At 43.4% G+C, this 1,153,433-nt stretch overlaps 6 protein-coding genes, 2 long non-coding RNA genes and 3 pseudogenes across 15 annotated transcripts; 7 read left to right on the forward strand and 4 right to left on the reverse strand.

Moving 5' to 3' along the window:
* The first annotated feature begins 7,302 nt into the window (after positions 1 to 7,302).
* IL15 (interleukin 15) lies at positions 7,303 to 64,557 on the forward strand. 2 transcript variants are annotated; one of them, XM_036031840.1, is made up of 7 exons: positions 7,303 to 7,423; positions 54,788 to 54,886; positions 55,826 to 55,923; positions 57,332 to 57,416; positions 58,661 to 58,705; positions 61,128 to 61,265; positions 64,138 to 64,557. In XM_036031840.1, exons 2-7 carry the CDS (start codon positions 54,875 to 54,877, stop codon positions 64,252 to 64,254), a joined length of 495 nt encoding a protein of 164 aa, XP_035887733.1. In that variant the 5' UTR covers positions 7,303 to 7,423; positions 54,788 to 54,874; the 3' UTR covers positions 64,255 to 64,557. The 2 variants fall into 2 exon arrangements, with proteins under 2 accessions (XP_035887733.1, XP_028377043.1); XM_028521242.2 differs by lacking the exon at positions 7,303 to 7,423 and adding an exon at positions 7,621 to 7,907.
* A 111,127-nt stretch (positions 64,558 to 175,684) lies between these two features.
* Positions 175,685 to 693,297, reverse strand: INPP4B (inositol polyphosphate-4-phosphatase type II B). Of its 2 annotated transcripts, XM_028521080.1 has the most exons (26): positions 693,110 to 693,297; positions 608,066 to 608,128; positions 458,172 to 458,236; positions 446,861 to 447,072; positions 444,754 to 444,798; positions 423,136 to 423,254; positions 420,773 to 420,889; positions 354,490 to 354,540; positions 347,287 to 347,366; positions 328,153 to 328,264; positions 321,518 to 321,590; positions 309,508 to 309,655; positions 296,349 to 296,479; positions 295,877 to 295,981; positions 286,559 to 286,667; positions 268,914 to 269,091; positions 259,658 to 259,861; positions 246,641 to 246,797; positions 232,785 to 232,957; positions 231,480 to 231,603; positions 230,299 to 230,416; positions 227,178 to 227,318; positions 225,894 to 225,991; positions 221,099 to 221,211; positions 217,597 to 217,751; positions 178,040 to 179,406 (listed from the first exon to the last, which is right to left on the reverse strand). In XM_028521080.1, exons 4-26 carry the CDS (start codon positions 446,949 to 446,951, stop codon positions 179,232 to 179,234), a joined length of 2,817 nt encoding a protein of 938 aa, XP_028376881.1. In that variant the 5' UTR covers positions 446,952 to 447,072; positions 458,172 to 458,236; positions 608,066 to 608,128; positions 693,110 to 693,297; the 3' UTR covers positions 178,040 to 179,231. The 2 variants fall into 2 exon arrangements, with proteins under 2 accessions (XP_028376882.1, XP_028376881.1); XM_028521081.2 differs by lacking the exons at positions 178,040 to 179,406; positions 608,066 to 608,128; positions 693,110 to 693,297 and adding an exon at positions 175,685 to 178,000.
* On the forward strand, positions 549,912 to 551,020 carry LOC118501924. The gene is made up of 2 exons (XR_004904577.1): positions 549,912 to 550,122; positions 550,311 to 551,020. It is a non-coding gene; the product is annotated as an uncharacterized LOC118501924 (long non-coding RNA).
* Positions 593,123 to 598,303, forward strand: LOC114503578 (annotated as a pseudogene).
* On the reverse strand, positions 616,681 to 617,805 carry LOC114503579 (annotated as a pseudogene).
* Positions 629,243 to 642,405, forward strand: LOC118501925. The gene is made up of 3 exons (XR_004904578.1): positions 629,243 to 630,394; positions 639,443 to 639,448; positions 642,396 to 642,405. It is a non-coding gene; the product is annotated as an uncharacterized LOC118501925 (long non-coding RNA).
* Positions 693,298 to 806,557: 113,260 nt separating the features above from the next.
* Positions 806,558 to 833,737, forward strand: USP38 (ubiquitin specific peptidase 38). 2 transcript variants are annotated; one of them, XM_028520231.2, is made up of 10 exons: positions 806,558 to 807,863; positions 809,643 to 809,778; positions 815,205 to 815,334; positions 817,027 to 817,128; positions 821,074 to 821,232; positions 823,314 to 823,507; positions 826,220 to 826,313; positions 826,979 to 827,085; positions 828,214 to 829,573; positions 832,521 to 833,737. In XM_028520231.2, exons 1-10 carry the CDS (start codon positions 807,182 to 807,184, stop codon positions 832,680 to 832,682), a joined length of 3,126 nt encoding a protein of 1,041 aa, XP_028376032.1. In that variant the 5' UTR covers positions 806,558 to 807,181; the 3' UTR covers positions 832,683 to 833,737. The 2 variants fall into 2 exon arrangements, with proteins under 2 accessions (XP_028376032.1, XP_035887734.1); XM_036031841.1 differs by lacking the exons at positions 806,558 to 807,863; positions 809,643 to 809,778; positions 815,205 to 815,334; positions 817,027 to 817,128; positions 821,074 to 821,232 and adding an exon at positions 821,303 to 822,365.
* A 72,167-nt stretch (positions 833,738 to 905,904) lies between these two features.
* On the forward strand, positions 905,905 to 1,020,805 carry GAB1 (GRB2 associated binding protein 1). Of its 4 annotated transcripts, XM_036031842.1 has the most exons (13): positions 905,905 to 906,387; positions 906,688 to 906,945; positions 985,026 to 985,320; positions 995,605 to 995,827; positions 996,202 to 996,282; positions 999,663 to 1,000,264; positions 1,001,591 to 1,001,676; positions 1,001,873 to 1,002,176; positions 1,010,418 to 1,010,507; positions 1,012,217 to 1,012,310; positions 1,013,982 to 1,014,105; positions 1,016,549 to 1,016,671; positions 1,019,435 to 1,020,805. In XM_036031842.1, the coding sequence occupies exons 2-13, from the start codon at positions 906,874 to 906,876 to the stop codon at positions 1,019,591 to 1,019,593; spliced, it is 2,253 nt and encodes a 750-aa protein (XP_035887735.1). In that variant the 5' UTR covers positions 905,905 to 906,387; positions 906,688 to 906,873; the 3' UTR covers positions 1,019,594 to 1,020,805. The 4 variants fall into 4 exon arrangements, with proteins under 4 accessions (XP_035887735.1, XP_035887737.1, XP_035887736.1 ...); XM_036031844.1 differs by lacking the exon at positions 1,010,418 to 1,010,507 and having other exon boundaries at positions 905,963 to 906,387; XM_036031843.1 differs by lacking the exon at positions 996,202 to 996,282 and having other exon boundaries at positions 905,964 to 906,387.
* Positions 1,020,806 to 1,036,710: 15,905 nt separating this feature from the next.
* On the forward strand, positions 1,036,711 to 1,071,151 carry SMARCA5 (SWI/SNF related, matrix associated, actin dependent regulator of chromatin, subfamily a, member 5). 2 transcript variants are annotated; one of them, XM_036031845.1, is made up of 25 exons: positions 1,036,711 to 1,036,913; positions 1,037,047 to 1,037,312; positions 1,040,447 to 1,040,521; positions 1,044,219 to 1,044,385; positions 1,046,457 to 1,046,557; positions 1,047,821 to 1,047,921; positions 1,048,669 to 1,048,848; positions 1,049,982 to 1,050,137; positions 1,050,225 to 1,050,356; positions 1,051,806 to 1,051,874; positions 1,053,413 to 1,053,522; positions 1,055,736 to 1,055,962; positions 1,058,143 to 1,058,264; positions 1,058,346 to 1,058,498; positions 1,060,061 to 1,060,193; positions 1,063,005 to 1,063,153; positions 1,063,349 to 1,063,468; positions 1,064,287 to 1,064,397; positions 1,065,302 to 1,065,415; positions 1,065,610 to 1,065,732; positions 1,066,454 to 1,066,586; positions 1,067,187 to 1,067,305; positions 1,067,733 to 1,067,945; positions 1,069,626 to 1,069,733; positions 1,070,482 to 1,071,151. In XM_036031845.1, the coding sequence occupies exons 2-25, from the start codon at positions 1,037,136 to 1,037,138 to the stop codon at positions 1,070,545 to 1,070,547; spliced, it is 3,159 nt and encodes a 1,052-aa protein (XP_035887738.1). In that variant the 5' UTR covers positions 1,036,711 to 1,036,913; positions 1,037,047 to 1,037,135; the 3' UTR covers positions 1,070,548 to 1,071,151. The 2 variants fall into 2 exon arrangements, with proteins under 2 accessions (XP_035887738.1, XP_028374973.1); XM_028519172.2 differs by having other exon boundaries at positions 1,036,711 to 1,037,312.
* An 8,012-nt stretch (positions 1,071,152 to 1,079,163) lies between these two features.
* On the reverse strand, positions 1,079,164 to 1,086,375 carry GYPA (glycophorin A (MNS blood group)). The gene is made up of 5 exons (XM_036031846.1): positions 1,086,170 to 1,086,375; positions 1,084,404 to 1,084,442; positions 1,082,400 to 1,082,485; positions 1,081,327 to 1,081,405; positions 1,079,164 to 1,080,226 (listed from the first exon to the last, which is right to left on the reverse strand). Exons 1-5 carry the CDS (start codon positions 1,086,201 to 1,086,203, stop codon positions 1,080,201 to 1,080,203), a joined length of 264 nt encoding a protein of 87 aa, XP_035887739.1. The 5' UTR covers positions 1,086,204 to 1,086,375; the 3' UTR covers positions 1,079,164 to 1,080,200.
* A 64,283-nt stretch (positions 1,086,376 to 1,150,658) lies between these two features.
* Positions 1,150,659 to 1,151,130, reverse strand: LOC118502324 (annotated as a pseudogene).
* Between the last annotated feature and the right edge of the window lie 2,303 nt (positions 1,151,131 to 1,153,433).

Raw genomic sequence — 1,153,433 nt, forward strand, 5'->3', positions numbered from 1 at the left:
GTGGGTGAAAATACCTTTAAACACCATGCATAACTGTTTACAACACTTCTATTTTCACTATATTTGAACATAAAAGTTAACTTGGCAAGAATAAGATTTTGCTTTGCCTGTACTATGACTTTATTTCTTACTTATGTTTCAAACAGAAAAATATTGCCAACCCTCCCCTTTGAAAGCCATTTTTAAGGAAAATAAATAGCCATTCAATGTTTTTGTGGGTCGCTGACTTGATGCAATCAATAGTAAATTTTGAAGTGCTTTCTTGGAACACAGCGCCATTTTCTACATGCGATGAGGGGCAGGAATCCAAACAGGCACGATATTACACAGAGCTAACACTTGCTTTGCTGTTGCAACTGAACGGAGTGGTTAGTTCTGCTGTGGTTTGTTGAAGTAATAGTGTTTATTGACAATCCTTTCTTACTTACATTGGACTAATGCTGGCTTTTGACGAGTCCTTGTTGGAGATATTTTGAAATGCAATCATTATTCTCTATTTTAAGATGTACTGCTGAGGAAATTGAGTGATTGCATGGTCCCTTCCTACGGCGTCAGTACGGGGGGTCTGCCATTACTTGGATAGTTCATTAGCTACAAGCTGCCTAGTTTCTCGATGCCCCAGTTTCTTTCAAAATAAAGAGGAAACATAGGCTAAGGTTTCTTTGTAAGACTAAGGCCTCTTTCTGCAATGGCTTTCAGACTCCTCTGATCTGAGGACGTGCAATCTAAGTTTAAACTTGAGATTCTCCAGGCGAATTTTATATGAGGACTTGTTCACTTGAATAAAAAAATATGTCAAGCTGTAAATAATTATTAGTAGGTAAATAGTTAAGTTGGACAGTGATCACAAAATGTTGGCTTAAAATAACATTTAATGCCCTAGAGAAATGTGTGTGACTCCCAAACATTAAAAATACCGCACTAAATGGTAAGTGAATCACGTGTAGAAAGTATTCCACGACAGCAATAATTATTTGATGGTTACGGCTCTCCTCCCTCGATCTGCACTGATAATAAAGTTTATTCCAGAAGAAAGCAACGTGGCTTCAATAACACTTTGCAAGTGTGTGTTCTGAAATACAAGTTCTGCAAGCGACTTGTTGGCGTTCTGTAAAATGGTTCTTAGACTAATGAGTTTGAGAAATGAGCCAAATAATATCAAACAGGACTTTAAACTGCAGGATTCTCTGGAACTTTTAGGATGTTGGTACTCATTCTGGACTTTGAGAAAAATAGTTCATATTTTGATATAAATCCAATGCTATCACTTTTTTTCTATTCATAGTACTTTTTCTGTGTTCTGTCCAAGAAATCTTTACTTACCTCACGATTGTGAAGATTTCCTCCTGTGCTTTCTATAGAGTTTATTTTTTAATTTTTATACTTACTGTGTTAATTTTGATGAGTGATATGAGCTTGGGAATGGAAATTTTTTTTTCAACTAAAAACCAAGTTGTTTCTATATGATTTGTCAAATAGATTATTGTTTCACTTTTGCCTTAGCACAATTGCCAAGACAAACTAGCCATCTACCTGTGGGGGTTTTTTGCCTGACCTATTTATTCTGTTCCATTGCTTTTTGTGTGTATACTTGTGCCATTACTACATTACTCTATTGCTCTGGCCTTTTATAACTTAATATAATTAAGTCTTGATATCTGGTAGTTATAAATTCTCCCACATTGTTCTTTTAAAAAAGTGCTTAGCCTCTTTTAGCTTCCCCGGATTTGCATATCAATTTCACAATCAGCCCCTCCTGCTGCACCAGAAGGCCTGCCTGGATTGCTTGGAATGGATAGGTATGTGGTGGGTGGGGGGTGAGGGGACAGACATTTCGAGGTTAAATCTGCCAACTCATGAACATGGTATCTTTTGGAACACTTAGATGAAGAGTTGATAAACTTTTTCTGTGAAGGGCAAGGTCATAAATGTTGTTTAAGCTTCGATAAATTATATGGTCTCTTGGAACGTCTCAACTGCCAAAGCAGTAGTACCTAAAAGAAACACATGGGTGGGGCTGAGTTCTGAAAACCAAACAGGCCGGGAGCTGCAGGCCAGGGTTTGTCAGCCTTGGATCGAGATCTCTCTTCTCAAGCTTCTCCCCGCCGGGTTCTGTAGTTTGCAGAGGACGCGCCGTTAAATGTGCGCTTTCGCAAATTATATGAAAACATTTTGTAATTTCTAATGATTGATGTATAAAGCCTATAATTTATGTTCATAGATTTCTTGCATCCTGCTCCATTTGCTTTTATGACTAGGAATTTTACGGGTAGGTTCCTCAGGAACGGATTCTCTGCAAATAAAGACCTTTCAGCCATTTCTTTTCACTCTTTATGACTTTTTTTCCTTTTCCTACATTATTGCACTGTCCAGGCGCCCCACTGTCAGTTGAATGGCAGTGACGAAAGCAGACATCTTTGCTCAGAGCTGATTTTAGGGGTCAGACATTCATCATTCACTACCAAGTAAAGCAGTAGCTATAGAAGATTTTGTAGTTGCTCTTTACCAGGTTGAGAGAGTTTCCCTCCATCCCTCGTGTTCTGAGGGTTTCATCAGGGCTGCATGTTGAATTTGGTCAAATTCTTTTTCTCCTTTGTTCCATTACTACTGAGCATGACACTGATTGGCTCTTAAATGTTAAATCAGCTTTGCATTCATTACATGGATAATCCCCATTTGTTCTTGATGTATTATCCTTTTTACACATTAGATTAGATTGTTAATATTTTGTTAAGAATTTTTGTGCTCTGTTCAGAAAAATATGCTGCTGTAGATTTCTCCTCATGGAATATCATTGCTGGTTCTGCCAGAGTAATTATAAAATCATAAAATAAGTTGAGAAGTGTTCTTTCCCCCTATATTTTCTTGAAGAGTTTGTATAAGATTGGCACTACATTTCCTTAATTGTTTAATAGAATCTGCCAATGAATCCATTCTGGTCTGTAGTTTTATCTGTGGGAAGGATTTTAATTCTGAATTAAATTTCTATAATGGATATAGATGAATTTAAACATGCAATTTGTGTGTGTGTATGTATATATATCAGCCTTTGTAACTTGTGGCTTTCAAGGAGTTTGTCCCTTTAAGTGTCAAATTTATTGCCACCAAGTTGTTTGTTACAGTCTTTATTTTTTTGTCTATCGTGTATGTAGTGATGTCTCCTCTTTCAATGTTGATACTGGCAATTCTGTATTTTCTCTTCTTTTTCTTTGAGCAATTTAACTACAGATTTACCAGTTTTATTGATCTTTTCAAGTAAATAACTTGTTCTCATTGATTTTTTCTATTCCATTTCAGCTTTTTATCTATTGTTTCCTTCCTTTGTGTATAGTTTCCTCTTTTGTCCTAGTTTAAGGTGGAAGCTTACTCTATTAATTTTAACCTTTTTTATTTGTAATGTAAGTATTGACAACTGTACATTTTTCTCTAAGTTGCATCCTGTACATTTGGATACATTTTCTTTTCATTATCATTCATTTCAAAGTATTTCACAATTTCCTCTATGATTTCTTTCTTTGATACATGGTTGATTTCAAACTTTCTGTTTAATTTGGAGAACGGTCAGAACACACATTGGGAAACTATCAAACATGGCTGTTGTTTAAATTTAGTACATAAAGCACGGGCAGGAGACAGCCTGGGGAGTGAGTCAATACCACACTCTCATATGATATATATGCGTGGATATAGATTAGACAGGTACTGACATAGATACATGCACTCTCCTGTTACAGATCTAAGATAATTTGAACTGGACTTTGATTGACAAGGGCAGCCTTAAAAGACTGTTCAGAGCCGTACTGTCAGCACGACTTTATTTTATTTATTTTATTTAAACCGCTTCTTCCCCCTACTGAGTACTAAAACATTTAGGGTTCCATATACTTTTAAATACAATAAGAATTAAGTCTGATACTACATAATTGTTTTTCATTAATCTGGAGCTTGGAACTAGGTGTCCTTTCTCCTCTTTCTGTGAGTACACCTTTACACTTCAGTGCAGACAAAATCATCCATCTCTAACAGGACAGGGCGGGAGTCTGCCCAGTCCTCGTTCTACTGTTTTGGACCCTGCCAGCCTTTTGCCAGTCGGTCACCACATTCAGATAACCTGTTTGCATCAGGTCTGTGACACCCGGGCCAGTGTCATCACAGAAGCGCAGTGAGATCAAGAAGCATACATTCAAGGGAACTGACGAGTTTCCTCCCTGGTAGTGGCTGATATTACTCTGCAGCAGACAAAATTGGACTGAGGAGTACCATCTGCAAGGCTTTTTCCCTCAGGAACCTTCTGTGTGACAGGCAGGGGCTGTCAATTTAGAGGCCGCAGAGGGAGGGAATGTGTACTCAAGCCAGACTTGTGAGTTCCAATCCTTGCCGGCCACTGGGTTGCATGTCACTGCAGGCACGCCCTGCAATCTCTCTCCGGGCCTTGGTTTCTCCGCTTGTAACATGGAGAGAATAATAGTTCCTATCTCACAGCGTGGCTGTGAGGGTTTAATGAGTTAATATTTGTGCTTGACAAGCGCCTGGGGACACACCCTAGGGACAATAGAAGTATTAACCGGTACTGCCACAGCTCTGAAAAAGTAATAGTTTAAGAAGCGCTTGAAAATTTCAGTAATCTACCCCAGTGGCAGGACCACCAAGGAATCAGAGATGGGAGCAGTGTTGAGGTAAGGCTACTTTTCACAGGTGCTTTAACCGGAATAGAAGTTGGGAGTATCCTAGGCCGTGTTTTCCAAAGACCAGAAGATCAACTTGTTTTCTTGGCCTGCGGTTTGCTCTTCAGAAAATCATAAATAGAGTCGTAATCATGGACTTTGAACACCAAATCAGATGAGCTAATTTTAACTTTTTCCACGTAGCCTCAGAAGCTATAGGAAACATTTACTGGAAATTTATGTTAAAGGCAACTGTCCAATTGCCAAACATTGCCTTTGGGATGAAAAATTGGATACTAAAACTTATTAAACTGTAATGTTATTGTTAATTCTTTAACTTCAGATAAATATTATGGTCACTTCTGTGAGTTTAATTTCTGCTGCTTTGCACATTATAATTTATTAGTGCTCTTAAGGCAGTTTCAAATTATTTCATCAATCTTGGTCTTCGTGTTTAACTTATACAGTGGAATTTACTTGTTCACTGGTGTGAGTAATTTTCAATATCTTGCTAAACAGCCTGTGGCAACTGGAAAATAAGTTGCATACATTAGCCTCTTCTGTTTGTGCACCGTGCAGAAGGAATTTATGCTGAAAACCCAACGTTATTGAGATGCAGGCACTTACATAATTAATTCAAAAATACTTTTCTTTCTTTCTGTAATTGAGAAAACAATATTACATATTTGGGAGGCAGGCAGTAGAGCAAAGCATTTATTAGGCAATACTTGTTTTTTATTTCACTTTACTGTTATTTACATTATTTTATCTCCCCAATCCAACTAAATATTTTGTATATCAATTCTGACCATCTTGTTCCAGAACTTACATATATGAGAAGCCCAATCAATATTTATAGACCAATTTTATTAGCCTGTGTACTCAGATGGTGCTTGAACGCTTAGCTCTGTGAAGAAAATTCCCATTGGTTTCAGTGTGTTGTGAAAACTCCCCAGCAGCTCAGAACGTTCAAGGTGGCCACATATTAAAAGTATCCTGCCAGCCATGGATTCCCCTCAGCCCTGGGGACAGCTGATGAGATTCTGGAGTCTGCCAGCTACGGAACCCAGCTAAGACCAGATTCTTGAAGTTCCCCTGTGCAGCCCAGACAAAGCAGGATTTAGCACATGATGATGAGCCCTCCGGCAGCAGCCGTATCTGGCTCTACTCATTGGTGCTGACTGTGGCCAATAAGGTGCCTGCCTGTCTGGACATCTACTTCTGCCACCGGCTGCAGAGCACAGAGCGTCAAGAGAGGCCGGAAGAGGTTTGGAAGGAGCTCACTCTGCAGGAGCCCAAGAAGCTCTGCCGTTGTCCAAGTTGAGGCTGGGGACACAGGTCCATTTCTCGGTCCCTGATCTCTGTGTCCACATGGACAGGTACTTAATGTCCTTTTGTGGCTGCTGTAACTTTTGCAAAGAACTCCAGACCCGATGCAGGCTCTCCAGTGTTCTCATTCTGCTGATGAGAGCTTCAGTATGTTGCTATCTATGCAAGGTCTGAGTGATTTGAAATCATTGGCACCATCAGAAAAGAATGATTGTTTCATTTAATTATAATTTCTAACGATGGTAAAGTGTTGAATGGCTGTACAAAACTCCTTTCACACTTTTACATCTCGCTTATTTTGTTTTATGTGGAACTTTATGCCGTTTGACATTTAAATCACTTCTAATGTTTTTCTATTTTATTTTTAACATGTATGTAATACCAAAAAAAGCATAGATAAGTGTTTTACTAAACTCCACAGAGTTTTATCTTTTTTTCTCTATGACATAACTCTGAAAATTTTGGTGGAGTGTCTTCCATTAGGGACTTTAGGTGGCTCACAAATGCGCGAGGTTCTCCAAAGCGCTTCCACAATTGGGCACGAGGCCTTTGCTGATTCTGGCATGCCGATTACTCAGCCTCGACAGTAAAACACTGCAATAATACAAGTTCACGAGATGCCATTAAACGGGATCACGTGCAGTGTTTACACCCAACTACGCACCAGACTGGGAAATAGCTCAGTAGAAGGCTCATTCCTTCAAGTTCACCCTTCGTGCTAGGTGCCCTGGATAAAGTATTAGTTACCCAAAGTTTTCTCCATTAAGACTTCAGAGCCTGCCTTTTTCTAGCCTTCGCGGCGAGCCAAGGGTCTGGTCTGCAGGAGTCCATCCCAAGCCAACACATCAACACATCTTTCCCTTTTTTTTCTGGGGGCGGGCGGGGGGGGGGGCTCCCATACGCCCCGCGCCGCTCCGGGTCCCCGGTCCGGGCTTCGCTGGGGAGGCCTCCCGCCAGCGCCTTGCCTGGCTACGTGGACGCCGTAGGTGGGCTCCCCGTCATCTCCTCGCTCTCTCCCCGCAGGTGCACAGGGAGGTACAGGCCAAGGCCAGGGGCCAGCCCTCGGACCACCTGCCGCTAGTCCTCCAAGTCCTGCGCCCCCCGGGGTGGCAGTGGCAGAAACCTGACCTGCGTACCAAACCCAGGGGGGAGGGGGGCCGCGACACCAGGGGTCGTTACCTTTAGGACGCTGCCATCCCTCCCTCCCCCCAGTCGCCGGGACTGTTTATCTTCGCCTTTGCTCCTCACTCTTTCTCTTTCACTTTTCTTTTCGCTGGGGGGTTGGGACTCCCTGGGTTCAGAGCGCCCTGGGGAATCCCAGTTCCCTCGCGCCCTGTCGTCGTCGCAGCCCAATAGAAAAGGGAGCCGGGCGGCCGCGCCCCGGGCTGCGCCGCCCGCCGCCCCGACCCTGCAGCCGGCACTCGATGGAGGTACGGAGCTCCGTTTCTCCGCTTTGGGAGCCGGGGTGCTGGTTGAGAGGGCGATAGAATTTTGCCAGAAGAGTCTCCGCCTCGGGCCCCTCCCAACTCCAGCTGGACCCACCCGTTTCCCCCAACAGGCTGCCGGCCGGCTGCCCCGCCCTCTTATGGGCAACTTGACCGCAACTTCAGTTTTCGCTTGCGCTTCGTGCAGAGGTTTTCCACCTTCTGGCCCTTTATATCTCTCGTGCGCTGTACTCGCCATCCTCCACTTCCAGAGGAGCGCAGATCGCTGGTCCACCTGCGCATCCCGCGGGCTCCCCAGCGCGCTGCCCTCTGTGCGCGGTGCCAGCTGCCGGCGAGCCTCCAGGGCTGGCTGACAGCGGGGACGTGCGCCTGGCCACCCTCGCCAAGCCGCCGGTTCGGGAGAAGACGGGGTCTGGCAGCACAAAGCGCCGAGTTTCTCACCTAATTGAGCTCAGAAAGTTCAAGAAAGGTACCGCAGCTCCCTGCTTCTTCCCTGTTCCCTCTCCAACTCTTCGAGGGCCAGTGCAAGTGTGTGTGTGTGCGCCTGCGCGACTGTCTCTACCTTTGCTGACAAAATCAAGTTTGCGTCTTCTTCTTTAAGCAGGACCCCGGTTTTCCCAGGGAGAGGAATTTGCAGGAATGGTCCCTGTGTGGCAGTCAGCCTTGGGTCTATATTATTAGTTCCAACCCCGGACAAGAAGACCCTTGTCTCTTAGAAAAGCAGTATTAGGAACTTGGAAGAAATGCAGACTTGTACTGCAGTCCAATGCCCTGTTGGAGGTGGCTTTACCGTGTGGCAGCTTCTCAGTTCGACGCAGACCCATTCATTTAGTTCTGCCTCCCCCTCCCTTGCCTTTGGGGTCAAGTTCGTAAGTGTCCTCTCTGAACAAGGTCTGTAAGCTTAGTACCTATCTTTTCTTCTGCCTATTGTTTCAGATCCTATATTTGGGTCTTTGATCTATTTTGAATTAATTTTTGTGCATGGGGGCAAACTGTGCTTTAAATGCAAATCCAGTTATTTTTTTCTACTGTTATTAAAATGGCCTATTGCGAGTGTACACAATATATTTTAATTTAACCATGTAATTCCATGTGTGTAAGAGTTTGTTCACTTCAACATATGTCTAAAGTGAGGTTATTTTTCAGGAATGCTTCTGACAGATTGTTATGAGTCAGGAGTTTTGAAACTGGAAGTGAAGTGGTTCCCACTAGTTATTATTTTTCATTGTGTTTTTTAAAGCTACTTTTAAAAAAATTACTTTATTGGGGTGACATCGGTTAATAACATTTTATAGGTTTCAGGGGTACAATGCTATATAATACAGCTACTTTCTAATGTCATGCCATTGGCAGTGGCATCACCTGGCAGCTGGTGGGCACCTTCGTCTTGTTGGTGTGCCTAAAGAGACGGGATCGAACCAGTAAGTCAGGTCTCCTTGGTTACCGCATCCTTCCGTGCAGAGCCACAAGGGGAACCGTTCTACTGGAAGCATCAAGTGCAACGCTGATTAAATGTTAAACACCTGCCCTTTTATTGACAAGCAGTTTCAGCAGGCATGGCAGACAGAGGGGGGAGGTACTAAAGAGAGAATGTGAAAATATATAAAGGAAAGGACTATAAACAAAGCCACCGCCATTTAAGATTTTCAAAGTGATGAAAAATTTTAAATTTTACTTCATTCAGTTAAAAAGTCTCAAAAAGTTCTGAAGTTTTGTTACAGTAGTGCTTTAATGCCATATCTTTATCTTTCTCCTCCCTCTGTTTTATCCTTTCAAAGTGCTGGTTGTACTCAGAATGACCTTTCCTGAAGTAGTATCTGCTGAGGGACAGGGAGACGAAGGGGGATTGGGATGGCCCCTGGTGGGGAAGGTTTAATAGGCAGAGTGTTCCCATAATTCTGCTCAGCTTTTTAGGTGGGTCTTCGACCCCAAACAGTGTTTGAAACATTGGCATTCACTGCTCTGCTCATGGGAAGTGGGAAGTCCAGAATCTGATGTGAAGTTATAGTTCTGGAATTTGGAATTTTCCTACAGATTCCTGGTGGGTTTAGGAAAAGCAAGGGGATGCTTTTTGTTCTAATCTGTGGGATTAATATATAAATGTCAACAGCTGTATCACACACATAGTGAAATGCATGTTTATAAACATCTTTGGAGGGTGGGAAAAAACTGGCTTAAAGTCGATTGAAAGAATTTGATAGTTGAAGGATTTTAAACCCAAAAAGGCTTTCCATCTCACATTTGCTGGCTCCGAGCAGACCTAAGAAGGCTGGGAACAAAGCCCTGAAATTTGGGTATAACTGGATTTCTCTGAGGAAAATACCCATAATTCTAAGCAGTTTTTACCACTTTTGGGTCTCAAACCCAAAAACACTTTTTAAAAGTTTTTAAAATTCAGAAGACCATCCTTACTGTTAAATTTTGTTCATTATGTAACTATCCTTTTTTTAAAAAAAAAAAGATTGTATTTATTTATTTTTAGAGATGGGGGAGGGAGAAAGAGAAAGAGAAACATCAATGTGTGGATGCCTCTTGCACACCCCACACTGGGGACATGGCCCTCAACCCAGGCATGTGCCCTGACTGGGAATCGAACCAATGACTCTTTGGTTTGCAGGCCCACACTCAATCCACTTAGCCACACCAGCCAGGGACATAACTGTTCTTTTGAAGGTTAGGTAATGGGATAATACAGAGTACTGTCTTTGGGCCCACAACTTGAATTATAGGAAATAATACTAATCTGGTTAATTTTTTGAGTTCTTATTATATATCAGATGTGGTTCCAAGAATGTATTTTTAAAAATTGTCATAATAAACTTATGTGGTGGTAAGGAATATATTTTAGAGCCGAGGAAATGGAAGCATAGAGTAATTCCATAACTTTCCCAAGGTTATAGCTAGAAAATGGTAGAGCTGGGACTTGAACCAAGACAGATTTGATCAGGTATTTATGAAGGTTGATATTATTTCCATAGAAATACTTTCCACAATTTGACAACGACCATCAACCACTATTTTATTTTGATGCAGTTTTATAAGAATAGAACGTTAAGATTTAAAGCAATGCTTATATGGCGCTTAACATGGCTGACATTATTAAATATATATTTAAAGATCACCTTTATGGCCAAATAATATTCACATGAGTGTGTGTATGTGTTTGGTTCTTTGGAGAAGTTTCTTTTATGGTTTCTGAGTGAAAATATTTGTCTGATTTGTACTGTTTTTGCTGACAGAGCTTGACAAATGTGGTAGGCAAATGCGGATTGATCTATATGATCAATCTGTGTATGCATTTATCCATTGCAGCAGAAGGCGGGGGTTCATGGAGAGATCAGGACAGAAGACTTTCCCATTACTGTCACACCGGAGATGGGATAGTCAGCTACTCGGGGAATCCCCTTCCAGAAGGCTTTGTCAACCCTGGTGTCAGGGTTGACAAGAGGCCAGCTTCTTTCTTCAGCTCAATGATTGGCTCTTAGATGAATTTACCCAGTGATTAGAGATTCCTGCCTGAGACTATTGAGACTGAATGTTGCTGAGGTGCTTGCTGAGACCCTATTTGATGGATCGGTTGGAAAAATTCCATACGAGAGTGGAGAGAGCATTTGGGGTTGTAGCTGGTAGTACTGGGATGTGTTCTCTCCTAACTATTTAATGGTGAACTGTACTAGTAACTATTAAAACTATATAACTAGTATACCTATTATTTTGTTCATGCCAAGGGATGGTATCCTTTGTTTAAAAAGCTCCTTCGTGCTAGAATCAGAAATAGGGAAGAAGAGGCTCTTTGATCTCAGTTCAGTTCAATAATACTCTTTGTGCACATTTTATATCAGGAGGCAGGGCATTCGTGTGCTTATATGTTCCAGTGTTTTAACACACTTTATGTCTCCTGGTGTCTTGCCAGTTATTTTAGAAGGGTAGGGGACTGCGTATAAGCCACACAAAAATGGACAAAAAGTTCTGAGTCCCTGTTAGCTGGTCATATTTCTCCCACACATAGTTACTTCCTCTCCACACTACGGTTCCTCCAGGTGTGCAGACAGAGTCCAGGGAAGAGCAGGAGAGGGACAGAAGGTGTTTACTCAGATGAAGGCATTGCACAGTGGGTGGCAGGGGGAGCTCTACCTGTCACAGCAGCATGAGACGAGACCAGTGACAGAGTCAAAGATCCCTTGTGTCATCCCATTCTCTTCGCTGGGTCTCTTGCTCAGAGAACTTCTCATAGAAATTTGAGAGACAAACTACCACTTGAACATGGTTAGCCCTGACCTTTGAAATTATTCTTTAACGGAATATTTTACAGTTAGAAACTTTATAGTTTCTAACCCTTGCACACTGCTAGCTCTGACCCAGCAATTATTCTTTAACTGAACATTTTCCAGTTAGAGACTTGGTAGCATAGTTTCCCAGTTTCTTGGCTCTCCTCCCTCCTCAGCAACAAAAATGTGTAATTTAAATTTAATTTTTAAATAAATGCTTTTGTTGTTAAAAGTGATTCTTTATGTTTCTTTAAATATTAGTGTGTGATTAACCAAAATAACTCACTAACTTACAATAAGAAGTACTTAGGCATAAAACTAAACTGTGTGTAGAGGTAGATATGGATGGTATGACGTCAGCGCTCTCATCAGAGAAGGTTTCTCTGATGTCACTTTTTCGGATTGTCCTTTCATTTGGCACCCCGGAGAGGCAAGGCACAGGGTAAGGTTCTGGACAGGGAGAAAGATGCCTTCCTTTCACAAAATGAGAGCAGGGTGATTATGAAAGGGGAACAAGGAAAGGAGAACTTGCTAGAAATCTGCTTGCCTCAGGCACATTTCACGCATGTCCCTCATAAAAAGGGATAATAATTAACTGATGTAACTATATGAAAATAGCGGATCTGGAAGCTGGTGTCTCTGGAACTCTTTGTGCCCTCGCAGACCCTTTGCCCCCACACTTGGAAGATCTCTGATCCAGCTCACACTTACTGGCCACACCCCTCCCTTGGTTTCTGGATGACCACCGAGGTCAGGGCAGGGAGGCTGCCCGGTGAAAAGCAGAGCCCGGCAGCTATACGGGCTTCCTGTTTAGAGCAGGCAGGGCGGGGGGTCAGGTGGGAACAGGGTCCAACTGGGCTTGGGGGCCTGGCTTGCTTTTGTAGCCTAGTCTTGTCCAGCCTCAGCTCCAGACCCACTTCCCCGGTCTGTGCGCTGGACACACGGGCCACTCCTCGGTGTGCCCCGCCAGCCCTCCCCTGTCCTGCAGGAAATGTCCATCCCCCGTGACTTTGGCTGCTCCCTCTGCTACCCAGGCTGAACAATTTCTCCCGGATATGAATTTATCCGGTGCTGTCTACATTCCCCTCTATCAGCTTTTGTCTCTTTAAATTCATCTTTTTATGTGTTTGTCTCTACAGTCACGTGTTCAGTAAAAAGATAGGACAGCGGGCCCCATGTGCCCAGCCAGGAGCTGGCCGTGTAGTTACTCTGGACTGACTTCAGTGGGAGTGAGTCAGAGCATTCAATGGCCTTGACAGCTCGGCAGAGGAATGGAAAACATGTGGAAAACATAAGTCAATATGGCAATATAAGTAATACAGTAATAAAGACAATGTTAGCACGTTATAATAAATCAGCATTTAGGCAATTCCATCTGGGGCGGGCCTTATTGAAGAAATCACAGATCAGAAGTAAGAAAACCAGCCATACACATGGTAGTCTTTCTGGTGTGGAGTCTCCTGCCAATCATCTGCTCAAGGGCACAGCTCTCATAATTTACTCTTTCTTTCCACCATCACTAGTTTTCTCTCTCGCACGGGTCTTTCCCATCAGTATACAGCCACACTATATTTTTTTCCCATTTGAACAAGACCCAACTCTCTTGACCTCATGTTTCTCTCCAGCCACCACCTGGTTTTCTGTCCCCTTTTTATGGAAAACTTTCAAAGGCAACTCTATCCTCTGTCTCTAATTTCTCTCTTCTCTCTTGAACTGGTTGGCTCTGGCCGCGATGCCCGCAGCTCTGCTAAACGTGCATGTGTCAGAGGTCATACAGGTCAGGCTCGCTTCCCTTCCTGCGCATCGCCGGAGAGTTGTGGAGTTGGCTGGCTGGCCAGCCGCTCTTCTTATTTCCTCTGACCGCACCAGTACCTACTTGTGTCCTTTACTGGTTCTTCATTCCCACAACCTTTTAAGGTCTACTCTTCAGGTCTTTCCTCTATCTGCAGTCACACCCTGGGTGATCTCCTTCAGTCTCACGGCTTTTACTGTCTTCATGTACTGCTGGTTCCTAAATGTCTCTCTCCAATCATGCCCTCGCTGGACTGCAGACTCAGAAAGCCAACGTCTTTCAGCATCTCTGACTGGATGGCTAGTACTCACTGGACTCCTGACGTGCTAACACCAAAACTGCTTCTCCCGCCATCTTCCCCATCCCACTTGACTGGCAATTTCTTTCTTTTTTTTTTTTTGACCTGCAGAGGTTGTCTGTAACATCTCTCACACACCGCCTCAACCTTCCCCCAAAAGCGTTCAGCTGTGCCCTCACGGTTTCCCATACCTGACCTTCTCACCTCCCTCACAGAGCCACCCGAGGCCAAGCCACTGCCCCCAGGTCTCAGGGTGTCGTTGCAGCAGGTGGTCTCCCTGCTCCACGGGCCACCCCGCACGCAACCCCCTTCTCCTATGACACAGGGGCCAGGACGTCTTCCTTACCCTGTTTCCAGTTCCTGCCCTGCCTCCATTAAATAACAAAAACAAAAAGCAAACCCACCTAGGCAGACCAACAAAAAAAGCCCCTGACACCAGTGACTTAAGAAAACAGTCATTTTTTAACTGTCATTATCCTGCAACTGGGCTACCTTTGCTGGTCGGTTCCCCTTTGGTTGCTGGGGATGAAGCACTGAAGGTTCCGCCCCTCGTGGATCCCGCAGCTCACCTGGGCTGCCTGGGAAGGGAGAGCCTCCTCCTCGGATTCTTCCTCGGTCCAGGAGAGCTCGCGCTTGTTTGCAGTTGGGAAGGCTGCTTCCTGCTCCTAGGGAGTTAGCCATCTAGAGACAAGTCGTTAGAGACGACTCGTGTTCTCCCTTTTGTTTAGCCGGCGGTGCTTCTTGTAGTACAGTCTCCTTATAAACCTTGGGGGTTTCCCACACGTTTTATCGAGGTTCCTTCTCTTAGAAAAAGAGATACCCACAAAGCTCCTGAGAGAGGCTCCTCTTCCCTTCGGCTACAAGTCAGGATGCTGTTGGAAAAGCCCTTGGGATCTTCAGAGGTGCTCTGCTCTGGCTGACAGTCTCTTGAGGCGCCGCGTTTTCAGTCTTCCCGAGGTCTCAGTGAGGGATGTTTCCACCTACACACTGCACTTGCTCTTTAACCCGAGAGCACGTGGTACTTTTGGACCCTGAATTTGAACTTGGCCCTCAGACTATTTCTTTCTCTGAGAATCTTCTGCTGCCTGGACAGGCAAGCATGACACTAAGTTTTATTTTCCTGCCTAGCAAGCCCCAAGTGGAATGATTTCCTCTAAATTCTGCCTGAACATTTTAGTTCATCTTTTTTCTTTCTGTAATTAACCCCAGGCAGCTAGATGAAGTCACTTAATCACACTTGGACATCTTAACCAAGTCCAAAAGTTCATGAGACCCATTTCCTTAATTCTGTATTATTGCTGATGACACTATTGTTTGTTCCTACTACAGAACGTGAGCTCCCCTCTCTCCAGCCTCTGGTGATCATCCCACAAGTGCCTTTCTAGCTGGCACTGACTGTGCCCTTGCTCCTCTTCAGGTGCCTCCCCACCCCTGGTCTCCTATCAATTTCAGCATCAGTTCTTCATTGCTAACACATAAGCTGCCCCAGAATTTACTAGTGCACAATAGGAACCATTTCATTTGTTCCAGGTTCCCAGCTTAGAAATTTGGATGGAAAACTGGCAATGCCTTGTCCCCACTCCACGATGTCTGTGGTCTCAGCTGATGTGACTGCAAAGGCTGGCTGTCTGACATATCTCAAGACACGGGGTATTACATATGAGGCCCCAGTTCTGGCTGTTGGCCGACTCCTGCGTTCGCCTCCACTTGGCCCTTCCACCAGGGTAGACCAGGCTTTCTCGCAGCATGACGGCCTCACGGTTGTCGACGCTGTCCACAGTATCCAGCTACTGTGGCAAAGGAAGGGGGAGCTTCAGATGCTCTTAAGAGGCCTGGATGTGGAACTCACCGACTGCCATGTCTGTCCGATTCCATGGGGAAAGGCAGGCCCGAAGGTCCCCCCGGATTCAAGGGGCGAGGACGCTGACTGTCCCTGGATGGGTAGTGTGCCATGCTTGTTCACGGCGGGGAAACGTGGATGCATGGCAGCTATCTTTTAGAGATCTGCCACGCGTTGTGATCCTGTTGAAATATTAAGTCACATCACCTCTCTGTTCAAAACTCCCACTGCCTTCTCATTTCCCTTCGTTATAAGCCAGGTTCCATGAGAGTGGTGAATGGGGCCCTGAAGGATTTGTGCCTGTTATCTCAGCCGCCGTTTCTCTCTTAGCTCACTCGTTCAGTCCCATCGACAACCTTTCTGCTCCTCGCCGCACTGCTCTGTCCTTATCTAAAGGGTCTTTGAACTGGGTGTTCCCCCTGCCGAGAGTGCTGCTCTCTCAGATACATTGCATTCCCATGACTTAATTATGTGCAAGCGTAGTGCCTTTTGACATCCTTCATCCCTTTCACCTACCCCCAGCCCTGCTGCTGGCAACCACTGAGGTCTTCTCTGTATCTAGTAGCTCATTTTCTTTTGGCATGTCCATCTTTCATGAACCACTTCCTTATGAAGTTCTCCGGGCAAAACCCCAACTTCACCACCTCTCTGGCACCCTGAAAAAAATAGTGGGACCATATCCCTGTTCGTGTTCTCTCCACTTGATAGACACTTTTCTAATCCTATGCGCAGTATTTGACGCTGTTGACTTGTGCTCACACTGCCTCTCTGGAGTAAACCATACAGGCGGTACTAAGGATGGTGAGAATGGGTTGGTGGAGTTGGAAGGGCTGAAGTTTGAGAAACATCATGTCCTTGTGTGCTCAGTGCCTCGCCTAGCACATAGTAGGCCTTCAACAATATGATGTTTGTTGTCAGTAGTGATCGCATATTGCTGAGGGCTCAAGGGATAGAAGGCTCCGAGCAGAGGTGACTGACTAGGTTTGACCGGAAAGAAACCATCCGTGGTCACAGAGCTTTGGGAAACCATTCCCTCCATATTCAGAAAAGGAAAACAGAATTTCCTGAGGGCCAGGCCACAGTAGCACCCTCACTTTCATTATTAGGGTGAGGTTCATGAGCTCTTTAGATGAGCATGAATTTTATAGAACCAAAAAAGGACTGTTTAATATTGTGTGCCAGTTTGATCATTGAAGGGGTAATTGTATGAATTGCAAAATAAATCCCAGTAAAATGCAAGGAAATAGAAACAAGGCACACCCTATTCTCTAACTTCCTTCAAATCTAAATCTTTTCATTTTCTTAATTCTACATACCAAGTATTTTGAAAATAAGTCTCAGGAGACAAAATAGATGACAAAATAGATTACTACTATTTGTAAAAATAGTAGATATTCCATTTATTTAGTGCCTCTTCTCTCCAGCATTCAAGAGAACAAATATATAGTTATAACATTACTTTGTCAGTTCAAATTTTCCTGTAGCCCCAGGTGCCAGGTAAAAAAAAATTATAGTTTATGTCTTTAGAGTTAACTCCCAAAAGCAAGATTCTAGCTCTCACTGTTTTGTGAAGGACCTCTAAAACTTCAGGCAAGCGACTTTATGATGGCTTTTGGCCTTTTGGATTTGATATTGAAATATTTCTCTTCTCAAACCTTGACCTTTTAAAATTCAAGGCACATTACTCTCACTCTGCTTCTGAAGTTTATAAAATATTTGCTTCCAGCCTATGGGTTTGAATCCAGGCAAGCAAGCCACAGACCCTAAGGTCTCTTCAGCAATAGCAGCCTGAAGAGCTTATGCTATTGTTTTCTGGATTTAACAACTCCTTGACTGTCTACTCTTCCAATACATTGCTCCCCAAGGATCCTTCCCAGTCCTTTGCTCCGGGTACCCCATTGTCTGGTGGTGGTGATGGGATGAGCATTTCCTTGGGTCTGAGCTATAGACTTATGCAATTGTGTCACTAATGTTCAGGTTCTGTGTGCCCCACAACCCAGGCTCAGACAACAAGTACCAGTCAAGGTTAACACATGCAGTGAAACAGGCTTCTCCCAATCCTACCTTGCTGGGAAAATGAGTGTGGGAACAAGATACAGCAGCCAAAACCCTCCTCTTCATCTCTTCCTCCACTTCTGGGTCTCCACTGTCCAGCTCCGGGCTGCCAAACTGAGATGCAATTCCCTTCTCTCTCCCACGGGATTTTCACAGACAGGGCATCAGTTCCTGAGCATATCTGGGTGTTGTGCAAACTACCTTATTTCTCTGGAACCTACAGGGAAGACTTCCAAAGAGCCAGCTGCCCTTGCTATCACTTTATCTAAGTAGGAACTGAAATTATTGCCTTCCCGCCTCCCAACTGGTTCATACAAGAAACAGTTAGCTATGGAAATATATGATGATATTTGCCGCCATTATCATTAAGCCACGTTGGGCAAGGATCCCAAAGGTCCGAGTGTGAAAGCAAAAACATGGTGCCTTAGCTACAGCGAGAAAGAGATTGTGACACTTCCATCTTCTCATGTGTCCAAGGTAGAAGGCAGTGACTGCTGCAGTGACATAGGGCGAAGCAGAGTAGTTCGAGAGCAGCCGTGGACGGCATGATTTCTTTACTTGTTCTGACCCACAAAGTAACTCCATGGAGACTGGTGGAATCGAGTAGATTGTATTGTTGAGGTATTTTGCTGGTGGGGCTGGGGCTGGTACAGGATAGTTACATCTAAAACCTGAAATTAAAACAATTCAAAATCTACTAAAACAGCCCTTCAGTTATCGTCAAAACATATGGGCTTGTAGACTCCCTGTTGTAACCCTATATTTTAGGGGTAATTGGACCTCTTTTAAAATTGAAGCTAATATGGAGAGACAGCACATGCATCACACACGCCTTGTGCTCCCTGTTCACCGAGGGAACCACCAGTGAAGAATTAAATTGGGAAGCTGAGACAGATAGTCAGCCCCAATTTTACTTCTTTGTATAAAAGTACAACAACACATTGAGCTTCCTGGCACTAGAGGAATTCCCTCAGGGGTCAATTCTGGTGCTTTTGAGGTGTCACACAAGATAGACGAATTGGATCACATGCTGATAACCAATCTGTAACCTTCGTAGATGTACTGAGGCACCGGAAGGAACTTCAGACACGGTCCAACCTAGCCTCCTTATTTTAAAGATAAAGAAACTGAGGTTCAGAGACATGAAGTATCCTGCTAATGTCACATAGCTGTCAAAAGACAGAATCAGGACCAGAGCCCCAGTCTCCAGGATTCCAGGGCCCTCGAGGACTTGGTAAGATTAGGAAGGCCCCCAATGTCACCCAAGAGCCTTCAATCTCAATATCATGTGAACCCTCATTTCAGAAATTATGATGTGCTGCTGATGCATGACTAGAGAGATGGTAGTCTGCATGGAGTCCAGTAAGAGATGCTGACAGCACTGCCTTGTTTATACAACATGTCCAGAGAGAGAGATTCTGTGTTTATAGCAATGAATGTTTGTGGTCCAAGCACGTGACAGCAATGCCTTTAATGTTAGTTGCTAGGGGCTATGTTCCGTAACTGGACAGAGATAATTTTCTACATTGTATTCTAACCTAGATGATATATTCTACAAGACTTTCCAATGTTCTTGGTTCCCACTCCATGTTTGTCAAAGAATCTTATTAGCAGTTTGGCCATTTAAGCTAATAATGCAGCCTCAGTTATTCACGGTCGGCCCTGGTGCCAGAAGTGGTCCCTACACCTCTTCATGCCCCCTTCTAGAAAGCCCCCCAAAGTATACCCAATAAAAAGGGTCAAAATCTTAAAGATGGTAACACATGTGTAATCTTATGGAAGGAATGAGGCACATTGGGTGCTCAATGATGTTAAGCTAGTCCATGTTCTTTGCTCAAAAGCTGAGGAGCATGAAAGAGAAACCTGGAAAGCAAAGATTAGAAAGGAGAAAGGGATGGTAATCTATTCATAGTAGTAGTTTTGGGAACTCTCCTAACCTAGGGGCTGGCATTCTGTTAGCTGTGTCCCAGGTACTCAGACACAGTTTTGGGCAAGAAGAAAGCAGCAGCAAAGCTGTGAAAGACAGATAAGTCCTGCCATCCAGTCCAGGGGCAGAAGGCCAGCAACCACACGGACTGTACCGCACCTCAAGAGCCAAGCACTTGACCAGTTGGCAGACAAGCTACCTAAATGGAGACAGTATGCCTCTTAGCAGCTTTATAGGCACTATAGCCTTGCTATAGTCTACTTGTCAGGAAGCAGCCTGGCAAGCAGTGCTTTAGACACAAGACTTATGGGACTTTTAAAACAAATTTATGGCCACGGTGTTGATTCAGAGATCCAAAGTTCAGGATAAATCAGCTGCTACATTTCATACAAAGCCACGTGTTTAGCGTAGGAGATACCAGAAGCCTCATCAGCAGGCATAATGAGACACTGGAAGAGTGACAGCCAACTCCACTGCAACTTCAGGGTGCAGTGCGGTCTGAAGTGCGTCTGTGTTTAAGAGAGGACCAGCTTTGCCTTCGACTTTTTAACTCCACTGTGTGGTTTGTGAGGACTGCGGTGAACATACCTCTTTGCTTCTGTGAGGGATGCGTGAGAAGCAATGGAAATGGTCAAACCCAGTTATTTGCCAGCAGGGGATGTGTGATGGAATTAAGTCATCGCTTTCATCAATAGGCTCGTATCAGCAGGTAGTAAGAAATGTGCCTCGTTACAAATTGTCCTGTGACATCCCCTGCTGCACCAGATGAGCTGTGTCTCCCGTGGCAGCACCAGGCAGTCACACAGCGATTGGTGCCTTTGTGGTTGCTGTAAATCATACCATCCCCTTTAATAGCTAGACAATTATCTATAGTGGCTGTACTGGAAAATTGTTTGGTAATGATTGGCTGGTTTTTATGATGAAGAATAATTTTTTTGAAGATTTTATTTATTTATTTTTAGAGAGGGAAGGGAGGGAGAAAGAGAGAGAGAGAGAAACATCAATGTGTGGTTGCTGGGGGCCGTGGCCTGCAACCCAGGCATGTGCCCTGACTGGGAATCGAACCTGCGACACTTTGGTTCGCAGCCTGCGCTCAATCCACTGAGCTACGCCAGCCAGTAATGAAGAATAATTTTTATGCGGCTCTTTTTATATAAATACCTGAACAATTCAAAAGAAGAAAATTCATTTTAAACATATATATGTGGGGACATTTTATTGGTCATTTGTCTTTAACTGGAAATGTTTGAAAGGCCAGAAAGTCACCAAAGTAGCTTTCCATATCTATATAATTAGAGTTCAAAGTTATGCGTGTGCAGTATTCCTTTCACAAGAAGATGTTCTATATTCAGAGCAAAGAGGCAGCAACTGGTCGCTGCTAAATTTAGGCCTGCCTAGTTTTCCGTTGTGTGGAAGCCGCGTGTTCACAAAGGGGAAAGGAAAATGTTTCGTCTTGAGGGGCTAAAATGACACGGCTTCTTCGCCTTCTCTCATTTTTCCCTCCTCTTGGTATTGTTTCTTTTCCCACTTGTCTCTCTTCCCCATCATGATTTTATGTTCTTCTTAAGGTGGCTCCAATTTATCGTCCATAAAAACCTGACCTTGCCTGGACTGGCGGTCTCTTCTGCCCTGAATCTGCGGCACTTGGCTGTGCCCTTTTCCTGGCCCTTCGACGGCCTTTTTCTTCGTGAGACTTTAAAATTTTATCAAGAAGGGGAGCTTGCTAACTAGACCCAGGGGACTCAGCCCTCCTGTAGCCCAGATGTGGTGCCCTGTGACTTCTGGGTTTTCCCAAAACTAAAATCACCTTTGAAAGGGACGAGATTTCAGACTGTTGGTGACATTCAGGAAAAGAGATGGGGCAGTCGATGGTGACTCCAACAAAGGACTTTGCAGAGAGTTTTGAACAGTGGAAGAGACCCTGCGAGAACTGTGTGGGGCCCAAGATGCCCACTCTGAAGGGGACGGAGGTGTCATTGTCCTGTGTATAATGTTTCCTGTAATGTTGTATGTTCTTCAGTAGATGTCTCTACTTTTCATATTATATGGCCGGATACTTACTTCCTGGACAGACCTTGTTTATCTTCAGAAATATTTTAATGAACATCTTGGTTAAGAAAGAAAATGCCATTTGTCATAGACAATGTAAGACATTTTCTGAGGACAGAGAACATTGTATATATCAGAGGTAAGCAATTTTTTTTTCCCTGAAAAGAGCCAGATGGTAATATGTTAGGCTTTGTAAACCAAATAATCTGTCTTAACACACTCAACTCTGCCTTATTGCTGGAATGCAGCCCTGGACACGAATGGGTGTGGCTTTCTTCCAACAAAACTTTATTTGCAAACCAGCTGGCAGGTGAGGTTTCACCTGTGGGGCATAGTTCGCTGACCTGTGGCATGTGTGATGAAATTCTGCATCTCACTTTCTGCTGTTATTTAGGTGAATTGTAAAGGAACTCGAGTGAGTAAAATTAAATAATGTACTTGAACTATTCAGTTCCTGAATGATTTTTTTTCATCTTTTTTAAGATTTTATTTATTTATTTATAGAGGAGGAAAGGGAGGGAGAAAGAGAGGGAAATATCAGTGTGTGGTTGCCCATCACATGTCCCCAACTGGGGACCTGGCCTGCAACCCAGGCATGTGCCCTGACTGGGAATTGAACTAGTGACCCTTTGGTTCACAGGCCCTTGCTCAATCCAATGAGCTACACCAGCCAGGGCAAGTTTCTGGATGATTTTTACCAATATCAAGAAGTTAGAGAATAATGTGGATTAGATTTTTTGAATGGCTTATTGAAACTTCTGAAAAATATTTGGGAATAAAGTAAAATCAAGTTCAGCCCCAAGAACTAAACAAAACTACAAACATGGAAATCCAAAGAACTGGCTTTCTCTTGACAAAGTAAACACACAGATTTCATTTCTACTTTCAGTTATTTCAACTCATTCAGAGAAGATCTTGGACCATGTGAATAGATGAATGTAAACAGTTAAAGGCAGGAGTTTATGAAAAATGAAACTCTTTATAAGAAAACTAAGAGGAAAAAGGCAATTCCTGTCTTGGGTAATCATTTGTGGCATCAGGAAATAGGAAATATAAATAGAAAGAAAAAGTGTGAAGAACATGCTTTCTTTTTCTTATAATTATTAACAAGGTAAAACTTATCCTCTAGCTTCGTATTCTTCCTCGAAACTGCTCCGTTTCCCGGAATTGTTTTTAAGAATTCCCAAACTTAAGAAAGTTACTAACCGTCTCCCGGAGAAACACATAAGCCTTGTTGCTACCGTCGAGGGACCCAGCAACCCATTAAAGGAGCAATGAATCACAATAGAAGGGTTCCTCCCAGGAATGAAAAATGAGGAAGTCTTCAGAGTAACTCATCATATTAATTGATATAAGAGGGGGAAAAAAGCATGTGTTAATTTCTATAGATGCTGAATAGTCATTTGAAAAAATTCAACAACTCAATCATTGTTCTGGATGTTTAAAGAAAAAAGGACAGACAACTAAACAAAGCAAGTGTTAAATATTTTATAACCACGACAAACTGACAGACTGTTCACTAGCACATACACACACGCATCTGCAGCATTATAAATAATGTCAAAATCCCAGGTGCATTTCCGCTGTTCCTGCTCCAAATACCAATGAAATAAGGGTGCACAGTCCCCCCCACTACCAGTGATGCCTGGCCAGAGTTGTTAGCCAACACAGCTAGACAAGAGAAAGAAATTTGAAGATAAGATTTAAAAAGGTGAAAGTAAAACTGTTATTTGTAGATGACTTAATACTTAGAAAACCCAAAAGAATCTGAAAATTTTTTTATTATTCAATGTAGGCATCTAAAAGTGAAGAAAGATAAATCTGACTCATTTAAAAAAATCCTTTGGCTGGCAAAAACAAAATCAAAACAAAACAAAAAGCCCAACTCACTCTGGGGAAATTCTGAAGGAGAATGATAAACTGGGAGAAAATATTTGCCTGTCAAATCACCAAGATATTTTCTCTCTAATATCTTAGAAATTATGAGAGTGTGGGGGAGGAATACATAGCAATAGAATGATGGAAAAATATTATGAATGGACAGTTTGCAATTAAAAGAAATACCAATTGTGAAACTCAGAAAATCCTAGAAGAAAACATAGGCAGTAAATTCTCAGATATTTCTCAGAGCAGTATTTTGGACGATGTGTTTCCTAGGGCAAAAGAAGTAAAGGATAAAATAAACAAATGGGATACACATGGGACTACATCAAACTAAAAAAAACTCCCGCACAGCAAAAACAACCCTCAACAAAATGAAAAGAGAAACCACTGTTCTCTACCCATGATACATCTGATAAGATATTAACCTCCAAAATATATAAAGAGCTTATACAAATCAACACCAGGAAAACAAACAATCCAATTAAAAAATGGGCAAAGGACCGGAATAGACACTTCTCCAAAGAGGACATACAGATGGCCAAAAGACATACAAAAAAATCTTCAACTTCACTAATCATCAAAGAGATGCAAATAAAACCCACAAGGAGGTATCACCTCACACCCCCCAGCATGGCTGCCATCAATAAATCAGTAAGCAGCGAGTGCTGGTGAGGATGTGGACAAAAGGGAACCCTCATGAATGGTTGGTGGGAGTGCAGACTGGTGCAGCCGCTGGGCAAAATAGTATGCAGTTTCCTCAAAAAATTAAAAATGGATCTTCCTTTTGACTCAGCGATCCCGCTTCTGGAAACATATCCTAAGAATCCCCAAACACCAGTTGTAAAGAATACATGCACCCCTGTGTTCACAGCAGTGTTATTGATAACAGCCAAGATCTGGAAACAGCCCAAGTGCCCATCAGGAGGTGAGTGGATGGAAAAGCTGTGGTACATTTACACGTTGGAATACTACGTGGCCATGACATAAGGAGGAAACCTTACCTTTTACAACAGCGTGGATGGACCTGGAGATGATTAGGCCAAGTGAAGTGTGCCTGCCAGAGAGAGACAAGTACCATGTGATCTTACTCTTACGTGGAATCTGATGAACAAAATAGAAACAGAAACTTGGACACACGGAACGGACTGACAGCTGCCAGAGGGGAGGGGGGTGAGTGGAGCTGGATGAAAAAAGGTGAAAGGATTAGCCAATATAAATAAGTAAATATATATGTATATATTTATATTTATATTGTCTGTGGACACAGACAACAGTGTGGTGATGGCCAGAGGTAAGGGGGAGCAGGGCCTGGTAGGAAGAGGGCAAAGGTGGGGGAAGGGGACATCTGTAATAGTGTCAGCCATAAAAATAAAAGGAAACATAAAATAAAAGTGAAAGAAAGAAATACAAATAGTATTTCAACTCATAAAAATATTCACCCTCACGTAAAATGTGTTAGTTTATTTAAGGAATGTGGGAATATAAGCATATATTTCTAAATGTGCTTGCATTTTATAAGGACACTTTCAAGGACCCACAGGAACTAATAAGAACGGTTGTCTAAATGAAGCGAACGGGGTGGGGGTGGGGGGGTAGGGAGGGCCGGGGCAGCAGTCAAGACGTGATTTCTAAATGCATACCTCACACCGTTTTGTTCTTCAACCATGTGAATATACTACCTTTCCAGAAAAATATTATAAAATGTTTATATTTGCAAATTTTTTTAAAGAGAGAGGATATTTTAAAAGATTTTATTTATTTATTTTAGAGAGGGAAGGGGGGGAGAGAGAGAGAAAGAGAGAGAGAACATCAATGTGCAGTTGCTGGGGGTCATGGCCTGCAACCCAGGAATGTACCCTGGCTGGGAATCGAACCTGGGACACTTTGGTTCCCAGCCCCCGCTCAATCCACTGAGCTATGCCAGCCAGGGCTATATTTGCAAATTTTTAAAGTGATAAATTTTAGTTCCTATTCTTGATTTTTGCAGACATGGCATTTCTTAAAGTGTTTCTTCATATTTTCATTTTTTTAAATTAGCTTTGTAGTTCCTTATATTTAGGAGTATTTTTCTTTTTTGAAACCAAGTTTTACAATCCCTTACAATATAAGAAACCAGTACATTTTAACACATTTCACTCTTTTTAGTCTGTATATTCTATCATTTTCTGTACTATACATTAACTTACCCAGGCTTAATGATTTTTATTTTGTCAAATCTCTCAGTCTTAATTTTTTAAGCATTTAAACATCACCTTAAAGCCTGTCCAGCTCCCTGGCAGGGTTGCTCAGCTGGTTAGAGCATCATTCTGATACCCCAAGGTGTTGACAAATCCATGTTTCTCTCCCTTTCTCTCTCCCTCTTCCTTCCTCTCTAAAATCAATAAATTTAAAGCAAAAATTTCAAAAAGCCTATCCAGAATCAGATACTTACATATTTTTTCAAGATGTATTTTTTTAAAGCTGGAATGTGTCATATGATGTGAGATGAGTATTTTCTCCTGAGTAGCTAACCAATGACCTCTCAGAATCTTTGTCACAAATCAGGTTCCTTTACCTGCTGCTTCATGAATCCGTGTTTGATGTAGCCATCTATCCATGCTTCGGTGACAAGCTTATTTTCATTCTGTGGTAAATTTGAACACCTACTAGATCTAATTCCTCTTTATTACTTTTCCATCTCAGAATTACTTTCACCAGCAGATTTTTCCCTATCCACGTTAAGATCCTAGTATCCATTTAACTTTCTGTGTCAATTTTAGGTCCATTCTACTTCCAATTTTATTTCTTATAATTTAGAAAAACAGTATCTCTGTAATATACAGTGTTTCCCTCCAGGAGTAAAGTATGCTTCTCAAACTGTCTGGTTTTATTGGCTTTTTATATATTCAGCACCTTCCTTATCATATGCATTCCTAAATATTATATAATTTCGTCATCAGGGGCTATCAGGGCTGTCCAACCTTTGGCGCCTCTGGGCCGCACCGCAAGAAGAAGAGTTGTCTTGGGCCACACATTAAATACATTGTGACACATAGTCACAAAAAATATCATAATGTTTTAAATAACTTTACAATTTTGTGTTGGGCCACATTCACAGCCGTCCTGGCCTGCAGGTGGCCCGTGGGCTGCAGGTTGGATGCCCCGGTAGGTAAATTGTTCAACATATTGTTAAGATATAGAATGATGGATATGAATATTATTGGTTATGTAATTTTCATTTATCACTTATTTTGTTCCAAACCATCTCATAAAACTTGCTATTTTAGTTCTTACGATGCCTTATGTAATTTGCTTAGCTTTGTTAAGTAATTATAGAATATGCCGGTAGTGGTTTCATCCATGAGTAATCATAACTATTGTTTCTATTTCATGCCATTATTTGCATTAATTGGAAACCCCAAGAAAATGCCAAAGAATATCACCAGAGTATCTTCTTTTTATTCCTGAATGCAATGGGAATACCCATAGCGATTTGCTAGTAGGCTTGAAGTTGGTATTAGCATAAGGAAGATTTTATTATCTTAAGAAATTATTATTCTATTTCTTTAATGAAGAACTCATTATTTTTTAAAAAATGATAAGTGCTGACTTTTGTCAAGTACACTTTTAGGGCACAGTTGGTAGAGGGTCTAGGAGATTGGGCTGCCTGGAATTTGATGCTGGCAGTTTCATTACTTGTCAGAACAATGTCTAGGAATGGTTCCTGCCTCATCCAGGTTCTGTGAACAGCCTTTACCCTGTTATGCATGGCTCTTGGATGATGGTAGGCGTTTACTAAGCAATAACGATTATCACCATCTGTTCAGATGATGGCACGGTTTTCCTATGGGACAATTTAAGATGAAAGAATTTGAGCAAAGGCAGTCTTGCTCAAATCTCAGATAACAGTGGCTCATCTTGTTAAGAGCAAGTGCCTGTCTGTCCTGTATTCGAGCGCCTGTAGTTCAATTTATACCTTATATTTTCATTCTCGGTATGCCAGTCACTGTGAAAAAAAGAGTTTGCGTTGTCCATCCAGCAAGATTTAGAAATGACTTTGTTTTCTGCGTTTCAGAGCTCTGTTTATTTATGTATAGGAAGGATATGTGGTTTTGAAGCAAATACTAATTTTTGAAATTCTTTGGGCTTTTTTTTTAGTTATAATGAGAGAGAATATAGAGTCCATTGATTTTTTTGTCATGTGATGTGTATATACACACAAGCATGTTTTTGTTTTGTTTGTCTGGTTTTGAATTTTTTTTTTGAAAGGCCAGGGAAGAGAGGTGTCAAAGAGGAAGGAGGAGTGTGGCATGTCATGAGTTTGAACAATTGGGCAGGAACTAGATAGATTACGTATTGCCATGGAGTTGGTTCCAAGTATTGTTTTGAACTGAATCCCATGGGCAACCAGGAACCTCCAGAGGGTGTTTTAAGTGGGGAAAGACATGATACAATCCATGTTTTACCAGGATCTCTAGTCAGAGAAGAGCAAATTCAGGGGCGGGGTGCTCTTGGATAGTGTAGAGGGCAGTCCGAGAGAGGCTGGATGGCGGTTTAGACTAAGATCCAAGGAACGGTGTGGCAGGCTGAGAAGAGCCAGTGGAGACAGAATAAAATACTTAAAGCTACATATCATCGAAGTTAATAGGCCCAAGGACTACTGGGCACTACTGGGTACTCTGTGTCATTTGAGATGGCTCAAGCAGATCAATAGCCTTTGCTTTAGATAAGTTGCCCAGAAAACCTGGCTTACAGCTTCTCCTCTGCACAGTGCATCTGAAGTGACCGTTGACCTCCTGTACAAAGTTTGAAATGCAAGTCTGCTGCGGTCGAGGACAGGTGAACACTAGGCTAGGGGGGAATCACACTCCGTGGGCGGCTTGGGGCCCTGGCATGCAGGGGAGATAGCCCTTAATTTAACTGGTAACTTATTATGGGTTAAGACACCAGCTAACCAGACTTGCTGGGGAGATTTATAACGTAAAGACTTCTTGTGCATTGATTTGGTGATGTCTTTGTTGGTTGTTTGGGGGTTTTTTCATTGTTTTTAATTTTGCTTTTTCTTTGTACCCTTTGAGCCCCTCACCCACCTCTCCACCCCACCCCACACCTCCAGCACCCACCAGTCTCCTCTCTGCAGCCACAATGTCCCTTTCTGCCCCGTCCGGCCACTCGGCACAGTGTCCCCAAGGGCGGTGTGCATGTTTTGTCTCTACGTGGTATGTAGAACATTGCGAAGTGCCTGTGCGGGTTGGTCACATACACTATTGCCATCTGCCGTGAGTAAGGCTGATCCTCACTTCTAACTTTCTGATACAGTAGGTTATCTAAATAGTCTGTGGAGCCCTAACCTGACATTGTTGACATGCTTTATGGGACATGAAGCTTTGTCTGCTGTCACTAGTAGTAAAGTTCACTTTACAGAAGTGTAATTTGTGTATTAACGAAGTGTACAGGGTGTATGACTGCAGCTTATTAATGTGGTGGTTAAATTGCTTTACCATTTTATACAAAATTGTTAAGTGATGTCACAATAGAGATAACGTTTAATGCTGCATATGCTGGGAAAAAGCACAACCTTATTAAGCAATATTTTCTTTTTCTTTTTTTTTAAGATTTTATTTATTTATTTTTAGAGAGGGAAGGGAGGGAGATAGAGAGAGAAACATCAATACGTGGTTGCTGGGGGTCATGGCCTGCAACCCAGGCACGTGCCCTGACTGGGAATCGAACCAGCGACACTTTGGTTCACAGCCTGCGCTCAATCCACTGAGCTACGCCAGCCAGGGCTGCAATATTTCCTTTAGAAGGGAGGGCCTTTTGAAAGACAGGTGCTGGAGAGCCCCTGAGCCTCTGTCTACCTCACCTGGCCGTGCTTTCAAGGCGTCTCTGCTGTTCTGCATTTGGTTTGCTCCGCATCCCCTCACCACTGCCTCACCCATGCGAGCCTCTGGCTCCCTCTTCAGCCATCCTCTCGATTCCCTATGGGTTTGGGCAGGAACTTCTGGATTCCTTCCAGAGAGAAAGCTTGGGTGTATTCCCTCAATCCTTCTCTTTGCTTAACTGATGCCTGCCTTTGTTTTTCAGTCACCTTTGGCTGCCTCTTGAATGGGGCTCCCCTTCCTGTTGGTGTTTATCAGTAATCTTAAGGTGGGTGGGGGAAGGTAGGCAGCAAAACCAAGCCTGCCACCAGATGTCCTCTCAACCAGCTCCCCCGAGGGTATCAGCCCTTGCATGGAGGCGTTGTCACTCACGTGTCTTCTTCTACCTCTGTTTCTCTTAGCTTTCTCACGCTCCTGGCTGCAACATCTGCTCACACATCTTTTTGAACCTGAGGGCAGCCTGTCTTCCAGCCTGCCTAGACAGACAGTGTTTTCACTCCCTACTCTGGAAGCAACCCTACTGGCCAAGTTTCATTTTCAAGGTAGGAGCCTCCGACACACTGGGCAGTAGGGGTTTTCCAGGCAGGGGGTGGCATTGGTGTAATTCTGAGGAGTGTGGCAGAACGGTAGGAGCGTGGACGCCAGCCAGCTGCCTGGCGCCCGCTGCAGGGCTGCCACCTACTGCCTGTGTAACTCTGGGCAAGCCCCGAGATTCTCTGTTCCCCAGGTTTCTCACCTCGGAAATGAGGGTGACGACAAGACCTTTGTTACATAGTTGTTGTAGTGGAAAAATTAGTAGGTATGGAAATAGCTCCAACCAATAACTGCTAAGTAGCATTTGTTAGCAATGACTCTTTTACTATTACTACTAATAGTGAAAATTGTCTTTGTTTTATATATTTGAAGACAGAACATAAGTAGAATATGGTAAAGTGGTGAATATAAATATTTTTCTCTATAGAGTAGCTAACAGTTGTATTTTTTTGTATTTCAGTAATTGTTACTAGCAACTAATAATATGAAATGAGGTATAGTTTAAGGCCTTCCATATAGTTTATAGTAATTTATGAACCATTAGTTGTTTATAATTAAAGAAATATTGCAACAACTTCTAACCACGGCGTGGCCTCAAGGATCTGCCTGCGTGTATGAGAAAATGTACTAGTCTGAGAGTCCTAAGGTCTCATATTGATCATCACACTGTTTTCAGTGGATTCACAATAAGAAATAAACTGTTAATAGCTCTCACTTTTATCCCTTCATGGCAAAAAGTTAAATATATTTTCACTGTTTTTCTTTTATCTCAGTCTACAACAGAGGCTTAGAGAGCATAGCGTTGGGATGGGGAGTGACTTTGTTTTCTTTCTGGTTTAAGTCTGGTAGTGTGACCACACCCAGGCCCCGCTGCCTGCCCCAGCGGCAGACACACTCACGAGGGGGGTGCCGGTGAGAGGGAAAAAAGTTTATTCCATTGCCGGCCACCTGAGAAGACGAAGACTCTTGCCTCAGAGCCCATCTTAGCATCTCAGTGCAGGCAGAGGTTTTTTTTGAGGAGGGAGAGGGAAAGCGGAACGAAGAGACCAAGGGGAGGGGCTTGAGAAGGTCGCTGCAGGCAGACCGGCGCAGTCCGCTGTGACAAGGATCTCAAAACTGGCGGAGCCGTGTTCTGGGGTGCATCGTTCTGGTTGCATGTCATCCTGGTTTTATGGCGGCTGAAGGTCAGCAAATCTCCCAGAACTGGGGTGACTAAAGGTCGGAGTCTGTTACTTTTTAAGTTGGTTCCTAGAATTCTTATGCAAACATGCTATTTATCTTTAAGCTGCATGTTAGTCAGAATGAGCTTTTATAGAAACGGTGTCGGAAGAATTGTGGGGTGGGTACAGTCCTCCGTCATCCTAGTTGTTGCAATGCCATCGCTACCTAGTTAGTCTCCTTTCTTCCCAAGTGACCTCACTACGAAACACCACTTTGTGGCATTAATCCATCTTTGCTGAGTTGTGATCTCAGTAACTTATATGCCACTGAATCTTGAGGGTATGTATGACAAAACAGAAACACAAGCTTATCCCTTGTGCTCAAAATAAGGGATTTCAAACATTTGGGAGTAGCAAGAATTTTCTATTGACAAGCTTTCACAGGATGCAGAGTGAACAACAGACGTCATACACTCTTAACTGCTTCCAGTTTGATGCTGCCCCATTAAAAACAAACAAACAAACAAAAAAACCACACAGTGATGACAAAGGTAAAAATATTCCAGTTTGTAGACAATTACGTATGTCGATTGTAGTCTCTTAGCTGTCGGGAATGGCTTTCATTCCCTTGAAAATGATCACAGGCCTCAGTCTCCTGGCCGTTAGCTACGCCCGCTCTCAGCTCAGGACATTCCCCGCCCTCTTCTTTCAGGAAAGGCTGGGTGTCCTGTAGGTCCCAGCCTCTGTGCTACTTCCTCCAGAAAGTCTCACCTCTATTGCACTGTTTTCATAGCCCCCTCCTCGAATATGCTATGTCATAATTGCTGTGGGTTTTCTGTTTTCCCCATTGGACTGTGAGCTCCATGAGAACAGACATGACACTGGCCTTGACCACACGGCAGCTTCGCTTCATAGCACAGCACTTAGAGCGTTGCAGTGGGTGAGCAATATTTGTTGGACGAGTTAATTTGGAGTAGACTGGAATCACATTTTGTTTTTTCCTTGTATTCTTTATCTAATGAAAAACAAAATAGGGGTCTTTTTTTCTGGACCAGGACCCATAGTTGTTTGGCACCGAGTAAGAGAAAACATACAACAATCTGTTTTCAAGTATTCCCATGGTTTCTTGTTAAACGGTTGCTTTATATAATTGAGGACGTGATGATACTTGATTGACTTTGTGTTTGTTGGCCGTTCCTTTAGCACGTGGCTATGGGAGCCATGGTCACCCAAACCAGATTCCTCAATTTTGCCCTTCTGCATCACGGCACCTCCTGCTTTGACCAGATCTTTCTGCCTCCTGTAGCTTTTCAACAGCTCCCTTGGGGCCCCTGGCATGAGGATAACCTCACGGTCCCACTGTCCTCAGAGCTCTCGGTTAGAAATGGCAGCTTTTCCGTCAGGTCTGCCTCTTGTGACATAAATAAGAGATAATACGTTTATTATCATCCCACAATATATTTCAACTCCCATTCTGCGGTTCACCCCCTTCCCCTAAGTCTGGTTTGTTGATCTCCTATGTATAAAAACGCCTGCATCATCCTGATAGCAACCGCTGAGATTCACGCTTTAAGTTTACTATACAGGCTGTCTTCTCTCAGAACAAACACTCTACTTTTTTTTTATCCCATTTCTAATATTCCAACATAATTAACGACCTGCCCTTTTCTCTCAACCTACACTTGTAGTTACGTACCCGTGTGCTATTTAGACAGTCGAACAACGTAAGCAAATAGAATGTTCATACAGAACTGGATCTTTCCCATTTGGGTCCTAAATTCAGAAAGTTTTGCTGAAGTCAATGTTAGATTCACGTGCAGGTTTCAGGTAACTTTCCAGCTGCTCTTTATGCTAATGGAGAACCACAACCTGGAGCACCTGTGACCCTTGTTTCCTTATGAGGATCCTAATCCTTTCTAAGGATGTCTACTTTTTACTGTTTGTGGTGTTGTGTGCTCAACTGGGACAGCATGTTTAGAATGCAAGTGCAAATTAACCACTTCTTTTAACGTGTGTTTTGTGGAGTCACCTGGTCAATTTATTGTGATATCTTACATGAAACTTTATTTTGATTTCACGCATCTGTCTTAATTTCACAAACCCGCAAGTCCCTTCAAGGTATAGGGGAACCTAGGCAAAAATAATACCCAGACAATTTTGCAGGGTATATTCCCCAAAAGGTTGACTTATAAAATGTGTCATAAATCTCTGAAGTTTTGTAAAATAAAGTATTTAAAGGTACAGTAATTGCATCTCAGGTTCTTACTGCACGCTAAATACCATGCTGGGTGCATTGCACGCATCATCTCATTCTCCTTATCACAGCCCCTTCGGATCTGTATCAGCTCTGTTTTTCAGAAGCTCTAGAAGTCAAATAAATTGACCTATGTATTTGTTTTCTATCCGGTGCCATAAATCATCACAAACTTAGTGGCTTAACACATCACACCTACTAATTACATCCCAGTTCCTCAGATCAGTGGAACAGATACGCTTGACTGGGTATTCTGCTCAGGGGCTGACAGGTAATAATTAAGGTGTCTGCCAGGCTAGGTTCTTACCCGGAGGCTCTGGACAGAAGCTGCTGCCAAGCTTATTCAGGTTACTGGCAGAATCCAGTTCCTTGGAATTGCAGGAGTGAGGTCCTTGTGTCCCTGCTGGCTGTCAGCAGGGGACCCTCAGCACTCCTAGAGGCCGCCAGCATCCCTCTCACGTGGCTCTCTCTGCCTGCAGACCGGTGAACGCACGTGTCATCCTCCTCATGATATGAGTCTCTCTAGCTTCTCTTTCTGCCACCAGCCCGGAGAACGTTCTCTGCTTTTGAGGGCTCATGTGATTCCGTTAACCACTCCTCCCTCTCCCCTCCCCGAGAATCTCCCCACTGTGCCATAGGTGCCCTATAACATAGCACAAGCAAGGATGCTATGATGGTCACATTTAGGGTAGGATTTCTGCTTCCCACACCTTATTCCTCAAAATAGTAATTGACAGAGGTGAAGGCCAAGCCTAGGTCTGGTTGAACGACAGAGCTTGCTCCTATACCACACACATCAGACGGCCTGATTTTATCCATGGGCAGTAACTGTGGAAACCAGCCTGACTGCTCTCTAGCCAGACTGTGTTGGCACCAGAGTGCTCTAAAAAGTATTGCCTTGAAGCATTCCGATACAAGCTTTACATGCACATTGGTCCTGTGAAATACGGGGCCCAGATGGTCAAGAATGATGTGAATTAGGTTTTATCGTGCTCTATATACTTCCGTGAATTGTACTTAATGCCAGTTTAGTTTGCCCTATTTTATTTCAAGCTTTGATTTGTACTTTGTACGCTGTCTCTCCCTTTTGCTTATCTTGAAGAATACACTTGAAAAACTCGGTTAACTGAGAGCCATGCTCCTTTCAGTTTCTTTTGGAGATTGGTGTGCAATTGTAGTTTTTCTCCTTATTTAAACACTTTTCAGAGATCATTGACTTTAATTCTCACAGCAATGTGCTAAGGGAACTGCTAAAGATATAAAGTCAATCAAGAAAAATCCCATTCTTGATCACATAGAGCTACCATTAACTAGAGACCACAGGGACTTTTATGAAGCAGAATATTTGATCCAGTGCACACAAGGATGAAGAAATAGCCACGTGACATTTTGTTGATGTTAAATAACTTAAACACATATGTGACATATTTCTTAGGTTACTGAGTATATATTTCTTTGAAAGAACCATTGATTTTTTTGTTGTCACCTTTTGAATCTTCTTTTTTTATTCCTTCAAATAATGAGAGGAATCTTCTTTTTCCCAATGATTTACCAGGTCGCACAGAGCATCAAACCATAACCAGCTCAGGTGTATTAGGAACAGTGAGACAAAGCCAGACCTGGCTACCTCAGTAGCTAACTCATTTGGGACCAGTCACTACACGTCTATGAAACTCAGTGTCCCTGACTATATAATGAGCAGTTCCAAAATTCTATTATTATAAACATATATTTGAACACACTTTGGTCAGTTTCCAAGTTGCTGGAAATATTTAATTCATGTCAACTTCACTGCCTAGGAATTTGTTCATTAGATCTCATAAAGATATACGAAAGAAGTTCACAGTGTGCATGAATATTATAGTAAAATTGATTGGGATGTGCTGGGGCTGATCATACTTAATCAAGGTAAGGATTTTTTTGTCTTTAAAAAGAAAAATTCTTTCTTGGGTTCCAATTTTTTGTACACTCTGCTCTTCTTAAATATTTTTTTTTGTTTTTTTGCTTCGTTTTTCTCTTATTTCACCAGAAATATCTTCTACAGTATTTGAATGTTATTTGGTCACAATTTATGTGTCACTGTTGTTACTTTAATGAGACATTAACATTTCTCCTGTCTAAAATAAATCACCCAAATCCCGAAACGCCAACATCATGCGTGACAGCAGACCATAGCCAGAGTGGGGGCGCGTTGTCTTAGTGAAGTTGTGTTTTCTTTCTTTGTGAAATATGTTTGTATGAGGCACTGGTGTTGTCATTCTGATGGGTTTTCCTCAGAATTGATGGCCCAGTTGTGACAAGTCAAAGCATCCATATGATGTTTTAAAGTGTTAAAGAAAATTAAATGAACAGTTAAATTAGAAATGGGGTCTGAGCTACAACTTCTCTCCCTGGAAGGGAGGATATTATGGGCAACCTGCACATAGGGAATGATTTTCTTCTGGCAATAAAGTTGGGAAAATAGCAACCAGAACAGAGCAGAACTATTCATGATGCCGTTCAGTATGCAAAGAACAAAAGGAATGTTCACTATGCGAGAACCTCTACTACTAGACGTTTGCAATGATGCCTTTGTGCAAGGGGGAAACAGATGTTTATCTGTTTTTCTTTTGGTTTTATTTTCTCTTAACACTGCCATTCTGTCAGTACGTGGCTTCATAAAGCCGTAGGATTCTCATAGGAAAACCACTGAGGCCATGTGCTCTGGAAGCCGATGTGTTGATTTTCTAGCTGGGTAGCAATATTTTATTATAGCCGGAGGGAGTGTGTGACTAGGGGTGTTAGAGGCAGGAAGCCTAATACCACGAATACCGTGTCCGGAAGTGAGCTATCTCCTGTGTTTTATGTGCTTCATTCTACTGAATGAATATTGTATTACCGTTTTTATTCTTTTGTTGTTTGAATATCAGAGATTTGTCAGATGGCTCTGTTTCTTTCAAACCCTGGATGGGAACTTTTGTTGTAAAGCTACCTTCATGGAGATGACTTTAAGTCTTGGTGATAAAGAAAAAGCCCCATAAAACTTGATCGGAAGCTGTCGTTCTGAGTTGCCATCCTGTGTGCTATTAAGAGCTCAGAACTGGGGCGTTAGTTTGACCTCAGAGCTGTGCCTGCCAGGTGTATCTTTGGGGCATGCTCTTCATCTTAATGCTCTCTTTCTACAGAACAGCTCTCCCACCAACCTTCCCCCAGGGCCTCATTGGCCTTGTCCAACCCACCCCTGCTGTACCTTAGAACCGAGCTTTGTGGGGTATCTTCCTTGGCTATTTGCATCATCAACACCATATACCGTTAATATTCAGCCATTCACCTCTTTTAGTATTCTAGCCAGGGGTGTCCAACCTTTTGGCGTCTCTGGGCCACACTGGAAAAAAGAATTGTCTCGGGCCAGATTAAATACATCACAACATGTCATCACAAAAATCTCACAGTGTTTTAAGTAAATTTGCAATTTTGTGTCGGGCCACATTCACAGCCATCCTGGGCCTCACGTGGCTGGGGGGCTGCGGGTCAGATACCCCTGCTAGACATCGCTCCAAAGAAGTGTTTCCTGCCAGGGAGGCCTCTGTGAGTATTATTTGTACGTTTGGGGGAGATTTTTTCCTTCACTTTCATGTCCTTTCTTCCTCATTAAAACTTCTTTGTTTTCCACTTGCATGTTGTAGCCACGTCACCCCGGGTTTACATCTTTACTGGCTGGTGTCGCTGATACTCGGCTCAGCTGGTGCACAGCGACATTCTCCCTGTACCCTGTGACTAAGCAGAGTCCCATCCTGTGTCACTAAAGCAGAGCCTGAGGGAGTGCCTGTCCTCCACCATGGTGCATTTTCGTTCTTTCCCCAGCGCACGCGTGGATGTTACTCTGAACTCCTTTATGAGATGCACTGTGAAACAGGATTTCTTCCCTCCCTTATTTTTTCTCTTATCAGTTTCACTTAATTCACTTGAGTGAAAAGAAAGCAGAGAAGACCGTTTTTTCAAGATGGGGAATAGAAGTCATAGTATTTTTTTGGCTCTCCCTAGAAACAGGTAGCTCCTCATCCAAAGAGGAGTCTAAACTATATCGATATTTCTCCCCCTTTTCCTAGAGAAATAAGCAGAAGAAAGGGGAAAGGGCAGTCCTGTCCGGGCAGGCTGTCCGCCTGTGCCTTCATGGCTCGGATCTTGAAATGCTCTGAGTGGGGAAAGAATTTTCTTTCATTTTCTTTCCCGCTAATAGTGTTTATTTGATGTAAGTATTCAGTACTTAGCTTGACAATGGGTGTCCCAGGGACTCAAAGTGAAATAACAGGATTCTTAACATATTTTTCATTCCTGCTTAATTTATGTTCCATATCTTTGTACTGGAAACTGAAAAAATGTTTGTTTGCTTTTTTTCCTTCTCAAAAGGCAATCAGTCCACATGGCCTTATTACCCTATGAGAGGACCACCTTTTCAGATGATAACCCAGGGAATCTGGGCAGGTGCTCAAGTTCAGCCACTAACTGGTTTGACATCAGGGCTTGTTTGTTGCAGAAAGCGTGTTCTCTCCTTTGGTTGTACAGAACTCCCAGGCATTAAGCAGCCTGTTTTTTCTTTTTTGAGGCCAAGAATCATTATTTTCTTTAGGCATTCTACAGACTGCAGATTTCAATTTAATTCGCAAACTTACATCTAGTGTTGAACTAATTTCTGGTGAGAAGTGACTTTTTTTAGATAGTTGTTCACTTTTTTTTTTTTTTTGGTTAACAGTCAATGTTCGATGCAGCATCTGAATAGGTATCCTCCATTATCTATTACCAGTGTAAAACTTTGTTCTTCTAGATGATTTTTGTTCCTTCAGAAATAGTTTTTGCTGAACTGTAGGATGTTTTCAACATTTGTTCGGAGTTAACAACAAAGACACATTTCGCTTACTATCTTTGCACAGAAATGATTAATACCTATCCAGCTTTGTTCTCCTTATTGATACCCCCCTCTTCTTAAATGGAGATCTCTATTTGTGAAAAGAAAATGCGAACACTAAGAAAACTTTCCTTAACGATGACAACTCTGAATGTTGTGTGCTGAGTTTAACCGTGGAAAACACTGGTAGTGAAATTCCACAAACAAAATTAATTTTATCTAGTTACAGATTTTCCTCCTCTTGAACTTTTGAACAAAACTACTTCAAGTGGAAGATACTAGCTAGAACTTTCCATCAGAACACCAGTGCTACTTTACCTCTGCATGAGTAAACCCATGCACATAGTCTGTGGTCACATTGGAAATATGTAAGATCTCTAAGAGCAGAGATTGTTTTCTCTCATTCTCTGCAGTGGCAAACACATGTGTGCATGCGCATGCACACACACACACACACACACACACACACCAGAAAGCCAGCCCTGGGAAGTCGCTTGAGCAGTTGGGGAAGGAGACAATATGGCGTCACAGAAACAATACGGACTCGGCATCTCCTCTGGGTTGTTCTGCTGACTACGGGAATCTGGAATGGGTTACTTCATAGCTTCTGGCTCACTTTTATCTTGCCTGTATATTAAGACAACATTTGAAGTTTTCTTTTACATCAGTCAATGGTATGATACTTGTTTGAAAGTGGAGAAGGTGATAGTGGTGGGGAAGAATAAAGCTTTTAGGCTGGAGGGAGGGTGGTAGAGATGTTCTGGGGGGAAAAGCATCGGCCACTTTTCACTTTTATCTCTAGTTACAGTTCTGAAGGGGGCTGTACCCCAGCCTACTGTGAATGGGTTTATACAGAGACTGAATGATGACCAGCAGTACAGAAACAATATGAATATTTGCTAAAGCAAATTCGTAAAAAATACCGTTAAGGAAGCAATGGTAACAAATAGGGTCACAAGGCAGACAGAAGCTCCTACAGGACATGTGTGCTGGGCGGGCTGGGGAATTTCCCACGGACTCTCACCCACTTGCGACCCACCCTGTGCCTGTCCAGCTAAGAATGAACACGTGGGTTCCTCGTGCCATCAGCTGCGAGTTCTCCCTCTTGAAGAAGTGAGAATCTTTCCTTTCCTGTAACAGGGATTAGTGTTGATGACTAAGAATCATAAATTAAGTGATGAAAGTAGATGAATATTTAACAGATTAGAGGAATGGTTTGTCTAACAAGTAAACAACTGACCTGAGTGTTTATACTCGCTGCCGTTAAATAATCGTTGGTGACTTTTTCGTTTTGGTTATGCATTTTGCAAGTGCACCAGCACTCTCTAAGCATCCGGAATTGTATTTCATTTGCCCAGAAAATTAAATCAGATTCCTCAGCTTGACTGGGAAGGTCTCTTGTCATCCCGCTCCAGCCTGCCTCATCAAGTGCATTTCCTTTAAGTACTTTCAGTCTGTGGCGCCTCTTCGGGTTTCTCATACTCTGATCATGCTGTTTATGCTGGGTCTGTATTAGCTGGAACATCTCCCCGCTTCAGATTCAAATTTTATTCACTCTTTAGTATTAACCTCACTTGCTACCCTCTCCAGAGCCTTCTCCACGTGCCGTAGCATTTATGTCTTCTTCTTTATTATTCATTTATTCATGTAGTCACAATCACTGTGCAAATGTTTATTGATTACCTTCTGTGTTACAGGGATATCCTTCCCTAAACATGAGTTTTTATTGCTTGTATAGTCATATCGAAGTAGTTATAATGAGGCTGTACTTTAAGGTTTATTTCACCTCATCTATAAAAGTGAGCTCTCAATGACAATGATTATGGGTTGTCTGTTTGTTTTTATTAAGGAGAGATTCTGATAGTGTAAGACGTGACCAGGCAGGGAGCATGTGGCTGGTTCCGTGTCTCCTGTTGGCTGTAGCATCATTTGGGGGCACTTAAAATCAAGAAATGTATTAAACTTCTATTGTAGTGCTAGGCTGCATAGGAGACACACAGATAAACCTATTTCATGTGTGTTTGTTACTGACATGAGTTACAAAAATTATTTTATAGGGACAGGAATCTAGAAGAAGGGTCCTTAACCTGAGATCCTGAGACTTCTAGAGGGATGAACTTTTTAACTTCAGATGATTTTGTCTCAGTTGTTGGATATGCGTTTAGGTGCATTTTCTGAGGAACTGCTATACAGCTTTTAGATGTTAAAGGTGACATTAATCATTAAAGAATGTTAAAAAGCTCCCGATCTCACTATGTATAAAGCAAGTAGCCCACGAAAGAACAAGAGCCACAGAAGAGCAATAACACCCTAAGCTGGGGTGGGGAAAAGGTTAAATGGTATCTGACTGTGGTCCTTAAGGAAAGTTTTCCTTTAAAAAAGGTGGCTTTGGAGTAGGTGCCATGAATCTTTTCACTTCAGCATCCTCACAGAAAAAGAAGATAAATTATAGGACCTCAGTGATTTCTTTCTTTTTGATTAGATCACCAAATGCCTGTCAACATGCCAGTCACATTGTGGGCATTCAGAAAACATCTGTTCATTACTCCTGGAATGAAACTTTTAAAATGTATTGTCCCCAAAATATCCACTGTCTTGAGTTAAGTTTTTCTTAAAGATTTTATTTATTTCTTTTTAGAGAGGGAAGGGAGGGAGAAAGAGAGAGAGAGAGAGAGAGAGAGAGAGAGAGAGAGACATCAATGTGTGGTTGCTGGGAGCCATGGCCTGCAACCCAGGCATGTGCCCTGACTGGGAATCGACCCTGCAACACTTTGGTTCGCAGCCTGCGCTCAATCCACTGGTTGGATTGCACTCAATCCACTCAACTCACAGGTTGAGTTAAGTTTTTAGAACATGATAGCGTGAATTCCCCAATGTTCTTCGAATGAAAGGAAGGCTTATCAGATGTTTATATGTCATTGCTCACACTCTTTTCCTTGGCAGATCAGAATGTTTAATGCACTATTTCTGCTTTATTGGTTCATAGCATTTTCAATACCTTTATATTTGATGATGCATTTTGGGTCTCTTCACTTGTCTTTATGGTTTGTGAGCGTAGGAACTGTCTCAGATCCACCCAATGTTACCCAGCACCAAAGAGGAGCTTGGGTAAATGTTGAATGACAAGTGAAGGATGCATCCCAAAGTACATCAAAATAACCCGTAAATGGCCTATTTTCGTGTAGCCCAGAAGGCAGGTTCAAACCTCAACACTGCCCTGTCCTCTGTGAGTTACTGTTGGCGAGTTTCTTAAGCTCTTTGCCCTCAATGTCCTCACCTGCAAAGTAGAATAACGACAGCATGGACCTCATACATTCACCTGATTAGATCAGTTAGGTTAGTAAGAGTTAACTGAGTGAGGAATCAGGTTTGTGGGGCCGCAAGTTCGTATGGTGTTCGACTCTCTTTATGAAAAAAGAATGTTAAATTATAAATACAAAATTTGTCATCTAGAACATTTTTAAGGCTTTATTTAGATAGGAAGAAAACTGAAAAATACCACAAACATCACAAAATATTAACATCATGATTTACAAACCTCTGAATCATCTTTGTACCCTTCATTTCCTACAAAGTTGTACCTGCAGACACCTATATTTCCTCTTTCATATGATAATGACTTTTAATGTTTTCAATACAGAGAATCAAAATGAAATATGTTCTTTTCTCTACCAAAGTACGTTGAAATTTGTCAGTGTTATTATTGATGGTTGAGGAAATATTCATTGACCACAACGGCATTACTGGAAATAGCACGTTGCAAACGTCCCCCATAGCTTCTTGCATGGGCAGCTCTCCTCTGGAGGGCAGGCTGGGAGAAGTCCAGCTGTTGGGTGTCACTCGGCAAGACCTCAGAGAGGCCTGTGCCCCCGAAGGGACCCCAGCGTGGCCAGGTCTCTCTCGACTCCCCAACCTCCCTGCCACTTCCGGGAGGCCTTGTTGTGAGAGCTGGAGGGAGGGAGGGTCAAGTGGCTGAGAGTCTGGGACATAGTGGCCCTGAGGCATTGTATCCACATCCCCAGAGTCACACGGATAAGGTCCAGACACTCCATGAGGTCTTTGGGGGGTGAGATTGTGCTTGGAATCCAAATAGATGGAAGGAATGCTGGCAGCCTGCCTGTCCACAGCACCTGCTGCAAACCCAGGCTGACTTGTAGGAGGTAGAAGGTGACCACCCTCAGGGGCTGCCCCCCATGTCCCCCCCACCTCCCCAGGGCCAGGGCTGTTCTCACTACAGGCATTGCAAAAAGGCATTGAAGCCCCACTGACTTTGTGCTAAATCTGCCTCTCACTCTAAATGCTCCATAAGTCAGCACTTAGCACCGATGTTCGACTCTGTCATTGTCCGAGCAGTTTTTAGTAAATCCTTAGGAACTACGCAGTGAATACCTTTTGTGATGTTATGTACTTTTTTTTAATTTTTAGGAATAATTCTTTCTCTCCCTCCATTGTATATCAATCAGGGTAGGAGTTCAGATGACCTGAACTTGTACTAAATTGGATCTTTAAATAGGTTGTGCCAGACAAAATTTGTGTTTAATACTTCATGATGATGTCACTATCAAATCCTATTGAGATAAAATGCTGTATTTCCTTCATTCTTAAATATCATTGATAGTGAATGCCATGCCACAGCCACATTCTCCCTCGGGAATGAAAACCCTGTGGTCTCCGATACCGAAAGTGCTGCTTGCGAGTTTTCAGCTGACAGTCCTCTCTGGGAAAAACTGTCCTTTCAAAGGTCACACCCTCTCCCCAGGGGCAGCGTCCATCCAGTGTTCTTTGAGGGGAGGGGAGCGTTAGAAAGGCCTTGTGTCCCCAGCTGGTACAACGGTGGGGGCCCACCCCAGCTGCGGAGCTCCACGAAGCCCGGGCAGTGCCTGTGGAGTGGCCTGCGTTCTTCCTCTGCCCAGTTCAGCCTTCTCGCCTTCCCCCGTGCACCTCCTGCACGTAAATCAGCCAGAATCTCCTTCCCAGAGAACCTGCCCTGAAACACCATCCATTTTTGGAGAAGCACACTCTATTTAATAACAGCTCTTCAGGGGATGAGGATAGAGATCATTTATAAGATGTGACCCAATTTCAGAAACGTTCAAATTGAACAAGAGGGCTCCTTACATTCTAGGGAGCGTGCTCCACGCAAGTGCTAGAATGGCTTGCTGCATGATCCTTTGGGCCTTGACCCATAACCTGAAGCACTTAGAAGACTTTCGCTGGAGCCGTTATCTAAAGGGAGGTTAAAGACTGTTGTTCTTTCCTTTTCTCACTGCAGTTTTCTCTCTCTGTGCTCTCCTAGCACGAGCTCCCCTGAACTCAAGGTTTTAAGCCAGTGAGTTCTATCTCCACCCCTGCCAGCTCTCGAACTCCTAATCTGCTGATCCCTCTGCCGTCCGGCACATTTCTTCGCTCTCCCACCAGCTTTCCAAACTTAAACACGTCTGGGTGAGTCATCTTCCCCTCACACTAGCCCTGTCTCGCGTCCAGTCTCAATTAGTGGCCCACAGCTTTGACCTTCCAAACCATGAAACCTGTTAGTCACCCTCGACTCTCCCCCCTCCCACGCCCTGCATACCCAGCCAGGCAGCCAGCAAGACCTGCCAATTTTGCTGGGAAGTAGTATTCCAATAAGCAACTCTATTACCGCATTTCAGTTCCTATTACGACTTCCTGAGTCTCGCTCCTTGTGTGGACAGCTACAATAATCATTGACACGTTTCCCTACCTTCAGTCTTGATTCCTTTCAAAACATCTCCGGCGCACTGGTCGAGATAATCTACATCCAACTCAGATTTGATCGTGCCCCTGCCCTCAGCAATGCCAGGAAAAGAAAATCCCCCAGTCCAGCAAGGCACTGTCCGGGACTCCAGCCATTTTTCACTTATCACACCGCTCCCACGCCCGTTCTCCAGCTGGACGGGCTGGCAAAACTGGAGTGCTGGAGTGCATGTGCCGCTTCCTATTGCTTCACGCCCCTGTGCCTTTGCCCATCAGTTCCCCTCAGCCTGCAAAGCCCTTTCTCTTTTCTTAGACTGCTAACTGTCATTGTCCTCTAAGGTAATTTAGCTTTGTCATCTCCTCTAGGATGTTTTCTCTCAATATCCGAATTTGGAGACCCAAACTGTCTTGGCGTTGCTTGGCGTTCGTCACATAACGAACGTATGAATGCGTTTCTGTCCTTTCCTGAAGGATAGGGACTACGGTTATTCACCTTTGCAGCCCGAGGGCCAGGCACACAGAAGGTACTCACTCAGTAGATGTCTGCTGAGCAGACTGAACAGTGGAGAAAGGAGGCCCCTGGTTTTCTTGGCTGAGTCATGGCTTATGCAGTGTATTATCAATATTCCATGATTCTTCGAGGATCTCTGTCCTGAAATCCGTTTCTCTCTCCATCTCCGGATACAATTGGCTAGTAATCATGAAATAGATTGCTTTCAAAATTCAACTCCAGAATTGAATTCAACTCCTGCTGCTCTTGCAGCCTGTCTCATTTTCATTGTGGGCAGTGGCATGCTGGAGCCGGCCCTCACGGACTTGTGAGAGCCTGTGGTGAACGATTCAGGCATTTTGTGAACTAATGGTTAAACCGTTGGCTTGGAATCAGTGTGAAAGGGTATTTACATAACAGGAATTGGCAAATGTTATAAATCAATGTGTTTTTCTTGAAAGCCAGCTTACTCGCTTACCACAGACCATAGCCCTACTCATTTTTAAGTATAATTTTCTGAAAAATGTTTTAAGATCTTTACTAACTCCTTATTTTTCTTCTATATAGTTTGATTTGAAGCTATATTATTAGATGCATGAAGATTCATGATTATTATACCTTGTTGTAGGTTGTAATTTTTATCCGTGTGTGTTATCCTTTGTATTGCTTAGTCCTTATCATTTGAAGCGTAATTATTCTAGTATTGTTATTACTGTACCTATATTTGCTTAACATACCTTTCTGTTCTTGCATTTCAAGCTTTTTGTAGCATTTCTTCATTTGTTTTTTATCCTCACCCAAGGACATGCTTTTTGATTTTAGAGAAAGGGGAAGGGAGGGAGAGAGAGGGGGAGAAACATTGATGTGAGAGAGAAACATCGATTGGTTGCCTCTCTCACGTGCCCCAGCCAGGCACTGAACCTGCACCCTACACCCTAGGATGTGCCTTGTCAGGGAATCAAACCCATGACCTTTCAGTTTACGGGACGATGCTCCAGCCAACTAAGCCACACCAGCCAGAGCATTCCTTTACAAAAATTATTAAATTTATTGAGGTGACAGGTAATCAAATTATATAGGTTTCTAATGTACGATTCTATGATCCATCTTCTGTGTACTGCATTGTGTGCCAGCACCCAAAGTCAGGTCTTCCATCACCGTGTGTTTGCCTCCTTTTACTCTTTACCTCCCTCACCCCCACCCCCCTTCCCTTTGGTAACCGCCGTACTGGTGTCTATACCATTTTACTTTTTGTTCCGTTTTTTATAAATAGCATGATTTAAAATGTTTTATCTCTTTGTCTTTCTGCCTCTCTATTTTTAAAACACAATCTGGGTGTCCATCTTTTAGTAAGCAGATAGAGTTTTTGTCACATCTCTGCATGTGTGGGTGGATGTACTTGCATGTTGAGACTGACTCCTAACACATTATGTTTTATGGGTATTTTTTTTACTGGGCTTCCTTTTTTTTTCTTTTCTACCTACAACTGCCCAACTGCCTTCCATTAGATAGCTTAAGTGTTCCTTTGTTTGTTCATTTGTCTGACAATTGTAATAATATATATAGGGTTTTCTTTTCCTGTAGTAAACTTTTTACTTGATTTTTGCAGCTAATTGTCACAACTGTGTTGCACATTTTCCCAAGGAAATGATAGTCTTAACGTGAGTTTTCTTCTTTTTTCCCCCCCACATCACTTCCCATATGCATATGACTCAACATCTTTTCTTCCACATTGCTAGTTGGAAAAGCACATTTGAGGTCAGCCCCTGGTGGTGGGAGTTGGGAATGGAGCGACTGCAAGTTGGCATGAGAGAAATTTGATGATAGGTATTTTTTTATACCCATGGTTGTGGTGGTGGTTTCACTGATGTGTACACTTGTCAAAGTTCTGCATGTCGTATACCTAAAGTGGGTGTGCTGTATTATCTTGACATTATTCCTCAATCAAGTTGATATTAAAAGCATGGTGGAGAACGTCAGAAAGAGCAAGGCTGCAGGGTGTAGAAAAGGCCCATTAGAGGCTGCGTTTCAAAAATTATAGCGGCACATTTCTTGTGTGCAATACTTTGTAGCTTGGAATTTGAAACTGGCCAACTAAAAGTAGCAGAAAGACAGAATGTGGGGGAAATTTAGGGTGCTGTTTAGGGCCAATTTCAGGGACTGATGGGGATACCCGCTGGGTAGGTAGGCGAGTGCAGTGAAGAGGCCGAAAGTTGTGAGAATGAGGACAGGGTAGTTGTCAACAAGTTAAAAATCAAATCCAACAAACATGTCATAATACATGTATGTATCATGGATGCTTTCATGCATTGGAGCTATAGGACTGAACAAGATAGACAGTTTCTGACCACAAAAATCTCACATTTTTTAAAAAATAAATGAGTGAATGAGGTAAAAAATGGTACTTAAAAATATTGTCATTAGTTATTTAGACCCAAATATAAATGTTAACTCTTTTTATGTCCTGTATTTCCTTAATTATCACATTTTTTTCTTTTTTTTGATAACATTTTTTTTCCTGGAACGCATTTTCACATAATTTTTTCACAGACATTCTGTGGAGCCTACATTTTCTAAGGTCCGTTATGAAAGAATGCTCTTTTCCCTCTTTCTCTGATACTAACAGCTTTCTAGGTTTAAGTTCGTGTCCCCTTGGACTCTGAAAATTTGTCCTATCAATTGTCAGCGCCATGGTCGGATTCATCCTGATTCTTGTCCTTGAGTGCTTACGTTCTCTCCGTGGGCGCTATCGGCATGGTTTTCTCTGGGGACTAAGAAATTTACTTAGAAACTACCATGGTTTATATTCATTTATTTCCCTTGTATCCCTTTATTTCCCTTCAGTATGACAGCTAGTGCTTTATTCCACCTTTACGAATTTTTTAAAATCATTTCTGTGATGATTTCCCCCTCTCTGTTCTCTTTGCTCTTTCGGGAGTTCCTTTCCAGGACTATGTTGGAATCTCTAAACCTGTCTCATAATCTTCAGCCCTTTGTCACTTTGTAAACACTGTGGTTGGAAGGAACCGCTTCAGCTTTCCCAAGTCTTTTGAAGGCAGCGCTTCGGGAGCGGGCCGTTCCTGGACGGCAGCAGGCTCAGCATCACAGCGGTGCTGCCCTGGGGAAGCCGTCCACACGACCTGCCGTAGAGAACTGTGCTCACTAGCGTTTCCCAAAACCACACAAAACCTTTTCAGGAATGTTTGCCCCTAACGATAAAAAAACAAACGAACATGGGAACACATTGCTGCATAGAACTAAGATCAGCGAGACGCCCTCTAGCTGTGCATATGCATCTTCATTGTCTATCTTACATGACAAACTTCCTGAGGTGTTTCGACCTTCACCCTTTATAATACCATCTATTTAATGCTTTCTGACTAGCCAGGGTAACTAAGGCACCCAAGTTTTGTCATGGCCTTTGCTCTTGGCAGTATAGATATTTAAATGTTTACAGTTTGCTTTGGAAGCATTTCAATATAACTGAGCAATTGGTATTGTTTTAAGCATTCCCAAGAACTTAAATGTTTTATTGAAAATATGTATTTTATTGCTGTAGACTTCCAGTCAAGGTGGAGGCATAGGTAGACACTCATCACCTCCTCGCACAACCACAGAGAGAATTACAGCCAGACCTCAAAACAAACATCATATTTTGCTATGTGTAATTTGTACCCACATTTTTGGCCCGAACTTTCAGGAAAAAAAATCTTTTGTTTTAATTTTTTAAATTCAATTATTTATTGATTTGTATTTAGATACTTGTTTTTCTTGTATTATTAAGGAGTTTCAGCATCTATTTTTGAATGTGTTATGAGACAAGAAATTTTATGTGACAAGTAATTACAAAACACTAAAACAGATACAAATTATGAGAAATATTATGCACCAGCAACAAATTAGTACTACCCATGTATATTGAGCATCTTTATTTTTCCCTCAAAAATTTTGGCAAAAAAGATGTGCTTTATGCATGGCAAAGATACAGTAACGGCCAGAACTATCAGAATATCGAGCTGTATAGAAGTCCAACAAGTAAGGATTTAAAGAAGCCACATTCATTCGGACAGGCAGGAGGGGTGGAGTTATAGAGACCCTTGTACCATGGAGAGGTGGCAGTGGTGGTGGCAGAGTGGGCAGCCCCACATTCACAGGTGGTGGATAAAAATCAGGAGGGGTACCTTGGGAGTGAGTGAACCCCAGCCCCAGGCCAAACTGCACAACCCTGGGTCCCAGCTTCAGGAAAATAAATCCCCATAACTGCTGGCTATAGAATCCACTGGAGTTTTGGATGGAGAAAGAAACTGCCAGATTTTTTAGGAGAGTTTATTTAAAGGGCCCACACAGACCTAGAATATATGCAAACCGACCCACTCTTGGAATCACCACCAGGGCAACAGCTGGAAGGGCACCAGTCACAGACAAGAAGTGGGTGAAGTGACTGGAAATGGGGTGAGTGTAGGGCATACCTCCAGAAGCCAGGCAGTGGCACTGACCCTTCTCTTAGCCCTCCTCCTACACAGAGCCACAAAGAGGTGAAGCATGTTGCCCCACTCTGGCTATTACCTAAGGCTCCACCCCACGCAATTTATTGGTGCCCTTTACAGGGAATCAAAGCAGCTCTACCTAATACACAGAAACAAACACAGGGAGGCTGCCAAATTGAGGAGACAAAGACATATGGCCCAAATAAAGAACAGACAAACCTGCAGTTTAGAAAACGAACTAAACAAAACAGAGATAACCAACCTATCAGATGGAGTTCAAAACACTGGTGATCAGGATGCTCAAAGAACTCACTGAGTATGGCGAAAACATAAGGGAAGAAATGAAGGTTACACTAAGTGAAATAAAGAAAAAATCTACAGGAAACCAATAGTGGAGAGGATGAAGCCAAGAATCAGACAAATTATTTGGAACACAAGGAAGGAAAAAGAACTCAGGAGGAGAGCAGGAGGAAAAAAGAATGAAAAAAACTGAGGATAGCCTTAGGAACATCTGGGACAACTTTTAACATATGAACATCTGCATCATAGGGGTGGCAGAAGGAGAAGAAGAAAAGCAAGAAATTGAAAACTTATTTGAAAAAACAATGAAAGAAAACTTCCCTAATTTGGCCAAAGAAATAGACATACTGTCCAGAAAGCACAGAGAGTCTCAAACAAGTTGTACTCCAAGAGGAACACACCAAGATGCATCATAATTAAAATGCCAAAGGTTAAAGATAAAGAGAGAGTCTTATAAGCAGCAAGAGAAAAGCAGAGAGTTACCTACAAAGGAGTTCCCATAAGACTGTCAGCTGATTTCTCCAAAGCCTCTGTGGGCAAGAAGGGACTGTGAGGAAATATTGAAAGTGATGAAAAGCAAAGACCTGTAACCTACATTATTCTGTCCAGCAAAGCTATCATTTAGAATAGAAAGGCAGATAAAATGCTTCCCAGACAAGGTATAGCTAAAGGAGTTCATCATCACCAAGCCATTATTACATGATATGTTAAACAGACTTATTTAAGAAAAAGAACATCAAAATTGTGAAGGCAACAAATTCACAACTATCAACAACTGAATCTAAAAAAACAAACTAAGCAAACAACTAGAACAGGAATAGAATCATAGACACGGAGATCATTTGGAGGGTTATCCGCTGGGAGCAGGAAGGGGGAGTACAGGGGAAAAGGTGCAGGGATTAAGAAGTATAATTTGTAGGGACAAAATAGACAGGGGGATATTGAGAACAGTATATGAAATGGAATAGCCAAGGAACTTATATGCACAAACCATGGACGTGAACTAAGGAGGGAATTACTGGAGGGAAGGGGGGATAACAGGCAGAGGGGAGCAAAGGGGGAAAATTGTGACAACTGTAATAGCATATTCAATAAAATATATTAAATAAAAATAATAAAAATATGTATTTAAAATGTATATATTTTATAAACTTTGTACAAAATGGTATTTGTAAAACAGGAAAATCCCACCTAGTCACCTATGTTTGTCGTTTCAATAAACTGAGATTTATAGTCCCTATTAAACATGTTGTATGGACTTATAAGAGCAGTAAACATCAACTTTAGATATTATATTTGTATGAATTAATTTTAAAAAATCACGGTAGGAACCATGGTAACATAGTTCATCATGCACACAGACTGTTTCATGGAACTTTATATTTGACATTTTCATAATATGGGTGCCAATTGAAAGCAATTACTGCAAAATACTAGTTCCCAAATGACAGGAAAATTTGAGACTTTAAAGATACCAGTTTCTCAGCTGTACTCGGATGAGACTGATTAGCCGGTCCTCGGGCGTCATGGGTCCACAAACTGAACTGAGGGTCAAATTCACCAAATGTCTGTTCTGACCAATGAAGTCATGTTGGCACACAGCCAGCCCCGTTCGTTCCTGCATTGTCCAAGGCTGTGTTCTCATGGTAACGGCAGCGTTATGTCATCATGACAGACCCTGCAAGACCTATGCAGCCTGATGTACTATCTGGCCCTTTGGAGAAAGTGCTTACCAACTCCTGCTTTCCACAATGGCCACTGTTCTGTCCCCTCTCACCTGCTACTGCTTCCCTGCTGTTATCAAATGACTCAGCACTTCTCCCTGAATACACCCTGTGCTTGTCCCTGTGTGTTCTTGCTCAGCTCTTTCCTCCGCCTCCAATGTTACTGCCTTCTACTCAACTGTAAAACCTGCCCTCCTTTGAGGTGCGATTCCAGTACCACTTTCTCCATGAAGTTTTATAATAAAAAGAAAATAAAATTCCCTGGATATAGCTCCCTTAGGCTCCCTGACATATACTCCACAATCCCCTGCCTGTCTCTTGCTTGCCCCTGCAGGCACACACCACCATGAGCAAGTTTTCTACCTATTCCCGGCCAGCCTACTCCTTGCAGCTTAATGTAGCTGGAGGAAACACACACGGGCGTGCCGACCAGCCTTACCTTCTGGCCATTCATGACCGTGGACTTCCAGGAGGCATGGCTGTCATCCTGTACTTACATTAGTTCATTCTCCTTCTTACCTGGATGGCTATTTCTTTTATTCTTTTCTGTCCTCAACCCCTAACACCTCCTCTTTGTCCTCCCTCTCTGCTGATGGCATCTAGTCTTAATGAAAGACTAGTGAGAAAATCAAAGCAGTAGTCAAGTACGTACAGCACCACGTCGACCTCCCTCCTGATCAAGGACAGCTGTGTTCTCTTTCTTTCTACTCTACACTCAACCTTGGTTTGCCCTTATTTGTAGTGTTTTTGAGTGAATAGATAAACGGCATTACTGCACAAACCAATACTCATAACTCTTCTTTAGTTGCTAAGTCTATTAAAATTTATATTACATGTGTGACTAGGCAAGTAAATAATTACATGGAGTAAAACAAAAGAGCAGTGTGCTAGGTTATGTTTTCTCACTGGGATAAAATACAGTATTGGCGTAGAATAGAACATATTTACAGTTCTTTTCACGAGTCACTGTGTGTTAATGTGCCTGCCCACTCTTCCAGATGTGTTACCCCTGGGCAATGACACCCTGCCAGGCTAGCAGTGCTGGTCAGCACCAGGTCTGCGGGCCAGCCAGCACCTGCAGCAACACCCTGTCACGGAATTCCAAAAAATCCCTGTTTGAGCCCTGTGGACTCTCTGCGGGTCGGGCTGAGAGGCAGTCTTCTTTATTCCAAGATGCAGGCGTCCAGGTGAATGAAGGCCAGACCAAAGATGCTGATCGCGAGGGCATTTTATGACCACATGCCATTCGTGTGTCAGGGTTAAACACTGCTTTTGCAGTTCTCCAGAAGTATCTCAGAGCAGGGAGGGGACGGTGTACACCATCCCTGTATTTGCCTCTCATAAAGTGATTCCCCTGGTGTCAGCCGTTCCTCTCCGACAGAGTTTGGTGAGAGTCAGATGAGATAATGCACGTGAAGAGCTCGAGTTCTGTTTTGCATCAGAACAGTTTCAAAGTCTCGTTTTTAAACTCCCAGAGAGCAGTGGATTTTTATTTTTCGCCTGTGGTGGGCGGGGTGGGCCAGGTACTTCCTACAGTCAGGGGCCTCCGCTTCTCAACCACAGGACTTGAAATTCCTTGTTTCCCCCTCCCTTTGCCCAACCTGGGTCATGAGATAATTTTTTTATGGCTACATGTACGACTTTTACCTGAAGCAAACCACTTAACCTCTCAGAACCTCAAGTTCTTCACAACAAAATAAGAGTGATATCTCTCACATAACGATATTGTCAGGATAGAACTTGATAATGTACACGAAATAATTTTGTAAACCTGAAAGCACTAGGTAAGCAATACTTAGTCTAATTAATATCACTACCGTGATAGTTATTTTATTAATAGTGCACAGTGAGTCCTGGCCAAAGAGAAAGGAGTAGAATAGTTTTCTTTTTCAGGTGTTTTTGACCAACATGGATCACACACACACACACAGACACACACACACACACACTTTTAGTAAAATCATTCCACAGGGAGATTCCACACGAAGGAAGTGGAGGGTGAAGGCTCCCAAACCTGCTGTGAAATCCTGACTCTTCACTGTCAGCCCAGAAAACCACCCCACTTCTTTGACCACATGACGAGCTGTAAAAGTTTCCTTTTTGGCCACACTGGCCTCCACGTCGTCAGCATTCTGAAGAAGGGCCTCAGTTGTCCTTGACACCCACGGGCTGGAGGGAGCGGAGCGGGCAGTGCAGGTGCGCTGTGACGTGGGTGAGGACTGAGCACCCGAGTGTCTGAGACTCACGCTGCTGCAGAAACCCGGCTCTGGGAACGCCGTCGCTCATTCGTTCACTCCAGCGGCTTCCCAAGGCCTTGTTAGCACCCTCAGTACTCAGTACTCAGTACTGCAGTACTGAGCAGCCCTCAGTACTGCTCAGTCACACGGTGATAAATGCTGTTTCTGAACAACATGGAGTTTGGGATACCGCAACTAAAAAGGAGGCAGGGGATTTAAGAGATCTTGGGTGAAATGACAAAGATAATTTTGAAGTTTTATTAAACACATTTTTGTAGCTCTGAGGTAATATAGACAGAGAACTGTTATGGGAGTAAAAAGAAGAATATGCTTTAATGAAACCACTTGATGGATGACTTCTATCATAGGTAACAGAAGGGTTAGATTTAATATGTTGGGGAAAAAGAGTCCTGCTGGATATACTTTTATAGTAGCTTGCTTAATGCCTAGATAAGTGCTGGTTTTTCCAGTTAAGAGTTACATACTTTAAGGGCAATCATTTTTATATTTCTGAAACACCTGAAAAATAAAATTATTTATTTGAGTTTACAGAATTTAATTGCAGTAAATACTTATGTCAAGGAATGCAGTAGATTTTGATTTTTGCTGTGGGGGGGATCCACGAATACATAAAATGAGAGAAAAAAATCATTGTTTATATTCTATATGTTTTGGGTTTTAATTTCTTAATAAAATGACGTTGGATATGGAAAAGTGTAATCCTATTCTCCACCTCTTTGTGTGAGAAAAAAATATAATCTTGTTACTTATAAAATTCTCAAGTGATGATGCAGTTAACAGTGACTTATTCTGTTAAAGAACAAAATTCAACCGAGTCAACGTGAAGCTCTGCTTGGCCTTATTAAGTAGTTCATGAGCTGGGCAGTATCCCGCCAGGGGGCAAAAGAGCAAGGGCGCATTTAGACCAGGCCCTCTGTTTTCGGTGGAAGGAAGGCAGGCTGGCTCTTTTTTTCTGTGGAAGGTGCAGAGGCCCCGCACGACAGTTACCTCCTTGTCACCCAGAAAACGTCACACTGGTTGACTAAGACTATGTGCCTGATGTCTGGGAGAGTCTGAAACAGAGATGGAGTCGGGTGTTAAGTCCAAGTTTATTATCATGGACTTGAGCACAAACGATGTCATTTGGGGCCTGAGGTCTTCTCTTTCACAATTTCAAAGACTGAAAACCTCTACTCATTTCTGTAGAAGTGGCTCCTTCTGTTGAAAATTAAATATCTAGGAAGCCGGGTGTTTGGTTGCTTCTATTTTCCACTAACGATTGTAGAATTTGCCAGTTTAGGGCCCGAACATAGCGGGAAGGGACTGGGCTTTATAATCAGACCTGGGCTCAAACCCTGGCAGCCGTATGCTTGCTGTGCAGGCGGGGCTGCTGACTGAGTGCCGCCGAGCCTACCTCACAGGACTGTGGAGGGGATTGAATGTGGTGCACTTATTCAGTGACTGTTGGGGTGCCCACGAAACAGTAGGTGCCCAGTAAACACTGACTGCCTTCCCTTTCTTCCTCCCAACCCCCGCTAGGTCACTTGTGTTTTTAATGCATCGCCCTTTCCCCCTGGCTTGTGTTGTAGGAAGTTTTCTGGATGGACGGCTTGTGGGAACCCATCGTCATAGCCAGCTCTTCTTCAATGTGTAAGGATTCACCCGGGCATTGAGTAATGAGAATTTCGGTAAGAATACTTAGATAAAGGTAGTGTATGGACTGTCCTCAAATGTCACTTAAATCTCAGCTACTTTATGATGTGACTCTTCTCTAAAGATCTTGGGATGTAACAGAGGCCCATTCACACCTGGATTGTCCTTATCTGGGAAGTAAGTATAGTAAATATTTACACTCTATGAACCACCTTGGTAGGTTGGCTCTTCATGTCCTGTAAATGTATTATTTCTGGTACCTCGCCCTGTTGTTCTTTAAACTCCTCGCTCCTCAGTGCCATGCACAGTTTGAGGACAAGGTCTGCTTGTTCCTTGTCCTTTAGGCATAGAGTGAAGGAATCACAGATTTTTAGTGGTTCAGGTGACAGCCCACACTCCTATCTGAAATGCTACAGCTTCGGCAACAGGAAGGAGGCAGACTTCCCAAAACTCTGGGAAGTCCTAAGATAAGTGATATTTCTAAATCACTAAGAAACATGATTATATGGTGGCTCTTGGGATAGCATAGAGTGTCTTCAGTTGGCTCCCTTGCTATCTAATTTTTCTCTAGATGACAGTAATTCATAATTTTCATATAGTTACATGAAATTACTATAGAACTATAAACCTATATTAATAATTTATGTTAAAATCTGCATGGCATAAAATATGTTGAACTATTAAAAATGAAAAGAGGAGAGGGAGATTAAGGATAATAGAAAAAAATAGTGGTATGATTAGTAAATATGTACATTTTCTTGAAATCAATGTGTATTAAAAATGTATTAAAAAATGTTGCCCACAAACAAAAGAGCTGGAGGGGAGGGAGCAAAATAGATACAGTCTAATTTTATTAATTCTGATAAGGAGCATTAATTTTTAAATTTCAATCTGAAGAAATGATAAACCATTCATTTAAATATCACTTCATACCCAGAAGATGTAACCATTTGCTCTATGATTCTGTCTTTCAGAAACCACGTTTGAGAAGTACGTCCATCCAGTGCTATTTGTGTTTACTCCTGAACAGTCATTTTTTAACTGAGGCTGGCATTCATATCTTCATTCTGGGGTAAGTTTATCTTTAGGCATAAATACCATCATGCTAACAGCCTTGGCCGTTTTTCTTCCATATTTTCTCTGTTGAATTGGTGTGTGTTCAGTTTGCAGTCAGTTTTGGGGGTACGGTAGAGGGCAGACTATGAAGGCTCAGGAGGTGTGGTGAACACTGGGCATTTCCGTGTTCCAGCAGTAGAGAAAGGAGTGTTAACATCCTGCGGATGAGGTGGACCTCCTGGTCTACAGCTACATGTAGAAGTGCATGCCTGATTAATATCCTACCTGATTTTCACTCAAGTAAAAAATACACCTTGGTGTATGTGACCATACCTAGAAGTACTTTCCTTATTAATAACCTGCATGATTTTCATCGCAGTAAAAAAAAACATAGTTAAGGCTCACTCATGTTATTTTTTCAATCTCTTTCTTGGCACTGACTTCTTCTATCCTTGGAGTCCTATCCTAGTTCATTTGGAAGAATTTCTTTCTTTCTTTAGACCTTTCATTTTTCCTCCTAATAAGCATTCATATTTCCCACGCCTATTAACTTGTTTTTTTCTAAGATGAAGCTAGCACACTGCCCTGCTTGGCCGAAGAACCCAACCCATAGTTGTGTAACCTGACTCAGTGCACGTTCCGTTTTCTTTTTTACTCCACGGAGTGGGGGAACATAACTTTGTGCAGATAAATCTTCCTCGCAAGAAAGATTAGCGTTGGTTCTCGGGCTTCTGTAAAAATCCATCAGGGCACAGTTATTTTTCATGAAAACTTGAAGAATCATTCCCTAGTCACTTGGTCTGTGTATGTGTCTTTTGTCCAGATATTAAATTTCTGTTCTACCAGGAGGAGTAAGTGTATGAGTAAGTACATCCCCCTAGACCGGGCTAACGCCTGTAATGTTCATGGGCAAGGCTGCTGCACACGGAGCGCTCATGTGAGCAGCATGCAAGGGGCACGTTTAGTCCACTGCGAAGAACGTTTAGAATCAAAACCATCCTATGAGAATGGTTATTGCTTATTTTAGGACTTTTACCTGTATATTAGACTTAAGAGTCCGATGGGACTTCTACCGAAAGAAAATTAGTAATTCATTCAAAAGCATTTAGTGAGCATTACCGCACACCAGGTACTATTTTTATTTCATTGTAAGAAAATGCGCCCAGTTTTATGTTATCCCTTGAAATTAGGCGTTTCTCTCATCTGGGCTGCTCAGTCCCCGAGTTAGCTTCAAGTGCCAAGGTTGTCCCGTGTGACTGCTGTTTCCGTTCACCTACAAGGCTGTTGAACACACAAAGGCAAGGGTTACACTCATCTTTTCGCCTGTCAGAATAAAAAATGCTGGCTTGCTCTTTTGCCTTTCGTATTCATCAAGATAGTATTACGTTCATTCAAAATGCTATCCTTCTTGGTTTTGCTTTCAGCTGTACCAGTGCGAGCCTTCCTAAAACAGAGGCAAACTGGAATGATGTAATGAGTGATTTAAACGCAATTAAAAATCTTATTCAAGTAAGTACTTACGTTCCCATGAACAGTCTGGTGTCATTGCTGAGGTGTGTGGCTTTTCCTGTGTTTGGATGTCAGTCTTAATGCAATCTCACTGGAACAATAGTACTTTTGTAAAAGCATGTGAGCCTTGTAAAGCCGCAAGGGAAACCTTTTACTCACAGTTTTCAGATCCCAGTCATCTTTCAGCTCGGTTTATAAGTGACCCAGCTTGAATAGCCTATCGCCACACGCCAGAGATTCACTGCTTGTGCTCCAGAAACCAGATACCTTCTGGCACTTGCAAGGGGAACAGGCTGACCCAGGGAAAGGCTTGGGCTTGAGATTCCCTGTCCACCCCAGTCCCCCACTGGCCTGGAGGAACCTACAGGGGGCCGGGGACAGAGACTATGAGCCACTGACAACTGTGTTTAAGGAAGTGTCTTCTGCCCCCATGGGTGACACGACAATGCCCAGGGGAGTCCCAGGGGCAGGAAGTGAGCCACCCTTCCACACTGGCACCACAGAAATCCTGCAAACTGAGCTGTCCTTAGAGGCCCACGTCAGAACCTGAGTGCCACACCTAATCAGGGTGGCTGCAGGCTGCCGTAGAAGACTTGGATAGGCCCAGGGTCTCCTAATGCAACAGCCCAAATACTGGACTGCAACTGAAAATCACTCCTTGTATAGAGAAGCAGGACAATCGCAGCCAGAATGAGGAGAGATCGGCAGACTCTGAAGCCGACGTGGATTTGGTTTTTTGGAATTATTAGACAAAGATTCTAATGCAGCCACTACAAAAATGCACACGCATTTTTGCAAACAGCCTTGAAACAACCGAAGAAATCAGAAAGTCGCAGCAGAGCAATACAATATGTAAAAGGGACCAAATGGAAATTACAGAAAAGAAAAAAAATACAATAACTGAAATGTAGAACCACTGATAAAACTGCATAAAACTACACACACACACACACACACACACACACACACACACACTCTTTAGTGGGCATACAACTGGTGAGATGCGAACAAGGCGGGTAGATTGTAACATGTAATTTTCCAGTTGTAATTTTTGTGCTTGGCGATGCAGGATTGGGGGAAAACGGTGAGGGGACTCGCTGTAATTTCTCTCACAATTGCACATGAGTCTAAAATCATCTCAGAGAATTTAATTTTAAAAGTTTAATTTAATATCGTCAGTGGGTTGTTCTCGTATCTAAAATAACACATAATGTTTCACATTTGCTCATTTTGTTCTCTTGTAGTCTATACACATTGATGCCACTCTGTATACTGAAAGTGATGCCCATGTGAGTATAGTTTCTTCCAAAATTGCTGTATTTTCCAGTTTTGAAAGTCTAAGAAGTATATGTTTATAAATTTACTGAAATATGTATAGTTTTAAAATGTAAAATTGAGTGCGTTCTTATAACATATGATCAATGAATCTTGATAAGTAATTGTCGAGATTATGTGATTTGGGGACAAAGAGGTACACAGGTACTATTTTTATAAAGTATATAAAAGCCTTTTCTGTTAAGGTCAAAGAAAATACGTTATATAATTTGGGGATGCAATTGGATCCCGATGCACTTAAATGCAAGAATCATGTTAACTGATTCCATTTAAAATGATCCAGAATGTCAGTAGTTTCCAGGGTGGTAGTTTATTACCCTCTTTAACCATGCTTTCTACAAACTGCTCGCCTGCATTTATAGTCCGCACTTGGCATGAGTCTTCACAAGTGTCAGAAAAGGGTTCTGGCTGTTCACTCTGTCTGTGAGAAGAGAAACATGCACAATCCAGAAAACCTATCCAATTCAAAACTAATCTTGAACTTGTGACATGAATACAATGGCATTGCGGAAGCCACGTACGATTTCCGTCATGTTGCTGGTCCTTTGCCTCTGAGCTGGTTGCTAAAACTCAGGAAACAAATTCCTGACTTTCTCACCTCTTGCACACAAACTCCGTGTTATGTACATTTGGAACAGGGAGTCCTCTCTGCTATCCCTCAGTTAGAACATCCCAGAAAGAGAAGGACTTTCTAAACATTGGGAGGCAGCCACAGCCAGACTCTAGGAAGAACAGACGTTCACCAACCACCTGGGATTAGTGCTGCGCACACGGAAATTGCCTCTCTCCTTCGGCTTCAGCATGCTTTTTATTTTTCTTTGCATTTTTTTCTAAGTAGAAAGCAGTCAGCCACCAACACTCAGCATCCCGAGATTGCTTTTTTTTTTTTTTTTTTGCATAGAAGATAACCTAGCAACTCATAGGTTGTAGAAAGAAGCTGAGATTGAAATTGAGATTTAAATCCTGACTCAGCCACTTCTTAGCTGTATTACCTTGGAAGTTACTACACGTTTCTGAACCTCAGATTTATTATTTATTTTATGATTTTCTTTTATTTATTATTTCTCTTATTATCAACTTGGTGATCATGTTTGCCCTTTTGCTCCTGAGTAGCTGCTGTGGGGAAAAAGGAATGCGTTAGTCCCCCCCTTATCCATGGGGGATACGATATGTTTCTAGAACCCCAGTGGATCCTTGAAACCATGGATAGTACTGACCTCTGTATATACCATGTTTTTTTCCCCATGCATACCTAAATACACATGAGAAAGTTATTTTATAAATTAGGCCCAGTAAGAGATGAACAACAAACAAGTAACAACAAAATAGAACAATTACAACAATATATTGGTCTCTTTCAAAACACCTTATTGCACTGTCCTCACACTCCTCGTGATGGTGTGAGACGTGCCCATGTGATCGGATAGAGTGGGTGAAAGGTGTAGCCACTGTAACACAGTGGTAAGCTACTGTTGACCTTCTGGCAATGCATCAGGAGGGTCAGAGAGCCATGCCCTGTGAATTGTTCCTGGAATTTTCCATTTAATAGTATCAGACTGTGGCTGAGCACAGGTAACTGAAACCCCGGAAAGCAAAACCACAGGTAGAGGAGGGGCTGCTGGATTGCCAGACAGGATCACAGGGCACAGGAGCGTGCCCCTTCTTTCATCCCCCGGCAGCAGGCACACGCTCAGTGCCTTCAGGAAGCTGCACTGTGCCAGGTGTGCAGAACACAAACTCAAGCGAGGCATGGGTGGGCGAATGCCCAGATGGTCATGAAATGCGTCTTTCCTTTCAGCTTAGGCTTTTGTTGAGGTTAACCCTTGTGGAAAATGTATTTTTGTGGTACCTGGAAGGAAAGCTTCTGATCTGGCCAACCACCAGGCACTACTCCTCCTCTGACTTTTTCTAACACATTTCTTGGAGTCACACCTGCCTCTGGAACTTTGGAACTTGCAGGTGTAACTTGATTGGCAGTTACTGCTGTTTAACGTGTTAATAGCACAACCTGACTCTAGAAATTCTCCCACTATCAGTATTAGCATTTTCCAAGTCTGAGGCCAGGATCATTACCCTTTTACACAGAGGAGATGTGCTCAGTAAGTAAAGGTCGCCTATGATTTCCACGTTTTCGAGTTTCATGTTTTTTTCTACTGCACATATGACCATCCTTCTTGATTGCTGCTTTCAGTTTGTTTTGGTTTCGATTTCAAAGGCTAAAAAAAAAATAAAACTGCTTTTATGTAAAACTTTTTAGGGGTGTTGTGTCTCTTTAAAAATATTTGGAGTCACTTTTTAATGTGAAAATCTATGTGAAAATGGGTACTGGGAAAATAATTCATTTTTCAAAATGGTTCTCTGTAACTCTATTTTCAGCCCAGTTGCAAAGTCACGGCGATGAAGTGCTTTCTCTTGGAGTTACGCGTTATCTTTCAGGAGACGAACAATAAGGATATTAGACAAGCGATAGATAACCTTATCTTCCTAGCAAACAACAGTTTACCTTCTGATGGGGTGAGTTCTCCAATAGTCACAGAGTCATAGCAGATGTTTTTGGCTTGACTGGGAGAAGTCATGAGCTGGAAGGCAAGCGGACCCTCCCAAGGGAAAGGGAGTGAGTTCCTTTCAGTGGAATGGCATTCCGAAGAGTCTGCGTCACGATCCTAAACAGCTCACTGGCTCATTCATTCACAAACGTGTGCTGCAGCGTGCCAGGCAGTGAGCGTGCTTGGTGCTGCAGCGCCCGTGATCAGCCAGTCAGGTCACTGACCTCATAATGTTTATCACCAGGTGCAGTGGATAGACATTAATCTCACTGCATGATTAAGGGTTTGGCGTGGGTAATAGTAGTCCTTATTTATCGAGAGTTATGCTGTGCCAGACACGTTCTTAGTTCTTCATGGGTTGAACGGCAATCCACTGAGTCCTCACCAAAACTCTGGGAGGTAGTTACCCTTGACTGTTTGCTAGGCGGAAGGTGCTGAGCTCCGAGAGCTCTAGCGCACACAGCTGGGGAAATGGGGAGGCTGGATTCAGGACCAGGCAGTTTCACTTATCTATTCCTTATCTACTGAGTCCATCTCCTTATCTACCGAAAGGCTAAATGCTGCAAAAGGGTAATAATAAAAATATGAATAACTCGAGTGTTAGTTATTAATAATTTAGACGATGGCAGGCAACATGAGCAATACGGGGTTCCGGGAGGGCAAGTCCTGGGAACTCCCACAATAGGCTGGGGGATCAGCTATGCACAAAGGCCCCGTGGCATAAGGGATATGGCTTTCAGGGCAAAACACTGGTGGCCAAAGCGCAGTGGATACAAAGAAGTTTTCTAAACAAAGAAGGCATAATAATAATTTATTAATTCAACAAATACTTTTTAAAGATTTCATTTATTTTTAGAGAGAGGGGAAAGGAGGGAAAAAGAGAGGGAGAAAACATCATTGTGTGGTTGCCTCTCACGCGCCCCCTACAAGTAGGGCAACCCTTTGCTTCACAGTTCAGTGTTTCATCCACAGAGCCATGCCAGTCAGGGCTAACTTCACAAACACTTTTTGGGCCTTATAGTAGGTCCTCAAGGAAAAGAGAAATGGGAAAAAAAAAACAACCCAACACAGATGGTTTCTGCTCTTTAGAAGGAGGAAGCCTAAATAAACCAATCAATAAGCAAATGAATATCAGTCAGTTATTTGCTAAATCCAGTGGCCCCAAAGAAGGCTGGCAAACGTGCTGGGATGCTACTTAGGAAAAGGTTCACCTACTAAGCTGACCTTCGGTGAAGACGTGAGGGTATGTGCCTTACTTCTGGGAAGTGTGCTCAAGTGTCAGCAACTCCCAGTGCAGGGCCCCTGAGCTAGTGTGGCTGGACGCTGGGATTTTCCCCTAAAATTTCCAGGCTTCTTGAAGCCTTTGCTTAAATGTCACCTTCTCAGTGATGTCACACAGTTGCAGTCCTGTGTCCATGTCAGCATGCCCACTACCTGATAGACTACATATTTTACATAGTGAACGTTTGCTGGTTTTCCCTAGTACAGGGTCAGCTTCAAAGGGGAAGGCTTAAAAAAATGTTTCTTTCAGGGCTGTATCCCAACTCCCAGAACAATGCCTGGCCTAAACTAGGTCCTTGACTTATTTATGACATGAATATATTCATGTGTAAAATACTCTCGTGATCTGTTATCTCTATCTTACTAATAATTCATAACAGTATCAATGGTGAACTCTTATGCAAAGCTCACAGTCACTTTCAACGTCATGACACGGGGCGGTGCATGGAGAGGGAAGAGCGGCCAGGACTGCGCAGTCAGAGCCCCCGGACGTGGAGAGTTTCATTGATCGTGTCAGCTGCGATGAGTCTTTTCATGTCTCTGCTCTCCTGTCTGACATGATCATTTTCAGGATCCAATAAGGCAGCGTTGTATAGAGTGTGACCAGCGCCTGGTGTAGAATCTGTGCTTGACAAATATTGCTGAGTCTGAATGTCAGATGCTTAATGGATATAAAATCTAATTTTGATTTTTCCCGGTACAGCTTTTCCTGGTTCAGATGAGCCCTAAAAAATGTATTTATGGCTGCCACACTTAGAATATTCTAGTTATCCACAAAACTGTGCTGGGCTTACAGCACTTCGTGGTCTCCACCTAAGTAGTTGGATTCAGCCTGTCGTGATCGTGTGAATACCGCGTGCAAAGCCCTATGCCGAATGCTAGGGAAGCAAACATACACGGCCTTGCTCTCCTGAAAGAATTTAGAGGACAGTGGTATGGAAAGCATAAACATCCATACCATCAGTGTAATGTGTGCCATGAGGGCGAATCTAACCTGGGGATCGTGAGAGTGTAGCCCAATGGCACACTTAGCCTGATCGCAGGAACTCACAGGTTCAGGAAAGATCCTCGTGGAGACAGCAGCTGAGTCATCATGAGTGTGAGCAGCAGTAGCTGAAACAGGAAGTGTTGGACAGTCTGAGGGACACGTGATGGCAGGGCGGTGTCTAATGGCATGGCCTGTGCGTGGGGGCAAAGGCACGAGCTCTGGGTTTCTAGGGCATAATGAGTGCGGCAGTGAGGGAAGTGCAAGACACAGGTAAGGGACAGCTCTCGGAGGGCCCATGTGACTTCATTCTAGGGTGGATGACCAGGAACCCTGGGCTCTAAGCGGAAAGTCCATAGTCTAATAATAGACACGGCATACTTTCCAGTGTCCTCAATCCATTGTAAGAAAAACAAGCCCACATCCAATCTCCTGGTTCTTCCTAATAGGCTATTAACTTGCCCAAGTTTTCACGTCTCAAGACCTCACTCACCATATGGTTCAATAGATGTGATATTCCCGGGAGAGAAATATGCCAGACTCCCCACTCTCATCCTTTTCTTTTCATTGGCAGAACGTAACTGAATCTGGATGCAGAGAATGTGAGGAGCTGGAGGAAAAAAGCGTTAAAGACTTTTTGGGGAGTTTTACGCACATCGTGCAAATGTTCATCAACACCCCATCGCAATGATCCTCCGCAGTGCTTCCACCGCTTGCAAACATCTCGCCGTTGCTCAGAGGCCACGGAGCACTTTGCATGGCCAATACGCCGCCTGAACAAGTGTTTTTTAATCGAGAAGATCATAGGGACCGAGAGTGAGATGAACTCTTTGAAACGAAAGCAGAAAAACGGCATTGAGGAACGTGGTGCCTATGAACTGCCTGCAGATGTGTTTTGTTCATTTATGTTTAACTTATTATTGGAATTGTACATATCTGTAGCATAATATTAAATGTCGAATAAAACCCTGTACATATTTTATCCTTTGAAATTGCCCTGATGTTTTGCTTCTTGTAAGAAAAAAGGGACATTTGTTCGAGGATGATAGTCAAAGTATTTAACAATGACTGGGGCTAGGACCCCTGGTTCCATAGGTGGTAGGTTCCACCCAGTGTGCGGCCACTGCCTGCCAGCCTGCATTTACCTCTCCACCAGGTGTGGCGCCCAGAGGAAGAGCTGGCTGACTACCAATGAGACAGGAGGAGTGAGGTGTGAAACCAGGGCTTCCCTCCGTCATTCGGTTATTGACGTCAAAAGAGCTCTTAATAAAGAAAGAAACTGCAACAGCCTGGCACATAACGTACATCAATAAATCTTAGGTGGGGGTGGCAATAAAACCTTCCCTGAGAAGTGGACTTACCTATGGAATACTAAAGTACAATGATGTTTATATTTCATGTTTTCCCAAGTACAGGTACTTTATTTTCACTTTTGGGGGGCCACATTTGTATAATTAACTACTAGATTTGTGAGCGCCAACACTTTCTGACATAAAATAATTGCTTATATATTTTTGCAATATACTGTCTAAAATTTGCAAGCTTAATTTTAGTGAACTACGCCTCAAATGAAATATTCTTGTTTCATCACAAATTTGCGGGCTGCGCTGTGAGATGGACTGTGGGGGTGGGGGGGAGAGGGTCTGTGGGTTTGTCCTCTCTCCATTTCGCAGGGCAAACTGCTTCTCTGTTGGAACATTCTCTTACCCCCCAGGGCCCCCTCCGTGCTCACACATCTCATTGTTCTAATCGATGTATGCTTCAAAATTTCCTTGAAGATAATTTTGGAGAAATCGGTGTCCTGTTTGACTTTCAAAGGGTCATGTGTTGGCTCTCAGTTCGCTTTCTGATCTCCATCCAGACACACAGAATTTGGTAGCCACACCTCTACATTTAGGGATTAGGATAGTGGCAATTGTGTTTGCTTGTTTTTGTGTGTGTTTTAAAATTTTATCTGAGATGGAATTTTTAAAATGCATGTATCTATTCCCTCCCCCCTTAGTTTTCTATTGCTGAAAAGTAGGGAAACGTTACCATTTTGAACTGTAGTATTTCAATCCAACCCTTAGACAAAAGTTAGCCCTCCCACCCCACCCCCGCAGTGTTTGTTGGGATGGGGAAGAAAAATGATAACGGCGGTCACCTCAGCAATAATATTTTATGGTGACCGATTACCCATTCTGGCCGTAGAGCCACACCAGCGGGTTTAAGACTCGGCATGCGCAGCTCTCAAAATCCGAATCCCTCCCTCATCAGTTATTTCGCGTGAATCACTTCGGTCGGTCTTAAGAACACTCTTCGCTAACCTTAGAGTCAAGGGATGATGTAAAACACTACATTTAATGTTTCATTCCTGTATTCTTAATGAAATCAGTCTTTCATTTTTGTTTCAGAGTTTTCCCTTCTTGATCTGCCCTCCATAATTCAGCAGCCCCATACCATTTGTCCGGACCAGTGATTTTTCAACGGGTGCACCGCAAGGGTTTTTAACACATGCAAAAACCTGGCCGTTCAGGCAGAGGCCCTGACCTCTTTTCCCTTAGATTGTCAAATTTTAAAAAAATGACAGCAGCCAACACAACAATAGCCACCTGGTGTGAATGAGTTGAAATTATACCTACTTTTTGTCAGCTTGGCAAAAAAAAATATATAATTTTTGCTGGGCTGCATAACTTGACTAATTAGTTTATGTGTGCCATGAGGTTAAAAAGGTTGAAAAGTGCTGGCCTAGACCAAGACTCTGTGTTTATGTCTCACCTACTGCCCTCAATGCTAAACATGGTCGCCATATATCATACAATAAAACACAAATCCGTGTAGGCTTAGAACCTCAAATAGTAAAGGTAAAGCTAATAAAAATCAGGTTTACAGTCCGAAGTCCTACTGTTATCTTCATTTCAGATACAGAAAACGGTGCACAGAAAATATTATTTCTCACCTGCCCCACAAGAAGCACAAAGGACCAGAAGGCAGAGGACGTGGAGATGCAGACAGGTACAAGACAACCTGGCGAGCCCAGAGATTTGTAAAGCCCAGGCACAGGTCTAGTTTTATATACTCTCGTGCTTTATCTTAGAGCAGAGAATCGGCACGGGATTATTTTGTTTCGCTGTCGTTGTGAGAGAAGCTTCTGTGTTAATGTGTTACTGTGTACGGCCATCAAACTCAAGGACTCATAAGGAGAAAGGGACGTATGCAATATGAAAATCAAGCAATATTTTTAAAATCAAGTAATATTCTCTCCCTCCAGAAAGAAGTACTAGGGAATGCATGTTTGTTCCTCCATCTGTGTTCTATCAGGCTTCCTGTAAGCTTTCTGCAGTCACATGTGAGTCATGGTTGGCACATGTATGTCATGTGTAAATACTTTCCCCAGAGGAGATCCCATTTCCATAGATATCTGGTTCAATGCTTCTGAGTGTGTCTGATGGCTGACTTTTGTTTTCAAAAAGAATAAGTATGCAAGGTAAACTTTAGCTTCATGGAAAAGTTCCCTAGTTGTGTAATCTATCTGATGCAACACAGGAGAAAAATTAATGAATCATTAATGAAGAGCTGTGATATTTTATGTCTTCAATGCTGGATTTCAAAATAAGTTAACTCTGAAAAGAACTGAAGAGGAAATTTTTTACACAGAAGCAGAGTTGAAAATTATACATTCAGTTTTTACAAACTTGTCAACATTTTCAGAATTTTATCTTTATTGTTACCCTACAGGTGGCTCATCTTCATCATCATCACTGTGTTATGTCAGGTAAGAATTATCTGGTCTGATGGGCTCTGGTAAGGATTTTGCTTTATACTCCAAAAGAAAGAGACTCTTATTCTCATATGTATAAAAATAAAAATACAGGAGGCATTGCTTGTAGTGTCCAGAGAAGAGTTGAAGTCAACATCTCCTTCCCACTAAACCCCAGGATAATAAAATTGTTTCTAACGATGTCATCTTGCATGGGCCTCATTATTGCAGTCATTGAATGAACTCCTTGCAACACCTAATGGAGGTCAGCTTCAGCGAGTGTTTGATTATTTGCTCACTGTCATTAACAATAAACCTGCTTACCATACATGTGACGTGAGAGACAGAAGGTAACGGGCATGAACATGTAAGCCCACCTGTAGGTTCTGAGTTTCACTGGTGGGAAATGAGTTCTTGTGGTATCACGAGGGAAAGAATTTCCTGAGACTCACACGGGAGGATGAGACTCTGTGGTAAACCTTATCGATGACATAAAATGGAGGTCCCCCTCCTGATTTCCCAATGTCCCATCTCCATCCCCCCACCATGGAAAAGGGCCAACCTTGTCTCCAGAAGGGCCAGAATAAAGGCCGCTGCCCAGAGTTCCTGCTCCATGTTCAAGTTCAGTCCAGGCCAGCATCCGCCTGGCTTGGCAGGTGTTTCCAGCTGCAGTCCGTTGCTGTGCTGCGGTGTTCAGGCTCCCCCCCTGGAGCCTGCATGCAGAGACCGCATGGCTGTGGGCCATGCAGCTGCTGAGGGCTCCTGGCTATGGAGTGGGGGGTGCATGAGTGCACAGTGAGAGTGCAGGTTTCAGGGTGGGGGTGGGGAGAGAGAGAGAGAGAGAGAGAGAGAGCGAGAGAACACTTCTTTGTTCCCCTGTGATTATATTAGCTTGAGCTTGGAATGGACCAGGTGCTTTTTCAAAATGACCAATTTCCCAAACTCTTGTAAGCTTTGGATGGGTCCACTCCCCCTGGTCAGACCGACGGGCCTCTTTGGTCAGGTACCTGCCCCTATGCCTCCCACCAATCCGATACTAGAAGAGGGAAGGGAGGAGTGTTTATCTTCTTGGTGGAGTGCTGCCCTGGTCCCCTGGAGCATGGGCCTGCAGCTTCCTGATGGAGCAAACAAGCTCACGCTCCGCAGTTTATTAAACTCAACGTCTAAGTCCCTTTGCTCCCCTCTCTCATCAGTAATTAGCTAAATGCCAACAGTAATGTGAGGACACTCAGAATGGGGCTGCGGTCAACATCTTAACTCAGGGAAGCCTTCTTGAAAGGGACTTTTAAAATCCCTTTTTAATGAGAACTATTAGATATGATGGAGGCCAACCCTTCTGATCCAGAAAAGGAGGGCAGAGGAAGGCACTGGCTGGCTGTGGACAGAGTGCAGCTAGAACAGGAAGTGGAGAGGGGAAAGGCGGGTGTGACACGGTGGAGAGAGAGATAGCACAGTTACACAGAATCGGGGACGCTGGGGTTAGGCTGTACAGTGGCTCAGAGGAGACAGAAGCTGATGTGTTTAAGGACAGGGTAACGAAGGGGCAATATTTCTGAGTAAGTGACAGCTAAGCGCCTACAGGTGAGACTAGAATGCCAGCGCAGTGATGGTTCCACGTGATGAGCACTATCTTTTCCGTGGCTTTAAAGATCATGATCATCAGCCTGGTTCAGTTTCCCGAGTTGATTTAATAACGCCAAAGCTCCCAGGGTGGCTCTCTGAGGACACACCGGGCTGATGGAAATAATAATCCTCTTACACTTTTATGGTTCTTTAAAGTTCACAAAGCACTTTTACCTGTATTATTTTATTTTATAAGAGTTTCCGTCCCCCGTGGGTACAGACGAGAAGAGATGCAGAGCCCATAAAACATTTTGCTTATGTTACTGATGTGTAAAACACAAAAAAGGAAGCAATCACCTGAAATTTTGTTCCACTCAGCTGTGTATTTATTTACTCTATGCCCTATTGCCTTTTATATTTTCTTTCAAACAGTCATGGGCATAATAGTTGAGGTGGAAAATTATTCGTAGTTAAAGAAACAAAAACAGAGTTTAAGCACATATTTTTATTCCATATTTTGATTATTTTTTCTTCGTACAGTTCTATTCTGGTGCTTTGTTTGCTTTTGTCCAGATGGCAAATGTACCGTTCAGTTTAGCCAGCCTGAATTAATTATCTTTTTATAGTAAAAGAAAACACTTTCCTTTTGACAACTAAGATGTTTGTGCTGTATTTATGAATAAATAAAAGCAGTTGTTGTACACAGCATTATTAATAGCATTGCTTGAAACATCGCAGCTAAAAAGAAGTCCACTCTTCAATGTAAGGTAGGCTCTTGGTGTCCAAGAGCTTATTAAACAGCGAGGAGCACAGGCCTATTCTCCATACTACAGCGTAATAAGAAAAATATTACACTTTCCGTAGGAGAGGCATTCAGTTCACAAGTGAAGACATAGGCAGCACTCTTGTAAGTAGTCGTTGCCTTTGCTAGTCATTTGACTGATTTTTCAGAGCTTCACAGGCTAAGAGTGTGGAGGCCGGCAAAGTGGCTTTCTCTGGATGCAAAGCAAACAGGCAGCTACAGACGAACGTTACTGAAACGGCCCCAACGATGCTATTACCTGCGTTTCAGCTGAACGGCTTGTTGATGGGTGACGTGGCCATTGGAGAAGGGATTTTTCCTCTGGTAAGGGAGAGGAGGTTTGTAAGCAGAGGAAGTCTTTATGCTCGGGAAGAAGACCCTTGAACTCTGAATCAGAAAAGGGAAGATAAAGGATAACCCTTGTCACCACCATGACATTGTTTTCCTTGGGGACGTCTGTTTGGCCTTCAGACTTTCCCTGTTTGAAGGAACTTGATTTGCTATGAAGTCACACTCTTTCTCAGCAGAGCTGACGTGTCCCTGAGGATTGATTTCATTCCTTAACTAAGGAATGAAATAAGATGTGCCCGAAGGAATGAGCATTTGCAAACAGCCCTGCGCTGAGCCCCGAGGGCTGGCTGGGGGAGCTGCGGGCTTCGAGGACGGACATTGCCCGCAGAGAACTGGAAAGCAATCATGGGATGGTACACGCGAAACCTGTGTGATTTTAGTAATTGATGCCACTCCAACAAATATAAGAAATGTAAGAAAGCTGACTGAAAGTCTGTCTGCCTTTATGGTCACCGCGTGCCAGTGAGTCTGACGATGCCAGTGCTAAAATACAGACAGTCCTGACTTATAATGGTTTGACGTAATGATGTTTTGTCTTTATGATACGCATCCAAGTAGAAACCACGCTTCCAATTTTAAATTCAGATCCTTTCCCAGGCCACCAATATGTACTACAATACTATCTCATGAGGCTGGGCAGTGGCAAATTCTGTGCTTTTCAAACTCTATGCTGCTTTGATTTCTCTGTCACTTTAATCACCATTCAAAGGCATGTTTAGCCTGGGGTTGACGGTAACGAAGCTGTCCAGGCACAGTTTCAGGAGATCTCCGACCCTCAGGAAGAAAACGTGAGTGTGTGTGTGACAGTGTGCGTATACTGTTTCTCCGGAGAGGGTCCACAGTTTTCATCAGAGTCTCCGTGTGTTCCGTGAATCAAAAAGATTAAGGAATACCTCTCTGGAAACACCCTCTCTTCTCCATGAAGTTGAAGGGCCAGTCAGTATTGTGTCATGTGACGTTCGCATGGTGCTTGAATGCATGTCTCAGGGCGAGAGCGTGTGGTGCTGTTAGTCTGTGGGTCACGTGTTGAGCCGCAAGACTGTGCAACTCACAGTTTGACAGCAGACAGTTTGGCCTCTGAGCCATTCCAGGAGGCTGCAGCCAGCACTGAGCAGACTCCCCAGAGACAGGAAGCCAGAGGTGGTCTCAGCCATCTGATCCCGGGCAACGCGCCCAGCCACTCCGAGCCTGTTCCCTTATCTCTAAAAAGGCACTCACTTGATTCCATCCGCCCGTCAGGATCTGCTGAGTTAAATCAGATGCTGACTGCCGTTCTTCGTACAGAGTAGGTACTGCGTATCTTGCTTCCTTCCCCTGGGCACTTTTTCGCTTCCTTTTGCTCTAGTGAGGTGACTGCTTAAGAGTTATAATCAGCAAAACTGAGGATAGCCCCAGGTTGAAACAAGTACTGTACTTTACAGGCTCAGAATTTTCTTGTGAAAGTTCTATTTTAATACCTTCTGGTCTGAAGAGAAATAGCGTGCTAGCCTTTTTTACCCATCAAATGTCACCAGCCAACTGCCAAAATAAATGATCTATTTGCTGGGCTTTTCAGCTTAGCAGCAGGTTGCCCTGGGAAACGCTGCCTTGAAGCCAGTCTGACCACTGCCTTCTCTCACGCTTACTCCAACGTCAACACTCAGTCGCACCCGTTATATTGGTTAACTCTCACCCGCTACAGTGAACACTGCAATATCCCAAATTCTTAACCTCCGTCCCAACTCACTTCCAAGCCATTCCGTCTGCTAGATGTCACCGACCTCATTACACCCAAAACCTGCTGTGTTACCTTCTTACTGCCACTGAACGTAATAACTTAATTACATTAGTGATATTAATTATTGATTTGATTTATGACCTTGTTTACTCACCTTCTTAACTTGTGTCCTTCTCAGACTGTCTAGGTTGTATTACATCCCAACTCCCGGGTCAGGTGAAGCTGGGGGTTTGCATGTCTTGGAATAGGTCATGGTTATTTCTTCTTATAGTTCAGATGATGGCCCTTGCTAATGAAGGATTTCATGCTCTCGCCAGGATGATTTGGTCACTTCTTTCTTTATTGGCAAAGTGTCAAGGTTGCGATTAACATGGAACCTACATTAATTTGACCTACTATCAAATTCTCATCATTGGAAAATTCTCTGAGCAGATAGTAGTGAAAAAAGGTGGTAGAAAACAGAAGTCCAAATCTATAATTTTTCAGGGTTTGAGGTTGCCACTTGTAAAAAGTGATTACAGTGTAAAACCAATGGAGCGCAAGGAAGACTTGTGTTATTCTTGAAGACTATTAGGCTCAAGGTTACAGCCAAGCATAATTCTTGTTTAATTGTCCCATTACCACCTCATCCTGTTTATGTCAGGAACGCCTTTAATAGAATGTCACTTCAAATCACTGCGCTACAAAGACAGGTACTTTCATTTACATTAGCTTCGAAATGAATACCCTTTCCACAGGGACCCCCGAACCAGCAAGTGAATCAGAGATCATACACGCTGCCTCTGTGATCTCTCTGGAAGCCACGGCCATTAACATGACGAATACCACCTGCTTGGGACTTGGGTCAATGCGCTCTCCTCCCCTTCCTGAAGGGGGTCTTGGGTGCCCGTCTAGGAAAAACAAAGATCTGTGGTTTCTAACACTATTGTTTCATTTTAGAGTCTCTGTCTCAAAAGGGAGGATTCACATAACCATTCAATTCCTGGGTGTGTGTTAGTTCTTCAGTCTGGGTTGTTTTGGTGTCTCCAAGGGCCTATGGCTGTCTTCGGGGAGTAGTGTGACCTCATGAGAACTCCCTGATGCTTGGCTGTCCAGATACGGTTGAAGAATCTGTGCTAGTATCAGTGACATTGCACTTGCCCATATGTATGTGTGTGTGTTTGTGTGTGTATAGTTATATTATATATATGTATATAACCATATACATATGGGGAGAGCCAGAGAGGGAGAGAGAAGCCATGTATGGCCATTGACAGCTAGAGACGAGAAATGCAACAGTAAAATTCATTCAGAGAACGTCAAAGAGACAATTTGAAGAGCAAATCTCTAGGAATGAAACTCCTTGTAGAAATATCATATGATTTTTCAGAAACTCAGTTATTTCATCAATAAAACTAGGATATAAATCAATGCCTCTGCCATTTGGGGATAAGAACAAACCTGATGATTGTTCTCAGGCAAAAATTGGGCAATAGAATGTTCTTCAATTTTGAAAGTAATTGAAATTTATGGAAATCCTTGTTAGGAAAGCTAATAGGATTTGTTGCGTGGTAACTTGCCACTGGACAGACTTTGCGAATGCCAAGCCTCAGCGTTTCCCCTTTGGCTCTGCAATGTGCATTGCAGAACTTGGGAGCTGTAACTCAGGGTTTTCCACCTTTCTGAGCTAAATTACCCAGACCTGAAGGAGGACGGGTTTGGGGAAAGGAGGTGGAGTCACACTCCCGTCTTCTCTGACTCAGCAGTGCACTGCATGGAAGCCTACTAGTAGATACATTCTTAGAAGTGTTCCAGGAACTCAGGAGTCTTGAAAGGAGCCTGCTGGAGGTTCAAGTGTGTCTCTTGGGAGAGCTAACATCAAACACTTCAGGGACGAGTAGAAGTTCACCAAAGAGGGGGTTGGAAGCAGCCCTTCCGGTACCTTTGCCCTGATCTCAGGGTTTTCTCCGAGGCCGCTTTGCCCTCCTCACTCTCACCTGCTCTGCACTCCCTGCTGCCCGGGGACTGTCCCAGTCCCCTCACTCATATGGAGATGCGCACATGTCTCATTCCTGGCTCACTTTGAAGTAAAGTTTTTGCAATGTTTTGACCTTCAGTGTTTCCATGGGTTGTTTTCTGTTAGAACAAGGATGATATTGTGTTTTATTTTCTACCCACCATCCCTTTCCCCCGGGACTAAGAATTTGATCTTTTCTGTACACATTTTCCCCAAATAGCTTCAGGAAAAAACTGTTACTCTGGAGCAGCAGTTTTCAAACTTTTTCATTGCATGGCATGCATAGACTAATTACCAAAATTCTGTGGCATGCCAAAATATATATATTTTTGCCAATCTGACAAAAATAGGTATAATTTTGAATCATTCACACCGGGTAGCTATTGTTGTGTTGGCTGTTGTCAATTTTTTTATCTGACCACCTAAGGGAAAAGAGGTCAGTGCCCCCGACAAAATAGTCAGGTATGGCGTGTTTTAAACATTCTTGCGGCACGTGGGTTGAAAATCGCCGCTCTGGAGGATCTTGCTTGAATTTCCTAGCCCTCACTCACAGAAAAAGTAATCAACCCAAAATGCTGCTCGGTGTTTGGAAAAGGAGGCCGTTTCTACGGAGGATCAGGGCCAGAACCATCGCCAGAGAGTTCTGATGGCTCGTTCCACGTGGAGGCTGCTGTGTTCCAGGGCAAGTTATTGAGGGCGTGAACCCTGGCTTTTCTAATAACCGTTGAGACTGGCTTAGATCTCCTTTTGTGTCATTGACATTTCAGATGTTCCGGTGACTTTTTGAGGGCGCTTTGTGCTTTTATGTAATTCGCAGCTTAGTCCCATGTCTCTCAACCAACGGCATAGGCTGCCTGTAGTCAGGGGTCCCTCTCCCCCAGCCTGGTCTGCACATCTGTACAACTCTGTGCTCTCTGCAGCCGTTTGGCTGGACAACTATGGAAAGACCGGGACACTTCGGTTTTGCATTAAGGTGTCATCTCAGAAACCCTGGACAGGGAGCACAAATTCGGGCTGCCAGCCACCTCCTCCAGAGAGGTTTCTGAGGAAGCTGTATGTACATAAAAAGAAGGCAGACGGCAACTTGCATTAGCAGCCATCGCTACTTTAAGTTTTGGTACCTCCAAGTCCCCACATGGAACCTTTGTCATTCATGCTGGATGATAGTACTACGGTCCCTCTGGACTTGGACACTGTATGCTTGCCTCCTGAATCTCAGTGCTCAGCACCAAGGTCAAGAGAGTTTAAAAAATATCAGTAAGGAAAAATAAAGAATGGAATGTTTTTTTAATCCTTAGATAGAGGAAGGTTAGCCTGAGTGACTGCATAGCCCGTGAGAGGAGGAAAGTCCCCAGAGAAAAGGAGGGTCAGAAGGACATCCCCCCCCAAACACACACTCACGCACGGACTCAGACCTTTAACCCCTTCCCCATCACACAGACTCTACAGTGTTCTTTAGCACAATGGTCCAACAGAACACCTTGGAGCCGAGCCATACTGTGTCATTGAATGTATAGAATGCTTCTGAGGGACCGGTGTGGCTGAAGAGAGGTGCTGAGAGCTCACCTGGCACAGAGGTCTTGGAGAAGATCTTGTTGGTTGGGGCTGATAGTGCCTGGGAATGGTAAAACGGGAACAGAGCATCCTTGAGGCCCCTTGAAGCACCCAACAGTGGGTGCCATAGGAAAGTTGTGGGAGATTAACTGAATTATTGGGACCAGTTCAAAAACTTCTCTCAATTTTTGAAGCTCTGTACAAATGTTTCTGTCTGGATTCTGAAACATTCCATCAAACGAGCCCACTTAAATTTCCCATCTCATCTCTCTATTCCCCTGAAGTTTGCCCTCCCCTCAACCTCATCGGTTGTGCCATCCTGGAATAACTAAGACCTTCCTTCCTGCGCGTCTCCATCCTATACACTCTAAGGCTCAGGGTAAGCAGCACTTTCTCCTAAACTCTTTTCCCAAGACAGCCTAAGGCATTTCCATCCGCCACCTTTTCATAATCCTCAGTAAAAACCTATGTATCACGCCGCAGTATCGTATTATCTGGTGAGTGTAATCAACCTATTTTCAAGCAGGTAGGCTTTGTTTCTCAAAGCAAGCATCGAGCTGACAGCAAGTTTCTCTCGGGAGAAATCTCATTCTGTTTTGCATTCCCCGGGCACTGGTGAATGACGCGTTCATTCTGCTCGCCCACGTGTGCGACCGGACGGGTAGATGAGCAAGCCTGCCTGCCTCCCAAATCAGCCCACCTGCCAGCGACAGTGAACGATGCAGGGTCAAAAAGGAAGGGATAAAGCTGATGACACTCAGTACTTCAGAAGAAAGCCATTGGAGGGAGACTGACAACAATTCCTAACAGGAGGCCCACGTGCAGCTTTTTGAGTCCGTTACTGACTGAGTAGGTGGGAAGCAGCTCCTGCGTAAGCAAGACACTGACCTCATTTTTTAAGTCCTGACACAACCCCACCTTTCATCGTGGCTGACCCAATCAGCTGTTGTTCTCACGTTGATGGTTTAGAGTTATGTACGTCCTACGTGCTTGTTATGGGGAGATTTGATAATTCAGGTTTTAACAGAGAAACAAATTAAACCTCACGTCCTGCATAGTATTGTCACTTAGAAATAATCACCGTAAACAATTATTTTTAAAATAATTCGATCCTCTACTTTCAGTGAATTATTTTCCCCCAAAGTTAATCAATTGCATTTTATTAAATGATTACTCTTCCACATATACATACTCAAATACTTTCCTAGACTCTCTTTACTGTTTTATCTTCATCTTCCAGTTAATCTTATTATTTAAGCAGACCAAAACATCCTGCGGGTACTGGCAATATTTAACAACTAAAAATGTGGAAAAATAAAAGGAAAGGTTAGATTTGGAAGGAAACGCAAAGGAAAAGTTTTACCTTGCAGAGAATGACCAATTTAAAGTTTGGCAGAGTCTTTTAAAAGAGGCCCCGTGTGGAGTACAACGGCACGGACAGAGTTAACAGAACCACTGAATGGAAAGACTGTGTCCAGGATAAGAAGCTTTGGCCACGAACGGAACAAAGATAAGACAGTGTCCAGAGGCCACACGCCAGGGGGAAGCCCTGTGTCCGCTCCCTGGAAACAGGGCCCCCTGGCCCACGAGCTGAATTCCTCATTGCCAGAGAGAGCTGCCTTCCCCTCACAGGGCCGTGTGTCCCAGCCTCTTGGAGCCGGACCTTCCCCGAAGGTATGATTTGGCTTGTTCCCCTTCCCTCTGACTTGCTGCTGGGTGAGTAATCGCTGAATACCAGATGACTTTTGGCTGGACTCCCTGTCGGCTTGCTGACCGGGAGAGAAGGTGCCGGCCGGAGGAGGCACGTGTCTGACCCCTCGGCAGTTATCCGTCTCACTGTAAAGGTTTAAATTTCCATCTTTATTGGAGTTTGTTTGTGTTGGTATCGCTGAGATTTGGGTCTCACATTCAAAAGCCGCATAATGAGTGCAAGACAGTTTTTCTCTGAGCGGATCTAACGAGACAGGTGATAACTACATATTCAACTCTAGTCTCACCTGAACCAAACAATCAAGATACCTGAAAGTACAATTTCTGTACAAGGGGAGACCCCCAAAACCCGGAATTTATTTATAAACAATTGTGTATTTATTCCTACACATTTAAACTGCAATCACCGTCAAAGTAGCGGTTCTCTCCATTTGATGCGATAGGCCTATTGAGACATTTTTTTCTGTTGCTCAAAACAGTTTTTGAACTTGTCAATTTTGATGCCTTTTAATGCCTCCACTGTTTTTTTTGTTTGTTTGTTTCACCTCTTCCACATCAGCAAAGTGTTTCCCTTTGCGGACTTCTTTCATCCAGGGAAACAAAACAAAACAAAAACGTCACTCAGGGTGAGATGGTGTGAAGAGGAGGGTGGGGCAAGAGGGCCTTGTTGTTTTTGGTCAAAAACTACCAGACACTCAGCGTGGTGTGGGCAGGTGCACTCATGAATCACTCATCATGAAATGGGCAAATGCATTGAAAGAAAAATTCACTGAAGCTGAATGCAGCCTCTCACAACAGCGCCAGCTGGTGCACTGGTACAGATGGGTTCCTAGAACACTCAGCTAGCAGGGGAAGCCTGTACTACAAGAGGCCTGTCCTCCCTGAGGCAATTCTGAGTTTTTCTGGGTCCCCCCATATTTCCATAAATTAATGTTCACTCCCATTTTTTTCTATTTTCAATAGGAAGAAAACAGGGTCTCTGAGCCCCTCATTTTAATGCCAAATGATTTTAAGGGAGATTTAAGAGCTTACACATATTATTTGCCCCAAGAAAGCACACTCACGTTAAAGACATATTAACTCCTCTTAGAAAGGGCACAGGCTGATATAAGAGTCAGAAACCCTGAGCATCCCATATGCAGCTCAACCTACACTGCCGGCCAGCCTCCCAGCACAGGACCTCACGGAGCGCTCACCAGAGATACCGGTGGCAAGGCAGAACTGGAAGGCCCTGCTGGGGGCAAGTGTCCCGGCCTGCTGCAGTCTGAGGGCAGAGCAAAAGTACCGCGGAGGGAAACCCTCCCGCACTCCAGGCCTTGTGCTGACTGGGCAATGGCAGTAGCCTTTGACTGCAGATAGGACAGGATGGCTGAGAGAGACCCTTCTGAGGTGCGCACGGAAGGGGCATGTCTACCTGTGATGGCAGGAATGGGATCCGAGAGCGACGTCACAAGAACTGCCAGCCTCCCACCCCCCAGCGCTGTGTGATGGCTGTCAATCACTGGAAGAAGACTAAGAGCTGAGAGAAACCCCTCACACAGGCGCAAAGGCACTGTGGTTGAGGAGGAAAACTGAGGTGAACCCCTAGCACCCCAGGTCTTGCACTGGCGACCAGGCAGTCTCCCCTGAGGAATCTGCAAACAGACCTGCCTATATAGGTCAAATGGTTTCAAACAAGGATATCAGAGCAATTCAATAGACCAAAATCTCACAATAAGTAGTGCTTGAAGAACTGGATACAAAAAGAAAAAAAATTCACACCATACTCGAGAAATAATTTGAAATGAATTGTGGTCTTAGACCTAAAGCTAAACGTACACAGTTTCTATGAGATAACAGGAGAATCTTTACTACTTTGATTTAGGCAAATATTTATTAGAGCAGACTCAGCAATATTAACCATAAAGAAATATTGAGGTCCTGGCTAGTATAGTTCAGTGGATTGAGCGCAGGCTGCGAACCAAAGTGTTGCGGGTTCAATTCCCAGTCAGGGCACACGCCTGGGTTGCAGGCCATGACCCCCCGCAATGCACATTGATGTTTCTCTCTCTCTCTCTTTCTCCCTCCCTTCCCTCTCTAAAAAATAAATAAGTAAAATCTTAAAAAAAGAGAAATATTGATAGACTGCAGGTCATCAAAATTAAAACCTGTGCTCATGAAAATTTGCCATTAAGAAAACAAATATGGGTGCCTCAGACTAGAGAAAGTGTTCTTAACACAAAATCTGACCAAGGATCATTTTCCAGAATATATAAGTAACTCTTAAATTTAATAAAAAGACAAAGAACCCGACATGTAAAAGACTTGACACGTAGCTCTCCAGAGAGGATGAGCCAATGGCCAGTAAGAACAAGAAAGTACGCTCAACATCATTGGCCATTAGGGAAATGCAATTCCAAACGCCGGTGAGAATGCGCTACGCACTGACTGGAATGACTGCCATGGAAAAGACTAATAACACCAAACATTGGAGAGAGATGCGGGGCCATGTTCATTGCTTCGGAATGTGCTGGAATGTATAACAGCTTTGGAAAACAGTTTGGCAATTTCTTAAGTGGACAAGCATAGACAACACCCAAGTGTACTCCTAGAGATAAAAAAAATTTATGGCACTTGAATTCATAATTGTCCTCAGTTGGAAACAGCACCAGTGTCCACCAAAAAGAGAATGGATTAATAAAATGGGATATACAACTGAATACTAAGCAACAATAAAAAGGAACAAGTTGCTAAAATATGCAACAATATGGGGGAATCCTGAGATTCATGGTTATAAAATTCACCAAAACTGTTATGCTAAAAAAAAGAAGAGAGGGCAACAAAGGACCTAGTGTAAGATTCCATTTATTTGAAGTTCTAGAACAGGCAAAACCTATGTATGGCGTTTGCTTCAGGAGCACTTTTAACGGGAAAGTGATTGGGGACTCAAGAGTTGGAAAATTTTTATTTTAAGGTGAATAGTTAACAAGCCTAGTAGACAATGCGTATGTTAAAGTTATCATTTCAGGAATGGCAGGTATGGCGGCAGGTATGGCGGCAGGTATGGCCCACCACTTCTGGGAGAGAAAGCCAACCTCCCGGGCCACAGCTGGAGACCCCCACCTGGGGCACAGCTGGAGACCACCACTCGGGGCACAGCTGGATACATCCCAGCCACTGTGTTCCAGAGAGGGACAGACACCACTGGCCAGCGCCCTGGGGGACAGCTAACTGCCCAGGGCAAGAATGCTGAAGTTTTTAAATCTAATTTTCCCTGAATTTCAAAACCCCTCACCACAGTTTATGTTCTGTTATAAAAAGGCTGTCTTAGAAGGAACCATAAAGCTGTCTGTTAGGGTGTGAACCTGCCGTCTTCTCAGATCGTCGTCCATCTGCATAAAGTGTCCATAGAGATTCAGCCCCTGTCTCTGTCTATTGGGTTTGGTGTGTGACAGGCAGCACGAACTCGGCTCTTCCAGTTTCACGTTGACATAGGAAACTTCTTGTGTTGATGAAAACATCCTGTGCCCTGATGGAGGGATGGATTATACAAATGTACGCACTTGTCACAATCCTTGACATGTACACTAAAGATTTCAGTATTTCACTGTATGTAAATTATATTCGACAAAAAATTTGTAAACTTTCCAATCTTACTTTTAGTCAAATACACATGGCCTGAGACATTTCTCCCTCTGTGGGGTTAACTTAATATAGTCAGATTTGATCTCTTTTTTAAAAAATTTTAAAGAATATCTTTTTCCTCCTAAGACTTATACATAATTCATGTTCACAGATCTGAACCAACCTTAAATTGAACTAAGCGCACTGAGTGAGTGAAGTTCATTCCCTAGCAGGTGTAAGGCGGCTGCTCGGTGGGGAAGTCAGAGTACTACAAGCAGCCTGACTAATGGGTTCATTATCGCATGGAGCTTGATTTTCCAGTGCAGCAGTTGTGTTAAAATGTTCCAGCCAGGGGACTTAGTCCCTATTTTGCTTTGATGTCTTAAACAATGGAATCTTCTAAAATGTTTAGTCATACACTCACTAAGAATTCACCGAAGACACAGTCCTTCCCAGAGCTGTTTTTCAAATACCAATAGCATGCTGAGACTGATTTGTGAGCCAGCACACCAGTCTCATTGATCTCAGGCAGGGCTGCCCTTGAAGGTCCTTGGGCCTAGGTCCTCATCTAAATGAGAATCTTTCTGCTCAAAACTTTAAGAGCTAATTTTTTAAATCACAGGAAATTTTATTACAGATTTTTTTAAAAGATTTTTTTTTATTTTTATATTTTTTTTAGAGAAGGAAGGGAGGGAGAAAGAGAGAGAGAGAAACATCAATGTGCGGTTGCTGGGGGCCATGGCCTGCAACCCAGGTATGTGCCCTGACTGGGAATCGAACCTGCGATGCTTTGGCTCACAGCCCACACTCAATCCACTGAGCTACGCCAGCCAGGGCCTACAGATTTCTTAAAATTGGCTTAATCATATTCCCTATTCAAATATAGTTCTAAATTGCACTGGATTGTTATTTTTTAAAATTCTACCCTTAAAAGATGGTGCTTTGCAGCCATTAAGAACATTTAAGGGCTCCATTTGTAGGTCCTACTGTGATTTCTAAAAACTACCTCTTTCGTTGAAAAATATTAAAGGAGGACTTTCAAGATAATTGGCATTGTGATGTGTGCCAACAAGACAATATGAAAAATATATAGCTGCTACCTACTCTTGCTCCAATCCTCAAGAGACTCAGAAACACCCTGAAGAGGACAAAATTCTGCCACATTGAAGCTGCTTTGGGGGTTAATGATTTTAAGCTGTCTATTAAGAAACAAAAGACCCAACTCAGAAAGGGGCTTTGACCCTCCTCCCTTTCCTGCCCTTGAGATGCAGAGGGAGGAACCTGTTTCAGGAAGGAGGTTTCAGGATGCTGCCTTACCCTAATTCAAATTAAGTAGAGTACACAAGAGAGCTTCAGGCAGGCGCCTGTGAGCTAGACACCCAAGGTGTCCCATTGTCTCTGAGTCAGCTAGCAAGGATTTCCTGGCTTTGTGTGTTCCACCCTTCTTCAACCACCTGTAAATCAACCACTCCCCTTCTGAAATCTAATACCCCGCTCCCCGCTCTTCTCCTTTATCCTAAAACATCTTCTAGACCCAGTGGATAGAAATTTTCACTGTCTTTGGAATTTTCATGGCTGGATCATATCTATGTGAATTCCCCGTGCCCATGTGTTTAGCTTTGATCTTCTCTTGTTTATCTGTCTCTGTTAATTTGCTTACTAGCCCAGCCAGAAGAACTCAGAAGGTGGGAGGAAAAGTATGAAAATTTTTTAGCCCCCACAACCTCCTGGAAATACGATTTTGTAAGTCCTGGCTAGAATTATGGAAAAACAGCTATGTGGTCAGTTGGAGGAGTAAATAACTTCATGGAAGCTAAGCTTCAGAGAAGGAACATGAGCGCGGTAGGCAAACAAGTAGGAAATCGTGTCCTCAATAGAAAGGACAGCTTGTGTGATAGTGTGAAGACGCAGGGTCAAGGAAGGTAGGCTATGTTTAAAGGGTTGCAAATACTCCAAAAGCACAGAGCACAGAAAAGCCATTAGGGCATCATGATGAGCAAGGTCTTGTAGGGAAGCTGGAAAAGCCTGCATTTCCCAAATGTCTCTCCCTGGACCATAATGGCTCAGGTACCATCTTGATTGCTTTCAGTCCTCCTGGGGCACAAAGGTGGAATTATTGTGGTCTCCTTGTAACAGGGTGCAGCCAGGGAACCCCCAGAGAGGGATTTGTAATGGGGTCCACAACTCGGGGTCTCTAGGAATTATGAAAATATAGGATATCCTCACCCTCACAAGTCTGAACTGGGATGGGACACATGGAGCAGGGCCATTGAGAGTTATTTTGCATATCGGAAGTCAGACAGCTCCATATCTGATTGCAAAAATGGTTATTTTGCATATCTACAACAGTTGGCTAGCTTCATGAATAAATTAAGTAGCTGTGGCCATGCTTTGAGCCAGAGAGATGGGAGTGACTTTGACCCATGATATAAATGGGAGGCAGCTTCCCCTGGTCACAGCAATTGTGTGAGAGCTTGGAGATGGTTTGCTTTACGCCACAGGGCCACACCTGCCCGGACTAACTATGGCAGCCCAGGGAGGCTGGAAAGATATGGAAGTGCTGGCAGGTGTAGCCAATTGTGGGAGGAGCCCAAAGTGGGGCTGCGGAAGAAGATTTGCGCTGGGATTTAAACACAGGTGTGGCTGCCATGGGGGTGGGGAACCACATGGTTTTTGGGGGAGCTATGTGGTTTGGGGGCTCCCTTTACTACGTGGCTTAGAATGCAGGAGAGACAATGTAGGACTAGGGACAGGGACAATTCGAGACCTTGCAGGGAAGGAAAGGGGTGAAAGGACTCTTGTTTGTGGGGCTGAGAAGGTGCCATGTGGGTTTGAATCAAGAACTGGAGATTCCGGCGACACAGCTGCTGGTGATGAGAACCACGGGAGGCCTGCCCGCTGAGCACAGATGACCGAGAGGAACCTGGAAAAGTGAGCCGTGGACTCTATTTTTTCCCCTGAGATGTGGTCCCCAAGACTGGCCTGCCAGGGCAAAGGGGGAAGGAAGAACTGTGTGTGTTTGTGGGTGTTTTAAGGGACTTTGAGTATTTAATGGCACCCTTAAGTCATTACTCTAAATCTGTATAACTTTTGAATAAACAGTTCCTTTCGTTTTCACCAAACTCTGGCACTGAGAGCCATAATTCCAATTCCCTGGTGGCGGGAAAAGAATCTGCAGTGACAGAGGGACCCTATAATGCCCGGGTCCATTCTGTAACACCCTGGAGTCAGAGGAGGCCATACCTTCAGTACCGGACACAATCTTTTTAGCAGCATTAGCTACCAAGCTGATAAACTATTACCTAAAACTAAAGTCTCCCAACTCTTAAGTTCCCCCCATCCGTAGGACATGTTAGAAGTTTTAGTTTTATCCTATCGAATAAGTACAGAAATCAAAGATTCTTGAACAGGGAACTAATATATTCATATTTGTATTTCAGAAAGATTCCTTTGCTGCCCATGACCAAGGTCTTAAAGTCTATTTTTGGATTGAATGAATGGTAGATAGATTCCTGGAAATACGTTTTGGAAGAGAGCTCCATGGATTCCCTGGAGCACCAGAAAGATGAACAAGTGGTTCTGGAGCAAATCCTAAACATCACTGGAGGCAAAAATGATAAAACAGAAGCTGCCCTACTTTGGGCACATCATGAGAAGGTAGAGTCCTCTCTAAAAGACAGTGATGCCAGGAAAAATAGAAAGGGACAAGAGGGGAAGAAGACCAAACGTGAGGTGGGCTGCTTCCATAAAAGAAGCCGTAGACATGAACGTGGAGGAGCTGGGCGGGACTGTTGAGGACAGGACACTGTGGACGTGGGATTGCCAGGAGTCGGCGCCGACTCAATGGGATGGCGAGAAACATGTATAAGTTCCTGTCCTCCCTTTTCTTAGAGTACTTACTTTAGAAAACGTATAACTGCAAATTCTTTCTCTGTTCCTATAAAATGTATATAAATCTCGCTAAAATCCTCTTGCCGATTTACAACCTGGGGAATACCTTTCTCAAGGACCTAGGAGCTGTCCCTTTGAAATGTAAGCACCCAGAAAGATCACTCCCCTATCTGCCAGTCTCTGTGGGAGGTAGAAACCTAACTGCTTTGAGCTACTACCTTGAGCTACTTGATCCAAGTTGTAGAACTACTTCGTGTCATGAAGATAGGAGAGAGGTTACTTTTTACTTGGGTAAGGTCAACTGGCAAACATAGGAGTCATACAATTCCTCCAGCCCAAGCTCTTAAAGGTTCTCCAGCTTTTCATTTTAGCAGAGTTCAGTCTCTCTTTCCTATTGCAATAGTCTGGAGCAAAGTCTTCCTCACCTGTTGAAGTGTGTCCAGTGCAATTTTTTACGTTGACCCTGGTGTGGACAATGGTTTTACAGCTAAGAGGGGAGGCGCACTGAGTGTGCGGGTGATTAATTCTGAATATCATATGCAGCCAGAGCTGTTGAGATTTCATGAAGAAATCAGAAGAGGAAGAGGCAGAAATAATACATATTTAGAGAGCAGAATCTATGGGATTTGTTGACTATGGGGTTTTTTAGATCATAAATGAAGAATGCTTCTCAAGGGGTTTTTTAGAATTCTTTTAACAAGAATCAAACCTTTTGATCGGGCGAATGATGCTAAGACTTCTTGGTGAAAAGCCCTTAAAAATTCATATACAAAAATAATGATGGTTAAGTCCATTCTCCTCAATCCAGCTTTCTGTGTTGGTGTTTGGGGGCCTGCAGGACCTCTGTACCCCAGACAAGGTTCACCCCGTGTGCTGAAGGCACAGTTGGCAGGGAGAAGCCTGTGGTAGCAGGGGAGGTCGGCAGGGGAGGGGAATTCTCTCCCAGTTCTTCCTTTCCATGCCCGCCAGGAGCTCTTGTAAATACGTTGCTGGTCGCTGAGGACTGTTAGGAGACAAGCATCTTGCACCTGACCTCTAAATCCATCACGGCGATCTCATCACTTCCCTTATTTGATTAGATTTAGTGCTGGATAAAGAAAAAGAGCCCACTTGAGAGAGACTGGCTAATAATAGCATCGAGCAGATTCAGATTTTCTGCATATTTTCAACCAGAACATAAAACTCTGTCTCGAGGGCCACTCTTTACGTTTCATCAACAGACGGTGTCACAGTCGATGACAGCACTCTTGTACCAGTGCATAAAATCTGAAACTGCTATCCAAGGGCGCATTAAATATCAAACGCCTGAGTCATTCTGTCTTACAAGGAAACATATGAGAACCTTTGCTTCCTAATAAAGAAAACAATGGGGGTGGAGACAGTAGCCAGGGATTAATCTGAATCATAGAGCTTCCACACTCAGCAGATAGCCTGAAATATGCAACAGTTTTAGACTGTTAAGTTTCAAGTATAATGGAATTTTAGAGGGGGGGAGTATTCATTTCCCAAAATTTCCAATACACTCACTCAATCCCTCCTTGAGCCCCCAAAGCCCAATTTCTCCCAATATCATCCCAGCCTACTCTCAGATTTTAACCCTCTTCCCAGCAAGAAAAATCCAGAATGAACAAGCTTACTCTCATCTTTCCATTTGAAACTTTGAAGAGTCAGCCTGCTGGGGGTGAGGCCCTTTGGCTCCATTACTGAACGGTTTAGTGCTTGGAGTGAGGACAGAAACGCAAGAACAAAGAGCAGGTGCTTTGGAGCAGGGGTGACTCTGCAAGTGCAGAAGTTCCGCCTTTGCCTTAGGGACTGCCGAACTGGCAGCTGCATGTTGCACGGAACTGGAATTGGACAGCGGCACGAGGAGCTACGCTGCTCCTCCGTGGGAAAGTGCAGAGAAGAGGGAGGACACCTTTGCCTGGCCGGGTGTAACCCTGTGAAAGCGCGTCCTCCGTGCCAGTTCTGTGAACATATGCACGCTCAATACTAACCCCATGGGTTAGAGAAGGAAGCTGCTTCGTGCATGCTGACCCTCTTCCCTTTCCTCTCTTTCCCCTTCCTCCCTTCTCTCCTTTTGTCTGTCCTTTTTCTTTCCATCCCTCCTCTCTGGGTGGTTAGAGACCACTGGGCATCCTCCCGCTGCTTGATGCTGTTGGTGCATCACCGAGGCAGGTAAAACAGTTCCAATTTAACGGCCCCAAAATTTCATTTCTCACTAACACCAAGCTAACACTTGAAGGCTTCCTGTAGAAATGCCCTATCTTTGAAAGTCTAGGCATAAATCATATGAATCATATTATTTAGTGTATTCTAGTTCTAAAGTATTGAGAAACAGTTTATTTTCATGCCAATAGTCATATAACCAGTGGGTTCTAATGGTACAGAAAATTCATATTCTTTCTTCCACTGTTCGGTGTCCTGCTTCAAAATAACAGGACTCCAAGCCCTGGCTGGTGTAGCTCAGTGGATTGAGCGCAGACTGCGAACCAAAGTGTTGCAGGTTCGATTCCCAGTCAGGGTGCATGCCTGGGTTGCAGGCCATGACCCCCAGCAACTGCACATTGATATTTCTCTCTCTCTATTTCCCTCCCTTCCCTCTCTAAAAATAAATAAATAAATAAAATCTTAAAAAAAGTAAAAAAAAATCCTCTTCTTAAAAAAAATAAATAAATAACAGGACTCCAAACCACTGGGCCTCAAGCACATATTTAGGCAGAAAGAATGTGCAGTTCTAAGTTGGGGTATAGAAATCATTAGCTAATGTTAAAGTGCAATTTTAAATAAAAATTTTCAAACAATTTATTTTGAACAATAAAAGCAAAAACATAATGAGTGAGAATTTTTCTTTCGCACAGCCTTCCTGCCCTCGCTCCCCTTCTCTGCCTTTCTGAGGGGCCCTTCCTTTCGCACGGACCCCTTTCCCTTCCGGCAGCCATCAGCAAGGAGGTCAGACGCCCTCCTGACCAGGCTTCTGGAGACACACCCAAGGGAGTGCCCCTGTATCTCCCGGAGTCTCCGTGCTCTGTGGGGACGAGGATGCAGAGCTTCTGGGATGGCCCTTGCACTTACTTCTTCCACAGCAAACCTCCGGGCATTACATTTATAGAAATCTCGTGTTAGCAAAATGCTTGATGTTTTCTTTTTCCTCAGGTAACAAGGACAGAGTATTCCAGCCGTTCAGCGATGGGAAGGATGTGGGGCCTGCTTATGCAGAATTTTTATAATATTTTCTCCAGTGAATGCATTTTCAGTCGGTTTTCTATGAATTATTACTGCCTCCTAATCTGACTTCTATCTCCGTTTTTTAAGGTTATATTTTAATTTTCTTTAATTAAGAAAACTATACAAATGTTCGTAAACTGAACTTGTTATCGATGACTAAGATGACTATTTTCTTTTAGAATTTCTTTTCAGTGTGATTTTTCCCTCCTCTGAAATTGACTTTTGCAAATCCAGGGTTTATTTCTTTTCTAAGTGAAACCGTACAGCGAGTATAATTTGAGTTAATTCCAATAAGCCAGAAAATGATTACTAAGTACCCAAGTTAGCAATCTGGTCCTCTTTTGCAGCCTTATTTCCAAATTGCTCCCTTTTCAGCTTTATGCCCCTGGGTATGGTGTTGTGATGTCACTCTTACCACTCACAGCCCTGGGCTCCAGGGGCTCAGGCATGTTTTCCCAAATGATTTCCGAACTCAATCCATCCTTCAGTAATTACATTTGTAGATAATGGAAAAGAAACCATTAACGTAGAGTGCTTCTAAATCATAATTAATTGCACATGCAAATGCACTGCTAAATTTGGATGCTCAATTAGACAGCTAATTGCATCGAAAATGAAAGTGTGCCCTTAAATTGACGACGTGGGCCCTGGCCCGCCACGTGCATCCTCACACTTAAATAAGCAACAGTCCCCTTTCTCGATGCAATTGTAGGGATGGAAAGGGAAAGAACGTGCCACCTGCGGAAGGTGGGAGATGCAGCCAATCACAACTGCCCCACGACGGACATCCATCATACAGATGGTCTACGGTCTATTTTAAACCACATCCCCTGAAGATGAGGCACCCTGGAGATGCCAGGAGTTCCAGGGCTCTCTGAAAACGTTTACCCGTGAAGCAAATGCTGTTCTTATGTAATAGCTCATTCTTTATAAATGCAGGAGACATTTTCCCACAGGCCTTTAGCTCCTATAACGTTTAGTGTCTTGAAGCTCTGTGATAAGGAACTAGGAGTTAAATTGGAATGCTTAAATTCTTATAACCAACATTAGTGCTCATAGCTACATTGTCTCATATTTGTATGGCAATGAGAATTAATATTTGAATATGTAGTTGCTCATCGCATTGTAATTCCATGAGGTGAGTAGAAAATGCAAAATTGTCTACACCTTATGAGCAGGAAACCGCCATTCAAAGGACTGATGTGGTTCCCCTCAGAAAGTCAGCAGTAGAAAAGCAACTCCAGTTTCCATCTTAAAACTCGGTCCTGGGGCATTCCATGCAGCCAGCGGTGAATACTAAAATTATGCTGTGCGAAATAAGTGAGCCTAAAATCTCTAGCACTCTAAGATAAATTCACAAAAAATGGAAATGACTTTGCTACTTGAATGAGAAACCGCTTTCAGAGTAAATAAAGGCAGTATGTCAGGCAGAATACTGACCCCCAGAGATGCCTGTGTGCTAATCCCCACAGCTGGGAATATGTTAGGTTGTATCACAAAGGGGAATGATAGCTAGTTATCGGCTGACCTTAAAAAGGGATCTTGACACTATATGAGTGGGCCCAGTGTAATCACAAGAGTCCTCAGAGCGGCCAAGGGAGACGGAAGAAGAGTCTGAGGCAGCTGGGGCTGCAGCAGGAAGGCACAGACGGATTCAGCATTGCAGATTTGAAGATGGAGAAAGGAAGCCATGACCCAAGGAATGGGGATGACCTCTAGAAGCTGGTAAAGGCCAGCGCCTGTGGTCTCCCCAGAGACACAGAAAGGAACACAGCTCTGCTGACACCCGGATGGTGGCCCAGTGAGACCCGTGTCAGGCTCCTGACCTCCAGAACGGGAAGATACAAGTTTTGTGTTGTGCCAAGCCACTGAGCTTGTGGTGGTGATCAGTTATGGCAGCCAGTTGCAGGGTAACACAAATTGTGCCTAAAATGGACACTGCTGAACTGTAAACTAATGCCGGTAAAAGAAACGAAAGATGTCTCCTCAATGTTGCGTCTGTATCAAGGTGACATAATGACATGTGGCACTGGCGACACGGCCCATCTCTCTCCATGAGAGCTCAAAACCCATTCCTGACCCTTTTCTGAGAGTTTATGCACATTGACCGAGATTGCCGGATTCGCCAGGCCTTGCTGCGCAGGCGGTTGTGATTTTCCTTTTGCCCACACGAGCCTCCTCGGGCTCTGTCGGTGGGGCCCACACTGCTGTGAACCACTTTGATTGCTGACTCTCTTTTGGACATCAGTCTTAGTGTTTTGAATCGATTTCTCTCTTATTCCTGGGAGAGCCTAGACATAATACAACAGAAGAGTGGCTCGAAGGTGCGAGAAGTGAGGTGAAAGAAGCCGGATTTGGATTTAGCTCGAGTGAAGTGCACCTTGAAATTAACCAAGTTGTGTCCCGGACAACCACCACGAGAGTAAAAACTTGGCCAGTGATAGAATTTCATTGACTCCAAGACAGTCAGGCTTTCACACTTTAGGGCGTAGAAGTCAACATTCGTTGTAGAACTGATGACATTTTACCACCAGCCCCAGACAGACAGCTGTGCACAACGTAGCCATCACTGTCCTTCATTTTGCCACTTCTTGACATTTCTCTTTGCTTGCTACGATGTGCATGATTCTGACGCAGGTCAAGTCTAATTGGCAATGACTGAATCGTTGGTATGTAAGCAAAAAAGGCCCAAAAACTCCAGCAGGGCATACATTTGCTCTTAGTGAGACAATCATTTGTTGCTGGCGGAATAAGTAAACATACATTTCTTTTCTTTTGGCAAAGCAAAGGATTAAAGAAAGAAAATACTGACAAATAAGTAATGAAGCTATATTATACTTTCTTAATGATATATATACAGAAACATGGCTTTTTAGATTCCAGACAATGCCACTGAAGGCAGGAGAAATTGACCAGTTCCTCCAGGGAGATGTAAAAAAATTCAAGGCAGTGAGAGTCTAGTATGACTAATTCATGAATTATGCAGGACATTCATTAAAGCATTGATTCACAACTTAATCAGCAGCAGCATTCTTTCCTAGTAGTACCGTCATTGATATCACAGATTAGAGAAACAGTGATGAGAAGTAGAGAAATGGAGGAACAAGATGGATGGTTTAGTTTATATATTGCTCCTATAGCATGATACAGAGACAAGGGTAATAGCATAGGGAAACATTTCAAATCATTACAAATTGGGTTTTAGTCCTTAGCTTTATTCCATAAAACTAGAGCAAGGTAACTTCTCCGAACCTGTATTCTGACGTATAAAAAGAAATGATATTTACTAAGTGCTGTGATGCAAGGATTAGATTAGCTTCTCCTCTGCTTCTCTTCCCCTGTAGTCCAAAGGAATGCTTGTGGGTCAATTGCCGGAAATTTCCAAAGATCTGGAATCAGAGGCGGGAGCTCAGTTCCTGGCCCTGCCTCTCGCAGTGCGACCTCACCCTTGTCAGCTGACTACTCAGATCCAGAGGTGGTCGGCCTCTGGCATGGCCCTCAATGGGCCCTTGTGTAATCCACTCCCTCCCTGGACAGGGTTTCATCGGTGTGACCAGTGTGTCTGGCAGAAATGATGGGAGGTCACCTTTGAGTTTAAGTGAGAGAGACTGCAGTTTCTGTCTCAGGCAGCACGTGCTTTGGGGGAAGCCGGCTGCCTCGTCCTGAGGTTGCTCAGGCAACCCTGGGGAGAGGCCCACATGGAAGGGACTGAGACTTCAGACAAACAGCCAGCAGGGAGCAGCGGGCTCCAGCCAGGAGCCATTACCGCGAGTCTTCCCAGAAGCAGAGCCTGGAATGGCAGTCAAGGCTTTCCAATGTAGCGCAGCCCCAGGTAATTTCACCCCGTGGGAGGCCCGGAGCCTCAGTCACCCGCTCTGGGACTCCAGACTCAGAAATTGCGAGGTGGGGTCTTGTTTGCTGTTTTAGTCCAGTAAGTTTTGAGGTCATTTTTTCCATAATAATAAAAATGAATACAGTCTCCTATCTAAAAAAATGAGTGTAATATTCACTTTATAGAGTTTTGGAAGGATCAAAAGATAGCATGTGGTAAAATATCAATACAAATGTAATTACGTGATCTTACAGGTCCATTTAACACGTCTCAGATAATCTTGTTGCTCTTAGACTTCCCCTTAACTCTGCATAAGCCACTAAGAGGTATTTCATCAGGGACCCCAACTCCATCCTCAGGTTTAAGGATTTGCTAGAAGGATTCACAGGACTCTCATAAGCTGGTATACTCATGGTTATGATTTATTACAGTGAAAGCAGACAGATTAAAATCAGCAGAGTTAGAAGGGGCCTAAGGCAGAGTCCAGGAGTGGCCAGACACAAATTTCTGGTTGTTCTCTCCCAGTGGGGCTGTATGGGCAGCACTTAATTCGCCCACTAACAATGCGTAGCAACACCTACAGGGCATTGTCAATCAGAGAAGCTCACCTGGATCTTGGTGTTCAGAGTTTTGATTGGAGATCATCACCTTGGCACAGAGCACCCATGTGGATGATCTTACTCCCCCCTCAGCGTCTTCAGAGATCAAACTGATATAGTGTGACTCAGGACCCGCCGCCTCCACCCCCCATACATATGACAGGGTTAGCATGGACTCTCCAGTGTGGCCCGAGGCCCATACAAAGACACTGTTATAATGGAGGCTATTCCAAGGACTTTGAGATTCTCTCCCAGGACCTGGCAAAGGCCACTTTTATTTGGAATGTGCAGGATTTGAGCTCCCCGACCCTGCTGAGTTAACCTTTTACCGCATAGGTGTGGTCCTACAGATGCACAGGTTTGCACTTATTCCTCCACCCGTGAAACACCCTCAGTGGGCACTCTGGGCTACCTCTTATTTCCAGTCACGAGAGGGCTATGTCGGAGCCATGCTATTCTCACACATTACGGGAACACCTGGGTGGCTCTGGTATGCCATACAATTAAACTGCAAAGATTCCCATCTTTTTCCGAGAACCAGTCGGAAAAGCCCCAGATGTCCTTACTGGGACGGCGCCTCAGGAACGCGCTGGGTGCTGAGCTGGCTTCCGGAGCCGGACAGAAGACAGGGGAGCTTACTGCAGCGAGGGAGCGGCAAACATCCAAGTCAGCACTTGGTGTTCTTGTCTTCCTTCTCCCTAGTCGTATAAATTTCTCTGTGGCTTTGTTTGAAAATTAATCATGGTTGCAAATTAAAAAAATAAAAATTTGCTCCACATGTATTGGGTGTAATGAATGGTTTTTGGTGGGAAGGAAAAAAGGGTGCATGCTAGTTTCAATATTTTTCTGAGAAACTGGAGAGAAATCGTTGCAGATTTCTGAGTCGGGGCACGGCATGATTAGAGTTGACCTGGGACGGGAGTAGGCTGTGGAATGGACTGGAGGTGGGAGAAAGTGGGAAAGCCAAACTGGTAGGTCAGACTCATTGACTGAGGTTGCGCCAGTGAAGAAGGGGGCAGGAACAGATTTGGGGTAAGCGTCCACCAGCCCGGTGAGTCTCCCTGCGAAATCGTGAGGTGAGCGGTTTAGCAGTCCTAGTCCAGGAAATGCCGAACGATTCAGAGGCTCCGCACTTAATCAGTGCCCTGTGGCACGTTGAAGTTGTCATTAGACATTATTAAGAAAACACACAGTGTTCTCCAAGGAAGGGGAGCCTCCTCATGACCCCCACTTTAGCCTAAATTATTCATTGGAGCTCAGTGTTTTCAGTTGACTGTGTTTAGCTTCCAACCTGTCTTGTCAGCTCTTAGCCTTGCTGTGCATTCTATCCATTTTTATCCTCCCCTTTCTATTTGGACTTTATATTCAACATTGTTATTGTCCTGGCTCTTCTCAACAATTATTCCATGTTTCTCCACTGTCTATAGTGTTTGCTGCACCCTTAGGTTCTCATGACATGTGAGTACATGAGAACTTTGATTTATACCAAACTATAGAGGGGCATAACCTTAAATCTCAGGACAATCAACGTTGTATCTGAAGCTCTTTCCGTCCTCCGTCCCCGCTGGGTGACCTCTCCTGCCTGCAGGTGCATTTCTATGGAGGACTTGATTAGGGAGAGGAAACGGGCTTGTAACCAGCGGCTCTACATGGCCCCACATAAAACTCATTTATGGAGGAGAATCAGTGTTCATGTTCCCAATTCATGCTGCACAAGCCTAGCCTTTATATCGCAGAGTTTAGCCTCTAGCCCCAAAATCCCTTTTATCCGCTACAAAAGATCACACGGTGATCCCCATAAACCAGACTTATGGCTGTAGAAGGGATGAAGTCCAAGTTCAGCCTGAATGAAATAAAAGGAGCAGGTTGCTAGGGTAGGCAAGCTGCTCCCCAGCCAGTGGAGTTCAAGGCCTGCAGCGCCGCACGCCTGGCAGAGGTCCTCCTTCCACCATTTACTCCGGCAGCCTCTCCCTGTCCGGGCAGAGCGTGAATGCCTTCTGGTGTTTTGGTTCAAGAAAATTTAAAGCAATTGTGGCGGTTTTCACGGATGAGCAGTCACAAAATCAGAGTCTTTCGATGACTTAAAACTAAATAAACATAGCATCATCTGTTCAAAGGTGTGGCCACTTCGAGCTTCTGGAACTCCCTTGAGTATCCACCTTTCAGAGGTCAGCTCATCTTCCCTGGCTGCGTGCTTTGTCTTAAGTTGTCCCTTTAGCTGCTGGGTCACTGTTTCAGACTTGGGCACATCTGATAACGTGCCCTCTCTGATACCCCTAAAGTTATTAGTACAACAACCCTTAAACTTCCAAGTGATTTAATGTTTCATTTGAGGTACAACAAGGAAGCTGGGAGAATAGACTCTACCTGCCTCACCTTTGAAGGGAGCAATGGCAAGAAATAAACGGCAAAGCTAAATCACCAAAGCTGTAGTGGGGGTGTCCAACCTTTTGGCGTCTCTAGGACACACTGGAAGAAGAGTTGTCTTGGGCCACATATTAAATACATTGCAACACATAATCACAAAAAAATCTCATAATGTTTTAAGTAAATTTATGATTTTGTGTTGAGCCATATTCACAGCCGTCCTGGGCTGCATGCGGCCTGAAGGCTGTGGGTTGGACACCCCTGCTAGTAAGGAAAGCTCTGGATGCTTGAGAAGGAAGAAACAAGTGACAGAAAGATAGTTATGGGGCTTGATTGGAGTGAGCACATGTTCTGGTTTGCTTGGAGCAGAATTTGTTTATAAATATTGCCCTGGAATGATTGTTAAAAGCAGCGGTTTTACTCCAAAAAGTATCCTGGTTTGGATGGTAAGTCAGAGGGCGGCCCTAACCCTAACTGGCAGGCGGCCCACATGGTCACACCCAGAGAAATGAAAGGCAAGCCAAGCAGAGCAAGCACTCTGAGGCCTAATGAGGTGGGTGAGCCAGAAGCCCCCTAGTGTCCCAGGATGAGGGATGGGCAAGCGTGGTCCTTATCGCAGGAAAGGTGAGAATTCTGGCTGGGAAGACAGGAGTAAAGGGGGTGAGCAGGAGCTCCCTGGTGATGTCCAGGGAGCAGCTTCTGAGCGTTTCTGAGGCAAAGGCTGCAACTTCAGTGGAAATGGAGGGTCTGCAGTGGCCCTGTTATGAAAATGTGGTGGTTTGAAGAAGGAAAGGCATACAAAGGGGGCATGCATATAAGTGAGCTGATCCTAAAAAAAGATTGACATTTAAAAGGCTCTTAAACATATGGAAAAATGCTCAGCGTGAAAAGGTAATTGAAATTAGAACGGTGCCATGTTGGCCATGGTGCACAGGAAGAGGCTTTCCCTCTCCCTGCTGCGGTGTGTAACTCACTACAATCCGAATGGAGAGCGGCTTGGCAATTCGAACGGATGTACAAGATGCATGTTCTGTGTGGCCTAGACATTTCTGCTTTCAGAGGCTCCTCCAGATCTCCTTGCATGAGCATAGAATGACTTTATATGAGATATTTACTATCAAATTATTTGTAATATCAAAATATTGGAAATGACCTAATGCCTTCCAATAGGCAACCGGACAAATGTTAGCAGAAAAGTGTCAAGTGCTTAGTATGTAACAGGCATCATTTTAAGTGTTTTATTTGCATAGACTATTTTATTTTCTCTAAACCTGTGAGGGGAGGTGACAATTACTCTCCTTTTATAAATGAGGAAACTGAGGCACAGAGCAGTAAGAAACTTGCCCAGGGGAATATAACTATTAAATGGGAGATTTGGGATTTGAATTCAGAACCTGGTCTCCTAACCATTGGCATAAACATCTCTTGTTCTACAAATAAATGAGGCCTTTTATTGTTTGTATTTTTAAAAATGAGTTACAACTTATGTGTACTTACATGGCATGATCTCTGAGACACCATTTTAAGTGAAAAGAAAATAGTGAAAAACACTGTATATTATATACTATCACTCAAGTGAAAAAAATGTATTTCTGCCATCCGTGCAGAGACCCCCTCGGGAAGACCGCACAAGAAGCAGGGGTCGTCTCCAAGGGGTCATTTGGTGGCTGCAAGATAGAGGTCAGAGGTAGGGAAGACATGTGATACTGTACATGCTTTTGTGTCTTTTGGATTTTATACCGTGCATTTCTATTACTTTTTAAAATAAGTTTTTAAAAATTAAAGCATAGTTGATATAATATATTGGTTTGAGGTGTGCAACACAGCGATTTGACGTTTATATACCTTACAGAGTGATCATCGTGTTAAGTCTAAGAACCGTCTGTCACCGTACCAAGTTATTACCACGCTATTATTCACTGTAGTCCCTATGCTGTACATTATACCACCACGGCTTATTTATTTTATAACCGGGTATTTGTGGCTCTTAATTCTCGTCACCTTTTTTACCTATCACCCCACTTCCCTCCCTTCTGGCAACCACCAGGTTGTTCTCTGTATCTATGCGTCTGCCTCTATTTTGTCCTGTTTGTTCATTTGTTGTGTTTTTTACATAAAATTAATTTGTTAGAAGTAAAAAGAAAATGCAGGTGATACAAAAACAGTAAGAATACAATATAAGTAATAACGACAAAATCAGACGGTGATTGGCCAAACCTGGGCTGGAGGCAGGTGAAAGGCTCAGATGACCGGATGCTGGGCTAGCACATGGGCTTAGAGAGAAGGAAACTGCCGGGGGAACAGGAGGCTTTACAAAAGTTCCACCACGTGTTCTTTATTGGTTAAAACACATGTAAGATGAGATCTTAACAAATTTCAACTATACAGTATAATATTGTCACCTATGTGCATAATTTTGTACAGCAGATTTCTAGAACTTCCTCACCTGGCATGACTGAAACTCAACACCCGTTGGTATCAGTCAGCTCAAGCTTCCATAACAAACTGCATTAGACAGGATGGCTTAAGTAACAGACACTTATTTTCTCACAGCTGTGGAGGCTGGGGGTCTGGAATCAGGAAGCAAGCAACTTGGGCTTCTTGTGAGGTCTCTTTTCTTGGCCTACAGGTGGCTGCCTTCTTGCTATGTGTTCACGTGACTTCTTGGGGGTGGGGTGGAGAGAGAGAGAGAGAGAGAGAGAGAGAGAGAGAGAGAGCGCACAAGCTCCAGAAGCTCTAGTGTTTCTTCTTCCAGGGCACTAATCCCATTGGACCAGGGCTCTATTCTAGTGACTGTATCCTATCTCTGTGTAGCCACATAAGGGTTAGAGCTTCAACATAAGAATTTGAGGAGGACACAGGTCAGTTCCCAGCACCGTGGGAAAATCCCTCTGCACTTCCCTTTCCTCTCCACCCCTGGCAACCCCATTCTACTTTCTGCTTCTGTAAATTTGACTACTGTAGACATCCCACACAGGAGGACTCATGCAGTATTTGTTCTGTGACTGGCTTATGTCACTTAATATCACGTCCTCCAGGTTCATCCATGTTGTAGCATATGATGGGATTTCTTTCTTTTTAAAGGCTGAATAATATCCCAATATTTGTATAGATCATGTTTATTTATCCAATCACCTGTCTATGGACATTTTGGTGGTTTCCGCACCTTGGCTGTTGCGAATAACGCTGTAGTGAAAATGGACATGATTCCTTTGCCCTGAGGTTGTAAATTCCCAACCAGAGGGGTTTGCTGATGTTTTTTCAGGAGCTCATAATTACTTCATCCCTCTGGTGTCTGTCTAAAATGCTGCAGTTATAGTATTACAGGTTTCTTTATTTGTCTACATCAGTGATTTTCAACTGGTGCGCTGCAAGGATTTTGAAACATGCAATACCTGACTATTTAGTCAGGGGCACTGACCTCTTTTCCTTTAGATTGTCAAATTAAAAAAAAAATGACAACAGCCTACACAACGATAGCTGTCTGGTAGGAATGAATCAAAATTATACCCATTTTTGTCAGATCAGCAAAAAATATGTATTTCTGATGTGCCATAGAATTTAGTTTATGTGTGTCATGAGATGAAAAAGGTTGCAAAGTGCTGGTCTAGAAATTTACCTTTAGTGCAGGTTTTCTGGAGATGCTGCAAACCATCCAGCTCTCTTTTGTTCTCTGTGGTCCCAGCTTCTGGAGTATGCTGGTTCCATCAGCTCTTTGAGTTGGGAGAGTCAGAGGTTAGTCCTTCCGGCACTCTCCTGCAAAGCCAGAACATTTGAGCCACGTTGCCACTCTTTTCCTACCCAGGGAGAAGCTGGGAGCTGGGCTTTCCTCCTGTTGTTCCGTGGTGATCCAGGGAGAGGAGCCACAGTGAGTGAGTGCTGTTAGTCCAAACCTTCGCCTTTGTTCTCAGCAGCTTCCTACCTGATGCCCTTTCCTGTGAGTGCTTAGAAAGCTTTGAGCAAAACAGAAACCGTTTCCTTGGGCAGCCCCCTGGGAAGTGTGGCAAATATTTCAGTCTTGTGTTTCCCTCGCCACGGAGAGACCAGGAGCTGGGAGTTGTTTCCCAACTGCACCACGCCTAGTGTGGGGGAGGGACTATAGCGAGTGGGTGCCACAACTTTTCCCACTGGAGTCGATGGGGCCTGTTTCATGCTCAAGTGGGGTGCAGGATTTCTTACAATGGAATCGATCCATGTATTATAACTGAGTGGGTGTCTCTCTGGGAGGGCTTGGGGCTTCCTACCCTGCCATCTCACTAATGTCACTCTGACACCATACAACAGGCAAAAGTTGCGATGAAATGAGTGCACATCCTAATGTGAATGACACAGAATTTTGAAGAGCTCAGTCCACGAGACCTGCTGCAAGAAAATTTGGAAAATGCTCAGTGTGACATGAAATGGTCACCAAAGAAAGACCTCGTCTTCTGAAAAATTTTACAGCCTTGCCTTACTGTCTCAGGAAGAGGAAAAGAACTCAGCCTGGGAACTGACAGTTCTATTCCAACAACAACACAGCCCTGAGGACTGACCCAGTAAATGGGCCATTAGCTGTGGCTGCTTTCATGCAGATTGGGACCACTGTGGTCCTGTGGTGGTGATTGCTGTATAGTGTATATATTTTCTCTTAAATGTTGTTTGGGATCTCATTGCTTCTTTTTAAGCTTGTGGCCAAAAATTCTCAAAAGAAGTTGAGATAAATCCAAAATTACCAACAAGGTCTGACTGCTCCAATCCTGGCTTTTGCACAAGGAGACTCTGTAATAACAGTAAGGGTGTTCTGAAGTTGAAGAGAGAAGTTGTGAGTCAAAGGAAGCAGAACAAACAACCGAGAATAGCAAATGAGAACAAGGGGTTTTCCCTTCTCTTAACCTTTTGATGCATAAGAATTGGGGTGGGGAGAATGTCCATTTCAAAATGTTTTTAGAGTTTAAAGAGAAAAGTGATTTTCTCCAACGTTGTTCTAGTCAATGTGTCCCATTAGCACAGGGCTTCCAGAGAGCTCAGAGCAAGGGGCCATGGGGTGTATTTAAGGGAGCAAGGACAAAGTCAACAAAAAAAGAAGAAAATGGTGATCATTAGGAATGAGATCACCCAAAGCCAAAGTAACTGTGGGGAAGCTCCCCGGGGCGTTGTCCATTGCACATGGATTAGAGGCTAGAGGCTGGGCAAGAGTTGAAAGGGTTGCAGAGTTGAAGATCATTTAAACATGTGTGTAAAATTCAGTAATCCCGAGGGACCCATTTAAAATAGTGCCACTCAAGGGTTTACGATCCAGGTGTTCACTTCTTAGTCCTTAAGATTTATTGGGCTTTGGTCATGGTGATGGTGATGGGGCAAGCTGACAAAAACTTTAAAATGTATTTGTTTTCGCCAAAAGTAGGAATAATATGCAAGAACTCTTTGACTTGTTTCGGAATTAAAATTGGTCTTTGTCATCCTCTGCCTTCTCAGTCAAGGATGTCTCCCGGCCCCTTGACAGTGCAGCTGCCTTCCCTGCAGTCATCCCCAGGGTCCTAGAGCCGGCTCCGAGAGTGGACCGTGCTCCTTTCATCATGCCAGGCTTTCGAATCTCACAGAACTATGATAAGTTTCCTGGTAAAATTGTTATCTATAAGAGGAATATGACCACGTTATAGAAATCCTGAAAAACAGGAAACACTACTTCCGATCCATTCCTAATCTACCATCTTAAGGATCAGTGATATAATTTTGGTATATTTTTTCTGGACATTCATATTCTTATATATTTAGATTATATAGTAAATTTAGTTTTGTACTTTGCTTTTTTATGTAGTAACTTAGAGCCATCATTTTCCATTTTTGCGTAACATCACCATTATTTACTGACCGTTAAGAGTTCTTTAGGGTTACCCATCATTATCAATTTTTCACTTCTGTTTATATCACCACTGAGTATCTTTGTACATATGACTTTTTCTATGTGTTAGATTATTTCTCCAGGGCAGTGTCTCAAATGTGAATTATCGTGTTTAAAAAGTATAAATATAATGTTATTTCCATTCCTATTAGTGATTTTACTGAACACTTTAGGTACATTTTAAAAAATACCATCTCTATTTCTGAGGTCGGTGTTTTGACCTCATATCTGGGTAAGAAATCTGAGTTTAGAGAGGTGAAGTCACTTACTCAAGATCACACAGCTGCCAGATGGGCGAACGGGATAGGAACCCAACGCAGTGGACCAGAAACGAGAAGTGAAAACCTTGTACAAGCTGCAACCCAGTCAAGGAGATGGATGTGGAGTTCACTGTTGAGATCTGCTCTGCAAAGGGACAAATCAGCCTTTTGACTCCAGTGATTTTGCTCTGTATAAGGAACCCAATGGACTCTACATGCCCTTACCAACCAAAGAATACTATCAAAGCGTTCACTGTATCAGTCATTCCTTTGAACTAAGGAAAGATTGTACAGAATGTTGACAGCTAAAATACATCCACTAAGCATTAAGGTGGCTTTGATTATTGGTTCAATAGATAACCATATATATCAAACCAAAAGCCTTAAGAATTGCATTTCTGACTCGCTTAATTCACTGATACCCTTTTTAATCATGGGTATTTTCAGAATGTAATTCCTTTTAGAATTAATCTTCTGTCAATAAACTGAACTAAATAATGACCACTGATTTCAACCATAGATTCCAACCAGTGTAAACCTTAAAATGCCATGGTTAAATTAAGTTAAAATACTCAATGATGTGGTCTAAAAAATAACATATCTGTTTTTAAATGGGGGCTTCAACAAATGACTGTGAAGAGGTAAATCAAAATTGCAGAAGTGTGTTATGGATAATGAGCAAAGGTACTCAGGATTTTTTTCAATAGAAACTGTTGTCTGTACTTTAGTTACAAAGCGGAGTCAACTCTTGCCCAAGACTCTGTTTGGCTCTTTTTACTCTCTAATCAGTATTCTGTACCTTGCTGATAAGTCCAAAAATATGATCTGAAACCAAGGCTGTAGACTTCTGCTGTCTTTTCTTGTGATTTCTCAGAAGGATTCACCAGAAACAAAATGAAATTCATTCTTATGAAAAGAATTTTAGAAGCTTCTACAGTGAACTGACATGATATGGGAAGAATGAAAAAAAATAAATTATTTACCAAAAAAAGAAAGAACAGGCTTTTAAAATCCTAACAAGAAAATATTCCGCTGCTACCTCAGACATGGATCATTAAGCTATGTCCCACTATGTGGCAAAGTTATCCCTTCATCTTTCTGTAACACACGTTATAGAATTCTTTGTTTCTTTATCAGACCTGATATAATCCTGTTCAAGTCTGGAAGAGACTGAGCTTTCTCCCTCACTGTTGTTTGCTGGCTTCTTTCTCCAGGTGCTTCTACATCAGTGTCCTCACCTGAGATTTCTATAAGATTGTAAATGAAACATTAAGGAACAAAATTTAATGAGAAGGAATCTATAATGCTCCCAAATATTTAAATAAAATATATATCCTGTACCAGATACAACAAAAAACTTTGCTATTTAAAGTGCATACGCAGCAAATGTCCTTTTTGTGTATAAAGGACCCATGGACAAAGCCAAAGGGGGAGTAGAATAAAGGTCAGAGGTGGGGGTGGGTGGGGCAGGGGAAAGTGGTGGCGGGAAAATGGAGACAACTGTACTCGAACAATAATTTTAAAAATAAAATAAAATGAAAGTGTTTTACAAAATGCTTTTCCAGTGCCTTGAACTCATATTTATCCGAACTGGCCAAACACTGTGGGTTTGACTCTGTCGTTTCACAGCCATACTTGGAAGTACGGAAGTACAGCTGGTGATGAAAAACGGGTCAGACCGGTTTGCATAGCTGGAGTGGTACATTGCTGGAGTGAATGAATGGCAAGGCCTACAAGTTCCTGAAAGAAGGGTGAGAATCAAGCGGACTATAAGCCAGGCCCCAGAAAAGTGGGCAAAGTAATCCGAGTGGGAAGTTCTCCCATCTAACATACAGGACTGGGACTGGAGAAGCGTGGCCGTAAGAAATAATGAGGACTGACGGTCAATGTGAAATTGTTTATTTGAGGTTGATTTGACCTGTTGGTGCAATGTCTTGATTTTTAGTGATTAAAAGAACTAGGTTCATATGATACATATCCAGGTATAAACCATGCTAAAAACACGCAAGATCCTCTATCAGATTCAAAACCAAGTCCCTCTGAGCCAACAATAACAGTCATAGAAATCATTTCTGTCATGGTAAATGTAGGTAACATTCAAAGCCTCACGTCAGGAGCCGGATGCATTTGAAAGACAGATCCCTTTCCTTTTCTCTGCATTCAGTCTAATCACCGGAGAACCCTCACCACTTACTGATCATCGGGCTGGGTAAAGTGCACACCAATCCATAATCCCAAAGTTATTGTACGCCATTGCACTGTTAGTGGTAGACGCCAATGACGTGTTCTTGCTTGAACGCATAGTTATTTCTGTGAAAATTTTATATAGAGGAGATTCTGTGTTAAGCTATGTATCAATTAATATTGATATTACTTAAATTTTACTGAAACGGGGAAGGGAAGCAGAGAATACACTTTATTTTATTGAGATACTCTCCCAAGTGTAGGGTTAATTTTTATCCCATGTGCCAATTCTTGATTTCCGGGAATAAGATCCTGAAGACAGAATTAGAAAGTCAAGAGGTTGATTGGGAAAACATCTGGGAAACCTGTAAGGGAGAAAGGGGACTGAGAGAGAACAGAAGTAGGCCGAGAGTACCTTCAGGTGACATTCAGGCAGGAGGCTTGTTGAAGGGGAGAGAAAGAAGGGAAGACTGGGTAAGAAGAGTGTCAAACCACAGTGCGTCTCTGGGAAAGCTTACGTCAGGCCAGCGAGGAGCCGCAGGGGGAAGGTTGCTCCTTGGAAGAGCCTCTCATTGAGTAAAAACTGTCTGGTTCCACTGTCCTAGCCATACTCATCCATTAGCTCAGAGCAGCCAGGAAGCTCATGGCCCCATTGGATCCCAAAGTGGTCACAGATGGGTCACTCCTGAAAAAAGACCCTGTGTACCTCCATAACCACCAAACCATTTCCATCACCCTGAACTAAAAATTCACCTCCCTCTATCTATTTCCCAAACCTGGCCAAAATTGATAGTCAAGGTTTCCTTGAAGACATCACTAATCAACCAGCGTAATCTTTCCTGCTAATCTCAGACCACAGACACAAGATTCTTCTTAACAGTTCTCTAGGAAACCACTACACTATATTTGGCATGTGAGATAAAACCCAACTGCTACTTGTGGTTAAGTCTCTGATCTTTTTATATGGACAGAGCCCTGATATAGGTCAGCATAACACGGTACAAAAGTGAAATTTGGGCTTTCACATAGGCGGGTCTGCAGAACATCAACAGTGTCTCTATATATAATGACTTGTTTCAAAATATTTATACAATATGCTAAATATACATGTATATGTATATGTAAACATTTATACATATGAGGTGTGTATATGTAGCTATATTTATATCTTTGTGTGTATCTCTTTCTGTCTATATAGATATATATATATGAATATATATATGATAGCTTTTTAATCAAGGAAACCAAATTTATAATTATTTCATACTTGAAGTATACCTGTACCCATTTGGTAGACAATCTCTCCAACCTCCAAGTGACAGTTTTTATTCATACATACATGGTTTCTGTATTTTGGGGTGGGACCCAGCTACCTGTTTCTTCAGACCGCCAGCCCCAGCGCTGTGCTGACACCGCACCTCTCCACACGTCACTGTGTGCGTGCCATCCTGAGCACGGCTGGGAGCGAGTCAGAGATGGCTGCCTCAAGGTCTGTATCTTTTCATGGGGCACTTGGCATAATCTTCACATTACAGATATGATTCTTTAATGCAAAAATGGGATAATACCGTTACAGTGGGGATCATATTGGGTTTTGCCTATCCACTTCGAACATCTCTTTGAAAATTTTCATTTCCTCAAGTTTCCCCTGGTTGTGTGGGGAGAGAAAAAAGTCCCTGGAGCATGGGCTCTCTAAGGAGTTGTGCTTATGTATTAAATTCTTGCCACTGGGCAAATCTCCTGACCCAGAAAGATTTATTCTAAAACTTTTATAAATAATTCCATCCCTTTTCATAGGCTTCTCCCTGCATTCTAATTACGTTTTTGAGGAAGGCAAGAACAAATTTGATTGCCACTATTCTCATAAGGGAGGATGCTAGTTTAACCGGAGCCGAGTGCGGCCCCATTGCCCCTCTCAATACTTTCCCCCCAAATCTTTATCAATGTGTCGAGCAGAAGTTATTTGTCCTGATTTGATTGGATTTTTGAAAGCAAGAGGATTTAGAAATGCTGAATGACTCATTTGTGACTCAGTGGGGGGTTATTCTGAAACTACACGCTGGGTCAGGCAGATCCAGGGGTGTGAGCTGAACCCCAAATTCAATTGGGTTGTCTGAGAAGGGACGTTGCCCCCTGTCCCCCCACCCCCCACCACAATCAGAGGCCCTTAAAATTGGCACGTGACTGTGTACTAAAACCTTAACAAATTCAGGCTTGACCAAGGAGTGAGGCAGAAAAGAGGCAACGGAAAATGATGGGCATTGTTAGAACGCAGTGCAGCTGCTGGGCTGAAGCTCGTCACGACAGGGGGGCGCTGAGACACACAGGATCGGGGCCGCACCTGCTCGATTCATTGCATCTAAACTGATCGAATTGCTGTGTCTCACAAGAACGTTTACAGTACAGATGCCCAGTACACATCCAGGCTTCCCGAGGGCATGTTTAAGGAAGTGCAAGGGGGCCGGGGGCGGCAGTAGTTACATTGAGAGGAGTTAGGTAAAGCCCCTCACTGTCCAACACGTCCCCATCGGGTGTGCAGTGACCCTCTGCTGTGGCCGGCCCAGCGCCCTTTGTATTCACCTGGGTTCGTGGATGACACGGAAAGCAGAGAGGCTCCCACGATGGGGAAAAACATCTGAGATCCGGATTCGGCTTTAGACTAGGCTTTAAACAGACAAACACACACCTTAAATGTTTGGTTAAGGGACATCCTTGTCCAATTGCCAAAGGTGCCTCAGAGTGAGAGAGCAGAGGGCCTTGGGCGCAAAGCTGAAGGAACACCAGGTGACCAGAAGGAACATCAGATAAGCTGACCGCAAGAATGCAACCACCCCACCGCTTCTTAGAAGAAATGCAGAAGTAGTTATTTTTACCTCCCTTCTAACCACTTATCTCCTTGCAGATGTTCAAACCCCTGCTCCACAGAGGCGGTCGGTCCAGCTTTGGCTGCTATGCAACCTTCCTGGGTGGCAGCAGTGAGCTGTCCACTCCTTTGGCCCTCGCTGTGCAGGGGTGAAGACAGTTGCTAAGCAACCTGACAGGAGGAGTAAATAGCTTGACTTTGACACGGAAAATTCCACTCTCCGCTCTTACCTTGCACAAACCTGCCCTGTCCCCAGTTTATAAAAGCAGCCAAGCAGAAAGCCTGAGAAGGCCTTCCCTTCCTCTGTGCTGCCTCCCTGATGCTAGAGCATAGGCTTAATACAACTTGTCTTAACATTTCTCTGGTGGCTCCTCTGGATGTCTATCTTGGGGAACCCAAGGACCCCAATGCCAGTAATGAGAGGACCCCAAGAAAGCAGCCTCCACAGAGGATAACAGGTTATAGGCAGGGCCAGCCCCTCTCACGGGTCTAATCTGGGGTAGGCAGGTGGGTGCCACCCATGTGTGGCCGGTGCTGCAACCCAGCCAGCTTCTTGGGCACAAAATCTGTGCGGCCACACAGGAAACCACGCCCAGAAAGCTCCACACTTCATTTAGTGCTCTGCTGTCACTGCATCAAATATTTGAACAAGAGACTCTGCATTTGCATATTGCACTGAGCCCCACAAATCACGGGCGTGCAGTCTGTTCCGACAGCAACTCTTTCTCCACTTCTTCCCAGTGTCTATCCATTGAAACAGTCCTTCACTGAACTGGTTCCTCCCCAAGAGGAAATGCTGTCCGGTGGCGGTAGGGTTGAATCTTGACTCTTACTAACTTATTGCGTCCCAGAACTCAGTCAGAAAAAGGAAAATTGCTCAGGGTTTGGAGGAAGAAGTGATTGAATTACTATTGGATTACCTTCTTGGTCTTTCAGAAGAAAAATGATACAATTACAAATAATAACAATTTTCTCACCAGATTATGCTGACCAGGAGAAAAAGAACCACTTTTCATTTTAAATTAAGGAAGACAATTAAATTCTCAAAAGTACCTTCTCCAGCACAAGAATGTCCCACTTCTTACACTGAGCCTAGTATGTCTTTTTGATCTCCATTTCCAAGAGGAGGAAAATGTAATAATCTGCTAATATAGAATACAAAAGGAGGTTTGAGAATTCTGAGCTGGGCCTACATTTGGACAAAGTATGAAAAGAAATCTAATCTTCAGATCCTCAGTGGGAGACGCGGCCAGTGAAAGGAGGTTTCAAGTAAATGTCTAGACAGCTGACACCTCACAGTCAGTGTGAGCCTGGAGTTCCAGTTTTTATAGACACGCAGTTTGCCCTCACTTTTCAAAAGTTTGCATTATGCCACTTTGCTTTTGGGAATGACCTACATTAGTACCACTTTTCACTAAATCAAAGAAAAACCCAAGGATGATTTTCCCTTTTAGGAAAAAAGGTGATAAGCAAAGTCAGAGCTCAGCATTTGCTTTGCAGGGAGCATGATAAAGGCAGCAGCACCTGAAGCAGCCAGACAGGCCCCCCAAGCTCCTTCCCCGGAAACTGCACGCAGCATCAAGCCCCAAAGCTTCAAACGGTGTCTCTGAGCATCTGCGCTGCATCTCAATGCATCTTTGTGCATCTGTTAGCAGGATATGTCCTAAAGTATCAGAAAAACCTAAGAAAACTCATAAGGGTGTTCATCCTTATCCTAAAACTGGACCAAATAACTAAGTGTATTTAGTATGATTTGGTAGGTTACTTTGGAGGCCCTTGAAAAGCTAGACAAATTGTCATATAAATGAGTGGGAATTGCTTTTTCACTTTGTGCAGTTTCAGCTTAGGAAAGGTTTCGCAGGGATGCCGTGCTTTCAGACGGGGAGGGCGGGGCAGAGCCTGTGGTCGGTCCAGGCTTAGGTCACGTCTGGTCAACGTCCGCACACATTGCCTTAGCTGGCAGCAGCCCAGCTGTCTCTGTGGTTTTCCAACAATCTTTGTTCGGCTTTGGGAAGGCAAGGGCTGCCTAAAGGGCTCGGTTTTCTACACATATTCCAACACCAGAGATAAACCTGAAGTGACGTGAATCCATCTCCCTCCTCACTTCAGATTTTACTTTTAATAATTACAGGGACAGTTACGAAAGGAATAGACACACGTCTTTCATAAGGTTGCAAATACTGTTTTAGTATGTCTTTGTAATAGTAAGCCTAATGAATATTTTCCTCAAAGTTTTCAGGGGAAGGATTTCACACACGAAGGGTGTCGCGTGCAATAGTCTGAAACGAAGTATTTCTTTTGAAGGAAAGCTGTTGTTGAGAACGTGGGAGGAAGTCAAAGGGATTCCCCCCAAAATGCTGCCAGGCTCTCAAGGGAAACTGCACTCACGTGACTGGTCACGTGGATCACGATCCTCTCTGCACGAACTCCATCTTTAAAAATCACAAAATAATGTAAAGATTAAATCTCTCACATTGTTTAATGAGCGGACGCTCCTTTCATACCTTGACTTCGAATGAATAGCTGAGCATGTGAAAATTTGAAACTGTGGAAGAGCTATGTAAAATGTTGTTTCTTCTTTCATTGCTGGAGACAAGAGACCAACAAAAGCAAGATACTTTAACTATGAATCAGAAGCTTATTTAGAACAGCGAGGTTAAAGTCTCCATTGGACTGAGAAAGTACCTACAGAGGCGTGTTGAAAGTTTCCTCCAAATTATCTTCTGCTTTTTCAAAGCTGATGAGGTAGGAATGGAGATCACTCGAACAATTTGCAGAAACGCATTCCTAAATCCTTTCTCTTGGCTTCTGTGCTCCCCAGGGAGAAGTTCTTGTGTTGGAGAGGGTATTTCAGGGAATTTAATTGTGTTCCTTATCATAAAATCAGACCTGTCTGCGAAACTTCAAAGCAATTAGCAAACTGTCATCTGTTTTGTTCTTTTTAAGCACTGGCCACCAGGGAAAAATGGAAACCCGTCACAGTGGTAATTGCAGGTATTCTTTTTCCTTTACCTTTTCCCACTGAGTCCTGATCCAAGCCTCATGCAAACACGGTTTGAGGGTTTATAGAAGAAGAGCAAAACTTAGCCTTGAACTTATTTTCTGGCTCCATGGTTTCCTCCCTCTTGATAACTTCACAAGGGAGCTGACTTCCATTTCATATGCCTGAGAAGGAGCATTAGAGCATCATTGCAAAGGACTAAATTAGCTCCCATCATCCCTGGGGTTGGCCCGTTGAAATTTATCCTTGCTCATCTTAGAGATGGAACTGCCTGCGTACCGGGAAGCCAAGCAGTGAACCAACAGATGCCTAGTATTTCTCCAAAGAACTGTAAAAATGACTATCACTAAGGTCCCTGTAAGAAGTCATTTCATGCAAAATAACATTAGCAATGTGATTGGAATCTTTTAAAATTAGTTGCTATTTCTGAAAGCAAATGTGCTTGAGAGAGGTCAATGCCCCTCACTTTTTAGCTCTCATCAGTAGGCGTAGCTCTAGACTCGAAGGCCTTGGGGAAATAGCTCAGTAAGTATCGCCTCCAAGTGTTACTTCGAGGAGCTCGCTTATCTTTTTCCTTTCCCTACAATTTTCAGTCTTTCTGTCTAGGTTCTGTTTGGGCCAATGTCAGGCACCGGAGTGGGAAGTGGTGTTATTTTCAAGCTACCACTGTGTGCAGAGTTAACGTAGCAGGTCTGAGCCTGCTACCCTTTGGATAGCAAGTTTAACCTGCTTGCAAGGCTGGCCCTTGGCTGATGTCTGGGACCTTGGATTTCAGAAGGGTTCTCACCATTCCAGGAACTGATAAAACTGATTCACTGTGCCTAAAGGGTTTGCACAAATAACGTGGTCTATGTTGAACACCTGTTTTCCTTCTGGGCATCTGGAGTTTTGGCATGTGCTAGGCAGAGGGTGAATAAGTGACTAGTCCCCAAGAAAAGCCTTGGCATTGAATCTGTAATGCGCTTCATGTAGACAATACCAGCAAATGAACAGGTATTGCTAGAAGAAGTAAGTGCACCCCACATGAATATGCTGGGGGGGGGGGAGTCTAGGAAGATTGTGTCCGGTTACCTCCAGAGCTCTCCCCATGCGCCTTATCCTTTGGTGACTTTGCTTTGTGTCTTTCACTGCAACAGGACACAGCCATGACTACAACGACCTGCTGGGCCCTGTGAGCCTTCCTCATGAGCCATCAAACCTGGGGGCGGTCTTGGGGACCGATGAACACACAAGGTAGAATAAAGAGAATGCTTGCCCCACTTTTCACCCAGACATTTAAAATTATAGTCTCATGATGCATCTTTTTATTATTTGCTATCAGTTTAGAGAGCCTCTAAAAGAACTCAAACACAGCATTGCGTGATTTCTGATAAGCTTCCATACAAGCTATAATCTTGGAAATAAGGCAGTATTATAGATTCTATATTTAAATTAGTTATTTCCATAATATCGTACTGTCTTCTACTCAGGTTGAATACTGTGGCAGCTTTCATTTTTAAAGAAGTTATCTTATGAAAAAATTATTTCCTCAGTAATAATGCCGGCTGTTTCCGCAATGCTACACTAAAAAGACTAGGGGTTTTGATTGCGTTCGTGTCCCTGGAGAAGAACTTGGAGTTGAATTTTCTGAGAAGTGGAAATAAAAATACGGTATCTGGGAAAATATATTAGAGACCAGAAACGATAACACTCTCAGGATATTTTCTGTGTTGTCTGAAAGAAAGAACTATAGCTTTGGGTGGTTGTATTAAACACTGCATTAGATTATGTCAAAGTCCTTCAGAAATTCTTCAGATGGCCATGGATATTACCTAAATTTTTGATAAAATTTAAGCCCAATAGGATGGGTGAGGAATATTACATTAAGCTGGTTACACAGCAAGTGCGGAGCAAAAGTGGGAAAATGAGACTCCTCCTAAGAATAGTCCACTACCCACATCTTCTCCACTTGCAGGCATCTTGTATTCAATATCAGTGGTCTCTGTGGAGGCAGAGGCTCTGGTGTGTATAAATGTAAACTTAAGAGCATTTCGCTGATTCATAGTGCTAGGATAAAAGTCTGTTTCTACAAAACTGACTCCTCCAGAGTGAGAATAGATTGCTTCTGCTATATGTAAACAATAGTATGCTTCAGTCTGCATTCCCACCAACAGTGCACTAGGGTTCCGTTTTCTCTGAATCCTCTCCACACTTGTTTGTTGATTTGTTTATGATGGCCATTCTGACTGGTGTGAGGTGGTATCTCACTATGGTTTTAATTTACATCTCTCTGATGGCTAATGACGCTGAGCAGCTTTTCATATGTCTCTGGGCCCTCTGTATGTCCTCCTTGGAGAAGTGTCTATTCAAGTCTTTTGCCCATTTTTTAACTGGGTTTTTTGGCTTCCTGGAGTGGAGTCGTGTGAGTTCTTTACATATTTTGGAGATCAAATCCTTGTCTGAGATATCGTTGGCAAATATGTTTCCCATATAGTTGGTTCTCTTTTCATTTTAATACTGTTTTCTCTAGCCATGCAGAAGCTTTTTAATTTGATGAGGTCCCATTTGTTTCTTCTTTCCTATGCCCCTTGCTTTAGGGGACATATCAGTGAAGATGTTGCTGCATGGAATGTCTGAGATTTTCCTGCCAATGTTCTCCTCTAGGACTTTTATGGTGTCACGACTTATATTTAAGTCTTTCAACCATCCTTGAATTTACTTTTGTGTATGGCATAAGTTGGTGATCGAGTTTCATTTTTTTTGCATGCAGCTGTCCAGTTCTCCCAACACCATTTGTTGAAGAGGCTATTTTTACTCCATTTTATGCTTCTTCCCCCTTTGTCAAATGTTAATTGACTGTAAAGACTTGTGGAAAACAGTGTAGAATTTCCTCAGAAAACTAAAAATGGAACTCCCTTTTGACCCGACAATTCCACCACTGGGATTATATCCTAAGAACCCTGAAACACCAATCCAAAAGAACCTATGCACCTCAATGTTCATAGCAGCACAATTTACAATAGCCAACTGCTGGAAGCAACCTATGTGTCCATCAGTAAATGAATGGATCAAAAACCTGTGGTACATTTACACAATGGAATTCTATGCAGCAGAGAGAAAGAAGGAGCTCCTACCCTTCGCAACAGCATGGATGGAACTAGAGAACCTTATACTAAGTGAAATAAACCACATGGTGAGGGACAAATACCATATGATTTCACCTTTAACTGGAACATAATCAACAAAAGAAAAAAGGAAACAAAATATAACAAGGGACATTGAAATCAACAACAATCTAACAAATAGCCAGAGGGGAGAGGGAGGGACAGTGGGGAGAAGGGTTTTCAGGAACTACTATAAATGACATGTGGACAAAACCAAGGGGGAGGGTGGAAGCGGGGAGAGAGGTAGATTTGACTGGGGTGGAGGGCACTGATGAGGAGAAAATGCAGACAACTGTAACGAACAACAATAAAGTAATTTTAAAAAATTAAAAAAGAAAAGAAAAAAATAATATGCTTCAACCTTTATTTAAACAGAACGCTATCTAGATTATTTACGAGAATTAATGTGCTTTAATCTTGGGATTCAGGGCCAAATACTGGATCTGCTTACTAATCAAAGGATGGGGCTTTGGTCACATTGTTAATTTTTAAAGTCTTGCTTGTATAATCTATAAAACTGGAATAACACCACCTAATGCACAGGCTGTAGGAATACCCAGATGAAAGATCAGTGTGTAAGTACAGGACCTACAGGCTGTGCCTGGAACACTGTGGTAGGCATTAAATAAGTGGTAGAAATTCTGGCTTATCCTTTGTTCTGTGGGAGAACCATAACCTTTGACAGACAGATGGTGAAGGAAGCATAAATAAATAAAATACATTTCTTTTTTTTATTTTATTCATCCATTTTTAGGGAGGGAAGGGGGGAGAGAGGGGGAGAGAGAGAGAGAGAGAGAGAGAGAGAGAGAGAGAGAGAAACATCAACGTGCAGTTGCTGGGGGTTATGGCCTGCAACCCAGGAATGTACCCTGGCTGGGAATCAAACCTGGGACACTTTAGTTCCCAGCCCGCGCTCAATCCACTGAGCTACGCCAGCCAGGGCTATAAAATACATTTCTATTCAACTCACTCTAGAACTATTAATTAAGTTTTCCCATGTAAGATGTGGTTTGGTTGAAAAATCAGTTTGGATTTCAAAGCATTTGCTCTCTTGATTTGTGAAGACTGTTTGACTACACAGCATTTTAACACCGTGGCACATTTCTCCTGATTAATAATCACATGGACCTCCATTAAACCTTATTTTAGTGCGAAGAGGAAAGCCTACTTCTTCATGATCGTCACCTACTCGTTATTGGATATGATAACGACAGACGCTGATGCTTGCTCCTCTCCCTGTCTCTAACTAATGTGTTGACAGTGCAAATGTCTTTAGGTGTCACTGGCACTCAAGAACAATGTGGTCCAGCATATGGATTTAAAAAGCGCTTCTGAAACTTTCTATTATACAAAAATGTTTGGAGACAGAAAGTTTACAAAATAAGGCAAGCCTTAGATAATGGAATTAGAGCAAGGAAGGGTGAAGAAGTAAAGGAAAAGGATTGTGGGGGAGCTGGAGAGCTAATGGGAAGTCAGAGAAAATGTTTCATAGCACTAACATGGGAATATGAAAGAAAAAGGCCAGAGGGACCTGAAACCACAGAGAAAGGGCAGGTTTGCTTTTGGGAGTGATGCCATGAAGTTCGCCGGACATGGAGTAATCCGGACTTCCTGCCTCTCATGGGCCTCCTGTACCCTTGCCATACCGAACGTGTGGCATCCTTGATACACCATGTTGGCATCGCCAAGCTATTGATCATGCTGCTTCCTTCACCTGTGGGTCTGATCACCCGAGATGTGCTCAGCATTGAAGACTCAATTCATGCATCGCTCTGTCTATGAAGACTTTCTGAGCCCAATCCAGATAAAACTGATCAGTTATTCCTTTGGATCACCTCTGTACTAATAATCACTTGGATCAAATACCTATAGCACACTCTTGCATTGGTTCACATGGTTCTTTTCTTTTTTTTTGTTTTTTAAAGATTTTTTAAATTTATTTTTAGAGAGGGGGGAAGGAAGGGAGCAAGACGGGAAGGGAAACATCAATGTAAGACAAGAATATCAATATAGGACAGAAACATTGATCGGCTGCCTCCTATGCACACCCTGACCAGGGACCAAACCCACAACCCAGGCTTGTGTCCAGGCTGGTAATTGAATCAGTTACTTTTTGCTTTGTAGGGCAATGCCCAACCAACACAGCCACACCAGCCAGGGCCACATAGCATTTTTCTTCTTGATTATAATTTTCTTCTTCTAGATTATAATCTCCTTATGGGCTAAGAAACTAATTCATCTTTGTATGTGTCTGACACAAAAACATATTTTAGATTAATGGCAACTTGCAAGAATAAACACAAGAAGAGAGGGGGAAAACAAGAAATAAAATAAGGAATGCAAAAGACTTTATAAATTGAATACAATGGTAGAAAAGTAGTACTTTTCTTAACCTAGGTGTACCAAAGCTATGGAGACAAAAGTTGCTCCTCTGAGGCCAGTGTTCAAAGGTGACTGATTACAAAAAAATTCAAAAACATTTAAAAAACAAAATCTAAACCTTTAAACAATTAAAAAGTTATGAAATTTAAATACAAACATAAATTTAAATTAAAAATTAAAAAAACTAAAGCCAAAGCCTGGAATTCACATTTTTTAACAGCAAAAACTTTTTGAAAATGAAGGTAGTTCTCTGACATTGCAGTTGAAAAGCCCAGAGCCAGGTGAGCACAGACGCTGAGGTTCAGAGACATTTTCCTGCCTGCAAGGCTGTGAGCAGCTCCCAGAATTTTACCTTAGCGTTGTCAACCTCTTTCACCTGTCTGCTTTCCCACTTGGAGTTGTACTTGGAGCACCAGTGATTGTCCACGATGTGAAAGCACGGGCTGGGCAGCCATGGTTCCCGAGGCCGGCAGAACTCTGCATTCCAGCGTCGGTCACGTGGGAAGTTCACTGGCACCAAAGTGCTTTATCGTTATGCAACACCCAAGAGCGAATGCTTCTTAATGAATCTGAGCCAGGGCTGGCGGTGTTAGTCTTGAAGCAAACAGTAAACTTTCAGTGGCTTCTTTCTATATAATCATCAACTTTAAAGTTATAGTATGAAGGCCTACCATTGGATATAAGCAAGTACATGGATTCGCTAGCTGCCGAGACTCTGTAGGTTTTGATACCCAGCCATCATCACCTGCCCTTATTAGACAGTCCTCCTGATCAACCTGTCATTTAGCTCTTTGTGAAGCTGTCAAACTCTGGTGTTCTACAGTAAAACGTGAACAAAGTATTTTATGTTTACAGCATTTCTTAATTTACCACTCAAGTATACATTACATATAACTGAACTAGAAAAGGGAGATGAAATGCGTATTTATTCAGTTCAAACATACCCATATTAAATAACTATTAAGTGTCAGAAGGTATACTGAGAACTTAAGGCAATATAAGAATGACTCTCACCCTGTTTCTGCTCCAACAAACATGCAAACAGTGGGCGAGGAAGAGAAAGATAGCAGCATATAGCTAAAGCACGAAGGAAAATGATACCTTTAGAATTAAAACTATTTTATAGGGGTTCAGAAGAATAGAAATTCTCATCACTCTGGGGATGAAGGTGGAGGATGAAAGTAAGCAAACAGTCCGTGCAAAATGCGAGAGGGGTGTTGAGGGAGAAAAGAGATTTGAAAAAAAAAACAAAGGATGACTTCAAAAACAGCACCGAGTGAGCACGAGGTTCACTTTGGCTGAAGCAAGGGAAACTGAAGACTGAAGGAAGAAAAGATGGGAAAGGCGGACTTAATCAAGTTCATCACATCAAGTTCAAACCAGAGGAAGCTGTACTTACTTTAGTTTCTCAAGGGGATTCATTGGAGGTTTTTGAGACAGCTAATAACATGTAATGACATGATCAGAGTTGCATTTAGAATGATTAATCTAAAATTTGGATGGATGGACAGTAAAGGCGATTGATTGGAAAAGTCAAAATAAAACAAAATAAAAGCCTGAACTTTGCACTTGAAAGTACAATTGGACAGGAGAACATTCCCCTACATGGCAGTAGAGGACTCTAATATTTGTGAAATGATTGGATGTAGGTATTGAGAATAAGAAAAGAATCAACAATCAATTCAAGATCTTTTCTCTTACCTAACAATTGTAACATCAACAGAAGTAGGGCAGGGGAATTCTGGGGACAGAGAATGGGATAGATGTGATGTTAGATTAGGTTTTGAATGTGTTAATTTTAAGATAATATTTGATAATTCAGGCAGATAGAAGTCTATAAAAGTTTATAAGATATGTGGGTAAAGTTTTTAAAAAAACACGTAGGCCTAGAAATGAAAAGGATCTGGGTTCACTGGCCAACCAGTGATAAAACTACAGGAACTGATAAATTCACCAAGGGAAAGAGTGTAGGGAAGGAAACAGGGAATTTTGGAAAAGCAGGCAATGGGAATGAAGAGATGTAGACATAAAAGTGGAAACTAAGGAAAATCAAAAGGAAATGCTAGAAATGAAATGAACATACCTTTGTAAACAGAAATGAAAACACCTGATGCACATCAGTAGATAAGATGTAGCAGAGGAAAGAATGGGAGAGCTTGAAGATGGGTCTGTAGAAACTTCCCATAATAAATGCAAAGAGAAAAGAGGAACAAACAAACAAACAAACATACCCCAAACCAAGACAGAACATCCAAAAACTGTGGGGCAACTTCAAAAGGCATAATCTCCTTGTGCGTAAGTATCCTCACCTATAAAATGGGAATAAATATGAACACTTCTCTCATACAAGCGTTGGCTAATGGGCTAATACAAAAGACTACTTAGAATGTTGTCTCGCACAGACAATTCATCAACACTGTCATCAAATAAGTTATAAAATGCAAATTTGAACATGACTGTATCACATGTGCCACCTTCCCTGGGGTCCTTTAAAGTGAGAGATGGTTTCCCTAACCCCTCGGGCTTCTATTAAGCACTTTCCACAGCCCATACAAGAGGGCTGTATTTAAGCTGTGAGGCATGAGCCAAAATGGGCAGGTTGTGATGTCTGCTGTTCCTCTGTCCAGTCACTGCCACACTTTTCTTCTGCTGCTATGTCTAAGGGAAAGAAGACAACCGTGTATAGTGTAAGTAAGCTTCAGGTTGGGCTAAAGCATCAAGGGACAAAAGGTATCCTTCTGACAGTAACAAAAGGTGATGTGAATCTTTACTTGCATTTTTTCTCCCTGCTCTCAGACAGGGACAAAGCTTAAAAGGACATTTTGTTATCCAGGGCATGATAGCTCTTCTCCAAAGATGAGTTATTAGTGTGACATCCTTTTCTGGTTGTCAGTTTTCTTTGTGTCATCTCTGCACAAGCTGACAGAATCGCTTAAACCATTCAGGGCAAACATTCAATCATTGAATTAGGTAACACTAAGGTGTCTTCCAGTTCTGAGATTCTATGATTTCAACCAATGAAGGTAATGTTGGGAAAGAGTTGATTAACTCTTACGTTTCTGGGATAGTAACTGGGGTCATTTTTCAGACAATGATAATTAAGGTTTTTCCTAATTAATTAGGAAAACAAATCCTTATATCCATTAATAAAGGGGTCTAATATTCTGAGGTTTCATTTAATATTTTCTTTTTGTGTTAATGACTTTTCTAAATGTAAGAGAAATATATGATCCTTGAAGGAGAAAAAGTTTTGCAGAGCAATTGGTAATTTTGAAGGTTTAAATACAAAATATAAATATATGCATACATATGTAGCTATGTGTAATATTAGAATTAAGTGGAACAACAAGCAATAATACATTTTTAATCATTATTATTTATCTTACAATGAGAATGATGATTGTTTGTTTTTCCTCAATGAGTCCAGGACCAGAGGAAGTAATTATGGACAAACCATTGGAGATTTGGATTTAGTACCTGAAAAGATCTTCTGGAAGACGAAAGATGTTGGAGTGCATGCCAATGTACAGACAATTTTCCGCACAGATAACCCGCTAGTGGAGTGGGTGTGCTGCTGATCAGGTGTTTCCCGTGTGATCAGATGGGAGTTTAGGAGAGGGGCTGCCTGTCCCATCCACAACTGCAGACTTACTCAAATACCTAGCAACATCCAAATTGAAATCTTTTATAAATTAAAGCTGATATAAATAAAACAAACACAGTTTAGGTTAAACACAATGCTACATGCAAACATTTTATGATTTTTTAACTTATTATTTCCACTGTCACCATGTAAGTATGCAAAATACAAATATATTTATTTCAAAGCTTATTGTTAATTCTATGTGATTTTTTCTACTTGATTATCCAGTTAACATCTATTGATCCCTCTATACAGTTTTAAATACTTATAATAGAAAAAAGAAACATGTGCTATCAATTTGCTAATATTTATTTTTAGTCTTAGAAAATGAATACTGTAGTGAACCCGAAGAAAAATTTTAAGAAAGCTAATAGAGCAAGAGCTGTGATTTATGAAAACAAAAATGTCATTTGAACTAGAATATAATTATAGAGGAAACATCAAATGGAAGGAATCAACAACCTAAACGACGGGAAGAGCTTTTCTCTGCATCTTTCTCTTACTCAGGAAATTGATTTCACTTCTCTTTCCCCCTCAGTGTCAGCTCTATCTGCTCTCCACGACAGGGTCTGCTGCCACACAGAAGGTGGGTGCCCCGCCATGACAAAGAGAGGCCAACGTGGGAGGTTAACGGCACCCAACCACAGCGCACCCTCGGGTCCCAGGGGGAATCACTCCCTGTGAGAGTTTAATTTGCCCACACGATGCCTCATTTTTACAGGAAAAAAATAAAATTGGGGGGAATTGGCTGTTATTAAACACGGGCACTCAGAAGGATAGGCACCGAGCATCCTAGTAAAGGAAGTCCTGACCTACACCCTCTTCCTCTAGCCTCTGCCAGTAACGCGCTCTTATCTCGTCACTGAGCAAGCTTCTGAGACTCCCCAGAGAGCAGGCCTCTTATTGGAGGGACTTAAGAAAGAAGCTAGCTTGGATTTATGTATCTTTGGTTTGTGTTAAATATAAACCCTGGCAGACTTCTTTATTTTCTACCCTGCTAATGTGTGACATGGTTCACTGTCTCTGACATCCCCCTGGCACCCTGGTTATGGTGATATGAACGTTCCCTCATGCCACCATTCGTAAGTGTCCTGTTCTGTGTTGGATCCAAATGTCAGAAACAGTTTCACATTGTTAACTGGGGCGGGGGGAATGTATATGTACACACTTATGTATATGTGTATATGTATTATGCATATGTGTATACGTATATGTGTGTATGTGTATGTACATATGTATGGATATGCATGTGTATATAAATAAAACGGTGTGCTCCGACCTGGAACGAGTGGGGACTACAGCACCAGCAGTTAATTGTTCTTTGCCCACACTAAGGGAACCCGGGAAGAATTCTTCTCCCCGCTCCCCTCTCCTGACAGTCTGGGGTTATTTAGGGTAACAGGTGTTCCAGCTCCTTGCTTCCAGACTTGCTTATCACTAAAAGTCATCTAAGTGCTGGTTAAAAATACAGATTCCTGAATCTTTCTCGAGAGCTTCCAGCTGGGGTGGTCTGGGATACAGCCTAGCATCCCATATTTTTCACGAGCGCCCCCAAGGTGACTTTTACCATTGGACATATTTGGGAAACACTCCTTTGCCTATTTCCAAGGTCTAACAAGTTTAAACCATGTGTACACAGTCTCTTGAGACTGTTTTTGCATGACTTATCTGATTTTATCAATTACTCCAACAGAAGAAGATGGGGTTCATTAACCTGCCATAGTGACTTAGTGCACCCCTCTTCCTTAACCACCCCAAGCCTCGTTTCTAAAGCTGAAATATGGAGACAATATTAACCATATTATCCACATGCAAAGGATTTTTAAAGAATATAATAAACTAGTGCCTATGAAACATTTAGCATAAGACTTAGAACAGAGTAAGCCTGCAATAATGTTAGCTGTGATTTTTATTATTTGATAGAACTACCTTTCGCTTGTCTAATGTAATAGATTATTTAGAAAAATGTTGCCATTATTCTCCGTCCTGTCCTAAATGTCTATACAATGTGACTTTGCTGTAACTCCCTTTAGGAGATGGAGCTTATTTTCCCTACACTGAAAGCCAAAATTCTTGCCCATTGTTCTGACCACTTGAGTGCAGTGGCAGAGTGAAGTTCTGCTGGTCTGAGCCTGGGCTGCAAGGGGCCTGCGTACTTCCCTTCTATGAACTAGCCCAGACTAGCCTGCTGGAGGCTGAGCAGCTGTGTGGACCAGCCCAGTCGGCCAGGTGGCTCAGCCTAGCCCCACAGGTGTATGGAGCCCAGTCAAGATCAGCAAATTGCTACCCAACCTACAGCCAACGGGAGGCAAATAAGCCAGTCCAGTGGGGGTTGTTTTAAGTACAGTGTTTGGGGATGAGTTCTTACACAGGCACAGATAGCTGATATACCTGCTATACGCCCATTACCAGCAAATGCAGACACAGAGGAGATGGGTGAGGTGCAGCATAGATCTGGAGAGACAGACAGGGAGCTTCCGCACGGCTGCTGCTCTACAGAATGCACTGCTGAGGTTCTCCATCATTTGCTCTGTCCTGGCTGCCTGGGAAAGCAGCTCATCTACCAAGGCCCAATTCAAGAACCCTTCTTCATCTTCTCTGTGCACCAGAAGGCTGACCTCTGAGGACTGCGCCATCCCAACGGGGGCTGATTGAACTTGACCAAGGAAACACACAAGGTAGAGATTAGAGTGCGGAAGGCAGAGATAAATCTGGGCAAAAATTCTCCTGGCTTCCTCCTTGCAAGGCCATGAGCAAATAATGGTTGCATCCCTCTACAGAGACCCCATCTGCTGGGCAGTCCTCCCTCAGCTATATCAAAACCACAGTTCTCTGTATATTGTATTACAGAATTATACACATGAAACCTATAAAATTATTAAACAATGTCACCCCAATAAATTCAATGAAAAACTGTCACTCTCTCATCCTGTGTGCTTAGTCACCCTGTGTGCTCAGTCATCCTGTGTACTCAGTCACCCTGTGTACTCAATCACCCTGTGTACTCAGTCACCCTGTGTGCCCAGTCACCCTGTGTGCTCAGTCATCCCCACTGAAATTCCTTTACTCTGCCCCCAGAGTTGGAAATAATGGCCTCCTCCAATTTCCCTCTCCCTTTTTTATGGAAAGGAATAACTGATTTATTGAAATATTATTTACATATATAAAATTCACTCATTTAAAGTATGTGATTCAATCATTTGTAATGTTTTCACAGAGTTGTGAGACAATTACCACAATCAATTTCAGAATATTTTGATCAACCCCCCAAAAACCTTGTATCACTTAACAGTCATCTCCTCATTTCCTCCCCCCAGTCCAGGCCGAAGAAACCGCTAATCTGTTTTCTATCTGCATGGTTGCACTTAATGTGGACATTTTATATAAATGAATCACTACATTGTTGTCCATGTCCATGAGTCCTTTTTCCTTTTTGCTCAATCCCTCCACCCCCACCCTCTCTCCCTTAGCTGTAAGTCTGATCTCTAGCTACGAGTCTGTCTCTATTCACTTGTTCAGTTCGTTCATTAGATTCCACATATGAGTGAAGTCATTTCCTTTTTTGAAACAATAAATAAAACAAAGTGATAGGCCTCAGAGAGTTCACATTCTTGTTGTGAAGACAGGCAATCTATCTACTTACAAAATTGTAGACCAGAAAAAGAAAACTGTGCTTGGGGGCCTCTCCACAAACCTATCAGCTTCAGAAGCAGCCTTGCCATCGATCTAAGACGTGAAGAGAAGACGAGGTTGGGAAAAGGAGCATCATATCCTCCCTTTACAATGGTGAGCACGTTACTATTTTGTATTGACCACATGCCAAGTGAAACAGAGCAGTTCTCTTTTCAACTCGTTCCTCTGAGCTGATGAATTATGAATATGAAGTGAGGAGCCTGTCTGAGGATATTAATGCTCTACGTCAAGGAAGCAAGAGAAAAAGCTCTGACCTTTAGGAACACAATGAATTTACAGGGAACCAGTTCTCCGGGCGCCCATCCCGAAAAGTGCATTCTTATCGAAACACTGCAGAAACGAGGTACCCTCTTAACTCAAATAATAGCTGTGTCTCCCTCCTGAAAACTGTGGAACTGTGCTTGGACTATAAAAGAATCCAACTGTGCAAAGAACTACACAGGTATTTGTACCCTGCAAGTAGAGAGATATTTTTCCTGAGTGCAAATGGAACATCAAGCAGGCACATTTTAAGTATGCAGGATGTTGGCGGTTGCAGAATCTGGTTCTGGGTGTGCTTGTCCTTAAATTATGTATAATCGCTTGATTAAAGTGAGTCAGTTTGAACTCAGAGACTTTAGTTATTTTTACCAGTTTCTACTAAGTTCACTCTGTGGAATATTTTTTATACTCCCGGATTAAAATTCATGTATATTCCACAGCATTCACAATCACTCTGAGATGATAAAATCCCCCTTTTCTTGGGTCCTAGAAAGTCCTGTCAGGTTAACTCCTACGTACATCATCTAGTGTTATCTTTTTTAAAAAAGATTTTATTTATGTATTTTTAGAGAGGGAAGGGAGGGAGAAAGAGAGAGAGAGAGGGAAACATCAATGTACGGTTGCTGGGGGTCATGGCCTGCAACCCAGGCATGTGCCCTGGCTGGGAATCGAACCTGCGATGCTTTGGTTCACAGCCCGCACTCAATCCACTGAGCTATGCCAGCCAGGGCCATCTAGTATTATCTTACTTGGCCATTTATCACAATTTCAATGCTCGCCTCACTTGTGCTTCAGCATTCCATGATCTCCTCCAAGTTGTTTTTTTCTGCCTTCTAATAAATAATTTACTGATTTTATGTATTCTCTGTCTTCCTTCACTGGGAAGTTCCTTGAGACCCTCAAGGACTCTCGTTTCTCTGCATGTGCGGGTATTGTTTACTGATGGATTCCTTCAACCTAAACCAGTAGTGAGCTCGTATTTGTTGAAAGGGAAAATGAAAGGCAACTACCATATGATCTCACCTATGAGTGGAACCTCATCAACAAAACAAACAAGCAAGCAAAACAGAGCCAGAGACATGGAAATTAATAACAAACTGATGGTACCCAGAGGGGAGGGGGAGGGGGTAATGGAGGAAAAGGGGAATGGTCGTCAAGGAACATGAATAAAGGATGCATGGACAAAGTCAAAGAAGGGGGCAGGATGGAGGATGGGAGGTGGGGATGGCTGGGGTGGGGGGAGTGGTGGTGGGGAAAATGGAGACAACTATGCTTGAACAACAATAAAAAAAGAGAGAAATCCAAATTCTCATTCAATTTAAAGTTTGTTTCCTTTCCTGGGATGGGGGCTCCCCTTAAGTGGGATGCTGTGATGGACAAGGAAGTTGGGGGCAGCCTCTCTGTTCCTCACTCCCTGACTTGCCCCCCCACTAATCAGCAGCTACTTGTGGCTGCCAGAGGCAGGGCAGGAGATCAGGCAACACAAAATTTCCCATGGGTGTACTTGGTCGTTGGACACAATACTCACAATGGTGACAGACACACAGTTGGCTAACACTTTTCCTTGTGGCATGGTTGGAGGGTCCTTAAGAGATGTCACATTGTGGACGTGCTCTCGCCTGCATGACACAGGTGATGCCTGCATCAGTACGTGGACTCCTTGTGACGTTACTTAGCTTCTGCTTCCAATGTTTTATTTTCTGTGCTTCAAAGTACGGTAATATGAGCTCGCTATAACAAGCACAATATTTATATATCATAAAGGTTTCTATAGGGGAAACAACCCTTCCCTTTACCCCCCAAAGAAGCCAAATCAATGTTAATAACCCTTTTCTAGAATTTGTTCTTTGTTTATATATATATATATATGCACAAGCATACATGCAAATATGGAATTTTTATGTGTGTATTTATTTTCACTTAAAACTATTCTCTGCTCATTACACTGATAAATTGTACCTAGAGTGGTTCAACCATTTTTTTCTAATGTCTTTATTCAGATAAAGCCAGCATGCTGAACAAGCATGTGAATGACATAATCAAACAAACTTCGCTTTTTGTCTCCTATCACCCCTTTTTATCGGTTGCTTAGGGTGTTTGATCTTTCCTTGCCCCTGGATGAAAACTAAGGTCACTTCAAGTCTCAAATATAGATTCAATGAGATAAATATAATGTTCATTCCTAGATATTAATCAGATATTCAGAGTTCAGTTAACATTAAAAATTTTCTTCATTTTCCCTGTTTGGATTTATCTTATTACTTAATCTTAGCATAAGTTTTGAATCTAGATGGAATGACTGCCTCTCATGCGAGCACGCTGCCAAGCAGCAGCTCCCATGGGGTAGCACCTGGGGACAGGTGATAACAAGTTGGAGCCATAGGAACAGGCTTCTACACGGCAGGCAGGTGAGGGAATCTAGGTTTCCTAGGGACTGGCTTATTCGCGTAATCACACAGTTTCTAGAGCGTGGCAGCTGGACCCACTTGTTGGGTACCTGGTCCGGGGGTAGTTGAGCTGGGTGCCCCACAGCTGGTAGCATGGAGGCCTCATCAGGGAAGCGGTTGTGGTGGGGGGTTAGCAAACTCCCTGCACAGGAGAATTGGGAGTACCGGCTACAACGTCAATACTGGGTCATGACAGCTCTTGCGAACGATTCTATTGCCAGAAACGTCAGCTTTCCAACACAGCAGTGACAGGTGCGAGTGGAAGATTTCAGGGTCAGCCGTGGGCGTGCCTGCCCCTCGGCAGAGTGAGCAGGGCTGTCGCTGGGGGAGGCCAGTGGTGTCATGTTGGAGTCAGACGGTGCGTCCCGTAAACGGGATTCTCTGGGCCTCCTACAGAATCTCCCGGAGAAATAGGGCACGCTCATGCAGTGAGGGAGGCTGGCAGGGTCCACCATCTGCAGGATGAGTCAGCAAGGTAGAGACCCGGGAGAGGCCGTGGCCTGCTTCCAGTCTGCGTCCAAAGGCCTGATAACCCTGGGAGCCAGAGCGACGGTTATCTAGTCTGCAAGTCAGCAGGCTCAAGACCTAGGAAGAGCGACGTTTCAGTTGAGTCTGAAAGCAGATGGGGGCAGGGGGAAAAACCGACAATGTTCCAGCTCAAAGGCCCTCAGGCAGAAAGGATTCTTTCCTACTTGGGAAACAGCCAGCCTTTTTTTCTATTCAGACCTCCGACCGACTTGGTGAGGTGCACTGCCCTAGTAAGGGCAGTCGGCCTTACTCAGGATGCCGATGTCACAGTTAATTTTGACCAGGAACACCCTCATCAAATCGCCCAGATAATGTCTGACCAGACACGTGGACCCAATGATCCCACCAGGTTGGCACATTAAGTTAATCATCACACATCTTATCGATGTATTTAGTTCCTATTTACTGGAGTAGCTTTTGTAAATTCTTTTGATTTTTTACTTAAAATCTTAACGGATACAGGCACTATTTGTGATTTCATATTTAATGTTTCATCTGCAATAATGCAAGTTTAAATTTAAGTTAATAATTTAACAGGATGTATGTATCTGAGAAGAGCTTTTGATATGTCCAATATTGTTAACCATTTCTCCTTTTTATTATTTTTAGATAGATTGCCCTTTTAAAGGTAAATTCCTCTTTGATTCATCTACTATTTCAAAGTTAATTTCATAATTTTTAGGTCAGGAAAGTTTCTCCCTAAGCCTTATGTCTAGTTAAGATTAGAGGACTGGTCTGTTAGATTTTTGAATTTAAGGGTTTTTTTTGTGTGTAAGTTGGTAAACAGAATTTTTAGAAGCTCAGTGAACATAAACTTTCTATTCAAGTTATTTAAAGTTCTATATAATATCACTAGAAAGTTTGACAGTTGAGTATTATTACTCATTTCTCATTTATAATACTGGTCCTATGTTTAAAGAAATATATTGAAATCTATTGTTTTTAATAAGGTCTTTTTGCTTTTTAAATGACTTTTATATATTTATGGGGTTTATTCAAATGTATGATTTTTTAATAAATTTTACATTTTAATATCTCTATTCTGGTAAGTGAATTTAATCTTAAATCCTCCCCATATATTAATATTGCCATTTCTCTTTTTTTCAGTGATTACAACTGCATTTGAATAGTATCTCTTCAATCCAAATTACTACTTTATTCCCTAAAAATATTATTTTAAAACATAAATATTAATTTTCCCCTTAAAAGGAGCTACCGTGTTAATTAATTTACGTGATTTTATTTCTGACATGTTACTTTGTAAGTGTTATTGTTTTACTTTTTTTCCCCTTATCTTCAGTGGTTTCATCAGTTCACACCTAATCTCCTTTTTTCTTCTCCTTTATGTAAGAGTTACACTGCACTTTTCCATTCCATCCAAGTTTATATTTTTTCTCATATTCATACAAATGTCTCTAGTGTTATATAAAAAGAATAACACTAATAATTCCACACAGGATGCGTTACCTTTCCCATCTCCTCCCTGTTCTATCTCTCCACTCTCTTTTTTCTGCTCAATATTCCCTAATTTCAAAGTTTTACTGAGCTAGCTCTGCACCTTGAGGTTCAGACCTTCAAAACAATTCTCTTGAAATGTCTCACAGCTATTTTAAGAGTTCATATTTAAACCATTAATATTTTGCACTTCATTTGGGTGATATTGAAACCAAAATATTTCACCGCATTTTCGCAAAGGCCAGGGCCAGAGGTGTCGTCGGTATAGAAGTCAGAGAAGTCGTTAAGATCAAAAGCATGTGATTCCTGCAGAACTCAGGCTGCACCGACCAGACACGGACCTACAACTCGGAGAGGCCCCCAAGATCCAACGGGAGCGAGCTGCTCTAGCTGTCCTTAAGCCAAACACTTCTCGCGTAGTTCCACCCGGCTTCCGGAGGGGAGACGGAGGGGGTTTCTGATGGATCCTGGCCGTGGGCTGTACAGGCGGGAGCACGGCATTCATCGTCACATCGATTTGGTCTCAAAGAACGCCTCTACTACTTCTTAGCAGGAGACACAGGCAGTCGCTGCTGGCCGCTGCAGCCTCAGTTTCCTGTCTGTGAAAAAGAAATAGTAAAAACCATCTCACCGATTGCTATGAACACATATGTGACCACAGCCCTGTGAGATAAGTGCTATCAGACATTCCAGTAACACTGGGTCTGTGTCTTTCCCCTTGGCCACAGCTGACACCTGTCTCCAGACAGTAAAACTAATTTGAAATTCATTTCCCCGCCGGGAAGAGGAGTGATGGGAACAACAGCACCTCTCCCCTCCAGCCAAGAATGTCTATCTCCATGTTTGTATTCGTTTTCTGTCTCTGTCCAGACAACTCTGTATAGAGTTGGCAGTACCTCGAACTGGCAGGTTTGTGTCTTGCAAAAATATTCTTTTTGGCTTTGACAGGCAGGTACTTTTTGGCGTACCTCTTTCTGGTAAGAGGTGTTCATAAATCACTGGAGTTTTTGATTTGAACCCAAGATCCAGTCAACTACACAGTAAAACAAAAACTCAAGGTAGCCGAGGGACAACACTAAATTTTGACTAATCCGGTATCTTAGAGTGTCTCTAGGCAACACTAACCGCCTCACAAAATGATTTATTGCCTGACATGTCGGCTTGGGAAACATACCTGTTTTCCGCTGAAAGGGGCTTTTCCCCATCCCAGGCCCACGCTCTGCCTCCAGGCACAGAGGTTTGTCACATGCCACCACCTAAGTCCTCTCTTCTCCTGCCCCCACCCCCACCAGTTTAAAAAATATTTTTTTCTGGACATATATTAAATAAAAGGCTTATTTCACAAGTAATTCATCCAGGAGCCTTTAGTTCAACTCATCTAACTGGTTATCCACTGAAACACTCTCCCCATCAAAAGGAAATACAGTGGATTATGGTTAAGTGTACGGCACATGCATTTGTAATGAAATATAAACTATTTGGGTTCTGTTTAAGCTTTTCAGCACATGGCATTGTATTAGGCTCATCTCCTCCAGTGGTTAGCTGTGAGGTTTTGTCCTCGGTATGTAATGTGGGGAACTCCACGTAAGGAAATAGTGGTCTTCAAATTATGGTCCCCAGATAGGCATTAACAGAAGCTTATGGGAAATGAACATTTCCAGACCTCACCACAGAATGTATTGAGCTAGAAATTTCAAGCTCAATCCATGATTTCAAAAGCCCCCCAGGTGACTGTAATACATAGGAAAGTTTGGGAACCAGTGGGTCAGTGGACCAATCGTCACACCTCTGGGTTTATCACAGAATCGAGGAAATATGCAGTGCATGCAAAGCAACACGTGGAACTGTGGCACACGGTGGGTACACTGAAATGCCAGGCAGCAGGATTGCCATGGACAGTCCTCCAGAGACCCTCCTGGGCTCCTTTTACATATTCTAGGTTGAGAAGCAGGGGTTTAAGCCAACAAGGTGGAAAGCGTTAGCCATTATGTCACACATTACTTTGTTAAGTGTCCATCACACCAACTGCAGGGATGCAGGGGTCCTTGTGAGGAAAAGAACAGAGCGTAAGGCAGAAATTCCAGTCACTGCCAGAAGCAGATGCCCAAATTCTGGAACTCAGGTTCCCTGGCCCCTCTGCCTAGGACGTCATCCCTTTGGGGAATCACCCAGAATCCTCTTTGTGAGTGGACTCTTCCGGTGGTTCTCAGACTCAAGTGTGAATAAAATGTCATTTGAAAAGCACATTCCTGGATCTTCCCCCTTCTTAACCAAACACTGAGAAAATACAGAGGAGGGCCCTAAATCATATTTTGATAAATGTTACTAAATCCACCCCTCTCTGCCCATTTTCCCTGTAACACCAGAGCATTCACACTCCAGTGAGAACCTGGCCACGCCAGCCTCCACCAAAAAAACAGCTGATAATGTCTCACTACCTTGAAGAACAAAGCCCAGGTTTTTAGCAAGCAACAGTACCCATCTTTGTAGAGGTATGGATGCTTACCTGATATTTTCCCAGAAAGTGTTTAAAGTAAATTACAATAGCATATATGCTGTAGGAAAAGAAAGACATGGCACAAGCGTGGAAATCTTTACAGAGAAAAATAAAAGTGGGAAAAATAAGATGAAGGCAGGAGTGAGAGCACTAACCCGGATGGGGTACACCCAGGGAGGCCCTGTGCAGGTGCTCTGAGCGGGCCCCCGTGGTTCAACAGGTCTAGCAGAAAATGCAGGGACATACAGGATTGGATGCATAAGTCATAGATTCCGGAAGTGAAACGTATATCTAACTAACGAGAAGTATGACTTGTCTTGATACTGAGGCCAGAGAGAATGTGTTTTCGTGGGGCTTGAGAAAGTGGGTGCCTCGCAATATAATGAGCACTGTCCTTACACTAAATACAGCAATAGGTTCCTAGGGCGATCTCATACATTCTCACACCGGACCAGTGGCACGCCGCCAGACATGAAGCGTTGAAGGGATGGGGTGTTCACACCTCCGTTGCAATCGAAGGATGGATTTTAAGGTATCTAGAGGACAGCTCTACAAATTTCACTAGGAGTGGGGTGTGAGTTAAACTCAATATTAAATTTTAATCTAGCAGCTATAAACATTACCTCCCTACACTGAGCTTTAGTTAAATATTAAGCAGCAAAAAAAAATCCAGGTTGTACTCAGAAAAATACCTGAAGCACAGCCCTTGGTACCATGTTGTTGAAGTTTATGTAGACGTACTGAACAGACTTCGGTAATGGGCCTAAGCAGCTAAGGTGAGTTTGCAACACCATCTCAGTCAGAGCCTTTCCTGAGCTTCCCAGATGGGTGCATTCTGTTTCTGCTCCACATTTCCATCTTGTTTGTATCCTGTTAAAGGGATGACTACAACTTATCTTGCATTACAGCAAAGCTTCCTGGCCTTTTAATACTTCAAATCTATCAATGTCATGAAGACTTTGATGACCTTATTAAAGATAATTTTTAAAAATTTAAAAATATAAGCCCTGGCTGGCATAGGTCAGTGGATTGAGTGTCGGCTGAGAACCAAAGTGTCACAGGTTCGATTCCCAGTCAGGGTACATGCCTGGGTTGCAGGCCATGGCCCCCAGCAACCGCACATTGATGTTTCTCTCCCTCTCTCTCTCTCTCTCTTTCTCCCTCCCTTCCCTCTCTAAAAATAAATAAGTAAAATTTTTTAAGAACTAAAAATATAATACAATATTACATATGCTTTTAAAACCTTTATACATTATTACTACTCTCAACATATTCTGTTATACTTTCATGTGAGATATTGTTTATCTAACTTTAGATTCCCTGCTAGACAGACAGACACACAAAAACACTCATACACACACACTACAATAACATATTTTTCTGACAAATTTTCTCAAAACAAGTTTTGAGCCCCTGTGAGATGCCTTATTCAGGCATGTACAGCCCATGGCTAGAAATGAGACTTATATACAGAAGACAGGCAATAAATAAATGAATAAATGACAGAAATAACATGTGAGCATACATTCTGTGCCACTGGACTCTTCCAGTCAAGGCACAAAGAAATGATTCCTACAAAAGGCAGCTAGAGCAGACTCAATGAAACAACTTATCCTTGGTTTGCTTTCCTTTGTGGCCAATTGGGATCTTTGCAACACAGTTTACATGCATCCATCTTAGCCAAATTTTCTGGATCCATCTAGAATTTGCAGCATTACCCATTTTGTAAACCTAAACCCTGGCTGAAGATGAAATTGATATCCTACTGCAATTTAGTTTGTTGCTGGTGGAAGGGGGGCTCTGGTACAGGATGGAGAGACAGGCATTTCACTGGCCCACGCACAGGAGACCTCAGTGTGGCAAGTTTTAGTCAGGTGGATCCTGTGTTCCATCCGCCTGTCCAACTGTGGAAGAAGTCCAACTGTGACTTCAGTGTGGCTGGAGCAAATTCCAGAGTCGTTGCGTCATTTTAAAGCTCGGTCCTTTGGAGCCTGCAGGCAGCGGCTAAGCGGTGTCAGTCCCCATCTAGGTACCTTAGTGCTGTTACTGTGCCTGAGCTCCTGCTTGGACCCTGCATTTGGAGTCTGCACAGCTGTTGGCTGCAAGGCGCTAAGGCCACAAGGCTATGGAGAGAGAATGTGCAAGCATGTGGGGCGAGTGCAGGTCACAGAGAGAGAGAGAGAGAGAGAGAGAGAGATATTCTTTTTTTCCTTAGAGTACATTATCTTGGGAATCCAGGCCAGGAGCTTTTTCAAAAGAACCAATCAACTTCCCAAGCTTTTGTGGGCTTCTAAAGGGTCAACCCCCTAGTGAGACTGACAGGCCTCTTTGCTCAAGCACCTCTGCTGTGCCATTTAACTTCCGTTGCACATGTGCTTCCCTCCCCTGGTCCCACAACAATCCCGCACTACAGAGCGGGAAAGGGAGCGGTGTTAGCTCTCGGCCAGGTGATGATGTGATCCCCTGGAGTGGGTAAAGCCCTAGCTTCCTGGCTAAGCAAACAGGCTTATGCCTCCTGAGTGATTATGCTCAACAATGTCCAATTCTCTTTGCTCTCTTCCTTGTTAATAAGTAGCTATCTACAGTAAGAGTTTTAGTATGCCATTTGTAAGTCATAAAAGCTTTACGGCCAATATGCTCGCTGTCTAGCTATTATCCAGGCAATCAGGTCTAGTGCAGGCAATGAGAAGGTAAAGAAAAGCATCTGACGCCATGAGATTTATAACGTAGGAGGTTGCGGTGAGTGCAAAGAAGAAGAAGGGGAAAGAATAGTGGGTCAAAAGCAGTACCTTAGTTGGATGATTAAAATCTTAAAATACCTCAGATAAGCAACAAGAGTGAGGTCAGTGAGGGAGCTGCTATACACGAAATGGCTTTGCACCTTCGCTATCTTAAAAAAGCCCGGTGTTCCGACTGCATCCTAAAAAAAAAAATTGTATCAGAGCTTCAGAGACCCAGGCATCAATGTTAGTTTTTAACTCCTAAGATGATTTCAAAGTACAGCAAAGGCTTCACCCCGGCTATCACTGAAATCGACCTAAATGCAAAAGCCTGGATCTGGAGAAAAGCCCGTGTTGGGGGTGGGCAGCAGGCTAGATGGCTTTGATATCATTCATCGGGAGGGGGCGTGTTCCTCAGAGCCCACACGTGGGTTATGACAGCAGCTACTTCCAAAGCCCTATTCATGGTGAATGTTTATACTAGAGAATTTATCTGGTTTAGGATGAAAACAGTGACCTGGTTCAGGAAGCAAGGGAATAATGCATGAAAGTTGATGTCTCAGCAGGCAGGATGGTCCCCTTCCCCTTGGGCTGGGAAGAGGGAGGCTTTCTTCCAGACGCCCAGGTAGCACAAAAAACACAGCAGGTGCGTTTGCATTGAGTAAAGATCACAGATTCGTTTTAATCACCACCTTTCCTTTTTATGGAGTGTAAAATATGTCAGCTTCATCATTTGTAATCAGAGCCCGGAACAGATGCTGAAGGTTTAGTTTAAAATGATATGTGTCTCTTATAACAACCTGCAATATGCTCCCCAAGGACTGTTTACCTTCCCCCTTCCGTGAGCTCAGCAACAAACAGGAAGCTTCATCTTCACAGCATTCGAGGAAAATTCAGCCCAATGAATGTGACTTTCTTTAGAGGTAACATTCAGTGGGGTTATTACATAAATATATAGGGCTTGCTGTGTCTGCATTGAGTGGGCATTTGCCTGAATGACTTGGTTTCACAAGCTTTTATTTCCTGGCTGATGTGATGGAAAGCGCTGGTACGACTATTGGTCATATGAGCTTTGCTACCAACACGTGGCAATCGCGGTTTGACTTTCTCAATATTTAAACACGTCAACAGCTTCGTATCAGCTATAGGCAATGACAATCAAGTAGTAAGTCATAATAAAATGACAATGAAATATGAAATATTTAAAATCAACCATTATAGGAACTGTACAGCACACAAGAAAAACAACCTTAAAATGTTACGGAGTACATAGAGAGTCCTTTACAACACGTACCATATTTCTTGGTGGCAAAACGATATTTCAAAGAAATAAATTGATCCCAAGTTAGTATTTTGGTTTAATGTAATTCTAATCAAATCTTTGCTAGATTTATTTAGACTTTAACACAATAACCATTGTTGTTAGAATAAATAAGCAAGAAAGGCTAGGAAAAAAAAGAGAGCCTAGTATTAGAAAGACTTAAAATACAACTGTATAAAACTGGTTAAAAAATCAACAGAGCAACACAACAAAATAGATAACCCCATCATTCATAGTTATTTTGTTTGTGATAATGGAAACAACAACTTTTAGAGAGTGGAGGACTATTCGTTGAATGGTTTCAGGCAATAGGTGATGATTTAGAAAATTACAACATTTTCTTTTTAGTTCATTCCATATGTCAAAATAAATTCGAGACATACTAAAAAGTTTATGTCAAACATATTATAAAACCCTACATGCATAATTGATATAAACATTTTTCTGATATCTGAATAGAGGATTTCATAAATATACAAGATATGTTTTTTAAAAGTATAAAGAAAATTTCCCATATGTTCTACATAAAAATAAAACATTTTTGTTCATGAAAACATTGATGAAATAATAAGACATTTTTCCAGGACAACATTTGGTATGAAATAATGGATATGGTTTCTATCCTTAATCATGTAATGGAGATGTTATTTCTGCCCCTATTAATTTTTATTCGTTTTAAAACGAACTGGTTGGTTCATTTTGATTGGTAGCATTTCATTCACCTAAATACTCAGCTGCAAATCTTAAAGCCCTAGAGAGTAAAAGGGAAATACCTGTAGAAAAAGGGTATGTGCTCTCCTTTTGGCCCAAGGAGTGGTGGGGATGGCAAAGAAGATACAAGTAAAGAAGGAAGACTTGTGACATATCAATCACTGTCTCCCTCCCTAGCCCCACATCCCTGAGTCTGCTTCCTGAAGAGCAGATTTAAAACATTCGAAAAGTTATGGAGTAGACTGTGTGGCGAGTGGCTTGCCATACACTAGGAGAAGAATTACAGGTGGCCACTTCCATCACGGTACTGGAGCGATGCTCAGAGGTGACATTAGACAGCGAGACAGACACTCAGGGAGTGCTTCCCACGCCCACCGGCTTGTGCACATCAGCAAGGGTCAAGGAGGTGTCCGTGTGCCTATTGAGAAAGTAGAAAGGTACTTGGGCAAGGGTTTACAAACCAACAACAAATGGCCAGAATCAGGGACTCCCGTGAAGGGTGCCAGAACATTAAGCTCAAACTACTCAATGGAACCCAGTCCCATCTGAGGGACAACCAGCCCAGCCACTGCTCAGTGGAGAGTGGGGAGGAGCCTGAGAAGTCAGGAGCAGCCTGGGGACTCATCTCTGAGGCTATGAGGTCACAGAAGGTAGAGGTGGTCGAAAGCCCAAAAGGAAACTCACGTGTGAAGATGAAAGTCTTTGTAGGTAACATAAGGGGTTTACGATGGCTTCCTATGTCTGTAACACGAGCAAATTTCTGGTTTAATTACATGTATGTATTTCCAAAGACAAAAGCATTAGTCTCCTGGGAGGTGAATCACTGAGCGTCTGAAGAGAGGCTAGACCCTTAGGATCACCTTCTTCTCCCTTTACTGCTCTCTCTTTCCTTTCTACCTTTCGTCCCAGAAGGGAAGCATCCTCCATTCTCTCAGCCATATCTCCCTATGCTATGGCAGCAAGCCCCTGGGTTAGCTCTCATATGGAGGGGGAAGGTGAGAATTCTCTCTGAAGTCTGTGGAGTAAATACATCTTTCTACATCTTCCACATACCTAACTGGGAGCTATGGAGTCTGATAAGGAAGTAGGGATCTTTGAGAACAAAAATGATTTGATTTACTAGCTTCTAAATATTATCTCCTTTAAAAATAGCCTTAAAGAACCCATGCTAAGTGATAAGAATCCCCCCAAGGAAAATCAGAAGAAGCTGAGCAAGAAATTTTCAAAAGAAGAAATAAGTATGTTAAATCACATTTAAGTTGACAAGTAATCAAAGATATACACAATTTAAAAGCACAAAACCTTATTAAACGGACAATTAAAAGAGGCTAGTCCTCAATGTTGGAGTGAATGTTCTGAAACAGGATTTTTATATAATGCTGCCATCAGTATTCATTTGCTTAACATGTCTTCAAAGAAACGTGGTGACAAATGTTTGCATTCTCCAAATTATCTCCTAAGACGGTTAGAAAAATAAATGTGCTTTTAAATAGAGCTAAGTAACTCTCCCCGGCAGCAACCAGTGTTGGCTGTCACTGGTGAGTCTCCTACTTAGTGTTTCATATTGTCCTTAATGCAGCCACCAGGCACTTGTGTCGGTAACAGGTGACAGGAGGCCAGTGACAGAGAGGTCGTGCTAACAGTTTTAACAAACTATAGAAATGAAGGTAGATTCTTTGCACCAAGAGTTTCCAGGGGCTCTAGTTTGTCCACTTCAGCTGAAATTCTGTCCATTTTTTTCAGACCTATGTAAACAGTCACACAGAACAAAGCAAAGCAAGCACTGAGTTAAAAATAAGAATAGTAAAATTATTCCTCAAAGCATATTCAAACTTAGCAAGTCGATGAATGGTAACCCATGGATGGAATCTTTCTCTTAAAGACCTAGCAATGTGTTGGTCGTATCACAGTTCATGAAACAGATTTTGTAAAAAGAACCTAACAACAGTGACATGAAAATTTATCAGAATGAAGATGAAATCTGAGATTAAGTTGGCAAATGTTGAAGTGAATCACCATCTCCTCTGACAGGTAGCTTCCTAGGGACGGCATTAGCATTTTAGAGAAACCACCCAGCACCTCTCCTTTCTTTAATTCCATGATGCTGTTTTCACTGGGGAATTAGTACAAAGTTATCATCGTACGCACAAAGAAGAAGGGATTCAGAAAGCCTGAGCAGAGCCAGAAAAATACTATCTTCATACCTTTAACCTTTCTCCAGGAAATTTGATCTATATCTATATCGACTTTCTAAAATTAAAATTGTGAAAAGATGTTTGTCCCGGGCTCTTATATGAAGCTAATAAAAAGGGCCCTATAAAAAGAAGTGTATATTATCTGCTTCATAAAATGTGACCAAGAGAACTCTTGTTCAAAGCTGGATGCCTTTAAGTGAAATGAAAAAGTGCTTTTTTTCTTTGGTTCTATGTTTTTCTATAAAACATTAAAACCTTTGGTTCCCTAGTGTAGGATTTTATAGAAGTCGAGAGTGAGACTGAAACAACCTTTTATTGTCAAACTTAAGAAATGTTTATTATGAAGCCCTTATGCCCAGCATTAGCAGCACAGAATGCTAGGGATACTGTAAATGCCTTTATTTTGCCAGCGAGAGCCCAGAGGCTCAGAAAGCACAAGCCACATTTGGGAGGTAATATAGCTCCTCAGTGCCAAGGCAAGGTCTCACCAGGGCTTGTGACTGTGGCTGGTTCAGCTGAATCTCCAGCCTGGGAATATATACTATGGAAGAATGATGTGTTTTCTTTCTCAGGCTGCGAGGCAATGATGTACTGGTGGTGTGTGAGACTTCAAGATGGGTCTAATGGAGGGGAGAATGCACCTTAGGGTTTCAGGCACTAAGCTGGTCTTCCCCACATTCTCCGTGTCTCTGTCCTAAGACTTGCCATGGGGTCTGTTACTTGAAGAATCTGACCCTGGTTGTAACTTTATATCTTATACAAGCTGCTTCTTGTGTAATTCCACAGAACAGGATTTTTTTTTTGCAGAAATACAATTTTAAATGAACTTAAATATTTCTGTGACTTTGTCTCAACTCATCACTTAATATCTATTATTACATGAGATGGTACAAACAAAAGGGCTTACTTCGGTGCCTATTGAACAGATATAAAACTAGCTGATGGATGGAGCATTTATTTTAGAACTCTGATTCTTCTAGTAGTCCTGGGACCTTGCAATCTCCCATGGTGTTAATAACCTAGACCAGGAAGTTCCCACAGTATAACCCTTAACATTGCAGGAGGGTGGAGTGGTTATTTTATTTTTCGCCGACGCATCCTAAGCACCTACAGCAGCACCTGGCGCAGTGCAGACGCTCAAGATGCAATTCCCGGTGAACACAGGGACGAGCGGGTGCAGAGGAAGGAGGCCACGACATGCACCTCGAGTCCAGCTCTGCTGCTTGAAGCCTGAGCTCACAGGCAAAGCAGCCGCCCAGGCTGGGGGATGGAACTTACTGTTTTGGGGGCAGGAGGTCTGATTAAGGAACCCAGCTTGTGAGCGGTGTGTCCTCTCACAGGGTCAGAGGAATGGAGGAAGATGGGAGAGGTCAGTGAGGTTGCCTACGGCATGGCTCCAATCGTGAGAGTTTTTCAGATTAATTCCTATTTCAGTCAAGGGGATTTCTTATATTTTGGACAGAATTTTTTCATGTAAGTTATTTTGAGAAGAATTGAACGGCACTGGCCTCAAATCCAGCAACACACTGGGTACAGTTTCCTTTACTTGAAACTCCCGGATCTTAGATAATGTCTTCATTGGTCAGCCGAATTTCATCTGTCTTTTTCTTTTTTAAACACTATTTTAGAGGATGTCCTCAAGGAACAAAGGTATATAAATTTTTTAACGATTTTATTTATTTATTTTTAGAGAGGGAAGGGAGGGAGAAAGAGAGAGAGAGAGAAACATCAATGTGCGGTTGCTGGGGGCCATGGCCTGCAACCCAGGCATGTACCCTGACTGGGAATCAAACCTGCGACACTTTGGTTCACAGCCCGCGCTCAATCCACTGAGCTATGCCAGCCAGGGCTACAAAGGTATATTTTTTAAAAGATAGTATGTAATTTACCAATGTGACTCAGATTATTTAGAAATGAACTTTAATGAGAACAGTCTACAAACTTGCCTTAAGATAATGTAAAAAGGAATGACCAGATTTACTAAGTTAATTTGAATTCCTTGAGCTAATGAAATGCCTGTTATTAACTGATATTATTAGGGAGGTATTTCTAATTTTAGTAAATGATTCCAGGCATTAGCTTGGGATTCAGCCCAAACCCATGAGATTACTATAAAATGGCGAGGGTGTCATCTGTGTTACCGATTTTTATAAACAGTAATGTGGTGCAGAGAAGGGCTGCACATGCAAATACAGTGTGAGCTACAAATACCATTATTCAATTTTCCATTGCCTAGCTAGGAGCTACATTGAAAAAGATGAAATTAATTTAATACATATTTAACCCAGATCTGCTAAATATTACTTTTTCACTAGGTAATCCATATAAAAATCTATTTGTCTTAGTCTGCTCAGGCTGCTGGAACAAAAGACCACAGACCGAGTGGCTTATAAACAACATAAATGGACCCTTCCCAGTTCTGGAGGCTGGACACCCAGCACTGGAGGTTGCTAGCACGGTCACGCGGGAAGCCAGGCTGCAGACTTCTCATTGGACCTCACCTGGAGGAGAGAGCGAGGAAGCTCTGCCCTGTGGGGTCTCTTTTATAAGGGTGCATGTCCTGATCATGAGGTTCCACACCCATGCCCTGAGCAACCCCCACAGGTCCCGCCTTCAAATGCCATCCCATGGGGTACTAGGGTTCCAACATATGAATTTGGGGGGGCATGAATATTCAGACCATAGCACTATGAATGAGCTATTTCTCATTTTTTTTGTGCTAAGTCTTCACATTATCACTTTAGACAGTCACATTTCAGGTACCCAAAGGCCACCTGGGACTGGTGGCTACTGTCACGGACAGCACAGGTCGAGAGGCTGAGAGTTTGGAGCGGGGCAGTTCTGCATGCATTCCCTGGGGCAACCATTTACTAACTGAGACACTAAGGAAATTTAAACTTTCCAAGTGCTCATTCCAGCAACTCTAAAATGGGAATAATTTATTGCTCCACCATTTCTGTGAAGATTAGAAGTAATGTATATATATTATTGCATCTACTACGGTGTTGGGAACTCAGGAGCCATAGCTTCCTGAGGAAACTCAAGTTTCAGTGCTTGAAAGATGATTTCTATTAAATGCAGCTGTGATAACTATCATCACTTTATCTGTTTGAAATTGCAGCAAAAGTCTCTTAGCTAACTTTCTTCACTGAGAAGCCAATACTGCATAGATATGTGAAAGGGGGCTCTCAGTAGGGGAACACCTGAAAGGTGACCTCATTAGCACACCAAACAGAGATAATACCGTGGTCACTGTCAAATATGCATTTATCACGAGGCAGCTCACTTTTCCCACTGTAGCTCACAAGGCAAGTGACCTGTGACATATTCATTTTGGGAGGTATTCTGTGTTATCTTTATTAAAAGTCACCCATTGTCTTGGTAACATAACACAGTTCATTCTGAAATAAGTTAAAATGTTTCTATGCACTCTGAAAATTCATTGCCTTTTGTTTCAATTCACATTCACACCTCAATCAGTTCAGTCCAGATTAATAAGCTTGATTTCTTCTCGTCACCATTCTTAATAATACCCTCAAAAGACCAATTCTGGGTAGTTCTCAAGGAAGAGTGTGAATCTATACTTCCAGAAAGGATATGAGGAGACTCTGGAGGGAAAGACAGAAGATTTAGTTTTAAAACATAATGGCAAAAGACAGCACATTTGCTAGTTATCTGAGTACCAGTTGGCTTGGTCTTTATCACGGAATGCTAACACGGGCCGTGCAATCAGAGTTCCTATAATACTGTTACAGGGTGCAGCCAAGAGGGGGAACCCCAAATAGGCATTTGAAATGGGGTCCAGAACTCAAGGTGTCCAGGAGATTTTAAGGTGTCTTCACCCCTTCCCCCACAGGTATGAGTTGGGGGAAGGGGCACACAGAGCAAGAACATGCAGGGCAGCTTTGCAGCTAATCCATGGCATGGTCATTTAGCATACCTATAGCCTTTGGCTGGTCACTTAGATATGCTAAATAGCTATGGCCATGCTCAAGGCCAGGGGGATGGAAAGGGACCTTCCCCCCAAGATGGGACCTGGGAGGCAGGTCCCCTGAGTTACAGCGCCTGCGTGGGAGCTGGGAGAAGATTGGCTCCATGACATGGGGTGACACCTGCCCAGACCCACGATGGCGACCAGAAAAGCTGGAGAAGACAGCAGATTGAGGGCAAGTGTGCCCAAGTGTAGGAGGAGTCGGAAATGGGGCTGCAGAAGAAGATTGGCGCGGGGGATTTAAACACGGACACGGCAGCCATTGGGAGAGAAACCACGCGGCCTTGACGGAGTGGAGACTCCTGCAGCCCTGAGAGAGGGAGAACCACGCGGCAGCCCTGGAGGAGAGAACCATGCAGTTTTGGCAGAGTGGGGACTCTCCCTTCCTGCAGCCCTGAGAGAGAGAGGACCACATGCCTGGCAGAGTGGGGACCCCCACAGCTTTAGAAGGGGGAACCACCACCTGGTTTTAGCAGAGATCCTGGTGACTCAGCCGAGGGTGCCGGGAATCCAGGGAGGTCTCCCAGTCGAGATGGAGTTCTAACTGGGAAGAACCAGAAGACTGCCTAAGTCATGGACTTCTATATCCTTTCCTGAGATACGGTACTCTGGACTGGGCAAAGGGGGAAGGAAGGAAGGACTGTGTGTTTGTGGGTGTTTTTAGGGACTTTAGGATTTTTTGGTAAAGACATTAGGTCACTACTTTAAGTTAGTATAGCATTAAATAAACATTTTCTTTCCTTTTCACGAATCTCTGGCATTGAGAGACATCTTTCCTAGGGCGGCGGACATAACGGACTGGGGCCTTCTTTTAATAATAGTATATGGTCCCAGGCCCCCCCTTGTGTGTTCTGTAACAATACTTTCTAAACCTTGCAAAGTTCTTCTCATGCGAATGATATCACTTAATCAGAAAATGTTTATCTACGGATAAACGTTAAGTGAATTCTGGTAAACTTGCTTGTTTAGTTTGCAATACCCAGATAACTAGACCTATACAGAAGGGAAATCTTTTTCTATGAGAATGCAAAGGCGGATGACAGATTTTTGAAAAGCCGACCATTGTTATACAATGACAATTCAGAAGAAAATAGATTTTTCCTTCCAGTGTGTTTTGTTCAGATTCAGATTAAGGGGGTTTAATGTAAACGACCCAGGTTTTCAAGTGGAGACCTCTACTTCGGATGCTTCATTGAAACTTACACTTAGGAGATTTCTCTTTAAAAGGACAAAATAGAACCATAAAAGTAGTCACAGGTCCTAGAGATGACCATCTTCCTCACTTTATGGGTGCCATCCAGGAAAACGGAGTGAGTTATCCGGAAGCAAAGTGACAGCTGGGGACAGTGGGACAGTGTGGACCCAAGCAGTGAGACTCTCCATCCAGGCCTCCTCTTGCAGAAAGGGGCCGCTAGGCAGGGAGACAGTGCACACAGGCTGTGGCGGGAGACAGTTGAGCAGAAAACAATGGGAGATTTCTTGTCATTTTATCCCTGGGCTTAATGTGCTCACACATAAAATTAAAAAAAAAATGTAATTAAATACTTTATTCTCAGGCACTAGAAAGCAGAATTATGGAAATTATGTGGGTTTTGTTTTTTTTTTGGTGGAGGAGAGTTGTGATTTATTCAAATGGTTATTTCAAAGCTGTGCTTTATTTTGACTGGAGATGCCATTGTAATGTATTCGGCCTTACTTTCACTTTCAATTGTTCTGTTATTCACGGATCACGAGCAGAGGGAGACAAGCGTTGCTACTGAAGCATCTCTCGGAAATTCTTCTGGGCAATTAGGCAACCATTTCCTCCCTCCATCATGAATCACCGCAAAGCTGCAATGCTTCAGTCATGGATTAGGTGAACACGCTAAGAAAATCACTAGCTGGCCTCCTGGCCTTGTCAGTGATATGTCCTCTCCGTGTTGATACTTCGCTGGGGGATTCACAGGTTCATGCGTGCCTTGAGAAGGCACCGCAGAAGCCAGTGTGCCCACCTTGCTCTCGGAGGTAAGGACTCAGCTGGTCTGGCTGCAGAGACCTGACACTCTTGTCCTCTCACTATCTGTGGCCCCACTGTGCTCCCTGTGGCCCCACTGTGCTCCCTGTACACAGGAGGCACCAAAATGATAAGAAACTTATTTTCCCAAAGCAAATGATAAGTTAATGTAGAAAACTGTGCCTTAAAGCTAAGAAATAGAGTAAATTTAAAACGAAGATAAAAATGCGTATGTGCTTAAAAGTACAAAAGGGAAAAGTTACAGAAAACGGTTAGTTAACTCTTGAGGCCGACAGAATGAAATGGAAGACTAAGTCTGATTTCAGCTGTGGCTTCGCAGTGCTGAGAGCAAAACCAAGTCCGATGTGGCTAGCCCAAGTAGAAGAAATGCCCATAATGTAACCAGCGTTGTTCATCCTCACTGGGAAAATGAGCAAAGGTGAGACTTTTAGGCTGGAGAAGAAATTTCTCCTTATTTTCACAAGAGGACAGTGTTGACCAAATTTAAATGTTCTCATGCAATGGCATTGTCTCTCTAAGCAGTCACTTCCCTTATTATTGTTGTACCTTTTGTTATGGACATGTCTCCCTGCCTATACTGTCTGTCGTCCTCTTCTTCAGCAAAGCTTACTTGATCCCTCTCTAGGCTCTCTAGGCCACCCGCCATTCACATCCTTTGGATCAGTAGAATTAGTGTCGGTCAAAGTTGAATTTTATTACATGCAATATTCTTCTATGACATTCACCTTTTTAAGCTATAAAACTTGGTCACCAAGCCTTCTTGTGGATTAGTCCTTCCCAAGATTCTGGGATTCTTCTTGCCTGAAGAGAAAGAAGAAATATAAGAATACCAAAGTCAAGAGCCCTTCAGAGTCAGTTCCCTACCAAGCCTTCCTAATTCCTTCTCCAGCTGCAGGTCCACATTGTGGTTGAATAACGGCTGACCACTTAGCAGAGCCCTGCTTCCCACTTCCTGGGCATAGTCGCATTCCGCATTACCTCTGGCATAGCCAGTGCTCCATTTCCCAGCTGGCTTCAGCCAGGCCCCTGAGGTCTGGCCAGAGGAGTGTGATTGAAGTTGGTGTGTCGCTTCTCTACAGCCCATGACAATCTCTTACTCATGCTCCCTTCACGCAGCTCCTCTTCTCTCGGCTGCTGTGTGCAGATGGGCATGACAACCTTGATGTTGTCATGGGCATGACAACCCTTGGGATGAAACTGACAGCCTTAAGATGGAAACTGCATGGTTTTCCGAATCACCGCTTGAAGGAGAGATACTCATCAATCAGAAATATTGAAAACTTAAGTGGAAAACAAAATTCCCTGATTAAAAAAGCCCCACTAAACATTTGATTCTTTATATATTACACTAGCTATAATTACCTTATGAAAGCCAAGATACATGTTCCCGTAATAAATTCTAGTCCTAATAAATCGGTCCCTGTTTACTGGCCCTGAATCTCAGTTGCTGTATGGGACCTTGCCCTCTCTCTCAGTCCTTCCAGAAGCTGAGCTCTGCGCTAGGACACCTGATCCGTGTGACGGGCAGCGGGCAGTGCATTGACCTCCCGGTGTGAGGATCAGACAAGCACTTTGTGCTCTCTTGCTACCCAGACACAGTTTGGGAACGCCATCTGGTCTCTCACGGTTCTGCCGCACACCGCTCTCCGGATTCCTTCTTCCACGTGCTGACTGTAGACAGTGTAGCATCCTCAGCTCTGGTTATGAGCATCTCCTTGTGGTCATAGAAACATTTCGCGTCTATAAAGTTTCCCTGCTGTGGAAAAAATGAATTCTATGTTGTGCTTTAAACTTTCATTGGCAGAATTATTTCTTTAAATAAAAGAAAGAACACCTACAAGGAAGAAAGTCTTTTGCATGGTTTTCAAAATGAAAAAAAAATTACCATCATTTAAACTTATTGAATAAATTGTGATCCTTTGAATGAAATCATAACCATCACTTAATTATCATAAGATGGGTGAAGAGATTTCAGCTTGCTATGATAAGCAATTACAAATTTTGGTGAACAAATGCATTTCTTTCTAATAAACACCCTAATAAATGAAATTTCCTATAACAAACAGCCATTTTTTCTCCATGACAGGTGTGGCTAACCACTCCACACCCAGGGTACCCAGACTCTAGGAACAGGTATCCTAGCTGGCCCCACCTCCACTGGATCTGGACTGGTCCTGCATACTCTGTAGAATGCAATGGAGATGATGCCTCATGACTTCCAAGTCTAGGTCAGTAAAAGCCTTCCAGTGCCTGCCTAGTTCTCTTGAAACATGTATAAAGGGAGAAGCCAATCATGAATAAGAAGTCCACCTACCATGAGACCCCCCCCCCTTTTCCTCTTTGTGAGGAAGTCCCCCTAGCCATGCGGGAGGACCCCTCGGACAAAGAGAGCTGATCTTGCCACCACAGCTGAGGCGCCAGCCTTCTGAGTCATTTTACCATCTAGCCCCAGCCACCCCACGACTACAACCGAATGGGAAATGCTAGATACGACCTGCCCAGCTGAGCCCAGTCAAGGCAAAGAATCATGATCAATAATAATCAGTCATTTCAAACCACTTAATTTTGAGGTTGTTTGTTATACAGAAGTAGATAACTGGATAGCACTAATAATTCCTTTAAAATATAAAAGAAACTTACGACTATAGCAAAGTTCTTTATTATTTAGTAAATGCTGGTGTTTTATTGTCCTCTTCTCTATATAAGTTCTAAGTAAATTGGACAAAGTGTGTAGCGAATGGAGGCCAGTATATTACTTTCTTTATTAATAAAGGCTCAGGGGGAGGCTGCATGGGAGGCAAGTGAGTTTCAGGATATTTAACAGCTTCATAATCACAGTTATCCACCCTGTGACAGGCAACCGGACTAGGACAACCATTCCCACCTGGAGGGGATTTCCTGAGTAAGTTTCATGGAACAGAAAAAAAGAGAATGGGTAGGCAGATTTGCTTTCAACAGGAACCAAGAGCAATTTGTGTTTTCGAAGTTACCAATCAGATAAGTCCCTACCTCACCCAAGGTACAAACAGGCAGAGAGAGTCCACGGGTTGCACCGGTCACCTGGAAGGACAACTGGTGGGTGGGGAGGGAAATTTCCCTCTTACTGTCAACAGATCTGACAAAGAGCCCACAGCTGTGAGTAAGCATCATCGTAACCGAGCGTTTTGACATAAAAGGATATAAATATTTCCTTATTGTCTCCATCTTCTCTTTCAGCAACGTAAGTGCTAATTCAGTGCTTCACACTGTCAAAATTACTTGTGACAATTTCTTCACTCAAATTTTCTAATTAAATACCTTTGGAACTTGTGCCTATGGTTTTATTTATGATTTTATCCAGTGCAACACCCAGGATCTGAGCTCATAATTTATTCTTCATCGCTTACCCCTAAGTGCGAATAGGGTATAACAAAGGCATAATAAGTTACACAGTCTCTGAATATTTCTAGCCACCTTCGATTGGTTTATGACTTCAGTGTACTCAATCTTGATATCATAAACACAATTTCAGAAAGTCCAAACAAGCAGGGAAAATGGGAGACTCTAAGGTTCTGTCTAGGCTAAAATAATGAATATACCTTAGGGTGCCATGAGTAGAAGATAAGAGAGTAAGAACAATTTTGCTCGGAGAATGAGTTTTCCTAGGGCTGACGGGCATGTGAAATGGACCTAGGTGGCCATTAGAAGTGCACAGGCAGAAATGATTGGCTGGACTCATTTAAGACATTGAGACTTAGTGCACAGCTATGCTGAGGTTGTACACTTTTAAAAAATACATGAAAATAAGAATTCTATGTCACTAATGACTGATCCAAAATGCAAATGATACACTAGACAACAGTGCCCACCATCTTTGTGGAGGAAGAAAGGTAAGAATGAGAAGAGGTGTGGCTAGGATGTCCACAGTCCGGGAAGATGAAACTGGGACAATTTTCATCTTACATTTGCCCGTGATTACCATGCATTTAAAGGAAGTGTGCCCTCTTTGCTCTGGATCCTTTTATATGAGAAATTTACCCTTGATTTTCCTCAGCATTACAGATTCAATCTGCTCTTTACATTAACAAGCAAACCTCTTTCGAGCTGTAGCTTTATTTAGCACACTGTAGGTTTATTTAACTTCCCACAGCTGTATTTTACTCACAATACACTCATATTTCATCACACAAATGACTGCTCTGATAGTTCTCACTCCCTCGTGGCCAACAGAAAATGTAACGTTACTGACATGGTTTGTAGTTAGAAAGGATAGTTAAGGACCAACTACTTAACAGCTTGAGTGTTGCTTTTACTGCTCCCAGGCCAAGCATAAAGACTGAGCAGCAAGAGCTTCTTCAGTAGTATTTTGAAAGAAAGAAAGAAAGAAAGGGGGCAGGGAGGGAGGGAGAAAGGAAGGAGAAGTGAAGAGATAGAAAGGGGGGAGGGGAGAGGAGGGGAGGAGAAGAGAGGGGAAGGGAGGGGAGAGAAGAAGAAAAGGAAAGAGGAAAGAGGCTGAGCTGGTATGCCTGGACAGCACTGGCATCTGGGGGCAGGTATGAGGATGACTGCCTAGACCTTGGAACCACCGAGGATGAGATACTATGACAATAAATACCTTAGACGCGGTAAGACAGACAAAGATGCAAACTCTAGCCGTAGAACAGTAATTGATCTTTGAGCCCTGGGTCCCAGAGGACGCGCAGAGTTACAACAAAGCATTCGTGAATTCTCACGTGTACTAAACATTTTCTGTATGCTAATTAGAATGAGACATGCATGCATTTGCTTTAAAAAATGTAGATCTTACTTGGATTAATAAATACATTTGTACCTTTTTACAGCTTTTAAAATTTATAATACCTTTTATATTACATTTTTCCTCAATCAAGGAATTCTAAAATCTAGCTGTGACGAATGAGAATCTGAAACTGTCTAATGCAAGACAGAATGAAACAGAGTCTCCATAGGCAAAGCTATTTATATACTTTTTCTTGCTAACTTTTAGCACGCTCTTCATCCCCGACACAACAGGTGAGTGAGCACCCTCTGCAACACAGGCATATTTTTCTGGAGGGAGAATGGGGACTCGAGGAGAGCACCATTAAGCTGGAAATGAAGCTCTAAGGTATAACAAAAAAAAAAGAAAGAAAGAAAGAAATTCTCTTTACAATTCCAAGCCAACCATGAACCAGCCAGTGCTATTGCACTCAGGTCTGCAGAAATCTGTGTGTCCGGGACAACCTGGGGACAGGGACAAAGTGCATGCAGACTTCCAAGAGACCCGCAAGGAGGGACTGTCTCTCTTGGCTGCATATTAGAATTGCCTGGGGAGGTTTTCCAACGCAGGATGCTCAGCTTGCACACTAGGTCAATTAAATCCGAAGCAGGGGGCTGGGGAGAGAGAGGCTGGGAACCAGACATCAGTCATTTTTACAGCTTCCAAGTAGTTTCAGGGGGCTCCCGAGGCTGGAGTTGGCTGCTGGGGGGCCTTACCGGCTGGGGGACCCATCACATTACACCGTGCCTGATGAGCTCCTCAAAGGGATAACAGCTTAAAGATTTCACATCTGCAGCCTGTTACTCAATCATGCAGGCTCTCAAGAGACGGGATAACAGGATTTGTTGATTTGGCAAGAGGAGTCGTTATGGCCTCTTAGGAAATATTAAGCATATCTTACTATGTTTCCATAATCACTTTGCCTAGGCCTGACTCCAAACACGTCCCATTGTTTCACCTGACAGCAGGTACGGCGCACCAGAGCCTGAGCGCAAGCTGCTGCTTCAGGGAACGTCGTTTTACGTTTAAATCTCCCGTAACAACCTTATCGAACCATGGCGTGACCTTTGTGTGAAATGACCTCACCGCGTATATCTGGAGTGTTGTTTCTCTCCAGTTTTCTGGAGTGATTTCTTTGGAGTTCAACCCCCATTTCCTGGAAACGTTTTCATTTGCTAGGATCTTAATATCAGTAAGTATTCCATGAGGGCTCACTCTATGCGGAGTGGGCTGCTCTGCGCACATTATAAAAACTAGAATTGAGACGACAAGACTCTTCCTCTTCAGGAGGTCACGCTGTAATGGGAATGGCCAAAGAGCAAGACGTGTAAGACAAGGAACACACGTCGGAAGGACTTCTCATTAGTTTTATGAAGACATTCCGTGAAAAGAAGAGGATAACCTATGTGCAGACAACGACACGATGTATGGTGATAATTGAGCTTGGTCTTTTTCACAGTGTAACTTTTTCCTGATTAATGAATTTACACAGAAAAGAACTGGAAGTATAAAAATGTATAGAGAAGATAGTAAGTATGACTAGGAACTCCATATTGTATCACATACACATACATCACGCATTGGTATATGTGTATAGCTATACATACATGTACACATATTGATACATAGTATATTTGAACACACAGTTTTGTGTGTTATATATACATATGTACTTATGTACATGCATGCGAAACAGTGTATTGCACAGGCACATAGCACGCTAGCACCAAGAGGCACTGAGTGACACTCCTCCTCGCTGCCCATGTTCTGACTCGGTTGGGAAACAAAGAGTGGAAGAGGGAGGTTATAATAACAATGTCTTCATTACTGATAAAGACTCAGTGGGAGAACATAGCTTTGAGTGAGTCACCGAAGAGTCAGCTAAGTTCAGAGTTACACACTAACGCCCACCCTCCCAACCACGGACGATCCTGGTCGCCGGGAGACCCAGCTCCACTAGGGGGTGGCTCAGCCCTGGAGGAGCAGAGCGGAGTTTAAGCTCTTTGGCAGCAGGATGGTTCCCAAAGAAAAGTACGAGTCACATTTAGTCTTTGCAAATTTACATACAATTTATATGTAATAACATTACATGTACATAATTCCAAATATGTATGATGTAGACATTCAACATAGTATTCCAATCTTCAAACCAAAGCATAACTATGTCTAGCCAGGTTGTTCTATATGGAATATCAGAAGTATTTCAATAAAAATCAGATGGCATACTCTGATACTCCAATCATTAAATGCATAAAGCCTTTCTATACGTAAAATTCCAAGAATGAAGATGTCCTAATTTCATCTTGAAGCCCTCTGCCAATTTGAAACTTCTAGGGAAAAACTAAAGTTCAAAGAATATATATGTGTACTCTTGCAAGTTAAATTCAAGTGATACAAATGCCAAAATGAAATTGCTTTGACTTTTAAAAGTAAATTCAAAAGTCATCCTTTCCTACTTGCATTCTTGCTTAGTTCAATAAGGGGAGTTCACCTCTCCGGGACAGAGTAGGATGTTTTGCCAGAAGCTGCAGCCTGGGAAGCACAAGGGTGCTTTAGGGCCTCAGAAATTCTTAGTTCAGTGCCAAGACTCTTCAGTCCCATACCAAACGGAACTCTAAAACAGGACTCAGAGAGTAGGCCTAACCCCACACCCACCAAATTTTGCATACAAGCCGAGCCCCAGCCCCTAGAGCAGTGACCCATGGTGATACTCCTGTCCCTGCATGCTGTGCTGTCCGAGGACATCCTACTGGGTGGGGTCCGAGGAACCACGACAGATGGTACATGGTGGGTATCTTGACTTGCCTTTGGGCTGCCAGCCAGTCTACTTTTCTGGAATCCACATCCCATGAATTTCATTGGTAAGAACCACTCAGCAAAGGATGAATTCTGTCACTATGAATTTATTAATCTGTGGGTCCCCAGGGGATGAGGGAATCCAGAGTCCTCCTCTCTCCTCGGGGTGGTAGCCTTGACAATATTGACAACTCTGTCTGCAATGGCAGCAACCCTTCCCCTAAACCAGCTGTTATTGGAAAATTCTCTCTCACCCAACGTATTGGAAACCTTCTAGCTTCCACTTCCCTGTCAGCCCTTCCCTGCTGGGGAGGAGTTTTACTGTTAGTGCTGACTCCTAGGTCTCCTGGGAGGTGTTCTGTGCCGGTGTATAACGGCACACTTCCATTGCCTCTTGGTCTGGAAGTAATTCAGCCTAAAAATGCCCTGCCGTCCAGGAAAGGATTTCACCTGAAAGCTGAATTTGCTGCAGCTGGAAAAGTACCCTCAGCATTTCTGAATGGAAGCTGCCATTGAGGCTGTCGCAGGCTGGTGGAGGCAGGCGGCCCTGTGGTCTTAGCGACAGCCGCTGCCTCAGCCACAAGGTCCTCTAAAGTCTGAACTATCTTCCTCTTTCCCTTCTATAAATTCCTTGATGCCCACATGCCCGGCTACAATAATTATCACTTTGAAACTCAGCCAAACATTTTTTTTCTACTACATTCATTTTCTACGATTGAGCTTTTGGACTAGACACAAATTTAAGGTCAAGTGCTTCACAGTTTCAACCTGTGCCTTGAATACACAGTGGAGTGCCACTTACTACCTTTTGCCTGAGGCAAAAGACCTTGAGCCTTAGCCATAAGATATTTTAACATTTTGAAGCCAGAAGATCCCCAGTGCTGTGTGGCTCATGTGTGACCTTGCTGACTCACCAAAGATGTGCAGGTAATAATCTCAGTGTAGCCCAGCCAGTGGTGCCAGGCCAAGCCGTGCCTGCATCGCCTTGAACTCCAGCAGCCTGCCGAAACTTAGCGCCTGCCAAAAGCCACTACCTTGCTCTAGCCCTTGCCTTGCTCTACAAGGTCAAGCTCAAACTGCAACAGTCTAGACGGTCAAGCCATCTGTGCTGGCTAAAGGCCCAAGCGTTTGGCACCATCTCTACAAAAGTCTTTTAGGGTCAGAGCCAACCATGAGTTGCAACCACCTGACAAAGGCAAAAACACTTATTAACTAGTGCTTAAGGAGCCTGAGCTGGGTGTGGGCAGCTCAGAGCTAACTTTGCTGCTGGAAACTCCACCTGGCGTCACGTACACGCTGCGGGCCACCACTGTCAGAACTTCCCCGTAGTCACCAAATGCTAAGGTCGCTCAGTTCATTCCGCATGAACTTGGCTCTCTACATTCTTCTCGCCTCCTCTTTCAGTGCTCTCAGTGACTACACATCAGATTTAGTAAAAATAATATATATAATATACATACATGTTCAACTTAACAAAGTTTAATAAATAAAACAAGTCACCTGACATATAAAAGACAAGCATACCAAGTATTTATTTATGTTACTAAATTTCGATCAGACCATACAGAGTAATATGGATTCTGTATTCATATATTAAAAAGTATTTAAAAATCTTTCCTAAGGTTATACCAGTTTTAAAAAATTAAAATACTTACAGCACAATTCACCGTGACGCTGGTGCCATGCCACCCCGTGCGGGACAGCTTTATGAAAGGACACACGTTCTTCTCTTTCTCCAGTTCGACTGTCTAGAGGTGACCCCTTGGGATTCCGTTAGTGGATTCTTCTATTTATTTATGTTTTGAATTGAAATACGATTGACATAATGTTATATTAGTTTCAAGTATACAACATCATGGTGTAACACTTGTGTATATTGACCGTAAGAACACGTCTAGTTGACATCCATCGACACCCACAGTTATACTTTTTTTGAGGAGAACTGCTAAGATCTGCTCCCTTAGCTCCTCTAAACATGCAATTCAGTATCGACTGCATTCACCGTGCTGTATAACACATCCCCGGGACCTATTCATTTTGTAACTGGGAGTTTCTACTTTTTGACTCGTAGCTGATTGCTTAACTGAGTCTTTTGTTGTTCTTTCCGTCATCGCTAAATACTACCTTGCACTGCTGTTTTTTACTTATTCAATTTTAGGAGTTCTTTACTTCTTTGGCTCTATTCACCAACCTCCTGGTATAGTTAAATCGATATTTTAATTAAGTCAATAAACGAAGTGTAGTTTACTTAAAAATGTATTCTTTCGCAGCTTTTTCACTTACCAAGAGGTTCTTATTTTTTAACCCTCTTTGGCTCTTTATCCAAATATTATATTTCAATTGTTTATTGTATCATACCTTCTATGGGGTGTTTGTTCATTGGTTTTACTCTCTTTACCCGGGAATGCCCTGTCCCCCAACTGCCATCTGGACAAGTCCCTTCTGAGGACAGTTTCGAAGTTGTCATCCTAGCGCTTCTTCCCGGAACCAAGGCCTCCTTTCCTGGAACTTGGCTTTTTGTCTTTCTTGGATTACTACCTTGTATTTCTTGAGTTAACATTATGAGGGAAGTGACATTCCTACAAACTTGAAACTGTGTTCATTCCAAACATTTGACTGCAAACTTGGCTAGACTTAGAATTTTAGTCCGAAACCCATTTCTTTCAGATGTCTGGAGACGTTGTTCCATGACCATCTGACATCAGCATGACTGATGGGAAGGGTGGTTACCCAACTGATCATTCCTCTGGGGGGAGTCTATGTCTTTCTCTCTGGAAACTGTGAGAAACATGTCTTTATTTCTCTGGTTCTAAAATGACACAGATACTTGTCTAGGAATGGAACTTTTTCCATATGGAGATTTATATCCTTCGAGAGTGGACTCTGACACATTCTCTTGACTTTATTCTTTGATCTGTTACAACCTTCTGTTTTCTGTGCCTTCTCATGATGAATTGCGATTAATCAGATCTGTATTGATTATTTGTTATTCAATAAGCAATTTCCAAAACAAGGTACAAGTGCTTGGTTTGGATTGGTCATCTCGGGTCTGATAAAAATAAACTCTTAACAGTTCCTCCAGTGTTGAATCTTCAGACCTTCTTGTAGGCAAGGTCCCCAAACAAGTCGCTGAACTTCTCCCAGGGGTCAAAGGGAGACCAACCCTTTATTGTGCAGGTGCAGACACCTGGATAATTTACGTAAATTTGTCAAGGCCTTACAGCCAGTTAGTGGCAGAGCTGGGATTAGACTGGGATTAGACTCATTTCCTAGCTAGGTTCCTTTCCCATTGTGTAATGCTTCCCTAGTCTGTCACAACTCAGTGGAGCTGAAGCACACATTCACACACCTTCGTTCAAGCATCATGGGTACGGTATGCAAAGGGAATTGCAGGGACTGTTATGAAAACAAACAAACAAAAAGTGGAGAAGGGCCCCTGAGACCCCAGACACTGGAGACGTCCTTCAGGGTGTGGACTTCACACCTCCCTCTCTCCCCGTCAATCACTGTTAACTCCTGCAATGGCTCATGGAGCCAAATGCTTATGATGCACACTGGCCATCACATGTATTTAACATTTAAATATAACATTGCTCCCTGAAATATGATGATCAAAGAATTGTTTACGTTATATAAAGTTTTAAATGCACGTGGAACTTTGTTTTGTAGGAGAACAGGAGCCTTAGAATAAGCATTAAGACTGAACCATGGTGTTGAAGAAAACCCCAAATGGAGCCCCCGTTGGAGTTTCCTGCTAATCCCATACCCATGAGACCCAAGCTTACACTGTCCTGATTTCTGTGAAATCCTATTCTGGCTTTAAACAAAATACACACTTTCCTTACCTCAGCATCACCTTAACCTAACAGGAACGTACGTTTCTAGTGATCGATCACAGTGGAAAACAACGCACTTCCTTACTCTTGAGCTGTACTGCTGAGAAGTGAGCACTTTTCGTTTTGAAGTTTCGCTGTTGGCAAACACTTGGCTTCTTGCTCAATAAACTATGTACATCAAATAAAGCTTTCTGAATTCTCTCTTGACCATTTCTACCACACCTTCTCTGGATGTTAGTGTGGACAGGTTAGTTAAACTCTGCAACTTTCTTCATTAGTAAAATGTGGAAATAAGATTTATTGGAATAGTCTAAATATTAGGTGAAATTATGCATATGAATTAACTAGCACACTGACTGGTACATGGAATGCACTCATAAAATTTTGTTGACTCAATGAATGTTAGTTTGTGTTGCTGGTCATATGGGCTTCCCATCAGATTGCTCCTGCATGGAAGTAGCTAATGAATAGTATGTCTGCTAAACGTAAAGGGTCTGGAGAACTCTGTTCACGTTCAAAGTTGCTGACATGTAGTGTTATCTCAATTGACTTGTTTATAAGCAAGTAAAATAAAGCTGCAAAGGACTAATCCAAACCGAGAGAATAGTTGAGGGTACATGTCATTTTTTGCTTTTGTAAGTTTGGAACAGCTTGCACTAGGCCAGAGGGATGTTTTACCTGAATAAAAATATTTTCTCTCTAATTGGATATTCACAGAATTCTGGGGTGTATACGTACTCAAAACATATTATAATAATTGATCATCAGTGATAAAAGATTAAATGTTGAAATGTACAAATGTATAAATGCTCCATATATTCATTCATTCAAATGATTATTCATGCATATGGATATTCATTCATCTCATTTGTTCATTTATTTATTATATATTTATTGAGCTCTAAGTTAATAATGCTGAGGTTATGAAGAGGAAGTCTCTCTCCATTACCTGGTTCATTTGGGAAAACAAGGATCAATACAGGAAATCAGAACAGGAGCAGGCGGATTTTCCTCGCTGTTCCTGTGTACTTAGAGTAGTCTTTGCTTTTCAAAGAACTAAAGTCAAGAATACAAACCGGCACTGTCCAATAGAAATAAAAACCACATGTGTATGTTCGCATTTCCTAGTAACATTGAAAAAGGTTTTAAAAGGGTGGAATTAACTTTAGTGTCACATTTTCAAGATATTGCCAGTTCGACATGGGACTGATGTTATTAATGAGATAGTCCATATATTTGTTCACACTAAGTCTTTGAGACCTGGTGCAGAATTTGCACTTCAGACATTTCTCATTTTGGACTGGCCCTATCTCAAGTGCTCAGCAGGCACACGCTACTAGTGTTACCCTATTAACACAGACTACAGACAGACTAGAGGATGTTCACGTATCTTTCTGGAGGTCACCGTTCGACCCACTACATTCCCTTAGAACCTTTAGAAGGAATGCAGTTCGGCCAACACCTCGATTTTAACTTAGTGTAACCCATTTTGAATGTCTGACCTCCAATACTATAATATTAAATGTGTATTATTTTAACTAAGTTTATGGTAATTGGCTATAGTAACCATAAGAAACTACTAGCATTCATTTCAAATTGTGTTTTCTCCAACCAGTGTATTTTTGTCATTGAAATTATTGAATAAGAAGCACTTTAGCAACCTGCTAGCAGGAGAGACAAGCGAAGATATCCTGCTGACAAATGAAATCTGGTTTGGAACGTGAGAGCAAAGTCATAATTGACTCAGGAGCGGTAACGATCAGACCTTTGCAGTAAGAGTGACGGCGAGGCCGGGACCAAGTCGGCTGCCGGTGTATTTTGTCTTCTGATAGATTTTCGTATCCGGCTATTATCCTGTAGGAAATGGCCCCCAGCTGAGGCTTCTTAAAGGAGGCATCAATGAGTTTGTTTAAACAGGTGAATTACAAGGGATAGGAAAGAAGGATGGAAAGAAGGAAGGAAGAAAGAAAAGAGGGAAGGAAGGAAGGAGGGAAGGAAATGTTTACAGCATTTTCATATTGCTCTTCATTGGCTCTTCCCAACATACATTTTAAAAACTTCATAATATTAATATTAGAATGTCCAACTTCTTTTCCATTGATTACCAAAACTATATAAGCTTAACATGTACAGCACTGACAATTTTTCAAACTTAAGTATGTTTTAATCATAAACACAGAAGAGTATAAGATGAAGAGAATTTTTGTCCAATTACTTGTGGTAGAAATAAACTTTTGGACACAAAGTCTATAAAGAAGTATTACAATAGCATATAGTTGATGTTTATTTTGCTTTACACACATCAATATTCTTCAGCTGTGATTTTTGGAGATGTTTTCAATTTTGGAGGGTACACATGCTTTTTGGTAAGACTGATTCCAGAATATTCTACTTCTGCCACAACTCAGCCCTTTAAGCAAAGACAAATGCACTGAATTTATTTGCTCAACTGTTAGCATGCAATAACACAAAGAAGGCGGAAATGGACAATTTTGTCTCAGTCAATGGAGAAAAGTAAGTTGTGCACTGTTCACCTTTCTTTTCATATCAAGATCATTATATATTTTTCTGTTTTTTTTTGTTCCCATATCCTTAGATTTTTACCATTTTTTCTCCACTTCTAAAGGCATAAATTTATTCTAAGTCTTGGTATGTCCCTATTTGAACCACTGATGCCAACACTTACATGGTTTCTTCCTTTCTTCTGTGAATGTCGAATCATTCAGTTTTCAGATAACTGAGTGAGGTGGATATAACAATGGCTATTGACACAGTTTAGGTAGGGAAAAGCAACTTGCCTGAAATAGTAGGTAGGAATTTCAGTATTTGAATCCGCATCTACCTAGCTCCCAAGCTGTCTACTTTCTATTACACAAGGGCAATCTACCCCCGTCACACTCGCAGTGGCCAAAGTCTTAGACATGCTCCCTAGGAAAGATTACTTGGAGTTCCCGGTCACCCTTCTGCAGCAGAGGTGGGCAGAGGGCGGGAATATTTGTGTTTTGCCTTCCACTATGATACTTGTCTCATTAATTAAGCTTTGTTATTGAAAAACAAGCAAAAACAAAACCCCCAAACTTCAGTGTTGTTTGGAGGAGGCAGTGCATTCTAACTATGAATATATATGCCCTTGGCTTCTTATAACAAATGATGTTTAGATGGCAATGCTAATGTTGATTGAAGAGATTTACTGGCACCTCAAATATTTCAAAATTTCTGACCCTATTCTACAATTATATTTCATGGCTCTGATCGTCTCATATAGGGCCCACTGTCAAACTCAACACTTTATCCATTTTTTCTAGTCATTGAGAACCCGGAAGGGCCATCATGCTGCAGTGCCGTTCACAATCACCAAGGTCTGGAAACTGCCCAAGTGCCCATCAGGAGGGGAGTGGATAAAAAAGCTGTGGTATGTGTATACAATGGAATACTCTGCAGCCACGAAAAAGAAGAGAATTCTACCCTCTGCATGGATGAACCTGGAGAACGTTATGCTAAGTGACATAAGCCAGTCAGAGAAAGACAAATATCATACGATCTCACTCATATGTAGAATCCAATGAACAAACTGAACTAGCGAGGAAAATGGGGACAGACTCATAGATAGAAGCAGGGCGACAGCTCTGGGGAAGGGGGGTTGAGGAGGACTGAGCAAAAAAGAAAAAAAGGAGAAAGAAGTCGTGGGCACGAACCACAGTGTGGTGATGACGGGGGATGGGTGGGTGGAGGAGGAAGTGTGTATAGGGAAGGATAAATGATGGTGAGAAAAAAATAAATTAAATAACTACTTAAAAATGTGTTTTAAATGTGGCGAGAATGAATTACACTTTCATCATTTTGCAACTTCCATTGAGTCAGAAATTGGAAATGCTCGCACACTGTTTCATTTCTACTGAAGCCAATTATCTTGCCTTTCCAAATAAGTTATGACAATGTCAATACTTTAAGACACTTTCAACATTGTCATTAGCTTGCTTATTCATTTCTTGTCTTTTTTTAAAATCGTCTATAAATTGTGACAAGCTGCCTTCTCAGCTCTTTCAATTTAAAAGTTCACTAGCTCATGTAGGAAAATAAAAATATTCTTAATAAGGAAGCCAGTTCATTAGGTAAATCTTGCTATCTTGTTGTTGATATTCCACCCAAACTGGAAAACCAATGAAAACTGAACATTCATCTACTGTGGCCTAAAGGTAAGAGAACATTCTTTTGTCAAACTACAGTTCCTTAGTCTGTGCATGAATTCAGTCTCTTACCCTAAACTTGTTTCTGTGATTTAATATTTTGCCTTCTTAGTAATATGTTGGAACAAATAGCAGAGGAGATGCTTTCTGTTAAAATACTTTCATGAAAATAATTAAGCATAATTTGGAAAGGAAAGTGATCTATGTTGCTAAAAAGGCTGAGGTTGCTTTTGTACGATTACATGGTCTCCGCAACAAGGTTTAAATTGCAAAAAGATTTGTCAGAAAGTCAATATTCAGCATGCCGAACACTTCTGTTAACTCTGGTTGACACTATCAGCTACTTCAATGCAAATAAAAACAGCCTGTGCTTCCACGACACCACAAACAAAGAGACTTGTTCCACATAAAAGTCGTTTTGAATGCATTGGTGACTTAAAAATTGCATTTAAGCCCTGGCTGGTGTAGCTCAGTAGATTGAGCGTGGGCTGCGAACCAAAGTATCGCAGGTTCGATTCCCAGCCAGGGCACATGCCAGGGTTGCAGGCCACGGCCCTCAGCAACCGCACATTCATGTTTCTCTCTCTCTCTTTCTCCCTCCCTTCCCTCTCTAAATTTAAATAAATCCTTTAAAAATTGCATTTAAAAATTTGAAAATAATTAGGTTTAATTGATAAAAATGATTGTTATAATAAAAATGTGTCTAGAAACTAATGAAATAAGCTGAGCATTGTACAATTAACTACTTAACACACTTTTATTTGGTTAGTTAACTAATCAAATGAATTACAGAGATAATGAAATTGGCTTTAAAATTTTACATTAACAGGTGCCCTGAAACCTTTCTTAAAAGTCCATCATGGTATATAAAATATACCTACTGAATGGAGAGAGATTAAGTAGGCAACTTACCCTTTAGACTTGGTGGTGTTTGGTGAAAACAAAAATCTGTGACCTAGCAGTTCCCAGAGCCAGAGAGATTATGGAGTAGGAGACAATTCCAAAGTTAAAGATGGTAATAAATAAGTGACAGGCATATATTTTAGCAAATAAGTTGTCCCACACACTGCATGGCCACCCACTGAAGGTGCTGAAGAAGGGGGTGAAGTTCTCTGTAGCGTGAGCCCTGGTGCTGCCTAATAAAAACAATCAAGGGATTGGAATGACACTTGTTCTCATTTGTGTTCTGATTAAACTGGGCTGCAGAAGAGATGGAGCCACCGAGAACCCTGTGGCGTGGTGGCCCGCAGAGCAACCTGGGGGTCACCACAGGTCACATGTCAGTATGTGCATAGACAGCCAGGGGGCGCTGTTCTGAAAGCAAGCGAAGCAGTGGGCGGGATGTGGTGGGACACAGCCCGTGGGAAACGTACCCGGCCTGTGAAGGAGGAATACGGAAGAAGTCCAGATAATAAAATCATAGGGTAACATAATCGGCATGTTGGAACCTCTCATGATATTACGGATCCTGGTAAAATGATCACCTAAGACAATTAGGTGAGTGGTTGATAGTGAATATGAAAAACCGAGATGCAACACCTTTCTGAGATTCTCTGGCTTGCCAGGGAGAAAACAAGCAGTTTGCTGTGAAACAACGTTAGTCCAGCATTTAATGTACCCAACACCGAGGACCGATCCCACAGAAAACGTTCCCGATGCGAGGCGGTGCAGCACCCAACATTCCATAACACGCACACTCACCAGAAAAGTGGTTCCAACTTCTGGTTCGCAGGAACTACAGGGAGTGGAGGGAGAAGCCAGAGACAAAGAGACTTCAGAGCAGACGCACCGCAAAACTCCGGGCAGGGTCGGGCGGTGCCGCCTTACCTGTGCTCTTGGTGAACAGACCGATGAGGTTTCGAAGAGACTGACGTTACAGAACAATTAAACGGAAGTAAAGAGTTTCTCCGCAACCCATGTTAGCTCAACTCCCTCACTTTACAGATCATGAAAGTTAAGTTCAAAGGCCACCTATGATAGTAAGAACCAATCAGCGTTACCCTCCAGACCCTACATCCAGAGCTCCTCGTGTTCCCAGGGTTGCGATGGCGCCTCCCTGTGCAGTGTCCCCAGCGCTACAGACACGGTGGAGACGTCTGGAGGAAAGTTTAAATGATGGTACAGAGGAAACGAAATACTGAACTTGAACCTGGACTAGGCGAACACCCGTAAGGTGTTCTCTGAGTGATCCGCAGCTCGTCCAGCAGATGTTAGCTCAGTAATTCAGGAATCCCACCCCCATTTGTACCCCTGACTTTGCGTGTAGTCTTTGCAAGTGGATTAATTTGAAGAAAAACCTGACCACCATGGGCAATTTCATAAAATAGCAAACCTTTTGTAGCTTCCTAGGAATAGATACAGAAAGCATTGTTGTTTGTTTCTCATTACCTTCAGGTAATATTCACACAGAGAAATGCACTTCCATCCTGCTGTCAAGTTCAATTATGTAATCACTTCGTCCGCACTGCTTTTATGAGAAAAAAAGAGACATCATATTTAAAATATTTGAAACTGATCTAGAACATAGTAGCTACATATCCTGCTTACTTGAAAGATTTTTTTTTAAACTGTAAACTACAACATCGATATTCAGAATTATTTCATCCACTTCTATAGTGACCTTTGTAACTGCTCTGTACTAAAGCATGCCGGGGTAGCTCTAGCTGCCAAATGGAGTTAAAACAAAGAAAGCCCTGGAGTCAACGTTTTTCTCATTGGACTAATGAGAATCAGCAGCAAAGATGTGCCGTGTGCGAAGATACAAAACTGGTTGTAACAGAGCAGCTCACGGGCTTCCTCATGAGATTATTATTGCCATCAAACGCACACCGTTGTTGGGCACGGCCCTTTAAACCCTGCTGGTGAATCAATAGCCTAACAATTTTATTCTCTGTCTTTCGCTCCAAGGGTATTGAAGATCTGTCCACAGGAAAGGACTCAGAGAGGTGGTTCTTACATGCAGGGTAGAGGGGTGGAGTATTGATCTCTTTTTAAAGGAAAGGATAGTGCTTCAAAGCCTGGGAATGAGGCTACATTCTATTGTCTGCACCCAGCAGGTGCAGCAAACCGAAGGAAACGGGATTTAAAAAACCACAAACCGCAACCACACAGACAAACCCCTTATTTTCTGCATTAATTCTCTGTGTGTCCTTTTTTTGTTGTGACTGTAATTATAGTATATTTCTGATAGGTGAAATGCTAATAACAATGAAAACTTTTTTTTAAGAAGGAAACCTGGAAGAGAAAAGAAAAAAGTAAAAAAGAAAGGAAGAAAGAAAGGAAAGAAAGAAAGAAAGAAAGAAAGAAAGAAAGAAAGAAAGAGAGGGAGAAAGAGAGGGAGAAAGAAAGAAAGAAACCCAGGCACATGGGTATACTCCAGTCAGAGACTGACTCTCTAGTCAGCTTTTCTACCTGACTTCCCTTGATAAACCCGAGACACCCAAGTTCCACACTCAGAATGAAGAATAGGATTGGACTGTTAAGGTCCAATATTTTGAGTTGTAGGCCTTATGTTGCCACTTATTTAAGATACAAACACTAACAACTTACTTTATTTTTATTTTTTAGATGGCCCTGATAAGAAATATAATTCCTACAATAACTAGCCCGCAGTGCCCAGGCCGTGTTGCGGTCCCTCTCTCTGGCCCCCACTACCACTCCGTGACGTCATCGTCCCATTTCAGATGGAGACACGGGCTGTGCTCCTAATTCCCATGGCCAAGAAGTGGCCAATTGGGATTTGGCAGACTCAAAAGTTATGTTCTTTCCTCTTTCTCTTTCCACAGTCTTATTTCCTTAAGAAACTAGGTGAGATGCAATGAAAAAAAATGGGCTAGATTCTTACTCTGCTTTAACTCTTACAAAAGTGACAATATTGTTTTCTTTGGGATTTAAGTTCTCAGATTTCTATAAAGTAATTCTTTAGACTATACCTGAAATACATCTAGGAAGTGGACTAAATACGTTAGGTGGAATTTTAAATAAAAAAAATTTCTTCCAAATCTTGGACAACCATTTATACTTTAAAAATAGATTCCCATTTTAGTAATGTTAGTTTAATATTCTACTCTAAACTTTTAGGGATGAATCCCAATTCATGTGCAGAGAAAAGGTTTGCAAAATTTTGTCTGAATGAAAAACATCTGTAATTTTTTAGTTTCCCACTCCCATATACCACCTGGGAGGGATGCCTCGCTTCCAAGGTCGCATTTAACCAGTCTTCCAGTGTGCGAGGAAGTTTGGGTGTGGGCTGCAGGGTAGTTCAGAGCAAAGCCAGGTCTGGACTCACTCTCGAGGGTGAATGTTGCATATTCCTCCCACAGGTGTACCCGTCTCCCTCATGCAATCATTCTGGGGACTGAATGAGAGAACCACCATAAAGCCCTGAGTGCAAGGCCTGACACCTCGTAAATGATCTGTACTCGTTGATGATGAACAAATGTTCAAATTCCTTTAAAATCCCCCGTAACTATCTCCTAATTTTTCTATCTCATAGATGTGGGTTTTCACACAATTTGTTTCCTTATGGGTGCAGCTAAACCATATTGCCATCATTCACTCTTTACAGGGATGCGATTGCTCCAAGTGGCAGTGGGGCTGCTGTCGTACAGAGGGCGTAGGTCACAGACTCAGAAGTCTTCTGTGGGTGGTTGATGATGAACTGGGTTCCCGTTCTGAGCCTTATTTCCTCCCCTTCCAGTGTCGTTCTGAAAAAACACTGGTAATTTTTTAGAGGTAAAGTTAACAAAACACCTGTCATGGAGTCAGCAGACAATAGATGCTTAACAAATAGCAGTTGATTCTCCCCATCTAAAGTATATATTTCTGGTGTATGAAGGATGATTTGGATTTCTCCTTATCCTTATGTAGCTGGTCGATCTGCACACCCTTCGTGTCTGCCTAACAATCAAATAGTCTCAGACTTCACGAATAGAATGTATTTCCAACCTAATTTGACTGTGGGACCAAAGAGCTGAGTATGTGAATTTGATTGTTTTCTCACTGAAATGTCTGAAATGCTCTTCTGCATCTTATAACTTCAAAAAGGATGCTGCTTTCTTTGTTAACGACGTCCAAACACATACGATGTTAAAACTAAATGGCAGGGAAACACAGTGGGAAATGAAATTTACCAGGTGGAAGATCAAGAAGAATTAAGTGTCAGAGCTCCAGCCCACATGTCTGCAAAACTGATCTGACTTAACAAGTTTAATGCAAATGGAGTTGTATTGTTTGGGATGTGTGTGTACATACACACATCTTTAGCTGTGTGAACACGTCTTGCGGTTATCCTTTTAGAATTCTCATGAATAAATAAATATAAATAGGTTGTTTTCACTTTAAAGATTAGCCTTTTATCTGACGTTGAAAACCGACCATGTACTAGCATATGAACAGACAGACTTTAAAAACATGGTCAGTTGGGACATGCCCAAAGACAGCTCAGGATTACCGGGTTATTCTTTGTAAAAGAAGTGCTTAATCTCTTGCTTCATCTTCTTGATTAAACCTGTTTGTTTCTTACCCTTCCTGTAAATCGTTTTGCTGCAACCACCACCAGACTTAAAGCATGAAGCTGCTAGTAATCACACCAATTTTTCACTCCATAACATTGTTCGGTGATTTGGTACAAATATTCCAGTCTGTTCCCCTAGCTGGCCCTGTGTATCGTTCAGGATTTAACCGTGGCGTCCCTCTGCGAGATTTCCTTTATCCCTTCTTTCTGTCCAGGACTGGCACCCAACTTTCCTCTGCACTCTTAAATCCCTCCGTGTGATGTTAACACTGTAGCTTCCTGTTTGTCGTATCCACTACATTGTGAAAACCTCGTTTACTCTGGAATCCACTCCCCTCCCACAGTGCCCAGTGCACAGGACAGGCTCCGTAGCCATTGGTTGCACTAAACCGAATCTATTCTTGGACTTCTTCATGTATCTAAATTTATTCCACCAAAGTGATCCCTAAGTCTCCACTAGCCTGGGAAGACTGTTTCTTCACACATGACTTACCTGAAGGAGGCATCGATAGGGACTGTTGTGAAAGCAAATTCTGATTTGCGTGGCCGTGGTGGGTTTCCAGCTCCTCCCTCTGTTCCCCGGGAGGGTGACAGGCTCACCTCGCGAGAGCTGTAGCCTGCAGTTCGCCATGGGATGAGTTCAGAGAAGTGAGTGAGCTCCGTGGGCATGTGATAACTTCCGTTCTGTGTTTTTGGTTCTCTAATTTGCAAAGTAAAAAGAATGATTACTTTTTTGTATCCCACAGAAAGGACCTGGACACTTGCCCCGCCCAATCTGACAAATAAAAGATGGTTTTTAAGTTGATTACAGGTCTTCCTCTCCGAGAGGGTTCTTTCATTCACCCGATGGTCCCAATGATCAATATGGCAAATCTGCAAGACAAAGGTAGAAACAACAGATGACTTGAAGAACTGTGACCTGATAATGACGTGCAGTGTGACTGGGAGAAAAGAGAAGAGTGCCAGCAAATGTAAGATACAGCTCCTAGTTCACAGGTGGCAAACACAAGGCTCTTGGGCCAAATATGGTCCTCCACCTGGTTTTGTCTAGCCCGGCACCTTGTTTCCACCTGGCAGCAGTGCCAAGCTCTTGCCTAACTGTTAAGGAGCAGTTACATTTATACAGTCTTAAACTTACATTCGACCCTTTGAAGGCAACTGCGAGGCTGATGTGGCCCCCGGTGAGAATGAGTGTGACGCCCCTGTCCTAGTTAATAGATGTCCAATATTCAATACCATTTTACTCATTTAGGATTGTAGAAGTCTTAAGGACATTTCTAGTTATCTTGTAGAGCTAGAATAAGAAGATACATTTTTATTCCTTTATTGGGAAATTGAAAAATCAGAAAACAGTTTCACTCATCAGGTTGGTACAGATCTCAGCTACCAAAAATGCCATGCAAAAAAGAATTCCTAATGCAACTAATAATATGTTATCCATAAATGACACCCAAGATCCAAGGGTGCCAGATCTTTTAAAAATATTATAGTCTTTCAGGAAAACAGAAAATTTATGTGTGTTTTGGATAGGCAGTATTAACCCCTTAAAAGTGAAGAAAACTAAGCAAAAGAACTATTACCTTTTCTGACATAGGAATACTAAAGCCAAGGGAGAATTAACTGGCATTACATTGTTTCTACTAGTATCTCTGGATTCATGTCTCTAATACATTTATTTTGAAATTACACTCAGAACATAGAGTAGTTAGAGCAAAAATGGAATCCATTTTCAGTGGACCAATATCTTTTTCAAATAAAACAGACCTGTATCATTTTAGGCAGACGGCTGTCTATGCAAGACAAAATAAGCAAGCAAACTAATTAACTAATAACTAACTAACTAATAAATAAAAACCAGGAACCTCTGCAAACCTCACAGAGATTTTCTGTGCAATAATAAGCAGTACTCAACAGAAAAGGGTCTAGCAGTGTTAAAAACAAGACAACAGGCCCAAAATGGAGTTGCTTATGCTAAGCCCCACATCACCAAACTGAGACCTAACTTACTTATGATTTTGGCTCTCTTGGAAATGGAATTGCACACCAGTCGATCAGGAATCACCTGATCAGCACTAGTTAGGTCACCTGCCTCACAGAGCCCTGCCACCCGGCAGGGGTGTCCAACCCCAGGTCCATGGGCCACGTGCAGCCCAGGATGGCTATGAATGAGGCCCAACACAAAATCGTAAATTTACTTAAAACTGTTTTTTTTGCTTATCAATATTCATTAGTGTTTGTGTATTTAATGTGTAACCTAAGACAACCCTTCTCCTGCCAGTGTGGCCCAGAGACGCCCAAAGGTTGGACACCCCTGCAAGGACAGTGACTTTGCAATCGCCAACCTGCTTTTTGTCTAGTACAACCGCCTCATTCCCACTCCCTTCTGCTCCTTGAGCTCCTTTCTGCCCATTAGGTCAGGTGTTGCCTGATTCAGGAGTCATTGAATAAAGCTAATAAGATCTTCAAAATTCACTCAGGTCATTTTTTTTATTACCAGTTCCTTTATTTCCTTTTTCCCACAAAAGAAGAAGTACATTTTATTCCATACCTTAGCACTAACAGCCTTTTCTGATCAAAGGTCAATTCCACTCATTAAGCAGTTCTTGAATACCTATAGCTGATTAAAATTTGCATCCAAGTCCATGTTGGACCTTGTAGGTAGCTGCAAGTGTATTGTGTAAGGATGTAATCTCTCTCTGCTCGTCTCCCTGGTCTCCCTGCCTCCGGATTTAATGAGAGGAGCATCGCCATGGAAGAGCAGCAGGTGCCTGTCGGCTGCCTTGATGACCGACTCTGTCTCCTCCAGCTGTTTTGCTAGTGCTGCATCTGCAAGCAAAATCAACTGCATGGTTCAGGCAGGCTGTTCTCTTCCTCTCTCAGAAACTCACCATACATTTTCATATCGGGGAAAAGCTTTTTTTTTTTGATAGTATCTTATTGGTTTTGGGTCCCAAGGTATTTCGAGCCAGATAATGTGTTCACTCGCTTACATTTGTCTAAGTGCTTTCCCCCGCCCTCGTCCGGGACATTTTTAGTATTTGATCTAAGCTGATTTAAAGATTTAAAACCATTATATATGCAACATCCATGAAATTTGAATTAATTTATACAGAAAAGCTTTTTTCAAGTCTCTCAGTTATAAATGTTGAATGTTCATATTCTTTAAATGGAGAAATAGCCATGCTAAAAGACAGTAGTATATACAAAGGCAGGAAAAAAGAAATGTGTGTTTTTATCTTAAACACAGTGTTGAAAAGTATGAGGGATCTGCGTTATCCCTCAGGTCTAGAACAAAATCATACAATGTCCTTGCAATGTTCTTCCTCAAAAGGATATTCTAAGAACTATTAATTTCAAGAAATGCCTGAAAAATATAAAATTTTCTAATAGGCTGTATTCATACATCAAGAGTTTTTTAAATTATATTTAAACTATTCATTTTCTCTCAAGTCTTTATATATTATCTCTTTCTTTAGCCATTTTCTAAAGCAGTACGCTTAGAAAAGATATTTACTAAAGATATTTTCTAAAAGGAGAAATCATTCAAATAAAATTCTTACATTCAATTTTCCTAAGTGTTCTGACAATTTTTACAAAGATGATAAAGGTTGTGCTAGAAAACCATTTAGTCCATTAGCTTACTACATTACACAGTTATAAGATAATAAACCCCACCAAGATTATTTATTAAGGGAGATTTTAGAAAATTTGTTTCGAGTATCTCCTTTTCCTGCCACATCCTGAACGAATTAGCAGGCAGACAAAGTATAAGGCTACCAGAGATGAAGATATAGCATTTAAAAAAAATCTGAAATACTTTCAAACTTACCAGAGTAGTAAAGACGGTTCAGAGACTTCCTGTACAACTCTCCCTGGCTTCTCATCATGTCACTGTCTTACATGACCCGTGGTACAGTACCATGAACTAAACCGGAGACTGTATTTCGATTTCCCAGTAAGGCTCCCTTCCTGTCCCAGGACCCAATCCAGCATCCCACATTGCATGGGTTGTCACATGTCAGTGAGTGATATCCCAAAGTAGGGATGCACCGCAATTTCTTTATCCCTCATTGGTGGAAGGGAATTTGAATTGTTTCCAGGGTTTGGCAATTATAACTAAAGTCTCCATAAATCTCTGTGTAGAGCTTTCCCGATGAACACAGCTTCATTTCTCTTGGGTAAATCCCTGAGAGTAAGATGGTTGGCTTAGGCATTAAACACGTGTGAACACCCTAGGACCCTGTCCAACTGTCTTCCCAAGTGGCTGTGCCATTGTGCGTTCCCACCAGCAGCCATGTATGAGATTCTGCTTGTTTCCGTACCTTAGATAGCACCCAACTCCAAAAAACGCAACTTTACGCGAAAGTAATTTCTATCAAATCAGGCTGCTTCTATTATAACTTCACTCTTTATGGGAGAGCCCCCGAGGGGCCGCCCCCCGGTCTGTTCCTCCCGGTCCTCACCCCCCCGAAGACATGGCTGTCCGTTTCCCCCCCACCCCCCGTCTTTTCCTTGGGGGAGTTGCTCTTCCCTGTGCCTTATAAGGGGTCACTCTAAGTGCCCACTTCGCCCACCATGGAGGTTTAGAGGGGCCCAAACTGGTCCCCAAACAGAGCCCTTTGGGGGATTGATAGGATTGCCGGGAGAGAGAGGATGTCTTTTTTCTTTTAAGACATGAGCCCGAAGTACTAGGTTAGCCCAGGAGAGAAACTGAAACCATCCTTTAAACATTTACACGCCAGGCAGCAGACGTGCTAATAATGCTCAACCCCTGCTCTTTCTCCGTTTACGAGTCAAGAAATGGCCTTTTTGCTTAAGCTAGGCATTTCATCACTTGCGGCCAACACGTGCTGCCCACTGTTCTGTATTTTCATTCATTAACCCGTCCCGACAGCTTGCACTCCTCTATTCCCGCTTCGGGCCCTTCTCTGAGCCCACATTCGTCTCCATGATGAGAGCCGAGTTTCTGCTCGGGATGGACGACCGGAGCAGCGGAACCTCTCAGGTTCAAAGTCAAGCAATTGGTTAACCCTCAGACCTGTCCCTGCCAGTTTCTCCTGCATCTCAGAACGTCACTGCCACTTTACAGTCTCTCCGGTCAAAAATGAACCTCACCTTAATTACTTGCTACCCTTCACTCCCCCCACTGCCCACCCATCAGCACGCCCTGCAGCCCTTGCTCCCCAGATGTTACACGGAATCGCTCCGCTTCCCTTCGCCCCGGCTACCGCCCCCTCTCACTGTGCTGCGGTAGCTTTCTGACTGCCTCACCGCTTTCAGCTTTGATCCCCTGTAACGCAGCTTCTGCACAGTGACTGCAGTGACCCTTTAACAGTACAAACTAGGTCATGTTAGTCCTCTGCTTGGTACCTTGTAATTGCTTCTAATTGCACGCAGAACTTGAATTCCTTTTCCTGAAGCAAAAGGCCTGTGCTAACTCTGATCTCATCTCTCTCCCAGCTTCATGCTCCGTGGCCCATGCACTGCCTGCACCCAAACACTCACTGCCACTGTGGGCCCCTCCCTTCCTCTGCTGGACGATTCTTTTCCTTTACAGCTTAATCTAAATGACAGTGACACGTCGGAGGGATCATCCCTGTCCACCCATACAAAGTGAGAACCCTGACCTACACCATGACTGTCTGTCCAAAGTCCTAGATCATTCACTTGATACATGGCCATTAATTATTTACTTAGCTATTTTTTAAAAATATCTGCCTCCACCACTAGATTGGGCAGTGAACTCCTTGAAGAATCAAGCCTCTTGTCTACCTGTAAACATCATGTTTCTAACTGCCTGCCGGCTACACAGACACTCAATGGTACCTACAGAATGAATGAGAGAAGAAAAACTGAATGTATGAATGAATAAATTTTAGAGGATATAATGCACAAGAATTAGACTAGTAGAGGTTAATTCCATTTGGAGGGATATGGGAAGATTGCTTTGGAACAAGAAGCATATGAGTTCAATTTTGAGGGGTGGTGGCGGGCGGGGGAGAGAGAGAGAGAGAGAGGGAGAGAGAGAAAGAGAGAGAGAGAGAGAGAGAGAGAGAAGCACTGTGCATGCAGACCACTATCCTAGTATGGGCTCACGTGGAGGATACAACTGCAGGAGGAGGAAAATATGCCTTGTAGAGAAGGTAAGGCCAAATTGTGGGTTTTATTGCATACCAATCTTCATTTCGTTTGGGTGGAATGGTAGCTACGGGGGTAATAAAGGATGCACATGAAAGAAACAGCTATGGCAATGAGACAGGGGCAGGAGCAGATCTGAGGTGAGTGGGAGATAATGAACAGACCTAGTGACACATGAAATATTATACGTCGGCAGAGATGGAAGCGTTATAGCTGATTCAAGCTTGTGAACCTGTGTGACCAGGATGTGGGTTCCATTAACAGTGACAGGTAACCTGGGAGGGCTGTGTGTGAATTGCGAGGAAGGCAATGAAAATATGAATATCCTAAAGCATTCACATTCAAAAATAGCCAGTAGCTACTTGGAAAGGTGGCACTGGAACCCAGCTAAAATACCAAAGATTAGTTCATCGGCAACAACTGCCAAGATGAAATTTGTGCAGTATATAAGCTGAGGGCATCAGTCACGGTTCAGTGCAGGAACTAGACTTCTCCAGCTATTTCTAGCAGAAAACAATTTCGTACATGTAATGTGGGGGATTCGATGTTTACACAATCATTAAAAAGGCTGGAGAAACTTCACACCAAGACAGGACTCTTCTCAGGCTTGTTGTGGCTTCAGGCACCTCTGAACCAGTTGTCAAGACTACTATTGTCACTCACCGGCCAAAAAAATGCTGCTTCTGTGGCTCCCACGGCTGCAGTCACAGCCACCCACTAGGGAGCTGGGGCATAGGTATAGATACGGGACTCTGACCGCTGCCTGTCCAGTCCTGCCTGTCTGCCCACACAGGTGCAGAAGGGGCGAACACCTCATGCTCTTTGCCGTCTCCCTTCCAAATACGGCGTAGGCGGGTCTCCTGTGGGTGGAACCTGTATCTTGAACCGTCATAGTGAGTGTGCCAAGGACACGTAATGTTTAGTCTTCAAGCCCTTCAGTTCCAAGCAATGGGCCTTCGGGGGACGGAGCCACCGTGGGCATGGACGCTGAGTGCTGAGTGAGTCCTACAACACGGACACTGGGCAAAGGGCTATATGAACAATTTCTCATTTATTTTGCAGGAATATGTGTAGGGGCATTTGAGCGCAGGTGATAACTTTTCTATATAGCTATCTAGATGTGATTTTTTATAATTTATTATAACGGTTGATAGTAGAAGGCAATTCCCAAGGAATTTTAATTAGATCTTGTTGCAAAGAAATTCACCCAATGCAGCCCATGCTTACATTTCAAGAAAGGATAAAATGTTGCTATCTGGAGGCTTTCAAGAACATCTCTGATCCTACATCAAGAAACATTCCCCTTCTGTATTGTCATCATCAGTATGTGTTCATCCTAAAGTGTCTTTCTACCTCTAAGCAAGAACAGTGCTGCAGGCAGCCCTGTTGGGAGAGACTGGCACTCCCACTCAAAGTCAAGAAAATGTCTTCCGGGGCTACGCCCTGGTGTCTCCAGAGAGTAGAATCAGGAGGGTGGGTGGGTGTAGATGGAGCATGTCAAGCCAGCACTTATCCTGAGTAAGTCATACTATCAGCCTCATTTTACAAGCGAGAACGTGAAGGCGTAGAAACACGAAGTAACTCGACACCCACCTGCTTCTAACCAAGTGGGGGGACCAATACGTGCACCTGGCATTCTGACTCCAAAACTCACCTTTCTGAGCCCTGTCTCAGAGTCCTCTCATTAGAAACGATGGCTGAATACCTCGAAGGACAGCGTAGCAAATGAGAAAGGGAGAATGCTGAGTCTAAACTGTAGGGCTTTCTCTAAGTGGAAGAAGCAGGCAGAGGAAGCAGAGGCAGTAGCTGAGGCTAAGCAGTGTTGAGAAGGGAACTGGGGTGATAGGGCGCACACACGCACCATCAAAGGAAGTAAAGGGTCATCGAGCAGGTGGTGGTTTATAGTCAGTGGGTTTAAAAACAGAGAAGCTGTGACACTGAGCAAAAAGCAGATTGCTACCATCATTGCTATTATTTAATTCTGAAACCAAGGGCTATACTGGCAAAATCACGCCTACAAAAAGACAGAGGTAGCTTCTAATATTTGAGTACCACATTCCTAGTGTTCTACCCAAATATGCTTTTCCCTCTTCAGTTACTATTAATTTAAGAACTTGTTCTTGAGTCATCCTCATTCATCAAGACATTGAGAGAACAGACAACTCAGTGTTTGTTGTTACAAGGGACCACAGAATTATGTCCACTTTAGGATAAGCGCTGGCTTGGCACGCTCCAGCTACATCCACCCATCCTCCCGTTTCCACTGTCTGGAGACCCCAAGGTACAGCCCTGGAAGGAATGTTCTTGACTTTGAGCGGGAGTGTCAGGCTCTTACAACACTCAAGGAACTGCTGCATGGATGTTTAAGGTAACAGAGCACCACTCCCCTCAGGTTACTCTTCTAGCTTTACGGCAGGCAGCATTTTGCTCTAATTTATTATGCATTGCTTCACCACAGGGCTACCTACCGCATCGATCTTGCGTAGATGTGAAAGACGCATTAGTATGAACATATATTGATGATGATGATACAGAAGGGGAATGTTTCTTGCTATATAGGATCAGATATGTTCTTGAATTTCTCCAGATGGCAAAACTTCTTTCTTTAACTGCAAGCAGGGGTCTCATTTGGTTAATTCCTTTGTAAGAAAATCTAATTAAAACTTCTTGGGAAGTGCCTTGTACTATCAACTGTAATAATGAATTATATATAATCAGATCTGGGTAGCTGTATGGGAAAGCTGTCACCTGTGCTTAAAGGACTCTACATATATTCTTAACTATAAAGATCAGTTAGTGATTAGTCCAATGTTGAAGGATTGGCATCTTGTTCTTGGAACTTCTTAAAACTTGTGGTTGATCTTGGTCCCCTAGAATAGCAATCCCCAAAAGTGCATTCTGCTAAAGACTATGAGGCTAACCTTGTATCAATGCAAAGTTTGCATTGTAATCATGGTCCAGTGTAAAAGTAGTTTATTCTCTTTGAAATATTGTACACTCTACTCTTCTAATATTTTCATTAATTTTTGGACATTGCTATATTGATGAAAATGAAAAAATGCATATTAGGGAGAAAAAGACAGAAACATAAAAAATAAAAATCACATTTATTTAAACAAAAATATACACACAGTGTACAATGAATATGGTTTCCACAGAACAGTAAAACAAAATGATACTTCTCCAAATGCACATATAAAATGATCTAACCTACTTGTGCCTCATTTCCTAGGAATACACACATTATCGATTCATCTAGAATATATATGCAACATAAAAAGAAAACAAATGCCAACGTTTCAGATAAGTACCACAAGAATCTAAAAATTAGATGTTAGATTAAATAAAATAATAAAATATTCACACGAGAAGTATATGTGTACAATGAATTGCACCTGTGCACTGAAATGGGTGTCTTACACAGTTACAGACACATGGAGTTTGCCTTTTAAAAGTTCGGAAGTTCTTTAACATGAAATATTTTTAAATACTAATAGTGATATGAAAGCATCACAAAACTATACAGGTCATATAGCAATCTTGCCAAAATTTGAGCCCATGTTACTTACTGGTTAACAATACCTCACTGAGTCATCATTAAAGATGGACTGTTGGGTGGTGTCCTTCAGAAATATTTAGATCCTTTCAGGATGATTGTGGACGTATCCACACCGTGCGCATGAACACACGCAACGTCTTCTTAACTCCATTCACTCAAAGACCAGCAACTGTCTTGGTTGGTGTACCAGGCACTGTCACTTGTGTTAGGTTTTCTGTCCCTGATATTCACTCTCTCTGGGCACTACGCTTAACTGCGAACCTTGTTTTCCTCTCAGTAATTTAAAATGATAAATATTCATGTCATCTATAAAGATGCAAGTTCCGGAGAGCTGATTGCATGTACTTCTTGTTGGTTTTTATTGTCACACAAGGCTTTCCAATTTCCTCGTTACTAATAGGCAGGTGTGATTTGTTTCTTTGACATCAGAAGTGCTTCAGGCTTTCTCCTCCATGCTTAGAGTGCCTAATGTCACTCAGAAAATAAAAATCCAAATTTCCATCCCTGAACTCTACACCTAATTGCTTTGCAGTATGTTATCTAAAACATTAATTGTAGCCCTGGCTGGTATGGTTCAGTGGATTGAGTGCAAGTCTGTGAACCAAAGGATCACCAGTTCAATTCCCAGTCAGGGCACATGCCTGGGTTGTGGGCCAGGTCCCCAGCAGGGGGCACTCAAGAGGCAGCCACACATTGATGTTTCTCTCCCTCTCTTTCTCTCTCCCTTCCCCTCGCTAAAAACAAAAAAATAAATACAATCTTTTAAAAAATAAAACATTAATTTTATTTGCCTGTTCTGAAAGACAGTTTTTTTCTATAGGTCACATCTGTTTGGAAAGTTCTAATCTAAAACTGCCAAAGAAACAAAAGAGGAATATGCTGGAACTTGACACAACAATGAAGCATAGCTACGGGGGGAGCACAGGCTCTGCAGACTGCTGTTGGGCAAATGAATGCGAATTCACCCTACGATTGTGGGTCAGTGACACAGTTTTCAGCGTGTCATTCTCCAGCTCTTGAGGATGACTTGGGGTTCATGTCTGCTTCCCTTGTGATTGCTGATCACAGTTATCTCAGACCAGTGTCTTAAATCTGTGATAAAAGTTAATAGATTCCCTATGAGATTGCACAGGGCACCCTGTATACTGAACTTAACCACCGATAGACCACGCCATTTGGAAATCAAACACCTTAAACATCTGTGGTGGCTTAGCACAGTGCCAGGGTTAATTTGTTTAAACTAACAGTTTGTGTTTCAGTTGAGCTGCATTTATTAGAATCTGGGCACAGTATTATGCTACTGTGTGTTCCTGCGTTTAGCAAATGCTAAAATTATAAACTTAAAAACTAGTACCGAAGCACATTTTCACTGATACTCTAATTAGGCCAACATCTCCCTGAATTTAGCCTGGAGTTGTTACTGCTGACACTGAAGCTGCATTGCCAAGATTTCCCTGGCCAAACTCAGAGAGGGAAATGTTTTGAAAAGCATCCGTATGATGAAATAATTTAATTATTAATGAAATACAAATATCAAATGTTACTGATAGCCTAATTAGAGTCTTCAGAGAGGTTAAAAACTAAAACAAAATTTCGGCCACCTGAAGATGAGTGATTGTATTTAATACCATTTTAATAATTTTCTATGGCTTCCCATTATTTGTTTTCCAGAGATAAAGTGATGATGACATTCAGTTGTGTGCCAGGAAATCTGTAACAGCTGGCTGTCGGCAATGACAGACCGTGGTCCGTAGCATTTGGATATTGCTGTGGTGTAAATACTCCCACTGTGGTCAATTTCAAGCTCCCAACGTGATGTTACTATGTGTGGAGCCAGGAGATGCGCAGCGGCATTCGATAGAACGTTGGGGCTGTGCAGATGCAATCGATGTAAACAACCTCAAGGATAGAGATCAATGGAAGAATGCAATAGACTGATTAGGAAGTGGGAGCTTTGCTTATTATCTGCATTTTCAATAAAATGTATTCAGTTGTGTTTTCTAATTTCATAGTTAATGATGGCTGTGTTTAATAGCTAACTTCTAAAATTCCTGAAAATCGAATGGTCCGCTGTCACGAGTCTGCATTAGGCAGTTCCAGAGCCCCACTGGTGCGACCTCTCCTTGGCACGTATCAAACGTTACGCAGGGACAGGTTTGATTTGCTTGGGAAGAAAACTATCAGTTACACAAATATTTTCTTTTCCATCTCGAGTCTTATTTTATGCAAAATACCATTTTAGTTGAGAGAGAAAAGGGGCGTACCCTCCATGCAGAGGCTAGCTTTTAAGAACTCAGTTTTCAGAAGAAAAAGCGTTCCTCTTAAAAAGTGTGCCCTGCAGGCCAAGTACACGGTCTGCTGCTCTAAACGGGCATTTGGGACATGTTAGCGCCATGTGTCAGCTGCATCAAAGGACCACGCTGACTCACCAGATAACTGGACTGACCAAGTGTTTCCATCAGGGATTGTTTGGGCAGAGTGTAGTCACACTCATGGCAATAGTTACAAGAGAAAAAAAAAAACCAACTACACAAGAAATAAATGAATGGCTTCCCCGGAGGGTGGGGCTGCTTCAAACAAATACTTCCAACCTTCCCGGTCGGCCACTCTGTGAGAAAGCCCCTTCTTTTTTTTTTAAGATTTTATTTATTTACTTTTAGAGAGGGAAAGGAGATAGAGATAGAGAGACACAGAGAGAAACATCAATGTGCGGTTGCTGGGGGTTATAGCCTGCAACCCAGGCATGTACCCTGGCTGGGAATCGAACCTGCGACACTTTGGTTCGCAGCCCGCACTTAATCCACTGAGCTACACCAGCCAGGGTAGCCCCTTCTTTTTAACTATGCTTTCTGCAGGACTCTGGTCACAGGGAATACAACATTGATATCTACATTTGGTGATATCAGAGGGGAAATATTTTTGAGCAAAACAATGATCTTGTCTGGAAATGCCATTTTCTTGGTTCATGTTCTGGTTTGACACGATCTCCTAAAATCAGCCTGCTGGGGTGCACACCTTTTTAAACGAATGTGTGGACAGAAAGCATGGCTGAGCTGCATCTGTGCAAAGAAGGCTTTAAAACTTTTTGGCTTAACCTGGGCTCTTTGATTTCCACAGCCTTAATAACTAAGAAATAATGAAGTGGTTTTCCAAGGATACTTGGAATATCTCTTAGGAAAGGGTCGATATTTTTGCCTCTGTGAAAGGTGAATTTCTTTGATGAAATCCAGCTTTAAAAGTATGCACAAACATGGGCATCCTGCAGGGAAATGCGGATGGCCATGTTGATCATAAACAACAACTCAGATGCCTTTGTAGTTCAGGAATCGCTACCCTTTGAGGCATCTACATTGGTACTTATTGTAAAAGAAAACAAATCTTTAAAAAGTCTTCCAAAAATAAAAAAAAACTTTCTAGCTAAATATTTTTCTACATTTGAGTCAAGCATTCTCATTTTTACAAATGCAAACACAAATTCTTATGTATAAGAGCATTCCCATGAGGATAACCCGCTCAGGTTCTTGGCACCAGCTGCCACTAGGCATCCTGAAGGAGGGCTCACGGTTGTCCAGGGAAACCTCTCTCATCCCAGACTGTTCCCTTACATCCAATGGCACAGTGAAAATAACCACAAACCCTACCATTTCCAAATGGCACAGAACAGTTCAGAGATTATAGTTGATCCCTGACACGGAGAAGGAGGTATAAAACAGAACACCGAGATCACTTTCCCCATGAGCAGAGCCACAAAGGCGGTTGGTCGTTTGGCAACTGCCTCAAATATAATGCCTGCAGTCATGAGCGAAAATGACAGATGGATCATTCTAGTATGAAAATCCCCAGAGGGTCATCTACAATCTGCATGAATTTGAAAAAGCCCATGAATCTAGAGATCTGTTTGGAATCCTTATTTCAGTAAGTGTCTTCTGTCACATGCGCTATGGAAAGCCCGCAATACAACTCCGTTCAGTGTGGCCACAGCTAAGACACGTCTGAGTAACAGGCGTCTGGGGTTTCCAACTGAGAGGTGTGCTCTGAGTGCCACGCCCCTCTAGTGAGAGAAGAAAGACAATGCATTCCTGAAATTTGGAGAAAATAGGTTTCATTTGTTCAGAGTGTGGTCGCCATCTAAGTTTGAATTTCAGTCATAACTGCCGATTTCTGTTTCACTCACTAGCATTCTCCCACAATCGCCACGGATATGTGGCCCGGCAGCCAGGAGAGGAGTGAAGCCACAGGGGAGGAAGGCCACAGGAGGCTGTCGTCGCGGATCTAAAGTTGTCTAGCTGGGCGACTGGGGGCAGGGCTTCCCTGGGCTCCAGGGTAGCCATTTGTAAAGGTGTTACACTAGGTAATGTCTAAGGAAGCTTCTAATTTAAAATTCTGGACTGTTTATAGTGTTATTTTACTGGATAAGGACACATTGGGAATTCAGGTTAACAAATAATTGTTTTGGTCTGTCATCAGTTATGGCTGCATGTATTTTAGAAGGTTTATGCACATACACTATTTTATCCAGGCAATGCAGATTTGCACCATCTACAGTCTAACCAAGATGACTTTTGGAGAACATCTCAAAGACACACGGTTCACTGTCATGAACCCGACTACATGAAGTTCAGGCTGATGGAGATTTTCATTTGGGGCGTACTTGCAGTTTCTCGTTCCTCACCGTGTTTTGCCTGTTATCCTATTAAACTTCCTCTCGTGCCACTTGTACAACAGGGCTGCACAACCCAGGTCAGAGCTTTGCAAAGAAACCATGTTTTCGGAGAGTATTTTCACTGCTTTACTGACACTGTTCATCCACCTGTCCAGGAGGAGTGGTGGCATCTCAGCCGGACGACAAAGTCTTTCCAGGCACAGGGCACCATGTCCTGGAGTCCGATGGTGAGTCAATGTGACCTCATTTCAGCTCACTAGAAAACCGTGGCTAAACCTCAGAAACAGGCTCTAAGAGTACGTGTGAGAAAAGCTGTGAGATGATCTCGCAACGTCCCCCTCCCTCCACCCTCTCCCAGCTTCACTTTGGAGGGAGAGCCGCTGTCTGCATCGCCTCTCGGCCTCCGTGGACCTGCGTTCTCAGAATGCCTCCCATTAAAACACTCCATGAGTGAAAGCTACACGTTCCAAGCCGATCTCAGCCAGCGAGAGTCAACACCCAGAAGCTTAGAACTAGAAAGGACAATATTACGTAAGATTGTTTTAAAAATGGATTTCTCTCAGAGAAATGTGCTGATAACCAATTCAAGTAATTCTTAGACTTGGGCAAACATCCCTGGTCACGTCCCTCCACAAATTCAAGACAATAAAAAAAAAGGCAGAGATTATCCAACAGACGGGTGTTTGTGTCCCTGTTCATGTACACGTGGGCAGCCTTAGGTGTCGGCCTTTCCGTAAGTCCCCTCTGGAGGTCTGTAGTACTTGGGGAAAGCCATCAGCTGCAGCATGTTGAAAGCATACTTTCTGCATTTGATATTCTTCAGCACATTCTCTATGCGGCATCCTTCTCTGGTAAAAGGGGAAAAAGTACAACTTCGTGAAACAGAATAAATAAATATCCTTTATTTGTTCAATGCAGAGTTGCAGCAACAGTCCAAGTAAAAATAACAAAGGTTCAACTCTACATTTGTTTTTTTCACAAATGATGATACATCTTACAAAATTAAATCCTAGGCCAGGCCCAATACCATTATTGCCCTCGGAAAGAGATGATTAAAGTCTCTTTGCTCTTAACAGATCTTTAAGGTTTAATAAACTCTTTAAATATAATTTGCTCCACAATACAGCTTCGCTTGAATCTCATAAATATATCTGCCTTTTTATAACTCTTCCACAAATTAATTTCTTTAAAACACATTAAAATCTATATGTAGCCCTAAGGATACAGGTTCTAGGAATAAGGCATTTAATTTATTAAGTCTGGCCCTATAGATTTTTAAAGGAAAGTTCAATCTCTATTTTAGTTCATTATCTGAGCTGTGCAACGATGAGAAAAATGGCTTCCGGAACAGCCTGGTCCGAGTCTCCACTTTGTCAAGGAAGTGCTTGTGCACAGACGCTACAAAAGTCACGGGTGGGAAAAGGGGTCATCGAGACACAAATGAGACCTTGTTGAAAAGAATAGAAAAGTACTCTGAAAGCCAAGTCAACCCAAACAACCGTTACAAACAGGTTAATTTAATTACAAAACAGAAATAGCCATTCTCTCCATAGAGTTACTTGACAGAGACGGGTTAACGGCAGCAAAGAAATAACAAGACTACCAGGCGGAGGAATCAAACAGAACGTTCTATCAGCGGATGGCGACAGTGGTTTGAGCACAGTGGCAATAAAGTCTGGAACCTCCCCCATCTCTAGGATGTGTCTCAGAGTTTCAGTGTGTTGTGCAAATTCAGTCTTAATTTCTTTAATAGATTCAGTGGGAAGAGGAGCAGGAGGTGCAGACCTTCAAGCTTTCAGGATTCTGTTCTTTGTCTTATTCCAAAGATAGTAATTTAAAAATTCTTCTTGAGCTAGGGAACAGTGGGAAACACTTCTCCATGGACAAAAGAGCAAAATAATTCACTGAATGCATAGTACTTCCTTTTGTAGATTTTAGGAAAAAAACAAAAACAAAGAAGACACAATGCCAACATCTGTTAAATTCTCGGAATCTTAAAATGTAGAAATGTTACAGCATTGTCCCCATAATTTAAAGTCCGTTGTCCTTCGTAGAAAAGAAAGGAATACAACAGAAAACTTATTGGTATTTGGCTAAGAGTAACGCAAGACTTAAAATAAGCCACACAACCAGCAGGTGTGAGCTGACAAGCAGCAAGGCGACAGGATAGAAGTGTCGAGAAGTTGGCTTGTTATCAGAGAGACAGCCTGTTTCAGGATCATCGGATTCACTCAGGGCTCCCTGGGTCTGTCTGCTGTTAAACAGGGTGGGGGATTAGGGGAGGAAAGAAAATAGCATAGTGTTCACACGGTAAAGAAACTCAACCTTACACATGCTGCAGCAGAACACATTATCTTACACAACAAGGCTGTTTCAGAAGGACATTTTATGCTAAATAGCCCCAAATACATCCTGTGTATTTTTTTTTTGCATTGACAAATGTATTTCTCCCTGACAAACATTATTACAGGAGATTCCTTTTGCTTTTGGTGCAGGGAGGAAGGGAGAGGCACTCTGATGGTGTCCACACGGGCCGAAGCTGTATGTACAATGCAGCATCAAACAAGCACAATGGCACTAATAAACGAGACTCCAAGAATAAAACTAAAATATGAACCGGCCCACAAAAATTAATCTGATAAGTACATCTTTCGCAAATGAAATGAGAGACAGTATGTAGCGAAGCAAAAGAACGTGCCTGGTGTATTGAAGCGCACGCTATACGGGGACTGCACCCATATGATGTGCTTCACATCATGAAAGAAATTTATGGAAATGGCTTGGTATTTAAGATGAATGGAATACCTGACATGTCATCCTCGCCAGCCATAAGATTAGTTTAACGAAACCCCACTCGGTGTCATCCTGTTCCTTCAGCTCGTAAATCCCATTGTCCCCTGCACATCTTACTTAAATACCTATCTCCTGTGCACTCCTGGGCTTAAAAGAGATCCGTTTTTGCAGAACGACACTTTGAACTACAAAAGATTGTAAATTACCAGGTTGTGTATTTTCTGTGTGAGTAAAAAAGGGGGCATTTGTAATTGGGTTTTAAAGCAGCAACGATTATGGCAAATCTTAAATAGGCTATACTGATACACCTTGAAAATAAAAATTCGTTCCTATGGTATGTGTCATCAGTATTCAGGGTGTCACTCATACTTAGTGGTCCAACGGTGATGGGGTTGATCTCCATCAGCTCCCCCAGGTTTTGAGGCACAAAATGTGTCATTGTCCAGTCTCAGGAAAAATGCCGTGCAAAAATTCCCTCTAAGCAAACCCCATAGCTGCCGGGGCCCCCTCTCAACAGCTGCAGCCCCCACAGACCCCCTGGACAGGAAGTTTTTGACCAGGTGTTGACCATGGCAGTGGCCACGCTTGGACAAACAGTGGTCATCACTGTTTCAAACAGCAAATCGATCCTGTTGCGTGCGCTCCAGTGCTTCCCACTGCTTGGCAACACCTACGGGCCCTAGAGCCAATGACCACGTGAAGTCGAAGCTGATCTGGAAGACGAAAGATTTACTGAGCAAAAAAGAGGGTTATTTTGGACTTGCATAATTTTTATTGTCAATGATACAAGGAAGTTGGTGACTCATTGAACTTTCTATTGCACATTACGTAGGACACATGCAGTTGATTTTAAGGTATGTTTCCCTGTGAGTGTGAGTAAGAGTCCTTATCCTACATTATTTCTTCTATTGGGTGTCAGGGTGCTTGAAATCCCTATATCGCTCTGGCCAGGGAGATATTTTATTCAGTTGTTCAATCAATTATTACCAGGGTGTATCTCATTCTTTTACAATTTCTAGCTTTCATATATCCCATAGAGAATGTAATAAATTAGTATAGTAACACATGTAGAGGCAGCTGTGATATTTAGTCCATAATAGTATGGACTCAGAGGTCAGACCACTCGGCTTCAAGCTTGGTTCCACCATCTGCTAGTTAAGTAGCCCCGGGGCAAAGCATTTAACATTTAATGTCTCAATTTCCTTACCTTTAAATAGTGTTAATAATAATAATAATAATAATAATACCTACTTCATAGAGCTGCTATGAAGTGTTGTAAGTCAATACTTACCAAGAGCCTAGCACATACCAAGCACTCGATAATGGTTATGATTGTTACATCATTTGAAAATGAAGAAATACGCACACCTCGGTAGTGTAGCTAGAACCTTTCTCCCTGGTCGGGAAATGCGATCAAACGAGGTTGTGAGCCACCGATCCAGACCCTGGGGTTCGGGGGGGGGGGGGGGACGTGCTTCAGAGGTGGTGTGGAAGGCACAGAGGGCCAACCAGAGCAGCTCGCTTTCGTGGGTGTTACTGAGCTGGGCCTCCGCAAAGAAATCTGCCCGCGCACCACCTCACTGGCCACGTCGGACACAGAACAACCGTAACTATTTCAAAGAGACTGCAGAGCAACCTGAATTAGTTTTAAATACCCAATCAACCATGCTATGGTCTGGCTACAAAGAATGGTGGGAAATAATGAGTCTAACTCATGTCTGAACAATTCTGGGAATCAGGAAAAAAAAACCACCTCAAAGAAGTCCGTTACCATACACGGGTCGGCCACTGTGGAGGGGGTTTGGTCCAACATGTGAGCTGGCCAGGGGCCAGCGGAAGGGGTGGGGGGAAGCTGGATAAAGGGCCGAGGGAGGCCGGCTGGGTGACTGGAAGGCCCCCTTGGGTTTGCAGATGCACAAAGTGAAGAGAAAGGCCCTGAAGTGATGCTTGCCTTTTTCCTGCCCCCAATCCCGCGTCTACCAGCTACACAGACTTGAGCAAACACTCCACCTCTTTCTACTACAACCTCTCCATCCCCTCAGGGACAATGGGGTTGTTCAAAGGATGAAGGATGGTGACACATTAAAAAATGTCCCACAGTGCCTGGTGCAAAACGAGGCCTGGATAAATGTCAGCCATTGTCATTCCTGGTACCCCCAGTACCATCCTCACAAACACACCCTTCCGTCCGTTAGAAGGTGAAGGCAATCTGTAGTAAATCTTACGCGTTGTCAGAAGTACAAACTCCTATCTGTCTTCTATGTACCTGTGTATCTATGTATCTCTCCATCATCTCTCTCTTTATCTATCCAACTATTTACCCACCATCTACTTATAACAGTGCAAATGTTAGATTCTTATTACAGAGTCAGGTAAAATATGGCCACAGTCTACCAATACAATACTGCAGAAATACTCTTCTTCCCGGGAGGTCCACACCAAACAGGCTCTGGTCGGGAGGGTCTTACAACGTCCCTCCCCACAAATGCAGGAGATTCATTTATAGCAGATGGCTTTTTTCCCTGCAACTGCCAGAGCACATTTAACAGTTTCCAGTCTGCTTGTTATATATATGCCTTCTAAGCAAAAAGTACTATATTAAAAGGCTGTCTTTTTTTTTTTGAGGGGGCAGTTTTACCATGGAATTAATTTGCTGTTCACTGGCTTTAATCTCTGGAGAATATGACAACACATGGAAAACGTCTCCTGCCTACTCGTCCCCTGACTGAACTGGAATTGAAAGCAACAGCCCGTGAGGCCCCGGACTCTGTCACAGAGCAGACCCCAGCGCGCTGGGGGCCGTCTCCGGGCTTCCTGCGAGGAAGAGCACAAACGGTCGTTTCTTCGTGGGCACCAGGGAACTTTTAAGCACTCTGCAAGTGCCAACTGCAGAAGAGGTGCTAAGTGAGAGCATCCGTCATTTCCTCGCCAGCAACGGATGACCAATAATTAAGTAGTGGTGCTGCGCGGGGACCCTGATAGTCCTGTTGCTGGCTGCTGCCGTCCCTGGCCCGCAGGTTGCCATGGAGGCGCATCACAATGTTGTTTCCACTGCAGACGTGACATAATCAGACATTTCGGGGCAGTTACTGAATCTGCAGGAGAGAGCGTCATTTTGTGCTTCCTAGACCTGTCAAAGCAATCACTTAAAATAGAAACAAGGAAAGATCTCACTTTTAAACACATCCCTGCCTACACGAGGAGACATTTTCTTTACTAAAACCCGATGTCGGTGACTCAGTATTGGCTCACGCCTCCGCCCCCGCCCCGCCCCTCCCCTCCCTGCCCCTCCCCTCCTTCCATCAGTGAGGACTCCTGGACCAGAAGTGCTCCCTGCAGGCATCTGATCATCCCCTTGTGACCCCAGCCAGTCAGAGCTAGAGATGCCCTAGCTCCCCCTGCTGGGTAATCTTTCATTAATAGTTTTGCTAGTTGATATTTTATTCCTTTAGCCACTACAGCGCTTCGAGTTCCCCCAAAGGAAAATTACCAATGAAAACTGAACAGACAATAGAATACACTTCGGCCATAAGATGAAACACTGCCATTTGCGACCACATGGATGGACCTGGAGAATATCGTGCTGAGCTACATAAATCAGACAGAAAAATTTAAGAACCATATGATTTCACTCATATGTGGGATACGAAACAGAAAGCAACAGACAAATAAACAAGCTAAAAAAGCCTCATTGACATGGACAGCAGAAGAGGTTACCAGAGGGGAGATGGGGTGGGAGAAGTTGGAGAGGGTCAAGGGCATCAAATATGCAGTGACAGGAGACTGGACTTCGGGTGGTGAGCACACAGTGCAATATACAGATGAGGTAGCACGGCACTGTACATGCAAAACTTATATAATCTTATTACCCAATGTCACCCAATGATTACAAAAACTAAATAAAAAGTCTTTCCTTTTGACCCAAAAGCTCCCACACTAAAACAAGACTATTGCACATCTAATTACACCTGGCTTGGAGCTATAGACATCCCATCCTGAAATCATGAGCCGAGATTTCAGAATTAATATCGTCCAGAGCTGTATTGGACCCTACATTCATCTGATGAATCGATCTTAATAGAGCATCATTTTCTGGCCCTGGACCGTTGGATTGGGTCCATTTTTAAACCTGCAGATCTGTGTAAAAAAGAATACAGTGTAATGCTGGCACCATAGAATCATAGACTCTCAGAGGTAAAAGGGACTTTTCAAGAATCTCGTGTTGAATTACACATTTTATAGATGGTGAAATCAATCTCAAGGCTTTGCCTGCACTTCTACCACAGCAAGTTGCAAGAAAAGGACACGGTGAAGGCAGTGTCCCTGGGTCACAGTCAGCTGCTGTCACGGTCTGGTGAGAGAAGGGGGCGGGGCTTTCTGTTTTCGGGTTACATTAAGGTCCATGAAATTGAGCAACTGCAAATATTCTTAGATGACAAATTATCCACCCAAGCTTTTAAAAAATTCTATTTATAACTAGAATGTTAAAAGTCAATTTCCAGAGGTTTTTAAAACCTATGCAGTTATTTAACTGGAGGGGACACTTTAATAAAAGCATATTAAGTATGGGATCATTTCCAACAGCCTAGAAGCAAGATTAGCCTTTGTGGCCGCTGGCTCATGAGCCACCTTTAAAATGCCTCCTTTATTCTAACTGGACTTCAGGACCGAATTCAATTAAGTCAACCACATTAAAAAGCCCCTAAATGAAGAAGTTACTCGACAGACATAAGACCGTGTCCCTGCTTTGAGTGTCCGGGTAACAGAGTGTTTCTAATAATCCTGCACCCATTTGCTACATAAGAAAGAGCGGCATCCAGCAAACTGTGCACTCAGAGGAAGGGGGAGCCCTCCCCTCGGGGCACCTGTTCCTGGACCCGGCATTCTAAGGGGAGGGCTGCGTGGACTGGACAAGGCCGGAGCGTGGTAACCAGGAAGGTGGTGGTGGACTCGGGAACCTGGCGTATCAGAAAAGAAGGAAGACAATGAGAAAGAAAAGAATTCCACTGGTGTGGAGAAGAGGGAAATGTATGGTTAGAAGACTGTTGACTTCAACAGTCAAAGGTTCTGTAGTTGGAAGTCTGGGCCCCCTTGTAAAGCAACGGAAGTGTCCGACGTAAAGAAAGAGGTCTCCTGTGTACCCTGACCTGGCAGGTGAGAGCTCCTTCCTGCACAGCGTCTCACCCACTCCTGACAGAGGGCCGCAGGGTTGGTGGTGGTGTCTCCACAGGCTCAGGAGGGCTGCACGACTTGCTCGAAAAGCAGGCGAGAGGGTTCATCCCTGTCTGGCTAATGGGGAGCCCATCTTCCTTCTGCTTTCCGATTGGGGTCCTTGCAGCACAGGTTTCTCAGAAACTGCAGGTGTGACGTCTTGCCAGTTGTTAGATTAGACTATATGACCTGCAAGGCTGCCTGGCCGTGGCCCTTTGATCCTGAGACAGCGTAACTGCAGGACTCGGGAGATGCAGATTTTCTTCTGCTGACAGGTGACATTGCAGCAAGAAACAGTTGGGGCAGCTGCACAAACCAAAGGATGTGAAGCAGGTCAACATCTCATTTGGCCTCTCGAGTTGTTCCTGCTCACTCTTATCTATCTTCCTATTCTAGTTTCGGAATTAGAAAACAGCTCGACCCATTGATCTGCTTTTAATTCATCTCTTCGGTATCACCTTTTGTAGTCTTCTCCTCATGTCACTCTTTTAGCTTTAAAAGTACCTGAAAACTGGAAATATCTTTTTGTCAGGAAAAGCAAGGCTCCAGGAGTGACACTTGCAGATGGTATCCGAACGTTGCCTTGAGGAGAAAGAAAGTACGTAGGCCCAGAAAAACAACTCAGGGAAAGACGGGAAAGTGGCTGGGTGTCAAATGTGGATGTGTCCTCTAAAATTAAAGAAAAGGATAGGGAGAGAGACATAATGAGATGAAAGTTTAATTGCTTCCATCGGATCATTATCAGAGAACTGACTGCAGTTTTGATCTCTGGATTCTAGAAAGGAGAACATTTGGATGAGGTCCAGAGACAGATACCACGAATGATGAAAGAGCGGAAGAGCGCTGATGAGGAAGAGGCTAGGGGCTAACTTTGTTTGGATAAAGGAAGACTAATACGTGGTGTGATCACTGCATTTAAATGTAGACGAGACAGTGGTAAATACTTGTTGAGATATTAATTTGTGTTTTTCGCTCTTTTCTATTTTAGGCTGTGGTATGGCGCTTGTGCCCTGGTGACTTTAGTAGGGCCGAAAGCAAGAGCTGCCTGGGCAAAACAGACTGGCCCTCCTTTAATCTTGTGATGGAGTGAGGGAGAGAGAGGGAGAGGAGCAATGACTGGGGAGATGACAAAGGGACAAAGTGTGATGCCAGAAGGGTGGAGGAGCCTCGGGTATTGCTCTGAGTGGAGCCTGGTGAGGGAGGACCACCAGAGGGGGAGGCTGGCCCTGGATCTTGGGCCGGCTTCGCCAGAGTCCCTTGTTTTGATCTTGGCTTGGATGCGAGGAAATGAAGGGGCTTACAGGTACCATAAGGGACAGGAAATGAGCAGGTCCGTGGCGGAGGACTTGATACAGAGGTGCCTTCTAGCAGTCACGGTGCAAGATAAGGCCAGAGGGGAGCTCGAAATGCTAGAGGCTGACTTCCCATCAGCCTGGCTGACGGGAGCGGAAACGTGGAATAAAGCTTGTTTAACAGAATTCTTTAAAAAAAAAGAAGGAAACCCCAAACCAAAAACATGACATCTTATGTACCTTAGTTCGTGGGCAGGCAAAGAGGCCAGTTCTGCAAAGGAGGAAGTACACAGAGGTAGATACACACCCACAGCTCATTTTCTATTTCCCATACAATGTAAACTGTACAGGCGCGCCAGCAAGATGATTACATTTTAATGGCTTCAAAGTAGCAGTCAGAGAGTAGCAAGGAAGCTGGCTAGTCAGGAGAACATTCTGTGTTTGTCGCTCAAGGACTTAAAAATATCAACAGCCATTATCTCAGTGATCCGGTTGTCGTTCTCCTGGAGTTTGGCACACCTTTCATGTGCCAGTTAAGAGGAAATTAGCATGCAAAACTAAGACTTCTGAATCTGTTCTCTATCCACCCCAGACAGAGGATAATGAGGCAAAGCCACGGGCAGCTGGTTCCCTGGTGAAGCTGGGGCCCTGGCAGAGCCTGCCTGATGCCAGGGGCTGCTCATAAACTCCCAAAGAAAAACAGAATTCCACATGGACCCATGGGTATAGCCTGTGCTATTCGGCAAGCAGCCTGGGAATCGTAGCGGGCATCAGTAACGAGGCTAACTGTTTGGGTCTCTGTAACAGGAGAGAAAATCAGCCCAGCTACCTAGTATCTGTGCAGTGAGGTCTCAGCTTCTTCCCGTTAATAATGGAGGATGTTAACATCTAACCAGCAGGATTATTGTGAGATTCTGCCAATGTACCCGCAACCTTCTCGGTAGTAGAAATGAGTAAATAAATAAGCCCTTCCTACCGCTCCCCCTTGCTAAATCTCAGTGCTCGTGCGGGCAGTGAGTACCTTGAGCAGAGCGCAGTGGCTCAGCTCCAGCCCTTTCTCGTTCTCTCAAGCGCTGCACACTTCACCTTCCCGCAGTGTGTACGCTCTCTCTGGGTGACGGCCACCAGTCCCGCGACCTCCCTATCATGTCATGCAGATGCGTCTTAGGTGTCTCTCTCTAGTTGAGACCGCTTCTCTGAATTACAGATACATGTGCTGTATCTTCACTTGGGCATTACAATGCCAACAGGCATTGTAAGGTAGTGAAGGGTGGCCGAACAGGCCACCACAAAATACGCCACATTGGCATCGGGATTAGTTGAGCTAACGGCCCTTGAAAACAGCAGGGACAAGAGGTGCTCTGACCTCAGCTTTTCTTCCTGCAAGCAAGAGAGTAGAATCCCATGTGAAGGATGCCCCCCCATACCTGGAGGAAAGAAACGTTCTTATCACCAGAGACAAGGAGTCAATGCCAGGAGAATCCTGTACAAACGACTTTGTTAAAATAACTCTTATTTTCCCGCTCCTTGTTCAGACTAGTATAAAAGCATTTAGGTTTTGACAGTTAGAGTCTTTGTTTTCTTATAAAGATTTCCATGTGTGTATAAAATTTGTATGTTTTTTTCCCTATTTAAGTTTCAGGCCCAGCGGGAAACCTAACAGGGCGGAGGAACAGTTTGACCTTCCTGACAGTTTCAAGGTCAGATCATAACTTGAGTCCACGGCCACTGCCTCCTTTCCCAGTCCGCTGCTCCCTTCCTCTCCATCACAGACAAGGACACTCACCCGCTCTCACACACTCACATTAGCACCTCAGCTCTCCCTGATTCCTCTGCGTCTGTGCACCCACATCCAGCCATCAACCAATCAGGCCACTTCGTGCCGTCTCCACTGACGCAACCTGCCTGGGACCCACCGTCACCTGGCTCTCGTACTAACAGAAGCGGTGTCCCTGCCTCCACCGCTCTTGCCTCTGTTTCCCTAAATCCTCATGCATCCGTTTAGACACATGGCAAAGCAACGCAGGCACATTCTAGCTGCATTTTAAAACCATTTCCCAAAGAGCCGTTCTGGAATGAAAATTCAGCTGCTTCCAGCTGCCCACGGGGAACTGAGCTGTCAAAAGAGCAGTGGTGCTACCCCTCCAGAGGGAGACGGGAGATATTTTCAACCGCTCAGCACTGAGACCAAAGCTCCTGCATCTCAAGGAGGAAGTGCAGCTCCATCCTCTTGCTCCATGACCCTCCCCCAGGTTCTCAGTTCCTTGCACCACGGCCTTGTCTGTGGAGGAAGCTAGAGGAATTCTGCCAGCCTTTACAGAGACGGAATCCTGCTTGCTCCCAGACTTTTATGTTGAATCTGAAGTGGATGGAGTTGAGCATGAAGCTACTCCATAGGAGGTGCTCCATTCCCAGCGTTGGGCACTATCAAACATTCACTCCAGCCCCCTCGTGGAACAGGACCCTCTGAAGGAATCAATTTAGACACTTTGCCCTTGGAACTGTTAGAGTATTCATTCTTCTTGTTAGAGACAGGGTCTCTTTCTTTTTTCTGTTCTCCAATCTCTTCCCATTTCTGTCTTCCAGTTCTCTCTTTACACCCCCCACCCCCCATCCCTGGCAAACAGCATGATGCCACAGTCTGTGTTACCTACTTCTGGAACTAAGGCCTCTGAAAAATCCCGGGCCGAAAAGATACAGTCAAGAATTTTAGAGCTTAGATTTACAGACAAGTTCATGGCCAAAAACAATAGTTACACAGCTATGAAAAAGGCAGACTATACAATGTGAAATACACCAAGGAGGAATAACTCCAGGTTATAACTTAAAGTGCTTTATATATATTATCACTAATCTCTGCTATAGGAAATGTATCTCAGAGAAACAGACATTTGTGATGGTCAGGGAAGACTAAGCAGAATTTCAATGGCTTGAAGGCTTGAAATTGGGTGGGGTTGGGGCATGTAAATAACATAGAGAGGATGAAAACAGGAAAATATCAGATGCATTTGGAAATGACCCAGTTGGTTTGGGTTATAATAATGGGGCAGAGCAAGGAAATCAATGGAGGCAAAGAAAGTAAATGTTAGCATATTTTCTTTTTTGTTGCTTATTTATATGTTTTAGACATTTTCTAAAATAAACACATATTTTGCAGCAAGAAATTCACCGACATCATTTTAAAACGGGGCTGGACCATGTTACAAATGTTCGTGTTTGATGACACAAAAACTATCCCAAAAAACTTATTGCACACGTCTGATTGGTTACGTGCTGTTGGACAGCACCCCACTGCAGCAGGCAGGATGGCTTGAGCCAGAACCGCAACAGAAATGGAATGAACCAGAGACAGAGACCAATGGGGAGGTCATTGTGATAATCAAGGCAAAAAGTGGTGAAGGATTGAACTTGGAGTGACAGGGAGGATGAGGAAATTACCAAGGCTACAGGAGAATTAATCTGCAAAAACAAAAACAAAAACAAAAAAACCCAGAGTATATGTTAAGAGTTTAGATAGGTGATCAGGGAGAGAAAAAAAAAGTAAAAAAAAAAAAATGGTCAGGATTTAGGGGAGAATGCATCCTATTTAAGCACACTACGTTTGGTGTATATAATGGAAGGTAGGTCCAGAGAGACTCCATACCACACTCTATACCCTAACTTTGGAAGTTTCCTGCAGAACGTGGGTGAAGTCGTGCAGGGCAGGAGCACGTGCTGAGCAGAGATGAGAGCTAAGGGCAAAATGGGGGGGGGGGGTGCCTGCGTTTGTAAGGCCAATGAGGGAGGAAGCCAGTGAGGACTGGGGACCAGGGCAGAAAACAGTCACAAATGCAAAGAAAGTTGTTAACCAAAGTGACAGATGCTGCAGCAGGAGCAAGTACGATGCACAGTAAAGAAATGTCATTGGATTTCATTATGTGACTTGGAGCCTTCGACCTCCAGTAGGACTTTAGAAACAGAAATCAGTAACGAGCAACTGAAGAATAAGTGATGTTGCCCGGATGACGGCATCCTATTCTACCTCAGCGACTATGCGTCCAGACAGGGGACGGTGAAAGGAGAAATTCAGCATGGATCTCAGCGAGGCGGCAGGGTCGGTGAGACCGTTTGAGGACGAGAGCCGTACGCACGCTTGGAGGCACAGAGGAATGAGGGAATGGGGGAGATCGGAGCGTATGGGAGAGTTGGGCATCTGATTCTTTTCAGGAAAAACAAGTAGAGAGTCATGGGTTGAAGACTAGCTATAAGACAGGGAGCTTTTCCTGTTTATCAAAAAGACCTGACTAAGTGGCAATCCACTGACCTCAAAGCGTCCTGACTCATCTGGACGGGGAACTGAAGACGAAGGCGTTTCCAGGCTGGGATGCAGGGGACGTGGGAGAGTAATTAGAAGCTTACCCTCTTTGTATTTGGTGACACTGTCATAAGTTTTTGCAATAGATTCTCAGTGGTTTAGTAAGAAGATAAAGCCAAGACTGAGTCTCTGGTCACCGAACCATTAACATCACAGTAAATCAGAACATCTGTGGGGCTGCGGGTGTGTCTGGAGTAGCACCAGTGTGTATAACTTTGAAACCCGATGTCATTTGGATCCCGAGAGTGTCCACGTTACATTTACATACAACTCTCAAACCAGTGTGTATTTGTCTTCATCAATGCCTGTTCCATACGGCTGTTTGGATTGAACCCTTCCGATGACCCTATGAACATAAACTACTCCTTACTAGAAGCACACACTTTATCAGCACAACAAATGACTAGGCTAGAATTCATTGTTCTGCTTTCTTTGTAGTTTCTAATACAGCTAATGGTATTAATTATCTGACACTAGATTCTGTGTCCAACATGCCAACCCTGACCGTGGTCACGGGGAACGCCTGTTACTGACTTCCCAGAAGCAACTACTTGGGGTAAATCAATGATCTTGAAAAGATTCCCAGCTGTTTTCTCCCCACCAGATGGACATTTCCCTTTATTTTCCCGCTTAATGCTGAACATTTTCTTTTCTTTGTAAAAAATTAGAACGGTCTTCATATGTTAGAGTCAATTGACTATGGATGCTGATTAATTTCCCCTTTCGCTCTGTGCCTCTCTGCCCCTCCAAGGATAAAAACTACAACTCCATGAAAATAATAATTCCCAAACTATCTGTGATAAAGTAGGCTGGGGAAATGCTAGGCTAAAAAAAGCAAACTGGATTTTTTTTATTCACTTATTTGTTCAAGGAATAGTTTTACCTCTTTTGTGCCTTGAATCAGAGTAGGACTGAGTTAGAGTAACGAGAAAGGAGAGGGGCAATGGCACAGGAAAAATGGACAGCTCCTGAAATGACAGGAGCCCCGGCATTCCCGGGTGAGGACTTCAGCATTCCCCTCTGTGTAGTGGGGAGAGACACCATCACCTTTGTATAAAGTACCTTCATACAAGAGAGCAGGAGGCAAGAGAACGATTAAGAAACTACAACAGTGGACCAGGTGAAAAGTAATCAAGGTCTGGAATAAAACAAAAGAAACACAAACGAATGAGAGACGGGGATGGGGGGTGATTGGACGTCTTGGAGAAAATGTGTTATAAGAATCATAGGCAGAGGTGGTGATGACAAATTCTAAGACCCAGAAAACGGTATTTTATCTTCAATTTATTTTTTCCTCTCTGTCACTCTTTGTGACTACACTGATGCAGATAACCAGACCGAGTCTAACACGGCCAGCGTGTCTGACACTTGTTACAGTTTTCTGCCGTAATTCTTGAAATGGCCGTGTTGTTTGCCAAACAGATGGCTATCAAGACAAATTTGAAACATCACTCAGAGCCAACCGTGGTAATTGCTTAGAGTTAACTTTTTCGATTACAATAAAAAACGTGTCAGGAGTCTCATTCTAGTAGAACCAGGAGAATTCTGGGGGCACCCGAGTCTTTCTGCTGGTTTGGTTCGCGCTTTGCTGCACATCAGTCAGAAGCCACATTCCGTATCGACTCTCTTCTCCTCAATTTCATACTACCTACAGACACAGAACTTAGAGAACGGGCCCTGGCTGGTGTAGCTCAGTGGATTGAGCGCGGGCTGGGAACCAAGGTTCGATTCCCAGCCAGGGTACATGCCTGGGTTGCAGGCCATAACCCCCAGCAACCGCACATTGATGTTTCTCTCTCTCTCTCTCTCTTTCTCCCTCCCTTCCCTCTCTAAAAATAAGTAAATAAAACCTTTAAAAAAAAAAGAACTTAGAGAACAGGTATTTTCCTACTTTTCTCTTGTTTTGACAACTCAGCCGTTGCGTGGAGCTTTTCTTCAACTCAGATTGTTGGAGCTAGAAGGGACCCCTGGAGCTCACCAGGCCCGATCCCTTCATTTTTCGGATGAGGACGCTCGGGCCTCCAGAGGAGGACAGACGCAGAGCTGTGGCGTGGAGCTGGGATCACGTGCAGACCAGTGAGACTGATGCGGTTCTCCCCCCGACACCATGAAACGATCTCGCTCAGCCGCTCCCTGGCAGAGAGGAAGGAGCCGCTCTCTCACCCCGATGAGCTCTGTATCTGCTCACTGCACACCGTGAGGCCCTTTCTCGTGGGAAAATGTGCCTGGGGGTTTGGGAGGGAGCCGGGCTGGAGGCCGCACCCACGTGTCTGACTCATCACGATCTCTCTGTTCCTCAGCAGTCGCTGCTACAGCTTGTGGTCTGTCTTCCTGGTCAATCAGGATGTGAAAGTGGTCTTTCTGACCCTGCCTCGGTGGCTGCTGCTGCTGCTGCTGCTCCACCTTACAAACCACGGAGAATTCCAGGAAAGAACAAAAATGAAGGGATGGGTTCCTATGACACTCATTCATAAAGCATCAGCTAGGGTCATGGAAAGTCCAGATGAAAGTTTCCATTTATTGAGTGCTGACTATTTGTTTTAGTTACTGTCATATGTGGATAGAGAAAATTCTGAGACTTGGCCCCATGCAGGAGAATATGCACATTTGTTGTGAACTCCATGTGCTTTGACTATGTCTCCCAGCAATCCCAAGTCTGAGAACACACCCGAACAAACACCTCCAGCAATTCAGAATGCACGAAGTTATTCACTACAGCACTGGGTATAGTTGTGAGATATTGGCAGATAGCACAAGTGCCCAAATGCTGGTGATGAGCTGATTTCATAATTGCTTATCACTTCACCCCCATGATCTTCACCATGATCTTCACACCATGACTGTGAGGTAGCTACAAAGATTCTTTTAGCAAATGGGAAAACTCAGAGATATTAGGTAGAATCTCCAAGCTTACCTAGTAAGAAGAGATAGCAAATCTGGTTCCTTCTGAGTCCTAAGTCTATGCCTTTAACAACTGTGTGACACTTCCTTTTTCTATATTCTGCATTGCCCAAGAAACTATGTAGATCTAGTACCCACAGACCCGGCTCGTCATGCTCAGAATACTTAAAGAAAAACATGTAGCATGACCCTAAGTGAAATGAAGGTTTGGAATCTAGAGATTCCTCAGTGTGGATTTAGCCTTGGAGTTCGGCACAGCCTCGTTTGCCCCAGTTTCTGCCTATTGCCCCAGCAGGATTTAGGTGGCAGGCACCTAGGTAAAGGGGCACCATGTTATAAAGGAAATAAAAAGAAAGAAGACCGAGCACAGATCTGTGGTGTTGGCTGTAGTTGGTGCATGCCTGCTCTGTGAGTGCGTGGGGGCTGGTATTCATGTGGCAGAATGGCAAAGAGATGAGGGGGAGGCTGAAACAGAAGGCCCGCAGGGACAACCGGGTGAGAAGGACATGAAGTGACACCACAAAACCATATGGTTCTACATGATAGACTGGGTTTTAGAAAAACTAGTGTAGAAAAATACAGGGTGGGTTGAAAGAAGAGAGACTGGGAACAGAGAAGCCAGTGAGAAGAATATTGAAGCAATCAGGGCGTGAGGCAAATAGCATAGGACTCGGAGACAACCTGTCACCACGAGGGGAAGACACGGCAGAATTCCAGCCAACAGACAGGTCATTGAGACTTGCATCACTGTGTTTGCTTCCACTGGCCCCAGCTTCTCATGCCATTGTCACGGGCAGCAACAGAACAACAGAAGTTGGCTTAATGCACCCGTGAAGCTCTGGAGCTAAGGGGCAGGAGCCAAAAAGTGTTTATACTTGTTAAAAAGAAAGCGACAGGAGAACTGCATCATGTAGCACAGAAAGTACAGGCAAACTCAACTGTTGTGACAGGCAACTTCACTTGAGCAAAAGAGTACCATGTCACAGCGAATGCATTCTGCTACTCGAACTGTGTTGGTTTTGTTCTGTATAGTTTGTACATTTGGTTTGGCTTTATGGGTGTACAAGAGCTAGAGGCACAGGGAGCCTACGCCTGGTTTTACGTCTGGGTGTGCATAAGTAACATCATACTAAGAATAGTTTGTGTCAGAAAGGAACATATGCAATGATTATTTTCTTGAAGAGGTCAACATAGGACTCAAGTTGGAGAAACAGTCATCTATATAAATAAGATTGCTTTTTACATCGCTGGCTTTGACAAGGAGGCCGTTATGGTGATGCACAACTTAACAGTTGAAGTGGACTGGTGTATCGGAAATCACACGGCAAAGGGATAGGAAGAAAATGCGGGATTGAATAACAGCAGCAGTTGAGACCACATCAAGAAGTGTAGGCTATGCATGATGAATTATGGAGGGAGAACACAGAATGAAGAAATAAAAGTAATAAAACTAACCATATAGACTGTGATGGATGCTCATTACTTAGTATAATAGCTGCACTTGGCTAAAATATGAGCTTGCGGTTATGTGGTGGATGTAAAATACATTGCTGTCCAGAAAGATGAATATATCAATAGGTAGGAAGTGTTTTCTGGCCGGACTAATAAATGACAATTTTCCAGATGCATTTAAAGACAAAACATTAAGAAATATGGAAGACGATTCAGATGCCACATCTAATTATCCAAAACCACAAATCAATTAACAGATGGCCTGTGGGTCACAATCATGGACTTAAGGGGTTGATTTTAGACTCCTAGCAGGTTGCATTGTTGAGCTCCATAACCTCATGGCTCAAATATATACTCCCATTACTTTTTCTAAATAAAAATAAATAAATCATGGAAAATCAGTTGCAAAGAAGTTTGTTAGGGGATCACACAGAACTGGCTTTATCTAAGGAAATTCCAACATTAATCTAATAGTGATCTAAGACAGTCTTATGTAGCTCTATGAAGCTGAAATGCATTGGGGTGCTTCTCTTTTTGTTTCAAAGAAATGTATTCTAATGGATTTTAGTTTAGTAGCAGAGGAATTTATTGTCACTCACACGACCCTAAAATACTTGCAATTAGAGAAAGATTAATAAAAAGTCAACATTGATTAAAACCAAAATACACAAACTGTACTTGAACAATTAAAATTAAAAAAAGTTATAAAAAACCCCAAATACAAATGATTACGTTATAGTTTCCAATATCCTATGAATTATCAGTCTCTTAAAATAATTCTCAGTGGATCACACAATGTACTATATAAAGAGATTACCTGCCTATCTCTCTATCTATCTATCTATCCATCTATCTGGCACGGTGCTTCTGTACTAGAGAGTCAGAAAATCCTAGGTTTGAATCTAGTTTTGCCTCTTGCTACCTGTGTTACTTGGACAAGCTATATTATTTTGCTAAATTTTCATTCTGTCATTTTAAAAATGGGGATGATAATAGTATTGTCATACATAGGTTGATATGAAAGTTAAATACAAACACAAATCAGCATGCACCTAAATCGTATGTTTAGCATCCTGGATGTATTAAGTACTCAATAAGTGGTAACTATAATTATTAGTGTCATTACAAATGTCACTAAGTTTAGTTATTAAATAAATGGCAATGAAATAATCTACAAGGTCTCTGTGCTAATGACTAATGAATTTTGAAAAACAGACAATATAACATAGTCTCTGTAAAAGGTATAGTTCACAGGAATGGTTTCCAGGGAAGGGCATTGAGCTATTATTTCTAATAATACTTTGTCCTTATGATTTATCTATAGGAACAAATGCATACACATTACATTACTCTCTCTCTAAATATTTTTCTAAACTTTACAAGCACAAATTTGAGGGCTTGTAGAAAAGAGTTTGGGGTTTTTTAACCAGGAGATATTGAACTTGTTTGCATTTACAATTACACATTATGGAACTTCTCTTACATTCCTTCTCCGTGTCTAATTCAATCATATGCAAAGCAGAAGAACTGAGTCACTCAACCTTATAATTTACCTTAGTGTACCTGAAATAAGCATTTACCTTTGATTATGTTTTGCTGCAACAGCCTTAATCAAAAATTATTAATATATATTAGAATTTTTGTTCAAATATTTACACTATGAATAATTATAAGTATTTAATCTCTTATAATTGAGATGATTATTAGAGAGGTTGGATGCAGGCTGAATTATGAAAATGCTTAGAGGTTTCTGAAGAGAAAAGATGTTGCTCTTTTATTATTAAACTAGCTTATTTGTTCCCTAGGTATCACTTAAAATTTATCTTTGCAGTCATCGCTGCCTAATTACTTAAGCATAACTCCTGTTCTTCTGTTCACAAACAGAAACTGGAGCCATTTCACACAGATACAAATGAACACAAATACATAGGCTTCTTTCTCTTCCCTCCAGTGCTCCACAAACAGGCACACACTCACAAAATAACATTACTTCCTGGAAAAATTCCAGTCTAGCATACACGGAGTACTTTTATTTAACCTTGTTTTGAAAACAATGCCTTTATACTCTCCACTGCCCAAGTGTACGGCGTTTCAGTCGCCTGGTTTCCTAGGACCACAGTCTCCCAGACGGGGTTCCGGGCGGCATGGATGCACGTGCGGCGCTGGGGCAACAAAAGCTGGGTGTCTCTCTGGTGGAATCTTCCTAAGGCTTCAGGACGTAAAGGTGTTGGGGGCTTCTGGGAGCTGGCAACAGGCGATTTGTGCCCTTGGGCCGTGGTTTCTCAGGTATTCACTTTATAATTATTTGTAGAAATGTACACTTACGCCTGATTCACTCTAATATTAATATTACTACTCTAACGTCACGCACTGGGATATTCGGAGGGAATCAGTGCATTGATACACGGCAGTGCTCCCCCTCAGGCACACGCTGCGTGCATGCTGACATTCTGTGTGAGCAGAGTGGACACCCGTATGTGGCTGGACCCTAGTGATGTGGGTGCTGGCGCTGGTATTTTGTCTCTTATTCTTTGTCCCAACGGCAGGCCACCACATCTTGACAAACAAGAAAGTTAAAACTGTATCGCAGTCACGGCCCAGCTTATCAAAAATGCTTTAGATATACTTGAGTGTTTAATTCAGAATTTATCTGAATCCCTCAATTTCTCTCCAAGAAATCAGGGAAGAGAGAACCCAGACACTGCGAGAGGACAGGGAGCTACTAACTGCCCACGTCTCGACCCGAGAGCAAGAAGGTCACAGTAGGAACCCAAATGCGGGTCTTGCCTGCATCAGCTTTTACCAGGGCCATGGACTCCTGCACCCATTCTCTCGTTCCCTTGGGGCTTAACTCTTGAACGCCAGCCTGGAAATACGTAATTTGGCATAATCATGTATTCCTGTCTGTGGAACGCAATTGTGGACTTTAATAATAAAATACTGAATGACGCCTAGGATGAAACGAGTGTGTCTTCCTGAAAGCCCAGATGGCTTTAGAGAGTTACATGGGCACTGGAAAGATCTGTTGTTGATTTTCTTCTTGGAAATATTTTATGATTCTTATCAACCTACCACCTAGTGTATTTAGTTATACATTACCGTACATTACCAACCTTCGCCTCCCGCTATTTCTTCACATCACATCGCTGACCTTTCATGCATTCATTTAGAAACTCCTTATGGAAGTGTTCTATAGGTCATTTGAAAAACCCTCCGATCACCCTATATGCTGTTTTGTCACCCTCTGTTTTGCATGATATAAAATGCAGCAAAACCTGGCTGACGCCCCCGTGCTCCAGGTAATGACACGCCGAGCCACAGTGCTTTGTTTTCCTATCCGCTTCTGCAGAAGTGAGCGCCTTCTGAGCAGCAGCTGGAAACACCACTACTGTATCTGAACGCTTTTATGTGCGTGTATGAGATAATCACGGCTGCAAGTTCAAGTTCATTACAGCCTCATTTCAAGTTCCATCTGGGAATTAAACTTAAATTGAGACTGAAATGGGTTTTGTTATCCCTATTGCGCTGCTTAGAGGGAGACGGTGCACGCTGATGGGGAGAATGATTGCCTCCGGGGCTGAGAACAGGACGGGAAATAGTTCACAACACAGACACACACACATGCACACACACACACACACACACGCATACGTGAATCTAAAAAGCAGGTAATTCCAAAGATAGTCCACAGAGTCTTTTTTTTTTTCACTAGGAATTGATTTAATGGTGGGTATCCGCCTGCCTGGATTACGGATCTGCAACATTTCTTTTAATATTTTCTGATCCATTTCATTCCTAGTGCTGTGATTATAGGAGGCTGGATCATCACGAAGGATTCCTAACACATGCATACATATATCCACAGTGAGATAAGGACACTGGTGGGCACCAATAATTTAGGGGTGGTGATGATAATCAATGTAAAGGACACAAGCTTCATTACATATGGTCTGTAAAAGGGAATGGGTGAAGGTCTCTTTAACTGTGGTACCTTACTCAGAACAATCTGTTCTACTGAGCTGGTATGGATGCTTCAAATAAGCGAATTTAAACTATAATCATTAGCTGAAGATTGCTCACCAAGGCATTTCAGGACATAAGAGTGACTAAGTACGTGTGTGTATTTAAGACTTCATTCACTAGCTTGAGCCTTCCAGATTCTTGTCTTTGCCTCGTTAATTCAATAAACAGTTTTGGTGGGCCTACTCTGTGCATTTATAATTCCAACGTCATAGAAATCATGATGCTCTTATGCATCTGCTTTTAATAGCACAGTGGATTAAAGTTGCCTTGGTTAGTTAAATAGGCCACTATTAATATTAATACTGGCAATCCCTGATTTCTAAGAAGCACCTAACAAGACTTTCAAACACTGAATAGCTTCTTTCCACTTATAATGACACACAGATGGACTCTGAACTTTGTGTACAGTAGAGGCTGTAATGTATACAACCACCAACCCCAAATTCATAAAGCAAAGCAGGTTTTTGTCAAACAGCAAACTTACTTCCTGTCCTTTATCTGATTCTCGAGTATGTACTAAGACTAGATGAAATCATGCCCATTAAATTCTTAATGCTACAAAAAGGGAATTACCTTTTGAGTCACTGAAGAGACAGAGCTATGCACACAATACCCTGGGTCATCAGGGTTTGTCATTATACAGTCATCATTTTAAATTGTAAGTGTGGTTAATAGTATTTGTGCAATGTTGTAAAATCTTATTTAATTTTCTACAAAACTGTCTCTTTCTTACAGAAAGTTTTGTTCTGTGGAAAGTAATGTGAATCGTTTAACAAAAACTACAAAATAATTACTATTTCAATAGTTTATAAACTATTTGGAAGTTGGAAAGTTGGAAATCCTTTTTTTTAAATGAGAGAGGCATAAATTATAAACACTGCTAATGTAAGTGCACTTAATTTTAAAAATTCAAGCTATAGAAGATGTTACATGGTATCTCTCTTTTCCAAAATATAAATCTTTTGAAGAAACTCTGATTGTAAGTTGGATGCAATGGTCTGTGAAGCAGGTGATGTGGTCCCTATAAAAGTTCAGTTCCGCTAAGGAAGTGACAGGAAGATGAGGAAGGTCAGCAAGAAGGACTTTTGGGTCTCAGGACAGCCTGGCTCCAGGCCCCGGGAAGAAGATACTACTGGATGCTTTGGCTGGTACCAATCAAGGGTGAGTGGAGAGCAAGTTGGCCTAAAGGCACACAGGGAAATGGCCAGCCTCTAGTGTTAAATTGGCAAGTCTAAACCTGCAAGGCATTGGCAACATTAATATTTCATGTCCACAGTTATGTTAGGATACACTGATTCAGTTGGAAGTCTGCTGTCCTCTAGTCGCGTCTGCAAATCAGAACACGAGTGACAAGCCAAAATTAAGGAGACGTGCCAACCTCGGGCTGAATTCTGCAGCTCTGGTGCACCTTTTGTCTCATCCTGCTCACTTGGGAACCCTGAAGTTTTTCATCGGAGAAGCTCCTCACCCCTTGCCTGTCAACCACACAAATGATGGAGAAGTAAAAAAATTAAAAAATGTTAACAGGATGCAAGTTTTTCTTTGAAATGTTCTTATACTCTGTTATGTTAAGGCACCTATATTTGAAAATGACAGGTACCATGGAAATAACCAATGACAGATGGAGACCTGTGACTACATCATTGCATAACAAACCTACAGTTAGGAGACGCAGCAAGTTTCTTAGGAATATTTAAAATGATAAAAATACTCCATTTTAATACGAGGATGGTAAAATGTTAAAGAGCAATCATTAGCTTCCTTCTATCTGCATATTTCCACCCGTTGTTTCATTCTAAAGTTACAGAAACTTGGTTCTACAATTAAATTCTTCATTGGCTTCCACTTGTACAATTGTATCATTCTTCCTCTCCAGAACTGGTGAATGCTTGATGGTGAGAACTAATGCAAAACTTCATTCAAGCCGGTGGCTAAATTTATCTATTTCCACTCACAATTCAAAGCAGCAAAGTCTCAGAAGCTGTGTCATATGTAAAAGACGTTTCGACATGCACACTCCCAGGGTCGGACCGGACCGAAGAGGTCAGTCAGCACTGACGTGAACGTAACAAACCCCCTCACCACCAGAAGTCCATCTGCCTGGGCACAAAGACTATGGAAATGCTCGCATCCCCACAGGCAAAAGATTGAGGCATAAAATCCAGAACTGGTAATATTCCCTTTCCTTGAGCTACTGATGCATAAAATTATATCAAAATTTGCTTTCTTACTCCCTAAAACTTTCTGCAAATCCGTTCTCTCCGTGAAATGCTCTTTTTTGCTTCTTTTTGAACATTTCAAGAATCCACCATGCCTAAATTACAGTAAAAATAAAATGGATACACATACCGTCCAGTCCATTACTCCTCGAGACCCAACTCCAGTGCTGCAGACAGGGTGCACAGCAGAGGGTCCCAGCGCCCTGCGAGCACCGGGTCCTGCGAGCACCGGGTCCTGCGAGCACCAGGTCCTCTCCGGTCCCACCCGACACCCTTCACCGCAGGCGGCCCTGCATTTGTATCTGTGTGTGTCTTTTCCCTCTCGCCAGGCTGGAGTTCCCCTAGGGCAAGGGGCATATTTTACCTACCTCATGTGCCTTATACTAGTGAAAAGCACGTAAAAACGCACTTGAGTCAAGGTCCTCCTCGAGAGCCAGCGTCGCCCTCTCTGACGAGTGCGCTGCATGTGGGCCGTGCTGATGCTAGTCCATAACTAAATGTGTTTGGTTGAAATTGATCGCTGAGTCTTTAGCTTCAGTAAATGCCAGAAGCTTGTTAGCACAATACAGAGAATTTAGAGTGACGGTTATTTGTACACGGATTTGATACTTTCATCAGTTTGCACTAGCAAAAAGACTTTGGAAATGAGGATTAATTCTGATTTCATGGATTCACGCAAGTAAAGACAATCCTTCATTTTCACAAATGGTTTTAAAATGCACATCATGCTATCAATGGGCTTTTATTTTTTGGATAGTGACCTCTTTGTTTTTCTTTCCTTAGAGCATCTTTGAAGAAGCTACATGGGGGCCAATCTGTCATCTATCCTACCGGCAAACACTAGTTCAAGAGCACACTCTCCAGTTCGATATCACGTTCCAAGCACTGCAGAGAGGATGATTAGACCGTTCTCACCCAACAGTTATGAATAAGAAACTCAGAAGGAAAAGTCTGAGATTCAAAAAAAAAAAAAAAAAACAAACAGCAGAACTAAAACAAAATTCTATTTGACAGAAGTAATATTTTTAATACAGCTGAAACATTTGGCTCCTGTAGAGAAACACATGGGGAAGGTCCATGGACAGAGGTAGTGTATGACGGTCTGCTCACACGGGGACTAGCAGGCGGGCTGGAAATCGTAGGACACCGAGGTCTTTGTGCAAGGGTAAGGGCTTCAAAGCCTGGAGGGTCACACAAGTCCATTTCTGGTTTTTCTTAAGGGCATTGCTTTCTCAGAAATCATGACTCAATAAAATAATCTACTTGTAATGATTATTGTCAGTATGTCCCAATCTTAGGCCTCTAACAAAACATGCTGAAATTGCTAGAGTCATCCACTGCTTTTCAAAAACAATCAAGAGGCATCAAGGCCCTTGTGGGGGGAATATGTCCTTCCTTAACATCCCTGTCTCATAACAATACCAACTTAAAGGTTACCTTCTCTCTGTAGCCCTGACAGTGCCCCATAATCACCCCAACACCCCCAATAAATTAACTGTACCCTTATCTACATCTCCAAAATCCCTTTATACATAATATACTAAAAACTTAATCCCTCTTATGCAGATTACATTTGCATGTGATTCTCTCCCAAGAGGTTTCGCGCTTTTTGAGGACAAGGAACACCATACCCATGCACAACATCTTCCACGTGAAGCGTGATTCTTGGAAAGTCACAGGCACTCAAAGACTGCTTACTCCCTTGCCATGAGAGAGTATTCAGAGCCATCTACTCCTTATGGTAAATGGCTCCCACCCCAGTGGAAGAGTGACCTAGAATAAAATGAAGCAGTTTCTGTAGAAACAACTAACAGGGTTGTGGTGAGTCGGGATCAGCCTTGCCGACCCTGGGCCGGCTGCAGGAAGAAACGGAGCACAGACGCGGGTCCTCATCGTGCTGTGAATTGTCTTTCGTGGTGGTGCGTAGACCCACGAGGGGAACATTGCACCCCCGACCCCACCACAGAGCTAGTCCAAGGGCCTGATATTCACCTCCTGTGCCCACCCTGACAGGGGGGGTGGGCCTTCCCGAGGGCAAAGCACATCCTAGGTAACTGGGGCTCTTTACTGATATCCCATTCTCTCTGCCTGACCGTTCAGCTGGGAACTGGAGTGAACTTGAACCAATCTAAATCGTCTGATTCACCACTTTTCAAACTTGGCCAACACTTTGGGGTCTGGTTTGGCCTAAGAATCAACCACATACTGGTTCCAGAGAAGCTACGTGCTTTGTATACCTGACTAATTGTTGGTTGTGTACCTTCTATGATTTACTGATGTAGGTATCGCACCATACCCAAAGAAACTGCCCCATAAATTTTCCCTTTTAAACATTCATTTCTTTGCTTATTTATAGAATGTTTGTTTGAAGAGCCCTTAAATTATTTGTTAATCAGCTATTATGTAGAAGTATGTCCTATTGTAAAACTCAGTCCCATTTATTAAAGTACAGAGAATATAGGAGGGACACCAAAAAATGGAATTTATTTATAAAAAATTGTGTATTTATTCTTACATGTTTAAACTTCAGCCACTTTCAAAGTACTCTCTATTTCATGTAATACACCTATTGAGATATTTTCCACTATTCAAAAGTGTTTGAACTCGTAGATTTTTATGCCATTTAGTGCATCTGCCAATTTTTGTTTCACCTCTTCCACACCAGCAAAACAATTCCCTTTGAGGACTTTCTTCATCCAGGGAAACAAAAAAAGTCACTCAGGGCATGACTGGGTGAACAGGGAGGGTGAGACATGGGGTTTGTGCCATTTTTGGTCAAAAGCTGCTGAACACTCAGTGTGGTATGGGCAGGTGAACCTGTAAATCACCCATCATGAAATGGGCAAACCCACTGACAGAGTCTTCAGAAAAATTAACCGAAGCTGAACACAGCCTCTCACAACAACACCAGCTGGTACACTGACACAGATGGGTTCCTAGAACACTCACCTAGCGGGGGAAGCCTGGACCACAAGGGGCACACCCACCAGAAGATAATTCCTGATTTTGGGGGGGTCCCCCTTGTATATCACGTGGACATCACACTTATTCAGGCCACCATACTTAACTCAGGGCTAAAGGTGACCAGAACAAAAATATTCACATTTCTATTTCATTTTAAAATAGCAATTGCCCCAGTAGAGCTCAGGAGAAACCTTGTTAGACAGCAGTGTGCATGACAGTGGACTACATATTTCAATGTATTATGCAGTGAGATAAAGCTGTTTAACAGAGATCATGCACTTTAGGGGCCCAGGAACAAGGAAGTGAACAGAGATCATGAGAGGCAGCCCAGGCTGCGAGAAGCGGGACCTAGAATGAGGGCCTCACACCGCTTCCTCGCTGGGGTCTCGAGTAAGTCGTTTAACCCCTCTGTAGCTGCTTCCTCATTTTAAGACTTAATCTTTAGGATTAAAATAATGTTTAGGGGAGAAAATATTTATAAAGTACCTAGAAAAGTATTTGGCACATAGCCAGTGTTATATAATGAAAAGGGGGTAGGAAGGGAAGGAGGGAGGGGAGGGGAGGAAGGGGGAGAGAAGGAAGGGCAGGAGGGAGGGGAGGAAGGGGGAGGAAGGGCAGGAGGGAGGGAGAGAAGGAAGGAGGGAGGGAGGGAGGAGTGACATGCAGACCTTTCCCCTACTTTACTTTGTGTTCTGCATATTTAGAACATGACGCCCAATTTTGCTTTTATAAAGAATATTCAAAATGAAGAATGCATTGAGCGATGGTAGAAATATCTTTTAGGAAGGGCAGGAGTTGTATCTACCTTCACATCTTAAAGGGATTAAAACAATTAAGTAAGGCCCTGGCCCAGTAGCTCAGCTGATTAGCACATTGTCCCAATACCCCAAGGTTGCTGGTTTGATCCCTGGTCAGGAAACACAAGAATCAACCAATGAATGCATAGATAAGTGGAAGAGCAAAAGGAGAATTTCTCTCCCTCACTCTCTCTCCCCCTTCCTCTCTCTCTCTGTCTAAAATCAATAACTAAAAATAAAATTGAGACATTTAAGCAGAACACAGCAACCACCTTTAAACACTGGCAGGCTGACACAAAGGAAGAGATGCTGACATCCTCTCTCGGTCCAGACACACGAATGCACTAATGACCAGGAGCTACAGGGCGACAGATTTCAGCTTAACGTGAAAGTACATCTCCTAAACGTATAGCTGTCCAACCACGGGATGGCTGGTACATAAGCTCCCCACCACCGGACATGTGCAAGCAAAGGTTACCTGACAACCTGTCAGGGATGTTGTAGAAAGAATTCCTGCCTACGCTGGCAGGGTCGCGAGATAATCTTTAAGGTCCTCTCCAAATCCTACAGCCTTAAAATGCCATTAATATGAAAAGTCACAAGTGCATAGAATAGGAAGTAGCTCGGAAACTGACTTCTAGGAGAGGAACAATCAGGGCTTGAAACACAACAGTTTATTCTGTACCAAAAGCTTGTGGTCCTTCCCCAGCCCATAAAAATAATGAGCAAAGTTATCCATCAGGCATATTTGGGGACGTTGACATGTCAACTTACAGTTATTACTCTTTTCTCAGTTTGTCTCATTTTAATGAGGTAACACAAAGTTGGAATTTTCTTTCTGTTGTTTGGTTTTTCAATTTTTTTGCGGTTGTTCAATTCCAGTTGTCCCCATTTCTCCCCCACTACTCTCCTCTGCCCCACCCACGCCCCACCTCCCACATTCAGTCCTCCCCGCCTCCCTCTGCTGTGTCCGCCCATGCCTCTTTCATGCACCGTCCTTGACTTGACCCTTCCCCTTCTTCCCCCCCCCCCCGTTATCCCCTTCCCCCCTCCCCTCTGGTTAGAAAGAAAATTTCCATAGAAACAAAGGAATTTTCTTTCTTACCATTAAACTTAGTTGCCGAAACAGTAGTGTGAGAAAAAGTGTATCTCCCACAAGCCCAAAGGACGGGGTCCCCTGAATGAAAGTGTAAAGGACAAGGTCAAAGTAAGTCTAAGAAACACAAACATTAGAAGTATATATATATATATATATATGAGATATATATAATGTTTATATATGAGATATATTATATAAACAGACATATGTATAATTATATACATATTTTTTGCTTATTATCTATAACTTTGGCCTCCAAAGCAAGTCAGAGTAATGTTAAAAAGGTTCATCTTTCCACATCAGTGTCTTTATTTGGATCCCAGGTCTTGCAAGGCTGCCAGAGTTGTTTTGTCAAAAAAGAAAAAAAAAAAGAAAAAAGGTGGCTTTAGATCCTTTCCTCAAACACTGAGCCCTGCGTTGCCCCAGGAAGTCTGTGTAATTCTTGCTGTTGCTCAGAGATCTCTGGCTCAGGAAGGGGAGGCCCGGGCCCCTGCCCGCGGTGTGTGGGCTCATCGCCGCCGCCACCACCTTAGATTCAGGGGACAGTCTCTCCAGTTGGAAGACCTTCCTCAAGACCTAACTGAAGGGCTGTTGCAGCCTTAGGGGCAATATCCAGATTTCATAAGAATTACTAGACGTTGCCATAACAGACAGTGAGGCACTGGACTGGAAGATATCGAGCGCCCTTCCACCATTGATGCAACAGGAGAACATGTCTGTGAGCCCAGGGCTGCATCCTGATGGAAGTGAAGAAACGATGCTGTATTCTGTGATAACACTTTTATCTTAAATTGAGATACCGTATTTTGCCTTTAGGTATATCTTGGTACCAATGGAGGTATTAGGCCACAAAATGATAATGATGCAAAAGGTTTCTTTTATCTGTAGATAAGAATTTGGCTTCAACAGCTATTTTATTTTATTTTGCAGAGGCATGGCGAGCACATCAGATCTCCGAGCGTTTTTCCCAGGGGAGAAACCGACCTCCGTGGGGACTGCAGACGGCCTCCTGTGGAGCAGCTTCCTCTCTTATCTGCGGGGGGGAAATGTTCCGTCCAGACGACCTGTGCAAGCGGGAGGCTTGCGTCTGTCGTGGGGAGAGAGAGCCCCCACGCCAGGAGGACCTCCCCTTCCACTCGGGTCAAAGGGCCGCGAGAGTGAGTCAGTGATGGGAGTTCACACAGGCTTCACCTCGTCGAAACCCACGTTCATCAGAAAGCTTTGTCTCTCTGACCCTGTACACACACAGGTCCACATTGCATCAAGATTCTCTTGTGTTCTTCTTTTTTACTGATTGTGACAAAACTAGTTAAGTCAAAATCCTGCTTTCATACCTGATCAAACGCCAGGAGGAAATTGGTGTTCAACAACATCATATTGACAAAATGGGCTGACACTATTTGAATGCATAGCGGGTAAGAATATTCAAAAGACACTCACTTTCAAATCAAGTAAGAAAGTTTTAAAAGACATGTCCATAAATTCATTTTCATTAGTACTAACATTTTAGTATCCCAGAATTCTTAAGGCTTTTTAAAAGTATCAAATATTCTTTTTATCCTAGAATCTATTGGAAGAGTGTTACTGTATCCCACTTTTGTTTGGTCAAGAAAGGTGGGCAGAGGTGGCAGGATAGCCAGACACGTGCACCGTGAATCCATATAAAGCAGACCGTGAGGGCACATGGCTTTCCTTCACCTCATCACAAACAGGAATGGAACGCAGTCTCCAGTTTCCGTCCTGGTCTGAAACTATCACCTGGACAATATGAACTTTTAACTTATGAAAGGACTTCAAGGATTGCAATTTGGGGGAGGTTCTAACTGACTATGTGATATTCATCAAATCATACTATTTTCCAAAAGGAGATTCATTCAACCCCCAAATACAGCCCCGTGATGGAGAATTCATTTCTAGTCGTGTGCAGTATCTACTCCTGTGATCTGTTCAGGAACTACACGATTCGTTAACAACTTTAAAGTTACTAAAATGCACACTCAAACTGCATGTATACAGTGAAACCACAGAGGATCAGAGAAAAAACCCAGCGAGTGCTTGCTGGGATTGCGGCTTTCCGAAGGCCGCCAGCCAGGGCCGGTCTCGTCAGCTGCCTCGGCGGCCTTTCGACCTCACGGCCGGGGAATCCTTAATCACACACACACCTTGCACGTATGCAGTGAGGTTTTCGTCTTTGAGGAAAATAACTCTCTGTGGTGACTAGAGGTGGTAGAAGTTTTCAGTAAATGTACCTCTTTCAGGAGCAGCTGCGGTACCGTCAGCTCCATCTTGTAAAGAGAAAAGCATGTCCCCTCCTTTTCGGGCCAGAATGATATCTCTGGGCAGCTCTGATATGCCTTTTGCTCACTTTTGTTCCAGTTTCTCCAAGAGCCAAAAGTATTTATCGCAAAAATCAAATAAAACTATCTGCGTTATGTAAATCCCACCTTTGAATTTATGTCATGAAATTAAATTATGAAACAGAAACGGAGGAAAAGATGGTATCTAGCGTATTTCTATTTTCTAGAACAAAAAAGATCAGTCAAGGTGATTTGCAAACTCTGAAGCATATAAAAATATGCTTTTGTTTTCTCAAATAGTTGAGAAGATGGGTGTCATTGGAAAACACAGAAATTAAGATGTAAGCAACCAGATTTTTTTTTTTTGCATTTTGTGAAAACAGTAAACTGGTGTTACCCAACTTGGTTTGATGAGTGCTGAGAACAAATTTAGGGAGGGTCTTGGGCTTAGGAGAGTAGGAAGCTTCATGTAACTTTATTTTTAGTATTTAAATCCTGCCTTGGTTTAAAAAAGAATTTAAGGCAGTTTAAACGGATATGTAATATTCAGTAAGATATCGAAAAGGAAAAGTGAGTAACAGCAAATGCAAGGGTTATGTTATAAAACAGAACTGGAAATGAGGCTACTGCACTTAAAAACAGAAGCCCATTAGAGAATGCCGTACCCTCGAAGTAGATGGATCGCAGCACTGGCCCTATGCATTTTAATAGTCTCCACAAAAGGGAAAGTGTGTAATGAATGCGCCCACACATACACACAATCATACCCAGCTCCCCTCAACCCTACCCTGACTTATGCACGAATGCACTGGAGTTGTTCTGAGGAATTATATGTCTGAAGTTCTTGCTATAGTAACAAATGCAAACAATCTTCACAAAAAGGGAACTTGACAAGGTAGTGAAAATTGGCCCTGGCTGGTGTGGCTCAGTGGATTGAGTGCCAGCCTGAGAACCAAAAGGTTACAGGTTCAATTCCCGGTCAGGACACATGCCTGGGTTGCAGGCCAGGTCCCCAGTTGGGGGCATGTGAGAGGCAACCAATCGATATCTCTATCACACATTTATTATAAAAATTAAAAAAATAAAAAATAAAATTATCTGACAACATGGATGAACCTTGAACTATGCTAAATGAAAGAAGTCCTTCACAAAAGACCACACAGCACATGATTCTGTTTATACAAAATGCCCAGAACGGGCAGAGGTAAACAGTTGTCTCTGGCAGGGAGAGGGAGGTTGGAGAGACACTGTGAATGGATATGGGATTTCTTTTTGGGTTCTTCTAGAACAGGTTCTAACATTTGATTGTGTTGCTATCAGCACACCTCTGTGAATACACTGAAAACGATTGAATTGTGTACTTTAAAGGGGTGAAGTATATGGTATGGTATGTGTAAGTAACTTAGATCTCAATAAAACTATTAAGATGATGTGCATCATCTTAAAACTATTGATGATGATGTGCATCATCATCATCATCATCATCATCATCTGGAGAGCTCATTAAAGCACTGATCATTGGCCCCACTCCTAAAGTTTCTGATCCAGCAGGTCTGGGGTGAAGCCCGAGAACCTACAATTCTAGAAAGTTCATGGGTGATGATGCTGGTGCTGGCCTGAGGAACACTTTTTGAGAACTAGTGCATAGACAATGCTCAAATGGGCTCTTTCTTTGACTTTCTTAAAACTGTTTGAGGATGTCACTGCAGCACACAGTTTAGGAAGAACAATTCAATGAGAAGCCATTGTGACAAAGAAGGAAGCAGCAATGATTGCAGTAATGACAGTCGCCACTGCAGTGACATCAACAGCAGCCACGCGGCATTTCCTATTTACTGACCCTGGTGATGTAACAGGTCAAGGGCTTCCATGAGTGTTATTTCGTTTAATCCTCACGACCACAGCTCTGTGAGGTAAGGCAGTGATGCTGGTAAAATGACCACTTCACCCTTCCATATCCTGTTACCAACTTCCTTCCATACACAGTGTCACTTTGCAGACAAAGAACATAAGGGATCTTGGAATTTCATTCCCACTACTCAGAAGTGGAGAGTCAAGGTGGTCCTGACCACCTCCAACGTCCTTGCTCCTAACCCTCGCTCTGTACTCACTCAGCCTGCTCTCCACTGAGCTGGCTTACCTGTTAGATTTTAGAGGATTCAAAGCAGTGATTCCCCCGCCCCCAAACAGTGCTGTGATACTTGACAAAGGATTCGTTGCTAGTAATAAGCTACTACTTTTGCAAACAACATGCTTTAGAAATGAAACTCTTGATCCCTGTAATGATGTCATTCACGTGCACATGAATTCTGACTGGCTCAATGAATGGAAGGAAACAGGGTGTAATTGTGCATAATACATTTTTTTCCATAGGACTTGAGACCGTTATCCTTCCGGCATAAATGTATTATGCCGGACATTTGAACTTTTCTGTCATCTGTGATCTTCCAACTGGCAGAAAAGTTTGCAACATTTTAGCTGCTTTTCTACAAAAGCTATGACCTCCCAGGCCACGTTTCATTAAAGGATATTCTGTGGAGACTGGCGTGATGCAATTACAATTCAGTTTAGGAGGGTTGAGACCCTTCTATGACTGTGTTTATCAGAGGATAGAAGCACCCTTATGAAGGCAGACAGCACACTAACTCCGCATTGCATAGTGTTGGATTCATTTTCATGTGTGTCGAGACAAACACACCAGGCACCTCGAGTGCATGAGTCCTTGGTGCCTAACAAATAACGAACGGTTCACGTGTCACGTGGAAAACTCATTAGGTGGTTAAACGAATGGCTGAGATCTGGGAAGCATCCTTATACGGGGACTGGATGCCCAACCCAACTTGTAAACTTTTAAAGTAAGTGAGACTTGAGGTGGAACCTCGATATTCGTTTCACACGCCCAAGTTAACTCTGAGGTGCTTCTCTCTTTGAACACAGGAGGGCGTTCGGGGGTTCGCTTTGGTTCCTGTGTCTCAGCCTTCCAGGAACATAAGCAAACTTCCTAGGTTTGGGCGTGACCGCTCTGCATAGATGGTTCAAGCCCAGGCCACCTGCACCCCAGGCTTCTCCAGTAAGAACAAGCCCTTTGCAGGACTAGTTCCTGCTGCAACTCATTCCCCGAGTGCAAAGGCATCGGTCATCTCGCTAATGGCCCACAGGTTTTCGTTTATGTCTCAGGGGGAAGTCTCCTTCCTAAAACGGACCCCTGCCCCTCTTTCTGTCATAAAGGCTCGTATCACACCGCCAGCTCCTTGGAAACACCACACATTTCTCCATCCAAACCCAAGAGGCCCATAAGTTCTGTTGCAGCATGCTCCCACTTTAAAAAAACAAATAAACAAACCAAATAAAAGTATTTTTAGAAAACTACCATTCCTGAAACCCTCCTTTCTAGAACTTGACTTAAGCACAATAACCCAGTGCTGTATAAAGGCTAGAATCCTTTCTTAATTTGAAATGACACACAAACTCCCAAAATATAAAACATTCAAAATGGCCAATCAATCTTCAGAAAGGTATTAACAATCACTTATCATTGGGAAAATATAAACTTAACCAAATATCACTTTTTACCCGTTGGATTTGTAAGAACACTTACAGTGCAAATATTGGGGCACGTGGAAAAATAAGAACACAGGTATCTGGCTCATAGGATATAAATTAATATAGCTATTTTGAAGAACAGTCTGGTAGTGTCTAGTGATATTGAAAATATAAATACACTACCAACCATGCCACATGAGGAAACTCCCATACTTGTATTTGTGGGTATATCTCTGAGAATGCCTATTACATTATTGCTTATAATAGTGAGATATGAGAAACAGTGTCAAGTTCCACAGTGGAATAGATACATTGTATTCCATCCATGTAAGGGAATACTGTACAGCTGTTGAGAGGAGAGGGCTAGACTCCGTGTGTGAACATAGATCTCAAGAACATGGTATCAGCTGAACATGCTGTCAAACATGACCCGCACTCTGACGCCATTTAGGGAAACAGAACACTTTAAAAATGTCATGAATTAATAGATATCACTCTTAATCCCACCCATTTAGAAATTCCCAGTCAAGAACTCCCAACTCCGCCTTACTTCTCACTTCGGCCACCCTCAGCTCACACCCCACCTCCTCCAGTGCCACGTTTCCTTTCCTCGTCTGAACCACTCTAATCAATAGTATTTCTTACATGTGCGGCCTTCCCTATTTCAGACTAGCATTGTGGTAGCTAACAGAGGTTCCTCATACAGAATGTTTAAGGTAGTTTTAGTGCATAGCAAGAACTCATTGACCGTTAGCTGTTAGTGTGTTACCAAGTTATTTCTCCTTTTTTTGGCATGGTATTTTGCCTTGGTAAAGACCCAAGAAATGCTTACTTTTGACTACGACTATGACATTGGCATGTTTCTGCGAACGACCTACCTGCCCACGTGGTCTCCTGAGATGGGGTCCCTGGCTCCTCATTTACTCCTGGATACCCTAAGTTGCTGGCGAGGCTTGTGAGCGATCAGGAGTTGGGCCCCCACACATTTCACTACATGAGCGCTGGGACACTGTTATCAGAGGAGCACAGACAACCCCCCGTTCCAGGTCAGCTGCCCCTTGACCCCCAAACCTTCTCTGCCACAATCTTGGGGAGGTACACTAAGCCTTGCAGAAACCAAGTATCAGTCCTGGGACTTTTCTCCTGAGACCTTGAAGACCAGGGAAATCCCTCAATTTCAGGAGTTTCAGGGGAGGAACGTGCAGAGAAACGGGGGTAGGGAAGCACGCTCGGCAGAGACGGAGATGGGGAGGGCGTGCACAGCTAAGATGGTATTTATCAAGCAGAGCTCCCATGATGCCCTGGGCACAGAGACTTTAGACAAGTGGCCCCACTGAACAACACCCACAGGACGGGAAGACCCTGTTATCCCCAGTTGACAGATTAGGAAACTGAGGCCTGGAGATCGAGGAACTTGCTCACAGGTGCACAGATAACAGCGTCAGGGTGTGGACTCTGAACCCCAGGTCCTCCTGAGGCTAAACACCTGTGTTTGTGGCAGAAGTTAAATTGATTTTTTAACTAGCTGCATTTACATTTATATTTGACTTCATTTCATTGAATAAAAAATATATTCCATACACTTACACGTCTAGGCCCTCAGTGAATAATTCCAAGAAGTGAAAGAAGTGACTTACTCAGAATGGTGCGTATAAAGCAGGGAGCTGCTTTGGACGGCGTGCTCAATACGGGGTCTCAGGTTGCAAACACTTAGAAAACAAATGTATACCGAAAAACTTAGGAGGAAGAAATGGACCTCGAAACCACTACTTTTTGGTAATAAAATATAATCACACACGTAAATGTGTGAAGAAGAGTGCCTAAATTAGCACGCGCATTTTGTTCAAGGAAGTGAGAGTCTTTTCAAGGAGGCAGGTTATTTTGATCACGCCAGTAGGATCAGTTCTCTATCGGGGGCTCATCTGTGGGTATCTTAAGAGTTACTGGCTCCAACGTGATTTCTAGAGAAGTGTATTCTTTGCAGTATCTTTTACTGTATAGTCAGCTGAAGTAAAAAACATCCTAAATGGGGTGGTTTTCATGTAGTCATTAGCAACCCCACGATGACAGTGACTCCACTTGGACTTATTACCGTTATTTGTCACAGACAGCAGCTGAAGCGATGCAGCAAACACACCGCAAAGTCTCCAGGGAAGAGATAACAGCACTCGGTGACAATGGGAAAACTGCTCTCGCTTACGCTGTTCTGCACAAACACGTCCCTGCCAAAGAGTCGAGCAATAACTGAAAGCTTCCATTACCTATGCCTGCAATGCTTATTATTCACCTTAATATTTGAAGTAGGGGATAATATAAAAATATAGCAGTTCTTCTCTGTCTAGTGCCATCAAACAAAAGCGAAGAAAAATAAGCCAAAGTAGAAACAAGACTAGGGAGAGAAGGAAGACATTTTTCCATGTCAACACAAATGAACTACATAATTAAAAAGCCATGCCGACAAGGGAATAAGTCACGAGAAATAAATACAACCTTTCCTGTTATCAATTAATGAAAGGTCACTTACTCATAAAGCAGAATGTTTCATACATTATGCTCCCCGACGTAAAAATTTCAGGTGCAGCGGCAGGTGGAGAACGTGACATTCAATGAGATCATAAAACTCCATAAGGATGATGGGCCTTTTAGGGTCTCCCTATGAATTGCATGTTTACCAAAATAGAATGATTGAAACCCTGTATCTTAAGGGTGATAAATAGGTTGTAGGCTGAAACGTGCCTTGATTAATTTTACTGATGACCTATCAGCTCTCTTAATTTTAAGCAGCCACTGGGAGACGACAGATTGAAGAGTAACGTAGCATAAGGAAAATAAAAGTTACAGACAAATAAGTAATGGTGTCACCATGTTACACTGTATAAACACATGATGCCAGACTTCCTGTAAGGGAAATAATAGCGCACTGCCATGTTCATTTCAATGTATCTTTCCGAGGCAATTAAATTTCCCAACACGATGATTTTTTTTGATAAAACATGACGTTCCATAACCCAGTCAAAGTTTGTATTTTAATTCCAACCCTAATGATTTATTAATCAAATGGAAGGGTGAAATCCCTACCAAAAATGCTTCTGGAAGTGCACTAGGATAAGGTGGCATTCAATGGAGATTCCCTAACTGAAAACCAAGTACTGATACTGCATTGTCCCTTTCTTAAAAAAAAAAATCGGCTGGTTATGCAGCCACCATTTTGTAAATTTCTGCTGTCGAAGATCAAGGGAGAATTCGACAATACACATACACATCAAAACTCAAAGACAGAGTCTAAAGACTGGCTTGTAGTCTTACCACAAAGCCATCAAAATCAATTAGTGTGCCTCGTTTCAAAATCAATGCAGTGTGTCTGGTTTCAGGGAGGCAGACCCGAGTCGAGTGGTTTCAACCCTGGCTCCGTTCCAGAAGCCAGTCTGTGGTGGGACTCCTGCCATGGACCCTGACTGCCCCCCACCAGGGTTTCAAATGGGCCACGAGGGCTGAGAATCATTGTTCTGGTCTCACAATACAGGCGACTACTACGAGCTCCTTGCAGAGTCAGCTGTGCTCAGACCCCTTGCTAACTTTCCAATCTGAAGACGGTGTTCTTCCATTTCAGTCAGATTGTAACTAGAGGCTCGTGTTGGGAGTGCGCAGCTGCCAAAGCAAGCTGGAAATGTATTCATAGAATATTGACTGAGATCCCACTGTCACTGGGCATTGTTCCAGGTGCCGGTGTCATTGCAGTGAACGGAGACAAACAGAAATATCTATTCTCGTGCAGCTTATTCTGGTGTGGGGGTTCGTTAATAAGCACAGAGCTAAAGCCTTATTTGTTTCTTTTTACCAACAACGGTTTGCCCATCTATATATAATAATTTGAAACTCTTACAGAGATAAACACAATAAAATGGGAAAATTTAATATAGATAAGGGAACAATAAAAATAGGAAGGCAGTGATACCATAACCCCAGTGAACTTTACAAGAATCCAGACTAAATAGCCTGAAGGGTAGGTAGAATAATTCAAAGGTAAAATAAATTGCAGATGATATTAAATAAAATGTAAAAAAAGACTTCGATACATTCTAACACATCAAAACTAAACACCTTTAAAACAGTGATTCTGATGCGCATTTTAAAGGTACTGGATGGAGGGCCCCCCCAGAGCGTGGAGTGAGAGGCTCTGCAAATCCTCTCCTTCCCTAAAACCATGCACTGGAAAGTGTTGCCGGAAACAACCATTACCGCCACCGTAAACAAATAAGGAACAAGTTCGCCTTCCAGACAGCTTAGGTCGGTTGAATCAGTTCAGGCCTCTGGTCTATGTGGTCTCCAGCCCCTTTGTCCATCCACAGTGACACTTGCACCCTTTCTCTGCACGTTAGAAGACTTCACACTCTGACTCTGAATCCCCCCCACTAGTCCTGATAGGTTTTTGAAAAGAGAGATTACTTCTGAGAGGAGTTTTTTGCACCAACCAGATTGTTTTATATGGCTCAGATGTTCATGTCAGTCCTCTGAGACATCCTCGTACATCTATCAGAAAAGTGCGACAGAACTCCCCTGCACAATGGCGATGGCGAGACACATGCAAGGGGGTGACACAGAGGACCCAGGCCTCTCATCAGTGGGGAAACACACAGGCGCAGAAAGCGGCAGGGTCCCCCTTCCTTGAAAGACCGGAGCCGTTAAAAGGAAAGCGGAAGCCGATGGCGAGGCAGATGAGAAGCAGCCCCCTCCGCAGCAGCACAGGTCGCCCCTCCCTGGGAGCCGGGGGCCCGCCCCACGCGTCCCGGCGTGCGTCTGCGCCAGTCTTTGCGGCAAAGAGGCAATTTTGTTTAACTTTTTAATTAACGTGCGTCCTTGCTGACAGACATTGTGAATGGGGCACTTTTTCCTTCCCATTATGGCTTTGACTTTAGATTTAATTACTGTGGAAATGAACCAAGAAACATGACTTCAGGCGCTGCATTTTAAATGTCAGCAGAGTACCACTTCGAATTCCCTATCACCAGGGCCATCCCATCTTTGTGATGCGTGGTGTGAAAATAATTTTCGGAAGGAGGTTACCCACCTGGACCCCCTGCAACCCATGGGAAGATCACCTGTTAGTTGCAGTTTGGAACTCTGGGAAGTGACTTAGTTTTATTCTGTGCATATTCATAACCACTTAAAGACAAAAGACACTGTGCTCATCTAGTATGATATCTGAAAAGACCAGAGCCTGTTAACTTAGGTCTAAATGAGTTAACAAAACAGAATCTCCATGCATTGCATCAAGATCCAGCCACCTTCTCTTCTATTGCCTACAAGGAGTAGGAGGGATATTTCAAAGTATACTATCTTTCACGACCTGAATGAAAAGCTGTAAGCCATGGAAATGCAGTGAAGCTACTAAGTGGGGAGTCCTCCCGTACAATATGGGTTTGGGAAAGGCACAAACCAAGACAGCAAGCAGAAGTCTCGCGATGACTTTCACAGAGAGGAAGGAGACGAGCGGAATACCTCCTCATGCAGTCCAGGGCCCGAATGAAGAAGTCCTTGTGCAGCTGGTGCTCGTCTCTCAGGATGGAGCACTGCTCCAGCGTCACCGACATCGACGTCCTGTCTTTGGCACTTTTACAACAGGTAAAGCGAATGCCATTGAGTTTGCGACAGATCTGTAACACAGACGTATGCATCGCTGATTGATTGTTCACGTGCCGGTTACTCTTTATAAAGGGTGGGGCTCCTACACTCTTCTTGTCTAAGCACACCCCATGGAGGTTAGCTAGTCCATGATCGTCTGTTGATCCGACGTACCATACTGAATGCAGAAGCTGAAAGTACCTTTCATGCCAAAAGCTGGTGGAATACATTTTCTGTGGCTCTTTGTATGGTGTGAGGTGTGGGACTGCTGAAGCCGTGTGAGGGGGTAAATATTCAGCAGAGGCAGCCATGGTCCCTGGCAGGCAGGGCTCCTGAGCTGCAGGGGATAACCAGAAGGATCGTCACTTAGGAACAACACCTTCGTTGTGAAGGCAAAAACCATCTATGTATCCGGGATTAGACACTTGATTGGAATCCTGAATAATGAATACAACCTTTTCTAGTCTTGGTCTCACGTTATGAAATTTCAAACCTCCATATGGTATCAGCGTGGCAGGTGAGGGAACTACTAACCACTCATCGATACAGCTGCTAGGAATGAGGACTGAAGTCCCCCACCTATGGCCACTGCTAATTGCGCATCTACTGTGCACCAGGCCCCGTGCCAGTAAACTTCATATAGATTTGAAATTTAATTAACTGCACATGAACCCTGGAGGAAGGTATCATTATTCTCCATTACAGGTGGCGACCCTGAGGTTTGGATAGGTCAAGTAACTTGTGTACCACTGGGTAGAGCCAGGAGGCTAATGTGAGTCTACTCAGCTCCAAGAACCAAATCTGTAACTTCCATCCTATTTCATTTTTCTCTGTCATTCTTTCGTTCTGTTACTCTGACATAATCAGGAGAAGGTATAATCGCTTTTCTCATCACCTTATGGTTAACGAGTGAATCATTCCATTCCTTTCTCTTCCCTACCCCATGGTGTACCCTTGATATAAGATACCAATAGTTGACTTTAGCATCAACGATGCTAAGCACCATGCACTTACAATAAATCTAATGTGATATAATATAAGCCTGCTTTGTTATCTGCCACCAAGGAGGCCTGAACAGTTGCCTGCTTGGAGGAGAGGATATAATAATAATGCAGTGCATCAAGGGCTTAAACTGTATTTTAATAGTGATTCTTGTACTTAACTTAGGATTTACCTGCCCTTGTTATACCTTCGGCACATTCTCACTACTTCCAACAGAAGTGACTCAAGGCATGGAAGAGCATGATTTCACCATATGATCTTCTTCCATCTAGAGAACTCTCATCCTTTCCAATAAAACGCATTTTTAAGAATTTAATACAAAATAACAAAGACGGGGCTATAGCCATAGTAATAAAATATAAACCTCCACATCCACGTAGGAGATAGATTTTTAAAAAGAAGGGACATTTAAAACTATGTGGGCACTACTGCATGCAGGGGCGAGCCCACCGAGCAGACGGGCTGGGTGTGGTCTCTGCATTTCTTCCACTTTCCCAGAGTGTGGGAGCTTCGTTTAACACATCTGATCGGCGTTTGGTCTGTAGAGTCTCGTTTTTAGTTTTAAAAATTAGGGTAAAATAAAAATCAAATGGCTTTAGATTTTTCAATTAGCCTGTAAAACTTTATCAAAAGGAGCATTTTCATTAAGAGATTTCAAGAAGAGAGTAAGGAAACAGGCAGAAGTAAAAGCTTTCTGGAGAATGTCAAAGGGAATGTCTGTATTTCATCATTTTAGCAGCACTATCAGGGTCCTTGGTTTACAGGATATTGAAACTGAGCTATCAGCCTACAGATATGCTATTAATAATAAAGTCATGTTCCCACAGAAAGCCAATTTCCCACGCTGGGGTGCTGTGTATACCTCCAGGCAGGTACTCCCATGCAGCAAGGAGTGGTGAGTAAGCCATATTTGGTCGGTATATACATTTAAGAAACATATTTCCGAAACGAATGGAATTATGGGAAAACTTGTTTCTATTTTCAAATGCGAAAGTACATATGCTAAGACAAAATATACAACATGTTTGCATGGGAGCATCCTTCATTTTCCCATGTACACAATAACAATCTGTATGTTATAACATGTATCTGTCCCCACGTTGTCAGAGAGCATTGGTAAAGGATCAAACTTCCTTCGTGCTTTCGTGCTATTAGTGGAATAGCAAAACTAACTTCCGACCTGCCTTCAGGAGTTTTCTGTGAGAATTGCCAACTGTAGTAGTAGTGTGTGAAGCCACAGCAGCCATGATGGGGAAAGAGCTAATGAAAACAACCTTCACGCGACACAGTATGGTGCTGGATGGGACCAGCGTCAATGAGCTGCCGGAATACCACGTTTTGTACCATTACCTTTGATGCTCTTCCCTGGGGCTTCAAGGGGGCATGTAGAGGGAGTAAAGCAGCTTTCCTCTGCCTTGCTCTTGGTAAGTTATTTTATATCTAGACTCACGGCAATTTATCCATTCCTTTCCCACAGAATGGAGGAAATAGTATTGGATTATAGTTGAAGTCCTGGCAGTAGGGGGAAAGGCTGTTTTAGACATGACTTCTCATAGAGAATGAGAAGACTATGCTAGAACATGGGTTAACCTAACTCCAAATTCCGTGAGTAATGCTGAGAAGAAACCACAAATGTGGAATTCATCATTGAGATTTCCAGGCTGTGCCTTTCCTATGACAAGATCCATTCCTGAGGGTCTGAATGTTTAGCAAAATCCACAAGCTCATATGAACTATTTCTGAACGGTTGCCAGAGACAAGCTTACAAAACATGGGCAAGGTTCTTTTGCTCACTCTTGTAGAACTCTGTGGTGGAAAAACAGGACAATCTTTTATCCTGAGGGTGCCATTAAATGAGAAAGAACCATACCATACATAGCTCATTACCCCAAGAGCAACCCATCAGTAATGTATTCTATGCCAATATCTAAATTAACAAACACATTTACAAGCTCATTAATTGAACAATATGTCCAGGAGCCTTACTGAGGCTGTGAGTCAGAGATCTGATCGCCACACTCTGTTAAAATCCTAAGTCTCTAGAGCATGATATGGGCAATTGACATTGAAACATGCAACATCAAGAAAATTAAAGACACTTCCTTTTAACCTCAAAGTGTCAAACACATCCAGGATTTACGAGGAAAGCCAATGAATAGGTTAGGATTCTTTCTCACTGAGTTCATCTTCTCCCAATTTGTTTTCTATTCTATTCATAGCACTACCAATGACACGGAAAATGCTTCATCTCTTGGGTAATAGCAGGTGACACCTGGGGCTTCAGAGTGCGGAGGTTGGTCCCTGCCTCGGAGACACCCAGTAAGGCTCGCTGGTCCCTGTGGAGACAGGGAGTGAGGTCTGTCAGGACAGTGCTCACCGTTGCGGCCAGCCACATGATCTCCACATTCTTCCTTTTTTTGGCTTGGATATTCTGATGGAGGTTTTCTAGTAATCCCTTTAAATCATGCTGTTCTTGAAACTGTGAAATGTCTGAAAAGGAGAAAAAAACAGCATCAGTATTAAGTGCTCATGAAACGTTCCTCACTATATTTGCTAACATTGTTTGGAGCAGACCAGGTGAAGATAATCATACTTATGAATCCTCTAGTTTCATCCTTCACTGAGAAATATAATTTCGTTTCCCCCATTCCCTGTTCTGTGTGATTGTGGTCATATCAACTGGATATATAATACTACGACACTAGCAAGAAAAAGCATTCTTGATGATGATCACTGCTTCAGTCAAAGTGTGGCTTCACTCAAAGATGAGACAGGAGAGAGAACCTTCCATGTTTTACTACTGAATAGCCAGTCTGAATGGAGAGACTGCATGCAGCAAATATAAAAATTCTGCAAAGCACTGCGTTAGGGCAGCCTGATGTCCAAGACACTTAGGTGACTCCTTCACAAGGCTCATCGTCAGAGGCAGAGTCAAATCGAAAACCTGGTCTCCCAACACCAGGAATTTCCTCCAAGTCCTCGCTGGTGTCTTCCCAGTTAGCTGCGGGTCCCAAAGGACAGTTCCGGCATTAACACAATGGACCGGCTGCTTCCGAATTCTGAGACTCCGGAATAAAGCACCACAATTTTCTCAAAATAATTTAGTTTCATTGTTGACACAGAGAGCTTTTAATCAGCCATTTAAAACCAACTATCAAGCTCCTAAATAGAAATCAACTGGCCATTCTTTGCCCCAAAACTAGTGCTCCAGCACAGACAGGCGCCACACTCCTTAGTAATTTCGGCACCTGTCCCCAGGCGTGCCCTTGAGAAGGAAAGTATGTTGATGCACTTGAAGTTTTCAGGCTACCCTTCCTATTTCTCTAATGCTAAAACTCGCCTCATACAGAGCACACCCCTACCAATCCAATGCTCTGCTTGCTGCCATTTTTTTCGACCTGACAAAAATGTTGCAGGCCACAGAACTTCCTGAAAGAAGTATCGTAAGTAATGACTAGCTTGTGGATTAACAGGTGAGATTTCAAGGTATAATGATAGACCCCGTTATATCCCCTAAAAGTCATGGTCTACTTGGAACATGGATTGGTTTGAGTCTGAAAATCAGTCTATTCGAATGTAAATATTGCCAATAAATCTTGCTATTGCTAGTCAATCCCGCATTCCCCTAACAGCAAATTTAGACAGAGTGACGAATCTCTATGCCTGTCTCCACAGGAGCATTCTTTATTCAAATGGGCTTGAAGAAAGTAATTAAAAGGCAAAAGATATAAGAATGTTCATTGCTTTATTGTTTAATAGTAAACAAAAAAATTAAATTGCACAAAGAGAACAGTAAACTGTTATATAATGTTGCTATATAATATATAATAGGTAAGATTAGTAAATGCTCTATGTATCAACATGGATATATACTAAAAACTGTGTTGAGCAAAAATCGCAAACTATAAGAGGGTTTCTATAGGCAGTAATATAAAGTTAAATGTGCAGAACCGTACCATAGTTTCTCTGGTTACATACATTTGGAGTAAAAATCTGTATGAAAGGGCAAAACACCGAATTCAGGGGATTGATTTTCTCAGAGACATGAAGGTAAAAAGATGGCCACCGAAAGGGGATTCCCCTTTAACTGAAAATATTTCTTTCTTACAAAGTCTGTGAGACTGAGGGGTGAATTCCTGAGTATTATTTTAGGGTCCTTATTTTTCTGTTTGTTCGAAGCTTTAATAATTGTTTTTAAAGAAAGAATGGAACCAAAAGTTCCAGGAAAATGATTTCTGGTGCCAAATCTTCCCCTGCTTTTTGCGGTTTTCGGTGAGTTGCTTCACCCTCCATTCCTATTTCTTCGCTGCAAAATAAGGACAATAACCTTGTCAAGATTCATCGACTGGGGGGTGGAAAACAATGAATAACAGTCTTGGCAGAAGAGGCTACATTATAAAATTATGTGTCAACTCTGAAAAACAGAGGAAGATGTTAGTGGCTTTTAGAAGAGTTCATAGCCTCAGACAGGATGCCTGCTTTCTCCCGCAAAAGTCAGAATTTACCCAAAGTAGGAAATGTTCTCGTCCACACACGCAGGCACACACAAGGATCCGGATCACGGACGTTCACACACCCCGGGCCCGCCTCCCACCACTTCCCAGTGGAACAGAATAGCCACGTCCAGAGGCACTTTTGAGCACCCTCTGTCTCCTTGTTTTGTCAAACAGGGCCTCCTCGGCAAGAGTTCTGAATGTGACACGGACCTGAACCAAAGGCAGGGTGCTGATGGATGGATGGGAGCGGGCCTGTGAACGCTCAGCTGGTTGGACGGTAACACTCATGAGGCCAAGGCAATAGCTTCGTCACCTCGTGGCCAGTGACTAGGTTGCCAGAGTGCTCCAAGGTGAAATGGAAATGACAGCTGTCTTCTCAGCTCCTGCTCCGCCCATTTCCCGCCACGAGCAGGCCTAAAATCTACATGGGATCAATCACACGCTCGCTCTGAAGTCAATGGGTACAATCCCATCGCCCTTGAAATCAGGACCAGTTCAGGGATGTGCATGTAAATCTAAGCCGATCTAAACTTGACTCTGACCTTGACAATTGTTTCAGGGGTATGCAAGTGACCTGTGATATTCCAGCTGAGTAAAGCTCAGGACCCTGTGAAATGCAAGTGGGAAGAGAAGCTCTTTATCCCTTTGGTTGAGCATGGGCGTGGGTCATGCCAGCCACCACAAGTCACAAGGGGACCAGATGTAGGACAGGGTCAACACCAAGAGTAGCACAGCAATGCAATGGGATGGGGAGAGTCATTTGAATATCGTGGAACCACCAAACCAACTATACACTGGACAGGGATATGAAATATAGTAAAGCTAGGTTACAATAGTCTGCTTTTCCTTCTCAGCTCACAGGGCCAGACGGCTCCCCCTTACAATGCTGACATAGGAGTTGACAAATGGCAGCATTCCAATAGACCTGTGTGATGGTACCCTTCTCCTTTGTTGGTAAAAACGGCAAGACATGGGCATCATTACTGATGGAGCATAGAGAGATCTGGCATGATACAATAAGCTAATACATGGTTACTCCTCATTTAAAGGGTAGAGAAAGAAGCGTTTCACCTAATCAAACCACCATCAGTTTGCTCTGAATCATGCAGCACATGTGACGGAGACTGTAAAACATGGAACAGTTTGTGCTAGTGCTTTTGAAAGTGCTTTATTTTATTTTATTTGCTGACGCCAAATTTAAGTGTCTTAACGATCTAGGTGGACACAGAGGGTCCTTGCAAAGGTTTCAGAGATCGTGAAACCCAAAGGGAAGACGAGAGCAAGAAGAGAGAAGCTCTCGCACCTGCCCCCCTGGTTTCCCCCGCTGATCCGAGAGGCCGGGGAGCGGGTGAGGGGAAGCAGATCCTGATGATTAATGCGCCTTAGAGTCAAGGCAGCAGGGAGAACGACTGTTTGTGAGCTACACCATATTCAAGGGAAACGTGGAGGGAGACACCCACAGCACACAGCCCCTGGACAGAGCAAACAGACTTCACAGTCAAAATAGCTCGGTCTGACAGCCATTGCAGATACTTGCTCCCGGGTTCAGATGTCGGTCCAGCGAGGATTTACATACAGAAAAGGGTTTGCCCATCCTCGAGATCTCCTCGCTTGGCTTACATGAACCCTGTTCCCACTAATTACCAATGCAAACATAGTTTTGTTTATATTATTACATTTTCAAGTAATTACCAAATCTGAAATTCATAAGTACGCTGGCTGCCAAAAAACCTCCCTGTGCTTAATTTCATTTTGGCATTCAAGACATTTTATGTGAAATCAAGTAAAACAGCAGGTGACATGTTCTAGCTACACACACGTGGACATACACGTGCCACTACAAAATTTTGAGGCTGGGTTCACTGTGCTGTGCAAAGACCTACGCACTCTGCCACTCGGGATAATTCAAGCTAAGTGTCAGGTACATGTATCTCCAGAGCAATGGATACATTGCCAGCGATTCACTGACAGGTAGACGTTTATTACAGCTCTCGGTTAAAATAGTAAAATATTTCTCACGGAATTAAAATGTAGTGTCTTATCACTATGAATATCTCACCATTTCAACATATTTTATACCCGTTTTCAATGGACTCTGAAGACATTCCCGATTCTCTGAGTTTGGGCTGCTCAAAGGCTACGTGCTTAGTTTTGTGGGGAAAAAATTATAAAACTGACCAATGGCCAAAAAACAAATACCCAAAAGTATAAATCGAATTTCTGTAGGCTTGAAGGCTTTACCATTTCTCATGTAAATATTGCAGCAAGTATACGTGATCATTGGTTCCTTACTTTATATTCCCTATAGAACTTGCGTTCTACCGGGTTTTCTCCTTTGTATATGCATGCTGCGTCTGATGTAGCTTATCAGTCAGAAACCCACACCTTTCTTGAAGTCTCTGACATGGTTGAGAATGACATAAGAATTTCCACTGGACTCAATGGGGATTTTAACTTCTGGCATTTTTCTGATGGCAATGACATTGATGTCCTAACATGCGCAGGGCGTGGGCCCGGCCACCTTGGCAATCAGCCCTTTTTTTGGCTCCAATAATCTCAGAATTGCTCTCACGTGCCAGCACACGCTTCCCCTCCCATTGACCTCTATGTCCGACCCTTCTGAAGATTTACAATCAAGCAGTTATTATAGTTGTTTTCTGTAACTCGCACACTTACAATCAGGAGGCATCTTTTCCATAAATATCGTGCAGTATTCTTTTAGAAGTTCAAAATTTTCCTGATTAATACTTTCCTGCAAAGAAACATCTCCAAACCTAAAAATAGAAAAGGGAAACGGTTCTAGGTCATAAAGTAGCCCCTGAAAGGAACGCAATTCCTCTTTCCTTTGTGAACAGATGGCCATGGTTTCCTGCGGAGCCGCTCTCCTTTTTCAAGCAACGCTGCACAATGGTGACTTCGAACCCATCCCAGTCCCATGGGCCCTGATTTAAGTGCCCATCCCTTCTGACCCGCCAAAATATTCTTACAATCGCCAATAGAGACTTGAATGAGATACCAAGTCTAAGACACCAGCCCTTGCGCAGTGTCCGGAATTGATATTCATTGGATGTTAGCCTCCCCACGTCTGCAGGGCTGTAGCTCTGAGATATCAGATAAACCGCCCCCTCTCTTTTTACCCCTCCAAGCTTCCCCTTCACCCGCGGCAGCTGAGGAGGGGCCCGGAGACCAGGACCGGGCTGGGCTGCAGATAGGCTCACCCAACCGCCATGTGCTGTGGCACATGCCGAGCCCTCCAGCCTCCCGGGGGTATTTCCGCCAGTATTTTTCCTGTCCACGCTGTGAAGGCCTAAGCCCTCCGCCTAAAGCCTCTGCACGGGTGCTCCTTCCTCTGCCTCTTTCTCGGGATACACCTTTCTACCTGTATATCGCCGCTCTCGTGTCCTCATTAACCATTTTCTGGAGTAAAACTTAAATCCCACTTGTCTAGTATGGGTGCTATGTCAATGGCTTCCAATATGTGTGTTTTCAGCCAAATATCTCTATTCAAGTCTGTATTATCCAGATGCCAATTAAAAATTGAGTGTGACTTATCCGACCCCACTGCACATGTACATATGCACCCAAACCCTGAAACCACCTCCCTCTTTTCTTTAGAAAGAAACATATTTTGCCATTTACTTGGGTTCAAACTCTTGGCACCTGTTTAGATTTACCAAACCGGTAGTTACAAAACAGTCCCGGGAGTGTAAAGTACCCCACAGGGAATACAGGCAGGAATACTGTCTGTAATACTGTCATAACCATGTACGGTGCCCGGTGGGTACCGGACACATCGGGGGGAACACTTTGTAAAGTATAGGGTTGTCTCACCGCTATCCTGCACACCTGAAACTGGTACAAAATAACACTGAGTGCAAACTGTGCTTGAAAAAAATAATAAATTAAATAAATACATAACAAGACAACCTGAAGGGCCAATCTTCTACCCCCACAGCTTACCTCTCGGCAAGAGTTTGCTGCTCGTTGATCCCAACGTTAAAAAGCACGGGGTGCACGTGGAGCAGCTGGCCCTCTCTAACCGGCAGCGGCAGGGACTCAAACATCCTCGCTGGGAGCTTCACCTCCACCACGTAGTGCTCGCTGCGGGAAGCGGGGCACAGAGAGAAGCGTCGCTTACTTTGTTTGTTGTCACGTTGGACTCATTGGAAACAAACAAAAGCGAACAGTTGAAATACAGCGCTAATTTGGGTTTCTGGCTGCGGTCTGCTTCGTTTCTGTCATCCTAGTCATTCAATAATCGTTTTGTTCACTTCGCCATTAAATTACTTGGCACAAAGCGCTGTTTACATCTTTGATTTCTCTCCATTAGTCTGAGTTCCTTTAGGAAAGGAAGTATGTTTCAGGTCACTTCTGTGTCTCAGAGCCGTGTGTGCATAAAAGCCTCAGTATTTGTTTTCTTGATTTTGTTTCTTTTAAAACCCAACCAGGATCAAGAGCAACAAAGTAATTTAAGGATTTTTTTAATATAGTGAATCTAATGAGTCAAGTAATTTGTAATATTTTTATAACCATTGCCCAATTGTTATTGCTATTGATGGACCTCCCTTTTTGTGGTGGCCTGATGAAAATATAATAGTTTCATTATTGAAGGTTAACCTTTCGGAGTTCCTTGTCATTTTGCAACAGTAGCATACAATAGGTACATTTTTAGGAAATGGACATTTCCACTAAAACCTGCTTCTAGTGTTTAGTGTTGAAAACTTAAATTAGGATTCACAAATATGGCCAACAAGAATAGCCACTTGTGTGTTTTGAAACTTGACAGTGTGGGTTGACCATAGCAATGTAGAGAGTGTTGTCCAGAATTTGGGGAAGTCCGTGTGATTCCAGGACTGTATAGACAGCTGGAGTTGTAATGCATGTATTGTGTTACACGGGACAATGAAAGAATCTCTTTGTGAAACCTTTTAATGTCTCCTAGGCATGTAGATAACCAGTTGTCACAGCACCATTTTTTGAAAAGATTCTCCAGGTGATTTGTTTTGGCACCTTTGTTGAAATTGACCCAAAAGGTAAAAGTTTATTTCTGGATTCTATATTCTGTTCCACTGATCTAAATGTATATACGTATGCCAGTACTACATGGCCTTGATCATGGTAGTTTTTTAATAAGTTTGAAATCATGAAGTGTAAGTCCTCCAACTTTGTTATTCTTTTATAAAATTGTTTTCCGCATCATGGGCTCTTTGTATTTTCAGGTAAATTTTAGATTTAGCTTGCTGATTTCTGCAAAAAAATACAAATGATATTTACATGGTGATTACATTGAATCAATAGATGAACTTGTGGAGAACTGCCATCTACGCAATACTGAGAATTCTAATCTGTGAACATGGACCGTCTTTCCATTTATTCAGTGTTATTAATTTCCCTAAGCACTGTTTTTTGTGTCCTATGTTCAGTGCTCAGAGTACTTTGTTGAATTTAGTCCGATGTAATTATTCTTATTTTGATGTTTCCATGAATGAAATGATCTAAATTACCACCGTTTCTGACAGCTTCTCCGGAGCGTGCTTTCTTCTGCTTTCCCGCCCAGATCCAGTGAGCCCGCCCCCTCTGGAAGCCAAGCTGCCGGTTTTCCCGGGCTGCCTTTGCCGGCTCACGTGGTGCAGACACAGCCGGGGGTGACAGGGGCAACCCCCAGCAAAAAGGCCCAGCTGTCTTGCCCAATCGCACGAGTTTCCCGTGAATAAGCGCTTCTAAATAATGTGTGTGCATCGCCCCCTTAGTCCCGAGAGGACCGTCGTAGACAGTTCTGTGCGTTGGTGATGCTGCTTTCTGGAGGGCGGAGCTGCCAGGCTGCTCATTGGCCGGAATCCCAGAGGTCCCACTCTCACCTGCAAGCTACCTTTCAACTTAGACACGGCCCGAAGAGTCCCCTCAGAAACAGCATCCTGTCCTCCGCCCGTAGAAAATGGCCCGGTAAACGTCCCTCAAAAACTGTGATAAAAGTATCAGTTTCTCACTTTCATTCAGCGTTTACGCTTTTTAGAGTTTTTACAGTTTTTAGAGCAGCATTGTTTTCTGGGTGCATGTCATAAGCAGTTTTACTCCCCTTTCTTCCGATGAATGGCAAGTGAGGCACTCGGCAGATGCAGTATTTAGTTTTATGCGAATGTGGTTTTGCTTCATGCAGAAGCAGCAGCCACCTCTGAGTCCACCCCGTATCCAAATCATTCTTCGCGTGAAATTTAAAATAATTATCGGATATTTACTGTAGCCAAGAAAACGATTAATTTGAATTTACTTAGTCTCTCCTTCATCTCTCTCTAGCAGGAACAAACCCCTCTCTTTAGTTCGTTCACATTTATTCATTGTGGTCTGAGGATGTTCTCAAATATCACACGCCACCAGGAAGCCCTGAAAAGGGCTCACACCAGAAAGGGTTAAAATTTGGAGGCCTTCTGATTGAAGTGATTTACCATAGGGTATAATTCTTCCTTTGGAGGTCTATCCCACACACCATCATTTTTCTTAATTATTTCTGATATTCTGCTCATCACGGGCTGACCTGCGAAGCTATTTATTCAAAACCATTCTCGGAAATCTGGGCCTGGGAGTGAATTATCAAAAATAATTAAGAAAAATGGTGGTTATATGCCCCTGACATAGAAATACATCTTTTCTAAAATGTCCCTGCTTTTAACAGAAGATGAAGTCATCTCAAGAATTATGATGCTATTAACCAAATGATTTCAGCCGCAAAAGTAAAAATACCCAGACCTTTACACTAGATAGTCATAAAGAGAAAAGTGTTCTCATGCAAGCTGGTATTTTGAATTCTTCATATTTCATGGGGAAGCCACAGCACACTCACCTTGCACACTCATCGTACTGTGCAATCAGCCCCACTGTGTGCGTACAATTTATGTCATGAGACTTCTAGGTATTTTTTCAAGATCTTTCCCCGTCACATCACCCACACTTGTTTTTCACCAAAAGGGAAAACAGAACAAAGCAACAATGTCCAAAGTGAACCTTAGTTCTCCTTGGTTCCTTGGTCAGGAGCTAACACCAGCATCTAACAGAGCTTGGTCTGCGGGACACGGACACCACTCACCGTCTCCCTGTTATCACCGGCAAGACATCACTGGATTTGGCTTCGATGATTTTAAACGCGACTTTCTTCAGGTCGGAAATGCCCACCGCCATGTCCTCCAGCATTCCAATTTCATCACCTGCACAGGGGACGGAGCCTGGTTACAAGAACACTATCTGAGGAAAATGTCACTTGGTAGTGCACTTCACCGCCGGAATTTGTCCTCGCATTTTAGTTAACGAGGTCGCGAATGCAGCGGATCCCTTCCCAGTGCTTTTCCTCAGCGGCTGAAGGTTTTCACCCGTGAGATGAGAACCTTGCCAACGGACCCCAGCTGTTCCTGGACCCCTTGGAGGGGGTGGGGTGCAGAACACACACGTTTGCTGGGAGGCTGGAGAGACATTTTGACTGTTTTAGGAAACAAAGTGCTGAGTGGATCTCTTTCCACCGGCAGGACTGATATTTGATTTCTAGAAATAATAGCAATGGCTGAACTGAAGACCCTGCCTAGGAGGCTCAGGCTAGTTGTATACCTAAATATACTGATAAATAAAACCTAAGAGGGAATGATTAAGTACAATTCTAGATCAGCATGGTCCAGTAGAAACTGAATGCAAGCCACATATACAATTTTCAACTTTCTGGTAGTCACATTTTGAAAAGACTGAAATAAAAAGGTGAAATTAATTTTAATAATATATTTCACTTTAACTCAATATGTCTAAACTATCATTTCATTTATAAATCAATAGAAATGAATTATGAATGGAAGACTCTTTTCTGACCAGTCTTTGAGTCTGGTAGACACGTCAGGCACACAGTGTTTGGGCTAGGTCCGTTTCAAATGCGCAACAGCCACGCCCGGCGACAGGTTGAACGGTGCAGCTCTATACACTCGACGGCTGGACTTTAAAAATCCAGCCATGGAAACTGGGATGGCAAAGCGCCTTTAAGATTAAAAAAAGCAGACAGCTGCTAAGGTCTCTACTATGGAGTAATCTATAATTCGATTTTCATCACATAAGGGGGGTAAAGCCCAGTTACCAAGTGAACACAAAGAATGAAAAGTTACATTATTTCCGTAATGCTCGATGCAATGGAGTTGGACTTCCCATCTTTACGTTTAACAGAAGACCCCGAGGACCAAGCACCCTGTGCAGAGGGGCACGGCTCCCCCGTGCGCGGGCGCCGTCCGTACTCACTGTAGGTACTCAGCAGACCTTCGTACTGCGCCACCAGCCCCACTGTGTGCAGCTGCTGCAGGAAGCCGGGGTCGTGCAGACTGGTGTGTAATTTGATGATGAAACCACAAACCAATCCAGCAAGCTAGAAAAAAAAATTCATTGAAGAATTGATGGGGGTCAGCAAACTTTAATTTAAAAATATGAAAGTCTTCTGAGGCACCAGAGATTTAATTAATAAGCTTCCAGTGTGTGTAACAAGACTCTGTATTCTGTGCCGAAACGGGTCGACAGTCTTTGGTCGGGGTGGGGGGAGGGGGGAGGGGGCGGGGCCACATTGGGAAAGAGAGAAGAGGATGGCTCTGGGGTCAGGTCTACAGATCCTGTCTACAGATCCTGTCTCTGCCACGTCCAGCAGTAAAACCACAAAAAGTCACTTAACAGTTACCAATAGCGTTGTTATTTTAAGAAATACTTTTTGCACACGCAGAATGGAGACAAGGGTGCCCATTCCAGAGAGTCACAGAAAAGACTCTATGTAGAAAACGGCATCAGTCAGAGCCCAATGCCCGATAGGCAGCTCCGCCTGCCCCTGGGCCATCCACGAAACGGTGGAGGCTGGGACAGCCTGCTTGAAGTGCTCCCTTCGCCTGGGACATTTAGGAATAGAGGCCTCTGTCTCTCCCCCTCCTTGTGGCTGTCTATAAAACTCGATCCTGAGTAGAGGCAGGAGGGGAGAAAGGAGGCCCCCACATGGCCACAATGATGGGGGCCGGCCTTGGAGCCCTGAAATCGGGTTGGGTGGAGGTAGAGGAGATGGTCCTGTCCACCCTCCCGTCCAAGCCTTCCTGCTGGCAAGTTCATTTTAGACATAAAAGAAGAGACCATTACGAGGCCCACCCTGGGCTGCACACAGGAGATGTATGAATAGCCGGTTGCACACAGGCCCCTTTGCCAGTCCTAGCCGGCCACCTGCAGTGCAAGGCAGCTGTCCCTTTCCCCCTGCTGGGCCCTGCACGGAGACCCCAAGGCATCATGTGATGACAGCATGGGCGACCCTTCCCTTTCCAGCCTCTCTGCTCCGTGAAATAGAAGGTATGTTTCAGAGACTTGGCCGCCTCTGTGCAGAAATAATCATAAGCTCTTACAAGCCGTTTCCATGTAACTTTTGGTTCATAGTTGTTACGAATGAGAAAAACGAGGTGCCAAAACTGTAGGAAAGGACCCCTTTAAAAATGACCCTGCCCAGGGAGGACCTCTGTGCTGGCCAAGGAGAGCGCTGGACACCCAGCCCCGCGCCGTGCCCGCGACACAGGAGGCACCTACTGCTTGGCTGAAGACGACGTCCCTCCTCAGGGTGAGCATCAGACACTGGGGCAGGCTGTACGCCAGTTCCTGGAGGAGCACGAAGGTCAGGGACTGCTTGGCGCGGCTCACCACTTCCTCCATGCAGTCCTTCAGGGTCAGGATGAGGGGGTACAGCTGCTCATACCAGTCCTCTGGGAGGGGGAGGGGTGCGAAAACCGTGGCACAGGTGACAGAAGGTCTTGCAAGATAGAACCCATTTATTATTCTTTCAGCGAAGGTATACCCATCACTCAGGGCTCGCAAAGATGAGAATCGAAGATCTTCCACTGAAACCTCTCCTCTGAACGCCAGATGTCTATAAGCCGCCGCCTGGGCCACTCCACGCGGGGGCATTTAGCGTGTTGACCTTAGAGCCCCTCCCCCGTTGGCTCATTTCTAACCTGGGCACTGCCTTTTTCCCAGTGGGCGGCGCCACCCAACTCTTCCCGTGCTGGAAGCACAAGTGTTTCCGGACTTCTGCAGTCTTCACCGGGACTGGGGCGCCACTGTAGTGCTACCGCTGCAATAACCCATCAGACAGTCCCCTTGTCCTCGTCCTTGGCCTTCAGCTCTTACCACTCTCCCAGGATCCCTTGCTATCCCAGTCCCCGACTGATCTTTCTCCCTCCAGCCACACGCACTCAAATCAGTTTGAATTTCATCCCATCACTCACTCTCTGGCTTCCTCTCTTAAAATATTCTTTAGGTACTAAAGTATTTAGAATAAAGTCCAAGTGCGTAAAAGAGCCTCCGTTGTCTGACCTCTGCTACTGTCTACTCTCCTCTGTCAGAACTCCGTCACTTGCAGTCTGAGTCGCAGTGAGCTGAACACGGTTTCCCAAACCTGGGCTTCTCCTTCCCCTCAGGGGAAGGCTCTGCAAGTCTCGTCTCCAGCCCTGGATCCCCCTTCCGGTGCACCCCTTCCTGACCAGCACGCCTCTCCTCTGCGGGCTCCATTCAGCATTCCCCCTCCAAGGACTCCCCCCTCCCAAACTAGCATACGTAGCGTGACCCATTTACTGAAGTGTGGGTTGCGTTCATTTCTTCCCCTGCCCACAGCTCCCTTCTCTCTCTGTTCTAGAACTCCCTGTACCCTGTTGCTCAGCAGGAGACGGAGCTCACTGAGGACAAGGGGTTTATGTTTTAGTCGCCGGATTGCCAGGATTTAGCATTGCGTCTAATATACAACAGGTATTCAATCAGCTTTAACTGAATGGATAAAGTTACAAAAATATATAACCAAAGCCTTTTAAGATATAGACAAGCATGAGGAAATCGTATTTCTGACAGTATTTGAAATCTGAGTAGGTTTCTCTTGAAACCAAGATACAAAATTGGAACCCTCCGTACTTTGGGTATGCCTTGATTTCTAATGTGTTTCAATGATAAATGTATGACTTTGACACATGGTGTGGATGTGATTGTCAGTGCGTTAAAAAATCAAAGCCCTGACAAGTGTCAAACATTACCAGTTCTGGACTGTGTGACATTCCATTGAAATATGAGTAAATTAATAGCGTGACAGACAGATTTAAAGAAATGAGTGCAGGATGAAAATTAATTATGAATCAAGACCTGAAATAATACGCATCTCTCAGCACCGAAGGGTGCTTCATCACGAGGAGTATGAGTGGTCAATAGCCAGCTAAGGCCTGGGAAGAGTTATGGGGAACCATAAAAAGAATCACCATCATGGTTAGGCCATGTCCACTGTCACTCATTTACGTTGTGGTGTCATAAACCAAGTAAAATAAACCAAAATGGTTGGAAGGGTAATTCATGACCTCAATTTCATAAAAAGACATGCGTTTGCCCACACTCTCTGTCAATGCTTATGTGATGCTATGATGAAGGATACGTCAGGGACATCGGGGGCTATTTAAAGTATGGTAGAATTAAGTGCTATGCCATGAATAAAATATGCTAGAGAAAGGGGAGTTCGATGAAGGCCTATTACGTCTGTAATCATTTCATAAAGGACTCAACTTCTGGGCAGCCCGGGATAAAACATAAACAACAGCTCCATTTAAACCAGCACTGGTTACCTATTGATTCTAAAGTTCATCACGACATGCCAAAAGGCAAGTGGAGAATGCCACTTGCTTCCAGAATAAAAGACACATCAATAGAGACCAAGGAGGAATATTCTATATTCATGGGTTTTTCATATTTGTAGTCTTTTATGTCCCATTCTCTCTCCCACTTCTTATTTAATTATTGTCCTCAATATGAATGTATGAACTACACCGTGCACACACAAAGAAAGTAAATATTTCAGTGAACTGACCCAAATGTCCATCTTAAAAGACAGTGGACAACAAACCAATTTTGTGTGCAGAGGTCTGGAGAGATGAGTCTCTAGTAACAAATTCTTGGGCATAAACAAGCTCGAGCAGCAGGTGGCGCTGCTTTCTCAGGCTGCAGCGGGACCACTGGGTCACCGCATTCAAGAGATTGAACTTCTTTATAGGTCTGCTTAGTTCCCAAGCTTCTGCACCACCCAGCACCCTGCCCTGTGCCAGTGGTCAAGAACTTGGTCATGGTCATGAGTGCAATATGCTCTTTCCAGTTAGAAAACGGGAAACTGATGTGGGTTTAGGTTATTTTCCCCTTGTTAGGGACCAAGTGACAGCTCAGCTTCAACAATGCTGACTTTTTTTTAAAGTCTTTTCAAAGAGGATTGTCACAGATTTCTTCATTCCCATCAGAACAATTTCTTTATTCATTTCTTAACCTAGCCTCGTACTTATCATACTTAGTTGTTTCTTAATCATAAATTGCAATCAGGGAAAAAAGTCTAATTTCTAGTCCTACTGGAATAAAAGTGAAAACCTGGAATAAAGAAAATATGCTAATACTCTAAACCTAGGAGCATTGTCAGATACTTGTCTGATACTAACAGTAATGCAGTGCCTGCATTTTACCATGATTATATACATTTTTACGACTAAAATTTAAGGAAAATGATAATATAAAACATTAGTTATTAGTGATAAAATCATAAGTTATTGAACAAGGTGGGATGCCTTAAAGATAGTAATGAGCTTCTAACAGAGAAGCGTATGAGAGCTAAAAATGCTTTTCTCCAGCAGATAAAGAAAATGGCGGCAGCAACTGCAAATCGCAGCAACTCTGGCTTCGCTCCCTGTTAACATTCGCTCGGTGCGGGTCTCGGGCTCTGGAGTAAACGCGGTGCGGCCTGGCAGGCCACTGCAGGGCTGGAGTCAGCTCATAAATGGCCTTTTTGCTCCAATGAGCATCCAAATCACTCTCGTGAATGAACTGCAAAGGCTTTAGTTTTCTGCTGGAAAAAAACTTTGTGGAAAGGAAAAAGCTGCATTTTTTTTTACCATCTTGAGATTCAAGATGACAATTTTGATGCCCCTTCCCCTTTACCTCTGGGTCTCTCCATATGTCAAATCTGACACGGTGTTTACATTGTCCTCATGTTAAAGTTGTGCCCTAATAGGGATGAAGAGGGTATCCATTCTGCACTATTGAGTCAAAGTAGGAAATCCTGAAATGCACACCTCCGCTCTCCTGAGTTCAGTTTCTTCAAGAATCAGCTCAGAGCTTGCACACGCGCACACACACACACACACACACACACACAAGACGACACATCATCCAGTGAGGCCAGGTAGCTAAGGCGTCACCGCAATGTCATCACGGCACCAACACCTCTCCAGGAGTGAATCGGTCTAGTTGGCACCAAAGTGCCCATCTTTCTGATTCTATCCCCTGAGCTCTGTCCCATGACAGAGGGAAATACAGAAGGCACATTTCAGTGTCTGCATTGAAACTCGCCGGAACCCCTGACCCTGAGACCACCAGGCAGAGTGTATCCTCAGGAACTCAAAACGCGTGTGGCGGAGCTGAACTCTGGGAAGTGGGCTGGCAGCCGTCCAAGCAAAACCTGTTTTCCAGCCATTTACTGGTTTCTAGAACATTCAAGTGACACTTCCCGAGGGATTCAAAGAAGGCCTGCCGGGCGGCCCCCTCGCCGCCTCCACACACCCTCTGTTTCCTGTCCGGGACATCCGTGTCCTCTGAGCTCAATGGCACTTATGTTCCTCGAGAGAAACATAAAGGACCAAACACCAAGCGACTGTAGCAGGGTGTAACGCTTTCTTTCCCGTTTCTCAGCGGGTTTTCTTTCTTTGCAGGCGCCTGGTCTCCTTCGCTCCTTTGAAACAATCACCTTCACACACGCCTCTAGCCATTGTTATTTCCATTATCGCAACTTTTCAGACACAGAAAACAAAGAGGTGCTAAAACATCGCCCGCCCATTAAACTTGATGCAAAGTGATACGAGGAGAAATGAGCCCAGCTTTGGGGATTCACCTAAGTTAAGGAGATGATGGACTGTCACGCCCGGAAATTCCAACAGTCTTTAAGGAGAGGACAAAACTGCCAAGGCTGTGGGAAGAACAGACACCACACCCCCAGCCGACGGGCTTTCACAGAATGCCCAGAACCCACAGACGCAGGGCAGTGGGTTCACGGTTGGGGGCTGCGAGTGAGGAATGACGATATCCCTGCCCACAGAGTTTCCTTATGGCTTTTGAAGGACTTGTGTCCCCCATCAACCCAGATGTGGCAGCCTCCGTGGCCCCCTGAGAGAAGGCCCTGTCGTTCAAGTATGACTTTACGACGTGTGCACCATCACTGGAGGGGTTGGTTAAGGCTTCCAGACACCTTACAGCTAAACCCCCTTGTGTGAGTACAGTAAACGTGGCCACCTCTGGTCACAGAGCCTGCTTTCCGGGGAGCCTGCACATACCCAGATGTGTCCCGGGGTTACGGAGCAGGGACACCAGGCTGGTCCAGACACAGGGAGAGCGAACCCCTGCGGAGCCTTACCCCTGGCCGTCTTTGTCCTCCAGCTCCTGGCTTTGCTCCAGGAGCTACAAAATTAACCTGCATATATCTTCCGCTAACAAATGCTAACCTACCCTCCTTATATCACCTTTTCCCCCCTTTTCCACCATGAGAATCATCCCCATTTGTTAGACAAATAGAACCTCGTGGCTATGAGGTTCTGTGAGTGTATGTAATGCTTACAACTCACGGCCCCTGCCCTCAAGGAGGTTAAAATATAGAAGGGAGGGAAGAGGCATAAAGCAAGCCCTACAATGTCAGGGAGATGGTTAGTGCTGTAAAAGATGGGGCAGCGACGAAGCACGTTTACAAGAGTGAGGAGTTCAGAGACCAGACGGGACATCTCTGGTGAGAAGCCCATGTCCTGCCTTGGTCGTGTCCTTTACTGAACACTCCAAAATGTCCTGGGCACGGCAGGCAGGGGTGGGTGGGGGGTGAGGGAGGTTCAAGGAAGCTCAAGGCTGCAGGCGGTAAAGACCCAAAAGTGAGGCTCTGTAGAAACAGAGTCTGAAGGGGTGTCTCATTTGACATGCCAAATGCCACAGAAAGACAGGAGGGACCGCACTGGAAGGGCTGGGATGGCTCAAGGACTTGGAAAAGGCTGAATGACGTGGAAGTAGCTGTTGAGCCTGAAGCTATGGGGGGAAGAGAAACAGTGGAAAGTGCAGTGGGCGGTGGCCATAGCAGGGTGAGGGGACGGGCAGGTCAGGGTGGGAGAGAAGGAGGAAGGTGCAGAGTACACAGGAGCAGAGAGCGAAAAGCTAAGATGCAAGACCAAACCTAGAACAAACAGGTCTTGTGTAGGGCACACGAGGGAAGTTTTACGGCAACCCTGGGAGTTATGCTGCACCGTCCTTCCTTGGTCTCTCCCTCAGGGCAGTCTTAAAGGGCACACACATACCTTAAAATGCACTCATCCTCGAGTCTGCTGAGCTATGACCCAAGCTAAGTGACTGATCTGGGCACCTTCCACAGGTATTGGAAAATGAGCGCACGGTTGGACTCACAGACAAACGGCCGCAGGAAGAACAAAGGCCACCTTTTCTCCTGTCAGGGAGGCCTTGTTTGTTTAAACCCTGCCAGCCTGAGAGCATGGCGTCATAAAACTTCCCAGGCTTGCTCTTAGAAAAATAGCAAAGGAAATGCATCAACTGATATCCTGGCTAAACTCCTTGTCTCGTAGCGCAAAGTTGAAAGCCTTAAGTAAATTCTGCTAAGACAGTTTCCAGGAACTAAATCCATTAATCAAACAAGCTCCGTGTTTCGTGGAGCACAGGGCAGGGACGGGGGCTCATGCTGGGCCTGGAGGGGTCACCCGCTCACACACATGGGGCTCGTTTTGTCTTTCAGCCTTGAAAAACCCAACCTCGGGACTCTGGCCTACATATGTGCTGAGCATTTAAGAATAAGCCGCCTAGGTCATAGGTCACCGAGCAGCCCGAAATCACTAAGACATCTGCATCAGAGAGCTTGTCATTTAAATGTCGTCCAGCAACCAAGATTGAGGAGCGACAGGTACTGCTATGATACTGAGTTGATTTAAGCCTGCATGCAGAGGACGGTGGGCGAGATGTATTTTATCTTGAAGTGAACTAGTAAAGTTCAAGGTGAGTGAAATATAGGGCACCATTTTTTAAGAGAAATATTCCTACATATACGCCCAAGCCTCATGTCAAGAGGTGTAAGTGCTGTACACAGCACCATTTCTCTATTCCGTTCTGTCGTCATCTGCCCCAAAGTTCCCAGATGGGACATGCGAATCTCTTTTCTCCGTCCCAGTTTCTCTGTGGGCATGAACAGGGCAGTTATGAAAGAGTCAAGTAACTTTTCAAGTGTGATTGTGAATACATGGCAATACTTCTGCATAAGGCACAATTCCATAGCAAGCCTTTAAGAGGTATCTACAGGACTGATTTTCATGAAGTTATCTCATAAAAACAGCATTTTGTGTAAAAGGTAACAGCAAAAAGTTATCTGTAGAGAGAGAGATTAGAGGTGCTTTTTTCTGGAAGGAACAGAGCAGTGCAGCCGAGTGGTCAGGAGGGCAGGCTATCAGCTCAGACCCCGAGGGTCGGAGCCCGAGCTCTGCCACCAGCGAAGGCAGGACCGGGCACAGGTGAGTTCAACCCCCACTCCTTCATCCGTGAATGTGTATGATCACTCCTGTGAGTGTGGAAAGAATTAAGCAAAATGGGCAATATTTTAAAAAGTTTTTAGCACATATTAAACAACCCCCCCAAAGGGACCTACTATCTTAAAAAATTTGAAACAACCATAAGGAAATTTACATCACACAATCTCTCCCTACCCATCCGCATTTGTTTCTTCTGCGCATCCTTATCTCCTGGGGCATCTCCTGGGAGAAGCCCCATGAACTCCTGTGGCTGGACCCGCTGTCTGTAGACAGACCTCACCCTTGCACCCACTCCAGAGTATCACTCAAGCGATTCCCTCCCCTTCCTCCTACGTTACCGACATTCCCTTTGTTACTGGGTCACTCCCTTCGTTAGCACACACACATGACATCACCTCCCCATCTTTAAAGAGTAAAGGGTTACTCTTGACTCTTGACTCTCCTCTACAGCTTCCACCCTATTTCTCCGCTTCCTTTCACAGTGGACCTCATCAAGATTCGTCTCCACTTGCTGTCTCCACTTCCTTTTCTTCCTCCTCCTCAACCTGCCCCACTTGGGTGTTAGTCTCTTTCCACGCTAACGTCAGTGCTTCTCTCGTCAGTGCTACCGATGACCTCCACACAGCTCGGTCCGAAGCCACTCCTCAGCCCTCATCTCACGTGGCCTATCGGCAGCAGTAGGCATGTCGAGCATTCCCTCGTGGGATTCCTTCTAACCCTGGATTTCAGAATATCACACTCGCGAGGTGTCCTCCCACCTTACTGGCCGTGCCTTACCCAACGTTGTTGCTAGTTCCTACACTTCTCTCTGAGATACTAACACTGGGACGTCCCCAGCTGTGATATCGGTCATTTCCCTTTTCTCTGTGAAACTCAATCCTTTGTTGACACGTTCAGTTTCATGGCTTTAAGTAGCATCTATACATGGACAATTTCCCAGTTTTTATCTTTACCTGTACCTCTCTCTCCTGCATTCCAGATTCTTACATCTAACTGTACACTTGATATTTCCATGTAAATGTAACGTGTTCCCAAGGAGCTCCCACTCCTGAGCACAAAACCTGTTCCTTCCAGTGCCTTTCCTATGAGTCCATGGCCCCCCTTGCCCCTCCAGTGTTGCTCAGGCCAAAAATTCCATCATTCCTGACTCCACCTGTTCTCCCACATTCCCTTCAAAATCAGAAAACTGTTGGCACTGTCTCCAAAATGAGCACAGGGCACAAACATTTTTCACCATCTCCGCTGCCACCACCTTCTTAGTCCAAGCCACCATCACGTCTCACTCAGATCACTGCATCAGCTCTCTGACTGCTCTGTGCCTGCTTCTGCCCTTTACATCTGCAGCCTGCTCACCCCGTAACAGCCTAGGTGTTAAAACACACACCAAATAAGGTTAGTCACTGCTCAGAATGCTCCATTGGCTTCTCATTTTTCTCAGAGTAGAAGACAAAGTCAACATGAAAGACCTACATGGTCCTTCCCCCAGCTTCCCTCTTTAAATTCATCTTCTGCCCTCTGTCCTTCAGTTTATTGAAACTAAATAGGCTTCCTTGTTATTTCACGCTCATGGTGGGCGTGTGTCTGTCTCAGGGCCTTCACACTAGCTGTCTCCTGTGCCGTGGAAATCCCTCCCTCAGCATCCACAGGGTCACGTTCTTGCCTCCCGGTGTCTTCGCTCAAACATCAGCTTCTCAATGAAACTTCCATTGACCAGAACACTAAACGTCAACCCCCACCCTCTAACAATATTCCCAAGCCCTCTTACCTTGCTGTGTATTTTCCCACAGCACTTGTCACCACTACCGTATTACACAATGACCTTATTTCTCGTGTTATTTTTTAAATGTCTCTCTGCTGCAGGGAGATAAACTTTAGTGGGACAGCTGTTTTATCTGTCTTGTTCATTGCTGTATCCCCAGTGTTAGGAAGAGTGCCCAACACATAGTAGGTGCTCAATTAAAATGTGTCCAATGACAGACAGGAAAGAAAAAATTGCTTTTCCATAATGTGGCATCTTTATTATTATAACACTTTATAACTGGAAGCAGTTTTGACTTTTTTCAGATGATACCATTTTACCAACTAAAGTGAGGTCCAGAAAACCCATGGGGAGCTGCCAAGACCACGCAGCCAAATTAGTAAACTGTGGACTTGCCCAGTCAGCTCGGCCCTGAGTCAAGTGTTGTTTTGTTACATCATAATTCACTGCACGATTTTAAGGAAAACATTATTTCCCTGATAAGAGAAGACATTCAAAAATGTCATCATGTAAGTTATTATCGGAATTCTAATTTTACAATAAAGGTATCTGTGGTGTGTTTTGTTTACATTCTACTGAGTGTTTTTTAACTTGTAAATGTACTTTAAAAATTGCTTCACCTGCTAACCTATGCGTTTTAAAAAGCCTGATTTGTTCATGCTTCTTTCTCACAAAATTCTGAACATTAATGTATAGAAATTCATAGAATTCACAAATATTACTACTTTAAGTCCTTCGATGAAAATGACGCTCTGGCCCTGGCTGGCGTAGCTCAGTGGGTTGAGCGCGGGCTGCGAACCAAAGTGTCGCAGGTTCGATTTCCAGTCAGGGTATATGCCTGGGTTGCAGGCCATGGCCCCCAGCAACCGCACATTGATGTCTCTCTCTCTCTTTCTCCCTCCCTTCCCTCTCTAAAAATAAATAAATAAAATCTTTAAAAAAAAAAAAAGAAAAGAAAATGACGCTCTGTGCTTCAATCTTTGTACTTTACACATTAAAACAGATTTGTTATAAGGTATGAAACCACTAAAATAATTGTTTAATGTTGAGTATAAGTTTTGGAATATAATGATTTTCATGCAGGTATGTGAAGTTATTGAAGTTATTCACTTAATAATATCAGGAAAAGCCCATTAAAATAAAATAATAGGCCACAAAGATGAAATGTACAACACAGGAAATACAGGTAGTCATATTATAATAACTTTACATGGTGACAGATGGTTTTTAGACTTAGCATGGTGACCACAACATAAGGTATATAAAAGTTGAATTATTACGTCATACACCTGAAACTAATGTAATGTTGTACCCCAACTATACTTAAATTAAGAAAATCTGCCAAAGCATTTATCTCAGCGCTTATAGTTGGGTACATTAGGAAAAAGTATTCAATGACACAGGATGGATGTTTGGTCTTTCCACGGGGCATTTCATGATGTTCTTGTGAAGAAGAGAAATGCAGGGCGTGTAATAAGATGAATGGGTAAATACATAGATGGTTGGCCCCACCTTCCCAAAGAGTAGCGATCGGAAGGTGCATTTCAATGCATACAGTGCTTTTTAGTGCTGTTCCTCAAGGATCTGCTTTTACCCGTTTTCCCATCATTTTTATCCATTACCTTTGTGAACGGACAGAAAGCATTTATAAAATGCGAATAAAATAAACCTGGGTAGGACAATAGACGTGATGGATGAAAGAAACAGGCATTTATTCGAGTGCACTCAAAACTGTATTATACTGCAGTCATGGGTTTCAACATCAATCTTTTCAGAAGAATTGAGATAGACTGTGTCTTAATCTCCTTGTGCCCCTAATATCTCACAATTGCTAACCCACAACAGTGCTTAAATATTACTTGAACCTTGAGAAGCCTGAAAAATAGGTCAAATTTAGCAAGGTCTGGCGATATCACTGGAGCCCGCAGTACGATGCGGCTGTCCGGGGTGACTGATGCGAACTGAGACAGCACCATGGGCACAGCACCTGGGAGTGAGGAGGCGGGCAGTCATCCCGTGATCCTCTGCATTCCGAGCTACTCCTTTGAAAACGACCGAGAAAGTGGCAATTCAAAAATGGGTACGATGATTGCTTGCAGATGTGTTAGGTGATAATGTGGAAAAGGAAAGTAAATTTGCTAGGCCAAAGGATTAGATCTGGGCCAATGGCTAAAATGAAAGGAAACGCATTTCGATCAACAGCCAGGGCCTGCCACTCTAGAAGTAAAAACGGCTTCCTGTCAGTGGAGCTGTGTGTCACAGGTCAGGTGAAAATGGGCGGAGACACGGCGGGTAAGCTTCTCTGCACAATGTAGGTGGTTTAATTACAGAATCTCTAAGGGTATATCAAAATCTATGATTCTAATATTTCCTGATTGTATTCTTGAGTCCTCAACTTATTCTGAAATTGAAGGCATGTGGTGTTATGTATATAGTACATGCTTCCAAATACGTTTAAGTGTATGAAAAATAGGAGGACAACCTCATGCACAGAGAAAACACATAAATACATGTCAGTCATGAACATCTGGACCGGTTACTCTATTACTCGTGTTCAGAACAGTAGAGAAGGTTTGCTTCTCTCAGCGCTATTTGTATTAATCTTGAAAAGACGTTTATGAAGATATATTGTGAAACCCTAGATCTAAAACAAGCGACCTTCAAAACCACACATTAAAAACATTATGAAATACTCTATTAAAGGAAAGTCTGCAACTTGAAAAAAAAATGTCTGCAGGTTAGAGAGGAACATACACGAATGCTGGTAGACACATTCGGAAGACCACCTGTTTAGCCATGTGAGATCCACACCAGCAAAACAAGCACAAATTACAGCTGAAATGTAAAAATGGAGGGTGGTGATGGAGAAAGAAAAACTAACTTTCAAAGGGTTGACTTAACCTATGAGATTTCCAAATGTATCCCAATGTTAAACATAAATTGACAGAATAAAAACTCCAGAGGTTGACTGAAATATTTGCTGAGCTTAATATTTAAAGAGAAAAAAACTCATACAACATGAGGAAACAAGTCACTAATAAATGATGTTGCAACAAATGCCTGTTAGTATGTACCACATCATACATTCCAATAAATTATAGGTAATGCAAATTCTTCACTGACTCAGTTCACTAATTAATTGTAAAAAGAGAAAAATGAAATGCCTTTTCCATGCCAGTGATGGGCTGGAGATAAATTTGGGGCTATTGGAGAAATCAATTTTATTATCATAAATAACATCCTGAAATGAAATATTAAGTTATATAATGTCAAACTTCACAAATAACCAGAAATTACAAAACGATGGTTTCCATCCAAAGTAGTATGAAATCAGCGAAAATAAGAATGGCTGGGAAGCCTGCAGTTAAAAGGATGCTTGTTGGTACTGGTGGTGAGAGTACCTGTCATTAACAAGAGCCATCCAAATGTCCCTATCCACCTAAATGTCGGTTTCTACATGCTCGTTTCCAATATATGATACCAGGGTTCCTTGGAAATGGCTGAACCTAGGAACCGGGCAGGGGGAATACACATTTCGATTCATTTAGTTATGAAATTGGAGTAAGTTCATTAATAAAAGTGATGCCACTAAAAATGGAAATCCCCACAGGCAGGTAGCCCAAGCTGGTACGGACGTGAAGAACATTAGTGCAAACTCCCCACCTATGTCACTGCACCACAGAAGATGAGGGACACTGGCAATGAAAAGGGCTTTAGGAAGCCCCCGATTCCAAAGTGGTTTGGGAAATGGTTCTACCGTTACTCAAGTGATAAAAGATAGATGTTCCCATAATTAAACTCCCGATGAAAAATGTGAGTAATGAAAAGTCAGGAAAACAAGTTGGAAAAACATGAATTTAACTTCAGAAGTATCTGTATTTTCTTATAACTTATTTTCTTAAAATCAAAGGAAAAGCAGGCTGCGGAAGAAAAGGGCAGGACAACACTGTTTCTTCTCTCCAAAGACTTAGGATATATGGCAGAAGGGCTGGAGCAACTCTAATAGAAACTCTCCCTACCGTTAAAAAAAATGGTGCTAGTCTTGGTGTTTCTATCAAAACTAATCAAATTAGCAAACAGATTTTAACAACCAAAAAAAAGCCATTTAGAGGGACATAACTATAGTTAAATTTTGATGATCACATTTGCTGGTCAGTTGTGCTAAGCCATACCTATCGATTATTTATCTATATATCTCTCTGTCTATAGACACACACAGATATACTCACATGTATGTGCATATATATGCATGTGTGTATGAGTGTGTACATGTATCCGTGAAAATCTAGACTTCCTAATACATCTTTGGAATAATGCACAAATGTGTGATTCTTTTTATGTGAGTTTAATTTCTTTTTAGAGAGATGGGAAGGGAAGGGGACAGAGAGGGAGAGAAACGTCGATGGGCTGTCACTCACAAGCATGCTGACTGGGGCCTGAATGCACAACCCAGGCATGTGCATTGACCAGAAATCAAACCAGTGACCCTTCACTTCGCAGAATGACATCCAACCCACTGGTCAGGTTCGAGCCACACTGGTCAGGGCCAAACATAGTATTCTTACATGGAATCAAACCTTCTTAAATCCTTTGAAATAATTCACAAAAGATAATCCTCAGAATAAGGCAAAGAGCATTTTATCTGTCATACTGCATTCTTTTCAGGCCCCGTTCTGAGATATTGTATCCTGATATCTCTCGAAGTTTCTAAGAGATTTAAGATCAGATGCTTGCTTTTCTTCCTAATACAATTTTGGAGGAATGCATAAAAGTAGATTAAACTATGTCAGCTTCTTTAAAAGAAAACACTGTTCTTCTTTCGAGAAGGTTGTTATGTGGCAAAAGAAAAAAAAAAAAACACATGAGCATTTCAAGCCGTGCTGACAATGCAGCGGAGACGCAATTTGATAAAGAGCCTTCCATCATCCCAGCCAGGGCAGCAAAAGCACGCCATCAGCACTTTCATCAAAGGCACCACTGACTCCCTGTCTCTCTCTCATCTCATCATGACTTTGTCACGCTGTTTACTCCATCAGCGATCGGAGGAAGCGACTCCTTACCCCCTGGGTGAGTTACGATGGAGTCCACGACCGAAGGGTCCTTTTCCCCGTTCTTGCTGCCACCGCTGTCTTCACTGCCACCATCATTTTCGATCAGCTTGTCCACCATAGCGATGACGCAGTTCAGGCTCTTCCCCACGTTGGCCCACACCCTATCCTGAAAAGAGCGTGAGTATCAATACACATTTTTATGGCACAAAAAGAAAACCAACAACATAAGGGAACACCGGCTGAACCCACTCTAGAGAGGCGGAGGAGCGGTCATACGAGTGCGGGACGAGGGACTAGCCCCAGTTTTCCCGTCCATCTGGCCAGACCCTGGGCACACAGGAAACCCACTTTCTCTGGATGAAGTAAAATTTAAGTGTTTTAAGTCTTTTCATTTGGTTGCCTGTTTTCCTCTGTCATAAAGCAATGATAAACTACCCTACAATGTTAATCCATAATTGAGCCCAAAGCCGGAGATTTTAAACTGGATATATCTATTTTCCTTATTGATATTTAGTAAGAAAGAAAAGACACGCCAATGTTTTTAAAATATGTCCACCACTTGCATTAAAAACACTTTTGTTTTTGTTTTTAATTCTGACAGGATATACATACAGCTTACCATTTTAACAATTTTAAGTGTGCGGTTCTGGGCTATTAAGCACATTCATGTTGTTGAGTGACTATTGCCACCATTCAACTACAGAACATTTTCATCTCCCCCAGTGGAAGCTCTGTGCCCTTTAAACATGAACTCGCCCTTCCCTCTCTTGGCCCCTGGCAGCCGCCATTCTACTTCGTGTCTCTATGAACCTGACTACTCTGGGAGATGGAAATTCATAAGGTGTGGTCTCCAGCGAATGGGAATAAACTCTGCTATTGAGGAAAAAAGGGAGAGAGGGTTGCTCTTAATTTTCCAGATTAGCTTGTATGTAAGATGAATTTTCATCTCTCCTCTTATTGCTCAGGTGAGAGGAACTTTTGTTTTAATTAAAAAAAAACAAGCAGTATTGCACGCTGCCTTTCTTATGTAAAGGAGTACAAGGGATGGATCAACTGATCTGAATCACGTCTCTGAACAGCCTGCACAGAAGGCAGTTTAAAAGGATAATTTTACATTCTACGCCTATATATTACTCTTCTTCCTTTATTGGGACCTTGAGTTATAGGATTTCATTGATAGGAAAAGTAAATTTTGCAGCCACTAGAACGATCTTCCTTGAAACGAGGAGCAGAGTGAAGCATGTTTATTGACCGAGGTCAACAACCATATAGGAAGGGGCTATGTGGCAAACAGCAGGAAAACATTTAAACCATTGAATGCTTAGAGGACACATGAGCTGGGAGGGTGTTTGTTGGAGATGAGAAGTGGAGCAGTTCCTTATGTGGTACTAATACACAGTTCATGCACAATCAAGTATGTTATTGAAGCCACACTCAACAGCGCCCCCCGAGTGGACCCATTCTGTCCTTTACTTTTTGGGGAGGAGGTCCTGCCAAGCTGAGAGTGAGAGGACTCTGAACTTTGCCGGTCATGCTTCCTTCTCTTATAAGGTGTCGACAAAGTAGACGAAAGCTATCGATTTGATTTGCACTTCTGTCTCTAATACTAGACTATGAATTATCCGGGAGCTGTATCCTTAATATGCTGCACAGGGCCTGGAAGAAAGGCAGAGAGGGAGGGAGCCAGGGAGGGAGACAGAGATGACTCCAACTCAGAGATACATTGAGGGCTGCTATGTATATCACCCGGTATAGGAACATAGACTAATTTAACCTCAAACACCATCAAATAAGTTTAGTTTTAGATATAAAGAGACATCAGGTAGGAGATGTTGAATAACACTCAACATTAAATGGTACAACCAGACTATAAATTCCACTTGACTCCAAAGACTTGATTCTTAGCCCATGATTTCCCACAAAATTGCGGTACGTGGTGGGAATTCCTCTTTGTGGAAGAGCCAGAACTTGAGGAAGAGCTAGACAGAGGTCAGGAGACGGAGCCCAAGGTCAAGTATAGGAGTGTGTCACTCACAGGAGCAGGATTCAGCTCCAGTCGTCTAAAATTTAAAAGTGAGCCCAATGGCAGATTCTGCACTATGCCCCTACAAAAGGACAAGCTGGTCACAAATACACCCTTAAGTCTGAAATAAGGAGTGTCACATAACCGGAAATGGAGCAATCCCTTGGCTAAAGGGTCAGTCAGCTTGGATCGTGGGACATTAGTGGCCGATATTAACACAAGGCATGTCGGTATCAAGGCTCCAAATCCATTCATGTGACTGGGATATGAAACAGGGAGTGGATTCCAAAGGGGGAAGATGATGGTTCAATTCCTAGGAGACTGGGGTACAAGATGATTATTTTGGAACCGGGGAGCTAAAACAGGGTTGTCAGGATTCCTGAAGGGAGCCTTGAGTATCTGCTTTCCCTCCACTGTTTGTAATGTCTCTGTGGAAACATGCACACAAAGGAAAATAACGGCAAAAATATATTCTTGTTCTGATGATTATCACTCACAAGGTTGGTTCATGAGGAAATTCGTTTTGCTTAGATTGCTGGCATGGCTGGGGCCTACTCCACTTTCTCCCCTAACTAAGTCACACAATGTATTGCAGACCGTTCCCACGAAGAGGAAGAGGAAGGGCGGGTCAGCAGGGAGAAGACCGTGGAAGCATTAGGATGGACAACAGCATACGTGGTGCTACCAAGCCTTCCCCTCTCCGACCAGGGGAACAGCCTCCAGACGCCGTTCAGCTGCTCAGTCACACGAGATGTTCAGAATCAAAACAAAGCAATAAACCACAAGCACAACCTGTCAGAAAAACAGACTGCTGGGCCTTTTCAAAACAGCAGCCACTATTCTGCAGTGTCTCCTGCTGTACGAAAGGAATAATGGAAAGCCGGTAGGTTAAAAGACTAACCTTTATTAAATGGAGCCTAACTGGTGTCCTTGACCTTCATGGAGCCTTCAGACAGCCCAGCTTCTTAGAGATGAAGTAGCCGTAATCTTTTTCTTGGCAATGAGGGCATAAAGTCAGTGGGGGAACTAGCAGTCCATTCTGAGTCAGGTGCTGATCTCGGTTCTTATTTATTTCTGGGTTACAACCTAAGCTCAGATGAAGGTCAAGCTCAGTAGCAACAGATGCAAAAGCCTGACGGATGTAGCTGTGAGTGGTCAGGGGGACATCACACCTGGCGGAGGGAGCCCGGAGGGCAGAGGTCACGGTGCTTCCCCAGCATGCTACACGTTTATGATCTTGGTAACATAGGGAGAAATCTTGACTGTTTGAATCAGTAGTTAATTTTTTTAAAGTTCAGCATTGTTTAACTGATCAACTTTTTCATCAGCAAGAAGGTGAAGACTAAACCAGCACTGATACTGGTGTCTAAAGTAGCCCTGCCATACCTGCATCTCCTTGCACAGTTTCCCACTTGTCATTGCCAGTTCCAGAGGACTCTGATTAGAACTGGCCAGTGGATTAACAAGGCCAGTGCCGTCTTTAGAAAGAAGTTTCAATTGATCTTTGATTGAGCACGATTTGCACTATGCTGGCCTAGCTCAACATTGCAAGCCTTTGTTCTCTTAATGGCCTGGCAGCTCTTTTCCCTGACCCTGTGTTTACCAAGACTGTCAGATGAAAGGAGTTGCACTTAAAATACTCTATGGCACAAAGCAGCATATGTAGGGTCCATGCTATGTAATACACACACACCTATACACACACACACACACACACACATCCACTAGAAATAGCCAGACACGTGACATCCATCAGAGTTAAGTGAGGTTTCCAACCTTTGCTTCCTCTTGATCATCCTGCTGCACTCACCTATTTACACAGGTAAAAGTCCCCGACCTTCCTGTTCAATATCCACACTGCTGGCTTTATCTTGAAATTCAGCCCCTGGTCGCACTGTGGATTCAGATACTCAGCCATTGTTTCTCCCGTACTGACCTGTCCACGTGCCTCTGGTGTGGACCCAGGCCTACGTATCAGTTATCACACGAGCAGGTCTCTGCCCGAGTGCCACATTCATCCGCATCGGTCAGCACGCTCCTGTCCTCTCTCCTCCGATCACGTGCAGGCTAAGTACTGTGGCCTGTCCCCATTCTTCTCTCCGCCTAGAGGCGCCTCTCTCCTTGAATCAGCCTAGAACATTCTCTTTCTTTCTCATCAGCCTTCCAGATAAAACCTTCATCTGTGTTAGTCGTCTTGCTATCCTGGCAACAGGCTACTAAGTAGCTTAACATATATTTTCCAAGCCCCTGCTGCGTGCCTGCTTGTTGGTGAACACTGGAGGCATCAAAGAGAGCTTGGAGAAACTAGTATTTCCATCTGCTTTATACGCTTAGAATGCCTTCTTCCTTCTCTTCCATCAATCCAAACCCTGCCCCTTTCGAGTCCCACCCTCTGTTGGCACTACCCTTCCTCTGCTGAGAGCATTTTTCTTCTGATAGACCAAGGGCTTTGTGCAGGAGTGCCTATTATTTATTAATCCTTTTATTCTCAAGCCCTCAGGTGATAAACAAAAGAAAGAAAGAATGAGTGAATAAAAGAAGGAAAGGGTGTATATTTTTCATCTTCTCTAACTTTCTTAAAACTTCTCTCTGAACATTGCAACATTTTTTCTCTGTGTCACACAACCATGGCTACTTTGGGAATCACTTTCAATATCTCAGCTTGCTTTACGAGTGCTGGCCATTCCCTTGAGTTAGACGATATGGTTGTTGAGGTCAGAACAACCACGTTTTATATGTAATTTGTTTCCCTCCGAGGACCTACAGCGTTGCTGCACACCACTGATGCTTAATTAACATCTGACTGAGTAAGCTGCTCTTTGGGAGCAAAAACAAATTGAGATGCAACTATAAGGAGTATTACCACGTCTTCAAATAAAAGTTAGAACTAAGCTCAAACTCACAGGCTAAGTTCGCCCTAATAAATGCTACCTCATGCTAAAGATTTTGATTCAGTAAAAACATATTAAATAAAGCATCGTTTAATAACAGAACATTTCCATTGATTGACTAAGGCTTTTCATTTTAAATTGGTAATTGGGTGTTATCTGTACACCATTAGACAGTTACACAACTAGTTGAATTATAGGACATTATTAGTCAGTGTGCTACACACAACCAATTTGCAGGATCGATTTTGCATAAAACTGAAGGAACCCTGATATAACAACAGCCTGCCTGAATGCACCTAAGCATTTCTCTTAAACGTGAAATGAATTTTGGGGACTCGAAATTTTCTATTTCGGAAATGATGTCTGACTATTCACATTAAGATGTGTTAAAGTTTAAGGGCACTTGATTCCAATGTAATCATAAAATTTTAAAGTGTGTGCATGCAAGCTTTGCATATTTCCCATCACGGGCACTTCCAGACACCTGACATTGAGGCTGGCATCATAAGAGTCAGGAAAATACCCAAGGGAGGTGATGATACCCCACATAAAACCGAGGAGAAATCATCACTACATGGACAAAAGTGAAACATCTCTGTTAAAAACACTGGGTTGAGCTGAAGGATGAACTGCTGATTCAGCAAATCTATCCATTTGCTTATTCCCACAATCACTCCCTGCAAAAGCACACTGAGCTAGCGCGGGTGAAACACTACGTCAGGTGCCATAAAACGGGACTGAAGGTGAATGTGTTAACCGCGTGTGGCAAAATCTAGAATTTGGCAGGACTTCATGCATATGCATGCACATAAAGATCTCATTTGGGGTTTCTCTTCTTTAATGGAACATTTGTGCATTTTAATGGACAGTCATGAACTTTGCTTAATCACCTTTTGTGGACTTGAACATCAAATATGTATTCACAGCACATTTTTCTTGGGTGAAATGGGCCGGAGAAGTTCAGGAATGTTCCCATCCATCAAAAAAACAGATGATGGAACAATTCAGTTGTCACCCAGGGGGCTGGCCCAACTCTCCCTGTCTTTGCCTGCCCTTTCTGATGGCGAGAGCACATGCTTCTCGTGGCCCTTCTTCATTGAGAGGTGAACAAGACCCAGCAACCCCACTATGTGGGACTTAGGGAAGAAAAAAAGGCTGGGACAAGGGGGAAATGTTTGCTTCTACTCGTATTTGCTGAGAAAAATCTAAAATTATTGCTGTGTAACGAGGACCTTTGTAATGGGCATATGAATAATCAAAGGAAGTTAAAATCGCCAGCACTGGCTCTCTGGAAGTTTCTGGAGGCCTTCACGCACCATGTTCTTAGCCCTGGTCATCTCTGATGTTCTGTGTTTGTCTTGAATTTTACCGCTTTCTATGTTTGGTGATAATTTGGAGATGCCTTGAATAGTCACCTCCGAGCTGATTATGGAACTGGAAATAGGCACTAAGAAGAGAGAATATGACTGGGTGTTCTGACTGGGAGAGAGAAACAAGACCCTTAAAATAATTCATGGGTTCTAGTGTGGGAAAAGGCACCTGGCATAGTGCAGAGTTATCTTGAATTTAAATACTTTGTTTAAAATAAAAAGGTAAACAAGAATAGTAATTTGAGGGCAAATTTCGAAGTCATTTACTCTACAAGTGAGTAATGAGCACTCTTATGTGCAAGTTCTCTGCTAACTGGGTGGATACAATAGTGTAAATGACACTGTCTTTGCCCTTTAGGAGTTTATAAAGTTTATGAAAACATTTAAGAAGGAGACATATAAACAATTGATTATAATTCAGTGTTCATGAGGCTCAGCAATTATGTGATACAAGAATAATGCTTTCTAGCCCTGGCTGGCGTAGCTCAGTGGATTGAGCTCGGGCTGTGAACTAAAGTGTCACAGGTTCGATTCCCAGTCAGGGCACATACCTGGGTGGCAGGTCATGGCCCCCAGCAACCTCACATTGATGTTTCTCTCTCTCTCTCTTTCTCCCTCCCTTCCCTCTCTAAAAATAAATAAATAAAATCTTAAAAGAAAGAATAATGCTTTCTTATACAAAACGTTTTGTAGTTGAATCTCTCTCTCTATAATATATATTATATATCTACATAGAGAAACTATATATATGAATATACACATACATATATATTCTGTCTATTACACAAAACTTGGAAATAAATGATCATATTTTAGTGAACATTTTACTCATTTAGGTAACTAAACTATAAGGTGTTGCTTTAGAAATGTTAAATCATAGATTAGTATCCAGTTGTCTATAAGAACTAATTACCTCTGGAAACAAGAATGATTGATTTCCTTCTTATAAGAGCAGGTCCGTGGTTTCACAAAGTATTATTCTAGGCCGTCAGAGAACTGAACGGAATCTCTTTTGGAAACCAATTTGCATAGGCACCTCTGCGTCATGCACGGCCTAAATGATTCCCCTTAGCGGCCCCGTCTACGGTGGGGACAGAGCCGGCAAGAGATGCCGAGACCACAAATCACCGCACAGCGCTCGTGGAGGTGTCGGCAAGATGGGTTCGTCCTCATGGTCAGTAATATTTTGTAACTATCTGTGACCACTGCTACTAGTTATGGTAACATAAACAGCTCTATCAATACTTCTGTCAAGATTAAGCATTCATATTTGCTCCAGACATCATTAGAGAAAGGTGTGATACCAAACGGACAGTGAACTGTTCATAAAGAACCTATCAGAAACTGGTTTGTGTAAATCTTACCACAAAATGCAATCTTTGGGAATAATGAGTTATAGAGAAATCATATTTTTTCAGTTTATAAATATAATTTATTATTGGAATGCCCGACATAAATATCACTGTGAATCAGTGCTATTGTTTTCATAATCTATAAAATTATTGAAAAATTATTATGGATTAATGTGGATCATCTACTGTGTTCATGTGACATAAACATGTTATCTTAATAAGGTATAGCAAATGTTCTCCGAGCTTAAGAACGGAAATAGAATTTAAAATTTGATTTATATTTACAACACAAAGAAAGGAATGAGTTAGGTCACTTGAATGCTGAAATGTCTGATACAGAAATGTAGTTCAACTAAAAAATGGGTTTGCAATATGGCTAAGTAATAAGAATAGTTTTCCTATTCTGCTCTTTGCTAGAATGAAACAGAATATTAAGGCTCAGAAGTTTATTTTTCTTTAAACAAGTTTTTGAATGAGGGTAAGCAGATTTAGCCACAAACCCATCAGTGTGGTAATGCTGAAATTAAATTACGTGTTATAGAGAATAGTATAATTACTAGAAGCCACAAAACTGGGTCAACTTAGTGCTCGGGGTGGATGGCACGCTTTTGTATTTTGGACAAACTAATCTCAGAGCCCCAGCTGTTGGGAGCATCTGCCGCAGAAACGGAGAAAAGGAGAAGCGGCACGCCATCTTCAGCAGCCAAAGGAGAGGAGTGCTATATTAGCCTATTTCTTCGTACAGATTGTCATGAAGTCTCAATATTCCTTTGGAATTAAATTGTTTAGTAACGTTTCAGAAAAATCAACCTTTAAAGCACTCAATCATTGACAAGTAAAATCAAGCAAATAACAGACATTTTAGTGGCAATCTCTTCCATATTGACTAGATAATTATTATCTACACTCATGTCATCAATTTTGCCAACAAAACAAGTTGAAAAGAGGCAGCCTCACGCCGATTTAGAATTCATGGAGATTCTTTCTCATGACCTCAGAAAGAAAGATTTTCACATGCGTCAGCAGAGTAAAATGCAGGAGTTATTTACTAACAGGTATTTACTTTAAAAATATTTACTGTAAGAACCTCAATGCAGCTGTTCATGTTAGGCGATTATTAAAACCAAAGCCACTGTAAGAAATTAAATAAAACAAACAGATTTTTCAACATGAAGCTCCTGTCTGTATGTCTAAATCTAACCCAGTGTAAGTGGTCAGAGAATAATTTCATATGATATTACACAAACCCAATTAAATCAATTTAAAACATTGAATTAATTCAAGAAGTTGACTAGACTTGTCATCAGTGCTGAAACTTTTCTAACACCTGATCAACTAGAGAAGTAGCACACAAAATTGTTTCCAATCCATTAAATAGCACAATCTCCAAAGACATTTTCAGTTAGCTACCTTTTCTTTGCATTTCCACAACTTTTCAAAGCTAGTGAAAGCTTTGTAAATAATGTTAAGTGGTTACATCTTTGGCAAAGTTTTTAAAGGGATTTTCATCTCTTGATAAAGAAGTATTTCTAATAGAAAGTGGTTAATAAGAACAGCCTCTAACAATCAAATTTGGTCATTGCTGGCAAATACAGTAAAATTGTATTAGGAAGAGAGAGTTAGAACTAACTTTTCTGAGTGGGAAAGATTTTTCTTGTGATTAAATCTAGACAAAGCATTCATACACTTTCTAATAACAGTGGGTTCCAGAGGAAATTCAGAAATTATGTGAAAGGAGATGGAGAGATACATCTTCATTATTACCCTACTGTTTTGCCTTGGAAGAAAACCAGGACAACTTAAGAAACTGAGAATACGGTCCTGCATCCAGGGGGAGAGAAAATCAGGAAGCTTCCCTCCTAGCGGCAAGGCTACCAGGGTGCTTCTCAGGTAGCGACCAAGGGCGAGCCAACAACCGTGCAGCCCCTACTGCCAACTTGTCGGCTGGCTGTTCACAGGCACTGAATGATTCCTGATTTTTTCAAATCTTGCTAATAAGCTCCTCTACCCGTGTTCTTTGGTGCCCATTTGAAACTTTAACCATTCTCCTCAGCCCGTCTCCCTGTACCTTGGTCTTTGGACATGGTTCTACTTTAAGGACAGAAGAAAGTATCTAGGTTAATATCCAATAAATATACAAAGAACTCATACAACTCAACAGAAAAAATGTGCAGAGCATCTGAGTAGACATTTTTCAAAGAAAGATGTACAAATGGCCAACAGGTACACGAAAAGGTGTTCCATGTCACTAATAACCAGGGAAGTGCAAATCAAAACCACAACGTGATGTAGCCCTCCATCAGTAAGAACAGCTACCATCGGAAAGACGAGCGATAACCAGTGTCGTCAAGGATGTGCGAAAAAGAGACACTCGTGTGCTGACAGTGGGAATGCACCCGCCGCCGTGCGGAGCAGTCTGGAGGCTCCTCAAAACATGCAAAACAGAACTACCATATGAAACAGCAATCCCCTTGGAGTTATTTATCCAAAGAAAACAAAACACTAATTCAAAAAGATACATGCAGTCCCATGTTCATTGCAGCATTATTTACAAAAGCAGAGATATGAAAAAATCTAATTATTGACAGATGAATGGATAAAGAAATTGTGACACACACACACGTGCGCACACACACGCGCACACACACACTGGAATATTACTCAGCCATAAAAGGAAGAAAAGCTCACCATTTACAACAATATGGGTGAACCTTCAGGACATTATGCTAAGTGACATGAGTCAAAAAGACAACTGCCATATGATCCCACTTACATGGGGCATCGAAAACACCCCTTGGGGACAGAAACAGCTTGGAGTGTGCAGGGGTGGGGGTAGGGGCCGTGGGAAATGGTAAGGGTGGTCACAAATTACAAACTTCTAGTTATAAGATTCCAAAGTTCTGGGGACCTAATGTACAGCATCTATTGTGTATTTAAAATTGCTAAGCCAGTAGGTCTTAACAGTTCTCATTATTTAAAAAAAAAACTGTGTAACTATGTAGGGTGCTGAATGTTAACTAAATTTATTGTGGCAATCCTTTATATATATTCATGCACACACATATATGTATATACATATATATATGCACACACAATCAAATCATTATGTTGTACACCTTAAACTAATACAATTTGTCAATTATTGTCAATAAAACTGGAAAAATATTTTAAAGAAACACTCATAAAAGTGAAGTCCATCTTTCATCCTCCCTGAAGACAGTAGAAAACAATCTTCGCCTGGGACTCGGCCCTCCCCCACGCACTAGAACTGATTCTCTTCTCTGGTTTGTAAGGACCTCGCTCCATCAGTCATTGTCCCTCTGACTGTCACACGGCTTTTGCAGTACCAACAGGTTCAATGCTCAACACCTTAAAACAAAACAAGGAAACAACTAATAATAACCTCTACTTTTCCTCTCTGTCAGCTAATGTGTCCATGTCTAAAAGGCCACCTCAGACTCCTTCTTGAATACTTAAGAACGACGCACATTTCAATCTTCAGAATTCCCTCTGGAAATCCCACCACGACCACGGGACTCCTGCTTTATACCCCGTGAACAACCCTAAACTGCGCTGTAATCGCCACTTGTCTCTCCAGAGCCCGAACTGGGCTGTGGATTCCGTGAGGCCTGAGTGGTTCGCCTCTGTGTCCTTCTGGGAGGGGGATTTGGAGGCAGAGTGGCAGCCCAGGCCAGTGTCATAACCACCCACCAGCCAAAGGAAGGCCTGGAAGAGCTGCTTTTCCCACAGCCCTCGGGAGGAATGAGCCAGGCAGAACAGGGCATTGCTGTGTGGCAGGCAAAAGGCCAGGTGTGAGGGAGGATTTGCATAACACAGGGAGGCGAAAACTGTAAAAATAGGGTACTTAGTTCCAAAATCCCCACTTGATTTAACAGAAAATGGACATTGTTTGTGAAAAGGTTAACACTATGTTTAATTAAATGAAACAAAAGTTCTTTTCTACATCTACCCAAACTCTCAAAAGTCACAGTACGCATTTTGTGGTAGATGCAGTTTTCCAATTTATCTCACGGGATGGAACTGGTCCCCATAATAAGATAATATGATTTGCATATCCTCAAGAAAGCAAACCCAGAGACTACTAAAATGATCCAGTGCACTGGCCTAGGCCCTTCCAGATGATGGAGCATCACCACACAGGTAAGTCATGTATCTCACGGCCACCCTAAGCCAAACAGGTGCTGTTGTTTTCACTTTATGGTGGAGGAAATTGAACTTCAGAGAGGTTAAGAGGTGCAAACACCCTGGAGTTGTGAATAAATTGAAGAAGAAGGTGAGGTAAAAGGCAGAAATATTAGACTTGCTCTTTTGAAAATGCTTCAGAGGGAGAAAATGCAATCTTAATCAGCAACAACAAACACTTATCCAGCATTTACCTCTCCGAGCCCAGTGCTATTGTCCCTCTGATAGAAATTTTATCTCAAGAAAGAGCAAGCTTCACTTCACAGCCCTTCAGACGGCAATTTTTTGAGAGATCTGGGCCTTTCAAATAATGGACTCCCTGAACACCTTCAAATTCAAGTGGCAGGACAGGTCATTGTTAACTGCTTAACATCTAATCGGGCTAGTATACTATTTTCTTGGTTAAGTATATGACGCTGTAAAGAGTTTCCGTGTGTGTGTGTGTGCGCACGCGTGCACATGTGTGCGGAGGGATCTTGGATAATTCACAGGTGCTGATTCTGGAATAACACAGCCGCTCCCCCTCACCCAGCACCGTCGTGTCTCTCCTGTCTCATTCTGCCCACCTGGAGTTCCCACCCACCCACGCTGCCTTCTTGTGTTTTCTTGGCTTTCCTTTTTCTCAGGTGCTTTCATGTGGCCGTCCTTCTGCAGTTTTAGAGCACCTGGAGTAACATCTGCTTTTTAGCATAGAACTCTGAATGAGAGCGATTTAAGAGATTCTTATGTCTGCTGCCATTTAAATGCTAATCCTTTCTAAGGTGTGCCCAGAACTAAAACACTGGAGTGCAACATTGCAAATATTAATTGCATTCAAGTAGTGCATTGTCGATAATTTCTGACTCTTTTTTTGAAAAAACATTTTTAACGGTTTATATTGCCTCGTCGATAAATAAGAAAAAGGATTATAGAATCTGGCGATTGTGACACCTTGGCTTTGATGACATATTCTTGGTTATGTGTATATGATTTATTTGACAGCAAATAAATTTCATGTCAAAGAAATGGGATCAGGAATAAAAATTCCATTTATAATTTGCCTCTAAGGAACAATATGTCTCATTGATCCACAGTTTGTACCATGACTGCTTTCTACCTTGTTTTGATGAAAAGCAGCAATTCTTACCATTTGGACTTCATTTCTTAGGACTGCACGCCGGGAGGCAAGTGATGTGCAGGAGACTTACCCACTCTTCCTCGTCGTAGTCTGAGTGATGGGGTATGGAGTCCTGCCTTCGCATCGGTGAGGACGGACCCTGGGGACAGCTCTCCTCCACGCTGTTCTTAGGAGAGGGTGGCTTCGTAAGGACACCTCCTGGCCTGGCAGTGTAAAGTGCTAACAGGGCGCTTCTGACCAGCTGATCCTTGAAGGCGTGCACAAAAAGCTCTGTCTGGAAAGAAATGGACGAGGATTAGAAACACCATGGTAGCCCTCTCAGCATAGAGCCATGGAAAGGTCAACTGCAGATTTTGGGGGGACGTCAATGGTGTGGATGGTGGGAAAAGTACACACGACAAGGACAGAAAATGACTCCTAGTGATAAAAGAACATAGCTGAGTTTGAGAATGTTGCCAAGGCCTCGGGTCCTGCTCTAAAAATTAATGCCGAGGTTTTGTGTGCACCAGACACACCATCTGTCTCCTCTCTTTTAGTTCCACGTCCTGTCTTTGGAGATGAACTTCACGGGGGATAACCATGGAACACCATCCACCTTTCAAGAAACTCCAAATAGACCTTAAAAAGGCAATCAAACTATGGATATTCAATATTTTAAAGAGTTAAAGGCTAAACAAAGACATGCGTTGTACATACTAGAGGCAGGAGATGTTTTAGTGTTATGGACAGATTTCCAGAGTGGAGATGACTTAGGCAATCTTCCCCAGGAAATCATTTGGCTTTTATTCCTTATGATTGTCCCCTGACTGTCTCCTCCACCAAATGGCTTCAGTAATGCTCAGTATCAACAAGGTTACTGTAAAACCTGCCCCATGGTAGATTCTACGAGCTGATGGACAGGACCCAGTAAATACTGGAGTAATGACAGCTTCCCAGCAATAAAGAACTTCACAGCTGTACTTCTCAACTTCCTCATGAAATATTTAATAGCCTCACCCTGCAGTATAGTGGAGGGGGCACGAATTGAGTTTCTATATTATAGTATACTTAACACGCCCATGGTCTAACACTCTGTTCAAAGGGTAGAGAAGTAACTAAGCATTGACCCACATTGTAATCATGTGTACACTATGTAATCTCTTAGGAAGGGGTCCTTTAACTCACAGCAATGTTTTCGATAACAGTTGGTCTAATCACTATTCAGTGAGACACTCTTGGATGTGCAATGCTGACTTCACCACAGCTGTTACTCTGGGTGACCCTTCACTGGTGCACTCTCAACGTGCGCTCCACACCGCCATGCCTAACTGATGGTTACTAAATCATCTCTAACTCTCCCCCTTGCATCCAAGCAATAAAAAATAAGTTAAAAGATGTATAAAACAAGGGGTTAATGAGATGATGTCATTATCTGCATAGCTCTTCTTTGCAATGGAGGAGGAAATTCTAGAACTGAAAGGGACCTTCAAGTGGACCTGTTCATTAACAGACAAGGAAACCAAGGAACAAGCGTGGCAACCTGCCCAGGGCAGACTGCCTGTTGGCAGCACAAATGGAGCAGATCCAAAGTTTCGAACAAATTCAATAGCGTTCCCCCTTACTTCACACCACCGACCAGCCACCGTCAACCCACAGGTTTCTATCCACTTCCACTCCCTCCCAACCTGAACTTCCCAAGTGCTTCGGGCAGCTAGCAGCTCTCAGAAATTAATATGCCCACAACTGTCTACATAATGGTCTCCACTGCTCAACTTGACTGGATGTTTGAAACACTCCTTTAACCTACTAGTCACACTGAAGGCACTTTATAGGTAAGTAGAAAAGAAGTATCAAAAAAAGATTATATAAGAATAAAAGATTGGAAAATATTTTGATAATAAACTAGGAAATCAAAAATAAAAAACACCTTTTTATTTTAAAAAAACATGAAAAAAATGGCTTGACAGTATTCAAACAATTCAGTATAGTTGTAGCAAAACGGGGACATTTGTTTTCCATATAACATAGATGTGTGCACCAAAGTAAATGTAAATATTAAAAATGTGAATTCAGTTCCATTCAGTTTAAGGAAACTATTTCTCTGTTGATAATTTCAATAAAATCTTTTGATTTATTTTAGAGCAAAACAGCCTGCCTTCTTTGAATTCCTGCTACTATAGTTCTAGTCTCCAAAACTCTCACATAATTACCCTGTGGCTGAGTACCTATTCACATGCAGTGAAGTCTTGTTTGGGTCTTATAAATGCAACCATGTTCTTCCCATAGCAGGAACACACAGAGAATCCACTTCAGTTATTCAAGTCTCATTTGGGTTCATTTATCACGAAGGTGTGGGAGATAATACAGTACATTCTCACAGCTTTACAATCCCGAATTTTGGGGTTATAATATAATATAATATAATGTACAAAGTATAATATACACAAAATCTTAAGCAAATACAATAATAGCTGATCTTTAAATCTGTTTTTATAGTGAAAATTCTATCTGATTCTTGGGAAACTCTCTAGGTCACCAAGATCCTGTACATAGAATGGCATTCTGTTAGCAAATAGAAGATATTCTATCCACATTACCTGGACAAAATTGTAATTCTCTTGAGCAACATTACTTAGTAAAGGTAGACCAATGTAGACCCTGACGACTTACAGTCAAATCAATCAACTCGAAGAGATTAATACAGTCACTCTATCCCAACACGCCTGTATTTTGTTTTTCTTGCAACTGAGATGACACTAGGGAGCTAAAGTCATGGCTAGAAGGTGGCCATGTCTCTGAGTTGCGTGTTGACTTGGAGTTCTGAAAACCCTCTTCCTTTCCTGACTTAGCTCACACTACATTAAGTGAAAAAAAAAGAAAAAAGAAAACTTGTCTAAATGTTATCGCACAGGTAGGCAAAACAATTCATTTAAAATATCATTTTATTAAGATACTTAAAAAGTGTAAATTTAAGCAAAGGCAAACCTGTTTCATTTTGGTTGATATTAAAAAAGAAAAAAATGTTATTTGAAAAATCAAATGATTTTTTGCCTTACTGACATTTCTCCAATTCATATTCTTATATATATATATATATATATATATATATATATATATAGTGTGTGTGTGTGTGTGTATATATATACATATATAGTCTTCAAAGTTATTTACAGAATTATCCACAAGTATAAAACTACTAAAATTTACTTCTGGAAATGAACTTCCTAGTTTCCTGACTATTAAGGGCAGAGGACTAGTTAGGCCTCTTTTTAACTAGCGATCTCAACAAATTAATGGAAGTCCCATTCTATTTAGAATGATCTTATTGTTACTGAAAACACTCAAAGCTATGTGTGATCCCACCTGCAACATGGAGTTAGCCAATGGCACGAACAAGTGACTATCATTTGAGTTGCCATGTATATGGAAAGAAATCATCCTGTTTATGTTTAAATTTGGTACGCTTTCCTTGTTTCACAGGGCAATAGTCCTGTGTTCTGACATTAGTGCATTGATTGTGTTTACACGTATCACATAACATTTCTTAAAGGAAATAACCTTGAACTTTTAGCCAAGAGTGTTACCTGACATCTGGGCAGCCCATGTAAATGAGTCACTTGGCCTTGGGTAGATTACAAAACCACTTTTCTCCAGTTTGTACAACATAACAACGACTGCTTGTGAAACCCTACGGGAGTTCACTGTAAACTGTGAAGTGAACACTTCTATTTATGCTTCTTATCTTGACTGACTTTTTTCAGTTTTCTCTGTTGATTTATAATCCCCTGGCCGTTCAGTGAATCCTAAGGAACCTTAAACCACTTTCTTGACAGCTTTTCTTTCCAATTGGTGATGTAACTTCAACAATCACTTGTTTGCCAAGGTCTTTAACATCCGTCTCCACTCACCTCCTGAACCAGCACCATCAGCTGTTTCCACCTCAGAGTCTGTTGAGTTTCGAAGCCTGGTCTCAAGAGTTTTTTAAGAAATAAAAGCGTTCTCCATTTTTTCTATCTGAGTGATATCATTCCAATTCAGCAACTCAGAGTCCAAAGAGCTGGATCATTGTCATTAATATTTATCTTCTGGATTACTCACCACTTTCTATTAGTTATACCATTTTCATAAATTCAACGATTGACCTTTATTTTATATTCCGACAGCTAATCCCAGCTAAGATCCTGTCTACATTCCATGTGGATATTTTCCTTGGTTTCCTTACCAGTTGATTTACTTTAACTTTTTTTTTCTCAGGATGTTATTCAAGGCCATCAACATTAAAATGAAGGCTTCTAAGTCCCAGCTCAGAACCGATGAATCAGAATTTGTATTTTAGCAAGCTCCCCAAGAAGATGGCTGACACTCCGTGATTCTCAGTGATTCAAATCTCCTGTCTTAGCTCAGCCCATTTCTTGCTATTGAAAATGATCTTCACAAAGTCTGCCTCCCGTTTGTCCACACTCAACAGCCTTCTCAGTGTCTACAGAATAGGCTTTCTCTTGGGTAACTAGGATTGAGATCACTAGATCGTATTGCTTTTTTTTTTAGCTTTATGAGACAACTGTTGAAATGCTTTTTTTTTCATCATTAAGGACAGTAGAAGGCGTTGGGATATTGTGCTAATGTTGAAAGGATACAAGATTTAAAACGTGCGAGATTTTTCTCAAATATGCCGTGAGCACAGCCTCTAATGTTTGTGACAATATCCTTGTTGTTACTGTTGTTGTTGTTTACCACAGCACATTCCATTCTTTTCAATTCTTACGTTGTGAAGGTCCAGAACCATGTCTGTGTCGCACGTGTCCTACAGTGTCAGGTACCGCATCTCACACACTTAGGTGCTCAGTGTTGCTTTTTGACGAGCAGGATGATGACGATGACTATCGAAACCAGGTTTATTGGTCTCTGTGCAATGAAGACTGCAACGGGCATTTGAAACTGACATCACACATCTATCTTAACTATGACAGACAGTTCTACATTGCCTACATTTAGGCCCTTATTTTTTCAGTCTGAATTCTTTTATATTAGTTTTCTCTCTCTCTTTGTCCATATAGCATTGCATAATTTTAATCTAGGGAAAATGCATTTTTATTTCACTCAATTATTAACCTTTTGTATCTTATGTTAAAAATCTGGCCTATGCTTGTCTGTTGAAATGATTCATATAAACTCAGCTGTGTTTTGTTAGGATCCTATATCATAAGGAGCTGGCACAGGGACTTGGGTCCGGGCTCTATGATTCCAAGTGGTCAGCAAGCCAAGTGAAGACCTGGTGGCCAGGAGGAACGCCAGGTAAGTCGACAGCCAGAAAGCCACCCCCTCTCCACTCCCTACCCAAAAACAAGAGAGGCAGCTGGTTTCATCACCCTTCGTGCCGTCTGCTTCCTTGTAGATGCTGAAACTACTGACCCACATGGGCAGCTGACCAAGGCTTGCCCTCAACAGGCCCTCCCTAGAGTGGCAGTATAAGCAGTCTGCCATCTCACCCCCACTGCGCAGGCGCAGCTAGAAAACGAAGTCACCAGATCTTGAAATGAAAAATTCTGCAAGTCTGACGTTTCACAAAGCCCCCATTTTCCTGTACACCTGCGCTGTCCTCGGTTTCTAGAAGCGGCCAAGCAGAGCCAGCCCCTCAGCCAGCCCGGAGGCCCCTCGTCTCCTCTGGCTGCCTCCCGTGCGTTCCAGCACAGGCTCCATAAAGCCTGTCTGCAAATCCCTCGGGGGCTGCCTCTCGATCTCTATCTCGGGGAGCCCAAGCCTCCCAATCCCACCAACAAGATTAAATAATCTCTTTAATAGTTCCATAAACTAATAGGCAGCAAACAAACCCAGTTATACACCAGATAGTATACTAAGAATTAAAGTATTAGAACAATGTCATTGAGTTTGTGCACATTAGGACATAAAACATTTACAGACAGATTTTATTCTCACAAAACTTCACTTGTCCCCCCTGCCACCACTTCCCTGCTTGTTTCCTTAGGTCTATATGCTGTGTCTGTCTTAGCACACACGGGCCATTTGACATATACTACAATGGTAAGTTCACAGAACTGGGAGCCAGACATATTATAAGGCAAGTGATTTGGTGCTTATGTATATTTCTGTATCTCAATTTCCTCTATCGTATAAAATGAAGATATTAAAAGTACCTACTTCATGGATTAGGAAGATTAAATGTTAAAAATTTTAGTACCCACCTCATCACTTAATGAAAATTTAAGACCTTTTAGTAGTATATCAAAGTTAGTAAACTTCCAGACTAGCTATTACCATTATCCTCATGGGCAACATAACTATTACCATTAAGAAGCTTGATTGTCTTGGGAAGAACAGGCCTGCGTCTTAATCCAGGGACGCAGGGACAGTGACTGGAAGAGAGTACAAATTCAATAAATATTTTTAGTTTTTATAAACTGTGTGGTTTTTGTTTGTTTGTTTGTTTGTTTGTTTCTTCCACCGACAGACACTTAGAGGGATAGAATTCTCCTGGGAGCTGTGGTTCTGTGGCTTGGCCATCAGTAGCAGTAGAGATCATTTGCACTGCCTTTGGATCTACAAATAGCTCCTGCTCTGGGGCTCTCTGAATATGACCTGTTAGCCAGCTGGATTCTCTGTTGCCCCGTGCTTCCCCCCTACCTGACTCTGAGTATATACTGGGCTGATGCACCCATGGCTGTCATCTCCAGATGCATGTGTTTCCTAAGAGGAGAGATGCCGTCTCGTTACACAGTAACTGAATGCCTCCTGCCCCACCGCCCACGGACTTTCCCTCCGCCTTCCCCAGCGTCCCCAGTCTACCACAGGGAGCTCTTCCATGTTCGGCTGCTCAAAGGCTATACAACCTTTAGAGCTCTATGATAAGTGTGAACACAGGCAATCCCTGTTATGTATTAAACATCCTGTAGAAATGAGTTCCTAGGGAAACAACTCAAGTATTTATTTTTCCAAACATACCAGCTCAGATTCAATAAAAGAAACAAGGAACTATTGACAAAGAAAGGATTTTTATTCTCCAGCCCACACTTTGCAAGATCCTGACCTTAAAAACAAAATGTTTTAAGCTCAATTTTGCTAATATTAAATTATACTAAAATTTAAGATCGCAATAAAAACATTTATCTTCTATGCTAGATTTGTGGATCATACTTTATTCATTATTTTTTCCATTTTTAAAAAGTGTTTATCTGGCCATTGCTAGGGAAAAAAAACAGTCTCGGGGCATGGAGTCTGAACCACCAGCACCACGGCCAGAAAGACATGAATCACACTTCATTTTAAACCAGGAGATACCTACTGTCTTCATAGACTATGCAAAACTCTGTTAGCTTGGATAATTCTTTGAAATTCCAGCCATTCATTCTTCAAAAAAAAAAATGCATGGCTTGCAAACTTAAAAAGATCCTCCTGATTTTAAAGAGCTGACAGATTTATTAATAGATGAAGCTTGTCTACTCAGTAGGAAAATATAGAGGAAAAATCGGAGCGATGCTGAATTGAAGGAGGAGGAAATACCTGCCCTGTCTCCCCACCCAAATCACTGCAGCAGGTTGTAAATGATGCAGGAGATGACAAGCCCCTGCCCAGCGCACAGGAAGTGTATAAATTCTGCTCTGTGATCACCGCCCTGGTGTGCTCCTCACTGACATTCCCTGCTCAGGTGAATCCAGAAAGCCTCGCCTCTGCTGCAAATTCGAAAAAGAACTGAACCAAAACTGAAATCATATTATTTTACTCTACAGAATGCTCTCTTCATTTTTGCCCAGTTTTTGCTGGCCATAACTTATTATTGACTGTTAGATATATTTATTGACTATCAGAATACTTAAGTGTTGCAGAAGAGTTTGCCTCAAATTTCCTTTTAATTTAAAAAATGGATGTGTCAGGACCCATGTAGGACATAGGGGATACCAGACCGCTTCCTCCCTCCTTGGTTTCTGCCTCCTTGTGCCACAGCCCAGAAACTCCCTCCAGAAGTCAGCTGGTCACCCAAACTCGAACATGAACCTAGTTTGACTTGACTCTAGCTGCGTGGTTTTGCACATTTTTTTCACTTTTCAGAGTTTCATTCTTTGCCTCTGTGAAATGGAAATAATAGATATCCTCCACTTGAAGAGAAATAGTGTCAGTCTTAAATGAAATAGTGTCAGTCTTGAAGCCTCTAGCACAGTATTTGACAAAGTCAGTGCTTGTAAAATTTGGGTCCATTTTTCTTCGCTTGTCATGATGCAGGAGAGAAGGAAGGCTGCATTTTGAACCGGCACTCTTGGGTTTTGATATTTTACTTTTCAATTTATTAGATAATTCACTTGACCTTGCTGAATAGGTATTAGCTAATTTTAATAAACATAGATATTAGTTTTATCCTAGGAGAAAGTATATAATAATGCATACTTTAAATGAAAATGTATTATTATTACAAATTAGCATATCTAAATTAAAAAAATATATGGATAAGATCCAGGTTTCCATGAATTTATTCTTCAGAGATGTGAAGAACCACACTGCTATTTTACTGCAAAATGAAACCAGAGGGATTTTCTTTGGTCCATCCCTTCAAGGGCATATTTATTGAAAGTATCTCATAATAAATTGCAAGGTGTCCTCAGATTGCAGAGGCTAAGGATGGATGTATTGGAACTGGACATCAGGATACCCTGATTTTGCATTTAAAATCAAGCAACAATTTTGTCTTTTTTCTCCTGGTTCTCTGTGTCATCCTGGTGTCCTGATTAGTTATGGGAGCTGGTGGTGAGTGTCTGCCCAACACCAGACTGCCTTTCCTCTCTGCAGGTAAGGTGCTAAGTCACCTGTGGGAAAATTGGTCCCACTACACTTCAGACAGTAACTAGTATTTTGTATCTTCTCCTGGTAGACAGTGTTGAAAGGGAATCAGGCAGAGGAATGATCCCATGCCACTCTTAAGAATCCCCGTCAAACTCCTGCTTTCAAATGAAGTGACATTCCTATTCCAATGTATAGTTTCACAGGCATAAAACTTAGGTGGTCACCAGAGGAAAATAAAGCAATTTTCAAAGCCTAATATAATTCATTCTAGAAAACCATGAATAAAAGAAAATACAGGATGTCAAGGAAAAGGAAAAAAAATATATACCCACCAATAACAGGTTTCGTTTCCTACGAAAAAAAATAGCTCTCAGTAAGATTGGAAAAGAGCATGAGGCCGGTTCAGTTTGATCCTACGGCAACACTTGGCAGCTCACTTTTTAACATAGTCTGTTTTACATTTCCAGGTTCTATGAAAGGCCAGGTATGCATAAAGCGACAGCAATGGGGATTTGGGTATTTCATGTTCCCCACTGCAGGGATGATTTGGATCTTACTTTTTCAGAAAGCATCTTTAAGGAGTTCTTCAAGCTGTCTGGAGAACGCTGGCTTGCAGAATCAAGCAGGAGGTCTGCATGGGTTGCTATCAGAGGCTGGAGTTGATTGATGTTGCTGAGAACCTCCTTTGCTTTGGCTGTGTTTTCAGGTGAATAGTAAATAAACTGGTACCCAGTGCTGCAACACAAAGACAAAGGCAAGTTACGCACTGAGCAGAAAGAACGTTCAGCCCTTACCATCACGTGGGAAACGATAAACATAAGTCCACATATCATGAGTTCTTAGTGAACATATAAGAACTATTCTAAGAGATTCTTATGATGCCCCAAGGGATTTTTTAAGCAAAATGACCAACATATTTTTGAGACTCAGTAAAATAAATCCAGTCCTTATTCAACCACTAGGAATGTTCTTTATGATTACACGTGCCAAGTATTTAAAATCAAAATAAATTAGTATTAGGACTAATTTGTTGAGGTCACACAGTACAGAGGGAAAAGGCTGAGCCTTATATCCAAGGAAATCTGAATAAAAATTTGGGCTCTGGTACTTACTAGCTGGATGACCTTGAGCAGCCTTCTATTTCCTCATGAGGGAGGTGGCAATAATTATCCAAATAGTTATTTATAGTGATAAGAGGTGGGTAGGACCAGTGATCGTTCATGTGAAATGCCTAAAAGAGTGCTCAACAGAGAGCAAGCATCCAATGACGACTACCTGTATTCTCCCCCATGATACTTCGGGTGGGGGAAGCACATGTTAATAGCTGAGAAAGGAAATTAATGCCAAGTGGGCATATGGAGGATTTTATTGGCCAGGAAAAGGGCATTTCCAGCAGAAAAATGTCATTATGCTATTATCTCATCACCTTTTTTCCTGTTCCTTGTGGTTTTCAATTTGAGTTATGAAAAAAATCTAAAATTGATTGCGAGTTAAAGCATTGACCACTTGTATAACCATCATCTAGGAACCGTCAAGCATGGTATGGGGGTGAGGATTCCGTGGAGGGAAGAAATCTTCAGCCAGTTTCATTAGGAAAGAGAAAGGAGGCATTCCAGCAGGGAAAGGAATAAAATCGCCAAACAGCAGCCACCGAGAGAGAGAGAAGTCACTGTGGATACACCCACACACGTGGTGCAAAGCTCACTTACATCTCTCTACGTCCAGCGGTCGCAGCGCTTCTCACAATACCTTGCAAACGATGTTGAGTATTCGTGAATATTTTCTCATACCTTTACCAGCTAAGTTATTAAAACACCCATCATGCCATTTCTTCTTTTGAAACATTAGAATCCAATCAGAAAAATTCACAGTTAGGAAGCATTCTCTCCTTCCCTGGACACTAACAATTTTTGGGGGAAAGTATCCCTTTCTTCAGGGAGACAATATTCTTTTGCAAACACATGATGAATATTCCTCTGGTGCTCTTTATTTAATTTCTTCTTGCACAATGATTAAAAGGAATGTGTTTGGTTGCTTGAACTCTTCATGAGACAGGACAAGAAGTCAATGAGGAGTATAGGTTTATGAAGAAAACGCATTTCTAGTCTGTGACACGTAAGAGAATTTGCTCTCAATTTTGTAAGTGACTTAAATTGCAGAAGCAGAAGCTTAAACAGAAAACATGCCTTAACTACTTGGCATATGTATTTTAATGCAAATTAAGGCACTAGACAAATAACAATGGCAAAGAGGAGAAAGAAAACAATGTCCCTGCCAATTATCTAGGTCTCTTTCTGGCCCTTGGGATCTTAGGCAGGAGTGTGCCAAGGCCTTAAACAGAAATCAGGAACTGGGATGTCCCCCTGTTCATCTGTACTCGGACTAGATACAAGGTTTAATCCACCCAGCCTTCCAGCCTTCAGTAGACCAAACAATCCCACGTAGTCTTTGTAAAGACGAGGATTGCCTGAAGGTACTGACGGCCCCCAGGATGGGGTTGGTGTTTAAGGCCCAACAGCCCAGACAGCAGGGCGTGGGGCTTGACCACAGACCTGACCCGGAGAGCAGTGTAGTTGTAGCAGGTAGGCCACTCTCACCGATCTGCTCGTCTGTCATTGCAAGTTGCTCTATGATGTCATCTTCTGGGTCCTGGCAGGCCTCCCTAGGCTCAGCTCTTGCCTGGAAAGCCAGCCTTCTCAAGGCCGTGTGTGGTCTTCCACTTTCCTCTTTCCACACCTACTTCCGTTTTGCTGGCATCCTCCCTGGCCTCCCACACTCACTCCCACGCATCCTGTCCGAGTCCGGTCCCCACTGCCTTCTTTCTCTCCTCCTGCCGCGCTGTCCTGGCAGTCCACTGTCACTTGTTCCTGACATCATCTACTCGCATTATTGTCTCCTGCGTGTTTCTTACTCTCCCAGATCATCTCCTCTGCATTTGAACCTAACACACACACGTTCAAGATATATTTCTCACGTGTTCTTTTCTTCCATCCTAGTTCAGCTGTGCTCACTCGGGGATGAGGGTGGGCTCTGAGTGTTTATCTTTAAAAATGCAGATGCCCTGGCAATGCTGTCGTGGGCCATCCGCATAAGTCCCGGCCCTGCCCCTGAGACAGTCTCTGGTGGAAAGGACTTAGGTACCAGCCGTCCACTCTCCCGATTAGGTATTTTAATGATGCACGCCTTATCTAGTGAGGCTGAAAGATTCATTTTCCACAATAAAAGCCAAAGTCGGTGTCCAAGATGAAATAGTATGGTCTGGAAAAAAAATATCGCCACCACAAAATAACTTTAAGTCTACATAAATTTCATTTACCTATTCAGTGCCTTACTTCTTAAACATGTCATATATTTTAACCGTTATAGCTTCTTAAATGGAAAGTTATGAGTAAAATTTAATTATTGAGATAAAAAGAATATAGCTGAACTCTGTTTTATAGTGGTCTGAAATTTCAACCGAATGCAAACACTTGAATTAACTATCAATCAGAAGAAAACCAGCAGAAGAACAAAATATTTGCTTGGAGAAAAGAAATATTTTATAGGGTGTAAATAATATAGCAAAGCCTAGATAATGGAAAATTGAAATTGGTCCCATAATCATTTTCCACTGGTGAAACAACGGCTGTGTATATATGTGAATATATACATTTTAATTTAATTTATATTTATTCACATTCTTTAATATCACTTAATTAGAATACACACACCCTTACTCATCTGCGTGTGTGTGCAGGTTGTCACTGGGGTGTCACAGTTTGGAGATATAAAGAAAAATAGAGCACACAGTGAAACAACATTCATATTCATGTACTCAGATCGCCACCAAAACACAATGCAAACAAAGATGGCATGTTCTGGAGTCTGTGCACCATCGCAGGCTCTTTCTGCTGGTGCTCACTGAACCTCCTGGGTGGGCTCGCCCAGGGCTCAGCCCTTGGAGCTCTCTCTTTCCAATCCCTTTCTTCTTTTTTAAATCCTCATGTTCTTCCTAAAGAGTCTCATTTAATCCTGTGGTTTAAATCCCTCAGTTGTGCTAATGATCCCCAAAGTCACTTGTCTAACCTAGACCTTTTTCCTGAACTCCAATTAAAAAGAAAAGCACCCCCATGCCCCGGGCACCATGGAAGGCCCTGTGTGGGCAGAGAGGCCAGTCGAGAGGCATGTCCTACAAGACCCAGCACTTGCATGGCGGCAGCTGGCTGATGGAGCAGGCCGGCCTTTCTGAAGAAAATCCAAGGGTCATCATTCAGTCTGGACACCGTTTGGGACTATAACTGCATGGAAATGGGCAAGGTTCCATACAGCATAGCGGAGAAGCTTAAATATAGTGCAGTTATTTCTCGTGTGGAAATTACATTAGTCGCTGGCCTCACAGGGTTCAGCGATGTGCTTCAGGAACTTGTGGAAGAAAAAACAACTGTAAGAACTACACCCAAATTTTTCTGCTATTCCCCATGCAGCTTTCCTTATTTTATTTTATTTTATTTTATTTTATTTTACTTTATTGCTTAAAAAAAGCACTGGAGGAATAAAGTATTTGTTTTGTTTACCTCCTATGGATTCCACTCATATAATTAAATGAGTTCCATGTTCTAAGCTTAAACTGATGTTTATCTTTGAAACTACTCATTTAAAAAATATTGATTTCATGTTGACTTTAGAATCAGCATTTTTGAACAAGGCTTGATTTGGCCATTTTTTAGCTCTGTGACAAGTGGTGCCAATTAAGAGGGAAATCCTAAAATGCATTTCAGTTCACTGTGGCCTCCAGGGAAAATTGCCTACTGGCTCTGACCACAGGGCTCCTCCCGCCCTACGTTTTCACTTGTAAACGCCCACCTGCAGTTTCCTGACCAGTACGACCTCTTTGCTATGTATACATCCTTTCTTCAGCCCTGTCCTTGCCCTAAAAAAGTTTCCCAGGCACAGTTATATGACCTTTACATAAATAAAGCCTAATGTGTTTTCTTCACTTCCTTCCATTGCTCATTTCCACTTTATCCCCAAATTCACTTGCCCTGGTTTCCTTTGCCAACTTCCAAGGGGCTGGTCAGTTCTATTTCTCCCAGTCTGGGCACGGTTATTTTCATGCTCACTCCTGTAGGAGAATGTGACGGAGGAACACCCAGGCCAGGTCCTCCAATTGCTCCCATGTAAAATATTTCCCAGCTCCATCCTGGCCCGTATCCATTCAAGTGCCTAATCAAAGTATAAAGTATGATGAGGGGAACAACAGAAACCATTTCCAGATACATCGCAAAAACAAATGTTCCCTTTCTGGGGTGGTGGAAGTGGCACAAAACTGGATTGTGATGAGAACAGCATGGCTCTATCAATTTACTACAAATCACCGAATTGCACACTTAGAGGAGGTCAGGTGCATGGCGCAAATCACCACACTGCAAAAGCAGAGAACGGGACGGTGGCTGCCAGAGGGTGAGGGGAGAAAAACAGGGAGATTTGGTTAAAGGGCACAAAGTTTCAGTTATGGAAGATGTGTCAGTTCTGGGGGACTGATGTATGGCGTGGTGCCTATAGGTAACAACCCTGTATTGTGTGCTTGAAATTGGCTATTTTCAGGGTATTAAGAGGGTAGATCTTAAGTGTTCTCACCACAAAAACAAAGAGAGGTTAATTAACTTGATTATTTCACAGTGTGTACATGTACACGTATAAAATATCAAGTTATAGAACTTGAATATATAAAATTTTTATTTGTCAATTATATCTTAATAAGGCTGGTGAAAAATAAATGCGAATGTTCCCAGCCTATGATATTATAGTGCTGGTGATTATGGTTCTGGGAAGGGAATACAGAAAAACAGGAGGTGTAATGCGGGAGCCATTTTATTTTTTCCTCTGTCAAATCTGATAACGTTTTTTGAAAGGTCTCTAATAAAGCTAGTCATCCATACTGTAGAAAAGACTAATAATTCAAATCAATCTTTCTCTATCTCTCTCTCTCCTTTCTCACATTTTAATGGCTAATACTCACTGGGTCCGTACCACAGACCTAGCATCATGCTAAATTATTTTCAGGGATTAATCTCTGAAGAACAAATTTTATTCCATGACACAGATATGAACATTGAAGTCTGGTGGATTGAGTAACCTGGCCTGGACAGCATAGATGCTGAAACCAGGGTTCAAAACCAGGTCTTTACTATTACACGCCCAAACCCTTCATTATGTTTTACAACATCACGAACATGGCAGTGACCCATTTTAAATTTTGAAAAGTTATAACATGAACATGAACACAGGAAACATCTTTTCTTTAGTAACGTAATGGTAGAAACAGCCAATACATAGTAAAGTAATATATAATCTTAAAAGTGCTCATCTTATTCAAACAAGGCTCTTTAGAAAAGATGCATGATTCTGTATTACAACGCAGCTTTAACTAAAGTAAGGAGTTGAAGATCATCTCACAAGTAAGTTGCTCTCAACAAATAGCTCACAGCGGCTATGCGGCCGAGCACTGAGGGAAGCGAGAGGCCAAGCGGCGGCCGGCAAGGTGAGCAGCGGGTAAACCCAAGGACACTGTTCCACTACGGGCCACAGCGGGGCTGCTGGCAGAGGAGAAGGAGAAGGCAGAGACCTGGTTGGCCTCGCCACAACCCCCCAGGACCTTGCCAACCTAAGGCTCTATACCCTTGTGTGCACACATAGCCTTCAGGGCAGCCGTAGACGCGGGCCTTGCGTGCTAACCACGCAGCACTACAGCTCCTGACACTCCCAGCTCGGGCAGAGGTTTAAAAGTAGTAGCGAGAAAATGGAGACACTGTATCTGGACAACAATAAAAAATGTGCAAAAAAATAAAATAAAATAAAAGTAGTGTAAAAGGATGTCACATTGCATCCACCTTTTCTAGGCATTTGTAGTTGGAGATTTTTAAAATGTAACCTAGTTTCCCATAGTGGCTGGGAGTGGCAAAAGGGTTTCACAGAGCCATTGTTCTTGGTCTACAACTAGATGAAAAGGAGATAAAAAACAAAACCATCCTAAAAGAAATAGAGCTCTGTGCATATCTATCTGCCCCGCTCAAAAATAAACATATTATCCTTTTTTCTTCTGTAAACATATTATTCTTCCCTTGTTCACCTTCTTGACATTTAATTTTTCCTTTACACTTAATATGCTCTAACGGAAAATGATTCTACACTATAATAAATAGTTCCAATGACATGACACACGGGATCCCTTGCACGTGCAAGTGCGTGTGTGTGCAAATAGTAGTACAATCAGAGGGACTGCAAGGAAGTCTTCTGGAGAGGAACAACGGACTGACTCCCGTTTTTATCCTATAATCTCTCACAGTGAAAATTGGGGAGCCTGTCTAAAAGTCTCTTTGCACAGTATCTAAAAGTCTTCCTTCTTCTAGGTTCACTTTGTATCCTTAGATTCTCTGGGAGGATTCTCTAGGAAGGTTTTATTTGCATAAGTATCATTCATGGTAAATGGGTTCCTTTCATACCAGAGAAGCTGAATGGAGTTCTGGAAGCGAATGAGCAAAGACACGGTCCCCAAAGGGGGAACAGATTACACAGCACGACAATCTAAATAAAACAGTGTCTCGTTTCCACATTAGCAAACATATTATCGTTTCAGAAACATTCACCTATAAGTTTAGATTGATTTCCTCAGTGTACATTTAATGTCATGTAATCTTTCAGGCGCATGTTTTATGTACATCCCTACGTACTTCATAACCCACATGCTAATCAAAGTGACTACAGAGCGTTCTACTTGAGCGATGTAGAATATTTTGCTTATCTATTCATTCAAGTTGTTTCTGTAGTTTACTATTATGAATAGAACTAATAAACATCTTTGAAAATTTTACTGTTTTTCCTTTATTATTTTATTGTTGGTGTATCCCTAAACAAGTGGTTTCCCTGAGGTGTATTTGGGAGGGCTATGAACAAGGTTAAAGTCCTAGAAATATTTTTGCTGACTACTGGACACAGCAATTTTAGGCAGACGAAACTAGTAACAGGCCTGGGTGCAAATCGTCACATCGATTCGTGTTTTTCTTAATAGTACACACAAAGTAATTTACTTTTAAATTATATTCTTTAAAAAGCCCCAGAGAAACTGAATGGGGCAACTTTTGAAAACTTCTATCTGGTAGGTGGCAAAATCAATTCCTGGAAAGGTCATCTGTAACTAATATTATTCCGCAGAACTAACAGGGTCCATTCACGAAGAACACGGGTTCTGGGCGGAACACCTGCTGACGGTGGCAGGGAGAGCTGGTACAGGAGAACCGGAGAGGGAGAGAAGTGTGATTGTCCATCTCTGGCTCTTGTTATTGGTGTGGGCGATTCCATTTCTGAACCTCAGTGTTCTCATCGACAGAGATTCCACACTATTTCTAACATTTAGAACCTTCTTTATTGAGAAAAACATCACAGACTCATCCAAATGATTTTCTTGTTTCCCAAAACTTCTTATCGCCTTGAACATAGACAACCGGCTGTATTGACTAAGCAAGGAAAACAAATGATTTGTGACCTGTACTCCTTTCCCCGGTGGCCTTGGCATTTAGTCAGTTATAGAAAACAGAAGCCTGAGGCTCCTGCACCCGGCCTGGTCTCGCTCACGTCCTCGTCCAGCTGGATTTAATTCCTGTAAAGTTTCCTAAAAATCTTTAACTCAGTAGTCACTATTCCCTCTCCCCACCACTGTTATGACAGCCTAATTGTTTGCCCTTCTTAGGTTCTCTACACACTGTCACTCAAAATGCAAATCTGCCCTGACGGTGTGGCTCAGTGGGTTGGCTGTCCTCCTGTAAGCCAAAAGGGCGCTGGTTCAATTCTGGGTCGGGGCACACGCCTGGGCTGTGGGCCAGGTCCCTGGTTAGGGGCATGCAAGGGGCAGCCCATCGACGTTTCTCTCCCACTCTTCCGCCCTCCCTTTCCTTCTCTCTAAAAATAAGCAAATAAAATCTTTTTTTAAAAAATGAAAATCTGATCATGTTAGTCCTCAGACAAAACCCGTCAATGAGTCCCCTAAAGGGTGAGCTACCAGGCCTTGGGGTAGCAAACAAGTGTCCTTGAGGTCTGGCCCCTGTCTCCTTCCCAGCCTCAGACCCTCTCTCTCTTTCCCTTCCTCTTTCTCCTCATTGCTCTGCCAGCTGCTGTCTCCCCGGGGTGTCTGAGCCCAGGTTCGGTGAACGGCACCGCCACACCCAGGCACCCTGCAGAGAACCTGGCTGGGGGTCTTGGTCCCTCTGGAATTTTACCTCCCACTCAAGATGCACACACGACCCAAACAATTGCCAAGCCCTCCTAAACATCTCGTAGTCAATCTCTTTCGATCCATCTGTGCTGACAGCACCGCAGGCCAAGCCATCTTTCTTCTCCACAGGTTCAATCAATGCCACTAGTCACTCCTCGCTAACACAAGCCTCACGACAGGGAAGAGGACACAGCAATTGTTCAGGCACATTCCCATCTAACAAAGATTTTGCAACAGCGCCATTTTTTCTCATGTTACACAGGGCAATTGTATCATTTTTCCATGACACAGATCCCAAAGTTAGTCCCTTTACTATAATCTTGCAAAGAATGAGATCCTCTACAGTTAGCATCTACACTAAAAAAATACTGTATTTTTAAATTTTCTGAACAGCTATTTGTAGATGACTTTTTTCTTGCCATTCACTGCCTTTGGAATGATAGATATTAAGTATCTAAGCTAATAGCTGCAAACATAGTCTGGCAGTCAGTCACTCAGTGCTTGAACTGATCCCAGCCGTCACCCTTGGATTAAGGCCATACTAGTTGAGGTGATATGGCCGTGTCATGGTTTAACATCTTTTCTAGTTTAAGATGAAGGAGAAATGCAACTCCTGACTTACAGAAAATAATTCCTCAAACCATTGTACCTATTCATATTTAGGTTGGCTATTTTTATAAAAATCGCCACCTTTCTCCTTTCAGAACACACAATAGTATATTTTCCCTTCCTCCTGAGGCTCAGGTGAACACTATACGCTAGTACTTGACAAATGGCTGTTCTTAAACCCCACGAGAGACTTTCCACAGATGCCTCTATGTTTCCGTTCTCTAATTCCATGGCCACTCCCCGTGCTCCCTACAGAGTCCGGTCACGGCGATCTCTTCGGGCAGAGAGGAGACAGCCCCGGGTCGGGCAATCTTTTCACTTCTTTCATTCCCTCCCTTGCATTTGTTTAGCAAACACTTATCAGAGCTGTTCCTGGGGACACGGGGGTCCACCAGACGATGCCCCTCCCCTCCCAGCACGCACGATCTAAAGGGGAAGGCAGGCAGTTGGAGGGCAGACGTGGTCTAGCCCAGGAGCCAGAGACGGCTCGCAGGCAGAACCGAAACTGAGGAAGTTCTGTGAGGTTCACAGGGTGACAGGAGAGGAAGCTGGAGAAAAAAGCAGGGCTGGGGCACCCCTGCGTATATTACACACCTTAGACTTTATACTCCAGGTGCCAGGTGGCTAAGCAAAGTTTGAAATCGTGAAGTCACTAGGTTGTATTGGCCTTTTAGAACTATTACCCCAATCAAGGTGAGAAGAGATGGACTGGACGAGAGCCAGCCTGACGAAGAGAGTTGCAAGGAGACACGGAAAAGATGGGTGATTCTCTGAGTTAGGTTAATCCTAGGCCGTAGTTCATTGCCGAAATGAATGGCTTCCTGAGAAATAAGAAGGGAGAACTGATAGAATTGATTTTGGGGGGAGGTGGGGGAGGAGTGCAAGGGAAGAAAAGTAACCAAGAATTGCTCGTGTCTAAGCTGAACATGCTGGTGACTTTTATTGACACAAGGAGTCCTCAGGAGAAGCCTGAGGGTAAGGGGTGAGTGGTGACTCCCTCCATTGACTTGGAAGGGCTTGAGTGACACCATTAGTGGGAGGCTGTCCGCTAGACGGCTATAAATAGATGCCTGGGCCTCAGGAGCCACACCTGGGCTCAGTGCAGAGACGCCAGCTAAAGACCTGTGCTCAGAAGACGCGGCAGATGTGTGTCTTATGCACATAGATGCAAAGTTTTGCAGGGAGGATAGTATGGCAGCACCTCTAAAAGTCAACAACCTCAACCAAGCAATTCCACCTTTAAGAATTTATATAAAAGAAACACTCGTAAATTTTGAGAGAAATTTTGAGAATAAGAGTGTACCATACAAACGTAGTGGTTATAACAAAAATTAGAAATGGTGTAATGATCAGCAATATCATTTGTATTGGTTAGATAATTATTCTACATGCAATCAATACAAACCTACTTAGCTTTTAGAAAGCAGTACATCTACATGTTTTGAAATGGGACATGCTTAAGACATTTTGAGTGAAAATATACCTGTTTATGGCTTTTGCATATCGAATGGCTAAAATCATTAAGCCCTCATTATATGCTAGGGGGCGTTATACATTTTTTGCTGAGTGTGAAGTCATCAAATTTTGAGAACAACCCTGTAAGCGAAGAAGTATTTTTTTCATGCTGTGAATGAGGAAACAAAAGTACAGAGAGTGGAGGGACTTTGACTAAGGTCACAAAGCCTGTAGGTGCTCAAGCCAGGATTTAATTCATAGAGAAAGTAGAGTCTACTAATTACCTGTGATGAGAGCTTCTGCCCTGCCCCACACTGGGGGCCAGGACAACTAAACTTGAGTTATAGAAAAGTCAAGAACATTACGTCCCCATGACTGAATGTGTGACCTTGACTCCTAAATGCTGAAAACTCAGATAGCTGGATGCCTAGAAGAAAATGCATAGACAAATGCATTAAGCTGCTCCAATTGCTTTATTCTGGGAAGAGAGCATGAAAAGGTAGGCTATTCACATCACATGCTTCTTTCTTCTTGGAACTTGTGTGCTACAAGCACATTTTACTTGTATAGTTAAAATGAGAGGGAAGGAGCAAGCTGCATTACAAATTCATTTAGGATCATATGCAACTCAGCAAAAAATCCTTCCATTCCTCTGGAGCACATTCAGTTCAGTGCTTCGAGAGCCTCATCATTTAGCTGGCACAGTACGCCCGAGTCTGAACACAACCAGTTCACTGAAAAATTCTCTTCTCTCCACACTCCAGGTTACAGATGAATGAGATAAAACCCACTAATTCTTGAAGATCTGATGTTGTGTACAGGGGGCTGCCTACAGGGAAGTACACCTGGAGAATACCAGCCTAGTACACGGCATTGGCAGACCTCGCTGCCTATTTGCTCAAATATGAGCTGAATTGAGAGCTAAGAGTCGCTGAGGAGGGACTGACTCAAAGAAAGAAAAGAATATACCCCCAAGGAATCGAGTTGTAATCTACACAAAGGTTTAAATTCCCATCTCCTTGAAAATGACATATTGTCAGCTACTAGATACAGTTCAAAAGAAAAAGGAAAGGAATGCTGGGATTTTATTCATGCTTATTCTTATTTCCATTGGGCCTGTGTCATACTTTTTTTGTTATATAAAGTACTTTTTTTAAAGAAAAGAAAATGTATTTGAAAATGAATAGGACATGAATTTTAGCTATCACCTATAAGACTGATATTTTTGTACACAAGTTTTGGTGTATTAGGAATGACTTCCAAAAAATTGTAAACACATATTTTTAAGTGGAGGGCATTCAATTTATACAGGGTGGGGCAAAAGTAGGTTCCTAATCGTGAGTATACCAAACACAGTTTATTTTCACATTATTATGTATTAATTACTGTATTATTTTCGACACACACAACTGTAAACCTATTTTTGCGCAACTCTGTATACTTTGAAGAATTAGTCATTTTAAGTCATTTGGAATTTTTTAATTTATAACAAAAAATAAAAAACATTGTAAGTGGAAAAACAAACTAAAAAAGAGGGCACCCATGTGTTGCCGGTAAATGCATTGTTGAGAAAGAAGAATATGGGTGGTTTTAATCCCTTTCTTTTGGCTTTTTTACAGTTTCCAATAAACATATTTGCAAAATTGGAAAATTATCAATAGAAAGTTTTTATTAAAAATACATTATTGCATAATAGAAATATTTCTACTTCAAAGATAGATGACACGGTGGCAGACTGAACAACTCTGCCAAATTTCTGACAGGAGATCAGGCTAGAAGAGTTTTCAAGCAAATTCTTTGGCAGCAGCTGCCTAGTCTGCTCACGTGCTCCTGGAGAGAGTATAGAAGGGGGGTCGTTGCAAAAATTCTCCTACAGTTCTGCCGAGAGGCCTCAGCTCTACGCTACTCACAATAAAGGTTCATTGGTTTTATTTCCCCTAAATTAAGCAGTGGTTAGTGATTCCATCAGAAGAATGTATTTCAAAGATATTGCATCCAGTTCTCTCATTTCTGGTTTATTGGATGCTGGCTACACCTTAGGCTACAGAGAGGTCCCTGGTGCAGTATTTTCCTTTTTTCCTAAGAAGTCTCCTATTTATCACAGAGCATGAGGAAATATCTACTTTAGCGCTCCTTACAGTAGTAAGGAAACCGTTCCTCAGAGTTTTTGCCATGAGGTGGAGCAACCATTGATCTCATAAAAGGAAAGTCCGCTTTGTTTAACTCTTTGAATCACTGCTTCACTTTCCTTCGGAAAACTCCCCTAAATTCTAGTATAGACTCAAGTTGTTGTAGGTTCAAGGAGAGCCTACAATATTTCTATCGGTAACATTTTAGTTCGTTTTCCTTATGACTTTTCCAGATGATTACTTCCTTTCTTCCATGTGAAGTTGTGGGGTGGTAAAGGTTGATTATGATCATCTGGGACAGATGGGTGGGGACGAGCAACGGTACACGTTCAAGGTCGGCACATCACCTGTGTGCCATTAGGATCCTTTGCAGCGATTTCCCTCTGAGTTCATTGCAGATGAACAGGTAGATCACAGGGAATGAATATTCTCAGAAAGGAGTTAACAACATCCTTCACTGGCTTTGGGTTTTTTTTTTGTTTTTTTTTTACAAAGGCTCTTGGTTTTCATGAGATGTCTTTTCATCTTAATGAAAGAACTATGCCTTCAGGTCACGGTCCTACTGAGTGAAAATTCTGGCTGAATCTGAAGTTCCTGCTGAAATCAGAAATGATCAAAGCAGGAAAACAAGCGGTAAATCACTGCCTCCAGGATGTGTCGATGTTTGATGTGACGGGTGAATCAGAGGTTACAAACATCCTGGTCTTTAAAAAATATACGTGTGATTATGGTTTTCTTCTCTTAGAAAAACCTCATGTTTATAGCATGAAAACCTCTAGAATATGCCCGCTTTTATTTGATTGGATATTACTCGGTCCAAATGTTCACAGATCAAAATTCTTACAGCTTTCCTCCCATTTTGTCATTCCATTTGCAACTGTTGAATGAGTTTGGGATTCACTAAACAAAAATTTGTATTGAGCGGGTTGTCATACTTTTCTACATTTCAACAAATATTCCCTTACGTAGATTTTCTTTGCTTCTGATACATGCCAATTAAGGTTGGATACATTTCTCACGTTCACCTCACCTGTGTCACTATTCTCCTCTCTATTCTCCACACCCTTCACCTGTCCTCTCCCAGAACTATTCACTCACACCTATGGTAACCCTAGCTATACATGAGATGCACCTGGGAAGCTCTCACAGCGCACTGATGCCTGGGCTCCATTCCCAGGACTTGCGCCTAATCTGACTCGGGTGACATTATGGCATGCAAGAAATGTTTTTAAAGCTCCAAAGGTGATTCCATCGTGTGGCCACAAGTGAAAAATCCTCGGTGTCTCTATGGATCTGTTGTATTATGATTATTTGTGAAACCTCATTTCTCACTGGAATTTTTGGCATGTTAAATCAGAGACTATGCCCGATGCACTGGTGAATTCCAATGCCTGTTGAACTTGATCTATGGAACACATGTATGCTAAGTACCCTGTGGAACACCCCGGAAGACCCACAATTCAAGGGAGTGTCACCTTTTACTCAAAGACAGCACAAAGTGTTATGAAATTATCCAGTAAAGACAAATCTAACACACCATAATTGTGACCTAGTAAGACTATAAGAGAAATCAAAATAAAATATTGGGACACAGAGTCAAATCAACTTGAGAAATCAGGAAGGCATAATGGAGGGGGGGAAACATTAGGATCAATCATGTGTAGAATTTCGAATGGGGCTGTGTATGTAATTTTGACAGAAAGAAATGTAAATGGAGTGGAGACGAGAACAGAACAACTTCTAGGAGGAGAGAACAGAGTGAGGAGGAAGGAAGAGGTACGAAAGTGTGAAGCCCATTAAGGAAACGGTTTTAGAGCATTTAAGAAGCAACTACAGCAAGAAGGGTCACGGTGGTAGGAAGCTGGTGGGGTGAGTTCACGGAGGCTTCAAGGGCCCAGTGGATGAGACCGGCCTCCGTGAAGGTTTCTGAGCAGGGGAGTCATGTACCCAGATATCTGTGCTTTAAAAAAGTCAATCGGCCTAATGAATTATCTTGTAGCTTTTAAAATACATTTTTATGAAATATGAATTACATCATGGGAATACCATGAGCAGGTAAGGCCTTTTTCATGCTAAAACCCTGTTCATTATGTGGTCAATGTGTTCATCAAACAAGAGATCCCTGAGGGATCGGCACATAAATCACTGTACTCGGGTGACAATATTTCGTTGGCTTAGCGGAGAAAAATACATGAAGGTGAAGAAGTATGATGGCTATGGCAGTTCCCCTAAAAAACTGGACTAAAAGACTTTGGGGGGTATCAAAAGAAAAAAGAGGCAAAGAAAATGTTCTTCACTTAATGTAATTTTCTGCACTACCACACATAAGTGTGTAAGTTGAACTTAGGCATTTCATATAGTCACATTTACTTCCTCTCCACGATTGCTCTTGACTAGCAAATGCAATATCTGGGGCTGAGAAAACCTGCAGAAAAATAGCTTGCACGGTGTGATGTCACTTCAGGCCTAACGCCTTTCCCGGGCCAGCTCGCACCGGGGTGGCAGGCCATTCCCACGCTCACCTGTGCGCTGCCTCGCAGGCAGGTGAGATTGTTCATCCCCCACCACTGTGCTGGGGATAGCACTTTCCAGGTCTACACCAGGTTATCTGTCCCACTTCTTAAAAAATTCCATTGTATTGACCAACAAAGCAATAGGCTTTTTAACACACAAACAACCTAAATAAAGCAAGTCAAAGTTTGCAAGCATTGGACACAATTCTCTCATTTTAAATTCAATGCAACAGCTGTGTGTGTTTACATGTATGTGAACACTCCAGTGCGAAGTGAAGAATGCTGAGGAATTCGGATATCCATGAAGATATTTAAAACAAAATATATTGTTCAGAGTCTGACGACACAGCTCAGCATTTGTGTGCGCCAGCGGCATACAGCGATACTTAGTGAAATAATATGGAAGTTTCCACGGCTCATATACCGACGCTCTATAGGTTCAAACGGACCTGTGGATAGTTTTCAGTCCTCTAAGTATGTGATGCACTTTAAAATTGGATTGAGAAAAACAAATAAATTATTCTCAAGGTAGAGGTGTCCAGTTCCAGACAAGATGGAGTAAATACAATCTATTTCACTTCTCCTGCTAATCACAAAAAAGACTTTAGTCAAAACATCTAAGTCATTTATCAGAAGAGTCCGAGAGCAAAGGAGGAAGGACTGGCTGGGAGCCCCAGGAGCCAGAGAATGTCAGGGGAGTGAGTCTATAGGGTTATTTATTTATTTTTGTGTCCACTACACATCCCCAGGGTATTAGAGAAGTCCCCCATGCAGCTCAATGCCACCTCAACATAGAACCCAAGAACAAACAAAGGACAGGTAAAAGGGTGGTCCGATACAAAGGACACTTTTCACCATACCTGCCTATTCTGGGGGTGACTGTCACAAAAACAGCAATGTCGTTCCCCCTCCACTGGAAGGATGGCACGGCAGGGGGTCAATGAGAAACACCATCCCCGGGAGGAACCAGGGGCAGGAACCTATATTCCACCCCCATTCCTATTTGACTGATGAGATGGCACCCTTTCCCCCAAGGGGTCTGCAACTGAACTCACTTCCAGCTCTTACCTAATTCACGGGGCTTGCCCCTACCCCCACCCCAGAGCCCCTTGCTGGGATTCTGCCTTCCTCTCCCGGTTACAAGGATGAGGTGACAGGACTAGTTTCTGCAGCGGAAGGGACAACCTGCAGGATTTTCTCTGTGGCAATGGAACAGTTCTCTGTGGTGGCCACTCTCATGCACACCTGTAATACAATTTCACTGAACTATGTACCTCCCTCACCAAAAACAAAAACCCAAACCTGGAGACATCTGAACATTGCACACCTAATAATAAATGTATTGTGTGGCAAATGTGATAAAACTGGAAAAAAAAGGAAGGTGCTGGTTTTGCTACTCGGGTACATTTTCCAAATACTATCATTAAATCAATTATGATGGCAGATACTATTTCCCCTGACCTTTCAAAATTCAGGTTGTTATTCTAAGAGTGGCTACTTGAAAAGAAGAGTTACCGTTCACATCAGGGTCACACTCTATGGTTTCCGTAAGTGCAGTCAGAGCCAGAGAATGTCAGAAGATAAACTTAATAAACCACTGACACAATGTTTTAAAGTGGCCAAAGACACAAAAAATTGACAAAGTATATTATAAGCAACAGTAGTAATACTTTGGGTCTGGTACCATACCTTTTCCCTAAGGAATTGAACATTTTTCTCTTTTCATCTCATTATGTAACTGACCATGTTCTGTACTGATGTCTCTCTTTTCAAATGGCACAATTAAATGACAGGGCAGTGCACGTGCCTTGCCTCAGACCACATGGGAAACCACCCGTAGGGTGAGAGTCGGAAATCAGGACTCCCTCTCTGCCTGCAGCGTCTGGCTCTGTAGTTACACGAGACTGTGTTTGCAGCTGCATCCCTACCTGAACGTCATTCCACTGAATGAGCAATAGTCGATCCCAGGAAACGATCTATTTTTAGTAGCTTTGTTCACACAAAAATTTCCTGCCAGCAGAGCACTACGCAATAAGCCACATATTCAGGCTTATTAATTCTGATTTAATTTCTGCTCCAGTGTTTTTGTTTTGGAAACAAAACCCAACATCTTTAAGTTACGAAATGGTTTGAGATACAAGCACTATTCATTGTGATGGACCACGCTTCTTTATTCTAAATGTAGCATAAAGTGTATAAACTTCCCCAAAGGGAAGATAACACCATTCATGCATCTTGTCGTCACTTACTTTCTTCTTTCTGTTTCGAATCGGTGGAGTAGTTTCCGAAGACCGCCATTCTTAAATCCCTGAAAGTGGGCAGCTGGGGCTCCCACGGTGATAACATCGTAGAGAGCATCTGGAACAGGAATGGACAAGGAGATAGATGGACACTTGGCAAACATTTCTCTCCCGCACGCTGTTTGCACAGGAGCATACACACTGTCAGAAGTTTGAGGCGTTATTCTGTTTAATTTTGCAGAAATAACTCTGAACTCGCATCTCAAGGGGGCAAGAGGAGCTAATCCATCTTTCTAAAAGCCACCTGTGCACCTAAACAAGTTATAATATTTCCCTGATTTATGACTACATCTTAATTATATGCTACTGTGTAGAACAGTATGTTCTCTCATTCTTCTGTGTACTTACTGAGATAACATGCTAATTGGCCTTTTGTGTATTTTACTTTATTGAGTTTTGCATCATTTACTTCCAATCATACTGAAATTCAACAATAATGAATCTTATAAACGAAATTTACAGAGAAAAGAAGCATTTTGGTTCAAGGCCAGAACAGTACTAGTGCATTTTTTAAAAAATCTGTATAGAGTGGTTCCTGCCTGTGTCTACTAAATCTTACTCAATATTAATGCATGCTTTTGCAATTTCCTTCAGTGACACAGAAAGAATACACAAAATGTCTCTTGATCTATTTTCCAGCAAGATACTTCTTTTTTTTTAACAAAATATCCATACATTTAAAATTGAACCACAATCCTTTGATCTTGAAAGCCATCAAGTTTCATACATATTAAGTTCTGGGCTTCAAAACACACCATCATTTTTACAAATATTCCCATAAGAAGGAAGACTGAGTGAATGCCCCTTGTTAAACTACATTTTATTGAGAAACCTAGTTTCATAGTAGATCCTTCTCAAATTGATTTTGGTATTGATACATTGGCTGTTTTTCAGATCTCATTTACAGGGAAAATGTAAATTATTTTGTTAGCTTCAGGTAAACACCGTGACTTTTCCATAGTGGTTCGATCAAATGCACCTGTAATATTTTTCTTACTAAAAAAGTCTTCAAAATGCAAGGTCACAAAAAAACAGAATACAACCCAAATCCATCCAACAATAAGGCAAATACTGAACAGCCGCTTAATAGATTACTGGAGTGGTCATCTTTTGCCTTTTTAAAACATCCTTAATGAAGTAGAAGCCAGGTTATCTCAAAATAACAGAATATTAGACTTCTGTGAAATTTAAAGATTTTTTTTGTCCAGGGACTTTTAACCTAAGCCTAAGAAATGGGTTTCAGGTGTCCATGAATAAACACAAATTTTACAAGCGCTGCTGTTTTACTTCCTGGAAAGCGGTCACAGCTTTCTCTGATGGTCATGAGATCACCCCCAAAGTTAGCAACTCTGAATTTGAGTCCACCTTCGTGTATCTGCTCAGAGACCCGAGGGCCTTGAGACGTTGCCTGCTTTGTCTCAAGTCCCTGAGCCCGCAGACTCAAGATCTTCAGACCTCTGCCTCCAGGACGGAGAGTCAGTGGTTTAAGTGACTGTCACCTGGTCCTTGGCTCAGGATCCCAGCTCTGCCACCTGGAAGTGCTGTGGCATTGGGACAATTACTTAACCTCGCCAAGTTGCAGTTGCCTCAGCTAGAAACTGGAGCTGAAAGTAGTTCAAAGGGATAAGCATTCAGTATTACTTATGGTTATTGTTTCTGTATGAAGTAATCCCCACCAATCAAGCAAAGAAAGGTGATATTGGAACTTGGGCTTATTTTGCCACAGCTTTTCAATCTGAAAAAGAAAGTGATACTGAGATCACTCTTCCGAACACACTCAGTTCCCAGGTTAATGCAAACTAAATGCAGAAGGGGAAGTCCTCATGACGCTGCAATGAGCCATGCTGCATTGCTGCTAAACCTGGGTGACCAGCAATCCCAACTGCATGCAGAACTACCTAAAAGCTGCGTACGCATGTCCCATGAAGCCCAAACAAAATGCATGCCTAACTCAATGATTAAAAAAACACAAACTCCTGGCCGGTGTAGCTCAGTGGATTGAGCGCGGGCTACAAACCGAAGTGTCGCAGGTTCGATTCCCAGTCAGGACACATGCCTGGGTTGCAGGCCACAGCCCCCAGCAACCCCACATTGATGTTTCTCTCTCTCTCTCTTTCTCTCTCTTTCTCCCTCCCCTCTCTAAAAAAATAAATAAATAAAATCTTTAAAAAAACATAAACTGTAGACTCACTAGATCCAAAAAAGTTTGTTGCCCTTCCACCCCCACCCAGCAAGAAGGGAGGAATGAATGTGAGTGGAAAGAGAGAGCATTCTTGATGGAGGTTCACACTTCTTACTTTTGCAAAATTTTCAAACACATGTGACGACAGACATGCTGCTAGGGCCCACTGGGAGGTATCGTATGAGGCCCGGGCACATGAAGGGCCCTGGACTGAAGTCTTATTAGCTTCACGGTGAATCCGTGAGCTTCTGCAATTTCCAAAACTGCTTTCCAGGTGCAGCAGCCTTCTCTTCCTTCATCCACCCCAGTAATCACGGGATCCCGGTGACCTTGGGAGGAGCCAAGAAACTCTGAAGGGGCAGGTCAAGGATGAGGAGCAAGCTGCTCACACTCCATTCACAATACAGCTGTTTATTTATTTTTAAATCTAAATGAAGGAGTGTGTGTTTCTTGACTCCATCTACACTAAAAAGCTTGCAACGTTATGAACAACCTCTTTCCTATCCAAAGTTTTGACTTTTACTTATTTCCATTCTATTTTCCATGTATGAACTCATCCCTTTTGAGATTTTAACATTGCATTTGTACTAAAGCCTAACATATCTCCATTTCTGGCCAGCTGTGACCTCTTCACCGTCAGATAATCCAACTGCTAACTGCTTTATGCACACCCCTGAACGTCAGCCAGCTGCTAGGGTTAACCTGTTCTAACTCTTCCAGTCCACCCTTCCGCCCTGGTTTCCTGGGGCCAGTACAGATGCCACATTCCCTTCAGCCTTCCAGATCAAACTTCTCAAGGTCCCAAGATCATTTTAAATGACTTGCTTTCCCTTAACATTTTATCTGATACATTCCAACAACTCTGCTCCCCAGATAGTGTTCTCTCTAATCACTGTGAACTCCCTTTACTCTAATTCTAACCTTCCTCACTTCATGTCGGATCACGACAGCCTCTTCTGTCTCGGCTTCCCTGTATCCACAGCGTGGATGGCTTCTCCTGTGTGGTCGGGCATTGTCACCCTGCCCAAAACACAGGCTTCAGTTCCCCTCACATATGTCAAAGATTAGAAGGACATTCAAATGTCTCAATGTCATGCATACTGTAGGTGCTCAGTAATTGCGAATAAATAAATAAATAGTTGAGGCTGAATTCATTTTGTCTAATTTGTCTTTAGATTATATAGGGAATTACTATTCTTTTTTTTAAAGGATTTTATTTATTTATTTTTAGAGAGGGAAAGGAGGGAGAAAGAGAAAGCGAGAAACATCAATGTGCAGTTGCTGGGGGCCGTGGCCTGCAACCCAGGCATGTACCCTGACTGGGAATCTAACCTGCGACACTTTGGTTTGCAGCCCGCGCTCAATCCACTAAGCTACACCAGCCAGGGCTGGGAATTACTATTCTTCATTGACGAATAAAAAGTTTAAGCTCACTATCCAGAAGAAAAAAATATTGGAATCTGGAATATACAGATCTTGACGGGAATGAGACAACCATAAATCCCTCCATGAAACATATTCAGTAAAAGAACAAGGAGAGCTTATGATTACCTACATGCAAACAATTCCACTGAGACCCTTTGTGCACAAAGATCAACTCCAAGCAAATTAGAGCCTTCAACCTAAAACTGTAAAAGTTTAGACCTAAACTTTTAAGACTAAAACTGTAAAACTAAGATCTAAAACTGTAAAACTCCTAGAAAAAAATAGAGGGAAAATATTTCAGAATATCGGTCTTAACAATGATTTCACAGATGTCACACTAAAAGCACAAGTAACAGAAAAAAAAAGGTAACTGGGACTACATCAAACTAAAAAGCTGCTGCTAAGGAAAGAATGATGTAAAAAAGCAACATACTAAATAGGAGAAAATATTTGCAAACCATGTATCTGATAAGTGGTTGCTTTCCAAAATATGTAAGGTACTCCTACAACTCAACATAAGACTCCAGGAAATTCTAATATTTTGCAATTGTTATTTGCTAAATCGCCAGTTATCAATATCACTGTACTGAACCAGCTATCTATTTTGCCCCCTTCACCATTGAGTTTCACTTGCTATTAATTATTACAAAAACAGTAGCTAGATCTCTATGCACCATGGGACTTATTTCCAGGTTTCTGAGTTAATGAAGAATGATATACAGTCAAAGTACTGTGTTCGTTCTTGGTTGGAACAGACATGCTCCTTTAAGTTTAGTTAGAACTAACATCCACTGATTATTTCCTTTAGGAGGGAGCACATATATCAAAAATAATCAATAGAAATAAAATTCTATGATAATAATCTGATTAGTAATATTTGTCTCATTTACAAAGTTTCTTCACTTTATTCTGCTCTTTAAGGTATCTAAAGGTATGTGTGATATCCTCGTGATATGAATAGGTATCTTTGTGATAAGAATAGCCCTTAACCGTGTATAATAAAAGCTTTCCGATTTTGGGTACTAAGAAACAATTTTAAAAATTTAGGTAGGCATGTTATTTTACAGGAAATTTAAGCAAAAAATGTTAAAGGTCCTTTTCTCCTTTCATATAAAATATAACCTGTATGTCTTCTTTCTTCGATATTTCATACCTCAAAAATTGTCCTTGGCTTTGTGAAAATGTCATAGTGTGCATGATAATAGGGAAGTAAAATTCAAGTTGAAGCTCATCAAGCTAAAGATACTAAGTTGATTTGAAATTTAATAATAGGGCTGCCTCATAGCCTTTTAAAAGCCATTTAATAATAGAAATGAGATAATAAGTCTATTTTTCCCAGAAGATCTCTTTAAAATTCCTACAACTATAAAAATAGTGCTAATAAAAAAATGTAGACATGCTGATCTCATTTCAAAGAACAATTTAAGCATAATCCCTGACTCCAAAATGGCTCACAAAATGCCTTTGACATGAATCACAAAGCCACAGGGATTTTTAAGGGAAATCTGTTTCAAAATAGCCCAAGAAAGGTGGCCTCCTCACAAAACACGTCTAAAGGTAATTATGCTTCACTGATGAGGTGACACACGCAGACCTTGAAATGCGGAAGTCTGGGAGCTCCAAGCAGCTCCCGTCATTTGTGGTCCCCGTTAGTGCAGGGATTAGAAGTCCGAGAGCCTGGGGGGGACCGCTGCTTCTTCCACACTGCCAGTGTGACTACACTGACAGTTCTGGCGATGTCGAGCCTGATTCCAACGACAGCTTTAGGATATCGTGTACTAGGTTCTTTCTTTTACTGCTTTTCTTCCTTTACTTTTCTTTCTTTTTTATTTCTTTGCTATGTACTATAACATGCTATTGTATATCTTTAATGCACACTATAACTTAAACATATAATAATACCACAAGAGCCCATATTTTATACTATTCACACCTGCTTTTCCAAGAACATAAAATTTACCGAGGTATATTGGAGAAAGAAATGTTGTTTTTAATGTCAGGGTTTTGTGTTTGTTATTGTTGCCACCGCTGTGCAAGATCTCTATTGTAGCAGGTATTCTATGTGTTGCATTTAATTTAAGTAATGAATACGGATGAAAAAGTAACTTCATGGGTCTGGGGGCACCCAAAGTTAAATGGAGGCTATTTCATTTGTCAGTATGAGACATGGCGACATTAGTTCTGCTCCATTACTTGTGTTAAGAGCTAGACATTAGTCTCGTATTTGGTAAATCTGCCTGCTATTGTTTGTAAAGCTGCCTCTCCAAATAGAGCAGGCGTATTAATCAAAGGTGAATAGATGCAGTTGACTAACGGTAAGAATGAAAATAAATGTAGGCTATCTCCAAATAACTCACCAGTGAAATACCTGGGCTCGACCAATCTTATTTGCATCATTACCTGATAAAATGTTGTCTGTAATTCAGCTGAACATTTAAATCAGTAGCCGTGGATCTTAAATAAATGTAACTGCAATTCAAAATCTGCTAAATGCATATTATATGAGCAAGGAGAAAACTTGATTGACCACCATCTACAACTTTAAAGTGTTTTATTTTGCAAATAAGTAAAGCGAAGCTCAAAGGGGTTACTCGGTGAAAGACAAAGAAGTAAGTGGTAAGGGCCTAGAAATTCCATCATTTTCAATTTCTATTCTAACGTATAGTGATGATTTGGTCTATAAAGCACCTACTTTATGTGAATTCCAACTTCAAATAACTTTTAAACTTACTACAAAACTACAAAAAATTTAAGACATTCATTATTTAATGTTATACATATTACACAGATACAATATATACATAATATACTATAATTGTATTATACAATGGAATTCAACACCTTCACATTAATTCTTGGCTGTTAGGGTATCTCATCTTTTCCCATGTTTTCTCTTTAGGTCTTCCAAGGGAGGAGTCGGTCTTTCTGAAAACTACTATGTCAAAAACCCTCTAGTTTGTGAGCTGTACCTTAGTTCTTGCTTTCTTCCCTACTGCTTGATTTTTTAATCACAAATAAAAAATGCCTTCGTATATCCTGTTACAGATTAAATTGCATCCCCAAAGAAAGATGTCTTAGAACCTGGCCTTATTTGGAAATAGGGTCTTCACAGATGGAATGAAGTTAAAATGCAGCCGTTAGGGTGAGTGCTAATCCAATGTAACTGGTGTCCTTTCAAGGGAAATTTGGACACAGAGACAGACACACACAAAGATGATGTGAAGACAGAGGGTCCGTGTGATGCATCAAAAAAAATGAAAGATTGCCAGAAAAAAAAAAAAAAACAAGAAAGAAAACAAGGAAAAAAAAAGAGCCAGGATGAGGCAAGAAAGATTGGCCTACGGGTTCCAGAGGGAGCCTGGCTCTGCAGACGCCTTAATTTCTCACGTCTGACTTCGAGGCTGTGAGATGACCCATTTCTGTCATTTAAGCCACCCAGTTGGTGGGGCTGTGTTATGGCGGCCCCAGCAAACTGGCACATATTCCAGACCAGACTAACCAGAAGAAATTCCATTTGCCTTTCTAAATTTCTTTCTTTTAGTTTCCAGTTTCCTTCCAGGTTGGAGAAACAGAAACTAAAGGCATTGTACTCATCCTGGCTCACGCTGCTCTATTTTCCAGACAGTCTCTTGCAGGGGCAAAAGCATAATGTACAAGGTCCTGTCATTTTCAAGAAATAAATATGATGGAAAAGGCCACTTAGATAAGATAATCATTTCTCTTTTTTGGTGGGAGCGTTTTAAGGATCACCACCAAACATCTGAATGCATATTTAAGAATCAGTTCCCATGGATTCGGCCCCGACAAACCATTTGGTTTGATGACACTTCATCATCCATCCGTGGCTGTAGCCTCAGGCCACCCTCTCCTCCCATTTCTTCTTTCCATCAGTAATTAAGGATTTGTGTGTGACGATCTTTCCCAAATGCCTCTGCCTCTCTGAATCTTTCCTCTGAATCTGGCTACTTCCTTAGATTTATCACCTTTTAACTGATCACTTTAACAGCCATGATAAAACCAATGGATCTATTTTCTTCCAGTGGGAGCAGCAGCCACACATACCACAGACCCTCTGACCATTCATTCTGGGTGTCTCACATGCTCTAGGTCCCCGAGTCATGAAGAGGACGACACGGATCAGAAAGATTAACTAACAGACTTAAGGTCCTATATAAAAACCGGTGAAGCTGCAATTCTCTTCCATTTTGCTCCAAAATATATAAGCCTTTTACTATATCATAAAAGGCTCTTCCTATTGGCCATTAGAAAAAAATTATGTTGGTGGTCAGACAGTTTTTAAGTCCTTTGCTTCTTTATTACTTGTTGATACTCTGGTTTTGATGATTTAAAAAAAAAAAAAACCATTGCATGTTATGTTCAAACTACTGACAGACACTCAGTAATCAAAAGTTCCTATGAATCCCCCAGGCCAATCCATCCAATTTTTATTTCAGTTATTTCATTTGACATAATTCCTGGTTAAAAGGACCTAAGTTAAAATTTCAGATAGTTAGTAAGTGTTACCAAAGAAAATAAAATTATACATCAGCATGCTGCTTATAACTATACTTAAACTGGCATATTAACCAGTTGTACATACAGAATCAGTATTCCTAAGTTTAGGAAAATGTTTCATTTTTCTGATTATAAAACTTCAGATGAGTCTAAAGCAGAATAGAGATTTCATTTTAGTGCTTTAAAACTTCTGACCTATACATTGTGAGAATGGCTACAAACTAGGGTGCTAGAATGCAGCTCCAGATGGATCTGTGTGTGTTTGTTTACACGTGTTGACGCACTCATTATGGGGAATTTGATGCCCTGAAGTAACCTGGCTCCCTGGGAAGATGGGTACTAGCATTTATCACTCACACAGAGAGACTTCCTGGAGGGAAGGAGGTTATTAACAAGGGTGCTGGAACAACAGGTATAGTGCAGGACTTTGCTGGTAAATAGGGGCACATAGTCACCCTCAATATACATAAAATCGATATAGCCATAAGTTCAAGAAAACGTGAGGTGAGAAGAATATTAGAAAACATATATTATTGAGACATGGTAAGGAACCATGTAGAATGGCGATGAATACAATGCCTTATTGCTCACTCTGAACCCTATTCAGGTATATGTATATGCAAACCTGTACATTTTTCCTTGGAAAATGTTTCTTGCAGCTGAGTACATCAGGATACTCCATGAGCTTCTATCTGACAAACTGCCTTCTCATGGGGAAGGCAGCAACTCCGGGGAGAGGCCCACTGAGACAGAGGGACAGCGAGCGAGTCCAGGTCTGGGCTCTGACTTCTCAAGACAGGAACCCTGTGAACGAGTCTTGTTCTTCCTGTTTCTCCTTTTCTCATTCAGACAACAGCACAATTGCCAGCTATTAGCCATCGCTGCTACTACTTAAGGAAGCTAATACTCATTCTGCATACTCACCTGTAACTCAATTCAGACGGTGCACACGCAACGTACCACTCAGAAACACAGCAACAAAAATATAATAGCCCCTTTTGTAGTATTCAGGGCTGTTATCAGCTCCAGTGGTCTTATCTTCATCTTTACATAAATGCTTAAATTGCAAATTCTGCCAATAGCTGAGATTTTCAAGACACACAGTCCCATAATTTGCCCATTTGGAAAAGAACACTAGATGCTACCTTTCAGCTGAGGGCTGTGGACGTGCATTCTCTGCAGATGCAGATTGACCGGGACGAATTCCAGTGTTTTCTCTCCTTTGCTGCTGCTTGATTTGAAAGAGGACCCTAGGTGGGAAAAAGTACAATATTATTGGTAAATAAATAATAAGTGTGTGCATGCACACATGCTAAAAAGGCAAATCGACATAGAAAGCTGTTACAAAAGCTTCCGAAAGAAAAACGCAGTTGTATCATTTGCTTTTCTTCTCAGGAATTTAATTTTTTAACTCCTACTTGTGCTTATCATAATACCATGAGTGCTTTTTTCTTTGTTATTTTTCATACCAAGATGGAAGTGTTAGAAATAAATGGGCTTTTAAAAAAATCTTGGCCCTTTTGTGTTCATAACAATGTTTATTATTGTTTTTACATAACATGCCCTCATACATGAAATGTAACTCAGTTGGAAAAGGTAAAGTTACTACTTTCTCACCTGTTTCCTTGCTGAGCTCCGTCAGAATGTCTTGGTACATGTTCACCATTTGATCACAGTGAGTGAGGACGTTTTTCCGTAGATTGTCCCAGTGTGGAGAAAGTTCACCGAGTTCCTTCAGTTCCTGGTTTCTGTTAAGAATGGAAAAGAGAACAAAACAATTATTTTGCTCTTAAATCTATAGACACAAAGCGCTTTTGTCCCAGTGTGGAGAAAGTTCACCGAGTTCCTTCAGTTCCTGGTTTCTGTTAAGAATGGAAAAGAGAACAAAACAATTATTTTGCTCTTAAATCTATAGACACAAAGCGCTTCATCAGGGTTGTCAAACGCATCAGAAATCGATTCACTGTCCCTTTTGGAAAAGCTCTATGTGCTTTTTAGGGGGGAAGTAATCCTTTTAACCCAGAGAAAGATATAAATAGTTTAGGCCACAAAAACATCAAAAATTCTGTATGTAAAAGAGAAAAATACAGGTTAAATTCACAGATAAAAATTTCACAAAGATGGCAAAGGCTTTCTTTAATGTAGAGAGAAGCCATTCCGCTAAAAAACAAACACTGAATCTCAACAGAAAAATGGCTAAGTTCCAGGCTTCAACAATCCAAAATAAAATAATGGGGGACGGATTATCGAACTGTGTCTGAAGGAAACACAAGTTATTCAGGTAATCTAGTTTATACACAATAGAACTGTCATTTTTTTAAATCCTCAACAGAGGATATGTTTTTACTGAGTTTAGAGAGAATGGATGAGAGAGAGAGAGAGAGAGAGAGAGGAGCATCCACGTAAGAGAGAGATACTGATTGGTGGCCTCTCAATACGCACCCTGACTGGGGATCAAATCCACACCCTTTTGGGGTCCAGGATGATGCTCCAACCAACTAAACCACCTGGCCTGAGCTAGATGTAATTTTTTAAAAGCTCATGAATGGTATGATCAGGTATGATTTTACTGGCCTCCGTTTCTCCCAAGAGGTCAATGTAAGTAAATACTGCATGTGCTTTGTCCCTTCTTTATCCAAAGGAAAAGCTAATCACGCCATTTGGGTTTTAATTATTAACTTTTATCTAATTCTCTATCCTTTATCCAAGTGAATTTAAATAATCAGAATGCCTTTTTAAATTATAGTGATAAATGGTTTTAATATGCTGCTTTGTTAGATCTCTTATTCATTTCTGTAACCTTTTGCCAACAACATTTTCATGAGGCTAATTTAACCAGTAATAATGAAACTTCTTTGCTATTTTGGCTGTGAAATATGTTAAATACCAAGCTAATAAATTCAGAAGATGTAGCATCTTTAACATCCCGTTAAATGTAAGAGTAATGGATGGTGTGCAAAACTGTGACTTGGCTTCAAATGTTTGCAGCTGCCTTTGTCGTGTGTCAATAGGGATGCGATGTAGTTCTGCTATAACTTTCATCTGAGGTCTTTCCAACTTTTGTGAACAATAATTTCATTCTCAGCTGACCTGCAGATTACCTGTCATCACACAACATCCATGGGAGAAGAGGTAATTAATGAACAGACAGTGAGAACAAAGGAAGTGCATGACCGAAGAGTGGGTAGGAGGGAAGGTTGAATAATTGGGAAGGCAAGTTCTCGGTTTGCACTCACATGACAGGCTATTTGAATTCAAGACAAAACAACAGCGACAACCAAAGCAAACAAATAATTCCAAAAGCTGGAGATATCCAAGTCCAGAAGAAACTGGGCCATTCGGTTAAACCTGAGGTGGACGGCAAGCACGATGTGCCCATTTGATGTGTCAGGTTTCAGGCTGGAGTTCTAATAGATACTTATGACAGAGATATTACATATTCCCACTTAATCCTAATAGATGCACCAATAGATGTTTCATACCAATAGGTTTATCATTTGTTTTCTCTGAATCTTTATCAGCAATAGTAATTAAAACGGAGGTGGTGAAAGAGTAAAGAGAGGGTGATGGTGAAGACCTTCCTATAGTGCGGGACCCTGGCCTGGTGACAACTCCTTGCTGAAGAGAGGCCTGGCAAAGTGTGCTCCGAAACGTCTAGTGATCTGTGGGGAATGACTTGTGGTATACTGGAATTAGTCCATAAGCTTTTTGTTTAAATTTTATCATGCCCTTCCAATATGTCAAAATGTATACATAGGTATAATACAGAGAGCAATCTGGCGCTCACTGTTTAGTTGTTCTAGAAAATGGCACTGAAAAGGTACGTATCCTAAAAGAGACAACTAACCAACATAAGGTGTCTCTGCATTAAAAACAGTGCAACTATAAGGGAGTAAATGTATAATAAACAGAGTCAAGTAATCAAAGGTTGTAAACCAAAGTAGGGCAGAGTACGAAAGTAGCTCTAAGTTTAAAAAAGGAAAGAAACTCGTTACATGAATACACTGAGATAGACAGAGAGAGAAGAGAATTGGCTGCACCAGAATCAGAGCACTTTTCAATCAGGAATCCTGGGGATGTTTAGATCATGTTTTGATTTGTTACTTGGTGAACAAAACTTTGCAGTTGAAGGGTTCGGTTTTACATCTCAATCCAGGTTCTCTGGAAGGCAGGGCCTGAGACCCCGCAATCCCAGGTAAGCCTGGGGGAGGAAAGAAGAGAAGCGTTGCAGAGAAAAAGAGGAAGTGGACATAAGGTGGTATGTTACTGAGCCCGGCAGAACCTCACGAGGAAACGTGGCTGGTTGCTAGGTCACGTGGAGCAACTCCAGATGAGTCATATGGAATCTTTGCACCTCGGAGCAGCTTGCTAGATGGAGGAAGAGACGTCTCTATGCCACTCCCTCACCATCTTCCATATTCCACTGGTAACAGTTCAGCCTATGGGGACCTTAGTGCCTTTGCACTCAGTTACAAAATCTGTCTCCTTTGGAGAGCCGCTGGGGAAGCAATACCCAGTGGGGACAGAACTTTCCAGGGTCTGGCCTGATACAACACAGGGGCCAGAGTCACTCTGGATCTTCCCATGGTAGATGCCATTGGAGTCACGCCAATGCCCGGTCTTAATCTTCAGAGAGACTGATGCAGCTGACAGTGTCAGGAAATCAAGTGACAATATATGGGGCTCTCCACCGAATAAGTGGTCAGATAGGAAAGGCATGTGGGGGTTAAGCCAGTATAGAAAAGCACATAAAAATAAAACAGCTTAAACCACCGAAATAGGACATAGTAAACGTAGGAGAAAGTTTAGCCTCTATTTACAGCTTCTGTTTAAAACAGAGTCTACAAGCCTACTGATGGTGTATTCAAGAGGGGAATTCCAACAAGGGAAAATTTGCTCTGAGCCCGTGAGTGGCAGAGACTGGTGTTATTCATGCTTTTTGTCCTATCACCGTTCTCAGTCCATGGGAAATGTTTAATACAGGTTTGTTGACTGAACACACGAAACACTCGCTTGCAGATTCTTGTTCTTGGGTTTTCCTGATGTTTGACATAAACGCAGCACATGGAGTAGAATGCAGAACTCTCCCCCCGGCAGAATGGATACACACAACGTGTGTATAAATGAGCCACTGCTGAGCCCCTTGACCTTGTATGATCTGGGTCTATAACTCTGAATTGGTCAAGCCTTCCTTAGGAATAAAGAAAGCTTTGAAAATACACCTTCATGTGGAATTACTTACTGTGATGGTTAGTTTTGTGTGTCAGCTTGACTGGACCACAAGGTGGGTGGCTTCGATTTCACGGAGCGGTTGGGTGACACCATGAAACTGATCGAAGCTCACCTCGATGTCAGGTGGCAGAGCAGCTTCAGCCCACAACTCGAGCTGCCTGCCCTTTCACCCATGCGGGAATAGAAACTGCACCCGTAAATCAGAGCCTTTTTAAAAAACACCTTTTTGTACATGCCTGTGGAGTTAGCATTGTACCCCGGGAGCCACTATTTCACTGAGGAGTGACTGGAGTGGTCACTCACTCTGGTTTTCAGTTGACATTCAAGTAAGTGGATGTCGGACCGCGCCAGTGGCTGCCGAGTGCTCAAAGAGGTTCCGAGTCAGGTGCGAAGACTGAGCCGCGGAGAGCGGTGACTACAGGACTTACAGGGAGCACAGGAGCTCCTTGTGTTTGACAAAGAGCTACATTCAATCATTGCATTTTAGGTAACTACCTTAGAAACACATGAGGAATAATGAGGATGTCTCATTCCATCCTAAGAGTCTATTTGCTCTCCATGATAAAGGTGATTTGGTGTTTACCTCTAAATAACATCTTACTTAACCTTCGAAATTTGTTTTAACGTTATCCAACGTGGACAACGTCTATTTTTTTAATACCGTGAAGTTCAGTGTTCCCCTTATATCAAAACTGAGGGCACATTATATGAAGTTTCTCCTAAAGCCACACATATTAATGACATGCCTTTTCATTGGGGGCAGCATGGATATTACCCACTGCGCCTGGAAAGCTGGTAAAAGAAGTTAAGTATGCTAGAACGCTCATTCCCTTTTTGCGTTATTCCTGTCCTTACTTTTAGAAACCACCAACATTTCCGGACAGTTCACCTTCCGACTCCCGCCCCTGGACCTGGAGGGCAGATGTGAGCCAGTTCAGTTCCAAAGCAGAAGGAATGCAGGAGCCTGACAAAATGCCGGGCAGCGGTGCTTTTCAGTGGCCACATCAAGATTTTCCTGATAAGCAAGATTACTTTTGTATAGATTGTATAGAATGTCTTAATTCATTTTCTAAAAAATCCATAGAGATAATTCTATTGAGCTGGACTAAGCCAAATGAGAAAGTCAGTCACACCAGGCACATTTCAAGTGCTCAACAGCCACACAGCTATCACGTTAAACAGTGCAGTTCAGATATTTCCATCATGAAAACTTGCATTGAACAACCTTGCTCTAGACACATGAGAGGAATACAACTGAGAAGTGACGTGAGTTGTCTAATGCCGTACTGCTAGTAAGTGGCAGGAGCAAGACTTACACTCAGGTCTTGTGATTGCAAATCTATGGCTTTTTCTAAGTTAGAATCTCTAAAGAAGAGGACAAGGCTGGTACCTTCTCCCTGAGGACTCACCTGAATGTAACTTCCACCCAGGTCAGCATGGAGCTGGCTCAAGTATTTGGCTCAAGTATGTACTTACAGACAGCGTTGGCTACTGTTAACTGCTGGAAGTTCAAACAACAAAAAATTCTTATTTATTTTCTATTGATTTATCAACAAAAAATGGACACGCTCCTCCTTTCCTGAGGGCCTCCTAATCTGAAGCCTTCCATCCCAAAGTGTCTGTCTTAGCTCCAAGCAGCAGCTTTGTGGGAGAAGATACAGCCATTCAGCTTTTCTGCCCACTTGCAATTTGTGGTACCATGTAGTGAATATGCTTAGGAGGTGTGCTCAGTTAGTAAGCTAAAGATAAATTAAATTGTAGATTTTTTTTTGTCTGAAACACGATCAACTGTCAGCTAAGATGAAAAAGAACAACAAGAAGAGTTTTGATATATTGAGAGTCCAGTGTGGACAGGATTCTTTACATAAACGGTGTGAGTGGTTTCCATGTCTGAAAGGTCTGTGCACGTTTGCACCAGGGGTTTTCATCACCTCGTCAACAGCTCACTATAACCACGTGCACTTGTCATTCAATCCCTTCTTTACAGCTGAGGGAATGGGAGTGTGAGGCAGCTGGACAAACGGTGCCGTGTCACATGGCTGTGCAAGTGCAGATGGGGAGCCAGGTCCCAAACACAGAGCCGCACTCATACACACACACACACACACACACACACACACACACTAAGACAAAACCCTATAGTTCTAAGTGTTAGAATCTCATGATTGCCCATTCAATTACTATATTATCTCTGCAGGACGAATAATAATGTTATTACCTAAGAAATAAAAAAAAAACCCTGGAAATTGAGAGATTATATAATTTTTTCAAACACATGCAGGAAATATCAAATGGCAGGTTTTGAACTCAGGTCAATAACCACTCCCCTTCTGTGCTTTTATCATCACAACAATACAGTCTCCCCTGCTCATCTCACTAGAAATGAAGAATCTTGGCACAAGAGACAAAAATGCACTTCTCCCGAGTTTTGCCTCATCTGTTCCTATGGGGACACTGTAATACCCAAGCAGCAAAATCAAACACAGATGACTATCGCCAGCGTGGTGATGCTGAGCGCTCGACAGGACCTCTCATTACGTGATACCAAGAATCCGTAATGATGAACCTGACAGCACACAACATCTGCCTTTAATGGTAAGAGCTGGTAGGGCAAATGCACTTTTCACGATAAATAACATACCACACAGTATTCCAACTGCGCGACAACATCGCATGGAGAAAAATGGACGGAAGAAATCACACTAATCAGGTATGAGTCAACAGTAGAATCCTGATGGGACATCTTTATGCATCCTTTTTGGATTTATAGGAGGGAAGGGTTTTTCTCAGAGAGAGCATGAAGGAAAGGCAGAGAGAGAGGAACACCAGGACAAACAAAGTGGAAGAGACATAACACTTCAAAAACATGCGTGAGGTTCATCAGTTTGAACTCTATTTGGTATGCAGGAAATCTAAATAATAGCTGGGTCGCCATGACTTTCCCACTAATCAATGTTTCTTTAAGGTCAGTGAAGATTTTCAGGGTGCCTTTATTGTATCCAAGGATGCAAATGATAGTAGAGGCATCTTAAAAGGCATGCGTTTCCGCCGTGACAAAATAGACAAGGCAGAGGATGAGGCTGGAGACGTGGGTGGGCAGGAGGTCCTGCCTTGCCTTGTAACCCATGCGAAAGGGAAATCCTGCCTGGTGATACGTGCATCTTGAAAAGAGAATATAAATGACCTTTCAGAAGGCCAAACGATGTTAAATGGACAGGCGGGGTCACAATGTTGCAAAATCCTGCTGTATAGCTTCTGGTAGAGTGAAGATGTTTTTGAAATAGAATTTATCTAAATATATTCTAGTTCTAGTTTATAATCCCTAATATATACTTTCACCACTTTTAAAAAGGCATTCTTATAGTGCTACCAATTTGAAATAAAATGAGCCTTTTTTAATGATGGTCACAAAATGCGTTAAGGTAAGGTACAATGTCAGAAAATTTAGTATCTTCTGCATTTCTCTCAAACTACATACAGCGCCTAGAAAACCAAGTGGACAGCATTATGATACTATTTAAATAAACATGTAGAACGTGTCTCTGAAACATATATTTCTGGGAAGCAACTAGGTTTTCTGGGATTTTAAAATATTTACTGACCATCTTTTTCATGGAAAAGAATATACTATGTTCAAGAAATAGATTGATATGTAGGTATATAAACACCCTAAACAGAGTTCTATGATGCAGCTCTGAAAATATAGAATATAGAGTATTTGAAACATATAGTGTTGAACAAAAAAGTGTTTGCCTTCATTAATACAAAATATTTTATTGCCATGAATTTAGTATACATACATTTACAAACACCAATAGCTAAGAAAAAGCATTTACATCTTCTCAAAGAAGTGATAATAAAACTTTTAAAGTCTATATGTCCCAAACTCTATTTTATTTTTCCTATTTAAATGTTTTGCTTTAGATTTTTTAATTTTTTTATTTATAAGATTTTTCTCTCTATGATACACACATGTATTTATATGGTTTATATAAAAGCTAAGAAAGTCTCCAAGTTAATTGTTATGAAATATTCCAATCATTCTTCTAAACTCCTAACAGTAGTGGAAGAAAAATTTCTTTCTCCACCCCTGGGATCATGAAGAAAAATAGGTATAGGAAAGAGATGAAGAAGAAAAAAAAAAGAAAACTACATGATATAAATCAAACCAATGTTTTCCTAGGGAGTTTTATGGATCATGAGGATCATTTTTCCTGAAATACTTTATTTTTTTTTAAAAAAAAAACCTTTCATCCCATTTAGGTTTTCAAATATCACTTTATGCCATAGAAATGTATACCTTTTTAATAAAGCCAAACACCATACGGCCACCAGAGCCTCCCATCCAAACACATGCATGTGCATGCCTTGATTTAATGCTCCAAACATACACATATGCACACCATGATTTAATGCTCCAAACACTCGCATGTGCACATCATGATTTAATGCTCCAAACACTCGCATGTGCACATCATGATTTAACACTGTGTTTGTAGCTGTCACGGAGCACCAGTTCTATGGGTACCATTATTTTCCCTAGTGACTAACATATTTCAGTGTGGACTGAGCACAGCAAAACTTTGAAGCAGTGCACCGTCTGAAGAAAATACTCAACACAAACAAAACATGTGGCAACACTAAAACAAACTGTAAAAATTTTAAAGGCCGTAGTTCAGCAAAACCTACAGAACTTGTCCTCACGCAACCCAAGTTGAAGGACAGTAAAGCTTGAAACATTGTATACACAGGTAAAGACACACATAAACACACACACACACACACACACACACCTTCTATGTATTTAGGATCTTTGAGCTGTCTTCAGCATGCCACTCTCTCCTTTTCCTTCAGTGGTAATAGCCCCCTAATAAACCAGTTGCTACTTCCCCCAGCCTTCAAGTATTCCAGATAAAAGAGCTGGTCTGCCTTTCAATGTCAAATCGCTCACGTGTCATGACTGTGGAGCAATTCTGCAACCTTCTCAGAAGCAAGGTCTTATACCGAGCACTTTATAAGCAGAACCTCCCCCTTGTCGCTTCCAACACATAATTCTGCAACAGGATAGTTCTCAGAAGCTGAAATATCAAGGCTGCCTCCAGGAAGCTCCTCCTGGAAATCTGCACATTGTACCAGTTTCGGTCCGAGTGAGTGAGTCTGTGATGGGAGGAGTGGATTCGAAGGAAGCCAGGCCGTTGGCAGAGAAGTCACTGGGAGACTGTTGTCCTACCAGGCCAGAGATGATGGCAGCTGGGATTAGAGTAGATGAAATGAAAATGTGAAAAATAAATGGGTTTGAGAGAAATTGTCAGGTGGGAGGGAGGCTGAAGCAAGTAAAACACTTCCTGGGACCCGAGTCAGACGAGGGTTAGAAGAAGCGGAGGGGAGAACTTCTGAGTAAAGCTCTGCCCAGCCTAGCGGGTCCACCCAACCAAGGAAAGCGTTCCGAAGTCCTTTGCAAGACAACATCCCATTCTTACATTCTTAATTCAATGTATTATATTATATCATGTTAAATCTATAATTTATTTTTATATTACATTAATTTGTATTTATTTTAAATATAATTCTTAAATTACTTTCTCAGTTGATGGCATAGACCTTCAAATGGATTTTTCAATAAAATTATTTGGGTGACATTTTCTGAGCTCCTGCATAGTTAAGTATGTCATTTCCACGGCTTTCATTCATAAAAAATTCATAACCTGACCCTATATAATAAGAGGAGGTCACAGCCTTTTTCTTTCAAAAATTAGTAGCTGTCATTCCATGAGCTTCTACAAAGAAGTGTATGGTTATCCTGATTCTAGTGAGTAAAAGAAAAAACACAAAACTGCCTAAATGTTCACTGTTTTTCTTCTAAGCTTTTGCGTTAATTGTTCTTCCCCCAAGAACACTTCAAATTATTTGGCAGTTTCCAGCTTCGCGTCCTGAACATCTAACATCTTCTTTCTCATCACTTTAAACTTTTTTCACCTTTGTTTAGAGTTTATCATATTTGTCTTCCACATCACTGAGATGATTCCTCAGTGTCAGATCCGTTCTGCTGACTCTGTGGATTTCACCTGGCTGCTGCAATTTAAAATTTCTTTTTTTCCTACATTAGCCTTTTCTTCTTGGCGTGTTCACTAAAGGATAAGGGTTCTTTTCTTAAGGCTTTTTTATCCTATTTCATAACAAATTCGTATATTCTACTGAGATGGCCAGTTGATTTTCCTATAAATGTTTTCTGTTTCCCTTTGTAGTTCAGACTGACTTTTTCTCCATTCGACATTAAATGTTAAACATTCATTCTTAAAATTTTTCAAACACATTCTCATAATGGGAGATTGACACAGAAAAGTAGTTGGAGAAACCAAAACATATATATGGAACAGGCTGTGCATCACAGTACCTAGCGAATTTTCAGAATCTATCAGGTTTTTACATAGTTTCGTTTTGTAGGGTTAAAATGGGATTTTCTTCTCTGAGCTATTCCCAGTGTGGACGGATAACAGTTCCTCACTCTGCCCCTTGTGGGGGAACTTTATAATGTGGGGGCACTGCCTATAGCCCCTTCCATGTATTTATAATTTTTTTTGCTACCTATGCACAGCCAAAAGAGATAGAAAAATAAGAGAACGGGATGAGTGGAAGACGCTTGGTGTGTTAAAAAGTAATACAATAATAATTATAGTGGCTGTGCCGACTAAAATTCAGTACCTTAGTGCCCGCTTTCCCCTTGTCTCCTACCCATCCCTTCCTCCTGGGACTGACTGTCAGTGAAGGGAGAGAAGGAAGAGCAGGAAGAGAAGTCGGGGTGCGGGGGGAGCCGGAGAGCCCGCGGGGAGAACGCAGAAGGAGCAGAAGGTCAGCTGCTCCGCCCTTGTGGGGTCTCTAACCTGATGACAAGGGACAGATTGTGGCCTCAGGAGGGGTCCTGATCTTCGCTCGCTTTCTCACTAGCTTGCCGTATTTGTAGATGAAATAGCATTAGTGGTCTATCCACTAATATTTTCAACCCCAAAATATTACCCTAGTGATTAGTCATTACATTATATATAGAATTATGTTAACAGTAGAACCTAGTGTTTTGTGAAAGCTCATCACTTCCCACTGTGCGTCTTCATAGATGGCTCAGTGGGAGCTTAGAACTGGCTAAGTGAGGCACAGCTTCGAGTCCACTTTACAAGGTGAGGCTGAGCCTTAACTTCTCAACTCTGCTTTCTCAGGCAACTTCTCTTCTGTGGTTCTCTGCTGAAACAAAGGTGCCAGGTTCCCCCTGACCCCTCTACCTCAGCTTGTCTGCTGTCAGTCTCCCTTTTTCGGTGAGCCCTGTGAGGAGCATTTACTCTCTCCGTCCCTTCTGTACAAAATCTGACCTTTGCGTGACTCTAGCTGGAGTGTTTCTTAGTGTCTGAGAGTCTAGAACACGCCAATGTTGAGGATGACGGTTCTTGTATGACTTTGAAGATCCAAACTTCGTTCTCCTTGACTCTGACACATAAGCTTTCTCGTTCTTCCTGGGATTTGTTTTGTCCATCCGCTGCCCTTTGAGTGAGCTCTAGGTAGGAGCAGTATTGAATAATTTGGCTCATATTAATTCCTCCTTGCAGCCAGCTCCTGTAAGTAGCCTGCTTAGGTTCCCGTACATGTTACAGCCTCATGGGGCCTGAATCAGTGACCGTTGTCTGATTTCTGTGGCTTGCTCCTCCTCACTCTGCTGTTCTTCAAATACCCACCTCCTTGTCATACTTTCCATCTTTATTTCCCCAGATCCACATTTTTTTCTTATAATCCAGTTTGCTGTCTGATTTCCCCTAAAGCCCAGAACCTGTTTTCTTTTTTGTTTTTCACTACTTGGATATATAGTATTTGTACAGTCATTCCCACCATCACAAATACAGCTATGAACCGCTTAATGACAGGGATGCATTCTGAGAAATGTCTCATTGAGTGATTTGCTCATTGTGCAAACATCATATGTATTTACACAAACCTGAGTGGCATAACCTTCTACACACCTAGGTTCCTCGTCTAGCCTGTCGCTCCTGGGCCACAAGCCCGTGCAGCATGTTACTGCACAAAACAACACGAGATTACATAAAGCACAAGAGAATACGATGCAATTCAGAGACACAGTAAACAAGAGATGTACAAGGTTGCTTCTGGCATCATGTGGCATATACTGTTTTCCAGCAAAAAGAAATGTTAATGAGTAGGAAAAGTACAGTCTTAAAGTGAAAACAGAAAGCATAGTACAGCAAAGATATAAACTAGTAGCACAGTCATTTATTATCATTGTCAAGTATTATGGACTGGACATGATTTTCTGTGCCGCACTTTCACTGGAGGTGGATTAAACAGGTGGCGGCGCAGAGCACCTGTTGAAACCAGCATCACCACAGATGTGTGAACAATACCTTGTGCTGGTGTGACATTCTGGCTGCTGTGACGCCACTAGGTCACAGGAAGTTTTCAGCTGCATTGTCATTTTATGGGGCCCAGCTGTGCGTGAGGTCCCTCACTGACTGACACGTGCCAAGGCTCGTGATGACGTTGCCAGCACCACCAGCCGTGCCCTGCCTCCTCCACGGTGTGCTCACTGGTCTATGCCGGTATGGCGTCAGACTGTAGGGTCTACCAAGGGGATATGACACTCTAAAAGTACCTCAATGTACTAATGGGTGCATAAGGCAGAAATCCAAATTTTGGCCATTTCACACTCTGCTGTGTATTTCAGCAATTAAAAAAAAATGTTAACTACTAAAAATATTGCCTAATTTTCTGAGATTTAGGGCCTTAATAGTGTTTAGTATAATATAGTATTCAGCATTTTTAAAGTCACTAGAGGTATAAAAGGCAGAGAAACAAATTGATTAGTCACGGCTCAGAGAAATTCTCATCAACGGCCAGTTCTCACATCCCCGTTTTATTATGGTGATGGACTTAATGTTGTTGTACAAAAATACTGTCCATGCACAGAGCATACTTTATCAATCATCTCATAGAGTTTTTAGACCAAAAAATATGTGATAGCCCTTACAGATGAGTAATCCGAAGAAGAGTCGAGTAGGAATTTCTTACCAAAGCAGTTACCAAAAACAGATGAGGTAAAAGCACCGGAGTGATTAGTGAGGCCAAAGCTCAGATCATTGGCTAGACTTCAAGCTATTTAGCAAGAACATGATGCAAGCCACAAAGGAGAGCCCCATATGTTACTAAAATTTTTCTTGTAGTCATATTTAAAACATAAAAAAATAGCAGGTGGCATTAATAACATTCTTATTGAATCCCAGTTACGAAAGCAGTCTTTTTTTGTTTGTTTCTTTAGGTGCCAGGAACTCAAAGTCTGGGGCGTATTCAACACTTACACAACATCTCAAATTAGACTCGTTCCGTCTTTCGGTGATTAATAACCTCACAGGGCCAATGGCCACCACTCTGCACTGTGTAGGCCTGGTGTTTTTTCTTATCGTCACACTTGAAGAAAAAGTGGTTTATGGAAAAATACATAGCTCCTGTGAGAGGCGATCGGAAAGAGGTGATCGCTGTCCTCTCTCACCTGCACAGGTCTTCCTTTATGTGAAGGGAGATGAGCTCCTTGGGAACGTGGAAAGACAGCGCGCTCTCCGACATCTGCTCCCGGACTCGCATCCACTTATTGTCGGACGTGGGGAATCGGTACAGCTTGCACACCGGGTTCTTTAACACTGAGGGGGGAGCAGAGCCCAGGGGTTAGATGGCAAAGATACCCACAGGAGAGGAAGATCAACTGCAAAGTCATTAATCAGGGTACCTTCTAATTATTTATTCAATCAAAATGTTGTGTTTTTTTTTTATCATAATCCATTACTGTATTTGAATCCCTAAGTATTTTGTTCTTACCTCTTGTTTTTTTCAGTAGCTTCTAGGACATATAGTCTTTATTAAATTAAAAAAAAAACGAAAGGAAATTCATAAATATGACTACTGTTCTCCAATTTATCACATATTGATTCTTTTCTCTTCGACAAATTTCCTTAAAGCACATGTTTATATGAATATCGATAAAAACATATGTATTTTTATACAATACACACTTTGAAAAAATACATGTCTGAATTTCTTCCAATCACTCTGAGTCAACTTTATGCACTTATATAGTAGGTGACAAGTGACAAGAGGCGTTAAATAACTCTACTAGTAAAAATTATTTATTTCTTAAATATCAGGGAAGTTTATTCCTGGGCTTACAATCTATTAAAATTCAAACATCATGCATACTTTGGTGGCCATGGGTCCATAACACACTTTCCTGAAACCATGTTATCAGAAGCAAGACAAGGAGATGCTGAACAAACCGTGTACTCGTGGTGGGCGGGCAGTGATTAGGGGACAAGTGACAAGGTCATGCCATCAAGGGCTTTAAAGATTTAAAGCAAATATGCAGAGTCAGATACTCAGATAATACTTGACTCTATTTCTGTGTGAGGCCAGCAGTCCCACCACACCTGAAAGCTGTATATTTCAGGGCAGAATTTTATTTTCATTGCTGTTGGGCAATGAAAGTCTCATACATGAAAGCTTAATGCACGATAAACTATTTGGTCAATCAACAGTCAATTGCCTATGATTATATATCTCTAATTTACCAATAAAGCTGGTCAGAAACAGAATCTGGCATTGAAGTGAATGAAAGGCTGTAAACAGTACCGAGCACAGTATGTGAGCCAAGTCTCCTCAAGGTATGGGGTGAAAAGCCTTTCAAGGTTTTAGGGTTCTACAAAACCATATCTCATTCCCTACTTGGGTAAACACGCAGTATTTTTCTGAACATTAAAATGAGGACCTGTCCATCCATTTCTCTGCAACTATTCATTTTCAGACATACAGTTCTGGGAAATTATCATGATCGGTGCTGAAACTGCATCGGAAATCTTGCTTTCAAATATCCCATTCTTCAATGACCAGATTCAAAGCTTCCAGTGCCCTTACCTACTACCACCTACTAAGGATTAGCCCGAGTGTTTACTTTTCAAAAGTGCCAACAGAAGCCAGAAAACATTGAATAGAATGTTTCCAGTCTATTCAGAGGCAATACTTGACATCTAAAGTTGTATGATCACATTAAAAATCATATGACTATATTTAACATAAATATAGCATGTACGTTTTATCAGTTAGATTATATCTCAGGTCCATATATACAGTTAATTATATTTTGTTTCTTTTTATTGAAATGTAATTGATGTATACATTATATTAATTTCAAGCATACAATGTAGTGATTCAACGTTTAAATATATTGTGATATGATCACAACAAGTCTGGTTAACATTCATTGCTATACATAGTTACACAGTTTTTCCCTCATGATGATAACTTTTAAAATCTACTCTCTTAGCAGTTCTCAAACATATAATACAGTACTATTAATTATAGTCACCATGATGTACATTATATCCTCATGACTTATTTAATTATTGGATATTTGTACACTTTGACCCCCTTATCCCTTTACCCCCAACCCCTATCTCTGGCAACCATCAGTGTGTTCTTTGTGGCTATGAGTTCTCTTTTTTTCTTGTTTGTATTATTTCTGGGTTTGTTTTTTAGATTCCACATGTAAGTGAACTCACACGGTATTTGTCTTTCTCTGTCTGTTTCATGTCACTTAGCATAGTGACTTCAAGGTCCTGTTTTGTTACCAGTGGCAAGACTTCATTCTTTTCAACGATGAATAATATTTCATTGTATGTAAGTAAGTACCACATCTTCTTTATCCATTCAGCAATTGACGGACACCTGGGCTGTTTCCATGTCTTGGTGATTAAAAACCATGCTACAGTCAACATAGGGTGCATATATCTTTTTGAATTAATATTTTCATTTTCTTTTCATAAATATCCAGAAGTGGAATTGCTGAATCATATGAATCATATGGTAGTTCTATTTTTAATTTTTTGAGGAAACTCCACACTATTTTCTATAATGTCTGCGCTAACTTACATTCCCACCAATAGTGCACAAGGGTTCTCCATGTTCTTGCCAACACTTCTTATTTCTTGTGTTTTTGATAATAGCCATCCTAATAGATGTGAGGTGATATCCTATAGTGATTTTTTATTTATATTTCCCTGATGCTTAGTGATGCTTAGTATGATTTCATGCATCTGCTGGCCATCTGCATGTTTTACTGTATTTTTTTTAAAAGTCTATTAAGACACTCTATGCACTTTTTATTGGATTGTGTGTTTCTTTTGCTGATTGTTTAAGTTATTTATATATTTTGGATATTAGACCTTATCAGATATATTTTCTTTCATCCAAAACATAAAAATTTACAGCAAGTCAGTGAAAAACTGTATTTCATTCATTTTTAATGTGACAATGTTCCAAAGATATGAGAATTTTACTACATCTACTGTCATATCTCTAGAGTTGGAGAAGAAGAAAAGTATATATTGGATTCAACAAAGTGTCAGTTAGATTAAACCACTCACAAAATCTTATAAACTCCAATATAGTAAACATGATCAGGAGTATAAATGTATCCTTTCATAGTAAGACAAAAACTCCATCTCCAAAATGTTCAAATATGTTCTTACGAAGCTAAATACATATTCAACTTCTTGGCTTGTCTATACTCAGTACACGTGCTGCTCTCTTAACCTGTTTTTTAAGAGTAAACAAAATCACTGTTTCTTTCAAACCATGGTTAAAAATATTTGGATTTTTCTTCTGTTTTCTAAAACAATAATTACACTTAGAAAATTTATACTTTGAATTAACAAATTATAAAATTCTTTATTTTTGTTATCACAAAACTAGTGCTACAACTTTTGATTTTATTGGTTTTTTTGTTTGTGTTAATGCTCTTCATTGCATTCTCAATAGAAACCTTTGTTGAAGTAGCTTAAGTAGAAATCAAGAGCAATCTCATTAATGATCTCTGGAGCTCTCCTCTGGCCGTCCAGGACACAACCTCCAAGGATTCTATAGGAGCACAGCTGTTTTCACTAGAAACTCATGGGGTGAATAATTTAAAATATCAGACAACTTGATCATAAAGAAAATTCCCAATAATGTCTCCCGTCTGACTTGCATAATACAATTCTGATCTTTTGAAACACACAGGTCTCCAAATATTAGTACTCAATTTTATATATTTATCGAGATCTCAATAAAGGTAGAGTGTGATCCCCTTTAAACCTAATTTGGTCCAGCGGAATTTCTTATTGACCACCTACTATGTATCAAGTAATAATACCTACAGTACCATAGAATGGCATGTGACTTAAAAAATAAAAATACTCTGCCCTGACTTTTAACTCCCATGCACACGGTTGCACCAGGTACAAAAATGCCCAGATGAGATGTTCTCAGTTCAAAATTCTTGTTGAGTTGATAGTGGGGAGATTCTGTCCTCATTACACCAAAAAAAGGTATGGTCTTCCCACATCAAATATTGAACAGTGGGTCATAAATGATGAATTTTTTGGTTCTTTTTAACGCTTCTCCCCTGCAGCAGAGATGAAATTCTGACAGGCCTGCACGTACTCTCCAGCTGTGTAAACGAGTCTGTCATGTTCACCTCGGACTTCCCACAGACACCTCAAGTTGTTGCCAGAGTCTCCTAGACAAGAAAGAGCTAAAGGGGTTCATCACCACCAAACCGGTACAACATGAAATGTGAAAGGGCCTTCTTTAAGAAGAAGAAAAAAGAAGATTGAAAATATGAACAGTAAGATGGGAATAAATACATATCTATCAAAAGTTGAATCAAAAACAAAGCGAGCAAGCAGAACAGAAACAGACTCATGGGTATGGAGAACATTTTGGCAGTTGCCCGATGAGAGGAGGGTTGGGGGGATGGGTGAAAAAGGTGAAGGGAATAAAGGTAGTTACAAAATTGTCACAGGGATACAAAATACAGCCTAGGGGATATAGTCAACAATAGCCTAATAACCCTGCATGGCGTCAGATGGATAGAAGGCTTATTGGGATGATCATTTAGAAAGTTATATAATCTTTAATCACCAGGGTATACACCTGAAGCTAATATACTGTTGTATGTGAAATGTAATTGAAAAATAAAAAATAATGTTAAAAAAGATGGATTTCTTTCTTTTTTATTATTGTTTAATTATAGTTGTCCCCATTTTTCCTCCATTACTCTCCCCTGCCCTACCCACCCTCCACCTCCTACATTTAGTCTTCCTTTCCCCACTGTCTTTGTCCATGGGGACTTCATACATTTTCCTTGACTTGACCTTTCTTCCCCTTCTCTCCCCCATTATGCCCTCTCTCTTTCCTCCGGTCACTGTCAGTTTGTTCTTTATTTCTGCCATACAATAGGCTCGGCCCAGTAATAATATCTATTTAACATCTATTATAAGTTATTTTTAAAGAGAGCCCTGTGTGTATTCTCTTCATTTGTTTCACCGCTTTTGCTAAAATACTGACAAAAAATATCATGTGACCGATTCTACCAAGAGGAAAGCAGCAGAGCTGGTCTGGACCACATCGTGGCCTTGTGGTGCCTGAACAGGGTAAAGTTCTGAGCTGGAACGAAGAGCAACACATCCCCTTGCATCCAGCACAGAGGGCGAACAAACACAGGGACAGAGAGAAAATGACAGATTCACCCCAAATTGAAGCACAACTCAATTTTCTACCTTGTTGCTCCCAGACACAGTAACAAGATAACACGCCACCTGCTTTTTAATGGATTAAGCGGTTGTGCAAGCTCAGCCGCTCCAGTTCTGAATCACCAAAGTCAAGATGCCACGTGGACAAGACACACGAGGGAGGGGACTGCTTGAGTGGCCTGGGGCAGAAAGATACACCAGGGAGACACCATGGGGGTGATTTTCTCTGTGTGTCTCCGTTAGGGAAGTCAGTGGATCGGACAAAAAATTTTGGAAATCTGGAATCAGGTGCCAGGGGCCCACCCAACAACAGGTTGTCTTTAACACATTTCTCCAGAGGAAGCTCATCTGTGATTATCTTCATGTGCTTCCTTGCTTTCGGAAGGTGGTAGGAATCATGTATTAAAATGGAAACTGACTTTATTGGCTTCAAGCCTTACAAAATCATGATTTTAATGTACTTCAGGTCCTTGCAGGGATTCTATTCATTCTGTAGCTTTTAATTACGCAGTTGTTTAATAGCTCAATTATTCAGCTGAATGTACATACATTGCCTATTCTCCAAATGCTGCATTATTCTTACTACAGATAAGTCTGTGTAATCTAGTTAGATAATGATGCTCTTTTATTTGTACTTGAAACTATCTTAGATTTATATACATCTTAAATGTATAGATTGGGTCTTTTTACAATTGGGTGAGAACTGAAAAACCTAATAAAAATCACTAAAAGACCATCCTAAGCATGGTTAATAGAGAAAAGAGAGTAAGAAAACATAGTAAGAACTCTGAAAATACAGCAAAGAGATATCTCTTTAAAAACAATAAAAATGAGGGAGGGGTTGGTGTCTGAGTGAAAAGGTGAAGGGATTAAGCACAAACAAACAAACAAACAAAAACCCTCATAGACACAGGCAACAGTAGGGTGACTACCGAGGGAAAGAGGATGGGGGAGTGAGAAGAGGGTAAAGAGGGGATAAATGGTGACGACAAAAGACTTGAATTGGGTGGTAAATACAATACAATATTCATATACAGATGATGTATAACAGAAATATACACCTAAAATCTATGTAATTTTATTAAACAATGTCACTCCATTAATTCAATAAAAATTAAAAAGTAATAAAGATGAAATTCAGTGTTAATCAACCCCCAGGGAAATTTTAGTTACTATTCTATAGCTTTGTTATAAAATCTAAGTTGTTATTGTGTGTTGTTCTGTTGCAAATAAACAAAGAAAGAACAAAATCCAAAGAGAATAGGAATAGGATAAAAGATGGGTTGGACAAAGTGCCAGTCTAATTAAACTCATAAACTCTTGACCCTCCATCTTCAATTAAAGGCCAAGAATAAGAAAGACTATCATAGATATCAGAATAAAACATAAAAATAACATTTGTGAGACTCTGGTCTTCAACTGGTGGTAACTGGTGAGTTGAGAGTACAGCATTTAGATGTTAGATTTAGGTGGTCAAAGAAATGATTTGCTTCACTCTTTCTGATTTGACTTGTTCTATTTCATTCTAGTTCAGTTACTAAAATAAAGAAGAAAACTAGAGAAGGTAGAAGCTGGCTCATATTCTACCGAGCAGCCCAGAACACCGTGCAGCACACTGAGCTGACCTTGTTTCTTGCTAATTTGCCTCTGTTCACGGCATGCCCTGCAACTCAGGAAAGCATCCTGCACCTCTCTCAGTGCACAGTAAATGCAAACACTCCACAGAAATGAGCTTACACCTTGCAACCCAGACATTTCCCGGCATTCCTTTCCCCAAGAGGAGAAGAGCGAGAGCACCAACTGGTTACATGAAGATCGGGAAATGCGAGAGGAAGGGCGTAATGAAAACCTCACTGAAAGGGTCAGCACAAGCATCAGAATGAAGAAAGAATAAACCACAGCTGAAAGAAAGCCCTCCCCACACTTCTCCACAGAATACCAACTTTTTGACCATATCATCTCTTGTCTTTATTTTTCTTCTAGTTTACCTAAAATGGGCAGTGGAGGAGGTAATCTACTTAGAAGGACAGCGGAAGCATTTGAAGGTGTCTAACAGATGACTCCACTGATTGTGACATGGTGGAATTCACTCTCCACCGAAGCCACTTACCATCCTCAGTATATTAGCAGACGGTTATACAGGAGAATTCCGAAAGAGCAAGGTTAACGGACTCCATCGCATTTGTTAAAACAGCAAAGGGTAAAGAAATCCGGTGAGTAAGTATATAAGATCAAGGGCCATTGCCATAAGCCAAAGTGACTCCAAATTTTATATACCAGAGAGTTATAAATACAAGGGCAAAATCTATTTAAACTAATGTGGATGAAATACAGCAGAGATATCTTTGCTAATACAAAATGATGTCATCTAAGATTCGATAAAGTCGGAGATTTAGTACCTCATGAATGAAAAGAAAAAAAGAAGAAATCTGGGGCTGTGTTTTGCCTGGAGTTCATCAAGACTCAAGTAAGTATAGAGGGAAATTTTTGACAATCCCTTAAAATGCTGAGTCATGCAGAGCTTTTGATGGCAGTGTCATGAGAATGTAACCTTAATGTTTAGCTCAGTTGCATGATATTTTGAAAGGCAATTAAAATCTATGTTGTGATACGAGGCAGAAAACATTTCAAAATGAGAATTTGGTAGTGATCTTTAAGAAGAAGAATACATTACTTTATCTCACACTTAAATAATTACATTTGAACATCTTTCTCACGGAGAGAGCGACAGTGTGGTTTTTCGCTACCTGAAAAATAAATTCAAATGAGAAGATATGCCTGTTCTCAGCCATTTGACAAGCATTTGCCGAGTTCCTGTTGTATTCTGGCCCTTGAGAGACAGAAATAAATAAGCAGTGTTCCTTCTTCTTAAGTAGTTTACAATCTAGCATCTTCTGCAAAGCTACAGCAGTAGATGACTTAGCCTTATTTGGGGGGAAAAATCAAAGATACAGTGGCCTGTTGTGAGAAAAGGCACGGTTCATCTGTGAAGCTAGAAGTAAAAATACCACCAAGTTCTCCACGTAGGGAGAGGTGCGCAGTGTAGGACCGAGGGCGGGGTGGTCCCTCGTTCTGGTCGGGTTCCAGCCAACACAGTCATGGAAATCACGGCTGTCAGCCACACCCTTCGTGACTCCGAAGGACAGTGGACACGCTGATACACAGCATGAAAGTGGTCTTTAAAAAATATAAAGGATAATTTCATGACCCAAGAAGTATGGAATTCAACCAAGGAAGATGCTGTGTCAGATGTAATGCGTGCTGACAGGGGGAAACTCGCTCTAAATGTGAAGATAATAGATGTGAATGGCCTCTGGGACAGGGGCCATTCGCCCCATAGACTTGGCACAGTAACAGAGGGATACACGAGAGTACTTTTACAAGGAAAACTGGGAGAGTCAAGAAACCCAGACAGAATTGTCATCCTGACAAAAATTTAAAGAGGTATGCCTGTGGTTAGTCTTATTAAATAAATATCAGTAACTCCTGAGAAAGACATCTGTCCATGACAAAGAAGTGAAACGTGCCTCCATGTGAACCTGATGAAAATGAACACCTTTCTGAAAGACTGGTAAAAAGAGATAAAACGTAGCAAAAGCTAAACCAAGCTTTAGTTACTTCAATCATCTGAGAGCGAAAAAGGAAGTCAAAGGCTGTCCAGGTCGATCTGGTCATTTTTAAAACATTGATGTGCAGAGCGGCTGACCTGTCTGTCGAGGGCGCGCTGCTGGTTGGCTTTGACACCAGAGCTGACGGCTGTCCAGCGCTCCTACGTTACAACCACAAGAGCCCATTCGCTTCTGTTCTGCAGTGGACAGGGCGCCCAGGGCGATGTGACTCAGTGGCACAGAGGGGGGACCCAACCGTCTCGTACTTCCCTACGCTCAGAATTAACTCCGCCTACTCCCCCACCCGGCAACAAATAGATTCCAGTGTTACTACCACATTGCTTACATGAATAAGCAAATAACGAAAGAGGCAAACCTACCGTTTTAATAACTTTATTCTGTGAGTTATATAATTAGAAAGTCAAACTATTGTGAACAAGAGCTTTACGTTTCTAATGCTTCTTGTCTTCCAGTGTGCCATGTTTCGGAGGGTGTAAAATCCAGCAGCTGAGAGGAACTCGGTTTCCCATAGCATTAAGGTGCTTCTCTAGCTTTCTTACGGAATTGCAGATTCTGCCCTGCTCCTTCTCATCCCTTCTCTCCTCCTGCCCTCAATTCCCCAGACTCCCAACATCCACATTCAACTTGGAAGACAAAACAGAGCATGAAAGAAATGAGACCTTAGGGGGGAAGAGCTTTTTCTTTTTAGTCTTACAATAGATAACTGAATTTCCTGAATTATAAATGAAACCACTAGAGATATAAATAGACGAGGGAAGAGCTGCTGAAAGATATGACATTCTCTTCCTCTCACTCAATAAGTACTTCATAACTCGCTGGAGGCTGGCAACTTCCATGTGATACATTAATGCACAGACCTGAGAAGAACGTCAATAGCTCCTTTGCCAACAGATTAAAAAAACACCACGTGGGAATATAATGGACTCATTCTAACGTTACAGAGTTTAGATAGATAAATAAATAGAACAAAAGACCAAGGGACACACAGGCCAAGTTCATACATATTCTATACCTGCACAACATGCTTTCATATTTCAAGCGGAAACACTTCATGAAGAGTACTTAGTTGTAGTTTTAATTTTTAAAAAATCTAGCACACACAATGCAATATACAGATGATGTGTGATAGAATTGTGTACTTGAAACCTATATCATTTTATTAACCAGGGCCCTCCTAATACATTTAATTTTAAAAAGAAACAAAAAAACGCCAGCCTTTATAACATTTGACAGTCACTTAGTCTTCTCTTTGGCTAATAAAAGAAAATATGTGTGGCAAACGGCCAGGCTCTGAGTGCTCCTCTGGGCCGACTAGACTAAGATTGAACAATGTCATTGGAACTCAGTGCAGTATCACCACCAAGAGTGTCACCTCCGTGAAAAAGGAAAAGCAGCCGTCCATCACCTCTCCCCCACTGAGGAAGTACATTTGAATTGCAGGACGCATGCGCCCCCGTCAGCTCCGGGCGGCTGTCTTTGTCATGTTCCAGTGTACGTGTTAGGAAGAGCACACTGGTCATTTGAGGGACTTACTGCAGTTCCAGGACTCACGCCTCTCAGATGTTAGTGCACGAGTGGTAGAAGGAGCTGATTTATTTTTCACCGTGTTCCCTCTTCTCTGTCTCCTCAGGGAATATATTCTCTTACTTAGAAAGCCGTTTTTTCTTGTTTTCTCTTTGAAACTCACATTAAACCCACGAGTATTTTAAAATGACATTTCTTTTTGTGGGCATAAAAAAATTACCAAGTTCACCGGAGTGAGTCGCTAAAAAAAATGACAGTGTAGATGATTTTGTGGGTAACACGAATTGTTCCAACTCTATGGAAAATGAACTTATGCCCCACCCTCGATTTGAGTTCTCCAAACTGACATTTAGTAAGTGAAATGGATTACCTGGATATATTAAAATAGAGTAGTCAAGGTTTAGTCAACTTTCAGGTGGAAAAATCAATGAGAAGAGGACCCTTGGAGGATACATTGGTTCCCCCACACCGATCACTCATCAAGTACTTCTACAGGGCGTGGCTGGCCTCGCTGTCTGGCAGCCCTGCACTGGTCAACGAACAGCCCTCCAAAATTACATCCTTAATAAAAATAAAGAAAACAAAAAACACGTCCTTTGGTCTTAAGCTGAGAAACAGCAGCTCTTCTTGGGTGGAATCCCTCATTCCATATCAGTATGGTCAATGTTTTGTTGTTATCGTCAGATTTGACTGTGGGTTCCCTGTGGGTGCACACACAGTCACAACACTGTCTTCCCTCTCCCCTCCCCGTCCTCTGTTATTAGTGGCTTCCTTGGGGGAACACCTGTTAATAGTTTAGGGGTTGTGTATTAGCAAACCTTTGACGTATGGCATCGGTCATTAAGCTCATTATTGAAGCTATCTATGTCTTTGTTTAAATGTATAACATGGCAGGGTTAGAAAAACATTAAAGCTGATGCTCTTGTTACACCAACATGTTAATGAATGGCTTTTTAGTAATAGCACAGCCTAGTAATTATGAGCAAAGGCCATGGGATCAAAATTGGATTTAAATTCTGAACCTGCTGTTTGTTAAGTAGGTGACCTTAACCAGTGGTCCCGTCTGTCCCAAGGGCATAAGGATGACAGTGCCTTCTTCATAGCACAAATCAGATATCAGAAAGCAAGGTAAGACGGGCACATGAGGCATTAAGCATATTGCCTGGCATTGTAATAGTCGTTATTTACCGTTATTATTATTACTGGTATCGTAATTTACATTATTATGCAAATATTCGTTCCATATTTTACATATACATTTTATCACACATTTTTTAACTGGAGCATAAGTGTCAGTTTTATTTACAAGGTCATAATTTAGCACATTGCTAAGAGCCTTGTTGAAATTCAAATACATTACTATAAGTAATACAGCAGATGCATACACACCCCAGAATGCACAAACACGTGTGTGGATTTTCCCCACCAGGTCCATATATCTACTGTTTCAGCCGCTTTAATCCGAGTTCTATAATGAGGAAGTCACGCTAAATAAGAACTTCGCATTTCTAACACTTACTCTGTCTTCCAGTGTGTCTTGTTTCTGATAATACAAAATCCAACAGCTAACAGGCTTGATACATCCTTGTACAAAGATTTAGAAAGTTATCTATATGTCTTTCATAGAAACTAGTCACGCCTACCCCACTGGCACCTCACAATGACCGATTCGATCACTCAGTGTTCACAAATGACTCTGCGAGCCGGCCGCCCAGGCTCCGCAGTGATTTCACAGGAAATTAAAGTTCACGTTCAGGTGAAACTAAGGTTCCAGAGCTGAAGTACCCACCTGCGTTCAAAAAGGGTAAGCTGTCTTTTCTGCTCCCACTCTCTGGGGCTGTGCATTCACACACCAGTGCACACTAGGAAGAAATAAAAGAAACGGGGAAAGAAAACATGTTTGTCAATAATCAAAATAAGCAATGCTTTGACGTTGTTTGCAAAACACGAAGCTACGCACGTGGTTTCAAAAATTCTAAACCAGACATGTTGTACAACTATTTGCAGGTTTGGCTTTATGATGAAACTGGCTTATCTTGTGACTTTTTGAATATAACATGATTGTATTGTATAACGACAGAGTACATTTCAGTTCTGGTTAAAGATGACCCAGGAAAGAAAGTAAAAAGTGGGCAAGGAGTGTCCCCAGATGTTCCTACTACAGCAAATCACATGTGACAAGCTGAGGGATTTTGTTTTCCTAACAGCAGGGATGATTGTGAATCAATAAAAAGCAAGTTATTTTCTAGCCTTTAAGTAAGGGCGACTTTAAATACAAAATGAAATATGCTGTGACATCTAACTACAAAAGAAAAAGAAGAGTTTTGTCTCCAGCAAAACAATGCAAACACTCGCTCATGGAGCATTCGGGCAATTCATACCTAAGCTGACCCAGAGGTCACAGGCCCTGAGCCATGTGCAGAGCCCACGACTTTCTAGACAGGAAAGAAGAGAGACTCCGGGGAGGATGCTGCCATATTCCCAGGGAGTAACCACAAGTGAGAGACAATATCCCAGATAATCCGTTAGTAAGCGTGGGACTCTCCTTCAGCTTCCCATGAAATTGCAAGTAACAGGGGAAGCAAAAGTCTTCTGGCCCCTATTTTCACATTGGCACCAGCATGTGTTTCTTCAAATGAGTTTCCTTCTATCTCCAGCCAAAAAAACAAACAAACAAAACAAAAAAAAGCCAAAGGAAGGAAAAGAATGAATTTTCAAAGCAAATATGTCAAACACAAACAAATGAATGCAGATGAAAACAAAACAAAAACCCCAAATGTTCTTTTGGTGAGGAGTTCTGAGGGACACAGCCATTGTGGGGGGCTCACGGCTTTGCTCGAGGGGCCCCACGGACTCAGCCCAGCCTCCCTAGGACAGTGCATCAGAACTGCGGGGGCTGTTTCCTACCCACCCTGACCACGGGTCTCCCTCCACTCGCTCCCCCCCGGTCCTGGATGCCTGTGAGGGTCATGGCCACTGAGGTCACCGATGATGATCGAATACATATATCCTTCAAGCATTTCCAGATGTTCATTTAATCCTTGATTTAAATGTTACATTCTATAGTCTTACAGTCCACTACTTATTTTTTCTATCAGAACATTCATCACATTACTCAGAAAATTTCTCAAGTACTTATACTGAAGTCCTAGTTCATTGAAAGAATAGAGAACTGCAAACAGCTCTTAAAATTTGATGTTCTCTAAATTACGACCAACCAGAAGTCAGAAGAGGCCTCTGCATTTTTTTAATCCATAGCTATTTTGGAAATGCACTTTCTAAATCATAAGAGGAGTGCGCAGCGATGCTGAGACATCCTTAAAACCCTTTATCTCTACAATTTCCAATTATCTCCTCTCTCCTTCCAACCTACATAGGGCTGTTAAAATAATGTTTCACAAACACTACATTCATCATATCCATGTTCTGTTCTAGAACGCACAGTGGTTATTTACCGCCCCATCAAATCCTGTAACCTCGGACTGGACTTCACATCCTTCCCTGACTCATCTCTGCTATCCTTCCACCTGAGAACCAGGTATATAGCTACAGGCCGTCCTCCTGTCCAAAAGCAGATCATTATCTACAATGCAGCTTAGACAAGCAGTTTAGATGAAACCCTTTCAGTGAAGGAGTCCATTATTCACAGGGATCGGGCTGTCATCCTGAGAAGTTGCTCCCCAGCATGGAGACACCCTTGCTTTCGTGGAACCAAAGCCAACTTTCTGTTTCCTACCTGGAGGCCTGCGATATTGACAAATGGATACGGAAATATGATGTCATACATCCATAATCCCGTCCACACTGGGGGGGGGGTAGAAATTTAGGGTGATTTTAACCTAATAGCATTCTTACCTTGCAATTTTTGTATTGTATTGAAAGCTCCACTATTCACAAGGATCTCAAGATTCAAATTCATGAAACATAAACAGAAATTATCCCATAAATATTTACTAAGCTAATTAATATTGTCATACTTTGACTTGGCAATTATTTTCTTCAGTTGTTCCCCGAGTGCAGCTTACATCTCTCTTTAGATTGAAAGACTTTTTAAACAAAAAAATCAATTTCTTATTGCCTTAGCCCATTTTATTTTATATTGTTACAATTGACCCTAGAACCATTTTTACACGCTGCTAAGATGTTACAGAGAACGGAGACGCTAAAAGAAGATGTGGCATTTGTGCTGACGGAGGCTTAAGCTGCATCTGCCGTTCATTCTTATCACAGTGACGGGTATTCACAGCATCACACGCTTATACTGTGTGTGCTCACAGTGTAATGACTTCACTTTGTGACTCTGAGCAAGCATTGCGCACTTTTTGGACTATCTGTAGCTCCGTACACCTACTCATTTTGATGAATACTTTAAGAAGTGCCATTTAATGGTAATTGTGGCCAAGGAGAAGAAACAAGATATGTAAAATTCTTGGAGCTTAATGATTTTAAATGCCACGGAACGTATCAATTTGCTATTCACTGGGCTAGAAAATTAGCCAAATTGTAAGAACAATGATCATAAAGCTCTGCAGGAATCCCTCCAAGACCGATACTTCCTGGCAAAGCACTTTCATATCTGTTCGTTTATTCCTTAAATCATGGTTCTTTACATTTGGTCTCGAGTCTCCAGGAAGTCCCTGATAACATTTGTTTTTGCATCCTCTGTGGCGTCCAGCAGACTAATGTGGCCGGGTGGAAGTGGGCAAAAAAAACATGGAGTAGAGGGTGAGGGGAATGAAGTCACGGGGGCAGCGTGTGTGGGACTCGAAGTCAGGTCCCTGGAAGGATTTGGGGTCACAACCTCAGTGAGGTAAGAAGCCGCTGGAGGAATGGCATGGCATGTTCTGCATTCCATTTTAATAAGTGCTCTGCTGAGCACAGACTGGGGTGGGGTTGGCAGGAGGGAGAGGGACTCAGGGAGACATTTAAGAGACTATTGTGAAAACGTAAGTGACAGTCAGTGTTGGCAACAGTGAAGGGGTCAAAAGTCCTTGGATTCCGGATTCATTAAGAAGTCGGAATCAACAGGGTTTGCTGACATGTTCTCTGTGAATATGAGGAAAAGGAAGGAGTCAAAAATAACTCCAAAATGAAAACAAACGTTTGGATACCTCGTGCAATAATTCACCTAATATATTGGCTCTGTACAAGGACAAGGTTAGTATTTTTTTGCGAATTTTTCTTTCTACTGCTATGTCGTACAAACACTTTGTCTTCTATTCCCATGTATGCTTATATCAAACAAAAGTTGGAACTGGTGCAGAATGGTGAATGCCCCCCTGCTCCATCTTCCCTGGGCGAAAAATATACAGGGTGCAGCCAAAAGTAGGTTTACAGTGGTGAGTGTGCAAAAGAGTTTTGTATTCTTGTGTTACTATTTATTAATCATTATATTATTTTTCATGCAAACAACTATAAACCTAGTTTTGCCCTACCCTGTATATTAATAATATGATTTGAGGAAACAAGTAAGTTAATGGGTATGAGAGGAGTTTGTATTTTTTTATATTTTATTTCATGCTCTGAAGGCTACGTAAAATTCAAAATTAAAACGCGGTATTTTATATCAGAGGTATTGCTGAAAACTGAATTGTGTTCCTTAAAATTCACGTGTTGAAGTGCAAACACCCAATATGAATGTATCTGGAGACAGGACCTTTAGGGAGTTAATCAAGGTTAAATGAGGTCATTAGGATGGGGCCCTAATCCACTAGGGCTGGTGCTACAAGAAGAGAAGGAGACACCAGAGTACGTGCTCTCTCTCTCGCTCTCGCTCTGGCTCTCTCTCTCACTCTCACTATCACTCTCACTCTGCAATGTACCGAGGAAAGGCCACAGGCACACACAGCAAGGAGCCCACCTACCAGGGAGAGAGCTATAGCTAGGAACCGAATCATCTGGCATTCTGACACGGGACTTCCTAATTCTCCCCAACTGTGAGAAAATGAATTTCGGTGTTTAAGCTACTCAGTCTATGACATTTCATTACGGCAGCTGAGCCAATTAATAAAGTCACTAATCTTTTGTCTGCTTCAATGTGCATGGGGGACACCACGGGTCATTTGCCCTCATAACTACGGGTCTACGAGTAGCTCCATCTCTCTCTCCCCCGTTTGTGCACACCAGTGAGAGGGGTGCCCTTTCTTCCCGTGACTTCGTCTTTTCATATGCTTCAGTCCTTCGCTGACTTCAGGACTTAAATCTCCATTAGTAACAAATTGTGTTAATGCACTTCAGTGGTCTGGATTTAGTGAGTCAGCAGAAGGGTCTTTGCGCTGGCATTTCCAACAAACAGCCCGATGACTGACCACACTTTGAAAAACACAGAGATAAAGTCATTTCTACATGACTCTTCTGAATATCGTGCAGACTGGACTTACTCCACGTCCTGACTGAGTAATCACGAATACTCCCAGGGACCGCCAACAGAGTTTATAGCAATGTTATTAAAAACCTTGCAAAAGGTCAAAGTCTATGTCAGAATTCAGACGGGACAAAGGTAATGCCAGCAGAGCTGGGTGTGCTCACCATTTTTGTCACCTGTGACTCAGGCACAATTTGTGCTGACCGTGTCACCTCCTATTTCTGGAACTGCTTAATTGAGTCTCCCTTAAGTCCACATTTCTGGGCCAGAAACATAAAGTAGGACTTGGGCGGGGCACATGCCTGCACATCGGGCTCTCCAGTTACACAAAGAGCATGATTCCATTTGCGCTACCTCGTAACGGCGGCACAGTGAAGGATTCGCTGAGCGGGTGAGCTTTGAGGACAGAGCGGCCAGCAACAGACTCAAAGGCAGGGAAAGGAGCTCAACTCTGAAACGGGACATGTGTCTGCTCCTGGCCCTCCCCGGCTTGCAGCGACGGGTCCAGACACCTTATCTGCCTATTTCTGCTCCCAGTCCCCGCTTCCGCCCTAAGTCCTTTCTCCTTAACTTACATCCCAGCACCCACGCGGTGGTGACTGCAATGAGCTTATATAGAACTCTGAAGGACACGAGGATTGAATGAAGGGACCTGGCCCCCAAACAGGCATCTGGATTGCACAAATCCTCAGAGGACTGCTATGGAACTCCGCCACAACCCTGATGTCTGGCGTTTGGAAGAAATCTGATTCAGCCCTGGCTGGCGTAGCTCAGTGGATTGAGTGCGGGCTGCGAACCAAAGTGTCGCAGATTCGATTCCCAGTCAGGGTACATGCCTGGCTTGCAGGCCATGGCCCCCAGCAACCGCACATTGATGTTTCTCTCTCTCCCTCTTTCTATCTCCCTCCCTCCCCTCTCTAAAATAAATAAATAAATAAATAAATAAATAAATAAATGGAATCTGATTCAAACTTCGGGCCTCCTCGGAATATTTTCATGAACTACCATATGCTCCAAGGGAGAGGAAGGGAACAGAGAGGAACAAGGCTTGAGGCAGCAGATAAGACCCTGGCCTCCCCTGGGGCAAGAGCAGTATACTTTTGAAATGTAGTCTTAGATATATTTTGTATAATTAATAATTTTTAAGTGTTACATAAAATGCCATCTTCTGTGTAAATGTTTCCTTACTATAAGAATTCAAATGGTCCCAGATAAGAGACACTAAGCCAGAAATTAAGTCAGACTAGGTCTCATCATTTTTTTAAAAAAAATGTTCATTTACAAAAATGTAGGAATTATAACGTACACACAAACTCATTTTCCTGAAAAAAAACTATTAGCAGTTTTTAAGTCTGCCCCCTGTGCTTCAACACAGCGGGCAATTACATTCCTAAGATGGAACTTTAGGATAATACTAGATCTCAAGTTTCTCTTCCTTGGAAAAAAGGAAGTAGAAAGAAAGTTAAAGATCCCGGGCACATCTTGATACACATTGGCCTTCATCCTGGACTTTGAGGAAGCCGCTAGGCCCCCAGCACCCACGTTGCCCCTCCTGCAGAGCAGCCCCCCGGCTGGGTACCACTTCCTGCCTCTCTCTCTGCACTCACATGAGGCACAATGTTACTGAATCTGCCCCACCGCCGCCCCACGTGAAAATGAAATCCAGGTTCACAGTGCATCTTCTTCCAAAGAGCTTGCTTTTAGTGGCAGCCCTCCAGGAATTGTCTGGGCATCCCAGGAAGGGCTGGTTATGGGAAAACGCCACCCGGATCTGCACCTTGGTTCCCACTGAGAAGGGGCGGAGTCCACCCGGCAGGGAGCCAGGGGTGAGGAAGAAGGTGTCCCTGAGGGCGCCTGGCTCTGCAGAGTCCCTCTGTGAACGGCCTTCTGGTTCAGGGCATGAAACGCGCGCACGGTACTGCAGTTCCAGAGCTGATTCCTTCTCATTTAGCTCCTGAATAATGAGACTGCATGCCCCACAGGGCTGCCGGTGACTCGAGCATCTGGCAAAGATGATCGTTTCTCATTTAATTTGTGCGATGAGCTGGCTGAGACCCTACCTTTTGTCCCTGCACATCTGTCGTGATGTGGTCGGCTTCCCCGTCCTCAATCTCCCCCATCTTCACGACACTGACTTCTATGGTGCCAACGACTTTGCCACCATCGGAAGCTCTGCAACCAGAAATAAACAAAATGGAAAGGTAAGAACCTCGTCTTTCCTGAAATTACAGTTAGCCCCCCCTGACCAGCAGTCTCACTTCCTGCGATTTCAGTTACCTCCTATTAAGTGTGGGCCAAAAATATGAAGTAGAAGCATTCCAGAAATAAGCAATTCATGAGTTTTGAAAATGCATGCCGTTCTGAATGGCATGATAAAATCTCCCAGAGTCCTGCTCCACCTTGCCCAGCGCATGAATCATCCCTTTGTCTGGCATCTCCACCCAGGACATAGGACACAATAAAATATTCTGAGAGAAAAAGACCACATGCACATAACTTTGACTACAGCATAACGTTATAATTGTTCTACTTTATTATTCATATTGTTCATCTCTTGGTGTCCTTAGTTTATAAATTAAACTTTGTCATGGGTATGTGTGCATAGGGAAAACACACAGAGCAGAGTGTGTGGCACAGGGTCTGGCAAACCCGCAGTGTCAGGCATCCCCTGGGATTTCAAAATGTATCCCCGGTGGATAAGAAAGAAAGGACTATAGTATGTCCAAACATATTTGCTTCTGAAAACCACTAACACTGCTATTTCCTTCGTTGGTTTTAATTAAACAAATCTGCTTAAAACACGTCGGCGCATGTTAATGTTGGAGTTGTTTTTAATTTCACAAGAAAATCAATGATGTGTCTGTAAGGTAAGTGCAGGGATTGTCAATGACGACTTTGAGGGCGGGGGAGCTCCGCCGGGTTGTCGGAGCGGCCTCGGGAGCCTCCGGTGGGGCCCTGTTTGGCAGCCTCCACATCTTGGGATGCTGTGTACATCTGTCACAGAAAATGCAGCCGGATGCAACAGAGAAGAGAATCAACATCCCTGTATTCCTCTAGCACCAGGCCATTGGCTACTGAGTTTGATTTTGTGTCTTTGCCCGAACATCACGTTTACTTTCTAAGGGACTAGGTAACAAGGAGTGTCTCCGAGCAAACGCAAGAAAGTTAAGGTACATGCAGAGCAGAAATTAATCGTGGAGATCATTTAGTACAACCTATTGTTTTCTCAGATTGAAAAAAAACAGAGACTCAAAAAGATGGAAAGACTTGCTCCAGGTAAAGGATTCTTTCATTTTTTTCTCTGGACAAGAAAATATACAGAATAAATGATGCCATCGTACCATGGAAATATTGTCACAGTAATGCTATTTTTCCTTTGAACCTTTTTTTTTGAAAATAGGTAGCACATCACCCCGCTAGTTATAAGTGTTGTAGCTTCTAAGACTAATTGACTAATAGTAGTTACATGACAGTTTCCTTTATTTAGTCATGTTCTTTTCTGAAATTTGTTTTTAACTATAATCTGAATACCAACACTGTCTTTCTTTCAACCAATTCCTTCTAAATGTCACTATTTTATTATTGGGCATTTCAGAAAAGAGGCATGGGAAAATTAGTATAAGTAGTTTACCAAAAGGCTAATAAAAATAAGCTAAGTTAAGTAATGATTATGTTATTAGATCATGAATTATGCTTTTGAGAAAGCTGAAATAGAAAATTCTGTTGACATACACAGCTAATGTTATAATGTAATAAAATAAAGATTATGTACATAAAAAGTTATTTACTTATTAAATAGCATGTTAATATTTCTCACTAAAATGTAAAATGCTTCTTGGCAATTTTTAAATCAGCGTAAATCATAATATTGACTCAATTATTTACAATTCACACGGAAAATGTATTCATCACCGAGAGGCTGGGCACACGGATGGCAGCATCATCTGTGCCTGTGTGAAAAACTACACGAGCTTCAGTTCTGGGGTGGGTTTAAATAACTCACTATACCCTTTCCCCGTTGAAAATGACATAACAACTTGTCATAAGTTATGATATGACATAACCCTACAATTGTTCAGTACCACCTAATAGTTAAATAGTTCATTGATTAGAACCCTCATTGGTACCACTTATAATTTTTTCCTAAGGGACTTGTAAACTTTCTCCCCTAAAATGATCATTAATAATAATTAAAAATATCTATATCTTCTCAGAAGCACTGTTTAAATTTTTTTTTTGCTTGAACAAGCTGAGGTAGCTTAATGCAATGCCAATATATAATGTTCTAAACGCTTTCCTTGAACTGAAGCGAACCATGCACATCATGACTTGGAGTCGAAGGTAGACTTGCCACAGCCTAACCCAGGACCGGGCAATACCCCAATATGCACTACATCAGTTACAAGTGGGAACTCGGGCATTGGACTTATCTGCCAGCTGCGTGACCACGGGCAAGGAACTTGAGGACAAGAAACTTCCTTTGTAAAGTGCAGATGGTGATAACTTTGTTGTAAGGGTTGCATGCACTGACATGATTTTTGAGAAGTGCTCAAAACAATGCCTTCTATACAAACTAAGTGCTTCTCCCGTCTCCCCCACATCTTCACCCAGTAGTAGTAGCAGTGGCAACAGAATTAGTATGGTCATTAATGTGTTATATTATATTTAACTTGATTCTCTCCAGAAATGTGTTACTAAGATAGTCATCAAGTAGTATAGGAAAAGGTGATAGGATCTCATGTCATATATATTTCAACAGTGATGAAGTACTCATTAGAGATATAAAGCTTTAAGTAATAAAAGATGATGTTATAAAGCTTCCATGCTTAATAGGGCAAAGAATACATGTTTATAAATAATTTCAATGACAGCACGCATTTCAAAGTGGCAAAGTAAATGACTGAGCAGTGTATTGCAGGAGTAACCTTCTGAACCATAGTTCTCTGTATTCCTTTTTTAAAAAGTAGCTGGCTATTTTTGCAATAACTTTTATGCCCCTGGATTTCCCACTTGGCTTTATCCCGTAAGGCTTCCACTTAGTCCCAGAGCAAAGTCAAGGCAAGGCACTTGGTTAATCTAGTGACATTAGAGGGATTCTAGAATCAATATCTTTCTCCCAGACCATTTTAGATAGGATACCCTAAGTACCCTGAAGCATGCTTCTTCATCTGAGATTTGTGGGAGATGGAGTGGATGGAGAATACAGGTTATGAACTATGCATTGAACCCAAGATACCCAGAGCACGGTTCACCCTGCTGACGAGCCGGTACTTAAAATGCAGAGAAAGTTCTTACTTGTTCGGTATGAATTTTCTACACGCAGGGTATGGATATTAAACACTTCTTTCCAATCAGGAGAGTCATGACTGAAATATCTATTCCATGTCTCTAAAGACCATTTCATAGAATTTTAGAAAAAAAAATACATTCTTGAATGCTTAGTTATGCTTTCAACCCATCAAGTTGAGGAAGCTAGCTTAATAATAGCGTAATCATTATTCATCACAAAAAAAAAAATCTACTGAATTTTATGTAAAGAAATTCACCATATCTTTATAAGAGACATATTGAGAGGAATGCAGGACTTGGAATCAAGAAACCCAAGTACTGCTTCCAGCTCAGCTGCTAACTAGCTAGGTGACAAAGGACAATGTCACTTCAATTCTCTGGATTTTAGTTTCCTATACTGCAAATCAAAGAGTCAGTTTCTAGCAGCTGCTCTATAATACCAGCAGTCACACCCCCTGCACTAATTACGCCTAGGATTCCGTAGTATGACTCCGCCGTAGGTACCACAGGCCATCAGAGGCCGCTATATCCTTGGGGAAAATCTCAGACACATTCTAGCCTCTCATCCTCACCCCCCACCTTCCTGTCCAGCCTTCCCCCAAAACAAACCAAACAGACAAAATGCATGCTAAACCTGGGAAGACACTCAAAACGTATAGTCCAATAAAAGAGCTGGTTTTTCTTATTATATCCAATGCATACATATATATTTTGTTGGCATTATAGCGTCGCTTCTTGGTATTTTTATAAGGAAATAAATTTGACTGAACTGAGAAACACTTCTGTAAAAATGTATGTGGCAATAAGAACAGGCTGTAGTAATAGATAACTACCTCAATTTATGTGAAGAAAAAAAAAAGACTATGCTATTTCAAACAGTCTATTGCCAGGTCATTACCGCTAGTTAATGCAGAGAGCTGTAAGAGACACGAAAGATGGATAGTTCATGGCTGCTATAATACTTCGATCACAACATCAAGTTCTTATTTCCTTCAGCAGATACACTTAAATGTTTAACCACATCCACAAGATGAAAAAGTGGGGAATTTCAACAACACCAGTCTATACTCCCTTTTCACTTAGATTTCAACATACAGAATACATTAGTGATTAAGATTTTTTAAAATCTGCCTTTAAAATAACTCCCCTAATGTCTCCTAATGAAACATTCAATTTCCTGGGCTGAAACATGCCAACATTTTTAGAAGACTTGAAGAAGAGGGGAAGGGAGGCCTTCTTTCTAACGAAGGACAGCTGAATGGCATTCTTCCTCTAACCTTCTTCACAACCTACTATACCATGCTTAGCAGTGCGAAAAAAAATAGAACAACTACCTCCGGAAAGGTTAAACAGTAACATGTAAATAATTCCTCTACCCTGGAAAGGCCAGAGAGACACAAACCAACAAAGGACTCTGCGAACATCCAGAGGAAGCCCATCACGAGCGCGGCCAGTCCTCGTGAGTGTAAAGGGAGCCTGCTGCTGTGCACAGACCTCTTCGGCTGCAAGACGCGCCTTGCATTTAAACCACCTACACAAGTAACTGGGAGATGAAGACGTCACCTGGATGAAAATAAACAAAGGCCGTAAGTAAACAGACCGAGTGAGTGAGCGGGCCAGCGCACCCTGACGGTCTCCCTGGTGAATACATTTATCTGGCCGTGCTGGATTTACAGAAGGCTCACAAGAGGGAGGGTACTATTTCAATATGCATAACTAAACATATACCTCTATTCCAGCTGAAATACATACATGGGAGAAGCCCTGTAATACTTTCAAAGTAGACCTCAAATAAAACTCTTTAGTAGTTCTCACTATTAGACCTTAAACCCTCAGGCTCAGTCCTTGGTGTTTTCCTCTTTTCTCATTGTAAGCTGGCCTTCAGAAGTCCCACCCATGATCAGGAGATTCAGTTCTCTCTTCTATGAGACTCTCGCACAATTCTCCTACATTCCCTACTCCGTCCTGATTTCCTGATTTAGAACTCCAGTTTCCTTTTGTCCTGATACCATCATGCCACATTCTGTAAGCTTGAAACCTAGCATTTCCTTGCCCCCAACCCCAACTCACATTGGCAGCATACTATTCTCCAAAAACCAAAACCACAAGATAATCCACCTCTATTTCTGCCTTGCCCCTACCTTCCAGTGAGTCACCACATCCGACTGATTCTTTGTCTACAGAGTCTCTTTCATGTGTTCCTCTCCATTGGCAGGGTCCCAATTAGTTTCACTGCCTCTGTTATGTTACACCCGAACAGCCTACATTCCATCTTCCGGGAGCTTTATCTTCCATTCCATCCATGTAAGGGTTTCTTCCTAAAGCCCTGCTGCCTCTTTTTTTTAATTTCCCTTCCTGTGTTGAAAACTCTTAGATGTTGCCCAGGGCCAACCCAGAGACTCTGAAGTATAAGCCTGCCTTCAAATGCCTCATACCAGGACTCATCAAAAGTTCTAAACAGCTCCATAGCTTCCGTGCAAACTGGTCCATATCTTCTCACACCATTAAATAACACAGCGTGCTGAGCGGAAAGTGCCGTGAACTTTAACCAAGGTCTCAGTTCTGGCGTTGGCTCTCTCTTTGCAGTACGAGCTATGTGACCGTGAGCAGGCACTTCTATAAAACTGTTCTAGCTATAAACATGAAGGTTATAAACCATTCTACTTATCTCACAAGATTTGTGTGACCAAGAATAAAAGACCTTACATTTAATTATAAAAAGGCTTCAGGGTATGGCAGTGACTACTATACTCACGCAGCCTGGGGCACAAAGCTTCCAGAGCACATCCTAGGTAAGTTGATTGCCCACTTTTCAGATTGATTGGCTTGTAGAGTCCTTTCTAATGCTAAAAATGCTGCTGAAAAATTCCCCCAATAAAATTAGCTAAAGCAAATCTGCCCTTTATTGTGACCCTACTAAAAATATAGACATAGTTAAGTTAGATTTGAAACTTCTTGTTCCAACATTAAATATGAAATGCAAACCGTCTACTTGAATGTAAGAAACATCCTGACAGCTAGTGAGAAAACAAGACTGACATCATGAACATGCTTGTTTCAGGATTCACAGGTAACTGAGGTAACATTCAAGTTAACAGGACGCCATGATTCGCCCATTGGTAGATAAGCTGTTGCAGGTAAGAGGGAGTGAGCACCCTGCGCCCTGTCCCACCCGCGGCATGTGGCCATAAAACCTGGACAGAAGGCACACGGCCGCTCTTTGAGGACTCAAAACCACAGCATTGGTAGAACCCACTTCCTATGGCTGTATACCTGTCCCCCGCCATTTTTTCGCCAGCTATGGGATGGGATGACACCAGCTCCTCAGAACACCTCCAAGTTCTCACCAGGTGGCCTCTCTGTAGGCAGTCCACGAAAGGGCAGTTTGCTTCCCCAAGGCCAGAGGGAGAATTTCTCCAGTCTGCCAAGGTGGTATGAGTCTGATATCTCAGATACCCAGTGAAGAATGTGTTTTAAGGAGGGAGTTATCCACTGTGCAGATATGCCAAGAGAGAGGAGCACGGAGAATTGTCTACTGGGTTTAACAATACAGATGCCATTCATTCCTGATCATGACAAGAGCTATTAAGAGGAAGTAACAGGGATGAAGGCCTGGTGAGCATGGGTTCGACAGACCATCATCGAAGGCAAAGCAGAGACAGCTCATGTGATGGTTCTTCTATTAAGAAGAGCAGGGAGATGGAGCTGAAGTTACAAAGAGATGTGGGAGACTTGGCGGCATTTTTAATGCTAGTAGACACGGTCTAGTACAAAGGAAATCATCATGATACAAGATTAAACGGGGATAATTGTTGGCAGAATGTCTTGGAGAGGTGAGAAAAGATGCAATCTGAAAGACAAGTGGGGGGTTGACTTCACACGTGGAGCAGAGTTCATCTGCAGTAGCAGGATGCAGGGTGAGTAGGAGCTGATGGGTCGGTAAAGAAGGCATGGGAAATTGTCAAATTCCTCTTCTCAGTGAAACAGAAACTAGATTAATCCGCTGAGAATGAGGAAGAGGGGAGATATTTTGGAGGGCCTGGAACAAGGATGTGTAAAACAATGGTCAAGGAGAGCAGGAGGGCAAAAGGAGCAGGGAGACCTAGTAGGACGATAGACCGGTAGTGAGGGCACCCGCGAAGTTGGGGTCATGACCTCTCATGAAACCCAGAAGCACAGAGGTCAGAGTCTCCTAGCCTACTCAGCTGCGAGGATGCAAGTATGGAGAAAGGGAACAAAATGTTAGTTCTAAGGCACGAATTCTAGGATCAGTGACTTGGTAGAGTCAAGGAGCAACAAGGAGGCTACTGGAAAGATAGGAGATGGGACCCTGGCTGGCGTAGCTCAGTGGATTGAGCGCGGGCTGCGAACCAAAGTGTCGCAGGTTTGATTCCCAGTCAGAGCACATGCCTGGGTTGCAGGCCACGGCCCCCAGCAACCGCACATTGATGTTTCTCTCTCTCTCTCTCTCCCTCCCTCCCTTCCCTCTCTAAAAATAAATAAATAAAATCTAAACAAACAAAAAAAGAAAGATAGGAGAGGGGAATCGGAAAATAGGATACTTAAAAGTAAGACTTGGAGGGGTGAGATTAACGACAAAATCTGGGGAGTGACCAGGGGAGTGGGTTGCAAAGCAGGCAGAGAAAATTGCAAAAGCTCAGTGAACTGACAAAATCCATCCACAAGACGTATACGAGGTGCAGTGCTAAAGAGGGACACAGTGAACTGAGAAGTACAACCCTCATGACATGAGGGCAGGTGACAGCTTTAGGTCATCCCAGGAAGGGGAGAAATCCCATCATACATCTGAGGCCGCGAGCCTCGGTCCAGGAGAGTTTGCAGAGGAGGCCCACCCTGCGGCAGGTGTGACGGGCAGCGGTTTAGCAGGGCTGTGAGGGGGAGAGGGCCAGCTTCCAGGTAAATGGAGAAAAATGCCTGAGGGTAGGGGACGGGGCTGAGGAGGGGCCTCAGGCGTCAGAATAGGGTTGGGGAGCCGAGGGCACTAGGGCCAGAGTTAGAAGGGGACAAATGGGGAAAATGAGGCACGGCCATGTGGAAGAAGGGTTTCTGTGTGGGGACCCAAGAATGCGTGATGGTTTGCCACACTAAGGAGACTCAGTGTAGCTGGACAAAACCTACATGGACGGACAGGGCAGCACTCATTTTTAAACACCATAAAACCTGAAACAGCCTCTTCTCTAATTTAAGGTTGTTTTGCTACGCTGTCTTAATATTGTGTTACTAAATCACCTGGTAATTACTTTAGAGGTCAAAACGGGACTGATTCACAGTTAAAACAGTGTGGATAGAACAATAAAAATCCCTCTAGGCATTTTTGTTAAAAGGAAGGAAAGTAATGAAAGCAAAATTCAAGACTCACAGCAAGTTCAAGTACATGGAAAGTGAATGTCTTTTATTCATGCTAAACAGAATTGGAAAATCAGCAGAAATCAGTCAACTGTCCTGTACCAGTTTCTCAACATGAAGTGCATGAGAGAGCAATACTTTTTATCCAACTATCTCCCTTTTAAAGAGTGGCTTTACCTTTTTGGATTATAAGAGAGCATATCTATTAGTAGTTAAAAGGTGTTTTTCACATCTCTAAAAAAAATCCATGTAAGAAAAATAATGGGCCTGGGTATTTGGCAGGCTGAGGTTCTGTCAAAGGAAGTAGAAAGAGTAAAACTTCAGTCAAAGGATTGGAATTGTAGATTCAGGAGAGGTGCTTCTATATCCTTTTGTAAATTTTTGAGAGCTGAATTGAAGTTCCCGTGCCAAATAAAAGTTCCATGAGCTTGAAACAACCCTGAATGCAGCGGTTTTTCTCTTTCATTCTAAGACAAACTCCTGAAAGCTCAGTATTAAAACAGAATAAAATCAGAGAATGCTTGAGCAGAAAGTAACTCTAAGCCTCATCCACTACATTCTGGAGAAACTGAGGCCCGAAGAGGTTAAGGGAAAAAGGTGGAGAACCCCTCACAAGTCATCAGCAGTGCTGGGATTTGTCCGATCAGAAGGCTACATCTGATTTTTTAAAATTGGTTTATGAAAACCAAAAGATGAAATGATGGTTATTTCTTTATCTACTTATTTCTGGCTTCTTGGTCAAGAAGTAGTAAGGCAACCCAGAACTTCTGTCCGACTTGGCTACAAATCAGAGGTTCTTATGACCGTCTTCTTGGATTTGATCATTTGCTTGAACAGTTCACAGAGCTCAGAAAAGTACTCATGTTCACCAGTTTATGACGTTATAAACGGCACCATAAAGGGTGAAGACGCACAGCCAGATGGAGAGATGCATCTGGTGAGGTCTGGAAGGGCCTGTGTGTGGGAGCTTCGGTCCTGAGGATGCAAACACACCGCCCTCCCAGAGCACAAATGTGCTCACTGACCCAGAAGCTATTTGAGCCCCACACTTTGGACATTTCCCCAGAAGGTTGCTCACTTAGGCATGAAGGAGTGTGCATGCAATTTCCGGCCCCTCTCCCCTTGGAGGATAGGGTGTGGGGCTGAACGTTCCAAGCTTCTAATCATGTCTTGGGCTTTCTGGGACCGGCCTGCACCCAGGAACCCCGATGCCTTGTGCTTGGAGGGAAGACCAGGTAGCTCAGAAAGCAGGATTCTGAGGAGCTTTGGTGTGAGCTGTTGGGAGCTACACCGAACCATCACAAAATTGATGAAAATTTTTCAGAACAGGACACTAAATGTATTGGCTGATATTAAAGCACACACACAAAAATCTACTTCCTGGACACTTATGTCTAGTTAATGCTAGAATTTGGATCCTGGTTCTTTTCAGCGATGTGCCTTGGTTTCCAGTCCCAGCTACTATCCTAGGTCATCTGCATGGCCGTGCCACACAGCCTGCACTTGCACTTCACAAATCAGCCCCATGCACTGATTATTCACATGCATGACTCAGAACAGAGGGGAAACTCTTGCCCAGAATGAGTGATCGTCTGCACTTGTGAGACATTACTGGTTCTCCATTCCCGGCCTGTCCTCTAGCTGAAGAGCCCGGGGAGTCTATTCTTCAGATTAGTTCCAGAAGCAAACCCTCCTAACACGTGGAAGTTCGTCAGCCTTCCTTTCTGACCGTCCCTCTGTGCTCTGTCGGGAAGACATCAGGTGGAAAGTTTGTAACACTTTTATGGAGGAATGAACCCGTAGAGTATAAAAAAGGAAAAAAAACACTCTCCAGGAAATATATATATATATATATATTTTTTTTTTTCCTGGTATTTACTCACTTTAGCTCTGAAACTCAGAGAAATTGGGCTGCTTCATTTTATGTGCACGATTAGAATTTTGTTCTAAATCTGCACCCCCTCAACATTGACAGCTCGCCTCCTGTACGCACCCTGCTGACCAGGGATCAGACCTGCCATCGGGTCTGTGCCCTGACCGGCAGACTTCTGGTGTATGCGGTGATGCTCTAGCCAAGCAAGCCACCTGGCCAGGGCCACGAGTGGCGTTTCTGAACTCAAAGAATTTATAAAAACAATCTCTGAGAAAAAATGAATAATTTTATAACAAATATTATAAGGCCAACTACAAATATTTTTACTATTTTCCCTTCACTGAAGCCTTTGCATATCCTTTATTATCTCAATGTGTTTTTTTCAAATGAACTTGGCAGGGAAGGTCACCTTACTCCAATAGCACCTCCTTCAGGGCCTGGTGGGGTTCGAGGGGAAAAAAGGAGATGGCATGGGAAAGAAAGAACGGGGGGCAAGCTTTATTGTCTGTAAAAGTGTAAAGGAATCCTTTACTTCAGATCTGGCTTATGAACCCATACTTTAAGTTCATCTCAGCGGCATTATTACCATTAATAGACAGGTGGGAAGGCTTAAGCAAAGTCACTCCCTCCTGGTGACAGTACCGGAACCCCTGCCTTTCCAACGTCACAATCACAGGCTCACCCTCAACATGCTTGGAAGGCTCCGTGCCTCGGCCACAGGAGCAGCTCCCGGCCATGGGCCCTAGAGATAACGCTCAGTAGCTGGGAAATGGAGTGTTGGCTGGCCGTCTGCCGGGCAAACGAGTAAACCGGAGAATCCTGAGAAGCCGCCTCTCCTATTTACAGCGCAAACCCCTGGAAAAATCTCCCATTTGATTCTAGATAAGAGAAAAAATAATCTCCACTCTCTGCACCACTTCTAAATTGAGGATTGAAACTTTTAATCCTGCCTTGAATTACAGAGACTGCATCAATTTGGGGGAAGATAAAAATAAAATAAAGCTTCAGTTATCTGCCATGTCTTTGATGGATGGATGAGAATGAAACCAAGTTTATTACGGCACCTTAACTTTGTTTGTGTCGATATTATGTTTTAATTGAATGTGCTTCTTTACTTTCCAAGTGACATATGTGAACAGCAAACAGAAGTTACGTTCAGCATGTATCTCCAAGCGAATTTGATCATTTCATTTGCTCTTGTAATAAATAATATAATGTAGGCCCAGCAGCACTTAGGTTGGGTCCAATTAAACCTGCCTTCAATCATGTCAACTTTAAAAACTTGCTGTGCAATAAAATTGTCCCATAATATAAAAAACTCGTCAGTGCCACACAAATCCTTAGCTACCTAATATTTTCGATTGAATTCAACTAAGCTTAAGTACACTGACCGAGGGACCCAAGGATCACCCACAGTAAGGCTGGCCCCATTGCTAGAAGCCACACACCCCACCCCCTCCGCACCCCCATGGCAACACGGCCTTGGGGAAAACAATTTGCTCACATTGGTGCAAAGCGTCATAAAGTGGAGCAAAATAAACTTGCCTTTTCTCTTTTTCCTTCTCTCTTATCATTTTATCTTTGATCCCATCCTTCTCTTTTGCCTTCTAAAAACTGTTTATCATATTATTTTTGTGTATTTTCAGTCTCCCTACCTTCCGTTCATAACATAGCAGTCTTCTTCCTTTTCCTGACGCGATCCACTTATCTCACTGAAGTCTTATTGCAAGCGATCCCTTCCGAGTTTCAAGCACACGCTCGCCACGAGACAGCCACGCGGAGCCACAGCACGAGACATCCGTGAGTCTCACTTACTGGGTCAGGGTACAAACTCCCGGGACAGAGCATCCCCACAGGGAGCATACACTGTCAAGGGGAAGGTCATTTTCTATGTTTTTTCAGGCACCATACCTCCAGCACCGCTCACTCACGTGTATTAAGAAAAACTGACCACGTGTCAAGGGAAAAGCGAAGTCCAAGCTCATTGGAAACACAGTTAATAAATGGGGACCTGCTGGGGATCGTCAGCCTCTATTAGCTGCTGGGACAGGAATGATGAGCTCAGCCCTGCTTCTTCAAGCTCCCACTCGAAGGCCTGATGCTAGGAACACGGCCCTTTGGTGAAACCGAGGAGCTGATGACGAGCCACGGTGCGGGGTGGCGACCAGACCTTTCTATGACGTGCTGGGGGATGGCTGCCCCTCAGGTCTTAGTGAGAGTGAATGTGGACACCACCGGGGTCTCGTGGCCGCACTCACCCCTTGGGCAGGGCCTATCACAGACAGAGGGAGAATACCTCGAAGGCAGTGCGGCCAAGAATCTAAGTTGCGACACCAACACATAGACAGGTGTTGTGTTCTCCGGTTGCCCAAAGTTGAAACTGAGCTCAAAACCCTGAGAAGAAGGGCTTGTAGTTCGAGAAACACAGGCACTCCGACTCCACTTTCAGAAAGCGCCCAGGGCACAGAAGCCCCTACAAATGAGGGAGGAGGTGGCCAGAAGTGTGGAGAGTAACGAACGTGTGAGGCTACGGATGAGGCTGAAAAGCGGGTTTGCTGCCTTGTAGGTCTTGGCCGAGGTTTTCGCACAGGTTCATGTTCACGTTCCTGCTTGTCCAGGGGCGAGGGGGGAATACAAAGTTTAAAACAGGACAAGAGCGTGATCAGATAAGGACTTTAGAAAGGATGAGATCAAATGATGGTTCTTATCCTGGGTCAACCAGGAAAGAAAAAGGACCGACCTAAGGCAGAGCATTCCCAGGAAGCGCTCAGTGGGGGACACTTGTATTATTCGGTGACTGCGAATCTAAGAGTGTGTCTACTTATTCAAGCCTCATAAACTCTGTCAATGAACTTCAAAGGCTGTGCATGCATTATGTCACTCCTACCTCATACATTTTGGACAAACAGCACAAGTCAGTGTCTATATAGGACCTGGCTGAGTGCAGAGCAAAACGCCACACCGCTGGCAGCGCCTGCAGCCGTGCGATGGGGTGCGATGGGGCTCGGAAGAAACGGGGGAGTCACTGCGGGCGGGTGTGGCACACAGCAGGTGGGAGTGGAAGGGCCTGGTGCAGGAGCCAGTGCTCATTTGGGGGCAGACCACGTGCCTGCCTACAGATGTGTGTTAGAGAACATACTTCTGGGAGTAAAGAGTTGTTTTTATTTTCAACCCAAGTCTCCTAAATTACAGGGCTGTGCTCCTCGGGCCCTGGTGTGTGTTAACCTGCGAAGAGGCGTTCCATGAAGAAAGCTTCCTATGGCCAAACTGGTGTGGGAAAAGCTGCAGGTGGCATCCGTCCTCTGAGAGTCCCTGTGGGCCTCGAGGACTCACGAAGGCTCTGAGAGTCTTACAGCGAGGAAGCCCACCTCCCTTTTCTAAATGCAGTGTTTTCAAACTTATTTGATCATAAAACTTCATTCAATAAACGTTACACACATAACCGAAGGAGGCTGGCGTTCCGAACAGTCCTGTGTGGAAAAAGCTGATACAGTGTCCACAGCAGCAGAAACACAAGGGTGATAAGGACGAAAGTGACTTTGGTAAACACGGGCAAACACAATGTAACATTTTCGAGTCAAACATAATTCCCTGCAGGCCTAATCATCTTTGAAAATTATCTTCAAAGCTAAATTAGCTCTCAAACTTCCTAGGCAGGTAGGTCTTTGTGTACAGCTATTAACTCGATGTGATTTGCATTTTAAAAGAGGGAAGATTGCGGGCTCTTCTGAAGGAGTGGAGTTGCTATTGAAGTCCTCCAGATATGTGCTGTCTTTTCAGTGAAGGAAGACTCTACTTTGCAATTTGACAAATACGCCATCTTTTGAATAATGCAAACTAAGGAAGTGCTATTCGGTTTCCATGGTCATACCTACATAAAAACAGGTTAGAAACATAAAGAAAAATGGAGACTTTGTAACTGCAGAGCCATTTAAGTGATACGTGAAAGATGGTCCCGTTGAATGAGATAAAAAAATATTAACACTGATGATACTAATAATTTTAGTTGTAGGTAATGAGAATGATGAGCACCAGCTTTGCATCAGACACCATTTCAGGTACACAACACAGGTCGTGTACAATATGTTTCATTTATACCTGTAAACACCCACGTGCACACATGCACACACACACACAACTCTGTGAGGTGGGCACCACTGTTGTCCACATTTCACAGACTGGAAAACGTACACCCTCTACTTCTCTGTGTCCTAATCTGATAATATCTGTATACTTTGCATTCTCCTATAATAAACCAATGCAACTTTAACAGTTATGACAAATGGCTCATGCTAGAGCCTTTGATAATTTTAAGCAGTTGAGCCCCTAAAAGACATTAATGCAGTTACATAAAAGAATAAATTCGGTCCCAGAAGCCAACGCCCCTACGCCTGGGTGTGATGCCTCCCTCCGCTCTCACCGCCTGGTCCTGAGAGCTGCCTCTTGGATTGACTTCTGCAGACCGCTTTTGATATAGTCAGCAATAAAACGCATGAGTAAACTCTAAAAGCAGTTTAGACACCCTGTGTTGCAAGTATAAATTTCCGCTCTGATTTCAGTGCTGTGCTGCTAAAGTACGAAGTCAAAACCAATTTTATTTTTCCCCACGTCTGTGGGGATGCTGCCTGTTTTCGCCAAACAAACTGCTTTCCACAAGCCTCTTGCTGGTGTCTGCACCTAAGAAATCAATTCCCATGAGACAGGGATGAGAGCCAGCCTTTAGGCGTCAGGTAAGCATCCAGCCCTCAGATACTAGAAATGGCACGTCCAGATCAGAGGTTAAGTAGCCTCCTCTGCCCTTGACGAGCCTGGAGAACTGTGGGGAGAGAACCTCGGCAAACTAGGCAAGCAGACTGAGCAAGAAGCAAGGAAAGCAATCTCTGTAGAGGACTTTTTGTTAACGTGAGGAAGCGCACAGGACATCATTACATTTACTGGCTGCCCAGGATCACCCCACGGGGAGGTCATCACACCCCTGTGAACAGAGAGTAGAGAGCAGAGTCACGCGTGGGCGGCACGGCTATTGACGAGCTGGGGCTTGAACCCAAGTCTGGGGTGAAAGTCTGGTGCTCTATTGCACGGCGTTCCTTCCTGAGGCTGAAAACGAGAAAAGATGTACAGCTGGGCAGAGTGGCTGCCTTCAACTGTGAGCAGGGAAAAAGGGCATGAGACTTGTTTTACTTCAGGAAGGAGAGTAGAAGCTACCTCAAGGCGATGAAACGTAGGACACAGTGGGAATACTTTCCTCACAGGGGCTTGTTGGAAAATGGGAGAATGCACGGCCCCCTGAGTTCGAGTCCCTGCCACGGAACGTGTCCAAGAAGAAGCGAGGTACCAGGGTCTCTTCAGGACTCTGTGAGTATTTAAGTCTAAGATTCTAAGCGAAATATCTATTCTCTAGAAATCCTTGATATCAAGAACCCTTCTCTCCCAATCTCCACGTGGCCACCTGTCCCCGCTGTGGGACCTTACAAACTCAGTGTGCTTAGCAGGGAAACAGGAAGAGGATCACCTTCCAGGCATGGCTATTCGAAGATCAAACACGATGGCCTTTTAAATGTGTCCCCTCGTGAAGCTCAAAGAGTCTTAGTTACCTCCTCCTGCATGTCTCTGCGGTCCGAGCCAGTGTCACGGCCACTGGGGTCGCACCAGATACACGGGGGAGGGAGGCCTCCGGGATGCGAGGGCTCCCCGGAGACATGCATCTGGCTCGGTCACGGGCGTGCGTGTTGTTACAAATGCGTTCTACAGATATTGTTACAGAGCAGTCCATCACACACAGAATTTTAAAGAATGGATCTGGTGTTCAAAGTAAAAACACTTGCGTAACTTTTATGTATGTGCAGGAAACGAGTCGAGGTAGCAGATTAAAATTCTAAGCAAGTTTGATTCCATTTGAATAGAAAAAAAAAGAAATGTGCCATTTAAAACTGGATGGTCAGTCTATGGCCAAGGTGGGTGGGTCTCAGGTTGCTGTGGAGTTCAGACACGCTCATGGGAGTCTGAGACCCAGCGTAGCGGGACTCACTGCCCTGCGGCCTCTAGAACACGCCCGCATTTCCCACACGCGAGCGGCTAGTGGCTGCTTCGTCTGTCACGCTGAGTGCCCTTGTGGGGAGAGCCGTGTCCCAGCTTAAGGAGCCTTTTTGCAGCCTCACTTCAGCTCTCCAGTGAAGAACATGCCTTTGGGGCTGAGTTAAAAATACATGGTTTTTTCCTGTTGTTCTTTTATTTTTACCAACAACAAAACTGAAGTGTGTGTGTGCACTCATGCGCATGGATGGAGGGTAAATTCACAAAATTTCAAGAAATAAAAATGTAAAGATATCATAGTTTGGATCTTAACTTCTGCAAGCACAAATATCTGACAATCAAAAATCCATGTATTCATAGTTTGTGAGAAAGAAAAATAGCCCTGAAATCATGCAGTGAACACTCACATCCACAATCACACGTACATGCAGGAATATGTATGCCCACAAATGTTACATAAAATAGGGAAATTTTAAAAATGAACAGTAGAAGTCTAATGTTTATTACTTTAGTAGCCTTTCCCAGATATCTGTATACTGGAAAACACAACAATCTGAGAATTCTATCTCTTTAAAAGTGTCTGGCCTCTAAAAGGAACGGAAGTCAGATACAATCGGTGAGGAACAAACCAAGACAAACAGCCACAAACAGCCTCCTTATCCCGTGCTGAGGGTCCTACAGCGCAGCACCTCAGAGGCCAGGGAGGCAGCGGAGAGAAGGTAAATCAGGTCAGAAGTAAAACACACGAAGCCCCAGACATCAAAGGCGATGTACGTCTGTAATGTGTCTGGCTCACAGGGAGCAAAATCCCAACATGTGGCAGAGCACAAATGGGGAAAAATAACAACTTAGCCATTTCAAAATTGATTTTCAAAGTTGGGTTTTTTCCTAGAAAAACCCATTTGATGGGTTTTTGATGTTGTTAAACTTGTTTTTCTTATATACCATCAAACTCAAGTGAGTAGGAATTAGGAGCATTCAACCAAAGGTAAACATTTGCCTTGTAGCCTCTAAATCTGAGATTACCCTATTGCTGTTCTCTTCCAAGGGCCGTACTCTAAACTTGACCCTTCCGTTCCCCTCCTCCCTCAAAGGCAGTGCGTAAGTTCAACTGATTTTCACTTCACTAGGAATTCTGGTCCCCTGATTGCTGTCTCAAAGGCACTGTCTGAATGTTGTGTAGCATGCTGCTCTTAGTAACAGTTAGGATACAATCAAAACTGCAGCCTGTCACTCAGCAAAGGGAGGAGTAAAGCGTGAACATGTCTTATCTAGAAAACCCGTGGCCTCCTAGTACTTCTCAGTTAGCTCAGGGCACGACCTCTCTCGAACTCAGTGGCCCTGGGGGCAGATCTACCCCCCTGCTAGGCCGCTAATAGGTTATTTTCCAGGGTGTCAGTGATGTTGAAAGCTAGACTTTTCGGCTGGACCCTTACAACCTTCAAAATGAAAATAAATGCAACAAAACTTGATTGGGAATAACACCCGCAAACAATAACAATTTTTAAATGTCCTGTAAATAAAGTACAGCAACAAAAAGAAATGGCAGATGTTTAAGAAACAGCCTCCAGGCAGTCGGGGAAAAGACGGTGTTTTCATTGTAACCCACCCACGCTTATTTTTCTCCCTGAAAATAAATTGCTTTACATTATTCTGCACTATCTATTAAGGCAATATGCAAAACTGTACAAGTTAAGAAAAATCAGAAAAGGAGATAGCCAGTGGCAAAAATGCCAGCATAAGTCACTGCACTTTTACTAAAAAAAAAATTATTGGTTACAAATGGGTCCCTGGCAGCTGGGTCAGACAGCAGATACACTTAAGACAGTGTGTTTTCCTTGACACTGTGTCCAGCAAAAGACAAGCATTCTGAGTTCAAAAGTGGGGTTCTATACGGTCTCCATATTCATGGCTTCTATACAAACATCACAGGCAGTGTTCCCCATGTACAGAACGACAAGTTACTATACAGCTGGAAAACAACATTGTTGTTTCAAATTTAGTATAAAGCTAAAAAGAAATATTTTAACACTCTTCTTAGTATTAAAAAGCTGTGGAACTTCCTGAAGGTTACTTCATCTCCTATGTCAAAACAAATTGTACACACACTCAAAAGCAGCTCTTATCTATTGCCTGTTTCACGGTGAGGCTGTTTTAACTTCTGTTTTATATGCAGGAGTAGAGCAGCAAAATAAGATGTAAAAACAGAATAACCATTTCCCCTTCTAGTATCAAAAAAAAACCTGCCCTGTTGCCTCTAACCAATATATTTCAATCCTAGAAATGCACTCAATTTAAAAAGTAACATTCTAATAAGTAACAGAAATTACTTAATAACATGCTCGTTATTTCTATTGCTTCCTTACTTTCAAAACGTGTCATCACTTTAATGATAATGCAATATTATTTTCCTACGAGGGCTGATAACCTTTGACAATCTGAACCGTGAACTCGAACGTGAACTTAAATCATTGCTGTTTCAATGTAACTCGTTGCAGTGGAGAATTGCAAGCAGTTTGAGAACTGGCATCTAAACACGTGTAAGAACTGTGGCTCTCAGAGCCAGCCAGCCTTCAGTAAACGTCACTGAAGGCAATGAACTTGAACGGCATTACCGCGGACCGAGACCCACCTCAGCCTCAGGGCCAGCAGTCGCTCCTTCGACCTCAGCAGTTCCCCCACTTTGAAGCTGGCATAGCCCAGGAAGCTTCGCTGAAAATGAGAAAGAGAACAGTTTTCATTAACTTCGGAGGTTCCGAACATTGTTGCTGTCACACTGACCACACAAAATTCATCTCCAGAAAAAAATAAAACGTGAAATCTCTTAGCCTGACAAACATTTCACAGACTGAACTATAACCATCACCAGTACGTCCACCTCATGGGGTCAGTTCCAGGGCTACAAATGCATCCTTCTCACTAAAAACAAAGACAAGTATCCCGGAAAACAACAAAAGGTGTACTACAGAAGCCTTCCACTAGCTAATTTCCACCCCGTACGAAAGCTGGGGTGAAAGAAAAATGATAGACTTTCAATAGTTCCCAACACGGTCCCCTGTCTTACTTGAATTCCTCAAGTCCCTGGAAGCGATAAGGCTGTATTCCAGATATGAGCAAATCTGCTAGTTGGAGCTATTTTTATGTGGGACTCTGGACAAGTTATAAATAGAAATGCTATTTCTCCCCCATCGCAGCAATGCGTAAAAGCATTTGTTTCCTTTGTTATTCCTGCACTGGCATGGGACAATCTCATTCCGACACACAGAAAGAAATGGCACTTGTTCGGCTGCATTTTCTAAAATTGCTTTTTTAACTTATCATACGGAGTGTTGACTATGTATGAATATCTCCTTTCTCCACTCTTTGACTCATAAAGTAAAGAATAAGACTCTAAATTGGTTTCTCTTTCCCAAGATAAACATCTTTCATCTCTTTTTTAACATCCCTGGCTACTTCTGATTTAAAAGTCACAGGATCAGGGTAAACCACGAGTAGGATTTTTCATTCTCCCCTCGAGGTCAGGAAGTAAACCCCAAACTCTCAAACCCATATTCCTGCCTGGGCCTCTGCTGCCTAACACATTGTCAGGTGCTACCAGAGTCAACGCTGCATGCTCCAGAACATTCTCTCTCCCTAGGTCTGTTGCGGGCTGCACTAGAACGAGACTGGGGGCCAGAGGGGTCTTTTCGGAGGAAAGTGTGGCGATCACTCCACACATAAAAGGCTGCATCTACGCTGAGCGATTGCTGACACGGGGAAGAAAAGCTTCTGGGCAGAATTTTCCTCCCCCTTCTACAAGTTCTAACGTGGAAGAACCGCTCCAAAAGGTTCAAGGCCAACATTTGAAATAAACTGAGTTTCAAAGTTAGAGACGCTTATGTGTTAGTGATGATCAACCCAATTATTTAACTTGAATAAAGCAAAGAGCTGCTTTAGACACGGAGTCGCCGGTGCCGGAGGGTTGCGAGACCGTTCGGTGGGGGAGGTCAGGTGGACACGGAGGTTTGTGGCAACTGGCTCTGGTGCGGGGTCAACGAGAGACAGACGCCCGGGACCCGGGGCTGAGGGGGCTGTCCAGGAGCTACGTGGACCGAGCATACAGAAGTGTAGGGTGGCTTTCCAGGAAGGGGCAGAGGGCGCCGAGGAGAGATCCAGCTGAACAAGAGCATGTATGCGGCGTCATCAGAAATGCCATTGAGACCGTCCTTACAGGAAAGAGCATGGAGACTCTGCTGTTCTCCAGTCCCCGTCCTGTGGGGTTTTCCTCTGTTGTCACTTGCCACCACCACCGCACACATGCACACACACACACACACACACACCCTTGCTCACTTTGTACCTGTCCCCCAGATAACTGAGATCTGAGGCTCCACAAGGAGCTCTAGTTTGCTCTCCGATAGACTCCCGCTGCCTCGCACACAGTGGACACGTGGTAAATAGTTACTGACAGTGAATGAGTGAATGGCATGGGCATGAGCTGCAAGTTACCCTGTTTAGGTACAGGAGCACTATTTATTAGCTACTACAGTTGGCCAAATGTGGAAAATGAAAACAATTTTAGTGCGTAGACTGTGTACTACTGTAGGCTATGTTTCATTGAACCTTTGTATTTTAAAGAAGTCTCACTTTCTCTTTTACTGATATCAGCGTTTTTCATTTCAATTCCCACTGCACACTTCTTATCCTCACTCAAAAAAAAAAAAACTTTGAACTGATCATAAATTTCATAGTGCCTCAGCATTTGCCTTTTGAGATTTTGATGGCATAGATGGTTTTAGAATTAATTTTTTAAAAAAAAACCTACACATGGCATGAATGTTACTGTGGTCTGTTCAGCAAGTAAGAGAGCAAATGTCCCAGACTGGAATGGACCCAGACTGCAGGAAGAGACAGGTGGAGTCGCTATTTGCAGACACGGGCAACAGACGCGCCATAAGGCACAGCTGCGAGTAGAGACGGTGACCATAAGCCCTGGATGTCTCTCCTGTCGCCCGGGCCAGGAGCTCTGTGGAAGCAGGACCCTGGCTTGAGCGTCTGAGCCCAGCACAGCGCCCGGGACATGGGGGTGACACTGGGAGCACTCGTGTGGGCCTCCAATGCCCGTGGGCCGCTCTTCCCCAGCACAGCTGTCGGCCACCTGCTCGGTCTCACGGGATAATAGGCGACCTCACAGAGACAACACTACGTGTTAAAAACCAACCTGGGAAAGGGCATCGTAGCACTTTACATCAGGACGATGTATCAGACCAGAGGAGCTGTTATTTAGGTATGAACATTAGCAGATTTATTTTAAAAAATACCTACACCGAGACTACCTGTTGCATAAAACGCATGCATGAAATCCCCAAGTTCCATGACGACGTATAGTTGTGTCACATGGCAGCACCAACAACGGCGGTGCCTGCACATTTATTTTCTCGGAGGTTTTTATGTATGTGCTTTACTTCCGAATAATTAAAACTAGGACCCTCTGCAACCCACGAAATCGGAAAACACGCCATTCACTCGCGTGAATGTTCACTGGACTCCTGGTGAAAGGATGAACTAGAGGGAAGACAGTCTTCTCTGTGTTTGAGATCTGAGTTCCCACGAGGAAAATCGGCAGACGAGAACGTAAAATAAATAACTTTGTTCAGCCTAATGTAACAGAACCGAACATAAAGCCGTTTCATCTTTGTTGTCGCTGTAATCATAATCATAACATTCTTTTAATTTCTTTTATATTTCAAACAGTACTCAAGAAACAATGTTTTTCATCTCTCCTTCGGTATTGTTTTCAAACTCCTCACCTAGGAGGTTTTAAACTGGGGGTTCCGATGTCAGGGGAAAACAAAAAAGGAGAAACAAAAAACGTAAAGCTCAGGAGCTGCCGCTCAGAGGTCTGAAGTGGGGGCCTTAATCCATCACTCTGTTTAAAACCGAAATGCAGGCAAACAAATCCCTTCTCCCAGGCCCCAGGCTGGCTGTCCCCCGGCAGGATTGCCGAGCCTTCCCTGTCTTCTCTCTCGCAAACCTGGGGTCTCGGACAAGCTGCTCCCCCACTCTGGGCCTGCGTTTCCATACAAGGATGTTGCCTATGGTCACCATATATCTTTCCCACAGTTGGTTGTTAGAGTCAGAGCTGCCCAGGACAGGCACGTAGTCCACTGCTGAGGAGACGGGAAGCATCCTGTGAACATGAGCTTGCACAGTGGTGGGGGTGATCCACTCCGCAGCCAGGGACTCTGAAGTCTGATGAAGCTACCTTGTGTACTGTTTTAAAAAGTCAGAGTATTTATCTGGCTGGCATAGCTCAGTGGATTGAGCTTGGGCTGCGAACCAAAGTGTCGCAGGTTCGATTCCCAGTCAGGGCACATGCCTGAGTTGCAGGCCATGACCCCCAGCAACCGCACATTGATGTTTCTCTCTTTCTCTTTCTCCCTCCCTTCCCTCTCTAAAAATAAATAAATAAAATCTTTTAAAAAAGTCAGAGTATTTAAAAATATATGTTTCTCCTATGTTCTATGAGATATTCCTGCAATAAAATATGTGTGTATACATATATATATTTAAAAATAAAAATTAGATTCAGAAAAGTACATACATTTAAAAATTATAGATAAAAAGTGAAAAAATTAAGAAGCAAAGGGAATATGGTCCTATACAGCTATTGTCGTTGAGCACATGTTCCCTGTGACTCCTCACAGTTCAGGTTTTTACCAGACCACGTGGAATGCTCGTCGGGCCCAAGAAATGTGCACCCGGAACCTGAGAACGTTCAAGTGGGTTAAGTCTGTAGATGAAGAAACTGGGCCCAAAGGAGTGAGCTGGCTTACACTTGGTCACAGAACTAGTTAATACACAAAGAGGCCAAGTCCAAGTCCAGGTTTCTTGCTTCTCGGTGTGGCATTCTCTCATCCCCATCACGCGGTGCCCTGTTGCCGAGACAGGTGGTGATCCCCAATCCTTCTCACGGGCCCTCTGTCTGCACAGCACGCGGCTCCGACCTTCCTAGCCTGCTCATGACAGCGCCACGCACAATTATCCTTCTGGTCCACGCAGCCAAAGCAGATGACCATTAAATGGTCTGACGCACGATTTCAATCCCTCACCTGGCTGGAGAGTGTGATCTCAAGCAGGGTGGAAAAAAGGAAGGCACTGTCTCAATCCCCGCCTGCTCTCTGCAGGCAGCGTACAAATAAACAGTTTCTCTCTCCAGCCCTTGCAGGGACTCTGAGCAAGTCACAGATCTCCCGACCGCTCACCAGGGTTGCCCACCTCCCTGGAGCAGGTCCTCAACGGTCCGTCCCCTGGTCCAGCAGTGCTGCAGAGGGGGCCAGAGGAAGCTCCACCCCTCCACACAGCCATAGCTGGCCAGACCTCAATTGTGTCCGTGCATTTCCCAAAGCCTTTACTCAAGGTACAGGCTTCCTTTATGCTCGAATGTGCAGGGAGCTCCCAAGGTTGCCCAAGTACCTTCGAGAGCTGCACTGTCCAAAGTGTAGCCACTAGCTTAGCCCTAGCGTAAGCCCTACCTCTAAACTGAGATGTGGTCTAAGTGTAAAAGACACACCAAATTTCTAACACATGGCATGAAGACAGAGAAGTGTGATTCATGATTTATTAATAAGTAATTATATTGATCACATGTTGAAATGATTATATGTTGCACATAGTCTTGGGTTAAATGAAATGTTAAAATTAATCTCACCTGTTTCTCTGGACTTTTTTAAAAGCCCGGGATACTAGGAAGTTTAAAATTACATTGTGGTACACATCGTATTTCTGTTGAATAGGCTGGTTTCAAGGTTAAACGGACACAGCAATGATACTTGGAACTATTCTTATAAAACCCCACACAGGAGCTGCAAGGTAAGTTTCCAAAGGTCCTTGAGGAGCCGAAGGTGCTCTCCTGAGGCAGATCCCCGGCCTCTCCCCTCACGTAGCCCGCAGGACAGTCCTTTTTCCGAGCCCGGGGCCTTTTTCCCCCACTGTCACCGGAACAGTGACGGTCACATGGTTCCCTATGCCACGGGAAGGCAAAGTGGGTACGTGAACTACTCACACCACAGGTGTGCTCACAGGAGAGCCGGCATTCAATCACCTGCCACACTGAGGACTCTGACAGGCAGCGTTAGCCCGAGGAGCAGCAGAAGCAGCAGAAAGGAACGCTGCCCACCCCACCCATGGGCTAGCAGGGAGGACTCTCTCTCTCCGCTCTGCACAGCGCAGGCAACGAGGGGGGAGAGGGCCGGAGGTGTGAGGGGACCAGGTTCAGCTCCCCTTCCAACGCAAGTGCCAGCCTGTGTGTGTTGCGGGGGGGGCAGAAACCAGTGGTGAGAGCAGCTAGAAGAAAACAACTTAAAGCCAGAGAAGAGATTCAACTTTTAAAAGGAGTAAGATGTATTCCAATTATCTGAATGAGAAAAGGAAAACAACAGGTAACGGGGAAACTCACACCATGAGGTCACGATGTCTTTAAAGCTTCAAGCGAAAAGGACTGAACACAGAACAGTTGGGAGTGGGCGTGAGCAGTTAGAGAAGAAAAGTCAACCATCTCCTCTTGAACCTCAAAAAATAAATGGAATTCCTTATACAATAAATATTAATGTATTTATGGTTACCAGTTCCACAAGGTATTACATTGTTTGAAGGGCTTATAAAGGGTGTGATGACCTAGTCTGAGGGAAGGTGGTCTCCGGCAAAAGGTGTCCGACCTCAGCCCGGAGCAGGGAGGGGGGCATGAGGCCTGGGCAGCAAAGGCCTGAGGCTCTGGAGAAACTAAACGAAGGCCATGCAGTCTGGGCCCAGAGCCTGGCAGCGAAAGTGAGAGCAGCCCGAGAAGTGAAAGAGAAGGCGGAGACGGAGCACGGAGATTCCCATGAGTCTGAGGGATTCCACCTGCCCGCAAGAAGAAACCAGAAGCTTGTGGTGTGTTAGGCACGAGAGAGCACAAAGAACCCTTTCCTTCTATCCTTCCAGACACAGAGATGCCCAGCACGTTTCTCAGGCAATTCAACTTCGGTGCATATTTTTGGTGGGCTGCCTTGGCAGGTTCAGATGGCGGCTGTTGCCAAGGAGGAAATGAATGGTACCTGGTACAGGGCTCCCACACTGGCCTGGGCAGGGTTGACAATTGCCTGTAAGATTTCAGAGAGCTTCAATAGGCCTGCAGCTGCCCCCCACCCCCAGGGCTTCCCAGACCCAACATTTCTGGACTCTCTCCTCCTCTCCAAAAGCACAGAACCCTCTCAGCCTCTTAGACCATCTTTTCAGGGGCGACCACTGCCCACTCGGGTCTTGTGGATGCAAACATCACCTGCTACAATCTCGCTTCCCAACTTCTGAAAGCTGGAGGTGCAGTGATTCACCTGCAGCAGAAACCCCAGCAGGAATTTCCAGCGCTGGACTGCACGTAGGTGGCAGCTTCTGTTTTGACCTGCACTACTGATTCGACATGTTCTGGCAGGAGAAAACAGAAAACCTCACAGTCCTGTGGCTGGTGGGTTTGCTGCCTCCTTCCTGAAGAGGAAGCGCTCAGGTCTACAATTTTCCTGCTCTCCTGTCGGTCCAGGAGTGTTAGCTGGGAATCGCACCCCAGCTACCGTGGGGTGACGGCTAGCCCCGTCTCAAGCCAGCGGAAGTAAATACGGATTCATCGGAGGATGATTTCCAGGAGATAACCAATGAATGCCATGCAATCCAGCAACTATGTGACACAGCTTCCTTGCCTAGTCACACCCTGTTGATTGAACTCGGTTTCATCCATCAGCTACCAGGCAGGAGGCCAGGGAAAATCCAAATGATTAACTTAGACGTGATGTGTGCGCCTTCTGGGAACCAAAGAAACACTTACCCCGATCTCTGGCAGGGGATCCTTATGATCAGGCTGGACACTGGTTCGAACCTATGGAGAAAAACAAGTATGTTCCATAAGGCTCTGGAGTAGAAACCAGTGCAGACCCTTCACAGGCGCAGGCTTTTATTTTGCTTCATCTGACGTCAATTCAGGCCCTGTGGTTAATCATTATGGAAGGTTCTGTGTACCATTCCCGCTGCAGCATAAGGAAGCTGTCCTTTTATAGTTCCTGGATGTCCTGATTGTCCTCAGTACGCAGAGCTGCCTGGGTCCTCACCCCATCACCACTTGCCAATGACAGAAATACCTGGCCTTCAGGCGAATCACCTTTAGTTTCCTGAAAAAGCAATCCTCACTCAATATTCAAGGGAAAGGATAGAATTGGTGGGGAAGAAGTTATTCCGTGCACGCTCAGTAAGTTTTATTCTCTAAAGAAGCTCCCAAACCTTATAGGTTATCCCTCTCACTTCAGAATTCAAGGCCAAATTGTCAGATACCATTATCTGGATTCCGTTGAAGAAGAATTCTCAATTGGGGGAGAGGGAAAGAGTGTCAAATAATCAGTCATCTGGGTAGGCTTTTCACACGCTTGAAAAGCATGCCGAGTGACACAGCAACACACTCGATAATAAGCAGACATCAGCCTCCTCCTGCGCGGCGAGCCTTGCTCCTGGCTGTGCACAGGAATTACTGGGGACCTTTTCAAACTTTTAGTGATCTTTCCTGCCCCGGATATGGAATCTAATGTTCAGCTGTCGAGTCAATGGTTCTCTGTGTCAGTGAAAAAGGGTTCAGCCTAAGAAAAAGTCTTACAAGAGTGTCTCTGAGCCAAATCGACAGTTGCCGGGGAGCAAACTCCCAACGGACTGAGAAAACGCTGCGGAGAATGGCAGTTCTGCAGCTACTGCGCAAGCGGAGACGGTACATGGGGAACGAGAGGATGCGGTGGTGCCCGCTCCGCTGCCCGTGGTCGCACCTTTGACAGGTCCAAAAAAAATTGCTGATGTTTCAAAGGTGCGCTACCTTAGATGCTCAAGAACAATAGACAATTTCCAAGGTGAAGACTGACCTGTGTCTGGGAAGTAAAGGCCCAGGAAAGCATCAGCCACTGTGACCCGTGTCTAGTTAGCAAGTTTTACATTCAGGGCCCCCTGCGTGGTTACTGTCGGTCTCCGGGTTCAAAGGCGACTACATGGGCCTTACGGGTCTAGTATGTGGTCTCTTTCCCATCTCCGTTTATTTAAGACTAAAATATTTCACATGAATGACTGTCTTCCTCATTTAAGAAGGAGTTAGTAAAGGCAAGAGAAAACATACAGCCTAAATCTAGTATATCCTGGTTGAAGTTAAGGATGAGATAAACAAGCTAAAGAAATACAGACCAATATCCAAGCACACTCTGTTTAACTGGAGAGCAGAGGGCTGGGGTTTCCGGGGGGGGCGGGCAGTGCTGATGGGACAGCGGGACCCAGAACACGTGGACCAACACTGATCAAAACCCTTTTGGAGGGGCAGCACTGCCGACCACATTTTTCTTCGAATCCTTTGGACCCTGACACAGCTGACCCTACCAGGCCAACTCTCCCAGGCTGAAGGGATGCATACAATCACCCTCATGATGTCAAAACATGACCCGCTCAGTTTGAACACGGTTTCCGCTGCTTGAAAAAGCCCTCAGGCCGAGGTAAAACAGTCCATTTCAACGTCCAGCTTAACACTCTTTACAACAGATCAGTTGTTGTGACACAAAATTGCTCACCGGAGCACAGAATGAATGACAAGAGAAACGTAACAGAGCAGACAACGCACTCTGCAGAACACAGGGACTCAGGATTTCCGGACACGGCGCGCACTGGCTAAGAGCACCTGCAGTTTGGGGGCTGCATCGGTGTCCTTTAGTCCAGGATGCTCACCCGGACCATTCCGCCTCGTCACATGGGAACCGGTAGCTGGCCTCAAAGGATGAGGAAACTACATATTAATAGTAGCTGCAATGGGCCATGGAGCATGTGTATATATGGTGTGTGAGCCTTTCCCTCTCTCTCCATACGTGTAGGTATAGAATATATAGATGTATCATATATATGGACTATATACGGACAGGTACTATATAGTTATATAGTAGAAAGGGCTATACAGACAGTGAATAAATATTCGCACACTTGCAACACATAAACACATACATATGTGTGTGTATTTACATGCCACTTTAAGAAAATATTTAATGCCCAAATAACATTAACCGAAGGGATATGCTTGAATTTAGAAATAAAGTCAAAGAAGTCAGAAGCTAGTGAAGGTATATTTATGTAGGACCGCGTAAAGCAGATATACATAAACTATGTGACATAACGTTGGACAAAGTTAGAATTAATGCTGACAATGTCTGCACCATGGTCATTGAACTCCTAAATTTATATTGATTTTATCAGCAGAGCACTTATTCCTTATAAATATGAGTAAACTACGGAGGAAAAAAAGATTCGTAACTTGAAGTTGTATACAGTGAAAACAATACAAAGATATTCACAGACAAGACTGTCACATGCAACATGTGTGAGTGTGTGTGAAGAAGGGAGGGAGAGAGAAAATGTGTATTACTTTACTGAACAGAAGTATTTTTGAAAAGTACATGCATGTCACATTTTCCTAAATCAAGGCCTGTTTAAATCAGACTTCAAGCTTCTCCTGGTTTAGAAAAACTGGAAGACCAACCCTTTATACATTGATTTTAAATTGTATCAAGTTAGATTTTCATACGAAACATTTGTTTACACCAGCATATACGTACCACTGTAAAACATTCACATGTAAGGTCAGTACTACTGATATCATGACACATGGGTTACACATGCATGACACATTTCTTGTGTGACAGACATCCCTCATTACAGGAACACAAACTAGGTGGCAGCCATTGAATAAGGCCCCATTTTTTCTATTTGGGACTTCGGAGTCTGGTGGGTGAGACGGGTGTATGAATAACCCAGCCCAATGTAATAAATGCTCTAACGGAAAGACGAGCATTTTCCTGCAAGCCTCCAGGGTGAGTAGTAACCAATTCAGACTTCAAGTGTCAGGGGAGGTGGTGTGGGTTCTGAAGGATGAGTAGGAGCTTCAGGCAATGAAGGGTGTGACAGAACAGAGAGTGTTATATACAAGGCATGCATCGCAGAGTTACAAAAGCCTATTTATGTTTGAGAGCGAGTATTCTGCTAATGCTATAACAGGAGGACCTTCCTGGAAAGGGAAAGAAGTAACTATGTTTGAGGAGACGGGTTGGGGTCACGTGCTGTACGGGACCACCTACCATGGAGCTTTACGCACTCTACAAGGAATAAGAAATCGTGGAAAGCATTTGGGCAGAGGAGTGCCAGGCTCAGAGCCCCTGAGTCATCCCAACTCCGTTCCAAGTTGAAGAGGAGAATTATTTTACCTCTTTATGCCAGTCCCCTTGATGTCAGTTACCCCTGACATGGGGTTAGTAACAGGGTCTCATCAGTTGTCCTGTTATGTCTTTTCAGGACTCAGAGCAACTCCTGACACAGAGGGAGAGAGGAAGGAAGTGAGAGAGCAAGGGAAGGGGAAAGAGGAAATAAGGAAGGGAGGGAGAAGAAGAAAGAAGGAGAAGGGAAGAGAAGACAGAGGAAAGAAGGGAGGAAGGCTGACAGACAGGGAGGGAGGGAGGGAGGGAGGGAGGGAGGAAGGGAGGGAGGAGAAATATTTCACTAAAAAAGTTAAAGCCCTGGAGAGATGTAGAAGAGACCTCTTAATGAGGAAGGGATGAAGCAATGGCTGTCAATGACTGGTGGAACATTTCAGCTCATGGGTATCATCAGGCCTCCTGAGATTTACTGGCCTTCCTTAGGAATTCATTTCCCTTTTTTGGTCTCATCACCAGTTCTTATCCCTGTTTTTCTTCACTATACCCCACCCTGTCCCTTCCCAGAATATAAGAATATCTCTCAGAGTACACATTTAAAATCATATAACTTCCTTTTGTCTAGACTTTTAGGATATCAAATACAGCAAGACAGGTCCATTAAAAGGAGCGATCATGCAGATTATATATTCCATCTTGGATATTTCTTCAGGTTCATGTGAAATAACTTCATCTCCTGCTCTCAACTTCCTAAGTTCAAAATTCTACATACTAAATTGACCTTGACAAAAGAAAAATCAACAGGTAACCAGGTAGGTAGCACAGGGTGAGTTAGACTCACTGTTTCATCAAAACTCTACAGATGAGCTCATGAACTTGGATTGCTCCCAAGCAGGAAGCTGCTCGGGCTACCGCAACAGTGGCTGAACCCAGCAGTCCGATGCTGAAGTCCATGGACAAGAGCTCCCTAAACAAACCAACCTTGGTCTACCAGTGTGAGCGCGAGGCCCCCGAGGGAGGGAGGAGGGGGAGCATTGAGGCGGTTTTCACAGGGGAGTAACTGAGAACGAGGAAGGGGTGTTTCCTCATAACCTTGGACACCACCAGGTTCCCGGATCCAGAGAAGTGGTGGCCCTGTGGCCGTGACTCTGTGCAGCAGTGTCTGAGCCCGGGTCCCAGGCCAATCCATCTCCTCACTGCTCGGTGAGGACGGAGCAACCTTCCCTGGGCACACAGCAAGAAGGCAGATCAGAAGACATTGGCAATGGTAGGGGACACCCTCGGGACACAGAGAGAGCCCAGGTGCTCTTCTCAGATTGCTGTCACATCCGGGAAGGTCTCTGATAGTGAACATGTCATTGAAGCACATCCTTTTTTAGTAATTAAAATGTTACTCTAATTCTCTGTGTATCTCGACTTAGAAGCTATAATAATCTCACATTTACTTGGAACGAGACACAGAACTGCCTTAATATGTAAACACATAGAAACCTGCCTAGCTCCTGTTCCCCCTGGGAGAAAACCGCTCGGTCAGTGTTGGACTTCCTAGGGTGCCTTGTATTGACGAATAGTCAAAAAGATGTTTTTTCAAAAGTTAACCAAATCTCAGAGCTGGAAGAGGTCTTAGACATTATCCGACAATGTTTCTTAAACTCCTGTCTGCATTCTCATCACCTACCATCTGCAGCTGGTTGGAAGCTTGTTATAAAAATATAGTCTCAGGCTCACTCCAGACCTACTGAATCAGAGTCTTCATATTAACGAGCTTCCCAAGCAACCCATATGCACATTAAACTTTGAGAAGCTCTGACCTACAGGAGAGCTATGAGTGAAATGGGTCACAGATAAGAATGGTAGATACTCATTTGCACATAAACATGACTGGGATAAGGCATGGGCTTTATTCTTCTAGTTTTGAAGGTGTTCATTAACTTCTTTCTATGTTAGGCCTCTGCAAAAGCTCTAAACAATATTTTTGATCAGAGCAATGCAAGTCCGTCCCTTCAGCTACACATGAAAACCAAAGACTCTGCTGGGCTCTCTGCCTTCCAGCTGTGGAATCTTGCTACGCCGCCTTCTCTCCAGTGGGAACCTGTCAATACCATTCTGGTCCCTCGGGGTCTGAGGACTGTGTCTCCTGCTCGATTTCTGAGGCCCCTCGCCCTGAGGTAGGTGGGACAAGCAATGGCCCCCTTAAGCACTGGGGACCAGTGGGCGGTTTCCCCCTGCATTCTAGAAGCTGCCGGCCTGGCTCCTGAGCAGCCTGCGAAGCTCAGGTTGCAGCAAGTCTCTTCAGAGAGAAAAACAGGCATTGACTTGTGGCCCCTGGACTCACGACTCCTCATTCCATTCAACTGTCGCCTCCCAAGCCTTGCTGGTGCCCTTTCTCCGAGCAGCAACAGCCCTGGGTGCAGGCAGAGGCCTCTTCTTTGGATGGGCAAAGGCCCTCAGGGGAAATCCCACAGGCTCCCGTTGGCTGTGCTCCCACAAGTCCTTCATTCCCTGGAATGTCAGTTTCTCTCATCGTCACTATTCTCGCTGCTTGACGAGGTTTTCAAATGCGATTTCTGTAGCACGTGTGGCTGGTTTCTAGCTTGTGGTCAGGGGGCTTATTGCCTGCCCCACCTACCACATTCTGCTTAATGTAAACTTTTTTAATATATGAAAGTATTGGAAAGGTAAGAAATCTTCCAAGTGTGCTTAAGAGATGAAAGGTAGTATTTAACAGAGCCTAGTGAAATATGGTTAGAGCAGGGGAAAATCCCATTATGTGGTGGTCTGTCTATTGAGGTAAGTCTCGATGAACCAGTTACAAATGCGTAAGCGTAGGTAGTTCTCTTGGTAAAAACAGAGTTTACCCTGAAGCCTGGACACTATCCAGAAATAACCCGATAATTATTTAGTGTGACATGCTGTCTTGGTCTTTATTAGGTAAGTGCAATTATCTTTCACATGTCAAAACATATTATACAAAATTATGTACACAAGAACATTCCATAGACTCCCAGCCAAAAAGCGATACCAGGGAGACACACAGAAGCACTCTTTCAGCTTGGATACACCTGATCTTAGAGGGTTTCCATTTCTCGAAGGCTGTGGTGTTCATACCACAGCTCTCTCATCTCATGGGTCCCTCTGTGCTTAATTAGTGGCTCGTTAAGACTTCTAATTTTGCTATGCGAATGCACCATTATACTCGGTTCTACCAATCATACAGGAGTCACGTGGTTCTCCAGGTGAGCGATGATGGCAAATGTGGCCCCCGAGCCACATAACTCTGAGTATCCCTGCCATTCCCCACGTTTTATTCCGTTTCCCTGTCCCACCATTACAGAGATCGATGACAGGCAGGTGAAAAATTACCGAAACAGCAAAAATACCTTCAGACGTTCTCTTTCACTGTCAGGGCGGCTCTGAAAGATGCGGGCACTGCTCAGAACCAGAGAGGCTGGCCCTGAGCTCTGGTTTTCGTGGAGGTCAAGGGGGTTCTGAGAGCTCCCCGCTCTGCCTTTCAAACTCTGGAGCTCTGCAGCCCCCTTGAAGGGACACGAGGCTGAGGAAGGCGGTCCTGCTCAGATCCCACCAGCTTTCTTGTTCTACGTCTATAAGCCAAGGCCCCTCCTGGGCACTTCCCTAAAGCAAAAAGGCCCAACCTCTAAAGAGCTGAACAGTTTAAGACTGCAGACTTTTTTAAGTGTTAAGAGATGTTTAGGTGATTTTAAAAATGAAAATAAAGAACAAAGGAGCTCTTTGCATTGCAAAAACACAAGCTAAAAATGTGTTTCATAGGCACTGAAGCCATTAACTGATAATTTACTAAACAACTCTTCACTACAAGCCGAGTGCTCCATCCCTGCTGACTTCCAAAGCCCCACTGAGGAAATTATCAACATGTAAAATACATACAGGGCTCAAGTCAAATATGGTGCATGTATATTAACAGTTCTTGTATCCGGTCCAACCTCTATTACTGCTTCCATCTCCCTTCCCCTCCTTCTCCACTATCCCAAACCACAAACACAGTTGTGCCATCATTCAGAAAAGTGGAAAGAGCGTTGCTACAACTGATCCCTTGCTCCCAGCACTAGACCTGGAGTAGGTATGGAGTAGTCTAGAGGGAAATGTTATAAAGTTTGTCATTAATAAGTAAGGATGATGGAGTCAAAGGAAACAACAACTATACTTCCTTGACCTGTGGGTTAATTCTTCCAGTTACACGTATTAATTTTCTCACTTGTTACTGAGCTGCTTTATTCACGTTTTGTCCATTTTACAGATGAGGAAACACAGTTTCAGAAACCTGCAGGCATCGCCCTGGACCCCGTCCACAGCAGCAAGCTGCGGATCGGACAGGAAGCAGCCTGCCTCCGAAGCCCGCGCCCCGTCCCTGGCAGCGCGCCTCTCCTGGGCCCAGACTGATGGTGACTTTAATTGTCTTCCCTCCGGCAGCTTAATGAGAGTTTCACAAACCAAATATCTATTAGCCTTGGGGAATAGAAACAGACACAATTTATCACATTGCCAGACTCAAAACCACCATTCTTACGTAGCAACAGCCCTCAATTAAGACCACGGTCGTACGTTAATGAACAAGCTATTAGAGAGAGAACAGTAATATCAACACACACGCACGTCTATTAATCTGTTGCTCCCTGAAAGCTGTTAGTCCCAACACTACATGGCTAAATCATCTCTACGCAGCTTTAAAACAAAACAAAATCATTGCGATATTACTCAGTATTTTAAGGGACCATTTACAACCCAGGGTTTTATAACCCCGGTCAAAAGAAGATCGATCACCAAGCCCTGAGTAAAGATCAATCGACTTATATAATCAACCCACAAAGTACATTTCTTGATGAACAGGGAAAAAGTGGTGGATACAGGCATAAAGGGGAAGGGCTGTCGATGTAGCTGTCCAATGAAGTATTTGTCACCGGGCAAAAGGGGGACAACTACAATAGCTCTATTTTATGATCACACTAGTTTTCCTCTCTATGGAATTCTACCCGAGTATCTGATCATGTGATCAAAGGGGCTATGTGTTGGCCAAACACGAGAATCGTCTGGAGAAGCTTTAAAAAATGGGGATAGCAGGGCCCCACTGACTTATATTCCCTTAATTGACCCATTTCTAATCACTCAAAATTTCTCTTCCCATTTAATCTTCAGGACAACCTTATGAGGGAACGAAGGCTCAAACTTTAAGTAGCTTTCAAGGAAATAAACTCAAAGATAAGGAACCTCCTCCCCAGAGTATGTGACTAGGAAGTGAAGGAGCTAATGTTTCTACATGAATCTGCTTTATTGCAATGCTTTCAACCCTGTCTGCTGCATGCCGCGTGGGCTGAAATGATATTACATGTCCGCAGCACACAGACAAGGAAGGGAGCTTGAGGCCAAGCTCCTGGTTTCCTTGCAGAAGAGGGAAACGTGATCATGGCAGCTCAAACAGGAGCGAGGGATGCCTCTTCTTGAAGGAACACCGTGAGCCAGCGGCCAAGGGCCACTGCCGGGCTCACTCAGCGTTGTCTTAAAAGAGCAAAGGTGTTCAGTCAGATGTACTTGACACTTCCCAGGGCAAGAACAGCCAAACCCTGTAACCTGTGAGGAGCACATGGGACACAAAATGCCTACAATTCATGAAAGCCACAGATCTGTGGTCCAATCATAGGATCGACAAGGTCCTGCTATTTTCATAAGAGTTCTAAGGTGGCATTTCCCTTTTGTACACTTACTCTTTCACGAGCATACAGTGGAATTCTCCAGAGGCTACAAGAAATGTGTGTTTCACCAGACTGCATACAGAAGTAGACAGGACGATGCAGGTCTCTCCTATGAATCACACATTAAAGAGGCTCGCACAAATGTTCAATCATGCTACTCTCTCAGCATGTAGTATACAAATTAACCTAAGTGCCCATCAGTAAATGAGTGGACCAAAAAACTATGGTATATTTACAATATGGAATACTATACAGCAGAAAGAAAGAAGGAGCTCCTACCCTTCAACACAGCAGGGATGGAACTGGAGAGCATTATGCTAAGTGAAATAAGCCAGGTGGTGAAAGACAAGTACCATATGATCTCACCTACAAGTGGAACCTAATCAATAAAACAAATAATCAAGCAAAATATAACCAGAGACATTGAAAAACAGAACAAACTGACAGTAACTAGAGGGGAGGGGGAAGAAGATGACAGGGGGAAGAAGGGGAAGGGTCATCAAGGAGCGTGCATAAAGGACTCATGGACAAAGCCAAAAGGGGGTTAGGATTGAGGGTGGGAGGTGGGGATGGGTGGGAGGTGGGGAAAGTGGTGGCGGGAAAATGGAGACAACTGTGCTCAAACAATAATTAAATAAGTAAGTAAGTAAATTTCCTATGTGCATTTTTATTTTTCCAAAATAGAATACTTTAAAAAACACATATTAGTTCTGTTAACATATAATGGGTTTGTTATTTGCTATTTTAAATGAATTAACGGATGTTTTAAAATTCTCTGGTTTTTAATTTCTAACATGGCAAACATCATAGTTATTAAACTCCACACAAACGAGAGCCCTTTGGGATTCCTGATCATTTTTAAGACTGTAAAAGGGTCCAGAGGTCAAAAGTCTGAGTATCACTGTTTATAGGTGATCTTCAACATTTAGGACTTGTCTCTCATGCTTCCTGGGTCAATCCTGCCATTTTAAAGAAGAGTTTTTGTATAGAGTCTCCTTCGGTGGGGGGGGGGGGGTTACATTTCCCATGCACGCCCACTGCTCCTGCCTCTCTAAAGCACTATGGCAGCCTGAACTTGCCTCGCCCTCCTCTCCCTCCATGCCCTCTCATATGCTGATCTGTCATTGTAAGTGCAAAGGTTATGGTCACAATCACTTCATGGACTTAATTTCTAGCATCAGGAAGATATAGTAAATACCAAAATGAAATAAAATGGGGCAATTGAATAAAGTATTAATAGGGTGGGGGGATATTTGGTAAGAGTGGGTTCCTCTGCACAGGTGACTTTGATTATAATGTAGAGGACCCAGCTAAGAAAGAGAGAGTGAGAGAGTAGTATTCTAGACCCAGACAACTTCAAGTACAAAGGCCCTGAGGCTACCATGGCTGAAAGTGGTTGATTTAAAGAGAAAGACATGGGAAGTAGAGTCAAAAAAATCAGGGCTTAGTGATATATTCTATATTCTAATTACAATGGAAACTCTAGCATGGTTTAGAGCCAAGAACTGATATGATCTTTCTCATGCTTTAAAAATATGACTCTCGCTCTATCCAGAGAACAGACTACAGAAGGTCAAAAGTGGAAAGGATGAACAATTCAAGTCATTTGCACATTAGTTTTATTACCATTACTCTCCTTTTCCTGCATTCAAGATCAAGCTAAGTGTTTAGGTTTTATGGAGATAATCATTGGGCAGCCTTGAGTCATTTAATGGTTCTGAATATTTATGGAAAGCACTTTGATAGTGACAGAGAAATTAAGTTGCTATGTAAATTTCCTGTGTGTACAACTACATTAATCTGTGAGGATAATAATGCTCAACGGGTCACGAGAATATTTGTGGATGAATAATTACTGAAATAAATGTAGTGATAAATAAGAAATGTTGTGCTATTTATATCCTGCTTGCATTATGGAGATTAAAGAATAGCACTGCTGTCGACATACAAAAAATATTCAGAAGAAGCACTGTACCTTGGAGCATGAGGGAACTCAATTCCCCAGAAAAAAATGATCCACTAACCAAGTGATGATAACGGAATCAAATTACTAAAGAAAGCCTTATGAATAAGACTGGCTACAGATGCATTCAGCCTTCCGGCAGGTCCCTACACTGTAGTGTTCAGGAAGTATCTTCATTGTTACATCTTTGCATGTGAACTGTGTCGGCAAGCAATGATTTGAAGACTCATGAATAGCAAATGGTGATGCATGTCTGAGAGACTGTGGAAGGAAAAAGCAACACCTTTGATTTTTCAACCCAACTCTTTCTTTCCAGCACAAGAGTCCCACTAACAGGACTTCTGAACGGCATCTGTCCATGTGGACACGAGTTTGCGCATCATTTGGTCTGACTTAAAATACACCTTGGAAATCCAACTCTGGGCCTTTTAAGTTAAGGGCGTGGAATATTCAACACCTGCATTGGACCAGTAGATGCCTGTGAGGTGGCTCTTTGATTTTCTAATCAAAGTTTTTCTGTTTTCCAAAGTAAACTGGCAGCCAGAACCAAGTACACACACACACACACACACACACACTCACAAATGAACAGAAGTGTTCATTCAGTCAAGCAGTTCAGTGCCCTTAAACTCTAATCGTTCCATTAATGCCAAAATAGACCTAGTCCCTCAAAACATTCAAAGCTTTTAAAATACATCTTCATGGATGTCTAAAATCTTTACCGTTTCAAAGAAAACTATGAAACCTGGAATCTTGACACCTAAAATTCTTAACCAGTGGACCAACTCCATCGTTTATGATGCACGTATTGTACTTGGAGTCCCTACTTGGTGTTCTTGCTCAGAGTCCCATTGTTTGGCATCCCTCTCGGGGGTGGAAGAGGCAGGCAACGTTGGAGCTAATGGATTCAGACACTTGAGAGGAAACTATCTAAAACCACCTGCTCTAAGCAAAGCCCACGCACAGGGATAAGAGAAACAGGGGCATTATCAGATATTTTTCTTATTAAAAATTGTACTCCTACCTTTTGCACCTCTCCCCTTGATGTTATCAGGAGGAAACTTTCGCACGGTCTCAGATAAGGGCACTCGTTACTGCTCAGTCAACATGAGACCACCAGCAGGAAATGCAGGCACTTTAATCCAACCGTGCTGAGTGGGAGTCCGCCTTCAAGGACAGTGGTGTGCAGATAAACGTTTAACAGCTTCGGATGTAAAGCTCTGCTTTACAGAGCGGGCTGATTTCTGGGGTATCAAGACTCCCACCCTGGTCCATCTCAAACTACCGACTTCAGACGACTGACGGTGGAGTGGGGAGGAGGTGAGCAAGCCCCGCTCCCGAGCAGCACACCAGCACGAGGTGCGGTGCGGAAGTCGGGGCAGCAGACGGCCCCGGGACCTGACGTCCCAGGGAACAGTGAGCTTGGCTGAGGCTAGCCCAGGCATCCGAGAGAGCAGAGGGAACTCGGTGCGACACAGTTCTATTCCCAACAGGGTTTGAAAGCAGATCCACCTTCGGTGTCACATCTCAGGGGATGAGACCATCTCCCAAAAGCCGAGACTTTAATTAATGTTAATGTCGGCAGAACTCAAACGTCTGTGCAGGAGGTGGCCAGGACTACCTACTCAGTCAGATTCCCCAGAGCCGCTGAGACATTCTTTTCGAGTCAATGGAAACTTCGGTCATGGGAAAGATGCAGAAACACACGAAGAATCTGCCTCAGCAGAGCTGGTCCCATGACACCCCAGGGCCCCGGGGTCAGTTCTGAGTGCCCTGGCAGGGAGTGCTGGATGCTCCGAAATCTTCTCTGTCTTCAGAGCCTGTGGTCACGGTCTTTACCACCACAGACCATGAGACGCACCAGTGTTTGGAAAAGTACTTTTAATGGATGGACCACAAAGCTGAAAAAACCCTGAGGTTGTCAGTATATCCCCTGGTCCATAAATAAACTTATTTATAACCAGAACTTCTAGACTAGAGTCTAAACTCTTAGGATGTCTTCTACTAAGGAATTTTAAACACTGGCTCAAGCAAATTTCTTTAAAGGGAATTAATCATGCTGATGACGTTGCCTGATAAAGAGAAGCCAATTTTTAGAACGGTTGTCTTGCACGAGTTTTACTTCTCAGCTTATTCCCAACTAAGCTGTCTGACATGCTAGTTTGTGCTTATGTTACCATGTTTCAGGGACTTCATACAATTCTACATTTTAAAAGACATTATGACACTATGGCAAGACTTTATTCTTATTTTTTGTCCATTGTTTCAAATAAGACACAAAGGAAGTAAACATAGATGTTGGGTGTGGGTTTTGTGATCATAGAGTACTGGCTTTCGTAGACATGTTAATATTCATGAAAGGGACATTGGATCGGAAGGGTGTTACCTGTTCTTCTTAAGAAAAAGAGAAATATTCCTCACTGACTGTGGTACGTGGATATGCAAACTTACTGAAGAAAAGCACATGGAGTGAGAAAATTAAAAAGCAGACAGGAAAAGACACAGGATCCCACCCACCACCACGAGAACACCGTGAGAGTGTTCCACCATTTCTGAGTCAGGGGTGCTGCTGCAGAAGACACACTAGGAACAATTCAATCCAGCACTTTAAACATTTGCGAAATGAAAACGCTGGATCTTCAGCTACACTGAGGCATATCTGACAAATAAAAACTGTATAGAGTGAAGGTGTACCAAGTGACAATTTGATATTATGTAAAATGGGCACCACAATCAAGCTAATTAACACTGCCACCCTGTCACAGCAGCCAGCCTTTGATTGTGGTGAGAGCACTTAAGCACATCGACTCCGATGGCACCTCTCAAGCGTACTTAACACACAGTACTGTTCATTATGGTCTCCCTGCTGCACGCCAGAGCCCTGGGACTTCGTCTTCAGACTGGAATTAGGTACCTTTTGACCGCAGAGGCTCTCTCCCTGGTCTCACAGCTAGCTCACAGAATTAGGTCCAGACTCGGTGTTCTATGTATTCCTTTAAAAACATGTAAAACCATAGATGTGTACCTATGAGAAAACCTTGGAACACAAGACATTACATGGAAGAGCCCATTCCAGGTGCATCCTGATCACAGGTGTGAGGAGGGCACAGAGACTCGTCTGATTGGATTAGCAGGGACCTTACATTTGACCTCTGTGCTCTTTTCCCTCGGAGCCAGGTCCTTGGGTCAGCAGCTTTGGGATCTCCTGGGAACTCGTTAGCAAAGCAGAATCTTTGTGCTCGCTCCAGACTGCGAATTAGAATCTCAGGTCATCCTGGGGTCCTCAGGCGGGCCCCCGAAGTACGTTAGAGTTTGAAAAGTCCTGATACAGAGGATGCGTTCTTTCTAAATGAAGGGAGGTTTGCTAAATGACCAAATCTTTCCTTGATATCCTTGGTTTTTCCAAATTCAGTTTTGTAGAAATCAGGAGGAATGAAAATACTAATTCACTTAGTACTTTTAGTTCAAACATATAAAAATATTTTTTATGTTGCATCAAATAGGGTTCTCACATATAAGAAGGAAGGAAAACTTGTCCATCATCACCGTGTGATTCAGCAGCGTAACAACCGCACAGTCCGGTCATTATCACGGGCACTAAATTCACGTGTTTGCTGTCTTTTGTTGTTGTTTGATACATGCTGCATTATATGTTTCATACACATCTGACACTCAGGATTTAGAGTATTTATTAATACATAAATAATAGTCAGTATTTAGAGGTGAACTGCCTGCCACTAATGAAAAAAATTGTGTAGGGAGCAGCCACACCTGTAACAAACACCCTGAAATCTCTAGAATTTGGGCCTCCCCAGATCTCCCAGTGATGATGCCTGTAACCGAAGCAGGCTCCCCCATGCCCTGTCGCTACTTTCTGGGAAAAATGCAGAGGCAAAAAAGCCTGTTAAGGATCCAAGAATTCCCAAAGCAGCTGGAGGAGTTATAAAAAGAAAGGCATTTGTCCATTTCCCTGGGAGCTTCTTCCCTTCTCCCACTTGCTTTATTAATAGCAACTCTGATAAAAGCTTTCAACAGCACAGATAAATCCTCCAGGAAACTGGTTCCTGGCGTGTGCCTGGGGTCTAGGGTGAGGCTCCTCCCTGGCTGCAGCGCCAGGCCTGCGATTTTCCTAGTCCAAAATAACCAACTTGTGTTAACTTCTCACCCTACTCCCTCAACTTTTTTACTCTTGAGAATTTAGCCATGAAAAGCAGCACCAATTTCTTCTTCATAACCCCAAGCTTCTCATGAATGCCTGAAGGATGTCTTGGCTTTGCATACGGCAGAGGGAGAGAACATGGGAGCAAATCTAATGGATATATACTGTATAATCACATCTCTTGTTATGCTGTTCATGTAGAAACGCTCAACCGTCACATGCAATTTGAAATTTAAAAATAGTGGCTTTTGACACCCGTGGGAGACATGGAGAGTCCATCATAAACTGCAGAACATAAAGAATAGGGAATGAATTGACTTTTAAAAAGCTGTTAATCTATATTTATGCAGAAAGAAAACTGCATGATTATACATGTACAGTTTAATAAGTGCAAGCTATACACACACACACACACATGCACGCATACACACACAGTTTAATAAGTACGAGTTATCACCAGTGTAATCACCACCTGTGGAAGAAATAACTCAGCCAGCAACCTAGAAACCCTCCGTTTTGAGCCCTTCCCGCAATGCAGCCCCAGCCTTGTCTGCCAGAGACAACCATTGTCTCTCTGTAACGATCTCCTTTTTGCCCTTAGAGTGATCCCACCACGGAGTGCACCTGTGAACGGCAGTGCGGGCTTTCTTGTTGCCTGCCTTCTCACTTAACACACGTTCAGAAATACCGCGTTATTTTTTGTCTTACTTTGTTTACTCAATGTTATTTTTAGATCTATCCAAGTTGCGGCACATAGCTAAGATTCATTTATTTTCACAGCCAGATAGGAATTTCTTGTGTGCCTAGACCCCAACGTGTTTACCCCTATTGCTTCTGATGGATGTCTGAATTATTGCCACACATCCGCCAGATTGAACGAGAATGAGCTGCTGCTTTGAAATCCTTGCACGTGTGGCTGGGCCACATGGGCAAACCACTTTCTGGGGCAATTACCCAGGACAGGAAGTGCTGGATCTTTGGAGAGCACATCTTCAACTGGACTGGAATGCAAAATGGTTATATCTGTTACTTCCAATCATATGAAAATCACACTGCAACAGGGTGCAGCCAAGGGGGGGCCCAAATAGGGATTTGAAATGGGGTCCAGAACCCAAGGTGTCCAGGAAATATTAGGATGTCCTCACCCCCCCTCCACAGGTATGGGTTGGGGGAAGGGACACATGGAGCAGGGCCATTGAGAGCTGTTTTGCATAGCAACAGCTTTGCAGCTAACCTCTGGTGTGGTCATTTAACATATCTATAACCTTTAACTGGTTACATAGATATGTTAAATAGCTGTGGCCTGCTCTGAGCCAGGGGAATGGAAGTAACTTCCCCACCAACATGTAACTGGGGGCAGGTCCTCCGAGTTACAGGGCCTTCGTGGGAGCTTGGAGATGATTGGCTCCATGACATGGGGCCACACCTGCCCAGACTCACAACGGGAGCCCAGTAAAGCCGGAAGGATCGGACAGTGCTGGCAGGTGTAGGCAATTGTGGGAGGAGTTGGGAATGGGGCTGCAGAGGAAGATTGGTGCGGGGATTTAAACCCAGATGCGGCAGCCATTGGAGGGAAAACCACACAGTCTTTAGCAGAGTGGGGACTCCTGCAGCCATTGGAGAGAGAACCACGTGGCTTTGCCAGAATGGGGACCCCCACAGTTTTAGAAGGGGGAACCACCACCCAGCTTTAGCAGACATCCCAGTGACACAGCTGATGGTGCCGGGAACCGAGGGAGGCCTACCAGCCGAGACGGATTACTGGGAAGAACCAGGGGCTGCCTGAGCCACAGACTTCTATTTCTTTTCCTGAGATATGGTACCCTAGACTGGGCAAAGGGGGGAAGGAAGGATTGTGTGTGTTTGTGGGTGTTTTAAGGGACTTTGGGATTTTGATGAAGACATTAGGCCACTACTCTAAGTCTGTAGAGCATTAAATAAACATTTCCTTTCCTTTTCATGAATCTCTAGCATTGAGAGACCTCTTTCCTCTGGCGGCGGACATAATGAACCCAGGGGGTTCCTTTCGGTAATAGTATATTGCCTTTGGCCCCCCTGTTGTCCTGTAACAACACCCATCTTTGGGTCCTTCCAACTACTCAACTTTTTAATTGTGGTCAAAGGATGAAATGTCATTATATCTCATTTAACGTTTCTCTGACTGCTACTAATAAGGCTGATTCTCAAATGTGTACCAGTCCCTTGAATTTTCTTCCTGGTGAAGAGCTGGTTTAAGTAGTTCATCCTTCTTTCTACAGTTATTTGTCTTATTTTTGTCGATTTGTAGGGTGCTTTGTATATTTTATGTATAGAACGGATCATAGTCCCTTGTAATTTATACATGTGGCAAATGTCTTCCCCTACCTGATTTGCCTTCTCTGTCCTTTTATGGTTTCTTTGTCACCTGACTCTCTTAAGCATCCACTTGCAGAAGCACATGACAATGTGAAGGAAAAGAACTATACAATCAGACACCTCTACAAAACTTATCTCAGGGATGTATCCAATATCACTATCTCCAATTTTGCAGCCTAGACATGAACTATCAGCCCTCACATGCCTGCTTTCACCTGTATCCTCCCAACATGGCCTGCGTGCCGCTTTGCAAATGCTTCCAAGACTCTCCATGTGTCTCCCACAGAACCCTAACACCTCGATACTGACCTACATCTAACAAAGACTCTAATAAAAAACCCAGTTAATTGAGGGCCACGTGAGAGACTAGCTATCCAACTGTCCTCATAGTTTAGAATCAAAGAACACTTTGAAAGAAAATAACATATTCTCCATGGAGAAATCTGCTCATTTTCCTTGACATGGGCCCAACAAATACATGTTTTCCTGCCTTTCAAATTCAATGAAGCAAGGCTCTCAGAGTCTAAATGTCTCATAAGTATTAAGTATTTGTTATCTATTCTGATTATCACAAGCCATAAAAATAAAGCTTATATTTCAAATATTCTAATTTCCGTACGTTGGAATTTGTGCCAAATGTGTCCAACCCTATTTGCTCCTCTGGATCTTACACTCCACCATTTAATTTTTTTTTATTATTTATTGATTTTGAGAGAGAGAGAAACATTGTTTCGTTGTTCCACTTATTTTTGCATTCATGGCTGATTCTTGTATGTGCCCTGACCAGGGCTCGAACTTGCAATCCTGGCCTATGAGGATGATGCTCTAACCAGCTGAGCTACCCACCCTTTCCTTCACCTTCTGCCCCCTCCCCACCCCACCCCCAAGCTCTGTATACCACATCAAGGGCTTCCTTGTCCTCTGGCTTTCAATTGGGTTCGGATAGTAGGTGCTCTGGCAGCAATTTGGGGAGCCCAGAGGGGAGAGGAAGGTGGGGATATCCCTGCCCTTGGCTCCCTTCCTGCTGGATCGCTTCACCGGGCTGGCCTTCTTCATTCAAAGCGCCCTGTTTTCTGGACACCGTTCCTCCTCCTATCTTTCTGGCCTCGGAGTGGCAATGGCTCTCTCATTAATAAGCCAGGTGACTGCGCCAGTGGTTCTACTTTGCAAATAGTCCCTTTGTAAATAAACCCTCCCGGAATTATCCTCATTTACGACTGCCATCTGTTTCCTATTGGGACTGAGACTGATACAGGTTTAATAGGCATGTTTGTGAGCGAAGAAAGAGAGGCAACACAAAGCATTAAGGCAGATTACCATGAGTGCCGCTTTCCCGGGCTCACGGGCACAGCACACGGGTCCTCTTTTCTGCGGAGCTCACGGAAGAATCGGGGAGCCCGGAAATCGTGGGGGGCCCTGGGAGTATGACAAATAATGAAGAACAAAATATTCCCCCCCTTGGGAGGACGGGTTCTTCATACCAGGACTAAGTTGTAAGCCCTAATCATCGCCTGCCAGCTGGGTAGCTCTCAGGCGGTGGGTGGAAAGAGCATCCTTCTCACAACAATCCCGCGCACGCTCTTCCTTAGCTTATTTGTTCTCGCTGCCACATTTCCAGACTGACAGGGCGCATGATTTAGTGTGGGGAAGTGAATTATGTTTTCAGTGACCCCATGAATCCTGGCTGGGAACGTCATTCAGTGTTTTTTCTTGCTGTTTGTCTTTTTCTCTTTCCCTAAAGTAAAAAAGGCAGTTCTGTTGATGCTTATTTATCTATTCCTCGTTGTGCAGCTCTCTTATTTGCTCATACAGCAAATGCTTTGATACAGCATTCAATAACAAAGATTTCTCATCTTATGTGTAGTTCATGCAAAACTAAAAGGCAATTAAACTGGGAAAAAAAGGAACAAATTATAATTAGTTACATGAACAAATACCTCAGGATGCTACAGAGAAATGTTTTTCTTTTTCAGCTACAACACTGTTTCCTTAAGGAAAAGCCTTATTACTTACATACCATAGAAACGAAGGTCCCTCCAAACTAGGGTATAGTAATGACTGGAATCACTAACTGGAAATAATACATCAGGTGTATCTGATGAAGGACAAGCAGAGGGGGCCTCTGCCCACCTGCTCCCCACAGGGGAGGCACCCTCTTCCCTCCCCACCCCTGCAGGAAACAGACAGGGAGGCTTTGTTTCGGGATCCCTTGCTCCCCACCCTAGGAGGCGCTGCAGTGGGTGGCAGAGGAAGCAGTGGCTGTGACTGCCTGCCCCTCTCTCCCCTCTGAGTGAGGATCCTCCCCTTCCCTAGACACGTGAGCCCAGGCAGGGAGCCCCTGGTTGTCCCGCCGGCTGGTGCAAGCCTCTGGCTCTCCACTCCCCATCTGTCAGCAGTGGTGACAGGACTAAATGGAAGTGACCCGAAGGCCCCTGAAGCAGGCATAACAACATCACAGGGGAGCTCTTTCTAACAGGTCTTTAAATGCATCTGGAGAAAAAGAGAACTGCAGATCTTTTGCTTTTTTCATCTCCCGTCCTAAAAAAAGGGCCGTCAGCAGCTACAGCACCCAAGCTATAAGATGGAACCCTAGCACCTTTGAGTGCGGTTCATAGTGCACGTGCCATTGTTTCACTAGAGTCTGACAATAAAAATGAAGTGACACTTTGCAAACGGAGAAACACTACACAGGTTTCACTGTGCTTAGGAGCAAGCATGAAAATCTACCAATCTGATTGGAAAGGGAGCTTCCCTCTCTCCCGTGACCACGCTCATCACCGAAAGCAGCAGAGAGCCCCTTGACGGCCAGGCTGTTGGGTGTCTAGTTCAACACTGCTCTTCCGTGGGTCTGAACAGAAGTGAAAAAATACACATACCTTATTTTAAGGAGTAAATTAGGGTGAAGAAAGTCCCCAAATGTGGAAATGACATCAATTAAGTTATACTTTTAAAAAGCTACCAAGTACATGGAGACAGTAATCTTATGAAGTGTTTCATTTGTATCCAGTGTAGATGGGAAGGCATGGCAGTTCATATACGGGCACTGGAGTTGGAACACCCGACGGTGGCTTCGGCAGCAGCTGTGCGACCTTGGTTAACTCAGTGCACATGGCAGACAGACCTTGGGCTGGCTCTGGGGAGCCCTGCCCACTGGCGCCCCTGCCCTGTGTCAGCCCCTTGCCCTGGGTGTGGGCAAGCCCTGTGACTGACTTCTAATCTGGAATCTGGCAACAGTGGTAGAGTATTACTCTTGTGATTGTCATATCACATGGCAAAGGTATTGAGATGTCACCCTGTGATTATACTATGTTACACAAGACTATTTTTTTTAGCAGACTGGGGCCAGGCTTCCTCCTTGTATGAAGTAAATGGCCAAGTTGGAGAAGCTCCCAGGACACACATCTGAGGTCAGCCTCTAGGGCTTGAAGCAACCTCAGTCAAAAGCTGGCAAAGATCTAAGGCCCCTGGTCCCACAGCCACAAGGAACCGAATTCTGCCGAGACCTGGATAAACGGGGAAACAGGTCCTGCTCTACCTGGCAGTCTGGCCAAGACCCTGATTGCAGACCCTGGACACAGCTCAGCCCACCACCTAAGCCAGAGAATGATGCATTGTTTTCATGCTGAATGTGTGATGAGTTGTTACCCCTCCTCCAACCCTCAGACTCCCTGCAGGTAATATAGAAATGATCCAGCTTCTCGGAGTGTTACAACTGCAAATGCAATGCTGTTTCCAGCCTGCACTTCCCGAGACCTTGCTCACGGAAAGCTCTCAAAAATTGGCAGTAACACAATTACTGCTAGCATACTAGACCGTTAAATCTCAGAAGAGTGAATTTAAGATAAAGCCTTAGAAAGAGGTGAGGTCTTCTAATGTGAATAGCAAAGATACCATCAAAGAGTGTAGTGATTAACCAAGAACTTGACAAGTCTAATTATGTTACACGTCTTTTTGGAACAGTACTAAACAAAATTGAGAAACGAAAGACATTGATCTTGAGTGACCCCCCCTTATGTTTTCAAGCCCTCCCACCTTCTTCCTACACTCTCTCAGCTCTTAGTCCAAAGTTGCTCTTAGCAGTGGTACATGTTATGGAATAGAAAATCTATTGTAAGGTAAGGAATCTTACCATTGCTTATGCCACACCACAAACACAATGGCCTCTTCTGCCTGAATAGTATGAGAATTGCTGCATATTTGCACATGTTCAATTAAAGTTACAAGGAAATGTTTATAAGAATATGAACATTTTCATAACATATAAGGATTTTGAAATAGACCTCATACATTTTGTATAGAGAAATTTTGCCGAAAAGACATTCCTATTACTTCATGCCAGTCTGAACTGTTGTGCTTACTGCCTTGATCTCTGAAAGTGAACTTTATTTAATATTCTCATTTTGATTTCAGATCACTTTAATTACCAATAAAACGCAAGCACCAACACTGAATGGGTTATTACTTATGTGGTTGCTTTTAAAGCTAGAATAGTTAGTGGCCTCATTCCAAAGGTTCTATGAACCATTTCTATAAGTGAATGCTATCATAAAAAAAAATTTGGATTGAAACCCTATTATTAGTGGGCAAATGGAAAGCAAAGAATAACTGGTACTTTAAGAGTGTCAAGTACAAATCAACATCATTAACTTAAAAGTAAAAAATGTCATCCATCCTTCAGTTTCATTAGAAGAAATATCATCAGTGAAGAGATGAAGGATTTCATTTCTACCCTGGCCATTCAACCATCTGAATTAGAATAAATTTGAATATTAGCCGCACAGTAGCCAGCATGAAACAGTTTTGTGGTCTCGGTTTATTGCTACAGAGCAAGCAAGATGTTTTCCAATATAACCACTCGAACAGAAACCATGGAAATTGGTAACCGAACTGGTCAATTAACCAGGCACCTCAAGAACTGACTACATAGCCCATTCTAAAGGGTATACTTCCTATTTTGTAATGACAATGATATTGATATTCTGGAGATGAAGGGATAGACACATACAGGACATTTATTTATTGGATGCAAGAATATCCTTCGCTTCAGAGTTCACATAAATCCCTGTACCTGTGAAGGCTTTCAAAATACCTGAAGGTTTACAATAAATCAAACTAATATAAATTGGCCTTTCACTAAACTGGAGAATTGGAATTTTGCCTGCATCTTTTTAAAATGTGAATTCCAAAATCAGTGTTCCTAGCTGACTGGACAGAATAATGACTAATAGCTCCAAATCACCCTAAACACTTTTTATGTCCACTTTTATTTACCCTACATTCTGATTTATTTACCTCCTTATCAACCAAAATACTAAGTTCAAAAGTTAGTTATTAGCGATGGCTCATATCACTGCTTCATTGTAAATCCGGTCAAAGCACCTCATCTCTTCAACCCTTTGTTTGTCTCTAGTAAAAGAGAGGAACTCTCCTTTGCCCTTTGCCCTTGTTTAGGGACTCTGAAGAGATACATGCATGTGAAAACATCGCAAATGGTAGGGCACTATACAAATTTAACATAAATTACCATAAACACTAGTATTATATTTATGGCCCATGGATAGCTCACTGAGTATCACTTCTGCTAAGTCATAGCCTACAGCTTAATAACACTTATTAACAATGAGGTTTCCTGTTCTTTCACAATGCCACCATTGAGCTGTTTTTCATATTGAATATGCTTTGGTTATCTTTCTAATAATCACTGTAAATTAACTTGAATCCGTTCAAAGTTTCTAAAATAGCCCCCTCTCTTGTGAAGGATCATATGTATTAAAGAGAAGTAAACACAGACATAAAAGAAAACTTTGCAGGTAGAAAAAGAGCATTAGTCTTCTCAACCGTTAGATAATCTGGCCAGATCCTATCTGTAAAACAGAGAACCTAAGGGGGAGAGTGAAAAATACATATACTTACAAAATTGTACATAATGTGTATTTTTATGCAAAGAGTTGTACAGGCAGGGCCTTTACTCAAAATACAAGGCTTAGCGGCCCAAAGGATGGCGCCATAGTGGGCAAAGTAGGTGTGGTGAGTTTTCCTATGTCCACAAAGCCTGTTCCCAAGGAGCTCAGAACAAGCATGGAGTTTACAAGAGTATAGCTTCGACAAGGTGTGGATTTACAAGAATAGAACAAGGTGCCAGCTACAGCAAGAAAATCAACTCCTTTTTTCCAGCAATACACTCATCTGTCATCCAAGAAACAAGGATATAACTTTGCTTGACAAGATGATAAACACATCGCTAAGACATTGATAGCTTTTCTTTAAAACGTAAAGATGTGAAATAATCCTTATTTCCACATTTTCCCCCATTTTGTGTCATTTAGTCAGCACACAACACTATTTTCTCTAGGTGGAGTACTTTAAAATAAAACATTGTTCTCTGGGTATCTATCTTCTCATTTGATTTGCAAAGAAGTGTTTTATCAGCTCTCCTTAAATTATTCTAAGCTAACGTTGCTTGGTTGTGCCTATTTCCATGCAGTCTTAAATTCACAGCTTAATAACACTGAAGTGTATCTAAATCACTTATATTTGGGAAAATATGCACAATAATAAATTCTGTATGGCAGTATCTATGCATTACAAAATCACAGTATTATTCTTTAGCAGAAAAAGAGATATTACATAGCCACAGCCGTACTTATAACTAATTTGACTCTATTACAAGACATACTAAAGGTGACAAATCTCTTGAAAAAGAAGGCATTTCTTGGTGAGAAGAATCTGTATTCACTATCAGATAACTGTTTCCTAATTTTTAAAGATGCCAGAGTGAAAACTACACTTTTGGGGGCCATTTCTATAGTTCGTTAAAAATGCCAAAGTGTTCGAGGAGGGGGGGAATAATTGGTGGAAAATCCAGCATTTGAAAAATCGTGATGAAAATGTAGAGGGAAAACACATACCACACATTCATTCATGGAGGCGCGAGAGGAGGCAGGTGTGGGTAAAGGGACATGGCTACACCACTCAGTGTACACAGCCTTGTGCACCAGAAAGAGTAACATACACACAAACACACACACACGGGACATCACAGCATGAACCACATCAATTAGCAACCGTGGAGTCTGAGCAGAGACAGATAATTCACTTCCTTCAAGCCCAACTTCAACAGCCTCGTTCCGATAAGTTCCAGTGGTCTTCGTGAGAAAACAGAGTCACGGCGGTTCATACTTGATTCGATTTAGCGATGATCAAAAGAACCAGAATGATCAAAGAAAACACAGGCCTGTGCTTACATATACTTCAGGCTAATAACTGTCCACTTCCTCTGCAGTTGCTAATACTTCACCTTCCTCAGTGCCCCCTGGGTTAGCCAAAAAAGTGTGTTTCGTTTTTTCCATAAAATAAAAGATGCATTTTTCAATTTCACCAATGACTTTATTGATTTGGATATTGTGAGTATGCCGGCTACCTTCTGCTATTGACTTCTAGTGGGTAGAGGCCAAGGGTGCTGCTAAATCTCTTCCAGTGCATAAAACAGCCCCACAGCATAGAATTATTTGGCCAAAATGCCAATGGTACCAAGAATCTTCAAAACCACTTCTAACATGTTTGATCAGTCACGGAACCTTCTCCATACACTGCACAAATCTTTTTTTTTTTGGCATTTCAGTTGCATTTTTATCTTTCTTGAAATAATAAAGCATAATACACAAAAATATTGCATATCTTTTTCCATCTTCCATATTAAAATGGCTACACAAAAATTCACCAATTTTGGTAAGTTTTTTTGTCATACGCATATCACACGCTGATATGACAGCTATCCCAATACAATCTAACAAAATTGTTTCAAATGAAGTTAAAAACAACTAAGCTCTACCAGAGCCATCGGATGGAAAAAACTAAACACACTTTTTGACCAACCCAGTACCTAGACTAGCGCGTGAACTTTTGGACTAACAACTCCTAGATCTTTATTTTCTATGATGTGATTGTGGCATTTTGGGAAAACTGTTTTGCATATCAGCTGTCCACCTCAGTTTCTTGGTGTAAACATACGGTAGCAACTCGCTTAAGTCATGCACATAGTGTCACAACGACAAGGACATGGAATCGTAGAAAGACACGAACGACAGCGGAAGTAGTTCCAATTTGTCAGACAGCATTACCATCATCTCCCACGGTGCCGAGTCAGGGACTTAAGGCATGCTCCCTGCAGCCTGGGAACTTACGAACTAAAACATAAATAACACGCTCTGGTCCCTTTTCCAGAAGAACAGCGATCTGCCCTGGGGGCTTCCTAATTAAACCCGAACATTAGAACTCTTAAGATAAATTGGTCATTAGCTGTATTGCATTTCACTTTTCTGCTTTTTGACTCTTGCTGTCTGTCACTCCATAACTTAAAGAGACATTGGGAACACAAAGGCTGATAGAAGAGATTTTTTTTTAAAAAATCAAGTAACCTCCAATATTAGGTAGCATGGACAAGAAAGCCAAAATGAGACTCGAGAAAAAGTGGCATAGTAATGATGTGGGAAAGAATGAAAGGCTCTTTCATTAACCAAACTGGCAACCGGATAAGCAAAGGTGGTAAGAGAGATTATCTGGATGAACAAAGGTCATCGAAAACTGTAAATTAAAGCCAAGAACAAAAGACGAATAAAAACATATTTTTAAAGGAATGAAAAAGAGGGCTGGGAGCTGTTTAGCAAAACAAATTTTCCTAAATGGAATTATGGCTCCAGCAAGTCAGCAAAAAAGACCAAAGTATAACAGATATTAAATAACTTAAGCCTGTGCTATCTAAATAATTGAAGTATTTGGGCTAAATTGGAGTCTTTTAACATTTTTATGTGACAGGGCAGTGTTAAGCAGCCGTGGCGTGGAAGGGCTGAGGAATGACAGGGACGGAGCCAGCTCCCCAAAGGAAGGTCGCACGTTTGAAGTGAGACCACCATGGCACTGACCGGGTTCAGCGGCTTGACCGGCCCACGTGGAACAGGCAGAGGCGCCAGGCTCACTTCAGGCACAGAGCTACTTTGATTTTTCATCCTGCTCTGTGCAGGCAGAGCCAAGCCCTCCCTCAGAAGAACGCTGCAGCAACCTCTCCAGTAACAAACCGGTGGTCTTGAATTGCCCAACCAAGCAACCGCGTCTTTAAAATGTGAAGAAGAGGTGGGGTGGCAATACTTGATGTTATCACATTGAATGCCATTCCCTTTTATGGTAGATAATCTATTTTTCAAATTAACCAAATGAGTGTTTAAATAAAAGACTGATGTCATTTCAATTTCCACTTTAATAGATACTCAACAAATATCTACAGAATACCTACTGTATACCAGCCACTGGAATCAAAATTCTTCACCTAGCCCTGGCTGGTGTAGCTCAGTCGATTGAGTGCAGGCCTGTGAGCCAAAGGGTTGCTGGTTCAATTCCCAGTCAGGGCACAGGCCTGGATTGCAGGCCAGGTCCCCAGTTGAGGGTACACAAGAGGCAACCACACATTGATGTTTCTCTCCCGGTCTTTCTCCTTCCTTTCCCCTCTCTCTAAAATAAATAAATAAAATTTTAAAAAATTCTTCACCTAACTGCTTAATGGGATAACACTGAGAGTCTTAAAGAGTCAGGGCTAGTAGGTACTAGTTTTCATATGAAAATGCCACGTACATTACGGCTACCTGATCATTATGTGGCCAGTGCTCTGCGGGGAAGGCACAGCCCTTCTCCTTAGGAAACACTCAGTGTCACATGCTGGCTGACACCAAATGAAGGTCAGGGTAAGCCAAGTCAATGCAGGTTTGAGCACCTGCCACAGGGGTCGAAAAAGTCACAATAAAGTTAATTTATTGACGTTTAGCTGAATTAGCAAAATGCTATTAGGTTTATTTAGTTTCTGAATTGGAAAAATCAAAATAATTTTTAAATTAATAAACACAATATTACAAATAATATAATTAAAGTATCTGTGCAAATGCTTTCTGTGTGAACTTTTCTCCTGAGACCTCTCTGACACCATAACATAGAAGACTGAAATAGAACGTAAGAGCCTTGATGAAATGGAGTCCACCAGGTGAATATTCTGTTTTCCAGGGCTAGGTGCGTGTGTAACAGCAGAGGTGGCTCCAGACGTGGGGCGACCTCCCATAAAGAGCAGGGAGGCTGCCAGCCCTCCCGCCTCATGGAGAAATGTCCCCCCCTGAGTCACAGCAGTTTCCCGATACCCGAGGGAAAGAGAGGGGACTCAGGGGACGACAATGGTCAGAAACATGACAGAACATCTGGAAGGGACAATGGATAAACTCTGCTACATGATGATGAGACAAAGTCAGAGCTCTACTGTGTGACCGCATACACACCCCACGTTCTGACAAAATGCACATCAATAACAGAGATGAGCTGCTGGCTCCACCTGCGAATAACGGGGGAGGTGCGGCCAGGGCAGTGCTCTGAGGAGGAGGCGTAGCAACCGATCCCAGCCCCGCTACTGTACTGAAAAGAGGTCACCAAGGAAGAGCCTTTGTTTCCATTGGCCTCTCTATTAATTATTCCAACACCAGCTCTCCGGGATTAATAAGAGGGTAAGAAATGGGTGGACTATTGCAATTTTAATGAAGTTAAAACATTCGCCCTCCGGTCACTTCAATGTTTGGTCTCATTTTAGAACAATCTTTTCTTTCTGGAATATTTTTCTTAGAGGATGAATCATTAGCCAGTCAATTTTTTGGACCCAAACTGTGGACCTCAAATCAGGTTCAATCTGGAGCCCCAGTACCAGCCACGGGCCTTGCCATCTAAATCTTCCCCCACACAGAGAATTAAAGGAGACACTCGAACTCACTGGCTAGTGTGTGGGAGGCCCTTTTCCTGTCTTCTTTTTGTCATCCTCACGATTGACAGGTACAAACCTGGGCTATGAGGACATAAAAGAACATCCTTTTCAAGGTGAGCTTGGCGATAAGCTAAGACGTAAAGGAAAATAGCTCCAGGGGCTTCAAACTAGAACGGGCACCACCCAAGGCAAGGATTGTCCGAGGCATCCCTAGTGAGCAATCGAGCAATCGGAAGCAAGGGTCCTTGCCTCTGTGGCCACAGAAGACTGGCAGAGCAAAGCCGTGTCGGCCTAAGAGTCCTCCGTGTCCACTTCAGGGAGTGCTCGCTCCCAAGAGCTGCTCTGCCAGAGGGAAGATGGATTTCACACACTCGCAGCCAGCTCCGTGCAAGGAGCCAGGGGCTGCTGTTTACAGCTCAGCCTGGCCAGCAGCGATGAGGAATGCAGAGCAGATGGTATTTTCCTTGCGTTTTTACACTCCTTTGGAAAGAAAGGTGCCTGTCCCTCTTCCAAATGTAGGAGCCAAGATCGTTATGGTGATAGCCTTTTATTGACCATCTGAGCAAAAATAAACGAATTTGGGGACACTGTCAGCCACAATCCCAGTGCAGATAAAAATCTCTGACGTCACAGAAGATAATTCATTTTTAGTATACCCCTTTTTATGCCCCTTCAGAAAACGAGAACAACTGATGTACAGGAGATACAAGAAACATTTGCAAACCGCTTCCTAAATGAGGGTTACAAAGAAAGATGCCATAGAAGGGGAGCTGTTGTTTGTATTATCTGTTGGACTCCCTTGGCAAGTTACATTCCGGGGAAGAAAGATTTACTTTCTCACAGAAGCTTAGCACTAAATGATCCTTTAGGCGAATGCAAGTCCAACTCCTCTGTCAGCAAGTGCCCCACAAGCACAGGCTGGTCCAGACACCAGGACGATCTCATGGGTCAGGTTTTCCACTTTCTCAGAGGGGCACAAGAATATTATCGGTCTTAAAAATATAAAACACAGGCCTTCTTTAACATCAATAATGTGTGAAAATAAAATATGTTATAAAGATTATATATCAACACAATACTCTTTGAAGTAGAAACTTTTGTGAGAGAAAAAAAAAGAGTAACCACTCTATCCAAATGGACTCGAGAATTGTGCTCCATAAAAATCACATCATTAAACCCTCCTTCCACCCCCACCACCGAGGGATCAAGGGATCACACAACACACCTTGATTTTTCAGCTATACTTGAAAAACAGACAAATCAAGAGAATTTGGAGCTCAGATAATTCCAGGACTTTTTGAAATCAACATTGTCAAAGCAGTTGTAAAAATACAGCCATTAGCATCACTGTCTGACTAGAGTATCTGTTTATTTTTTTCCGTGTACAACAGAAATAAGAGTTGTGTTTTTTGAAGATGTTCAATGCACTCCAAAAATAATCACGCTCTAGGACACCCTCTGTTATCATTCCAATCAAAGCCACTTCTTGGGCTCTTAGCTGCAATAAGCCATCAAAAGACAATTACCAGGAGACGCGGGGCTGGAGAAGTTGGGTTATATGTTGCAACCCACTCAGAGCAGCCCACTCCATTAGCCGTTCTCTGAGCGCACAGGGATGGGCTACTTCCAGAACCTATGGTGCACCCTGGCTTTATTTAAGCAAAACAGTACAAGCAGAATAATTGTCCCATTCTTTGTTCAATAACCGGTGTCCGAGTTGCAATGGCCATTTCCCTAAGATAACAAAAGCACAAATCAGAGCGCATCATGCATAACATTCAATATCCCTCATCTTGGTGACCACTCTTTTATTTTCTTTAGCAAAACAAACAAAAACCTAAAACCGAAATCAGTTTCTCTTACACATCGCCAATGCTAATGCAATGCAATTTCTCACCCCACTTCCGCTCACCCCAGAATGACCTGGGTCTGCATGAACGCTCTCATTCTCTGTTATAGCAGAATAAGCCTGCAACTCAACTCAGAAGCCACCGAGTTTCAACCATAAGAAGGCCTCCTGTGGTATAAATATCAAGTACCCTGCTATTGGTAAGGTACATAATGATATAGAAGTCATTTAAGAATCTCTAAGCCACTATTATTTTTCAAGATGTCAAAGAGCAAAATAGGTTCATGATTCTGACATAAATTATAAAGTCTCCTTTTATACTGCGAAGCTGCCCTTTATACTTGTGTCTCCACCTTGCAGCAGCTTCACGTACCTCTGGACCAGGGGCTGCCTGGCAGCCACTAGCCTGTTGCCTCCACGCGGCCCTGTGATGTTGGGGCTGAGACTCTGGGAACCACACTGGCGTCTCCCCAGCTGGCTCTGTGTTAGGCTGGAGACGGAAAAGTCTGGAAGAGGAGGAAGAAACATATTTGCTCCTGGGGGCTAGCTGTCAGTCTCCTTGTGGTTCCTAAGGGCTTCGCCCTAGCTGCACTGCTTCGCCCAGGAGCGCAGGCCCAGGTAGTCTGCAGCACTCCCAACGTGTGCAGCCTTCTGGGCGAGGCAGGCTCTCGCCTGCCTGCGCGGCAGAGCGGGTCCCAGGCCCCGGGCACGTTTTGTCCCAGCTCATCAACAGTGAGCTAACTTTGAACTCTACTGGTCCTTTCCTCCAAGGTTCTAGGTTTGCATAGTTCCAAACCCTTCCCTTTCTTCCTCAAGCTTTAGAGGTGACAGCCACCTTTCATAGTCGCCATCTTTGTGGTCATTTTACTTAGCTGAAATGTTATGCCTACTAAGTTACTTATATGCAATATCTATGTCCAAGGAACTGGTGTGGCTTCTACCTCCTGACTGGGCCCTGATGGATTCGATAACCCTATGGGAGGCGGGGTGGGGGGAAGCATTATGGTTCCTGTTTCACAATTGTTCACAAAGTTATGTTTTCACCTTGGGAAAGTAGAACATGGGAAGTGAACTCAGTTTATTTGTTTGTTTTTAAGATTTTTTAAATTTATTTTTAGAGAGGGAAGGGAGAGAAAGAGAGAGAGAGAGAGAAACATCAATGTGCGGTTGCTCGGGGTCATGGCCTGCAACACAGGCATGTGCCTTGACTGGGAATCGAACCTGCGACACTTTGGTTCGCAACCCGTGCTCAATCCACTGAGCTACGCCAGCCAGGGGAAAGTGAATTCAGTTTTAAACTCCAATCCTCGCACTCTTTCCATAGAGACTGCTTCCATGTGCAACCTGATTAAAGTATATTTCTCCTGGATACTTTGCATGCGCAATTAAGCGGCGCAGGCGGAAAGCATATAATATAAGGTGACTCAGATAGGCATGGTTATTTAAAGTCAGATCTTTTGTATGGAGCCCCAGATTAATCTCTCCCTAAAAGTCCTTTCATTTCAATCCATTCCAGTAGTTTTCAGAGTCTGGGTTCAGATGCATTCTTATTCCTGTAGTAGAATAAACAGTCAGGACCCATTCAAGCTGAGCCCCCTAATGAACATCGAAACCAAACTCGCGAGCTCGTTATTTCCTACGGAGTTTTAAAAGCGGGGTTTTAAAAGGCAAAAGCAAAATGCCAAATAGAATGTAGCTGTCGGTATTGCATTCGCTTGTTGCCAGATATTCTATAAACATGAAAATAGATCTTGGGCGCTGCTGTTTAAGATGAAAGCAATAAAGATTTCCAGATGGGGCGCCCAGCAAGATCTTTCCAGACACGGGCTTCCTCACTCTTCTCGGCCAAACAGAATGTTTGTTCCTCCTGTCTGCTCAGTCAGTGCGTTTCTGAAGGCGGCTTTGCGTCCCTGCCCGTTACAGGAATTCCTATACGGCACGTGCCACCGGCAGGCCCGGCAGCGGAGCTGACCGCGGTGAAGTACCCCTCGGACACTTCCCACACGGCCTCCTCCACAGCGGGTGGCCGTCGGACTGACGACAACCAAAAAGTGAAAGCAGAAAATATGCAAGCAAATCCATTCACTCCTGTTCTTCTTCCCCCATGTCTTTCCGATCCTCAGGATGGAAATCCAGGAGAAACAGACTGCAGGTACAATCGTATCTGCAGTGCCGATGCTACATAACTATAGTAAAATACACATTCTGTAGACATCAAAACAAAAGTTTTACTCTTAAGCTATATACCTCTATCAAGAGCAAGAGAGAAAGAAAGATAAACCCAGATACTATTTTTCTACACCACACCACATTCCCAAGTAATATGTTCATATGTCTCACCAGGAATGAATCAAATTCACCTGCTAATTTAATAGCATTGGACTTCAATTCCCTTTTGGAGGCTTGTGGCACATTGCTAACAGAAGACAAAGTATAACAAGAAGTGAGAAAACAAAGGGAACCGTCCCACCTCTCTTAATTACTGCCTATTAATGAAACACCTGGGAAGGAGCCACCCCCACTCTGAGAGCCCGCCACCATCAGAATCTGCCATGGAAAAACTGATGGTAAATGACAGCATCTGAACATGGCCCACTGTGTGAGGGGCCAGAGCCTGCGACAGGATGTGCCAAATTAGCCGCGGAAGCCTGAGCGGAGGGCAAGTGGCCTGCTCAGTTACGAACAGAGTAGCCTGGAAGCAGAGTGTGGCATCTTTGCCACTCACCACTCAGACAACGAAAGCCTTGTGCACTTGACTTTGGAGGTCATCGGACACTTTGGATCACAGAACCTAAACATGCTCTCACAGAGCACAGTTTAAAAGGTGAAAAGTCACCACCTGTATATTTTTAAATGCCCATCATAAAAGAAACTGTACCTGTGTCTTCAATCTTTAACTGACGAGACGTAACTGAATCTTCGCCCTTCATTTAGTCAAAATTCATAGAGGTAGTGAATGGAGATCATGCTAACAGATGCATTAGCAAATGATCAAGACTTTTGAAAACACTGAGATCCTCACCCTGCAGTGTTTTACATTGTGTGTATAAATGTTAGCCTCTAGGGGGAACTCCAGGCTCTTTGCCTTAATTTTCCTGAAGGCTGTGTCAGGAAAAGAGGAGGAATCTCCATTTCTCTAAGGGGAATGCCCTCACTGATCAGATTCCAGAACACAGACTGGACCACATTTTGTAGGACTGGGTCTCTCAGGGGCGTTAAAAGTCAACATAAGCAACTACTTTCCTCTCCATACTCTATTCCTTCCACGCGGCAAGCTGGCTGAGTCACTGCCCTGGCAACCTCTGTTCTCTCTTTCTGTGTATCTATATACATATGCATGCACACACGTGCGCATGTGCATATTCAAACGTATCTGGGGTTATCTGATTACTGCCTTTGCTCAGCCATCCATGTCCATGTTCTTGAGGGCAGATATTATGCAAAGCAACATTTGGCATTCCTGATGCACCAGCCATAACCTCACGGCACACTAGGCCATTCTCTGATTTCCAACAGTGTGCAGGAGTAGCCTAGGGTGCTTATTTTTAAAGTGCACAGAGTAGCTTAACTAGTTTTGTGACTTTGGGCATGTTCCCTTGTTCTAGGGGTTTAGAAACATAAATGGTTTCTAAAGTGCTTTCTGGCTCCAAAATGTTCTGCCTTTTATCCCCATCAGGTTCTTTCCAATGGTCAGTAAAATGTCGTTCAACAACCCTTGGCAGTCTGAGTCATTCCCCCACTGGGTGCTTTCATTGACATAATGCCACTCAAGGTCATGGAGCGAAACCCAAAACACCCAGCAAAGCACAGAAGACCTCGAGTCAAGTGCGTATGACCGGTTGACTGCGGAGACTTGGAACACAGCAGCCGTAACCAGCCTCAACAGGCAAATATCAACAGCAAAGTCACAATCTGCCTTTCACCCAGCATATTGGGCGACATGTGCGATGAGGTTCGCAGAGTCCTAGGACCCGGGCTCAGCAAATGTGCTCGCTCACTCTTCCACCTAAAAGCTCAGTGGAGCGCACAGACGCTTTGCATAAATCACCCTCCTGGCTGGGCTAGTGGCTTTTCATCCCCCAACTGTGAAGCACTTCAGAACTGGTCTGGACGGGCACAGCCCACAGAGGAATGAGATTTTCCCAGGAAAAGCAGAGAAGGAGAATTCTTGTCCTCGGATAGACTTGGGGCTTATTGTGCATATTTCATCTATCTGGATACTCAAGGAATAAACTGGCCGGAACGATTCAGGCAGAGGGCAGAGAAAAAAGACAGAATCCTGAATTCCAGTTCTTCCAGAGAAGCCAACTGTCAAAATAAACTGGCATGGTGGAAGGCAACCGAAGGAGGATATTAAATGCATTTAATCCGATGTCCTTGTTTTACAAATTAGGAAACTGTAACTCAAAAGGGTCCAAGCCTTCACTGGAATAATTTCTACGTGGGGTTACCGAGAGGCTATTATGCAAATGGAAAATTCTGCTTGTGCACACTCCTGAGGTTAGAGAATCAAGTGAAATGTGCCCAGCTAACACAAGCCTCATATATCAGTCATCTACTTGTGTATAGCAAAGCATCTGCATATTTAGTGGCTTAAAACAGCAATAACGTCTTCTTCTTCGTGGTCTTGTGTGTTGACTAGACAGGTCTGTTCCTTTCATTTGGGCTCCCTCAGGGGGCCCGGTCCTCACGAGTCTCAGCCGAGGGGGCAGACACTCTAAAAGGCCTCACTCTCACGCCTGGGGCCCGGCTGGGATGGCTGGAACAGACAAAACTTCCAGCACTCTCTCTCCATGCAATCTTTTAACTGGGCTTTTCACGTAATGTTGGACATATTCCAACAGGACAAAAGTAAAAGTTGTAAGTCCCATTATGTCACTTTTGGTGCCTTCTGCAGGTCAAAGTCAGTCACAAGGACAGGTCCGATTCGAAAGGTGGGGGAGTAGACTCCACCCCTTTATAGGAGAGGCTTCAAAGAATCTAGGCATATGATATGGAAGCAAGCTAGGTGTCCATCCGTGAGTGAATGGACAAAGTAGACGTGGTATACATAAACAATGTTATATTACTTGGCCATAGAAAAGAATGAAATCTTGCCATTCGTGACAATTGGATGGACTTAGAAAGGTTATGCTACGTGAAATGTCAGAAAGAGACAAATGCTGTACCATTTCACTTACATGTGGAATCTAAAAAACAAAGCAAAAGAACAATCAGAACAAAACATGTATAGGTATATGTGTATATACCTCCATACTTATGTATCTCCATCTATGTCGTTGTTATTTTGTGTAGTTTTTGTGCAAGCACTATTTTTTGTGTACATTCTTCAGATGTCATCCTGATGCTTGCTCTCTACCGCAACCACGTCATCCTGTGGCTCTCTAAGTCTAGTTGTGTTCCAGGCACTCCTCTCCATTCTGCTGCTGGCATGCTGGTCCAGCCACCACTATCTGCTCTACGTGCTCAGCCCAACCCACTGAAGTGCATATTCCACACAATAGCTAGAGTGATCATTTAAAAATACAAATAGGATCATGCCTCTTCCCTACTCAAAGTCCTGCACTGGTTTCCTAAATTAGATAAAATTAAATTATTCTAAGTAAGGTAAGATTCAATTAAAATATCTCCAAGACCATACTTGTGTCACGAGGCTAATTCCTAACAGACGTCATGAATGGTTTCAGTAGGCGGATGGGCACTGCTATTTGCCCAACTCTTACCACTGTGGGATTTCTTCCTGACGGCCAGAGCCCCAATCTCATTAGGGTTAGCGATGTCCCCGGTTTTCCTCGGAGTTAGAGATGGCCACCAGACTTCCACTGATGAGATGTAAATGAATGAATATGCTGAGGGACTTCCTTCAAGTTTCCAGATGAACATCCGCTTCTCAAAGATGCTCTCCTAATTACCCTTGACAAAATTCAATTCTCTCCTATTAATTTCTGTCTTAGTGTCCTCTTTCCCTACAGCACTGGGTGCAATTTGTAGCTGGACGGTGCATGTGTCGGCTGGCTGCATCTCCCTGACTCCTCTGCCAAGATCTGGGAGAGTGATAAACATTTATGCGTGACTGACAGGTGTGCACTGTCACCTCTCACAGTAGTGGACAAGAGAGTTAATAAAATAATGAATCTTGTGAGTTTTTATCAACATTATATTATATCATAAACCCATTATGTCAAAAAACATTTGTCTCCTTTTATTTTGTTAAAGAATCATGCTCAGTGATGTGGGAAATATACCAGTAAATACAACATGCCACAAGAGATGCACAGGCTGGTGCAAAAGAACAAATGTACCCAAATAACCAGAAAGGGTGGCAGGCGATATAAACAGGGCAGAGATGCTACCGGAGCTCAGGGGAGAGAGAAATCCCTGATGACTGGAGTGCTGGGGACATATCCCGAGAGCAAGCTGACCGTGAAACTGAGCATCGTTTCCATGGTGGTCGAAGACGAGGGTATGTGGGTGAGCGCAAAAGTAGCTCAGAGAGAAGAAACTCCAGAGGCACTTCCAAGAAGTGCAGGTTGGTGTGAGGAGAGGCTCATCTAAAAATAGATGCAAAGCAAATGTATCTTTCCTGTCTGCCTCCTGTAACACTTGACTTGAGGGCGCACTTGGTAAGGACCCAGCTTGGTTTTAGGAACAGGATACTGCGCTTCAGTAAGGCAGATTTAAGGAAATTCACCACAGAGATGGAAGAAAGAGAGAGACACAGAACAGTAGCTGGTGTCCCACACGAATTCCATCAAAATCCTCAGTGGGGGTTGAGGGTATGTAAGAGGTTGGAGAAGTTAACACAAGAATTATGTATGTCCAAATTAGAATTAGTAAAGACAGAAAACAAGCCAGTTAGTTATAATTGTAAGAATGCTGATTATTAGACATTCAACAGAAACGTAAAACAAAAATAAAGTATAGCTTTAGAGTCAATTTTGGTTACACACACACGAAAATGTACATACATATGCACTCATGGCATATTTTTAAATTGTTACAGAATGCAATGCAATGAATTGTCTATATAAGTCCAATTGTGTTATGTGGTTAACAGTAATCGAAAGGATACGTGTATGAGGTTTGTTCAGAAAAAGTCCAGCCATTGTTAATATGATGAGAACAGTTTGTGTGACATCAATGGAACCTGGCAGACAAGGAGAGTGGACTGGAATGCGCATGCGTGAATGATGACAACTTCACTGTACTAGTCAGTGGGGGCGGTAGATGCTGTTGGGTGAGCGTGTGTACTGTGTGGCCGTCCATTCAAAGTGACTAAATGAGTAGAGCAATGAATCTGCATCCAATTTTGCATTAAGCCTAAACATTCTTCTGCAGAAACTGTTTGGATAATTCTGAAAGCCCATCTATGGGCAACTGGTGATTGGCAGCTTCATCATGACAATGTGCCTGCTCACGCATCCCATCTCATGCAGAGTTTTTTGGCAATACAACAAATCTCTTCGGTGACTCAGTCCCTGACAGCCCAGATTTGGTGCCCTGTGACTTCTGTCTTTTCCCAAAACTAAAATCACCTTTAAAAGGAAAGAGATTTCAGACCATCAATGAGATTCAGGAAAATACAATGGGGCAGCTGATGGCAATTGGGAGAGCTGTGTGAAGTCCCAAGGTGCCTACTTTGAAGGGTACTAAGGCGTCATTGTCCTATGTATAATGTTTCTTGTATCTTCTTCAATAAATGTCTCTATTTTTCATAGCACATGCCTGGATACCTTCTGAACAGACTTTGTACGTATGCATACTAAATTATATAAAGCTATATTATATATAATTGCACAGAGCTGTATTACTTCATATGTATCTATTCATACATAGCTATTCATATATTTCAACATACCTTGTAGGTCTACAGACTACTGTTAATTTAACTGTGGCGTTTTTGACCCTCCGAATGCCTCTGAGGGTAAATAATATTATTACTCTGCTGAACATTTTATAGACATGGAAGTCAATGTAAAGAGAGGATACAATTTGGCTAAAGACTTTGAGTCAGTGCTCGAAGTGAAGCAGGACCAGGATTTCAAAACTCACTGCGTCCAGGGACCTTTCCGTTGCAGCTAGAACAGCACACCACCACGGTGTCTTGTAGCGGGTGAGGGATGATGAAGGGGGTGTCTCATATGCAGTGCCACCCGAGATTTATACATCACGTTTCCCCCAGAGGCTTTTCAGATAATACCTCATCTGTCTTCCAACAGCACTGGAAGAGCAGTAGGGGCAGGCAGGTTCATCTGCACTCTCCAGGATGGATTACCTGCGGGAGGGCAGGGCTGCATCCCAGGGAACGGCTGAGCTCGCTCTGCACAGCCTTCAGAGCAGAATCAAAGCAGCTGTTTCCCTCCCTGAGCTCCTGGGTGGAGGCAGGGGAGGCGGGGGGACAGGGGAGTGGGGTTGGGGAGATTACAAAAAAGAGATGTAATTCTGTTATGTCACTGCTCCTCTTTCTAATACCTCTCTCTTGTGCCCCTGCCCAGAGAAATATGAAAGGGCAGGTAACAGGATCTTAAATGAGACTTTTCTTGTTGCTCCAAAATGGTGATTAATGCTTGCTTAATGCTAAGAATAAAAAGAATACAAGTACCCCATATTCTAAAGAGAACCACAAACAATAAGGGTCTCATCTTCAGAGACTCTGATGGTGAATGAACAGCCCTACGACCCCCAGACATTTACTCTAGTTTCCCGACTTCTTCCACCTGTCTATCAGAAAGAAATTGGGAAAGGAGAGAGCAAAGAGGTTATCAAAAGCCATAGATTCTTGGCCTAATAGGGAGTACACAAAATATCCTCCGAGCAAACAAGCTAATGAAGAGGGATCTGAGAGAATTCCTTAATAGAGATTGGGATTCTAATACCTCACTGGTGTCCTTCAGTTCAGAGCATTCCGGACCTTGCCTGGAGTGGCTAAGCAGAGGGAAAGGGGACTGACAGTAGACAAAAGGCAAAGAAAGGTGATTGCAGCATTGCAGCAGGTACTTCCAGGAATTGGTTCCCGTTGTCAAGTGCGTCTCTTGGGAGAGAGCCGAGCTGGAACCACCCTCCCAGCCCCCTCCAGAAAAGGACTGCTAGCCAGGTGCAGGGCCTCAGGTTTGGGAGACTGTGCAGAAGGGAAGCCCCCACAGAGCTCTCCAACAAACTCACGCACGCCCCACCACGAGAGAGCCTGCATGGCAATAGCAAGAGAGGGACAGCCTGGGAGACAGCAGCAATCAACAAGGAGGAAATGAGCAACTCCAGTCAGGTAGGAAACAACTTTTTTTTCCTTCCTGTCTCAGCACACAAGAAAGAGGGAGAGGAAAAATATCCGAAAGCCGGCCAGCCCATCCGCCCCTGAAGCTCCCAGGTGAACAACGAGTAGGAAGAGTAGACAAGCAAGACACACACCTCCCTGTGATGTTGGATTGGAGGGGCAGTTTTGTATAAAAAAATAAAAATAAAAATGAGATTGGAATTTTCAGCTGGCCAGAATCTGCAGAATGGGAAATGACTTGAGAGTTATGGCATCTGCCTAGGATGGCCTCGAGGGGTCTGCTCCCCAGCTGGGAAGGGGACTCGACATAACACAGCCGGGGAGCGGAGTCTGGTGACAAATAAAACCGCCCCACATGTTGCTCCCCACCGAGCACATGCAGATGCAAACATCAGCGGAGCCCATGAAGGCTTCGGCAGCGAACGAAGGATATTATTTATGCTTCTCTGCAGAGATGACTTACTAGGATAAAAACAACCCGTAAGGAACGGGCAGAAGAAGAAACACAAGGAAGGGAACGTTCGCAGCCCACAGTTTCAGCAGAACCTGCATCTTGCAGGTTCTCACCCTCACACTCAGAGGTGAGCCGTGGACAGCGAAGGAGCTCAGAAGGTTTCCACTTGACACTCCAGGGAACATTTATTTCAGGCATGCAGCTTCATCAATTAAATGCGATGAGTATTCAGAACATTACTCATTTCGCACGGCAGCTCATTGTGATGCCTGTGCCCTGCGAAAACAGCTGAGATTCAGTGAGGCATAAAACCACAAAGCCTCATTATAAATCATGCATCACTATTTTTAAAGAATATCAGATTTTCACAATGGTCTTCTCCAAACTACTAATACTGGTCAAAATAACCAGTTATTTTCCCACTTAGGGTAACTGCCATTTGACCTTCCATCCTGATGATATAAATTGATCCTATAATTGCCTTAATTCAACAATCACTTAATAAATTGTTTTCCCACTTTCGAATATTACAACCATAATTTTTGCACAAACTATTAGAGAATAAATGGCTCTAATAAAACAATATTAGAGGCAGCTATTTTTAATTTAAGAGACTCATTAATTAAGCTTCTGCATGAGAATAAGGTAAATCATATAAATAAAAGGGGAGAAATAAAACGTGATGTGGTTATAGAATAACTATTTAGTGCTATGGAGGCAAATTGTCACTCAATAATCCATGCACGGCTTAGCACTATTACTCATAATATCTGATGCAATACAAATAAGAATTCAATTCAGTTCAACTGAACAAAGATTTCCTTAATACATCCTGTGAGGGACACAATGTGTTGAGGGTTGACGTTGACTCAGAAATGCAAAGATAAATAAGACTTAGTCAACAAGGAGGAAAGAGTGGAAGGAATATAAATGACCCAGAACTTGAAAGGATCACCATCAGCTAAATGCTAAGTAATCATGTACTTCCCAACTAAAGCAAGTTGCATTTGCTGTATCGGTCAGAGCCGGGTAAGAAACAGATGGCCAACTCAAAATGTTTCAGCTGAAGAGGATTAAAGACCAGGACCACTTAGAGAGGTCAAGAGATCCAGGAAGATCCAGGAAAGCGTCTGGATATTGCGGACCCTGAGAAAGAAGATACCTACCCAGCAGGGCTCCCGGGGGCTAACTGGGCTCAAATTGAAGAACAGAGTCAGGCAGTCATTCTTACACAGGGGGCCTCTCCCACGAACTGCACTTCAGGGAGAAGCCTGCACTGAAGTAGCCACCTCTGCACTGAACTGCCCGTCTGCACGGTATTCCTGCCATTGGAACCAGCTCTTATAAAAGAATCTCTGGAATCCCATTTCAACCAATAGGGCTGAAGCTTTCCCCAACCAATCAGAGCTGCACAGCCATATCCTCAGCAGCATCCTCACTGACTAATCAGAGCAGCTCCATTCTGACCAACCAGAACAGTGCCTTCTGGACCGCTCAAACTGCAAGGATTTGAAGTCTTCATTTGCATGAGGAGGGACAAAACAGGGATAGAAACTTCTGTCTATACAAGTCAGTTCCCCTCTGGCTCTGAGAGTGCACTTTCTTTTTTCCACCAAAGACTGAAGACCACGTTTCCCAGGCTGGAGATGAAACGCGGAAGATGTCTCACTAGAGCTGAGCAGACCTGTGCTGGGCAGGGCAACCCTATGGAGCCACAGAGGGGCCACCTCGCCCCAGGACCTCCCAACACCTGTGCGGTTTTCACAGCCATGCTGTTTGCACTGAATCAAGTTTCCTTCTTCACAGCACCCCACACTGAGGATTCCTGTTGGTGTGGAATTCACACCTGCAGCTGGCATTCCACAGCCACAGCAGCTGGTCTTCCCCACCCCCAGTGGTGGGAAGGGATAAGGAAAGGACCACGGTGACTGGGGACCTGCTGAGAGAGGGGGCCAGAAGTACTGCTGCAGGACTGAATAGGAACGGTGGTGAGATAGGGAAAGAGCCAAGTCCAGGACCAAAGCAAGGGGATAGGAGAGGAATGGAGGCGGTAACTGTCAGATTTCTCTCTCCTTCTCCACCCTGATCACCAGCAGGGCCTCCCATTGGCTAGGCCGCATGGAGAGCTGAGAGCAACGGAGCTCAGGGTCCTGAGATGGGAGAGGCCACAGCAGCAAAGAGAAGTGTGGAGAATCATGGTGGGGGTGGGGGTGGGGGATGGGGGCAGGCACATGCAGAGCAAACCAAGTAACCAGCTTTTTTGTGTTAACACGGAATTTAAAATATAATAAACCAGACTTTCCTTAATCCATAGTTGGAGCTAGCTTTCAAAAACCTGTTTGGACAATGAGCGAGGCACAACATGGAGTATAGAAGACGTGCAGATTTCAAAAAAAATGCATTAAAATACTGCAGTCCTCCAGATACAACTGACATTCCCACAACTGAGTGTCCATATCACAAATCATAAGGTAAAAAATAAATGCCATACTGCATGAGCTTCCTTCTCCCGGCGCTGCTTGGAATGGGCTCTGTGGAGCTCTGGGCCTCTTAGGTACAAGGGGCATGTTCTCGTCCCTAAGTCAACGCTGACATCCAGACCTCCACCTTCCCTTGTTTTTAGAGAACAAAATTGTCACTTCACTGATGAATTATTCTACATACTTTTGGTAATTCGGGAAACATACAGAAGATAATACGGAGAGCTAGAAAATGTAAGGTATAATTCTGATTAAATAAGATATTGATATTAAGGACAAGAGGTGATTAGGGTATTTAGAATTAAGGAAATGAGAGTGAATCTTGAGAGCTGCCTGTTTCAGGCACAGAGGGATTTATCCCCATATTCACATCACCATAGCTTCCTGTTCAGGAAGATTTAGAGGGGGTGACGTGTTATGAGCTGTTTAATTGAAGGCCCAAAATGGGTTTTTTTATTAATACTTGGCTATGAACAGACCCTTCTCAATAAGTCTTGGCTTTTGTGATAACCATCGAGTCCCTCGGAACCGATATCCACAGGTCCTGTCATTGGTCAGCTTCTGGCTCCACCCATTTCTCGTCTCTCACAGCCTGTGATGCTCTCACCAGTGGGAAATGAACCAGGCCATGGTTCTCCTCCTGAACGAGCCGGGATACTAGAGGATAATAGGGAGGCATGTTACGGGCTTCCCTCTGAATACACTAGCTACACCTCTGTCCCACGGGAACAGAGAAGACAGGGGATCTTTCCAGTAATCTGCTGAGGATTCTCATCCTGCTGTCCGATCAAGCTGTATCCATTTCTGTCATGACGATTGAGTCTCTGGGGACAATGTGTATATGCCCCAAACCATAAAAGAGAGACACAGAACGATAATTACTCTGATACCTTCGTATTCGTTACAAACATTGCCTCTTCATTCTAGTGTAGACAGGTGAAGATAAGACAGATCTCTTTCTTTTAGGTGATTCAATTTAAATAGAAATCATCATAAAAATGCAAAATTCAAACATTAACTTGCCAGTTATATTGGAGGCCTTCATAATTAACAAGGCCTAATTGATGACTAGTTTGGCACAATGTCACAAAGACCTATGAATAAGCCAATAATTTACAATGGTAATGGATATTATATGATTACATTTTAAATCGAAAAGGTAGTCACTGGCATCATCTTGTAAAAGGTTGGGAGGCCAGGGGAGGACCTCTCATGATGATTTTTCATTATGAATAGATAGGTCCTCGATCCCTGTGTTGTAGGAGGCTGTCATTCAAAACCATGTTGTCTGCAACGTGTTGATGGACTACCTCTAGTTTCTAATTCAAAGAAGTACAACGGTATGAATGTACCAAGTGCCAATTAAATTGAAAAAATACTTTCGAACAATCCTTAAACCAACAACATATGTTAACACAAGGATTTCCATTTTCAGGTTTTCTCTCAGGGAAAATGCTGATTGGACAACTAATAACCTTCCTGAGAAAATTCTCTTTGCGCCATGCTTCCCTGGCCGTGGCTTCAATAGATGCTGTTAATTTCTTCTGGTACCACGTGAGAACCCAAGAGGAGATGTTATGTTGTATAACATCAAATAGAAGTATGTATATTTGGAATGCTTCTGAGTTGCTTCTCTAGGATGAACGTCCTATACGTTTTTATTAATTAACCTTTTAGATGAGTTTGTTCATCTATGTGAATATATATGTATATGCAGTCATTAAAGGATGTCTCATTTAACTGCATTAACTCCCTGCCCCACGCAGTTATTTCCATCTTTATCCAGACATGAGGGCTCAATAGCCCTGATATAGTTAACAACTGCATGATTTTTTCTACCTTGGGTCAAGCAGATTAGAAATGGAAAAGTGAACTTTCTTTGGCGCACAATTTTCTGGAACTTCCCCTGATTCTCTAACTCAAACTTTATGTACAGTTTCTAACAGATATTGTCCAACGTTGAACAGCAGTAACAAAAATAATCATATGTGTGGAACCTTGTGTACCAGGAACTCTGCCGAGGGCTCGAGATGACTAATACCCTTAACCTATGAGGAGGTTCTATTCCTGTCTCCATTTCACAGAAGAGGAAATGGAAGCTTTATTGATGTTAATGAACTTGCTCAAGGTCACATGATGAGTAACTAGCATTGCCAGGACTCAAACTCAAATCTGCTTGTCACCAGAATTTTTGTTCTTAATCTTACATTGTACTGTCCCCAATTAATGTATAAATTACAGACCTCACTAAGTCACTCTAGAGATGCTCGACCGACAGTTTCAGAATCTGTGCCAGGTTCACGGCTCTGCCACGACAATGGGACTAGAGATTTACCTTGGTATGCAACTGTATGCACTTTATGTGTTTGGCCAGAACCCTACCAGTTCCCTGAGGGTTCCCGTATGGTTTGGTCATCCATTATGAACTCAATCTTGGGTTGACAAGAGGAAAACTTGGTGACAGAAAATAGTTGGAATTACTGTATGTCCGTCCTCTCAAATGAATAAATAAGGAGAAGCTTATCACCCAGTGTATTCCCTGTCCCTCTCTATTAAGATACTCAAACATCCCCTGGCATAGCTCAGTGGATTGAACGTGGGCTGCGAACCAAAGTGTCGCAGGTTCGATTCCCAGTCAGGGCACATGCCTGGGTTGCAGGCCATGGCCCCCAGCAACCGCACATTGATATTTCTCTCTCTCTCTCTTTCTCCCTCCCTTCCCTCTCTAAAATAAATAAATAAATAAAATCTTTTAAAAAACAAGATACCCAAACACACCAAAGCCTCACCATTGTCTAAAACAACCCTTTTGTTCTGCCATGCTGCCTGCAACCACATCAGCTCACCAAGACTCAGCAACACAAGCCATTTACAAACAACTCATTAAAGAGAGATCCTTCTTCATGCTTTTGGAATTAAAACAGCTAAATTGTTTTCTCATATATCTGCCAATGAACACTGTAAGATAAAGTCATAATTATAATAATAAAAAAAATTCGCATCTCCAATTCCAAACATTGAGTTTTATTTGGGTATTTTTACCATTATCCATTTAAATTCATTGTCTTCAAACCCCCAAAGTAATTTCTTTCTTTTTTAATACTCAACATTTTTTACAATGACATCCCTCTTCCTTCAGCCATGAAATGTTAGTAATCAACATCTTTCACATTCGGTAAGCAAAACAAAGTTATGCTTAATTCATTTGTTTATTCAAAAACCATAGCATCTGAGAGACAGTAAAGCTGCAAAGGGGTAAGAAATACTACCTCTAATTCAAAAGGCATATAATCTGGTTAAGGACGCATGCAAAGAAGGAAAGTGTCCCAACTCCCTAAGTAATTGATGGGCTGTTTGTCTGTAGAAACTCTTAGGGGATCAGAGAAAATGGCGACCTACGTGGATTGAAGAGGACTTGGAGGAGTGCTTCCCAGAGGGACGGTACAGGACACAATGGGTAAGTGAGTGTAAAGAGAGAACTGGCGAATGGGAAAAGAGCAACTGCAAAGGCATGGAGGCATGTGGGATGCTCGGTAATCCAGGAAAAACAAGGCTGTCGGGGGAAATACAGGATTCCAGATGAGTGCCAGAGAGTAAAGGAGGGCATTTGCTGAGACAGTGAGCCTGGGCCAAGTCAAGAACGGTTTTGTGTGCCAAGCTAAGTAGCTGGGACACTTCTCCGTGGAAAAGACAGGAGGAGGAGATGGAGATAGAGGAGGGGGAAGGGCCAAAAGGAAGGAAGGAAGGCAGTGAAAAAGCATAAAAGGATAGAAGAAAGAAAAATTAGGGGGTCCTGAAATCTGCCCGCTCACCTGAAGTATCCGGGGGTTATTCTTATTCCAAAGCACAAGATCCTGCTACTAAAACAGCACATGAACTCGTGGGGGTCTATTCCCCCCTCTTTTGTCCACCTTCAAGCTTCTTCCCAAGAGACACCAACACTACTAAGAACCTCACTTTATATCCTAAAAAGGAGGGCTTCTTCTTTCAGTGTTTCCAGGAAACACAAAATCCTGGCAGGTCAGATAATGTCCCATTGGCCCGGCTTAGGTCACATGCCTAGGCAACTTAGGATATTACATACCGATACACCACTAGTAATAGACATACTGATTACTTAGACAATATAGGGGTTTACAGTCATGCTGTATCCATTTATATCCACATTTATAAATGAGAAAACTGCACACCCAGAATTAAATGCTCAAGGTCACTAACAGCCAATACCCCAACCCACGTCCGTTCATCCCAAATGGCCATGTTCCAGATATTTAGAAAAATGCCTACATTTTAGTCAATTACCAGTTTGAAACAATGTCCAGAAATATGCTTTGAAAAGTGACCCTCCCTCCTGAGGCACACCGACCCCTGCAGAATGAGTCCCTGTGGGCTTTGTCCGGAGCTCGAAGCTCCTTCAGATGCTCCTTAAATACAAGCTGCCTTGATGGAACTAGTTCAGACTGAATAGATTCCCCAGGTCTTTCATCTATATAATATAATTCTGTGCATTCAATAAAAGGAAAGCCTAAAACATGTAATGAAGGTAGAAAACATGGCTTCAATCTCATTGTTCAATGAACAAATGTAGAGAGGGTTGGAAGGCACGTCGGTGGTGGGCAGATGTCCTTCCCCAAGCGTTTCCTTCCTTCCCAGTCTGACTTCTGACAACTGGTACAAGTGGGTGCCCCTGCCTGAGCAGCTGGACACATTCCCAAGGACAAAAAATCATGGTTGAGGACATGTTTTCTCTCTTCCCTACTTTCCTACCCTGACTCTTGGTATCACCACAAAGAGGGTCTCACGCGATGGCTGAAGTCGATTCTGCCTCTGTCTCAGCCCCGAACTGAAGACTTAGTCTGTCTCCGTCTACAAATAAACACATAAATACAAGGGCACGCAGCACACTTCTCTCCCGGGCTTAAAATGTAGAGGGTTTTATGTGGAATCGTTTCTCCTCTTTGCCAACGCAGGGGTCAGTCTCGGATAGCTGCGGACTCTAACAATTACTGTCCCGAAGATCGGACTCTGTTATGCAGCGTAGAGGGAAGAGCTCTGATGGAAGAGCCAAGCCCTGTATGTGTCATAAATTCTACTTTTGCATCTATACTGAATAGATCGGTGCCCTTTCGTAAAGCAGAAAGTGTTTGCGAAGATGAATAGAGTAACAACAATTCACCTTTTCAAGTTCTAAAAACCTAAGATCGTAAATCTCAAATACTGAGAGCAAAAAAATACATCTTGGTGAAATTGTTAGAATTGCTCCCTTTGAGACCTAAAAATTTACAAGTAAAAACACCCTTGTGGGAAAGTATAATAAGCAATAAATATCAGTTACCATGTTATTTATGGCCAGCTAGGTCAGCTGGTTAGAGCGCCATCCTGATTTGTCAAGGTTGCAGGCTCCACCCCCAGTCAGGGCACAGGCAGGAGGCAACCAATGAATGTGTCAGCAAGTGGAACAACGAATCAATGTTTCTCTCTCTCTCTCTCTCTCTCTCTCTCTCTCTCTCTCTCCCCCTCTCTCTTCCTCTCTCTCTCAAATCAATTAATAAATTCAAAATTTTTAATATAATAAAAAAGCAGCAACTCTGGAGCTAGATGTCCTGGTTCATAGCCAAGCACTTCTACTTAGGAATTTTTTACCTCCTGTGCCCCAATTTTCTCATCTGGAAAATGGAGCCGATACCAATATTACCTAATCTTTGTATTTGTGAGAATTAAATGAGCAAATATGTGAAGCCTAGACAACAGTGTGTGGTACATATTAGTGCTATCAAGGAATTGTTGCTATTATGATAAGGCTGATGATTATTACACCTCAAAAATATAAATAAAACATGTTTAAACATAAAGATGTAAGGTAAAGAGTCACTTAAGAAATATTATCTTTTCCCATGTTCCTAGCTAGGAGTCTTCTGCAGTTATTGTTAAAGCAAAGAAAAAAGTAAAATGAAACAAAAATTTTCCAAAGTTCATTATGGTACTAGACTATAAATGTATCATCATCATCATGATATTAAGAACAGCAGCAAGAGTGACTAGCATGCAATGAGCCACCAGTATAAATCGGGCACTGTATTAGAAGACTTACAATAGCCACCTGATTCCATCCGCACAACCACCCTGTGTGGTAGTTTCTCTTATCCTCACCATGTTATTGCTCAGTGGACTGAGGCCCAGAAAGATTGAGTAACAGGCACGTGCTTACAGAATTAGTGAGCGAAGGAGCCTGGAGACAAGCCCTGGCTCAGATGACCTCAGCTCACAATTTTAAGTGCAATCTCAGAGACTGTCGTTCTAAACCAACGTGCATTTTTCAGTCTCATATTTTGCCTTATAGTTTCTTCCAATGATCTGGATTTCTTAGCAAACTCATTTAGGGAACACATATACCAGAGATTTCTCCCCGCCAAAAAAGGGGGAGACGGTTTCCGTCCTGCACTATCTTTGAGATGGTGTGGGGAAAGGACATTTCAGCCACAAATGGATGAAATGTCGTACCTCTTCTTTCTCCCATTTTTCCATGTGATTTTATTGTATCATGGACTCCTGCATCTTGTCAAACTAGTTATCATTTTTATTGATATTGTTATAAAGATGAAGAAATGATTCGGCAACACTTGTGTTACTCAAGAAAGACCCACATTCCCGGTGATCTTCACGTCACACCCTCCCTTTCCCGCCAGAACCTCCAGATACCTAAAACTGACTCTCAGTTCCCACTCGCTGCCCACGTGGGATAGCTTCAAGCCAAGCATTTCACGATTTCTCATTGGGTGAACTGATCCATGGAAGGGAACGTAACATAATCACCGCTTCAGAGGAAATGTTATAATTAAAAGAGGATACATGAGGAATATCTACTGACGGCAAGACCAATTACCAAGAAACCTGCAGCTCTGCTCTGGAACACCCACCACCCACTGCCCCAGAATTCCCGGAGACCCCTGCAGTTTGCTTAGGCGGCCTAGGTCTTCTCCGCGAGTGTGTTCAGATCTGCTCTAAAACAGTGTCTGTGTGTTCATGCACGCTCTTCCTCCAGTTTGCTCCCCAGCATTACAGCATTCACTTAGCTTTTACCCCAGGACCCCAGCTTCTCCTCAGCACCTCCCTGTTTCCTCCTGGTCAGAAATCATATGGTTGTGCTCATCTTCTTTGTAGATCTAGGCAACACTAACTTTCCTCTTCATCTCAAAGCTCTACCCTATTTTGGTTGCTAGGATACTACACTGCCTGGTTCCTGTCACGTCTTCCTTACTGCTTTTTATCTTTTATTTTCTATCGTATGCATTCAACACAAATTTGTTCAGGAACAAACTTTGGGTTAGAATCTGGGGATGCAAGGGCAAACAAGATGGCCCCTGTTCTAGAAGATCAAGGTCTGAATGGGAGCCAGACGCATAAAAAGAGGACTATGGTATTGATGAGTGACACTTCTTATGTGAGATCAGCGACTCCCCAAGTGTGACCCAGGGGACCAGCAGTAGCAGCAGCCCCTGGGAACTTGTGAGAAGCTCAGCTTTGTGGTCCCCCACCCAAACCTATCAAAGCAAAAAGCTGAGGTAGTTTTAATTGCAGTAAAACAGATAACATAAAATGTTCCATGTTAACCATTTTTAAGTGCACACTTCAGTAGCGGTAAGTATATTTGCATCATTGTGAAACAGCTCTCCAGAACATTTTTGTCTTGCAAAACTGAAACTCGATACTCATAAAACAATGACTTCCCTCCATGCACCCTCCTGAGCCCCTGGTAACCACCAGTCTACTTTCTGTTTCTATGAATTTGATTATTTTGGGTACATACGTGTGGAATTATACAGTCCTTGTCTTTTTTGTGACAGGCTTATCTGACATAGCAAATGCCCTCTAGGTTCATCCAGCTATGGCATGGGGCAGAATCTACTCCCTTTTTAAAGGCTAAATCATATTCTATTGTAGGTATACACCACATTTATCTACTCATCCCTTGATAGATATTTCGGTTGCTTTCACCTCTTGGTTATCATGAATAGTGGTAGGGATCCTGATGTCTCTGAGGTCCTGATTTCAATTTTTTGTATATATAACAAGAAATTGGATTAGTAGATCATATAATTTTACTTTCATTTTATTGAGGAACCTCATTACTGTTTTCCATGGAAGTTGTTCCATTTTGCATTTCTACCAACAGTGCACAAGGGTTCCCATTTCGCAAAATCCTAGTCATGGAGACCAACTTGTTATTTTCCATTTTCTTGAAAGTAGATATCTTAATGGAGGTGAAGTTGTTCCTTATCGTGTTACTGAAAGCTGATTATCTTTCATTCTCCATATGTCAATACTTCCAGAGGTTCTGACTTTAATCATTTTCTCCTATTTTTCTCTTTTGATTCTCTCATTTTCAAAGATCCCTTCTGTAAGGATGCTGTCCAAGTCTTTATTCCAAATCTTGTGGTTACTGGCCTAATTCAAAGTAATGCATTTCCAACTTGCTTCTTTTTTTTGACAATTCCAATATAGAAAGTTTGGAAGAAAAATAATACTTGTGTTATCAGCTTCCCTCACTATTATTGGTGACCACAGCACACAGTTCTAGCCAATGGGATGCAGGAAAAAGTCTGGGGCCAGTTTACTTCCGGAGTACAAGGGACAGAATCAGATGATACTACCCCTTTCCCCTTTGCTGAGCAGAAAAAATAAAGACAAATGTTTTAAGCTACTGTTTGAAAGAGGTTTCCAGACAATATAAATCTTATCGCTTTCCCTTAATTCCATGCACCAACTTCCAAACGACTGCTTAGATATTTCCACATGAATATCCCATCTGCATGTCGAATTTACCATAACAAAAATCAAATTGACATCGAAAAGAGCATGTATTCGTCTTATGTGTATCCTTTCTTTTTTTTTATCCTTACCTGAGGGCACTTTTTCAATGTTGTTAAAGAGAAAGGAAGCAGGGGGGGGGAGAGAGAGAGAGAAGCATTGATTGATTGCTTGCCCATACATGCCCCAAGCAGGGGGACTGAACCTGCAACCTAGGCATGCGCCCTGGCTGGGAAATGAACCCGCAGCCTTTCCCTTTATGGGACGATGCTCCAACCAGCTGAGCCCCACCAGCCAGGACCATGCTTTCTTAACACCTGCCACACTGTACACAGTAAGTATACAAATATTGAAGTGAATTAATCAATTGTGACATGACTAAACATGGTATAGCAAATAATCTCTAGGAACTTCCACTTGGAGGAAACAGCTCTTCTCCTCATTGACCATCTTTGTCTTGATCAGCATTCCAAGGTAAGATCTCATGACCTTGACAACGTGGCTTAGCTCCTCCAGAATGTCAGTTCATCAATACTGCAGTCTCCCGAGCTGAAACCCAGCTAACCTGAGACAGGTACCAAATAGCAGGAATGTATAAGTATCGCAGCTATTCCACAGAAAGCTAAAGTAGGCTTATCCAAATTAACATGAATGATCGAAAGGCCATCAGGGCATTTTAGCACCCAGGTGTAGGTGGATACGCCGACCCCATGAGTAAGGTGCGCTGCGGCAGCAACTCTGGGTGTCTCCGCAGAGCATTCAAAAGTAACGCTCCCACTTCTCCTTACAGAAGGTCAACTTAAAGAGACCACATTTACGAGTGTCACTATCTCCAGCGGTGGATTGATTGAAAGTCATCATCAAGCTGAAATTATTCACAAAGTTAGGAACATTAACATCGTTCCTGAGAAATCTCTGCAGTAGGATTCAATCTTAGACCAAGTTCTGGTCAGTATTTCAATATGACCTTGAATGAATTGATCAAATACACTTGCCAGCTCTCATGTGTCACAACAGGGATCCTGTGGAGATTACATGTGATATTGTGTGTACAGATTTTTCGTAACTATTAAAGATTTATGTCATTTATTTGCTCTTTGTTTTCTGTGATGTCCCAATACTTAGCACTTCTATAAAGGCTGACATATGTAACTATAAGGTAAAGTGATTCCCTTACTCACGTAAGGGACTCACCTTTGTACACCTTTGTACACCTTTGTACACCTGGACACTGGTCTGATGTGTAATCGATAACACTCAAGCCTTTTGTTCTACTTTACCTTTGGTGTTTCTGAGAGTCTAAACAGTTAGACCCCTTTCCCCATAGAAGAAAAACAAAAGGTTTTCTTTTCACAATTTTTAGGTGGCCACGGTCTTAGAAGTTTCTTCAGACAAACTCAACTAGTTAAGCATTCGGGAATCTCACGAGGTCAGCCTAGAGAAGACACATTCTGCTCATCTTGTAACAAATGCCCTTAGAAAGAGAGGGAAGACCACGAGGAAGATAAAATTCTTTATTCTATAAAGAATGGCTTTATAGAAGCCATTCGTTTGCGGCTGTCTGAACAATGTCTCAAAAATCAAACTGGATGATGTCTCAGAATTGGAAGAGAGGGAAAAGAGGGACAGGGTGACCCGCTGGTCAGCCCATCAGGCACAAAGAGGACCTGAAAAGGGAGTCTCCAGGAAGAGAGCTATTTCCTTCTCTTAGTCTTTGTCATGGGTGGCTTCAGGAGACGGGCATGCTGTCTGTTACCCCAGTCCGAAGAGAAGAATCAGGCAGCAGAGTGACTATTACAATGGGAAATGTGGACTTGCCTTCGCAGTCATCACCTTCTTCAGGTGTTTTCTCCCCTTCTGGAAAGCCACACTCGGGAAATGAATGTTGGAGTATCGGAATGCAGAGGACCAGATCAATGAGATACTCAAACAGAAAACAGCTTCGTGTGCACTGCGGTTCTCATGTTTCAAACCGCAGCATCTCCAGGGCCCTGGTACAGCCGCTGCACCTGGCCACAGATGACTCACAAGAACACACAGGAGATGTCCAGGCTGATGCATCCCCTGGAGACGTGGTCAGCCCTGAGGAGTCTGATACCACGAAGCCTCTCACCCATCTCTTGGAAACGTAGTGTTACCACTCAGCAAAGAACTTCCTGAGTCCCAGGATAGAACGTGCAGTAAAACGCTGACACCTGCGTTTCTATTGCATTCTCCATTGCCAGAGCACTGCTACGTGCGTTAGCCTGCTGTCCTTCTCCCAGGAGCACACAGAGCAGGTGCTACGGTCTCCATGTCAGAGCTGGGGAAACTGTGACCCCAAAACTGTGATTTGTTCCAAGTCATGCACCCAAGTGGCAGATCTGAGACTAAAGCTTCTGGTTCTAAACGTGTATGTTCTTTGTTCTCAATGTGGCTTCATGGTTGAGAAGGAATCCTTGGGGGGATCAAAGAGTGGTGTCCCTGATCCGGAGTTTGAAAATGTCCTCGCTACACTGTTTCCAGCGCTCTGTGTACCTGACTTTCCCACAGTGGCACTCAGAAGCCATTCTCACATTGGCTGGTGGGGGTTCCCATGCCTCATATGGTCGACTACAACAGTCTATCTCCAGGTCCGTATTGTCTTTTCCCAGGTACTTGTTCACGTTGCAAGTTCAAAGTCATAATGCCAAGGGAAGGCAATTTATGTACTCCAGATGTGTGCTGGGGAATGCACAATGGGAAAGGCAAGAACACTGAATCTGGACGTCGTGCCGCTGCCTTTCACCCTCCACTGACCGAAAAGGTGCTCTTGACCGAGAGAAGAAAATTTCTCTGAAGATTAACATTGCCCTCAAATGTCCTCAGTGTATTTCGGCTTTTGGAGGGCAACAAATGAACTTGACCTTGGAATTTAAAGTTTAAAGCCTTACTTAATGTACATATAGATACACATCTGTAACTATTATTCAGTGTGCACACTCGTATATGAAGCTCATATGTGTGTGCACACGTATGTGTGAATATGTAAGCACATGTATACAGTCCCTAACAGGAGGTTCCAGGTTCTGCTGCACAGTTTGCTGTGGCTTCACTGAGACTCGGGAATGAAAGGCTCAGATTCAGGGATAAAACGTGGCAGCTGTAACATATGCTTCAAATTCACTGCCTGGGGGTGGGCTGGGGTTGGAGGAGGTGGGTGGGCTCTTGTTTATGTTTAAATCCTAGCCAGTTAAGGTTTTCTTGGGAAACTGCTTTCACACATTCCAAAACGCCAGTGCAACCATCAGTGTCCTCTTCCAAAAAACCCAAATAGCAGTTGAAAAAATATCAGTATATTCTTTAAAATTGTAAATGTCCCTATTACCCCATGTGTGATTAAATGAATTTCTGGAATGCCTCCCAAAAGCTGCTTTCTCTACCATGGTTAAAACTTGTTTGCAGGAAAGACCAATATCTTTCGTAACTTCGCACACTGAATTCCCCAGGACGGGATATAAGGGACAGCTGCCACCCCAGCCTTCAGCCCCGCCCTCAGCGAGCACATCTTAAAACACAGTTGGAGTTAATGTCATGAAACTCAAGCAACCTGGCTTCTGGCAACATGAAACGAACATCTCTGTGATGTGGAAACAGATGTCCCTTCACATTTTTCAGTGTGACATCACCTCCCAACTCGGTATATGCGACTTGTCTCAGTCAGTTTAAAAATAAATTTTATGTGCGTTTAAATGCCAGCCCAGACCTGACTGTAATTATCATTCCATTCAAACAACTCAGAGGAAAGCCTGTGTTTCCGTAGAATGTCCTTTTGTTCCCGCTGTGCAGCGGCGTGCACACACTTATGGTAATTAAACGCTATTCCTAGCTGCAGCACGCTAACCTTTTAAATCACTGGTTTCTGCTCCTTTCTGAGCAGGAGAAATGTTTTGGCAACACATCACATTTCAGCTTTGCAAAACCAAGGGGGTATGGGAAGCCAGGCAGGGCTTGCGTCCTCAGTGCCCACGTGGGTCTGTCTGCGGGCTACCCCCCATCATGTTGGCGCTCACCAAGCTCCACCTGCACCTCCAGGTGTGCTAAGAATGCTGCCCCAGGAACTAGACCCAGACGTAGCTGGCCAGCCGGGCACTAAAGGCCTGAGCTGCTGGACAGCTGATAACCACTGGGAAATACTTGAGGACTGTAAGAATGAGGTAAACTCCCTGAATCAAGAGAAATAAGGCAAAGCAGAAATACCTCTCCGCTCAGGGTCCCAGTTAGAGCTCCCAAATCTCAGTAGTCAGTTCTCAGGTCACTTGACTGCTGTTAGCTGCTAAAGAGCCGTGGATCGGCCCTGCCTGAAGCGTGAATTCATGACCCGGTTTCCTGACATGAACCCAGCACAAGACGCTGCCACTAGCAGGGTCTCAGATCTTACTAGCGCATCCCCTGCGAGTTCCTCACAGTTATTTTTGGGGAGTTCCCAAGGGTTTCACCAAGTATTGCAAATGATTGCCATTTTCTTCCTCTTCCGTGTGGGGTGACTTTGGCAGGGGCTGCCTTCACTCACTGAAGGTGGGTCCCTCACTGACTGCGGGCACCGAAGCCCCTCCCTGCCCCACAGCCACCAGCAACCCCCGGGCTGTCCTCGCCCCCAGCTCCTGGTAGTTCCCTCCCTTCCAGGACCACTGACAGGCCCCCAGCATCAAATCAATACTTTGATTCAAATACTCCTCAAACAATGTGCCCAGTATTTCCATCCTTCTTCTAAACTTGGAAGAACTCTTTAAATATGCCAGAAATCAGTCCACAGTCTCTTGACTTGCCAGTTCTCCACATCTACATTTCCTCTCTTGTTTACACCACGTACACACATGCAAAGTGTGTAGATTTCCATCTAGTCAAACGCCAGCCTTCTCTTCAGTTTGCTTCAGAAAACTTCCCCAGCCCCACCCCCGCCTCTAGAGTGCACAGTCTCTTCCTCTATTTTACAAGAGGTTTAATGTAACGTAGCCTATCTAGTTAATGAATCCACTTGAAACCTATTTTTACAAGTGGGATATGATGAGATTATAACACTATTCTCTTCCAGATGGTCATTGAACCATCACTTTTTTGTATTAAATAATCCACTCTTTCACCTGCTGAGTTAAAACCATCCACAGATTAATTATCGTGCATCCTGGACTCCGCTTCGGGGTTGATATTCGGCTCATTTCTCTGTTTGTCACTCCTGTGATCAAACCACACAGATTTGATTGCAACTGGCTTTATGTTTTGTTTTGATGTTTTGATGCTTGAAAGTCTCACTCATTGCTTTTAAAAATGTCCTTGGCTATTCTTAGATATTGACTTTTTAAAATAAACTTTAAGATCATTTTAACCAACCCCAATATCCCTCTCCATAAAAAAACACATTTTTGATATTTTATTTGGAATTATATTCAATTTATAAATTGAATCTGAGGCAAGTTCTTTTTATGATAGTCTTTTCTTCCAACACAAGCATGTTTTCCCATTTGTAAGGATCTTATTCTATATTTTTCAATAAGATTTTATACCTTTCTATGAAATGTATGCTATAAAAGAAAGAAGAAATTGATTTTTAAATATATTTATCTTGTAACCAACCAACTTACCAAATTATCATATTTGGTTTTAGGCTTTCTAGATATTTAATCATATCAATAGAGAAAAAGTTTTGTTTTTTGCTTTCCAAATTTAATATGAGTAGCATAATTTTCCATTGTATTTTCTATAGCCTCCAAGAAAATGTTGAATAATAATAATGATAGCTATTAATTTGCTGTTTAGTTGAAATGGTTTTAGAATTTCATTGTTTAGAACATTTATATTATCTTATTAGGATAGATTTGCATTACATTCTAATAATACTATCTATTTTGTATTAGATATAGCAACTAGATTTATTAATACCTCTTCAGCATGCAATGACATAATGAGACAGTTTTCTCCTTCAGTTATTAGTAAAATGGATTGTGTTGGCACATGCATGTCTATTGAGCCACACTGCTTCTTTGAAATGAACTAACTCTACTTGGTTGGAGCAAGTTTTTTTCACCATAGGTAAATTCCACTGAATACTATGTGTAATTTTTGTACCTATGCTTTTTATTGAAATTTGATTATAGCTTTTCTTTTAAACGCTCATGAGGTTTTGGTATTGAGCTTATCTAGCTTTCATAAAATGGACTGGGGATCTTTCTACTTTTCCCCCACTGTTGCCAGGGTGTATTGTTTACGTACCACTGACTCAGAGATTTCTAGCACAATACCCAAAAAGGGCCCCTCGGGAGAACTAACTGCTCCCCACCTCGGCTGTGTTTCTGAGTCAAACTTAACTACCTAAATGTCTACTCCTTTATGATAAGGGGTCAGAGAGCTTTCTAAAACTTCTGGGCTGACACTCATCACATTACATTTATGTAGACATGACTAAATCCCAATCCCGGGAATCAACGGGCTCAAACTAGAATCATCTTACAACTCCCCCATCACCCTTCTCAATGATATCTCATGATGTTTCAAAATACAAGTGCTCACTGCTCAAAAACCTAAAGAGAGTAAAAAAATTAAAAGCCAGTGCTCAGTGTCCGGTGGAGGTAGGACTGAGAAGAACAAGAGTCCAGCATTCCATCAGAAATGCAGGGCGGATTAGGCTTCTCTCTGCTAGTGATTACTCAAGTTGCCAGCTTTGAAAAGAGAATGGGAAGTGTCTTTACCTAATCATTTCTGTTTTCAGTGGAAAAAGGCAAATTAATTCTAGATATTATTTTTTAGGCTCGGTTAAACAGTGCTTCCATAACGCCCACATCTGTAGACAGCGAAGGGCGGACATAATTGAAACTACGGCTCTGCTGACGTCCATGGATGCCAGGGGGGCTACCTCGCAGTCGAGCAGCTGCTCTGCTGTTGCCACAAAAATGGGAGGAAACTTGTCTGGCTTCGCGAGTAAACTCACTTTCTTATTTCGCTGTCACAGAGCCAGTCTTTTTTCCATGCAGACAGCATCATTTTCCTGGGGGAAGTGAGGCGGTATCCATGGCTACCTTTTCCTCTACGGTGGGAGCCCAAACAAAAACAAAAAGGAAAAGCTAACAAAATCCCTGAGTAGATGATACAGTACAAGTATCATCTTGTGAGTGTGGATGACACAAAGAAGGAACAGGAAGAGGCTAGAAAAGGGGAAAGAACAAGGTCAAGATCAGTATCGAGCGCAATGCTCTTGGTATGCAAACTACAGAAGAGGGGAAATAAAAGACAGAGATGGAAATGCAAATTTCTGCAGAGTGGCATATACGCTAAAGGGAAGAACTTGAGTGTGTAGCATGTCTGCTCTGGTTAAGATCATGCAAACACTGAGGGTGTCAATAAACCAAAAGGAATAAAGCCCAGGGAGTGACAGACCAGCCCTAGAGGAAGGAAGGCCCCTGCCTGGTATTCCTGGCTCCACAGAGACCTGCTGGACTTGTACTGAGTGTCCACGAGCACGTGGGCCCTGTGTCTGCATCTGACTCTGGGGCAGCTGCAGACACAGCATGTGTCTCACCCCTCCACCTACTCCCTCTCACCGCACTTCACACCGTGAAGGAGGGTATTTCAAGGTGCAGGAGAGCTGAGAGATTCACCCCGAGCGGCACGGGGCGGGAGAGCAGAGGTTGATTGGCCCGTGCAGTGGGCTGAACCTTGGGAGACAGAAAGTTGGTTTAAGATAGAAAAATGAATTAATGTAATTCACCACATTAATAGAATAAATAAGAAAAGTATTTAAACATGCCAAAAATTATTTGACTGGATTAAACACCATTCATGATTTTTTTAAAAAAAACTCTCAGAAAATTAGGAATAGAGGGAAATTCCTCAATCTGATACAAGGCATCCATGAAAAACCTAGAGTTCAGATCATATTTCATGGTGAACTATTAGACACTTTTCTCCTGAGTTTGGGGACAAAGCAGGACTTGCACTGTCCCCACTTCTACAAATACTGCCCTGCACATTCTCAGGACCTGAGCTGGTGCAGCAAGGAAAGAGAAAATGTACAATGACCGGGAAGGGAAACACAAATCTTTCCTTACTCACAGATAACATGATGGTATATTTACAAAATCCTGCATAATCTAAAAGATCCTTTAGAAGTAATGTGTGAGTAGCAGGGCAGCAGGATAATAAAAGGTCAATACACAAAAATAAATGTATTTTCATGTATTAGCAAACAAGTGTTGAAAACTGTTTTAAAAATTGTATGGTGACATAAAAAGATCAAATACACCTAGAAATAAGTCTAAAGAATATTATGGCCACACACAAGTGATCTGAGCACAAATATGTTGCTGATAAAATATAAAGATCTAAATAAGTGAAATTTTATATACCTACCATATTTACAGATCAATAGATTACTCATTGTTAATATGTCCATTCTCTCTAAATGGATCTATAGATTTAACATAACTCTAATAAAAAACTCTAACAGGCTTTCTGAAGAAATTGACAATCTGTTCAAAAATTTACAAGGAAAGACAAAGCCCCTAGAATAGACAAAACAAAAACAAACTAAAAAAAGTCTTGATAAAAGAACAAAGCTGGCAAAGATAGAGGACAGAAGGTATCTGATTTCAGGGCTTCTATGAAGCTACAATAATCATGTTATTGTCACAAAGCTAGACAAACAGATCAATGGGGCAGACAGCACATCCAGAAATAGACCCATGTGTATCAATAGGCACTTGATTTTCCAATCAAGGCACCAAATAAATTCAGTGGAGGAAAAAGTATTTTTAACAAGTGGTGCTATAATAACTAGATATCTACATAGTGAAAAATAATTTTGATCCCTACCTTATTGTTATCACAAATATTAATGTGAGATGCATTAATTGTAAATGTTAGAACTACAAAATGTTTTGAAGAAAGACATTGGAGAATATTCTACTGGTCTGAAGTAGAAAGACTTCTGAGGGCACTAAGAGCACGAACTGTGAATGAAAAAAACTCAATAAACTGGATTAATCATAGCTAAAAATTTCTGATAGAAAATATATCATTAAGGAAATTATAAGGCAAGCCAAAAACTAAAGCGCAAACAAAGCAAAACCAAAATAAACAAAACCTTGTAAAACATGTTCAACAAAGCACTTATGTCCACATACATAAATTCTTAGAATCAGTAATAAAAAAAACTTTTCTAGAGAATAAAAGACTTAGATAGACACTTCAAAAAGAAAAGATAAATGAAGAGCCAGTAAGCACAGAAAGGGTGCTTAACATGACCAGTCGTGATGAAAACTGGACGAAGACCACACGGTGAGACCCCACTTCACACCCACTAGAATGCCAACTGAGGAAAATCCACAATGTCATTGTCCGTGGCTTAAGTGGACAATAAAGTTATACAATAACTTTGAAGAACGGCTCAGCAGTTTCTAGAAAAGTTAAACACGCACCATAACTCCTCGCTGTTTATGCCCCAAAATAAAACAAAATAAAAGAGCCACACAAACACTTGTACTCAACTGCTCATTAACCCTTTATTCGCCATTGTCAAAACCTAGAAGCAATTAAACGTGTATCGATAAGACAATGAATATCACTGTGGTAAATCATGACAGCAGAATATGGTTCAGATATTTTTTTAAAAAGAGTACATTAAGGCTTGGCTGGCATAGCTCAGTGGATTGAGCACGGGCTGCGAACCAAAGTGTCGCAGGTTCGATTCCCAGCCAGGGTACATGCCTGAGTTGCAGGCCATGACCCCCAGCAACCGCACATTGATGTTTCTCTCTCTCTCTATCTCCCTCCCTTCCCTCTCTAAATAAATAAATAAATAAAATCTTTAAAAAATAAGTAAATAAAAAAATAAAAAGGGTACATTACTGTGTCACTCAGCAACATGAGTGAATTTCAAAGTCACTAAGTTGAGGAAAAGATTCCAGACCCAAGAAAGCATATATTATAAGACCTCATTCACATAAATCTCAACAAGCAAGGCAAATCTATGTTGGTGTATGTGAGAAAGTGCTTGCCTCTGGGTGTGTGGGGTAGCAATTGACTGGGAAGGGGCACAGGGGAACTTTCTGGAATGCTGGCAATGTTCTAGACCTTGCCTTGGGTCAAGGTTATGGGGTCATATGCCATCGTCAAACTCATCGACGTGAACACCTAAGATCCGTTTGTTTTATTGTATGTAAATTATACCTCGATGAAATATAAATGTGCTCCCAGGGGATATACACTACTTGCCAACAGGTAAACAAAGTGGAGTGACTTAGGAAGGGCAGCAATGCTTCCGAAGCCTGCGCTTCTGCTGCCTGAAATCAGGAGCTCCCCTGGACACTACGTCAGCGCACGGGCCAGAGCGCTCCGAAGGGCAAAGGCGGAGTGAATGAACAGGTCAAGAACACTGTGAAGTGCACACAAAGGACAGGGCACAGAAAACAAGGGCAGGGGGACAAACACGGATGTTTGAGGCACCAACTTAGCCATTTCACGACAGGTGATAACAGGTCTTTTTTTTTTTCATGAATAGTAGTTGGCCACTTCATTAAAAAATTTATTCAGCAATTAGTTACATGCTTAATTAAAGTACTTAAAATGTTTGGATATTAGCTTTCTTCCAAAAAATGCCAAATGGACATTGACACTTTTTTTCAAAGAATCCACTTTTTAAGCTACAAATTAGGAATGCTTTTAAAGCATCACTGAAGTAAAAACACCATACCACAGGAGTGGAAATGAGGAGAATCCTGGAAACAATGCATGCATCATAGCACAGCCTGGAAAAATAAAGGGCCTGTGACTTGGCCTCCTGAAGTTCTCAGAATCCCTATTGCTTCATCTTTAAATTGGACATCATAGTACTTCCCTCAAAGAACTTTTATGGAGATTAAAGAGAAAACTACAGCTAACATTAAACATGCTGCTTTGTATGTACTTAGTGATCAGCAACCTCAGCTTCTTTCTCTTTCCCATGGCACCATATCTTCTAGCCAGAGAAGGTCCGCTCGTAGAATCTGTACCTCAACAGGCTTAAACTTGTAAGAAGTCAATCGAGAAACTCAAGCCAAGTCCAAGTGTACTAAATGGAAATGATTTTATTTCCCACAGAAAACCATAAAAGTGAACCAGACACTCCTATGTAGGGAATTGTACTAGAATTAAACCACCTCGGGCGTATAACACACAGTGCAATAAATTCACACCCAATCTTGATGAGGTCACGTTTTCTGAAAGGCACATATCGGGAGTCGCTAGTAAATGGTAGTAAAGAATGTCCTAGAACATGTATCTTCGCCTGAGAAATGTTCAGTTTATCATTTCTCACGGGACTCTGACCTGTAAGCTGAGCGTCTAGAAGTTGGGGATATATTTACCCCAAGAGCAAAAGAAATGGACCCATGTGCACTCCTGCAGAACACATTAGAAATTCAAATGTCCGCCACGGGCAAAAACAATTCTGGGGACTGATCATGTTTTGCAGATGGATGGCGGTCTCAAGCTGGGCATTGCGAGAGCCTAGTTCACTCCCTCACGCGGGAAGAAGGGCAAAGAGAGACAAATGTTGATGGTGATGTTATGGATGTTTTCCTCCATAAATTTCTCCTTTTGAGTTTTTTTCTGTAACCTATTGGAGACTGAGCTCGATTCCATGGGCCTGAACACTGCAAATGATGTGCTAAAAACACTTCTGTCTATGCTGTGTCCGTTTCCAGGGGATTTAAAATAGAGGATACAACCACATACAGCCAGAAGACATCGACCTCAGAAGACATCGACCTCACTATTAAGAACGGGGGCCCCCTTATCCTAAAATTGGGCTCTAATTTCAACCTTTAAGTCCACACCAAAGAGCGGAATGATACAGCAGTCCACTTTTAGAAAATAAATGATTTCCTCATGGTGAGGAAAATGATACAAAAGTCACTCTGATTCTCATAATGACCCTATCGCCCCCATACTCCCCTTCCCCATACCACGAGGAGCGGGAAGGGTGACAGATGAAGTATGAGGAAGCAACAGTCCTTCTGAAGCAACCCTTGGACTCTCCTCATCCATTACAGTGATTAATTGCATTTCTACTAACCTCAGTAAAATAATCCATCTCAGGTCCAGTTGTATAGAGGAATACAAGAATAACTTAGATAATGGCTGTATCAGAGGCACACATGATGGTTTATCATTTCTCTTTTAAAGGTGTGTAGATGAATATGAAATGGCAAAGGAACACATGTATTTGACTGGTTAACTCCAAGTAATAACCATAAACCCAGTAGGAAAAGACAAGCAACTTAGTCATCTGACTCAACCAACTAGGATTCAACCATTAAATAAGACCTCACTGTCCTGGATCAGCCTAACAGGATCACTGGCGACTAGGATCCCATATTAAAGCCACTTTTAAACACATGCATACAATTCATTAATTTTCCAAAACACATAAATATGCATCATCTCACTCCTCAGGCCTTAAAAGTATTAGGATCTTAAAATACTTAGGTTATGAAGTGCTGGTCATTATAAACTGTACTTTAAACCCACTGCCTGCCTGCCCCTACCCCACCCACCTCCACCCCAAAGAAAAACTTCAGGAATGAGAGAAGAAGTGCCCGATGAAAAGTCCAAGTCCAGGGGGACTATTGGCATATTAACGAATGGTGTTCCTATTTACACTTCCACCACCGGAGCTGGCTGTTAGTTATTGTAAAGCAGAGGTTGTGCTTTAATTAACAGCCCTTGGTTAATGGAAGCTGGTTGCAATTCTCGAGTATGTTCAAATTTCACAAGTCCTGGTTCACAGCAGGGATTCCAGTTCATCCAGTCCTTTCGTGTGATAACACCATCAGAGGAAGTCAGTCTCCAAAAGACCCTAAATAATTAGTTTCCAAAAATAGAAACCAATAAAAAAACCGTCATGAATGAGTAAGCTGATTAACCCCGAAGCAATAAAGTGCACGCACTTTGCAAAGGAAGAAGGTTGCAGGGGATACAAACACCACTGGTATTTCATCTCTCCAACACTGATGTGTCTGAAGACGGATGGGTCCCAGGAGCTCAGGGGCAGCATTTTCACTCCCGCAGCAGAGCACTTCTCCAACTCTGTCCCTTCCACACCCTCTGTCCTGCCTGTGCCTGGGGCCTGGAGGGAGGATTGAACTGGATCGTGAGCTCAGAAGAACATAAAACCCCGCAGTTACTGCTTTGCTTTCCCTGCCATCCCGAGCGTTTCTCTGCTTATTGCTCCCTGCGCAGTAGTAGCGCCTCCTCCACCAGCCATTCGAGCCACCTCTCTCTCCTTCCCAGCTTTACGATTGTTCCCTGTTCTCTTCGTTTCTCTCTCTTCTCCAGGACAGCCATCAGCCTGCACGTGGCCGTGCGCACAATCCATCAAACCTAGTCCACGTCAGCCCTCTCCTTTTCCAGGTGCGCCTTCAAAAATCAAGGCAAATGGAAAGAAAGAAACAAAACTCCCAGGCAAATTTTTTTATAGTTGCCGATTGTAACTCTAATTTTGGGTGGCAAAATAGTTTTTATTTTCCCCTCTTCCTCAAGGAAGTCAGAAATAATAAATATATGCCACTTAAGAAAAAAACGAAGTAAATAAAGAAAAGACTTCAGTTGATCTCTTACTTGAGTTTTCCTATTGATGAGGGACTGCGGGGCAGCAGCCAGAACAACAACAAAAGCAACAACTTACACTTATTAGTTAATTCGTAACAGTTAGTCTTCTAAATATTTCACCTACGTTACCTTAACACTCACAACAACCCCACGCAGGAAATACTGTGAATACAGAAACAGAGGCACTGAGAATGAAGTCCCCCAGGGTCACAAAGCGAGTAAATATAACAGGAAGCCAGCCTGCATCATAGACAGGCCAGACCACAGAACTATTTCTATCAATATTTCATACGCATGCTGTGCGTGTCATTGGGCATTCCTTCCTCACTTCTAAAGAGATGGACTTCTGTGGGACCAAGATGTGTTGCAATTCCTTCTGCATAGAATACTTTTCTCTATTAAGCTCTCCCACGCTCCATCTATGTTACATACTTTGTGGTAAAGCATGGAGAGGAAAGAAAGCGTCAGGAGCAAGACAGAAATGCCCAAGCGAAGGCATAGTTTAAGGTGAGGATTCCCCCGGACGAGGGGAATTCTGTGTCCTAGCAGAATCCCTGAGCTTCATCCAGAATTCTCCTGGAACCCGCTGGCCCATCTGCTTTCTAAGCGTCTCCTGGTTTGTGCCTCAATGTGGACCATCAAGACCCCCTGCTGGAACACAGACTGAAATTCATGCTCAAGGGAGAGACTCAAAGGAGAAGGCTAATTGTAAATGTGCTCCTTGTCAGTGCCTACCCAATAATAGCATTCTCTCCTGTCCAGAAAATTTAAGAAAGGCCTCTCGAGATATAGCCTGGGTGCCTCACTGTCTGCCCAGGAGGCCTGGTTCAAGTGGAGGAAGTGTCGGACCAGGTAGAAGACGGAAGAATCTATTACCAAAAAAGAAAGCCATTGGAACTTTTCTATGACTTCCATGGAAAGAGGACAATTAAAGCTTCTGCCTAGTGCTTTCCATTACGTTTGTTTTGGTGCCAGGAAAAATACCAGGAGCTGCAGAGGGAATTTCTCTCCACACTTTCCTAGAAGAATAAATTGCAGAAGTAGAGCATTTTGTCAATCCCATTTTAGAGTGATTATAACATTCAGGCAGTTTTGAATTATTATTTAATTCTGCTATTTACATTCTAACCACGGTATTGCTCTTTCAGCTTCTTAAAAACAACAACAAAAATATAAACCAAGAGATTAAGCCAGCCTTCCTGAAAAAGAGAAAAATCAGTTCTGGAAGCTTTTGCTCTTACCTAATTGCCATTTTGGCGCTAAGCCAAATGAATTTTGGGGGGAAAAAAATCCAAGCAAATTATAAACACAAGATAAGCATCAACACAGCATAAATGCCCTCTTTGGAAAACAAACCAAAAAAATGCCCATTATGCTTTAAAAAAAATCCAAGAGTTTGGAAAACCATAACTTCTTTTCCCAAAGAAAGAAGGACTGAAATCACTTACAGTGTCATGGGACTTGTCCTTGACATCATAGACTGTGAGCTTTATTTTGGTCTCCTCATAAATGGGATACTCAGACGGGAAGGTGACACCGGTCAGGAACTGCGGGTCCCTTGTTCCCTGTAATGGCACAGGCAGACAACGTGGCTTCAATGAGGCAGCAACTGCAGTCAGTGGCAGGCAGTGGTGACACATGAGAATGCAGAAAGGGTGTCTGGGTCTGTTTGTTTTTCTAGGAAACAGTTCCATGAAGAGAGATCTGATTTACCAGGTGATGCTCACCAGCTACAACACGGCCCCTGGCCCCCTGCACTGATGCAGCTGTTGATAGTCAATGCCCTGCCTCCTCGTCAGAGCTGCTAACAGTCTTGGAAACCAATTTCTTCTTTTCATTAGGTGCAGAACCCCACTTGGGGGTCAGCCGTCAGTCCATTTAGAGTACATTTTCTGCATAGAACCTGTCACTTAGGCATACCAACTAAGATATTAACTGATCAAATTAAAATGAAGTCATTTTCTCATCAAGAACCATTGGGGCAGCGTATGCTGTCCATTTATTTCCTTTCTGTAATGATTCCAGGGGAAGCCATGCCCCAGTGATGCCCGTTTGTTGTCTGATGTTCAGCTCTGTGTTTTTCTCAGACCGATTAGGAAGCTAATGAAAGAAACTAATTATGATGGATCGGGGGCTATGAAATGACTAGCTCAGGACACAGTGCCTGGGATCTTTCAGTGTCTCAGAATTCATTTTTATGGCATCCAACATTAAATTTTATACTTTAACCATCTGTACAGGGTGGGGCAATCATAGGGTTGCAGGTGTTTGTATGGAAAACACAACAATTAATAAGTAATAATACAAGGATAAATTCTGTTTTGTGTCTTCATAACTGTAAACCTACTTTTGCCACACCATGCATTGCTGAATAGCATTGAGGTGTTTGCTAGAGTTTTATAAACCAGTTGACTTTGGAAGTTTCTGAAAGCACAAGTAATTCACTGACTCATTCATTTTTTTCTTCTCTTTATTCAATAAGTACTACTTCTATTCCTCACTGTTAGACACTTCAGAGCAGAAAGGGAATTTTAAAAGCCAGAAACAACTGCATATGTATTCAAATAGAAAAATTTGAATTGTGTCAAAACAAATCATCTCTTTTAAATTTTGACAATATCTTAAAACTAATTAACTTGGAATAATACTTGAAAATGTTTTCATCTACATGAACCATTGTGCAACTTCAGTCATGTTCTCTTGGTATGAATAAGACTGTTTGTGTTTGTTCACCTACAGCCTTCGTCACAAGTGATACCGGCGTGGAACCCGGAGTTTCCACAGGGCACACTCAGGGCTGTGCAGGATCTGGGCCGTTCCCATTAGAGAAATGAGAGGCATCCAGTCTGAATCATTCATTCCAGCATCTGCAAGAGGACGCCGGGCAGCGCTGAGCCAGCCGGGGCTGAGGCAGGTTCTCCAGGAGAAACTCCTTGTTCCAAACACTCAGGGCTGTCAGGTCTCAGAAACGCAGGCAAAGCCCAGGGGGTTGCGAGCGGACTTTCTTTAGTCCCAGAGGCTCCAGTCAGTTCCCTCTCATCCACTAATTTGCGAAATGGGCCTGATAAGAACTAAATAATCAAAAGGGAAACGCTTCCTCTTTTGAATCTGATCCAACACAATAACCAAGTTTCCTCTCGACACATACTGAATGTGGCGTTAATAACAATACATGTAAATAGGAAATCTCTCATCTGGTGAGTAATATTCACACCTTTTGCCTAGAAACATTATAGTTTCTCAATGTCATCCCGGACTTTTCTTTGAAAAACATTGTCCTGTAAAAAGACAGACCCAGACAGTGGAGCCTATAGTTTCCACAGGCAGACTGAAGAGTACAGGGAAAAATGAAAAGGGCAAAAAAGCATTTCACGAGTTTAAAACTTCTCCGGGCACTTCACGACTTTCTCCCCACCTCCCGCCCCAACAAACATTCATTTCAGTTAAAACCTGTATATATATTTTTTTCCTCCATTTGCTGTTCTACTGGAGGATTCAAAAGTAGGAATGTTTCTGTATGTTTACTAAATAAAAATAAGGTCTTCTTTGAAAAAGGCAAGTTGTTGCCTTGTTTGTTTATTCGGGGAAGTTACCAATGCATGCTTAATAACCTCAGGTATGCTTTCCTAAATGACAAAGGACAGGAACACAGCAAAGCTACAGGCCATGAGCTAACTTACTTCAGCTGTTGCTCACATCCAGGGGAAGAGAGAGAGAGGGAGAGGAAGGGAGGGGGGAGGGGGAGAGGGGGAGAGAGAGAGAGAGAGAAAGAGAGAGAGAGATGTCCCGAGCGAGTGCACAGCCTGCTCACCTCCACGATCTCCGTGCTGGAGTACCTTGTCAGCCCCTGCTCAGTGGGGTGGATGACCGAGATCTGCACCAGGGTATTCAGCTTCCGATCACGGACAGGAGCCACCAGATCCTTGCACGCTGGCAGCCGCAGAGGAAAGAGAAAAAAAAAAGAAACTGACACCGTATCTCAGGGAGAAACTTCTGTCCCGAGTTGGAAGTGAACTTCACCACGGCGGCGCTGAATGAACTCTCCGGGGACGCGGGCTGATTTTACAGAGGAAGTCCCTTGGAAGTACCTTACAGAAATAGGAAGTCACGTGCTGTGGAGCTGAATTGAGAGTTCATTTCCACTGACCACATTTGGAGCTCTTGCAAGTCTCCGTTGCCCCGGGATCCCAGCGCTAATGCGTGACTATGCACGCATAGCTCTGGGACTGGAGTAACTTGAAGTAGTCATTAAACCCTCGCCTTTAATTCACACTCTTAGACTGAGTAAACTGAGTCGGGCCACAGCCGGGAAACCCAGCTGTCCCGTATTGACACTGGCTGGATTCCTTCAAAGGTTGGAATGCACACCCGCTCCTTACCTAGCTACTCCCTAGAGCCAGCCAGCCAGCCTCCTACACTCAGTCATGCACAGGGACAGAAACTGGGCTGGGCCGAGAGGCCAGCCTACCGCAGCAGCAGCAGCAGCAGCAGCAGCAGCAGCAGCAGCAGCAGCGCACAAGCCACAGAGAAAAGGCGGAAAGGTGGAGGAAGCAGAGGAGGGGTTAAAAAAAAAAAAGCCCTCTGTCTGGGATTCCAGCCAAGTCTGGAAGGGAAAATGTGGAATAAAGACGGGTTAAATGCTTGCCCAGGGGCCACAACTGTAGGAACTTTCCCTTGAGACACCAGGCTCATATTACAGCCTCTCCTCACCTTACCATATTTCCTTGAATATTTTCTCCTCCCACATATCACTCTCACAATTTGGCCAAGAAAAATCCAAAAACGTATTCCTTTGCAGCAAGCCCAACACCTCCTCTCACTGTGTTTCCTCCTTTGGCTTTGAAATGGGGATTTTACTGCCCACAGCTGCACCTTTAAGTATACTGCAGAGTTTTCTCTCTGCAGGTCGAGCTCAGGGGCGGCGCCTTGATGCCGGCTGGAGCTGTGACGGGGACTCAGAGAACCAGCCCCGGTCCTAAGCTCACACGAAGAGTGCGCTAGGCTCCCAAGCATGCCTGCCCTAGCCCATGCCCCCACCCAGTGCAGGAAGAGGGAGGGTGTGTTTAAGCTACTGGGACAGAAGAACTAAGGCTTAACTCTGAAACTTGAAAGCAAAGGTCATTATCACCTTTCAATCGCTTCCAGAGCATCTCATTTTGCAGGCGCAGAGTGGGATAGCAGGAGCTTTGGAACACTGCAGGCCTGGTTTTCCTCCGGTTGTCCCAGCTAAGCAGTGACTCCTTCTTGCCGGACTTTGCTCCTGTGTGGTAGTTTCTCATCCTTTTTCCTGACTTAAACCACATGCTCTAGTGAAGGGAAGCATGTGGGAAAAAATGATAGCTACAGTTTATTTAACCCTCACTATTTTTGAAGCCTTTGGGTATTTATCTCTTTATTCCTTAAAATGGTGCTTTGAACTATTTCAAGTTGGCCTATTAGGGGCCAGTGGCTTAGAAATGCCAGGCGCTCAGGTCTGCGTCACGAGGGCTCCCCAGCCAGGGCGAACATTACGCACCGGCCGCCCGCTGCTTGCCTTGGCATCAAGAATTCCTCTCCCGCACCGCGGCACTGCTCTTCGGAAGACCGACGGCCAGGACTGTTTACTGCCCAACCCAGGACATCTACAGTTTTTATAAAGTACCGATGTGAGGTTTCAACCATGTCAACACATCACCGGAAGGGGAGAAAAAGTTAGATTTAGACTTGACTGTTCTTCGGTGGTTATTTTGATCACTTCCTCTACTTGCCTTATGAAGGTGTTCAATGTGATCACACAGTTGGTTTTCTGCCCAGTGTGCGGCTCTGCCTCCGTTTACTGGTGTTGAGCTGCCTCCGTGCTGGGGTGGTACAGCTGGGGCCCGTTCGTGGCAAACACGTGCATCGCGCCCACCTTCTGCTCACAGCCTCACAGCCTCATCGCTACCTCATGACACTTTTGCTCAAAATAAGTTACTCCTTTTCTGATTTCTTATCAGGCTTGAGGGTGGGCTGTGGTCATTTCTCAGAAGTGAGCAGCTGCTGTCCATTTGACCAGAGAAACTCTCAGACTCCCTTCTAGTCAAAACCAGAGAAAAGTTCCCTTCGACCGAAATATTCCGCCCAAACCAACGTACAGGTCCCCTGCTACAGATGGAAGTAAAAACCATAATAAGGACGCTCTGTGTGTCTTGATATTCTATAACTAAAACCAAAAAACAACAGCAGCTCAAGTCACAGCTTGGGGTACACATATTTCTTTTCTTCTCAGCAGCCTAGGGAATTGACTGTTCCCTCGTGCTTGTGCAGCAAGATCGGTCGGAATTCCTGACTATCCCAGATTTCCTGTGTCCTAGTTATGCAACATGAAGTCCCAAACTCTTAGACACTCAGCCCTGGCTGGCGTAGCTCAGTAGATTGAGCGCAGGCTGCGAACCAAAGGGTCGCAGGTTCGATTCCCAGTCAGGGCACATGTCTGGGTTGCAGGCCACGACCCCCAGCAAACGCACATTGATGTTTCCCTCTCTCTCTCTTTCTCCCTCTCTTCCCTCTCTAAAAAATAAATCAATAAAATCTTTAAAAAAAAACCCTCTTAGACACTCAATGTCCTCACCTGCCTACCTATTTCTCAGGGTGCAGGTGAGGAAGGAAGTATGGCCTTCTTATGAATACACTTCCTTTTCTACGCAAAATACAGTTTACTCCTACCATTATACTAATGTTTGCCAATACTAACACCAACATTGAGGAGTATTTAGTATTGCTATTCTGTAAACTAATTTGTATTGACTCGGTCATATGCAGACAGCCCCTTCAGCGTTCTCACCGGGCCCAACATTTCCTGGTAAGTACCAAACCCGGTACGAGTCACTGCATTTCATCCAGTGAAGCCCATACACGCCTCGGATCGACACATACTGAAACTGTCTCACTGGAGGAGTGATAAATGATGAGTGATCACGGAGACATTACTCATTCCGCCACATAAAGTCTAATCTGCACAGGAATTACTTCAGGAGCCAATAAGAAGCCGGAAAAGTCTGTTTGCAGAAATCAAAACTGTCCTATCGAGTCTGCCAGCCCTAGTTACCACGGCTCGTTGCCCAAGCAAAACTCTGCTGCAGAAGTGACCCTCGTAAGGGGCCCCCATCTCCCGTTGTTTTGTTTTGCTTTTTGTTTTGTTTTAACAGGCCCTGAAGCAAGTGGGTAGTGGCAAATAAAGGCCTCCCTGCAATCATTCATTCATCAATGGAGTTTTATTTTGATATTCACTTCTGCCTTTCTACTGGCTTTGTTTCGGACTAAGCTATTTCCAGGTGTTCGCAGAACCCGGAAGAGTTGAAACACACAAGAAGCTGCTAGGTGGGAATTCAAATGGGCTCCTGTCCACTAAATGGACCAGTTGTTGTTTTGTTGTAGCTGTTTTACTGAAAGGGGGAAAAATAACAATGTAGATGCACTAAGTAACTTTTTTTTCAAAAAATTATAACTTGAAACATTTCTTTAGGAAAACTAAAGGAGCTGTAACAGACTACTTTCCTGTTAACTCTGCTACAACGACTAGCAACGGCAAGGCCCACTTCCTATCAGGAGTGGCTGAAAGTGAGATGCCCACTGGCGTCTCCGGCCCAGATGCGGGCAGGAACCAGGAGGTCCTCACTCCGCGAGGAAGGACTCCTCCGTAGCAGTGCGACAATAAAAACAAACAGAGCTTCAGTATCGCGTGGGAGGTCTAGGCATTGAGCCAACCGGAAAGAAACGGCTGGATCCAAAGGGGAGACCTCTATTCAAATTCATTGCCTGAAAAAATGAAAGCCCGCTGTGGCTTGATTGGAGGATTTGTCATCCGAAGCTTGAAATCCCAGTCACTGTGTAGGCTAACGTGGTGGGAGTCACGCGGAACATGGCTGTGACTAGCCTCGGCCAGGGAACCAGTGGTTGCCAGCACCTGCTCCAGAACCAGAGCTCCTACTTGGATTCTTAGAAAGAGAACACGGGCCATCTTGTGCCCAGCAGTGTTTCGAAAAGCTGAGAGTCCAGAAGTGAAGGGGCAGGGTCTTCCAGCTCCTGATGGAGTTAATATTCTGTCTACATAGAAATTCTGCCTTTATGAAAGATCGGGCTTTGTTTCATCCAGCCGTCCTGTCTAAATCACACCAAGGCTGTGGAACCCATACAGTCCCTCTCTCTTTCGAGTCCACCTTGGCGGGGAGCCTGCCACTGTCTCTTGACTCCTCTATCAGAGGGCGGGATCCCAGCAATGAGGGTTTTGAAGCGGAACATAACTGCTTCAGGAGCCTTTGAATACAGCGGCACCGGCCAAATCGGAGGTAGGCCACGCCCCCCCCCCACGCCCCTGGATGTGCAGTACACAAATAGGTGACGGTGCCTGCCTCAGGCTTTCACTAGCAGTGCTGTGACCCCCGCCCCCCTCCCCCCAGGGCAGGGTGAGGTCCCTGTTGACTCCGAGCAACGGTGTCTTTCCCCTTAAGAGCTCTGTCCTCTGTGAAGTCAGGTTGTTTTTCTTGCCTCCGGTCATTTCATATGCCTTCTTGCCATTTGGGGTTAGCGGCATCTAACCAAGTTTATCGTCTTTCCTCCAGGACAAGGCAATGGCCACAGCAGAGATGAGGGCGGAGCACTTTTTATCTGCACATCTCTGCGATTCCGTTCTTTAATTAGCCAACGGAAAGCGAGGCTCCAAGGGGAAGCCACACAGGACAGCGATACAGGATAAAGGAATATTTTATTTTTGCTTGAGATCAAATTGTATTTGAAGCCTGGATCTAGCCTAAGGAGCTATATTAACCTTTGGATAAATGACCTTATTTCTTTGAGCCTCTGTTTTCTTATCTGTAAAATGAAGTGAAAGAACAAATTTCATAAATTTGTTGTAAATATATGAAATATGTGTAATGTAGACACCTAATACTCCCTTGAAGTTATTATTAACATGAATATGAACATAGCTGTGCATTAGCACAAAAATGTATTTTATCTATCTGATATTCTTGTACTAATTATGTGCTCAAGATATTCCAGATTGGTCCTGATTTTGCACAACTGTATTCTTTTTCAACAAAAGCACATATCCCTATCTGTGACCTTTTTGTACCTTCCTGGTTTCATATCAGTAAGGAGAAGAAATAGAAAAACCCTACACTGGGTTATTTGTTGAATTAAGGAATCACAGGTGTCATTCATGTATCGCCTTCTGTGCCACCAAACAGGCACCCTCACACTGGTTCATTTCACCGAATGAGACACCAAACGTGGCAGAAGGCTTTCTTTTCTGTCTGCTCTCAGAGGCGCTGCACGTGAGCGGTCAACCCGCCCTCTAAGCAGGGGTTTAGCTGGGAAGTGGTTACTTTCCTCGGAAGACAATGGCTCATAGGGAAGCATTATGTTAACAACCGAAGTCTCCTGTGGGTCATGGAAAGACTTGCCCCTTCACTCCGTATACTTCCTTCATCACAAAGGAAGACTGTTCGTTCTAATGGAGCTTCTTTTTCTTACAATTCAAAGGAGATGTTGCAGATAGATCCCGGCATCCCTTTTATTCTCTTTAAAGAATACTCCTAAGGAACAGGGAAGACTCCCTCTAGGACAGACAGGGCCCAGGTACAGAGGCCAGGAGACGGTGGGAACAGGAAGTGGCCTTATACAAACAGGGCTTTAGGGAAACAACCATCTGGCTCCCAGCTTCCTCAGCATGGCCATCCTTACCTCCCGCCACTGGGTTGGCCACTTCCCTAAGGCTGTGGTGCGGCTACGGCTCTTCCAGCCTAGAACACAGTTTTCTGTCTACTTTTCAAATTCTTTTTTAAAATATTTTATTTATTTATTTTTAGAGAGGGAAGGGAGGGAGATAGAGAGAGAGAGAGAGAAACATCAATGTGCGGTTGCTGGGGGTTATGGCCTGCAACCCAGGAATGTACCCTGGATGGGAATCGAACCTGCGACACTTTGGTTCCCAGCCCGCGCTCAATCCACTGAGCTATGCCAGCCAGGGGTTACTTTTCAAATTCTTAATGTTTGATCAGGTTTCTTTAAAAAATGTCACATATATATCCTGTTCCTTGTACGTCAGAAAATTAGACACCACTGATCAATTGGCATGCCCATTGGGTTATGTTTCCAGTCCAATACATCACTGGACTTCATTACATGGTTCCCCAGTTTCCATTCTGTACCAGTGATTACACCTGCATTAAACCAAGTCACATCACACAGAAAAAGATACATGTGGCAGTTAAAAAGTCTAATAGCCTCTCTTTCTACTTATTTTGCCATTATACAATGCTTTCCTTTTAAAAAATTTCTTCTGCCTTCTTGTGTTTTTTTTTTTTACTCTTTTTCCTTCTCAGGAATTGTAAGACCGCAATCTTCTGAAGAGTAGGGTCTCTGCCTCTACGGTTCAGAGCTCCTGATGGGTTCAGAAGACAATAATACTACGTCCATCTCAGGGTATCGTGTCCCGTAGTTACTCGGCTGTGTGTAGTTCATGACCGATTACACCGCCTCACACTACCTTCCACACAGTGAAAACACCCCAGGTGGTCAGAAACACTATTCACTCTTGGATATTTCCTTCCGGCTATTTCTTAGAAACACGGGGCTGTATGTCGTGCTGAGCTGATTTATACTCATTTACATATATCCTCCCACTTCATTCTGTATTCTCGGCAGAATCTTTAATAAGAGTCTCTCATTGATTGAGCGGTCACATCTTGCTCTCCATGTTCATTTTAGCTTATTTTCAACTGATCAAGCCTCTTTTCTCTCATTTTTCTGATTTGGTATTATCCCTCGGTGTCCTCTGCTATCTCAGACCTCCTCTCTGACATGCTTCTCGCCTCAGCCTGAGAGGTGAGGCTGTCGAAGTCGTCTCTTGCATATTCATGAGGCTGGGGACTATTAGAGTCAGGAGTACATCTTTCTTAACAAACCACAGCGTCTCCCTTCAGCTAAATCTCCATTTGTTAAGTCTTTATAGAAATAAAACAAAAATGTGTTATTTTCCCCCTTCACTGTTGAGTGGAAGATTTTAATTAAGACAGGCTTCCTGAAATAATATGTGAGCCATGCATCACTGCCCACACAAGCAATATTTTCTTTTGGGAAGAGGAAAATATATAAAAGGTGGTGCGGAAAAGGTGATTTTAAAATTTGGAATTATTTTTTTTCTTTTTTTTAAGGCACTGAATTCAAAATATTAATATTTCAAATGCAAAAAATAGGTTCTTTCAAGGAAAACAAATATACTCATATCACTTGAACAAACAGCATTAATTTTAGGTTTCCAGAAAGTCAGAGGGTAAAAAGTAATTCAGTATTTAATGTTCAAAGATAAGAAATTGACCCAAAGGCCCTGGCTGGTATGGCACACTGGACTGAGCACCAGACTGCGGAGCAAAACATCTCCGGTTCGATTCCCAGTCAGGGCACATGCCTGGGTTACAGGCCAGGTCCCTGGTAAGGGTCACATGACAGACAACCACACATTGACATTTCTCTCCCTCTCTTTCTCCCTCCCTTTTCCTCTCTCTATAAATAAATAAGTAAATAAATAAATAAATGATTTTTAAAAACCAACGCAAAGAATCGACATACACACACAGACACTCTCACACACAGAAAATGACTAAATAAAGAAAGCCATACTAACAAAAGAATCCCTTACACACACTAAAATACTGCTAGACTTTTTGCTCCTCTACTACCACGATGAAGTGCTAATATCACACAAATTTTAAATGACACGCGAAGCTCGCGAAGAATATGGGGGGGTGGGGAGCAGGGAGCCCAGTTTGCTGCACGCCTGCTACGTGCCAGGTGGCGGCAGGCTCCGCTTGCCCCGTGTGAGCTCTCGTGCAGGACCACGGTGTGCCAGCGGCCACCCCATTCTTCCATGAGCTCCCCATCCATGTTTGTAACTAATCAGTCCCATTGGTAGATCACAACATATGGCTCCATTTATCTATCTCTCTCTCCATCTATTTATTTATTTTACCGATAGCTCAGTATTAGGCAGCTCGAGTTAATGTTTCGTCAATAACATCATTCTGCTCAGTAGTGATTTCAGTGTGCAACAAAAATTTTACGACTCTCAACACTATAATAGAATTCAAATAGAACTTTGAGGAAAGGACGAGACGAATGCCACAGGGAGAAAGCCGATGACAGAGTTATGGAGGAAGACAGGCAATAATTGGCAAGAGGGAATTGAAGAGATTTTATTAGAGAAATACTGCTGTTCCAGAATTCTTGCTACATGGAGATCTGAGCACCACTGCTCCTAAATTTCCTTTCAATGGATTCGCGTATAAATTAAACGGATCTCTTTGACATAAAAAGCTGAATTCAGAAAAAGGGAAAAGGGCCCGGAAATAAAACGTGTTACTTTTCCCCCTATAACAATATAAAAGTATGCCACCACATTTCATATGCATCTGTGTGTGTTGAATAAAAACATGTTGGCCTCTTTTCAAAAAAACTGTCTAAGAAAATGACACTGGCGCCTTTAGTTGGGAACATTTTACATACTAAAATAAACTACCCGCCGAGTAGCATAGGTCAGTTTAAGTACCAATGAGGAATCCAGAGAGAGAGAGAGAGAAAGGGAACCCCGTGGAACAACGGTGCCCTCGGGAAATGCTCTGTGGTCTTCCCCGTCCCGGAGCGATGAAGATGTCAGCCGCGGAGAAGACAGTGTCTGTGTGCTTACGGAAAGAACACACTTGGCCGCACTCCCTGCTGTTAGTACCAGCTTGTACCCGTTCTCCAGCTTGTCAGGCCTCCCTCAGCTTCTCCCATGTTGAGCCTCAGAAAACTCTATTTTGTCTTATTTACATGAATATTCCCTAAGTGGCTGAGACTCCATCTTCGAGCCAATGAATGAAACCCGAGTCTGTGCTTGCGTCTCTTCTGGCCTGGCTGTCCCCCACTAAACACGGTAACCCCCAGAAAGGTCTGGCACCGCCGCCTCGCACTGCGTACACCCCGGGCTCTGCCTGTGTGTGTTCCAAGTGCACACGCCGCTTCCGAAGCGAGTGCTTGCAGCTTTCTGCTGTTCTTTTCAATAGGAGCATATGGGCTGCTTAAGAAAGAATGAAATGTTATTCCAGGAACGGGGCCTCTGAATGCTAAAAGAAATCCCTCGTGAGTCAGTACACGGAAATCTGTCGTGTCAGAAGCAGGACTGCAGCAGGGAGAGGAAGAAACAATCACTTTTCCCAGAATTACCAAGTCTGACATGAGAGGCGATAGGGTTCCCCTCCTGGACGAGCACAGCACTCACCAGGGGACCCAGCAGCGCGCGTGGGTTAGTGGGAAGAGGCTCCTCCCCAGGTTTACTTCCAAACATGAAGGGGAGGCCAGCGTGGCTGGAGGCACGCAGAAAAGTCAGGGCCCCAGTCACCAAGGGCGGATGGCTGAGAGACACGCGCTCAACTTTGTTGAACTCCAACTGAGGATGAGGTCTCGGGAGTGTGTGGGGGTGTGAGAAAGAATAAAGGAAATGAAGGAGCCTGGAATGTTGCCTTCAGGGCTTGACAGGCTGTGGAGGGAATGTGAGGTCCATCTGTCTGGGCAGGAAGCATCAGTAGTAAGCAACCCAGAAAGCAGTCATTCCGTCTGGATGAGTTCCTGCACAACACACTGGTTCAAGGTCTGGGTTTCACCCGGCCCTGGCTGATGCAGTTTTGAGACATGCTTTCTCAAACCAAGATGCTTTAGAAGAACTGCAACATATACTCGGAGCGTAAGAGCTTAAATTTGAGAAGATGGTTCTTACATTAAGGTTATTTTAAAAGTTTCAGCCATTTTTTCCTATAAATGTTTTGGGCTCAGGAATTGTATGTGGAATTATTAGTTGCTTTTTATGAAATTGCTTTCCCTCTAATGCCACATATTTTACAAGTCAACTGGAAGTATTACACCAAAGCTCTACAGAGAGTGGAAAATAAAGGGCAAGGGATGGACAAATGGGAGTAATTGATGGTTCTAAGAGGAGAATTATCCTCCCATTTTATTGTCTCCATCTAGAACATTCGCTGAGGGAGGACAGGTTTCGAAGAGCTTGAAAATGATAACTCCTGTTTTTCTCAAGTCTCTTGAGTCAATCACGTGTGTGATTTTCCTGTAGAAAAGAGAAAACTCTCAACATTCATGTTCGACCTAGGGCTTTAGGGGTGTCACTCCTTCCATCATAAGATGGTTGAGTCACAGGAAGTGAAACGAGGCTGGTACAGATAAGCTGAAGCTAGAGATGACCAGTGATCCAGGAGACGTGAGGCAAGAGGAAGAAGACAAGTGAGTCTGCAGAGGAGAAAACAAATGCGGGCTAGCTGTAGGGCACACGGAGTCTGACTTCAGAGCAAAAGCCACAAGTGTCACATTGTGTCGAAACAATGTGGCTCAGATAACTTGAAAGTGGGAGAGAGTGGTTCGAAGGGAACGAAGAGCAAGTCTCAGAGTATTCGGGATCTCCCAGGGGAGCAGTTTAAACCCAAAGCTCGGCAGACTGCCTGCTAGGTGAACGGAGAACGCTTCAGAGCCCTAGCTACACAGGAAGTTTCAGAACAAAGGGGAGGTGGATTCCACTACCCGCATTAAATGAAAGAAGAAACCCCTTCTCAGCTCGTCCAGGACCTGTGGTAGAGCAGCCAAGACAGGAATACACGGCACCTTCTATCTGAAGGTCCCCGTGGCGGTTCTTGCTTGCTCTGTGCAGTAAACACCCAAGGGGTCAGGGTCAGAGACGACACTCCTGACCGTGTGACTTCAGATTTGTGATGGTGTCTCAGTATTCCCCTTTGTGATCGGGAAATGGGAATCATAATTATAGTTATTCCCACTGAGTGCGTTTGAAGATCCAGTTAAATATGTGAGAAAAAAGCATGTATTTAATTCCTAATAATGCATTAATAAAGTACTTCTCACTATCATACATATTAGCTTCGACACCCGATGAAATAGTAATTATTATCCACAACTTACAGATAGGGAATCAGAGTCTGAGAGGGTATGGGATTGACCCAAGGTAAGAATTGGAAGAACACCATTCAGAGGTCCTGCACGTACCCAGCACCATTCTTTGTGCTTTAAGTGCACCACCTCACTCAATCCACGAAACCAGCCCGTAAAGAGAAATCGTTCAGAGTTGCACAAGTAGCCAGCAGCAGGATCGGGATTCAAACGCTCTCAGGATGGCAGCTCAGCACATGCTCTCCAACACGCCCTTGTACTGCCTTCTCTCAGGGCTACCCCCCCCTGGGCTGAAACGTGACCTCAGATCTCTGGACCCCAGTTCACCGCTATTTTAGTTATGGGCTGTGCTTCTTACTATCTGTACACATACTGTATTTTGCTTTGTATAATGTGCACCCACATTTTTGACCCAAACTATCAGGGCAAAATATATTTCACTTTAATTTTTTAATTCAATTTCATATTTACATACAGAACCAATTATTGTATTCCAGGGTATTATTTTGTATACGGGTATCATTATTGCTTTCTAGAGTTACACTTTTCATGCATAAGCATAAATAAAAGAATTAAAAACATTTATATAGATGCAGAATTAGTGCTACCCATGTATAATGCACCTCCTTATTTTTCCCTCAAAAATTTGGGCTAAAAGTATGCATTATACACTGCAAAAAAAGTTGTGTTCTTAAGAGCATCTCCATAACAAGACTGCTTGTGTCCTGATGCTGTTCTATCTAATACAAACATCTTACTTTGTACAGAATCGTGGGTGTAAAGTTCTACATGGCTTAGCAACCATCAGCTGTGCACTCGGGCTCCAGAACTCCTTCTTGGGCTCAGCCTATGCCTGGTTCTTCCTGCCAGTTCTCTCCAGGAGAACCCCAGGGCGGCAGGGCTCTATCCTTCCTGATGTAACTTACTCACAGCAAAGTATCAGTTAAATCATTGAATTCCTTGAGAGATTTAAAATAATTGCTTTGTACAAGTAACGGTATTAGTAATAATTACAAAACATTTCAAAGGTATATCTACATATATACATTTAGTTTATGAAGAAATGTGAGAAGAGCCCAGCAAAAACACCCACGCACGCACACAGTGCGTGAACATTCACTGACGGTCTAAACGCGCCCAGCACGACGCTAGGTGGCAGGTCCACAGCAGTGAGCAAGAGCACGGGTCCCCTATTTTATGGAGCTTATACTCTCGTGGGACATGAAGTTCAAAACAGTCATTTAGTGAACATTTTAAACAGGTGGCTAACTTGCGAACTTGAGGGGAGCGTGGATCAGGAAAAGCTTCTCTGATGAGGAAACTTTGAGCTGTGAGCTAAACGCGCCAAGGAGCCCGCTTGGGGGGCGGGGGTTGGAGGGAGGCAACAGGTGCAGAGCCTCAAAGGTGCAGCCTGTTTGAGAAGCGGAAAGACCAGTGGGGTGGCTGCATGGTGAGCCGGAAGATTTGTGGCACAGACAGGCACAGGCGAGGTGGCAATGGCGTGCTCGAGATCCTTGTAGAACGTGGAAAGGTATCTCAATGTTATTCTAAGGGGAAGGGAAGCCAGCCACTGGGGGGGGGGGGTTTAATTAGGGAAGTGAAGTAACCACATTTATATCTTTAAAAGATTGTTCTGAGCCCTGGATGGCGTAGGTCAGTGGATTGAGCGCAGGCTGAGAACCAAAGTGTCGCAGGTTCGATTCCCAGTCAGGGCACATGCCTGGGTTGCAGGCCACGGCCCCCAGCAACCGCACATTGATGTCTCTCTCTCTCTCTCTCTTTCTCCCTCCCTTCCCTCTCTAAAAATAAATAAAACCTTTTTTTAAAAAAGATTGTTCTGGCTCTTCTGGCAGGAAAGGACTATGCAGGGGCAGGAGCAGATGCCAGGAGACCCAAAGGGACGCCCCCAACTTGCCCGAATCGGCCCGGGTAAGAGCGGAGAGCAGCTTAGAACAGAACTAGAGCAGTGGCAGTAGGGAGAGGAGTTCCACTTCAGCACAGTTTCAACAGAGAAACGACAGGACAGGACGGATTCCATGTGAAGTTCGAGAAAAAAAAAAAGAACCAAGAAGGATTTATAGTTCGGGGATTTGCCTAACTGACTGAGCGGTGATGTGTTTTACAGAGATGGGCATCGAGGGGTAATAAAATGTTCTGAAGGACAGAAATGGAAATCAAAGAAATCAGGCTTTAACTTAACTTTAAATTTAAAATGCTTCCTAGACGAGCCAGGGGAGATCCCTGCCAGTCAGCTGGAAATGGGAGCGGGGAGCGCCGTGGACAAAAGGGAACAGGAGTTACAAATCTGGGAAACAAAGGCCCGTAAATGTCATTTAACATTTAAGTTTGAAATCGCTTAGAGCAGGAGCATGTTGAAGTTTTTTGAGTATTGAGATAAAACGTATGCTCCGAATTGGACATGTTTTGACCTGGGATGGCCTTCTTGCTCAAACTGACTCCTGCCACTCTGTCACTGGTAAAGCAGAGGGCACACAGGAGCCAGGGGCAGAGCACTTGAAAAGTCTGGGGCTTTCTCCTCCTAGGCAGGCACTTCACCCACAGGGGACTCACTTCACCTGCCCGAGAGCCAGTCTTCGCTGGGAAATGGAGACAGCACCCCCTTCGCCAGCTGCAAAAGCCAAAGCCCGGGTGAGACGCCTTTGGGAACAGACGTTTGGTACAACAGAAACGAGAAGGACTTCTCTGAAACCCTGGGCTCCCCTCCCTTAGGTCTCCTCTCTTCCCCACAGCACAGTTCCCAGGTGGCCTAGGTACACTCGGATGCCATCTGCTCGGCAAGAAGGCAGACTGACAAATGTCAGCCACGCAGACAGCAACGTCATAACCTCGGCGGCTTTTGACTTTACACAAAGCAAAGCCCCCTAATGAACAAAGCCCCTGGGTAGTCCTGAGTCCTCAGTTACCCGCCCGTGGCGACCGGTGCTGCAGAGGTGGACCCGACCCAGTGACCCGCCGCCATCAGTATAAGGAATCAGACAGCGGAGGGGAGAATGTGAGTAGGCAAATCCCACAGAATCTCGGTGGGGCATGTTGGTCGTGGGCGAGAGATACGTGAAGTTAGAAAGTGAACGTTAAAAAAAATAAATTCTAACAAATCATTTGTTAAACCTATGTGGAACAATCAGTTTAGCCCTATGAAGATAAACCTGGTCAAAGACCCCCTTTCATTACAGGCTTCTGTGATATATTACTCGAGAAGAAGTTTGACAAGCAGAAGAGATATGATTTATCAAGGAAGAATTCAGTGAAATGATACAGTAGTGGCAAAAAGGGAAGGAAGAAGAAGAGAAATTTGGTAGCTCATACACTTCTCATTTACTAGCTGATGGCTGGGACCTCAGCCTCCCGGAGCATCGCCAGGCCAGAAAGGAGACCAGGGTGAACAAGAACAGACTCTATTCCAATCTGCTGCACGCATTAAACCCCGAGTCCCCACAAACCACGACCCACACGGCAGACCTGTTAAGAAGCTCTAATTGTTTTATTTTCTCTTCTTTCAATGAAATCTCCAATTCTTCCAGCAGTACAAAAACAGTAGGCAGGTCTTACATAACTTTCAATTGCCTTCCCTTTCCCGTTCCTGTACTTTTAAAAACCAACCACTGAGAACATGGCCTTTGGAGTTAAAATCTGCATTCTTCTGCTTCCTCCCCGTAGGCCCTTGGGCAAGTGACTGAATCCACCTGGGAATCGTGAATCGTGGGAGGTCTGTTGTAGGAGCAGAGAGAAAGTGGGAAGGGGCGCAGCCTCAGGCCTGCTCACCAGTGACGGCAACCACTGGGCTCAAAGACACGGTGCCGAGCCCCTCCACTCCAGGAAGTACTCCCAGAGGGTGAGGAAGCGATTCGACCCACATTTTAGTCAAAACAATAAAGGCTGACCCATCATTAACAGCATGTCAGATAGCAGTTTAAGTGCTTTGCACATATTAACTCATTTAATCTTAGAAAGAACTTTGTTAAGTTAGACACGGATAGCCTTCCCCTTTAAAGATAAGAAAACAGAAATTCAGAGACACGGTGTCATTTTTCGGAAGCCACGCAGCTAGGTGGCAACAAAGACAGCATTCAAGTCCTAGGGGTCACCTTTGCCCTCCCATCTCTGGCTCGTGCCTCCCCAGATTGTAACTTCAGGTTGTAAACCGAAATCTGAGCATCAAATGCAAATACACTTCTATTAGTTGCCTACTATTCTTGTTGTTGTGTTGTGGATAAATGGTTGTTTTGAAAAATAACGTCTCAAAAGCACAGCCCGCGCTCCAGGATCAGCAGGTTTTGCATCTGTGGATTTAACCAACCTCAGACCAAAACAGGATTTTCCATCTGGGGCTGGGAATCTGTGGAAAGCCAATTACATGCATTGCTCTACCCCATTTCACATAAGGAATTGGAGCATCCATGGATTTTGGTATCCAAGGGGGTCCTGGAACCAATAGCCGGTGGATACCAAAAGACACCTTTGTTACCCGCTACTTAACCGATGCTGTCAAAACTGAGATAGCTCCAACACAGATATGTTGGGATGATTCTTGTGTGGGCAAACTGTGCATCGGTAGGCAGCTGTCGGGGGCACAGCATGACTACAGGGTCTGCAGCGTCCAGTCCAGCAAGGCCCGAGCTTCCTCTGAGTTTCATCTAGCACAGCCCTGGTGTCAGCAAAACTCAATGAATTCTTCCTCATACCTACGTACAATTTGTTAGCCATAAGACAATGCTTAAAAAGTGTGCTCAGTTAAAATTTTAAAACAAATTCCTGATATGTGTGCAACAATTATAAGATATTGCAAGAGGATTTCCAGAGACTTAATCTATTTTTAGAGTGGGATTAGCGGTAATGAAGAGGGAAATGCAAATGAGCATGAAATGCATCAATTTAGAAAATGAGACCGAGGATTTTGTTTCATGGATTTAGTTACACCCTTTGCTTGAATTGTCCCTCAACTCCTTCTGAAATCTTCTGAAACCCTGCTCACCCTCCCAAGCCTGGTCCAAAGGCCACCTCCTCGGAGACATTGTGTCTGACGCCACAGTTATATTGAATCACTGCTTAACCCATCCTTCCATAGCTCTGCGCATATGTCTTTGTTCTGCCCTGATCACAATCTGCCTGGTTTTGCAGCTTGTCTCAGCCCCTCCTGGGAAACCCTTGGGAAGCAGGGGTCAGTAAGGAGAGGGCGCTGCCCAAGGGTTAAAAGCAGGAGCCTGAGAATCGGACACAGCGCAGCTTGCACCCTCCCTGTCACTCCACTTGCATCAGGTCTCTGGAAAGGTAACCGTGAGGAATCTTAGATTTTTCCTCTCTCGAGTGCAGATAATGTGGGGGAGCATGCTCTGTGTTGAGATCTCCTGGTTCAAATTGGGGGTCTACCTATTCACGTCTAAGTTTCTTTTCCTGTAAAGCAAGGATGATAATAGAGCAAGTATCTCATCGTGAAAATTAAAGTAATTAATTTCTGTAAAAATTATATAGAATATTGTACGGTGGGCAAATGAGCTCTCAATACATCTCAGGTGTTGTTAACGCTATTATCCTGTAGAGCGTGGTGAGGAAAACATATTCTCCTGTTGGTCAGGCGGGAAGCATATACACATACAGTAAGACACTCCAAAAATGGAACTCTTGCCGCGCTATTTGTGCACCCTCCCAGTGCTTGACACGATGCGTTATCATCGTAAGAAGTTGTCCCCAAACCATTGTTAAGTGGAATGAAATATTTTGTAAGGCAAGTATCACACTCTAAAAATCAAGAAAACAGCAATAAATTTATAACAAGCCCACAAAACAGGGCCTTGTGTCACTCTTAGCAGCCGCTTCTCTGGTTGCTTGAGGATTATCTTGTATAAAGAAGTCATGTTTTGCCCTGGCTGGTGTAGCTCAGTGAATTGAGCTCGGACTGCGAACCAAATCATCACAGGTTCGATTCCCAGTCAGGGCACATGCATGGGTTGCAGGCGATAACCCCCAGCAACCGCACATTGATGTTTCTCTCTCTCTCTCTCTCTCCCTCCCTTCCCTCTCTAAACATAAATAAATAAAATCTTTAAAAAAAAGAAGTCATGTTTTTATCAATAGGTTAAACATGAAAATACACCTCTGCGCTTGGTATTCCCTCTAGCTGGCCCTACAGCCCATGCAGAGGGTAAACTGCTAAAGACGTTATCCTAAAACCCACTCTCCCGCTGAGGCTTTAAACTAGTCAGTGCTTTACAATCATTTATAGAACACAGACCAGCAGAAGGAGAAGTGTGAACACGGGAGAATTGGTGAGTTTGGCCTCCGAAGAGTTTTCTCTTTCGGAGAAACATATAAAACAGCGGCTGATTTACAGCAATTCATAAAGTCTAAACGGACCCGACACAGAGGTTAACGAAGGCTCCAGCGAGCTCTACAAGTTGTGACCGTAAGGAGATGAGACCAACTCTTTACAATTTACCACTTTGGGCACATTTTCATACCCGCTTTCAAATTCTGAAGACAGAACACTGATCACATGATTTACATGACCTTTTTTTTCTAACTGAGCCATTAGAAGTAAAGAGGTGGTCTGTACAAAATCCAAAACCAGCACACATAATCTAATATGAGGTCCAAGATAAGAGGAGAGTGCTTAGAATCAGCACTTTCCGGGACAAAGCCTTAGCAAGCGAGGAGGACAACCCCTCCTCATTTAACACCACTCTAATATTTGAAATAACCTCCCTAAGGACGTCTTGTCATTACACCATGACATATGGTGATAAAACTGAATTTTAATCGTTGAACTCCGGAGTGGTACACATCACATTAGTGCCTATAGTTTTGAATTTATGAGAGATGTGGTGTCCACATAAGATATGAAAACACGTTCTTATAAATATTCTATCGACTCTGAAGATAGTAAATGGAGGCACATGGCCACAAACATTATAAATGTAATCAGACGGATAAACTTGAGAAAGAGTTCATAGCAATTTCTTTTATATCACTGTCAATATTAGTCTTCTCGATCCGTTTTCAATAATAGTTTCAAGAAGGAAATGTGCCCAGATTTTAAGAAATGATTTCTCTTCTTAAATGCCAGCTTTGTTGAAATGAAAATAGGCATTCTCTGGGGGATTTAAGGATTTCTCCCTTTGTGAAAATAATCGGGTTTCAATACACACAAATGAAACAATGGAAGATACGTGGAGGCCAAGTGCAGTTGTAGGGTGAATTATGTAATTTAGATGCAGCCAACCGTGAGAAATGTAGTTGAAAATGGACCTAAGATACTCACTTTTTTAGTACATGCTTATCTTGGGATAGCAAGATATTTTTAGCCAATTAGCTTGCTCAATTGACTAAGCATCTCCTACCTCATTTAGTCAAATAAAGATTTAGCAGGGGAACGTGAGCAAGACAGTGATTTCACAGTGCCATACTGACAAGGCAGAAACCAATCCTCAATAGAAAATAACTTATCCAAAGCAATATTACACCTAGTAAAATTAGTGCTCGTTTTCTAAGTGGGAAAAGCAAAGCCAATGGACTTCTCAGCTTATCTGAATACTCAGATAAAGAGTATTCAAATACTCAAGTAAAGACTTGAGAATCAAATATCAAAATTTACTTGGAAAAATAAGTAGAACAAGCTCCTTACTTTGTTTATTCTATTTTTGCCAATTTTTTAAATTTTTGTTTTAAGACATTAAGGGTTTTTGCTAATAAAATAAATAAATGCACATTCTTCAACAATGATAGAAAGATTTAAGTAACTATTATTCCTCATGAAATGAAGTTAACTATATAATGGGTTACATGTTAAAGAATTTGTGGGAGTTAAAAACTTAAAGAAAAAAATTGACAAAAATATACAGTAAAACCTATAGGGTCCTTGAAAGAGTAGTTTTGATGTTTTCTCTTTTTCAAGAAATAGTCTCAAAGTGCTAAGAAACACAACAAAGAGTTTGGGGAATGTATCTTTTAAGATCCACAATTCAATTCCCTGAACCTATAAATAACTTTCTTCTGTTTAATTGATAGGCATTTCTTGCCCTGTGATAAGATAAAGTTATCTACTGTTAAGAGTAATGGGGGAGAAATGAGGACAACTGTAATTGAACAACAATAAAAAAATAAGCCCAAAAAGAACAAGTGTATTTTTTAATAAATATAAAAGCAGATATTTGAAGGGTTTTTTTTTTTTTTTCATGGAAAGACGATTATTCTGAATCAGTTCTTGCAGCTGCTAATCTCTCAGACCTGTGATCCAAAGCCAGAGATAAAAGCCACAACAGCATTGCTGCCGACCTGACCGGCTTTCCAAACAAACAGCGGAGCCAGGTCTTTGAACAAGGCAGGACGCTGTAATCAAAACCGAAGACCAGTATTTGGTCCAGACACGCTGTTTCTTGGAAGCCGACCACCAGGTTTCCCTGGTGTCCTCCACTCCAACCGCCTCTGCCTCCTTCAGGCTGCCCCTGTTCTCCAGGGAGCAGCTAAGCGGGCTTTATCTGCGCTTTGAGATGCACTCCAACCACTCAAACCAATCTTCACTTTTCAGGTGTCCTGTCAAAAGTGTTAAAAAAATTTTTTTTTCATTCAAAATGAAAGGTGGCTGGATGAAGACTCAAGGAGTAAGAGTTACAGTCAGGGAGTCAAGAGATGCTTAGGCCGCTTGCGCTCCTTAGCTCCCTTTCTGAAAGGGAGTTCTTTCTACGCCTGAGAACTCTAGGGAAAAAAGTATAACTTTATTGGTGTTATCACAGAAGTTTCTTGAGTTTCCACATATTTGTATCTCAAGAAAATGAAAGGAAAAAATCTAGAATCCTTAACTTACAACACCTATTAGCTACATACACAATAAAAATTAAATATTAAAAATAATCCCTGGCTGGCGTAGCTCAGTGGATTGAGCACAGGCTGCGAACCAAAGTGTTGCAGGTTCGATTCCCAGTCAGGCCACATACCTGAGTTGCAGGCCACAGCCCCCAGCAACCACATATTGATGTTTCTCTTTCTTTCTCCCTCCCTTCCCTCTCTAAAAATAAATAAATAAAATCTAAATAAATAAATAATACCAAAATCAGGAACATCGACCATTCCAACTGCTGGCGAGGCTGTGGAGTCATGGCAGCCCATACATTCCTAGGAATGTGAGATGGAATACAGCCGCTTTGGATGACAGTGTGACAATTTCCTACAAAACTAAGCACACCCGTACCATACGATCCACTAACTGAATCCCTTGGCCTTTACCCAAAGGTGCTGAAAGTTGTGTCTACACAGAAACTTGTGCAAAATGTACATCGCAGCTTTATTCATAGTTGCCAAGACTTGGAAGAGACCAAGATGCCCTTCAGTAGGCTAATGGGTAAATAAACTGTGGTATATCCAGAAAATGGAATATTATTCAGTACTGATAAGAAATGAGCTACCAAGGCATGAAAATAGACAGAGGGAACTTAAATGCAATAAAATTAAGTAAAAAAAAAAAGCCCATCTGAAAGGGCTACGTACTTTACCATTCTAACTAACGGACCTTCTGAAGAAGGTGACACTGTAGAGACAGTAAAAAGACCAGTGGGCACCAAGGATTCAGGGAGAAGGAGGGCTGACTGGGCGGAGCACAGAGGGTTTTGAAGGCAGTACAAATACTCCGTGTGCTGCTGTACTCTGTATGACGCTGTAATGATGGAAACTCATAGGATGTGCAGCACCAAAAGATAATCCAGTGTAACCTACGGATTTCGGGTGACGGTGACGTGTCAGTGCAGGCTCACCAACTCTGACCCAGGTGCCACTCTGGCAAGGGACGCTGACCACGAGGGCGGCTGTGCATGCGTGGAGGTGGGGGGTATACGGGAAGTCTCCACACCCTCTCATGATTTTGCAGTGAACCTAAAACCGCTCTTAAACAAAGTCTTTTATAAACAGAAAGCAAACTACTCAAACAAAAAAATATGGTTATTTTTCTCAATAAATTCTGTCTCAAAATGAAAGCATAATTCAATATTCAAGATGGAAGAGTAAAAGGATATTTTTGACCGAGCGAGACCAGTAGGGCAAGGACCTTGTAAGTCCCGTAAAGGAAAACAAAGAAAGACTCCATGTTGCATCAGCCTCCAGCCCAAGGAGTGAATAAGCAGACACGCAGGTTTCCGGAAATGCTGATTGGCAACAAACCCCAGTCACTGTACAAACGTGAGTTCTGGGCACCGCACCTTGGTCCCCAGACTTGGCTGACTAGCCCACCTTGGTCCCCACTGAACCCTGTGTCCTTGGGACACAGAAGTGACCTAGGCCTCAGCTCAGATGCTGTACGTAAAGATTCAGAAAACAGCACTTACCTTATAGGAAAAAGTGTTTTATGAAACAATGTTCATAAAAGGTTATAAAATATATAGTGATATAAATAATGTACTTTCAAAACTTCATATACAAATTATTATATTTATTGATATATAAAAAAGATGGGATTTCTTACCAAGGATGAATTCCAACTGTGGTTCACTGGGCGACTTCTGAATACCTATAAATAAGTGGTAAGAAATCAGGTTAAAGATATTTAACTCATTATCAAAAATACGCTACTGAATATTAGTATGTTTCACCCTGCCCAGAATACATTAACACACTTCATCCCTGGGCAGAGGAATAAACTCGGCTGACCAGATTCGTCCGCAGCAGGTTCTCATGGAAGGACACTCGTGTAGCAGAACGAGGTATCACTAAAGATTTGACTGATATGTCTCACTCCGTGGCCAGGAGGAACCTCAGAAATACTGCTTTTGTAAGCTGTGACAAATATAAAACATTTCTAATTGTGTGTTTCTTTTGGATGCGTGTAGGCAGAATGGAACCTTCCAAGAGGGATGCCCTCTCCATAGTACCCTTCCATATAGGGCATTTTTTTCAAACTACTCCAATCTGCTAGACATAGCAAATGATTCATTAAAGGGATATCTCTACTTATATATCATGCTGGTGGTTATACTACCATCAACTTACTGAGAGCTCAAATAAGCATTCTGTTAAATGCCTCTACTTCTTTTGCTGGAGATTTTTTAAAACATCCAATCACATGGTCAATGGCTTAGGATGAAGTGGAAGGAAAAGGCAGCCTGAGGACGAAGGGAAGGGAAGGGGAACATCCAACGGGTGAAGGTGGACAGGCCGTGTTGTGGGGAGGGACGATGGGGCAGGCGGGTGCCAAGGACCACAGGCAGTACACGGGCTTCCTCCATGGGAGTGGGGGGGGGGGGGGACTGGGACGCCGTTGGACCCCTCATGGGTGGCCAAAGAGACAACACTAAATTTATGGAAAAACAAACCATTGGGCAGTAAGTGTAAGCATTTTACACAAATCCTTTCCTTGTTTATTTTTACTGGTGGGTTCACCAGATACAATTTAAATTTAACAGCATCTGATCACTAATATATTGTTAGAGCCACCTCCTAGTGTAAAAATCATTCATTTTTTTATTTAAAGAGTTCACAGTGTTTGCATGGTAACCATCTTATTTTTTTTCTCCTGCTGACATTTAACAATGCTGTGGCTAACAATTTTACTCTTTTCCAAGAGAGGTTAGAATGACAATCACCAGGTTGGCCTTTGTGCATTCTGCACAGTATGGGTTTTTTAAAAGGTTATTAACAATTAACTCCGCTGTAAACTCTGACAACCAAATTTCTCAGAAAAAATGCATCCAACACCATTTTCTAAAGATTATTTTTATAATGTAAATTAAATGAGAGGTTAGGCATATATTTGCCAGTGTTAATAGCTGGGCAAAAGGAATCTTCTGAAATGAAAAGAAAAAGACACAATTCATGCTAAACAATAAATCCGAACTCTAGAATTTTAAAGACGAGAAACATACGATTCTTCCAGTAATTTTAATTTTGTGCAAAATACAAATCCCAATTGCCCTGTTCACATGTAAGCTGGGCCCAAATCTCCAAGCTCGCTCCACTGCTGGGACTTGGTGCTCACAGGTAGGACGGTGACAGCAACACAACCGTTTTTGCCCTAATGCTTTCCAGTGACATATCTTTGGTTTCAGAGAAAAAAATGTCAATGCTCCCAAAACATTTCACGTGACATTATACAAAAGCTCAATAGAAGGTGTGCTTAAAAAGTATTTGTTAGAGTCTTAATACATGATTCCACCATTTGATATTTAATGGTTTCCTGGACTACCATCCAACTCACAGAAGATGAGAAAAGATAAAGAAGCAGTGCTGGCCAGGTAGCTCAGGCGGTTAGAGCGTCCTCCCCATGCACCAAGCTCGTGGGTTCAATCCCTGGTCAGGGCACATACAAGAAGCCACCAATGATGCATCAATAAGTAGAACAAGTTGATCTCTCTCCCCCTCCCTCTTCCTTCCTCTCTGTAACATAAAAAAAAAAAAAAAAAAAAAAACATTTCATAGACTCACAACACCAAACTAAGTAGTGTAAAGGAAAAAGAGTGAGTCGATCTCACGCCATTTGTTAGAGCCCCAGTTTCTGTGATCACACACGCGTGTGTGTCTGGGCCACCCAGGGTGCACCGTCAGAGGGTCCCAAGGAGGAGCACGCACATACTTACTTGTCAACTGAAAGTCCCCAGTGTCATTTGCCTGGGGTGTGGGAAGAAAGTGCTGGCCTTCCTCCGACGCTCCTTCCTCTTTGATTTCCATGATTAACCTTCACCGTTGTATAATTTTCCAATGTTCTCTGCCCAAGGGTCCGTGCCAATGATTCCCGGTCTAATATCGACGTTATCTTCACACGAAAGACCTGATATCCCACTCTGAAACTCTGCATGTTGGAAACACCAAGAGCAAAAATACCAGTTACTTCAAAGTCCAGTCTAAAGCTAAGAATTTAAAAGGTGAGTAGGGATGATCATTCCTGCCTGCTTCTACTGCTTCTACATCCAAGGTCAATCCACCCAGTTAGTGGAACTCTGAGTTAAAGGGGTCTTTTCTCTGCAATTATTTTATGGTCATATCAGAAATTCTAAAGCCTGAAAGGTATAGTCTTTCTCTCCTTGTCCATTCTGTAAGAAAGCAGGCAGCTACAGGGGCTGCTAATTGAAATGCGCCCGATTTAGCAGCACGGACAGCTAGCATCTTGTCGAGGCGTTGTAATGTTTTGCCAAGGTGAATATTACTCTCACTCTTTCCATTAGAACTGCCCCGTGTGCTCATCTCTCCAGCCATCCTTGTTAGGACATTATTCATGGGCACATAAAGGTAATTTGGCAGGACACTCTTCTTCCGAGATGAGCCAGCAGGTTGGACAGGAGAGTTTCCAACCTCATCATTAGCCACAGAGTCTCTTACTGCTCTGCCTGATAAAAGTTTAATTGTTTAGTGATTTTGAGGTAGATGCTGAAAACCATGAATAATAATCCGTAACAGCTAAAGCTCGAGGGGAAATGCAAGGGACAGCAAAATGATGAAAATTAGCGTGGGGCAAAGAAAGCCCCTCCAAGAATGTAATACCCTGAGATGCAGTCAGCCTCAAAGGGTTTCAAATTCATTTTGATATTTAACATGATATGCATGACCAAGAACGAATTAGAAAAAAAAAATCAATGTAGTTTTAAATCAACTGACCAGCTGAATTAAAATGTATAAAAATCTTTAAATGTCTACCCGAAGCTTTTTAATGAGATAGCAGCAAAAGTGCGTGGGTTCGGAATACCAATTTGGTCTCCAACTGCACAAATCCACAGCCTTGCTCTTTGTTGTTCCGAACAAAGCGGCTTCATTTATAATGCATCTTTAGTTTGGAAGATAATCTGGCAAAAAATTAAATCCAGAAAGCATCTTGAATCTTTAGAAAACAACACAATAAATTTGCAGATAAATACACATTGGCTTCTAAAGATACAACCAGGAATGCCTGCCGGGGTAAAGGGCCACCGCACCATACTCCGTTGATTTGAACATCACATTTTGAATTAAGATAATGCTTTCCCATTGATTTTCCACTGTTGAAGTTCACAAGTCTTTCCGATGAGGACAGGCATGTATTAACTATGCCACATTCTCTCGAGAACCAATGACAAAATGCAAAATGCATGTAGGACTTAGACACAGGATTTGGGTGACTTCACTCTATTCCTGGATCCAAGGCTCAACCCTCACGCCTAATGAGTGACCTTAAAAATCGAAAAGGAAACTTATATATATATGTGTCCTTTGACTAAGCCCTTCACATTCTTTTAGCCAGGCCCCTAGTCTCAGTAACAACGATTTATCTTTATTTTATATCATTCAAAAATAATAGCAGAATGAAAACAAAGGTTGCAGGAAAAGGTTCCCTTTGATAAAAATGTCACAAACTGACAAATGTGATATTTTACCTGATAAAAAAATCAGGCATTTTTTTTAAGGTCAAGGTCCTCCTGGCTTCTCCTGAGGCCGCTGACTAGGCAGCCTGATAGACTAGCATTCGGGGCAGCGTCTCTGCCTGGGAAACACAACTGCATCACAGGCCGCCGGATTCCCCGGCCTTCGGGATGGTTTTGCTGCCAATGTTAAACTCAGTGCGGATCCGCTTTGTCACGGGAGAGGAAAGGTGAGAGTTGTCAGGGCTCCAGTTTGATCAAAAGTCCAGCTGCTGGGCCTCAGAATGGAACTAGCCAGCCACGCTCTTCTCATCTTTACCCTGAGAAAGCAGCCCTGATGGGAGCCAGCACAGTGGACCCGTGGATTTAGCAAAAGCAAACAGCACCAGTCCTTTAAGCCTTTGCCACTTAAAACAGGGTCCCAGTACCAGCGGCATCCACATTTCCGGGAAGCTCGTTAGAAATGCAGACCGCTGAGCCAGATCTACTACGTGAGCACAGGCATTGTAGCATAGGGATTCCTGCGTGCATTCGAACTCGAGAAGCAGCCCTCCGAGGCACAGAACACCCAGGTTCCAGGCTCATAAATGGGGAGCGGTGAAAAGGGAGTTCCAGCAGATAAAATGTCAATACAGGCTCAAGGTCCATGTCACTGAGCCTTACTTTCTAGGCTGATGCCAGGAGCTGTCACGGCTCCTGGCCTGGACTGCATTCTCTCCAGCCACTGACTCACATCCTACCTCCAGGGCTCCTTTCTTCCCAGGATCTCAGTGACCTGCCTGGGGCTCCTGACTCCCACCTATCCTCCCGCCCAGCTATCACTTGGCCTCTTTGTGATAGACTCTTGCCAGTGGCCAGTCTCACCCCAGCCTAGAGTCTGTCCTGACTTCCTTTATCTTGGCTCTCTCTAGCCTCAGCTCTGCTGCCTGCCTCTTGGCAGAGCATCCAGCTCTTGGCAGTCAAACCAGGTGCCTCTGAGGCTGCACAGAGCCAGGTCGTGGCATGCCACACTCTGAAAACTGCTGGAGCTTGGCGGCTCACAATAAGAGCTAGTCATCAACTCAGAACCATTGTCCAATGGTTCGCTGAAAATGTTTGCACTGTGGGTTTAGGGCACACAGTGGTTCAAAGTATTGTGACACACTGAGACAGAAGGGCAAGGGATGGTGACAAGAGAACCAATTTAAAAAATACAGCTGACCAGCATGCCACATTTCCCTTCCTTTCTTGCAAATACCAGGTCAAAGGAGCTCTGCTGATACCCATCCAGTCCTCACAGAGTTCCGTCTTCACCGCTGCTTCTGAGGTACATTTTTAGCCAAATTGTCTAAGGATCTATGTACCTATTCTGGGTATATGTTATGTGTCATGCTCCATGTCATCCCTTCCAGTGCATTAAATTAATGCTCATAACAAATTTACGATACGAGTGTTTAAGATAAGCTTCACCAGCTTTACAGGTGAAGAACTGAAGGTTAAAACGTAATTGGTCCCGGGACCCACTTGGTAATTACAGAATCAGGGATGGGAATTTGAGTGTCTGAGTTCAGAGCATTCTCTCTACTCTACTTACCATGTCTTTTAATTTTGCCCTACAAAAATTGACAAACTTTTATTATCCCTTAAGAAAGAAATCAGGGCAATGGAAAGAGAGAGAGAATGGAGGTCTAGAAAACATTGCTTTATGCTTTCATTTACATTTTTTCTTTCTTAAAAATAAAAGCCTCTGGGAAACGTATAGTCTATCAATGTAGCATTTAACACCTAAGTACCAAAACCCTCAGGAAAGAGAAAACCAGGTCATGACAGATATTTTTATGATTCTATTTGTAATGCCATTTCTGATTGAGACGTGCTCATCTCCAGTTCGTTTCCTTGGTCCTGGTGGGAATATATGTTCAATGGACAAGTCAGCATTTTAAAAAATCAAGAAAAAATTCTAAATAAGTAAAGTTGGAAGACAGAAACTAATGATTGACTATATCCGATTCTCCAGGTCCAGCATTCTGGTTGCTTAACAGAGGATAATATGTTCTTCCTTTGCTTCTTTGAATCCGGGGGCTACCTTTTGGAGAGCACGACCCAGTAAAGAAACGATCTCACATCACAGCAAGCATTAAATGACCCAGCACAATCGTGACGTTCAGAAGGAAAGACCCCAACTCAGTGAGGCAGAGAACTCCGTGCGTCGAGCAGAGGGACTATGCCTTTGGTTTGGTCTCAACCAGAGGACAGTCTGTCATTCTGCTGTTTGGAACGAGGCTAGGAACAGTGTTGGTCCCCACTGTACACCAAATAAAAGGGCGTCTCTGTTGACCGATCTCTGTGACAAGACACCCCCAACCCTGAGAATGCCCAGGGCTTTGCCCCAGCACCGCATCAGGTCAGAACCAGAGTTTAAAGTTTCCAACAGTGACCTGATGTCCTGTGGGGGCACCTGGGTCACTTTTGGGAATATAGTGAGTCAGCTGAGAGTGGTGTGCTTGAGAGTATTCTGAGCTAGTCACAAAGACGGCTGCATCCCGGAGAATTACAAACGAGGGCCTGAAACATGCTTGATCGAATCCCAATGATCGCTTGGCGACAGCTTGGTTACATGTGTGTACCTACCATCCCACTTTAGAATACCCGGCTACAATATTTTGAGAGAATACAAAATTGGAGAGACTTGGAGGAAGAAGGGGTCACCCCATGTAGGGCATGAGAGGACAGAGGCCCAGAGAGGGGACAGAGGAGCCCCCTGGGCCCAGCTGGCTAATGGCCACGTGCGGATGAAAGAGAAGGTCTTGTGTTCGGAGGCGGGCCTCTGCCCTTCTCTTCGGAGTGCGACCCTCTGGGTGCTTCTCACTGGTCATCCAAAAGATCGCTAGAGCTGGGTCTTTCAGAAAAGGCCGGCATCTCACAGAAACATCTTCTCTTATAAATACTTCATGAGATACCTTGGGCTTTGCTTACTTAACAAAAACTTGTAAAACCTGATCTGGAGCCCCCAATCTACTTTAAAAAAGAAAAATTACTATTACACAAGCAAAGGCTTTAAAAAATAGCACAGAAGAGTTATAGAGCACTTCACTAGACACTCAGGTGTTTTTTTAATGGCCTTGACTGTCATCTGAAGACAAAGTTAAGGGCAGTTTATTATCCACACTTAAGATAACTGAGTTGATTTTCCTAATACTTTTATTCAACAACAGCCTATTCTGGCTCCTCGCAGCCTGTCTCAGGCCCATGTCAAGAAGCAGAGATGGATAGAGACGATTTCAATTTGGCTGATGGTTTATTTTTTTTTCACTTTTACTAAATAAGAGGACTCAGAGAAGCGCCACCTCAGCATGTCAAATGTTTCAAAATCCTTAAACTCTGACACACACACACATACCCAGGCCCATGGAATACCATGTGCTCAAGCAAAGCTAAAACGGAAGCTGTGGTTACATCCTCGGGGCATGTCTAATACAGACGTCAGAAGTTATTAATTCCCAGACTGATTGAATCCCTTATGATGATACATTGCAGGTTGAAATTAGCATGAACTAAAATACCCATAGTTTCTGATGATTAATGGCTCATTTTCTGTTGAAATTTGAAATTTCAAAGTAAGACATAATGAATTTAATTAAAATTTTATCTTCTGCTTTTTATTATGACAGGCAAACATAAACGTATATATGTGATCATTCAGATTTCACTTTAGCTCTCCAGAGAAGTTCACGGAGTGCCTGAGGTTATCTCCGAGGAATATGATATGGCACAGCTAAGTTTTCTCATTCATATTGCCTACTACATACAGATAATGAATTTTAATTCTTTCATTACAAGCAGTTTCCTTACACTCCAATACGTACACAGTTACACATTGTATCTGAAAATATTATTCAATAACCTTGCACTACAATGCAAATTAAGAACAAATAATGTATAATAATAAAAAAGGAAAATTCAATTCCTAAATGTGAAATGGGCAGAATTTTGCTAAACGAGCAGTGAAATTCCAAGCCACCGTTCTACCCGCAAAGGCATCCGGCACTTCTCCAGTGCCCCTCACGGAACTGGAGAGCGGGGGTGGGTTTAACCAGGCCCTGCAACCCGGGCTCGTCTGCCATGGTCGTGTGGGGTATCAGAAGTGTTGCCACTGAGGCAGTGTGGTGTTCAAGCTCAGGCTTTACGTGAAAAGGCTGTCCGTAACTTATGCCCACATGCTGAATAAAACAACACGTGTGGACCTTCCGTCTTTGTTTTTCCTTTTCTCAGTCTCGGACTGTGGCTCTCCAGCCTTTAGAATTGCTTGATCCCACGTGGAAGGAGAAGAAAAGGAAACACCATAATCTTCAATTCATGGGACAGACGGTTACTGAGGTTTTACTGCATGGGACGTACTGTGGTCAATGAAAAGGCTTCCTTGTATACTCTGCCGGTGCCAAAATACTAGTTTTCAATTCTCAAAGAGCAAAACCTAGGTAACACCCACCTCTGCACCCTTCTCTCCCTCCTGCCTCCTCCCCTAACCCCCACCCCCACCCACACCAGTTTCAGCTTAACACTCCCCAGCTCTTTTCCCTCTAGTGAACTTACTTTGAGAGTTTCCTCACCAGTTTTTGCTCCCTTGTCTGGCAAGTTACTAAATGCGACTTCTTGTTGTTGCCCTGGGTCTCTTTCATGACTGACCTCTGTGTTGGCCTAGCAGGCACGTCTGGGTCCCGCTCATGCACAGGGACTCAGCGCGACAGAGGCTGCATGGCAAAGCGGTAAAGAGACCTGTTATGAATCCAGACCGACCAGGCTCCGGGACCTGGGCTATTTCCTTAGCCTTCCTGTCCCTTAGGTTCCTCATCATGAGTGGAGACTATGCTAATGCCTGTCTAACTAATTGTGGAGAGAAATTGATTCATACATGAAAAGCCTTTAGTCTTTCCATTTTCCGCAGAAGCGGAGCACGGCAACTGAACACTGCGTCTCCCATGGACTAGGGGTCCACACAAAAAGCAAGCAACCTGAGGCTTTTCAAAAACAAACAAAAGGAGGAAAATTGTGACAAGGGGCTAAAACTTGGAGGAATTTTAAACCACAGGAGGGCGAATTTTCCATTTTTCCCCTCTGTGTTTTTTTCTTGGGGTTTGGACCTGAAAGCAGTTCCTAATTTGTTTGTTTGTTTGTTTGTTTGACATGGGCCATAAAACTATGATACATTTGAAAGGATTAAAGTCATGTAAGTATGTTTTCAGAACATAATGGTAAATCTTAAATACATTACAGTAAGCGGAAGAAGCCAGACTCCAAGGGCTACATATGGTATGATTCAATCTGCATGGCATTATGGAAGCAGAAAACAGACCGGCGGTTTCTAATGGTGAGCACTGGGCAGACGGGCTGACCAGGAAGGGGCAGAGAGGGGGGGTTTGGAGGTGACGCAAGTGTTCTGAATCTTGGTTGTGATAGTGAGTATAGGACACTTTATATTGGTCAAAAATGTACATCAAAAGGCAGGAATTTTATGGCGTATATTTTAAACAGTAAATACAAAACAAAAAATGTTACAAGATACAGCAAGTTGTCAATACATATAACTAGCATTACTAATATTAATAGTATTGACGATTATTAGACGAGGCTAAGCAAGTGGGAAAGGGCCTAAGAGAGGTGCAACTGGACCGCTTCCATAGCAACTACTATGCACCAATCAGGAGGAATGCAGACACAGAAGGAAACAAAAAGAAATCTGTTTCATAAAAGACTCAGAGAAATAAATTGGGAAAGAAATATTAACGTAAAGGGGCTAAGAGTCCAAATTACTAAGATTTCATTGACAGACTCAAGTTTGCCCTGAACGGGCTTCCGTAAATAGGGGCTGCCTTGAGCTTAGGATCCGGGGGGGGACTGTGGGACAGGCCCCTGTAGAGGGGCCGTGCCCAGCGTTGCACGTCTACCCACATCGTCAGTCAGGGAAGGACCCACGGCGAGGGAGGGCCACGGGGAAAGGGAGGCGGGCAGGTGTCCTGGGAATCAGGGCACCTCGACCCCTGGCACAGGGCCAGGCTCCTGACTCCGAGGGACAGAGCGGCCGGAACTAAGGATGCACTCGGAAAGCCGACCGGTCTCAGACAATGGTGGGACTGCAGCCGGGAGCTGCTGGCCTGAATTCACGCCCCCAGTGACCCAGCCCCCAACGTCAGCAAAGGGGGCCAGATGTCCACATCCGTGGTGGGTCCTTTGGCAAAAGGGGAGAGGACGGAACAGAGCATCGAGGATACAAGGACGGAGCTGTGAACATACGGGGCTGGGCTTTCACTGGCTCGCTGTCAGGCTCGCAGATGGGGAACAGGAATAGCACACGAAAACAAAACAAAACAAAACAAAAGCCAAAAAAAAATCAAAGGAGGTCAGATAATCTCAGGAGATACCTGAGATTGCTTCATGGAGGAGAACATATCTGAGTGGACTGTTAGAGATCTGTACATCAAAAATGTGGGGATAGATTGAGGGAAGGGGAAGAAGAAGGGAGACAAAGAAGGAAGAATGAGGGACAACGGGGAAAAATACTGAAATGGAGGCACTGCGGGCAAAGACAAAACGGCCATGTGGAACAGGCATGAATAACAGGAAGTTAACGAATCTGATGGGAGCCCAGTGCAGGGAGAAGCAGCAGGAAGCGGGTGCGCTATCTCCGAGTGAAAGCATTTCTGCCTCAGATGTTAGGGAGTTTGTAAGCCAGGGATCAGCACAAGCTGGGTGATCCAACTTCCTGGCGCTATTAGTTCACAGCCTCACTCAATTAAACTAATATTAACCGTGCAACTCTCATGCCTAACAGCTTATAAAGTGCTGTAATTCAGACATAATATGTCACGATGCCCTTAAGTGGGGTTGACAATCTGGAGAGAGAATCCAAAATATCTACAAGAAAAAAGAATTGCTTGAGGAAAAGGATTTGAGTTTTTGCCTCCAGGGTACAGAATCAATAAGCATTCTCTGAATGTTTAGTATTTGCGATATGTATGCTAGCAATTACTATATATCCTCAAATGTACCTTTGTTCTCTTTTTACTTTGTTTTCTTCCTTTCTACAACTTAATAGATCTAGATCTGCTAGTGCGTACCAGTCCGTGTGTTAAGTCAAGAGATAAATAAGATATAAACCATGTTGCAAAATGGGATTTAGAAATTCCATTTTAGAGATGGGTAAACTGAGATTGAGAATACTTAGAAAATCTGTCCAGGGTCAGATAGGGAACAAGTGAGGGGCTGGGATTCAACTCAGGCCTCGAAACTTTACAACCATTGTTTTTACACTGAGCAAAGCACAATCCCTGAAAATAACAATGCTTACAGATTACGTCATTTGGTTGAGAGAACTCCTCCTGCAAGAGGGAACAGTAAAGTTCAGCTTCATGCTATGAAATAGCATGTTCCCGAGAGGCCACTCACGTTAACATAGGGGGTTACCCAATTTGGCCGGAATTTACCATTGCTATTTTTCTCCCTCTTTCTGTGTTTCCATGTTGACCTTCTTTCTTTCTTCTCCTTTTTTAAAATCCACTTTCAGTTAAGATTTCTAATTAGATTCCAAATTTGAGACACATCTTTCAAGAAAAGCAAACGGCAAAAATAGTAATTAAGGGACAGCTATCTCTTGTCTTTCTGAGGGTGAAATAAGTAACTTTTTGTTTCTAAGTTATGAAATCCTCTGGAATTTTTCATGATTTTTTTTCTTTCTTTTTTTTTAAATAATAGTTACCCAAATCGAAAGGTACTGAATTGATCTTAAAAAGTCAGTAGCCTTTCCGTCATAGATGCTAAGAATCTTGCTTCTGAAATAAGCACAGTTTAACTCTCATACTCTGGGCCTGGAAACTTTTATTGCTGCAAATACAAAATCTCCAAATTTATATTAAATCAAATCATTCTTCGGTGTTACAGTAGGCACTACCCCAAGTCATTTTTCTCACTTTAATGCTTTTTTTAAATTATGAGAATTTTACAAATCAAGAGGAATAAGTGTTTTCAGCGGAGAGAAATGATGCAGGGCAGCTGAGATGCAAACAGTATGTGGTGCTTTCCTTTGTTTGATTCAAGAGAACAAATAGTAGTAATATTGATATTGAAAATTACTTAGTAAGCTCTTGCTCCAGTGCTCCTTATTGGTACTAAAGGCCGTATTTTCACACGTAAAGTATAATCAGATTTTGAAGCAATTAGCCATATAATTCTGGTCAAGAAAACTCTTCTGCCTAACAAAGCAAAACCACTGAAGCAAACAGGTTTTTTTCTGGCTTGACTTATCTAGATTGCAGAAAATTATCTATTGTAATTTAATGTGCAGAGCCCTAAAATAAATCCGTTACTTAAAAGCAGGCCAGCCTCGGGAGTACAAGAAACCTCAAAATGCGTATTTCTGAGAAAGAAACTTTTGAAATACTTCCTAAGGCTAACCTGGAAATAACTTTGGGAACTATCAAGCTAATTCATGGTTCGCACACACCTACACATACACATATGTACACGTATGAACCTATAATATGTTCATGTGCATTTAAAGCTTCTGAGAGTGTTACAGTATCCAGAAATCTTCAAACTCTCTCGACCCCAAACTTGTTTCTGCCACACTTACGGAACCAGCATTCAGAACACCGAAGGCGTTTGAGAACCTCTTTGCTCTCGTAAGACGGGTGCGCTGGACTTTGGCAGGAGGTGAAGGAGGGCAGGCTTGGACAGTAGATTTAAAAGCACCTGTACTCTGGGGACCAGGGGAGGAGCCCGAAGGACATTACACAGAAATGCCAAGAGCGGGACGTGGCCAGGCACAGCTGGTTCAAAGGCGCCAGTGACTCCGCTCCAGCTGCTTTATCGCTTTCTTCCATCATTTCTTCATTCCTTGCTGTTCCGTCTGCTTATGACTCTGTTCCTCGCACTTCCACACTCAGTTCAATGTCATCTCCCAGAGAGATGCTCTCTGTTCAGCCATCCCACAGCGGTTCCCTCCCTGGCTGCTCAGTATTTCCCCCCACAGGACTCTGCTGTTTCTCTCCATGGCATCAATCCCAGCTTTTATTCACGTCCTGATGCTTATTTATTTCGTGCCACTGCACTGTGAGCACCGTCAAGCCAGGAGAGGGTGGTGCCAGTGAGTTTGGGTCAATTCTGTAAAGTTACCAACCGCCTCACAGAGGACCGTTTGCCATATAACAGGCCTTTAGTAAACATGTGTTGATTTAATAATAAATAAGAATGATGGCTTAATTATCTCACAGTGACACCTAGGCTTTGCCTAACTAAAATTGATCCATTGTATTCACAGAAATCAATGTGTCTACTCTCTCTGTCTCCCTCCCTTCCCCTCTCTCTAAAAATCAATCAGCAAGTCCTCAGGTGAGGATAAATCAATCAATCAATCAATCCCTTTTTAGGGTACAGTCAGCCAGCTCGAACAGGCGGTCCCACAAATCCTAAGACAACAAACTGGTAGTTCTGTGAAATGTTTTTTAAGTAATAGGGGCTATAACGTTGAATTAATCATCCATATAAATGAGCGTTATGTGCTAGTTACCGAGAATCACTCTCGTACCTGCTTCTTCGCTGTACTCCCCAAACAGCTCTGCTCTTTGATGCCGCGTTGCTGACTTCAGAGCCCTGTGAAGGACAAAAGGACAGTGTGTTACGACTGGTGTTTCACGGCGGTCTTCTCTTACTACAGCAAGCCCAGCTAAAAAAAATACTTCCTATGCTCTAAAATGCGCGTCATCCCAAACTTGAGGACATATGGCATCAACATCAGATCCGCAGAACAGAGCGATTTCGTCTTCGTATTCCAAATTAGTCTGTTTTATTCGACTCACACAGCTCCACTGGAAGGGTCGCAAGCTGACCCTTCTTTATTCGCCTCCGTGAGTCAGGCGCTATTCTAAGTTACGTGGATTAACTCATTTAGTCCTCACAGCCCCTGGGAAGGCCAGGGTGAGCCCAGCAGTTCTGAGTTAGGCAAACCCTGCACATTCCAAAGAAAGGCCTGTCTTCAGCTCCTAGAAGACACCCTCTGGAACCGTCTGCCTGACAGAGTGTTTGCACCCCTGAGGCCACGGCCTATGCTGCTTCCCTTGGACCAGGTATATGTATGGTGGACACCTGTTTCAGTTTGGGGGCAGTGGAGTCTGAAGGTCGGAATAGCTGAGGTCAGCTACCCAGTGCTGCAAGCTTATGTGACTGACTCTAATAAAACTACGTGACTGACCCGCAGCAAAACCCTAGAGCCCGAAGCTCAGGTGAGCTCCCCCGGTTGACCACACAGCTCGGACACGGCTGCTGGAAGACCTGAGCGCACGCCGTGTCACTTCCCTGGGAGGGGACACCTGAGAGCTGGCACCTGGGTTTCTACTTTCTGCACCGTGTCCCTTGGCTGGCTTCAGCCCGTGTTCTTTCACTCCAATAAACCATGAGTGTCAGTGTAACAGCTTTTATGAGTCTTGGGAACGCTTCCAGCAACTCATGCAGCTAAAGGTGTTCTTGAGGGTATCACTGGAGAGAGAAGGGTCTTTGAGGCATCACAGGAAAGAATTCAGGGGCACACAAGAGGAGGCCAAACAGCAGCGGCAAGATTTCTTAAAGCCAAAGTACATTCTAGGAGAGAGAGAGAGAGCAGGTAGGTGTGAAGTGCTGCAGTGCCACTCCCTTGGGTAATGCTCCTTGCCTCTCTCGGGCTGGGAAAACAGCAGGTTTATTTTGAGCTACCCAATCCTATCCTCTGCTTCCCTTTAAATGGTGTCCTGTCGCTTGGATTCTACCCACAATTCTTCAGATTTGCCCACAAGGAGGGGGTCAAAACCACAATACTGATTTATTATAAGGGTATGATTGAGGGGACCTTTCTTTTTAAGATTTTATATATTTATTTTTAGAGGGAGGGGAAGGGAAGGAGAAAGAGAGGGAGAGAAACATCAATGTGTGGTTACCTCTCATGCAACCCCTACTGGGGACCTGGTCCTAAACCCAGGCATGTGCCCTGACTGGGAATTGAACCGGCAATCCTTTGGTTAGCAGGCTGGCACTCAATCCACTGAACTACGCCAGCCAGGGCGAGGAGAGGCCACTTTGAAGTAACTTGTGTTATGAGTCTGTGCATGCACTAATAATGGAAATTTTCTTCTGCCTCTTCACCCCCCAAAATCTACTTTATATAAACACTGAGTACCAAAATATGGAAAGATATTTCACAGTGAAGAAATAACTTACTAACGAACATATGGAAAAATGTCCAACTTCATTAGTACTCAAGGAAATAACCATTAAAACAACGATCAACAATATTTCATCCAACCGATTGGCAAAGAAGAAAAAACATTCGTGCTTGATGCCATTTTGATTTTGCTCCAAGTGCCACTTTTCCAACTGCTGAGAGCTCTAAACGTGTTTCTACCCTGTCCCAGAAAGCCTAAGAGGCATTTTCACCGTTCATACTTTACACAAGATGCTCTTCTCGGGCACACCCTGTTCTGACACTTCCTGAGCCATGACGCCTTTTCGGTAAGTGACTGTTGGACATCCGTGGTGGCACCACAGGTCCCACACCCAGGACACAGGAGGAAGGCGGTAAATGTGTCGAGTGCACCAGTGCACTAGCGAGCTCATTTCTTCACTTTTAAAGTAAATAAAGTGCGGTGCTGGCTTCTCAGAAATATGTGTTCATTCCCTTTGATCTAGTAATGTCAATTCTGAGTTTCTATTCTAGGGAAGCAATGCTAACTTTTTAAAAAATTTGTATGTAAAGAATTACTACAATGCTACTTAAAATAGGAAAAATGTAGAAACAGACTAAATACAGTAGAGAAGTGTTTGAAACCATTGTTATAATAATTTGATGGACTATTATATCATGTTAAAAAGAAGAGTCAAAAGTTCAGATTTAAAAAGGTTCATCCCAAAATATTAAAGGTAAAAAGCAGGATTTAAAGTTGTGTACCTCAACATGCAACAGGTGTAGTAGAGCAGGTAAGGCGCAGCATAAAACCCCATCTTCCCCAATACTAAACTGTATCCCCCCGCCTCCTTAAGCCTCAGTTTCCTCATTTATAACCTGGAAAGTAGCAACAATATTACCTATCCCAAAATGCCATTTTAATTAAAAATAAAATTATATGACTCAAATAGTATTAAAAGTACCTATCACATAGTAAGTATTCAGCAATTGCAGTTTACATAGCTTACATTTGAACTATTAAATGAAAACAAAACCCATGCATTCCAGATAGTCTAAATATCAATATATCAATGTGTGGGCAGTAGTTTTGTGTGGTGGATTTTCAGCTGTTCAGTACTTTTGGAACATCCCCCCCATTTGGAAAATATCCCACCTTTCAAGTTTACACATGACCAGGATGGATGCCAGAAATCTACTTCTCAGACTTCATTACACGTTGAGTCTAAATTATCCCTAAAGTGATGCACGACAGGGTCTGTTCAGAAAGTATCCAGCCATGCAATATGGCAAATAGAGACATTTACTGAAGAAAATACAAGATACAAGAAACATTGTACATGGGACAATGATGTCTCAGTCCCCTTCAAAGTAGGCATCTTGGGACCTCACACAGTTCTCCCAGTCACCACCAGCTGTCCCATCTTATTTTCCTGAATCTCATCGACAGTCTGAAACCTCTTCCCTTTCAAAAGGTGATTATAGTTTGGGGAAAAGCTAGAAGTCACAGGGTGCCAAATATGGGCTGTAGGGAGGCTGAGTCATGTGGGTGATCGGATGTTTGGCCAAAAAACTCTTCATGAGACGTGATGCTTGAGCAATGCCTTGTCCTGATAAAGCTGCCAATCACCAGTTGCCCATAGCTGAGGCCATTTTCATTGTATTGCGTCTCTCAACCAACGAAGAACATCGAGGTAGTACTCCTTGTTAATTGTTTGGCCTGGAGGAACGTACTCATGATGGGCAACGCCTTCCCAATTGAAAAACACAGCTAATATGGTCTTGATATAGCTACAACTCTGCAGTGCCTTCCGGATCGTAGCCTTGGACCCACCATTCATCTCCTGCTATGACCTTCTTGAGGCTATCTGGTTCATTGGTAGCAGTTTGGATCAAGTCATTAGCAACTGCAGCACAATGCTCCTTCTGCTCTGGTAGCAGAAGCTGCAGAATGAATTTTGCCAGGACATACTTCATGCCAAGATCCTCTGCCAAAATCTCAGACACAGTGGTTTTTGGAATCCCCATATCAGCTTCCAATTCCTGCACTGCCAGTCAATGATTTTTGTTGACTGCAGCCCATACACGTTCAACATTCTCAGGTGTTCCGCTTGTTGCAGGCCTTCTAGGTCGTGGATCACTTTCCACAGATTCTTGACCATCTCTGAAGCATTTGTGCCACAGTTTTATTTGCACTGCACTCATTATATGATCCCTAAAAGCCTTCTGAATCATCTGAATAGTTTCTGTGGAAGAATGTTCAAGCTTAACACAAAATTTGATGTGGACCCGTTGCTTTACTGGCTCTGTCATTCTGAATGTGATGGCCACACAGTACACATGCTCACTCAATGGCGTCTACCACCCTCACTGCCTAGTACAGTGAAGTCATCATTATGCATACGTGTGCATTCCAGTCCACGCTCCTTGGCTGCCAGGTAACATCAATGTCCTGCAAGCCGTTCTTGTTTTATTAACAATGGTTGCACTTTTTCTGGGACAGACCTCTCATATGTTGAGAATGTTAGAATGGGAGTGTATGACCTAGACTTTTCTGATAAGATAACGTTGTACAAGGCTTTGATTCAGCAGCACATGCTTTGCAGAATCCATCTGACAATCCACTCTGAAAGCTGACATCTTCACTAGCTCCCAGAGGCATTCTGGGCACAGTAGGTGCCCTCGGGCCCATGTGTGGGCAGTGGAGCCTGTGGCAGCATCAGTAACCGGGGGTTTGTCCTGGAGTGGTGCTCATGTGTTTGTGGTTAAGCTTGGGGCTCCTGAGTGGGCAGCCTCTGAGCCTGAGCCTCTGTTTCTTTAAGATCTTAAGGGACCCTATGCACTTTTGCCTTCAGCAGACCTTTTTCCCATAACACACACACACATACACACACACACATGCACCAATATACATGTATGTGTATGTAATTAGACTTTATGACTATACTTCCATAAAGATAGATACAATAATAGTACATAATGAAATTTTTTCAACTATTTTTTCTTCCAATCTTAAAAAACATTAAAACATTTTTATAGACCCCCAAAAGCACTGTAGGTCATTGGCATCGTGTCTACTGGGCCTGATAGGAAAATTGGCCTGGCTGGTGTTTTCAGATGAACCCCTTTCCTCTGTAAACTAGCTTGAGTCTCTTCAGTGTTTGTAGCTATGAGACCTGATTATACAGGTGGCAAAACTATAGTGACATGTTTACTTTTTTCAACTTTTTGGAAGTTTTCAAATTCTTTAAAAAAAACATGCATTATTTACTAAAGGGAAGAACAGGTATTAAGAAAAAGGAGAAGAAAATCTGATCGATGTATCATCAGCAGTTTATAGCACTAAATGGCAAACTAAATTGCACTGGGTCACAGTGGTGAACGAAATTTGGATCCCAATACAGGAGGTAGATGTTAGCATTTTGGAAGGAAAACTCTTCTACTTCTTTGTTTTCCTTGAGGTGGCTAGCCAAAATGGAACAGTGAAAACTATACAAAACTGGGAGTCTGGAAATACAGATCCTAAGTATTCTAAGTCTTGATTCTGCTACAAAATCCTATGTAACCTATAAAATCCAGATTCTTCTGATCCATTACAGGTAATGCAGACCCAACATGTAAAGACTTGATTTCTAATGAAGTATCAGGTCCCTAAGCCAACAGCTATATGAAGAAGTAAAATTAAAATAAAACCGTTGGACAATGTAATTTCATTAAGTCTTTAAGATTTTCCTCTAACGAATGAACAAGAGAAGTATTAGTGGGATTTCAATCACAAGCACACCGCCACCAGTTATCCCTGATTCACGAGGTCGGCATCTTCTTCTGTGCATGGAAACCAGCAGGTCTGTATGTTTCACGCTCACAGATGCGGGTTTCCCTCGCCCCCTGACAAAACCCCTGTCTCCATTACCTGGGAGTCCTTTCCCTGATGCACTTGTTCAGATCATACTGGGTCCCCTTGTATGAGTTACGGCAATACTAGCTTTTGAAATAATTAACCAGGAAATCTCAGCCACTCGTTTAAATGATTGACTCACTGATCCAACTTTTGGCTGAGAGGGCAGGGAAGGAGTTCTGCTTTATGACCATGACAATGGTCATAAAGGAGTTCTGCTATTCTACATGGTCGTTTAGGAACCGGGCTGAGGGAAACGCCACTGTCTTGCCAGCAAGTGGCTCAGTCACCCTGAATATCGTCCAGCAAGGAGACCAGGGGGGAGGGAGAAGGAGGATGACAGGAGAGCCCTCTGTGGGGCAGGCCTGCAAATGTCACATGACCCTCTTGTGGACAAGGGGCTCCGAACAGCCATGACTCTGCACCTTGGACGGGGGCTAAGATCTCGGCCAGACAGCTAGCCCCTCCTTCACAGAACCTTTTAGTTTGTGAGACTCAATGAGTCCAAGGCAGGTTGTCCACATCTCAACACTGGACGCCTCAATGACGAAGGAGGTGAAATGATTTGGTCATAGGGTTTTGGTAAGAGTGGCATCAGAAGCAGGTGGAGACGAGAATAATCAGAAGAAGGTGATGATGACAAGCTGCAAGCACTTCTGGGAGGACAGACGGAACAGGGGTCCAGGAAAGATGTAATCCTGGACAGGAAGCACCAGAAGTATCTTCAGGGCCAAAGTCACGTAAGAAAAGGGAGTTTCTAGGGGTGCTATTGTCATGGTCACACAATAAAAGATGAAAACACTCCTCGGGCTGACCGTCAGGACATTTTACGGTCGGCGTCTTTCCTGTCCCCTTCGTCACTGGCTCTCCACGTGGGTTTGTCTCAGCCGTTTCCAAAGTGACCCTTGTTCTGAGCTTCTGCAAATTTCTTCTTTCCACCAGGAAGAATATTCCCCCCCTTGCTATTCCCATATTATTTATGTTATGGCAGCTTGTTACATGGTTATTTATTGTATGTCGTTATATGAATCTACTTATTTTAATAGTTTATTTTATTGTATTTTTCCATTATCATTTATCCCCCTTATACCCTTTTCCACGTCCAACCACCCCCCCAACAATCACACTTTTTAAACATTTGTTATACCATCATATCTTCTTTTACATAGCAAAAGATAAGGCGTTATTGAGTGAATGACTGGAAAAGTAACCAGATTTATACATTAAACTTGTGGTTTTTGAACATTCCACACAGCAGAATTCCTTGGGGACACAGGAGCCTCAGTCAGCGTAGCCAGGCTATCCTGGTCACACCGGGGTCCGTTTTCGAAACACACCTGATGGACCGATTTTGCCAGCTTCGGGAAAAATAGAAGACTAATTCTGCTGAGTCTGGGGTAAAACTGTTGAACCACATTTCAGACAAAAACACAGTGAGCTCCGTGGTTTAATTACCCACACATATGCTGACAGGCATACGATGGAGCACTGGGAAGTTTAGAGAGAACTGGGATCCATTTCTTAGATCAAGCAGTTAACATTGCTCAAGAAGGGAACATCTATTCCATTTGGTGTGGCCCACTGCATAGGAAGCAGTAAAAGAAATGACTGTGAGTGAGCCCCAAAGTCAAAATCATCATAATTGCATTACTTGCAGTACCCTCACGAGAGCGAGGAAACAAAAGAAATAGTTAAATGTTATGGAAAAAGGCATATGGCAGCAATATGTGGATACTAGTTAGGAAATCTTGTTACACTAAAATAGAGAAAGTCAATAGCCTACAAGAATTCCGGTGACTGTTTGCCAAATCCCTCAGTACAAGCCCAGGAAAAATGCCCGCTGCAGACGAGAACCACAGGCCTGGGGCATAAAGAGAAACAACGATGCCAGTGTACGGGAAAAGAACATAGCTTCACTTGTTTAAAGTTCAACCCCAGCTCTGTCAATTTTGAGCCAACACGGCTTTGACATTGTTGCTCTTTCGAGTAGTTGTATGCACAAGCAGTAAATAGTACCAGTCAAATGCCGCAAACTGTCACGTGCACAAATCACCTTTCCAAATGTGGAAAGATGGGCAGAATCAGATGACAGAGAAGCCTTCAAAATAGCCTCCAGACCAACCGTTATCTAGGAATAAGATGTTTTTTTTTTTTCAAAACAACTTACAAGATTACCTTTCAAGGAATGTCAGAGCAAATAAAAGTGAATGTTTTTCAACATATAAAAGGAAAGGGGGCAGTTGGAGACTCAGTGAACTGAGGACTATGGTCCAAAAAGAACACTTGGCGTGTAGGGCCCCCAGCCCCCAGAAAAACAGAAGAAGAAGGTCAAGAACTAAACAGACCACAGTGACTTCCCCCAAGGGAGATAGGATCTGGGTACGTATTGAGATATGTGTTCACGCCGCCTTCATCGTGTGCATAACAGGCAAACCACGCCTTGAAAGTCTAGGCAGCTCTAGAAAGAGATTTCAGAAACCGGGGTTCCAGTTGAGCGACAATGACTCAAAAATCAGTGTCAAAAACTCAGGCCACTGTGACAGTCCCCTGAAGCAGTGCTGTGCGGGAGCAGCTGGCCCAGCCCACGAGAGCCACGTCGCCCCCAAAGCCACAGTCGGGGCCATTGTCAGCAGCATGAGATCAGCCACAGTGGGAGTATTGACACCTGGGAAATGAGCAAACACAAAAAATCAGGACTTCCTGGGGTTTTGTTCTGTTTTGCTTTGTTTTGTTTTTTCAGGAGAGCCCGCTTGCCAGCACACCAGTGCCGTCAAGGTACATGTCAAGACCTTCATGAGCTACAACTCTAAAAGAAGGAACAATGTAGAGAGGACATACAGAAAACCCAAGGAGGGTAGTGACAGAGCCCCCCTGGGCCTGGGTTAGATGTATCTAACCAGGTGACAGAATACCTCTGTGATCACGTTATCCCATAAAAGAGGAGAAGATACATCAAATTCGTATGCCTGCTAGATGGTTTTGTTATATTCAGAAATGAATGACTTTATATCTCTCACTATAGTAAAAAAATTCAGAAGAGGATGTTAGAAAATCACATGCCTAGACCAAAATCAAAAAGGAAGAAGATTCTCAGATGTCGCTACATCTAGCTAGGAGCCCTTGAGATGTGCCGCGCGTTACTGAGAAACTGAATTTTTATCCATTTGATCTTAGTTATTTTGAACTTAAATAGCCACATGTGGCTAATGGCTACTGTATTGGACAATGCAGCTTTAGAAGTAAAAACCGCACTCCCCACCAAGGTACACAAAGGAGCAGCGTCGTTCTTAACTTTGTAAGTAAAGAGCAGGACTTCCGAGGAGCCAACGATGCCTTCTTCCTCCATGGCGGCCGGACTCAACTCTGGCGAACCACAGGAGAGTGAGGCTCCAAAAGGAGTGGTTGGGGTGGGGTGGAGGACTTCCACCCCGCAGAGCTCTCATTTCTAATAGAATCACACTAGAGCAGCACACCTGCCTTGTTCCTCCCTCCCCACTCACCTGAGCTTACAACCAGCCTGTTGTAAATTAGAAAAAACCGCATTCTGTTCTGCTTCCCACCTTGTGGTAAGCCTGTCAGAGTGGACCCTGTGCCATGCAGGAAGCCTGCGTCTGTCCGGCTCTGTCTGATTCAGTGGTCATGTTTAATTGCATCGTGAAATACTGAACGCTCCCCCTGCCATCGGGTGCGTCCTATCATCCAACCAAGGTTTTATCAGTAATAAAGCTGTTATTGAGAGCTCCGTCTGTCTGATTTCTGTGCCTACCAATCAGTTCCTTCCAAAATATGGAGGGACAAGAATAAGGATTGACTGACCACACCCTCCTCCTCAGAATTTCAACACTCAGCATTCTGATCACTTAATGGCTTCAAAAGTAAAAGGTAGAATTTGTCTTTGTGGTGAACTCAATTTGTTCTAAGAACAACTATCTGAATGACACTGGTAGGCACACATGAAAGCTATGTATGTATTCGCTATATCAAGGCCAGAGGAGTAAATCAGATAAAAGTGCTTTGTGCTGAGATGAAAGCCGTTCCTGACCTCCTTGCAGTGGTCCAGTCCTGGGTTATTTGCGTTCATAGCCTCTATTTCTTCTCTTTGTGACACATCATATCTTAATTTGTGCTATTCAGTAATGAATAGTGCATAATTCCCACCGGATTTTAAACTCTGGCTTCCTAAGAGAAAAGACTATGTGCATCTTTTGATCATCATTTTATTTCCAGCTCTTGGAAAAACAACTGGCACAGAAATGATGTGCTCAATGACTGAATAATGCACTAATTTATTTGATGACCTAAAAGATTAGTGTCAGCAGAGATTATGATGTAAATTTAATTTTTGGCTCCTTCTATGTATCATCCCTAGAAATAAGGGTCCTATAAAGGGAGAACTCTTGTTTGGAGCAACATAATAGTCTCCAGGAATAGAAAACTAATAACGATCCTAATGATAGGAACTAATAATGATGACTGAACTCATGTTAGGTTTTGCTTCCATTCCACAGGTCAATGTCAAGGGTCTCACAGTAGAGTTAGCTGATTATTCAAAGAACATAATCACGGTGCTCGGGCCAGAAAAACAGCCTCCATTTGTTGAGTGTCACTGTGTTCAGACACTGTGCTGAGCACTCCAGAAAACGTGACAGAGTGAGGAGAGGAGCAGTTTTGTGGGCCAGTTTTTTCTCTTCCACAGTTTGCCAAAACACCGCCTTGTCATGGCATTCTTTAGGTCCATTCATAGGGCTGAAGCCAACGAGACACCTCTGTGAGGAGAGATTACTAATGGACTTAGACCGAGATATCTGATACTCGGTTTTAGAGTTCCACTTTTGCATCATAGTTTCCTGAGGCCTCGGGTTTGCAAACTTGAGATCTTGTGCTTGATGGACTAAGGTAGAGCCCATGGATACAATATGCATCAAACTGGAAAGCTAGAAGATAGGACAGGGTGAGTACAACTATATGATTAGAGACAGGGAGAAAGACATCCGGCCTGCAGTGGTGGATGAGCAGCGACCAGACCAGATCCGTGGAATTCAAGAACACTCACTCAAGAGTCAAAAAAATTCTTGGGTTCCTTACCATTGTATAGAATGAGGCCTCAAGATTATCACTGCTTGGATATTAAACAAATATGTGATACTGAAAAGCGCACCTATCTCAAGAATCCGGGGCCCTAAACTAACTAGAAAGGGCCAGAATGGGCTGCAAGGGCTACAAATGAACTTTAGACTGCTGCTGGGAACGCAGACAGTTGTTAAGAACTAGAGCATGCCGGGCGTGGTGAGCGGGTTACAACACAAATATCAGAAAAGGCTTCCTGCCCTCAGACACCGTGTACAGTTCTTATCACTGTGACTTAGGAAGATCCAGAAAACAGCAGCTAAAACCATCAGCGGAATATGAAGTATGAGGCTGCCATAAGCAGATTAAAATGAAAAACTTTGCTAACTTGAAAACAGAAGCTGAAGAATAGAATCCACATAAAAATGAGCAGCTTAAAAGTCAAAACAACTTACAAATTTAATACAGATTTGTTCAACAAATTTCCATGTATTAAGGCAAAGGAATATGCTTTAAGGAAAGAAGATCATCAGCCTCTGTAACACCGGTCAGAAATACGCTCTGGAAATACACATACATCTGGCAAGAATCTGTGAAGTTTATTGAAAACTAAGCCATAAGCAGTCATTAAAAGAAACCTCAGATATGGCCTGTCTTTAAGGTTAAAGGCTACAAATCCCAATAACCATACCTTAAGGAATCCAATGGCAATCAAACACTAGAATTAGAAGGGTCTGAATGTATCACCAATTCAATTCCAGTATATTTAGAACAACACAAAAAGCAATTTAAATAAGAGCTAATATGAAATTTTTTTCAAAGGAAACATCTGTACAATAAGGAATTCCTCAGAAAAAGGTCTTTATTTCAGTATTATGAAAATAATTGGGGTCTTTAATTGTTGATTAATAATGATTTCTACTTTTAAACTATCTATGCAACCAAGAGGGAACTGAATATTATCAGAATGTTAATTTGTCACTGGGGGTTCTAAAACAGAGATACCAGGCTACTCAGCACAGAACCGTCGCTCTGTACGGGACTGCAGGAGATTAAGCCTGCTCCTTTCTGGGAATGGAAGCAGATTTCAGAGAAGACATGCACAGATATGAGTTTCCACCCCGGCACAAAGGGAGACCTAAAGTTACTTTGATAAAGGAAGCTTTGATCTTGGGCCAAAAAGCTGAGAAAAGAGAACAAAGCAATCAGAATCCAGGCCTGGTCTCAATCTTCATTTAAGTGTTTTTAGGACCACCTCATGGGAGTGGAAAGTGTCTCATTTAAAATAAAAATGAAAGAGAAAAACCTTATGTGTTTAGGTTTCAGATTAGCAGTCTATCTCTGAGCTACAAAAAACAAAACAACAGCAGATAATGATATTCAAACAGAGCTGTTCTATGGTTTATGTACACATCATATAAATCAATACTCCTTTGCCAGCTAAGAAATAAAATAATTTATTTTTCATAGCATAGTTCAGAGACACTATCTCATTTGATCTTCTCAACAGTGCTAGAGTGTATAAGAGCAAACATCATGATTTCTATTCCACAAAAGTAAAATCAATCTCTAAAAACTAGGAAATGTGTCAATAGCTGCCTATTTTACGTCTGCTGTGTGAACCGGTTTAATTAGAAGTTTGACTGGGTTGAGAAATTGTGATTTGAATGAATCCATCTAATTCCAAAGAAGTGAAGAGCCAAGTGGAGGGGTACAGAGTCCTTAAGTGGCCACACAGAAGGTCATTTCATACTCCCGCCAGCAAAACAGGAGAATTCCAGCTGCTTCACCTTCTCACCAGCACGCGGTGTTGCTAGTCTCACCAGGATTACACACACATTCAGTTCACCTGCAGTGGCAAGTGTGGCTTTAATTTGCTCTTCCTGACAACATCATTTTAAGCATTTTCCATATGTCTATCACTCATTTTTTACATGTGCATTTGAGGCTACCTAATCTTTTCTCCCTTTTAAATGGGAAGTTTATCTTTTTCTTATTGTGTGACAGCAGTGTTTATACTCTGGATACAATATTTTGTCAAGTATATTTTTGTTGGAACACATCTTTGTCGGGAATATTTTCTTCCTATCTGTCACTTGCCATTTTGCTTTTCCAATGGTGTCTTTCAAATAGAAATTGTACACATGTGTACACCCCAGTGATCGGTCTTCCTTCTTGTGGTTTGTGCTTTCTTACTGTATGTTAGAAACCCTTTTCTGCACAAGTTCATGAGAGTGGTCTACTTCTTGGCTTTTAAAAGGTTTATATCTTAGCACTTGCAATCTTGACTATAGTTCATCTAATGAGAGTAAGAGCTGATGTTCATTTGGTGACATAGATTCATCCAGTTCAAGCAACATCTGCAAAGAATGTCCTCAATGATTGCCTTGTGCCTATATCAAAAATCAATTGACCATTACATGTAGGTCTATTTCTGGACAGTATTTTGATGCAATGACCTATTTGTCTTTATTTATGCCACTACGTCACTGTTTGGATTAGAACAGCATTACAGTAACTTCCGTGCATTTGCATGTAATTTTAGTATTAGCTTGTCAATTTCTATCCTCTCCCCAAACACACTCTGTTGGGATTCTTTTTTTTTTAAGGTTTTATTTGTTCACTTCCAAATGGAGGGGAAAGGAGGGAGAAAGAGGGCTAGAGAAATATGGATGTGTGGTTGCCTCTTGCATGCCCCAAACGGGGGCACCTGGCCCACCACCCAGGCATGTGCCCTAACTGGGAATCGAACCTGTGACCCTTTGGTTCGCAGGCTTGCACTCAATCCACTGAGCCACACTAGCCAGAACTCTGCTGGGATTCTGATTTGTATTACATTAAATTTATAAATCAATGTTGGGAGATTGATATCTTAATAAAAGCGAGTGACTGAAGCCAAAAGTATGGATTAAAGATCTTCTTTAAAAATTCTAAACAAAATCTTATAATTTTCTTTGCAGAAGTCTTGCATGTAATTTATTAATCTCCTGGAGTATTTTATATTTGCATCTATAATGATGCAAATATAATAATGCATCTAAAATGAATTATCTAGTTGTTTTGCATGTATATGAAAATAGATTTATGTAAAATTAGTCTTGTGCACTGTGGCCTGTCCATATTCACTTAATTCTAGTAGTTGTATTTCAGATTTGTCAAGATTTCCTGCATACATATATCTTCCATGAACAATCACAGTTTTAATTATTCCTTTGACTTCTTAGGACTTTTATATCTTTTTCTTGCCTTTTTGGATTGACTAGGACCTCTAGTACAATGTTGAATAGTACTGGTATTTTGTCCTTTATCTTAGCCAGAAAATACTAAGAATTTCACCATTAGGAATGATGTTTGCTGTAGAGTTTTTATTATGAATGAGTGCTGAATTTTTCAAATGCTTACTCTGATGAATAAGCATTTGAGTTGACCATATAATTTCTTTCTTTCTTCTATAATGTGGCACAATATATGATTAATTCTTCAATGTGAAACCAATCTTGCATTCCTGGGATAAACTCCAAATGCTCATAATAAATTATCCCTTTTATATTTAATGGAATTGCTTTGCCAATATTTTGTTACGGCTTCTCATCTCTGTTCATGGGGGATAACAGAATGGATTTTCTTCTAATGTCTTTGGTTTGGGAATCATGATGTCTTTATTAAGTTGATTGGAAGTGCTCAGTGCCCTTTTGTTTTATGAAAGTTTCTATAAGATTGGGATATTTTGCTCCTTAAATTTACGGTAGTGTTAATCATTGAAGTTGCACTGGGCTGGAGCTTTTTCTATGGGAATATTTTAAATTACAAATTTAATTTGTTTACTAGATTGAAGACTGCTTACATCTTTTTCATGTGTCAGTTTTGATTAATTGTGATTTTAAAGGAAATTCACTTCATCTAAATTGTAGAAGTTATTGATCTAAAAGTGGTTCATTTTTCATAATATTCACCTATATTTCTCTTAATAACTTTGGGATATATACCATTATCACTCTTTCAAGTCCAATATTGGTAACTTATACTTTCTCTTTTCCTGGTCAGCTGTTCCAAGAGTTTATCCACTTCATCAATCTTTTAAAATAATTTCTATTCTTTTAACTTTTTGTGTTTTCCTATTGCGTGGATTTTTGTCTTGTGTTTCCTTCCTTTCTTCAACTTATTTTGGTTTTAATTTGCTCTTTCCTTTCTAGCTTCTTAATGTGAAAACTCAGGTCACTAATTTTAAGTATTCTTTTCTAACATACACACTTAAAAATGTTCGTGTGTTCCCAAACACTGCTCTTACAGCATCCCACCAGTTTTACTATGTTGCATTTTTATTATCATTTAGATCAAAGTATTTTCTAATTTTCCATGGGAATTCTTCCTTGACTCATGAGTTACTTAGACATGTATTACTTCATTCCCAAATTTTTGTGGGTTTCCAGATATACAGATATATGTACTTAAATTTAATTCTGCTGTACATACAGTGTTCAGAGAAACTACTCTATAACATGCCATTCTTTTGCAACCTGTTACAAGTTCTTTCATGGCCCAGCATATGGTCTATTGTGGTGAGTGCTCCAGAAGTATCACAGATGTGTGTGTGCCACAGATGTTGAGAACAGTATTCCACAAATGTAAAGTGCATCAATTTGATGGATGATGTTTTCAAGTTTTTAATAGGATCACTGTTTTTTTACTGTCAATTGCTGAGAGTGGGTGTTAAAATGATATGATTATTTGTGCATTCTCCCCTTAATTCTGCCAACTTGGGCTTTGTGTGCTTTAACTTTGGTTATTCAGCTGCATTCATATGTACAATAGTTGTCATCTAATATGTTGGTGCTTTTATTATTATGAAATATTTCTCCCTTTCAAGTAATAATCCTGGTCTTGAAGTTTGTCAGATTTATTATACCTACATCAGCCTTCTAATTTCTGATTGCTATTTGCATGTCCATTATTTTCCCTTCCTTTTACTTCAAAATACCTCATATACAGGTGTCTTTATATCGAGTTCAGCTCTTACAGATAGCGTATATTCTATTTTATTTCTTCTGTTGCCTTTTAAATTTTATCCTTCTTTGTATAATTTTTAAAGATAGCTCTAAAGATCCCAATTTATATCCTTAATTTATCACACTCTACTTCTACTTATTGTGGCATCACCTCAAGTAAAATGTAAGAATGTTAAATCAATAGCATAATCTCATTTTCTCACTTTTCCCTGTACTATTATTGTCATATCACATAAGCCCACTGGGAATATTACTGTTGTTCTAGCCAGCTTTCAGTTAAAGACAATAAAAATATAAAATATGGGCTTCCCTATTTACCAATATATTTACATTTATGATCTTAAGTGCTCTTCACTTTTTCTTGTTGATACAAGTCCTTGTCTGGTACCACTTCCCTTCAGCTGGCTTAACCTACTGGACACCTACCTGGGCACATTGCCAAAGAGAAGGATGCAAAGGATGTCTAATGCATGTCCCCCCACTACCCACATGCAACATGCAGAGAAAACTTTAAAAACACTTCAACATAAGCTCAAGTAGATGACTACTTGCAGTGGAGTGACCTGCCTCTTGAAGTGACTCTTCAAGGACCATAAAAAAGAACTACTCCATAAAACCATCCACTCTGTCCAGCAAGCTGGTCCTGGGGTTTGCTGCCACTCAGGAAAGCCCTGGTCCTTGCCCTGACTCATCCAGAAGCAAACAAGCCAGCATTCTGAAGGGGAAGATATTTAATAGAAACTTCAATCCTACAAAATCATAAGAAACAAATACTGGAGGACAAGGAGCTATTTTTAGTATATCCCACTTGATTTAAAGAGGGTTTAATCAAGAAACACAGTGAGTGAAATGATGCAAAATAAATGTTAAAATAAGTTTTAATTTTGTTGTTCTAAATGCATATATAACCTACAGTGTGTTTTGTTGAAAAACTCAAGGAGGCCAACTAAGGTTTCACTATGCTAACTCGGGTTATGAGATAATTTTTTTTCCTAGTGATTTTATCTACAAGCTGTGTTTTATCTCAGACATACTGCATAAGATTAGAAACTGCTTTTACCTGGAAACTGAATACACACCTGTTCAGGTTTTTCCTGGAATTAGTTATCCTGAGAAGGTTGTTACTACCACCCCACAGGGGTCACTGTTGCTGAAAGATTCCAATAACCAATTCCACAACCCTCCGAGTAACCTTCTCTCTAAAAAAGACCAAACCTGCAGGCTGCTAAGAAATTATTAAAATCTTAGTGTATGTTTAATGAGTAGTCTATATACTCCCTACTTCTACTTTTTTTCCCCCAGCCCTGCAACCTGACCAAAACCCTATTACTTCGTGGTATGACTTTCATTGAGATCACTAATGAGAGTCTGAAGGTGCAACCCCTCGCCTGGTCCCAGGCTTCCACACCATGCCCCTCTGTGGCCTTAGAAAATGTTATTCACTTGGAGAAGTAGACTGGATTCAGAAACATAGCAAAATAAACTCAGGAGCAACATTTTCTTCCACAACAAGCTCTAAGATTTCTGCCAATTCTGAGTCAAACCAATAGCTCACACTCTGGAAGCTGGGGAGGCCAAATGTGGGGGAATAATGCATGAGCTTTCTTCCTTAAAGGGTTGGGCTTGGCAAGATTGAAAGGAACTTCAATGAAGCCCATCGACAAAATGCAACATACTACACTTTTGCAAACAAACTTGGTACTCAAAAACTTATGCACTCCTTATCAGGGCAACTGAATGAACTCTGGTTTCTCCTGGACACTGCGGGGCAGAGAAAGTCCATCAAGGGTGTTGGGTCTCCCTGCTCTTGAGGTCAGCAGGCTACAGAGGGACTTGATACCTGAGTTGGGTTTCAAGAAGCGATTGAAACAATAAATTCTTGAATTTGCAAATGCATTCTCTACTTCTTTAACATATAAATCATCTCCCAGTCTCTGGCCAATTTTACAATGCAGGGATGTCCTTCTCAAGAACCTGGGAGCCGTCCCTTTGAAATAAAATCCTTAAGAGGGGAGTTGCAGAGCTGGGTGAAAAAGGCAAAGAGTTAAGCAAAAAGAAACCATAAAACAAACAAACAAACAAAAAACTCATAGACACAGACAACCATATGGTGATTATCAGATGGGGGGCAGGGGGAGGTGGAAGAAGCTATAAGTGGGGATAAAAGGTGATGGAAGGAGACTTAACTTAGGGTGGTGAATAATCAATACAATATACAGATGACTATTATAGATGATCTATTATAGAATTGTACATCTGAAACCTACATAGCTTTATTAACCAATGTCACCCCAATAAATACAATAAAGAAGTTTTAAAACAGAAAAGAACAGAAAGATAGTACCTAACTACTAAAAGCACTCGTTATTAAATGCAGATGGCTAAACACATTGCAATGGACCCACACCCCCACTAATGCCTCCAGTGCTTTTCCACTAGCTCATCATGGTACTTAACAATTCTTCTGCCTTTTGTTTCAGCGGAGTTGAGTTCACTCTCCCTCCCCACTGCTATAGCCTTGAGTAAAGGCTGCCTTGCCTGTTTAATATTGCCCAGTGCACTTTTCCTCTGACAACCACCGCAGAGCACGTCAACCATCATGTAGTGGTGGTAACAGCTGTAATGAATAAAATAGTCAATAAAATTTCTTGACCCTATAAACCCGTGATTCTCAACCAAAGGCAATTTTGCATAACAGGGGGCATTTGGTCAGGTCTAGACACATTCTTGGTTGTCAAAATTTGGTTTGCCCTTGGCATCCAGAGGGTAGAGGTCAGAGGTGCTGCTCAACATCTGCAATGCACAGGGTTGCCCCTGAAAACAAACAAACATAAAAATAGTGTGGTGCAAATGTTAATAATGCATGCTTGAGAAACCCCACTATGAACAATTAGGATCCTCGGAGCACACTTCCCCAGGTCTCACCTGACCAAGGGCATTAGGTTATACCGAAAGCCTGGACCATGAGAAGTTAGATCATAGTTCCTACAAGAACAAGAGCAGGCAACTGAAAAATAACTATAAATAGCTCTCAAGGAGCATATCACTGGGGGAAAAAGAGTGAGTAGAACCAGTAACATTGAGAGAAAATTAAATTATTACATTAATACCACATGGGCCCATATTTTGCATTAGAACAGAATACGGTTCTTCCGCGTCCTCACTGGGGGACGTGGGCCAGGCATCTCGCTCTCAGGCTCAGTGCTCTCAGGTGTGAGAGAGAGAAATAATGGCGTCAGCCTCACATGCCACTGCGAACTTTCAGCAAACGTGATGCATGTCCGCTGCTCGGCCTGGTGCCGGGCCTACGGCACGCTCTCAGTGTATGGTGATGAGTTTAACGCCGTGGTAAGAAGGAAAAACAGGGATCCCAGACTTGACTGCTTAATTAATAAATGAGGAAATAAGTGACATCTAATTAAATCCTAAGCTCATCATGTCATATACTTTGAGATCAAGCTAACTCTTCAAACACCATTATTTTCATGAGAATTTAAGATCTAGATAATGTAATTTGTGGGCTCACTGAGTCACTTTGGATTCATAATCACTTAAAGATCTTTCTTAGTAAGAATCTAATTAGATGTTTAATTAGTCTGCATAGGCTAATGAACTGCCACTCTGCCATGATCTCCTTTGAGGTTCATCTCAGTCAATTTATTTATGCAATAGTAACTATGATTTATCCAATATAGATTAATAGATTGATTGCCACCACCCATCACTATCTCACTGACTAAAGAATGGCTCTTCAGTTGGCCCACACCTCCCTTAGAAGAATTACTAAGTTTACAGATGTTCACTTAGTAGCTGGCAAGTTAACTTAGGTTACCTGGTTTCCTTTTTATTTCCTCAAAAAGCAGTTATTGTAGCAATAATAAAGAGCAAGCATCAAGTTAATTCACTTGTGACACATTGATCTCATTGAATTTGGCAAGGACACAATAAAAAAATTAAACACTCTTCCTCCTCACCTTTTGTATGCAGCTACAAAATTCATATCAAGGCAAACTGACTTAAAATCCTTCTGTGTAGTTCGAATGTAAATGAACTTGGCTTCTTGTAATGTAAGGATCTAGTGCATTCTCAACTACACACTGAGCAGTAGACTTCAGATATTCTTAATCTTATTTGTCCCACACTAAGAACTTCTATATTTATACTTGTCTTATGCCTACTTGGCAATATGCTAAAGATTATTTGAGTTTCCTCAAGAGCTGTATTTTAAATTTAGAAATGCATTAGTCTATGAGAAGTAAAAGCATGAAATCTTTTGTCTCCACTCAATAATTCATTACTAAATCAATATATAAACAACGGTTTTCAAACCACCAAACTAAAGGAAACACAGTTCAAAAACAATGGGTATCCCTCCCTGAAATCTTTTAGACCAGTTTTCCCTTCAGATTGACTTGTCAGCTCCAAAGTGAACATGACTTGGGTGTCTGAGGTCCTGCGAAATGAAGACTATCTTGCTTCATTTTCTATTCTATATAAAGCAGAGCTGTATTGAAAATTTTAAATTTCTTCCCCCTTTATGAGTTCCAGAGGGCATCTTGTGGTGAGTTCAATGTGCTTTTCCTACTTTAACTTTCTCATAAGCTCATTTTTCAATTTTATCCTAAAATGTTGAGTCAAAGAATAAAGTCTAAAAGTGTTAGTCCCTTCTAATGTACTTTTGAAAAGAGGAACATTATGTGTAACTTCAGTGAGGTACAGATCAGAACTTTTAAAAAATAATTATTTAGAGTGGCCAAGCTACAGAATTACCCTTTATAGTGACCCTAACAAGAAGATAAATGACCTGTTTGACATTCCATCTAGAAGGGAACATTTTTTCCATCTAGAAATCTTCCATGGACATTTTTTGGAAGGACTTTTTTTTTTCTATAAAACACTTAGTACCAGTTACGGATCCTGATCTAACTGAAGTCAGCATGTTAGTCTGTCTGGAAAACAAGACCACTGTGTACGTAGGTAAGTGAGCTAACAATTTCATCAGTGGCTCTCAACCTCACTTGCTAACACTCTCTGGAGCTTTGAAACACAGTCGGGATGCCCAGACCGCCCCCAGATCAATGAGATCAGAGTGTCTAGGATGGGAAAGAGGCACCGGTCTTTTTCAACGCGCTCCCCAGCGACCTCACCTATGCAGCCCACGCCGAGAATCAATGCTTTAAAGGAATGAAAGGTCTTGTTGCGATTGCCACTACAGCATTGAGTTAAAAGAAATATTTGAATGTATTTTCATAATGGAAAATATAATGGGTTAGAGTGGAAGAATGACCTCTCCACCCCCTGACAGAACCTTTGTAGTGAGGTTTAAAGCCGCTGCTGAGATGGGTTTCTAAATGTTTGTACTTTTTCTTATAATACTCCAGGAAACCATTGAGATCGTTTCTGTAGGTGCATATTTAGGTTGGTGCAATTCGGCTTGACAGAGCCCTTTATAAAACTCTAAAATATGAAAGCTAATATGGCCAACCCAGTCAACTGGCTCTAGGTGAAATACAAGGCTCAGTCACTGGTTAGGCAACTTTTCCCTCAAAAGCAGACCAGCAATATGAAATCTGGCATAAGAATATTGCAATAACACAGAAGAAATAACTTCTCTTAAATCTTGTTTAAAAGTACCATGATGAGCCCTGGCTGGCGTAGCTCAGTGGATTGAGCGCGGGCTGTGAACCAAAGCATCGCAGGTTCCATTCCCAGTCAGGGCACATGCCTGGGTTGCAGGCCACGGCCCCCAGCAACCCCACATTGATATTTCTCTCTCTCTCTCTCTCTCTCTTTCTTGCTCCCTTCCCTCTCTAAAAATAAATAAATAAAATCTTTTTAAAAAGTACCATGATGAGTATACTCACTTACTTAAAAATAGCCGAGTGCCTTTCAGGTGCACAGGGATGTACGGCATCTGAAAACGCAGGGCCCCTGTCCTCACCGACTGCTGCGCAGCCGGCTGACATGCAGGTCAGGCCGAAGACTTTGACCCCGTTTACACACCCACAACACACCCAAGATACCATTCAACATCAGCGCAGATCAAGTTCCAACTGTATTGCCATTTGGCCACGTAACACGGCATTGTCAAATCATCCTGTTTGATATTCTTTCTTTGTGCCCCGTCTTGTAAAACATCCAGAACAGACATAATGTAAGCATTGCCAGTTGAACCTGTATGGGCTTATGCAAAAAAAAAAAAAAGGTGTACAATTCTCCTATCTCCACTTTCCCCAAGTTTTCTGTTCCTTTCTTGCTTTCTCACTGTCCTTTCCATCCCATCATCATCATCATCATCATCATCATCATCACAATTATCTAGGCAGAGTCTCTCATATATAATTGTTAAATGTCTGAAAGCAAAACTGTGGCATTGGAAAATTATTGTTGATGTATTTGGAACTTTTTTTAGCTCTTGATTATTTTATATTTTCCTTGTAAAATAACTTGTGTTCATTACGCTATATGTAAGTACAGAGAAAATTCCTCCACCCCCACCACAGCAGTTATATCTCATACTGGACATCTTCATGTGCTTTTCTCTATGAAGTTTCCACAGTTCAAGTCCTACTAAATTTTAAATTCTGTAAGCAGCCTTTACACTTTCTTCATATTATGTCTTAAGAATTTTTAAACCTTATTAAGAACTTTTTATACTGTAAAACTAATTTGAAATGGTAAGTGCTGAATTCTTAATATTACAATGCACTTCTAGAGCTTCCAAATAGTGGTTTAACCAGCAGGCATTTATACATTCTCTTCTAGATTGTGAGGAAATAAGAAGACATGATTCTTTCTCTGTGGAGTTTATAGTCTAGTTGGGAGAAACAGACAATGAAAAATAAGCAAGTCAGATCATTTCAGATGGCGGTTCTGTTATAACAACCATGGGATCCTCATTCTGAGAAGGGGCTCGCTGGAGAGGAAAGGTGCCCAGGACCACGCCCACCTGCAGATGGACGGTGTTGGGTCTGGGGTCGGAATGACGAGCAGGAATCGGCCCCGTGAAATTATTAAGGGGTGTGCAGATGCGAGCAGAGTGGACTGATGCTGCTGCCTTCCTGGAAATTCCTGGTTACCTGGAACAGATCTTCATACAGGAACAGGCAAAGCGTGGGCAAGCCTTGAAAATGCCACTTCCTTGCCAGTGCTCATGTGTGTCCCCTGGAATCGGTCTCAACCTTTGTTCCTTTCCTCAGAAGCCACTTGGGTGCCAATTCCTTCGCTACAGCACAAATCAATCACCGGAGGAGTGATATGACAAAATTCACCCCTGAACTTCTAACCAAAGGTGCAATTAAAATTTATAATATAATCTAGTTAAAGTGTGTGTTGTCCTTTATTGTTACTATGAATTTACCATTTCTTGATATTTCAAATTTGTGTTGTTCTTACTGTTGTCAGTGTTGGAGCAGAAATGGGTCCAGCTTGCACACCTGGTTTAGTATTGCAGCCAACATTATGGACGTAGACAGATTCTAATTAGCAGTCGGACCTTACCAAAGCTGCTTCGCCAGCCCCAGTTTCCTCATCCCAATACTAACAACGTGAGTTTTAAAAGATATGGGGTAGAGAACTCAGCTTACAGGCTGACACACACAAGCCTTTAGAGGATAGGCAGGGTAGGCAGAGAGAGAGAGGGAGAGAAACAGCATACACACAAGTACATGCTCACACACCTTGAAATTATTTCAAATCCTGTATGAATAAAGACCTTAGTAGTAGCAAAAATAAGACTTACTTATGCCATATTACTCTGTGAGTGGCCTCCTGAAACTGTTGCTGAGAAGCCTGCAGTGGTGCGCTGACTAGGAAGGGCTATCCACCCGCTCCTGCTCGGGTTTGGAGACCTTGAAATCCCTCACGCCACTAGCTCTTGGTCACAGACATCACATCAAGTTTCACATGCATCATAACGGGGCATGAAAAGGCGATGCAAGGGGGTCCTCTCGATGTTCTTGTTTCCTTTCGTTCTCACAGCCCTCCTTAGGGGGCTTTCTCCCAACTCACACAAACATTTTCAGGGAAGGCCGTGGTGAGGCCCAGAACTCTGCATTTGGAATAAAACTCCAAACCACAGTGAGATGGCTCAGTCCTGCCCCAAAGACAGGGAGGGACCCCCTGGAGTGGTTTTCACACTGTCCCCCTCAGAAACCCAGCACCCCTCCATCGGAGTCACCTCAGAGCAGGGAAAAGAGGGCTGACCTGGCGGCCTTGACCCAGAAAGTCCACTTCCGTGGGACGCATGGATACATAAAGACGTGGTGTCCGAAGCGTTCCACGGCTAGCACAAAAGCTTCCGAACCAGAGCCAGTAAACGGGGAGGCCCTTTGCAAACAGTAAGTACTGCGGTTTACAGATGCCGGCGTAGGATCGCTGCTGCTGCTGCTGCTGCTGCTGCTTGGGTCCTGGGAAAATGTAAATGCCTCTTTCATTGGGAAATTGCTTAATTAGGTAATAAATCTCAACAAAAGGCACTGTTCCAAGTGAGCTTCACTTCATCTCTACCATTCCATGTGATAAGCACATTTAAAAAATTCCTAGAGGGATTCAGCCAGTGGAGGAAGCAGGAGCAGCTGACTCAACTTTTCTGTCGCCGCTGTAATTCCCACCCAGGGCTGACCCAGCCCGTCACCCTCCACAGCCAAGACACTCCCCGCCCTTCCTGGTTGTTAGGCGGAGCGTTCAGGAAACAGCCCGGCCTCCTGTGGTTGGAAGTGAGGGCTCTACGGATCCCAATGCAGTAATCACACCCTGGATATTTGATCCCCGGCTCTAGCCAAACACTAAGGGAATATGGAAAAATAGTAATAGCAGTCCAACTTAACTCGATGAGCAATATTTGTCCTGAAAGGAGCAACACAAATGCAGGATACTATATGGGGCTTAAGCAAATAATAATGCATTGCAGCCAGCGTTCGCTACGTACCAGGGACGGGCCTGCGTGCTTGGCACACATCAGTTTATTCACCCCTCACAGCAACATTATGGGCTCCGCACCATGATTTTCGTCTTTGACAGAGGAAGCTCAGAGACAGGAAGCCACCTCCTGCCCAAGGTCAGGGTTGGAGCTAGGATGCAAACCTAGGCAGTCAGGTTCTAGAGAATACCACACAATGTTTCAATTTTTACTTTCAGTGAAGTTAGGGAAAAGACTATATATTTTTATCTGAATTATGCCAATTATATGTATGCTTTTGTGTTTGGCATTTTCCCTTTGCACCTCCAGATCCACACCCCATGCTTTTCTACCTTGCTCTGTGCCCCGGAGCCTGCCCTATTTGGGCAGCACCCAATGGGCTTCCGGTTGGGTCTGGCAAGGGCTGGAGACAAGAGGTCAAAGGTAGAGTAAGGCCAGAGTATTTACTTCCCTGGTTTCCTCAGTCTGGCCAGCTGCACCCTTCTGTTGAATTGACAGTTCCTGTCAAAGGACTCACTTCTCTACTTGGTCCCTTCCTCTGCCCCTAACCACCTAGAGGTCACAACAGCTCTCCACTGTCACAAGTGTCGGGACACTGAGCCATCTTCATTATTGTCCATAACCCCCGACTACATCTTTGATTAAACTTTTATTACACTTTCCTCAAAGTACCCTTCCAAGACCCTGAGGAGAGAATTGATTTCTCCCTCTAGTTTACATACGACTGGACAAAAAAGGAAAAAAAAATCCAGCGTAACCCTCACTATCCCCACCTTCTAGCCTCTGCACAACAAGCACAGGAAATAAATGTTATAGCTGTCCAAAAGGAAGTCCATTACACTTATTAGAAGCATGTGTGAAAATTATTTTTATTTTTCTTTTTTGTTTTTTTGTAAAAATCCAAAAATTGAGGCCTCCAAACAGAATAGCATTTTTAAAAATTCTAATAACAGTCATAGGGTCTATGAAAGCATCCTGAGTGTCAAACAGCAGGACAGTAGTGGGCCTGTCCTCACTGGGTGTTAGTCTCTTGGAGGCGAGTGAACACAATGAAGCCTTCACTTCAGAGTCATAAATAGACACTCAGCCTCATTAAATACAAAGGTCTCTGATGCTATGCAGCTGATAATACCAGACAGCTGGCTTCCTGGAACCAGGCAGTAAAATATACCCAGGAAATGGGACTCCCTGGGGCAGAAAGGGACCAGGTGCATCCCTGTTTTCCCTTCAATCCAATGAGCCATTCATCAGGAACAGTGCATGCTTGTGACTGTGTCTCAAGCAAAGATGGCGGGCATCTGAACTGACCTTAACATCTCTTCTCAAAACATCTCAAGTTGAGCTGAGAATTTATTTTACAAGGCAACCAATGGCTGGGGCTGGATGCATAATATGTTGACCCGTCATAGCAATGAGTATTTAGGGAATCTCTTGAGGAACTTCTGGACTGGAAGGAAACAATGACTGTGACCAAGGACAGGAATCCTGAATCTTACTTCTCTCACTCTAGTTCTGCCACTGTGTTGATGTGTGACGACAGAGCTACCTGACTATAAAATGACAATGATCTGTATAAGCTGGCTCACAGTCTTTGGCAAGAACAAAAGTGATGCATGTATAAAACCATAATATCAAAAAAAACTTGTGCTACCTCACCTTGCAGAAATAAGTCAGAAATTAATTTAAGTGACTGAGATCCTCATTGTGCTTAAACAGTCAAAATATAGTGTTTCTTTCAAATTACACATGCTATTTCTTTTTCTCCCTGCATGGAGTAGCCAGCCTGTAATGGCCTCCTCCAGTGACCAGGACCTTCTGGTGGTCACACACTCCCATAATTCTCTCCCACGCTGACTGAGGCTAACCTGTTTATCCCAAAAGATACTACAGAAATGACAGTGTGTGACTTTCAAGGTTAATTCAAAGAAGCCATCTGGCTTCTGCCTTGTTCTCCTATCACTCAATCTGGGAGAAGCTGGTTGATCAATGGAACGGCCCACGTGATAAGGAACAGAGGCCTCCTACCGAAAGCCAGCACCAACCACCAGCCATAAGATTAAGCTGCCTTGGAAGTACATCTTTACACCCCAGTTAAGCCTTCAAATGAATGCGACTCCACCTGCCATCTTGATGGTAACCTCATGAGTGAGTCCAAGCCAGAATCACTCAGCTAAGCTACTCCTAAATTCCGCATCCACAGAAGCTGCATGAGATAATAAGTGTTTGCTGGCATACTCCATACAGTTGCGACATAGCGGGAGATAACTAAGATACTCCTCGTTCTGATTTTCTACTCTATACAAGGTGTATCTTGTATGCACCTATATCCTTCCCCCGACCATGACACACGCACATCCATATTCCAAGCAAGCCCTCCACACAGGAGTATAACAAAATGTCTAGTTTATGCACAAATTAAAGAATTGGTGCTCAGAGATACACATGTCCATAGTTGCCTAGTCCACGGTAACAACAATGAAGGTCTATCTGGAAAAATGCCTTCATCCAAGAAATTGTTTACAGAAGTAACACCACACATTTGATCTTCATGATGCATTAACTCTAATTCATTCGCCACACAGTAGATTGTTCTATTGTCTTAAGGTAGCACAAGTGGAAAACTGGTGATAGCATTTTATTAGCCAGCCAGTTAGAAGTAGCGAGTAAGTTAATGTCCTGCCATTAACTCCTTTGTTAGCTGCCGGAATTGAGTCCCATTAGACTGAAATAAGTGAGTTAGACGGTGAGAGGGACATCTGGCTGAAATACTGCAAAGGTCTAGTAGGGCCTTTAAACCAAGTATGACGTCTTCGGCTGCAGTAAACTGTTAAACGATTATTTGTTGCAGCTATGAGTCACGATGGCATTACACCGAGTGCCAGAATACTAGCACTGCCTGAGGCACCCGAAGCTGGGGAGGATTTCTTTCCCACCTGTGTGCTTCTTCCTATAGAGTCAATTTCTCACTAACAAATCGGATCAATTTTAATATATAAGAAATTAGAGAAGAAACACATTTATTGTTCATATCACTGGATTTCTAAGACTAAAATAACAAAACAGATAAAAATCACAATTGTAAAAACTTTTGGATAACTGTAGAATTTTTTAGTAAAACTGGAAAACTATTTTCAGTATGAGATTCAAGCATAATAATTGGCCCAAAAACACAGGTTACTTTCTTAGAAAAATAAGGATTCTAAATAAATCTAATGAATATTAAAGGTATTGAATTGTCCTTCAAATGTGATTTTACTCTATACAAACTCAGGATCTGTGAAGGGCAGGAATTTTCTTTTATAGGAGATCATAAAACATTTTAGAGCTGTAAAAATTGGAGCAAAAAAAATTTAAAAAGAATGACATTCAAATGTTTTATCCTTAAACAAACAGCACCAGAATTTTACTAAACAGAAAGTAATATAACAGGTAATGGTTATGGAATAAGAATGACAATGCGCTTTTCTGAAATACTCAGTCGAGGGTTAACTTATTAATTCTTGGTACTAGATCTTACATATCTAATGTTAACATTCTGTTTGATATTTACACTTTACACCTCTACTTAATACATTAATAAATTACCAAAAGGGTAGGAATGAAGGACGTTCACTCCTGTTATGAAGTTGGCTGAGAATGCCTTAGGCTTGGGGCAATAAAAAAATAAAGTATAAATCAACTAATTTTTGTTTAATCAATTTTATTGTTGCAGCAAAATTATATCCTTGTGAACCAAGGAATTTAAGATATACCTAGTATTTACATTCTTTAAATAAAATTGTGAATGGATTCACGCTTCATATCATTTCAAAAGGGTTGTTCTTTTACTCTGAGATATCATTGATTTAATTCTGAGGAATTTTATGCATTGGATTGTATCTACTTCCGATATGTTATAAAGCTGTTATTTTTCTTCAGGTATCTCATAGTATGTGTGGAAAGAGCTGAATAAATACATGGAGAAAGAAGTTCTCAGCAATTAGTTCTGGAAATGTTTTGTCATCAGTGTACTTCATTTGTTTGAAAACTACAGATATCGGGGCATTCATCTTTGTGTTCTTGCCTTTGCTTTTCAGTTACATATAGAATTGAGTGCAAGGACTCCTTCCACCCCTTCCTCGCCCTCAAAACCTGCATTGTGTATAATGAGCTGCACAATAATTTCTCAGAAAAATCAGGCTATTGCTTGTATGTCCATTACAGGCCTAGCTAAAGGGAATAGACTTAGTTTCTGACATTAAGGAGATGGAAGGAAATATAACCTAAGAAATCAAGTTAAATTATATGAAACAATTATGGACAATTAAGTGCTATGATGTATAACAGCATTTCCCAAAAGATCCATGAGACGTTAATAGATGTCTTATTAGAAAAAGAAAAGTCTCCCATGGTCAAATAAGTTTGGGAAATAGTTCTTAAGACATTATCCGCTTGGCAATTCACAACGTCCATTACCATAGTAATGGCTGAAAGGTTTTGCAGCAAAGAAAATCGTTGTACTTTGCTTAATCCAGAATATTCAAAATTTCTTTAGCCATGGAAGCCTGAGTTAAAATGTTCGATTTTTGGTCATGAAAATTTCATAAAGAGAAAAATAACACAAGTATTTGTCACATTATTTTAATAAGCATTAGCACTTTGCCCTATTTGGTTCAGATATTTAAATCTAAATAATCATAAAAGATTAGCTATACAATTTAGGCCACCCATTCCCCTTTCTTCCCTCCTTCCCCAGAGGTCACTATCACGCTAAAACCAGTACAAGTAGAAAACTGGTACTGTATTCTGGTGTTTATTCTTTCTGTACATATTTTTTACTTTCATTCATATATTGGTATCCACAGATAATACATAAGGTTTGTGTTTTAAATTTACAAACTAATATCGTTTTGTACACATTGTAGGGTATTAATTGTATTGAATATTATGTTTAAGAGGTAGATTTACAAAATGATGCCTACAGATTGAGCTCACCTGTTTTCATTGAGAAATTGTGTTCTTTGTATAAATACGCCTCAAAAATTAATTATTCAAAAGCCTATTAAAAACATGAGGCTTATTCCCAGTGGTTCCCCAGTACAAACACGTTGTGGCGAACATGGTTGTTTGTACGTCCCTGGATGTCCGATGCTCTCAGGTGCGCGCCCGGAAGTGGAACTGGTAAGTCAGCGGTGCCCACGCTGTTAACGTCAGCTGAAATCCAAACTTCTCTCCAAAGCAGCTGAGCAAGTCACGCACCAGCCGTCACACTGAGGAATCCCCAGGCACTGGCCTCTTCACAGACACTCGGACATGACTTTATACTAACCTGATGTGAGTGAATTTATACTGTGCTCGTGGATGATACTAATTTCCCTTATTGTGTTTGAGGACTGAACATATTTTCACAAATGCATCCTCCATCTGATTTGACTCCTTTGTGAATTGTGAAGGTTTGACAGAGTTGAGTATACACCCTTGTATTTCCTAAACTAATCTTTCATTGCTCAAATTCACTGCAAATAATTTCCCTGGTTTAAGACTTAATTTTTGTTTTGTTTATTATTTCTCGTGTTGTATTTTGAGAGGCTTTTATGTTTATCAATTTTACAAAGCATATACTTTGGTGTTATTTGTTTTGTTCTAAAATTTTCAAACTGTATTATTCATGTTGAGGGTTTTATGCCATCTGCTATTCATTGCATCGTACAGGCATTTCATAGTCTCGGTGACATTTCATGATTAACCTGTCCCTTCCACACTGATTTCGAATGCCACAGCATTCTATAGTAGAGCTCTGCACTCCAGAGGACATCATTGGTAGCTGAGACAAAGATGGTGGCTCACTATTGCACGAACATAACTCCGCACGAGGGACTGAATGAACGAAGGGGCTTTCGATAGGGTCAGCATACTGGATGGACATAAGGACACAGGTTTTGGTGTCAGACAGAACCTAATGTATATCTCTTCTGGAATACGCATTGCGAGTGAGTTCATCTTGCTGCAAATGAATTTCTTCTCTTATAAATGAATATGGTACAGATTACCTAATAGTTTTATTTAATGAGACACTATTTAACACCAGTTACAATATGGCCTTGCATATAGTAGGTGTTCAAAGTGTCTGGTAGCCATTGTAGTTCCCATTGTAGCTAGTAATAGTAGTAAGAGTGGTCTCGAGGCCTGATAAGGTGAGCAGCTGTCGATCTGAAAAGATGAAACAAATCTGAAAGAAAGGCCTAGGGAAAGAAAGCTAGCACTGGGGTACCATCTGACGGTAAAGAGGAGGACTAGAGCTGACTCTGAGCTGGGCTTTGGAGGGCACAATGTAAGAGGGATTGCAGATACCCTGTTAAGACAGAGATTCATAGCCGGTGGCTCCTGCAGCAGCAACTCTTGAAGACTTCCCTGTTAGGTGCACCAACTCAGGAGCCCAGGCCCACTCAGACTGTTGGACTGACCAGAGGCCTGGTAATCCATGTTTTAACAACCCCTCCGGCCCCTCCTTCCCTGGTAATTGTGAGCCAGGCTTGAGTTTGAGACCCGCCCATTTGGAACATGAGGAGCATGCGGGGATGCTCCGAAACCAGGTGAACAAGGTGCACGAGGCAACATCAGCGCTGAAGATGTAGGTTTCTCAGTTAAAGGGCTAAAACTCTCTTCTGATGCCTTTACTTGCTTCCAGTTATTGGTTTTATTTTACTGAATGGCTTCCCAGTCTCAGAATCATTAGTCAGCTTTCAAGTTCTCCTCCCAGCCCACCTACTCAGCAAAGCAACGCCAAGTTTGCGGTACTTAATCACTCTCCATCCTTCCCACAATCTTCCTCCTACCTTGTTCTCCTGCTTTGAGCTCAGAGGCTCCTCAGGGAAGGCAATTTGTCTGGCACAATTTCATCTAACATTAAATGTCATGTACATTACAGGGCTTTATAAATAATAGATGAGGGTAGTAATAGCCTAGAACCCAGCTTATAATAGTAGAAATCCCTGGCTATTAAATATAAAACAGTTACCAGGACTGTATGTATGTCTAGAGACCCTTCCCTGGTCCCTAAAAGACAGAAGTCTGCAAAGAACAGGCTGTTATCGGTACTATTTAAGAGCACTTTTCTTTCCAAAGCCAATTTCATCTTAAATCCAATAGGCGTAAGTATGAAAAAAGAGATGAGCAGTAGCCAGCCACAGAAAACGTTTATCTCTTTACAGATTTCTCCAAGGTGTTTTGGGGGGAGCTTTATTGATTCTTTGGTAGAAATGGAGGTGGAGAAATAATGAGAGACCTCATTATAATAGCCTCCCAGAGACTTGAGCAGCGTATTAATTTTGGCCATAATATGTCAATTCCGACTGCAAAAGAATCAGCTCCACCATGGTGACAGGAATCAATTGTGCAGACCTCTGAGATAAGCCAACCTACCACCGCATGCTCCAGAGCAGGGAGCCCGTGGGAGTACCACCTGCATTTTCAACTAGTGCTGACCACCTTGTAACGTCTGAGAAGCCATGGTGAGTAAAACAAAATCAATCTTCAGGGACTCGAAACATGGCACTCCTATTATTTATAAACAAGATAATTCTGATGTGTTTCTTCTTGTGGTTTTCCTCTTGTTCTATAATTTCTTTATCACGTGTATGCGTACCTGTTAACTTAAAATCTATAAACCCTTAGGAGAGCCTGTAAAAAGTACACCGATAAAATATGTCTTTTATCATTGCTTTAGGGAGGGAAAGGAGCAAACAAGCAATCAGGAAGAAGTCTCTACCCATCTTTCCAGTTGAAAAATTTTGCCATCAGAATGAATAGGTTTTCCCGGAAAATGAATTCCGTGACTTAGGGAAGTCCTTGGCTATCAGGCAGAAGAATGATGAATCTTACATAATCAAAACATGCTTATCTGGCATCAAAAACTTGAAATGGTGTTAGGCAAATCTGCCACATGTAGCTGCTTGTGCACAGTTGTGTAGCCTATGAGATGTAATTTCTTCTTTATGAGGCCAAGCTGAGGATGTAGCTTTGGACATTATTACAACATGATTTATTGTTATGTAACCCGCACATGAGTAAATGGCACTGTCCTCTGAACAGAATAAAATTTCTTTTGAGTAGATCTGTTAACAAGCCTGTATGAAGGTCACATTCACTGTCAATTTCACCATCTCGGGCTAAAGAGAAAGGCCGCAGCAAATGAACCGGGACACTAGTCAGGGGTGAGCCGTTTCTCCATAAGTAGCCAGATTTGCTCGTGCTGCCTACAAAGGCCAGTGCTCAGTTTCTTGTCCAAATACTGACATGAAAGCACTGATTCAGCCACATAGAACTGATAAGCACATACATAACCCATCCAGTGTTTAATGCATGAAAAATGTTTAATAAATATTATTTTTGTTTTAATTTACTTTTATATCAACAGCCAGACATTTCAAATCCTGAGTCAGGCTTCAGTAAGAACAAAAATCAGAAATGCTTCGATCCAGCAATCCCACTGTTGGGACTATTCCCTAAGAATCCTGAATCACCAATTCAAAAGAACCTATGCACCCCAATGCTCATAGCAGCATTATTTACAATAGCCAAGTGCTAGAAATAGCCTAAGTGTCCATCAGTAAACGAGTGGATAAAAAAAAACTACGGTACATTTACGCAATGGAATACCATGCAGCAGAAAGAAAAAAGGAACCCCTACTCTCCATGATAGCATGGAGGGAACTGGAGAGTATTATGCTAAGTGAAATAAGCCAGGCAGTGAAAGACAAACACCATATGATCTCACCTACAAATAGAACCTAATCAATAAAACAAACAAATGAGCAAAATAGAACCAGAGACTTGGAAATACAGAACAAATTGACAGTGACCGGAGGGGCAGGGGGCAGGGGATAAGGGGGAAAGTAGGGGAAGGGGCAAACCAAGAACACCAGTAGAGACCTCACGGGCACGGACAATGGGGGAGGGGGACTGATTGTGGTAGTGGGGGGTCAGGGCAGGGGAGAGCAATGGGGAAAAAGGCGGGACAACTGTAACAGAACAACAATAAAAAATAAATAAAATAATCAAATAAATAAAACAAAAAAGAAAATGTTGTTACAAATATCCAATTTCCATTTTGAGTTTATCACCATATTAGATTTATTTTCCAATCATTATTAAGACCTAGCTGCCTGTCCCCACGGCCGCCACCACCACCCTGGTCCACACTAGCCCAGGAGCAACAATAACGTCCCACCTGAGCTCCACCTTCATCCACCTGAGCTCGCCAAGCTCTTCTTTCTCCGAAGAGGAATCAGATGATCCTCGCCAAAACCCAACTTGTAGAATATTTTCCCTCCGCTTAAAAACTTTCTGCCCTGGCTGGTGTGGCTTGGTGGATTGAGTGTGGGCTGTGAACCAAAGGGTTGCCACTTTCATTCCCAATCAGGGTACATGCCTGGGGTGGGGGCCAGGTCTCCAGCAGGGGACACACAAGAGGCAACCACACATTGATATTTCTCTCCTTCACTTCCCCTCTCTCTAAAAACAAATAAATAAAATCTTTTTAAAAAAAACTTTCCAGGGCTCTCATGGTTCGTAGGATAATGCAAAACAGCTGCACGGGCAGACTGGCGCGTGCCTGCCACTGTCTCTCCATCCTCTTCTGTGGGAGAACCCTCCCGCCCTTCCTGCTCTTGGCTCTGCCTCTTCCCAGACCAGCCCTGCTGCCCCTGCCAAGACACTCTTCATTCCCACCCTCTCTTACTGCCCCTTGGCCCATCAGGTCTCTAGCCATTCCGCTTTACCTTTTCAGGGAACATACATTTCTCTGACCATCCCACTCCACCCCAAAGAGGTCAGCTCTCCCAGTTACATGCTCTAATCATCCCAGGTTCCTTCAGCTCCCAGTACTTTAGAAGATAGCCACTTTGAACTAATCTGTGCAATCATTTAATCAATGGCCGGCTCCCTCACCAGATGGTAGACTTCACAAGGGAGGGACGCATGTTAGTTGAAGCTCACCGGCCTGCCATAGAGGAAGACAGTCATGCGTAACTGGTGAACACCAAACGTTTATATAAATTATTTACGAGACAAAATAAAAAGAAACATTTAATAGAAATTAGAAGACCAACAGTGAAAATATCAACATATTCGAGTGAAATTGTAAGATATACTTAGACGTACAGAAATTTAAATAACTAGCCCTGGCTGGCGTAGCTCAGTGGATTGAGTGCGGGCTGCGAAGCAAAGGCATTTAAATAACTACGTGTACTTGTGAAATAGGTAACTAGAGGAAAAGAGGATCGGTCAATTCGGATCTTTTGACATTACTCAAAGGCCACTCACCTGTGGACCTGCTGCCTCTTGGGCTTTCAGAAGACTTAACCATAATGTTGCTTCGCTGTATGTTAGCCATTATAAATCATCATGGTATGGATTAGTTCTCATAGCGCTAAGAAAGAGATTCAGATGCCACTAACTAATGCGCTTGGAAAGCAAATGGAACACACACCGAAAAGAGAGCCTCAGGAATGAGTGAGTTGGAAAATCATTTCAGTGCTATGGTGCCCAAAATTACATCTAAAGAGAGATTGTGCCACTCACCCTTTTATCTTTGGAGGCCAATGTTCAAAATGTATGTAAAACATCATCAATCTCACAGTCTGAATGAGCTGTTTCAGCTGTATGAACATGTACACAAGACGAATGTTCTCCCTGCTCCATAGCCAGGCTCTGCTTAAAAGACAGCCTGCTTTTAAAACAGTGCGGGACAGGCTCGTGTACCCTTCCACAAGGACTGTTCATCGGATCTTTAAAGATTCAAAACAATAAGCTCACAACCATTTGCTTTGATTTTGAACAAATAGAAACCACTGTTGCAATGAGTTCTGAAATGTACCAAAATAGTTCTGCAAAAAAAAAAAAATCAAATAAAAATAATGTTGAGCCGTATTGTCCTAGTTGACCCAATAACTTCCTATGAACATAAGGAGAATTATTGTTGGCATATTTTAGAGGTAAATTCTTTGTAAATCTCTTAGCCCTATTCTCATATTACACTTCTTTAAAGGAAAGACTTAAACACCAGTTTGATTTTCAGGAACAAAGGGAGGTAAAGCATGGCAAGATGGCTATAAAAATTGCACCTTAACCTCATTAGCAAAGCACTTGAACAAAGGCAACAATGTGTTCATAAGAAGTGGCAGAAAGACGGTCCACTCTTAAAAGTGGCAAGGACAACTCACGAACACGCAGACCCCCTCATTTGCCTGTTTGAACACAAAGGTAGAACCGGGCTAGTGACCCAGTCACCGTGCCACTCACCAAATATTTTCTTTTTGTCTCCCTTCCTGTACGCGCAGTGGGATTGCACTTAATTAGGATGGCAGGGCCATGAACTTGCTCTGGCCAACAAAGTGAAGTTATAAGTATCACTTGGGGTGGGAGCTCTAACAGCTAGTGCACAGTGTGCAAGGCTCCATTCTCACCATCACTGCACTGCCATTGCTGCAGGTGGCAGACACGCCTTCATCCTGGGCTTCCCATGGTGACAACATGGGTTAGACCCCCGGCCCTCCCACTCTGCACATGTGCGGTAAGCGAGAAACGAGGCTTCATTCATTTACAACGTCAAAAGTTGAACTTGTTCATTTCTCTAGTATAACCTAGCCCATCCTGAACTATATATACTTACATACTCAAGTTGTCAAAAATAATTTCAAATCTATACTATGATACATTTTATATATTCACTTATTTATATGGATAATATGGGCATCACAGAATAAAAGAGACCCAGGGGTGCACGAATTGAAAAATGTCATCAGTTTTCAAATTCATTAACGTTCTTTATAGCTCTCTTAAATTTCCTTTTAAGCTTTTTAACCTGAGAGAGGAAAATTCTATGTATTTATGTAATTATCTACCAGAAAGTATAGCATTTGTTGTACATTATTCCACAGGTACAGCACAATTTACTGAAAGCAATGCCATTTGTTCTTTGAATATATTCCTTGGAGAAGTAAAGGTTCATTGTCTAATGTTTTCCAATCTAATCTCTTTGCTCATGCAAGCTTTTAACAGTTGAAGTTGTTCCTTTCTCTAGAATAACCTAGCCCTTTTAAATATTTAAAACATCTAAAAGAACATCAGTTTTCTTACATTATCAACAAGAGTACATATCATCTGGAAGGACTGTACAAATGACTATATTTATGCGTAATTCGTTCAGCATGGCCAAACATCAGGAACATTATGACTCAGTTGATGATTCAACAGAAGTCCCTGTGCACCTAGAGACGCATCTTTTGTCTGCAGTCCAGTGACGTCCCTTGAGTTAAGTAGCAACTCAGAGAGGGAGAAAGGCTGAAGGACAGTTTAGTTCATCCACCTACACAGAGAGGGGTAAATCTCTTTTTCTTGCTTCCAGATAAATGTCAACAATTTCCATGCCGTTCTAGCAAAAACAAAACTCCAAGCAGGGAATTCAGGCATGTCAGGCAATCTGCCACCTATTTCCGTGCGCGTGGCAGACCTGCAGTCTTCTCAGGAGGACCTGCACGTAAGTAACAGCAAACTACGTGGCAGTACAGCGGAAGTGAGCAGTGTGCTTTGCTGGGGCTGCTTGTCCTGATTTACTAGGAAGAAATACGAGAGAAGTAATTGAGCTATAGCGGTTCTCTGATCTGTACTCAAGGGCCAGTATGTCACTTACTTCAAGGACTGTGAGGAGACCAGGAGCTAATCCACGCAAATCGCCTGTCACACACTAGTGGTTCCATAAATTGTAATTGTTATTACGGTAATAATCATTATTATTTTCAAGGTTACTATTATTATCTAAATCAATAAATTATATGTGGGTATCTCTCAAGTTCCATTCTCAATCATCATCTTTTTTCCACTCCATGCTCTTTTTTTTTCCCCATGGAAATCTCATTTACTCTGTGGCTTCCAGTGTCAACTCTAAATTAAGATTCCTAATTACTTTTCTACATACTCACCCCTGATTTCCAGGCTAAGGTTTGCAGTTCCCCCTAGAACATTTTCAACTGGATGCCTCATCGTTTTCCAAACTCCTTCTGCCTACATCATGCATCACATCCTCAACCCAGGACTGGCCTTACACTTGGGTGAGGATGACCCTTGTCTTAGGGCCTGATTTTTGGGGGGAGGGCTTCTAGCCCTTCTCTCATTGCACCCCTCCCCACAGAGCAAGAAATCTGCAAAACAAAAAGGTCTCATTACTATATAGCAATATCATAACTGCCCTACTTTTTCAAGGGCAAGTAAAATCACTGACAAATTAACATAAAACTAAATTCCCCAATTATCTGTATAAAAAATAAAATAAAATAAACATTCGGCACTTGATTCTTGAAGTCTAACAAAGTCTTACACTTAACATTTCCATAAACAATGCTAGCTGATTGACTAGCTCTCGTCTCGGTGCATGCCGTGATAATTAGCTGCCCTCCTTCTCTCCATTCTCCACTCCAGAAATCATTCTGATTTAACTTCCAGAAATTGGAACTGAACTATGGCTAAGCAGGGAAAAGATAAATGACCGTTAATTCAACTGATAATTAACCACCTGAAAATCACAAAAGACTCTGTCATCATCATTTTCTGCCTTTCCACAGTTAAGGATTTTATGTCCCTCCAAGGGGAAAAATTATTTTCTCAAAGCAGAAGAAGTAGCAGCTGCACAGAGTGGCGTGCCCTGGCGTTGGCAGAGCTGACCTGGCCTCCTTCTGCGCTGCACCCAGCAGCTCCTGTCGAAACCGGCTGAATCTAGACGACACCACGAATGACGGGAAGGGGCTGTGTCAGGGCCTGGAAGGCCGGGACCATCCTTCCTGTCCTCGACAAACTTGACTCAGAGGAGGCAAAATCATCAAGGCCGGGGTGGCTGGCATTGACTTTCTTCTCTGCCTCCAAAAGGATACAGATGGTCAGTTGGGCAGGTGGCTTCAACTTTTTTAGAGTTCCCTTTCCTCCTCTCTCAAACGCATCAGTCTCTCACATACAAAACCCTGCTCCTGTGGAAGTCAGCTCTAACTTTGTGGTACCTGTAAACACGCTGCAGATCTGATTTTAAGAAATGAGTGTTCAGAAATGAAATGAAACTGCATGTGTGTTAGGGTTGGTAAGACCAGCTGATTTTGGAAAACACATGGATGGACCTTGAGAATATTGTGCTAAGTGAGATAAGTCAGGTGGAAAGGCAAGAACCGTAGGATGTCACTCTTATGTGGGATGTAAAAGTGAGAGCAACAAGTGAACAAATAAGAGAAACAAACAAAAACTGACAACATACGACGTTTATTAGAGGGGAACGCGGGCGGGAGGGAGGCAGCAAATCTATGGGGACGGAAGGAAATCTGACTCGAGTGGTGAGCACACAATGCAATGCACAGATGATGCGTTACAAGGTTGTATACTCTAAACCTACATAATTTTATTACCAATGCCATCCCAATAATTCAATGTCAAAGATGAAAAAGTAACAAGTGCACAATTTTTTCAAGAGACAGAAACAAAAGCAGCAGCTCCCCAGGTGAAGTCACTTGAGTGATGAGACGGAAGCTGTGCACCCCCGACCCCCTCACTGGCCAGGAGACAAGGAAGGAGAGCACTCGGCACCCCTGGGCCCTGGCCGCCCCCAGGGACATGCAGAAGCCTGCGTTTCCACTCGTGAGTGTGCCCTTCCAGGGCCACCTCATGCCCTTGCTCATCTACAACTTTCTAAACAGTCCGTTTCTTCAGAGTTGCCCCATTTGTCCAGAAAAGTCCCTATACCTACTGGAAGAGGTTGTTCACCTCCTTCTACAAGCCCACTCTGATCACTTCCAGGAAGGATTAAGTATCTGTATGATATCATGTATAATTATTGCTATGCCTGCTTATCCCGCTAGACTGTAATAATCTCTGTATTTTCAAACCTAACAATGTTGGAAATAATGACAGGACTTAATACAACTTAATAAATAATATTAAATTACTGTTAGTGAAAACATCTTTAAAATCTCTGGGTTGTTTTTTTTTTCCGGGCAGCCTGACCTACCATTGCTATTCCATGAAATTTCAAAAGGTGAACTTTTTATGTCACTTGTGCTGCAGTCATTATGAGTTGAAAACTGTTGCTGCCACAAAAAGTAAATAGCTGAGCATTGCTTCTATTTAATGTATTTGCAATGAACTACAGTTTTACTTTATGTATTTTCTATATTGGCCCAACTACCTAGTTAGCAGTCCAGCCACACCTGATGTTGCACACAAAACTTGCATCTCGCCTTGAATCTTCTGTTGATGTTAAAAACCAGATTATGGTACCTAAATGTAATGCTTAGGATTAAAACTAATGTTTATAGCATGCATTCTTTTAAATCATAGTAGTCAAAACTCAACATCTATGATATAAATTTTATAGATAAAGTTGAAGGTCCTGGAGAAAATTTACAGTCTGGAAAACCCACGGTGTTTTGTAAGTGATTAATTTTGGAAGCTTAACAAAGAGGACCATGCTATAAATGTCAACAGCCATTACCAGCTACCTAAAGATACATTTTTATTAAAACCAAAAGTACTGCTTTAGTGAAAATTTTAAGGTAAAGGCCGTGAGCCACTACCTCAGCACAGAAATGAATCTTTAAAAATACGACATTGGAATTCTTCTATGGCTCCTTGAACTTGGTTATGCTGAACTCCGGACAGAAGCGAGAGTGGAAGTGAAACGGCCTACGTCTCGCGCACGTGCTGCGGTCATCTCGGACTCGGCATGCGCGGTCAGCTCCCAGCACACCTCCACCTGAGGCTTGAGCGGCGCTGACTCGGGATGAGCGTGGCTACAGAAATCTGGCCCTCACTTAGTGAGACTTTCCATTTCTGCTTCCTACTCTTCCTCTGAAGCCACTCCAAAAAGTCCCAAATAATTTTCCAGGTGTTTAGTAGGCATGAGTTCCAGGAAACAGGAGATAATTATGGTAGTTGGGCTTAACGGGACAATAAGTGTGACTCGTGGATAGCAAGGGAAAACTTTCGAACTGAGCATATGGTGTATCTGCAAACGGAAAGCTCGTGAGTCCTTGGGCAATCGGTAGATACAGATTCCCAGAGATGGGAGTGGGGCGTGAGAGAAATAGGACCTAGGTCGGGCAGGAGAGTGGGCAGACAGGGTTCTTAAAGGGAAATCAAGGTATATGGCTTACATGGTGGCCGACGACAGAGGTCTAAGTGGACAAAATGGAAGGAAAACCCATTCTTAAAGAGCAGAGACTGTGCGCATGCGGATACACAGGTGCACATGGAGACAGAGGCAGGGAGGACAGATGGAAAATATCTCACCACATGCATGCCAGAAATATTTAATAAGTACTCCAAAGTTTACCCAGAATTTTTCAAATCCTGGTTTCAAAGGAGACACAATGGAAAACGGAAGTTAGCTAGAATTCAGGATGTATACATTTCTTATTTCAAGGAACTTATCATCTTCCATCTTTCTTAAGAACTTGCACCTAAAAAAAAAAACCCAACAACATAGCCCTCACCTGAACTTGGACATTCTGGGCAAGATCATCACCAACGACCTTCATGGGAGAGGCACCAAAAAGCACAGCTTGGCTGTGCTCGCCGATCATCCACCTAATCCTTATGCAAGTGGCTTCCCACACCCCTTCTCTGTAGGATTATACAGGGTCTGGCGCAAATACTCCCCTTTTTATTACAAAATCTTTCATTACAAAGTCATAAGCGCGTAACTCTGTAAATAACAGTATCACACGTGAGCACAACATATGACACTTTAGGTGAAATGCTCAGACTAAAACTATAAATTATTACCCTACCAACCACACTCAAGCAGGCATTACTCCTTCTGGACCCCATATTTTAAACACGAACATGTTCAACACCGACTGCTAAGCCGGTCAGCTCCCCAAGGCAAGGAGGGCCGCCAACAATCTGGTGTGTGTTAAAACGGCAAAATCTTAAAAATAACTTCTTGCAAACCCGTGACAGGGCAGAAGTTTATAGAAACAATGTTGACATTCTAACTGTGATCAACTAAACTCACTAGGCTTATATGTATGTGAGTATGTATACATATTCAAAAACAGATATAACAGGAATTTATATAACCCTGAAGCTAAATACTTGAGTTTGCTTGAAAGATTATAGCTCAAGGATTTAGCTTCATGGTTATATAAATTCCTGTTACATCTGTTTTTGAATATGTATACACTTTCAAGCAAACTCACATTTATTTTGTCTAAACATCTGTAATTCTGGGTATCACAGTCCTTTGTGACATCATAAAAGGATACCTTGAATGAATATGCCAGTTGAAGAAAATATGACTCATGCTCGGTCTAACCTTAAAGAATTTGAAGGACCCTCTTACAAACACCGAGAAGCATATAAATGGCATCTTGCTGAACGAGCCACTTTAGAATAATAACTATTTCCAAGATGAATGTTTATTTTCGTATCCATGTTGCAGGTAAGGGCATATAGGTTAAGCAAGGTAAAAATATACTTTCCCAGAATCATTTTAGCAAAGTAATTTCTCTACTAAAATAAGATTTCTTTCCACTTAGGTAATCCAGAAAGAACTTTAGAGTTATGAGCCACACATTCTTTTACCAATGAACAAAAAAAAAAAGAATCAGTTAAAGAAAGGGAGGGAGACAATGCTGAGGTTAGAAATTCTATAAGCTTCATCATACATTATATGAATTTGATCCTGGCTCTGTTCCAGCCTCTTTTTGCATAAATGGAAAAAAAACAAGCTACAATTCCCCCCCAACCATAACTCACTCACACTCACACACACACACACACACACACACACAAATACACACACCCACACCCCAAGGAGACACGCATTTGTTAATCACAGCACCAAGACAGCAGATGCAGACCAGAACTGTTCCTCCATTCTGAAAGCAACAAGCTTGGATGGTCTCCAGGCTGAGAAAACCAGCCCTGCTTCAGGCTGCTCCCGCCACCTGCTAGATGTTTGCTGTGCTGGGCACCCGGGTACCTGAGCGCCTGAGAAGCAGTAAAACAGCCAGAGGACATTTATTTTGCATATCTGCATGATAATGTAACAACAACCCAAAACTTACACTACTGAAGCAGAACCTGTTTCAAAGTATATTTCACTGAAGAATTTTACCAGACAGACTGCTTTCGATTTTAAAGATGTATCTGTTCATTTAGCAAATCTGTCCATGAGGTAAGCCATTTTCTTTTTTTTATTGACTGATTTTTTTAGAGAGGCAGAGGGAGAGAAACATTGATTTGTTGGTCCACTTATTTATGCATTCATCAGCTGCTTCTTGCGTGTGCCCTAACTGGGGATTGAACCTGCAACCTCGGTATATCAGGACAATGCTCTAACCAACTGAGCTACCCAGCCAGGGCATGAGGTAAATTCTAATGGCTAATATAGTCACTGGAAGACATAGTAGTTGAGTCAACTGCATTGACTGAATTCAATCAAAATATTTGATCAGTAGCCTGGAAAAGAACACAATCTCAATTATTGCTTCCTCCTTTCCCTCACCTTAATGTATTCTGTCTCACTCCATGTCTTGTTGACATGAGACCGGAACCTGTGTTATTTTACTGAGACCAGCGAGTCTCCAGGTTGCGTCCTGGTCTTCCCGGTGAGGTTGCCTGTCGGAGCCTGGTGAGTAGGAGACTGGCCAAACGGAATAAACTCCCACATCGTTCCCCAGCTCTGATGTGCAAATGTCCCTTTGTAATCTGTTTTATACTTTGTGCTTCTGTTTAGCAAATTTGATCAAAGAATTCCTTGGGAAAAAGGGGAACTGATAGGCAGAGGAGGGCTATATATTTATAATGACATGAATTAGTATACTTTGATGACTTTTAGAAATACTAACATAATATGTAACAGGAAAACACTTAATAAGTTTTTCATAAAATCACCAATGTCAAGGGGTAAAAGTACTGAACATAAAAATAAAATGTAGTGTCGTAGGTTAGATTCCCAGTCAGGGTACATGCCTGGGTTGCAGGCCATGACCCCCAGCAACCACACATTGATGTTTTTCTCTCTCTATCTCCCACCCTTCCCTCTCTAAAAATAAATAAATAAAAATCTTTAAAAAAATAAATAAAATAAATAAAATGTTACTTTGGCCCAGTAGCTCAGTTGGTTACAGCACCATCCCAATATGCCAAGGTTGCAGGTTTGATCCCCACTCAGGACACATACAAGAATCAACCAACAAATGCATAAATAAGTGGAACAACAAATCGATGTTTCTCTCTCTTTAAAATCAATCAATAAATCAATAAATTTTGAATGACTATGGTAGATACCGGATCCACTTCCATCCCCTTCCCCTGTTCTGCTCCTTGTCAGGATGGCAGGACACAGAAGGCAAAAATCTAGCCTTCTTAACTCCCTTGCTGTGAAGTCTTGGATACAATTTAGTTCTTGTCAAGGAGATGCCTCTTCCTGACATCTGGGACATGCAAGGGGGACAGTAACCCAGAAGCGGCAGATGGGCTCGCGCAGACCTGGTGTCGGAGGCAGCTGGACACCGTGTTCTCCACCTGCTCGCTGAGCCTGGTGAGGCTGCGACTGGGGCAGCCGTGTGGCTAGGGGAGCTGCGGCTCCTGACCACTGGGGCGGTGTCAGAGCTTTGACGTGAGAAGCTATAGGGTGGCCTCCTGACTCCCACTCCTCTAGCCTACTGAAGGTGTTGTAAGCACTTAATCGTTGTATTAAAGCCTCTTTTGCCTGAAGGACCTTGAGCTGTCACTGTTTTCTGTTTCCTGCACTGAATCCTAACTGAAAAAAAAATTGCCATTGTAGAGGGAAATAGTGTGTTCTGTGAAAGCATTTCTTATAATATTAAAATGTTTATAGAATGTGTCCCCGGGGTTAATGCCTCTATCCCCTTACTTTTGTCCTGTATCATTATGTTTATCTTTTGCCAAACAGATCTAAACTTTGCTTCAAATTCTTAAAAAGATCCCCCTCTCTCCCATTTCCTCCTCTTCTCCCTGTGCACACGCAACTCCAATCCTCCACTCTTTGGGTATTTCTGCTGAGACTTCTCCTCCTATATGTGTATAATTCTCGAAGGTTTCCTGCATTATGCCCTCACCTGGTGCTTTTTAGCCATATTCTATCTTCAGTCTTTTTTTAAGATTGTATTGATTTATTTTGAGAGGCGGAGGGGTAGAAGAGAGGGAGAGAAACATCAATGGGCAAGACATCGATCAGTTGCCTCTCACCTGCCCCCAACCCGGCACCTGGCCTGCAACCCAGGCATGCGCCCTGACCGGGAATTGGGAATCGAACCAGCGATCCTTCATTTTGTGGGATGACACTCAACTCACTGAGCTACGCCAGTCTCGGGGCTACCTTCAGTCTTCATCAGGCATCCTCATTCCTCTAATACCCAAACATCTTTGAATTTCAACGTTCTCTCTTCTCTACCATTCACAACAATTCAGCTGTCCCAGCTTCTACCCCTAATTTGAATCAGCAAGTTCATCTCAATAACCAGCCTTCTAACAAAGGCCAACCTTCTAACTTTGAAGGTATTTTATTGATTTCGTTCTTTTGTTTTTGCTTATTAGTACATGCCCGCCATCTTACTCTTTGTTTCACATAACTTTCCAAAATTTTTCTTTTAAGTAAGTGTAATTCCATTCCTACCTAAAGTGCTGTTGCAAAAACAGCCACAAAAATGCTCTTCTTCTACTTCATAGAAATGACTGCCCGACTCTTCAGCATTTGTTCTTCCCTTCACAGCAGACAGCTGATGGGAAGGAGTGCTTGGACAGGGGGACGTTTCCTGCTCCTATTTCATTTAGGTCGGCCTTGTAACAAATTTTGGCCAATGGGATGTAAGATGCAGTGATCTGTGGGCTAAGACGGTTACATACTAAGGTGCCTTCCGTACGTCCCCTTCTGTTTCTGAAGTCACCTTGAAGGCCACGTGTGGAAGATTAAAGCATTTCAAATCAAAGGAGGCAGCCATCCCTGAATGACTGTATGGAGCAGAGTTCTCACCATCCACACCTACCTGCTGCGTTAGTGACATAAACAAGCAATACACTTTTACTGTGTTAAGACAAGAACAGCTTTTAGTTTCAGTACCATAATTAACACGTATGCTTCTAGCCTTGACTAGATGGGCTGAGTCAACACTAATCAAAATGATGTTAGGAAAACACTGTTGAGAGAAAGAGATTATTGACTAAGGGGATTTGCTGAGGAAATTACCATCCTTTAATCAAAATAAGTTTTTTTTCTTCACAAATAAAACTTTTAAAATGTATTTCTTTCTATTAGATGTCTCAAAGTTTACAATGCTAATAGGTTATGTCAATCTACACAAAGCAAATGATCTTGAAAGTCTTACTGCCCGGAGCAATAAATAGTATCTAATGAATTAGTACACAATTTAGGAAATAAGGACCTTTCGCATTAGGCTGCACGCCGTGAGGTGTGCAGATCTCTCTAAAAGTGGGGAAACACGTCTTTAAACTAATGAGCATATGCATTAAAAAGCGATGTGGGTATTTTTATAGAGCAGGTTTTCTCAGTAGAAAAACGTGATATTCGGGCTGGATGGTTTGGGGCTGTGGGTGTTGTCATGCGCAGTAAAGGATGTTTAGCAGCGTGACTGGCCCCTGATAATACAATACTGACGCCTCCACAAGTCAGGACAGCCCCAAACACCTGCAGACTTTGCTCAACGTGCCCCGTCAGATCTGGGCACAGAATCACCTCCACCTGCGAACTGCTGTTCCAGAAGTTGAGCATTATTTTAAAACAAACAACAAACAATAGTTGGCATTTTTCTCATTTTTTGTCTCTCTTGATCATAGTTCCTGATAATGCAGCTATTCTTAATAGTTAAACTAAATTCAAATGTCTCAGCCGACCATACCCCATTCTGGTCATAACTTAAGTTACACTACACCTGGCCTAGCCCTGTTTAAAATTTTAATCAACAAATTGAATACAAACATAGACAGTAAGTTTCTTATATTTACAGGAAAAATCAAGTCTTATGAAACAGATAATGTATTACATGACTGAATCATGCATTCCAAAGATTTTAAAAGATAGTATGGTGGGGAATTTAACAACTAACATCCTAATTCATGCTTTGGTTCTAATATTCAATAGCATATGTGTGAGTAAGAAAGCAATTTATAAGAAAAAATGTGTAAGCATGAGTTCTACAAAGTTTCAATGAGCCAATATTTGAGGAAGCTACTGACAGTAACGGAGTAGTGGGACGTATTAATAAACACGTACTCATCAAATCACGGACTGTCAGTCTCATTTGAGTCACCCCAGTGATATCTGGAGTAATGGGTTTTCTCCAGTGACACAGATTTTCATGGAATGCTGGGAATGTAGAATTTGTGATCAAGGAGAATCATTAAGACCAAAAGGAATACAGGAATCATACTATATCTCATAGGAGGGCTTAGAGAATTACGTTGCCTCAGCAGGAAAGTTTTCAGGACAACACCAAAAGCCACCATAGCCTTGAATTTTTGTTTTATGAAAAAAGACCCAAGCATAAACAAAAAAGTTGGGAAAAATAAGATTTTTTTTCATGTTTAAAGCCCTCGACCCAGTCTTTCCCTCCAGCTGTGCCGGGAAAACTGAAAACATAGGTCTGTGCAGAGTGCCCTCCCTGGGATCCTTTGAGGTAGCAGGGTGCACGGGAATGCCCGCACTGTACTGGTGCAGGCATCACAGAGTGGAGGAGATTCCAAGGAACACCACGTCTAAGGAATCTACACAATTCCTTAGGAGGGAGGGAGAGGAGGAGGAAGTGAGGGAGTGAGGGAATGGGGGAGGGCAGAGAGACACCCAGTGCACGTGGTGTCCCCAGGGCCTGGCTCCTGTGGCACAGGTGCCTGGGAATGGCCTACCTGGCTGTGTCTCCGGGATCCAGTGCCTGAAGAACGCAATGGCCAGCATCACTCACTACCCAGAAGCTTCCCCTGGCATAGCTCTCACATCACTGGGGCCAGAGGAGTGCCTCTGGGGACACACTGCCCTGTACACAGAAGCTGACTCTCCCACACGATCCAGAGGGCACATTGCTGGCAAGTTTGGTCAGCATGGTACCATGGCAACTTCTCTGCCGTCTTGTCACCATGGCTTCCCCTGTTCCAACAAGATCTGGACTTCCGGCTCGGGGGCAGGAGGGAGGAAACCCTCCCTGGGCGCTCTGTCTCAGCTGGAGGGGAAGCGATTGCTCCTTGTAGCTGCTCTGTTCCTATCCGTTTCCCCAGTCCTCGGTTAGAGTTGGTGCTTCTTCCCATGAAACTTCTCTGTCCAAATTACAGTGTGGTTTTCTCTGCCTGATTAGACCTTCACTGGAAGAGTAACCAAAATCTTTCTTCCCCATTGTAAGAAAATGTAGCATTCTTTGTCAGAAAATGAGATGATTTCATACATGAAAACCATCTAACAAGGAAAACTAACAGATGTTAGTTTTATTTCAGTTTCTACAAACCTTGAAATAATCTTACTTGCCTTTGCCTAATACTCCTGAAGCAACTGTTGAGACTGGTACCTGAAACTTGATTTAGCACTCTGGAGTCAAACATTGAAGAGTTAAATTTTTTGAAATGCTTTTCCCTCCTTGGGTTACAAATGAATTTGACTTCCAGGGCTATATAGCTTTTGGATACTTGTTTTTTTTAATAAATAATTTCCTATGAAGCTCATTTCCCTCTCAAATTAGAAACATTATAAACCAATAAAGCCACTTTTCCAGATCAGTAACAGCTAGATTTTTTCTAATACATGTAATTCTGATAAAATAAGATACCGTGTATACCAACGAAAACTCACTGAATGAATTCATCTTTTACACAGAGTAAATACTGTAAATCCTCCTTGTTCACAATGAGTATCAATTGGTTTAATTGTATAATAAAAAGGTAGCAGATGTTCAGAGAAAAGGAAAAATGCATATTTTACATGCTCAAAACAGTATCTTTCTCATTATCATGGCAAAAAAAGAAAAGAAAACCCTCTCAAAATATCATACTTCCTGGGTCTAAAAATCACATTGCCAGGGAGTGGAAGCTCATTTCTCAAAGTACTGCTGTGTGGGCACAATCCCAAGTGCACCTTGTTGACACTGACCAGTTAATGTGTAAGATGCCTGCACTTAAGTGTAGAATCCCGACAGGAAAGCTCTCGTTGCCGTGGCTCCCGAGTTCTGTCCTCCCACTTGAATCCCCACGTGACCCCCGTTTCCAGTTCCGCTCCGAGGCGCACTCTGTTCTCCGATCTGACTCTGCCACCTCTGCCACCGTCACCAGTTCTCGGCTAACTGCAAATTGGGTCCATGTGAGCGCTCCTATTTTCAAGTAAATGAGTTTTATGCAAACTCATTTCCACTGTCACACGATTAATTCCCCTTTAGCATTATAATCTGTGATATTTTTGGATGATAGGCAGAAATGAAATGGAACTTTTCTTTCTGATGGAGCTAAATCCATTAGTGAAACTTCAAACAATGTAGTTAAAAGGTCATTTAATTCATTGTAATACAAGTGTTTTTTTTCTTAATCTTAGAATTCAATTGCAGTGTCAGCATTTGAAAGAGAGAGAGAGAGAGAGAAAGAATGAAAGAAAGAAAGAAAGAAAGAAAGAGAAAGAAAAAGAAAAACTCTCTTGCTGATGTGTCATTATGTTTGCTCTCTTATATTGCAGGGCCTTTTTCCACTATAAATCTTCAACTATTCCCCGAAGTTTAAATTGCATGAGCTTTTAGGTAGCCCTAACTATTTTTAAGTTGGAATCTTGAAAGATTGTATGTTCTATAAAATTCTAGAAATGCTTCTGAAACATTTGTAAACCCTACAAAAGTACTACCTATCCATTAAAAATGGATGTTAAACCGGATTGCAAGTGAGATGCCAAGATGCTAAAGATAATAGGCAGCAAAGGAAAGTGCGGGAGTGGCCACCAGGAGGGAGCCCAGGAAACACCCCGAGCCCCCGCAGCACGGCCACTGCAGCCCCCACTCCACGTGAAGGTCCAAAGCGAGGAAGAAGTGAAACGTGGTGGAGAAAGTCTCTGCGGAAGTTTGAGAAAGTTGTACCCGTCACTGAAGCCTAGCAAGGGGTTCTCAGGGGGTCCGCTCAGAGCATTTATGTGTGACTAGTGCAAGGGGTGTGTGTGTGTGTGTGTGTGTGTGTGCGTGCGCACGCAAGCAATGACTGACCGACCTGGCAGCACATCCAGAGCATTACTATTGTGTTGGAATCAACCTGGTTCTCAAAGTTCTTCAGAACAAACGTACACGTGTTTTCTGTGGACCAGATGTGGAAACCCACTGGGGGGAAGACAGGAGAATGACAGTGGAGCGAGGCCACGTGGAGGGGCCCACCACAAAACCCCCCGGCGGAGTGGGCCGCCACAGCTGGATAGGACAGCTTGGACGTTTTCTCCCGAGTTACAAAAACCGCCATCAAAGGAGATCTTCCAAAGAGCCCGTGGAAGCATCCACGGGAGAAAAAAATCTTTTAAACACCCCAACTAGGACAAGGAAGAACAAAGTAGATTATATCATCACCTAAGAAAGAACAATCTGCATGCCCCTCTATTCCCCTTTCCCGCCCTACTTTGACTCAGGGAGAGAAGGAGAGAAGGAGAGGCCAGGGTGAAGAGAAAGGGGGCGGGCCAGACTTGATTCCCAGCCCCCCAGACTCCCAGACTCCCGCAGGCAGGTGGCTCTCTGAACTCTGCCTCCGCTGGAGGAGGGAACCAAATGGAGGCTGAGCGTTGACCCGTATATTGGACTAGACAGCCCATTTTCTGAAACAAGACTGTATTTTGGAATAAAGTGACCTTAGGACTTTCTATTACCCAAGAGTAATGAACTTATTGACGTTTTCATCCAGTAATAGAGGAAAAATTTCTCCTACTGAATAAATTTTACATGGACACTGGAAGACACAATCAAATGGATTTTAGGGTTACGTTCCAGGATTTGTGGGGGCTTTTTCAGTCACATATATTACTTATACCAATCTGTATTTAAGTCTCAGGGCCCCTGACTATATTGATGTATAGAAAATAACTCAGAAATTATTGGTTTCTAGAAGTATATCTGTATGAATGCCCAAAGTGTTATGGGTATGCAATATTAGAATCCAGTATATCAAGGAAACAGCACCTATGTTCATTCAAGACACAGTAAGGTAAAGACTCAATGTAGTTGTAGTGCAGCAGTTTTATACCTGATGATGATGATGATGATAGCTAATATGGGCTAAGCACTTATTTTGCACCAATTAGGATCCTGAGGAGCCTATAGCTGGGAGCTTGCATAACACTCTCATCAATCCTAGAAGGTAGGCAGTCCTGTTATCCCCAATCTAAGGACAAGGGAAATGAGACACAAAGAAGATAACTGGGTGACTCAAGGTCACTGAGTAAGTACTAAGCAACAGAGAAGAAACTCAGCCAATCCGCCTGATAATCAAAGAGAAACAGAGGTCAAGAAGATGCTGTAAGTCTACCGTGGCCCCCAGCTCTGGCGGAAAGACAAGCCCATAACGGGACTTATCCATCCTTTAGTCCTCAGAGAGCCTCCTCTGCCCTCAGCTGCATCCGTCTTCACATACTATTTCATCGTCTGTGCAAAGAACGAGAGAGATCAGATCTAACAGAGAGACACAAAGTGGTCTGTCGTTCAAATAATTCAGGATGTAAATTTCAGGAAAAATGACTGAGACATTCACTTTTCAGAATCAGTTGTCTTTCTTGCATCTAATGTTTATTTGATAGGGTGAAATACTACCAATGGCGTCCATGGGACCAGGGCATAAGTGCCAAACTGAGAAACCTGGGAGGTGACACCATGACAGATGACAGATAATGCGCCACTGGTGAGCGGGGAATGGTACTGTTATGTTGTCACAATGACGTTTGAAGAGTCCTACTAGGTAGTAAAGGTGGAAGTACTTACAAGTTGTTTGGTAATACACTTTTAACCTATACTGTTAGCTAGGAATATGGGAATTCTCAAATGATGCCTTAAAGTTTTTTTTAAGATTTTATTTATTTATTTTTTAGAGAGGGAAAGGAGGGAGAAAGAGAGAGAGACAGACAGACAGACAGACAGACATCAATGTGCAGTTGCTGGGTGTCATAGCCTGCAACCCAGGCATGTACCCTGATGAAAATCAAACCTACAACACTTTGGTTCACAGCCCGCGCTCAATCCACTGAGCTATGCCAGCCAGGGCAAAGTTTTTATATTTTTTGTGAATCCCAAAACCAAGGCCACACCATTCAGCCTGGGCACTGCACCTTGGAAGTGAACACCCTTGAGGACACAGAAGCAGTCAAGGCGGGTGCTGAATTTCCAAAGCATTTCATTTTCCAGTTTATAAAAAATTGTACATACTTGGTAAATAACATTAAGATACTACAGATAAGTATAAAGACCATGGAAATCACCTTCATTTTACCATGCAGATGCAAACGCCATTAATATTGTATGCTCTTTTCCAAAATTAAAATCATATTACGTATCGTTTTGGTCAACTTAGTATTTCGAGCATCTGTTTGTTTCATTCACGATTATTCAAAATCATCATTTTATTCTCTGTATAGTTCCCATAATATAGCAATATACATGTTCTTTATTTCCCTCTTCCTGATCCCGTTGCTTTTTTTTTTTTTGTCCTTTTCTTGCCAAGGCAACCAGAAGAGTGCATAAGTTCAAAACGCTGAGCAGTTGCTTCCTGTGCATTCAAGAGCTATCTCCAAATCAATATTGTGCAAATAATATCTCCAGAGTCTTAGAAGTCTGAGAATGCTAGCCAGACCCTTTTTAATAAAAACCATCTGTCTAAATAGTGAGTATGCTCTACCCCTGCCTCCAAGGCTTGGGGACCTCTCAGATGTACCCGAGGACCCTTCAGCGGCTGAGCCCCCGGCCCCTTGGACAAGTGCCTGGGCAACAGAGAAACACTAACTAGTTACCGGTGCCTCCACCTCTGTGCAGTAGCTTTCTACAACCCCATTGGCAACACTTGGCAAAACCAAAGGGACCTTCACCCTGTGGATCACTGGCACGTCAAATAGGGAAAGAGCCAGATGGGCTATTGGAGGTCACCAGGTTCACCCCCATGTTATACCTCAGGAAAACCATAGACCACGATGGTTGAGTCACTTGGCTGCAGGGACACAGCGTGCTGGGCGAGACTCAAAGCCCAGCTGGCAGAAAAAGGCTGCTTTTGCCTTTCTTGAAAGAAAAATACCATTTCTAATTATATACATTGAAATACTTCCTCCCCACTTTTGACTGTAAATATTTCCATATCTGTGGAGAACCAATTTGGAATGTGATATATCATATCTGGCCTTTTTTTCTGAGACTAAAATATTTGGGGAGCCCATAATAAATCATTGGCTCTGCAAAATTCAGATAACAACAGCTCCGTCTCATGCACTTATCACCACTGTGTTTTATTTGAGAGCCTGAAAGCCTAAAGACTGAGAAAAAGACTAAAATCCTTCTGTGTTCTCAGGCAGCGATATAAGCTAAGGGGAAACAGACTCAGACTCAGGTCAATGGTGAACTTGGGGAGACGCCCTAAGGAACAGCTTGGGAAGGTAAAATACATCGCTCGAACGCCTCTCCAGTGGCTGTCAAGGGGTCTCCTCGGAGAGCTTCGATGGCAGAAGAGCCAAGTCACCAAGTACCTGTCACTCCAGAGCACTGTTCCCTTCACGGGCGAACCCGGACAGACTCACGAGCTTGCTGGCGAATGAGTGGAAATGGCGAGTAGCACTCTGAGCGTTTGAAGCTTTCTGTCAGTAAGGGGACAAGAGCCAGAACATTTCAAAGAATATAAACATCCACAGAGAAGCCAAAAAAAGTCATCAAAGAAAACGTCTGCTTCTGGAAGTGTAATGGATAAGATCCATACATGAATTAGCGGAAGAGGCTAACTCGGATGGCCCTGCCTCAAAGAGAAAAAACAACACGGGTTAACACGGTAACTTGAAAGTGCACGTGACTGGGGAAAGCAAACCAAATTGCCTCCCTAAAACCCATCCTAATTGTTTAATTTGGGAAATGTCCCTGGCATTGGCAGATGCTTTGGAACAACGCGGTTATTCTGATCGGATGCTTTAGGGATACACTAAAGCTTCATTCTACAGAATCCTCGAGACTTCAGCCATCCTGGACGGCGCACTCTCAGCCTAACAGAGGGGTTACCTTTCCGAGTCCCAAACACAGCACATACTTTTTTCATTTAACATTCCAACAGAAAATCATTCTAAAACGTATTAAACTTTGTAAGACCTTCCTTAAAAGTGCATGGGGCATAATGCAATTTTCTGTGATGGCCATCATTGTAAATATTTATTATGTCAAGTTATAATAACATCATGTCTGGGAGCCCCTCAGAAATGTAGGCTCGCTACTGCCCTTAAAACCAGAGCATGTCAGAATTAAGCAGGATGCAAGAGCTTGCCTGGCGTTCTCAGTTACAGACAGGGACACTAGTGTCAAGAGAGGGGTGACGTGACTGAACAACAGGGACCTAAACGGTGACCCCCCTGGGTCTCCCACGTTCTCATCCAGAGTCCTTTCAATGACCTCAAATCGCATACCACAGTCCACACTGGTCCTTCGTTCTCCTGCCTGTCTCTTCACAATTCTTCTCTCTCCTCCTATGCTCACCGTCCTCATCGTGCTGGTGATTCAGTCTCCCTGGCTCCGTGGCTGTGCAGCCGGTGCCGAGCCCTGCAAGCCTGACACTGTGGGTTGGGGTAGGAGCCCATGCTCACCAGAGCATGGCGGCTGCAAGTCACATTCCGGGGTGGTGGGGGGTGGGGGAGGCCAGGTCAATGTAGGAGGGTGATCTCAAATTTAGAGAATAAACTAAACTTGACCTCCATCAATGGGTCCGACCCCATGTTGGAGTCAAAGATACAGGCACAGCCAAAGAGGGGAAGGGACGCAGCACCCAAAAAGCCAGGCAGGAGGCACAGGAAGGAGTTAGCCATGGGAGGTGGTGTATGTGAATCCCGATGACAAAGGTCCCTTGTTCCATCCCTACTCCAGGGTGGTTGTATTTTGCAAACATATAAAGTGGGAAGAGAGGGAAGATGCTGGGCTCTTTGTTCTAGCCCCTCAACCAATTCTAATTTGAATGTGGCTTGGAAAAGAACCCATCCCCGGATGGTTAGACGTGGGCGTCGTAGAGCTCTGAGGGGGTACCCTGGGGAGTTGAACTAGGGATGCCAGGCACTGAAGGCCTGGGGCCTGGCTGGTCCAGCAGCTGGCTTCACTGGTGCACTTCCTGCAAACAGCTGTTCCTGGCTTTGTCCCAGAGCCTCTGAGGTTTCAGAACGATTAAAATTCCAGGTAGATGAGGTGTTGTTGATGCTGGGGCTTCCGTATCTGTAAACAGGTCAGGCAATAGTCCGACGCAGCAGGCCAAGGGGAAAGAGGCCTTGTAAAAGCCCGCCAGCCATATATGCTCCTGTCCTAGCAGGATGCTGAATCCTCACTCTCTGAATTTTGCCTAAAATTAAGTGACTGGGGTTCCTAGGGGGTAAATGACTTGTCCAAGGTGACACAATGGCAGAGCCACTGCCTCTGACTAAAAGCATCCATCAGGAGAGCCAGGGCCCCGAGTGGTGGTCACGGGTCAGGCTGTGACCGTATCGGAGGAAAACCCTCCCCGCGAGGCGCTTTCTTCCCCACTTTTTTCTGCTGCGGCAGAAGGGAGGTTTGCTTCGTTGCACGGCCGGGAAGACAAATTGGTATTCTCTGTAGAAACAGACAGGATGATTCATGCGATGTGGTCCATAATTAAGGTCTGTGAACTCGAAATGAGCAAACCAGAATGTTCGTAATCTTGGGTGAGGCGTGGCTCCAGAGGGCAGCCAGGCCTCATTCTTTATTTTAATGCCTTTGAGGGAGGAGAGGCAAAATCCTCAGAGATAAGGGAACTTTCCCCAGGACGGCCCTTTTCAAGCTTTTTCTCCCCAATCTCTTGATCTCTCACTTCTATCATGGAAAAAAAAAAATGCACGCAGCTCCATGAATCTTTTATTCCACGGCCTAGAAGCCAGGTTTTCCTCTCACCCCTTGTGCTTTGAAGTGTTCATTCAATCCGAACAATGAGGGGCCCACCGAGTGCTGGAGGACCCAGCACCAAACCCACCGATGCCAGCAATGCGGCTCCTGCTTTCACAGAAGCCCACGGTGCGGCTGGAGAGACGGAGATGCAAAGAAATTACCTGGCCCCGTTACTACGGCCAAAACACATAAATTCCATTATCCCAGTGAGTTCACGTGTCAAGTAATAATAGCACTCATCTTGCCAACGGGGTCATAAGTGTGAAAGAGTCGATGTGTAGAAATAACCAAGCAGCGTGCCTGGCACATTCGGTGCTTTGTCCCAAACAGTAAGTGACAACACAAACCAGCCACTGTCCCACCCGAAGAATGATAAACAGTAGGAACAGGGAGGAAGAGGCTCCTCTCCCCACAGTGGATGTGTGTTGCTTTCTGGTCGCTCAGCCAGCGTCTGTGAGTGAGCCCTCATCCCCTGCACTCCACCCAGAATGTCTGAGGATATGGACCCCACTTTTGGTGGCCAGGCCTGGCAAGTAGACTTTTCTCTTTTTTAAAAGATTTTATTTATTTATTTTTAGAGAGGGAAGGGAGGGAGACAGAGAGAGAGAGAGAGAGAGAGAGAGAGAGAGAGAGAGAAACATCAATATGAGGTTGCTGGGGGTCATGGCCTGCAACCCATGTGCCCTGACTGGGAATCGAACCTGTGACACTTTGGTTTGCAGCCCAGGCTCAATCCACTGAGCTACACCAGCCAGGTCGCAAGTAGACTTTTCAAAGCTTCAGCAGAGTCTGGGGTCCAGAGGAAGCCTAAACACTCAAGTCTAGTGCCATACAGAGTGAAAGGAATTACTGGGGTTTTCCTTCTGTGTTTTCCTGACTGCAGCTACAGGGAAAGGAGAGGGAGGGAGGAGGGGCGGATGGAGAGATGAGGCAGGAAGCTGGGTCCTAAACTGGGAAAATGCCTGAGGGGCGCTTCACAGCACGGACTGGCTAATTAATATCCTACCCCTAAGTCATCTGCGCTGAAGTGGTGTGATTCCTTCCCCACTCCTCGGGCCTGTTGTAACTCGTCCCAGACACAAGGGTCTTGGGAGGGCATTTCTGTTTATTTGGTGATCTGGAAAGCGCTGAGCTCTGGCTCTGCGTTGCAACAAGGTGGAAGTGTAGCATGGGAAGACTGGCACGCCAATCCTCAGACTAAACCAGCTCAGTTGAAGCAGAAGGTCGGAGTGGCCCGGAGGGCATCAGTCACCTGCAGACGACCTTCCTGGGGCATGGGATAGTGATACCGGCCAATGTTATTTACTTCTGAGGAAAGGAACACCCTCGCTGATGCTGGGGTTTTACTTAAAGTCCCGTTCAGGTTCATGCGGATGCAGATGCAAGAGTAGACAGCTGAAGTCCCGTGTCGAAATCCCTGGCCTGGTTCTGAACCAGAAGCGGACGATAACCCACTGCGGGGTGCCTGTTTCAGAGCAGTGGCGACTGACTCAGCGGCAGCCAACCAGGTCATGGGGTTTCTACCGTGAAGTCAAAGGGAAGTTGTGGCAAGTACTCTGAAATCGCTCTTACAGAATTCGGGTGAGGAACCTATTTGTGGGGGAATGCTTGTGGCAAAAGCACCAAGCATATGCAATGCTACAGGCTCTCAAATGCCTGAGTGTGGGACTGCATGTGAATCACCCAGAAATCTGCCAAATTGCAGATCCTGAGAGTAAATCTGGGGCAGAACCTGGGATTCTGCATTTCTAGCCAGCTCCTGGGGGCTGTGTGTCTGGGGTCCACACTGCAAGCAGCAAGGCTGAATTCCCTCAAGAAGTAATAAATAGAGGAACTGACATTTATAAAGTACATTAACATTGTATTAGTGATTTTTTTCTTTTGTGTTTCTCCTTGAAAACTGGAGTCTTTGGGGAGAAAAATGGAGATATTAACTGGAAACTTGCCCCCATCAGCACGGTGTCGGAGAAACTGGGTTCCCACAGCGGGCTGGTGATGAGACCGGCTTTTGAGACTCCGGTCGGCATCACATGCTACAAAACACTAGGAACCTTCTTGGAACATGGGACACCATGGGCTAGAGAGGATTTAGAAAAGGGACTACATTGCCCCTCGGAGAAATAAACAGAATATAACAAATAAAACAACTGCTACCATTTGTGTAATGTTTCCCATCTGTCAGGCACTGCTTTAAGCATCTTGTCAGTTCGTTCTTCATATCTCAGTAACCTGTGAGGTAGGAACAATTGTTATCTCTGCTTTAGAGACCAGGAAACTAAGACTCAGCGAGGGTGAGTTACTTGCCCAAGGTCACACAGCTACTCATTAGCAGGACAGGTGTGGGGCACAGGACGTGTCCGGCTCTAGAGTCCACACTCGCGACCACTGTGTGGTCTCCACCGTCTAGCTCCATTGCTCCGCCAACATAGTGGTTGCTATAGAGACCAGAAATCTCCATGATGCAAGGGACCCTTCTAGTCCTCTGAGGAGCAATGGAGAGCACAGAGCTCTCCTTCTTTCTCTGAGCATTATCTTCCCCTGGTTTTCAGGGCATAGACTCTCCTCGTGTCTACTCCATTTTTCTAGAATTCCTCTCAGTTTTCTTTTCAGTCTCCCTCTTCCCCATTGGACCATGGTACGTCGGGCTTCCTCGGGGCTGAGGCACAGTCTTTCCTGTTTTTCTAATAGACAGTATAGGCCACTTCTCTGGTTAGCACCTCTACCTGGATGACTCCAGGTCTCCTCCCTTTCCCCAAGTATAGACCCAAATATCCAACTTGATGTCTCTGTTTGCATGTCTGAAAGTTAGACCTAAGTTCCGATGGTGGCCTCCACCTCCCCCTCCACCTACCACCTCGTGGCAGAGGCTGCTGTCTGTGCCCCACCCGTCTCCCCGACTTCGAGCTTCCAGCCCTGAGCGCCTTGCCTGAAGGCCTCCCGCACACGGCAAGCAGGAAATGCTGGGGATCGAAGCCCACTAGTGGACTGATGATGAACAAGAGAGGAGCTGGGCAGAAGCGTCTCAGCTCCTTTTCGTTCAGCCGGGGTAACTCTGAGGCCAATGCTCCATCCAGCTTCTAGAGTTCCCCAACAGGCAGAAGCTCTTAGACGCCACAGCAAATTCCTCAGAAATGCACCTTTCATGGCCTGCCTTCCCTCTGCCTCACTTCCTCATGTCCCCACCAGGGTTCCCCTGGATCAGCGCCCAAACAAACCACTGTGCTTCCCACCTGTCTCGGCGTCCGCCTCTGGAAGAGGCCAGACCAAGACGCACCCGCCACCTGATTCCCTACGAGTCTCCCTATCCCACTGAAAGGATGCACCGTCAGCCTAATTCCACCGGCTGGAAACCCACTCACCCTTGACCTCTTCTGCCCATGTACCAACCTGGATCCACCACCATCAGTAAGTCCTACAAACTCCCTCCATTTCGTAGCTTCAAACTATCCATTCCTCCAACTCCTCCACCACCTTCTAGTCTGATTTCTATCATCTCTCCACCAAAATTTTTTTAAAAAACCAAAAAACAAAAAACCTTTAACTGTTTTTTCTCCCCACTCTTGACTCCCTCGAATCAGTTTGCAGCAAGAATATTATGCAAACCTACTCAGGCCCCGCGTCCCAAGTACCCCCTGTTTAAACACTTTGGTGGTTTTCTGAGGCTTTTAGGCAAATAAGCAAGCTGAACGAGAGGAAAAGACGTGTTGAGGGATTTGTTTTGCTTTTCCGTCCAGTCTCTTCTTGCACCAAACTGCTCCTCACACCCTGCGCTCCGTCCCGTCCAGACCTGAAGCCAGCGCTGCTGCACTTCCAACCTCACTAATGGATTTTAGTGGAGTGTGAAAACAATTTCGTTGGTCGAGATCAGCATTTTATTTTAATGAAATGGGAGACGAGAAACACATCAGGGTGTTATTTGTCAGAACTTCTTTTTTTCAATTATATGTGTGCTGCATCATGATGAGGACCCTATTTATAACCAAGCATCGCCGTCCTGAGGAGTTTGCAAAGTGACGCCTTAAACGTACCCTGTCCTCTCCTGCCTCTGAGCCTCAGCAGATGCTGTTCCCTCCACCTGGAAAGCTCCTCCCTCGCCTCTTTGCCCGGGAATCCCTAGTGTTCTTCTGAAAACAACTGCAGTTATGTTGGGGTCCTGGTAGCAGCACCGGGGTCAGAAAGACTGCCCCCACCCTGGCAGCACCACATGTAACTGAGGAGGACTCCACACCTCCAGCTGAGAAAGATGATAAATAAAGGCCACGAAGAATCCAGATATTAGGCTGCAGGGTGGGTACCGGCCATACCAAGCCCAAAGGTGTCTGTCAGGAGAGAGGGTAGGAAGGGAGCCTGCAAAAGGTCCCCAGGCCCTCAGAGTAGAGCAGGGCCTTTAGGCGACATTCCAGCACAGTGTGAAAGGCACGTTGGAGGTTGACACAATATGGCCACCATCTCACAGTTAGAAAGCTAGTTCAGCAGTCCCAGTGAGAGCCAGTAAGCATATTTGTAAAAGCTGTGGTTGCTGGGGGCGAGGGAGGAGGAAGGGGAGGGGGTCGGACGGACAAGCCTGAAAGATAAGGGGGGAGAATTCGTGTGACTTGGTTACAATGCCGTGTATCCCTGTATTGATTAGATCCTCCCTAATTGGACACGAGCGTTCTAAAGCTGATGCACACAGTCTCGGGAGCCGACTCTAATAGGGTGAGGACCCTGAGGCTGGCTGGGAAACAAAAAATGTTACAAGGCATTCCTACATTTTCGCCTACTGGTAGAAAATACGTGCGTTCACTTTCTTCCTCTTCAGTGAGAGCTCTTAGCTGTGGGTGACCTCTGGGGACATCCAGGCGGGATCATGGGGACGGAACAAATGGAAACATCATCAGTAGGCAAAGAAACAGAGGCGCCTTGCCTCCTCGTCTTACAGGCTCAGCGCCACAGCTGCGACCTGGAGCCAGCACCTCGGGCAGCCACGGGAAGGCTCTGTCCACTCTACCACACATGGTCAAGGCCAAGTCCTGGACAACACCTGGGGGGGGTCTCCTCTTTCCACACCAGCAAGAGCAAGAAACTGGCCCCAGCATGCCCTGCTCCCCCTGCCACCGAGGAGGGGCAGCAACACACAGCACCCCTGAGTCACCGAGACGGGCCTTGCTGGGGTCCCTGACTCCGGACGGGAGTTCAAAATGTGTGTGAGCGGGGAAAGGGCTATTAGCGTTTCACTGAGGATGCGGATTAAGATGATGGTAATTGAAATAGAAGAAAAAGGCAGCCCTGGCTGGTGTGGCTCAGTGGGTTGAGTGCTGGCTTACAAACCAAACGGTTGCCAGTTTGGTTCCCAGTCAGGGCACGTGCCTGGGTTGTAGGCCGGGCCCTCTGTAGGGGGCACACAAGGGGCAACCACACATTGATGTTTCTCTCCCTGTCTTTATCCCCCCCTTCCCCCTCTCTCTAAAAATAAATAAACAAAATCTTGTTTTTAAAAAAGGCAAATATTAGAGACAATTTGGGAAAAGGGTGAGAACTTTTTGTCTGACTGGGCATAAAGGATAAAGTGGGAAAAGGTACTCAGGAAGAAGCTAAGACTTGGAGCCTGGGACGGAAGCCGGTACCATTGGCCCGAACGGGTCCCACAGGGAGGACAGGCGTCCTGGGTCGCAGGGAGAAAGACCAAGAGCTCAGCCAGAGGCAACTTAACTTAGAGAAGGGGAGGGCAGAATATGCAGGTGGAGAGTTCCTGCTCTGTGTGGGCTAGAGGAAATGTTTCACACCACCTGAGACAGTTTTACTTCCACTGAGTCAGAAAGACGAACCTGGCAGTTACAGTGAGAAAGACAAGGGCCTGAGGAGGTGCATGCATCGTACAGGTGGCAGCTTTGATCATCTAAGCAGACACCTGGGCAACTTGATCTGTCGCTGTCCCCAAAGATTCAGGCCGGGGAAGAGAAGACAGGCCCAAAGGGGCTCTTTCTTCTCTCTTCTGATGTCCTGAAACGGAAATGGCACAAAGCCGCTGCTCAGCACTGCCCTGCTGTGACCCTCGGGCCCAGCCGCCAGCCTCAGCGATCCGGCCCAAGCGGGTTGTTCACAGGGTCGCTCTGCTCCACGGAGGGAGCATTCAAAGCAGCTGCCAGGAGGGGTGTGGGGTGCAGGAGGGGCGCCCTCAGAAGTACTCGCTGTGCCCACAGAGCCAGTGGGGGCGGCGGGGGGCGGGGAGGCTGTTGGCAGGAAACTGGGAGGAAGAGGCATGGAGAGGAGAACAGAAAGAATGGATAAACATCAGAGCTGAATTTAGGCCCAGGCGTCAAGATCAACGTTGACTGGTAAGAGGCGAAGAGGGGGAATGTGTCAAACTCCTCTAGTTCCCAGAAATGGAACTTCTGTGGAAGTCAGACTCGCCGCAGACAATTACTTCGCAGAACTGAGGAGACGCAGGGGCCTTGAAGTTCACCCAGTCCACCACCCCCACCTCCCACCGACGCACGGAAACCCCACGGCCTCCGCCCAGGAGGAAACTGAGCCAGGGAGGTCGCGTGACCTGCTGGTGGTGACAGACAGAGGCTGCTGTCAGGGACACACAGGGTAGGGACACAGGGTTGTGCGCACACCTTCCAGGTGTCCTCCTTGCCGCCCCACGTGTTACCCCAAAGCCTGTTACAGGTGTGGTCGTGGCAAACCCAAACATCCTGGGGAGTCCTTATGGGTGTCTGATAAATAGAAGAATAAACTGCAGAGGTAGTGAAAGGGAGTATCTGTGATGAAATGGAAGATGCAATCGAGGTAACTTCTATTCCGTACAAAATACAAAAAGGAATTGAGAGCCCAAAACTAGGCCGGCAGGCAGTGGCAGGGCAGCCCACGACTGTGAAGGCTACCACCAGCACCGGCAGAGCTTGCTTCCGCTCCGAGACCTGGTCCTGCCCCCTGAGCCACAGGAGACTCCAGAGAGGCAGTCCAGGGGCAGGGCACCGTGTGTCTAAGCTCTGTGCTTGGAGCTCAGCAGCCCGGGGCTGAGTGCCGGACCGCAGCACCCGGTTCCCCTGCCCCTGGGCTCACCTTCCTGGGCAGGCTCTCGACTCCCACCCCTGGCACCAGCCAAGACAACTGGACTTGCCCTTTTCAACCCTAAAATGCAGGTCCCAGTCTTTCCATCTGAATTCTACACACACCTGTCACCCCACAGATCTCTGGAAGAGCCCTGCAGCCTCTGACTCTGGCTTCCTTCCTCTGTCCGAGCCCTCTTCACAACCTTGACCCCAGATTCTGTGTCCAGCCTGTGCATTCGGGTGCTCGTGGCCTATTTTGTCTGTTGTGGCTGGAAGTCCAGCCGGACACTGCTCTGCCCTCTGGGTTCCTGGCGCTCATTTGTCCTGCACCCCCTTCCTCACACCCTCTTGATCTGCCAAATGTCATCATCGCGTCCCAGATAATACACTCACCACAACCTGGTTTTGGCAGCAGAAAATAGGAAAAGAAGAAAGACGAGAACTTAAAGGTGAGGAAGGAATGGGGTTTCTTTCAGAAACAGTTATTACTAATAGGCTTAAATGGGAGGTCTAAAAGGGAGAAAGTTCACCAACCCATAGAAATCACTCAAAGTCAGCTATGTTATGCGGCTGTCAACAGATTTACTCGGAAATCTCAGCGGATCACCACGAGAACGGCTTGTTTTCCAACCTGGTGTATAATCAGTGGGTGTTGGGGAGGGCGGGGTGGAGAATTTGCTCTATATAGAAACTAGGCTGAAGAAGTCTCAACTTCTGGAGGCTGTCAGGGCGGGAGCAAACCTCTTTGGTTTCCAGGTGATGAGAGACTGAGACACCAAGAGGGCAGCTTCCCAGCCCCAGCCAGGAATAACACCAATCACTTCCTCTCCCTGCTCATTAGCTAGAGGTGGGTAGAGAGTCCCGCCCGTCTGCAAAGGTGTGAGAAGCCCGGCTTCTGCGTGATGCCCGAAGGAGAGAAGGACGGAGGCCAGGGATGGGACGAACACTGGTGCACAGGGATCGGCTCCAGCCAACACAGCTCTAGAATGTTTGCAGTTGTTGCATCCGCTCAAGGGGCAACGCACCCAGAGTTGTGACAGCGCTTCTTATTTTTAGTGGACGATGAGCAAAGCAGTTTGCAGTAAGGTTGATAGAAAGGCAACGGCAGTGCACGTGTGAAAGGCCGAGAGAAGCTGAGGTATCGGGCCGTGGTTGTGCTGCTGCCATTGTATTTCTCTGTTCTGCTTTTGTTTGTTTCATTTTTGTGGCTGGAGAATTTGTTAACGTCCTTTCAAATGTGTCTCTTGTATTTAATGAACCAAGATTTAAGATGGAGCGTTCACCTCCCATTTTTTGTGGGTAATCATATATAATCTTCCAAAAGCATAAAACAGCAGAGATGTTCTGTTAAAAGCAACCTGCGAAGAGGATTTAAAATCATACGCATCCATTTTATCAATATTGTGATTTAATTCTAGAGTGTCACCTGCACTTCTAGACATATTCCAACATGCAGTCACAGCCCTTTACAGAAAACCCATGATAACACAACACTCGCATTAATCATGGCACTGGCTTACCCAGACTTGACATTAAAATACTATAAATTCTCGGTGCATAAATTGAAGATTTTGGCAAGAGTATGCTACAAATAATGAGAAAAATAAGCGGTTGAGTTACCCTCTCCTGTTACTTGCTCTTCTTCCTATGTTATATGTTGAAATGGTTTTGAGTTATGAAGTTGCATTTAGCTCATGGCCAGGGCTGTAGACGCTTCAACAGCCTGCCACAGGGTCAGGGCAGCTGTGGCTCTGTCCACCCAGCCTGCCTGGAGCCCCCTGAGCAGCGGGCCAGGACTGGGCTCTTTAAGGCCTCATCACATGTCCAGACATCCTATCAGAGAAGCAGCAGGAAGCACACAGAAACAAATAAATATTCCTCCTCTCCTTTCCCGAAACGGGGTTTACCGAGCAATGCTTCCTCTATTGCATTCGCCACAGAAGTAAAGTGTTTCAACAAGATCTAACCCTCAGCCCCAGAGGCCTTTGGTTGGTGAGACATCTTTGGAAAGATTCATTGGCCACAGCCTTTTCTAAGCACACCCAGGTCCCCATGAGAATGACCAGTCTGACCTGGTCCCCTCTCCCCTTCTGCAGCTGTGAGGGTGCAGGGACAAAAGGCAACCAGCCCTGGCTGAGGAACTTAAGATACTTCTTAATCCTGAAAGCTCGAAAACGCTAGTATTGATTGTTACAAAGCCAGTTTCACACAGGATGATAAAGCCTGTACTGTCATTTCGGTGATAACTGAAGTGACCCTTTTAATACTTTCTGTTTTTCTGCAGAAAATAATTGCCAAACCAGCATTATGAATTCCCACCAAAATATTTAATTGGACCACACTTTAACAGAATATCTATCTCCACAATGTTAGATCTTCACAATGTTAGAGCTAAACTCACTGATGGCATAAGCCATAAATTGGTAGGAGATTAGGACTTATTTTTTATCAGATGTGCTGGAAAACCAAGAAGTAACAATTTAAAAATTTTCTATTCACTGATTTTCTAGATATATTCTCTGGTAGGGAAGAATAAAATACAGCACTGCTTAAAAAAAGAGACTTGAGAGGAAATGAAAATATACTTTTGAAGCAGAAATCAATTCACAAAATTATTTCACTTGAGTAGATGCCGATTTTATAAATTTTTTAAAAAATGGAAGGAGAAAGATTCTATGACTTGCTCAACTTTCTAAAGGTGATTTATAAATGGAGCAAGAAATAGAATGTTTTCTCTTTAATTCAAACATCTGATCTGAGAATTTTTGGTTCTTCAAAAGATCTGTAATGACTGAAATGTCTATTTATAGGTACATTGTAATAAAGATTCTAACTGAAGTTTAAATAGCATCTTTTTTTTTTCAAAAAGCTTCTACACACATTTCAAGTCCCCCAACATTGTATCTACATCTCTCTCCCTCTCTCTCTCTCCTTCCCTCCCTCCCTCCCTCCCTCCCTCCCTCCATCCATCCCTCCCTCCTCTTTTTCCTTTAGCTCCTCACAGGAGGAGCGGGGAAAGGAAAGTGAGATTCTATCAGACAGTGCTGACCTAGAAAGAGAGAAAAAAATGACCTTTGACATAGAGAAAACTAAGACAGATCATTAAAGAAGAAAGTAGGGAGATGGTCCTGCATGATTTTACTTTAGATGGCTGGGGAGGAAAAGTTTCCAAGTTATGTGTTGCTTGAACAAGGACAGGGATTTTCTTATGAGGCTCTGAAAGGTTTTATAGTTGAAAAGTAATGTGAAAAACAATCACTTCTGCCACAGAGTGATTGTTATAAGGCTCAGCACCTTCAATAAAAAGATGCCACTGTTCAATTTCCAGTCACATCAAATTCTCATTACCAGCAGCTAAACCCCATCTCTCCATGAGCCACGCTGTATCAGAAGTAGCAGCTTTATGCATTAAGTTTTGTAACACACACTTACATCCCATGTATCCCAGGTCACAAAGCAAATGCGAGGACTTTTTCCCCTGGGTGCATGACCGGCTTGGATGCTACGGCTTCAATGAGACCAGGGACAGAGAAGCACTGGTCACCAAGGCACCTTGAAAGTGAGAAAGAAAATCCTGATGCTTCTGTGAACCACATTGCCAGTTCCCAACTGTTTGCATAAATCCACCTTTGTGTTAAAGAAAAATATTAGAGGTTGCCGAGAGTTTAATTCAGAATCCATGAGGAGGAAAATTAGAAAGGCAATAAGCCTCCCCCTCGCCGCCCCCCAAAAGAGTGCAGCGGTAGAAATGTCAAGAGCCTACTTAGTAATTCCCAGGCCATCCTCTCTTCTCATGTTATTTGCAAATATTAGATATTGCTAGAGTTCCTTCTAAGGTCTGGTGAGGAAATGAAATCCAATGCCAATGAGGTTCAAGTTCCCAGACTAACCGTGGCTATGAGAAGAGGCAGGTGAGGTATAACGAACGCTGGGGTGCGGAGCAGGGGCATAGAGTCAAAGCAGAACTCACCTCACCAGTAAAGAGGGCAGCGGACTTGACCTCAGACAGCTTTGCCCTTTAAAGAAAGCTCTTTCTGAGCAGTGAAGAGCCCCACAAGTAGGCAGAAAGATGGATATCGCTTTGAAAACAGAAAATAGGTCAACTGATATGACAGAATGAAAGCTGGAGGCTGTCCATTTTTTTTTGTACGGCAGTGAAGTTGAAAATGAAAGGTAAAAATCGAGGATATGAGAGTGGTAGGTCTTCCTACTGGCGACAGTGTCCACTGTCCTGCTCAGGGTCTGCAGTTTGCTGTGTATGGGAATGTCAGCTTCAGTTTAAGACTTGCCCAGATCCAAGTAATTACCTAAATGCTGCACACTTGTGTGTACTGCGCGTGGACAGGTACAAAGGGCACTTCAGGATAGGCCAATTGAAGACGCGTTAGGTGGCAGAGGTGGAAAAGAAACAGTAACATTTAGCAATGGAATGACTTGAAGATGAGGTGAAATAATGACATTCATAAGGCATGAGCGGTGATCGTGGTAACAAATTAGAATCCAGTTTATAGTTACAGTGTACAGGACAATTATAAGTTCACATACATTAGATCCATGGCACAGAGTGCAAAAATGGCCATAACACTTTGTAGCACCCCCAGTCAAAAAAAAACGTGGAGTCTCTGCTCATCCTCGAATGGGGGTCAGTGCGGCGACTGGCTTTGGCTGATGGCAAGTGGCAGAAACAACACTGTGCCATTTCTGAGAATAAGCCTCAAAGGACGTGCAGCTCCTCCCCCCCATCTCCTTCTCCCTCTCTTTCTCTATCAGACGCTGCCACCCCCATCTGAACAAGCCCCAGGCCCAGTGGGTCTAGCCCTCTGCGTGACAAGGGAGTCACCGCACAGCGGCCACCCTTGCCCCAGCCAACATCAGCCAGTCCCGGGAGCAGAGCCACCAAACCAACCGGCAGCTGACGACCAGCCCATGAGCGACCCCAGCTGTAGCACAGAAGAACTCCCTGGCTGACCCCAGACCAAAGTGCCAGCCCACCGACCCATGAGCTAAACAAGAAGCAGTTCCAAAATTTTGTGGTGAAATTTTTACACCACAAAAGAAAATGGACAGAATCTAAACACGTCTATATTCTACAAAGCTTCATGTCTATTATTAGCTCAATTTGCCAAACCTTTATGGACTTTTAACTGTGCGCCAGACATGCTGACCAAGCTCGGTAATAGCACCCTGGGGACAGCCACCCGTGTGCACAGTGCGTCCTGGGGATGCCAGCCAGGTGTGCAGATAAGGACACCTAATGAGGGCTTGAGTGGGCCAGGTGAAGTCAGGGGCAGAGGTATCTCAGAGAAAATGGAAAAGGTAAGTGGAAGCTAAACAGCCAGGTATAAGCAGGAAGGTACAGGAATTTATATCAGTAGAATGTAAAGTTTTAGGCAGGAAAGGGCAAGCAATGAAACTGGGGGAGTTTGGAAGACCCAGACCAAGAAAGGCATCGGACGCTCTCAGGCACCCATGGGAACAAAGCACGTGTATCGCCAGAGGCCCGGGCCAGCGGTTCTCAAACATTAGGGCCCCCGAAAACAGCCTGGTGGGGGTAAGAATAGAAATCTCTAGGGCTCTATCCATACACTCTGACCCAGCAACTGTGTGACGGAGGCCAGAGTGTGGGCTTCACATTCGTTAATTTTACCTTTTCACTGTGTAACCTGGGAGTGGACCACACGCTGAAAGGCATCCCCAGGCAATGCGAGGTCTCCTGCAGAGATTTTAAAGAGAGGGTAACTGGGGGCCATCTGTGTTGTTTTCAGGTTGGCATTTAAGGCTGGTTTTTCTGGGTGTGGTCTGGCTGGTAAGATGAAGGCACCGAGTGAACGAGGCAAGAACGAGGGAACCTTAACTAGGACCAGGGTAGGAAGAATGAGGACTGATGCGACATAGTTAGGGGGTTAAACTGCCAGGGATTTTGATGACTGGGGGGGTAGGGGGGGACGGGGAGGGGACGTGTCAAGAATGGCACCCGGATGAGGTTCGATTTTAGATATCTTACAAATGTGCAGGGGGCGCTGCTTTGGAAGTTAGAGGCACAGATTCAGAAGTCATCAGCATGCGGGTGTAAACCCGACCGTGGGAGTTGGGAAGAGGTTCCGGGAGAGGGAAGACACTGAGAAGGGACAGGCCGAGGACAGCACCCAGAGGCAGGTCAACACTTGAAGGACGCAGAGCAGCTCAGGAGGCTGAGAAGAACTGCCACGGGGTTCAGAGAAAAACGTGGCGACAGTGACCTTGCAGTCCCAGGTGCTGTGAACCAGCGCTGACTGTCCCCAGCTGACCATGATGGACGGTCACCCTACGTAACAGCGAAAACCTGTCATCCCAAGTCTCCTGTGACCATGGCCAGGTTCCTGTCACTAGAGTTTTGGGTGTAGGAAACTGAATAGAATGGCTAACCATTGTACACAGAATGACACTGACTAGCTAACTTGAGGCTAACTTGAGGCAAACATGAAAACAGAATCTATACAACTTTTTAAGAAATGATAAGGTATGCAGAAAATTATAAACAAAAATGTAAAAAAATATATGTACTTAAGCACTTGGGTGAACAACCTTGCAAAATCTATCTGTCCATATACAATTTTAAGTAAATAGTATCTTTCATTTTGTGCATATGTCCATTTACATTACAGTATATGTACTAAAAGTTGTCTTTTTCACTAAACAATATTGTCACCTGCATGTGAATAATCTATACCGAGGCTGGGAAACTTTTTCCGTAAAGGGCCAGATAGTAAGTATTTCAGGCTCTGGGAGCCACCTGGTCCTCCCTCGGCCCGGTCTGGGCACCGTGAGACGCGAGCATCCTCAGACAGGGCCTCGTGCAGATGCAGGGGCGACCGGCCCAGAGGCCGCAGTCTGCCAAATGCCGATCTGGAACGTAATTTTTAATGACTTCTCGCTGCTCATGGCTGCACCGTAAATGATTTAACCAGCCTCACTTCGAGAAACATGTCCCAAGGAGAGTTTCAGATGTTTGGAAATGTAGGTGCAAATATGCTGGCTGCTGAGTTACACACAGATCACGCTGGAAACACAGAGACCACGCCAAGGTCCATCAGAAAAAGATTGATTGGGTCGTTTCGGTATACACAATAATTCATTTCGAAATTCCTAAGTGGTAAAGTTAGAACACCAAGCACATTTTCATTTCCTTCCTGAATTATCTGGCCCCTAACTCAGATCAGTTTCTTCAGTTACAGAGATCTGAAATTTTTTTTCAGGATCAGTTACAATGTGGCTGGTCATGTTATTTTGACTTGACCATGACAGGAACATAAATATGTATAAAATTATAATATATAATATAGTATACACAATATGTAAAATTATAATATAACATAATATACATAATATAATATAGATATTATAATACAGATCTACAGAACTCACTCAAATTCTCCAACCGTCCCACTATTCTTTGTTCCCTCGGGCAGGATCCAATTCAAAATCACACTTTGCATTCAGTTGTCACGTGTCCTTGGTCACCTTTAATAGACGCAGGTTCTCAGTCTTTGTTTTCCCTGACCTTGACAACTTTCCAGACTGCTTGTGAGGCACTGTGATACCCCAGAACCACTGGAACTAATGCCCAAACCCTGGTTTCTAAATACCACAGTCTGGTAAAAGAAAACTGTGAGTTCTTGGAGGAACCACTGGGCCAGCGACAGCACAAGCACAGCCCGAAACCTAGTGGCGCCAGAAAATACAAAAGTGTTTAAGGGGGATGTCGGGGCGGGGCCTGTGCTAAAAAGATGCAAAGCCAACTTGCAGGCGAGTCACACAGGCCAAATCCAAGAAAAGTGGACAACGAAATAATGTCTGTGATAGATTAGAATCCAGGAAATAAAATAAGAATTCATTTGTTCATATTAATATAAAAAATTAACGAACAAATGAATGGATGAATGAATAAATAGAGTAAACTTTCTCTTACTATAAATTTCCAACTAGTATCTGTAGATTAAGGAAGGATTGAAACTAAAAAATCGCCATTTAGCAAACACCACAGTATTAAATATTTCCAGCAAGAATTGTCAATGGATGCCAAAATCAGTGGTAAATAACAAGATACTTAAATACTCTCAAATTAGTTCCCCATAAGACCTTTGTTCTGCACATAGAAATACAGTAAACCTCTCACTGGACAAACCCAGCACACACCATCTTCCCCAAGTGATCAGTGTTACCTTTTCACTCACGGAACAAAATCGACATCACAGGCCTTCTAATGTGATGTATTGAGAAAGTCAGAACCTCACTTTCCGGTATCTTTCCCAAAATGCAAAACCTAAAGTTAAAAATGAGGAAATACCAGAGAAAATGTATTGATGGTCAGGGCCCAGCCGACCTAGTATTAGACCCACCAGGGTATACCACGTGTGGGATGCACTTTCAGCCTGGCCTTTATTCAGTGCACAGAGGAGGCTATTTAAAGACGTTTAAGAAGAAAAATTATGGGAGCCGAGCCTGAAGAAGATTAAACTGGCAGCGAGGACCAGATACAAAATGAGGGGCTAAAAATGAAAGGCATCCGTGCCTATGAAGGAGCTGTTGCATGATTGCAGGCACGTTGTCATAATAATCTCAGCCGGGGTAATGGCTGTCGACATGGAGAAGAGGAGAGCAGGCGGAGAAATAATATGAAGAAGAATGGAAATGAGTTTCCGCTCGCTGGAGGGGAAGGGGCTGGAGGGGCATGAGGAAAGGACGTGCCTGTCTGTGAGCCTGAGCGGGCGGCAGGAGGAGTCAGTCGGCGGTCCGGGGCAGAGACAGAACTCGTAGGAAGGACTGCCTGTCCCATGAAGAAACTGAGTTTGAAGAGGACATGCCACTTGGGCAGCGTTGCAACGCCAGTAAGGGGCAGAACCGGGACTGAACCCAAACCTAAGTTCAGAAGTTTCTACAGCCAGTGTGAACCTCTGTGTCTGTTGAGACTTTCCAAGGGACTAAAAAGAAGGCAAACTTCTTGCCCTGGCTGGCATAGCTCAGTGGATTGAAGATTGAGCGCGGGCTGGGAACCAAAGTGTCCCAGGTTCGATTCCCAGTCAGGGCACATGCCTGGGTTGCAGGCCATAAGCCCCAGCAACCGCACATCGATGTTTCTCTCTCTCTCTCTCTCTATCTCCCTTCCTTCCCTCTCTAAAAATAAATAAATAAAATCTTTTTTTTAAAAAAAGAATGCAAACTTCTGTAACAGTCAGTTTCATAGTGCACAGACTCATGTGCAAAATTATGAGCAACTCATAAAAATGTAAAAGAATACATTCCCTTTTTATCTCTGGGTTGCACTGGGCTTTACAAAGAAGTGAGGACCATGTCCCCACCCCTAGGGCTTTCCACAGTCACCCGACTGACTGTCAGAGCCCAGAGGGCCTCAGTGGTCACCCACTACAATGCCGTCATTTTACAGATCTGGTATCTGATCCTGTACATTCAAATATTTATAAGCAAGTTCGATAGCAAGGCTATAGTGTGAGTCATTTGATTCACACCAGATCTCTCAGCCTATTTGAAGAGCAGACAGAAGTAGAGTTTTAGGTTTTACTTCCCTACATAAGTTGGCAAAAGTGTTGCACCCTGAACAACTCCGTTGGAGAAGAGCGTCCTCCTGGGAATACATTTGAATCCGTAAACAGCAGCAAAACCAAGGTCAGCTCTGAGACTGAGCGGAAGACCCATCATCGCTCAACCCACCACGCACAAGTCAGCCTCGACAGGAAATGCGGGCCGGGCAGAGGATGCTGCTCACCGGCTGTAACTACAACTAGTTAGTTCATTCCCAGCGGTTCACTCCTGGTGCCGAGAGGTGTGGAGGGGCCTGGAATGCCCTTCTCCAGCCTCTCCCTAAAGGGAGAAGACAAGGCCGGGAGAAGCAGCGTCCTCACTATCCCCACGGAAAATATACAACAAACAAGAAAAATCTCTTCATCTTAGTAACACGTTAAAAGGCTGAGTGAATATAGGCTGAAATAAGTCACTTCATTCTCACTAAATATTTTTCCTTATTTCCGATACCTATAATGGTGAAATACATGCCATCCCATTGGGGAAAACAGACATAAAAAGGCTCATCCCTTACAGAAACACGGCGCTTATCTTCAATTACCACAGCCAAGGCCATCACGGTTCTGAACCCTTGTCGGACCACAGCTCATTACATACTCTAAGGGAGGTTTTTCATTATGACCATTTATTTCTTTATGCTCCTGAGAAGGGAGAAAAAAACATTTCTACTTCAGACACTCTACCTTCTCGCAATTAAAACACAAATTTACTTAAGACACTGCTTCCCTAAAACAACCGTGTTTCCAAAAAAGAGACTCCAGGAAATTTGTTAGTAGCCATTGAATGCTTAAAGAGAGACAAAGCTTCCATTAGAAGAGTCCAGTTCCAGCTAATGGGGGAGAGCCTGCGGGCTCCGGCTAAAGGCTCTTTCCTCTGCATTCACTGCCTCTGATTTCAGGTTAGTGTTGATTATCCTTTTCCCCCTCCCCTTTTTCTTTTTCTCTTTGCTGTTGGACAGAATCATAAAGCATGGGGAGAAAAAGCAGTCTGATCTTACCGAAGAAGTTGTTTTTCTCAAGTCCTTTCTTTCATTTTCCGGTTGGTTCCCAGCCCAACCTTACCTGGCGAGACTGCACCTTCTTCCTGCCGGTGACTGGCCTGGGTCCGAAGTCTGCCACACCTCCACCTGCGTGCTCGACTCCCCCGGAAATCCGCTGACTCATGGGGCCTCGTCCCATTTTCCTCTCATATGAAAACGGGGTTTAGAAATGCTGAAGCAATAACCAGATGAGGAAACCAAGGGAGGACTGAGACCCCGGACTCCACTGCCACCATCAGTCGTCACCTCCTTCCTCCGTCTCCTCAGTGTCATGTGAAGTTTCAAGTGTCCCAAAGAAGTTAATGAGAACTAGCCACTTACGGTATTTTCCCAGAAATACCCAAATGTGACAACTCTCAAAAAACAATGGTCTCTTTCCCATCATTGATATATTTAGAGCAGGAGGAATGCTTTCATAACCTTGCTAGATAATAATGGATATAAGTAATAGTTACTAAAGATGATATTACTTGATGGGATAGACTTTAATACACAGAACTACATAGGATTGAGGCAGAGCTGCTTCTCAGATGGAAAAAATATCAAATAGTTATTTTTGAACTTCTCAGTAGGTAAAAATCCAGTGACTCCAGGAAACATTTTATAAGCATATAGAGTAATTTACTATGGTAATTGCAAAAGGATTATTAATACTTATAGGCCAGTGGTCTTGACCTTTTCAAATGTCACTGTTCTGCTGAAACTAGAACTTAAAAATTTATTTAAAAATAAAGTGTTGTGATATTTACCTTAGCTTTTTTAAGTGAATGAGATAGCAAATTCATAAATTATTTAAATATATCACCTACGTATTTAGTCTGTATATGGGCACGAAAAAGAAAACATTTTTTTTCATTGCAAGGGACAATACACACACATACAAATTCTGTCCCTGCGTCTCGTAAATTCTAGATGGCAACTGGATGGCAGAAAGGAAAGGGAAGACTACAGAATTTTCCTTTATTTATCTCAATTTTGACCTTACATTTGGAAAAGGTGAAGGATCATTCTGACCAGTGTTTCTTCAATTCTACAGCCTTCTGGAAGAGAGAATATCAATTTCATAGCGATGCCATAACCGTTTATTCCCAGCACAGCAGGGATGCTCGCCTGATGGAAACGTAATTGGAAAAAAGTCTTTCTTGTGTGGCATCGTGAACCATCTGCCATATTCAGGTTTTACAATAAATATGTAGCAAACTCAGAAAGAAAAAAAGTAGAAATAAAAGTTGCGGGGACAAAATCAGCTCCTAAGAGCTACAGAGAGATGACATTATTAGGGAAAGACACACAAAAATTAACAGCCTATTAACATGGAAAATACCACTGCAAAGAAGCATGAATTTTGATTGCTTTACAACAGTTGCTCTGTACTGGGAATCCAACCCACCAAGAAGTGATTTGCTTCCACTTATTTATTAACAACCCTATAGTGCTACGTGCCAAATCTGTTCTAAGTGCCTTATAAATATTAAATCCCTCCATTTGCATAACAGCCAACTTTGCAGGTGAGCACTGCTCCCACGCCTATTTTACAGTTGGAGAAACTGAGCCAAAGAGCCAGGATGGCAATTTCGGCAGCCGGTAACCAGAGCTCTACCCTCAGGGGACGTGGTGCTGGTGACTGTTTCCTTGCTCTGCTCTGGGGTCACCAAAGTTTCTCTAAAATGCAGCCAATGCGCAGAAAAGGAGGATCATATTCTAAGATTAACTTCAAAGTTAGCACTACTGTTCAGATTCCCATTCTGGCATTCTGTAGTTCGTGGAATGCGTGCTTCCTTCCCCAAAAAGCTTTCCTATCAAACACAGGTCCACATAAAGGATGAAAGTTGCTCTCATTTCACCAGTGATAAATAAATACAGTGATTCAGCCAACTAAAATATATATACGTATATATTTTATTTATATATACTTAACAAATGCCACCTCTCGTACATAAACTTTGTACACACAGGAAAATGCAAAAGTAGGAAAGTAAAATTCAACGTTATTTTTTTCCTCCCCTCCAAAAAAATGATGTGTTATTTTGCATGAGAACCTAGGTATAAGAATTAATAACACCCTCCCATCCACCCCGAAAAGTAGAAGAAAGTAGGGAATAAATAAAACTCAGAAAAAAAAATTAGTTTTCATCTCCCACAGGGAACTGCAATATGTACCAAAGAAGTCACGTTGTTTTTCAGTGTCTGTGAAAGAGGAAAGTAACCAACTAGCTTCCTTCTGTATTTCTTTCACACCAAATAATGAGCCAATTTTCAATGACATTAATGTGTTCCCTTGGTAAACAACCAGGTCCCAGGAGTACTTCTTCTCACTCTTTTTTTTTTTAAATCCCTGACTACTCATTTAAAAACTAACTTAGAGCTCTCATTACACTTGCTTCTTTATCCACTGAAAATTTTCAATGAATTATGAAAATTAAGTAATATTTTACTGCAAATATTTTTTCATTACTTTATTTATTAAAGGGTCATAATGGGGGGAGGTAAAATACAAGCTGAAAGTTTGGTGAAAAAATAGTAATTTTGAACTAGTTAGACTGGGGAAAAGACTCAATAATACCCTACAGTTGACTATAAGCTCCATGAAGACAGGATCTGCATCGATTCCTTAGTTGGCAGGAAACCTAACACCCAGAAGATGATCTAGGATTAAGCCATTTTAAACCCCATTTACAAGGAGAAGAAGAGGCATGTTAGCAATTTTTAAACGGTATGCCATTCTAACATTTCTGCATATAAATAAATGCTTTTGCAGACCTCAGACGAAGTTAATCGTAGATTATACTACCTGCTGCCTACACATAGCACACACACCTAACTGTTCATGAATGAAACTTCCTTCTTTCATTTCAGGCCTCACTCCTCCTTCCAACATCTCATTGTACACACCCCCACCCTGAGGAAAGACATATCGTCTTCCAACCTATAGCAATGCCAAGCTCCTCATCAGATCTTTCCTGTGATTCTAAAGTTGCACTCGATGATTACCCTCCTGTTTTCTCCCTGGCTCCCGTTAAAATTGATTCTGTAGCCCAGCCCCACCTACCCAAAGATTCCTGGATTCCTCACTCAGTCCTCTGCTGACTCCGAGACATGGAAGAGTGCAAAATGGGGCGGCCGGTGGGAAGGTGAAGATGAGGGGGCCAGGGCACCCCCAGCTGGAAAACTATTGTGCATCCAGAAAAGCTTCACATCCACCCAGCGCCTGCCGATCTGCCTCATTTTTTACCTTGTATTCCTCTCTCTCTGACTTTTCATTTTGACCCCACACCTTGACTTCTCGCCCCACCAGCTGGGGTAACCTGCATCAGGTTTGCTTTGGTTACATAAAAGAAGGCAGCTAACCAATATTCACATGTGCTGATTAGCCTTGATGTTTAAAGCAGTCCCAATAATTAAATATAATCATAAAATGTGTAAGAATCTTCATTGTGAGTCTTATTTAGTAACAACACTCCATTCTTGTCACATGTGTTCAGCCTTTATACATCCCTACATAAGTAGCATGATTATTTCCTCATAATTAAAAATCAAAGAAGTATTATTTCACACCCTTCTGGAGATTGAAAGCATGAACCTGTGGAAAAGTAAGTTTTATTAACAGCCATGGAATTAAATAAAATGACACTTTGATGGTTTTGGTAATGGGTATGACAAAGAGGTAATTCAAATCAAGTTACTCCCAAAGTTAAGAAAACACCAGTTAGCAAAAGAAAACATAGATCTATATTTTAGCCAAGCAATATTTTTAAATATTGCTATGTTGATGAAGAGTGTTTAATTGTGCCTGGTACGTAGAGAGCGTGCTGTAAATATTAACTAATTGAGTAAATGGGTACTATGGCCATGCTACCTTGGATGTGCCCGATCTCATCTGAATAAACATGTGAAGGAATTGCTTTTCTGGTTTATACCAGGCTGTTAAAATAAATTTGAGAATATTTAGCTATTTTCTACATTCTTCACTCCTTCACATTGGGTCAACAGTGAAGATTTTGTCTCCTTGGATTGTCAGTAGTAGGTCCCATTAATTTTATCTTCTTTCCAAAGCCCTTTCTGTCTTTGAAGATTGCCTGTCATACTGCCCCATTGTTGAATTCAATCAGATCTAAAAGGCACCATATCTCTGGCACGTAAAGTGATGGAATCCTGCTCAACCGCTGGAGTGGTGCGGAAAGGGTGCCGCCTCGTCTCCAGAGTGCTTCCAGGCACTGGCACACATGTGCCCCAGGAAGGCCTGAGAGCAGGATGTGCGTCACGGACCAGCCCCAAGCTAGCTGCACTCTGTCAGGTTCCTCCAGCGGAAAATGAGAAGTTACACTGATGCTGGTGTTGCGATGGGGTGCTGGGTCGCTCAGCCATACTGAGTTGGTGGGAAGTTGGAAAGGCATCAAAGTACCACATAGTCTCTCACAACTCCAACACTGTATTCCAGCGAAAGCATACGTCAGTGAGAAATTGGCACATGATTAGTATTCACAGATTAGGACTGTCTCTGCCCCTCTGCTTGCACAAATGGCTTCCTGAGTCTGTGTGGTCCCAGCTGGCCCACGCTGCCCCAGCCGGGCTTGGCCTTTCCGCCTTCAGAATCCTGGGCAGCAATTTTCTCCTCGTGCAGACGTGCTGGGCAGGCTCCCCTGGTGCTAGATGCTGTCCCCACAGTGACTCTCAGCCTTACCCTAAGAGTATCCCTGAGTTGCCACGTTCTCATATCACCCCCTGATGCACTGTCCCTGGGGACAGAAAATTGCCAATGGAGCAACAGAGTACTTTTCAAAATTGTCAGGATTCAACTTGAAAAGCATCTCCTCCATAAAGGCTTCCCTGACTCTTCTGAGTCAGAATTTAGGGAGCTTCCTCACACCGTCGTGATAACTGGTACATGCTGCTTACACGGCACTTACTACAGCATGCTGGGACATGGTGTGTTTGTTCACTTGTGCAGCGGTCTCCTGCCTTCAGCTGAGTAGCTCCCTGCACATAAGGGAAGTGACACTCATCGTGATCCACGATGGCACGGGCTCCAGACAGGCAGGACTCATTAAGTGCTACGTGGCTGGATGAATGAGATGAATAAATGAATGAATAAGTGGAAACACAGATTTAGTGGCAACCAGAACCCAGTTTCCCTGCATGGCATCGGGCAGGCTGGCCCTGAGAACCTTGAGCTATCCCACTAAAGCCTCGTTAATCCCTAATTTGGCTGAAAAACTCTTTCAACTCTGATAAGGGTCAAAAGAAGAGAAATTGACTGTGAAATATGGTTTCCCCTAGGAAGTGCTAGTCTCGTTATTTTGGCTCTCGGTTCAGCCCCAACTCCCACTTGACCCGCAGAATAGCAGAATCTTGATGAGAGGCCAAACCATAGGGGGAAATACAGAAAGGAAAGGAGAGAAGAGAAAACAAGAAGAATTTCCATTTGATGGGAACAATAGGTGGGTTCACTGAAGGGGAAAATCAAAATGAGAATTATAGCAACTTTATAAAAAAAAACCGCAGAGGATTTTGAAGACCTGCTCTAATGTAACAGAGTGGGCTGGGAGGCGACCGAGATTAATTAAGCGAAGCAAAGCTTTTTGCCAGCCATCCACGTGCTCCACAGTGCCTCACTGCCTTTCGGATCCATTTCTACGCTGCTATGTTATGAATTTAAAAGTTCCAAGGTAAAATCTTAATAACATAAACATATAATAAGATAAACTCTTCTGGGTCCCTATTTCCTCACCAGAAAGGTGGTATGACCACAATAACTCATTCATAGAGCCTTTGTCAGCATTAAACATACTTAAATGAGTGTAAAGTGCTTAGGACAGAGATGGCATATTGAAAACGCTCATAAATATTAGCACCAGCAACCATCATCTGCCTCACAGTCATGTCGACTCCCATGCAGATCTTCCAGGACAAGCTGCCGTGAACACAGAGCTGGTACAAACATCCCATATGCCGTGTCACCAAAAGGAAGCCGGTGAGAGCTACGCTGTACCATTACACCCTTAACCCCGTGGACACACTATTATGTATGTCAACTACCTAGTTGCTCCAATAATTCAAGTGCGGTATGCAAAAGCGCATAGTGTTTGTGCCCAGGTTACAATTAAGAAACTGAACCTCTGCCCGTGCCCTCTCACGGCTGTTACAGGTGCACTAAGTTGTAGAGGAAGAGTTCAAGGGCTTTTTAACTAGCCTGGACATCACTAATGGCTTCCTAATGGTCCACACGCAGCAGCTACATTTCCACTCCATTTTCAGCTAGGGGAAATTTTTTTTTATTTAACAAATTATTTATGGAGCTTCTTATAGGCACCAGGCATTGACTTGGTGCTAGGATTTAGCAGTGAACAAAGCAGGCTAATATCCCTGACATATTAGAACTACATTCTAGTGGAAGAACGATCCAGAATAGTAAAGGGCAGAAATGAAAGTGTGTAGCCTTTGGAAATGCCATCTACTGAAGCTCAAAGATAAGCTGCCCTTACGTTTGTAATGATGGGGTTTTTAATAAAAATTTTTCTTTTGCTTTGACATTGTGCAAGCTGTCTGGTGAGATCTTAGGGACGGCTTCTACATTATGACCAATTATTTTGCCTGCTATGCCTGTATCTTTCTTATTTGCACAAGGAATACCAAAATGAGAATGATATATCAAAAGAAATCATGTGAGAAAACTCTGGTGGCAATGAGGATACTAATTACAGATAATTTAAAGGAAAAATACCAAAGCTTTAAAAGGAATGCATACCTCATGTCACCGAGGAAAAGGAAAAGGCACAAAAGTCACTTTTAGGGTCCATTCACCGTACCCTCTAGCATGCCCGCTTTCCTCTCTGACTCAGGTGTCTCTGCTTAAATGTTTTTAGACTGAAAGCAGCAGTTGTGGTTCGGGATCCTACTCAAGGGTTGGCACTGCAAAATGTCACCTCCTCCCTCCACACCTGCTGCAACAGGAATAGCAAAGCCAAACCCAGACGCTTTAAATACAAGGAGCAATTTGAACAGAACACGCTTTATTTGAGAATCTGACTGTATGGTGTTTAATAGAACACTGCATATTTTGTTATTTGTAAAATCGTGCACCACCTTGACATCTGTCAGGTTTATAATAAATGTGTGCTTTTGTATCTATTTATGCACACAGGTACATACACAATATGCAGGGTCCACCACAAATAATACCCTTTTTATTACAAAATCATAAACATGTAATTCTGTAACATACCAATATTAGACTCAAGTACACCTTATGTCATTTTAGGTGAAATATTCAAATCAAAACTACCAATTATTACACCCATATTATGACCCTACCAACCACACTCAAGCAGGCGTCACTTCTGCTGGACCCTATAGACCAGGGGTGTCAAACTCATTTTCACAGGAGCCACATCAGCCTCACAGTTGCCTTCGAAGGGCCGAATGTAATTTTAGGACTGTATAAATGTAACCACTCCTTAATAGGTCAGTGAGAGCTCAGCACTGCCACTGGGTAGAAACAAGGTGCCAGGCCCCATAAAACAAGGTGGAGGGCCAGATTTGGCCCACAGGCCTTGTGTTTGCCACCTGTGCTGTCTACCATACATACGCACGTGTATATGTGTGTGGGAGGCTGAGCAGACATTGGTTGACCTTTATCAGAACACTGCTATTGGGAATAGAGAGGGCGATGCTAGTACAGGAAAGAAAAAGACAGGAGAAACCGCAATACAGCATCCTAAGCATCCCTTGGCGATGGAGGGGCTGGAATGGGATACCTAATCAAGCCTTAGACAAAAGAACGATCAGGGAAGATATCCCAGAAAAAGTACCACCTGAGCTAGTTTTGATGAAGGGCCAGAAGCTAGCCAAGAGAATGCCTGAGGGGGGATGTGCAAAGACAGATGAGATCAGGGAACGTGTGGTGCTGTGAAAAATTAGGAGTCATTCAGAACACCTCTAGGGGAGCAGGTATACAAGGCATAACAAGCAATGGGTCCCTTTCTATTTCTCTGCATTGTGGCCGGGGGCCACGCCTCACTTACTTGGTACGCATGCCACAGAGTACGTGACACAGGGCCTTGCCCATCACAGACATTTAATAAGTGCCCTGAGAAGTAAACAGCAGGTATGCAGGAACTCTTGGTCAAGTAAGAGTGAAATCTAATAATAAAAACTGCATTTAATACTTAGTGTTTACATTTTCTTACACTGTATTCCAATTTCTCACTGAAAAAAAATAAGAGAACAGAGTACAGACTAATTGCACACTTCTTATCCCTATTGATCATTAACTAGAAAGTCCTGCTAGATTTTGGAAGTCCAAGTGGTAACTTCACAGAATTGATCATTTCAATTACTTGTCCACTAACTAGACAACCCAATGAACTGACAGAACTAATTCAACTACCTCATCACAGGAACGCTAGGGTCACCTCCTAGAACTTCTTTGGGTCACTTTAGTTCAATTGTCCAAATTATAGTCAAGGATTGCCAATATTAATAAATTGCCTCAAAGACATTCATTTTCCCTGCAGGTTGGAAAACCAGGACTATACAAGCATTTAGATTTAAATAGGCTAAACACGTAAATGTAAACAGGGAAACGGCGATATAAAAAGGTCTCTCAGTACCCGGTGACACAGAAAGGAAGCCCGTTCAGGAGGCAGTGGCGGTTTCCAAAGAAGCCCCTCACAGTGGTATTTGTCATCCGGATGAAACCACGTCTTGACACTTAATGAACTCTGTATCTGCCTCTTAGGGGCTGACTCATAATCACTAAGTTTGGGAGCCTGGCGAGAACCAAAATGGTCATCTATTAACCTACAAGGAGAACTACAGTGGACACATGAACTGGGATAATAATAAAAACATGACTAACCCAATTTTTCCCAGTAATTAAACATCGATGTATGATAAATAATATTCAGGATGCTTCCTTATTTTTAACGAGAAATTGCTACCACGTGGCCTAGAACCCTTACCATCAGTTTAACCCATGAATTGTTTCCAACTAGGGAGGCCTATTTGCAAAACCAAGTGTGTTGGTTATCTGTTGCTGTGTGGCAGCGTTACCACAAACATAGTGACTTTAAAAAATACACATTTATTATCTCATGGTTTCTGTGGGTCAGGAGACTCAGAGCCCCCTAGCTGGGTCCTCTGTGTAGGGCCTCACAAGGCTGCAGCCACGGCGTGGGCCAGAGCCATGGTCCGGTGTGAGGCCTGACCGGGGAAGGACCCCCGTCCACGCTCACTCACGCTATTGGCAGCACTCAGCTCCCTGTGAAGTGAGCACCTCGGTGGAGGAGCGAGAGCTGGGCTGTCTTTTCGGCAGGTGGCCAGAGCCCATGTGCAGGTCCTTGCCACGTGGGGTCCTCCAACAGGCTGCTTACTTTCCCAAAGCTAGCCAGGAAGCACTAACAAGGGGGATGCGAAAATCTCAAGTCACATAAATACGGTGTCACGTAGCTTATCCCATACGTGTCCCAGTGTAGAACCTGCCACCTCTGCAGTGTTCTATTGGTCACAAACAAGACACGGGTCCCATGCAAGCTTTGGGGAAGGAGCTCTCACAAGGGCGTGAGCCCCAGGGCTTGAGAATCATGAGGGCCACCTGAAAAGTCTGCTTGCTGGACCACACAGTCCTGTCTGTCTAGTGAATGACACAGGAGTTGAACGCGCGACGGCCTGGGGCCAGGAAAGGCTGATGAATCCATCCGTCTCCTCTCCCTCCCGGACAGCCTTGCTGAAAGATGAGCACACACAGCATCCGTGGGCTCTCCTTCCGTGCGCCGCTGTCCGACAGTTGCCGACCAGCTTTGCCTTCGTGACTTCCCTCTGTCACGGCACGTCCAGCTTCCCTCTGATCCTCACACGCACATTCGTCCGCCAAGGCTACCCAATAAAATATCATCAACTGGGGGACTTAAACAACAGAAATGTATTCTCTCAGAGAGTTGAAGGCTAGCAAGTCCCAGATCAAGGTTCTGGCAGGTTCGGTTTCTCCTACGGCCTTCGTGCTTGGCTTGTGGACGGCTGACCTCGCCCTGCCTCCTCGCGCGGTCCTTCCTCTGTGCGCACGCTGTCCCTTAGAAACGCGGCGACATCCATCAGCTCACAATCGGCCCTCACCTGTCTGTAACCTCTTTAAAGTGATTTACCCGTCTTGACGGGGACCCATTAAGTTTTTATGTGAAACTTGAACTCTGGGAAAGAAAAGACATTTTTCTTAAGTTCCCAGAGAATTTGTGACTGTGGACTCCTAAAACTTGTGGTAGAAACAGGGCTACACACTAAACCTGACAAGTTCAGGTGAGGCCTGCACGGCAGCCTCACAAACTCAGACATTTACGGCAACCACGTGGGATGGTCTGAAATGAACACTTACTAACTACAAGCAAGTCACGGCGGGTGGTCATGTCCTAGGTTCGAATCTTCCTTGACAAAAAAAATCCATCTTTACCTTCATTGAGCCTGTCTGTTGTCTTTTTGCATCTACTATAATTACCTCTGGAATGTCAAATTTCCTTCCGCCCCCACTCCTCAAAGCACAAGCACCTCACCAGAGCAGAGACCACAAATCCTCCCATTGTTATTGCTACCACGTTAATGGCTGACTGTTAACTACTCTGGACCTACCTGGGTAAAAGCAGTATCTATCATTGTACTTTTTACCCAATAACGGAGGATTCTCCCACTTTCATTTCCCCCGCCTCCCTCATCTACCACCAATGGATTTCCTATAACTCACTTAAGTCTTCTTTTGTGCTTGTAATTTATAAAATAAGCTGCAGAACTGCCATTTTTCCCGGAGCATTTTCTCAACCCTTTGAGGTTTTGCTTTCCTGCAATTGTCATCAGTTTGGTTTAAATCAACTCATAAAAATTCTTACAGGTTTGGATGTTTCTTCTGTTGACAAACTGGAAAGTAAACGTGCCTGAGTTTCGAGATCTATCCCTCCCAGAAAGACAAACACACAATACCTGCAATGTTGCTAAACCCCAGGGCATTGTATCGAACATCTGCCTTAATTCATCCAGCACAACCTACTGAGTCCCTGGAAGGAAGTTACATCCCCTCTGCAGTCAGGCAGCCAACGTTTAAGTGGAAAACTCTGGGTGGCAGAGGCTGGGGAGGAGGGCAGATAATAAACAAGCATGCAGATAAAGACATATCACATTTGTAATATGAATACGATATAAAGGATAAATGCTGGGAAGGGGCTGTGAATGTGAGTGCTAATGAGGTGTGAATGCTGGTGGGTTGAGGGAAAGAAGAAATCTACTTTTTGTTGGGTGGGGAGGGCTGGGCTCTCAGAGATGGAGACTTCTCGCCTGAGGGCACAAGGGAAAGAAAGAGCTAACCAGGTATACAGGGAAGAGTGGTTCCTTCCAAACCAGGCACCAGCAAATGCAGAGGCCCACAGGGCCTGGCAGACTTTGGTGTGCTGGGGCCCTAAGGAGGCTACAGAAAGCAGTGGGGACAGGGAGTGAAGAATCCAGCTCTTGCTTACACTGTCTAGTGCCTGACACACAGAAGCATGGTGGCCAGGAAAGCAAAGGGCCTGGGCGTGGGTGAAACATTTGGGTTCCACTCCCAGCTCTGCTGCTTGCTGGCTGCATTAACTAAGATGCAACTTTCCGACTTCACAAGCAAGCAAGCAAGGGGTTGTTGCGTTTGCAGGTCTTTGCAAAAGACTACATGAGTGAAACAGTGTAAAGCACCTGGCGCCTGGCGCTTAGTCTGTGCTCAGCAAATATCAGCTATTTTTACATGAAACAGCCCAACATCCTATTTTCTTTCTTTGTGTTATTTCCTGTGTTAAACCTGCATCTGAAGAACTTCTGATACTACACAGTTGTTGGTTTTTTAAATTATTATTAAGGGTCTATTATTAAAAGATATATTTCATTCGGGGGAGACAAATTCAAAGGCTTTGTGGGACGGCTACAGTTAAAATCCCGATGTTAATTCTGTCAAGAAAAAAGATCCCAGTGTAGGTCACAAAGAATGCTTTAGGTAGTCCAGTTTTGTGTTCAAGTGTTGTATTAAAAGACAAAAACATGCACTGAATATTCAGTTTTCTCACTTTATTTCCCCCCTCCCCACACAAATGCCTGAAACACTTTGGCATGCTTAAAGAAGACAGAATCTATTCCACTTGATGGAATAAAGTTCAACCAGAGAGAGAGATACCATAAAGTTAGTCAAAATCATTTAATCCACCTTCCATAAAATTTCAATTTCTGGGGCACCTTAGAAGGTGCTGTTTCATAATTCAGCAGATCTGATACATCTATTGTTATGTAGGATTTTACTTTAGTATAGGGCAACTGGCCTAGCTTTGGGACATTTCCTAAATTACAATATGTATAGGACTCATCCTTACATCAAAGAGGAATTCAGGACCTTCTTTCACTTCCCTACTATGAGATTTCTGGAAAAATGTGTCTCACGTAAATGTCTAATATGGGCTAGAAGGGGCAGAGAGAGGCATGTCTTGTCATTATTTTGGGCATAAAGAAAAGAACCAAAGGAAAGAGAGCTGAGATAAATCTATCCGGCGTAGAAAAGACATACTTTTGTTTACTCTTTGAAAAAAAGCAGGTGGGATCTGGGAAAACAAAAATAACATTCTATATTCCTCGAAGAGCTTTAGGGACTTTTTCTCCGAGTTTTATGCTGCAGAAGGAACGCATAAGAGGATTTCCACCCAGCACTTGTCTCTCAGGCCCAGCCTCCCAAGTCCTGTTGGAAACCAAGGGCAAGCAAACACACTACCCAGCTTCCTGCCAGATGAAGAGGTTATTGATCAACACGGTATCTTCTGAATCACCAAGGTCAGCAAACAACAATTCTCCACCAGCTTTGGGTTACAAAAAAAAATAGTAATTCTGCTCTTTCTGAGGCAGAATAGTAAGAAGCTAGAAAAACTTCTTGGCAGGAGGATGGGGAAACTCTGACAGGTGACTTATCCAAACTGGCCTCACCCAGCACCCTGACTCGCTGCCTCCTTCTCGCCTGAATGACCACTCCCTTAAGCAGTAAGCCCTCAGGACAGTGAGATTCTGATCAGCATCAAATGATCTTCGGAACAAAGCCTCAGGTCTCTTGACCTCAGAGACAGAGTTTTGGTCAAGATAGAGGTAACACCTGGGCCTCAGTGGAGTTTCAGCTCCAGGCCCAGAAGAGCAGCCAGACCACACAAAGTGACGTCATGGCTGACATTAGGACCAGATGCAATGACCAGTGACGCCCCTACCCTAGCGCTGACCAATCAGTAGAGACCATGACCCTGACCTTAAGCACTCATTTTAATAAATCAGCATATTAGAAGACACACCTGGAAAGCTGGTGAATATTCTATTGAGACCCTCCCCTCAGACTTCCCCTAAAATTCCTGGCTTTAGAAAACAGATGCAAACCCTTAAGACAAAGATCCCAGTTTGCATTCTCTCCCTAGAGCGGTGCCTGCGCCTTCTTTCTTCAGGTGTACAGCTTTGCTTTGTTTCTCTTAAGCCATGAGGGTCCCCACGAGACTTGCAACCAGGGGAGCAGTGGACATTCTGGGTTCCCTTTTGCCTCTGCAACTTGTTTCCGGAGTGTGCACAGCCCCGCGGGCTCACTTCTGCCTCTGCGACTCTCTTTCCGAAAGGCCAAGGCAGCTCTCCGAGCAGCCTGCTCAAACCTCTGCTCCAAGTGCACTTTCGCTTTGCGTGCTAAATAAACTTCCTCTCGGGCTCCAGTTCCTGGCTCTGAATTCTTTCCTGGCCCAACTCAAGACCTGAAAGGCGACATCATGGGTAACATTTCCATAATAATTATTTCCAGGAATTCATCTTCCCTCTGATTACCTGATGAGAAAACACACCATTAGAATTCTTCCGAATTGGGCATCAGCGGAGGCATATTGTTCTTTGTAGGAGGCTACCCCAGAGTCCCACGACGATGGGATTCCTGCGCCAGCTGGTCCTGGATCGGCAGGGGTTGGCGATGGCGCAGTGCAGTAGAGGCTCCTACGTAGCTACCAGAGGTAACGGTTGATGTGAGAGACGCTCACCGTCTTTTGCCATTGGGTTGAAATGAAAGACTATTGCTCATACCGAGGAAAATGCCTCCTTTAAAAACATAAAAATACGTGCTACAGCTGTGCATGATGGGAGCCGGCAACTGCTGCACGTCCGGCGATTTGGCACGCGTGTGCGGTGCCTGCTGCGCCTCTCCCCCAACACGCTACCCTGCTGCTGCCACTGCGTCCGCACTGCAGAGGCTCCAGTGGCTGGGCACTCCTTCTCCGCGCACGTCCCTACATCTGCCGGAGACAGAAACACCTAATGGCTAAGAGATCCCCTCATGGAGAGCTGCAGGCTGTGCGCAGCAGACGTAAGAAACTTAGAATTCGTCGTGAAAGATCTGAGACTGGACCTAGAATTTGTATCCTACGTTTGTTAAAGCTGTCAAGTGAAACCACAAAAATAGAAGAGAAAGAAGCCCAAGAACTTTCGTGTGCTTCCCCTAGATCTGCTCGAGTGGGTAGAAAGAAACCCAGGTAACCAGAGGCCTGGGAAACTTTAGGTACTGTGCTCAAACAATATGTTGCCATGTGTGGGGGAGAAGCTGGGCAGAGAAGATGCAAATTGAAATGTATGTCACTCAGAACTAAAGATGTTCCAGAAAGAATTCGATGACTCCATAAAGGTGAGAGCACTAGTTATTAAGAGCAGCATAATGAATCCATAAAGATGATGGTCTGCCAAAGACAAGAGGAGTCTTTTGTAAAAAAAGCCTTTTTGGTAGGGAGTATGGCAAAAAAAAAAAAAAAAAAACCTCTTTATGAAATGGGCGTGGGCTGGCTCAGTTAGGGGAGGCCTCGGGCAGCTTTCCTACTTGGCACCCTTTATACTTGTTGATCCATGAATGCTAAGTAAAACTCAGGAAAAAAAATCAACTTCTCCCATAAATTCCCTATAAAACCGAAATGAACAATACAGCCTGCGTGATCACGTCACAGCACACCAAGAGTCTGGCAGGCAGTTCACTGTACATTTCGCTACTGACATTCAGTTGATGTACATTTTCTCCCAACCAGAGATGAATTACCATTTATATTGGATTATATATATATTCAGAGATTAAATGTCTAAAGTTGAGTCTCATTTTTACCAGTTTATTAGCCATGTGCCCTTAATCTGAACTTATCTAAGCCTCATTTTCTTTATCTGAATAAAAGGATATAAGAATAATATTGTACTCCTTACCTCCAAAAAGCAAATTAAATATATGTGTATCTCCAACTAGCCTCACCAACTTCCTACCCTGAATAGGGTCATATTTATTTTTAGGCCAAAATTACAATGATTCTGAGACCGTCCCTGCCTCTATCAATTATTTCTGAGAGTTCCAAAACAGGGCTTTATCCGCTCAGCCACTGTCCCTCTCCTCTCCTGCTCTACTGAGCCTTCCGGCTGCCCAAACGCTGCTCAGAGAAGGGGGCCCTACCCACCACCACCACCGCAGTTGTAAGAACATCTCTGTTCTGGGCCAAGTCGCCTACCGACGGATGCTTGCGAGCTGCCGGCCCTCCACGTGTGGAAGCAGTGCCGGAGTCCCTGCAGAGCCAGGAAGCACGGTCCTCTTCCCAGCGCAGTGAGGCACGCACAGTGCACCTGGGCCACGGACAGCCCAGCAGCTAGAAAACCTCACCCTTCTAGAATCCCACAGCCTCCAGCAGGAAGTCCCTGAGCTCTCCCTGTCCCTTCACCAGGGGACCGCCCAGTCCCAGGAACTGGGACTACAGTTCCTCACAGGAACTACACAGAGAAGAGATCCCTGTGCACCCTTCTAACCATTCCTCTCCTCCAACCCCTCACTCCCCACAAATCCTCTGTAAAGGTTTTCCAGATGCAGAGCCCCGAGCAAAGGCCTGAATGCAAAGGAAGGCTGGCGATGACTGTTGTAAGGTGGCTGGGATGGACCGACAGCACAGGATGCTCAGCTCGGTCCGCTGAAACACCTGTCTGTGCGGATGGATGCATTTATCCAGTAAGTATTTCCCTTAGCACGTTTACTGAACTAGCTGGATTTGCAGAGAGAAAACAAGATAGAATGTTATTTGTGTCATAAAGTAGCTTTCAAATCCACTCTTTTGGATTATTCCCCTGAACAATAGTCCCCCATAGCCTTCACCAAGTCCCCATAGCCTTTTCTGTTGTTTTCAGGTATTAAAACTCACACTATTAGGTGTTAAACAATTCTATTCTCATCAAGATGGCAACTTTCTTGGTCAGTTTCAAGTTTCTCTTCATCCCATACTTCCAGCGGTTACCTCAGTCCTCTTGGCTTTGACCTTATTCTTTATACCAAAAATGATGACAAGACACGTCTCTCTGCCCCTGCTGGTCCGTGTTCTTCACTCATTTCAGGCATGTTTCTCCCGGACAGTCCGACTTCAGGATTGAGGCACTTAATTTTGCCTCTCATTGACAAGTCACATGTTATAAAAGGCATTTAGATATTATCATTCTGGCAGGCAAAACAAAGGGAGCACTAATAAAATACTCTATCAAGATTGCTTCATTTTTATTTCTTTGACTCTTAGCTACAATGACTTCCCTGTGTTTTTGTTCTTGTTGTCAGTGTTTTGTGTTATTTGTGTACTCCTTTATGTGAAATGCCATTTTAGTTGTGTTTGTGCAATAATTAGTAAATAGTTACATTTTAAGCAGGAATATGTGAGATTTGCCACATTACCTAATTTATGGTGATAGGCAGATGAATACTAAATCTTTGATATCTTGGTGGTTTCTCCTCTCTCTGCCTAATTCTTTCCGATTCTGCTGTTGGGAGAAATTAGTCCCTGGACAGTTCCAAAGAAGCGTCTCACTCCCCAGGTACCTTTCTGCTAACAGTTCTCACGCCTGTAAACTAATACATCAGTGATCAAAGTCCCTGAGATAATGGATCGAATTTGCTTTCTCTGGCCACACCCCTCCGCCAAAGTGTCCACCGTATGGAAAGGTCAAAGGTTCATCATCAAAGTGATTTTTATCAGAGCATGACAGAATCTCACGGTACAAAGTGTGTAGCTGAACTACACTTAATGTAAATGTGAAATTTATTAGTCAAAGTTGGATATTTTAAGAGGGAGAGGGGTAGTTAATTTTTATTTCCACTCTGGGCCAGCAGACATAAACAAGACTATCCTAGCCAAACTTGGACATAAATCTCCCTAGTCATGGAAAACAATCGACTTCACAATGTACAAGTGATTAGACAGGCATTTGAGGGAGCCCTTTGCTTTCCCCATATTGGTCCAATACAGGCTACCTAGCATCATCTCCCTGGTCATAAAGCTACCTTACTGCTTATAAAATGCTGAGTTTGATTATTTTACTATTTTTTTCTTTTCTAAAATGGCCACAGCAGTGACTCCCATGCTTGTTAGCCATGTGATTCTGCCACTTATTCCATTAAGTAGTAGAATTCATTCCCCTTCCCCGCCTTCCTTGAGTTTGGACTGGTCAGGTGACTCACCTGGACCAATAGTCACATGCGGAGGAAGGGATGGTATGTGATGTCTGGGGCCTACGCCTGAAGAGACTTTGCAGCTTCCTTTTTTGCCCTCATGGGGTTGTGCCCTGAGAACACCTTCATGGGAAGAAACTCAGGAGGACAGTTTCAGCCGCTGGTCTGACCCACCCCGACAGGGGCCAGGCCTGGCTGAACCACCCCCCCCCCCCAAAATGACGGAGCCCGGACAAGACCAGCAGACGACCTTCCAGGCAGCCCACAGGAGGGTGAGAAATAACGGACCACGTGTTGTCGTAAACCAATACATTGTGGGTTGGTCTGTTACACAACAGAGGATAACAAATACTTAAATTATTTTGCCCTCCGGAGCTTTTAGACACTTAATAGTTTAATAATTATAGCAAAGCTACTTCGGATTTATCCAAGGCACTCAACTTTAAAAACTTTAAAAGCATGTTTTTTAAAACAACCACCACGACCAACAGCAAATGGCCTGGCTGCTCCCAGCTAAAGCAGCAAGTTTGCCCTGTTGCCTCTTCGGTATTAAGCAGAAACCAAGAAAAGAGGAGCTTTGTTTGTACCAAGTCAGGGATCCCTCCCAGTCATGCCCCTACTGGCTTCCCAATGGCACAGATTAGAGGGTATTTCTTTGGCTTTCTGCTCTAGCCTCCAAAATTGCTGGCATCTCAGTTACCCTTAAACAAGCCACACCTCTTCCTGCCTGGGCTCCAGAGTCCCTGTTCATTCATTAAAATCTGTTATTATGATGAGCCACATGTTGAGCTGGAGGAATTACATCATGTCATTCACGCCTCACAACCTCAACAGGTAGATGGCACTGGGGAAAAGAAATTCCTTGCTCCACTTTTGCCTAGGAGTAACCGAGGGGATGAGGACTCTAGGGCAAGGACTGCCTCATACAGGAACTGGTGGGACACTGCTCATTTGGATCTGCCTCACTGCCCACATTTAGTGCTCTGATTTCTTCAAGGGCCTTTCCCTGGGTCCTGCAGACTTCGTGGTTGCACACCCGGGGACATTTGTACAGCAACGGTGCCACCGTTCCCTGGAGTCCTAGATGGGCTCGCGTCAGTTCCGAAACAGGTCACAATAAATTTTATAAGCTTTTCAGATAATTTCAGAAGAAATTATAGTCGAAAAAAAGTGTCATTTACCCTGGCTGGGGTAGCTCAGTGGATTGAGCGTGGGCTGCGAACCAAAGTGTCGCAGGTTCGATTCCCAGTCAGGGCACGTGCCTGGGTTCTAAGCCATGGCCCCCAGCAACTGCACATTGATGTTTCTCTCTCTTTCTCCCTCCTTTCCCTCTCTAAAATAAATAAATAAATAAAAAGTGTCATTTAAGAACTAGTGATATTCATCAACAATTTGCATTCACCTTGGTAAAATATCTACTGTTTGTCTCTGAGGCAACAGGTGTCTTTTTCTGGATCACCAAGAGCCGTTAACAAGCAGCAGCCATGAAGTACCGCCAAGCTGGAAGGAACTCTCATTCGTCTACAAGAACCGACAGTTTGAGAAACAAATGCCTCTGACTCCACAGTGTATTTGTTCTAGAAATAAGTACTGTTCTAATTTAAAAAAAGAAAGAAACAAAAAGACCAAGACAGCCTTTCTGCATCCAAAAAAAGCTCAATTTAAAAAAAAATATTAGATTAAAACACAGCTGTTCAAATACATTATTTTCAAATATTTTGGATCTGAAGAATGTTTGCCTAAAGGAACTTTTCCATCTCCTCGCACACAACATTCCGTCTGGCCCCGAAGGTGCTGAAATTCCTCCAGGAAGCTGCTGGCAGGGTTTCTGTTTCGTTAGCAAAAGGGATTCTGAAATCCGCGTACCCTGAACTCAGGGCAACGTCCACAATGAGAAGTATGGAAAATGACAGTTACAGCTATTTACGGCAGATGTACAGATTTCAGGTGAAAACCAGAGGTAATTTTTTTAAATACAAAGTGATGATTCCAAATATTTTTAAATTCTAGTTTTGCTTTTCTTCTTCTTATAAGAGATTATATACCCAAGGTAGCAGAATTAGAAAACTAAAAAAATGTAAACAAGTGAACAAATCTAAAATATAAATAAAATAAAACTATATAATTGTATATTAAGATTAATACATTATATATTCAGTATTTTCATTTTTACATATATGATGTTATAATAAAAGTATATTATAACTTGATTTTTTTATTCAACATTTTGGCTTAAGTGATCCCATGTCCTTCAATAAAGGTTAAAAACTCAGTTGTTTAGAGCATTGCCCCAATACATCAAGGCTGTGGGTTCGATCCTTGGTGAGGGCACATACGAGAGTCAACCAATGAATGCATGAATAATTGGAGCAACTAATCCGTGTTTCTCTCTCTCTCTCTCTCTCCATGCTTCTCTCTCCCTCTCCTTCTTCCTCCTAACTCCTTCTCCCCCATTCTAAAATCTATAAATTAAAAAGAAATTAAAAACAAAAGGGAAAAACCACAAATTTTAATGCAGTGTAAATTCCACCTTATTGATATCCAAAAACACATTTAGTTATTCCTTCTCTTGGATAAATATTGTGGAAATATATAGAAAGCAGATAGCATTATATTTAAATGTAAAACTAGCTACCAATTTCAGCATATACGAGCCTAACTGTACTAAAGGCTATAGTGGTAGCGTATTTATTACTCCACACTCTGAGCACTGTCTACTTGGTTAATGTAAAGCATTTATAAATGTGATCCGTGTATTTGCACGTGTATGATGAAGCTTCACACACTTCCAAGGAGCTCCCGTCCTGGCTGACACTGAGCTTGACCCCAACACTGGTCTGGCCTTCCAGTCTCTTGATCTCCAGAGAGTGTGCACTGGATTCTCGCCTGCCGATCAGATCCAAAATAAAAGCTAGAAAACCTTGAGGCTGTTCTCCAGATGCCTATGAACAAAACAAGTTTACAACTCACACCACAGTACGCCTCGGTGTGCAGATTTACTTTCATTTTTATGTTTGCACATGACACTAGCCTTGTGCTAGGAAATGATTATACAGAAGACACACAAATTTACAGAGCAGATATACTTTTAAAAAAAGAACATATATTAGCTTTCAGAAGGGTTCAAGTCATACGACCTGCTAGGGACGAAAAGAAGTAGAGCCCCCTCTACTATTGCCCCCAGTTGTTGGAGAATCCGCTCTTCAACCCAGCTGCTTCTGTTTCTGCTCTAAGGTGCACAGGGCAACAGCCCCCTGTGCAAACCAGGACCCGTGGGGCATACCTAGGGCATCAGCCTCTCGCTTGGTTTGATGCTCCCCAGAAAGTTCCCACCAAACACTGCCCATACCTGACTGCTTCCTGCTGTGTCCTCAGGACACAAGGTGAGCACTTACAAAGTTGGGTGTGTTGGGGGATGGTGTTCTGATTTTTTTTGGATGAATGAATGACTCGTTGAGGGCCTGTTGCCCCCTGATTATAAAAAGCAGCAGTGGTTGCTACATCTGTCATTAGTGTCCAGTGACAACGCCTGACCATTGGAGTCCTAAAAATAAAAGCAGAGATTTCCCTTTCAAGTTCAAAGCCAGAATCACCAGGACTCCTTCCCTTCCTTGACCTCCTTGCATAAGGCAAGAGCCAACAGAGGGGTGGATTTTCATCCCTCACCTCCACGAAAATCCCTTGCCTTCAACATGACGTAGAGCTTGGAGAAAACAGAGATTGCAATCCAACAGAATGATATCAATGGATTTTAAAAAGAACCTCATTTTCTGACACCAGCGTTCCGGAGTATGAGGAATTTATAAGCCTCCTATACCTTCTAACTAGTTTTTCTGTCCTGAATACCCTGTCATCCTCCACCCATCGCTCTCAAACCAGCCTGGGAAATATGAGTGGACTTCTTGGGATACAGCAGTAGTAGCAGCCCCTGCTCCCCACTGTCACTCTCCATCCGTCTGATCCACCCTCCAGGATTCAGGGTCTTGGAAGCCCAGTTCAGTCGCACCCTCTCCAACCACAAATCAGCAGGGGCCGCCTGCGACCACAGCATCCAGAGGCAAAGCCCTCGCTTTCATGCTCTTCTCCCTCTTTGCTGCATCCCACCTCTCCGGCCGAGGCCACTATCACCAACTCCAACCTCACACTTTCTGGTCCCACCAAGCCTCTCCTGGCTGTCCCCAACCTCCACCTTTGCCAAGTGCAAGCACATTCTCACCTTCAGGACACGTCCTCACGGACTCCAAAGAGCCTACGTTTCTTCCTTCCTCTCAAAATCCCACCTATGCTTCAAAGGAAGTTCACATCTTGATTTGTGCAATATCTTTTCTTACTCCACATCGAGATTCCCTTTCTTGGAATTCATATGTCCTCTCGGCCTCATCCCTTTATTCTTCCTCTGTGGCTCACTTCTCCCGTTCCACCCCCCCACCAAAGCTTCTGACAGTTTCCTGATAGTGTCTTGATGTAATTAACATTAAGGCTGTGAGGCTGTGTGAAGGGTCAGAGATCCCCTAGGCTGCATACCAATTAGTAAGAGGCTAATTTAATTCACCATCCAGATCCTGTCTAAGGCACAGCTTTGCCATGAAAAAGTCATAAAAATGAAGCTGAGCGTTTCAGCTCCATCAGAACAGAGGTCTATGCGTGCAGGATTGCGTGTGCGTGAGTACATTTGTGCTTTTATCCTGAAAGACAGAACCCAGCTTTCTCCCCTGTTTCTCTCTGGTTACTTCTCTTTCCCTCTCTTCCAAAATATTATCACGCCTAACTTCATATTGTTAGATACCACATTCATTCAAAGTGTTTAAACTTCACTGAGAGGGACCTGAAATGAACATGGTCTCCAAAATGCTTTATTGCTGATAAAAATTGTGATCCAAGCTGCTTTCCCCCCAAAAGCTACCTAGGGTACCACCTATGAGTATCCATTGTGCTGATGACTTCCTAAAAACTATCATCTGCTTAGTTGTACTTATCGTCCTAATTTCACAGATACTCACTTCCTCCTGAATGAGACAAACATTTCTTAAAGAGTCGGTGGTTTCCTAAGCCCTGTTGATACTGCCTGCTTGTTCACTGCTCCTGGCATCCTCCCATGCACCCGGTGAGGCAAGGGGAACCATAATTCACCGATAAGGAAGGACTGTGATGGCCTTGGAACACAGCACTGGCCCCGCCTTGGGGAAAAAAAAAAAAGCAGCTCACAGCAGGGAGCCAGCCCCTTCCCACCAGATTGTCACACGGAGGGGCAGCTGAAGGGCCATCAGGAGAAATGAGTTTTAGCGACAGGATGAGGGAAGGCTCTGCCGCTAATTTCATCAAGTTTAGCCCGTGAAACAATAAACAAACAAGCTGACCCTCTTCCAGGCCCTGAGTGTCTGCTTCCCAAGCACCGTGTCTCCTGGAGTTCAAAGGAAACAGCACAGATGCAAGGTGGACTTGGCCCCAAATAAAGCATCTGTTAAAAGAGCCAGCCTCACACAAGTCTGATAGAAACTCAGGGTGCGGGAGACTCGGCTCTCCTTCGCCTTGCCTCCCCAAAGTAGCACAGCTCCCAGGGAGTGTGGTCAAGAGAGCAGCTGCGAAGTTGGCATTTCTCATGCCACTTGTCACTCCTCAGATTCCATCCTGCGTTGAAGGTGGGCCACCAGAAAATTATTAGAATGTATCCATCAAAGTATCACATGTAAGTAGCAAAATGCCATTGCAATGGAACCATAATTCAAATCACGCGCTCTAGCAGGAAGGGAAGAAAATGTAATCTTATATACTTTATGTGCTGGAGTAATCTTTCCAATGGGTAGATTAAGAAACAGATCATATGGGTAGATCATAAGAAAGGAAGGAAAAAATATAGAAACTCAAGAAAGGGCTCTTTCTGAAAAGTTTTTGGGTTCATTACGATTCGACACAGAATCGTAATTCTAGAATTTGAAACAAAGTAAGAATTGTAGGACTCATTTAGCTTAACCTCCTTGTTTTAAAGATGAAAAAACTGGGACTTAAAAAAGTTAACAATGTCCCCAAAATTACACAGAGTCAGGAAAAGAATTCAGGTCTTCAGATTTTGTTCAAGTTTTTAAGCTTTTTTTAAATAAACTTCTCATTTCTTCCTGTACCTCTAAATTTAACCTTTTTATTTATTTTTTTCTGGAGACTCATTTACAACATGACCTTTGAGGAGCTCTTTGGGTTGATGGAATCGCTCTGTATTCTGATTGCAGTAGTATTTACACAAGCCTTTACATGTATTAAAATGTATAGAACTGTACACCATAAAAAGTAAATTAAAAATATCTACAAATGACCTTCAATGTTATTGAAGGAGCTGAGTTGTTTTTTTTTTTGTCTAACATATCTGAATTTTTCTTGTTGTTTCCAATAGAACCAAGAAGAAAATGAAGGACATTTTCATCTCGTTGTCCATTATTCACGGATCCTGTTGTCCCAGGGGGCCTACTATTTCACTACATGTAGTTGTTCTATTATCAAATATAAATGTAAAATAAGGAAATAAGCGTGAAGTGTAAATATTCCCTGTTATTGACCAAATCCACCGAGAAATAGCTGCTGGAGAAATAGGAAATAATTATAACCACCCACCATTTGTGGAGTTCCTATGCATTAGACACTGTTAGAGAGGTGTCAGTTATACCTGGTACAGAAGGATCATTCAGGGGAAAAATGTATCTGTTTTATGTCAATCATCAGTATGTAATACACACATAGGGGATAAAGCCAGGAGATCAGGGCAGAGTGGAAAGGGCCTGGTTGCCTGAATCGCTCATTAAGATCCAAAAGGAAACTTCACTTTCTTTGTTACTCTGAGGCATTTGACAAGTTTTTTTTTTTTTTAACATCCCTGAGTTTTCGTTTTCTCACTGATAAATGGAAAAGCCTTCCCTATCTTGCTGGATAATTGTGTGAATTAAATATTACGATGTATGTAAATGACCACATTAAACATTTATTTAGTCGTGTAAGTTATCACCTGCAGAGAAGTGTGGAGACAGGCGCTGCTGTCCTCAGCTCACACAGAGGAAAACGGAGACACAGAAGGTAAGTGACTTACTGAAGGCCATGCACAGGGTCCGGCGGAAGTAACGCCTGTGCTTGCATGTGGTTGGTAGGGAGATAGTATCTGTGTAATGATTTATAGTGTTAACCCACGTGGCTCATCTAAAATACCATATGGCGTGCCTGAGTGTGATATTGCTATATTACAGAATGACACGCTTACGATTTTGTAATAATACAGGGGCGTTATTTGTGCCAGACCCTATAGTTAATAAGTTGAAAACTGGGACTGGGACCAAGCATTCCAGTTCCAGAGCCCATTTGCTTTGACAACATCACCATTACTGCCTTCCTACCGATGACTTGGCACAGAGCAGATGCTTAAATAATGTTTGCTGCTGCGACTGCAGCTTTCTAGTTTTTATTGCAAACTAATCTCGCTGGCCTCCCGGAAGCTCCAAGTGGGAAAGGGCTACAAATGTTAATGATGTAAATAAAGCCATTTTGCTAATACTGTGATACTTGTCATTACATTTCCCCTTCACCCAGGCGGTGAAGTCGGAGATTTCTTTTAAATGCTGATGTTAATCAAAAGTAAAGGCTTACTGAGAAGAAAACCAAAAAGCCCCCAGCCCTTACATTCTCTCCTAAATTCCGGACCCAGAGGGCCAGCAGTTGGGACGACAGGGAACCGGGGCAGACAAAGAGACGGGATGTGGTGTGGAAAACAGAGTGAAGTGTGCACCGCACAGTCCCGGTGACCGGGTGCCTTACTCGGAGCGGAGAGCCCGAGAGCTAGCCCGCGTGGAGAAGGAGAAGGGAACCCTTCCCTGGGCCAAGGGAGGAGAACAGCTAAGGGCATGCAGAGGAGAAACACCCACGAAGAGCAGTGGGGACCCAAGAGGAAGAACACAGTTGGCAAGCTGACCACAGCCTCTGCACAAAAATATAGTCTACCGTGGGACATGGGCACCGTCTCAGACTCTTATTTTTTTATTGAAAATTTCTGTAGTCATCCCATGCAAATTAGCTTCTGCTGAGAAGGACGCTTTGGCCCGTCAGACTCCTTCCTCTGCGGGCTCCTGAACCTGCCCTTTCATCCCGGATCCCCAGTCTGAGACGACCTGCGCGAATCCCCACTTCTCCTTCCGATTTCCTCAGCCAAGGTCAATCTCAGCCTCACAGGGTGAAATCTTCCGCATAGTCTCCACTCCTACTGAGCCTGTTCTGATGCAGGCTGACACTGTTTACGTCCAGGACTGCGTGGACACACCCTAAAAGTCAAGGGTGGGGCACGCACAGTGCCTGTCCTGCCTCTCCAAGCCCCTTCACTCCATCGTGAGGACCGTTCCATCTTGGTGGACTCTCGGCACCACGTGACTGGAGTTGGTACACAGGTTGACACCTTTTGGCTGTATCTTCCTGCCTTTCTCATCTATCCTTCTTACTTTGCCAGAGGCACCTCCTGACACAGAGGTCCGCTGTGGTGGCAGAATGCTCAGATGGCCTCCAGTGGTCCCACCCTCTGGTACGCACGGCTTACGTGGCCTCCTCCTTTGGACTCTGGATAGACCCATGAACATGATGGACCATAATCCTGTGATCAAGCTAATTATCAGTTGGCTGTTTTGTTTTGTTTTGTTTTGTTTTTAAGGCAAATCTCTAAAAGGAATCTGGCCCTTCCTAAAGTCAGAGAGAATCAATGTGAGAGATTCTCCAATGCTGGGCTTTGAAGACAGGGATGGTCACGTGGCAAAGATTGAGAGCAACTTCAAAAAGCTCAGAACAACCACCCCGAGGCAACAGCCAGGAAGAAATTAGGGACCTCCGTTCTACATCCACAAATAACCCAATGCTTCCAACAACTGTGAGAGCTCAGAAGAGGCCCCTGAGCTCCGGGCAGGACTTCAGCGCAGCCCACACTTTGCAGCCTCCTGGGACCCTGAACGGAGAACGCAGCCAGCCCATGTCAGTTCTGGCCCACAGAGCTGTGAACGAACAAAATGACTTTTTTTTAAGCCACTGAGTTTGTAGGACTTTGTTATACAGCAACAACAAAAAACACACACAGCAAACATACCCACCTTGTCTTTTTCCATTTGAGAAATATAACTGTTTCCCCAAAATGGCAGAATAAACCTAATCATTCTTAACAGTTAATGAAATTGCCTCTAATATTACTTGATGTAATAAGGTAAACATTTCTCCCACTCTGTAATATAATCCTCCATCCAAAATCACTCATAAAACTGTGTTTCCTCCATGTATCACTCATCCAAATGAAAACCCCACAAGACTAAGGTGTTTTATTTTTTTAAAAGATTTTATTGATTTATTTTTAGAGAGAAAGGCAGGGAAAAGGAGCGGGAGGGAAACATCAATCAGTTGCGTCTTGCACACCCCCAACCGGCAACCCAGGCCTGTGCCCTGACTGGGAATCCAACCAGCCACCTCTCGGTTTGCGGGATGATGCCCCCAGCCCACTGAGCCACACGGGTCAGGGCAGGACCAAGGTATTTTTAAAGGACTCTGCTTGGGTAACTTTTGCAAGTGGCTAAGCATCTCCTGCTGAAGGTTTTGATGTGCAGCCTCCTAGAACCAGAGCCCTTCCCAGTGACACTGGAACCTAAAGGTCTCTCCTCTGTCTCGGGGTCTCTGGGGCGTGTCAGCGCCCTCAGCCACCTGCACCACGCTCGGAGCGTCTCCAGCACCAGTTTCCTGCTGCGACGATTCCGTGGGTCCTCATGTTGTTTATACTTCCCATGATTCATCTTTTCGACTGGCATTTCTACGGTCCCCGTCTATGACGGAGTTGCTAATGCTTAGTGTCCTTGCAGAGAAAATAGATGCATTCTCTATAACAGGTGGGTTCTTCCCAAGGGGTTTCCCCCAACAAACGATAAACACGAATGAGAGCCCAGGCTGCCTGTCAGGGGAGATTCTACCAGCAGAACCTCAGACGGACGACACAAAACACAGCTTTCCCAAGAAATAACCTATTGCTCCCGAGTCCCGATGTGTCTATGAAAGGAAGTCTACCTCACTCACATTTTACTTATTAGTCCCTGTTTTCACCCACTTTCCTTCCTCGAGGGAGCCCGATAAGTCATCCTGAGACCTATTTCTCACCTTTCCGTGCAGTTATTTGCGGCCATGAGTCTCAATTTTGGCCAGTGAGATATGATTTTGCGACTTCTGTGCTCTCCACCCCCTCACACTCCTTTCCCACTTTTGGGAAAGCAGACGTGACCGCCAGGGTGGAGGGGTGTTTGGGAGCAGAAAGCGGGAGCCAGGTGTCAAGGCTGGCAGAACAGTAAACGAAAGACAAGGAATCTGGGTGGCTGCCCCTGGAGGTGTCCCGTCGGCTCTGGCCTGCTGGTCCGCACTGTTGCAAAAGACGAGAAGGAACTCCGTCTTCCAAGCCACCGCCACGCTGGTCTTTATTTCAGCGGTAGAGCCCATCCTAATGAATTCCGAAAACATTGGGGAAATTGCAAAGACGGAGGAGGGGAGGAATGGAGCTGGGACACACAGGCGGCTCAGCTGCGGGCAGCCGGTGACGCTGCAAACACGGGACGCTGATTTCCCCGAAGATTATGATTATGATAACTTTTACGGAAGCACAGGAAGAAGAGCTGTGTAGGAGAAGATGTGAGAACTAAATCCTCCACTTCCATGGAGAGAAGCTCGTAGACGATGCTTAAAACTAAATGTGTAAACAAGGATGTAGCTGTGTCAGCCTGTTACTGAGGGGTGGGGAGAGAGCACTGAAAGAAATGACTACAACAGTTGAGAGCATCTGCCTCAGGGAGTGGGATCAGGACCCCAGGAGTGGTGGGGCGGGGCCTGCCGCCTTTGGTTGTACTTGTAAGTACCTTTAGCTCTGTGCACGCCTTATTTCTTAAAATAAAGACAGTGAAAGTACAAAAGGCAGGTAATGCAGGGACGAAAACTCTATTCAGGTAACGCCTGACACCAACCCTTTCTGTTTTTACTGTACAAAGTGGACAGACAGAGGACCTGCAGGGAGAGACAAGGAGAGAAGTGGAAAGGTCGCAACTTGGGGTCAGGGGCCACAAACGCCTCTGGTACGATTCTGTGCGAAGCCTGCTGGATGGTGTGCGGAGAAACAGCTGCCGTCAGAGATGGTTTACTTCTTTGCCGGCCTCTGGTGCCTGGACCTCAGATGAAGTCCTGCTGACACCCCTCCAGGACAACCCCCTGGGGCACAGGGGAGCAGAGGGGGCATCTGAAGTCTAATCCTCCCTCTTTCCCTCATCACGCGAGTCACCTTGAGCAAATCTCTTCACCAGGCCTCAGTTCCCTCCCAAGTGCTGGGGAGCTGATAACATCATCACCCTGGACGGATGCACCAAATAAGACAGCAAACCCACAGCACGCAACTAAGCGCCCTGCCGAAGCAGGTGCTGGCACGTGCTACAGTTCTTGTCCTTCTTGTCTTACCGTTTTCCATCATTTGTGGCAGGTGACTTGTGGATGAGTAAACCCCAAATAAATATCTGCGCGTGGACTGTGTGCATGTAAACTTTCGCCCTCTCCTCCTGCTCTCCCTCGTCCCAGTTACAGTCAACTTTGAACTTCCAAATGCCTCAAAATTTGAAACAAGGTAGAATCTATTTTCTATAAAGGAACTCACTGAGGCTCTGCACCATCCCCTCTGTCAAAAGGCGTTTTCTCAGTTAGTCTGCCTAATGCACTGCTGCACTGTAACACTTGCGTCCACCGCAAGGCTCTGCAACCAAAGTGGCTCAGAATAGCAGCAAAATACATAAAATAAATTAGTGAACTGAGACCATAAAGGGCAATGTTCTCTTTGCTCTCTCTTCTACACAATTGCTTGCAAATTCGGTGATAATGAATAAATCTTGAGGGGATCCACAAACTCAGAACTATGAGAGAATTGTATCATTTCAAGGAATGTCCAAGGGCTTGTTGGATTATATTTTCTTGTCTCCTATTCCACATTCTTTTGGGCTTTCTCAAGTTCTTGTTTACAAAGCTGGATTTCCCACCTTCCCTGAACAGTCTTGCCCGTGTAACAGCACAAAGGAGAAGACAAGTCAGAGATACAACTTTATTTCCATTTGAAACCCAATTACTCAATTAAAGTCCAAAAAACTATTTTTGAAGACATTTTGGAAGAACTGTGGTCTACAATGAGGTGGATAAAATATTGAGTAAGGAAGAGACCTTGCTCTTAAAATAATATTCAGCCCTGGCTGGCATAGCTCAGTGGATTGAGCGCGGGCTGGGAACCAAAGTGTCCCAGGTTCGATTCCCAGCCAGGGTACATTCCTGGATTGCAGGCCATAACCCCCAGCAACCGCACGTTGATGTTTCTCTCTCTCTCTCTCCCCCCTCCCTCCCTCCCTCCCTAAAAATAAATAAATAAAATTTAAAAAAAATTTTTTAAAATATTCAAAAGCACAAAGTGATATAATCCAGTTAAGTACAATTCACAGCAGATCAACCCCAGCAACACGGTCAGGGAGGACCACTCTTAGAGTTTCCAAAAATAGATGCCATCATTGAAAGGTTCCTGAATCTGGTACCCAGATTCATTCTGGTACCAGTGACTTCCAGATACAGAACCTCCTTCCGTTCTCGGAGCAACCACATTTAGAATACCATGTTACACGTTTGGTCTAGAATTCAGGTTTTCTGTCTTCTAATCCGCTGCATCTCAGCATGGCTTCAGAAATTGCTGCTCTTTAAAACAACAACAACAACAATAAATTTTAAAAACCTCCTGTGAATCCTTTTATCATTGCTGCGCGGCATCAATTTTCCTGGTTAAAATGATACTTAGGAAAATGATCCCGCCTGGCGGTCCAACTCAGTAGGTGAGCTCCATCACCCCCACAGCACGACAGTTCTTGTCATTTTGCTCTCTAAACATCCATTTCGGGGAGGAGCAGATTAGCATTTTCTGTCCTCCGCGCACTCTCCTGCTGGCATGAAGCGGGCCTCGATTTCAGTGAACCACGCTCTTCCAGAGCCGGCCCCCATCCAAGCGAGAGGCTCCTCCATGTGCTCGTTTTTAACATCTGGCTTGAACATTATCTGACAAGTGCAGCTAATTTTGTACACCCAGGACGTTAAGTGCTTTAAGGCACCTGAATGAATTATGTTTCTAACAAAAAAAAAAGCCCAAAAACCTTTGCCTTACATTTTCCATAATTAACTAGCGTGAGGCTGTGGTTAAGTAACGACACTTAAAAGGATTCTGTAAAGTTAATGAGTACCACAGTTAATTATACAAGTTTAAAAACTGGAGTCGGTGGCAACATACTGCAGGTTATAAACTTAATTTAATTTGGTTTTTCTCATTGATGGGCATGGACATGCACAGGGAGGACAGGGGGAGCCCCCCAATATGGTAACCTACAGATACCTGCCCAGACCGCCCTCTTACCGGTTTCCTGCATTTGGGGGGGTTCCAAAGCAAGACATACTGCCAACTAGAAATCTAATACCATTCCTTAAACATTGACAGTGTTACAATGTATAGGATATTTGACTGATCAATTCCGAAATGCCAAAATACAGGTAAAACCAATACTGAAGATATAGGGCAAAATTAAATCATAATCCTGGGGAAGATTTCAAAACTATTCATGTGAGAATAAAAAATGCATGGGCAATGATGAAATAAAAGTCCGTATGCCGAAGATCATAACCAGCAATCGTTTCTATTCAGGGGGCACTAGCGCACGAGGCAATGAACTTCAGTATCACAGCCATGAAGACTCAGTCACTGTGTGAATTCCTGGCATTCAGCCCTTAACATGGGTATCAACAAGATGGCCAGAGGGGAGAGAAGAGGGAATTTCAGGGGAGAATGGGAAGGGTTTACAGGAACAAATTTAAAGGACAGATGGACAAAAACTAGGGGGAGGGTGGTAACTGTACTTGAACAATGATTAAAATTTTAAAAAATAGAAAAAAAAAGATGTAGTGGAATTTCAAAAATAGGTTACAATCCCAAGTTTGAGAGTCTTTCCAGTTGTAATTTTATATCTTTTGTGATTGTTAAACCACCGGGGGTTCTTAATAGAGCAATTCTTTTAGAGTTGAAAAAATACTTTAAAAATACGAGTAGATCTTTCTTTCATGCTGAGTCAGATCCTAAGGATGGTTATTTAAAAGAAGGAGTCTTTCAACTCCGCACCCCTGTGATATGTCAGCTACTGACGAGGAACTAGGGAGGCTGCATTTCCTCCATCTGAATTAACAGAAGCTGTGAGGCTGCCCGTTAAAGGAGACAGCCCAACCGAAGGTGTTAGTAGATGCATGGGCAGAGACAAGGTATTAGTAGGTGGGGCACAGAAAGTGCTGCCTGGGACTCAAGTCTTCCCGATGATCAGGTGGGCACGGAGGTGAACAGGATTCTGAAACATAACCAGCCGGAAGACTGGGGGAGGGGTAGCACAGATTGACCCTTTGCACACATGTGGTCATGCTCTTAAAAACGTCCCTGAACCATCCTGACACCCCTCATTATTAAACAGCATCCCACTGCGTGGCCTTTGCGGGAGCCGGCGTTGTAACCTTCTGGGGCAGGGACAGCTAACTCTCCACCAACACTCTGCCTCTTCATGGCCTAGCACGGGCAAATGCTGCCAGGCCGCTGCCTCATCAGAGATGTATATCAGGTTCATCCGCGGGACTAGTTCCCACCAAAGAAACGTGCCAAGAGGGGATCGAAAAGCTCCATTCTGAAGCCTTTAAGGAGGAGTTGGACCAGAAGTACAGAACTCAGGGCATGGTGGAACTGAAAGGCGGAAAGAGCCTGAGTTCCTTGAGTAAGCCCATCGAGAACAACCCCCGCTGACCAGGAGTGCCCTCACTGGACTCTTGCAGATAGGAGAAAGCACTTTCAAATGGTGTTTATTAATTGGAGCAGCTGGAGGAACCTTATAACTCTAAATCCTAGAGTGAAGTAAAATAAAAATATAGATATATAATTTTTAAAATGTCTGACTTTAGAAATGTCATATAAATAATTACAATCTTAAAACAGATGAATAAGTCTCAACATTAAAAAGCTGTAACAGATGAAAGGCATTTCATTACTCTAGAACATACTGACCATCAGCTTTTTAGTAAGGATGAAAACATTATTGGGACAGGTTAGGATCCCTTGTTGAGATAAATTACCAAAATTAAGGAAACGTTCACTTTGGTAACTGAGAAACTGGAAGAGATGGAAAACACACGCGGGGGTGAGCGTGTGACATGGCACAAAGGACCACGGGAGAAGCAGACACGATACTCCAGCTCCGCTTCATCCTTCTTGATATGTTGAGTATCCATCTCACTTCTGTTAAAATACCAAGTCAGATAAGAGGCATGACAGCACTTTAAAAACTGTCAAGCACTAAGAAAAATAAAGAAATGCCACTGCTAAAAAAAATTAATCAGAACAGCTTGGTAGATAAAAAAGATAATGAAATTATATTAAGTTCATTTATCTTTCAGATTAGATTTGGTAGTTCACGAAAATGTGGAATGACACAATTTAATATAGGAAATAGAAGTCTAGAAGTAAAATGAGAGTGAGGATTAAATGGGGAATATGTTCCAGAATAAGTAAATTGACATTTTAATGCAAAGAATATATTTTGTAGATAATAAGATTGTTTAGAAAATTAATTTTTTTTCAGTACAGTGAGGTCAGTTTAGAATACCTACTTAATTGTGTATTTTAAAATATCTATCTAATTTGCTGAAATGATTGTATTTAATATTTTATAATAAATGATTTATTATTCCATAAGCGAAAACTAATAGGTTTGAGATTTATATTCACATAAGTTGAAAGCTATTTTCATTTTTTTGATCTACTCCTAAGAATTTCTATAGTAACAGTCCCCAGATTTTTAGATAAAGCATTAAAAATTTTTTGAAACCTTTTAGTCAGTGAAAATTTTCTCTGATAAAATTAAAACATATGGAATACAGAAAGAGGGGGAAAAGATGTATTTCTTAATTGTTTGCGTAAGTGAACTAATTACCTTGAGAAACTATTTGCAGCTATTCCAAAAAGGTGACCAAGGACCCCTTTGTGTCAGAGAAAGGGCTGAGTGATTCGTGTGCTTTCAGGTAATTAGTGTAACGACTTCCCCGGCCAGTGTCAAGCCCGTAACTCTGCGGTCTGATGGCTGTAATTGTCCGTGACCACCAGGCTCACTCAGCAGCTTCCTCTGGGCCTGAACGGGAGGGCCCGAGGGCCCTCCTGCGCCAGAGGCCGCCTCAGCATCTGGTGGATTATCACCGCTCACCACCACCACCCGTGCCATCTGCGCCATCACTTGCAGGGTAGCAGGCTGAGCCGTGCCTCATAACATAAACACATGTTCGCCAAGGCTTCCGGAGCCTGGCTCATGACCGGTCACCTTAACTCCACTGGGCATGAGGTGCATCCCGCCGCTTGGTCCCGCCCAGGTCTCCCTGCTTCCACCCCAGGCGCTCTGCCTGGCTTGCTGGCCCCTGGATCTCTGCGACCTCTCACACGCAATAAAGTTGTATGTGACAGTCACACATGATGACAGAGGCATTGATAAGAAAGACAAAAGCAAAACACTCATAAGAATTTCCCTGGGTAACTCATTATAAGTGATTTTTTTAAAAATGTTCATAGCATATCTCCATACTTATATACAAATGTATCACTTTTATAATCAGACAAAATATTTTTAAATTTAAACTTGTGTCAGCTATTCAAACCAATCATTTTATGTAATAGCAAAGAGGTAGGACTGGAAGAGGGAAGTAAGAAAAAGGTAGCAAAACTAAGCTTTTCTTCTGTTTCTGTTAAACGAATTCACTAGCGTCATTGTTCACAATCTAGAAGCATGAAGCAAGATATTTTTAACAAATCAATCACATGCATTTCCCTTTCTAACATTTTTGAGACTGTTCTAAGATTCAGCCCTGGAGGTAAAATTTTTAAGATGAGACTGACAATGTGTGTGTGTGTGTGTGTGTGTGAGAGAGAGAGAGAGAGAGAGAGAGAGAGGCAGAGAGAGAGGGAGAGGGAGAGATTACTCTCCTTGCTGCTGAACACCTACAATTTATTAATGTCTAATGACACCACTAGCCATAACAAAGAAGTAAACGCATGTGCTATCAACCTTTTAATTTGCTAAAATCCCTTAATGAGGACTAATAACCCTAAATATGCACGTGCTTGATAAACAAGCTGTTTCAGAAGAATGGAAGGTCTACACAGCCTGAGGCTGTGTTATTCTGTTCTGTCTGGGTCCGGTGGCCGCTGGGGCTCAGCTGTGCTAATAGCACACAGAACACCCACCCGCTGAGCTCGAGGTGTTTGTCTCCACCTGACTCTGTGACCCGGGACTGACCATTTTAGCTCAGCACACAAAAGCCTCAATTCTGGGGCAATGCTGACCACAATGACTGCATACGGGGCTCAAGAACTGCTACCAGATGATGTCATCAGGAAGACTTCCTGCCTAAATGGATTGACAGGAGATGGCTTTCAGTCCCTGTGTGCCCGCCCAGCTTGAGCCCTTTTTCTCTGTCCCTGCCATGTTCGTCCAACCTTTGTGTTTTGGCTTTTTCTTGTTTCCTGCACTGTCCCCCATTTGTTCCCCCAGAGTCCTGACCCACTTGGCCAAGACCGTGATATCCACATACCGGGGAACAGACACTGATCACGATGCTGACAGCATTGGCCTCCCCAAAGCACAGATCCCCAAGTTCAATAACTATAATGCCCCCAAATGACTGGCCTTTTTAACCCGGGCATAGAGAGGGGAAGAGTGCAGGTTCTGGAGTCAGGCTCCCGGGTCCCACTCCTGTCTCGCCTGCTCGCTGACTACGTGAACAACAAGAGTGAGTCCTTGAGCTTCTCCGAGCCAGTGTCTCCTCCTGAGAAAATATCTCCCAGGGCTCACTCGGGAGTTCAGTGAAATTCCATACAATTGACCTAGGCCTACAGCCAGCACTTGGTAAGTGGACCTAGGAGCAGGCTGTCAGTGAATAATAAAAAAATATAAGGCCTTCCCCAGCAATAAAAAGACAGACAACAGCCGGCAGGCCCTTCTGTCCAAGCAGGAAGTCTCAGAGCAGATGATTAGGTAGCGATCACCAGGGACGGGAGCACAGTTCCGGAACTAACTGCCTGTTCAAGAAGTGCAGTAGATGAGGAAGAACTCTTGCCGTGTCAAGATCAAGCAATGGTGACAGTATGAATTTACATTTTCGGGAGAACTAAAAATAAAAAGGCAGATCATCGTGACATTATTTATTAGAAGACTGCTGAACCGAACCCACAAGGCAGGCCAACTGGCCGTTTGGACTAAAATAAGAAGTGAGTCACCGGAATGGTCAACCAGATCAGGCTTCCTCTAGCCCCGCGACACTGCTGGTTCCTGCCACATAATAAAGCCAATTCCGTTTTGCTAGAAGAAATATTTAATTCTAAGTGTCTGATCATTTTCGCACCAGTAGAGATTTCAGCTCCTCTTGGAAGAGGAATGTTTAGATGGTACGGAGTTCACGGTTGCACGTGTTTCTCATCAGACAACTAACTTTGTGTGTTATCCTGGGAAATGACACCTTTAGGTTTTGTCTCCATATTTTCAAAACTTAGATGTTTCAGATAGGTATTCTTTAGGTTTCTTCTGGCTCTAAAAGATGTTACTTTTATGATCCGCTGCTCCAAAAACAAAGACTAAATGTAAGAGAGATTTAACACCCAACAAAAGATGTAGAAAAAGGTCAGTGAAAGAAAAATTGTTTTTGTCACACACTTGCTCATGAGAGAAAATTCTAGTCTATATTTTGAACTGGAGGACATGTTAGAAAACCTGTCCTCAAATGGCTTTGTATTAAGCATGAGAAACTGATCTGAAGTTGGAGCAGGAAGTGGCACTTATTCGCTTCACCGCTCGAGGACGGATTACGTAACATCCCTGAGACGTCTTCCCAAGAGACAGCCACATGACTTCTCTTTCCATAGCCCGCACATTCCTTTCCATAGCAAGGCTGAGGGTTTTGTTCTATTGTTCTAGTTTTTTTTTTAAAAGAATCTTTAAGGAAGTCATTTCTTTACTAGTAAAAACATATTGCCTCTCATCTACTTCAGAATATTTCTAGGTTTCAGGCTGTCACTGAAACAAGCAGATAGGTACCCAGGCCCCCTGACCAGCGGTGATGCTCCCGGGACGGCCACGCGGAGGGCACAGTGGGAGAGAGCCGTTGTCTGTGTTGCATAGTATTTATTCATTACGCCTCTGCGTTTGGTTTCTTTGCAAAATAGGGTCCTGCTGCTTTGGCAAGTCAGAACAGCATCTGCCTAGAGTCCAACGACTTGGCGAGATGCCCCAAATACTTCCTTTAGAGCAGAGATCCTAACAGGGTCAGCACGGTCCCCTAAGAATGTCTTGGACACTAAATGGCATTGGAAACTGTGGAGCCCTTTTTGCCCTCTTGTAAAGTCCGACGTGAGTTTTTACCTATTGAAAGGCATTATGTTATGATAGCTTACTTTCCTTGTTATTTCTCCATTTATGACACTAGCTCAATTTTTTTTAAATTTCATATATACGTACATATATATATCATTATAACTGCAACCTACCTACATATGTATAATTTTAAAATTATATGTGTGTGTATTTATTTATTTGTATATTTATAGAGGCAGATTGCATTATTTCTCGATTTTACTCCAGGGGAGTAGAGCCTATATGCCGAACTAGTTGTTCCGGGAAGGTTGAAAAGCCTAATTACACTCAATACCATCGGGAGACCTGGGTGAGGGCACGTGCTAAGCACGGACAGTGCCTTAGCAGCCGGCAGCACCTCAGGCCCCTGCAGAGGTTTGAGTTCCAGAGGACGAAGAGTTGAAAAGTGCTCATCTAGCAGAAAACACTCTTCTGTGGGAGCACCTTCCAGGTTGTCTACACAGGCTCCCGGGCTTACCCAGAAAACGCCGGCCATCACCCTCACTGCACCAGGAGAGCACTCTCCTTGGTCAGTGACGCGGTCAGTACGTGCTGCGCACGTTTCGACCGTATTCCCTGTGTAAAAAAATGTTTTTAAAGAGACAGTATGGTCTAGTCTAGACATTAGAAACTTGAACCATTTCATTTAGAAATGAATAGCAGCTCTTAGTGAAGATGTAGCTTCTCTTCTATCCCATTTACTTTTGGGGGCAAGCTGGCTGGTTGCAGCTGGCTTTCCACTCCATCCACTCTGAGTCCTGGTTTGGCACTAAAACATCCCAATGCATAAACCTCATTACAGGTCTTAGCCCGTGAATTCAAACTAGACTTGATTATTTTCTTAGACTAATTTTAAAATGGCACTTTAATGTAATATACTAAAACTTCATATACTCCTATTAATTTGATTTCCTCACCTTGGGCCAGATACCCCAGCCAAGAAAGTAATAGGAAAGTGAATCAAAATAGTTCTCAGCTGCACTGCGTTCCAAAATGACCGACTCCATGCCAAATCTTATTGCCCATTCTCACCCGTCACGTCCCCCGAGGGAAGCTCTCCTACTAACATGATCATTTGTTTTAGGTTTGCTTCCAAATTAAAAAGGCATTTAGTTCCTCTTTTAAAGTACCCATTGCTAAACAACCTGAACCTTTTTTTATAGTTGGCTATTCATCTCCATATAACCATGAAAAATAAAGAGGGAAAATTGTAGAATCAAAGACTCTTGCTCGACAGGAAATAGTTTCAGCAAGTGCATAATTTAAGCCTCTTTAGTTAACAGATTACCTGCAAGCGAGTCAGGAATTGAAGTCACTAAAAAGAAAAGTACTGCCATGGCTGGTGTACCTCAGTGGATTGAGCTCGGGCTGCGAACCAAAGTGTCGCAGGTTCGATTCCCAGTCAGGGTACATGCCTGGGTTGCAGGCCATGACCCCCAGCAACCGCACATTGATGTTTCTCTCTCTCTCTCTATTTCCCTCCCTTCCCTCTCTAAAAATAAATAAATAAAATCTTTTTTTAAAAAGTGTCACTTTCTCAGATAAAAAATAAGAAAAAGAAAGTACCTTCTGCAGTAATCATTTTGACTGGTGAGGTGCCAGTTCACCAAATACAGTGCTGGAACTGGGCTGCTCATACTAGAAATGCCCTCTCAATGGTCTTATTTCCATTGCCTGGACAGCTCACATGGTTTTAGGTCTTGAACTTGGGAGACATTCTGGAACTACCAGGGCAAAGTAGAGCTGGCCTAGGGGCCATGGTTCTCCTCCCTCACTCAGGGTCTACCTTAGTACCCACAACCCAAAGGTGAGCCAGACCCTCTTCACAAACATTCACAAGAGTCAGAAAATCCAAGCGTCGTTGACTGTTCAGTTATTTTTCTCTTGAGCACATCCCTCCTCAGGAGCCGAAGGGGAATAACCCTGTCCAGCCTCAAGGCTCCACGTGTGCTGGACAGGCTACTGGATGGCTGAGTGCTCATTCCAGTCTATATACGATGGGTAAAATAACATGGTTGTTTCCGCTGCTTTCATAAAACCCCGCTCTCCTGTCATTTTGCTCAGTATACACGCATATTGACTGTAACTACATGGCCCTTTAAACAGTGAAAAAACACACATTTATGTTAGCTTCTTCTAAACTCGGTGTGGTCTTCTCATGAGCCACAGATCTGAAGTCAACATCCTTTCCCAGCACAGGCATTGCACCCCTGTTGTCACACAAAGAAGAGACACCTCCTACTCAGAGCAACAGATTTCACTTAACCCGGGACACCGGGCATGAGTGTCTTAGCCCTGGAAGAGCCCACTGAACTGAACCAGGCCTTAGGAAACCCCAAATGCACTTCAATGGGGAGATAAAAGGCTCTGCAACCAGCGGCAACTCTTTCTTCTCTGCTATGGTTGCTAATTAATCATCTGCCCTTGACTGCTGGGCAAAGCTGAAGGAAAAAGGAGATTAAATAGACAGGAAAGGTCAGGTGTCTAAAGCTCAAAATGAAAGAGTAAATTTGAAAGTGTCATTAATTTTGGCATTAAAGCAAACATCTGGATAATAGAAGGCAGAGAGAGAGAGAGAACAAAAGGCTTTTCAGGGGGCTGGATGTCTGCAAATGCCAAAGAAGTGAAGGCTGTTAATGATGAGAGAGAAATAAAAAACAATAATGAGAAGATTTATAGCGGACGGCGAAGGCAGTCAATTTGTTCTAATATCTTTTTTTTAATCTGCCCTGAAATTCCTTAAAATTCAACATAACAGATTGTATTGTGTGGCATTTTAATGCTGCATGTGCATTCAATCTTAATAAATACGACTGGTAGATATTACTGTCTATGCCGTACAATATTTCATCGTGTATAATTATTCCAAATCCATGCAGAAGCAACTCAAAAGTTCAGCCACAAAGAGCACTGTTTTTTTTTCCGCTGGGTGTGCAATGGAATCTTAATGCATGCCTTTGGGAGGTTTTGTATCCTCTGGTGTCCAGGTGCTCTGTGAGTTTTAGCTTCCTCCTTGAAGCCATATCTGCAATGAAACTATTGCATCTGCTCCTGAGATTTGAAAACAAATCTTCTAATGATGTGGAAAATGATCTTACAAGAAGTTAATTTTCAGGGTTGATTCCCAGTCAGGACACATGCCTGGGTTGCAGGCCATGGCCCCCAGCAACTGCACATTGATGTTTCTCTCTCTCTCTTTCTCCCTCCCTTCCCTCTCTAAAAATAAATAAATAAAATCTTTAAAAAAAAATTTAAAAAGAATTTTTTCTATCAATTTCCATGACTTTTCTAGTTTTTTGATAATTTTTTTCCCCAAAAAAGACTATTTAATGTAATTAACTTGGCAAAAGTCTCTCCCTCTCTTTTTCTTTCTCTCTCTCCCTCTCTTCCTGTTATAAACATACCTACCCAATTTAACCTTGAACAAAGATTATACCAAAAATGGCATCAGAAATCTGAAGTATTATCACATCCCTTTTTGAAGACTTTGTCATTCCCGTCAATGAAAAATAAACACTGGAAAAGGAGTGATATTTCTACAATATATAGCAGAAATAATGATCCTTAAGAGTCATTCAGTTATGCCTCTGATAAAATAATTATGATATTCTATTTGTCACTAAATTGTATCACTAATTCATCCATAGTAATTCCTACCTAAAACAGACAGTGTCAGTTTCGTACTGAGCTCATGTGCAGAGCAAGCCTCACACGAAGAATTGGGCACTAGTTAGTTGGGTTATTACCCTGACATCCTCATGCACATCACGGTTATAGAATAAAAACGTCCTTGTCTAACAGTTAGTATAGGTAGCTAGATTGTCAAAAAAGAGGAGGGAGCAAACCTGACTAAGCTTAATTAGGTAGGAAACTGTAGGTTCACACATTCAGGGGATAGCAGCATTACCCCACCCCCTCTCCAGGCCCCTCCCCGCTCCTGCAGAGAGGAAGAATGGGCTCTCCAAGCTCCCTGGCATACAACTGGCCCAACACCAGGATTTGGGGTGTGGGTAAGGAGGGGGTAATTCCTGCACCGGTGACGGTGCAAGGGAAGGTCCTGCTACTTTGAGGCATGAACAGTAGAAGCTAAGAGAGTGACCACAGGAAGGAAGTTTCTAGCCTGAGAAAAGGGTGGAACTGGATAAGAGGCACGGAACTCGCCAGAAGACCTAGGAAGTGGACTGGTTAGGAAGAGGGCCCAGCACAAGCCCACAAAGGATTGGGAAATGGATTGGTTAATTTGAAAGAGCCCCTGGTCCTTCCCAAACCCACAATAATATAACTGGAGCCTAACAAGGGCTCTCCCTCTCTCTCTCTCTCCCTCCCTCCCTCCCTCCCTCCCTCTCTCTCTCTCTCTCTGTCTCTGTCACTTGGTAACATGCGTTCGCTCACCTGTTCATTCCCACATTCCCTCTCCTTGACAGCCATGCTGGCCTGGCAGCCACGCCCTGGGCAGCAGCCTGGGCTCCGAGCAGGAGCTGGGTGCAGCCGGAGCACAGCTGGGAACAGGACTAGACTAGCCCCACGGGGACAGAGGCCCAACTGGACTGAGTTTGACATGGATTGAACCAAGGGCACGGAATTTCTGGACCCTGGCCTTTCCTCTGGGCTTGATGAGGACAAGGTTGCACGTCTTCCACAGTGGGACAGAGCTGCGCCCGGGACGGTCCGCTGTGTTGGCTCCAGCCCCCGTAAACCTGAGCACCACCCTGCATCCTCCCATGTGTGCTCCCCAAAATGCTTTGCTCACGACACGAGGACCCCGTTTCCACAGGCAACATAACTAACCAGGATTCAGTGGCACATGGGAACCAAACTTCGTAATCACTTACAGGACAAAATCAATAACTTATTTTATTAAATAGGATAAAGTTGTATTAACCAATATAAATAATAAAGCTTAATTAAGAAAATGAACACTAATTTTATGTTATAAGAGAAAGTCATATCAGCATATTGGATTCAGTATTTTTAATTATTTTATCTACAAATATATAAAAATCATTTTCGTTTATTCTCTCACAACCTTACTCAGACAAAATAACCAACTAGCCTTATCATGGAGTAGCTATTTTGGTTATGTGGGCAAAAAAAACAAGACTGGGGAGATGAAATAATTTCTTCACATACAGAAATATTATGCCAATGCATACTAAAATACTGTTTTCATGCAGTGCACGAAATACGAGGAAGAACAAGCTGATGATAATTTTATGGTAATTTTTAGTTGGAGAGGAAGTAATCAGACATGACATAAAAGAGAGCCTCATAACTCTGTGAACATTTTAAATATTTAGTATTTGTTTTAGAACAAGATGTACTGCTTGGCTTCTACATAAAGGGTACCTTCTCACACACCATTCTTCTGTGCACATTTACCCAGTACAACACTGGTTTTCCCTCCCGACGGCACCTAGTGTTTGCCATGCGCAGAAATGGCAATAAAAAGTTGTATGCCCAGCTACATTTTGAAGAAAATGTCAATATCCCGTATTTCCTAGAGCTACTTCATAATCGGTAATGAGAGGTTAAATTCTAGCTGTTCTTCAATCAAAGGTAGACATTTCCAGATAAACTCAGGTTCATCAACATTGAATCAATAAATCCTTACTCAAAAAATGCACCTCTCGCAGGTATAAAAAGTACTGTGACTATTAATATTTTCTCTGTTTGTCCCTCCATTTTTCTTAAAATGATTTTGAAGCCAGTTTAAGATTTTAAAGTGTTAATTTTATGCTTTTACCATTATTACTAAATATATCTGCAAGTGTCTCTCATGAAAACATCAAAAACTTAAGCATGAATCTGTGAATTATGCACAAGAATCACATTCCGTTAAGACCTAATCCTGACCACGGGGAGCTGTGGACGGCTTCGAGTTCAGTGCTGCACAACCCAGACGGACCACTTCTTACTAATTCATCAGGGCCGCTCTACATCTGATTGAATAAAACATACGCGGCTTCTTCAAACCCTCCCTGGCAGCCTTTGGCCTCCCCAGCGGGCATGGGCCCAAATCTAACATTAAACCAGCCCTGCACTTCGGACAGAGACTGCCCAGTCGCACCTCTCTCAAGAAGCCATGCTGCCGCTTCCTCCTAGTTTTTTTTTTCAGATTTTATTTATTTATTTTTAGAGAGGGAAGGGAGGGAGAAAGAGAGAGAGAAACATCAATGTGCGGTTGCTGGGGGCTGTGGCCAGGGCCTGCAACCCAGGCATGTGCCCTGACTGGGAATGGAACCTGCGATGCTTTGGTTCGCAGCCCGCGCTCAATCCACTGAGCTACACCAGCCAGAGCCCTCCCAGTTGTAAGAAAGCCGTCAATGCCCCTCCTGTGTGCAGAGAAGAGAGGGGTCTTTACGAGACAAGCGCCGTGCCGCTGTGTGAGATGCAATGTGTGCGGCAGGGAGAATACCTGAAGACACTGACTCACTGGGTGCAGCCAGACCCTCTGCCCCCATTGGGGCCCCTGCGGGGGGTGGGAGCAGGTCAGTGGCACTGTAACGTGGTTTGGAAGCACAAAGTAGGGCAAAAAAGAGGACTCCCCACATGCCCACCTTGACGCTGCTGTTGGTTTCCTTGCGTGTCTGTCTCCTTCAGCACCTTTTGTTTCATGATGGAAGCTGGGGCCGCATCTGTGAACGTGAGCACCAGGTGCTGATCGGCATTGGAACATGTTGCACCACGATGATTTATGCAGCGTTTGTATTTGGTTACTTTACTCTCTTAATCTTCACTCTGCCCTTGTGTTGTGCGCCGCTTCACGGATGTGAGAATTTCAAAATCATTTTAAGCTCATTAGAAGGGCTTTTAGCAGATGAGATCGGGACACGTAGTTAGCGAGGAAATTAAAAAGCCAATTTAAGGTAAGAACAAGAACAATATGTGCTGCTTTAAACATTCAGTCTTAACTGAAAATACAGACACACGCACATAATATTTGCCAGTCTGAGGTTGGAACAAGGCCTTTTCTCTGAGTACACCTCCTCCGATTGGCGAACCACACTGTCTTTCTTAAATAAAGTGCAACCATAAGGCAGCATTTCAGCGTGGGTGTCTCCAAAGGGAGGTCTGCCACACACGGCTAACTTACCAGACAGAGGGTACTCAACACCCCCACCCCACCCCCAGCCACCATTCCAAAGAAAGAGCTGGTTCTTAACAGGCTCCTGGGAAGTAACTCCAAGCCCTTAGGCTATCTTGTCTGATAAGACCAGGTTTGCATACCTGAGGGGTTGGGCCAAACAAATATTTTGTGCTAGCAACGTGATGAGTGGGACGCCTGTTTTGTCTGTTTCTATCACCTGGGGCGCTGGGCCAGCAAATCAGCGTGACACCAGACGGAGTAGTCAGGCCAGTCACATGGTCCCTCCACACCTACAGGAATGATTCCCCAGAGGAGTCCTGCATCAGGGCTCACGTGAGCTTCCCCGGCCAGCTATACACCATCCCTGCCACCCATCCGTCGTTGTCGCGTGTATGAAGTGCTGCCCACACACCTGCACTGTGAGAGGAAACTTGGAATTCGTGCCTGGTCTCTCCTAGACCCCGTCTCAAGTACCTTTTGCCTTGACTGATTTCAACCTGCTTCCTTTGGCTGTGATAAACTGTAGCTATGAGCATACCAGGTCTTCTGAGTCCTCCTATAGAGTCGTCAGACCCAAGGGTGGTCTCGAGGGTCCCAACACAGAAGTGAGAACTTACAGGTGGTTGTGAAACAATGCGATTTAGAGTAAACCTAGATTTTTAAAACTTTCTCTTGATTGAAGTTGTCTTCCCACACAAGGTTTGGAAGTTTCTGTGAACTCTTTTCAAAAGATTCAAAATGATTTTAATGTATTTAATTAATTTACGAGACAACCAATTCTCTTTCATTTTCTGTCCATATTTTACCAATTTTTAAAACTCTTAATTTGCTTGCTTAATGATTCTAAGAACCAGTTTCTAAATAACCAATCTCTTCCCCTACATGGGGATAAAAAATACCCCCACAGAGCACAGGTGTGTGAAGTTCCAAATGCCTCCCTCCTGGGCATTCTGGCCCTTGGACTCTGAAAGATGAAAAACTGGTGTCTGATGTTTCATTACCCAAAGGAACCGAGTTGTGTGAGTTCTGTTTTGGGAGTTTGATATTAGAATAATACTTAACAGAAAATAATGTTGATACCTATAAGATACCCATCAGTAGGATTGGAGGAAAAAGCCAAAACCAAAAGTATTTTAGCTTTTGGGGATGGCAAGAAAAGTGTGTTGTGAAATGTGCATATTTCAATAATTATATATTATGTATAGATGTACACATACTATGTGATAAATAAAATGCTTTTCTGAAGAGCTCATCTTTTGAAATTGGAGATAGATGGTTTTTCCAAAGGAGCGACGGTCAGCTGAATTTTTTCTCATCCCTGTTTTGGTTCTCTCACCGTGGTGCTCTTGAACTCCTGAGTCATTTTTAGCAGCATACATGCAGACTGCAGGAACAAGCAGTCCCAGCGCTTAAATGCTACAGCCCTGGAGGAAAAGGATGTCTCTTCTCGGTGCACTTTGTCGATGTGTCCGCTGAAAGAGGAGGGCCACCAGGAAAGTTGTTTTATCAAAGCTCTGTAGAGCACTGAGATCGGAACACAGGACTTCTGGGTGGAAGTGGGACAGGCCACAGGACCAGAGGGAGTGAACGGACTTCCCCCGCAGGGCGGCTCTGGAGGGACACCGGTGCACACAATGAGCACCGGGATTTAAACCGAACACGAGACCAGCCTCTGCATGGAGCAGAAAAGATGAAGCAAAGTGCATTGAGCTTTGGTGGCTTCTAAGCAGCATGGGTAGAACACACCGTAGAGGAGAAAAATGCTACCTACCACTGGGAAGCTCAGAGGATCGTAACAGGTTCAGAGGAGACAACCCATGACCACCAGCTTCGGGAAATGAGCCAGCCAAATGTCTTTTGGTCAAGTTATTGTGACCCTAAGTTTTGCTCTCCAGGCTGGGAAGAGATGGGGATATATGAATCACACCTCTAAACAAACCAGCAAACTTTAATATAATCTATTAAGTACTACAACAGGTCTAAGGAGAGGGTGATTTAAAATGGGGGTACCAATGCCAATCTGTGCTGAGGAAAGGGAGGGGAATTTGGGAAAACCTCACAGAGTAATTGAGTCAAGACACCTGAGAATACATTGGCCAGGCAGCAACAGGCTTGCGGGGCATTGCAGGCAAGGACAGAGAGGCGGAAGACAGCATGGTGCTCCCAGAGTGGCCTGATCTGGGGAGGCGACAGCACAGGGTACGTATAGAGATGACGTGATAATAAATAAATCCGGAAAGGTAACACTTGGATTTGTCCACTGAAAAACTCTCTTTCAGTTTACACGCGTGATAGAACTTTCCCTGGGATCTTTGTGGTTAGCATGCTTCCAGGTGGGGGCGTGGCCACTAGCCAACCCCGCTGCCCAGCGGATAGGTTTGCCAAGATTTCAGGTGGGTTTTGTGAAATACAAAATGGGACATTCTTAGAAGGCAATCTGGACCTCCGTGAATGGCTCTATCACGTAGGATTGCATACAGATGATCTCTTTGTGGGAACTTAAGATATTAACACCAAAAAAAGTTTCATATAACTTGTCCAAGAGCATATGATTGGCTGTCTGCAGAGCTATAAGTACGGCAATGTTCTCAGGCTGGAGATCAGGCTAAGTTAATAGTGTGAAGTCTAAAAATTCCTTCCCCTCCAGCCTCACGCCTACTTAGCAGCAGCACCTCCCAGAGAGCGCCACAGCCGCAAAGCTGAGAAAGGGCTGAGAATTTAGAAGGGTGGTAGGAAGCGGGGTTGACCACTGAAGACATTTTTAAAGCTGATCATTTAATTACGATTTAGCATATTGTCTTTAACATTTCATTGCATTTTCCCAAGTGTTCAGGGACATTATTTTTGAATGTCAGTTGGCCCTGACATTCAGCCACAGCCATTTCAGCTTGAAACGAAGAGCCAAAATGTGTCGCATTAAATGCACCTTGGCCACATTCTCCCTTCAAGAGAAAAACAGACACCTCCACATTCTTAGTTCCTTGGCAAAATTATAATTGGACTAAATTGGTCTAAAACTACCAAAAATCAGCCAGAGTGATTATCCAAACCTCCAAAGGTCAGTTTGAACACTACACACCGGTTGTATATTAATAAGAGGGAATACATCGAAGAACATATGTGTGACTTTGAACATTTTTAAAGTTTAACATATTTTAAACTGCTGACAGAAAAGTGGAGCCTTATTTTCTCTGACATGATTCCCTGATTCAAACTTAAGCATGTCTTCTATAATTCTGAAAGGCGTAACAGTCAGTAGTATATCAAAGCAATGCTGTAGCTTCAGATACGCCGCTTCCCAATTTTCCAAGCTGTAACAATATCACTCAGTAAGCAAAAGCTGACTTCTCCTTTTGCTTATATCTATGGTACTTTACATGAAAGAACATTGGAATATTTACCATTTTATAGATCTTCCCCGGCTACAGAGCAGATAAAAAAAGCCAATTGCACTTTAGAACAATCCTTCACTGGGGAGACGTTTTTAGGGAGTCATATTTCAAAGATTGCCCAAGGCTGAAAAAAAAATGTTTTATAAACAATATTTCAGTGACTTCCACGGTGAAAATTCTATAGCACAGTTTTCAATATGTGTACTGTCATTCCACAGAAATTCTGCTATCTGCACTCATTTCTCCAAATACAGTCAGGAGTTTCCCTGTAAGCTGAAGGAATCTTTAAATTCACACACCAAATAGTCTTTCTCAAATAGGTTTCTATGTGCAAATTTATCCATAGTATTTAAACGTATTTATTAAGTCAATTGACTTAAATTGGTAAGACTAAAAATTATCCGATGCTGGATAATAACAAAAGATTAACTGCATAGCACATATGAGCCATAAAGTGATATTTGATTTGAAAAGCTAGATTACTGGAGTTAGTAACAAACAACAAGGCACAGCTTCACAAATCCCAAAAGGCTTATTTTCAACATTAGAAGTGGATGTGCCCCTCCGCTATTGACCAGATTTTTCTGAACTCTAGAACCAGGTGGGACTCGAGGCTGGAAATGTTTCAAAAACACGGAGACTGTGGTTTCTACTCCCTAGACAGCCCATGAGGATTTATTACATTCTCCAGAATGCGAGGGTTTAAATGCTTACGTCGTATAGGCTAATATTCTAGTTCTCAGTTAACAGAGAGGGGACGTTGAAACAGGCGTAGGGAGGAAACGACACAGTCACCAACTGTAGGTTAAGAACCCTGAGTAGGGAGAAGGGCTGATTCTGGTAACCTTGGTTGTGAACTTGAATGAGCAATATATAGTTATGTCTTGGGTTGAAGCCAAGAAATAAAGTGCGAGTTGAGAAGCAGAGCAAGGGTCTGGCTGGCTCTCTGTATGAGCTGCCCTGACACTCGCTGGTTAGAATTCAGCGTTGAGGCTGGAGGGCGGGTAAGGTCAAAGCAATAAAACACAGGGCAACAGGTGCAACACGCCGTTTTCGTGCAACGGGCAGATCAGGGAGCCTCAAAAGACTGTTCACTTCTGACGATTCTGATCGGCCATTCCCAACTTTACTGTAGTACAAAATACATTTCACGGATAATGTAACATATCCCCAAAGCAACTTCAATTACAAATGCCAATCTTCATTTACTCCTGGGTTCCATATTTGACTTAACACTTGGAAAAATAAAGCTTTGTGAAAAGAAAATGATTCCAATGGAGAAAAGATTGTGTATGCCTTTATCTCCACTCTCTAGAAATTAGAAAGCAAGCTATCTCATCCAAATGAAACCGAAGAGTAGGAACTCTCCAATCTGTAAGAGATAGGGGATCATGACCAAGATTTGCTTAGAATCAAGTAGATGTAGAGAAGAAGAAAAAAGTTACATAGCAAGATTTTTTTCTTTGCTATTCACTGGAAACAGTGATGATTTCAGGGGGTGGGGATGTTAGGATTCTTGATAAAACTGGGAATAAACAAGTTTGCCACTAAGTAAAATGAAAGATTTTTTATTATTATTATTATTACTATTATTGAAAGCTATGAGCACTGAGAGTTACTAACAAAAGAACATCAGATGGAAGAAGATGTGAAACTGACTCACTAACAGGGAATCAAGAACACACTCCGAGGCGGAGAAAAACTGGAAGAATTATATGAGGTATGCGTGAGATTAGAAAGAATATCTGATTACTCATACTTATTAATTTTCATTTCAAAAGGGTTTCATAGGACTTACTACAATAACTACAATGCCAAAGTACAAAATACATCAATGAAAAAAAATCAAGAAAGAGAGAAAATAATCACTGAAAATCCAGTAAAGTTCTGTGGGGGTTTGTATGCAGAAACATACAGTATAAGGGCTCGCAGAGTTGCTCGAGCTGCGAGCTTTAATTTTACCAGGATCTGAAACAAAAGAGGCCTCAGGGGCAGTGAGGCTGCTAACTCTCTCCCTCATACAGTCGCCCTTCCTCAGGAAAACCCTCGAAGGAAACGCAGAAGCCTTGAGCTAGCCCAGCTAGCATGATCTGGGAGGGCTCCACAGGCCATGGCCAGGCCGGGACTGGGTACCAGAAACAGCAAGCAGCCGGGAGGCGCGCAGAACGCCGGGCCTGTTGGTTGTGACATGGAGATTGCAAGGAGCAGAAGACACAGTGGTGGGGACTGAATGACACAGAGGATATTTGCCGAGCCACTGCAGACAGAGTGGCATGCTGCAGGACTCCCAGTCACCATAAGCACACCCCAGGCATCACACTTTCGATCCTTGTGATGACCAGGCATCACTGCCAGGGTGACACTGTCCTCGTCCCCATTCCAATGTCTGCCCTATCTCCCTTACCTTTTATGTGTTTCCTGTCAGCCCTGTCCTTTCCACCCTCTCCTATGGAGCCCCTGTCCCACTGTGACAGCCTGGAAGGAACCACACTCTTCGCCTCGGAGAAACACCACCCAGTCTGACACCACCACCGGCTCCCTCATGGGCCCGAGACCCCGAGTCTGAGGACAGACGCCGAGCACAGCCACCCCCAGCCTTCTGCTCCAGGCGCCTGCCCCTTTCAGACCATTGCCCTTTCTCATTGTACACCTCGGTTTTTCAGAAAATTTTGTCTCCAGCACAGCGTCCTGATTCATGTTATCACCAGAACGAGCCGTGTGATCAATACTCAGTCATCCTCTTATTAGCGAACCGAAGGCCATGTCCTTGTCTCTTGCATCTCACATCTGCTGCAGGAAACAGAACTCGTTTCCTTTGGATACCGAAATGTCAGCGAGACACTGGGAGGAAACACGGCAGGGCCACGGAGGCTTCCCCTGGTGCGTTACGGTATTTCTTCCCTGCACAGCTCTACACACGTTATTCCCTGCTTTTCTAGAATGCCTTCTCGTAGCAGTTTTCTCTGGAAAATACTCCTCCTGCAGGATTCCCCCCACTTCTGCTGCAGGTCCAGAGCTGTTTCTGTGGGCCGCCGGCCCTCTTTTGTGTCCCTGCTGCACCCCATATATGTCCACTAATGCAAACAAACCTCTCGGAGCAATTAACTCACGTGTCTATTTGTAATGAGCCCTTAGGAGGGGGACTAGTGCCTGGACCAAGTGCAGGTCCTCAGCCCATTGGCAGACAATAAATCTTTGTGAAATGAATAAAATTTTCTGCAATTACATCTCTCACTCAAAAATATGTTGAGTGCTTTCAACAGGCATTGCCAAGCTGTCTGTCCACAAAACCTATTTGGTTAGGTCTAAAGCAAATAATTATGATTTCTTCAACAGAGCTGCCCAGACTCTTTGTTTCAAAGTCGTCTTGGAACAAAAAGGCTGCAGAATGTTTGAAGAGCTAGTGACACGTCTCTGTTCCATGAGGTTAATTCTCAAGACCTGTGATGTGAACCTTCTTAAAGAAGTAGGCCAAGCCGGTGGTATATAATAGAATGGACCACAATACAGTTCACATGGAAGCAAAGCCACACAGTTGCTGGAAATCAACACGTGGGAGTGAATAAATTCCGCCTGACATAAATGCCTGTGTTCATGGACCGCTGAGTAATTCTTCAGAAAATAATATTTATCTCCCCTCTTTACGGTAGAGATAAATTCTCAAGGAAGTACTAAGTTCTGGCTTCATATAATTTTAAAAGTTGAACAAACTTTCTTTATCTTGCAAAATACACAAGTAGGTAGGTAGGTAGATAGAGGCAGGTAGATAAATAGATGGCAACGACCATCTGCCTAACAAAATGAACTGACATTACACCTTTAATAGTATTCTCCACCGCACTAACCCGTGTCTATCACTTTAGTGTTTTGTTAAGGAAGCAAGTGACAACCTAACTACACCCATAGTTTGCTGGTAAGAGCTCCAGTCACCATCAGCACCATCTGGTTCTTAATATCCTTCTGAGACACACTAGGGCATCTTTTATTGATCCGTTCTTATATGACTCAGATGCGTGGCAAAGCACGCAGACACTGCCTGGGTGCTTGAGTCAACAAGGTCCCACGCAGGCAGACAAAGGATGCTCTGAGCATCTTGGCCTAAATGCAACACAGAGGAAAACATCTCAAAGGTAGCTTGTGTTCTTTTAGGCTAGAGAAAAATATTCACCATATAAACCAAGAGCGACAGAGAGGATGAAGGAAGGAACAGGCATATGAGCGAAGGACATATTTTAAAATAAACATAAAAACCTTTTATTTGGGCCCCTCCAGCCCCCGTGTTTGTCAGTGGCGGCACCTGCTGTCTCCCACCTCTGCATCAGCGCCCCGCAGGGGACGTGGCCGCCTTCAATGTCGTTGTCTTCTCTTAAAAAGACTAGGCTGGGGCTTACTGTGCTCTTGATTTCATGTCAATTTAACATCGAAACAATCTTGAAAGAGAGCCGGCTCTCCTGCAGGGAGCTGCTGGAGAATTGGCAGAAAGGACCAGGAAAGAAATTGTAAATGGTCCTCTCCCATTCTTCCAAGAGGGTCTCCCCAGCACCTCCAGCTTCGTTAGAAAAGCCAATTCAGACTTTCCAAATGGCTTCCAACACGGACTCCTCCATTCCAGTGAACAGTGAAGGTCACTGCAAAGCCTAGCAAGGGGTCACAAGCTGGACCAGAGGTCCCAGCGCCTCTCTTTCCACCCACCCCCAGACTGGGAATCACGGGAGTGGAAACTTTCCTGAAATCCATTTTTAGAAAAGCATCCCCAAAAGCTGCTTATAGCAAGAAACCAGTCTTTTTTTTTTTTGTTACCCTACTGTTTCATGTTCTGGATACAATTCTCAGTTTTCCTGAAGTGTACAATCCCGACTGCGTTCCCCTGCTGACCTGCAGGACTTAGCGGAACGAAGGACTCAGGGGGCACTCCATTTAAACCCACCCCCAGGAGATGAGGAAGCTCTAGGAGCCCCTCAGCCCTCCAATGGGTCTCATTTCCTTCTCGTCTCGACGTTATGTTTTGCTGTGACTGTCATCACACTTTCTAACAAACTCTGAAACCCCACTGAGAATACTCAGAGGGCGTTGACAGCCTGACACCAAGACCAGAATGTGACTTTGAAGCATTTGGGGAGGAAAAAGCAGTAGGTCTAAAAGGGCACCTTTTGTTGCTGCTGTTAATTTTAATTTCTCAGCAGCACATGATGTAACATATGCCGCGAGGTCCATGTTGGAAAACAGATGGATGGCACTGGGAAAATTCCCCCTGATTAATACTGTAATACTCGGTCTGTGCGTTTTAAGGTCAAACCATGAGATCCATTTATTAGACTTAGGCAGAGGCCGGAAGACCACTGAAGAAAATGTCCGGGGAGGTACCCTGTGTCTACAAACCATTACTAAGATCACACTGGTTTACCCATCCCCAATCCAGATTTAGAAACGAAACAATATTGGTGTTCTAGCTGCCTGATGCAGATAACCTCTGTTTATCCCGTGACTCCTGAGTCATCTGCTTTTGCTCTCTCTACTCGAACCTTCCTCAGGCAAACTCAGAGAACAGCTGGACACTTCCCAACTACAAAGTCCCTAAGCTACTGACCTCGGGTACAAAGAGCCCTTTGCTCGCGCCTCCCTTCCAGAAGCAGAGTGAAGAAACGCCGGGGAGAACCAGTGGGTGTGAGTCCCATTTCTGAGTCAGCCACTCGCCATAGTCGGGCAGGCCCTTCACTCTTGGGCCTCACTGTCTCCCCTAAATCAAAGGGGATTGATCAGATAACCTCAGAGACCCCTTTCAACTTAAAATTGATAAAGAATTACCCAGTGTTCTCAAAACAGATTAATACCGGTCCTTCACACACAAAAAAGACATGGGCCGTGAGAAAGGGTTTCTCGTCCCATGCGAGACTTCTACTCAGAAGCCACATGGGGCAGATCAGGCTGGCTTCTCACCTGGCCTCTCATTACTTCAAATAGATCAACATAACAAACAAAGAAAACATATTAAAAGGTAAATAAATATTGAAGGCAAAAACTATACAGAATATTAATAGGAGGTATCCCTCCCTCCATTTCATAATTCACTGGCTTCTATTGGACAAGATTTACAATGAAGCTAAAAATGTTCTCAGATTAAATTTAGCATATGATTCTATGATTAAATTACTTACCATTCCTGAAAAATATATTTGCTTTTATGTTATGTACAGGGATACCAGCTAAAGTGTCTCAGGAGAATTTTTTCCTCTAGCAAGAGCAAAAACTGAAGGAGCAACCAATTTCTTATTTAAAAACTGTGCTTCGCTATTGGCCCAGTTCTAACACAGGGTCTCTGTGGGTAGGAAAGGGAGGAGTAATTTGCAAAAACTGCAATTTATTGTACCTAGACCACCTTCTTAATCATCTATTTTTTTGAGTGTTAACATCTATGCCTGTGTGGTAAAAATAATAAAATTATCCATAAATGGTTCAAAGCATCACCCAGCAGAATAATCTCCTTTATGGGGACCTCAAAATCACTGACTCTGCTTCAGGCCTGCACGAAGATACGACGTTCTGAAATTGTGGTCCAACCATGAACGGAGAAAAGAAAGAGCCCCAAACATGTAGAGAATTCTCGAACAACTCCGTCAAAGTTGAAGCGTGTGTTCCATTAGCCAGGAAGCTCAAAACGAAGTACTCTGTTAAACCGAACAGCTATTTTGTTTCCCTAGAAATAAATTGTAAAAAATGAACACATCGAAATAAATTTTAATAATGCTGAAAATGTTCTTTCCCCTGCAAAAGATCTGAATGTCTTAGTTCTTAATGTGTTTTTTTTAAAGCAACGGATCAAGTATAATGCAGCTGTCACTTTCCTCATGCAATTATCTGTAAATGAGTAGTTTATTTTTAAAATAGTATGCCCAAGTCTATGATTGAAAATAACTGGTTGAAGGAAAAATAAGACGTTGTGTTGTGTGGTTAGCAGCATGCCTCGAAGGCGGGGACCTCTCCAACACGTGTGATTTCATAAACGGAGCAACAGAACGTGTCAGTCATGTAACGCTCATTAAGACAGCTGCAGCGCTGCATCCAGCAGAGCCGCAAGTCATCCAGTCACAGAGCCACGTGCAACCGAATCTTAACTAGCAGGCGTAGGTCTCAGCGGTCACATACATGTGCTTCACTCAAATGAAGGCAATGTTATTTAGTAGGATGCTGGATTGCAAGGGACAGGATGGGCCAGAAAAAAAAACACAAAACCTAGGCACTGTGGATCATGCCAGAGAGGTCAAGTTCAGGAGAGTGGGCTGGGACCCTGAGGATTAGACAAGTGGCCCAGGTCAAGCAGGAAAAGGCTAAGTGCCAGAGAGGCCCTCAGAGGATGACACGGTTAGAAAGATCCTAGACGTCTAGAGAGACTGTGTTTAGGGCCCAAGAAGTAAGAGGGTGACACTGGCAGAGAGGATCTAATGTTTACTCTTGTCTTAAAATGAGTCATTTCCTCTCTGTCCTCTACTGTGTCCCCTGATAAGTCAGAGAGAGTCCCTGAGCGTACCAGCACTCACTGGTGGTCCTGACGAGGCTGGAGAACCCCAAGGAAACTTCACAGAAGATCTTCACGCCACAACCAACCTCATTCCGTAACAGTGCCCAGCAGCTCGAGGAGACAAGTATAAAATGAGACGGCCACCCGCAAAGAGCCTAAAATCTAGCTGAGGGGGCAAAGTATATAGGTTTGCTTAAGGTCGGTGAGTTCTGTGACCAGAAGCAAAACAACATAGAGTGAAACCACCTTTACTGTGGGCTGATATTTGCAAGAGTGGAGTCCCTATGGCATCGCATAATGTTGTACCCAAATGGCATTATTACTCGAGGACACGTGGTGCACACGCATCGGTGCCAGTCAACAACGGACCCAAAACCTAACTCTGTGGCACAAACACTCCCTTTCCCCGCCGTGTCCTAATTCCGCCTCCGTCCGTGTCTACCCAACTTTGTCACTTACTTCGCTGCTCACACCCCGTGGAGCTTTCTCATCCTGGCACCTGCAATGCCAGCTCAAGGCCTGCCTCCCTCTGCCTACCATCAGCAGCTACTCACGCGGCTCTCTGCATGTTTCCAGGCCAGGCCCTACACAGCCGTCCTCTGCTGTGCCTCTCAACTCCCAGACGAGGTTGCAGCCAGCCGGCTGAGGGGTCTCGACGGGGAGCAAATTGGATAACAAGGATATCCGTGCAGAAGGAGACTCAGAGTTCTCCTCTTTTCTTGTAAAATTACTTATTATATGACTTTCCTTTGCCTGTTTTACTTGTTTTTATGAAAGTCCTTTCCTCCTGCAAAGACTCTGACAAAACCTCAGTGTGCAGCCCAGCACACCCATTGTCCGCATTTATTCTTGGAACCGTAAGTCCGAGAGACTGAAAGACTATGGGGGCACTGGTGAGCTTTCACTTCTAGTGGAAAAAAAAAAGTATGTCAGGTATAGAGTCCATTATACTAATAATGAATTTTTTAAAAGCTTCTTGGAATCACATCTTACACATGTTGACACCAGTGGTGAACAGCGTAAGCTCTGGTGTTGTGAAATGATTTGTTGTGCAATGCTTCATAATTTCCAGGAAAAGGAGCCGATTGAAATAACAGATTTCTAATCAAAAGTCATCTGTCACTGAACATAAGGCAACCCCAACACTGCCCCCTCCTCTGATACGGCCAAGCGTTCCCGCCCCACACGGATGCCATTGACCTCACTCCTAGAGACACTGCCTACATTTACAGAGTTGCCATGAATAAAAAAAGAAAGGATCTGGTGGTATCAACTGTGAGAGTAAATTATTATATTAGGTATTTATATTTATACTAGCATGTAAATCAAAATAATACTCTAACAAAATAGGGAAGTAGAGTTTATTGTTTCTCACAGGAGGTTTTAATCACCCAGTAAAGTTCTGTTCATCTTCTCTTAAAATATCTTATCCAATTAGATAAAATGGTCAATCAGTCTCAACTGGAAAGGTTTGAACAACATATTCTTAGGGAGCTTTTCTATACGATTAAATGACAACAGCGTATTGCTTTTCATAACTTTGTGTGATGAGAACACATACTGGGAACTTACAAGAAAAACAGGAAACAAAGGTGAGAGATATGTGAGGAGCGGAAGGAAATGAGGCCAGCAGAACTCCCCCGGATCGTGATCATGACGTAAGCAATCTCAGATCCCCAAACCGCTGGCGAGTATAAACCCCAGATCACTAGGCATGGGTAAAAGTCTGGTGCAAAGCTAAAACACTGCAAGTCACTTTCTAGGCATTGCCTCACTCAAATCCTTTTTTTCTCCTGCATTCACAGGTCAATTGTTATAACAATAATGTATCCTTACCCGATGCACTCAGAATTACAAAGACTCCATTCCGAATTTCAAATACCCAGAACACTGAACATTTAACAAAATAAAGGGCTATATAATTTAAGAGTAGGTTCTCAGAATGAAACACCTGCTTAAATTTACAAAGTAGGTAGTGCGTGATGAAACATTCTATTCTGTTAAAATTCTGGTCTGTTTACAAATACTTTATTGACCAGCCACTCCTCTCTCTCCCTCCCTCTACAGTAAAACATCTTGATAGATTTGCCTATACTCTTGGCCCTCAAATTGTCTTTTCCCTCTTCCTTGAAACCATTCCAATTGAACTTTTGCTTTCATTATTCTATCAAAATTCCTGTTGTCATTTTACCAATGACCTCTTTGATGCATAAACCAATAGTCCTGCAACCATGATCTCAGAGCACACAACCACACGGGTTCCAGCAACTGAATAGTGACATCTGCTTTTCTAGTTATGATAGGGTACAAAGGCCAGAGAATGGCTTTGGTCTATGGTCGTGGTGATACCAAGCAGTAACTTCTAAAGCCACAAAGGGTCTGGCAGAGGGTACAGAGATTAGGCTCAAGAAATGAGGAATGTTGGGAGGGAATTTCAGGAGAAAAGGGGAAGGGTTTGCAGGAACAAGTATAAAGGACACATGGACAATAACAAGGGGGTGGAAATGGGAGGGAGATGGGGAGGGCTTTGGGGTGGGTTGGGATGGCGGGGAGGCAGAAAACTATACTTGAACAACAATTAAAATAAAAATAATAAATAAATAAATGAGGAATGTGGCTTCAGTCCATGAGTATCTGTATCCAGGAGTGTCCAACCTGCAGCCCGCAGGCCACATGCAGCCCAGGATGGCTGTGAATGCAGCCCAACACAAAATCATAAATTTACTGAAAACGTGGGATCTGTGTGTGTGTGTGTGTGTGTGATTATGTGTCACACTGTTTTAGTGTGTGGCCCAAGACAACTCTTCTTCTTCTAGTGTGGTCCGGAGATGCCGAAAGGCTGGTCACCCTTGGAACCTTTGTTATTTAAAAGGGAGGTACTAAATTATGAGTTGTCATTTTCAACTTAAAAAGGCACTAGATAGAGAGACTGCATGATTTGTCTTTCCCATAAATACACAATACTGAGTTGGATACGTTTTAATAATTCATCTCCATGCTGTATACCTGGTATCCTTTTAACTCAATCCATAGGGAACCAGATCCTCAAAAACGGGACCAATCGGTCAGATTTCTACAGAACTGTATTTATGTAATTCTTCCCTTCGTGGGATAGAAAATTTCTTTTCTCCTTAAATATCTGTTCCAAATTCTATTAACCTCCATCATTACTTCTAGTGTCGGAAGTAACCTAAGTGCCCATCCGTAAATGAGTGGATTAAAAAAAAAAAAACCTCTGGTACATTTACACAATTGAATACTACACAGCAGAAAGAAAAAAGGAGCTCCTACCTTCACGACAGCATGGATGCAGCTGGGGAGCATTATGCTCAGTGAAATAAGCCAGGCAGTGAAAGACAGATACCACATGATCTCACCTATAAGTGGAACCTAATCAACAGAACAAACAAGCAAGCAAAATATAACCAGAGACATTGAAATAAAGCACAATCTGACATTAATTAGAGGGGAGTCCGGGGGGGGGATAATAGGGGGGTGGAGAGAGGGCGGTCAAGGCACATGAACAAAGGACGTATGGACAGAGCCAAAGGGGAGTAGGACTGAGGGTGGGCGGTGGGGGGGGGGGCAGGGGGAGTCGTAGGGGGAAAATGTAAACAACTATATTTGAACAACAATAATTTAAAAAGAAAAGAATCGAAGTGCAAAACAAAATTAGAGTATTGTTAAGAAAAATCTAGACGTTTCATACTTGTCTGATTTATTAATCTTTTGTTTTTGCCCTGGCTCATTCACTCCTATGAAACTAACACCTTCCATTCTCGCAGCAAGGGCTTTTTCCTACCTCAGATTACAATCTGTTCTCAGAATCGGGTCACATGACCTTTCTCTGAAATGACGTGTGGTTTTGTGGTTAAGATTCAGTGAAATGCCTTGAATTTATATTTTCTTGCCAATTTTCAATATAAAAACTATCTGGGCCAAGCATACTCAGTCAGTATGGTACCTCAAATATTGCAAAAGATTGGAACCCAGATGATTTACACATTTGTGAACTCAGAAAATGTTGAGATCATGTGTCAGCCGGAGTTACAAACTGAAAACACAGACGTTGGCCCTGGTGACCTTAAACCATAAGGGAACTCACTGGGAAGAGGCTGGAGGGCCAGTTTTGGAAAACTGGTCACAGAAAAAGTCACAGAGAAAGAACAATCTGGTCTGCGTGCTGTTGTTAGTACAGCCTGCACAGAGGACAGCCACGCTGTGTCTCAGTGACCCCACCCCCTGACTGCCACAAGACAAGGGGAGAGCAAATCACAGCCATTCCATCACCACAGTGGATTGTGGCCACCCCCTCCGACCCCGGTCTGCACAGTGTAAGGGCATGGAGTGGCCCAGAAATCATGAAGGTCAAGCCCAGGCCATCCCTGAAGGAATGCCACACAGATCCGGTAACGCTTGAGAGCAGCCACACTCTCATAGGTGTGATTAGGCCGAAAAAATCATCAGAAACATCCCCCAAATGAAAAATGCTAACATGGAGCATTGACTAACCAGGAAAAAGGTGAGATGTCAGGGGGGAAAAGTGGCTCCGCCTTCTCATTCACTAAGTATATACTGATATATGTGAAACTGTGGATCTGTTTTGAACGCTAGCTGCCAAGTTACCATTTCTCCCAGCAGATGCCTTCATGGACTACCGCATACATTCAGAGCTCCTGAAGGTCAGGGGCGGGTCCCTGTGCCCCGATGTGCAGAGAACACAGTTCACCACGGACAGCTGAAGGGGTGGCGCCGTGGGAGACAGGTCCTTCCACATGGCTACCATAACAAACACGTGGGTGGGTTGACCGTGAGTTTTCCAACTGGGAGCACGGACAAAGACTATCTAGATATTAGGCTAGCTCAACAGAAAATGAACTACACCGCATCAGCTAACCCCGCACTCACACTGAGAGCCTGCCCACAACAACCCCACCGCCAGAGCTGGAGGGCTCCGTCGGCAGCCTGGCCCATTCGAGGTTGCCCTGACCTGTAACTCCATGTATGGTCTGTCGCCCATGCTGCGCTGTCACAGCTTCGGGCCTCTTTAAGCTTTAGTTTCTCACTAAAATTATCTTTTTAAGTTCAAACTGTCTGTTACCGGTAGACATGAAAGACTCCAACTAGGCATTGGGTAGAATTCATTTCATGTGTGTGGTTCACAGAAATCTTATTGATGGGGCCGTCTTTCCAATAATCCATTCTTCTTTATACCCATCTTCGCCATAACACATAAAGCTAAGTTATTTATTTCAGACTGTATAAATAGAGACTATTTTCTCAACAAATGATTATATGAAAGCATGGCATTTAGGCTTACTTTGGGTTGACAAAATATAACATGTTTTTGGATAAAGATGGATATTTGCAAACACTTTTCTCCCCTGATTTGGCCCCACAAAATTACTGATCTTGCTGCTGGCTCCATGTACAGGTAGATGACACGGGAGAAGGTCTTTTTATAGAGAAGTGTTTACATTTCTACATAGTGGAGAAGACTAGTATACCTAGTGCACCTGCTTTGGAATCAAAACGTTGTGTGTTTAAGCCTGTTCATGTAACTGTGCAGAAAGTTCACGTCTTTAATAATGACTTTTCTCTTTTCTCTCCTTTTCATTCAAACTGGCCTCGCCCAGCACTCGGACTCGCCTGCCTCCTACTCCCTCTCACATCCACTCCTTTGATCATGAAGCCCTCAGGATATCAGATTCTGGTCGGCAGCACACTGTCTTAAAAACAAAGCCTCGGGCCTCTGAACCACAGAAACAGAGTTTCTGTGGAGCTAAAGAGAACATCTGGGCTTCGGTTGTGTTTCAGCCCCAGGCCCATGAAAGCAAGACAACTCCACAGACTGCACCCTCACAAAGCCAGGCTGACCCACGCCTTGGCCACCATCGGGACCCGACACCCTGATAACCACTCCCTGCCTGGCCGCCGGCTGATCAGTAGGGCCCACCACCCCAACTCCTTCAGTCACAACGACTAACGATTCTTCCCGTACATCATCCGTCCCTGCTTGGGCCAGCCGGGAGCCAGGGCTTGGGGCAGCGGCTCACCTGTGACTCTGGGCTTGGCACCGTTTCCTCAACTAATAAGCCCTTCCTTTCTTTGCTGCGAACTCCTGTTCGTGTTTGATCAGACTTTGAAGAGCGCAGGTGAACTGACCCTCTGAGTCCGGTAATGTGCAGAAGCTTGTTAGCTGTGTTATTCTGGACAAGTTCCTAACCCCTTTTAGCACCGATCCCCTTCCCGGCAGAAGGCAGGTTCAAAGGGAGAGCCCGTGAAAACACTCGGTACAGTACCTGTGACTCCCTTCCCTGCCTTTATTGGGAGCCCTTCAAAGGCATTTCCGTTCTTTAATTAACTCCACGGGTAGCTGTCATGTCCTCTGCTGCCAAAAAGTAGTGACAGAAGGGACAGCACCAGCTCCACATCCAGAGACGACGAGATTAAATCTAAGAGGTTCCGTTGAATATCTGTGCCACTGGCCCTTCCCAAAAAGCCACTTGCTCTCACGCAAATCCGTATCTGAAATCTCCGATTTCAAAATGATAAATGGTTTTCACCTTTTAAAAACATGAGCACATGCCTTACAATAACAACAGTATGCTGTGCAGTTAGTTGGGTTCAATGGTCAGGCCACGATACTCTCGGTGGCCAGATGTACTGTTCAGGAGACATCCTGAGGGGCAAAGATGACAGCATGGGCCTTAAACAGATTGCTGAGAAGGCCGGGGAGAACAAGAGCTTTAGGAGAAGAGAAGTAGAATGTGCCCCCATGAGCCGTGAGAGCAGTGAGCCCTGGTAAACGAAGCAGCGCCAGGCCCGGTGCACGGTGTCTTCTGTTCAAGGGCACAGTAAACACACAGCATGTGTTTGGGGCGGTTTGGTTTCCTACAGCATGTCCCATGACGCCTGAAGGAATGCGTGCCGCGGTCGTCAACGTCCCTGAGAACCAGTTCTGACAAAGAACGTGCTCCTCTCTGAGGGCAGAGTTCGCTGGTCCCGGACTCCAAAGCGCACGGGAGACGGGGAAGGTTCCAGCAGTGAAAGGAAGACACTCGGGGCTAGAAACTGAATCCTAACTCTGCCACTCACGGAGCGATCTTCCTAAGGAGAAACCTAGGGGAGTCGCTTCCCATATTAGAACCATTCCTTGGCACCTGTGTGTGCACGTGCCATGAAAGCCAAATCCATTAAGATGGTTCGCCAGATCATTCCTGACCTTGGCCTGTCACTCCCTCAGCCTTCCTGTTCAACCTTCATGCCTGTCCTCCATGTCATCATCACGGGTAATTTCCTTCAGTTTCCCCCACTCGACACCCACCCCCCAATCTCACACTCTCACATCTTCAAACTTTGCAAATGCAGTTCCCCTGCTTTGACCATCCCTCCCCACTTCTCCTTGCCTGGCTAATAGGACCAGGTCCTGGCATTCACGACGGCCATCGTCTTGGCTGTGAACACCCACAGCACCGCGGGACACACGGAGCAGGGCGCTGTTGTGCCTAATTGTTAACTTGTCTGTCTCTCCTTCTGGGTCTTAAGCTCTGTGAATGAGGCAGGGGAGCATGTGTGTGCCAATATATCTCATTTATCTTTGTAAAGCCGGAACCTAGCAGACTTCTTTCTTAACTCACGGTAGGTACTTGCTAACACTCCTGAGAGATTGCCTCAGCACATGGAGCAATGACCTAGGCTGCTGAAGGGCTTTACACACAGGGAAGAGACGCCCTGCCCTGCAATCATCTAGTCAGGCCAGGAGCGTGTGTTTATTTATAAACCTGCCTCCTAATGTTTTACCGACGCGAACCGTCACCCACAGGTCCGTCATCAGTGCTGGTTACCAGACCTTAAAAACCATGAGTTCGCTGAGCTGCAACCTCCCTCGGCGGAGGCTAAATAAGCAAGCCTACCTTTACTCCTTCTTTCAAAGGCAGGTCAGGGCCTTCCCAGGCCCCCAGGGGCCAGACCAGCATCTACGGGAGGGCCGTGGGTAAACGCATATCGTGTAACAGTGGGGACTGAGCTGAGAGGAGAAGCCTCAGACATTGCTCAGTTCCAGGGAATTATTCCCAGATCTTCAGACTGGTTTTTCCAACCTGGTAATCTCAAATTTGCACGTGAGACTACTCATTTTTAAATCTGTCTTATTAAAATAATAGAAAACAAATAAAAGATCGATGGGCCTTAACTATTCAATTCCAAGATCCAAGATCAACTCACGATCTTGGCTTTAAGCCAGGGAGAAAGAAGACAGACTTTGAGACTGCCGATGGGTAAGCATGAGGCCGTCACATCCATTGACGCCCTCACCTTGGATGGGCTCCTCCTACACAAGGACAACTCCTCACCTTCAGTGCTGTCCTCCTGCACCCTCCTCTCTCTCTCTCTCTCTCTCTCTCTCTCTCTCTCTCTCTCATTGTCAGCAAAACATCTTGACTCCTAATTCATGAAGAAAATCCACGGATCATAGTTAACCATCTCCTCATCTTCCCATCCTCAGTCAACAAATTTATTATGACTAGAGCCACCCAGCCTCAAAGGAGAAGGGACCTTTCTCCTTTTAAGGGCAATCTGCCTACTGTAGTCCCTAACACACCCCTCCGCTAATTAGCTCCTTCCCTCAGAGATCTTCACCTTCTCCTTGTTCACAACTCAGTCATGGTCCCATCTTGGTAGGGGTGACCTAATACCTACAGGCCCCTTATTTAAATTTTTTTAAAGTAAAGCCTACTTTCCCCACTGTCCTCTAAGCTTTACTATTACATTAGCATCGATTCATAGAACAAGAAAAAATCATTTTCATGGACATACACTAAGTTTTCTGACTTTCAAAAAAATATGTCACTTAATGCCATTTGTCTAAAATGTACAAAGTACTGCTCAAGAATAATTCGCCCCTGCTGGCGTAGCTCAATGGATTGAGTGCGGGCTGTGAACCAAAGCATTGCAGGTTCGATTCCCAGCCAGGGCACATGCCTGGGTTGCAGGCCATGGCCCCCAGCAATCACACATTGATGATTCTCTCTCTCTCTCCCTCTCTCCCTCCCTCCCTCCCTCTCCCTCTCTCTCTCTCTCTCTCTCTCTCTCTCTCTCTCTCTCTCTCTCCTTCCCTTCCCTCTCTGAAAATAAATAAATAAATCTTTTTTAAAAAAAAGAATAATCCATTCTATGTGGCAGCTGGGATGTCAAAGCTCCTGGCACAGTCAACACTCTGCCATGGGTCATAGATCCCCAGCTCACACGTCAGAGAGACAGCATCAATCAAAGTGGGCAATGAGCCCGTATCGCTCAGTTGGCCGGAAACACTCATCTGTGAGCACAGCCAAAGTGTTGGCTGCACACTGAGACTAAAATGATATTAGAATCGGTTGGAATTAGATATTCTGTTGATTTCCAACTTGTGACTATAAATGGAAGGGTAAAAATTCCATATGTAAGGGAGAGATCATGTTTCTGGAAGTTTCACCCCAAGCGCCAAGACAGCAACGGACAGGCACGTAGGGAGCGTGGGAAGTGGTGCTCAGGGACAATCTGTTATCGTGACTGCTGCCCAAAAGCATGTTTTCCTAATCATGAATGGGTTACAAAATCTATTTAGTGAATTGTGGCAAGCGTTTTAAAAAAAGAAGCTATATAGAAGAAAATGAAATATAGAATGCATGGCACGTACAAAAAGCAGTAATTACGTGATGAAAAAACAGCATATCGGGGGTTGTGTGTGTGTGTGTGCTCGCGAGTGCATGCACAGTGGCTCACAGTATAAAATATATTTCTTACTGTGGGTTGTGGTAAATACATAAATATATGAACCACTGGTCTGTGTTTATCAAGCTTCACGAATGAGTAATCTGCATTCTCTGCCTTCGTCTTCTCACTTCCCAGTGTCAATGCATTGCTCTGCTTCAGCAAACCCTCGAAGATTTCCCTGTGCGGTGCCGCTGATAGCCTTCCAGCGGTCGGATCAGATGTAGCCCCTCCAGGCACACTCAGGGCTGAATTCTCTGCAATATTGTGCGTTGATCCCTCCTTCTTAAAACTTGCACTGCTTTCGGTTTCTGGGGCATCATTTTTCTAGTGATTCTCCCACTCTCCTCCTGGTGACTTTCTCTAGGTTGTCATTTCTGGGTCCTCTCCCTCAGTCTTCCCCTGGAATCCTGGCATTTCTACGGAACAGAGCTCGGGCCCCACACATGCCACATAAACTAAGACTGAACTTTACCGCTGCCTCTCGTCACCTCCCTGGCCCTGTCCACTACCATCTCTTGCCTGAATTACTGCAATGGGCTCGAAGCTGGCCTCCCCTTCTGTCCATTATCAAGAGTGGTCATGGTGACCCTGAGAAAAGGAAAGTCAGTTCATCCCATTCCTTTGAACTCACTGGCTCTGTGACCTTCTTCAGGTCTTAACTCAAATAGATTGATGGGGACTGCCAGGCCTCCCTCTTTAAGGAAACAGTCCTACTGCCATTACAAGACGCCTGGTCTCCCTTTCTGCCTCACTTTTCTCCATAGCCCTTGTCTCGAGTACTATACAATCACGTGTTTTGTTTAGCGCCTGTCTCCTCTTCCTAGAACGTAAGCGCCAGCAGGGCAAGGATTTCTCTAGCAGACTACTATATCCCCAGCATCCAGAATTGGTAGCCCATACCAGGAGGCCAATAAAAATTATTGAAAAAATGCATGACTATTATCAATCACGTATTCTCCGTGTGATGAGGGTGGGCTTGAGCACGCAGCACTATGTAACTTCCACACTGCTACGCAGTTCTCTCCATGTGTAATATGATTTGGAAGAGGGCTTTTTTGGCTGTTAGGCAAAAAAAATAAGAGCTATTTCTGGGAAACTGGCTGAAACTCACAGCAGCCAGGTCTGAATCCTACGTTAGCAGCACTGCAGCTGCTGAACCCGACAAGAGGCGAACACCCGCTTACTGGCCTGGTTGAGCTAGATAATACAAATGGCTGAAAGATGCTGACAGCGCCCTCGGCGGTCCTGGGATCTGTCTCTTGCTTCAACAGGGTTTGGATGGAGCAGACCTAGGGACGCCCCTCCTTTCCAAGTCCCTTCCATCTTCTTTTTTTAGTCACCATCTTCGAAACCACTTCAGCCTTCCTCAGCCTCCAAGACCAGCCAGCACCATTTTTTCGACCTTAATTCTTCACTGCCGAACAACCCTGAGATCCAAAATTCGCCAGAATTATTCTACCGAGGTAGAGGCGGCGGTCAACCGCCTGGCCAACCTGCATCTGCGGGCCTCCTACCCCCACCTCTCTCTGGGCTTCTATTTCTACCCGGACGACGTGGCTCTGCAGGGCGTGGGCCACCTCTTCTGAGAGCTGGTGGAGGAGAAGTGTGAGGGCTCTGAGCATCTCTTAAAGCTGCAAAACCAGTGCGGTGGCTGCATTCTTCTCCAGGACGTCCAGAAGCCTTTCCACGATGAGTGGGGTAAAACTCAGGATGCCATGGAAGCAGCCTTGGCCTTGGAGAAGTCCCTGAACCAGGCCCTTTTAGATCTGCATGCCCTGGCTTCTACCCACACAGACCCTCACCTCTGTGACTTCCTGGAGAACCATTTGCAGAGGAGGAGGTGAAGCTCCTCAAGGAGATGGGCGACCAGCTGACTAACATCCGCAGGCTGGCGGCCCTCAGGCTGGGATGGGAGACTGTCTCTTCGAAAGGCTCACCCTCAAGCGTGACTAGGAACCTTTGGAGCCCAGAGGCCTTTGAGAGGCCCCTCTGCATTTCCCTGGTCTCTGGTTTTTGCCCGAGCCTGATAACCCTGAAACCCCACCCTGGAACCCTCTCCCATGCTTTGGACCAAATCGAAACAACAAAGCTCTTTGCAGAAAAAAAAGTCTTAAAGATGCTGTTTTTGGATCCTTCTTTTTCTTAGTCTACTTCAGCATACCCACAAATGCTTCCATTGGCCTAAAGGGTGATAAAGATGGATGAATGTCCTTTCTTATTTTCCTTTCAATAGCAGATAATTATGTAACAAAAGAAGAAAAAAATATTAATTATTTTCTCCATGAATTATAACAGATCACAACTTGTTTTTTTATTCACTACTATAGCACTTTAAAAGGTATTTGCTCCTGTAAAAACACTAACTAAACCATTAAGGCTTTCTCCCTAAAAATAAACAAGTACTCACCCCTCAATGAAGATACCAAAAAATAAAAATCAACTTAGTCCTCTTTCTGCTCCCCTAACTTCTTCCCATTGAATGTTCACAACTCAGAACAACTCTCTCACTTAGTATTACTATTTTCCCCATCGTACAAATGGGAAATTGAGGCAAAAGAGAACAGAAAGCTTGTTTAGGGCCACTCAGATGTCAAAGAGAAGAGCTAGGATTTAACTCTGGCACCTAAAGCGTGGGAGAGAGGGATTATGGGATAGGAAAGATGTCTTCAGAAATGCGATTGATTGCGAGGAGGTTTAAGGGAAAAAGGGGAATCAAGGATGATTGCCAGGTTCCTGGCTTCCATAAACTGAAACTTAGGAAGATGTCTTCTTCTAAAGACGATGTCCCTGAAGGTTATTTCGGGCCTGAGGACTTTGCTCAGAGATCAAACTCAGAACCATTTTAACTGCACCAGGTGTCATTCACATTTTCTTCCGTTCACCCCATGTTCGGCACTCTCGCACACAGTGACATTAATCGGGGCACAATCGCTTTTCATGGGAATGGACCATTGCTTGGAAATTTAAGCGTTGGCTTTCCCTTTTGTTCAACTGAATTCTATGAACTTCCTACTGGAAGCTGGGACAGGGTGCAGGGCGCCTGTTACTTCACAGTCCTGTGATCAACTACAACGAGGTAAGGCTGATGAATAAACGCGGTGATCATTGATATTATTTCCCTGGCCCTGTTTGTTTCTTTTTCCTTTATTGCTTGCAAGCTCAGTTGTTACAAGAAAAATCAATGAACAAGCTTTCAAGGAAACACACCCAGAGACAAGAAAGGCCCTTTCACCTTGAAGTTATTCCTTTCTTTTGTTAAGGGTGTGAAATCCGCTCCACAGCCAGAGTTCGCTTGCAAGTCAACAGAAGCCGGGTGTGCTTGCGAAGACTCTCTGCTGTGAGAACAGGGCCCCCAAGTATTTTCAGAGGGATGTCTTCTGTTAGTGGGATCATTTCAGTGAATCACATTGTTCAGAATGTCAGGCAGGACTGAAGAAAGGAAACTAATGTAGCCAAGAAAATACGCTATGGTCCACATGTCCAGGGGCTTGAAAAGGACAGAGGGGCCTGGGAAATGGACCTCCACTGTGGGCCGGGTAAAGGTCTCAGGTGCACCTCAGTGGCCAGTTGTTTCATCTCATTGCCTTTCCGCTTTCTCACAGGCAGAATGGAGATTCTCGTAGATGGATGGCAAAAACAATTCCAATACTCTCTGCTCCTGTATCCAACAATTGCAGTGGGATTTGCAGCTCCTTTCATGCAATGATGGAGTCTATTCCCTATCCCTTGATTCCAGGCCAGCCTGGAGATTTGCTTTGGTCAACAGAGTGTGGTAGAAGTGACTCCGTGCCAGTTCTAAACCGAGGCCTCAAGAACCCTTAAGCATTTCTGCTCCTTTGCTCCCAGAACTCTGATGCCATCAGGAGGACAAGTTCAGTTGAGATTGAGGGGGGAGGGAGAATCTGTAGAACAGCCAAGTCAGCCCATTTGTCCCAGCCAAAGGCATAGACACAGGAGCGTTCAGCAAGCTCAGCAAAAACAGCCCGTAGGGGACTTTGCAGCTGACTGCAGACAGAGGAGCAAACCCAGCTGAGTACCCAGCGGTGTAACCACACAGTCCATTTGCAGACCTGTGCCAACGGGTTTTGCTCACGGGGTGTTTGCTGCACAGCATGATCGTGACAAAACAGAAACAGAGATAACAGTGCAAACAAATTCTTCCTGCTGTGTTGAGAACAGTGCCTGGCATCAAATAAGTAATCAATCAATATTTTCTATTATTATCGGCCATCCTTTGCCCATTACCGCACAGAGGGTACAACTTCCTAAAGAAAGAAAGTTTCCCAAACGAAACTCCAAAAACAAAATGAAACATGTCTACCATGAGTGTCATGAAATCTAATGACAGAATATTGAGCTATTAAACTGACAGCAATTTTAATAAATTCATGAGAAAAATTAAACATTATTTCATAACGGGAAGCAAGGAAATTGTCACGACAGTAAATGACCCCCCAAGTCCTTCACGTGTCCTGTTAAGTATCTAATATCTAATCTATGGCCAACTGTCACACCACCAATTAGATCAGACACTCAGCTTCCTCCTTGCACAATGAGCAGAAACCTTTTATTTCATGATTAACTGACCAGATAATTTTGGAAGCTGCTGAATTTTATACCTTCCTTGTCGAGTTTTATGACGCACATTCAAATGTTAGTCCCTGGAAACCCTGCTGTAAAGAAACCTGTTTAACTTGGTTTAACCCAGCATTTCCTAAAATTAGTGAGCCGTGAAACCTTTCATACTTTAGTGTATATATTTTTTTGTAACACTCATGGAATTCAGGAGTATTAGGTGTCAGTGAAGCACGCTTGGTGAAGAGGCATTTGGGATGCAGCAGCGGAAAAGCGGTCTCTCAAAGTCAGGCCGAGGCCCTGGAGTTTCTGGAACAGTGCTGGGGGCACTGACCCTCTTTCCGTTTCCCTTTAAGCCGCGTCCCCGCACAGACCAGCGAATGTGGAAGAGAAACTCACTGGTGCGTGTGGAAGTGGGAGCTGAATCTCAGCGTGACGCTAAAACAGTCTGCTTAAAATTGGCATTGTCTCTAATTCAAAATAGTTCACAACATCTGTGTTATTTAACTATTTGGAAATGACAAAGAAAGGAACAGGCTAAAGACATATTTCTCGATTGCATCCCAGCCCTGACCCCCTGTAGGGGGTTAAGTACGGGAGGCGTGGAGTGGACTGTTATAGATCAAGCAAGCTGTGTGCTTCCTCACCAGGTTCAATGTTGAAAGTGCCTGAACTGAACATCTGGCTGATGATGAGCCTCCCCTTTATGAGCTGCACTCACGCAGCGCACCTGCTCCCCGAGAGGAGATTACATGGGTCAAGCATCTGCAGCATGATGCCAAAGGTTTGCCTCGTCACCTACACACACAACTCAGCCACACACAAGAGGAAATCTCATAAGTTATTTTTAGTAGCCGTTCTAAAATAGAAATGCACAAAAAAATACCTTAATGTAATACCGTGAAGTTCATAATGTTTTGAACTTCAGTATGAAATTATTTCTTTAGCCTATGTACCAGATGAGTTAGCTCCTTCCTTACTGCAGCAACTAAAATGATTTTTTTAAATCCTAAAAGCTGCCCTGGCTAGGGTGGCTCAGTGGATTGAGGGCCATTCTGCAAACCAAAGGTTTGCCAGTTCGATTCCCAGTCAGAGCACATACCTGGGCTGAGGGCCAGGTCTGCAGTAGGGGCACGCAAGAGGCAACCATACATTGATGTTTCTCTTTCTCTCTTTCCCCCTCCCTTCCCTTGTCTTTAAAAGTAAATAAATAAAATCTTTTTTAAAAAAATCTTAAAATCAAGAAGTGTATACAATTTACACTAGTATTTTCCTTGGTAAAACTGGTTTTAGGAAAGAACATGTTTTCCTAATTCTTTTTCCTCGCTTTTCCTAAGATATTCTTTCAGTTCATTGAAGGCAGAATTTTTCCAAGGGCGAGAAATGGGAACAAGTCTAACTTTTTAATAATTACTTTAAAATCCACTTGGTGCTTGGTCAGTTCATAGCCAAATCACCTGTGACTGAGTTCTAGCTGATGCTTAAAATCCAGCAGATTAGTCTGAATCTTCCTGCTAATGTGAATCTGATTTGACTGGATATTAACTACATTATTTGAAAATAACATTACTTGTTTGTTTGTTTGTTTGTTTGTTTTTAGAGAGGGGGAAGGGAAGGAGAAAGACAGGGAGAGAAACATCAATGTGTGGTTGCCTCTCTAGTGCCCCCTACTGGAGACCTGGCCCACAGCCTTGGCATGTGCCCTGACCAGGAATCGAACTGGCGACCCTTTGGTTCGCAGGCTGCCCCTCAATCCACTGAGCCACACCAGCCAGGAATAACATTACTAGTTTCCATTGAACATTGGCCAATACTATAATGTTCTCATTAATTTCTGGGGTAAAAAAGCATCTGAGATACTTTTACCTGATGTTTTAAGGAGTAAACAATTGCATGTATTATAATTCATGAAAACGTATCATTGTTTTCAATTTTTAGATTGTTTCCTTTATCAACTGGTGAGCAAGCAGCCATAACAATCCTTAGAATCTTTCAAAGTGTTCTGAGTATTTTGAAACAACAGAGCCCATACCCAGGAAAGTTCAGACATTTCTGAGTACACAGCGTATAGACGTGGATGGTAAAAAATTAATGCCACACCACCTTCTGATGGACTAGGTACCAAACATGCTTCTTCTACAAAAACAATGAAACCAACCCAAAGCACAAATACTCCTGCGGTCGTGGCATAAATGAATCATAAAGTACTGACACGGAAGGCTAGCGCTCTGGCCTCAGGTATAGTTTCTGACATATTCCTCAGCCCCATGCACGGTCCCCACGCCACATCATTGTTGGACAGAAACCTGGAAGTAAAAGTAACTTGCTACGTGTAAACAGAAACCCCAGTTTAGAAAACAGCTTCAAAATATTTTGTGCTTGTAATCTTCCTCCTCAGATCTCAGAAATACTTCTTATACTTTCAACATAAGTACTTCCCATTCTCAGATGAAGTGTTCTAATAAAGTAGCAATTGTTTTTTTGTTTTTACCAATTAAGGCCACAGGAACCCTAGGAGGTTGCTGCTGACATCTAGTGGCATCATTTTAAAAACACCAAATGCATTAAAATGTGGCTCCCCAGAGAGAGAAGGAAGGAACACACATATAGTACATGCGTTGACCAAGGCTACTGGACATCCCACGTCACAAATTATTTGCCTCTGCCCACACCACTCTGCCTCCAATGCCTTGCTTCCCCTTCCACAGCGCCTCTAGGAGAGCCAAGCTGGAGAAATGGGACTGGACACAAGGGCTAACGCCTTGGAAGAACCCATTCCCTGAGTCCTCAGTCCTCTACTAGCAATTGCCAGTTACCTGCGAGCCCCAATTCCCAAAGGCTCCGCCCCAGCCATCTAGTTCCAGTTTCATCTCAACTTCCCAAACCACCACAGTCCCTTCCCAACCTCCACACCTAAAGTTTAGGTACCTCCAGGGTCCTCGCCTAAAGAGACTCAACTATATAGAGTTGAGAATATGTAATGTCAGGCTTCGTATCCACAAACGTGTGAACATAGCCTACAAAACATTGCATTAGTGAATGAATGAATGAACAAATGCACAAGGGAGACAATCACAATGCACAATGCTTCTCCTATTGATTCTGACGGAAGATGTGCAATAGCTTCCCAAAGCAGCGTTTTCTCCCGGGCAAAGGGGCCTCGGCGGAGGAGCTCAGGTCAGATCGTCCTCCGGTGACATGCGCAGAGTGGCACCAAGCCAGTGGCTGAGACCATCGGGCCGTCTCCCTCTGGTTGAAGGGCGTGTGTTTCAACAGTTAAAAATTATTTGCTCTATAAATTAACATACTTGAATTTTGACTTTATTCTCCCTGAAAGATGTGAGCAAGGGAAGGAAGATTCCCAAGGTGGTCATAAAGAGTACAAACTATAGCTAAATTATAACTCTCATCGTACCAAGGAATCCGTTAGTCATTAGAATGTTCCTCCAGTGGAAACCCTAGAGCTAGAAGGAGCTCATTCATTTCAATTTCTCTACTTCACTCACAAGTGCGAGCAAACCAGGATGATAGAAAAAGGATCTTGACAATCATAGTGAAGGGGAAAAATCTTTCATCTGCATGTGTACCTTTGTACAATGAAATTATACATGTATATATATGTGCACATGCACACATGAAAACTATGACAGATCAACACATGCAAGTCAGTGCGGCAGGTACGGGGTGACCTGAGTGCACGTGGGTCAGGGAAGAGAAACTGATATGGAATAACGAGAACCTCAGGAGGTTCTGTCAAAAGACGTTTGCGGGTTATATCGGCTTTGGAATAAGGGGGAAGGAAGGCTGGCCAATCAGAGTGGAGTTTTCAGGATAAGGAAATGATAAGAACGTTCAAGGTCTGCAGTGGAGTTGGAGAAAAACAAGGTAAGAAACAAGTGGGGAACTAATGGAAAAACTTGAATATTAGCAGAAGGTGCTCGCAGATAATGCCACGGCTTGTAGTCTTAAGATTTTCTTTTTAAGATTTAAGAAAATCTTAAAAAGAATCTAATCTAACACAGAATCTAATACTCAGAAGAGTTAAGAATACAGAACACTTTTGCAAGTAGCAAAAATCACAAAAAACAGAAAGGCAAATTGATAAAAATTATTATAATAATACTCATGCAAATTCCTCTTTAAAAATTACTTTTTAATCACGTCTCCATGAGAATATTCAATGTTGTGTTCTCCAGCTTTCAGTTTAAATTCTCTTTGGGAGCATATTTTGCCTGATATTGTAGCCATATTTCTGTAAAGTACTGCATATAGTATCCATGGAATCTAATTCAGACAATGTGACAATTATATCACTCCTTTTATCGCATGCCGTAGAAATGTTTGTAATTCTCATTAAATTCATGGACATTAAGTTATGTATTAATCAACCTGCAAGTTATGATGCTTTACTTTCCATTGTTATTAGTAGGTACATAATAAATAATGTAAAATATAATTTGTGGTAAGCCCTTAAAATATCAGGTTTTTATCCTTTTAGATCTCAACAGGTATTATTACCATGACAACATTTTATCCAGCCAGTAATAATAAATCACAGTGAAACAAATCTCTAAACAATATCTTTATAACTTATGTTTAATGCTCTTGAACATAAGTAACCCCATACATTACCCTTATGACAATTTATTTTCAGTTCTCAAATTGTGATTATACTACATCTAGATTTCAACCTAGAGTACTTCAAAAAAATTGCTGAATTCCTAATATCAATTAAGGATTGATATTACAATTACAATTTCCTACAGAAAATGTCAGATATATGTGAGCATAAAACTTAATATTCCTACATAATAAAAATAAATTGCAGACATGACATTTTCTTAATTGAAACTCAATCTATTTCCAGGACATATAAACCTATATAAAAATGGAACAGAATAACCATCTCTATTTTTTAACGTAACCATACTGGACGTATAGAAGGATATTTTGACCTGACTGGTAAAAGTCGCCTCTCTCTGGATAACAAAATGAAGAATATTGGGACTAGTCAACATAAATAACTTCATATAACAGAACACTCTGTGAAGAGTTATTTAAGTGCATCTTTTAAAAGGGTCAGATGTAGAACTTTCAGGTACCTGTACACACCAAAGTGCCTGTTAATCCCATAGACGGCTCTCTGAGCTCCATGGCCAGAGTCAACCCTAGTCAGCACATGCAGCTGAGAAAGCTAATCAGTCCCCTTCATCTGAAAATGGCACCTTCACTAATATGTCTCAGTGGTGTACAATTTCAACAATGAAGTTTAAATGTATATGTTCCACCTGAGACAATAGAGACAGAGCATCAATACTACGCATTGACTTATTAACAGGAACGGTTTGTAAGATTGCAGACACCCTATTGCACGGAAGCCAAAGGACCAGTCTAGAGAGACAACAACATCGACACCCTTCCCCCCATCCCAAGTCTCTCCTACACACCCCACTCCTACTGTTCACACCGCCCACACATCCCAGAGCACAATCCCTCTGGGAGTTTTATCGGACCAAAGCCCCTGGATTCTGGCAAGATGCCGAACTGCTCCTTTATTCTCCTGTTGGGAGGAGACACAATTTTGACTCTGCGTACACAATGCTGGAAATCCCACCATGTCAATGGAAACATCCCACTTCCACCCCAACTCTCTCTGCCCTAAGCTCCATTCAAAGTGTTTCCAGATCCTAAGCAAAAAGCCTGATAAAACTGAACATGTTTGTATGCACATGCCTCTGAAATAATAATTTCACATAAACGCATCCTGGAGAGCCTGTGCTCCCCTTTCTCCTTGTATTCTAAAGGCCATGGGTCCTTGGTCCTTCCTCCTCATTGAATTCACCTCATTCAGTGTGTCTCTCTTTACTGTGTCATCATCCATCAATTCTCCCTCAACAAGCGCTTTCCTGTCACTCGTCCCCCCGTGTCTACATCACAGAGCTCGGTCCCAACGTCCCCCACACCGCGCAGGCATCACGCTCATTGCACTGTCTGTCTGTGGCGAGTCTCGGTTCACAGTTCTCTGCACAGTCGGCCCTCCGTTGGCATCGTTAAACATTTAAAACTATTTCATAGATTCGGTTAACATTTTAGTATGGACAAAACTTGAAGAGAGCGCCTACAATTCCAAATTGCCCTGAGGGGAAAGAGGCTGTTTCCTTAAGGGGTTTACGCCTCCTTTGAAGAATCAACTAAAATCAGAAATAAGTAGAAACACCCAATTTGTAATTTAACCTGACCGTTTATTTTTGCTCAACGGCAAATTCAAGTTCAGAAACAAGTTTTCTGCTGATGTCCATCAAATGTAAATGCTACCTTTGTTTCAAGGCTCATCTGTGCTTAGGGATTCAGTCATTTGTCAAAAGTGAAATCCAATCAGTTTCAATCACCATGCCATCTAGTACACATTTTCATAGATTTAGTGTAGGGATAAATACACACAGTAACATCATTTCTTATAGCTGTGTAAACAGGTAACCTTGAATAGATGGCTCCAGTTTCCGTCACAGTTCTAACCTTTTAGAAACTTCTCTGAAAAAGCTCTTTCAGATGGTACATTCATTCATGAAGTATGCACACATCGTATATCTGTATCTTACACTTTGTTTGCACATATACATCAAGATATTTGCATGAGTGTGCATAGTTTTAAGCCAAGATACGTAAGCAAATCACATAGAAATTTGAAAATGTAGCAACTATATCTACAACTGTGAAGCATAATCAGGCATGCTATTTAAAAACTCTATGATATAATCCAGTCTTTCCCAAGAAAACATGTTTTATACAACAGTATCTTCATAAAACTCAACAAAGTTTTAAAGGGATTTATACTGAAATTTGTTCTATATTCAAAAAATAACATGTAAAACCATCTGACCAATGTTTAAATAAAAGGAGATTCTTATGATTGCACCCTGACAAGAATCTAATTCTCTTATTGTCTGTCATTATACATACAATAAACTAATTGGAGTTATTTCCAAAGATAATACAATCTTCTAGTTGATATCCTATTCATATGTTAACCTAAATAAAAGGGTAGTCAAAAATTAACCATTATCCACAGTGTTGATAAGCTAAAATATATTTTAAGTTTTCCTGTTACTTCAAAAATATGGCAATCTTTATAACCATTCCCTCTACTTTTCAGATGATGATTCACTTTTTTGATGGGTCATTCAATAGCTAAAACCAGTAATCAAAGAAAGCCAGTAAGTTTAATGTTTTATGGTTAAACAGATGAAAAAAAGTATCAGTTCACAGTAAGTATTACCTTGGTCTGATTTTTCATAAAAACGTGCAGATCTCTTGCCAGGTGACACCATTTCTTTGGGTTCTGTGGGCAAGGAGAAAAGAGATGAATATAAACAACCTTTCTTTTTACTCTTGAAGTGCTTCCTAAGGAAGATTCCTTAGTAATAAAGGTCAGAAAAGAAAATCATTCAACAAAATATTCACCAGCTGCCTCAGGAACCACTTGTTTAAACGCCAAATAACTCCCCCACAGGTCCCCGCGCCCGTGCCACCGAGAACCTGGCTGGTGGGGGCAGCCACTCCGCCCAGGTCTCTTTGCTCCTCTCGCTTTTTCCCGTGGAAGCAAGACTCCCACCTGACCAAGGACAGGCATTAGCTTCCATCACACACAAAGATAAGATGAAGGCATGTTGGGGCAGAGCATTTCCTTGGAATACAACGAGCTGAAATGGAATTTGCAATTACCCAAACTTACTTTCCTCCCTCCACCAGTGAGTGTGGGTTTTAAAATATTCATGAAAGTTTGGCTGTTTTACTATTCTGTTTTTCCACAAAAGTGATAAAATGAGATATTGTGAGATGACTCTGTAAATAATTGCAGATTACCCTCCTCGTGAGATACAATTTTAGAGCTTTTCCATGCTGCAATGAGGAGAAAAGTACTTTATAGAAGTCAAAAGTTATGAAAACATATCTTATTCCCTCCCTTGGCATATAACAATCTTGAGGAGGATCCCATAAAAGATTTTATTGCATCATTATCTGAATGTGCAGATTGGAGGATAAGAAATTCAAGACCGAGCAATAGCTCTCCAGAAAGGACCGTCGCGTAGATAGGTGAGAAATTTAAATTCACCTTTTAAGAAAGTTATTTGAAGAAACATTAACAGTTAAAAGCAACATTGACTAATTGGCTATAACAGTCATTATAAGAATAGTCATAGAAATGCAATCACCGTATCTTACTAGCTGCGTGAACTTGAGCAAGTAAATTAAACTCTGTAAGCCTTCATTCTTCATCTGTAATATCAGACTGATAATTATTTCTACTCCACGGAGCTGATAGGATAAATAAATGAGATAAATACATATAAAGGACACAGAACTAATGAATGTTAGCTAATATAATTATCAACATCATTATTACTCCTGTTTACCGTCATTCTCCTTTTTAAAAAAACGCATGTGTGCATTGCATCGTGTGTTTGCCAGCGAAAGTCAAAGCTCCTGACACAGATTTGACCCCATTTCCCTTTACGTGAAACCTGTATAATTTTATTAACCAATATCACCCCCCAAAATTAAATGCTGGACCTAATTTGCCTATTGATTAACATGACTCCGATGACAAAGGACACAAAGTACTGAGTAAGTGGGGAAAAAAGACTGAGTAGTAGGAACCTGAGTAAGCTGCCAGCCAGTTCCCTGCAGTGTCTCCTGTTCATCTTGCTGAGGATTTTAGTTCAAAGACGCCTTCCAAGAAACTGTGGTCTGCTTCAAGAATCACTCAAAGCAACTGACCCTTTTCTACTTTTGTGAACATGCAGTCCAATTCAGAAAACACCTAGAGGCCCAGCACTGCAAGCCAGGGTCTGTAACAGACTTTAGAGAAAATGTAGTAAAGAAAAATGGCTCAAGAGAAAGAGTTCAGTGGAAAACACATCTGTAGCCAATTAAGTCAAGGAATTGGTGAAAATACCATCACTACACAATGTACAATCTGTTAAAGCAACTGAAAGTATTGAAAGAACATTATGCGGTCAGGAAAGGGGGATTTAAAAATTGTCTTTAAAAAATTAATCAGGACAGCTGACCTCATGCACACTGGCCTGACAATCAGTCTTGTCCGGTGCTAAAAAAATTCACTAGAGGAGGACTTGGAAAGACTAACTCTGACAGGCAGGCACGTAGGGATGGATCTTTGTAGGAAACCGGGAGAGTGCATCTGACGAACCGGAAGTGCACGAACACATGGAGACCAGATGGCCACAGGGCTGACCTGCGGTGCCCACCATGCTCCTTCTTGGTTCCCATTGAAATCACCAGCCTACGTTAAAAAAAGAAACACTGATAGCACCATTGGAGGAAACGGGACAAAATAAAAAGAGGCATCTCCAGGAGTTGCATCCCTAATAGAAATGATTGAGAAACGCTGCTTTAGACTCCAAACTCATGCTGTATGTTTGGAAAGAGCATGACATGTGACTAGAAATAAACTAGGAAGGGAGTTTGCTTCATACTAACAACAGCCCCTGACTCCAGGGTACAGACATCAAGCAGAATCGCATCTGTTGTGGGTTGAATTGTGTCCCTCATAAAACATGAAGTGCCACGCAGTACCTGTGAAGGTGATCTTATTGGGAAATAGTCTTTCCAGATGTAATGAAAAGGTGAGTTAACATGACATTCTATGGGGAAGGGTAGACTCTTAATCCAATACGATGTGTGTCCCTGTAAGATGAGATACAGATATAAACACCCACAGGAGACTGTCCCGTGAAGACAAAGACACAGAGGGAGATGCTGTGACCAGGGAGGCAGAGATGGGAGCAATGCATCACAAGCCAAGGACAGCGGCGACCCCAGAAGCGAAGGGGAAGTCCATGGAATAGATTATCTGCCAGAGCTTTCAGAGAGAACGTGGCCCTGTAGACACCTTAATTTCAGACGTTTAGCCTCCAGAACAGTGAGAAAACAAATGCCTCTTGTTCTAAGCCACTCCGTGGTCATTTGTTACAGCAGCTCCGGGAAATTAACGCAGCATCTGCTGAACCAATAAGAACAAGGCCTTTATCTAAATACCCTGATCAACTGGAACTTCAAAAAAATCTTATAATTACATTAAGTGACCAAACATAGTCTCAATTTAGAAATTAGAATACCCAGCTCCATATAAAAACTGATTTAAGGGTTAAATTATCTCCCTTCTGAGCTGGGCTCTGCTGCAAGCCAGTGAAGAGACTGAGAGCCAGTGAAGAGCACCCCATATTTCCCCCCAGGTCTTTCCTCTCCAGCCAGTGAACCCTAGTTCCAAGCCTCTGGAACACGGGAGCACAGTGACAGAGGGCAGGTCGGAAAAGAAGAAGTACTTGGAGAGGAATGTATGTAAAGCTGGTTCGCAGCCAGTGTTGGCTCCTCCTTCCCCAGTCACTGGGGACTTCCAGTCTGTACGGCCCTTCATACGAGTTGTATCGTCATCTCACTTTGTCCCTTACTGCAGCCACAGCTCCAGGGGACACCTCCAGCTCCCATCTGCTGAGACCAGTTGGGTCCCTGGGTGGCCTAGCGGGATAGGACTGCAACAGCCTTGTGACGGTGTCCTCACATGCAGGGTTCACAGCCGTGCCACAGGGAGCTCTCACAAACCACGGGGGAAAGAGGCGATGCCCAACACAGCATCTCTATGTCACTCTACTGTCAGCTGCTCACTGGCTCATCTCCTGGTCTCTAGATCTGCCAGGAGCCAGTCCAGTGTGTCAGACAACCACCTCCAAGCTTCAGGAGACACGCGTTCCATTCTCACCAAGTCTCCTCGAAGCACCTCTTTCTGGCAATGAGCAGGGGAAACACGCAGCACCCCACACCTGCCTCCTTGTGCATATTCCTAGCAGACCCTCAGTTCACCCCCAAAACTCTGTTTTAATCTCCAAATGTCCCACCCCTGCTGGACTATGAATGTAAAAGTTATCAAGCTCCTAATAGGGAATGTCTACAAGGTGATCTATTTCATAAATCACCTTGGTATCGAATAGCTCTTCCCTCAAGGGGTCAAACTTTGCCAATTTTACAACCTATAATATTAGTTTTTATAATTTGAGCTTTAAGAGACCCATGGGAGAAGCAGCTAGAAATTGTGCGGTATATCTACTGGATACACTGTTGTTGTTGTTTTTTTAAGCTTCCTGATCATTCCATGAATTTTACGTTGTTCCTCAGTACAATCTGTCCTACGGAGTCTGGCCGAGTGCTAACGGCTCCCATGTTGTCCCTCCCAGTTCCGGTCCCCTTGTCTGTTCCTCCTGCTTGCTGTTCAATTCCTTTCAACACCTTCCAAATTTACCACCCTGTCAAAGCTTTAATGCCAACTTCCGCACAAAGTGATCCCCAGGTTCTCTGGACCCGGTTGATTTATGACTCTCTGACCTTGTATAGCAATTACAGTAATGCCTATCATTTATATTGTCTTCTTAGGTAGCCTGAGGCTGTCGTGTCTCCCCAACTATATTTTAAGTTCCTCAAGGGCAGGTATTACATTTTTCACCTCTCACCTATCCCCTGCCCATTCAGGACTTGATTCAATGTTTAGCACATAGGAAGGAGGTTCCTAATAAGTACACACCCGCTTGCTATGTATTAAGTATCTATTAACAAAGATAGAGCTAACTCATGTGGCATAAATGTCTTGCCATGTTCTATGATGTTCTATGAAATTGCATAACAAGTCCTTATTGTCACATTTGAACAAACTAATATGTCAGCTAGGAAAAAGGCCGCAAAGAAATATGAGAAAGGAATGGCCCGTCCTATAGCAAGGATGCCAATATTTGGAAATATATCACATGCCTTTTTGCCGCAGGCAGCGCTTTCCTCGATGAAAAGACAGATAAATAAAATAGGAGGAGGAGGAGTCTAGAATTTGACATCCAGCAAGAAATCTGGATCCATATTGAGACAGTGGTCTTGAATATCAGGCCTTCCTTAGGGAGAAAGGGACTTTTAAAACCTCAAGCTTAGTTGCCATAACATAGTAGAAGTCAGACCTAGAGAATCAGGTCATGGAGTTTTGTGATTCCAAGAATGGAGAAAGCATAGGGGACAATGTAAAAAATACAAAAAACTACCTTGGGCTTAAAAGTTGCATGGATACGAAGACGGAGGAGGAAGAAGACACATATGAAGTCCTCATCTCCCTTCTCCTGAGTTAAACCCCCCAGTTGAACATGGGGGCGGAAACATCAGGACTGGCAGCCACTTTCAGGACAGAGATGGAAGAGAATTTCAGATTCTCTGAGAAAACACTACTCTCCCCCAAAATGAGATCCCATGAGGCCCACTGTCCCCACAGTCACAGTGCCATAAGGGGAAGAGTAGAAGAAAGGGGGAAAATTCCAATGCACAACCACTGACCCAAGAGTTGTCCGAGTCACCCGCCCCTGGGAAAACGGAACTAAAGCGTGTCTAGTCCACTGTCCGCATTTCCCAGACCAGGAAGCTGAAGACCAGACCGACAGACTCATTTACGTTAAGAGCATCAGGCAGTGAGGACACAGAAGAAGACAGAAGCCCAATATTTCTAGCACTTACTGAAGTAATAAGAATATACATTAATATTATTTAGTTAATATTTAAAAATAAAAATTCCAATAATTTTACATCCATTTCTTTTCATCAACAATGAAATGTATTTAAAAATGGACATAATGAAAAAGTATTCCACAGGATAATTATTCCTTTTATTATAAATCTAGTAAGGTTATTGAATTTGGGGTCATCATACAAAAATCAGTGGCATTACTATATAACAACAAATTAAAAATAGAAAATAGGCATTTAAAATTTAATTTAAAAATCCCAAGTACTCCGGAATAAATCTAACAAAAGATGTTCATGACCACTACACCAGAAATCTATAAAACTTTATTTAAACGGGGGGGGGGGGGGGGGGGGGGGGGGGGGGGGGAGCCAATAAATAAATGCAAAGCCAATAAATACATGAGGTATGTCATGCTCATGTTGGAAGATTCAATATTATAAAGATGTCAGTTCTCCTCAAATTGATTCATGTGTTCAGTGTAATCACAACTGAAATCCCAGCAGTTTGTTGTTAACAAGCTAACATTTACACTGAAATGCAAGCGGCCAAGAGGAGCCGAGGCGACATTAATGAAGAACAGAGCCGGAGGTCTTCAATTACCAGACATCAAAGTTATTATAAAGTTTCGTAATTAACACAGTGAGTAATCAGTACAAAAACAAACAAACAGATACGGAGTGAAGCATGGAATCCAGAACCAAACCCACGCAAATCGTGACAACTCATTACGCAGGTAAATTACAGCCAGTTGGACGATGCAGAGCAGTGGGGGTGGGGCAATCTCTCTGCTCCAGAGGGCTGTGTATCCAAATGTGGGCGGTAAGACAATAAGGCTCTTAGGAGGCACTATCTTTCCCTCTGGGGTAAGCAACGCTTTCTTAAACAGCATAGGAGAAGTAGAAACCATAAAGGGGAAAAATGGTAAGTTTGACCACATTTAAATTAAGGACTTCTGTTCATCAAAAGATGCCAAGTAGGGAATGAAAAACCACAGAGCGCAAGAAATTTGCAATATATATATATATATATATATATATATATATATATATATGATAATATTAGCATTCAGAATAATTAGCATATATATCGGATATATATGACAATAATTAGCATTCAGAATATTTAAGTAAACTCCTACAAATCAATAAAAACAAGACACACGACTCAATAGAAAAATGAGCAAAAGACATAAATAAAAATTTCACAAAAGAGGGCATTCAAATTTTCAATAAACTATTCAAGTTTCCTCAGCCTTATGAGTCCTTCGGAAATGCAAATGGAAACCACAATGAGACATCACTACCTGCAGACAAATGTGGCTAAAACAAAAAGCACACACACTACCAAGACGCTGTGCCGGGACACGGAGCAACGGTACCGTCATTCCCTGCTGGAGGGGGCAGGTGGTGGAAGTCGGTGGAACTTGAGCAAACAGTTTGGCAGTCTTAAGTTGGACATATGCACACCGTACGGCTGGGCAAATTCCATCCCTAGGGTTATAGCCACGATGTAGGCCTACAATGGTTGCCAACATGTACAAGAAATGTTCATAGTGGCATTCTTCACAGTAAAGATCAGCTAGAAACAGTCCCGATACCCATTCACAGTAGGCCTGATTAAAAAAGTAAGATCTATTCGGACAATAAAATACTATATGTTAATGAGGATGAACAAACCACAGTGTCATCAGCAACACGGATAAATACCACAAGCAATGTTTAGGGTAAAAGATCATAAGCAAAAAGTACATACTATCATATGTGACAGTATTTATATCAAATGGGGGGAGCTCTTGGTTGGTATAAGTGACCGGGAGAGGACATGAAGGGAGACTCTGAGGTACTAATACGATTCTTTCTTAAGCTTGGCACCTGGATCTTCAGGTAGGTGTGTTTGCTTTGCAAAAATTTATCAAGCTGTAAACTTTAGATTTGCTCATTTTTCCATGTGCCTGTTATACTTCCACAGTTAGCCTTTTTAAGTGGCATCGGGACCCCCACCCACCTGTTTGTACCACTTGAAAAAAAAACAAGCATGAATAGATTTCAAAGATAATCCCTGATTTCAGAAATAATCATGAGCAAATAAAACAGTGAATTTCAATCCGCAAATGCTGTTCCTCACCACCTACATGTGTGATGATTCAGAAAAGTATGTGCAGACAGAAGATGGGTATTTTCCCTAAACACGGCCATTTTCCATATTCTCAACATATAATATTTCTCCTCAAATTGCTTATTCATTGTTGGCTTTGTTTAATAAAAGGGGATCTTCCCTGGCTGGTGTGGCTCAGTGGATTGAAGGCCGCCTACCAACCAAAGTATCACAGGTTTGATTCCCAGTCAGGACACATGCCTGGGTTGTGGGCCAGGTCCCCAGTGGGGGGCTCAAGAGAGGCACCCACACATGGATGTTTCTGTCCCTCTCTTTCTCCCTGCCTTCCCCTCTCTACAAATAGATAAGTAAATAAACAAATAAATAAAATATTTTTAAAAAGAAAGAAAGAAGGCACATTAAAGCTTTAAAAAAGGGAATCTACCATAAAATGCATGTGTATTCTATTTTAAAGCATATTTGTATCTTTAACATACACACATTTGTATATTTGTATATATTAAGAAATTTTTCCTTTTTGAGCTACACTAGCCCGAAACATCATCAGCAAGCATTGGACCCGACTTTTGAAGTTATTTCCTTTTGCAAATACTAAAGCTGCTACCAGTTGGATTCCTTTTTACTTTTCCCTTGCTTATCTTATGAAACAATTATTTCAGAAAAGAAAAACACAAAACAAAGGTTTAGAAGTATAGGTTCTTATAATTGTCTGCATTTAAAGTTTGGAAAGAAAATATAAATGGAAAAAAAGAAACACAATAACCACCTATTTATCTTTGCACGCACAGTAAGACAGAAAGAACGCTTTCTTTTCTAAATTAGAATTATACCTACAGCAAGCATGAATAATGAAAAGTTACAAAGGTAATAATCAAAGCTCAGGCATTTTGAAATATACGCTAAACCTATGCCAGAGGAAAGGCAGACATAAAATAGCAACACCAAAGCCACAGGCCACGTTTAAAGCATATTAACAATTGCATACTAGGAATAATTAATTTCTACACATTTTTACTTATTTTTTTATTTGAAATCATACTACTGTTTATACCATAGTCACAATCAAATCGGCAAAACTGCTCCATGACAGACAGAACCGAGACCCGCCCTGCAAAGTAAAATAAGTGAGGGTTTTCACCAAGCTGGAGGGGAGCGACAACAGCACAGCGACACAGGGCCGGCGGAAGCCGTCTCAGACAGCAGCGCCCAGGTGCGTGAGTGGGTGGGGGCGGAGGGTGCTCCCGCTGTCTGCGGCCGGCAGATGGCAGCTGGTTCCAAAAAAGACTTTCCGAGTGTGCTCGGGGAAGCCGATCACTTGGAACAAGGTGTAGATGGAGCAGAGGAACTCTTCTGCAGAGCAAATTCTACAAATTCCTGGGCGGGGTCTCTAAGTCCTTGTGATACGTGGTTGCTGAATTAGGATTCTGCAAAGGCAATCCCGTACACGGACATCCAGGGAAATCTTACAGCCAGCGAAGATCTTAAGCCAAAACCATACACAACCGCACACGCCAAACCCACACACTGTGAACTAAAACGGTGCCACGCTGGGGCTTCTGAAAGCACCAGAGAGGAAAGATGGTTCAAAGAGAAGACCCTCATCCCCCTCTTCAGCCAGAAAATGGGCAGGCTCTGTCACCTCTCCAGCTGCCCTCCAGTGGTCCACGTGCCTCTCAGACTTTTCCTGGGGAATCTTTTTCTTCTCCTGTACTTTCGTTAACCTGTGCAACTCCTCTAGCTCCCTCTCATCCAGCTCTACGATGATGTGCGCGAGGGCACATTGGACCTGGGGAATGATGACACGTTCAATGGCACGGACACGCCTGAGGGTTATCTCGATAGCTTCACGCAGTAACAAAGGAAGTCTGCGATGAGGCTGGTTCCACCGGAAGCTCCCCTGCTGTGGCATAACCCCTCTTTCATTTAGCTGCAACCCCGTCAGATCATAACTCATTTCCTTCACTCCGGTGCGCAAATGCTGGCAGAGTAACAGCTGCTACCCTCTCTAACTCACTGGAATCTTCACTCGGGCTTTATTTGCATTCTGGATAACTGGCACTGAAGCCCCCTGCCGTGAACTTGGCCTCGGCAAGTGAAAAGGTAGCTTCTCTCATCACTTTACCCACCAATATTTTTAGGCTCTCTGACCTTCCTCAGGGTCTGTCGAAATCAAAGAGTGAAGGCTCAGGTTTTTTCTTCAGGAGGTCTCGATCTGTCTGTGCTCCTTCTCATGGAGCCATCATCAGACGGACGTGGTCTGTCCGTCTTTGCCGATGTTCTGGTGAGGGCCGCTGGGCAAGGGGGTTCCGGCCGGGGACCGTGGCTGCCATGCAGCCAGAGTCAGCTGGTCGTCTGCCCTTTTATTTTTTAATAATCAGACCTTTCACTTAGTCGATGAAAACTTTCTCATCTCAATAATAGACTCTAATTTCACCAGTAATTTTATTTCCTTAATCATGTGTTCAGTCTCTGTTGTTTTTTCATATAATCAAAGTACTTTCCTATAGACAATGTAGCCATAAAATAGACTCAAGTTCTACTTTTTTGCAAATAATTTTTTAATCTCTAAATTGAGTTGTCTTAGATATTATTGCAGTGATAAAAATAAACATTACTATTGCCAACTATGCATCAGATATTGTTCTGAGTTGCTGAGTCACACATTTAATACTTGTAAGAAACTTCCTCGCTGGGTGCACTATTGTCCCTGTTTATAGATGAGGAAACTGAAGCCCAGTGTGGTTATCAGAAGTCACCCGAGCCCCAGAGCCAGGCAGCAAAGGCAGAGTCTGAAGGTGAGCAGCTGCTCCCCAACCCCATTCCGGCAACTCTCCTGTGGCGTGAGAGTGCCTCTGCAGTCAGGTGAGGGAGTACCTGTCCCTCTGGCCCTCGTCTTTTTACTTAAACATAGTGCTCAACTCTTGCTGTGAAGTCCCCCATGTTGTTTCGAAAGCGTGTTTTATTGAAAACTTCCATTCTGTGTGTGTTTGTGCTATGTTCTATATTTTTATAGAAAAAATATAGAAAAACATAGTTCTAGTATTCACTAGAACTATGAACACACTATACTTTGAATTTAGAGTGGTAGTAGCTCCTGAGAGTGTAAAGCAAATTACACATATCATGCCATTTGCATTTAAACACACATACGCTTCCAGCACTATCCCCCGAGTTGAGTGTTAAATAGCTGACGGTACATTTTCTTGTCTTCTACCTCATTCTGTTGCCAAAGTCAGAGCCCAGACACTTTATTCTCAAAGGATGCTGCAGTCTATAAACCGGCAGCATCATCATGGCTTGGAAGGCTGTTAGGAATAGAGAATTCCAGCCCTGACCGGTGTGGCTCAGTTGGTTGAGCATCATGCCACAGAGCAAAAGGTGGTAGTTCAACTCCCGGAGAGGGCACGTGCCTGGGCTGCAGGCCGGCCCTGGTTGGGGCTTGTGCGAGAGATAACTGACCAATGTTTCTCTCTCACATCAACATCTCTCACTCTCTCTCTCTCCCTCCCTTCCCCTCCCACTAAAAAAAAATAAATAAAATCTTTTTTACTAAATACAGAATTCTAGGCACCATCCTAGACCAACAGAGTCAAAATCTTTATTTTAACATAAACCTCAGGGAATCTGTGGGGATATTACAGTTGAAGAAACCTGCCTTAATGATATAGTCACCTAAATGAAAGGCTTTCTTAATCCTTGCTTGACCTAATTCATTTCCATAGGTTCTCTAAAAGACATTCTTATCAATTTTACCAGTTTTCGTCTGTTACAATTATTATTGAGCGTTTCACTCTCTCTGTAAGGTTTACTGCCTATAGTGTTACTCAATTTTAGTGAATTAACTCTTGAGGACTTAAAACAGAAGCTCCCCTTCAGGGGCTGTTGGAAAAGTTACTTGCTTGCACGGTGCTACATCCTCCCCAAATGACGACAAATGCCACCACTTGGGAAACAACAGAGCCGCCCTGCTCTAGCTCTGGTGTGTAGCCTCGTAAATGCCTGTGAGAGTTACCAGGTCAAAAGATCAATAAGGGAGTAGCTGCTGTTTCCCCAAAACCCTGGGAGACTTCATTCTGTGTTAAAGTACAACTCTGATCTCAATTCCATTGTGAATTTCCGGATTTCTTAGTTCTCAGGTACTCACTTATAAGTGGCCCTAGGGTGTTTTGGCTTTTTATATAAGTTGACCTGAAAAGGCTCCCGAAGAATATTTTAGTAGGAATACAGGATTTTGCTTCTGGCTAAAACCACCAGTATCAACAACCACCAAAAAACAACCATAGGAACTAATAAAACCCTCAAACAAATAGAAGTATCCACGTTGAAAGTCATCACAACAAGATTCAAAAAAGTACATTAATGCAAAAGAAAATCAGTCTTGAAAATGTCAGAGAAAATTCTGTGCTGGTAAGTACTTTTTACTGGTTTAATGAAGTACTAGAACCCATATCTTAATAGGTCTGTCCAGAAAAAGCCCAGTCATGAATATAATGAGATGGTTTGTGGAACATCAATGTACCCTGACAGACAAGGAGAGTGGACTGGAATGCACATGTGTGAACAATGCTGAATTCGCTGTAGTAGTCAGTGGGGACAGTAGATGTCATTGAGTGAGCATGTGTATTGTGTGGCCATCACATTCAAAATGACTGAGTGAGTAGAGCAACGAATCTGCATCAGGTATTTCATTAAGCTTAAACATTCCTCTGTGGCACCTATTTAGATGATTCAGAAGGCTGCTATGGGCAAGTGGTGACTGGCAGCTTTGTCATGACAATGCACCTGTTCATGCATCATGTCTTGTGCAGAGATTTTTGGTGAAACATCAAATCTCCCAGGAGACTCAGTCCCCCTACAGTCCAAATTTGGTACACTGCGACTTCTGGCTTTTCCCAAAACTAAAATCACCTTTGAAAGGGAAGAGATTTCAGACCATCGACGAGAATCAGGAAAATACAACAGGGAAACTGATGGTGATTGCGAGAACTGTGTGAGGTCCCAAAGTGCCTACGTTGAAGGGGACCAAGGCATCATTGTCCTATCTATAATGTTTGCTGTAGATTGTGTCTTCTTCAATAAATGTCTCTATTTTTCATATTACATGGATGGATACTTTCTGGACATATTACATTCATATGTCATGTAATATGAAAAATGGAGGCATTTACTGAAGAAGACACAAGACACAAAGATGTACAAGAACACAGGCCTTCATAAAGGAGAGTCCAAGGAAGCAACAGATAACAGAACTAGACTGCCAACAACTTAAGACTTTGTCATTTTCAGACGCGCAATATAAAATAAAGATGCCATTTATAATATGTAAGTATATGAAAGAGGGAACTAAAAACCTAAGGAAAAGTAGGATATAAAAACCAACTGGAATTTTCAAAGATCAAAGGTAACTTATAGAAGAAAGAAAGAAATAACATGACCATCTTTGTAGATGCACTGAATAGAAAATTCAGTACCACTTCATAGTGAGTTAATAAACTGAGACACACTTGAACAATTACATGAAAGGTGTCTACGAAAGGAAAAGTAATGAAACACAACGAAGTGAAAGACAGAACGGAAGTTCTAACACGTGACCAGATTTCCTGAAGCAGACATAAGAGAGACCAGAGGAGAGGCCAAGGCCAGGCCTAGGGTGAGGGGAGCGAGCGGGCAGCAAGGGCAAAAAATCTAAGGAAATTAACTTTCCTTAAGTTATGCCACCTGGAAGAGGCAACAGCAAGACCACAATTGGCTAGCCAATCTTCCAGAACTGAAACTTGAGATACAGGAAACACAATGTTTTCCAAGTAGGGTGAATAAAACAAAACATACACCTCAGGACAAGAGTAAAGCTGTAGACTATATAAGACAAAGAGGCCTTTGAAGCAGCCAGAAATAGCTGATGGACTCCTTTAGTACCCACTTTGGTGCCCTTCCCATGCCATCTTTACCAGCCACTGCACCCAGATCAACCCTTCTCTTGATAATTGTCTTCAGTTACTGAAAATGTTTATCAATTCCTATATTCCCCCCTGGGGAGAATCCAGTGCCCTATCATAACTAATAAAAAGGATACCCGTGGTCAGTCCCCTTGCATCACAGAAGGACTTTTCTGGGGCACACTCAGGATGCAGAGCTTCCTTTGGTATCAGCTGCTCTTCCACTAAATCCACATTCTTGACTAGCTGCTTTTGCTATTCTATACTGCTTCCCTAATTTTGTTTTTCTGACTTCAACAAAGAAGACTGAAAATTTTGGGTTTGACTCTAGGAAGTGAAGTTACCAACAAGTAAATACGAGTAAATCAGCAGCAGTTTCTCAAAACGACGGATACCAGAAGACTGTTGAATAATGCATTCCAAGCATTGAGTAAAAGAACTGTCTGTTAAGACCTGTGTTCCCAAATTGTAATTTGAGGCAGAAGCGAAATAAATATCTATTTGGATGTATCAAAAGAGATTTTACCAAGAGGCACATACCACAAAAAAAAAGTTTTTTCAGAAAAGATTTTCGGCAAAAAGAAAAAGAAATCATACCAAATGGGAATTCTAAGACACAAAAGAAACTGGACAAAAAGAGTAATTAGTGACCATGTAGATAAATTGAATCAACAATAACTGTATTTAAAATAATATGAATAATAATGTTTAATTTAGTGAATAAAAATCAGGTTGAACTAAGCTATTTTATAGAAAAAGCAGGAAGGGGGTTGAATTTAAGTTTTAATATCTTGCATTATTAAAGAGGAGATGATAGAGATTAGCTAACTTTAGACTAAGTATGCAAGAAAAGATTTAGGGTCCATTTCTAAAAGATAGAAATCAGATATATTAACTTCAAATCAGAAAGGAAGAGAGAAAAACATAGAAAACCTTACTCAGAAAAGAAAACTTCTTCTTCTGGGTACAGTGGATTAACTGGTCCTGGATTAGTCCACTCACTATGGACAGCCATAAAGTTGGGTAAAATATATAAGGCAAATGCTCTGGGGGCATTATACAACATATAGCACAAAACTGCATTTTTGAGTAAAGGGGTAGCCCCCCCCAATTCCACCAACTCTCTCTTTAGAAATAATTTTCCAACTCCTGTAAAGCAAGCTGGCATCCAAGCAAAGCACATGGTCCTGCTGCACATAGAAGTCAAGATCAGAGTTCAAGGAAGTCACAGCAGACACAATGTGTGAGGCAAGGAGGCAGAAAGGAAGGAGCTGTGCAACAGGGAGGTCTCCAAAGTCTGAGCAGTATTCCCTGTACATGCAGAGCAAGAATACATAAGGCTTTTTAGCCTAATGTATTCTTTAGCCTAGGGAGCAGGCTCCCTAAAAGTAGCCTTTTTAGGGAGCCTGCTACTAGCTGAGAATGAAACAGAGCTATTAAAGGTCAAGTGTGACAAGACATTGTGGTTCATGCCAGTCAAAATGAAAGAGCTGTTTAACACCTCCTAATACTGTAGCTTTTTTACAATGTCAGAGTACACTGATTGTAAAGTGTACTAAGAAAACAGAAAATGTGACACATAAAAATAGAACACATCAAAATAAACTGATCTACAGAAGACACACGTCTTGCGGTTATCAGATAATGGCTCAACACAACTACAAAAATGTATTTAAAAAGGCAGGAAAATATGTTCAGAAAATTAAAGGAAAAATGTGGTTTTAATAAAAGAACAGATAATGAATCTCAGAAGAGAAAGGCAAGCTTTTCAGAAAGGCTAATAGAAATTCTAGAACTAAAAAGAAAAATAAATAAAATTTAAAATTCAGTGGATATATTTGATAGTAATTTTGAGATGGTAGAAGAAAGAATCAATGGAGCTGAAGAGAAATCAATAGAAATTAAGTAGTCTGAGGAAAAGAAAGATAAAATGTTAAAGAAAATGAGTAGAGTTCCAGAGATCTGTACGACAATATCAAATAATCAAATACTAAGGTAACAGGAGTCTCAAAAATAAGAGAGAATAGAACAAAAAGTATTAAAATAAATAATGGCTAAAAATATAATCAATTTGCTGAGGAAAAAAATAAATTTACAGAGGTAAGAATTAGAAGACACTCCCCCAAAAACATACAATTAAAGAAACCTACACCAACGCACATCATAGCCAAACTGCTGAAAACAAAGGATAAAGCAGTCAGAGTCAAGGGCAGACTACCACAGAAAACAATGAAAGAACAACAGCTGACTTCTCATCTAGACAAGGCAGTCCAGACAAAATGGAACAGCATCCTTGGCATTTTGAAAGAAAAAAAAGAAATATTATTTAAAAATTTGTATCTAGTAAAAGTATACTTCAAAAATAAGTTAAAATAAAGGTACTTTATTATGAAAATACTTGGAGCAAACATAAAATATAAGAAATGTTAAAGAAAGAAGGGAGATCATACCATGTAAAAAGGCAAATCTACTAGAATGAAAGACACTGAAAAAGTAAATAGTAGGTTATACAAGATTTCTCCTTATTTCTCTAAAAGATGACTATTTTTTAAAAAAGCAATCATAATAGCATTGTAAGGTAGAGTTTGTAAAACATGAAAAATCAAGGATGTGTGAACAACAATACAATAAATAAGGGACAAGTGAATGGGATTCTACTGTTGAAGGGTACAACATTTTGGAAGTGGGAAATAAAAACTAGAAGTGAGAAGCATACAAAACGAAGTGATACCATAGAGGATCTCTAAAGGAAAATTATTAGTCAGGTGTTAACATAATCATTTTGACCCTAAGTAGACTTTAATAAGTTAAGAGTAAGGTGATGTTAATCCAAAAGCAAACTCTACATAAATGTAAAAAAGCAAAAGAGCTAAGAAGCCAAGAAAGGCAATAAACAGAATGTTAAAAATACCCAATACAGCAAAGCAGTCAGTTAAGTAGCCCAAAGTAGTCAGGAAAGGAACAACAAAAACAAACAAAAGTAATAGAATAATGAAAAAAATAAGATGAAGGCAAACTTAAATAATATCAACTATTAAATTCAATGTAAACAGAGAAAAAGTAAAAAAAAAAAAAAAACTGACTAAACAAGCAGTTGAGAAACTATAACCCGCAGGCCAAATCTTACCCATTTGTTTTTAAAAACTTATTGAAAAATAGCCTTCTCTGTGCACTAACACATTGTCTGTGGCTGCTTTTGTGCCACCGTGGCAGGGGTGCAGTGGGTGCGACAGAGCCCAGGTGACTGACAAAGCCTAAAATGTTGACCATCTGGCCCTCAACAGAAGAAGTTTGCTGACCCTTGAGGTAAAATTTGCTGACTGGTTACACATACAGCCAATTTTGTGAGACTGAATTAAAGAGCCAGATCTAACTGTACACAACAAGACGCAATTTAAATTTAAAGAAAAAAATAACTTGAAAATAAAAAGGTGAGAGAAGTTATACAATGTAGACAGAAAGATAAGAAAGCTGGTGTGGTTATATTAATATGAGACAAAGTAGACTTAGAGACTAGACATATTCCAAGAAATAAAGATGGGTATTTCAAAATGACGAAAGGGCCACTTCATCAGGAAGATGTGGCAATCTTAAATATGCATGCACCTAATGACAGAGCTTCAAAGTTCATGAAGCCAGCACTCATAGAACCAGAGGGAGAACTAATCAAATCCATAATCACTGATGATTTTTAATACCCTCTCAGTAATTAATATAAATAAGAAGACAAAAAAAGTCAATAAAGAAAAAGATAAGCTTAACGTTTTACCCAACCTCCTTGACCTACCTGACAATTACGGAACACTACAAGGTAACAACTGCAGTACCCACAGTCTCTTCAAAAACGTGGAAGAGTCAACCTAATCTAGCCATAAAATGAACCTCATTATATTATAAAGACTGAAATCTCCTAGAATATGTTCTCTTCCCAAACTGAAAATACATTTAAAACCTGCAATTAGATATATCAGAAAATAAATCACTGAACATTAAATAACCCATTGTTAAATAACCCTTGGGCCTAAGAAATAAAATGAAAGGGGAGTGAGAAAATGTTTCAAACTGTATGACAATAAAACTAAACAGCAATATTATGGGATATTGCTACAGTGGAGATTTTGAAAGACATTAATAGTTTTAAATGCCTCTATTAGAAAATAAAAGGTCAGATTTTGATTTAAGAACCCGAAAAGGAGCACTGGCTGGCATAGTTCAGTGGATTGAGCTCAGGCTGCGAACCAAAGTGTCACAGGTTCAATTCCCAGTCAGGGTACATGCCTGGGTTGCAGGCCATGACCCCCAGCAACCGCACATTGATGTTTCTCTCTCTCTCTCTTTCTCCCTCCCTTCCCTCTCTAAAAATAAATAAAATTTAAAAATCTTAAAAAAAAAAAGAACCCAAAAAGGAAAGAGCAAATTAAACTCTAAGTAAGGAGAAGGAAAAATATATTAAAAATCAGAACAGAAAATAAGGAAACGTTAAATAGACAACAATAGAAAAAATTTTTTAAAAAACACAAATTGGTTCTTTGAAAAATTTAATGAAATTGATAAACTGCCTAGCAAACTACTCAGAAAAAAAGAGAAATTAAGAAAATTAGTAATGGAATAATAAATATTGCTAGAGATCCTAAAGACATTAAAGAAAAATGGAAAAATTATGCCAATTAATTCAATAACTTATATGAAATAGGCATATTCCTCGAACAACTCAACTTACCAAAACTGAATCAAGGAGAAAAATAAACTAAATGGTATTCCTCCTTCTATTAAACAATTTGAATTCATATTCATAAACTTTCCTACTAATGGAGAAAGCATAAAAGAGGAAAAAACAAACAGAAGAGGAAAAATACAAACAGAACGTGCAAAATAAAAGCAGTAGAAATTTCAAATGTATTATGAGAAACAATATATAAAAATAGACCTAAATGTCTCAATCAAAAAAACTAAGTGTCCAACCTGATAAAAAATTACCAAATAAATTTAATAGTATGGGCTTTAAAAGATACAAGTTTACACTGGAGCACTAGATATAAAAGGATGGGTGAAAAAAGTAAAAGCAGTTAAATGAAGGAAAAAAGAATGATGTAGCCACATTGCCACCTGATATCAGACAAAATGCATTTTAAGCCAAGAAAAATGACTGGGGACAAAGAGGTCTCTACCTAATGATAAAACATTCAATTCACCTGAAAATATAACAGTGGACAATTCTGAAATTGTGTTAGCAATGCTATATAAAATAAAAATTGATAGGACTTACGAGGACAAAATAAAATATTTCCCCTCACCCATTTTAATGGAAGATTTTAACACACTTATTTCAAGAATTTTTTGAGTTCTTAATATAACAAGGAAACAAAAATTAATGATATGCCAAATATTTGAATACAGAGTATAAAAATATATAACATATATTTAATAATATATAAATGATAAAATGATAGAATCCAGCAGCAAACAAAAAAAAGAAACATATTCTTCTTAAATATACATAAAATATTCATCAAAATTGACTAAATGTTGTCCTTTTTAGACAACTGCTCCAATTACAATAAAAATAACTTGGAGATCAATCACAAAGATATCCAAACAATTAAGGCAAGGTTTCAAAACAGATTTTGACCTGTGCACAATCTTTAATGCAAGTCATTTGACCATGCGATTGCCTGTAGGCACCACATTGCACTTTGTGCATGCACTGCAAATATTGATGGTAATGAGAGGTGCCACAGCGATGAGGAATGACAGGACAGGGGCAAAAAGACCAGAAAATTAAACCTAGAATGTGACTCAGGGCTGGATCTCATTCCAGAAGGGAAACATGCTTTAAAGGACATTATTGGGATAATGAATGAAATTGGAATAAGGACTGCAGATTAAACAAATTAATAATAAAGTTTCTGAATTTGGTGAGTGCCCTACAGATATATAACAGGATATCCTTGTTCTTACAAAATACTATTGCAGCGTTATGAAGTGAAGAACCATGACATATGCAACTTATTGTCAAATCGTTCAAAAGCTCAGCATGTTGTATGTGCTTGCACACACACGCACACACACACGTATATGATCTACTAGTTGGAGCGGTCCCACACTCCTACTCACAGATTCGAGGGGAAGTAACAGATTCCGCAGTCACTGTGTTAGTCGTGTGAGAAAAACATGTGGGATGATATTGGTGTGGGCAAAATGCAATCTGCCATGTACCCTGAATAAAGAAATGGAAATAGTCTCATAATTAATATATATACAAAAAGGATTACCAATGCTCTCAAAACTGTGAAAAATAAATAAAACTCTCTTTTTCTTGATCATTAAAAAGGACAATGAGTGGTTAAGAGCTTTGGCTTTGGAGTCCAACAGACGTGGGCAGGGTTGGAACAAATTACCTGGCATGGATCACGGGGGTAAGAATACCTACTCCACATGGTGGTCACAGAATAATAAGGGCTTGTGGTTACCATTATAAGTACTGACTGCAATGTTTTTGGAAAATACAGAAGTATGAGAAAAAGAACATTTGTCACTCATAATTGCACCACTCAAGAGTATCGAAACTCATTTCAACTGACACTGCCAAAACATAGTAAGAGTCCTGTTTTTTAAAAAAGAACACGATTCAATATAAAAAGGGTGTAAAAACAAGACAAAGATGTTGCTGTGTGTGTGCATCACCGTATGCTTCCAGTGGGCATGGCTGTGCAGGGCGGATGCAGAGCTGGGGCAGCCAGGCGTCCCACACGGCAGGCGACAGGGGAGGATGAAGCCCCCGAGGCGGGCCAGAGGGGGCCTCCCCGAGCAGGGGGTACGCAGAGCATGGGTGGGCCTCAGACCCATGGGGGGCAAAGGGAACAGGCCTGGGAGCAGCAGAGACACAGGGGACGGGCCGAGGGACCCATTCATGCAGGGCCTGGGGAGGTGGGTCGGAGCAGACTCCTGGGGCCTTTGGGGGAAAGCAGCGAATAAGGCGTAAGTCCTAGGTCAGATGATGAGCACGGATGCCAAATTAAGGAATATAATGTGAATAATTTTTCCATGTACTTTGAAAGTTCTTTTTTTTTATTCTTCCCAAAGCCTATCATATACCATACACCTCCCATTAGGAACTGAATGTCTGTGTTGCTCCAAAATTTATAGGTTGACATCGAATCCCCCAATGGGATGGTATTAGGAGGCAGGAGCTGTGGGAGGTCATTAGGTCATGAGGGTGGAACCCTCGTGAGTGGGATTAGTGCCCTTCTAAGAAGCCCAGAGAGCTAGCTCCCTCTCCTGGTGCCGAGTGAGGATACACTGTGAAGATCCAATGAGCAGTCGCCAGTCTGAAGCCGGAAGAGGGCCCTCCCTGGAACCCAGAACCCAGCCAGCTGGCATCCTGATCTCAGGCTCCCAGCCTCCAGAACCTCGAGGCATAAATGTCTTGTGTTTGTAAGCTCCCCCGTTGATGGTGCTTTGTTATAGCAGCCAAAACTCACAAAGACGTGCCTGCTTTTCAAAGAAAAAAAATTCCACTTTAAACTACTTAATGTTTTTTAGGATGTAGAAATTCTGTTTTATTCCTATCTAGGCGCCTGCTTTATAACATACTGTCTAATGCTAAAATACAAACACCACAAGCCTACTGACATCTAAGCTGAGGTTTCTCCTAAGACCTGCTTAGGAAAATAGACATTTTTCAGAGCTGTGGAATGAAAGCCAGCCACATCAGGCAGAGATCAGTGAATCACATCATATGCGGCTGAGAAAGAAAATGAAATTGTTCTGTGTGGAGAGCAGAGACTTAGGAGGCCCGAGCTGCCTGGAGGGGGAATGGTGGCTGGGCAAGGACACTCTGACCCAGGAGGCCGGCCCAGGCACCTCCTGAACATCGGCATTAACTCTCACTTACAGACAGTCCACATGCCATGTGCGTCCTCAGTTTCCCCATCTGTAGGTCTTTTCCAGCTGTTACTTGTCTGGATTCAAGGATCACAGCCAGATGCCTGCCCCAGCCCACCCCTGAGGCTTGGAGCAATCTGCCTTGCACGTGCCACATGCAAACACCCTGCTGGCCGCAGGAGGAAAAGGAGGCTTTGCCCTTCCGCAGCTGGAGCGTTGGATTTTAAGCCACGAGCTGGGGAAGTTCTGGACTTCACGAGTCCTTCTCCTGCCCTTGGAAAAGTCGCAGAATGCAGCTGTCAGGCACCAAGAGTTGCTCGGGGGTCTCACAGATCCTGCTCAGTCCCTTAGATAACATCGTGTTCTACATCATCAGTTACCGACTGCCTGACAGCCGAGACTCTTCCTCCTCTAAATCCCCCAGCAAAGGAGGACGGGATGTGTCATCTCTATTGGTCTGTACACGCTGAGAGGTCTTTGAAAACAAGCAAATTTTATCTTATTTTTTTCTACGAGAAAGGGAAGGAACAGCATGTATGGCTGGACAGTTACTAGAACCCAGTACGCAAGCACCTGTCTCCCTTGAGCCGGGCACTGAGCTCACTTCTTCAGATCTGGTTCAGGAGAGAGTAAAGGATTCCTGGCACACTGCAGCCCAGGGGACACAGCTCGGTGCAGAGGAGAGCTCAGAGCCTCAGGACATGCCGCCGAGCCTTCACCCTGGAAACGTCTGAATCAGGACTCCAGTCAGAAGAAATGTTTCACTGAGATGGGCTGGCTACCAAACGCCCACAGCGCCCCTCCTTAACAGCAGTCAGCCCTGGTCTAAATCAACTGTGTATATCTTGCTCTAAAAATGCGACACCAATTTTTATTTCAAATGTGTACTTTTTCCAAGGTTAAACGTCTAACTGTACGTTGGGGGCGGGCACGATGATGCAGTCCATCTTCGTCATTCTCTTTGTCAGGGCCAGTGTCATTTGGTGGCTGGCATGAGGCTGCCGGGCGACGTCCACTAGAGACCCACTTCCAAGCAAAGCCAAAATGGATTTGTTGTCAACCTGCTGATTATCATCCCGGCCTCAGCACTCCAGCCAGTGTGACGAAGACGAACACAGGTCAGCCCAGGACAACCTCTCAAGACAAATTTGCATATCGATTCCCATCTCTCCCTGTCTCTTTTTGATTATATTTGAGGCTTGCTGGGATCCAAGGACTCTTGGGAGTAGATATCTTTTCAAAGAGAGAAAAACCTCCCATCTTTCACAAATTTGTTTTCAGGATGAATTTTACTGTTGAAAGCTCATCCACAGCAGTATATGTCTCTCAAAGAGAAAATAAAACATTTTTCAATAAATTGTCCCCGCCCGGGGGACAAATGAAATGAGCTTTATGTCAATACGTCTATGACAAAGAAAATATATTTGTGAACTTGATCAGGATTATTTTCTGTTTGTGCAAATATCTACCAAAAATAAAAATATGAGATGCTTACTGGGTGAAATGTTAATGAAAAACCCTGAAGACGGCTTGTTACCACCTGGCTGGGATCCCAACTGTCCTCCGTCCTTGCCTTTCCTCCTTTTTTTCCACAAATGTTCAGCCCGGGTCTTACCGACTCCTAAGAAAACACTAGAAAGGCATTACCTTGGTGACTGATTGCCACCTTCAGCAACTGAAAAATAAGAAGAATAACAGCAGTCCGTTTCCAGGTAAGGTCATTGTTACTGGCACACGTGGCAACTGTGCTCGTTTCCAAACTAGCTGACCTGGAATGAATTTTTCATTCAGAATTGCCCTTTATACTTTTCGTAATTCCTCTGCATCTCTTCTCTTCTCAAAAATAACTCCAAAATATTATTAGCTAGGGGTTTCTTTTGCCTCCGATTTCTCAAGTAAATGAGTCATGCTGTTCTCTAGGACCTCTGTTACTAATGAGCTTCTTTATTTGGGCTGAAGCACTAGTGGCCCTGAGTGCTGACAAGCAGTAAAAATAATTGCTTGGAACTCAAACAGTGCCTTTGTGTGTGAATAAGCCAAGTGCCCTTTGAGCTACAGACCTGCTTTTTCCTTCCTTCTCCAACCCCTTCCTGTCCGCACCAATATTTATTATAACGTTGTATTTTTTTTCGGTTAAGCCATATCCATACTTTAAAATTATTGGAACAGTATTTTAAATTCAGTTCAACGTTAATCAGCAACATGTATCCTTTTCCAAAACCAAAAAAAAAAAAGTTAAACTTCAAAGTTATTGGAATGATCCAGAGGGGTTCCTCTATTACATATTGAAGATGTACATATATGTTTAACAACTTAAAAATATATGTATATCTGCGATATGAAAGGATGCAGTCTCAAGGTGAAGGGCTCGTGAATTTGATTTTGTAACTCTTTTCTGCTTCCCTGAATTTATTAAATACAATGAGGATTTGAGAACATGCATCCAATAAAATTGCTTAATAATGCTCATATAGCTAAACTCTGACCCATGCATGGGCTTTTGTACACTCACCCTAGAACTGGGGGGAGTTGGTATGCCCAACAGTGGACTGACGTGTGCAAAAAGAAAAAAAAAAAGACTAAAAATATCTTCTATTTGCCATGCACATTACAATTTCAAATGACATAACTCCGCATGATCAGACCTGCCTCAACTGCAACCGCCTCGGAGGGTTTGCCAGGATTCAGTGCAACAATGCAGGTGAATTCTTGACACATACACAGGCCACAGTAAATGGCAACTCTTGTTCTTGGTCCTGATTTCATTTCCTTCTGTGGATGGCGCACATTTCTGTTCCATATGTTCTCATAAATCTGTTACTCCTTCCTTCAAGTTAGCACTGAAATCAAGGAATAGCCACCGACTTTCTCTTAGCATTTTTTTCTGAAAGGTGCTGAGTAATTCATGGCGTATGAATTCCTCAGACTATTATTTTATGTCTATACCAATTTCTCTCACTTTCCTGAGTCTAGACTTCCCTGGGATCAATTAGAAATAATATTACAGTGACTTTGCATGAACTTTTCAAACAAATTTTCGTGTTTAATTATCCATCTCTTCGGAGATCACAGTATATGTTCTCTCCAGATAGTTTCTTCTCTGGCAGTGATCTCAATTAGTCCTTTTTTTTTTCCCCATTACTTCCCAATTGCAAGGCGATAATATTAACTTCTGAAAGAGCTGGTGTGAGACTGTCAGACGAAAGCAGAAAATTAGAAATGAAGGAGCTGGTGCATCTCGGAGCGGAAGGTCCTCCCTTCTCATCAAAACCAGAGCGTATGCCCATGAAGCCAGCAACACAACGAGGAGATGCATCTGGAGCCACGCGGAAATTATTTGAGGGAAAAAATGTGGCTTTAATGAACTTGCTTTAGAGAGAAATAAACTGTTACCCTGTGGTCAGCAGAAGAGTTTATCCCGTTACCTTTGCCCTGTAAAATGGTTCCTTGATCTTTAGTAGCCAGCCGCTATGCTCAGCATCTCCCAAGAACCTTCGGTAACGTTTTCAGTGGCGTCCCAGTAATATCTACTCTCTGAAGAAGAAAAGACCGTTGAATTCATAGTACAATGTACACTGGGAGAAGTTCCTGACACATGCCCTTTTCTTTGCTCACAGAATCCTAATTTCGTTCAGGTCTTCCTCATTAAACCCCAGCTTTCTCCAGGCATCGAGTGCTTCACTGGCTCCGAGGAAGGCAGCGAGTGTCTGGAGCCAGCCCCAGCCCTGGCCCTGGCGGTGAATCGGAATTTGTCCAGTCCCCCTTGCCAGGGACTGCCTTATGCTAGGCCACATGACTTAGCTCAGGCTGATCGAGAGGATGTTAAAAGGAGGATGCAGAAGACGGGGCTCCTCTTCTGCTCTTGGAGGTTGTCCCATCTGCAAGCGGTTATAAAACTGCGGCACCCGTCCTGGACCTTGTAGGGAATCAGCCTGAACAGAGCTGCTGGGGGTGGCAGGGTAGAAAGATAAACATGAGGTAGGATTTTGATGATACTAGGAAACTGTTGTTGGATGAACTAAACTCAGGATTGTCCTACCTCGGGAGGTTTTGCTATGTAAGATAATGAATCCCCTTGTTATTTAAGACATGTTAAGATACTTGCAGCCAAAATCAGCCTAACAAAGCTACAGCAATATCATTTTATGGGATGCCTGCCAAAAGCTAGACAATGTGCAGCACTTTAGGGCTGGGCCGGAGGCTCTGCTCTTATTACATAGCGTTCTAAGGCCTATTCTCTCTCGGCTTCCAACTTATAGGCATGTGTTATTACAACTTAGAAAGGGAAGGCGACGCAAAGCATTAGGCAAAACAACAAATATGTCAAACATGGAAAAGTGAGAGCATTTCATAATAGTCACCAAAAAACTCTAGTGATAAATAAAGGACAGGCCTGAATCTGAAACTCTCGTTGTACTTGTCATTCTGGAATGCCTACGCTGAGTGAATGAATCCTTAAAGGTTATCTGAATAAGGCATATGAGATTGAAAACAATATGGGATTCTATCAAATAGAATGAGAGCCAGAAACAGCCAAGGCTAGATGTAACAGGAATAATGTTAAGTCTTAGATCCAGGTCCTAGAAAATGCAGTGTACAAATAAATGTAGGAAAGGGCTGAAAAGAAGCCCTAGTGGTCTTCATGGTCCCCCAATTCGGTACATACAAGCAGTATGCAACCCCCATAAACCTTGCAAGATCTTCCTTTATCAATTGAGTATAGCGTCTAGAGATAGGTAATTTTCAGCCCCAATTAGGTATCAAAATCACCTGTGTCCTTTTAAAATACAAATATCTGGCTCACCTCCAAATACAGCGAATCAGAATACTACAGAGTTGGACCAGGCTTTGCACATTTTGTAAAATCCCACAGTCCACAGCCAACGAGCTGGTCTGCACTCCAGACCAGGCAAGATCAGCCGAGCTCAGCTCTAACAAATAAAGTGGGAAAATGCTGGAAGTTCTTGTGTCGTCATATTAAATCTGGAATATGCCATCATATTCAGAAACGCCCATACATCGTCTTAACAGCTTCTCTGCCGTGTTACACGTGAAAAAGACAATGTCTTTCAAGTCACAGAGGAGACACGCAGAGGAGAATGTATGATCAGAGAACTTGGTAGGAAAACACAGCTACATGTGTTACTATGAAAGGTTATTGCTTCGTACAAACTGGCCACGTGCACGAAGGCCCAGCAGTGTGCCTGAAGCTAGCGTCGACATCTATAAAAGCTTTCCCAGTCAGCTCCAGAGACGAAATGATGCCGAAGAGCTCAGATACCGTCGAGCAGCAATAAATTATGCAGAAAATGTTTTTAAACGACTGACTCAAAAAAAATGAGATAGTCATGCTATAAAGAAGCCCAATGTGCAATAACTGTTCATCATAAAACAATAAAAATGAATCTTAATCATTTTAATTATTCCAACTGTCCTTGTAATAATGTGGGTGCAAAAACCATTGAAAGTAAGTTTTTTACGAAAGAAAATGTTCCCTGACCACCACATGCTCTCTCTCCTGTCTTTGGCCAAACAAGGGTGCTGCCACATCGAGGGATGCCACTGCCCACCACCAAGAATGGGCCCCTCTCACAAGTCCCCACCGCTGCCCGAGCTGCGCCCATTCTCTGGGTTGCAGAGGACATGATCACCATTCAGAATTCTTCCCGAACAACCTGCCCAAAGCTGGGCTGACAGTTCCCGCAAAAATGAATACTCGCCCTCAGGCGCCTTGCAGGCCCCGGACACAGCATCGATCGTGCGGCCTTGTCCCGTCTCATTTATCTGCACTCGCCCCATCGTGCAACGTGTGCTCACACCCGCACACACTGGAAGCACCTCCTGGGCCGGCACACAGCAGCTAGCACCTTGTGAAAAACGCAGCACGGAAAAACTTATTTTTCACGAATGAATACACTATCACAAAAAAAAAGTGATTTTTTTTTTTGCCATTGGCTAAAAAACCACCCAAATCTTCTTGAACATTTTTCGTTGTATTCTGCAGCATTCCCTGTTTTATCTCCTGGCCCAGGGAGCAGGGTTCTCAGTCCTTGCACACGCTGAAAGCCTGATCGGAGTCCTGTGCGTAGGCCTCTTTGGATATTTCTGCATGTTGGTTTCCCACTTTGGAAACAGAGAACATGGATAATGTCATACACTGTGTTTGAAATCATGACCGTGAAAGCCTTTCCAAACAAACACATCGTGACAGCACCTGGTCAGGATGGAGAAACGTGTCCATTTCGGCACTCCTGACAATATTTGCAGGTGACCGGGTCATCTGTTTTCAATTACTTTTATATTTTAAAAAAAGGTTCCCATTGGATGTCACAGTAATCAGGATTGTAAGAGGTTTTTAATTTAAAGCCTCTTCCATCTTAGAAAAACTCACCTGAAAGTCTTTGTCAAGCCAAACACGTGTGGCGTTTGTTGTTTTCCTGTTTTTCACACATCGACAGAGGTGGAAAGATTACACGGCCCGTTTTGTCAGATATCAGGGTAAGTGAATTGCCTTACGGATGCCCTGTTACAATAGGACATTGGGGCAGCCCTGACTTTTTATCCTTTCAAATATGAATCAGACGGTTCAGAGAAGAAAACAGTCTTGGCCAAGGGTAGAGCATAAACCATTTCAAAATCTTTGAGAACATAACTAAGCCAACTGCGCAGACAGGGAGGCTGGCCAAAGGCAGCTTGTGAACCAAAAAATGACCATTTCTGATTGTCTAGAAACCCTAACACAACTGAATTTTAAACAAAAATGTGTCACACAACTTGAGCCCTTGAAGGGGGTGAGGGGTTAACGCCCTTTAGGGTTCCATGCAAAAAGCATGGTCTGGAACAACATGCAAAGTGCATACATGCATGCCCACATTTTCTTCATTTGTTTGTTCTGGTAGATCCCCTATTTCTGTGTTAGCTGCTCTGGCCCTCATTCTGCATCCCCTGTCTTTCTGGAAGCATTTTAGAGTCTGAAAACACTCTGGTTGGTGTTAGAGTGGAGCAAAAGAAACCCACAACCACACGCACTTCAGCTCTCCAGCTGTCTTCTCCCCATCCACCCACACATCTTCAAACATACACACACAGAGTTTATTCAAGTGCAGAAGAACCTTGAGAAGGTAGATCATCTTTGTGATTTAAAACCCCAGTGTTACTCTGAGAGACGCCCTAATTTTATGAGGTAGGTTTACTCAAGAATTAAATGACTTGCCCTGAGCTACCCCTCCTCTGGGTGAAGCTGGTGTATGGCACATCGCCAGTACTGAAGGGACCCTACAGAAGCATTTTGCGATAAGCCAGCCCAAATTTTTCCATCATTTTCCTTGTCTGGTTAGCCTAGACCTAATTCACTGCAGCAAACTGTTCTAAGACACAGGGAGAACAAGATGTTCTCTTTAATCACTCAAGTAGAATGCGGTGGCTATGGGGGAGGGGGAGGGCATGCATCTGAAGAGGTGTGAGCCAGAGGGAAGAACATCAGAACAAGAATATCTTAGCCTCTAGCTGTGTCCTCTCGGAGAAGTCATTCCAATTCTCTAAGCATACATTTCTACCTGCTTGCAGCTACATGCTTAATAGAAACTTACATAATACTGTGATTTTTTTGGTTAAAAGCTTATAATTAAATATATTCTAAGTCTTTTGCCAAATATATTAACTTGTCAGCAATGATGGAAGCCTTTCATAATTCTATAAAACTTACTAATACATTTTACTTATGAAATAAAAATGATAGATTTAACAGAAATTGTTAAATCTATAGGTTTTACGGAAATAGGTTTAACAGAAATTGTACCTCGGTATATATTAACTCCCCTCCTTTTTGGATTGAATCCTTAATAACAAGATGTACGCCAAGAAACAAACAACAGAATATATTACAAAGCACCAAGATAATGTCCTGGCAAACACAGGTGGAAGCCTTCCACCGAAGAAATTGACATGTGATTGCCAAGGGAAATTGAGCTTGAGAATTGCAGTGCACCATAATATCCCATCTTAAGGAAGAAGTCAGAAACCATAAATACATTTAACTTGACTCTTTGCTTTTTGAAAGGAAGAATAAAGACTATCATGAGGAAATGGGAAACTAGCAACCACAAATCAAAGTGCCAGCTATACCTCCAGAGTAAAAGTGGTGCCAGACCACTTTTAACTAAAATCCAATGGTTATGCTTACACTCTCTGCAGCTAGGAAACTTTCCAAAGACAATAACAAATTTTGCTCAGTAAAAGGAACATTCAAAAATGGGGGGGGCCGGAAATGAGGGGGGAAAAAGCAAATAGTCGAGACAGATAAAATTTTTCCAGCTCTTACAAGAGGAAGCAGAAATTTCTGGAGGAAATTAATGATTAAACGTATTCATTGACAGCTCCCTAAATGCTATAATCTGCTCTTTAAAATTCTTTGAGCTTGTCCAATTTTAAGATGCTTTATTTCAAGTTCAAAAAGTTAGGACAAATGCTAATTTTATTACTTAATTTATGAGAGAATAATTTTTCCTTAAAAAAAGCTTTATCATATCCTCAAGACATTTTCTTCCCCCATTTAATGTGTCAGACAAAATTATGCATGCGTATGCAATATGATATATCATTTACATCCAAACTATACACAGCATTTAATCTGCACTTCACAAATAAACACAAATAAACCAAAACCACAATAAAATCTCTTTTCTTACTAAAATCATTGTGCTCATTCTGACCCTTTTAAAATGGTTGTTGAAAGGTATATGAAAGAACACACACATCAAACAGATACTGAAACCCTCAAAGGTCATTTCTTGCTTTCCACAGTAATGAAAAATTCAAGGCAACTGTCAGAAAATAGCTGGTACAGCACCACACTGGGCAGACATCAAAGAAGCTGTTGATTTTATGGCTACCTTCAAACAAACAAAAAAACTAACTTAGCTGGTGCTCTGATGATGCTGGGATGCTGCTCTGTGAACATAACCATCTTATTTTGACAAGAACAGAGAGGAAGCAGCTATTCTCCTAGGAGCATATTAGAATCCAGAGGGCCATTGTTTTTTATGAAAGTTTCTTGGGAGACACCCCAGAGCTCTGAGGGTTTCTTTATGATGCAACCCCCAAAAAGCCAGACCCATCCTCTGTATCTCCACCTGGCCACCTCCCACCATGGACAATGATCAGAATAAAACTACTTGACCTAATAAGTGAATTAGGTAAAACAGTGTAATACAAAGTCAATATTCAGAAATCAGTGGTATTTTTTGTACACTAACAATGAAATATCAGAAACAGAAATTAGGAAAAAAATACCACTTACTATAGCAACAAGAAAAATAAAATACTTAGGGATAAACTTAACCAAGGAGGTAAAAGACCTGTACTCAGAAGACTACAGAACACTGAAGAAAGAAATTAAGGAAGACACAAACAAGTGGAAATATACACCGTGTTCACAGATTGGAAGAATCAACATCATTAAAATGTCTGACTACCCAAAGCAATCTGCAGATTCAACAAAATCTCTATCCAAATGCCAATGACATATTTCACAGATACAGAACAAATATTTCAAAAATTTATGTGGAACCATAAATAACCCCAAAGGGTCAAGCAATTTTGAGAAAGAAGAACAAAGTAGGAGGGATCACATTACCAGATATCAAACTATAGTACAAGGCCACTATAATCAAAACAGTCTGGTAACAGCATAAAAACGGACACATAGACCAATGGAACAGAATAGAGAGGACAAAAATAAACCCATATCACTATGGACAATTAATATTTGACAAAGGGGGCAGGAGCATAAAATGGAATAAAATTAGCCTCTTCAACAAATGGTATTGGGAGCTTTGGACAAGTACATGAAAAAAAAATGAAACTATACCACCAACTTACACCATAAACCAAAATAAACTCAAGATGGATAAAAGACTTAAATATAAGATGTGACACCATAAAAGTCCTAGAGGAGAACACAGGCAAGAAAATTTCAGATATTCCACAGAGTAATATTTTCCATGGTACAGGGCAAGGGATATAAAGGAAAGAATAAACAAATGGAACTACATCAAATTAAAAAGCTTCTGCGTGGCTAAACAAAACATCAATAAAATGAAAAGGGAACCAACCATATGGGAAAACATATTTGCCAACGATACCTCAGACAAGGGTTTGATCTCCAAAATATACAAAAAACTCACATGACTCCACTCCAGAAGACAACCCAATTAAAAAATGGGCAAAGGACCTGAACAGACACTTCTCCAAGGAGGACATACAGAGGGCCCAGAGACATATGAAAGGATGCTCAGCATCACTAGCCATCAGAGAGATGCAAACTAAAGCCACAGTGAGATACTACTTCACACTCGTCAGAATAACCACCATTAACAAATCAACAAACAACAAATGCTGGTGAGGTTGTGGAGAAAAGGGAGCCCTAGTGCACTGTTAGTTGGAATGAAGACTGGTACAGCCACTGTGGAAAACAGTATGGAATTTCCTCAAAAAACTGAAAATGGAACTGGCTTTTGGTTCAATGATTCCACTGCTGGGATTATATCCTAAGAACCCTGAAACACCAATTCAAAAGAACCTATGAACCCCTATGTTCGTAGCAGCATAATTTACAATAGCCAAGTGCTGGAAACAGCCTAAGTGCCCATCAGTAAATGAGTGGATCAAAAAAACTGGGACATGTACACAATGGAATACTATGCAACAGAAAGAAGGAGCTCCTACCCTTCATGACAGCATGGATGGAACTGGAGAGCATTATGCTAAGTGAAGTAAGGCTGGTGGCGAAAGACAAGTACCACACGATCTCACCTATAAGTGGAACTTAATCAACAAAACAAACAAGTGAGCAGAAAAGGACTGGAGACATGGAAATAAAGACCAAACTGACAGTCACCAGAGGGGAGGGGGGAAGAGGAAAATGGAAAAAGAAGGGGAAGGAGCGAGTCAAGGAACATGAACAGAGGACCCATGGGCAGGGACCACAGGGTGGGGATGGACTGTGGGAGCAGGGGGCAGTAGGGCAGGCCACCCGTGAGCAATAAGGAAAAAGGTGGGACAGCTGTCACTGAACAACAATAAAAAACAAAATTAAAATTTTAAAAAATACATTTTAAAAAAGGAATAGACTGTGAGACGAGAGCTCCTCGAGAAACTTAAGAAACTGGAGACCTTCGGGTACACGCGCAGGAGCGCGGAGGTCAGGACCAGAGCACAGAGCCTCTTGAACAGGAAGCTAAGACGTTACCCTTGGTCAGAAGGGCCACAGGGGACTATACTAACTCCGTAAAGCAAGGGAGGCATGTGCTCTCAGTAAAGCAGAGGAAGTCACCTACTCCAGCGGTGGGTGACTGATCAAGCATCTGAAAATAATAAAAAAGATTTGTTGCCATGACTCTCAGTAACATTCTAGAAAGTTATCATGTATAAATAGGAGTTTGAGCCACACTGAGAACATGGCTAAAGGGAGAGAACAGGATGCTACACAGACTTTAGAAGTTTCCATGGCTTTTTTCCTGCCGCAAAGCTTGGTTGCCTGATGGTAAAGAAAGCTGGTAATGGGTAACCCAACATTACAGATTAGCAAGAAAATGGAAATGCTGAAATGACTAGCCATGGGTCCTGAGGGACAAGCAAGGCAAGTGCAGTCTCCAAGGTGCTTATGAGCCAAGGTAATATAGGAGGAAGGGGACTGGAGCCTGGATCTGTAATGCTGTGAATTACAACATGAGTCACTGTCACCTAAGCATGTCCTGAGTTCGTAGGCACACTGAGTGGTGGCTTGCACCAAAACACTCCCTCCAAACACAGCACCGAATGTAAGGCTAGAACGATCCCTTTGACTGTATCTGGAGGAACAGCATCAGTAGACAGGTGGTGGAAGGCGGTCCTTGGGGTTGGAATAGATGGATCTCCTCACCCTCCTCCAAGCAATCACCGAGAGCCAGCATGGTTCAAAACAAAATTTTAAAAACCAATTTCTTTTGGTTACGTTTAGAAAGCTGTACTGGACTTTTATTGCTTATGCCATCAGAGCTCCTACAGTCCTGAAGAGACGCATGAGCTAAACCAGCACAACAGCACAGTGTGCCAACACCCTTCTTTTATTTGTGTGACCTGGGTTAAAATTGAGCATCGTTTTTTAATCACTATTATCTCTCTTTTGTAAGGTAGGATTTCAATTCCTAAAATGTGTACGGGACACTGCCAGTGAAAGGTATTGGTTCTATGAAAATGTAGTAAGACTGTGATATAAATCAAAACTACCATTCTTTTCCTGGTAACGAGGGCTCTATTGTTTTCAATAAATATTTAGTTCGTGGAAGTTGGTATGTTGGTTTTTTCCATCCCATTAGATTCTCACTTAACAAGACTTTTTCTCTAAAGAAAATAGAGGTATTAAATCAATATAGCATCCTATAGAGAAGTACAGAATAGTCTAACATCTGCATAGACATCCTAATTATAGACACTGGAATCAGCAACAGAAATATACGTTCACAGACATGGACAACAAGGTGGTGACTGCAGTGGGGAGAGGAGTATAAGGGGGATAAATGGGGATGGAAATATAATAAAATATAGAATGTGATATATTTTGAATACATATATATATGTTAATAACTATCCATTTAATTAACCATATTCCAAATGCTTTTAATTTTATTTATATTGTAGAGCAAACATTATTTAAGGGGGATAGCCCATCAGTCAATCATTTATATAAACCATTGCCATGGTTTAAAAAGATATTCAAACATGGAATAATAACATCATAAGATGGAAGTAAAATATATACATTTGCTTCTTCTCACTTGGCTAGTTAAACATCATCTGGACTCTTTATTAAACAACTCATTCATGGTGAGTCTGATACTTAGCAGAAGGCAGAAATTCTTTTCCCATAAAAAAAAAAATCTTAAGCAGAAAGAATTCAATGAGGGCTTCCTTACCTAAAATCATGGAAGGCTAGAGCTGGGATGGAATGTAGAAATCATGCTCATGGATTCTTAAACCTAGAAGGTCCACAGATAATGGCAGTCTTTGAAGTTGTGCGAAAAATCGTGGATTTGCTTGTGCATGTGCATTTGAAGGAGAAGAAGAAAGACAGTGGAGATATACAGAGATTTCAGCAGATTCTTAAGTGATTTACTGAACCTAAAAGAAAGTAGAAACATCCACTTCCTACTTACTTGACACATTAGATTTATTCTCTATGTTCCGCACATGTAGAATAAGCTCTGTTCTACACATCAGGTGACTGAGACCCAACCTGGAGAGTAGAGTCACTGAAAGTCAAAGTTATGGGACCAGTTGATGGTTTAGCTGACACTGGTCTCCCCAGCAATGATCTAATGCTCGTTCTTCTTCCCATGTTGCCCCCATTCAGAGGCCTCCACCATGGAATCTTAAAAATAGAGCTTTTAAGAATGGGAAGTTACGATGCTTTAATGTCTCCCGGTCATTCTTCTATCCTGTTCTTCCTCTGGAACAAACACTTTATAACTTAAAATTAGAAATGTATTTAGAGCAGGGAAATTCAAAGAAGTGATCTACCTTTGTGCTCTAAACCTGGAGGAGAAATATGAATTTTCATCTGTTAAACACAATGAGAGCAGGTAGCTTACGTCATGCAGTTGAAACCCCTATAGGTGTTATAATCTTTCTTTAGTATAAAGTGAGAGTGAAGAAAATGGGACAGACTGAGTTCAAACCCAGCCTCCCTCACTCTCCAGAGGTAAGACGTCACACAACATTTTTAGCCTTTCCTGTGCCTCTGTTTCTGATCCACTGGCGATAATACAAGTACATGTTCTAATTTCGGTTTCCCAAAAACAACCTGTGGGATCTTGTATGTAAACAGTGTACTTGGAAGCTGCCTCCTGAAGGAATGAGGCATGATAAGGATGAGACTGAGCAATGTTGGGGTAAAGTATCAAAGCTGCTTCTACAAGGGGCGGGGGAGCAGCCTGAGTCATCAGGACCTCTGGGAGGACACAGAAGAACTCTTCAGATGGCTGATGGGAAGGAGGGGAGGCTGGAGAATTAACACACCAGCTCTTGTGACCTCTGACCAAGCGTTGCCCTGAAAATATCAAATCTTCTTCACTCCTGTACACAGACTCACAGACGGATCCGGTGGCTTCCTACCGCTTTGGAGAAGGCCTGAGACAGAAAGCAGATGGACACACAGTGTGTTTGAGGTGAGACGCTCAGTGTGAGTCGGGGCTCGCACAAAACTATCTATCACCGCGGTGACTGATGAGGGTTGAGTCACTGAGGACAGTGACACAAGGCGCTAAAAGCACTGGCTCTATTATTTACCTCAAAACATTGCTGTGGAGATTTAATAAAAGCAAATTAAGTTAAAGTGGTTAGGACCAACCTAGCATTTACTAAGAGATCAATTCATTTAACTGTGATTATTATTCTTTTCATATTTATTGAGCGTCTACCAAATGCCGTGTACAATGTATCATGTGATACAAAACAAATAATAATAAATAGCACAGACTCAGCCCTCAATCTCTTCACAGTCTAACAGAGAGAGCAAAGGCTTGAGCATTTGTCAACAAGGCAACACATTTTACCATAAAAGTGCACATTGAGTCTAACTGCTCCACAAAGCAGGGAGAAATACACTCCGCCCAGAGATCTCAGCAGGCAGAAAGGTCTCACAGAGGATGTGACATTTGCACAGAATCCTGACAGGTCAGTAGGAATGGCCTCGGGCTGGGGGAGCATTTCAAGTAGTGAGAGCAACATATGCAGAAGCAGATCAAGGGTCAAGAAAACATGAGTTCTGAACGATAGCAAGGGGTTTGAGGGGGCCGGAACATGGAATCTCATGGGTGAATGTCAGGAGGCATAGCTGTATCCTGGAGAGACAAAGCATGATGGTCAAGGATAACGCATTTGCCTTAGTTTGGAACTCATTCTACAGGCAATGGGGAACCATGGAAGGATTCACATCTCAGGAACTGGTTGGAAGTGCCCAGGATGGATGGTTGGAGGAGGACAGCGCTGGGTACCGACAGGGCCAGGTGGGAGGCTACTTCATCTGATTTATCCGAGGTAAAGATGACGGAGGCCAAAGCTACTCTAGGAGAGTGGCTGGGAGGATAAAAGGAGGGGTGTATAACATGTTGGTGACTGGATACATGTGGAAATTGAGGAAAAATAATGTTTCTAAAATGACCTCCTTCTGGCTTAATTAATTAATAGTTTAGTAATGTTTGCAACCAGGACAGCAAATAAAGAAGAGACCACATCTCAGAGAAAGGGGAAAACATGAGTTCATTTTGGATCTGTTGACTCTAAGGGATCTACCAAGTTCACGCGTGTTTCCATGGTAACGTCGGCCAGAGGGACCAGCTGAAGTGAGAAGGCCAGAAAGGTCCCCGTGATGCTCTGCAGGGCACTCTGCAGTATTCCTCTGGGCCCCAAGCTGAAGCTACACCTTCATCAGTAACCCCGGTATTTCAGTAAACTACAAGCTGCGTATGACCATTTTTTAACTCCAGTAATTGCCTATATCATCACTAGAATACACATGAAGTGCATGATGGGTGTCTTAGAACATGACGCAGATAAACGTTGTGTCCAACATTCCACCACTGACGACTTCTCACTCTTAAGATACTGTTCTCTCTAGGAGTTTTTAATTGCAAAAGTGCAAATACTTTTCGATCCACATATTGAGGCATTATTACTCATGGCAAATCTATGTTTTGCTTCATTAATCTAGTTTTTTCAAGCACTAACGGAGGAGGGGCTTTGATGTGGGAGCCGAGGAATGGGTCACTTGCAGCACAGAAGGCGGGGATGGGAGGGGAAGGGACTAATTTATCTTTGGGATCACAAGGCGTCACAAAGGGGCCCAGCCGCTGTCTGGAGGGGAGGGGGGCTTGGGTTGAGGACGGGTTCACAGAACATGGAAAACAAATCAAGTCCAACGTCACAATTTTAGCTCTTTGGGCTCCACTTGCAAAATCTGGCACAGCTGCAGTGTCAGCAAACTACAGTGGGAACGCTGCAAACAGACCGACTCATGCTTACAGGATGATAATAACAGTGTTTGCTTGCTTGTTTGTTTGTTTGTTTGTTTGTTTGTTTGTTTTTACCAACTCAGATTGTTTCTTAATCATAAGGATTTGCCAGGGAACCTGAAGTACCTCCTTGGTTGGAAGAAGCCAGCCACCTAGGTCCAATAGCACTATTCAGTTTAGAATATGAAGTTACGTAAAGTAAAATTTTATAATAAAGATGGATCTGTATTTGATCACATTAACCTATGTGAAAAGGCTGTCCTTTGTGAGGAGCCTAAGCCAGTCTCTCAGCCCGCACAGTGGGTGAACTTTCTGACAGATCATTTCTTCAGTGAATGAATAGCATTGGTTTTCCTGCCTAATAAGCTGGTACCACGAGCATCAAATCTTCATCTCCTCTATTAAGTGAAACTATTCCCACTGCCCTCCTACCATATTCTTTCATTAGGCAAGTACCTTAGGTCAGAGTTTCTTTTACCAATTATAGGCCTCATCAATTCCCCAATCTGGGTTTTAAAAGGCTCTAATAGGGATTTAAGTTCCCTATAACGAACCAGCAATTCCGTTAGGAAAAACATCAGGGAAGAAAAAGTGGTTTCAGAAACCAAGAGAAAACACACGTGCTCATCCATTCGGTGCTGCCCTGTACCAAGTCCTCTGAGAGGCAGTGAGGAGATGAACACGGGCCCCCCTTCCAAGGGGCTTCCTGCAAAGGATAAGGAAAACAGCTGTGCGGTGCACAGAGAGCTACAAGATGGCAAAAACCCTCAGCTCCGGGAGAAGGAACCGACCACCTGGAGGACCAGGAAGGGGTTGCCAGCAAGATAGCATTAGTCCATCCGTCAGTTGGCCAGTGGACACCTGTTAAGGCAGGTGCTCTGTCAGGTGTTAAGGACCACACTCTAGTTGGGATGTGGAGGAACAAGAGTGTTCTGCATCAAGGAAGGGCTCGAGAGAACATGAAATCAGGAGAGAGGGTGCCTGAGGTGCTCATTCACCAAGGTGGGCACGGGAGGCTTCTTGGAGGGCCGGGAGAAAAACACACCATGCAAAGCTCCAAACTGAAACTTGCCATGGTTGAGGGACAGGAGGGAGTCGATCTCCCTGAAGCACAGTGAACAAAGGGGATAAAGAAGAAAAGTCACAGGTTCCTTAGGGATCAGAGTCTGCGGGCCTCTGGATAACGTGGTTAGAAAATGACATTTAATCGTAAGTGGGAGCCACCGGGGAGCCATAAGAGGGAATGATGTGGCTGCTGCAGGCCACGGGCAGTTCCGTCTGGAGCCCGGGTGACAACTGGTATGAGAGCTGCAGTAACAGTAGGCCAGGGGACTGCCGAGGACCCTGTGGCTGTAGTTCAGGTACGCATGATGTTGGCAGTAATCCAGGGAAGACGTGGTGGTGATGGGGCTACAGATATGAAGATGGTGACAATGACTGAGGTTGGGGATGTGTTTGGAGGTGAGCTGGCGGGATGCATGAATGAATCTGACCTGGACTGTGAGGAAAAGGGAACTCCAGGCCCCCTCTGAGGTTTGGTCTGAGCAGCACAGGAAATGGTACTTTCACTGAGGGGACTGCTCCTGTGAGAGGGGGAGAAAAAAATGGAGAGTTTCCTGGTCATGTTGAGTTTGAGATTCTACTTGGAAATCTAGCTGGGGCGAAGCAGATAATGGGGTACATGAGGGAAGAGAGGAGAAGGGGGGAGGTTCAGGCTGGGGAGAGAAATGAGTGAGCCCTCACATAATAGATGACTCTGACACTGTCTGAACACCCTGAGATGAATCATTCCACTCACATTCATGAGGCGTCTGCAATGTGGGCAGCAGATACTTGTCTTTGTGCCAGGATAAGTAGGACGGCTGTCTTTAAGGAGATTACGACAGAGTGTGTGTGTGTGTGTGTGTGTGTGTGTGTGTGTGTGTCTGGGGCAGGCGTGAGACATAAATCAGTGAAACATGCAACAGAAGGAAATAGCTACAAAAGAGACCCAAGCAAAGCGGAGTGGGAATACAGTGAAAGATGTGATTAATTCCAACTAAACCATCTGTTTTCAGAGGCTATGCCATTCTGGATGACTCTTAAATCATGTGTTGATACTCACAGGTGGATGAAGAGGCAAAGGGTCTAAGGTCAAGTGTGCGCAATAGCAGGGAGGGGCAAAAGCAAACACAAAACACCTTCGCAGAGCAGGAAGGGATGAACAAATAGACACGACACCGTCCCCAGCAGGAAAGGAGCGCAAGGCCTACGTAAGGAGAACTATGTGTACACAAATAATAAAAGGGGACAAACAAGGGGGTCAGAGAAGTGTGCGGATGAACTCTGAGAGCCAACTGACACCACGGAAGCTGATGCTTCAAAGACCCAGTCCAGCAATATAATTGCTCGTAGGGCCCCAATCCAGGGGATGGACACTCTTAGAAATAGGTGCTGTAGAGTGAACTAAGGGCCTCCTCCCAGACCAGACACAAGAAAGAGACGAACCGGACACACTAGGCTATTACACCTGCACATTCTCAATAAGAAACAGATCTGTGCTACCTCTTGCCCTTTGTCATGCACCATAACATTAATTTGACTATAACGAATATCAGCAAGGAAATCAGAACAATAGCGTGATTTGACGGTAGACATCAAATCCAAAGGTCAGGGCTTTCTACTAAAAAATCACCTTATTTGCATCTACTATTGCATGCAAACCATCGCTGAGGGCCACAGAGCCTACACATGACAGGCTGTCTACTCACCATGTACTCATACACCTGTACTGCAAGGTGGCAGAACGCTCTAACGGACTACATGTTGTTTAGTATTAAAAATCCCATCAGCTACACACATGTATGCCCGCAAGCATGCACTGTTACTCTCACTATATTAGATATACTGAGATACTTCATCATCTGAGATCTACTGACTAAACTATGTTTTTACAGGAAGAGCTGAAATTTGCCTGAGCTCTGATGTTTATACACTTGCTGGGCAGCAGACACGACAGAAGATACCCCCGTTTCGTATTCATTTCCAGATTCCTGAGGTTCCATCATCCTTAGAGCATCACAGAGCAGAGATGTGTGAAGAGGAAACACATGGGCAAGAAAATACTATTTTGCCAGTGGTGGCAGGAGGGCAGGCATCCAAATGTCTGCTTGTGCTACTTCCCCAGAAACCGAAATTGATCTCGGTTTCCAGAGGGTGAGAGGCATCTGGTCCTACGGATAACAGTCGTGGGTGCCTGCCCTGCAGAAGTTAATCCCACCCGCTGGGGTTGGCCTCACGCATCACGATACCAGACAGTATTTAAAACTGAGCTGATAATAGCTAGAAGAAAACCTGTGTGCGTTTTGGTGCATGTCTTCATTTTGGGTTTTTTTTAACGTTTTTAGTGTTTTGTGCTTTCTTTTTTACAAAGAGAGAAGAGTGCATGTGCACAGATACAATCTCAGAGGCTTTTCTTAAACCCATTCCTCACGGTGCTCGACAATCACTTCCCCCTTCCTGTCTGGAGTGTGTAATCCCAAGACGGTCAGAGAGAAACTCACCATCTGGACATCGTAAGAAAACAACCAGCTTCTGAGGCCTGCCTGCAGCCACCTGAACCTACACCTGAACCAACCTGTCGTCACTGCGTGCGAGATGAAGACGCCTCCCAGTTCATTCTCACCCCACTGTTCTTCACGGTGGCATTCCTTTAGCCTCTACGTGAAGGTCAGTGAGCAGTGCTCTGACCCCCCGCCCCAAGGGCAGGTTAGTCATATCTGGGGACTTTGAATAATCACGAAATTCTTCTTTTAATCTGAGTTGAAATCTGCTGCAGTGTAACTTGATCAGTTTGTTCGTGCTCGGCCACTGGGGACCACACTGGGCAGGATGCCTTTGAACTACTTGAGGGCAGGGATTGTAAGTACTCTAGTTACAACCTCTCCATAAGTGTGTATTCAATGATAAGTCCCTCATAACCACCACATTTTGCCATGCATAATGCACAATTTTTGCCCACATTTTTTTAGGGAAAAGTAAGGACATGCCTTATACATGGGTATAATGATTGCATGCTACAGGCATAATAATCCCATGTACAACATACACAGAAACATGGGTGCACATTACACACAGCAGAATACAGTACCCTTTATTTTTAATTAACCATTTCATCTATAACCTGGTTGCCAGTCACTCACAAATTTTGCCTTCTGCATTTTCTGTTTGTCTTTTTTAAAAAATAAACCCTTTATCTTACGTATCTGAGACTTGCAAACATAATGGTTTCTCCCCATTAGCAATAATGTTAACGATAGGGTTTTGCAGGTGTTCTTTATCAAGCGGAGCAAGTTCTCCCATTCGTAGTTTGGTTACAGTCTTTATCATCAATGAGTAGTGAATTTTGCCAAATGCTTTTCCTGCATCAGTTGATATGGGCCTACAATTTTTCTTCTTCAGCCTGTTGATGTGGTAGCTCCTGGTCTTTTAAACCGATGGTAACTCTTGTCCCTCCACACAGTGAATGATGTTAATATTACCTGGTCTACTAATATAAATAAAACATGTATTAACTTTCTAATTGGATTAGAAATTTTGTTTGATATCAACATAAGCCCCATGCTTATTTTCCCTCATGAATTATTCTTAATTTAGATATCTTCCATTACATTCCCAGAGTTGAGCTTTTATTCCTCACTATGTTACATTTATTATTAATTTTACTGTATATTCATTCAACAAGTATTTATTGAGTGCGTTCTGTGTGCCATTCAATTCTAAGGTGCTGGGAATTAAGCAAAATGGGCAATATCCTGGCTCTGGTGGAGCATGCATTCTGGTGGAGGGGACAAAGCACAAATAAATTGATCACAACATACAACCAATGCTAATAAGTACCATGGAAAAACAGAGCAAGGTCTGGCAATAAATAGGGGTAAGAGAGGTCACTGAGCATGGTTGAGGGGGGGCTCTCCCGTTTAATATGATACTTGAAGGATGAGAATTCAGTGTATTGAGATTTTTCCTTTGAATCCTGCCATCCAGCGTGTTTTCTCATTCCTTCACAGCTCTGTATTATTAAAAACAATTAACAGGGCAAGACCAAGAACCAAGCTTATTTGCTTAGAACTGTGTAGCTTCATCTAAGAGGGAACTACATTTCCCAGAATTCCTTTCTCTGATGGCTCTGAGCTAAGGCTGGTCAGAAGAAAAATTGAGGCAAGACTGAAAGGCATCAAGAAACAGCAGCCATGTTTACGCTGCAGAGGTTGGCATTGGGCCACGTGCTTCCAAGCGACTACACACAGATCAGTGGTGACTCTGCGGCTGACCTCTATGGCGCGTGGCACCTGGAAGAGCCACACTCCTTCAGCGTCTCCAGTGCCCACGTGAGGTGCAGCTTTGGGCCTCAGCTTCTCCTGCCAGATACTTGCGCGCCATCGGAACTGGACCCTTGGAGGCTGAAGCAGGATCCCGACCATCCTCGTTCCAGTTTGTCCCTGCGACCCCCCCTCACATCCTCCTCTCCCTGTGGGTGTTCTGCGGAGCTGACTTCAGCCCCAGCAAAAGCAGCAGCCTTACATAAACGCTTTAACCAGCCCCCACAATTACACAATCAGTCCCCTATTTCCTATTACTCCTGGGGGCTCCACTTTACAACTGAACCCTGATTGATGTAGGGACCCACCATCAACGCCTTTCCTCTCACTACTTGTGATTCAACTTGGAGGGGATCACCATTCGACCAACCATGCATTCATTTGGCCGTGCTGTTATCAATCACATTTCTGCATGTGGCCCGCAAGAATGTCATTAGAAGACATGGAAATACCTAAAATCAAGACCATCATACATACAGTTTTACCTGGGCCTCTCTGTCTTAGAAACACATTCTAAGAAAAAAAATAAAGTTAATTTAGTTAATTTGGCATGATTTCTGGTGATCGTCATTTTCTTTCTAAGAGGTGACAGGTCACCTGTTTAGCAATTCCTTCCAGAGTCTTGTAGGAAATTGCTGTCAGACTCACTACCCAGTAATGTTGAGAATTTATCTTTTTGTTTCTTTGAAAAGTAAGGCACCTCTCCGGTTCCCTGTGATTCTTCAGAGATTACTGTCAGAGCTTCTCTAATCACGGCTATAAATTTTTTCTGTGCCCCAAGGATATAATTTGTCTGACCCTGGAGACTTGTATTAATTTAAAGCGGTCTGACGTGCTCTTGCTGTTTTTTGTCAAGATTCTTACCAGCCGTGGGCTAAGGTCTATTACCCACTTGCTCGAGCCATAAAAATAAATAAATAAGTTTGGTGCAGGCCCTGGAAGAAGCAACACTGCTTGGTATGTGGTATATTGTCGTGCTTCTCAAACACTAGTGGGCTTATAAGTTACCCAGGATCTCGCTACAATGCAGGATTGTCTTCAGAAGGTGTGGGTGGGGCATGAGACTCTGCATTTTAACACGCTCCCTGAGGTGGTGCAGCTGCGGGCCCCTGGACCACTCGTTGACTAGTGAAAATACAGTGAGAAGCAGAGGCAGTTTTCTTGGGGAGCTAATGAAGCTTGAAGGCCATCGTTTGGTCCTTGAAGTTGCCAGGAGCCACAGAATACTCTAGCTGAAGGAGAGGAAATGAGGCTGCATCTAGAAAGCATTTCTATAGAGAAGTGTTTCTGGCAAAGTACTTAGAGGTCTCAGAAGAAAAGAGACCTGGATCTCTGAGGTGTGAGGGATGTGCTGTAACTTCTCTCATTCTAAATATTCAATGTGCGTCTAATGTTATAAATTATTATCTTGTATTGTCTTAATTCAAAGTGGGCCCCCCAAAATGCATACATGTCATAGCCAGTAGACCTGAATATATCCCAGGGAAGAGAAGTAAGTTCAAAGCCAACCAAACCAGATCTGCCAGTTAAGAGTGAGCTGGGGCAGACAGATTCTGGCCTGGGATTGGGGATGATCATGCACAATGACTGGAACTCAGTTTGAAGCTACTTTTAACCTGACTTATTCCTAAAGTATCAAAAAGCAGTGCAAAACATTGCTAGAAGTAATGAGATGGGGGATGAATGTCTACATTGCTTTCCTTATAGCCTGGTGGGCGTGCACTTAAAGCTTGGTGGCCTAGAAATCTGAGTGAAGCCAGAGGCCCACCTGGGCAGTGTTCTACAGCTGTGGACTTTTATATTGGGTGGGCAGACCCTACGATGACCCCAAATATTCCTCAGTTCCTCATGTTAAGGTCTTTGTGTAAATTGCTCCCCTTGTAACTTGCTTCTAGTCAATGGAATATGGCAAAGGTAACAGAATGCACTCCTGGGACTACAGTGATTACAGACAAACTCCCCCACTGGCCTTGAAGAAGAAGCCACATACGAACTGCCTACAGAGAGAGCCACATGTCACGGAATAGTGGGGCCTCTTGGAGGCCAAGTGTAGTAGTCTAGCCTCTAGGGCCTCAGTTCTACAACCCCGAGGAACGGAATTCTGCCAGCAACCACATGAGCTCAGAAGAGAACCCTGAGGTCCAGATGGGAACGCAGCCCCGCCAACTCCTTGACTGCACCTTGGTGACGATGAGCAGAGGACCCAACCCGAGCCATGCCCAGGTTCCTGACCCACAGAAACTACGTTATAATAATATGTGTTGACTTAATGCACTAAATCGTTAGTAATTTGTTACACAGCAACAGAAAACTGATATAAAGCATCAGGCTACACTGGCACCCAAAACGAGGCAACAACACTCCTTGGGAGGGAGGCATGCCCCCCAGGCCTAACACCCTGATTCCAGAACACAAAGTCCTCACCATCCAAGCCCTAGAGCTACCTCCCTCCCCTCTCAATCTGTCTTTCTGGGCCTCGGAGTCTTCGTGTATGTCTTTAGGGCCCTCCATGGGAGACACCAGCATAGCCTACAAGAGAGCCTGGCTATGTAATTCCTGAGATTTGGTGCAAAATGAAAAGGTGGGGCTCATTTCAAACTGTTTAAAGAATTAAGGATGGTGATAGTGGAGCATTAAACCAAGCATTGGGCACATCTAAGAACAGGATCCTGTGCTTAGCTGGGTCTCACCACTACATTAGACATGCCCTGAGCAAACTGTTTCAAGTGGGCCTCAGTGTGCTCATCTGCAGAAAATGGCATGCAGTCCTGGCAGCACCTAACAGTGTGAGGTGTGTGTATGTGGAAGATTCTGGTCTAGTTTAGGGACTCCATGAATTCTCACTATTTTTTAACCTTCCTTTGGGTCTGCTTATGATTGAACCATCAGCCTCAAACACACACACATACATCCTTCTTACTGTTTTTTTTTCTCTCTCTCTAAACACAGGGAATGTAGTAACTTTAGTTCTGCAAAGACACACTGGTCACAGGTAAAACCAACAGCCAATGATTTCTTCTGAGACTCGTTACTTGTTCTCAGATCTTTCTTCCTGCTTTATCATTTTTAAAAATTGGCAAGATACATAAAGACCTAGAGCACAGATTTGGAAACATGAACATTTTTAAAAATAGATCTTTGTCATCTCACTACCCTACTCTGACACTTCAGTAGTTAGAGAGCCTGCTCCCATCTAGGGTTCCCCAGCAATACGGTGCCCTCTGCCCCGTGTTAGAGACCTCACAATGGAGATTCTCAGTTGGGTTAAGCATCGGGGTGGAAGCAGGAGCTGTAAGAATTCAGGCAGGTAGGTAGACCGAAAAAGACTCTGGTGATTCTGACAAGGCAAGTATAAAACTCATCACCATCACTTGGTTCAGAATCTTATTTTAGAGAAAATTTCCATACCGTTTGCCTTCTAGGGATGGACAGGGTTATGCTTTTTTTGTATCATTTTTTATGAGTCTGCAGCTTTTCACAAATTGCAATTCTCTGACCTCTCCATCATGCAAATTTTCCTTCAGGCAACATATGACTTTAATATTGGATGAGAGATCTTTTCACACACACGGAAAGATGATGGAAGGCCTGAATTCAGAGCATTCACGCTTGCTCTCCCCCATGAGTGTGAGAACTAGTGCAGCCCCGGAGGAGTAAGCTGAATTGCCAACTTATTTTAGGTTATGTGAACAGGAAAGGTAACTTTCTATGTGCATAAGCAGAGTTAACATGCCCGATTTCCTGGTGACCACTGCAACAGCCCAGCCCTCCTCAGTCACTAACAGAATCACAGCCAACTGTCCCTGGCATCTTAAGATGAAATCCAGAATTCTTTCCCTGAGACAATTTTATTAATGCCACTTATCAAAATTGACATTATTGAAATTATAACTTAGATTTATTATAATGTGTTCAGTGGTATTTTGTGGGCTAACCTAGCACTACACATTGGAAAGTGTTTAATTTTTGTGAGGTCCCAAGCAAGTCGTTTACGAACAAACTTTTGGAATATGAATTCCACCTCATTTGGGGTCTACGTGAATCTGTAACATTTAAAAACACCAAGAATACAGACCAAAGAAGGTTGCAAAATAAGAAAATGGTGCCTTAGCGATATGTTTACTATCATAGCAGGAAACTTTTCTTTCTATTCTTATGCATCTGTGATTCCCAGCGATTACTATTATCATTTTGCACCAATACATCACACCAAGGTCAGTATCGGTATGTCATCCCTCCCCCTTTTCCTATGTTCCGTGTCCACAGAATAAAAAGTGGTGGCTGAAACCACAAGAGGTGGCTCCGTGTTCCATCTAAGAGATGAGGAGGCTATAGTTGGCTTGTGAAGAATCAAAGTAGACTTTGACTATAATGAGGTAAAAATGAAAAAACAAAGGAAAAGAAGGAAAGAAAGGTCTTGGCCAGGTGGCTCAGCGGGTGGAGCGAAGTCCATACATCAGAAGGTTGTGGGTTCGGTCCCTGGTCAGGGAACAAAACCTGGTTGGGGTGCATATGGCAACGGACCGATGTGTTCCTCTTTCTTCCTTCCCCTGTCTCTAAAATTAATAAACATATCCTTGGATGAGGATTTTTTTAATTTAAAGAAAGAAAGCAGAAAGTCTAAAAAGAAAGGTAAAACACCACTAAAACTATATGGTGCCATGGGTCCCGGGGGAAGAGAGCACCCATGGGAGCAAAGCAGAGGAGACGGGACCTGGGGGAGCAGAGCCAGACGCGCAGCCGGCAGCAGGTGCCCACTGCTCGCGGTGCTCCTCAGACAGAGCAGCTCCTGTTTATTAAATAAGACTCTTCATCTTTAGAGTCACAGCAGAGGAAGAAAGAAGAGGACAACTTCTGGCACCTCAGTGACAGCTTAAATAAGTTCGGGTTCAATTTAGAGAGAATTACATCTTTTCTCTAAGTGAACATTATTTTCACAGTTTATTAATGTCAATTCCACAGAGCTAAGTGTCTGCATCTTCTCATATGACAAAATCCAGTGCGGTTTCTCATCCTTGACCCTCAACGAAATTCCAGAAGAGTGATGATGACAGTTTCGAGGAAGGCTGAATATCAGGGGGAATTGAGAGACGGAGGTGGATCAGATACATTTTCGGGGTAAAATCAATGGGACATACACCAAACAGAAAATGGTGATGAAAATAGGGCCAAAAAGCAAAGTTACATTTGACTCGATATATGCTGAGGGCACATACATACATTTAGCACTAAGGAATTAAGGCACTGATAAGCTCAAAAAACAATTTTCCACTTAAACCCAAATTCGATTCTGTCTAGACTGAATCTGATCCTAATGTACTTCTCATAAAGGTGCCAGAAGCTGGACGACGGCTTCTTTTTTGGTTGTGAATATAAAATTAATGAGACTAGAGAGGGTGCCTATGAGCTCGTTTATCTCAAGACCTTAGAGGATTTAGAGAAATCAATCTCATAATTCTCGCTGAATTTGTGAGCTAAAAAGTGCTTTTAAAAATGCACAGTATCATTGCCGTGGTTCTTATGTGCATGTGAGGCAGTCTTAAAACTTGGCAGGTTTTCTTTTTTTATTGAATTTATTGGGGTGACACTGGTTAAGAAAATTATACAGTTTTCAGGTGCTTAATTCTATAACACGTCATCTGTATACTGTACTGTGTGTGCATCACCCATTCAAGGCTCTGTCCATCACCATTTATGCCCCACCCCCTCCTCCCCCTCCCCCCCCACAGGGCAGATTTTCAACAAGACAGTGGTGGGACTGGGTATTGGTGTAAGAGGGGCTGTTAGGGAAGCAGCAGGCGTTGAGGCTGTGTTTTCAGAGATTATCCTACAAGGGTGACTAGGTCAGCACTTCTGCCTCCAATCGTGAAAAAACGACCTGCACTCCGCCTGTCCCTCACGCGTCCCCTGCCGCAGAGGAGCCGTCCTGCTGCTGCTGATCCTATTCCCACGGGTAGGCGGGCCTCCTCACCACTGGTCGTCCTGCTGCGAACAGACCCTCGCTCTGCGTAGCTATGATCGGAGGCCACACCTCTCAGTCATCAGGTGAAGAAATCTGTACAGCCAGGGTCGTTCAACACGGACTGAGTCATCTTCCAAGACAGTGGTTTTCCTGCCTCCAGAAACACCCAGGATAAGATGCAAATAGGTAGTGCATGGCCGTGGTTAGATTAGATAAACACTTCCCATTTATGAGTTAATTACATTTGAGACGCATAAAGCAAATCAAAGATGAAAAAATCAGGTTGGATGGAAGACTTTGCAAAGGAGAAAAGATTCCATAGGTTCGGTGAGAATGAATCTTTATAAATTAGGATGTAAGTCTTCATTTAAGGTGCGTACCATGCACACCACAACTTTAAATGTAACAAATGGAACAATAAAAGAAAAGAAAACATCATGAAAATGGACTTTCCATGAGAAAATAAGCATTCACAATAAGAATTTAATATTGTTCTTTAAAGAAGTACTAAAGGAAGACCATACTTTACTTGCAAGTCAGTTTCAGCTGGAATGACATGTTTCTTCTCTTTGTCTTGCTAACCATTTTTAAAGCAACGGTATTTTAAATGAAGCTGGATATCCTCCATACGAGTAACATTCATGTCAGAGGGGGGACTGAAGCACCATGGAGAGACCATTTTCACTGACCCGGCTTCCTCTCCCCTATTCCCAGCTTTTCATTTCCAGTTTCATTTATTATGCCTCCCTTGTGGAAGTTTAATTTTTAGACACCATATTTTGCTACATTGGGATTATGATAAACAGAAATTTAGAATCCTCTGTATACTCTGAAAAACATGAAAGTAATAGAAAATATGCATTAGCAAGACTAGAAAGTGTAGCAAGTCACTGGCTTCCTCCCGAGCTTCCCTACCGTTTTCTCACTGAGGAGGTGGGCTCAGCACCGGCCCCTGAAGGTCTGGTTGGCAAAGAGTCAATGCGGAGTGCGGAGAGAGGAAGGGCATGATTGACAGCTGGACAAGGAGTATCATTGGACTATAAAGAATAAGGGGTAAGCCCTGGCTGGCGTAGCTCAGTGGATTGAGTGTGGGCTGCGAACCAAAGCATCGCAGGTTCAATTCCCAGTCAGGGCACATGCCTGGGTTGCAGGCCAAGGCCCCCAGCAACCGCACATTGGTGTTTCCTCTCTCTCTTTCTCCCTCCCTTCCCTCTCTAAAAATAAATAAATAAAATCTTTTAAAAAAAGAATAAGGGATAAATTGTTTTCTAAAAAAATAAGATTTTTTAAGATTTTAAGGCTACAAGGAATGCCAGAAACTTTGGTTTTACTTCCTGTATCTAAACAGCTAAGGAGTCGTGATACATAGGCTTAGAGCAAGAGAAAGCTTTAAAAACTAAAGATCAGCACCTATTCTTAGACCAGTTGGAGAAATGAGGTTGCAGGGCAAGTCACCACCCCGGAGTCTGCAAATGCAGAAAACCACAGCCAAGGACAGCCTACCTGGAGCAAAGCTGTGGGAGCCATAAACTGCTAAAAACACCCTAAGTGCACACACGAAGTGAAAGGTGCCGCCTGAAAAGGTTACATACTATGTGATTTCAATCATTTGATATTCTGGAAAAGGCAATACTAGAGATACTTTTAAAAATGAGTGGTTGTCAGGAGTTTGGAAGGGGACAGACGGGGACAAATAGGTAAAGCACATATGACTTTTAGGGTGATTGAACTATTCTGTATATTACTATAATAGTGGTTTATGACCTTACACATTTTCTAAAACCCATAAAACACAAAACAAATTTTTGAAAAAGAATCTATCATCAAACCACTTATTAATAGTGCTGTCACTTACCATTTAATCATTAAATAATATATTTCACATTTGTTCACTATGTATCCACACATACATTTCTGTTCCTATTGTATCAGCTTCATTCATAACCTGAACAACACCTTGACCCATCAGTATTATTTATTCATGGACGCAGAACATAAATATTTCACTGCCAAAATACGAGTAGTAATCTACTGAGATTAACCTTTCAGTTATGGGGCGACAGCTAATACGCACAACCGTGTTTTCAGCACTGTACCGTGGCTTCACAGAGTGAGCACAACTAACACGGACTGGAAGCACAAAGGGCTCTCCCCAGTACTCTCGCTCTGCTCGCGGTGTGCAGCTGACCAGCCACCTCGTAAGCTCTGCACTCGCACTGCAGGTGTGCTCGTGTGTGATTCTGCCACCAACACTGTGATCCCACAGTCACTATGGGAAGTGTCTAAGCCAAATCTTCTTGCTATCATTTGTGTCCTGTACATACACCCGACCCCCATTTCTCATGGCCCACAAGGAAAAAATATGCCTTCCATGCAAATTGTCACTCAACAGAGATACATTAGTCTAACGGTATTTTTTCCTGCTTTTACTAATTTTACAGACCCAGACAGAAGACAGTTCTTTTCTAGGAATTTAAAAGTTGACAGTATTATATAAGTACCAGTCTACAATGCTGACATTTTTCTGCACTGCTTGTTAAAATACTAATTCAACTGTTGAATTCTACATGTATCTCCTTATCAGGAGTCACCTAGCAACGCCGCCATGGAGAAGTGGCGGTGGAGGGTGGGACTGGGACCCGGTGCAGTGTGGGTGAATATGTGTCCCTGATAGCCACTGGCACGGCTGCCTCGTGCACCGCGGGGTGGCAGGACAGTGCAGTCACGGGCAATGGCTGTCACCACCTCAGAGCCGAACAACACAGACAGGGTGGGGGAGTGGACGGCGGGGCAGGCAGCCCCAGGGGAGAGGTTGTGGGCAGAGTGCTGACCCCGAGGCTCCCTGGTCCAGGCCCTGCGGGAATCACTGACAGCCACGAGCGTATCCTGCCCTGAACCAAGGCCATGGTGCCTGCTGCCCTCCCGCTGTGTGGCAGAGCTGGCGAGGGGGCCCTGGATAGGGAGAGGTCACTGGGAATGTCTGAGGTGATTCCCTGTGTCACCACTGAGAAAGGGGCATCATAGCTATCGACAGCCTCCTCCAACAAAACCTCGCATGGACACTATTTTAAAATCAACCAGTGATTTGGACGTTGTTGGGATGATTCGATGAGTTTAAATGACTTCACAACTTATCACACAAGCTGTCTCATGTGTGGTGACAAATATACACACACACTGCTTAATTCTGAGAAATAAACAACATGGATAATTAAAGGCTTAAACAATACCTAGCTGACCACAGAAGAAAAATAAAAACAATATGTTACCTCACAGGTGCCTTATTTATGCTTATTCATAGTAAAATGAGGTAGAAAAGACATCAGAACACCCAATTTTAGCAAAATCATTTGAGCAATAGAGACTTCTAGAACCCGTAGACCGTTTCCACCTTCCTCAGCCCCGTGGCCTTGGCAGGCGGCACAGGCAGAAGCTCGACAGCCCCATGTAAGCACTCGCATTAGAAGAACGCCCTTCTGGGACATCCCACCAGCCACAGAGGAAGGGTCTCACCCAGCCTTTAGATGCCGAAAATTAAAAGGCTTCCCTGGGACCGACACCAAACACACCCGCAACAGAAGGCACACCCAGGCGTTTAATGTCCCGCACCCTGCCTCAACTTCCCCTCAAGGGCGCGCGATCTAACTCCTCAAAATGCTGAAATTCCAAACCTGTCTCACTGCAGTGGGAGTTTCTTCCCCTCCGATCTGGTGCAACACACGCCTTTTTAATGACTCCAGCAAGGAGAATGAACACATGAACTGCTCACGTACCAAGACAGTAATGAGAAAAACTAATATCACAATCCCTTGAAACCTTTATCAACCCTTCGTAAACACTGTCATTTCAGAATGGAAATTAATGTCTTTTTCTGAACATTCTCACGGCAACCTGCTCTGCCATGCCTCACCTTTCCTTTGATACAAGATAAAGAAAAATGCCAACGGGGTCTTCTAGGAAAAACCTCTCCAGGCGAGTCATCACACGGGGCTACACTATCTCTGGATGAATGGGGCCCAGAGTTCACCCGGGGGGGGGGGGTCCGCTGGGTTAGTGCAGTGACTGTAACACAGTGTTTCTCTAGCAGCCGTTGTGTCACGTCTTTCCTTCACCCCCGTGTTACTAGGCGAGGTAATGGTGTTTTGTGTTACTCATTTGAGCTTTGCTCCATGCCTTGTCACTGGCAGTAAAAAGATAAAGAAATAAACAATAACACATAAAAGAAGCTGGCAGTGCTTTCTAGTTACATCGATTATAAATCCAAGCTAATAAAAAGTTTCATTTTAAAAGATTACAGTGGCAGCAGCAAAATAAATGAACACTAAGTCAGTATTTCACAATATATTGGTGCCCCATATGCAGTGAGAGCACGGAGGGACGGCAACTCTGCCTCCTATGTCTCCCGTCCTGTTATAATGCTGCGTTGTGTGTCTTTGGGCAGCATTTATATTACGGACTGCAATTCTAATACCAAATAAAACATAGTGGTAACCGCTTTAAAAATCATCATACCGATTTCTCTGTAAAGCCTAGAAAGACACTCTACTCCACGCCATCAGACTGTCTCCCAGTTGAAGTCGCTCCCCAAGAAGAAAAAGTCACCAAAGAAAATCTGAACCTTTCCCCGGTGAAGCCAGGTTGGACAGCGCTGCCCTCTCTGGCCTGAAGGGGCGCTGTGCGCCGGCCGTGGCTGGAGCAAGGGACAGCACCGCTGCCCTGGCGGAGGGCTCCCCCATCACCGTGCCAAGGACAGAAGGGGGAGAACGACAAGCAAGCAGGTTGCAGGAATAAATAAAGGCCACACATCCTCTTTCTCTGCGGAAGAGACCGCATTTTAAACACACTGGAGTCAAGCACAAGTAAACTGTCCGTGGAAGACTAGGGAATTGCGATGGGATGGGGGGGGGGGGGGGGGGGCGGGTTCCTTCCCCAACCACACCCCCAGGGTTTCCCCAACACTGAGAAGGTTAAAAAATGTCTTAAAGTATGAAGTAATTGGCAAACATATATTAACATAAACTGCAAAACATAAGTCTGTGTTTCTTGAGACCGCATAAACAGCCAGATGCTAAGACGAAAATGAAAACGAGGATAGAAAATAGCTGTCACTGTCTGGTCAAGCTACCCATGGCTGCCCTGGCCACGTAATCTGTCCTCCTCTCCGCAACTAGTTTACACGGTTACCGCAGGAAGAGAGAGAGAAATGTCATGGACTATTGTTAAAACTCCATGTGGCCGTCCGAAACACACATAGGACACAGAAGCCAATGGAGTTTCCAGTGGCCAAAGCTGGAACAATTTGAGAGACAAAATTCACAAAATAGTGTGGGATTATAATTCAAAGCATAAAGCAAATATTCATACCTTCGTACTAATATAAGTGAATAAATAAGTAAATAAATACAGAGAAGAGACAATTCTCCCATGAGGAAGGATTCCAGATAATGTATGTGGACACCCCGCCCTCAAGGAGGCGGAGCGTAGCCTCCACCCCCGGGACTCCAGGAGGGTGCGCTGCGCTGGGAGCTCCAGCCCGGGAGTACGGAGTACGGCGTGGAAAGCGTGGGTGGGAGTGGGAGTGGGGGTTGGAGTGCTCTGACTTTGCTGCAGAGCGCTCTGACAGATACCGCCTCACCCAGTGACCAGGGCTCACGCCCACGGGGACAACACGCGCACAGTGTGTGCTCCTGACACGGTGTGCTGGGAGTGGTCTAGTCTGCACCCCCCGCCCCCCCGAGAACCACAAACCCAGTCAAATCATGAGAAAATGTCAAATTCCCACAGAGCGGCATCCTACAGTGTCCTCATAGCTGTCCGGGTCATCAAAAACAGTCAGGTCCGAGAAAACCGTCATAGCCAAGAGGGGCCGCAGAGGACACGACAACTAAAATGTAATGCTGGGTAGGATCTCGGAACAGAACAAGAGCATTTGATTAAAGCTAAGAGAATCTGAGGAAAGTTTGGACTTAGTTACTAACAGTGAATCAACACTGGTCCATTAATCTTAGCCGAAGTATCATAATAATGTAAGATATTATTAAGACTGGAAACTGGGTGTGGCCCCCTGGAAATTCTGGGCTACCTCTTAATTTCTCTGTACATCCAAAAGTGTTCTAAAATAGAAAGTGTATTTTAATGATAGCTGTGCAAATACAAATCTTTTGTGCCACTCATAATTTTCAGTTTAACAACACAATTACCTTTCACGCTAGCATTGTATTAAACGTCAGCTGTGATGGAAAAATAAATGGCATCCCAAACTATGCCTTGGCAGGCATTTAGTCATCATTCAATGTTTAACTTTATAAAGACAAATGAAGTAAAAAGCTGGACAGAACATTAGCTTAATGCTATATATATTTATGTGCGTTAGCTTCATCCTCTGTGTATTTTTCTTTATTGCAAATCCGGTGTCTTGTTTGGAGACATATTTCAAAAATGTAGATGTCCTGCTTTCAAGGATAGGTGAAAACCTACTTCCCAAAACCCCTTTTTTCTCCCATAGGTAGGTATCAGTTTTCTCTTCACTTTTGTAAATTGCTGGCTTTGTACCCGAAACACGATGCTTTTTTTTTTCCCCTTCACAGTAGATCTTGTCCCCTTACTGTGTAAAGAAAGGAAAGTTCTACTTTCTATTGTGAAGTCAGAATGCTAAATTTGTGTCACCGTCACTGTTTCTATGGCAACAGCCCGACGGCAGAAAAGGGATCAGGACCACTCCAGGACAGAAGGAAACACGCATCTCCTGCCTCTGCTCGCGGTGGGAGCTCTCGGGGAGGCACCGCTTCCCCTGCACCCCTGGCCAAGTCCTTAGCCGCAGGTACCTTTTGGAGCTTCATTTGTTGCTCTCGACTCTTAGGGCTGTCACCTTTCAGCAAGAAAGATAATGCTCAGAAGAGATTACAGCGGGTTAAACTCCAAGTTCCCAATTTTTATTTCATAAGAAATTATTTCATCAGGAATGTGTCAATGATTTATTTATTTATTTATTTTTAGCCTTACCCAAGAATATTCTTTCCATTGCTTTTTTTTTTTAAAGAGAGAAGAACAGGCAGTGAAGGGGAGAAGAGAGAGGAGGAAAAACATTGATGTAAGAGAGAAGCATCAATCTATTGTGTCCTGTAAGCACCCTGACCAGGGATCGAACCCACGACCTAGGCATGTGCCCTGACCAGGAATCAAACCATGAACTTTCAGTTTACCAGACAACATGCCAACCAACCTAACCACACCAGCCAGGGCACAATGATACTTTTTAAATATGTGATTATGTGTTCATACTTTCCACACCCTTCTGTTAAATCAGCTGTTATAGGAGAAGTTAAGAGTCAGTGGAAGGAAAAGAATCTACTTAGTCATTTCCTACAGGCTTAAACTACTTTCTATCTTGAAAAGAGAGATAGTAATAATATTCCATGGTGCCTAAGTTCTTTAGAAAAAATCATATATAAAAAGATATATGCATCATATGTCTGTGTATTATATATATAGAAATGCTCCTAGGTACCATTTGAAATTGGGTTATGTCTTCCTTACAATACATTTGAGTGCTCAAAGTAAAAACCATCATTTTAGGCAACGACCATTTCTTAAACATCTACTGGGTTCCTATGTCACTGCAGACATACAGGGTCTGGCACAAAAAGCACCCCTTCTTTATTACAAAATCATTAGCACGTACTTCCGTAACATAACAATACCACCCCTCAAGCAAACCATATAACATTTAAGGTGAAATGTTCAAAATAAAACCATAAATTATTACACCCATACTATTACCCTACCAACCACACTCAGGCAGGTCTTACTTCTGCTGGACCCAGCATATAACCAGATCAGGTATAGCCATGTCTTTCAAATGTGACAGCAGAGGCAGAGATCAGACGACCCATCTATAGGTCAAGGAATGCCAAGGACGGCCAGCAACTCCCAGAAGCGGGGAGAGGGGCAAGGACGGGCCTGCCTTAGAGCCTCCAGAGAGAGACTGCCCTGCCAACACCGTGGTCTCCGACTTCCGGCCTCCAGGACTGTGCGAGGGTACACTTCCGTGGTTCTAAGTCACCAAGTTCATGGTGTTTTGTTGCAGCAGCCTGAGGAAACCAACACAGTGGGTGGGATAGATATACATTCAAACAAGAATTTCTACAAGAATCAATTCCGTGTAAATAACACCCTTTAAATACTATATGCACCAGGCCTTCCCCATCAAAACGGTTGTTCTGGCTGTAAAATTATAAGGCACAAACAATGAAGGTGGCGATCAGGGAAGAAACGGGATTTAATTATGTCCTCAGTTGTTAATGGGACTGTTCCAACACCTGGAATCGCACCCTTCATTCAGCGAGGTGGTTGATCCGTCTGATTACAGGGTCAGCGCCTTTAAGTGAGACCTCCAGCCGTGGCTAGCAAGCGACAGAAAACTAAAGAAAGGAAATTACCAGTCACAGCCCTGCTAGGCTTCCAAAACACAAGCGACCTGCCTCCTCCAAGCCCCTTTCTCCCCCTTGCCCCTCTTTGATAATTCAGCCTTTTCAGAGTCAAACTGCAGATGAAATGCTTTCCTCTTTGAACACACAGCTGCTTCAGACTTTCCGCAACCCCTTTACATTTTCATGTGTCCAATTCACCCCTGTTCCAATGGGCATGTCCAGGGAGGCGACAGGTGGACAGAATGCCTGGGCCCTTCATAGAGTGGTGACCAACAGACTGGATGTCTCACCATCGCACAGAGCCAGGAATGGAGACGCCTCTCTCACGCACCCCCCCCCCCCGCCCCGCACCCAGGGAGTCAGCCTTCCAGTAGAATTACATCCTTTTTAAGAAACATTAACATTGCCTGGGTCTCTTCTGTTATCATACTTGTGCCACTTTCTATTCCGGATGTGTTTGAGCTAAAAAAATAAACTAAAATAACATCTAAACCGACTTTATGACTGCTCTATACTGGCATGAAAAGGAAACCAAAATAACAACACAAGGACCAGGAAATGGAACCTTCTTAGATAAGCGGCTCTGGGTGGTTTTGGGGTTTCCTTCTACTAGAAATAGAAAAATAAACAGGCAGCTTTTCCATAATGGGAAAGGGAAAGGGGGCGGCAGAAAGAGAAAGAGGACTTAAGTAATAGGAAAGCAACAAGATGAGGGGGAGGAATCAAGTAGTCAAAATCATAAGAAAATGGAACTTTGACAATGTTAAAAAAAATGAGAAGACGGTAAGGAATCTGCTCCCCTTGGCATTTTGTGGAAAAGCAGGAGAAGCCCCTGGAAGTGCACAGAGCCAAGAGCCCACCCGAAGCCCCGCCCCTTGCCAGCGCTGACCCTCCTCTCTGCTCTCACACGCATTGCAAGACCGTCGCCCCTTCACTGAGCAAAGCCTGCTTTCCCAGGAATGCCAGGCCAGCTGATTCCATTATCGACATTTTTACCAAAGTAAAATTTCCATGGCTTTTCCTTGTCAGAAGCTATTTCAGGGTTTGATCTGTTTTTTTCAGACCAACTTGTAAAGGCTTGGACCCCTCGGAGTGCAGAACACAGGGTCTGGTTAGCATTTGAGTCACGCTCCAAGCAACAGGTTAAAAAACGAAGCAGACAAAGTGGGAGGTCTTAGAAGGGCAACTAGAAAATTCCAAGTGAGTCTCAGGGAGCTACGATACCAGAATTCTAAATGAACACATTCACCCACTTGATCTAAATTGACAGCCATCTTCCAATCTGGCTGAAACACCAGTGTAGTTTTTAGGCCACAAATTCCTTCTGCGTTCCTCCTCCCTCCAGCAAGGTATGCAGACAGGGCATTCCCTAAGGCCTCAATGCTGGTGAAAGTGAAATCCAAAGGTGTATTGGTAGAGGCTGTGCTAATTGATACCCGGTCGGCTTCCATCGACTGGGCCAGTGTCCGCAGGAGCCGCCTCACCACCTGCCCTTTATGCTCCACACACACACCCCGCACAAGCATGTGCACATGCGCGAACACACATTCAAACACATACAATACACACACAGCCGGCAGATAATAACTGACTGGCACCCTTGGGTAACAAGGTGTTCTGTCGTTCATGGCGCGGTTTATGCCTCCACAGTCCCTCCTTCCACCCCCACAGTGAACACACCCCCAGACAAGACTAGAATCTACCTGAAACCACATCCTGGCTGAGTCCTTCTCCCTTCCCCAGCCTGCATCACCTCTTCCCCTACAGCCTCTTCCTGCAGGGCATCCCCTCCGTAGCTGACGGCCCCCGAAGGCCTGTCTTAGGCTCCACTTCTGACACCCCGACATACAACAGTATGTGCATCCAGGTTGGGCTATTGACTCAAATTCCAAAATCTGAACAGCTTCAGTGAGATTAAGTTAGAACAAATCCTACCTGATTTGAAGGCCCCTTAACGTTAACAGATTCTAAGATTCGAGAACTAAAAAGATATGGAATGCAGAAGAAGAACCTTTCCTATTTCAGTTGACAAGCACCCCTTCCTGCTGGGACAGCACTGGGAGGGAGATGCTGGAGGCAAATGAATGTCAGGATGCACCACAACACCTTTCCCGTGGCCCCTTTTCCTCAGCCCCTTTTCCGCATGCATAGTGGTTGGGTTGCTCTTGCTGGGGGAATTGGTTTTAATCTGTTACTGTAGAAGAGTGGACTCCGAAGCTTAAAGAAAGCATTTATTTAGCCAGCTCAGAGTCCCTTTATTCTCATTCCAGCCTTTTGTTTTATGAAGCTGGCCTTGTGTGTTTGCTAAATTTTAAGAGGGCTCTATCTCATGGTTTCTATTATAACTTAATATTGGCTATACTCAGTTAAGAATTTAATCTGTCTCCTGCATTTTATTAGCAAACTGTGTGAATTATCTTCACAAGATGCAGGCTCGCTCCTGTCCGGTTGGTTATTTCTCTTAGGAATTATAAAGCCTCTTGAGAACTTGGTCAATTGCTTTTTTATTTTTAGTTTTCACTTTTTAGTAGCAGCATTATAAAATAAGCTTCAATGAAGATACAGTATTTATTACATTCTCTTGACCCTAAATTCTCTTGAGTACATTTATTTATTTGATTTAGAAAATACTTTCTCATGAAACAGATTTACATTTCAGTCAATTTTCTATTTTCACACATTATATTAAAAACTCACGCTGCCTTAATTAAAATGATACCACAATGTGGCTATACATTCTTTGGAGAGGAATGTTCTTTCTTTGTTGCTTAGTATAATCCAAGAACTTACAAATAAGCCTGATAAAAACACACATTTACTGCATTATACTATTGGCTTACCTGATTAATATTAATTTATTATTATTATTAATTTCCTTTTTCAAATTACCGTCAACTCTATCACCTTATTTAACATGGTTTTATTTTAGTTTATTCTGTGAGTTTCCAGTTATAACTACATATACAAATATTTTCCTATGTATTCAACAATCTCATTAACAAACAGGTAGAGGGATACATTTTTCCTTTTCTTAGTTTCTCAAATACGAAATGGAGACAGTAAAAATTGCCTCAGGGGATTTTGGAGAGGGCAGAGCCTGGCAGGTAGTGAGTGCTCACTGCGTGCCAGCCCGCCTGCCAGCAGTCCTGTCTGCAGGTCTACACAGACAGTGTGCGTCGGCCCCTGACCCACGAAGAAGTGAAGACACCTGGAAGTCTCACCACCTGAGCCCTGGTGAAAGGAAGCAGCACTGTTCTCCAGAAAGAAGATGAGATTCTGCTCTGAGTGACCACCAAGGCCAGGATTAGAACCCCCAGGTGGACGCTGTGGGGTGACAGACTCTGTCCCCATCTACGGGGGAACCTCTGCCTGTCCCAGAAGGTGGATGGGTCCCAGTCACTAGAAACTTCAACTCAAAGCAGGGTAGCAGCTTCTCAGAGATACTCTAAAAGTGATTCCTCCACTGGCTGGCAAGTGTGGCCAGGAGAACTCGAGACTCCTTACCACTGGAATAACAGAAAACAATCAAAACTAAAGCTCACTGCATGTTTATTATGTTCATCTTGGTTGACTTGGAGACCAGCTCCACCTCTCCCGACACACAATTTGGGCTGACGGAGCAGCCGCCGTATGAAAGATACCAGTGAGCACAGCAACGGGAATGTCGCTGATCACAATTAGTCTCGGGCCACCCTTGTGGGGCAGGGAGTGCAATCCTGCGACAGCTCCGGAGGCCCAACGCCAGAGGTGTTCTCGGGACAGGACGGAACTGATGGCAGCCACATTTTCCCTGCAAAGTGTGCAGCGTCCCTGCACTCAAAAGTCCTGATCTCTCCCGGCTTCTCAAAATATCTTTCCCAAACAGTCCATGCGACAGAGGAAACCTTCTTCGGTGGCACAGTATAGTGATGCCCTTCTCCCCTCTGTTTCCGTGTCTCTTTCGCAGTTTTCATGCCTCTTCTGGAACGGTTGGGTTTCTTTTAACGTGAATTAAAAAATAAGTAACATGCAAAATACTATGATAGCATCTATTCATTCCCACAACAATCCATGGAAGTAAACAGAATGACACAATTTTAATATGTGGGCTTTTAAAAGACACAGGCTGAATTTCTATCAATCTCAGTAATCTTAAGTGATCACGATGTATTTTCATTAAAATACTTTATTGTTGTTTACAGATCACAGAAGTCGCTAAATATGTTCTCTTTCAAATGACCTTCACTTTCAACACTCATCCACAAGAGACTCAGTGGGCTGGCTGTTGGCTGTCCCAGCCGGAGGGACGGCGTGTTGGTATAAAAGTTGTTGTTCTCTGACCTGGAATCTCCACGGAGAAAGCAAGGCTGCACCACGTAGGAGCAGCCGGTCCTCTGGGCTCTGTTCCTAAACCACCCTCTCCTCCCTCTAAACAATCCCCCCGCCTTTAGAACACCCTAGTCCAGGCGAGGGGTCGCCAGGTGCCAGGTGCTGTAGGGAACCCACTCAATGAAATGAGCGATCCCTTTGAAATTAACATGAAATGCACGGTAACTCCAACGCCAACAGCTCTGGTGGCGTTTCCGGTGTGAACCACCCCCTCGGAAGGCGCAGTCCGGAGCTTCCTCTCCGCAGTATCGGAGAGTTTCTTCACTGTGAGCTGTCATAGCCACCGCGCACTACTTCACCCTCCCCAGCCGGGCCCCTCCCTCACACACGGCTGCGCGACCCCTCCCTCTCCGACGAAACACGGTGTGATCACCTCGGTATTAGTCCGCTTCATACAAATGAAGTGCTATAAAGCAATGAGGACACTCTCCTCTAAAACATGTTCAGAACTAAAAAAATTACACCTTAATTCTTGTTTTAAAGATTTTATTTATTTATTTCTAGAGAGAGGGGAAAGGAGGGGAGAAAAAGTGGGAGAGAAACAGCATGTCAGAGAGAAACTTCAACTGGTTGAATCTCGTGCACTCCCAACCGGGGACCTGGCTGGCAACCCAGGCATGTGCCCTGACTGGGAATTGAACCGGCAGCTTTTTGGTCTGCAGGTCGGCGCTCAAGCCACTGAGCCACACGAGCCAGGGACCTTAATTCTAATGATATAAATTATTGACATAAAATGTTCAAAATGGAAACCTTTGTCTTTGGGTTTGGAAATACATTTCTTGACAAGGTGCTGGGGACTTTTTAAGAAGTCATTTCCATCTCAGCACCAGAGAAGTTAAAGCCGGGAAACACACTGCAGGGGCAACAACGCTGGCAGTTTGGGAAATAACTACAACCTTGTACGCTGATCTCTTTGGTGAGCTGAATAAAGCATACCTCGGACTCTTCTGGTAGCCATGCTCTTTTTGACGTATTTTAAAGGGCAAGTCGCTTGCATTTTGTAAATATAATAGGTCATTTTCTTTCTTCTGACTTCCAGAAGACTTAGGACTTTTCCAAGGGGGATGCGGTCACTAGAGGACTTGAATGGGAGTGGCCACGATCTCACTTCCCGTCACCTGCAAAGAAAGATGTCCACGAACGTTCCCGTTCACTTGTTTCAGACTCTAGATCACGCAGTTGGATATTTCCACTAAATTTATTACATGAATTTAAGTTTTTTACTGTCATTTTATCTGGCTGCTTTAACCTACCAGCAAATTGTTTTCTTTACCTAACTTGCAGTTCAGTATACAAATAGGAAGTGCCTATTTTTTGTGCTGTATATTACTGGGAGCACAACAGTAAAGCCCTAATCCTGAGCAGTTTATCATCTAGTGGATATATTAACGGTGGGCAGGTACACGAACAAGCAAAACACAAAGAAGCGTGTGGCAAGTGCCGCACCAGAACCACAGGTGTGTCGGCGTACCGCGCTGGCAGGGAAGGGGTCGCAGTCAGCCAGGGAGCTGGGGGAGAGCTTTGCAGGAGAGTGGCATCAATCCTGGCCTGGACCTTAAAGCCCAGGCAGGATTTTGAGAGACAACATGGAAAACGAAGCATACTCTGAAAAGAGAAAAGATGAAGAAGCAGGGAGCGTGCACTTGGGAAAACTGAAGTAGCCTCGCTTGGCTGTGAGCCGTAGCATGGAGCACAGCAAAGAAGGAACAGGGGGAAGTGCAAAGTGTAGATTCTCAGAGCCGTGTAACGCTCCAGCTAGAAGGAATCTCAGTGACCCTTTGTCCAATGTTTTATTTTTGCAGATGTAGAAAATAAAGCCCCTTTTTCATACATTTCATTGTTTACATACTCTGTTCCAGAAACATAACTTCTCTTTAATGTGATTATTTTGTCCACTTCCATCACCAGGCTCAAATGTCTATTCAATGCAGTAGTTTGAGAGAAAGATAATAAGTTCCTCTGTGAAATACACATATACCTGAGAAACAGCTATCACATCTTTCTGTTTCCAGGTCTGAAAGCCAAAAGTGAAGGATGACAAATCCCCTTCCCTAAGTTTCCGTTGGTTTATTTAACTAAGTTCATAAATGTATTTGGCCGCACGGAGGAACGAGGCTGAGATGCACTTAAACTTCATCAAACAAGGCCTCCCTCCTAAACATTCTCACATTTCGGGACAACGCCACAGAAGAACTAATAGCGGCAGTTCCAGCACATTCCCAAGAAGCTGCTGAGCTTTAGGTTTGCTCCTGGGGCATTTTGCCAGGTGTCCCCAAACCTCCAGTCCCAGTGGGCATGGCCCGTCCCCTTGTGCACTCTCCCGTGCTGAATCGTGTCCTTAAACTCCGACACACACAGACCAAGCAGAAAACTTCCTCCACGCTCATCACAGCGTCTCCGCCCCCACACAGGCTCTGCCGCTGACATGTTAGCTGCAGCGCCCTCCCCTGCAACGCTCTCTTTTCACCTATTGTTTCTCCGTGGACACACACAGACAGCTAAGCTTGTGCTGCTATTCCCTCGGACGAGGTCTCACACCGCTGTGGTCTTCACAAGCTCCCCTCTCCAGTTCCTGACATACAGGAAAAATGAATCACCCGGCAAGCTCCCTGAAATAGCCAGGATAAAGTACAATGACCATTTCATCTTTTCAAGTTCTTGGAAGCTTGTCACCGTGGTTGAAATAGCTTTTCCTTTGTAGCTACTGAAATTTGCAGCAGTATCTCTGTCCATGGGCCCACTGGTGACTCTCTGTAGCACCTATTACTCCGGAAGTCATTTCCCCCGCGGCTGTTTTCCAGGCCCACTCAGGAGCACAGATCGGGCCTTGCCTCACTGCCTCTAAGTACGCTGCCCCCTGCTTTCAAGGTGAGTCACCTCTTGTTCGGAAAAGCGAGAAGCTGTTTATTTTCAGGGTCCGTCTCTGGTTTGCCTCTACACAGCAGGAGCTTGTTTTCCATACTGTTCTTTGAGGAAAGAATCTTCTAGACATGAGCCAGCCCCATGCTGTTAGCATAAGAGCTGTGCAGTGTAAATGAAGACGGATTTCACCCTAGCCCTCCACCCCTCTGCACTTAAAGTGCTTTCCCTTATACTCAGGTGGTGTATGCCCTGAATATTAGCAGAAGTTAATTTCATTTTATCTGCTCTGCTTGAAGCGGAGTCTTCAAGCCCAACCGTCAAATTTAATAAAGTCACACGCAAATGAGGAGGTCCTCATATTAACCGGAAAAAATGCCAATAATAATTTGTTCCTATTCGCTAGGAGAGATGCAGTAGCAACGTACCTTCACATACATTATAGACATACATATTTCTAAGGGAGGGGTAAAAAATGCTTAACATTGCCTACAGCATGAAGTAGAGACAAATCCAAAGACATAGACATATTTCCTGAAGAGAAGTAGCAACTTCTAGGAATTAAAATGGAAGTATTTACCCAGTATGGTACCACTACTGTTCCAACCTCACCCACCTAGAGTACCACCAACCAACCAGCCTCTATCAAGACACAGTAAGAGTTCTTCCACTCACTCCTCCATTCAACAAATATGAACTGGACACTTTCCATGTACTAGATATTATGCTGAGCACTACTGGTAAAAAGTAATAAAATCCCTGCCTATATGGAGATTACAACAGCTGGTAAATTAAAATAATAATTGATTTCTTTTTTTTTAATCTTAAAATCCTTTTTTAAGATTTTATTTATTTATTTTTAGAGAGGGAAGGGAGGGAGGGAGAGAGAGAGAGAGAGAGAGAGAGGGAGAGAGAGAGAGAGAGAAAGATTCAATGTGCGGTTGCTGGGGGTTCTGGCCTGCAACCCAGGAATGTACCCTGGCTGGGAATCGAACCTGGGACACTTTGGTTCCCAGCCCGCACTCAATCCACTGAGCTACGCCAGCCAGGGCGTAATAATTGATTTCTACATCTAAGAGGATTCACAGGAAGAGGGAATTGGACACAACTCTATAGAGCTCGAACTTAAAGGAAAGGCCGGGAAATGACAGTGAGGAGGATGACAAGGCAAGACACGAAGTGAAAAACAGGAGAATTTGTGATCTGCCTTCACACCACAGTCCTAGATTTCTGATGCATTGCACTAACACATACAATGCTGAGTCCACAAGAAATTAAATGAAATCCCTCAATGACAAATGGAAATGAACAATAAATCAAGGCAGTGTAGGACAGATGTTAATAGCAGAGAACCAGACCCTGGGGAAGCCGAGGTCCCCTGTGAGAGAATAGGGGTTAAAATGAAGTCTTGCACCCAGGTCCCCAGAGGAGGATGACACGGGACCACGCAAGGGTAGCCCTGTCTGTCAGAGGCGGAGCTGGAAAGCTTCCACACATCAACAGTGGGGACAGGTGAGGAAACCTATCTCTCAGCTGGAAAACAACGAAAGTTATTCTTTCACAAGAGTCTGAGGTTTAAATGGCACTGCTTATACAGAGAAGGTTGTGGAGGGGCATGGTGTCTTGCAGGAATAAATGCAAATTCCCTTTGAAGAACAGGGTTATCAACTCAAGTCCCTTAAGAATCGCACAGATTAATTTTAGCCCAAAATGTGCTCGCATGAACCAATGAACGTGAACTCAAGAAAACAGGCCATTGTGGCAAGAGTCAGCAGGAACTATAGAACCTTAAGACCTAAGACAGCAGATCTAACAGATACAATATAAAGAGCAAAGCATGAAATAAAAGATGGGATTTAAATTTGAGGAAAGACCAAGAATGACCCAAAACGACCAAAACAAATTTGACCAAAGCAAATGACCAGAAAAAAGAAAACTAAATACAATTGTCTAAATATATTATGCTAAACCCTTTCCACCCTTTTCCACAAGGCTCTCATCCCTCTATTTTTATCTGGCCTGGGCTGTCATCATATCGATCACACCATGACCCATGGCTTCTGACTGAGTGTGGTCCATGCGGAGCACAGGCAGGAGAGAAAGAGAGAGGAGGAGAGAGAGTCTAAGTGTTCCTAACCTTGGCTCCGCCCCTCTCTGTCTCCAGGGCTGGCTGGGCCTCTTGTAAGAAGGTCACAGAAGGTCAGTGCTCTACCCAGCCATCACTTCTTCCAGTTCCCGGTAACCTGTCCCTCTTCCAGTTCCGTCCCTGTTATTGCAGAGTTTTTGTACTCTTTCTTTATCCTACCTAACCAGAAAGAAAAGATAGACCACTACAAAGAAACAGCTATTAAACTGACAGCACAATTCTCAATAGTAACAGGAGAGGCCAGAACACCGTGGAACAATGTCTTCTAGCGCTGAGAGAAAAACTGTCGCCTTGGAATTGCATAACACTGTTATTCAGTAGCAAGTCCACAACAAAGGCAGCTTCAGATAAACAGAAAGCAAGAGCGTTTAACAGCAATAAACTCTCAATTACAATAAACAGACTTATAAAATAGGAAAGCTACGAAAAAAATAGAATAAGAAAATACAGTAAAGTGGCTGATTATAAGATCAATACACTGAAATCAATATTTCTATACACCATTAACAAATAGGAAGAAAATGTAGTGTTAAAAGAGATACCATTTTTTTATAACTACGATAAAAACTGAGGTGCCAAGTAAAATTAGCATAGGATGTAGAAGCCCTTTATAGAGCAAATGTTTAAATTGTATTGAAAGACACTGAAGAAGGGAGAGATACATTGTTCATGGATACAAAGATTATAATCAACATCATAAGAGGTCAAATCTACCCCAATTGATCTGTAATTGAGTGTAATTCCAATCAAAGAGAGGAATAGGGTCAGGAGATGGGGCACAAGCATGTTCCATGATTTTTTTACTAATACGCAGACTATACACTATGTTTTTATCCAAGATGTTTTATATTCAAGAACTACATTTAAGAAAAGGAGATTTCAGTATCAAGAAAAATGAAGAATTTTTAGCAGAATAATCAACATGAGCTGATACTACCAGGTGGTCAAGTGAGAAAAAGACGGAGCTACCTGGAAAATGCACCACAAAGACACATCTTAGTGACAAAACTAACATGAACAGGAGGTTCATTGGAGCTGTGGGGTAGAGTCCAGGCCATAATGACATGGGAAAGTACTCACATAGGAAAGGCCGAAGGACGCCTCCAAAATGCCTGGCTCTCCCATGGAAGCAAAAGGGGGGTAGCTAGCGTAGAACATGCAGTAGAGAGGGTGTTTTCTCCTTTTTAACATGTGAACATTTTGAATGTGTTCACTGTTTATTGGAAGGAGGCAGAGGAGAAGCAAAGATATGGGAAATAAGGAACTACAGCCATACAGAGATCCCCGAGATTTCAGGAGCCCACGCAGGAAGGGAGCCGGGATGGGGACAAGGCGCATGAGTGTAGTAGACTGGTAGCTGATTGGCTATGAAGTGTAATGCTTTCATCATTTGGAAACTAAGAGGTAAGAGGGCCGAAGGATACATCCCTCCCTAGCACCATTTTCTAGTGCTGGTACAAGTAGTAACTTCACACAGATGAGCTGGGAAATCTCACTGCCTTCACAGAGACATTGATTCCACCAGATCTAGATCAGAAACTGCTGGGTGGTTCCGTGTAGCAGAGTCCTCAGGTGCAGACCAAGGACAGGGCTTTGCATGAGTGGCTCTATCTGACTCCACAGAAGTTTTTAGGAAGACGAGCTCTAAGGGAAAATAAAGCAGTACGACTGTGCAGCTCACAGTGCCATTGAGCAAAGGAATTGTGAGTTGCCTGCTTTTGCATATTAAAACATTAATCTCCCCACGGGGGAGCGGCTCCGTAATTTCTCTGCAAATGTCTTCTACAAGGATTCACCAGAGTGAAGAAAGACTCCTCACTATCCATTAATTTAAAGAACATGGTTCGTACAGATCCCCTCGTGCTTTCAGTGAATTATGATTAGGCTGAAAACACCAATTCCTCCAGCGTTTCTCAGAAAGCATTTTTTCCCTCTTCCCAAGACGAAGGCCTATGCTGGGTGATCTGCGAATGAACCTCCCATGGAGACCAGCAAACAAATCTGCAATGGTCACACAATGCTAGCTCGCAACACTAGTTTCCATTAGGAGACGGAGGATTCTTCAAAAAATGAGATTGAATGCATGCTTATCTTAACGAAGAGCTGTCACCCAAGATGGGCTCAATTTCTTCAAATATACACTGTTCTCAAGGGTGTGGGTAAAGTCCCACGGAGTCTGTAGTGGTGGCACAAATAAGCCTTGGCATCGTTGGCACCATACGGTGTAAACAAATCTTTCCTTAAAACAAAATATATTTTGTGCTCGAGATTTATCTCCTAAGACGGCAGGAGGGAAAAACAATCAAGCCTGTACAATGGTTTTTTTCTACATTTAGCTTCCAACCTCTACAGATGGCTTTAACCGGTGGATTTTACAGAGGCGAACATGTATTTCTACTTCTGTGGAATGTCCTGAGTAGAAAAATTTAGTGGCAGGTAAAATTTGTAAAAATTGTACATGTGCCCAATGCATGTACAATAACCGTGTAAATGAAGCATATCAGATTCCACGGCTCTCCTGAAAAACACGGCAGATGCGTCCTGCCACCTATGGGGTTTTTTTAGGCCACAAAAGGATCGGGCTAGAATGTTCAAAGTGCATAATCAAAGGATTGCTGGGCCGTTTTATGCTCATAATCATCATAAGGTCTCTAGATATTTTATGCAGATACAGAATATTGGCTCAGGATATATATTTTTTCCAACAGATTGATCCGACCAGAGCTAAATACCCAGTTTTCTCAACTTAAATCAGAACCGAATGCAAAGAGAAGGATCCTGCAGACACCTACGTGGTTCTCAGCCACCCTGCCTCCTGGATGGGAGTAATCACCTTCACCCTTCTCAACCACAACGGGGGGGGGGGGGGGGGGGACAGCACACCCTGCCCCTGGTTACCGTGGCTGCAGGCTGCCCCGTGAGTAGCAATCATTTTCCTTTCCCGTCTGCCAGAGCTCCAGCTAAGAACCCCCAAATGGGCCTGGCAGGCAGGAAAGGCTACTTCTCACTCCCACTGCTGTTATTCCCTGAGTCCAACCGTGAGAGCCGAGTCCCGCGTGGCAGCTGTGAGGAAGGACTTTGCTCAGAATCTCGGCTCCACTGTTTCCTGAATACGGAACTGGAGCATGGCACACTTCCTCTGTGTGCCTCAATTTTCTCACCTGTGAGATGGGGTAACATCAGCGCCTCCCTCATACAATTGGGAGGAGTTAAAAAATGTTAATATGAGTGAAAAATCTGGGTATTCAATCAATGCTAGCTATTGTTATTTTTTATCAGAATAGATCAGGTGAGTTCCCATGAGGACATATTTTCCCCCATTTACCTTTGATGGCTGGTGCTCATGGCTACGACAGGGGTGATAAGGAACTCTGCGAATCACTCAGCCTGCAGAGGACAGAAGTTGACCCCACAGCTCTACAAATAGTTTGTCATTGTTTCCCACGGTCTACCTGCCAAAGTGTGATAAACACTTCAGTGGGCATTTTTCAGCAGGCTCTGATGCAGCACAAATCCTCAGGAAGGGCGACCCACATTCAAGGCGAGGTGCTTGGCAGATACTTGACCTGCGGCAGACCCTCATCCATGCCCACCCCTGCCCCTTTCCTTCACCTTGCCCCTCACCAGCCCTCCTAGACCATGTGCACAAAGGAGCAGGCACGTGCGTGTGCAACACACACATGCACACACACATGCGTGCACACACTTTTAAAAGACCAGATCCTCCCGTTTTATCAAGAGCTTAACTAACAGATTAAAGTCCTTATAGACCTTCATCACGAAAGCACCATTTTCAGTTCAGTTACTTTCTTACACCATATTCTGTCCTTTCCAAGCTCTAACTCCTTTCCATACCAACTGCCCTTTAAAAACATACTGATTTTTCTCAGGTAAAATAGGACAACATTTTTGAGGCTTACCATGACAATGGGTCAAAAAGATAAACTGGAGATGACCCCCTTCCTTGAGAAATTTGCAGTCTAAGAGGAAAAAATCAGAAAACCTAATAAAGACCCCCACAAACTATCAAATAAACCAATACCAAACGAAGACACTAAATTAAAAACTAAGACACCAAATAAAACCAATTAAAAGTAAACTGTATGATGGGGCTGCCAGAATTGTCCAACTATTATCTATAAGCCCAGACGCTGCGGGGTGGGGCGAAAGGAGGTGTACAGTTGCTCGAGTGGAAAACAATGCAATGATTAATAAGCAACAACGCAAGAGTCAGCTCTGCATCTCTGCTCACAACTGCGGGTCTGCTTCTGGCCCGCCCTGTGTCTGTGCTCAGCACAGGGACCTTCTCGTTCCCACTGACTGACCTTGTCAATAAGTACGCTCTTTAAACGTGAACTTGCAAAATGCATCTAGACTCATAAAATATTGTTTCTATGTCTGCTTTACAAAATGGGATCCAATTTAAAATTCTACTGTCAAAAAGTTAGAAAACAGTATGTCTCATAAGTAATATCTCAATTCCTCATTCACTCATATAATAATAAAGGGTATTAATCACGGTGATAAAATAGCTTGAAGACTCGCTACTCATTGAACACTAGCTCTGGTCTGACATCCCTTATTACACTCAGTCCTCATAACAGCTTTGCAAAGTGGGCGTTAATGAACCAGCTCACCAATAAGGAGACGGGCCTAAAATTCATCAGAGGGGACTTGAACAATTCCTGGCTTTCCCCACAGATAACCCCCCCGGCCCTCCTCCACTGGGCAGTAGGAAACAACTATGGATTTGGACGAGAATCTGTCGGAGGTTCTTAAATTTCACAGAAGAGTGTCAAATCTATCATTCTGTTTTACTCATGTTTTAGGCCTTAGGAAGCCATGGAGCACATTCAAACAAAACCACAGCCAGGAAACATCACGTTGACATGTGTATTGCTCATCTCTTCCTGGAGGATAGTTTGAACCACAGGCAATACGCTTAGCTTTTCCAGTTTGGAAGACATGCGCTCCGACCCCTGCAAGGGCCAGGCGAGTGACACACGGAAGTGAAGTGGGCTGGTGGGAGGGGCGAGGCTGTCACCTGCAGAACAGACATACCTGTCTAGGGACAGGTAAACTCAACATTCTAATATGTTTTCCTGCTCGAGAGCAGTTTCAACTCAATCTTTAAAACATGCTATGGACTTGGCATCTATTCTAGAAACTCTGGGTGGATGCTATACAAAATGTAGCAATCTCACTTACGATTCTTGGGGAGTCAACTGAATGCATTTGCAATTCAAACTTTTAACAAACTTGAATATGTGTATCTCTCTATTAAATATATTTAGTCACCTACCCCATCTGCAAAGAATCTATATAGTTTTCTTGGTTATATTCAAAACTGTAACTATAGGAACAAACAGAATAATCATGGTATTAGTGATTGTCAATATTTATAATACTCTGCTTTTATAGTATAGTTGATAACTCATTTTTATATACAATCCCATGTAATTCTCACTACAAATCTATCGGGTAGTTATTATCTCTACTTAATAGATGTGAAAATGGGCTCAGGTAGATTATAATGGCTTTCCCAAGACCACAATAGTCTAGATTTGGAAAAACCAAGGTTTATAACAGTTGTTTTTTTTAAAAATAAATGCAAGTCTTTTCAATGCAACACAGTTGTGTCTCCTAACGCCCGACAGAGCGAACCCAGAGTCAAAAGCCTGCCTGCGAAAGAGAGCTGCCACCCCCGCCGCACGGGCCCGGAGGGCTTCTACACGGGTCCATCCCCACTGCTCACCCAGACTGTCGGGGTGGGGGGTAGGGGGGACCTGGCAACATCAAATACTACTCAAGTAACAGCTACAGTTTTATCCAAGATCGTGGGATTTGGGTAGTGACTTGAAATGTCCCAATGTATTTTTCTACCTACAGCACCTCAAATCTTGCACTGAGTAGTACCCATATAATCAAATGTAACTTCTAAGACACGCTACCCTGAGTCAAGCCCCTGAATGTATCCGGTATTATCACGGCACTGCTGCAAAGGCTCGGCACCCTTAGCTGCGGTCTTACTGTAAGCCATCGCAAATCCCTTTTAGAAGTAGGCAGGGGATAAATAATGAATAAATAAAAAGACACATAAATAAAAAATATCTGCTTTCTGCCAGCAAAGGACAACCAGCGTCCAAATGCTGTCACATCTCTGAGGCAGTTGTTATTTGTAGAATGTCCAAGTCACACTTTCATAGCCCAAAACTGTCTCTTCTTTCTACTGAGTCCGATAGATTATTTAAAAACTTTTACCCACCGCTTTCCCTGTACTTTTCAACGTGCTTTTGGAGACCAGGCGGCCAACCACCTCAATCGCCCGGGTTTCCCCTGGCTTTAGCACCAAGCTCCTCAGCCCTGGGCAAACCAGGAGGTCAGCCATCCTGATGTGGAGCCTGAAAATGAACTAGAAATCTCCAAAGAGGCCTTTCAGGACTAAGTCTGTGTTTAATTCAGAGGCCGTTTATTTGATCCATAAATACGGCATAGTCGTATTTGAGTTTTGTAAAATATCAAGTATAAATAAACTGAACCTGTAACAATACACAAAAACCGGCTTCTCACACAGGCGTACCAGGCAGTACAGCTGGAAACTGGAGTAAATTAACATTGTTTTACATCAATATACAGTGTCGGTTGATATTTAAAAACAAGTTTCAATGCATAGCACTTGATGCGTTTTGAATCTGTTTCAGTTAAGAGTATGCAAATGGTTCGATCTAGGCTAAAAATATTTCTTTTTTAACCAAAAATAAAGGCATAATATTTTTAAGTAGGTACTAACTCTACAAAACCACAGTATTTTAAACTATTAGATGATGCCTAGTGGACTCACAAAACGACACAGTGCTCTAAATCCCAAGGCATATGCATCAGAATCCCAAGGTGAACGGTGTGTGGTTTGGAACCCACCGCCGTTTCCTCGATGTGCACTGTCTACACGGGTCTGTCTTTTCCCTCTCACACACCTACTCCCAGCCTCGTACCACCAAGGGATTTTGACGGAGAAATCCAAACAAGTGGAAGAAAAACACTCTTGAGGCTTTCAGAAGACTTTCGTCTCTGCCAGGGCATTGCTGTTTCAAGCATTCAACTCAAAAGAAATATAGAAACCTACACATGAAAATTAGAAAATCTTCACAGAAACAAATTAGAAGCTTTTCACTTGTTTTCACGTGCTGTTGAGCTCAATTATCTAGCCTATAAAATGGAAAGTGATTGCAGGGGGCAGGGGAGGTGGAAGATGGTATAGAGGGGATACAGGGTAGTGGGAGGGAGGGAGGGGATACAGGGCTGTTAGTAGAATGTGACATTGGACCCATCCACAGGGAAGAACCTGGCTGTCCCTAGATTCTCTCTTGGACTTTCTCTCCCGCCCTCTCTTGGACAGGGAGATGAGTGTGGCTCCTACCTCACACCAGTGCCTGTAGCTCACATAAAACTTCCATGTACTACACAAAACAACTGCCCTTGAAAATACTGTAACTGGACTCGGAGGTACGGATGGGCAGGCCTGAAGAGCCCTGAGCACAATGCCTCTCCCCCTCTTCTGCTTACAGCTCCCTGAGCCAGGGCGTCAGCAAGGGTGGGCGCCAGCAGAGGCGGGCGCCTGCAGCCTGAAATGAGCAAGTCTCGGCTTCAAGGAAACTGGAGGACTCCTGGGCATGAAAGCAGAGCTGTCTCTTCTGCATGATTCCAACAAGCAAACTGGTTTGTATACCAGGGTCAATGGAAGAGAGTAGAGTACGTCATTGGGTAGCATTTACAAAAGATGCGAACAAATTTTGTGTATGAAAATATTCCCGGATTTTCACTTTTAAAATCTCTATAACTAGAACACAGACCCAAATAAATGAGTTATAGCTTCAGGCTAGTTTCCCAACCCTGCCACTCCATTCATTATGGTAATGGGCCCAAGTTGATGATAACACGTAATTTCATCAGATTTGACAACTGGAAACCAAATATCAAATGGAGCTGTTCGCTGCACTGTATTTTGTTGCTGTACAAAGTAATACATATTTTTGGACAATTTTATGACATCTCATTACTGAGCTGTTGAAGAAGTTGAACTGTTATATATATATATATATATATTAATGTTTTAAATATTTATATTAAATGTATCCTCTTAGACTGACTTAAGGAAAATAATTTAAAATGCATGTGTGTTTAGAGCAAGGCTGGAGCCCAGGGGTGGGAAACAGAAGCCCTCAGGCCGCTGCGCCCTCCCGGCCTGGACAGTGAGCGGCTGTCAGGCCACACCCGGGACACGCGGGAGCACAGCTAACGTGGGCCCGTGGACTCACGCCGCAGAGTTCCTTGGTCCCTTTGGAGAGGGAATCATGAACAAGGCAAATATGTAGACAAAAATGGTTGAAGTCTAACATAGGCCCTTAACGCATAGCGAGAAAAATTCCCAAAATCAAAAGTGCACTGAGAGATACGCCACATTCCTGGATAATAAGATTGAAACTTATAAAGCTGCCCATTCTCCTCAATTCTATTTATACACTCAATGAAATTTCAGTTAAAATACAAAAATATTTTGGGGTGGTTTTACCAAATTATTCTAAAAATGAGTCCGGAAGAAATATTAGTGAGAAAGTCTTAAGCCCTACACACGAACACGAAGAAAGTCAACGAGAAGCCGCTATCGGTCCCAATAGATATCAAGCAAACACCGGCATTCAATCCTGTGTGATACTCATGAAGGAACTGACAGAACAGAAGAAGGAATGAAATAAGTACACCAGGACCAGGAACCCCCCCTACAGGAGGGAGGAGGGGCAGGGAAAGAGAGAGAGAGAGAGAGAGAGAGAGAGAGAGAGAGAGGGAGGGAGAGGGAGAGGGAGAGGGAGAGGGAGAGAGAGAGAGAGTGTTTACCTCTAAAATAAAATATCCAATGACGGGACAGGGTTACAAACAGGTGGAAAGCTCCTGCATGACAGATGGCCTGTAGGAGGCGCTGTTGTTATTGATGATGATGATGGTGATATTATTCTTTGACGCTGTCACAATTATCTTCACTTGTCCAGCTAGCAAACATTTTTTTTTTAAGATAGTAGCCCTCTATTCTGGTGAGGGTGGAGTTGTGACTTACATACTCCCATGGAGAACTAGAATGAGGGCGATCTTTCTGGAAAGCCAATTGGTAACATGTTGAAGGAGTCTCTAAAAGGCTCATGCCTTGTATTCAGTATATGACTTCCAGGAATCACTCCTTAAAAAATGAAAAATATAGACAAGGAATATCGGCAAGTGGATTCATGCAAAAAATATTTATCACCATGTAATAACAGTAACAAATGCCAATCATGTAAAATTCGAAGTTGAGAGGATGGCTGAGCAAAAGGAAATGGTCCGTATACCCAATTACCAGACAGCCACAAACAAGGTGAGAGCAGTGTTCACATGCATGAAGGAAGTGATTTCCTTTTGTATTCACTTTTGCAGACCAGAGCAGAGCTTAGCACAGTACCTGGCACATAGTAGGTACTCAATCAGTATCTACACTGAACTGAACAACAGAATTCTGAGCAAAAACAAAATCAGAGCCTTCATTTTCACAAACACACACACACTTGCACATACTACACTCTCCATGTTTGTAAAAGAATCACAGGAAATCCTAGAAGGAAACATGATGAATGCTAACAATGTCATCTTTGGGTGATTTTTTTCTTCTTTGCTAGGTTTTTCTCCACTTGCCAACTTTTTTAATGAAGATTTATTACAGTTATGATTAGGAAAAATGAGTAGAAAAAAGAAATAATGAAAGAGATCAACTAGAAGGCAACTGGCTCCATTATTCCTCATTACACTGTGCCCAGCACGCACCATTCTTCACTCCCACCCAAAACACGAAATGGGAATGAGAGGGTGGGCTATGGGAATAAATCAGGGGGCAGTCTTCAAACCACAGCCCAGGGATGAAAACATTACAGTAAATTCCAAAAAAAACCCTCAAAATCCATGTGTCTAATATTGAGAAAATGATGCAGGTGCTTTGCTCCCTACATAATTTAGGCATATAAAAATGCGGTATGACATGAAACCTTTAGATAACAATTACTCATTTTCCTCTACAATTGAACTAGCCATCTTCTTGAGCACATACTACTACAAAGGTAGTATTGGTTACTGTCAATTTTTTGAAATCTAAAAAAAATTCTACTCATTCAAAATTTCAACTCGACACAAAATCTAAAAGGTCTACTTTAGGAGATGCATGATGTTCTCCAAGGGAAGGACCAAACAATTTCCCAGACCTCCAAGGTCTCAGACACTCTCACCAGGGATCATCAGCCCCAGAACAGGACGTGCCATGTCACCGGGAGCGGCAAATCTCCTGGAGGGGTGACCACTGGGCCGACCACTGGGACGACCACTGGGACGACCACTGGGCCGCTGCCTGGACTCCAGCCCTGAGAGGCCCGTTCCCAGGTTGGTGTGATTTAAGTTCACACCTCAACAAAACTACACATTGCTACATGTCATGTACCATTAAGACACATGGTGAAATCATGACTCAGTGCAAACTACATTCTTTTCTTAATATATTTTATTGATTATATTACAGTTGTCCCATTTCCCCCCCTTTATTCCCCTCCTCCCTCTACCCCGCTCCCACCATCATTCCCCCACCTTAGTTCATATCCATGGGTCATACATACAAGCTCATTGGCTTCTCTATTTCCCATACTATTCCTAACCTCCTCTTGTCTATTTTCTCCCTACCAGTTATGCTTCTTATTCCCTGTAATTTTTCTCCCATTCACCCCACTGCCCCCTCCCCACTGATAACCCTCCATGTGATCTCCATTTCTGTGAACCTGTTCCTGTTCTACTTGTTTGCTGAGTTCATTGTTGTTTTTGGTTTTGCTTTTTTAGGTTCGGTTGTTGATAGGTGTAAGTTTGTTGTCATTTTACTGTTCATAGTTTTGATCTTTTTTTTTTAGATAAGTCCCTTTAACATTTCATTAATAAGGGCTTGGTGATGATGAACTCCTCTAACTTGACCTTATCTGGGAAGCACTTTATCTGCCCTTCCATTCTAAATGATAGCTTCGCTGGATAGAGTAATCTTGGATGTAGGTCCTTGCCTTTCATGACTTTAAATATTTCTTTCCAGCCCCTTCTTGCCTGCAAGATTTCTTTTGAGAAATCAGCTGATAGTCATATGGGAACTCCTTTGAACTGCCTCCTGTTCTATTGCTGCTTTTAAGATTCTCTCTTTCTCTTTAATCTTGGGTAATGTAATTATGATGTGGCTTGGTGTGTGTGCCTCCTTGGGTACAACTTCTCTGGGACTCTCTGAGCTTCCTGGACTTCCTGGAAGTCTATTTCCTTTGCCAGATTGGGGAAGTTCTCCTTCATTATTTGTTCAAATAAGTTTTTGATTTCTTGCCCTTCCTCTTCTCCTTCTGGCACCCTTATGATTCGGATGTTGGAACATTCAGAGTTTTCCGAGAGGTGCCTAAGCTTCTTCTTATTTTTTTGAATTATTGTTTCTTCATTTTGTTCTGGTTAAAAGTTTATTTCTTCCTTCTGGTCCAAACTATTGATTTGAGTCTCAGTTTCCTTCTCATCACTGTTGGTTACCTGTACATTTTCCTTTATTTCACTTTTCAATGCTTTCACTTTCTCCTCTCTTTTGTGGTCTGTCTTGCTCCCCAGTTGTTCCTCCTGGTTTATCTGCACACAAATGTGGGACTGCCCAGTCCACCAGCCGCTGCCTTGTGACGAGTCCTCTCTGCCCAGCTGCCTATCTGGGCCCCCCCCTACTGGTTTAGATGAATGCTTCTTCTTTAACTCTTTCATTGTCAGAATTTTGTACAAGTTCAATTTTCTGGCAGTTCTGGTTATTTTTCCTTTTTAAATTTGCTGTTGTCCTTCTTGTGGTTGTGCAAGGAGGCAAAATGTATCTACCTATGCCTCCATCTTGGCCAGAAGTCTCTGGAATGCAAACTAAATTCTTGTACACCAAGGCCTGCTACATCTGCAACCTGTACCCCACAGGAGTCAAAGGTACATGAGACAGCTGTGGAGGTCAGGTATGCAGACAGTTGTATTTGTTTTCATCTAAGAAGCCTAATGCAGTCATTGGTTAAAAGAAGGTGCTAACTGCCTAATATATTTGATGCACACTTCTGTTGATTAAAACTCTATATATGACATAGAATATGAACTGAAATTCACAAACTGATTCATAAACTGATTTTCAGTTTATTTTCATAAACTGAAATTCACTCCTTAATTATATAAAGTCCGCCATTCAAGGGCTTCATTTCCCTAATGCCAAAATTCAAGTGCTTAATTTACCTAATGCCAAAATTTTTGACTTTTTAAATGAAATGTGCAGTGTTTATACTGTAATCATATTTTAAATTTTCCTTCATGCGATACCTATTTTTCTAGTAGCAGCTTCATAAGTGTATTTCCTTTGGTACAATTTCTAGGATTTTCTCCCAAATACTCCAGTGAGGGCGAAGTGACTACAGACACACAAACAACAGCCATGATCTGACAATTTTTCAAGTTGACAGACAAGTACATGAGAGTTCACTGTGCTATTCTGTATTTTTATTACTATGTTTGAAATTTTACACAGTAAAAAGTTCTTTTTTTAAGGAAGTGCTTTTCTCAATGAGGCCAGTTTACGTTGACTAACTCTTCACTTTGTTTCCATTCCCACAGCAGCCACATTCAGTGAACATGGCTGAGATGCCCGCCACATTGACCTTGAAGGGGGTGCCAATGACATGGCTAGACAAGGTGGAGCTCCCATTCTGGTGCACAGGTGACGGAATACATCCATTCACTCTTCCATGACCCATAGTTCAATCATCCTGCCCCAGCCAGGGATGCCTCCATCCAGACTAACCAAGAACAAATGGTGGAGGTAAGTGCAGCCGTCACAGTTACGGGTGCACGACGGCGCCACGTGGCTGATCCAGTTCGGTCACTGCGGTGGTGGTCAGGCTGTCACTAGGACAGGGGACCTCAGGGGATCTGTGGAAATGTCAGCGAGAGAAGCTGCACTTTCTTTTTCATTGTCCCAAGGGAAAGAGAGAGAGAAAAATTAACAATTCTAGCCTTCGACTCCTAGAAAGAAGTTACTAAACCCGTGTAATGACAGGATTAGGATTAAAACACAAATGGTTAACACAGTGTCCATTTTAGAATGGCCACATTCTTTTTCTATTGTCTTCATTTAATGTTCCCTTTCCCTTTCTCTTAACCCAGTCATCATCAAAATTTTGGCACATTTAATTCAATTAATTCCTAACAATTCCTCACATAAACAGATCCCACATAAAAGCAGAATATATTACATATTACAATCAAATCCTTAAAGTATAACAAACAAGCTCTTCTAAATATACTGCTAAGGATGTAGTTGCCTGTTGATTTTAATTTCATTAATTCACTTAGGATGTAAATAAATTGGGTTTAAAAGAAAAGCTTTACTGATGAATACATTGCAATTACAATGACCCACGGCTACTAAGTATTGCACACTGCCACCTAGTGCCCGGCGTCTCTCCGTCCAAAAGCACAACGGGCGTCTTCCTGAAAGTAGGACTCTTCGATTTTAAAGCAGTTTATCCAGAAAGACAGATCAGAAACATATCTACTTTTGTAATTGCTTCAATATAAGAAATCCATTAGAAATAAAAAATGTTTAAAGGGTGATTTTTTTTTTTAATACTGGGCATCAAGTATGCAAAACATTCTATTAGGAACGTGATGCATGCCGACGCTCTGAGCGGAATATGTGGTTGTCTAGCAAGTTTGGCATATGAAGATGCCAAACAGGATAGTAAATCATCACTAATGACACTTTCCAAGCTTTCTTCAGGGCTCAGCTAAAATCTCCCCCCATCTACAAGTTATACTTTCAATTTAAAATGCCACTCGCTTTCAGTTTGACTTTATTTTCCCGGGATGAATAATTTTTGTGTTTGAGTTTGTGCTAATCGCTAGAGCTCATCTCTGATCTTTTGGCTTTTAGAAAAATAAATCTCCATGAAAATGAAGTGAGACCCATTGGAAAGAGTGGATTAAGGAAGGGATTGACTTTGCTACTATTAGGGAGTACATTTTATTTGCACCATTGTATTCAGCCGGGTCTACTTAATACACTAGAACAACATATTTTAAGAACTAAGGCGAGAGATGACTCACATGTCTGTCAACTGAGTTTTTCATTGTGAAAAGTATTAAAAGGATTCCATTTAAATCATTGTTGTGTAACTTTTTAACCATCACACTCCCTTTTGAGAAACATACAAATCTCATGTCCTCCTTTTAAAGTATTCAAAACGTACAAATGATATATTAAAAACAAGTCATACATAAAAATGGTAATAATTATATTTTTATTTTGGTCTTGGATACTTTTCATTGTTGTAGGTGCTCCAGGAAGGCTGCTTGTACACCCCACAAACGTTTCCATCCTTGGGAATGTGGAAAAGAGAGAACATTGTTCAGCAATTTCAACATTAGGCCTGTTGCAGTGTTTCACTTTAATAACTGGAAAAGGCAAGTTAAAAATAGACAGACAGATGACAGACAAATGTATGGGAAGGAAGAAGGGAGAGAAGGAAGGGAGGGAGGGAGGGAAGTTGGTCTGTTGAGTTTGTTTCTCCTTTAAAGGAACGGTGGCCTCCATCCCCTTGAATTCATTAATTCAGATAATTCCCAGAGGAATCTCAAATCAAAGTCACATGATCTAGAAAACTTCTCAAGATTCCCTCTAATCAGCTTAACCAAATGATTACTGCCAAGTTGACTTCGCTTCGTTCTGCTGTTTTAAAGCCTCCGCCACACAATTAGGACGCCTGGTTGGCACGGCTGCCCAAGTCAGAAGGCAAACCTTACAATACTGCAATTTAAGAAACTCAGTTTGGGAAACATGATTTACAAACCCATGTTGTATTGAAAGGCAGCACTTTACCCCATGTTGGAATTACATCTATGATGATAGCTCAACATTCGGTCAAATTACAGTCAATGGTAAAAAACGTTTAAAGTTGTTACTCCTCGCTATTTCGTTGGCCTTATGGTATAACCATCTAAAACAAGAGAGTAAGAGAGTTCCAGTCAACAAGACAGTGATTACAACTGTGCCTTCTATAGGAAAAAAAACCACTGATATACAATGTAGCTATAATAATAAAATTCCATAAGAATTTTTAAAGTGCTCCCATTAATCTGTGCAATAATAAAAAAATGTATAAAGTAAATGAACAAACAAGTCTTGACTCAAATGAAAACTCTGCCTGAGACTCCGAAGATTCCTTAAAATTTTCTCACATATCTTAATGTGCTTTCTGGGTACATACGTCATTTAAAAGTTTTGGAAAACAAAGGCTGAGTTCCTCTTGCCCACCAAAGTGCAATCATAGCATCACTGGATCTATTTAAAAATAAATGTTTACACTGAAATTATTTGTCTAATAACCTCCTTTCTTAAGCCTGATTATAAAAGTATGGGTATTCATGAGGATGAGGACACCCTAAGAAGCTCTGTCATCAAGGGTTTCCAACTCAACATTGAAAAGTAGCAACAACAACTACCTGGCTGGTGTAGCTCAGTGGATTGAGCGCAGGCTGCGAACCAAAGCGTCGAAGGTTCGATTCCCAGTCAGGGCACATGCCTGGGTTGCAGGCCATGGCCCCCAGCAACTGCACATTGATGTTTCTCTCTCTCTCTCTCTTTCTCCTTCCCTTCCCTCTCTAAAAATAAATAAATAAAATCTTTAAAAAAAAAGTAGTAACAACAGAGCCCATGGAGCAGCTTGTCCAGGGCTGTTGAAAACTTAGGGCACAGAACACAGAAGAGACAAATGTGTAGAGCTTTCAACTGAACACTAACATTTAACTTGAGATTATTTAAAACAGCACATTTCTATCTATTAATAGCCCCCTGGTTATGAAAGACAAGGATTTTTTCCATACCAATTACAAAAAGTATGATACTTGTGTAAGCAGTATTAATTAGTCCTGGCTGGGGATTGTGCACTGTGAAATAAGAAAATGCAATAGATACTCGGTAGGCATTTTATTCACTAATAATGACTTTGCCATTTTTTTTTAACTTTGTATTCTCAGATGTCAGGTACTTACCTGGAAACTGACATCCATTTGGTTGCTAAGAGATCGAAGATTGGTTTGCAGGGGTTTTTTCTCTGTCTTTGGGAGAACTGCCCTCTTGGGTCTTGCCTCAAAGTACAGAAAGTTAATCGTTCTCCACATGGGGGGTTCTAGTCCTTGTACAGGAAGAAACTCCCAGGTTTCCAAAGAAAAATGAATTACTTTCAATGTGCACAATTTAGAACCGATATCTGGCTTTTCCCTAAACTTAATGATGTTCTATTGTCACACAATTAAAATATAATATCATTATTTTATAATCAGACTTAATGGATGAGCCTGTTATGAAAATTTTGCCAAAAATGTTATGAGAAATGAAGTCATTCGGTCCATGTGCATCCCCAAAGCGAAGTTCAAACCCAACATTTTGAAAGTATTTTATGCCTAAAACTTTGACCCTGTGCCTCTTCAAACAGCTGCTGCGGGAACTAGACAGAACTTGACCTACCTGGGTTTTGTTATACTTGGTCAAAGGATCAAAGGCAAAGTCCAGTTATAAATATGCACATCCTCAGTGCTCATCACAAATGTGACGCGTTTACCACCAATGTCCACAGCGATCTGCCTACTCAAAGAGAATGAGAACGTTCTGCTAAAATCAGAGCAGTATCTCCATCAGCACGTGCTTCCTGGTGGCACTGCGCACCGAGGCTGTCTTCCCGTGCACATTTCATAACCTTTCAAGGACAGCCTTCGAAATCCCACGCTAAAGAAGCGCGCTGAGGAGGCACCCGGTTGCAGTCGCGTGCCGTGGTACCCCAGACCCCAGCGGATGCACGTCTAACGCCTGCGCGCTTAGCCCAAAGCCACCCAACACGTGTTCCGATCTCACGCCAATGCTTCCTTGGAGTGTAGGGCCAAGGAACACAGGGGAATGCATTTCTCTGTCCACTAAGTGGGACGACGCCCACTTGTCCCGGTCTCTCTTCACTCAACTTCTTGCAGCTGCCCTACTGGCGATTCCCTGCTCTTTATATCCTGCCTTAGCGTCATGTCAGATTACTGCCAGTTCTGGCCCAGAGCCCACTAAGGAAACTCCTGTTACAAGCAAGGTCTTTGAACTGCAGTTGGACACCTATAAACGGGCTATCTGGGGCCCATCTTGAGGGGAAGAAGATGCATTTATGCTGTCTTCTAGGCTTTTACTTATTTTATAGAGTCACACCTTTTTAAACAAGTTCTGTCACACCGAGAGAAAGGAGATATGCAAAACGCAACACCTGGAGTCGTAAAACGTAATGACCTCAAACAACATCTCAGTAAACCTGTTCCCCAGAAGGAGAAACAGAGGCAAAGGAGCGAATCTGCATCATTAAACCAAGAGTAATAGAAAACCCTCCCGGGTGTTTCCGGTAAGTTTTTGCAGCAGCAGCAGAAACCTAATCAATAAGCAGATCCTCGCTCTTCCAAAACCTCCTGTCCCCACACAGAAGCTGCTGGTCCTTCTCCACGGGGAGGTGGGGGTTGGGGGTGGCGGCAGAAAGAATCACCCAAAAGGAGGCGATTGCACAGGCGTGGGGAGGGGCAAAAACGGTCTGTGCAATCGAGCACCCTCCTCTGGGTCCCAGCTACCAGCCTAAAAGTCGGCGCGGGAGCCAGCCCCTCCTCGACCTCCTGGGGCCTGGGCTCTCCTGCCAGAGGCGCCCCGAGGGCTGGCGGGGCTGGTGGGGCTGGCAGGGCAGTTTTCAGACTCCAAACACTGATTCAGCACCCCCGCCCCCCGCCGCCTCCCCACCTGCAGCCTCACTCCTAGGCCGGCGATTTCTGACCCTGTAGTGAGACCTGTTTCAGGTAGGACAAGTGATGCTCGGTGGCCAAGAAAGAGCAGACCTGCCTGGTTCCTTGGCTGGAACGGGTTGCTGGGGGCGGGGGTGGGGTGCTCTCGGAGAGGGGCTCTTTAGGAAAACCCAGGACTTGGGGCAAGTGAAAGCTCAACACCAGTGATCCTCACTCCCACTCCTACCCCCACCCCCACCCCCCACCTTCGCCTTCACGCCCAGGAGAGGCAGGGGGACAGGGGGAGGGCAGCGGCAGTTCTTCGGCCCGGATGGGGTTGAGAGCGAGCCCCGAGGCCACCGCAGGTGCTCCAAAGGGACCACACAGGTGGGCGCAGCCTTGGAAGGTCAGTGAGGCCAAAGCTCCGAGTTAGCGGGGCCCAGAGAGTGTGAGTGGGTAAGGGTGAGCACGCGCGCTGGCCCGGCCGAGGGGAGCTCGGAGAGAGGGTGGGAGCAGCCTCCGGGGTACCCCAGGCACCAGGGAGACACAGCCCACCCCACCCCTTCCTTAGGCGACAGGGCTGGAGGGGCTACGGGGGCTTCAAGGCTGAGAAACTTGATGCAAAACAGAAAGGCTCCCCACACCAGGACGTGCCCCTGCGCTCGCGGCCCCGCTCCATCGCCTCCCGAATCACCCCTCGTCGCCCACCGCACCCTGCAAGGCCCCCGCGAGCCCTCGGATCCCAGACGGGTAATTACCTCCCGGAGGCGGAGTGGGGGGCGGCGGCGGCGGCAGCAGCAGACACTTTGAGCCCGACTTTCCGGCGTTCGCGGGGTGCGTGTGCGCGCAGAGCAGAGCCGTGACCTGCTATTTATAGACGGGAGCCAGGCGCCCGAGGCTGCGAAGCCAGAGGCTGGGAGCAGCGGCGGCGGCGGCGGCGGCGGCGCAGGGCGCGGGCCGCGGCTCCCGAGGCTCCCGCCGCTCCCCGGGGCTCCCGCTCTCGCCGCGCTCTCCGCTGGCTCCCCTCCCAAGCCGCCGCGCGCGCCCCGGCGAAGTTGTCACCAGCGCGGCTGCCTCTCCGACTGCTCACACGCCCCCTGGCACAATTGCTACTTTCTCCCCCCCACCGCCACCCTCCCTGCTCCCCTTCCTCCTCTGCACGTTCCTAGCGGTCTCCTCCCAATGTCACCCGCGGCCGAATACAAGCAGCGGCGGCGGTGACAGTCGCGCAACTGGCGCAGCTCGCTCCCCGCTACTAAGGGAGTGGAGTTGGCGCCCGGGCCACCTAGCTGGAAATGACCAAAACACGTTTGCTCTGTGTGCTGACACCCCCGGCCCTGACCCTCTGCTAGGACCCTCTGCGAGCGGGGACCGTCGCCCAGCCCTGGCTGGGAGAGCACCGCTGCGGGGTGGTGATGGTGGCGAGGGGTGACCCGGGGCCGCCACTCTGCGGCCGGGGCGGGAGAAGCCACTGGAGGAGGGCACTGGCCGCGTCAGCCCAGACCCGGGGAGGGGTTTGGGGAGCGGGGAAAAGCGATTTCCCCTGCCCCTTGGTCTTCTGCCCGCCACCACCCTGGAACCTGTCCCTCTTGCCGCCCCCCTCCGCTGCTGCCGGAGTAGAGGTCTGGCGGGGAAGACCGGGGCATTGGCTCAGCGCAGCCTGCGGCCCCCCACCGCCATCCCCACGTTGTGGCTGATGACTGAAGCCGAGCCAATCCCAACAAGCGTGTGCTCCTTTGGCAGCCTGGGTGCGTGGGGACAAATCCGCACTCTGCGTGTTTCGAGTGTCAGGAAAACGGGGTACGTAATCACAGTCTGAACGGAGGCTCAAACTCCCCCACTTCCTCGCCAACAGCGCACAGGGGAAGGCAGGCAGCCTGGTTATTCCCGGCTGCAGGGTGGAGGGTAAAAGAGGGTCCCCCATCTGCGCCGTACAGGTGCCACCTGGCGGTTCTCTTAGAGAGGTTTTAACTGAGCTGCTCAAAGGTAACGCGGCGAGCCAGTCCACACCAGCATCCTCAGCCTCTTCCCTTCCCGAGGGCACCTGAATTTCTTATTTTAAATAAAAAGAGTGAGCTTGCTGCTATGCACGGGCTACCTAGGCCACGCAGAGAGAATGGGATCCCCAAATTAGGGCGGTGACTTGGGGCTCAGTCTTGACAGTTACACCAAGTGGGAAGCTGCAGCTGCCTCCAACTGTCACCCCTGCTGTCACTTCCTGCATCTAGGCCTCCGCTCGCTCTCTCGCAAACATCCACTGCCAGGAGGTGAGAGGCTTTACCAACCAGAGCAGAAACTTCGCTGCCTCTTGCTCTCCCATGGCTCTTCCTCGGGGACTGGAGCAAGGCCCAACATGCTGTAGTTTCAAAAAGCGTTTATAGGAGGAATTCACTGATGCTGTGGGCCAGAAGCCATGCTTGTTCCATTTTCTCCCCGGTTCCATTCTTTCTGCTCAAGCTCGTTCTGATGCGCTCAGCCACCTTCGCAGGCAGAGCTGGATGCACAGAAGGAGGAGGGTGAGTGACGGTCCAGGCAGGGCTGTGGGGGTGCAGACCCCACCTGAGGAGCCCCTTACACAGATGTCTCCTCCTCGGGGCAGCGCTGACATACCCATGCCGCAAATCACACGGTCATACTTGGGGCTTGACGCGAGGGATGCACCCTGTTTGTAGAAATCTACTAAGGAGATGATGCCGCTCTCCCACGGGGCAATAGCTCCAGCCTCTCCTTGCACTACAGTGAGACTGAGTGGGCATTAGATCATCACGGTGCCTGACCTTTGCACTACATGGAAAAGATGCTCAACACGCCTGTCCTCTAACTTTAAATGTGCATGTGTTTATGAAGACTGACCCAGTGCCTGAAGTAATGAAACATTCCTTAAAAAAAAAAAAAAAAAAAAAAAAACAGTTGAGCCCTGGCTGGCGTAGCTCAGTGGATTGAGCACGGGCTGCTAACCAAAGCATCTCAGGTTCGATTCCCAGTCAGGGTACAGGCCTGGGTTGCAGGCTGTGACCCCCACCCCAGCAACCACATATTGATGTTTCTCTCTGTCTTTCTCCCTCCGTTCCCTCTCTAAAAATGAATAAATAAAATCTTTTAAAATAAAAAAACAGTTGTAAAATAGATACATCGATACAGCTACTGTCTGTATGGAAATGGACGCTCAGTGTGAGATACCCAGAAAAAACTTTTAAAATTAAAATCCAAACATCTTGCTGACCAAGACGCCTTTTACAGGGCAGCCTGAGGAACACGGGCTGTGCCTGGGTGTGTGTCCTCCAGGAAGTTTAAATCCCGGGGCAGCGGAGGGAGACCACGAATCAGACACGGGTACCACATGGCATTTTAAGTTGGCAGAGCTTTCCTTGAATCAGGCTAGAGGATTCGGATGTTTCTATGGTTTATTAAACTCATTCAGCATCCATTTTTACAAACCTTGAACTTGTAGTCATCTGTGCCCCCAAAACTTAACTCCCAACCGCCAGTGAAGGACAACGTATTTTTCATTTCCTTCTGAAATATCTTTGCAGGGCCAGAGGCCAAAGGTGAATTCCCACCAGCTACCTGGCTGTCTGAAGCAATGAAGTCAAGCCAGGAAGTGCAGGGCTGGTGCCGCCACCGAGCCCCGCCCCCTTCCTAGGGAAGCAGCTCACACTCTCCAGTTGCACAAGTCCATTGTTCAGGGGGATCCGTGCGACACGTGGAGGACTGCACACTTCCGTGCTCCTTTGCTATTAAACATCTCCCCTAAAATATAGCTCCAAGTAAGACACGGGCATTTTTCATTCCACAGTTACATTAATGATATTTTTATATTGTTATAAATATTATAACAATATTTATATTAACGATAACTTTGTAAATCAAGTCATTGTCCTCATCCCAGTTTTGAAAAACTTAGTACTGGAAGAGTTCGGCTTTGATATTCGTACATTAAGATGATCTCATTTGTGCATGTGTGTGTCTGTGTATTTAAATTAATGGGGAATGTTCTCAGAAATAGAAGTTGCACCCAGCTTAAGGAAAAGGGGAAAACCATTGCAGAAGAACCTGGCTGTCCCTAGCACTCAAGAACAGGAATGCAGCTGGGCATCAGTGACAACTGGGAAACCAGGACATGCCATCGGGACGTCATCTCCCCGTTCTCCCCACTGTTCCGTTCTTTCTCACTCTCACCCCGAGCTCTCTCTCCCTCCAAAAGCAGACTTTTTCTACTTCCCTGGTGTGCACTAAGTTACATAGTTACCAATGGCTCTTGAACTTCATAATCTACGGGCCAGTTCCAAATTCTCAAAAAGGACCACGAGCTGTCGAACTCCTGTCCAGACACCCAAGGCTAGGGGATGGAGGCGAAGTTACATTCTCGCTGCAGCTCCTGTCTTCACCAGGTGGACAGTGGCCACACGCTGAAGCAGGAGGGAATGGATGAACATTCCCAGGAGGCAATGGGGCATATAGGGCATTGCTGGCCATTGTTACCTCTTAGTCCTTGTCATTCCATTAACACCAGCACAAAGGGCATGTGAGGGCGAGCGGGCGGAGAAACAGTGCAGCAATGATGGCTACATGCGTGAGCCCGCATGCATGTTTAAATGCCGACCGAGGTGGCCTGCCGCTGGCTGACGGTGGCATCTAAGACTTGCTTGTCCCAGTTGGGAGAGCAACGTGATTTTATGACCTTTCGACATGGGACTGGATGAGCACGAAGAGAGAATCCAACATTTCACAGACAGTTTCCTTTAGCTACTTTTTTTTAATGGCAAACTAAATGAGAATTTTTTTAATGAAGGAAATGAGTATGCTAGCATTTACATTTATTGAAGATAAACTTACTGTTTTCATTTACATAATATATTTCTAAAATGTACATAATTACATATTTGAAAATGAATCATGTTTCAAAAACAATAGGGTGGTGAATCTTAACATTTTTGTGATCATCGACCCCTCTGAGAATTTGAAGTAGACTGTGGACTCTCCCCGGGGCTGGAGGTGGAGGGAGATACAAGCAGATGCACCCCCATTTACGGTGGGATAATCAATCACATATTGACGGTCCTTGATATTATCTGGAACTTCAAACATCACGTTTCTTTTGTCTTCCTCCAACCACCCCCCTTTGAACAAGTGAAACCAAGTCTACAGATTGTCAAACAGAAGATTCAAAATGCCAAGTAGGGTGAAGCCAAACACACTGGTAGGGAGCATATGTGCGTCTAGGGAACGGGTTTCCCTCCCAGCACTCCTGCCCAGAAGAGTATGAACGAACTACGCATAAGAAGACAAAGCTCGTAGAAAGACAGGAGAAAATTGCAACTCGGGGAAGGATGCTGTATTTGTTTCTAGGGCTGTCATGTAAAACACCACAGCCTGGGTGGCACAGACAACAGAAACGCATTTCTCACAGCTCTGGAGGTTGGAAGTCCAAGATCAAGATGCTGGAGAGTCCGTTTCTCCTGAGCCCTCTCTTCTCAGCCTGAAGATGACGCCCTCTCTCTGTGTGCTCACATGAGCTTCCCTCTGTCTGTCTTCGTCCCCTCTTCTTAGAAGCACACCAGTCAGACCGGGGAAGAGCCCACCCTAACAGACTCCTTTTAATCTAATCATGTCTTTAAAGACCCTACCTCCAAATACAGTCGCATTCTCAGTACTGGGGTTAGAGGCTTCAACATAGAAATTTCAGGGACCCAACTCAGCTCTCAACGGACGTGCACTGCGTCAAACTCCAGAAAGAACCTGGGGGTGGAGGTGGGATATAGATTTCCCCTTTACGTTAAGAGGGCCCAGGATGAAGAAACCTGTATCCAGTTTTCCCACTGTATTTGGAAGAACTCTGTCTTCCTGGAAGAACCTAGGACACAGCCGTGTAGAGTGGGGACATAAACGGTAGCACGGCTAATCTGGACCCGCGAGGGCTGAGGACTACCGCCTGGCCAACCCTTGGGCTTTCCCAGGGTGCGGAAGCGGTGAGGAAGGGGTCCCTGTGAGCTGTGGGAGGTCTGGAAGTGGGTCAAGAAAGCCACCGAGACAGGAAAGAAGCCACCCAGGAGGGCCGCCAGATAAAACACTAAGACGCGTGTGGCCTGTTGACTGGCACGCAGAGAGGTGGCAGGGCGCACAGCTGGCCGGGCCCAAGGCAGTGACTTCAGAGCAGTCAGTCCGTGGCTGTGCGCCAGCGCAATGTCGTGCCTCAGTCTTGCCTCAACCGTAACTGAGGCCGAGTCACCTGTTCAGAAAATGAGAGAGGTCATCAACACCCAGACATGTCCCCCAGTGTCATGATCCTTCGTAAGTCCCATCTGGACCAGCACGATCCCCCAGAGGCAAGAGAGAAGGAAGACAAGAAGGAGCAACAGTACCTTAAACTACTTGAAGATACTACTGACTTGGTTTAGATGACCAGGTAAGACTAAGAAACTAAATTTTCTGTTTCTGCATACAAATGGGTTCTTATAAGTTAATTTTATTGCACAAAAATTATGTTCCACTTTTTGCACCTGAAATTTAAAGACTCTACAAACTTCTAAAAATATATCCTTTATACCTCACATTTTTAGTTCCTTTTCAAGACGTGCACAGAACCCCGGAATAGCGTCTATGAATTCACATTAAGAATATTTGCCTTAGGGGATCTGGTTCTTTAAATCTGGTTGTGCAAAGAATCTTTTTATCTGAGAAATACTTGCTAATATATATAATTTTCCACTAAGGTATTATTTGGCATTCTATTTTCTTAAAGATAGTGTCCATACGTTACAGCCCAATTCTTCACATGATGATGTTTAGTAAGTGCCAGAAGAAGAACAGAAGCATAAATGGAAAAATTATAGATAATCACTGGGTAAAGACAGCTATTGTCAAGGAAAGGTGACAGGATTATGCTGTTTCACTTCAAGTTATAGAAAACCTTTCTCTAAACAGAACTCTTCAAAAGCAAAAACATCTTGAATTGTTTTTCTTCCTGTCCCCATGTGGAGCCAAACACTTTTTTATTGCCTAATTGTGTCACTAGTGGCATGAAAGAAGAAGAAACTCACCGATCGGACACACCTGCAGAAAACCACTGGCACTGGGTGGAGCGAGCCGGGCTTTCCAGACGTTAGGCCCGCTTTCTCCGAGCATTTTGTTACATTTTGTTCATCAGTGTCTCTCTCTCGAGTTCCATACTTAACCATGCACATATATCCTGCTCACCCTATTTTCAAAAATGTATCTGCATCCAATCCTCCTGTCAACTGAACCTCCTGGGCCCCTTCTTCTGTGGTATAGCCAAGCTCCACCACCTCCTGGTGGCCCGGTTCGGGCTCCAATAGGCCAGTTTTGGTCACCACAGCAAGTTGGAGGTGTTGCGCCTAACTCCATCTCCCAGTTCAGCCCGTGTGTCTGAGACCCCGCGCCCCCCAGACTTCATCTGTTCATCACGACAAGCCCTGTGTTTCGGCAGCACACAGGTGAGGGCGCCCACCACGGTGCTTCCGCTCCCCAGCTGCACGGACCTGTGATGGGCACCCTCAAGTCTCAAGTCTGTTTCCTCGACTTGCAAAATGGGAATAATGGTGCCCACCTCGTAGAGTCAGTGTGAGGACCCCCGGAGACACTGGAAGGACATGACTTGAGTGGACATCCACCTATTGAGTATCCTGGTGCCCAGGCTGAAGACGATGGACATGCAAGGGGAAAATCCAAGGTTCATCATGCGGCTTTCTGATGGGCACATTTCAGGCTACCTAGGTCACCTTTACCTCTGACTCCTTGTCACAGAGATTGCTCAGCGCCTGTGAAAACTAACACAGTTCTGAAGAGCCTAAGGGCTGTGCCGTCTGAGAAGGGATCTTCCCGGAGAGTTTGGAGTGGAAGCTCTCCCAGACCCTCTTCCTCTGTCCCAGTCCGCTCTAACGAGCATCCACGGAGCACCTGCTGCTCGCCAGGAATCGTGCTAACATCTGGGATAAAAAAAGGTGAAGGCGGCACAAACGTGACCTTTAGAGACCACCTCATTTACAGTCCATTTTCCTAAACATATTGTTTATTATTTACTACTCCCTTTACTTCAACATTACACTCCGTGCGTGTCGAGGACACACGCGGTACAGGCACGCGGTGACACGGGGATAAGCATGTCACTTAGCTGAGAGGACAAGGCAAGTATACAAGCCGGTGCCGAACAAGGAGAGCTGCTAAGCCACAGTGCCGTGAAAGGTAGGAGACAGAAGAAATCAATCCTAGCGGGGAGGATCAGAAAAATCTGGGTGAAGGAGGTGATGTTTTTGTACATGGGAGGGGTTTCGGGGGACATGACTGGCATGAACCCCACATGGGGGCATTTTTCCTGGTGAGAACTCACCCTTCAAGGTCTGCTTCAAACACCACCTGCTCGGAGCAGACCGCCCATTTAGTTCTTCTCCACGCTTGCCCGGCCCCGGGCCCCGGGCTCAGCGGTATCACCGCAGCGGGTTTGTTCACTCATGCGCCCCCCTCACTGGGCTGCAAGGTCCTCCCGAGGGTAGAAATCATGTTTTATGCAGCTTTAGTAGCAGATGTGAAGGTTCCAGAAAACTCTGAGAACTTGGAGCCTAGGGAATTTTACATTTATTTCTTTTTGAATCAAATTATAGCCAACGTGTACCTTTCCCCACACTTGCTGAAAAGTCTGTCCATTGGGTCTTAAGGTCTGTGGTACCCCTTTGGGGCCTTCTGCTGGGATGGGGCCTGCCTCAGTCCTGAGGCATCTTCTGACCTAGGATTTTCTCAGCACTTCCTCCGGGGTCAGGAACTCTGCAGCCCCGTGTGGCACAGGAAGATCATGGAAGCCGTGGCCCATCCATCTAGAACCTTCCTCTGTCAATGCTCTCTAACAGGCTACCCCAGGCTAAATGTGGAACTTTTCCGAAACATGCCACATGCTTGGGGTTCTTTGGAAAGTATCTCAGTGTATCTACTCTCTCCCCTTTGCAAACCAACCTCTAGGGGGGAAGAGAGGTGACCACATCCTATTGCTGTTCTTCTCCCATGCCCTGCCTTTCTCCCCTCCCCATTGTCTACTTCCCTACCCTATCACCCAGGCTCCTACACACACCATACCCTCTTCTGTCTCAGGTGGCAGCTGAGCTTCCCTTCCTGGAGCCACAATGCCAGACAGCACACAGAGAAAGAATGTGAGTTACCACAAAGAGAAAATTCATCTAGGTTATTTCCAATGTATCTTCCCATGTTACACAAGCAGATGAATGAGCGCGTGTGCGCATGGGTAGATGGAATCATTAATTTCGTGAAGGCTTTTGAAATTCCGGAGGAATGTTTTTTAATATACACTCAAGTATTGATTTCTACACCATATCAAGAAAAATATAAAGTTACTGATATTTTTCTTTGTAAATAGAACATAAGCTTCTTGCGCGGAACGCATCGCAATGTTCTCTACGGTAAAAGCTAAAAAATCGTTATAGATAGCTCCGAAAGGCTCTTCCTCTGAAACACAGCACTTATGGGCAAATAGGATCATTTTAAACCTTAGGAAAAGGCTGAACAAAATTCGTCAATGTGAAAAGACAACCATTTTATTTGGTCTAAAATGAAGTAACGTTTTATAGGACTGAATTTCAGTTTCATGAACGTTATAATGAAAAGAAATGAGTGACTCATCTTATGCTTTCTATAATATAAAAATAAAACCCTCCCTATCTGAGTTCGCCTTTTCTGCTTTTGTAAGCGAAGGCTCCGAGAGCAGGCTCGAGTGTTTTGTTACCAACCTGGACAGAGCGTGTCCTCAGGGACGAGGGTGGCAGGGGCCCAGCGAACACTATTTTAAAACGGGCAACGTTTTTATCAAGTTCTCCAAATGTAGAATTAACTTGAACCATGTGGTCAGACTGATTTTTATTTTGGAAGAAAAAATGTGCCTTGGTGGGTTTTTGTAATGGTAAAGCCAAAAAGGATGTTTTCTACAATGGGATGTTCAAACTAACCGGGAAGCACATGGCTCTACGTGGAAGTGTAAACGGCTGTCTTCCCTCCAGACCCTGTTCAGCCTCTGAAGATGCTTATGTTTCCCGGGGGTGGGGTTTGAGTTGGGGGTTAAGAGCGGTGAAAGAGAGAGACACTGGATCTGCCTCTTGTTGGACCTCAAAAGCCACTGGGGCAACTGAACTCAAGGCAGGGAGCCCGTTCAAAGCTCTGTCTCTTTTAAGGATGCAAAATGCTTCTTGCATCATGTTGACAGACCAAGTGGCACTGCTGTCTACCCTTCTGTGTCCCTATCCCAACATCTCAGCAACCTCATAGAAGTCACCTGTTTTGTTTGCTTGTTCTTCCTTCATTGTTGCTCCCCTCTGCGCCCACGGCTCATTTGTGAAGTGTAGCTACACACACTAGCAGGATGTCAGCAGAGCCTTGGTGACTTGGGTCCCTCCCAGAGTGGATCAGGAGGGCCGCAACAGGGTGGAGAAGCCAGCTTGCAGTGCGACCCAGAGGATGATTGGTTGAGGGGACTCTCTAAACCAGAACAAATTGGTAGAACACATAAACATTCTTTGAATCAAAAAGCACTGGACTTCCAAAAATCAAGAGAGGCCAGCTCCAACTATTCTTTTGTTTTTTCAAATTTTATTTATTTATTTTTAGAGAGGGAAGGAAGGGAGAAGGAGAGAGAGAGAGAAACATCAATGTGTGGTTGCTGGGGGCCATGGCCTGCAACCCAGGTATGTGGCCTGACTGGGAATCGAACCTGCGATGCTTTGGTTCGCAGCCCGAGCTCAATCCACTGAGCTATGCCAGCCAGGGCCCAACTATTCTTAATTGTCAGTAGAGAGGAGGCCGGAAATGCCACGCACATCTGGTGCACAGTTACAAGGGACCAACATACAATGGGCAGACATGAAATACCAGGTATCTGGGGGCTTGGCTTAGCTAGTGGGGCCCCTCACTCTGTGTCTCTCATTGTTCTCTGTCACAGAAGCTGACAGCATTGCTGCTACAGGGGTCCTGGTCACCTTCTGTTGGAAAGCTGTGAGCAAAGGGATGAAGGACACATGGGGGACACAGCCATTCAGAACCACAGTTTGACTCTCTTCTGAATCCTTCCCTGTGATCACTAATATTTCTCAGCAAAATTCACTGTCTGTGCTTCTCTTTGGGGGTTCCCCTTTCTCCTCCTATCGCTGATGGAATGATCTCCTGCATTGTCCACAGTCCAAATCGCAAAGGATAGCATGAGACTGGCTGAGGCAATTAGTGCTTCCCTCGTAAGAGAGCCTCTTGCAGCAGGCTGTGCCAGGAGCTGTGCACCCACGTGTGGTTGGGCTAACCTCAGGCCAGGAGTCCGTGCTTCTAGAGAGAGTACAAAGGGCAGGTGGACACCTGAGAGCAGGGAACTCGGAGCTGGGGAGCTCAGCCTCAGAGGGATACTGGGCACTGGGCTAGGAAAGGTCCCTAATGACACAAATGCACATCCAAATATGTAAAACAGCAGCATCCGGTGAAAACAGACTCACATCCAGTGGAATATGTCTCCACTAAAGGTCACAAAAACAAAGAAAGAGGTTTAAGTACTTGTCTCCAGTAGACCACGCTTAAGGGCATGACAATAAGAAGGTCAAATCTCTTATACTATTCAAGTCAACTTCCTCATAAGCCATTCATTGTGGAGCCTCCTTGTCTTTCTAAAATAAGGAAAACACTGTCTCGTTTTGCTGTGCTCTTCATAATAAAGCAGGCACTTGTGGCTTTGACTGCTTCCAAAGCCAAGGCAGGCCACGTGAGATTGGAAAGCACGGCCTGATCGTCCCTCGGTAAGCTGTACCCCAGGGAGGCTGCCGTTTACTGGTCTCAGTGCTAACGAGGGGCTCATATTTTATCATGCACAAGCCAATTTAAACTGTCCTTAAAACGAATAAAGCACAAACGTCACCTCTGTTTACACAATTCCACAATTGCATGGTTTTCAGCAGCCTCTGACTGCTTCTCTCTTTGAAATTCCCTTGGCACACAGCTAGTTTTAGATTACCTACAGGTAGATCTGTTTTCCCTTGGAAAGAGGAATAAAATTAAAGTCAAATTCCGACTTACTCCCATCTCATGGTCAGGCAACACCCTCATTCAAACGGCTTGCTGGTGAAAAAGGCAGGGACTCCTCGTGGCTAGCACGGTACTCACGTTTCTACCGGACGCGCCGAGCCGCTCATGCAAGCGTGTTCGACCCAGACTCTCTGGCGACGGCACCCTAGGCAAAATCATCAACTGATCTAAAGTTATGCTTTTCTCTTTTTGGTCTGACACCCTGGGAATCCATTTCCACACATATTGCAGGCGTTTGCCATCGCAAATGAGCAAAAGAGGGTGATTCTTCTTGTTGCATAAATCTCTTCCCTCAGCTTCAACTCGGTGCCCCCACAGCACGTGCGGGGAACTGGTTCTCGTTGTGGCTGTGATGGCACCACCAGGGTGGGGAGCTGGGTCCTCCTGCCACCTCAATTTCCTCGGGGGGGTGGGGGGCAGTCATCACAAGGCCTTCTGCCAAGAAAGGAACGGCTTCATCGGAAACCAGTCTGTCTCTGCTTTCAAGGAATACTGGGTGGAAGCTGGGCTTGTAAGGTACTCCAAGACCTAGGAATCCACCCCATTCCCTCTCCCATCCCTTCCAGCAAAAGCCCTAGTGTTCCTCTAAGAGACGTGAACTCTATGGGTCAGTGCTCCACCGCAGTTCAGAAGCCTGGGGAATCAGGCTGTGGGTCTGTCTTCTGACTCCGTCAGTGCAGCAGCTACAGGAGGGTCCTGCGGGCAGCCACGGAAGTCCCCTCTCGGACCACACCTTAAATTGAACTCTTCAAATATCATTTTATCATTTGTCCTTTAAATTTTCTGGAGCAAATAGAAAAATCCACCCCGCATCCCCACCACAGTCCTTGCATTCCTCCTTGTGACCACCTGGGAGAGCCTTCTCATTCGGAACAACCCCAGGGGATGGTCTGAGGGGAGACCACACCAGGAGGTCCCACTGTCTGTTTTATTTTTGATACTAGCAGGATCTCAGCTGCCTTCAGGTCAAACTGGCGAGCTCACCAACCTCAGAATCTCATTTCTTTGAAAATCTGTTTGCTTACGACCAAGACAGCCAGTAACTACTCTGCGAAGGTTCAGTTATAGAGGAAAAACCCTGCCCTCGACTGAGTGAGCAGAAACGAATTTGTTTTCTGGGCTGTTACATGGCTCTTCAGTTTGTGCACAACTCATTAGTCATCCATAAACTGAAGAGGCTTTAGACTGATTTTCCAGCAGGAAAAAAAAAAAAATCGGAAGCCACAAGTGCTGCTGCCCTGGCTGTGACCGGGAAGCAGCCCGATGCGTCACGAAGTCACCACGACAGCTGCTGGCTGGGGATCAGAGCGCTCCCACTTTCATCCACGCCGGCAAACATCAGAGCCTCACACCACGTTTCCCTCCATTCTCCCGTCAGTTCCAGATCCAAGGCTTATGTAAAAGCATCTGGTTGGCAGAACAAAAATCATACCCAAAAATGTGAAAAAAAAAAAAAAAAAAACATAGATTTTAGGTCACCAGCCTCTACAGTGTAGGAAGTCACACTACAAGGAGGTGGGAATTGGTTTTGAGCTAGCCAGTCAACGATGTCCATCATAGTCCTCTTACCGGCTGGGGTGGGGTGGGGTGGGGGTTTTCCTGGGATGGAGCTCCGCTACCTCCCGGCAGGATTTCCCGAGGCTGACCTGCCTGTCTTATCACACGGTGTCCGCTGACAGAGACTAGATCGTCCATCTCCGTCTGTTAGACAAACTGCACGTCGCCCGAATTTCACACCCTCCATCTGTTAGACAAACTTCACACCCCCCATTTCACAGGAGGAGTTGGTATTAAAACTCCTCCTCCACATGCACTGCTCTCCAAGAGTGCCGTTCGTTCCCTCTCCTTGTCGTACTCTTTTTTTTTTAACATTTTATTTATTTATTTTTAGAGAGGGAAGGGAGGGAGACAGAGAGAAAGAGAGAGAAACATCAATGTGCGGTTGCTGGGGGTCATAGCCTGCCACCCAGGCATGTACCCTGACTGGGAATCGAACCTGTGATGCTTTGGTTCTCAGCCCACGCTCAATCCACTGAGCTATGCCAGCTGGGGCTGTTGTCTTCTTTACAGGCAGTTATTTTCTTTAGTAGGTGGGCCTTTTCCTACCGCCACTGCTGTCTTCCTCACAGTGTCTACTCCATGAAAAGGTCTGAGACCCGTCGGTCCAGCCAACCCCAATGCCATCTGCTTCTACACCCCACATCGGATCTCAGTGTGTGCTGATACAGGCCCTTGAATGGCTTGATCTAAATAGATTTCCGTTCCCAATTTTCAAAGAGATCCATATTGTCTCGTATAAACTTCCTAACAATATTATTATTGATCCAGTTCACATCAAAGAACTAAATGATATCTCGAATCTTCCTTTTAGCTCAGGTACACATACAAGACAGTATGATTTTTCTGATTCAAATATTTCCTCTCGTTCCCAAGAGAATATTAATTATCTGATCAGTCATCCTCCGTTAACTAGATTTACTCTAATTAGCTCTTTCTTTTCTTTCAAACTTCTTGACTCTAGAGGCTTTATGTTTGAACTTAAGATTTTTTTTGACGAATCTAGTAAAATGAATTATGCAGCTTCTTTCTGCACATAATTAGATATCATGAAGATTTTTTTCGATCTGTGAATCACATAAGGACAGCATTTACCCCACTACCCCATGACCTGTCTGTACGGATCATGGCAAAATCCAAAAGGAGCCCAGAGACAGTGGTAGCTTTGACCACCTACGTTGAATCTTCCTAATAACTGGTCCATTACAGCATTTTATTCCTGATCTTGTACATAGTTTATGTCTAGTTGAATATGGTATGGGGAGGGAGCTCTGTTTTATTTCTATTTGAGATTTTTTGCATTGTTAACATGTGCCACCAGTAAACAGGCATTTTGTACTAAAACCACCATTAGATACTTTTTGATTAGGTATTTGGCGTACAGTTAGTTTCAAGGTTTCTATCTTGGATGAGCTAAGAAATTGGTTTTGTGTAAATGTGTCTGACATGTCTCATTCTAAAAATATACTCTGGATCGTTCCTAGGTTAGTCTTCTGAAATTGCATAATTTTCACAAGTAATTAATATCACTCAGATTCCTCTTTCCATGCTGGTTTTAAAATCAACACATTGTCTCCCCCACTCTCACCACCCTCCCTAAGTCACCCTCTTTTCCGAAAGGAGTTCCTGACTCGGAAAGGCGTTAATCGATTCTGTCTTTCTGACCAGCGGTAATAAAAACTTTAGGCCCCTCACAAGCTTGACTCCCAAACCAGCCCCAGGTACTTTCCAACCTTTGAAAACAGACGTTTCTATCTGTTCTGAATTCCCCTTTTATACTGTTGCCACACTCTTTTTTAATGCAGAAGCAAATGACACAGCAGCCCCAATATTCCTCAGTGTCGACATCAGGTCTGCCCGTGGTTAACAAAGCGCAGCCACAGCAGGCATAATCGATGGCTCGGTTCTCTGCAACCTGTCTCCATGATCGATGGGTCATTGCAGCGGGGCTAATTATGCAGCAATTTCTATCGATTGTTTCGAGCAGCAGTGGTGAATCCTAGTGAGTAAACATGCCGTCGTAAGATTTGCTTCTTCTTGAGCTGTACAAACTCAGGATAATTCATGCTCCTCGTAAATTTACGTAATTTGTAGAGGTCCATAACTCCGTGTGATCCAAACAAGAGAGGGGACTTGGCTTTCTAAGCACTCACCTGTGGCTTTAACATGTGACTTAGGGACTCAGGTGGAAGCAACAAAATCCTTTCTTACCAATTTTCAATTATTATCCCATCTTTTTATCCTTTTAAAATAAAAGTAAGTGCAGAGATTATCCATGCACTTAATTTTATACATGTGCACGCTGGGTCAGCTGATATCCTTGTGCTTATAGAATTGACTTAGTATCAAATAGACATTAAGCCATTTTTTCCACACTTAAGCACTGAACGAGATGAAGCCCTAAGACTCTCATTATTTTACATTTAAGAGTCAATTTTTTAATGATTTCTCGGTTTTGAAGAATATGTCCTTTTCCTTGGAGGAGGAAGAATTTCACACGTGAGACTAGGGCCCTTTATGACTACAGTTCACTATGACTGCGTTGCACTTACACAGTGTGTGTGTGTGGTGCACCCAAATTGCCAACTAAAAGCCACTGATGTTTTACAGATAAGTACAATAGTTTTCTAAATGGAAAATGTTATAAAAGACTATTGACTGGCAAGTTGTAGGTAACTCCAGTAGCTCTCGAATTACTGAAAATAGGCAACGCTCCATTTGCTCTTTACCTAAAATAAATGAAGTCCTTCTGACTCATGAAAGCTGCAATAGGTCAAAGTCTTTTATTCCCATCTCAGGAACAATGTCGCCAAAAAGACACTATGCCCTTTGCCTTGACCGAGCAAAACAACTAAAGGGATAGCAATTCTTAATTGCAGGATACAAGGCTTTGCTAGCAACCTTGTGACTCTAGGACATTAAAAAGCTTGTCCAGTAACAAGATACAAAAATAGAAGAAACCTGAGTGAAAATGTCCATTTAAATGTTTCATACGCTTAATGGTGTATGAAGGAAAGAAAATGACTTGTATATCTTTTTCAAGAAAAATTTTATTTAAATATGTCTGACTTGCTTTTACATTCCTTATTTATGTTATATTTATCTAAATTATGTGAATGTGTAGTTTTTCTTTTTAGACAACTAAAATTGCTACTGGATTGGCCTGAGGTTTTGATAAAGTAATAGAAGCTAGAAGCATGAAATTTCTGTTACAGTGACAGAATAGGTATTCCACACACAAAGAAAGAGAAAATGTTTTTGCTCGTTGGGTCCCCCCTGGGATTCGAATTTCGGGATAACTGATCAGAGAAACAGAAGTACCCCATGCAGTAGAGTTCGCCATGGCATTATTTTGTGGTACTTTCCATCTTTTTTCTAATTATGAAAGTACTAACACTCATTGAGAAAATTCAGGAAAGCATGTTCAATTAAAAATGTCCATCGCAACCTACCCAGAGATATTTACTATCAATATTTTCATGAATATTTTTCCAGTATTAAATGGTCAAGAGCATGGGATCTAGAGCTAGTTCAAATTGCTACTCTGCCATTTACACACCTTGAGACTTTGTACAGTAGCTTAACTACTTTGTGACTCAGTTTGTATGTCAATAAAATGGGCATGATAAAGGACATAATTCATGAAGTCGCCGAGAAGTTTAAATGACCTGACACATATGAAGTGCTTAGGAACAGTCCCTGATACAAGGAAAGGGTATAATATATAGTAGCTTTTATTAACATTGATAATGTTCTCCCTTTTATATGTTTTGTTTTTTATATTGATGATTTATTATGTTTGGGAGGGTATCACTAACTTAAAAACAGATTCATAAGCCCTGGCTGGAGTGGCTCAGTGAATTGAGTTCAGGCCTGTGAACCCAAGGGTCACTGGTTCGATTCCCAGTCAGGGCACATGACTAGGTTGCAGGCCAGGTCCCCAGTAGGGGGCACTCGAGAGGCAACCACACATTAATGTTTCTCTACCTTCCCCTCTCTCTAAAAATAAATTCTTTAAAAAAAGATTCATGATTCATAAATCTTCTGGAAAATATAAACAAAAATTTTAAAACAAAATTACACATACTACATTATCAGGCATAACTACTATTCATATCAGGGTTTAAAGTTTTAAAATGATCTCTGAACATGACAGACTCCAAATACTTGGTTGAGATTTAAAATATATAGACTATATAGGAGGAATACATTTAACAAATCAGTGGCAGACTTGTACACTAAAACTTGCAAACACTGCTGAGGGCAATTAATTTCTAAACGATCACAAAGACATCCCATGTTCATGAGCTGGAATATTCAGTAGTGTCAGGACGGCAACTCTCCCCAGCTGCCTCTATAGATTCCGCACAATACCCATCACAGTTCCAGTAGGTGCTTTTTATTTTTGCAGAAATTGATGACATGATATGCATAAAGAATTGCAAAAGACCTAGAATGGCTAAACAATTTTGAAAAGAACAAAGTGGAAAGCTTTTGACTTCCAATTTCAAACTTAATAAAACTATAGTTATCAAGACAGTGTGGTACTGGCATAGGGACAGAAATATTCTTCTTTATATAGAAAAATCATTGTGTTTTCAACCAATGACTCTTGGACAGGGGGATATCTACATGCAAAAAACGTGAGTTGAGATATTTATCTCATGCCATACACATATATTAGCACAAAATGAGTCACACAGTTAAAGACCTAAAACAATAACATTTTAGAAGATAATGTTAAAAAAATATTTGAGAATCTGGGCTAGGTAAAGATTTCTTAAATACAACTCCAAAGAATCATGATCCATAAAAAATGTAATAAATTAGACTTCCTCAAAATTCAAAAATTTGCACTTCAAAACACACCGTTAGTAAAATGAAAAGACAAGGTATAGACAGAGAGGAAACATTTGCAAAACCCATATCTGATTTAAGAAAAAAAAAGTGTATCCAGAATACAAAGAACCCTTACCATTCAACCACAACAAACAATTCAATAAAAGCATGGACAAAGCTCTGAACAGGCATTTCACCAAAAATAATATATAAATGGTTGACAAGTCCATGAAAAGATGTTTCCCATCATTGTTAAGACCACAATGAGACACTATTTCATACACACTGGAAATACCATTATCAAAAAAACAGACAATAACAAGTGTCAGCTAGAACGTGAAGAATCAAGATGCTTCCTACACTGTGTAGGGAATATAAAATGGCATGTAGCCAATTTGAAAACAGCTTGGAAGTTTGATAATGTTAAATAAAAATTTACTATATAGCCCAGCAATTCTACTCTTAGGTATCTAACCCCCCACAAATATATATATATCCACAGATTTATTTTCACATGAATATTCTTAGCAGTATGATTCATAAGAGTCAAAAGTTGGAAACAACCTAAACATCCATCAACTGACAAGTGGATAGACAAGCGTAGTGCACCCGTGCAGCAGAATGCACTAAAAAGGATGAGCCACTGCCACATGCCATAACGTGGCCAGTCTGGGTCTTCTCATTCACTTACCATTGCATTTAGTTCTTAAACAACCAACTGTCAAACATTACACTAAGTTTAAAAAGCCAGACAAAAGAGAACACACGTTGTATAAGTCCTTTTTTCTTAAATGTTCAAAAATGTCAAATCTAGAAAGTAGATGAGTGGTAGCCGAGGGCAGGGTATGTAGACGGAAATCAAGATTAGCAGTAAATGGACATTGGCAATAAATGGGCAGACATTTATTATTATTAGGCTGATGGAAATGTTCTAAAACTGATTTATGGTGATGGTTGCACAACTTGGGAAATTTAATTTAAAAAATTACTGGATTGTATGCTTTAAATAGGTGAAGTACGTGATACATCAAATACCACTCAATAAAGTTATGTAAAAATACTCTGATGAATTCTGTCTTCACCAATGTATTTCTGCATCTCAAAAACAGTGCATAGCCTACATACTACTACACAGAACCATCTTTGGAGTTTTTCAAAATCACTTATTTCTGAGCCATTCACTGTGCGCCTGATAGGGAAGACATAAAAATCTATGTTTGCATCACTGTCCCACGTTACTAGTATTTAGTCAGTGCTTAGTCACACTGTGCCAGAGAACTACTGTGCTACAGTAATGTGGTGAATGGCATCGCTGGCCAGAGCAAAGCAAAGACCCAGATGGCAGGAGGTCCGTGAAACCAAAGGGCTGGTTCAGAAAAGTGAAGGCAGGCAAGGGCACACAGCCAGCCAGAAGACAGAACGCCTTGACGATGTGCGCCCCGAGCTCATAGCTGAAATGTATGAGAAGGAAATCAGGGGACAAGGGCATTTCAGGCCCACCAGCTGTTGGAACATGACAATTCGCTATGTTTTCAGAAGGTTCTATTCACCTTCCAGCTGCCGAGCGCACGATCTGCCCTGGGCCCACAGCTGTCTCCTGCAAGCACAGAGCCAGTCCATTGTGAGTGGAAATGTGTCTGATGAAGGTTGGGGGACCACCAGGAGTAGGAACCCTAACACTGCAAGAAGTTCTAACACCAATAAACCCAAGTGCGTATCAACACATGTAGATCTAGATTTCACTTGTTTTAATCACTCACTTATTTGTCAACAGATCTACGGAGGTGTGATTTACTTACTCTATAATCCACCCACTTAGGGTGTACAATTCAATAATTTTAGTGAGTTCTGCAACCATGATTATAATCTAATTTTAGAATATCTGTATCACATCAATAATATCCCTCATGCCTGTTAGCTATTAATCCCTGTCACCACCCCATGCCTCAGGACCCCAGCAGCCAGCAAGCTATTTTGTATCTATATATTTGTTTTTTCTGGATCACTTCATCCATACATACAACCACACATTTGGGTATGGCTTCTTCACTTAGCATAATGTCTATAGGACTCATCCATGTTGCATCATGTATCGGTATTTTATTACTCAATAGTACATACCATGGCACGAATAGGCCACATTGTCTTTACTCACCAGCTGAAGGGCACTGGCACTGTCTCCACTTTTTCAGCAATATTAGCAATAATTATGCCGGGAATATTTGCATGAGCTTTTTGAACATGGGTATATGCTTTCATTTATCTAAGGTAGATATCTAAGTGTGGGATTGCTGGAACCTGTCTTCAAGTTATGTTTCCTTTTACGAGAAACTGTCAAACTGTTTTCCAATTAGCCATACCCCTTCCCATTCTCACCAGCAATGTAGGAGGCTGGCTCCCCACGTCCTCAGCAACACCTGTGATCTGTCTTTTTGATTGTAGCCATTCTAGGGGGTACGAAATGGTATGCGCTGTGGTTTTAATTTGCGTTTCACTAGTGACTAATGATATTGAGAATATTTCCGTGTGCTTGTTAGCCATTTCTATATCTTCCTTGGTGAAATGTCTATTGAAATATTTTGCTTATGTTTAATCAGGTGGTTGTTTGGAGTTTTTATTATCAAGGTATAAGAGTTATTTGTATATTCTTTACACGCATCCAGATATGTGATTTGCAAACATTTTCTTCCTGTCTCTGGCCTGTCTTTTCACGTTCACAATGATGCCTTTCAAAGAACAAAACTTGTGAAATTTGATGAGGTCTAATTGATCCTTCTTTTCTTTTATGGATCATGTATTTGGTCTCACATCCAAGAAATGGTTGCCCTACCCAAGTTACCAAAAATCTTCTCCTATATTTTCTTGCAAAAGATTTTTTCAGCTCTTACATCTACACCTCTGATCCAATTTGAGTTAATTTTTGTGTATAGTGTGAGGCAAGGGCCTAACTCCATCTTTTTATAGATGTATACCCAATTGCCCCAGCATGCTTGATTACAAAGATTACCCTTTTCAAAATGCATTGCCTTGGCAACTATGTGAGATACCATTTTAACCAAAAGTCGTGTTTCATTCTTCTGTAAGTCTATTCTTACTCTAGTGCCACACCGTCTTCATGTCTGGACATCCATATTAAACTTTCCAGTCAGGGAGTCACCTTCCTTCTTCATTTGTTTAAACTGTTAGGCGTGTCTTCACTTATCATTGACATGTAGATTTGAAGCAGCCACATGCTTTTAAAGCTTCCCTTAGCTGTCAGTTGTTTAAGACAGGCACGTGCTACGCTGTTCACATAGAACAGAGAGGAGAAAACAAAAACTTTGTTTTTGAGGTGCGGCGACAGACTGGCAACTACAGGGGCCGGGCCACATAGAAAGGACTGTATGTGAACACAAAGCATTCAGTTTTGTAAAAAAGCATATACATTGGTACCGTGTCATTGAAAAAAAGTATAAAAACATTTCTGGTAAACACAGGAATATGAAATGTTAGGGCAGAAAGATCTGAATTTAGTTATTTCGTGGTTAATGTCTGATCTTTCTCATCGCACAGGGATGCTTTCCATATATTGTTGAAGATAACATTATAAAACAATCAACCGTGCAAGAAATCTTTGTCATAAGTACCAATTAATCCATCAAAACAAATTAAAATAGCTTTGCAAACTGTTATGATTGCTAGAAAGATGCAGTATTATCTCTTGGTAAATATGTTTCTTTTATGTTTGATACATTCTTTTAGGAAATATGCTAAGAAGGGGACAAAATTATAATAAAAATCGGCATGTGCTTCTTCACATGATAGATAATATTGAATGTTTACCACTTACTTATGAATACACTACCCAATAAATCTTTAATGACTTTTTTTTATAGGCAAGAAAAACAAAATGAACATAGCAATCTCAGCAGGCCAGAAATCTATAACCACTGAGAACAAGATAGCAATTTCTGGAATCAAATCTAGCCTCACGATTCTTAGGCAGAGGCTGCTTTTCAAACGATACGGACCACATAGAGACACAATCTTGTCAGTATCCTGCACCAGCTCTTTTAACCCCAAGCATCCTGAAGTGGTAGGAAACGTAGAAATTCCCCACACAACCGTGCACTAATGTTTACAATGCTGAATGGTGTTACTCGTTATGAGAAGTGACAGAAGATCTCCTTCCACATGGAGCTTCAAGGCAGGTCATAAGATGAGACTTTTGGTAAAATCTGTCAGTGGACGGTTCCTGAAATAGAAACCTTTAAACAGCACCACATCGCTCCTAGACTAGATTTTATTGGCTTCCACCTGGTTCCTCACTCCGGCAGGAACCAGGTGTAACGTGCCCTTTCTCGGCTCTGAATCACGCGCAGTGACAATAGAGAACACGCTTTGGGAGTTCGCTTTGAAATGTGTTTAAGGTCTTTATCTCGGATTCGGATTACTGCCCACTCTAGGGACACACAGGAAGCCCAACCGCCTGATCTCTCTTTCTCAGGTAGCTCAGACCTATATAAAGTCTTCTGTAATGTTAAGAAAAACTAACTTACAAAAGAAACAGCTTGACTTGACGTGTCAGAAAGCCATCTGGCAAAAGCCACCTGTTACTTCCCTTGCTTCCTACGTCCCTTCTCTCAGGCATGCTTTTTATGTTCAGTGACAAAGAAATAATAAACCTATTCACTGGCAGACATGTTAACTTCCTGAACGAAGTGCTTCTAAATCCACGTGTCCCTCAATCCTACACATATTCTGCTAACATTGGATCAGTTGGAAGCAAGTCCTTTCCTTCAATAATCAATCAACCAGAATGAGCAAAGTCAACCAAAGACAACGTCAACATAGCTGTTATTTTCTAGTCATGTGCAGGGGGAGGCACATAAGTGAGTTCTGGCAACCTGAGGAAGGGCTGTAGAATAGTGTTTCTCAAATTTTCATATGCTTGCAAATCACGCGGGATCTTGTTAAAGCGCAGATTCTGATTCGGGGAGCCTGGAGTGGCGTCTGCCGTTCTGTGTCTAACAAGCTCCGAGACGGATGACTGCGGGTCACCTGGTTGGTTTCGCAGCACATGCAACTCTGCTCGCTGTGCAGGTCCAACTAGCAGGTTTCGGGATGGAGGCTGGAGGTCCAGAGTGAAGGTCAATCAAATACAACCAGGTGTGTTAGAATGCAGCTATTTATAAAAGAAAATATTTTAATTTTAAAATATAAAAAAAACCTGAGGCAGACGGAAATCAGAGAGATTCCAGGGTAGCAGATAGCCTTCTAAGTAAAACTTTTAGATACAAAAGCAAGAGCCAACTCACTTCTAAGGGAGAAAATTAGGCTGACCTTAAAATGACTCAGAGCAGTGTTAATGCCAGCATATAGGGAAGTGCTTGACAAACTGCCATAGGAATAATGTGTAAGATTTTCATAAAGGCAAATGATTTCAAACATAAAGGACTTGAGGAATGCAGTGTCCATGAGCAGTTTCTAATAATACTACTTGATGATAAAGTCCAACCAAACCGGTGATGAATGGAGGAGCTGATGAAAAAGGCCTGGATAGGAACACTGAATTCATGGAACTACCCAGCAGTAAACAAAGCACAGCAGACAGTTTGTAAAAATAAGAGGTACAATACAAAATGAGCTGACATGAATTTGTGTGTATATATACACACACACATAGATACGTGTACATTGATATACATGTATCTATTTGGTGATTATGTGTGTATATTTATATCACATACACATATCACCAAAACTAACAAAAACAAAAACCATAGGACACAAGGAAAACAGAAACAAAATAGAAGGATTTTAAATTCCCCAGACCATGAGAAATCAAGGTGACAAAAAAAGTAAAAGTATGAAGAATCTAAGTAACAGTATGATTGCTCTAATAGATTATTCAACTATATTTGAGAAGTCCACACTCTCTTCTCAAATGCCCGTGGGTCTTATAAAACTGCACACCCGCTGAACCACAGAGAGAAAACCCACCCACAGAGCACGTGTTAAAAATGAGATCTGGATTAAGTGGAGGGCGCCCCCTATTGGAGCTGAAGGTAATGCTGCTGGCTAACGGGCCAGCTCTGAATAATAACGTCTTCCATCACCCTGGAGTCAGGGAGAAAACTAAAAGCAGTACTCCAGAATATATCACAGAAGAATTATGAGCTCAGCCCTACTCAAATAAATATGAAAACCTGGATGTAATAACTATCTTCTTAGGAAGTATATAAAGAGCCAAAAAGGATTCCAAAAGAGAGTAAATATAAACAGATTAACATGGATAAAATTATCATTAATGGCCTTTTAAAAATACATCTTTTTAAATGAACTGTTCCTTCAAGGAATTTGCAGATTTTGTAATCTGGTTTCAGGAATTTTCTCCTTTATTAAAAACAGTGAGATATAATTCACAAGTCATAGAATTCACCTTTTTAATTTGTGTCCAATTCAGTGATTTTTAGTATATTTAAAAAGTTGTGCAACCATCATCACATCTAATTCCAGATATATAATTCCAAATTCTCATCACTACAAAAAAAAATCCTGTATGTTAGTAGTTACTCCCCATCGTGCCCCAGTCCCAGCTCCTGGCAGCCACTAGCTTACTTCCTATCTCTGTGGATTTGCCCATTGTGGACATGTCATATCAGTGGAATCATACAATCTATGGCATTTCGTGTCTGCCTTATTTCACGGAGAATGATGCTTTTGAGTTCCAGCCGTGTTGTGGCATGTATCAGAAGCTCATTCCTTTCCATCCTCAAGATTCTGCTGTTTGGATATATCACATTTTGTTTATTCGTGTATCAGCTGGTGAACACTTGAGCTGTTTCCAGTCTTTGGCTGTTATGAACAATGTTGCTGGGAGCATTGGTGTATGAGTTTTTGGGCAGACATGTTTTCAGTTTTTGTGGACATGTAACTGGGAGCGGAACTGCTGGATAACTACGCTGAACGTTTTGAAGAACTGCCGAACTGTTTCCCAAAGCACCGCACCACCGCTGTGTTCACACCAGCGATGCAGGAGGGTTCCAATTGCTCTGCAGCCTCACCAACACTTAGGTGTTTTTTTTTATTATACTCACTACAGTGACTGTGAAGTGACCCTCTCAGTTTTCCAAAGTTCTTTTTATATTACAAAGATTAGCTCCTTTTCTCTAAACATGTGTTGTTAATGTTACCTCCCTGTTTATCATATTTTTAAATGTCATTAATAGTGTTTTGCCAGGCCAAACTTATGTATTTTTATGTAATGAAATTTATCCATCTTTTCTCTATTGCATCTAAATTTTGAAAGATAATTAGAAAGCCTCTCCCTATTACCAGATTATAGAGTAAATTATCCATGTTTCTCCTGTTACTGGTATACGGTTTCATTTTTTACACTTAGATGTCCCATTCATTTGGAGTTTTTCCTGTGTGAAATATGGATCAAACTTTATCTTTTCCCACTCAGGTGTTCATTCACTATGAACATTCAGTTGTTCAAGCACTATGTATTAAAAAGTCTGTCTTCACTCCAGTGACTTGAGATGACACCTTTGTCATTTATTTTATGTCCATGTGTGTTTGGGTCTCTATCTGTACTTTCTATTTGATTTTTCCGGGCTATGTATATGCCAGTAAGTTACTTTTTCAATTACAGAAGTTACGTGTAATGTATAGGAGGGTTAGCTCACATCGTTCATACCTTTTCAATTTGAGTATCTTAGACAGCCAAATACACAGTTTCAATCAGCTGGGGTTTTTATGTTGTTATTGTTCTGCTTTGTTTGGGTTTGTCTTCAAAATAGATGCACTCAATTAACTGTCAAAAATCAGATTCTCTGGCTACCCAAGATAAACGTTACTTAAAACGTGACTGAGCGGAGACCCCCCGACAGACACTCTGAGACGATGCTGGAATGCACCAGTCACGTTGTCCGGGAGGCCCGCAGTGTGAGGAAGTGACTCACACGCTGACAGATTGGTTGTTTTGAAATACTGAACTGATACGGTATTTTAATAAAAGTAGAAGTGGAACCAACTTTTTATTAAAGTTAGATGGTCTTAATATAATGATATCACTATCTGAAATCCATTTCATTCATCTTTCTGAAATGCCAGTAGCTCAAAATTAAACCTGTTTTTACTTTCATCGTGAAAGAGAGTCGACCAGGAAGTATATCAGATACAGAATCTCAAAGAAAGTTGCATAATTTAGAGTTAAAAATTTTTTTAAGATCATTGAAGCCGACTTTTCCATTTTGTAGAAACCAAGGTCCAGAATATTTGCACAGCATATCTGAGTTTACATAACTAAGCCCGTTTCATCTGAATCCAGATCAAGGCTTCTCCCTGTTCTCTCCAGTAAAGTCGTGCTTTATACTGTAGTCTCTCGTTCACTGCCTGGATGCTGGTCTCCTAGGAATGACAGTCCACATCTAAACGTTCAAAAAACATAGATTTCATCCTAGCACTCAGTCCAATTTATATTTGTATGAACCAAATGGTGCATGCAACCCCAGCTAAGTATGTGTAGAACTTCCCATTCACAACTGTTTATTTGTAGCCATATGCATTTCTGATATGGTTTTACACATCCCAAAAGTGCAAATTCAAACTTTTTCTTTATAGGCATCTAATTATAACATTCCCCTTTCGTTGGAAGACTCAATTGTTCAATAATTAACCTTGGCATCTGCTCATAATCTTTCTTACAATGAAATGTGCAGGGATTATTGGTTAATTAGATCCCATAATTGAAACAAATGAAAAATAAGCCAAGAATTCTAGAGTCAGCAAAGCTGTGATCTGTTTGTGTTTTTTTTTCCCTCAAAATATGCTATTGTTTTTTCAAAAAACTGTTTAGGAATAGCTCTTGAAAAGAAAATCTACATTTATGAAGTATAGATAGGTCATTCACCAAAAAACAGGCAAAGGGCACGTAAAGCAAAATACAAACCCAAGATGACTTTCTGAGGACCGGAGTTATTGTTGCAGACTTGAGCACGGTGCTAAGAGCCATTGTCTCTAACAAAGGAAAACGGAAACCACCTAAGCATGGGCATGCTGTTCCTCACTCGGTGCCTGCATTTTCACCCTTTGTCCTCTGATTATTATATAGTGCTCTGTGTTGTTCCAGTATTTTTTCTAAGACCCCCAATATATTACTTTTGCCTTTCTTCCACTTGAATTATCTTCTCAAAGATGCTACGTTCATTCTGCTCACCGCACATACTTCAAAAATGTCCTTTTTTCTTACAGAGCCATTGGTTAACATTCAACCTTTAAATGTAGGCATGTGTCTGTCTGTAAGCCAAAGCACTCCAGTTTTTCATATTTTCTATAGTTATCGGCTTTTGTAACTGCTTAAGCTCTGCTACCAATTTGCCTAAGTTTTACAAACTGCCAGCTACTTCCATGAGAATGTATTGCTTTAAGAGAGTCAAGTCACCGAGAGAAAAGGAGAGGGACAGAGGCAGAGAAAGTAGCCGTCAATGTTTTAATGAAATGGAAATAAAGGCTCTTTCCCTCACCATTGAGCAAGTCTGCTCGGCTAGTGAACTTTCTGATTCTTCTCTTATCCAGTGTAACTGCATGAATTGGTGCTCACTAGTTCAGTTTCAAAAATAAGGTAAAATGAAATAAATAAGTCAGCATGAAAGCTGCAGAAAGCAAGATAACATGAAAGCTGTATTTCTGTAGTTGATAGGAGATATTTATCTTTAGTTTACATTTTTAACCCATAGCACTTGAAGATGGTTAAGCACTTACCATGGTGAGTGATGAGGCAGAAGAACAATAGTAAGGTCTGACTACTATAAAAGACCTGCAATGCTTGAGCAGAGCCTTCGTTAGGCACCTACTTTTAAGGACCACCATGAATGAGGCAAAATCTCATACATCTTCTCAGTCTGTACTTCATTCTAGTCTAGATCCATAATAACAAAGCCAGGTGGGATGTTGAAAGAACTAGGTACATCAAGACACAATACTATCATGGCAATAAAAGAAGTTTCGAGAGGCTGAAATTTTCTACAGGAATTTAGATTCTCAACAAAAACTAAGTCATTTCTTAGCCATCCATTCTGAAGACATAAGCAGAGAAATGATCTGCTTGACTTTCAGCCAAAGATGTGCTTCCCCTTTGGGGATCTGTGTATCTTTGTGAGGAATTGTCATTTCTATAAAGGTAGAATAATCCATTAAAACCCAGTATCAAAATAAACTAAAATTAGACCAAACTTTTTTAATCACTATATCACAAAATTTTGACCTTGGCTTTCAAAAATGATAAAGTATATTTAACAATACAGAGTACACTAACATAGTATATCTAAGTATAAATATTAAAACATATGCACCATTAATGTAGTTATTTTTTAAATAATTTACTTTGCCTTTATTTTATCTTTTTTATTTTGTACTTTTGTGTAGGCTTTGAATGCACATAAAAGTTGGAAGAGCAGTGAATGGATATAATTTATCATTAATAGATAAGTATTCATAGTCAAGATTTTACTGAAAAGGGCATATGGTTAAAAGAATATGGAAACTATTTTTCTAATCCAAAGTTTCTCAATGTATGGTTTTCAAAATGCCCCTATGGTTTACCAAGTGATCTACAGGTGATCTGGTGATTTCAGAGGAAAAACCACTTTTTGTTGTATAAATTTTACAAAGATTAAATGCAATATTAGCTATGGATTCCAAGGGAATGCTATTAGGTTCTTACCAATCATTACATCACTAAGTGCACACATCCACTACACAGACGACACTGAACACGCACCAGCACTAATATCCCGTTAGCAGACGGCCATCCATCTCAGCTCACACGTTATTAGAATTTGTGTGCCTCTTGCTCACACTCGTTACATTGGGTGTTTATTGCTTCTACTGCACTTCATCATCGCTGTTGCCTAATGTCAACTTGCTAAGCCCCAAGAACACAGAATGTGGTTTGAAGCTGGTTTATTGAAGCATGATAGTACTAAAGAAAATATTAATTTAAATATTGTAACTAGGAATATCATCTCATTCCTCTGCAAAATGGGAAAAAAATCATAATGCCCTAAGGATACCGCATGAAGAGTAAAGAAGACAGCACTATGTGCATGGGAAAGTAATCTTAAAATACTGCTGATTTTTCCACATAATTTCTCAAGTCTTCACTCTACTTTGCCTAGAGAAATAAGATTGAAAAACTCAATCTCCTAAAAAGAGACGAACCTTTTATCTCACTCTCCAGAATTAAAATTAAGAAAGATCTGCATCATCAGAAATGATAATGTCAAGTAGATATAATCCATCATTCTTATAATATTTCGAGTGTCAAAAATAATCTCTTTGGCACCATTCCTAAAATCAGCCAGAAATGATAATGTCAAAACCACCACTGCACTTTCCATCACAGTGCACACTGTACTTCCAATATTGCCTTCATTTCAAGTTCTTATCAAATTACTGTGAATTACCACCAGCAGCATTCATATTCTCATGAATAAAAGTAAACACATTTCCCCACTATTTGATTAAAAGTAAAATATGACACCTTGAGACCTTTACAAGTACATAATAAAGTTCTTTTCCAAGCTTGAAAATATTACCCTTGTTGGCCAAAGTAAAACACATGTGCTTAATACCAATAATACCTCTAGAATATTTGTCCTTGCTTCGGTGCAGATCTTAATTGAAAAGGCTAACATAAATAAACAAGAGGTAAGCACACAAAAGTGAGTAAGGACTGGACAAGAGCACATAGTAAGAAAAATGAATTACCAGTGTCACAGTGAGCTTCCATAACACAAAATAGCACGTATTATGGACTTGCTCTGATCAAGAAACGTACCTCAGGTTATCAAATATCCATATCAAAATCCTAAACCAAATGAATCCATAAACCAACTTACAAATTCACCCCAAAATGAGCTCCCCGGAGCACTGAGGACTTATGGGCTCCAGCACATCATCTCATAATTCCCATTTGTCCCCGGAAGAGTTCCCTGTCGGCCTTCTTCACCATGGCCAAGACTTGCAAGCAGCCCAAGGGCCCATCAGCACAGGAGTGGACAAAACAGCTGTGGTGTTGTTACACAACCGAATACTACTAGGCCATAAAAAAGAAGAAAATGTTACCCTTTGAGACAGTATAGATGGACCTGGAGAACATTTTGCTAAGTGAAATAAGCCAGTCAGAGAAAGACAAATGCCATGCGTGGACTCTAATGAACAAACTGAATTAACAAGCCAATTACAGACAGACTCATACATAGAGAACGGGCTGGCAGCTCTTGGGGGAGGGGTGGGGGTGGCGGGATCTGGTAACAAAGAAAAAGAACTCATGGACCTGGACAACAGTGTGGTGATTTCAGAGGGGAGATTGGGGTGCAGGTAGACAAGGGGGTGATAAACGGTAATGAAAAAAAACAATAAAAAAGCATTTAAAATCAAATAATAAAATAAAAATGAAATCATAAAAAAAGAAGAATTGCCTACTGGATGTTTACCTTCAATATCTTATTTGAGGCTATGACAACAAATGACCACCCAGGATATCTCCCTTTCTTCCTCTAGTAATAAAAGCCAAAACACTTCGACATGCCATGCAACCACGCAGATAGCAGCTACATGTCCAGCCTTCGTGAGCGAGGAGTGGCTGGTGACGCTGGCCGACGAGACGGGAGCAGAAATGACACACATGCAATACCCAGGCCATCTCCCAAGAGTCAACACTGCTCGCCCTGCACTTCCCCTTGACCCTTTCTCGTGTTGCTAGAAAAGGGAGGTGACGGCAACAGTGCTGCGAGTCACAGGTGGAGTCGAGTGACAAGAGAAAACAAAAGCCTCTCGCTGTCCTTCCTGGTCAGGGGTGCAAGCAAGTGGGAAGGAGGCCAATGAGAATCCAGGTGAAGGAAGACAGCCACTACACATCATGGAGACCTATGCTAGCATTTTGGACACAGTTTATACGAAGGTCTCCGGATTTCCTGTCAACGTCAGAAAACCGCGCTTCTGCGAACACAACAGGCCATCATTTTCTCCAAGTTCTCGTTCATGTCTGACTTTCAACAGAATGCCAGGTACGGAGCACAATGAAATGTCATCTTCAACAACATGAAAAGATTTAAAATCCTACAGAATGCCTATGTGATGAATTAACCTTCACATCAAATCGCTTTTATATTTGTTCCTGCAAAGGACACATGGACAATAACAGGGCGGGGTGGAAACAGGGGAGGGAGGTGGTGAGGGCTGGGGTGGTAGGGAGGGGTGGGGGGGAAAGCAGAAAACTGTACTTAAACAACAATAAAAATAGAGCAAAAAATAAATAAAAATAAAAATCCCTTTTATAACAATATTCTATATGATGTATACCAGTGCATATTTTACACTCCACAAACAGTACAACACAGAAGCAGAAGCAAAAGTAACATCAGCAGTCAGATAAATAGTAAAAATATTGCCAAACACTAAATTTTTCTAGCAGTCATTAGCCTCCTTTATTAACAAAATCAACCCTAGAACCTCCGAGGCTAGGACTGGAAGAAGGTTACTTACGGAAGGATGGGCAGCTGGATCAGACCCCAATGCTGCTCTCCCTAAAATCGACTTCTTTTCTTCCTTATTTTCTTCCTTCACTGCCCTCCTGGGCTGTTACCCATTTAACTCTCTTGTCCAAACTACAACTGAAATCACAATGGAACCATTAAATAAAAATTTTATGAAAATCGAGGATCACAAATCTACCCAGAAAGTAACACTAAACTGAATATATATATACATATACGTGTGTGTGATGCCTATAATATTTTGAAAATAATGTAAGCATGTATTTTTAATTCCCTATGGCTCTCTCAGGCATTGAATAACGGGCTTTCATTGCTCTAGGGGAAAAAGTCCATAATACCTAGGAAAAGAGGAACTGCTCAGAGTTCATGTTAAATCAGATTTAAAGTTCATGGCTAGAAAACAGCCCTGAACGCCTGGTTTCCTTGACCAAGAGCATGTCGCCGCCCCACCCTCAACACCCACCCCCCGCCCCCCCTCCACACACACACCTTAATTTCTAAAAAGTTCTCTCTAAATATCAAGAAGTGAACTGTGTAGGATTTTCTACACAGAAAATCATCAAGCGGAGAAGAAAAGATAAGAACTATAGAAAATTCTCGCCCAACAGCTAAGCCTCTTTTCAAAGAAAAGGAAGAGGAGAGAGACAAGAGGGCAGGGTAAATAATTCCAAAGGAGCCTCCTGCCGACTCCCCCACCACGGGGGCCCACGCCCACCCCTGCAGAAAAAGCCCTTACATGAAGGGAGGGGGCCTGAAACATGCCCACCTGTTGGGGAGCGTCCCAGAGCAGGGGGTGTCTGGGCATCCCCTGGTACCTAAGCCTCTGGGAGAAGCCAATGTCCTCACGGTGACCCTCCCAACATGGCTGTAAAGCCAATGTATAGACACGGCCGAGGGCAGTGCCTGTCCAGCCCCCGTAGTGACGGTGGGGGGTGGGAGGGCGGGAGTGGAAGCAGGCGTTGCCACACCCCTAAGGAGGAGGGAAATCACTGCGAGCGCTAACCTGCACGCTTGCAGCAGGGCGCATGACTGGGGAATGGCCTTCTTTTGAAGAATAAACTCTCTATAGAGCAGACACCCAGGGCAGGCATCATGCTTCAGGGGGGTCAGCCACCGTGCAGGAGCAGAGAGGAGGCTCGGGCAGCAAGAGCGGAGTAGGAAGGCCCCTCGGTGGCCCGGCCACACACAGTCAGCTGGAGGGTTCAGCCTGCCGCCTCACTATCCTGAGAACACCCAAGCTGCCTCTCGTCTCGGGAAACAGAGGGGAAGAACACATTTGACAGGATGGAAGCGATCTTTTATAGGAACTTGAACTTTGAATCAAACAAATGTTCACCCAAAATAGGCTGTCACAAAATAGAAGACACTGGGTGAGCCTTTGGCTGGCAGATGCAAGGTGTCTGCCGTCCCCTACCTCACCGGGAGCGAGGGCTGGAGGGAAGCTGAGCTCAGATAAGGAAGCAAAGCTCCACTATGTGCACGCCCTTACCGTAACGGTTACATTTGACCCAGTGACATAAAGGACATGGCTTTACTAATTTTCATCTTACGTACTACAGAAAATGTGGCGATCTCCTCACAGCATGATGGGCGGTCCTTGGCTACCTCGACCTCTCTTTGACCTCTTCTGCCCTTCCAGCACAATGGTTAAGAGCATTGGTTTGGGAGTCGGGCTGACTTGGGTCCAAATTCTGGCTGTACCACTTACCAGCTGTTTGATTCTGAGTGATCTTAACTCACCCAAGCTTTAAATTCTTCATCTTTACAATGAGGATAATAATTGGGCTTTCCTCCCAGAATTGTTGTGAAGAGTAAGTTATTCAGTGAATTATACATGCAAAGTGCCTAACAGAACGTGTGTCATGCAGTAAGAGCTCAATGTTAGTGTGTGTGTACATTTCCCACAAAAAAAGGCCCTCAAACACTATCAAACTGTGCAGGATTTATATAGCCTTGCACTAAAAACCCCAACAGTTTCATGTTCCCTAGAAGGTGATCTCCTTTTAGTCTGGCAACTCCTCAAATACAGAGATGCACTCGAGGGTCATCGCCGGTCCCCACGCTCTGCACCCCACAGCTATGCCCTGTGTGGCTGGTGTTCAGCACGAGGTGGTGGCGTATTTGGGCACTGTGTGTGAACATCTACTACTATAAGGACTAGCAAAGGTTCAAACATACTAATTTCACCATGTGCTTCGTGCTATAAGTGTTCCACCTTATTAACTCATGTAATCCCACGACCCTCCCAGATGAAGATTATTTCATTGCCATTAGATGAGGAAATTGATGCAAAGAGAGAGTAAGCAATTTCTCCGAGGTCACAAAAGCTGCAATTGGGCACCTGGCGGTCTAGCTTAACACACGCACCTCACGTCCAGTTCACGCTTCTTCTCTCCACTTTGTGGCATCTTAACTCTTACCTGAGAGTCCTCACCACCTCTTCCAGGATTGCTTCTTCCTCCTCTCCCTTTTCCTTTTCTTTCCTAGCCTTGTTACACAGGAAGCACTGTCAGCCAATAAGAACATGGCTTCCATAAGTAAACCAACCAATCACATTCCATGTGCTTTCATTGTCTGGTCTGGGTCTTCTCAGCAATAAAGATGCATGTGCTCTGGCTTCTTCCAATGCTGCTGAGGTCACTGCTGCAGCAAGAGCTGAGCCAGCCAAGCATCTCCAACCCCGTTGCCCAGTGGGACTGACTCACAAGCAGGTCCAGGTGCACAGATAGATGAAACTTGATCCTGAAGCTCAGGGTGCTCAGCCTGTGGACGCGCGTGTGGCCCGGCAGCCTGGCCCGGGCTCCGACATGCGGGTCTCTGCAGTGCTGTCTGTACAGATGGCTCTGGCTCCGTTGCTGTCTGTTTGCAGAGCCGTCGCTGCAATCCGGTGGGCCTGGAGCTAAAACAGACTTGCCTCTCTGACCCTGAGGAGCCATAACAGTGCTATTTTACATATTAGCCCACCACCGAGTGTCTTATTTATTATCATTTATGGAGACATCATAGGCTGCGATTTGAATGCTTCAGTAGGTGTCTTTTCACAGTTTCAGCAGGCAATGATGCCTAGTCAGAATGGTTGACCTATGTCTTGGCCTTGGCCTTGACTTGTGTTCTGTGCCTGGATCCTGTAGGTAACTGAAAAAAAAAATAAAGATTAAAAAATGTAAGGCCATAACCTTTGAGAAAAAGTGAAGCCCACACTTAGATGGCTGAAACTAAGTATTCCGTATGGAAATGAAAGATTTTTCTTGATAATCTGAGTAATTACAGAGTCACTTTTCCTCTGAGAGCTACCTCCAGAGGGGTTAACTATTGACAGAAAATTCTGAGGGCCATTGCCTCATTTTATATTTTAAAAGAAAGAAAAAATCTTTGATGTGCCCAGAGATGAAGGAAAATGCAGTTCTCCATTTTCCACTGGAAACCAGACTAATGAATACTAATGAGGAAATGTCTATTTTCCTCATAAGGAAAGTCTACCAATGTAAAGGGCTAAGTATTTCCTATGTATAAAAGTGCTTTAAAAACTGAATATCTATAAATTCATTTTATGCTTTAATTTTTGAGACAAGGTAACTTCAAAGAATAATTCTATAAATATGAGCACTAAGATCTTATTAACACCACCATATTCCCCTAAGTGGCTTTTAATCCTTCCTTAAGTATTATGACTTTTATTACCACTAAAAAATGTTCACATTAAATATCTAACATATAATTATGATTTAAATAAACTATAAAATGTTTATTGTCATATTCTAAAATCAAATAAAATTCAAAATAGCTTAAATAAACCTATCGACAATATTTGTTCCCTAATAAAATACACAATTTATAGCAATAAAATATCTTTCAGGCAAAAGACCACACCTCGTACATCTTTTTAAGTAAAATCTCAATAAACCCCAGAGCAGGAGAGAGATACGGGAAGAGGGAGAAAACTGGGATTTGTGGGCATCCTGGCAGGGTCTGAAGCCCAAGGTGTCACTGAGAGTACCCAGAGGTGGCGCTGACAGCTACAGGACAGCTACAGAACCTGAGACACCAACCTGTGAAAAATAGGAAGAGGAGGAAGGAGGAGACTCCCAAAACCAAGCTGATAAGAAGTATTCAGAGCTCTGGAGGGAACGCCAAGAGGAAATGGTGCCTTTAGGGGAAGGAAATGGCTGAGGAGACAAGGACAAGGATATGGGATGGTGAGAAGGATCTTGATGGTGCTTAAAAGACAAAGAGTAGACAGGTTTTGTGTGGCTGCAGGTGAAACCCAGGTGGGTGGCTGAGAGAAGCTCAGTCGCCCCGCACTATGCGATGCTGGGTTGTGTGACTTAGTAGAGTGTGGGTGACTGGGCTAGGAAAGGCCCTGTTGGGTGTGTGCTGGAGCGGGCCGGCACCACCCTGGGGGAGGGGCAGGGCTCCCCACCCACGGTGACCGTCAGTCAGGAGACGAGAATTCCCATTACTGCTCCACAGCACAGTTCAGACCAGGCTGTGAGTTCTCGCAAGGCTTCACAGAGAGTGTGGGGATGGCCAAAGTCCAACACAGGGATGAATGTATAACTTCCCGATGTGGCTCCCCGGCGACATGCAAGCTGGGTTTCACAAGATGAAGATTTCTCACTGTCTCCACTTGGCAGGGGCATTGTGTGTGTGTGTGTGTGTGTGTGTGTGCGCGCGCGCGTGTGTGTATAGGAATCCGGGCCCAACTCTCACAGTCCCAGAGCTACGGAAGGGTCGTACCTGCTGTCCTGTCCACGGTTCACCTTCCCAGTAAAAGTGCTGCAATTCCTTGCAAAGATGGCTGCCCTTCTCCAGGAATTCTTTCCTAAAATGCACGGACCTAGTCTTGCACTCAGAGCACATGTACACTCAGGACACAACCACGAAAGCATCCTGAAGAGTATGGTGACCTTCTCTCCTGGCACTCCAGAGAGTGTGCGCGTGGATCCTGGCAGGCAGAAGTCTCCCAGCCCCCATCTCTCTGGCCTTCCCCTGGCCCTTGGTTCGGAACCAGGATGCAGAGTGGTGTCCTCTGCCAACCCTCACTTAGGTGGCATGGGCACAACTAGCCCCTCCCTCATCCCTTCCTTAATCACTGAGTTCATGCTGGCTTCTTCATTGCCTTTCCAGGGACACATTCACCTTGACCTACTCAAGAGGCCACTGTGACTTATCCGCATAGTCCCCATGCAGTTCCCCAAACCCTCTGAGGAAATGGCCATCTCCCTGATGGTAGCCAAGACAAAATCACGGCCATTTTCGTCTCATGCATACCTAAGAGCAATCTCAGAAACTGTTGCCTTTCAGTGTCAAGCACTGCCCCTCCAGAGTGGGATAAATGCTGAGAGCCGGTCCTAGAAATGCTGATCTGGAAGCCCAGGTGAGTCCTGCTGTGAGTCTTGTGGAGCGTCTCGCCACTGCTATCAAGGACACCCCCCTCCAGGGCACCAGGAAGATGGCTGTGGGGCTCCTGCAGATTAGCCTGTCCTGGAACCCCCCACTGGAGTGGGTCCCTGCCTCAGGCCACTTGAAAGTGCTTGATAAATGGTAATGGAAAAAATACAATAAAAAATGTAAAAAAAAAAAGACTACTTGCAGCATGTTGGAGTTTCAGGGGAGAAACCATAAATTAAAATTAATTTTAATAAATGCAACACTAGCCCTTGCTGGGGTAGCTCCATGGATTGAGCGCGGGCTGTGAACCAAAGGGGCGCTGGTTCAATTCCCAGTCAGGGCACATGCCTGGGTTGCAGGCCAGGTCCACAGTGGGGGTCACATGAGAGGCAACCACACATTGATGTTTCTCTCCCTCTCTTTCTCCCTTCCTTCCCCTTTCTCTAAAGATAAATAAATAAAAACCTTTAAAAAAGAACCCAGAGCCAAAAATAAAATAAAATCAATAAATGCGACACTAGAAAGAAGGAGGGAAATAGAACAATTGCTTCAAGTACAGACCCACTTTAGGGCAGAGGGTATTTCACCCATTTCTTCAGTCATTCTGTGAATGCACCCCAAGAATGTTCTGTGTCCCAGACACTGAGTCCGACACTCAGGGACCACCGTGAGCCACAGCAGATGCCTTAGTCCTCACAAGGCTAGATTCAGTCTAGGGTGGGGGGAAGGCAGACGGTAGTTAAGTACTCACTCAAATAATTAGAACATTTCAGTTGGTAGAAGTGCTGGAATGGCAGCTTCAAGCGTGCTAAGAGAGCATGTGACCACTGCTCCTGACCTCATCTGGGCATTCGGAGAAAGGTTCTCCAAGGAAGTGGTGCTTGAACTAAGATACAAAGGTTGGAGAGAAGAAGCGGAGGAACGGAAAAGAGAAGAAGGAGAGAACACAAAAGCCACAGATTGCTTGAAGAAAATAATTTCTAAGTCTGGATCTGGAGAGACATTTTATTATGACATGCATTTGTGTGTTATGATGGGTATAATTACCATATGTGTACCTGAAAATATACTCGCATATGGTGTATAAGCAGAAATACCTTGTTTTAAAAATCACCCATCGTGATTTTTGTGAATAGCTTAAGAAAGTAATTGGGAAGGGACAGGCTTCGTTAGGGCGAGGCCACTTGAAGTCAGGGCTCGGGCTGAAGGAGCCTGGGATGCGGCCCCTGAACGCTCCGGCGCCCCCACTGGCTCTCCTTGGATGAAACAGCCCCGAGCAAGCCCCTCAATGCTTTGGAGTCCCATGCCTCCCACGTGAAAACTGAGAACATTATAACAAGATAGTTACAACAAACCATTGTGAATGTTCTATTAAAATTACAAAACTCCATATTTCTGTCTGTAATTATTGCCTGTTAAGGTAAAGTAATTATCCAAAGAGTTCTGCAGCGTGAATTGCACTGTAAGATGGCTAGGGAAGGAATCAGTTCAATCTTCCTTGGGGTTAAGGATAGCTTAAATCTTAATTTGGCACCTTAAAAAGAAGTAGAATAGGAATAAAATCTTTCAGTAAGGTCTTTGTTAAAATGTTTCCATTTCGGGGAAGAGAGGATTCATCTTGAAAGCTGGGCAGAAATACATGCTGACGGAGTCAAAGATGGAAAACTCCCAGAGACATCTTGCAGCATTACAACTCATTAGGGTACTTACTAGACCGCAGAGGACAGCATCTGAGAAGCACGCGCGGCTCTGAACACTGTTTTCTCGATTAAATTCTCTATGTGATCCACCAAAAAATATATACCATAAAAATAAATAAATAAAAAGAAAATTCAAACCAGAACCATCCCTGGGAAATGCTGCTCTAAGCTTATTTGTCAACTGATAGGGTAGCTCAAGTTGTATAATCTTGATGGAGTGAAAAATATCATGAAAATGCCATAGGATCTCACCTATAAGAGGAATCTAGTGAACGAAATTAACTAACAAACAAAATAGAACCACAGGCGTGGAAACATGGAACAGACCAACAGAGACCGGAGGAGAGCGGGGGAGGGGTAATGGTGGAAAGAAGGGGAAGGGACTTGCTGGGGAGCATGTATGAGTAACCCATGGACATGGACAACAGTGTGGGGACTGACTGTGGGAGCAGGGGGTGGGATGTGCAGAGGAGGGCAAAGGGGGAAAATTGGGACAACTGTAGTAGAATAACAAGTTTTAAAATCTTTTAAAAATATAATGAGGAATTGGCACTAGTAGTTTTACAGGGCTGGAAGCTTGATTTTCACACACCGTGCTTTTTTGTTATTTAACCTTTGTTACTGTCAGCCCTGGCTGGTGTGGCTCAGTGGATTGAGTGCCAGCGTGTGAACCAAAGGGTCGCCAGTTCGGTTCCCAGTCAGGACACATGCCTGGGTTGTGGGTCAAGCCCCTGGTGGGGGGCATATGAGAGGTAACCACACATTGATGTTTCTTTCCCTCTTTTTCTCCCTCCCTTCCCCTCTGCTTAAAATTAAATAAATAAAACCTTTTTAAAAATCTTTGTTACTGTCATCATTCCTCTAGCTGTTGAGCTCAGCCTTTGCACAGCACAGACTGCAGGACGGCAGAGTGTGCTCGCGAACAGATGAGAAACATCACTGCCCCCGGTGATCCGCAGGGCCTGTCACTCCAGGGGAAGTTTTCATGAAATGGGGCCTCTGTTTTTGTTCATATGTTTTTAGGCCAATTTATAAACCACTGTCTAGGATTTTAGTTATATGACTGCTAATACTAAAGACAAAAAAAACTCCTGAAAGACTGAGTCTACACACAAAGTAGAAAATTATTTGCATAACCATAGAATCTGAGGACTGGATACATCTAGATTAATGTATCTCAAACATACTTGAAAATAAATACCTTATGGTTTTTTTTTAATTAAAAAGTGGGAAAAGATTATTGGGCTCCAACCCAGCAAAACTGAATTGGAATTCCTTGTGGGAAAATCTTTGACTAAATGGTTCCCAGCGCCTGATCTGGGAAAGGCTGTTCTGGGTCCAACTTTCTGTACAAAATTCAAATCTCAGCCTTGTATGGTTCTTAATATCTATGTACATGACAGTCACCTGGGGAATTGTTTTGTTTTCAATACAGAGTCCAGTACTTCCACAGGTATGCCTCCAGAATGGGATCTTACACCTGTTTTTGTTTGTTTGTTCTCAGTTTGGGAGAGGCAGGAATGGTTTTCGTTTGTTTGTGAATGTTCCCAGACGACACTGCTGCCCAGGCTGCTTTCATAACAGCTGCCCTGATGGGCTTCATCCTCTGTCCACTCAGACACCTCCAGGCCGAGAGCCCGAACCACTGCCACCCAAGGAAATTAGTTTGTTTGCTCCACCTGGGAAAACTCATATTGTTTCCACCTCCTTTTATGAACAGACACACTCCATTTGTGAAAGGAGGAAGATCATTGGATTCCTGCTATTAACACATTGACAGTGAGTTAGCTGGAAGGAAGGAAGGAAGTGTGAACGGTACGGCAACACCCCCTCCAGGGCAGACTGGGTGGGGAGGAAGGGGATGTGGGCAATTTAGGCAGAACCCTCATTTGGCAGCACACACACAAAAACCAGTTGACTGGCTAAGCTGTTCATGCAAACTGATAAATCCGTCAGGAATATGGCATTGTACATTGTGAACACTGTAAAACTCAGCTATTTAGAAATTGCTTTGAAGAAAATTACTGTTTGCTTAATGAGCACATTTCTTATTCTAAATTGATGTTTTGTATCTCACTAATATTATAAGAAACCACTAGAAATACACCAGACTAAATTTTTACTTCTTTTTTTTTTTCAACCAATGTACACCGAGGGCTTACTATGTTCTTGACATTGGGAGTGCAACCGGAAGCGAGCCCTTCAAAGGCCGTGCCCCCGTCACTCACATTTAGTAGAGACTCAGGAGGAAACAATCTACAACAATCTCTCTGTGTGTATACATGTGTGTGTGTGTGTATATATATATATATATATATACATATACATATACAGTAAAATATCTGACAAAGATAAGGCTGTAAAGAAAATAAATCGGGATAAGCAGATACAGCAAGACATTGACGGAATAGAGCATCCAGCACATCCCCATTAGCTGGCATGCATTAGTATGATTTACGGATGGGCATCCTCCTTCATGTATGATTATAATGATGATGGCAATATTACTTTCCTTATTTATGGGTATAGCTTTAAAAAAAAAAAGAAAAACCCTGCAAACTGCTCCACACAGACGGCTTCGCTGGCCAAGCCCTGCCTGCTGACTGCAGGCTCCAGCGCAGGGCCCGTCACCGTTCGCTGCTCTTCCCAGCGTCACAGGCGGCTCAGCACCTGGAATGCAAATGAGCAGCCTCCGTCTCACTGCCGTGTGCCATGCCTGCCCACAGACAATACCCCTCATTCATCACCGAGGGCCGCTCCCTCCGTGTCACATCGACACTTCTGATGGGCTTCTCAGGGGATGCCTAGATGGACGTTTCTCCATGCGTCTTGGTACAGAGCAGCTGCCGCGGGCCCTGCCGCCATCCGTCCTCCGCCAGCGCGCAGCCAAGCAGCGCCGCGCACACACAGCTTGGCCGTCTGCAGGCTGGCTGCTGTCCAGGGCAGCTGGGAACGGCTGGCGTGACAGGGTGTATTTATATAGCGATTATCACACTTATGGCGTGGCTACGGGCTGATCAAACAGTATGTCCACACCAAGCCAGGACAAATCCACTACCCCTCTTGACCTCTTTCTGAAGAGGAAAACAGGGAAGGCAAGTCACAAGTAGGCCATAGAAATGGCTCCTTTGTAAAAACAAAGAAATAGCAAGCTTAAGATAGCTTTGATAACACTCCTGCGGGTGCTGACCAACATGGAGAGAGAGACTGAGAGTCCTTGGCCAAGTTTGCTCCATATTTTCACCCGACGAATGAGCAACAGCCACCACATGTGACATATACCAACCACACCTTTTATCTTTATGGTGTGTTTAGGTCGGAAGCTCTTCTCTCTACATTATATTATTGTCTGTCCACTGGCTCCTCACTGGAAATATTTTTCAAAGGCACCATATAAATAAAATTGCCATGTGTTCAGAAAATTTCACTTTACTACCCAGAAGAGGCTGTGTCTACGGTTACTAGCTCATAATTAGCCATATCCATGGATGGGAGCGATGGAATCAAGTGTAGAGAATGCAAAGCAATCCAGAAGCCAGTTACACCACCGTTGTACCACAGGGTTCCGTGAACTGCGCCACTGTGTGTCAGATGCCCTCCTCACCCATTTCACAGCTGACTCTCACCTCCCTACCAGTTACTGCTGCCCTCTCTTCTTCTTGAAACTGTCCTCATCTATAACTTGCATGACACCACTCTGGGCCCTTCTTCCTACCTTGGATTAACTCCCTCTCTTCCTCCCTCCCTCTGTAGGCGCCCAGGTCCTGAGGGTCAGAGCACCATGCTTTGTGTCTACTCTTTGTATCTTCCCTGCATCTACCCCTGTCCCCCAAGATCTCATCCACCTTCACATTTTCAACTTTCACCTCTTGGTGGACTCAAAAATCTTCATCTTGGACATTAAGATGGGCATACATGGATTCCATATAGACTGTCCCATAAAGGGTATTAGAACAACTGACAATTCATTTGAAAAAATATATAGATCCTATCTTCACATCACATGCAAAATTCAATTCTGGATGGATTAAAAACATAAACATTAAAAAAATTCTACAGAAATACAGAGCAGTCATTAAGTTTGGATATATATATATATTTAAACACGAGGTCTGTCCAGAAGATATCCAGTCATGTAATATGAAAAATAGAGGCATTTATTGAAGAAGATACAAGATACAAGAAACACTGTACATAGGACAATGACACCTCAGTCCCATTCAAAGCAGGCACCTTGGGGCCTCACACAGTTCTCCCAATCGCCATCAGCTGCCCCGTCATATTTTTCTGAATCTCATCGATGGTCTGAGATCTCCTCCCTTTCAAAAGTGATTTTAGTTTTGAGAGAAGCCAGAAGTCGCAGGGCGCCAAATCTGAGCTGCAGTGGAACTTAGTCACCTGGGTGACTTGTTTCTCCAAAAAAACTCTGCGGGAAATGTGATGCATGAGTGGGTGCAGAGTCGGGATGAAGCTGCCAATCACCAGCTGCCGATAGCTGCCGCCTCCTGAATCATCCAAATGGTTTCCATGGAGCAATGTTCAGGCTAACTGCAAAATCTGGAGCAGATGCACTGACCTACTCAGTCATCTTGAAAGTGAGGGCCACACCATACACACGCTCACTCAACAGCGCATCAACCACCCCCACTGACTAGTACAGTGAAGTCGTCAATGTTCACACATTGTTCATACATGTGCATTCCTGTCCACTCTCCTTGGCTGCCAGGTTACACTGATGTCCCACAGACTATTCTTGTTATATTAACAATGGCTGGATGTTTTCCAGACAGACCTGATATGTATCTACTTAATATATTAATTTACATAATAAGTATATATCAAACATATTTTTATAATGTAATATAAAATAATGTAACTTTATTTACAAATTGAACCTCTTTGATGGCATCTTCTGACATACACTTAAGGCTCAGATTAATCCAGTGAAAATCAGAGACATAAATCAATGCATCACCGATCCACATGCAGGGACTTGTGAAAATCCCATGTTAAATGCACCACATCTGTTACAATTTTGCAGTGCACCGAACTACGCAGCCCTAATGACAGGCAGCACATCAAACCCATCCTAAGTGTCACTGAACATATTTATTGTAGCACAACACCAATAAGCTATGTACTGTGGATGTGTACTAATCTTTCAGAACTTCTGGTCATCCTGTTTAAGGAGAAAGTATATAATTATTTTATTTAAAATCAGGGGATTAAGGAAGGCCTTTCTACATATGTAATTAAATTCAAAAGCCAGAGAAATAAAATAATTATTTTTAAATGAGCTTTTAAAATGTCCCCAAAGAATGCCAAGTGTTAACAATGATTATCTTTAGTGAGTGGAAAGTTTTTATTTTCACTTTAAAATTTTAGATTATTTATATAAATTTTAAAACAATAAATATTGAAAGTTCTATACAATACCTAACTAAGCCACTAATAATCAATGTATTTCCTGGATTGATAAATTTCTCTGTCAACATACTCTTTAAAATTGCTGCTAAAAATACGAAATTGAACTTGCTTCGAATGTCATCAACTAATCAGGAATCAACATGCTGAGAAGAATAAATTTCCCTCCCTAAGTTTGCCAGCTCCAGAAGTCTATAAAAATGACAGAAATAAATACAACTCTTTGAATTACAAAAGTCAGGACAAGAAGTGATTCCAAAAAACAATGGGAAAATAAATTATGGATAAAAAATAGTTGCTTCCCAAACCTTTTCTCTTAGAACACTGGTATTTCAGACTATCAATGCTCTATCAGGGGAACAAACCCACATCCTTATCCAAACAGTTTGGAAGAAATGTAGGCAAAGCAGGAACCTATTTTTTAACTTCCAGACTTGACAAAGCTCTTCACATAGGTTCATGAATATGGTCAGTCACTCACAGAGAGAGCTAGTATCCAGCGTACCCCACATTGGTTTAATCACAAATCTTTTTTTCCATGATAGCTATTAACGGTTCATGGCATACAATAAGCCTGTCAACATGTCAAGGAACTTACTAGATTTAAAATAATTTGTTCCAAAAATAGAAATTACAAATTGTACCCCCAATTCCATAGCTAACCAAATAAATCAAGAGCACAGGTAGATTGCCCCGTGTATTTCCCTAGGCTAAATGACAGCAGGAAGTTTTAGGTATTCATGGGAAACAATAGCCTATCTGTTGTGCATCCTGACAAGTACTCCAGGTATTGGCATTCACATTCTATTTACCTCAGCTGCGTTTGGGCCTAGGCAGTGCTTTCCCCATCCCTCTTAGTCCTCTCTTACGATCTGCAATTAAAACATACATGTTTTAAATGATTGCTAAAGTTGTCCTCTTGATGTTTACAAACTTCAAATCAATAGCTTTTGAGTTCAGAACTTCACATATCCTTGATGTAATTATTCTAAAACACAGCACACCAAAAAAGTGTGTAGCACAATTCCCATGATTCAAGTTATTTACACTGATTAATAGTGTCTATATTCACAAATAAGTTAAATTAAATGTAAGTGCATTATAGTTAAATTCAAAAAGAAAGAATTAGTTCTTGATGCATTTATGCAAACTAAAAGTGTATGGAATACACATGGGAATTTGTATTGCACATTAACGCAAGCACAAACACAGGCACACACATATTTTTATGTATGAAGATGTGTATGCATTGGGGAATCTTATTTTCCTTTCTCTCCTCATTAAAAAATCTGTAAAAATCCTTATTGCTCCATGGACAAGAAATACTCTTATATTTCTTGTCATTCTTGCTGGGATTTCTTTTTCCTTTAAACTAGCCTGCCAACACTATGAGGTCAGGAAACAAACTTCCCCTTAAACATCCCTCCCTGTTGCAATGACTCAGAGGCTTACCATTTACATATTCCGTAAGAACGTGGGCTATACATATAGATTGCAGTAACGTTGGAACAATGCCTTAGAACGGGAGGCCAGGAAACTATAACTCTTGGGCCAGATCCAGCCAGCACCTGTTTCGTTAGTAAAATTTGATTGGAACACTGCCACAGCCCATATATTTAAATTTGTCTGTGATGATTTTCATGCCATAAAGGCAGAGGTGAGTACTTGTAACAGAAATTCCTTTACAGCCAATAAAGCCTAAGATATTTGCTATCTAGCTCTTTACAAAAAAAGATTGCCAACCCCTGGTATAGACTTCTAAACAGGCCAGTTCTCTTGTCATCAGTGTGACTGCTATTAAATCTGGGTTTGGAATTGTGTTTGTCCATATGTTTGAATAATGGAGTCTCTAACTTCCTGAGCATTCACAATTTTTACTAATGAAATTAAATCTCACTGAGGAATTTACGGAAGTTACATATTTTCTCAGTTTTGCCTCCTGGCTCAATTAATCCTTGGAGATTGATTTTAAAAAGTTCCAACTATATAGAGAATTACTGGTTCACTTCCTAGAGAAATAAACCTAATGAAAGATAGGCAACACTTCTATACAGAAATCTATAAAACAGTACCAAGACAGTTTTTTAAAGAGAAAGAGAGGGGCTCATTTTTTTAGTTATCAATTCCTTCCAGATTGTTCTATAAATTTAATGAAATACCAATAAAAATTCCACTAGAGATTTTTGTAGAATCTAAGAAGCTTACTCTATAATTTATATGATAATACAAAAAAAAAAAAGACCAGCTAAGACGAATAACAAATTTGGAGGATTTACTCCATCTACCCAGATACAAAGACATATTATAAACTTAAGTAATAAAAAGTGTGGTTTCGGCACATTAGGGATAAACAGTTTAATGAACAGAAGGCAGAAACTAGAAAAATAAGCAAACATATATATTCACTGGATGTGTGATAAATAAAATAAAAGTGAAAAACGAAGCTTAACCTCTATCTCACATAAAAATCAATCCCAAGTAAATTATGAGACTAAATGTAAACTAGTGAAATGTCAGGAAGATAACACTGAACACGCCCCCCGGTTGTGGGGCAAACCTCAGGGAGGTTCTCATGATTTCCATCCTCGGGGTTCACATCCCCCTTGTGTCAGATGGGACCTGAGATTTGATTCTAACCAACAGACTGTGGCAAAGGTGAAAGGACTGCAAATGTAATTAATTCTGAAATAAATTGATTTATAGTTGCATTAGACCCTTGAACAACAAGGGTTTGAACGGGGTGGGTCCGGTAAGTACAGTTGGCCCTTCACATCCCAGGGATTCACATCTGAGATTTCCACCAACTGCGGGTTGGAATCAGTATTTAAATCCACGGCTGGGAATGCACAAATGTGAAGGGCCAACTGCATGCATTGTTCCACACCATTTTATATAAAGGACTTGAGCATCCTTGAAATTTGATATCCATGGGGGGGAGGGTCCTGATTGTAGTTAAGTTTTGGGAGAGTCAAAAATTACAGGTGGATTTTCAACTCTAGGGGGGTGGGTGCCCCCAGCCCCAGCATCCTCCAAGGGTCAACTGTATTATCAAGAGAGAAATTATCCTCTTGGCTCTGACCTAATCAGCAAAAGCCACGAAGAGGGACCCAGGCCTCACTGGTAGAGGGATTTCCCTTGCAGGCCTGACGCAGAAGAAGCCACGTGGGAAGGGTCCATATAATGAACTGTAGGCAGCCTCCAGGAACCCACGCGGCCTCCAGGACCTCAGTATAGCCAGGAGCCATCGGCCTGCAAAAACACCAGCTCAGCAATCACACAGACGAGAATTAATTCTGCCAACAACCTGAATGATCTTTGAAGTACCGGTAGTTCTTCCCAGCTGAGTCCAAATGCTAACACGACCCAGCCAATGCCTTGATTCCAACCTATGAGATGCACATGAGTGCACCAGGTGGAACCATGCTCAGCCTTGGGACCACGGTGCCTCTGAAATAGTGCTATTTAAGATGGCGAGATTATAGTGTGCTGTTCAACAGCTATAGAAAATGAATATGATGACTCTGAGGTAGGCACTTGAAGGCACTATCAAGGGAAAGATGGATAAATCAGACTTCATTAAAATCACCATTAAGAGAGTAAAAAGGCAAGCTGTAAAGCATGAGAATATATTTGCAACCATATTTTCAAAGAAAGGACTCAATTTCATAACACTCCTATAAATCAAGAAGAAACATAGACAATTTGATTTAATAATGGGAAACAAGTTTTAAACAGGCACTTCCTATACAGGACATCAAATGGCTATAAACACGAATACATGTTTAACATCATCATTTTTCACAAAAATGAATATTAACACCATAATAAAAAAAATACTACATTTCTACCAGATAGCTAACAGTTTAAAAATAAAAAGCAAAGAAACTAAACCCAACAGCGAGCAGGATGCGGTATAGCTGGAACTCTCACACACTGGTAGCGGATGTGTGTGTGCACGCGACTTCTGCGGAAATGGGTTTGAAAGTGTCTACTGAAGCAGAACACGCACATCTTCAACGATCCTTCAATTCCACTTCAGGGCATATCCCGAACAGAAATTTATGTGCATGTACTAGACTATTCATATCCTTGAGTATTAACATTTGCCCCTATTAATAGTCAAAATCTGTAAGCAATTCAAATGTTAATCATTGGGTGGGTGAATAAATTGTCATATATTCACACAATACAATCTTATACAGTAATTACAATAAACACATGAAGGCTACACACGACACAGATGAAGAGCACAAACAGAAAGTTGAATGGAAGAATCCAAACAAAAGGATGTATATGATATGAATCCATTTACAAAAAGTTCAAAACAGTCGAAACCAACTCATGGTTATGATGTCAAAATGCCGGTTACTTGGGGGTAATGATGCAAAGGGAGGGCTTCTAGGCGCACTGCGAAATGTTTCATTTCTTGATCGGGGCCACAATCACACAGGTGCACCCCTTTTGTGAAAATTCATAGAGCAATCATTTAAGATTTGTGTACTTATCTATAGGCTATTCCTCAATAAAAACTAGCAAAGACCATAAAAATAAAAGGACTGATGAGGACAAATGATTGAACACATCAGAAGAGGACTGAGGGGTCAGTTTAGTGTGATTTGGGCACCAGGATGGACAGACGGAACAACGGAACAGAATAAACAGTCTAATGTCAGAAGCAGGGTTTTAGGGTCATGTGATTCATGCCGCTGATTTACGACTTGGAAATGTTCAGACCCCAAAGAAATAGAAGAAAAGATGTAGTTAAGTATCACATAAAATAGTTAACAGTTAAAAGATCCAGAGAAACTAAATTTAGATCAGTTTCATAGCACAGAAAGTGGATGTTCATTCAAAAAAGAACTAACTCTGGGGAAAGTGTCGTAAGGAAGTCTGTGGGCAGCAACACACAGAGCAGTCCCGGTTCCCTGGGGAATTGGCCATTTCCCTGACACTGGTCACAATGTCAAAATAAACTGTTATCTACCTGATTATATTGGTAGGCAGTGGGATAAAAATTTGAGATGTGAAAAGAATACGCTGCCCACTACTCTTCTGGCCATCTCTTGCTGAGTAACAAACTGAAATTTAGCAGCTTAAAGCAGCATGTGATTTATCAACTCTCATGATTTTGTAGCTTAGAAATTTAGGCCATCTCAGATGAGCATTTCTTACACTCCATAGGATGTGGATAGCTGTCACCTGGTGGTGACAGCTTGTGAGGGGGCTCACCGAAGGGTCCGAGAGAGCTTCACTTACATGGGTGACGCCTTCACTGCAAAGGCTGGAGGCTGCCCGGGCTCAGCGAAAACTCTTCACCAAAATGCTCACGTGTACTCTCTCCCCACAATGACAGTTGCAGAGTGGCTGAACTTCCCCGGACAGTGTTCCAGATGTGAAGGTCCCCAGAGGTCCAGGCAGGACTTCCTGTGGCTTAGCTTTGGAAGTTTCATAGCACTACTATCACCTTGTTCTGCCAGTCAAACAAGTCAAACTGGGCCAGTCCAGGTTCAAGACAAGGAGGGTGAAATAGCCTAATACATACCAAGGAAATCACATGGATGTACATGTAAGGAAGGAAAGGGTGCCAGCCATCTTGGAGCACGCTACCATACCCCATCACTCCCTTGTTCTTCCAAGACATTCTGCATGCTAAGTCAGTGGCACACATGGAGAGGAATTACAAAGTACACAAAGAACAAAAGGATCAAATGTTGGCCTGGCATAAAGATGGACACCAACAACAGATGCCAATGAGGACAATAACATCCGAAGACTAGACGTCCTGCCCCTCTGGCCTAGGCTCTGGAGAAAGCGCCTCAGGGAGAATGGAAAGTAGAAAATCCTGAATGGGTCAAGAAAGAGCTGAATTTGTGCCCCTAGGCAGAATGGGATGGAACAGAAATGAATTGCAGCTGTAGAAAAATAAAATCATATTTTTGAACTCCTAATTTTGTAGGCAATGCAACTACTACCTATGTAAATGCTTTAAGTTTTTGTTCCCATTTATTTGATCATCTTAATTATTTATTTAGCAGGACTGGCTAGCTCTAACTAGTAATTTTTCTGTCTACCTATTTCACATTTCCTGAAACCTCAATATTCTTCTTATATTCTATTAACAAAGAATGAACTGTCTATTATTTGCTTCAATTCCATAGTCTTGATGACTTTAAAATCTAATTTGTCTTAGACATAAAATATTTACCACTTTAAACACTTAGTTAACTTCTATTGACTCACGCTCTTCTAAATGTTTCTCTCCCCAGATGGTCTAGTCTATTATTCCTGGAATCGTCTCTAAAATTATACCTTCTCAAGTTCATTGTTATTTGTTTTGGGGGAAGCTTTTGTCCTTGACCACAGTTATGATACTTCTTCAGAGACACTTGGGCAAATATTCACTGAGATAAGCGACCAGATATAAGTGAAGCAACAAAAAGTACTTTTGAAGTACAGACAACACTTCAAAGAAGAGGATATCAAGGGGTAAAGACAAATTTGTATGTTTATTCACCATAAACAAACAAAAAGCTCGTGGGCTCAGCAAACGCTCACCAACCACTAAGGCAGACACAAACGCCATAGTCTTTCCCCAAAGGAAGTCTGAGTCATCGTTTCAGCTGTAGCTTCCCTCTCGGCCCATTCGACTCATACTACACCCAAAATTCTCGTGCCTTCCAGCCGTAAGGGTGCCGCTCTTTCGACAAAGGATCTTCCGACATACAACCTTGTTCCCCTTCAGTTTACTCCCAGCCAAGGGCCAGAGTGACCCTTGTCCAAACACGTCTCTGCTCCAACAGGAAAAATAACTCACGAGAATAAATCCCGAGGCCTTACGCAGCAGAGGAGGCCCCGGGAGGACCTGGGCCTCCGCCGCCTTTCTGCTCTCATCTACGAGTGTGAGCTTCCTCCGCTCACTGAGGGGTGTGCATCATGCCGGGCGCCTCTGCCTGAGCCGGCCTCACCCCCTGTTTGCACAGGCTTGATCCCTTACCTTCTGCAAAATCTGTGCTCAAATATTCTCTTCTTTTTTTAATTTTCAATTTTTATTTTACTTTAATTGTTGTTCAAGTAGTTTTCTGTCTTTTACTCCCATCCCAGCCCACCACCCCAGCCCTCCCCACCTCCTTTCCATTTCCGCCCCCGCTCTTGTTATTGTCGATGTGTCCTTTATACTTCTTGCTGTAAACCCTTCCCCTTTTCCCCTGAAATTCCCTCCCCTCTCCCCTCTGGTCACTGTCAGCCTGTTCCCTATTTCAGTGTCTTAGGTTATAGTTTGCTTATTTGTTTGTTTTGTTGATTAGGTTCCAGTGAAAGGTGAGATCATATGGTATTTGTCTTTCACCGCCTGGCTTGTTTCACTTAGCACAATGCTTTCCAGCTCCATCCATGCTGTTGCAAAGGGTAGGAGCTCCTTCTTTCTTTCTGCTGCATAGAATTCCATTGTGTAAATGTAGCACAGTTTTTTGATCCAAAGCAATTTACAGATTCAATGTAATATGTATTAAAGTACCAATGGCATATTTCACAGACATAGAACAAACACTTCAAAAATTTATATGGAACCATAAATGACCCCAAATATTCTCTTCTTAATAAGACTTTCCCTTTAAAATTTCACCCACCACATCCCTTATTTTTCTCCATAGCACTTATAACATATTAAATAATTGTCTATTTTCTTTATTTTCTGTCTCCACCCATCAAAATGTAAACTCTATGAGAAAATATTGTTTTCTTTTTGTACACCAAAGTACCACTAACACTTAGAACACTGTCTGGCACATAGTATGCCTTCAGTAAATATTTGTTGAATGATTAAATAATGGCATAGATTACAGGTATAACTATCCAATATGATAGGGATCAGTTATACTGTCTTTCTTTGATGTATCTCCTCCAGCCTTTTGAGAAACCAAAAAGGTAAGTGTTTTTAAAAACAGCTCTTTATACTATTTCAAGGGAGCATACAGAAATAGAACATGCAAGTGAAACTACCAGAAACACACAACCTCCCAGATATACCCTCTGTATTTTATCTTCACTGACCTGACACAGGAAAGGTGGTCCCTATTCCACACCCTTTCCCTAGGTGTATGTTCAGATGAGCTAGTGGGAGACTGTGGTGTTCATGGTGCTACGGTCCTCAAAAGGAGGCAAGTGGTTGGGAGCAGATTTGAGTAGTCCTGTATAATCTGGTAGTGAGCTAAAGAAAAATAGAAGTATACAAAGTCAAGAAGCCCATAAAGCAGAGTCCCTCTGGACCAGAGATGTAAGTCAGCTCTCTGTGGTCTTGCAACCAAGCAGTAAGTTCTACAAGAGCTTCCTGTTGGGAACCGCCCTGCCTGGTATCAGAAGCTGTAACCCCCGCCGAGGCTAAGGCTAAGGGAACGCCCTTGGAACCGTAAGCCAGCAAGGAGACAAAAGCTTATCTCCCTGGCAGGAATGTTGCTTCTGCTGCTTTATTCATAACTGAACCCCAAAAAGCTTGGTTGGTTAGCCAAAGACGGGTAAGATTCCCCAAGGGGGGAACGACCTAAGACAGGCACGATCACTTGGGAGGCCCCCCAAAAGAAGGACTTTGGGGCTGCAGCAAAAGGGGGTGATGGACCCTCGCTCCTCGGCTTTGACAGAGCCTGAGTTCTCATCACCTGAGAGAAAATCCCCTTATCTCTTGGTTGCCTTAGTTCCTGTGCTCCACCTAAGCCTGAAACAATGACAGGGTGGAGCAGCCCTGTGCTGAAAAGGGCGGATTCCCCGGGTGATCAGGCCTAAGAAAGAATATGTAAATTACTGTGAAAACTTCTTTGTTTATAATGTTTTCAGTTGAATGAGAGGGGTCCAAGGAGGAAGTTAGTTTGATTCTCAAAGTCTTACAGCTCTTTTACCCCGACTCAAAATAGACCCTCAGACTTCCTTGTTTTCTGTGGTTCCTTACTTCCCCCTAATGAGTATTGTACTTTACCTGAATTATTATGCAAAATGAGCCCAATAAAAGCAGGTATGGACGGCAAATCGGCGCGCTCCCCACTAGAGGGGGTGGTCATTTCATCCCTACTTCTCCACAGAAACTTGTCTGTCTCTGTGCATGTTTTTTCTCCCGTGTTTTTGACGAGCCATCCACAGCATTCCGTGATCACTGCTGGCCGGTGATCCACACATCAGCTTCCTGGGACAAAAAGAGGGTGGGTAGTGGGAGGACCATTTGCTCTTAAGTCCTGCAGTTCTCATGCCCATCATAATGGCTAAAATTAAAAAGACTGATAATACTAAATGTTGACAAGGATTTAGAGCAATTGCTGGTCTCATATATTATTAATAAGAATATAAAATAATATAAATACTTTGGAAAAGGTTTGACAGTTTCTTATAAAACTAAACAAATTCCTCCTACACCATGGCCTAGAAATTTTCCACTTTGAGATATTTACCTAACAGAAATGAAAACATATGTTTATAAAAAAACACTTGTATGAAAATATTCATGCCATTCTTATAATGATCGAAAAGTATAAAAGTCCAGAGTCCATCAATGGCAGAATAAATGTACAGTCCTTGGCTTATCCATATAATGGAATCTTACTCAGCAATAAGAAGGATTAAACTACTGATACATGCAACAACTTGGATGGATTTCAAAAGTATTATGTTAAGTAAAAAAAAAAAGGCAGACACAAAAGTCTACATATTGTGCTATTGTAATGCAATATTGACTTCTAGTTGATGATATGCATGTTGAAATATTTGGGGAGAAGTAATCTGCAATGTACTTTGAAATACATCAAGAAGAAAAAATACATTAAAGGATGGAAAAGGGATATATAAATATGCGACAAAGCACATATAGGACAATATAAATGATAGAATTAGTGTTGTGGTTATATATAGTGTGGTTTTCACTGTAAAATTCTTTCAACTTTACTGTATGTTTGAAAACTATCATAATAAAATGTTTTAAAACTCAGCATCTCAAAGCCCTGGCTGGCGTAGCTCAGTGGATTGAGCGCGGGCTGCAAACCAAAGTGTCACAGGTTCGATTCCCAGTCAGGCCACATACATGGGTTGCAGGCCACGGCCCCCAGCAACCACACATTGATGTTTCTCTCTCTCTCTCTCTCTCTCCCTCCCTCCCTTCCCTCTCTAAAAGTAAATAAATAAAATCTTTTTTAAAAATTACAGATTAACCTGAGTCCTGTTATAAGTGGTTTAGTCAGGTTGGGTTTTAATTTAAAAAAAACAAAAAACTCAGCACCTCAGCCTCCTGCCCCATCTAATAGGGTAAGCCCCTCTGGGCTGGCATCTTCTCTGGACAAATGAGCTCGAAGAAAGACTATAAGGCCCTGAAGGCTGCAGCCGGGTGCCCCAGAAGCTCCTGTTCCCATCCCTGACGACTTGTTGGAGGGTCAGCCTGGAGTCTGGTCACTGGCTCCCTGGCATCCAACTTTGACAAGAAGAAAACTATACTCTTCCCCAAAAAGAATGAAATATAAATAGATTTTACACTCATTGGTCTTGTGATCATGAAGTTTTACATTCACTCATATACAGGAATGTTTAGATGTAAGAAGAAGGAATTATTTCAGCCCCTTAATTTATCTTTTTGTTCTCCTTGTAAAAAATAAACTAAAATTCATGGCAAGGATCCTTATAAAAGTAATAAAGTAATGTAAAACGATCATAAAACCAATCACATGTTTTATACAAAATAGAAGAATAAAATCACTTTGTGAGATGTCGGATTCAAAGAAGTTTATCATGTAACAAAAGACAGCTTTCAACTGCCTTTAAGCATCTAAACCTGTTCAACTTCTTGTGCCCTTCCAGGACTGGAAAGCCATTTTATTACTCTTTTAAAAGATTCTACTGAACTTTGGCCATACTGATAGAAATCTTCAGCTCAAATTCTGTTAAACAAAATAATCTTCTTTAAATAATTGTCTTTGGAATTCACAGATACGAACAGAAGGGTGGTTACAAGAAGGGAAAGAGGGTGGAGCAAGGAGAAGTGGGTAAAGGGAGTCAGATATATGGTAATGGAAAGAAACTAGACTTTAGACAGTGAGTACGCAATAGCGCACACAGAGGTCAAACAATAATGCTATGCACCTGAAGATAATGTAATGTTAATAACCAATGTTATCTGAGTAAATTTAATTAAAAATACTCATTGTCTTTGTGTTGTCTTTTTCATTATGTTTACTCAGACTTCATCCCTCCACCCCAAGCAAAAGAACAAACAAAGCAAAATACTCAGGTTTGCTGAAACCAGATCCTTTGAAACCAGCAGCTCTGACGATGAACTAAGACCTAATAAATTTGGCCTATGCAGAGAAGTAAACAAAAGCACCACAAGTGAATAGATCCAGGAATTCGGTATGCCTCTCAAAACAAGTGCCATGTAGTAATGATTTATGAAGTCAAAAGAAGCATTAGCTCAATTTGACTAGCGGGGCTCTGTCAATAAAAATTCCATACGAACTGTAGAGAAACAAAAACTAGAATGTATTTCTAAGAAGACTCACAAAAGAATACTTAAAAGAAGGGCACTTAATGGAAATGGTGGGGGAAAGCAGTAGGCAAGAAAAGTGAGAAAGATGGTTACTTTCTGCCCTCCATTGTCATTGAAATAGAACAAAGCTGGAACTGGACCGATCTGCAAGGATGGGTTAACAGAGACAGAACTCTCACTCAATGGTTTCTTTTCAGCCTTCAGTCATCTTAATGTCCGTGAGGAATTACGCCCTGTCGATTACGTCCTTCCTTCTGAAGCTCCTCTCTCCGAAAGCGCTGCTCTTTATTCTTCTTCTTCCTTGCTGGTCTCCCTTTTTGTATCCACTGGCATCCACGGTTTCAAGGTCGCAAAGGAAGGCAGGGGTTTGGAAATGGGCTGCGTTAGTCTTCAGGTAATTTTTTCCTTTTACTATTTACTTTTGCTTTTACTTTTAGTGGCTCTGCTTCAGACCATGTGCAAAAGGTGACTGTCATCCAAGGTTACATCCTTTCGGGTCCCTTTTACTTTTTATTCTTTTTCTCCTTCCCGGGCAATCTCACCTGCCACACGTGGGTAATTCTTAAAATTATATTCCAATTTTAAGCTCTTTCCTAAGCTCCAAACTGAACTTTTCTCTTTCCAGGTTTCTTGAAGGTACATAAAGTTTTACCATGTTGAAAACCAAACTTATTATTTGTGCCTAAAACCTCATTTTCTAGTGTTTCCTATTAATGACATGTCTATCAAAGCAATCCTCCAAGTTAGCGGTTTATGAAATGATCTTTAGCTCCTCCCCTAATGAGGGTTTTTGAAGGGTTCCCCCTTTCTATATTGATATTCTTGAAAATAAGGATATATCTTATTCATTCTCCTTACGTCAGTGCCTAGAATAGCAGTACATATCAGGTATACAAAGCAGGAAGGAGATAAGGAAAGAAGGGAGGCAGGGAGGAAGAAAAGAAAGAAAGGAAGGGAAATGGGAAGGAAGAAGAAAGGAGAAGAGTTGTGAGGAGGAAGACAATTAGTAAAATTACTGAGCTATATAGGATGAAGCTTATAAGAGCTGTCAGTTGACACTGTAATTCATCCAAGGAAGAGACTTTTTTTAAACTGGAACGACATTATTAGAAGTCCTTAGAGTAAAAATTAAGCCCTTCAAAGCAGCAGATCAACCAGAAAAAGCTTGGAAGGAGTGGGGATACCTTTGTAATAGAGAGACAGAGTTTGGAAAATTCCAAGGCAGAGTAAGAGGAAAAGAGCAGGGCATAAAAAGAGAGAGAAAATGAGGCCAATGGGTCCATGACAACGCACTCACCCCTGTGACTTTCAAGTTTTCCGTCACTTCTAGGAAATTCATTAAAAGCTTGGCAGGACTAGAAATTTTCATTCTTGCAATGCAGTGAGATGCTGAGATTTGGAATCTCAGTTTACATGGGGTAAAATTGAGGCCGAACTCATAGACCTAAAATGCACGGGACCAAGGTCCAGGCAGATCTGCGTTTACATTCACAGTCACATGTCATCATAAAAGTCAGCCTCGACATGAAGCAATGTGGCAGCGGAAGCACGACCGCAGCCTCTGCCAGGGAATTCGATACAGATGATCAGATCAGATGGACAATTATCCTATCCAAAAGAACAAATCATAATCACAAAACCAAGTGCTCAAGCTTGTACGAGACATTGCCTTATTCCAAATTCGAAGAGATGAGGCTAACTCAGCCTAAGATGCCAATGGGAACTCGAGAAATTCAGCTTTGGTCTTGGGCAACCCTTTCTTACACCCATTTAGTGTCAGGGTGTAGTCTCCAAAAAGGTTTAATTGCATGAAGCTAGTGTAGCCTTGAAAGTAGGCACTGGCCCATACTGCATACATTTAAGGCCATCTTTGTAAGCTAACAAGGGCCGCTTTGGCAGTAGGCCAAATCAATGTACTCTTCCCCACCGCCCAGGGGACTCTGTGCTCACAGAGGTGTGCTTTTCCCCACAGATGAGATGGGGGGAGACAGCAGAAGGCGGGAACATTTAGTAATTTGAAGTAGAAGTATTTATATCTGCCAAGATCAGGTTCTGGAAATATAACCTCCCTTACTCCGCGAGACCACTGCACCCTTCATAGTCATTTGGATGCTATCTGGGCTAGTTTATGTCCTTTCTCCGCTTCAGTCCAAGTTTTATAACATAATTACATGTGTTGTGATTTAAAAAATGAATGAAACCACTCATTTTGACAGGCTAATGAGGTATAGGAGTGCAAAATGCTAGAAGTATGTGATTTTAGAGACAATTCTACTGTTTGTTTTGTAATAAACCAAATTGTGGGCCTCCGGAATATGCTGCTGTCTTATAATAAAAACATTCACAGCAATAAATAGGAGAAGAGACTCCTTACTTTTCAGAGATAGCCACTCTGCTGTAGGAAAAAAAAATGACCTGAGTTGTTTTTGAAGCAGAAATATGAGTAAACACCCAAGAAACACTCTAAAAACTGATGTTAGTCATCAAAATAAACTAGCAAAGCCTCAAAGTCATTTGGAAATATCAATCTTGTGGAGGTTATCACAATCTCAGATAGTGCCTCCTCTACTGTCAGCGTTTATAAAACATTTTTTCATTTCACTGCTTTTTTTGGTTATTGGCATTGTTCCCAGCTAGTATCTTTTCACTTTAAGACACTTTATGTTACATTTATACTTTAAGTTAAAAAAACGTTGTCCAGCTACTTCACATTGCATTTTCAAATATGTATTTTCTTCCAAAGGACCAACTTTCTGCACAAGGTAGGCGCCACTGTCTTTGACCAAGAGACGATCTTGTCATTAAATCAATAATGTTTATAAGCATGATCATATGTTCTATATTTATTTATTTTACTGTTGTTCAAGCACAGTTGTCTTCACTTTCCCCCATCACCCGCCCCTGCCCCACCCACCCCCACCTCCCACCCTCAATCCTTCCCCTCTTTGGCTCTGTCCATGGGTCCTGTATACATGTTCCTTGACGTCTCTTCCCTTCTTTCTCTTATTACCCCCTCCTCCCTCCCCCCTGGTTACTGTCAGTTTGTTCTTTATTTCAATGTCCCTGGTTATATTTTGCTTGCTTGTTTATTATGTTGATTAATTTCCCCTAATAGGTGAGAGCCTATGGTATTTGTCTTTCACCGCCTGGCTTATTCACTTAGCATAAGGATCTCCAGTTCCATCCATGCTGTTGTGAAGGTTAGGAGCTCCTTCTTTCTTCCTGCTGCGTAGTATTCCATTGTGTAACTGTACCCTAATTTTTTGATCCACTCATTTATGGATGGGCACTTAGGTTGCTTTCAGCACTTGGCTATTATAAATTGCACTGCTATGAACATTAGGGTGCATAAGTTCTTTTGAATTAGTATTTCAGGATTCTTAGGGTATAATCCCAGCAGTGGAATTGCTGGGTCAAAAGGCAGTTTCATTTTAAGTTTTTTGAGGAAATTCCATACTGTTTTCCATAGTGGTTGTACCAGTCTGCAGTCCAACCAACAGTGTACTGGGGTTCTCTTTTCTCTACAACCTTGCCAGCACTTGTTTGTTGATTTGTTAATGATGGCCATTCTGATCTAGGTGAAGTGGTATTGCATTGTGGTCTTAATTTGCATCTCTCTGATGGCTGGTGATGCTGAGCATCCTTTCATATGTCTTTGAGCCCTCCGTATGTCCTCCTTGGAGAAGTGTCTGTTCAAGTCCTTTGCCCATTTTTTTAATTGGATTGTTCATTTTCCTGGAGTGGAGTTGTGTGAGTTCTTTATATATTTTGGAGATCAACCCTTTGTCCAAAGTATCATTGGCAAATACGTTTTCCCATACAGCCAGTCCCCTTTCATTTTGCTGATGTTTTCTTTAGCCATGCAGAAGCTTTTTAACTGAGGACCAGGCCTACAACCCAGGCATGTGCCCTGCCTGGGAATCGAACTAGTGACCCTTAGGTGTACAGGCTGGCACTCAATCCCCTGAGCCGCAACAGCAAGGGCTATATGTTCTATACTTAGCACGAAAGAAAAACCCTGGTGACCTTCTGTAGAGTCTAGACTTTTTCTTTCTTCCTTTGACACTTTCCCTCAGGCAACCTGGTGACATAAACTGTCAATATATAAAACAGCAGACTCTCGTGTATTCCAAATCAAGAGCCATTGAACAGTTTGGCCACTGTGAAAGGAGAATAAGTGGGTTCCTAATTACAGTGACGTCAAATGCAAGAGAAAAGAAACACTCGATGTCACCCCTGAACCCCTGCTTTATAACTGACCTACTTTGCATGGCACGGAACAAGCTCCCTCACTGCTTTCTGACGTAACGACCCAACCTAAAGCTGCTGTATTACCTCACCTGTGTTGAACCCGTCTATCTTCCGATTCAATCTGCAAGTCACAGAGCAAGGAGAGAAAGCTCTAAAACCAAAAATGCTATTGATACAAGAGTGGCTCTCGCTCTGTTTCAGAATCTGTTTATCCTTAGTTTGAATAGAAATCAAAGAAGGCTAAAGGCAGTGCGGTGTAATTGCTAAAAGAACAGACTCTGAAGTTAGACTGAGTTGAATCCTAGCTCTGCTGTTCGCTAGCTCTGTGACCTTGGGCAAGGTACTTGCACTCAGTGCTCTGCCGGATCACCCTACAAGGAGGAAAATAAAATAATATCTTTTTTAGACTTGTTATAGGATGAAGTTAATTAAAATATGTTAAATACCTGAAACTGTGTTAGGCACATAGTGTTACTTCTTTACTTCTAAGTTTATAAAGTACTATAAACAGCAAGGAAGAGGAGCATCAAGGCTTCTATAGGCACTCGCACTGACACCTGCAAGGATTAGCAACTAAAAGTCCAATAGTGCCCGGAGGAAGTATGGGTAGTGTCTAAAAACTCGACACAAGAACTGGGGTCATTGAGCGTGGGAATAAGAACCTGGTGAGTACCCGAGGATTTCACTCTGTTACATCACAATAGTGTAGTGCAAGTTTATACAAAGGAACTTGAACCGTCATGTCTATTTCAGCTGAAAAAAAATAGTTAATGTTTATTAAGATGACTCGGAGCATCCAGGAATGATTAAAATAGGCTCAATAATTAAATTAAAGATGCTGTACATTTTGAAAGATTTTTGTTCAAAAGAGTCAAATAAAAATTGTTGTGCCTTAATAGATACATATTCAGCTATCCAAAACACCCATTTATTCAGAAAGATTCCATCTCTGTGTGGTCTTTTTATAAGAAGATACTGAAAGTAAAAACAGCAAATTATCTCATAAGGAGGTGTGGCAAAGACAGCTAATGGTCCCCCACCTTCTATTCTCCAAGCATTCGTTTTAGAAATAGAAGTGTCCCGAGTACATGGGGATGTGACTGCCCGTTTGTCCTGAGACTTCATGTCCTCGCCTCCCTTGCAGCTCTGTGTGTCCACGTGACTCAACTCTCATCCCTTGAATGTGAATAGAAGCTGTCGTATAACTTATGTGCCACCTCCTTCAAAGAAAATTGCTTGCCTTCTTCTTCCTCTTCCTCTCCCCACAAGCTGTACTGAGAACATGAAGCAGTTAAGCCAGCTTGTTCCTACCATGCAGATGAGGTGGCAACCAAGGAAACCATTGAACAAAAAGACAGAGGAAGCCGGGTCTGCAGGTCCACTTGTGCAGGGAGCCAAGAGCCTGCCCCACCTTCCCTGGACCCCATGCCTCCTCATTCACTTCTGTCTCATTCGAGCCAGAGCGAGTTTGGGTTTTATTGTTGTAGCAGACTCATGTTATCTTCATAAATTTAGAGAAGACAATAGAAATTAAATTCAAGTCTTACTTAGTGCAAGTATTGTGCAAGTTACTATGTCAGGCTCTGTAAAGATGCTGAATTAGTTATATGCACGTTTTGCCCTCAGAGACTTTATAATCCGGAAAACATGAGCTAAGTACCCAGACTATTATATTACCACCTAGTCTACATTGCTTTTATCCAAGAATCATAAACAAGGTGTTATGGGGCAATAGCAGGAGACAATTCTGTCAACGTGCACCAATAAATCTGGAATCGGGAGCATCTTCCTGCAGGTGGCCTTTGAGGGAAAACCTACCATCCCAAGGATTTCCAGCAGAGATGAACAATGAGAGGAAAGGCAAACAGGATGAATAAGCGCACTCCAGCAGAAACACACATATGGGTTCACGTGTCCTGTTAGACTAGTAGCTGGGCCTTGGGATGTAAGCGTAGACCACAGTGCAAAGAGCACTGAATGCACTGAATTATTATCATTGTAAAATATGCATCGAGCTCTTTCTATATGCAAACATCGTGCTAAATGCTTCTCTCAACTTATCCTTAGAATACACGCTAATCTTTTCTATATCCTCTCCGGGGAAAGGGGTCTACACAGAATTCAACAGGACACAGACACCCTGAAGAACTAGGAGACGGTGAATATCGCCCTCTCCCTGGGTGTCGGGATGGCTGATCAGCACGCAGGAGTGTGCAGTGCAGAATGCAGAGGTGGCAGTGAGAACACTTTTGTGGTAAACAAGGCCAGAGACAGGGGCTTGAACTAGTGTGGCCGCCTGAAACCAGACTCAGACATTATGAAGCACTAGCAAGCAGTTATGTGGTTGTGTGCAGAGTGCCACAGAAAAGGAAGTGGAAGGATAACCCTAAGGTTTAGAACCTGATTTTGAAATTAGCAAAATCAAGAGTGATGGGATGTTTTTTACAAAAAATCGGGAGCTAGCAAGGTGCCCTGGACTTATCGAAATGCTGATGGAGTCCATGCCGAGGGCCGTTTGCTTTCTCAGGACCATGGCATATGGTGTGATTTTGCCAAATGGGCTCAATATTTCTAAACCTATTCTGTCCTCTGAAAACTAGGGATACTAATATCCAACCCATAGACTTTATTTGAGGGTTAAAGGAGAGAGAATTTTTTAAAGGACAGAAAAAGCACCTAGCACTGTATAGCAGACAGTAAGCACTCACTATATAGACATCTATAGACGTAGATTTATAAATATAGAGATATAAATTGAAGATGTGAGAGTTTATAAAATCATCAAAGAAAAGAAAAAGTTTTGAGGCAAGGACCTTAGGAAGCACCTTCATTTCAATACACAGTCAAAGAGACAAAAGCCAGTGAGGAAAACAGGGGAAAATATTAGTGAGGTAAGAAGTGAAAGGTGAGCAAAAAGAAAATTCAAACAGAGGACAGTTACCGTGGCACTTGCAGCTTAGGGAACAGAAGGGAGTTGAGATCTGAGAAAACCAGCATGGATTTCAGTGACCGAGTCAAGAGAGTGGGTTTGTCAGGAGATGGAGACAGCAACGTGTTTATCGACGTACAGAAACGAGTTGGTAGAAAGATTAAATTTGCAAAAGAAAAACCGAGGAAATGAGACCTCAGAGGGAGAAAAAGAAGTTAGATGGGGGGCACGGGAGGCAAGGTCAGGTGCACCAGGGAGAGGGTGCACTTCCCTGTGTGGGGGCGGGGGGGGGGGGGGGGGGGGGGGTGGCCGAGGGGATGGAGAAATGACAATGCAGAGCCTGCTCTGCTCCCGGAGAGACCTCGTCTGAGCTGGGTGTTTAGTAAAGTAAAATGTTAAGTCCCCTCCTGAGGGAGATTAAAATGAACATAACTGGAGACCTGAAAAAATGTTCAGTTTTTTTTTCCTTTCATAGGTAAAGACCATTTTTACCCATATGGACATTGCTTCGTAATGTTTTCCCTTTCATAACACTTAATCAGGCCCCTTGTTCTCCTCAAACCGTACATTTTCCTCATGTTTGGAGAACGTTTCTAGGGAAAATAGTCTCCGATGACTGAAATGAGTCACTCCCAGGCATTTCTAGTCCTTAATGGCAACCCTAAGTATAAAAGGAATAAATGGGGGCAGTGGCGGATGGCGTGGTGAAATGCCCAGCACCGTTCTGAAACCTTCATCTCCCTACAGAATGATTAGAGTGCAATTTTTACAGATCTCTTTTCCACTGTCCTGGGTTGAGTGATGTCCCCTAAAATTTCACATCTACCCGGAACTTCAGAATGTGACCTTGTTTAGACCTCTGCAGGGAAACACAGATACGATGGAAGGAGCCTAATCCAATCTGACGGTGTCCTTAGAAGAAGAGAGAAATCTGGGCACAGACACGAACATGGGAGGGAGACATGGGAGGGAGACATGGGAGGACAGAGGGAGACAATCAAGTTACAGTGCCACAGACAAAGGAATGCCCGGGGCTCTCAGAGGCTGGAAGACTCAGGAAAGATTCTTCTGCCCTGGCTGGCATAGCTCAGTGGATTGAGCTCGGGCTGCGAACCAAAGCATCGCAGGTTCAATTCCCAGCCAGGGCACATGCCTGGGTTGCAGGCCATGACCCCCAGCAACCACACATTAATGTTTCTCTCTCTCTCTCTTTTTCCCTCCCTTCCCTCTCTAAAAAATAAATAAATAAATAAAATTCTTTTAAAAAGAAAGATTCTTCCCCTACAGGTTTCTGAGTGAGCAGACCTAGGCCGACATCTTGATTTTGTACTTCTGGCCTCCAGAACTTAGAGAATAAATTTCTGTTGGTTAAGCCACCCAGCTTTCAGTCTAGTTGTGGCAGCCCTAGGAAGCCCACACGCCTACTGAAGAGACCAAGGGGAGCTGAGTCTTGCGACTAATGGGGGCTTCCTGAGTTAGGCCTCCTAAGAACCGCCTGAAATCAAAAGAACCGTTTTCTGCCAGAACTTAGTTGCATTGAGTCCGCACCCCTCTTCAGAAACGTCAGGAAAATATTTCCTCACCTGTCATTATAAACAAGCCATGATTCATCTGCAAGCCCTGAAAACTCATGGGGAGTGGATATGAGAAAAAAGCATTTTAAGATCCGTTGTATTAAAAACTACCCAAGCACCATTAGTCCCAGCTCTTCAGTAGAAGTCAGTCAAATGAGAATGCGAATGAATCACTCAGAATAAACAACCGGTAGAAAAAAAAATAATAGCCTGTGGCCCTAATCCATGTCCCTTTGGAAGGAAAGATATCCCAACAGAGAACCCTGAGCCTGGAGCAACTGCAGCGATGTAAGCAAACAAAGTGGTAGGATTTCATCCGAAACTCCTTAATAACACATCAGAAGGAGTCACAGGTGCACGAACTGCCGGAGGGGACAGCAAGGACAAAGGCCCACTCCAGTTTGAAGACTGTGCTGCTAAATCTCACCACGCATCTGGATAAAAAACAACCTGACTCTCCATGCTTTGAGCCTGTAAGATATCACAGGAGGAACTAAATCAAAACTTAGAGATCAAGGTCTCAGACTGTGGTACAATTACTCTGGAGAGGTGGTGGAAAGCTACTACAAAGAGCCATCAGACAGCAAAAGAAAAATTTTAGACCTGGGCGGCTGCTTTTTCTTGAAACAATAAAATCAGTAGGAGATAAAGGGAGAAAACTGTTCCTTTTCTACTTAGTGAAATCCTTGGAAACAGGCTGTGTTTGTATGAGCAAAATGAAATATATGTGTGTATATACACACACACACAGAAAGAGCCACAGTAGAAGAGGTTATGACGATATATTGACAGGGGACTCAAGACTTGGAAACTTTTAGCTTAAGGTAAAACGTTCTAAATGTAGCAAGTAATGTGTATGTTAAAGCTTTTTTTCCCCAGAAACTACAGATAAGGCCCATCTTGGTTCCTGGGAAAACAGCTGGCCTCCTGGGGCACTGATAGAAGATTACTGCCCAGGGACATCTGAACATTTGTTCCATGGAGAGCACACGACCACCCTCCGCTGGAAATAGCTAACTGCCCAGAACAGGAATGCTGCAGCTTTGCTCACCTAATCCTCCCTGAATTTCAAAGCCCTCACCGCACCTTGTTTATCCACCCACCCCCACCTTATAAAAGGTCTGGCCTGGAAAGAAAAGACAAGATGGTTTGTTAGGGTATGAACCCACCATCTTCTCAGAGCACCGGCCATCTGAATAAAGCGCCCATAAAGATTCAATCGCTGTCATTGCTCATTGGGTTTGGTAGTGACAGGTAGCCCGAATGCCGGTGTCTTTTCCGGTTACAGTATTATTTGTAAAGAACATCAAAATTTGATTCGAAAATGCACTGGAATCATTGCAGACTTCTAAAGAGTAGCAAGAACAAAATGACTTCAGAAAGGTACTTCTTATGGCTCTCTGTGAGTGGGACAGTTGCAAGAACAGAGCAGATGATGAAAAGAATTTGAACCTGAGGCAGCTGAGGCCCCAGACTGGGTTATGTATGTAAAAGATCCCAGCGTTCAAAATGGATCGGATAAGACGGACCTGAACTTTGATTGCATTCCTTCCATAAATTCTTTAACCAAAACCTCCAATATTTTATCCTCCCACCCTCAAGTAGCTATCCCAGCAATTCTTTGCCTCCAATCCACTGATCCTAGTAACCTTTGCACTGTCCCTCATCTCCATCAAATCCTCACATCCCTGCCTACACAAACTAAATAACATCCTCCAAAATTATAACCTGTCCTTTCCACATAACCCCCAAGTCTCCACTCCTCTCTCCTTCCATTATCCTTACCTGGCCCTTCAGCCCAACTCCCCACCTCTGCACCTGGACAATGGAATGGAGCTGAAGAGAAATGCACATTCCATCTCCCACACAGGTAAGAATTCCGTGCCCTCCAATCTCCAGCACCGTCACCTCTCCGCTGACATTCCTGTTTCCTATTTCTCTGAAAAGACAGGTGAGATCCTAGGAGGAACTTTTCAAACTCCCCTCACCACATCTGCTTTTTTATCAGCCTTTCTCCTTGATGCTGGAAAGAAACCACCCACGCTCCTCTCAAAGTCTAAGCCTCCGTCTTGTGTCTGGGTTTGACCACTTCTTACCTTTGCAAGGCGTCACTCTGGCATTTATCCTTCTTCTTTCCCATCATCGTTTTTCCTCTCTCCTAGGTTATTACCATTAGCATACAAACGTATTACAATATCTTGAAAAACGCAAGCCCTGCCTTGTGCCCACATTCTTCTTTAGCTATTGCCTCATTTCTCTATTCCAGACTGTTTAGAAATTTAATTTTCTGTCCTAAACTTCATTCTCTCTTCAACCCACTTCCACACGCTTTGACCTGTACCACTTAATAGAAACAGGCTATGTCAGATCACCGACGGCCACAACACTGTTATACTCAATGGCAAATTCTTAGTCTCTCGCATACCTACCAGCAGCATTTAATGACTGATCACCCCCCCTTTAAAACGCTGTCTTCACTTGGCTTCCAGGATGCCAGCTCCTCTTGGCTCTCCTCCTGCTTCCCCAGTGGCCTCTTTTCTTCTCATCTACCCAGACCTGTACGTGTTGCAGTGACTCAGGGCTCAGTCCTTGGAACTCTTCCCTCTTCTATCTACACTTTTTCAAAGGTGATAAAATCTAGTCTTGTGGATTTAAAAATCATCTATACATGCCTAACTTCCAAGTATATCTGCTTTACCCAATGTTTCCTCTGAACTCTAAGCCAATATGTTCTACTTTGATTGTTGCATGTCCATAATTGGGTTAACAATACGTGAGTACAGAATATTCACTTACATTTTGGTCAGGTGTATACCCGACATGTATAGATGTTAGTCTCTAACATGACCAAGGACAGTCATTCATTGAGAGGCTATAACAATGGTCTTATCAATAAATGCATTGGGAAAATGGAATATTCACATGCAAAAGAATGAAATTGGATCCCTGCTTCACAACACTCACAAAAATTAACTCCAAATAGGTTGAAGACTTAACTATAATACCCAAAACTACAAAACTCCTGGAATAAAACATAGAGCAAAATCTCCTCAACGTTGGTCTTGGCAATGATTTTTTGGATATGACAGCAAAAACATAAGCAACAAAAACCAAGACCAGTAAGTGGGACTACAACAACAATCAGAATTGTACTCCATGCTGTTTATCTTTATGAGATATTGTCAGGGAAGGGAATGTGAAATTGGTTAATATTGAAACCCAGGCTGCTATATTTTTGTCTCCAATGCCATGTAAGTATAATTTTACCTGAAATTTTCTGGAACTATTTCGTTTTGGTATTCCTGTATTTTCATTACATTGCAATATGTAGAGATTATTCACTGAAGAAAAGTAGATGTGATTAAAAATTTCAGATCAAAATTGGCTTTAAAATGTTAATCTAATAAACAATTCTTAATTTGCTTAATGATCACAAATTAATTTCAATTTTCTCCTAACACTTGACTCAAAACCTGTTGCCCTCAGAAAGCTGCCCTAAGAAATATACAAGCCAAAGATATTTGTGAAAAGATATTTAATCTCACTAGCAAATTAGAAAATTCAAATTAAAGTGACTCACTATTTTGGATAGCAAATTAATAGCATGTCTACAAATAATGATATCTAATATTAGCAAGGTCATATGGGAGTATAAACTGGAGTAATGTTTCTATGTAGAGATTGATTAAATAAGTAGAAAAATAAATAAATATGAAAGGCTTTAAGAAGAGTGCTTGACTCATCAATCCTAATTATTCAATGTACCCTAACAAAATAAAGATGCACATAACAATTTAATGCCGTTGCTTATCATCTTGAACATTTAGAAATGACCCAAAATTCCAACAATTTGGAATTAGTTCAATAGGCACAGTTTATGTCTATAGTAAAACACCACAAATGTTTTAGGGGAGCGTGCAAGGACATGGAAAGATGACCCTAGTCTGCTAAGCGAAAACAAGGGTATCGAACAGTGTACAGTTAAAGTCTGAGGAAGAGGGAGAGAAAAACTACCACACACTCAGAATGGGTCTCTCCAGTGTGCTATTATGTTTCCCCCTCTTTTCTGCTTATCTGTTGCCTGGACTTTCAACAATGATGAATGGTCTGATAAAAAGAATAATATTTGCTCTTTAATCTACTTTCCACTTTTAAAAGCTTACTGACTTCTACCCACCCATAAATACAATTTGTGATAATTTAGCTGATACTTTTCCTTGCAAATATGTACTAGGTTTCACACACACATGTTTTCTTCACTCATCAATTTTCATGTCAACCTGTAAGTTCCAAAATGTCAAGGACAACTGCCTCTAATTCTTCAAGCTTCCCAATGCCTAATAAAGTAGTGTACACAAAAGGGGGAAGGAATGTGAAATTGGTTAATATTGAAACCCAATCTGACACATATTAGCATTTACTGAATATGTGAATCAGAACTATGTGATGGAGAGAGGCCTTAAAAATTAAAAGTAGATAAAAGCATGTTTGAATTGCTGTTATCTATAGTCTAAATATGTTTGACTAATATTTCCCAAATCCAACTCACAAACCCACTGTCCCTGCTTCAGAGCTGTTACCATTTGAGACTCTCTCAGCCTCAGTGTCTGAGTTCAAACCTTTGCTCACGAAAGCATCCCCAGAGCTCTGAGTCCCGCCCGCTAGCTTGCCCTGCCTGCCTACTTTGTCATTGCTGGGAACCATGGTTCAGTGCCCCAGTTACACTACTGGAAAGTTTCCCTGTGTATATTTTATACGTGTGCTACATGATATAAGTAAAATATGCATATTACAGCATTGCTTATAATAGCAAAAAATGGCAATAACTTAAATGTTTATTAAGAGACATGTGACTAAACAGATTATAGTCCATGCATATAATAGAATATATGCCACCTTTAAAAAGAGTAAGGCAACTTTTTATAGGTACTATTAAGGAATTGACCTTGTAAAGTGAACAAAGCAAAATATAGAAATATGTATGTGTATAGGATGGTATATGTATAGGATGTGCTTATATGTGTGTGTGTGTGTGTGTGTGTGTATACACATGTGTATGTGTATGTGTGAATGATTATCCAAAAAGCCCATTTGGTTTTTCTGTAAAATAAAAGACACATTTTTCATTTTCATTAATAACTTTATTGATTTGGATATTTTGATATACCAGCCATCTCCCGCTATTAGCTTCTAGTGGGCAGAGGCCAGAGGGGTCCTGCTAAACATCTTCCAATGCATAAGACAGACCACACCAAAGAATTACTTGGCCAAAATGTCAACAGTACCAAGAAACTTTGCAAACGACTTTTGACACATTCAATCGGTCACAGCACCCTCTCCACACACTGCACAAATCTTTTTTTTGTGCTTCAGTTGCATTTTTACCTTTCTTGAAATAATAAAGCATAACATGCCAAAAAGGTTGCATGTTTTTTCATCTTCAATATTAAATGGCTACACAAAAAGTCACAGATTTTGATAAGCTTTTTTAAAAGCATGCTGATATGACAGCTATCGCAGTACAACCTAACAAAATCATTTCACATGAAGTTGAAGACAACTAAACACTACTAGCACCATCATACCAAAGAAAGGAACTTTTTGGCCAACCCAATAGTATCATTAGAGAGTACACTTATATCTAGAAAGAAGAACTAGATGACCAGGGAAAAGTATGAGAATGAGATATGTTTTCCAAACTAAACCTTTGTGTATCTTTTGAACTTTGAATCCAGTGCATGAATTCTCCAATAAACACAGAAACTTGGAGCATACCTTCTTTATTAAGCGGATTTCTTCATCGCATATGTGAACAGCAGTGGGCACCCCAAGCCTTGGGGAAGCGTGCAGCACCGCGGTTATGTGGCCACGTGAAAGCCACGCCTACTGGCACCCCCTGATGTACACAGCTGTTTTCTCTGGAGGAAGTGTGGGCAAAATTGCACAGGAGTTCAAATTATAGAGCCCCTGGGAACATAGATAAAGAGATTCTGACCTCATCTCTTTTCAGATTATTGTTATTACAACTTTCTAACTGATCAATGTAGTCCCACTGATGAGAATGCCTTGCAGTAGTCCCAGAGGAGGACTCCGGCATTCGAGGAAAGGCATAGGGACTGGTGAGCTGACTCACAGTTCGTGGTGGAAGAACCAACTGCAGTAGAGCCCGGGGCTGTGACTTGACTCCCTTGCAGAGCTAGCTCCCTCATAGGTGCCTGTGTTTTGATTTTAATGTGCATGTGTCACAGAGCTGAACTTGGCAGCCCAAGTCGGGAGCACCCTTGCAGGTATCAGAGTGAGGGAGTGAGGTCAAGTTACCCAGAAGTACTTCTGCGGCCTCTTGCCATCTGCCCCACTTCTCATGGTTAAAGAGCATTCGTATTGGTCACAATACTAATGTGACCACAGAGAAGCTTCACACTATGGGAAGAGACTTCTAGAACATCCTCTCCCATACCTAAAAGCTCCTGGTACATCTGCAGTGGTGTCATGACAACAATGACTTGAATGACATAGAAAATCTCAAGGTCTTCCATTTTCGGCAGCAGCATGTGGTGGCAACAAAAGCAAAGTCATCAGAAAACAAAGACTTCTTTCTTAATGAAAATTTGAAGGTGTACTATTCCTTGAACTGTGTAAGTCCCCAAAGGTTATGAGCAATGTTTAACTTGATGAATGAGTTGACAACTTCATAAATAAGGTACTAGATGTTATAGTGTCTTGGGCACATGAATGCTCAAGTTAGAATTAAACTGAAAGATGAAATAAATATAAACTTCTTTGTACTCTGAGGTAGTGACGTGGGCCATACCAGCAACATAAAAAAGAAGTATGTGCATGGGAAACCTCAGGAATACCAAGGAGCAGCCAAACCACCACGGGGGCATCTCCCAGAAGAACAGGACTGGAGCAGAGCTGGCCTCCCTGAGCCTAGAACTGGAAGGTGGTTCAGAGCTTAAGGCAGTTGGGAGGCTGAGCAGCAGGAGTGTGGACCTCACCCTAGTGCTTCATCACTAATGTGACAGCTCTGCCCTCCGTACTTTTCCCTTTTTCTGTTAGCACCCACCCTCTCTGCTCTCTGTCTTTGTTTCCTTCTCGTAGCTTCTGATTGCATGTGACTTTGGCTCCTTTGAGTCCATAGCCATTCAGCTTTGGCTCACTCTGCTAACTGCCTGTGAACTTCCTCACCGACAGGAGCCACAGCAAGAACTAACTGGCTCAGGCAGGCCTTGCACGGGCCAGGCTTTCCACAAGGAACCTTCTTGCAGTTACGTGGCAGCCCGCTGTTGGACTGTCCTCGGGTCGGATGCCCACCAGTTCCACCCATCCTGGTTGTAAACCGCATGTGGGAAAGCCACAGGTGGGAGTGCAGGGAGGAGCTGAGCTAGTACAGAGCAGGCTGCCCAGGACTCCCATCCCCAGAGTCTGAGCCCAGGGCTGTGTTTTCTGAAAGAGGCCCTGGACCTTTGCAGGGTCCCGTGCCAAGTCCTCACCCTTGGAAACTATGGGAACCTGGAAATCTCATGAAAACAAGGTCTAGAGGCACATGGCAGAGATGCTGTTTAAATGCTCATTTTAACAAGGGCTAAAAAGATGGACTATGTGTGAAATATCAAACTAAACTCGTTCTAATTCTACATTGCTAAACAGAGTTCAGTTAGAATTTAGCGAATCCATGAAACTTTGACCCGCCCTCAGAATACTCCCTAAAGTAATAGAGTGAAGAGTTCTATGCTCTCTTCTTGCTCCTTGAAAACAGCGCGCCCAACCCCTTACTCCATGTGTGATAGAGTATGTTCTGATGAAATCAGAGTTTAATTCAGGCTCCACAAATGTCCGTGTTATACTCACAGCCCCTAATGAGACTACAAGTTGAATATATTAAATTTCAAACTATTACGTTGAGAACAGAACAAAAAAGTAATTAGTATGCTAATACGCTGATCTTTCAGACAGGAGCTGATCGCTGGACCAGCCTCCATTGCAACACAAGAATTACACCTTGATTTAATGGCTTCCTTTCTGCACGTGCCCAAGGGCACAGTCACACACACTGCAGGGATCCTGGGCAAAGATAATGGGGAAGAATCGAGAAAGTTCGCACTGTAGGAAGAATTCCAAACCATTTCCTTACGCTTGCCTTTAAAATCGCAAGGGCTTCGGTTGCTGAAGGAAGGTGAAAATCGCAGCCAAAGTGCTTGGCAACAGCTTGGCGGCATGTTTACACGCGGTGGGTTTATTTTGCGACTTTAATTGCTCTCTCAGGAGGATATTGAGACTGCAGCCATGTATAAATACCGTAATTCAATTCTGGCACTAAAAAATTGAATTAATTTTTCCCAAACAAATTATGGAGAGTAATGCAGATTCAGACCTTTTCGGTTTCGTGTGCTCATTTTGGATGTTGAGGAACATCTTCAAAGTTTTAAGTATACGTATTCTATCTCCTGTTCCGTTTCCTTCTGCTTATTGATTTACTTTGCTCGGGAAAACATTTTACTGTACACAGAAGCAAGCTTGGAAGCTTTCGGCAAATCAAACATTATGTTTCTCTTACTCGCTGCCCCTAGGGTTCTGAGCTGTAATGATTTTTCTTTCGACTACACTATCATTTGGGGAGGAAATATATGAGATTATAAATACATGTTCCTGTGCTATCAATGCACTGACATATAATTGTAAAGGGTTAGAAGGTCCCTCGCTTCTCTACAATAAGTGAATATTAGACATGGCATCCTCACCACCACGGCATAAGGTGAGTCCTTTGTGACCTCATCACACTGATAATCTTCCACAACAGCCTTTTACCTGCATTAGATATGTCCTAGCTATTCAGGTATCACAGATGCTCTGAAACTGTCACATTCTGAGGCAGAAAGCACTACCCTCACCAAGAAATAGCCCATCATATTTGTATTTAACAACCGTCACATTCTAAGGTAGAAAGCTCCGTCCCCCAAGCAATCACCCACCTTGTTTGTATTTAACAAGGCACATCCCTGGCGCTGCATTAAGCATGAATGGCAGTAATAAAGTTTGGGAGATCAATGATGAATCAGTTCAAATTACAAAAATCGCAGTAAATGAGAAAGGATGCAGTATTGAAAAATAAAAGGACGAACTAAGCAAAAATGAAATGGAAAATATCCTAAAGCAAAAATGGTAATTTTGTAATATAACTAGCCAACAATTCGTCCAACAGAAAGTAGCTAAATTATCAAAAGGCAACACCACGCTGTTCCAAACGGGAAACCAGGAAGAATAACATTTCTGCAAAAATTAGAAGTTTTTAAGTATACACACAAAAAATAAAGATTTTGAATTTTAATTAAAGCAAAATAGAGCCCTGGCTGGCGTAGCTCAGTGGATTGAGCACGGGCTGGGAACCAAAGTGTCCCAGGTTCGATTCCCAGCCAGGGTACATGCCTGGGTTGCAGGCCATAACCCCCAGCAACCGCACATTGATGTTTCTCTCTCTCCCTCTGTCTCTCTGTCTCTCTTTCTCTCTCTCTCTCTCCCCCCTCCCTTCCCTCCCTAAAAAGAAATAAATAAAATCTTAAAAAAAAAGAATGAAAAAAAGCAAAATAGAAACGTACAGTTTAAAATAATCCCCTAGACTTAAATTACAATTGCAAAGGTAGTGACCTTTCACAACAGACTGTCATTGGCCGCCGGTCACTACTCCTTCTCCTGATGCTCAGGCTCCCTGCTCTGGCTTCTCCTCTTACATGTTTGTGATAAATGCTGACTGTACAAGATGAAGGTCACTGGTGATTTCCTCTTTTTTCTTTTTTAATTAACTAATTAGATGGGTAACATTGTGTAAGTTTAGTGTGCACAGTGTGTTACTTTGATATAGTAATATATTGTGATGTGATTGCCAATATAGCAGTATTTATCACATTACATAATTATGGCATAATATTCCCAATTACTAAATGTCATGCCCTGCACCTTTATGACTCATTGGCTCCCTAGAATATATTATCAACATTTCAAAAGGGAAATATATAAAGTTATCTTGTCCTCATATTTTTTGCATGGGGGTGAACAATGTTATCTAAAAAAAAAAACCAACCATTAGTTCCTGGAGACCACCTAAACCAGGGGTGTCAAACTCATTTTCACCGAGGGCCACATCAGCCTCATGGTTGCCTTCAAAGGGCTGAACTAATTTTAGGACTGTATACATGTAACTACTCCTTAATTGTTAACGAGTTAAAATTACATTCAGCCCTTTGAAGGCAATCATGAGGCTGATGTGGCCCCTGGTGAAAATGAGTTTGACACCTCCAGTCTAAGCTGAGCTAACCCATTCTTTTAAAGGGGAAATAGGTTTATCAAGTTAAGAATATAATTTCTTTATTATATCAGTTTTCCCAAAATAAATTTAACACCTTCTAATACTCTACTTTGTTACCGTCTCTCCCTCTGTGCAATGATACCTTTAACTTGGTAGTTTGATTATTTCTCAGGCAGTGGGGTGTAATAGAGCAAAGGTAAGACATTCTTTACTAACCCCTAACTGAAAGAAGGATACGCATGCACCACTGTGTGGTCTTGAGATGGCTCCCGAGGCAACCCCAGCAGCTGGGAATGCAGAATCTTCATGTCTGCCATTCTGAAAACTTTACAGAGTTTACTGAGTTTCTGGAAGTCACTGAGGGGAGGGCATGGCAGAAAAGTCCTCTGTATTTTGGATGTTTTTTGAAATTTAAATTGTAGTCAGTGTTTGGACACAACTTTAGGAAGTTCCCACTATCAACATTTTCTCAAATTGTAATTTAATCACATCCACATACCTAAACACACATAAGCATTCAATATGAATTTACCAATGGTTTTGTCATTAAAGGATTTTCATCAGTCGAGACCCCAGAAGTGAGAGTGAAACCAAATTCAGATAAACCAAAGGTACAATTTGGACAAACATTAGAGGTCGAGTGCTGGAGAAGTTTGAAACTGATAACCGATTTGGAGCTAGAGATCAAAACTAGACACAGACCTAGTCAGGGGTCAGCGAGAACGCAGGTGCCGTAGATTTAGGTGAGTCATCCCATCGAGGACCAGGACCTGTGAGAATATGCAAGGTCAAGGTGAGGACAAGAGAACTAGAATCGGATCACTGAGGAAACAGGTGCCATTCCTTCTAGAATAAAAGCCTGCCCTACAGTGTGATAGGCCTGCGCCCATGTACAGAAGGAATTCACATTTGAAAAATGCTAAATGGATTCATCTGATTAGATGAAGAATATAAATACAGCCAGAGATATTTCAGGTTCTGTTCCAGACCATTGCAATAATGTGAATATTGCGATAAAACAATTCATGCAGTATTTCTGGTTTCTCGTGAATATAAAAGTTGTTTACACGATACTGTAGTCTACCGAGTGTGCACTAGTATTGTATACAAAAATAATGTACACACCTTAATTAAAAATACTTGATTGCTGAAAAATGCTCACCACCATCTGAGCTGATTGGCAAAATGTGTCCATTGACTCGCTCAATGCTTGGTTGCCACAAAACTTCAATTTGTTAAAAAATGCAAATCCGAAAAACACAATAAAGCCAAGCTCAGTAAAATGAGGTATTCCTGTATATGACCTCGAAAGCCAAGATGAATACACCCTCTCCGTTCCTGGAAATCTTTTGCAAACCCTCTAAGAGGTTACACCCAGAGGGCTTTTGTGCCGAGAAACATTTTACAGTTGGAGGTAGAGAATGAATATGCGTTATCATTAAGCTGATAGAAATGTTTGTACTGTTCTGAAAGCCTCTAAAGCATTTGTTTAAAGACACTCTAAGTGACCATTTCTACATACTCCTTACTTCTGTGAGGCCTAAGAAACAGTCTCACTACCCAGAGTGAGATACAAAATTGACTCCTATGAATTTTCATGAGCATTTAGATGATGTTCAGACAAAACAAGTCCTTCCTACAGGCAATTAAGCACCTTTGGGAATGCCAATGACAGTTCTGCATGGCTCTGAGCTTGCAGTTCACATCTCGTCACTTTTAGTTTAGTTCAAAAGATAAGAACTATTCTCCCCGAAGCATAAAGAGGCTTAGAACAACATTGAGGTGAAATATTAGAACACTGGGTCATGATGATGCTGACTGACAAAACTGACACATACTTCTTTATCTTCCCATACAAAAAGAAAAGGAAAAAAAGCAATGAGAATTGTAAGAGCGATAGACACGTGTTAAAATAAACTATTGATGAGTTACCTACCCCTAATCATAGCTTACATAGGTTATAAAATAATCATTAACAAGACCTCTGATACCGCTATTAAGTTTTATAGAAATGAATCGGAGGACATATTGGTGAACTACTTAATACTACAGATTCCCCCCACCGTGCTCCCCTTGACCTCTCCTTCCACATCCATTCCGGAAGCCACAGCTTCTAGTGTTGAGTGCTCAGCAGAGGGTGGATGGAGGCTACTGCTTTCAGCGGGTAAGCTGAGGGCAGTTAGAGCAGAGTGAAGTGTGCCCTCCAGAGGCTACACTGGTCATATACTACCTATAACATTATCTAAGTTTCTAAACATTGTTTGGAAATTCCAAAAATAATTTTATTTCTCATACTGGAAGAATAAAAACTGAGAGCAGAAGAAATGTCTCACTCTGTCTAACAAAGGCATCCCCCGTGAATGCCCGCGGTACGCCGGAAATGTGCTGGAGGTCACACTCATGATGCTGGTTGTCAGGTTAGGCGTGGATAGGGGAGTTCTGGCAATAAAGGTGTGGATGATGCATAAACTCAAAGGGAAAGAAATTTGCCTTACAAATACCAGACCCAGAGAATTAATTCTCATTCAAGTTTGAAAATCTGTGATATCGAAGATAAAACCTCTGTGGTATGGAATATAGAACCAGCTGGTGCCTTAAAACTACAGAGATGTCTGCTTCTAAATGATGATTATCCAAAACATAAAAGAAAAATTTATATTGTCTATGTGTTTTTTAAATTTCATCAAATATATGAAATCGTGGGTTCAGTGAATAAGAGATAAAACACGAGATAAAAACCGGCTGGAAGAGAAAAGTAAAAATGCAAGGAAAGCCTCAAAAAGGCACAATAAAATACGGAATAATCAAAATATGCATTGCGGCATGTAAAGTACAGTGTTAAGACTGCATAAAATGTAATCAGTTACAACCTAGAGAAATTCTCTAAGGGAATGATAGCTACAATGAAAGAGAATCCAACATCTGAATAGCCACCACCACTGAAAAACAAATCAGAAGTATTGGAGCAGAAGTAATTGTGAAAGATCTATTAGAAGGAAAAAATTAAAACACTTTAAAGTAGAAAAAAATTAACGCACAGACATTGCTAGACTCAAAGGCTTACCAAATTCTAGGCAAAATTAATATAAAATAGGCTAAATTAAATATAAACCAAATAAATTTCTAAATTCCAAAACAATATTTTATAAAAATTCAAGCAGAAACAGATTACTTTTCTATTTCTCTCCTTCCTTCCTTCCTTCCTTCCTTAATAAATAAAGGGCCAGGAACGATTACTTTTAGAATTTAAAAAAAGGCAGGCCTGTTTCACTGAACCCAGAACACCAGAATTATCTTCAGAATTTTAGGAGAAAAAAATGTAGCAATCATTTTATATCCAGATAAAATAACATGATGAACTAAATGGCTTAGGGAATATACTATATATACACACACACTATATATATATAGTGTGTATATATATGTACATATAGTATATACACTACATATAGTGTATACACACTATATAGTGTATACATGTATATGTATGTATAGTATATATACATATGTAGGTGTGTATATACTACACACATATGTGTATAGTATGTATATGTGTGTGGTATGTGTGTATGCTATGCATGCATATATACTATATAGTGTGTGCTATACATGTATATGTATGGTGTGTGCATACACATCTATACATATATAGAAGATATATGTGTGCACATGTATACATGTGTATTGAAGATATACACATATATATCTTCTTGAAAAATTAAACAAAAAATTTCTTTAGAGAAGAATTAAAGGTAAGAATGAGAACACAGAAGTATAAAAGGACAATGTAAAGCATTTAAAATACAAAATTCTGAAAATATGGTATATTAGTGAACAGGTTAAGAAACTAAAACAAAAGATTACAAAAATAATGGTTCCAATAAGATTGCAGCATAATTCTCTTTCTTATAAGAGTCTAGACAGGAAAGACCATCCCTGGAAGGTAGGTGGTCTTTATTCATTAGGTCACATGAGGACCCAGGTTCCTTCCACCTTTTTTCTCTGCCATGGTTTACAGCGTTGTCCTCATGTATGTGGTTTAAGCAGGCAAGGACAAGAATTGTGCCACATTCTAGGCCGGGAGAAATGGAAAATAAAGGTGTGGAAAGCAAGTGCTGTAGTCTCCTTGGACAAAACTGATCTGTAAATTGCATACATCACTTTGTTTACATTCATTTGGAAAAACTTAGTCTTTTGTATTTCTTAAAGACGTAGGCGTGGCTAGGCCTCAGGGAAAACAAAAACCAGGAATTCAAATACCTTCATGACTCTTTCTCCACCTTTCACCATTCCTCATTTGTATAAGTCACTTCCTGTCTTTTTTCTATTTCTCAAGCCAGGCATTCTCTGCTTTTGTAATCCATAGGGCAGAAAACATGGCCTACAATAACCCTAGTGCCAAAAATTCAAAAGACCAACCAAAGTAAGACCAAAACTTAACAGCTGGATTTTCTAGAGGCCAGCGTGTTGCAGAGGCACGGACAGGAGGCTGGTGGACGGTATTAGCACGGCTGTTCCACACCAGCTGTGTAGGCTGTTACGGAAGGGTGTGAGTGCTCCAAGACAAATCACCTGGGCAAGCAATCCCACAAGCCTCCACTCCAAAGAAAAAGATGTCTCCTACTGAGACGGTTTGAAATGTTCCAAGCATGTTCTAATACCAATTCTAGCCATCATCGTCTACCTAAGGGGAGAGAAAAAAACTGCGAAACACTTAATAAGCTCACAGTCCAGAAGCATAGACTTACCAAAAAAACTGAAACCTAATCATGGGACTTTAGAATGTTTACCCTCCCACCCCTACCTCCCCACCACATGTTCTACTGTCAAGAATTAGTCATATAGTCCACCAAGCAAGCTAGAAAATTTGCTGAGTTTGTGCCCAGGAATGGAAAGAAAGCTCAATGAGTATATGGACAATCTCTACCACATAGATTAATTCTACTTTTCACTGTTAAAAACAATGCTACAATAAACCCCTTCTGCATATATTTTTTGCACAATTCTGCCAGTATTTCTGTAGGATAGATATAGACCAGGAATTTCTAGGCAAAGGGATATAGAAGGTGTTGTGTACATTCCTGTTTGAAATAAGAGCATGTTAGCAGATACGTAACAACATACCTGCTGAAAACTCTTTCTAAAGTAACACATAACATCTAACCGAAAGTACTCTAGTACCCACCGAGTACACAGCGAGAAGCCGGCACTCAGAGCACTGTCCAGTCTGGCCTGACCAGCTCCGTGTCCCTGGGGGTCTCACTCGGACCACTCTGAGTCTCCAGTGTGAAAAATAGGCAACAACAGAAACCACACCAGTTTCTTGAAGCAATTAAATAACAAAAACTGGAACACGGAAAATGCTGGAACGTAATAAACCCTCAGTGGGTGTTTGCTTCTCCCTTTCTCTCTCCAGGCTGTAATAATCATTCCTATCACTGAATTCCTATAGTGTTCATTATATTCTCTTTTTGTTACTTGGCATATAATATTGACCTTTTATCATTGTTTATCTTTTCATGTGATATCTTCTCTCCCCATCTTGACTACTATAAGCAACTTGAGAACAAGAACTCCGCCACGTTCTTCTTTGGGTCCTTATTCCCCTGCCCAGGGCCTTACAGTGTGGCCCTACATAAATATTTGTGAAGATACCAATTACATCGAGCATACCAGTGGGGGAGAGAAAGCAAATGAAACAAAAATCTATCCCAGTTATTTAATTTTAGGGAAAAAAACAACTCTGAGAAATCTATAGAGATTAGTTAGCAGGAAACTGAATGATAGCATTTAAAAATTCAATACCCCACAGGAAGCATGAAAACATTTGTGAACACTTCACTGAAAACCCAAGATAAATATTTGTCAGATTACAAAATGCCAAGTGTGTGTGTGTGTGTGTGTGTGTGTGAGTGTGTGAGTATGTACACCTCCAGACAAGGTTAAGGGACTGTGGTGGTAGATTTTTTTCATGTGAAAGTGTTACCTGAGAATTATTTCACAGAAAGTAGGGAGGCAGGGAAGAAAGGGGAGGGAAGGAAAGGGCAAGAGAGAAGAGGAGAGAAATGAATCTTTCGAAGACTACAAAGCTGGCTCAGCTAATGAGAGCAGGGAAACTCAGGAAGGATGCCAAGTCGGGTACAAACCTACAGTTAGGCAGATCCAAAAAGGATGATGTGGAACTTCTGAAGAATGCCCAAAACCGTCGGCAGAATCTGTGTATGCGGCCTACGGCCTGGGTGGGACCACTGAAGAGGTTCCCTGTACGTTTCACCAGGAGCAGGGGGAGGGAGAGGGAAGGGGAGCAGGAGCTAGAGCTGCCTTGGGGAGCAGAGGCCCCGGGGGGTTTGGAAGCGAGGGTTGGCAGGGGGAAGAAAAGAAAAGAGACCTTTATTTATCCCTTAGCCTCCCCCTTTTCCATTTCTCCTTCTCCTTGCCTGGCTGTCTTCCACGATCCCCTCTTACCTCAAAATTCCTATGATTTTCTCTACCATTCCTTCTTTCCCTTAAAGAACTCAACTCCAGAGATCTATTTTATATAAATTGCTCTAACTTTCATAGAAATATGAAAGAAACCAACATTTACAATGAGGAGACTTAGCATTCCATACCTCAGGTGCTTCTGGAAAACAAACTGAAGATCTGGCAACAGGTCCCCAGGGCCGTGGGAACAAAGAGCCGGCAGGCAGGGCTTCAGCCCCTGCGGACAAAGGGGGGTCCTGCACGCCCTCCCGGCTCGCCCATCTTCCGGGGCTGCGGTCTGCCCAGCCCCATCCCTCTTTCTTCTTCTTGCGTGCAATGTCTTCCTTTCTTTGCCCTACGTATTTATTCTCTTCCTAAATTTCCCTGAGCTGTAACTATGGTACACATGTTGTTTATTTTTGTCTATTCCTAAATGTGTAACGGAACAACTGGAAACTTTTATGTTTCTCTTCATTTCTTGCCACCCCCATACCAAATAATATGCTTTTAAATGAGTCTTTGACTAAGAATAAAAGTATCCTTAGCATCTGTCCGAAAATAAATAAATAAAATCATTTTGTCTTGCTGTATTGCTCTTTGAAAACCAGTGTAAGTGACAAGGTTTGTCGGTGTCACAGAAGTGAAAACAGCGTATTTTAATATATGTGAAGTTCTCCTTTGACAACCATGAATACGGAAGTGTTGTTTATTTGCTTTTTTAAATAGTAATTATTAGCATCTGTTTCTGTTCCCAGGGAAACAAAAATCACTTTAGGATTCTTACATTCCCTGTGAACACGAATTTATTCTTCCTAGAACTTACCGGTGAGCTAGCTGTGACCTCTCTGCCTAGGTGTTTGTGTCATGCTCTGTCCCTGCTCTATTCAGCCGTACCCTACATTGACCTCCCCCTCCTCATTTACGTGTTGTTTGCATATTTGACATTGCCTTACGTAATTCTGATCACTGTCCATCTTCCTGGGCACTTGTAGCACCATGAGCCTGCCATGCTTCTGAAGATATCAGGTGAGACTCATCGCCAGAATTTTATTTGTTTAGTCAGCAAATATTTGTGGAGGGCCTGCTTGGAGGCAGATCTTGTTCTGGGAGCTGAGGAAGCGGCACGGACCGTGACACGGTCTTCCCACCCAAGAGCTTGCTGTCAACAAACAGTGAGCGTCTTGCTTCGAACAAAATGGGAATTGGATTGACGGTACTACCCCACCTTCCTATGTTTATGACACCATAGAGGGTTTAAACAGAAGAAAAAAAGGGAAGACCTGCTGTCAGGAAACTGACAATCCACAGCTACGTGTACTAATCTATATAATGTCATGTGTATTTTTTAAATTTATTTAAAATGCACCATCATTTCTACCACGGCTTTACTGGGGGGATATGTGTGTGTGTGTTCAGCTGTAAGACATATCCTAATTTCAGGAATATTAACTTAAAAAAGATGGTTTAATGGAATATTAACAAGCTTTGAGGATGGTTATGGGGCAAATTAAACATACCCTTAATTTTCACCACTGTAAAATGTAAAAAGGGACTAGGCAACAAACTCAATTAATAAAAAGATAAAAATACAATGAGACAAACATTTTCTTGACCAAGTGGTTCTTTTAAAAAGAATTGCTCAGCAGGGGGAAAAAGGACTGAAAATTAAAACGTGCCCAATACTAGAGCCGGGGCAGAACTCCAGGGTGTGGCGGTGTGGGTGATTAGCAGCACCTGTTGGGAAATGTCCAGTATTCGTGATAACATGCTGGAGCAATTTTCAGAGAGATGATAATAACATACAAAATCCTTTTGAGAAATTAGAGTACCACCACTCAGCTTACAGCCATCTTACAATAAGCTTAATGGACTTTATATAGACATGCTTTTTTTTTTTAAGGAATTTGACCTAACGATTTGGGACAAATCATTTATTTCTCCCAAAAGATATCTTTACCAAGCGGAAGTCTTTGGATTGGTTTTCTTAGGAGCCTTCTCCCTGTGGCAAGTTTGAAATAAAACTTTTACATGTGCTCACAATTGGAAAAGTTGTCACCGCAGTATTAAATCTGGAGTGACAGTGATCAGTTAGCTACTCCTCTGTTTCTCTAAGGAAGACGAGGGCTCTGGTTTGAGAGGGAATGGTGTGATGGAAGCACAGCCCAGGGTGGGGGGCGGGGGGGACAGTTCCCCTTTAAGGGGAGAAGAGAGAGAAGCTCAGGGTGAGATGAAAACAAGCAGTTTGCCACTCAGGACACACAGACTGTTTCATTAGCCAACGTTCAGCTTTGCCAATCCTAAGAGAAGAAGACTTACAGGCAGGGGAGGCAGAGCAACAGACCAACCTAAATTAGAGGGAGATGGACAAAAGCATTCAAACTGGTAGAAAAATGAAATTTACCCTTGGGTGTTCTTCCTATTGCTTAGGACCGGCTTCCTAATAGTTTCCTCTTGACTAGTTCCTCTTCATCCATCAAATTCCAATTTCAAATGAAATGTCGCCTGCTTCAAGAAGTCTTCCTCATTACCCCACCTGAAGTATGTCCCTCCCATTATTCTCTCTCATGGTAACTTGTCCTTTTTCTTTAGAGCACACAAAGTAATCCTTATCATAACTTTGTTTGCTACTTCTCTGGTGTCTGTGTCTCCCACCAGACTGCAAGCTCAGTGAGGGCTGGAGCCAGGGTCGTTTTGTCCACCTTCACATCCCCGGTACCTAGCGCATGCTCAGCAAGTACGTGATGAACAACTAGGTAAACAGATTAAAATACCTCTGCTGACATGCAACTATCCCCATAGACCGGGGGAACTAGGCAGTTCTAGTTCTGATTTACTGCATGAAATGTAACTCTTAGCCAGGGAAACTGACACAAATCCCTGATTTAGCAGCTGGTAGAAGTGCCTCCTTCTGAGCAACAAGCTAAATTTGCTTTGTGATGGGGGTCTCCATAGGCTAGAGATGAGGAGTTATTTCTGTACTTACACAGGATACAGACGGGTTATCCTCCTCAGTAAAAGTCGTTCAGCCCTTCCCGTTGGCAGCTGTGCTGTGTTCTAACATGAAGTGAATAGCTTGGCCTCATATGCTAGCTAGACATTAGCCTACCCACCAATTCCCTCAGGAACTGTACTCTGCAATGCATTCGGAAGTGCATGCTGGGCCTGTGCTTGTAATCCAGAAACATACACCAGGAGACGGCTATTTCTGAGTCTCAGCACCGTGCTGGTGAGAATCTCCAAACTGTAAGGCAGAATTGGCAAGTCTTGTATTTGGATTAGAGCATTCTAGGCATAGCGTTGCAGTAGAAATGTGCTTATGTAACTTCCTGAACTTTGGAAAACTGGAAAGCATGAGAGGATCTGGGTTTAGAATAATTTTCCCCTGAAGGTTTTGTCAGGGAAATGTAAATTCCAGAGGAAAGATAACAAAAATGAAACGGGAAATTTCACTGTAAGGATTTCATTGATAATTTCTCTGTGGAAACCTGATAGTACAAGCAGAAGGTACTCTGATTTCAAGCTTTTCATATTACTGTCATTGCAGTAACAGGATTACTGGCATCCGTGTATATAATCCTCTTTAATTAGCTGAGTTGCATAATCCAAGATGCACTGTGAAACAGTGGGCAATTTTTTTTCAGAGAGTGCCATCTAGGAATTAACATAAACAGTACCATGTGGACCCATTTCAGAATCTCTCCCAATTATTTTTTTTTCCATGGGAGGTATCACTGACCTTCGATCTAGCATTTAAACACAGTGGATTCATATAATAGATATTAAGGTTAGAAGAAGCAAGCATTAGAAGAAAAAAACAACCTATGTTAACTGGGATTCTTTTAATTACATGAAACAAACCTCAAAACAGACTAGATTAAGCAAAAGGGAGATTTATCAGAAACAAATGTGGGTAACTTACAGACTCCAAGAGGAAAGGAGACCTCAAGGAATAAAATCAAAGAGTAACTTGCCAGGATCCCTCTTCCTGCCTCTCACCAGTGTCTCAGTTTCTCCGAGTGGTGAGAGACGAAGAGCCAGCAGTTCTTAATTATACACTGTCAGCTTTCTAGCAACAAAGAAAGAAAGAGAAATCTCCCCCCATGGAGCTACTTAGGAAAAAAGAATCCAGAGAAGCAGTCTGATTGGCCCAGCTTGGGTTGAATGCCCACTACCAACGCAGTCACAAAGTGCAAGAGGATGTGATAATCAACTTGGATAGGGGGCTGGGCAGCGGGCACAACCCCGAAGCAAGGAGGTAGAGAAGTACTATGATTGAAAACCCTAACAGAATATCAGGATTAGAGTGGGGAAAAAAGAAGCCTAACTTTCCCCACCAAAGGCTAAGAGAGGGATATTTTTTTGTTTTGTTTTGTTTGTTGTTGTTGTTTTTTAAAGATTTTACTTATTTATTTTTAGAGAGGGAAGGGAGGAAGAGAAAGAGAGAGAGAGAAACATCAGTGTGCAGTTGCTGGGGGTCATGGCCTGCAACCCAGGCATGTACCCTGACTGGGAATCAAACCTGCAACATTTTGGTTCGCAGCTCACGCTCAATCCACTGAGCTACACCAGCCAGGGCAGAGAGGGATATTTTTGTAAAAAGGAGAAGAGTATAGAAGCTGAGTAGACAAAAGCACAAAGTTCATCTCACCTTCTCCCCATACCCATCCCCTAGAGAAGAAAACTGAAGGGGAGAGGGGGGAGGACAGAGGAGTGGAAAAGGGAAGAGTCTTAACTGGAAACAGCAGGATTTCTACACAGAGGACTTACAGGAGTTGCACATACACATTTCTCAGGGCATCTTATTTTTTTAGAGAAGAGTGTGGTAAGCACAATAATGGCCCCAAAGTTGTCTACGTCTTCATCCTTGGAAACTTACGTGGCAAAGGGGGCTTTGACAATGTGGTTATGGGTGTGAATTCAAGAAGGGGAGAGTTCCCCGATTATCCCCAGGGACCCAGTTTCGTCTCGTGAGCACTTACAGGCAGAGAACCTTCTCCAGCTGGGGCTGGAGAGAGGCATGATGACAGAAGAAAATGTGTGATGTGTGAAGGTGTGGTCTTTGAAGTGGGGAGAGGGGACAGGAAGCCAGGCGGTGCAGATGGCCTGTAGGAGCTAGAACTCGAAGGAAACATTCTCTTCTAGAGCCTCTAGAAGGCAAAACAGCCCTGCCTATGCCTCGACTTTAGCCCAACGAGACCCACTGTCAGACTGCCAACCCACAGAACTGTGTCACAAGCGAGTGTTGTTTCACACCACTAAGACCGTGGTGGTACTCTGCCATTGCAGTAACAGGAAACCTCGTAGAAAGTGGTATGAGACCTAATATAAGGTGGTATGAAGCTATGAATAGGCCATACGCATAGTCTCTTAATATCATTTGCTTCCTACAACGAAGAAAAATTGTAAAATAACTGAGCTTGGGGTGGGAAGCGACTTCCAATTCCTATTTAGAGGATTTTCCTACAAGTTAATGAGATGTGAGGCATAAATTTCCACTAGGCTCCCAAGTGATGTAGTCCCTTGTGTCAAAAGGTTAGTGTGTGAACGCAGTTTGTTTCTTCTCTCCTGACTCCTCCTTCCAGAGACCCTAAAAGTTTAGAGAATGTTCAGGAAAGAAGGCTGAGCCTATCGGCAGTTGCCCACCAGGCTGTAGATTTCAGCCCTGAGTGGCAAGTCCCTGCTTCTCCTGTAAGCAACGTGAGGGAACAGGAGCCATGGAGACACGGCCCGGGCCTGGCTAGGCACCCGGGCCCACAGTGAAGACCAGGACTGCAGAAGCAAGTCATCACATCGGCCAGGCTTCCGCTCTCAGCGGTGACGCGCCGGATCTCTGCAGGCAGGAAAATGTGCGGCCGTGTCTGTCCTCAGGAGAGCTGCCACTCTTAAAAGAAGCCAGCTGGGGGCGCGACAGACCAGGCATCCGGACCATCAGTACCACTTCCTTCTTCGCTGACACATCCAATAAATGAGTTCTAAGTTTGGTGAACAGTGGGTGGACTGCAGAGAATTGAAGTGAAACCTATGTGTATTAGTTACAGAGGCAGATGTCATCAAATATAAGCTCTTTGAGGGCAGGGACTGTTTCGTTCATTGGTTTATATTCAATGCCTGGGGTAAATACCTATGATATACATGCATATTGACTGTATGAAGAGCATTCCAATCATTTCATGGCTTCAGCAGATGTCAGGAGGTCCTCTGTGGCTTGGAGTCATCCTGATAGAGTAAAATCCTGACCCAATGTATCTGAAGAACAGCCCGTTTCAGCCCTGGCTGGGGTGGCTCAGTGGATTGAGTGGGGGCCTGTGAACCAAAGGGTCACGGGTTTGATTCCCAGTCAGGGCGCACGGCTGGGTTGTGGCCAGGACCCCAGTAGGAGGCATGTGAGAGGCAACCACACATTGATGTTTCTCTTCTTCTCTTTCTCCTTCTCTTCTCCTCTCTAAAAATAAATAAGTAAAATCTAAAACAAACAAACAAAAAACCAGCCAGCTTCAGAAGAGTTTTTCCTTCTGCCTGGCAGTGCATATCAGTTACTTAAAATGCACAACACCCCTCTGGCTGTTGTACAGACACACACCGGCCTCTGCTTATCTCCCAGGGAAGCTGGGACAATAGATGTCTGGCATCAACTGTGCCAAAGACAGGACAGTGTCACTGGGTGAACCTCCCAGGGCCGTGCAGCTTCCGTGTGCTTCCCAAACTGACAGCGATGACCTCCAGCACCCTGGGCCTGTGCGCTGGCTGTTCTTTCTGCTTGGGAAACTCTTTCCCAGAACTTCACAAACCTGGCTGCTTCTTGTCACTTCTGGGTTAGCGTCAGTGTCACCTCCTCAGAGAGGCCACGCCGTCTGCAGGAGAACCTCAGTCACTCTTCCCCTTGTCACCAGGCTTTATTGCTGGCTCATACTCTCATGCTTCCTTGGTTTGCATTTTGCTTTTTGTTTGTGTTTGATGTGTATCTGTTTTCCCACAAAAGTGCAGCTCTAGTTGTTAGTTAGGTGACTTTGCAAGCCTCGGATTCTCAGAGGCTCAGTTTCCTCATCTGGTCAGTAAGTATCAAGTGAGATAACAATGTGGGCTGGCCTCAGATACAGTCAACTTTTAAGAAGGATTGGTTTAGAGAAAAGGGGTATTCAATTTAGTGAGCTTAATCATTTGAATTTTTAAAAAGTGACAAATGTCCTTTTAAATACTCAGAAGGGATAGAATTTATTATTCTATAAGTAGTGAGACACATATTTCAATTTTATAGTAAGAAATATATGGGGAGGGTGATAAAGATAAAACCTTGATTTTTTTCAAAGCGGTAAGAGAAAATGATAATTACATAACACTATAACTTTAACACAATTCTTTAGACAAACAAAAAAATGACAATGTTGCCAAAATTTAGTTATCACTAAAAGCATTTTAATTTCTTCTTAAGACTCAGAAACGGATGAAATATTCCTCACTTTTTGCAGGAAAATAATGTTAATTGCATGATGCCGGAATGTTTCACCAACTTTCACAGTGTAATGAGCCCATCTTGTGGCCTTTTATAATATTGCCACTTTTAAAGTGAAACATAGTTGTCAGCCACAGGTTTAAGTGGTGTCATTTATTAAACAAACCACTTTTGAGCACCTACTGTGTGACCAAGTGTGCTCACTGCTAGGGATGCAGTGATAGGAAGTGTGAGAAAAAAACAAGGTCCTTGCTCTGAATTCATGTAAATCTAAAGGCGAGAGAGACTTTTAAGCAGAGATAATTACAATAGTGTTACTGGCAGACAGTCTGTTCAGGGCGCCAAGGAGTTTCTCCCATTGGCCAAGACAGCGGCAGGGGGAGGCTCTTACACTGAGCAGTGGGGAGAACTAGAAATATCAATGGATAGGGCCCCACCATGAAAAGCTAGCAAGATAACTGGGTAGAAAGAAAGCCCTTCCTGCCCTCCAGTACCAGATTGGAGGTGGGACCAAGGGAAAGGCAGGCACATGCACCACAGAAGTCAAAACGGTGCAGGGGAGGTTCTGGACCAAAGAGGCCTGTCATTCTGACCTAGGGAAAGAAGGGATTGGTTGAGAGGTGGACCCAGCCCAATCGCTCAGAAGTATGGGAAGTTACTTGGTCATTTTGAAAAAGCATCTAGAATGTCCCGCACCCAAGCTATTACAATCCCAGGGGAACAAGCACACTCTCTCTCACCTGTGGCTCTCTGTTGCTCATGCCCTGTACTGGTGTGATGAACTTGGCCTATTCTCTCCATGGGGCCATGTGACCTTTGCAGCCACGTGGCCCATGGCCCCCAGAAGGGAACCTCTCTGTCTCTCTTTGCCCACCTGGGGATGCACCTGCCTGCACATTCGCACACTCCCTTGCCTGGGAGCATGCAACCATTTGGCCCTGGGAGCCACATGGCCTGTGGCCGTGCACGCTCCACACCCAGGCTCTAGGAAGAAGCCTGCCGTGATGGCAGCCAGGAACCAGCTAAGCTTCTTAGATGGGGGCAATGACTGCTTGGCCGCCACATGCAGGCTCCAAAGGACTGTACTTTAAAATGCTTTTGTCTTGGTCTCATGGAGGAGATGGGCTTGGAGACGGGAGTTCAGCGTTCTCGCAGATCGTGCAGCGCCTGAATGAGACCTCTTTCCTTCACACCAGCATCTGCCGCACGAGTTTGGCTCTTGAGGTGACAGGCAGTCAAATCTCTGATTTTATTTTGTTCAGTTATAGTAAGACAGGTTAAGTGCTATTATACAAAAGTATAACTTTTTTTAAGATTTTATTTATTTATTTATTTTTAGAGAGGGAAGGAAGAGTGAGAGCGAGAGAGAGAAAGAGAGAGAAACATCAATGTGCGGTTGCTGGGGGCCGTGGCCTGCAACCCAGGCAAGTGTCCTGACTGGGAATCCAACCTGCTACACTTTGGTTCGCAGCCCAAACTCAATCCACTGAGCTACGCCAGCCAGGGCACAAAAGTATAATCTTAAGCTCCTATGCCATAGTTAAGTAAAATGTCCCCAAAATTCAGGATAAAACTTGTATATCTACATTTCAAGGAATACCTCTGATCGCTAGAGAAATTATGTATCAATAGAGATTGGATTAAATATTAATGTCCAGTCTAAAGATTTTTTTAACCCAGTGAACCCGCAGCCTAAGTGGACCTGGCCTCCATGGGAATCACTACGCTCAGGGCGGATTTCCTGGAAGCAGCTCTCAAATCTACCAGGAAGCCTGCCTGAGCATGTAATCAGAAATGTTCGCTACTTTCCCAGAAGGCTAGTAGGCTACGTTGGTCCGGACTAAATTTAGGAGCCATTCTCTCACATATTGAACATTTCTAGAAGAACCTGAGACTTACTCTATTTTTAAGTTTATTATATACAAAAGTTAAGTACTTCAGGGAGTGTTGCTTAAGAAAGTGTTAGCTTGTCTAGTTTGAAGTATTTACTTAAAAGGAAAATCAAATATATTAAATTTATTAAGGGCAACTTAAAATGTTCAGAAAACATTATTAAATTTATAAATGGATTCATTGCTCAAGTGAGTTTATTCAGCCAGATAGAATGACCATAAAAGTCCTCAAAACCATGGTTATTTGCCCTGACCGGTGTGGCTCAGGGGTTGGTGTCATCTCACAAAGTGAAAGGTCACCAGTTTGATTTCCGCTCAGGACACATGCCTGGGTTGCAGGTTCAGCCCCCAGTCGGGGTGCTTACAAGAGGCAACTGATGTTTCTCTCTCACATCGATGTTTCTCTCCCTCTCTTTCTCCCTCCCTTCCCCTCTCTCTAAAAATAAATAAAATCTCTGTTTTAAGGTAGTTATTTTATTTATTTATTTATTATAAAATTGTTAGATTGAAAACATTTTGATGGTAAACTGCAAGTTAAAAAGATTTTTAAAAATAATTAAAACCCGCTGGCTGGGGTAGCTCAGTGGATTGAGCGCGGGCTGCCAACCAAAGCATCGCAAGTTCGACTCCCAGTCAGGGCACATGCCTGGATTGCAGGCCATGGCCCCCAGCAACTGCACATTGATGTTTCTCTCTCTCTCTCTTTCTCCTTCCCTTCCCTCTCTAAAAAAAATTAATAAATAAAATCTTAAAAAATAATAATTAAAACATGCTTTCAATATGTTAAATACAACTATTTTTAAAATATGTGATCTTTTCCATGGTCAAAAACCAATCTTGGACAGCCAGAACGCAAACTGACAGAATCCAAACCCAAGGGCACTGCACAACAGAAGCCATGATATCAGTGATCAAAAACGACATTGAAGAGAAGAGGAAGTATCAGTGTTTCCCATATAGCAGGGGAGGTAACACTGTCTTTTTGAAGCTTCTGTTTCGGTTGTGTGTGTGTGTGTGTGTGTGTGCCTGCATGCGTATTGACCACAATATAACATGTATTTGTAATGAAGACACAGTCAGAAAACTTTGAAAGTCGCTGGTACAGGTACATCAGTACCTGCAAGTAGCTCAACTCCCCGTCAGACTAGCGGCTGCTGAAAGACATCTGGAGCTTCAGGAATACTATGGGGTTTCATCTCCAATGATAAAAATTCCACCAGGGGAAAAAGAGGCTGTTTTCTTTCATTTTTCAGCCATTAATAATCACTTAATCTAGCAATCTTCATTTTGACATTGCATTCAACCTAAAACAACTGGGTCCCTACCACACGATCAAAGGCAAGACACACTGTATCTCTTCATACACATTTATTTTCCATTCATTCCCTAGCCCAATGAAAATACACTTATCCTGAGAACATCATTGTCATCGAATGACTCAGCTCTAACCACCTCTGGTCACTGAGAGCCCTCACAGAAGGCGTCACTTTAGCAGAGTAAGGAGAGTTTGTAGCTTTGCTCCCACAGAGGGCAGGGAACAAAGTCTACTGACTGGAGAAAACCAGAGAAGTTTAGGATGCGATGGGATTAGCTTCCCTAAAAGAAAGGTGGCTGCTTTAAAAAAAATTGTAACAGGCAATCTTTGTAGAGAAAGCTGGGCGATGGAGCATGAACTCCATCAACATATGACATTATCCCCAGTCAAAAAGACCCACGTCCATCTCTACCCAGACATTAACCCTTCATCTTTTGTAAGGAGATACCTTCCCTCTTGTGCCCAACTAAATATCCCCTAAAGCGCCTAGAGGATATACGGACCCACGTCTTCACTTGCCACCTCTCCAGTGTATCTTCCAAAATCTCTCCTTAGGATGCTTTGTCTCACCACATAAACATGACGAAGATCTCTCGCATCCTGAAAATGATTCCCTTCGTCCTGCCCCCTTGGCAAACTCCTGCTCTCCTCCGCAGCCGAGCTCCCGGGAAGACAGGCTTGCTGCGCTCCTGGCGGCCTCGTCTCCCACTGCCCACGCTGCGGCGTGCACGTGCTCTGCAGCGACAGAGCGCTTGCGGGTCCTAAGCGTCCCCGCGATTGCCCGGCCTGGAAGGCACATTTTAGCCCCTGCTGCCGTGAGCAAGAAGAAGAGCAACGTGTGTTTTGAGATCAACTGTGGAATCACTCCGTGCTCACAGTCTCGGCTCTGCCACTGACCTGAGGTAAGTTATTGTATTTTGTCTTTTTTATCCATAAAGTATGATTGCTAAAAATATCTGTATCACAAATTTAACTTGAACAGCTAATACATATAAAATACTTAAAGCATTGCCTGACCTATGGTGTCATATAACTGCTATTTGTCATCATTATTTTAATTGGGCCTCTATGGCCTTTAATATTGTTAATAATATCCTTCCTGAAATTCTCAATCTTCTTGGCTTCTGTGATATCATTCTCTTGAAGTTTTTGTCCTTCTCTGCCATCTTTTCAAGCTTCTCTTCCATTAGCTGACTCTTAAGTACTGATGGGCCCAGAGTTATTCTGGATTCTCTTCCCTTTTCACTTGACTCACTGTCTTTGGGAAATTTTATTCACTCCATAGTCCCAAGTGCCAGTTGTACTCTTTATTACCAATTCATTCTCCCTCTCTCTCTCTCTCTCTCTCTCTTTCCCCTCCCCCCTCCCCTCTCTGTTTCTATTTCCATCTCCATCGGTCTGTCATTTCATCCAACAAATGTTCATTGACACTATTCCACACCAGGTATCATGCCAAGCACTCCGGCCAGAGCTCCAGATCCACACGACCACTTTGATTTCTCTCTCTGTGTCTCAAAGGCATCTGAAATTCAAGACGTCCGGAACTAAACACATTACTCCCCGGTCCTCCAGAGGACATGTTCCTCATTCTGTAGCCTCTGACCCAGAGACAAGCATTATCATCCACCAGGGCGCCTGATGCGGAGTCCCGAGTCACATCTGAGCTCTCCACCATTATCCTACCTGCTTCCAATCAGCTGCTAAATTCTACCTCTTAAATATGTGGTCTGTTGTATGGTGGTGACCTCGTGCCCGGGCCCTGGGGTCAGATCGCAGCTGCACCACTGCTGACTGATAACGTTAAACCTGGGTTGCTACAGCCCTCTAGACCTCCTTTTTCGCCTTTGTAAAGTGAGGATGGAACTATTTTGTCATGGTGTGGCGTTAAATAAAGCGATCTATGCACAGCATGCAGCACTGTGCCTAGCACAGAGAAAGTACTCAATAAACAAAGATTATTTCATTGGTATCATCCTCACTGACATTGTATTAGTGAGCATCGCTGTCCTTTCTTGGCTAACATCCTAACTGATCAGCAGGAACGTTCTAACTGGTCTCCTTGTATCTGATCGTGTCCCTCCTCAGCCCATCCTCACACTACTGCCTGAAAATCTGATCTGAAACACCTTAGCATAAAACAGAAATGCAGTGAACTATGAAGTGAACAGTTTATAGTCTCTTAGTTAATCACATGTGGACAGGAAGTCTCCCCAAATTTGATTTACCTGAGAATTAGTATCAGGTCAATGGTAAAGATGGAGACTTATAATGAACTTTAAGACACAAATCAAGCCCTGGCTGGCATAGCTCAGTGGACTGAGTGTGGGCTGTGAACCAAAGTGTCACAGGTTCAATTCCCCGTCAGGCCACATACCTGGGTTGCAGGCCACGGCCCCCAGCAACCACACATTGATTTTCTTTCTCCCTCTCTCTCTCTCTCTCTCTCTCTCTCTCTCTCCCCCTCTCCCTTCCTTCCCTCTCTAAAAATAAATAAATAAAATCTTTTTTAAAAAAAGACACAAATCACATTTGCAAAACATTGGCAAACTTCCTCCAGAGCAGATACTACTAATAACCGTTAAGCTTCACCTAACTAAAGCGAGTGGTTGAGGTCATTTTATTACAAGACCCTGATTTCTTGTTAATTGGTCAAAACATGCTGGAGATGAATGTTTACAACTATCCTCAAAACCAAAGGAAGTTCACTAAGAAGAGCTGGGTAGTACTGAATTTTTATAAGCATTTTTAAAGCTGAACTCTCAGCCCTGGCTGACATAGCTCAGTGGATTGAGCGTGGGCTGCAAACCAAAATGTCGCAGGTTGGATTCCCAGTCAGGGCACATACATGCCTGGGTTGCAGGCCATGACCCCCAGCAACCGCACATTTATGTTTCTCTCTCTCTCTCTTTCTCCCTCCCTTCCCTCTCTAAAAATAAATAAAATAAAATCTTTTTTAAAAAAAGCTGAACTGTCAACAAACTGAAGAATTTCTGGAGCTGAAAGGGACGCAGCATGAAAAAAAAAGATCTAGTTGAAATTTATTCTTTTAACCCAAGAATGCCACTGTTGAAAGGCTGGACAGTGTTAAATCATGTTAGTAAAATAGTTATCATTTTATGCATTATGAAAAACTTGTTAAAGAACGGAAGTACATGCTGAATCCTGTGTTTCCATTCCAAAGTGGAAGAAACCTTACAGCAGGAGTTAAAATTCCCCTTAACCTGATAGGCTGGATTAAGCTGGTATCATTTGCATTCATAAACACTGATCTCTTACATGCTAGTATGCCTCTTAACGTAACTGCCAGTAATGTTGTGTCTTGTCTTGATTGAAATGCAATCAACCCACACCCACCTGTATCATGCAGATGGAAAAATGCTCCCCCAAAAAAGGCATTGCTTAGTTACTTTAGCAAGGCAAAAGAATTAACCAGGAAATGTGCAAATAACTAGTAAAAATTTAATCAACCTTTATACCATACCCTAAAACAAATAATTGCACGAAACAGCATTTTTCTATTATTTATTTAACCACATTCTTAGTCAGAAAATTAATATTGTTCACTCTTTAAACAAGGCAGTGTTACTCTCTTGATTATGAACTCAACAAGGCCAAAGGAAAGAAATATTCAGAACATCTAATATTTTTATGTTGAATCAGCTCTGCTTTGAAAAGATTATGCAGCATGCCAAACCTTACGGAATAACTAATGTCTTCATTATTGCTTTCTTTGGAAGTAATTTCATCTGTCATATAATCCCATCTTGAGCTATGTTATTAAAAAGTTATAAAAGAGAGATATGAAGATCACAATTAGTTCCTTCACAGATGAAACCGCAAAATTAATGAGGCAGCATTATTCATGCAGCAACCAAAGGAAATGTACAACTATTATTGCTATTATGCCCCCAAAACACGTTAGAAGGCACAATTCCATATCATTGCACAACAAATCCTGGTTACAAATTTATGTCATTATGTGTGCATACATTTGGAAAGTTGGGAAAGAAATATGTTCAGAGATTTTTTTAACAGCGAAAGACCAGAAACAATTCTAAAAAACAGAGGTATTTTTCAAATTCTGCTTTCATGCAAAATACAGGAATCTTATTTCAAAAAACAATGTTAGCAAACAATGCACTGGAGTCTTTCCCAAATAGCTGGGACCCAAACTGACTCCTCCCCCGGCTCCGTCTAGAACAAAAAGGTACGCAGATCCAAAGACCTGTGCGTGTTTGTCGATGACATCAGTCAGGCTTTGGAACACATGGGAGAAAAAAACAATGTATTTAACTCAACAGAAAGTCTAACAATGAACATAACTAATAATATATATAACTTTTAGCCCAGTAACAATTTCCTACAAGGCAAATTAAAGCTGCTCATGACACTTTGTGAAAGAGTGCATGAATCATTTCAAAACTTGCCATGTTGGTCTGCAGCTGCTACACTCTTCAGAAAAAAATCTTTAGCAATAATCAACATTTTCATTATATTGAGACAAGAAATTTTTCAAAAAGCCAAGGTTTGTCTTTCATGAGCTGCATCAGGTCTCGGAAGTATATGCCCAGTCTCTGGAGGTAAATGCAACGGCGTGTTCTCCAGAACAGCCTCTCTGTCAGCCCTGCTTTCCAACCGGAGAGGGCCGTGCTGCTCGCCGCCACACCGCTGCTCGGACAGACGGCCCTGGCACCGCATGGCTCCAAGAGGTCAACGGGCTCGCGTCACCATGGGCACCGAACCCTTTCCTTTGTATCCTTCACCAACACTCAGTTCTTAGCATCAGCTTTGCTTTCATTCACATCCTGTGCAATGTGTGCTGGAGAACAAACATCCAATTTTCAACCATATTGGTACCATCCCTACCTTACAATATCCTACAAGGGCAGTGTGGTGGGTGGAAATTACACAGGTTTTGAAATCAGGCAGATCTTGGTTAGAATCCTAGATATATGACCTTGGGAAAATTGCCTACCTTGCATTTGTTCATTTTTTTGTAAAATAGAAAGAACGATACTTCGTTTGCAAGTTTGTGGTAAAAAGATGAGGTGACATGTGGATGCACTCCCCTTCCCAACCAGTGACAGCTACACAGGCTTACGACGTTACGGCGGTAAGTCACTTCTCTCCTTTTGATCTCCACCTTTCTGCACAGCCAGGTATTTTAAGAATGCTAACAGGCTTCGGTGCTATTCGGCCTCACTCCCTGCTCTCCGCAGGGATTCACTTCTTATCATTGATCCACTCCTCACCTCCGCTGCTTTCATTCTCCTCCAGGAGACCCTCGGAGAACTGGAGCCAGGCCCAGAACTTCTATACAGAAGGAACTTGGACCAAGAACATGGTGAGAAGGAGACATTAGAAAAAAATCTCTTAAAACACTTTGCACAGCAAGGACATAGCTTTAGCTCCAGTGTAAAGAGAGGGACTTTTGCATTGATGCTGTGCTTGCAAGGTGAGTGCCCTGATCTTGTTTATGCTGTATGTTTTCAGGGTGGCTATTTAGGAGGCTGATGGAGACACATAGGACCTTAAACCCTGCCCCTTCTCCCTTCGTGTCCAGCCACCACTTAGCCCGTCATTAGACATCATGCTCCATGACACTGTTCAAAGTCACCCTCATATATCACATTAGTACCCATGTCCAGAATACTCTTCCTTTCTCAAAACCTAATTTATTTCTCCATGCCCACCTCAAGAGACATTAAAAGTTATAAACTTCTCATTCCCTATCACCTGATTTTGACCAAATGTCCGTGTTCTTGAATCAAGACAGCTGCAATATCCTGGCTAGTGCCGGAGCCACGCTGCCCATGTTGAGGCGGGTGGGGGCCGTGGGCAAGGTCCTCACCCCTTCTGCCCCTCGGCCTCCTCACCTGTAAAATGAGGACAGCAGCAGCAGTCTGCCCCACAGGACTGTTGCCGGGGCTAAACGAGTTAATAACTGTAAAGTTTGGCATAAAGTTAGTGATCGATTAAGTTTAGCTATTATTATTATTATTAAGTTAAAATGGTACCATCTCATATACCTATACAGCATTCACTTGTCTAAAAGCAAATGACTCATAATTAGCTCCTCTAGGTATGTGGAAATTAACCCCACTGAGTGGTGCCGAAAATCCATTTTTATTCCATTTTTATCTGTAGCAAAGTGTTCTTTTTTCGTATATTATACATATATTTATTGAGTACTAACGATGCCTGTGTGCCAGATACTGTACTGGCAACTGAGAATGTCACCACGGATAAAAAGACCTACCCCCTCTCCCCTGGTGACACTTTTGAATGGCAGGGGAGACCACCATCCACCCAACAATCATAAACAGAGGGCAACCTGGGACGCAACTAAGAAAATGCCGCCAGGTGAGCTATGTGACGGTAAGAAGGCTGATTTGCCAAAAATCAATTTGCGCAAAGCCAGTTTGCCAAAAATTCAATTTTCCAAATGACTGATTCTCTGAATTCCCTAACAGACAATTCGTTAAAAGCTAGTTCACCAAAAGCCAATTTCTAGAAAATCAATTCAACAAAAAGTAATCTGACAAATTGACATTTCACCAAATGACCAATTCACTGAATTATTGGGGATTTTTTGAAGTCTTCATTTCACAGAAGTTTTGACACCGTCCTTTCCTTACAGCTCTTTAACCCCAAATTTGACAGTCTCTCTAGGCTGAATTTCATGTCAATGTCATGTTCTCGTGTTTCAGATGCCAAGGCTTTCTCTGATGCCCAGTGATGTGGTTGGTGTAAGCAGGTGGTGGGCTTCTTCTTAAATGCAGTGTGCTGTCTTCACACTTAAGCTTCTACCTGTCCCTGCCTCTTCCAGAAAGACAGCTGCAGAGAACTATCCTAGAACAGAGTCGATGGAGTGGTCTTCTGCCAGTTGGCATTTGCCAAACTTATTTTTAGCAAAGTGTCCATTCATGGAATTGATTCTTAGTTAAATGTTTCTCTGTGATATTACCTAAAGTTCATGCTTTGAAACTAGGGAATCTGGCCTTGTCAGACTGGCGAGGAAAGGAATTGAACTGAGGATAAATTTTAAAAATCAACCGAGCAAAAGGGGGAGGACACAAAGGGAACGGTACCTGCAAAAACTATGCGGAGGAGAAAGCACTGAAATTACAAGAGTCTGTGAGGCAGCCAGGGTGGCTGGAGTACAGAGCACAAGGCGGTGGGGGGTAGTGTGAATCGAGGCTAGAGACAGAGTTGGGAGCTAGACTGCATTGTGTCTCACAGATCATAATACAGTCTTCTGTTCTTGTTTCAGGAATGGGGAGCCTTAATATATTTTAATCAGGGGAAGGACATGATCAGTTTTGCATTTTGCAGGATCACTTTGCAAATGGTACAGAGACCATATTTTAAGAGTGTACCAGTATAGATTGTTGTCTTACCTGGAAATTTATTGTTGCAGTAGTTCAGGAGGGACAAGGTGGTACTCAGGCTAGGGGATGGGGACAGAGGGGAATGAAGTAAATTATGTACAGAGTTATTTAGGAGGTAGGAACAACAAAATTTGCGATGGGGCATTGGGCACAGGGCTGAGGAAGAGGAACGTGTCTTGGACAACTCCAAGACTTCTGGTTTATGCAACTAGATGGTGATGCCATCCCATAAAGGGAAAACCAGAAGACCATATTTGTATAATCTTCTCTTTCAATGCATTGCTATGTATTTGTATACTTTATGTATTTATTGGATTATCTTCTTTCAAACTTATTAAAAATTAAATGTGAATTTGTTTGAAGATATTTATGCAGTTCAGGGTATCATGTAGGTAGGTAAACTATAAACTGTAATACACTATAATCAATAATCAATAAACTGTAATCTTTTTAATCCAGGTCCCATCATTTACTAGGTAGGTGATTGACTTTACGCAACTAACTTAACCTCTCTGTGCCCCAACTTCTTCAACCTTCAGATGGCAATAATACTGCCCCTGCCTGGAGAGAAACTAGCTGACGGTATTCCTACAGTCCACTCTCTCCTTTCACTAAAGGGAAGTCCCCAGAAAAGAAGTTGTTCAGTTAAATTTCCTTATGAAAACACTAATAATAAACCTGGAAAACTTGGAGTGAAGTTAATTGTGCTGAGTCATTATTTCATCAAATGATGTTAGTGAGAGAGTCCTTGTTATGGACTGAATTGTGTCTCCCCGAAATTCCTATGTTGGAGCACTAGCCCCCAATGTGACTATATGTGGAGATAGGGCCTATCAGAAGGTAATAAAAATTAAGTGAGGCCATAAGAATGAGACCTAAATCTGATGGGATAAGAAGAGATATAAGAGAGCCCTCTCTTTCCCTGCATGTGCACAAAGGAAAAGCCATGTGAGGGCACAGTGAGAAGGCTGCCACCTACAAGACAGGAGAAGAGACTCATGGGAAACCAAACCTTACTGCACCTTGATGTCGGACTTCTATCCCCACGAACCAGGAAAATAAATTTCCATTGTTGAAGCTACCCAGTTTGCAGTGTTTAGTTATAGCAGTTCCAGCAGACTAATACAGCTCTTACCTATGAAAGACTTTAGCAGGATATACCTGGTCTGTTTTGATTGCTTATAGTAGACATATCTGGACCCTAGGGATTTATGGGCCATGGTACTGGAAAATGTCATGTGAACTAGTACCTACCTGAATATAAGGTGGAAATGTGTCATTACTGAAAAAGCACCCTTTGTGTTACTTATTTAGAGACTTCACATTAATCTGCACCAGAGTGAATCCTGTGTAAGAAAGGAGGTGAGAATCCATGTCAGTGGTTGGAGGGGAGCTTTGTCCACAGAGCCCCCCGTCTACCGCGAATGAGAATAGGTCTACCAAGACATGATCTGCTTGGGGAGGAAAGGTGACTGATCTCTCTCAGGAGAAGGACCAAGAGCCTTTTCCTCAATGGCTTTTATTGGGTTCATTTACACAGGAATTCAGGTAAAGCTCATTACTCATTGCCAATAAGTAAGGATCAAATAACAAGGAACTCTGAGGGCCTATTTTGAGTCAGGGTCAGATAGCTAAAGAGCTATAAAAAACTTTAAGGAACAAACTTACTTCTTCCTTGGACCCTTATCTTTCAATTGAGAGCATTCTAAACAAAGCAGGTTTCACAGGATTTTACATATTCTTTGCTAGGCCTGATCACCAGAGGAACCCGCCCTTCCCAGCACAGGGCTGCACCACCCTCTGTCATTGTTTCAGGCTTAGGTGGAGCAAGGGAAGTAAGGCAGCCAAGAGATTAGGAGATTTTCTCTCACAGACAATGAGGACTCAGGCTATGTCAAAGCTGAGGGGCGAGGGCCCATCACCCCCTTTTGCTGTAGCCCCCAAAGTCCTTCCTTGGGGGCCTCCCATATGATCATGCCTGTCTTAGATCATTCCCCCTTTGGAGAATCTTACCTGTCATTGGCTAACTGACCAAACATTGGGGGCCAAGTAGGGTGAAGTAAAAGGAGCAGAAGCGGTGCTCCTGCCAGGGAGATAAGCTTTTGTCTCCTTGGTGGCTTACGGTCCAAGGTCACTGTCTCTCAGCCTTAGCCTTGGCGGGGGTTACAGCGTCTGATACCAGGCAGGGCGGTTCCCAGCAAGTGGTTTCAGACCTCTCTCTGCTAAGCCTGGGCCTCGTGATCATTGACAATGAAGGTTTGTGAAGCTCGATGCTGGGTAAGATCTCTGACTGTCACGTATCTGATCTGATGGTGCAACCCTGTGTTCAGATCACTACCTCACGGAATTGTGGTGAAGATTAAATGAATAGATATTTATGAAAATGCAGTTCCAAGCCCATAGCCAGAATTCATTAAGTATCACTATGACTAATATATTATTATAATCCTGAGAAATAATAAGAATTCTCATTTATAGAATGAATATTAAGTGACAGGCACTTAAGCTAAGGGCTGTCCATGGATTATCTCATTTAATCATCCAAAAAGCCCTCTGTTCCATGCTTAATGTTAACCTATGAGAAGCCTGACACTTGGAGACTTTCCCAAAGTCATGGAGCTAGGACATGGGGCCCCAGGTTTAAACCCAGGCAGCCTGCCTCCCCAGGTGAGCTCTTATTCTTGATTCTCAGTGACACTGCCTTGCTGTGCTGTTCTGTCTCTAAGAGCCAGATGCTATTTTAGCATGATAAAAGTGTAACTTATTAACTAACACTGAAGTGGGCTTAAAATGTTAATGTAATTTCTGAATATATGTGACTTCCACCCAAGGAGTTACACTATCTATTGGCTTTTACTCCACTTTTCCAAATGCAATCACCATTTGATATCCCACTGAGCAAATCCCCCTGTGCTTCCCCCCAAAAAGGCATGGGCTGGTCAGTCTGGGACAAAGCAATCAAACTGGAGTTTTAGGACAACTAGCGTGAGGTTTGGAGAGTTGCTTTTTTCTCTCTTTGCTCACAGATAGTGCAAGCTATTTCATGCCCTCATGGTTGTCTTATAAACAACAATAAGGATAAGCAAAAAAAGGGGAGAGATATGTCAACTACCAACTTTGCTAAGAGCAACAGTTAGATTGACATACATGACTAACACATTACTCTGGAGAATAAGAGCATTAATTGGATTTGAAATTATATTTAGAAATGGCATAAGCATTCCATGGTCTTTATTACATAAATGACAGTTATAAACTACAGACACTCAGTTTAGTCTTATCCCATTGTATTCCTTAAGGACATTCATTTTTATAAAATAGCTGCAGATTGAATATTAAGTCCTACTTCCATGGACGTTTTTACAATCCACACGATACTAGAATGCATGATGAAAGAACAGTGTCCCTGGCACTGATACAGACAAATGGAAGATAATCTCATAACGTGACCCAGGAAGCATGACGGTGGGCACGTTTCTGCCCGCTGTGGTTCGGAGTTCAGCCTGCATATCGAGCAGCAAGCAAGTTTTCCTGCCACGGGAGCAGAACGTAGCCCTTGCCGTTGCAGGAACAGGGCAGGACAATGAAAGCAAGGCGCACAGCGGTCATATGAGGAGAGGACCACACCTGAAGTAAGCACTAGGAACTGCAGATGCAAAGGCAGAGAAATTTCTGCAAATAGTAATAAGGGCTTTGATCCAAAAACAATGCCATCAATCCAGGGCATATTTGCACGGAACCCTCCAGAGGAATATTAGGAAGATGTGGAAGAAAATAAATCTAGATTGGACCAGAAGAGATGAGAACACTTATTAAGGAGGGAATAGAAATTGACAGTAGTATCCCATTTGCAAATAATTAATATCTAATTTTATATACGGAAACACAAATCAACTGTACATAAAAATACATATTTGTTGTTTTTAGAAGTCCTTCTGTCATGGATTTCTGTCCCTAAGTGTTGTTACACAGGGGTGTCAGAACTGGAAGGACCTGCTGGGAAAGGCAATCTGCCATGGGCAGTCAGCATCCTGCACATTCTTTCAGGGTATGTCAGGACACCACAGCCCTGACCACTCCTTGCCCCGGCCATTTCTCAAGGTCGTGTTTGCAGGGAGCAACTTGAGAGGTGAGGTAAGGTAATGCACCTACCCCACACAAAGAGCAAGCTTGCTTACTGCTTGCTATAAAAACAGTGGATTCCCAAGTTCAATGTTCCTGCGTTATAATATAACTGACTGCCTGTGTGGGCTCCCAAATGGGCCTTCTGTATACCCCATGTGAATGAGGGGCAAGGGAACCAATGCAAACATATTGATGCATCGGTGAAACAGTAACAGGCCAACTTACTAGCTTGTAAGTGCGGTGAAAGCGAACCCCAGAACCAACAGACCCTTCTTGATGCCATCTCAAGATCCCAGGGCCCAGAATAGATGGATGAAGTAAATAACATCTTTCATAATGTGTTTTTGTAGAGTAGGTTTTTGTAGGTTTTCTATGACCTACTGTAGAGTAGGTTATAGAAAAATTCCACAGAAAATTTAAATGGTGTTCACACTCCCCTGCACCCAATTTTTCCCTATTATTAACAACTTACATTGTTGGTACACTTGTTATAATTGATGAACCAATACTGGTACATTATTAACCAAAGTCTATAGTTTACATTAGGGCTTACTCTGCGTTACATATTCTAGGGGTTTGACAAATGCATCGTGTCCTTTGTCCACCATTACACTCACATAGAAGAGTTTCACTGCCATAAAAGTCCTCTGTTCTCTACCTACTCATCCCTCCCTTCCCCTCAACCAACTGATGAGAGAGGGCAAAGAAATATCTCTTGTGTGCCATTATGCACATCTAATGACACATACTAGAATATTTAACTCACAAACCGTCCCCGGGAGTAAGGCGGTACTAGCCTCAGTTTGCAGATGAGGAAGCAGGGATCCAAGTATGTAGCTCACCCAGGGCCATGACATAAAAGAGAGGGTAGGATCAATCCACTTAGGTCTGTTTCAGAAAACAGTAATATTTCTCCCTCATTAATCTGGAGGTATAAAAGCATGTGACATTAAAAAACAGAAAGATGACTTGGCCTGCTTGGTCCCTAACCTTATGGTTCTTCATTTCCCACCACTACAGCCTACTTTTTAGAGCTAGAAGGGACACTTTCAATGAACTCTCTGGCTTGCTCTTTACATGAGAGGACTTCATAACTAAAGTTGACTCAAGCGTCATCTTCCTAAAATACAAACACTTTCTACTACATTGAAGGCTCTCACAGCTTGTTTTAGCTAAGCAGTAAAGCTCCCTGTTGGTACATGTTTGAGAAAGAGTGTTGCAAAGCCTCAGAAATAAGGCAATAAAATGTTATTTGAAATATTTAATAACCTATATATTGTCAATATCCACATCATCTTAACAAAATTCTTCAACAGTTTATCTTTAATAGATATTCCAGTTACAGTAAAGAAAGCAAACATGCATAATTCCTAAAGATTTATGATATCACTAAAGAACTTATCTCCTAGCAAATCTCTCTTCAAAAATACCGATATATGGAGCCCTGGCTGGCGTAGCTCAGTGGATTGAGCGCGGACTGGGAACCAAAGTGTCCCAGGTTCGATTCCCAGCCAGGGTACATTCCTGGGTTGCAGGCAATAACCCCCAGCAACCGCACATTGATTTCTCTCTCTCTCTCTCTCTCTCTCTCTCTCTCTCTCTCCCCCCCTCCCTCTCTCTCTCCCCTCCCCTCCCTCCCTTCCCTCTCTAAAAATAAATAAATAAAATATTAAAAAAAAATACCGATATATGGCCAAGGGATATCCCAAAAAGAATTTTTACCATAACTAAAATTCATTATTTAATCATTATTGAGTGTTGAGTACCTGGAGATACTGTGCTGGGTGCCTGGTAAAAATCAGGAAGGAAGATAAAATGATCCCTGACCTCACAGAGCTTACCTCCTAGGGTGGAAGAAAAACACTCAAAAAATAAAGAAAAAATAATTCAGCTGTGACAAGTGCTAGAGAGAAATGCAGGGTGCTCTGCAGATCTCTTACAGAAGAGCTGGCCTGTTTGTGCAAGTTGGGTGAGGCCTCCCTGGAGACGGGGCAGTGAGAGCTGGAAGGACGAGGCGGTGAGACATGGGAAGAGGGACCATGGGAGCGAAGACCAGTACACAGTCCTGCAGGGCTCATCTAATAACTAGAAACGTTTGTTGCAATCGGGTCGTTATTTTATGTAAAGCATTCCAAAACTGAGAGGATGATTTCTACAAAAATTTTAAGAAAATTTCACCTTAAGCCAAGCATTGGGTTAGGTGCCTTGCATATTTCATTTACTTCGCTTGTCCAATGAAACAAAGCTATGAGCTTCACAGACCCTGGTTTGTTCTCTCTATAATTTGCAGTGACACGGTGTGTCTTCCACACTGATTGTCATGGCAGAGACTTTAAAAAGAACTGAAACAGTCAATGATAAGGTTCTCCTTCCTGTCTTCCATCTAAATCTTTAAAACCTGTACCAGGGGTATCCAGCCTGTGGCCCATGGGCTGCATGAAGCCCAGGATGGCTGTGAATGTGGCCCAACACAAAATCATAAATTTACTTAAAACATCATGAGATACATTTGTGATTATGTGTTACGATGCTTTTAATGTGTGGCCTGAGACAACTCTTTTTTTTGTTAAAGATTTTATTTATTTATTTCCAGAGAGGGAAGGGAGGGAAAAAGAGAGAGAGAAAAACATCAATGTGCGGTTGCTGGGGGCTGTGGCCTAACAACCCAGGCATGTGCCCTGACTGGAATCAAACCTGCAACACTTTGGTTTGCAGCCCGAGCTCAATCCACTGAGCTACACCAGCCAGCACCCAAGATAACTCTTCTTCTTCCAGGGTGGTGCAGACACCCCAAAAGGTTGGACACCCCTGCTACACAAACATTGCACAATTACCCATTCCTGCATTCTCCCTGTCTCAGCAAACGTGAGTTTTCAGATTTGCTACATGCCCCTGTCCAAGTCACTCAAAGCCTTCATTGTGCCCGACCGGAAACTTTTTTACCTCTCAACATTCAAAAGTAGCAACGATAGCACTGAATTCCTATTATAAGGGAAGAGGGACATACAGGCCTAGTCTTAGGAAGAAGATAAGGGAGTTGATGAAAACAAGAGTCAAACAATGGTTAATATTCACGCCCCCCTTTCCCTCCCACATCATGTGTTGATGGTTTTAGGTATCATCAAGAGAACCATTAGTTTTTTACATGCCTATAAGTACTTATGTCCATCTTTAGGTTGGGCGTCCCCCACCACCTTTATTTTGAATTCATATTAGCCAGTTACAATTGCTTTCATCTCTTGGGATTCTTTTTTAAATCAAATTTCAGATATCCAATTTTGTTTGAATGTACCACTTGGTAAAATGTCTATAAATCAACGAGACACGACTGCTGTTCACACACCTCTCAGGCAAGAGGACAGAAGCTCACCACCCAGCTTTTAAAAAAGCTCCGCTTAATGATAATGAAAGTCTTCGAGATAGCAGAAATAATTGCTGTGTGATGTAAATGAAAGGTAATGAATAATAAACCTTGATTAGCCTCAAGGTCTTCGGATTTCTTCATGAGCTCATCTACCTCCCCTGCTCTTTACACGGCAGACGTCTGGCCAACGGGCAGTTCACTCGTGACTCGTCTAAGTCCAAGCTCGTCCTTGAGAAGGCATTGAGGTTTCACATCGGTTTCATTATAGCTTCAGCTCTGAAAGGTGGTTTTTTTTTAAATCAGAGACTTTCATCAAGATTAATCCCACGATGCCCTTTATGCTTATTGATTTTAGTTGCCACAAAAAGCCAAAGTCATCTTTGGGACTCTAATTCCCAGAAAACCGGGCACATCCCTTTTTCTGACCCATTTGTCACCCTGTTTAACACCTGAATCCTTTCCACTGTGGCCTGTAAGACGCAACCAGCAGCCAAATTGCCACCTCTGAACATTACCTTTTCTACCTGCTTTAAAACTCGATCGCCCTGCAGCCCTCTTCCCTGTGGCCAGAACTCCACTGCTACTAGCCTGCAGGCAGAGAAGATGACGTTTTCCCTACTTTTTGCTTCTTCCAGGTCATCCCCCCTCCCCCCCCCCCCCCCCCCCCCCCCCGCCATTAACATTCCTATTTGCATTTTGTGACATCGAACTATAGCAGAACTCCGCTCCCCTGCTGCAGAGCTCCAACCACACCCAGGCCTTGGAGATCTTCATCCCTAACTCCCTGGCCCTGTCTGCAGCCCTCTTCCTGCCATAACTGGCGGCTGGCCTCAGTGTTCACACCGATGACCCCCTACTGCACTTTCCCCAGTGCCTTGACCTCCCCTCCTTGGATGACTTCATCCTCCACCTACTCCAGCTACTTACGTTCGCCCCATGGCTCAGTCCTTGCCGTTCCCGATAACTACTGCCTTTTGGTCATCTCAGTTCGAGGCATGCGATTCTCTGATCACTGTTTTCTTTCTAGCTCACTGCCTCTCCTTGGAATCTGGAAAATTCCAACAGCCCTCTGACTTCACTAGAAGCTACAATTCATTTATTCTAACATCTTTTTATTGTCTCTCACCTCTCATGTCTCAACTTTTACCCTCTCATGTGCAACTTCTAAATTGCACAATCGTAATCACTCCCTGACATCCACTCTGCCCTCCCCTGCCCTTCTCTTGTCTCCTTGTACTTGGCCAAAACCACAACCCTGGTTGTTTCCAACGTGCTGCCTCTTAATACTTGCGCTTGTGCATGTAAACATGGCTGCAGGAAACCAGTGAATTCCCTGGTCTCATTTACACTCCCAAGCTCTAATTTCAAACGGGCCTTGAATGCTGTCTAGGACTGTATTCCGATTCTCCTAAACAACGATTACCTAGCTTCACCCCTCTCCTAACATCTCCAACTCTTCTTTTTTCTGTCTCTCAATGGACAACCTTGACTTCTATTTTACTGGTAAGACATAAGCAATAGGACAAAAACTTCTAAAAACTCCCACAACCACATTCCCCCACCTACCTGCAGCTGCCGTAGCCCCTGCTACTGAGTGAGCTTGTTGGTGCTCCTAGCAAAGGGAAACCCTGACTCAGCAATTCTGCTTTCTCTCTTCAGTACCAATAATTGTCTCCTCTTTCTTAGATTGTCTCCAGTAGCCAACAAATATGCTTTTTTTTTTCACAAGCCAAGCTTTTGCCTGATCCTGTTTCACTTTATAGCTACAACCCCATTTTTTTCCCTTTCATTACCAATTCTCCTTGGAAGAACTGTTACTACTCACTGTCACCAATTTCCCATCTTCCCTTGAGTCTACTATCAAGCTTCAATATCCACCACTCCATCTAGTTGCTTACTGTTAAGGTTGCTTAATGCCATAGTCAGTTCTTAATCTTCACCTGATCCAGGGGTCCAACCTTTGGCGTCTCTGGGCCACACTGGAAGAAGAGTTGTCTTGGGCCACACATTCAATACGTTGCAACACATAATCACACCCCCCCCCCCAAAATCTCATAATGTTTTGAGTAAATTTACGACTTTATGTTGGGCCACATTCACAGCCATCCTGGGCCTCATGCAGCCCTCGAGCCACAGGTTGGACGCCCCTGTTAGGCCATGTAGCAATGTGACATAGCTAATTGATTTCTTCGGGTAGCCTCCAGGATTCCACACTCTTGGTGCTCTTCCTCCCGCACTAGCAGCTTCTTCATAGCCTCTTCCCTTGTGTCCACCTAGACTTCCAACTATCTTAATACTGGAGTACCCAGCTTAGAGCTATCTCTCTTCTCTGTCTACGCTAATTCCCTCAGTGATCTCAATCACCTCACAGTGAGCAAATTAGAAATGCTGGAATTGCCTTGGTTTAATGTAGAGGAAGGGGTTCAAAGGCTTACAGAGACTAAAATGCTCCAGTGGACTTGTCATTTAAGGCCTACTTACCTACATGCGGGGGGGGGGGGGGGGGGGGGGGGGGGGCGGGTCCAGGAAACATATCTTTCATCAAAAATGGTGTGAGAGATAAATTTATGAGGGGAGTCCCAACATCTTCAAAGAACTCAGTGACTGCTCTTCTCCATAGGCCAGACCCTACGGCGGGGATTGAAGTCACTGAATTGGAAAACCTAAATGCAATGGGAATGATTGGGTCCTGGGGTGGTAGGAGTCAAGCGGCAGCCCCCTATTGCCACAGGCAAGGTGGGTATGGTTACCATTACAGACAGGAGAGTCAGAGCAGCGATCACAAGAGTCTGACTTGCAGAGACCTACGGAGCTGGCTACTTTATCATGGTGTTTCTAGAAGTGAAATAAGCATGAAACCTATGGAATTCTTACTTGATCTGTATAAGCGGAAGAATTCTAGGTCAACTGAACAAAAGTCTAATGCAAATCATAAAAAAAGAGAGTCATGACCCCTCAATCAATTCCCGACTTGAGCTAGTTTACAGCCACAGATCTTGAATAAAAAGGTTGGGTGCCCTTGAGAAAGGACCCGAGTACACTGCCAAAAACTTACCAGCCTTCCCTAATGTGACCTACATTCTTTGGCCAGGGTAACTATGCATGGGGGTGGGGGTGGGGTGGGCATCAGAGTTTCCAGAGACTACTGGATACTGACTCAGAACTGACACTAATTTCAGGAGATCCAAAACATCACTGTGATCCACCAGAGTGTGGAGGTCAAGTGGTCAATGGAATTTTAGCTCAAGTCTGTCTCAAAGTGGGCCCAGTAGGTCCCTTAATCCATTCTGTGGTTATTTCCCTGATTCCAGAATTAATACTAGAACAGACATACTCAGCAACAGGCAGAATCCCCATGGTGGTTCCCTGGCCTGCAGAGTGAGAGTTTTTAGTGGCCAAGCAGAATCCATTAGAACTACCTAGGAAAATAGCAAGCCAAAAGCAATACTATATTCCTGGAAAGTTGCAGGGTTTAGCGCCAGAATCAAGGACATGAAAGACACAGGAGAAATGAGTCCCACCACATGTCCATTCAACTCACTTATTTAACACATTCAGAAGACAGACAAATCTTGGAGAATGACAGTGGATTGTCATAGCTTAACCAGGTGCAGACCCCAACTGCAGTTGCTCTACTAGATGTGGTTTCATTGCTTGAGCAAATTAAGACATCCTGTTAGTACTTAACATACAATTATTGATCTGGCAAACATTTTTTGTTTTTTCTCAATACCTGTTAATAAAGACCACAAGAAACAGTTTGTTTCTAACTAGTAAGGCCAGAAATATACATTTATTCTCCTTCCTCATGGGACTATTAACTCTCTAGCCCTAACTTAGGGGTCCTAATTTAATTTACATGTATCTCCATCACTCTTCCCTTCCACAATATAGCACACTAATCCATTCATTGATGACACTATGCTGACTGGATCTGGTGAGCCAAATACAGCAACTACTCCAGACGACTTGGTAAGACACTTGTATGCAGCTGTACTACTCTCCTTTTGGAAAAAAAAAAAAAAAAAAAAAGCTGCTGGACTGCTGTTGAGCCTTAACAGAGACTGAGTGTACAACCAGGAGCCACCAAGACCCTGTGTGACCTGAGCTGCCCATCAAGAACTGGGTGCCATCTGACGCACTAGGCTACACATGCAGAATGCACAGCAGCACACCACCATCAAATGGAAATAGTATACCTGTGACTGGGCCTAAGCAGGCCCTGTGGGCACAAGTAAGTTACCTGTGGACATGACCTGAATGCCTCTGGTCTCCACTCCTGCCACACTACCTCCTCACTCCCAGCCTGCACCTCTGGTGTCACAGGGAGTCGCCTATCATCAGTTGACAGGGGCGAAGAAAACCATCCTGGTTTACAGATACAGTCTTGGACAATATCCAGGCACCACCCAAAAGTGGGCAACTGCGGCACGATAGTCCCTCTTTCTGGGACATCCCTGAAGGACAGTGGCGAAGAGAAATTCTCCCAGTGGGCACACCTTTGAGCAACGAACCTCATTGTTCACTTTGCTTGGAAGGAGAAATGGCCAGGCATGTGATTACATACCAATTCATAGTCTGAGGCCAATTACTCCCCCCACACACAGCCACTCCTGTTATTACCCAATGGGCTCATGAACAAAGTTGGCATGGTGACAAGGATGAAGGTTATAGAAGGGCTCAGCAACATGGACTTCCACTGAACAAGGCCATCCTGACTATAGCTACTGCTGAGTGCCCAATCTGCCAACACCAAAAACCAACGCCAAGTCCCTAATATGGCCCCACTCCCTGAGATGGCAGCCAGCTGCCTGGTGACAGGTTGATTACATGGGACTCATTCCATTATGGAAGGGTGTTTTGTTTTACAGAAATAGACATCTACTACAGATATGGATTTGCCTTCCCTGCATACAATGCTTCATGCAAAAACTACCACCTGTGAACTTACAGGACACCTTATCCACCATCATGGCATTCTATACAGCACTGCTCGTGATCAGGGAATGCACTTCACAGGAAATGAAGTGCAGCAATGGACCCATGACCATGGGATTCACTGGCCTTACCATGTTGCCCAACATCCTGAAGCAGCTGTCTTGACAGAACAATGGAACAGTCTATTAAAGACTCAATTACAGTGCCAGCTAAGTGAAAACAGCTTGCAGGGCTTGAGCAAAGCTCTCCAGAAGATTATATATGCTCTGAATCAGCATCTGGTATGGGGTGCTATTTCTCTCATACCGAGGATTCACACGATCGATTTTCTCTTGATTCCAAAAATCAAGAGGTACAAACGGGAGTGGCATCATTCACTATTACTCCTAGGGACCTATTAGCAAAATTTTTGCTCCCTATCTTATGCTCTGATGGCTTAGGAATCTTAGTTCCAAAGGAAGGGACACTTCCATCAGGAAACACAATAATGATGCCATTAAGCTGGGAGCTAAGAATGCCGCTAGGCCACCCTGGACTCCTCACACCTAAGAATCAACAGGCAAAGAATGGCTGTGCCAGTTGGGGTGTCTGATCCTGACTATCAAGGGGAAACTGGATGCTACCCTGCAATGGAGATAAGGAATGTTGTCTGGATTACAAAAAATCCCTTCGGGCATCTCTTAATATTCCATACCCTGTGGTTAAAGTCAATGGAAACCTACAACAATTCAATCCACACAGGATCACTAATTACCCTGACCCTGCTTTGGAGTAATCACTTCACCATGGTTCACCATCCCTCGTTCACCCTTAGTTCACTCCAAATCTTCTCTGCTCCATTTCAAATCCACATATTCATTCCTCTTCATGCTTTATTTTCTACATTATTGTTGTCTTCCATTGTGCACCATTCCCAATAAACTTAAACTTTTCTCTGCCATTTTACCTTCCATCTACTTGAAGAGGAAAAGTTCTGAAAGTTCAGGGGCTATTCCTGTGTTGTATGGTGATTGTCTTTTAAATCCATCGATTTCCTCATTTCTCTTTTATCTTTAATCTCTTCCTACAAACTCAGTCCTAAATTTCCTCTACCCAGCTATCTCACCTAAGCTGCTGTTCTTTTTAAGATTACCCTAAGTGATGTGTTAAATATATTGGTGTAATCATTTCATGAGTTTATTAAAAAACAATGGTATTTAGCAAAGTAAACTTACAATTTTGTACATTTTTCTATTGGACATTTTAAACAATTTCTTTATTGTCGTGTCTATATTACAGGTCAATTAATGTGTGACTTCACAGGTATCAATGGCCAACTGTTCAGGGTTATAATTAGGTAATATTTTCCAATATAAAGGCCTCTGATTAAAACCGAAATTCTTACTGTGAATCTTTGGAACTGAACTTGAGCAAGTGCAAGCACCACGACTGCATGTGTTCTTCCGCGTTGTAAATTATCTTCATTATCAGCATACACATAAATCAAATAATATGGAACTTGTACCTAGTTCTCTACTTTCAAAGTATTAATAGGACACAGGCATCTATATAATCTGTCTTTCATTTTCTCACCTGTCATTTTCCAGTAACTCTCCTCCCATTTGTTTGGATATGCCACAAAAGTTCAAGAAAAAGATTATTTCCAAGAGGCTTGATAAAACAAAAACTCAGCTGATAATGACCATCGCTAAATGAATGCCACCAAAGCCTAGTTCTTGCTTTATCAACCACAAGGGAGAAGAAAGGCAGTCGCATTTAGGAACCCTAGCTCATTTCTTGCTCATTTCTTGCTCATTTCTTGATGGATGAACGAACACCTGAAATGATTTCTCCTCTGAGTTTTGATATTTCCTTCTTTCTCCCCAAGTACTTGCGTTTCCAAAACTTTCTCCTTCACAAGATTTTACATAAACACCACTTTTTCAGGCTTTAACGAACAACCTGGCCCGCAAAAAACCCACAGAGATGCGCAGGTGGGCACCCCACAGTCGAGGCCACCTCCTCGCCCACGCTTCGGGCCTTCTTCCGGAAAAGGCGCCTATGACTCGACACTCGATCCCCGATGATGCAAGCGTCGCCAAGCGACTCGACTGGAGGCGGCCGCGCCTGCGCAACAGCGAAGGTGCGGAGAGGGGAGGGGATCTGAGCTCGGCCGGGAGGGACCAGGCCCCGCAGGGGCGGAGGAGAGGAACGGAAGGGTTGGGGCGGGGCGACGGGACGAAGGGGCGGGCCTTTTCCAAGATTCCTACACCGTCACTTCCTGTTTGCTGGACCTTCTGAATCCGGGTCAAGGGTGTTCACCTCTCCCCGGCTGATCAAGCACCCTCGGTGACAGCGGCTCCGGGCTCAGACCAGGGCCCATTTCATCTCAAGATCTCCTGGAGCTCGGACACCCACGCCTGTCCCGGGACGCGGACACCCGCTTCCTCCACCTGCCGGCTCGCAGCCCCGGACCCTAAGCGCCGGCCGCCGCCGGGGGTCCTCCGCTGGCGCCTCCGTGCTGATGCTGAGAAGGACCGCGGGCTCGGGGCGGCGGCGGACTGCGGGCCTCCGGCTCCTTAGGCCCGCCGCGGGCGGTGCCGGTTCTTACGCGCCCCGAGCCTGCCAACTCCGACTCCCGCCCGGGCTTGGATGGGCCCCCCTGCCCGATAAATGTGGCTGCTGAGGCGGCGGTGGCGGTGGTCGATCCCGCTGCTGCTGCGCTCCAAGTTCACCTCCGCCCCGGGGCTCCCCTGCCCCACCTCGGGGCTGTCTCCGCCCGCACCCTACCTTCTGGCCTTGCAGCCTGGCGACAATGGACAAGATTTTAGAGGGCCTGGTGAGTTCTTCGCACCCGCTGCCCCTAAAGCGGGTGATTGTGCGGAAGGTGGTGGAGTCGGCTGAGCATTGGCTAGACGAGGCGCAGTGCGAGGCCATGTTTGACCTGACCACCCGGCTCATCTTGGAGGGCCAGGACCACTTTCAGCGGCAGGTGGGGCACCAGGTGCTGGAGGCCTACGCACGGTACCACCGGCCCGAATTCGAGTCCTTCTTCAACAAGACGTTCGTGTTGGGCCTCCTTCAGCAGGGCTACCACTCGCTGGACAGGAAGGACGTAGCCATCCTAGACTACATTCACAACGGCCTGAAGCTCATCATGAGCTGCCCCTCGGTGCTGGACCTCTTCAGCCTCCTGCAGGTGGAGGTGCTACGGATGGTGTGTGAGAGGCCGGAGCCGCAGCTGTGTGCCCGACTGAGCGACCTCCTGACCGACTTCGTGCAATGCATCCCCAAGGGGAAACTGTCCATTACTTTCTGTCAACAGCTGGTTCGAACGATAGGCCACTTCCAGTGCCAGTCCACCCAGGAGAAAGAGCTGCGGGAGTATGTCTCTCAGGTGACAAAAGTGAGTAACTTGCTGCAGAACATCTGGAAGGCCGAGCCCTCCACTCTGCTGCCGTCCCTGCAGGAAATTTTTGCAAGCATTTCCTCTACAGGTAAGGGTCGTTATAGTCCAAAAAAAAATCTCCCTTGGAAATTCAGCCTGTCTCCCACACACACCCCGTGTTTGCTTCCCTACCCTGAAAATGTTAATGGAGAGCAAGTCTTAGTACCTCATCCCAAATTTTACTCCTACCCACTACCCTATTCAGGCTGTCGTCTCCACTTTAAAAAATAGGCCGTGTTTTTATTTTAAAGGTTGAGAACGTCGAGAGCTAAGTAAGAGCTTTGGCACCAAACAAGTTGCTTAATTAACCAGCCTCTGCTTAAGTTATAGGATGCTTTGAGGGTGACAGCTGCTATATAAAGCTTCTATTTATTAGTGACTAATGGCAGCGTAATGTTTACCATATTATTACTGTATCGTAACCCTATCATTGTGTTATCATGAGTTGTTCCTGGTTTTTAGTTTTCCCATTTTTTTTCATTAATGGGCTGTGCAGTTTGTTTTATTTACTGGCTTATCCCAAGTAAGCATGTAGTTTCTTTCTAACTGACATTTTCTGTCTACCTTTGAGTTGGTGAGAGGCTGCAGCTAGAATGATGGAAGGGAAAGAGCTCGAGGACCTAAAAAGGTGTTTTTTTCCCTTGGGTTATAGCCGGACAACTGCATCCTTAGAAATCAGGGAGCAGTCAAGTGACATTTAGCAAGAAAATGCTTTGTCACCCAGGAAGTTTACCTGTCCATTCACATTCTTTGTTTGAACTTGGAGCTTCCAGTTCTGTGAGTTGTGAAACAGTAGACCCAGAACCATGTTCACTGCCTGTCACTTGGTACAACCATTCTCTCTGGTCATAGTTGGAAACTGAACTTGTGAAGGAGGGGGGTCTTCCTTTATCTTGAGAACCAGAAATAATAGCCGAGTTTTAACAAGCTCCATGCTTTCTGATGAATTAGGTACATTTATGAAGGAATTACCAACTATGCATTTTAAGTATGTAAGTTGGAGGGGTTTTTTAATTGAAACCTTTCTTGTATTGCCAGTATGGCTAGAACTGTTACATTTTTCCAGAACTTTTCACCTGTGGCAATAAAGGTGCTCGCTTTAGGTTTGCTTAATTTTTATATGGCTTAAGCAAAGTCCCCTCAAAATTCACGTTACTTTCATCCTGGCTGCTGTGGCTTAGTGGGTTGAGCACCAGCCTGCAAACTGAAACGTCACAGGTTCAATTCCCAGTCGGGGCACGTGTCTGAGTTGCAGGCCAGGTCCCCAGAAGGGGGCATGAGAGAGGCAACTGATAGATGTTTCTCTTTCTTTTTCCCTCCTTTCCCCCTCTTTAAAAATAAATCAATAAAATCTTTTTTAAAAATTCACCTTAATTTCCTGTAAGAGATTTATAAAAATCTTCCTAAGAACAGTTGAAAGACTACTGTAATTAATAATTTATAAGTTACTTTGGGGGATCTGATGTGGGAATTTTAGTGCCTTGCATTTCTGCTTTATAAGTGAATATTTTGGCATGACAACGACTTAATATTAAAGAATGCAAGGCAGTAAAGTAACTTGTGGACTAAATGTGGTGATACTGAACGATAGTTTTTATACTGCAGCAGTTCTGTCTATAAACGAGCAATCGTTGCTGCTCACTCCTGATCTCTGCGGTAACATTCCTTGTACGTGAGAGTACCCATGAGGAGGTGGAGCACAATGACTGCTCCCTGATGACACCTTTGCTGCAGTTGCATGTTTGGGGGTTTTGGTCATTGTTTTCTCTAAGTACTGCACTTGAACCTTCTTGCCAATGTCTCTTTTTTCTTTTAATTAAACAAATAGACGCATCATTTGAACCCTCCGTAGCATTGGCAAGCCTCGTGCAGCATATTCCTCTTCAGATGATTACAGTCCTCATCAGGAGCCTTACTACGGACCCAAACGTCAAAGATGCCAGCATGACCCAAGCTCTTTGCAGGTACTTCTTTCTTCATGACACTGTGGATGGTAACTGTGGATCTGGGAGGAGGTGATACTTGGTTGTATTTTGTCGATAATGCAAAACTCAAGAGAAATGTTTAAAATTGAAATCATGGAATCAAATATGTAAAGATTCTCCAAATTAATTGGAATGAATTGTTTACCTTACTACAGGCTTGGCCCGCATCCCAGTAACTCACAAACGCATTTTTATTTCAGCTTTTTTAATTTCCAAAACACACATACATTTATACTTATTTTACAACCATGAGTTCGTTGGATTATCAATATATTTTCTTTGCTCATTGTTTCTTGCTACCTATTCCTTCTCTCTTGGGGTCTTTTTTTTTGTCTGCTTAAGTACATACTTTTACTTTCTCTTTCAATCAGGAGCTTTGAGTAATACACTGGTGGCATTTGTCTGTTTAAAATGTTCTTCATTATTTTTGTTTTCTTTTGTATTTTATTATTACCTAGCTACTCCTATGACACTATACTGTTAGCATCTTTTTCATATTATCTCTTTTCATTTACTTTTCCCTTTATTATTATCATTTTATCAATTCACATTTATATGCGGTTTAGTTCCAGTTCTTTATGTAAAGTCCTCATTGTTCATACTTCTAAGAAAAATATTTTATCTCCTCCATCTTTCCTTATAAAACTCCTTCTGTGTGCTGTTCGGCGGTGACGCTGCTTTACCAGTGTGACTGCAACAGCACTGGAGTTTCTTTCTTTTTGAGATGGGCGCATCATAAATTATGTTCACCTCTACGTAAAATAGGAAGATTCAGAGAATTACAGATTTCACAAGTAAAAGTGAAATTAGAAAACAGTTGGTCTGTCACCTTAAATAATAGCTAATATTTTCGTTTCATGCCATAACATTGCAACGGAGTCTTGTCCTTGGTTTTTTTGCTTGCCTCTCTTCTCTAAGTCAGCCTGATCTACTCATTTTACCCTTCTGATCAAGAAACTGCAGTGACTTTTACCGGTTACCGAGTCAAATGCAAATTCTACTCCTTGGCATTTAGCATTCCTGGTCTTAATATTTCAGTATTTTCAGGACAGCCATGGTATCCAGCTTCTGATTTTATTTTGTTTTTAAAATATATTTGGAAAACAATTTTTATTTATTTGTTTCTACGGGAAGTTGTGATCCAATTTTTGTATTGCCTTGCCAATTTAGCTAAATGATGCTATTATGTAATCTACCTAAAGTAACTGTTATTATATTAGAAATGTAGTTGAAAAGAATAGCAGTGTGCATTTTTACCATACTCCTACCTACACTTCCCTGTACTCCGTACTTCCCCATAATACTTACAGTTTACTGTCATTACCGTAATGCAAAGAAATACAAATACCATACCAGGACCAGATAAGTACCGTTAAATAGGCCAGGGGAACTGAAATAGTGGGGAGTAGGTACACAACCACCGTCTAATAGAGAAAGCTGATCCTCAGCTCCAACTTCCTTGTTGCCATAGGGAAATTTGAGTTGTGTTATTGATGTAACTCCGAAAGAAGGCTGAAATCCAGGTTTCTATGTGAAATTTCTCAATTTTTCAAACACTGGAGCCAGTACAGCTGAAGGCTGGAACTAGCCCTTAAGCTGTCATCTAAAAGTGAAACTTGGTTTTGTTCACAAATTTAAATCAATTCTGTGGTCTTCCGTGTTACCAATTTTTTTAGTTTTTTTTTAAGGTTTTCAAGTTGCTTGTCTTTTTATTTGGGGGAGTTATTTGGGAGCAGGTGGGGCTTGGGGGATTTCTTTAGCTATAGAAAGAAATGCTTTCATTTATTCAGTAAATTTGAGCCCCTTCTCAGCGCCAAGCACTATGCTGAGTGCTGGGGACCCAGAGATCAATGACTAAAGATTAAAAACCACAGGAAAAAAAGATCCCTGCTCTCAAGCTCATGGTCTAATGGAGGAAACAAAGAATGTAAATTACAACTTTGGTTGAAACAGTGAGAAATTAAATCAGTATATTAGGGTTAAGTGTCCTTAAAATTCACATGGTAGTCAGTACATGGTGGATAGGATTACTGTAGGTAAGCATAGAAAGCACTCATGTTCACTGCTTGTGTCTGGCAGCATCTGGGCATGTGTTCAACCAGATTGGAGAGGGCGGGAGTGTGATTAAAGTGTAGCCACAAGCATTGCCTTGTGCACCAGCAGAGCTTAGTTCAGATACCGGTCCTCCTGTGTGTTGTGTGGCTGCTGCCACCTTTCCTAGCTTTTCTTACCAACCTGAGGGCAGAAGCCACAGCTTCCTCTATTACATCTCAGCACTTAACCCCAGTACCTGCTATATAACAGACACTCGTATTTGTGGCTTCTAATTTGTGCTACTTCTGATTTGAAGTTTCTTCAGGGTGGTCAGGAGATTGTGTAGACATGGGATATGGTAAAGAAGCCTGAAATCCAGTTTTTTTATATGAAGTTTCCTAATTTTTAGGACGCTGGAACAAATAAAACTGAATTCTGAGTCTAGCCCTTAAGTTGCCATCTAAAAGGGAAAATTGGTTTTATTCTCCACAATTGAAGATTAAATCTATTTTGTGGCCTTTTATACTATTTCCAGTTTTAATGTTAAGATTTCCAAGTTGCATGTTTTGTTTTGTGTTTGATTTGTACAAAGAAGTAGTTTATGCAGCTTATGAAATGGGGTGCTGGGAATGGGGAATACAGGGGAAATGGCTGACTGGGTGGTCACTGATAGTGAAGAGCCGTGGGCAAGGGGGCGTTCCGCTCCGCCCACTCTCTCCCTCTCTGCCACTCAGGGCTCCCCTTGGAGCTGGGCCTCAGGGAGTGCTGGCCTGGGCCCTGGCTCTGGAGAGCCCAGTATGGCTCCACTGTCTCCGTGCCCCTCCCCAGGGAGCAGAATGTATGTGCTCGCGTGCATTCCTCCTCTTTCTGTGTGTGTATATTTACACTCAAAAACATGTCATGGCTTTCTGTTAAACAACAGTTTTCAAAGGACTGATTGGGTTTTGTTTTTTCTTTTCTAATTCAACAGCATTTCAGATCTTTCCATGCTAGATCTCCAGGGGTAGATTCATACAGATTTGTCTTGTTCTTCAAAACTGCATGTTCCACAGTATCAGTACCACAGTGTACTTAGACCTTTCCGTATTGAGAGGCATTTAGACCGTTTGCCATTTTCCCGTCACACAAACAGTGCTGCAGTGAATACACTCTTTATACACAAATGCAAGCATCTGCCTCCTACTCCATGTATGTGAAGTGGCCTCAGACTTTTGTGAAAATCAGCCTAACGGTAGTCAGAAGACACGGAACAGCTGTCAGACTACTTCAGCAGTGCCTGAGAGCCACAGTGGTTGGAAGGTGACCAGAAAAACAAGAGAGACAAAATGTGTACAGAACGGGACGTACGGATAACTTGTAGTTACCGTGTGTTTGCACTTTGGGGCAACGCTTAATGTCTAATGGAACATTTAAATCTTAAGGGCAAAAACCTTGATAAAGATGATACTCCAAGCCCTGGCTAATTGAGCTCTGGCTGTGAACCAAAGGGTCACAGATTCGATTCCCCGTCAGGGCACATGCCTGGGTTACAGGCCAGGTCCACAGTGGAGGCCATGCAAGATGCAACCACACATTGATGTTTCTCTCCCTCTCTTCCTCCCTCCCTTCCCCTCTCTAAAAGTAAATAAATAAAATCTAAAAAAAACCCTTTCATGTTAAAAAAAAAGTGAAAAGTCTTCCATTAAAAAAAGATGATACTCCAATGTCAATGTAGATAGTTACACCATAGCTGTAATGAAAAGAAGCATTTCAATTAGAAGTCGGTCCTTTTAACATATTAGTAGCTGCTTTTGGTCTTGTGTTTACATACTTAGTATTTATATTTTACATTTTGTACCGTCAATATATTTATTTATTGCTACTGTATTGGTACATAGTGGAAGAGTGGCATTACCATGAGTATTTCCAGTGTTATATGTTGAGTTGGCCAGAAAGTTTAGTTTTTCCATAAAATAAATGACACATTTTTCATTTCCACCAATAACTTTATTGATTTGGATATTTTGACTATGTCGTCTACCTGTTGTCTGCATGGTATGATGTTGATTGTTTTCAGTTAATGTCTCAATTTGATTGCTACCAACCAACTGGTCTACCCAAGTGTGGAGCGTTGTCCAATGAGAAATCTCCAGCACGAAACTTCTCAAACTGCTTTTGACACATTCAATCAGTCACAGCACCTTCCCCACACACTGCGCAGATCCTTTTTTATGTTTCAGTTGCCTTTTTACCTTCCTTGAAATAGTAAAGCATAACATACAAAAAAATGTGTATTTTTTTCCATCTTCAATTTTAAAATGGTTACACAAAAATTCACCAATTTTGATGCTTTTTTTTAATGCACACTGATATGACAGCTGTCACAGTACAATCCAACAAAATTGTTTCAAATGAAGTTAAAGGCAGCTAAGTGCTACTAGAGCCATCACACAGAAAAAAACAAACGAACGTTTGGCCAACCCCATAGTAACTTCATGTCTGCCCTCTGCAATAAGTGTGTTTACCTGTAATCTACAGATGAGGAAACAGGTACAAAGAGGTTCAATAATTTACATAAGTATTTAGGGTCCCACAGCTAATAAATGGGGAACTGAGGTTTTTAAACCAGATCACTCTGACTTTAAAATCCTGGGGGATTTTTCATTACTATTTTCTTATTACATAAGCCCCCAGATTGGACCACTGATTCAGATCACATGAACACGTGGCCCGTTGCATTCCCGCAGTTGTGCCGGACTTCGTGGGGGCTGGTGGTCTCCGTCACACCCTGTCACTTTGTCCTTATCCCCATCTAACTGGGCTGGTGTTCAGGAAGGAAAGCGACTGCAAAAGGAGGCTGTTTGGGATATTGCCACATTCAGTGCACTTTTATCTACTTGAAGTTTCCTTTTGTTGCCTTTGTTTAGTAGGATTTTCACAGGGATGAAGAGACCTGTGTCACAATTCAGAATATATTTATTTTTAATTGTACATTTCATATTTTGAGAGGAAAAATTCAGGTTTATATCCATGTGGTTTATAGCAGTCTTCCTCAGACTGCTATGTTTGAACCACTCTTCTTAGAGTAAGTTTGTCTAATACCTATTACCAGTACATGGCATAAATTTAAAACTTTATGTGCAATGATCGTTTATCAGGATTTCTTTTTATGGAAATGTGTTTTATATGTAAGACACTCAGCTTACAAGATTGGAAACTCCTTGAGTACAAGCACCTATTGTATTACTTTCTACGTCTTAATAGTGCTTTTCACAAGCAAACTCAGGAAATACTGAGTCCCAGAGTGAGCGGTTATCCTACCTGTTATTTCTAGTGAAATGATGTTTAAAATATTGTCGGTGCTGATGGCTTTGTCTGTCTTCAACTTTCAGAATGATCGACTGGCTGTCCTGGCCGCTGGCTCAGCACGTGGACACGTGGGTGACCGCGCTCCTGAAAGGGCTGGCGGGGGTCCAGAAGTTTACTATCTTGATAGATGTGACTTTACTGAAGATAGAACTGGTGAGCAGGCGAGGGTTTACAGATCGATTAGAGTGTGTGAACTTACATAACCGGTCTTTTTATCTTTGGGTGGTCCCCTTTAAAGCATTTTATTTTGAGTATGTTCTTGTTTGATTTTGTTGTGGATAATACATTTGAATAGGCTGTAGAATTGACAGTGCTTTTCAAATATAGGTAACTAAAATAATTTTGCTGTTTTCACATATCTGATATGAAAACTTGTTTCTCCCATTACCCCTTGAGTCCAGCTAATAAGGCTTTTACTAAGATCATCCTGCCGAAACTGTGTCTGACACCAGTGCCCTCCGCTGTCGCCAAACCCGGGAGTTATTTCCCTCCCCCTCTCCTTTGACCTGCCGGCAGCATTTGACCCAGTTGGTCACGTCCTCTTGAAACACCCTCCTCACTCAGTCTCCAGGACCTTATACGACTCTCCAGGTTTCTGCCCTAGTTCGCTGGCATCTCAGTCTCCTGTGGCGGACCTAAGGTCAGAGCGCCTTAGAGTTTCGTCTTTGGCTACTGTCGCCTCCACCCATACATCCATAACATACATCTGAGTACGTCCTCACTTGACGATTGCCAGGTTTACGTTTCTAGTCCAGTATTCTTCCATGAACTCCATATTCATGTATCCAGGTGTCTATACTTGGATCTCAAATTCGACATATCCACAATCTAAAAAATTCTCGATTTTTCCCTCCTAGGCCTGGTCTTCCCTACCTCAAGTGGTTACTCAATCCTTCTACTTGCTCAGGCCAAGAATCTTGAAGCTCTCCCTGTCTCTTTTCATTCTCTCTCAGCCCAGAGCCTACAAATCCTATTGATTCCACCTTTAAAAAATACCCACAATGCTACCACTTTTAACCAGCTACTCTCCTGGTCCAAAGGCATCATCACCCCTCTCTGTAATGACAGCAGTAGCCTTCCCACTCCTGCCCATGGTCTCGGACAGGGGTCCCACAGGTCCTACATGACCTGGCCCACAGCTGCTGCTCCTACCCAGCCCCCCCCTCCCCCGTCCGTGCCTCAGGCTCTGTGCTTCCCGTACTGTGCCGTCCTTGCTGTGTCCAGTGCGCCAGGGCGAGGCCTCGGGACCTGCGGTACTAGGCCTGTGCCCTGCTTGTCGTGCTCTTCTCCCGGGTGGTTATCAGGCTTACTGTCAGTCCCTCCCGGCTGTGCGGTCAGACACCGCCTCTTCCGTGAGGCGTTCCCTAAGTGCCCCGGGTAAAACAGCAGGCCCCTTGCCGCCCAGCATTCCCTGCTCACTCGCCCTGTCTTCATGGCACCTGTGTCTCCCTCCCCATCCTCCACAGAGAGCCCTGTGAGAGATTTTTTGGGGGGATCCACTGTTGTATCCCCAGTGCCTAAACAGAGCTGAGCAACAGCAGGTGCGCCATAAATATTTGTCGAGTGAGTTGAATGAATAATGGACCAGGGATTTATTTGTCTGTAAACGCGATTTGACAGATTTTCACTTGATCAGAAAGTTTACCATTTGGTGAGGCCATTGTGTTCCCTTGATCTCTGTCGAATTAGTTCCCAACCCCTTCCCTCTCCCAGAGTTTAACATGTGTTATGACAGAAGGAAGGGGGATGTGTGTGTGGGTAGTTTTGGGCCCTAGGAAAATAACCTCTGGTTGGGTTAATGGTTTCCTTGCAAACTCTATAGACGCATGTCTTGTTGTTTTGAAGGTCTTTAACCGACTTTGGTTTCCCCTTGTGCGACCCGGTGCTCTCGCGGTCCTCTCGCACATGCTGCTCAGCTTTCAGCATTCTCCGGAGGCGTTCCACGTGGTGAGTTACGACAGGAGCTTTTTGCGTCGGAAAACCCTGTCTTAAAACGCTAGTTTAACATTGAGTCACATTTGCATACAGTGAAAAGACTGTGGGTTAGTTCTAAGGCTAAGTGTTACACATAGCTTTACGATCTCTTAGAGACATGAGATGGTGGGATTTCCCTCAAAAGAATATATTTTCAGAATGTTTTGCATCTCACCAAAACCACTCCGCCTGTCGCCACAACCAGCAGTTTAAAGTTGCTGTGCTGCATGAGATGTCACATGAGATGTCGCATGTCGTGGTCCCTCAGAGTTGTCTGTGGCACACTCGAACAGTGTAGGAGGGGTGAGATGGTTGGAAGCCGCTGACTGCGGTAGAACTCCGAAAGTGTGAAGACGTCAGCCCTGGAGCTGGGGCCCTTCATTCTCTCTCGGCCCTCGGCCCACAGATTCTGGTGACTCCTCCTTTTGAGTATGTGCAGAGCGCCACCACTCTTAGCCAGCTACACCACTGGTTTTTAATAATTTTAATAATTTGATGATCAGTTATTGCAGGTGAGAAATGATGCAAGTTATGTCGGGAACCTGCCCGTTTATAGGGGGCCTCGCAGGAGAGCGGAGCTTTATCTGGCTGCGCACTTCCTGCAGGGTCTGCTCCTCAGTGTTACAGGATGAGAAACCCGTCATCAGCGCATCCACAACGTGAAACTCATAGGAGTACTGACCCTCCACGAATTCAAAGGAGACTGACGAAAAAGTATAGGGTTCCAATTATTATTAGCTAGAAATGTAACCAGTCTCACAGAACCATATACTGACTGACAAGGGCTGTCCAGTGCCTCATTTCCACCGAAGGAAAATTCGCAGGCTTTGTAGTAAGGAAGCCTTACTAATGAATGGCTACATTTTACCCATAGATGTCATTTAGGATGAGTGATTTCTGCAGCTGAGTGCCCCAGTTCTTGCACTTGATCATCAATCAATAATCTTGTATCTGTCCGTTAAGGCAGACAGAGCTCAGACTGGAGCTAACAGAGCAGGCACACCAGCAAAGTCCCCCGAGGGAAAAAATGACCAATTGTCCCTGTCTTCAGGCACAGTCACGAGCGCCATTTGAGAAAGTGTGTACTTTCAAAATTTCCGAGAAGTGGAGTCCCTAACATAACTTAATCATCCATTCTGAGGATTATTACTCTTCACATGGAGCAAATTCCTTGCTTGATGTCTCGGGGGTGGGGGGAGGGCGGTATAATTGAGATAACAAATGGTTTCCTTTGAAATATTTGGCTTATCAAAGTAAGTACATACGAAATCATACCTACATACTGGCTATGGTCTGACCCGTTACTGAGCTAAAACTAACTTGGGCGTCTAGTGGAGGGTCATGTGGTAGTTTAGTCACCTGTGGCTCTAAATGACTCAGCAGAGGACTCAGGAGTTCCGAAGTGTGCGCGATAACCTGGAATCATCAGCATCACTGTTCACTGTATTACATGTTCAGGAGTACTTTAGAGCAAACCAAGATTGATGTTATATAAGTTATTATGGACCAAGCTGTTTTCATATGCTTTTTACAAGTGGAAAAAATTTAAACGGAAGTAAAAATATCAAAGATTCTAGCTAAATAAATTACATACATTTTCTCAAATAGCAACTTTAATGAGTATTACAACAATGTCTACAAATACCAGGGTAGGCTGCGTAGGTTTACAGTTGTGAGGACTCGAAACAGTTTATTCTTACATTATTATTTATTGATTACTGTAGTATTTTCCATAAGAACAACTGTAAGCCTACTTTTGACCAATCCCTCCATTTATATTTGCTCATTTTTAAAAACTCAACTTTCACGCATTTAGAGGGGAACAGCCTGCGTGGACGTAGATCCGTGTGCCTGTGACGCACTCTGTCCTGTTTCTGTGTCAGCAGGAGTTTTGAGTACGCAGGATGCGGTAGTAGGCAACTGTATTGCCTGGTTACAGAGACCAGATTTATACCAGAAAAGCTTTTGAAGATTTGGAATTCTAAATTAAATAATCATTTTTAAAATGCTCTTCTCCTCTTTGCATCTCTCCCCTCTTCACTTCTGAGGAAACAAAATAAATTAGGAAAAAAATTTTTTGATTTCTGACTATTTTAGCAAGAGAGTATCTGATAGATGTGCAGCAGAACTGTAATTCAGATTTGCTTAGAAGTGGACAGGTGAGAGCAGTAGAATGAACTCATTGGGAACTGGGATAGTTTCATGCTCAGATGGATGGATACCTTTGGTGAAAATTAGAGAAGGTGGTACAGAAGCTGAAATGTGCTATAAGACTTCAAGCATAACTGTAAACCAGACAGAGCAGAAAGAAAACAATGGTGTTAATGTAAGAATATGGTTTTTCTTTTTAGGGAAGGAAAGGGAGTTGATTAGGGTACTGTAATTGTTGTTAATGTTGTTTGATGATAAGACCATAGAGCTATAGCTTCACTTTAATCACTAGTTAGCAACCAAAAAGATGCTCTACAAATGTAATATAAGATGCTGTTACATATGAAGTGTAAATGTATAGTATCAGATTATATTGGGTTGGCCAAAAAGTTTGGTTTTTTTCTGTAAGAAGGCTATAGTAAGTGCTTAGTTACCTTTAACTTCATTCGAAACAATTTTGTTAGATTGTATTGTGACAGCTGTCATATCAGCATGCATTTTTTAAAAAACATCAAAATTGGTGAATTTTGGTGTAGCTATTTTAATATTAAAAAGATGGAAGAAAATACACAACATTTTCAGCATATATATATGCTTTTTTATTTCAAGAAAGGTTTAAAATGCAACTGAAATGCCAAGAAAGGTTTATGCAGTGACTGGTTGAACGTGTCAAAAGTGGTTTGCAAAGTTTCATGCTGGAAATGTCTCGTCCTGCGGTTGGGTAGACCAGCTGAGCTTGATAGCGATCAAATTGAGACATTAGTTGAGAACAGTCAACATTCTGCCACGCAGAAGATAGCCAACATACTCAAAATATACAAATCAATAAAGTTATTGGTGAAAATGAAAAATTTGTCTGTATTTTACAGAAAAAACCATACAGACTTTTTGGCCAACCCAATGATTAATAATTAGTCAGAACAAGTATAACACTGTGCTAAGAGAATGAGCCATTTCTGCAAAGTTGTTTTTTTAATCACCTCTTAAATATGTGACTGGTTCTATATTGACTTTTTAGTCTAATTTTATACTGATAGGACATTATCGTGCTTATAACACTAACAGTTTTCTACATGTTTATAAGCAATAAGTATTTTGGATTTCCCTCTTATTTTTAATCCCAGTTCCTTTAAAATAATAGTTTCTGACCCCTGTATTTTTAGAATGGGGAGTGGAGATCTTTTTGTAGGAATAGCCCTGCTAGCTAGCTAACGTAAGGCATCATCCCTATGCTCATCTAAAAGAGGGGTTCCTGTGCACTGAGCTATAATTTTGGTTACGTGCATAAGGTGTTTTGAAGACTTTTTTGACACAAACTTTAATGTGTCAAGTACATATAATTCTTTCAAGTGAAAAATCTAAAATTTACACTAGATGGAGCTCTTACGCTAATTCTAGGTTCACCTTTCAAAAGTTTGTTCCTGTTGGACAGTCTGGGAATATAATAGCCCTAACATTTTTCAGTGGAAGGCAGTTTTTAGAATGCAGAGACCGAAGGCTCCTATTTTGTATCTCAGGCTGTGTTAGTTGGAGAATAAGGATGGAAAGAGGGATCTTATGTGGAATTACAATCATGTGACTTTGAAAACTAGATTTTCCTTGATATTCCAGAAATTTTTTACTTCTCAGTTTTTTTAGAAAAAAAAGCCTGTGGCTAAACAAATAGAAGCGTATTTGCTGATTGTGTAACAATTGGATTTTATTTGTAGGCTAGAGAATCTGTTGCCAATTTCTGTAACTTGAATGTTTGTTTTCTTTTCTCTTCAGATTGTTCCTCATGTAGTTCATTTGGTTCACTCCTTGAGAAGTGATGGCCTGCCTTCCAGTACAGCCTTCTTGGTGCAGTTAACGGAATTGATACACTGTATGATGTATCATTATTCTGGATTTCCAGATCTTTATGAACCTATTCTGGAAGCAGTAAAGGTATGATGATAGTTGTACCACTGTCTGTAGATCTGCAGCTCATGATGCAAAAGAGGAATGTGGCGAAACATTCCTATAACCAGCTACTCAGTTTACAAGTCGACAGTGTTATGCTTTTTATTTTTGAAAAATGCCGTTGAAATCAGGGTTCATTAGTATTTAGTGGGTAATCTTTCTTATTTGCTATAACTAATCTCAATTAATAACCATATTCAACTCTAGAATACCATCAATTATATGGCATGTCTTTACATTTATAACAGCTTTTGAGGAAATTTGTTAAAGAAACACTACATTCAGTGTCTGCCTACATCAGGGTGCCTCGCAATATCAGAAGTGTTAAAATATGTAAGATGCATCTTAGAATCAAGGAAAGACATTTTAATAAAATATTTGACTTTGGTTTCTGTGCTGTTTTTAAATTCCATTTTAGCCATGAACTGTTCATGAATGTCCATATTTCAGAGAATCTTTAATTGACTTGTTTGTGAACTTACCTTGTTTTGTAAGTTCATATACATGTTGGATCCAAAAGCACTGCTGCTGTTTGTCTGGAAGACGGGGTCACAATAGGCAGACTCTGCTTTAGTGAACTGACTGCATGATGGGAGTGCAGCAAAAGCACTGAGGACTTGCCTCAGCCAGACTTAATCAGAAGTCATCATCCGCCAGTTCTATTAATAGCACTCATTTGTGAGGTTTGAAACAATATAAGGTCTCGTTATCTTTACTTCTGTATCTGAAATGAATAAAAATGTCTTCTCTTTACTGTATACTTAGGTAGATTAAATGATGTTGGTTGAGCCCCAAACACAATGCTGTTCAACAGTTAGCACGTACCATTGGCATGACCTGTGACGCTTGCAGAAGTAAATGTCTCGTGTATAGGAGCTGTTCGACAGCCGTGTTAATCTCGCTCTGTGATGTCGCTGTGTCCGTAGGTGAAAGGTGGCGCTGTTGTTAATTGATTGCTATTCTTCGTGCTTTTCATGTTGAAAATTGTATTGACTGACATAGGCTCAGAAGAAGCAAGGATCTTGCTCTGAACTCAGGAAAGCACTTTCTAATAGCCGTCAACAACAGCAACAAACATCAGATTAAAATTCCTTCAGAAATTGTCTTCTGAGGTGCCAGTAAGTACCAGATGCTAACAGCAGTCCACAAAAGCCTTCATGGTTTTCCCAGCTGTACTTACAAGTGCTCTACTCATGTTTGAAATCACTGACTCTAAACATTCTATCTCATATATCACAAAGCAAGTAAGAAGAATCTGTATTTTGTAATAATTTCCAGTATGGTTAAACATAAGATTGAGTTTTATTTCTCAAAATCAGAGGTCATTGTGCTTAGATGCTTTCATTTTTCACTCCTGGTTGCTTTGAGATTTTATGTATAAGGGTTAGTACTGGGTAAATACTAGTAGTGAATGAAAAGGAAGTGAATTTAAGTCTTTATTCACTGCCTTTGAATAGCGCTGCAGTATGCTCTCTGATCTCAAAAGTTTTTAAAACATTTTACAGGAAAATAGGAAATATATATAGTTCAAACGTGACTTGAATTCCTGGTTTTTTAGTATGCCTCAGCTTGATAAACTCTACCTTTAGGAGATTTCAGTATATTTTAGGAGACAATTATTTTTGCATATACTGTAATTTGATTTGTTGATGACCGAGATGCACATTATACATGGGGTGTACTAGTCCCCACATATAATGAGAATTGTACTTGGGAATCAGCACTAAAATGCGGGTGTGCATTATACTCAGCAAAATACGGTACCTTGTATCTGTTCTTGTGTTTTGTAATTATTTGTTACATAAAATTTCTTGTACCATAAAATGTTCAAAAATAAATGCTAAAATTCCTTTATAATACAAAAAACAAATATCTAAATATAAATAAGTAAATAATTGAATTTAAAAAATAGATTTTTTTCCTGGAAGTTTGGCCCAAAAACATGGGTGCACATTACACTCAGCAAAATACGGTAAGTATCAGTGGAAGGATCTTCTTTATGATGTTAATTAACTTAATAACAAAAATAGTTTCTATATTAAAACTTTCTCCTTTCTGGCCTACAGGACTTTCCTAAGCCCAGTGAAGAGAAGATTAAGTTGATTCTCAATCAAAGTGCCTGGACTTCTCAATCCAACGCTTTGGCATCTTGCTTGTCTAGACTTTCTGGAAAATCTGAAACTGGGAAAACTGGTCTTATTAACCTAGGAAATACGTGTTATATGAACAGTGTTATACAAGCATTGTTTATGGCCACTGAGTAAGTTTAAATTCGAACCTTTGTATTTTCCTTTTAACTGTGGAAATAATGCATGCTGATTAAATGTATAATGGTAAGATTGTCTTCATATTATTGCTTATAAATCGCAGAAATATTAACATTTTCATATAATTGTCTTATATTCAGAAATGAAATTGCTTTTAGTGCTCAGGAACTACTAAAATATTAACTTACATAAATTCTACTTTTATATTTATATTATATATTATATTTGGAATCTTGTGAATTACTCTTGGTATTTATTAGTGTAACAGAGGGATTGATTTTTATGCCAAAGAGTTTGTGTTTTCAATTACTGTTGTGTCATTATCCTATAAGACTGTGTATTTTTTTAAACCTGTATATCTTTTGGAGGGGGTCCTATTTGGTTTTTTTCTGCTTGCGATAACTTGCAGTTTATCAGATCAGTAACTTCCTTGTTGCTGCCAAAGAAAAGCTACGCCCTGCTTCCCACCCCGAGTTGGTTGATATTGAACAAATGTAAACACAGGCATGTTCCTTTGCCTTACAGATTTACTTTTAAATTCATTTTCTTCTACAGCCAAGCAAATAGGAAGTCAGAGGTCGTTAGCATGTGCATGCTCTCTGTAAAAGTAGACTGTTCCTAAAGCCAGACACGCGGTGGGCTTTTTCTCTTCGGTACCAACAGAGGGTTCATGGAACTTGACTAAAGATGCTCACAAGTTGAGTTCCAAGTCTTTGTAAAGTTTTCTGTCTCCCTAGAGGAACCATAAACTGAAAGATGAAGAGTTAGCTTTATTTTACTTCCTGGCCCCAAAATACGGGGTGGGGCAAAAAAGTAGATTTACAGTTGTGAGCACTGAAACACAGTTTATTCTTGTATTGTTATTCATTAATTATTGTATTATTTTCCATATGAACAACTGTAAACCTACCATACATGCCATGTAGGATGCGCATCCCAGTCATCAAAAAATCAAATTACACTGTATGCAAAAACAGTTGTCAGCTCAAGTCTCCTAAAGGCAGAGCTCACCCAGCTGAGGAATACGGAAAAGCCAGGAGGAATTCAAGTCACATTTGAACTATTTTCCCCCACTCTGTATACTGTCAACACTAAGGTGTTTTCTGTTTGGTTTAGTATTTTCTTTTGTTTTTCAGTTTGTTTGTATGTGGGATTTTTATTTGTTTTTAAGAAAATGTCCATGCTTAGGCAGGAGTGGTACCAGGCCCAGCCCTGAAAGAACCGTCTCTCACCACCAGAGGGCGCCCAGCCCAGCCGGCGCACTGGCACTTGGCACAGCTGGAGGGGCAGGGACTCAGCGGGTTCTGACGCCGCCGCGGTTCTCAGGACGCCTCTCACCCAGCAGTCCAATGACAGTGTGTCAGGGAAGGCCAGCGGCGTGTTTTATTTCTTTGGTAACATGTGAATCCTTCGTGGTTTTCAAAAAAATTAAATTTAAAAGTATATAAAATAAATTTTTTAATAAAAAAATCAGACATTTCCATTCCCAAAGATAATTTAAGTTTTGTGTGCATTGCTCCAGGTCTTTTTTTGTAGGATTTTCCAAATCCTACTTGCATATTTTCTAGCTATTTGATTTTATTTTTATCTTTCAACGATTTGTGTGGAGAAATAGCCCCACGTTAGGGCAGTGACAGAACTATGTCTTTCTCAGTAGAGGGTGTGCCATAATTTACTTAACCGTACTCCTGTTGATGAATATCATCAGCTTGTTTTGCTCATAACGAACCTCTCTCAGCCCTTGTGCCTATGAGAGTGTATTCTTTGGCTAGGACGTGCCAGGTGCTCTCCAGAAAGGCTACCTACCGTATTTGAACTTGCGTACTAATGCATGATTGTACCTCTGACCTCATACCTTTAGCAGTACTTAAAGTTTAGCGGTCTTTAAAATTTTTGCTAGTCTGGGTGAAGATGTCTTTTCTTTTAATTTACATTTTGCTGACCATTACAGAGTTTTTCCTATCTATTTTTTGTTGATATTGTTCATTTGTGTTTCTTTTCTATATAATCTATTCTTTCCTTTTGCACCTTTCTGTTGGATCTTTTTTCTTTTTCATATTGATTTCAGTGTCTTCCAGTCTGTGCAGTTCAGATTTGCAGAGTGTTTTATTTGCAATTTTTTATTTTATGTAGTTAGATCTGCTATTTTTTGTTTAGAGTGTCTGAATTTTAGGAAGGCTTCCCTCTCTAAATGTTCCCCTTTTCTTTTAAATAACTCAGTAGTTCTGTATTTTCCATGTAGCTTATCACCCCAGCTGGCATTTGTGAGGATGTAAAACCCTATCTAACGCCATTTTTTTCCGAGTGGACACCCGAGTGTTCCTGTGATGCAGTCTTTAAATCACTCTAACTTCATAGTCTGCTTTAATGACAGGGTCTCCCTATTTCATGCAAATTTGAAAGAATTTAAGCTATTAATAACGCACATGTAAGTTTAAGTTATTAACCAATAGTTGAATCCATTGCTACTCAATGACCCAGAACAGAGGAAAGGTGCGAGGCGGTGTGCAGGCCGCATAGCCGGTGCTCACGGGCCGCCATTCTCCTGCCCTCCGCCCCACGCCGCGGGGTGACTTGGCCGGGTAGAGGCCATCGGGCCAGTGAGGCTGTGCTCTGAGGGTTATGTTCTGGAACTAACTTTCTTCTAGCTTTTAAAATGCATGTGCATACACATTTTTACTAAATCACATTTTATTCTCTTTCAGTTTTAGGAGACAAGTATTATCTTTAAATCTAAATGGGTGCAATTCATTAATGAAAAAATTACAGCATCTTTTTGCCTTTTTGGCTCATACACAGGTGAGTAAGTATATGTAGCATATATATGTTAATATACATAACATGCATGTTAATACAATATTCTTTAAAGTTCACATTATACCAAACTTGGTAAGCCCTTTTTAACTGATGAAATAATGTATATCTCCCCCAGAACCACAAATCCACTTAGAAATGCTGCAGAGATGCTGCCTGAAGTCAGGATATGCACTAAGTTTGCATTTCTTCCTCCTGCTTTCCATTCTTGCTGACCTGTTCTAATCACTAGAGAGAAAATCTGATTGTGTACAGATGCTAAATAGACTGATTGTCACTGAAATGAACAATTAACATAATCCTGTGGACCCAAGCACACAACCGTCAGGGGGAGGATGCCTTGAGCATTATGTTTAGGGTTAGCCCTGGGCTCAGATGGGGTCTCCTGTCACTGATTTAGCTGTATGACCTTGGGCAAGTCCATAGTCTCTCTAGGTCTTAATCCTCATCTGCAGAACGAGAAGTTATGACTGAAGGTTGTCTGGCTGTATTTGTAACCAATTTATCTGCCTTCGTGTTTGACCCCTTATAGTAAAGGTTAAGCGCGATGTAATTTTAAGTAATCTTGATTAAACATATATTAAGATTTCAGTCATTTGGTTCATGGTGTGCTAATCATTTCCTCGTACTGTCTCTACGGATACCAAAAGAGAGAAGCGTACGCACCCCGGATCTTCTTTGAGGCCTCCAGACCCCCCTGGTTCACCCCCCGGTCGCAGCAGGACTGCTCCGAGTACCTCAGGTTTCTGCTCGACAGGTACAGAGGGTTTGTGACGCTAGGGGCGGAGTCGCATTCTTTCAGGACACATTGTTTCTACACAATACTATTTTTAGCTTTGGAAATATATTTCAGGTGTTAATGTTTAAAATACCGTACATTTATTATAATTTTTATGTTCTTTTATTTATTTGGTTTACTTTCCCTTACTTTAGACCAGCTGTTCTCAGAATGTGGCACAAGGACCCCTAGGGGTTCCCCAAACACTTTCGGGGTCTTTCCTTTTTCTGGCTGTGTGTCCGTGTGCACGTGGTTGAGCCCAGATGTTCTTTATCCAAAACAGCATGTCACACGAGACTGAACGCAGAGCAGACGGGAGGATCTGGCTGTCTTCCGTTAAGCCAGGTTCTCGAAATATGTGCAAAATGTACGACAGTGCCGTTCTCCTCACTACAGAAAGTGGAAGCCTGCACAACTATTTTTCACTAAAAATCTTATTTATATTAACAAGTAACAGGTTTAGAATTGTTTTTAAATATATATTTTATTTTATTCTCAGTGTTGAATATAGTAATATTGATAGGTATAACGGTGTAAGTGAAAGCTCGCGGGTGAGAGTGCAAACCGGTGCTGAGACCCAGCAGTGCAGTGGCTGTCCCTTCAGACCAGCTCGTACTGGGGTGGGTTTGGTGCATGTCGTCGTCTCTCTACCATTTAGTTAATGGAGCCTGTTCTCTCCTTGTATCCTCCTGTGTCGGCCTCCCTTCCGCTGTGGGAATGACTAGTAAAGTTAGTGGAGCTTCCCATGTCCAACCTCTCATCCGTTCAGCCAAGGACAGGTTAGATGGTTTCTCTGTGCCAGGCAGGCAGAGATGCACAAGACAGCTAATAAACACACATAATTAACTATAACCTAACAAGTGCTGTAAAACAGTAGAATGAAGAAAGCGTAATGAAATATAGGGCAGTATGGCCCACAGCTTTTCTTCTAATCTGTGTTCTCAAACTGTTTCATATTCCTCTTGATTAAAAGAAGAGAAACTTGATGTTTAAGTTAAGCATTATATTTGATAAAATAATTTGTTTATATAAGTCACCAATATGTTTTAATAGAAATGACATTTAAACTTACCTGAAGCAGCCGTATAATGATACCCTCTCCTGCAGGCTCCACGAAGAAGAGAAGATCTTGAAAGTTCAGGCCTCACGCAAGCTTTCTGAAAGTCTGAGCTGCCCTGAAACCTCCCTCCAGGAAGTAGCCGGTCAGGCAGCCGCACTGACAGCGGCCCCGTACACCAGTGATGGTGAGAAGACTTTGATAGAAACGATGTTTGGGGGAAAACTACAAACTCACATCTGTTGTTTGAACTGCAGGAGTACCTCCCAGAAAGTAGAAGCCTTTACAGACCTTTCACTGGCCTTTTGTCCTTCCTCCTCTGTGGACAACCTGTCTTTCCAAGATCCCGCATCATCCCCCAACGCACAGGACGGGGGTCCGGTGGGATTCTGTGCATCCAGTCCCTCGGAAGAGCCAGGAGCTTATGACCCAGTAACAGCGGCCTTCGTGTGTGACTCAGCCCTGAGTGAGAGAAGGGCAGGCAGCCCTCCTGATAAGTTTTGCTGTGCTGAAAACACTTCTGTCCCTAGTGAACCTAGCAAGAATTTTGTTAATAAAGATGTACCTCAGAACCTGGGGGCTGACGCCACGCCTTCAGTAACTGACTTACTAAATTATTTTTTGGCTCCAGAGATCCTCACTGGAGACAACCAGTATTATTGTGAAAACTGTGCCTCTCTGCAGAACGCCGAGAAAACTATGCAAATCACGGAGGAGCCCGAGTACCTTATTCTCACTCTCCTGCGATTTTCTTACGATCAGAAGTATCACGTGAGAAGGAAAATCTTAGACAATGTGTCACTGCCACTGGTTTTGGAGTTGCCAGTCAAAAGAACTACTTCTTTCTCTTCACTGTCAGAAAGCTGGTCTATAGATGTTGACTTTACTGACATTAGTGAAAGCCTGGCTAAAAAGCTGAAGCCGTCTGGGACCGAGGAAGACCGCTGCCCCAGACCGGTGCCCTACCTGCTGAGTTCCGTTGTCGTGCACTCCGGCGTTTCCTCGGAGAGCGGGCATTACTACTCCTACGCCAGAAACGTCACGGGCACGGGGGCCCCGTACCGGCCGTGCCACCACCACCCTGAGGCTCGGGCGTTGGCCTCCGCCCAGGGTCACCTGCTGGAGAGTCCCAGCGCAGTTGTCGAACAGGACTTGGAAAACAAGGAAATATCCAAAGAGTGGTTTTTATTTAACGACAGCCGGGTGACGTTTACTTCATTTCAGTCAGTCCAGAAAATCACAAGTAGATTTCCAAAGGACACAGCGTACGTGCTTTTGTACAGGAAACAGAACAGCACTAACGCTTTAAGTGGTAATAATTCAGCCAGCGGACTCTGGGTCAACGGAGACCCGCCTCTACAGAAAGAACTTATGGACGCTATTACAAAAGACAATATACTGTATTTGCAGGTGAGTGGGGAAAGAAACTTCCTCCTTTGTGGAAAATATTTAAACAATTGGTAGTTCGTGAAATGAGCATCCTAATTTTGAAATCCAACTAACGCCTCTTCAAGGAATTGACAGAGTAGTAATTCTGAAATTTGAGACCGGGTTTATATGAAATGGGCTCAACCTATATAACTAAACTCTCTTACTTTCTAATGTGATGAGTTATGAAAAGTTATAGTTACGTGCAGTAGAGAGGACTTGACTTGTTTTCCATTACAAACGATGTGGTTATTATAAAATCACTCCATACAGAAATATAGAAAGTTTAGTAAAATGGAAGTATCCTCCCTCTCCCTTCAGTCCCACGTGCCCAGGGAAACACCTGCTAAATTTGGTGTTTATTCCTTCGAGACCTTTGTACACATATTTTAAGGGCTCTTTATTGACACCAGGTGGAAAAGATGAAGGACACTGGAACGGAGAACATGTAAAGAAAGGATGTTCATATTATTTAAAGATCTGAACAATAAAACCAAGAAGACAAACAATTAGTAAATAAAACCTTTCATGGGAGCATATTTTATATAAGCTGAATTTACTTACAAATATACTTTTTGTAAGGAGTTGGTGATTTTATTACTTTCAAGTTAAAAAAGATCTTGCCCAAAATATTTTTCTTTGAAACCTGTGAAGTTTCTGTTGATATAAAGGGCCAATAGTAAATTACAGGTGACATTGTAGGTATATTAACTGGCTAAATCCAAAAGTTTCTAAAATTTTTGCTTAAAAGTCCCAAAGCTACTAAAAGATACAGACAATCTAAGAAGATATGGGCCACTACAGTATTGGTTTTACTGACTTTTAGAGAGAACTTTTCTCAAAAGTTTTGAAACTTACTGTATTATAAAATAGTCAAATAATGATATATGATACATTTTTAGAGGAGTGGGGCAATGTACTAGAGAGTGACAAAAACAATACAGGAAAAAAATTAGGAGCTCACAATGTTTGTTGGAACTGGCTCACAAAGGTCCTCACACCCAGTGGGGAGGCTGGTGATCCAGGGAATGGAATGCACGCGGCCGCGCCCCCGCCGGGAGCAAACGAGCACTGGATGCTACGTGTCACAATTCTTAAAGTTGTTAAAGAGGCAGAGTGGGGGTAAGAGGGCCAGGCTGAAATAGAAATTTCCTGTAATGTACATAAAGAGATGATGACCCAGTGCAATCTTGCGTTTTTGGAAATACGCAAATTATTTCTATGTCAGTGACTGGGTGAAATACCGGAGGAATGACGTGGGTTTTGAGACATTGAAAAACTGCTCTAACTCCTGGGGCAGGAATGCCGCTCTCCGACCGTAGCGACTGCTTGTACTGCACCGCAGCACTGGTTTTCTCTGTCTTGCCAGGTACCCCGTCACGTCCTGGCTGCACAGTGCTTGAGTGCAACACACCATTCACTGTGGTTTCATTGTCACTGTAAAAGGAAAGGTGTTATGCGCTGTCACTCAGTTTTGCAGCGTTGTGCAGTTCTAAATTTCATCTCACGCCTCGGCTTGGCAAGTTATTTAAAGCAAAAAAGATATCACTAAATTAAAACTTCATTTTATTTAATAGTTGATGTCTTAATTTTAACTAATACTTAACTATTCAATTTCTAACAGGAAAAAATCTAGTTAGAAAGTATATAATAATATTACCTTGCCAGATGGAGCAAAGTAACTGGACTTTTATCTTAAAAAATAGGATATATAGTCCTGGCTGGTATAGCTCAGTGGATTGAGTGCTGGCCTGTGAACCAAAGAGTCAAGGTTCGATTCCCAGTCAGGGCACATGCCTGGGTTGCAGGCCAGGTCCCCAGTAGGGGGTGTGTGAGAAGCAACCACACATTGATGTTTCTCTCCCTCTGTCTCCTTCCCTTCCCCTGTCTCTAAAACTAAATCAATAAACTTAAAAAAAATAGGATGTAGTACAAGTTTTGTTACTAATGTTAACTGCACCCTGAAAGCTCTTCGGGGTGATCGTGCCTAACAGGTTAAGGCCGATGCTGCCGCAGTGGCTTTGGGGCCTGGTTGACGTGACCCCATTGGAAAGTTACAGACCCTTTCCCAGAAACGTGGGAGAATTTTTTACGTATTTTTCCAAGGAGTTTATTCCAGTTTTTAGAACCCAGGTTTGTAGTTTGCCAAAGGAATTTGCCAGAATTTATTCACTTTTTCTCCCTTTGCAGCTAAGTGCCTAATAGTGTTCTGTCTGACCCGAGTCACTAATATTTGTTGAGCACCTAGTGTGTGTCTTGAGCACATAAGTGAATATGATTCCTGGTCAAATTTTTAATGGTCTGACAGAGAAAACTTCTAAATGTTACAGTAAGAAGATAGACTTACTGTAACATTAACGATTTTTAAGAAAATCCACTTTCCTCAGTAGTGTTTTGTGATGCGTATTTTTACTTAGAAATATTATAAGGGAGGAAAAATTCAACCTTCTGTCATTATTGATATCTTTTACTGTAACCACCCACTTCCAAAACAGCCCCACTTTGACGCAGAGTAGGCAGTCAGTCCATTGTCGTAACCTTTGAACTCTGCATCCTCTGCATTCGAGACAAAACCCATTCTTGTGCGTGTTGACAAGTGTAAGAAGAGCTGTAGCGTTCCTGCAGAGAAATCTCAGGACTGTGGGCGTCAGATTCCTCTTCTGTAGAGCGCGATGTGGAGACAGCCAGCCTTCAGGATCTGGTGTTCCGCGGTCTTCCCCCAGGGTTTTTGTCCTCCACCCTGTTGGCTCGTCCGCGACGCTGTGCTTAGTCCGAGTTGGGAAGGGCTAGTGCAGTCAGTATTTCTAAAGTTACTAACACACGAAGGATGTTACTAAGGATTGAGGCCGTTTTAAAATATTTATGTAGATGATCTATCCATCCGCTGTATTTGGCATTCTAATTTTGTTACAATTACTTTTCATTTCAGGAACAAGAGCTGAATGCTCGAGCCCGGGCACTGCAAGCGGCATCTGCCTCCTGTTCGTTCCGGCCCAACGGGTTTGACGACAACGACCCTCCCGGAAGCTGCGGCCCGACGGGCGGCGGGGGTGGAGGAGGATTCAATACCGTCAGCAGACTGGTGTTTTGATCCTGAGCGAGTCCAAAAATGCACTGGTCACAAAACATCCCGTACTATGACTGTTAAAATGTCAGACTGTAGTAAGAATCATATCTTTTATTTTTCTTTTCATTAGACCCTTATACTTTAAGAAAACACACTCAGTGCTTGTTTTTATTCTCTTGACCATACATTTATTAACAAAATGCATCATGGGAAAAAAAAATCTACCTCTCAAAATTTCATTTGCTTTTGTGGTTAGACATGCTCGACCAAAAAATGTTCTGAGGAAAGTGTGTACCCGGTCCCTAATTAAGCTGCATTACATTTAGTAGAGGCATTTAAATGCTTCTATCCTCAGTTTTACTGAACAGAAAAGTATAACTCATTTAGCATCCTTTATAAAAGAATTATGTTAGAGTTGAAGGAAATATTGTTGAAAAAGAAAATCCTTTATTCCCTGTGTAGTCACCCCATTGTCAAACTCACATCTCTGAAAGCACTAGAGGTGACACAGCCCCCGGCGACGGCAATAACACAGAGTCGGTCGGGCCAGAGCGCCGTCCGGGTTCGCCCAGCGCTCTCCTCCGCATCCCTGTATCTGCGTCTCAAGGACACGTGTTTTTAAAGGGATTATTTATACATATGCGCTGAACCGATTTTTAAGAAAGGTGCATGATCCTATAGGAGCAACATTTTTACCTAAAAATTGCTAACTTTGTAGTATTTCTAATTGTTTAAGAATTTTAAAATTCTATTTCAGGGAGTCTATCTTCTGTGTGTTTTGAAGGAGGTGAGTTCTGTATGTGCCTTGCAGTACTGTAATTCAAGAATAGGAGTCTTTGGCTGCAGAAAAGCTTTTTTAAAATGAAATGTTAGGAAGTAATTTTTTGTGCTAACATTAAAATTATAACTTTTTGAAAGGTATTAGATTTTCCTGAAGTAAAATCTGATGGTTCTAAATCGGCGTGTGATAGTTTGTTTTTAACTCTTAGAAGAATTCAGAGGAAATGGACATAGTCAAGTAAAAAAATCTTTTTTGATTTTGTTACTTACTCCTCAAAATATTAAACATTGATCACGTATATTTAGAGTTGTATATTTGGGTTTTCTTCTTTTGTTGGAGGTTTTGCACCAGTGTTTCTAGCCCATCATTTCCGATACAGCGAGCGAGTCGGATGCTGCCATCCCACGCTCTCTTCCGCCGGAGACGGAAACGGGCCAGTTGTCCCGAGTGCTGAGTGCACAGCGTTCCAGAGCAGTCCCGGTGTCCCCTTCCCCACGGGTTTCACCTCTGCCCCGCTGTGCGTCGACCTCAAGATTGGCCTCGTTTATTTCGAAAACAGGTTAAGGGAAGGATGGTCTTCGGTGACTTGGGGTTTATCTTTTCCCCAGGCTTGTAACGGGAGTGGCTGAAACAGCGCTCCTCCTCTGCATCCCACCACCACGGCCCCCTCCCACCTGCTTCCAGTCACCAGAGGACGGGCTGGATTAGCTAACAGCTGGAATTCTCTGCAGAATCAAACAAGCTCTCCTCTATAAATGAACGAGCCAGGAGAATGTTTACCACATGTCCGTTCCTGTGGGTGTCCTGTTGTTCTAGTGGCAGATGTCTCGGCTTCCCTGTGTGGTCCATAGCTTAGATGATTTCTAATCAGATTATGTCAGTCTTAGCATTTCCTGAAATTGGTAAAGTCATTTAATACTGGTGTATTGATATTGGGTTCAGCTGCTTCTAGAAACTTCGATAAAATCAATTAGACCTTTATACACAGTTTTGTCTATGAATATCAAGTTAAGGATTTTATGTGTCAAGGTAGTATATATTGAATCATCAAAATGATGGCACAAAGCAAAAACTCTAGTTATATGATAATACTGAAACTGTTTGGATAATTTCATTCCAATACCAAAGGCTTGAAATTAAAGACTTCCTTCTTTTTTTTTTTTTTTTTTGTTGTTGTTGTTTTTTAATATATTTTATTGATTATGCTATTACAGTTGTCCCATTTCCCCCCTTCTCTCCCCTCCACCCTGTACCCCCTCCCACCCACATTTCCCCCTTTAGTTCATGTCCATGTGTCATACTTACGAGTTCTTTAGTTTCTACATTTCCCATACTATTCTTGCCCTCCCCCTATCTATTTTCAACCTACATTCTATGCTACTTATTCTCGATACCTTTTCCCCCTCTACCCTCCTCCCACCCCCCTGCTGCTAACCCTCCATGTGCCCTCCATTTCTGTGGTTCGGTTCCTGTTCTAATTGTTTACTTAGTTTCTTTTGGTTTTGCTTTAGGTGTGGTTGTTAATATTTGTGAGTTTGCTGTCCTTTTACTATACATGTCTTTTCTTTATCTTCTTTTCTTAGATAAGTCCCTTTAGCATTTCATAAAATAAGGGCTTGGTGATGATGAACTCCTTTAACTTGACCTTATCTGAGAAGCACTTTATCTGCCCTTCCATTCTAAATGAAAGCTTTGCTGGATAGAGCAATCTGGGTTGTAGGTCCTTGTCTTTCATGACTTGGAATATTTCTTTCCAGCCCCTTCTTGCCTGTAAGGTCTCTTTGGAGAAATCAGCTGACAGTCTGATGGGACCTCCTTTGTAGGTGACTGTCCCCTTACCTCTTGCTGCTTCTAGGATTCTCTCCTTCGTTTTTACCTTGGCTAATGTAATTATGATGTGCCTTGGTGTGTTTCTTCTTGGGTCCAACTTCTTTGGGGCTCTCTGAGCTTCTTGGATTTCTTGGAAGATTGTTCCCTTTGCCAGATTGGGGAAGTTCTCCTTTATTATTTGTTCAAATACGTGCTCAATCTGTTGCTTTTCCCCTTCCGATTCTGGTACCCCTATGATTCGGATATTGGAACGTTTAAAGGTGTCTTGGATGCTCTTAATCTTTTCCTCAATTTTTTGAATTCTTATTTCATCATGCTTTCCTGCTTGGTTGATTCTATCTTCCTTCTGGTCCACTGTATTGTTTTGAGACTCATATTCCTTCCTTTCACTATTGGCTCTCCTCCGCGTGTCTTCCTGCATCTGTTTTATGGTAATCTGCATTCTTTCATCTAAATTTCGTCCAAAATCAACCAGTTCCGTGAGCTTTCTGATCACCAGTGTTTTGAACTGCGCATCTGATAGATTGGCTAGTTCTTGGTCACTCAAAAGGATGAGTCCTGGGGGACTGATCTGCTCTGTTGAAAACATAGTTTTTTGTTTTTTGTTTTTTCCCCCTGTCTCTCTTTTTTTTTTTTTTTTTTTTTTTTTTTTTCCGGTCTGGTTGCTCTTGTTACGGTGGGGGGCAGAGCCTTAGGTGCTCACCGGGGCTGGGCACCCCAGTCGCTAGATTGTGACGTTATATGCGGGGGCGGGGCGGGAGAAAACAATGGCGGTAGTTCTGTTCCCCTGGACTCAGACCCTTGTCTGGGCTTCTGGGCCGTGAGTTCTGCCCTGGTCCACAATCGCTGCCCCTCTGGGTCTGCCAGCCGCAGCTTGCGTACTCAGGGATCACCGCTGCCTTCTTGCGCGCCGGATGGCTTTTGCGCCGATTTCGCGCCAAACCTTCCCCCGACCTCCGCGCGCCGCCGACCCGAGCCAGCCCCACGCCCGCCGGCTCGTCTTCTCCTACCAGTCCGGATGAACGCGTCTACTTCAACTTCTTGGCTGCCCGACTTCCATTCAGATAAATCCTCCGCCGGATCTGGGTGTTATTCTGATAGTAAATTATTGTTGTAAATTATTGGTTTTCTAATCTTGGTTGTGCGAGGAGGCACGGTGCGTCCACCTATTCCTCCATCTTGCCGGAAGTCCTAAAGACTTCCTTCTAAGATTAAAAATATCACTACATTAATTATTCGCTGAATTTAAAGTATTGTACCGATGCAAGACTTGGAACCAGAACAATCAGAACCTTTATTAAAAAACCCACCCGACCGAACTTTTTTCATTAGCTAGTACGCGGACCACTCGTCTGTGTATGCCTCGGTCAGCAGTCAGTGCCTGTTACTCACTCCGGCTTCAGTCGGTTGTCATTTGGGGCCTTTTCTCCATGCTACACTCCTAACCCTTGTACCTTCCACTGCCTGTTGTGGATGTTAGCAGGTCTGACCTGAAGGCTGACCTGGAGTACTACTGCTGCTTCGCTTTAGTTCAGTCCAAGGTGATCAGTTTATGAAGCTACTTGTTGCTGCCAGAAAAAATTTTTTTAATTAAAAAAATTTTTAAAACCTCATTAGGCCTCACTGCTGACAAAAATGAAAAGCTAGAAATCTAAGTCTGTTCCTTTCAAAGATCTTTATTGACATATTGAGAAAAGCAGGTTTTTTCAGAGATTTGCAAAAAAAAAATCGTTCGGCCCAGCAAGCCCTCGGAACCCATCCACAAAGCGGTGCCTGGGCACTCGGACCCGCGACACTCGCACAGCTCACGTTGGAGAAGGGGACCTGTCCCTTATCCACTCAGATGTCTTCCACCGCTCCCTGCCACTGGACTGTCCGAGAAGCAGAGCTGTCGGGCTAGAGACCCCCGTTTCTTATCTCAGTACCGTCAGATTCCAGAAGAATCCCTTGGATGTGAAAATAAAGAGCTATCCCTCTTGCGGGGACTCTGTGACAGGCTCCAATGCCTGTTACATTTTCAACTGTCACTTGGAAAGAACAAAAACATTTCAAAAGTGCATCCCAAATTCAAATCCATGTGGGTTTTTTTTTTTCATTTAGTTCTGTTTTTTTATGATAGTGTTATTTGTAAGAATAGTTGTCTTTTTGTATGCTTCCTCTTGAAGGACTTTCTCCTCCCCTCTGATAAAAGTGTCGAATGCTTGCGTGCCCAGCATGGTTTTCGGGAAACGTAACTGGTATAGTCCGTCCAGGACGGGGTCTTCCCGGAAACCAGCATTTTGGTGTCGTGTCCTTTGTTCCAGTTCTTACATCTCCGTACATCTTTTCCCGTGACGGTGGCCTTCAGTAGCACCGTACGTTTCTGTATGGTCTCTCTTCGCACAAGCATGCTCCACTCTGTGCGTACCTACATCCTGGGGGGGTTCCTAAAGAGTTTAGATTTATAAAACCATGTATTTCCGAAGCAGAGAAGGGTAAGTTACTCACATTTCATGACAACTTACTAGGACATGTTAAGTATTTTTAATGACTCAGTAACACCACCTAGAGGGGTGAGGTTGATGGGACCCTGTAACTAAGAGGTTCAAGTGCAACCACCAGGAAATTTGAATTAAAAGTTATCCCGAGTTTAAAAAATAAGTCTAAAATATAAGTTGTTCCACAGACGTTCACAAACCTTTACCAAACTGCCATATATCACCATAGTGTTAGCTTTGTTTTGACTAAGTTAGTTTTCTTATACAGCCTTCTTTGGAAGTGAATGAACCTCAAAATGAGTACAGAATTTCTAAAAAAAAAAAAAAAACAAGGATTCAAAGTAAACAGTGCTTTTAAAGAAAAAAAACACTATTGTGTAAAGAAACTGCAGCTTTCCCACGTAAAAAGAAATTTGGCTCTAGAAATACTTTTTAAAGAAATGAAGTAAATATTTTTGTAAAACCAACAGTCTGGCGTTCGCAAGTCAGGGGTCTGTTGTGTGAAACCTTGAGCCCGACGTTACGTCACCAGCATGGACGCAGCGCGGAAACCAGAACCCGAGGAGTCGGCCGCGTGTGCTGCCAGCTCTCCCCCGTGCCCGCTCAGGCCCGCAGCTGTTCCTCCTTAGCCGGGCTCCACGTTGTGCTGTGCGTTCTGGACACACGCACATGCGTGTGCACACACCCCTCCCTCGGTTTCAGGGGGATGGAAGGTTCGCCTTTGTTGGCTAGATCAGCAGTTTAAAACCCTGCAGTCATGTCAGAATCACTTAAAAGGCCTCTTTAAAATAATACCACACCCAGGCTCCACCCAGACCTATTGAACTACGTGAAGACTGGGCATCAGTATTTTTTGAAGTTTCCCGTGTGATTTTAATGTGCAACCCGGATAAAGACTTCTAGGCTAGAAAAAAGAGGGGTGCGTTTCCTAAGGCGTTTCTCCAAGGACACTAACATGCTGAGTGGCTGCCCTGTGCTGGGTGCTGGTGGGTACTGTAGTTACATGTCTTTTTCTGTGACCCTGATAGAAACAAGAAAGACAGCAGTCTTATCAGGAATTATGCAAGCTAGAGAGCAATGGAATAGCCTCTAAAAAAGGCAGGAAGGAAAACTGTCAACCAGAGGAAATAATCATTCCAAATGAAGGTTAAAGACTTATTTAACAAAAGCTGAGAGAATTTTTTTTTTTGAATCCTTGCACCACATGCTGTGTTACAGAAAATTCTTCAGGCTGAAGGAAAAATGATACCAGATGGAAACTTGGATGAACATAAAAAAAATGGAGTGCTGGACACGGATTTGGCACCTGACTGAATTCACAGAGTATCCAGGAAAGGAGGGACAGCTTTGCAAAGCTCAAGACTCCCACTGTGCCCGAGAGCAGCAATCTGGCCCTCCTGCTGGGTCCAGCACACCGTGCAGACATGGCCCCCCTCCCTCCCCGGGAAAGGAGTGTGAACCCAGTCTGCAGCAGGGGTTGGTAACCACAGCCCAAGAGCCAGCCACCAGCTAGAAACCCCAAAATGTTACCATAAGAACGTTTAACCTGTATGTAAACTAAGTCTTAGAGGTAATGAGTGCATTTAGCAAGTTCCCTGAATATAAAGCCAATATACAAAATTCAAGTGTATACCTGTGGACGAGGAAAAAAAATATAAAATGTCATCATATCAAATACAGTGATTTAAAAAGGTGGTTTTATAGAAACCTAACAATACATGGACAAGACCTCCACACACAATACAACAAAACATTATTTAGGAAATTGAAAACCTAAATAAATCAGGGCTTAGAAAGCTCAATATTATAAATATCTAATTTCCCTCAAATTGACCTGTAGGACCAATGCATTCCCAATCTTGGCATTCTTGCTTGTATTAATTAAGAAGCTGATTCTAAAATGGAAATGGAAAAATTCTAAAAATAGTCAAGACTCTGAAATAAAGACCAAGGTAGGATGGCTTTCCGTACAGGATAACAAGCCTCATAAAGCTGAAATAATTCACAGAATGGGCTTATTATTTCTGTTCAAGAGAATCCAGAAGTAGACCCATATTTTTATGCACACATGATTTATGACAAAAATAACACAACCATCCATCCTGATTTGCCCGAGATAGTTTCCAGGACACAGAACTTGCAGAGCCAAACCCAGGAGAGCTGCAGGAAAATCAGGAAAATCAGGATGAGCAGGGCACCCTAAACAAACCCGGCACTTCACCACGGCGAGGAAAAGCTGCTCTTTTCCATGACCTATGGTGGAACAGTTGGCTGATTATGTAAAATCAAAGAAACTTAGCCCTTACCTTACACTATGTACAAAAATGAATTTCAGGTCCATCATAAATCTAAAAGGCAAAATAACACTCCTAAAAGACCACTTGGTAGAATATCTTCAAATCCTAATAGAAAAATGTCTTAAATGGAACCTAAAAAAAGCCATTGTCATGAAGGAAAACAATGGTAAAGCTGATAACATAAAATGGAAAACTTCTGTTCGTCAAAGACACCATTCGGAATGAAAAAAGGCAGCCGTGGAGTGGGGTATTTGCAACTCCTAACCTAAGTAAATGTGCAAAGACCTGCTGCAAGTCATTTAGAAAGACAGCCCAGAGAGTGAGCAAGAGAGGAGCAGGAACTTCAAAAGACAACACGCTTCCAATCAACATATCACAAGATGCTGATATTCACTAATCAAGAAATGTCAATAAAACCAGAATGGCACACCATTAAACGCTCATAAAATGAAACAGCTTTCAAAGACTGACAGTACGAAGTATTGATGAGGGTGTAGAACATAACCTTGATATGCTTACTTACAGGAGTGGAGATTAGTAAAAGTATTTATACTTTGGGAAACAGGCAGTATCTTGTTAACACTGGACACGTGTACTCCGTTTACCCAGAGACTTACTACTAGGAATTGATCCTCAAGTAATGTGTGCACAGAACACCCCTTAACATGCTCAAAGCGTGACTCATGGCAGCCGCAAACTTGAAACGACCCAGTGGTCTACGAAGAGAAGAATCGGTAAACTGTGGCATAGTCATTCTCAATTCCCATAGAGCAGCGAAAATGAATGAACTCCAGATACGCATGCCAACATGGCTGAACCTCACAAGCATAATATTGAGGGGGGAAAAAAAACAGTCACAAGGAAGGAATACACACTCATCAAACGGTAAACTTACAATTTTGTACTTTTCTGCATGCCTTTTATCCTTGGAAAGAGAATTTAAAAGTTTCGTTGTAACTGCAGCTCTTTGGAGGCCGGCCAAGCAAGCTGTTAGACTAGCGGCAAGAAAGCAGTTAGGAAGCCAAGAGAGCCGCAGAAAATAGGGAGGGTGAAAAGGAATTGTTTGCATATATGTAAATCGAGTGTCTGTGTTTAGTGTAAATGGAAATGCCAGCCCCTCAGGCGCACCAGCCCGCTGTTCAGTGGCCCGTGCAGCACACGGCTGCCGCCAGGCACAGGACGACTATCCAACGGCGAGGCGCCGCAGCGGCGGCAAGCCACGCCTCTTTCCCATCCTGGGCACCCATCATAAGGGTACTTAACATAAATACGGGCCTCTTCTCTAATTGTGATATAACTGCAAACGCTGAAGAAAAAAAATTCTGGGTGCCCATCTTAGAAATTCCCGTTTCAATCATATTCAGAGAAGGGGCCACATACAACTTCTGAAAGAGGAACTTATTAACTTCTCCATTCTCAAGGCAACGGAGCAACAGACTTATTTTAATGCCACTCCTGGCCACCACTTATTAACCAGTCGGTCCGTGGCTATAAAAAAGAAAGTAACTCATAATGTTCGCTTGCCTTATTAGAACATCTTATCTTCTTCTTAAGTTCATTTTCATTTCTTGGGTTTCGGGTTTCGTTCTGTCCTCCACTTCCTGGAACTGACCCTGGTATTTTTATAGACCATAACAACCTGAAACTAATATAATATTGGGTACCAGTCATAGTTGAACATTGTTTTTAAAAAACCAGACAGCAGAGGTGCACCTTTTGCAGGGTGCCTGCCCTGTGGTGCGTGATCTTGCTATCCCACTCACAGCATTCCAGTAGGGGGCGCTGCTGCCCCTGAATTCCTCCAGTGTCGGTACTTGGCCACGTCCAAGGCTCCTGTTTACAAATACCATTCACGCTATATTTTTTTACAGATGATCTTTTCAGAGAACTTGGTCATTTTTAGGTGTGAAAAATACACTTGCCCTTAATTTGGTTCTGTCTGGAGCAGTCTATTCTCAAACATGGTCCAGAGTCAACGAGGAAATACTGAAAAATGGCTTAAAAACATGGAAACATCCGTTTCTGTTGTAATTGATGGTACAACTCTGTATGTCTATGTCTCTGCAGAATAATTTCTTGCCTTGGATACGTTCCACCCTTTTGGTTTCTGGTAATAACAGAAGTAATTGCATAATCAAATTAGCCAATGGTCAAGACTAGTGTGTTACTTTCGTCAGACATGGCAAGGCTCAACACGAAACTACAAGTAAAATAATGATGATAACAATACAAAACTTGATTCTCAATCTCCACTGCCCTTCCCTAAATCTCAAGAAAACGGTGATAGAGAAAACATTCCCACCAAACCGAAGAATCTTGTTTGGGGAAGTGATCGCCCAAAATGCTCTGCCTTCATCAAGGGCATGGGCTGCCAACACTGTCAGCAGTTGTCAGCAACCTGGTGACCATGTGGCCGTTCATCGTGGCCAGACACACGTCAGTATAGAAAGTGTCTGAGAGGCTAAGTTTGGGTTAAACACTAGAAACAAAATAATAGACTGGCTGCCCTCCGGCAAATAAGTTGCCCTCCCGAATCTACCACTGACTCAGAATAAATGCCTTACACAACTTGTAGCTTCATTGTCTACATAACCCAGTGCTGGTTATGTTCACCTTGTGTACTGCAGGCTTGGTTTGGAGGAAGAACAATGAGAGAGTAAGAGTGTTTTATAGAAGATTTTTATTAAAAAAATATGCATGTCGTTCTTCAGATTCCACATATAAGTGAAACCACAGGGTATTGTCTTTCTCTAACTGACTGATTTCGCTGTCCGTAATACCCGCTGGGTCCATCTGTGCTGTTGCAGGTGGTAAGACTTCATTCTTTTTTATGGCTGAGTAGTATTCCATTATATGTGTACCATAGCCAGACTCACAGACACAGAGAGCAGACTGGTAGTTGCCAGATGGGAGGGGGGTTGGGGAATGGGAGAAAGAGGAGAAGGGATTAATAACTACAAATTTGTAGTTACAAAACAGTCACAGGGATGTAAAGTACAACATAGGGAATACAGTCAACAATATTGTGATAACTACATGTGGCACCGACTGGGTGCAGGAAATAATAAGGGGAACACTATAGAAAGTATATGACTGTCTAATCACTAAGCTATAGACCTGAATCTAATACAAAGAAAGGAAGTAAATAACAGACCGCCCCACCCCCCACAAAAGAAACTGAAGGACTCACTCCAAAAGTGTTTTGTGCTAGTATAACATAGGAAACATTAATTTGTATGTCATTAAATCCAGAACTAAAAAAAAAAACAATGTATTAATTAGTTACTCACAAGCATCTCCCAAGAAAGAAGTCATTTTAAATCAAAAGAAGATCGTAAGCAAAGCCATCACGCACTAAATATAAAATTGTAAAATTAACAAAAACACGCATGATTAGAGTTGGCAAGACTTCAGTGACAACCTTGAAGGCCCAGGCGAGCCAGTGACTTACTTTCTCCATAGAAATTCAACAGAGCTGCTAATAAGGGGCCATGTGACTAAAGTATACTTGACCATTGCTCGGACTTTCATTTCCTGCACCCCAGTCATCTTTAACAGAATTTTGAATTAAAAAATAAAGTGCCCCAAAAGTGGGCAACAGAAAAATGGACAAACCAAGGCTCTGAATCAACTGTTAATCCAATAGTTGGGCACACAAAAGAGTGAATTGGTTTTCTCCACTGCTGGGAAAATCTGTGAAGTAGAGGATGATGCAGACCCCAGCCTGCGGGGCCCATGTGTTATGGATGCCACATACAAATTCACACGGACTGCAGAAGTCCTGTGCAGGAAAAGGGACAGCATGGCCACTCTCTAGGTGAGGGAGAGGGCCCCGACCCCTGCCTGGATGGGCTTACATTGCTTTGCTGGGCACATTACATCCAGGAGGGTCCTCATTGACTAGGCACAGGTTCGCTGCAGGTGATTACCTTTCACAGCTAACAAAGGAAAGAATGTTGCTCATTACTTCAAAGAGAAGGATGTTGCAGATGCCAGGGGAAAAGTGGTTGAACTGGTTCCACTCCATCCTTGGGAGGTTTAGCATAGACTTTAGGAAGTTACTTTAAAGATATGCAGCAAATATTTGCTGCCTCAATTCAGGGTGAGGGAGTTTTAGCAAAAAGCAAGCCTCAAAGCAGCCCAGGTACAATGCAGGCCTGACTCCCCATGGGAAAACCGATCCTTGGGCTCGGTTCCTGTGTGCTGACTCGCTCCCCATTGGTTTTCCGAATCAGAGGCTGGGTTACGGTCACCATGCCACGTGGACAGGTTCCCTAGGACAGGGCTTGTTGCAACAACTGTCATACAACCTTAAATATTTATCATTAATGTACTGAACTATTTGTGAACATTCTCCTTTGCTGCACCATTTCTAAGTAGAAAATCTGTTTTAAATTTTCACACTTTAAGTAAATTGAATTATGTGGATTTTTTTTGTCATTACACAGTCTCAAAAAAGTATGTAACACAACCTTCATGAAAGCGTTGGGACAGTCACCTGCTGGTTCTAAGCCCAGGGAAAGATGGCGGACTGCAGTTAGATTCCATTCCCTCTGAAGGGATCTTCACCTGTGCCCTTGAGTATCCAACGCAGCACCTGGCATTTGGCAGGTACTTCACAGGTGCACGTGGAAATGAACTCTGAACCTCTGAATTCTGACCTCCCCAAAGGCGTCATCATTCTCCTGTGCCCTGAAAGAGTACATGATCTTTAGGAGTTGACATCTCACTGGAGAGAACGCAAGTACCCAAGTCCAAAGAAAGGAATTCGATTGTGTGAAGAAGACCTTCCTCATGGAGCTTGCTAACGTGCCATTCAATGAGAACTTTCAACGCGGTAGCCTGGAAAATTTCAAAGATGTAAAAAAGTAAGATGCATAACGAACCCCCATGTCCCTATCACTCTCGCTCCCCCTGGGATTATTTGGAAGCAATCTCAGGCATCCAGGCATCATTTTGTCTTTAAGATTTTCCATCTACCTCAGTAACTCTTAAGAATTCCTTTTAAAATAAAATTTAACCTTAATCAAATGTTCATACCTAAAATATGAACAACGATTTCTGAATAGCTGGACATTTCCAGTAAATACCCATATTTCCCCAATTGTCTTGGATTTTTTTCCATTTCTTGAAATGTTTTGTCTTAGAACGTTTTTGGTTGAATAAGAATCCAAAGATGGTCAATACACTGCAATTGATTCAGACGCCCCCCACCCCAACCTCTTCAGCCGTGGGTCCCCCTCCCCGTCTCTCCCTCTTCTGCTGTCCCCGCGGACTGCGTTGCTGCCATTGTCCAGCGAGCCCTTCCTGTCCTTGCCCTGCAGTTTCCCGCGGAGAATACCCCTCCAGAGAGGGCCATCAAATCAGCGCTTTAAAGGCACTTAGAATAATTGCTTACTGCATGATTATGCCACTAACCTGATGCACAGTTAGGTTCATTTGTCTTTTTCTTAATTTCTCTCTTTAGGAATTGTCTTTCCTTTAACACTTACAGTATAAATATGGAAAACATATACATGATTCCAAAATCGAAACTATAAATCCAGGAAGATTCAAAGATCAACGTCTGTTCTTTTCCCCCTCTTATTCCCTCCCCCATTAGTAACCGTTTTTGCTTAATTTTATAGGTTATCTTCCTGTTGTTTTTCAAGCAAATCTAGATATATTTTTTATTTATATTCATGGCAATCCATTAGACACATGGTAGCACGCTATACACGATTTTATCTACCTTCCTTTTTAAAAAGTCGACCCTGCAGACCACTCCGTAGCAGGACAGACGGCCCCCTCTCCCTCCCAGAGTGGGCATCCCCCCGCAGCGCAGCGAACTCATTCCTCAGTCCGGTCCTCAGAGCAGCCCTCGCCGGTGGGCACCCAGTTGCGTGCCGGCTGCCCCTTTCTAGGTGTTAAGTGCCTGTGCTCGCCTGCGCCTGCGGTGCCGAGGCTCCGCCTTTCCGCAAAGACCAGGGCCACTGGCCGTGCTAGTGCCTCCCATCCTTCTTTCTCAGACGCCTTCTCTTTTCCCCCTTTATCTTCTCTGTTTGGGGGGAGGCGCTCACTTCCTCTGTGTTCCCCCACTCCCTGCTGTTCCCCTGCATCGTCTCCACTCCGTTCCGTGGCTGCGGGGTGGGGGCTGGGCACGCGGTCCTCGGCAGCATCTTCAACAGCCTCGTGTTTTCTTCTCCTTTCAAAAGGAGCTCTTTATTTTCCTTTGGAAACCTTGTTATTTTGATAAAATAATTGGACTTTTGGCAGTCATCGGGGAGAAAAACATCACACAAAATCAAATCGTTTCTAGTATTTCCTGTTTCTGAGAACATTCAACCATTAAGCCTTCTCATTTCAAACATGTCCAGCGACAGCTGCCCAGCAGGTACTGAAGGCACCCTCTCGCCTCCAAGAACACGGGTGGGGCAGCCATGGACAGGGTGGTAGACACCCACGGCCTGCAGGCCCTCCCTTAAAATCCACCTAACAGCTGGGAGGGATTCTACAACCACTCACTAACACAAACAAAACTGTGTTTGTCGGAGAGATGGGCCACGTTAAGACAGCAGGACTATGAACCCCCAGGGGTTCAGGGGCAAGTTTAGGGAAAGGAACAAAGAACTAAAAGGCAAGGAAAGGGTGGGGTAAGGTGGGAAAGAAGACTACAAAAGACAAGTTATGACTACTTCAGAGTCTCTCCCTGTTAACCGTGACCTCCCTGGTCCCCCAAACACACATTCCAGCCAGGTCTGGACCTGCCTCCCCACCAACAGGCATAAATTCTCTCCCTCTCCACACAGTTATTAGTATAACCTGCACACCATGCTGTTCATTGGATTTTTTTTTACTCAACTTAGATTTTTTTCATGTTAAAATAAAAAGAACTTCCTCATTTTTAATAGCTGCTTAGTATTCTGTTGTAAGCATGCATCTGTTCATGGGTTTGGAGTTTTACATATTATGGCATTTTTTGTTCATTTATGTGTCCACTTTTCTACTGGGTTCTTTATAAATCGGTCAGCACTCCATATTAGGAATATAATCCTCTGACTGGATTTGAGTTTTTGATATTTTTCTCCTTTTAGTCTTTTCATCCGTATTTATTTCACTCGTGGTGTTTTTGTCATGCAGAAATTGTTCTATTTTAATGCAGCAAGAAGTAACAAACAATATTTTGTAATGGCTTGTACATTTTGTGTCTCAGTTAAAAACAACTGGTGAAGGAGAAAGGTAATTGTGCATTGAATACGGTTACGCCTTCAGGAAAAGAAATATTTAAAAGACTGAAAAACATGGGCAGGTTATGGAGGACTCAGAAAGTCCCACCGTCAACACCTGCCCATAATGAAAGTCTGGGAGAAAGGCCACACCTATTCTTGTGCCAGTTTGGGGCAGGGACAGAAACTGTTGAGAAACTGAAAGTGACAGTTTATTTTTTAATTGGTATATAACACATATTGTAAATTGAGTAAAGTGCACTCACTAAGTATACAGCCCAATACACTTTCACCTACAAACATTTCCTGTGTAACTGTGACCCAGATCCAGGCATGGTGAATGCCAAGTTCTTGACCGGCTGAAAAATGGAGGCAGAAAGGATGCTTAGATCTGGGGGTTGAAGAAATATGTCCTCAGTGCAACAGAGTGGAAGGGGTAACGGGACGGAGAGCAACGAACAAGGGTCCAAGTTTTGTTGGAAGTAACCCCCTCGGCCTGGTCGAAGAGTGTGAAGTTCCATCCTCCCTGAATTCTCACTCTTGGCCGCATTTATTCACACAGGAGAAAAGAAAACTAGGCTACTGAGCATGCAAACCAACAGGACGGGGCAGCTGAGATGTCATCTCAAACCCACATCTTAGTGGACAGAGTAAGTAGGTTGAGGTGGGGCTTCTACAGGAGAGATGATGTGCGGGGAAGACTTCCGGTCTCACGCCGGCACTTATCCCTTTCTTCCTCCCTTTTCGGCTCCCGGGAGCCGGAGCCCCAAGAGGGAGGAGGCATTCTCTTCAGCCCTCCCAGAGGCGGACTCTCCGCACAGGACTGGACGGCCGCCCTGGTCCGGCGCTTTCGTAACTGCGCAGGTCGAGTTCTTCCTGAAGCACGTGGAGCCGCCTTTAGCTCCCAGAATGAGCCGTGTACTCCAACGTGGTCTTGATTATTCATAAGGTTGAGCTGAATCTCCCATCAACCTCGCTCTTTGTCTTATTCCCACAATTGTCCAGGAACTGGATGGCAAATAGGGGCTCTACGGATTGGGGCCCCGGTGCTGCCCCCTCATGACTGTCTGGGATTTCCGTTCCAAATAACAGCCTTATGTTTCTATGTCTTGATGTGTCAGCTTTTGGAGGAGTTTATTGATCTTTGTAAACAATGTGGAATCTAGCTCCCTAAGTAGCTCCTTTTCCTCTAAGAACTTACTTTTTTTATTTTTAACTCCACTACCGGTAATTTGGGTAACTTTAAAGAACTGTGTTTCCTATTTCTTAATCCATCTACTTCAGATAGTATTTCTCAACTCTCCCATTTACAGAACGAGGCTCGAGCTCCCTGCATTTTGCTCCACCTTTCCTCCTACGCCACCTTCTACCTTATCAGCTCTGCCTTTCATTTTTACTCTATTAAAACTCATAATAATGTTATTTCTGGTAGATTTACATATATGCACTACTATAATGGAATGTTCTAAACTGCCTAAAGACTGATTTATGAAAACTGAAAAACAACGATAAATATTTAAAACGTTTTTAAGGAAATGCCATTCTCGGCAGAACGAATAACGTGACTAGGCCCACGAAGAGTGTAACACGACCCTGTGCCAATGAGCCGGTGCTGCTTGAAGGAACCTCTTCCAATGTCAGGGTCAGGTGGATAGTCTCTTCTTACAGTCCGTCAGTCACTCAGTATCATGCCACCTTTTTGTTTGCTGGTGTTTAGACGATGACTTTTATACAGATGATTGTTTTCTCCCATTGTCTGAGCCTGCTCAGGCATCCATAACACAATACCACAGAACAGGTGGTTCAAGCAACATTTGTTTTTCTCACAGTTCTGGAAGTCCAAGATCAATGTGTCAGCAGAGTTGGTTTCTGGGCAAACCTCTCTGCCTAGCTTGTAGGCGGCCGCTTTCTCACTGTGTCCCCACGTGGCCTTTGCTCCGTGTGCGGGCAGAGAGAGAAATCTCTCCAGCGACCTCCCTTACCAGGACACAAGTCCTGTGGAACTGGAGCCCCACTTCTATGATCTCATTTAACTCCAACCACTACCCTGAAGACCCCACTTCCAAATGCAATCCCATTGGAGGTTAGGGTTTCAACATATGAATTTTGGAAGGACCCAGTTCAGGCCATAACAGCCATGTTTTTTCAAGAAAATCGACACATTTCATAAATACAAGGGTAAGCATTCTCCTACATTCATAAAGAAAGTATCGTTTACCAAGTGCCTGCAAAGTAACCCGAGGACGACCTAAAACTAAACCACAAACTTGTCAGCTTTGGGAAATATACATGAAGTTATAACATTCCCAGGCCAATTTCCTCTGGTTTTCAGAGGAAACCTAAATTTTTATCTCAGGCCTACAGCTCCCCGTGAGATCACTGGGGTCTGGGCAGGTGCTCCCAAAGGCGCTGGAGAGGCTCCGGAGAAAGACCACGCCCTCCGCCCCAGCCTCCTCTCTCCACCACTCCCATATCCCGGTCAAACTGAGTGACAGGTATTGCGAGGGAAGAGGTGATGACAACTCAGGCGAGCACCCTCTTCACAAGACCACGGGGTGAAAGACATCTCAGATAGCCACTTACCCAAAGGTTCTCATTTTGTACTTGAGAAAACGGGAACTTAGAAAATCCGCAGGATGTTTCGTGCCCAAACTGCACAGCCAAGTATCCGAGAACCCAACACTTCCCACGTTTTGCTCTGTGTCCTGTCGTCTGTGAAACCCTGATGTGCTTCATTCCCCTCAATGAGCAGAGCCTGGGATTCAGAGAAGCTGCCTGGTTGTTCTGGATAAACAGCTATTCCACCCTGAGCAAGAACCATAAATTGTGTCTCTGTTCCAAAGCTTGATACCTAATTTCTGCCGGGAGCTGAGCTGGAAGAGGCTGAGCTGCCAGGTAGGAGGCGGTCAGTTAAGATAACAAGCCAAACGGAAGCATCACCCAAGCCTTTGTGCACTTACCGGGGCAGTATACGCACGAGGCAGCAGAGGAAAATTCCAGCCCCACCTCCCCCATCAGCTTTTAGGCAAAGGTCAGAAGTATCAGTGCAGATGGGGGGCCGGCTCACTGCTGAGGAAAACCTGGGACGGCAGGAGGGAAGTGAGGAGTGGAAAAGCACAGAACACCGAGAGTGCAGCAGTGTCTTAAAGGCCCTTTGTAAAGAAGCCTCCGAACGGAGGAACTTGGCCTAGGAAGGGAGTTCCACCCGGCTGCGTGGGGGCTGAGTCTCTGACTGTGATTCCCTGCAGACTGGACGCCAGGGGCGGGAGGACACTCTCCCCAAGAGGGCTGCCAGATAAAGCCTGGTAACTGCCAATGGTGAGGCTTGAAAGATTGTACATAGGATTCTGGCCTGCAGCCAGACTCCTCAATTACGTATAGAAACGGTGTCTTTTCATGTTGGTGGACATGTTTGCAAATAGTCCCTAAGTCCCTAGACATGGCTGTTGCTTAAGGTATATTTTGCTTATCATGCTTAACTACAGTCCAAATAAAGCAAATTAACACCAAATTTTCTTCAAGGTAAAGATGCCAAAGATGCTATAGCTGGACATTATTCTGTGTTATTATGAGTGTTTTTCTGTGTTCAGATACAGAGCTGGGCATATTGCAAGACCTCACCCAATTAGTACATGTTTCTATTTCTTTTATTTGTTTGGTTACTATAAAGTTCTGAATATAATTCGTGGTTCATTGTATTTTCTTTGTTTCTGCTATAAGGCTTTTAAATTCACTTCCTAATTTTGTTACCTCATTCGTGGTATGTGGTTTTAATTATAATCTCAAATATTCCTCGGTAGAAATAATTTTGGTGGAAGCAATCTTAGTAGACATAAAGGAGATGTTAAAGATATGTCCGCTGGCACATGAAAAGGTTGCGGCTGCTCCCTGAGATTTCACTCCAAGAAAAGACACCCCAGACAGCAGAGAGGGAACCCCCCGCCCCATTCTTGCCTCCAGGCCCCCACTTCTTCCCTGCCCTCAACCCATTCCCTAACCTAGAGCAGAAATCTGGGGGAAATGACATGGAAAGGAGAAGAAATTCACAGCCTGAACCAAGCCAAACCGTGTCTCCACCCACTTGGTAGGACTTTTTAAAACTTCTTAAAGCAAATGTTGGCCTATAAATGTGTAATTTAAAAGGTTGGATATTGAATGCGGAAGGGAAATGGAACCGCACAGCGAGATTGAAGTATTGTGTGAAATTTTGGTAATTGTGCCCATTAACTGAAAAAAAAATATTTGCTTAGGATTTCTTTGCAGTGCTGCCTCTTGGTTAGCCGACAGAACAGGAGTGTGCCGGCCAGGGTGCACCGATGGCCTCTCCCCACCCCGTTTCAAAGCTGGACCGCCTCCAGCTGTGCCTTCCGATACTCAGTGTATTCACACGCCTTCCTTTACTTAAATACATCACGTGCAGAATGTGAATAGGTGGATTAAAGTGGAAATGCGACAAAAGGGAGAGCAGCTATGAAGCCTCGTCTTTCTGTTTCTCCCCAGCTCTGCTTCAGGCGTGGCTTTTACGATGGCCTCTTCTTATTGTTATCATTACTATGATTACTACTTGACATCCAGTACAATTAATTTTTCTGTTGCTGTGCTGTCCTACGAGGTTTGTCTGGATTTTTTCTTTTTCCTTTAGAATACTTAGATGGGCTTGGATAGAAAAGCTGAAAATTAGCTCTCCGTTTTCTAGACTTTTGTTGATTTAACACAATTCAGAGGCATTATTTAAAAGTAGGCCTCCAGTATTTCCTTTCCTTGTGTTTTTTTTTTATGGCTGATTTCAAAGTCTTCCCGATACCTTCCTCTTTTTCCTCTCTGCCCACTCCCTTGACCATTTTTTGGTCTCTGCCTGGCTCCGTCTGCTTCACACCCAGGCAGCCAGCAGCACAGGCTCGGTAAAATACCGGTGTACTTGGCCTGAACTTGTTTTCTCTCTTCATGTTGGACCATAGAGAATAAGAATCTAGAAGCGTACGTTTTCCATCTTCTTAAAAAAAATAATCCACGCTGTAGTAGTTGGCTTAAATTTTTAAAGTCCGCATTCAGCTGGCCTATGTTGTGACTTTAGCCACAGGTTCTACTGAATAAGGGCCAAATCCCAGCTGTCCAAATGGCTGGAAACAGGCAGCGCTATGGGGTCTCGCTCCTCTGGTCCCATCAGCAGATCCCAGGGCGCCCAGCACCTGCCCCGCCCTTCTCAGCACCCGTCAGAACTTCACCCTCTCCGCTCTGCTCTGCCCTGGCAGGCAGGAAGCAGGGCCTGGATAAGGACATGCAGACAGAAGTGTCTGAGACGGCCCATCACCCAGGACTGCTAATGGTCCCTACTCTCCTTCTGGCTGCTCCAGGAGCCCAGTGACTGCTCCGGCCTCCTTTATTCGTGAGTACAAGTAGAATACCCTACATGGCGTTGGGTGCACGCCCCTCCCCCTACATTAAATGTACTAAGAAGGACAAAAGATATACATGACGTCAATACATTTCTGTCGTTTACCACAATTATGTTACTTAATATTTCAGGATGATTACATGTTAGGATTAACTATAGACTTATCCATGTCAAAGAAAGTCTCTCAAACTTAGTCATGAGCAATGAGTCAGTCTCATCCCAGAAATCCCTCCGAGGGAGCATATGAGCAAAGATAATGAGGATTACCTCTTCATGAAAATAAGGCAAAAACAGTATGTAGAAATTGAAGCCATGCCAAACTGTTTTATGTCCAAATATAAACAATAAAAGCAACATCGTAAGCCACAGGTAAGAAGGAACTTGAATGAGAGCGCTACCCAGGGGGACCCATCCAAGCAGTACAGCGTGCCGAGGTCTGGGGAGAGACCGCGCCTGACCTGTACTGTCACTCATCAGGGGAAGGCATTCGGGGGTTCACACAGAAGACATCTTATCCGTATATGCACGTGACACCAGGGGACAAGAAAGACAGAGCACGGCATCGTTGTGTTAAGGGCCCCAGGGAGACGAGCTTCACGGGCAGGGCCTTGGATCCCGTGCTTCTTCCTAACACAGAGACTCAGTTCCCCACTTGGATCTGGAATCAGGGCACATATTCCAACAAGAGCAATCGCCGTAGTCACAGGGAAGCTCCTAACACTAAGGGAAAAAGAGCACCCAGTCTCCATATTCAGATCGAATCAAGGCAGTGAGGTGAAGAGGGCACCGGCTTCTGCCTCTCTACTCCCTGAGGTCCCCCAAACACCCATCATGACTCCTGGCACACAGTAGGAGATCAATAAATATTTACTGAGTAGGTGCATAAGTGAATAAGCAATGATTCCACATTATTCATACTGAGGTGAACCATTCCCTGGTATAACAACATCAGACATTTAAAGAAATGTTTTGGAAGTGTAGTAGCCTGATTCATTTAGTATTCGGCTAACAAATATTATACCTGAAATTATTTTAAAGCAAATGCATAAGCATAGTTATTTTTTTTAATTCAACAAATAAGCATCATGGACATACCACATGCAACAATATGAGATCTGTCCAGAAGGTATTCAGCCATGTGATTTGAAAAAGAGAGACATTTATTGAAGAAGATACAAGGTACAAGAAACATTGTACATAGGACAAGGACACCTCAGTCCCCCTCAACGTAGGCACCATGGGACCTCACACAGTTCTCACAGTCGCCACCAGCTTCCCCATTGTATTTTTCTGAATCTTATCGATGGTCTGAAATCTCTCCCACTTCTGGTTTTGGGAGAAGCCAGAAGTCGCAAGATGCCAAATCTGGGCTGCAGAGGGGCTGAGTCACCTGAGTGATTTGATGTTTTGCCAAAAAACTGCACGAGACGTGATACATGAGCGGACGTGTTGTCGTGATGAAGCTGCCAATCACCAGTTGCCCACAGCTGCAGCCTTCTGAATCATCCAAATAGTTTCCACAGAGGAATGTTCAAGCTTGACACAAAATTACATGCAAATTCATTGCTCTACTCACTCAGTCATTTCAAAGGCAGTGGCCATACAGTACACACGCTCACTCAATGGTGTCTACTGTCCCCACTGACTAGCACAGTGAAGTCATCATTGTTCACGCATGCACTTTCCAGTCCACTCTCCTTGGCTGCCAGGTTACACCAATGTTTGCGCAAACAGTTCTCGTTATATTAACAATGGCTGGATTCTGGACAGACCTCATGCATTATAATATGTAAGAGTAAGAGCTCCAAAGCTCACATGCTTGTCCATCGCTGCTGTCAATCACAGTGTCCCTTTCTCTCTCTTTCCTCTGTTCTGTTCCAAACCTCAAGGACTGTCTCCCACTCATAGAACCTAAACCAGGAATCTGATGAAATGTGGTTTCCAGGCTTCCAGACACTGCAATGATGGGAGAAATAGACTGGAGCTGGAATGTTGCTACATCCCGACAGGACACGCAGCACAAAGGTTTAAGTCCGCAGTCAAATGTATATGGTTTTCATTCATCACGTGGGCTTAGTCTTTCTCCTTCTGTAGTTTGGTGGTTGTTGTTGTCTTCCTGGAAATCTCAAGTCCAAGAACACCTTTAGATGCCGTCACAGAAACATATGTGGACTGGGTAGACTCCACTGGTCCCAGGCAGTGCCTGTGGACCGCCTAGAGAATGTTTTAGTAAAGCCTGATTTACACCAGGGTGTGTGACTTACTGCCATGGGAGGGCATTCCCATGGGGAGGAGAGGGCGGATGCTCTCAGCCAGGTTTTACAGAGGAAGGTTGAAATTTTAGTATCAGTCCTCTACACAGACAGGAGAGCGTTGAATATTCAAGTCGACAGAAACAGCAGGTGATAAGCCTCACCTAGAATTTACAGAAAGGGGAAAGTGTCTCTCCTGACCACCTGGCCTGTTTTCCCATATCCACTTCATTACAAACCGTTTGGTGATATCTGTTGGAGGGAGAAAAATGGCACACCCTAGAAGTCCAGCTAAAGAGAAAACAAAGAGTGAAATAATATCATCACATTCCTCTCACTTAAAACAGCACAAAACAAAGAAGCTGTTTCTGCCCGCCCTCCCAGCTTGAGCTCCCCGTGGAGGAGCTCTGGGCGGTGTTAGGACGAATGAGCACAGACCGCTCACCTTCTGTCCTGCTCTGGCCACTCCCTGGCTCTCAGCTCCTCTCTGCTCTGCGGGAGCGAGCCTCCCCGGGCCGGCCACCCAGGCTGTGAGCGAGCTCCGGTGGGAATGCCTCCTGGAATGGGATTGCAGCCTCCTAAAAGGGTAGGAGCGCCCAGCCCTGCCTCTCTGACCGTTTTCCGTGGGCTAGGGAGTGCTGAAAAACACGGCCAAGTATCGGGTTTCTATTTTGATCTGTGGACTAAGAACAACACTCTTTTATCTTTTCCCCTCCGGTCCCTAGAGAGTTTTCCTCCCATCAGTGCAGTGGAAGTTCAGGCTCCAAAAAGCCACCTAGGAAGATGACCCACCGCCGGTCAAGGTCCACACCCCTTCCCTCCATGGACATAACAGTAACCTTAGCAACGGGGCAAAAATGGTGCAAGGAGAAAAGGAAAGGGCTGAGAGGGTGTATTAAGATTTTAAAGTTACTTTTTTTTTTTTTCCCACTTGGCTCCATTACTCCAAACAGGTAAAGATAGAGCACTTGGAGAATAAAAATACATTGAGAACTAGCCAAAGCACTAGGATCCTTTTTACAGAGAGGAAGGGGGCTAGAGGAAGGGGATTTTAATTTTTCTTAAAGGGAAATAAAATCTCTACTAGGAAGAAGCCTGAATTTAGGGTTACAAAAACTTTCATGTGTATTACTGGCACATAGAAAAGACTGGAAATGAGTTGATAATGTTTCTCTTTTTAATGTATTCCCCCGCCCCCAGCCTGATGCCTCCTGTTGTGCTTCAGTTTCCGCTCCCCCTCCCACCTTCTATAGTATAGAATGCAATTAAGGGAGGATCATCACCAGACTAATCCTTTCCTTATGTTAATCCTCTGTAATAATGAATAATCAGTCATAGGAAAAAGGAGATTAAAATTAAAAGGTTTAGTCAAGCCCTAAAACTCCAGGTTGAGTAAACGTAACTGCAGTTGTGTGATTACAGAAATAGCTTTGCAAGAAGCTGATAAATAAAGAATCTGTGATACTGAGGCTTCCTCCTGCTCAATCAGTTCATCATGCAAAAGCTTCAGTTCAAGGTCTATCATGCTACCTGGCTAAACATATTAGCACCAACCCAGCTATCCACAAACTGGAAAAACACAAAATACAGGAGGCCAAGCAAACAAAAACTTACTGGATTGTTCTGAGTAAGAATTAGGCTCAAAATGTAAATGAAAAGTATCATTCCTATGTATGTTTAACTGACGGGTACTCTGTCATGAGATTTACTATCGCAAAAGCCTAGACAAAATGATAAGGCCTGGAAAAATTATAAAGGCTGACAGAAAATTCCTGCAGGTATATTTTTGAAACATGCATTTGCAAGCTCCTCTCTAAAGTCATGTCACCCTTTTCAGGATGAATCCAGCTGAAGAATTAATTCCAAAGCAGCTGGTTTTTCCTGGACAGTGTCGTAGAAGGGTCTCTGGCAAAAGCCTCTCCCAGCGTACTAGATGCATTCCTGAAATGCTGAATCGCTACCATCAAAACAAAACACAACATCCAGAGAAGGGGTGTTTTTCCTTCTGCAGTCCCCTTATGCCTTTCATTCTTGACAATATTTTCATGATCATTCGCAGCTTTGATTTCCTGTGGTTTCCCCACGGGGCATTATTAGAACTTGAGGAGGGATGATTCTTCACCGTTCGGGTCCGTCGTAGGAAACCAGCATCCCCAACCGTGCTCACTAAATGCAGTGACACGCCCCAGTCGTTCGGACATCACAGCTTCTCCCCCACGTTTCCAAATGCCTACCAGGAGGTGAGGCGCCCGTGGCGAAGAACCACCGTACCACCTCAGATGCGTGTCTCTGTAAGGCCACCTGCTCTCTCTCACTGACCCCAAACGACAGTCCGTGCTTCTTGTGGCGGGGACGCTGGGTTTCCTGCTCATGATGCAAAGGCTTCTCTCCAGGGGTGTGCTCCTCTCTGCTGAAGGCACCACTGGACGTGACCCTTGTGAGTTAGTGTTTTCTTATCTTATTCAGAGTCACGAGCAACTATGGAAGTGGAGTTTGGTGTGTTTGCTCCCCGCAGAAGTTCACTCCCAGGCTGTCTCGGCCCAGCCCCCCTTCGCCATATCCCTGCACTTTCTCATCTGAATGGACAGGGAAAGTGTCTTCTCGAAGTGCCTACTGCACCCATTACAGTTTTGGCGGGAAAAGGACTATCCATCCTGGCAGAAGGACCCACTATCACTCCCTGGGATATTCCCCCAGCGGCATGGGCGGTGTGCCCTTGAGCCATAAGAGCCTCAGCCATAAGAGAGAGACCCCCGAGACCTGAGGGAGGACTGCGCAGGTGCAGAAACCTCCCAGGGGTAAGAACAGATGAACAGCCGCCCAGGACGCCCAAGGGGGAATGATGGGTCAGAACGAAGGGAGGCCGCGCTGACACCACTCAGAGCATCTGTGCCAACCTGCCTCGACCTTGCAGAGCTGGGTGCTGGACATCTGGGCCCCTTCAACAGCGGCCCTGTCAGGTCCCGGCTCTGGGCTCCTCCGGAGTTTTCCATCGCTCACATCACTCAGCGTGAGAATATAGAGGAGCCAATTCTTCAGTCCACGTGACGTTTGGACAGAAACCTTTCTTCCTACGTTCGGGTGGCGATCCTCACCTGACGCCCTGTTGGCAGGAACAGGACACACGCCGGAACAACAGAGAGAAATACGGGACGTCGCTCTCAGGTCCCAGCCCCAAAACGGTTTTTCATTGTTCCTTCTGCCTTCCAGATCTTATTTTAAATTGCAATCATAGTGTACATATTATTATGTATTGTGGTTTTGGTTTTTTTTAAATACCGTATCACAAGTGTTAAATAGCACCCTTACCTTGCTTATATAATTATATGTAATGGTTGTATTGTAGTTCCTCTTATTGATGTGCTGTAATTAACTCCGTTATTCTCTTGTTGTTGAATATTTAATGTTTTTCTTTTTCAGTTTCTTGTCTCGATTACAAAAAGAAACATCTGTCCTACATCTGTCAAAATATTTCCTTAGGAAAAATTCTCTAGTCTAGGATTACTTGCTCAGAGGAAATGAATGTCTTTATACCTTCTACTAAATGTTATCTTATCCCCTTAAAACTGAGATATGCTGGTTGGAAATGCTTATGCTACATAAATTTTACCTAAACTTTACTGTCACCTCAGGTGACATCCAAGAGCAACTCTGAATTGCGTTTATTTGGTTACTGTCTTTGATCAAGCTGTGCTTGAATTCTCTCACCGCTCTTTTTAATTCTTTCTCACAGCTGACTTCGGAACAGCAATAGCAATGTTTGGACTTCTTGTCGCTTTCATCCAGAGTGAAGTTCAACTGCAGGAGAAAACTCAAGAAAGAAAGAAAATGTATTATTTACTCTTTGCATTTGGATAAACGTTTTCCTGACTTCCTCCTGTGATATAAAGAAAATCCTCAAGCATTTTGTGAAACTCCTATATAATGAGTTAATGTTTCTTTGGCTGGACAACGTAGAAATTTACTCTAGTTAGACAACGGGGAAAAGAATCTATAGGAAGTATATCGGTGAATCTGATCGAGTATAAGGCATATCTTTGTCACATGGTCCTTTCTTAGGAGACATTTATAACAAGTAACCAAAAAAAAACTAAGAGTGGTTTCAGAAATAGATAGATACAGTAATCTGGCAGAACATTTCAGATATCCCAGGGCTAGGTCACTTAACGACGTCATCCAGGAGCCAGAGTCTCCACCCTTCCACGCCACCAGCCTCAGAGTGCCAGTCTTTCTCGTGCTTGGTTGCCTCATGGTCACAAGGTAGCTGCCTTAAACCAGGCATCCCTTTCAAAGGCAGGAAGCTGGGGTAAGGAAGATGGCTAAAGCAGAGAGAAACTTACTTTTCTTACTCTTTTATCAAGGAACAGTCAATGTTTCTCAGCAGACTTTGATTACATCTGATCACACAGAACTGGATCTCTGAATACCTGCAGAAAACCTGGTTACGGGTTTACGGCCATCTCCAGACTACAGCGGGAGCCCCGCCTGCTGGTAGACCACCGGAGCGTGTGCCACATGTAGGAACACAACAGTTTGCGGACCTTCCTCTTCTAGTAAAGGGTGTTCCTCAGTGTCTTGGAAACTCAGTGTCTTCTTCTCCCTTAGTAAAACTCCAAGGGCCTAAGAGAAAGTCTCACTGGGTCCATGTGTCCTCTCAAGGACAACTTCACAGTGACGGCAGGACTCCGGGGGCCGCCTCTGAGGACCCACAGGTGGGAAGGCCAGAGCCTTAGTCCTCGGAGAATGAGAATTGTCTTGAGCCGGAGAGAAACACCACGGACACCCCTTACACCCATTTCAGTGAGATGCCCGTAAAAGGTATTTACTGACTTCCTAGCTTGGAAAAGGACCTGCGCCCCATCCTGTGGAATCCAATCTGTAGACTCTGGTCCTTGCCCCTCAAGAGACTACATTCTGCTCCCGGAGAAGCTGGTAAAAACGGCACTGAAGGGGTAGGTGAGAGCGGATTGGGAGAGGTCCTGTACGACACGTGCGCTGACCCTAGCGAGCTTTCCTTAAAATAACGGGGATGTTAACCACTCCAGGTAGGAGAGGGAAGGCCTAGCGATGTGTCATTCACACAACCAACCCTCACGTAGTCAACTTTGCCTGAGTTTTTTCTCGGTCACCGCTCACCCCAGGGTCCCAGCCTCCCCCAACGTTACATAACCCACCATCTGTGTGACCTTAGGAGAGATTGCCTCCGGGAACGCTGCTCCCCGCAGGCGGGCTTCTGTCCCTGCTCCTTCTCTTGCCTTTCTCAGGACATTCATGTTAACTTCTTCACCCCACTCCCACCCCCTCAAGTTCCGAGTGGTTAGCGAAAAAAACTCTATTACTAGGGGCAAGGGCTTTTTAAAGCTCTTTTATAGCCACAAAACAAGCACATAAGAGAGCATCAGTCAATGGCTCTGCTCCTGGTTCGCTGTGCAGCAACCAGCAGTCAATTAAACCTTCTGTGCTGAAGAAATCATTTAAAGAAAAATACTAGGATTGGTCTCTTTCCCACCTTTTTCACCAGGTTCCTAGTGAAAATCAGTAAGATGGCCCTCCCCCCCCCAAAAAAAAACTTGGTAGTCTTTCAGCAAAATATTTTATGAAACTATACAGTCCTTTTAGAAGACAATAACAGAGTTCAAATGAATTTGTTATGTATCCTCTCTGTTCTTGAGAGAAGTTAATAGCCCTTCAGTTGAAAAATCCAATTACTGAAGTCTATAGAATTTCGCCTGGTCATCGGAGAATTCAGAAATACTACAAATCCATCTAAGGAAAAAAAAAAAGTCCACACCCTTAAATGAATTACAGGCAACAGGACTAAGATCTAACTAGAAATGCCGCTACCATCTGAGATTAGTTAGGAGCCAAAGGCAAATTGCTCCTAAACCAAAACAGAGTGACTCCCAAAGGCCCGGGAATGGTATCTGGATTCAAAATCTTCAAACCTAACCCAGATTGGGGCCCACTATTATCACATGTGTGTGTTGGCGGGGGGGGGGGGGGCTGTTCTGAAATCATTGACTGTTACTCAGGACTATCCACAGGAAGCAGACCCTTAGTAACAGGAAGACCTTGTAAAAGTTTCTCCTTTCAGAAAAAAAATAGAAGTCAGGGGCGAGGGGCCGCACTCTGGAGCAGGAATCCCCATGCACTGGACGGCGTTATTTTCGGATGCAGTTGGAAACCACTTCCTTCGTAAGGCTTCCTTGATTCCATAAATTAGCAATTAACTTCTCTGTGGTGGGAACTACCAGAGGGGATCATTTTAATCTTTTCCTAGCATTTCTTTTACTGACTTAAGCTACTGTCCGTTACTTCCCCCTTCATCTTCCTCCCCGAAGCTGTAAGTTCTTGAGGAAACAACCAGTTCTTTCACATTTTTGTCTCCTTCTCACCCCCACCAATGTCTGGAAGAGTTCATTATTAAATATTAACTCCTAGTGTGTGTCAGGCACTGTTGGCTGCCGGAAGAAAAATGTACAGCAGAGTTGGCACCCTCCTCTTACCCACTGTAAAGTCTGCAGTGGCTAAGAGATGCAGTTGAGTTAGCAATAAGGACCAAATGCCATGTGCCCTGTGCTAGGAGTTGAGGTGTTGGGTAGGGGTTTATTTCAATGCTGTGCCTGCATTATGAATCCCTCCAAGGCGGTGTTTCCCAGGTCAAATGAAATGTGCTTTGTTTGGTAGCATTCCAGTTGAGGATGAATAGGAACGCTTGAGAAGCTGAGTAAGTTCCTACTATTTTGAGTTTTTGGTAAGAATCGTGAGAGCCTCACCCCAGACTCTATGCACTCAGCTGGCAAGGGTCCCTGGAGGCATCCCGAGGCTTTGGGGAGGAGAGAACTCCCTCCGACTCCCCAGCTTTGCTGATTGGTCCTTTCGATGAATATATTTGTACACATTCCTAAAGCCTGTGGTTTGCTTATGCTAATGTATGTGTGAGCTTCATCACCCATGGGACGTTCAATGAACTGGACCTGTGGATGTGGAGACACACAGCCAAAGCACACAACCTAATTTCAACATACCAGCAGCTGAAATATGGAGAAACGATGATCTAAACTTGAGAAAAACGGGGATTCGGGCGCACGAAGAAAACAAACACGTAACTCAAAATGAATCATTCATTCAATCAACTGACAATGACTGCTGGCTTATTCATTACGTGTGTATTATTTCACAACTGTGTAGTTACTTCAGAGTTTAGGGGCTGTTAAACGGGTAAGTGCCGCCGTTACATTTGTTGCCTGGAAACGCTGCCCGAGCTTGGAGGAGTGCAGGAGCGGGCGCAGCGAGACAGGACGCAGAAGCCACTTGTCCCTCTTCGGCACGTCCTGTGACCTTCCGGCGCACTGTGAGCAGAAGCACTCCCGCCCACCGCACACGTCTGCGCAAGGGCGAGAGTGTTGCTTGGGAAAAAGAATGTTTTGCAGCAAATGAAGGGAAAATCTGCAGGAAATAAACCTATATAAAGTAACACACCAGATTGTAAGCCAGTGAGAAGTACCTCTTCCCTTGTTTTAACTGATGGGTGTCTGCGGCACCAAACAGCTTTCTGTCTCTGAATCCCAGCGCCCCACCCCCAACCAAGTAAAACAACAGAAGACATGAAACATACACACACAGACTTCCAGGATGGACAAGACGGCATTGAGTCATTTTTTTCCTTCTCACGTATAAACTCTGGAGATGGCACTGGAGAGCTCTGAGAAGCTGTAAGAGAAAGACCAAGTTTGGGACCCCGGGAGAAGAGGAAGGGCACAGCGGCAGGACATCTTCCAGCCCCCGCCCAACCCGCAGAAGAAAGCTACCCAGACAGATTTCCCAGCTCCTGACCCAGCCATGGAAGCATGTTCGTCACCAACTAACCCCGCCGCCAACCCCCGCCGCCACATTGAACAAGAGTTCCTCTGACAGCACCAGAGAAGCCCAAGTCTGCAGTCATGGGGGATCATTTGGGAATCAGGAGCCCGGAGCTACAGAAGGCACTTTCCTTCCTTGCAGGGCCTGAGACTCCCCTTTTCTGCCAAGAGACGCTGAGGCAGGTGTGGGCAGAACGGGCAGGATAGACCTGGTTACAGAAAGCAACCAGGTAGCAACCTCTTTACTACCATGGACTCGAGACTCTCCTTTGCCCAGAGGCACTGAAGTAGCCGGGGCCATTACAGGGGTGTGCTACCACCCACCTCCAGGCCAAGTCACCCAGCATCCAGGCCCGGGACCACCCTTCCACTACCTTCCAGCCAGCACCAGCAGGGCGCCTGGGAACCTCCCGGGACTGATAAACCGAGCCAACTAAAATAACCCCACAAAAGTTCTAGGAACTGAACTGCCATTGAAACCACAGACCGCAAAAGTGGGCCGGGACCTGCAGGCTGAGCCTAAACAGGATGAGTGCCTGCTAAAATAAAACACTTAAACGGAACCCAGAGTAGCTGAGCATAATTGACAAAATTCCAGGATACAGCTGAAAATTACCATCATGCCAAGAACCACGCAAATCACACCGTGCATCAGCAAAGACTTGTCAACTGACACCAACACCAAGACAGAGCAAAGGTGGCCATTACCTGAGGAGGATTCTAAAACAGACATCACAAACATGCTTCATTAATAACAAATCCTCTTGAAACACATGAAAAAAAAAAACAACAGAAAGTCTCAGCAAAGAAACAGAAGTTCGTAAAAAAATAGGAATTATAGAACTGACGGGAACAAAAACTCACTGGGTGGGTTCAAGAGTAGAGTGAGGATGGAGGAGGATAGACGCAGGCAACCTGAGGCAGCTATCACCGTTTGGAAAAATAATCTATGCATAAAGATTGACTGGTATTTCTCAACGCTGACTTTACATTGAATGCAAAAGTAGCAAACATAGCTGAAGAAATACGAGCAACTAAGTGCTTTTCTCCCTTTTCTTCCCTGCGAAGGAGGACTGCTTGGTTGACACCCAATCACACTCTCCAGGCCCGCTTTCTCTCCCACTGACCCCAAGTCTCCTTCCAGCACTGGGCCCGCCCAGGGCTTCTCGGCCCAGGCTGGTGTCCAAAGCCACAGTCCTCTCCCCATTACCACAGCCTCCTTCCTTTACCCAGGGTGACTGGGTGGGCCTTGGAAGGCGGCTGGTCTACCAGATGTCCCTTTTCAAATGGCTGCTCTGCTCCAGTCTGCCCTGAGGCCCCTGCCTGTGGGCAGACTGAAAAAGGAAGAGACCTTTGGCTGCATGGTAACCTGCATTCCTGACACTTCTGTCTGGCTTTTCCTCCCTTGACCCGATGTGACGGTGGCCTTCCTCTAAACCTTCCCTGTTTTATAATGCTCTCGTTGGACCCAGTCTGCCATGGGGCTGCTGCTTCTTCTTTCTGACTTTTAAAAACATAAGCAAGGATGTTCTTAGGATGCAGTGGGTCACGGACACTTTTTCATCTTGTGTTTGAAATTCGTTTAAAAGCTAACTTAATTTGCTTTAGAGAAACCTTGTAACCTAACATTAGAAACTATTTAAATAAACACAGAGTTTTTAATTAGGGTAGTTAATGGTTTACATATGGAAGTATAAAATTTATAGAAGTTTCTTCTTTATTTTCTCCTTTACTTTTAATTGATAAATATTTGTTTCTATTTATTTTAAAAGATTGGATTTGAATATTTATCTCTAAATTCTCTGGAAGTAATTTTGATATGTAATTTATTTTGATTTGGACCTATACAAATCAATGAAAAGCACAAAAATTTTATGAAGGTGAATATAAAGAGACATTTAATCTTATTTGTAAACTCTTTTTAAAAAAATTGACTTCCTAAAAGAAAAATGATAACAGTGTGTTGTGGATTTTATAACATATGTAGAAGTAAGGCACATGATCAAAACAGTACAAAAAGTGAGAGGAAAGAATGTGAAGGCTAGCAGAATTCTTACAATATATAGGAAGTAAAATATTATTTGAAGGTAGTATAAGTTAAAGATGGATATTGTTAATCCTAGAGCAACCACTAAAGGAATTAAAAAGAACTGCCACTGATAAGGTAAACAGTATGTGATAAAATTAAATCAAAATTATGTAACTCGATAACACAAGAAGGTGGAAAAAGAGGGGGAAGAGGAATAAAGAACAGATGAAACAACTAGCAAGATGTGAAATTTTAATTCAATCACATTAATAATCACATTAAATTAAATAATAACCTAAACAATACAAATGAAAGTCAGATTGATAGACTGAATAAGCAAAAAACTTCAACTGCTGGTTGTCTGCTTCATTTGAATACAAAGAAATATAATACAACTACAAAAATGTTTGCATGGAAAAAGAAACTCTTTAAAAGGAACAAGCATATTTTTTTAAGATCTATTTTTAAGAGAGGGGAAGGGCGGGAGAAAGAAATGAAGAGAAACATTAATGTGAACATCGATCAGTTGCCTCTCGCACACCCCCAACCAGGGGCCAGGCCTGCAGCCCAGGTGTGTGCCCCGAACTGGAATCAAACAGGCAGTTCGCAGAAAAATGCTCAACCCACTGAGCCATCCTGGTCCAGGACAGCATCAAGTACATTCGAAAACTAATCAAATTAAAAACCTAACATTTTTTAAAAACCTAATTTGTAGACCTTCTACAAATTAAAAACATAACATTTTTTAAAAAATAAAATGGAGCCCTGGCTGGTATAGCTCAGTGGATTGAACTCGGGCTGCGAACCAGTGTCGCAGGTTCGATTCCCAGTCAGGGTACATGCCTGGGTTGCAGGCCATGACCCCCAGCAACCCCACATTGATGTTTCTCTCTCTCTCTCTCTTTCTCCCTCCCTTCCCTCTCTACAAAATAAATAAAATAAAATCTTTAAAAAATAAAAATAAAATAGACAGATTTTAATGTATTTAATTCTCCCTTGTACTTTTAAAATAATGTATTTTAATTCTCCTTTGAATTAACAAAGGAGAATTAACAAAGAGGAGTAGATCAGAAAAATTAGTCAGGAGTCATCATAAGGAAACAAAGGATAATTGTAAAGGAGAAGTTATGAGAGTTATAAAAACAGAGTAAGAAGGACTGGCATAAATCTAATTAGAGTTCCAAAAAGAGACGAGAGAATTTGGCAGAGAAACATGTTTGATGACAGAACAGTTAAAATGTTCTTAAAATAAAGTGTTCACAGTTTCAAGAAGTCTTACAAATCCAAGCAAGATAAATCAAAAGAAACCATAACCAGACACTTCACAGCAAAACTGCAGAGAACTGAAATGAAGGAGGGCTTCAAAGGTGCTCTGAGGACTGGAAATTAGACGGCAGATAAGGGCTCCTCAGAAAAAGGAGCCAGAAGACAATGAATGTATTGAATGTACTAAAGAAACAGTATCTCCGAAAACCCTTCAGTCAGCAGATCACCGGTTCAGCAGTTTTTTTGTTTTGTTTTTTCATTCCAGACACCTGGTGTATTTTTTTTTTAATTTTTATTATTTTTTAAACATTTTTAAAGATTTTATTTATTTATTTTTAGAGAAGGGAGGGAGGGAGAAAGAGAGAGAGAGAGAAACATCAGTGTGCGGTTGCTGGGGGCCATGGCCTGCAACCCAGGCATGTGCCCTGACTGGGAATCGAACCTGCAATGCTTTGGTTTGCAGCCTGTGCTCAATCCACTGAGCTTTGCCAGCTAGGGCTCTAAACATTTTTTATTGTTGTTCAAATACAGTTTTCTGCCCTTTTCCCCCCACCCCTCCCCACCACCCCAGTCCTCCCCAGATTATAGGTTCAACCGTTAAATGATGAAAATATTCCCTTTAATTTGGGGGACTGAGAAAAGGGTATTCATTATCACCACTTACATGCAATATTATGCTGAAAATTGTAGCCAGTGAAGAGATATAAAGGAAAAAACACAAAGGTTCAAAAAGGAGAAGCAAAACTATCATTGTTACAAGGGGCATGAGTGAAGACACAGAAAATACAAAAGAATTTATGGGTAAATTATTAACATTAATAGGAACCTAGCAATATAGTTGGATATGGCATTAACATACAAAAATAGGTTACATTTTTATAGACCTCCAAAAAACAGATAAAATGAAGTTTTTCAAAGGCCATATCCATATCATATAATTAAAAATATGTAACTAAGGTAAACCTAACTTAAGGTGTGAAAAACTTTCACGGGGAAAACCATGAACAGTTTGAAACATGCTAAGGAAAGGCCTGGAGCACTTACGATCCCGCCTCCCAGCAACTGTCACCAGTTCGACTCAAACACACTTGTAGAAAATTTAAAAAGAAAAAAAAGGAAGGTCTAAATAAAGGCACATGTATATCATATTCCTGGATTATTGGGCTTATTATTAAAATGTCAATTCTTGAGGAAGAAGGCAGGGCCTTGTCCTGCCAGTTACGGGGTGACTGTAAGTTATTGGAACGAGGACGGCGGGGTTTGGTGCAGGAATAGATGTGCTTGGAGGAGACTGGAGATGCAGCCATTTCTCTCCGATGCGGAGACAGCCACTGGTGAGTGACAGAGGTGGCATTGCCGTGTGGTGCAAAGCAACTGCACAGGTCAACACACCATTTAACTGGTTTCAAGTAAAGATCTAAACGTCAAAACAAAACAACAACAAAAAAAAAGCTTTAAGAATATAACAAAGGAGAATATCTCCACGTCCTTGAGGATAATTTAGGATTTCTAAAAAGATTTTTCTTCATGGACAGTTTTAAGAGAAGAGGTAATAAATCCTGTTACATTAAACACAAGAATTCCTCCAAAAGCCCTATGAAAGAGAGTAGAAAAGCGAACCACAACACGTGAAGAGGTGTTTGCACAAGAAACTAGTATTCAGAGTAAAGAACAGTGCTGAATGAAATAAAAGGGGGGGAAGATAACATTGAGCAGATATAGACATTACTAAAGAAGAAACTCAAATGACAAACATTAAAAATACTCAACCTCATCAGTAATTAGGGAAGTGCAAATGAAAACCATAATAAGATACCATTGCACGCCTACCAGTTTGGCAGATTTTTAAAAGTCTGGCAATATGACACGCGGAAGACGTGAATCAATGGGAATTCTCATACACAGCTTTTGGGAGGAAAATAGGGACAACTGCTTTGAAAACAACTTTTCATCACTAGTCACTTTAAACCTGGGCATACACTGCAGTATTAGTCATTTCACTCCGATGTGCACACGCTAGGTCTCTCACGCACCCGAGCACCTGGAGACAGGTGGAAGTGTAACTGAAGCAGCATCATTCACAAGAGCTCCAAGCTTAAAACAGCCCCGAAGTCTATAAACAGCTGATGGATAAATACGATATGGACACTAACCAGCAGTGAAAATGAAGGCACTACATCTACATAGATGAATATTGCAAATATAATGTAGAATTTTAAAAAACAAGTCTCTTATAAACGGGTATTTACACTATAGTTTCATTTACAGAAAATACAAAAACAGGCAAGACTAAAACGGACCTTAGTTTAGCATGCACCTATTGGTAGCAAAAATATAAAGAAAAAAGTGAGTAATAGACACAAAATTCAGGAAAATTGTTTTCTCTGGGGAGAAAGGAAGGGCGTGGAATTGGGGAGAGATGTAGATGGAAATTCTAATACACTCTCAGCACTTCAATGTATAACTTGGTTGACATGTAAAAGGGTTCTTTATTACTAAAAGTGTACATATATAAGTTTGAATGCTCTTATGTGTATATTATAGATTTCAAAACAAAAAAGAACAAATTTTAAAAGTAATAAATCTTTACTTCTATTCAAAATGGAGTAACAGAGACCAAATGTATCCCGTTGCCTGAAACAAAAGCCAACAACGGCAACAACACAAATCACAGTTTCAAACACCAGACATCAGTCATTGAAGGAAAGGTATCTCTAGAGACAGGGAACAAATGAGGGGAGCCTTCCCATGGGCCCTGCTTGCTGCTCTGAGAGAGTTGCTGGCAGGAGGAGCAGAGGGGCTGTTCAAGCAGAGCCCCCGGGGATGCCCCGAGCTGAGAGGTCTGAGAGCCCGGAGACCAGTGCGGCTGGAGCTCACAGAACCAAGTAAGGACCCGAGACGGAAGAGCCACGTGGAGAGAGAACCAGAGATCTGCAGAGTCCCTGTGGAGAGCTCAGCAGAGTTCTGACGGACACGGGCAAGCGAGGAAGACACCACATCTGGGGAAAGAACCCTCTGAGAGGGCCCGAGGCGACAGGACTAACAGCCGTGGGAAAAGACACGCCAGGGGTATTTACTGAGTGACTCCTGTATGCCAGGCAAGTTACCACGTATATCTTGTCTTCACAATGGCCTCTACAATCGACAGAGAAGCAACATCCTCACTTGACAGAAGGAGCTGGGGTTCCAGAAGGTAGTAGTAATGTGCAAGGTTCCGCAGCCAGTCAATGTCAATGCCTGGGTTCAAGATCGAGTCTTCTGACCACAACAACAGGTCTTGCAGTTTGCTGTGTGCTCTGTCCTTACACCATAGCCGGTGATGGACAACATTTGGAGAGAATCAGCTTTTCTTTGCTTACTTGCTGGAGCCCTCCTCCCTGCCTTAACAAACAATTGCTTGGAACTCACACACGGCACTTACAGTGGATGCACACCACGTGTCTTATGAATGCTTCAGTTTTCCTTCACCCTTTAATTCAAGGTCAACTTTCTTTACAGGAGGGTTGTGGTTTTATTTGATTCACTTCAAAATAAACCAAGTACCTATGGTACACCAGAACAAACTTTGTAAAAACATTTACACAGAGTTTTAAATACTGGGAGATTTTTAGTGATTTTTCCCCCTACAAAACCTTTTCCATCTTCAAGAATATTAGCAGAATCCAGGCGCTTCATGGAGGCCCCCTGAAGGCAGCATCAGATAACATCACACAAGGGTTGGCGGACTGAGTGAGCCGAGTCCCCAAATGAAGAAGCGTGGCGTTGGGGACAGTGTGGGCTGTCCCAAACTGAGCGATACCCAGCAGGTGTCCTTTACTTGGATCACTGGGATCCTGAAACCAGACGCAAAATCTCCCGTTTCTGTGCATGCAGGTTTTCTGGGTTTCCAAAGGCGTCTGTAACCCAGTAAAGAAAGGTAAGAAACTTTCCCTCAATACTAGTAGTTCTCAAAGTACAGCCTCTGGACTGGCTGCGGCAGCTGCAGTAGCGCCTGGGATCTTGTGAAAACTGCAAGTACAACACTTGAACCTCACCTAGACCTGCTGAGTCTGGGGCGGGGCCGGGGGAGAGGATCCTGTGATGAGTGTTGTAACGAGTCCGTCAGGTAATCCCGACGCTCACAGGCATTGGGGACCCCCACTGCACACCTCCCTTGGATGCACCTGAGAAAGCCGCTAGTTCTCATCTGGTGGGAAAAGGCTTCCCCTCATTCTCAGAGAGCTCCCTTTTTTCTTTTCTTTTCTTTTCTTTTTTTTTTTTAGGGTCTTATTCAAGCTCATGTTTAATTCTACTTAATGCAGGAAGCTTTCCAAGCCGGGGAGGAATTAAATTGGGTTTCTCTCATCATCTGGAAAGAGCCACCTCCCCCAACTCCCACCGTCTCTCAGCACAGGATATTCACATTGTTTCTTAAAAGAAAAATAAATAAATACAGAAAACCAGAATCAAAACTTCAAACCAACCATAAAAAGCCCTTGGCGTGTGTTTGGACAGTATGTGCATAAACATGCGGCATGTTTATTTTACTGTCGTAGAGCTTAAACTTCTGGACTAAAGGGACTATAACATATACATACTCTTGGGCAACACAGGAGCCAAATAGATTTTGAAATACTGGATAATAGTAACAATGCACCCAAATTACTATCCTGCCCTCTCGTCTGCTATAGAGCCACAGGGCCCGACTGCGCTTGTGATGATGTAGTTGCTTGCATTTAAACGTGTTCATCAGAGGCCGTGTCCCCACGGTGCTCCAGCTACTGCGTGGAACATCCCAGCACTCCGACCCCTGTTCCCATGGTCACTTCTCTGCGGCGGCCTGTGCTTCTGGCTGGGCTTTCCCTGGGAAGAAACACAGAAAACGTTCTTGGTGCTGAGCCACGCTTCCATCTGGGGTAAAGATTAAGAAAGTGGGAGGGAGCTTTTGTTCAGATTATAAATGCCAGATGCTGTCACATTAATACGTGTGGGACGTGTCCCACACGTCCCAGCGGCGCTCACTTCAAACGTTTGCTTTTTCAAACCCTCCTTTCCGAAGCCTGCCTGTGCTGGTGACTGTCAGAGGGGAGACCCACTATGGTCGCGGACGCTTACTCCACACGGCCGCCCAGAGAATAAAGGGAAGTCCGTAGACCGAACTGGGGCTTATCAGCTGTCAGGCAGCATGAGGTTCCCCCAACTGAAGACTTCCATGCTCCAGGGAATCGTGAGAACTGTTAAAGAGGTCACCGTATCGGCTTCGAGCCAGCGGGACACAAACCACTGTCGGCGAAAGGCCACTTAGCCTTGGAGTTAGCATCGACTTATAGGAAAGCACTCAGCTGTTATCAATGAAAGAGCTCTTGAACCATCTTCCTCGCAAACTCAGAGTGAGTGGGTCAAAACTGATGTGCGGAAAGAAAGTAGCAAAAAAAAAAAAAACAACGTGAGTGGTAACAAATTAAAGAAGAGAGAAAAGAACAAAGAAACCGCGGAAAGAAGGAGTCAGTCGTAAAGAAGGGATAACAGTGCAAAAGAACCAACTCGGTTTTCAACTACAGTAACAATCTGAGGCGGGGTCTTTCCAAGGGAGGCACAGATATGGAGGAGTCTGACCAAGTCTGCTGGATGAGTATTACTGACTTTCCCTTCAGCCTTGAGCCCCAATACTGACCCTGTCTTTATTTAAAGTTGTGGGATTTTGTTCACTATGGATTTTGATACTGTTTAAATATTGGGATAAAGTATTATTTATCTTGAGGGTGAGTTTTTGAGCACCCCTTCAGTTTTTCACCCAAGGCGAGTGTCTCCCTTGCTTCGCCCTAGTCCTGGCCCCACAGAGCAAACTGTTCCTGCAGATTGGACTGGGTGCCAGCAGGGTAAGAGATGGAGACACAGAGGTATTGCTTTCAAATGGAAAGTCTGATAACTAAGTGTCTGGGGTCAGCTGAACATAGATTTTGAGGCTGGAAGCTCTGGGAAGCTGCTTGCACAAAGTATGGGGCTGGAGAAAGGCTTGTCCCTTGAGGAATAAAGGCGGGAACACTTACTCTGAGTGAAGTTTCTTCCATGTGTTCATTTGCATCTTCCTTCGGCGGCCAGGCCAGCAGGGTCCTCATGGTCCTCCCTTGCTCTGTCACAGACCTGAGGCCCCAGTGTGAAACTGAGATGCTTGTCTTGCCAAGTCTGATGAGAAGGTAAACCAGGAACGCGGCAATTTCCAGGCTGAAGCTGCAGTTTGAACCTGACAAGCTTCTCCCAGAAACAATGTAAGAAGGTTCGGGACAAAGATGCTCTGTCCAACTGTCTGTTCATTCGAGTGGGAAAGGCTAGAGATCACTGACTGTACGTAGCATGCCTGGATCTGGGGGCTCCAGCAGGAGACTCCAGAAAAGCATTTAGATGAAGAACGTCCTTATGGAATAAAACTAAAGTGACCGCCTTGAGAACATGTGATCTATGTTACCTTTCAGAGAAATGCACAATTTCAATGAAACTACAAATGCGGGTGATTCTAAAAGTTGGTACATGTTGTTAACAACAACCGTTTTTATTATCTTGTTACCATTTGTTAGGAGAGAACGGACAGAGTATTAGGCATTTGACTTATGTTATCTTTTTTAATGTTCATAATAACCGCCAATGGGACACTTCACCATCCCCACTCTCCATTTGAGGAAACTGAAACTCAGAAAAGCGACCCGCCCGCAGCCAAGTCAAGCAGTGTGTGAGCCGTGGATGAGGCTGGGTGTTTCCCCAGTCCAGCTCACACCGCAGCCACTGCGTCTTTTCCTCCACGCCAGACCACAGACCACGGGCCGAGTCTGCGCTGCCACCTCACGGGCTGGAAATTGGGAACGGCTTTTCTGTCCTTCAATAGTTGGGGGGAAATCAAAAGAAGAGTGCTATTCTGACACCTGGAATTCAAATTTCAGCGTCCATCAATACTTTTGACTGGACCCAGCCACATCAGTTCACTCACTGTCTTGCGGTCTGTGCTGCATCCGCAGAGCTGAGTGGCTCACACAGAGACCGTCCAGTCCGCATCTAAAACATTTACTATTAGGCCCCTTAAGGGCCTCTTAAGATAACGTTTGCTGACCCCTGCTCTACACCGACCTTAATGTTCTGTCAATCAGATCAAACTCCTTTCTTCTTAAATTATAGTCTTCGTGGAAGAGAAAAACGTAAACAAGCAAGCACATGTGACTGCTGGTTTCTTGAGAACTCATGAATTCCTGCCAAACCCGTGACTGATTATAGGAATCGTGCAAAGCCAAGAGAGATCACCCTTAAGTTGCAGCAAAAGAATATTTTTTTTTCCAGCTATGTAAGTCTCTGAAAAAAGAACAACAAAAGTCTGGTAAGGTAAACACCAACCACACCACAATGCCAACGAGATGAAGACGCTATTGCAAAATTCTCTGTGTGCATATCTCGTTTGTAATGTCTGCTTTCCATTGGCTTTCTGCTGCTGGCGTTTTCCCTGACAAGCGCTCTGCTGACCCAGCGTCCCTGACATCATTGTGTGAGATGTTCTGGGAAGCCAACAGGCAGTTCTCAGCACCCTGGGTCTCGCCCCCAGGCATTATTCATAATGCTCGTGTCATCACTGGGAGCCAGCTGTATTCCCATAATCCCCTTCAAAGGGGAAGGAAGAACACGGCAGGGACGTCTGTCCCAGGGACCTCAAAGGCAAGGCTGAGAGGGCAGTGCTTCAGTTCACACCTGCCAGGCACAACCTGTTTCTCGGGCTCTGGCTTCGTGAGCCTCAGAGCAGCCTCCCTGGACTTTCCTTTAGTGCTTTTGCAGCGGTGCCCCAGCTCCTGATGTTTTTCACGACTCTTGCCATCCCAGTAGAGGCACCCATTGCACAGACAAGAAATACTACTGAAAGGGCCGACAGGATGCTCTTCCTTGGATAATGAGGTAGAGGTTTCGATGCCAAAATCCATGTTCCTGGGTAGGAATTCTTTTCTTTGCCTCATCTTCAGTCTTTTAATCCCCCCCACCCCTCCGATCTTTGGCCTCAGTTTAAATCATCTTTTCAATAAGGAAAATATTCCCAGCAACCTAAGTGTAGAACCAACTCTCCGTGAAAGTAAACTCCTTTTCTCCGTCTCCCCAGCCTCCTGTTTTCTGACACATTTGCTGTTCTCCGGAGTCTGCCAAAGTCAACGTGCTTCCCAAAATGCCTCCACGCACCAACCTGGTTTTCAGACCAACCCGATACGGAGCCGTTGAATCCTGACAGGCGAGCAGAAAGGAAACGGCTTCGATCAGAAGCAGGCTTGGTGTAAAATGCTCTTGTGGGGTGGGTGAGGGGGGGTGGTTGTTTTCTTTTGTCCTAGATGGTTCCAGAAAAAATAAATACGACTCTTGTGAGTGTCTGCTTTGGAAGCTGTTTTTACCCTTCTTTGTCATTCTCTGTGTGACTCCCAAGGGGTCATTGAAGAGAATTTTCCAGGACGAAAAGAGAAGAGCCAGCGAAAAATTCAGCTTGGTCACTATCTTAAACTCTTTCTCACAGGTGGGTGAGCTGCCCGGCCAGCCAGCGATGGGGTCATTGTTGAAAGCTCGCCTGGTTCTTTGACTGAAGTAAAATAAGTAGTTTTTAGTCTAGAACCAGGCAGGACCAGTTTGAGAAGTTCTCTTTAAGAATCTGGATAACTATGCTGGGAATGACTTAGAACTAAGTGGTGCAGGACCAAACCTTTAAAATATGAAGTGCTGAAAGAAGGAAAGCTTAAAGAAAAAAAAAAGAGAGAAAGACAAATCCCAGTAAGAGACCAGATAACCCTTTAAAATGTGGGAAGCAGCTGAGTCAGACCCTGTCAGCAAGCTTTGTTGGGGCCTGAGGGCTTGTAACAACATGATTTTTTTTAAATAAAAACGTGCATAGCAACTTTTATCCAAGGATCCCAAAATAGTCTACAAAGTAAAATCACCTATCATTCCACTGCAGCGGGGAGGCTCAGGGTATTACCATTGTGTCTCTAAATCAGGGCACCCTTGACATTCCGAGCCAGATGATTCTTTGTCATGGGGGCCATCCTGTGTGATGTTAAGATGTTTGCCAGCATTTCTGACTCCCACCCTCTAGATGCCAGTAGATCCACCTTCCCTTCCCCTAGCTGTGACAACCAAAACCGTCTCCTGATATTACCATTGTGTTTCTTGCAGAGGTAAATGGCCCCTGGTTGAGAACCGCCATTCAGCACGAACAAACCAAGGCACAGAACACTTGGACTTACACAGCCCTGGACAGGAGGTGCAGTTGCCTGGAGCATCGTCCTGTACACCAGGTACAGGTAGCGGGTTCAACCCCCAGTCGTGGTGCATGTGGGAGGCAACCAATTGACGTTTCTCTCTCACATCGATGTTTCTATCTCTCTCTTCCTTCTTTTCTCTAAAATTAATAAACATATTTTAAAAATAAAAAAATCTTACATACTAGTGCCCAGCCAAAAGGTAGTCACTGACCTGGAAGAAGAAAGTGATGGCTCCTGAGTCCCACACACGCGACCCTTCCCGCCAGCCCTGCTGCCCGCCGCAGTGGGAACTCATCTGCCCGAGTCCCTGGTTTACTCTTCGGGTGGGTGGGCCACTTCTGAAAATACGTCCACTAAAAGTGGTCAGTATAAATTTTCCCTCCTGCTGCAACACTTGACTATGTCGACTATGCCCGATGGGGGTTACTGTCCTGGGAGTCACCAAATGAATCCTGAGACTAACTCCTCTCTCAAAGGACCCGGTCCATAGGAGACGGACGGGGCCCGAAGCAACTCTGTAACCGTACACGCAGAACCCTGGACAGTGTAAAGCCGTTACGAAGAGCAGAGCTGTGTAGGGGCAGGATAGGGGCACAATGCTTCAGCCAAGCTTTTTGATTTGCTAAGCCCCTGAACTACATTATTTTTTTTTTTCACAGCATTGCTTGGAAATGACCGCCACATGTACTTTTGTTCATTGATCTATTTAATCAATGTGCATACAAATGTTTCAATATGTCTGTGCCTGTCTCTTGGTAAGTTATAAAAGGGCTACCCCTTCCCTCTTCTTTGTTGTCATCGGCTCGTGACCTTGCCGATCTCTGCCAGTGAGTCGGCGAAGCCAGGTACAGACTAATTGGAGCAGTGAACCACGGTGAGCATTCTGGGCACAGAGACAGGTGTAAAACCTTATTTTTAGAACCCGAACTCTGGGAGGCACAGAAGGGGAGTGGGATGGCAGGCTGCTGGAAGTAACTACCACACACAACCGGGTATAAACCTGTCACTCTCTGCTCTGCAGCTACTCCGTGGGCATGTGCTGGGTGCCCGCTGGCTCCACAGCCCTGTGCCAATGCTCAGGGGAATACAAGAATGCCCAGAGTCAGTTCTGCTTTGATTTTTTTTTTTTTTTTTTGCATAGGCTAACAGCAAAACTACTACATATGTATCAGTAATTGCTGTGAGGCAGAAGGCAATCAGTGCTTTACAGAGGAACAGGCTAAGTGTGTGTTTTTGGCATCCACAATTTTTGGTCCCATGACACCACAAAGCTTTCAGCTTTCATCATGAGGGGGCAGCTCAGACGGAGTAAAAGGAGCCCTAAGTGTAGAACAAAAACCTGGGCTGAATCGTGGTCCTTTCATTCTCCAGAGGCGCACCTCTGAGCACGTTACTGAACCTCTCCGAGCCTCCACTCCTCTGTCTACGAAAGGAGAACAAGTGTAACTGTGAACAGCATGGTTTTGTTAAACTTTCAGGCAAAGGTTACAATTTGCAAAGCAGGGATTTAAGCACAGCTATCCTTTGTTTGCGGCTCACCTTGTGCAGAGTCCCTCAGTGTATCTTTAACCTACACAATAGTCCGATGACATCGGGATCATTGTCTTTTGAAAGATAAGGAACCTGAAGGCAGAGAGATTAAGTGATTCATCTGAAGTCACACAGCTGCTCTCCACAGACTGCTGAGGCCACTGAGCCTCGCCTGTGGAACTCGAGAGCGTGAGTAATTCTTGTGTGGCCACGCTGCCATGTCACCAGAGTGTCTATTTTGCATAAAGGAACAAAAAAAATGATGGATAAACAAGTTAATATGGCACTCATTGAAATATGGAGATTGATAAAATAACCTTCACGAAAAATATTGATTACTGTATTTCAAGAAAAAAAAAGTACAAGTTACTCTCAACAGGATTCTTTTTTTAAAGATTTTATTTATTTATCTTTAGAGAGGGAAGGGAGGGAGAAAGAGAGAAAGAGAAACATCAATGTGCGGTTGCTGGGGGCTGTGGCCTGCAACCCAGGCGTGTGCCCTGACTGGGAATCGAACCTGCGATGCTTTGGTTCGCAACCCAGGCTCAATCCACTGAGCTACACCAGCCAGGCCTCAACAGGATTCTTAAATGAGACAAGGCAACTTAGAACTTGAGACAAAAAAAAAGGTGCAAGGTTTCTTGGCAGATGTCCTTGTCTTATACTTTCTTTGTTTCAACACTTGGGCAGAGTGAGGGCCTGAGAACCTTGGGGGTTTCTCCGAGTTTGTGTTTGAACCCAGGGCCCGGCATGCCTCCCTTACCCAGAAAGGAGGAAAGGATTGGGCTCTAATTGTCTTCTGGGGTACAAAGAGGAGAAAAAAATTAGGTAGCTCTTCTCAAGGAATGAAGGCATGTTCTTATTGGTGGATTGAATAGGATGACATATCAGGGGGAAATCATCTATTTGTACACATTACAGATCCAAAATGTTGCTTTTCTGGGACACACCAAGGAGGCAGAGAATCATGAAAAACATTCAGGGCCAGTAAGGACTCAAAGAGACTCCTTTATCCAGTAGTCTATTATGGGCTGGCTGCTATCTCCTTTACCTGTTAGGACAGCAACGTGAGCACCTGCTCTACACTATTTTGTGCATGAGCACAGACGAGGAACCTGGGGAGCAGCCAGCCCGGTGCTCTTCCCACACGGTCTCTGGAAGTCACCGTGCGTCCCTTCATGAGAACTGGCCACCTTCGGCATGGAAGAGGGGCCTCTTTGGCCCCACCTAGGCCAGCCTTGTTCCCCGAGCGCAGAAGCACCTCCCGCTGACCTGCTCTACAACGCTCTGCTCACCCTGCACCAGGCACAGACAGGGAACGCCAGCTGCCAACATAAAGCAGCACCAACAGCTTCCAATAGCCGGTGACCTTGGAACTGACCAATGATTGACAGCCAACACTCGATTATCTGCAAAAGGCTTGCACATCTCCTTGGAAAACTCCTGCCACAGAGGTGTACACTTCCACACCATAGGGGACTAATTCTCACAATGTAAGGGGATTTTTATCTCTGCCTAAGCAAAGAATTAGAAAGATAAATCTGTAGATAAAAAGGAATCCTCCGAGGCCTCCAAAGCTAAAGAGAAGTTCATTTTCTCTGGGGAACCTATTACTCCTCTCCATTAGGGCGTATCGCTGGGGTTACCTGGAACCTCTAACCTTACACCAACCCTGAAAGCAGGTATTAGTCTATTTTTATAGATGATGAAAATAAGTCTTAGAGGTTAAGCAACTCGCCCCAGGTTACACGGCTGGGAGGTGCCAGCTTTTCAACCTCACTTACCTTTGGTAAGGCACTCCCCTCCCAATAAAACAAACAGCCCAGTGAAATGAGGGGAAACACTCCTTCTCCTGAAATGCATGATTGAGAAGTTAAACCTTCTGGCTCAGTTATCCAGGCTTACACCTTGTCAGCCACCTACTGCGAATGTTACATTTTATTCTGGCCTTTCATTGGTCTAGTTACTTTCAGTCCCCTGTCAAGGTAAGTGCTCATGAACTAAAGAGTAATGTTAATAGTAGCCCCGAAACACAGCATTGCAAAAACAAAACCAAAGTGACACAAACAACATCAAGATATCGGATTCATTCCAAGTCAAACGGAAAAGAGTTTTCGACTTCAAAAAACAAACAAACAAACAAACAAAACCTTAGATCACTTTATGAACACCAGCAATAAAAATTGCCATGAGGCATTCATTATATTCACTCTAATTTAGAAAGTAGAAATTATTATCCCTGTGTCAAGTTAAAACTAAAGCTAAGCAAACAGCTTAAGGTCATTGGCCTGGTAAGAGCTAGAACCCAAATTCAAACTAGGGCTTTCTTGCTAATAAACCTACAGTCTCCTACTGCACTAACACGTATGACAAAGAGTTGCTTATATATACAACCCTTCACAGAATGACATTTCAACTCCTCATAAATATGAGGCGGCAGAAAGTCACAAGACTGAGAAATCCAAACAGGTCCAGTGCCCAGCAATCCCCACCGCTGGACTGACTTAGGGCTGGAAATGTCCACACGGCCATCGGCCCCCCAGAGGAACTAGTTAATTTCAAGAGCAAGCTGGATCAGACAGCATAATAACCAATTAACTTGGGGGATAAAATCTCCAGAGACACTGCTCTCAGTATGGAAGTGGCAATGCGAGGGCACTGGACACCTGGCAGAAGATGGCTTCACCGCAAAGACCAGTCCATCTGCTGGACCTAGGCTTGCCCTGGCTGGAAGCACTCCCCACCTGATGCATGGAGCACGGCTTGCAAAAGATCCTTCGACAAAGCCGTGCTCACACCCATCACCTGCCTCAGAGTTCCTAGCTGCCAGTACAGAAAATATTGTATTTGGAAGACAGGGCCTGTGTCTACATTGTGTCTTCAACAAGTGAATTGAGTCAAAATCCTGATTCCTCAGCCAGAAACTGTTGCTGTGCCAGAAGGGGCGCATACAGACATCCTGACCCCAAACTTCTCTTCCTCTGTGGGGCTGAGTAGGCACAGGCCCCTCGCTTAACTAAGGCTTAGCCTAGAAGGAGGCTGAGTTTTCTGAGGGCAGTGTACTAGCAAAACCTCGAACACTTGTTAAAACACGGACTGATTTCTGGGCTCCGTCCACAGAGGTTCTGGGGTGGGGACTGAAAATTTGCATTTCTTGGGGTGGGGCCTGAGAATCTTGCCTTGCTGGGGTGGGGCCTGAGGATTCGCATGCCAAGTTCTCTGGCGATGCTGACGCAGCTGGTCTGGGAACCGAGTTTTGAGAATCGCAATTATAGGCATACCCAGACTCTGTCCCCAGGGTCCTGCCTCTCCAAAAGCAGGAGGAGACAAGATAGATTCAAGGAAAGCACACCAGGGCGAGGGCGGCTGCCTAACGCCTCCCTTTCCCGGAGCCCTCCTCAGCTCTTTCTAGAACTCTCTCAGGCCCACCTTCCTTTGAAACAGCCACGTCAGGAAATAAAAAAAGGAAAACAAAATTAAGAAAACAGTCTGAAGGGCAAAGTGAGTTCCCCTCCCCTCCCAAAGGAGTGGGAAGAAAATGTGAACTTTGCTCCTCCCCAGGAAACTCTACTCCGCATCCCAAGGACCCATTATTGATTATTTGTTTTAGTTGGGGAGTTCAGTGAAGCTTCGATGTGCCACTAGCAAGGCTGACAGTCTCTGGTTGTATCAGAGAACTACATTTTGCAAACGCATTTATCACAAAATAAAAGAACGGACACATCTGAAACTATCTGCCCAGAAATTTTATGTGCCCACCCCAGGAAAGCATGCTCTAAAATGAGTGAACACATGGCAACCCTCCGATTATTTCTTCTCTTTACACCCATGGTTTCGGAGAGGGCTTTCACATGCAAAGGACAGGGGCCAGTGTTAATTCCATACTGTATTCAACGGTTGCTGGGATAACTACTGATTTTTATCACCTCAGATGACTTTCAATTAAGGAATGTGCACACATAAATGACCACTTCATCCAGCTTGAATGGCCATTTATAAAAAGTTCCAGGGGTTAGGACCTATACAATATTTTTAGCTTGGAAGATGTGTTGCAGGCTGGAGTGTTTGTGGGAACTATCCTCTACATGAAGAATCCCTGCTCCAGAATGCCGGGATTAAGGAACATAAACAGCTCTGAGGAAAAAGGGAACGGCATCTCCTGTCTGGCAGGGCCCTGGCAGGGCGCGCTGGAAACTCCAGCGGCAGCCAAGCACGGCGAGGCCAGGCCTCCTCCACGCAGGGCTGGTCCAGGTCCAGGGAGACGCCTTGGGCTCGGGACAGCTCTGGAAAGGCTCTGCTCTGGTTGGCGGGGAGCCAGAGTTCGTTTCGTCTTCTGCTCCCAGGTCCCCTGGCAGAATGAGTCAGCTTCAGGGCCCTGGAGGTGCGGGCTGCAGCTGACGAGGCCTGGAGGACCCCATCAGAAATAACCCCAGTGCCCCGCCGGCTCCTCACCGGCACCGGGAGGCTGACCACCCTTCCAGAGTTTGTTTGTTTGTTTTTAAGCAGCATTATGGGGAGGAAATGTAGTTTTTACTGAAATTCTCCTGCTGAGCGTATGCACTTTTCTATTGCATGCTCACATTTCCCCTGAAGGACAGGAACTATCGCCTCTTCTGTTATACGTGAGGAACAGGGAGTGCTCAGGGATGTCGAGTGGCATTCCCAGCAGCACACGGCCCCTTAGGGACAGAACTAAGATAAAGACCAGAGCCTCTGTCGTCCAAAGTAACCATGTCTACCAAACCCCTGTAAGTCACTAAACAAAGGGAGAACATTCAAAGCAGCTCTACGACATTTCTTTCAAGCCTTTCAGACACCGAGTGGGGAATGAGCAGTTTGCAGCTTTTTTTTTTAACTCATATAAAATTTATTCATATTCATATAGTTCAAAAGTCAAATAGGTACATGAGTTGATACAGTGAAAAGTTTGTAATCAATTATTTTTTGTAATCAATTCTCATTCTCAGTTCCCCTGCCTGGAGGTGGATCATGTTACCAGTTTTCATGTATGTGTATATTTCTAGAGATATTTTATACATGTATAGGTTACACACAGAAGCATATACATTGCATATATATGTATATATGTGTGTATATATATATTTCCTTCTCCCTCTTTTATAGAAATGGTGACATACTATGCATACCATTCTGCATCTTACTTTTTCAATTAACAAAATAGCAAAATAATCTTCATTTTCTTTTTTTTAAATTTTATTTTAATCATTGTTCAAATACAGTTTTCTCCTTTTTACTCCCAATCCAGTCCCCCCTCCCACCCTCCCCACTTCCCTCCCATTACCACCCTCCCCTTAGTTTATGACCATGTGCCCTTTAAGTTTGTTCCTGTGAACCCTTCCCACTGTCCCCTTAAATTCCCTCTTCTCTCCCCTCCGGTCACCGTCAGCCTGTCCTCTATTTCAGTGTCTTTGGTTATATTTTGCTTGTTTCTTTGTTTTGTTATTTAGGTTCCTGTTAAAGGTGAGATCATATGGTATTTGTCTTTCACTGCCTGGCTTTTTATCAGTGCCAGCGAGGGACTCCCACCACCAGGGCCTCGGGCGACATTTCTCAGTAGGTGAGGTTGGGTTTACAGCCTCCCCGTCATCTCCCGGGATCCCTTGTCCACCGGCCCGGACCTGCACCATCCTCTCCATCACAGCTCTCCTGCAGCGCCTGAAGTTTTCCAGAACCCTGGTGAGGTCTCCATGCCCCAAAGTCCACCCCATTGTGCTTGTGTCTACTCTCCTGTCCCAGAAGAACCCTTCTACTCACAGCAGGGAGGCAAGCACCCCTTGCTCCAGAACGAACCCTTCCCTGCCCACCATCAACCTCTTCTTATCAATACTGCCAACGTTTCCACAGACCTGGGCTCAGCTTGGGAAACGAGAGTGAAACATAACTGAGTAAACTAATGTATACCAGCTGAATGACAAATGGGTTCAACCCTTTAGAGATGTCTGCATTTTAGAGCTGTCAGTGAATCGCTAATGCTAGGCGCACAGCTTCACGAGCTGCAGGGGTTTCTGGATGCGTTCCTTCCCAACTCCATCGCTTTTCACTCCTCACTCCCTACGCACAACGAGGAGGGCTCAGAGAGGCAGCCCCGCCCGAAAGCCCGTCAAAGTCTGATCTGACATGACCGGGGCTGGACTTGGTGAGCCTTGCTGCTGCTGCTTCAGGTTCTTCCACAACAAAGGGGGAGAGAGATTTCATGTTTCCGCAAACAATCTTCTACCTAAAAATGAAACAATGCCAAAAAGCCCATTGTGTTCAAGGCAGCCGAGGGACTGCCTCAGATTCCCAAAGACCCGAATGGTGTAGTTTCCCCCGCAAAAAATTTCATTAAATAGCACACGTCACAAAACTTTACACTGTCTATGTAACGTGGCCCAAATACCCTTTGCTCAGACACGCTACTTGCTTAGGGTGCTTCGGGGGCCGGGAGGTCCTGGCCTACTCAGCATCAGAGCACGTCCAGCTACAGACACACCAATTCCGAGACACTGAGATGTCACACTTGATACGTGCTTTCAGAGCATACGCTGTCTTGTACTTATTACTAAGGAAACAATGCCCCGTGTGTTTCAAAATCCAATGCTCTGCTGTCCAAAGCAGAATGGACAGAGGCTCCCGTCCTGGTGTGGAAGGGAAAGCTTGCTTCCTGCAACGGTTAGCAATAGAAGGAGGGGGAAATGTAAGTACAGTGAGGACCCCTAGGTGAGGGTGTGGAAAAGCCTGCCGTCCCCGCTTTGTCACTTTGTATTAGGTGACCTTCCGCCCCATCGCTGGCCTTAAGGCACCTTCTGCAGGGATGGGCTGCTTCGGTGATATCAGAAGGGCACATTATTGCAAATCGTCACCCCAGGGGCCCTGCCTATACACGTCCTTCACGTAAGTCAGTCCCCCAGGCCTCAGGGCTGTGTCCCAGTCACGCCCCAGGCCCTCCTGTCCTTGGGCCTTTGCACAAGCTGTTCCCTGCTCCGGGGCACACACTCACCCAACCCTCCGTCTTCCTCCCACTAACTCAATGTTATTCATTTCTCAAGGCCCATTTCAAATGTTATTTTCTTCAAGATGTCTTTCCCAGTCCCTCTCAACTGGGGCACATCTCTCCCTGTTGGAGCCCCTCAAGTGCTGTCTTTGGATTTGCCAAAAGGGCTTTCTATCGCAGTTGTTGGTGCTTCGCACTCGTCAGGTTCCCCCCACTAGAACTCCCAGCAGAAAGGAAACCAGGGGGGTGTTCATCACTGTGCATTGAGTGAGGCTGGGCGCCAGGTCTTGAGAAGAGGACAGGGTCAGTGAATGTGTGTGTGTGTGTGTGTGTGTGTGTTTAACGTGTGTTTAAAATTGTAGAGGGGTGATGCAGACTCTGGCCCTCGAGGTCCATGTGTTGTGACTGCGACAAATGCACACGGACTGCAGAAGTCCTGTGCAGAAAAAGGGACGGCATGGCCGCTCTCTGAGTGAGAGAGAGGGCCCCGACCCCTGCCTGGACGGGCTCACATTGCTTTTCTGGGCACATTACATCGAGGAGGGTCCTCATTGACTAGGCACAGGTTCACTGCAGGGGATTACCTTTTATAGGTAACAAAGGAAAGAATGTTGCTCATTACTTCAAAGAGAAGGATGTTTCAGATGCCAGGGGAAAAGTGGTTGAACTGGTTCCACTCCATCCTTGGGAGGTTTAGCACAGACTTTAGGAAGTTACTTTAAAGATATGCAGAAAACATTTGCTGCCTCAATTCAGGGTGAGGGAGTTTTAGCAAAAAGCAAGCTTCATAGCAGCCCAGGTACAATGCAGGCCTGACTCCCCACAGGAAAACCGACCTGTGGGTTCAGTTCCTGTGTGCCGACCTCGGTCCCCATTGGTTTTCCGAATTAGGGGCTGGGCTATGTTTACCATGCCATGTGGACAGGTTCCCTACAGGAGGGTAAAGAAGAGAAATAATCCCAGAATAGTCCCTTCTTTCTCTCTTGGAAAAAGCAAAGAAGCGTACTTTGTAAGCTCTTCCCACGTTCCCGGAGTCTTGTGCTGCCTTGCTTTGAACATGAAACTCAGGGTTTTGCTCCTGACTCTTCCCTCAGGTTGCTGGGATCCAGCCCAGAGATGAGAAGGCTCGTCTGGCAGGACAGGAGTGGGCACAGGCCAGTGCTCGCCAGTCAGAAAAGGAAGCAGTGGGAGACCCGACCTCAGATGACCAGAACTGTTTGCTCATCCCCCACACTGACCTCGCTTGGTGGCCTTGCAGGTCAGTGTCTATAGGAAGGCTCTGTGTTAGTGAAACAAAAAATGACAGTTTATTTGGGACTTCTTTCACATCTGGGACCTCCAACAACAGACTAGTAAATGGCCTGTGGCTTTGTGGTCCTCTCCGAGCAATAGTACCGAGCAGCCTAGCGTTTCCACCGCGATCAGGAAGACCGTCCGTGTTGAGTTCTTCAGCATTGCCTGGGTCCCTGTGGGGCACGGGGGTCCTCCTGACTTAGCCGTCCACGCTACGTGCAGCACGGCTGGATTTCCCCATTGTGCTGGCGAGGCTTGCTTCCCACACCGCCACTGCCCCACCGGGGGGCCGGGGCCCCGCCTGCTGTGCAGAGGGTCAGTGCTCCCAAACGGCTTGAACTGCTGACAAGGGGGAGAAGTCCACCTGGGGCAGTGCGCGCAGTTTCCGGGGGACTTTGGCCCCTCTCCAGGGGTGGCGATGGGTCAAGGGGAGGCTTGCCCTTGGTTCCCGTGCTTCGATCCTGAACGTTTCTGCGTGTTATGTTCCCACACAGCCTCCCCACCCCCCCTCTACTCTGCACACTCTGCCAGTGTTTGCTCCGGCCAGGTAACTCTCTTCCCGTTCACCTTCGTTAGGGTATAAACTCCGTGGTAATCTATTTCCATTATGTAAAGTGTAGCTGGGGAGTATAAGACTGAATAGTACCTGTTTCTTCTCCTTTAGCTTCTTCACTAACTAGTCAGATTCTGGTTTTGTGCACAAGCTCTTGGTTTTCCCAGGGAGGGGGCCAACGAGAGGCCCAGGGAGTGGAGCCGAGAGACTCAGATGACGTGACTGGTGCTCTCAGGCTGGAGGATGAATCCCTCCCCAACCAGGTGTCCCCAAGAGGTGCCACCCCACCCTCCCACCCTGAGCATACACCTGTATCAGGCTCTGAACTTCCCAGCCTCAACATCCCTCTCCATGAGACGTTCTTCCCGTGTGTCCCTCGCCTCCCATTGCCACCCAGCAATGACGGCCAGCACAGTAACCCGCTGCGACTTTTCTGCAGGTCAGCTCGAAGTCACCCAAACCCCTGCATCAGTGCACTGTCACCTGGAAAAAGGTGTTACCCAAGTGAGGATAGAAGGATGAGAGAGAACGACAATGTCCACCTGCTCTATAGTTTCTTCTGAGGCCACCCTACATGATCCTTGACAACTCATCTTCCCCCCTTCTCCTGTAGTAACAGGACCTCAGGTATAGGGAACCGTTCCACGTGGCATAGTAAATGTAGCCCAGCCCCTGATGCAGAAAACTGATGGAGAGCGAGGTCGGCACACAGGAACCGAGCCCACGGATCGGTTTTCCCGTGGGGAATCAGACCTGCATTGTACCTGGGCTGCTATGAGGTTTGCTTTTTGCTAAAACTCCCTCACCCTGAATTGAGGCTGCAAATGTTTACTGCATATCTTTAAAGTAACTTCCTGAAGTCTGTGCTAAACCTCCCAAGGATGGAGTGGAACCAGCTCAACCACTTTTCCCCTGGCATCTGAAACATCCTTCTCTTTGAAGTAAAGAGCAACATTCTTTCCTTTGTTATCCGTAAAAGGTAATCACCTGCAGTGAACCTGTGCCTAGTCAATGAGGACCCTCCTTGGTGTAATGTGCCCAGAGAAGCAATGTGAGCCCATCCAGGCAGGGGTCGGGGCCCTCTCTCTCGCTCAGAGAGCGGCCATGCCACCCCTTTTCCTGCACAGGACTTCTGCAGTCCCTGTGAACTTGTTCGTTGCAGCCACAACACACGGACCCGAAGAGCCAGAGTCCGCATCACCTGGCACATCCTGTCAGGCCAGTGGGGACACCGGCCTCTACGCACAGAATCCAGCACCTCCTGGGAATTTCTCCCTAGGAGAGGAGGAAGGATGATGCATCTCTCAAGGAGCTTCGAGGATAAAGAGCAGGGATTCTCGGTCCTGAATGAGCCTGGGGAAGCCCATGAACCTCCTGGAATTGTATATAGCTGTGTGCGTGTTTGTGGGCAATTTCTGGCCAGAAGAACCAGATCTTTCTTCAAACCCTCAAAGGGATCCAAAAAATGGGGGCAGGGGGCTAAAGAATCATTTAATTGTAGCAATTTTTCTATGGAATGCCACAAAAATAGACGATTCGAAGGCATCTAATTCTGGGTTTCTCACGCTGGTTTAGATAAAGGACAAGCTTAATTCTTGGCCTGCTGAATTTAAAGATAGCCTTGAAACTTTCATTCCTCTGTAAACATGTGATTATTCAATACATTCGGATTTCTCAGAAATCGTTCACAAGACCCGTGCCAAGATCTACGGCCCCGTTGGCGTGACACTGGGCTGCCCTGAGCCGCATGGTAATTTACGGCCAGCCTGCCGCGTTGGGCCCTCCTCCCCGTGTGACTAACAGGAAGAGACGTTTGGCAGCAGCGCAACCTTAATGAATGAAAAATGCAAACCTTGCAAATCCCTCTGCATTGAAATCCCCCAGAGTCCTGATGCAGACACATTTCCAAAAAGCCTGCATTTCCAAGATGCAATTTGCTGCCCTTAGAGGTCTGTTGCAGGCCACCCAAAGTACATTGGCCTTTTTAAAACAGATTTTTACCAGCCAAGCCCATACAGTGATTTTTTTTTTTAAAATGATAAAACGGGGAAATCTGTTGAAATGAGAAGCTTCAGTGAGAATGATAAGTCACAGATTATCACGGCGTAGTTCAGGCTGGTCTGCACGCGGGGTCAGGAGAGAGAGAGTGGATCTCCGAGTCCACGCTGCTGCACTCCACCGAGGCTCTTGAAGAAGGAAGCTGACTCCCAGCTGGCTGTGCCCTTGCACAGGGTTTTCTCATAGAATCAAATGGTGCCGAGGGAGAAGCTACCACTGAATTCTCACAGGCAGTAGCCAGTAATTCCTTCTCATTTGTGAACTTGAATTTACTGAGGTCATGACTCCAGGGAGGTGCTGAATACAGGACGGTGCTTCTTTCTTAGGATATGGGACTATGGGACCCAGGCTTTCCTGGGGGCGTGGGAGCACTTTTCACCCTAGGGATGGGATTTTATTACCCCAGGCAGGACACAAACAACAGTGCAGGTCCCCCATCCATTATTCAAGACCCCTCAGGCCAGGTGAGTTTCAGAATTTGGAATCTCTCAGATTTGTAAAAGGTTAACGTGGAGCATGTGCTCTACACCCCAGAGAGGATGAGGCAGCACCCCGTAATGGAACGGGCTCCATTTTAATCTTCTTCTCGCATTCGAGTGCTGATCATATCTCCCCTCATGGTCTTCTCTAGAAGCCCCAAGGAGACTTTCCCCAGGTACTGCTGCCCGGACATAATCTAATACAAATTCCAGGTAAAAATTCTTTCCCTGCTCTTGGGAGGGATATACCTCACCTCCACCCCCCACCCCCACCGCTGCCCCGATCATACTGCTGCCAGGGCTGGACAAAAGAGCCAGGGCTCCTGTTCAAGGAATGAGGAAGGAGAAGTGTTAGTCAAGGCAACCAGTGGCAACCACCACTACCACCCGCATTGTATCAGAGAGTCACGGCCGTGCCCATGGTCCCAGGGTAGGAGCAGCAGAAATGGCCTAAATGACATCTGACTAAAGGGTTAACCACCCGGACGCCTGATCTATCTTCCTCCTCTAAGAAGCCCCCGTGGACACCGAAACTTAGACCTGTTCTTCAGGTACAAAGATGAAACTCTAGTGGCATGGCCAGTGGTACTTAGTGCCCTATCTCAGGATGTGATATCTAGGCTGGGTGCTTTCCTCTCAGCAACATAAGGGAAGGGGACGAAGGAGAAGGATGTGGGAGTAAAAATGGAAGATTAATCAATGGAGACACAAGTTAGAGACTAGACCAGTAGTTAGCAAACTGGCCCTTGGGCCAGATCCAGCCTGTTGCCTGTTTTACAAACAAAGATGTATCGGTACAGCCATGCCCATTGGTTTATATATCGTCTCTGGTTGCCAGTGTGCTATAACAGCAGAGCTGAGTAATTGCAACATAGACCATAAGACCTGCAACGTGTCAACATTGGCTATGTAGCCCTTTATAGAAAAGTTTGCTTGCCCCCAAGCTGACCCCCAATGGGACAAAGCGAGGTGATAAGAGAACAAATACAAGATGATACTACGTCCTCAGATCAAGGGAGGATCGTGGAGGAATTTACAGAGATCCCAAGATGGGCTCGTGTAGCAGCAGGGAGTCTAGGTTAAGTGCCCTAAGACCAGCGGCAGAGGACCACAGGCAGGCTGGGAACTTCATTGCCATGGCCACTAGAAAGAAGGAAATAGCCGAAGCAAGGCCAGAGCCTGGGACGCACTGCAGGACCACAGGAGTGCACAAATGGGTCAGATGGGAAGTTGAAGTGAAACCCAAAGTAGACGCAGGCTTCTTCCAAACAGGTGTAGGAACCGGGGAGTGGTAAAGGATGTGCGTGTGCGTGCATGCATGCATGTGTTTGTGTGTGCGTCTGTAAACTAAAACATTTGAAGGCACCAACCTCATCGTTGGGGTGAGAGCCCCAAGCCTGAGCGTGAAACGTGGTGGTCCGCACAGATTTGGAGCACAGAGCCAGGGCCTGGGTGTGAGGTGAGCGGTGGACCAGTGCTGGTCAGAGGGAGCCCTGGGCTATTGAAATGACTCCTGCCCACGTCAGAATTGCCCTGGGAAGTGTCCTGAACTGAGCCCCGTGGGGAAAGGTCAGCAGCTTATGTGAGAGCCCCTGCGGGCAATAGAAGCAGGGACACTGGGTGGCTAAAAATACCTGTTTCCACTGGGGCAGTTACTGGAAACCGTTGATCTAGAATCGTCACCCTTTACCTTAGGTAGCTCAAAAAAAACGAACCCACATTATTTTCCAACTCTCTTTTTTCAGGATTCCCTTCTATTTGTTTAAGTACAAATGTTCAGCTACCTCCCCCTTCCCCACTCTGTACTTTAATGACATTGTCTAATACGATGCAAGATGGTATTTTTGGTTAGTGTTTCCTGGTGGCAGCTGAAAAGGAACCTTAACATCAATATCAAAGATACTTGAAAATTGAACTGTGGGATGGACTTCCCGTAGGCAATGAATTTACCCCATAGTGTGAGGATTCTTAAAGCGCCATTAAGGAGGGCGCCCCCTTCAGGGAGGCAGTGTCCTTGCCTCTTCGGGTCCTTCCACAGCCCAGATCTCGCGGGAGAACCCTCGGAGATTTAGGCAAACTCGGTTTGAATTCCCACAGTTGTAGCTTGGATGAGCCCAGGGCCTTCTAACATTTTCCCAAGAATCCCTGGCCTTTAAACCCCCTAGTTCCTCCAGCCTTTGCTCCTGCATCTGTTTCTATCGCCTGGGTCTCACCCTGTTATGGGTTGAATGACCTCTCCCAAGAAAGAGAGGTTGAAGTTCTCAACCCAAGATCCTCAGAATGGGATCTGACTTGGATGCAGGGTCTTCGTGGATGCAGTCAAGTTAAGAGAGTCAGAGAGATGAGCTCTAACCCAGTGTGACTGGCGTCCTTCTGATAAAGGGAATGTTTGGACACAAAGGCACATGTAGAGGGAAGAAGAACTGAAGAGACATGAGGAGAAGACAGCCATCAAGGCAAGGACACTTAAGGTTACCAGAAGCTAGAAGAGATCCTTGCCTAGTGTCTCCGGAGAAAGAAGTGCCCTGCTGACACCCTAATTTCGGACTTCTGGGTTCCGTAACTGTGAGATGAAGCATTTCTGTTGTTCTAAGCCACCGAGCTCGGGGTGTTTTGTTACAGCAGCCCTAGGAAACGCACACACACACCCTTCGGCACAGGCCCCAAGCTCCGCCCCAGCTACACCTCTGCTCCCGTCTGGCCTCTCCCAAGTTTCCCGTTCGGGACTCCCCAGAGCAGCCACTGTGGCAGACTCGGCCTTCGCTCAGCCCCTCCATCACGCTCCGCCTTCAGGGACAAATCCCACTCCACGAAGCTCCAGGGACCGGGCCCACCTGCCCTCTCACCAACTATGGAAGTTCTAGAAAAGAAAATTGCTTCGTGTCATGTTGCTACCCCAATGTTTAATCCTGGGGTTCAGGTTGCTGCTTACATTTGCACCTACAGCCCTTTGTCCACGTTCACCACCAAAGAGCAGCCAGAAGATGTAGGTGTTTCCGTTATAAGGTGGAAAAAAGGGAAAGGCCAGGCCTCTTCTTGAACCCAGGACCTCTGAGACACAGCACACAGGCTTGAGCATGGCAAATGCAGGGGCTGGTCCTCAACTTTCCACACTAGAAACACCCAGCACGGTCAGGTGGGTACGACCTTGAGACCAAATGGCTAATCCAAGGGGCCTACTTCATTTGCAATATGAAATATAATTGCCAAATGTACCGAAATACTCAGGTCCTCCCTTTAAAAAAATGTGGGTTTTTTTTTCCTTCTCAAAATAAAAGTGCATTGAGACAGGCAAAACCATACTGGGATTTAGATTTCTGACAAGTGTCAAATCGGGGTGAGTGCAGCGTGCACACCCTGGAATACACACCTAAAAGTACGAGCTCTAGGGGTAGATGCCACCGGCTGTGAATCACAACCCTACCACCCACTGGCTAGGTAACCTTGGGCAAGCTCCACAGCCTCATTTTCTTCATCTGTGAAATGAGCACAATGATGCTCAACTCACGGGATTGTTCTAAGAATTACAGGAGTTGATGTGTGTTAAGGGCTTAGCAGAGGCCCGGCTAATCCTTCGGTAAGTTATCTGTTACTCGTATAAAAAGATCAGTTCTCTAGGCCTACAGGTTGAGGGGGGTGAGGGAGGGGGCATCTGCCAGCTGTTGCCAGGGACTATGTTTGTTGCTGATAACAAGGATTTAAAATAACAGGATTTAAACAAAATAGGATTTTCTTTCTCCTTCTCTCTTTCCCATTCATATACTCTCTCTCTCTCTCTCTGCCACACACACACAAACACACACACACACACACACACAAGCAATGGGTAGCCAGGGCAGGTATTGTGATTCAAGGTCAGAGGTCATGAGGGACCTGGGATCTTGATTCCTCTTTGTTCAGGCCTCTCTGTCACCAAGTTGCTTCCTTTCTCAAGGTTGGTCACATCATAAGATAGAGCTCCAACCATTACGTATGAATCACACACAGCTGTCCATCTCCTTCTGGAACCTTCCCAGATTCTCAACTGAAAACTCCTGTTTACACTTCATTCGCCAGAACACGATCATATGTCCGCACCTAGCTGCAAAGCAGGCTAGCAGAGTGCCCAGTTTTCAACTGGGCGCTTTGCTTTTCCAGACAAAATTACGATAGGTCCCCTTTTATCTGAGGGGGACACGTTCCAAGACCCCCAATGGATGCCTGGAACGGTGAATAGTATGAACCCTATGTATGCTGTTGTTTTTCCTGTGCATGCATACTTGTTTAACTTATAAATTAGGCACAGGAGAAGATTAGCGAAAGCTAATCATAAAATAGAACAATTATAATAATATACTCTAATAAAAATTACATGAACGGGATCTCTCTCTCGAAATACCTTACGGTACTGCACTTATGGTATCTTATGGTACTTTTCCCTTAAAGAAAGAACTTTACGGCTCCTCCTAGGCTCGTCCGGATTGCCGACGTCATCGCTCTCGTGCTTTGGGGCCGCTATTACGTAAAACAAGGGCGACTGGAACCCAGGCACCGCGGCATCCCAGAGCCCGCGAGGGCTACTCGGTGGCTGACGGTCGGGGGCCTCTACCGCGCGGGGACGCTGGGCAGAGGGAGAGTCGCGGCCTGGGCGGATGGAGCGGGGCTCGCGAGACCTCATCATCACCTTACTCAAAACGGTATGAAATTTAAAATTTAGGAATGGCTCGTTTCTGGGCTTTTCCACACAACAGTCTTGGACCGTGGTTGACTGCAGGTAACTGAACCCGGGAAAGCAGAATGCAGGGGAGGGGAGGGGGAGACGGCCTACAGTTCACTCATGGAGGAAGAAGAGGAGAACGGATTTCGACAGTGAGCTTTGGTCTCTGGAACAAGGGCCTTTGTTCTTTTCCAGCTTAATCTCCACGTGGGCTTGGGGCTGTAGAGGCCTTGAGGTCCTGAGGGCTGAAGAGAAAGAAGGGTCACTGAGAAAGGCCAGAAAGAGAGCTGAATCTAGGAGACCAGCCGGGATCTCCTTGGCCCAACAGTGCAGGCTATTTCTAGAGAAAGAACGGGAGGAACCCCGGGTCGAAATGAAGACTCTGATTTGACAGGGGTTCTCGTCATGTCGGAGAATAAAACTTGAACAAGTTCAGTGTTATTGCTCATATGAATGGGTGCTGTTTTAATGCCTGTGAGGCAGAGATAAAATAAACCCTGGACAAGGAAACCTGGGCCTGAGCACTGGCTCCCTCGGTGTGGGGTTTGGACTAAGTCACTTTCCTCCTCAAAGTTGGCAGAAAAAGGCGGAGGTATTTCATGAGTGCCTATTTTAAAGGTTTGTGGACTTTACATCATTCTATCCTGACAATGGTGAGGTAGGTACTCTTAACTCTGGGCACAGACGAATAAGCTGAGGCCCAGAGAGGTTGTGTAACTTACCCGGGGTCACACAGGGAGGCAGTGGCAGAGCCGGGCCTGCACCCCTGGTCTGTCTCACTCTCACTGGGCAGCCTCGGCTCCTCCCAGCCGCCATCCTCTTCCTCGTGCCCGGATGAGGCAAAAATGAGCCTGACCCCTCGGAGGGTGAGTGGATTGCAAAGGGCCAGAAAGATCAACTCACTTGGCAAAGACCTGGGATTCTTTCTCTGCCAGTTTTGCCCGGCATCCTCTCTGCTCTTTTCCGGTGGCCCTGTGGTCTCAGGCACCGTTTTAGGGGACCTCGTTGACCATGGTAATGATGCCATGACGACGCCTCGCGCTGGGTGTTCACTGTCCTGAGAAAACAAAAACGGGGCTAATGGCCATCTGCCTTCGGAACACATCACACATTGTATCCACTTCTGGGAAGCTCTCAGTGCATAAAATCCCGTACTAAGTAATTTAGTTTAATTTCGTTTAATTTAACATCATTAAAGATATTCCCTGTTTCAGTCGATGGCACTACCTTGTCTCCCATCCAATTACTCCGTAAGAAACTGTCACATACGCCATTCACCCACACCACCCCCCACACATTTCTGGTCACATCTACATCCTTCACATTGCAGGGCTGAAAGGAATGAAGACCTTTTAGGAACGCTGACCTTTTAGGAATGAAGGACAGAGTGGAGATCTATGTAAAAACAGCTGGATCCATGGATACTGCAGGAGCAAATGACTCAAGGACAGACAGACCCTTTCCCGACATCTTGGCACTGTTTACACACTCTAGAACCTAGACTTCCTGGAGATTAACCCTGCTAGACTAGAAGCTTCTCGAGGGCAAAGATTTCACAAAATTCCCTTTTAGTGTCTCCGAGCACAGTGGTGTCTATTGCCAGAAGGGTAAATCAGTGACTAAGTTGTGTTTCCTAGAAGGAAATTCCAGTTATCAGACTGGAGTCTCCAAAAGAAATGTATTCCTCTAAGCCAACTGATAACACCCTAAACTCTATGTTATATGCATAGAATACGGGAAATCAAGGAAAAAACACACACTTTACCCCACTGTGGAGAAAAAAGGATACATTAGCACGGAGAGGACCCACTGACGGCTCTTTGAGCAGGGGCTGGTGGATGCGTTTCCCGGGCCACATCTGACCTCATCACGGTGGTGCTTTCATTAAGGTGTCAACCATAAAGCAAAAGTCAACTAGGGACTCCATCACCAGAAAGGATTTTTATTCGGGAAAAAGAAAGGATGGCAAGCTGGTACGTGCGGTCACGGCAAGACATGCGCAGGAACTGAACCAGACAAACACGGAGGAAGCACCCGAGAGAGGGGGGGAGAGAGCCGAGGGAAGGGGCCGGTGCAGCCGACAGCCAGGTCGTGAGCAGACTGTTCTCCCCCGGGGGCTCTGGCGATGACACAGAGTGTGAGAGAGGATCCCGCAGGCGCTCCCAATTCCTGTGCGGGTCAAGGACTCTGTCATCAGTCCTGACAATGGGTGGAGCCCCCCCCCCCTCCCCCCCGAGCGCTCCGCAGGGACAGCGTCTCAGGGACAGACGGGCCTCAGAGATCCTACCACCCTCGGGCACAGAGGAGGCGTCTCTGTCAAATGTTCTCTTTCTGTATTGCTGTGATGCAGGAATTGTCTCTTCCTATATTGTTTGATGCAGGAATGTTCTCTTCCTATATTGTTGTGATGTAGGGATTCCCATCAATTTACTGAAAATTTTTATTCGGGTATCCAAATGCCAAGATAAAAAAAGGGGGGGAGGGGGAGAAGAGTCGTTTTTAGAATACATTACTGCTTACATTTAAATGACCTTAGGAAAAATTGTAAAAGGAAATTCTGAGACCATATGAATGGGTGATAACAGTTTTCTAATCCACTACAAAATAGCATATATTTGTGTAATAATTGCATAAAAATCTGTTGAAATAATAAGATAATAAAAGCTTGACTAGAGAGCAATGCAATTTTTGGAAATCACAATAGCGTATATATTTTAAACATGTTAACTTCTTTTGTATTGACCCCAAATAGCTCACAATTGTCATAAGATAATAACTGTGGTTGTGTTTTTATTCTTTGCCCATTGCCAGCTTCAACTTTTTGTCAAATAACTAATAGTCTGAAAATCATTAATGGCTTATGCAGGTGATTCAAAGATGTAACTATTTCCAGATAAACTCATCAATGTTTTTCAATGAGAAAATCTCTGGATTTAACATTTCATTAAAAAAGAAGGAAAAGAGAACCTACAGAGAAACACACGACTAAACCATTAGCTATAATTTGTGCGAAATAACTTTTGCAATGAACCCAGACATTGGATTCAGAACGCCATACTTTTTAAAATCAGGAGCTGGGGGTGGGGGTGCTGAAAGTCTGAGCCGAAACAGTGGGGACCCCATATCTCCATTGCAGCAAAATGTGTGCTCTTGGGGCTCCGGCACCCACTTCTCAGACTTCAACCTTCGATTTTCGCTCCTGTTCAGACTCGGCATCTCCTTTTCTCTCGTGCTTCCCGGCCTCTGCTCTTAGTGGATGTGTAGTTCTAGAAATGTCCAGAAATGTCCAGGTGTTAGTGGCTCTGTCTCTGATGCTGTCCTGGGCAGTGTTTTTATCAGACGACTTGGAGGACTGCTGTGGAGAGGGAGAAGGCTGCTCCCTGTGGCCCGGTCAGTGAGGCCAAGGAGCCAACGAAGGTCATTCACTCACAGAGACTCACTCGCAGTTTGGGGCTGAGCCCTCTACCAGTATAACTGGATTCCCCATCCTGCCCTGCTGCATTATTGAAATTATATCTGCAAGTGTCTCCAATGTATGTTACTCCGTTTGGTTTACAGTTCAGCTTGTCCCTGGCTGCCGATGGCTGACACCTCCTACAACCCAATTCAGTGCCTGTCACAAGAATACCTGTCGCCAGCTCAGCTGTCCGACCACAGGACAGCCTTCTAGAGATTGGGCAACATCTGATACCCAACTGGGAATCCAGTCACTGACTGAGCGTGCCCCCAGACTGGGTTTCAGGCAAGCCTCAGCGTGCTAGGGAGCCACAGAGCATCGTTTTCTCATCTGTGGATGGCACAAAGCACGGAGGTTTGGCTAATGTGACGACGACTTTTCAAAGCTCCTGAGAGGTTGGAAAGCTGATTCAAAAGCAGCAGAAGTAGATTTAATAGTCCTAAATGTGGGTTCCAAATACCGTCTCATAAATACAGGTGCCAGGAGAAGTGGCTTGACTATTTTACGTGAAAAGACCAGAGTGTTTTTGTGGACCCTAAGTCCAGTGTGATATGATTTAGTAGCTCTAAAAGCTAATCCCCTTGTGGGCTGCATTAACAGGATCGTGTCCAAATCACGCCGGGCAATAATCTCAGTAGACTCACCTACAATGGGTCAGGCAACAGCTGACTGCTTGGTGGTGACCTCTGGTTCTAGAAGAGGGTCATCAACAACCGCAGACAACACAGGGGTAGGAGACCCCAGGACAAGGAGGGCTGCTCACCGAGGCACAGGGAGTTGTCAGGACCGCGGTTTAGCCAGAGCAGTGGCTTTACATCAATTAAAACTTTCGGTTCAACAGAAAACTCAGTTGGCTTAGGCAAAAGAGGGGGCTGTGAATCCTAATGATATAGACAGGGCAGCCGTTCAAATGAGGCGCACAGAGATGGCTGAACTGGTCTCTCTCTGGCATCTGCTGAGATTCATTGGTTTCTATAGGGTACGGGCTTTATTTATTTACTTTTAGAATACATCTTAAAATACCAATTTACTTATTTACTTTTAGTGAATTTATTGGGGTGACACTGGTTAATAAAATTACATAGGTTTCAGGTGTACAGTTCTATAACACATCATCTGGGTACTGTACTGTGTGCTCACCACCTCGAATAAGTCTCCTCCAGCCACCATTTGTCCCCCCTTTCCCCTCCCCCAACCCCCTTTCCCTCTGGTACCTGCCATGCTGTTGTCCGCGTCCATGAGTGTTTTTTGTTGTTGTTTGCTTAATCCCTTCACTTTGTCTCCCAGCCCTGCAAGCCCCCTCCCCTCTGACAGCTGTCTGTTCTCTATCTATGAGAGATGTCTGTTTCTATTTTGTTTTTTTAGTTCATTCTGTTCATGAGCTTCCACATATGAACAGAGTCATATGTAGAGTGCCAGCTTTAAATATTTTGGATATCACCCCTGGAAACAGGAGTGGCTCCGAATCCGGGGTTAGAAATACAACCTAGCTTCAAGAAGGGCTGGAGCCAGGAAACGGGCCGTCACTGGGAAGGCTGGCAATGCTGGCTGTCTGTGTCTCCCTTCCTACTTCATTAGTCTCTGTCTGTGCGAGGCAGCCTCCACAGTCTCTAGCCCACTTGGCGGGAACTGGCTTTCGCTTGATCCCAGCTCCAAGTCCCCCACAGGAGGAATTCTGCTTACTGTAGCATGGGTCAAGTGCTTACCCCTGTCCCTGTGAACTGTGACCAAGGGAATGGAATATTTTATTTTTAAAAAATTATATTTGATTAATTATGCTATTACAATTGTCCCAAATTTTCCCCCTTTCGGCCCCCTCCACCCAGTACTCCCCACTCCCTGAAGCAATCCCCACACCCTTGTTCATGTCCATGAGTCATGTGGATAAGTTCTTTGGCTACTCCATTCCTGTATTGTAGTTTATATCCCCGTGGCTATTCAACAACTACCTATTTGTACTCCTTAATCCCTTCACCTTTTCACCCATTCCCTCATGCCCCCTCTCACCATCTGGCAGCCATCGAAACGCTCTCTGTATCCATGATTTGGTCTCCATTCTTCTTGTTCACTTAGTTTGTTTTTTAGATTGAATCATTGACAGGTATATATTCATTGTGATTTTATTGTTCATAGTTTTGATCTTATTTTTCATAAGTAAGTCTCTTTAACATTTCCTATAATAATGGTTTGGTGATGAGGAACTCCTTTAGTTTTTCCTTGTCTGGAAAGCTCTTTTTTTTAAAAAATTAATTAATTTTTTTTTTTTTTAGAGAGGGAAGGGAGGGAGATAGAGAGAGAGAGAGAAACATCAATGTGCGGTTGCTGGGGGTTATGGCCTGCAACCCAGGAATGTACCCTGGCTGGGAATCGAACCTGGGACACTTTGGTTTCCCAGCCCGCGCTCAATCCACTGAGCTACGCCAGCCAGGGCTTGAAAAGCTCTTTATCTGCCCTTCAATTCCAAATGATAGCTTTGCTGGTAGAGCAGTCTTGTCTCTAGGTCCCTGCTTTTCATGACTTTTTCATCAATATTTCTTGCTAATCCCTTCTAGCTTGTGAAGTTTCTTTTGACAAATCAGCTGCCAATCTTATGGGAACTCCTCTATAGGCAACTAATTTCTTTTCTCTTGCTGCTTTTAAGATTCTCTCTTTATTTCTAACCTTTAACGTTTTAATTATGACGTGTCTCGGAGTGGGCCTCTTGACATCCACCTGGTTTGGGACTCTCTGTGCTTCCCAGACTTGCATGTCTATTTCCTTCACCAAATTAGGGAAGTTTTCTTTCATTACTTTTCCAAAGAGTTTTCCAATTTCTTGCTCTTTCTCTTCTCCTTCAGGCATCCCTATGATACACATGTTGGACCTCTTAAAGTTGTCCCAAAGGCTACTTATATTATCCTCATTTTGGGGGATTCTTTTTCTTCTTGTTGTTCTGATTGGTTGATTTTTGTTTTCTTATGTTCCATATCATTGATTTGATTCTCAGTTTCATCCACTTGACTCAGTTTACCTGTTAATTGTTCTTTATTTCAATTAGTGAATCTTTTGTTTCTCACTGGATCTTTTTTATGCTGTTGAGGTCCTCACTAAGTTCCTTGAGCATCCTTTTAACCAGTGTTTCCAACTCTGCCTCAGAGAGATTGCTTATCTCCCTTTTTTTTATTCTTTTTCTAGGGGTTTGATCTGTTCTTTCATTTGGGCCATGTTTCTGTGTCTCATCATTTTGAGACAACTCCATGCCTTGGTAGTGTGCCCTAATGTAGTACGTGTCCTGTAGGGTCCAGTGGCACAGTCTCCCCTATCACCCAAGTTGGGTACTCGAGGTTGACCCTTCATGTGAGCTGAATACACCCTCATCTTGTAGTTGAGCCTTGGTTGCTGTTGGTAAGTCAATGGGAGGGATTTACCCAGGCCAGTCAGCTGTAGGGACTGACTGTTACCATTGACCACCAACCTCCACCCTCCGTGGAAGGTCAGCTATGCCAGGGCAGGGTGGAGATGCTCTGATGTGGTCTGTAGCTGTCCACGGGCTGGGCACACTCTGGGGTTTCCCCGGGTGGTGCAGGGCAAGGTCAGCCCCAACCTGTGATTTTTCCCAGGGCTACCGTGCCTGAGCTATAAAGCAATCTGAAACGGCTTGGTGATTCCCAGGCAAAGCCAAGTGGTAAATCTAGGCTGGCTGCTGCTGGTGCCAGGCCTGGGGCCACTTAGCAAGAGGTAGGGGTGCTGGGGGCTTACTGAGGCTTGGCTGTTGCTTGTTTGAGAAGATTTAAGAAGCTGTGAAGCATGGCCAAGACCAGCAATTCATATGGAAAAGCAGCTAGTGTGAGCCAGTAAATTAGGTGGGACAGAGTCTCTGGGGATCTCCAGGGCGGGGCAAACGGTATTAGCCAGGCTGATGGAATCTCAGATATGGCTCCAGCCAGCCAGTTCTGTGGCTCTCTAAGGTGAGAGTTCAGAAAAGGACATTGGCCTTTGCCTGCCTTTCTGTCTGGAAAAAGCTGTCCCCTAGCTCTCGCCTTGATGCCAGACACTTCAGTTTCTCCCAGCATGCCACTGACGCCTTTCAAGCTCCTACCCCAGGGCTGGAGCTCAGAGGGAGTAAGTCTGAATAAGTCTCTGTGTGGATCCTTTAAGAGGAACTCCTTGGGGCTTTAGGAGTTTCGTCTACAAACTCAATTCCCACTGGTTTTTGCAGCCAAAAGTTGTAAGGACTTATCTTCCTGGCACTGGAACCCTGGGCTGGGGGACCTGCTGTGGGGCTGGGACTGCTCAATCCCGAGATATCTCTCCTGAATTTTTATCCAGCATACGTGGCTGTGGGACCAGCCTGTTCTGCATCTCTGCCCCATGTATGGAACGCTTTAGACAAATATGGCTGCTAGAAACCCAACCCTATTCATTGTGATGGGAATGATTAATGAATGATCTTGTAGCAGGTAAATACCCAAAATGGTTTGTATCAGTTTCTTAACTTTCTTTGATATCACAGGCTCTGTTGAAAAGTTGAAGAAACCTGTTTCCCTTTACACAAAAACACACAATTTTGTTTATGCTTCCTAAAAAAGTTCCTAAAACGTTGAAATATATCCATGGATCCCAAAATAAGAACCCTGGCCTAAAAAATTAAATACTTAGTGGAGAAAATGTAAATATCTGCCTTCAAATAGCTGAAGAACTGTTGGAGAGGGGGATTAAAATATGTAAATGTATGTGCAATTAAAAGATTAGAATGCTATATAAAATTGAAAATGTGGTTGTCTTTCAAGGTAGTATAATGGGTAGTTTTTACTTTTTGGTGTTTTTCAGTTATCCTACCAGAACATATATAGCTAGTTTTATAATCAGATAAGATATTTTTTAAATGTTTTTTTCTAAAGATTTTATTTATTTATTTTTAGAGAGGGAAGAGAGATAGAAAGAGAGAGAAACATCAATGTGCGGTTGCTGGGGGTCATGGCCTGCAACCCAGGCATGTGCCCGGACTGGGAATTGAACCTGCGACACTTTGGTTCGCAGCCTGCACTCAATCCACTGAGCTACGCCAGCCAGGGCTAGATAAGACATTTTTTAAAAGCAGAAATAATTAAGTTTTCAAATGTTTCAGACTGAGTTTACAATAGTGGGTGAAAGTGACAAGAACACAGACTGTGACTCGGTGGCAGTGGATGCCTCAAGGATAATCACAATGCCCCTGAAAATATGCTTTCTTTCCCTTCTATAATCTGTTCTCACAACAGAAGCCATTTGTGTTCACATGTAATCACAGTGTGTCTCTCTGCTCAGAACCTCGTAATGGCTCCCCCAGCTCACTGAGAGTAGAGTCACAGTCCTTGCCTTGGCCTGCAAGGCTCCACAGAGCCTGGCCACCCCCCCCCCCCCCCCCCGACCCCGTTAGGCTTCCTGCACCACCATCTTCTACTGCCGTCCCTCTCGCTCATTCTGATTCCTCCGTTCTTTAGACTCCACCCCCTGCTTCAGTCTCTGCCAATAGCATGTTCTCAATGAGACCCAGCCTGCTTCACACTGCATTTTCCCACCGCATCACCACCGCTACTCTCCACGCTTGCTCCGTACCTTACTCACTCCCTTTTTCTCAAAGCGCTTGTTGCCTTCTAACATACTACACAAATTACTAATACTCTTGTTTATCATCTGTTTCTCCTACTTGAATATAAGCTCCATGAAAGCACAGGATTTTGTCTTTAACATTTTTGTGCTGTTTGCTTAATCCTCAGCACCTAGAACAGTGCCTGGCTAATAGTGGATAGTCAGTAGATATTTGTTGGAAGAAGAGAAGTAGAAAAGGAGGGAAGGAGAGAAAAAAAGACTTGAAACGGCCAACCAAAGATGGAGTGGCTAGCTTATAGAAGGAATTTCTGAAATGAGAAACAGGTTTGGTTTGGAAACTTCAAAGTTTCATTGCAAATCTAAGATTCTACATGACAAGATTCTTCCCTTCTTCCACCATAACCCAGGTTTTTACTTACTCAGATTTTTTTTTTTACTTGCCAAGTTTTTTTAGACAGGAGTCATCTGGATGCGAGGAGTAGGAACCACCCAGATCACATTAAATAAAAGGGAAGATTTAACTTAATGCATGGGATCTCACGGATCCCAAGGTCAGGAACTGCAGGGTGGCCCTTGCGGAGACTGAAACCAGGATGGTGTCTCTGCTGTCCTGGTACTTTGTGAGTGTTCGGCTCACTTTCTCTCAGCACACACTCAGGTCTCCTTCCTGGAGAACTGCAAGACCTCCCAGCTCCAGTGCCCACCACCAACCAATCAGAGTCTCTGTCTCAAATCCAGATTCTTTAAGAGTGAATCTGATTGGGTTGGCACAGCTAATCAATTGTTTTCCCATATGTCAAATGGTATCATCAGCTGCCACTGGAGACAATGGCACCAACGAGTGCAAGTAGGACAAAAGAATCCGCACGGGTGGGCTGGGGAAGGGAAGGAGCACAGGAGCTGAACGGGCAAATTGGCTAGCACACCAGGCACCGCCCCCCTGGAATCTAACTGCATTAACACTCCGAACAATCTAATTTCATTTCCCTAGCAATTTCCTGTCTAGAAGAGGTTGCTGATTTCTTTGAAGCTAAAATAGGTACATCCCTCACTTATAAAAACAATAAACAGCTTTCTGAGAAACTTTAGAGAAAACTTTTTTTACCACCTGAAAAAAGCACAGTAAGAGGGTTCATCTGCCAGAGTAAAAGTGGGAGAGACTTTATTCTGAAATAGAACCAACAGGTTTCAAAATTCCATACCATGATGACAAATGTCTATATAATTGGTTTTATAACAAATACATTTAAAACAATTGAAGCATAACAAAAACAAAAATATGCAGATTGTAAGTGTTCAGCTGGATGAATTTCCAAAAGTAAATGCCCATGTCACCAGCACCCACATCAAGAAATCAACATTATCACCCTAATAGAGGTAATCCACCCTCTCCCCACCACACACATCCCAAAGGTAACCCTCCTCCCAACTTCCATAGATTACCTTTGCCTAAGTTTGAGTCCTTGCCTCCTTTTTTTCCTACTCAGTGGACTATTTTGGTTTTTCTTAAAAAGCAATTTTATTGAGATATAATTGACATGAAACGAAGCACACAGATTTGAAGTGTACATGTCTTGAATCTATGGCTTTACAGTTGCAACAAATTTCGGTAATTTTTGGCCATTGTCTCTTCAAATATTTCTCTGTGCCCCCCTCCTTTGGAGACTCCAGTTACATGAATATTGGGGCACTAGAAGTGGTCACATTTGACTGATGCTCTATTCATTAGTTTCAATGTTTTGTTCCCTCTCTGTTCATATTGCTGTGTTCAAATTCACTAATCTTTTCTCCTGCCCCGATTTGTTGTTAATTGCATGCGGTGTATTCCATGTCAGTCATTGCATTTTTCATCTCCAGAAGTTTTAGTTAGGTCTTTGTAATACCTTCTATGTTTCTCCTTAATGTGTTAAGTCACTCCTCCAGCTTCCTAAACACGGGATATAGTTATAACAGCTGTTTTGTTTTTGTTAACCAACTTTATCATCTCTTGTCACTTCTGGGTTGGCTTCCGTTGATGTTTCTCCTCATCTTGGGTCATACTTACCTGCTTCTTTTAAATGTCTGATCAAATGTCAAACATGGAAAGTTTTATTTTGTTGGGCTTTGGGTAGTTTTGTTTTCCTATCCATATATTGAGCTCTTATTCGGGAAATAGTTAAGTTACCCAAAAACAGCTTGATCCTTTGGGGGTCTCGCTGTTTGTTAAGTGTTCCTGGGGAGGACCACAGCAGCATTTCCACCAGGGCTAATTTTGCACCGCTGCTGAGATGAAGCCCTTCAGGGCAGTTCCTAGCGCCTTGTGAAGTATGATGCTTTGCACTGTGGCTGGGAGAACACGAGCTATTTCCACCCTGCGGGATTCTCTGGTGATTCCTCCTTGCAATCCTTCCCACTGGTTCTTTCCCCGTCGTCGGGTCGTTCCCTCACCCGCATCTGCTGATGGGTGTTCCACGGGAGACGTGACCGGGGCCATCTCCACAGCTCTCTGGTCTCCAGACCCTGATCTCCAGAGCTGGAGGGGAGGTCATGATTCCAGTTCTGCAGATTTTGCGGAGCCAAGGGGCATCTAAAGATGGCTGTTGGATTTCTGGGTTGGTTGCTCAGGCAAGGGAACCAGGCTGGGGCTGGAAATTTGGGAAGTGTCTTTCTAGAGTCAGGATAGCACCACGCATGGGCAAGGACAGACTGAGAAGAGAGGTGGCTCTGCCTTTTCGTCTTCCTCAAAACGAGTCTCTTCCTCCCGACATCTCTCAAATACCTGACTAAATGCCTCCTCCAGGAACACTTCCCTCCCACCCTACCTGATCCAGTCCCACCCCCTTATTCTTTCCCCTGGTTATTTCCCTCCACGCACACTTCCTACAATCTGTGCTATGCAGTCTTCATAGTTGTTCACTGTCATCCTCTGCCACCAGCATTGGAATGCCACCTCAATGCGTGCGGGGACCTTCGTATGTCAACCCCGGCACCTCATTTCCTGTGACAATTGTAAATTGTATTTTCAAACTCGGAGGAACTCCTTAATGTGAATGTGTGTTGATAAGAACATGACCGAGGTTATTGTTTCCAGAAATACTCATTTATCTCCTAATATTTTTAGCACGTTTATCTGATTATCTGTTTACATTACTTTCTAAAATCTGCTTTTCATAAATAAGTTTGGAAAGGGATTTCTATTGCAGGGTCATATTGCGCTCAGGACCAGGCACCGTGATTGTAAAACACACACAGGCACCGTGATTGTAAAACACACACAAGGAGGCACACGGAACACCAGTACGTTTCCCTTTTCTAGTCCAACATCCCAGGAGTAGATTTGGAACAGTCAAGTGGAAGAAATGGAACAAAAAGAGGTTGTGTGAGGCTTGCAAATATCCCAGAGATAGATTCAATCAAATCTTTGGCCCCACAAAACACTAAGCGTTCCCACCAGTCTGGCAGGGCTGCACCGGGGACCGGCCCACGGGAGCCCGAGTGGGTCCCCTTCTGCCTGCCCCCTCAGGCTGGTATCTACGGCGCTCTTCCCCGCACCCTGACCTCCAGTTCCCTGCCCCTCGGTCTCGAGAAAGCGATCTCCCTCCGGGCCATAGTACTCTGCAGGCTGCCCAGTAGAGAAAACTCCCCAAATTTCAGATCTTGTGCATAGTACAAACTCCAAGTAACACGGGTGCACCAAGATGGCAAACCCAACAGAACACTGGAACGTTCCTCACGCCTCCCTGCGCCCAAGCCCGGGCCTCGAAGCCCTCGCCTCGGCCTCCTTCCCCTACCGAGAGCCGAAGAGCCGGCTGGGGGCTCAGGCCGCCACTGCCCCCGGCGGCGGAGGACCCCGCTCCAGCTTCCCGAACTACAGATCCCAGGGTGCCTCAAGGACTCCTGCTCCCTCCCACTCTCTCTCTCCCTCCTCCTCCCGTCGCCTCCTCCCTAGTCCTTGTTGTTTTGGCTGGAAGAGCCCGGGCGGAGTTTCAGAGAAAGTCGGAGCTGAAATCGGAGCCGGCCGAAACGTGGGAAGGGGAGGAGGAAAGGGAGGAAGAGGGAGAGGAAGAGGGAGCCGAGAGGCCGGGAGAGGGAAGGATCGAGGCCGGGCACCCGGGCGGCTCCGAACCTGCCGCTTGCCCCGGGTGGGGGAGGTGGCCCCGGAGGAGCGGGAGGGCGCGGGACAGTGGGATCCTTCCCCAGAGCTGAGCAGCCGTTCCCCCGCAGCTCCCCACCGTCTTCGGTGGCCAAGAGCGCGCACCCACCCTTCCGCGGGACCTGCTCCCCTGCCAGCGACGCCCCGCGCTTCGCTGCCAACCTGGGACGTGCTTTGCGCCCCCTGCCCACGGGACCCTCGAGGCTTCCCCTTTCTTCCCGGTTTCCCGGGCTTGACCCTCCCCCAGGGAGGAAGAGGGATAGGATCGCTCCCGGAGCACCGAAACCGAGAGCGGGAGAGCCGGAGTGGGCGCTGCGCTGGGTATTGTGTGTGTGAGTGAGTAGTGAGTGAGTGTGTATGTGTGTGAGTGTGTGTGTGTACAGCCTAGCGTCTGTTTCGGAAAACGCTCAGGGGAGGTCCTGTCCCTAGGGGGCGGAGCGCAGCGGACCGAGGCCCCGACTAGGTGCTGGGGCAGAGTCCCGTGGAGCCTGATCACAGCTGGGGGCCGGCGGGACTAGGCGCTCGGCGAGGAGGCGGGCGCACTAAAAGGAGGCCCCTGCCTATAGGTGTCGAGGTGCCTCGAGAAGCAGCTCACTTGTGTTCACGTCTGCGGATCTGCAGGGCAGAGGCTCGGCTGCTAAGCCCGGGTGCGCTGCGCGGCCAGCCCACCCCGCCCACCCCGTCGGACTGGGGTGCCCGGCAGGAGAGCGAGGTCCCCACTGCTGTACAGCCGGCAGGCGTCGGCTGAGTCGGGAGCGCCCTCGCCTGCCCCTCCGCCGCCCCAGCGGAGCCAGAGAAGCGCGCAACATGAGTGGCGGCGAAGTGGTCTGCTCCGGATGGCTTCGCAAGTCCCCCCCGGAGAAAAAGTTGAAGCGTTATGTAAGTAGAGTTTCGGCCGAGGCTCCTGGGGCTACACGGGCCGCGGCTCCCGCACCTCTGCCCTGCCCTCTCGCCAGCGGCTGCAGCTAGCCGCGCTCGGGGCTGGGTCCTTCGCGTCTTTTTTCCTCTCGGCTCTTTTGGGACCGAGCCTTTATCCTCATGCCCTGGCCTCCACTTCGCCAGGTAACTTTCTTCCTCTAGATTCCAGATGCCTGCTTTGCGGGCCTCATTGGCCCAGAAGAGGGCCCGATATTTCCAGCTAAACGTCTGCTGCATGTGTTTTTATGATTTCTTTTTGCAGGGGTGGGGAGAAGAGCATTCTCCTTACCTTATATTTGTATCTAATCATTGCGGGGCTGCTGTGTACTAAATTTCCTGCACTAGGAAAACTGCTGAGGTTTGTAGAAGTCACCAGCCCTCTCTTGGGTCCGCACACCCCTTGCTTTCTCCCGAGGTGGGTCACAGGAAGCGGGCTGTGGATATGGGAAGTTGGAGTTAGAAACAAGCATCTCGAGTCCTCAGAAAGAGAAAGAATGAGAAGTTATTACGCGCCCTACCGTTTGCTTAGCAGGGGTTCACATAATTCGCGGTTTTGAATCCAGCGACATTGGAGTTTGGGCCGAGAGCCTTGGCAGTTTGCTGCGAGAGGAGGGCGCTGTGGGGAGCCTGGTGGCTGGTGTTTAGGCTCCTTGGACACGCTGTCAGGCCCCCGCAGGAGGAGACCGCTGAGGCCCGTAAGGGTTTCCGTGCTCTTTTCCCAGGCCACCAGAGTTGCTTAAACGGTATTTGTGTAATTGGTACAAGATGCCGATTATGTGTAAAAGCTGTTAGGAAAAATATTCCTTGAAAGAATCAACCTTACTTTGGTGGTAATCTGTGCCCTCTCCAGGGGTACAGGATCTTCCCCACTTCTCCCCCATTGGTTCTTTGATCGTTGCCCCGCTGCAAAGGAAAGAAATGACACTTTTGCCCTGGCATACAGAGCACATTTTTTTCTAGTAAAATATATTTCAAAAGCAAAATTTATGCCCCCTTAAATATAAATTTACTACCAAGGGGCCAACACTTGTAATGGAACCTATTTCTTGTTGAAGGATATCTACACCCAGTGTTACAATAGAATCAAGTTCATCTTAACTAGTCACTGTTTGCTTGCACAAAACGACGTGAAGTGCAACACTTGGCTTCACAGACAACTGATCAGTGAGTTTCTTGTTTATTGCCTTCTGCCAGATTTTTTTATAGACAGGTAATTCTCATTTAGAGACTGGATGTCACCAAACCTAAGAAACTTCTCCAGAGATGTTGAATCCTTCTGACTTCTTTCTCTGCACGCATCCCAGTTTGCCTTAATATCCTGTAGAGATGGTAACTTTACTCCAAAAATTTGGGACAGGCAGAGGTTCCCTGTTGCCCTGCCCTCCCACCTCACCCCACCCCCACCCCAGGTCTTAAAAAAAAAAAAGGATGCATGTGCGTAAGAAGAGGGAGTAGAGAGATAAAGAGATGTGTTTGCTTTGAGGAGGCACATTTGGGAAAGACCTAGACCTAAGTGATTTGGTTCTTGGAGGAACTAAGGAACAACACATTTGTTGGAATTGGTGGTGATACTAGAGGTTTAATGTGTTCTTTCACAGGGTCGGTCTACGGCTCTCTCAAACCATGCTGTGTGTAGGCGCCACGAGATCAGGAAATACAGTAGGAAAGAAAAAAAAAGCCCTGCCTCTTGGACTTGCACTTGAATATAACATAAACCAGGAAAAAAGTCAGCCAAGCACATCGTCTTAACAGGACCGAAAAGAAAAGGAAAGGCCAGGTTTTTAAAAAGTTATTTCATTTGCTCATCCCAATACTTTTACAAGGCCACTTTATCTCCGTTCTATAGATAAGAAAACAGTCTACAGAACTAGAATGTGGCAGAGGCAGAACTTGAACAAGGAACTCCCCAACTGGGCTATAGAAGGTTGATTCAGACTGGATCATCTCTAAATTTCCTTTCAGATCGTAATTTTCTAAGCATCTGCATTAGTCTGGAATGCAAGGGAGAGGTGGGGAGCAGGCTAGTCGGGCATTGCTAAAGAAACATAAGACCCTTCAGGTGGCTTTCTAAGCCTAAGAGAAGACGAGGTAAGTCTATGACACAGTGAGCCCCCAATGCAAAGATATTTTCAATTGTGTGCCCAAGCTGAGTGCTATATATTTTTTCTGTTTTGTGTTTTTTTTAAATAGATGTTTTGAGAAACAAACTCAGTGTAGTCTGAAACCGTGGGGACAGTTTTAGAGAAATAGTGGGCTCCTTACATTGTATTTCCACCAGGGGAAGACTCTGCCAGCAGCTGGAGGGAGGCCGAGTTTTTTTCTCGCCTGACGGAATACTAGTGTTTTCTGCACACGCTGGCGAAGTGCACGGAAATGGCCCAGGGAGACAGTGGGCGGGGCCACTCTCAGAATTGAGGGTCCAAGAAGGTGGCTGGGGTGTTGTTACAAGTTAAAATGAAGCTTGTGTGTGTTTCGTCTGTCAAGTTGAGGAGATTTGAAATTCCCAGATTATTGATCTTTTGGCTTTGGTATCCAGATCAGATCGCTTTTGTTAAAGCATCTTTGGCCCTCAAGAGCTATAGGCACGTATTCATGCATTTTTATGCTTGTTTTCTATTCGCGTAAAATCTTTATTTTCTGGCTAGAAGGACACTTCGTTGGCCACCAAACTGGCAAACTGTTGCTTGGTAATGGTTCCTAACCAACGGATTTGCTGTGAAAAGATACCTGGGTGCGTGGTGCTGTGATTGTTAGATGAGATTTTAGAAGTTTGAGCGTTGATTCTGTTGGGAAACACTTGGCCCCTGGGAGTTTGGCAGTTGTCTCACTGTTTACCGTATCTAGATAGTTGTCCCAAGGTTGATTAAGATGATCCAAGGGCTTTTAAGGGACAAAAAACTGTTTCCGTTTATCTTTAAAAGTCATCTTACCCAGCGCATTCCAGTCACAGCTCCATTTTGTGCTCACGGTCGACGGTCCGCTGAAGCAGCATCGTGTGTGCGTGCTGGGGTGTTCATCTGATGGGGCAGCTTTTCTGGAATTTTCTAAGCCGAGTGAACATGGAATGAGAGAAAGTGAGAGAAAGAAGCTAGGAGTCCTCGGTGGATTTCCTAGCCTTTTTGTCTCTTTGTAGGTTGTTCTATCTGTGTTTGCAAAAGGGTCTTGTAGGTGTTCTCATTCTCCGTGGAATTTTTAAAGTCTATTCAAAGTGGAGTGAAAGCGTACCTGCTTTCTCTCCGTTGTGCTGCTCCTGCATTGTTTCGGTCCTGCGTTATGCATTAAACAGCCGCCTTTTTTAAGGACCCGATGGAATCATACTCAGGTCACCACCTCTGAGGGATGCAGAAAACCAGTAAGCCTAGGTGGCACCCACTCCGCAGACTCGCTCAGATTTTTCAAGAGTTATTTAAAGACATATCAGCCATTTGAAATAATTGTGGCATTTTCATCGGGATGTGCCATTTCAGCTGAGATAAAATGTAAGGCTGGTCACAAAGGAGTGATTCAGGCCAGCTGGCAGTCTCCGTAACCCTGCAGGAGGGGCTGCACTCTGGCCTGCCCCGAGCCTGGCCACCAAGTTTGGGTTCCTCCACGGCCCTGCTGTCAGCGTCGGGCAGGTGTGCAGTCTCAGCAGGAGAACCTGCTTCTGAGGCCACGGCAAGGTGGCCTGTGAGCTGCCAGCCAGCCTGGGAGCAAGAACTCAGCCGGTTGGCGGGTGTGTAATCCGCACCCAGCTTGGGGCCCGCTCTTCAGCTGTCAGTTAAGAGAATGGCTCTTGTCTGGACTCCCAGTGCACACCCCCGGTGCTGGAAATGGGCCTAGAAACAGAAATAGCTTCTCTGGGTGGGCACCTGACATTTCACATGGATGGAGGGTCATGGGCAGCCAGAGCAGCAGCGTCTCCTTGGGTCAAGGACAGCCTGGGATGGGTTGTGCTCCGCATCAAGTCTCCGCTCCATTGTGTCACCGCAACCAGAGGATCGTGGGGTCTGGAAGCTCTTCCTGCCCCTTTTGGCAATTACCAGAAGCAATCAATGGGCTCTGAAGCTTTCTCTTACAGTGACTAAAGAAGCAACATTATTTTGTTGAAGACATTTTTTTTTTCTTGCAATCCTCATGCTAGTAAATATTTCACTCCAATTCCAAATGTTTTCTTTTTATGTTTTCCAGTGTGGCAGGAACATTGTTTCTGTTAACAAAGACCATCAACTACCAATTACATGAAGCCTTTATGACAGTTAGCGATAGCTAATTCTTTCCTTGTGCCTGGGTTTAATGATGAGCACAGAACTCTCCGCGTGAAACTTGCTGCATTCCTCAATCTGCTAGTTGTCTTCTGGGAGTCAGGAGTACCGACCATTGGGAAAGTGTATATAGTTTGCAGGGTAGTTTTGAGTTCTACTGATCAAAAAAGTTGTTTTAAAATGATCCTCTTTGAGAACTACACTTGGGTAATCTGGTTGACAGGGGCATTAGTTTTCCCAGTGCGTTTTGTCATCATAAGTCTGCTTTAAAAATATGGATTATAACGACAAAGCACTTTTTAAAGCTAAGTAAAACTCCATATCTTGAAGTCAACATGAGAAGTGTAGATAAGGCCTGGCCAGTGTGGCTCGGTTGGGCATTGTTGGTTCGATTCCTGGTCAGAGCACACACCTGGGTTGCAGGCCAGGTCCCTGGTCACGGTGCATGTGCGAGAGGCAGCTGATCAGTGTTTCTCTCTCCCACATCAGTGTTTCTCTCCCTCTCTTTCTCCCTCCCTTCCCCTCTCTCTAAAAATAAAATGAATAAAATCTTTTTTTAAATGTAGACGAGTTCTTGGTAATTTGTAAATTGAAAACATTATGTGTGCTGGCCCTCTGATTTTCTCACAGGGACTAACACTGGAGAAGGGAGGTAGACTGTGTAGGACTTTATTTTTGAAAGGTTTGGGGTAAACTGTGCTAACGTGTAAGGAAGCCCGGATGGAGCATCCAGACCCAGGATTTGACTTGACTTGGCCACTCTCCACGTCACCTTTTGACTGATCTCCGCCTCTTTTCTTACCTGGAAACCGGGGTGAGCAGTGGATGTACAGTCTAAACTCTTGCAGGTATCCTGTTCTTTTGTCAGACCCTTCCTCGGGAGGTAGAGGCAGATGTGGAGCTTCTTAAACAGTCCTCTTTTCTGGGAAACCAGAAACTCACTTGATGGTTCACTTAAAATAGTTGGGTGACTGTATTTAGGAACTGCTCAAGCTGAGTTCTTTGGGGACCCTGGGTGTTTTGCTTAATAGAAATGCACAGGGCAGCCGAGTTTCTGTGCTGGGTGCTGTGTCTTGAGCACCCAGGGCAGGGCCTGGCTCCGAGGAGAAGCTCGCCAGAGCTCTTGACTGAACGAATAAGCGAACAGGTATTTCTGGAGCTTCTGTAACATGCCCTGTGCAGAACACAATGCAGGCAAAAGCCCCCGCCCTGCCCTTCAGGAGTTTCTCATCTATCTGTGAGGGCAGGCGGTCATTAATGCACGTACATTTCAGTCGTTTTATAGGACGAGTTAATAAAGCCGTATGTGATTAGTCGCCAAATGAAACGATACAAATAATTGCTCAAGAGTTCAGATTGAGAGGGGAGGGGGAGGAGGCCGCCAGGGAAATGTCAGCATTGAATTTCAGGTTCAGTTCTTGCAAGAACTGAGGTACTGCTGGCAGAAAGAGCAAAATCCTAAGGGAAGCCCGATCTTCAAGGAGGAGCAAAGAATTTGAGATTAGACACCGTCGTGAAAAGGATAGTTTCGGAACACCTGAGGTTTGTACGTGGACGTTGGACGCAGCCTTCCGTCTGGTTCCAGGCGGGTCTGTTTCTGCCCCGGCTCTGATGTTCCTGGTGGGAACCTGACCGCCAGTGAATTTCATGTATCAGACTAGCAACAGACAAAGCAACTTGTTGGGTCACCTGAACTCATTAAAATTCCAGGGGACATGTGTTCCTTAAGATTTCTTTATGTCTGTTTTGAGCTAAATAATTCATTCTGGCAAGCGTTTAGTTTACAACAGAGCGGGAGCATGTTCTGGTGGGAGGGAGAATAAAAGAGCCTTTGATTCGTCTGCTTCTGAGCTCCAGCAGGAGGGCCAGCACCGCCTTGGGCTAGCCTCTTATTTTGGACTTTGGAAGCCATTTTAGCCCAGCTGTGGGAGTGCCAGCTCGTGTTGGAGGCAAGAGAATAACCCCATTGGATCACACTAAACCCCCCGTCTGAGTGTTGATGGAGGGGTTTCTCTCGTTTCACATTCCTCGCATTAACACGGTGGCTAATTTCCACAAAGTCAGAGCGCTGTCCGAGTTTGCCATTTGAACTTGGATTGAAGTCACGTTTCCGTGACTCCTTTTATCTCAGTCTGTCCATTAACCGGAGGAAACTTATCAAGTCCCAGGTCCCTTTGTTTCTTTGCTTTTGGGCTACAGGCGCGAATAAAATTAGCATTCTTTTCTTCTTTAGGTTGCTCCTGGGGGAAAGTGGCTCGATTGTGCTGTGGATTTCTGCACCCAGTGAAATAAGTAGTCTCTTCAGTTGCCAGTTCCATAGCTGGGGGAGACTTCATGAATTGTAGATGAATTCAGGCCTGTGGAATCACTGGGAAAAGTCATGTTGGGGACTGGAAGTTTTTGACCAGTCCATGCTTGTGTGTGTGAGGTCCTTAAATAATTCAGGAATGCCTTAACTGAAAAAAAAAAAAGGACACTTTCATACTTTAAGTGATTCTTTTATTCATAGGGTCAAAATCCTCCCTAACTGAAGAGACAGATTCTCATTGCTGAACGCATGTCAAGGAGACCACAGCCTGCTTTATAAGAAACAGTCGGGACTGTGCACTTAAATGCCTGCTAGGTCGTTATCGCTGTTACATTAGCTCTTGAAAAATTCTGATTACAACTTGTAGCTGCCAAGCCCCGTCCTGCAGTGTTATCTGGGGCAGAAATTTTCCATGTGGTTGTTTTTAGCAGAGCTACTACATGCAAACTGCACATGAAGATGTAAGTTGCAACGAAAAGAGCTTCTAGAAGAGGAAATGTGAGTTATCTTAACTTTTTTTCTGCCATTTAATTGTTCTTCGTGTGCGTTTCAGACATTTTTATCATATTTCTGAACTGAGTTTTCCTTTATTTTTACATGCTGGAAAGAATGCCAAATTTGTCACGAGTTTTTCTTATGGTGCTGTTTTGTTTTGAGGGCCTGCTTTTTACTTTGAATTCATACTTGGCCTAGGTAATTCCCTATGTATTAAAAAAAAACAATGTCCCAAAAGGAAAAAAAATGTGGCTACATTGTTCCGTGAATTAAAAACAATATACCAAGAGTCCAAACATTTCTTCTAAATGTAAAAAATCTTAGGTCTTTTTTTTTTGAAGGAAGAAAAATACTAAACTTTGCTTTAACTATCCTATTCATTGTTTTTCTTTTCCCTTTTTTATTTATTTTCCTTTGTTTTGACTCACGTAGTCTACATTTTTTTTGGAAACAGTATTATACACTCTTCTTTAAGAACATCCAATTCACATTGGAAAAGTGACAGGAAGATCATCTGGTCTCCAAGGGGGGGCGTGTCAATTAACATCAAGCCTTTGTAACTTTCACACCGCTTGGCTGCATTGCATAGTTGTCCTTGTTACTTAGCTATCACACAAAGTAAGCAGGTGAGTGTAATTTTAGTTGAGAGATTCACTTCTGTGAAGTGCAAAGGTAAGACACCAGCATCAGGAGAAGGCAGACAACGCAATCTATTTCTGTCGCCCTTTTTTATTATTTAATATGTCAGTGAGCCAGTTGCTCTAAAATTCTATTTGCTAACTGGTTTAAGTGGCAGAAAGGGAAAAGCATTCTTTGCTCCGTGAATCCCTACCCTCTTCCTCTTTTCCTCTTCATTTCCGCTTCTTCCTCCGTGGCAGAGAAGCCTGGCCACAAACAGCACGAAGCATGTGTGTCAGAACCGGGACACACGCATTCTTTCACCTTTGCTGTGATGGGGTCATCGAGACCAGGAGTAGTAATGGCCCACCGGCATGCAGATTGTTTTTCTCTCCTGAAATGTTTTCAGTTACTGCCGCGCTGGGAAATGCGGTCGGGCCACTTTCTGCGGAGCAGAGCCCCTCCCCAGATGACTACCTGATTAAAGAATGAAGTGCCCGCCTGGCGCGCGTTCCCAGCGCCAGTCCATCACGCATTCCCATCAGCGTCTCGGCCAGAGTCTCACGGTAGCCGAGATGAAAGTGCTTCTGGTTGGAGGGATGACCCACTTGATTGGCAGGAAAGAAGCGCTTTAATCTTTGACTCTGGGAAAGAGAAACGCCTGGTAAAAGGCCACCTCTGGTGTTTTGAATTCCAGTGGTGTTAACACAGAGCTTGACGAGGCGCCATCCCCTCATTTCACTTAGGGAGGTGTTACTTGAAGCCCCTTCCCTCTGGCGAAGTTATAATTGACCCCAAAGTGGTGCAGGAGTATTGGATTTTACAAGCTCTTCCAGACAGTTCCAGGTTTAAATGCTTGCAGTGCTGAGAAAGGGAAAAGGAATTACTGAACTAGTACAGTAAGAATGCGAAATATTTGGGAAGGTAATTTTTTCCTAGTGATGCTGTTACATAGAATCAACAACTTTCTGAGTAACCTTCACTGGACATACAGGTCATGTATCTCCAAAGAAAGAGGCACAAACTTAAATTGCTGCTGGTGAATAGTATTCTTTTATTTCCTCTCTTCGTTTAAGCAAATAGTCAAAATAGGAAAAGCAAGCCTAATACATTTTTAAATATATTTTTCTAAACAGTTTTTATAATGACCCACAGCATACAAAGTAGAAGGTGTCGACACATGATTTGTTTACAGAGAAAATGAGGGCTTCATTTATCACCCTTGGGTGTTTGTTGTAGGACTTTAATTTCCAGAGGACAAAGGTGGCCTTTGTTCTCTGTGTCTGAAAGGTGCAGCGGGGCACCTCGCACAGTCTCCTGAACGACATGACCAGATAATGGTAGAACTTTAAGCCTAAAAGTATACATTGTCAAGTCTAGCGTCTCTCAATCTTTTCGAACCCATTTCTCTCCAAGGTATTGTTTGGATGTCCTCTGACCCGTATTCCGGCTTCACTTTCTGTGATTCGTATCACCAGAACAATAGCTATATCAATACTTTTTTCCAGTTACACGTATCTCCTCCTCCCCTAGTCAAAAGTCCAACCTTCTTGTTTTATGGGGAGTGAACACCAGCCTCTGGGAGAGGCGTCGGCGGGTCCAAGGTCACACGAAGGAGCCAGCTGCCCTGGCGGAGCCACAGGTCTCACTTCCCGGGTCAGGGCCTCTGGCCGCTGAGGCAGTGTCCGTCATGAGGGATGCAGAAGACGAGGACCCAGAGAGCACTGTCTCCGCCTCCAGGAGCTCGCATCACTCGAGGGACGTGGGACGTGGGGTGCGCTCAGCGCTGCGAATGGTGTCATGATCAGTGGAGGGGGAGGCAGAGCGCTGGGAGAAGTTAGCAGAGCGAGGTGAACTCAGGGACTCTCGGAAGGATGATGAAGGTGGCAGGAGATTTCACCGGACTCCTAAGTGGGTTTTGTGCCCTTGGCGGTCCCTTCCTCCTCACCCGCCACTCATTTCTCAGGGGGGTATGGACCAGGTCCTTGTCCTCCACTCTTGTCCCAACGGCTCCCGCCATGGTCCCTGGTGACCTCCTGGTTGCCAGATCGAGCAGAACTAGATTTGAAGGTTTTGGTTCTTGTTTTTCTTGGGACTCCTGATGGAAAGAAATGACCAACCCCTTTTCTCAACATACGTCCTTTTCTGTGCCTTGCTGATACCGGGCTCTGGTTTCCTCAAGCACCGGAGTTCCTGGGGTGCTGGCGGACGCCCTGCCCTGACTGCTCTCTTCTCCCCTCTGTCCCTGCTGGTGGTTCTTCGTCTGCAGCGAGTTCCTGAACTCCTTTGGAAGTTTGTAAAAGCTCTGGGCACTCGGTTTCCGCAGAATCCTTACAAACTCACATGCAGATGTTACTGAGACCTGGCACGTCTTCTGACCTTTACAGCCCACCTGGGGGTCTTAAATGCCTCCGACTCACATGCAGGCTGAGGATCTGAAGAGTCTGTCTCCACCCATTCGCCGCTCCAGGTCTGTGGGTCTGCTTCGTAGCCTGCAGCGACTGTGAGGCAGCACCCCGCCGCAGCTCTTTCCGGCCTGTCCGGACACCCTGTCCTCGCACTGTTCCCTCTCCCTCCGTCCACCGCCGTCCCTGGGCTGGTGGCTTAGGCCAGCAGATTTTCCTTGCTGCCCCTCCCTCATTCTCGGCACTCAGTGACCAAATCCTGTTGTTGTTACCTCCCAAATGTCTCTTCCCTCATCGGACTCTCCTCCGTCGCCTAAGCTGTTTTTGCCTTTCTTCTGGATTGTCGCAAGAGCCGGTTGTCTTCCTGCTTCCATTCTTGTCCCCTCTCCAAACTGTCCTTATCACGGCCGCTAGCAGGACCTTTCTGCGCAGGGATCTGATAACACCGCGCCTCCGGCAGAAGCTGCTGGGCCGGGCTCCTTTGCTCCTGGGAGTGCCTAGTCCTCCTCTCGCTTCAAGGCTCTTTGTGACCCGGGGCACTGGTGGCCGCCTTCTCACTCCTGCTTTCCCCATCCCCATCGGCTTTCCTGGATTTGATGTCCCAAGAGGGCCCTGTGACCTCTCTCTCTGGCCTTTGCCTGTGCTTGCCCCTCCTCCAGGAATTCCTGGCTCTCTCCCTTCTCTGCTGACTTCTGTTCATTCTCCAGGGCCACACTGGGACCCTTGTGAGCTTCAGGGACTTCTGCCTTTGTGGGCCACCCTCCCCAGTGAAAAAATAATAAAAATTATATTTTGCAACCGCATCAGTATGATGATGAATATATTCCAAGCTGACCTCCTTATTATATATTTATTATTATGATACAGATGTTCCTCCACTTAGGAGGGTGTCATGTGCCGACAAACCCATAGGTTGAAAGTAATCATCTGTTGGAGATGCATTTTGTCCATCTACCCTAGCGAACAGCAGAGGTTGGCCTCGCCTACCTGAGACATGCTCAGAGCACAGTATCCAAAATCACTGGCCGCCCAGGCCCCCGCAGAGTGGGCGCTGTTGCGCCTGTGGCCCGCCTGGCTGGCTGGCTGGCTCCCCTGGCTGGCTGGCTCCCACGCTTGCCGCTGCTGTTCAGCATCCCGAGGGAGTCGTGTCCTGGTTATCGCTAGCTCGGGAAAAGATCAAAATTCACAAATCGAAGTGCGGTTTCTACTGAAGGCAGGTAGCTTTTGCACCATCGTAAAGTTGAAAAATTCTAAGTCAAACCATCGTACATTGGGGACTGACTGTATTCATTTCTTAATTCTGATTTTAAGAGAAATTAAGATTAAAACACTTTACGTGGACACCTGCAAGCCTCTGGTCCTTAGCACAGTGCCGCCTGTACCCAGCGGATACTTTGGTCTGTTAAATGGACACAAATACTTGGGAGATTCAACTGATGGATTGTGACCAGGAAGGGTGAGGAGCCCACTTAGTTATTTGTTCTGTTATGTGGCACTTCTGTAGTGGCTTGGGTAGCTTACTAAAACGATACTGAGACTGCATTTTAGTCCCTGGCAATGGAGAAATGTATGGAAAACAGGGTGATAAAAAGTATTGCGCACACACACACACACACACACACATATATATATATGCACACACATACATTTATATATTTTAAGAGCAAAAGGCATGAGATTTTCTGTGATGTCAGAAATAAATTCTGTGAGCTGTTTCACTAACACGAACATCTGCCTGTGATGTGTCTGTAGTTTTTCATGGGAGTGAGGGGTGGTCTTGCCCCCCACTGGGGACATGTGGCGGTGTCACACGGAGACATTTTCAGGTGTCACAACTAGGGGTGCTCCTGGCCGTTGGCGGGGAGGGGTCAGGGATGCTGCCAAACATGCCGCCAGGCACAGGGCAGCCCCCAAACAAAGAGTCAGCAGGGCCAAGTGTCAGTGGTGCTGAGGTTGGCGTTCTCCTAGAGGGATCCTTCCCGCAGCTTGGCTACTACATCGTGTTATGTAAACAGTTTATTTCTCCCCCCATTCCATGGGAAGCCCTCATCCAGGTGCAGGACTGTGTCCTCACTCTGGAACCAAACATTTCCTCTCCCGACTTCGGTGAGGTTGAGAAAAGCAGTCATCGGGGTGACTGAGCTTTCGAATACCAGAGGCTGGTGCTGTGTGTGACCCTCTCCCATGAGGTTATGGGATTGGCAGGATCTCTCTCAAGCTGCCTGCTGTCATTTAAGTCATTACCGAAATACTCCTTTTGCTCTTGCTAATTCTAACTAGAGTACAACCATTTGTTGTCTGGGTGGGGAGGGGGATGCTGAGTCATGTATTCATGCTTTTTATTACCTCTTGGCTTGAGTATCGCCATTCATTGTTGCAAGCCGCCCAGCTTGTTTACTTTTTATAAATTACATGTAATCACTCCCCTTGCAGGTCTGGCTGCTGTAATTGGCAGTAGCCACGGAGCAGGGTGGACGGGTCTGCGATTGTGCTGATGCCTCACATTCGGTTCCTGTCTTGCTCTCCGAGCTTTCTTGCCTCTTCCTTCTGTGTTTTAAAGGGAAGGTGAACAGAGAACCACCCCCGTGCTCTCTCTTCTCAGATGCCCGATCATCCTTGCTTAAAGCCTGGTAGAGTCCCTGTGTCCTTTGGTTTAGGGAGAGTCAAGGGTTTGGGCCAGTGGTCCTCAGACGTCAGTGTGTTTCGTAATCACCTGGGTCACTTTCCTTTTTTTTTTTTTGAGAGGACATAACTTCTAAAATGAAGAACTTTTTTCCCGCCCACTTCTTTTCATTCACTTTTTTTTTTAAATTAAAGTATACTTGCCGTACAATATTAGATAAATTTCTGGTGTACAATTTAGTTATTCAACATTTCTATCCCTTTGAATCGATCACTGTGATGAGCCTAGTAAATCTAGGCGGAGGTCCAGAGAACTACATTCTCTAATCCGGACTCCTGCGGAAGCTGTGTGGGTGGTCCTCCCATTGCACTGGGAGAAATCCGGAGTTGGGCGTGGAGGGAAAAAGAGAGAAGGAAGGAAATCCGATGGAAGTATATACGTACCAGTAGCCTAGGGAGACGAGGACCCAAATTCGGGAAGTCATTTAGCCCCTCTTCTGGGAGATAAGGGAAATACACTATAACATTTAAAAAGGTACGTGCTTGGTGTTTTCTAGCAATGATGTGGAGCATACCGTCTCCTGGTGACACAGTCCGAGGACGACAGAAGTGAAAGGGACCTTTTAGAAGGGTTAGACGATGAGAAAGCACCTAACCATTGCTGGGAAGCTCTAAGGGCGCTGGTAACTCAGAGAAGGTGTTATGTAGGTATTGATTTAAAAAGGAGTGTAGCCCTGGCTGGCGTAGCTCAGTGGATTGAGCGCGGGCTGGGAACTAAAGTGTCCCAGGTTCAATTCCCAGCCAGGGCCCATTCCTGGGTTGCAGGCCATAACCCCCAGCAACCGCACATTGATGTTTCTCTCCCTCTCTCTCCCTCTCTCTCTCCCTCTCCCTCTCCCTCTCCCTCTCTCTCTCTCTCTCTCTCTCTCCCCTCCCCTTCCCTCCCTAAAAATGGATGAATAAAATCTTTAAAAAAAAAAAAAAAGGAGTGTACGTTCCTGAATCAAGACTTTATAAATGACTTAATGAAGAAGAGACTTGGAAGAGGATTAGCTGTTCACCTGCGCGCTGGTTATGCTGGTTATTGGATCTGAAAGCATATTATTGAAATAGAGTCCAGATTTCCTGGGCTAGTTCTGGTTTCAAACATTCTTTCCCACTGTCTTTGTTACACCTGTGTCTGGTCGGCCCCAGTTTTTAGTTAGTCGAGATGTTTTTGCTTTGTAAGAACACCAAAGCAGTTGTATTTGACTAAAGAAGTTCTCTTGCTTCCCTCTCTGTCTGTCTCTCTCTCTGTTTCATATACGTGTTCTAATCTCTTTTAACCTAAACTTTGATTTTAAAATCCATTTTAGAGAAAGAAAGTGAAAGAGTGAGATAAGCAAGAGAGACCGTTTTAGAAAACTGATCAAGAGGTGGAGCCGAGTTGAAGTGGTTGCCTAATCCTAGCAGAGGACTGAAGTGAAGGGTTTTCTTTCCAATGATCTACTGAACGCACTCCGTTTCTAGAAAGATGTATTGTTTTTTGACATATTATTTTCTTAGGGAATCTTTAAGACTTCTTTCAATTACCTTGCAGAAAGATCTTGACACACGCCTTGCCAAAAGTGAGAGGAATTTGGGGATTACTTATAAAACATCTCTAAGTCTGTCATTAGCTTTCGTTAAATCATTCTTGACCCTGTTCTGTCTCAGTGTCAAAGTGCTCATTTTCACATTTACTTTACCTTAACCATCTCTGTGTCCACGTGTTTGTTTCCCTGCGAGGAGCCTGGATTATACTGTAGGACTTTTCATCACTAGCATGCTAACCTTTCCCCTCTCCCTTCCCCTGTGTGCCCTTCCACGCTCTCTCCCTTCTCCGATTCTCTGCATCAGCCTTAGGTACTGTACCATGCCCGTCTGCCTGCAAGGTCTTACAGGATCTTCCTGTCTCCTTCGTAAGTGTCGAGTGTCCTTATTGTTATTTTTTAAATAGCTTTTTATTTTCCAATTACAGTTGACATACAATATTACATTAGTTTCAGGTATACGGCATAGTGATTAGTATTTTTATAACTTACAAAGTAATCACCCCGGTAAGTCAAGTACCCATCTGACACCGTACACGGTGGTTACAGGGTTATTGATGGTAACTCCGTATGCTGTGCTTTGCAGCCCTGTGGCTGTTTTTATAACCAGCCATTTGCGTATCTCCGTCCCTGCCCCATTTTCACCCAGCCCCACAGCTCCCCTCCCATCCGGCAGCTGTGAAAATGTCCTCTGTATACGAGTTTGTTTGATTATTTCGTGTCTTCGATTCCACGTATAAGTGAAATCATATGGCATTGGTCTTCTTCCATCTTGCGTATTTCATTTAGCATGATTTCCCCTAGGTTAATCTATGTTGTCACAAACGACAAGATTTTGTTCTTTTTTTATGGCTGAGTTGTAGTCCGCTGTGTCTACAGACCACCTCTTCTTTACCCCGTCCTCTCTCAGTGGGCACTTAGGCGGCTTCCGTGTCTTGGCTATTGTCCATCATGCTGCAGAAAAGTGGAATTGCTAGGTCCTTCTTTGTCTGCTGTTGTGGCCTTTGTTTTAAAGTCTGTTTTGTCTGGTGTAACTATTGCTACCCCAGTTTTTTTGTTGTTGTTTCCATTTACATAAAATAGCTTTTTCCATCTCTTCACTTTCAGTCTGTGTCTTTCAACCCGAAGTGGGTATCTCGTAGACAGCTTCTGGAAGGGTCTTGTTTTCTTGTCCATTTCGCTACCCTGTGTCTTTTGATCACAGCATTTAACCCATTTTCCTTTAAAGTAATTATTCTGATAGGTACCTCGTTATTGCCCTTTTATTACTCATATTTTCAAATCATTTTCCCCCCTTCTGCTTGAAGAAGTCCCTCCAACATTTCTCGTAACACTGGATTGGTGGTAATGCCCTCCTTAGCCTTTTCTTGTCTGGGAGGTTCTTTATCTGGCCTTCCCCACCCCGCCATCTTGACCTGAAGTCCGTCATTACTGTGGTTGTATGCAGTCCTGTGCCACGCCCTCCCCCTGCACCGGCAGTCCCGGTATGTTGGGTTAGGAGATCACTTGGCTGCTGAAGTGAATACTAGACGGTCTGCTGCTGATGGTGGTGGAGGCTCAGAACCAGCTTCTGCTGTTTGCTCTGGTGACCGGCAAGGGCTCGCCTCCTGGACCCCTGCCCAGCCCAGGGGACGAAGGCTGGGCTCCTGACTCGTGCTCTTCCCTGCTGGTAACCTCGCTTTCTTGCTCGCGTGTGTGCTTTAAGCCATACACTCGGTAAACCTCTTTTCTTCTCAGTAGTTCTGATTATTTTTTCAGATTTTTTTTCTACAGTTTATTCTGACTCACCTGTTGTTTAACCTGGTGATAGACGTTTCCAGTGAGTATTTATATTGGCTGAGAACAAGTATAAATGCTGAGGGAGACCCATACGTTAAATAGTCATCCAAGGGCAGCATCCAAAAATAGAGCTTAACTTTTCAGTGGCAGTATTTTTATGTCTACTGGTTTGGGTTTAATGTATAGAAAAAATGTTTTAAGTACTAAGTAAGCAGATTTATGGTTCTTTGCATAAGTTAATAAGGAAAATGTTTGTTTCATTAATTATATAAGGCTTATCATTAAAGTTAATATATGTATTTAGCCTAATAATTGTATTATTACTTAAATTTGAATAGAAAGTATACATGGATTCACTTAAAATTCATAGTGTGTTGGTACTCTGATTATTTCTGTGTTTTAAGGTATAAAGGTATTTTTAATACTCAACATATATGTTTAACATCTCCCTACTTATTTCAGTGATTCTTAAGCAACTAAAAGATACTCTCTTAAGATAGTTTTTATGCACACTAAAGTTTTTAGTAAATGCTGTTTTTATTCCCAAGCTGGAGAAATAATTGTATGTTGAGAAACCCATTTTTTTACTAAGGGAAATTGGAACATGGATATGGAAATATTTTTAATCTTTCAAATAAGATTCCAGCCTTAGAAGCATCCTGTCTGTTTTCAAATAGAGTCTGTTGTGTTTCTAAACCATGTGTTTCCAAAGCAGAATACATTTTCATAACTTGGGAGATTTTCATTGAAATGGTTGAGGAGAAGAAAATGATTCAAGGAAGATGAAGGCCAGTTTTTCTTAAAGTAATGAAAGGAGAAAAACTTCCATTCCTGTTTCTATTCTTAATGAGAAACATGAGGCTGTAGAAAACTGAAGCTTTGGGAACACCCCGAGTCCCGGGCAAGTTGTCTGTAGCAGGCAGGGGCAGGTGGGACACAGGTTGCCTGGCAACCCAGCGCCGGCCATTCCCTATCTGTCATATCCACCTCCTTCTTCAGTGGGTTGGTGTCACTTCTTTCATTTTATTTTATTTTATTTTATTTTATTTTATTTTTTTATTGATTTGAGAGGGAGAGAGAAACATCAATTTGTTGTACTTTTTTGTGCATTCATTGGTTGATTCTTATATGTGCCCTGACTGGGGGTTGAACCTGCAAACTTGGCATACCAGGATGACACTCTAACCAACTGAGCTACCTGCTCAGGGCCTGGACGTGTGTGTACTTTCTAAAATTCAAACACTTGACATTCTAAGAACATTTTAGCTGCCTCTCAGAGCAGTGGCAGTATGGCGAATTCACCCCAGTCTCTCTTACTATTTTTATTTTTATTGGAGATAAAACACATAACATAAAACTTACCAGCACCTCTTGGGAAGGTGTGCCCCTCACCTGTACGTGCTCCGTGCTCCGGCACTGCAGTAGGAAGTTAATTATGTGGGATTTGCTCGCCTGCTCTACACTGGAGAACCTACTTCAGTACACACTGGAAGTCCCACACCCCTTTCTGCCCCTGAGGAGAAATTCCTGCCTGATCGTAGGTTCAGTGCTCAGCCTAATCTTGAGCATCTGACAGTGAGTCACCCCGGCTAGGTGTGTAATCCCATTTATACTTTCCTTTCAACCTCCCTTTAATTTTTAAACTTAAGATACTGGGCCCCGATTTGCTTCCTAAGGTCTGGTGAGCTGGGGCCTAATTTAGGAACTAGGAGATGTTGAGTTTGGGGTTTTGTGTTTTTTTTTGAACTAGCACTTTCTGTTCCACTGAAAACGAAGCTGCAGTTTTAAAATTCAGACTATGTGTGGAATGTCTGTGTGGACGAAGAAACAAGTGCATGCTTTTGCAGGGCGGCAGGGAGAAAGAAGGAAGGACAGTTTTTAAACAGTCTTTATTTTGTGGGGGAAATCCTGAGATTTTTTTGGGGGGGGGGGGATTATGTACAAACCAAAAAGGAGGACGTTTTTGATACCTTTGTGTACACAAAAGAAATACTTGATATTAGGCTAAAAAGATAATTGTTCCGTAGCTTTGTTAACTGGATAGCTCGCCCAGTTCTGCTTTTAATTCCAGTCACCATTCTCTCTCCAGCGGGAACTGTTACTTCCATATCTTCATTTGCAGGCTGAAAAGTATTTCACGGAGGAAATTCTTTAAAAAGAATACTTGCAAAGTGGCTTGGAATCTTTAAGGTACTTTGAATATAGTGCTAAAAAAAGTGTAAATCGCCACACTTACACTTTTATACCAAGAGAGTAATACGGGGATGGGAGCGACTTGAACATCGAAATACTTATTTTTGAAGACAGCATACATCTGAGCAAAGCCATTCTCCCCAAATGCTTGCTTAGGACCGGCCGTCTCGGAGCCAGCAGTAATCTCACGGAGCAAGTGCTTGGCACGCCTGTGTTAACCTGCGCAGGTTCAGTTCACACAAAGAAAGGGAGGGTGGGGTTACGAGATGGGAGCACCTTGTGAGCCTCATTAACATATTTGGAAGAACTGTACTTGAACATTGGCCAGCTTAGCCTGGCTACGTGGAGGCCTGCCAGTGAGCAATGGGAATTTCTGAGAGGGTTGTGCAGATTGCAGCCTGTAAAATGCTTCCTTTTTCTTCTTGGAGGGGAAGCATTTTAGAAGACCCCACGTAGGATATTTCCCTTACTCTCCCAACGTTTTTTATTTTTTGAAACCTGCAGAAATCTTGGGTCTTCGCTTTCACCACATTGTGTGTTTTTTTGTTTTGTGTTGTTTTGTTTTGTTTGTTTGTTTGTTTTGCAATACGTACCATAGGACTTGTCTCACAAACAGCTTTTGGTAATCTCTCCTGGGTGATTGTGAGCTCCTTCCCAGCCCGTTTTTTGTCTTTGCAGAATTAGTCCTGAAGCTCTTCCTGGGAGCCCCGGGGGGAGCCTCTTCCACAGGCTCGCTGTGCAAACATGCGCAGTAGGAGTGGGACAGGTGGGATGGGCTAGGGTGCCCGCAGAGCCCACTGCTGCCCAGCAGACCTCACATCCCACAGACACCGGCCTGGCTCAGCTCTGGGTGGAGTACAGAGCTGGTCTTTTCAAGGTGCCCCTTTTGTGGCCTGTGTCTGTCCCTGTCAGAAATACTCTTTTGACTTTGCGTTGACACCTGCCCAGCTGAAACCACAACTTGAGGTTCTAAAACTAACCAAAGGCGTAGCCGATTGAAACCAGGGGTTCTCAGACACTCTGTTGTATCGGGTTTCAAGGGTGCACTGATGAGGCAGTGCCTGTGTGTGGTCCTCTAGTTCTCTTCTGCGGGGCAGGACAGGGGAATATTCGCAGCACCAGGGAGCTTTTTCAAAAACCACCTTGATTTTTTCCCTCCTGTTTACCTACTGCCGTGAGAGGTGGGTAGGGGTGACAATGTAATGAGGTGGCATTTGACTCTAGAGTCTGAGGAAGTCCTGGGAGCTTGCCATGGCATTGTAGTTTCCGTAGTGTAGGCTCATTTTCAACCACGCCTCGCGCTTACTCTTGGGAATGGAAAGATACAGCCTGGTGATAGCAACTCCCACTGCTCCTGTCAAAGGTTTTGAGATAATATGTTAGGTGTACATGTAACAGGATTGCCAGAAGAGGGTTCCCCTCTCCCCCGCACCCCACCCCAACTGTGGCCTTGCTTCTTTCCTTTGTGTCTGTATAGGTAGTTCTTACGATTGACTTTTTAAAATCACAAAAATGGAGTCTCAAAAACAGGAAAGACCACATTTGATCATACCTGTTAAAAAACACTTTTTAAAAAATGAGAACCTAGGAAAGAACTCTGGTGCATTAAACCAAGCCCTAAATTTTCTAACAGGTGTTGTAATGAGTGTATATATTTATATGTCATATGCCAGTCGCATGTGTAGATAAATATATATATTTATGCTTTTTATAAAAAGCATATTTATGCTTTTAAAAGCATATATACATATGCTTTTACATTTCTAGACTGAGTTCTTAAATTTCAACTGGCTTTTGTGGCACTTTACTGATTAACTTGTAACTTTGTTAATGTTTCGGTGATAATTATACTTGCACAATCATTGTCTACTCTAAACTAATTACAATGATTCTTCATAACTTTTTTACCCCAGTTGATCCGCAATAGCCTGTATACAAGAAGAAACGTGCAGGTGACTGTCATCGTGTAACTCGAGAAGCACTGGAGGGTTAATGATCACCTTTGATTTCCATTTTAGTATTTTCCATTCTTATTATAAAATGTTAACTACTGTATCTGTGGAGCTTCTCTATTGTGTTGGTTTATCGTATTATAGGAATACTTATGACACGTTTACCAGTTTCACTGTGTAGTACATCTTCCACATCTCTTTTAGATATAAAATCTTTCTCAAACAAGTGCATGCACGAAACTGAAACAATTTATTCAAGTCATACAACCACACTAGTGAAACTTGAATTCTGGCACTGGGCCCACATCTAAGCAAACAGAATGTGCGTGTGGGAAGAAGATGCTAATCATCGATAATCTCTCTGTAATGAGTTAATATTTTTAGGTCCAAATATGACTTATTCAGTAAGTATCCAAATTAAAAAAAAAAAACTAAATGCAATGTAAATATTGACTTTTGTGTCCCTTTTAATTTTAATGACTCAGTAAGTTCATATTTGCGGAAACACATAGAATAAGTTTTATTAGTTTTTGTGTCCTTCGTACTTGACTCATAAAGTAGAAGGAGAGAGGAGTGAATGAAGAGGCTGCCTTCAGCTGCAGCGAGGTCTAGCTCCTGTAACCATTGTTCCCCTCCGGCTTGTCTCTGTCAGCTGGCTCCCCAGCTCCTGGCTTATTTACATATGTTCTCCACCGTGCAGACTGGCCTGTCCTGTTCGGTGGGTTTGTTACAAACTGCGGAGTTGAGGAAGTGTGTGATAACGTTTTAAATGGCGTTAGCAGTTAAACAGCGTTTGCAGCTGTTCACTGCAGTGATGTTGCAGAGGGCCCCAGCTGTCAGGTGTCCCAGGGTCCCCAGGGTGTTCTTGGGGGGCCCTTTCCGTTTTCTCTGAGTAACAGGAAATAAATGTGGAACTGTAGGACTCCGCGGCCGGAGGACCACTCCTTTATCCAAATGACATCAGCGTGCCACGCCTGATACTGAAAGTAGATGTTAACCGTCCGTTAATGAGTTCTGCGCACAGACTGAAACCAGCGCACCAAACCCTCATCCGTCCGTGTTCGGTGTGAAAACAGTGAGGGGCAGAGGTAGCTGGGAGGGTCCTGTTCCCCTCCTGCCTCCTCGCTGGGTGACCAGACCAGGTTCCCACGTGCTTTGCGGATGAGCACTTCCTGTTCGCTGCACAGTGCGGGTTCCGCCGATGGGTGGTGCCTCGCGCGCATCCCCGGCCATAGGGTGATTGCTTTTTCTGACGCGTCCCCGTCCCTGTGCGTTCAGCCTCACGAAGGGTGTGCCCAGCCCTCTGGGGGGCTGCGTGCCCCCTTCACTGCTGTGTATGCCCCTCCCAGGCTCACGTTGCATCGGGCCCCCAGGGGGAAGTGGGGATCTCCTGGTGGGTGGAGAAGTCTTTACTGGGAAGCTTCCCCAAACCGCATGGGGCCTCCGAGGTTCCAGGTTCGCAGGTGTTCCAGGGGTCAAAGGTTGTTGGGTCCCCCTAGAGAGATGGCCGTGACCTCCTGCTGCCACGTGATGCTCTGCAGCCTGTCACTCTCTTACCTGTTCAGTCTCGGGGCTTTTCCTTGAGCAGAAGGATGGAGGAACCCTAACTTAGAAGGTCTCAGTTTAGCAGCAACCCACTTTTTTCCCACGAGTCACTCTTAATTCAAGATATCCTCAAAAATGTGGTCACTTCTGTAAGTCAGGCAGGTTGCAGCCTACTTGATTGATTGATTGATTGATTGATTTTTGGTATCTTGGGTTAAATGATTTTAGAGAGTAGACGAGGAAATGGCTCTTTCATGAATGTTTGTGCAAATGCTCTAACCTCACATGAATGAATCCTGACCTACAGACAGAAGCTCCATTTGCATAAGCAGATTCGCCCCTCTGTAGCCTACTCTGAAATAATGAGGAAAGAACAACCCCATATATATCACATACTTTTTAAAATCACAATTCAGAGTTGGGCAAAGTTTCAAACAGGTCACGTTCTTCTGACTTTCTAAAAAAGATGCTTTTGCTGTTTTAAATTTGCTTTCACTGTTTGAGATCAAAAATACGTTTTTCTATTCTGACTTTTTCGTTTTGAACTGAAGGCTAAAAAACCTACATCCATGGAATGACTGTCTTTTTCAGCGGCTGCCTATTGGGGTTTATGATCAGAGGATTGTGAAACCTTTAGAGAACAAAATGGAACGTGAAGTTAGGTTTAGGACAAGGAACTCTGCTTGAATATTGCAAAAATAGCAAAAAAAATGTTTTAAAAGAATGAATAACTGGCAACACAGACACTTCTTCCTGTAAGTTCCTTTTTCCCCAAGTCCTTGCCATCGTGCTAAAAAAGTTTTCTTGTGAGTTGATTTTTCTCAGAATCCTGCTGCTTACTTACTAGTAAGAATTTTCTCATGTGCCAAAGTTTTGTTTTTCATGTGATTTCTGCAGCCATTTGAGTTTTACTAAAAATATTTTTTCAAGCGCAGTGGTAAAAGTTAATGACAATAAGCCAAAAGGAAAATTTAATACAAACTTCTGTACAGTGTAGTTATAGTGACTTGGAGAAATTAAATGCGTTACCCAAGATAAATGGCGTTAGAGTACTGTAAGAGGAATATTGATTCTAACTAAAGTATGAGTACTTATTTACTTATTTCCAGTTCCAAAGACTGTATTTTTTTTACTTTCTACCTCATCTTTTCCCCAAAGATGTGTATATTTAAAGATTTCTCTATCAGGCTAACACAAGGTGAAGCCATAGTTCCTTTGGGGCTAATTAAGCAGGAAGATAAAAATGCAAGTTTTTCGGAGGGGGCAGTTGGACTTCGTGAGCAATAGCATACCTTAGAACGTGCAGGAAAGCAACTGAATGCTTTCTCAGGGCTGGTTGGTGTTCTGCATCTCTCAGTCCGATGGGAAGAATAAATCATATTAGGTACTACTATTACAACAACATGGTGATGTAGCCATCCCATTGTTCTTGTTGAGAAATGATTTCAGAAAGACTCCACAGCACCGTGCTTGGCAGCTCGCTCTGACTGTCTGAGTTCCTGGGAGGATCTACTGTGTGTGTTTGCCCTGTGAATCTTACCGTGGCCTTTGACCAAAAGTAATAAAATGTTACCTGACTTGGTATATCAGTCAGGATTCTCTCCGTTGGAAGCAACAGACACCTCTGGCTACTTTCATTAGCAAAGGGCTTCTTCATTAAGCCGAAACTAGGTAGCTTGCAGTATGGAACGAGGAGCAATGCCACCCAGCTGGTCCCAGGAACACACTGCTGCCTGTGGGCCGTGGCTGCAGGTCCAGCTCTCCCACTGCCGTCACCAGTGACGCTGGACACTAAATGCCGCCATTGCAGCCTCTGGAGGCTGCACACTCCCTGCCGCCCCCTCACCCAGGTTTCTGTTTACTTCTTCTTGTGCCCTGTAACTCAGCGGTCCCCCGTCTCCGGTCCCCAACCTCCCGGTCGGGGCCTGGTAGGAACTGCACAGCAGGAGACGAGCTTGAATCATCCCCCAAACACGCCCCTCCACCTCCACCCCAGTCCGTGGAAAAGTCGTCTTCCACAAAACCAGTCCCTGGTGCCAAAGAGGTTCGAGGCCGCTGTTGTAACTGCTTGAGATTCCAAGCCTGGGATGGGTTTGTTTGTTGGAGCCGGGGGACCCAATCACGTGCTCGTCCCCTGTGGCAAGGACGGCTAAGAAAACGATGATCTCTCATTTGCTGCTTTGGAGTAGCAGGGTTAATGATTTTCCAGACGTGGGAAGGGGAGTTCAGATGCTGGTCAACCTAAGAGGGCCATAGGAGCCTACTGTCCCTGGCATAGCAGAGGATTAAAACTACAGACAATAGCCACACTCCTGCTGTACTCAAAATAAATGTCCACTAACGGTAGGCATGAGGGGAAGATGTCAGAGCAAAACGTGCAGTTTCTCAGTGATCCCATCACAGCGGCCTGCACACACAAAGAGGAAGCACTCTGTTTATGGAGCAGCTGTTAGGTGCTGGGTGGTGGTGGGTTTTCGGGGTTTTGGTGGGTTTTTTTTATTTTTCATCTCTAGTCCACACGACAACCTTGAAAAGTAGACCTCATTGCCCACAGTTTTACAGAGAGAGAAACTGATGCTGTGAGTCACTTCCCAAATTTACATAGCTGGACCGTGGCTTTGCTGAGTGTGTTCCAAAACCTCTGTTCTTTCTGTTGAAGCAGGTGTCCTTCTCACAAAAACGTTGTGGGGGAAAAAAGGAAAGATGACCTACCTCCCTGATGTAAACCAGAAAAATTTTGGGGTTTTGTGGGTGCTTCTGTGTTGTTCCGCTTACTGATCCATTGCTCATCATTTATCATGATTGGGACCCTCCCCTCCCCCCAGGCTCTGAGCAGTGGCTGGGGCTAGAGCTCCAGGTTGGAGGACCATAAGAAGTGTCCCTGAGGGCTTTGGGTCTCCCTGCCGTCGTTTGGAGTTCGTTGAGAAAGAAGAGATGGTGGGACTGCACAGAACCCTCGTTCTGGGGTGGAGCGAAAGGAGTACTCAGCAGAAGACAGAGTGATGTTTCTGTGGTAGGAGGAGATCCAGAGCAGGGACCTGTTTGGGCAGCCGGAGATCAGAGTGTGAGAAGGAAGGTGTGGTTGGGAGCCAGGAGCCGTGGGGATCGGAATAGGATGGGGTGGAGGGCGGGCACTGGAGTGGACTGGCCGAGCGGGAAGTGTCGGTGCCCATTTGGAATTGGAGCTGATGGTCTCTGACCCTTACCCTTCTCTGTAAATCCACCATGAAGTGCAGTGATGGGAACACCACCCTGTATTGTAGAGTTACATACTCAGTGGACGTGCGATTTTGTGTTTAAATGTTTAATGCCTTTTTTAATGATGCTTTGGTTTTAGTGGTTTGCGGAGGGTGGGGGGGGTACACCTACACCATGAACAGCCGAGACAGACTGGAGTGTGTCCTGCCCCCCATTCTGGAGTCACAGCTGTTGATTTCAGACGCCACCGTCCCTCAGAAAGGTCTTAGACTGAGTCCCACTCAGTGTTGTTTTATGTCTGCCCACGTGGAAGCTAATCTGCCGCCTTCCTTCCTACTCAGGCGGCCTTGTGAAATCTCCTAACCTGTTTGTCCTTTTGCAAACCAAAGAGCCTCCTGTCATCTCTTAGCATCCCAGTAATTGAACTTCAGAAAGGATGAGTGGTTAGAATGTGGTTCTTTCCAGTGTCATCCCTCCCTCTTCAGAGTACACAGGCATGGGACTGAGAGGAAAAGAAGTATTCCTGGATGGATCGTAGAAATTTGTGGGGGAACCGGGGAGGTGTCGGAATGGAGTTCCCTGTCTATGAGGCTGGGCGTCCAGAGCCGCCTGTCTAGGGTGAGCGGACCGCTTTCGCTGAGTTCCCGTGCTGGCCACGCCCACTCCCCCCCCTCACAGCAAGATCCCGCCTCTCTCTGGGGGTGATGACTTCCCTCCTCTTGGTCCTGTCTCCCATGGCAGTGGTCCCCTGCCCCCTCGCCTTTGCTAGTGTGCTCCCACAGGCCCACGTCGATGCTGGCCACCTCTGCCCTGCATTAGCTGGCACTGGGATTTGTAAAAAGGGTGGATCTAGGGCCTGCGAAGATGAAAGCTCTCCTTGTACGTGCTTTTTTAGTTATCTGTTTCCGTCTCTCCCAGTGACGGAATGAATGCAGATGGAAGAAGGAGGGGAAATGATGCCTGCCATGTCTAATATTCTTCTCTTTTTGTGCTCATCAAACTTCCCCCCACCTCCACCCACTCACCCTCACCCCGTTCTCCTTTCTAACCCTTCACTGTCTGTCTTCCCTGATGGACTATAAGCTCCAGAAAGAGAAAAAGTATGTTGATTTCGGTCTGTGTTGTGACCCCCAGTGCTTAGCACAGGGCCTCATGAGTGGACCTTGAAATAGGCTCATTTGGTGAATGAGTGAGGAACAGGAAGGGAAGTAAGCTTTAATTTGTCCCTATATTGTTGTTGACAACTTTACCCTAGTCTGATTTCTTCTTCATCCCCCCCAGTCTCTAACCCTGAAGGAGCCTGCCTCCCGGAAGCAGCAAAAAGATGGCTCCCATAATGGGGTGCTAGATGCATTGTCCAGAGGGCAGTTTCTGCACGGTGGTTGGTCTGTTGGAGCTCTGTAGTTAAGGAAGCTTTTGTGGGCTGGCCAGAGAAGGGCACCGTTATGTGCAGCATCGTTTGTATGGGAAAACGCATTCTGAGTTCAAATAAATCTACTTGCCTACAAACTTTCGGATTACGACGTCTCCATTCGTCGGGGACTGCCGTTGCACGATCTCCCATTCAGGCTTTTATTCATTACCAGTTCATTACCAATATATAAATGAACAATGAGCCATTTCTTTGTGGAGGGAGCAGAGCCAGAAGTCTTTCCTTCTGAGATTATAAACTGTTAGACGTTGAAGTGAACTTCATCCAGCAAACATGGTAGTTTATTTCAAATGTATGTGCAGAGTGCCTGGCACGTGCTGAACCTCATAAGAAGGATTCACATGTGGATAAAACAGGCTCTGTCTGGGCAAGGTCGCAGTCAGGGTTTTAGTGAAATAGGAACTGGACTCATGTAGCCCACGAGGTCACATCCAGCTCTGAAATTCAGTAATTCCGTGGTTCTCAATTGCTCTATTCATTTGCTCATTTTCCTTGTCATATATGGTTGTGTTATAAAATGCATTTTCAGGCGGTAATGCGGTAAGCATATTTACATTCATGAGTAACAATTAATAGCAATAACCCCACCTGTCCAGATTTTAAGTAATTCTAAATTTGATCTCTGTCTTCGTTATTAAGAATGCAAAATCCAGGAACAACCATTTATGCTTTTATTCTGGCTTTTTATCATAAAAAGAATGTAGCCAGATGCATGAGGAGCTAGACAGAAACACAGAATGACAGGGGCTGTTACTCTGAAAGGAGAAGTATTCCACCCTGGCCAGGGGGCTCAGCTGGCTGGAGCTTTGTCCCCTATACCGAACATGTTGTGGGTTCAAGTCCTGGTCAGGACCCATACGGATTGCAGATCAGGTTGTAGATGTGATCCCCTATCGGGACGTGTACAGGAGACGAGCGATCGATGTTTCTCCCCCGCATCTGTGTTTTTCTCCTTTCCTCTCTGTCTAAAATCTGTGAGCATATCCTTGGGTGAGGAAAAGGAAGGAAGGAAGGGGGTGGGGGAGAGAGGGAGGGAGAAGGAGGGAGGGGGGAAGAGGAGCGGGGAAAGGAGGAGGGGAAGAGGCATTCCACAAGCATAATGTACAGGAGTGGGCAAAAGTAGGTTTATAGTTATAATACAAACAAATAATACAATAGCTAATAAATAATAGTCCAAGAAGAAGCTCTGTTCTGTGTACTCGTAACTGTAAACTTGCTTTTGCCCACCCCCTGAATATGGGAGTTGGATTACCAAATAATTGCTTGCATTTTCTGCATGCTTTTCTGTTATTTTCCACCGTTTCACAGCACGAGTGTGTCACTGCCTCGCTGCCACCACCCCACGCACACTCGTGCACACGCACGGCGTGTCTTCAGACCAGGAAAAGCACTGCAGTGCGGTGCTCTTCCCCCCAGTTATTCGTCCCTGTGTCTTCATAAATGCTCGGTGAACAAATCCTGGTTTCTGGGAGCCGGAATGCGGGAAATTTGGCTGTTTATATAAACGGTTTTACAGACATGTATGAAATATACTTACAACTCCCTGGAATAAAACAAAATAAGCCTTTTTTACACTTTCTGGAAATAGTCTTATTCTGCACTGAAACTTGGGAAAGTTTCCTGGTAGTTCATTTCAAATCTGTTTTTAATTACAAACTTCTTTATGGGTGAATCTCTTTTATTTTTAGTAAATCAAAGTCTGTAATTCAAGTAACATATTAACTGTTTCTGTCGGTGAATTACTGGCTGTTGCCTCCCGGGACCTGGAGAGAGACAGGCACTATGTCTAGCTTCTAAAATTCCACTTAGTGATCAGGATAATGGGGTAACCTCCGAACTAGCGCTTAGACTAGGATTTGTTAAATGCATTTTGGAGTGTTGGTGTTCTTCTTTACATAATAACTCCCAATACACTGCATTTTTTTGTTGCTTTGCTGCTTTCTTATTTACACTTTAGCAGTTTCTTTTAATGTGAAAGCCAATCTTTAGCTGGATTCAGCTCCCCATAATTATGGGAAATTGAAAACCCACATTCGAAGAGTAGTTCGGCTGTAGTGAGAGAACAATTCATAAATTATTCAGGCATTCGCTTCGGTGATCCTGTAAATATTCCTTGCTGTTCTGTTTCGTACAGAATGATGACTCGTGCAGGTATACATCACGGTGATGCGGACCCCGGCTCGTGGGGCCCGCGGTGTTATGGATGAGACAAGACAAATTCACACAGACTACTGAGTCCTGTGGAGGAAAGGGGATGGCTCAGCCACTCTCTCAAGGGGAGAGCGCACCGACCCTTGCCTTGACAAGTTTTTATTGCTTTTCTGGGCACATTATGTTGAGGATGGTCCTCATGTACTATGCACAGGTTCGCTTTAGGTGGTTACCTTTTACAGAAAACAAAGGAGAGGATGCCGCTAATCACATCACAGAAGAAGGATATTTGCAAATGCAAAGGGAAAAGTGGTTGAACTGGTTACGCTCATCCTTGGAACGGTTAGCATAGATTTTAGGAAGTTACTTTAAAGATGGGCAGTAAACGTTGTCTCAGTTCAGGGTGAGGGAGTTTTAGCAAAAAGCAAGTCTCAAAGTGGCCTAGGTACAATGCAGGCCTGATTCCCCACAGAAGAACCTATCCGTGGGTCTGGGTCCTGTGCACCAGACCTTGATTTCCACTGGCCTTTCTGAGTGGGAGCTGGGCCCACGCCATGCAGAATGGTCTCCTATATTTCCTCCCTTGTTTTTAGTTAGGAGCTCTATAGATCCCACAACGCTTGCTACGTGCTGGTCTCTCACACAACCCTGGGAAAATGATTGGCAAATGCGTCAAAGTACACAGAGTATTATTATAATCAGTAAGCAACCAGTGGCTCCAAAGACCCACGTTCTCATATTAAGCCCATCAATCATTGTCAGGCAGTAATGATCAAATAGTAGATAACATTCAAAGAACTCTGAGGGCTTTTTTAGAGGCAGGGTCTGTTAGCTAAAGGGCCATAGTACTTTGGGAAAACAAACTCATTTTATGCTTGGACCCTTATCAGAAAATTGAGGACATTCTCAGCAAAGCAGGTTTCACAAGATTTTCTGCATTCTTTCTTAGGCCTGATTGCCCCTGGGGAACCCGCCCTTTCCAGCACAGGGCCGCACCCACCTCCAGCATTGTTTCAGGCTTAGGTGGAGCAGGGGAAGCAAGGCAACCAAGAGATTAGGAGACTTCTCCAAGACAGAATGAGGACTCAGGCTATGTCAAAGCCGGGTGGGAGGGGTACAGGGAGGGTCCATCACCCCCTTTTTCTACAGCTCCCCAAGTCCTTCTCTGAGGGCCCCCTCATGACCATGCCTGTCTTAGTTCGTCCCTCCCTTGAGGAGTCTTCCCCGTCATTGGCTAACCGGCCATCTGCCCGGGGTCAAGCAGGGTGAAGTAAAGTGGGCAGAGGCGGTGCTCCTGCCAGGGAGATAAGCTGTTTCCTAGTGGCTTATGGTCCCAAGGTCTCTCACTCAGCCTGAGCCATGGGGGGTTGTTACAGCTTCTGGAACCAGGCAGGGCGGTTTCCAACATCACAGTTGCCTCTACTAACAAAACACTCACCGTCTAGAGTTGATAAGAATCTTAAATGATTAGAACCAACTGGACTCATATGACTTGGTTCAATCAATACCTACTGTTTCACCATTCTAGAAATGAAAAGTAGAGACACCTCAGCAAGTTTATTGGAAGATTGTTTTTAACTAAAGTTTCCATATGTAGGAGAAAATCACATTATTGCAAAGGAATGAATCAAATGTAAAATGAGGGAAAGGCTTTTCTTGATAACTGGCACGTAATAGATCCTTGATAAATACTAATCATTTCATCTGTGACAGAGAGGTAAATATTTAGATTTAGAAGCTGGGGCCGCCTCACAATCCACAGGTCTGCACACCATGAGGTGTTTTCCTTCCTTTTGCCTGAAGAACATGCGCATGGTGTGGCATTGGTAGGCCCTTTATGGTTTTATTACCTTTCAGTTTCATGTTCTTCAACTCTTAAAATGAACATCTAATTAAGCTATGTTTTTGCTTGTGATAAACCAAGTTTTGCTTCTACTTGAGGTTTTTCTAAGTCCATTGTGTATAACAAAATACAAAATCAGAAATTTATGGTAGGTATCACCCAGAAGAAGACATTGTTAGCTTTCTAAAATCTTTGACTCTTTCTCAGAGGAAGATACAATAAACTCAATACTAACATCAGGCCCGCTTTGTCTAACTAAGAACAAATAAATGAACCACCAACACAAAAGGAAGCCCAACATCTGACAGTGTGGGGTTATTCTTTTTTTATGTGGTCACAGAACACACATACAGTGGGATACAGCCTCAGGTGTAAAAAATGCCGTGTCTGAAAATTAACCTTGATGTCATATAAAGGACACTAATCACTTATACTAACAATGTTATTTTGTGTTAAATATTGAGCTTCATATGTCTTACACTTACCATTTATTTTTAATACCTAAAGTGAACCTGGTTTAGGGATTAAGAATATAGTAGATTCGTTTCTTCCAGGAAAGTTCTAAGGCAATGAATCCTAAACTCTTAAAAATAAATTTCAACCCGCTGTCATGTCCTGTGTTCAGAATGTGTGTGATATTCTTTATGCATGGTAAATATACATGTCTACGTGGGGAAAATGTATAGGACAAAAGAGCCTAGCTACTCAAATTCTTTATAAACATAAATATTAAAATAGATTAACTTGTTTTCTTATAATAGCTTTATTGAGCTATAAGTCACTATAAAGTTTACTCTTTTACTATATATCCATCTCCACTTTCTAATTCCAAAACGTTTTTACCACCCCAAAAGAAGCCCCATATACATTAGCAGTCACTCCTCATGTCCCCCCCCCCCCCACAACTGAAAGACGCCCCATAGCCTCAGGCAGTCCCCAATCTACATTATGTCTATAAGGATTTGCCGATTCTGCATGTTTCACATAATGGAATTGTACAATGTGAGGCCTTCTGGGTCTGCTGTCTTTCACTTGGTGTAACATTTTTCCAGTCCCTCCGTGTCACAGCCTCTGTCAGAACCTCATGCCTCGTGATGGCCATTCCACTGTATGGATCTATCAGTTTGTTCATCCAAAATGGATAAAATTTATTTTTGAATTAAAAACTTCACAGTCTTCAAGACCTTCCGTGATTTTTCCGGCTTCTTTCTCTTACTGCTCTGTGTCCCAGCCCCACACCTTTCAACACTGTGTCTTCGTTATTTTTTTTTTTTTTTGAAGATTATTTCAAATGCAGCTTTCTGAATTTTTCCCTTGATCCCACTGGTAATAAGCGACATCGCTTCCTTCAGATTCTCACAGTTCTTTTTCTTTCCACAGTTTGAACTTGTGCTTTTAGCTATTTATATACCTGTCTCTCGTTTCAGATTTGAATACCTGTTGCCATCAGAGGTAGTCTTGCAAATAGCCAAAAATCAATACCTAGTTTTTAAAGTAATGAATGAGATCATTGGAGATCACCGGGGTGCCCTAAGGCTAAGGCTGTAATTGATATCCAGTTGGATGCCAAAAAACTGTCTCAGGAATTAAGGAGGATAGCTCATTTTGGAAAAACCTGCCTTCTCATTATTAATTAGTGCCGTGATCTAGTGTCTGGCCCTCCGTTGGAGCTCGATAACTGTTTGTGGAACTGGACTCAATGTCCGGTAGCGGGGCTGGGGAAATTTTCAGTGTTTTTAGAAAGGAATTCCTATAGTATGTATTTATAAATACACTCCAAAGCCCCAAGTTGAGGAGGAGAGAGTGAGAACACATGTGGGTCACGTGAGGAGAGCCCAGAGCCGTTGCCTTTCCCTTTCCTATGGGATGCATCGTGTTTGGATGTATCAGCCAAGGTTTGCTTTTTTCTTCTCCCTGCCCGAGGAGTCAGCGCCAGTTCCACTGAAACCTTAATAAAACAGACTGTTGCATGTTACTGTGAGTGCAAGGGCTTGAGGGTACGACTTCCTTCTTTTTGAAGCGGTGCTCGGACCCGCCTGCAGTCAGGCGGTAGGACTGCAGGTCCGGGCGAGGGTCTGTGAATTCCCACGGTGGGCCATTCACAAAGTGCGCCTCTTGGGTGCAGCGTGGCCTTTGATCCTGGGCTAGTGTTTTCAGTCACATCCGTAGGGCTTTGAGAAGGAAGAAAGATGTGCTGGTAAGTCCAGTTTTTGAAGGAGAAAAAGTGGGCAGGGGTTCTACTAGCCTGACAAAGAATTGACTAGTGCTAATACGTGGTCAGAGATCAGAGAAAGGGCCAGGCAGCCGCCCAGTGTTGGAAGAGGTAAGCATCATACTCTTGGGGTTCTCTTAGTTTCTGTTTTTGTCCCTACCAGTTGTCCCCAAAACAGGACTGTGCTGCTTTTGGAGTAGATGATACTACTCCATCACCTTGGGATTGTCTAAAACTTAGGCATTTAAACCATTTGAAAACTTGTTGCAGTAGGAATTGAAAAAGCTTTTTATGACTTTCACTTTTATCATTTCCATTCTTACCTCTCTAAATTGCCAAAGATGTGCCAAATTTCTATAAATATATGCAATTAAAATATTTTAATTATAGTGCATAAGTAGTTATTCTTGGCAGTAGACTCCTAAGGAAATTTTTCTTCATATTTTGTGCAGTTGTCAAGATTGGGTTCCTTTTTATGTAATAGTATATAGAGATGTCTTTATTTCCCTTTGTCTAAAGTCATCTGGTTTTATGTGTACTTCTCACACCTGATCTTTCGTTTGCTTAATGCTCGCCATGTCCCTAGGCCACTCAAAGACACACACTGAACCTTACAAAACATTTTCACCCATCTTATACCACTTTGTTGGCAATGAGAAAAGACATTCTTTTCCCACTGGATACATTCTTTTTTTTTCCCCTTTCTTTCTTTCTTTTTTTTTTTTTAGAATTTATTTATTTATTTTTAGAGAGGGAAGGGAGGGAAAGAGAGAAAGAGAAACGTCAATGTGCAGTTGCTGGGGGCTGTGGCCTACAACCCAGGCATATGCCCTGACTGGGAATCGAACCTGCGACGCTCTGGTTTGGAGTCCACGCTCCATCCACTGAGCTACGCCAGCCAGGGCTGGATACATTCTTCATAAGGTAAAATTCACTGCAGGGTGAATGTGTTCTGTTGCTCTAGCGCTTGCCAGGCAAGATACGCCTCAATCATAAAAGACGAAAAAGGGAAGTTCGGTGGTGCTTGTTCTTTCACAAACTCGCATCTGGAGAAAGAACACAGCATGGACATGGTTTCCTGATAACCGCCGCTGGTGTCCACGATCTGATACTGTTGCGCGGTACCCTGACATCGCTTCCTGTTTCTGAAGAATGGTTGGATGGAAAGCCAAGCTGCTGGCTGAACTGGGAGACGGCGCCCGGAGAACGCACTGGAACCCCAGCTGCTTGGGCCGCTTTGCGGGGACACGAGGCTGACTGTAAGCTGTGTGGGCTGTCTGGCTTCACCGGGGTGGCTGGTTTGGGAAACCTGCTTCAGACAAGCAAGTGTGTGACCGTCCTAGGGGCACTGACACTGACAAAGGAGAATTGCAGAGTCGGCAGAGTGTGCCTCAGGGAGTGTGTCCGTCCCCGTCCCAGGACGTGTTTGAGCAGAAACTGGATGAGCGCCTGCTTAGGTGGGACATTGGTCAGGGGCCTGATGGGGGAGGGGGCGGGTGGCAACGTTCAAGTTGGATAGTTTGAAAAATGTTTCATCCAAAGAAAGCTTACCAAAATATAGAGCCCGGGGAGCACAATGTAAGGGCAAGTAGGAGGGATGGGCAGGGGCCAGCTCCTAGAGTGAAAGGGGCGAAACGAGGGAGAGTCACCAGATGCCGAGAGAGGAGGCCGTGTAGAAGTGGCTGCCTGGCAGAAGCTGAGGTCTCTGGTCGAGGGGCCTGGCGTCCATCGGGAACACACAGGGGGCGCAGCCGGGCAGTCTGCCGCTGACCCTGGGCCCCTGGCCCTAGGTCCCCTGTGGCCAAACCCAGCCGAGAGCTGAAGAACGAGAGTTTGGCACGGTCCTCCACAGTTCAGCCTCCCTGAGCTCAGAGTGGGATGGATCTCATGGAGAGTGGATCTGGCAGGGGGCGTGGAAACTGTCCTGTACAGAACAGATGCTGTAGAAAGAGATTTCCGTATGGAATGGGGCATCCCTGCCATCCCCATTGATACATGGGACTCATTTCTCTGGGGAGCCATCACGTCTCAAAAATACTGGAGGTTCCCTCGTTCAGGCATCTAGAAAATGCAGACTTCCTGGTCGTCCAACATCTAATTTAATAAGTTTCAGCGATAGAGAGCAAAGTCTTGCTTCAAGAAGCTGCTGGTTCTGTGGTTGAACAGCTCTCATTACTGGGAAGGTTTCTCTTGCCCTTTATCTTGTATCTCCATGACAGCCTTTTTGTGTTGTTGAACGGCCATCGTTCATTCAACAGGTGTTGACTGAGGGTCTGCTCCGGACCAGGACTTGTTCTCGGTGCTGGATATTCGGCTGCGGACGGGACAAAACTCCCGTATTCACGGGGCTTCTAGATGAGTGGGTAGAGACAGCAAACGAACCTGTAACGTGACGTGCAGGGGTGATAACTGCCGAGGCCGCCAGCTGGTAACCGTCTTCACGAGGGACGGTGATGGTTCAGGCTCGGTCTGAATTCGTTGTGAGTCGTCTTGTGCAATGCGGTTGCCCGAAGGCCTACTTCCATTTCAGGCCGTGTGAGCAGAATGGAAGGCACCAGAAAGGTAGTGTTGCCTCTGCTTTCTTGTGGTCCAGCCAGCCCTGGGGTGTGGCCCTTACGTTCGAGGGGGACGCCGGCCAATGGGAGTTTGTTCAGGGGATGGTCCCTCCATGGCCTTTTAAATAGGGCACAGAGTGCCCAACCTCTTACCACTTTCTCCTGTGATATGACATGCGTACTCCTAATCGGCCTGGTCTTTCTCTTAATTTCTTCTTAAAATGCTGCTTCTAGAACTTAACTTGGTTCTCTAGATGTGGTTTGGTTCATGCCCAGTAGACTGTCTGTTCCCTCGGTCTGGTTATTTAATTTTAGTAATGCAGCTGAAGGTTGAATTTTTTTTTTCAAACGGCCGTGTTACTCCTAACTATGAGGGTACTGTGAAGCCAGGTCTCCAGCATTTGTTCCTATGATTTATGCTTATACTTAAATATGAGCGTCAACACCTGTCTCTGTTTTTTAATTTTTTAAAAATGTTTATTGATTTTTAGAGAGAGAGGAAGGGGAGAGAGACAGAGACAAAGAGACAGAGACAGAGAGACAGATATTGATGTGAGAGAAACGTTGATTGGTTGCCCCTCCCATATGCACTCCAACCAAGGATTGAACCCATAACTTAGGTATGTACCCCGACCAGGGATTGAACCTGCAGCCTTCTGGTATACGGGATGACAGTCCAACCAACTGAGCCACAGTGGCCAGGGCAACATCTGTCTCTATTAGAATGTCATCTCACTGCTGTGCATGCAGAAATATAAAATCTACAGCAAGGTTCTTTTGAACATCGTCTGTCATCCAACTCTGTCATCTACAACATTAATAAGCATATTCTCAAGCTTCATCTTTGTGATTAATATAATTACTCAGCTAAAAAAGACTAAGGGCACCAGACCTTTCCTTCAGGTTACCGCCGCCGAATAACCAACCCTCTTTCAGGGTGGCCTTTCAAAAACCAGGCACGCCTTCACTGTGCCACCCAACTCACATGTCTTCGTTTTACCCAGGCAGTTCTGAGGAGGGAGGAGGTATTCTGTTTATGGCATTTTTCTGATCCCAGGCTTATCAAAAAACATACTAGGATAGTGGCCATGACATTGGGAAATACAGTAAGCCATGGCTGCTCCCTCCGACCCCCAAGTCTTAATAATTCACGGACCAGAAAACTGCAAGGTAGGATCTTCCTTGAATCAATACAAGCTTACCTGTCTGGGGTTCACCCTTCCTCCTTCCCTGGAGCCTCTGCCTCCGAGTGTAGACAGGAGCTGACCAGTGGTCACGGGCTGGGCTCCGGAGGAGGAGATGAGGCAAAAATTTAAAAGTGGCCTTGGTCCCCTCTTTTGAGGTTGGGCTACCATTTCCAGTTTGAAGTCTTTTTCTCAGTCAAATCTAGAACACTCAGCTAAACTAGACATTGAGTGACCCGACTTTCTGACTCTCGAGAAGGTTGTATCATCCCCCGCCCAGGGTTTTTATCGTGCTTTTCAGAAGCTCAAAAGAAAGGGAGAGAGTGGCCATGTTGTCACAGTTGCCGTGTTGTCACAGTTGCCACTGCTGCTGTATCTGAGGTCTTCCTGGGGACCCCCGAGTCCCCAGCCTCCTCACGCACCTGCAGCCCATGCTGCAACTCATGCATGCAGCCTTCGGTAGGTGCCCAGAGCAGTAAGTAGTACATGTCATTGGTTTGGCTTTGCATTCGTGAACTCCCTGTCTGATGACAGTGCTTTCTTTAGAGACCTCCTTATGTGTGGATTAGGAAAAAGATAGCATTGGCCTCCTTCTTCCTGGATGTACTTTTATTTTCCAAAGACTTTGGTATCCTGTTTTCTAGGGTTCTCTAGATTAAATGTTATAACATCTCAGCTCTGCTCAAATGCCCATGAACCCATACACCTGGCTGGTAGGTAGTACAACTTGGAAGGGGAGAGTGGCTGAGGCCATCTCTTGCCTGATACAGAGAAGTGTCCATGGACCAGCACGTGGTTAAACGTGGCAAACCTGTGAAGTCAAATGACTTGGAACTGAGGGTTTGGACTGACTGCAGGTTCCAGTAATGTGCTTGTGCAGGTTGGAGGACCAGGGTCTTAGAAGGATCCGCGTGTTAAAGCTTAAAGACCAGAGGCTGTTAGGAGTTCCCCTTGCTTTTCACATTCAGCAAAGCAGAGGCTGGCTCCCACGTAGCGCACACTGCTGTGGGGACCTCACCCTTGAGCTTCACAGAGAGAGTGCGCTCAGGCTTTCCAGGTTCGCTGTTTGCTTGGGTGTGTTCTGTGCTGATTTCATACTGAGTATACCGAATGTCTTTCCTTTGGACCCTAACTGATTTTTCATTGCCTGAAAACGTGGAAGTCATACTTAGGCTTGGTACCTGCGGCTCATCCAGGTTTACGCGGGCGTCCTTGTCCCCTGACGGTGCTTCGGCAATGCTGCCGCAGCTGTCACAGCTTTGGCGAACACTTGTCCCGGTGTATGCTGTCGTCCCGGCGTAACTCACTCTCAGAAGGGTCTTGGTCTGGAAGAAAAATCATGCGATGCCCTTGGACACATCCCAGAACATCCCAGAAGGCAGGTGGCTCCCACCGCGTGCTCTTTGCTCTGCCCTCGGGGCCTTCTCCACTCCCCTCTCCCTGCAAACACTCCACTGACGACGTGCAGGGTCAGAAGGCCTAATAGTACCTGGAATGCTGTTTGTCTTCTTGGAGGGACATTCGACTGCCTAATTCCTTAGAAGGACAGAGATGACGCGCCTGGCTCGGGAACACAATCTCATCATTTTGGTAGAGGGAAGACACACGGCAGGTGTAACTGAGCTCTTCTAGCCAGACTGACCTGTGTAAAAACGTGCTCATGTAGGCTGCTTCTTAGTCATAGCTGCTGAGTAAATGCGGTTTTGATACCTAATGGGTCCTTAAAGAACCTGCTGGCTTTTGCAACCACACTACAGCTTGCTTTATCCCAATTCTACCTGCTCTGTGGATTGCTGTCTCCTTCACTGGATGGTGGGTCCTGGAGGGCGGGAACCCTGGTGTCCTCGTTGTGCCTCCCAGCATGGTCATTCAGGAGGGACGGATGCGAAACCTAGGGGATAGGGGAGGGGAGGGAGCTGGGAATAAGTCCTGTTGCCTTCTGCTTCCCTTTCAGGAACTGAAACACCTGAGCTGCCCATGCAGGAAAAGGAGAGGTTGTAATAAATATTTGGGGAAATGGCACGCACAATTTTCTAAAGAAAACAAATCATTTCATTTCCCAGGTTTGTGACTCTATGGCAGGACTTCTCGGCCTCCACACCCTTGGCTGACCCGGATGGTCTTTGTTACAGGGCCGTCTGGGTGCACTGCCCGATGTTTATTAGTTAGTGGCATCCTTGGTTTCTACCCACCAGGTGCCGGAAGCTCACCCCACTCCCGGCTCTGACAACCCAGACTGCCTCCAGACATATGCCCCCTGCCCCTGCCTGAGAACTCGCGCTCTATGGGAGTTCTCGTCTGGGATAGAGACAGACCAGAGACACCCGCAAACAGTAGAACTTGGGGGTTGGAAGGGAAGGTAGGGATCATCAGCGCATTGTGTCCCCTGCTGCCCCTCACCCCGCTCCGTCCCATCACACACCACCGCTCTTCTGTGCCTGGAGAAACTGTGACCCAGGGGGGTCCGTGGGCATAAAAAAGAAAGAAGGCAAGTGTTTGAGGTCGTGCTGATCATGGACTGCAGGCTTCTCTGTGCTAAGTTTGTTCGCAGGTCAGGCGAGTGTGTCTGCTCTCCAGCCACTCGGAAAAGGAAGCACAGCCTTATGAAAAAACAGATAAGGGGGAGCAAAGGATTGTAACACAGGAAAGCCAGAGGCCAGCAGCACTGCAAAACCAGAATTTAGCCTGGGTGCTGACCGTCTTCCAGATGAAGAGGAACAGAGCGGACGCACCAGTGTGTGGCTGGGTGTCCAGAGCGGCCCCGTGGGGTTCCGTGGGCTTCACGGGACACTGTTTTAAGTGCGTGTGCCTAAAAGGAAGCAGCAGAGGGTGAAGTAAAAATACTCTGCTTTTTTCCAAAAAAAAAAAAATGGCTTGTTTTTTATATCTCGGTAATCGAGATAATGACCTGCCTCATGAGGTCTTTCTCCTGCAGGTGGTGTTTTATAAGGGCATTTTGTACCTTACCGAGCATTCTCACAGAGAGGTAAAGAACACCCCATTAAGTATTAGCTGCTTGTGGTTATTTTAAGACCTATCTCCATAACTAAGCGAATTTGGTTCTCACACTTTGTACCTTTTGATTGCAAACAGCTTTGAATAGGTTTACGTTGTCCTTCATGAAAAATTACAGGATCGGCAGAGTGAGACGCTTTGGGACAGAAATTGGGCAACGGAGAGTTTCTCAGGCGTGTAAGCTGCCTTTTGTTTTGATCCCTATCGCTCTCAGTCCGTCTGTCTGTCTGCCTGTCTGAGGGTTCTGCTGGAAGGACTGTCCCGAGTGGGGACGCGAGAGGAAATGGCCGGACGCTGAGCCGCGGGGTCCGCGCGGGGTCCCTGCTGTTGGAGGTAGGGACCAGCTGGCAGGGCTCCGTCAGAACTTCCCTTCGCGTGTCCTGTTGCGATTTCGTCTCATTGTTCTTGCTCTTTGTTTTCGTTTGGTGAGGATTAAGCATGATTCAGGCACCTCTGAGCCTGCAGGACGGGAATGCTTCTGCATAGTTACGGGTCAATCCATTTTTCCCAAATCAGAAAGCATCTGGAGAACTTATTAATTGAATTTACCCAGATGTCTGGTCACCTGCGCCCTTTAACAGCCAGTGGTCACAGCCATTCTGTGCTTTGTCTCTGTATCTGTCATCTGCAATGTTTCTGTCTTCTTAAAACTAGCACCTCAGTTCTCCGTGGAAAGACTTTCAACTGTGTATGCTGATGGTTTATTGAAAATTCACCACTGAAAAGCTGCTCTTCTGCTTTTCGTATTTGAAATCCTGTGGCTGGGAGACGTTTTTTGAGAGCCGATCTTCTGGAGGGCTTCAGAAAGTTAACTGTTTGGGCAGGATGTCCTTTCTGGACTTCATGAATCATGACAGCCTTGTGCTGCTTTATCTGAAAAGCGGTTTCCGACTTGAGTAGCTGTGGAGTCCTGGCAGACGGGAGCGTGTCAGATGTCCTGGCAGAGTTTGGGGCAGGAGGGGACTTTCCCACTTCTTTATGTTGTCCACAGTCGCGATATGTGGGAGTTTTATGAAATTTCTTCTGTTGCCCTGAAACGCTTAGCTTTTCACCACTGGCCCTGCAGCTCCGTGATGACACGGGCTCTGTGTGCGCCTGCATGTACTTAAACGAAATGAAACAGAAAAGTGAAATCCAAGACATTCCTTCAGTTTGCAGGGGTGATTATTTTTAGGCCCTGTTCCTGTGTTCCAGAAGATCTCTTTTTAAGCCCGTCTACTGGAACTTGGAACACAGCTGCCTGCAGGAACAATAGTGCAGCATATGCGGCGGTCAAGTTTCTGCAGCAGCCCCCCCAGATTTGTTTAACCTGTCACATGCCCGCGGGCTTCGCCGTACCAGGGGTGAGGATGTGCCGCATCTCCACACACGGTTCATTGATACTCAACCTGCAGCCTGTTTTAGTGCTGGAAATGAAATAAAATTGGGAAAAAAATTAAAATGAATCAGGAGTAAGTTTTCTTTCTTGTAAAAGGTGGGTGTGGAGGGAAGGCCGTGTTAGAGGCTGGGTGGTGGGGCAGGGAGCCCCAGGCGGACCCGGAGAGAAGCTGTTGGCGGCTAGAGCCCCTTGGACCATTTCGCCCACCTCTCCAGGCTCGGTCTCTCCCAGCGTCGTGAAGTCGTTTTGAGAATCAGAGCAGGAAGTACACGTGAAGGTGATTTATGAAGTTCTAGACGAGTATGTAGTATCAGTTCTGGTTCTTTCCTGAATCACGGAAACTCTACGTCCTGGCCTTTCTTTTTCTTGCCACACGTGTAGTAGTTGCAGAGCTATGCCAAACAGCAATTAATAAGCCCCCCCCCCCCCCCCCACTGTGTAGCCCACAGACACCGTAAATGCATGTTCTGTTGACTCGCTTAGAAGACAGTAACATTGGCTTTTTGGAGACAGTTGGAATTTCCAAGGCACTCTCTCTCTCCCCTCTTCGTGATACTCGTTTTTCTAGTCTCCAGATCGCTCCTGTTCTTTCTTCGTCTGAGTATTTCTTTCTTAGCTGCCTCCTCCAGTTTTAGATTACACCCCAGGGCTCACACTGTGGGCTGGCCTCCCGGTGGCCCCGGCCTCTCTCTGACCTGTGCGTCTGGCCTCGGACCAGCTCCCCACTCCTGGCTGACCCCGCTGCGGACCAGCTCCGACGAGGGGCCTCCCCTGCTCAGGTCTCACCGACCCCAGACAGAGGTAGCCTGTCTGCCGCGCGCAGCCTGGCAACGGAACTGTCGATGTGACAGGCCCGACCTTGGGCCTGACCCCGGAGTCAAATGAGAAGCACCATGGGCCTGAGTCCCCCAGACCCAAGGAGCTTTTCTGGAAGAAGTAGGATTAGGGAAGGAAGTGAGGATTCAGTGCCCACAGAGAAAAGCTTTCCCATTCCCTGCCTCGTGCATTGGGGCAGGTGGGGGTGGGGACTACTTAGAGGCAGATCAGAGGGGCCTTACTAAAATACTTTTGTGTGAAGTTGTAAATGTAAGGACCAAACAGAATAGTAACATTTAATATTGGAAGACGCCTTAGAGGTCAGGAAGTGCAATGTATTCATTTTGGAGCAGAGGACTCTTAACCTGGACAGGTGAATGATGTGCGAGTGTCCTGTGCTTTCCGCTCCTGGGCGCTTTCATAGCAGGGCCTTAAGACACTACATCTGGGTCTTGTATGGGTGACACTGATGTCGCACAGCTGCGTGCTGAGGCCCTCGGATCTACCCGACAAGCTACACAGGGCAGAAGTGAAGTAGGGGGCAGCCTACTCGACCACCTCTGACTCCCTCCTCCCAACACGGGGAGCTAGTACTATTTATTAAGGAAGGCAATTTGTAGGACCTTAGAAACGAGAAATAGGACACGTTCCCTGTTCTTTCAGAGCTTACAGTGCTGGTTATCTTCCATCATTAGAGGGAGCTGATGGTGGACCATGAAGCACCCGCCAAACTGGATGTTAGTGCACTGGGTTCTAGTTTTGTTGCTCCCACTGGTGTTAGTAATAGCCCTGGCCGGTGTGTGGTGCGGTTGGTTGGTTGGAGCATTGTCCCAGGCACCGAGAGGTTGTAGGCTGGATTTTGCTGAAGGCACACACCTCGGTTGTGGATTTGAGTCCCAGTTGGGGTGCGTGCGAGAGGCAACACTCGATGTTTCTCTCTGACATCAGTGCATCTCTCTCTCCCTCCCTTCCCCTCTCTCTAATACCAATGGGCATGTTCTCGAAGGAGGATAAAAAAAAGAACAAAAAACAATGCCACTGATTCTAGTGAAGACCTAAAAAAGAGTGTTTACTTCTTGGGGCTCAGTTTTCTTCTCCACAAAGTGAGGAGATGGAATCGGAAAGCCCCAGGTCCGAATGTTTTCTGAGTCACAGTCTAATGACACTTTCTTATTCTCATCATCAGGCTTTGGTCCCTATTACTCTGTTTATTCAAGAAGTTCTTAGCTTAGATGTAGACACTGATTAATTTATTTGTTGATGTGATAGGCAACTTAGCCATGTGTAATGGTCCATTTCTTCAGTTTTAAGGCAGAACAAGATTCCAAAACCTATGTGAGATCATTTGGATTATTACGTACCTCATTAGGTTTGTAAAACAGATTATACCTGATTTTGGATATTCAGAGGCTCAGGGAGCAAATTAGAGGATGATTATCATAAAAGTGCTTTTGACTTTAAAAGGAATTGGACCTCAGAGTTCTTCTCTAATAGTGCGTTCGTTCCTCTAGTGCATTTAGAAGGTAATATGATTTGCGGAAGCTGAGCTTCTTTTTTTTTTTAAGATTTTATTTATTTTTAGGGAGGGAAGGGGGAGGAGAGAGAGAGAGAGAGAGAGAGAAACATCAATGTGCGGTTGCTGGGGGTTATGGCCTGCAACCCAGGCATGTACCCTGGCTGGGAATCGAACCTGGGACACTTTGGTTCCCAGCCCATGCTCAATCCACTGAGCTACGCCAGCCAGGGCTCGGAAGCTGAGCTTCTGTGCATCCGAAACACACAGCTGTGTTTACAGCTCAGGCCTCTGCCAGGGCGCAGAGCATGCACACACCGAACACGCTTTCTGTCGTTCCTGTGACCTAATTGGGAAGTTTCTGTGGTTTGGGAGGGTTTTGTTTATTTTTCTGTTGTGTTGGAATTTCACTGACCTTTCTTTCCTCCCTCTCTCAGTTCTTTCCAATCGTTCAGGCAGCATGTGTCTGTAAAACAATCAGCTCCACTACGGGAGCTTGACTCTGGCGTTTGGAAGGGTCGCCCACTTGGGGGAGGCACCTTGACTGTGGGGAGGCAGGAGGCTTTCTGGCAGGACAGGAACAGACTCCTGGAAACAGAAACAGGTTCACGTTCAGCAAGTTACTTAACCCCTTGGAATCTCTGCTTTTCATCTGTAAGAGGAGAATAATCATACTAAGGCTGACAGCGCATGATCGATGAGATCATGGCTTATCTTTTATGGAGGGGCCGACACAACACACGCACTCGGTGCGAGGTGGCTGTCGGCCCTTCCGCTCCACTCGTGGGGGCGGCCACGAGATGCCGCGCTGGGAGGCGCCGTGGCCAAGGCCTCCCCTGAGGTTCAGGCAGAAGGGCCTGCATGCACCAGCAGCACTCAGTGTGGGGTCGCCTGGTGTCATGGCTATGCCCTTGGCCTCTAGAACCAGACAGCCCGGGTTCAACTGGACTAACTCCGTGATCTTGGAAAAGCCACTTCTGTGCCCAGTGTCTCAGGGTCCTGATCTGTAAACGGAGGCTGTTAGCACTCACCTCTTCAGGCGGTTGGAGATCCCCTGCGAGTCTGTTTGTGTGAAGTGCCCAGAACAGCCCCTGGCGTACACGTCTCTGTGATTACCACGGTCTGTTCCAATGCAAACCGCCCCCCCCCCCTTTTTGTGTGTGTTAGAGTTTAATGCAGACTTTGAAAACGTGGCATGGGAGAGCTGGAGGCTTTGCGAAGAGAACGGATCTTTTCCATTGAGGAGGCTGTCTCCGAACAGCGCTTGGCCAGTTTCTTTAATAGGCGCTAGATGTGCTCTTGGAAGTCTCCACCAGCCTTTCATCTCTCCCTCTCCGCCTGCCTGTCCACTCTGTGCAGCTTTTGTTATTAATGTGGAGCAGTTGAAGTCACTGCCTTGGGCGGAGGCCAGGCCGGCGGTGCCGTGGGCATACATTGCTTTCCTCGATTCTGGCCACGAGCAGGGGGATGGCAGGCAGAGGTGCGGGGACGCTGCCCCTCTAGGCAGCCTGCGGGAAAGGTGTGTTTGCTCTCTTCACAGGGATGCTGCTAGGTCAGCATCTTATTTAGTATCTGAGCAGTATCTTTTTTCTCTCTCTTAGCCTATGACCGTTCTCTCTTTGGGCTGTCATTTTGTTTGCTTTCTGGTTAGACAGACGAATGCTGTTTTGTTCTGTATCTTTGTCTGTTGTTTCATTGTTGAAAACCTTCTCTTCAGGTAACTAAATGTTTATTTAAGGCAGGTGAATTTTCTCCGTGAAGCCGTATGTTTCTGTAGGGTACACAGACAGACAGGCACACACATTTAGGGGTTATTCGGTCTATATTGTCTCTTTTCTCTGTAAATAAAATAACCCTATAGAGAAAACAGTCATTGAACTAATAAGTGAAAGTGTGTTTCCTTCAGGATTAGTGTAATTCGAGAACACGCTTTTTTATTTTCTGCTCTGCCTTTGTGTTTGGGGCTTGGGAAACTAGTTTTTATTGTTTTGGAAAAGCAATGGAATTTTATCACACCTTTTCCTGAAATATTTCTTTCAAAGTCCTGTTTTCCTCTGTGAAGAGGTTCCATCATTTAGAAAGTGAAGGAGCTGGATTAAGTTAGGGCTTTGGGACCAACTGTTAACTCCAGAAGGGAAGAGACTGCTTGTCTGAGAAACGGCACTGGGGGATCACATGACCATCCGTGGGAGACTTGGGGCTGCAGCATGTTCGCTGAGCCATTACGATTTTTTTTTCAATATCTGCAAATAAATACTTGGCCTTGGACCCCGTTGTGCCTTGTGACCAGGGGTAGGAGATAGTTTATTCTGGTTTGGACTTTATTCTGACTTCCGTTCCTTCTTGTGGTTTTCTTTTTTTTTTTTTTCCAATGGTTTTGTTAACTCTTGTGAAATAAAAACTGATTTCTAGTTGCTTTTAGCCACTGCTAAATTGTGGCATGCACATATTTCTTTTTAATTGAACAGTTGTTATTTTTTTCTTCTTCCTTTGCCCTTTTTTTTTTCCATTTGAAAGCAATAGTGGTGACTTAGGATTCCTGGAAATATTCTTCCATAATGATATGTCACAGATGCTTGAGTGCCGCGCACACACCCCGCTCCATTTTTAATGTCACGTTAGTGGAGAGGAAATGTGGCTAATAGCTGTGTGTCCTGGTGAGCCTGGCCCTGCCCCCCACTCTCCCCCCCCGCCCGCCCCCCGCACAGTGGCTATGTTTCCCCCTACATTGTGGTGGGCCCCTGATCTTTCTGAAATGTGCTCTGTCCAGACGCTGAGGCTTGCACTGCTTAACATGCAAATTTCTGAGGTTTGTATGTGTGACTTGGACGTAATAGAGTTTGCAGTGTTTCCCAAACCACGTGCTAGGACCTCTTCAGAGCACGATGCCAGGAGAACCTGGTGCCTGTAGCGTCATAATGTTCTTCGTGCAGCTGAGTTCTTTATTCAAACACAAACCTTTATGAGATGTTATAGAACAGTTTGAAACTGCTGGGAAGAAAAGAAAAGTCACTTGTGGTTTTGCCGTGCAGAGGAAAACTGCTGTTGAAATGTAGAGGTGTTTATTTCCACACTGACTTTTGGTGCATATTTTTATAAATACGTAGTCATTCTTCAAAAGAACCTCTAGAGACCTTTTTGGAGCCTGCTTTCTCTTCACGTTACAATATACGTGAGGACGTTTTGCATATCCCGGTGTGTTCTCTAAAAAGACGGTTTTAAATGGCTGCCTAGTTTGGCATCCATTGTCGTGTGACTCTGGAAATACTTAGGCGATGCTTCAAATTTAAAAAGTCCTTTTTTAGGGAGTGAAGTTTTCCTTTCTCATCTTAAACATAGTTGGTTTGAGAAATTTATTGTTGAGGACATTTTAATTTTGTGCTTTCCTCGGGGTAGACTTATTTATCCTTCTCTCTGTCTTTGTAACAAAGCATTTATTTTCTTTAAATACACTACACAGTCTTCGGTATAGCAGCAACTAATTATCATTAATTTTTAACTAGCCATTCCTAGCGGATTCAACAAGTGAGGTTTTCAACAATCAGCTTATACTATTTAAAAAGTCAAACTACTTTTGAAGTAGGTAAACATTTTCACAACTGAATTTGGGGTTCATCTATCTACCACGATCAGTCGGTGCCACGGGCTGTGCTGGGGTTTTGGGGTGACCTCGACTTTCCTTGAGCCACCAGGTGGACAGCACGGGAAAGGCCAGGCGGCCAGGGCAGCAGAGCCAGCTGCCCTGGTGGGCGCCACGCACCATCCCCCCAGTGAGGTGGACGCTACTACACCTGGCAGCTGAGGGTGAACAGCGAGTGTCCGTGGCGCTGCTCACCCTTTCCTGGAGAGAAGGGCAGCTCAGCCCTCCCCCTCTGCTGGCATGTTTTGAAACTGCTTTGCAGGCTCTGTTCAGCCCCGAGTAGCAGGTGTCTGGGCAGTTCACTTCTAATGGGCAGTGGAGGAGGAGGAGGAGGCAGAAGCCAGGCCGGGGCCGCGCTGGCAGTCCCTGGGACTGTCTCATGAAATGCACACTCTGGCATTCTCGGAGCCTTTCAAAGGAATCTGGGCAAGTCGTGCAACCTTGTGTCACTCTGGTCAACTTGGCTTTCAGGAGGGAGTGGTGATTAAACCAAATGGAGCCTGCAGTCAGGAGGTCTTGGTGGCGCTTCTCAGTTGGAGAAACCTGGAGTCATGGGGCCATCTCTGAATTTCACCCTAGAATTGACTGCTGGGGCTTGGCCTGGGCACGAGGGAGCTGACTGGGGGGAAAGAATGAGCTGGAGAGTCATGCGTCCCCGAGTTAATCTATCTGGACAGCTACTCAGGAGCAGTGTGACTGTGGGCACATTAATCTTCCTGGACCTCATCTGTACAAAGAACGACCATAATAATCATTGCTTTCAAGATAAGTGAGAGCGTGTGCTTTATAAGTGCGTGGCACAGCATAAGCTCTCACTAGATATTGGTCCCCGTGAGGATGATAGATGGTGTCAGGTCATCTGACCGCAGGTCATCTGACCGCAGTGTGGGTTTGCGATGGATCCTCAGCCGTCCCTTGCACCAGAGTCCTTCCCTTCCTGAACACAGCCTCATGCGCGAGATGAGCTTGAAAATGCACAGCTTTATAAAGAGATGCCTCCAAATGTATTTGCCTAAGTATAAGTGTTGGGGGCTCTCTCTCTCTCTTACTCTCCCCTCCACCCCTCCCCCACCCCCGCATCTCAGAACAATGCAGATGGTCCATACTGGCCCGGGACTAGCATGGCCCTCCGTAGACAACTCCCTGTCACTGTGTTTCTGTGCCATCCCAAGGGTGTTGTCCCCGTCTTCGCAGTCAAAGGTGACTCACCATGACTCTCTTCAGTCAAGAGGTGGGGTTGCACACTCATTTTCACTCACATTCCCGTCATCAGGACAGTCACATGACCACAGGTCGCTGTCAGGGAGGCTGGCGCACGTCCTCGCTAGCATGCCAGGCACCCTGCGAAAGCTCCTGTGACGGTAGAACAGGAGTCAGCAGAGCAGGACCTGAGTGGCGTCAGCCAGTCATTGTAAATATCATCGTATGGGAACACGGCCACGCCCCTTGGTGTCTGAGTAGTCTGTGGCCGCTGGCACACTGTAGGGGAAGGAGCTGAGTAGCTGTGGCAGAGACCACGTTGCCTGCAAAGCCTAACGTAGTTACTTACTCTCTGGCCTTTTACAGAAGTCTGCTGACCTCTCAGATAAAACAGGGAAGTGAGTGTTAGGGGAGCATCTGGTAGTCTCTGCCACGGTGAGGGACCTGGGAAGCAGGTGAGTCACTTGGTGCCTTAGGAAATGCAGAGCCAGGGGTTTGTGTCTTAGGGAGGCTGGTGACCAGTGGGAGAGTGAGTTGGGATGCAAGGGATTGTGGGAGAAGTCATGTCGAAGGGAAGATTTAAGGAGCCAGGCATGAAATGGCCTGGTGGAGGTGAAGGGGGCAGGTATAGAAGGCTGCTTACTGAAGTGAGCTTCCGTCTTTTAAGTGGAGCATCAGCTCTGGCCGGTGTGGCTCAGTTGGTTGGAGCATCATCCCATAACCGAAAGGTTGCAGGTTCCATTCCCGGTCAGGGCACATATCTAGGTTGCGGGTTCAGTCCTCAGGCTGGGCTCATACAGGAGGCAATCAGTAGATGCGTCTCTCCCTAAAAAGCAGTGAAAAAAGCCCTAGGGTGCAGGTGAAATAATAATAACAACACTAAAGCGGAGCATCAGAGCAGAAGTACTTCCCCCAGCCCCGTGCTGGGCCCCCTCGCTCTTGCTTTGTCACGTGCTGCAGTGCCCCTGTGGCCAGAGGCTCTCCGCCCGTGGCCTTCCCACCAGTCTCCCTGCACAGAGCCGCAGCCTCCTGCAGGCCCTCCAGGGTGACCTCCTGTTAGTGTGGCCCCTGTGTCATCCCCCTCTAAAGGACTTCCGGCGGCTTCCCCTAACTTACTCGGTAAAGGGCCGGCTCCTTGGTTTGCCACGTTGGGTCTTCTCACTCGGAATTTCTCTTTCCCTTCTCCGCCTGGCTCACAGGCTGGGCTCCTGCCTCACGGACACACCTCCGGCCCGCTCGGCACTTTGCCGTTTCTGTGTGTTTGCTCCCGTGGCCCCCTGGGCCTTATTAACTCTGCCCAGAGGACTTGGGACCCAGGACTGTGGCTGGTGCAGCGCAGGCACCTCCACAGCTGGGCACACGGCACCGCCCACATTTGTGTTTCCGTTTCCAGCCGGGCCCTTTCTCCCAAACCAGGAATAAGCTCTCCCTCCTTGCGTGCTTACAGGATGCTGTTTGTATCATTTGCAGCGTTCATGACTTTCCAAGGTGTTTGAGTGATTCCCCATCTGCTCCTAGTCTTGCAGCGAGTGTAGGGTCTCTGAGGCCGGGTCCGCACTCGAGCTGCTCAGCCCTCCCTTGCACCTAGGAAGGGTTGGTCAGCGTCACAGCGATGCTGCTGTGTGCAAACAGCGCCTCCCACCAGAAACAGAACTCACAACCTGGAGGAACGTAGTAAGTGCAAATGGAAATAGAGCCCTGGTAATTGTGATGAAATGAATGCCACTGAAGCTCTTCACCCAGAGCAGTGTTCAGCTAGTTTTTAGTGAAAGAACACCACATTTTAAAAATATTTTCTTGAGACCTGAAACACTATTTGAATGCAGTCCTGTTTGGAAGTTTTAAACAGTTCCTTAACAGCCAGACTGAGTCAAGAAGTCCGATGCCCTTCAGTGAGGCCTGGGGTGGAGCCTGTGGGCGGGGCCAGTGGGCGGGGAGGGGCCGTGGGCGGGGCCCGTGAGTGCAGAGAGGGGTCTCCTGTAGAAGAGCCGGGACTGGAGCATCTTCTACTGCCAGAGCCGTTCCCGACTCCCTAGAGCAGCGACTTTCGAGCGGTGCGCCGCAAGAATGTTTAAAACATGCAGCGTCTGACTGTTTAGTCACCGACCTCTTTTCCCTTAGATTGTCAAGTAAAAAAAATGACCGCAGCCAGCCAGCACGACAGTTGCCTGGTGTGAGTGCATCAGAATGATGCCTATTTTTTTGGTCGGGTCGGCAGAAAATGGGTCTTCTGGTGTGCCGCAGAATTTTAGTAGTTCGTGTGTGTCGTCAGGTGGGGCGGTCGGAAATCGCGGGCCCAGGAGACCCCTCTAGCGTCACTCACGTTGCACGCACGAAGGTGGGGTTTTCTCAGCTTCGTCTGCCCACAAACGTTAATCAAGGGTAAGATGAGCTTTTGTTTTTATAGAAATGATTTACCCTCCCCAGTGCCGGGTTCTTTTTCTTCCTGTGTCTTTGTAACCAAGCACACAATGGGGTGACCAGTCTTAAGTAATGAAATACTTGTTTACGCTGGCAGAGAAGTCACGGTGTTCGCTCGTCTCCTGTTAATTAATGCCTTGTGAAGTTGGCGGGGAGGTTGGGAAGCAGATGGATGCACGGGGATTCTAGCTGCGTATTTAGCCCTTCTGAAAGGACTGGAAGGGGGGACGCGACCTAGACACAGTGCGTTGTGAGGCCTTACCTGTGAGTTCACTAGCCGATGCTGGCAACACAGTGTGCTTATAGTTCCCGTCCACCCCCGCCCCGCCCAGCAGAGAGGGCTGTCTGGCAGGAAAGCACAACAAGAGAAGGGTTGTCTTTTCTTGCAGTCTATGGGTTTTGCCGTTATTAAAGCATAAGACAATTTATTCTGGAATTTTTATTTAAGCTTGTGATGGGATCAAAACCATCACCATTATGTGACAGTTCACTGCTTCACCCCGTTACTTACCTCCACGGGTGCGCCCTGTGCCGTGTCCAGGGACGGTACTCCGCAAACAGGGAATGCTCAGCTCGCGTGTATGGAATGAATAAATAAACGGACTCTGGAACTTCTTTTGAAGAGCTTTCTGGAGGAGTAAATAGATTCCTAAGCAAAATGACTTTTTTAAGGGGTGAGATATAAAGACAGAAGAAGCTCATCTTTTTAATCCCTCTCCCCCCTGGCAAACCCCTCCAGGACTACGTAGGTCCTGGCAACGCTCCTGGTGTGTTTTAAAAGTCTGGGAGGAGGAAAGGTGTGTGGTCTCACAGCACTGAAAGGAAAACCCCAAGGTTGTGTAAGGGTTGCCCGGGCCCTTTCATAATGAGCATGATGGGAAACACGGCCAGAGCGAGTTCGTTTTGAACTAATCCCGTGTCTTACAGTGCTCAGCGGAGGTGCAGGCCAGGCTTTCCGTGTAGCAGGGTGGAATCTTGGAAAGGGAGTAAAAAATTTCATCCACAGGCAGTTTCAGCTTGGCCTGCCTGCTGTCTTAGTCCTTCGAAGTCCAGGGAGGGGGGGTCACACAAATTAGATCTTCAGTAAACAGATGAAGGTTATTTATGAACAAGCCAAGTGTAATTTATATCCCTGAATTTTGAGCTCATGATTTCTGCTCGGGGCAGATAAGAGATACCACAGAAGAAAAGTCTCAGTTAGGGTGAGATTGTACAATGGCAAAGAGATTGGGTTTCCTTCTCAGAAACGCCGTTGTGTGATAGGCCTGGAAACTGCGTCATCCAGGTCTGCAGTGGAGCGTGGCTTTGCCGCTCTTCGTCCTTGGGGAAAAGCCCAGTCCTCCAAATCTGTTCCTTCTGGTGGAAAATGGGAATGCTAACAGTACTTTCCTCAGAGGCCCATGAATGGGATAATTCAACGGAAGGCACTCAGAACATTGCTACATGTAGCGCTTGAACCAGTTAGGATACCAAGGCCACGCTGCTGGGACAGTGACCCCAAATACGGCGGATTAGAGGAGATACGCTTCATTGTGCCATGTGGCAGAGCGAGCATTCTAGGCAGTCATGCTCCTTGCAGAAATTCAGGGGCCCAGCTCCTCTTGTCTCGTTGTTCCACCCTTGCTGCCTGGAAGAGTCCATCTACATAGTCAGGGCAAGGTCATGGGCACAGAGGCATCATGCCCAGTGCCTTCAGGCCCAGATCCAGAAAGGAACCCGTCCCTGCCACTCACTTTGCGTTAAGCAGAATAAAGCCACATCCATCTGCCAGAGAGTCTGGAAAGTGTGATTTCCAGCTGGATGCCATGTCCCCAGGTACAATACCTTCACCGAGGAAGAATGGAGGGGCAGGTTTCAGTGAGCAGCTAAGGGTCTGCCACACTGTACTTAGGTCATGTGACCATTGTGTCCTTATTAGAAAATAGTCGTTCAAGTGAGGATTTTTTCTTTTAAAGATTTTGTTTTTATTTTTAGCAAGAGGGGAAGGGAAGGAGAAAGAGAGGGAGAGAAGCTTTAATGTGTGGTTGCCTCCTGAGCACCCCCTACTGGGGACCCAGCCCAGACATGTGTCCTGACTGGGAATTGAACCGGTGACCCTTTTGTTGGCAGACCCACGCTCAATCCACTGAGTTACACCAGCCTTTACATTTTACTAAGGGCTCAAGTGATATTTTAAATATCCTTGTTCTTCTAGGGAGATAGGAATTCAAGAGTGGCTGCAGCACGGAATTTGTGTCTCCCTGAATCAGATGTTCACTGTTTTAGGGGGAAAGGATCCTTTAATTATCGAATCACACGTGCAAGTAAGCCTTGAGGGAGAACAGAAAGGGTGGTGAGAAGCAGTAGAAGGGGTGGGAATGTGACGCTCATTAGCTGTGCTCTTCCTTCCTCCCAAGCCGCCACTAACCAGAAAGGCCCGCTCTGTAAGTTAAACTTAACCCCTTATCTGACCTGGCAAGGACAAAGTACACTGGCTGCTGAAGAAACTTTTTCTAGGAGCTAGGTGGTGGTTCCCAAGCACAGAAAAGAAGGCAGAGAAGAGGGGAATTGCTCAGGGAAACTTTCACCTTGATTTTTTCTCTCCAAAAGGCACACTTTGTACTATGGAAAGGAGAAATGTATAGGAATAGTCGTTGAGATTATCTCTTGACTTGACACTGTTGCCAAAGGAAAAAACAAAGGCTAAACACATGAGTCTCTGCCTTTAGAAGCGCTTCAGGTAAAAATTAACTATTAAATAAGCAACTTTTCTCAACAGAAGAAATGCACAGATTCTTAAGGGCGTCCATGTTGGGGGCAAAGATCCAGTGTTACAGGAGGTACTTTTAACTGCTTATAAAGCTTACCTCCTCACAGTTGTTTTGTTCTTGTGTATTTACCAATTGTTAAGACACAATAAGAAGGAATGAAATGCCGTCCTGAGTTGCTCCATAGTATTTGAAAAAAATACGCAATTTCAGGCTTGGGGAGCAATATGCACTGGACTCCTGTGCTTGCAAACCACGCTCGCATGTTTGACAAGGGGGCGATCTGGTTTTGGTTTTCAAGTAACCCGTTGCCTCGCTGCTGAAAATGGCTGCCTTTCTTTTAAACAGATGGTCCAAAGTTGACAGGAAAGATTTTTTTTAAAGATTTTTATTTGTTTACTTTTAGAGAGGAGAGAAGTGAGAGGGAGAGAGAGGGAGAGAAACATCGATCAGGTGCCTCTGGCAAACCCAACCGAGGACCTGGCCCACAATCCAGGCACGTGCCCTGACTGGGAATCGAACTGGTGACCTTTTGGTTCACAGGCTGGCACTCAATCCACTGAGCCACAACAGCCAGGGCTGAATTTTGTTTCTCAGTTTTGATTTTTCCCACGCTGAAAATGGCAAAAATAATTAACAATACCTTCTCAGAGCTGAGCGCTGTCCGAACGGTCGACTGTCGGGAGCCGGTCATCTGAGAGGTGACGGTGGCAGAGGGAGCCATTTGATCCGTGGGGTCAGAAGCGCAAGTGGAGACTCCGCTTCCTCCTTTCTGACTGGCTTTACTGAAATGGTCGAGGCGTTGTCGAAATAGAGCTTTTGAATTTTAAAAGAAAATGAAGTTGTGGCGAACCATTTGGAGCCTTCACAAGACTTATTTCAAGAAGTTTGGGCAGTGGATGGCGATGACATGTTCATATTTTGTGTAAGGGCTTTGCCAGAGGACCGGGAAGAACGCAGATTGAACATTCATGTTCTGCCCTGGCTGGCGTAGCTCAGTGGATTGAGCGCGGGCTGCGAACCAAAGTGTCGCAGGTTTGATTCCCAGCCAGGGCACATGCCTGGGTTGCAGGCCGTGGCCCCCAGCAACCGCACATTGATGTTTCTTTCTCTCTCTCTCTTTCTCCCTCCTTTCCCTTTCTAAAAATAAATAAATAAATAAATAAATAAATATAAATAAATAAATAAAACCTTTAAAATTAAAAAAAAAAGAAATTTCATATTCTTAGGATTTCCAAATTCCACAGGGGTCTTGAGCTAGTGGTTAGTTAACTACTCTTCTTTAGTTCCTGACATTGAAGATAAGTGAACATTTCGGTAATGCTCCAATGAGTTCGTATTCACGAAGGATGTTGAAAAGCGAAGCATTTCTTTAATACGCAGACGCTGTGTTGGGACATTGTCGAGCAGATTACGGTAGTGATGCTGTTCAGGGGGTAGTGTGAGAAAGAGGAGCATCCAGAGTGTTCTCCTTGTGAAATGCTAGACTGTTCAAGCTCACTTGGATTTTTGTTTTTTGCCGATTCCCATTCATGATCATTGCACCTGGTTCTGGTTTATAAGCTCTTTGTCTTCGTATGTGTCCACAAAGCACCTGCAATTCTTTGGTCTGATGTTAGCGTTTTCTTTACCTTCACTGTTTTAGTAGCAGCCCACCCTGGAAAGCTCTTGGATATTCATTATCTACAGATCATAAATTCACCTATCTAGAGTCTTTCGCTTTTGCTTCTGTCTCAGTTTGTCTAAATGTAACATAGTAGACTGCTTCATATGAAATAATAAAATCATAGCCTAGCAGGCAGCAAACTACAGTCTGTTGGCCTGGTTATGTCTAAGGGGACTCTTTACATTTTTTTCAAGATTTTATGTATCTATTTTTAGAGAGAGGGGAAAGAGGAGAGAGAGAAAGAAGCATCAAGGTATGGTTGCCTCTCACGTGCCCCTTACTGGGGACCTGGCCTGCAACCCAGGCATATGGCCTGACTGGGAATCAAACTGGCAATGCTTTGGTTTGCAGGTCCATACTCAATCCACTGAGCCACACCAGCCTTTACATTTTTTTTAAAGATTGTAAAAAAAAAGAAGAAGAATAGGAGACAGAGACTGCTGTAGCCCACAAGACCTAAAATATTTCTAGCCAGGCCCTTTATAAAAATGTGTTCCACCCCCTGTCACAGACGGAGGGTATGATGTTAAGTGATTAGGGCACTGGGTTCTAGGGTCGGACTGCCTGGTTTCAAAGCCTGTTTTTACCACTTCCAGCATGACCTTGGGCCAATTACTTAATCTCTCGGTGACCCATTTTCTCATCTACAAATGGGAATAATTACAGTGCCTAAGTACCTCATAGAGTTGTGGTGAGAACTTTGTTAATGTATAAAGTGCTTAGAACAATGCCTGGTACTTAGTGAGTAGTCAGTAAATGTTAATGATTATCATCACGGCGGTTGAACATTAGAGACCATTTGAACTAGTCCTCTCTTGCAGAGAGTGACTGTCCAACTTATCAAAGACTATTTTACGTTTCCTTCGTCAAGAATGAAGGCCCGTTTTCTTTTTAATAGTGCCTGCTTGACTGGAAAAAAGAACAGTCAAGACAGACCTATGCTCAAATGTAAAAAAATAAATGCTCCAAAGCATAAAAGAAAATGATGATGGTACCTGCTTCTCAAGTTAGGAAAAAGACGTGAATAAATGTGACACTAAAAAGAAAATTCTTCGGTGGACTTACGATAATGTGGAAGAAGAAATAAGGTGGAAGTGAAAGTTACGAAGAGGGGATGCTGGTTAGAGGGAAGAAGAGGAAACAGGAGGAACTGGAGGACAATCAAAAGGAGGCAGGAGGTCTCTCCGGGATGTCCAGTGTGAGCGCCCCTCCTTCCCCTGGGGCCGCCTTGGTCACTGTGGGCAGCTGAATTCCTCCCGTTTGAAAGGAAGCGGGGCTCCTTTTGTTTATTTTCCGTCTCAGAAATAGTTGTTCAGCGTAAAGTTGGGTGAGGTTTGTAGAGCACACACTGTATATGAGGCGTGTTTCCCAAGCGATATTCTTACCCTTAGCCATGTGCCATAATCATCTCAACCATCTGTCAATGCCCAGACACCTTTCTTTTTATTTGCCCCACATGCTGTGTTCAGTAGGAGAAGAATAAACTTAGCTGTTTACAAAGTGTAGAAAATGTTTTAAAAATACATATATAAATGAAAGTGTAATTTATCCCCCCTTTTTCCTTATTGTTCACTGGAGTTGTTTATGCTGTTCGTGTCCATTGGACTAGAGAGATGCGTGTTCCAGGACTGGCCTCCGATGATGTCCAGGGACGGAAGTGATGGCCTCGCATGGTCACCGCTCACTGAAGCCACACTTTGGTGCTGCGTCTTGTTAGTCAATGGAGACACGTGGAGGGGACAAGATCGCAGGCCTTTCAGGCTTTGCACCCCCAGAATCTGATCCGCAGAGCTGGGTAACTGGCATGGCCCAGTAGGGCTGCGTGGGGAGCAGTGGGGGCTCCGTGCACCGGCAGGCGTTTTGTGAGAGTGAGTGTGACAGCAGTTCCCACGTTCTAGGACCGTTTAGGTGTAAAGGCCGGACTTCCAGATCGACCTGAGCTTTCCTCCACGGCAGTTACCGAATTTTAAAGTCAGTCCTACTTGTTGGCTAGTTTTTGTTTTCCTCCACTAGCACCCGAGTTCCCCGAGGCTGCACGTGCAGGCGCTCGGTGGACGTTGTTGCAGGAATGAATGAGTTATTGCTGTCCATTATTTCCACTGAAATATTCTCCCCAGACGCACAGAACTTGCCAGTCAATATCATTTTAGATGTCTTTGTGCTAAGGAATGTATTTTAAATTTTGAATGAATTCTATTTAACAAATATACAGTTGAGCCCATGATAGGGAAATTGAATATGAAATTCATGTCTTTGTGGATTAATATCATCGTAAATCAAATGGTAAACAGGAATATTATTAGGTGCACAAGGCTCAGGCAGGTAAGGCCTTTAGTGGGAACTCTCAATCCCCCCCAAATGTTTGAGAGGACTTTTAAAGTATTGTTCCCATTATTCTAGGAGAATAGCATAGTAAAAATACTGAGTTTCGAAAAAGGTATTCTTCAAATAGTAGTGATTTCTAAAACATTAGCCGCTGTGCTGCCTCCTTGAACACTTGCCTTCCATGCACCATGTTCTCAGGATGCAGAGGTGACTTGGTGAGTGAACCAGGGCAGAGGGAGGCCAAGCAGGCAGGCGTTGGTGGACCGCGGCGGGAACGACGGCGGATGAAAGCCTGAGCCAGGCCCGCCGGCGCCCATTCCCAGGGGAAGAGGAAGGCCGGGCAGGGGAGGCCTCCCCAGCATGCACCCAGGACAGGGAAGGGGAGTGATGAAATAGGAATTAGAATAGGGGCTTGGGGGAAGTTGGGGATGTGATCAAGGTGATGGGTGAGGTGGAGACCAAATTCCGTAGACGTGGACCCTGGGCACACCCTCCCTTGTGTGACCCGGGAGGGGCGAGGGCCCTGACACTGGACAAGTGGACACGTAAACGCAGTCCCAGCCCCAACTTGGGACTGTAGGGGACACCGTGGCCACGATGGTGTAAATGCCCTTTATTGATTTTAAGCTCTTACACTCAACAGGTACAGAGTAAAAACTAACAAACATAGGAAATTGAGGTGGTTACAGAACACAGTATAAGTGTTGCTAACCTTGACAGTGTAAAAGCGTATGTGGAGCAGCTGAACATCAGGCCGTGGGAGGGGGTGAGGGGAGATGAAGGGGGAAGAGGAAAGCCGTGTTCCAGAAAGTCACACGCTGTGGCTGAGTTGCTGAACAGCGGCTCACGCGTGTGGCTGAGGGCCCTCTGGTTGAGGGGCTGCTGGAACCACCACTTTGGGGGGAAGTGGGGGGAGGGGCATTGGGGACGGGAGTTGGCCGTTAAGCCTGGGCTTCGATAGTTAGTGTCTAAACGTGATGTCATACATAAGCACAGGATCTGGAAATAGGAGGTGTCTTTTTTTAGTGTCCTGGTAAGAAATGCTGACTTTAGTGAAGGCGCTCCTCATGGTGCTTTGGGCTGGGTTTAGCTTAGGGCCCTTACACCTTTAGGGCTGGCGTAACAAGAGAAAATTATAAATGGAAATTTAAAAAACAGTGTACACAAGACCAGTGATCCCTGGGACAGTGGAGGAGGGGCCAGTAGGGGCGTGTGGTTAGGAAGTCTGCCGCCACGGCTGGAAACTGGGAGGTCAAGCCAGGAGAGAGGGAGTACGGTCGCCGCTCCCCAGACACACAGAGCGGGCGGGGATGGGCTGAAAGGACCGGGGTGTGGGCAGATCACCAATAACCAGCAGGGGCACCAAGCAGAGCCCCAACCAGGACTTGCTTCTCTTTGGGTAGCACTAGGGGTGGGTTTATTCTGCTGCCCATAAGCTCTTCTGTATGATTTGATGAACCTCCTGCAGGTGTGACTTGAATAGAGCATTTTCATATAAATACTTTCACTCCGCACCTGTTACTCCATCCACCGTGCGAGGAGCTTGGTGGACAAGCATGACTCAAGCAGGGGAGTCTCTGTCCAGAGAACGCTCAGAGTCTCCTCGAAGGCACGGCGTGCTGAGCAAAGTGGCAGACACATGATAAATGTAATTACAGATGGTGGTTAACTCTCTGAGTTTAATTTCATAGCACCCAGAAAAGTTCGTGTTGCCTGTATAAACCTCAGTCTTTAGTAATGGTACAACACTAATTTTTAAAATGTCATTATTTTGCACTGGAAACAATTCTTTCTCGAGGAGCCTATTTTGCCCTTTTTAACTGTAAATCCATCACATGCTCCAACTCAGAAGACAGGCGGAACAGCTGCCTCTTCATTGTTTTGTTCCTTTGTTACTCATCTTAGTGAATAACTTGAACAGACCCCAGGACATTAAGTGAGATGTATAGACATGCTTTAAGAATGACATCACCATGTTAGTGTATTTAAAACGTAGTGATATCATTGTCTAAATATAGTAAATTTTTTAAAAAGTCCATTATTTGAGCCTCTTTACCCTCTATAAATAATTTGGCAGAACAACAGACAGCAGATAAAAATGAACCCAAGGATGTATATCTAAGTATAGAATCAGGGGAATTCCCCTACCTTCCCTTTTCCTGACATATGAACTCTGATGACTGCAATAAATCTTTTGAGGCCCTGGGTAGAAATTTGCCTTTTTTTTTTTTTTTTTTTTTTTTGCTTTCCTAGTAGCGATATGAGCAACAGCTGAGACATTGGGAGAAACATGACAGGCACAGGGTTTTGCTGTGTCTTCCCTGATCCTTCCTGTGGCTGGCAGTTCTGTCCAACGGGAAAAGGTAAATGAGCAGAGGGAGATGGCTGTCGGCTGTGTCTCCGAATTCCTCCTCCTGCTCACGGCTCTCACAACAGTCTGAGGACAGAAGACTCTCAATCCCCTGTTCCTACATCCTGAGCGTTTGCTTATTAAAATAAACCTGGGAACACTTCATCTCCCTTGATTTAAGTTACTCTGTTTCCTCTGTGAAAGAGCTGCTGGGGGTGTTTTAAGCCGATACTGCCTACATGCGAGGTGCACTCATAAAATTGCTGGAGACTCACTGCTCGTAGGACCTGCCAGAGCTATACTAGCGCAGTTCTGCAAAGGGAGTCAAAGTAGTCATTAAGTAAACTTTGTTTATCTTTAGTCTCTTTCTTCACCTCAACATTTTTTTTTTTGGTATGCATTCTGTCATTTGATGTTTATACAGTTCTGGGAAACAGAATTCCTGCCAATGCAGGAGGAGTTTTATGTGTTGGAGTACTTCAGGAAAAAAATCTAGCATTGCCTCGCCAGAAATCATTTTGTTTATAATGATCGTGGCTTACTGCGAATTCTGATTGCACTAGAAGTTAAGAAATGAAACCTCCAGGTCACCGAAGCCCAGAAACTCTGTCCAGTACTTGCATTTCCCCTTCAGGGGTCATCTTCGGATGTTTTGTTTGGGGAGCATAGTTTGTACAACCCCGGCCGACTGTCTTGCAGATCTGTGTCCCCGGTCACATGGGGAGAGGGTGTCAGGGGATTGGTGGTTTGTGTAAGTCACAGTAGCCATGTCTGTCATCTTCGTATTTAAAGAACTGTACGTGTTGGTGCAAAGCTCGAGTATAAAACAGGCCGGGAGAGTCGGCCGTGGCCGGTGAGGAGATCACAGGCAAAACCCACACCCCCTTCCCGACAGAGAGATCCCCGAAGAGATAAGCGTGCTCTCTGGGAGGAGCCACCCAGACAGGCCTGCCGTCACTCAGCCGCCGGCTCCATTTCGCTTTACCTGTTCCTTGGCTTGGAGTCCTGTGGACATGGGCCCCTGGGTTTCCGGAGTTTGTTCTTGCTGTTCATCCCTACGACCCCTGGAAACCAAAAGTAAAGGGGCCAGACCATGTCAGCTTACTAGCAGTCAGGATGTTGTTTGTCCTCTTAAATATTAAGAAAGCCAGGTGCCACCTAGATGCAATCTCCAGGAGCGGCAAGTTCCTTAAAAGGCATTGATTACAAGTCCAAAGGTGCCCAAGGAAATGGTGAACCTAAGCTGCTACAAAAGTTTTGTGTTTGGGGCAAAAGTGTTGACTAGGAATTTGTAAGTTAACTTTTCTGTTCCTGAGGGACTGATTTGTAGAAGTCCCAAGTAAGCTGTTTGTGCTTGGTGTTTTGTTACACTCCGTCCCGTTCTTTTTATTTGTTTTTCCTGGTTTTTATAGTGTCTACCTTTTTCATGTTTTTGCTACTCATAAGGACTCCACTAGGGGGCAGACACAAGGATGGAGAGAAAGGAAACCCTTATCAATGCAAGGCGTGCACTTGAACGTTGAGCCCTGTATTGCTGCCCCTTCTGCATACCATGGGGAAAGGTTTTCTGTTTAGTTGTTTCGAGTAATAGCACCCAAAGTAATTTTTAGCATGCTTATTTCTACGTCTAAAGCATAAACATTTATACTGATTTAATGATAATTTTTCCGTTAATTGATTGTCCTATTCCTTTTGCTTTTCTGGCATGTGTCCACCAAACTACTTAATAATGAGCACTTAACGATTGTTTGTCACTGTAATGCTGGTCCCTGTAGGGTCCACCTTGTACTGTGCATGAAGACTCATTCCCTCCCTCCCCACCTGCAGAATCCCCACTCTCTGTCAGGTGTTGGGTGTGTTTGGAGAAGAGAGCACTGAAGAGAAAGAGCCTAGGTGATGGAATATAAACAAATGATCAGATATGGTTGCCCGCTAAGCCATTCAGACAGCTATTTGTTTCACTTATTGATGCATTCATTGGTTGATTCTTGTTCGTGCCCTGACCAGGGACTGAACCTGCAACCTTGGTGCATCGGGACGATGCTGTAACCAACTGAACCACCCAGCCAGGACACCAGAAGGAATTTTTAATGTCTACATTGCTGGATAGTTTTTATTTCTAATTTTCTTTCCAAACTGCTCATAAAGTTTAGGATGCCATATAGGGTTGGTATGGGGACTTCAATTAGAAGTCAGAGAACCGGCCCCTCCTTTTAATCTGTGCCACGTCTGGGAGGCTAGCTAGAGATGATTTGGATTTTAATTTTAATTTTTTTCTAGTCTTGAATTATAGTTGACTTTCAACATTGATTCCGTTTCACATATACAGCATAGTGGTTAGACGTTTACATAACTTACGAAGTGACCCCTGCATGAGTCTAGTACCCCTGAGACCTAGTTATTACAGTATTATTGACTACATTCTCTATGGTCACCTTACATCTCTGTGACTGCTTTGCAACCGCCAATTTGTACTTCTCACCCCTTCACCTCGTCCATCCAGCCCCCCACCCACCTTAACAGGAGTAATAAGTAATAAGGTACTAGGAGTAATAAGATACTCCTTTGAATCCTTAACAGTCCTAGTGCAACCACCCCCAGCAGTTCCCGTTGACACGGGCACATGGCTTCACCGTCCAGTTGGACGGTGGAAAACGCCGAAGCACAGGGATGCGGTGTTTGATAGCATCCTCGCACTCTCCGGGGCAGGAGCAGAATGAGGAATGCTGTCTTCAGAATGAGGACACTCCCGCGGCGGTGTGTGTCCCACGTGCCTGCCTGTCATCTGCAGGTGCAGGCGTGGGGAAGGGGAAAGGGACGGCCACCCTGGGAAGTGGACGTGCGGAGTGGACAGCGTGCGCAGGACACCCCCTTTCTGACCTTCAAGAAGGTCCAGTCCCATCACGAAGAGCTGGGGGCTTGAGGTCTTCCGGGAGGGCCCTGGTATTAAGTGGGGCGAGAAGTACCATCGTTTCCTTTTCTGCCCGCCTCCCCCGTTCCAAACCCACCCCTCCCTGACTCCCGCTCACAACCACCCGTGGCGCATTCACAGTCAGAAACAGTGAACCGTGAACTTCTGTGGGCAAGTGTGGGCTGTCCTGCTGACGTCTCTGGCAGAGCCAGAGCCAACCCCTGGCCTCCGAACTCCAGGCTTATATTTAGAAGACAGTGTGGGTCCCGTATTTTTAAAATGCTGTAAACATGTTTGTGCGGTTATTTTTAGCTTTTACAGACTTCAGGGAATGTCCAAGTTGGCAAGTCAGACACAGTCGGTTGTCTGTTACCTCAGATGCCAGCCCCCGTGAAAGACGGATTGTCTCACGGGGTCTCTGACACGCGTGGAGCAGATGAGCGTGTAAATTATGGGTCCACTGCATGTGCTGTATCCATATACGTGTTTTTATACATACTGTACATAGTGTTTGTAGCCTCTGTGGACTATAGGACTTGGATAACAGTTCTGCTTGGAGTTCAGGATGAGTTGGGTCTGACAGAAAGAGTCATTTTCTCTCCCCCCAACCCTTCTCTCCCAGTCCTCAAGCATTAAGTCGGGCACACACAAATCCTTACAGTCACTCTTAGTGTCAGCCCATTGTTTCTGCTTCCTGCGGGTCAAGGGTTCGCGGCTTGGGTGCTGTGGAGGGAGATGGAAAGGTGGCCTCCCTTTAGGGCCGACACACCACCGAGTGTAACGCTCAGTGTGCTGCACACACAACGAGGTTTGCACAACAGCTTTCCTTGGGTGACGAGATTATTATATGTGCATGACATGGATGGAAAAGCATCCCCACCCCCACCCCTCCCCCCACCCCCAAAGAATCCTGTTCTACACAAGGGCGACACTCCCCTCTGTCGTGGAGGGGACCGAGAGGTCACCAGTAGTGCACTTGTATTCGCATCAGAGATCTTCTCGGTGCCATTCCTGGCAGAGTGATTTCTGTACCGTGTTCAGCTGTGTGCTCTGCTCCTCTCTGGATGAGGTCACGTTTCCTTGCATCTTGAACTTAATGTGTTTCGTAGTTGGTGACTCCAGAATGCATAATGTGTCTCTTTTGAAGTATGTCTTTCTAAGGAAACCTTTTATTGCCGCGTATCTTTTGCTCTGGAAGCCTTAGACTGAGTTTTAGGTTTAGAAGAAAATTATGCGAGGTATTATTTTGGCTTATTGCATATACATGTAATTATGGAAATTTGAAATTTCATTTTGAAGCACTTCAGTGCTTTTCCTTTAGTTCTTAATGTGTGTTGTTTTTGAAATGTGATCCAAGTTTCAATGTATCGTCGTTTTACTTTCTTGCAAATTGTGAATGTTCAAGAAGAAACTTAGACAAGAAAATGAGGATGTTTTTGCATATTTTGCTGGAGACTCAAAACACTGCCTCTGCCCCAGAATTATTTTGGACTGGGTAACTGAACAACAAATGCAGTGTAGAAATTCGCTGGTTTTATGGAAGATACATTTTTATTTAAAAAATTCCAGATTGTTATTGATATTACTTTTTTAAAAAAAAATCTTCATTTGGCCCTGGCTGGTGTAGCTCAGTGGATTGAGCCTAGGCTGTGAACCAAAGTGTCGCAGGTTCGATTCCCAGTCAGGGCACAGGCCTGGGTTGTAGGCCACAGCCCCCAGCAACCGCACATTGATGTTTCTCTCTCTCTCTCTCTCTCTCTCTCTCTCTCTCTCCCTCCCTTCCCTCTCTAAAAATAAATAAAATCTTTTTAAAAATCTTCATTTAAGCAAGCACGTTCTTTAAAAAAAAAAATAATAACAACAACCTAAGTGACATGCATGTGTGGGGCAGTACGTTTGTGGAACACAGTAAAATTAGGAAACAGCTTCACGCAGCTTTGGCAGCATCGCACAATTTAAACAGTTTTATTTTATGTTGTGTTATCATTTAGAGCTACAGTTCTTTGGCAAGCAGTTGGTATTGCTTCTCTCAAGTCAAAGACATAGCCTTTAAAACTGCACAGTCTATATGTTACCTCTAGCCACACGTGACTAAATTAAATTAACTAGACAGTCGATGTCAGCCACTGTTCAAGTTCTCTGTAGCCACGTGTGGCTCGTGGCTGCTGCGAGGGTCAGCACAGCCATTTCCATCGTGGCGGGGTGTCCTGTTGGACAGCACTGCCCTCAGACTGTTCTTGGAGTTCACGTCTGTGCTGGGAAACGGTGTGACTTTCATTTGCGATAGCACATCGATTTCCTATCACTTAAAACAATATGTCAGTAAACTTCTCCCACCCCGTCCTTCAGTTAAACATCTGTACAGATACCGTAGTTCACGGCACGTGGCATTGTCCTTGTCCAGTGACACTGCATTCTGCCCTCGGAGACCGGGGTGTCCGTAAATCCCGGTGTGTGCACACTGGGCAGTGTTGGATATATGTACTACATAATATATACCTGAACATGCATCTGCCTCAGAATCTGTGTATCCATAGAGATAAGATATAGTTATGTCTATGTGCTAACATAAATGATGTCTTATAGGTAAACACACAGACATTCTCGTAATGCCTGGGCGCTGTCTGAAGTTGGAGGTTCCCAGTATTCGCCTATTGGCATGCTATCCCATGGACCTTTTTACTTAAGTTTCCCTTTTTGTTGGCCGAGCCTTGTGCAGCTGGCGATTTGGTGGTAGGGTTTGTGGCTGAATCCTTCCAGCAGGGAGAAGGTCCTCTATGGGTTTGGTGCGCCGTCCATTTACGTAAAGACTGAGTTAGCGGGAAACAGAGACGGCATCATCAGCGTCGCCAGGAGTCATTCGTTTGTCCATTCGTTCAGGTAACGCACGTGCCTTGCAGGCAGCCATGTCCTTGCAGGCTCCAGGCTGCACTAGGCGCTGAAAACGGAATAAGCTAGGGTGCCGGGGAGGAAAGCAGCTGTATGAAGGATTGACTGACTTACAGCGGGTGAATACTCCGAGGGAGGTGTGCACAAGGTGCTGTGGGTTTCGGAGCCATCAGCTCTACCTGGCACAGGTGACAGGGGAGCCAGAAAAGGTAGAAAGGAAGGTGTGGGCAGTATTCCTTCACACTAGATTCCACTTACTGTGGATGGAAAGGATCAGTTCTTTGCTGAGATATTATTTTGAAAGTTTTGCAAATCATGGGGCCAGGAGGGGATTCTTTAAAATACTACTCAGAAGTGACACTTTAATGCCTATGTAAGACCCCTTGATGGAAATGGATCATAATTTATTTGCTCGGTCCCCTTCTGTGATCGGCCATGCTGGTTTGCTCGGGATGATGAGGGGTTACCCAGGATGGGGAACACTCAGTGCTAAAGTCAGGACAGTGCTGGGGAAACTGGATGGTCGAACCTCCCACCTGCTGTTGAATGTCTAGATCGTGTCAAATATTTACTCATATGAGTAATATTTCGATGCAACATACCCAGCTGCATCTTGCTTTGTTTCCTTGGGTGAGATTCCTGGAAAGGGAATCAATGGCTCAGTGACTCCGGGCCTGCATGAAAATGCTGTCAGCCCTTTATTGTACTTTATTGTGCTCGTATTATTCACACATCCACACGGGTAGGAGTCTGTCTGGACATCTGTGCTCCCTCGGCCTCCCCAGGTTCCCAGGGAGATACGTAGAAGACAGGGCCAGGTACATACTTGTTTATCACCAGCTGTGGTTCCCTGCCTCTTAACTGACCCGATTGCATATGACTCAAACTACCTTTTGTTCAGGCCAGAGGCAAGCTGAGTCCAGTTCCCAAAGATGGAGTGCACTTCCTGATCCTGTTCTTCCCCTGGCCAGACCCCGGTGTGAGCTCACCGACTCCCACCGCACGTGGCAGGAAGGAAAAGGGTGGTGTTAGATGAGACACGAGGCAGGTGGCCTTTCTTCCCAGTGCTGCAGGTTCAGCTCTGCACACGCTAGGTCTCCGTGCCCAGTCACACAGGGCACTGCAGCTGGGCTCCTGCCTCCCTGCAGCCTCCTCCGGGGCAGGGGAAGAAGGCTGGAAACTGTGGAGTTAGTGTGTCCCCATCGCCTGGCAGTTGGTGATTTTGATGAGCAATGAACTAGTATTCACAAGTGGAAATATACTCGATCTGCCCATAATGCTGTGTTGAGAGGTACTTCTTCCACGAGGTGACCTCCTTCCCCATGGAACTTCAGTCACTCAATTTGGCAGTCCACGGTCTTCAGCCATACTGTTCTGTGCAGAAATTTTTTTTTTAAAGATTTTACTTATTTATTTTTTGGAGAGACGGGAAGTGAGGGAGAAAGAGAGAGAGAGACATTAATGTGTGTTTGTCTCTCATGCGCCTCCTACTGGGGACCTGGCCCGCAACTCAGGCACTTGCCCTGACTGGGTATTGAACCGATGACCCTTTGGTTTGCAGACCAGCACTCAGTTCACTGAGCCACACCAGCCAGGGCCAGAAAGAAGTATTAAAGTATAGTCCTCTTTCAGATATTCTTAATGCTCTTAACTGTGAACCCCTGAGATTGTGAACAATATTAATGTGCCTTGTTCCTAAGAAAAAATTTCGGTCCTGTAATCAGACTTTCAAAGCAGCCCATGGCCCAGAAAAGGGGTAAGAACTGTGTACTTTGTATGTACTGAAAGCTAAGGAGTGTTTGCCACTAGTTCTTTGTTGATTTGTTTTCTGCAGGACGTACTCGGAGCTTCAGGGTGAGCATTCGTTTAACAATGATTTCAAGAAGTAAATTATATGCACTATTAAGTAATCATGTAGAATTCCCTGAATTCCCCCCCCCCCCCACTCCCCGAGCTACTGTAGTATTTCTGTTGAATTGGATGTTTTGATTCCTTTTGCTGTTATGAAATAGTTTCAGGTGCAGCTCATGTGTTTTTGTCTGGGACACAGACGTAAACTCCTATTTCAAAGGTTTGTGGGTCAGTGCTTAGCCTACATCTAGGCATTGTTCGGCATTATTTTTGGTGTAATCTTTTGTTTATATTCCTAAGCTAAAGTTAGCACAGATAACGCCAGGCTAGAAAATGGTGACAATAGTTTGAAAACAGGAAATTTTAGGCTTGTGTGTGTGTGTTTGGAACAGATGACCGTAATGATAGAGCCAGTGGAGTGGAAACTTCCATCGCGCCTGTTTTTTCCTTATTTTGCTCCACGAGAAAAGATGGTGCTTCCTGGAAAACAACTCAAGGGTTTTAAAGCAAACGGTTTTTCTTTTGTCCCTGCTTCGTGGTTAATTTGTTTTCCTTTATGTTATTTACCCTGATAGTAGTGTTGTGGAAATTTTAATATTTTTAATGGGTAGTTCCCAAAGTGCCTGTTTTAGCTGTTTCAACATCTAAGTATATTATCATCGACTGTGACGTGGTTTGTAAAGAGAATCATAACAGTACGAATATTAGAACCACCAGATTTTATGGGGAGGAGAAGAGAAATTTGTTCCTCTCTTTTAAGTACTCCCAACTCTCCTTTTTTTAACCCCCCAAATTTCAGTCTTTGAAAGAAAGTAGGTACGCTTCATTTGTCTGAACTGTTTCCTGACTACAACTCCCTCCAGATGCATCCTGAAGCGCTATATTTAAAAGAAGGTTCAATTCATTCACTAGTCGCAGAGTAAGAAGAAGAGTGTGCATGTCCATACATACGTGAACTTTTTGCTTTGTGGACATTATTCCTAGATTTAAAAATATTAAAAAACTTTTTTAGAGCATTTCTAGGCATAACCTTTTTCGACACATTATATATTACAAATTATAAGAGTAGTAAATGAAAACTCATACTATAAAAAAGGTATATAGAATAAAAATATGAAATCTGATACCCTCCCATTCCTATTTCTGAAATTACCGCGGCTAACACTTCCGGTGTGTCTCCCTCCAGACCTGTCCTCTAAACGTAGTTTGGGTTTGTTGTCATTCAGACAAATGGGATCATATTTGTACAATTCTGCAACATGCTTTTTTTATAATTTAACAATTATCTTGTGGGCATTTTTCATATGTATATATTTATATGTCACTCTTTCTTTTTAAAGGTTTTGTATTGATTTATTATTGTATAGATGTCTCATTATTTAAATTTAACTATCCTGCTGCTGGGATTTAGATTAAACCTATCTTACTAAAAATAGCATTTTCACCCAGCAGTCTGACTCTGTCTATTGACTGGATGGTGGTTCTCAGTCTTGGTGGCACATTAGCACTTAAAACCACCTGTGCCTGGGCCAGGGCCGAACCCCCAGACTAGGACATGGTGGACCTCAGGTGAGGCCCCGGGCATCGTTTTTTTTTTAAGTTCTCTAGATGTGTGGTTACCATTGAGACTCACTGAACCACCCTGACCTCTTTTTGCTCACAGGGACCTTGGCTATTCCTTTAGTAATTGGCTCTTCCAGTACAGGTACCAGGGTGGAGGGCGGACTAGAGGGCTAGTGGTCACGGCAGGCACGGGCTCCATCCGGCATGCTGTAGAGAACCCAGAAAACAAGTATGAAGACACACACCTCTTCAGTCCTGACATTCCACACGTTTCTGAGATTACACATAAAGTTTGAATTCTACTAAAGAATCCACAGTGATGATCTTCTTTCCTGAACCATCAGTCGTAAAGTACCTTTCAAAAGATTTCAAAAGGAGAACGTCCCACTGCACTTTCCCCCCCACTTCTCTGGGATGCTGTGGGGTTAGGAGGATTGCAGTGGGGACCTTCCAAAATGGAAGGGCTGTTGGCTCAAGAACATAGAACACGCCGCTCTTCCTCACCTTTCTTCCTCAGGGTATCAGGTCAAACCTAACTGCATAGAGCCTGGCACCTGGAGAGCTAGTCCTCAGAGTTCTTTCTCAAGTGCTGGGAGGAGGAAGCCATTAACAGGCTCCTGGGGACCTACGGCTGAGGGCTCAGGGCAGGGCAGCAGGTAAGTGGCTTGGCTTGCTGGGAAGTTAAGGAAGCTTCGGAGAAGGGTTCTTGGTCTAGGTCTTGACGCGTGAATAGGAGCTCTTTGGATGAGAGAGGGTGAGTTAGACTAAAAACAAAGCAACAAAACACAAAGCTGTGGAGGAGGGAGCAGGCCCCATGGGTGTTTGTGGCAGGCACCTGGGGAGGGGAGAGATCCGGGAGGTGAGGCGGGTGAGTGTGGTTCTGAGAACCTGGAATGCCGTGCTGTGGAAAGAGTTTGAACTTGGCCCTGATTGCCACTTCAGCCTCTGCTTTCCTTCCCCTGAGACCGTTTCATTTGAGATCGCTGGCTTGCCGTGATCGTTCAAATGGACAGAAGTCTGTAAAAGCGTTCGGTCCAGGCTTTCAGGGCTTCACGATGTGTGAAGTGCTCTCAAGGATACAAAACAAAAAAAATTTAAGGAATGGTCTCAACTTTTGAGGAATTTGAAGTCTAGTTGGGAAAATAATTCACAGGCATTTGGAAACCTTGGAAGTTGTACGTGGTGCAAATGGCAGATGGTTCCAGACTGTTCCGTAGCAATGCAAGAGACATTTTGGGCAGCAACTGATGGTTGCCAAGAGCCCGGAGGGAAGGTGTGGCGAGGACTGGAGAGAATCCTGAAGAGTGGTGAGGTCTCCAACAGCAGAAAGGAGACCTCCGGGGTACCCCATTCTCCGGTGGGGTAAATGTTGTGAACAAAAGCAGGGAGGGCATTATAGATCACACTGGGGAGAGCAGGGGGCATGCGAAGATAAGGAATTAGACTTGTGCTTAAAGGGATCTGATTTTTTTTTTTTTTTTTTTTTTACATTCTATTCTAAGGAGCAGTCTGATTCTGTCTATTGATTGATTGGATGGTGGTTCTCAGCCTTGGTGGCCCATTAGAGTTACCCACTGAGCTCTTAAACTACCTGTGCCTGGCCGGGGGCTGAACACACCCACACTAGGATATAGTGGATCTTAGGTCAGGTCTGGGCATGGATTTTTTTTTTTTTTAAGTTCTCCAGACAATTGTTATGTCCAGTTAGGGTTGGGAATCACTGTACCGTTTTGATCTTTTTTGCCCATTCATATATTCGATGTTTCCTTAAAATTAGCTCTTCCAGTAAAGCTACAGGGGATAGAGGAGGGGGTCTTGGCAAGCGTTGCACCAGGCCTGCGCTCCAGCGTCAGTTACACTGTGGGGGAACTCAGAAAACAAGTTTGCAGAAGTTGCCAACTTTTCTTTATAACTGAATGCATTTGCCATTTAGGCAAATTAGGCTTATTGTGTGAATGTGTTAGTGTTATTGCAGATAACGGTTTGAGACCGATGCAGGATGGATTTTCCTCTTACCTCTAGGGCACATCTCTGTGGGGAGGGCGGGGCTCCGTCGGCACTTTCTCGCCAGTGCGCATGTGCATCTCCGTTCCCTGTAGGGTGCGTGATAGACCTCCCTTAAGACCTGGCTTCAGTGCGGCCGGTCCGCCTTCAGTTTAATATATGCAACTTGTTTAGATACAGAACGTATTCAAAAGAACAGTGCCTTTAAAATCAAGTTAAAAACACCCCTCATGTGTGTAGAGGTTTATTACTATATTTTAGTATTAATGTGTGGTTTATATACCTCTGCCTCGCCCGACAGTTCTTGTCAGCCAAACTGCAGATGCGCTGGGCAGGTGGCGGTCCTGTCTACATCCCTTCCAGCGTGGACGGTGTGGGAATGTCCCTATTTTATCCTCGCCTCTTCGATTGGCACCGCCGTGGGACTAGGCAAGGCGGGAAAGAAAGAAGAAAAGTGGAGAGACATGAGTCCAGCCCTCGAGAAACACTCTGCGGGTGTCCATCGCCGCATCTAGGAACGAGGCAGAAAGGGGGAGAGCTTGGAGGAGCCTGCCCAGGGGCGGGCCCTGAAAGGGTTGAGCTGAAGCCGGGGTGTGGACTACGTTCCCTGGGGGGACAGAAGGCAGGACAGAGGCTGTGTGGCAGGGGAACTGCAGGCATTTCCCGTGTGGTTGGAAGGCAGGGAGGCGAGAAGTGAGGTTGGCAGAGATAGGGAAGGACCTGGGGCCCTGCATCCTGCGGGAGAGTTTGGGCGTTACCCTGTGGGCACTGGTGCTGCCTGAGCCGAGGGCAGATGTAGGTGGCCAGGCAAAGACTCCAAACGTTATGGATATTTATTTAGTTTGGCAGCCTGACCTATGTATATTGCCACTGGGATTTGTGGACTGTCCACGCATTCCCCTTTCGGTGTTCAAGTAGTGGCCCAAGCTAACCCTGAAACCCTGAGGGGACACCCTGGTGTCAGAGCAGGACCTGCTGACGCAGTCTCATTACTGCCTCGCATATGCAGCGTGGAGTTGCAGTGGCTGTTACATAAAAGAAATGACAGCAAGAAGTTTTGCCAAAAAGTTTTGCCTCGTTCCCCTCAAGCAAGCCTTTGCATCATGGAAGTCCAGTTGTTAAAATGATTTTTCACGTGACTTTTGTTGAAAATTGCTTTGAGTGCCTGGGGTTTTTTTTAAATATATTTTATTGATTATGCTATTATAGTTGTCCCATTTTTTTCTCCCCTTTATTCCCTCTGCCTTGCATCCCCCTCTTACCCTCATAACCACCCGCCCTGCCCCTTAGCTCATGTCCATGGGTCGTACGTGTAAGTTCTTTGGCTTCTACATTTCCTGTACTATTCCTAGCCTTCCCCTGGCTGTTTTGTGCCCACCATTTATGCTACTTATTCCCTGTATGTTTTCCCCAATTCTCCACTGATAACCCTCCGTGTGATCTCCTTTTCTGTGAATCTGTTCCTGTTCTACTGGTTTGCTGAGTTTGTTTTTGCTTTTGTTTTTTTAGGTTTGGTTATTGATCATTGTGAGTCTGTTGTCATTTCACTGTTCATAGTTTTCATCTTCTTTTTCTTAGATAAGTCCCTTTAACATTTCATATAACAAGGGCTTGGTGATGATGAACTCCTTTAACTCGACCTTATCTGAGAAGCACTTTATCTGCCCTTCCATTCTGAATGAAAGCTTTGCTGGATAGAGCAATCTCGGATAGAAGTCTTTGCCTTTCATGACTGTGAATAGTTCTTTCCAGCCCCTTCTTGCCTGCAAGGTTCCTTTTGAGAAATCAGCTGATGGTCTTATGGGAACCCCTTTGTAGGTAACTCTCCTTTCCTCTTGCTGCTTTGAAGATTCTCCCCTTATCTTGAATCTTGAGTGCTTGGTTTTGAAGGTTTCTAGAGAACTTGTCCTTTTTGTCCATTACTGCTCTGCAGTGTCGGGGAGGCCGTGTTCAGCTTTCTCTGGGGCTACCCAGGCAGCAAGGATAAAAATAGGGCAGGCTTTAAGAATCCCAGATATTTTCAGATAACAAAGGCCAACTTATGTGGACCCATTCTGCGCTCTGACAAAACACAGAGCAGCCTTTGTGCTGTGATTAGCCGGGTGCTGATGTCAGTCCCCTCGTCGGGCATCACGCTTTACTCTGTGGCTACATTGTGCTTTGTGCCGTAATCCACAGAACCTTTGTATCTGCCTTATTAAAGTGTGTAGTTTATGTAATTGCTTTTGTTTTCCAGTTTCATCTGTGCCAGATTCAATGAGGGTGACTCATGCGGTGACTGAGACAAACATTCGCATTTGGCCCCCGTTAAAAATAAATACATAAGCGGCAGGTGCTGCTTGGCTAAAACGCAGTGTTTTCCCGCTGTCGTTTCCAGCCGTGAGGGGTTCGTCTGGTGTAATGTCTGCTCGGATCTCGGGGGTCACGAGCCCAGTCTAGCTGGTGCACCTCGACTCATTGCTGCTGGTTTCTTGGCTGTTTGCTTTAGTTTCCAAGGACCTTCAGATGTTGACAGTATCATTTCAACAGGGAAGCAGTGAAATGGGTGGGGGAGTGCCCCCCCCCCACACTCATGAGCATGAGCTATAGGGAAAGGACACACTTTGGTCGTTCCCATTTTTGTCATTTTCCCGAGGTGTATTTTGCATGTGTTTTGGTAAAGCTGTCTTAGTTATGTTCACTTTATTATGTATGTGTTCCGTTCGGGAGTGCTTTTTCTCAAGTGGGAGGGGTCGTGAAAGTGCATCTTTCTATTCCGTGGGTCCCATCTAGCTAACCTGATGTTCTCAAAAATTTCACGGCGTCGAAGTCACAGGGGAGTTCTGTTCATTGCCCAGATATTTCTGGGCAGCAGGCACTGTGCTCTGCGCTGGGTTTGTAATGGCAAACAAAGCAGATGCGGTCACCGTCTTCGTGGACTGTACAGTCTGCTCTGGCAGTTAGATGCTAAATAAATAAGCACGGAGAAAAATGGAAATGTAGAATAACCAAAAAAATCACAAAATAGGTAGGTGATAGAGAACCTGAGACTCGACGCTCTGTTCCCTCGGGAGGGGCGGGTTGAGGTGGGAAGGGAGGGAGGGCTGCAGTCAGAGCCAGCCTGGCAGGGACGGGGGAGGGGACATACTGGACTGAGGAAGGAGCACATGCAAGGTCCCGGAGGCAGGAGACAGCGGGGCGTCCTGTACACCAGGGCGTTAGAAGGGAGGAGGGGCAGTGGCTGAACACGGCCACAGGTGAGCTCTGCCGGCACAGCCGTGTGGTCCCGTTCAGTATGGGGGCACGTGACCCTCTGCGAGGGCCCCCTCGCACTCCGAGAGCATCTCTGACGTGCGCTTGCGGGAACTGACGCCCCTCGTTCCTCGTCTGAGGCCCTGGATCATGCTCAGTGAACATGCACCAAGGCATTTTAGAAAGATGACAAGTGAGATGCTAACGTTTTAAAAAGTCGTTTCTGTGTTTAAAGATGGAACCTTCACTATCTGGAGAAATCACTCACTGGAAGATACGATTCCTTGAAGGCCCTGCATCAGTGACATAATGCTGCTATATTGTCTTTTCTGTTTCTTCTCTGTCACTCTTTCAAGTTTACCGCTTCATGGGGAGGCATCCATAGAGGCATAATTTTACTAAGAGATGATATTATTTATTCTAAAGTAAATAGATGTCATATATTAACTGAACGGACTTTTATAATCCAGAAACCAGTGCCCAATTCCTGTGAATTTAACACTTTGTGGCTTTCCAGTACGATCCGAAGCATCTGGAGAACTGCACGCTGCCTTCTTCTGAACACCGGCCGTTTACTTTGACCTTGGAGCTGCGGCCAGACTAAGGAGTGAATTTAAAATCTTGATGACATTAAAGAACTACACAGTGTTTTTAGGACCTCATGATTTCTCTACTAATCTTCTTGTTAAAAGGTTGCATAAGGTTTTCCATGGAGGCATGTCTATCTACTTAGCAATAGTTCTGTCGACACCTCGTCAGGGTTGCTATACTCTCAGATATTTTTGTGTGTGGTAAAGTATTTTCTTCGTGATCAGTAAACTCGAGAGTGTAGGAGTCATGAACTACCTACTTGTGTTTCTTTCCATGTGTACCCGGCACGGTATTTACAATACAATCAATAACTCATTAACTGGTAAATCCATTAATTTACTTCGTAATAGATCTAGCTCTCTTGAATGCATACAATTTAAAGAATCTATTCTAATACGAACCCTAAAGTTAGCACCCAAGTTCACCCCGTTATTGGTGCAGTTGTCCCGGATGCGGAAGGCCGAAGGAGCCAGTCCAGGGACCACGCCAACCTTTCGTTTCCCTTTTCCTGTCCGCCTCCAACCACTGCCATGGCTTCGGGGCCCCTCCGGCCGCGAGCCACAGGTCAACACTGATTCACGTCAGCGCCTGCAGAACTGGGTGCAGGTGGGGGCGAAGACCAGATACCTGTTGGAGAAGTGTACATGGATTTCGGTGAATTCTCTGTTCTCTCTACTCACCTGTATCTTTCCGGTATAAAATGAGGAGGTTTTAGTGGGTGCCTTTTGTGTTATCTATGCCAAATTTTGTAAAACATAAAAAATATAGAGACCCTATTGTGTTGTTCTATTGTTTTTGGTAGCAGACTTAAAAAAATAGACTGATATGTTAAGAGAGAAATAGAAATCATGTTTTGGGGAAATTGGTCTGTATTACGGCACCAACCTCAGGAGCATTCTCTGTCTACCCAGGCTGTGTGGAGAGCATGGAACTTGTTTACTGCTAGGAATAAAACTTCCGAAAACGCTGTAAGCATAAGGCGGTCACTGCCCCAAGTTGTTACTAGAAGAGACATCTTGTGTCGGGTGATTCTTTTCCAGAAACAAAGGACAGAGGTGTTGTGTCTGGTGCTCCTTATGGTCTCCGAGTGAACAGAAATGTATAGTGGCTATTAGAAAAATTTTATTTCAAAACAAAAACAAGCAAACAAAACAACCAAGGGGATTTTACTTCATCGGGGTTCATATATTGTCACGTTTCCCAGCCCTTCCACTTCCTGGAGTGTCCTGTTGGACCATCTTGCCCCGCAGGTTCGGTCTGGAGTGGAGGTGTCTTTGCGGGTAGCGGGGACCCGCTCACATCGGCCTCTGCAGTCCGCCTGTTAGCGGAGGAAGGCCTTCCAAGGGGAGTGAGGCCTAGTGTTGATTCGGGATAGAGATGTTAGGTTTAAAGACTGCTGAAGCTGACTCTTCCAGTCCTTTACTTCTGGTTTTATTATTTGGTCAATGTAGATTTTAGGGAGTGTCATAGTGAAAGAACTTTATGCTTCTTTAGGCATAGGGTGAAACTCAGAATGTTCCAAAACCTGGTGAGTACAGGTCCAGATTGCCAACATGTGTTTGCTGGGACAAGAGAGAGAAAAAAAAAAAAAACTAAAAAAAAAAAAAAAGCCGTATCCCATACTCAGGAATTCAGCTCTTACCCATGTAGTCTGAACAGCAGTCTGGCCAAAAGCAAGGCAGACCATTTCTTTGCCTGCCTTCCAGGTGAGACATCGGGAGTGCTTCTACACCCATTTTTATCCCCCCTGCTCCTTGCCCCCACAAAGAGAGAGCCTGGATTTGAGGGGTGGGGTGGAAAGACAGAGAGTCCTGTATGTAGCCTGGAAAATGGACTGTTTTAAAGAAGCACCTTTATGTGTATTCTCTATGGCACGAAAAAACATTGCTGTTGTAAAAGAAGTTTATTACGAGACACATAACAAAATTTACCATTCGAACCACATTGAAGCGCGCAGTCCAGTGGCGTTATGCCCACTCACACCGGGGTGCAGCCCTCACCACCCTCCGCCTGCAGAACGTTTTCATCTTCCCCAACGGCCGCTCTACCCATTAAACACGGAGACTCCTCCCCCGCCCCCCCCCCACCAGCCCCTGGCGTCTGTCTTTATGAATGTGATTATGACGGGCACCTCCTATAAGTGAAGTCATACACTTCCTGTCTTTCTGTGACTGGCTTCTTGCCCTTGGCCTGACATCTCAGGGGTCATCCACGTTATAGCAGATGTCAGAATTTGCTTTCCTTTGAAGATTGAATAACATTCTATTATATATATTTGTCTTCATCGCATCATTCATCAGTGCACGCTCAGGTTGCTTCTGCTGTTTGTTGTGAAGGGTGCCGCTGTGAATGTAGGTGTACAGATGCCTGTTTGCAGCTTCGGTTGCTGTTCATTTGGATACATCCCGACCACTGGAACTTTTCAAGGAGCTGTCAAACCGGTTTCACCATGGTCACACTGTTTTATATTTCCAGCGGCAATGCAAAACATTTCTTTTTTTTTAAGTAATAGTCATTCTGATATGTATGAAGTGATATCTCTTTGTGGTTTTGTATTTGCATTTCTCTGATGATAATGATGGTTAACGTCTTTTTATCTGCTTTTTGGCCAATCGTATTTCTTTCTTCTTTGGAGAGTCTATTCAAATCCTCTGCCCATTTTTTAGCTGGGTGGTTTGCTTTTGTTGTTACTGAATTACAGGAGTTTGTCGTGTATTCTGGATGTTAATCTCTTATCAGATACATGATTTGTGAGAGTGTCTTATTACTCTTTTGATCATATCTTCAATGTATAAAAGTTATACATTTTGACGCAGTTCAGTTTACTTTATTTTTTCTTTCATTACCTGTAGTCTCAGTGTCATTCCCGAGAAATCATTGCCAAATCTAATGTCATGAAGCTTTTCCCTGTATTTCATCTAAGAGTTTTATAGTTTAGCTCCTTTATTTACCATAAGTCTTTGACACATTTTGAGTTAATATTTATATGATGTAAAGTTAGGGTCTTAACTTCATTATTTTGTATGTGGATATCTAGTTTTTCAAGAATTGTTTGTTGAAAATGTTGCTTTTTTAGTTAGCAAAAACTAAATCTTCTACTCCAGCTGATGTGGCTCAGTGAATTCAGCACCAGCCTGTGAAGCAAAGGGTCACGGGTTCGATTCCTAGTCAGGGCACGTGCCTGGGTTGCTGACGAGGTCCCTGGTTGGGGACGTGCAGAGGCAACTTGATCGGTGTTTCCCTTGTGCGTTGGTGTCTCTCTCCTCTCTTTCTCCCTCCCTTCCCCTCTCTCTAAAAGTACATAAGTAAAATAAATATATATTTTTTAAAAAAGAACTCTTCCTTGTTTTGTTGACTTGATATTACATATTGATATATCTTCTAATATCAGTTTCTTCTAATATTCCATTAGAAAGCCTAATAGAAAATAATAAGTGTGTATACACACATGTTATTAATTAGGACATCAGTAAACTCGGTTGAAATGGTAGATAATTCTGTGAAAACAAGGGAAACGTTATTTTTAGATAACGCTTTTGTAAAATTGATTTGATAAATGTACTTCATCTTCAAAAAAATTCCCCAAGTTAACGTGAGATGGGCTTGTTGTGCTTCGTCTCCAGGCATGGAAGAGGAGGTGGTTCGTGTTACGCAGTGGCCGTTTAACCGGGGATCCAGATGTCCTGGAGTATTACAAAAATGATCACGCCAAGAAGCCTATCCGTATCATTGATTTAAATTTATGTCAGCAAGTCGATGCCGGCTTGACATTTAACAAAAAGGAGTTTGAAAACAGCTACATCTTTGACATCAACACCATCGACCGAATTTTCTACTTGGTAGCCGACAGTGAGGAAGAGATGAATAAGTGGGTTCGCTGCATTTGTGACATCTGCGGCTTCAATCCGACAGAAGAGGGTGAGTCCGGGATTTGTTCTTCAGCCTTTCTCTTTTATTACTGCATTTTTAGAATGGCTATAAAATTCTCTTTATATTTATGCATTTCAGTTACACAATATAACATTGGGGAATTTTTATAATCGTAGCAAGATTTGGAAAAAGCAACTTTAATCATTCTGGGCAGAAACTTGGCATAGGTTTTAGAAAGAGAAATGTAACCATTCTAGGGCATCGTCTAAATAGTGCAATAAATGTCCCGAAGAAGAAGGCAACAAGAAGACATACCATTTAAGAGCCTTTCTTGAGTTCCTATGTAAATATTAACTTGAACCTTATAACACTGCTGATATTTGACTACTTTTGACCTATTAAAAATATTTTCACGTGGCTCACCTTAATTCTTCAGGTGTTATTTTTAAAGCTATGTTGCCACGGTGATTATCAGTGTCTGTGAAAAGCAAGTGAGAATCAGTCACAAAACATGAGGGAAAAGTAACAAAGCAATGAGTTTACTTAACGCAATGGTAAGAGGGGCTCGAGGTTTGGAGGAGAGGTAGAGAAGAAAGCTCAGAGGACGACAAGTCGTACATTGTGGTTGTTTAAAGGAAGTAGCATTTCTGCGTAAGGGAAGAGGGGGGGCGGGGGCTGCAGAACCCTGTAGGCTTAGGGGTGAGAGAGAGGAAGGACCAGGAGGAGGGATGGGCTTGTGCCTCACTCCAGAGGGCCAGGGGCGCCATGGTGCTTGAGGATCTGAGATTTGGGGTGCCTGGTCTGCGGAGAGGTCTCAGAAGAATTTTGCAAGTGAAATTCCTCTCCAGGTGCGTTTTATTAGCTGTCCTGACCCCATATTCCTGTCCCCTTCTCTTCCTTTTGTAAACAATCACGAAGAACCCATGAAAGGGACTCAAATACAAACAGAGGTTTGCAGAGCCAAGAATCGGGAGTAAGGTCTATGACCTTATTGTCTTCAGGGTGACACTCACGGTACAAGTGTGCGTTTCTAAATGTCTATATTTAGGAGGGCTGGGGATTGAGTGAGAGGGCTGGAAAAATCGTCCCAACAATCAACATCAAGTGTTGAACTATTGAAGCGAAACAGTAATCTCTAATTAGCTCGGGTCAGCATGCCGTTTCCTCTCGGGCCAGTCAGCAGCCCCGGAGCAGGGCCCTCCAGGGCTGGGATTGGCCCAGCGGGTCGGGGGAAACCCCTTGGTGAGACTCCAGAATGCCCAAGGGAGCGTTGCACAGAGGGGGAAGGAGCCATCCAGGTTAGACAGGAGGCGGCTAACGACCCAGCGCTCTTCTGCAGAGCTCTAGTGATTAAAGGCCTCTAGACTGTGTTTCACGTGGGGAGTTAGGCTTTCGGTTGTTTTTGCGAAGTTACTAAATGTGTTCACATTTCAAGTAAGCGAGGGGTATTATTTCTAACTCCACTTAAACTCCTTCCCTTTCTGGTTTGCATACAGAGTCTATGTTTGAGTGCAGTGGAGGGTTTTAAAATTAAAGTCACAAATGGGATAGCTTTTTATTTAATGGTACTTAGCAACCACTCAGTGATGATAATTATTGGATTTTAGATACCACATGAGTTAGGTGATGGATTTTCAGTTAAAATAATTTAAGTGGTTGTATAATCTTTTTATTGATGTTCGGTTGCCTGCTGCCTTTTCCACTTGGACCTTGTTTTGGGGCCACGAAGGCAGGCGTCTGTCGCCATTGGTTACCTGGACAGAGAGGACCTATCCGAGAGACTGAGGAGGTGTCTTCCATCTCTCTTTGTTTTCTTTGTAATTCTCCTAAACACACTTAACAAAAGAAATGAGTTGCCTTCTTCGAGAGCTACAGTTTTCAGTTGAGGAATGTGAGCAGCTAAGCTTTGGAAGCCCGTTTGGGGATGAGGAGTGTTGAGAACCCCCCAAATGAGAGTGTTCAGCGCTCAAGTGTCTCAGGTGAACTTTGCGAGTTTTAAGGGGTGGAGTCTGGTCCATCTCTGCACCTTAGAATGCTTCTCACCATCTGGGAGCTTGACGACCACTCAGTCAGATCTGGGATGGAGAAAAGTTTTGTCTGCTTTAGCAAATTGACTCAGTAATTGGCCAAATTATTTGAGCTTGCCCGCACTCTGCTAGCCGTCCTGACCCCATATTCCTGTCCCCTTCTCTTCCCTTTTTAAACAATCACGAAGAACCCGTGAAAGGGACTCAAATACAAACAGAGGTTTGCAGAGCCAAGAATCGGGAATAAGGCCTTTGACCTTATTGTCTTCAGGGTGACAGGCTTCAGGCTTCGGGCGTTTACTCAGCTGGTGTCTGCTGGGTGACTGGGTAGGAAGACAGATGGCCAGCATCACCCGTGGAACTGAGCATGTAGTGGGAGAGGCTTTGTGCCAAAATAATTTGTTACAGTTGTTCATAAATGTAAGATACATAGATATTTTTCATATACAAAGGTAAAATTATACTTGAATATATATTTGATTTATACAACATATTTAATAAATATGTATATTTATTTTATATGTATATGTTAAATTTATATATTAAATTTAAAATTTAATATATCATGTTGAAGTACGCTTCTGTGGTACTCGATAAATACAGTTATTGCCTTTGGAGATCTTGCAGTCGGTCCAGTAGGAGAGACAGGCAAATAATCTAGGAATGATATACCAGCTGATAAGTGCTCTGCTCAAGAAAAAATAAATAAGCACAGAATGCAGCTGACTTAGGAGGGTCAGGAAAAGCCTAGGTGGTTTTGAATGGCTCTGTGACCGTGACTGACAGTGCACTGAGAATGTTATTTTTGCACTTAGCGGAACATTAGCTTTGATGTCAGTAGTCAGAGTCCAGCAAAATGTCTGTTTTCACTTCATTAATTTACCGGTACAGGGAGAGCGGGAAGTTCCAAAACTTGAAAGCTGCACTGACCTCGCTCTTCGGTGGCCAAAACTCCCAAATCCTTATGCAATAGATTAAAAGTATATTTGCCTGGCATGAAACTCAGTCTGTGAACTTGTTATCCATAACAGGGGAGGTTATAAGAAAATTAATAGTGTGATTAATCAAATTGGATATTTATAATCTGAGTTGGTTACCAAGGATAGCTGTGCTAATCAAATCATTTTTATCTGTTCATTAAAACAAGCCCGTAAGGACTTCAGTTTGCCAATGCTTTCTAAATTTAGTTCATGAGCTATGTCTAAATGCAACTGCATTTACCTTTAATTTTACAATTTAGATTTTTTACAAGTTTATGCTGGCCACCTCCTAAATAGCTGCAGAAGTGTCTGACTCTGCTATGTTGAAGACTTGAATTTCTTGGAAGAAATCAGTAAAAGACGAACAACAACTTTCATTGTATAGTATCAAGGAACCACAAAAAATATTTTATTTTACTCTATAATTTTGGGTTTTGATGCATAATAATAAAACTGCAAAAAGGTTTTCAAATCAACCACTGTCTTTCCTTTTATTTGGAGTAGCTGGCTTTGCTACTCCACATTTAAAGATTTGCATCAAATTCTAAACCTCCGAGAACTGCTATTATCCTTTATCACATTCACACAGTTTAATATGACAAGGTAAATGGCAAAATGTCTCTGTTCTTCCATTGATTTTACTACCTGCTTTATATTCTCTGGCTTCCAAATTGGTCCCCCCACCAATCACTAAATAGGTATTTTTGTTTTTACCCAGCTCTGTCCCTCGAGTGTGTTGCTCTTCGCATTTCAGAGAGCTGAAGATGCTCCTACTCTTGACTTTTACAACTAATAGCACAAAATGATATTTCATTATACTGGTTTCAGACTAGACGTGGGGAGAAGTCGACTGTGCTTGGATATCACAGTCTGAGAAAATAACTCACCCCAGTCCCTAGGAGAATAACTAATTTTCTCCTGAAAACAAAAGGAAAGGGGAAAAATCTGACCTGTGTTTTGATTCCAGGAACCTCTCAAAATATCGTTACCGTGTTATTTCCGCTGCCCCAGGTGACCACTGCTATTATTGAATACTCAGAATGCTGGCAGGCCCAGTCTGTTTTTAACTTCTAGCTCGTTGAACTGTGTGTGGTTCCTATGAATGCTTTTATTTAGTAGATTTGAGGGTAGAAACTAATTTCTTTTGTTTTTCTTGGAACGGTGCAGATTTATTTTTGTTCCTACACCGACTTGGAAGCTGGTAAATCAGCTGAACGAGTGCTGGAAAACAGTCTCAAGGGCTGTGTGCAGCGAGCTAGCTTGCTGCAGAGGCTTCTGGTCCGATTTCAGGATGCACCATTGGGAAGTTGCTTCTTGTCCGTTGAGTTGCTTTTTTCAAAATGTCCAGATAATAGTGGTTGGAAAAAGAATTGTGGGAGCCGTGATCCACCGGTGTGACCCAAAGGTTGTGGGTGCAGTTCCCAGTCAGGGCACACACCTAGTTTGCAGGTTCCATCCCTGGTCTGGGTGCATATGATCCCCTGGTCCGGGCGCATGTGGGAGACAGCTGATAGGCGTTTCTCTCCCTTCTTTGCTCCCTTCCCCCCTCTCTAAAAGTCAATGAAAAAATGTCCTCTGCTGAGGATGAAAAGAATAGCGTGATTCTCTGTTTGATTTTCTTCCCTTTGGGAAAGTAGGTTAGTAAAGTGTATGATTGTCTGACCAACTGCGTTGTATACCTGAAACTAATACTGAGAAAAGTGAAAATAATAATAATAATAATAATAATAATGTGTGAAACTCACATATAAGAATATACATATGCTCCTCTTCTGGTAAAGTGGTGCTTCCTAATTAGGGCACTTTTAAATTTTTTTATTCACTTTTTTATTTGGGTATCATTTACTATGATGAAAGGCACAGAACTTAACTGTTCAATGTAGTTTTTTATGTGCATCTGTATGCGTACTTAAAAACCGAAATCTGTGTAACCACTACTCAGATCAAGAAATGGAACATCTGCAGTCCCCCAAAAGGTTTTCTCAGGCTTCCTCCCAGTAACCCACCCCCTCACAAAGCCCAGCTATAACGGTTATTTTGCTTTTATGAGCATAGATTAGTTTTGCCTATGCTTGACCTTAATATAAATAAAACCTTTGAGTCTGGCTTGTTTTCCCCAATATCAAGCCTAGGATTCAGCCCTGTTGCATGTAGTTCTTCATCCTGTGTCGAATTCCATTGTGTGAATACATGACAAATATCGGTCTGTTCGAATGTCATGGACATTTGGGTTGTTTCAGCTTTAGTTACAAGTAAAGCTGTTATGAACATCCGTATGCGTGTCTTTTGATGGACATGAACAGTTAGTTCTTCTGAGTATACACCTGTGAGTTGAATTGCTACAGGTATGTAGGATACACACACACACACACACACACACACTCTTAGCTTTAGAAGATTTAGTGGCTTTAGCTTTCCAAAGTTATTGTATCAGTTGCTTTTCTGCTGGCAGGATATTAGACTTCCCATTACTGTACATTCTCATCAGCACTTGGTATAGTCAGTCATTAATTTTAGCCATTCTAGGGAATGTGGAGTAGTACCTCATTGTGGTTTTCATTTGTATTTTTCTGGGGACCAAGTCAGCCAAAGAGGTCACTGTGTTTTGTTACCCATTTTCAAGCTGCTGCCCCTGAGATCTTGAGTCGCTGAGTCTCTTGAGGTGGGGCCCAGGCACCCAGATTTCTGAGACACCCCACAAGTGACTTGGGTGCCATGGCACCTCTGGGGTAAGGACTAGACATTTGTTACCACTTCCTAAAGGTTCATCTTGCAAGTCTCCAAGAAAGTTTCCACAGCCTGTTAAGGAGATAGTCATGACAAATAAGATAAAAAAATGTCTACTTGAAACACTTTAAATACAGGGTCTGGCACAAATAACACTCGTTTATTATTACAAAATCTGTATTACAAAATCATAAACATGTAATTCTGTAACATAACAGTATCACACACAAGCTTACCATAGGACATTTTAGGTGAAATATTCAAATTAAAACTGTAAATTATTGCACCCATATTATTACCCTCCCAACCACACTCAAGCAGGCCTGACTTTAGCCGGACCCTGTAGATTAGGCTATGATTAGAGGTCCTCACTATTTGATTAAACAATCAAAGAAACTGCAGGTTGCTTCACTGAAAATGGAACTACTGTGGTTTCTTGTTTGTATCCATTTGCAAGACTTGCCTTTATAAAATGTTCTTTCATGAAAAAATGTGTTCAGAAATGAGGTTATTTTAGCATTAATGATAGTGTACTTTTATTTAACTTTGCTAAGTTAATCAGACATAGATCTATTCAAAGTGCTTCTCTTTAGAGAAAAAAAAATTCCACAGCAGACCTGATAAGTCAGTATTCAACAGAAACAGAGCAACCTTGACCTATTTATCTTTCATTGTAAATGTAAAAGTAACACTTTTGCAATAGAATCCAAAAACGTATTCTGTCACAGATGTCACCTATCTTCAGAGAAAAGGATCCCCACTGGTCTCCAACAAGGACATGAGTGAGATCACAGTTTTATTACCACCTACTCAGGTGCAGTAAGTTACTAGTGACAACATCCGAGGGCCTGTGACATCAACTTTGAAATATTCTTCCTTACCAAAAAGAAAGAGTAGGGCTGCTTTTCTGGGCCATTTGGTTAGAAAAAGCATATATTATATTCAATGTTTAGAGGCGTTATCCGGGTAACCCAACTTCTGTGAGGGCATTATGCTTCCAGATAGGATAAAATTGCATTAAGCTAGGGACATTTGTGGACCAATTTATTATTTTAGATTCTCCTCACATGATAATCTACTTCTCTCCACAGAAAGCTGGTTAAGGCTTTTCTTAGTGATGTTTATTAGTTTGCTAAGTGAACTTCTACTAGGAGTTGGCTCCAAAAGCTTATTAGCCCTTTAATGGATACTAATTATACTCCTCATGCCTTCTGAATTAAGAGACAGGAAATAATTTTATACACATAAGCAAACCCTAGAATGATGTTTGATTTTCAGAAACTTGATCCTAGCATTATTAGAAAGAACAGTAAGTTAGAAACCTTAGTGAGGCAAAAAGCCACAAACACAGTCCATTCAACTACTTGTCAAGGCACGTAGGGGCAAGTCACCATTTTTAAAGAAGGTAGAACAGAAGTTTCTACCTGGAGAAGTTGATTCTTCTCCAGATCAGTTGGCTTAGCTTTGACTAGAAATTTTATATTAGAGATTATTACGACACAAGGCAGGGTTTGCATTCAAACGTGCAGAGCTGAGTATACGATCAGGTTAACATGAGTGAAATCATCCCAAAGACTGATGCTTTGAAACTAGTGCATTTTCTGAGCCAGTGTGATAGAGCAGCGCCCCTTCCTTTTGAGAGACCTTTGGACATCGCATTGTTTGGAATGGCTGGGCTTGCTTTTTACAGCTGTTCGAAGGTCTCTCCTTTCGTGAGCTTGCTCATGATCACAAAGGAAGTTTCTCTCCATTTCTTGCCTCTGACTTCGAAGTACAGTGGCTCTCAGACAATACGGGGGCTTAGGGGCGCCCACCAATGGGCGGGAAAATTTCCGCCAAAACTCAGCTGTTCCTTGGTGTCTGCAGGGCACTGGTTCCAGGACCTTATATAAAAGTCCATCGTATAAAATGCATACATTTTGTATGTATGTATGTATGTACATATGTATCTATAGAACGATGCATACAGCCTGCCCTCCACATCCGCAGATTCCCACCCACAGATCAGAAGCCCTGTGTTCAGTCCACGGTTGGCTGAACCCAAAGATGTGACAACTGGGGGCGGGGCACAGAGGGGTGGCTGTGTGTTTGTTGGATCCCGTATAGGTGGACCCTCGCAGTTCAGACTTACATAATTCAAGGACCAGCTGTGTATGTAAGTCTTCCCATATTGCAAATAAGATTTTTTTTTAAACAGGGTTTTTGAGTCTCAGGACTTTTTTTTTTCCTTCAGAAAACAGAGCATCTTGCAGCTCTAACGAGAGTAAGCACTTCATTCATAGGTGGGAGAAGTGGAAGGTTGAAAGGGATATGGTCCCATTGAGTTCACAAAACAAGGTCGTAAAACAAACATTGTTGCCTGGCTGGGTGATATTTCCCCCCACTTAGGATGAGTCACTCAGTTCATTTCCAGCCAGCAGGTATAGAAAAAATATTAAAGGAAAGCGTATCAATAAAAACAACCACCTGGAAAAGTTACTCTAGGAGTTAACATTAAAAACTAGAACTCATTTTATGTAGTGATGTATTTCCAGTGTTTAGTTTCATTTTGTTTGGTCAAAACGAAAAACTGAACTGGATTATTTAATTTGACCATGCCTCTTTGGTAGAATGAAGGAGAATGATATCAAATATGCTTGTGAGTACAATCTATAGAATATGGTAACTGCTTTCTAATTTCTCTACCTTTTCTTTTTTTCTCCTCAATGTATCTTTCTTAAGCTCTTCTTTAAAGGTAAATATTTTTCATAGTTCTGTTAAGTTTAACAGGTCACAAGGATTTACTGTGAATTGCTGATTAATTTATTGCATTTTAAATCCCCTTAAGTAAATCTCTGTATATTTGCAACTGAATCAAAAACTGTAAAACAATTCATAGGATTTGTTATGCACACTATTTATAATAAACATGTATTAGAAATGATGAGTTATTTATGAGTTCCCAATGAAATAATGGCAAAAAAATTCCTTTTTCTATCCTCACCATCTTCTTTTCTCACGCTTCATAAATAAGAAGGAGTTAATTAGTTAACACCTGGCATAAAGGGTTAGATTTTGTTAGATTAGCTTCTCTGAAGACTTGACATATTGCAGGCAGCATAACAAAGATAAAATGTTAGAAATTAACCCAGCTTCTGTTTACTCAGGCCAAACTCTCCAACGGAAAGAAGTTCTTAAACTTCATTAGCATCTAGTAGGGCTCACAGATTTCTTGAGGAGCAAATTTCAAACTGCACCTGCAGGCAAACGGGTCTTGTAGATTTGGGAGTGCCCCTAATCTCCTTGAGCGCAGTGAGTTTTTGCTGAGGGCACGGAACATTATTGGACATCTATCCCATGTGAGGCACAGGGGAGCTTAGGCGTTCAGATCCTTTTCGTTTGTTTGGGGGACCCCCAATTAAAGATAAGCTGTGATGTTTAGCCATATTATGTGTTATGCAAGCCTTACAGTTAAGATATCAGTTTCTGTGTCTAGGAAGAAGTTACAAAATGAGCTGTGTAACCTTTGCTGCGTACCAATATGAATATTAACATGGAATGCATAATGACCTGATCAGAAAAGTGTGTGGGCTTCTCCTGTGATATCTGGAGGAGACAGAGCTGACATGTAACTACTCCCTGGTGAATGAACAGGCCAAATAGTCTGCATTGGATTTTACTTGGTAGAGCATATTAATGTCATGAGTAGACTGAATAGAATATGAATATGTTATAGAATTAATATTTTCTAACATAGACAGACAATAAAATAAATGTGTTTATTCATATGTGAGCATTTACCTTTTTCTGGCTTTACAGCATTTGTTTCGAACCAGACTAAAGCAACCTTGATTCTGGGCCTTTAAAAATGTACTTGTTGTGTTCGCGATGACAGTGGGATCACTAATTTTATTTTTAGATTTTCAACTCACTTAAAAATACCTCATTCTACACAGTTTAGCTCTTTCATATGTCTTCTCAGGACATAGTTGAGTGCCTAATAAACTCCTCCTCTGCTTGCTGGCCCCTTCTGCACAGAAACCCGACAGAAATCCAGTAAATGCCAGTGGGATGGCAGGCCGAGGGGAGAGGTGGCACCGTGCAGAACAGCTCTCCCCCCAGATGTGCACCCCACAATTAGACCTCTGTCTCCCTAGACAGTTGAGACATAGAGAGGATGAACAGCCGAATAAAGACAGGGCCACCCGCTGACCAGGGACCTGTAGATGCCACGTAGTGACATGGGCCACCTCGGGAGGTCGGCTTAGTGCAGAAAGCCCTTTATTATCATGGGAAAAAATATGCCTTTTGTGCTAAGGTGGTAGAGCGTCTTCCCTTCAAGACCCTAAAAAACCAAAGACTGTTCAAGGCAAGGTTCACCATGGCCTTTTGGGAGCCTCTGGAACATCCTGCTCCGAGGATCTCTTTGACACGAGCCAGTGATGTCCTGTATAACTGTTGCCACTTAGGTCGTGTGTGTTTTAACTGACATGATCATGGTTTATTTTAGCCTGTGTCCATGTCTTTAAACAACTTATCTCCAAACGTTCAAATGGCTTTGCTTAAGGAAGAATTCTTAAAGTGGGGTAGAGAATGATGATCACACTTTGGTGCCGCAGATGTGAAGCCCCCTGGCAGCTCCTTACCTGCGCCGGCGGACCTGCCTTCAGCTGCAACGGCGACCTCGGCGTCCGCCCAGGCGGACTCGTCCTCTGCTGCCCAGCCTCCTCCGTATCAGCTCATTAACCTTCCGCCACATCTGGAAACTCTTGGCATCCAGGAGGATCCTCAAGACTACCTCCTGCTGATCAACTGTCAGAGCAAGAAGCCTGAACCCATCAGGTAAACCGCAAGCGCCCATGCGGGTGTGTGTGGGTGTGTCTGTTGTGTGTGCGTACACCCGTAGGAATCTTACCTTTGAACTGTTTGAACCCTGATTTGAAGGTTTAAAAGAAACCGCCTGTGTAGGCTTATATTTTATGCATGTCTCTCAAGTTTATAGTCCTCCACTAATGATTTCCGATATTCACGAGATTTTATTGAAGAAACACCTTCTCTAGCGACTTTGGCGAGGAATACCTTAACCAAAAGCTCTTTCGGAGACCTGTCTGCTGTTTCATAGTCTTTGTTACAGATGCACAGTATTACTTGCTTAACAGATTTCACTGATGTATAAATGGTGATCTTGCTCCATTTCTTATGTGATTGTAAACCAGCCAAGGGTCATCTTTTGTTTCTGAAGAAGGAGAGGAATACCTACTACTAGAAGATTTTGAAAGCAAAACGATTCCATTGCAGTGAGTGTGTTGTGGTTGCTTTGGATCTGTGTGAGAAATTAATCATACAGGTAAAATCCCAATATAGCAAAACCTATGGGCAATACAAATTGAGCTTTCATGAAATTTGATGACATCAAATATGTTGCCAAAAGCTGTGAAATCTGAATTTTCACACCTAGCAATGAAGCAGATCTTACCCAAGCCTTCACCTGACAAATTTTTCCGTAGAAAGAACTATGAGGATTTTGGTGCTTGATCAGATGTATCCTAAAGACTTTCCCCCATCCTGGTTTTTCTTGCATCTCCATCCCTGCTCCAAGATCGCCCCCCACCCCTTCTTCTAAGCTATACATTGTCATTTGATAATTGAGTCATCGGAAGACTTAAGGTAATGTAAGTGTTGGAGCTGAAAAGTAATCATCAGGAGGCCTGTCTGCCATTAACAGCTATGATAATGAATGCTATTGGGTATATTTATTACCTTAATTTGTAGTATAAATGCGGGGGGGTGGTGAATTGCACAGTCGATGTGAAAGATTTTTTAACAGGGTTATTGGGTATTAAGCATTATTTTTTTATGGCAAAAAGATTTTTATTTTCATGTGGAAAGTGACTGTTACTAGGCTAGAAATATACAAAGCATTTGTTTAAAAACTTTTACAGAGAATTTGTTGTGATCCCCAAATTAGTTTCTGTGACCTGTTTCCTACGATGATGGAAACAAACACTCCAAAGATGGATTTCTATATCTTTGTTCTAATGGGATTTTACCTGTAGGAGCAAAAAAATTTTTTTATAAATCAACACTAGTTAATAATACCAAATTCTAACTTGATTTTGCTTGTTTGCTGTGAGTATTTAAAATTACACACTCGCAACTTTGTTATCTATGCTACTAACTAAGATTTTATTTTACAGAGAGTCACCAATTACTTTTCCATATCAACTTTTTAAAAGCCAACAAAGAGCTAAGGGACACTTTTCAGAATATTTTCTTTTTCCTTTTATGTCCTGTCTTTCATTAAACTCACTGTTATCACAACTTCCCTGTTGTAGTAGAAAGTATGCTCATATATATTTTGCATCTACTTTCTTGCAAAAGTGACAGTTAACCGATGTTTGTGATGTGCCACCATTTTGCCAGGTGCTGCTGTGAAGGTACAGACTAATGACATAAGCCACAGTCCCCTCAGACACAGTCACATTCAGAGTTCCCCAGGAAACCTTGTGAAGAAGTCAGAACACCTGAGCACTCAGTGTTTTTAGATGGAGGCACAACGTGCAAACTGCCTTGCAAACCCTCATTCAGCCCGCAGGCCTCAGCTCAGACATGCGTAGGAGACATTTTCCCAGCCTTCCCTGCTGGATTAAATGCCTCTCTGGGTTTTCATAGCCTCCTGCTTTCACCTCCATATCTCTGTCTTATCACAGAATTGGAAATAACTGATATTTTTATTCATTCTCCACTAAACTGTAAACTAGTCAACACAATAAGTTGATTGCTCATTATACTTCTGGCATTCTATATCTCCCGCATGGGAACTCAGGGACAGAGCGCATTTCGGAATGTGCGAGTAGACCTGTCGGAAATTCCTGCGCTGGGAGGAGCAGGGTTTGCAGGACACCTGGCTGGTGAGAGAAGGGGAGCCTGTCATTAGTAATCTGCCTGAAAATGCTTGAGGGAGAGGAGGCGTGAGAATGAGGGTGATGGGCAGAAGGAAGCGAGGAGGGAGCCTGCTCAGAGTCGAGGGTTCCCGTCGGGGATAGTGGGATGACGGAAGAGAAAGGCAGAAAAGCTGGAGCCGGGTTATTAGTAGCCTCATGCCGAGGGCAGCAGTCTGGGCTTTTTGGAGTTCCCACAGTCTGTAGGGACCCTCAACAGGAGTTTCTCTGAGTAGGCGAATCATGAGAAAATCATGGTTTGAAAATAGTGGTCTTACTGCAGCATAGCAGTGTGACTCCATGCACATGGGAAGAAAGAGAAACTGGAGGAAAGAAGTTCACTTGGGAGGGTTCAGTGGTGTTGCTCTGAGCAGAGATATGGACCTGAATTTGGGGCAGTGACAGCAGAAATAGAACAGAGGACAGGCACTTGGTTAGGAAGAAAGACTTTGTGTCTACAGGATGGTGGAGATCAAAGAGAGTGAATCAAAGCCGATGGGCTTTTTAGCCCAGAGAACCAGAATAAAGACATTGCTTTCAGGGGCACCTCAGCAAGGGCAGTCCATTGGAGAAGCAAGCTGGTCTGGGTCTGGTACGTGTGAGCAAGGTGATACCGGGATAACCAAGCAGAAATACATTTGAACAGTCGGAAAACACGGGACCCAGAGTTTAGGGAGAAGTTGGGAGTTGCCAGCAGACCGAAGGTGACAGTCTGAGACAAGACGACTTTTAAACGGTGTGTGTGATCAAGAATGGGAGGACTAAATTCTCTTGGCCCTTCCCAGGCAGGGAGATAGCAGGAAAGAGCCAGTCAGTGGACAAGGGAATAATCAGTGAGGGTTGAGGAAAATCAGGATATCACAATCACGGGTTCTTAGTAACAGTGGAGAAGAGTTCCAGTGAGTATGCAGAGTACACAGGGCCAGATGTTCCCAAGAGGGACGACAGACCCTTACAAAACCATCACAGGTTTACTTCTAAAATTAGTGTAAGTTCCTGCAGGGTGACGTTTTGCCATATACCTACGTGTCTTGTGATTTTACTAAATACAGAGACCGAAAATGTACCCAAAGCATAGAAAATACTCTAACAAGATGCCTCAAGGTTAATTACAGTTTGGAATTGGCTCACTCCGTGCCTTGTATCTGGATCTTCATTATAGTAGCAGCTAAACACTCGTTAAAGAAAATTAGTAGAAAGAAAGATACACAAAGCCTTTTTAAGCTGCCCCTCCTGGCAGATCACACTGAATTTATTCAGCACAGCAGAGCCATTAGATTCCCAGGTCCACAGCACGGTGGGGCCGCCACAGGTGGGATCACCTGGATGAACCGTGTTGGCACCAGGGTTTTGCATGCTCTTCAGAGGAAATGCTGTTCCTTGTGTCTGTGCCTTCCTCATTTACCTTTCTCGGGTCTCGTACCTTTCTAATTCCAGTACTTCAGGGATTGTGGTTTCAGTGTGTGGATTGACCAGGTGGAGGTGGGGGTGTGGGCAGGTGCAGGACAGAAATTGGAGAGAACGCTTGTGGTGGATTTGTGGTGGCGGTGGTGCTGTCTGGTGTACAATCGTAAAAAATGAGCAGCATTCATGCTTTCAATCTTGTGGATCACACCAAAAAAAAAATCTAATGAAAAAAGCCATGGATTTTGATTGCTAAGCTATAAATATGGATATTAAAATGTAGTCCTGGGTCTTCATTGATTTCTTTTCTGTCGTTAACCATTTTTATTTAGAACACATGCCGATTCTGCGAAGTCCACCTCTTCTGAGACAGACTGCAACGATAACGTCCCTTCTCATAAAAACCCTGCATCCTCCCAGAGCAAACACGGAGTGAATGGCTTCTTCCAGCAGCAAAGCATGTATGACTCCCCGCCGCCGCGCGCCGCGTCCGTTTCCATAGACTCCAGCCTCTACTACCTGCCCAGGAGTTACTCCCATGACGTTCTGCCAAAGGTGTCTCCGTCGAGTACCGAAGCAGACGGAGAACTCTACGTTTTTAATACCCCGTCTGGGACATCGAGTCTAGAGACTCAACTGAGGCACGTGTCTGTGAGTTATGACATTCCTTCCACGCCTGGTAACACTTACCAGATTCCACGAACGTTCCCCGAAGGGACCCTGGGACAGACGCCCAAGCTAGACCCTATTCCAGATATTCCTCCGCCGCGGCCCCCGAAGCCACACCCGGCCCTCGACCGGTCCCCGGTGGAGACGTGCAGCATCCCACGCGCCACCTCGGACCCCGACAGCAGTTACTGCGTCCCGACCGCGGGGGTGGCGCCCTCCCGCAGCAACACCATCTCCACCGTGGACCTGAACAAGCTGCGGAAAGGTCAGCGCGCCCCGGCGTCCTCCCTGTTAAGGGTTCGTGCCGGAAAGGCGGTGTTCCCGAATAGTTGCTCTTCGAAGCATAGTAGGATGTCACATGGTGAGCCTTTGCTTCTTCAGCCGCGCAGTGGCCCGCTGGTGGAGTGAAGATAGCGAGTCTCAGCAGACCCCCGGGAGGGCATTTGTGCACGCAGGCGTGCCCGTGTGCTGGTCTGCCGGCACAGGGAAGGAGGTGGCGTTTTCCAGCCCTGAAGGAGCGTGGCCTTAGGAATTCCTTCCTGCCTGGGGATGGGTGCCCCCCTCTCCCACTTTCTATAAATACTGGGGTGGGGGGAGACGGCCCCTCTGATGGGGCAGAGGAGCAGGAAAAGGGCCAGCCACCCAGCGTCTGCGACTCAGACCCTTTCCTGTGTTTGTGTGCCACTGTGGCCACTTCTGGGTCACGTCTATTGGGCTCCACTTCCTTCCTCCCTAGATAAGCAGTTTTTACACTTGTGTCTAACAGGTAACATCAGTTCCCGTCAGGCCACTCAGATTTTTGTTTGTTACTTCTCTTTCAAGCTCTGAGTCCCCTCTCCCCTTATTCCTAGTTACAGATCTCAGGAGGAGAGAGATTGAGTCTGGGTTTTATACCCTGAGATCCGTAAAGTCCTGAATGTAGGAAGCCAGAGTGTGAAAGGCACATCGCCTAAAAACTACGTGCTCACAAAGCTGTGTCTTGTCCCGGCTTCCAGCCGTGTTAAAGAAGACAAAGATTTAATGCATCACAGAGAGTACTTATGTCAGTGCTCATTTATCCGTTCAGAACCAATTTCTAACTCCCTTCTTGAAGTGTTTGTGTGATCTGGGTATAAGTGAGTAAGATATGTTAGGTCCAAGATGGTGCAAAAGGTAAGAAAAGAGAAGTATATCTTTCTGCATTTTTAGATAACTCACCTCATCCCAGAGTTAGACGGCCACTCACTGTCATAATCAAATGTCAGGACTGATTAGCACATGAGTGAGTGGCTGCATTTTCTAGTGTTTTTTTTTTAAGATTTTATTTTATTTGTTTTTAGAGAGGGAAGGGAGAGAGAAAGAGAGAGAAACATCAATGTGGGGTTGCTGGGGGTCATGGCCTGCAACCCAGGCATGTGCCCTGACTGGGAAGCATTTTCTAGTGTTTTAACGTGCCAGCCCAGGATACTGTTCTGTGCGTATCCTTTTTAAGATCCGTGTGTATGTGTACCTGCATGTACCTGTGTTTACAGAGAGAGACTAGGTCATTCCTGATTACCCCGAGAACGGGCAGGTATGGGAAGAAATGTTGATAGTTTGTTCTTTGTTTTAGATGCTAGTTCTCAAGACTGCTATGATATTCCACGAACATTTCCAAGTGATAGATCTAGTTCACTCGAAGGCTTCCATAACCACTTCGTAAGTATAACTGACCTTGGCATAATCCAGTGTATATTTCACTGTCAAAAATCTTCATGCTTAGTTCCCTGAAACTAAACGAGATCATGAAAGCAAAGCCCCTTCCGATCCCCATGCATAGGTGTGTCTTACAATTATGTTTTCTTGAATGATAGTGGTTTTTGTTTATCAAAAGAAAAATGTGTGTGTGTTTTAGAAAATCAAAAATGTGCTGACAGTGGGAAGCGTCTCAAGTGAAGAGCTGGATGAGAATTACGTCCCGATGAACCCCAACTCGCCGCCGCGGCAGCATTCCAGCAGTTTCACAGAACCGATTCAGGAAGCAAACTATGTGCCTATGACTCCGGGGACGTTTGATTTCTCGTCATTTGGAATGCAAGTGCCTCCGCCTGCTCACATGGGCTTCCGGTCCAGCCCAAAGACCCCTCCCAGAAGGCCCGTACCTGTTGCAGACTGTGAACCGCCCCCCGTGGACAGGAACCTCAAGCCGGACAGGAAAGGTAAGGAGAGCGGCACGGCTTAGGAAAGGGTCAGGGTCGCCTGTCTGCTTGAACTGTCATTCAATCCAGAACAGAATTGGGGCCAGAAATTCTGAGGTGTTTCATATGACCTTAGTCAGTAGCTTGTTTAAGCCATGTTGCTGTTTATTGATTAATAATTATTATATCATAGGTTGATGCCCAGGGGAGGTTTCTAAGTCTCCTATCTGTAGGGCAGAGGTTATGAACTAAAACACTCGCAAGGATTGTCAGAGAACAGGAGGGGGTTAGAGAAACTCGAGCGCCCTAATCGGAGGACCTACCCGCTCCCTGACTACACCCCTGTGTTGATTTGTGGAAATAATAAGGACCGGGCCATGCAAATCTTCTGATGTGTTCAGAGAAGCCAGGAATGTTGGATTTTATGTGTACTGTCTTTTGACTTTTAAGTTCTAACAGCTGATGTAATTATTTTAGAAGAACAAGACATTGCAGACTAAACCAAAGTACATAGTATCAAACCCGGCTAGAGAGCGGTAATGCACTGATGGTGAGGTTGCTTGGATAATCTTTCCGTGCTGTTTGTGTAACAACTTCCTAAAAATTGGTCTTCCTTTATTGGGGTACAAATAAATGCTTCTAGTCTATTCTTTCACGCTGGCCTTCATAAGTAACACTGTGTTCTCAAGTACCATGGTTTGTTCAAAACTCAGTGTGAAGGAAATTTTTCAGCCAAATTGGTGACATGTCCCCAAGCTTTTAAAGTTTGGGCCGTGATACTGCAGCTGGCTGTGTCACAGCATGGCGTTGGTGTGGCTTGATCTGGCCAACCAAGTCAGGGAGTCTGCCGGCTCTGTGGCGAGTGGCACGGTTTCTGGGGTACTCGGCACACTGGAAAAGTCATGTGCCGTGTGTAGCTTTTCAAGAGCATGTAACGTCCATATAAATTTCTCATTATCCTGGGCTTAGAGCATTAATGTTCATTCTAATTAAGTACCGGTTGTGGGGAAGAGAGACAGACCCAGAGCATCTTAAGAAAATGAGTTTTGTTTTGTTTGGCTGTGAGTAGGATACACCAGTGCCCACTGAGACAGCGACTGGGAGCTGAGGCACCCCTGGGGAACTGTCACTTCATCCTGCTCTCTGCATGCCTGTCCTGGGGGAGTCCTCGCATCTGCTTTGTTCTCCCTTCCATCCTTTGCCTCTTTTTTTCCCCTTCCGCTCTGTCTCCTGTCCCTCACGAAGTTTTCTGCTTTCCCAGAGCTGTGGCCTACAGCGCCCCTCTGTGGCCCGAGTCCGCCCCCTGGCTGCTTTCTCTGGCAGCTTCCTCGGCTGCTAAGTGCCTCCTTTGTCACTTACTCACTCCAGGTTGCTCAGAATTTCGTGGGTCTCATTTGTCTTTTCACACACCAAGCCACGCAATGGATTGCATACGAGGCCATAGCTTGGCTGCTTTTGGGTCAAGTGCCCGTCTTTGGTCCAACAGCTGGAAAGGTGGTCACCTGTGGCATCCACGGTCACCCAGCCTCCCCTAGAAGCAGGGCCATGATCAGGACGGGTATCTTAGAAAGGGCGTGGGCATCTGCGGCTTTCTTTGTAATAGCTTCTCCTTCTGTTACTCTTCGTCCTCATTTCTCTTGAAGTCTGTGAACACAGTCCTTGGTCCTTTGCTTCGTGTATAATATGTGAAAGCGTGTTAGGGCACACGTGCGTTTATCTCCGTTACTTATGAGGACCTGCACTGTCTAAGTGAAGGAGAATTTCAGGGACCCCCTGGGTGGGTCCTTTGGGGCACAATGTGAAGGATTAAGATAGGAGTCTCCCTAACTCTTTGAAATATCAACATAATTCACTCTCATGCTAAACTGGTTCTTCTCTTATTTTTCTCTAACTGGGGCATGTGAGCTGCAGAGCTGCACTTTTTAACCCCGGATATCACAGTTTGGGGTGTTGAGGGCCCCTGTAAAGGCAGAGGTGCTGCGGATCGGGTGAGGAGGGCACGGGCTCTGAGGGCACCTGTGTCATCCCCCTGCCCACGCCTCCAGTTTGAGAATTCCCAGTAGATTTCAGTGAACAACTCTGTGTGATAAGCATGATGCAGAATCAAAACAAAAATCCCTAATTCTCTATAGGAAAGTTTTAAAATCATAATGATGTGCTTTAAGTCTAGGTCTGACAGCACTCATGTTCCCCATAGTGTAATACATACCATAGGAACATGGCATGTGTACTGTATATGATACACGTTATATATTTTGCATATTTGTGTAATTACACCTCCCTGTGCGTGTAGTGACAGTACTGTATATTTTACTACATGACAGTAATTGTCCTGGCCCTCTCACCGCCCTGAAGGGACTTCACACTAGAACAGAAGGAAGCAGGTTCTTGGCTACTTTTGGAGATTATGTTCAGTGTAGTTTTAAAAGTAGCTGAACTGTTGAGAGACAGTTCTGAGTTCATGATGGTTTGATGTCAGAGCCAGATCGTTTGTTTGGTGTCTTTTCTTAGATACAAAATAAACCAAGAAAGTACCCAGAATAAATACCCGCATAGTTTTTGGCAAAATCAAGGACCATGGGATTAGAAAAACAGTAAAGAGGCTACTAAAATCATAGTGATAAAGAAAATGTTTTTGCTTTTCTTTAGTACTGTCCTACTTTTTCAATAAATATGACACGAGAGAGGATGCGTGAGAAGGCATTTAATATTGCTGGGCAAACTTTGTCAACCCATTTCAGGAAGTTGTGGCTATTCAAGAAAAACACATTTTAAAGCCCAAATTCAGACCTTGAAGCAAAGTTTATTCTTCAAAACTTAAACTGTAAACCACATGTCTTATTTAATCATGAAATTCTCCTCATTATGCATACCATCGGATAAATCTGTTCTAAATTTCTAATTTTATGATGTCAGATACATGACTCAATCTGTTATTCTAATGTGTCTTACCAGCTAAACCAAATAATAAGCAAACCTAATCCCGTCATGTATGACCTGTGAGTTTCAGGGCCCAGTGTAACCAGTTCGACACCCAGGACAGCCAGTTTCTGGAGAGTCTTCTCCGGGAGGATCTACGAGAAATGAGTGACATTCTGGTCTTGTTTATACCCCCAATTATAGATGGCAGCTGCTGCGGTTCGTGGTACAGATGAGTTTCTCAGATTCTTCCGAGTAACTTAAGCTGCAGAAATACATAGACGTTCTAAACCCATAAGTTCAGCGTCGTCCCGTGGCTCCTTTGCCCACCCCCACCCTGTGCTAGCTGCATTTTCACCCACGCCCTTTCCATCCTGACGGGACTTGTCTGTGCCAAGTTCTGTGTGCGTTACTAGAGGAGACGACATTGATTTCTGTGTGTTGTATTAAGTATTAGGAAAGCAGACAAGTCATTGGAAAGGCAGGACAAATTGTGGTTTGATTGTTTTCACCGAAACTTTTGTATTTTAATGGAAGAGCAGTTTGTCAAGCTTGAGAAGTTTCTGTGACATCTCTGTCGTAGCTGTTCCTCAAGTCCGTCTTTATGTGAGTCTGCCACATCTAATCACTACACTTGTGTGGGACCCCGCACCCCGTCCAGTGTCCTTCCAATGTGATGGAGCAGCTGCCGAGCCTCACATGCTATCTTTCTGTCTGGCTTTGCCCCACGCACGGCTTTCTGCAGTGGTTCTGGCCACTAGTTACGGTGTTGAGGTTTTTTAAGTAGCAGCACGAGGCTACTATCTGCTCTGGGTCTTCCCTGTGGAGCAGGAAACAGCGAGAAGACCCGTTGTGAGGAGCTGCCCGGGGTGGGTCCTTTTGGGGCACAATGTGATATATTTGCTCTAAACATTTTTTTTTCAAGACATCTTCTAAATCATTTTTTGAAGGCAGTTAAAAATTAAGACACTCTTTCAAAGTGGCTTTTGCACTATAATACATGTTTGGAAGATGGATGAGTGACCACACCAGTAAAAAAATAACTAGATTTTAATAAACAAGCGTTAAAGTGTGATTCCCAGTCAGATTTTTATCTGGTGTTCCACTTTAAAGGAAGTGAGTGCGGAGTGCATTTTTACAGCACAGTCTTTGCATGTGGGTTTTCCCCCCTAAATATTCTTGACCTTCCAATAGAATTATCATTATTATATTCTTCTCTCTACAGTGAAACCATTAAAACAGGTGCAAAAAGTTTGATTACTTTTGGGAATTAGCAGGGGATAATAATGCGAATTATACTTCCTTCTTGCATTTCGAAATGCCTACTGGGATCAGTAGCATAACCTGTAAAATGTCAGAAGAGTATAAATAATCCCACGTTGAGTTGCATGTACGCATATGTAGGCAGTACTATTGAAATAATACATCGTAGTGTCTGGATTTTGCCAAAAGAGATTGCATCTGCATATTTGAAACAACCTCGTGTGATTGCCTTGACCTTATTTGGGGATGACCAGTTTTTAAAACAACATCCCTTCGCTTTTTTTCCTCCTTAAAGGACAAAAAGATAAACCCAAAAAACTAATGACATCGATCAGATTATACGCCGCCAGCTTTGTATATGGTGGACTTGTCTGTCAACACTAGGATAGGCCCTCTTGCGAGTCTTGGGTCTTTAAGCCCAGGGAAGAAAAGATGGCTTCCCTGAAGAAGCTCCAGCCCATCCAGTGGAGGAGCTAGAAAAGTAAACACATTATCATAATTAGCATGAAAGGGGCTGCGGTTGAGGTAAGCTCTTGGCACGGTTCGCTAAGCTCCCCGAGGAAAGTCTGAGTGGGTGAGTGGCAATTAAGTAACGGTAGAGGAAGGGAGGGTGGTGGAGGATCTTCCAGCCTGAACAAACACAGCATCTACCCAGACCCTTTCAAAAGAGGGGCGATGGGGCCGGCTCAGTCGTGGGTGGGAGGAAGGGAGGAGAGTATGAATGGGGGAACCGGTGCCAAATGCCTCGCAGGTGCCTGAAGCTGAGAGTATCATGATCCTTGCTAATGAGTTTGGGCTTTATTCTGAGTACATCACTAAAAGAGTTTTATGCAGGCAAGTAATATAATCAGGTTGGCTCCAGCAAGCTCACTCTGAGGTTTAACAGTATGATCGAAACAAATTATATTTTTCATGTAAAAGGATATATAAACATACCTTTTTCAGCATCTTTCCCAGAGAGTGCTTTGCCCCGTTCCCCAGGACAGGGTTCTTGCAGCCTTGGTTTAGAGATGCTCAAATGAGAAAGGTTTAGCAGCAGCCACCCTCATGGCGCTCAGTTACCCCCTCCACTAGAGGACTTGCAGTGACTTTTAAAGCTTCGAGGGCCCTTGGAGCATAGGTGGAGGTCATTTAGCCATACAGGGCCGGTCCATCACTCCCGGGAACACCAGGTAAGTGCAATGCACGTTAATAACGGAAGGAAGGACTTCGCACTTGCAGATTCTTTTAAATTCTTGGGTGAATGAACACAAACTGTTACACTGTCATTATGGATGAAAAGTAAAATTGGTATAGGGGGATTAGAGAGAAAGTGCAATCTAAATGACTCCAAAAAGATCGGCTACAAGGTCCTGAGTGCAGGAAACAAAGGTGGGTCAAAGGAGATAAATACCGTTTTGAACGAGTGGTGTGAACCCCCACCTGGCTGGTTTTGTGGGTATATGGATTAGGATCTGCAGGAAAGATCTGAACCAGAAATTCAGGTTTACCAAACTGTACTCCAAATAAGGAACCAATCACGTGACCCAGAGATTGACAGCCTGGGTGAGGTAGCTTTAACGCCTAAGGGTTAAAGCACAATAGGAATTTCACCAGTAGTTAGTGCTTTTTGCTAAATGAAAAAATAAACGTTGCTTTCTTTGTTCCAACCTAAGTCTAGCTAAAGCCGAGTTGTAACTGCCCGGGATTTAGAAGTTGAGGCTCCAGTGAGCTCCTCTGTTTATGCCTGGAACTTTTGCTTCTGCTTTCGAATTCTTATTTCTTACTTTTTATTTTCACATTTTTCTTCAAGGGTTTGCCCACAGGCAGTAGACAAGAAGGCAGGGCTAAGACAAGCGTATTTATACACCTTTGACTTTTTTTTCTTTCTCTCATAAGTAATACTGAACTATTGTTTGGGCAAAACTCGTATTTTTGTCTGGAACACAAATGTCACATTGAGTTGGGAAGGATAGAGAGAAATAGAGCTCACAGAATGCCACGTGACTCAGCACAGTTCAGTGCAACACGTCCATGTTGCGACTTTTATCCTAAAATCAGCCTTCAGCTTTGGATGGAGTAGAAAATACCTGTAAACTTTGTAAATGCACTTGAAACACCTCAGTACGGTGCTGTCCTATTAAGAAAGCCAAGGAGTGCCCTGGAGAGTACTTGAGAGAGAGCACTGCTTTTAAGGAAGGCAATAAGCTCAGTGTCAGGGGTTGGAAGGATAAAGGAGGGGACCTGTCAGACAACTGAAACTGGGATCTAGGTCATAACTAGGTAGATTCAGCGGTCATGTGACCGTGATTGTGTAACCACAGATCTAGGTAACATACCGAGGGCGAAAGGTGAGAAGTGTGAAGAAGGACTGCTGGTAGCAAAACCACAGCGAGGACTCCGGAGGAAGCCGAGAGCTGATGGAAGTGGGTCTTTTAGAAAAGGAAGAGGGTACAGAGCAAACACACCGAGGAAGTGCCAGCAGACCCAAAGCACTTCTAAAAGCAGTTTGTAGTTCTTAAACATCACCTCACGCACCTGGCCACCATCTGTGGCGTTCAAGTCTTTGTAAGATCTCAGATAACCGAGGAGTTCAAAGCTGAACTCCAAACACTGACTGTCGAAGACTCTGTTTCCCAAAGGGATAGAAGGGTACAGCGAGGTGGGGCCGTACAGGGGCATGGGCCCCAGCAGGTAGGAGGCTAGGGGAGGCCTTCATTTCCTCACTTAACTTCTTTTCCTTCTCCAGAGGTATCTCAGCCATAAAACGAAGCTGGATTTGGTCTGTAAGGGCCTTTCTGCTCTAAAATAAATGTGTTTTTCTATGGAAAAGCTTATCTTCTGCCTCTCCCTTGTTTGCTTTGAAGGGAGGGAAGTACACTATTTTGGAGGAATATAAAAAGCTGACATAGCCCTTTGTTTTAGAAAAGCGCCCTGCCAGCCTGGGCCCTGGGTAGGTCAGTGTCAGGGGTAGGATCGTGGTCCAGAATGTTAGCACGCACGTCTCCAAGAAGGCCTGCCTCATGTCTGAATGAACTCAGTGTATTGATTGCCTAACTTAGAAAGTTGGTTAATTAGAGAATTTTTGTGTTTTATAATCTAGATAATCACGTTTTCAGAGATTTAGATTTCGGGAGATAAGCTGCTGGAAATTAGCGAATTCTTACTTTGCCATCTAATCGATGCCCACCGAGCTTTGTAAATGCCGTGAAAAAAGACTTGGTGCCATTAAGAACAGAGTAGCCTGAATAATTTCTTCAAATGCTGTTGCTATTCGGACATCCAGGCTCCCTGCAGGGATAAAGGCTGAGTCCAGCTGCTGGGTGTCAGCCCCGCCCTTTTTATAAGGTTTTGCATCAGTCCTGGTATGTGCCACAGATAATGAAAAGAAAATGATGGCCAGTGAGTTTATGTCTTCGTATCCTTACATTGAAGCTAGACAGTCAGCAGTTCCAGAATCTCGACATCTGACCCTTGCAAAATGTCGTCACCGGACAGCCCAGCCTCTGAGTATCCAGGGGAAACAAATGTTCGTCTTGGATTAGCAAGCGTTGGAGCATCACCTGCTTCTCTAAAAGGGGGTTTGGTCAGAAGGGGAAGGAATAGCCAAGCCAGATTAAAGTTTTTAAAATACCTCCACCAAATTAGGAGAGTGCTATTATGAAAGGATGTAGGCCTGGGTACTTTCTCATGAGACACCAGACTGTAGAGGAAAGATGTACTTGAGATCCAAGTGAGAGATTTAAAGTGTTTTTTTATTTGACCCAGTTTTCTAAGGCATGTAAGAAGAACTAACATGGTATGTGTTTTCCCTCCTTCCCACAAATAAAGAGAAGAACTAACCAGGCACTTATCCCACTAAAACCCTACCGTCTTTTATAATCCTTGGCTTATTACATTGTTGCATGCAGCTCTCCCCTTCCCAGCGTACTGAGCACGAGTGACAGGTAGCAGGACGGAATAGTCTCCACAAACAAACTTGTGTTTATGCTTTTGAGATGTAACATTTCTGCTCAGGGCTCTGTTGCTTTTTTTGACAGAATCCATTTTTTTTCCAATTAAAAAATAACATATTAAGAGAGTCTTCTTTTTACCAATTAGGTCAAAGTCCTAAAATTTTAAGACCCAAACCCCATGGTTTAGAGCGAACTGATTCACAAACCATACGTGACTTTGCTACGAGAAGAAAGGGTATGTACTTTAGCACCGCATGCTGGATGGGGCATTGGGACTTTATTTTGTGGGGTTTTTTTTTCCTTTAAAAGTAAAGAACAGCTTAAAATCCAACTGTTGTTGTAAATAAAGCTTTCTAGCACATTATTTCTAAAGTGAATGCTTTCCATAATACACGAGTCTCCTTGTTATGCCATTAACAGTAGCATGTTAAATATTTGATATGTGATATTCAGCCTTGTCCTTTTGCATTACTTTAACCCCTTAGACATCAGTACATTGTTTGTTTTAAACTTGTGACCTGCTTTGTGAATGCCAGTTGTCGCCTGTATGTGTATGTAATGTATGTTTTCGGAGACAGAACACAGGCTCATTTCCGTGGACTGATGGTACCCTGACTTAGAATTTGACAGCTAGACTGCTGTTAACCGTTGGGTTTCTCAAAAGTGTGACACAGAAGTGAAAAAGATACTTTCATTCAGCACAGTACTCTGTGCATGTCCATTATAAGTGTATAGACGAGCAAAGCTAACTTGAACCCACATCAATCCACAGAAAATCACACTGAGCTTTCGTATTTGAGTTGACAGAAGTACTTCCTTATAAGCCCTAGTGCATCTGCCTAGCCCTTGAAAATGACCGTCTATTTTATAGTTTTATGGTGATTATAACATAGTCGATTAAAAAGTACCCGTATGTAGACAAGGAGAAGAAGAAGGAAACCTGGAAAAATGAAAATTTTTTCATTAGAAGGGCAGGATGAAAGTTAACTAAAATACTTAACCTCGTATGTTTAAATGATCTCCTAAAATATAATTAATATTAACAAGTAATATTGTTCTAGTTTTTTGCTCATTTCATTAATTTCTGAAAATTGTTCCAGTCGATGTTCAGGGAGAGCGCTCCGTGGCGTGTACTGGCACAGCCATTGCCCACTGCAGTGATGAGCTAAATAAGCAGAGAGCACTTATAAGTAACACTAATGAGAATATTGGCATTTATTTATTTTTTACTTAGTTTGGTAAAGGATATTGTTTGTTAAATTAAGCTAAAAATTTGAGGTAATTGTTTAATTATGAACTTTTTTCAAAACTGAGTTTGAATCTAAAGATAAAATTATTGTTTTGTGTTATTTGTTTCCAGACTGGGCATGAATTAAAATTTGGTCATTAATTTTTTTTGGTTTTGGTTTTAGCAAAGTTTTATACTTAATATACTTTATATATTATTATATATCTATTTAATTGTATAATGTATGTGCAACTGTACATATTTTATATGTATTGAAGCTTCAATATTGAAGAATCTGATGTTTTAATATAGAAGATTAAATCTCCATATTTAAAGATAAAATTAGGTAAAAGTGAATAAGGAAATTGTGAAAGGCATAATAAGTCAAGTAACTAAAGGACTTGCTTCACATTACCCTCTCGTTCTCATTTGGTTTATCTTCATAAAATATTTACTTAAGAAGCAACATGTTGTGATGGAGCTTTCAGCTTTTAGTCAACGATCACAAACATTATCCGATTCACTTTGTCATTAACTGTGTAGCTGTGCAACCTTGGACAAGTCACACAACGTCCACAACCCTTGTTCCCCCTGTGAAACCAGCTGGCCCTAGGTCACTCTGGCTGTAACATACAAATAGAGCTAGAGGGAGAGGGTCTGCTTTTGTTTTCCAGATTTCTGCATCCTAAAATCTCTTTTCCTCCCTTTCATTGCAGCCAAGCCAGCTCCATTAGAAATAAAACCTCTGCCGGAATGGGAAGAATTACAAGCCCCGGTCAGATCTCCCATTACTAGGAGTTTTGCTCGAGAGTAAGTCTTTGCTTAAAATATGCAGCTCGGTTGTTTGTTGTAATGGAAATAGCTAGAACAGTGGTCTCCATGGGGTGGTCTGGGGAGACCCCCTCTGGGGGGGTTCTGTGAAATTTAAACTGTTTTCATTGAGATGCTAAGATGTCACTTGCTTTTCCCACTCTTCTCTTCTCGTGAGTGTACCCTGGAGTTTTCCAGAGGCTACACGATGCTAGATGATATTGTGTGACGCCTAATAGAGTGTGTATTGTGTGTTCTTAGGTTTAAAAGAACTTTTCTGCTGTTTGTAATATGGTCAATTTCAATGGATATGACCCATGTAAACCAGAGTTTCTTGCCGTTCTCCGTAGGTTTTAAGAGTGTAAAGGGTTCACGAGTCCAGAAATTTCTAAGAATTACTGATCTGGAAAATATGGTCATTTCTTGTGGGAATTATTTAATTAAGATTTACTTAAGTGTATATAGGGAAATGAGTATATGAAGTTAGAAACCTGTGTTGAATGTTTTTTCATGGTTTATGTATCCATATATTTATTTTCAATAAGAATCCTTAAATCTTTTATTTTTATATCTGTGGGGACTGTGGGGGATGAAAATAAGTCTACCAAGACATGATCTGCTTGGGGAGGAAAGGTGGCCGATCTCTCAAAGGAGAAGGGCCACGGGCCTGTTCCTCCATGGGTTTTTATTAGGTTCAGTTTGCACAGGGATACAGGTAAAGCTCATCAATCATTGTCAGGCAGTAAGGATCAAACAATAGAACACATACAAAGAACTATGAGGGCTATTTTGAGTCAGGGTCTGTTAGCTAAAGGGCCATGAAACTTGGGGGAAACAAACTCATTGTGTGCTTGAACCCTTATCGTTTAAATTGAGGACACTCTCAGCAAAGCAGGTTTCACAGGATTTTATGCATTCTTTCTTAGGCCTGATTGCCCCAGGAAACCCACCCTTTCCAGCACAGGGTACCCTCCAGCACCCTCCTCCAGCATTGTTTCAGGCTTAAGTCAGGCAGGGGAAGTAAGGCAGCCAAGAGATTAGAAGACTTCTTGCAGACAGAAATTGGACTCGGGCCATGTCAAAGCTGAGGGGTGAGGGTCCATCACCCCCTTTTTCTATAGTCCCCCAAGTCCTTCCCTGAGGGCCCCCTCATGACCATGCCTGTCTTAGGTCATCCCCCCCTTGAGGAATCTTACCCGTCATTGGCTAACCAGTCATCTGCCTGGGGCCAAGCAGGGTGAAGAGAAAGAGAGCAGAGGAGACCCCCCTGCCAGAAAGATAAGTTTTGTCTCCTTAGTGGCTTAGTGTGGTCCCAAGGTCGCTCACTCAGCCTTAGCCACAGGGTGTTACAGCTTCTGAAACCAGGCAGGGCGGTTCCCAACATATATCTGTAACTTTCTACTTTCAAACTCCAAATTGCTAGCAATACTTTTTGTTCTACACAAGTAATTTGGTGCCCCAAAAATATACCTTTGCAGTAGAGCTACAAATACTGGTTGTGCATTTGGATGTGTGCAGTAAATGGTATGACAATAACTGTGCACCCTAGATGATTGTGGACTTAAAGTGGCTATTTCTGAAAGGATGCACACTGTCACTCATTTTTTTTTGGAGGTGATGTTAGGAACTTTGTCACGGTTTGTGTTGGTGATGATCGTTTCTGTTAACTAGCTCCTCCAGGTTCCCCATGTCTCCCCGACCCGACTCGGTGCACAGCACAACTTCAAGCAGCGACTCGCACGACAGCGACGAGAACTACGTCCCCATGCACCCCAATCACTACATTGAAGACTCAGTATGTAAAGCCTTCATCTTCTCTCTCCACCCTCCCAGTCTGTCAGTCTCATCCTTACAGCTTGCGTTATACTTAAGGAAGAAGGATAAAAGACAGCTTTTTAAGTGCTTTTTAAAAATAGTACGGTGAAGTCTAAAACTATTAGAGAGTTCCAGTGTAATACCAACCTCTAAAAAGTGGATATAAAATTAGTTAAAAATGATAAAAGGTTTCTAGTTATAGTTTTTTTAAGACAGACTTGGTCTGTGAAACTATGCAAGAAAATACGCTACACCAGATGCCTCCTGTTCATTCGTACAAAGGTACAAAGTCAGGCATTCATCAGTTGAGCCCTGCAAGTGACCCCTGGAATCAAATGACAGCAGGTCATTACTACAGATAAATATCGTCATACAACAATAGCAACAAAAATGTGTTCAATGATTTTATGTATTTTTACAAGAATTTTAGAAAAACGAAGTAGTACTGTTGTTTTTATTTTACTTTTTTCATTCGCAGAGTGCTCATAACAGCTCCTAGAATCTTAGGGTTTTTCTAAATTGCTTCGGGAAAACACCAGGTTAAAGGCTAGAACACAGTGACAAGCTGTTCCCACTGAGATTAGATCGCGAGCAAACAGACTTCCCTGTAGGGACATAAATTTTAATAATAAGACAAAAAAATTTCCAGTTCGGTAATAATTAGAAAACAGTTTAACTCGCAATTCTGAGAAGTTCTCTTTAGGAACAGCGTACTGAGATAAAGTGTGTACGTCATATGAACTCCCGGGTTCCTTTCGTAGCCTGTGATAGCGGAGGATTCTGAGTGTTTCCAATCAGGGGAATTCTAGGTATGGGTTCTTTCACTGGTCACATCTGAACACAAAATTTTTTTTCACACACATACACTCCTGCTTGATTTTTTTTATGTGATAATGAAAAATCAAGTCATTTAGAGGGAAAAAATCAGTTTCTTTATGAATTTTAAAAAAAAGGCAGGGGAAAATGGCTATCTGCACTAATTAAATACCAAAACTTGCTTATTTTTTTTGTTCCTTGCATGTTATTGTTAATATCTTGCAGTGTTTTGTTGGAAATAGTTGATAAGTTTGGCTTACCAACCTTTTCCTACACATACAGCCGTCACGCACAGGCGAGCAGGTGTATCACCGCGTGAGCACCCAGTGTGCAGCGAGTCGTGCACGCAGCACAGCACGCTGCCCTCCTGAGCGCTTGCTGCCCAACCTTGCCCCGCCCACCAGGCGTTGCCCCGCCCACCAGGCGGTGCCCAGCCCCGGCAGAGCCGAGTCACCGCAGACGGAGGGCACCTTTTCCTAATTCACAGAAACATGTCACACGGGCTGTCAGCAGCCCTGCTTAAAAATGGGGGAATAAACTGTGTTTTTCCAGCAGTTGTCTTTGCCCTGAATCCCAGCTTACTCTGTTCAACCTGGGCAAAAACTGCTGTTCACCATCCTCCGTTTTTCTTTACTTTTTTGAGAGACTAGTCAAAGCCAATAGAAGGCAGAGGAAATTAAGTGGTAAAAATTCCAAATGGTTGAAATAAAATAGACTTTGCCAATGAAGTCATCGTTCATAGCGTTTAGTTAGCAAACTTATGTCAAACTAATTTCAGTGTGAAAGACTTTAAATATAGAACTTTAAAAAATTAATTTAAGCCCTGGCTGGCGTAGCTCAGTGGATTGAGCGCGGGCTGGGAACCAAAGTGTCCCAGGTTCGATTCCCAGCCAGGGTACATTCCTGGGTTGCAGGCCATAACCCCCAGCAACCATACGTTGATGTTTCTCTCTCTCTCCCCCCCCCCCTTCCCTCCCTAAAAAAATAAATAAATAAAATCTTTAAAAAAGTAAATAAATAAAAAAATGTTAAAAAGAAAAAAAGACAGTTAAAAAAATTAATTTAGAAGCAGGGGCTATAAGCATCCTACTGTTTACAAATATCATTTTAATAATGTTCAGTTTGAGCTGTTACAACCAACGTTACCTTGATGTCCCAGTCTTGGTTTGAACCAAGTTTGACTTTTTAAAAAATTGATTTTAGAGAGAGAGAGGAAGGGGAGGGAGCGGCAGAGAGAGAGAAAGAGAGACAAACGTTGATTTTTGTTGTTCCATTTATTTATGCATTCACTGGTTGACTCCTGTAGTTACCCTGACCAGGGATCGACCCCACAACCCTAGCATATCAGGACGATGTTCTAACCAAGCGAGCTACCCGGCCAGGACCCGAGATTGACTTTTGAAACTACTTCTGGCTTACTCTAATTTTTCTAGTCAGTTTTTTAAAACAGTTTCCCCAATCCTAAAAGGTTATTTAATTTTCTGTAAGCAGACTTTATCAAGCTATGTCCTTTCGAAGTAAATATTTAGGCTTTCGCAGACAACAGGCGAGAAAAGCAGCACGTCTGTGAGTGTGTGGCGGTTGACTGTGCTGTATTATCCTTCCAGAATCTTTTTGGCAGTAACAGCCTGGATGGAGGGAGCAGCCCTATGGTCAAGCCCAAGGGAGACAAACAAGTGGAATACCTCGATCTCGATCTGGATTCTGGGAAGTCCACTCCACCACGCAAAGTAAGTGCAGCCCCCTTCCGTAAATACGGGGCGGGGCGAGTGCGGGTTTACAGTTGTGAGTGCATGACACACGGAGTTTACTCTTTTTAATTATTTTTTCTTTATTGTATCGTCTTCCACACACATAACTGTAAACCTACGTTTGCCCCACCCTGTACTGTTAGATCGTGTTTTCCCCCTAAAGAACCGTATCTCCTTTGGGGGAGTTTTATTAGTATGGTTTCATTTAAATTTAGTAAAATCTGTTACCCAATGCTGTTTCATAAATCACAAGTAACAAAGTTATGGAGACTAACAAATTACTGCTTTCTTTCCTGATGGGTTGGAAGTTACACACTTTCTACTCCTTTAGTGGTTACCATTGAAATGCTTATGTAACACGTCCTAAAGTTAATCGTCTTTGCTCTCTTCCATTGTTAGCTCAAATTACTTCCCTTCTGACTTTTGTGCTATTTTTGTCCAAACTTTTGGTTTTTTAATTTTGCGAAACCCACAAATTAGACAGCAGCAACAGTAGTAGTAGTCTTACTATACAGATAATGCTCATGTACAGTTTCCAGCAGGTGTGCCAGCTCCGTCTGTAACCATTCCTTTTTGTAGCATCAGCCTCCCTTCTCTGACCACTTTGTCTTCATGCAGGTGTGTCAGTGGTACGTTCTTGCAGTTTCTGTTGAGCTGAAATGCCTTTTCCTTCTTTGTTAAAAAAAAAGTTATTTTTAGCTCACAATTCTTGATGGACAATAATTTTTCTCAAAAAAGTAGAAGATGCCAGCCCTGGCTGGCGTAGCTCAGTGGATTGAGCGCGGGCTGCGAACCAAAGCATTGCAGGTTCAATTCCCAGTCAGGGTACATGCCTGGGTTGCAGGCCACGACCCCCAGCAACCACACACTGATGTTTCTCTCTGTCTCTCTTTCTCCCTCCCTTCCCTCTCTATTCCCTCTCTAAAAATAAATAAATAACTAAAACCTTAAAAAGAAGTAGAAGATGCCGTTCACTGTCTTCTGGCTTCTGTGGCTCCTGTTGAAAAGCATGCGGTTGCTCTCAGTGCAGTTTCATTGTGGGTTCCCTGTCTCTTTTTCTGGCTGACGGTGTGCCCTTTCTGGATCTGGAGCCGTGTGGCAGCTCTCTGCTCCCTCTGTTGCCCTCACTCCTTGGGCATTTTCCTTATTTTCTAGCAAGCCCAGCAGTGTACTAGTAACTACTTGTGTTTTAAGTTTGGCTGGTATTTAGTTGTATTTTAAGAGTAAGACAGCCAGCCCATCAGCCTGTGTAATTTGCCGTTCTTGAAATACTGCTTTTCAAAAAACATTTCTTGCTTCTTCGGGTGTTCTTCGGGTTTTACTGCCATGTGTCTGCATACTTAGACATAGATTTCTTTTTATTCATCCTGTCTGGTAGAAGTTATGCTGTCTTTACTTCTGTATTCTTTATGAAGTCTGAAAAAGTTTCAGCTGTTATCTCTCTGCATACTGCCCTTCCACCCTTCTTTTTACTCTCTCCTTGGAGGTTTCTGATCAGACATTAGCTGGCACTTCTCGTTCCAGTTTCTGTACTTCTAATCCTGCTCTTTCGCATTCTCTCCCTTGTCTGTCTGTGCTTACTTGGATACTTTCTTAGCTCCATCACTAAGTTCACTGACTCTCAGCTCTTCTGTTTGACCCATTTGTATAATTTTTAATTTATTTTATTTTTTTACTTCTAAGATGAAGTTCTGCTTGTTTTTTTTTCAAATATGCTTAGCTGACTTGAATAGCTTCTGATTCCTTTCTTATTTTATTCATTTTATTTTATTTTTAAATTCCTTGAAGCATTTTGTACACATATATTTTGTACTCTTTATGCAATAATTTCACTATCTGAAATCCTTGGACATCGGAATCTGTGCTTATTGTTTTTGCTAACTCACACTCGTGATGGCTGCTTTTTGTGAGTGTTTCATACATGGTTACTGTGACTTCATTTCTCTGGGGCTGTCTGTGGGAAGCCTGCACTGGTTTCTTCCAGGAAGCAGGTGGTGCCACCAAGCCAGGACCTGTCAGTTCCCTTCAGGGGCCCCTAGCTGAACAGCGCAGCTCTGGTTGAGCATGCCCGCCCGCCCGCCCAGGGCCTCCTGAGTACACTGCGGAGACTGACATTCATGCTAAAGACAGCAGCGCTCTGCTCCGTCTGTTGCCGTCACTCCTTGGGTATTTTCCTTATTTTCTAGCAAGCCCGGCAGTGCACTAGTAACTACTTTTGTTTTAGGTTGGCTGGTATTTAGTTGTATTGTAGGAGTAAGACCGCCAGCCCATCAGCCTGTGTAATTTGCCGTTCTTGAAATACTGCTTTTCAAAAAACATTTCTTACTTCTGAAAGTAAGCACTGACACATGTTCCGAGGACTTGGAAACGTCCAGCCTGAGCTAAAGACGAAAGGGAGAAGCGAGCTGTGCCCCGCATTGAGATGAACCAGGGGTCTGCCATCCCTGCTCTGTGAGACTGTCGTCAGTGAGGGGGGGGCGTCAGTTTGAGTTCTCAGCACACCCAGTCATTTCAGATGCACGGGAAGGCAGGGCGCTGTTGGGAGCGAGGCAACACTGTGAAATCGAGGTAGTGTTATCTCTGTTGTGACCAAACAGAATTTCAGGAGTTGCTCCTCGTGTATGTGTGTCTGTGTTTTAAGACTAAAATTGAATCAGAAGCAGAAGCTCTCCTTCAATGGGGGAAATGTATGGGGTGTTTTATTTGTATTCATTCATTCATTCATTTGTTCGTTCGTTTTAGCAAAAGACCTGTGGCTCGGGAAGCAATGTAGCAGACGAGAGAGTGGATTACGTTGTGGTCGACCAACAGAAGACCCTCGCTCTGAAGAGCACCCGGGAAGCCTGGACAGATGGGAGACAGTCCACAGAATCTGAAACGCCGACCAAGAGTGTGAAATGAAGATATTCCTCCGCTGTGTCCTGAACACAAGAGAACTGAATTGTAAAGCTAAATCCTGTCCAACTGAAGACAACCTGACGCTTCTACTCTAGGTAGCTCCTCAGCTGAGCAGAGTGGAAGTCCAAGGACCTTTCCGACATAATCAAGCAGTTGAGACTGTCAATGGTGCTTTGTGGTATCTGAACAATTCATCACGTGTAGATACGGTGGGAAAATAGGATTGTGTAGCTCCCAGGAGAAAATCGGTTCCGTAGTTAACACACTTGTAGTATTACTGTATTTATGCACTTTTTCATTTAAAACATTGGTTGGGGTATTCCCAAATGTACCTTAACATAATTTCCTTGGGAGTTGTTGGTTTTTTTTTCACACTACTCTATATAACAATACTAAGTTAACTAAGCTACCTTTATATTTGGAAATCGCTCTTTAAACTTCAGTGTATGTAACATTAAGATGAGAAGTAGATTCACAATTTACCTTTCTACCTGAAACTTCAGGTGGTAATCCTTAAACTACAGAGCATAGTTGGATTCATCATTCAATGCCTTCCACAGTCCTAAGGATAATGTACATACTGGTGTTTGGACCTAGTTCTCTGGTTCGTGTTAGTCCTCAGTGGTAGAACTTGACTATATTTTGTTAATTACAGTGTTCTTAGTTCATTGGGTGAAGATTCTGCCGGGTGGGATCTTGTACCTCGGGAAGACTGAGTAATCGCACTGCCCAGTAAGCCTACAGATCACTGATGGCGTGAGGTGGTGATGTGCTCTCACACGTGTGAACATGTATTCCACTGTACATCATTTGCAAGGCGTAGTTTATGTAACTAATCAGGTACGTACCAGGCACTGGCTGACGTGCTACTACACTGATCGGGTTTAGACAGCTTTCGTTGTGTTCTTGTTAGTCCTGTGTCTGGTGTCCAGTCTGGAATTAATGAAACAGTTGACATTCACTGTTAGCTATAGCAACATACTGTGATTTTTTAATTAGACAGTAATTCAGATTTATTACTCTAAGAATGAAATTCTATCTTTTGACACCATAGTGCCCTTTCTATGATTTTTCTTCACTTAATATTCTTCTTGGCCTTATATTTAAATCCCTATGCAATTAATATTTTATACCTGCATTTTTTTTTAAAAAAATAGATGTTATGTAAGTGATTCTCCTATGTAGCACCTGTTGCTTTTCCAGTAAAAAAAAAAATAAGTATTTTGTACTGTGATTTATATTCACTGTCCTAGTTCAGGAACTATGGGAGCCTTGCTCTAATGTGAAATCTATAGCCTTGGACGTCTTTCAACCAGATTTCTGAAACCACCAGAGGAATTGCATAATTCTGTCTCACCTATGACATAGTTTTGTGACGTGGATATCAAGACCACCAGTTATAGCGAGGCTACAATTATATGATCTGTCTTGGCTTTGCTAAGTAATTTAGAAAGCAGATAGAGTTGTTTGTTTTTTAACTAAGTGACACACAATCTCTTCTGTATTTCGAGACCTGCTAACAGTTTTTAGAGGGGGCGTTGAGAGAGGAGTGCCCATGGTGGAGGCATGACGCCCCCCACACAGACCCCTGCTGCGTCAGAACACACACGCGTCCTGACCCCTGGCCTCGCGGCGTGGCGGTGTGCCTGCTCATCGCAGCGGGTTCACCTCCCCAGCCCCCAAACTAAAATACGTTCATGCATTGTAAACTGGTAACATTTGATGCTTTGAAATGTTTGCTTCTTTTTAAACAAAACCTAAAATGCAGAAGTGAATTTTGGATTTTTAAATAAAAAAGATGGTTTAAGTTTGGCGTGCACAGGCTGTTTTCTCATGGGACCACAAAATGAGATCGAAGGTCACCTCAGTGTGCCTGGCCCTTCAGCACACGCCGCACAGTTGGCGTGGGATGGTGCGGAACTGTGTCACGTGGAGGCGGCCGTATGTTGAGATGACAACACTACAGTACATGTATTAATTTAAAAGCAGAAGTCTTGTTTCAAGCTGCCTGTCAGAAGAGGCTAAGACAGCTATGGAAATTTTAGTGTAATTCCTTCTTTGCTACAAGTTCTCAGATTTGAAGATCTTCAGCACTCTAGTTTGTGGGAATGTTCCCATGACACAAAGGAATTTAAGGATTCAAGTGTCTTAGGCGGCTTGTTTCAGACGTTGAACATTGTATTAACAAAATAAACTAAAAGGCAGTGTCTTATAGAGCACTATTTTCTCAAACAGTTTTTAGCACTAAGAATCCTTTTTAAATAAAATTTTGTGTGACCCCAATACATCAAGCCTGAAAAGTTTATTTATCAGTGTATTTTCAGTTCACGTTTGTGTTCACTTGTTTTAGTCTGTGGCTAAGAATGTTTCCAAATACCACAAATATGAAACTGGGGTTATCAACAGTTGGCGAAAAGCTTCAGCAGCCAACTTATTTCTCTACTTTGTTTTATGTGCATACTGTCAAGAAAACTTTGATTCACACAGACATAAGCAAGTGCAAATAACAGGTTTCCAACACACATCTCAGGAGGTTCTTGAAGTTGGGCTCCAAGGTTGATACCAAAGCAAATTATCTTGGTAGAGGAAGTTGCATACATAAGCAGTCTCCGGCATGGTAAAATTGGGGTATGTAACAGATTAGAATGTGCATTTTTATTAAGTTTTTAAAATATGTACTTATAAAAACAAATTTGAGTCAAACCCTTTTACCACCCCAATCACCTCCAGGGACTCGAGTTTTGGCCTGAGTTTTGGCCGGGCCTGGGCGGAAAACCACTGGTTTAATCACGTGACAATTAACACGTCAGAAGTCCTGCCCTCCCACATGTTTCCTGCGCTCTGCCTTTTATTCCTTATTTTAAGTAACTAAAATTTCATGAAGGTTTGGATACCAAAGCACAGTTCTGTTGTCAAAATTCAAACTTGAACAATATAAGCTCCGTAACCCACAGAGGGTATCACTTAGTAAGCTATAAAACATGGTTTTTATCTGTATTCTAGTTTATACGTGTTCCTCTTTATTTCTGTCAGTACCACATAAGCTACTGTGAGCATTTTAAAGAACTCCATAAAGGTACTATGAGTGTGTGCATGTGTATATATATATAGCATTGTATTTAATCATTGACTAAATTCACTTTGATGCAGAAATACCACTATACTTGTACATTAAGGTCATAGGTCAGAATTTGTCCTGGACTCTTTGTATTAAATTAATGGGGGGGGTCCACAATCTTCATCAATGCATTTAAACTGGACATTGAACACTAGTGTTTATTTTTCTTTTTCTACTAGTGAGTGAGAAGTTGCCTGCTTTCCCATTTAGTGAAATCTGTGTTATTTTATATATTGTTAAAAAGGTAAAATGCTCCCAAACATTCTTAGTGTATCTGCATTTGGCCCACTAAAAGCACTGGCGTTAGGATTTTGAGTGAACACAAAGCCTTTAGAATTGGGGGCCCAGCCTGGCAGGCAGCTCCTCCCCGTTCCTGCTCTCCCGGGTCACTTGGGCAGGACTCGGCCCCCCTCACTGGGTAGGCAGTCCGGGCTGGGACAGGCAGTGCATAGGACCGAGTCAAGTGGATACACAGAGACAGAGGATAGGAGCTACTGTCAATGACATCCGACACACGTAAATCCGCACGTAATTTAAAACACTGAAGACCGTGAGGTGGAGCGCCCTGGTGTAAACGAGTGTGACGGACATCATGGAGTTGGTGGGACGAAAAGCCGGTCATCAGGTCGGGTCATGGAGATGATTGGTTTGGGTGTGACTAAATGTGCCTCCTCTGTATTACTGCAGCTGGAAGTAATTAGCTCAGCTTCTCTTCCAGTTTAGTTCGTTTTCTCTTCCACAGGTTAAGCTTTTTTTAGGTTCAGTACAATGTCTATTATGAGTTTTAACAAACTATTTAGTCAAGGGCTTAGTGTACCTGCTGCTTCCTTTGCGTCAGAAGGCTTTGTGTGAGTCCTTGTAACCTTCCTCACGTGTTGATGATCATCCCAAATTTCAGCAGCAAAACCTTATGTGTAAATTTATTTCCCCCTTCTTGCACATCTTCTTTTGTAAAGATCCCATTGGAGATACTTTCTGCTACCAAATAAAACTTCTCAAGCAATTTGGTTTCGAGACCTTAAATACTCCATATGGATATGGAGATTGTGAACCAGTAAGAACATACAAATTTATATTTTTGACCTTTCCTCGGCGTCTTTATCTAAATAAAAAATCCAGTTGTGCCATGAGCTATACTCATGGCAGAATGTTAATTTTCCAGCCCTACTTCTACAATGAGGTCACTCATTTTCTATAACAAAGATGTCACTAAATCCTGATAAAATACAGTGGTCGACCCTCTAACTAAACAAGAAAAGCTTCTGAGACTGTTGTTACACGCATATGTCCTTGGTTTTTCCTTCTCGACACAGTGCTACCAGTTTTTTGATGCGTAAAATGCCAATAAATAATGGTCTGCGTGCAACCTTTACCATCAGAAAATAGGTTTTGTATATAAAGCATGAGTTGGCTTCCTCATTGCTGCAGGAGCTCACAGACATCTGCAGTATTTCATAACCCCCTGAGTCCCCGTCAGCCCGTCCGTGGGCCGACTCCGCCCGGCCTTCGTGCCTCCGGCTCTCACCCTGTCATAGTTGGGAAGTTTGGGGTGGGTGAGGTTATCTTCTTTGAGGGTCTTCTCTCCACATCTGTCTTTCTGTCACTTTGTAAATGGTGAAACTTCTGGATATTTGCATGTAACCTGTTTGCGACAAGCATCTTTCTCCGATGAACACTTTGTGAATTGCAGTTGTGTTAAGCTTTTCAGAGAATAACTTGGCAATTTTGTGAATGTGTCATTGTGTATTTAAAAGCTAAGTCCGTGATGGCAGGTGTTTTATTAACTGTTATGAAGGGTAACACTTCTCCCTTAGATTCCCTGTTTTAAGATTACAAAAAGAAATATTTTCTTAATAAATGAACACCTATAGAAAGTTAAATTTATAAGACGTGTTTCTATATACTTCATTAGAATTTTATTACTAATATGTTGGTGATCAGCTCTCGGCATGATGTGTCTCTGATCTTGTAAATCGTGCTCAGAACATTTTGGATACTCAGAAAAGAAAAGAAATCACATCTCTCAGCATAACCCACTTCCTCCAAGATGGCATTGTGATGTGTCTCATCGTAGCTGGGCCGCGGTGCCTGTGTTTGTTCCAGCGTTGGTCTGGACGTTGCTGTGGTGATAGCTGTAGATGTGATTAACATGTACGGTTAGTTGACTTGAGGCAAAGCAGGTCACCCTCTGTAACACAGACAGGGCTCATCCCATCAGGTGACGGTTTAGAGCTAAAACACGTTGCCCACAGAAGAGTTCCACCTCAAGGTGGTAACAAGAATCCTTCCTGAATTTCCGGACTACTGGCCTGCCCTACAAAGTTCAAACTTGTTGGCCCTCACAACTGTGAGCCAATTATCTAAAATCGGGCCCTGGCTGGTGAAGCTCAGTGGATTGAGCGTGGGCTGCGAACCAAAGTGTCGTAGGTTCGATTCCCAGTCAGGGCACATGCCTGGGTTGCAGACCATGATCCCCAGCAACCGCACATTGATGTTTCTCTCTCTCTATCTCCCTTTCCTCTCTAAAAATAAATAAATGAAGTCTTTTAAAAAATATATATTTTAAAAAAACCTGTTAAACCAGCATCTTCAGTGAGGGAAACGGTGTGCTAAGAGGAGCAGAAAGGTGATTGGGTTCTTGCTGTATGGGTACAAAATTCTCTGAAGAACAGCATTTCATTTGCTGTCACTTGGGTTGTGTTATTTAATTATCTTTGCTTTAAATTTCCCTTTCGTATGTAAAACACATATCCTATATCTCTAAAAGTATTTTGTATTCAATTTGTAAAGTCAGTGACTCCAGAGGTTGTTTATTTCAATCCTTAGACAAAGTAATAATTCTAAATTTCAGAAGAAAGTCCTGTCGTCTCAGATTTTTATTCTAGTGGATGATGGCCTATTAAAAATTTAATCATTTCACTCAAGTAGCTGCTACACAGATGGTGTCGTGCTAGGTGCTATGGGACACACTGAAGAAACCTACATCGTTTTTATCTTTACAATAATATATGTGAAATCATCACAAGTGATTATGGGGCAATAAATAATTACTTCTGACATACCCACAAAGGAGATACCCAAAGAAAGACTGTCAAAGTGTCACAGTCAAGAAATACTTCATTCATACTAATTGGCACTTACAAAATAGCCACGGGGATGTAAAGTACAGCATAGTCAATAATCTTGCCACAACTACGTATGGGGTCAGTATATGATTATCCGACCATTATGCTGTACACCTGACACTAACATAAATAGTATTGAAAATAAACTGTAATTGAAAAATAAAGAAGCCCTAGCTGGTGTGGCTCAGTGGATGGAGTATCGACCTACGAACCAAAGGGTTGCTGGTTCAATTGCTGGTCAGGGAACAAGACTGGTTGCGGGCCAGGTCCCCGGTCGGGAGTGTGAAGGAGGCAACCAGTTGATGTTTCTGTCTCACATCGATGTTTCTCTTCCTCTTTCTCCCTTCCTCCCTTCTCTCTAAAAATAAATAAAATCTTTAAGAGTATTCAAAAGAAAATAAATAAGTAAATACACTTCATAGAGATTGGGCTGGACTTTGGAGGACTGGTAAGAAGGAAAAGAGAGTAATATGAATGTTTTATTCATTAGTTTGCTATTAGTTTAGTTGTTTTATGAGGAGTGTGAAAACGAGAAGAAAGGCGGAATATGGAGAGCTGTTTATTGACTGGAAGGTTATAAATATATGTAATCTTTCTAACGTTATCTGTGTAACAAACCAACATATTAAAAAAAAAAGAGTCCATCTATTCTCATAGGTCACCTGGTCAGAAACTTGGGAGTGTCTTGGTTCTGGTGTCATAGGGCAGTTCTAGCACAGGGACACTAACGCAGCGACAGTCAAATCGGCCGAGACTGTAGTCATCATGGGGCTGCGGGATGTGTTTCCACCGTGGGTTTCCACTCTCGGGGCAGAAGGCCCGGTTTGTGGTCACGTGGGTTTCTTCACAGAGCTGTGTGTGTATCTGTGCAGCATGGTGTCGTACTTCCCCCAAAGCTGGTGATCCTGGGGGCCAGGCAGGAGCACCAATGCCTTTTACAACCTAGGCTTTGAAGCCACGCACCTGTCACCTCCGCTGTACTCTGCTGGGTCCTACAGGCCACTCCTGATCCATGGTGGAAGCAGACTGCCAAGGACACGAGCGACCAGGAGGGGTCACTGGGAGCAGCTTCGAGGCCAGCTATCACAAAGGCAGAGCTGAGTGTCAAAAAAACTATGGTACATTTACACAATGGAATTCTATGCAGCAGAAAGAAAGAAGGAGCTCCTGCCCTTTGCAACAGCTTGGATGGAGCTGGAAAACATTATGCTAAGCGAAACAAGCCAGGCAGTGAAAGACAAATACCATATGATCTCACCTTTAACAGGAACCTAAATAACAAAACAAAGAAGCAAGCAAAATACAACCAAAGACACTGAAATAGAGGACAGGCTCACGGTGACGGGAGGGGAGAGAAGAGGGAATTTAAGGGGTCAGTGGGAAGGGCTCACAGGAACAAACTTAAAGGGCACATGGTCATAAACTAAGGGGAGGGTGGTAATGGGAGGGAAGTGGGGAGGGTGGGAGGGGGGAAAGGATTGGGATTAAAAAAGAGAAAACTGTATTTGAACAATGATTAAAATATAATAAAAAAATAAGTGAAAAAAAATGTGGGGGTGTGTCCTGCACCCTTATGTGGCTGTGAGCCAGTGCTCCTGGATTCAATGGTTGAAGCCAAAGGAAGGCCAAGTATTCGGGAGATCCAGCCCCCCTTCACTTGGTTTACTTAGGGCCCTCCACTTTCTCGTTGCTCCGAAGCCCGCCTCACCTGGTAATGATGTAGCCGCCGCTGCTTTCTTAGGAACAATGTTTGAGGTATATCTTTAATCTTAGTTCCAATGTTTTAAGCAAAGGCACCTCCAAATTTCTTAATCATAGTTTTGGCTGCAGCTAATTCTTTTGGAAATATTTCAGTTGTGGTGGTAGTTAAAATTTAACTTTGGATCATAATACTTAGGTTCCCAGGAGTATTCAACCCAGAACCAATTCAATAAAGAAGAAAATATGTGTCACAAGCAGGAAGGACATACACAGAGAACAACAAACACACTTCTGGACACTTGACTTACGACAAGGTAGCTCTACAGAGCAGTGGAAAAATAGCATTTTCAATAAATAGTGGTGGACAAAGTGGATATCCATGTAAATAAATAAATAAAAGAAAACTGACTTCCAGCTCACACCATAAACAAGTATCAGTTCCTTTTAGCTTGTAGACATTGTGAAAAGGAGAGCAACATGGTTAATATAGAATGATTTTATCTTGATTTGGAGTAAGGGAAGATTTCTTAAAGAAGACCGAAAAAAGGATGAGTCAAAAAAGAAAAGATTGATAAACTGGATTATATCAAGATGAAGAATATCTGTTCATCAATAGACACCATTAGGAGAGTCAAAACACTCTGGGTTATATTTGCAACAATCAGGCAAAATATAGAACATTCCATATGAGACAACTGGTCGGGTTTCTATTTTTAAGTCAGTCAAAAAAATAAGTAAATGAGGCAATGCTCTAGAGCAAAACAGACTAAAGAGACACAGCCATAATGCTGTGTGTAAACCGTGCTGGTGGGGACAGGCTGCATGAGACATTTTAGGCACAAATTAAAAATTTTAAATGAACTAGGTAATGAGTTATATAAAGAATTACTCTTAAATCCTTCAGGTGTAATAACATTATTATGGCAATGTAGTTGAATACCTTTCATGAAACAGATACATGCTGAAATATTTAGGGTTAGAGCATCTGAAGAAAAAACCACCTGAAAAATCTAGGGAAAAGATGCTTACAATACACATATGGAGAGAAAGAGGTTTAAACAAATAAAGCAAAATATTAATAACTGTAATAATTGTTGCCAAAGTGGTGAGTTGTAATATGGTTTTAACTTTCTGTTGGAGACTTTGATAGTAGAAAACTGAAAAATAATTGAATGATGGCATGGTCTTTCCAGGCATGCCCTTGAAAGAAAGAAGAGAGAGAGAGAGAAAAAAGGAAGGAAGGTAGAGAGGTAGGAAGGAAGAAAAAATGGAAGGAGAGAGAAAATAGATGGTTTATTAGAAGAGTATGTTTTTATTTTTAAAAACATTTTATTTACTTATTTTTTAAAGATCTTATTTGTTTATTTTTAGAGAGAGGGAAAGGGAGGGAGAAAGAGAGGGAGAGGAACATCAATGTGCGGTTGCATCTTGCATGTCCACAATCTCTTTACTTTTTGCATATACTCTCTACATTGCTTTGATCAAATTCATATATTAGTTAAATAAAATAATTTTCCTTTTAAGTTTTTTCTTTTTCATTTTCTTTCTTTATTTTTTATTGTATTTTTCCATTACCACTTAGTCCCCTTATGCCCCCGTAGGTTTTTTTCTACATAACATTTTGAATAAACACAATCACATGTCACAAAACATAAGAAGCATAAAATATTATACAACACCAAGTATTCTCCCATCCATGCTCATGCTGCTTGTCCTTCCAGATATTGTGCCCTCATAAGGAAATTCACATGTATTGATTTATATATATTAGACATAAATGTCCATTGTTTTTTAGGATGCTTTTTCCCCTGAGATTATATTTGCGTATTTCCAGAGGCTATAAACAAAATTGTTAGTTGGTGGACATCGCCCTCTTGTGTATAAAACTGAATCTGCATGATAAGTCTGTGAAAAGTGGAATAAATTTATGAATATCCTTTCATGGAATTACAGTCCACTTTGGTCTCTTTAAATTTCCCCTTATAGAAATTTAATATAAATAGAGTCATATAATATGTGATGTGGCCTTTTATGACTTCCTTCTTTCCACTTAGCTTCATGTGTATAAGTAGCTCATTTCAGTACTTCTTTCCTTTTTACAGCTGAATGGTAGTATCCCATTGTTGTCCTTTGATGGACATTTGGATCGTGTCCACTCTGGCTATTATAAATACTGCTGCCGCAAACATCCAATTGTTTTCCTTTTACAGTTGCCAAGGTGGGAGGCCTCGGAGCTGAAATGATCACTCAAAGGCTTACAACGGGAGGAAGGGGTTGTCCTCCTCAGGACCTCCCTCTGCCCATCGCCTACACCATTGCACCCACAGTGGCAGCCGCGGCACCTGAGGGCTCCTCTCATCCCCAGTCACCCCAAAGGTCGCCTGAAGTCCTGTCATCCATCACTCCCGTTCTCTAACCCCAAAACAGTCATCCCGTCAGCTGCCACAGTCTCCTGCCCCTTTCACTTTCCCCAAAGCTTTCCTCTGGTTCTCTGCAAAACTTGATGTTATGCCCAAATCGTCTTGATAGGATGTGGCTTCCCTGAGAATTCTACCTTCCCAGTTATTCCAGGTGGAGCTATTTCCCGTCATATCCCAGGCCCTGGGAGCAGAAGCGAGTCCTCTTTCTCTCCAGCACTGCTTCAAGTAAGTTTGCCTTCCTCCTCCCCACACCCTAGCACTTTGGGAGTTCCAGACATTACTGTTCTTGTGGCTATAACCCAGTGACTCCTGGTCACTCCCTCTTGCTTCCCCATAGCTCACAGTCTTCCATCCCTTTCTCCATTCCTCGCAGCATTCTGGCCCATACAGGCCACTCTTGATCCATGGTGGAAGGAGACTGAAAAGGACACGAGTGACCAGGAGGGGTCACCGGGAGCATCTTCAAGGTCAGCTATCACAAAGGCAGAGCTGAGTCTTAAGAAATGCCGTGGCGTGTCCTGTACCCTCACGTGGCTGTGAGCCCGTGATCCCAGATTCGACCATTGGTGGTGGTGTCCTGGGCTGGATCCCTGACTGTTCTCATGTCTGGCGGTCCTGTGGCATTGTTCTGAGAAGCATTCCTGAAGGACCCCCTCCCATCAGTGACTGTAAATTCCTTAATGCTCTCTACTGAATTCAGCTTTGCTTAAAATGACTGGACGGGCTTGTGTCTATTCGAAATTTGATACAGGGGCCAACCCTCTTGCACTCTGAATTTTATTTTCTTACTCTCATATTGTAAAACTGTGTAATTAAAGAACACTTCCTAATCATTGCTTTGGCTACAGATAATTCTTTTGAAAATATTTCAGTTGTGGTGGTAGTTAAAATTTAACTTTGGGTTCCTAGGAATTTAACCCATAATATTTGGGTTTCTAGGAATATTTAACCTAGACCCAACTCATTTATTTTTTTTTTGTTTTTTTAAGTATATTTTATTGATTATGCTATTACAGTTGTCCCATTTTTCATCCCATTATACCCCTCCGCCCTGCACGCCTCCCCCACCCCCACCCCCTGATACCTCCCCCCCGATAACCCTCCACGTGTGATTCTGTGATTCTGTTCCTGTTCTACTTGTTTGCTAAGTTTGTTTTTGTTTTTAAGTTCAACTGTTGATAGTTGTGACTTGTCATTTTACTGTTTGTATTTGTTATCTTCTTTTGCTTAGATAAGTCCCTTTAACATTTCATATAATAAGGGCTTGGTGATGATGAACTCCTTTAACTTGACCTTATCTGGGAAGCATTTTTTTTTATCTCCCCTTCCATTCTAAATGATAGCTTTCCTGGATAGACTGATCTTGGATGGGGGTCCTTGCCTTTCAAGACTTGGAATACTTCTTTCCAGCCCCTTCTTGCCTGTAAGGTTTCTTTTGAGAAATCAGCTGACAGTCTTATGGGCACTCCTTTGTAGGTAACTGTCTCCTTTTCTCTTGCTGCCTTTAAGATTCTCTCCTTATCTTTAATTGGGTAATGTAATTGTGATGTGCCTTGGTGTGTGCTTCCTTGGGTCCACCTTCTTTGGGACTCGCTGAGCTTCCTGGACTTCCTGGAAGTCTATTTCCTTTGCCAGATTGGGGAAGTTCTTCATTATTTGTTCAAATAAGTTTTCCACTTCTTGCTCTTCTCCTTCTCCTTCTGGTATGCCTATGATTCAGATGTTGGAACGTTTAAAGTTGTCCTGGAGGTTCCTAAACCTCTCCTTGTTTTTTTTTTTTTTTTTTTTAATTGGTTTTTCATTCTGTGCTGGTTGAATGTTTATTTCTTCCTTCTGTTCCAAATCATTGATTTGAGTCCTGGTTTACTTTCCTTCACTGTTCATTCCCTGTATATTTTTCTTTATTTCACTTTTTATAGCCTTCACTTTTTCCTCTATTTTGCAACCATACTGAACTATTTCTGTGAGCATATTGATTACCAGTATTTTGAACTCTGTATCTGATAGGTTAACTATCTCTGAATCATTTAGTTCTATTTTTTGGAGTTTTGATCTGTTCTTTCATTTGGGCCGTATTTCTTGGTCTTGGTGCAGCTGTTGCATTGTAAGGCGCAGAGCCTTAATATTCACCAGGGCAGGGCAACATATATTGCTGTGTTGTGGCATTGTATGTGGGGGAGGGGTCCAAGAGGGAACAATGCCACTTGCTTGGCTCTAGGCTGGCTTTCAGTCACTTTCCCCGCTAGCCACAAACAAATTAGGCCCTTCTGGTGCTGATTCCTGGGTGAGTGGGCTCATGTATGTTCTAGGACGGTCTAGGACCCTATGGGTCTCTCCAACCAACTCTCCTGTGAGGCTGGGAGCTTCTCTTACCACCTCAACTCCCACATATCTTTTACAGCCAGAGGTTTTGAGGCTTTATTTCCCCACACTGGAACCCTGGGTTGTGTGGTCTGTCTCGCTTCCCAGTTGTTCCTCCCAGTTTATCCTCACAAAAATATGGGACTGCCTGGTCGGCCAGCCACAGCCTTGCCAAGAGTCCTCTCCTCCAGGCTGCCTGTATCTGCACCTCCAGCCGGTCTGGATGAATGTTTCTTCTTTAACTCCTTGGTTGTCAGACTTCCATGCAGTTTGATTTTCTGGCCGCTCTGGTTGCTTTTTATTTTTAAATTTGTTGTTGTCCTCGTTTTAGTTGTGCAAGGAGGAAAGGGATACATATTTCTACATATGCCTCCATCTTGGCCAGAAGTCTAGAACCAATTTAATAAAGAAGAAAACGTTTTTTACAAGCAGGAAGGAAATGAACAGAGAACTTGAATTTTTAAGTTGTAAAGAATAAGGAAAAAGCAACTTTAAGTGACCACATGTATTTACACTCAACAGATACAAACTATCTCACTGATGTGAGCTAGCGACCATTTATGAGGGGACTATATTTAAGCCTTACTTATTTATTAAGAGCATAATGTTTTTCTTTCATTGAAATCTGATGCAGACACCAGCAGGCAGTGTCCACGGCATTATGGATGAGACAAGACAAATTCACACGGACCACCGAGTCTTGTGGAGGAAAAGGGATGGCACAGCCACTCTCTCAAGAGGAGAGTGCACTGACCCTTGCCTTGACAAGCTTTTATTAGTTTTAATTTGCATAGGAATACAGGGCATATATGGAAAGCTCATCAATCATTGTCAGGCAGTAATGATCAAATAGATAACATTCAAAGAACTCTGAGGGCCTATTTTGAATCAGGGTCAAATAGCTAAAGGGCCTTAAAACTTTGGGGAAATGAATTCATTTCAGGGTTGGACTCTTATCAGAAAATTTAGGACATTCTCAGCAAAACAAGTTTCACAGGATTTTGTGCATTTTTTCTTAGGCCTGATCACCCCAGGGAACCTGCTCTTTCCAGCACAGGGCCGCACCCACCTCCAGCATTGTTTCAGGCTTAAGTCAGGCAGGGGAAGTAAGGCAGCCAAGAGATTAGAAGATGTCTTGCAGACAGAATGAGGACTCAGACTATGTTAAAGCCAAGGGGTGAGGGTCCATCACCCCCTTTCTCCTTAACCCCCCAAGTCCTTCCCTGAAGGCCCCCTCATGACCATGCCTGTCTTAGGTCGTTCCCCCTTGAGGAATCTTACCTGTCATTGGCTAACCGGCCACGCACTGGGGGCCAGGCAGGGTGAAGTAAAATGGGCAGAGATAGTGCTCCTGCCAGGGAGATAAGCTTTGTCTCCTTAGTGGCAAAGGGTCTCAAGATTTCTCAGCATTAGCCACGAGGTGTTACAGCTTCTGAAACCAGGCAGGGTGTTTCCCAGCAGAAATTCCCCTGCAAGGCAAATAAGCTATGCAGAAGAATCTGAAAAGACTACATAGCAGATGCCATCCTTGTTAAAACAGTGTTGGAAATTCCCATTCTTAGATATAAACTCAATACTGTTTTATTGTTGCAATGTAATAGCCAGACTTTATTATCCTAGGCTTTCACAAAATAAAATAAGTATGCAATGAACAGAGGCCCAGCACTCCTACTTTGTCCTTGACTAGCTTAACTTCTTTCTGTTACCATTCAAAGTCAAAATGCTGAGATAGTCCTGGCTCTTGGGCATCTTTTGTCCCCTGGCAATATCTCTTTGTCCCTGTTTGTACCCTATTCAGTAAAGTACATGCTGTTTGTTCTAGCACAGTAACTCTAATGAAAGGAGTTTCAGTTTTAGAGATATGTATTTACATATTTGAGATAGAATGCTAACATGGTTTTACATTGTAGCATTCTGAGAATGTGCTTAAAGCACTAATTCCTTCTAGTGTTTTCTTGACACTATTTCCCCTTACCCTCCTTCTTATTAAAAAAGCATTAGGTTCCCCTTCCTCTGACTACACTCTGATCCTTAGGCTTTAGGGTAAGAATATTTAACACTTGAACCCAGAGCTCACTATATGCTGGGCACCACATTCAACACCCTACATGCATTATCCTATTTAATTCTTATGACATTGTTATAAGAATATTATCCAATATGGTATTGGTTAAATGCACAGGTTATGTTTTATTGCCCTTCACTTTATATTGCACTTTACAGGTACTATGCTGCTGGATGGGGTGGGTGAGGTCCTGTTGTTTTTTATTTTAATTGAGGGTTTCTGGCAAGCCTGTGTTGAGCAAGACTTTTGGTATCATTTTTTCCAACAGCATTTGCTCACTTTATGTCACTGTGTAACATTTCAGTAATTCTCACAATATTCCATACTTTATTATCAATATTTTAATGGTGAATATTACATACACTTTGTTGATAAAACAGCAGCAGGGTTGAGAGGACTGAAATATTCTTTTTTTTGTTAGTGTTAGGTTTTTGTTTTTTTTAAAAAGATTTTATTTATTTATTTTAGAGAGGGAAGAGAGGGAGAAAGAGAGAGAGAAACTTCAATGGGCAGTTGCTGGGGGCTGTGGCCTGCAACCCAGGCATGTGCCCTGACTGGGAATTGAACCTGCAACACTTTGGTTTGCAGCCCGAGCTCAGTCCACTGAGCTACGTCAGCTAGGGCTGAAATATTCTTTGAGAGAAGCTCTACTATGGGTAAAATGCTACCAAAAAGCGTCACATGCGATCATTCCTGAAAGGAAGAGTCGGCAATGGGCAAACCTCATTGGTATCTTCTTTTAAGAACCTGCCAGAGCCACCCCAACCTTCAGCGACCACCACCCTGCTCAGGCAGCAGCCGTCAACAGTGAGGCACAACCCTCCACCAGACAAAAGGTTATGACTTGCTGAAGGCTCAGAAGATGGTTAGCATTTTTTTAAACAAAAAAGTATTTTATATTGTTTTGTAGACATAGTACTGTTGCAGACTTAATAGACTGCAGTATAGTATACACTTAACTTTTATGTGCACTGTGAAACCCAGAAAGTTTTGTGACTCACTGTATTGCAATATTCACTTTATTGTGGTTGCCTGGAACTGAACAATATCTTCGAGGTATGCTGATTTCGGATAAGTTATATAACGTCTGCATCCACAGGGCTAAGTTCTGAAGCCTGCTCTGGAACCTAGGATGCCCAAGGCCTGTTGAAGGTGCCTAAGGCTGTGCAAATAGTGTTGATTATCTGTTAGTGCTTCTTGAGAAGAGACAAACGTACATTTTTATTTAGTATTTGGTGTTTGGGTGGTCAGTGATATGGGCTGAGGAAGAATTCACAAAGAGAAAAAAATGCAGAGAGCAAAGTTTTATTTTTATTTTAGCCAAAAGAAGGAACGGCCTCTGTGCAGAGAAATACACCAGCCTTGAGCGTTAAGGGGCTGAGTTTATTGGATGAAAAAAGGGGGTCTTAGCTGTGTAGTCATGGCAATTCGTTGTAATCAGATTTCAGGCTGATAGCGCAGGCTTCAGTTTGTTTGGCTTTTAGTTTTGAGTGCAGGGTCCTTGTCCACGAGTCTGCTATGTCCTGTTTGTATAAGTTTTAAAACACCTGCGCGGGGGAGATGCTTTTAGTAATCTTCCCAGGCCTGAGATTAGAGGTCCAGAGAAACAATAGTTAATTGTGCCCTACAGACTTAAGGAGAGAGAGACAGCTAGCGCTGGTGGAGAGGGTCTGACATGGGCTTTTTCTCCTTCCATTCGGTGGTTGACAAAAAGATACAACCCACTGGCCTCCCTTACTTCTCTCGCCTACAACATGGGGCGCTTACTTTCAGCATATAAATTCAGAGGAAATACCATCTAACTCTGTACGGAAGGAAAGTAGAAAGTACACACGTTTGATATAGCTAACATGTAAAAACTTTTTAAAAATCACACAACCAGCACTTCTCTGTACACAACAAAACACTGAAACATCACGTGGGGTAACCATAGTGTCGTCAACGCCGTGGCGTCACGCCGCTAAGTGGAGGCAGAAGAAGTTTCAAGCCTGCACACTCCTCCCACTTTCATTAGGCGACGTCAGACCTGGGCAAGCTCTCGGCGAGTGACGCCAGCCCGCCGAGGCCAAGAAGACACCGCGGCAGAAGCCACTGGGCCGTTAGAATCACGTGTAAGAGTGCGCTCGCGTCAGACCACGGATCTGACGCACAGACCGAAGTCACCAGGCTCGCCATCCAGGTCTCGCCCAGTCCTGTCCCTAGAGCCCGCTGGGGGGCCCCGAGGGGGCGTGGCCAAGGGTAAAAAAAAAGCGGAGAGTGCGCAGGCGCAGTCGAAACCCAGTCAATTAGCTAACTATCAATCTCGCGAGGGTTGAAAGTCGGTGGCGTAGGTGGGCGTCCTGGATGCAGGCGAGACTGACGATTACGACCGCAGAAGACTAAGCGGCGAGTCTACGTCTTCGCTTCGGCCTTTCTTAGGGTTTCTTTCCCCTTAGCCGCTACTCCCCGCCCTCCTGTAAATAAGCCCGCCTTTCCTGACCTCAGTGACCCGGGTGACCCCGCCCACTCTCGTCGACGTGATTCCCGCGTTGAGGTAAGCCCCGGCCGAACCCGAGCCCCGCGGAAGAGGACGACGGCCACAGGGAGAGGTCGCTGGGCTCGGCTCAGGCCCATCGCGGAGCCCCAGCGCGGGGGGCATTTGGGTGGCCTTCTCGTTCCTCCATCAGCCCCTGGCGACGCAGCCACCCAGGCCTAGGCCTCCTCATCCGTGCAGCGCCCGGCCTCCGGCAGCAGCGGGTGACGCAGACGGAACAGCATGTCGTCCGCCGCCGAGCCTCCGCCATCCCCGCCTCCCGAGAGCGCGCCCTCCAAGCCCACTGCCTCGGCTGCCAGCAGCGGGAGCAACAGCAGCAACAAAGGCGGCCCCGAGGGCGTCGCGGCCCAGGCGGCCCCCTCCGAGGCCGGCGCCGGCCCCGCGGACTCAGAGATGGAGGTGAGGGTGGCGGGTGGCTCGGGGAGAGGGCGCCGTGGGGAAGAGGGAGCTGGTGCCCTGCCTGCATGGTGGCGATCGGGGGCAGACCTGTACTTTTCCTTCTGCTCCCCAACTCGGCCTCAGGCCCCTTGGACCCGAAATGATGCTTTGGCCCTTGCGTGCTGAACCTGCCCGGGCTGGCGATGGGTTTCTGGCACCTCACGTTTTTAGGGACTCTTGCCAAATCTTGGAGCGCTCTTATTAAAACAGATGTTCTTGATTACCGAGGCGGAGAGGGTTAGTTTGTTTTTTCACCCCGGACTCCCATGATTCTCTCCCCCGTCTCCGAATCTAGGTTTTAGTTCCACTAAACTTGGGGGAAGGGCGAGGGAGCGTCCCCTTAGGAGTGAGGGGTAGCCGGGCGGGGCGGGGGAAGGCGTTTAAGAGCTGCGCATCCCAGGACTTGGGCCTCCTTTTCTTAATCCTAGTCCTTGCGGGGGCGGTAACAGTTCTGGGTAGGAAACAATGGCGAGAGCTGGATGGCCGGGTGCGCAGTGGGGATGAGCGAGGCGCAGCTGCTCGGGGGAAGGGAATGGGGGCCCCTCCCCGGCCCTGTTCCTTGGGGAGGGAAGCGACCGAGCCGTGGCAGCTGCCTTGGACCCCCGTCTCCTGTGAGGGGGGAATGGAGGGGTGGGTGAATGAATTAGTAGTTCAGGGTCGGTTGGTCGGCTTTCAGTCCAACTCAGTTCCTCTTCGGGGGCCTTGGCCTTCCTTTGCAAATTGGTACAGCTCGCCGCGGAGCCGGCCTCCCGGGTTGGGGTTGGCCCCGGGGCTGGTGAGAGTGCTGGGGCGGGGCGAGCAGATTCCGGAGCGCCAGGCGGGTCTCTTGGGTGAGCTCCAAGGTTTTTCGATGTCTGGGAACAAAGTGCTTCCTTCTTCCAATTTTTATTCTTGGCCTTCGACCGGTTTAGGCTTGAAGCCCAAAGATTTCTGGGATTTTTCCATCCTTGGATAGGCAGAATGAAGGTAATACGGCTCCAAAAATGAACCTTAATGTAGAAATAACACAATAAGGGAACGGTGGTGCAGTTTACCATTGAAGCATTTGGCGCAGTTTTATTTGGTCACCGTAGGTCTAATTTAGGGTGAAGTAACATTTGCCCGTTTTTGAAAACACTCTTAGTGGTGAGGTAGGTTTTAGTACAAGAGGACACCTGATATTCTGTAGTTTTCAATGACTGGGGGTTTGTCTCAAAATCTTATCTACTTGTACCCTTTTTTCCTTCAGGCTTTGAATGGTTCTTTTGGACTGATTACCAGGGCTGTTTAATCTGTTTCTTAGGGGTAAGGGAGGTTGAAAATCTGTGACGCTGAAATTGTGTTTAAATGAGCAGTTCTTTGCAAAGTCACGTTCATTGTTTTCATTAGTTTCTCAAAAGGATCTGCCATTCAAATTTTGGAATAATAACAAATGTCACGCTAGAGATCCGATTTAAGTATCAGAAAACAGTAGTTTAAAGCCTAAAGTATTTTGTTCAGTTGCTATTTTCAAGTGAAAGTGTGAGTATTGATCTGGTAACAAATGCCCTGTGAAGTCCGTGGCATTTTTCTTCGCCCGATGAGGAAAGTGGAAGCTGTGGAGGAGCCTGGGGCTGGCTCTAAAACCGTCTTTGATCCGTCTCTCTCTTCGTTCACTGGCTTTAGATTTTGACTTTTCACGTTACAGTGCGGTTTGGGGGGAGGGTCTTTAAAGTGAAAGTATCTTTAGTCTTTTTAACTGAGTTTAGAAGTCACGGAGGTTTCCTGGTAAAAACTAGGGTTCAGCATACATACGTGATTGTATGACAATCGGAATCTGTTTCACATTTGAAAGAAAAATATTTTAATGCCCTTGTTCAAAAGTAGAATTTTGAAGTAGGTTTTTTTCCAAAATCAGAAAATAAATGAAATCTTGTATTCATGATTTTTTTCCCCCGATAAAGCTGACTTTCCCAGAAGTACTAGCTACTTTCCTGTGGATTCAGTTAATTTTTTCCTTTTGCTTGGTATGGATAGATCAGGGAGCCACCTGGTTTGTTTGTTTACTTTGTGATCTCTCCGGCAGTGTGGGTGGAGCCTGTGTCCCTGCTCCTGTCCCGTTATTGACCTGCCTGATGGAGAGGTGTGCTGTATGCCCCTGGTCACAGCCCCTCGAGTCCTGGAGCCCAGGTTTCTCTCTAACCATGAAAGCAGTAATGGCTGCTTCTGGAAAGCACGTTTTTTAAGGGTATATTTGTCTTTTCAAAGTACCATTTTGTGAGGTAGGCTAGGTAGGTGGCTTTCTTATTTTCACTTGTGGAGATGAGATTTGTGATGAGTTTTCACAGGTCCCTAAAGGTTAGTGATGAAGTTAGACTTGAATGTGGTCAGTCACTTGACCGTAATTCTAGTACTATATGCTAGCTTCCTCCCCCCAACTTTTAGTCACAGGCACCTTTATTTATACTGTGTATTACCAAGCACCGTTTGTACATCGTTAATGAAAATTACACATTTATTTTTTTAACCAGCTGTTCCTTTGAATGGATGATTGGAACTCTGCAGTATAGAAGTCACTGCTGGGTTTGTCTGTGTGTGTATGGTTTGTGGCATTTTTTATGTCTGAGGGAATAAATTTGCAAGAATGGTACATTTATTACCAATTTAGGAATCAGATTGTATTCAACTTAGGCTACATGAAATTTTTTTGGTACTATTCCAGAAGATGGAAATAAGCGTGACTAATAATGCTGTTATCCAAGTGTACATTTTGTGGTAGCACAGTAGATACTGCAGTCTTATGATTAGAAGGACACATTTTATTAACTTTTCATACTATTTTATTTGATTTCATAATTTTTTTATTAGAAACATTTTCTGAAAGTAATTTTGTTCTAGGATGTTGTTGACAATAATCTTTGTTTTATTCTTGCCAGTATCCATGCAGTTTGCATATTTGGGTTAAATGGGTTGTGCCATTTTGGTATTTCATTTCCTATCAGGTTAGAATCTAACTGTTAGATGATAGCCATTTAAGTATCTAGGAAGTTTGAGACAGGGATGTATTACTTAGAATGTTTTTGGGCAGAAATCAGCCTTAACTATTCTTGAAAAACCATATTTTTCCCTTCTACCAGGAAGTATTTGATGATGCATCTCCTGGAAAGCAAAAAGAAATCCAAGAACCAGATCCAACCTATGAAGAAAAAATGGTATGTTCTAGGTATATGACTAGAGTCTGTGATGATAACTTTTTATTAGCTGATTGCATGTACCAAACTTCTATGTTTAATTTTTGTAATTGAGGCATAGGTAGCCCGTTGAAATATGTGTAACATGGAACACTATAACATTTGTATCTTATTTGCCTATATAAAGCAAATGTAAAAGTATTACATGAATTCACATAATGGTATGTAAATTATATGGCTTGTGTTAGGAGAATAATACATGCTCCTTGCCTGTAGCGTTCAGTATGCTTGGGATCTTTACACAAGAGAACATGATGATGTTATGCTGGAATTCTGAAAGACCCTGCTCACAGTTCCTATCTTCTAGGAAGCTTTGTTGCATGTGACTTAACCAGTACTTAGAGCTTTAAATTTAAATTCAGATTCAGCAACATGTGCTAATAACCCCACTCTACAACACAACACAACACAACACAACACAGTGTGCTCCATAAGGGCAGGACACAGTGTCTTAATTTTCCCTCTTTGACACCCAGAACAATATCTGACATGTGGTAGATTTTAACAAAAATTTTGAAATTAACTTTGTCCTTATCCTTTGACATTTTCTTTAAGATCATTAAATATGTTTGAATCTCTTAAATAGCTTCAAAATCAAGTATAAATGATTTATTGCATATTATTTCTAGTATGTTTTATGTATGTGTATACCTCTAACTGTCCTGTCTCCGTTTGCTGTCCAGCTTACTTAAAGAAAAAGAGATACTTGCCAGCTCTACTTTTTTCACTCATTACTTCAACTGTCACAATTTAGATTCTGCTGTTAACACTGTGCTAGTGAATGTAATTGCCAATTCTGTGGCTTAATTTTAGTTTTATTCTCCCTGATCTCACTTGACTTGGACCTCATTGATTACTCTTCAAAAATTTTTACTTGCCTTGAGAAACCCTTTTTTATATGATGATATCTTTTGTCCTTCATTAATTTTGAACATTGCTTCTTAGACATTTTGGTCTTTATCATTAGTTTCCATCTGCCATATTTATTTGTAGCCCAGATGCCTCCAACCATCATGTTTTCATTTGCTTCCTGGAGTCCCTTTGGTACCTCTCACTTAGTAAGATCCAAAGCTGACTTCATTCTCTCCCACACATCTTAGTGTCATTCAGTGAATGAAATTTCTCTTAAACTTTCATTCAGTGAATGAAAGTTTCCCAAGCTGTCCATGACGGTATTTCATAATTTTAGTAGTTTTGGAAATTTAATCTCATAAATACAGAGTGGGACAAAAGTAGGTTTTTAGCTGTGAGTACATGAAATGAGTTTATTCTTGTATTACAATTGATTAAATTATTGTATTCCTTTCCTATGAGCAGCTGTAGATCCACTTTTGCCCCACCCTGTATTTCTCATTTTTTCCTCAGCACTACGCAGTATTCTTCTAGAGCAGTGCTTCATTGGTTTCGGTACCTCCTTTCTTATGATCTGATCTCTTCTGGATCTCTTCATATTTTTGCAAGGTGGTGTTTATGACAAACCTGATGATAATGAAAGGTTTTCAGTGTTTTATTTATCATTTTACAGTGCCTTTCATCTTCATGGTGGCCTCACTGCAGATTCTCATTTCTTCTGAGTTTTCAGATCCTCTAATTTTATTTCCTTTTTCAACATCATGATCTTTACTTAACAGCTTTCTTCTAAGCAAGTTCCCATATCACCTGCTAGTTCCTAACCATACATAATTCTTGATAGCCATTCACCTACTTCCTGCATTCTTCATCCCAAGATGCTGCTGAGTACTATCTGGGGACCTGAAGCACTGTATTTTTGGACCATAGGACACACCTAGGTTTTAGAGGAGGAAAATTTTGAAGCAAAATGGTAAAATATTTAATAACATAATGATGTAGTATTTCACCAATGTAAATGTAAACAGAACTCAACAGCAGCATTAATGACCATTATTCCTCCCAAACTGGGGGGGGGGGGGGGTTCATCTTATAGTCCAAAAAATATGGTAATAGTACCTATTGTACCAGAATAAATTTGTGATTTTTTTACTCTCTTGGGCTTTCAGCGTTTATTACTGATAATCCCATTTAGCCATTCCAATGCTTTACTACTCTGATTAAAGTTTCTACTCCATTTCTACCAGCACCCTCACTTTCTGTCTCCCCTCATAAAGACTTGCAGGTCTGTCTGATCTTTGTTTCCTCTCTTTCCCAACGCGTACGGCCTCTGCTGTCCTGTGTCACTTCCTCTTGTCTCAGAGAAAGAAGCTTCTCCAAGGCTGTTGATTTTAGTCTCCCATTTGACTTCACAATTTATTTCATTCAGGTTGCTGATCTTATTCTAACGTTTCTGATTTTTCCTGTTTGTTAGTTTTTCTCCCTTCATCTCTTCTATTTAATACCTCAGGTCATTTTTATTTTAATCACGTCAGTCTCTCAAGCAACAAGTCTTGTCTTGTTTTCCTCCTTACTCTTTACCACAGTTCCACTGAGAGTTTATTCTGGAAATATTCTGACTTCCTTGTTTTTTTGTAACTGGTTTGTAACCCTACCAATACTTGAATGAGTAGTGGGAGAGAACTTTGAAATCATCGCGTAGACTCCCTGGTGGGATTTATTCTTACTTCCTTAAGGGAATAGTTCTCAGACTCCACCATGCAGATGGTAATAAAGACCCCTGGGTGTTTTTGATCTAGTGGGTCGTCAGTCACTTTGAAAACAGGCTATCTTGGACATCTAGAGCCATTAAAATAATTTTCTAAAGTTTTATTTATTTATTTTTAGAGGGAGAGGGAGAGAAGCATCCATGTGTGAGAGATACATTGATCAGTTGCCTCTTGCATGCACTGGGACGGGGACTGAACCCGCAACCCAAGCACGTGCCGTAACTGGGAATCGAACCAGTGACGTGCTGCTTCATGGGCAACACCCAACCCACTGAGCCACCCCATTCAGGGCATTAAAGGTTTCTGAGCATCAAGAGAGGTGTGCTAAGATCTAAGAGAAGGGAACCCTCCCCCTTTCTCTGTTGAGATGTCACCTCTGGTTAAAATTGCAGTGCTACTCACTCGCAACTTCCCTCGCCTTTACTTTGTTTTACCTCTGAGCATTTATCACCTGACAGTCTTACATAATTTACCTGTTACGTTTATTTTTAATATTGGACTAATGAAAACTTCAATAAGAGACAAAATGCCTTTCAGTTTTTATATTGGTGTGATTTTTTTTTTTTTTTAATTTTTATTTTCTTTTGAAAAATAGATCGTTTTCACAACATAGTGGTATTTGGACACCTGGCATTTGCTTTGCTAGGTAAAACTGACACTTTAAACTTTCATAGGCAGAGATGTAAATTTGTAATTCAGTAAGTTTTAGCACGTATACGCAGTCATTTAACCATCACCAAAATTATGTGAAACAGTTTCATCATCACCAAAAAGTTTGCTCCTGCCCTCCTCTTGCTACTTCAGATCTGCCTTCTATCATTGGTTAGAATTTCATACAAGTAGAATCATGCAGTGTGTATATAGAGTCTTTTGCAATTGGCTTCTTTTATGTAGCCTAAAGCTTCTGAAACTCACCTGCGTTGCTGCATGTGTCAATAGTTTGTTCCTTGTTATTGCTGTGTTCATTTTATGGAGGGGTGTTGAAGCCTTGGTTTCTGAAGTAATATTTCTGATAAAATGTGTCTTAAAATTTTTTGCAGCAAACTGACCGAGCAAATAGATTTGAGTATTTATTAAAGCAGACAGAGCTGTTTGCACATTTCATTCAGCCTGCTGCTCAGAAGACTCCAACCTCACCTTTAAAGATGAAACCAGGGCGCCCACGAATAAAGAAGGATGAGAAGCAGAACTTGCTATCAGTTGGCGAGTGAGTAGTAGTTTATATATTTTATTTGAAAAATTGCTTTAGTTCTGTTATTTACTTGGCCTCAGTTGGTTTGAGCAGAATGTAGTTCTCCGTGCATAAATGAATAAAATACCTATAATGCCTTCTTTTTTATAGCGATACACAGTTTGTGGATTACAACAATTATATCGAGCAGGGAATTCAAATGTCATGCCATTCCTTGGCAGGGAACAAATGCAGAGGTTAAGTGGTCTTTTTTAACATCACATGGAAATAATCAGAATAATCCACGTTTGAATTTAGGTTGCACTTGTTGTGTGCTGTGGTCTCTCCCAAACCACATACCTGTATCAAGGATATTACTTTTAAGTCTTTGCTGGTCTGTGGCATGGTGTAATGATTTATGCCACAACAGTTTGTTTAAAATTGTGTTACATACATAGTTGTCTTTATATGAATTGATGTGTGAAGTTGTATGCCACCCCTAGGAGGTTGTTCAAAATGTGTAAAATAACTGTAACATATTAAACTTATAAATTATTTTACAATTTTTGAGCTACTTGGTAACTTAAGATGTTTAATTTGTCACAATTAATAGATTTAGGGCAGTCTTACCTTCCTGAATGACCGTGTGAAAAATGAAGTGTGATAAGCAATGAAAATTCTCCAGTTTATGTAAAAGGGAATTACAAACTGGTGTCAACCATCTTAAATTTACTACACAATTTACAGAAACATGAGAAGTATCATCTGTGTCTTAAAGGAATTATCATCATAGACATAAGACCTAATTTTATTTGTGTTTTCCACTCATCCCATATGTCTTACTCCTTACCCATTGTCTGGGGGGGAACCCGAAGAAACCGGTATCATCTTTGGGGGGATAGGCCCCTTGTAGTGCCGGCCTCCCTCACGACATGAGTGTTCTAGGAGCCTTAGCTGGTAGTGAGTTTTTTCTCAAGACTCTCTAGCATGTTTGCCCATTCCACGATGGGTGAGTTAGGAGCACATCTGCCCACGCCACGCTGAGTATTCAGCAGTTTTTAACCAAAAAATGGTATTTGCCCGACTCCTCTATTCACCGGATCTTGCCCTGAACAACTTTGTTACCCTGGATGAAAAAAGTCCTGAAAGAAATGTTTTGCCAATGTGGAAGAGGTGAAACAAAACAGCAGAAGCACTAAAAGGCATCAAAATCGATGAGTTCAAAAACTGTTTTGAACAGTGGGGAAAAAATCTCGATAAGTGTATTACATCAAATGGAGAGTACTTTGAGGGTGACTGAAGTTTAGACATGTAAGAAAAAATACACACTTTTAAAATAAATTCTGGGATTTTTTCCTCCCACCCCCCTGCCCTAGGATATAACTGGAGTGCTATTAACACCTTCAAAACTTCATGAGAAGACTTTGTATTTTGATGTATTTACATTGTTTTGGAATTAAGAAAATGTTTGTTGATCATATAAAGCTATAAAATTGGATGCTTTAGGATCGGGGAATAAGTAGTTTTACTAACCTAAGATTAAGAAATCTGGCAGGATCGGGGAATAAGTAGTTTTACTAACCTAAGATTAAGAAATCTGGCAGTACAACTTAAGAAAATTAGTTTTTGAAGGGATGTATGTCATCCTCCTGGGACATCAAATCTGGGATTGTGTAATTTAAAAAGTTCTGAGTAATTCTGATGAACTGCTGATTAGGAGTCAGTGTTTAAGCTCCTAAGTGTCTGTTCTGAATATTCTGCAGCTTTTGGGTTAAAATTACAGTTTTTAAAATGTGATTTATGGGACAGTATCTTTTCTGGCAAAAATACTTAAAAAGGTAACTTGGAAATACAAATTAGGAGGTTTTACTGGCTGTGTATTTTCTTAAAAGTTAATAGATCTCTGTTTTGGAAAAGCATGTAAACATTTCAGGTTTAAATTTATTCTCTATTTCTGTGATTAACTTTCTTAATCTTAACTTAGATGCCTGTTAAAAAATTACTGTGTGGGGTCTTGGTCAGCCAACCTGTCAACGTTGGTATAGTAATAGCTAGTTAAAATTAAAGCCAAAACTCATATCACTTGATTTTATTTTAAATTTGACAGCTACCGACACCGTAGAACAGAGCAAGAGGAGGATGAAGAACTATTGACAGAAAGCTCCAAAGCAACCAATGTTTGTACTCGATTTGAAGACTCGCCTTCATGTATGTTATACATATTTAATTACTTGATTTTTTAGACCAATTCCCTTTTGAGACAACCTTTGGTTAATGTCTTGGGTTTTTCTTGGCTATAATTTATTAAGGGAATTTTTAGTAATCTTTTAAAATTTGTCTATTGTGAAATACACCACGTTTTTGACAGAAATGACAGTGTGATCGTGGTGCTGCATTTCAAAGGGGGGGCATAAAACACCACTGTGTTTATTCTTGTCTGCGTGAACATGTAGAACTCAAAATAATTTTGCCTTGTATTTGTCTGAGGTAAGAAAAGTCTTGTGTAAAGGTGCTTGATGAAGACTTCTCTTACACATCTTATGATTTTGTATTGATTTGTTTAAGAATATTTTCTGAAATTTGTTACTAGTGGATGACTAGTTTGTGTGATCATAGTAGTTGTGATCAAAAACATATGTATGTGTATACACATACATAAAAATAAAGGTCAATACAGGACATTACTATTTGGATTTGTTTTTTAATTGCTGTTAACATGAATTCTTAGCAAATTAAACTTAGGCAAGACCAGGATCTGGTTAGAAAAATTGTATCTTCACTTTTTTTGGGGGGGGGAGGTACTATGGAGTACTCAGTTTCCATTTTTAATTTTTTTCATGTAGCTATAGACCAGAGACAGTTATGTGGTACAAGGGGAAAGGAAATTGAATTATTTGGGCTATTTCTTTCTCACATTCCTACATTGTAACTAGTTTTCCCACCATTGGTTAGGTTTTCATCCTAAAGTAGTGTTTTTCAGAAGAAGATGGGATACCAAAGTACTAATTTAAAAAATAAAATCAAGTGATTGTGATATATATACTTGATAATTGTTGGGGGTGGGGTGGGGGGATATGTAGTAAACCCTGAAGGAGATACAAAAGTTTCAGAGAACCTCTGTTTGGGTCAGGAACATTTGTGATGACATTAAAAAGGAAATAGCGTCCAGAGTCTCCAGGACCAGTACCTGGGAACACAGGAACTGAGCGATTGGGGTGGGTTTCTGTCTACAGGCATGTTGCCTGCACGTGATTATCATCTTTCGTATTCATCTGTTCCTGCTGCACTTGAAACCATGGCAGCTACCTTTAGGGGCTTGCAATATTGGAAATTTCCCATTCTAAAACCTAGTAAAGAAAGTCAGTTAGCCCATGTAGGCCCAAGTCAAACTCTGAGTATCAGATGCAAGGTATTGCCTACTTATATTTTTTGTCTTTAAAATGTGCATTGTGTTTTTTCTTTTGTTCTTAGATGTAAAGTGGGGTAAACTGAGAGATTATCAAGTTCGAGGATTAAACTGGCTCATTTCTTTGTATGAGAATGGCATCAATGGCATCCTTGCAGATGAAATGGTATGTGGCTGGTAGTTTTTAAGAAGGTCATAATTTGTAATGTAAATATTTTATACCATTACATTTGTAAAAGTGAAGACTGTATAACATAGCTTTGTTGAATTACAATCTAGAGCTGGTAGCAAGCTAATTTCCTCTCAGACTGATAGAAGCAGCTTGCTTTAAGTGTGTTAAGTGGAATCTAACTCAATTAGGAGTTTTTTATCTATGAAAGTAGCATAGTTTTAAAAATACATTTTGAGAAACATGCTTTTGGTTGACTTGTAGCATAATGATTTGTTTATTTCTCCTCGCTTCTATAAAAAAACAGGTGAGGTCATTGAATGTTTAATTTATTATGAATAAATATTTTTCCCAGGGTGGAGGTTTGTACAGTTCTGTCTCATAAAACATTTTCTCTTCCTGTTTACTTGTTATGTAGTGAATGTTTAAAAACATTTTCATATACTAGTAGTGCTGAAAGTCAATTGCTTGGAGATAGGATGGAATCAAAAGAAATGGGTTTCAGTTCTAGCTGTGCTAGGTGACCTTGGAAAAGTTACTTAAACTTCCGGCCTTATTGGGATGGTAAGATAGTACCTCCTTCATAGATTTATCAAGATGAAATGACTTAATACTCATAAACTTGACATGTACCAAATTTTGCCATTTATTATCAAAAACAACTTTTAAATGTATATGTCAGGAAGTATAAATATGTGTCTGTTTTGTTTTTAATTACTTTGTGGTTATTCTGAAATCTTTCAGGGCCTGGGAAAGACTCTTCAAACAATTTCTCTTCTTGGGTACATGAAACACTATAGAAACATTCCTGGCCCTCATATGGTTTTGGTTCCTAAGTCTACATTACACAACTGGATGAGTGAATTCAAGAGATGGGTACCAACACTTAGGTCTGTTTGTTTGATAGGAGATAAAGAACAAAGAGTAAGTTTCTAACATTTTGGATATTAAAAGAATTTGAATGTAGTTTGGCATGAGGGGGACAGCTGGAGGAGGCATAAAAGACTTGGGGTCCAGTAATAAACGTGGTCTTCACAGGTAGTAGTAGTAGTTTGCAAGTGTGGTGTTGTCTTGATGGTTAAGAATCATACTGGGGAAAAGGAGCTGCAGACTCTAGAGAGCTATACGAATTTAGTTTATTTCTCCTGCTTTTGGGAGTGGTTGTATAAGATCAAAGTCTGTCTCGTTCTAGCAGCGTTTTTTTTGTTTTTAAAAGACGACGAGTGAAGTGGTTGAAAATTTAAGGAGCCAGATTTTTAGATTGATGCATATAACAGTACTAGTCATAAAACAGTTCTAAAGGTAGTTTAAGTCAGTTACAGTAATGTGATGAGTTGGTATGATAGCTATGGAAGTAAGTTAAAATGTGAAAACCATTGACACATCCTTTTAGAAGATGAAACGGAAATAATACTATTAAAAATATAAAGCTCATTTTAAAAATTAATTCAAGCTGTATTTAAAGATTATGTACTGAATTGTTTTTTTCCTATCATTCAGCTATCAGTGATGATTATAAATTTTCCTCTCTCTTTATAGATGCTTTGAGTATTTTAGGTTACCAATTTGGTTTTTGAGTTTTAGAGCCCAGTTGTTTAACCATTGTTGCCTCACTTTCCTCGCTTGTAAAATGAGAAGAGTAATAGCAGTGTCTCAGTACATGCAGAAATACGGTATTAAATGCTGATGCAGACTGTCCTTCAGCCCAGCCACTGTACGTCAGAACTGCAGAGCCGCCCCACTCCCTTACCCGAACCTGTCTCCTAAGAATTTCAGGACCTAGTGGAATCGAAGAAAGAAACCACTTGAAGAGTCTGTTGAATTTTGTCAATTATTTTTTGCTAAATGGCTCCAACACTTAAATGGTTAATGAAGTTAACTTTAGTGATAAGAAGCTGGTTCTAGATGCTTGCATAATGTAGGTAACGCTAGCCCTTTTTAATATTCTCACACCTTTTTATGTATTAGATTACTTGTCATCCACAAATTTAATGTATAGTTTATTTCTGTATGAGATGTGTGTGTGTAATTTTTTTTTTTTTTGTCTTGCTACACAGGCTGCTTTTGTAAGAGATGTTTTATTACCGGGAGAATGGGATGTGTGTGTAACATCCTATGAAATGCTTATTAAAGAGAAGTCTGTTTTCAAAAAATTCAATTGGAGGTACTTGGTTATAGATGAAGCTCACAGGATCAAAAATGAAAAATCTAAGGTAATTTGACACTTAGATGTGAAAATTATTTGTGCTTTTATGTGATCAGTATGTAGAGTATCATAATGATGAGTTTGGTTCTTTCAGCTGTCAGAGATAGTGAGGGAATTCAAGACTACAAATCGACTGTTACTGACTGGGACGCCCCTTCAAAACAACTTGCATGAGCTCTGGTCACTTCTTAATTTCTTGTTACCAGATGTTTTTAATTCAGCTGATGTAAGTATTTCTGATTGTTCTCTAATTTAAAATCATGGTGTTTTTGTTTTAAATGCTATACACTTTCTTGTAATAGAATTGGCCTGCTTTTCAGCGCTGCTTGAGAAAATCATTAATTTTTTGTGCTTTTACGAAGTTAGCCTGGTGTAACCTGGTACGCTTTTTATGCATCCTGAAAATTTACTTTTGTGCCTTTTATTTTTAATTTCATTTTATGTCATTGTTTTCTCTCTTTGCAATGTCATTCGTTTGCGTTCCCGACGGGTGATCGTGTTGACCTGACTTTGTGTCAGTGCTTGTGGGTGGGCTGCTTGTGTTCTTAAGGTGCTGCTCCGGGGTTTCCCCAAGTGAATGTTCGGCCTCTCCTTGCCCGTGTGTTAGCTCCCAAAGATGGGATCCTAAAATTCCCAAAGACAGCCTTCAAATTTGGTGAAATCTGCCTAGCCATTTTTTTGTGTGTGTTCTAACAAACGTAGAGCCTGACCATGGCCTTTATAGATTATTTGCAGGGAAACGGTTAATTAGCTATTTGAACAGTTGGTTGTTCCTACGAACATAATGTTTATGCCAAGAGTTTATGCTGTTAGTAATTTCAGATTTTTGCCTGACCAGAGTTCATTTTGAACCTTTTTTCCCCATGCCTGGAGGGAAGGAGAGAGAGGGAGTCTTTGAAAAGTTCTACATTAGTACATTTATTCAAATAAGTTCTTAGGTGTTAATTTTGGTTTGGTATGTTAAGGAACATTTTAAAAGAACAGAGAAATTTGTGTTTTTGAAAGACATTTTCAGTCTCAAAAAGTTTATTTTGTCGTGCACGTGCATACTTTTGTTCGAGGTGATTTCTTGTATTGACAATGAATCATTTCTGTTAAAGATTTTTTTTTTTAGTTAATACAGTGAATTTTAAGATTCTGTTTACTAACTTAGAAAATACATATATAGCAAATATACTGAAGAGATAAGGAAAAGTAACTTATTTAAATCCTACCCAAACACTAATGAAATGTTAGTAATCTTAATTTCACTTTTAGTAGATTTAATTGAAATTGATGTTCTGGAAACCTTGTATTTGAGTAATCTGAGCTGTCTTAGAAAACAAACTATAAAGTGCTTCTAATTTTGAAGCTTTTCTGAAATTGAGGAAGGATATTTTTCAAGAATATTAATTTTCTAGTTATTTCTATAAAACTTGCTTTCTATTTTCACTGAAAATTATCATCTTGATGTGTTTTAGAAAAATGTTGAAGTGATACGATTCTCAAATTAGTTATAAAGTTAATTGTTAATGACAATATACATAGGAAAAATGGGATTGAACTAAATGATTTTTGTGGTTTACAACTCAAGTATCAAACAGTTCTAGAAATCATTGTTATAGTTAGCATATAACAGGATATTTGCAGTTAATAATATCTCTGATCTTAGGGTGTTTTTTATTTGTTAATCTAGGACTTTGATTCCTGGTTTGATACAAACAATTGCCTTGGGGATCAGAAGCTAGTTGAGAGGCTTCACATGGTGAGTGCTTACAGGAGATTAAAGCAGGCTTCCAGTGGGGGTAATGGTAGAGATTTAAATTAGTGGATTGTACTCCCCTTAACAGAGGAACATAGTGGCTTCAGAATCAGGTCTGCTTGAATCCTGCCACTTAACTGATCTTAGCAACAGGGGTGAGGAGTGGTGCATGGGGGTTTTAGTGTTAGAACCTGGCAAGCAGTCCTGGATTAATGACAGGAAAAAGTAGTCCCTTAGGGTTAAGAAAAGGTAAGGGGGGAAAGAAGAGCTGCATAAGGATTAACATAGACAAGCTTCCAAAGGGTAGTTCCATTTACATTCTTTAGAAGAATCAAACAGGTCCCATTCTGAAAGGCTAAAACTCCATCTGTTCTATTTTATTATTATTTTAGAGAGAGGGGAAGGGAAGGAGAAAGAGAGGGAGAGAAACATCGATGAGATACATTGATCGGTTGCCTCCCTCACGTACCCAACCAGGGCCGGCTAGCCTGCAACCCAGGCATGTGCCCTGAATGGGAATCTAACCGGTGACGTTTCACTCTGTGGGACGATGTCCAACCCACTGACCCACACTGGTCAGGGCTCTATCTGTTTTTAAATCTAGTGACTGTGAGCAAATCCTAACAGTGCATTGTGAGCGGAGTTGGTATGTTTTGCTGTGAATTATAGCTCTGGCGTTCCTGTGAAGATCGTAAGGGAAAGTTGGTAGATAGAGGAATTTCTCTAGACCCTCAGGTTAAGAAATGATTTCTCTAGATGCCCAGGTTAAGTCTGGCCAGCGGGATAAAGCCAGACCTTGTAAGCAAGGCATAAGGCCTTTCATGACCTAACTGGAGTTCTCAACTACTGACACTTCGGTCTGGATAATTCTTTCAGGAGGGGGAAGGTGGTTGTCCTGTTTAGCAGTGTCCTGACAGTTGTATGATAGATGCCTGTGACAAGCCCCAATGTGGGATAGCCAAAAATGTCCATAATTACAGATGTTCCCTTATAGGGGCATAGTCCCCCCTTCCATGATCTGACCTTTCTAACACTTTTCCAACTTGTATTTCACTTCTTTATAAAGTATTTTCTTTAAATTCCAGTTGACATTCAATATTATATTAGTTTCATATGTACAGCATAATTGTTAGGCCCTTACAAATTAATAGTGTGAGTTATATGCCCTTGTATTACCCTTCAGGAACTCACTAATAAGAGGGGAGAGGGGAGGGAATTTCAGGGGAGAATGGGAAGGGTTTACAGAAACAAATATAAAGGACACATGGACACATGGGGGGTAGAAATGGGAGGGAGGTGGGGAGGGATGGGTGGGTGGGCTGGAATGGGAGTAAAGGACAGAAAAATGTACTTGAACAATGATTAAAGTAAAATTTTAAAAAATTATTGTATATATGAAAGGAGAAGTCCTAAAACTAACATGATATTTAAGCAGATAAATTTCTTTCCTATATGATTAATAGGCAATTTTGAGATCCTGAAATTAACTAAAGTTACAGATAAGGTCATCTCCTTTTTTTGGTGTTCGTTTTACTCTTAAGGTTTTGCGTCCATTCCTCCTCCGTCGAATTAAGGCTGATGTTGAAAAGAGTTTACCTCCAAAGAAGGAAGTAAAAATCTATGTGGGTCTCAGCAAAATGCAGAGGGAATGGTATGTAATAATCACTATTGATTCTTCACTAATTTTTATTTGTATATTTTCCTAATTTGTAACTTCCAGGAATTTCTGTTTGCTGAATTGAACTCTGCCTAAAGATTTTTCTGGTCATACAACATAGGGCTTGCCAGTCAAATGTACGGAACTATTAGATGATAGAATCAGGATGAGAGGTTTAGGAATCTGACAGTTCAACTTGAGATTTGTTGGGATACAATAGAAAGCCCCCTGAGCTTTTCAAAAAGGAAGCTGCACAGATGTGAGACATACGTATGGTTAACTTGGTAGGTCATAAATGTTGGATTGTATGGATTACTGATAGTCTGATGAAGTTACAGATTATTTGTACAAACATCAGAAAAATTCAGTGCTTTATTTTATTCCGCAAAACTACATTTACTTAATTGAAAAGATTCCATTCCTGGCCCTGGCTGGTGCAGCTCAGTGCATTGAGCCATGGATCTATGAATCAAGGGGTTGCCAGTTCGATTCCCAGTCAGGGCACATGCCTGGGTTGCGGCGCATGAGAGGTAACCACACATTGATGTTTCTTCCCTCTCTTCTTCCCTTCCCTTTCCCTCTCTCTAAAAATAAATAAATAAGTAAAATCTTAAAAAAAAAGATTCCATGTTGATGTCTTATTTTAGGCAGGATAAAATGTCTTTTTGCAAATGGTGATGATACATGGTAGCTATGTTTAAATACCCACATAGGACAAATTTAAAATACTTGAAAACCCTTGTATGTTTCTTCTTTTCCTTGCCTAAGTTTTATGGGTGTATGAAATTCGAAGTGTTAGAAACCTCTGACTTAGTATTGATTTTTATTCATGTATTTTGTGGCAGCTCAACACGAGTCAGCAATGTGAAGTAGATGCAGAGATGCTGTGACCGTGGCGCACATTAATACAAGTATAGTGTTTGAAGTCAGGAAACACATAGCTACCCTGTTCTTGACTGGTTATACCGTATCTCAGGTATAGTCAGTTCTGTCCTTAGTGCTGATAGGAATTTACACAAGGGGCTGGAGTTGTTGGGAAACATACTGAAAGGCTGTAATTTATTTTTTATAATAGGAATACTTTATTGTCTGTTTATATGTTTTAAGATTTTACTTATGTTTCGGAGAGAGGAGGTGGGGGAGGGGAGAGGTCCCCGAGAAACACCGGTGTGCGAGAGAAGCATCAGTGGGTTGGACGCCTCTCGCACACCCCCAGACAGGGACGTGGCCCGCCGCTCAAGCACGTGCCCGGACCGAGCACGGCACCTGCAGCCTTTGGCTTCACAGGCCAGCGCTCGCCCCGCTGAGCCACGCCAGCCAGGGGATGAAAGGCTGTAATTTAAAGAAACGGGTGTGTTATTTGGGAAAGAACCATCATAGAAGGCAGAACATCTTAAATGTTCTTAAAACTTGAAAGGTTTTTATAGGGTAGCAAAGATACTAGACTTACCTTGTATGGCTCTAAAATACAGAACTTAAACGAGTCAGTGCTAAAGGAAGAAGACATCTTTTTTTAGTTAAACATACTGGTAAACTTCACAATAGAATTATGATTGGAATGATAAGGACCACCTTTAAATATTTAGTGTCCCATGATTAGAGTTGTTAAGCATAGGTTATGTAGATTATTTAAGATTTTATTCAGAGGTTTCAAGGTTGTGAAACTTGGGTGTTTAGGCAGATTGTTCTTTTTTGCAGGGAATGTCTAAATTCTTAGTGTACAGTCAAGACTTTCTGCGATCTGGCCTATGGCTGGAGCTTCATTGCCCTATCCCATGTACTTCTATTTATACTTAAGTCGTGTTGTATTTATCTTACGCTTATCATTACGTTTTACCTCTCCTGATTCTTCCTTCTTCCTCAGATTAGTGTTCTTACCCAAAAGCTATACTAGCTACAATGAATAGTATTTTTTTAAAAATGTAGTATCATGCTGTTTTAATGTATCCCAAGATAAATGGATACTCTGTTGGTCCTCAAGGTCTAAAGCATAAGTGTGAACATTAGAACATTGAGGGCGATAAAGAAAAACAGCAGGAAAAAGAAAGAGATTATGTATGGTAAATGCCTAACCACACCTTAGAAGTTGATGGGTTGTTTATACAGGTGTTTTTGGGTTGAGATGGGGAAGGGGATTGAGTGTGTAAGGCGACAGGGACTGAGGAGAGAACATTTGAGACCTCTTAAGATACTTGTCTTCTCGATAGGTATACTCGGATATTAATGAAGGATATAGACATACTCAACTCCGCAGGGAAGATGGACAAAATGAGGTTACTGAACATCCTGATGCAGCTGAGGAAGTGCTGTAATCATCCCTATCTCTTCGACGGAGCTGAGCCCGGCCCACCTTACACAACAGACATGCATCTAGTGACCAACAGTGGCAAAATGGTGGTGTTAGACAAGCTGCTTCCTAAGTTAAAAGAGCAAGGTATCTATATTGCTGATATCAAATTAAGAAGTAGTGATAACTTTTTTAAAGTTCTAACAACCCTTTGAAAAGATAACTGGCATTTCCTTAAGTTGAAATGTAGAATATTTTAGAACTTCTGTCTGAGTTCCACCTTTCTCCAAATTATAGGCCTTAACCTCTTTTAGAAAGTGATTAGGTCAGCCACATTCTCTGGATTGAGGGGAAGAACTTCTCGTATTGTCCAGAAGGTATCCAGCTCATGTAATATGAGAAATAGAAACATTTATTGAAGAAGATGCAAGAAACATTGTACATAGGACAAGGACATCTCCGTCCCCTTCAAAGTAGGCACCTTGGGACTTCACATAGTTCTCCCAGTCACCTTCAGCTGCCCTGTTGTATTTCCCTGAAACTCATCAATGGTCTGAAATCTCATCCCTTCCAAGGGTGATTTTAGTTTTGGGGAAAGCCAGAAGTCGTGGGGCACCAACCTGGGCTGTAGGGGAGCTGAGTCATCTAGGTGATTTGATGTTTTGCAAAAAAACTGCATAAGATGTGATGTATGAATGAGTGTGTTACCGTGTTGAAGCTGCCAGTCACCAGTTGCCCATAGCTGCGGCCTTCTAATCTGAATAGTTTCCGCGGAGGAATGTTCAAGTATAATGCAAAATTTGATGTAGATTCGTTGCTCTCCTTAGTCATTTTGAAACACGATGGCCACACAGTACACATACTCACTCCATGGTGTTTATTGCCCCCACTGACTAGTACAGTGAAGTCATCTTTGTTCACACATGTGCATTCCAGTCCACTCTTCTGGGCTGCAGCGTTACATCAGTGTTGCACAAACTGTTCTTGTTATATTAATAATGGCTGGACTTTTCTGGACAGATCTCATATATGCTTTCCCAGAAACCAGCTTTTTGTTACAAGATGCCAAGAATGTTCTCCCCACCTATGCTCACTTCCCAGATCTTTTGGTAGACAGTGCTGTTGTGCTTGTGGTATTGGTTTCAGTTATTTAGTTAAATATTATGTGCACGGGTCCAAAGCAGTTTTATTTACAGCATATGGGCTTTTTATATCAAAGTGAATATGTGGTATGTGTAGTGGCGTATTTAAATTACATGAGTGTAGAGCAAACTAGTATGGAGCCAGTTCCAACAATAATAAACTCATGGCAAAACTTGTTTTTCATTTGTGCTATATCTGCTTGTCTCCTCTCAGATTTTGGATTTCTCTGTTTGTGTTTCTCTGTATCTTCATAAGAATGATAGTTTTACCACTAGATGACTCTCCTGCAGGATGTCGACTATGAAAAATACAGTACAAGTTGTTAGTGGATTGGTTTTATTTTTCCTTTTTATACGTTTTTGTAGAAACGTACTTTCTAAAATGGTTTAGAAGGTGAAGTTTAATTACTTTGAAAGTGAAGTAATTAAAAGAATTGCTGGGGAGGAATGGCAATGCTCAGGTGTTAGTGAAAGCTGCAATAAGTTCCGCAAGGAAAATGGAGACTATTGAACATCCTTGTGTGCGTTTGGCGTTGTGGAAGGTGGGACACAGCATGTTATCAGCCCAGGGAGTTTCATAATCGTTTTTTCAAAATGATCCTTTTGTCTTCATACATTCTATGGAAGGTGTTGTACAACTGGCTGAAGCAGTGGCAGGCAGTTGAATAATCTGAGTGATGGCAGATAAGAGGAGGGCTCTCAGTGGGGATGTGAGGCACTCATTTATGGTCCTTCAGGCTGGGGTGGGTCTTCAGCACTGGTTGAAGAGTTCCAGTGTTGGTGGGGGCGGGGGGTGCAGTACGCAGGGCCGTGCACGTGGAAGAGCCGTGCGGTGGTAGAAGGTCATTTTTAAATGTAGGTGTGATCAAAATATAATGATTTCAGGCTTTGGGGTGGTAAGACCTTCTAGGCCAAATACAGATATTATTTCTATTTCAAATACTGCTTTCTATTTTATTTAGTGTGCTGTTAAATATTCCTCTTTTTTATGTATGTCATAATGGGAAAAACATGAGGAATGATTGACTTGGATAATATGTATGAGTGCAGTTTTTCTTGTAATCAACTAGGTAACTTAAAACTAAGGGGTAGTAGGTTAGTGTTGGTTCTGGTTAACTTTAAATTTTAAAGAAGTTTTTCTTACTGTTGAAACTTCTGATAGGGTACTGTTATGTTCACCAACAGGTTCACGAGTACTAATCTTCAGTCAGATGACAAGGGTGTTGGACATTTTGGAAGATTATTGCATGTGGAGAAATTATGAGTACTGCAGACTGGATGGGCAGACGCCCCATGATGAGAGACAAGTGAGTAAAATCCAGGGAGGGGAGATAAAAAAAAATTAGGTAAAACCGTCGTCTGACATTTGTTTTATTTTGTGTCTATAGGAGTCCATCAATGCATTTAATGAACCAAACAGCACAAAGTTTGTTTTCATGTTAAGCACACGTGCTGGTGGTCTTGGCATCAATCTTGCTACTGCTGATGTAGTAATTTTATATGATTCGGATTGGAATCCCCAAGTAGATCTCCAGGCTATGGTAAGAGGTAACAAATATACTTACTCTGTGCTTACAGAGGTTTTATAGAGCAAGCTAATGAACACTCTGCACGTGCCGGTGATCTAACCCAGTAGAATGTTACTTGGCTCTGCCTTGATAGTTGAGTGGCGATTTTACAGGTGATCTTCTCTCTAAGTCAGTATACAGATGCTCTTTGGCTCACAGTGGGGTTGGGTTCTTGAGACATAATCCCATCATATGCTTAAAATATTGTGAGTCAAAAATGCATTTAACTTATTAAAAATTATAGTTTAGCCTAGCTGGTTTCTGCTGAATCAATACTGCTTTCACGGCATCATAAAGTCAGAAATCCTAAGTCAAACCATCATTAGTCTGGGACCATCTCTGTTTTCATGTTGCAGCTTTGCCACATCTGAGGACTTTGGAGTCCTGCTGTATTCTCTGTCTTCTGGTGGCAGAAGGGGAAAGAGGGAGAGCTGAGGGAAATTTTTATGGGTCACATCTATAAGTTCCCCGTGTTCACTGGCCAGAACTAGTCACATAACTGACCAGAAGGGAACTGCTTATAGGTGTGCCCCAGGAGGAAAGGGAAATGGGTTTGGTGAGCTGCTAACCTGCCTGCTACGTTAGATGCTGACCAGAGCAGGAAGACTTTTTCTTTCTAAAAACAGAGGGTGGGGAGGGAGAAACATTGATACTTGCCTTTTGTACACGCCCCAGAGGGGATGAGCCTGCAGCTTCAGCATGTGTCCTGGCCAGGAATTGAACCCACGGCCTTGGAGGTTGTGGGACAACGCCCAACGAACTGATCACTCTGGCCTGGGAAGAAAGACCCCTTTTTGAGGAAGTTTATGATCTGTAGATTTAGTCAAAAACTTCAAAATTCCTAAGACAGATACTGCTAATGACTTGACCATGATATTGGTGACCATAAAAACCCAACTGTTAGATTTCTGGTTTTAGTCACTTTCTTTCTATATTCTTTGTAAGGGTGGCTAGGGAAAATTGATCAGTTAGACAGGGATATTCGGTAGGAATGTGGTTTGTGAACTTCCCAGAAGTTAAACAGAAAATAGAATAATGGAATTCTCATTAATTTGACTACTTATCCGTAGTTAATTGGGTAACTTTTAAAGATTGGTATTTTTGTCTTGGTGGAGTTCATAGTAGTGAAAATTTATATTTGATTTAGGCAGAAAACATTTTGAATTTAAACCCAAGAAAAAAGAGTTTTTAAAAACTTCTGTCATTTAAAAACTAATTTCTTCTTGCCTAGAGATGTTATGTGTATTTTATTTTGGCATAATCTAGTAAAATTAATCTGGTAGTTAAACAGATTCAGCAGCTATGGTATGTTTCATATTCTAAAAGTTTTCCTTGTGAGATAACCAAATAATGTGATTGAAACTAAGAAACAGAATTGAAGAAATAGTAACATACTGTGAATCGGTTTTTAGGTATAGTTTTGTTACATAGTTTTTAAAAGCTTTATACTTGAGAATAAATAAAATTTGTTTCTCAGTATACACAAATGTTTTATGAATTTTAAACTTATTTGGAATATATGGTAATTTGCCTAGGACCGAGCACACAGAATTGGACAAACCAAGACAGTTCGAGTGTTCCGCTTTATAACTGATAACACTGTGGAGGAAAGAATAGTGGAGCGTGCTGAGATGAAACTCAGACTGGATTCCATAGTCATTCAACAAGGTGAGAGCCTCAGAACCTTACAAAATTTACCAAGTGGGATTGATGCATGTTTTTTCCCCGGATTACTTAGGAGATTCTCATTATTAGGCATCATCCACTGAATCAAGCCAGCAGGCAGAGATACTCAGCTTTGGTTTCGCTAAGAGGAAGATGGGTTTGGGCCTAGGAAGATTTACATTTGAAGAGGGACTCTGCCAGTTAGCAGTTCTTTCACACTATCTGAGCCTGTTTTTTATCTTACTAAATGGGGATAAAGGTAACTACTATTTTGTATTTTTAAGGATCAAAGGGGACAATGTGCATAAAATTTCCAGCATTCAGTGTGATGCGTATTAAATAGAGCTGTGGTGATTATTATTTACATGTAGTAAGCACTGCATTGATTATTCTTAGTGGGACTGAAGAAATAAAAACAAAACTCAGAGAAGCTCATTATGTTCTTTTTCTAGTCTGCAGCTCTTTGCTGAGCTCCTGGCAGATGCCAGGCACTGTTCTCAGTGCTGACAAGATAATGGGGCATGAAGCTGACAGCCGATCTTGGATTCAGGGAGTTTATAACTGAGTTAGAGGGAGACGTGGAATAAACAGTTACGTGAATAGGACTACAGGAAAGAGGGATTTTATTCTGAATTAAAGGGAGATTCAAATTCTCACTGTAGATCAGCTTTTGCAAAGGAAGACATTTGTATTTCCGTGAAGCTTACAGTAAAGTTGGTGATGGGATGCATAAAATGCCAAAATGGAAAAAAAAAACCCTCCATCACTAAGCCCACATTCCTTTCTTTCCTTTTCATACTGCCTCATGAGCATATACTCCTTACCTGTCTGTAAAACTGGTGTATTGTTGACATGTTTACCGAGTACTTCATGTATGTGTCTTGGTTTTGCCAACCTGTCTCTAATTTCCATGTAAATGTCACATTTCTTTGGTTTTTCGTAATACCAAACATAGTATAGACTTTACCATCCATTATCTCCTTTAGTTTTCATGCCAGTTTGAGCTTGGAATCAGGTAGAACCAAGGCAGTTGTCTACCATTTATCATTTAAATGTCACAGCTAGGACGTGACTCAGGCAAGGGATCAAGAACCACGTTAACTGCATGGTGAAGTGTCTCTGGGAACTCCCAGGGCTTGCCACAGCGTGAAGTTACTCATGTGTGATGTGAGTTGGGGGTTTTTACCCTCACATTTATTTGTGTGTTTAGATGGGGTTCTTGTTCTAAATTATTCTCATCTATGAACTGTGTTTGTTTTTAAGTTAAAATATTAGTTCCTGCCCTGGCCAGTGTTGTTCAGTTGGATCATTGTCCTGTAAACCAAAAGGTCATGGGTTCAATTCCCTATCAGGGCACACACCTAGGTTGCAGGTTTGGTCTCCTGTTGGGGCATGTACAAGAGGCAGCCGATTGAAGTTTCTCTTCCCCTCTCTGATCTCCCCTGTCTAAAATCAATAAGCAGGTCCTTGGGTAAGGATAAAAAAAGTAAAGCAATATTAATTCCTTTGTAGTCAATTTAGAAAATGTTTGAGTTTTTCATTTTTCAACTTAGTTTTTTTTTGGGGGGGCGCAAATTTTGTGCTTAGTGGCTTTGTTCATTCCATTTGTAGATATATCAGTCTAACAGCAAGCCTCGGGTGCATAGCTCTGTGTTACTGTCTTAGGGACTGAGGGACATACTTCAGAATACGAGACAACCCGGAAGCACTTTCTGTCTTAAAAGCCCTCTTCCTGTCCAACAGGGAAGTAGTTTCCGTCAGCCCAAGAACATTTTGACAACTGTGATAGGCTTCCCTGCAAAGTAAAATGCTGTGGGTACAGCAGTCCCTGTCTTATCCAGTTTCATTTTGTGCAGTTTCAGTTACCCATAGTCAACCCCAGTTAGCACTATTAAAGGGAAAGTTCCAGAAATAAACAATTCATAACTTTTTCTTAAATCCTCACCTAAGAATATGTTTACTGATTTTAGAGGAAGAGAGGAAGGAAAGGGGGAGTGGAGAGACAGCAATATGAGAGAAACATCGAAACTTTATCCTAAGTATGCATTTACAGGAAAACAACATAGTAAACGTAGGGTTTGGTGCTGTCTGTGATTTTGGGCTTCCACTGGGGCTTGGAACATGTCCCCTCTTGGATAAGTAGGGGCTACTTTATACTCTGACTTTGAAAGTCACAGGTGTTTGGTTGTGCATTCTATTATGGACTTAAAACCATGATACAAGTAGTTCACGAAGTCGCAGAAAACAGCTTGGATTTTCACGCACTTATTACAAGGGTGGAGTACAAGTACTGAAGCCTTGGATCAGTGTGTGTGAATGGCTCCAGGGAGTGGAAACAGTTCCGTGTGGTATTTCCTTTTGTTTTGATGCCTGCTTGTTTGAAAACACTAAAGAGTTGGTAAAATTCTTGCCAGTTTAAGACCTAACTTTTCTGATACTGAGTTTTTTCTGTATTCAAAATAAGCTTTCAGTAGTTTCAGTTCTTAAGATTAAGTTTTCAGAAATTAATGTATGTTTTGGTCCTTACATAAAATTTGGCAGTAGGAAAGGTATATTTTTGTACTTCATTCTAAATAGATTCGGGGGTTTACTAATAACATCTTTCTGCTTTCAGAAACTTCTTGTGCTTATAATGTTCTCATCTATTGATACTTTTAAAAAAAATCTAATTTCAATTTTCACATACCATATGTGAATAAACCGAAATGATTGATGTTTGAGGCAAAGTGACAGTATTACATCCGACATTTAGAATTCTAGGTTTCCAGTAAAATAAAGTCGGTTAAGTTAACATACAAAATAATCTGTTTTTAGGAAGACTCGTGGATCAGAATCTGAACAAAATTGGGAAAGATGAAATGCTTCAGATGATTAGACATGGAGCGACACATGTATTTGCTTCAAAGGAAAGTGAGATCACTGATGAGGATATTGATGGTATCTTGGAACGGGGTGCAAAGAAGGTGAGGTACAGATTAAGTGATAATGTTGTTAACACATACCATTTTAAACCAAAACCGAGGAAATACTTGTTATGTGAATTATAGTTATTTCCATAAAACGAAGCTTTTGTATGCTGTGAAGCCTGATCCACGTGGACTGTAGTTCTCATGCTTTTTTAGTTCTTAATCTAACAAGGTGTTTGCTTTGTTCCCTAGACCGCAGAGATGAATGAGAAGCTCTCCAAGATGGGTGAGAGCTCACTTAGAAACTTTACAATGGATACAGAGTCGAGCGTTTATAACTTTGAAGGGGAAGATTACAGAGAAAAACAGAAGGTAATTTAGAATTACTTGAAGGCTTTATTTTGCTTGCAACTTGGAATTTTAAGTGTTAGTTATAAATTTGTCTCAAACACCAGTCATTTCTGTTATTCACATCTAACTTATTTGTATGTTAAATTTAATGCCAAAATTTTCAGCTCATAAGGCCTGAAATGGTTTAAAGGCTTATGTTATGAAGAGTACTGTATACTATTTAGTATAATATTGTGAAATACATGATAGAGAAATACATTGTGTGGGGGTGTATACAATAATCTGAGACATTTGAAAATTAAAATTACTGCAAAATAGTTGTCACCACCTTATTAGAATTTCTTTTTCATAGTATAATTGACTGATAATAAGGAAAAATTTCATAAGCAATCATTGAAGTTACAGAGAAATTAAAAGTATCTGTAGAGCAGATGAAAAAAATACTATCTAGTGTTTTCATTGTTAACATTTAGACATGTATGTCCTCTGAATATTTTCTAGGCTAAATATGTGTCTCCATTTTTCTCCTGATTTGGGTTATAGCATACATTCTGTGACATTTTTTTTCACCCAACAGAATTATTAATTTGGCCAAAACATACCTACTGAATAGCTCAGGCTGTTGACTAAGACACTGCCCTGTGTGTTAATCACACACAGTGCAGAACAAGGTGTTGTAATCTCTCTTCTTGTAGAGTTTATAGTTCAAGGACTTAGTGGCTATCTTTCCATTTGCAAACAGTAGTCTTAATCATACACACAATGTGAGTCATATTCATGTAAAATGTGCAACTGTACATAGTAAAAGGTGGTGATTTGAATTGTTTCCCATGTGCTAGATTGCGTTCACAGAGTGGATCGAGCCACCTAAACGAGAAAGAAAAGCCAACTATGCAGTTGATGCCTATTTCAGGGAAGCTCTTCGAGTCAGTGAGCCTAAAGCACCCAAGGTGAGTTGACAGAGCACAAAAACTTCAAAAGATACTGGAAATGTGAATTTTTTTATTGCATTAGAATAAAGACAGATTGAGAATTATGTTTTGTGGGATTTTTTAATTGTTGTTTAGTTACAGTTGTCTCCATTCTCCCCCCTCCTGTGGCTCTCCCCTGTCCTGTCCAACCCCTGCTCCCAAAGACAATCCCCACCCATTGTCCTGACCATGGGCCCTTTGTACTTGTTCCTTGGCTTGACCTTCCCCCTCCTTCTCCCTTCCTCCCCCAGCCACCCACCTCCTACCACCCCTCTGGTCACTGTCAGTTTGTTCCTTATCTCTTTGTCTTTGGTTCTTTTTTGTTTGTTTGTTTTGTTAATTAGGTTCCACTTACAGGTGAAATGATGTGGTATTTGTTTTTCCACTGCTTGGCTTATTTCACTTAGCGTAGTGCTCTCCAGTTCCTTCCATGCTGTCATGAAGGGTAGGAGTTCCTTCTTTCTGCTCTGTAGTACCCCATTGTGTAAGTGTACCATGGGTTTTTGGTGCACTCGTTTACTGAGGGGTGCCTAGGCTGCTTCCAGCACTTGGCTGTTGTAAAATTGTGCTACTTTGAACATTGGAGTGCACAGGGTTCTTTTGAATTGGTGTTTCAGGGCTCTTAGAGTATAATCCCAGCAGTGCTGTGGGACCTTTTAACAGTGTACCTCAGTCAATTCTTAATTGTTATATGTTTTCGATAAATTAATTGTGAATCTGCATTTAAAATTTGATATTTTTTCTTCAGTTTTGTTGAAATATGCATTCACTTGCATGAAAAAATAATTAATGGTCTTGGTTTACAGAATAAAAATGATTAGAGATAGATTTAAAGCAAAATAGTTTCTTCTCTATGGACAATACTGTATTTCTTTTTCTTTAGGCTCCTCGACCTCCAAAACAACCCAATGTTCAGGATTTCCAGTTCTTTCCTCCACGTTTATTTGAATTATTGGAAAAAGAAATTCTGTATTACAGAAAAACTATTGGTTACAAGGTAATACAAATAATACTTTGTTAATAACTGGTCTGGTTTGTTTTGAACTTAATAAATAAATGTAAAATATTGGTATGTTTTCTTTTATGGTTGGATTAAAATCTGTGAAAGGTCATGCCATGTGTTTGAAGAATTTAGTCCATCACATTTTTTCTAAAATTTACTGATCAGTGACAGAAAAATATATTTTTTAGGTACCTCGAAATCCTGACCTACCAAATGCAGCACAGGCCCAGAAAGAAGAACAGCTGAAAATTGACGAAGCTGAGCCCCTTAATGATGAAGAGCTAGAAGAAAAAGAGAAGCTTCTAACACAGGTACAGCCTTCAATTGACACAAAATTTAGTAACTTATTTTGTAAGGTACTGTGTTACGTTGTGTTGGGGTATACAAAGAAGTACAAGTTTTTGCTCTCAAAGTGGAGAAATTGGAGATGATAAAGTATGGGCATGTGGGTAAAGACTGTTTCTATTGTCACTAGTAGTTCCAGTAGTTGCAGAGATGAGAGATTTGCACTGGCTTTGGTGAAGTGGGGGTCATTTTGATTACCTTTCTCCTGGCGTTCTCAGCTTCCCTGTGACCCTTCCGTGTCGCTGCTGACTCGTAGTTCTCAGTTGTGCATCTCTGCTGGGGACTTGCGTTGCCTCATATCCTTTAGGCCTTTCAGAGTCTGACCTTAGCCTGTCATTAAAGCTTCGTTTTCCCACCTCCTTCTGTCTCTGTTCTTTAACTGCTGGTTTCATTCTTCCTGGCAAACTCCTGACCCGTCAAAGCTCAGCAAAAATGTCACCTTCCGTACAGCATTTCTTGCTCTCTTCCAGTCAGCTTTAATTGGGTGTCTGAGCAGTATATGATGTATTGATAAAAATGTATATTTATGTACATGAAAACTTACCACTTTAAAAGAATTTAATTTAAAAAGATAAAAGGTGCAACTGAACATTATTTTCTGTAACACTTACAAGCACTGATAAAATGTAAAGCATCTTTCCCACCTTCGTTGTGCTGCGATCCAACATTGTTTCTGTTGCTCTGCAGGGATTTACCAATTGGAATAAGAGAGATTTTAACCAGTTTATCAAAGCTAACGAGAAGTGGGGTCGTGATGATATTGAAAATATAGCGAGAGAAGTAGAAGGAAAAACTCCAGAAGAAGTTATTGAATACTCAGGTAACTCTTTAATTATTTTACAAGGTATAAAAAATGTTCTCTGGCTTTTGGAGAACTGCTAGAAAGTTCATATTTTCCTACTGTGAATCATATTTTGATAAGCTGAATTTTGCCTCAACTTAAAGCCCTGTTTTTATTAAAAACTGGGAAAGTGTTCCCTTTAAAATGGCATAATTGTTTAATTTTTTTACCCTAGCTAGGTAGCTATAGTCAAGAAAATAAGAATCGGTTACTGAATGGCGTGCTTTCATTCATATTTCATCTGTCTCCGTAACTGCCCGAGTGTGGAGACCACGTGCCTGTTTCCTTGAGCCAGTTGGATTGTCAAGTGAGCGTGTGTGGTGGTGCTGTGCGGAGTCTGCTTTAGATTTCAGAGCAGCGGAAATTGCAGAGTTGGAAGTTAACTTAATCATCCAGTTTAACTCAGTTTTTTTCCAGTTAAGGAAACTGAGACATTATAAGTACCTATTTACTTTCTGTTATTGTTTGGGAGAACTGGAAACATTTCTTAGCAAATAAAATGGGAGCATTTATGCTAACAAGTTGCATCTCTACCCCTCCTCCACCCATTGCGTCTGTCCGACTTGCACGGTCCCGCAGCTGTGTTCTGGGAGAGGTGCAACGAGCTCCAGGACATAGAGAAGATTATGGCGCAGATCGAAAGGGGAGAGGCAAGGATTCAGAGAAGAATTAGCATCAAAAAAGCACTCGATACAAAGGTACTTCACATGTTAATAAATATGGCAATTAGTAAAATAACTCCCGTCAGTGAATTTAAGAGTTAAAAAAACTTTTAAAAAGGAAAGGACAGATGATTTAAAATTAAAATTTTCTTCAAAGAAAAACAAATGTCCTAGATATTCTCTCCAAAGAATTCACTTCAGTATTAGAGTTGATGTATGTCGGTCAGAGGCATTAGAATTAGCTCTCTCCTGCATGGGATCAGGAAGTCTCTTGTTTCTCTTCAGAGCAATAAAGACAAAAACGGTTTCAGGACAAAGGCGATATAATGCAGTTGACGTGTTATGGACAGAAAGTTCTGATTTGAGATAAAATATGGTAGAGCTAACTTGACTAAAGCTGAGTTTGAAATACAGATTATATAGGATTTATATTTTATACAATATGAAATCTGACTTTTGGTAGATTGGGCGGTACAAAGCACCTTTTCATCAGCTGAGAATATCATATGGTACCAACAAAGGAAAAAACTATACTGAAGAAGAGGATCGTTTTCTGATCTGTATGCTTCACAAGCTTGGATTCGACAAAGAAAACGTTTACGATGAGTTGCGACAGTGCATTCGCAACTCGCCTCAGTTCAGATTTGACTGGTTCCTGAAGTCCAGGACTGCGATGGTGAGTGCGCAGGCCTCTTGTGTGACGTGGCGCACGGCTCAGAGTACGTTGCTCTTCAGCACTCTCTGACTCGGGCAACTGCTTTCTTAGGCGAAAATCGTGGGTAAGCTTTTGTCACAATATTGTTAGTATCGTAAGTTGAATCAGCTTCTTAGAACAGTTCACATTCAGTTAAAAAGCTGCTGTCATAGCTAACTTAAGTTTATTGGTCCTGTCCTTTAATGTCACATATCTTTTAACTTCACTCTGTGTGATAGGACTAGCTTTTGATATTTATGTTACTTAGTTCTAAGGACGAGGGAATGCCACTATCAGTTTAAACTTCTGAATGTGATGCTCGTGGTTTAAAATCTGCACCATTCAGACTTCAGTTTGTAAGGGACATCTGCCCGTAAGAAGAGTCCGGGTTCCTTGAATGTAGTGAAGCCCTTGTTTTGTGCTGATCTGACGCTCAGTTTTGTTGTTTTCAGTATCTGGCTGTTTCTGTTGGAAGTTCTGTTTCTCAAATGACCTAAATTCAAATTCAGAAAAGTTTATCTTTGATAAATCAGTCTTTTTCTTACATATCTTTACTGTCTTTAACTTTTAACTTGAGCGTGTTCTGCAAGATGATGACAATGTCCAAAAGCCCTGTAGTCGTAAGTTGGGGGCATCCTGGGATAAACAAAGTTGGAACATTATGTTTGTAATACGGTTTCCTTCTGTGTATTTAAAATTGTCGATCTTCAAGATGTAGGATAGTGTGCAGTCTTTGCCTGTTTGACCACATGAGGTTTTTTTCTCCTCACTACCCTCCCAGAGGGGCTGCTGTTTTCTGAAACCCTAGTTTGGGAAATGTCCTGCTACAGATGGCCCCTTAGGACAAACAGTTGATTGAGGTGGGGCCCTTTCCTAACCCCTTCTGGCGCCTGTGCCTCTGTGCGGCTGCTGAGGGGGCGGCACCGCAGGTGTTTCCCAGCCTGGTGCGGCGTGTTCTACAAAGTGGCATTTCCAGCGACTTGGCTGGGGTTGTGTCGTACCACTTACTGTCAAAGAAAAATAGAACAACTTGGCTCAGCAAGGAAGGGAGCTGCTAGTCAGCAAGGATTCACATAGACTCCTGTCTGCTTCAGAGTTATCTGCTACTTGGCTTCACTGTACTGCAGAGTCTTTTCTAGGGCCGCACGGGTTCCTGGAGAGAGACGAGGCACTGCTGCTCCTCGTAGGCCTCCGTGGCTGTGTTTCTAAAATTGGGAAGGGTGCACGTGGTACATGGTCCACCGTAATCCCACTGACAGTGCTTTTGAGGGAAATACCGTGTACGCCTCTTGCTAAAGTTAGTTTTAATTGATTCGACCCTCAAATATGCACACTATTACTTAAGTTCGGATATAAATTACAGTTCTCAAGCACGATCACTAAGTGGTGTTGCATTTATTATGAGATGTTCATTTTCACTATTTTAATTATTAAGTGAAGGAAAGGTTTATGAAAACTACACAGTAGTATGGCTTTAGTGAAATCAAAATATTTACAAAATTTTTTATCCTTGTAACATGGATTGTATATGAAAATCGGCCTTTTGCTTTTTAAAATTTTATCTATTGGGAGTGTGTGATTTTATATTATCATAATATCCTATATATTAAAACTAGTCATAAAAACTTACAGTTGGAAAGTGTAAATTTGTTTGCAACTCAGGAGCTGCAGAGGAGGTGTAACACCTTGATTACCTTGATTGAAAGAGAAAACATGGAACTGGAAGAAAAGGAGAAGGCGGAGAAAAAGAAGAGAGGACCAAAGCCTTCAGTAAGTAGTCACAGATACGTGAATATCTGTGTGAGCATTTAATGATTTTTTTTCTCTTTAAGAATGTGCACATTACTTGGCGATCATTGAAGTCAGGCTTCCTGGCTTCCTCCTTCCCTTGTAAATCATGGGGAAAATCACATTATGATGGTAGTGGGGGGTCTTACAAACCCTCATAATGTGGGGATTTGTGAAAATCTATGGAGAAATGTCGCCTGAATGCCAAGGGTATACACTTGACCTTGGGGGAATTATAATTTAGAAATATTATAATTTTAAAATATTTAAAGAAACATTAGTAAAGCAATGGCTTTACAGCTTTACGATGAACTTGATTTATTGTCCTTGTGATATCTTAGCAGTGTAAAAGGAAAACTTTTAAAGTAAAAAAGCTATCTACTAAAAGTTATTTACTAGTACAGCTTATAAAATCATGAATAGATAATGTTTCTGGATAATGTCTGATATTTATGAAACCTTACAAAATACTTTTTATTATTGCTTTCTTTTAGTAAGAGGGCATTTTATAAATTTGATGCACTGATTTACTGCTGCTAATTACAAGTTATTTCTTTATTAGCATTAACATTTTGTATTGTTTTATAATATGAGGAGATAAGATTATTCTGGGCAAGAGCAGCCAATGCCTGTTACTGTGTCGCTAGTGGAGGGCTGTGGTGTGTCTGTCCGTGTAGTTCATGCCCGTGTCAGTCTTGTGACGCGAAGTGACCCTTCTGTTTGCTCGTAGACACAGAAACGTAAGATGGATGGAGCACCTGATGGCCGGGGAAGAAAAAAGAAGCTGAAACTATGAATACACCTTGTTTCATAATCACTAACTTTGAACCAGTAGTCCTTTAATTTACGGGTCTTCATAAGATGTACTGTACAATGCTCAATTGTCGTGTCATTCAGAGACATCAGGTCCATCCGTTTACTGAGCTAGAAACTTAGTATGTAGTTTCACTTTTTTAAATGCAACAGCTGTGCTGAAATTTTTTTTATCATTAACACTTGAAATAATAAAATAGGCTTCATTTATTAATAAATGTTTCATTTGATTTATTTTTCTATTATAGTTCCATATGTGAAGATTGTGATTTTTCGTTTATAAGCTATAATTTCTACACTCATAAGGCTTAAAAAAAAAGCAAACAAAAAACATTGCAAATGACATTTGTCCCTTCAGTTTTCACTTGGTTGTGTAATTGTTTTAATTCACTTTGCCTTTGCCGAAATTTGGGTGTCACCTCTGTAGTGCTGTGGAGTCTCATCTGGAAAGATTATGTAAGCTACATTCTCCTCGCTTATTATATGGCTAGAATGAGGGGGAAGGCAAGAAAACTATCATTATAATCTATGCATATTTCTGTTACACTTTCTGTTTCTGTCGTTGGTTGTGAGGTGAATGTGCCCTATTCTGTTGGGAAAATGGCCTTTTAGTTGTATAGCCAAAGACATTAGTATCTTCTGGTTCCTTAAGGTGTTATGTACCATTTTATAAGAGGAGTATTATTTTTTTTAATTGTTTGGTAAGATTTTTGACAGAGTACCTTCTAAAGCGGCCACAACTTCGATAATGTCAAAACTAAGTTGATTTTTTTCCCAGTCAGAATAAGAGGTGAATGTCATGCTATTAAATTGAAACATGGGTAACAAAGTGTATCCCTTCCAGTTTCCCTTTTTTGAGTTTTAAAAGAATTGAAAATTTATTTTATTATATTTTAAAATAATTTCTACATGTGAGCAGAAAGACAGACTGTAGTTCCGGTTTTTAATTTTTTATGGACAGCCTTGACCCACAGGGGCCCTGCCGCGGGACCACCCGTGTGGGGGCCGGGCGCCGCCGTGCCGGAGGCCGCGGGGCGCGCCGCACGTCGTCTGTGTACAGTTTTGTATGTGCAGGCGGGGACAGGGACAGCTCTCCATTTTTCTAAGGGAATGCAATGAATGTAGCGTCGTGAATAAATATAACTTTTGTAATCCTCCAGTGGTCTTTTCTTTCCACTTCTTTATATTTCTTTTCTCATTTGATCCTGATTCACATATTTCCTTAGGACATTCTCTTTTCCCTAGGACATTCTTTTCCCTTAATTAGACTTCTTCCTTTAACAGTTCTATCAGTTGTCTTCATCTGCCCATACATATGTAAGATTTACTTATAATGCTGATTTATATAGTAATACTACTACTAATGCTTGCTTTTTCAAAATGTGGGATTGCTATCAATTTCAAACAAAAGAGTGCTTATGGCAAGTTGTAGAGTAATTTGAATTTATTTTATACCTCCCCAAAATGATTTCTATAGTGTCCTGAATTCTTAAAATAGCTGTTGCGAATCTAATGTATGCAGAATTTGAGGAAGCTTACTTTTCTTCATGAAAGGACCTATCAAGGGTCGTAGCCTCAATTTGGAGGAAATAATTAGAAAAATATAAGCCTGAAGGAAATGTGACAGGGGTCTCACAAGTGATGTTTTCCAAAGGAAGAGAAGCAGTCTACAGCTGTGAGGAGGGACGGAGTGGGAGGAGGTGGGCAGTGGACATGCAGAGTGAATCAAGTGCAGGGCCACGCTCCTGTGGGCGCGGGGACTCAAACATAAAAGAAACAACGGGAAACTATTCAAATTTAGCGGTTCAGTTTAGCCAGCTTGTGAGGCTGGTGTTTAACAAATCACTCAAGCTATTGATACTGCATGTTCATCCATAGTAAAGGGAAACCATGTTTTATACCATTGAAGGAAAAATGGCTCAGACCATTTGTTTTAAGTAGGTTTCTAGGTTCTCGATTTCCACTGAGGAAGAAGCTTTACACGTAGAATGGTGCCCAAAGCCGACCTGGCAGAGGGCAGAGGCTGGGTGTTGACCTAGGCGAGCGGGGTCGCGGCAGCCTGTGATCCGGACACTCTGTTCAATCGTTGAAAAGGCGCTATGTATTGTTAGGAAGATTATGTTCTATTCAGATCCAGATAAAAATGTTACAATGTAATCATTACTTTAAACCTGAGTATTTTAAATACTAATAAAATCTTGAAAGATAGGATTTGTCCAATCGCAAACTTTTAAATTTAGGGTACTTGACATACAGTAGACAAAATGTGCCTGATGTTTAAGGGTTTTTTTTTTTTTAATTTACTTTTAGAGGGAAAGGAAGGGAGAGAAACATCCGTGTGAGAGAGAAACATCAATCTGCTGTCTTGTATGCACTTTGGAGGACTGAGCTCGAAACCCTGGCCTGTGCCCTGACCCAGAGTCAAACTGGTGGTGACCTGCGTTTTGCCGAACGGTGCCTCTCCAACCGAACCACTGGTCAGGGGAGTGTGCCTGATTTAATAGCAGTGCTAGCATAGGCTGCTTAGAACGCGTTCAAGTTATGTTACTTAATCTGAATGAAACAGTCCTGATTTAGGGTCGTTGCATTTATATGGGCCCCGAGATGTTGTTTTCCTTAAAGGAGAGTATCTTAAGTGTGCGAGAAACAGCATATCAAAAAAGTAAACTGGTCAGTATTTTAGTATTGAACACTTTTACCAGTTAGACTACCAATTTATAGGTAGCTTTCAAATATGTTTCTCAAATAGAATCACACGCCCTGGCTGATGTGGCTCAGTAGGTTGAGTGCCTATGAACTGAAAGGCTGCTGGTTCGAATCCCAGTCAGGGCACATCCTGGGTTGGGAGCCAGGTCGTCCCCAGTTGAGGACCATGCAGGAAGCAACTGATCCATGTTTCTCTCCCTCCCTTCCTCTCAAATAAAATCTTTGAGAAAAAACACGCTTTATAACATCGTGTTTATATAGTCTTGACAATGTTAACTATGCTTTGCAAACATGTCCTTAGTTGGGAGGGTTCAGGCGTAGCAACATTTTTGGGAACATTTAGAAATCTCATTTCTGAGAAGACGTGCAGCCTCTTAACGCTTGACACCATTTCCTGCTGAGTGTTTCTGTGGGGGAGTGGATGCAGTGGGCCCTCTCAAGTTGAAGAAGCAGGAGGAAGGGGAATCAAGTGCCAAATACTGCACTTGCTCCAGGCCTGGAGCACATTCTTACCATACTATTAAAGCAAGGAGCAACGCCTTAAAAAAAAAAATAGTGGTGTAACCTACTTCAACGGATCTGTGTTCAAGACAGCGTCTGGTCCCACGTTCAGGTTCATGCAGCCAAGGTTGAGAACCTGCTCAAGGTCAGGCAGTCCCCCATCACTGGTGAAACAGCAGCCGCCGCATTCTGATGCCCCCTGCCGTGCACACGCGCCTCTCACACTCTCTGAAACCACCTCCTTTGCAGTCTCAGGCCTCACTGGCGCTGCGGGTTTCACCCAAGAAACATGTTACCCTGAGTCCGACCTAATAGTTGGAAAGCTGTCGGCTCTGGGCCTTCAGCTATGAGCTCTAAAACCACCTGGGAGCTTGTTCAGAAATGCAGAGTCCAAGGCCTCAAGCTGATCTGCTGAGTTAGAATCTGCATTTCAGTAAGGTCCTCATGATTTATATGCACAAAAAAAGAGGGGGCAGTGAAAAGGAGTGTTTTAAAGCATTTTGCCAAAGCAAAACAATAGCCATGGAACATACGTTCAGGTTAACGTGACCTCAGGGTAACATGGATTTTTTAAATTATTTTTTTTAGCGTAGATGAAGATTATTCAGTATTTCAGAGAAAATGTTTATATCTTGAACTGTGGATGTGGAGATAGCTTACCAGGGCCTACTCTGGTAAATTTTTAAGGCCTCACTAACGTTGTAGATAGCTTCTGCGTCTTACAATGAAACCCACTTTATCATAGGCTAATGGATAAAAAGTCCCTAAAGTGTCCCAACAACGTTACAACAGACATCATTGGAAGACCTGCTGTAGCAGCGTTTAAGTCACAATGCCACCAACAGGGTTGTTGGCTTCCCCAAGACAGAAATCAAGAAGAAGAATCCCAGAGAAACTTCCAGAGTTCATTAGGCTTATGCTGGAGCACAAGGCGGGCAGCACAGAGAAAAGGAAGGGGCTCCCCCATCTGGCTGGGGGGCTGGCCCTCGTGGCTGCTTTTATAAGTTGGGGGGCAAAGCGGGCTTCTGTGAAAAGATGGAAAGACCTGGCTTTTTGAAAGAGGCAGGCTTGCAGAAATATACATTTCAGCGTCCAATGACCTTTTTCCCTGCTGTCTATCCTGGCGGGGCTGTTGGCCCCAGTGCGTGGGGAAGTCTGAGGAGAAGGGAAGTCGGTAATACGATAGGGCTCAGGAACACCACACCAAGTGCACCTCCTCCCCCCAGAATCAGTGTGGGGCTGCTTCGAAGATCCAGACCTATAGTTCCTCGTTAGTCCTGTTTGCTCCTGAGCCTTGCCACCTGGGAACAAGTCTGTCATGAAGACGGCATTCTAGAATGTTTCAGGGTGACGTGTTGAATATCAGCAGCCCCGTTTTTATCAGCACCTATGTCGAGATGGAGTCAGGAATTCAGGGCTGGTTGGCTCTTCTGCATTTTAAGGTTTGGCCCCCAGACAAGGAGAGTGTGGGCACCACCCCACCCCTCTCTTTTCCCAAACACTCTGCATTCTCTCTTGATGTATGAATTGTATGGCTTCACACTTTATCCCAGTTGCTGCTTTAGAAGAAAAACTGCCTTGAGGAAGTTTACAAGGTATGAGAAGTGGTATGAGGCGGGGAAGTTAGGGGCTATTGTTAAAATGTGACTTGAGGGCAGCAGAGGACCGCTGAGACCACCCAACCCTGGCTGGGTGGGTCACTGGAGGAAGTGCCTCTTTGCAGTCTGTGGCCGACAGCATCAACGTCCACATTGCCAATTTTTCTAACTCGAGTCTCTGGCTGTGCCCTATCCTGGAAGATGTAAGATGGTAAGTATCAGCTTTTAAGCCCTGGTATTATTAAAAAGTAGTAATCAGTTTCTTTGGGACTAAAGCATAAACTTTTATTTCAAGAATTACCATTCAATAAATTTCATGAAACTGGCCTCAACATGTATCATTGACCAGCCACCTAGTCTGCTGGTAGCAGTAATACTGCCTGTTTGTCCCTCCCTGTCTCTCCCTAAGGCACTGTGTGCACCACTCACCCTAGAGCACATGGGTAATGAGAAGACCAAGAGTCACACACCAGGGCTTGGAACCTGTAGGTCAGGGAGGGTGAATGAGCCAGGCAGCCACATTTCTTACATCCTGGGTTGTACTTGGGGACATAGCCCTCTGCTCCTGTGATACCAACACTTTCTCAGTGTTGCAAGTGGAAGAGTCAGCTGAATCCCAAACGGGACCACTATTACACAGCCATAGGTCATTGCATTGACCCGGAAGGGAACATGTAAGTCTGGTGTCATGGTGACCAGAAGGGAAAAGTCAGACCAGCTAAAGAGTGTTCCTGAGTTTGGCATTTAACCCTCCCTCCCTCCCTCCCTCCCTCCCTCCCTCCCTCCCTCCCTTTTCTTTCTCTCCCTTTCCCTCTTTCTTTTCTTTCTTTCATGCAAACCTGTGCTTCCAAATTTTTCCAAAGAAAGAAAAAAATCAAAGACCTAAAGGAGACGTTTTCCAGATTCCATTAAGAGCAGCCAATATATCAGAGGCCGAATATAGAGTTTTCCTAGAATTTCCTGATAAGATTATGAACTACTACACAAGTCATTAAAACAGTAATGGCATCGCCCTCTGAAGGTTTTATTTCTTAATGAAGAGGTGGCTTATCCTAAAGAAGCAGGAGACTGTCAACGTGTGCTACCAGAAGTGGCATTCCGGTGTGACTTAGGCTTTCCCTTGCCAATACATGGACACAGAAGGTCACGAGACCAGTGGTGGCGCCCTCGTTGCTGCTGCTTCTACTGTATTGTAGACGCAGACACCGGCCCTCGGTGTCTGAGGCGTCATGGATGAGATGAGACATATTCACACGGACTACCGAGTCCTGTGGAGGAAAAAGGGATGGCACAGCCACTCTCTCAAGGGGAGGGCACCTTGGAGTGGCCTGGCAACTCTCTCAAGAGGAAAGTGCCCCAACCCTTGTCTTGACAGGTTTTTATTGGATTCAGTTTGCACAGGAATACAGGTAAAGCTCATTAATCGTTGTCAGGCATTAAGGCTCAAACAATAGATAACATACAAAGAACTTCAAGGGCTAATTCTGAGTCAGGGGGTGTTAGCTAAAGGGCTATAAAACCTTGGGAAACAAACTCATTTCCTGCTCAGACCCTTATCATTTAATTGAGAGCACTCTTAGCAAAGCAGGTTTCACAGGATTTTACATATTCTTTCTTAGGCCTGATCACCCAAGGGAACCTGCCCTTTCCAGCACAGGGCCGCACCCACCTCTGTCATTGTTTCAGGCTTAAATCAGGCAGGGGGAGTAAGGCAGCTAAGAGATTAGGAGACTTCTCGCAGACAGTATGAGGACTCAGGCTATGTCAAAGCTGAGGGGTGAGGGTCCATCACCCCCTTTTGCTATAGCCTCCCAAGCCCTTCCCTGGGGGCCCCTGTGATCGTGCCTGTCTTAGATCGTTCCCCCCTTGGGGAATCTTACCCATCATTGGCTAACTGATCATGCATTGGGGGCCAGGCAGGATGAAGTAAAAGGAAGAGAAGCAGCGCCCATGCCAGGGAGATAAGCTTTGTCTCCTTAGTGGCTTGTCGTCCGAAGCCATGGGGGAGTTACAGCTCCTGAAACCAGGCAGGGCACTTCCCAACATACTGTAAATCAGATAATATTGAGTTTCATCTCATGGCAATTCTGAGGACTAGTAGTAACCACATGGGGTACAGGCTTGGGGAACTTCGAGGTTCGAGGAGTTCCGCAGAAACACATCAGCCATTGGTTCATGGCGATGAGAGGGTCGGTCGGGCCAGAACTGGGAAGGCTCCTGCCCAGGGTGCAGAAGTGCTCATTGTTCTCCGTGCACTTGGTGTTGCGCTTCGGAAGGTTCTTCTTCCCAAAACAGAAAAGTCAAATAGAGTTCCAGCTGATCTTTATCTCACTGTGCTTCCTTGCCTCAAAGTCGTGGCACGTGACTCTTTGACATGCTTTTTTGCTTTTGCTTTTGTCTCCTCTAGCTTGCGGGCTCTGTCAAGGCTGAGGATTGTGACAAGTACCCAGAGTCATGCGGGGCCAGGGGAGACGGGAGGTTTGGGAGGCCTGAGCCTTCTTATGTTGTTCTTTCGTGCCTCCCTTGAGCCTGCCCTGCACTGTGGGGACGCCTTACCTATTTTCATTAAGAGATGAGTTTGCTCCATCGATAGTTCTAACAGTGTAATGGTTTTATGGTAAGTCAACAAGACTCATAGGCTGCAAGGAAAAATAACTTCCATTATGTCTCCTGGGTTCTTTAAAATGTATTCCATGGAGCTGGTTCCTGCTTCTCCGTCAAAAGCTGGGTAGCCCCTCCTGCTGTCCGGGCACTGCTGGCCAGTACACACGGTGCAGGCATGTGCGTGGTGGCGGGCAGGATTTTGTGTTGGTCTTTGCTTAAATGACTTGGCTCTTAGGAGTTTTGTATGAGAAGTTTGCTACATTTGTTAAGATAAATGCTTAGAATAAAGAAGGCTCTTACTCAATTCCTATATGTTAGTATCACTAAAACACCCCTTTCCTCTGCCATTCCTTGGCTTCCAGTAGCTTCCCTTCCTGGGGTCTCACCTTTCTTCTGTAATCATCTCCCTAATTTAGACCTTTTGCTCACACCTACACAAGCAAATGCCCAGGCCCGAAGAATAAGACTTTTCTAATCAACTTCACTCCTACCCCGACTCCAGTCCCAAATTTTAAGAAATTCAGCAAGAACCAGGCTCGGGATCCTGCCGGCTTCACGGGTTGGATTTCTTTACCATCATCTTATGCTGGTTTAGCTTAAAAAATATGAAGAGAGGAAAGGTCATTTCTTCCCACAAACTGTACGTCCAACTGTGAAAAGTCCACAGACGGAAATACAGGGGAGCTAATGGGAAGAGGTCCAGGGGTGTCACAGCAGCTCTGGCCTTGTCCGGCTCCGGCTCCGAGGGTGCGGTCACTCTCCTCCCTCGGCTTCCGCTGTAAATGGCTTCAGCGACAAGGTCAGTCTCCCGTTTTCTCTGGGCTCAACATTTTATCTTCATTGAAAAAAAGTACGTTTTCAAAAGCGCGTTGTCTTGGCGCTCGGGTCATCCGTGTGATGACATTCACCCGATCGTGCTGGTAAGACTGCCTTGAAGATACACACCGGCAGCTGTGTGTTGTGGGTAGCCTTTATTTTACACAGCCCGCATGGTATAAACACACTCTCGGAACAGACAAGTGGGTGAAGATTCAGGCTTTTTTAATTCATTAAAAAATACATTTAAGTTGCCAGGCCCAGATGAGTACACAATATTATTCACTTAATTTTCATCCGACAAGGGAAAGCCGTGGGGATTTTTATCCATGAGAAGAGAGGGTACCACAGGGAGGCACGTCTTTGGTTTTGTACTGCCTTTTACGTTTCACTACCGGTGAGTGACAGCGGCGGGGCACAAAGCCTTCGTCTCACAGCTAGAAATTTCTTTTAGAGCATTCAAACCAATTTCCAAAGCTCTATTAGTGAGGAAATCTCGGACTGGACAGATGAAAGCATTTAACTGAGAACATTAGAAAACAATATAATGGTGACCTGTTAAAATATTCACCCGCATGTCCAGTACGCACCTCTGGTTGCATTTCCAGAGTTATTGGTGAGGAAACATCCTTCTTTCTGTTCCTCAGGGTTCTCTGACCATTTACCTGAATTACTCTCCCAGGGGAACACAATGGGTGCATTAGCCAGTGGCCCGGAGGACAAGATGCCGTAATGTCAGACGCACTTAAATGAGCCACTTATACATATGGAATGTTTCACTTTTTTCTAATGGGAAAAACTTTTGTATTGATTTATGCATGAAAGGATGAGTGTGAGTGTCATTTTATACCTCTGTGCCTGTACCTGTGTCTATGCACAGGTACAAATGGTATTTACATGTATGTATGCATGCATGCATGTATGCAAAGCATTTCCAATAACACACTTTATTATTGTGACTAAAAAATATCATCATCACTAGTGTGATCACTAGTGTGATAAGATCACCTTATCTTATTTATTCAGGAATGAAGGAAATGATAGGATTTAATTTGTTTAAAGAAATGAAAAATAGACTCAGAAGTTTAGGATGAGAAGAGAGTTTAGATTTCATCTATGAATTACAAGCCTTTGGATCAGAACTCCGAGTCCATGACCTGGAAACATTAAGCTAACACACAAAAGCGGGCATGAAAGAAAAGACTTGTTCTTCCTTTCGAGATATTAATGAGTAGAGGCGTTTTCCATTACCGAGTCACTGGACTCACTAGGATGAAATTTTCATCCTGAAATTCAACAATCTAAGGGTGTCTACAATTTCTTAGCGTGTTCAATTTACACGTGAATTTTTCACTTGACTGAAGTTTCTTGTCTTCTAGTTCTTCCAAAATTTGGCTTGGTGAGCAATGTATCATTCATTATTGTTCTGTGGAAGGACTACAGAGAAAAAATAGGAAACAATAGTATGAGGCATAATTATATTTAAATACAACAGGAAATTAATGCATAAAATACATTTCAGAATTTTATATTCTTACAGTGTTGGTCTTACATATAATTGTTAGGAAATGAAAGGAATTTGCTTTTGGACTAACTTTACTAGAGTTATGTGTAAAGATACGGAATTTCTTAGGAAATCTGTTCTATACGCTTTTGGTACTTTTCAGCTCCTGTGAATTACTCTGGTGCTGGTAGGGAGGCTCCAGCATAGTTCAAGTTTACATCTTTTTTTTTTTTTTTTTTTTTTAATGTAAGGGATACCAACATCTGGATGGTTTTTTCAATGTAAAATCTCCCACTTTTCAAGGCTGGCAGTAAATACTTTTTGGGGGGAAACATTGCATGGGGCAATACTGTTCTAGATGAACAGAATACAGCCAGAGTTCTCCACGTGAGGCGTATTTACTTAGCAGCAGGGAGTGAAAACGAAAACAGGAGCCCAGAAGACTGGCCCGTTGCTCAGAGGAGGTTATTTGGGACCGGAGCCTGTGCACTAGACAGTAGGTAACAGGCCGCAGCACCTACTGTGGTCAAAAGCTGTTCTAGGTGCTTTACTTGTAGCTCATTTCACCCTCGGGAAGCTCTATTAGGTTTATCATTACGTCCCTGCTGAGTCACCTCCATAGACTAACATTGTCATCTCCGTGTGAGTAGCTGGCTGGAGGCTCCGAGTGCTGGAGTGTGGGTCAGAGCCCAGGTCTGGCCCCTACCTGGGGATCTTAAACCACACCCACTGCAGCGTCTCCTTTATATACAACTTCACGGTTTGGAAAATAAGTGCATGGAGCAACTTCATCTTTGCTTTACGCGCAGTGTTTGTCTAAGTTTTTATAAAAAAGACGCTTTATGCCTAAGAGAATTTCATTATGCTGCAGACAAACGTCCACATTAAAAGAAAGTGTTACAGAAGCAGCATTGATGAAATAGAATATAAATGGATCCTAACTGGACACACCCTTTCCAAATCAGAAAGAGGTAACTCGCTAATTTATTTCCCCTCCCAAAAGGCAGTAGGCAATAAGAACAGTTACACCGACCTGGATTTTCGGTTTCTACAGAGCTTAAAGGGTCGTCTGTGTTTTGTGGGAATTCAGGTTGGGCAGCAACTGGACTTCTCTACAAGTAAAAAGCAGAAAAATATTAATGTCACAATTTTATAAATCTAAGGCCCTAACAAGAAAAAGGCCTCCAATGAAAAACATTTTTGGCTAAAGTTGTCCCCTTTTGGTTAAAATTCACTTTGTAGAGTATTGTTTTAGTTATACCTTCAAAGATATTATAAACCTTGAGATAAACTTGAACTTGTACTTCTGTGCAATATTTGTCACTTCCATAGGTGAATGGCACCTCAGACAGCGACCCTGTCATGCCTCAGTGGTATAGTAAAAAAGCTAAAATGAACAGTTTTTTAAAAAGTGGTAAAATGCGGTGTCAGATGGACTTAGCTTAAGTGATTAAAAACTTCACTCATGCCTGAAAGTTTGTGGGTGAAAGTCTGAAAAATTTGTTTCAGGAAAGATGAGAATGAAAAAAAGCAAACGTTTTAAACATATAAATCTACCATGTTATTTTAAATATTTTCATACTCAAATTAGATAAATACTACAGTTACAGATGTCATTATTTCATCGATAGCCATCAAAATATATTATATCAAGTTAGACAAAAACTGTGGAGGCTCTTTCATCGGAAAAGGAGGGGGGACTTTTGGGGGGGCTTTCTTTATAGGGCAAATGCAACAAAATTTTTTTACCAGAGTAATTCAGTACCTGTTCTGTGTCTAGTTGAAAAAGATTTTTTTATGCCGCTTTGTTTAATCAAACCCAGAGGAATAAACCCTCCTAGTGATGTTTACACCAGTATTTACTGCAAAATTAAAAAGTGAATGCTCCTGGCTCGTGTAGCTCAGTGGATTGAGGGCAGGCTGCAAGCCAAAGCATTGCAGGTTCGATCCCCAGTCAGAGCACATGCCTGGGTTGCAGGCCACGGCCCCCAGCAACTGCACATTGATGTTTCTCTCTCTCTCTCTCTCTTTCTCCCTCCCTTCCCTCTCTAAAAATAAATAAAAAAATAAAATCTTTAAAAAACAACAAAAAAAGTGAATGCTCACCATACGCAGTTTGCCGATGCCGTAAGCAGAAAGCACTATGACTGCGACGATACCACCCATCACCCCAAAGATAATGATTATGATCACTGCAGGGGGAGAGAAAGAGCAGACAGTGACAACGTGCGACATAGGTTGGCACCCACCAGCTGAAAAACAGGACGGGTGAAATCAGGGTCACATCACGCAGGCCTTATAGGGCCTTCTTATAGAAAGAGCACAAACATACTCTTACGCGTATTTTATCTTTTCAAAAGTTAGGGTTTTCATAGGAACCGTGCGAGAAACGGAACCTTTGAATAGTCAAGTCCTTTGTTCATGGTCACACATCTGGCAGAAGCACGACCCAAGGGCTCCGGCTCAGACCCAGCATTCTTTGCGGGGTCTCCCAGGCGTCAAGGATGCACAAGGCTAGCAGCCACGAGGGCAAGCCACCCCAGTATGGGAAGAACCATAGAACATTTCATAGTTGCAAAGTGACGAGGGAAAATGACGTCTCGACGTAGAGAGGGGTACTGTGTACATCATAGAATCAGGATCAGAAGTGTCCAAGGGAAAAAGCAGTTTACGAATGAGGAAGAGAAGTCTAGTGAGCTTAAGTTACTCACCCTGGGTGAGACAACTCGTGAGAGGCAATTCAAGGCACCTATATTCTAAGGTTCTGTTCCTTCTATATTATCCTTATGCATAGTTCATAACACAGTCACTAAAAATATGTGTTCATATCTTTTACCTGGTTTACTTGGAAACAAAGTTTACGTCAGCAATGCTCTCGCACGCTGTACACAGGGTCCGGCAGAGGTAACACCTGCGTGAGTGTGGTTGTTAGGGTGATAAATAATATGGGTGTAATAATTTGTGGTTTTATTTTGAACACAAAGTGTCCCATGGTGTGCTTGAGTGTGATACTGTTATGTTATAGAATGACATACTTTCGATTTTGTAATAAAAGATTTTGTATTCAAAAGGGGCGTTATTTTGTTGGACCTTGTGTTTGTAGTGGCTCCAAATGAAGCACATGGAAGGCAAAATATACAGGTCACATGGTTCATTCGTTTGGCTAGTTTATATTTTAAAGTCTCATGAGTGATTAAAAATTAATAAAAGTAACTCCCCCTCATTGGTATTGCCCAGCCTTCCTGCCCACTTAGCTTTAATTTGTGAGATAGTGGTTCAGTTCCACAATCCACTTTCATTTTCTTGTGTGAAGACTGGACAAGTGCAAAGGGAGGCTGAGAAATGCAGAACAGTAAACAAGCACATTCCCGGCTGAAGCCAGAGCTATGGCAGCCCTGAAGGTGGGAAGCCACAGTGCCCAGTTAGAGAGGGTTTGGCAGACAGCCCCAAAGTCCAACAGGCAGGCTCCCTTAGGGCCCCGAGTGGATCGGGACTGGGACCTGAATGGCCTGTGTTTATTCTTGATACGGGGCCAGTTAATGAGATGATGTTAAACTCTTTGCTTTCTTCACAGGAGGGACGAGAGAAGTTCAATTGTTTTATAAACTCTTAAGAGATTTTTCTCTAGTAACCATGTTAGTTAGAAAGCCAAACAAATCATTTAACCTAAAAGAAAAATTATTGTGAAGTTATGTATTGCAAAGTGTTCAGGAAAATAAGAGCCTTGGCTGGGGAGCTCAGTGGGTTGGAGTGTGGTCCCCCCGCACAGCAAAAGGCTGCAGCCCTATCCCCAGCCGGGGCGTGAACGGGAGGTAGCCCATCAGCGTTTCCACATCGGTGTTTCTCTCCCTCTCTCTCTTCCTTCTTCTCCGAGATCAATGTAAAGGAAAAACAATCCTCAGGTGAGAATGCAAAAACATAAAAAAAGAAATGCCTATTTTAATTTTAAAAAGAGCGTATTTTGTCTGCCTTTACAATTTTGAGTGATTCAAGTTCATAACATACTCTTTCGTTTTTAACATCGACACTTCCTACTTCCCTGGGCCTGGGGAGCTGGCAACACCTAACCCACAAGGGCAAGACGGTCAGCTCGTGTCAACACTAACGTACCTGGTTCTGAGAAAGGGTGTTCTATTTGTTGTCTCGCTCCTAAAAAGACAAAATGTCAACACAAGTCAGAATGTGTAAGTTAGCATCTCTAAGAAAACACCATTTTGCAATGAGATGGTTTAGTGGGTTTCTTTTCCCTCACTGCGTTTAGGGAGCTACTGTTGTTCACGTCTCAACAGCCGGTAAAACTCGGAGACCCTGTCTTACCCTCAGCAGCCCCCCTCCTACTTCCCACCACCCACCCAACAAGATTTCACGGGGCAGATATCAGGACACCGTCTCCCGAACTAAAAGGGCAGGGTGTGAGAAAAGATCGAAAGAATGCCTGTTGATTTCCATAAGAAATAGAAGCACATTTAAAAACGTGTAAAAATAATTTTAAAAATTAAAAAAAAAAATTTAAATGTAAAGAGGAGAACAGAAAGGAGACACATCGTGCCATCATCGCCCGACAGGGCTGCACGCAGCGCGGCCCGGAAACAGGTCGCACCGCCGGCGGTTTTCTAGGTCTGGGCCGCGGCCACCAGCCGGACCCAGACCCTTACTGGGTCTCCTCTGCGGCTGTGTGGATGGTCCCACGAAATTCTCTGTCTGCGGAGGTTTCCGGTACTTCCAGTCTTCATGCTTCACCAGGATTAGCCTCTCCCTGGTCAGCCCACATTCCGCATGTCTTTGTTCTGTGTCTCCAAATGCCATCTGATGGCATGAAGCCCGTTCACTACAGCCGCCCTGCGATGCTCTGGAACTTAATGATCACCAATAGCAGGTTGCGCTCTGTCCTGTCCCAAGGTCAAGGACTCGGTTAGGTCTGGTCATTCTGCAGCAGTTATGTATGGAGGTTAACTGGGGCTTGTCTTTTCTTTCTTCGTGACAGCTGACTCTGGTCATTGGTGTGTGGGGCCCTGGCACAGAACGGATGGGGTTCCGGCCTCTTACTGGTTGGGTGGCCTTGGACAAGTCATTTAACTTCTTTGCACTTTAGGCTTCTCTTGAGCAAATGAAGACGATATAATACCTGTCTCTCTGAGGTTCCCATGAGGATCCAATCAGATAATGCCCGAAAACTCTCAGCACCACGGCCCCCCATGCTTAGCTGTTATTTGTGGGGTTCATGGTCCGGGGTGCTGTGTGTGTGTGTGTGTGTTGGCACTTAAATGCTTTCTGGTTTGACACCACCGTGTTGACTTCACGTTGAAATCATTTTGAAAATCTGATTGTTTAGTTGGAGCTTCATAATTCGTTCTGAGCACTTAGCCTGATTTTCTTCTCTGTTAACATTTGCCACTTCCATGTATCTCAGTATACTGTCTCGATGCTTCTATTAGCTAAAGGATCCCATAGCCACTCCACTCCCACTCTTCTGTGAAGCTTTATTTTAAGTCTGGAGCATCCTGCTGCAATCCCACTCATGAAGACCCTCTTCCTTTCTGCTTTCAGACTGCCCCCGTAAAGTCATCGTCTCCCCTGGGAAATAACCGGAGAGCGGGTGCTGCCTGACACCCTTATCTCAGCACCCAGCTGGGTTTAAGGTGCTCGGTTATTAAGTGTTTCTGGTGTGTCAGGCTCCGAGCTAAGCAATTTTACACACGTCTCCTCCCTCTTCAGAGAAATCCCGTGAGCTAAGCATTATGGGCCCCCTTTGAAAATGAAGGGGACAGAGGCCTGTGGAGGAGGTGCACTCGGGGCCAGCAGCTGGGAGATCTGAGCGCCCCCCCCCCCGCCCAGATCCACCCCAGGCCCCCCTCCCCACTGCGCTGGGGGCTCCCTCTCTGCGGTCCAGCTTTCCACAGTCACATTCATCCCTTTGGTACTTTGCTAACTTGCTTGAATTTCTGTAACCTAAAGTGTCGTTTCTGTGAGATAGTTCAGAAGTGAGAATTACTCGGAAGCACAGGGACTGTGTCTACTTACCAGCTTCTGTTTCTTAGACTTTGTCACCGTTTCCTAGCAGTGACAGATCCCATGCAGTGGCATTGCATCATAGCAGTAACTCCAGGGTGACTATTTAAAAATAGGAACAAACCTGTTTGCTCTTGTCCTGTGCCAGGGCGACTTCTAGTGACTGATTGTTCTGTTGGGCTGAAGTGAGTAGCAGAAGACATTTTGGGGGTACCTGGACCTGTATAAAATAGAAGTTGAAGACGGCATTGAGAACGAGGGACAGAGTAGAAAGTAGAGCACATCACGAAGACAAACCCAGCCCACATCGCCCCCACGTGCACAGCATTTCACAGAACGGGGGGAAATGGTCTCTGTCTCATGCCTCCCTCACCCCATCTCCCAGATACAGTCCTATTTCCTCTGTGAAAATCCACACAAAGACACTCTTTTTAAAAAAATGGGATTTATTGAGTGACCTTGGTGAATAAGATTCTATAGATGTCAGGTGTACAATTCTATAGGCACCATCTGCACACTGTGTGGTGTGTTCGCCACCCCAAGTCATGTCTCCTTCTGTCACCATGTACCCTCGTCCACCTCCCCCCCTTCCCCTCTGGTTGCTCTGCACTGCTGCTTGTGTTTAGGAGGGTGGTTTTGTTTTGTTTTGTTTTGCTTTTGCAACAAAGACTCTCTTACATTTAGTTTTCTTCTTGCCTCATAGAAGGTAAATCGTTTGTACAGTTCCTCACCCATACTTCTTTTTCTCTGTATACATCCTCAGGTGCCTAAGCTACTTTCAGACTTCAAGGTAAGGAAGCCAAAATTCCACAGTATGTACCCTCGACAACCACCAAGAATGTTTTAATGCTTCATTTGATAGCCACGGCCCTCACGTCTATCTGGGTCACCCAGGCTTCTCAGGCCCTAATCAGCTAATAGACATCTGTGGACATACTCAGTTCTGCAAAGTTGTAACATTTCTGTGAATACATGGATTTTATACAGGGCTTTTTCCAATAGACCCTTTATCGAGTCTACTTGATAGAAAATATCCAACTAGGCTTGTAATTATTAAACAACAGCCACAGTTTGCCTAAACTGCTTAGGAATTGGATTATGAGAAGGGTCTCTCCCTTCCTCCCTCCCTTCCTCCCTCTCCCCCTTCTTCCTTCCTTCCTTCCTTCCTTCCTTCCTTCCTTCCTTCCTTCCCTCCTTCCTTCCTTCCCTCCTTCCCTCCTTCCTTCCATCCTCTCCTGAGCTCTGGGCCCATAACTTTCTGTAGTTAAATCAACGAGTCTGTTTACATTGTTTTCAGATTAAAGGCCAATTTAAATATTGTTCTATTTAATTTAGAAGGTACTTTAACATTACAAGGTCACCTGGAACATTCACTCCAGCTTCCTTACTGTGCAGATAAGAAATTTGGTATCATCAGAGTTAGATGATTCCCTCAGGTTATCACAGCTGGCGGGGACGGAAACAGACCCAGTTCTGCCCACTCCCACCATTGTTCCCCCTCCCAGCCCGTCTCTCTGCCTGGCTGAGATCTTGTCGGCAAGACTTCTTGGATGCTTTAGCTTATGACCTGGTGAACACTGGGGTGCATTGTGCATGCAACAAGGCCAGTACATCTCTGAAGATTCCCCACCGTCCGAAGGGCTAGAGTTTTAGTGATAATCAGGTAGTTTTTATTTTGATGGCTTTTTCAGACTGGTGTTTTGGTACTGCTCACATTCCGTCCCTCGGCCTTCAGCGTCCTCCCGCTGCTCAGAGAAACCGGGTTCTGCTCCAGCTCTGTTGACACGCAAGTCCTTTTCTTACACACTTCACCTTTCTCACAGGGACACATGCAGACTACACCTGGAAAAGGCCACCTCTTTCTGCTAGAGAAGCACATTGACCTTGTGGTGTTACGGAACGTGTATCCAGCACCTGGCTACCCAGCAGCAGAAGGGCTTTGGACCCATACTGAATATTCTCTTGGCTCCACCGTGCTCCGGAAAACTCACCCCATGCCTACTTATAATGAAGCACTGACTGAACCTTGAAGGGCTGGTGGAGTTTTAAGCAGAAATGCAAAGAAGGGAGAATTAAGGTAAAGAAAGAGCATGGAGAGAAAGGAGACCAGGGGACAGCTAGCAGGCAAAGGTAGGCAAACCTCTCAGACTGGCAAATGCTTAATGTTCAAGTGGAAAATTAGTGCAAAATAAAACAGAGAGGCAGGTTTGGCAAGGCCTCAAACCCCTAGTTTAAATTTGCATGGTCGTCTCATCTCATAGTTTATGCTTGTGTAATATCTGAATTGTTCCAAGCCTCTTTGGTCTCTTCTTACCTGCCCTGCTCTGACCCCACACTTGCTCTGGAGCACTGCAGCAGCCTGAGATGTCTGTGCGGGGCAGGGTGGGGGTGGGGGACAGTGAGAGGGCCCTGCCGCCACTCCTCCTGTACCAATGAGATGGGTTGACCTGTGGGCCCAGCACACTGGTAGGGATGCAGCTGGGAAGAGAGGTCCAGCCTCCTAACATTCTGCTCTGTGCTGTATCCATTGAAACCACACGGCTCTCCCCGGCCGTGGACATTTCTAACATGGAATGTTCGCAGAAAGAGTAACAGCACAGTGCAATGTTGGGCAAATCCCCCGAAGGCTTGCTCTACAGGGGTGTTAAACTCATGTTCACTGGGGGGCCACATCAGCCTCGAGGTTGCCTTCAAAGGACTGAAACAATTTTAGGACTGTGTACATGTAATTACTCCTTAACTTTCAAGGAGCTGAAATTACATTCGGCCCTTTGAAGGCAACGACAAGGCTGATGTGGCCCCGGTGGACATGAGTTCGACGCCCCTGCTCTACGCCAAAGCTTCCCGCAGCTGGACTCCTGTCCCGAAGCGATAAAGCCAGCTCATGCAGCTGCTGGCTCGGTTTTCGTCCCCTCCCGACTTGCAGCTGAGGAAGTCTTATCTTGCAAAAGCAAACCCTTACAAGGGTGCACCCTCCGTATTAAATGCCTTCAATAGTTTCCAAGTCAAAGCACTACGTTTTCTGGGTTTTGTGGCTTTGGGCTTGTGATGACCACGAAAACTGATCGATGCATTTATTTGTGGAAGTCCCACACAGCTGACGTGTGGCATAATGGGGACAAAAAAACTCACCTCTGCTGACTGCTCATCAACTTTTTTCTGCGAAACTGTACTGTTTTATACAGCACACAGGCATAAAGGGGGATCTTGCTTGCTCCAGATGCCATTTGGGGAAGGCTATTGCTGTGGAGCAGCATTTTAAGGGAAATACTCAGTTTCGCTTTTGAACCAAAGGCTTGAAAAACTCACTCTGGGTCAAGTTGTAATAATATAATTATAGGTCCCCCATCTGCTGTCACTCATTCTTCACTTTTGGAATGGTTTTACTAAGCTGAAGGAGCCAATTACGACTTAGAACAACTGAGCTTTCTAACGGAGCAATAGCGTTTGAGCCGGCTGTTTTGAATATTCTGTTTGAACTCTCCGGTCAGTAGCTCTTAAAGGAAGGCACAGCCAGGGGGTCGGGTGCAGCCAGGGGGTCGGGCGTCTGACGCAAGGCTGTCCTATCGCCTTTGTCTGGAACTAGGGCAGCTTTAGAAAACCATTCAACATGAGCCTGACATGCTTGAGAAATAATAGCCTTCACCATTTGCCATATTAAATGTGGGTATTTCTCGTGGTTTGACTCAGAAAACCTCCTCTCCCCCACGTTGAATTTCACCCCGTGCCCTTGCCAAGGGTCGGTTCCTCGGCGTGTGAGACAGAAGGAGGGGGCCCCCTCTGGTGGAAACCGGGATTACAGGCCCTGGTGCTCGAACCCGAGTCCAAAGCCACCTGGGAGCGGCTTTAAGAAACCCCACAGGAATTCAGTGTGAAAATCCTCAGTCTAAAAACGGGTTTTCAAGTTGCAGGCTGGGCTCCCTTAATGCAAGAGTTGCTAAACATTTTCTGTAAAGGGATAAAGAATAAATGTTTTTTGGCCTCGTGGGCCGTATGGCTGGTCTCTGTGACAACTTTAACTCTACCGTCAGTGTGACAGCATCTGCAGGCAAGAGGTTAGCCAAAGCATAGATGAATCTGGCTGCGTTTCAATGGTTATTTACAGATGCTAAATTTTAACTTCATATAATATTCACATGCCACAAAATATACTTCTTTTGATTTTTAAAACGTGCTAAAAAAGGTGAAAACCATTCTTAACTTGCAGGCCGTGCAAACCCAGGCGGGGGCCTGGTTTCGGCCCGTGGCTGCAAGTGGCCGGCCGTGGCTTTAGTGCGGTCCGAGTCTCTGAGTGTGGGGCTCTCTGATCCGCACTGCACAGTGACCCGCAGGTGACGCCAAGACACAGGTGAGGTGGTGAATGCGTGTGTGAAAGGGGCGTGAAGTCAGTCCACTGGGTTGTCGCTGCCATTAAAAAATTAAATTGCATGAAACCGAAGAGAGAACGTCCACCATGGTAAAGAGAGTTACTCTTTCGTGGAACTTTGTTTCATACACACGTGTGTTTACGTGTGTGTCTCTGTGCAATGACTGGCAGTGTGCATTCACTATGTCTTTATCGTACTTGAGTATGTATTGCGGTGGACACACCTGGTTATGCCTTATCCGAACACCTGGCTTCCAGAGGGGCTGGGGGAACCCACAGGTGTGCCCGTGGCACAACTGAAATCCATTCAAGGCGCCCACAAGCTGTTGGCCAGTTGTATCCAGCCTAGAACTAGCTCTCTGGGCTGTGCCGGGCCCATACAAGCTGTTCAAGTTTCTGTGTGTGCTGAGTCATTGAGATGGTGTGGTGTTCTCTGAGAGGGAACACTTTTTAAAACACAAACAGTGGCATGATTACCAGTGTTCTAGATACTTTCAAAACATCAAGGATAAAGGTGAATAAACTGTAACATATATCTCAAAAGGTCAGAAATAAGAAGCCAGTTAATAAAGAAAGTATGGGATGAAGATAAAATATACTCAGTGTCAGCTGTGAATTCGCACGTGCCTGTGGATTAAATTTGTGTATTAAAAGACACAGACCTTTAGATTAAGTCAAAGTAGACAAGAAAACAAAAACAAGAACCCAGCAGTGTATACAAGAACACAAGGAGCTCAGGTAAAACAAAAGAATGCAAAGTGTGTAAAAAATGCAAAGATATATTCGACAAAGTAAAATAAATAAAACCAAATTACAATTTTAATATTACACAAAGTAGAATTAAAGGCAAAAACCTTAGAAAATATGTAGAAGGTTAATTTATATTGTTAAGGACACATTACCCAATGATTCTTAAGTACGTGTGACAGTTATAGCCGGATAATATAACAAGAAACATAAAGCAAAAATAGCAGAACTACTATAGCAGTAGGCAAATTTAACAGTCTTCTCCAATTGTGACAGACAAGAAAGCCAAAAATAAACCCTGAGAGGGTCTGAAAAGTATTTGCCTTGCCATCACAAGTGAATAACGTAAACCTCTTTTGGGTGATAAATCAATGAGGCTAAACTTTATCACATATTCTGACATTCCCATGCATGTATTTTGAAGTGATATTGATGAATTACCTGACAAGATGTTTTTGAGATCTGCATCAAGAAACAAATTTTTATTAAATGAGACTATTATTAATATCATAAGATGTTATTATTATGAGATTAGTATTAATAATGTTAGAAGTTAAAATAATTGTGGTCATTTAGGAGATGAATATTAAAATATTTAGGGGTAAAGTGTCATGATGTCTGTAGTTGACTTTCAAGTGGTACAAGAAAAGCATGCATATTTATACACATATAGAGCAATAAAGCAAATATGGAAAATTATTCACAATTATTGAACGGAGGACTGGTGACCGGCTTCTTGCAGACCGAGCTGCCTGTTCAGAACAAGCAGAAAAGCTGAGCAAACACAAAGCAAGGGGGGTAGAGGCTACCAGGGCAGCAGCATGCGAGGTGGGGAGGGCAAGCACTCGGAGGTGAGCTTGACATTGACCCCCGGCTTTCCTCTGGAGACACCTGTCTGTTGCAGGTGGGGCCTGAGAGGCTGTGAAGTTTGTTAGAGACTTTGCCGGTCTCTCAGAACTAGGGGAACTGGGTTCAGGGCCAGGGAGCAGATGGAGCTCTGGCAAACACTGACGTGGTCTGTTGGGTCCCCCAAAAGGCTACTCATGTCCTTCTTGTCACCCCAATCCTCATTATCATGGATCCTGACTGTATTTAAAGTTTTGGTATTTTATTCACCATTGATATTTTTGGAATTAATTTTGAATGTTAAAAAATATTGCATTAAAATATTTATCTTGTTGACTAAAGTTTGAGCCGCTCCTTCAACTTTGGGCTGGAGGTAAGTTTCTCATTTGCCTCGCCCTAATCTTAGCCCTGAATCCTCCACCTGAAGTGAGTGAATTCCACTGCGTGACAATGACATCTTAGTAAGGCTGCTAAAAGCAGAAAAATGGTCTACTTTCCCTAGCAATCCCCTATCCTGTTGTCAAGGATGAAAAGGGATCTGGCGCAGAATTTGGCAAGAGGGTATGGGGACAGATACTCTCCAAATTTATTGTTGGGTGTATACACTGGTGTAACTTTTGGGAAGCAAACTTGGCAATATTCACCACGAGCTTTAAAATGTACGTAACACCAACACGGAAATATGTATCTATAAGGATGTTCATCCTAGCATGTTTAACAATATAGAGTAGAAGCAACCTGAATATTCAAAAGTAAAGCAGAGGTTGAGTAAACCATGGTTTAGGCCTCAAATGTAATATTACAAAGCCGTAGAAATGTTTTACAAGTGTGTTTGCTAACGTGGACAAACATGCTCTCTGAGTGAGAAAAAGGCAGGTTTCAGAATATTTCACAGAGTAGTTTTTAAGTATGTCTTTGTTAAAATATCTGGGAAAACATCTGAAAGATTTGCACAAAACCTTCTGGTGTCTGGAGAGCAGCGCGGGGACCGAACCGCTGTCCTCTCCCGGGGAAGGAGGCAGGAACGCCGGGTGAGGGCGAGGGCTGCACCGGCAGCCCTCCTGCGTTTGCCCCCAGCTTCCTGGCTCAGTGACCGTGTGGCTTTGGGCCTGTTTTTAAAATGTTCCGAACCTCTGTTTTGTTTTTTTTTGTCTGTGCCATGGAAACAATACCTACTCCGTGTGGATGTGGTCAGGATAAAATGAAATAATCTATGTAAAGGGCTTACTTAGCATGGTGCCTGGCACATAGAAAGTCTTTAGTAAGAGCGATTAATACCATCAAATTTTCATTTTTTCTTAATAAAGATGTGAAAACAAAATGCACGCCAGACCCTCTCTTTACATACGTTTTTTTCTGACGTATAGAACTCTTTTTGTCTGTCCCTGGATAAATGTTCACGTCACTTGACTCTCATTACCTAAGGTCATAGGTGGCACAAAGATAAAGTGGAAAATCTGTAATTGGAGTGGAAACTGTTGAGGGATATTTACAAGTTTCAGTGACAGGAAGTGAAGAGTACAGAGGTCTAATGTGAACCATAAGGAAGTCTCCTTTTCAGGCTGGACTGGAAGAAACAGCTCAGCAGAAAACCTTGAACTTGACTTCTTCCTCATTTACTACCAGGGATCTAAACTTCTCTTCTCCCGAGTCAGGATCGTTTGTTTTTCTTGTTCTACTTAATTAATTGATTAAATTTAAGAACACCTCTGTAGGCTTGCTTGTGCATACCTCGGTGGAGAGAAAGCAAGGCCTTTTGCTTTGGACCCTCGAAACAAACTGCTGAGTTGGAGTCTGGCCTAAGCCTGCTCTGTGCCCTGGGTGAGGTGCTAGGGGGCTGCGAGAAGAACTACGATGTTTTATGACTCAGGGCTCGCAGTGTTTTTGGGCTCATTTACTTCTCTGAGGCAGGGATGGGCCTGAACCCTGCCCGACCCCCACGATGTGAGAGAAGTCTCCTTTCTGATACTCTCAGCAATTGGAGTGTGGTTGTGGGCCACTAGGGGTATCATAACGGGAACAAGCCATGTCAAAAACAGGAAATTATTAACGACGGGTTATCCTACGCTCACCATCCCTTGTTGCTCTTTTCTTCCCAGATCCCTGAAATCAGTTTCAGCATATGTCATAACCAGGTTTGTGTGAGTGGGAATAAACCACAGTGAAATGAATGCTGGGAGTCTGCTTTCCCTCCCTTCGTGGTTGTTGGCATTTTTAACGAAAGAGATTTCCTCTTAGAAAGCAGAGATTGGTTTTGTTCAGTTCACTTGTAAAAAAAAAAGTTTTAAACTTTTCCCGATTACACGTTGTGATTCTCTTTGCAGAAAATTTAGAAAGCATTAAAAAGGAGGAAAAAGTTACCCACAATCCCCATACCCAGAGACAGCCATAGTATGTTTCTTTTTAGTACTTTTGCTTTACTTTGAGTGTGGTTCACTTATCACAGAAAATTACACAGATAGGTACTTATGAAATACATGGCTTTGATAATAATGGCTGGAAATCAATTACCTGCGCCCGTTGGTGAGTCATGTGTTACAGAGGTGGTCCCATTTTCTTGAGCGGTGACAAGTGAGGAAATACAACCTAGAAGGACAAGTTGGGGCAATTACTTAAAATGGTCTTCCCAGATAGGTTCATACATATTTTCAAAAATCCTCTAGAAACCAAAGTAAAAGCAAATTTAGCAGCAGCATGTTGAATTCACTCTTGCAATTCAGAACCAGTGGACGTTAATTCTGAGATACCACCATTGTTTCCCTCTCTGAGGATGCCTTCTTCAAAGGAATGCAAAGTGGGGCGTCTGAGTCTTCTCAAACACCCCACTGGAAACCGAGCTGAAGGGGTTCCCAGGTCTGAGCACCAGTCTCCCGCCTCCTGTGCCTTTTCCCCAGATTTTGCAAGGGGGGCTCATAAGGTCACCTCCTGGGGGAGAATGTCCTGCTACCCACTTCTAAAGCAGCCCCTGTGTCCTGTCTGCGGCCTTACCTGGTTTGACGTTCTTTGTTGTGTTTTATGCTGCCAGGTATTTTAATAGTTCACTGGTTCTGGTTGACGCCTGTGTGCCCTCCGCTGTCCGCAGCGCCTCCCCCCCCCCCACTGCCCCCACACCCGAGCTCCTTCGTCTTACTGCTCTGGCCTCAGTACTGCACCCTTGACATGGAATTACCGAGTGCACAAACGAGTGAATGACTGGACATGAAGTTATTTGCAAAAAAAAAAAAAAAAAAAAAAACCCTTACTTTCCATGTGGCAATGACACCTGAGGCAAGGAATATTGGCTTTGGCCTGAAGATGACTGGAGAAAGCAGAACCATCCTTTCTTTTTCCCTGGCCATTCTGTTTAACCTGCCTCCTCAGGTTGGCCCGGTTCCCCTGTTCAACCGAAGAGTAAAGCTGGGGGCAGGGGGGAAGCCCTCTTCCCACACCTGCCCCTGGGTCAGTGCAGCCGTCACATCACGAGGCCTTCTTCCAAGGGCTTCACAAGGTGCACAGGTGGTGAGAGCACTGGCCCTGAAGGCCAAGGGCGCTGTCCGAGTCCTGTGGCCTCGCCGGCCTCCTCCCGAAGCCTCATCTAAGGCTGGAGCAGCTGTAGACATGAAGAATGCCTTTCTTTCCCAGGAACCCTCAAAGACACATCAAGTTTTTCCAGATATTGTGCCTCACCCAAAGGAAAGAGTCGTGTCTACTTCGATTGAGTGACCCTACTCTGCCCTCTGAGACAACACAAAGAAGACCTCTCTTCTCTTCTGTGTAAAACCCTATAAATGCTCGAATATATTTAAATATTACTCCATTTAGTTTTTTCAAGCTAAGCGTTTTCATACTTTGCTACTTAAAAAAAAATCCGGAGCAATCTTCTGTTTTCCTGTAATTTTCCTCGTGTCGGAAACCACCGTTGCAGACCGAGGTCCGTTCCCCAGTCTATAGTGATCATCATTGCTAAATGCTCACTCAGGACTTCACTGTGCGGCGGCCACTGGAGGAAGTACATTACGTCAGTTAGCGCCTGTGTTTCGTCCTCGTGGGATTACCACGCAGCAGCTACCAACGCTGTCCCCGTTGCATGGATGAGGGTGTCGAGGCAGAGAGGTGAGGGGTTTGATTTCGTTGTTCCTCAGCCATTCAGATGTGCAGCCAGGTTCGAACCCAGTTCTCTCTGTCCTTATGCCAGCCAGCGCTTTAACCATTACGCTATTTTATTCCCTGAGGGATATCAGCAGATGCTGGCTCTCTTCCCTGCCTCCTGCAGAGTGCCCAACAGACACCCGGTGCTTGCTCTGGCCTGAGTTAGAGCAATGTCCCACAGCCTGTGTGCATTTCCAATGACGGCCTCTCCACACCTCTGCGCCGGGCACTGGCATTGCCAGCGCATGAATGCTGCATTTCGAGAGGGTGACCACCATGACGTTCTCGGGAAGAGGCCAAGCAGAATAATAATGTAATACAACTTAAGAATACCCCTACTTTATTTCTTTCTTCTACTGAATTGATTTAGTTGTATCCCCAAACCACAGAACACCTAAGCCAAGGGAGCTGTTTTTTCTCTTCCCCTCCTCACACCTGGGTCATGGACCCACACAGAGAGAGAAACGTGACCCCCGGGGTGTCAGAGTTCATGCGTGTGGCTTGTACCCTCATGTGATTACTGTGCAGCGTCTCCCCTCTCCTGGGGGGAGATGGAGGAAATGATAATTTCTTGGAAAACTTTAAACATTGAGGACTGTGTATACAACTTCATCCTCATTAATGACTCTTGCCTTTAGAAGTTAACCTCCTTAAAGCACCAACAAAGCAACACATGTATCCACACCAAAATAGTTCTCATAGTATGTGATAAACATTTTCAGATTCTAGCGAGGCTTGGAGTGAAAGCGTGCCTCTCACACCGGAGAACTCCGATCCAGCCGTGGTCGCTGGCTCCCTCATGCCAGGCCCTCCACCCTGACGGCTGAGTCCCGGTCAAACCCACCCAGCAGCCTCGGGCCGGGAGATTATACTCACTCTTCTAGTCACTGAAGCAAGATCGAGCCAAAGTGTGATAGCGTATATATTAATTTCTAATCTCATATCCAACATAATGGCATCAGGTTAAATTTTTTTTTCACTTACCTGACAATAGTAATCCGATGACTATATTTCTGTACATCTTGGGGTCATGAGCCAGCTCCCGAAAGTCAGCGCAAGAAAAGCAGCAGAGAGAACGGAAGTGTCAGTGTGCCGCCCAGCCCTGCCTTATCTCTGGGCCCACCTGCCCCGGCCGCAACCCCTGAGAGGCCCAGGGGGGGCATTTTAAATGATGCAATGTAGTCGAACGTCTGTCTGTAAAGATACATGGGTATCTGCTTAATGGGGATCGTTATTAAAGTATTGAGTGAGAGCTTCACGTCAAGGAACTGGCTAGGACATGCTCATTTGACTTTGCATGAAGTCCGTGGGCATGACAGTGGGGGCTCGCAGTAGCAGTCGGGAGCCCCTGGGGGGCAGAAGAGTATTGGACCGGGGAGGTCCGAGGCCAGGGCGGGAGCCAGGCTGTGGTGGCTGGCCGGGGGTTCGGGACTTTTCATGTTTAATGTGGAGACTCTTGAGTGCCAGGGTGGAGCTGGCTTCTGACAGGTGAAATAAATGCGTTTCAGAACTTCAGTGACTTCAGGTATGGGTGCTCCAAGGTTTGAAAACACTCTCACACCCATGACAAAGTCATACAGCAGCGTAAGAATACACGAGACACAAAGAATCTCGAACTCAAAGTAGAGTGTGAACTGAACAGCTGCCCAACCAGTGAGCATTTCTGTCTGAAATGTGCCCCGCTGAGCAAGCAAAAGTTAGTGCCGAGACAATAAATACGAATGCTCAAAACTAGAGTCAGACAGACACACCACAACCCTTGTTGTAAAGCGGGTTAAAATGAAGCACGGAGTAGGGGCAGTCTGAGGAAGATCAAGTTTAAGGGCAAACAGAAGAAAAGCAAGGTGAATGAGATCTGAGACAGCTCAAAAGAAGGGATTGGATATTCCAGCTGAATTATCTTACTTCCTGTAAGAGTGTTTGTGAAAGTTGTCAAATGTATCATGTTTACCATTTTACCCCAAAATGTGGTTTTAAAAGAGTTACGAGCACTGGCTGGTGTGCCTCTGTGGATTGAGTGCTGGCCTGTGAACCAAAGGTTCACCAGTTTGATTCCCAGTCAGGGCACATGCCTGGGCTGCGGGCCAGGTGTCCAGTAGGGGGCGCTTGAGAGGCAACCACACACTGATGTTTCTCTCCCTCCCTTCCCCTCTCTCTAAAAATATATAGATAAAAATCTTTAAAAAATGTTATGAAATGATGTTTGCTGCCTCAGGAAATTGAGTCACAGGGGGAAAAATCATGTATGGGGGAAAAGATGGAGATAAATATCAACTAACATCCTAAGCGGGGGGCAGGGGGCTGAGACTGAGGAGGAAGAGGTAGGGACCTGAGAAGCAGACTTGGGGGAGATTAAGACTGAGGGATACAGCCCTGGCTGGTGTAGCTCAGTGGACTGAGTGCGGGCCTGCGAACCAAAAGGTTGCTGGTTCGAGTCCCAGTGGGGGCATATTCCTGGGTTGTGAGCCAGATCCCCAGTAGGGGATGTATGAGACACAGCCACACATTGATATTTCTCTCCCTCTTTCCTTCCCTTCCCCTCTCTATAAAAACAAATAAAATAAAAGGATCTGAAGGTTTAAAGAAAAAGACTGAGGGATGCAGAGGGGTCTCTGAGGGGCAGTGCAAGGGCCCGAAAGCCTCAGAATCCTTGAGCCCCTCTTATGGCCCTGGTAGAACAACACAGCGACATTTACAAGTAATTAAATGGAACCAATATTTCAGGTACCCGTAACAGTCATGTTGTCGTGGGTGGGTATCAGGTTGGGCGGCAGACGTTGTGCTCAGCAGACAGCCAGATGAAGGAGAGTTGGTAGGTGTTCATGTAACTAATAAAGAATGATTTCCCGTGATTTTATGTTGTTACAAGGAGAGCAATTAGCACGAGCCTTACAAAATGCCATTTCCCTTTGAAAGCAAGTAATCGGTCACCATCCTCCCAATGGACTATTAGGCAGCTATGAAAATCATGTTTTCAAGAATAGTTCGTGACATGGAGACTCGGGATAAAATAGGTAAATGGAAAGCAGCAAGATCCAAAACTGCACATACAAAAATCAAACTCTATTTGATTCTTTAATTTTTTTTTTCTTCTGGCTGTGTTACCTCTGCCTGAAACACTCTTATTCTTTTCTTTTTAAAAAGATTTTATTTATTTTTAGACAGAAGGGAAGGGAGGGAGAAAGGGAGAGAAACATCAATGTGTGGTTGCCTCTCGCACGCCCGCTACTGGGGACCTGGCCCACAACCCAGGCATGTGCTCTACAGGGAATTGAACTGGTGACCCTGTGGTTCTCAGGCTGGTCCTCAGTCCACTGAGCCACACCAGCCAGGGCTCTTACTCTTTTCTTACACAGCCTACTTCCATTTTGCTTAGGGCCTCAATGTAATAACACTTCCCCCAGGAAGCCTTCCCTGACTTCCTAAGTCTTCCTAAGGGTCCCCTAAGGGGCCCCTGCTCTGCACTCGTATTATACCCTATTCTTCCTTTATCATTTTTGTATCTCCACTGGACTCTATAAGTGGGTATGCCCTCGCCTGTGGCTATCTTACTTACCAGTGAGTGTTTGGGGGCACAGTTGACAGTAAATATTTGTCAAGTCAATAAATAACAAATGAATATTTCAATGTAGAGGGAAGCAACTTCTCTTGGGCAGTCTTGCTGATGGGAGCAGAAGTCCACCTTTATATGCACATCCTCTGTCATACCTTAGAGTCCGGTTACCCCATCATGGGGGTCTCTTGTAGGGCAAGAAGGAGAAAGGGTAAATCAGCCTAGAATCCAGCTTTCATCGCTCCTTCAGCCTGGAGTGACTGGCCTCTGAGAGCACTTTCTTTTTTCTTTTCTTTTTTTTTTTTTAAGATTTTATTTATTTATTTTTTTAGAGAGGGAAGGGAGGGAGAAAGAGAGAGAGAGAGAAACATCAATGGCCTCTGAGAGCACTTTCTTTTTTCTCTCTTTTTTTAAGATTTTATTTATTTATTTTTTTAGAGAGGGAATGGAGGGAGAGAGAGAGAGAGAGAGAGAAACATCAATGTGCAATTGCTGGGGGCTGTGGCCTGCAACCCAGGCATGTGCCCTGACTGGGAATCGAACCTGCGACACTTTGGTTCACAGCCTGCGCTCAATCCACTGAGCTACGCCAGCCAGGGCTTTGAGAGCACTTCCCTGTGACCTCCTGCTTTCCTAGAGAGTCACTTCGTTAGTCTTAGGTTAGATGCACCAGTGCATTTATTGTCCTTGGGTGCCCCTTTTCTCTGGATGTGTGGGTCCTGTCTCCCTTGTTCTATTCCCAGCTTCAGACACAATACCCTACAGAGCCTGAGGGGCAGTTAATACATTGTCATCCGTGCTGGCAACCAGATGACATGGGTAGTCACCTGTATGAACACGAGGCCACGGGAAAAGAAATGGGTGCTTTGTTCTTTGTCACCCAGAAGGACTAACTAGTCAGGGCTTAACGTGAGGAGCGGGCACGGGCCTGGGTCCCGTCAGGCAGACCTGCTGATCTGATCGTTGGTGTTGTCACATGCTGTTGAGTCGGCTCTGACTCCTGGCGACCCTGTGAACGAGGGGTGTCCACACTGTCCTGTCCTCAGCAGCCCAGCTCAGCTCGCATAGACTCATCCCTCTGCCTCTTCAAATGGAGTCAACCCATCTCATAGTTGGTCTTGCTCTCTTTCTGCTGCCTTCTGTTTCTCCAGCATTATCTCCCAGCATTATTTGGAAAAGACTTCCAAAGAACCCTGCCTTCCCATGAGGTGCCCGAAGTAGGACAGCCTCAATTCGTCATTTCTGCCTCCAGCCATGTTTCAGGTTTAATTTACTCAAAACCTATAGGGTTCTCAGTGTGTAGAAATGGGAAGTCTGACGCAGCATTTGAGTGCCGACGCAGGACTCTACACTGGCCTCTAGTGGAGCATCTGCATAATGCAAGGAAAACGGTGAGACCAGAAAATACAACAGAAAAAAATACACATCAGATGATAGTCTGCTTTTCAGGCATTTTTTCCCCGTCTTCTTTATATTCGGACTGACACACGTGTTCTGGATCACCATAATTTTGTCCTAAGTGTTCTTTTAAAAACACATTGTCTTAGTTGTCAACACTTAACAGGAAGTGGGTATTAACTAAAAATCAGGAAGGGGATTTAATGAAAAACCTGGTCCCACTTAGACAACACGAAGACCCGTGAAGAGTGAGCTTGCGTTCCCACCAAAGGACCATCACTGCAGCTGAAGATTGGCTGCGCCTGGGGACAGGCAGGCTTTCCTGAATAAGCTACTACATGCTTGCCTGATATTCCCAGCAGTCAACTTTGACTACATTATACTCTGATAAAACCTCAAAACCTCCGTGTCTTACAGCAACAGGAGTTCGTTTCCAGCTCAAATGACATTTCTGTGGTGGCTACAGGTTCTGGGATTCAGACCGAGGGGCAGCCCCTCCTGGAACATGCTCTGCTTGCTCCAGAGGGAAGAGAAAAATGGTCACGTGGGGCAAAGACTTTCTAAGCTTCTGCTCACACATGGTATGTGTTGTTTTTGCTCACGTTCTATTGGCCAAACCAGATCCCGGGCCGAGCTGACATCAATGGGGCAGGGAAGTCTACTTGCTCCAAAGGGAAGTCCTGCAAGTCGTACGGCCATGGTGAGAATATATAAAACACTTATGCGAAGGGCAGTGAGTAACTGAGAACAACAGTATAATTGGCCACACTCATTGAAACTCTCTGCCTAGCTCTTTTCTGCACTGGGTTTGCAAATCCAGTGTCACTAGATACCCACAAAAGATAAAGGACAAATCTATAGTAGTTTCTTACATTTATTATTGAGATGTAATATACACAGATTTTAAGTGTGCAACTTGATGGATCAGTTATACACATACACACACATACACACGTTTGTGTCTCTGTAACTATTGCTCAGATGAATATACAGAACGTTTTTCATAGTCGCAGTCATTTCTTTCTTGCTCCGTCCCAGTCAATGCCTGTGCCGTATCGAGGTCCTCTGACTTCTAACGCTGTTGCAGATCATGGGTTTCACGAGGACATGCTGGATTAGAGGTTTCCCTGGAAGACTCTAGTGGAGAGGTCAAGTAGGAAGACGGAGGATTGGAGCTGGCCCTCAGAAGAGGCATCTGGACCGGACATGGAGGCGTGCCCGTCCTGAGCCTGTACCAGAGAGAACGGAGGTGGTGACCGATAGGAGACCAGGAGAGTTTGTAGTGTCTTCAGGCTTGACGGACAGGCCCGAGTGGCTCTCGCCTAGCCTTAGGAACTGGAGACACGGAGGTGACCAGGCCATACTGTCTCAGCTAAGTTCCAGGTTCCTGTAGCATCTATCTGAAGGACTATAAAAGAGGGCTCTTGCTCAGAAGTCACTCCTTTTCTTGGGGTAGCTCCCTCCCTTTCAGAGGTGGGCCCACGGACAGTAAACATGTATTGATTAATTAATTTTGACTGTGACTGATTAGCTCATTCATGGATACCTGATTCAACTGAAGCCCATCTGATTCCCCTCTGGAGAATGCTTTACTGAGAAATACAGATGACGGGGCGTTGGCAGTTAAACTCTACGAATGAGGGAGTTCTTGGGGGAATATGGACGAAACTCCCCTGAGCTCCGTGGAACCGCCTGGGCTCCCACCCTTTCCGACGCCCCGAGTCTACGAGGTGCCTCAGTGCCTTCCCAGCCAGCTCTCTTGTTCTCTGAAGCTGTTTTGAAGTGGGTTTGGGATCCTTGTCACCAAAGAGTCTTATTGAGGACAGGCCTTGCTGTGTCTCATTAGGGGATCATTAGCAGCATGGAGCAGAGACCGAGGCTGAGCCGAACTGGCCGGGGACCACGAGAGGCCGCTTTGTGAGTCTGCATGACAGGAGGGAAGAGTGCGGTGCCCACGCTCCCTGGAGCCCCTGCAGACCGGCCGGCATCAAATGGCCCAAGGCCCCCTTTGTGCGTGGCTAATCGTGCGGGGATGTCGAGCACAGCCAGCATGCCCCCGGGTCCCGCCACGACACTCCCCTAAGGGAGATGTGAGCCTGCGCTGTCTCTGCCAGACAAACCCTGCTGGGTTTTTCTTTTTTTTTTTTAAACTATCTGTCTAGTGGAGAAGGGATTCAATTACCCTTTAGCCTTAAAAATATGCCAAAGGATAGTGCCGGCCTTCTGTGGCTTGGAACTAACTCATAAGGCACAAATCTGTTTCTCATTTACGAGGTTCAGCCAGATCACCAGGGTTGTTTTTTTCCTCCTCATAGAATGTGACAGCACAGAAGGCCAGCGTCCTTTTTATTTGGGCGTTCCACGCTGACTCTGAGCACAGCGGGGGAGGAGAGGGAACTACCGGGGAAGGCTGATGTCTGTCTTTATGGGAGGGAAGCGCTCGGAATCAAAGATGATGGGAGAAGGCATGTTCAAATACGCAGTTCATTTCCGTGCTACCAGACTCACATTCTATTAGGTGGTGTGCCTTCATGAATAAGTCGTATGGTGGTGCTTCTCACGTACCGCCTTCAGCACGAAAATTGTGGCTGATGCTAGCCAGAGTTTAAAAGAATGTGCAAGAAAATGCAATGTCCTAAGAAAGCAAGCAAGCTTTCTGGAATGTCATACTTCAGTAGAGACTTAGGGGTTTATGTGCTTAAATTTTATGTATTATAATGATCCTGCAAAAATGCCATAGCTAGTAAAAAATTAGAATCTAGAAATAACCTAAAAGTTGTTTCCTAAAAGGACATGAGACCGCCAGTGGGACACCTACTGGACATGGTTATTCCTCAGGGGAGAACAGGGAAGGACAGAATAAACGCGCCTCATTCCGTACAGAAAAAGGTCGTCGGTTCTGCCGGCAGTCTTCGCCTTGGGTGAGCGGGGCTGGAGAGCTACCTCTGTGCACACCGCCGTGTGGAGTGAATGGAGACACTCAAACGCAGAGCATGGTTTGAGCTGGTTCTTGTCAATCAGACGGGCCCTGGAGAGACTGTTCTTTAAAACCCTTTTCCTGGATCCCCCGAGCTACTTTATTTCTTTTTTTAGTTTATTATTCATTATTTTTTATTATTTATTTTTATTTTTTGGCTCCCATTAGCCAGCACTGATTTTTTTTGCTCGCAACCATACAATCTTAACCACTACAATAGAAGGCACATGCCAGGGAGACGCAGCCCGAAGCTGTGCATCCGGGTCCAGGCCAGCCCTGGAGACCCGGGGCGCACAGAGTCCACCCGCATCCTCGAGTTCAGGCCTCAGTCCCTTTGCAGCCTCCGTACGTTCGTGCCAGGAGAAGGCGGAGGAGCCAGGCTGTGCAGCTCCTCTCTTTCTGGAGGTCGTGCTTCTACTCCCGTTACACTTCGTTTTGGGGAAAAGCCACAGTGGCTCTTCGGAGTTATCGGGAGGTCGGCAGTAGCTTCGGCCTGTGGCCTGCGGGCAAGGGCAAGTGGCTGGACCTGGAAACGTCCTTCAATGTCCCCAAATGATGCTCAGGCAACAAAGACCTGGCAATGTTAATCGACCCAGGAAATTACTGATTTTTAAAAATTTTCTGTATTTGGTGTTAAGAAACAAAGTGTATGTGAGTGTGTTATTCTAAAATATCTTCCTGGGAGGGAGGGGCGTGCGGAGCGGCCGCTGAGCACAGTGCGTCCTTTTGACAGCGTGGACTCGGCGGCTGGGCCGGGACACTTCCTGTCCGCAGTCGGAGCGCATTGCAGCGTGCGCCCCCTTCCTTCGACGATTGTGAAAACAGGTGGCCAGAGGGTTTCTCCTCCCTGCTCGCCCCTCCACTGCAAACTTCACCTGAGCATTATTTACCCTGTAAAGAGAAGAAACAGAGAACCTGTATTTTTTTCCCTGTGAGTACAAAAGCCCTAAACATTAAATCGCCTTCAGCAAACACTCTCCACACACAGCGTTCCGCGGCCGGCTGGGGGAGTGGGTGTGCTCTGTCCCAGGGGCACCTCGCACCGACGTGGGGACACGCACCTGTTTACAAAACAGAGTTCCTCCGACCCCGGCAGCTCTCCACAAATTTATTTTTTTCAAGGGGCATGACCTTGAGTTAATGGACAGGGGCTATGATGCAGCCCCATATGCAGCATTTTTTTTTATTCTTGGATTCTTCTTCAGCCACAGGCCCTTTGGGGACAGCCATCAGTTCCTGGCTCACCACATGCTCCCTGCGGACCACACCGTCCAGGTGCTAGGTGACCATTTCCCTTTCCCAGAGTTGTCTGGGAATTTGATAGGGCACATTGAGAGCCATTCTGTTTTGCACATTTTTTGAGCCTGAAATTTTATTTCTTCTGAGACTTTATTTTAATGCCATAGATTTAGCTTCAAGGATAGTAGAAAAAAATTTAAGACTACCTAAAGAGCCAACGATAGAGAAATGTTTAAATGAACTGGAGTGACATAGTAAGAGGCCAGTTCAAATAATATGGTAGAAGGACATGAAAAGATACTCACGATATACTGTTAAAAAATACAAGTTGCAAAACAAATGTCCCGTATGATCCTTTTTTGGAGATATACTTACTTTTTTGTCTTCTATGTAAATACATGGAAATAGACCAGAAAGAATATCCTTTCAAATAGTATTTTTTCTTCCTTTTGCTTAGTAAATTTTTTTACCATGATGCTATGTTGCTGTTTACCAATAAGAGGAAAAAGCAAAAACAGTTATCTAGAGACAGAGCAGAAAAATTACCCAAATAAACATACATTTGGAAGATTCCTTTCTTTTAGAATAACGAAACGTGGTTAAGTTTGTTCTCAGTTCTGATCACTAGAGGTCACCAAAGTCATAAAAATTATTAGTCCTTTTTTTTCTCCGGTTTTTATTGAGTCACAGAGGGATGTTTCTGGCCTCTCCTGTTAGGCAGCTTTGAAGCATTTACTGGAAGACTTCTTGCTGCTTAGTCTTAAGTGGAATAAACTGTTTGGACTAGTTTTTTTTCCTAACATTCAATATTCCCTGAAACAGGCAGCCAGCCATCTATCTGTGAGACCATTCAAAACAGATGGGTGTTCCTGGAGAATGTGATTTATTTCCTCCTCTGATACCGAAGGGCCTGTTGGCCGATACCTGGTGAATGCGAGTTCTGAGCAGCGCTGTTGAGACAGAACCACAGAGCACCCAGCAGCAGCACACACCGTTTCAAATGAAACAGCACGGACCATTTCAAGGAAAAAATGCTGTGCCTTTACCAGTCACATGGGTGGCGCGGGAGGGCATCAGTGAAGCAGAACATTCAGGAACACCCATTGCATCTCCGCCTAACAGGCCACACTACCTTTTTGCCTGTTAGTAATCCTGCATTTTTTAAAATTTGACATAAGCCCAAATCCCCACCCAGACTTTGAAATTATGGAGAGGTATGGAAGATTCCAAAACTAGATTGAGGTCCTGTAAGCATTCAAAGCAACTGTCTCATTCCAAAGGGGTCCATGTGGCAGAGAAAGAAACATGCAATAACTAATTTCAATATTCTTCACATGCTCGCTTCTCAGGGAGGTGTCATTTCTGTGAAAAGATGAAGTTTCTGTAATGAAACACGATGCAGCGTGTGGACGGTGTCTGATGTCAGGAGTTAAATACAATGGACAAAGGTACAGTAGGAGAGAAGACTCAAAGTTTTAGTGTTTCAAATACCAACAGATAGAGAGCTACCTGGTCGTGTAGATGAGTCTGTGTTTGAATCTGCCTTCGGGAGGACGAGCTAAGCAAGCCACTCTTCCCCATCAGAACTCCCAGTGCTCAGATACCTGCCACATCCAAGGTCAAGGCTTGGGGACAAGCCATAAGCATAGAGACTTCAAGCCAATGTCAATGCGACACATTTTGCACCAATCTTTATGCAGTGGACTCTATTGGACTTTGATCTCCGTTAACGTTGAAGTGTTCAAGGTTTCCACTTTCCATAGTTTTTTTTTTAATTTATTTTTTTATTTTTAAGTTAAATTGAATAGGCGGGTAAAGGAAATCTAAACCTTAAAAGAAGTGAAAACAACTAGACAGAGTCAGTTATATATTTTCACTGCGTTGTTTAAAGTAGCACATTGCTGTACTTAAAACACTTCACATCACTGAGTTATTTATTATGTTGTAAATAAAAGCCACCTTCTCCTCCGCGTCTTAGCACAGACGTGGGGAAACAGGCTGCTGGGCCTGCTGTGTGCTCCGTGTGCAAAGCTCAGGTAAATGCAAAACTGCGGATTGTTGTAAACGAGGACCTAAAAATGGCCGCCACCAAGTAGTTGTTAACTTAAAGGAAATATTTACATAGGGATTCTAATAGTGGAGTCCTCACATCTGAAAGTTGGCTCTTTTATGGAATTTCACAGACGATGTATTCCAAGGTCTACTAGAAACTTGGATTTGCATTTGTATTTATGGGTAAAGTGACTCAGACCCGTATCTGAAACACTCGCGAATCTCATTTCACTCTTACTATGCTTCAGATACATACGACTATTTTTCATATTATCAGTAAGGCAATTTCATTAAATAACAATGTACATATATGCAACCAATTACGCACGTGTGTGTGTAAAATCATCGTTTAGCACAGAAATTGAATCACTTATGTATTGTTTATAAAATTTGCCTCAGAGAGTATTAAGAGAGAAAAATTTTTTTGAGAGATTTTAAAATTCATTCCACCCAGGTACCATTTATGTCTTCTGTGACAGCTCACTCACCCATCCTCCTTTGTCTAAATCTGCAAAGTGGAACTTCCTCCTATTAAAGAAAACACCCAATTTATATTATACCTGGTCCTTAGCAGAATGGCCTGGAAGTACCATATTTTTTGGACCGTAAGACACACCTACGTTTTAGAGGACGAAAATAGGAAAAAAAAGTTTGAAGCAAAAAATGTGGTCAAATATTTAATAACACAAATAACATAATATTTCACCAATGTAAATGTAAGCAGGACTCAACAGCAGCATTAACAACCATTATTCCTCCCAAATTTGGGAGGGGGTGCATCTTATAGTCCAAAAATACAGTAGTTCATGTCATTATTTCAATCCTGTTAGAGAAAGTAGAAGAAAAGTATGAGTGCCTTTCAATCATTTAAGTCGATGGTCAAAGGACAAATCCAGTGTGGTTACCGCACACAGAACCTCGGCAGAGGAGCACCGAACTTGGTGCCGCTGAGTTACTGAGCGGCCTGAGAAACAAACCTTTGGGCGTGGAATTGAATCTCTGCATGGATCTACAGACCAGAGGTCTCATCCGCACACCAGCCCTTCCCCTTCCCGCGGACATCCGGAGGAAAGCCAGGAAGGAATTACTTACTTGTCTGTAACTGAGAAGCTCAGGGATGAAACTTGAAAGACGAGAATTGAGAGACATAACGGCGATGTGGATAAAAATGCGTAAGCCTCTCTACTGATGCTGCTGGAAGGAAATTGTTCCCATCGAGCAGGCTGTGTGGGGGACGCTAAGGCTCCCCCCGCTTTGACCGTGTTCTTCGGGCTGACGCTGGGAATCACTGCAGTAGACTGCATGCGGGGGTGGGGGGTGGGGAACGGAGGGGGACGGGGGGCGGAGCCAGTGCGGGAGCAGGTGTCGCATTTGGGACGTCAGTAGTCTCAGCTAGGATTCCAAAGCAGTGCATGCCGGGCGACACACTTCCCCTCTTTGAACACCAATTTCTGCACCTGCGAAACGGACACAGCACATGCCGGGAGGGACTGTGGCGAAGACTCAGGGAGAGCCCCCGTGCAGAACACTCACAGACCGTGCGGCTCACGATGCCCGTCTCACATGGGTGTGCTTCCCTCCACGGAAGGTTGCTGGTGGAGCGAATGACCACATTTGCAAAAGTGTTTTGTAAGCCACAAAGGGTTAATTAAGTAGCAGTCCTCATTCATGTCGCTTCTTACGAGTGTCTGGGATGCGCTTAGTCCTTTTGGGGAACCCGAGGCAGCGAAAGAGCCCGGCAGTGACCAGGGAATTCTGCCAGATCACCTGAAGCCAAATGTAAGGGCGTTCATTTCCTCCTGAGGAAAATCGCCTGATGGTTAACAAAGAACTAATTTTTAAAAAAGATTTTATTTATTTATTTTTAGAGAGGGAAGGGAAGGAGAAAGAGAGAGAGAGAGAGAAACATCAATGTGCGGTTGCTGGGGGCCGTGGCCTGCAACCCAGGCATGTGCCCTGGCTGGGAATCGAACCTGCGATGCTTTGGTTCACAGCCCATGATCAATCCATTGAGCTACGCCAGCCAGGGCCCACAAAGAACTAATTTTTATTAGCTGGAGTAACTACCATCTTTCTTCTTTGGAACACTGTAAACTGCCCCAAATGGAAGTAAGAAAATACAGAGGGTGTGAGGGCGGGGCGGCAGGCAGGGGGAAGAAAAGGCAGAGGATGACCCAGGCGGGTTAGCACTGTGCTGGGTGGGTGGCTGAGCAGAGGATGCAGTCCTAATTACCTACAGGAATGAATCATCATTTCCAAATGTAGCTTATTTTGAAAGACACAGTTTGGACACCTACGTTAGACAAATATCACTACATAGGCCTGGAAGCAGCAGATTGAGCTGGGGATACACTTTCAAGGAGCGGGGGGCGATTCCTGAAGTTTCTGTGTGTGGGCGGGCACCTGCCTGTGGGGAACATTTAAACCATGCAGATTCCCTCCTAAGCCCGTCCTTGAACAAGCTGATGCCCCTGGAGGGACAGCCCCTGCGAGTGTAGTGTCCTGGCAGGCACGCTATCATGTGTCCCCGAGGGGGCGCTGAGAACAGAAGCTGAGTGTGTAAGTCACAGCAGCTCGGAGGACACGCAGGTTCCTGCTGTGCGCGGGAAGCGACCGGGATTCGTTAAATCCAAGTTAATACCCTGTGGGGGCGTTTCCTCTCAAATCAGGGCCCTAGGGTACAGTGACTTTTTCAAAGTTTCAGCAGATGTCTTAGAAGGGAGGTCCCACGGCGGTCTGAGATGGCACCCAGCACAAGAGAAGAAGCTGCATCCCAACGGGGAGAACGCGCTTCGGGGTGAAAGCAGCGGCCCTGCGCCTGAGACCTCGGTCCCCTTGCTGCCACCTCGGCTTCAGTGTCTTTCTCTAGAGGGTGGACACCATAATGCAGACTTGCAGCCTCGGTGTGAGCACGGAATGAGGAAATACATGTCAGCCCTGTACCCAGTCCATCACTGGCCGTGACCATGAGTAATATTATTAATAAAATACTCTGGCATCAAGATCGGGGCCTCCAGCCGAGGGCCCCCGGCGGAAGTATGTTAGGAATGCAGGGGCTGTCCTGAAGAACGTCCTGTGCTCATCTGGACCGAGAGTGAAAACCCGGCTGCTTAGATAAAAAGAGCCAAACAAAATGCAAATCTCACTTTGATATGTCCTCCGCATGTCTCTTCCTATAAAGCTACGCTCAACTAAGTAGAAACAGCCTCGGCTTAGAAGACGCCTCCCGTCAGCCGCAGACATTGTCTTGGTGCCCGTAGAACTTAGAACACCTTCTTTGTTGTTTGCCCTGGAGAAGGCACCATTTTAAAATGCGTCTTGTTTCATTATGCACTAGTCAGCTGGAGGACATACATTAAAAGTGCTGCATTCCGATACATATCTGCAAGGTGTACTCCAACTTATGTTTGATCGACATTTAGTTCTTTTCGGTGACTTCAGCCAATAAATTGAATGGATATGGGAATTCTATAAATTAATCCAAAACCAAATTTAACACAACACCCATTTCTTTTTGCTCCCAAGAAAAATTTTATAGTAATGAACAAAGAATAAACTTTATTATTTGGGACAACTACCATCTTTCTTCGTCCAAGCGCAAATATATTCCAATGAAGGCAACTGTTGAAAGACAAGGGAATGATCATCTTCAATATGGTTTAGTTTTTTGTGTGTGTGTTTTGTATTTTTATTCCCGGTGCTCCTGTAACTGGCCTCCAGTCCTGTGGCGTGGGCCAAAGCCATTGTCAACCTCCCTGGGGGGTGGGGTTGGGGGTTCCTGAAGGAAAGCAAAATGAAACCCCGACTAGAAGGAATGCTCTGAAAGAGGGGGGAGAAGGAATCATTCTCTCCTGAGTCAGATTTTCATCCTCGATTCCCAGATCCTCCGGGATGGTTCACTGGCATCGTTATTGATGAGGCTATGCCTCGTCACACTCAGAGGTACCATTTGTCTAGGTGTTTTCTTAAAAATGAAAATAGCTATGGTCTTTTGTACATAAAATATTGGTATTACAGTGTTCGGTAATGCAGCCATACGGGAGGCAGATGATAGTAAGTAATCATAGCTGGACAAAATCAAAGTATCTTTAGTTCCTCCAAAGACAGGTTTGCCCTTGGGCAGCAGCCGTGGGGCTGGAAAGGGGAGGGTGATGTGAAGGTGGGCCCACGAGAGTAGAAATGAGGGTGAGACAGAGTGCAGCCTAGGATGGCCCCAGGTTTCTAGATTGCTAGACCGTGTGGATGGTGGAGCTATTCTGAGAAGACACGAGAAAAAAGCAGGAAGAGAGCAGCAGTGTGGAGGAGAAGAGAATGTGTTTGTGTTGAATGGCTGAATCATCAGACACGACCAGGAAGCAAGTGCATATTAATTTCTAGGGGTTCGGGCTCAGGGAACCTCGCGAGACTTCAGTCAGGCTGTCAGATAGTCTGTGATCTTCTCGAGGCCTGACTGGGGCTGGAGAAGGCGTTTCCAAGCTCAGGCACGTGGCTGTTGGCAGGCGTTCCGGTGGAGGCTGGAGGCTGGAGGCATCAGCTCTTCTCCAGGTGGGTCCTGTTGTAAGGCTGCTGACGACAGGCAGCCTGCACCCCTCCTGAGAGAGAGAGAGAGAGAGAGAGAGAGAGAGAGAGGGAGAGAGAGAGAGAGAGAGAGAGAGATGAAAGCCACGATCATATAAAACCTAATCTCAGACATGATATGATGTCACTTCTGTCACATGCTAGGGACTGCGCAGACCAAGCGCGGTCCAGTGTGAGAGCGGGCTATACACAGCGTGTGAGTACCGGGAGGTGGGGTCGCCGAAGGGCACCTTGGAGACTGGCCACCCCTGTAGGGCGATGCCAATGATGAACTATTAACTGAGCCAAAGGAAGACAGTAAAGAGACCTTAAGTATTCAAGCGAATGCAGAGAAAGACCACGTGAAGACATCAGAGTATTAGCTATGTCTAGCTCAGCCGCAGGACGATAATATTTTAGTTGCTTCTTTACAGCTTTTAATACTTTATAAAAAATTTACAATCAGCATGTATTTCATTTATTGTATTCTTCATAAATGTTAAAAATTTTCAGAAAATACATTAAGCTTTTCATTTTAATTATTTTCACATTGACTGGAAGATGTTCCAATACAATGCATGCTGTTTACTGAAAAATACTGATGTATTTTACTAATTTAGTACAGTTAGTAAGCTTAGGATCAAGAGGTTATACTGTGATTTCTCATTGAATAGCTCCAATATATTTCCTACAGTCAGTATTTTATCGAAGGTCAAATGTACTAGCTAGGGTCCTAGGCTGATGACCATTAATATGTTTTTGTTTTTCAGTTTGCCCACTTTATCAAAAGTGCTATGTCCTTAGGCTAAACAATCATTAGGGAAACTTCTAAAATTCATTGATTAAAAAATATTTTAATTATTTATTTTTAGAGCGGGCAAGGGAGTGAGAAAGAGAGGGAGAGAAATATCAATGTGTAGTTGCCTCTCATGTGCCCCCTACTGGGTACCTGGTCCACAACCCAGGCCTGTGTCCTAGACTGAGAATCGAAGCAGACCCTTTGGTTTGCAGGCCGGCACTCAACCCTCTGAGCCACACCAGCCAGTGCATAAAATTCATTGATTTTTATGAACGCATACAAAGCATAGTGGTTCTTAGTCAACTGGACTACAGGCCAAGAATCATGAAGAATGTGAAAGTTTTTTTGAAGGAAAGGTTGTTGCAAATGTTTATTTATTACTTGCACCATGAAATCTGGGCCCTGCCCCGACACACCAGAGGTTGTCGTCTGGAGATGTGAGGAGCAACACAGGAGTTTTACTGAGTTCCGACAGCCTGCTGCATGGAGTGGGGCATCTCTGTGGACTTGCTTAGTCCCGGAGAGTGTCTGCGGATACTCCAGCAAAGGTCTTTCCCGGGGTTTTCACGTTGACTGGCGTTTCCGTCTGCAGGATATCCGCTCCGCTGGCCTTCCCGCATGAGAGAGTGCAGATGTTCCTGAAAGCGTCTTTGCGTGGCTTGACTGGCAGCAAGATGCTGAGACACGGGGGAGACTCACAGGGAGCTGTCGGGGCTGGAGAGCGGGAAGCAGCTGGGCAGGACTTCCCAGGCGGTGCTAACGTAAGCTGTTCCCTGGAAAACAGCTTCCCACGTCTGTCTGTCTCCCTCCCTCCCTCCCTATGAGAACAGGTTCCTGCTGTTACTGAGGAGATACATCCTAAAACTCTTCCGAATTTTCAACATCCGAATATGTCCACTGTGATGACACTCTTGAATGTTCTCTGTGTCTCACTGAGGTCCCAAGATCGCAATTCAATATGTTTTCACTAGTGAATGTTTTAACAAATGAAATTACTAAGGCATTTCTTAGTGTCTGAGACACAGGAGGCCTGGACATAGGAAAGGTAGTTCCAAGGAAAAAGGAAGACCTGATTTGACCCCAAGCAAGTAAAATGCATGAGTGGTGAAGAAATCTAGACGAAAGAGCTCTATAAGCATTTCTCCAAGTGCAACTGTGAACAAGGAGTTTGCAACCAGACACCCGGGGGTAGGTGACTACTGGTAAATTGATTTCTGCCCTAGGGCACCAAGGATTTACTAGACACGGAGAAATGCCCTGCGGGCATTACTATCAAACAACCAAGTCAAAGAGACAGATTTAGGAGCATGTGCCCACGTTGCGAAGATGAATACATTCTAAAAGAAGGGACAGTACTCTCAAAATGGCAGACAAAGCCCTGCATACAGTTATTCAGATTCCTGTGTGTGTGCTGAGAAAGATTCATTCCAACGGAAGCACAGTGGGGCTGTGAGCGATGCGTTTGTTTCATTGTTGTTGTTTTACGTTTAATATTTATTGTATTTTTGTTCCATTGAGCTATGCATTTGTCCTAAACCAGACCAACTCAGGGTGCCAATGAATGCGGAAACTTCTTGGCTGCGGTCAAGTCACAAGGCAGACGGAGAATCCATAAAGGTTTGGCTGAGAAGAAAAAAATAACCCACTGATATCAGCTTTCTCTAACAGCTCTCCAAAGCACAACAGCCCACCTCAGAGCTTAAATGAAATGAATGAATGATGAGCACAGGTAGAGTAAGATGGGGAGGAGGCCTACTTAGAAGTGTAACTTTCACACGGTGGTTCCTAGCCATGAACTTTCAGCTTCTCCCAAGCAAATCTTTAAGTGTGTAGGTATGTGAGGTTAATGAGGAAGGGTCCACAGATGGATGGATGACAATGTGCATCCCCTTGTAGAACAACCGGTCACCGTCTCCTCTCCCTCTTCATCTCTAATCAGGCCAAACTGACTCATGTCTCCGTGTTATTATGCCTGGTGCTTCCAGACACTAAGGGCATATGGATGCTTTCCCCTGAAATGGGATTGAGATCACTGGACTTAGCTGTTCGGGATACTACACCCCCACCCGTCCCTCCCACCCCAGAACCTGGTGGTCAGGTTATAATCATAGTGTAGTCGGTGCTCTGCACAAGTTGTTTTGCTGCCACTTGTTATTAACCTTGAAAAGAAGTATATGAATTTTCTGATGTTTATGCCTTGGCTTTTAGTGAAAGGAATGATTACTCATCTTCGTGTGGATTAATTAGGTCCATTAAGAAAAAAAGCATTAATTTCGTAGATTCCCTGTGTTAAGAAGTCAAGGTCTCTTTGTGGAACAAAGGGGTTCTCCTTGTTTCCTCACCAGTTGTAGAGACCGGCAGAAAACATTTCTGTCCCAGCTCTGCTTCTTCTTTGCCGTGCCCCTTATCACAGGACTAGCCTTCACTTCGCCCCTGGTGTGAAACATGGCTACTACATGAATGCCTAACTAGTTATATTAATCTAGACAGGGGAGCTGGTGCAATGTTGTTTCCCAGGAATAGGCAAAATTTGTTTAATGTTGCTCTTTCACTAAGTAAACAAATAAAACAAGGAAGGAAGGAAGGTAGGAAGGAAGGAAGGGAAAGGAGGGAGGAAGGAAGGAAGCAAAGAAAAAAGCTGGTTAAACAAGAAATGAACTGGAAGTCAATATGTTTGACTTTGTCAGCTATCAAATTTATGTTTCATGATTATTTGATGATACAGAAGCTATATCACAACTGTTTTCCTAAGCAATATGAACTAGACAGACAAAGCTATTTTTAAACCTTTTTATTGGTATAAAACACATGTTAAATGGTGCATTTATCTTAAGTGTACAGTTTTTGAAAAATATTTTATTGATTATGCTATTACAGTTGGCCTGTTTTTTACCCCTTCGCCCCCCTCCACCCAGCATCCCCCACTCCCTCAGGCAATCCCCCACCATTGTTCATGTCCACTGGTCATGTGTAGAAGTTCTTTAGCTACTCCATTTCCTATACTGTACTTAACTATCTATTTGTACTTCTTAATCCCCTTACTTCTTCACGCATTCTCTGCTCCGTCCCCCATCTGGCAAACTTCCAGTAACTAACTTCTTTTCTTTTGTTTTTAAGAGTCTTTCTTTTCTTTTTTTTTAAGAGTCTTTCTTTAAGAACCTTAAAAGCAGCAAGAGAAAAAGACAGTTACCTACAAAGGAGTTCCTATAAGCCTATCAGCTGATTTCTCAAAAGAAACCTCGCAGGCAAGGAGGGGCTGGAAAGAAGTGTTCAAAGTCATGAAGGGCAAGGACCTCCATCCAAGATTACTCTACCCAGCAAAGCTATCATTTAGAATGGAAGGGCAGATAAAGTGCTTCCCAGATCAAGTTAAGGGAGTTCATCGTCACTAAGCCCTTACTATATGAAACATTAAAGGGACTTATCTAAGAAAAAGAAGATCAAAACTATGAACAGTAAAATGACAACAAACTCACAACTATCAACAACCAAACCAAAAAAACCCACAACACAACAACAACAAAAACCCAAAAACAAACTAAGCAAACAACTAGAACAGAAACAGAATCACAGAAATGTAGATCACATGGAGGGTTATCAGTGGGGAAGGAGCTGGGGAATGAGGGAAAATGTACAGGGAATAAGAAGCATAAACAGCAGGTAGAAAATAGACAGGAGGAGGTTAAGAATAGTATAGGAAAGTAGAAGCCAAAGAACTTGTATGTACAACCCATGGACATGGACTAAAGTGGGGAATGCGGGTGGGAGAATAAAGGGAAGAAAATGGGACAACCGTAATAGCATAATCAACAAAATATATTTTAAAAAAGAGTCTCTTTTTATCTTTAACCTTTGGGCTTTTAATAGTGATATGTCTTGGAGTGGGCCTCTTTGAATCCATCATAATTGGGACTCTCTGTGCTTCCTGGACTTGCATGTCTATTTCCTTCACCAAATTAGGAAAGTTTTCTTTCACTATTTTTTCAGATAGATCTCCAATTTCTTGCTTTTTCTCCCCTCCCTCTGGCACCCCTATGATACAAATGTTGGACTTCTTAAAGTTGTTCCAGAGGCTGTTTATACAACCCTGTTTTTTTGGATTATTTTTCCTTCTTGTTCTGCATGGTTGCATTTTGGTTCCTAACGTTCCAAATCATTGATTTGATTCTTGGCTCCATTCATTCTACTGTTGTTTCCCTGTAAATTGTTCTTTATTTAAATGAGTGTATCCTTCATTTCTGAGTGGATCTTTTTTATGCTGTTGAGGTCCTCACTAAGTTCCCTGAGCATCCTTATAAACAGTGTTTTGAACTCTGCATCTGATAGATTGTTTATGTCTATTTTGCTTAGCTCTTTTTCTGGAGTTTTGATTTGTTCTTTCATTTGGGCCATGTTTCTTTGTCTCCTCATTTGGGCAGCCTCCCTGTGTTTGTTCCTGTGTATTAGGTAGAGCTGCTTTGATGCCATGTCTTGGTGGTGTGGCCTAATGTAGTAGGGTGTCCTGTAGGGTCCAGTGGCACAGCCTCCCCTGTCACCTTGAAGTGAGCCCTTTGCGTGGGCTGAATACACCCTCCTGTTTTAGTTGAGCCTTGGTTGCTGTTGGCAGATCAGTGGGAGGGATTTACCCAGGCCAGTCAGCTGCAAGGGCCACTGGCTGTGATCACTGACCACCTACATCCACCCTCTGTGGAGGACCAGCTGTGCAGGGGCAGGGTGGTGGTGCTCCGACATGGTCTGTATCTGTCCACTGGGTGTGTTGGCCCTGGGGTTGCCCAGGTAGTGCAGGCCAAGGTCAGCCTCCACCTGTGTTTCCCTTGGGGTACCCTGCCTGAGCTGTAAAGCAATCTGAGATGGCTGTTACTTGTGCTGGGCTTGGAGATTCCCAGGTGGAGCCAAGCTGCGACTCTAATCTGGCTGCTGCTAGGGCTCACGGAAGCCAGCTGTTGTGTGTTTGATAGGATTTAGGAGCTAAGACCAGCCATTCTTAAGGAAAAGCAGCGTGGGTGGGCCCATAAATTGGGTAGGGCAGAGCCTTTGTGGATCTCCAAGGTCAGTCACACAGTGTTCGCCAGGTTGATGGAGCCTCTGATATGGTACCAGCCTACCAGCTCTGTGGGGGTAGGGCTCAGAGAAAGGACGATGGCTCCTGCTCACTCCGATGCCAGACACTTCAGTCTGTGTGCCGCCGGTGGCCTCCAAGCTGCCCCCCAGTGCTGGAGCTCCGAGGGAGTGAGTCTAAGTAGGTGAGTCCGTGCGTGCGTGTCCCCAGAGGAACTGCTTAGGACCGCAGTGGCCTCCTCCCTGTGGGTTTTTGCAGCCAGAAGTTGTAGGAACTAATCTTCTTGGCACTGGAATCCTGGGCTGGGGGCCCTGGTTTGCGTCTGGAACTCCTTGCTTGCTCCTGAGATCTCTCTCCTGAATTTTTATCCACATGGGTATGGGCAGCCCGTTCTGCATTCGAACCCCTCTGCCAGTCCGGATGCATGTGGTTTCTTCAATTCCGTAGTTGTCAGACTTCCATTCAGCTCGATTTCATAGTTGTCAGACTTCCATTCAACTCGGTTTCTGACGTCCTAAGCGATGGGTTTTCTGTATTTTAGTTGTAATTTTGATGTGGTTGTGCAGAGGAGCGAGCCATGTCTGCCTACGTCACCATCTTAACGGGAAGCCCTTTAAGTGTACGCTCTGGTGAATTTTTCCCAAACTGAACAGGTCTGTGAGAGTAGCACCCAGACCCATGACAGACACAGCCATCACCCTGCAAAGCCTCCCTGTCCCTTCCGGGTCATGAGATGAACCCCCGCCCCGACTTCGCACGGCACAGCCTGGGGTTCCCTCTTTATGTGATTTATACGAATGGAACCGTACTGTAGGGACTCTGTTGTGTCCGACTTCTTTTGCCGGACCATTTTTGCAAGATTCACCCTATTGTTGCATGTGCTTGTAGACCATTCATTCTCGATGCCGTATAAAATTCCATTGAGTAAATATGCCACAATTTATTTATATACGCTACTGCTGATAGACATCTGGATAGTATCCAGTTTGGTTTGGAGCTATTACAAATAGTGCTGCTATGAACATTCCAGATAAGTCTTTTCTTTTTTTTGTAAATTCTAGTATGTATATTTGTTGAAAAATTATATATAATACCTAGAGAAGAATTTGTGATACTGCTAAACAGTTTCACCAAGTGGTTGTACCCAATTCACCCTACTGTCAGCAGTGTACTCATATCTTGGCCAATACTTGCAGTTTTTGTCTTTCTTGCTTTACCCAGTCTGGTGGGTATTTAGTGGTATTATATTGTAGTTTAATTTGCATTTTCTTGATGATTGATACTGGAGAGCATTCCCATTTGTTTATTGGCCATTCGGGTATCCGCTTTTAAGCAGTCAGCGCCTGCTCAAGTCTGTGAACCCGTGTCTCTACTGAGTTGTCTGCGTTCTTCCTATTGGTCTGCAGTTCTTTAAATGCTCTAGATAATAGTACTTTGTGAAATCTAGATATGTGAAATATATACATATATTTCCTACTCCGTGAGTTTCCCTTTTCCTCCCTTCATGTTGCTCTTGAGAAACAGAAGTTCTGAATTGTAATTGGAAAAACTTATACAGCAAGAACACCGTGCTAAAGCTTTAAGGAGAGGCAATGTGATTTCACTGATATACGAGGGGTAGGATTCCCAGCACTGCTGGACTGTGTGTCCGACCCCCAGAAGTCACTGGACACCATTCTGCAGCTTGCTCTGCCCGGCCATCAGGGTGGAGAGCCGCTGCTGCCCCAGCAGCGGTCAGGGGGATGAAGGGTGGAGTTCCGGAACCGCACTCCCATCGCAGGGAGAACACGAGCCATGGTGGCCAGACCCATCAAGGGCGCTGGGCACATGGTCGTCCCTGTCATGGTGGCACTGACCACAACTCCTTTGGGACACCGTTCGTCTCCTGAAGACAATAAATCAGGACATTAACTCCAGTTTTTGATAGCATGGCGAGGATGGCAGTGAGAGGTACTATTTTAAGTCCAAAATTTACCTGTTAGAGTCTTTTCAGGCCCTCGGTTTTCAGGTTCTATAACCAGTGACATTTTTAATGAAAGTCAAGTCAGGAGAGAGTATTATTTTAATGCCTAGGATTGGCTTCTAGCCAGCCTGAGACTCACGTTAAAACAACAAGCAAACAAAGCAGATTACAGCTCTCTCTGCAAGGGCACGAATGAATGGATATGTTTCCTGGAAAATGGAATTTACTATGGGAAATCTCATAAATAAGGCATATTTAAAAAAAATCTTGGCTCTAAAGTGATTTGGTGAAATGAGTGTTTTCCTCATAAAACAAAATAAATTCTTGTCATATTATTAAACATTTTACAACCTCAAAATGCTGACTGTATTATGGTCTGGTCAGGGTTGAAGCAGAGGGCACAGTTGCTAGAAGCCGTTCCTTCAGTCTGAACGTCCAGGATCGCTCAGCGGCTTTTCCCCTGGAGCGGCCTCGGTGCCTGGCCTGCGTGCGCCCCGGGCCCTGTTCCCCGGAGAAAGGGCCGGTCTCCCTGCGCGCTCTCTGTGCCCTGCTTATGTTTTCGTCCTGTGAATCACCGAAAACTTTGTTGAACACAAAGCCCTAGTCGAAGTGAACAAATGAGCAAAAGCATAGTAGGAAATAATACCTCCGGGAAGCATAGGTGAGGAGAAATAAGAAGATTGAGACATTATACTTATGATCGCACTTTTTCAGGCATGGCAGAATTTGTCAATGGACGCTAGGTGTTCGTGTACTCTGCTAACTTATCAGCTCCTCAAGGGTCCCTGCGTTTTATCCACCCTGGGGCAGTCTCTGTCCCCAGCAGGTTGAGGTACACAGAACACGGGGCCAGTTGACATTTGTGGACTAACTGAAAGTCGGCCTTAACCTTTGGAAATGTTACGTGTGAGTTTAACAAATGCTGTCACTTATTCTTTGTCTTCAAACTGCTCGGAACTTGGAACATGGAGCTTTTAGTAGTAAACTTTTCTCTGTAAATATGATCCCCCCCCCCCCTTAAAAATGTAAAAGGAAAGGAAAACAAATTGGGACCATTAAAAAGTTTTTTATTAAAGATTTTATGTATTTTTTAAAGATTTTATTTATTTATTTTTAGAGAGGGAAGGGAAGGAGAAAGAGAGAGAGAGAGAAACATCAATGTGAAGTTGCTGGGGTTCGTGGCCTGCAACCCAGGCATGTGCCCTGACTGGGAATCGAACCTGAGATGCTTTGGTTCGCAGCCCACTCTCAATCCACTGAGCTACGCCAGCCAGGCATTAAAAAGTTTTAAAGTACCAACTCTCTCTTCTAGAAATATGTAGAGACATGAGGCAGCTTCCCGTAATTTCTTTGCCGGTTAAATTTTCTCTAAATGTGATCTTGTTTCATTTTGAAATACACATATTTTTAAAAGCATACATGGTAAGCAACTAGAAAATTGGTCTGAAGCACATGTGATATGAGATTTCACAAATGTTTAGGATCATGGTGTTGTTTTCACGACGATGCGATTTCATAAACACATCATATAGCAGCCATGTATGGTTCAGGACACTCCTGCATAATTGAGGCGGATTATTTAACACAGAAGAATTCTCTACCCAGTACTGTAGATGGCTGTGTTTTGCTGAAATTTAAATAAACCTTTGACACACAGATGCAAAAGGTACATTTTTAAAGATTTTATGTTCACTGTAAGTGCATAGAGCTTGTAGCCTTTAACACCAGCTAACTCTCAGACAGCCCTATGAAGGCAACAAGAGTCAGGTTTTACTTCCAAAATCAGTTCTTTTCAATGTGACACGTTTAGAACATTTGCTGCTCCAATGACTGAATTCATAGAATTTTCATTGTCTATTGAGCCTTGTGCAACACTCATTCTGTTTACTCACCCTCACCATAGGGTAGAATTAAAACTATAGAGGGAAATCTCTTTCTGTTATTGAACTGTTGAAAACCAGCTCACATTCTGTGATATCTGTTTCTAATTTGTCTTTGGGGAGAGGAATGCCAAACAGTTGCCTCCTTTCCCCTTCGGATACGCAGAGCCTCACCAAACTGCAGTCAGACCAGGATGCTCACCCCAGCATGTGATTTTTTCCCCCCCTTTCGGATCATAGTCAATAAATTTGATTAGTTTGTAAAGCCTTCCAAGCCACCAGCCCACAGAGCAGGTTGAGTCAGTGCCTTCCCTCACCCCCTGTTCCTGCTGGACCACCAGGGCTCTCGTTTGTATTTTTAAACCTGGGTTAAATTGTGGCATGACCACAAACCATTGTATGCTATTAACAGTGGGGTTCCGATGAATGACTGACAAACAAAATCTTAGCGCACGCAGCCTAGTGCTCTCAATGGTAAACACATGTTATTAATGAAACGCTTCTAACGGGCGCAGGCAGTTTGAAGTCTGTCGTGACTGACGGGACTGTATTTTGCTATCTGGGCTAAACAAACAGAATAAAGCACTTTTAGAATGGCATATTAGAACATGTTTTGGTGGATCATGAAGGTACAATCTGCAGCTCTGGATTCTGAGCTTCGCTGCCCGTCCTGCAGACCTGGCGCACTGCGGGAGATCTCTCCAGGGTTCAAGGACAGTGCTTCGTTCCTGCATCTCTCTTCAGGTCGGGGTGGCATGCAGTTCGAGCCTTGGCCCGGCCTCACGGAGAGCTACCTTGGGGCACAGAGGACTCGACACAGGAGGGGCATGGGTTCCTGAGGGGGACCCAGGTGAAGGCCGGTTTTCTGTGCAGTTCTCAGGGAGAACGGCTGTGGTGAGGCAGGGTGCTAAACGAAGGTCAGGTGGGGTCCGTCCTCAGCTTCCTCTACGTCCCCGAGGTAGATGAGTGAGACTTCGCTCATGTATATTTGATGCTTTTTCTTTTTTTTTTATCAGTCACACTAGGTACTTAGTATGTAGGCATCCGTGAAAACAGATAGGGAGTCTTTTGTGCCATTTTTCCAAACTCCTGTTTAACATAAAGGGAGAGCAAACCCCAAACCCAATAAAACAGCACTGGCCCTGCACGTCAGGTGTCTGTGAAGCATTCCACTGGTTTGGACCACCAAACTCGAGCCCACGACGGTTACGTTTCGTTCTGATCAAACTGGGCAGTGCTGCCTCAAGCTGGTTTGCATTTCTTGTCTTCAGAGTTACCCTGACTCTGTTAGGGGCACCAGAGAGTGACAGAGGAACAACGTACTGTCCCTCTGCTCCGTGGAGTTCTTTTGGAGAGGCACTGAGTGGTGAGAAAAGGAGGGACGGAAGCTGATTTCAGAGTGAAACGCCAGCATCATCACGATAGTTCCTAATCACAGATATTTCTTGGAATGGAGTGTCCCTATCCCTAACAACCTCAAACTAGCCCATCAACAGTAAGACTTGATACGAATCCCATATCCATACTGTGAACTATTTTTGTCCCTGAGTTACCCAGGAGGCTTTCCCTCCTCCGAACTGACAGATTCAGGTCATAGGCGTGGTCTGAAATGAGGCAGAGAGCACAGGCCTTAAAACAGTTTCATGGCAATGCTGAGGACAAGAGCCTGGGCTGCGCATGAATGGGCGAGCGTGTCAGTACGTCTCAACAATTGAGCTCATGCTTTGTACAAACTTCTGTCTCTTTTTCGGTCTATTCCACGCTGCCTTATTCCCACCGAGAGCACTGCCTGCACATTCTGCCCTCCCCTGCCCAGTGAGCTCACCTGCGTGCGGTCTGTGTGGTCTTTCCACCTGCTGCAACAGTCCTTAGTGTTCACCTTTCTCTGAAGGATGCCACAGCCAGCAGCACGGGGGTCCCGGCACCGTCGTTTCGGTGCCCAGAACCTTCCTACTACTCTCCGACGGCCCTACAGGGCCCTGGCCTACAAGACTGCCTCCCGTCCCTCTTCACGGAAGCCTTCCTACTTGCTCTTTGTGTCTCCGAGGCTCCTGCGCGTGGACTTGGTAATGTAAAAACACTGTCAGTCCAAGGTGCTAACGATGGACTCAAACCCTCTTACATGTATTTCAAAGTAGAGTGTTTGGAAAGACTGTGTCTTAAAACCCATTAATAAATTGTAGTGGGTAAACACAGAGAACTGCCCTAGTTACGTGTTAAATGCTACCTGGACCCCACATAACCTCCTCTACCTGAACGCTCGGTGTGCGGAGATCTTGCCTTACGCGCTGGTGACTCACATTTCCATTTCTCAGGTAAAATAAAACAAAAGGGTCACTGTCAGTTTGCGAGTCAGGTAGAAGCTGGCTGGCATCAAATGGCCTCTCTCCCAAGCCTGGCAGTTGCTGCTGGCTGTTTGCTGACCCTAGGTCTAGCGTGCTAACCTGGACTGCAGGAGGAAAGGCAAGCTCCACTTCACAAGCATTTTTAAAGCCTCTCCCTGTCTCACACTTACCAGCATCCTATCGCTCCCGACAAGTCGGATAGCCCGTATAGCTTAGAGTCAGCATGGCAGATGGATGTGAGGTCAAGGACACGGAGAGGCAAGGCTCATTGGGAGCTAGTATTTTAACAGTCCCCACACCACACTGGATGAATGAACTGCTCTTAAGGAGCTCGGAATTCTAAGACAGAGGCATATAAATAAATAATTACAACCCTCTATGAGAAGTGTTAGAACTGAGGCATGAAAACAATGCTATAGGGGTTCTGGGCATAACGGCAAACTTGCACTTTATAAACGAGCAGGATTTGTCAGGAGCACCAGGGGCACGTGGCAGTTGTGAGAAAGGAGGAAGGACACTAGAAAGGGGAGACAGTGGCACAGGAAAAGCATGGTGGTCAGGGAGAGTGAGGCCTGAGGGGGCAGAGAAGAGGTGAATGAAACTGGGGTTTTTGAAGGAAGTACAAAGAGATGGGTAAGCAGGGCAGGTGGCGATCAAAGCTTATGCCAAGGAGTGAGGAACTGACGCTGACAACGTTGGACCATTGAATATACTTTATCGGGGGATTCATGAATTTGGTACCCACACCACTGCTGGTGACACTGGGAGATTCACCTGAATGAGACTTTGTGGGGACAGGAAGGTGACGGTGGTGTCTGCTCACACAAGGAGGGAGAATGAATCCCAGTGCACACATCTGAGTGTGCAAGAAAGGTTGTTTTCTTAATTCTACTTAAAATTTTGCTATAAGTATTGCATTAGTCTTTATACTTAATTTTACCGTGATGCCACCTATTTTCTGTCTTACACCTCCAATCTATGGGGGTGACAAAAATTGATCCATCATTTCAGGGCTACCTCTTTACTTCCGAGTTGGGCATAGGCCTGGCAGGGCTGACCGAGGCAGAAGCACGCAGGCCTGCACCGGCACACCCCCAGCCTCTGGAGAAGTCTGCAGTTGTCTCTCTTGCCTTTGTGCTGTTTGGGGACATAGGGGCCCCTCTAGGGAATGTGTGCCACCGGGAACAGAGGGGCTCTGTGAGCCTGCCCCGGCCCCTTTGTGTCTGGGTAATTTCTTCACTGAGGACTTCTCTCTTCCTGAGGCTGGACCGGGAGACAGACATACGTTTTCCTTGCTCCCGGACTCTCCAGGTGGATCTGGGAGGTGTATCCACCAGGAGGAATGGCTCAGAGACTGGGAAGCAATCTCCTCTGTTCCAGTCACTATTGCTACATAATAAATTAGCATAAAATTCAGCAGCTTCAACCACCTTTTATCGTCTTACAGCATTGGTGGGCCCAGAATTCAGGCAGGGCACAGCCGGTCCGCCGGCTCCGCGCCCCCGATGTCTGGTCCTCAGCCGGGGGACTCAATGGCTGTGGGCTGAAAGCACCTGGAGCTTGTCCCCTCACCTGTCCAGGGTGCGGGCTGGGATGCTGTGCGGATCTGGTGGCCGGAGCCTCTTTGTGTGGCTCAGCTTCTCCAGAGCACGGTGGCTTCAGGGTCACCAGAATTTTCGCATGGCAGTTCCTGGAACTAAGAGCCTGTGTTCTAGAAAATACGGTGGAAGCTGCATTGCCTCTCAGGGTCCAGCCTTTGAAGTCACGTGAGTTGCATCTGCCCGGCTCGATTGGTCAAAGAAATCCAAGGCCCGTACATGTTTCAGGTGATGGCACACAGACCCTACCCCTTCATGGGGGCAGCGCCCAAGAATTCCGGAGCCGTGTTTCAGAACCACCCGACTTTCTTTCCCAGCTTTATCTCTGAGGTTCATCTGCCCTTTCAACCTGGGGACTTTGTTTGTCAGTGGTCTGAGGCCCAGTGCAGGGTGGCAAGAAAGGGGTGAAGATTATTTGCTCTGACTCATGCTGTCTTCTCCAAAATATTTTATCCACACCGCGAGTCCTTTCTGTTTACTGAGAGCCTGAATGTTTTGAAACTCGAAAAGCCAGAAAGAGGCAGAAAGAACACTGTCTTTTGTTATCACATTTCTTGCCTACAATCGAAGTTCTGCAGATAAACCTAAGCACCCGAAGGGGAGAGCACCAAAGGGACAGGGAAATTTGGTGGGAGGGAAAACCAGCCGATCCGTTCCAGGCACCGTATTTTATACAGTTAACACGTGTTATCCCACCAAACAGACGGCAGAAAACAAACACAACTGCCATTGCTCTTCTCTGATAATTTCCCAGATAATGTCATCATTCCTGTTTGAAATAGCCTCTTTCTATGGAGTTCTCGCTCTCTTTATATTAAAATATTTTTTAAACTTTTTTCCCCAATTAAATGGACCCAATATCCTGGAACTAGTCCAGCAATTTTAAGGCACAGAAACTCCTACCCTTTAATGTACATCCGAGTCTATAGTGCAGTCCCTGCTGCATATCTCAGGCCGCGTGTGATCACACAGTTCAGCCTTTTGTTCTCTTCACTCTCCAGATAAGAGATACAAGCCCGTTTGAGCAAGTGAGTTATCCAAGGGAAAAGAATCCTTTGAATCCGCCATCAGAGCCCATTGACAGGCGAAGAACAGTGTGCAGAGGCCCCGAGGGTCTCTCGAGTCGGGATCAAAAGCCTCTCCAGAGAAATGTGACGTCAACACTGATCAGCACAGGTGTTGTCAGTCATCGCGCAGGTGTTTAATTCGTGATTTCTGAGCTGCCGATTGGCGTATAATGTAGTTGCTTTGTTTGTTCATACATCTTTTGTGCTTTATGTCCACAGCTATTTCGGAATCAGTCACAGCCATTGGGGAGTTTGAATATAGTAATCAGTCCCATTCTTGAAGCTGGGGTGGCAGAGGTGAGGCCAGGTGTTAGCTTCTCAGAAGACACTTGATTGCATGACAAGACGGTGAATACCTGGGGACTCTTAGGGTTCTCTTATAGAGGGAGAAGTGGGGAGTAGATGCAATCAGTCGTATTCGTGACAGAGAAAAAGTGGCAAACTCGAAGCGTGTAACCTAAGGCCCAAAGTCAATGGTAAGTGTCTATGAGCCTAACACTAATTAATTCAAGAGATGGCCAGCCATGGCTCAAGGACTGGAAGACTAAGTGTGTTGAGAGCAATGCTGGTGGGATTTGACACAACATCAAGGAAAGGGGCAAGGCAGCCAGTGTAGACAGCAAGGTGGCCCCCATACCCACCTCTGCCAGCTCGTGGAGATTACCAAGAAGAGGAGTGAGCTTTAACGGACTGCCAGTCTAGACAATACTAGACTCTTGGGAAATGCTGCCCACTAGATCCTATATCGGCAAAGAGGAGAAACAGGATCCTTGCTTTTCAAGACACTAAAGATAGATTCACAATCCTCTTTGGTAGAAATACAATGGTGGCCACAGGTTGAACCTGTCTTAGACAACTGGGACTTATAAAGAGGCTTGCAAACAGCTGGACAAATGGTCGCTGGGAACTTGATGTGGGTTTTTGTGTATTCAGGACCCTTTTCTCTGTTTTGGAACCGAGTGGATCTCTGAAATCCCAGGACCCTCTGGAAGCGCAGTGCCGAGAAGCTAACCTTTGGGGGCCATTTTTCTTTAGAGTTAGAACAGGAGTTTGAGTAAAATGCAGGCTGAGTCAGCTGCTAAACAAAGCTGAAATTCAAGTTAACAAACCTTACTAGACTAGCAAGCTTATTTATATATTTTTAACATTTGCCTTAAAAAGAAACATTGGTTTATGGCTTTGTAAAATGCTGTGTTGAATACCCAGCAAAGGCAAACTTAAACAGCTTCCAGCGTTTTTCTCCAACCAGGGCTGGCGGCAGCACCTGTGACAGCACAGGGAACAAGGCACCGACGGGGCGGCCGGATAGGAATCCTGAGGACCCTCCCTGCCTGGCTGCTAGGGAACTTTTGACCTTGGAAAAGTCACTTCGCTGCTCTAGGTCAGAAATAGGCTAATTCATTAGGCAGAATGCCTAAGGCAGTAAAATATGTTAATTGCTCCTTTCATCGGACCTCCGGGTTGAGGAATCTGAGCACAGTTAAGCCCCTTGCCCCTCATCAAATATTGAGTCAGTAGGCTGGGAGGGGCCTGCGTGCCCTTGAGTGCCAGGCTGGGACACTCCCTCCCCGCTGCACCCCAGAACGCAGCGGTAAACCTGGCTGCGTCTAATGCGAGGGCTCCCGCTGTTCGTGCCAGCCAAGGATAAGCGCCTTTGACTCTGGAGCTCTCGGCAGGTCTTTCTAGCAGTCAGGCAGGCGTCCCCCACGAGCTCCACCTGCCTCGGCGTCTCTGAAGCACCGTCTACAAGCAAGCACAGGACGTAGGGAATAATCCTTTGCAATGAGCAAATATCTCCTCAAACCCTGAACATGCTCAGGGGAGCATCTCTCGGATTAGTGGATTAGAATGCATTAGTTGAAATGATCTTTCTAATTTTGCATTCTATAATAATGAAAACCTCAGAGTGATGGGATCCTTTACAGAGCCAGCTATCGCTTTCTAAAGGAAAGTGTGCAGAGAAGAGAGGAGATTGTGACATAAAAAGCATTGAATCCTTTGGCCATTCTTGGAATGTCTCTCGTGTCATCTAAGAGACAGCAGGGCAAGTTTCTGATGTACTCGGGTCAGTGAGGATAACGAGTGAGGTGACGGGCTCCCAGGCTTGTGGTTCCCCAGTGCATTTTCCTCCAGAGCGTTTCCCTCCAGAGCAGTTGTGGAAGGTGGCTCGCTCTGCAGGGGCCTTGTAAAGCCCATCTCCTAGCCTGAAAAATCTGGAGTTGCAATGAAGAGCTCACACCATGTATGAAAAGCCTTCTTTTTATTTCTTCGTGTAGAATGCCTTTCATACCCCCCGCACAGTTGAGATGTAGTTATGACCTCTGATGATGGTTCTCCGGGGTTACGACAACCCTCTGTTTCCTTCACTGGGTGGGCACTCAGGCTCTGGGGGTCTAGCGGAGGTGATATTGAGAAAGCACTGGCCCCTTGCTTCCACAGCCTGGGAATTCTGAGGAGGGAGGCCCCTGTGTCAACCCTCTGCTCCTGGATTTGCTCTCTTTCATCCCCACACATTCAAGGCCCGACTCGACCCTCAGATGGGCTTAGGGCTTCCTCCTCCGGAGTTAAGTCTTTTTAAACCAAACAGCTTAGAACTGTGCCTTGATTCACATTGTCCTGGCCCTGACCTGGCCTCCCCAGCTGAATGATGGTCTTTCATCTTGAATCTTGGACATGAAATCTCCTTTGGTTTTGCTTCCCCAGGACCCCAGCACTTTCTGCCTTGCTCCTGCTGGTCCCATTCCCCAGTGGCTGAGGGTGTGGGCAGAGGAGGTGGGGAAGCTTAGGTTCAGGTTTTTGCTTTATGTTTATTAGTGGAACAACCTCAGGCCGAATTGTTCCCAGGGTATAATAATAACAAAACCGATCTCCATGGGTTGGTGTGAGGAGTGGATGTGATACAGTATGTGAAGCACTTAGCACAGAATCTGCAAAAGCTGCTCAATAAGTTCAAGCAATGAACATCAATATCAAAAATAGATACAGAAATATAACAATTCTATTGCTCTCTGTTCCACGGATGTAGAATATGAGTCCTCCAAAGCTGGACTGTAGATTTGTTTTTTTAAGTCAGGGGCTATCTTTGAAAGGGTTTTCAGATCTCCTCCAGAACTAGACCAAAATAGGGTGCCTGGTGGGGAATGAATGGAGTTTATGATTGATTGGAAACCAGAGCAAGGGATAAAATAACACCCTATTACTAGAGCTCAGATTGAAACTTTGTACGTGCATACTGAGAACATTCTGCGCACTATTCCCTGCATCATGTCACGATCTCGGGGCACGCCAGCCTCGGAGACCAGAACCGGGACTTCCGCTGGCCTGGGGTACCCTGTGCTCTACACAGAAGCCTGCATTAACATCTAGCTGTCAGAGCAGCACTCAGGAAGGATTGCTCAGTTTATATGCTAAGCAGTCTTCAAAACGGTTTCAACAAAACACTCATGCTCATCAGTTTTCATTCCTAATTATTAATTTTTTTTACATTAATTGATTTGAGAGAGAGAGACATCAATGTGTTATTCCACTTAATCGATGCATTCATTGGTTGCTACTTGCGTGTGCCCTGACCTGGGGGCAAGCCCACAACCTCGGCATATCGGGATGATGCTCTAACCATCTGAGCTACCTGGTCAGGGCCTGACTCCTAATTATTAATGAGAAGACCTAGCAGTTGTAAAACACCACCAGGCATAGCTTTTCTCCGTCAGATACTCCCTAAAAACAGCTCTCAGGGGGATAAAAGCAATACACGTCAACCATCACCAGCAAAAAAACCCAACTCTGTGGGCGTTTATGCGTGTGGAAAGTTTTTTGTTTAAACACAATGTGGTTAATAAACACAGATTTATGAAATCCTTTCTTTCATCATGAACTATGGCAAACTTGAAATACGTGGATTATATTTCTGAGTGTTGAAATTCAAAAGGCAGGAGAATGTCCCAGGAGCAGATTCTCAGCAACAAGCACGATTTTTACTGGTTTGGAGATTCACCCTGACATTTTCTCCTCATTTACATTTAGTCATCCAAGTATGTGACTTCTTCTCATCTTTTTAACTAAAATAATCTTCACAATCTACGTAAATTGCCTTGAAAGGTAGCCAGAGAAAAGAAAGGTAAAACTATCCAGCATATTGTGTTTGCTATTAGTAATTTGGGGAGCTTGAGTATGTAATTAGTCTCAAAGATGATAATCACTAGTGTGCACTCTTCAGAATTAGAATTTTGCTCATGAGATTTAAGGGACAACACTGTAAATTCCACAAGAAGTGTTTTGCTTGGTTTGTTTCGTGGCATGGATAACATAACAGAGCATCTTCAATCATCATTGGCTTTACTGTTAATTCTGCCAGGTGAAGAGTGGATTTCTTCCCATGGTTTCCTTTTTTTCAGTGACTTGTTCTGACATTTCCCAGGAATTTTCCTCTTCCCCTGCCCCTTTTAATGATAATTTCATATTACAGTTGCAGTGAGGAATATGGGGCAGTTTCTAAAATCAGGTAAAAGACAACTTCTTTTAAAAAAAAGTTGTTCTAAAAAGGTTTTTGTTCTGATAAACAGTGTTGGTTTGGAATATCAGGACTGGTTGTCGGAAAGAAAACTTTCACAAACACAGTGCTTTCGAACTGATGTGTTTCTTGGACTTGCAAAGCGCTGTGTTGGACGCAAGCACATCCGGGTAACACACATGGACATGCGGGAAGTAAAACTCAGGACACTCAGCTCACTGCGTGGTCACCTGGCACGAGACGGAATATGTGTTCTCTGGAGGCTCCCAGACCATCGTGTGCGTGTGTGCTTCCACGCGTGCAGTTGTGTGCATCCCAATGATGCTTCCTCTAAATGTGCCTCGATGTTCTCCAGGCCAGCTTCTCTCTCTGCTACCGCACTTCTCCTTGCGCCTCCCTCCCTTTGATTGCTGCGTGGCATCTCTGGGTCAACAGGTCTTACTCAGGAAGGCAAGCCCATCAAAAATCCGTACACACTGGGGATTTCCTCTCTCTTCTTCCCTATCTGAACAGTCTGGTGCCACAATACTAGGGGGTATGGATCTGTAGTTCCAGAAGGCCTGGATTCAGAGTGTGGCAGCATGAGTTGTTAAAAAAAAATTAACCGACTGTATTTTGCTGTGTGTAACGTGCACTTTTTTGCTCATATTTTGGAGGGAAAAATAAGGATGCGTATTATACGTGGGTAGTGCTAATTCCGTATCTATATAAATGTTTTCAATTCTTTTATTTATGCTTATACATTAAAAGTATAACTCCAGAGAGCAATAATGATATTGTATATTTAAAAGTAAATGCTAAAATTCCTTAGGATATAAAAAGACCAAGTATCTAAATATAAATAAAAAATTGAATTAAAAAAATTAAAATGAAAGATTTCTTTTCCTGAAAGTTTGGGTCAAAAACGTGGGTGCGCATAATACATGGCCAAATAAAGTGTTTTGCTTCATATCTAAGCCATTACCACTGCTGATTTAGCTACTGGATAAAACTGGCATTTTAATCACTGACCAGCTCCTCATTCAAATATTCAGAATTTCAGGCAATTGTTCAGAACTCAGGGAAAAGGAGTATCATTCTGGGCACCCTCAAATCCTAACAATTACGTAAAGAACCATGATCCACACTTTCCAGTTATCCCACTGATATACTTAGCCTGGGGATTTTCTCAAATAAAGAAGTGTTGAAACTGTATCTCAGGCTGACATGGCCTCGGTCTTTGCATTCCTACAACTTTTATTAGGTGACGTTTTTAGTAGCTGTAAAATAGTTGCAGTTTATGTCACTATATAATTATTATGTCAGAATTAAGTCCTTTAAAAAAAAACCTCCAAGTGTCTACAATATAAAATTTCTCTGAGAATTTCTAGAATTTCAACTATTTATATGCTGCCAACATGTGTCTGCAATTAAATTCTTATAAACAATGGCGTTTACTCATGCTCGGCGAGGCTGGTTCCTGACAACCGTGACATGAGCCCTGGGCTGGGGAGCAAATGAGCTAGAGTCCGAGCACGCTGACCCTTCCTCACGCATACGCGGAGACCCGTCACTTCACTTTTCCGGATGTGCTCATCTTACCCGGACCTTGGGAACAATACCATCTGTCTTGCCTTCCTCAGAAGACTCACGTGAAGGTGAAATGATGTGAAAATCTGATGCAACATGAAGTGTTTGCAGCTTTCTTCACCTGATGTGTCCTCGAAGGACCCTTCAGCATACTTGAACCCCCTCCCCCACGCCCTGTACCTCTTTCTCAGCATTTGTGTACCTCGCACTGTCCATTTTTTTCTACCACTTTGGCTTCCCTTAACATCCACTGAGCTGGCCCACCTGGCCCTTTTCCACCAGACCATCCTAGCCTGAGTTTCCCAAAAAGGAGATAAACGCTTGCAGGTGGGAACTTTGTTTGGACAGTGGTCCTAAGAAGCAAGGTTGCCTGCGACAGGAAAAGAGGAAAACCAATGTAAAAACGAGTTGCCATCCCTCTGTGAAATTAGTCGTGACTCCTGCAGGAGCTTTTGAGGGACCTTATGAAAGGCACCTCAGAACTGTCTGCCTGGGGAGGAAAAGCAGAAGCCCCTGTCCCTGGTTCTTGACCTCCTGTGAGTGATCCCATGGGCAGCAACGGTCCCAGACTTCCTGCTTACACATCGTGGGTGAGTGCAGAGGGTGTCCCGAGAGCATCCCAGGCAGCCGGCAGAGACGCCCCAGTGTCGGGAAGAAGCTCCAGGGCTGACGAGAGAGAGCTCTCGTCAATCTGCACCCGTGCAATGACCGCAGAAGAGTGCATGGGACCAGTCACCATAGCACTGGCTGCAACGAGAGGGAGGTCAAGCGGGCTGAAGGGTGCAACAGAGTTGCAAAGATACAGACACCCAGAGATGCTCACCCTAGACCCTCTTCTCCCTTCCTCTATCGCACTTGTCCCAGGGGTCACATCTGTTCTTATGGCTGAAATAATGACTTGTAAGCTTATTCCCGAATTCACAGCCTTCACTCAGGTCCCAGGTCTGATTTGCATGATCTGTTTATTCTGTTCTCCACACGGCATCAACTCTAGAATATTTCAAGGAAAACATAGTTCTCTATGTGTAAAACTAACTCTTGATCTTTCCCTACAAATCTCTTCTTTCTGTAGTGTTTTTGTTTGTGTGATGCATTGTGATATATTCTCTACTTCTATAGTCTTCAGCAGCTTAGTAAACAGTACCTCCAGTAGCTCAAGCTAACACGTTACTTACCTTTACTGTAAAAAAAATCACTGCAACATTTATTTAGTGGTTGAAAGAACACTCCGTTATCTCCCGGCTTCTGTGGGTAAGGAGCTCAGAGGCAGCTCCGCGGGGTGGATCTGACCGAAGGTCTCTCATGAAGTTGCAGTCAGGGTGTCAGCTGGGGCTGCGGTCATTTAAAGGCTCCACCTGGCCTAGAAGTCTCACTGCCAAGCTGTCCCCTCACGTGGATATTAGCAAGAAGCCTTCGTTCCTCGATGGTGTCCCGCCACCTGGGCCTCTTCGTAGGGTTGCACACTCTAGAGCAAGTGACCCAGGAGGGAGGGAGCACGGCAGCAGCTGCAATGTCCTCTGTGACCTTGCCTTGGAAGTCACGTGTCACCACTACTGCCTCGTTCTGTTGATCACGCAGGCCACCCTGTGACGACGTGGAAGGGAGTTACACCAGGTAGGAATTCCAGGATGCAGGGAAACTGAGGACCATTGTAGAGGCTGTCTACCACCGTGAGAAACTTGAGAGCAGTCTTGGATCCTTCTTCTTCCCAGATTCACTGTCTCATTAGGTCTTGCGGGTTCACCTCCTAAATATATCTCACATCTGTGTGCTTCTCTCTTCACTGCCACATAGCCAATCAAGTCCACCACAGGACTTTGCTAGGACAATAGTCTTCTAACAGTCTTTTCTTTCTTTTTTTTGGTCTCTAGTTATGTTCCCTTCTACCCTATTCTTTTTTTTTTTTTTTTTAGATTTTATTTATTTATTTTTAGAGAGGGAAGGGAGGGGAAGAGAGAGAGAAATATCAATGCATGGTTGCTGGGGGTCGTGGCCTGCCACCCAGGCATGTGCCCTGACTGGGAATCGAACCTGCAATGCTTTGGTTCGCAGCCTGCGCTCAATCCACTGAGCCACGCCAGCCAGGGCCACCCTATTCTTCAGAGTAGCCAGAGTGAGTGTTTGAAAATATGCCACATTACATCACTCTTGCAATCCCCCAATCATGCCACGTTACTCTTAGAATAAAGTAAGAACTCTGACTAAAGCCTGCAGGGCCATTCTGGTTTTGACCCCTGCCCCTCTCTCTGTCCTCACTGCTCACTGCTGTCCCCTAACTCTCTATGATACAGGTCCCTGTCTTCCCCGCCCTGCGTGCCTCTTCACCAGCTACCGGCATACCCACTCTGTCTGACTAACTTTGACTGATCGTCAATAATCAGATTAAATGTTAGGCAGACCTTTCCTAGATCCCCAATTGTGTCACATGCTCTTACTCTCTAGCCCCGTCCCTTGTTTAAGACATTTATTGATATTTGTCATCAGAAATGTTGTGATGTGTTGGTTTGACATCTGTGGGCAGGAAGCATGTCTATTTCGCTCACACATGTCTATCCACAGAAACTTACTGTACGATACTTACTGTAGCACAGTTATTAATTAAACAGTGGTTGGGCAAATGAGCACTACACCAGAGAAAGTCTTTTGTTGTCGTAGTTTAAACAGCACGTCGTTTTGTCTCCCTATGTCAAAATTTCCCACAAGTTACGAGTGGTTGTTTATCAAAGAATAAAGAAGAATTCTACTGAAGGATAGAGGGTATGGGTCACTGTCCTCCTTGCCATAAACTCCATGGAACAAGATACAAGCAATCAGAAAGATAGCAAACACAAACAGAGAGAAACAAACAAAAAGTTATTTCAAACGAGGCCATAGAACTCACGAAGTATGTTGTTGTAAGTGAAGATGCCAACACAGACTTGCAATATGGTTCGAGTTCAAGTCAAACTGAAAAATAAATGACTTTACATGTAATGTTTTGCTTTCTAGGTAATTAATCTCCCGGTAGTGACAAAACACGAAGATACAGCTAATGTCTTTGAAAAGTTCACTGTTCATTTGCCGTACTCTGAGCGCGATTAATCAAATGTAATCTTTTTATACAAAACAATCCTGTCTTCGTTCTTAATGGTATCAAGCTGAAGCTTATTACACACAGGGAAGCTGAAGTGTTCACACATGATGTTCATGCAACGGACCACTCCTTCAGACGAAAACGTTTCCAGTCTTTACCAAGTTACAGCTTTTTGAAATTATTTCCCATCGTCTGTCATTATTGGTCTTCCACCCACAAACACTGGTGTTCTGCACTATGTAACTCTCACTGCTTTTTCAGGAAAATCAGCGTTTTTTTTTTTTTCTTTAAAATTCAATTGTTATTTGTACACTATCCATTGTGTAACCCCGAAGGCATCGAAATACTATTTCTTCTCTCTTCCTTCTCTCTCTCTTCTCCTTCCTGTCTTCTCGCCTCCTCTCCGTTCTAACCAGCCATGGGGAACCTCGACCTGGGGAAGCTAATGTGTTTAATTATCATGTTTCAAATTCATCCCTGTACAAATTGTTTTTTCTCTAAACATTTAACAAGCCTAGCTGATGAAGGGGGGAAATGAGCTGCTTTAACTCTGTGAAGGGCCAATTATAACCATCTTATGTACATATATAATCAAGAGAGATTTCTCTTTCAGTTCCTGAAGTGAGAACTAAAGCCTCTTTGAGAATATGAACTTTCAGTGTTGCCTCTGTGACTTCTCTTAGCTTAAAGAAGCAAACTGAAAAATTACCTTTCCATGGTCAGTTGAGACCCAACTCCTTGGAATGAACATGTAATTTCTTAGAAGGTGATGAAAGAAACAGTGAAAAGAAAATGAATTTCAGCACTGGGTCATATAAAACATCTCTGGAAGCTCTCACTACATCTGCAAAGTTGATCTGGCCTAATGAGCAAGTAAATGTTTCCTTAAGTAAAGGGGAATATATATATTTTTAAAAACCCTATATACCATTTCAATTGAGTTACAAATACATTGCAGCAACAGGTTGGTGTTCCAACACAAATTTTGCATGGATTTCAGAATTACTGATAGAATGAGACCTTCAAAAATGTGAAGGGGGACTTGTTGATAGAATACACATGTTACTATGGTGATATTTTGGATCACACTGTTCGCCAGGAACATGGTGTAATTCTGGCTAATTTCAGTTCAAATTAAAGGCTGTTGTGACAAAACAGAAATGTCTCTAGGTCACATCAGTGTGATTTACACTGGGAAATTAGATTAGCCCTCACGGCAAACATCAGCTACAAGGCATGACTGCACGGCTTCATAAATCTTTCTGATTTAGAAATGGAAAATGTGCTCTGGTAATGCAATCACTATTAATTAGTGTCCTCCATGCTCAGGACGCTCATTTGGAACTAGAAAACAACTGGGAGCGTCACCCTTGTAACTACTGCTCCGACCAATCCCGACCAATCCCGACCCGGCTCCAATCGTCAGCTGGCAGGGCGTGGCGCCCACCCACAGAGCCAGCGCGGATGGCGTCTGCGTGATAGCTCTCCTGGAGCGAGTGTGCAGATTTTGGCACACATCTCAGCCGCGTCTGTCTCACAGCACACTTTATGGTGGGTTCTGTTAAGACCTTGCTTAATTTGATGTCTTCGTGTGGATTTGCAAACAGCACTTGGGAGGCGGATTTATTGTTTCTGTCCTGTGGGGTGATTGGAAGCCACTGGCTCTACCATTTGCTAGGTGACATTGGCTGTGGGTGGGTACCCAGGAGCTAATTCGAATGCACACTTCCTTAATGTCAATCAACGTTCAGAGGGTTCAGGTGTTAGGGAGGAGATAGCAAAATACTTACTTGAGTAGTATTTTTTGCTTATCTTCTGAATATGGACTTCCGAGTTGTCCTTTGTGTATCTCAAGTAGAGATGGAAGAAGCACCTCCTGACTGTCTGTCGGGGATGATCACATCTGTATGGCACATTGCGGTGGGCAAATGGAGTTGTTCGGGGCTGGCGGGAACCGACCGAAGACTCTGGGCCCAACCTGCTCTCGGGAGGACCGAGGTGGTCATTGTTCTGGATGCCCATGAACTGACATTGCAGGGTGCCACGGGTGAAGAATGGGAAGCTCTGGCAAACCCATCTGTTTTTCTGCCTTTCTCCAGAGATGCCCTCTGAGTTATTTCCTCTGATTCCGGTGTTCATCACCTGTACCAATTCGAATCACACAGTTACACGGCCCAGAGCTGGACCCAATGTCAGGGAAGTAATATGACAAATTTATTTAGATATTTATCTTTTAGTTCCTAGAAACTATGGCTGAAGGTTAAATATTTTAGTGTCATGTTTATTTTCCTAAATAACAACCACAAGTACGAACCAAATAACAACAAAAATACATGTTCTAATGCAACTGGTTGTCAACTATAATCTCTGGACCTTGATGAAGTCATGCCTCTATTACAATTTCCCAAAGGCCAATAAGCATTAGACACATTTGGGAAATGTATCTAAATTTGGGAAATATCAAGTTCCCTTTAAAAGTAAGATAAACCATCATTTAGATATTTGACCCCCAAATTAGAATACCTTCAATATGCAAGCAACTGACTATTTTTCTGAGTCAAATGAGACCTATTAGTGAGCATAACTCTGTTTTTACTCAGTAGGTTGGTAGGCCTCATATCCCCAAGGATGAAGGTACTTTATTTGACTTTATTTTCTATAATCTGTGCCCAGCACACCTTCTCACACCTGCATTGGGTGTATGTCCGGTTCCTGCTCATCTGTGTGTGTGTGTGTGTGTGTGTGTGTATGTGTACACAGATGCTTGCATGTGTACATCCTTAATGGAAAAATATTCTCTGAGAAGAATTTGTGGAAACAAGGACTCTGTAGTTCTCATGGAGGTTAGAGGTTACTAGCTGTACTTTATTTTATTTTAAATATTCTTTCTTTCTTTTAGCCCTTGCCTGCATAGATTCAAATGAGATTTAGCATGTTATTTTATTGAGAATGATCAATTCCGTGAGTTTTATCTCCTGAATAATGTTGACACCAACTTGTCCAAATAGCCAAATACAACAGTGAGAAAAACAGACCCTGTTTCTCAAAGTTTTAGAGATCGCTTCATTTCTTTTTTCCCCAAAACGATTGTAGGTTTATCTGTGGCTGCCTAGAACCTGGGGTCAAAAACTCATTGCATTGTCCCAGGACCAAGAAATTATAATTGAGGAATGTTAAAGTTGGAAAGAAAAGCTTAGAGGTTAACTTGTTTAACCTCATAATTTAAAAAAGGAAGACACTCACATGGAAAGATTGAATGATTTTCCCTCCCAGTTACTAGTGGCAGAAGGAGGGCAGGGTCTTGAGTGTTCTGTGCTTTTGCTGGTACACTTGCCATATCTCAGAAGAAAATAGGATTAAATGAAATGAAGACTCACAAAATGATGATTTAGTCTTTCATTTATACATGTTTCCTAAATACTCTCCCTAGTAAGAAAGGTATTAGCACTACCTGTATATTTTTTCATCGGAGTAAATAAATTGTGTTTTTAAAAATTGCAAAAATACCAAAGAAGTTGCATATCAAGAGTTTGTGCATGTGGTTGGTTTATGAGGAAGGGTCATAGAGTTCATGTCTTGAAAAAGCTGTGGAAGTTCCAGCAACCTTTTAAAAAACTTCCACGCAAGTTACACTATGGTCTGTGCTTTTTTTGAAATCCTCCCCTCCCCTTGTGTTCCTGGGCCCGTCAGCTCTTAGATTTGCATTCTTTCCCTTTTGTGTGCACATTTCTCTCCAGTCTCCCGAAGGCGAGGCTGCTGCTGGCTTGAGTCGCTCGGTGTCCACCAACTCACCTTCACACAAGTGTGAGGGGCGGGAGAACTGGCTGGAACTGGGAGCTGGGGGGTAGGTTCTGGAGCTGGCTCTGTCCCTTGTCCATTGTGAATCCTTGACTAAAGAGACGAAAACACCGTTAGGTAATTTTTATCCCCTTTGTTCTAAAACGTCTTGGAGTTTATTATTAGAGTTTTGCCGGGACCATGTGCCCACCATGTGATTTTAGTTTGGCATCACCAGCCCACTCTGTCCCTTCCTCAGCAGCAGCCTGTTTGGGGCCTGGCTGGGTCTCCTCCGTGGGTTTGCCATGGAACTGTGGAAACTGGGTGGGAAATCCTTTGATGGGCCACGTTGCCACCGTATCTCTGTTTCTACCTATTTGCCCATGCCAGGACATAGATGTTGATACAGCGCGACTTTGCTCTGTGTCCCTAATCAGATTCCAAACCCGTGCCTGTGGGGCACAGGGTATGGCTGCCAGCGTGACCAGGAGGAACTGGTATGTGAGTGTGGTGTGGGGCCATCTTTTCACCACTTCCCCTGTGACCTCTCCACACCTCCGCTCTTAGTTTCTCCCTTGAATACAACAGCTGATCTCTTTTATGTCACATTGAAGACGGCTTTTTGCTCTATTCCTCTGGGTGAATCTGTGTGGCCACCTTGAACCCTCTTCCACCGCACCCTTGGCCCTAAACACACACCCACGTGCACTTGCTTCTGTGCATTCACATGTGGCCTTGTTTCTTTAAGAGCAATTTCTTAAGAAAGGTGATGGTTTTTTCTTTTAAGTGTTCATGATCATATAAATTGGAAGAGATATCTGTTATAGGATTTTAAAAGAGTATACAATGAATTATCTGTTCGGAAAGTGGGTAAAATTATGAGCAGCTTAGCTAAGAGTTAAAATTTCTTCATAAGATGATAAAATCCATACTTAAGGCAAATACCAGACTTGATAAATTTTATGTAATGATTTTGGGCTTAATGTTTCATTTCAATGTCTTCTATCTGTTACCTAAAAGTTTTTATCTTTGTCTCTTTTCTTTAACAACAATGGGAATGCACGGGGGCATGGGTGTTAAAAACCAGACAAGAAGGTTACTGAAAGTAATTCCACGTAGTTTTAAACTGTGAACATTCTATCCTCTGGTGTTTTAAAACACAACACTTTTCTACATTCCAGAACATGTGTGGTTGTGTTTAAGTTCTTAAGGACATAGGACATTTTTGCAGCAATTTGAAACTTACAACCTACATGCTTTTTGAGGAGATATGGCCCACAAATATAGATTCAGAGGGGCCCACCCAAGTGTGAATGTAAGTGAACTATAGAGCAAAAAATAAAATAAAATAAAAAAGAAATCCAGATTTCCGTAAAGAATTCTAGAACCCATTGGCCAGCTTCCCATAATCTATGTGAATCTCAAATAGTTTCCTGACTTTGCTTTTGAACTTCAGCTGTAAGTTCTGGTTTTCTAATAGTGAGGTATTAAGAGAATTTGGCTACCGTCTCTTCCCGAATCTGGGATCTCTGTCCAGCAGATGTTTCCAGTTGTGTTAATGGTGTTGAGTTGTGCGTGGGGTATGGTCATGTGGAAACCCAGAGAATAGTTTGAGAACGGGCCAGACATTGTTGCTTACAATGGGCCAAATTTGAACACAAGCTTCCAAAGGTTCAAAAGCTAGCACATTTAGCTTCTTCTGGAAAATACAGACTCCAGAACCATCAATCATTCTCAGAAGAGAACTCAGTTATTTTTGTGCACCAAGCCACTCCTGCACGAGCCTCCTGTCTTTTAAAAGTGGAAAGATGCGTAATGTGTCGATGCTCTAAAACCCCGAAAGCAAACTTCTTTTGTAGATGGAAGAGAATATGATCCGAGGAGGCAACAGCTTAAAAGTATTGTCGGTGTAAAATCCACAGCTGAGACACTGGTAACGCATCCAGTATCTACAGGGAGGATGAAAAAAGTGGAGCCAAACGGTATTATATTGCTTCTGGGGTTTTCCTTTCCCTCAGTGTGGATGGGAGCTTGAGGTTTTATCATAAAGGGATAAAATGGCAAGAAATCGTTTACTGGCTTGCAGTCATGGGGAAAAGGCACTCACATCTGTTTCTGGTATTCGGTTAAAGAATCTCTCCAGTTGATAATTTGGATTGGAAGCAAATTGGTTTGTTTTCATAGGTCCTTTCCTTCCAAGCTCAGATAAAACAAACCTATCCTGTGGGTCCCATGGTTTGCATTCTGAATTCTTGGTTTACATGGCACGAAATTCCTCTATTATATTGCTAACACATTATCTATCTTGAAGAGAACAAACCAGCTAAGAGTTAGCAGGATTTATATTACATAAGCTTCCATGACTGACTACACAGAGTGTGTGTGTGTGTGTGTGTGTGTGTGAGAGAGAGAGGCGGAGAGAGACAGAGAGACACATTAGAATTTTTATGAATTTCTAATGTAATTCTGTCTGTTAATTTATACTTGCTTTAAATGATAACTTGTGTCTACAGCAGTTATCACGACTTCTTGCTTGGAAGACCGACCTAACATTTACCTGGCAAGGTAAAAATAAGGATGCCATCAAGTGATCGAAGGAGACAATAACATCTCGAGACAAGGCGGGTGTCCTTTCCCTTCCTTGACTTTTGCTACTTGAGGAATATGGAGTTGTTGTTTTTTAATCAGTCAGTAATAAGATGAAGAGAATACCATATGTAGACAAGTTCTCAAGCTTGTTTTTAAGGTCCAGAAAAGGCGAAGTCCATGTCTTCACAGACTATCAAATGCATTAAAGGGGACAAATGCAAAAGGAAATAAAGAAAAACTGAAAAAAGGTATAAATACATAAACACACAAAAACATGCATAAATATGCTAAATATGGCTATTTGTTCAGTGTGGTGATAGGCGGAAATGCCCAAACCAGGTAGAAGTAAACAGAGAGCTAGTAGGAAGTGGTGTTTCTTAGGGAGCGTTAGACCAAAAGAGAAGTTTGTATTACAGGAAGAAAATGCTCAAGTCTTAGATGAAAGATACTTTAATGAGTACTGAATTAATCAGAAAAGCTATTTGTACTTGCTTTTACTTTAATGATGCTGGAATTCTGCTGTTGTTTTCTGCTAAATCAAGTATAGAATGAAACTACTTTCCAAAATTACTACAAAATTAAGTGAAACTCTTCAATGTGGCTTTCGTTCCTTCAATTAGGTTTTTTAAGAAAGAAATTAAAATAGGGTAAATTACTATTCGTTTGAAGTAACAGACCTTTTAAAAATCTGTACAAAACTAATTTTCGGGAGTCATAATAAGAGACTGGAAAAATGTGAAATAGTTGGAGAAAAAAATGTTGTCTCTTTGTCTTTTCTCAAGACTCAGCAATATAAACAAGTAGCGGATTTCCTGTATGGCCTAATGAGACATAAACACAGATAGTACAAGAGAAATGAGCACCAGAACACATTTTTTCTTTTTAATTATGAAACTGGTGACATTCATAGACCTCTAGAGACATATTGTTTGGGACCACCGGATTTTTCTAGCTAAAAAGATATATTAAACTGCCTCAGCCAGGAGCAACCTAGTTTACTGGCGCCATGTTGAGGTTGCTTAGCCTCTGTCCTGACAATAGTGTGGGCTCACCCTGAGCGCCCCCATAACCTCCACCTTTCCTGTGTTGCGTAACCCAAACTGGGGGGCGTTCTTTTTTTCTACCGCAAGAATTTGTCCTCTCTGTGAAAATGAACAATTTTTCTTTCAGGTCCCCTAAACCTGAGGATCTAGAAAACCAGACACAAACCAGTAAAAAAAAAATGAAAAAGAAAAATGACTTCTCTTCCTAAGAGAGCTGAACACAGAGGATGAATCCCATCCTTGTAAATGCAGCATCATGCTGAAGAATGTCAAACCTGGCGTAGGAAGAGCCTGCACACTTAGAAGAGATACGCTTTTCCTCCCTGTGTGAGTTCCATTGTTTCATATTTTTATTACCTTTTTTCCCATCAAGACCAAGGGTACATTTAACCATTAAAAAAAGTATAAAACATCAAATAAAAAATGTAGTAAAACTACCCTGAGTATTGTTAAAATTTATAACCTGAGTCACTCAGAGGAGAAGTGAAGATGAGTTTTACAATGTTAAAAAAAGGGGTATTACCCATCCAAAATATTTGGGACATGGTCCAGATTATGAAATACTCATGTATCATAACAATGTACTTAGGGCATGAAACTTAATTTTTAAAATGACTGCACATAAAAATACACGTAAACCGAATCATTACTGCTCTTCTTGCTGGCAGGCCCGTTCCTTGGGTTCACATAACAACTGTGACCTCCTTCACAGCGGGGGAGGGGCCTTCCTCCCAACTTTGTGTATACGGACTTCCTCTGTGGGGGCAGCTCGTGGGGGGCTGCGTCCCTCATTACAGGGGTGGCCTGCCCTTTCCAGGGGCGTGCGGTGCCGCATTGTTTTTGTCCCGAATCAGGGTGGAGGGAAGGTTGGTTGCAGGCAACACCTCATTTCAGTTCTTTTAACATCGGTGACTCACCAGTAAATTAGCCTGTTGTAGCAAAATCCCCACCCTGCTCATTCTTCTGGTAAAGATAATGAGGGTCACAATAATCCTAATAATGAGAGGAGGAGAAACAGAAACCAGGAAGGAGAAGAGAAGGGAGAAGAGGAAGGAAAGACGGCCAGGACTCCACCTACAGGCTCCCTTTCAAGGGTCACCTTGAGGACGAAATCTCAGCCTTTCTGCTGCAGGAGAATTGCCTGGAAGCTCTGTTTTAAGTGCAGATTTCTGGGTTCTGTCCCCAGATATTCTGATTCAGCCGGTTAGATGTCGGGCCTGGGAATCTGCACTTAGCGGACGTCTCCAGGTCTGTTGACTGTCTCTTGGGAAATGCTGTGAATTCTAGGAAATAAAAGAGCTGTGTCTCCAGGAGGCTCTGGGGACAGCCATTGACACCGTGGTTCCGGCTCTGCTGGGGACCACTGCTCATCTCCTAACATGCACCGCCCGGCCATCCTTTGTCCACGCGAGGGGGAGCGTGGAGCTGCCCACCCTCTGAGCACGCTGCCTGCTCTGTGTCTTCACTCCTGGCTGCACTGCGCCAATGCGGGTGGGGTCTCTCCCTGCACTGGAGGGCTGGGGTGGGCTATGGGCAGCCATCAGGCAGATGTGAAAACGAAGCTTTGTCATGTGTTAAGATGCCTGATAGCGTTTTCCCTCGAGTCTGGAAAGCCACAGTTGTCAGCAAACCACCAGAGGTTAGGAACGGGTGAGGAGAGGTTGTCCCGCAGGTTTCAGGGGGAGTGTGGCCCCCTGGACACCGTGAATATGCACTCCTTGCCCCCAGGACTGGGAGACAACACATCTCTGTTTAAACATTCTCAGGATGCTTGTATTTCCCTTTAGTTTCTACTCCTGCCTTCAGAGCCCACTGGCTTTCCCTCTTTATACCATCAATTCTTACATAGACAATGCTCAGTGTAAGTGGTCCATTTGATTATCCTTGCTTCTTTATGATTTTTTTCTTCATCAACTTCATATTCTAGCTGGCAGAGTGTTTACTTAACATATCCATGATGCTATTCAATCAGTGTTCTGTGTTTAAATTTTGTAGCTGTTGATTCTTCCTTCTTAGATAAAGCCAATATCCTTTCTGTCTAAAAAATATTAATTACATTTATCTAAAGTCTAATTTTGGATGGTCTATTAGCTGTGGTATAAGTTCTCATCTTTGCTTTTTACTTTAATAGTATTGGTCATAAAATGATAAACTATGTATCAGAAGTGGCTCTGTCCCTAAAATGAGTGAAAAGCATGGGTTTATTCTCGATCCTCAACCTTGTCCCCGAAGTGTCCTGCTCAGTACTCAGCCCCCTCTGCTTAGCCAGCCTGTCCGGGAGGAGGTAAAAGAAACTGCCGGAGCTTTGGTTCTTTGCTATTTTTGGTGCAAGAGGCAGGCTCATGAGAGAGATCCTGCTTGACCAGGAGCCCTGGCAGGTGTTTTTCTGAAACAGTCAATTGTCCCTCCCTGGTGTCACCAGCCATCAGACCACTGCTCTGCCCCTCGAGGTCGGCACTTCTGCCATCAGATGACAGGTATTCCTGCTGCAGTGAGCGGAATCCCGGGCTATCGGGGTGTTAGTGCATCTGGGGCAATTGGCTTGGCTGGTACCACTGTAGCTCTCCAAATAATCCTCGTTAATGGCTCCTCAGCCTCTTTGCGCTCTCTTCTTCTGCCATAGTCAGGGCACATGTCTCTCGGTGGTGCCTGTCTGTGGCCTTGGCCCGTGGTTTCTGTTCTCTAAGATTTACCCATTAAAAAAAAGTGATGATGGAGTCACTTGAGAAATCTTTTCTATCATTTCTAGTGTTTTGTAGAGGAAAGGAGACTGCACTTGAAAGAAAAAGACTGCTTCTGAGCTCTCCAAATTTGGAAAATCATAGTTACCTAAGTTGGAAACTCAGAGGTCATTCAAAAAGAGAAGCATTAAAGGTCTTTGTATTTGGGGGCAAAAATTTTAGCAAACAACAATCTTGTTCCATGAGCACTTCTGAGGTGCAAGTGTGAATTGGTCCAAGTACAATGTAACCTAGAGAAAACCAGGATATTACAATGTTTGGCATGTAAAATTTGCTTTGTAAGTATTTGTGTATATATAAATATTAATAATGTTAATTAACATAAATAATTATTTTCAAAAATCACAGAGACATTTTATAAAATAAATTTAAATCTTTAAATTTCTAAATTTAAAGATTTTTGATATTAATGATGATAAAATTTTAACCTCTATTTCATTCTTTTACATTTTTACAGTATATTTTATTGATTATGCTATTACAGTTGTTTCAATTTTTCTTCCCTCTATCCCCCTCTGCCCTGTGCTCCCAACACCCAGTACCCCCTCCCACCCACAGTTCACATCCATGGTTGTGCATGTAAGTCCCCTGGCTTCTCCATTTCCTGTACCATTTTCAACCTCCCCCTGTCTGTTTTGTACCTACTAATTATGCTTCTTATTCTCTGTCCCTTTATCCCCATTGCCCCCCCACCCCATCCCCACTGATAACCCTCCATGTGATCTCCATTTCTGTGAATCTGTTCCTGTTCTACTTGTTTGCTGAGTTTGTTGTTGTTTTAAGTTCAGCTAATAGTTGTGAGTTTGTTGTCATTTTGCTGTTCATAGTTTTGATCTTTTTCTTAGGTAAGTCCCTATAACAGTTCATATAACAAGGGCTTGGTGATGATGATGATGATGATGATGATGAACTCCTTTAAATTAACCTTATCTGGGAAACACATTATCTGCCTTTCCATTCTAAATGATAGCTTTGCTGGGTAGAGTAATCTTGGATGGGGGTCCTTGCCTTTCATGACTTTGAATACTTCTTTCCAGTCCCTTCTTGCCTGCAAGGTTTGAGAAATCAGCTGATAGCTTTATGGGAACTCGTAGGTAACTGTTTCTTTTTTCTCTTGCTGCTTTTAAGAGTCTGTCCTTATATTTGGTCTTGAGTAACTTAATTAAGATGTGTCTTGGTGTGTTTATTCTTAGATCCAATTCTTTGGGATTCTGAGTGTTTTGGACTTTCATGTCTAGTTCCTTCGCCAGACTGGGGAAATTTTTCTTCATTGTTTGTTCAAATAAGTTTTCAGTTTCTTGCTCTTCCTCTTCTCCTTCTGGCATCCCTACGATTCAGATGTTGGAACATTTAAAGTTGTCCCAGAGGTTTGTTCCTAAGCCTCTCCTCATATTTTTTGATTTCTTGTTTCTTGATTCTGTTCTGGTTGAGTGTTTCTTCCTTCCTTTTGCTTCAGATTCTTGATTTGAGTCCTGGTTTCCTTCCCTTCACTGTTGGTTCCCTATATATTTTCCTTTATTTCACTTTGGGCAGCCTTCATTTTGGGACTGAACTCTATCATTTTTGTGGGTATCCTCATTACCAGTGTTTTGAACTCTGCATCTGATAGGTTGTCTATCTCCCTGTTGCTTAGTTCTTTTTCAGGAGTTTTGATCTGTTCTTTCATTTGGGCCATATTTCTTTGTCTCTGTGCACCAGTCTGGATGAATATTTCTTCTTTAACTCCTTGGTTGTCAGACTTCCATGCAATTTGATTTTCTGGAAGTTCTAGTTGTTTTGGTTGTATGCGGAAGCGAAGTGTTTCTACCTACACCTCCATCTTGGCTGTAACCTCTATTCCCATAAAAGAGAAATAGGACAGACATTCAAGTTTTGAAATCTGAAAGGTTTACAGATGTTTCTAGAAGTTCTTACTTCATCTAAATTGACTGATACCCAATCTAGCTGTAGTGTAACTTTTTCTAATGTTTTCTTTTATAGCTTTTTCCCAATATTTTATAATTTGACCTTTTAATCCTTTTCTTTCTGATAGTTCAACTTGCCATTGTGTAGGTACCTTCACTCAACTTTCCCTTTATGAAGATCCTGTTCCATTACATGTGTCCAATGTGGTCAGCCAGTGCTCACTGAGCACCTACTGTGCAGAACTGTGCTGCCTGGCGGAGATGATGATGATGATGATAGCAATTTTATTTATTGAATAAATTGACTGAGTATGTGCACTAGCACTTCACACGTGACATCTGACCAAATTCTCACAAAGGCTCTTCATCTGTTACAGAAAAGGAAACTGAGGCTATGATGGTTTAAATGGTTTGTGTGAAGGTATAGGGGCAGCAGTGGCAGGAAAGGATTTGAACCTGGATCGTTTTAACTCCAGAGCCTTGACTATTGCCGGTGTTTTAATAATTATTTTGTTTCTTCTTTTTTTCTCATTATTTTTTACTTCTTTATCATCTAAGTTCCATGTTAGCCCCCAAAGTCTGTGATCATGTTAGTATAATTTTCAAGTGTGTGTTTTCTTTCTGGATAAATTTCATTTCAAGAAACGTAAGCGACTCACAAAATTTCAAATTAAACACTTTTGCCAACAACCAGGTTAGGCCCTAGATGACCTCATGCTTTGAGGGGTGGGCCTTAACTCTAGATCTAGGCTGAGCTTACACAGCTGTGCCAGAGCTTCAGGGCCCCTCTAAGAGGGCAAACGTTTTTTGGTGAAAATGATGTTTGTATTGTTTCCAACGCGCTCTCACTGACGGTCTGCCTTCTCTCACAACCAGACTGTGGAACAGCCGGAGAGGGTGTTGAGCCTGTCTGGGAGCAGAGGGTAGTCAGTGACCCAGGTGAGCGTGGACCACCGGTCTTCCACTTCACTCGGTTCTGGGTTCCTTCCGGTGCATGTCACATCACTGCGGCAGGGGCCTTGCACTCTGGCTCACGCTGAGCATGTCCATTTGTCTTCTCTGGATTATCTCAAGCTCAGTGATAAAAACCCACTGTGAAACGAGAAACAGCTTTACCCATGCCATTATCCACCCTCTATCAGCTGATCCCACCAGTACAACAGACACCAGGCAACAAGTGTCCAAATATATGTTCTCCCTACTGTTACTTTCTCCTTAAAGGGTGTGTTTGGTGACACCAGTGAGCTCAGTGTGCCACAGACTCTCGCAGATGTGACACCACACTCTGTGTTCCTCTCCACAGAAGGCAGAGGTTCCTTAGGGGAAATTCAAGGGGCATGGCCGCTTTTCCATAACCTCTGGAAATAATAGGCCCAACGGCCTGTGAAACACACTCTATCAAACAGTGCTGGACCAAGGTGAAACCACATTTCACTTAGAGTTAAATTTCTGGTTCAGCGCTTTTGACAAACTGTTTCATAATGGAAAACAAATGTGTTTTAAATGTGAAACAAAGGGGAAGTTACAAACTATTCCCCTAATTAAAGAATGGTTATCAAACATGTGGTGTTTTCCATTGTAAATAAATCTGGAAGATACCTTACTGAGCTGTGTTTACTTGGCCTCGCATATCTTGGGTGAATTTGTCTGTGACAGATAATGAAAAAAAATACTTGTACGACCAGAGCGAGTCCACTCACTTGTTTTGGTTTTACGTCGTGATAATCACGATGTCTTCTCATTAACATTCCTGCAGACTTCTGACGTTCAGTGAGGGCTTTTTTTGTTGTTGTTGTTGTTCCACTTCATCAGAGTTTTTCTACACATGAAATGGTCTTTGAAGTTAATTGGAGCCCTCCATGCTGAAGCAAGATGGGGGTGAAAAGGGGAAGCGAGACTGGTGAGACCCTCCGCGGCAGGACCGGGCGCATTCCTCTCACTGCACAGAGAGCCCCGGTCCATGGAGACCTGCAGGAGCGAGTGCCACAGGGACAGCAAAGCCCTCGGCTGCCGCAGAGGAGTCCAGTGTCCTAGAGATGAAAGGCGGAGCTCTTGTTCCTTTTAGGCATCTGATTCCACTGAGTAGTTGACCTGAAAAGAGAAAGAAATCAAAGAAGTCTTATTCACATTTAATCTACCAAATCAACGATACGCATTAGAGCAGTGATTTAAAGCTCTGCATTACCGACCATCCGTCCACTTTCAAACTAAGTATCTCCTAGACTGAATATTATCACGTGCTCCTCTGCAGAAATGGTATGGCCTTCGATGGCTAGATTATCTTTCTGATTCTTTTGCGCCTTGCTTGCTGATCAGGGCTTTGTTACTTGGGCCGAGACTGTCTAGTTATAAAACAAGAGGTTTCTTTCAGCTTGGGCAATTCATTGTTAATTCTTCAGCCCTAAGTCAGTGGGCATACAACATGTTCTGAGCACTGTATTACCCACGGGGGGTTCCGTGGAGAACAGAGTAGAAAGCAGACTCGCATTCTTCACTTTGCATGAAAGGTCAGTTAGTGGCGATATTCTTTTTCTCCATTGGTTGTCAAATGATCTTTAATGGAAACATTTTCTTTGTCAGTTCTTAACTGGCCAGGCAGTCACTGCGCCACAGTTGATGGCATCCAGGATGTCACAAGGGTGGCGGCCATTGACATCACAGCCCACAGCCTGGGCCGTGCCCAGGTCCTCTTTATGGTTCCAGACAGTTCTCCGGCTAACGATCAGTGGTGTATCTGTTGGGCAATGTCAACAATCTCACCAGAAGACGTATTTCCACTGTGCTTAATAATTGTTTGCTTCTTTCTGTCTCGTGGTGGTTCTTTGGGGGCTTTGATGATCAGGGCCTGTCTGTTCTGAATGGTCAGGTTCACTGTCATCCTCAGACCCTTCCAGTGATGGCTTGCTTTGGCGATGTCATCACCAACCATTTTTGGAGATGGGCCCAGGATGCTGATCATGGGAGCCAGGGCAGATGTGACACCAAGTTCCCCACTGGGCACCTCAGGTGCATGACGTTGATGTCCCTGGGGCTGACCTTCGGTGGCATGGTAGAGGTGGCCCATGCCAAATGAATCTGGATTCGGGGTGACAGAATGAAGTTGCACCCAGACCTCCTCCGAACTAAAAACCAAAACCCTATTCTTGATTAGAAATTCTATTGTGGCAATTTTTAATAATATTTTCTAAGTTTTGAATGGTTATGGTCCAATTTTATTATTATTATTATTATTATTATTATTAATTTATAGTGCTCCTTCTTGTGAAGCACCTTTCTTCCATCATCTCATTAATTCTTTCAACAGTCCTTCCCTCGTTTTAGCTGCCGTGAGATGGAAGGTTAAGCACCTGGCTCGGGGTCAAATCTGGGTGGAGAGTTCAGACCCGGGTCTGCCTCACTCTAAAGCTGAAAATCAACAGGCTATAACACATGTCTTTAAAACAAGAAGTGGAATTTGTGCAATTTTCAGGACACGTGATATGCACAATCTTCCCGCAACTGGGGCATGACTAAGAAGTTCAGGGAAGACACCCAGAATCTTGCTTTCTCCTGGACAATGGTGACCAACGGGAGGCAGAGTGTGAAGAAACTTGAGCACCAGAGTACGCATTGTCTTTTCTTAGGCATTTCATGAAACATTGACTGCACTGGGGTTCATTTCTTTTCTGGATATTTTGCTGGTAGGCACTGTATAAAACAGATGCTTAGCAGAACCCAGGCAAGGGGAGGCCACACCCATTCATGGCCTTGGGCTCTGCCCCGCCCACTCCCCCAGCTGCTTCTTCACACTCCCAGGGGCCTGGACACTGGCTGCAAAGTGTCTTCACTCACTTGTAAATGAGTCTGAAGAAAGCAGTCCTCTGTATCCCGTGTCTGGGTGTGAGGTTAGATCACGCCACTGTCGAAGGTCTGAAAGTCATTATGAGTCGCTGAGGAAAATCTACGCTCCAAGTGATTTCCTGAGAACTTGTTCTGAGGACAAGTCTGAGGTAGGAAGATGCTCTAAGAACTCGGCCTACATACCAGTCATAAGCTCTGCGTCAAGCAGGGTGATATATTTACTGACTAAAAACAATATTGCTTTTAAATATGTACAAATTTTCCCCCATGTTGTCATAATTTTTACTTTTGAATAAGCAGCCCATGATTGTAAAGTGATGACATTCTAAGTAGGAAATTTGCTTATGTGAATGTGCATGGTAAGATCTATTTGAGCATCAGCCTCACGAATAAATACAAGGACATAAATGTGCTTCTTTTTGTCCAATGAACCCCCCAAAAGTGTTAGCTCATGAACAGGTTAGAAGTTTGGTGCGATGATCACTTATTTTCTGGAGGAAAAACTGGGACCAACTCTTTGTTTGGTGGAAGGCATGCTTTGAGTGCACTGGTCACAGCTGCTCTGACATCCCTTCCACTCTGTTCTGCATCCTCCGTCGGCATGACCTTTACAGCCCCGGAGGTGTCTCAGGAACTGGGCCATCTGCCTCCTTCTCCAAGGCTCAGCCAAATTCCACTCTTGCCAAAGAGGTCATTCTAATATCAACAATCCCAGTTGAAATTTTATATATGATTCCTTATTTGATATTCTGTTTCATCATCATCACCATCATCACCATCATCATCATCATTATATTATTGTTATTATTTATTCTAGAATCTTTGTGAGCTTAAAGGCAAGATGGCTTTTTGTTTTCTTACAGTTGATGCCTAGCAGAGTACCTAGCTTGTATTAGCTTAATAAATATCTACTGAATAAATGAATAAATTAGGATAGAGAAACAGGTCAAATATGTTTGTGTCTTTTCTATGTTTAAAAGATTCTGTTGCATGGAGCTATTAGGAAGGGTTATGGAGTGCAGGTCAAGCAGTAGGCAAGGCACATTTATAATTTGATCCTTGCAACAGCCTGAAGAAGGCGATTCTCTTGTCCCCATTTTACAGGCGAGGGAACAAGTTGAGACAGATCGCACATCTCGAAAGTGGCACAGCCACTCTCCTCCTGGTTGATCCGAGGGCTGAGGCCACAGGGACCCCACACAGTACAGTCTCCCACACATTGTTTGATCAACAGGTGTCTCGAGTTCTCCACGTGGGAGAAGTAGTAATGTTGATTTCAAAATTAAAACCTCAAGATTCAAAACTGTCCAGATAATTCAGAAGGTTGAACTAGTATTGGACTTACGACCAACCTGGTGGGCTAAGGCTGGCCGCCCATTGTCTTGCAGCTCTCGTAATCTCCCACCGCACACACGGCATCCGCCTTTGCCTGCTGCTTAGGGAAACGTGCACCTCGTGTGGCTGAGACTGTCCCAGCATGTGCCTGCTGTTCCGGTGGGGTTGTGAATAGC

This window comes from Phyllostomus discolor, chromosome 8 (assembly GCF_004126475.2).
Source record: "Phyllostomus discolor isolate MPI-MPIP mPhyDis1 chromosome 8, mPhyDis1.pri.v3, whole genome shotgun sequence".
Classification (NCBI taxonomy): domain Eukaryota; kingdom Metazoa; phylum Chordata; class Mammalia; order Chiroptera; family Phyllostomidae; genus Phyllostomus; species Phyllostomus discolor.

Coding starts and splice junctions, on each gene's coding strand:
- INPP4B (XM_028521080.1), bottom strand. CDS start 446,951: ATGGAAATCAAAGAGGAAGGAGCGTCGGAGGAAGGCCAGCACTTTCTT. Junction 423,255..444,753: donor ACAGTTGGAATTCATCCTTG/GTAAGAAATCCC, acceptor TGCGGCTGCCAG/CGTGCAAGGATCTGGTGGCT. Junction 420,890..423,135: donor CCAGCACGGAGATCGTGGAG/GTGAGCAGGCTG, acceptor GTGCCATTACAG/GGAACAAGGGACCCGCAGTT.
- SMARCA5 (XM_028519172.2), top strand. CDS start 1,037,136: ATGTCGTCCGCCGCCGAGCCTCCGCCATCCCCGCCTCCCGAGAGCGCG. Junction 1,040,522..1,044,218: donor CAACCTATGAAGAAAAAATG/GTATGTTCTAGG, acceptor AATTTTTTGCAG/CAAACTGACCGAGCAAATAG. Junction 1,063,469..1,064,286: donor ATTACAGAGAAAAACAGAAG/GTAATTTAGAAT, acceptor CCCATGTGCTAG/ATTGCGTTCACAGAGTGGAT.
- IL15 (XM_036031840.1), top strand. Junction 55,924..57,331: donor ATTCATATCTTCATTCTGGG/GTAAGTTTATCT, acceptor TTTTGCTTTCAG/CTGTACCAGTGCGAGCCTTC. Junction 61,266..64,137: donor ACAGTTTACCTTCTGATGGG/GTGAGTTCTCCA, acceptor TTTCATTGGCAG/AACGTAACTGAATCTGGATG.
- GAB1 (XM_036031842.1), top strand. CDS start 906,874: ATGAGTGGCGGCGAAGTGGTCTGCTCCGGATGGCTTCGCAAGTCCCCC. Junction 1,000,265..1,001,590: donor CCTGAACAAGCTGCGGAAAG/GTCAGCGCGCCC, acceptor TCTTTGTTTTAG/ATGCTAGTTCTCAAGACTGC. Junction 1,002,177..1,010,417: donor CCTCAAGCCGGACAGGAAAG/GTAAGGAGAGCG, acceptor TTTACCAATTAG/GTCAAAGTCCTAAAATTTTA.
- GYPA (XM_036031846.1), bottom strand. CDS start 1,086,203: ATGAATGTGACTGTGGAAAGCTGGACCGCAGAGA. Junction 1,084,443..1,086,169: donor GGAAAGCTGGACCGCAGAGA/GGGAGCCCCCAG, acceptor TTGTCTTTTTAG/GAGCGAGACAACAAATAGAA. Junction 1,082,486..1,084,403: donor ACACCCTTTCTCAGAACCAG/GTACGTTAGTGT, acceptor CTCCCCCTGCAG/TGATCATAATCATTATCTTT.
- USP38 (XM_028520231.2), top strand. CDS start 807,182: ATGGACAAGATTTTAGAGGGCCTGGTGAGTTCTTCGCACCCGCTGCCC. Junction 809,779..815,204: donor ATGACCCAAGCTCTTTGCAG/GTACTTCTTTCT, acceptor TTCAACTTTCAG/AATGATCGACTGGCTGTCCT. Junction 823,508..826,219: donor GCATTGTTTATGGCCACTGA/GTAAGTTTAAAT, acceptor ATTCTCTTTCAG/TTTTAGGAGACAAGTATTAT.